Below are 1,102,741 nucleotides of genomic sequence, written 5' to 3' on the forward strand. Positions count from 1 at the left end.
GTCGTGCATTGGCACAGCTGCCCAGGGTGGTGGTGTGGTCACTGTCCTAAGAGGTGTTAAAAACCATGGAGATGTGGCACTGAGGGACATGGCCAACGGGCACAGTGGGATGGCTCAGGGATCTCAGAGGTCTCCTCCAACCTTCTGGCCCAAAGTATCCCCAGTATCACATTGGACCACACTGTTGGAGCCATCATCCCAACCACTTTGTGAGCAAACAACACAATAGCGCAGTGAAGAGAGGGGAGCAGGGAGCACTGTGGCTCTGCACCAGCCCTGAGCACCAATGGGCATCAGACCCTCCATGCAATGCTTGGAAATACCACGGCACTCGGTTCTGAGGCACAAGGAGGGCAGGGCCCCTCGGGAACTCACAGTTCAACAAAAGTTCACCAAAACAGCTGAGTCCCCACGCAATACACGCTTCGGGTAATTAACATCTGACATAATTGTGCTGGGTTGGAGTGCCCAACCAGCAAACAAAGCCCACAGTTCGTTTGCGTTTTGTATCCACACGGTGTTGGAACATTGTGTGCTGCTGCACTGTGCCTTTGGCAGCTGCAAAGCCATCACTGCTCAGACACCTCTTGCAGCCTCCTACCTTTGCACTATTAAAATCATTTGAACAATGCAAGTGAAGCTTTTAGTCAATGTGTTTGTGCTCAGGTCCAATGAAAGCATTGTGGTAGAGCATCTTCCAGAAAACGCAGTCTTCAGTGCAACAAGAAACCTTATCTGCAATCTAGAATGCAGACGGGGAAGAAAACCCATTGAGACATCAGCTTCCCCTTACTTGCAGTCCATGAGGGATGATTCTCTATGGGCCACTCTACACAGCTGGTGACAGCAAACTATGGCATTCTTAACTGACCTCCCTCCCTTGAGAGAAACTACTTGCCAGCTCTACCAGATGGGATTGGGGCAGCATGGAGCATCCTTGGGATCTCCCCATGTCAACCCCAGCTGCACTACTCCAGAGGCACGAAAAAAGGCGAGATCAGGGTGAGAAAAAAAATCAAAGAAAACACTGCAACTAATACTTGTTGCAGCAAGCTGTGGCAAAGCACAGAAACCTGGGCTGGGTATTTGAACAAATCCATTTACCCACGCTTCACCACATGCCTGGGGAGAAGGCAGATCCCAGAGGTGGTCTGCATCCATTCCTGCATCAGGAGTTTCATGCACACATGGCATGATTGCTCCATTTCCTCCAACAAACATTATTCAGCCCAGTGTCAATGTACAGCTTTGTGTTCCCTTCGCAGTTCCTGCATTCATAATCATCACTGGATAGAAATCCAGGGACAACCTGGGTGCATTTTCCCATGGTGGGTGGCACTGATGATCATGGCTCTCCCTGCCCAATGCAGTCAACCCAACACAGTGTTTCCTTCTGCTGCCCCCTCCTCTGCCCCTCAGTCCACTTTTCACTGCTAGAAACACCACAAGCTCCATCCTTTCTCCAGCAGGCTTACTTTAAATCAGATTTAAAAGCCACTGGAGAGGACTCTATGGACACACATGGTCAACAATCACCAATTTCCTCACGATGAAGTGCATAAAGGAAAAGCCCAGTATTTATTTCCACCTACTCATGAGCTGCACTGCATCACGTGAGGATGCTGGAGGACATCACTGCTGCTTGTGGGCACAAGCAGGGCTGAGCTGAGAGGCATTTGGGGGGTGAGCAAAGCACCCTACACAGCAATGGAGATGCTGTAAAGCGTTGGCTGGGGGAGGGCTGCTTCCCAACGGATAAAGAAATAGTAACACGGATCCACTCACATTATCACTAATTACAGGGCTGAGTACAGGGCTCATGTCAGCTTCATCAGTTGGGACTGTGATTACAGCACAAATGTTTGGCTGGAAACATTTCTTTCCAATAACTTTAATTAACTTTAATACTGTGTTAGTCACTCTTCCTTTTTTAACATCAGTATCAAGGAGGGGGCTTTCCAACGTGCTGGTGGTGATGCCAGTTCACAAAGCATAGTGAGAAAGCCAGCCAAATGCCCAAAGGGACCTCTGCCATTTTGACAACACAACCTTTTACTGCATGAAATAAAACAGAGGAAAAGGACACCAGGTCTGGTGCCTGGCCTGAGTGATTAGAATAAATTGAATACTCCATTGAAAGCTTGAATATTTGTGCAGTGAAACCCCTTCTGTGTTAGCTTACTGTTGCTTAGTGAGCATGGTGGCAACACGTTGGTGGCAGGACTTGATCTTAGCTCTTTTACAACCTTAGCTATTCTATGCTTCTGTGATTCTCACAGAGTCTCACAGAGTGTGGCAGAAAATGACAGCAAGCAGAGGAACACTGCACTGAGAATTTAATACAAATTTAGAACATTCAGGCAACAGAAAACCCTATCAGACCTTAGTGGTGGGGTCCCAGGCCCAACAAAACCCAGCCCAGACTCTCCAATAATACCAGCAACTCAGCACCAGCTTCCATAGCCATTCCATCTGACCTGTGAGCCATCTCCTTATGACAAAATACATCACAGCACACACGCTGTCATAGGGCATCATCAACGTTGGGTACACCAACAGGACCTGAGGTCAGGTGCAAAACCAACACTGCAGTCCGACATGGGATAATCCACCGCCTTTCATCCTGCCCCCTAAGACAGACAGACTGGCTTACACCCAGCAACCCGAGATCAAATGTCATTTAATAGTTAGCCTGGTTTTTCTTTACTGACAGATCCCTGTATTGGTGCCAGGGCATTTTCCATTGCTATTTCAGGGTCACCACGTAACAACCCACTGTTTGATTTTTTGGGAAACCTGGCAGTTTTGGTGTGAAGGATGGAAGAAATGTTTGCTTGCTGGAGTCTGGTGGGTTACACTGTGGGCTTTAACTGGGATAAAAATAGGAACTGGTTACTTTCCAAAGGGAAAAATAAACTGCTAAGTTTCCACTGACTTGGGGTTGCAAAAATGCATCTTGGATTCTGGAGCACTTGGTAAAATATTGTGGTTTCAGCTTGGTAAATAGCAGAGAGCATTAGTTTAGAAATAGCAGTGTAAATACACAGCTTAATGGGGTAGTTTGCTCCAGGTTCTTTTTTTCTTTGGTCGCAGGCTCATCAACCTGCTTTAGTTCCAGTGTAAGTTGGCTTTCAGGGCTGGCTGTGCACTTTAGCTGCTCACCTGCCATCCAAAAATGAGCTCAACTGCACCTTAGCAAAATGTGTCACAGAACTGTCTGAGTTGGAAGGGACAATTAAAGGCCATCCGGTCCCATTCTGCTGCAATGAACAGGGACGCCCACAGCTCCATCAGGTGCTCAGAGCCCATCCAACCTGACCTTGGGTGTCTGCAGGTGGTATTCCTTAGAGCACCAGGGCAAGCAGAGAGAAAATCCCATCCTGGTCCAACATTCTGAGCGCACGAACCGGCTGCCCTGCTGGCTCCAGCCCTGCTTTGCCACTAGATGGCACAGGCCATTGAGAAATGCTTTATTTTATCGTCTTAACCCCAGCAGGACCTGGAGGAATATCCTATGCCTGTATCAACTGGTGACAGCTGAGCCTGTGCTGTCGATTTCCTTGCTACCGCTCTGGATTTTTTTTGTCCCCATCCTCATCATCAGGTTTTACCAGCAGGAACGGTGTGGGAAAAAGGATTTCAAAGCCACATGGAGTTGCGGAAAATTCATTTGGAAGCAGATACCTGCGCACAGCACACATCCAAGTATCCATCAGAGCAGAGGATGGGGGTTCCTCACTGTTCACACCAAGCCAAGCAGTGTTTGCCCACCAAAACGTCATCAATGTGGCTTCATAATACAACAAGCACCCAGGTCACAGTAATCAGAGGGCTGAAAGATGGTTAAAAATCACTACACAACAGCTGCCTACTCATTGCCCAGCAGTGTGCTCTCAGAGACCACAGCCACTGCAGACAGCCTCCACCTACAGCAGGGATATAGGGCTGATGCTACTTCTACACACAAAAGATGTGCAGCAGTGCTGGTGCTGTGGGACTGAAGCTTGTAAAAACAGCAGAGTGAGCAGTTTTCTTCTTTTCCTTGTTTTCCACAATGAGCAAAGAAGGATTTTGCTGCTATGGCACTGAGCTTGGCAAATGGAAAAGGAGAATATTAAAGCTGCAAATGCTTCTGGGGAACAGTCTGCCTTTTTACAAGCACAAATGCATGCAAACAGCAGGTCCCAGCAGCAGGAAGGTTTGCAAATCCTCATGCCAGATATAGGAGAGCATCCCTGGTCAGCTGCAGGCAATGGGTCCAGGGCCAAGCCTGTGCCCCAGGCTCCTCTGCCCCTTCCACCTCAAACTTTTTACCTTTTCTTCCCCAGCTCCAGTTCAGCCTCTGAGCAAAGCCTTCTGGACAGAAGGAGCTCTTCAGGCCTGGCAGAATTACATCTGCCTGTTCTTCCCAGCCCCAGTAGCCCAACTACATCAACCTTAGCAAAGCATCTCCCCCAGCACATCCTGCCTCTTGCAGGAACTAGGAGCACCACAGGGTCCTTAGAGTCAGATAAGACCACTGAGATCATCTAGCCCAGCCATCCTTTGGATCCTGCCATGGATTCAGCCTTGCATTTAAAAGCTGTTTTATGCATACGTATCCATGAATTATTTATGCATAACATTTCAGTGAGCACAAGAATTGGCTCATTTGAGCTTAGTAAACAAATATTGAGTAATGTGAATTCCTAACAAGTCTGCTATTCAGCTCAATTTAAAAATCAGTAAAGCAAGTCATAGTGACACAGCCAACAAAACACACTGTCCATCAGTGCTGGTCTCAAAGTCACTCATCAGGAAATTAGCTTAACAAAATAATGCAATAATTCTGGTATGTGCTACAAATCCTCATCCTTTACAAATGGTTTTAGCAATTGGTTTCTTAGAGCAAGGATCTGCAGAAACAAGTCAGGCTCCAGCTCCTTCCTAGAAGTGACAAAGCATCGCCTCAACCTCTGCCCTCATGCACACACCATGAGATGGATGGACAGACAAAGGAACCAGAAGCCACCTCTCCAGATGTCCACACAGATCTGAGGAAACCAGGTGGGCTACAGGCACCCAAAGAAAGGGGTGTTCAGATGTTCTGGACCCATAACCAGGAATTCAAGGTACAAAGCCTCCTTATTATAACATAATTTGGATCAAAAATATCTCAGGTTACAGATGGGTTTGGGGTTGGTTTTGCTTCTTAACAGCCCTCCTGCCAGTAACATCTAGACATGTTAGTGGCATTAATTACAGAAAAGAAAAAAAAAAAAGTATAAAAAAGTGAGCCAGCAATACAAACCAAAGTCTGCCTGGAAAAGCTTTAAAGGACAAAATAAGCATTTCACAGGCTGAACCAGTTCCACCGGGTCTGCACGTGGAAAGATTGCAGCAGGCCCCTGAATGCACCCAGCAGCATCACCACCAGGGCATGACAGGGTGCCATTCTGCAGAAGCCAGAATGAACATGAAATATGGATAAGAGGAGTATTCACACTATAGGAGGTGTGTGATAGGCATTCAGACAATGGCAAACTTTCTCATAGGCAAAATGGGCTTGAATTGTGAACCCATCAAGCAAATATAATCTCCATGTTGTAAAAGATAAATTCATCCTCTTGCCACAGCAGAGGAAGCCCAGTCAACAGCTTCATCTTCAGTTCAGTTTGAGAGCTCTCATGGAGCCCAGTTAACAAATGAGTGTCACTTAAATGAACTACAGCCGTAGAACTAAAGCATAAGTGCCAGGGAAACCCATGGGTGTACAGGTCTGCGCAGGTTTCACAATTCAACACAATGAGAAAACCACAAAGATCTCAGAATATGGAATCATTACGACTGGAAAAGGCCACAAAGACCATCAAGCCCAACCACCAACCCAACACCTCCATGAGCAGCTTGTGCTGCAGAGCTCAGCTCCAATTCAAGTAAAACCAGGGCAATTCCAGCCAGAGCTGCCCCATTGCAAAGAAAACATCTTGATCCTTCAGTGCAGAAGAGCCATAAAACGGTCTTTTATCTCATCCTTCCACCTGAATCAACGTAACTGGAAAAGTCTTAGAGGGGTACACACCAACATCTCTAAAGAGGATGAACCAGCAGGAAGGCTTTCATGCAAGGCTCACAAGGAGCTGGGCAGGACATCCTGTGCAACAGCATTTCCCACAGTCAGTATTGAGAAATCTTCTTCCAAATGCCCTTAAACCACAGAGTTTGCTTTTTCTATGGGGATTCTCAGGGATAATTGTGGGGGCACAAGGATCTGCCCTCCCAGACAGACTTCTGCATCTCCCTAAGGGCTGCTGGTTGCCTTTTGGACAACTTGGCTATGATCCCCTCTGTCACACATCTTCCAATCCAGTCCAGGTAAGGCTGGGTGGCAAATTTTGAGCTGCTCTTTCCTGCAGCCTCCTCCAATGCAACAACACTCACAGCAACTAGAAGTCCAACCATAGAAAGGCACAGGCAGTGCACTGGCACATGGCAGCTCCTTTACCATCACTCCCAACATGGGAGAGCCAAGCGGTCCCCCCCAGCCCCGAACAGAGGTGAACCCACCAGGAGCAAACCCAGCACCTCACCCACAGCTGAGCTCTAATTGTTTAGAGGCTTAATAAGTTGTAACTTAAAGCTAGTTTACAGCTGTACACAGCAAAAAAAAGTCCTGTCGTAAAGAATTTATTACACTTCCTTTGGAAACGATGACAGTCCTCCAGTGAATGTTTTTATTGTTATTCATCATCTTTCGAGAGGGTTAGACAGCTCTGAAATACAGCTTTAATATGAGAGCCAAATGAGAAAGTGCAGATTTAAGGGGAACCTCGGCAGCTCAGGTTTCACTCGGTGCCTGCGGCGCTTACAGCATGTGGTTCTGATCTGCAGCTCAACTTTGTTGTACCCAAACTTCAACTGCACTAAATCCTTTTTGCAGCCACTGCAGAGGGATGAGAAGTGCACCCAACAGAGTCACCCTGCACTGGGATCTCTCAACTGGACACGGGATCTCTTGATTCTCCTACAGAGCAGCACTGCACCAGCACAGTCCATCCCTGGGGGTGTTCCAGAGCCCCAAGGATGTGGCACTGAGGATATGGGCAGCAGGTTAGGGTTGGGCTTGCTGATCTCAAAAGCCTTTCCCAATCCTAAGTAGGATCACTCCCTGCACCAAGACACAGAGAGGCAGGAGCACAGTTCCTCCATGCTTTGCTCCAATCACAGATTTGATTCAATCACAGAGCTTTACAGCCCCTAGGAACACACAGACACTGCACCTGCCTGGTCGAGGAGCCAGCTTGCTCGCAAGGAGCCCTGCAGCACACAGGGCAGCAGGTGCTGCTGTTCTCACTTTGTCCAACAGCAACCTTTGCATCACACTGCTTGCAGGTGCTGAACTTTTCCCCACCCTGCTTGGGTTTAAACAGCCCTAGGAAGGCTGAAAATCCGTGCATCAATACAGGGATAATCCCAGCTCCCCTCCCTGCCAAGGGAAGCGAGCAGCCAAGGGTTAACAAAAGTAACTCTCCTCCGCCAAAGAACATAGAGTCACACAAACCCACTTAGCACAACAGGGCAGGTCAGCAACACCCCCCATCAAGCCCTCATTTCATCCCTCTGTGCTCCATGCTGCAGAACTACACTGCCTTACAGCCTGCTCCCTCCCACATCAAGTAGAACTAGATGCAGCATTGTTGAATGCAACAGAGTTGCAAGAAGGGATTTGTTTTTCTGGCCAGAAACCAAATTACAGCCAGAACCCACCCCCAAAGCTGCCTTCCCCCACTGGCGCCATGCAGACCCAGAAGGGTCTCAGTGCCAAGCCAGAGCCCCATGGAACCAGAATCCCCCAAATCCCAAAGCAGCCCCATTGTGGGGAATGGAGCCATAGGAGCTCTGTACCATACAGCCCAGTGCGCCTGCCAGCTGCTCCATGGATGCTCTCACTTCTTGTGCAATTCTGTGTCTTTGCACTGATTTGGGAAGGAGGCAGAGGGAACTGAAGCACAGGGAAAGCAGGAAGCTCTGTGCAACCCCACCGTGTGTACACCCCTCAATTAAAAGTTGGTTGTAATATTAACTGGGGCAGGTGGGAAAACAGGGAGGAGGGAAATACACCTTTGTTTCCAGGACCTCACCTACACCACTTCCCTGCATGCATATTTATGCCCTTCAAAGCATTCCCCCTTAACCTGGTGCTAAGTCATTGCCACAGGATTTTCTTTCCCTCCTTAAACAAATAGGGCATCACACACAATTACACTCTGAGCACGGAGACAACCAAATACAGGCTTTGGGGGTACTTCCATGAGAGATCAGCAACAGAACAGCTTAAAATCTCACATGCATCAGCCATAATAAAAAACTAATTAAAGAAACTATGAAGAAAAGACAGAGCAATGATCCTGCATATGGCTCCAGGGCACAAACCCAGCCCTTCTCCCCAGCAGACACAGCCCCAGGAGGGCCCCCACCTGCCCATGCCACTTGCTGGGGGCAGATACCCCAATGTTGTGTATTGCCATTCAGATCAGGCATGGAGGAGAATACACTCTGCTCACAGGAGCTGCTGTTATTTGTCTCCCAGGGATGACTCAGACATAGGAACAAGGCTGAGGAGAGGATTAGAGCCTATTCTTCACTAAACTACTCTTTAAACAGCATTTAAAGAAAGATAAGAGCTCAGAAAATAAAAAGGAATCAGAGATGCATGTCTTCAAACTGCTGTCATCTCACAGACACAAGATCTATCCTTCCCCATGTGCACCAAAATCCAAACTGACACTTCCAGACATTACATCCCAGTTTGGGATATACCCCAATATCTGGATACTTAGTAGTTTCATGCAGCAGCCTGGTGTCCTCTCCTTTGCATATCAACATACAGATAAACCTACTCCCCTGTAGGGGGAAGGGCAATAGCAGGAGCACTTTAAGCCACCATCCCTAGTCACTGAGCCTGAGCAGAGGCGCTCACCCCAGCCCACCCCGCTGCCTGCATCTGTGCACTCCCCATTGGGGAACACCTCTGGATGCAGCTGTGATGCAGGGCAGTACCTGCTGACAGCAGCTGGCCGCACTCCAGCCTGCAGTGCTGGAATGGAGGGAGGACAGACAATGGCAGGAAGTTGTTGATGGCCAACTCAGCACTCGCTAACAACATTTGCTTCCTCTATTTCCCACCTTTCGCTACCCACAGCCTCTGTCACACACAGATCCTTTCTGTGCAATGAAAGGACCGCAGCACAGCCCTCATGGGAACACTCTGAGCAGCTCCTGGGGCTGCACTGGGGCTCTTCCATGACTGGAAATGCCCTCACTGCTAAGTAGGAGTCATTCCTCTAAGTGACATTGAACTAGAGGGCAAAGATACAAAGGATAGGCTGGTAGAGGGCTCCTCTTGTGAACAGCAGCGAGGCAAAGGCAGTGGTGGAAAGAATACGAGAACCCCCAAAATGGTATTTCTAGGTATAATTTTCTTTTGTTTTCATCTCATTCACTGCAAGATACAGCATTATGTTATCAAAGATGTGCACAAAGCCTGCTTTTAACACTAAGAAACAATGATGCAAATACAATTAAGCTGGTGGAAGGGATTCATCCCACCCAAGGCTGCTGCTTCATCAGGCACTGACATCTGATGAAATTTCCCTGTACAAGAAAGATTTCCCAAACCTAACGATTTCAATAGACCTTCGGGTTGTTTTACCATAATCAAAGTGGGAGAGGGTGGAAGCGGGGATGTGTGAATGCGGGCAGACCAGAGCTTTGAACAGCTCATGAAGGCAACCCGTTGCTCCCCAGGTGCATCCTGTGGTCACAGAGCAGACTTGACAAATTCCCTTCCTCAGTGGATCTCTCCTACATCACTTTCAATCCTCCAGCAATACTGGGCAACTCTATGAGGCTGAGCACATCACTAGGGAACCATAGTAGTTATGAACCCTTGGCTGGATGCTTCTCTATCTTGTTTGAAAGTTTGCCACTACCTACAAAGAAGTAGAAAACACCATTTTTGTATCCAAGATGCCATCACTACAGAAAAGCTCTGAATGAGAAACTAAAACTGGAACTGCTGCTTTGCTTCTTCACCTACTGCATCGTGCCCCTGGTCTGCATCTCCTGGAGGACCTGGAGCTTCAAAACCCAGATTGGAAGGAAAACAATTATGATGGGCTTAATTCATCTCAAGTCTTCTGAGGTCTTTCCAGCTGTTGGAAGACTTGGAACTGGCTTTTGCATATTTTGGATGACCTATTTATCCCACTGTTGGCAGGGCTGGGGAACCATTTTCCTCACCAGGCAGGTCTGGGTCATGGGGAGTTGGTAGGAAGGAAGGAAGGAGGTGGAAACTTTGCATAAATAACAGCCCTCGCCCCTTTCAGCGCCGCCTCATTGATCGTGCCCATTCCTTGGCTGGGAGGAAGTGGGACATTGGGGTTTGGTTTTGAAAAAAGTAAATCCCTTTTTGAACTGAATTACATAGTCAAAGCCTCAGATCTCTCGCCAGAGGCATGATCTCGCTGTAACAGACTTTAAAAAATAAATATGGCCCATGGCTGCCAGTAATGGGTCTTCTCTAATTAACCAAACATTCTGACTGCCTTCACTCAATAACGCTGAGTCCCTGGTAGCTAACCTATAGGAACTGCTCTCTGTTCCATTGGACACAGCTGAACTCTGCTCCACCCATCCCAAATTCAGCCCCTCCACGAGCATTGCCCAGTTTCCACAAGAGAGGGGCTGGGGGGGTGAGGAGCTGCCATTAATGTGTTAATTGGGTGGCAATGAGGCAAAAAAGGGTACAACCTGAGGTCTGAATTCATGCATAGAGAGAACCACAGCTCCCAGGAGTCTCAGATCAGATGTACATGGCACTACATGTTGAATGCCTACAGCATCTCAGGGTCTTTTCCACAGACACATACGTTGTAAGATACCATGTGCTCTGTTATTCTTGTAAGGACCCCGAAGATTAATTTACGAGGAGCAATTAGGCTTTCCAGACTTCTCCAAGTGAGGTGTTTACCAGCCTAGATGGATTTGCTACAGAGCACAGTGGGGAGATGTGGTCACACTGGATCACACCCAACACACGCACCTCTCAACCTCATCCCCAGAGCCATCCCAAAGGAATGCAAGGCAAAAAAACCCAAACTACCAAAGAGTTCTTGCTGACCTCCCCACCAGACCAGCCTACCATTCCCAAACCCGTCCAAGGCTGCAGCAGAAGCCACAGGCACTGCCCTACCCATAGCATCCCTCCATCTATCAGGTTAGCACTAACCAGAGAACTGCAGCAGAAATAAAACTGGTCCTTCACTGAAGGGCAGTGCTGGCTTTCTGCTGCTCTGTATCTTTATTTCAGAGTGGGATGCAGGCACTCAAACTCAACCAGTTCACCCATCCTACTGAATTCTCCACGCCTAAATTGCTTATAATTAGACATAGGGCATCATCCTCTAACATTACTGGGCTGGATTATGCCTCCAACTTTGGCTCTTTCTCAGCTCTTCCCTACCAGAGCCTGGAGATCCAGACTTTCTTTGCTGCTCCCAGAACTGGTACTGAGGGTTAAAGGAGCTGGTGGAGAGCAGAACCCTGCAGTGCTGCTCCTCCTTCCTCTCCAGCACTACCCAGACCACATTCCTGCTGGTTTTATATTCTTTTTTAATGTGTCTTTTCCTCACTTGAAGCCTTCAAGGCCATGATTTTGGAAAAGAACACTGAATTTCCCTATGTGATGGGAAGCTCAGCTTCCTCCACCACTGAGCTCTTCCCTACATGCCAAAGGGTGATGAATGCATCTTGGGATCCAGAGTGCCCACAAGACAGCAAGAACTGGCAGCAAAGAACCAGAAACAAGTGAGCACCTTATACCCTAAATAAAGCAAAACGATAACCCCAATGAGAAGAGTGGCCTTATTCCAGCAGTCAATCTGCCCCCACTCCTTGCCCACACCCCCCCTAGAGAACACCTTTTGGGGCCTCATACTTGTAGGTGATGATATTTTATTATAGCTCAAAACGAAAAGAAAGAAAGAAAAAAAAAAAAACACCCCGAGGAATGCAGTTTCATTGGCAGTTTCCTGAAACCCGAGCAGAAAGTTTATGAAAACCTTGGGTCATGTTTGGAGTTAGGAAACAGAATGAGCAATAGCTCTCCTTTCCCTCTTGCTGTTTGCTGAGCAGCACCACCAATCCCACAGTGTTCCCACTGCTTCTTTCCCTCCAGAAATATCATGGTTCCAAGCCCTGCTCCGCTGGCTTAGACATGAATTGGAAAGAAGGGTCTGAACAAGATCCTTCTTGCAGTTCACACACCCTCATATGAAAAACAAAGGATTAAGAAAGCAATTCGATCCCTACTTCCTACGGCTGAGTTGTCTGGAGCTGCTGTTATATGAGGTCAAAGGAAAAGCAGAAAAAACCCGAGCTGACTGTCAAAACAGAAAATGAAATTGTGTTTTCCCTAAGAACTAGGAGGTTATGTTGGAAATTAGCTCCAGAGCCAGCCTGGTCTGTACTGCTGTGCTTCCCTCTGCTTTCACCCTTGGAGAGCATAGCAGATCTGCTTTGGGTACACAAATGCCACCACCAACAAGAGGAGCAAAGGGAAGGGGCTGCTGCTGGGATTTGGGCAATTGCAGACTGACACTGACTGGGTGAATGCAGGAGCAAAGCTGGGCTTGTGGTCACAGGCAGCCCACCCCAAACTGCCACAGGGAGGCTTGACCCATTGTGTCATGTCCTCTTGGGAAGGTACCCAAGCTCACACACCAAGCACCCCCCAGCTCCGCCCATTCCTGCTCCCACATCATCACCACAATGTGCTGCAACAACCTCAGGATGCCACTTAGGGCAGATGCACATCAGCTGTAGGGCACCATACACATTGCTGAGCATTTCCCCTACAATAGCCCAGCAGCACACCACATGCTAGTTCCACAGCTATAGATGCAATAAAAGATATGGGGTCCAGCAGGACTGCTTCCTATCACATCTCCCACTGCTGGCACTGCTGTGTTGCCAAGCATAAAGAAGCACAGAGACCAATTTTCCTCCACCACCTCTCCCACTTGTGCCCAGCAGCACCTAGGAGAGAGCAGGCTGGAAGTCAGGGCAGGACATTGCACAGAGAGGCTGAAATAAGTTTGTGAAAGCAATTTTATCCCAGCATTTCCCAATTTTAAGAGCTGGACTTTGCATCCTTCAGATTCCTTTTAACATAGCTTTTCTGAAAGAGGATTTAAAGCAAAGACATTGGAGGTGGCACAGGAGCCAGGCCATGGGCAGTGCCTGAGCACTGGGAGTGGTGGACCTGCAATATTTCACTTTGGGAAGGAATGTCACACTTCTTCTCCAGGATGAAGCGCTCCTGGCCTGGAGGAGAATCCAGCCAAGAAGACAGAGCGACTCAGGAAAACAAATTCACTGTTTCTTATTGCTTGTATGTCTTCAAGAGCAGCTCACCAGCTCAATCCAGACCCAGCATGGAACCTGAAATCCATCTCCCCACTAAGTCCTGTGGTGCACCAGCACCAAACCCCAGCCAGCCTATCCCAGCACAGCTGGAGGGTCCAGGTATCTTTTGGTTTTATCCCACAGACAATGAAAATCTGTCAGGTTTCAATATGACCCACCAAAAGCAGGCATTCATACACGAAACACAGCACCTACTCCTCTTGAAGTCCCCTTTTTAATGTCACCCCAAACATCCAACATCCCAGCACAATCAACTGCAGAGACAAAGCCTTTCCATCTCCTCTCCCCAAGGGAAGTTTTACCACTGGCCCATCTTACTTGCTAGAGTTCCCCAACCCTTTGACTGCATGGGGTTGGAAGTGAACTCAATGCAGGCATGCAGCCTTGGGTTGCTGCTTTTAAATACAGCACAGGAAACAGATAAAAAAAAACAACAGTATCTTCAGAAGTGTTCCTGACATTACAGTACATTTTGCTTTTAATTCATTTTTCATCTCAGATTATTAGCTGTCAGAAGTTTTGCCATCTGAACAGGTCCAACCAGCTTTCACTGCATACCTCTACTGAAACCAGCTCTAAATGCCAATGGTAATTATGCACTGAGGGCAGAGGAGATCATTAAAATAAATTACCTGGATCCTGAAGCCTATATACTGCCCTCCTCCACAATTAAAGTAATTTCATATTTCAGCTCACTTTGTCACCTTGTCTATCTCTCCCCAAGAAGTAAATTAAACCCAGGAATGTATATTAGAAGTCTGTGAAGTTGTGTCTAGAAAATAGGGCTGCAGAGCTGGCAGGAGGAGCACACAGCACACAAGTCACACTCCCTGGGCTGCAGGCCTCCTGGTACAGCTTGCACAAGTGCTGCTGTAGAGTTAGAGTGAGATAAAAATGTCTCTGTATCACATGCATAACCATACTGAAGACCAACCTGGGCTGCTGCACTGACATCATGGGAACCTCCATGCGCTCAGCATGGCTTGGATGCACACTAGAACCAATAACAGATGTTTGTAATGGTTATTTGAAGCCCAAGAGAGGATTTGAACAGGGCAATGGGTTTTTAGAGCACTGGGTAGTGCCACATTCCTTTTCCCATTAGCTATAGTGGCTTTGTGCCCCTGAAGGTGACAGAAGGAGAAGAATCAGGACAGCCCCAGCCCATTGGGATGCTCCTACAGAGGCATCCAAAGCTTGGATGGGGATCTGGGCCACCAGTCCTCATCTGACCGCCCAGTGGAAACCTAGAGTAAACATTTGGCATCCACTCGCCCAGCTCATTCATCCCACAACAACACACTGCTTATTGTCTGCTGGACAAGCACTGCTGTTTCCTTACCCTGACCTTTCCCTCAGGCCCTGTTCCCCCGGCAACATCTCATTGCCCTTTATTTGCCATGTTGGCCAGACGCACAGTCATCGCGTGGCCAAACACTGGACCCCACAGCCCCACGTGGGCAGTGACCCCAGCAGCCCCGGGTAAGGAATGCCCACGGGTCTGAGCACGATCAGCATCTCCAGGCTGGCAGCACATCCACAGCATTTATTGTTCCAGGGCACAAGGGCTCTTTAGGGAGAAAAGCCTCATGAGTGCCTTTGCAGAGATTAGACCCTTTCCCTTCATTGCTATTATACTCGGAGATAAAAACTGGCGACGGCGGCTGAGGGAGTGTCTGACACTGCCTGTGTGCTCCTCTGTTTAAGCTGTCCCCAGCAGGGAAAGTGACCCAGGACTGACTGACAAAAAGGGACATTTTCCACATTGCTGTCTGCCTCCCACCACTGTCCCTGAGCAGTCAGACTGGAGCCACAGGATGCTCTCAGGGCTCAGCATTCTGCAAGTCCACCCATTTTGGAAAGCACCCCCCCCCCCACCCCCCACCCCCCACCGAGGAGCGATATTAGGAGTAATTTCTTCTCTGGAAGAGTGGTCGGGCACAGGCAAAGGCAGCTCAGGGAGGTGGTGGGGTCACTGTCTCTGCATGTCTTCCAGAACTGTGGGGATGTGGCATAGAGGGACATGTTGGTGGGCACAGTGGAGATGGATTGGGGTTGGATCTATGGATCTAAGAGGTCCTTTCAATAATGATGCTATGGGGACATTGCCACGCCCTGTCCCTATGGCACAAGGGACACCAGCATCACCCTCAAGCCTAGAGAGAACTTCCATTACCCAACAACCCAACCCTGCCACTCTCCGGGCATTAACAATGACCACCCAACCCAGCATCCTTACTGGAGGCACCAGGGGGAAGCAGTGTTGGATGAGATGTGCAGGAAAGCTGTGATTTGGTTACTTAGGGTTGCCAAGAGTTGGACTTGACGACCCTCAGGGCTCCCTTCCAACTTGGGACATTCTGTGTTTCAGGGGAAGGTGATGGAGCTCAGTAGCTCCAATTCTGTACATCCAAACATCTCTCTTTGCCACTAGCACGATGAAGACTCAGGATACGTCACCTCATCTGCTTCTGAGAAGTACCATGAGCACATCCTTACCTCAATTCATCCAGATCTACTGTGAATTCCCTGTATTTTTGGCTATGATATCACCTTTTTGCATACACTAGCAAGGAAAAAGCAATCATTGCCTCAGAGACATTTGTTTCCCAATACAAAATCAGTCCCAAAGCTCCACTGTGACACAGGAGGACACAATATGAGATCCAGAGGAGCACCCAAGGACAGCAGGGACCTGCCAGGAGCCACTGCACAGACAGCCCTGGTCTGCCAGCGCCATGCAAGCCCCATCTTGCTGCCACCCACCCCACCTCACCTCTAATTTTCTCTTTTCATGGTTTAAAGATTACAAGCAATTACAGTCTAGCCATGCTCACAGATTCACAGGTCTCAGAGGATGAATGCACCAAAGACAGGGATGCTACACACAGCAGCCCCCAGCTCTAAGCCACAGCACTTCCAGGCAGAGTTCTTGCTTGCCCAGCATCACACTGATGTGGGGTTTGGACATCGGGACACAAACAGCAGAGCAGTGATATTCCTGCCCCACTTGACTCACAGCCCTGCCTACTGATACAGTCTCAGTGCAGTAATTACTGCTGGCTTTGAAGCCAAACATGTGCAGAGTGCTTTCCCCACAGCTCTTTCACCCAAAGGACATCGCCCTCACCCCATACCTGCATTGAGCCCTTTGTAGTGCTGCCAGGGCAGCTCTCTGCTGCTCCCAACACTGCTTCTGGAAAAGACAGGATCTTTATGCAGAAGAGAATGCTAAATTAAAAGACAGAGCTCTTCTCTGCATAAAGCTCCTAAGTACAAAAGGTGTCCTGAATTGCAGCTCGCATTATCATGAAAAAGCCTTCTATTATTAATATTTTGACCCACTTGATGAGGGCACATTAAAGGATAAAGCTCCTGAATGGATTTGTATTGCACACCTCTCCCTGCCTGCCCTGTCCCTGAGCTGCCACCCCAAGAATACCCCATGCCCAGCCCTTCCATCCCACCCAGAGCCAAATGCAGCACGAAGCCCCTTGCTGGGCATGGAGGTTTCTTGCTCAAGTGCTACAGAACCAAGGCAAACTTTCCTAATGTGAGCAATTAACATTTTGGGAACAGATCTGGGCTATCCAAAGCCACCTTCCCTCTCTAAGCCCCAGACCTCCTGAAGTCAGCCCTAACCCATGTTAACTGAAAAAAGCCTCTGTGTGTCTGCCATTACTATTTCAGCCTCAATTACAGAACCCCATTAAGTAACACCACTGCTCCCCTAAAAGTCCTGTTGAGTTCTTTATTAGGAAAAGGTTTTGCAGACAGAGCCAAGCAGCCAAGTCCTCAACAAGCCAAAATATCATTTTCCCCATGATTTCAATGAAACAGATCTTTTTCCCCCCATATGCTTCAAAAATCCGAAGTTGGATTGGTTGTCACAAAGCAACAACAACATGGGACTAATTTTAAGGCTCCCAACTTCTCAGCAGCCAACATCAATGCTCAGCTCTTTCCACTCAGACACTGCAGCCCGAACTGGACCCACCTCCACCAGGAGCAGAGTGGTTGGAGACCAATCCCCACTCCAGTGCTACTTAAGTGGAGACAGTTTCCCAGCAACTTGTTTGCTCAGGATGCACAGCCATAAGTGACAACCCATCGTCCAGACCATTGCATTCTTTAGCATTTGTAATCGCATCCTCTCATTGCTACAGGAACTCGGTGCTTGCTGCTATTATCACTGCACACCTCGATGACCCAGTGCTGACACTTGGGGCTGATCAAGCCAACAGCCCACCATGAATCTTCAAGGAACTGTCAGGAGATAAGTGCTAATGGACGGCTCTCCCTCCCTGCACCTCGTGGTGTGGGACAGCATTGACCCTGATGGGCTTCCTCTGTTTCCATACAAGGAGGTGCTTCTCACTGCCAACAGCTAATTCCTAAGTAAATTCTTTTCAAATGTTAATTACAGTAGAACACGGTTGAATTTTACTGACCCCATCAAATCTGACAGGCAACTTCTCATCTTACCCAGAGCCACTTAAAAGAAAAGTAAAGTTGAATACTTCTTCAGGCTAAAATATTTGTTAGTCTAAAAGCCTGCAAGCTTCAACCATAACCTTGCAATTTCCCTTGTATGTATTTATGCTGATAACAGGTTCGGGATAGTAATTACTGGGCTTGTAAATACAAGCAAATATCAGGTCTCAGGGCCAAAGGCCAAAACCAAAGCATGTCTGGTGCTCAGGAAGACTGGTAACACATTGTAGCTCAATGACACGCAGACAAAAGAGGTTTGACTCCTAGATCAAGGCAAAGTGCGAGACAAGAAGGTGCTTGAAGATCAGGCTGTAAAACTTCTGGAGTGTGATCCTGGAGTCGATCCCTCCCACTTGGCCTCACCTCAGAGCAGCAGAACGACAGGTTCCCCTACATCACGGGACACCTACATCTTGCACCAGCAGAGGATAGATCCAGGGGTGCTTCTGACAGGGAAACCCATAGAACATAGAACCCATAGATCAATTTTAGGCCAGACTGGAAACCAGCAGCACTATCACCACACAGAGATCTTTGGCTGTGGGACTGGACAGTCCCCTCACCCCAAACCCAGATGCAGCCAGAGCCAGGACATGGGCTCTGCCCAGCACCCACACACCAACTCTCAGCGCTGCACTGGGTGAGAAACCACTGCTGTTCTATGTTCTGTGCCAGACACAACACAAGCCCCAGCCTGCAGCAAGCTCACAGGAGAGCAGGAACATGGGGAAAGTGCTCACGGTTACTCAGAGCTTGTGGTCAAGGGCTGGTTTCAGCAGGGAGACTTTGCCACCCTGGTCTGTAGTAGTGATGCATCTGCTGAACAAACCCATACCAGCAGTATCTGGATGGGCAGCTTTGGCCCAATTTTTTTTTCATTGTGATTTTCATCACTTCTTACAGAGCCTCTGCTTTCTCACAGCAAAGAGAAAGGATGGTACTGACATCAGGCACTTGGCTTTTGGGTACCACTCCGTGTGCATCCGTGATGCTGGGGTATCCCAGCAGGCTGCAGCAAGGAGCCCATGTCTCATTGGAGTGCACAGAGATCCCCTCCAGGACAGGGAAATAAGCAAAATGTTTCCAAACTTTCTCACCTCCAGTTCTATCGTTTCCATGAACAGCCTTCAGTTTTTTAATGGGTATAGGCTAAAATGGAGCCAAGCATCTCTCCCTCTGGGCTGCCAGCTGATATTAACTCACATTTCCCATGGGAAATCCAGCCTGCTAAGCCATCGTGGCAGTCCCACACTGGGTTTGCAAACCATTCAGATGGGATTCTCACCTCACCACCTGCCCAGCAGTGGTTGTACCAATAGAAAGCAGAGCACTGTGCTGACCAAACACTCTCAGAGCTGGGGCTCATTACAAGTAATGCATTTATCTTGCATGAGTCCATTAAAAAAAAATAATCATACAAGGGAATCCATAAAAGATGTTTCCTACCTAGCTCAGAGTCTCGCTAGGCTTTAAAAGCACACAGAGCTGTGAACTTATCAGCATATTGGGGTTTCCAGCTGAGCCACAGTAGCTGGGATGTTCAGAGCCATTTGTGTCTGCAAAGCAGTCATTCCACTAAGCTCATGGCTCAGACTGCAAAACTGCAATGAAGAGCCCAAAAGGTCAGAACCACAGTTCAGCATGGGTCAGATAAGCACTCTCTCAAGCTCTGCTTTAAAAGCCCTCGTGAAATGGCTCTCCAGTCTCCGAGCCATCCTTATTTACCTCGTGTGCTAAGCCACTGCATCCTGTTTGCAAAGAGGAAGAGTGGAGGATTCCCAGCAACGGCTGCTGCTCAGGAGTAAGATCAGAGCACCGCTCCCCATGTCTGAGCCTTAAAAGCCCTGTGTAATGCTTTAAATGATTGAAGTAGTACAACACTGCATGGAGCGATGGCTGGGAAAAACAGGCCCAACCCGTCCCGTGGCATTTTTCTGCTGGGCACGCCTCTGGAAAATCCCCACACAGTCCCCAGCACAGAGTGAGCTGCTCTCCATCCCCATCCCACATCTTTGCTGCGGGTGAGGAGAAGAATTACTGCCCAATGGACCACTGACAATACATTGATCAGCACGATCCACTCCAGGAGCACAGCCAGCCACCCTCATGGCTCCCCACACATAGAGGAAGGATTTGGGGGTGAACCCACCGCAGTGCATTTTGCTCTGTGATGGTCAGAACAATTTCTGTATGTTGCATTAGAGCAAAGGGCTCTATATACCATGTGAGTCACATCAGCAGAGAGCTGGAACATCCTCTGCATGGAAACGCATCTTTAAAGGAGAAAAGGCAGCTCAATGGATTCTCAAGACTAAATGAAGAAGGAGACTTCTTTGGGGAAAAAGGCAATATCAGTGAATGGAGAATTCAGAAACTGTGACACCATTTGGTCCTGGACATGGAGTGGAGCTGTGTTGGTTCACATGGAACAGGGCTGATAACCAGCCCAGCACAGGGGATACCCAAAATGGATATTGCCAGTGCCAGATACTCATTGCACTGCACATCTCAGGGCTAACCCAAGGCAATGCTCCCATATCAGGTATTTATTTTTACCTGCAAATCCAGGAGATCAAACTGGCCAACCTGAATGTAGCCATTATTTTTGGAGATAAGCATGGCATGGGTAAGGTCACAAGGAGACTCGGGGTGGTAGTGCTGGCTGACGCCAATGTGATCACATGGCATCTGCTGCACTCACACCGAGGAAGAGCTGCAATATTTACTGGTCCCTAGGGGCACGGGGAAAGCTAGTTAACTGATCTTGTGAAATCTGCTAATTAATGTTTGTAAAGATCCGGAGATGAGAGTGGCTGTGTCATTATTTTCTAGCACACCCAGTTGCTTATCAGAGATCTGCAGCCCAGGCAGACGCCAGGCTGTATCCTGCTCTTTTCAGCCCGATTTAGCAGCAGCCAGGCAGGGTGGCAGCGCAGGACATGACTCACTGAGCCCTAAGAGTACAAGTTGGGCTTTCAGAGCCCAGCCTAGACAGAGAAGATGAAACCAACATTAAAATGCAAGAGACGCTCTATGAAGAAGGCTGAGACTGCATAGCATCCTAAATACCATCTAAAACCACCAAACCCTTGCACAGTCCTTTTATTCCCAGCCAAGCATAACTTGGCATGGATCAAAAGCAGTTTCATGGAGGTGACCGTGGTGGCACTCACCAACCCAGGTAGAGGCAGAGACCTGAGCAACTCAACACCAAAGCATTTAATTGACCAAAGAAGCCGTGCACATCCCATCCCCTGGGGGTGTCCAAGGCCAGGCTGGATGGGCGCTGGGCAGCTCGGTTTGGTGGGTGAAAATCCATCAGCAGCATGTTGGGACTCCACTTCCATCCTTGAGGTCCTTTCCAACCCAGCCATTCAATGACTGGGAAGGGCATGAAGCTCAGCCTTGCCTGGCACCTGCTGAACCACTCACCAAGCCCTTCACTGCCACAGTGTAAAGTCACACGTACCATTGGTTCCCACTGCGCAATAGTGAGGGATAAGCATCCTAGGAAGCAACACACAGCAAGCTTGATGCACATGGCATGCACCACACACAGGCAGCTCTGGGAACATGGGTTTCTTAATAACCAATTTGGTTTCTTTGCACATGGCTCCCAGTATCCCTCCCTCTGCTTTTGGAAAGGTAGCAGCATCACATTTTCCAGCAGGAAAAGCTTTCTGCATAACAAACGTTTCATTTCAGCAGCGTGCTAAATAAGTGCAAAGGGTCACAGGAGCTTTGAGATGACATCAGCCTCTTTACTATTAATCCCATGTTGAATATTATCCAGGAGAGAGTAATTTTTAATGGGGCCCTGGTTCGTCTTGTTTAAACTTGCACATACCTGAGCTACTTTTAGTCCTAAACCCACAGAAAAGAAAATAACACGACTTGGCTTTGGTGCAGGCAAGAGAAGTGCTAATTCCACCTTCTTTTATCTCTGCGTTTACTCAGTAGTAGAGAGTCAATACAAGAAAATGGAGATTGCTACATTAAGGCACACCTAATAATGCTATACCATTCTTAATGCCAATTAACTCCGGAGCCTTTCAACATTTCAATCACTCCGAGCGCACTTGAGATAATCGAGCTGATAGGGGAAGAGGAAAAAAAAGGGAAAGCATGGGGTGATCAGCAGTGGTTGATGAGGCTGAGCTTCAGTCCGGGGGAAGGAGAGCAGTGATTGCAGCAGAACCTTTGTTCTGTGGGTCTCTTGGTGCTTTATCAATAGCTCAGAGGTTGGACATCCCAACACCATTAAATATTACACTTTCTATTTGCAAGAAATGTAGAAACTCCATTTCAGCATTAAATTTTTGGTTTATCCAAGCTCTAAACATGGGCATAAGGGAATGGAGCAGCTGGGTTAGGCTTGCCCACAGAGCCAGGGTGAGGGGCAGCCCATGCATCCGCACTGCTCAGGGCTTCATGACTCCACATGAACAGGAACTGCCAGAGGAAATGCAGCCATTGGTGTGAGCAAAGGACCCAAAGGAAGCTACTGAAAGAGGGTTTGCCTTGCTGGGATGTGAGTTAGACAGGTTTTAATCTAACTTCATATAGCATACATACATAACTCTAATGGTGCCCCCAAGAAAAAAACACAGAAAATGCAGTGTTAAACTAAGACATAATGGATGCTCTGCGACCACCTCTGCCTGCAACAAAACCTCTAATGAGACTGAGTACCCCAACTCTTTCAATGCAGAGATGCCAACATGCAGCACTCAGCTAGACACCCAAAAGTCACAGCTCCATGCTCCAACTCCCAACTCCATGGAGCCTGGGAGGCCCAAAGCCAGCAGAAATCTATGGTCAAACAGGAAACCCACAACTGATGGGCAAGCAGCAGGAGCTCAGGAGGAAACTTTGAGCTTTCATCCTCTGAATTAAGTCATCAGGTTGGTTATTTCTGGGATGGAAGGTATGATCTTCCTTTCTAAATATACATATGGAAGGATGCCAGGGGAATGTGGGCCTCCAAAACCAACAGGCAACTCTGCTTTCAGGAGAGAAGAAGCCCTCCAAAACCTCCAAGCTCTTTAAAAGGTCTTTTTTCAATGGCATGGATGGGAGCATTGGTAGGCTCTGCAGACCAGGAGAGCCTGTGCTTCTGATGCAAACTGAAAACCAACAGAGCTTCCAGATGTGTGCAAGCAGAGCTGCCCTGTAGATCAAACAAGCCACAGCACTCTGCACCAGGCTCCCATCCTGTGAGCAGGACAGTGCCCAGGGGCAAAGCAAGCACAGTGCTGGCGATACTCCACGTTAGGAGCACTCAGACATCCTGCTGGATTCGCCTGGCTTGTTTTAAACCTGTTTAGAGTAAGACCACAATACTTTGCATTGTCACCAGCTACCCCAGGGCTCAGAACCTGTCGGGCAGGCGCTCCTGGCAGCAACAAAACCCTACAGTACTTGGATGGAAGCTGGAGGGATGTGCTGGGAGCAGCTACATGCACCCACAGCACATCGCCCATGTTCTGGGCATCACAGGAAGACCCATATAGCACAGCCCCAACCATTTCCCATCAGCCCAAAAGACGGGCAGCAAAGTATTCCACACCTCATCCAGCTGGTCCTTCACATTCAGTTCAAGGGTGGGCCAGGGTATGGGAAACTGCCTTACAGAGCACTTCAAGAAATGGTTTGCATCTTATGTGATATTTCAGTTCTAAAAACCATTGACACACCATTTTTTTTGCCCTAAAATATTGATGTACTACTTGTAAATACTGAATAGGCCAAAATTTTCCAACGGGGATCAAAAAGCATTTGGAAGAAGGGAGAAAAAATATTCTAAGCTGTCACCTACAGGGAAGATTTCTTTCAAAATGCAAAAGCAACTGGACAAACTTGTGCTTAATGCTCTATTTCTCATCCACACTGCTCATTCTGTGGCATGGAGCAGGGAAACCAAACTTCAGGCAGTTCTGGAGCCATTGGATGGTTTGAGCATAGTACATGGGGTGAGCATGTTGTGTGCACCCAGAGCAGCCACCAAACCCCAACACTGTGCTTCAGGCCAGTTCTGAGTGCAGTGACATCTCAATAGACAGCCCCACACTGCACTGGTGGGAGGGGGCTTGGACAGAGCACAGCCAGACCCAGCAGAGGGTGAGACCAAGGATCTTCCCTGCAGCCTCCCTGCTGTCAACCAGCAGCAGCCCTACAATACACCAAGACCCAAACCAGTTCCCTCTGCTGCTAAACTGAAGCAAAACTCTCTCCAGCTGATTTCCAGTCAACTTTTGCCTTTCCTATCAGGCTGGATCTAATTAAGAGAGGAACAGCATCACCAGAAAGGCTAAAATTAAACTGCCTCTTCAATTAGCAGAGCAGGGCTGGCAGGAAGGCAGGACCTCATGTCTGCCTTCAGCTCAGCTCCCCAGAAGAGGGGCTCTCCAGCCCTGAGACCCCACCAGATGCTGACAGAATGAAATCAAGTTTCCAGCAACAAAGTCACTCTATGAAAACTGCAAGAGCAGGGATGGGCTGAACTGGCATCGTCCTAAAATCAGAGCTGCTCCTTATCCAAGGGATGCAGGGAGGACCTGGTCACTGGCCATGCTGGTGCTCCAGCAGTCTGGACGTACATTGGGTTTGCAGAAGGGCCAACCCCCACTCACTTCTGCCTCACCTGGGGAATGCTCACCCACTAAAATCAAGATTTTACCCAAACACACCTTAACCATTGCAAGATGAAGCGGTTTAATTGCAAACTATTCAGTGCAACACCATACACAGCTCAGCTGAGTCCGTCTCCAAGCATGCATATGCTCATAAAGATCAAAAGGTTGGAGATGCTGCTCAGATCAGGAAACCAGGTATTCTGATGCAAATGGATCCAGTCCCATCACCCAGAGCAAGGCTCAGCCAGAAATACAGCTTCCACAGAGCAGGAGCCCTGGCAGCAGCCTGTCTTTCCTGCTTCTAATGAGATCTGAATTGCTCTGAAAGAGCTTTTGTGAGGATGCTGCAGAAGACCTGGCTTTGGATTGCACTCCTCCTGACAGCAAGGCATCTGGTGCCACTGGACACGAGGGAGGACAGCTACATCACTGACACCACCACCTCCAGACGATTCTCCCACCTTTACTGGCTGTCCCATCTCTGAAGGCATCCAAGGCCAGGCTGGATGTGGTCCTGGGCAGCCTCACATAGCGGATGGCAACCACACCCATGGAACAAAAGTGGTGTTTAAGGTCCCCTCCAACCTAAGTTGTTCTATGTTTCTTTGATTGTGATAAAAAGGACATCAACAGAACCACGTGGGGATCAGAAGTCAAAGCATCATCCTCATTTGACACTCCCTTGCAAAGAAGACTAAAGTGGGATTAGGGACCTCAGCCCCTAAGTTCCCAGTTACCGAGCTGGGACACGGCTGACTCCAGGTTTCCCATTGCAAATAAATAGTTTCAAAGAAGGTTCTGCTCGGAGCTCAAAAATAAGTGACTCCAATGAGGAAAACATTCATTTTCTACTAAATAAATATCCCAAATGACTGCAAGAGTTATTAAACAAATGAACCCAAAAAGCAGTAAGAGAAGAGGCCCATGCTCTGGTAGAGGGGTGTTAAATTATCCCAATTACATGCGCTGCAATACTACATACTTAGCTCTGTAGCAAGCACTAAAATCTTGGCATCACTTTTAGCCAAAGGCAATTGCTTATCAAATGCAGAATGCAGCGCCAAAGAAAAATGATAACCATTTCCTAATGCATTAAAGGAGTCTTGCACTGGATGCAGAGCTTCATTACCAGGCAAACACATTGGGGCTTTGTAGCTCTCATCAAAGCAGTCTGAGCCACTTCTGCCATGGGAAGGACATAAGAATTGGCCAAGCTGAGATGGGCACCTCCAGCCTATAGCCAAACCCTGCACTGAGCAAGCACAGGTCTCCCTAATGAGCACCATTCCCATCTGTAAGGGAGGGAATCACACCCAACACCTCCCCTGAGCAGCACTACATCATTACTGGATGCATATTTCACATTCATCCTCCTTGGGGAATCAGCACCTCTGCAATATGGGGATTGCTCTAAGAGTCATGTTTAGGAGATGGCTCTAAATTACACAGGCATGCTCATGTTTAGGTTCCCAGCCTCTTCCAGCCTGCTTTAGAAATCCTGCCATGACAGTACAGCATCCCCAGCCAAACCCTGCTGGAACCTGGATGAGAAGAGCCTGCACAACCGGGAAAAATAACAGGGGGGAAGGAGAAAGTGAGCTGAACTTTCTTTAACCTCAGAAACAGTGCAAAGGGATTTCTTACTTTCCTCCCTCTGGTTTGTCCATCCCTAATTAGTATCTCAGAAAGCCATGCCGGCATTTCACAACCCCTCTCGCACAGCCAGGACTGCTCGGTGTTGCAGAAATTTACGGTTCCTTGCAGTGCTCCTCCCAGGCCAGACCACAGGGTGCTCCAGGGGCCGCACTGCTAGACGTGAAAGCACTGCTTGATCCAGAGAATCCTAAAAAGGCGACTGCAGGAGCCAGAGTGCCCTGGCCTGGAGCCAGCACCGGGGTGTGCTGGGTCACATCGGCCACGGAGCTGTATGGAGTCCATCCCAGGGTTGGTTTGCAAAGGACATAGAGCATAACACCCTCAGCTGGGGGCACGTGGGGACAGTTCTCCCCACTTTTGTCCATTTAAGCCCAAGGGTGAGGAGTTCACCATAGGAGGTGGCATCCAGCCAAAGGATGGACCATTCCAATGCAGAAGGGCAGGGTGGTGCAGGAAGGATGCAACCCGCTCCCTGCTCAGCTGCTTCAGGTTTAGAGAATTGTTTACTGGAAAGGGGCACGTGCCAGGATTAGTTATTCATAACAGTTCATTTAAACCCCAAACACAAGCAACTATAAACTTATCCCTAAACATTCCCAACGAGATCTAAGAGCTATGCTCGCCCAGGCCAAGCACGAAGGCAGTGCTCAACGATGCATTACCCCATCAAGAGAGTTAAATGAGAGCATTGGGACTTACTAAGGAGCTCCAACAAGATGGCTCTTACAGAAATGGTTTCAAACACTTTGATCCAAGGGAACAGCAGAGGCATCACTTCACCAAACCCTCTCAGCTCATGGGCTACCAATGCCTGCCCACGATGTACCTCTGTGGGTGGCATAAGCTCTTCATCCAGACACGGTCAATCAGCTCATCTCCACAGGGTTTGTCTCCAGAACAGCCACACAGCTTTACAGCCCACTGCATCTCAGCTCATAGGGATTTCCCACTGACCAGAAGGCTTCAGAGCTGTGCTTGATAAACATCACACAACCCAGAGCACACCCACCTCCCTGATGGCTCCTGGGGAAGTGCAGCCATTAGCAGTTCAAGGAGGGGTCTCCATGGGAGGGATTTACTCCACAGACTTCCTGATGTTTTCCAGTTTCCTTTTCCCTACTAACATCTGGGGTGTGTTTATAGGTATCCAGTTCAGCTCAGCGATCCCACATATGCTGCAGCATCACTGCCTGCAAGCTCTGGCAATCACACCAGCGTGCAGAGGAGTTCTCCTTTTAGAAACCAGTGGGAAACCATCCCCAGCTATTTGGGAAGCAGAACACGACAAAGCTAACACGTGCAAAGACAGGAGAAAAGGAATCTCGCTTTGGACAAAGCGGTGCAACAGATCTGGAAAAACAAGTGAAAAATCATCCAGTTTGTATAAGATATCCCAAAAGCTGGTGTCAGCCCATCGTGTTTTGTATTAAGCCCAGATGTATATTGTCTTCCCATCAAAGAGAAGTGCCTGTAGCTGTTGCCATCAGCCAGCTGGTTTTAAGCTCCCCTTTTCCCCACAGTGTAATATATCCCAGGCTCATTGGAGCTCACGTCCCATGGAATATCTTTGCAATTTGTAACCAGTGCACAATGTGGCTCAGCTGCAATTTCATAAATCACCCCAGAGCCCCCGTTTAATAATAAATCTTCCGACAGACATGGATTGCAAGGGACCAAGCGAAGGTCTGAAAGGGGAGATTTTGCCTTTCAAAGAGAAAAATAGATGAAAAGACATTCGCAGAATCCACCAGGGGTCAGTGTCTTGGCAGAAATCCTCCTCCAGCACTGACAGCCTCAGCTCCAGGATGTTTGTAATGCTGCAAGACAACGGTAGGAATCATGGGGACAGGGGGGTCAAGACGATGCTCCCCTCCCTCTATCTTCTAATGAGAAAGCAACACGAGCAGCTCACCCTGCTGCACCCATGACCCCATTGGGGTGGGAGCACCCTGGTGTGATGCAGGCCCAGGACCTGCACTGCCCAGCTCAGCACTACATTTGCCCATGGGATCTTCTTCATGGCACTCAGAGCATCACCATGCAGCAAAGAGACAGTGGGATCACAGCCCTTGGGCACACCCAGTCACTAAATATTGCTCTTACGCCACATGCAGCACCTCACCGGGATCAGCACAGCTCTACCCAAACCGTGAAGGAACATTTTGGCCAATACACCTGCAGGGATTTTCATTTCCAACCATATGAGAAGTAAGGTGAGCTCTGAAAGTTCATCTCCCCTTCCCCCACACCACTTGACTGCAGGAAGACTCAAGGACCAGTGCTCTACAAGGTGACATCCAGGAGCTCTGCTTTGCTCCTCTGATGTACACTATTGAAGACATGAGAGGAAGAGTCTAAGAGCAGGAGAGGAAGCGCTGCTCACATCTCACTTGATCTCCTACCTCCTCCTCATCACAGCATCACACAAGAACACTGCCTCATAGCTTTCTTCTATAAGAACACGAACTCTATGCAGTGCTATGCTGATGCTCTTATAAACCTTCTGGAAGCTTCTTCTCTCTTGCCTGGTTTCAGAGTAAAGCACAACCCTCACAGCCAACTCTGGAATCATCACGTGGCCCCTTCTGCATCTTGCTTGATGCATAAGCTTTTTCCTGAGATGTTTACTAATGGAAGAATTCAAGGACATGGCTATCGAGTTTTACTAGAAAGGAAAATAAATACTGAGGTCAGTTCCCATCAGGACACTGCACACTCAGAGTCACCTCAGACAGAGACTTCCTACCCAAGTTACTACACACTGCTGCGACTTAAGGGGTTACTTACACCAACAGCAACACACCCTGCATATATAAATATACCAGAAGCAATACAAAGCCTGGGCATTCAGCTGCATGCATCAGCAATACAACTCAGTGGGGACTTCCCTGCTAGGATGCATTTCAAGCAAGACAAAAAGAACCTTTTTGACCGCCTACATGCAGCTTTTCCAGGAGCAGTTGTAAGTGAAACAGCCATGAAGACAAATCAGACAAGGAAAGGAAGAGGAGCAAAGTGTTCATAGCTTTTTTTTCCTCCTTTAAGATGCATGCAGAGAGCAGGGCCATCGAGGCTCTGCCCCCACCCCCAACAAGGCCATGAGATGAGTTTTTAACTACAGAACCACGATATCCTTTAGTTGGAAGAGACCTCCAAGTTCACAGAGCCCAACCACCCACCTACCACCAACACTGCCTGCTTCTCCTTTAGATCCAGCACCAAACCATCACAGCCACAAATCCCCACGCCTGGAAGTTGTAGGGAATTACAAGGAGTTAATTGAAGACTCGGTTATTTTTAAACAACTCCAGCCCTCCTGTCACTGCAGAAGTCTTTACAGCATGAGACTGATGGGAGTGCTCAGTCCCCACCATGCAACCAGGACTATGGACTGCAGCACCAAGTCCTCGGAAGAAAGAAAAACACACTGAATTCCCCAGCATTTGAATCACTTCAACTTTTGCCAAGAACGGGCCTCCCTCGTTACAGTTTCATAATTCTTCAATCCTTTCAGACTCGCTCAGACACCATTTGGGTAATCATTAACCATTCCAAGCACTCGGCGCCTGCTCAGTGAGGCTCTGCGTGTTGGAGCTTGGCACACAAAACCTTCAAAACTAACAGCTCTGCAATGTTTCTTTCTGTTAATTATGCTATTTTGGAAGGAGAAGAGGAAGGAAAGCAATTTCCAGAGGTTAAGATGGGATTTTCTACTCACCCTTCCCCTCAGGCATCCTTTGAGAGTTAGAACATCACAGTCATCATGAATGTTCCCCCAGGAATTGGCCATAGTTCCAGGGGCGTCCCCAAGCCCAACACAGCAGCACCCCATGTCCCTGCTGCCGTGGAGGGGGCACAGCCCCACAAAAAGTGGTGTTAATTATCATTGGGGTTCAGTAAGAGACCACAGCCCTACTCAGAGCAGCATGGGAAGGAACTTCATCAAGCTTAAGAAAACACGACTCAAACTGGAAGATGCTGGAGTCAAAGATATTGGATGAATGACCCAGACAACTGAGGATGAGGTGAAAGAACAGGCCAAAAAAAGTGTCCTTCCCACCCACAGCCATAGCACAAGTCTAGAAGTCTCTTTAGAAAGGAACTCCATGACCTGCCTGCATCAGGCCACACTATCAGCTCCCTGCAGCTCCTGGGGAGGATGTAGGCAGACCACTGCACGTACCACAGGGCTGCCACTCACCAACATGCAGACAGGGAAGCTCTGAGCAAGCACTGGATGGCAGATATAAAACAGTGGTGAAACCATCAGACCCAAGGACCCCTCCACCAGGACCACAGGCTGGATGCTGCCAGCCCACAGCCTCAGAGCAGCAGCTCCCCCCAGCACTAACCCCCTCCCACAGATGCAGTCATGCCAAACAATTCCTTAAACAACATCAGATGTTATTTGGGAGGTTGAATAATAGTTCTTGATCTTATGACAATAGTGCCCAGAAGGACTTGGAAAACTCAAAGAGCTTTGAAGCTTTGTGCAATGCACTTAGGACAGCTTCTTCCACAGTGACAGCTCGAAGCGCTCCATGTCCCCATCTGACCAAGCTCCCCACACCGAGGTGATGCTGAACCATCCACACACCCAACTGAGCACAAAAATACACAAAAAGCCAGAGCTGAGCAAACACACCACACTATGGTGTTTTACTGGGACTGCAAGAAGGTATGGAGATGGAAAACCCCACTGGGACATCCTCAAGGACATGCTTTTTGTTCCTGTCTTGCTTATGTGAGCCATTGGACATCCTACATAGGGGGCTGCTCTGTAAGGAAGCATCAGCTTAAAACCTGCAGAGCTCTGGTGTTGTGCATTTGGGATTATGGAAGGTTGGGTGGTGGTTACCCTGGGCTCACTGGTCCCAAAGTCACACTGATGTCACCCAAGGAAGACCTCACTTGGGACACTGCCTCTGTTTCCTGGTCCAGGCTGATATTACAGTGAGAAAAGCGATTCCCAGAGAATACCAGCAGCTGGAATCCCACCCCACAGCCAACAGAAAGCAGGAGGCATGAAAAACAGCCAGCAGTGCTACTCAGAGCTGAAGAACAGCGATGAGGTTTGTGTTCCCACCAAGCTTCCTAAGGAAATGTGGGAGTGAGCCACCCCATCCCCATCATTTTTGAGCCATTTCTTCCATTTTAACAAAATCCAACACAAGGATGATAAACCACACCAGACCCTCCATGGGCTGTGGCACATTGCCCTGCACGTGCCTCACTGCTCCCACACAGGGGATGGCTGCAGCAAAAACCAACCCCTTATTAAACAGCATCTCTAAGAGACGTCTCACCCGTAAAACCAGAGCCTGCATCCTTCCAAACCAACAGAAGAATCTCACCCCACAGCAGTTGGGGCACCACCAGCCCCTCATTCCTTAAGAAACACCATTATTCCCCCCAAATCTTGGTTTCTCCAGCAGCTTCCACACTAAGGAGCCAGGTCCCCCTCCAGCCCAGCACCCCCCCAGTGCTCTGTGCCCCAAAGCTGACTGCAAGAGTCACATTTTCCCCCAGAAATTCTGGGAAACGGGCTCCTGCTTTTAACGAGAAGATTTTTCTGCTGACTTCCACAGCCAAGCTAATAAAAATGGGCAGAAATAAGAAACTCCTGCAGAAGGGAGGCGTGGGGGAGGAGGAAAGGGAAGATAGCACTTGTTTGAGCCGCTCCTAAATAGGAGCAGATAATTAGCCACATATATCCCAGAAAGAATAGCAACAGTATATGCAGTTGTTGGGAATGCACGCTTTAAGAGTTTTTGCCAAAAATGCCTGCTTTTATTAAAAAGGAATGGCTTCACAAAGGCCCAACTGTAAGAAAGGTTGTAATTTGCCCAAATAAAACTTAATTTGATCCATGAAATAGCTGTGGTTTATTGTGTAATATATGTGCTATGTGTTTTAATTTAATAGAATCCAATATAATTGTAAGCCAGCCGAGTTTCAGAGCAATTTCGGGTTGTTCCCACAGTGCGTATAGCACAGATGCCACTTTGTGCATTGCACCACCCCGTTGATAAATCAGGCATATAGGAAGGAAGGATTATCTACCGAGCAGTGCTCCATCACACACCAAACAGAACACGGGACCTCCAGGAACAGCCAAAGAGTTATTTACAGGAAATCATTTTGGATGCTCTGCAATTCACTGCTGCACCCCCAGCTCTCCTGAAGCCAATTCTATTGCACAGACAGCGCTGGGATCAGCCCTATGATGCTGCACCTCCCAACCTAACAGCTGGAACGTCCCATTCTTTACAGAGATCACAAATTGAAGCAGCATCACCTTCAGTTCACCCCTCTGCACCAACAGCCATCCATTCTCTCCCTTTGCCAGCTCCTACACTAGGAGGAAACACTCAGCTTTTAATTACGCATTGAAGACATGCATCCTCCATGTTTCTACTGCAGAGATAAAACCCTGAGGAGGAGGAGGATGGTCTGAAGGCTGATAGAGCCTGGAGGACAGCAGCAAACAAGCCACAGCAGGACTCCCATAGCACAGTCAGCATCCAGCCTCCAATGACAAAGAACCTACAAAGCTCATGGAGTTCAACTCCATTTCAGCCTTTCTTTACAAGAGGATTTGAACACAGTTCCCTCCAGCATTCACTTCTCCTCTGCTCAGGCCAGTAGCAGATACTTTCCAATTGTAACAGCTGTGAACATTAAGGATAACGAACACCCCCTGGATCCACCAGCTGCTCCTTACCAGCTTGTTGCACACAGTTTTCAGACTCAAAGTTGCCCAAATTAAGGATATCATAAACACAGTCCATACACAAAGGCCACAATGACTCAGATCTATTCCGAGATCTACAAATCCAGGACTCAGGATTCCAGGCTGCTCTCAGCACTGCAGTGTCACCCCAAGCCCATAGTAGTGCTACTCCCCGCCCACCCCCCAATTCCCCCTACTGAAAGCAGTCAGGGAGTCCTACAGTCCAAACACCACATTAAAGCATCCCCATGTTCCATCAACTCCACAGATAATCCACATGCAGTCAGACAGCACTTCTTGTACCACCCAGAGAAGCAAGAGCTGTCTCCATACTGATAAGGGCACAAAAAGGCTCAGTGTTGGGGCACACCACAACCTGGGAGGGTGAGACCCCACAATCCAAGCACCACGGATAAAGTAACCTCATGGTTGACCCCAAAATCTTTCCAAAACAAAGGCAGCTACAACACAAAGCACCCAAAGCTCTGTGGCTCCACAGAGAACAGAATCTCACTCCAAACACAGCCAGAAGCAAAGCACACACTTCACAACAACCCTGCTGCTTCCATTCATAAAAAGAACACAAATTCAGTAAAGATCACAAAGTACAAAAAGAACAGATCACTCACCTTGGGTGCAGAAAAACCAGGAGCATCTCAGGAGGGAGAAAGACACAGACTGAGAAGCAACCAGGAGACTTCCAAAAATGCTAGAAGTGCAGCCAACCTATTTTTATAGGGGCTGGGGCAGATGAGCAATTACCAACACCTGGGGAGCACAGCAGGGACCCACAGCATCGTTAGCTCCCAAGCCTGCCATCCTCTTTCTATTGGAGCTGGGGCAAACGAGCAAGCACCAGCACCTGGGAAGCACAGCTGGGACCCACTGGGTCATTGGCATTTGTGAGCTCCAGGAGGGTAATAAGCTCTCCTTGCAAAAAATGCCTGCTCCTGCCCACCTAGGTTGGTATGGAAAATTAGCAGTAGTTTATTTATCAGAAACGCTTTAAGGAGTATTTCCAGAAGACAATGCTGCTTGTGGCCCTAAGGCTTCTCTAAAAGGGGCTGAAGTTTGAATGGCTACAGTGAAGTATTAAAGGGGAGAAATGGGAGCAGAAATGAACATTTGATGTCTTACTTTGCTGCCTCTCGGTCAAATCCCCTTTATTCCCTTTAAAGCCTCACTGTCAGCTGAAATAAAACTCCAAGATTTATTCCTGGGGAAGCGCATGAGTAATAAAAGAAGAAAAATTAAGCACAATCAGAAGATTGCACAACAGCAACCCCGACCTTAACCCTCCACATTTCAACACGAGAGCCATCCTCTCACTGATGCAAGGCAGGATGGCGCGATGGTTGCAGCAGTGCACAGAGCAAGGCAGCAGCATTGGGAAAAGCAGATCAGGTTGGGACTGTTCCTCCAAGTCAATATGAAAGCAGTGTTTACAGAACTCCTTCTGAAACAAATATCATTTGGAAATAACCCCATCCCCGGCCGTATGAAAGTGACACAGTGAGTGATGTAGGTGCTATGGCACGGCACACCAAATCTAAGCCACACGGGATACAAAAAATCCCTGCAAAGGATTGAAAGCCGGCCTTAAACGATGGTGACATGTTTTGACACCATTCCCTGACAACAACGGCTGAAACACAAACAAAAATTAATGATGTCAGTATTAGCACTGATGCTGCGTGAACTCAACCAATGTGGTCCCAATTACGTATCGTTTCAAGTATGGTTATAATTTGAGAAATGATCTGCGGAAACATCATTGCGACATTCCTGCTCATGCCTCTCCCCGATGTCCGTGCCAGGTCTGTGCCTTTCCAAGCCTGGCTCATTCGTGGCTGCTGGTGGAACCCCGCTGTACAGCAGGAGCCATCTTCTTTAAGCTTAGGTCTTGGTTTATCTGCTGAGTTCTGAGCCATTACGGAGGTCTCGTGGCATGTTTTCCTCCATGAACATGAGGGCTACAAAAGCATTCCCTTCATCACAAAAGCCAAGGTGCTTCTGAAGTCACTGGACTCCAGGAGGAGTAAACGCACATGGATTTGTAACAGAACTCTTAAGACTTGGCAGCACCAGTCACTGGCCATAAATAACGCAGCAAAGAACTTCACTAGTGACACGAGGTCAGGCACTGCCCAACGCACCCACGCTACGCTGCCTCCAGTTGAGGATCCACCCAACTCTCAACCGCTGAATGCACCAGGAGGTACCAGAGTCAGCGTGTGAGGAGGTCACAAACTGGTCCTACTGGGCAGCCTTTAGGGCTACGGTCTGCTCTGCTCTTCACAACAGCACCGCAACCCACTGACTTGCACAAACATGAACAGGCACACACCTATTCATCATGACTCCATCATCACCATGTCTGTCTCCATCATTACCATGTCTCCATCACACTATCTCAGCACTTCTATGGCAGTTTTCCCTCTCACCTTCTGCTTGCTCCCTTCTCTTAAGCCGTCCTTATTTTCCTTATTTCCTTCCTCTCAGAGACAACTGCAGCCTGTTAAACAGTGACGGACAGCTTTGTAAGGACCTGGCTCAGATGGGAGACCCTCAGTGGTCACCCCTCTGCAAATCCCACCTGACTGCACAGCACCTGAGCAAACTCTGCTCTGAGTTTCAGTCAGGGGGGAAAAAAAAAAGACCAAAAAAATTAAAACAAAAATTAGACAATTAAAAAACCCCCCTATAATGCGAATACTTTATTATCAATGAGTGACTGGTATTAGCTTTTTGTCTGGGTATTAATAATATTTCAAAAAAACCATACATCAAAATTAGGGCTTTTCTCTCCTATTTTTGCTGTATAATTTTTTTTTTCTTTAAATCTGTATTGAAAGAATTATATAAGCCAAAGTGCATTTTCTGTTTTTTGTCCATATACACATTGCACCATACATAAATAATTACATTGTAAAAATGACTCCATAATTACAAGTATAATATATATTTTCATATAATATATAAAACTTTATATTAAATCTAGGTAGATGATATTTGGGATAGTCTGTGTCTTTCTCTTTTTGTTTTCCTTTCGTCAGAGGCTGACCGTTATCGATTGTTACTGAGCAAGATCTCCAGCCAACACGGGCAAGAAGTGATGAACTGTCTCGAGTAACACGGCCCCCAGCCCTTGGCGAAGCTGATCCGCACGCTGTTGGGGTCATAGGGCCCGTCCGCATAATCCAGCTCTGCAGTGTGCTGCAAGAGGCAGGACTTCTCGTAGTCAAACACCTTGATGGAATAGCCCGGCATCACCTTGCGCACTATCAAAGTCCTACAGTTGGGGATGTCCAGTGTCGGGGAGTTGACGAAGATGGGATGCTCGCTGCGATTGTAAGCCCACACACCGTCCGGTTCTTTGCTAAGTAAAATCCCGTAACCGATTTTACTTCGAGTCCTTCTCACAGTCTCGCTCCTGTTTTCCAGGTTTAGCTGTCCGAGGCAGAAGCCGTTTCCTTGAGGTAGGTCATAAAATATACTGACAGACTGTTCGTACACTGTGTAGAGGCGGCCGACGCGCGTCCGGTGCTCCCAGTAGGCCACGTTGCACCAATGGCTCCTCTTCACGGCATCGGGCGACGTGCTGGCATCTGTGGGGAAAGAAGAGCACAAGTCAGGTTTGCTCTGACCACCTCTGATTAGACAGGCACGGAGGGCAAATGCACGGCGATTCCCACCCACGAGCTCTGCTCATGAGAACAGAACTCAAGTTCAGCTCAAGGTCTGTCCTTCAACTCAAAGCTCATCATCAACCCAAAGCTCATTATCAACTAACATCTCTAACGCAAAGCTTGTCCGTAACCCGAAGCTTGTATTTAATAAATTGTGTCAAATGCCACCAGGAAAGAAGGCTCAAGCAAAGCCTGGTGATTCAGTGGCCTGCTCTCCAGATCCCATGGAGCTCAACAATTCCTTCTGTCTAATTCACTGCTCAATCCTGCCTCCGTATGTCAGGATTCCACGTACTCAAAGAGTTGTTCCCGTCACAGAATCATGGAATGGCCTGGGTTGAAAAGGACCACAATGCTCATCCAGTTTTGACCCCCCTTGTATGTGCAGGGTCACCAACCAGCAGACCAGGCTGCCCAGAGCAACATCAGCCATGGCCTTGAATGGGGCATCCAAACCTCCTTGGGCAACCTGTTGCAGTGTGTCACCACCCTCTGAGTTTCCAGCACCAAAAGCCCGTAGTGCCATGACAACTCAACAGCTGCACCATGGCTCAATCACCCCTGAGCCTGGCAAATCCCAAAGCTCCTTCAGCATCCCACGGTGCCACACCCTCATTTCCAAAGGCCAACAGTCATGGAGCCATGACGCTGGGGATGTCCATGAAGTGTTCAGATGAACAACCTGGCAGTATCTCCTTCATGTAATATTCTTTGACAGCAATGTGAGTGTTCCCACAGGGAGCATGAAACTGGAGAAGGCGTTTCTTGCCAATGGGGAGTAGTTTCTCTGCACTATATATGTCATCCTACAAAGCCATTGGAATTCTCTCCAGAACAAGAAATATCTTCTCTTTCTAGGAATTACATTCAATGAAGACGGGAGGCACACAGAGTGCCAGAAATTTGCTCAAAGCTTACTGCAGTGTTTATGGTGCCTCCGGAAGGAACACGGGAACCTCAGCCCTGGAGAGGGCAAATTAACCTCTTGCTGGACATTAGCCTCACTCCTACCCCCAGTTAAAAGAAAATTGCTCTTGGATTTCAACAAGGAGCTCCGCAATGAGCCAGCCCTGCATTAAGCTCCCTGACAATATATCACGCGCCTGTGGCCTGCTGACCCCTCTGCATCCGTGCCATCAGCTCCGATTAACTCACACGTGGAGTGATGCCATTATTTTGCTTCAGAGACCCCATTGACGCACAGGATTTCAAGCACATCCCCGCAGCCCCATTTCTTTTCAGGCTCAAATTCCCCTGGAGGGTAATGGGCTCTCCTCCCCATTAGCGATCTTTGAATTAAGCGGCTTTGTTAGAGTTTAACTTGAGTTGTAACTGTGCAAATTTAAGGGGAGGGAGGCGGGGTCGCTGAGCAAGAGAGGAGGCAGCAAAGCTGGCGGGATGCCCTTGGCTGTGGGCAACGCTCATGGTCCCCAACCAAGCCCTCCATGCAGTCCAAACCTCCCCCAAGATACCAGATCTCCTTCTTTCTCCCCACTGCCTGCTGCAACTATTGATAAAGCCCCACATGGGTGCCAAGAGCCCCATTTTGATGTGCATTTTCTCCAGATCTGGGAAAGAATTCCTGCAGCTATAACAGACTTCAGCCCCGCTGGGAAAAGTTTACCAGCATTTATGTCCATCTGCCATGAAGGAGAAAAACATCATCTCTGCCCCCTAATTCTGGAGCTGATGTGCTGTGCCTCCTTATGTCCTGCAGCTAAACCCTACAGAGATGGCCAGGATAAAGGAGGACCATGCTTCAGGTGGGCTCTATTTAGGGACACTGAGGTTCAATAACGAAACGCCCCTGAGGAAGCGTTGCACCCAAGCACCAACAATACGTGGCAAAGCAACAAGGGAATGACATTTCCCCAAAAGGATGGAAACTATTCACTGCCATGCTGCAATAAGCTCCTCCAAACACTGCCCTTTGCTAACAACAAAGATCATCAACACAAAGGTTTTTCCCATTTTTTACTCTTTGGACAACAACTGGCATTTCCTTTTCCATTCCAGATCTCTCTGGCTGCCCAAGTGAACAACCCAAAGCACTCCAAAGAGCTGGCAACTGCTGGATCGAGGTGCCATATCCACACTCATCAATTAATTGATGCTCATCAATGCTGGCTGGGATCTGACTCTTGCAAAATAAATCATGCTGCCTTGCAAAGCACGAGCCATGGGAACAAGGGGGTCTAGAGGAAGAGAGTCACGTCTAATTCTGGATTAGAAAACATCAGATTCCTAGCGCCCACATGACGCACTGAGATCTGGTGAGAAAAAGTTTTGGAGTCTCTGCAACACGTCGACCCTGGTTGCAAAAGCTTTATTTACCAAACTATGTCATTATCAAAAACCTGATGCCAACAGACTCACTGAGCTCAACATTCCTGAAACAAAACTGTCCTCTGCCACATCTGCACAACCCTCTGAAATGAAGAGCTTGGCATGGGTGAAAGCCAGTAACAACCCCTGGTCTACCACCATGCAGATGTCAAAGCAAGCAATCCCACATTTTGAGACATGAAACATTTGACAGAGTTCATAACCAATAAGAACAGCAGGACAGCAGGCAGGAAAGGTGCTGAGCACCTGAATGTCACCAGCAGGTACATCACAACACTCACCATCACCCTTCTGATAGAACATAAGATAGCTGAGATGCCCCCAGTACTGTTCCCAAATGCCAAATGTTGCTGCTGTCCCATCCAAGTGTTGCTGGAGGGGCCACAGACGAGCCCGGAGCTTTTCATCTGGGGCCCAAAGGCTGGTAGCAATTACTGAGCTCTGCATCTGCTTAACCTCCCAGCCTCCATGGAGCCCCACTTACCCATCAGGTAAGGAGGTTTTTTTCTTTTTTTCATATCCCACTTTTTAGAAACTCCCATTTTGTCTCTATATTTCCTTTAAGAATGAGGTAACTTCAAAACTCAGGTTTCCCCATCAGTTGAACGAATTAGGAGAGAAGGAGCAGAATTATCAGATAATTTAAGCTGGAAAAGATCGCTAAGATCACCAGGTTCAACCTCAACCCAGCCCCAGCACACATCCCTCCCTAGACCATGCTCCCAGGTGGTTCCCATGGTGTTTTGTGAGTTAAGGCACCCACTGGGGGGGGGGGAGCAAAGCAGGAGGAAAGCAGCACCTATGCTCCAGGAACATCTGCCTTTTGGGCATCCCCAAAGTGCCACATCTGCTTTCCAGGAATTGGAAACATTTAAGTAAAGATGCTGATATATCATGTGCTCCAAACAGGGAAACACTTTTAATATCTTTTGTTTCAGTGCACCTAAACTATGAGATGCCTTATCAGTGCACAAATAAAACACTCTGAGAAGAAATAACTTGGTCTCACTGGAGAAGCCCTGCCCCAAGGACCCTCCTGGTGCCGGGCTGGGTTCCTCACCTCCTTTTATCTCCCGGTGCACTCAAACAAACCCTGGGAAGATGAACTCATCTTACAGCCCTGACATAAAGCAAGCACTTTAGCAAGCCCCTCATACAAGGGGGCCTGTGCTGTGTCTTATCCGCTGCCAAGTATTAGTTTCGCCTCCAGCTATTAGCCGCTACCACTCAGCAGACAGCAGGGGCAGCCGGCAGAAAAGCAAGCCCCCTGCAATTTAAATAAATATCCCATTTCTCCTCCTCTTTTTCCACGCTGCCCTTTATGCACAGACAAGAAAACACACTTTTTCTTTCTTTCTTTCTTTCTTTTTTTTCCCCTTTCCTTCATCCCTGGAACAGAGCCGTGCTTGTTGCCTCCCTTTTTGAAGAAAGAAAAACATTTCAGTCCTGCCGTGCCTCCCTCGATGGTACACGCCGCATTTCTAACTATCATTGTAGGCAGCTCCAACTCACAGCTACATTTTGGCTGGCGTCAGGGCTATCTCCCCCATCAAAGCCACCTCCATCGATCCCACGTACAGACTCAAACTCTGGCTCTTGTTTACTCATGGGCTCGTTCCTCCCAGTCACCATTTCCTCTGCTGCAGCGCTGCCTTGCAGCAGGCACATCCAGAAGGAAATTCAAACAATCTGAGATTAAAAAAACAAGATAGGAAGCGAGACGGGGGAATCAAAACCAGAACTTCATGGGGAAACGGTCTCAGGCAAATGGGAGCCAGGTAGGAGGAGGTGTGCAGAAAGCAAACGCTGTGCTTGCTCCGTATGGAGAGTGGAGGTAAAGAAAAATAAGTGGAGGTTTGGGGTGTTTGTCATTGGACAGCACATGAAGCCACTGGGGCAGTTCAAAGCAGTTTGTTAAAGGAGAAAAACAGGCTCTTTTCCCAAAGCACAATGCTGTGCTGTCCCTACCCGCTGCGTGATGCTGCTCTTAAGGGCAGGGTGGGAACCATGGGCAGATCGGGTGTGCCACTGAAACACTGACCCGTGCCAACAACGCTGCTGGTATCAGCCCTTGGTGGCAATGGGGCCTCAGAGATACATGGCTGCAAATAAGGAAAGAGGGGTGAAAAATGAAGTGGTGCCCCAGCGGCTCCAAGTACCACCCCCAGCAGCACACCATGTATTCTGTTCACTCACTGCTTTGAGGAACACACAGATTTTTTTGCACCAATTCCTCATGAAACAGCCCCGAATCACACAGGTTGTTTTTTCAAACAGAGCCCACCATGAACAGCAGCCCCCCCTCCATTGCCATCTTGTTTGTGGCTTGTTCAAGACACTTTGTCAAGCTACCCAAGGAGAGGAACGCATTCAAAGAAAACTCTCAGCAAGCTCCAAACATGATGGGGACTCCAAGCATGTCCGGGCACCTTGAAGGATCCCAGCTGGCTGCTGAGGGGATGAAGAGGGGCAATCCATGTCCCCAGGACTCTGTTTGTGTCCCATGTTCATGTCCCACCTCTCTGCAGCACTCCTGAATCACTCGCTCCCATGGCCCCATGGCTCAAGCACACCTGATGGCCAAGCTCTTCCCACCATTTTATCCCACCTTGAGCCCTATTAGATACAAACTCAGCCTACTTTTCCTGCAGCCCAGGAGCGTGTTTGTAGCTCAGCACATGGCAGCAGGATGGCTCACTGTGAACGAGGTCCAGATAAAAAGCCTGGCACAAGGAACACACACATTTCCCAAAAAGCTTTTAACAGCTCACTGGGGAGCCATCAGCTCAAAGCCCTGATTAATGCCCTTAGAAACAAGCTCCCGGGGTAAGGAAGAGGTTAAAACTTTCCACAGCATAAATGGAATTTTTATGGCCCTGCAAAGGAAAAAAAAAAATTAATTGTCAATCTGCCCCTGCAAAGCTCACAACCATTTTCGCTAAGCCAATATACTTAAAATACCTCAGCCTTACAAGTTTCAGCTGGAATGTGTCACCCAGCCCCCTGGGAGCCCACGGCTGCAGCCAGCAGAACAGGATGCCCAGACTGGGACAGCCCTTGTGCCAACTGTCCTGCCCATCCATCCCTTGCTGGGATCACTGGGGTGGGATTCCAAAGACAATTTCCCAGCTTTTTATGTTCCATATCTTGGCTTGCAGCTGCTTCATCAGCCCACAGGAGAGCTCCAACGTTGGCTCTACTGTACGTATGTAAGGTGATGGCCAAAGTCCACCTGCAAACAGATGGAGGTGGCCATCCCATGGTGGTTCTGTGACACCTGAGGTGTGCTGGCATCCAAGCAGAAATCCACATGAGGACAAGGGCAGCTCCATCCCTTTCTGGATGAGTCAAGAAACTACAGGAGGACAATGGGCAGCAGAATGGGAAAAGGCAGCTGGGTGGCAGCAGGAGGTTGGATGGCTGTCAGCTTCTCCCTTCACCTTCTCCTTCATGCCCAGAATCACTGAAGGGTGCCTGAATATCCCAGCTTTAACCAAGACAAACTCACTCCCTGGAAAGGTCTCCAGCCAACAGCCACAGCCACTCACAAGGACAGCACTCTACACCTTCCCTATATTAAAACCACCACGCTCTCTGCCAGGCTGCTGGTTTGCAGGGCTGGCAGAGACACAGAGGTTCAGCCTTACTCACACCCATAACTAAACAAGAACGTGACCTCCTATTGTAATTAATCTGGTGTCACTGCCATTGTGTCCAAAAGGGTCCCAGCTCCTCCATCCCCAGCAGGAGGTCCTGGTGATGTCCTCCTCCTGCACCCCTTACTTTGGACCAGAGCTTTGGTGCCCCCCAGCCTCTTTCATGAGCCTATTTAATTCGTTAACCCAGCAGATGATTAACTCAGAAGAACACTTGCGCTGGGTTAATTAATTAAATTAGTTCAAAAAATAGGGTCTGGCGGGCAAAGGAGCCAGTGGATGAGGCGCGTGGAGAGGGCTGGGGGAAGGGGGGACATTTCCATGGCAGCCTGAGAAACAAAAGCAACACAGGACAGGAGCCAACGCCAAGAATGGGGATGAAAACAATTTTCTCTGCATAAAGAAACCACTCTGTAAAATCATCAGCTCATGCTAATTTCTTATATCCTTCAAAGAAAAGCACATGCCATGTTTAGTTCTGCCCTGGAATTTGTAAGCATCACTGGTTAAGTTATTTTCAAGCTAAACTCAAGTGGTTTCTTTCCAATGCTCTCTCTCTATCCATTCAATATGCGCTCCAGACTATGTTTTAAGGTATTTTAGCAGTTCACTTTTTCATTTTCCACCTCCCCTGCGCAGTTTCCAAAGGTCTTTTCAGCCAAAGGTGAAAAAAACCTACAAAGCAAACAAAAAAAGAACCCAACCATTTAGAAGCACCACTCGTGTCTTTCCCACTGACATTTTTAGGCATCACTTTGGAAGGCAACATTCAAGGAGATCTCGGAGATTTCTTAGGGTTGAGCATTCCCAGGGTAACCTCAGCTCCTGGGCTGTGCACGTGGCCGTGCTGTGCCTGGCACGCAGGGCTTAGCACAACAATGTAAATACCTCTTCAAAAGCAGCCCAAAACGTAATCACCTGCAGTTGCTGCCAATTATAAAAGCACCAGACCTGTCATCAGCTCAAATTTGGCTGAGGTTCCCCCCCCCTCCAGCTTCTGGAAGGCAGCCTTGGGTACGTCCAAGTCCTGTGAAGTCCTAGGGTTAGGGGCTTCTCAGACCAACCTCCCACTCCCATAGGAGTCTTCCCACCCCTGCCCAGTAGGGGTTGGCTTTTATTTTTGCTGGGTGCGGCACAAAATGCACTCAAATGAGGGTAAAAGCCTCATTCCCTGAGGGCCGTCTGTAGGAAAGGAGTCTGAGAGGCTGTGACAAAGAACTGGGGAAAAGAAAACCCTTTTTTTTCACTCTTGAGTTGAGCATCTTCTCCAAGTGACCACAGTTTAAAAACTTGGCAGATCCTGAGCCCTGCTGAGCCCTGCTCACTTTCAAACCCATTTGCTGCTGCTGGCTTTGGGGTTGGCAATGTCAGAGCAGCTCCCCGTGCTCTCAAAGATCCCCAGCAATGCTCCTAGGGAGGAAAATCATCCACTCTATGGCCAGAGCTGGAAACTGCAGCAATGCAGAGCATCCCACAGTAGAGATTCTGGAAAGGGGTGTTCATGAATAATAATAGTTTTTGCTTGTGGAGCAGTTTCACTCGAGAGCTTCAAAGCATTTTAAAAGCAAGACCTAATTAGTAGGTTCCTCTGAAGAGAAATGGGAACAGTTCTGCTCTGTTGTGCCCCGCAGGCAGAGCCCACAGCTCCATGACCAGTTCTGAGCGCTGCCCACTTCCCAGCAGCACCAAACCAGGGGCTTTCCGCCTGTAACTGCTCTGGTGATGGGTCATGGAGCTGCTTTGGGGAGCTGGATGCTGATGTGCTGAGAGCACTGGGGCTATGAGAGCCTCTAAGGATGCTCCAGCCCCACACTTGGTATAATTCCTGCAGCACCCGCACAGCAGCAGGACCATGTGAGATGCTGGAAGCATAACCCTCTGCTATTACCCACTGGAGGTTGGAGCTCTTTGATCTTTAAGGTCCCTTCCAACCTAAGCCATTCTATGACTCTACAACAGAAGAAGAAAACCAGTGGGTATTAAGAAGGGCATTCTTTTGGATAATCCTTCTGATTGATGGATGTCTATACCAGGCCATCCTGCAGAAGCCACACCAGGTAAAATCCATCTCCCACCAGCCCCATATTCCAGCTCAGCTTCTTCCCTTCCCAAAATCTGCTCTTTCCAGGAGGTCAAAGCCCAACAGTTCCCCAAGATCGAACCTCTTGATCCCCAAAACTCTGATGAGCTGAGATCTGCTGGCCAGAGCCTTAGTACCACCCTCTGTCCTCAAAAGGACTCTGCTTTTCACTTCCCTGCAACCTTCCTAATACCCCCCAGCAGCCTTTATATAGGTTGCTGTTTTTCCTTTTTTTTTCTTCCTTCCCAGTGCCCTTACATATATGGGAACCAGGCAGGGGCTGAGAGTGGAATGGAAATTCAGGCTTTGTTCTCACTGGCCAAAGCCCAAGATCCTTCCCCAGATAAAGCTCCCAGCCCTGCTGGCTGAGCCAGCCTCACCAGACCGGGCCTCCTCTGCTCTCATCTCCTCTCAGAGCTTTTGCTGCAGAATTTAAGGATCCGGTGAGCCTTTATTTTGCAAGGAAACAACCCCCAATGTGCCGAGCTGAAGGGGTAAAACCTGCCAGGAAGGTGCCGGTGCTGTTATCTGGTGGAGATAAACACAAAGCCATGGCGATGCAGACGGCTCCTGCCCTCCCTCACCCACACACCGGCGCAGGGAGGGACGTGCAGAGGGCTGCGTGCGTTGTGTCTGCACCCACACAGCCAGATTTTCCGATAGCCGCTTCATGGATTGATGTGTAAACATTTTCTGGGGCCATTCCAGCCCTTCCCTGCAGCAGCAGCTCGCTCCACCAACACGCTCATGGCCAGCATCCATAGGCTCTCACTCCCACTTCAAGCAAAGACTAAACAATGACTCAAGCATCTCAGGATCCACGCTCTGTGCTGGTCCCTCACCCCAGCAGCCTGGCAGTGGGGCTGCTCCTGCCTCCCATTCCATGAAACCCACAACACTGGCCATCCTGCAGCAGCACAGTGAGAACCTCCCTGAGTCCCTGAAGGCATCTCCCGGTGATGTCCCATCCCTCACTGAGGGTTTGTGCAGGGCGAGCGGAGGTGACTCACTCTCATTACCCTCCCTGGCCATGCAGGACTTGTTTTCGTTACGGAAAACCACAGTTTCTTTTAAAAAATAAAAAATAAACCAACCAAAATACATACAAGTCAGTGGGATGCATCCTGTGCTGCCGCACGAATCCCAGCCACCCCAACACTCCTGCTTGCCTTTGGATGGTCAAACACCATGGAAGCAATGGAAGTGGAAGGTGTGTGCTGCATCAGATACCACCATCAGTGACAGCCCCATTAGCCCCATTTTAGGGGATAAAACAGAGAAAGAGCAGGTCAGGCTCTTGGTAAAATCAAAGACAGGGAGATTACCAAGAGCAGAGCTTCGTTCTGGTTAATGAGCTCAAGAACGCACGCCCCACACTCAGCCTAGTGCTAATGGAGGAATGCTGAATACTTCTCCCCTCCAGGGAAACTGAGCTATAAAGTGAGGCTTTTGGGGGGAAATACATTAAAAACACAGCTTGTCAACCACTGCAAAGAGACTCATGGCTCTTTCTATTCCCCTGGAGTTCCTCTATACAAAATACACACTTGGATGTAAAGAAACCCCAGCTGAAAACTGCCTGAAGAATGACTGAGTGTAAAAATGAGACTCGGATTCTTTGCAGAAATGCACTCACAGAGCAGCACATTTGCAGCTCCGGACGCTTTCCTCCTTTGGATCATTTTGCTCATGACTGCAACGCTTCAGACTGTTTGTGATGGGGAGGAGCGACACGGGAAGCCTCAGCCTTAAACCTCAGTCTTTGCACGGCACAAACAAACCACTCTATGGACGCTAAAAATTCAGTCGTGTTGCTGTGCTCGAATCCTTAAACTGTTAAAAATAGGAAAGAAACTGCACAGTTCACATATTTTATAAAGCTGGGTTAAATCAACATCTGCAAAAAATATCCCCGTTAAACGAAATAGCAGGATTTCATTAAGTAAATTGCAAGTTGGCAAAAATTCTGAAAGAAAGGGAAAAAGCCACAGCCAGCCCCATAATTTAAACCTTATTTTAACTGTGACTGCATGACTGCAAGAGGCTGCATTTCCAAAGAGGGTGGGGGGGGGGGAAAAACAACATCTGAAAGAAAGGCCTCTGCTGCCCACCTAAGCAATACCTTTGGGGCCGGTGCACACCCCACGCTGGGTACCAGTGGTTCAGGATGCTGGAGCAGGCAGGGCATCGCCTGCCCTCCAGGCCACTGTTCCAAACCTGCCAAGCTCCTTTCCTGCCCAGGGTGACTCACTTGGGATAGGCTGTGCTCTTCCCACAGCTCTGGCCAAAAAAAATCCCCTGTGAGAGGGATCCCTGCGGGGACCGGGGGACAAACTGGGGAGCACTGTGCCCCAGGGCCACCTCACCCAAGGTGAACCCAACGTGGCACCAATTCGAGCAGCGACCCCAGACCAACAGGGAGAAATTCATATCCCACCCAAAAGCTCCTGCGTCCAAGGAAGCGCCCCAGACACATCACCGCAGCTGGCAAAATCTGGCATTCAATGAACCCCTTTGCTTTGGAAATATCAGCTCATGGGGCTGAAAAACCTCGAAATGAAACCTAAGAACAACAGGCCCGATAGGCAGACTTGGAGCAAAAGAGGAGAGCTTTCACAGAAGGCACAATTCTTTTCTTGCAACGTTTTGGCTCCGCTGTTTTTCCTGGCATGGTGAGGCTGGATTTATTTTGAAGGGCTGTTTGCTGCACACAGAGCCCAGAAAGCAGCGACCTGATTTCCTTTTGGGTCTAAACATCCGTTTGCTGTGCAAGCAGGAGGAAAATAAACGAAACGTGCATCTTGGGAAGTGCTGCTGGGGAGCACCCAAGAGGGGCTGCCAGCACCAGGGCTGGGATGAAAGAGGCAGCACTGCTCAACTGCAAAATGCAATCTGATGGCACAAGGAACACTCACCATGGGGCAAACTGCAAGGCAAAGCAGGCAGGGAGCTGAGCACTGCAGAGCTTGCCCCAGGGCATGGCCCAGTGTGATCCAGCTCTGCTCTGCTTGGGGCAGCCCAGCCTAAGGCATGGCATCTGCTTTGGGTGCTGCAATGTAGGAAGGACAGAAATCTGTGAGATTGCTTCCAAAGGAGAGCAACAAAGACAGGGAAGGATCTGGAGGGCAAGGCGTGTGAGGAGCAGCTCAGGTCCCTTGGTTTGTTCTGCCCTGGGAAGAGGATGCTGAGGGGATGCCTCACAGCAGCCTACAGCTCTATCACAACCCTACAGCTCCATCATCCAAGGAGGCTGTGGGTGCCCCATCCCTGCAGGCATTCAAGGCCAGGCTGGATGTGACTCTGGGCAGCATGGCCTGGTGGTTGGTGACCCTGCACACAGGAGAGGGTCAAAACTGGATGAGCACTGTTGTCCTTTTCAACCCCAGCCATCCTATGATGATCATGACCCTACCGCCTCCTGCCCATGGCACCCTGCAACCACAAGGACTACCAGCCAAAGCTGCTGCTGTAGGTGCAGTTCCCCACCTGGGCTGCCCCGTCCCCACCCCTTGGGCACAGAACCCCTTTGAAATGCCCACTCCTCATCCACCACCTCCTCTCAGCCCAGGACACGGCCAGCCCAGCCCACCGCCATGCTTCTCCATTTCCTGGCTTTGGAGGACGCAAGCCAGGCCATTAACATTATTTATAGGTTCCTGTGCATGAGTTTCCATTTGTTTGTCTGCTTAAAAACAGTGAGGTGAAAAAAAATAAAAGAGAAGACATTCCTGGAGGTCAGACCATTAGAAAAAGAAATAAGAAAGAAGCAAACAGCTACGATCTGATGGGCCCAATGCAGCAGCAGCTCCTTCAGAGACATAACAGAATTTCCTTAAATGCTCATTCTGTAAATATTTAAGCTACTTTATAAGATTTTTACAATGTACTTAGGAAGCGTAAATCTCCGCAGCGGAGCACGGCATGTTGTTAGCATGGCACATGCTGGGATGTTTGAGCAACACAAACATGGACATCTCCCATGTTAACACTGGACTCTGGGCCAGGAGGGCACAACCATGATGCTGCTGGGATGGAGGGGGCCTGTGGAGCTCAGGGTCTTCCCAGCAGCAGAGCAAGGAGGACATAATTACCTTCACCCCCCAAACAGAGGGTGCCTATGTACTGCACTATTATAATCCCCTGTACAGAACAATTTACAGCTGCATGCTGGCTGCTGGCTTCAACCCAAAGCCAAATATCTGCCCATTGGCTTCTGCACACACAGCACCTGAGATGCCTTCTCACAGGTGAGTGTTCCCTCGTGATGGAAAAACAGCATCATGCAGACTGACGCATCCACAGTCAGGGTGGTTCCCATATGGAAACGCGGTGTAGCTTTATGAGCTCTGCTTGGATACGGTGGTTTCTACCTCACATTCTCCCAATAAATGCAGATCTTCTCAACTAACCAACACACGCAGCACTTCTCCTTTGCTGTCATTTAGGTGTGTCTGAGGCAATAACAACAAATGGAAACGGAGACCTGGAAGTTTATTCGCATCGTCACAGATGACAAAGTGCAAAGAAAACCCAGAAAAGAACTTGGATGCAAGTTCAAACACTGACGGTCTAAAGATGAAAGGGTGCTCTTTGATTCAGTGTTTAAATAAAAGTTTTCTCCTATTAAATCACTTAAACATTTTTGCGTTCCTCACATTTCTAGAAGCACTGTTAGCTTTTATTTCTTATCCTACCCCAGCGCCCTCAGTGACCACTGCTATTGGAGGCACTTCTCCCATTACCATCCTGTTTTCATCCATTTCTAAGTTAATTCTTCCTCACTGCACACAAGGTGACCAGCTTCTGCTCAAAGCACTGTCCTGAAATTCTCTGTAACTCAATGGACTTCACCGAGTTGTATTTAGACAGCTCTAACTCGGAGCTGAGACTGTTTGCTGCTCTCATACCATCCATCTGCCTTAGGAGCTACTGTCTGCCCCACCAGCTACAGAGGAAGCCCAGGTCATTCAACATCTGCCATCAGCAACACGAAACAGCTCCAACAAGCCTAAATTCCCCATGTAATTCCTCCTAACAATGCAATTACATCAAAGACAAGGGTCCAGACACAAATTTTGGCCACAGCACTTCAATGCCTGTGAAAAGACAAAGGCAACCTGTGCCCTGCCACCATCCTGATGCTGGGGAAGCTTTTAGATGCTCAAATAACCAATGGCCAAAAGCCTTTTTGGTTTGAGAAGCAGGGGCTGATGGCACCATGTGGTGATGTGAGCTGGTTCTGCTCCCACTACAGAAAAGGCATTTACCACCAACAGCACAAAACCCAACAGCTCCAAACTCAAACAGCACAGAGCTCACTAAATAGCAAACAGGGGGGTCAGGAGGGAATGGATTCAGGACCAGAGCCATCCTGAGGGTTGCCAAAGATGGCTGCAGCTGTCTGCAATGAGCCCAGCAGGGATGAAGGGCTGCAGCCAGGGACTGTGGCACAGGAGGATGCCATAAGAACAAAACTGAAGGCTGGGAATGGGTTGGGAATTGATGCAGAAGCACTTGCAGGGCACCACCAGCCACAAGCACCTCACGACCTGTTCATCTCCACGCCACATGCCCAGTTTTGTATGCAAGTCCCACCTGCATGAAGGCTTTGAGCACCCCCCTGTGCCCAGGGCAGGCTGGTGAGCCCCAAGCAACAGCAGTACTCTGTATCACCCCCTGCAGACACCATTTTCCAGAAGGAAGAAGTGCAGGGCAGATAGTTGCCTCGTACCAAACCTGAGCTCATCTCTCCCTCCATGCAGGTCTTAATGAAGTCAGCAGGCAGCACTTCACAGCATCATATAATCACAGAATGGCCTGGGTTGAAAAGGACAACAGTGCTCATCCAGCTCCAACCCCCTGTTATGTGCAAGGTCACCAACAACCAGACCAGGCTGCCCAGAGCCACATCCAGCCTGGCCTTTCCCTGTTCACCAGTGAAGGTGCTGCTCACAACACTCTTATCCCAAACCAAGTGATCTGTGAATGGCACTTTTTATTTTTTTTCCTCAAAACACACTTTTGCTGACATTTCCCTTTCATTAAAATAGCTCAACAATGGGGGGAAAAGCAACTCACGACGCACATAGGATCTTTACCTTACTTTGTACTCAGAGGAATTTCCTTCATCTCCTCCAGAGTGGAAGTTTCCACCGACCCCCAGCTCACGTCACACGCGACGTGCAGCTCAGCAGGAACTGGGCTGTTCTCTTTTTGCATGGTAAGGCTGCACACCTTTGGGGCCAGGTGTAAAGGAGCTGGGACAGGCAGCTCCCAATGGGCAGCATGGGGGTGATGGTGGGTATCAGCTTCCAGCAGTGCTGTACAAGCCCCCAGATAAAGCCCAGTGCAAGTGAAATTCTAGCATGGATTCCTGTGTTGGGAAGCTCCTGCTGTACATGAAGATGGGTTGAATGATAAAAAGTTCTGTGCCGGTGCCTGGTTCTAAATGCAAATCATCATCTAGCTCACCAAGAAACACCCTCAGTCCTCCACATCCCCCAGAGGTTGCAGCATCTCCAGTTCAGAATCTCAGAATGGTTTGGGTTGGAAGGGACCTTAAAAAGCCATCCAGTTCCAACCCCTGCCACGGGCAGGGACAACTCACACCACACAAGGTTGTCCACAGCCCCAGCCAACCTGGTCTCGGATGCTTCCCTGGGCAGACCCTTCCTATATCTAACCACACTAACCCCTACACTGCTGCATAGCCATCCTCAGATCAGATTCCTGCACTGGTCCAGGAGGGCCAACTGCAACAGCCTTGTACAAGCACCCCAAGCAGCCCCGCTCTGCCTGCAATGAAGCAGGGGAGCAGAGGGAACACATAGGTGCAGCACATGCACATCCTCACCTGCACTGCAGGAACCTATAAGATGGACAAAAAGGCCCCTAGTCAGGTTGAGCATCCATCCCTCCCCTAACCCAGCTCTAGGCCCCAACCATAAAAGCAGCTCCACCAGAGCATTATTTATTTGTCTGAAGTCACAATTACTTCCAGCAGCAGCAGGGTGGAAGGATGCAGCATGTGAGACCCTGGGCACGCCGGCACCGTGCCAGCCTCAGAAATGGTTGGCAGCCAGCAGAGCAGCCACCCATTCCTACTGAAATGAGCTCTGCTAATTCTTACTGGCTTCCCAGTCAATTCATAAAGTTCAGTTGTTTTAGTTGTTGTTTGTTTGTCAACTTCTCTTTTTATTTTCTGCAGAAACGTAATCTCAAGGAGTGCTGCTGAGACACACGGAGGGGAAGGCACCCAGTGCTCCCCACCAACAGCTGTGACATGGTGCAAGGATGGATCCCCAGGGCTTTAAAAATAACTTCTTGGACAAGTCAAACCAACACGGACCAACCCCAGCAGGGCTGCACCACCTGTACTGAGCACAGGACTGGGAGCAGCCAGTCTAGCCCTTATCCATTCACTTCCATTCTGCAAGCATGAAGACTCTTAAGTCAAAGTAAAGCACTAAGCGTGAAGCAAAGCACTGCACAAACCCCCATTTCCCTTCGTGCGGAGTTTTGCTGAGGTTTCCACTGACCTTCCATCCACAAACATCTCATTTCCACACGTGGGGCAGACACAGACATCATGGCAATGACACAACTCTGTTCAGTCAGTGTGGGCACGGCAGAGCCAGGGGTGCTCACAGCCCCCAGGGCCATGTCTACCTTCCCTGCAACCCACCAAATGCATTTTGCTCTTTACTGAGTAGACCAACAGCAAATTGCATCACTCTGTGTGGAGCAAAGCAGTTAAAAAACAAACTTCATGAAAAAAAAAAGTCTTTAACATTCTTTGGCTCCCTGAATGGAAAAATCTCAGCAAACGAGACCTTAATAAATGGAAAGAGCTGAAAAAACGGCCCTTCTGCTGGCATGTTTTGCTCCTTCTAATGGGATATAAAGATAAAAACTGATGCAGTGCTGCAGTAAGGAACCCTCCCCACACCCTGCCCAACACCAGAGCCCCACAGCTGTGTGCACAAAGGAGCAATGCAGTTCCCAATGGGGTGCCATAATGGGATGCAGGCACTGCAGCACCAAGGATGCTCTGCAGGACATCTCCAGCTCCTCTTCCAGCCTCCACATCCCAGCTAACAGCAGCTACGTGGGCACCCAAGGCAAGGGCCAGCCTGCCACTACCAAGTGCTTGGGAAGCGCTTTGGCCAGGCTGCTCCCAGCACCCATGTGCAAGGCAGAAGACTTTGTTCTGTGAGGGAATTTGGGTCTGAAAACCCCTGGGATGGTTCCCACCTCCAGCTGAAAAGGACCTGCAGCATTTTTGGCCCCTGCAGCACAGACACACCGATGCTGCTGGGCTTTCTAAGCCTGGAAAGGGCCAAACAGGCAGCAGCAGCCAAGCAGCACCTTGCAGCCTTCAAGCAGGAAGGGAGCAGCTTTTCACTTCTGAGTGCATAAACAAGCAGCACTCCAGCAAGGCACGTCTACCCATCAGCTCTGAAGGATGGCTGATGTTTTCCTCAATGTTTTCTCCAATTCTTTTCCTCCTTCCCCCATTACAGGCACCTCAAGCCCCTGCTTGGCTGTGAGCATCCTCTGGAGGCACAGCGCAGGGCAGGAGCGCAGAGAGGACAGGAGCAGCCTTTGATGCACACACAGCCCACAAACTTCAATCGCTTTGCTCAGCGCCGCGGATTTAATAAGTTATTTCCATGGAAAACCTTTGCAACTGGGTTATGAATCAAGCCTATAAACACCTCTTGCTCATCAAAGAGCCATGCAAAAAATAAAAAAAAAAGAAAATATAATAATAAAAAAACCCTATGACTGTAACTGTGAATGCTCGCCTCTCTCTACAGGTCCCCATCAGCAGCCAAAATTCCCCTTCAAAACATTCACTGCTTTCAAAGGCCATAAATACTCGGTGTCCAGGATCCTGCGAGCCCCTTGCAGCAGCACAGTTCAAACAAAGCCGTACCATCAGATAGGCACTGCCCAGAGACACAACCCCAGCGACATCAAAGGCACTTTTACTACCTAGAAAGCCATATGCCGCTCCTAATAGGCTGCAGGAATGTGGTGTTTTGGCTACAAAGATTAGACTAATTTACTTTTAAGTAACTTGCTCACTTCCTGATGTTTCTTTTTTCCCCCTTTTCTCTAAGCACGATGCTCGGAGAAGTGAAGGCTGTGATTACTCTGTGATTCAAGGCCAAACATCACAACCACTCACGAACCACAGACAAAAACACGTTTTACTGGGCACTGTGCTCGCTCCAAGTGCTTGCATGCAGAAATGGCCCTGCCAGCAGCTCACAGCCAGCACAATCCAGGTAAGGGCAGGAGGAGAAATGCAACCAGCCCTCCTCTACAAACAGGGGCATGAAATGCAAAATCCAATGCAATGCTCCCAGCAAAACACTGCTCCAGTGGTCACACTGTCACCCTGCAGACCGCTCCATGCTGCAAGATGGGAACAGCCCCCTTGGGTTCACCTCACAGCATCTCAGTGTGTCCCAGATCCCCGCTGGGATCAGGGTGATGCAGGATGCCTCCAATTCCAAAACACCCCAGCCGCATTCACTCCACAGCATCCTACTAGCTTCACTGCAAGGAATCCTCTGAACATCCCAGGGAGTTGTATGCACACAAATCCGCAGTGCAGCCGTAGTCCCTGCATTATGCACAAGGCCCAACACAGGTGAGACCACCCTTCTTCCATGCATGGTACAACACACCAGCTCTGGTTGTTCCCTTCTTATGCCCTTCATCTGGAATGGTCACCACATCTCCAATCCATATTTTTCCAAGAGCTGTGCTGGAGGGCTGAAGCAGGAGCAGCAGAAGAGGAAGGACACTGCTCCAAGGGAAGCAAGGCAAGAGGCAGATTCCAGCTCTGCAATCCATCCCATGTACCCAGTTACCTCCCATGACATTTTGGGAGGCCATGGCATTCTCACACTGCATCCCCTAAGAACAACCCTTTCTTGCTGAGCAAACTGCCTTTCTTTGCACTCAAGTTCCTTTCCCCACCTCTGTCCAACCCCCCAGAGCTCTCTTCAACCCCCACAAAACTCATTTCCCCACACACATCACCAACCTGGCTCAGCTCTGTTTGAGGACCAAAACCCTTGCACTACAAGCTCACAACCTGAAGGCTATTTACAGACAGGCATTGCTTGCCTTAAAAACCCCTCCACAGCCATATGGCCACAGCTGGAATCGCACCCTCTGTGTGGGATGCAGGGCACACACGACCAAGCACTGTAGAGAACAGACTCAGTGCTTTCCCAATGGGTCAACCACAGCCCCCAAGGGTGAGACTGGGAAACTCCAATGTCTTTGGCCCTTCTGTGGGTGGAGGAAACAAAATCATCATGCATTGGGAGAAGCCCACCCAGCTGTGGGACCATCCATCTTCACATCTCCTCCCCATGAAGGGCATCTCTCTGAGCTCCCCAACCCCCTGGGCAAGAAAGAAGCACAGGAGTTGGCATGAAGGGAAAGATGCTGCACTGCACCCGAGCATCCACAGCAGCATGAGGAGAAACCTCCCCAGAACTCCTCTCCAAAGCACACTGGAAAATAGATGCGCTTTTATTTCCCACTGGCAAACTAAAAGTATGGAGGAAAAATGTTTAATATAAAAACATCTGACAAAGCACCTCCAGGATGTATTTTTTTGCATCAAAGAAGTAGCTCTTGGCAACGCGCGCTGCTCTGCCGAGGAAAGCTTTTAGCCAAACCCTGATTGTTACAGACTGCTCCGCGTCAGACACGCCAGCGAGCCTGCAGTTAAATGGGAAAGAAAAAGGAAACCAAAAGCACCACTGGCCCAAACAAACATCTGTCTGTGATTACTCTGCCCATGCAGATACGCCCAGATCTGCCTTTAGAATGGGGGCAGGAGGAGCTGAGCCCAGTGCCTGGTCCCCACCAGCGTCCCCATGGGAAAAACATCACCTCTTCTCTGAATGGTAATGGCACTGTCCCTCCCCCTGCCTGGAAAGGGCAGTGTTTGCCCAGTTTCCACACACATCCGCCTTACATATTTATAGGCTTTTTTTTTCCCCTTTCCTACTCCTAACACAGAGGATCTTCATAAATTTCCTTGTTAGCATAAATCCTCGCAGCCTGTTATTTCTGGGGGGAGAGGATGAGAGACGTTCACTTTCTCCATTCAGTGGGTTTGAAAATAAGTTTCCTTGAGCTCATCCTACACACTGCTGGAAGCAGGAAAACCCCGCAGTGCCCCCTCCACAGCCAGCCAGGGGCATGGGACAGACTCACCTCCCACTGCCATCCATGCAGCTCTCCGTCCTACCGAGCCTTGGGCACAGGAGATGTCAGTCCTGGCTCCCTCTCTCTTGTCTATGCCACCCACCCCCCCACTTTACCCTACAGATGCTGCCAGCCTGTCCCATGGGGCTGAAACTCTTCAAGAGGCTGAACAAACTGATTCCAAACCACCCTGCAGTGCTCTCCACTCTCCCCATTTCCCTCAAGGAACACCAATGCACCAATGCTTCCATTGGCTCCCACAGCCTCCAAAGGATCCACCCTGCCCCACATCCAACAGGGACAGCATCCCACAGCACTGCTATGGCACTGCCTGCAGCAGAGCACAGTGCCACCATGAATAACTAGGATGCCAACATCTGGTATCTTTACAGATGTGTGGGGCTGAGCCTACTAGGAATACACAGCAGTGCTGCATGTTGGGGATATTCCATGGTCTTTAATAGGGTCATTTAGGTCTGTATTGTTCACCAGTGGCACAGAGCTGCCACCAGCAGTGCCCTGCTGTCCCCAGAGTCTACCCCACTGAACCCCCTCCATAAACCAGCGTTCCTCCTGCAGGTCTGTCCCATGAGCACACCCCAATCAGCCCCAGTGTCCCCAGGCATGGGCTGGAACTGCTCTGGAGCAACACCTCCAACTTCAAGGCTGGGAAATCAGGGATTCACCTCCAAGCACCGGCAGCACCAGCACGGCTTGGCAGACCTCAAAGCTGAGGACCACGGCACACCTGGGGACACCACCCATGCTCAGAACCACCCGGTCCCATCCCAGCAGCTCAATGACAGCTCCTCCAGGCTTTAAGAGCAGCTCATAGCCCTGAGAAGGTCTACTTCAAAAAGAGCCACCTTGAATTCCTCCACATATCAGAGATGAGCTTTTTTCACGCTAACGCTTCCTGCCTCAGAGTTCATCAAGTAAAGAGGTAAGAGAATGGGGCTCTTTGTTATCCAAAACTGAACTCTGTGGTTTTTGTAGGAAAAGCCTTTTTGATGATCAAAGCCGAAGCAATAAATAGCAGCAGCCTCACGCCAGGTCCAAAATTCACTTATTTTTGGAACCCGAGTTCAAACGCACTTTCGGTTCCCTCGGTGCCCACAGCACACACTGACCAAAGGAGAACCAGCACACAACCACAGCTCCATGCCTGCACCCCACAGCTTCGTTCCCTCTGGCAACGACACGCACGGGTTAACTCCAGCACAGCTCTTATCCTCTTTCAGCCATCAGAGCACCGAGGACAAATAAATCAGGCAGCCCCAGACTCTTATTAAAAGTTGCACCACTTGGAAGTACACCGGGGGAGAGCAGGGATCTGGTTTCATACAGCCCCGATCACATGTTATCATTGCATTGTTCCAGTCGAGTTCAAAATCTCTCCTCTCTCCCCAAAACCCACCAGATGTCCCATAAAGAGCTCAACCGCGATGGGAGCTAAACCATGACATCCCCAGGAACTTCTGCTTTTAGAACTGCGCCGCTGTCATTAATGGCTCTGATCAGGTTACAACAAAAGCTGCGGGTTGTGCCGAGCACGCAACCAACACACACTGCAATGGGGGCCCTTGTGGGGAGATGCTGAGAAATCCCCCCATGGGAAACGTGCCACAATGTACGGTCATACCACACCGTACTGCTTTGGTGCTCCATAAAGCAATGCAGCAGTGCCATCTGCTTGAGCCTCTCCATCCACATCGGCATCCCCACCACAGCTCTGCTCCAAACCAAGGCCCTGGCACAGGGATGGGGCTGACCCCACAGCAGGTCCCTCCTGGCTGCCCACTGGACACAGCAGCACTGGCATCTCCCCAAGTGCCACCAGACTCCAGTGACAGCCCCAGGCCACCGCAAGAGGACAAAGCCAGCTCTGGGTGCCACAGTGCAGGAGCCAACCCAGCAAAGCTCTCCCCAATGTGATGGGGAGCTGCTGCAGGTAACACCACACCAGCCATGTGGAATCACTGGATCATAATGGATGGAAAGACCATGGAAACCATCACATCCAACTGTAACCACATGGACAACCACAGCAGTGCCATCTGCTGCTGCTACCGCACCAGTGACACACACACATCCCCAACGTGAGCACCATCACAGCACCTGGGCTCTGAGCAACCTCTCCCCCTCCTTTTCCCCCCACTGACACCAAGGAGCACCCCAAGAACACAACACCCACCGCCCTGCCCCAGTCCCAGAGCACGCAATCTGCCAACCTGAGAACTCCCTGGGTGTGATGTTGGGTGAGTTTGTCGCCTCCGTTTCAGTGTAAGACAACGTGGAATCCGAGAGATCTGCAAAGAAACAAACCCAAAAGGGCCCATTTAGTCCTCCTGTGCTCGGCAGCCCCCGGCCCCATAGCACCCCCCCTCAGCCCCACACCACGCACAGCAATGCCCCGACTGCCCCAACCACAGACAGAACTGCAGTCGGGCTGATCCAACAAGTAGGAACTTGGTGCTTACTGGATAAGGTTACATTAAGCCTCTAAACAATTCATAGTTACTATACTTAATTATCACCATTAAAATTCTTGAAGCTGTTTATTCTTGCTTCCTTCCTTCCTTCCTCTTTGCTGAAGCGAAGGAAACTTTGTTTTAACAAGTTAAGAGTCTTTGTTATTCTCTCTTGCTTACACCCCTCTAATTAAGTGCTCAACTGTTTGCTCAAAGATTAACCATTCTTTTCCCAGCCCCGCGGAGCACACTGCCATCCCAGGCTGTTGTTTTAACAAAGCCAGAGGCACTCCCCCCACCTTTCCCAAGCAACTCCTGCAGGGAATTAACTCAGTAAGGGGGGAAGCAAGGAGGGATGAGGGCTTTTACCCCCCCACACCTTTTATCCTACTCCTCCACCCCTCCCCCAAGGCCAAACCAACAGCCATCGCTCCACTACTGCACTCCTGTATCCCTGGCACATCCCGACACCACGACTGCAAACCCTGAGCCCTTTGCTCCTGATTTACTGCAGCAAGAAGCATGCAGGGTCAGGAAGCAGCCGGGCTGCAGGCACCCCGAGCAGGAGCACAGCACTGCATGCACCCCCTGCCACTGCCCACCCCGACTGCTCTCACTCTGATCTTCCATCTCCCACAAAAGCAAAACACCCTCCCCAACTCAGCCGGCGCTGCCCGCAAAGAGCCCCCAGCCCAGCCCTGCAGCAGGAAGGGCAGCAGACACGGCGCTGCACCACAACCTCTCATTACGCCTTCATTAAAAATAGCGCTGCGTCTTATTTTGGAAGATGTGCGTGCGTCGGCACGGCAATTTGCTGTGATAAACGGCCTTCATTAATTTCACAAAGCTCCTCAGCTGACGCCTGCCCAGGAACAAGGAGCGGCCCCGACAGCCCGACCACGCGGGGCAGGAAGGAGCGCAGCACTTACCCAGTGGCTTTTGCTCGTCGTTAGGAGACAGCCGGGAGTAGGGAGGTGGCGGAGACTCTGGGAAAACAGAGCTGTGTGTTAGCACTGCGGATGGGCCACCAGCAAAGCCCTCCGAGCCCCGAGGTGCCCCCACCGTGTCCCACCCCACTGCACAGCTCAGCAGCGCGGTGCTGCCACGCATTGCAGGGCCGCTGCTGCCAGCCATAACTCGGGCTGTACACCGGGTCAAGGTCCTCCAGTGTTTTTATTTCCACAACTGCAACTTGCTGAGATGCACCACCTGAGCTCCGTGCAACCACCAGCACTGTGCAACCACCAGCACTGTGCACACAGCGGCTCTGCTGCAGCTCAGAACACCCCCCACACACACAGCTCCGAGTTACAGCCCTAACAACGACCTCAGCATCCCCCCGCGCTGCTCTGCAGCCACCTACTGCTTCCCAAAAACACCGCACTCCTCCGGGGCCGTGCACTGAGAGCCCTGCGGGCTGCAAGGTGCTTTGAAGGGCTTAACAGCCCCCCCCAAAAAGTGGACCACGCACGGGACACCGCACAACAACCGCTGCAGGAAAACAGCTCGGAAAGTTCGGTGACTGCCGAAATCAAAGCGACACACTCCTACTCCAGGAGCACAGAAGTTTCTTTCAAGCAAACGATGCAAAGGCAGGAGGGACAGCGCGTTGGAAAAGGAATTTTAAATAATAATTAAAAGAAAAAAAATGAAGGGACGTGGAGGAAGGTCGTTCGGGGCGTTCAGATCGGGGAGAAAAAAAACAAGTTCATAAAAGCGGAGCCCCACGCAAGGCCGAGCTGCGGCCCCACGGCCCCGGGGCGCTGCGGCTTTAAGGCGCGGCGGGGACCGCCCGGGCGCGATAAGCGGAGCCAGGCGGGAGCCAGGCTGGCGCCGGCGGCGGGCGGGCGGCGGGGGGCGGCCCCGCATGGCGGGGGAACCCGGGGGGGAGGGGGAGAGGAAGAAAAAGGGAAGGGAAAAATAAGGGGAAAAAATACACGTAAAATTAAAGAGAACTAAACAAAGGATTTTTTCTTTTTTTTTCCGCCTGGAAGAAAAAGTAGCGCTGGGAACGCAGCTCGCGTTAAGGCATCCCCTGACCGCAGCCGAGCCCCGAGCATCGTCCCGAGCAGCGGGGATTCCAGGATTCCGCTTCATTCACCCCGAGTTTGGGGATCCCCTCAGCCCCGAACTGCAGGGACCGCATCTCCGACATCAAACGTGGGGAGTCCGTCCCTGACCGCCCCAGCCCCAAACACGGAGGGGTCCGCTCTCCATGCCCCCAAAGCGGGGAACCTCATCTCCTCCAGGCCCAAACTCTCCCCATGTCCCTCCCCACGTTCCCAAACAGGGGAGCCTCATCTCCCCCAGGTACCCAAACCAAACCCTAAACAAGGCAATATCCTCCCTCCTTACCCACCCCGTCCCAAACTCGGAGACCTTTCCCGCAGGTCCCCAGATCTGGGGTCTCTCCAGTTTGGGGCTGAGAAAAACAAGGTCCCTCTATCTCCCCCCGCCCCAAACGGAACATCCCCTTCCCCACGAACCCAAAGCCCAAACACGGTAACCTCACCCTCCTGGCCCCATAATGCTGGGTCCCACATCTCCCCCAGCCCCGATGAGAGGCTGAGGAACCCAATCCCCACGGCCCCAAGCAGGGTGTGGGGGGAGGGAGAACCCATTTCCTACAGCCCTAAACGAAGCACGTGGCGACGCTCCCGACCCCCAAACGAACAGGAATCCATCCCCCCCCTCGCCCCAACGCTCACCTGGCCCACAGAGCCGGCTGAAGTGGTACGGATTGCAGCACACGGTGGGGCCGTCGGCCGCCCCGAAGCTCTGACACTCGCACAGGGCCTTGAGCTCGGCGGGGTGCTGCAGGTCTGGCCAGCGGAACAGCTTCCCCAGCAGCAGGTGCGGGGGGGCCGCCTGGCCGCCCCCCAGTCTCAGCTCCCCGCGGGCCACCAGCACGCAGCCGCCCGGGGTGCCGCCGCGAGACTCCACCGCCTGCAGCAGGCTGTGCAGGGAGCGCTCCTTGAGCCGCTTCAGCAGCGCGTAGGTGACGGCCTTCAGCTCCCGCTCCAGCAGCACCAACCGCGACCGCGCTTCGCCTCCGCCCGGCCCGAGGGGAGAGGCGCCGCCGGGAGGAGGAGGGGGTGGAGGAGGAGGAGGCGGCTCCGGGCCGGGCCGCTCCGCGAACAGGCAGCAGCGCACCGGGCGGCCCTCGCCCTCCTGCGCCCGGCTGGGCTGTGCCATGCGCTGTCCCTCGGCCGTCACCGCCGTCGCGTTCCGCTCCGAGCTTTGGCCGTTCCCATCTCCTCCGTCCCTCTCCGGGATAACGCGGCTCCTCCAAAGCCGCCGCACCAGCCCTGAGCGTTTGGACCTGAACATACGATACGAGGGCGGCCCGGGGCTCGCTCCGCTCCGCGCCTCTATCTCCTCATCGCCCGTCCGCCGCCTCCGCCCCCGGAGCCGCCGCCCCCGGAGCCGCCCGCAGCGCCCGGCCCGCGGCGGGGCCGCACCATGGGGGAAGGCGGCGGCGGAGGGGATGGGGAGCGCCCAGCGGGGAGGGCATAGGCGGGGGGCATAGGGGGGGGCTCAGGGAGCCATGGGGACGGGGGGGCCGGGCCGGGGGGGCAGCGCCCGGGCATAAAACGGGGGAGGAAAAAGAAAAGGGGGAGGGGGGGAGGGGGAAAAAACGACGGGGGGAGAAATTAGAAGGAGGCGGCGATGAGGGCGGAAAAATGGAATAATGGAAGAGGAGAAGCGGGGGGAAAAAATCCTCAAAAATAATAATAATAAAAAAAAATAAAGCGAGGAAAAAAAATGAAAAAGGCGAATTAAAAAAAAATAAAATAAAAATACACAAAACCCAACAGGAGCAGCAAAACGAAGCCGAGGAAAGGAGGATCACAAGGCGAACGAGGTGAAGCCCGTTGAGACGCCGCTCCGCCCCGCTCCGCTCCGCCGTGTCCCGCTCACTGCGCTGCTCTCCCTGTTCTCTCTGTGTCTCTCTGCGCTGCGCCGCGCGCCCGCCCCGGGCCCGCCGTGCCGCGCTGCGCCGCCCGCCCTCGCGCAGCTTTTGTGTGTCCGCGGCGCGCACGCAGGGCCCCTCGCGAGCGGCGGCGCGATTGGCTGCCGCCCATCATGTGCCAGTCTAGACACTTTGGCGGCTCCGCGCGGCACCGATTGTTGCGCAAACAGCGGCTCGGGTTGCCGGGCTCTTAAAGGCGCCGCGTTCCCCGACGACGCTTTACCCGCGGCGGCCGCCAGAGGAAAGTAGGTCACGGCGGCGCCGCGGCGGCGAAAGGGTTAATGCCGCTCCCCCCGCGGGAGACGCCGCGGCGGGACACGCCCCCGCGATGTATCAACTTGTCCGCCGTGGCAAAAGTTCAGGCCCGGAGCGCTCTCATTGGTCGGCCGCCGCGTGACGCGCGCTCTCGCCGCTTCCTATTGGCTCGTTGGCCGCGTTGGCCCCGCCCCCTCCGCGCGGAGCGGCGTGCCCGTGAATGAACGGAGCCCGGCGGCGCCGCGCTGGGTCCTAGTGCCCGTCTGTGTGGGGCTGCAGGGCTGAGGGGGGGTTAAAGGGATGCGAAGAGATACGGGAGGTTGCAAAGGGATGCAATGAGATGCAAAGGGATGCAATGAGATGCAAAGGGATGCGAAGTGATACGGAGGGTTGCAATGGGGATGCAAAGGGGTTTAAAGGGATGCAATGAGATGCAAAGGGATGCGAAGAGATACGGAGGGTTGCAATGGGGATGCAAAGGGATCTAAGGATGCAATGAGATGCAAAGGGACGCAAAAAGACGCCACAGGTTGCAGGGGATCGCGGTGTGACGCAAAGGGATGCGAAGGGTTGCAATGGGATACGAGGGGATGCAAAAGGTTGCACAGGGATGCGAGGGGTTTCAGCGGGATGCACAGGGATGCCGAGAGTTGCAAACGGTTGCAGCGTGATGTGAACGGACTCAAGGGGTTGAAGGAGATGGTTGCACTGGGATACGAGGGGACGCAAAAGAAAGGATGCTAAAGTTGTTTCCCAGCGCCGCAGTTGGAGTTTGGATCCCGTGTGTGCTCCCTGCCCCTTTTCCCTGCTCTTTTCCACCCGGGCACCGTGCAGGGATGGAGCAGTGCAGTGTCCGCTCCGTGCACACGGAACCAGCCCGGAGAGCAGCACCGCACCAACAGCGTCTGTTCACGCACATTTAGGGCTGAACCGAACGCTCGCTTTGCTCCGAGCGGGGAGGAGGACAGTGCTTCATATGCAGCTTCATAGTGCACCGGGAAGGGGGGAGGAGGGAGAAAAACCTCAATCCCTCCAACGCCGCCGTTCCGCGGCCCAGAAATCCACGTGAACGGGTTAATGGGAACTCCCCGGGCCCGTCCCACGGCACCTCCCGCGGGTGCGGAGCGCTGACTCACACTTTCCAGCGCTGCGACGCTCCGCGGGGGGGAGCGGTGGCACCGAGCGCCCGGGGCCGTTCTCACGTGTGAGTGGGGCACGAAAAGGCTTCGGCAGAACCGGGGGTTGTTGGGTTATTTGGCAGCAAGATGCCGGTATCCGGGATGGGTTAATGGGAAGGGCTCCGGGCAGAACCTGGAGCAGCAGAGGTACAATCATTTCCCAACAGGATCTCACCTGATGGCACCATCCAAAGTGCTGCTGGAGCCAGGAGGGGACCAGGGCATGCAGTGAGGACATGGAGATATGGGGACATGAGGATATGGGGACAGGAGTAAATGGGGACATGGGGGTGGTTGGACTAGATGATCCCAGTGGTCTTTTCCAATCTTTGTGATTCTGTGGGAACATGGGGATATGGCTTCTAATGTCAAGAAGACCCTGGGACTTCAAGGGGATTGCAGGTGCATTTCTCTAAATCACTTCTGGGCCAATGTGTGTCAATAAAGCAGCAGCTACTCAGGGAAAGAGCCCGACTTGAAGCCCAGGGAGGGGGGCACAACCAGGACATGGGGTGTCAGGGTCAGGTCCTGCTCAGGGACCGAACCTGCATGTCTGTGCCCTTAAAGTACGGGATTACCCCTCTGGTTTCATTGGGAAAAAAATCCAAACCAGACCTGACAGAACCCAGGGCAAGTGCTGGGATCTGCAAGCGCTGTGTAGAACAAAAACGTGTTCATTGAATCCAGTGCCAAAATCTTCTCTCCTGGTCAGTACAAACCAGGACAAGAGCAGCTCGGAAGCATAGACAGCACAGAGATGGACATTCACACTTCTCTCTCTTAGAAAAACACACAATGATCTAAATTGGATCCTGACCAGGACATCTTTCCTGCATATAGCAGGCTGTGTGCAAAGAGACATTTGGGGTTATCATGGTGCAGCACCACACAGCCAGGGAGAAGCTGTGGATGACAATGGGAGCTATTGGCTTTTGGCTTCGCTGGGGACTTATTTCCTACATGGGTCCCATGTGGGACTCAACAATTAAATGCAGACATTAATTCCTTCTACTTGACCGGAGCTCCCGCGGTCAGTCCTGATGCCATTGATGGAGATTTTCAATGTAGTTTTGCACTCACAACCTTATAAAACGGGTTGTGGAGACAGAGAAGATGAAGACAGGCTGCCTGGAGCTGCAGGTGCCCCATCCTTGCAGTGCCTGAGGCCATGGATGGGTGCTGGCAGCCTGAGCTATGGGGGCAGCCCCCCATGGCAAGGGGTGGGCATTGGGGGCTCTGAGATTTCCTCTGACCCAACCATTTCACAGTTCTATGATTCTCTGAAGACATGGGCACAGCTCAAGGCCCTCCAGTGAAGGCACTTTGGGGGTTTCTAAGCGCAAAGGAGCTCAAAGCATCTTCCTCGGCCTCACTTTTCACAGGCAGCACAGCAGAGCCAGCCATAAACTTCTGTCCTGTCCTGGCTGCGGGAGCCTGGCACTATCACGTCAACCAGATGCTCTGTTCCAATAGGAAGGGAATTACAGCCTCCCTCGTCCACCAGGGGATCCATCGCAAACCCTCACCACCCATAACAAACACAGGGGTTTGGCCTTTTTATCAGCATTTGTTCAGCAGCCTGTGGAGACAGTCTGCCTCGCCGGACTCCTTTCCAGGCAGATAACGCCCAGTTCTGACAGCGCCCTGTGCTGTTGTTTTGGCTCAGAGTTGGGGAATTGCCATTTTCGAGCCGGGTCTGTCCAAGGAAGAAAAGCAGCCGACGTCACAGGGTGATGTGCCAAGCACAGCACCCTTAAAAAATAGATCTCTCCCCATCCCTATCCATATCTCCCCATTCCATTGCAAACGCCAAACTGGAAGCTCCCCAGGAGGGGAGGATTAAACCGGGATTACTGTATTCGGAGCCGGTTCAAAAAAGAGGGAGTAGAGGTGGATATATATATATATATGTATCAAAATGGCTTTAATTAACTGCGGAGGGTTTGTTGTGTCCAGCGGTGCTCTCCTAGCAGCAGGAGCTAAATGTGCCGCGGGCAGGACGAGAGGAAGGCTCGGTTGAGGAAGACATCAAAGCAGATCTGAGAAAGGTCAGATATAAATGGCAACCTGTCCGCTTGTGCGAGGGTTCGCTCTTCTATTTACGATGGTGTTTTCTGGGAAGAGCCACTCGGAGCCAACTGGGGCAGGCTTGTAAAAAGATAATTTTTCTCCCTTAGAAAACACACAGACAGACAGACAGACAGACGGGGCTTCTGGCTCTTCTCCCTCCCCGGGATCTGCTGCCCTGGGCAATTTGTTCTGTTGCAGCAGCTCTGTGACCGGCGTCTGGGTTGCTCACAGCAGACGCCAGCACTCCGGCAAAGGGCTGCTCACCGCGGTGCGGGGAAATGTTTTCTGCAGCAATGCAGCAGCGTCTTAAAGAGCAGCACTGTTATTTCACAGTCGTCTCCAATAATAACCCGGCGAGAGCAGCCACAAAGCACAGGAGTGAAGCTGCTGCCGCTGACTGAAAGTTTAAGGAAGGAGGAACAGAAGTGGGAAGAGAATAGAAATAGGGACTGAGTCATGGGCTGAAGGCAGCGCGGGCACAAAAAGGCTTCCAGAGAGCGTCTGTGGGACGGTGCGGTCTGGTGCCTCCCCAGATGTCTGCAGCCTCAAAATGGGGATGTGAAAATCATTGGGACAGAAGGGAGAGTGTCTGCTCTGCTCTGAATCTGGACCAGAGGCGGTCATTGCTGAAATGCACAAATACATCTCTTCTAGTGCTGAAACTCTCATTGAGTGTGGCTGCAATGGGACTTGCTTGTGCAGAAGAGCACAGTGGGGTGGGGGTGGTGGAGGTGTCCACAGCTCCCCACCAGCCCAGCCTACCACGATCTGGGATGCAAGCAAACAGATGAAGTGCTGGGGCTGGCTGTGATGCCTGATGGAACCCAACTGTGTATGGGGTCGGTGGGGATCAGCTCCATGTATTATCTAGTGACTGAATGGCTATGAACCTACGCCAGTCAGATCATAGAATCACGGAGCTGTTTGAGTAGGAAGGGACCTTTAAAGGCCACCTGGTCCATCTCCCCTGCAGTGAACTGGGATACCCACAGCTCCAACAGGTGCTCAGAACCCATCCAGCTGACTCTGAATGTAGTGAGCTGAGATGAGAGTGCAGAGGTGCAGAACTCTCTGGGGTCCCCACAGCCATTGTCTCACTTTCTATGGGACTGTGTCTCTCTGCCCCCTGAGTTTCACCTGGGGCAAAGGACAGATGCTGCTGAGCAGCATCTACCAGCAAGAGTCATCTGGGAGGAAAGAGAACAGACCACATTGCACAAAAAGCCATCGGTCTCCAAAGCCAGGCTGGGGCATTGCTGTCCTCCAACTCCCCTCGCTGCGACACGGGCTGGGTGACAGTGACAGTGACACCAAGAACAGCCCCAGTGTTACACATATAGGACCGGGGGGTGGCACGCACCATCCTGCTGCCCATTATTGATACCACCATAAGCCCAACAACAAATGTTTCTCTTGAAGCCATAAAGCACGGGCAGCGTGTTTATGAGCTGAGGTTTCCTCCTTTTTTTCTCTTTTTTTTCCCCCTTCTTCTTTACAGCCTTATCCACAAACACTGAGAGCCAGAGGGAATTATTTGTTACTTACATTAAAGCAAGCAGCCATCAGACCACAGCACTGCAGCCACTCCCCATATCATTATTTTCTCCTCCTGGCTTTATATGAAGTTCGTTATTAAACCTTAGCTAACGCAGACAATGCACCGAGTGCTAATAACTGCTAAGCATCATTATTAATTATTGTAATTACAGCATTTCAAATAGATTCTTGATTCTGTTAAAGAGAATACTTTCCTTCTTTTGCAACCAAAAAGAAAAATATCCACAAATGTAGCTTATTAACACTCATTCTATTCTTATTGGTGAAGCTATTGTTAGATTTCAAAGGCAGAGCATGCCGGGACGGCTCGGTCTGGTCTCACTTGGCTGGAAGGACGTTGGGGTTGGGGTTTGGTCATGATGTCTGACTGTGGCCAGCACCAATTCTCTTTGGAGTCATCGAGTCACAGAATGGTTGGGTTGGAAAGGATCGTAAAAATCACCCAGTTCAATCCCTGCCGTGGGCTGTGTGCTCCCACCAAACCAGGCTGCCCAGGGCCCCATCCAGCCCGGCCTTGTGCACTGCAGGGATGGGGCACCACATTCACCATGTGCGAACATCCTCATCACTGCCAGCAGTGGATACGGGGTGAACGGGACCATGCATCCCACAGCAGTGTGTGTGCCATAGGTGGGGCCAGGTGTGCTGACCCATGTCTGCTCGTAGGGATCCTTATAAGTGTGCTGTAGGGTCGCAGTGCTGCAGTGTGTGCTCACAGTGCTACCTCTCACAACAGAATTATTCATGTTGAAGCCAGACAGACACACAGACGCACGGCCGCACTTTTAATTACAGCAGTGAGGAGATAAAAGCTGCAGAAAAGAATCCGCAGCAATTAAAGCTAATATCGGGGGCTCAGCGCCCTGCAGCTGGTACCACTCTGCCCCACACACGGTGCTGCCATCCCCTCCCCAGCACTGCTGGGACATCTCCCTGCCACAAAGAGTTAAGATCTCCCTGTCAGGCTGTTTGTGTTTCTATTCAAGTGTCGGTGCCTGTCATTTATTTAGTGGATAGGACATGTCCAAGGGATGGAGACAGGCGGGTTAGTCACTGCCCGTGGGCTGCCGTCTGCAGCCTGAGGTCACTTCCAAGCCCCACAACAATGGGAGGGAAGTGGGGCCGGGGAGACCTGCAGGAAGCGCTGAGATTAAAGCTGAGATAGCCCCGCGCGAGAGCCGCGGGAAGAATGTTCCCTATGTTCTGTCAACAGAGTTTCTTCCTCGCTGAAGACTGTCTATTTTAAGGCTGAGCTCGCACCAAAAATGGAAATCCTTGCTCAATGGCTATCGGCACAGCTTGGGTTTGCGCGAGGAAATGAGCCCTCCGGCTCCGTCTGTGCTCTCCTGCACCAGGGATGGCAAAGGAACAGGGAAACACCATCAAAGCGCCGTGGAGATGCCCTCTGTAGCATCTTGCTCCCAGTCCGAGCCTCATGACTGCAGATAAATTGGCAGTTCCTCCAGCAGCCATTTGGGCATCAACGCAAGAGCACTTTTAGGTGCAGACACACACTTTGCTTTTTAAGCAAAACAGCACAGGGCCGCTCATACTTAACACATCGAGTACCTCTGGGTGTTTTGGAAAACAGTAATAGCAACCACATGACTGGTGTAGAACACTGATTTTCCATCCAGACATGCTATTGTTTGCAGATAAATACATTCCATCGCCTTTTTTTCTTCTAGCATTGGAGCTTTCTGCCTGTGGCTTCTGTGTCCGGGGTGGGTGGAATCGGGGTCAACAACAACAACAGCAGTGGGTTTGGGGATGGGTGGCACGGGCTGAATCCTGCCCTTCGGGGCAATAGGGATGGGATAAGGAGCTGCACAATGGCTATAGCTGCTCTGGAGCTGGGGCAAGGCAGAAAGCGCATCCCTTAGAATGCAAACATCCATCACCCGAGAGCATCCAAATTCCTCAGTGTTATATTTATGAAGCCATTCAGAGACATGACACAGGCCAGTTCCTGTAGCTTCTGCCATGTGTTGTTAAAGACTCAAGTTACAGAGCCTCGTTCTGCCTTTGAAGGCACAGGGCTGGTGGTGCGGGGCCGCGGGCGGGCTGGGTCCCATTGCGGGCAGAGATAAAGCAAAGATGGGGTTGGGGGGATGGCATGGGGGGGACTTGCGGCAGATAAAGAAAGCAGCCTGCTAGAAGCATGAGAAATAAGCAACTGGTAATGTACACAGGATCACCTGTGGATCAGGTCCCACAAGGGGATGTGGCTCTGAGCCTCTGGATGAAAGGGGAAATGGAGATGGATGGGTTTGTGTCCAGGAGGAGGAGTGGGGCTCCAAGCCTATTGGGCGTGCATGTAGTGCTTGGTCTTGCCCGGAGTATGAAACACCAAAGAGCTGGGCAAAATCTAAATTGATTTTAAAAATTAAATGAGGTGTTAAGAAGAGATTAAAAATGTCTTTTTCGGCAGTCAACCCTTGACACCAACCACTGCTCCCACTGATTGCACAGAATGCCCAACCAAACTCAACTCAGGGATGTTTCCATTGATATGACTATGAAATGCTCATGGGCTGGTAGCAGGAGAAGCACACAAGGCTCAGTGTGACATCTGGGCAACTAACCCTTAGCATGATGGAATCACTGCAGTGCTGAGCCCCATATACCACTCCATGAGCAGCCCCCATGTCCCTATGCACCCCACAGTGACATCTCCCAGGTGGCACTCGGGAACATCCCTTTGCCTTATGGCAGGGGCACGGAGATGGAGCAGGGAGCAGACCTCATGCTGGGGCTGATTTATGGCCGAGGCCTCAGGCACAGTGCTTACTGGGTTTGTGGTTTCATTTCCCCATCTCCAGAATGTGTGAGTGGGAATTAACATTCAAACTTTGTTGTTGTTGTTGTTGTTGTTTTGTGAATATTTTATGATTTGTCTTATATTTCGTGAATGTTGGAATCATCTTCCTGCCCTTGCATGGGGCTCTGAGCTCCCGTCTCTGCGGAGCTGCAACGCCTCTGCTGCATGGTTTTTTGCTTCATGGAGTAGGGATTTAGCTGCTCTGTTAAATGCAGTGTCATGGGAAGGAGGGTTTCTGTACAGGAGACCTGGAGCAAAACAGTTCCCCTGTAAAACAAAGTGAAGCAGGTCCTGCACAAGCCAATGGGCTGTGGGTTAACAGACACTGAGTGACCCCAAATACCCCCAAACTCTTCATATATGAGCAGAGCTTCGGTGCAAGCTGCTTTTGTCAGCCCTGCGTGGTCTGGAAGGGAAAACGGGGGCTTCAGAATTTGGAAAGTGGAAACTGGGAGCGGGTCGGACCAGGGGACTGCGCACGCTTTGGTTTCCGCCTGGTTGTTGTTAAACTCATTAAAAACATCGGGGTTTGTGCATCTTAAAAGCCTTTCTAACTCCATAAAATATGTGAATGTTTAAGAAAGAATCTGTGTCTGACTGCATGCACGATGACTAACAACTAGGAATCTTGTGGTGTTCAAAGGGAGCAAAGCAGCCGCTGAGCCCGTGGCATAACGAGTTCGTTTGCCTCGCAGCCTACCTGGTGCCCTCCGCAGACGATGGGTCATCGCCTCCTCCGCCCAGATGAGTGATTTTAAGCTAAAGACATAAAATTAGCTGTCTCAGACACGCACCAGCCCAAGGCCGGTCGCTTCCTTGTAATATGGATGCTGAATTTCCATTAGGAGAAAATTCAAAGCCTTTCGAAATGAAAGATTTTGATACTTTGACTCAAAATAATCCCCATTTCTAAATGCCATTTCATTCTATTTTTAAAATGCTGCAAAGTTTTGACAGCAAGTCCAAGCACGCATTCAACCAAACCAACATTTTTCTTCAAATCCTCATTTCCCAGAAAAATCGTAAACCATTTGTTTTATTCAGAGCAAGAACGAACCTTTTCCCCCAAACTCCGGAGCTGCCAATAATCCATTTTTATCCCAGATTTAATGCTTTCATAAAAACTCCCTTACCGGAATTGCCGGATCTTGAAGATGTCATTAAGCAGATACCTTGTGCTGCTGAAATGCCATTTTGTAATGCTGCCATTCCCCAAACTCATCTCAGAATGGAGCACCCCGCTCTCAGGGATGCTCACAGCAAATTCTTCCTCTGTAGGCAAAATCAACCAAAGAACTAAAACCGATGAAAGGCACATTGCTGAGTGTCATAAGGAGCACGAATTGAATGCTTGGTTACAGCCCTGTGTGGAGTCACTGAGGCTCCAGAAGCAGGCTGTTCATAAATGGAATGGCTTGGGATGGTTCAGTTTAGAAAGTTAACGGGCATCTTGGTGAAACAAGAACCAGAACCAGCCAAGCGCTCCGCTCCAAGTGCTCACAGACTGTAAAGCAGCCCCTGCCTTCCTCCCCACTTCTTGAAGTAGGACCCAGTCAAAAATCAGTCATTTCTGAAACAACACCTTTCTTCTGCACAAAGTCCCCAGATAGAGACATGTTTTGTTTCTTCTGATATCTCCACTAACAAGAAGGTATAACAGCCTCACTTACGATGAAAAATAATGGCCTCATGTTGCACCAGGGGAAGTTCAAGATGGGTATTTGGAAAGATACCTTCTCTGAAAGGGCGGTTGGGCACCAGCACAGGATGCCTGGGGGCTGGCGGGGTCACTGTCCCTAGAGGTGCTCAGGAACCGAGATGTGGCACTGAGGGACGTGAGCAGTGGGCATGATGTGGTGGGGTTGGACTTGGTGAACTGAGAGGTCTGTCCCAGCCTCAGTGTTTCTATTTGATAACACAGCTGCCTTTTAATGGCATCAGGAGACACCACAACCAGCACTGCAGTGAGTCATTGCAATTCCTTCCCTGTTTTTAAACTGTTGTATGCCCATGGACCAGGGCTGGTGCCTTCACCATGCTGATTTGCCCCTGCCTTTGTCCTCCAGACCACATAGCTCATGTCCATCATCTGGGGCAGTGTTCCCCTGGCACCTCACAGAGCTGGGCTCTGCCTCTCAGCCATCTCCACGTGACTGCTCTGTAGGAACTTGCTCTGGCATTATCAGATCAGCTTATCCTGCAGCAGGTCCTTCCCAGTGAGCAATGAATTGTACCTAATCCAGGCAGATTAAAGAGAAGCACATTTCAGCACCCATCCCTCGGCTCCGACTGCTCCATCAGAAGTTTGGTTGATGGGTTGCTCGCAGCTCCATCAGATTGAAGCAAGATCTGGCATATGGGATAGGTTTATTTCAGATGCATGGGGATGCTGGGCTGTGAAAACTATTTCCACCAAGGATTTCTTGAAGCATCGGTGGATGGGTGTCTCCCACATCCCATATTTCATCCAGCCTGTAGTCTGCATGCTCTTGGAGTCCTGAGCCCCAGGCAGACCCTGCCAGGGCCAGGAGTGAATCACAGATGGTCCTAGGGATGTCTCTGCTGCTCTTTTCTGAGCTCATACTCTATGAACCAGCTCAGGTTCAAAGCAAGCCATCCACTTGCCACTAAATGAAGCAGGCCACGGAGCTGCTATCCTCCCCAAAGCACAGGGTTGTTTTAATGACCTTCCATTTAGGCATTAAGGAGTGAAATGTCTAATCCTGCTGAGTGTGTAGGAATGTGACTCACAGCCCTAATGCTGGGAGCTGCCTCCCTTCTGCCAGCCGCTCTGTGTGGAGCTTCAGAACACGGGGCTGGAGCCTGCTGGAGGAAAACGATAAATAAATTCTAACCGCAGGTAATGCCTAATAGAATGTGTGTGTGTGTAATAATATTGTTCTTGTCGCCAAGCAACTCCCAGGAAGCACCAGGAGAGAAGCTTCTGTGTACAGGTATGTGCTCTGCTCCACATGGGACTTGTTGTGTCAGATGGTGCCCAGTGGTTATACCAAGATCTGCTCTGGCAGGATAACAGCAGCAATGAATGGCTTCCAATGGCTTAGGGCTGCATTCAGAATCCAGCAGAGTCCCTGAGCCCTGAGCTGTGTCAGGCTGGAAATGGGATGTTGGCTGCTCTCACCTCTTGCTGCTGCAAACCGTGGTGGTCCTGCTCCTCAAACCCACCCCGAGATGCACACCGTAAGCAAGAAAGCAGAAGCAATTTGCTGTGCAGCTAGGTGTGTGTTTAACTGCATCTGTTGTTCATGTAACCACTTGTTTGCACACATCTGTGTGCGTTGCAAGATGCTACTTGGGCAATTAACAATGTGAGCTAGCCCCTAATGGGTTTTCATAAGCAAAACCCAAACCACGGAGCCCTCTCTTGCAACTCCCCAAACAACAGAGCTGCCGCCTTCATTTTCAGTTGAAAAGGGATAATTGCATTATCAGTAAGGACTTGAGAGCTCTCAAGATCTCCCAGGAGATGTTCTGGAGCTAGCAGGATCAGGTGCTAAGCATGTATGATTCACTGAAATAAACAGTGGTCGGCGTGTTTAAACTTGGTTTCCAGTGTGCTCCCAGGAGCGTGTGGCCCACGCTGTGCTGCAGCAGCACCGGGCAGGATGGCCAGCAGCTGTAAGGCTGGATGTCCATCAGGACAGCTCCCCTAGGAGACACATCCCTGCTCCTACCAGGTGAGAACTGAAAGCACTTGAACTCTACAGCTGCTTCTAGAACCTGACCGTGTGCATGCAGATAAATCCTCCGTGTGATGACCAGGACTCACACAGAGCAGCAGCCATGGGAGAAGTGGGTTTTCCCTTTTTCCTCTTCCCTGGACACTGCAGGAGATGATGCACCCGGAGCCAGCAGGATGTCGGAGCTCATGCCATCCATCTCATCCCCCTAAGTGATGCTTGGTTCTTTCAGGATTAATTCATTGCACGTGAGCTGTACGTTGTAAGAACCCACTCAGACGTGTCTCCAGCTTGTTGGACTGGCAAGCTGGGAGAAATCAGACACATACTCTGTGTGACACCTCACAGTCATCTCGCTGTGTGCAGTTTCTCCATGGAAAACACAACAAAAACAAATACTAGAAGATTTTGCAAAAAAAAAAAACAGAAAAAGAAAAGCACCCAGGAAGAGAAGAGCAAAACAAGCATCACATAAATGCAAAGCGAGGAGCCAGGGCTTGTTATTTACTGAATGCAACGTTTGCTGTAAATGTCGCCCTATTTTTTCTCCTGTTTGCAGCTGTGTTTGGTTGAAATGAATTCCACATTCACTCCTCGTAGCTTCAGGACTGCTCAGGCACCTGCAACAAACAGCTGCCAGCAAAGGCTCCTGACTTTGAGGGTTTAGGGTTAAGGATTTTCAGTAGGAGGCTCTTTTGTGCCGACAGTTACGAGCCTTCAAGGCTCCACAGACACGTCTATCAGTCCTGGCCATCACTCAGACGCTTGCAAACAATGACTAACGTGAGCCCACACAGAGCTCTGGTGGAGCACACGTTGTGCTCTGCATCCCACCCAGCTCCCTGCCCGCGGTGTCACAAGGCACTGGGCAATGGGATGCTTCCTAGAGCAGGATGCTGCTTGGGGCAAAGTTTGGCATACACACATCCTCACCTTAAGCCCCAGGAATCACATTCTAGCCCCAGTGCTCGACTCCCAGCATGGAAGCCCACTCTGTCTCCCAACACTGGTCACTGCACGTGAAAATTGAAAGACCAGAGACAGGTTGTGTTAACATACAAACACCCCAGTCACACCTCTGATGGCAGTCACAGGGCCTGTGAGTCACTAGGAAAAGATTAGAGGAAAGTTCCCTTCTGTTTTAATGAATGAATAAGCTCTAAGTTTCTTTGAGGGTGTGGGAGAAGATAAGGCTTAAGAAGGAAACACAATGTCTGTGTGGTGCTCAGGTCTACCCAGCGCTTGCAGCACATTCCTGGAAACAGCTGCCATGTGATGGTGCAACGTGGAGGTGGTTCCCAACCATTTCCTGGCCCATTGAGTGGAACTGGTGTACCTGAGATCCTAACTGCAACACGTCTCACTGAGGAGGATCTTATGAAGGCCTTACATGCTCTGTTACAAGTCCCAGTGTCCACATGGGCAAGCCTTTAGGAGGATTAATTGCTCACCCAAAGGATGCAGCAAAGCTCATGGTGGAAGAAACCTCTTGCTGTGACTTCCCAGATCCCTTCGGGGCAGGTTTTCCTTCTGTTTCTGCCCCAGAGGGGCCCAGGCTTTGAGGCAGTCTATCCCATGAGCGTGGAGCACCAGCACAAACTGAGGGTGCTGCTCCTGCTGGCATCACTCTGGTCTCAGCCAAGAGAAGGCTGAAGCTTGGGAGATAGCAGCGAGCCACGAGCGGCCGCGACAGGACCTCTCACAGCCAACTTTTGGACTCCTCAGAGTCTGAAATGATATTTTATCCCCTCCCTGGCTCTGCAAGATGTCTGTGCAAGATGCAGTCAGAAATGCTCAAGTTCACCCACTGGGGAAACATTGTGTTACGTGAGGCTCGCGGCCCTCTCCCCTTATCTGCGAGGCGGCTGCTGAAGGGCCTGGCGTCAGTCTGGCAAGGCTGATGGCTCCCATCTCGCACCAGCAGGGCCGGCTATCGGCGGGAAGCCGGGCAGATAGCGGGCGGGACTATCTAATCACATACCTTTTGCATTAGTGCTGCCATAGATCCCTTCCATTTACAATCGGGGGCTGAAGCACACTGAATTTTCGCAGGAATGAACTGTCAACAACCCCATCCTTCCCAAGGCCTAAAAATGGGTGCTTTATCAGCGGCCATAGACTTCTTTTCTTAGACTTCCAGGCAGTGGCCGGAGCAGACTTGGAGCCCCACGAGCGAGACACGAAGGAGACCTTTTTGAGATAACAGCAGTTCACTTGGCTCTCTCAAGAATGCCTCATGGCTGTTCCTTTTCAAAGCCGAAGCAAGGAAACGAGCTCAATTAGAGCATATCAAGAAACTCTGTGTCTCCTGGTTTGTTTACCTTTTATCAGCGCTCTTAATATGCCTTCCTGCTTTTCCGAGGGGAGCAGGAGGGCCATGCTTTGTAAGATCACACTAGAAAAATCAAGCCAGCAAAAGGCAGCTTTTTTAAAGCAAAACATCACATTTAATAACGGGACAGGGAAGAACTACTACCAGCTTTCTGACAGCTCGGCATCTCGCTGTGTTTCAGGGCATTGGTTTGGGTGCACTGTTACGTTTTGTTTCCATATTGCAGAAGCCCGTAGTTTTGTTTAACTTGTGCTGCCAACCTATTATCTGCAGGTCACGCTTAAATAGTCTGTGTAGCTGTTAGATCTGTCTCGAGCCAAGCACCCATTAGGATATGTCCTAAATGAAGAGCCCAGTCAAACATCTTTCCTAAGAACGGTATCTCAAAACATTTCTCAAAGCCAAGCCCTGACCCTGGATCAGACTCAAGTTCATCAGTTCCTGCAGCCTCCAATAGGCCATTAATTGCAGGCATAATTAGCAATGGCCAAACTTCAAAAAGGTGCCAAGTTAGATTTCACTTGAGATGTATTTTGGATGACTGGGTAAGGCCGAATCCTGTCTGCTACCAAAACTTGCAGCCTCGTGATGGAAGAATATCCATTGGGCAGCATTCACATGACCCAGCTTTTCAAGCTGGAAGCGGATGGTCAAATCCTCCCAACCACTTCCGAAAATGAAAGCTTTCCTTTGGAGGCTGGCAGGTTTTTCCTGCTTAAAGATCTTGGTTCACCCAAAGTGGGGCAGGTTGGGAGAGGGGGAATGCAAAGCCTGCCCAGTGCAGCCCAATGTCCAGCTGGCTCCATCTGTAACATGGGGATGGACTATTCAGCATCCAGTCTCACCCTGTCCCCCTGAAAAACTAATTTTACTCATTTCCCACTGGGAGATAAAATGCAGGTCCTCTCCCACTGTAGGGCCCTTTGGCTGTGACATAAATAGCTTTGGAAATGTTCTTATCTGTGCACAAATGTCCTTTCAGAAAATACATCAGGCTGTGAAGGGCTGGCTTGGTCCCACTGAGCCTCTTTGTAGGAAAAATGCTAGTTCAGCCCACAGCCAGAGCTTTTTCAGATCAGGTTTCCTCTTAAGACTCAAACTCACCATATAGGGACAGAGCCTACTCTCTTGGGGATGTCACCCATGTCCCCAGCAGTTGGGTGCTTAGGGTGAGGGTTACAGCATGGGGCATGGCAGCCATCTCCTGCAGCACTCAAAGGAGCAAAAGGAGATGGCTGCCATGCCCCATGCTATCACAGAGCAGAGCAGAAGCTCCTGGATCCCCTTTTCTACATGCTTCACTTTATTTATTTATTTATTTATTATGGTTCCTCTTAAAACTTAGGCACAGCCTCAGCTTCCAGCAGGCTGAGGCCAATGCCTGAGACCGGTCGGTTCGGAAACACAGGCAAGTCAGAGCCCGGCCCAGAGCAGCTCAGGGCTGTCCCGTGTGCCCTCGGTTCCCTGAGCCTGACCTCCCTGTGCCGCCAGTGACACTCGGTTCACGTGGGTTTGGATTTCACAACAAAAGCTCTGGCACTGCTGCAGTGCCAGAAAGTTACGAGCCATCGCTAACTCCTGACACATCTGCTGCCTGAGGACATCCAAACCCTGCCTGCTTAAACCATTACAGGCGTTCCTGAGCAACAAGAGAACTTGGCTTTGCAAATCACTAACAGCAAGAATTGCTGAAGTTAATCAACGTGGGGATGGGATTTTGGGGTGCCGTGCAGCCGCTGCTGCCACCTATGAGGAGCTGCAGGTTTTCATCTGACCTCTAAATGAACAGCAGATTCATGTTTTTTCTTCGTTTACTGGTGTGGAACAGTTTGCCCGGATCACCCACTCATACCTAAGGTTAAGAAATGTCAGGTTATTTGAAGGGTGCCTCTTTCAAACCCCACTGCACATCCCCATACTACAAGAGGTGCCTCCTCCTGTGCTTATGCCCCAGAAATCACTCTCTGCCTGACACAGAAGATCCTTCTTGCATTTATTTAATGGAACACATTTTTACAGTGCCTTCCTCCCATCTTTGAAGCAGCAGTCTGCTTTTTCTTGGCCATGCTTTCATGCACTTTGTTACCTTATCACACCATATAATGTTCAGACAAATGAGAATCTGGGCTTTCACTCACACAAACACTTGGACATGAAAATCTTGCTATTGCCAACTTGTTCAGTCGTATCCTTGTATTTGATGGCTTTTGTAAAGCCTCTGTCCTGGGAGACCTGTGAATATACCAGAATCTCAACTTTCAGATTTTTCAGAAGACATTTTGTAGCCCTCATGGTTACAAGTAACAGCTGAAAACCCAGGAATGCCAATAGCACAAAGAGGAGGAGGCAGAGAATAAGAACTGCTTTGTTATGATGCAAAAGAACACACATATGTTGAGTTTTAAGGCACACTTGGGGCATGGGGTTGGCAGAGAAGAGGGAACACAACCTGGAACCCACTGCAGCACCTCCCCAAGGCTCCTTTGAACAGCTTTGGAGCTCCTTTGGGCTCCTTTAGAGCTTCTTCGGAGTCCTTTGGTCTCCTCGTGGCTTCCTTGGGCTCCTTTGGATAGCTCTGGAGCTCCCTTGGGCTCCTCTGCAGTGCGGGCTCTTGCCCAGGCACCCTTCACCCTGCTCTGCAGACATCCCCATTTCCACCCCGTTTCTCAACTTGTTACAAAAACTAAAGATGCATTGTATGTATTGGACTGCCTTTGCCAAGATAAATAAACCCGTAGATGCTTTTTTTCCAGGCATTCACAGTCAAATGAACGTGAATATTAACAGCCACTCCATTAGACCCAAACTTTGGTGAGATAATAAAAGAGAACGACGCCGTAACCCCGCGCCTTCAATCACACGCGTAATGCGCTCCTGTCTATCTGCTGCTCTTCATCCAAAAGCACGGGTAATTAATAGAGAAGTGATACGACGGAAAGTAATAATTCCAGGAAGCAGAACAATTCATTTTTATGACGGACTGCAGCACTGCTTGCTCACCCTGGAGCGATGCGGTAGCGGAGAGCTCAGTGCTGCGCAATGGGCAGATCCCTGGGGCTGCTGGATTAAGTGGGGGAGCAGCAGCAGCATGGGGGTCTCATGGGGTGTGCTGGATCCATATCCAGCTATACACAAACTTTATACAACCTCAAGGCATATTTGTGAAGCTTACAGCATCCTGGTCTCATTCAAACATATTTCAGCCTCCTATCTTTATCCACAGCCCCATGTCCCTTCCCGCTGCCAGACAACTCAATGGGAGCATGCTTACTCAACTCCTGGAGGGTAATTGTAGGCTAACAACATGTGCTGGCATGTGGGCTGGGATGCCAAGTATGTGTGTAGGTGCCTCTGGAAATATGTCACTCAGAAAACACCCCTGCAGCCCACGGGTTCGACAACAGGAATTCCTTCAGATCCAGATTCATTCAGACTCTAAAGCCACTTTTTTGTTGCCATGCCAGGCAATAAAATAGTGATAAACAAAGGAATTTACACATCAGACGTCTCAGATTCCTCTCCCCTCTTTCCCAAGAGCAGCACGAGGGGACAGTTAACGATGCTGGTTTATGGTATAAATATTTTGACAGAATATATTTTGATACCATAAATTTTAACAGTTCTTGCTGGTTTTAAACACTGTTTTTCCCCAACCAGGAATCTGTGTAAAGTAATAATAGCTGAAGTGTTTCTTAAGGAGCAGACCCTGTCCCTAGGAAAACATTCTCCTGACAAAGAAACGTCTGCGTTGCAGAGACTCCATGAGTTACAGCTCTTTTCCCCCATCTCTGGGTGAGACCCCGTGGCCATTTCTGTAGGACTGCTTTGCTCAGGGGCAGTAGTGGTGGGCTGTTGTTCCCATATCCCTGAAGACCTCATGTCCACCTCCTCCATCCATCCCAGTGGGGAAGCGCTGCTGGTCCTGCTTGCACAATGCAGAACTGATTGACTTTCCAGGAAGGAAAAGCATGAGGGAAATGGGGCAGAATGTGGGGAGCAGCATGACAAGAGCAAGGCTGTGCTAGGGGTGGGTTTATCCTATAGGTGAATCCTGAAGAGCCTGAGTTACAGAGTGCTCAGACACTCTTCCCGCAGTGGAGCTTGAATTCCCTGCAAGCACACCATTAAAATTCTCACATTGCACTAAAAACTGCTACAGCTTAACCTTCTGCAACAATTGTTAATGGCCACATTCTTCTCTTTTCTAGAAAAAAAAATACAAATAAATCTACAAACTGCACAGCCTGTGTCAATCCTCAAACATGCCAGCTCAGGGCTGAGAACGAGATAGGCAGAAGAATGCTGCTTAGAGAAGGGTCTGGCCCTTCTGCTGCAGAACTTTCCCATGCAAAGAAATGAAATGTGGACCCCGGCACCTCGGTGTCTGGCTCCGGCTCTAAAGTGGTTTCCACTGGTTATAGAACATGCTGACAGGCTCTTCAGATAAGTAGGGCAAGGCAAGGGCACTCAGGCTCTTGGCAGCAGGGCCATGGGTGTCCCGCTTGCGTGGCTTCGGGAGGGCCTTTTGAACCCCGGATTCAGCATCTGGGAACAGTTCCTGTTCTTAAGGCATCTGACCCACAAACCCCTTCGGTAATTTAAAGCTCATTAAAATCTGCAATCAATAGTGCAGGACACTTGGAAGCCCGCAGCTCCATTACTGTAAATGTAAAAAGAATGGGAGCGCAGTCACTGTTGGATCTGAGCTGACTTCCACGTCTGCTCCCAGTTTTAAAAGGGCTTGGGGCTGCCTATCCACACTGTGCTTCCACATCGTCACCTGAATCCCCATTAAATCACATGCAGGGACCGGACCTTGGCTTGGCTTCATGGAGCTGCTGCTCTTCCCTCTGAAGGACATTATCCCTCTGAAGGATAACATTTCAATGGGATGTGGAGCTCTCATGGGCTGATAGTTTTGGAAGCAGATGCAGGTTTGTGTCTGAGAGATGCCTGCCTGCATCCCAAGGCTCTGGCCGGGCTGTGGCCACAGCGAGGCTTTGTGTGTGATTCTGGGGCAGGAGCTGCTCTTTGGGATGGTTTCTGCATCCACTCAGGACATGGTTCTGCTGTGGTGGCTCAGCCAGGTCCCCTCCTGCACAGACATCCCACAGAGCAGCAAAGAGGCTGTCAGAGGGTATGACTTCCATCCTTGTAATGTTGCTGAAATAGAAGTAGAGGCTCTTTCACACACACAAATTATGCTGTAGCGTAAACATAGCCTGGAGGAATCTGCTCAGATTTCAAAGCTGCATGGCACAGTCCATCAGCCTCACACACACACTCTCTTTTAATGACAATGCAGAGGAGGCTTCTGCCTAACATGAATCAGAGTCCATAGCTCTGGTGCCATGCTGCCTCTTTTCCAAGCAATGTCCCTGTGCTCAGCCTGAACCAGGGGCAGAGAGCAGAGCACAGGGTGACTTCTTCCCCCATAATTGGGTCCTCAGCTGCATGACTCTGTGCCCAGAGAGGCGGCGATGCCCCATCCCTGAAGACTTTCAGGGCTGGGCTGGACCAGGTTCTGGTCCGTCTGGACCATCCTCTGTTCAGGATGGAAGTTCCAGGTCTCCCCATTGTGAGACAAAGAGGTGTTAATGAGAGAAAGGGAGAGGCACGATGGCGGCCAGCCCTATCTGCTCCAGGTGAAGAACGCAGTGTTGGTGGGGAAGTGGTTGGACTGGTTTCTGTGGCTGAAAAAGGCCCTAAGAAGAGCTGGAAATGTTTTCACAGAGCAAATGTCAACAGTGCAGGACTCTCCCCTGTCGCTTTCAGCAGAGACCCAAAGCGAAGCCATGTGGAGGCACGTAGGGCATAACTCAAAGCAGCCTATGAGAACTACACTCCTATCAAGGAAACGCCATTATCTGTGTTTTGACATCTTATCTCCAGTGTGATTTTCCCAAGCAAACAGCAGTCTGGAAGCAGCCAGTGGATGGATGATCCATCCCATCTCCGGTAGCTCCACAGAACACATTGCCTGAGGCTGGGAAGGGGACAGGAGGGATCCCCAGGGCTGTGCCACACATGGGGCACCTCCTCCTGCTGAGCCCCAGGGAGCAGCAATCACTGCGAAGCCGTGGGCTGAGGCTCCCCTGTGCATTCCAATAGAATAACACATCTCAGTCCATAGGAGAGAAATGGTGTGCGAGTGCTTGTGAAAATGTGGAGGAATTTGGGAAAAAACACAGTTTTTTCAGCATTCCTTTTCCTAAACTTCATGTTTCCCAATGGAGTATTGGACTATTTGTCCACTCTGTTATCTCAGCACACTTAGAGCCTGGATCCTGGGTCAAGCAGTGACAGCCACTCAGCGATGGCGGGCTCCTGGCCTCCATTCTGAAAGCAGACCAAGGAAAGTCTGGGGATTGATACATTTTTCTCTCTATTTTTCACAGGCTGAATCTGAAACAAACATGTTCCTGCAGTAACACTGACCTAACCCTGGCCCCAAGTCCCATCCTACTTCATCAGTGGCAAAGCTCCTTGCAATGACGACAGTGCTAATGACTAATTCTGATAATAATTAAATGTCAAGGAGAACTTTTCATCTCAGACGATACCAGAAGTACAGGCGAACACTGTGCAGATAGGAGAACCAAGTGTCGTGCAGTTCACCTGTGTGGAACGTTTCCTATTTTCACACTTGGCATGCAGCTAGTGATTGTCCCGCACTGGCCTGGAACCAGCTCTTCATTGAGCAAAATCCTTCGTAAAGAAGGAACTTCAAGTGTTAATAGTCCATCTAACCTGCAGCAAAGCTTCCACTAACATGAGCAGGGCTGAACGTCTCCCACTCCTGTCCCCAGAGCCTTGTAACTGCACTGTGCTTGTTCAGCAAGATCCCCATCCAAACCCCGATCCAACATCCTCATGTGCTCATGGGCTGATCCTACATGAAACCTGCAGAAGGAATTTGCATGAATACAGGTCATCCCATATATATTTGTATGTATTTGCTTGCTCTCTAGCTGGAAAATTCAAATCAAGAAATGGGAAATGCCTTATTTTCACCTCAGCACAGCACTGCACTTACTCAGAACTGGAATCTGGACCCACACAATTTTTTGGTAATGGGGCAGAGAGAAAGGGAATTCCTCTGAGACTTTCCCAAACCAACACACTTCCTTAAAATAGCTGCACAGTTTGTTTCTTTGGCCTGAGGTGCATCGCATTATAATGCATTGTAGGGAAGGTGCATCTTTATGCAGCAACCTCTTAATCTCGTGGCAGATCATTTCTCAAGAGCCACCACTCCCTGTCCCACTTTAAAGGTTCATTTTCTTGTTTATTTGTTTTTGCAATCTCTGTCATTGTGTTCAGCAGGCACGATAATGAATGCTTTGGTGGAAAGGTGTGATGGCTTTGTGCAAATCATCCTGATGCAGAGGCAGCAGGATAGCTGCTGAAAGAGCCTGAATAATTGGAATTTGGAGAGTCGTAAGGCAAGAAGCAAACTGCTGGCTGGCTCTGGATCTCTGCAGGCTGCTCTAGCCAGCAAGAAGTGTGATACTGAAGCTCTAGCAATCTCTTCTTTAGCATATTGCAACAGCTGTGCAAAGCGCGCTGCATGTTTGCACTGCACTGAAACAAGATGAGCGCTGCGTTGGCACGATGCATTTTCCTTTGTTATGACAACGCGTTGCACAGAAGCCAAGATCCAACCCTCTGTACCCAGACGTCTCACAAGGCTGAGTCTGGTCACCTCAGGTTCCCTGCCCGGTGAGTGGAGAGCTGTGTGCATCTCCAGTGGGCACTGCCTAAGACCTTAATTACTGCCTAAGATCTTAATTAATCCCTGGAGGTGTTCACCTGCATTCCTCCACTACAGAGGCAGCCAAGAGCAACTGCACTTCTACTTCAGGCACCCCATGCAAGGAGATGACTAAAGAACGTGGGATGGAGCCTAAGATGTGCAGAGCGGTGGAATGAATTTTGTTTACGGCTCCGTTTGGATTCTCTCCCCTTAGTGATGATCTTCTCTATGTTGAACTTTCTGTGGAAACCTTTCAGTGCTTCATGGCAGGATGGGTAATTCAGGGCTCTTTTGCAGCAGCTCCCAAGGCCTCTCAGGGTCTGTCCCTTGGAAATAACAGTGATGTTCCACATCACAGCTTTAATCTTTCAGTCGGAGACTGAACCAGGATGGTACAGAAAGCAGACAGAATTCCCTAGCACAGGTTCCAAACCACCACAGAATCCATTAGAAATAAGGCAAAACAAACATTTAGAAACAAGTTTCCTGCAAATCCTATGGGTGCCAGGTGCCTGTGAGACTGACAGGACACCAAGCACCATGCCCTGCTCCTTTTGTTTTGACCATAATCCCATCACAGAGCATTGCTGGTTGGGTCAGCACCTGTCCTTGGCTGGGGTCAGCTTTTTGCTCCATGGAACAGGCTCTGGACTTGATCTTTTCCCAGATTTATCTTGCAAGAAGAGCCCTGGGCTTCCTCCTTCATTCTATGTAGGTGATGCTCTACAGCTCACTGTCATTGATAACGATCTTTTTCTTTCCCATTTGCTGGGTCCCTTCTTGATCCCTTCCAGACGTAGGGTCCCAGGCAGACAGCAGACCTGGGGCTTTGCCTGTGGTCCCAGCGTTCCCTGCCCTGAGGATCTTTAGGGGGCTTCTGCAGGGTTATCTGTGCCCTACCTGCGGGATGGCCAGTCGCCATGGTCAGAAGTTCTTCCTCACCGAACTGGTCTTCACATCTCCAACAAAAACACCCTTTTTATGTGCTAAACCCAACATCTCCTTCCAAGCATAACAAATTAAAGTGTATGAAAGTTCGAAAATACCTTAAATGCTAGGATAAGCAGAACTATAAAAAGCCTAACGCCACAAATCAGGGACTGTGCTGGAACAGGAGTCTGAAACACCCGGGACTGTCTGGGTGAGGGGATCACAGCTCCTTGGGACTGCTGCTCCCCAGCACGAATTCACCATCTGGGAACAAGCTCCTGGATCTTTGCTCCTGCAATGGTTGCATTTGGTTTCTATTGGGGGTTTTCATGTTTCTCCATCTCTCTCTCTTCCCAGAATGTATTTTAAAATAGTCCCCATCATGAAAATGTTATTTGGGAGTTCTAAGTTCATTAAACTGAACTCAGGTTGTTTGCTTCTGTGCTCCTCACCCAAGGTGCTTTTATTTCTGGTGCCAAAATGGTCTGCACAGCGCACCACTAAAAGTGCAGGCTTCTGAGTTCTAAGCTGCAGTTTTTGAAGAGCAATTTATGTTTGGGTGGAAAGCACATTTTCCCATGCAGAGAGGGACGAAAGAGCATCTTTGCAAAACATGGAATGTATTTGTGCGCGTGTGAGAGCGTGGCGCACAACTGCTTCCTTGGCATTCCTGGTGGCATTGGTGGCACAGAGCTGCAAACCACGGCAGCCCATCTTTGTGATGAACCTGGCTTAGGAGAACAATGCTGCCTACATCTTGTTTTACGTGCGGAGAGCAAAGTCTTAGAGCCTTTCACACAACCGTGCCACGGTGTTTCCACTGACACATCCCGAACTTGTCACAGACATCATCAGACACAAAAAGTCACTGCTGCCTCTGGAAGCCAAAACTGTACCAAATCCCTGAGAGCTGTACGTCGTACCCAGGGCTGGTGCTGTAGTTTGAGGAATCTTCTAAATCCACAGTGCCTAAACTCAAAAATATGTTTACGGAATATTTCCTTCCTGAAACTTTGTTCTATAGAAAACAAAAATGATATGTGAAACGAGTGCAATGACCCCAGCATTAGAAATGAATGACTGACCAACTAAAAAAATCCTTAAAGAGCCAGCACTCTATCCCTCCCATATGCACTGTGTCCTTCCCTGGCTGTAGAGAGCCCCATATGGCTCTTTGTACCCCATTCTCTGCAGGCAGCCCCTCTCCAGCACCAATGGATGAGGATGTGCACGTGTGTGCCAGCACCTAGAGGGGCCTTGTCCTCCCTGAGCCTCCCGTGTGCCTTCTGCATGGTGATCTCATGGTCTCAAGCTTCTCCAAAGCCTTCAGCACTGGACATCTGGGAATGGTTTGGACCTGCAGAGGGTTTCTGCTCACCATAAAGGTGATCCCTGAGCAGCACCGCACACAGCACAGCTGCACAGCTCCGAGCCCCAGCACTGCTTGTGCTTCAGCAGAGTACAGTGGTGCACCAGTTCTATTGCCTAGTGTAATATACCTACGTATGTGGCTATAAACTGTTCTCCATGTATTTGCTTTGTGAGCCCACTTTGCAAAGAGGGATTGATAGGTAGTATACAGTTAAATAAGACAGGAATAGTGCCTGGGTCTTGCAGATGAGAGAGGCAAAAGAAGCACTGTGCAGTGAATCATAGAATCACTGAACTGTTGTAGTTGGAAGGGCCCCTTAAAGGCCATCTGGTCCCATTCCCCCGCAATGAACAGCAACACCCACAGCTCCACCAGGTGCTCAGAACCCATCCAGAATGACCCAGAATGCCCCCAGGGATGGAGACCCACCACATCTCTGGGCAGCCTGTGCAGTGCCTCACCACTCTTACTGCAAAAGCTTCCTTATATCCAGTCTAGATCTCCCCTCTTTTAGCTTGAAATCATTTCCCGTTGTCCTATCTCCCAGCTGAACCATCTGTCCCCTTCCATCTCACAGCACCTTTAGGTGCTGACAGCAGCTCCCAGGGAAGCAGTGTCTGAGGGATGCAGAGGCACCAGAGCTCAAACATATCCATAGCAATCGTTTGGCCATTGGAGCTGGGAACATAAAGCTGGAACAATCGAGGAAGCAAAAAAAAGAAAAGAAAAAAAAAACACAACACCACAAAAAAACCCAAAGGGAAAAATCAGAAGTAGGAATTTTAAACAGGAAAAGCATGGCGTCAGGACGGGCGGAAGATAACAGAGTGCTCTGCTGAACACACAAACAAACAAAAAATAACAGAGGCAAACTGGCAAAACATTCCTCTGGCTCTGCCTTAACCACTGCTCTGCTGCACTCGCGGGTCCACAGCCCGCACTGCGGTGCTGCTGCTGCTGCTGCACCCGCCTGCAGATACGCTGGAGGGGAAGGGACCTCTCTGCAGAGAGGTGGCTCAATAACAAAAGGGCAACGGGAGAGAAATGTCAAGAGCAAAATGAGTCATAGTTCCCCTCTCGTTAGATGAGGATAATACCTCTGACCTCTCCGCAAAGTAGTTTAAAACTTATTAGTAAGGAGCTGCAGTAGGAGGCAGAGCCCAGCGCTGTGCAAAGTCTTCCCCTTAAGGCTGTCCCCAAACACCAACAGCCATTGGCAGAGATGGGGACAGTCCCCGCTCCCGTGTGGACACACAGTCCATCCCAGCTGCCCCGACTGATGGTCACAGCATTTCCCAGATACGTCGCATTCTCAGGAGATGAAGAGGGGAGTGCTGTTTATACCACACATGATAACTAAACAGTGCCGGGGAATTATCTTATCTTCCCATCGGGATTCAAACGCAGAGGGTTCCTTTGCAGAACCCAAACGAGCCCCCTGGAAGTTTTCCCAAACATTGTCTTACACGTTATTTTATCCGCGGAAGTTAAAGTTCTCCCTTCAAAGAATGGAAAATGCATCTCTTTTTTCTCTTCCTATCTCCGTGAGAAATCATCCCAAGTGGAGAAAGCAGCGGAGAGCTGAGGTCCCTCCACAGTGTCACCATCCATCGCCCATGCTGATGGCAAGGGTGGGATGCCAAACATTTCAACAAGAACACCTCACCCACCCAGGTGGGCAGAGGGTCCACACCGGAGGGCGGCCATCCCCTGCCCACAGTCACACAGACATGGGGAGAACGGGGAAGCAATGTTTTTGGGAGAACCCAACCAGTCGTCCAACAGCAAACACCATGGTAAACACCAGCAATGGGGGCCAGGTGGTGGCTGCTGATGGCATCCCTCCCTTGTAGGAAAAAGACACCAGTAACAGAAAAACTGCCACTCCCACAACTTTCTTGGGTCTTCTGGGGGGACAAATTTTGGCCACAACATATCTGTGTGTGTCCCCCGAGTGTCCTCTCGTTCTTAGTGCCTTAGGCAGTCTGGCCATTCTCTGATGTCTCAGAAGGACTGAGAAACGTGGGGGAAAAAAACAGAAAAGAATAAGAATAGAGACCTAAAATATAATGAACAAGAAACAGGAAAAGCCATTATATACAGTAATAAAAAGACTGCTTCCCCCATGTTCAAAACACGATCAGATTATCTTAGCAACCAGCAGAGCAGAGCAGATTTTACCACAGGAATTGTATAACTATTCCTACAGAAACGGGAAGGGGAAAGCATTTATTCCTTTCTATATTTTATGACGTGAGATCCGATAGGATTTGCTGAGGTCGAGGCTGCACAGACACAACCTCAGCGGGTTCCACGCTCACTGCTCCTGCATTGTGCTGCCCGTATGCTGCAGGGCAAGGTGGGCTCCTAGTGCTGCTGTTGGAGGGGCCTGACACAGGGGTGCACAGTGATTTCCCTGTGCCATTCCCAAGTTCTGGCTGCTTGCTTTCTCAAGCAAACCACTGTGATCTCAACCAGTTGTGCACTAAATTGTCTGTTCTTGCATTTCTGTGCAGTACTTTGAGCTGGCTTAGTAACACAGAAAATCCTCTCTTGCCATGCAAAGAGCACACACAAATCCAACACCTTGATGAATTCTGCGGCTCTCACACCAGCACAAAGGGTTAAATGCCATTTGCAGACATTCAGTGCAATTCCACAGTGCCAGGATTTAATGGTAATTCCAGAGCAGGCATCTCCAAACAAGACAGGCATGTTGGGAGAGCCACTCGCAGGAAGCTCTTCAGGCAAAACATTACATACGCTGTTAATTAGGGTCATTGACTCCCGCAGGATGATCCTTACTGAAGCAGCAGTAGCACTGCCCCTGCAGAGCTGGGTCCCCTCTGAGTCCATGGAGCACTTCTTCAGTTTTTTCTTGCTGGAGGGCCACAGGCAGCAGAGCTCTGACAGAGGCAGGCTTTGCCCGGGCTGTGGGAGCTGCTTGTTTGCCCTTTGCCCTACCTGGGCAGTGAGAACAGCTTTGCTTTCTGCTGTCATGCTCCAGCAAGCTGCTGAAATGCTCGAGTGACAAACATGGCAGGAGGGGGCTCAGCTCGAACAAGAACCCTTTCTCACTGCATTTTACCTTTTTATTTCCCTGCCAGACTTCTGTTCATGTAGGGTTTCATAAAACTCCAGCCCTGAAGGTGCCTAAGGCAGGTCAGACGGGCCCTGGGCAGCCTCATCTGGTGGGGGGCACCCGACCCATGGCAGGGAGCGGGGCTGGGTGGGCTTCAAAGTCCCTTCCAACTCAATCATGCTGTAACTCCAGGAAAACAGTTTAATCTGGGTTCCACGCTACCTGCCCCTCCAAAAATCCAGCCCCAACAGCAAGGACCGGCCCACTGAAGGCTCAGCATCCGAATAATGCATTACTTATCTTTGCTGCTGAGGCAGGAATGTATCAGACACTGCTAGCTCCAGCCTCAGATTCTTTGACCATGTTCCAGCTGTAAACATTCAACAGGAAGAGGTTAATTTTTTGATTCGGTTAATATAAATACTGAAAGGTTCCTTACTTCGCCGTCCCACATCACTGCAACATACATTCTGTAATTAGAAGCATATTTTTGTGATTTCAAGGTATATTTTGCCAAACCAACAAAAAAGCATCAAGCTCCAACACTGATGCCAAAAATACCCACTGTATAATTTATGCCAAATCAACAAAAGTCTTCTTTTGTCCTTCCCAAACCACACTAAAGAGCAGCCTGCAAAGAAGTCCAAATGTTAAAGTTCAAAAAAAGTCCTCTGTTATACAGCGTGCAAAGATGGGGAGAAAGAACAGAACCGCCCGAGCCCAGCGCTGCCGTTCCTGCAGGATGCAAAACTATGAGGGACTCCACCAGGAATGGGATCTCTGTTAACTCTCTTTATCCCCCACGTACACACTCTTCTCCATCCCGTTTTCATTCTCCTGAAGCTTGCTTAGCATCTGGAACATGCAGGCAGCGCTCCATGTGTTTGCAGTAAACTCAGAGCGAATGAGGACCACATGGGCAGGTACTGAAGAGCCAGCCTGGGTTTGGGGGCAGTGACACGGGCTGTGCAAAAAACTATGGGCACAGCTACGTGCTGAACAGCATAAAAAGGGAAGAAAGATAATTAAAAAAAAAAAAAAAAAAGAAAGAAAGAAAAAGAAAGAAAAGGAGAGCGTTTTGGTGGTAATTAAGCCTTTCCTTTCTGCAACTTGAAGAAAAATTTTAATTAGAAGTTCAAGCATTTGGTTTTAATTCTGTCCAATGCACAACTGGTTTATTTCCACACAGCATATTTTCATAGTCTATGAAACAGCCTGCGACTAGGAAGCCATTACAGGCAGTGATTACAGCTTTTACATGCAGTCATTATACTTTTGGAAATAGTGGCAGAATGGATTCACTTACATTTCTCCCTGCACATCGGGGCGGATCCACGTGCAATTAATTAGACAGGCTTGGTACAGACAATTAACGAAAGTCTTTTCTAAATGGAGAAATTCAGTAGTCTTTACATATCCACCATAGATATTGGAAAATGGCACCTCGCCAGGGCGCACAGCTCTGAACAGAATTTACTTTAGAACATCTGCTGAGTCTTTAACTAACTGCACCACGGCTGAGTCTTGTTTGGATGAACGCTGCGCACTCATGCTCAATCTGGCACCAGCAGAGACCGAATGATTCATTGCCATAGTAACCACTAATGCAAAGGTTCCCTGAGATAATAATTCCTTATTTATAGACATGTCGAGGATGCTCCAATGCTACTTGAAAATAGCCAAAAATTGAATAGTGTTTTCCTTTCCGCGTGCAAAGCTTGTGTTTGCTCACTCTGCTTTCTGTGTGAGGGTGCTACAAGCAGGCGTAACTCCCACTGAAGAACATATACATTAAATAATTTGGGGAATTTCTTGAGCAGAGTTTGGCTTGAGCCTATCAGGTCTTTCTGAACATAATACAAACACATGAAATAATCCAGCAGGAAAAACTGCTCCATTGGTATCAGACAACATGTTGGCACCACGCAAAGGCCACAGGGATCTTTATAGAAATCCTGACAGGAAGCCCAGAGAGGTGGTGGATGCTCCATCCCTGGAGACATCAAAGGCTGGATAGGCTCTGAGCACCTGATCTGCTGTGGGTGTCTCTGTTCATCACAGAGGAATTGGACCAGATGGACTTTCAGGGTCCCTTCCAACTGAAACAGTTATCTGATCTTAGAAACAGAACTTTTCCAACCATTTTACGGGGTGCTTGATGACCTCTGTGAAAGAGAATTACTTCCACTGACCCTTTTGCACTGGAATCCTCTGGGGATGGAGCTACGGTGGCTCCAAGGCACAGTCTGGGGGGCATGCACCTCTCCTGGTGAGGCTGGCAGTCTCCAATGGTCTGCAGCATGCAGTGCCACAAGGCATCCAACGCCACAAGGCATCCAATATCACAACACAAGATTTCTTGCATAGATTCAAGGCTCTGTAGGGCCAGGAGCACTGCCCTACCCAGAAGTGGGAGCAGCAGTGGGATGCGCTTGGATGCAGGACATGGAGCTGTGTGACCTTATCATCCTCACAGCCCTTTTTGCAAAAATTTCTGATTCATTTCCTGCTGGCTACTGTCAGAGAGAGGGTATGGGGTTGGCTGGGCCCTGTCCCAGATCCGTCTGCGTTCCTAAATACTTAGCTTATCTCGCTATGTCATGTAGCTGTGATTACATAGCTGGAGGGTCTAAAAATATTGCCAAAAGCTTTAAAAAGAGAAGTGCAGATTTGTTATTATTTTAACTGCATCGATAGATAGAAATGCTTGCACAGATGGGTGTCCGGGCAGGGCCCCACTGGTTGCAGCCAGACAAGCACAAACCCTGTTCCTGCCCATTGGAATTCTTTTTGCCATCCCCTTTGGGCACCATGATGCAGGGAAACCAAAGGAAGGACACAGAGCTGCTGCCATCTGTGTGACAGAAATCAAAAAGCCCAGAGGCTTTTAGAGCAGAACTGTGGATCTGAGCTTCTGCAGCACAGAACTGATTACAGCGGTGACCTTCCGTGTTACCTCCAGCACTATTTAGACTGGCTGAGCCTCCCTGGCCCGGCAGCAATCGCGCAGGCTCCATCTGCCCACTCCAAGCCAGAGTTATGGCGTGTGCTGCTGATGCAGTCTCTTGGGTTTGTTTTTTTTCTTGCGATCTTGACTTCATCCCAGCAAGGGCTCCTGTCTCTAACTAGCCGCTGTCAAAACAACTCCAGCGGGGAGATAAGGGAGGGAAGGCTTTGAAGAGGCTCCTTCCTGCAAGCTGCTCGCTATCTCCCCAAGATGTTTGTCAGCATCCCCAAGGAAGGGCAGCAGACACAGGGAGTGGGGAGCTGCCCCCTCGGAGCCCCCGCTCACATCACAGCCCGGCCTTCAAGATGGCTCAAGCATCCCAGGCAAAAAGCGAGTGATCGACGTCTGAACAAAACCTCTGCTTTCCATCACCAGATGTGGCCGCTTCCCATCATCAGGACAGACATTCATTCATGGGAGGACAAATATTTCTGTCCATTTTCCCCAGTTTTCTTGCTTCTCTGCTCTTTATGGTCATTTTTCTCCTGATTTAAATTAGGCTGTGGTTTTGGAGCATGCCCAAATCCACCCCCAAAAGAAAATGAGATTAGAGAAGGGATGTGATTCATTCGGTAGTTTCCATTTTCCTATGAACAAAGCATCATCAACCCAACACTGCCCATCACCAGCAGCTTCGAACTGCCCATCAGCACAGCCCTGTTCTTCACAGGGATGCAATCCTTGGGCCTGTCCTGGTCCCTGTGACAGCATCACCAGGGCTTCCCTCTCCTCTCATCATGCAGCCTGCACTTTGCTTCATCCCTCTGATAAGCAAATAGTGCCCAAACTGAATGGGTTTCGGCCATCAGAAGTTCTCTCTTAGGCAGTTCCTTCCTGTGCCTCCTGGCTGTTTGCAGGGCATTATAGTGCCATTTCCACCTTGATTTTCTTCGTAGCTGATGAACAACTACCCATAACCAGGAGCCCACAAACCATTCAGGACATCTCTGATTAGTTGATGGGTTTTTGTCAAAACCTCTCCTTTTCTACTTGCTCCAAGACATGGGTGACAACAGGTCCTGCTCTCCTAGAAGCCCAGCATCACCCCGAGCTGCAGGTCCCTGCAGCACTGAGCCCAGCACATGGCACCACTGCTCTGCAGCCCATCCCCAGCATCCCCATGGGAAACCGAACCCAGCCCTGTCCCTGAGCCCTCAGCACAGAGTGAGCCCCAAGCACACACAGCACAGCTATCAGCTTTCTTACTTAAAAAATGTGCAAACAAAACATGGGAGTAAGAGCCATTAAACAAAATGCTGCAGTCTGCAAGCAAAAAAAAAAAAAAAAAAGGAGAAAAAAAAGCCTCCAGCACTGAGCGACTTTCTTTTGCTGCAGCCCATTGTTAAGCGGAGGCTTCAGTCCCTTTCCCATGCCAGTGAGATTTGCCTGGTGCCGGCCAGTTCTTTATCCCACTGCGCAATTAATACAGCTTCCCGCAGATAAACACGAGCTTGTTTAACTGTGTCTCTTGATAGGTCCCAGTAAGGGCTGATAACGTGGATGGTCGGATGTTGTCAGGACGAAGGAGTCAGACATGCTGGCTGCAACCTTTTCCCTTTCAAAGCACACATGTTTAGAGAAGAAAGGGCTGAGGCTGCTCGCTGCGGAGCGCGGCCCAAATCGGCGGCGGCATCAGCCGGGGGCAGCGGGGCGGGCTGGGAGCTGAAGGGCTCCGACTGCGACTCGCGATGCAGAACAGCGGCAGCAGCTTAAAAAGCTAAAAATAATTGAGTTCTTTTTTGTTTCCCTTCTGCTTTTAACCCCCCAGCATGCGTTTATGTCAGCTTTCCAGAGGTCTCCACCGATCACTCGTTTCTTAATTTAGGAACTTTTTTTTTTTTTTTTTTTTTTTAACTTTATCTTAAGAGCCCTTTGCTTTGATTCTGCAAGAATCTCAGCCCTCATTTAAAATAAACTAATTATCTCTGGCGAGACTTGGGAGCAAGACAGTGCCGGTGCCACGGCAATGGTCACACTTGGATGGAAACGGTCCCTTTGTGTGCAGGGACTGCACCCACACCGCTGGCATCTGCATTGCAGGACCCAGCAGATGGGCCTGGAGACAGCAAAGGGCTCCCTGTTGCATCACCCCTTCACGCTGGGTTATCTCTATTGCCCTGTGGCTGCTCCTATCTCCTGCTCCTCCTCTCCCTGCAGACATCCCTTCCTTTCCCATCTCCCTCTTGGAAACTTGCCTATTCTTTCCATATTCCCTCTTTTCTTCCTTCCTGCTTGGCTGCAGATACCGTTCCCCTTCCCAAAGCATCAATCCCTTATCTGTGAGGCACGGTACAGGGCAAGTGCACCCTTTGTGTAGCAGTGATATAGGCCAACTGTAGGCAAAAATGAACAGGTCGATTAAAATAATTCATTTCCAATGTCTCAGGTAGCAAAGTACAGGGCAATGTGGTCAGATCACGGTGAGGAGATCTGTCCAGGGATGGTTCATATATGCCAACCTGAAGGAAGCCCCGCAAACCTCCCCATGGAATGATCAGCCCATGGCACCAGCAGGTTATCTTGAGTTTCTTTCTACTGCAGCCTCAACTGTGTTGCTGGCAGCTCTCCTTCCAGTAGGCAGCTTTGTTCTTCAGTGCTTCAAAATGCCCATTTTACAGCCAGATTGAACAGGTCACATCTGCAGTCTGCAGGGAACATGGTCAGCTGCAGCAGTAATAAAACAGCAGCAAGGTACATTCGTGGGATTGCAATCAACAGTGGAGAACACAATGGTGGCATAGCACTGCTTTGCAGCCAGCAACACATGGCTGCATGGATCCTGGCTCCAGCTAGTCACTTTCTATTTATTTAAAAGGATATTGATCCTGCAGCAGCTAAGGGTAGATTCAGAGTATGGAAACAGCGTTAGGAAGAGCAAGGAGGAAGACGAGGATGTTACCATCATGTCCAATCCACAGCAGTTGGACCACACATGCATCACTCTGAAACCATCTCAATGCACCCACAGGTAAAGGATAATACCCAGCACAGAACTCTGGAGGGTAAAGTCAGCCCTGGCAATAACAACCTTGTTTTGGGGAACTGCAAGATAGAAAAGGCTGTGGAGATTGGGATTAAAACCAGAACAACTGCCCTTCAGCTTTATCAAGGCGGGGGCACCTGAGACCGGCATCATGCTGAGAGCTGTGCAGTCACACTGCGCTTCCACCTGTGCCACACACTTTGGTGCACAGCTCAGCATCGCTTTTGCTCTAGTAGCTTCTCGCATGGCCTAATCACAGCAGGATCAGAACAACGCCTTTTGCAATACAACGTGAGTCGTGGGGAGTATTATTAAGCAAAGAGCAAATTATAGATTGACTGTTGCTGACTTTCCAAAATTGCTAGTATGCAGACAGTAATATTTGGCATTCCACAGCATCAGCCAAAGAATCCGCCTCTGCCTGACCCTTCCCAGACAGCCAGAGAGCAGGCAGGGAGCCGGGCTGGGAGCACCTGAGAGCCCCCAGCCTGGTGTCACCAGCTCACAGTGCTGGGCACCTGCAGGCATCACTCTTATGAATAACGCACTGAAATTATAAATCTTCTTCTGCATCTAGGAACCTCCATATGAACCAGGGCCGTGTTCACCTCAACATGCAATTATTGTGCTTCCAGACCTCTCTGTCAACCCAGAGCTCTAAATATCTTTCCATATGGCCTTATACTGCAACTTCAGTGTCTTTACATGAGGACTGAGAGAAGGTCAGTGGGGTCCTGGTGAGAGGCATCCCTCCTGTAACCCAGTGAGCTGATGAGGAAGTTGTTATAAGGGAGGTGGGGAGGGGGTCTGAGAAAGACCTTTCATTGATCAGATTATTTTAAGAAAACAAATTTCCCTCAATGGGTTCATGCTTTCAGTGAGAAGAGCAGCTGGTGCCAATGTTTACAGCTCTGAGTCATGTCACTGAGAATCGAGGCAGTGGAAAGTCTTACAAGGCCCAGACAGTTGTCCCACTGAGCAAAGTTTGCTGTGCTGCCACGCTGATGAACCTCTGAGGAACCAGAGGTGCCAGCAGCCAACGTCAGCCCCTCAGCCATCTCAAACACTTCTGTTGCAGGGTGAAAGAAATATTTCAATAGCCAATGTGCTGCTAGAAGGAAACTCAAGTTGCTGTGACGGTGCAGACTTCAAGAGTTCACCCTTCATCTTAGTTTTCCCATAGAATCATAGAACTGGTACTGCTGGAAAAGACCTCTGAGATCACCGTGGCCAACCATCAACCCATCTACCCCTCCATACCCACTCATAAAGCTGTCGAATCATTTAGACTGGAGAAGACCTCCAAGATCATCTACTCCAACCCCCACATCCCCACTGTGCCCACTAAACACATCCCTCAGAGCCACATCTTCACAGTTCTTGAAACACGATGTACCACCAGGGCAGAAGAGGCTGTGAGGATCCACCTTGCTATTCTCCATGTCCCTTCTCCATTTCCCCCTTTTGCTCAGAGTGGAAAAAATACATGGTCTTGTGCATCAAAATTCCTTCTGCAAGAAAGAAGGGCTGCCGCATCGCTGCCCTGTGCTGGAGCAGCAATCAACAGTCAGGCAGAAAAAAAATCAACCAAACAATTCTAAAAAGAAATACCCAAGAGAGCAGGGCTGCTCTTGGTTTCTTTTTTCCATCTCTGTGGCCTTTAGGGTGGAAACAGGGGTCGGATTTCTGCACGTCTTCCGAGGGCACAATTCCACCCGCTAACATGGGATGGTCACACCCCGGCAGCTTGCAGGATTAGGTCAACAGATACTCGTTTTGTAATTGTTAAGAAAGTCGGCCCTTGGGGAGAAGTATTCCTAAAAGAGCATTCAACAAGTATGTAGGATTAATAGAAAAATAGAGAGGGACAACTCAAGAGAAGTCAACCATTCCAGAAAAAAATGAAAAAAATAATAGAAAAATAAGAGAGACGAAGACTAAAACGATGTTGCCCATTACGGAATATCTCCCCATTAATGGCACAGGGTGAGGCACTTTCAGTGGGGTTGTGCATTTTTGGGCAAGTTGAGGATCTGAGTCACTGCTTTCCAAATCCTCCTGCTCACCCCAGCCTATCAGGGCATGCAGAATCACTGAATGGGCCCAAATGTCTTTGTAACGAACATCTGGCTCCAATAAGCAGCCCAATGGTCATGCTTTAACAATGTTTGTTCCAAACAAAATCTTTAACTAAACATTTTCTGAAAAGGGGTTTTGATAGTGGAGCTGCAATAGCTAAGAGGCTGCTTGTGTTTGTTTTTCCTAGAGATCCCAATTCTCTGGGGCTTTACTCGTCCTCACACATCCTTTTGGGACTGAAAGTCGGTGAAGCACAGGAGATCTCTGCCATTCTAGGTCATTTTTAGAAGATGCCACTCTGCTGATTTTAGCCTGGCAACAAAAAGTGGCACAGCAGCAAAGTAGGTGCTAGCACGCATTGTGCTCGGGTGCTCCCTCCTCCACCTCTGGGATAGAAAGGACAAGGAAAACTCCAGTGAAGATGACTCAGGATAGACGTTAGGACAATGTTTAAAATAATGACAAGGGCCAGGTAGGATCTCCACAGCAGGATGCCACAAGGACACAGGGACACATGCCAGGATCCACACTGCCCTGCTGTGGGAATGCTGTGCAGTGAGGACACCTCTCAGCCCCTGTTCCCTGGGATGCTGTCCCAGTGATGGCACCAGGGCCACATCACCAGCAGGATGGCATTTCTCACCACCAGGCAACGCTGCCATCTGCTCGCAGCAATTAGAGCTCGCTGAGGTCCCAGACCTCTGCCGTAGAGACGCAGCCTCCTGCCCGCAGGGCTGCAAGCCGCAGCCCAGCCCCGACTCGCCCATCGCCCAGGCTGCAGACTCTGCACGAGGCCAAGTTCTCACCCAGTCTAGACAGAGCAGCAGCCCCAGCCGGGAAGGCACAAGCCCAGCTGGGTGGGACCTGCTGCCCACGCCGCCCGGCCTGCTGCCCTTCCCCAGCACATCCCATAGGTATGAGCATTGCCTGCAGCGAGTGCTGGGCAAAGCATCCCTCACTCACCCATTCTTGCACCTTGGTATGTATTATTTTTTTAAATGTCCTTTTCTGATTCAGGAGACATTTCCTGGCTTTGCTGGCAGAAAGGAAGGACACTTTGGAAAGCACAGATGTGGGGTCTGATTCCTATTTAGGGCAGAGGGCCCCTTTACCCTCCTCTAGCACAGCTTACATGCAAATGGGAACCAGCTCTCACTGTGAACAGGTTATATCCTTCCCACTTTAAACAAGGGAGCCTTAACCAGCACAATGTGGCCGGGGCTGTCTCCTTGGGCTGATCTCGGCATGTCCTGGGGCTCAGCCTTGCCCTGCAGCCGCCTTCCGACACTGCGGGCACTGCTGGAGAGGAGCTGGCAGGTCAGGAGACGCTCGCAGCAACACAGAACCCTTTCTTATTGAATAAATATAGAGATACTGTACATGAACAAAAATGAAGCGTGTTCCACAGAGGATTTTAAAGCTTCCAAAAATATTCCCTCAGCCCTTGCCAAAGGTAATAGAGCCAGACTTTCCATGGAAAGCATCATTGTGCGCGGTGGGTTCAAGGAGGTCGCTCTGCTTGAAGTGCACAAACAGCCAGCGCCCTGTCCCGGCCCTCCTCTCCAGCACAGGGAACAAGTGGCCTTTTTTTTTTATATGTATATATATATAAAAAAAAAAAAAAGAAAAAAAGAAAAAAAGAAAACAACTTTCGTTCCTCAAAGGTAGGATAGAATTCATGCTGGTGTGTGGCAGCAGCAAGCTGGAAGCTGTGTTTGCACCAAGCCCCCTTAAGAGCACTGTGACACCGCTCATAGGAAGCCTGGACACCAACAGGTTTGCTCAGGGGTTCTGAATTTGTTGGAGCTCTTTTCTGAGCTCTGCTTTCTGCCCCCATCCCCAGGCAGCGGCTGGAGCAGACCCTGCAGAAGGTAGGTGGGCACCACAGGCATCGCTGCAGGCTTCTGGAGGGCTGGAAAATAGCCCTCTTCTCTGGGGCTGCTGCCTTCCACCTAATTATCCCCAAAGCTTTGACTTGTAAACACCTGACCTAATTCTTTCCATGGGCAGTTTTTAATAACAGAAATTCTTCAAAAGTGTCTTTATGATGCATCACGCTGTATTACCTTGTAAATACACTGTGCGCCAGCCCAGGATTTACAGTGCAATGAGAGAAAGACACTGAGTCAGCCGGCAGCCAGTGCTGGGAGAGGCAGCACTGGGCTGGAGCGGAGCCGCTGCCGGGCACAGCTCCCACCAGAGCCATGGCACAGCCTCTGCAGGGCAAGGAAGGTCCCAAGAGCCATGCCACGTGCCTATGGGTTTCCTTCCATTTCTGTGTCAATGTGTCAAATACAAATATAGATATATATTAATGCATTTCTACAAATAAAGATGTAACACATGCTTAGCATTTAGCTAGGCAGGGGCGCATGGAAATGGGCAACCAGGGCTGTCTGGGCTTCCTTTGCTCAGTGCCAGTTGAAGGCCCACGTGGCAAAAACTGAGACCTCCAGAGACAGGCAGGGCTCCATGCAGCAGCACTCTCCAGAAGGGGATGGGAGGAATCCACCTCACCCACCCCATGTTCCATCCCATGTCCCGGCACTTGGGATCAGAGCTGATTTTGCAAACTTTCCCTATTTGCATCCTGCATTTGTATGTATTTGCATAGCACTGTGCCTGAACCCAGCACTGTTGGGCAGCACATCCCTCAATCCATGAACTTCTCATTGGGGTGTCTGGGCTGAGTCTGGCCCCGTGGGACCCAGGGTGACCCAGAAGAGGGGAAGATCCTGGGACAGAGGCAAGGGAGAAGGAGGGAGCTGGGGAAAGGGCTGCCGCAAGCGCTGCAACACGATAGAAGCTCTGCAGGGCTTTGATCTCAGAGCTGGTCTTGAACTGTCACTTTAATGATGTGTCAAAGACTAAAAAGAGTTGAGATTAAGAATACTGGAGCCTGGGGAGAAGGCGAAGGCCATTTTAAGCCCTCTGGGTCTTCGCTGAGTTTCTGGAAGCTTTTAGATCCTTGCTGCACACTGTGCACCAACAGCTACTCAAAAAGCAGGTCGCCTTTTCGAGGCACTGCACCACAGTTTGCCCTATGAAATGCCTGCGTGCTCCCTGCATGGGCAGATCTGTGCCTGCTGCAAACATGCACGTGCACGCTCTGCTCCAACAAGCTGTTCACACACAGTGAGCTGCTTTCCCTGTGCTCTCCGTGGGATGCTGTCCCTGCAGCACGTCCCCAAAGCAGCCCTGTGGCTGCATTGCAGAGCTCTGGCAGTGGCTGTGAAACAGGTAAAAAAGGTGAAAGCAACCACAGTGCAGCAAGCAGAGAGCAGAGGCAGCTCTATCAGTACGTGACTGGCAGGAGGACACGGGGCTCTGCAACTGCATATATTTCATTAATATCCCAGCCAGCTTTAATGGCATTACCATCAGGTTAATCTACTTTAGATTAATGAACCTCAGTTTCAGCCAGGCAAGCTAATTAAGATGATTTTCTTTGAACTCGTTCTAATGAATGTATTAATATCATTCAGGGCTTCTTTTGGAGCTACAAGCACGGCCATGTTATTCCTGAGAGGAGGCCAAACACTTTCATGAGGGAGCCGTGTGCTTTGCAGCCCGGGACGGCCCTGCCTTTGTTTTCCCTGCTCTGCACCTTTCGCCCTCTGCAGACTGCAGCCCTCAGCTTTGTGCATTTTGCTGTGGCTCCAGGAATCAGGGAGAGCTGCAGAGAGCTGGGAGCACCTTCAGGATCAGACCGCTGAAAAAAGCTGCAAATATTTACTGTTGACTGGCTCTTGTTCTAAAATACATGTAAATGTCTTTAAGTGCTCCTCCACCTCCTTTCTGATAGAGAGAGATTTGAATAGCAGAACAGCTGTAGCTTTTGTGTGAGTGATGCCCGCGTTTGTAATAACACTAGAAGAGCATTAGGGATCTTGGATCTCTCACACCCTGCTGCAATACACTGCCATCTAGAAGCACTCAGAGCAGCACCTGGAGTAAGGAATGGCACATTCATTGAATTGGAAGCTCCAAGAAGACTTCAAAAGCCAACAAGTCTTTGGGCAAACCTACACCCAGCTCCAATGCCATGAGGTCAGAGCAGGGCAGATTTGTGCACATGAAGAGTTGACCATCTGGGTTTAGATCAGCCCAAGCCACCCAACATTTCAGCTACGCTGATGCACGACATCAGTCCAACCCAGGACCTGGGTACCAATAAGCCCAGCACACACCACCTTCTTGCCATGGCTTTTTCAGAAACATGGTATTTTGATCAGCTTCCCAGCTGTGAGGCTGCAAGGCCAGGCTCAAGGCTGGAGTTTGGGGACTGAGAAATAAAATGCCGCTTGGCTGTGCTACAAGCTGCCTTGCTTGGAGTCTCTCTTGAATATCACTCTGGGAATGTTGTTTTGAACACATGTAACAAATGCACAGAAACCAGCACTTGGGGTGGGACACCATCAAGCAGCTCCAGCTCAGCACCAGCCTCGCAGCCTCCAGCCAAAGCCCCACAAGTAGCTCCCAAAGCCCCGGCCATGTGCAGCATGGACGTCATAACATCACCCTGCCCTAAATAAGTTCCTAATGAATCATTACTCAGATGCAATGAGAAACCCACAGGTCCCATCTCTCACATTCACATCCCCTCAACACAAGTAAAACAAACAGCCTGGAAATGGTTCTCTAAAAACATATTGCCACACAGGTATCATTCAAAAATGGGGGGTATAGCACTTTTTTTAAGTAAGCAACCAGCCCGCAATCAATGTGCCAGGCCAAGGTGGAGTTTATTTATAAATGCACATTTATGGTGAATCACTGGAGGAAATGCATGCAGACTGGAGACAAAAGTCTGCAGTTGCTCAACCAAATAGGAAATGCTCCTTACATCTGCCCCTTTGGCTGGCACCCACCTCCCCAGCTCCTCTTCTTGCTGGGCAGGCCTGTTTATTTTTGGGTTACTTTTGTTTGCAAAGCCAAACAGAGCTTCTGATTTTTATATTTATCTATTTTTTTTTTTTTTTCCCTTTAAACAGCACTTCTCACTTACCCAAGGCCCAAATTATTAACAGTGGAAATCGGAGCACTTTCCTGTGTGGAGCTGTTTACTGTCTTCGGTGAAAGCAAACCAAGAGGGTGGAAACGGGGCGGAAAAACAACCTCATTAAAATGATATAAAAATAAGGACAATGCTGGAGCTATCCTGCCAATTATGGAAGAATTTCCATCTATTTTCTCTTAGGTTTGTTTTAAATGTTACTGAATCAATTCTGACAGCTGCATGGACCTCCACACTAAGTCATTACAGAGTGGGATGCCCATGAGTGTCACTCCTGTCCATTTTCACTTGGTTTTCCCCAGACTGGCCCTACCAAAGCACACAACAGTAAAGGGAACAAGCACCTTATGTCTCCCCAGCAGATTCCTGTGGATGACCAAAGGACCTCAGCCATAAAGAAGCAGACATGGGAGAGAAGCCCCATAGACTGAGTCCACAGGCCTTACTCCTGTAATCCTACAGGTTTTAGACCACAGTGACTGCAGTGAAATATCTCATTTGTTTGCACATGAGCTGATGTGAGATAAGAAATGAGCTCTTGTTTGCAAGCTTTCCTCCAATGGCTGCTGCTGGCTGTGTGTGTGCACCAAGCTTGCACACGAGCTGTTTTGGTCACCACCACTCGCTTCAGGATTTGTGTGCAGCAAGCTGGCATCGCCTCCCCTCCATGAGACTTTCAAATCCTTCCAACCCCACCGGAGACAGAATTCACACTGCCAATTTTTTTTTCTGAGGGTTTTGCAGAATGTGCTACGCGTGCAAAACGCGCTCTTTAACCGTAAGAAAAATACAGTCATTTGACAGAAATAGGTGCGTGCAAAAACAGAAACAATGACGGGTGACTCCGTCCGCCTCAGGCTCTCTAGACGAAGGAGCACCCTGGTCACTGTTATCAATGGCAAACACACCGTATTCATGAAGGACAGAGCAATGCCTCTCCTTGCTGCTCACTTTTTATAGTAGGTATATTAAAAAATAACAATACCGCTGCAGACAGAGACCCAAGCAATGGCCTCATCCCTCAGAACAATGGCAGCAGTCACGGCGAAGCCGCGTCGGTGAGCGACAGAACTTCCCTCGGCGCGGAGGGCAGAGGACTGCTGGAGTCTGTGGTTTGTAGGCGTTGGAGGGGCAGCGCTCTGGCTTCTGCAATCTTGGTTTTGTGGAATGCTCTGCCTCCCGGTGACCCCCGGAGCACGGAGCTGGTTGGGAACAGCACGGGGCAGCGCAGAGCTGTCTGTCCTTCAGCCCTATCCGCTGCCCTACAAAGTCCTGGGAGAATTCCTATCTGTTTTGCCCCAGGGGTGCAACTTCACACTCTCAAAACTCAAACCTAATCCACGACATTTTTCTCTGCTTGTGTTTTTGTATTAAAAAAGATTCCCACAAGCAGCACTGCTGCACAACGCCACGCATGGCACAGGGCAGCAGTGCGCTCTTCCGTCGGGGCAGTGCGAGTACCAGGCTTTGCCCATGGTGCTCGGAGGCTCTCAGAGCTGCAGAGGAACACGCTGCCATAGCAGCCCGCCCCCAGAGTTGAGAAGAGCTGTATTAACCCCTGTGCCAGAAATAACGTAACCCAGCGTTGCTCCAGGAATGGGTTTTGGGTGACCATTTTCAGTGCCATTTTCAGGACATGGAGAGGAACTTACTGTTCTTTAAAAGTATATATATAAAGTTCAAGTCATGAAAAAACTGATAAGAAAATCACTGAGATGCCAAAAATTCTTTCTCACATAAAACAAACACTAATCCTTGCTATCCTATATATATTTACTGGGTAAGAGCACATACCAGCCTGTCTCAGGCTGTGACCGGTGCCCAGTTTATAACACCTTTGTGGCTTTCAGTTTCTCACCCAGACACATCAAAGCACGGCATGGTAAGCCAAGGAAAACTTCATTGTTAGTATTAACTCACTCCAAGAAAAAGATTTTTGGAAGTTTGAGAATTTTTCACTTCACGGCAATTGTTGATTAATGAACCTCAATGGGCTGCAGCCTAAAAGAGGACTTTGTTAATAAAAAATGCTAAACAGCACAGGCGGAGTAAGGAGATACCTCCTTTGAACCTCACTGATACAAAGGCGTACACAAAAAAGCGCTGTGAGGATGGATTTATCCCCTGTTTGCTTTCCAGTTCCGCCTCAGGCTATTTGTTCTTGTGAAAAACAATTACCGAGGACAGGAGGAGAAATCAAAGAATCACAGTCTAGCTGGAAAGACGAGAGCACTTGGGAAATACGTAGCAGCAGCAATGTTTGGGACAGGAGAGTCATCTCCCTGAGCTGACTGCAGCTCCTCAGCACCCGCTGCAGACAGGAACCCCTGGGCCCTTCCCTCTGGGACTTGTGAGAGATGTGGCTGTGTTATTTTGGGGTACCCGTGGCAGACAGGGGGATGGGAGCGTGGAATTCGGGCTGTGTATTTAGGGAGGCCACAGTGCAGGCGGGGGGAATGGCTGTGCTATGGAAATTACATGGGCAGAGATGTCCAGGCAGTGCTGGCAGCGCTGCTGTGTCCAGTTTTGGTGTCAGGGGTTGGTTAGATGCTAGGAAGAGACTGCTCTTTGCAGTGGAATGTCCTTTCTGTCTATCAGCTGCTGAGAAAGAAACAAGAAATGTGTGCTTTTATTAAATCCCGCATTTGGATCCTGCCTCCGTGATAAGGAACAGGCTATAAATCACTGAATAAAACAGTAGTAAATCATCATCCAGGCTATTAAAGCTTCTTGGTCTTTAACAGATATTCAGCCTCCACTAGTTCACAAGCACCATCCAAAATGTCACCCAGATCCATCTCCCCAAGGCCTCATTTTTCATTTGGGGCTGGAAGTCTGAATTCACAACAGATCCAATGCAGAGTTTATCCCAGGCAGGTTTTCAAGGCCTGCAGCACTGCTGTGCCTGCAAACCTTCATTGTGTAGCCTTCAGCACATTAATAACATTGGATGTGAACGAAGCCTTTTCTCCCTTGACCAGATCTCAGCAGAGCTCAGCATAGAGCTGCTCACTACAATCACTGTTTGTACCAGATGTTCATTTACCCACGGTAAACCAATGTAGATAAGGCTTTCTATAGGTTTATGCATATTAGCAAGTCGGTCCAAACCCCATGTACTTTGCAAGATTACATGAACAAAGTATGATATCACTGTTAAAAGATGCTTTCAGCATGTTAAGATGAAACAAGGAGCAGGGAGTTGCTATGGGATGCAGCTAAGGAAGCCAACACGCTTACAGCAGATCTCACCTTGCATTGCAGAGCCCGGAACGCTGCCTGTGCTGTGGACTTGTTGCTTGTATGAAATCCATCAGTGCAGGAGCTGGCTGCCAACCTGAGTTTGTATAGAGCACACCTGGGCCTCAATCTCAAATGTAGCTTCCGTGTTGCATCAAGTAATGTAAACAGAACCAACAATACCATCCTCCCACTGCTTCTTCTGTGAGATGGAAGTTTTTCCTCCAATACCACCTTTGCGCAATGAACATGCAGCCAACTGGCAGCACCACGCTTCGTTTTTTCTCTCTTGGCCACATCCCAATCGTGTTGCAGAACTCAACTTCAAAGGCAAAGCAGTGGGATAAAGGGCTCCCTCTGCCATGCCAAGAATGCTTTCCTTAGACAGGTTGAGAGGAGATGATAAGTTGGAAGAAAAAGAAATATCTTTGGCAAACCTGGTTCCAACAGTTTTACTGTCAAGATGTTAAAGAAATAAAATAAATAGCAGAGGGACTGCAGAACATCTCCAGCTGTGGGATGCAGATACACTTTATCCTCTTGTGAATGTCCAGTAATATCAGCAAAGATATCTCTGCAAATCCATCCATGGCTTAATTTCATGGGATGAATGCTTTGAGACTGAAACAAAACTCACTTTTGTTTTCACAGGGAACAGGCAGATTCGAGAGAGAATCAGATCAGAGTGTGGCAGTGGGACAGGGCTGGTCTCATTAGGCTGCGGCTCGCAGAGCTCAGGGCTGCCCACTGACCTGCTGCTGGAGGTGGTTAAGGCAGCTACGGGTGCCCAGCACCTTCTTCTTCCAGCCCGCTGCCAATTCCAAGTGTTCAACAACAATGCAGCCATTTCTCCTGAGCAACACCTATAATTTGAGTCACTGGGACATTTCCTTTGGCATTTTGAAGCATATGGAAAAGAATGTGAAAACCTTTCATTAGCCACAGGCACGCAGCCGCTGTCAGAATCACTCAGATGTGCCTTTAAAAGTTTTCCAAAGAACATATTGATGCCTCCTAGTTGCTGGGCAGCAGGCAATACTGGAGAGCATGACCGTGAACAAAGCACCGATTTCACCATCCCAAATACACAAGAACAACTACAACAATTCCTCCTCTCTAGAGGGATTTAAGGACCAGAACAAACCTCTGGCCTTCACAAAGTGTCACCTGTGCTGTCTCACAAAGACAGGAGGGGTCTCCAGCCCCAGGAGATGGAAGCTTCTTTTCCCAGGATGAGCACACAGCTGACGAGTTGCAGTTTTCCATTGGCTGTTCTGTCCCTGCAGCCCATCCTGCTCACTCAATCCTGTTACTCCACAGAGAATTGTGAATATCTGTCCATGTTTCACGGGATGGATAGAATTTGCCAGATTTTTTGTTTACTATGGAATTTCTACACAGCTTCAGGAATCCCTGTATTTTATGAGAAAACAGAGTGGCATATCAAAACATTCTTAGTGGAGTTTTATTTATACAATTAATGGTCAACAGAATATAATGAACTCTTATGTCCTCCACCTCCCTGTCCCCAAAAACAGTTTTGTCTGACAGACAGTTCTGTGCCACAATCTCCAGGGGTACATTAACCTCTGCAGTGTCTATGCTTGAGTTCAGAATTGGCATCATTGCTCCTTCTCCTGCAAAGAAAAATCGAACGAGCACAACACTGAGCCTCTCTTTCCCACTAGAAGGGATTCTTTCAGTTGCATCCCTTGGTACAGCCCCACAACACAGTGGCAGTGTAAGGCTGCCCAGCATTATGCCAAGTGGGAGGGCTGCCTCTGAAGGCCACCAGCAGTTTGAGGACATGAATGGCTGCACTTCACCCCAAGGAATGCACTGTACCCAACACAGACCAGGACAGCATCGACAGCCTTTACAGAGCAGTACAGAAGAACTGCTTCTGTATGAACATTTTGCAAGTGCTGCTCATGGATCTGTGGCTCTTCATGTGTTGTGGCTCTTCTGTCTGTTGTGGATCCCAGCCTGGAAGCCCCAGCAGAGCCACGTGCAGGAATTCAGACACTGAATGTCCAGCCTTGAGCAATTTCCAGCCCTGTGTTTGTTAGAAAAGATCAAAATTTACAGGGGTTTTGTAGCATGCCATTTGTGCTCCTGGTTTGTTGGTAACCATACAGTGCAGGATGGTCATCCCACTTTTCGTCCATGAGTTGGGGCTGCTCAATGTTGTCCAGCATCAGGGCTAAGGAGGAGCAAACGAGAGCTGCAAGAAGCCAAGGAAGCAAGATCTCTAAGAACAGACCTCAACAGCAGCCTTGCTCAGATCTGCAAATAATGGCAATCCCCCCTCCAAGGATTTCCTGGCCAGGTTTTCCTAATGTGTTTTAGCTAAACTGGGTTAGAAAAGTATAAAACCAACATGAAGATGTCTACACTGAGGCTGTCTAGGAGTTTAATTAGATCAATTTGAAACTGATTTAGTTAAACCAGCGAATGTTTCATAATGTGGACCAGACTTTGAATTTCAGGCACATCAAACCTCATTACATGCATGCTTTATTATAGCAGCGCTTCCCTCCATGTCTCACGGTGTATTCCTGCCTCCTGAGGTTTGGGCTGGAATGCCAACAACTTATTTTAATGCAGTTCAGACATTTTAAAGCTTTGCCGAGCTAGCCCCAAAATAACCACTGATAGTAGGTGGCAAGCACCCTGAAATGATTAGGCTCTTTCTCGTTAAGGATAAAAAGATACTTGGTGAAAAATAAAGCAAAACTGATGAGAACAGGATAAGCATTAAGGCAGACAAGGCTTATGCTGGTGGCTGTGCATGTCACGTCAGGGGTATCTTAGCTTTAGAGTCACACACTTTTTGCTCAGGTGTAGGAGCCCCGTTTCCCTTTTCTCACTTCAGCATCCCTCTTGCTCTTCAATTCCCCCTTTGGCTGTTGACTCCATGGTGCCCAAGCTCTGGGCACAGCTGGCACATTCCCTGATGTCTGTGCAGTGCTCTGCTTTTGATCCTCTCAGCTCCTGATTCAGCCAAATGGCTTTTGCTAAATTCCTCCATAAACAGCGAGCTGAGGGCACCAACTGCAGCAGGTGCTTAGAGCTGAGCCCTGGGGGAAGGCCATGACTGGGCCTGTGGTCGGGTACTGCCATTGCCCCCCAGCCTCAGCCTTGTATAGAAGCAAGAGCAACGTGTAAGTGCTTCTCTCTTTGATCAACCAGCTCTGAGAATTGAGACCCTGTTCTGAATAAAGCAAATTGCTGTTCTGTCCATACAGTGATCTGAAATTCAACATGGAACACAGTCCAAACAAAACCTTTCCCTGCGGCACATCTTTCATTTTTGGGAGAGATAAAGCAACAAACAAACAAACAAACAAACAAAAGAGGCAGAAAAATATCTATTCAGGAGCTCCAACCCCTATCTGTAGCACAATTCAAAGCAATGTTCGCATACCTGAGGTAACAAAAGTACTCCAGCCACGTAACAAGCCCACAGACAATACTGCAATCAAAGAATCAAAGCCCTTCTGCCTCTCAGAAATGCCTTGTGCATAAAAAGCCTTTCCAAGCAGGCCAGCAGGCAGCAGGAACCCACAGCAGTTATGCTGCAAGGCCTTGCACACCCAGAGCTGATCCCATAGGAGCAGGTCTGGGCTGTTCTCAGCACTCACACTTTTCACAGCTCAGTGAGTGCAGGGTTGGTTGCACAAATTCACCTGCTACCAGTTACTGTTTGAGAGCCTTTGGTGGTGTGTTCCTGGGATGCTTCTCAGGATGATCACTTGGGATGTTCCTCATTTCTAATATGCGAGCAGGGTTTTTTCCCTAGTCTCAAAAGGCATAATGACAAAAAAGAGTGAGTTGTGGAGGGGAGATGTGCATCCCCTGCGAGCTGGTCCCAACAGAACAAAATGAATCATTGCAGGGAAGTTCTCTGGTGAGCACTTGGTATTTTGCTTGGATGGGCTTGGAACTAGTTTTAACTTTACTCCAGATCGATAAACACTGCAATGTTTGGCCATAAAAATAACCACTCCAGTTAGCTGAGCTTCCTGTCTGACAGTGTAAGACCTGAACTAAGTAGGAATGAATATACCTCTCGGGATCCTACAGGTTATACCAACCTCACAGTTTCTACAAATCCAACCTGTTGTCACAATCTGGTTTATACTTTATAAGATATCCCTCTGTGGCATCCAGCGGGCTGCGGCTGGCACCAAAACAGATGGAAGCCAAGCAGAGGACTTCAGCCTCACTGTTCAGCCAGGTCTGTTTGTGGGACACCAGGGAATGGGAGGAAGACAGCAGGGAGAAGGTGGATATCTCCCTTAAGAAGGGACTAAAGGGGAGAAACCCTCAATGCTGGGGCTCTCTGCTGGGACTCCGTGCCCAAACAGTGGGGAAATTGTGCATGGGGATAATGCAGGCATGGGGAGTGCAGCTCTCGATGCTCCTGCAGCTCTAGGAGTAGCGGGGCTGTGGGCGCAGGGCAGCAGGGCTGGGCTCGGGCAGCCAGGAGGACACTGTTTGCTTTGGATTTTGTGCCTGTGTTTTGCTGCAACGCCCCGGGAAGGCACAGCGGGGAGTGAACTGACCAGTCTGGTGAACTTTTTATATTCCTTTTGGCCTTTTATTACCCTGAGAAGTGGAGGATTTATTTTATTTTATTTTTAAACATAGCTGAAGAGCTAAATTAGCATTTTGGCAAGGGAAACAAGCCTGTAAGGCAGCAGAAAGGGAAGCAACTGTTACCTGGAGCCAGAACCAAACTGAAAATCAGGCAGAAATCCCACCAGACCCCATCCCTGGCCTGGGAGGAATCCTGCCCCCAGGGACAGAGCACAACTGGGGACAGCCCCAGGAGGACTGAAGTGTACGTCACACAGCACTGACACAAACGGGCACATCCCTTATGGTCCAAGTGAGGCCACACTTGGCTTAACATCTCCAAATTCCATTTGATCCCAGTTACGGAGCTCATGGACAGAAACACTTCACAGCTCCTTTCCTGAGAGGTGAACCTGGCCCAGTGAGGGCAGCTTGGCAGGGTCTGCAGCTGGACAAGCTCTGTCTGAGCTACCCAGGAGCTGCAGCCATCATCCCCTGCCCCTCATGCTCACACAGCCATCAGCAAGGCTTGGCTTCAGCCCCCAGCAACACCTCTTTCATGGTCAAGTTGTTCAGCTCCACACAAATAATCTTATTTGTGTATTGATGTGAGACAATACTGATACCCAGTGGCTGATTAAGTTAATTACACTTGAGTAAATATCCCCCTTGGTCATCTTTGGGGCTTTACCCCAAGGACTGGGTCCATTGACTTTGCAGCCCAAGCAACATTCACTTCCCACTCAGTTTGGATAATCTTCTGGCCAGGATTGTTGCTAGGAACTGTTTTGACTGAGAACCAAGTGCATGTTATATCTATTTTGCAGAGTCAAAACACCAGCTAAGGCAAAGAGTGAGCACTTTAATCATTCCAGCATGTCATTTGCATTTGCTTTGGCTAACAAATGTCAGAAAGACATCATCCAAAATGAAGCTCAGTCCTGCTGAGGTCATGTTGTGCCTTTTTCACAGCAGCATGCTGCACCGGGGTGCCAGTTTAAAAGGCAAACAGGTATGTTTTATCAATTTGCAGCAGGAAAACCTATGACTTCACAGGACTAGAAAAACTTGGCTTAGTGTGAATCAAGACTCAAGGCAAAACGCTCTGCAGCCCTCTCCGAGAAAGATGCTATTTATTTTACCATCAATATTTTCCCTTCCCAAGTGCATTTAATTTGAAAGAATTAATGAATGGCAGAAACAAATCCCTGTATACCACAAACATCAGGTAGCACACGGACCGGCGGTAAGCTAGCGGGTGAAGGTTGGAACTTAGCAAAACATGATAGAATTAACTACTTGATTATGTTAGGGTGACCGCCAGCATGCAACAGTCCTGGGAGCAGGCAGTTTCTCAGTTTGGCCTGAGGGTAGTGGCAGTTCAGCATTCGCAGCTTTACCTATTCATTGCAGTCTCCTGAACCTCATTAGGGATCTGGTACCCCAAAGGCTGCCTGTTTTTCTGACTGCTGATGAGCTGTGATGAAATAGGCCCCCTAAAACCATCTCTATAAATCCAACCTCAGTGCTACAATTAAAGGTTTCTGTCTTTCAAGGAATTCATCTCATCACATCCATGTCAGGCAGCAGTGAGAAAGGAAAGGGTTTGGCTTTAGTCTGCCTTGCAGGGGGATTGGTAGTCCCTGTCCTGTTTGGCTGCCAGGAGTGTGCCATCAAGCTGGTAGAGCCGCACGATGCCAGGACTGTTGTGCTGTCACCAGGATCTGGTCTTTGTGCCCCCCTACCTGCCCCAGGGCAGCTCCCTTGGGCTGGCAGCATCCCTATCCTAATAGACTGCAGGAGGACCGACTGCTCCCTAAGGTCAGAGCAACCCATCCACTTGTATTTTCCCTCCTGATGCAGCAGGGTGTTCCCAGGCTTGGCAGCATCCTCACTTCAAGAATTCATCTGGCATTTTGCTGGTAGAAAAGGAAGCAGCTCCCTTTCGAATCTTGCAGGCAGGAATGAGCTGCATGTCCTTCGTGCCTCTCAGAGAACTATAGATAGTGGTTCACAGTGGGCAGGGTCAGTATAAATAGATACAGAATCTCTGTATAAAAAAAGTACACACTGCTCTGGCCTGGCCAAGTCTCTAATGAGATCTCCCACAAACTGCGTCATAACGTCGGGAGGATTTTTCTCCCTGTAATTGAGCAGTGTTCCTGCCTGTGTTCCCCATCCCACCCTCCAATGCTCTTCACTCTAAAAATTCCTTTGTTCAGCCTAAAGAGACACTTCATTAAAGAAGAAATAATTCTGGGGAGCGGTAGTTATAATCCTTTTCAGATGGATGATATGTAGCTGTTCTGTTTTCCCTTCTGTTAGCAAAAACAAAGAGGATCCTGGTGTCCTTCATTAGGTGTCAGCTCCATCCACCCTCACCACTGGGAATCTGAACGTGTTGGTGTTAATCAGTCTGAATGTGTTCTACCAAACGTCTGGAGTTAGATTGGAAGCAATGATTTATGCGGTCACGCTCCATGCCTGCATGATGATCAGTCCTCCCTCCATGAGCTTGGAAAGGGCTACTTTTTCACACTGGTTCAAGATGACCCTATTTCTGTTTGCTTCCCTGTAAGCTCAGCACATGGATAGAAAAAGGCGCAGTGTGCAGAGGGGTGGGAGGGATGAGACAGAGCCCCAGCCCTGTGCTGTTCTGCCCCAGCTTGATGTCAGGGGAATCACACCCCTGTAAAGCACGAGTAGCACAAACCTGAACCCGCTCCAAGGTGCATTCTGATCGCCTGTTTATTGCATATTTGCCAAGACATTATAACCAGCCTTCTATATGTGTGTGGGGTGGGTTAATGCCAGAAATCACTGCCTTTTTTGTTAATGAGACACTTCATCAAGGTCTGTTTTTCATCTGCATCTCTTCTCCTGCTAAGTGCTTTACTGAGTTTTACTTTACAAACCAAAGCAATTAGCAGGGCTGCTAACAAAGCCTGCTCATGTACAAAGCTCAGAGCCACCATCCTACTGTGGATGCTCTGGGATGCTGCATGCAAAGTCCCACACCACAGGGCACTTTTTGGCACATCTCCCCTGGATGTCTGTGTTTGCCTGCTCTAAGGCCAACAAATGTTTAATTTAATAAGCTTGTTGATTCAAATGCAGCAGCAGTATGACTTGGAACAGATGAAAACAGTGGTGTCAAAGACGGAATCACAGAGTCACCGAATGGCTTGAGTTGGAAGAGATCTTTAGATCATCAAGTTCCAACCCCCTGCCTCATTTCGTCCTTGGTGGATGTATCAGAAACTGCTTCCATCCCTCTGCCCACAGCTCCAGGTTCTCCTGGTTGCCTTCCCAGGATCACACTCTGCAGGGTCAGCCTTGATCACACTAACAGCAGCCTCAGTAATATTAGGTTTATCAAGTTCCACGAGAGCAGACTGACAGATCAGGACAACAGGGTGTCTTTATTCCCCATTAGAACAGATGGGGCTGCATGCGGGCTCCCACCACTCCCACCACCACAGCCTCCTTCAGGCACACCCCTGAGGACCCCAGGGCTTCTGGGGCTGTGGGGACTCCTGGTTCTGAACCTCAGCCCATCCCCAGATGGCCAGAAGCTGGAAGCCAGGAGAGCTGAGGTATAAGTCATTTTCCCCAGCAGATTTCCTGTGTGACCTGGACAAGTCACAATCACGTGAAACAAAAGTAGTGCAAAATATATTAAACTCCCTTGAGCATAGGAGAAATCTGATGGTTTTGAAATAATCTCCTTCCTTTGGAGTTTAGCCAAGCCCTTGGGTTTTTAATATTCTTACATTTCCAAGAAGTTGTTGGAGATCCTTTGTACCAATGGGAGTTCACAAGCTGACCTTCGTGTTTCAACTGGAAGCAGATCAACAACAAAAAGGAGCCACTTTTGGGTGAATCTGAGATGTTTGGGTACTTGTGATGCTCAGACACCCATGTCTGGGCACCTGCAATGTTTTGGTACCTGCAGTGTTCAGGTACCTGTGATGTTTGGATACCAGTGATGTTGGGTACCTGCAATGTTTGGATAGCTGTGATGTTTGGACACTTGTGATGCTCAAGCTCTGCTGACCGAAGGGACAGACTCTCCTTTTCCACACAAAGATGGAGCCAGACAAATAGGTTTCCACATCTTCAGCTCAGACAACTATGGGCTGCTGTTGCAGGCTGTGATTCTCTGCTCTGCTCTAAATCCTGGAGCAGCCTTTCAGTTGACACACCTCTAGAAGCCATGGCATGAGTGCCCATGGAAAGGAGACTGCACAGCTTTCTGCCTGCAGATTACTGCGCTCTCTGCTCCTTTGGAAGCCAAAATCTGGCTGTCACTTCACAGCAGAGCACAAATATAACTCAGGAGAAGGAAACACAACACTCAGCTGCTGAAAACCCAACAGGGAGTTGGGCAGGAGCACCTGAGCAACATGCACCAGCCATAGGGCCTCGCCTCACCACCCTCCTGCTCCAGTTGTCCGGAAGCCTTGCATCAGGAACAAGCACTGCTTACACTGTCCCAGCAAGCAAATCCTAACTACTCAAGATTTCAGTATATTTATGCAATCCAGGTTGGCTCTGGGCCCACGCTCACTTTATTTATCTAATGTCTGTGCTGTAGGCGATGAATTCATAGAGAAGGTATTATTAGAAGACAACACACATAAAGGGGAGGAAAAAGAAGTGAGAAGTCCGGTGTGGTGAAGCTCTGCTGCATCCACAGCCTTCTGCAGTGCCAGTGAGGGAGCAGGGCTCCTGCTGCAGCCCTGCCCACCCCATGGGGCACAAGGAGGATGGGGAGCAGCAGCAGCAGGCACTGAAAGCAGCCCAATGCTCACAGAATGAGAGCCTGACAGCAGTCTAACTAATTATGTAAGAAAATATGTAAAACAAAAGTTAATTCCATGAAACATGTCCATGGAAATCATCCTGGAACCTTAAGTCAGCGTTTCCACAACAGTTAGAAATTCCTCTAGGACCCTTTTAAGGGAAGAAACTTTGAGTCACTGTTTTGTGTCATGTTGTCAGAAAAAGCTGTTTCCTAGAAAGAAAGGCACCTACACAGACTGTTATCCAAGTAACAGAACGTAGATATCCAACCAACAGCACCTGGAAGGGAAGTGCTCCGCAGCTGCCACCATGACACAGTGTTAGTGCTGCAGCACACAGTGCTCACAGACATATAACAGAGATGGTGCATCAGAAAGGCACTGTGATCATGGTGGGCGAGGATGAAATGTCAAATCATAATACACCTTCCATCATTTTCCCTTCATTATTCACTGTGGACCAACACCCTTTGCATTCAGGTGGTCTCACAACTGCATTAAACCTGATGCTGTAAGTTCTGCCACGACTGCAAATCTGAACACAAATGAAGGTTTAAGTTACAGTGTTTTCCTACCTCTCATTTTGATATCCGGTTTTACTGATGGTCAAGTTTATCTCCTGAACTCTTTACCTGGCTCTGAAGCAGAATAAGAAAAGCTTCAGGTAGAGCATGGGCTAAAATATTGCCTGCGAGCAGTCCTGACCAGACGTTATCTGATCAAAGCCATTTGCCACCGAGCACAAACTGCCAGAGAAAACTCCATTTGTTATGTGCTGATGTTACCTCCAGACTACAAAGCAGGGCGCTCTCACACAATCCCTAACAGTTCATCTTTAAAAAAAGCCACCCCTGAGCTCATCCCACTTTAGGAGCAAAATATCAGCTCCTATGTGTCACTGCAGAAATAGAATTCGAGCATTACCTTCATACCTCACTATGCTTCCTTCCCCCCCTTTTTCTTTCTGTAAGCTCTAGACAGGGGGAAAAGTGCAATGTAAGGAACTCACATTGCTGGGGCCTTAGTAATATCCGTCAGTAAACCTGTAATTAGATAGGGAGTAGTATTAATCTTGTGCATTGCCTGAGGGACACTGCCAACATCCAGCAAAACCTCTATTGATGAGGAAGGATTCCAAGCATGCCTGTATGAAAAATGAAAGAGATGAAATATTTACTTACTTTACCTTTCCCTCAGCCATTCTGTTCTCCACCAAGAACAGCCTGGGACCCCAGCAGGCTCCTAACATCACCCCCTTAATGCAAAGAGGCACAAATCTCAGCCTTTTGTTCCCCCGATGCCTGTTGGAACAGGTACTTCAAGGAAAGCTCAGAGCATGATACTTTCAGATGTTCCGCTTTCTTTTTCAGATTCAAAATGTGTTAATGGAATGAGAATTGTTAACAAAAACACAGATATTGGTCAGCTGTGATAATGAAAGTCAGAGCCTTCTCATTGTACTCCGTGATTCATAGCTCAAATCTCATTAATCTGGCATCAAAGACGTGATTTATAGACGTTCTTTTTCTTTATACTCCACCCTTGTTTCCTGGATGAGAGGGAATAAATTGTTTAATACAGAGGTAGGGATGTTTTTCACATGACTCTGTATGGGGAGGGATTACTATGGCCTATTTCAAACAGCTCAAGCACTCCCCAAAAAGAGTTTTCCCCTCGAAAAGGCACTTAATAAAAATAAATGACATTGTTCCTATTGTATTTAACTGCCAACTTCACCACTTCCTGTGACTATTTTTCTACTCTTTCTTTGTGTTGTATGGTTGTTCTTTTCTCACTAGTCTCCTTATTGCAATTATCTGATTGTTGAAAACAGAAAGGGAAGGCCAATAGATGAAAACTGCTCACAGGTCCTCTCCGTAATTGTTCACAATTTCCAGCAGAAAACAGATGTGAAAACCTCTGACAAATGTGCAAAGCAGAACAGAGACAACTTTGCATTTTTACTCCCTTGAGGTTTGCTATTTTATTTCTCAGCTCACTTCAGGTTTGAAATGAGAAATGCATAACCTGTCAACTGCTATTTCCCTGGTTACTTTGTTTTAGAGCAAAGTAAAATCCTGGCATTGGACCTGGGGGGAACAAGAGCTTCACCCCACCAGTGTGAACTATCACTGCCCCGGCTCAGGGATTGCAGAACGTGCCCGCTGTGACACCACGAGCTGCTTAAGGAGGTCCCCAGTGCAGGGCCATGCACACTGCAGGGCCATCTGACCTAACCTGGAGAAGTATTTCAGTACATACTTAACTTTAAGCTAGCAAGCAGTTCCATTGATATAAATGTGAATGCACAAGATAATTAGCATTAATTATGGACATAAGTGCTTTGCATATCAAGGCCAAACTGCTCTGCAGCTGGAAGGCTTGGAACTGCAGGCTCTGAACCACCCAAACCCCCTCTCTGCATGTGCCCAACAGCACCAGCATGATGTTTGTCAGTCCTGTTCATATTCATTCCTCATTTTTGAACTCTACCAAGAGTGAATGCTGTATCTGCTGGGACTCTGAGGAGAAATCCATCCTGCCTGCTATACTTACACTGAGAGAATCCCACCCACTATGTCACAATCATCATTTTCAGTATTCATCTTCTTAATTAAAAAATAAATAAATAGGAGCCGTAGAACTGAACAGACACAAAGAACAGAACAGTACACAAGAGCCTCTAGAAAGGAGCTGCACAGCTGAAGTGTGATTCCAGCACAGCCCAGGACAGGACTTAGCACAAATGGACCAGCCTCACATTCTGCAACAAATACTTTCCCTCTGGGGAAACGGCAGGTTCTGAAACCTGCCCATTGCAGCAATGTCATGGAAGCTCATTAAAGCAGTTCTCAGGATTAGTCAAGCCAGTAAATGCAAACTGAGTAACTTTGCCAAAACTATGATATTATTACCAAGGGATTTACGCTGTGGTGGCCAAAGCCCTTCCAACAAAGCACTGTGCTGCTACGCCATTGACTGAAACTGCTCTTCCCAAGTAGACTGGGAACAGGTATATACTATAATTACATGATTTTATTTCATGCTGAGCCTGTTTGAAAGACTCTAAGAGTATGCAGAGCCAACCAGGAAATACCTGAGCACTTCCAAGAATAGGTATGGCTAAAAAAGAGGATTTCCTCTCCATTCCTCATCACTTCGAATACATTCCCAGCCCAGGTGGCCCAGTGAGTGTTCAGCTGCATGGTGCCATTGCTGAGCTAGCCCGGCCACTCTCCCTGCTCACCATAGCTCCCTCCAGCACTCCCATTCTCATTCTCTGCCATGGAAGGTGTAAAGGCACCAGCAGAATTGTGCTGGTTGTGGAGTCACTGTCCCTGGAGATGCCCAAGAACCGTGTAAATGTGGTACTGAAGGACATGGTGGGGGGGCATGGTGAGTGATTAATGATTCTGTGATTCAGTGGAAGCAAGGGATGCTGCAGCTGTCCTTGCAGCCTTTGTACCACAAAACAATCTGCACAAAACCAACCAATTTACCGGCCCAACATTGAAAAAACCCAAAGATAATCCATGGAATTAATTGCTCTCTGGTCCTAGCAGGCAGTTGCCCAGACAGCAGTAAAGATTTTCCATGGCTACCTTCTGCCAGATGGTAAATCCCAGCAGTGAGTACCCACAGTTTTAGTCCAGATTTACTGAAGCTGAGAGACTAAGCAAACTCGTCAGGGTCCGTAAATGTTCCACTGGATTTTCCCTGCAGGAAAAGTGTTAGCTTAAGTGTCCCTGCTAGATTCTGAGTATAAAGCCTTATTAGCAGTACAGCCAGACAGATCGTTAGAATCAAATATTTGTGCTCAAAGAGTTCAGTCTCTATAAAAATCATTCAGAAAGCCCTTGAGCCCTCTAAAATTCCCAGTTGCCATCCTACCATCACACGGCTGCACCTCCATGGAGGCAGCATAGCAAAAACTGAAAACTGACCTTATACTTAAAGTTTCTGCCAACTGACTTTGCTGTCCCAGATGATTATTTGGGGAATCTTATACAAAATTCATTCTTGCACAGCATGCGGATGACAGAGACTGCTTGGACCAATAACAGTAATAGTACAGGTTGATAGAGTAGAGCATTTTCAATAGTTATTGGATTCTCACCACTATGCTATGAAGCTCTAAGGAACCAGACACCACCAACCAGCTGTCAGGTCTCCAGGTGAGCAGCAGTTCTTCAGCAGCACACAGCAAGAGAAAGAAAGTTTTCAGGTTGGGATGTTGACGCTGGTGACGGCACATCCTACAGCCAGGAAGCCTGCAGCAAACCTCTTCCCATGGAGGTGATGGCCCAAGGGACATTTGGTGGCCCAGCTGCACACAGCTCCCATCACATGAGAAGTGCACGCTACAATGCATGTGAGCGACTCTGGTTCTGGTATTACAGCAAAGACATCTCCAACAGGCAGAACTAACAAATTCTCCACTCATCTGGCTCAATCTTCTCCACCCCCTTTTCCCCATGTGAATCTCTGATGTTCAAATAAAGGTGAGCCTCCTCCTTCAGCACGGTACTAGCAGGGGCTCTCCCATTCATTCCCCTGCCACCTGTTTTCCCCGCACTTGTAGGAACACATCCCTATTTGGGATCTTCACCCTTTTGCTAAATTTGGTTGAAATTGGCCAGTGAATTCAAAAGCTATTAGACACACACACGCACCCCCAGAGGTGGTGTGATCATACAAGACTCATTTCCTTAGGATATTAGGCAAAAACACCTAGTTGAAAGCTGTTTGATGTTTGGTGCACCTCTCTCCATTTCCTGGTTCTGCGTGAAATGCCAGGTAGAACCAAAGACATCACAAGTAAAAGCCCATCCCCAGCAGACTGTTATTAGCTTTGTTTCTGGAGCAGCCCTTGGATGGATATCACAACAGCACCTCCTCGCCCTCCGGCACCGCGCACCCTGTACAGATCTGTGGGTGGCATCTCCCAGGGATCACTCTACTGCTTGGAACGACGTTGGCTCTGGCCTGTGTGCCTTCAGTTTGCTGCCTGGTCACTGTATGAACACTATCACTCGTATCGCTCTCACTGCCTCTTAGGTGAGCGTGGTCAATAGGAGGAGCACCCCAATGGATTAGCACTAACATTACAGTATGATTTTGCTCCAGACAGACAAATCAATTTAGAAACACCCACTGATATAACGATTTAACCAATTTAGGCAGTCAAAGTTATTTAGAGGAAATGATGGAAACTCAAATTTTCTGAAGATTTGACACCAAGAATGTCATGTGTATAAATCCCAGCAGGGCTCTGGTCACTGCTGCTAACTGCAGGTGAATGACAGCCACAGGAATACTAGGGAAAGAAAAATGAGAACTAAATGTGCTGAGTGGCCACATGGGACCTTGTGGGACCAGACCTGCCACTGCCAGCCCAGGGTCACTGCTCACATTGGGAAGGACTGGCCTTAAATTGCTGTGATGGTTATTTCAGAGAACTTCTACTGGTGGAGATGACTGTCATGCCTGCTGTAAGGCATGGCTTCAGGTATGTAGCTCTAAGGTAGCTTATACTCTAAGCCTGTTCAGAGCAGAATTATCTTAAGCCCTTAACCCCAGAGACACAAATCAAATGCCGATCCCAAAGCCATATTCTCAATTCCTTTCACATTCAAATCCCTGCTTCCTGGAGATGCTGAACCTTCCCAGCATGTCATTCTGCTCAACGGGAGTTGAGGCTGCTCAGCAGATTACAGGACCAGACCTGCACTTTCTCCAACTGCCACAGCACCTGCAGAACCAGCTTTGGAACGAGCAGCACAGATCCTGGGTCTGAGCTGGCAGCTGGACCCACGGAGGGAGGCAGCGGGTCCACGCTCCACTTAATTACATTAAATAACACCTTCTGGTAGCTACACAGATCGCTTTCCCTACCACCTCTGTGCCAATTATGCTAACTACAGGTTTATTTTCAAAGGCGGAAGCAAAAAATAACATTCAGTTGAAACTGCAGGAAGAAACTTCAGTGGGCAGTGGGGAGTGATTGAGCTGCTTCCAGCCTGTGTTGGGGCGCAGAGCTCTGTGGGAGTGCTGCACCCAATGCACCACAGAACCACGGGGTATCCCGAGCCACATCGGGTCTGCAGCCCGAGGAGAGGCAGCATCCCATTCAGGACAGCTTTATTTTCCCATTCTCTATCTTCCTAAAGAGGCACAGTGTGTTTTTCAGATAACCACACCACAAATGGCGAGCTATTCAACCACAAAGATCTATTTTAAATTAACGTTAGCGATCTAGCTGAAACCCACAAAACCAAGGACAAGCTCCAAAGCTGCTCTCCCCACCGTAGGTCTACGTGTGAGATAAGAACACTGCACTTTTTATTTCAAAACCACCTCTTGGGCGAACTCTGCTATCTCCTGCAGCTGCAGAGCAGACGGAGGTGGGTGGATGCAACCACAAACCTGAAATTTCCCAGCTTTCATTTTCAATTCAGTTCCTTAAAGTTCTTGGGGGGAAGGGAAGGGATGGGCTTTGGGGTTGGGTTTTTTTGTGTGTGTGGTTTTTTTTTGTTTTGTTTTGTTTTGTTTCTCTGCCAATTTAAACCTCGTTTTGTTATCCTCATTCCTATGTTTAGGCCTCTCTCCAAAGACCGTCTCCCAAAAATTAAGAGAGAATTTTATTACTACATAGACGAACTTCAAAAAGGCATCTGATAGTGGGGGACTTTTCAACCTTGCTTAATAAGATCTAATGACTGGAACTTGCAACTTAGACATATTCGACCTTAAATTAAGATGTAATCTTCTAGCTGTGAGGGTAATGACATACCGGAACAATTTCTCATGAGGCATGTTGCTCAGAAATCTATGCTGAAATCAGATAGCTTTGTAAAATCCAGTTTCTAATTCAGGGTCTGGGCGAAGGTTACAGGGGCTGGAGGTGGATCGAAGGGGACGGAGATGGAGCTGGGTGATTATATGGGCTTCAGGGCTGGCAGTGTCCCATTGTGCTGGCTAAGGGCCAGCAGCAATGCTTGGGGAAGACAACACCCCTTCATTGACTTCTTGGGGTGCAGAAACACTTGTTGGTAAATAGTCTGCAGGTACCATTGCATTGTGAGAAGAGCTGCGCCATGTTCAAGCAGCCACAGAGCTCCTCCCCAGGTGATTGCTGGAGGCATCAGGAATGACAGACCATGGCACTGCAAAGCATTCACCTTACTCTATCTATCCTCCCTGTATGTAAATGTCAGACATGGAGATGGGTGCTGTGCAGGCTGGCATTAAACATCTGAACCCAAAGAGCGTGCTGGAGGCAGGACAGAACGCATCACAAGTGTCTGCATCGCACAGCAATGGCCCTAATGAACCAATTCCCAAATCATCCATTTACCTGTGCTAGTGCCACAAAGGATGGGGTAAAACTGCTTATCAGAAACATGTTGTTCTTGAAAGAGCCCCAGGACCCTCAGCTGTCCTACTGCATAGCAGGGAATCCGCTCTCCATGGCAGAACATGCTGTGCCATCATTTGTGGGATTCATGGCCATGGCTGCAGACAAGAACTGCCCCATTACACCCCATTACACCACATCAGCAGCAGGGTTGGGTTACACAGCTCCTGGCTGCCTACACTTACACATACACACTGCCCCGCTCCTGGCCCCTTGCTTCTCCCTCCCTGTACCTCCAGAAACCTTTAGGACTCTGCGCATCTTTCTCATATTTAAAATGTTAACTCAGATTTGTTTCATTGTGTTGTGTTTTGTTTTGTTCATTTTGTTTGACCAGCTACAGCCGAGCAAATGGATGACTTTGAGAGGGATCCCTGGAGGCAGGACTTGTGTAAGGGCAGAGCTAACCCGTGGTGGGCTCGGACTGCTCCTGGCAGCAGTATGCAAAGTCAGGGGGAACATACAGGGTGTTGCTTTGTTTTTCCAATTTGTAACTACTAAACATATAGAAAATATATAAAACACTTGAATTTCTCCAGGAGGGAAATTGCCCTTACATGGATTTATGAAGTGTTTTCAATGTGAAAGAATGCAAAACAGCAGCATAAAACCAACCGAGAACAAAAAAAACAACAAAAAAAACAAGGAAAAAGAAGAACAAAAGTGTAGAGTGAATGATGAGAAAAGGAAACAGAGCTGCGCTGGCATGATAGATTCAGCCCTGTCCATAACAGCACAGCATCACTGCTGAGCATTTTCCACCACCCCTTGTTAACGTCTATACCTGCAGTTTCTTTTGAAACCAAGAAAAAGCTGAACATGGATGTCTGGAATGTCTAACAGAGATCATTCCTGCAAAACTGAGATGGTTTGGAGGTGCTCAGAATTGTCTGAGCTGTAGCAGAGAAGCAGCGACACTGGTGGCATTTTGCTCTGCCAGCCACACAGATTCCCATTATGGGCAGTAGGTGAGAAGTCCTTAATTACCACCAGCCCTGCTCACTTCCCCAGCTATTTTCATTGCTTTACTGGAAGGAGAAAGACTGTCATAAATTTTAATGAAGAAAAAAGAAGCAAGAAAGTGAGGAACGGTGACGGAGACTTCACAAACCAGGCAAAGCCCCCAGCTCATATGGGCACACCATCACTTTGCAAACTGACTGCAATCTTGTTTAGAGCTTCTGATACTGTGGGAAGGGAAAGGGCCTCCTCGGGATCCTTCCTTACAGGCAGAAAAAAGAAGAGCTGGAAGCAGGCAGGAATGTCTTCCAGTAACACATGCCTTTAGAAGGATCCGATAAATCTTGGCCTGGATTTATTTGAAAAGGAAAATTCACATAAAGACACTCCCTTGATCAACATAGCTTGAGTGGCTTATCTTTAAATCAAACCCAAAAGCTCCAAGGCACACATCTTTGAAATCTGAGCTTTAATGGCATTAAGAGACTCAGAGACCACCAGTTTCAGACTCAGATCCTGAAAAGCAGGACTTGAACCAAACTGGTTGATTGTATCCAGAACAGCATTTTTCTTTTCAACTTGGGGGAGGCTGAAGAGCGAAGGGTCAAGCAGGACTGAGATTTATTTACTGGCACTGAAACGTAAACATCAGGCATTATACTGATAACAACCTGGCCCTGACAAAGGCCATTGGCAAGGCACATTCTTGAGGAGGAAAAGTTTTGGTGGCTGTAGCTCTGCTTTGCTAAGGGGATGGAGAGTAAAGCAATTACATTTTTGAGAAGCACAGGCCAGGCTGGAAGAGAGCCGTCCTGTGGCAGTGGGCACTGGCAGGGCAGGAAAGGTGCAGGGGTGGCCATGAGCTGCAGCTCAGCAGAGGCAGGAGCTGGGTGCAGTTCTCTGCCCCTCTTCTTTTCCCTACATGGTAAAATCAGGATTACAGCACTGCTGTTTAGAGAGCTGCTAGACTTGGTGCAGCACTTCAGGGTGAGAGTTTTGTTCTCAATTACGTTTACATACAGTTATGCTGTAGTATCCATCCGTCCATTCATCCATACATCCACACATCCATCCATCCCACTGGAATGAACAGGAAAGAAGCATATTCCAGAGAAGTATTTCAAGGAAGATCATTCCTGGGTGTGCTTTGACAAAGAACTGTACTGCATCTTAATACTCATTACTGCATTTTTCTATTACATTTAATTCTGCATACTTCCTAAGTGCACTTGACACTTCTTAAAGACATTTAATTGAAAGAATAATTAATACTTGTGAAAACACCACGAGTCCAAAGATTCAGAGGCTGTCATAGTTCCCATGCTCAGGCACAAACATTCATAACACTGTGGATCTGAGGAGGATATCACAGCACTGCACCAGAGCTACCGCTTTCTTAACGGTGCAGCTGGGGGGGAAATTTCTTATGTTCTTATCCCTGCCTGCTCGTCTCTGCTCATGCATTTAATTGCTTACATTGAACAATTCTAAAGGAAAACACTGAGAGGTTTAAATGTTTCATTGTCCTAAAGCGGGGCAGTAGCTCACTGAGCGCCCTCTGTAGTCGCCTTCTCCTATCTTTTATCTGCTCCATCATCCTGATTTTCCTCCTTGTAAAGAACCTTAACATATAGCACGGTTTGATAAATTTATGTCTCAAATTACTCCAAGAATAAGCACAATTTAATACTTTGTATATTAGTTGCAGATTTTATTAACATTTGATGACAATGTGCTTTGGCTGAGAGCCCAGCTCGCACAATGCACCTGTCAAAAATGAAGAGGCCTTTATACCCATTGCTCTCCATGTGACGTCTGCATTAATCATCACAATTTGCTTTTTTTCCCCGCAAAGAAACCTTGGTTCTGAGTTTGGGCTCAGTGCTGCTGAAGTAATTTATGGACAGCCCCACAGACCAAACGCTGCCATCGGAGCGGACATCACTGCCATGTGCCAAATGGAGCAAGCAGCCAGTGTCGGCAGTTCAGGGCAATTTGCCACCCTGCTCTGAGGAAAACAGATGAGAAGTTATCTTGACAGGGCAAAATGCTTGGGAGAAGCAATGGAGTGTTTGTGGCAGTCACTCGTGCTGGGATGGTGCAATCACCATTGAATCTCCTTTGGAGAAATGAAGCAGAAGGAAAAAGAGCACCAGCACAGGAGGCCAAGGCAGAACAGCGAGGCTGTCTGTCTGGATTGCCCCTTATGGCCCAATGATTGCATGTTTCTTTTTGAACATTTACAGTCATTTATTATTATTAAAAAATGCAAAGCTCATAGTTAGCTCTGTGAGCTATCAACATAAAAGAAGCAAAGAGCTTTAGCCAGCAGCCTCCAGGATCTTAATGTATTATTAGTTAATGTGTTATATTTTGATCCTAAGAAAAGCAAGAAGCATCCGAGGTCACGGAGAGCTCAATCCCAGCTTCTCTCTTCAGCTTAACATCAGGATCTGATCTCACATCTGTGCGCTGTAACACTGCTGAGGGAAAGGGAGGAGAGCTCCCTCCTCCAAGTCCTACCCCAGCTTTAGCTGCTGCCCTTCTGGCAGCCTCTCCCTGTTCACACATTCTGCTGCGCTGTTTTTCATCTTTCCGGACACCACTGAACCAGGTGTTGTAAAAAAGCTCGAAGAAACTTCAGTGCTGTTTATGTATACCCATGTAACTAGATGCAGTAGGTAGCACAAAATAAACTTTCCCATAATCCTTATAAATCTGTCTAGTTTCAGAAAATTGTTCTGCGTGGGAGGAATGGTGAGCTCACCCCACAGCCCAAATTGCCCAACTCCTCAGCAAACATTCCCACCTTCCCCCTGCCCTCATCCCTCTGCTCCCCTTCTGCACCCCGTCCTGCTGTCATCCCTGCTGCTCCTTCTTATATTTTCCTATTCATTTCAGCGTACCTGGGAGGAAGCACGCGTGACCGTAACATGAAAGAGCAACACCAAAGACCTGACAGCAGAGCACGTGGCAAGGCTGAGCGATGAGGAAGTGCTGCTTGCAGCTCGGTGCATGTTTTGTCCCGTACAGAAGGCTCTTCTCAGCTATTAGCACAACAGGTCACAACTTCCTGGAGCAGTGGCACCAAAAAATAAGCACACACAGCAGCTCCTTCTTAGCAGGTTGCTGTTCTTAGGCTAGAAGCTGGAGGAGCAAAGCTCAAGGCCTGTGTTCAGTAGATCCCACTGCGTAAATAGTGCTGCTAAAGCATACCTGAGGCTCAGCTGTGCTATCGTGCTGCTGAGCCAATAAACTGAAACAACACTCGTGAAATCGCTTAACCAAGAGGAGCTTTCCCAGTCTTGTTTCATTAGAAGAGCGGCATTCAACTCTGATCCCAAAGAGCAGCAATCATGCTACAGGATTAATAAAATGGGCTTCAGCAGACACAGTTCTACAGAAAAAACATGCACTGAGGCTCTCTTAAAAAATTCCCCAGCTAGCAATGTAAGGAAAAGTATGTGTAATGCCCTGATACAACTGACAAGAAAAACAGAGAAAAAGATTTATAGAGTAAATTCATTAAGCTTTCAACTCGCATTCCTTCGTTCTGGAGTCCAACTCAAATTACTGTATGAAAGCTCTTTCTCATGGAACTAGATGAAATTTAAGATTACTTTTAATTACAAAGGGTGTGGGAGAATGTTTTCACGGGAGACAAATACCTCTACACCTCTTACCAGTGTGGATTTAAGAGGTTCCCAACAAACAGAAACTGATTTACGAGCATCGGGGCATCACTGTGTCAGGCTGCAGCACGGCCGGAGACTTAATTTCTTTACTTTTACTGCCACGTATATATCTTTTGCAAGTTCTAATTGGAAATTAAAATGGTAGAACTTTTATGGGAGGAAAGTTTATTACTACTAATGGTTTTCAAAACTGGGCTGCAGAAAAATATTCGACCTGGTGATGATGTGTTCTTTTTAATTTAAATCTAGTTCTACTTTCAGTAACTTCTTACATTAATCACAGCACTGCCAAATTGTTTCTACGGTTAATCAAATGTATCCTATTTACTGAATAAACAGCGCTCTCAAACGTGCTCTTATTTGGGTATGAAAAGTTGTGTGGGAGCCATTAGCTGTCACACAGGTTGCAGCCCTTCTTTTCATCAAGATTACCCGAGTTCCCCCATAAGAATCCCTTCCTACTGCTGCCCATAACCCCGAGAAATTCAACCACTTCTGCTGAAACCTTCTATTTCTACTGTTGTTGGTTTTTTTCCCCAACCAAAAGATTCAGCAACTTCAGAGGAAAAGGGTTGGGAGAAAAAAAAAAGACTCAAAAATCCAACAGCCTGTCACTGAAGGCAGAGAACACAATGCAAGTGCTCAGGGGTCACCTGGGGGTAACTGGGTCATTTCTGAGCATCCCAGTACATGACTTCGGGGAAAAATCCACCTCCTGCTAAGGTAGCTCATGTTTGCATGTGACAAAACACAAGCACGGGTGCTGGCTGGCACACGTTCAGAACCAGATGTAACTGATGTAAGAGCCAATGAAGTCCACCAAAGTTCAGACATACAAACACAGAGCTCTGTGAGACATGGACTATTCATGTGTTGAAGCAAGATATAGGGAAGAAGCCAGCTATCACTTGATACTGCTTTCCTTTTTTGATGGTTTCTGAATAAAGGAGGGAAGTATGACTGTCCTCGGATGGCAGAGGAGCCCCAGGAGCCAGGCACAGCAGCCGGCCACCTCTGAAGTGGGCAGCAATTGGGGTCTGGAGGGGTGAGGAAACATTTCAAGATAAAAAATTCATCTCAACTATTACTTTTACAAATTCAACCGTACAGAAGTACAAAAAAAAAGAGCAAAAGTTTTGAACAATTCGGACTGCTGGAACCCTAATCTGGCCGTAGCGTAACATTTATCCCTATGCACCAAACATTATTTATCACTTGGTGTTTCAAATACAGGACCCAAACTAAACTCTGCAGAGAACCCTTCTGCTTTCTAACTTCTGTCTTGCATCCCACGTTCAACTTGTACAAAGGGGTGGGGAAAAGCTGTAGCAAAACAATTACAGGGTCATTAAATCTGGCATAAATCTCTGCTGGCACCACGTCCTCCTCCCCAACTTGCTCTGCTCTCTGCCCTGTGCCAGCACTGCGGTGCTGCAGCCGAGCTGTGCTCCAGATCAGGGAACTGATCCAGCTGAAAGAGAACTGAACCGATAAAATGGTAACGTCAGCATGAAAGAGGGGAACGGGACTGAACAGCAGGGGCTGGGAGGACAGAACCACCCTTTTCAGCAATACAGCAGGCATATGCCAGATTAAAGTAACCATATAAATACAATTTAAGTGTTGTTCAATCACTCGAAGCTGCTGTAATGAGTTCCTTTATAAATCTACACTTGGATTTGCCTTGCAGGTCCATCACATGAGCAGTTTCACTCCTGTGCCTTTGAAGGCACCCAGATGGAATGAAAGACTTCTCGTTTCAAACATTTTTTAAAAACCTAATTATAGCTTCTCTGCTGTCTTTCGAAGAACACAATCAAGCTCTCTAGCTGCCATTCCCTCACTCTCTGATATTTTTGGGGCTTGGGTTGGGCGAGGAATACTGCTTAAAGTGTAGCATCTATCCTGAAATATATATCTTGAAAGTCACTTTCCTCTGTCACCCCTCACTTGGGGTTGCTGTTGCAAAGTGATCTTTCTACCTGATAGCACATGTGTAGCAGTCAGCACTGAGCTGCCAGGACAGGGCAGCGTGCTGTGCTCTATAACCAGCTGGTGGTGTTAATGCTGTCACCTCCTAATTTTGGTGAAATCAAGAGAATGTGTGCTCAGCACAGTGCCCTCTTGCTTTGTCACAGCACCTGACCTGAGCTGCATGGGAACCCTTGCTAAGGGAACTCCCAGCGTTGAGCTCATGGAGGAACTGGGACCAGTGCTCACAAAGGAAGTCCACAGGGGATTTTTGTGGTTCTTCTTGCACAGTATTTGGTGCTTACAAATGTTTACAAGGCCCCTTGACACAGCACACACAGACTGGTAGATTTTGAGGTAAAAGGAATCACTGTGAGATTCATTCTGACCTCCCACATATGCAAAAATGAGAACTTCCTGAAGCAATTGCTGAGGTAACTTCTAGTTCCATAACTGCATGAGAAGTTCCATCACGAAAGAAGTTGAACTTTGAGCAGTACATGTCAACAGCAGGGAATCAACCACCCACCTGTGTAAGACATTACAGTGGTGGCTGCCTTCACTGATTAATAAAAACAAAGTAAAAAGCACTGCACCTTAGAATGTAGTTTCCAGTTTCTAGACCTCCTTCCTAGGAAACAATGTGCCTGACATCCAAAGCAGGTTCCACTTACACAATCTCTCTGAGAAATAAAACAGCTTCAGCCTTGTCAGAGACGGCAATTACTGACAAAGTTGGTCAGCCAATATTGGAAAGACCAATAGGGTCTTTCTACCTAAATGAAGGCCTACTCCACGTAACCTACATTATTTAACTCATCTGAGTTTAAAAGTCACCCTGACTTTGTACTGAGGTGCCAACCCAACTCAGTCAGTGCTGCAACTCTTCCCCTACTCCCCTGCAGTGGTGCTGACCTGCATCACTGCCTTGCAGGGTGCTGGGACCACTTGGCACTGGAAGATGAGCACTGGGAGCTCTGACCCAGCACTCCTCCAGCAAACTGCTTTGGCTGTGCTGGAGCTGAAGCAGCTGCTGCTCAGCATCTTGGGTGTAGGAACATAAATCCTTTCAGTGCTTCTGCAACTTCTAAAAATATCATGCACATTCTCTTTTAATACCAGAAGAGCAAAAAGGGGATTTCTCCTCTTTGCCACATTGCTGTGGCTGTTCTATCATTTCCATCAACTTTTAACAAGCTTCCTCCAGCAGCAATCCTCCTTGCACAGTTTCTAGCCCCACTATCTGCTCAGTGTTTTATTTATAAGTGCAAACGGATATTTTCCTATGTATATTTTCATGGAAGCTTTTGTTTCCCTTTCACACTGGAGGGGGGGTTGGCTTACACTGACAAAGTCCTCTTTTGGCTGTTTGGTTCAGAGTTGTTTCCTTTTTTATTTATTTTTTTTCTTTTCAAACCACTTTGCTCGTAATTGCTTTAATCTTCGGGAAAACGGCCCTTTGAAAGAATCAAGTACATCCATTATACAATTAATGGCTCCCAGTGGCCTTCCCTAGCATGGGATGCCTTGACAGAAGGGAAGTCGAGCAGATTTATTTGCAATGGCACTTCAGAAGATCTTGTTTCAATTTCTTGGCCATACTGCTTGCTGGGCCGACTGGGTCACTGCACGTAAACAGACAGCACTGACATCCAGCTTTTGCTATTTTCCTCAATTTTGAATAGAAATATGAAGAATTAAGTGAAACACAATTATTATTCCCGTTTTATTGCATTTTCACGCTCCTGTTGCTGGCCTGTTTTCCGCATCCTGTGGAAGCAGTGAACAGGCAAGAGTGAAAACAAATACTGTAAAAGAAAAGGCTGGAAGAAGGGAAATAGGATTATTCCCACTTTAGCTAAAGAGAATTGAAGCACTGAAAGATTAAATGACTTGCTCATAGTCACACAGGGAAATTGAAGAAGAATCTGGGACTGAACTCAGATCTCCCACAACACAGTCCAGTGCTTTAACCACAAACCCATTCTTCATCCATAATGAATAGCTCCTGGCACGCACACACCATTAACCAGCCAGGGAAAGGGACACTTTTAGTCAAGACAATTTTAACACTTCGCTGCAAAATGGTCACTGTACCCTCCTCTGGACCTTAGAATTCAACAAAACTGTTTTGTGAGATGATTAAGTAATTCAACCGTTAACTCGAGACCGAATCCCCTTATAAAAATGGCAATGATGTAAACTCGGTACAGAGGCCGATACTCTTATTTGCTGGAATAAACACATCCAATTCATATGCTGATTTATTTTTTAAAAAAATGGAGCTCATTTAAAATGGGGTGAAGTTTTTGGCATCCTCAAGTCAATAGTTCATGTAATGTACCATACCAGAAGATCTCCGTGTTCCTGCCAAACTTGCAGCCAGCACAGCCTTTTACTGGTGATAGTTTAACATTACAGCCTTGTGAGAAAGCAGGCATTTCCCATGATATACGGGTAATAATTTTCTTATTGGCAAGGTCATTGGAAAATTGCAAAATATTTTGCCTAAAACAGAGGGAGTTTCATCCTACTTTTTGCAGGAATGTGCAGGGGGAAAGAAAAGATAGAAGGCTGTTCTGTAGTTTCTAGGGGACTTCTGTTAAAGGACGAGGAAAAAAAGGCTTTTTTGTTTGAAAGCGTTAGTGTGTTGCTATCGAGCCTGCGGTGCAGAACAGTCACTGATAGGCCCTGTAAGGGTCACAGCCTGAACCACCTTTCAGCTCCTTGTGCCCATTGCTGAGGCTCAATACCCCCATCCCAAACTTGAGCCCTGAGCTTGAAGGTAAGCAAAGGGAAAGGGGACACACATGCTCCTGCTCACATCACCTGCATCACCGGGCTGTGCTGGCTCTGCTAAGCCACACAACCGAGACTCCTCTAATTGGAGCCAGATGCCAGGTGATCCCTGATAAAAAAGGATAAGGCAGCAGAGAAGTCTGACACAGATGTACTGCAGCAAAAGCTGCTTCTGAAAGAACCACTGCCCAGGAAGACTACCTTCCAAGGAACCTGCTGACACTTTTCAGTAGCATTTGTGGAAAGTTTGTTGCCATTAAAGAGCGAAAGTAGCAATGACACACTTCGGGTTGGGGCCTCTGGCTAAGCAGAAATTCAGACTCGGGAGGGAAAATTACATTTGCCAAAGGGAACTCATTTGAAGCATGTCTGGGTCTCCTTTGCTGGTTTATGAACTCGGGAGGGATAAAAACCCTGATTTTATTTGCAATATCATGGAGCCCCTGAAGCTCCTAGCAGCAGAGGCAGCTTCAAACGCCTCCAAAGCAGGGACCAGATTTCCCATGCTGAAATAGATGTGTTTCAATCTGCTGGAGATGGATGTGCAGTTGTGTTCAGACCTGGGCAGCAGGCAGAGTGGTGACAGGTACAAGTGACACTGCCCCAGCCAACCCTCAGGCTCTGCAATGACCACTCTTGGTGGCAGCCTGAGCTTGTATCTGGATGGGGATGCTCTTGGAGGGATTTTCCAGGAAAAACACACTAGACAACTATTTTTTCTTTAATTTTTTAAATGCATGCAGGATCCGTAGCTCTGTGCAAAGCCTGCAGCTACAGCCCAGAATGCACAGGCAGTAAATCTTATTGGTACAGAACTAAGTCCTTGTCCTAGCTCAGCGGAATGCACTGGATTAGGTGATGGCATGTGCTGCAGGTTTGGATAAATTTATCACTGACTCCCAACTTGGTCAGATATTCCCCCCCCAAACCTGACTCCCCACAAAAACTCAGGTAATAAACGTCATCTGTTACAAATTACACAGCATGACTCCCACCCCAGTGCCTCAGCGCTGGCAGGCGGCAGCGCTCCGTCTCTATGGCTTGAGGCAGAAGTGTAGCTTATGTATCTCCAAATATTTGCCTGAAAACACTCTCTTTGGATCAGCTTTTCTGACATTTGCTTGAATAGTTTTCAAGAAACACCCACCCAGTGTTAGTTATTGTGCTATGCAGAGAAAGTCATGCAGGCGAGCATTCCAGCTGACGGGCTCTCCAGCGATATGCTCTGCCCTCGCCAATTCCCAGCCAGGCTGGTACCAACTGTCAGCACAGCTCCACTCCTTGTGCTCCACAGCGTCAGTGAACACACAATCCAGATGCTTGCCCTCGTGCAGCTCCCATTAACAGCAATGGGTAAGCACATGTGAGCACACGTGTGTGCTTTTTCCCTTTCACTCCTCTCCACAAAGGAAAGCAAGCACCTACAATGTTCATATTTCCTGACACTGCTCAGTGACATTCGGGGAGTGCTCAGCTCTCCCTCCAGCCATCTGCAAGAAAGGCAAGGGGAAAAGACCCCATGCAAATCACTACTTAATCAGTTCACCTTTTCCTCTTTTTGCTGCAAGCTCCATTTCTGTTTTGCCTTTCTCTTAAAATTTGAGTTCCTCTGCCTTAACTACAAAGACAAGGAACTGCCTGGACGTGGCATGCATCAGCTCGGTTCACCCAGGAATGCATTCTGGGGGAAGCAGGAAGGATTACCTCGTTCTTATCTCAAAGCTGTTACTTCTGACCATAACATATCATTTCACTGTCATCTCATATGCTTGCACGTCCACTGAACACAGTTCAGCTGGACAGGTGCCAGTCCAGTATTAATGCAGACTCCTCGTTAACTGGAGTATTTCACAAACCGTGGTGTAAGAGCTAATGAGAAATCAGAATCTGGCGCCGTGACTGGAATGAAATCAAACCATGAAGCTCCTTCCCAACCTATTATAAAAATTACAGTGTGGAAAGTGAATTTAATGGCACAGAGTGCTTAATTGTAATATCAGCAAAGACTTTGATCTGGGTGACTCTTGACATCACAGAATGAGGAAACTCCCTTAATGATCTGAAAAACCACACAAATGGTTGGGGAAGGAAACATGTTTCATGCGTATGTATTAAAAATGTTATTAAGTCTGCAAGAGAATTTTGGTGGGGGGGGGGGGAGGATTGCTTGAAAAGGGATCAGTATCGCAAAGGGAAACAGAGATTAGCTTAAAAACAAGAAACGACACAGAGGACATTTTTAGTACAATGGAATGGCAATGGCTTGGTACAGCTTAACTGAGGATCAAAATACATGCGTGTCCTTAGCCAGGGTTAAGCGTGGGGTACTGCTCTGTTAGTAGCTGTGCCTTAGATACACCCCTTGGCCTCAGAGCTGCTGCTTCCTCCCTGCCCTCCCTCCTCAGCCAGAGGTCTGAACCCTCAGACTATACACTGAGCAGGAGGTCATACCCTCAGCTTGCAGTGCAGAATGAATACAGTCATACAAGTTCCACTCTTTATACCGAATATTCTGAATATCTACCTTAATGTCAGAGACGACATTTCATCGAGCCAGGTCTCCCGAAAGGAAGAATTTCCTGCACCTTCGGCTGCTGACAGCTGCCAGAGTTGATCTGCAAGAATTTTTTCATATGCTGATGTGAAAAACAGAACCTTCCCTGACGCCAAGAAGCAGGAGTGTGATATGTGGCTTAGAAGGAGAAAGGGGAAAAAATACATGTGTTTGTGTAAGTATAAAGAAACAAGTCAGAATGACTCATGTGATTAGCTACAATCGTTCAAGCGGACAGCGACAGAACTGGAATTCAGAGCTACCTGGTTTGCACAGAAGTGCTCTGGCCGCCTCAAATAAGCCTTGAAACCCAGCATCTTCTATGGAAAAAACATCCACATAGTTTTGAAGAATTAAAATTTCAAGGCAGGGTCCCATTGCTGGCATCGGGCAGAGGCATCTCAGATGGACTTCAGAGGGAGATGAAGCTAGACTAGGGGTCACAAACCTCCAGAGCCTCTGAAGGATGAACAGTGCCATACCCACAACATGGGATGCATGTTCTCCTGTGGCAGACACGGCTAATAGCCTATAAGTTACTTACTGAAAGATTATCTGACCTGACAACTGATACAAACCACAAAAATGGGAAACAACACCGAAAATTTTCACCCAAAGCTCACACAAAACATAAACATTGAAGATGTTTGGATGGGAAAAAAAATACTTCTTGGGCACTGAGTCTACCTGGAGTCTGGACGTGGTACAAGACAAGTTCAAGTGAAAAATGAACAAGGTGAGATTTCCTGCCACCTGGGCCTGAATGCTTCGGTCCTTTCAAAAAACCTGTGGGAATCTGAATACTTTGTCTGGGCTGACCAATGTCAAGTACCAAACAATGCAAAGTTTAACGGTGTACCTGCAGCATCATCTTCCAGGCACTGAAATTCTGCATTCAGTCTTTTGGCACATAAAACTGGACCCATACAACTAGAAGCCAGACTAAATATTTGGCCCCTGGACTGATGGAAAAGATAGCGCAAAACTAGAAATTTCGCCCCAACTACGAGGGTTTTCCAGCAGAGCCATTTAGCTGCATTGTACATCGTGCTGCCTCGGGAGCCTGGTCACCAGATCCTTTGCCTTCTGCACAGAAGTCGCGTGCTGAGCACTCATACGGATGCTCCACGTCCCACTGCCTCATGGGCAGCACTTCTCCCCACTTCAGTTGCCTCCACCAGTCCTTCCTTTTTCTTTGTCTTTCAGACTGGAATTTCTTTGGGGGCAGGCACCTACCAAGGTTGGGACCCCTTAGGTATAGCCATATGCAAACAACACAAGATAAATGCCTCTCTTGCCAAGTACATTAAGTGCAGTGAATTTACTTTTCCCGAGCGGCTGCCCACTGATACAGGAAATCTAATCCTAAATCTCATTAGGTTTTACAAACAATTCCGCCTCTTTCCCCAACAAAGTCACCATCCTGGACTGCCGAATGTTTATGTTTTATTTCTCAATTCCCTTTTTCTCCCCAATCCCCCACCCTTGTGATTTTCCTTTTGGTAAATATTTCTACATTGGAGAAGTCTAGCCAAAAAAAGATTTAAAAAAAGAAAGTGAGCAGGAGAAATGGAGTATCAATCATTTACCTTCAGTTCCCCAGGGAAGAGGTGGGGAGAAAGAACAGCAAGGTAAAAAGTTAAAAACGGCAGAACCACAGCAGTGTTCTTTGAAGATCATCCAAATCTATTTCTTCCAGCATTGAGGCCCTTGCAAGTAGTGCCAGGACTTGGGAAAAAAAACACCCATACCTAATTCACTTCCAAAAGTGAATTTTTCAACATCAAGCCAAACTACTCAATGTTAATTTGGTTATTTGGCAAAAAAATAACAATAATACTAGTACCTGAACTACTGCCATCAGCATCTAAAAGATTCCGACCAGCCCATTTCCCGGTCCAAGAATTACAGCAGATACCCCTGACTATTAAAAAAAAACAGTTTGTTATTTTAAATATCTGTCACACAACTAAGAACTGCATCGCGTTGGGAATGTACTGACACAGTATCTTATACACAAACATGAGATGAGGTAAGAAGAAGCTATCTATCAAATGCATAAACATTTCAGAGGTTCAAACATTGGCTCTCATTTCCTGCCATAGATGCACAGCTTTAATTAAGCATTCAGAAAAGTGCTGGTGAGGTGATTTATTTCCATTTGTTACCTATGAGATGAAAACACTGCACAAAGGAAGAGGGTTCTCAGATGGACGGGATGTATGGGAACATCTCAACCACAGAGGAGCATGGGATGGGCACAGCTGCCTCCCAGAGTCTGCCCATGAAGGGGTGAGCAATGAGACAACCCCATGGCAGGCAGCAAGTGTCCAGCACTCGTTCTGTGCCTTGGTCTCGTCCCTGGCTCACGTCAGGGTACAGATGTGGCCCATGGGATGCTCTGCAGCACCTCAGTGCACTTGTGCTACCCAAGCATGTTCTGCAGGGATGGCTCTTTAAGATATAGCAGCAAGACTCTTAGTTTCCACTTCCAGAGAGCGAGTGGAATTGCCATTAATTATATTTTGGATGACTCCTGAAAGTCATGCCTTCAAATAATTGGATAGTAGTTTAATTCAAAGCCTGATAAAAAACACATTGAAAGCAGAAGGAAGGGTACTGCTGGAATGTTTGTTTGTGCAAGACTCCTTCTTAAAGAGAGTCATTCCTCTATTTAAAACTCTCACCAGTGGGTCAGGCAGGTTGGTGTAAAGAGTCCCACCATAGAGCTTTGGGCACAAAACAGAAATATTTTGCTACTTTGAGGGAGGACCAGGATCCACCAGGCTGCTTTCCTCCAGACCAGCCCATCACATGTGGAGTGGGTTGTAGGATTAAGATGCATCCAGCCTGCAACATGGGCTACAAGACAAGGATAAGGATTGTGAAATAGATCACAAATTCCCCTAAATTCTCCTCTTTTCTGTTCTGAAAGCCCTTCATACTCAGGAAATACTGGGGGATTAACCTATTCTGCAAAGCAGGGAAAAGCCTGCAATTAAGAGGAGCTGGCTGCATACTTGCCCCTTATCTCAGCCCCTCCCATAGGAAGGCCAGTCAGTCTCCATAAAGGAAAACTAACAGAGCAGAAATTTGGCATATATGGGTCTTGTGGACTCGCAGTGACACCGCTATGAACCGGCAGCACCAACCAGTGCCTGGGGCCCAGGCTGAAAAGCTTTGTCCGAGCTACGCCGAGGGTCAGGATTGATATAAACACAATGGAATTTTTACTGATTAAGGCCTTTCCTCCCTGCACTGGATATAGGATTTCCTGTACTGAAGTATGTTTGAGTATATTATTTCTATGCCAGGGAGAGGAAAACAGCCATTCACTGAGAAGAGAAAAACATTGCTTGTGGGACTAGGAAAAGTCACAAAACAAAGAATCCTATCTAATGGCATAAACAGCTAAACAGCTAAAACATTAAAAACCATGGTGCCCTGCCTTCCCACTAGGCATCCTCTTCCCTAACACTTCTTAAGGAAAGACAACCCCAGCCATGGTGAGCTGTGTGACAACCAGGCATCTGCCCCCACCAACCCACCCAGCTGGAACTAAAAGCAACAGTGAAGCAGAATCTCTGACTTTCCGGGCACACAGGGAGAAACTGCAACAATGATCTTCACAAACATAATCCAGGCTAATAATTAAATGCAATAAATGGGAGATGAGCTCAATCTGCCAGAGAATTAGGAGCGTGACAGTATTCCTTGTTCAGTAACACTGGGAGCACAATAAACCTCCCGGGTGAAGTTCTGCCTAATAAAAATTCCCCTGTGCAGGGCACGTCCTGTCACTCGTGATGTTCTGAAAGAATGAAAGCGGTTTATGGTGCTGGGATGATAAAACAGATCTCCAGGACATCTTTCAGCGGCGCAAGCAAAATAGTGCCGCAACTGTTAGTGATCCTGGTGAAAATAAACACACGGCCTCAGCGATGCTCAGATTGTACCACGAGGCTCTGTGGGTGGTTTGCATAGCATTAAGGGTAACAAGGTTTCTTTTTCAAAGGAAGTTTTGCCATTTGAAAAGAAGTGAAAGAAATATGCATTAGAACAAGTGGTCATTCTAGGAGATGCATGAACTCAGGACTGACTTCACGGAAAAAGGCATCAATACCTCAGCTGCTCATCAATCACAGAGATCAAACCCTCTTGCTTTGTGCTGCTACAGTCAAGGAAAATACAAATGCCTTCCAAAGGGGCTCCTCTGCTCCAAGCTTTCCCTGCACAGGACATTCCTCAGCAGGCAGGTCCCAGGTGCTGGTACTGTGTGGAGCAGGCAGACCCGAGCCAATGCACGCTGACAGGCGGTGCTGCAGGAGCTGCTGGAATACAGCACACAAGGAGGCCTTTTCCCAGGGAAGGCTGCAAAAGGCACAGAGACCTCCAAGAACAAAGCGCTATGAAAAAGAAAAACAGCAAGAGGAAAAACAAACAAAGGGCCTGGACAGTTTTCAGAGGAAGACAAGAGTAACCCTTAATGGGACTGCATGTCTGCTGCCAAACGTGGAGTTGTGAGGAGATGGGGAAACCAGTGTTGTCTGAGACCAAGGGGAATATGGGAACTAATTAATCAGTATGGCACCATTGTGCTAGCACCACATGCAACACAAAACTTTCCTCCCTTGATGAAAGCAATGCACTTTTGGAAGGACCTCGGAGGAACCCAGCTTCACTGGCACAGAGATGGAATTCAAGAGGGACTGAGTGCCACGCATGGAGGGTTTGGGCCTGACCCAATGCAAATCACCATCAGCAGACACCTCTGCTGGTGTACATGGAATAGACCGATCCTGGGTATCATGCATTTTCATCTCCTCCTGAGGCTGGACTCAATGCTGTAGTCAAACCACTGTGGAGCAGAGAGTTCTGCCTCTCACCATCCAGATCTATGGTTCCAGTCCCACGTCTTCACCCTCTGGGATGGAATCTGGGTGCTGTCACTGGGCAGCATGATGCCTCTTACCACTAAAGATACATTTTAGTCTGCATGCACCAACTTGATCTTTCAAATCCTTTCCTTAAAGACATCAGGTTCAGTGGTACTCCAGTAGTTGGTGCCCAGAAGATGTAAATGACCAAAACAGCAAATTTAAGAGTTTATAAAATCCCAACGGAATACAAAAAGTTAAGCAAAACACTGTCATGAAAACATTTCTGATTCCCATCCAAAAAAGCCTACCATTTATTATGAAGCCTTTAAAATTGACAATGAGGGAATTCTTCACTGTGGTCTCGCCCTCACTTTCACCCTACAAAGTAATGCTGTATGGAGGCAGAGTAAACACTATGTGCTGTATTTTCCTAAATAAAGCAAAGGAAAAAAACAGATCGATGTCTATTCTGCTGCCAGCAGATATGGAGTCAATTAAAAAACTAAAATATACAATAACTTAACTCTTTGCACAGAGCCCCTAACATATCAATACAGTACACACAAAAGTATTTTCCACGGGAGTGCTGGAACACTTCAGGTCAGAGCACACTCTCTGTTTCAGATGCTGAAGGTGAATTTGTTGCTCCATGACACAGATGAGCAGCAGGCAGCCCCAGCAGCTCCCAGCCTCAAGGTTTCTTCCCTGGGCAGCTCTGAGGAAGATACTCCCTGAGTTTCTTCTTTCCTGGGTCACAATCCAGGACAGCCTGGAAGGCCGGAGATGCATCTCAAAAACATTTACCTCATCTTTTCATCCATACCAAACCAAAATCCTGTGACCAGCTCTCCTGAGCATGGAAACATTTCCACGGTGAATCCACTTCCAAAGCCCAGGGCTGGAACCGGCCGCTCTCACACGCTCCATGTGCTGTGTGATGCCATTCCAGCATCAGAGTCATCCTGCAGGCCTGGCTGGGACCGCTGCTGCTGCGCCCTTCTCCAAGGACAGGACTCCAGGTGCCACATCCCCATGTGTTATCGTTCCATGCTGTTGTGGCCAAGCAAAATTTTTGCTTGCAAATTATGGCTTTTCTCGCCAATTGAGCCCTCACTTAGACAAACTCTCCTGACTTCAGCTTTTTAATTCCCATTAGTATCAATGTTTTCCTGAGCAAAAAATTTTGTGAAATGGGCAAAGTCCAGGAAACTTTGTTAAAGCAGCTGCACAGCTAATGCCTTACAGCTCTGTTTTCAAAATTCTTTGCAACAGTGTGGCACAAAGCAAGGCGTTCACATGCATAAAAATAACCTTGACATATTTTGCAGCATGAAGAAGGCAGCTAGGGCGCACAGCAAAGAAACTATGACTGTTATTGAAGCCAGGCTGGTTGTCACCAAGAGAGCAAGGACAGGGCACCATGAGGAGCGGGCCATTACCCAGATGCTCTCCTTGGTAACTTCTGTTCATCCAGCACCTGGGAAACATTGTGTCCTCAACTCACCGCGCTGAGCTGGCAGCAGAGAGCAGCCCCATCACACACATCCCAGAGCAGCCACAAGCGTGCCAGGCATGGGCCAAAGCAATAAACACCTCCACATCAGGTGCCATCCCAGGACATGACATTTCTGAGCACAGCGCATGAATCGGGTCCAGATAAAAGCTATTTGCTGCCTTTGTTTGTTACCATGCAGTCAGCCAGAAGCTTCTTGAATGTCTGGATGGAGGAACTCACCACTTCTAGGCTCCAGTGGCTGGCTGGATGAATTAATGGCATTTACGCTTGAGTTGTTGGATGGGTGAACTCATGGTGTTCAGGCTCCTGAGCAAAGTGCAGCTGGAGGGACGCACTCATGCTCACTGACCCACTCAGCTGTACCCCAGGCTCCTCCCTGAGCTATGAGCTATTACCTGGGTCACAGGTAAGCTCAACCTCCACGCAGCTCTTTCCTCATTTGGTTTATCAAAAGATCTCGCCCAGTGAAGAGATGCTAAAATAAAAGAAACAGAAAAGTCTCCACACTCGAGCAGTGGGACTGGCTGCTTCTCCAACACGCAATGAGCACATTCCTCCCACAGGGCCTACCTCTGTGAGGGAAGGCTGCCAGGCAAAACCAGCCCTGAAGAAAACCAGACTTTAGTGTAATTTAACAGAGTAGCAGTTTTGCATTCTCTGGGAGTTAAATAACCAGAGGAAATAACCATAAATTGATCAAGCTGCAGCTTTCTTTTTCCTTTTGATACCCATATTTATCTCCATATACATCCATTTGTGTATATATACGTGTATATAAGGCTTCCTGCTGCTCTTACATATCACTAGAGCTACAGGAGCAGCAAAAAGCAGGACATGCATGGGGCATCCCACGAGGATCCTGCTTCTTAGGCATGTGGTGCTTCCTGCAAGGCAGAGGTTGGATGGAGAACCCACAGTCCTGCATCTTGAGTTCCTTTTTAGAGATATTTTAACATTGACTTCCAAGCATTACCCACAATAGTTGCTGTTTATTGTCCTTACCTGCTCTATTGGCAAATACTGTGCTGTCACATAGCTCTCAATCAGCAAAGGACAAGAGCCCTTTTCAGTTCCATTCAGCATTTTCATGCAACTACTAGACCACACTATTCCAAAGCGCACACACACTTTAAAACAGCCTAATTCTTTTAGTGATTTTCAGTTCAGAGTAGCTCTATACACAGTTATCCCTGCAGCCTACGCTAGTGTTGCTTGATTTGCAAGGTTCTATTTCCAGCTAATTATTACTTAGTTACTTCCAGCATTTGGGTTGCAAGCATTTCCAAGTAAGTATCTGCTTCTGGTTGAATTGTTTACAGTAATTAAACCTAAATTATCTGTGAAAAGGAGTATAGGGAAAAGGTTTTCTTGATTTTGCGTCAAAACAGTCACAGCACTTCCTTTCTTTGGGAAGCTTTAGGATCCTTGTGCTTCACCACAGGAAATTGAAAGTTGCCTGGGGATGACACAGGCACGTTTTCGTGGCAGGGCACACTTCTCCCTGGCCTTAAATGAGTCTGCCCAAATGTAGGCAGCAAAGAGCCTGTATCAGCAGAGCAGACAGTGGCATTTTAATAGATATAATCTCCACAGCCTCCTTTCTTCCAACCCGTGCTGTTTCCCAGCAGCTCCCACACAGTGGCACACTTGTATGGCTCCTCCGTGCCAGGCACGCCTCAGGCAGAGATCACTGAGCTGAGCAGGGCACGCTGCATCCTTGCTGGCACCAGAGCTCGTGCTTGGGCAGCATAGAATAGGAGGAACTTGACCAACACAGGTGTTATATAGAAACTGTGAAAAGAGTATTTATTACTGACTGTAGGGTGAAAAGCAAAGAAATGACACAAATAAGGTTGCCCGCTCAACCTCTGTTTGACCTCTTTGAGTGTGTACATTATGACACAGTCTAATTACAGGATTGCGTGCTATTTTTTCACAGGACCTGCTCGTAGGATGGTGTGACTCCAGGGGGCGGTGAGGCAAATCCTTGTCCAGAGATCCCTTCTGTTGAAGTGAACAAAGCGGTGCATTTCATGAAGATGGAGGCCGGCCTCAGCCTCAAACAGATGGCTGATCTAGCACAAGCCATAGAGGTAAACTCTGTATTAAAGTGCCTAATGTCATAAATTCAAAAAACACAATGCCTGGCTGTTTCAGGCTGAATCACTGAAAACAGCAGTCCAATGAGTGGCAACCTTACAGCATGCCCATAACTACAGAACCCACTGCACCCCTCTGCCTCCAGTAGCACCAGCCCTGCTGCAGTGAGCTGGGTGTGCGTTGCCTCGGCTTGCTCATACATACGTATCCTGAAGGGCCTTGGGAGGAGTAAATCTTGGTTTGGAGGTTTGTTTGTTTACTTGTTTTTGAATGGGAAACTGCCAAAATTCAGGAACTGTTTTCTAATTTTAACATTTTATTTTCAACAGGGGGAAAGCAAATCCCCACAATACCAGTAATTGCTACTCCATCCATACACCGGGTTCAATTTCCCAGTCGGTTTCTCATCTTCCAGGGCTGAAAGGAAAGACTTCCTTTGGGACCTACAAGCGATCCCTCCATTATGTGAATGCAGTGCATGCACATTCATAGTATTGCAAGCCTGAGCTTACTTGAATGGCTCTGGCATAGCTATCATGCATCTATATTAAGCTATTCCCCAATATTTATTGTCAACAGCACTGAGATTAGAAGATGCCTGCCTCTTGTTTCAAAACTTAATGGCCCATTGACCGCACTTCCTCTGAAGCACAAACTCCATGTCCCACGACACTAAATCTGTGCCACGCTAATGAAAAGCCCTCTTTATTTCAGGCCACTATCCAGAATGGAAATGATTTAGGTCACAGTCACTGTGGACTTTAACTCAGTAACTCACTATTTCTCTAGTAATTAGAGACGAGGTCCATGGCAATGCCAAATGGTATGCTGACATAAACATGCCTATCTATTCTGGATACTCTCCTGGAGATTTTCATTTAACACATTTCACATTAGAGCTGAGGTAGGAATGAAAAATTCTTTGGCACAAGGCAGGGACACAGATGAGTGCATTTCTCACTTTTTTGGTCTTTAGCACGGTCATATTTTATTTCATGTTAAAGACACCCAGATGAGACATGACAACAGCGACAAGCAGCAGTGTGAGCCCAGCACTACAAAGATTTCCCCTCGCCTCCGCCAAGCAGAACCCTTCGGGCTTGTTCCGAAGTGTGACTCTGTTATACGCAGAGGTCAGCAATAGCTTTCCTCCTGTTTTTATGTTTGTTATTTTTCTAACCTCTTCGATCTCACTTTGCTGAAACAGAGGAAATGAGGTAAATTGGTCCTAACGGCGGCCAGGAATTGCTGTCCTACCACTGATGTGGGGTTTAAAGGTGCTGTGGGAGTGGAACAGTAAATCTCCGGAGCACAAATTTCTTGCGATAACACTAAATCTACCCAGTATTTATTGCTAAGATACAAAGTGTTATGGCAACATGAAGGAAAACATGTTATAAGGTTTTCCTTTAAGGCAGAAAGAACCACAAAGCTCTGTATGCTGCTGCCTCCAGTTCAGCACAGACACGGTGATGTTTCAATAACACAACTACACACTCACATGCTCCTCTTCGTTCCTTTGAGAATACACACATGACATCAGACTTTGGTTTTCAGTACTCATCAAGTGGAGATATAAGACTGTGATGGACTGGGATACTCTGCAGACATACTTCACGCTGTTCCTTGGCTTTGCATTCCATCTTTGTCTCAAACAGAAGCCCAGGAACACCGCACTGTATGGCTGTGGTGATGGCAGGGTACAGTGGAGCATGGAAGTGTAGTTAGAATGTTTTTGCCATAACTTAACAAGAATTGAAGCCAATTAAAAATGCCAAATGTTTCACGTAAATATGAGGATGGGACTAGTATTGCACAGGCTAGTATTTCCAAAACCATAACATTAGAAACAATTACTAAGGACATAGACACAAACGCCTGTACAAACACACAGACACAAACAATCCCATGCTTCTTACGCAGTGTATTTCAATGTAAGATCAACGTGCTTCTATGCAATTTGCAAGTGCCGTCTTGTCCCCACGATGGGTGCATAAACCAATCCTTCCAGTCTTTGCCATTATCCTATTTTTGATAAATATTTCTATCATGTATCACAAGCATTAATTTACATGAGAAATGTAAATGTCTCCCCTTTGCAAACATCACTGTGGGGAGAGGACTTCCACAGTAACTGCTTTTATGATATTTTTCATGACTTTACCATTTTGAAGAATTTGTTTCTGTAGAAGGTAATTTCTGTAATTCCATAGGATTCGTATTAATTCACTGTGCCATTCCTAAAACCATAAAGATTATTTTGTTGAGCAAACCTCATCCCTGTGTCCGTCCCTAAGCATAACACAGTATATTCCAGCAGTGCTCCCACTGCCTTGGATGTTTTTAATACTGGATAAGGAGATTTGCAGGATGTAAGCTTCACAGCCTGTGAAGTTCTCACATCTCCAGGTGGAATTGCTTAACAGTTACCAAGGAAAAAAAAAAAAAAAAAAAAAAAGAAAGAAAAAGAAAAGTTTAAAAGAGAGAGAAGGGAAGAATTGTGGTGAAGTCATTGCTCCACAAAAGGGAAATCAGTAAAACTCCAAGACGTGCGAGACAGGCAATGTGCTTCTTACTGGTTAAACTCAAAGGCATGAGTGCTTTGAGTTTCAGTGATATCTAAAGGCTGTACTGGGTTACTGCGTATAAGAAACAGAGCCCCTGCCCCTTTGCAGTGTTGGGATCTCTTTGGGAGGATGATGAGGAACTTTCATAAATAATAACACGAAGCTATGCACATGTGCAAAGATAAGCAGCACATACAGACAGACAGGGTAGAGAGTAGCTCATACCAGAAACAAGCACAGCACCCATTAGGGAAATTTCATGTGGAATCCTTCATCTCAGCTTATAAATAAGCCAGGTTCAAGGATCAGTTGGATCCAAACTGACATTCTCAAGCTGTGTCTGTTAGTTCAGTGCATCCCTACACACATACCGTAGCATTTGGATGCCAACTGTGGGCATACTAAGTCTTAGAGAGAGAAGAGGGCCTGTGAGTGGAGAGCTTACATTCTGTTTTACCAAAGACCTGATGTGATCTGATCCCACAGGAGGCCTCGGGCCCATTCTTGGAAGCCTTCACTCAAGCACATTCCAAGAACCAGGAGGACTGAGAGCAACCCCTGCTGCCCTTCAGGCTACCAGCTTTTTTCAAAGCCCAACACCTTCCCCAAACCCGCTGCCTCCAGCACAGCTCCCACTGGCCATGGCCTGGTGCACGTGCCCCTGCCAAGCCCCAGACCCCTCCCTACGTCCCAGCACATAGATGGGAGTTTGCAGGGAGGGCAGAGTGATGCCAAACCACAGGGTGGGGAGAGGAGAGCATCTGCTCCACCGCTGCAGTGCTCGACAGCATCACTGAGTAACAGCTGTTGTATCACGCCTCTGGGTTATCAATACGGCACCCACTGGGAGGGCACAGATGCTGCACAGCACTGGGCTGCTGCTCAGTCTTTCTTGTGCTTTAAAGAAACTGAATCAAAATCCAAGAGTAAAATCTCAGCTTCTGCTCTTATAAACTGCCAGCTTCTGAAATTACACAAGCAAACAGTATTAAAATAAATAAAACTGAAATTGTACGGTTTCTAAGAGCCCACACCATTGCTAATGTCAGTACCAGAGAGCATTTGCCTTTCACAGAGTTATAGGAAGGTTTGGTTTGGCTGAACTCTCATTGTCTGGTCATTTCTCGCTTCCCTAGCAAGAATATGAATGGTTTCTATTTAGAGGAGATTACAGGTAGCCATAAATTATCACCTAGTGTGGGCTGCTTGCTGGCCCAAGCACCTTGCCAGCACCTCACATCACCAAGAGCCAATGCCTTGCTGGTACAACCTGCCAAGTCTTGGTCCACGTAAACTCAGTTTCTGACATGTGTTATGTTGATCACAGGGAAGTAATGGAGAGACCCAGTTAGGGAAGAATGAAGCATTTTTTCCCCATCTATCATAGGTACTTTTCAGATGACTGCATTCCTGCATGGCCACATCATCTTTTTAGAAAATATCTTAGCTTCCTTGCTGCCCGTCCCCAAACATCAGCTATGACCAGGCAGCTCAGACTGTCTGTTATCAGCCTCCAGAACTGGGATGTGTAAAACAAGCTTAATTATCACCTGCACATTATTGTTAATTGTGGGGCTTTGCCTTCCAGGCTCACAGAGATATTGATTACCACATTTACATTTCTGACTCAAAGAAGTGAGTCAACATGAAATACTATCATGAGCAGAGATGTACACAAGGTTCTTCCAAAGCACACACTCAGCTAATGCTCTTGGTATAAACCTACTTAAATGCAGTGCATATGATATACATGAATAAACCTATCTTCTGCAGTGAATTAAGACAACTACTTTCAAAGCGCAGCCTAATTAAGCTTCTTAACACTCCTGAGTGAACGCAAAATCATCCTTGTTTTGCCGTCAAGTGCTACAAAGAATCAGACAGTGACCTAAAGCATGGTGAAGAAAAAAGATCCAAAGAATGAGTTCTAGTCCCAGCTGATAGGAAGTTCTCCCCTCAGAAGCACCAATTTTGTTTTACCTCAGAGGATCCTGCAGACCTCATTTTGTAATGGATCCAACTGCAAGAGGTCGCTTTGCTGTAGGAAGCATCAAATAGTTTGGGTACTAAAAAACAGTACCAAGAATTAAAGAACACCTTGTATTCCAAACCTCAATAACTCAGAAGAAAAAAATTAAAACAAAAAACAGTGACCAAAGCTCCAAGAACCTGATCAGAGGTAATGCAGTAATGGATGGACTTGGATGTGCCAGCTGCTTCTGAACAGTTCTGCCCTTTTGCTCCCTTTACCAGGTGCCAGAATAGTCAGAAAGAAGTAGATGGTTATTACTAGATATGAAACTGATGTTTCAAATAAATACTGAGCTGGAGGGCAGTCACTGAAATGATCCTGAAAAGACTCACTGATAAACACAGAAATAAGTGGTTGTTGTATTACTGACATCATTTCTTTTACAAGTCACCATGCAGATCAAGAGTTTGGTGGGGGCTAAAGAAACACTGCTACCCCAGTAGCTGTATACAGCAGCACTCCAGAAGAAGCATGCAGATTCCATTTATTGTACAATCCCCATCCAAATGAGCTAATTAAGCCAATTACTTTAAAAAAACAGGCAAGACTTGAAGCTGAGGAACAGTGGGACCTACACACAGACCCACCTCTGCAGCTACAGTTCCTGAGCTGCTCATTGCCTGCCAGCCCCTCACCTGTTATCACAGCTGTTATCACGGGCACCTCGTGGCCTGCAGCACTGCTGTCACGGGTTACTTAGATTTACCTATGCCCGTGACAGGGGAAGCCACCCCGTGGGCCCCCCTCCCGGGGCCCGGAAAGGAGGGGAAAAAGGGAGTGGGATAAAACAGCGACAATCTAAGGAGGAAAAACTTATTTTACTAAATATGATACCGAAATACAAGATAACACAATATAATATAATTGAGGTTAACAAATTGAACGAAACAGAGAGAGAGAGTCCCCGAAAACCGAGAGGCCTACTGTGAACTCTAGGCGACACGGCTGGAACGCTTCCCACTCTCCGAGAAGTTCGAGAGAAGAAGGAGGGCACTCCAGCCTGGGAACGAGATTATACAGCGTCCTGGTCCCGTGACTTATCATTAACCCTGTTGTTCTCTGGGATATGTAGTCTTCTTCTGTGGACTGCACATTCAATAGAAGTATCCATACTTTACATGATGTTATGATGTGGAATACTGATACTGATAGCAAAATTACAAAACCATGACAACTGCACATCCATCTGGGGACAAGCACAGCACGGGGACAGGAGGAGCTCAGTGCAAAGAACATTTTCAAGATACGGTGACTCAAAAGTATTATCAGGAATGTTAGGAACTGAAGAAAAGCCCATATGGTCTATTTTTTCCAAGGGCATGCACACACTGAAACAGAGCAGTGTATCTCAGCATAAAGCCCTGCACACAAAAAGGATACAGAGGCCAAATTCCGCCCTCTACCACAGTGTTAATAATAGTTATTATTACTGAGCTCCCTTCACTATCCTGGGTGGTTCTCAGAAAACAATGGCACAGTCTCTGCCTTGAAATGGTAATGTTCCACAGAGACATGATACAACAGGAGCGAAATGGAAGAGGTGGGTGGGGAGGGAGCAGGAGGACAACGGTGGCAGCAATGGGATCACTCATTCCATCCCGTGACTATCTTGATGCTCTCACTGGGTGATTTAATTAACGACTTAGATGAGGGCATAGAGCAGGAGGGAGTGGCAGAGTGCTTTGGAGCAATAACCGGGAAGGCAGACAGACGGGTGAAGGGAAAGCCAGCAGTTCCCAAAGGCTGCAACTGGGGAAATGCGGATGGATTTTGCTTTATGACACAGCCTGTGGTTCAGACACTACAGTGCCTCACTTACACAAAGACTCTGGGTGTCTGGCAAAGTGAGAGCATAGCAGAGCCCAGGCATCGGCGGTGCCTCCCTCATTGGTGCGGCTCCTTTGTATTGTGAAACCTGCAGTTAAAGACAGCAAACCTTGAGCCTGACCTACCTTCCTTCTGCCTCCAGCGTCACTTAGCTCAAAACATCACGTAAGGTTGGTGTGCACACAAATGAAAACACAGCAGTCCTTACTGTAGGTCATCTTTCTGTTCCATATAATGTGTGGCAACTGCTACCTACAAGATCATGGGACAACTGAGGAAGACATCAAGCTTTATGCAGAGGAAGCTAAATGAGGCCTTGTTTTCCTTGAAAAGATATTTTCATTTAGAAAGGAAAATCTATCAAGTTTTCATGGGGAAACAAAAATTCTAAAAGAAATAAAAATTGTCTATGAAACCCCATGTTTGGGCTGATAAGGCACTTCTGTATCTGAGGCAGTTTTCCTGCCTTGTTCATTGTTCATAACTATCACCTGCCGCCCTCCAGTGAAGAAAAGCTGACGTCTCACCCTCCTGCACAGCGTTCCCCATGTGAGCAGGGAACAGCTCGTGCTCCTGTTTGCTCTCCTGTTCCCCTGGCTGAGCCCACCATGGCCGGGCTGAGCCCATCAAACAAGCACTGTGCCCGGCAGCCCCGCGTGTCCCCACCCCGACCTCGTGCACCACGTTTCACCGAATAAGCAAAGTGATGTCAGGAACCAGGAAGCTTTTTTCTGGCTCGGCTTGTTTGTTGGCCTTGTGTACTCCCCAGGTGCAGAGGTGAGCATGAGGTAATCATACCTAGTGAATGTGAGGCTTAGGCCATAGGAAACCAGCAGAATTTATGTAATTTTGGCATGCAGCAGCTTTCTTCCCTGTAAATTTAGCAGTGAGCAGCAGACTAAGCTGCAGAACAGAGTGTGCACTATATTATAGCCAAATATTCACTGCACCAGAACCTCAGCCAGGGCAAGGGGCTCTGAGCTCAGGCACCCACCATCAGGTCCCCACATTGCTCAGGTACTCCCATGGGGCTACCTGATCTACAGAGGAAAAAGGGATGGAACTGAAACTCAGTTCATTTGCTGCCAGATTCTCAGCTGTCTTAGGGGTGTGTTTCCCAAAGGATGCTTTGAAGAGAATAAAAAAAGGATGCTTAGAGATAAGAAGAATTATTTAAGTGATTAGCACAGGCTCAAGGGAGAAGAGGAGAGAGGGAGTGACCAATCTCTTCTTTAATTTGCCTGAGTGATTGAAGGCTTTTGAGGCAGGAGCTGAATTAACAACAGATCCCCAAGCTAAGCTCAGCTCATCAACAAGCGACAGCACTCCCAAGACAGAAGGACTCCCTTCTCTGAAACATTTGGTTTTGCAAACCCAGCCAGTAATACCCTGCATGGCTCCCATCTACCCTGGAAGTTAGCTCTGAGCAGCTGGTTCAGCTGGATGCTTACAGATCTTCCCAAACCCATGTTTTCTATGAGTCTGCAAGCACTGAGCCTTTCAGAGGTGGTGCTAAGGCCAAGGCTGCTCCTTGATGCTGCTTTAATTTACGCTTTAATTTACTGCAGTGGAAGTGATCCTGACTCCTGCTGAACCACTTGACTTGTGCTCACGTGCAGGGGACAGAATCTCCTCAAGGCTTACTCCAAATCACAGACCTGCCAGAGAAGAAGGCGACCTTGGATCTGATTTCTGTGTGAAATTCATCACCCAGAAACACTTCTCCATGATCATGTCTTTACAGAGTCATGCAGACAGAAGTAGAAGAGCACAGTCTTTCTGAGGCTGAAAAAATAAGGGAGAAAAGCAGCATTATCTATTACACGCTGACACTGGAGGTACATTGGCACAGATTTTTTTCCTGACTTTTATATTTTTCCTACAGAATTTATCCGTATTTTTGCTTCCCAACCAATAGTAACAGGGGTCTGCAGTCCCATCTGGAATTAAAATGCCACAACAACATCTATAACAAAAGCTGACATCTTTTCTGTGCGCAGGGTTGCAGATCTGGAGGAGGGGCTTTGTGAGATTGCTTGGGGTTTTGATTGCAACAAGCTTTTGTAGATACAGGTCCTCTACCAAGGTCAAAGCTTTAATTCCAGCCTGACTCCTACCTCCCCTCCTTAGCACTCAGCAGAGCCCTTTCAATGAATCAAAGGCCTCGACTTAAAGGAATAGAACGCATTGTTCTCAAGGAAATACATTTCAAAGCTTATTACAGTTATTCATCCTTGTACTCCCAGACAGTGAGTTTTGAAAGTCTTTCTAAGTCATCGAGCCACCACTGCTGTGACTGGATTTCAGAAATGGATTAGGCTCCTCGTTATGTGGCTCCTGGCCCCTGTTCTATGGCACAGGTACCATGTAAGAACCTCCTGCATGCACGTATTTGCTTGCAGATATTGTATCACCAAGGATTTGAGAGAGAAAAAAAAAAAAGGCAACAAAACAACAGCAAATCCAAACACAAAACACCAAAAGAAACCCTCCTCCTTTAGAAAACTGTAGCCATTGAGGAAACCTTTGGCTACTTGCATTTCCAGGGGAATATTAACATCTATCCCACATGAGACAGGTTTTTATGCAGTCATTTTGTACCCAGGCGCGTGACCCATCAAAAGTGTAAAGGCTTAATGATTATGCATGATAATATTTAACATTAATTGAGCTTTTGCCTCTCTTAGCACCTTCTAAACTTCTCCCTAATCTGTTCAGCCACGATTAACATCTCTGTGAAATTCATAGTGGCAGTACTAAGGACAATTCAGAAAGACTGACCAGAGCTGTGTCACACCCCTAGCCTTTCCCTTGGCCATATGTAGGATATTTGGCTTGTGGAGCCATGGTCTTGTGATAAATGACCTTCTCAAGAATCACTGGAAAGCTTGGGGAAATATGCATACAGACTTCAAATGAAGATACTGACATGCTATATCCAGAATAAAACTGTTCAAATAACATGGCGTTAAGATTTCCCTGCAGCACCCTTCATTAGTACACTGGTTAGACAGTCATTTTGCCTCGCACCTGTTTGAAGCAGGGCATGAGAAGAGCTGTAACAGCTCTCCTGATGTACAGGCCAGCCAACAGCTCCACAGTATTGAAGGGCACAGTGCAGTCTGGAAAGCAGAGCTCCACATCCAAGGACCACATGCAATGAGCTGCGTGCAGGCTGAAGTGACTCTGCAGGGAAGCAAGTTGCAGGCAGCCAGGCATGGTGAGCCCTGCTACCAGAAGGGAAAACATTCCTGTGAGCATCCCCAGCCTGGGAAGCAGGGCTGGATCTGCTGCTGCTGAGCCTGGGCTTTAGGTTGTTGTGGTACTGGAATCTGCAAAGCAGTTGAAGAGATTTAGGTGTATAAATCCCACTAACTCCGATGGAAAGAAAGGGTTAAACTTCCCCAAGAGTTTAAAAATCTCAGCATAGATGTAGGACTGCCTTCACCACCACTGCGTGGAACTTGGCAACAGCACGAGAGGACACATCAACACTAAACAACGGTTTGGAACAGGAAGAGAAGATGAATATCTAATCCGACTGAAGCTCCAGAGGAAATATCACGCAGGCTGGTTGGAGCTGGCCCAGCAGCCTCACACTGATGGCCACAGCCTGACGGAAATTCTCCCTGCTGCCTGTCAGTGCTGTGCTTCAGCCGCTGGAAGCACTGCTGCAGTTTGAGGAGCCAGGGCCTCAACCTTGCAGGACAACAAATAAGATAGGGTGTATTATCTTTTAAAAGCAAAAATCATCCATTAATAGGCCTGGTCGGGGTGTCTGGGAGGAGACAGCAGTTCAGGCTAATTCTTTTGTTTCTCTTATTCAGTTTGTCAGAGATAAAAGTCTTCCAAAACATAAACGCTTCCTACTTTGAATACGAGGAGTGGGAGCACTGTGTTGTTTCTTGTAAAGAAAATAAAAGCTAAACCCTTTCTACCCAAAAGTCCCAGAAGGCTCCAGATTTCCCACTTATCTAAGAAAAATGATTTGCACGAACGCTGTTTCCCAACACACGAGCTATAAATCGCCTCCAACTCCTGTGCAAGGACATCCCGAGAACTTCAACACCCGCGAGCTGGGAAGGCAGCCAAAGCCTTACGGAGCGGTGATCGCAGTTCCCACACCAAAGCTGTTACATGCGAAGTCTGTGGTGTCTCAGCGTTCCTCCTGAAGGCTGTTCTCATGCAGATACAGTAGAAAGTGAAGAAACCTGTCTCTCTCAGCCTGTGCCCATGGAAAATAATGCTAATGCACTGAAGCAGGGAAGCTCCCACAGAGTTACTGGTACAGGGAGTTGACTCCTTTGGGGAGAGAAGTTGGCTTTTGAAGATCCATTTGTTCACTTGATTCCCTCCTTAGGTCTTCATGGGCAAATTGTGACTGCCCTGCTCTGTCTTTTACTCCTACAAGCTTCGAGCTGCAGAACACCTGGCCTTGCTTCAAGTTTGTGATTTTTTCTCTTCTTTTTTTTTCCTTTCATTTTAGCCTGGTTGTGTTTTCTGATCCAGGTCATTGCCATGACGAAGAATAACTCTGGAGCAAGAAGCATGCAGGACTGGTTTTCCCCTTTGCTGAGGGCAGACACTAACCCTGGGATGAAGGGACTGTACCACAACTTCATCACGTGCTTTTGCAAATTCCCTGTCAACACACCACCACCATCTGCATCTACTCTACTGCTCGTGAAGCTCTCCTAGTGGCACTGCATCTGAGAAACATATCCCAAAGCTGCAGGAGGAAATTCTTCACTCAGAGATGGTGAGGTGCTGCCACTGCTGCCCAGAGCTGTGGGTGCCCCTTCCCTGTGGTGCCCAAGGCTGTGGATGGGCCCTGGGCAGCCTGAGCTGGGGGGCAGCCACGTCCATCAGGGGTAAGGCTGGATGAAGTGGCCTGTTTCAAACCAGGGACCTGTACAGCTTTCCAAACAGAATAAGAAGTTGGCTCACATCATATTTGACTAAGTCCCAAAATGACCTATCCCAGCAGGACTTCATAAAGCTTAGGGGGGCACATCCTGTTCTGATCCCGCTGTCAAGGTCCGTAAAAAGATTTGCACTTAATAAACCTTTCTTTCACCAAGGACTCAAACCCTGGGACTTCCCTTTCCTTCTCTAAGTGCATATATCATTTTGACCCAAAGGACATTTGTCACGCAGCTTGAATGTCTTCAGCTGCAATGGAGCACACGCTTTTCACTACCCTGACAAAGCCAAAGCCATTTTTTGCACGACCCACTTTCTTTTCAAGTCACAAATCCCACTTGGAAGCACTGTGAGTTACACACTAATTAACAGCCAGACAAGGATTTCAATAAAAAACACACCTGAAGTTCTGCAAATCTGACACATCTAAGATGAAATGCAAGAAGTCCAGTTTTGGAAGGACCCTTAATCCTTAGATCCAGTTTTATTTCCAAGATCTTCCACAGGTTTTGGAAATCATTTGTCACAACTGAAGAACTGAGGATATTGCAGTCTTATTCACTTTTAAAGCATTTTCATTGCTATTATTTCATGAAGTTACGTGTAGGATTTAACTTCTTCCCAGGCCTTCATCAGCACGTATTCAAGTAATGACAAACCTGATTTGTTACAGGAAAACACTGTGTGTATCTTAACCTCAAAAGTATGCCTTAGGATTGAAGAACATCTACCACCAAGCCTCCAGATCCCTTGATAAAAATGGAGTACGCTGCACATAACTTATTCAATCCTGCTGGATACAGCTTATCCAGCCTGAAATGGGCTCAGCAGGATTTGCAATTAAGTCCTGACTGCTCTGAAGTGAGAGAGACTTCTGTCAGGGACTTCAGGGAGATGGATTTCACGTCTGGAATTTACCTTTTCTTTAATACACATGTACAGCACTTACAGTACGCTCACATACAACCTACCTACAAAGCTGGCAATAGAAATGTTTGTAAAGGCTTTGTTGTCCTTAATTGCTATTTGATTATACATTTTTCCACCACTCACCCAGTAGTTTTTATGTTTTTTCCTCAACTCTAGTAGATTCAGCAGAAACAAATCAGTACAACTGGTTGGAACGTACTGTTACTGCTGCCCTTACTCTGAATGACCCAGGAGTTCACTCATCACAGAGGACAAGCAGAGGTTCACCTGGGGACGCTGGGGATGGCACGACCATCAGAAACTCTTCAGCACAAAATGTGAATCTCACCACATAGGACAGCCCTGAACCAAAGCAGGGATTTCAGGCATTAACCCAGTATAAGTGAAAACATGTGACAATGTACAGCCCAGAGGTTTTTTTCCTTGAACTAGAGGATGTTTGATGGACATGACTTTTGCTGTTCTGTTCCATGTTTCTTCACTCTTGGTCAGACGGTGGGAGAATTGTTTTGTTGGGTGCCCCTCGTGTCACATTGCCAAGAATAACGGCGGCCTCTCCTCCAAAAATGGCAGCTGGAGCCCTGTGCAAACAGCGCGCCGGGCTCCCCTCTGAAGTGACAGCAGGTCCCACTGACATCAAAGGCGACGCGAGGTTTTTAGTAAGGGCTGTTTGTTGATTTTTTCTCCAGTGAAGTGATATTACATGGCATTTCCAACCCTCAATCCTATTAAGTGACAGAACTAGCTAATAGCACTCATTAAATAACATAACTCGGTGTCAGAAATTCACTGACAGGCTCATGCAATTGAAGTGGTAGATTTATGCCCTAAAACAATGTGGTTTTGGTGTTATTGTTTTTTTTCTAATAAATGTCATTTATTTTAACAGGTGAAAGCATAAAGCCTCAGACAGTTCACAGAAAGGTTATCACCAGTGGGTGGAAAAGTAGGTGCCCAAGTTTACATTTAGAGAAGACAAAGCACTGAAAGCAAGTTCACTGCTGTGCTTCTGGCCCCTGTACTTCGAGGAGCTCAATGCTTTGGTGACACCATATATTTAAGTGATCCATTGCTTTGGGATGCACAGCAAACAGATAATAAAGACGTTAAGGTCTCAAATACCACCATCTTCCACTCTCCCAGTCAGCTATTAACTGCACATCTGAAACCTTTAACCCAATGTATTTATCTTGCGAACTGAATGACAAAGTTTGTTAGTGTTCACAGAAATAAGTTTATCAATGATTTCTTGCTGGAAATACTGACAGTATTCCTGAGCAACTGCTCTACAAAAGGAGGAATAATTCACAACCTGGGTAAAGGTCTATAGCCTGCATGCAGAAATCCTCTCAGGGTCTGCCACTGCACGTCGCTTTCAGGACTTCCCAGCCCTCTGTTGGGAATCACTGTGTTTTGTCATCTGTACAGTAAAAACAAGATCCACTTTAAAACCACTAACCCAAGGAGATGGGGTAACTTTCAACAGGTATAACACGGTGATGCACCCCACAGTCTCACAAGTGACGGCAGCAGAACACCTGAACTGCAGCCAGGTGTGCCCCAGCCCTGGTCCCATCCTTTGCTCCAGCACTGAGGGCCCCAGTTCTTGACTGACCCTGCAGTGAACTGACTCAGCTCACTAAATGGGTTGAACACTAACAAGGGGGAAGGAGCTAATCAGCTCCCAGGGTAATATGAGCACCAGTGATGAAGAGAGGGAGGGGACAAGCTGCAGACTGAGCGAGCAGCAAATTGCAGCATTCCTCAGGATGGAAATGAATGGTCACAGAACTCTTAATCCATCTTCACCTCTGGGACTGCAGAGCTCACCTTGCACAGCTGCCTGCCTCCTTGTGCCAGGTGAAGCCACACATTCTGTTGTCATGATAGCAAGATCACATATGGGTACATTCACATCACGTTAAAATTAGTAAATGAAATCAAGATGGAGAACACAACTTGAAAAAAGACTGTCCACATATATCCTTGCAATGCAACACTATGGATGTGAATTGCCCCTGCTATAACCCATTTGGAGGTACACTGCTTAGTAGCCCAAAGCTCTGTCCCCCAGCCCTCTCCACCTCCACCCCCCTTCGCACAGCCTGCCCCCTCTGTTATGCAGGTTCCATTGCCCACCAGCCCTTTGCTCAGCACTCCTTACTGCAAGGAAATCCATGCTCCATTTCCCCGTCCCACCTTGGCTTTGTGCAGGTGCACTGCCTTGTTTGTACCTGATCACCAGAACAGCACAAGGGAAGTGGAAGGTTGTGCAACCAGACACGGGGTGGAAAGGGAACCCTCCAGTTTCATGGTGCCACAGAATAACTGAGGTGTAAAGGGACCTCTGGAGGTCACCCAGTCCAGTGAGAGTGAATCACTGCCTTGGCTCAGCCACAGCATTGAGGCAAGCAGGGAAAGCAGCCAGCAGCCTTCTGGCTCTGTCATCAGAAACTCAATTCTCACAGTTTTCCAATGACAGTTTTAATTTTTTTTAATGGGATACGAATGTTATTGCAAAAATTATTCCTTTTTGTACCCTAAAGGAATAAAATGAAACGCTCTTCCTGGAAAACACAATTAGCAGCTAAACCCCTGACTATAGCGCTCTAAGTAAGGGCAGAATACTCCAAGGAACAGCAAAACAATGCAGCAAATATTTTTGCAGCAGGAAGAGTTTGGGGATGTTTTGTTTACCATACAGTTTGTTCCTACTCCACGGATCCTAAAGAACCCATATAAAGAACTCTGATTATTAATAGAGTCAGACGGCTCAAAATGGTATTTCTAACCTGTTTATAAATGGTCGAAAGGAAATTACAAATACATAAAAAACAAAACCAAGTTTACAGTAAAAGGGCAGGGAGCTAAATTTGTCCTTCCAGTAAGCAATATGTTATATGAAACTGAGCTGAGTACATCTGCCATCATTTTACCTGGAAAAAATCAAAGTGAGAAGAGGAGGAAAGATTTGTAGTTTGCCAGTGCTCTGGAAGGGCAAAACAAAGAGGAAAAGCTCCTATAGTGTACAAACCTACATATGGATAAGTAGTTCAAGCAACACTTGCAATGACTTTCACAGCATGCCTTGAAAAGATTCGTTAATGTCTTTGGAAATGTGGGAAAGTAATTTATAACACCAAATAAAAAAGTAACAGTGGGCCCAATCCTGTCACCACTGACTCAATCCGGGCAGAGCTGCGCTTTCGGGACCTTCCGGCAGACTTATAACATTTTTCAACAGCCCAGTTCAGATATTAGCAAGCCCCAGCCTGGCTGGCTCCCACCACATCCCTACTTGCTATTTTATTTCCCTTTCCTCTCCCTCCCTCTGCTTTATTAAAATTTAAAACAAAAATATTTTTTATGTTCTGAGCATTTGTATATTTGGAAACAGTGCCTGCCTTTTCTCCGTCTGACAGCTCTGAGCACTGCTAGCCCTTAACAGCCTGCAAATCAAGAGAGGCAGAGCAGCCCACCTTGGCGGCATCGCCCATGCCACCACAGCCCTGGGAACTTCTGGTTTTCTGTATAACACTGCCATGAAATCCATCGTCTCCCACAGAATCAGGGGGAATTCTCAAAGAGCAAAAGGAATTCATTCTTCAGAGCCCTTTCTGATTGGAAAGAAATATTTTCCCCTTGCCACAGTAAGAGAAATGACGAGGATGGGCAATGGATTGAGAGAAGCTGTGGTAGGGCACCAACAGCGTGCTCAGAACATGGCACATTTTACAATGTGATCTTGCACTAAGGAAAGCCACCCTCCTTCTCATGCCTACCAGCAGTGCAGGCCATAGTAGCTACTGGAAATACCAAGTCTCTGCATGTGGCAGATGAGTTTCCATCATCACCCTGCAGAGCTGTTGCACTTTCACAACACTCTGCTGATTGGACTAAAGTTCTAATGTGTGTCATTTAAAAAGGAAAAAAAAAGGCCACCAAAAAAAAACCAAAAAACAAAAAAAACCAAACAAGCAAACACAGCACTCAGTAATGAATTATTCTGTACATGTCCCACAAAGTCAGCATTATAGTGTATGTGTGTTGGTATCCTCTATGGATTCCATGTGGAAGGACAAAGCCAGTGATCACAGTGTCTGCTCTAGCCCTGACTCCTGTCCTCTCTCCAGATACAGGAGAGATACAGATACAGGACCTGGATTCCACATTGAAGTCCTCATTGAAGAAATCCAGGACCTCTCGTGAAGCTTCCATTGAGAAAACCTGGCAGCACACACCACACAGTTGCAGGATATCAGTCAGAGCCTCTCCCAGGCTTTGAAACTGTACAGCCAGCAAGCACACAGCCTTCATAGCAGACCTACACAGGCAACAAGTTTCTAGCTACCATAGGAGACGTCTAGCTTCAGAAGAAGTCCCCCCTGCTTTTAACTTTCTTCCTCTATGGTGTGGTTTGGTTCTGATCTAAAAGCAGCACAGACTTCCAAGTTCACCTCTATTACAAGTGCCTTTACCAGAGCCTGGGAGTTCTCCACATTTTTTTGGACAGTTCAACAAACTAGTGCATCCTGCTAAGTCTGCTCCTTCCAGCTACCTACAAAGAGTAAAACTTTCTCTGCTCAGTTGCTGAAACAATACAGTACAAAAGCTCCACCAGGACTTCTGTAGGAAAGTTTATTTCTTGTGCTTTTTATTACCTTGCTGCTATTTCCTAGCCATAAGATGGAAATGTTAAATTATAAAAAATCCAATAGTAACCAACCAATTGAGTTGCCAGTTCTAATTTCGGACAGAAATATAGACAAAGAAATAATCAAAGACTTACCAAAAAAGCAGATGGCTGCAGAGCACTTCTGGCAGTCATGCTACTCGCACATGGGACCACTTGAGTTTAACAAATCGGACAACAGAGAGAGTGCTGAAATGGAAATTGGGGCTCTACTCCATTCAAATTCTTCAAAATGTTTGTTTTGGATTTGTACCTCTACTGCAATTTACAACTCTAGATTAGATATAGCAAGAGTAATATTCTTGACTATAAGAAAAACAGAATGTTAAGCCACTTGCCAAATCACACAGATTGCCTCCCTGTATACAAATAACATTGATGGATAAATGTTTTCCTAAATAAAACCTAGCGATGAAGGTGTTTTTTACTAACACAGCAGTACAGCTCTACCAGCAGTTAGAGGACAAGACCTTTCCTGATTCAAACTGAAAAACATCTTCAAACAACTCCCTTGTCCACACACAAACATGTGCAAGTTCCATCAGCATGAAAAGGAAAACCACAGAAACTTGAGATTTCATGGGAATCTCCACACACTACAGACAAGATACTGACACCTCCCACTGGAAGCAAGATCACTTCCCAAATCTGCTTGCTCTAAAAGCCTGCCCTTCAATGCTAATGAACGAAAGGACAGTCCTTTCTATTTGCCAGATTTGAGACTGTAAGACATGTTCAATCAGGCAGGGCAAATTACCGAAACAATGTAATACTGATGCAGGGAACACACAGGTAGCAGATGACACACCAAAAAAAAGGGATAAAAAGACTAATTCCACCAGTCTTGCTGCAAGAAATCAGTTGTCATAAGTGTTTAACAGAAAAACATGAAGGCTTGTGTCACAAAGATGCGGGTTGAAGCTTAATGTCAATGTACGTCCAACTATGACATCACCTACCACAACCAAAAATGAAGACGAAAGTTCTGCTGGTCTCAAGGACTGCTCACTCACCAGGGAACCGGTGGTTTTATGTGCACGCCTTCCTGAAGAATCCAAAAATAACATTTTTCCATAGAGCAGAAATTCCTGTAGTGTTCACGCTTTTCGTTTCGGTAATGTTGCAATCCAAAGTGCCAGCCGTCTGTAATGAGGTAATCCAACAATGTAATTTGTAGTATTTTATCCTGTCAAAATTGATCTTAGTATTTCTATAGCAACTAGATCAAAACAAAAGATGAGGCAGACAGAATAACTTTCCCCCTGCCACCACCCAGATTTTTATATAAATATGTATGTATATATAGAAAGCATTACATATATATGAAGTTGACATTCATGATTCATCATTAAACAACACTAAAAAAACAGCACTGGAGAAACAGCAGCACAGTAGGATGACATTTGCTTGCATTTCTTTTTCAAATGTGTAAACTAACATGAATAAAATATAAAGAAGCAATTGTTAACTACCAAACACCCGTAAACAGAGTATGTCTTTCCTGCTAAACCCAGCCAGGGAAGGGTATTATCCACTCCCAGGTGGGATGGATGGAAAGGAGTACTGGCTTTTACTGCTGCCATGAGGTAAAGAACATAATATCTTTTCCTCAGAGAAAATGACGCTTTAACAATTACCATCACAAATTGATGTTTAAGAACATTTGATTGCCATTTAATGATTCAAGCTCAGTTTTGGAAGCAAATGTTCTTGCAAATGTCTGTCAGCTTAGTTTGATGCCTTCGTAGGAGCTGAGCTGAGTCCAGCCATTTTCATTTCAAAACACCTCAGAAAACCCCCTATTTGGAGCTCAATCCTGTTTCCAGTCAACTAACATGATTAATAGCAACCCCACCCAGCCCCTTCCTTTTGAAACAAAGATTGGCCTTCTATAATGGTGAGCTAAAACATTTGGTCCTCCTATAGATCAACTTCTTAACATCTGAGTAGCTTCTGAACACTTGTTAGGAGTTTCTGTTGTATGCTGAGCACAGATTGCCAAACATACAAATTCCACATGTAGGCATGCAAATCCCAAAGCAGCCATATAGTTCCTTTGTCTCTAAAGCAAGGCTGAACTTCTATCAGTGACAGATACCTGCCTGTAGAGATCTGCACAGTGTCCAAGAACAATTTTCTGTATCCTGCATAGTGTCACATGCAGCCCTAGGATAAGAACACACGACACCTTTAGACAGATTCCTAAAATGTCTGGGAGGGAAATTCTGAGAAATTGTCAACTGGAAAGAGGGTGATAAACTCACTGTCATTGGGCCGCATCTCTGCAGGTCCAATCAAACTTTTGCTGCAGGCTGCCACCTGTGGAGGACATCACGTTCCAAGGCACACCACAACAGCTATGGCAAGTGTCTGCAGCCAGAAGGCAATTTGTCTTCTTGGCCGACTGCTACTCCTTAAGAAAAAGTGAGAAGGTTAAGTCAGACAAATACTGATCATAAGAAATAAAAAATAATCATAATAAATAAATAGAAAGCTGCTGTTAAAAGCAAGATGCAACTTTGATCCCAAGCTCTCTTTCTACAAAACAGGATTTTGCCAGGATTTAGATATGGGGGTGATGATGAACAAGAAATTGTCCAGGAATCTATTTAAAAAAAAAAAAAAAAAAAAAAAGTGTGCATAATTTGAAGGAGAGAAATGTTTCCATGGATTATTCACACTCCCCAAATTAAACACACTTAAGCCTTCCACCTCCTAAAGCCCCGACCTTGTGAAGCACTCTTCCACTTGATGGCAATTCTCTTGAGTAACGACCAAAAAGAATTCAGTTGTGGCAGAAGTTGTGCTATATATTCCTGTTCCATTCACAGAGGCTTCTGTAATAGTGTCTGTCCATACACAGCCTTGTAGTAGAGGCGTTTCAAAGCTTGTCTTACAGCTGATAGAGACCCTGGCATGCCTTCACATGAACATACTTATAAAAATGTATTCTGCAAGCTGTTCCTTTTTTAACCTCAGAACTAACTGCCCTGCTGGTACAGCAGGAGTTGCAAAATGCTTGTGTAAGTAGTAGCATCTAAGAAGCATAAAAATAAATGAAACTGTGGATTTCTTCCTAATTATCGCCAGCTCCTGACTGCCAGAGATGTACCTTTTCCACGCCAAACCCCTCATTATCCCTTCCTCCAATAAATGCAATCAACATCGAAACAAAAAGTTCCCGTCTGCATCCAGTTTACAGGCTTCACCATCCTGCCCTTTGAAATGGAATCTCGTATGAGGCGCATTAGGAAAACTGGAGGAAATTGGAGTGAGAGAAAAAAAGATTTAAAAATAAAAGCAGTATTTATGTCTCCCAAATGGGAAGTTCGGAGCAGTGAGGGCAGGAAGTGGACGGGTATTTAAGCTGATTACCCAAGCAAAGCCCTCTGCCTTTTCAGCAGTGCCACAGTCCCTCGGTAAAACCATTTAAATTAATTAGAGTTCCAAGGAGGGGACGAGGGGATGGAAAAGATGTCAGGTTTTATCAGGAGTGTTAGTGATGGCTGGCTGCAGAGAGGCTCCTGTGCTGCTCATTGGGCCTGTGTGCTCCAACACAGTGTGCACTCACCGCCCCGCGGCTCCGTGCCTCCCCAGGGGAATGGCTCAGACCGCGGCCATTCACCCCAACACGCACAGTGTGCGGGCAGCGACCAATTAAGTACCAGGGTATTTCACATTTGTACAGAAATTCACACAAATAAAAGCCTTCTGAGCCACGCTGGCCTTGTAGACATGGATCTTATTATGCTCTTTGCCTAATTACCAACTTGTTTCTTTTTTTAAACACAAGCGCTGCTGCGCACAGCCTGAACGCAATGTCCTCAGGCGATGCTCCCACGTGCATCCGCATACATGTAGGAATCGCATCTCCTCATTCACACTTGCACATAACTGACTAGACAAATAATATTATCATAGTAGGAAGAGCCAGAATTAGAAGGGAAATACTGCAACATTTAGATGTAATCTGGTGAGCATTAGCTCATGATTCACTTTGACACAAAAGCTCAAGAGCATATTCAGCCAGGGAAAAACGCGTTGTAACGTTTTAAACAAGAAGGAAATCATTCTAATGTTTCATGGGCTGCAATATTTGCTGTTGAAATCCTAATAATTGCCTGTGCTCCACACTTGCATTGTACCTAATGAATTGTTTTAGATCCCAAAAAGCTTCAGTAAGATCTTATTTGCCTCTGACTCCCAAGAAAGAGGAATGTTTTAGTAGGATGGAACAGAAAGCTGACAACAGCGACAACAAACAGCCTTCAAACACCACTCTGCATTCATCCTCACTGTAATGTACAACAGTAGTTGTAAAATAAGAACCTTTGGGTTTAAATGAATAATTTGTTGGACAGGAAAATACTCCAGTACCCATTGCTTTTCATCACAGATGGATATAAGAGCTGTTTTCCACCTCTGGTATCACAGAGCATCAGGCTGGGAGAGGACAGGGGCATCTGCTGGAGGTGAGGGAAACACTGCTCAGGTTCTGTGGCTGTGTGTCAGGAGGGAGAATGAAGAAACCCATTCAGCCCAGGTTTCAGGATCAGATACAGAGCAGTGTCTTAAAGGCCTGTATCTGCTCCACTCTCAGGAAGTTTTGCTTTATCAAACAAAACATTGAATCAGTGTGACGTCCCTCAGAGTTTGACTCAATGCAGTTTTGCAGATGGCTTAGGCCAATCTTCTTCTTTCTTCTCACCCACACCCATGAGATCCCACTGCTTCCTTCCTATTACCTCCTGTTTTTTGGTGGCCACAAAAAAGAACAAGCCCTCACCTCCTCCCTGTCCATTCTCCACCACATCATCTGAAAAAGCTCTGGATCTTTTCTGATGGTACCACAGTGCTGCTCTGCTTTAATACAACCCCAAAACTCCAGGCTCCAGACTAACATTTTCATGGTCCGTAACCACACTCAGCTGTACTTTCCATCCAACCCTCTCCAGCAGCAGTCCCCAGTGGTCTCTCAACAGAACAGAATACATCCTTTATCCCTCGTGCCACTCAGAAAAGGAACTTAGAAACACCTTTATGATTTAGATCTGAGCCACAGTATGTGAAGCCAGGCCTGTCAAACAGCACTGACTTTCTACTGATACGTTTGTGTCTTCCTCAATCCAATGCATATCAACAAAACTCTCATGTCCAGCTTTGCTGCGCAACTTAGGTTTTTGCTTTGGACTTGTGTTCATCTAAGCACATTTCCTTTATACAGAAACTGGAATGAGCATATCTAGAAAGAAACCAGATCACATAAAACAAGCTGCTAACTCTTTCTCACATGTGCAAATACGATGCCAATTCCCAGAAGCTGCTGTGATTGAGTGAGCACGGTTCTGTTATGAGCCCAATTGAGACTAGCAGGGCTCTCTAAGTATCTGCAGTTTTAAGGGAGATAAATGTTATGTAAACATAAATTTTGCAACTTTATTATTGTATGGTATTTCATGCCAAGATGCTCTTTACATAGAAAGCAAATACCATCACCGAATTTATTTCCAAAAAGCAAAATAAAGTTTATAGCTCTACTTGGCCTAAAGTTTGTTTATAAACACAGGAGCTGACGGGCCTTAATACAATGGGAAAAGCAGAAAAAAACCACAAAACTGTCTGCAAGCTGAATAGGAGCCAACAGTGCACTCTCAGCAAATAAGGCAAAGGGCACAATGGGCTTCATTGGGAGGAGCGGGGCCCTGGGCAGCCCTGCCCTGAGAAAGAAATCTAGCAATAGGCTGTCTAACAGCCTACAGCAAATTCCCCTGCTTGAATGGGAAGTTTAGTGACACTGCCCGACTGCTTGTTTGAGATTCACTGCCAGAATGAGGGGCAATATCACAAAATGCATCTCGACAAGTTCAGATCAGGTATTAGGGAAATCCTTTTCAGAAGGGTGGTGCAGCCCTGGAACAGGTCACAGAGCCAGGGATCTCAGCTCCTGGGGGTGTTTCATGCTAAATGTGCATCTTGAGACAGAGCAGTATTTTTGGTGAGAAATTATTCTGTCGAGCAATTTTTGACCAGATATTGAAGGAACCATGGATATTTGGCACAAAACAATCCAGCAAAATTTGCTAAAGCTGCTCCCTACCTTTTTTTAAATACCAAAGTGCCTTTGAAAGCCTTATCACAAGCTACCAAACCCCTGCAGCTCCATACTCAGAATTCCCAACACATTGGACCATTCTGAGATTTCACTCACGTGCAAAACCTGCCCCATATTCTGGTGGATGGCTCCAGGGTGCAGGGTCTGGCCATGCAACTTGCATCACAAGAGCAAACTCCACATATTTGAAAAGATTATCAGTCAACTACAGTTCTTTCCACTGTAGAAACAGTTACTCAGTTAAGATAAACAAAGAAATTCCCATGCACTGAAAAGGAAAACCTATTAACTGATTAAACATGTGAATCAGTTGATAAACTGGTTATCAAAGTACTGAAAACATTTTTAACAATGACCCTTCCTGCCATGGCTAACAATGACCCACAAAAGCTAGAATAATTCAGCACTTTGCAGGAAACCAACTGGACAGAGAACAGAATGCGCTTCAGATCTGAGAAGCAGCAGCTCTGCAATGGGCACTGACACACTTAGATACTAATTATCAGTAAATTTACAATAAACATTTTAGTTACCAATTAAAAACTTTGGACAATTCTTTTTGGCACACAGGAAAAACAAAGTTCTGTCCCCTCTGACATATATTCACCATTCTGTTCTTGTTTTGAGCTTTTCAAACAGCTGTAAAAATGCTCACAAAAGCATTTATTTTTCTCACAACTGATTGTGCAACAGGACACACTAATACCTAGACTTCGTTCTATTGAGAAAGCTCCATTTACTCCCTAGTGCAGTTCTCAGAAGGTAAATCTCAGAGCTGCCCTTGTCACGCCTTCCAGGTGGCTCGAGAAGAGCTCCAAGCAATTTTCTGTACAAGAGAAAGTGAGTGAATTCAGGTGCCAGATTGGGATCCACTCAGATTCACCAAACATTACAGTTCCTCATATGGGAAGTGTGGACAGAACCAACAATATTTAAAGGAAATGACAGCCACAAAATTTCCCAAGAAGTCACAGAAACACCCAAATCCAAGGCACTTTTCAGACCACTTCATACAAATGCTTGATATCTATTTCCCCTCCCCACGTCCTTTGTATTAGTGAGACAAAGTGGGTATTAAGCAAAAAAGACCCAAATCCTAAATCCTATTTCTGCACAACTTCATGGTAAGTAAATTGTCTATGGCTTTCTTTTGCCTTTCATCATTGGAAAAGCCAGTCTGGCTAAAAAGCAACACTGCATATCAGAGAAATCCCCAAATGAAGATGTTTCCACCAGAAACAGAAACTGTACCATTGTACAACATTCTAACAGTTCTCCAGACTGTGATACAAACTGAGGTCTCTTAGGAAGTCACAGAAAAAGACTGAAAGGTTCTACCAACTACTGAGGAGCATTGGAAGTTAAAGCGGTCAGTATTTAAACATTTGGCTTTACAATGGTTTGAAAACAAACTATCTTTTTTAAAAAAATAATAAAAAAAAGAAATCAGCTTTCTCGTAAGCTCAAATAATGAGGGAAACTGAATTAGAAGCCAGAGTCAAAAGCCAGCATTCTATTTTCATTCCAGAAACACAACGTTTAAAAGTAATCAAACAAGGCATTTGTTAACATGGGAGTATAAATATAAAGAAAATAACTAGAGGTTTTGAGTTCTGCAAACACTGCTACCATTTCTGGGAATGCTATATCTCAAAAGCATGGCTTGCTCATGCTGTAGAAAGACCCTATTTACTTGGCTACAGCACGGATCTCACCAAGAACCGATGCCTGTGCTGTTGGGAGAGGAGAAAAACAAGAAGTCTAGAGGACTATTTTTAAAAGATTTCGATGTATTCCAAAGCCATGATGAATTTGGAACAGAGCTGAGACCTAAGCAGACCCTGCGCTTGGAAGGAGACGACGCACTCAGCACCTCTCTGTAAAGAGCTCCTCAGTTCATCAGATCTAAAAAGAGAGGAATGCACAAAGGATTCGATACTTTCAGTTCTGTAATTTGTAAAAGATGTAGAAACTGCCCAGTTCATACGCTTTGGGTCATGTTGCACTCCTTTGGTCTACAGAAACAAAGAGCAAGCAGAACAGCCTGTTCTCCCTGCCTTCCTCCCAGTGCCCCCTCCATGTGCTGTGGAGCTCCCACTGCCTCACTGTGCCTCTTAACTCCATGCAAGCAGAAGTTCAGAACAAGTTCCTATGTGTTCTTGGCTCACGTCATTCCTCCTACTCTGCCTATGGGCTGGATTCCTCATACACTGTGTGAAGCAGAAACATATTTTTCACCATTTTCAGTATAATAATCTGAAATGTTTCTTGAAAGCGGATTAGTATAAAAATGTACCACCCGTTTTCCAGCCCTACATTCCTCCTGTTTATCCCATGCCCTTCAGAAGCAGCTCTTGCTTACATCAGGGCGGTCATCTTGTAAAACCACACCTGACAGTACTACAGAGACCGCTTGGTTTCAAATGCTCCCCTTTCCAGGTGCTCAGCTTGGGGGCCTGAAAGAATCCCCAGCATTTCAGGAGGTGAGAACACAGAACTTTGCAGCCACCCTCTCCAGACAGCACAGAGCCGAGCTGCCCACTGCAATCTCCAACAGTGTCCAGGGTTTGTTAGAAACTTGGGCACCCAGAGACACACTTATAGCTGTAGCTTCTTCATACAGACTCATTATTCAGTTAATAGCCTTCCTGTTCTACTCGGATGTTTTTGTGGTCACACAGAACATACGCTCTTTGTTCTTCTAGGGATGAAACCTGAGTCGAGCTGTAAAAGCATAAAAAAGCAGTACTGAGATTCATGATGCAGCTCAAGAGCAGAACGGTGCTGCAGATAATTGGTAACATACACAAAATATTTATATTGCAACATGGATGGAGCTGCAGCAGCAAAATGGGAATGGATTTCCCCTCTACAGCAGCACAGGAAGATACACCTCATCCATTATAAAGCTTGCACACATGCAAGTTGTTATATCTACAGCTCCAGATAAAACAATCATCTTCAAATAATGGCAAAATAAAACTTGAAGAAAAAAAAAAAAGGACTTTGTTACATTGTATTTGTTTTGGAGTGCTCTGAAGCATTTTGTTTGGTTTCAAAATGATCCAAAAGTGCAAAAATTGCCACTGCAACCTGCAGCTTTGGTTTGGAAATTTCACAATGAAATCTTTCCACTTTTCCAACTGAATGATACCACAGACAGATAAAACAGAGCAACTGTGTAGGTCTGCACCAAAAGAGCTCAGGGGAAAAAACAGTTAACGTGACCCCACTCTGCCTCAGAGCGCTTTTATTTAAAAATAAACCATGTGTAAAAAAATCACTGTCTGTAACATTATAGTTTTCAAAGGTTGTGCAGCCAGGAATTACAGATAAGCCCTCCTAAGACCATAAAGAAAAATCTTTTGATAGCGCTTAGCATATTGAGCGGGTTTCCCCCGCCTGCGCGGTAATAAAGCTGTCAGGCAGCACAGAGAGGAGAGCTAAGCATTTCAAGACTCAGCCACATGAACTTCTATTAACCTATATTAACATGTAGTCGTTGCTGTGAGCACACTGTTCTCAGCGTCAAGTGCTTGTAAAGAACACAAGGAAGAGCCTTCCACGCGAAACAGGATTGGGTGACTGCTGTACCATCCTACCAACTTCTGAAACAGCCCTACTGGCAAACACTACAACAATATGTATGAGCTATCCCTGGAAACTTCCCATACAGTCAGTAAATGTTAGAATAGGAAGATATGTCGTTTCATTTTAATACCTTCCATGTTTTACATCACACCATGTTGCTGGTTTGTTAAAGTCTGAGAGCTCCATGAATAGTCTCAATATGACATCATACGACTGCTCCACATCACCCAGCAGCCTGCAGTCAGGGAAGTGAGCAGGGCTAGGGGACCATTTCCTTCAGAGCACCGAGATAAGATGGCTGAGATAAGATGGTGGGAGGAGATTTAGGATACAGCCTCAACATTTTCATCTCCCATTCACTCCTGGGGCTGTGCCTGTGATGGGTGGGGATTCCCCTGCAGTTCTCTGGGTGCACGGGGCTGAGCCCAAGCTACAAAGCACAGCAGAGTGGGCAGCTGCTCGGACACAGCACTGCTCCACATCACCTGCAACCATGAGCTCAGAGGTCCCCATGCTGTTCACACAGGTACTTCAACAATACACCTTAAGATGCTACAGACTGAGTTGTGAGAGGGGTTGCACCAGGCTCTCTGCAAAACATCAGAAGGGGCAAAGAGCAGAAAGAAGGGACGTTTAATCTGAAGAGAAACATTTGTACAAGTGGTGGATATAAGCCAACTATTAATAAATTTATCCTAGAAATTAGAAAAGGGTGCAGAAAGATTCTGGCACAGCCCTCCAGCAGGAAGGGAGAAACTCAAACTGCACAAAAATGTTACTGTGTTTTAAAATGGATGTTTATAAATTCACAGAGGAGAAGAGAGGACGTAGTGACCTGTGATAGCAGGGCCTGGACTTTCTCAGCTCTTTCACTGAACTATGCTTCCTGGTCCCTCAAGCACCCTTCCCTTCCAAACAGAGCTCATGTGAGCTGCAAAAGTAGCACTAAAAAGAAGATACGGTTTTCTTAGAAAGCAAGATATGATTGCACGACAGTTGTACCCATGGGGCTGGTCACTTATTGAGGACGCTGCTAATGCTGGTGAGCATGTTCCTGTGCCTAATGAGCTGATCATCAAGTTCTTTGCCCATATTCCAGATGTTACCATCTAGTTTTACAAGCAGAGCTGTACATGTGATACTGTCCTCATTACCAAATACAGTGATGGAGGCTAAGAGGTGCCCCAAACTCAGCAGTTTCCCCTGAGCTGAGCTGGGGTGGGTCTGCAGATGCCCTAACACCTAAACCTCATCCAGTAAAGGGAAGCCATACTAGGAGCAGTTTACTGGAAGAACAGAGCAGTAACAACTACCATATGCTGCTCTACCAAAATAGGCTGTGTTTTCTGCAATTGCTTCTATGCGGCCTATTGTGATTCCTTAAAGAGATTGCTCCTGGACAGGTAGCTCTTCTTAAGCTTCCACTCACTGGATGTAAAGGCCAGCAGATCAGCACGCCTTGCTGAGCAGGTAATGATGAAGTTGACTCTCCAGGTTTTGTAAAAACACAGTGGAAGTTTGAGGCGCACGTATTCCTTTGGGTTTCATTCCACACATTGTAATCTGCCTTCCTCACCTTTCACCATCTTGCTTTAACAAATATAACCTGGGGGGATTTCAGTGCCTGCGTCCTCATCCCAGGTTAAAGTGGTTGCTGATGACAGACAGAGCTAAGCATGCACATTCAGAACCTGAGCTCTCAGGCAAGAAGCGCGTAGCTAAACTTTGCCAAATTGCTTTCAGAAAAGCCCTGATTGAAAGGGATCTTCATTGTAAAATGCTGAAAGACACATTCACAGAAACCCCAAAACCCACTGAATTGCAAAGGCAAAAGGCAGGAAGCAGCCGTCCCTTTTTCTGACTCACACAGAGCTGCTCATTTTCAGCTGATGACCACACTGGTTTAATGCATTCCAGAGCAATGCATTTCACACAGGATCCACACACAGTCCAACTGAAAGACCTGGATTTCCACTGAAGCTATGTGGACTTTGCAGTCCTTTAGAGCTGGAGCAAGCTTAGATCTACCAAAACTGATGCAAGCAATGGCAAGGGATCTTCCATGGAATTGCATCACATCACATTTGCCCCTTTTTCTCCCCTCCTGTTTAAACACACAACAGTTGCTCAAAGATTCAGCTGTGAGACTGTTGGAATTGGGGCTGTCTGATGATCTTTCGCTTCCTGCATTGCTTCAGTACTATCTCCATCATGGGAGACTTCTTATGGGTCTGCTTTGGGGATGAGGCCAACAGCAACAGCAACAAAACCAAAATACAGACAGATTCCCAATTCAGCTGCTTTTCTGTGGCATCCACAGCAGTGGAGACGATGTATTAAGAGTGCAGTGTACAATCTTTTAAATTCATCAGATGGAACTTCTCCAGAATATGACACATGAAGGCACAGCGATTTAGGAGACACTGAATGCTTAGTATAGAGAAGCTTTTCTGATCAAGTACAAGAACAGAAAAAGGAAAGAATTAAATGCTGTTAATGCATGCCATTCTCATTCACTTTCCTGGCACTCATGTCCTTTCATGTGGTAGTTTGTTTTCCTACAACATGGTTTCAGAAATACATCTCTCCAAACATCTGGAAAACATCCACTTGCTCTGCCCACCATAGCAGGAACCAGAGTAAATCAGATTGCCTGTGTACTCCACCAGGGCCACGATTGTGGATTACCTCTGCCCTCATCTAAAGCCCGGCTTCAGAGCTCATTTTGTGGTTACCTGAAAGCTTGCCATTGCCTCCTGAGAGCTTTTCACAACACATCTCCTGACGTGTTGAAGGCTTTGGTGCCTCTATCCCTGACAGCCATGCCTCTTTTTACCCTCCCCACTTGCCATAGATCATCTGGGGATGAAAGAACTTATGATACACAGTACCATATGTTTAACCCTGGAAACAAGGAACAAGCAGCAGCTCACCTCTGTAGATTGAACACTAATTCTCATGCAGAACAAGCTCTTTCTTAGCCTTGAAATAAAGGCCATTTTCATACAGAGGAACGGAGAAGGCAAGGGCAAGCAAGAGGCAGCGGCATCTTCTTCCTCTCTCTGCTGTGCCAGTATCTACAGCAGCACCAATTGTTTTAAGAGATCACTCTTTTGTCTATTAAATGCAGACCTAACTGTCTTTTCCATTCTGATTCGGGCACCCCTATAGGCTGAGAGCAGAAGGAAGCTCACTGCCTGCATACACAAGATGAATACAATCCTGAGCAATGTCACTTGGATGGTTTCATCTTTCTTCCCAAGACAGATTTCACCTCGAGTGACCAACTTCTTCAAATCTTCTTAAGAGAAAGGTCAGGACACTGTTCTACACTATGACTGCTGGAATTCACCATCAAATAGTTCTATTTTGTAATGCGAAAGATGTAACAAACAACAGTAACCAAGATTGAGGATACAATGGCATTTGCTAAACATTTCATTGAATTAAATGTATACGAGCAGCAAAAGGAAACATCAACAAATTCCAGATGCAGAAAGTAATTTTGTTTGGATGGCAGAATGTTTCATATTGTTTTCTATAGGAAAAAAAAAGTCATCATTAAAGCAGTGGAATTTCAGTAAACTATGTTTTGGGTTGCAGCCCAGAATAGTTACACTTGGCAGTTTAGAGGCATGGGTAAAATATTCCAAGGTTCATAAATCCTTGACTTTAGTTTGTAGATATAGGTTACAGCTTTAGTATCTCTGCAAGGGGGTAAATCATGCTCCCACCTAAACAGCTGCCAAAGGGTCCTGTACCAAGCTTTTCAGCTCCACTGGGCAGCCTTTAGGAAAACCATACATCAATGTCTTTCAGGTTCCCATGCCAGTCAGATACTCACAGCAAAAGGCTTTCTTGGCTGGAACACACTCTGCAGCACCTATTTTTAACTCACATGCTTGGATGGTGGTGACCCATAAAGGAAAAGCTACCTGAAGGTGGGCTGGAAATGAACAAGTTGACTCCTCTTTCACAGCAGGCTGCATCACCTATCTCGGTCCTGTAGGCTCAGTATGGCAGTTTGGAACTGTTAGAAACTAGTTTGTAAAACCAAAGCTCCAGCAGCATTCAGTGGCTGATGAAGAATTTCATTTAATTTGCATTTTCTGGAATAAGTTGAAGGTTTCCAGCAGCATATGTCTATGAAAAAAACAGCTAACAGTGTCTGGGAAGAGTTACTTCACTAAGCTCTCAGCTGATATTAGACACACCATCTGCGTGCTTCTTTCAGAGCTTGGGTTCTTAGCTGTGTTAAATTAAGCGTTTAAGAAACTGGCACATAAGCCTTACTGGTAGGACGCTGTTTTGTGCAGCAAAGACCTTACAATGAAGATCTGCCACACAGGCAACATACCATGCCACGACAAGATAATAAACCTGTAGGTGAAGCAGAAGCCTGTTCCAAGAAGCTGAAGCCAATTTGTCCGAGGAGACCACTGCTCACAAAAGTATTTTTCACTCTTCACCTAAAATATATTCTTACATGAACTCTGAAGATTTGTCTTGGGACTGAAGGTGACATTTTATTCATTCAGTTAAAATCTTTTGCTACAATCAAAATAATAATTAAAAAAATATATATTTCTAAAAGAAAATAAAATTAGTAATTATAACCTAAACTAGTTAACAATCAAAGGCTGAAAATTCAAGCATATATTGAAGAAACACCGGAAGGAATTCCAGTGAAGTCAGTGGGATTTCTGAAGCATTTTAAAGTGGTGGGGTGAGGTGCTCAGGCACTGGGAAGAAGCAGGTATGAAACGTTGAGGGAGGTTCAGTGATGGTGCACACAAGGGCAGGCAGCCATTGGCGCCAGTGAGGGTCAGAGCCGGGACATGAAGCATTGTGTTGGAAAAGGGCCCACAACAATTTCTTTTTTCTTACTTATTTACATCATCTGAATAGAAACGCAGTAAATGGGGATAAGTTAAAACAGTAAACAAGAATTTCAGGTTTAAGCTTTGATTTAGGCGATCTCTTTTCTGATAGTGCTTATGTGAATTGTGCAGTTCAGTTATTTCTGGAATAACAGTGGGCAGCATTTATAAACAGGTAACCTGCAACGTTTCCTCATTCCCCGCCTTCTTAATAAACTGAAGGATCGCCTAAACTGAAAACAATATATCTAAAGCATTGGGAATCATTTCCTGGAGTATTGCCTGGTTTGTTTTAAACTTTTTCTAATAAAAAAAAATAAAAAATAAAATAAAATAAAAAAAGCCCAAACTGTGAATGTTTGTTTCTTGCCCGTGTTTTTGAATTGTATTTATTTCTGTGCTTGTATGAGTGGAAAAACATAACTTCTTTATTTTTACAACAGCCCTTTCAAAAAAGGAAGTCAATTGTGCTCCTAATTGTGTGCGTTTTTCAACAGAGGTCTGTAAGATATGAGAAAGCAGACCACAAAATGATAACAAAGATTAATTTAAAAGTGTTTTTTTTAACGTACATGAGTGAGTAATTTGCAGCCATGTTTTGATTTGCCTACTTACAAGGAACAGATGATTTTTTTTTTTTCCTTTAAATTTCAGACTTCCCTAAATTCTCAGATTCCCCAACCACACAGTCTGGAGGCTTTAAGGCCTCCCTCCCACAGCCTCCCCAGGGTATTTCATAATGCGCTGAGAACTACAAGAGAAGCGCTCTGTGACGGTACACTCACTGTTTGCTGCATTGTTTTCTCTTCCCCCAATTTTCAGAGAAATATATACAGTAATAAAGCTGCCCGCCGCTCCCCCAGTGAGCCTTGTTCCCACCGACACAGATGGCAAAACAAGCACGGGAAGAGGACCTCAGCACAGTGCTCCAAAACTTGGTCAGGTTGCCGTCACAAGCATTATTTGTTTCCAAATATTATTTATGTCCTAAAAATTAAAGTGATTTTGTGCCATACCTTCAGCTACTACTGATATTAGTTAAGATTTTGTTTTAAGACTCAAATGTAGCATATGCCAAGGTACAAGAGTGGAGTGAAGATAAGGGTACACTGTACAGCCATGGCAAGAGGAGTGCAACAGGGGCTGTGTGCTCCCTGTGATGCCCTCAGTGCATGCCAAGCCCCGTGCAGATACTCCTTCCTTCCAAACACGCCTCTGAGATGCAGCTGTGGTCGGGCCACCTCTGTCATGAGATTGACCCCTGGCCCCACACGGCCCGCTGTGCTATGGCTTCCTTCCTCTGGGGACAGGCAGGGGAGGTAGTATTTCGCGGCTGCCACTCCAAAGCAAAAGCTAGAAATCCAAGAGTCTTTACTTAATAAATAAAATTCCAGCACTATTCACAGCAGTGAAGTCTCAGTTTACACAGAGAGTTGACAGGGTTTTCTTCTAGCTAAGGGGTTCAAGTGAGTTACAGCGATGAAGGAAGACCCAAGAATGTTGATTAATAGATATTGCAATCTACAAAAAGGAGAGCCAGAATTCTCATCCCTTCCAGCCGTCGGGGAAAGCAGGAGATCCAGCAAGGCACACAGCAGAGGCACTCACCCCAGATCAAGTAACACTTTGTTCATTCCAAGTCCTGGAACAACTCACTTTTGAAAAATTCTGCAGTGCTTTGATTCTTTCTCCCATCCATCCAGGCCATTTTACAACCAAGATATATCCAGCACCCTCCTAGGAGTTCATTAAGGTCCCTTCCAACTGGATCCTTTCTATGAGTCCATGATTTTCACCAATTGCCTTGATATTACATTTGCAGCAGAGCAGGTATCTTTCAGTTTACACTCCCAGTGTCAACAGACAGCAGACACACCTGTCATCCACAGCCATCCATCCCAGCAGAGCCCCTTGCCCGTGGTTATTGCAGATCACTCTTCAGAAGCTCAGATGATTACGAGGAGTACTTTTGACTGACTTCAGATGAACGGCTACTGCTGGCACGATGACAATGCAATAAACACACATTTCAAAGCTGTTTCTGGCAGGTTCCTCTGTGGGGCGCTGAACAGTTGCCAAAAAGAATAAAGATGTTACCCAGGGTGAGCTCTCTAAGGCACCGGGTGCTGGAGTTGAAGGTCAGTGCTGATGGATCCTATGGAACCTTAGCCATGTGGATGCTGATAATTCTGAATTCAATGTCAGATTTAAGCAAAACAAAGTAACACAACCAGCTCTCCAATACTGTGGCTGGAGATGCCTCAAAAGAAAACACAGAAACCAGAACAAAAACCAAAACCCACACTCATGGGGAGGCCAGCAACCATCAGTCATCCGTTAAATGAAACCTGCTCTTTCTTTCAGATTAGCTACTGTCTAGTGGTACATAATTAATATTGATTTGAAAGGCAGTCTGCCCAAGGGATCCCGAACAAGTGATTGTAGTACATGCTGACAAATGAAATATCATAATGGCCAGTTTACAGCACGACTTGAATGAATATCTATCAGTAGGGGGATTTTTTTTTCTTGTCAGACTTCCAAAAGGCTCAATTCTAGTTTGACCAGATCTTAAAAACCAGAAAATGGAAATGATATTTGAAGAAACTGGAAAGTACAGTTCTATATTTTCAGATACTTTAACCAGTTTTTCATGTCAGGCCTAGACTGCGTGTCTCACGGAAGGAATTCCTCAGTGAAAGTCAATGGACTAAACAACTGCATTCAAACCTGCATTCCTGCACAGGTTTTTGTGTGCATGTTTGGTTGGCCAGAGATCTCCCAGTGCAGCTGGGGAAAAGGAGGGCTGGAGGTCTGTGCTGCAACCCGAGATTTCAGCAGCATGACGAAATCCTTGCCCTGCCATGGACTTTCTATGAGCAACAGTGCAAGTCTCCATCTTTTCATGGCCTGCTGTCATACCTGTGACATGAGGGCACCAGGATCACCTCACAGGGACATGAAGGCCTTTAGAACATTAGGCTTCTAATGGAAAAAAGGCTGATCAAAGACGCTGACCTCCTGCAGACAGCCTCGCTTAACATACTTCCTTTCACAGCTGCAGCAGACAGACCAAATTTCAAAATGCTGAGCCCTCCTAACTAGAAATCTCCTTAACAGAGACAACCAGTATCTTCTTCGGAGGAAAACAGAGAAACAAAGAGTTATCACTTAATCTCCCATCAGACCTTCTCCCTCACAGCCTGTTCAGCATTCAGCTCTTCAGAGGCACAGTGTTGGGGAGAGGAGGGGAGAAGCCCTCCTGGTCCCTTCTGTCCCCATTCTTCTCCTGACCAGAAGGGTGAGGGAAAGGGTAGGAGAATAGCTGGGGTGAGAAATCCTTAAGAAATCATTAAAAAGATAAGCCAAAAAGTGTTTGCACAAATAAACCGGCTGCTGTCTGGATGGTCTACTTACACCTTGCACTGACAACCATGAGCTCTTTCATCTCTGTGATGACTCGTGCAAGAAGCAGCATCAGAGCTATGCAGAGCTCTTATGCTGCCAGGTTTTGCACATGAGAACACCAACTCCTGAAATGCCATTAATCTGAGAATGAAACAGATATTCCTGAAGCAGGCACTACCATTACATAATTTGGTAGAAGCTGTGTTCACAACCAGGACAGGAGCTGGACAGATTTCCTACGTTTACTTAAAACATCCCATTTCCCTCCATACAATCCTATCTCAGGAAACAAACAAAACAAAACAAAACAAAATCTATTAATTGTAAGTTCTAAGTCTGGAGAAGGAAAGGGCAAGTTACATTAGGAAAAATAGTTGCACCCCAGGGAGGTGGTTGAATCGCCATCCCTGGTTGTGTTTAAGAGCCGTTTGGATGTGGTACTCAGGGATATGATTTAGTGTAGTGTTTTTAGAGTTAGGGTACTGGTTAGGCTGCGGTTGGACTTGATGATCTTCAAGGTCTTTTCCAACCTGGGTAATTCTATGATTCTATGATTCTATGACACTTTCAGAAAGAAGAAAACAAGACGCCACCAATCCCTAGATGCAGATACACACGTGCTGCAGCAAAACAAAAACAAGTGGAGAACCGCTCCTTTTGATTCAGCTCACTTTCAAACAAAAGCACTGAAATGTAGATTTGTCTAAACAAAACCATCGGGATTAATCCTAGAAATTATTAACATATCTCAATAACATTGAAACTCCTGATATTCATTTTCAAGCCCTTAGCATTCTCAAGCTTACGCTGTCAGTGCTGCAATGCTGGGCTTCTGAGCACCGTGCTGAATTCAACAGGACAGAAAGTCTGAGGCATCATTAAAGGTAACACATTGTTTGCATTTTTCACAAAGACGTGGAGAGTGTTTCATCTCTCTGAAACGTGATCTCCCCCAGGGAATTATGGATGAGCAAAAACAGAACAAGTGGAAGCTAAATAATTTTTTTTTAAATGCCAAGAAGCCAATGGGTTAAGCTCTCAATTTATCTTTGTTTCTCCAAAGATACAACACTATTTCAGAGACATTAAGAGTAAGACCACACCTGGGTTTCTTTAACAGTAGCTTGCTGAAAATATTTGTCAGGCATTGTGTCAGAATCCAGAGCACATTCTTTCACTTTATGATTAACCTTTAAGGAGATTACGTTGGGAAAACGCTCAAAGTGACATTCATACTAAATTAACTGCAATCGTGCTGGAAAGGGTTTACCCTTGAAGTTAGAGACATTTTTCAAACAAAGCTTAAGTCGGTCGTAGAGTACATGTCCATAGGAAACAGAATACGGAACCGAATGCTGAAAGCCAGCCAGGGATGTTTTGAAATGTAGGCAGTAGTAAATTCAATACGGCACAGAAAAAAAAATGACAGATGAGAGAAAGTGACCTTTCTTTTAATAAGATCTGCTCCTAGAGATGAGCAAATCAACTCCGGTTAAGTTAAAGAGCAGAACCTGGGTTTGTGTCGCAAACAGAGCCCTTCTTCCCCTCGTCCCATAAATACCCAAACATCTATAAAAAGTGTTGCCACTCCTACGGGTTTGGCACAGCTCCAGGCTGTTCCTCCTGACAGGGTTTGCTCCCTGGATCCATGTCAGCTGGTGCAACTCCAGCCTCGTTTCATTGAGCGTTTATCTCAGAGACTAAAGCAAAAGTCAGAGGCTGCCTGAGTCTGGGCACTTGGCCAAATCTGCAAAGACAAAGAACTTTGTCCAGCACAATGCTAATAAATGATTACACCCTCCCTTTACAAAACATTAATTCACTTGACTTGGGGCATAGGGTACCTTTTTCACCACTATGGTAAGGGCTTAAAGGAAAAACACTCCCATTTGTGAAGCAACAAGACCTAATCCAACATATTTTCCCACTGTTACCTTGAACAGGTTCCATAGGGATTTGTACCATACGTGAGACAACGGGAACAACATAAAAGCAATTGCAGCCTGCATGTTTTGGTAGAAATGTGTTGGTAGCACAAAACAAAGCCCTGCTGCATTCATTCCCCGCTGCTCTGTGTGTGTGTGGCCACTTTTGGTGGCAATCAGAAGAATAAATGATCCCTAAGAGTCCGTATCTCACATTCTCCTGTCTAAGCATCATTTGCAGACTGCTGACCCACACGGTCATTCCGAAATCCTCATGCAAATCGATGGAGAATGCTACAAGAGCGGCCAAGTCGTGCACCTCCCCGCCTCGGCCTGGAGGGACAGCGCTGCACCTCGGGGCCGTTCGGAGCAGCTCAGCAGCCCTCAGATCTTAGAGAACATTCCGTGTTCTTGAGCACCATCTGCTGGCACCACGGCCACCGACACAGCCCCAACACCTCAGCCGGCTCCGTGGGAGCACACGATGAGCTGCTCCTCCAGCTGCTGCCCTGCTGCATAGAATCACAGAATCATTCCGGCTCGAAAAGGCCTCTGGGATCCCCATCCCTCCCCAACCCACCGTGCCCAGTAACCATGTCCCCAAGTGCCACATCCCCGCGGTTCTGGAACATGCCCAGGTACCCCACTGCTCCCCATGCAGCTCTGTGCCGGTGCAGCACTATTCCTTTGGAGAAGGACTTTTTCCTAATAGCCAACCTGACCCTCCTCTGGTGATGAAACTACGTCCTTTACTCAGGGGTAAAGTCTGTATGCAAGGCACCTCCAGGTATACCAATACCATTGTGAAAGTGATTTTGTGAACTGAATCCACCAGTTGTCCCCATTCTTTGTGCTTTCATTCACAGCGTGGTAGCAGACCCACCCTCCATCCCCCCATCACTGCGGTAATCCTGGTCACAGCTCACAGAGCTCAGGGGAAGGCTGCCCAGCACCCACTGTGCCCTGCTCTGTGGCTGCAGCAGATCAGCCCAGCTCAGCCCCTTGACCTTTGCTGTGCTGCACAAGCACATCCCAGCCCTAACGGGGCTCCTGGCACCTCCCCCCTCCCCGCAGTCCCAGCAGCCTGCGGTCTGTGCTCACACATGCCCCCACATCAGCCCAATAACACAAGTGCCTGTAACACTGCACAGTTTTGCCTCTGCAATCACAACCTATTTCCTTCCTTCATCTCAGTCTGCTTCAGGCACCCAGGCGAAGGGAGGGAGAGCCAGCAGGAGTTAACCCTTTCCTCATCTCTGGCAAGACCGTGCATTAGCTCATGCTTCCAAGGATTCCTGGCTCAGCATTTGAGGCTGGAGGGGAATTACCTTGCCATATGTCCAACACAGGACGTGTAATAGGCAGCACTTTTGTACTGTTGCCTGCACTCACACGCTGCAAGACTTCTTGTATCTCGTATTGTCTTCAGTTTCACGAGAACCTCAGCATAAAAAAAGCCATCAACCCATTCTGCTTGTCCAAGTTATGAAGAAAAATTTACAAATGTAGCTAGGATTCACGGCTCTGATGCAAGAAACAAGATTATTTTTCCTTCAAAGAAGCTTACAGGCTGGATGGGGTATCGCCATCCCAGCACACACTTTCTGTGGCTTTGTGATGACAGTCCTGGGGAGGACGTGAAAAGGATGAAATTTACTAAAACATTTTAAATGCAATTTCGATACAACTTTTTTTGTTAAAGGCCAGATGTTTTTCTTGTGTGCCTCAGAACGACTCCCTGTCCTAAGTCATTAAGATAAAAACATGTGATCACAAATTAATGCTGAAAACCTCATGAACTCAGATGATGGGGATTTCCTTGAATGCTGCAGTGCTCACAGAGTCCCAGTTCCCCTCTCTGTGCTTCTGGTTTTCCATACTACTCTACAGCAGATTATTTCTGCCTCGGAATGCAGCTAGCTGGCAGCTACTGTTCATGTATTCATCAGGAGTCCATAAACCCCACAAGAGAGCATGGGATTAATCTGTGTACGTGGTTCCTAAAGCAGCTGGTACTCAGAACATCTGGGATTTTCGCAGTGTCCTGCAACATGGAACTCTTCTACCACCAGACAATAAAACTCAGCTCTCCTGGGTAAAGGAGAAGTAGCTGGGCCACTTTATGCCCCTCAGTCTCCCTTCAGAGTTTTTGGGATTGCTGCCGGTTAATTAGAAAGATTTTATGTGGAGTAAATACATGGAGCTCAGAAGCATTTCTGTTGAGTGACTTCTCAATACATGGACTTTCTGTGATGGTTTCTGTCAACATCAAGGATTTGTGCTTTTGCTTTTCTTTTAATCAATTCCAAAAATCCTTGACAATCACTCAGACAAGGGCATGACTCACATTCAGAATTTCCTGTTGTTGTTTTTTGTTGTTGTTGTTGTTCAATGACCAGGATGTCATTGGAGAGCTTGTTCTAAAATAGATTGATTACAACCATTTTGAAAAGATCAGGGACAGAGGTTTCAAGCAGCAATTCTGCTTTATGGACATGCTGTGAGAGGAGGCCCTAGGGCTATCACTGGCACTTGTGCAGGTACAAGCTTCCCACAAACAGGCTTCAAAGAGCTGTTTTTCACTGAAGACTGATGGAGCAGTTTGTGCAAGCTAAGGACCAATACAAAGCCAAAGCCATCTTCAAAATCAGAAGTGCCCTTCCAGGCTTCCTCAAGCTCTTGCATTCATCCAGAGCATTTCTATCTTAGAAAAACACTATTTCTGCATCAGACAAGGGGGGCTTTCCACTAACCAGAAAGACTGAGTTTGAATGCCATATGTTCCATAAACACACTTTGATAATTTTGATGATCTGTTAGTTATTTCATTAGCATTGTGCAACTACAAAGGGTGAGAGGCCATGTGAAACGCCATAAAACTTTCAGAATGCTGTGGAGGAGGGGAGGTAGGAAAGGGAGGAGGAAATGAATGAGCCTTTGGAAAGTAGTGGGGAAAATAATACAAAGTATTACTATAATTCAGTTTTGGTCACACTGACAGGGTGAGCAGGTGGACGCTTTCAGATACAGATGGATATTTAATAACTGCAAAGGAAAACATCAGTACAAAATCACAAAGGACTGAAAAGCAAGAGATCCTGTTCTGTGATCCGCTTTAAGTGCTGCTGATCCCAGAGCATGAACCACAGAACCAGCAGCACGCAGGGTGCTCGCTGGCATAAGGACTGGAGCAGGCTCTCCCTTTGCAACACTATTGATCTGAAAACAACAACAAAACAAGGAGGGAAGTGGTAAAACTGGGACTGGGGCACGCAGCCTGTATGACTCATTCCCCAAAGCAGACTTTTAAATGTCTCACAGCTGAGAAGCAGGCAGCTCAGAGTTACTGTTCAGAAATTCAGTATACAAGGAAAAAAATCACTGTGCAGTTACATGTGGCATTACAGCTGCCAACAGTTTACATTTTCTAATGGTTGGAGATTTCCAGCAATACAAACTCCTGCAGCCTCTCTGTAAATGTCCTCAACACGTTTTATAGAATAAGCAGAAGCAGAAAAGGAGCTTGCACCAAAGCCAGACAGTCAGTAGCAGATTTGAAAAGATCCAGAGCTCAAAAATATTGCAGAAGCTTAAGAACACGTATTTCATGGCACACACAGATGTACCCAACAGCATCCACCACCCTTTGTGACCTGTGTCAGCAGCTTTCCATCCAAGTCAGGATTTCAATCAGAGAGGAGCAGAAGTCTCAGACATTCCATGGCTTTGCATCTCTGACAGCCTTATCATATCATATAATGCATGTTTCACAAGATGTGCATGCTTTTAAAGCTTCGGTTCTTAGAATCAAACCTCTACTTTTATTCTTATGGTTTGGGGATTTATTTATTTCTCAGACTTAAACTCCTACAATATATTTTTGGAAAAGAGACCAGCACCATCACTTAATAAAGAGAACCCTCCTGTTATTTTTAGATGCTCGTTATTTCTGTGTGCACCTCATGGTATTAATACATTGATTTAAGTTGACAGCACCGGGAACAGCATGGCAGATCCATTCTAAAACATCCAAAGAGTCCTTCTGAAACAGAGCCAGATTTAACTCTTTCCCACTCACAAAGTGCCCGTCAGCCATTCATATGGCAGGATCACCATCGTGCAGCTCATCTACCCCATCAAGTTCTGCAAATACCAAATGACAAAAGAAACAGGAAACAAAAAACGTGACAACATCTTATGGACTGTGATCTCTTTGCAGGAAGTGATTCCTGACAGCGTGTGAGTGAACCAACATAAATGAAGAAAAGGAAAGGGGAGAAAAAATAATGACTAAATGTCTGCAAGGTCTGTTAAGGAACTGGCTCTCAGTTCCCCACTCTGTCTTCTAAGCCACGTTGGTTTCTGCCACCCAACATCAGATGAAAAAGGCTCCACTTTGGGTGCCCCGGTTAAACAAAAGAGCAGGCAGGGCTGCAGCCAGACAACATAAACATTCTGGTTTGGTTTTTTGGCATCTGTAGTACACAGCTTTCTCATACGTGTGTTTACACATGTGCACACACACCCACTAATAAATACAGACTGCTACCTTGAGGGAACAGCCAAAAGGCTCCAAAGCAGTGACCTGCTATGATTGTAACCATATCACGTTGAAACTGAAGTGAGCCTTCCCCTTCCCCCTCCTTCCCTTTCGCATTCCTCATGCACTTTGAGCACAGATGGCCAAACCCAGGCACGGTATTAGGAACTTCCACTCTTTTAAGCTACACATTAATGTAAATGAGCACTCGCTTTGGTCCGCAGCATTGTGTATGTTTGCAAAGAACAGAGGAACCAATACAACACATCTGCTCCCACTGCTGCCACAACACTATTTCTTTCATCTGTTTGAGTTTTGGCTTCTCTGAGAGGAAGTAATTGGCTGTTAATTACGGGGGCTGAGAACTGGTCACATCACAGAACTGTGTTTGCAAGCATGATTCATGACAGCATCATTTCTCAGCAGCTGTCAGCAGTAAAGGCTCGGCACTTACATGAAACTGTTATAGTATTATACCAGCAAAGAACGCAGACAAACGCTGTGCACAGCTGAGAAAGCAGCAAACAAAATATTTTTTTAAAAAACCTTTATTCGATAGAGAATCAACTTGAAACATGCTGTTTCTCAGGAGAGGTAAACAATAACCCTGCCAGCATGGCTTCCCGGGCCACGAAACTGAAATCCAAGCTCTTCAGATGTCCTCCCCAGAGCTGGATGAAAAATGAAAACCTTTTCTCATTAATAGCTGGACATTCTAAACTTGTTCTTAATAATCCCCAGTCTGTCTCTGTTCTTCTTGCTTCCTTGTCTTGCGCTTAAATTGTTTGGTCCTTGGGGAAGACATTATGATTTGTTATCTTCATATAGCCCCTAGGAGATCTGGCCCAAACCCAGGACTACAGTATTTAAAACCAGAGCAGTCAGCCTGCATCAGATCAGCAGTCCACACAGAACAGCATCCTGTCTCCAGTGACTCCCAGTAGCAAACACTTAGAGGGGAAAAATGCAAACATCAGAGTATGTGTGGACTGAACCTCTTCCTGACTGCATTTTCCCTGCTTCCTGCTCACAAAGCTTCCCATCAACAGCTTAATAAAAGACAAAGGATAAGAGAAAAACTGATGCGATTACAAGGGTGCATCAGAGAGAGAAGTTAAAACCCCTGGTGTATGAGCAGCTGGGGCCCCAAGACTGATGCTGCCATGCTCTGTCATGGGTGCCCCGTTCAGAGGGAGCTTTGGCAAGCATGGGAAAGCAAATCCTTCAGTGCTGGCTGGCAGATGTCATCACCTGAGGAGCTCCAGCTGTGCTGCTGGCAGTGGGCAGGGCAGGCTGAGGGGCTGAGCTCATCGCACATCCACCAGTGTGCAGCCCCCAGCTGCACAGAGGACAGTAAGGAGGAGCTGTGCCTTCCTCAGCTGCACCCATTGCTGGCAGCAGGAACTGGTGAGCCCTCCACCAACCCAGCTGAACCTGCTCAGAAATGTCAGGCAGGCTTTTTTTGGAGCACCAGAAGTGTGTTCCTGGAGGAATTTTCTCTCTAGAATCTGTTAGTGCAATGCTTATTGGAAGAGAGGGCTGCACACTTAATTTGTCATAGCTCTAACTCCAGATTGGGTTTCCATGCCATGAATAAAAACAAGAAGCTCCATGCAAGCTCTAGGCAGCTCTTCTCAGTGGCAACCTCTAAAGTTCCTACTGCTGCCAACATGACTACCACGAGGCAGAATATGATACGAAGGAGAGTCCCTCTGCCCCACTTAGTCACCAGCGACTGTGAAAAACAAGGTGACCCCAACACAACACTCACAGAAGAATGCAGTCTTTTATAGGAAAGGAAAATGCATTTCTATGGACTTCAGACTTTTTGGTGTGGTTTTACATATGCAGCTCCCTGCAGGATAATTGATGCTGGTTTGCAGCAGGCAGGAAAAATTAAGGCATTCAAAGCAGCCTCATTTAGTGGGCTAAACCAAAATACCAGGACTTGTATGTAAAACACAAACAAGAAGAAAGGAAAAACAATGTTATAAAAATCTCAGCAACTGAGCTTAAAGAGAGCTGATAGATAACATCTCTAAACGACCCTCCCAAGCAGGGCCTGGGCCTTTTTTCCTGCTGATTTCTTTCTACTTCAGGGGAGAAACTGAGCACAATGTTTTTGTCAATTCCCAGGAAACTTCAAATTCAGGACTACTCATTTCAGGAAAATGAGAGCTTCACAAAGCTGAAGATTAAGATATACTGCCCTCAATAGTCTGCATGGGGAAAAACAGAAGATTTCCTCATTTTTATGAAACCCCTCTGTCCTCGGTAACAAAACACAGTCTCACTGATGAGGAAATAACTGTAAGAAAGAAGAAATCCTTTGCTCACAAGTCAGAAAGTGAATCTTGATCTCTTGATATACAGCTCAGTGCCCTGACTCCAAGACCATTCTTTCACTTACATATCAAAATCTATTCTCTGCTGATCCCAGCAAAAAGCCCTCAAACCTTCTGCACTTCCCATGCTTGAATTCCAGGTCACAAGCTGTACTGGTGCCTGGCCTGTAGTGGCTGAGCAAGCAGGAGTTGCTAACACACCTCCAGTTACAGTGCTTGGCTGCACACTGCTCTCACAAATGACAGTCTTGACAGCAGCCACTGGAAGTGAACTGCCACATTTAAGTGGCTGCCGCTGTGTTCTGAATACAAATGATAATATTTTTCAAGACTACACAGGGGCAGACCTGTGGCATCCTGATACCAGGTAACAGTTGTATACTCAGCTCACATGGACGTGCTTGGGTGTGTAGTTAAGTTTGTTTCTTTCCTTTGCTGGTGAGTGTGAGCTAGAAGAACTGGAGGTGCAGAGCTCTCAGCCCTGAGGAGAATCACAGTCTGGGATCTGATGGCAGCTGACCTAAGCAGGACTGCATGGTGACCAGCTCCTGAATCATAAGTCTGTGCAGTTTTGGGGTCAAATAATTGTCATCTCCAAAACCAGTTCCAGTTTCCCAGTACTGAGAGCCACATCCTTGCGTCTGCCCAAGATACTTACTGTGCAGGCCCAGAGAGCAGAAGGAAAGCAACTCTGATACCCCATGGCTTCATACCAGCCCACTCCCAATGCCAACAAAAATAAATAATAAATAAAAGCAAAGCACTGAGGAAAAGTGGTAGATAAATCCTGAAGCTGGATGTATGAAGGACAACAGGCTGTTCCTGCAGGTCTTCCACAGAAACTGCACAATTGTCTGGATGTGCAATGCAAACCCAGCTGGGAATTCAGCCTGTAAGAAATGCACGACAGACCACACTGCAGCAGCAGCACAGGAGCTCAAGGCAGCACTATCTGACTGACCAGAAGTTGACCTTGTGAGGTGAGAGGTGCACTCAGTGCCCTGCAGAGACATTGCCTGCCCACCCCACCTCCATTTCCACGAGTAGTAATTTTAGAGATGTAGCTAACAGCAAACATCTCAGCTGTATCATCTGTAACCAAATCATCACAAAGAAAAACCGCATCTTCAGCAGAACTTGGAGGAAATGCGGATGGTTCCTTTCTGCATTGAGTTATTGGAAAGTTTTAATAAACACAGATGTTGGAAATGGATGGCTACTGTGTAATCGTGTAGGAAAAGCCAAAGGTCAAAATCTCCCTTAATGAAGACCTGAATACCATGCAATAGTCCCAAACAAGTGTGGAAGAAATACAAGTGTTACAAAGAGAGGAATCACGAGGGTCCAGGTGTCAAAGATCTTTGTTTTCCTTTTCTTTGTTTTTAAACAAAGTTAAGAAGAGCCCTGATCAGAACAAGCCTCGCTCTGAGCAGCATAAGCAGCATAAGCAGCTTGAGGGACCCGTGTGGCATCTGAATCACCTCTGCAGACTTTCGTATCCAGCTTAAAATGATGTTACCCAGGTATGTGAAGTCTCTCACTATCACTTATATTCTTATTTCATAGTTACTGATCTTGTAGGAAGTGCTTATACATTTTTAGTGTCAACAGGGACAAAGATGCAGATATGAGGAGCTTCTACTACATTTTAGGATCTCCCCCCTCTTTGGGGCTTTCATTCACTAATCACAACTAAATAATCCCCAAGAAAAAAAAAAAAAAAAAACAGTTATTTTTGCCAGTCCAATATCTCTATTATGCCAGTGAACCCTGCTGAAGAATCCAAAACTCAGGCAACTTACGAATACATTTGTAATATTCAACAAAATAATAAATTCAGCACATGACACAGGAAATAATAATCAGATGATCTCAGCCCCAGAAGCATTTCACTGCTGTGGAAATGCCAGGTTGGAGAGTTCATGTGGAAAAGGAAAAGCCTTGTAACTTCTCCAAACATCAGTCATCACTTCCAGATACCTCTAAATATGGCCATTCATTTCACACTGCAGGATATTGTATTGAAAAGCAAGGCAGGGCCAACACAGCACCTTCCACCACTAAATATGCGCTGCACAAACCTTAGCTAAGTGTGTTTTTCCTATTTGGAATAGGGCTCTTTCATTTCCAAAAAAGAGCTTCGTGCTTCTCGCAGAGCAAAATATTTATAGCCACATGCAGAAAAATATAAAGAGCTTGAAAAAGCAAACCCGGAGGTATTCCAAGATAGCTTCATGACAAATATAGAATGACTCATCCACCTCTTTCAATGAAAATGTTCATCCTAGATAGATCAAAGGCACTAAGCACACCAAGCCCTTTTTGCTAAACCTGGCAAGAAAGTAGAAAAGTTTTCAATCAGCAGTCACTTAGTGGGAGGTCTGTGAACAAATGAAAGCCATAAGATGCTGGCACATGAAAGAAACCATCCCCTACAGTGCACAATAGGGACAATGTATATAATCTAAGCATAATTTCTGAGGAACAGAAAGTTTGGATGAATATTTTTGCACGGCTCTCCCGGATGCCATATGGATCTGATAGGAGCAGCTATGCTTGATTTTTTGCTACAGATTTTCAAAGATCTTCACACTGCCTTTCATTCACATGTTTTCAGACGCAGCTTTGAGGGCTGGGACAATTGCAGCCTGTGATCTCATCGTCGATTCACTTTTGAGGCACTTGCAGCCTTTGCATGGACACCTACCAGATGCATCTTGCTGTTAGTGAGCCTCTGCACATTGTTCTGTTTGCCCGCATTTCACTGCTGGAGCTCCCACCTCTCCCCACTACCACCAAGTGGAGGCAAGTAAAATGTCAAAGCCTCATAAAAATAACACGCTTACAGCAGAACCCAGGGCTAAAGCTGTCTTTGCATGGGTGCAGCCATGTGTGGTGCCAGCACACATACATGCTGCATGTTCCTTGACCTTGGGAGTTCCTTTACAGCGGTCCCATCACCATAAAGCAAGTGGCTCATCAGAGCAGAAGGGGTCAGGCCAGGAGAACTGCTTGCAGCACTCGTTGGTCACTAATTCAGTGGTCCTGTGCTGTGCAGCAGTACTTTGCTGTATGTCTGCTGCCATTCAGGCCAGGAGGAGCCCACCTCATGAGGAGCACAGCCAGCTCAAGTCACCTCTGCAGGGATCTGGCTTCAGAAAGCTCCATGCAATGGCTGCCCGTAACTTCTAGAGAAGCTGGAATTGATAGCCTGGCACTTCAGAACAAGTGCTGAGGTGTTAACCCCACACCAGCAGTTTTCTCAAAGGCAAAGAAAAGCAGCTGTGAAAGGTGAACACAGGTGTCCAGTTCACACACAAGTGCTGATGTTGAACCCCCCAAACAAGTGCTGCTGCCTGGGCAAGTCCTGCTGCCTCAGCAGTGATTTCACACGCTGTGTGCTCTGGGAGGATGGCAGGACAGGAGTTAGCCCTCCTCAGCAACAAAGAAACAGAAATGCACACCCCTGGGCAGAGAGTGTTCCATCCCCAAACGGAGATGGATATTTCTGTGTCGTAAAGGCAGCGTCTCATATTCCACTCACTGAACACTTTACTGCTTGTAGGAAATGGAGAGCAGGATCATTCTGCGCAGCTTTCTCTACTTGCCCACTTTCCTTTGTCCTCCCACTTCCCTACTGTTGTTTACCACTTGTAGCAGTGGAGTCAGCAGGCCAGAAGACCTCTTTCCATCCTACAGGGTGGCTCATCCGCAGCCAATGAACAACCAGAGGGAGTGGGAGAGAGCAAACTGTCCACATCTCTCCTGGTGAAGGAAGTTCTGCCAGACCACAACGCACAGCCTGCAGCTCACTCTGCGCTGCCACACTAGAAAAACAAGGAAGGGGTGACGCAGCCGTGCATTAACACCAGCCTGACCAAAGCATGGCTTCAGTCCAAGTGTTTAAATAATTTGTATTGATAAGCACACATCATTTGTGCTGGGGTGCTCAAAGCCCCCCAGTGCAGCACTGCCAGCTCCTGCCACTGAACAGGGAGCTTTGGGGAACTTCACGCTTCATTGTGAGAGCAATGCATGGAAAAAAGCTGAGTTGGAAGATTCTCGGTTTCTTGTCTTGCTAAATTCTTGAGGCTGGTTTTAAACATTAACTGTGCGTAATTGCTTACTGAAGAAGGGAAAATCCTGACAGCAATATCCTTCTTATTCATAAAGAATTCACACATTTTACCCAATTCTGAAACTTACCAACCAGGCTTCTGGAAGTGATTTTTTTCCATGACCTTAAACTTCACCAGTAACAAACTGTTTGCAAATTTCTCTGGGTAACATTTGCCTGCAAAGCACTTCGAATTTATAAACTTCTCGTACAGTTTCTGACATTTATCATTGCTAAAGTAAATGCAAGCAATGGAATCGGCTATGCATCGTGAGTAATATAATGCAATACTAAAGGACACCCAGAGGAGTACTTCAGAGGCTAAGGAATCTAAATCATACACTCGGTGCTGGGAAACTGTATAGGAAAATGTGCAGCACCATTTCTTGGTTGACTGTAGCTGTCACTGCTCAGTGTTATGTGAGAGCCGAGCACGCTGCCGATGCGCGGGGTTACATAATTGACAGCAGTGATTTACTATTTATGTGAATTAGAAGAGAAAGAAACTGTGGAAAGAATTTCTAACGAGTGATCACAAGTGTTTCCACAGGGCTTGCCACAGCCAGGGCTAAACAGAATCTTACAGCACAGCCGGGAGATGGTTTTGGGCAGACAAAGCAGGGAACGCGTTCGGTCCACACAGGTGTTCCCAGGCAGGCAGGCAGCCTGCTGCATCCTTGGTGCTGTACCTCTAAGTCCTTGACACAGAGAGCTCCCTCCTTTGTGACTTCTAACTTCTTTCTGTTGTCCTCCATTGCCTGGCACAAGTCAAAGATTCACAGACACTGAAGAGATGAAATGGGCAGAAACCAGAACTCTTTGAATGCACATTTACAGACACTACAGCATGTGCTGCATTTGGCATGTCACTAGGCAGCAATCTCAACTTGTCTTCGGCAGGTGTGTGGTGTATGCACGTCCTGCAAAATGTGGCCACCTTTACCTTTGTGAGCACAGGGTTTGCCTGGATGGAACATGTAAGCTGCAGCCATGTGCCATGGTCCTGCGAGCACCCAGCAGCACGGTTCCTGCAGCCACACCACACGATGCCCCACTGACACGCACAGATCAGGGTAGGGGGATACATGTAAAGCATCTGCTGCAGATCAGACCTATCTGACCAGGTAGGGAGACGGGCTGCACACCCTGTGCCAATGCAACATTTCCACCTGGGACATCCCAGCCAAAAAAGAAACAAATGTGATAGAGATGGAAGTTCTGTATATACATTCTTTCTCACTCATTGCTTCTTACACATATACACAGAAATATACAGAATTTTTGAGTAATCGTAACTGTACTCAGATTAAACTTTGGAACTTTTTTTCCCCTCCTCCCGATATTTTTTCCTTTGCTCTGTGTTTTCATCTCCCTGCTTTCTCTTTCTTTCCCTCTTTTTGCTTCTCCCTCCAGTCCCACTGAAGATAAACACAGGATCATGATGTAAGAAATAACTCGCCCTTTCCATTCCTCTATTCCTCCTCCAAGCATCTGCAAATTCTATTAGCTGAAATGATGTGGGACACTGGGATGGATGGGGGCAGACGGAGAGGCGCAGACAGACAGACTGCCCGGTAGCGTCTGGTAGCCTGGCACTCGCCGGCTGCTTGGTACAGAGCTGCATCTTCCTGGGGAGGAGCTTTATCAGCATCGTCAGCACAAACCCTAATTGCGTTACAGAAATTGTAAGATGAAAATGAAAGTTTAAATTACTTCAGTGTTTATCTTCATTTGTATATATTTGGCTGTTAACAAGACGCACACACACACAATACCACCCCCAGACAAACTATGGGAGAATTAATGATGGAGGAAGCAATACAAACTGAAGAACAGTCAGCTGAGAGCTCTGCGGCCCTCAGTGCTGTGACTGAAGGCATTCTGCATGATGGAAGCACTGCTCACCCACTGCTGAAGCTCAGTGCCTTCGTGCCAACACAACGGCCATGATATAATCAGACCTCTTGGGAAAAAGTAGTTTTGGAGGACTCTCTACACTGCACCATGAGATCTTGGGATGTAGATCTCCTGTAGTAAAAGTATACAGGATGATACCTGAAGTATCAGTTGAATACAACTCTCAAAATATTATTTAATTCATGTTTGTGCCTTCAATAGCAAAATGTATATTATTTTTCTAATAAGATAGTCAAACGTGTTGCTCTTCTAGGTTTATTGTATGCTTTACTAGCAAATTAGAAGCTTCTGAAGTCACAAAATTGATTTTCAGAGCGCTGTTTTCAGGCTTTCTATTTTATAATGCATTCCTCACTGTCACAATTACAGGAGAAATGTTTGAAGGAAATTAGGTATGACCGGTCCAGCGGCTCAGCGTACAAAGCAAACAACAAGTCTTGAAAGTATACCCATCTATTTTGAGGTTATGGCCTTTCAGACAATCTCATGACTTGGATGGCATTTTTGCTTTTTGAAAGCCAGCAGTTGGATTTGCAATATAACTCTCCACAATTATTTCCTTAAAATCTTGGCAGAAGATGCGTGACAGAGAGCAAACAAGCAAGCAGTCTCATGTACAGCGTGAACGCCTTGTGCTTCCCTGTTCTGTTGGTTTTATGGTATAAACACATTTATATGTAAAGCCAGCAATGCTTTATTAGATAACCAATAGCACGCATCACACTGCAGCTAGTAAATAGTTCTATCCCAAGAAAATACATAATGTGAGGGAGATTGGGCCTGGCTGGCATTATTATTTACAGGCAAGACTGCACAGAATCTTTACTTCTAATTATAGCTGTGCCTGGCCAAATGGGAACTTCCCAGGCAGGATGAATGCACCAACACTCAGACAATGTTCAAGTCATTCCCCCAGCTCCCAGAAGTGAACTGAGATGAGTGGCGCAGTCTGTACCCTAATCAATATCATCAGTTCATCTGGAAGGAAGGAAAGAGCACAGGATCTGCTCCCTCCTAACCCTGCCTGATGAGCAAGGTGGTCAGTTGGTCTCTGCCTGCAGATTCAACAAAGCAGCACTGCATGGCTCCCAGCAGTGGGGGTGCATTCTCAGCACTCCTCAAAGCCACATATCCCCTCCCCTGCCCCCTTGTAAACTGATGAACTTCAGTGGGATGAATCTGCTCACAAAATCAGCAAAATTATGCAGTGAAAATAAGCATTTGTACATGTTAACTCAGGACAAAGCAAAACCAAGACCCCTCTATTTTCCTCTGCTTGACTGAACAGCTGGGATTTATACCAATTCTCATTTTCAAACTGCAATTGGTATTTAATCTGTTACCAGGCAGCTTCTTCTGAAATTATTTTGCACATGGATCAGATGCAACCCCCATTCCCTGAATTAAAGAGTAAATGAGAGCACCATCTGGCCACTCCTCGTCTGATTCAGCCCCAGCGCCTGCGGTGGTATTCCAAAATGTGAGGAATGCTCACCCAGTAGACTCCATTCACATCCTCCCTCCTATTGACTAAAGCTGCTCTGTCCCCTTCTGGGCTGCTTTATATAAGAAGTTGGTGGGAAGACGAGGGCTCTGAAACCTTAACCGTCTTCAAATGTGTGTGTGTGTGGTCTGAGCAGGCAGCTTGTGCAATGAGAAATGGGAAGCCACTAAAATGATTCTGCTTCTAAATATTTTGACCTTTATTGACATTTATAAGTAGCAGGCAGCTTAATTACCAATTAAAGGAAGTTATTAGCTACAAAAGGAGCCTGTTCTTTTTTTCTTTTATGGCTCCTTTCCCAAACCAGTGCTGCTCAGATGAGATTTCTGTGGCAGGACAAGGCAAAGGAGCTCAGGAGACCTCAATTGCTTCACAGTTAACCTTCACAGAAGCCACTAGAGAAGTCAAAGAACTTCCATAAAGTGGATACTCCAGAGAAAGCACGTTCAGAACAACACACCCTCTGCTTCTGCTGGTATCACAGCCTTGTATTACAGCACTCCCGCAGTTTTCTAAATGGGATTGCTTGGTGGGCATTACTGCCGGATTGTTTGCTTTCATGCACACTCATAAACAAGGCCTCGTCCTATTCAAATTATTGATTTTATGTTGGCTCTTTGGTTGTTTTGAGGTTTGGGGTTTTTTTTTATACACAATATGCATTCAGAGGATGGCCTGAGGAGCTGCAAATATACATGAATGGACTACTAACCCCGATGCAAACTGTTAAAACAACTGCAAGTTCCACCCCAAAGATGGCTGCATTCCTGCAGCAAACAAAGCAGTTCCTTGAAGCCACCCAGACTCCAAATCTGTCACCAGGATTGAATTGGTGGGAGCTCTGTACATGCTTATGGCCCCACTAGTCTAATGTGATTGCTGGGCAATGGCACTTAAAAAATATCTTGATTAGAAAATATTTATCAAATACATTTATTAGGATGACCAGTGTTCTCCTGTAATTTTAGAATACCTTTTAATAAATACAAATGAGGAGAATAATATACCTAGATTTCAGTAATGAGCGCTCTAATATCTGAATACCTTTTAATAAATACAAATGAGGAGAAGGGTATACCCAAATTTCAGTAATGAGTGCTTTAATATTTGCTTTTTTATCTAATCTCCTGCTAACCCGAATTAAAAATCAGCTGGCAAAATAACTGCCCAACTCTGACCACTCATTATTTTCCACTGTGTAACACAGATCAGTGTTGTTTGAAGAGTCTCTGTATATAAAGGGAAGAGCAATACATACAGGAAAGGCAAAGAAAGACACTTAAAGCATTTCTTCCTCAGTGGATGAAGAATCCCAAGAAGCAGCTTCCCCAGTGACGAGGAAAATACCTGCATGGTCCATAGTGCATTTCAGAGCATATGAAAGAAAGAAGCGATGGAAGTTTCAGCATTCTCCTAGGCACAATATTTTAGCTTTTCATCAGTGCTATTTCTGCGTCTATCAAAAGAAATCCCATGATACCCGTCTATTGACCTCAGTGTCCAATTTTCCAGCATAGTTCTGGACTCTCTCAAGGAAGACATTTAACACTATTTTCCATTCTCCGTGCTTTGTCCCCAGGTCCTCCTGTTTTGTTTTTTGTCTTTGTCTGCATTCTGTACACTTTCTATACTAAGTTTGTAAATCAACTACAGTTTCATATTATATATAGGTGTGTGTGTGTGTGTGTATAAATTGCAGCCTATTTGGAACTAAGAGTTTGATCCTGCAGTCACTAAAGTCAAAGGCAACAAGGGCGTTGTGTTCAGTGGGAATACAACAAACCCAGAGTTCCTGAGCAGTATGTTTTTAATCAGGGAGCCTTCACATTTAGAAAGGAAATAATTTGCATCATATTAGTATTCATTGTCCACCTACACAGGATGGGAAATTTACTGAACAAAAAGGTTAAGTGTGTCGGTGCCAAAAAGGTTTACCCGTTGCTCAGTCAGTCACAGCAATATAAGTGTCTCAGCTGTACCTGTTCCAGGAAATGACATCAAAAACCCATGCACTCGTGGCTCAGGGGAGTCGGACCTGTTTCTAGTGGTACATGAAAGGTCAACTGAGATCACTGTGTGTATTATTTCATCCCTAGAAGAGTCCCAGCGCACCAAGAACAAAAATAAAGCTCAATGAAAGAAGGTAGTAGAAGTGAAGCTGCTGCAGGTTGCCTGATATGGCATATTCAAGTATGTCACTTCAGATCAACAGGGAGATGCCCTCCAGCAAATTGTTTACCAGGGGACCCTGGACTGGAAAAGTGATACAACAACTCTTTGTGCGTGTTACAGGAAGGCACGTGGTGTTCATGGTGCAGGACGGCTCTGTCCAGCCTGGGAGTCACAGAACCAGCTGGATTTGGAGTCAGTGTGACAAGGGGCTTAGTGTCAGAAGCACATCGTTTCCTGCAGAGACATAACCCGCTTCACTGGAAAACTGTAGGAAGACCACGAGGCACTTATTTGGGTGTTTTTTTTTACAAGATGAGGTTTGTACAAGGTTTCTTCCTATAACAATTGATCTAATATTAGACATTACATCTGATTAAAGACTGAGATTAGATTTCAAAGTGGAAAGTACCTCATGGTACATCATTTCACTAACGTTTTGAGGCAGTTCAGGACAACAGCACGTCATACACCAAAAAGCCTGTGTCTTCCTGGAAGATGTCTCATCCCTGATCATCTTTCTCCTCTGGCAGCTCTCCTGGCAGCTTTTCCTTTACCAGCTATTGCAGGAGGGATAGAATGGGATCCCACGCCCTGTGTGAACTTGTGGTTGTCAGATGCCCGAGCAGAAATTATACTCAGAGCTATTTTCTTAAGTATTAGTAACAAACCAAGCTTATGCAAACATCAGCCAAAGTAGCTGCTGATGTGAAGACGTGGAAGAGTGGATCAAATCCAAGCTTGCAACAGCAAACAGGTATCAGTAGGAAAAAAATATCTGCCTGAATTTTGATGCCCTTGAACAACTCAATAAATCACATCGCTCTACATACACACCTTGATAGGAGTCAGACAGCAGTAATTGGGCAGTGGGCTCTGGGAGGAAGGAAGTAGCTGGTAAGTGAAGTAAATTAAATGCAAAAGGGAGAAAAAAAAAAAAAAGGAAAAAAAAAAAAAAGAAAATAAATTTGAAAAAACTAAAACTCACAGTTCTGCTGCAGAATCATTCCATTCAGCCTCGCTACAAACACAGGCAGCTACAAACCCATCTTTCATCTCCAACATAAACATAGATTTGGTTAGACCAGCAGTAACACAGGTTGAGATTTTTAGGAGATGACATAAATAAATGTATTTTTATATTTCCTGACCACATTAAGCTTGAAATCAGAGTTCTAAACTGCGAGCCACATACTATAAGGCTTCTAATAGCCAATAAATTCCGAGAGTCACAGTGAAGCAATGTTTTCTCCTTAATGGTACATTTTGCTGTGGTGTATATAAATACAAGGGGACTTGTTTTTTTATGGATTCAAGATTTTATGTAGCTGAACATGATCATTCAAAAAAGGTTAAAGTTCTCTTAGGAGGACAGCAAGATGGAAACCACTTCAGAAGGCACGATGTCAGATTCCAAATATTATTTCTACACGGAAAGACGTTAGTAAGGAGATGGGGGAAGGCTGGGGATAATTACTTTCTCCCCAGAAGGCACAATTCAGGAGAGCAAAAGCATAGCTAAAACATCCCAGCTCAACATCACCACTGTGCTCCTCAGTTCCTTTCCCACTCTCATACATTAAGAACACATTAAGCAAGCTCTTACCCTGCCCAGTGCATCCACTCCCTATTTGTAAAGCAGGGATTATAGTGCCAGAATTCCTTTAGGTGGTGCCAAAGGAATGAATGAGTTTAGAGAGTTACCAGTAATACGTAGTGCTAAAATACTTAAAATCTAAAGGTCATTTTTCATCTCAAAGTCTTACAACGCTATAAAGTGGAGATCATGATTACCCCATACTGAACACAACAGATGTAATAACTTCTGCAGATTCACCAAACGTGTCAGTAGCAAAGTCAGGAGTGATTCTCAGGTTGGCCATACAACCCTTAAAAGGTATCTTAAGCTTCCAGACCCATCGAAGGTGGCATCCAAGCTGATAAAATCTGACTACTGGCTAACAAGAAGCAACAGCTTGCTGGATTACAAGGCTGCATTTCAGCATGGCATTGCTAAGCAAGACCTGGCTGAAGGACAACACAACGTCCCACATACTTTGAAGGCAAGTCCTTCAGTACAGGACAAAGTTGTTTAGTTTTTGGATCTACCACTTTCAGCAGATCTCTTACAAAGAGACATGTTCCCAGTGGGGGTGCAATAAAGAGAGTCAGCGTGTACTGGCTCTACTGCCTGTTATTGACTGAAAGTTGTTGGAATAGCCAAGAAGAAAATATCCGAGCGCTGATGTCACTTCGATACAATTGCTTTGGAGGCTATTCAGTTTTCCTTGGGGCGCCTATTCATTTTTAGAGACTCACTGATCTTTGTCTGATGGCTGGAGTTTTATGACCAGAAAGAAATGAAGATGGCAGCTAAAAGCTTCACTCCAAAACGAGAGAAATAATCCTTTTAAGGGAGAATTTCTCATTCCTAGCTCAGTTTAAGAACTAGCAGTTGAAACTGAGTAGATGAAATGTACCAGCAGAATATATTTTAAAACACCAAGTACTTTCAAATGCAAATTAGCTGTAGAATGACAAATAAAACAAAAATAATAACAGCTTCCCCACCCACCTACATTAAGGTTGAAAGGTCAAGTATTTGCAGGCTGGAAACTCCAGAATTAAGGTTGCCTTGCCCAGTCCTAATTCACTTCTCCTGCATGATACAATTAAAATATATTTTCCCCCATGGCCTCACCCCTTGAGTGGGCAGGATGAACAGAGCTATTCAGGAATTCTTTTTTTACCTTTTCGAATCAATGTGTGGCCTTGGTTTTATTTATAGCATGCAGTTTAAACTCTTCGCTGAATACAGGATTATTCATATCCTTGTGGGTTTTAATATAACACTTATCGAGAAGTACTTGCTACAAAAACATTAACAAATGTCTCATGACAAAACCTCTGCCAACCAGGCAGGATGGTAGCATGGGTCCCTTAGCAGAAGTGCTTAATCAGAATCAGAGGACCCACAAGATTGTTTTGATTAGTATGAGATCATCTGATCGCAATACAGTGTATAATATATTCTTGCTTTTAGCAAACCAATGGAAACAAAACCCCATTTTCTGAGAGAGAGCTCCAAAACTTCCACTGCCACCAGTTTTGTGTTTGAGAAACCGCATGTTTCCTGTCAGGGTCATCCACAGCATTTCCAAACCTCATTTTTCTGTGGTTTACAGCACTTCCTTCTAAGATCTCTTGTCAAATGACAAACAAGGCCTAGTCTGGGGCTAAGCAATGTAGTACTGTAGGGCTGGAATATAATCATTTGTAGTTAATGTGAATTTGGAAGATTCACTTTTAAATTTCTAATTTAAAGAAAAATCAAATCAAATCAATCCTTACTTTTATTTACTCACCCTCTTGTTTAGAAGTGATGTGCATGTGATTATGTATATACACCTAAAACCAAAAAGCAATCGTGTCTGCTACCAAAAATACGGGAACGACTTTGTTTGTAGGATTGCTTGAACAAAACAGCACTAATGCTTTGAGTTGTTTTTTTTCCCCTTTTTTCCCAGCAGTTAATCATCCATCAGCAAAGTTTTAAATAAATAATTCAGAGATTATATAATCACTCTTCTTGCAGACAAGACAATTTACATCCAACCTTTTGATTTGGATCTAAGTTACAAATCAAGTAATTCTTCTTTAGAAGTTATCCCTACAGGAAAAAAAAAGTCACTTCAAGTTCCACCAGTATGAAAACCTTTTGAGAAATACAAATTTCAAGTTTATGCAAGCCTGCAATCCCACCTGCACCACCTCTCATTCAGATAAATCAGTTTATGATTCCCTATGTCATACTGCTTGTTTTACATTACGCTCCTAAAGAAAACAGCAGATGTTAGAAATATTTAAGGAAAAAAACCCACCAACTTACTGATCTGACAGCCGTCGGGATCTCTCTTTTGTTTGCAGCGCTTATCTCAAGCTGCTCCTCAGTGATTCTCTGTTCAGAGAAGAGGATCTGACGGCTGAAAGAAAAATGCACAAAGCTTACAGTTTATATCCACAAGTCTGGAAATTTGGCATGCCTGGAGGCTTTAGCATTATTATTATTACAAATATATTCTGGAATTTGTATTTTTGGCATAACCAGAAGATTCGTTGTAAAGAATGTAGGGTTTTTTTTACTTTTTTTTTCTAATGTGTTAAGTTAGCTTGGATCACTTCAAGTATTTCAGCGATGACCACAAGTAACATCATTTTTTTTATTTTATGTAGTAAAAAGAAAGCTAACAAACATGACTTCAGGTATCACTTAGCAATAACTTTCAAAACACCACCATTATTATCTTAGGATGCAGCAACCTGAAAAACTGGCCCTCCTACAACCTGAGGTTGGTCTGTCTTGTTTAATTAAAGTTTCCTTTAATGAAAAATTATTTTAAAGTCAAAAAAAGTTTTTTTAAAGAAATAATAACAATCTCTAACCAGAGTTATTACTGTTCTGTTGCTGTTTTTAGAAGAATGTCATAAATTAAATATGTAATTTCTCTGCCTGTAACAGCCCAGGAGTTTAGTGCAGGGCCTCTGAGTTATAAAGGCAGAAGTTGATGCTACAGCCTCAATTGTCAGTGCATCTCCCCACCCACAACTGCTCTTCAGCAGTGCTAGATCTACATCTCCAACACTGTAACAGCATCAGGGAGCTTCCACTGCAAACACAGACCTCACTAACACTAAGTGTTGTATAAACACAGCCAGGAGACTTAAATTACCGCATCCTCCAAGAGATTGATGCAACTATTTTGCTGTTCTAGCAGGAGGATTGCAGGGTGTTTCACAGTTAGGTCTCTCTGGAAGGAAGGCTGTATTTTCAGACTTATTTTATAGACGGGAAATTCAAGGAGGACTGAGTATAGCAGCACAACACAACAAATGATGCTTTCTCTCTGAAAGCCAACACACTCTGAGCACTGAGCTGAAAGTTGCTGTGGCTCCATTTTTGCAGACATTATCACTAAAACTAACACACTACCACGGAAAATCATAGGTCTGATACCAGCATTTAGCTCTGTTTAGAAGCACACATTTCCTCAGCCTGACTGTGAGCCTGGAAATCATTTCTACCCACGAGCCACATGATGCTCTCAGCTGAGCCCAACGATTTGCTCACCCAAAGGAATGCACAGACATTTACTGATACACTGGGAAACAGAAGACAGGGTCACTTCATCCATATGCCTCAGGTGAAGTAACATTTGCCATGGCTGCTATATGATGCACAAATTACAGAGTAGAATCATCTTGCTGCTAACATCTGGTCAAGTTTAAAACCGGAATCTTGTAAAGTTTCTAATTACATCTCCTCATGCTTTTCTGAACTTTATTAATCTCAGCTTTTTTTTTTTTTTTCTTTTCTGATTCATAGCAGTGTTTCAATTAATTATTTCCATTATTACCCTTTTCAGTGCCTGGAACAAAGAAAAAATAAAAGCTCGCTATGTTTTAACCCTTTACATGACAAAGCAACACAAGCTTTCAGAACCTCATCCCAGTGATGCCGTAATTCACTAGAGACTTTCCACTGACTTAGCTTTGGATCAGTCCCCAAAACAAGGGAGGCTGTGGGACAGCAAAGCACTGGGACAGATATTCTACTTTAAGCGTATATTGCCATCTCATATTAATCCCTTTAAGGGAGAGGAATTTAGTATGTTCTCATATGCCTGGCTCTGCAGGGTGTGTGAGGACCGGTGCCCGGCACTGCCCTGGCCCTCCCAGCACCATCCATGCTGTGCAATGCTGCCTCTCGGTGGAGCTCAGCTACAGGCTTGGCAAGGCTGTCAGCTTTTCTCTCCAAACCTGAACAGAAGCAGAACCAGCCTGCCTTTAGCTATTCAGGTGTCACTTCCTTGCAATTTCTGTCTGCCTCCTGCATGCGAAAAGGACTAATGTCATAATCTCCAGAGTATCACCAAAGGTAAAAGCTGCTGGTAGCTGGACAGCCAGAAGCACAGAACCTGAATGTTTCATAAGCCAAGCTGAATATCCATCGAGAACAATTGCATGGTTTTGCTAACGAGCTAACTCAACTAATTGAATGATGAACTAATCCAATTTCTTACAAAACAATTCATGAACTCTTACTAATTATCAGATATTCAGCGCTTGGAGACCTTCATTAATTATCACTACTCCAAGTTGTTTTCTCTGTTTATGTTATATGTGCAGTGTAAAGATGGACTTGAAAAAAAAAATTTAGCTGTGACTTTTTGTTCATAATCACAGTAATGGGAAAAACTCCAAGAGCATTCTCAGTGTTTTGTAGTTGTCAAGACACTTCATTTTCTCTCATTCCCAAGCTTCAGAAGCTTCCTCTTTGTGATTGCAAACAGATGATGGTAGAGCATGCAATTAAACTAAAACAAGTAAATTCCAATCAGTAGTGGCCTGCAGCAGCATCTCAGTGTTCACATAAAAAAGAGGCCAACTCTTAGTATGAAGCTGTCAGCAGGAAAAGATAAATTAAAATTGATTTTTAGAAGCAAATTCACTAACCCTCATTGCACCCAGGAATATCTGTAACATCTGTCATTTATTATATACCAAGGCTGGGATTTTCAACCATCCACTGAGCCTGGGCATTCAAAATTCAGTATGCACCTTTGAATATACCAGTGAAAAATCTAATGAGTTCTTCCCATGGCGGAGAACAGCATTCCACAAAAGGGAGAAGTTTGTGCACCTCTCTACATCCATCAAGAAGTATTATTAAGAATATAATATTTGGGGGCTTATGACAGACCGAGTGAGCTGGGGCTCTTCAGCCTGGAGATGGCTCCAGAGGCACCTTATAGTGGCCCTCCAACGCCTGAAGGGGGCTTACAGGAAATCTGGGGTGGGACTTTTTATAAGGGCATGGAGCAACAGGACAAGGAGAAATGGTTTTAAACTGGAAGAAGGCCTTTAAAATTTGAGGGTTCTGTACAACCGCAGTAGATTCTGCAGATTTACATCATCCTGCCCAGTCCTTACAATCTTTCTTTGCATAACAAAGATGGTAGTTTCTCACATATATTAAGTTTTCCAGAAATTATCCCAGTAAAACCAGTGCTTTGTCATAACAGCTATTCAGAGTCACCAATGGGCATAAAATACAATAGTGTTAGTTTTCAAGCTAGTGTAGGAACTGCTAGATAGATATGGTGTAAGTTTAAGAGTTACCTGTCATGGTCTCATTTCAGGGATCACGTTTCAAACCCAAGATCTTCCAAAAAGAAAAGATGGTGTCTCCACAGTTGGTGATGGTTTCGGCCAGTGCTACCATCACACTGCATCCCAGGCATCCTGGAGCTGGTGGAGTGGTGATGAACCTCCTGGCACTCCGAGGGGATGCAGGATTGCCAGCACATCAGGTCAGCAGGCAGTACGAGAAGCTGGAGAAAAAGCACATGGCAATGTGAGGTCCACCAGGCTTTACTGGGTAAAAGGCAGAGCAAATATTGAGTGTATCATTCTGGCTAAGAGTTTTTACATGGAAATAAAAATTGTTCTAGATATGGAAAAGTTGGCAATCGTTATTCTAATGTTAATGGGGAAGCCTGGTATGTATGTGTACGTATCTGTATGTACAGATACGAGTTAAAAACCAGGCATTTAGTGAAAAAGCCTGGTCATCGTGCTCTTAATCATTTTGTAGAGACAACAAAATGCATTTCCCACACTTCCAAACACTCCTTTCTGTCTTTTGAATGCATTTGGCCCTAGGAAACAGTTCTGGACATCTCAACTAATAGCTCCTCCAACTGCTTCAAATCAAAGCTATGTGATTGATTGTAAAGCAAGACATCCTCATTTAAATTACTTCCAATTTTCTATTTTTCTCTGAAAAGCAAGTCCAGGCCACTAGTACAGTTGAGTGATGGACAGAAACTTTCCAAACCCAGCTAATATAATGTAACGAAAGTCGTTTTGTAACACAGAAAAAATACGAGTACAGTTATACAAGTATTCCTGTTCCAAGAACAATTGTAAGTGGGTTTTGTTTTGATTTTGAAAAATCTCCAGTATTCCAGAGTAGCTGCAGTAGACCACACACTGGAAAAATGACATGTTTTTCTGGTCGCTCTGCAATAAAAAGCATTTTTCTCTGAGAGGCAGAAAAGGCCTTTTCAAGGTTGGAGAGGGAGCGCAATTGCAAGAATGAAAGATCAGGAGAGAGGGTTACAGTTACAGTTGCACAAGGATAATTTGGTCTGGGTGTCTGAACAGCTGTCAGGGAATTATGAACAGCTTCGACTTTATGATCAGGACGCAAAGACCTTAGGGCTAAATGCAAAATCAAGGAGCAGTTTAGTGATACCCACTGTTTCAGGTGACTCTGTCTCTGGGTGTTGAGAGGTTTTGCAACATGAAGTTTAGCACGGATTGAAAATCAACTGAGAGAGCAAGGATCGGTTGGTTTCAGACAGGGGCTTTTGCAAAGGTTGGTGTGATCTGGTTACACTCTAAGTCTGCAGCCAGACAATACATAAATACCTGCATCATTACAGGCGAGGCCCCGCTCCAGGCTGCAGGCAATAAACTGCAGATAAGCCTGAACCGAGCGTCAGCTGTGACTTTCTGCTGGCTTCACAACACCCTGCAGTAAAGCCAATTGCATAACCTACTTTCCAGGTTACTTTACTGCAGTCATAGGGCAATTTTGGACAGACTCCACTGACTACATTTTTTTTAACATTCTTTTTACTCACCAATAAAACAAAATAAAACGTTTTATAGCCTTGATGTGTTTCTGGCACATTTTAAAACTGCTGCTAATAAAAGTTTTCCAAGATGAAACGAGGAAAAAATGACCAAGCTGCAGCAATGTAAATATCTCAGGACTTTTTTTTTTGTTTGTAAAGTTGGGCTTTAAATCAGGAAACTGGGAGAGAGCATCACAGAATAAGACTGTGTTAAGAGAAGAAAACTCATGTAAGCCCAGCTTACAAAGCAGAACAGGACTATGCTTCTAGCAGCCATTAGTAGATGTAGTTTGAAAGAATCAGTTTCACATACATTGAAGGCTTGCTCTCCTGACCACTGAAGGCAGTGACAATTTGCCAAGTGACTTCAGTGACATGTGAGCACACCCCTAAAGAAGCAAACTGGCTTGTATGCATTGGGTTGTGCAGGGAGGCAGCAGACTGGGCTCAGCTCTTCTAGCTCTGATAGATGCTCCTCATCACCTGTTAGGAGGAGTGATCTGTCTCTGTCAGTAACTATCTGTCTCCTGGCATGCCAGAACCTTAATTTTTGGCATGATTTTATGTGTAAATGTGGTATAACAAGAAATGGATAATGCACAGCGTTAATAAGCCTAGTAACTCCAGCATCACACAACACTGCAGTGACTTGTACACACTGCCCTGCCCACCTTCTGCAGGAGAGAACACACACCAAATGCATGGCAAGTACTGAAGGTGCCTTAAGCTCCAAGCTCTTCAGCAACAGGCTGATTTATGTACACAGTACTGGTCTTTATGAGCACCGTTACTCTCAGAGCATGTTAGCTGGTTGGTTTTCATGCAACACCTTGAGCATGGTCCATCCTGAGCAGAAAGAAGCATAGCATGGATGAACAAGGGGCTCCTGACAAAATGCCCTCTGAGGTTCAAACGTGCTTTTCACTTCTGCCGTCGGAGGCAGCGAAACAACTACAATGGAATTAAATTATTCTAGGCTACCAGAAAATGCTTTCAAAGTTAATTCTCATTCGCGAGACTGACCACGAGAGGGCACCAGTACTGCTTAAAAAGCGTAAACCCAAGTGAATGAATAAATAGGAATTCGCTCAGCCTGTGAAGCTTCGAAGGCCTTGAGAAGCAGGTTCCACCGTCAGGACTCACCCACACACAGAAAGCCGCAGGGTCGGCAGTTATTCCATGTAAAAATAAAACTCTTTTATCTATTCAACTCTCCCCACCAAGTATCATCTGGATACAGACAACTACACCAAGAGAAAAACATCTAAAAAATGCCTTGCTTAAGAGCAGGTCCCATTAGGTCGGAATGTATAGATCACCCAGAAAGCTGCCTACAATGGAAAAGATCTCAATGCTAAAAGATTAGTATGGTTAAGCTAAACCCCTTCCTGCAGCACTATGAATACAAAAGGATCGTTCTGCTTTGTTTTGGCTGTAAGTCAATTAAACGCTGCTTTCAACCAGATGCTTCTCCTGAGCTTTTTGTGGAAGCTGGATTCATTCTGTGCAGTTATTCCAGGAAAGTAAAAGTACTCTGAACGCCCTGGTAACCGCTCAGTTGGGACACAGCCATTGAGAACACCAGGTAAGGCCAAGATGTGGGGAAATAAAAATATCTGTCAGAGTAGAAGATGACGTAGCACCTGCAGAACAAGAGGGTCGATGGGGTGATTTATTTTAACAGCCTTACAGCCTAAATTGGGTGATTATTTTCTTTTTACTATACAAATAGCTGTTTCTTCTATTGCATTTTTGAAGGTATGTGCCAGAAAAATGGAGCAAAGGAGATCCAGAAAGCATGTAATCATATGACAATTATCGACAGAACACCCCACAGTTAGCTGTGCGTGAACTAAAGCTATTTTCTTCAGTACTGGCCATTGCAAAACTGTAAGTTTGATTAAAATGTGCTTCTGTATGGAATGCATTGTGCAGGTAGTGTGCCTGAGCCATTCGTCAAGTGCTGAAACTATTTTTAATGCAGTTGATGGGGGAAAGAGTGAAGAGACCCTGATTTTGACACTGCTGTTCTTCATGTTGAGTTACACACAATATCAATCAGTTATCCTTGTGTAAAGCCAGAAAAAAGAAAACAATGTGGAAAATACGCAGACAGCACCTGCAATAGTGATGATTTTGTACTGCTTTTTCTCTTTCTTTGGTATCACGCATTGAACCTGAGAGCTCTCCCTTTTGACATATTATCTACACCTGAAGAACTACACACTAAAAATGTTCTTCGTTATGCAACTGGCTTAAGAAAAGAATATGAGTGAAATAAATGCTTTGGTTCTGTTTCACACTGCTCAGTGTGTCAAATCCACCATTCAGTTCTGCTTTCTGAAACCTCATCCTTTCTTCAAAATATACCTACACACGCTCATGTGTTTCATTCAGCCAAAGCTGAAACTTAAAGATACAGACACCGACGGGGTTTAGTGCTCAAGTTTTTAAGTGCCTAATACTAGTGTAATACTAAGGAAAAAAATCCGTAACTGCTGTATTTATTTACCTTAACATTTAAACTTGCAATCACTGAGAATATCAGAAGCAGCACAGAAATAATGTGGAAAACTATTTTCTCTTACAGCACGCTGCTGTTGCCATCCCATCAATGCATTGCTTCAGCGCTGTAAGGTAACAGTAGCAGAGCTTAGTGCATGAAAGAACTAGATCACATTCTTGGTGTTTCATAAAAGGATTCACCAGTAGTCTATGCCTCATTTTCACACAGTGCCTTCTTATGCACCAGTGATATTTCACACAGAAATAACTGGCCTGGCATTCAGTCAGAAAGCACTGGTGCACATTGCACAGCAAGCTCTGCAGCCACGAAGGTGCATCAATTACTTTCTCATATGCAAAGTTACTATGAAAGACGGGGGCAGTCAAGTGTTTAAATTGTAACTCACTTCTTTTTACCTCCAGAGTTTGTGGGGAGTTGGAAGTTCTGCATACCAGACTGAAGGGACCTGGGACAAAGATGGGAAAGGACCAAGTATCTGGGATGCTTTTACTGAGCAGCAGAAATGAGAACAGCCAGGAAGACTCCAAAGTGTAAATTCAGGTGTGAAGAAAACCAAACTGTAGATGTTCATAATGCCCTGGATGAATGGTTTTCCAAATACATCTGAAGGATGAAATATCTCTTGATGCAAAAAACACTCATGGCAATATTGCTTGTTTTGTTGGCTTAAAACACTTAACTTAACAATGGCTGTGTGCATCCTTAATGAGTAAAAATAAAATGTTAAACCCCAAAGCATAGAACTTTATTGAATGTTTGGAAATATATGTATCAAAATATGTACTATACTAGCAATATAATTATTCTGTACATTTGTAATTGCACATTTATGAACAAACAGGATAGGTACAGATGAATTAGGGCTCCATGTCACATTGTATGAGCATACTAAAGCAAAGCACTCAGTAAATGAGTTGTTCTCCAAATGCCAGAATCTTTCTAGCACGCTGCTGATACAGATAATGCTGTACTTCCCCCTTTACTGTACCTTTCATCTCCTGCCTGCACAGCAACATGTGTTTATGTGAAATGCACCTGACTGCACTTAGCCATTGCAATAAAATACATTCTTTCTTCACTGCTTCCATTCACCGTAGAATCACAAAAGAGACCTGCATAGACAAAAGATTTGATTAGCCAGTGTTTTTGGAAGGAGCAAATGTAGACAGTGTAGGAATTTTGAGACCCGTTCCTGGAAATAAAGTTTTAGTGACAGAATGTCACAAAAGTTGAGAAAGATGGGAAAACTTTAAAGCGTTGCCCTTTGACAAACCTCCCCTCCACTCCCACCCCAGACACTTCTATAGCAGTCTATATGCTTCATCCTTCCCTGTCTTCATGCATTTTCACTTATTCTGCACTTGATTTTATGAAGCGAGGTACACCTCCTCTCCTTAGTGCCTGTTTGCTTACCAGACTAGATGACAGTACTCAGCAACAGATAAGTTCAGACCCGTTCTCAGATTCACAGGCAAAGATTTTAGAAGCTCTAAGAAGCTGCGTAAGATACTAAACAATCCAGTCACACTTAGAAATCTTCTGCCATTTTAACTCTAAAAACATAATTCAGCCAAATTAAGAAGGCAGAAGGCAGACCTTATGAAAATCTTATGTTCTATAAATACCACCTCATATTCTTAATGAAAGACCACTTTGCTTCAGTTTTGCTGAACATACATAAGAAAATATACATTCTCAGTAAACCCAGTATAAAAACTTTTTTAAAAATATACTTCTGTTATTTCATTTCACCATAAATATTCCTCACCTATATTGTTTGATGTCATATGTTCAACAGGAGGATTAGCACTAACTTGCCACGTAGTTTTAACCTCCTTTTGGCCGTGCCCACTGGTTATGTCCACCTTCCACACTTCTGGGTGATCACTGACAGAATAACCAAAAAAATACCCAAATTCAGTCAGGTGCTCAGATCTGAATTCACAGCCTGAATTGAGTACTACAAACATGGAAGATTATCTTACTTCTGATAGAACTTCTTGACAAGGGCTGGTCTGATCGGCAGCTGAAACACTTGCTTCTCATTTAGAGGGTTTTCTTTATAGTATTTCAGGCAAGTTCTAGAGTAATATGAATCAAAAAGTTACATTCCTTGGAAAAATGCTGGTCCAATGCTGCATAAACCTAACACAAAATTAAAGAGATCCTCAGATTGCTTTTTTTTTTTTCCTTAAGTTTTACTTATTACTATCAAAGAGAGTCTGTCTGTTACTGCTATTTATAAAGTAAAAATGAAATAATTACTGTGTCAAAGGGAAGAGGTTCTCATGTTTAAATTGAAGTAAGACTGTACAGCTGACCATTATCTCCAACATATGATGAAGCTTTTGAACACGATGGACTTGCTCCTGTAGATCTACTGATGTGGAAATGAAGTAATCCTGGAAAAGCAAACAGCTTCTGCTCTTAACTGGACACTCAATTTCTACAGATGTACAGCCTGCTCTCTGCTCACTAAAATCATTTTCTTGTTCTTTGGAGAAGTAAAGATATAAAGAATGGCCCAGCAGAATCAGAACAAAGTCAGAACTCTGGTGCCTGACAATGCTAATACCAGACAAATGGGAAATAATATATGAATAAGGAAACAATATAATGACATTTCTGCCTATACTGTCGCATTCTCCTTATTTGCAATTCAGTTACTCAGCTTACGGGAAAGATACCCCCCCACACACCAACTGAGTGGGCTGGACATTAAGAGTTAAAAATAAAGAATCTCACCAAATAGGTTAATGTTGTAAGTTCCTGGCCTGAAAAACAAACAGGAAAAAAACAATTACCAGATACTGTCAAGTGAAATCCAGGAAAAGCCAGGTGACCTACCAGCTAATTCCACTTTGGAAAAAAAAACCAAAAACCACCACATAGAAACCCATCTCATGCTTTGAAACAACCACCCTCCTTGGATCTATATACTACAGACTGTATAAACACAGCTATTAGATATAAACACCCTTGCCTGATTTTCTTTAACCCACATAGACCAAAGAAGAAAAAGCAGAAAGAGCAAGGTCTTATTACCTACAGCAGACAGATAAGAAAACAGAACAGACCTGTAACGTACATTGACATTATGCTACTGTAGGTTCAACCAGGAGATTTTTTTCAGTTAGAAAAAGAAATGCACAATTCTAAGGGCAGTTATTTGGGAAACAAACTCATTTCTTAATTTTGTGAAGACGTACACAGCATGAGAGCACAAATACTGAGGAGGCTGGGTTTACAGTAACAGCACTACAGCAGCTGACAGGCAGAAGTGAGATCACAGCAACCAGATCCTGACATGACTTCCTGCACAAAGCAGGCTTTTCCCATGGATCTCTAATCACGACAACAGACTCCTGGCTTACCTATGAAAAAGCTGACATAATCCTTCTTCATCTTATCCAAACCAACCTCCAAGAGCATCTGAATTGGAGTGATGCCACTGAGGGACACGGCCTCCACCTTGCCATGGTAAGATTGCTGAATCAGCTTACTGAGCAAACCACTACTCCCTTGATGGATCTGAAAATTAAACAAGTTTTCCTGTGGGGTAACTGTGTACAAAACACCACGGTGTTATTTAGAAACACAACACCTTGGAAACATGCAAACTGTGACAAGCAAAAACAACCCCAACAAAACAATGTGGAAATAAGGGCTAAGTAAACAACAAGAATTGGACTCTGCTTCAAGCAACTGAAAAAGATAAAATGATTGTGAAATGCAGTTACATACCCATGGCTGTATTTCACCGCGCTCCAGGAATTTTATGACCAGCGTGAGACAATCTATCAACTCCTGATAGGAACAGACACCTTCAGAAAAACAATGTGACATTTTATTTATCTATCCAGGCTTTCCCTTCAGCTGCTCAGTGAGTAACAACAGCTCAACATAGAATCATAGAATTACTCAGGTTGGAAAAGACCTCAAAGATCATCAAGTCCAACCTCAGCCTAACCATAGCACCCCAACTCTAACAACCCCCTGCTAAATCTTATCTCTGAGCACATGTACTTGCAGAAACTGAACTGCTCATTAAAAAAACAAACAGACTGCCAAAATGTCCCTGTTTGTTGCAGGGGAGCTGGACTGGATGGCCTTTAAAGGTCCAACTCTAAGGATTCCATGACAGATGGCACTGCTTTTTGTGAAGCTGGTCACATTGTGACTTTGGAAATGGTCGCTCTAAAGAAACAACAATCAGAAGAGATCACAGAACTGTATATGATTTAAAGAGCAGAGCATCACATATGCTTGACAGCAATGGAAAAAGTTGATTAGTAATCTAAGAAACTAATAGAGGAGTAAGTAAGTCCTACAAGAATGGTAAAGCATGCAGCTTTATCACCTCTAAGTCTTTCAGATCTAGAAAGACAGTTCAATACATCACTGGTTTTTAGCTACGGAGCAGGTTGCACACTCCTGTTCAGCACTGTTCTAATCCAAAAGAAATTCAGTGTCTCCTGCTAGGTGCTGCAATACCTTTGTGTGTTGTAAGAAAGTGCATTGTCTTACACAGCTAAAATTAGCTCCTTCAGAAACAGGTAACAATTTTCTGAAGAGCTGAGCAGTACTTAAAAGCCAGAGAAGCTTACTTTCATTTCCTCAAGAAAGCAATACAGTGTTGTAGGTACAGAAAAGAACTGAAGGACAATGGATGGGTCAAATAAAACAACCCATAACAACGTCTAAAAGCCACCACAGCAAAACACTCCACTTACTTCTCATTTTGCACCATAACTGTTCAGCAAAATCCAGGTCTCCTCGTTCACTGAAGATTGATTTTATAGAACTGTCCACTGCAGCAGTGTCACTTTTGATACCCTGAAAGAGTTTAAGTGAAAAAGGATGTTTTAGATTCAAAGACCTTCAACCAAAGACAAAAAGGAAGGGAAAGAAGCGTACAAAAACAGTCTCAGTATCTCCACAATTGCCAACTGAATGCAAAACTATATCAAAACTAAGCACAATGGACACTCGTAAAATGTCCAGAACAGGGAGGCTTTCTTGACTGTAAGAATTACAGTGGACTTTCCATCAGAGAACCACCATAAAACTTCTAATTTTACCTTTCAGGGCTTTTTCTATTACTTTTAAACTGCAAAAGCAGAAAGCAAGCAATCCTTCTTTACATCACTACATCTGTGTATTCACATGTCTGCACAAGTGATGTAAAAGATGCAATTAACTCTGAAATAATCTGCCAGAGGAATGAAATGACAAAGAAACTGGTAGGAAATTGGATATACCTCTGTTTCATTCTTGCTTACTGATACACAACAGCCATCCTGTTTCTTCTTCAAATCTAGGAAAGGAGAAAATAAATGTCACCATCATGACAAAACAGTCCAACCACACCTGAATGTATATTGGGACTAGTTATCCAACCGCTTTATGCGAATTAGCACAGCACAGAAATTACAATCTCTAATTCTAATTCTTTGGAAGTTTTATGCTGAATTTCTTTTGATTCTGTGAAAGGTGACATCCCTCTCTTCCCACATAACAAACAACAGTTACCCATCAGAAATTCCTGGACCAGTTCAAAAGCTGGTTGGGTCTCCAAGGGCTCAGGCCACTCGGTCACACCTGTCTTCAAGCCTTCAGCCAAAGCCTAAAAGCAGCATCAAAACAAAATAACACCCATCAGTTACTATTTGAGGTTCTTCATATGTCACTCTTCAAAACGTAGGTACTTCCCCAGGCACCACACAGCTCCACAGAGCTAAGAATTTTGGAGCCTCTCCCATTCCCTGGCTCTGGCATTCCTGCTTTGTCCTGCAAGTATTTAAGATTCATGAAACCAAACTCAAAATGTATTCTCAACACTTTTGAATATCTTTGAGAATCCACATGGAGTCTTAAATAGAGTAAATTATTCACACAGACACATCACCATTCCACACACATCTGAAACTGGAATTTCACAGTTTTACTTACAAGGAGAAACTGCAGCTCTCTATAGAGGGGATACACAGGACTCCTGGGGTCCCCGGACTCCAACATAATATTCTGAAAGGTCAGGAAGATTATGTCAGATCCAAACTTAAGGAATCAGGTATCCTAAGATTTTCACTAAGGAAATACAGAGTAATTAATAGTTTTTCTTACAAATACACTATGCTGCTTATGTAGAGCACTTCTTACATAAACAACGAACACAAATGCCAAACATATTTTCTATCCCCTACTCTATTTATGACATAATTAAAGGAAAGAGCCAGGGCTCCTTACTGACCAGTGTAGCAGTGGAACAAAGCGGCGGTGCCTGCAGAATCTTATCCACAGTGTGCCATGTAATATCGATAGATATACTGCTTTCACATCCCAGAGTTGTGTCATCCATTGCAGCAGCACTGATAAGTTCATACTGAGCAAATCCTTTTGTTGTCACCTGGAACGAAGAGATTTTAAAAGACTCTGAAAAACAACACAGTGATGTTTTGTACTCCTGCAAAACGTTTTTGGAAGCATTTCACACAAAGAAAATATTGGCTAAGGAGAGACAGATACAAGTCAGAAGACACAAAGGTTACTTCAAAGAGACTTGGATACAGTAGTGTTGTGCTGATTTTCTAAGTAGTACGGACACAGCTTCCCTAAATCAGCTCCGTAGACAGAAAATGAATTAGAAGCAATGCCAGACAAAAAAGACTTACAAGAGATGAATGGTGTTTGACTTTATGCGTTGTCTTGAGTTCTTCTAGGCTCACAAAGCAGGTTTTATCAGCTGTGGGACCTGCAAAAAGAAAAAAGAATTTTAAAAAAATGCAAGTTATATTTAGCAGGTAGAATTAATTCTTGAGTATTGCATTCAGCTTCACGTTGTCCTCTAGAAAGGAGTCCTGTTTCTTGCATTTAAGCTTTTATTTTCAGTAGGATCACATTTAAATGTTTATTAAGTCATTGCACCTGAGCAAATGTAGGTCTGCACAGACACCATTGCATTAGGGACAAAGACCTTCTCAAAAAGACATGGAGTAGAAGCAGTTAAAGCCAACATCACGCAAACGCGGAACCCCATGTTAGTTTTCCCTCATTTTTAAGCCCTCCTCATTCAATTTTGTATGCAGTGTTATAACCTTACCATCACACGTAACCATATGAAAACTGATCCCTGTGATTTTGTTTCCAGCTTTGAGAGGCTCAGCTCCCAGCCAGTACGTGTGCTCAGGGTCGGAGCCATCACACCGTATCCAGAGAGGTGGAAGCACAACCCGTTCACTGATCTTCAAATGGGTCATGTTTGGATTTTGTGCCATCGTGTATAAGGAAATAAGCTGCCTGGGGATGGGAACAGGAAAGAATTGGATATCAGCAAGTATAACAAAATCCATCTGTTATGTAAAACATTGAATAATAGCATAGTAACAATAACAACTCCTGTCTGCCCTGCCTCACCAACTGAACCCTCGGAAGACAGGCAGTTCAGTCCTGCTGGGCTTTCTGTGCACACCTGCAGCAAAGCAGCCCCCTTAGCACAATGGGACAGCTCACAAATGCTTTTCCAGCACCAGGACTTCAGCAACACCTTGCTGGAAATACTTCTACCAGGGGTGCCATTCTACAGAAAGACAGCACTCAAAAACTGTTGAGCATTTAACTTTGAGGGATCAAAAACAGAGCAGGCGCTGAATATTGGCAAGAGACAAAAGAGAGGAAGGAAAAGTGCACTGAAATGAGCAGAGGGAGGCAGATGTGTGAGCGCTCACTTGGCTCTATGGACAGGAAGTGCAGCTGGGTTAGTGCCCTCCATGGGTGTGAGCTGAGAGCTGAGAAGGGCATCGTCTGCTCTTGGTTCTCCTGTCGAGTCACTGTCCTCACTGTGACACTGCAATAGAAATACACAGTGTATGAGCATGTTTGATGGGAAGAAAACCAACAGCTCATCTAACGTTTAGATGTCTGAAAGAAGTCTAAGAGTCGCACTTACCACTTGCTGCAGAACATACAGCGTGCTGCTGCCATTCCAAAACGCTTCAACGGGACTTTTACAACTACCATCAATGAAACAGATCTCTACGTCATCCTGGAGGAAAAATAAACAAATAAATAAGGATATTAATACACTACGTACACACAAAGCTCGGCTGCAGCCCCCACACAGCCCCTTTTAACATGGCACATCCTTCAGTCCCTTCCCCTTTGCTTTCCTCACCCCCGCCCTGCAGCCCGTTCCCTGAGGGGCAGTTGTTCATTTTCCCGCCCAGCCGCCATTACCGCCGCCCCGAGCCCACAGCGCTGACCTGGGGCGTTATTACAGCCCACGGCTTTACCTCAAAGAGACACGGGCACTCAGGGCCGCTTTTCTTCCCCTCTTCATATATTCTGCAAGAACAATTAATATAAAGGCGTATCAGCCGCGTTTTATCCGCGCTTTTCTCCTCGCAGAACGCAATGTTTATCGGTGTAACCCCCCAAAGCACGGCTCCAAACGCCGCCCCTCAGCGCCGTGCCCACACCATCACCATCACCATCACCATCACACCATCACCATCAGCCCCGGCCCCACACCACCCCCGCACCGCAGCAGCCGGAGATACAGCGCTACCGCCGCCTCGTGCCGCTGCTCCGCGCCCATCGCCGCCAGCATCAACGTCCGCCGGGACTACATCCACTCATAGAGCCTATATCCACACGTAGAGCCTATATCCACATATAGGGGCTATATCCACACATAGAGCCTATATCCACATATAGGGGCTATATCCACACATAGGGCTTATATCCACACATAGGGGCTATATCCACACATAGAGCCTATATACACATATAGGGGCTATATCCACACATAGAGCCTATATCCACACATAGGGGCTATATCCACACATATATAAAGCCTATATCCACACATAGGGGCTATATCCACACATAGGGGCTATATCCACACATAGAGCCTATATCCATACATAGCGCCTATATCCACACATAGGGGCTATATCCACACATAGAACCTATATCCACACATATGGGCTATATCCACACACAGAGCCTATATCCACACATAGAACCTATATCCACACATAGAGCCTATATCCACACATAGGGGCTATATCCACACATAGAACCTATATCCACACATAGGGGCTATATCCATACATAGCGCCTATATCCACACATAGGGCCTATATCCACACATAGGGGCTATATCCACACATAGGGGCTATATCCACACATAGAGCCTATATCCACACATAGAGGCTATATCCACACGTAGAGCCTATATCCACATATAGGGGCTATATCCACACATAGGGGCTATATCCACACATAGAGCCTATATCCATTCACAGGGGCGGCAATTGCTTCTTTTTCTCTTTTATTCTTTTCTCTCCTGCGCCTCGCAGTGGCTTTTACTCGCTTTTATTCCCCAGTTTAAAAAAAAAAAGTAAATTAAAACTCTCTTAAAAACTTGATTTTGGTGACGGAACAGCTCGTCACACAGAATCCCTCCGCCAGAAAAATAGTCCCTCCGCTCGGGGGGCTGTGGGGAGAGGTGAGGGGAGGAGGGGAACGCGGGGCCGAGCATCTCGGCTGAGGATTATGGGCTGTGGGTTGGGGGCTGTGGGCTGAGGGGGGCGGTGGGACTCGGGGGGCGGCGGGGCGTGAGGGGGCGGAGCGCGGAGGGACACGGCGGTGCTGGTAGCGGCGGGGCTGACACAGCCTCTTCCTTTTCCGGTTGGACGGCGGCGGAGGCAGGCGGCAGCACGCGGCGTCTGCGCTGCCGTCATGGTGAGTTGGGGCCTGGTGTTGTATGGGGGCTCCGGGCGGTGTGAGCGGGGCGAGGGGGGGATCAGAGGGAATGAGAGAGCGGGGGAGCCGGGAGCGGAGAGAGGGGCAGCGCCGTGTGCGGCCTGAGGGCAGCGGATGGGGGGGCGGCCGCCATCTTGGGGCCGCGTGGAGCTGGGCTGAGGGAGCGGCATTAAAGGATCTCGGCTGGGCCGGTCTGCGGTGTTTGCGAATATCACCCTTAAACCGAGCGACAGGAGCCGCACCGAGCTGGGAGAATGATTTTGTTAACAGATGGGCCTCATAGCTCGGGGGGTGGTCGATTTATTTCTTTTTTTTAAACGTACCTTTTCTTATCTTGAAATAACCTGGAAAAGGTTTCAGTCTGATGCGCTGTAACTCACGATCTGATTCCTTCCATCGATTCTGAGCTGTACGTTTGTCTTGGGGCTTCAGAGTCTGAGCTGAACTCTTGCAGGGCTGTGGGTGCGGGGCTGTGGGGCACACAGAGCTGTTGGGTGGGCACCCTTAGCAGTGTGCTCTGATGTGGAGCTCCTTGGCTGTCGTTGCAATTTTAGAGCAGTTGTGGTAGTCCAGCTTTAATTCATAACCCAAATCTCAAAGCATTGAAAAACTGATAAACACAGGTGGGTTTTGTGGGTGTAGCTGTTTTTCACAATAGATGGAAAGCTGTTCAGAAGGCCCGGAGCTGCAGCTCTAGGCTAACATAGTCCCTGTGTTTCTGATATCGCCTGGACTCACACCTCAGCTGTAGTGTCCATAGTGTTCAGCAGGAGGAACGTGCTGCTCTATTGTCAGTGAATGGTATTGCTGTGATGATGTAATTTGCGTCTTATCCAGTGTTCAGTGACAGTTGCCTGCTGTTACCATGCTGGCACTGTTGAACTGCAGACACATTTAATTCTGAGCAATAGCGGAGGGGTTTGAATGATAACAGTTTAATTGACTTGTGCTTAAGAGCTTTTCCTTTTCTTTTTCAGGCTTGCGCCCGACCGCTGATATCGGTGTACTCCGAGAAGGGGGAAGCGTCTGGTAAGAATGTCACCCTGCCGGCGGTGTTCAAGGCGCCCATTCGCCCTGATGTGGTGAACTTCGTTCACACCAACCTGCGCAAGAACAACAGGCAGCCCTATGCTGTCAGCGAGCTCGCAGGTACGGTTTGTCCCCAGAATGGAGGGGAATGCTGGGGAAGCTGTTGGCTTTAATGCAGCTGGGCTGGAAGGGAAAAAAAGTTGAGAGCTGAAATAAGATGAGCGCTGTTTGGTTGGATTTTGAAGTGAACACGGGGAAACTATTCTGATTGTTAACAATCTGGTTTTAAGTTGCGTGGAACGTAACCTTATCAGGCAAAAAACTTGAATGAAATGCTGTGTTTTTTAGTCCCTTGCTCCACGTTGACTACATGAGACTTTCACCCATGGTATTTAAAATAACCCTGTGCAAATGGCTGTTGCTGGAGTTGCCTCAGAAGCTCATGGATGCAAATATCTACTTCTTGCAAGGAATTCATGTGTTTGCTTTCAAATTTAATTCTGGTGGCAATTCACAAACATCTTAACCTGCTAAGAGCAGTAGTGCCAGTGCAGACCTCTGTGTTAAAGCTGTGTTACCATACTTGATTCTGACCTAACCAGATCCTTAATACTGTAAGAGCTGTTTTAACTGATCAGGATTTGTTGTGCTGAAATGATGAGATTCCACTTCAATGGTCCGTGTTTCTGACCCATATGATAACAGTGGAAGTTCTGATGCTTGGTCCCAAGTTCAGCGTATCTGTGGCTTTGGGGAAATAGCAGTGTTGTCACTTTGTGCATTGATCTCTTTTCTGTGGCAGGTCATCAGACCAGTGCTGAGTCCTGGGGTACTGGGAGAGCTGTTGCTCGTATTCCTCGTGTACGAGGTGGTGGAACGCACCGCTCTGGCCAAGGTGCCTTTGGAAATGTATCCTTTCATATCTGCTGCTCGTGTCAGGTGTAAATCTCAACTAATCCAAGGCAAATAATTTTTAATTATCTTAGTATGAAATGGAATCCTACTTCTTGAGGTAATGGCCTTAATCCTTAAATCCTTAAAATCTGTGATCCAGATCACTGTGAAAACTGTGATTAGCACCTTCTCTGTGCACATTCAGACTTGCCTTAATGATCAGGATGATTCCCTCTATCCTTTTTCCCTGCAGAAGTGCAGTATGTTGAGGCTCGTGATGGATGCTGTCTTGCCATGATGTCGTAATTTGCGTCCTACTCTGTGCTCAGTGACAGTTGCCTGCTGTCAGTGAACTGGCACAGATGGTTGACGAGCAGTTAATGCTGAGCAAGTGCTGAAGCAGCACATTGGAGAACATAGTTCTGAAGGGTTGTTCTTAACTATAGATACTAGATGTGTCGTGGAGGCCGCATGTTTGCCCCAACCAAGACTTGGCGACGCTGGCACCGCAGAGTGAACGTAACTCAGAAACGTTACGCCATCTGTTCTGCCTTGGCTGCATCAGCTCTTCCAGCGCTGGTCATGTCTAAAGGTGGGTATTCTGCTGGGAACGTTTGCATGGCCTGAGCAGTAACAGTTACTCTGAGATGACTTGAAATGTTTCTTGTGGATAATAAATGCCTGCTCATATTAAGGGTGCAGTCCCCTCCTTCAGTACGTTGAGTATTTTTATGTACAGCTGGGGGTGGTAATTCGGGGGTTTCACTGTGTTTGAAGTTAAGCAGTGCTGACATCAATCTTGTTAACAGATTATGGGAAATGAGGTTGAACTTTGAATTAAATGGCAGTTTAATTCGATTTCTGTTCACAGAAGCCGCCAATGATGCTTAATGTACTTGAGTCTTGTTTGAGGCAGGCCAATAAGACTACACTGAAACCTGTCTGCTGTTTTTAGGACACCAGCATGTTAGATTCATGATTTTATTTTGTATTCCTTCTGAACACATAAGGCCTTACCTTGAAACACGTGCATATAAACCAGGGTCAGTGGGTAACTTAATGCCATATAAAACCCCCGTTAGGCCACCGCATTGAGGAGATCCCAGAACTTCCTCTGGTTGTGGAGGACAAAGTTGAGAGTTACAAGAAAACAAAGGAAGCTGTTCTCCTTCTTAAGAAGCTTAAAGCTTGGAATGACATAAAGAAGGTGAGTTGCTACAGGTATGTTCCTGAGGACACTCATCATTAGGTTCTGCCATCAATTAATTAAGAATTGCAGTTTGTTCTGTATTGGTTTGATGCCATGAAAAATCTTACGGTAACAGTTGTAGGGGAAAAAAAGTTTTAAGCAGTCAAAGTCAGTTTCTTCCTATGTTGCTTTACTCTTGTACTCGGTTCTCTTCAGTGCTGAGCAGCAATGCTGACAGCTCAGCCCGTGTCCCTTCTGAGTCTTCAGAATGATGAACTTCTCACTGGTCCGTGTTGCAGAATATCAGTGATGATCGTGAAGTTCTGACTGAATTGTCTTCATCTTACTGCTCTAATTTGGACTTCTTCAAATATTCACAAGTTTTTCCTCCTTTTATAGGTTTATGCCTCTCAGCGCATGAGGGCCGGGAAGGGGAAGATGAGGAATCGCCGCCGCATCCAGCGCAGGGGGCCTTGCATCATCTACAACGAGGACAACGGCATCATCAGAGCTTTCCGCAATATCCCGGGTAATTCCAACTTGGGTCTTATTTACTCTTTTATTTCTTTTTTCTCCTTTTTTAAAGACAGCCTAATATGATGAGATTCCACTTCATTGGTCCGTGTTTCTGAAACACATGATTTTGTGGAAGTTCTGACTCGTAGCTTAAAGAAGCTGTAATTTTATTCCCATGAATTGGGTTTGGTGCTGTTGAGGATGTTTGTGTGTCTGTTACCATCCAGACTGTCTTTGAGATTGCAATAATGAAGCATTTAAGTCTGTTGCTGGAGAAGACTGAGGTTTTTTTTTAACATGTCCATTAAACACCTTACTTATACATAGGTTTATGTAACTTTGTAGTGTAAAAGCTAATAGAAAACCATTTCTGTGTACTTTATGGTCTGTTTCTCATATGGGGGAGGTGTGTCTGTGCTTCCGTAGGAATTACTCTCCTTGATGTGAACAAGCTGAACCTGCTGAGACTGGCTCCTGGTGGCCACGTTGGGCGTTTCTGCATTTGGACTGAAAGTGCCTTCCGCAAGTTGGATGATCTGTACGGCACCTGGCGCAAACCCGCCACCCTGAAGAGCGACTACAAGTAAGTACAGGAAAACCTGGCCCAGCTGCATGTGGGGGTAGCAAATAACCCGGCAGAGAGCCACAGGTTGTCCAGGCTGGGTGTGCAAAGTGAGCACTGGGGGTCATTTTTACTGAATGCTTGTTTTCATTGGACGAGCTGTATTTTATTTTCCAACTTACACTCTGAATGTTTGCTTCCCAGCCTGCCGATGCACAAGATGACCAATACAGACCTTGGGAGAATCCTGAGGAGCCAGGAGATCCAGAAGGCGCTGCGTGCTCCTAAGTAAGAATTTATAACTAATAACTGCCAAGCGCAACCTCTTCTAATTATCTTATAATTATTGCCAAGTGCAACACGTCACATTGAGAGCAGAAATCCCTGTGTCCAGATGTCAGATAGTGCTGGGGTTTCTTTGCTTCCTGGCCCTAAACACCAGGAATTATGGTTCCCTTAGATGAGGTTTTAGGGGGGTTTTGCAGACAGGGAGCTGTGGAAGGGAGTCATGGTATGATACACCTCCCTTCTTTCCAGGAAGAAGATTCACCGCAGGGTCCTGAAGAAGAACCCGCTGAAGAACCTGAGGATCATGATCAAGCTGAACCCATACGCCAAAACAATGCGCCGCAACACCATCCTGCGCCATGCCCAGAACGTGAGGATGGAGCCTGACCTCATCTGAGGCATTGAATGAAACCCAGCCTGTAGGTGCTAATGGTTGTTTTTTTCTTTCTGTTGCAGCACAAGCTCAACGAGGAGAAGAAAGCCAAAGCCAAGGCCAAAGTCACAGCCAAGGCCAAGCTGTCGGCTAAGGCGCAGACCAAGGGCAAAGCTGCGGGCAAAGCTGCAGGGAAGGGTCCGGCCAAAGCACCAGCAAAATCCCCAGCAAAGGCCCCAGAAAAGGGCAAAGCTGAGGCGTGAGCAGGGACAGCTTGGAACAACTGAGCTCATAAAGCTGTACCATGGATCTACAGCAAATAAATTCTATTGGAAGAGTGAGGTGCTTGTGTAGTTCTGTGACATTGTGGTGGGGGTGGGGAGTGTGGGTCGGGTTAAAGGCACTGTAAGCACACGTGGGTAATTAATAGTAATAGACTCGTGTGGGTTGGAAGGGACCTCAGAGATCATCGAGTCCAACCCCGGGATTCGAGCCTCTGTGCTGCACAGCGGCACTTCTACCACTTGCGCCACAGCGGGATTCGAACCCAGGGCCTCCAGTGTCGCAAAGTGGCGTCCTTAACCACTGCGCCGCAAATGGCGGAGCCGCGACGTCACGCGGCGCTCTCCGCTTCCCGCCCCTCGGGGTCACGTGGGCGCTGCCGCGGCGCTGGTCGGGAGCGGCGCGTCGCAGCGGGCGCAGGATGCTGAGCCGGCTGCAGGAGCTGCGCAGGGAGGAGGAGACGCTGCTCAGGGTGAAGGCGGCGCTGCACGAGCAGCTCACGCGGCTCAAGGTCGGTGCTCGGTTCCGGGCTGCAGCGCTGTGATGGAAGCGGCGCGTTGCTGCGTGACCGGCCCGCACTGAGCCGGGTCCTTCCCGTCCGTCCCGCAGGTGGAGGAGCTGGCGCTGCAGTCCATGATCCGCTCCCGAGACGAGGACGTGGCCGCCGCCCCGGGCGGGGGGGACCCGCAGCAGGTGAGGGGTGGAACCGCGCGGTGTAACGGCGGCACCTGGTGCCCCACGTCACTGCCGGGCGCTGGGTTCGGGCTGGCGGCTCCTGTCGGTCTGTGGTGTGTGTGATGCTCTGCCATGTCCCGCAGCCTCATAACCACGTGCTGGGGGGATGCGGGCTCAGCCCGAGCTGCCCCAAGTCCTGGCATGGCGCAGTGATGCTCAGCGCTTCCATGGGCTCTCGAGGCTGAAGGTTGCGGGGCAGTGACGGGCAGTGCCGGCTCTGATCTCACACAGCTCAGAGCTGCTCCCACGTTACACTTTCTTACCGTGACAGATTCTCGTGCAGATGGACAACGAGGCCGCTATCAATCAAACCGAGTTACAGCTGAGTATTCGAGACTATGAGGAGGAGGTGGAAGAGGAGGAGGAATCGGATTCTTGAGAGAGAGGAGTCAAAGGTGGTTTTTAACACGGACTCAGGAATTCCTTCTTGGTTCTTGCTGGCAGATCCTCTGTGCTGTGTGGGTTTATGACACACAGGGCCCAGGATTGGCAGATTCTGAATTAGATGTTAAACGAATGAGAACTCGCTGCACCAGAATGTAGCATAATCCATTTTGCAAACCTAATGTGTAGCTTATGACATCTTTATACAAGGTAAGAGTCGTTAATTAAGTCAGACTAATTTAACACAGTGAAAGCAATAATTTGTCTATTCTTGTTTGCTGTTGCTGAAAAACAAAACCAGGCCGCAGAGGCTGGTTGTGAACCAAGGATTATATCACAACCTCACTTGTTTAAACGGGGAGTTTAAGGACAGGCAGCGAGGAAAGATGTGTCCTGCATTGTCTCCATGCTTCCTGCTGCAGCGCTCAGAGCTCCACAGGTAACTCAGCATCCAGGTGCTGTAAGCGTGACCCATAGGAGCTGCAGTTGTTCTCAGCAGGAGAAGCAGATGCTGCACTGAGACTGAGTGCAGTAGCAGGGAGCTCTTGTCCCCACAGGTGCTGTTCTGAAGTACTGTCAGGCTGCTGTAACAGCCACGTTTTTCTTACTTTCTTTCAGCATAGCAGCCAATTTGGCCTTTTATTGTTCCACAAACTGTACGGTAAGAATTAGTCCGTAGCAGTTGTAATAAGGTACTAATATTTCTAAATTAGTTCTTTTTCCCTTACAGTGCATCTGTAGTTCATTGCCAGTCTGCCTCCACTTTCAAGTTACATATAAGCAGTATGAGAAATTAAAACTTACTTAGAAAGTGATGCAAAGTCCCTTCCTTGGTGTCTGTAATGGTACGGTGAGAAGCTCACACTGCTCCTGCAGGTACACAGCGTGCTCTTCCTTCTTGTGGAGCAGCTGGTTATTGGTCAGTTCTTAAAGACTTGTTTTGAAGCAAAATCAAGCTCTGTTGAGCTGATGAAAAGCAGGCAAGTAAAAATAATATCCTTTGCCACTTTATCCAACTGTCTTATTAAAAATGTAGCCACGGCAATCCAGGTTGTTCACTGCACAGGCAGCTAAAGGTGCTATTGCTGTCTCTGGCGTTAACAGCTCAGAGGAGATAAATTCAACCATTATCTGGAGTTTGCCTTTAAGAGCAGGGAGAGAACTTAGGAAATACCCAGTATCCTGGGTGTCGTCAGCATGTTTGATTCAACCTCCGCTCTGTTTGAAGGGAGGTTATTTGGCTCTTATTTGATAGTAGCTGCAGGAACAGAAATTTAGAATGTAATTCCAGCTTCATCCTGTACTAAAGACTATTTGTTTGTTTGACAAGCCTGCATGTCTTAATGAAACAGCTTAGAATGTGAGGTCAAAACGTTTGGCAAAGCCTTCCTGATGCTCACAGGAGAAAAATAAAAAGCCTGAGCAAGAAATGTTCTGGTTCAGAGTGTCAAATGGATCCTTTGGAGCTGTGGTTCTACCCCCAGAGACAAACTTTGACCCTTGAAGAAACGCTGTGTGGCCTCAGCACGTTACCAAATAGCTTTCATGTCTGTACTGTGTCATCTTTCTTCCTGCTGCCTTTTCTGAACCAGGTCCTTTGAAATGAAGTCCAGCAAACTGCTCTCCATGTTGCAATAAAGTCCTGTTGCTGCTTTCCAACTACATGTAACTGTACTTGCAGTGTTTGAATTACTGCTGTAAGTGGCACAAAGAAGTAAAATAAAAAGTCATCCATATACTGCATCTTTCCTTTAACAAGTAGTAAGTTCTGTTGTAGTTCTTCAGTGTGTAATAAATGTGCCTATCTCACATGTATGAAAGACAGGGAATGAAGCACACATAACGTGGCACTGGTTAAGACAAAGGTCTTGGTGAAGTTTTCCTTTTGAGTTTAAAAGAGAAGGTTCAATTACTTGATAATATATTTATTAAGAGAATCCATTGCTAAACATCCGAGAGAATAAAACAATAGAGGATCTTCATACATTTTAGACACCAAACACAGCCATCGTGAATCTGAAGGTTAAAAGAAAGCAAACTGCCCGGATCTTTGTCATGATTCTGCTAACCTTTAAAAAAATCAGTGGGAGAGACCAACATCACTAAATCCAAGAATGATGATACATTTTAAAAATAAATAGAGAAATATGAACAAGTCTACAAGTAGAACGTTGCCCTGTCCATCCCGAGGAGTGCAGAGCTCTTGCCTTCTTTACCTGGAAAGAGTGATCTCTAGACAACAGCAAATTGGAACCATTAGGCCTAACTTCCAAGATACAGTTTGGCAGCAGCAAAAGCATGCTCAACAGATACAGTTTTGGAGCGTCCCTAACCCTTTTTTTTTTGCACAGGAGATTAGGTAAGCATGACTGAAGTACCAACAGTTTACAAAGAGTCTTGATAAAGTTCAAACAATCCAGGGGTCAATTCCCCCTCCGTGATATTTTCATTAAGAAAGAATATCCATACTCACTTAAAATCAGCAAGCACTGTAACTTCAACATCTCACATTTTGGTCAGCAAACAAATATAACCCAATACGATACCAATTAGTTGATGACTAAATTTAAAACAATTTGGCACATGCTATAAAGACATTCTTCCTTAAGAGGTGAAATACATGTTTGAACGGGTACAAGCTTAGGAAACAGGACCAAAGTAGCGCTGTTAACAGGTGCATGGTACAGGATTTGCTCTTCCACGTTCAGACTCCAGCAGCATGCGTGGGCGTACTCGGCTGGTTAAGGCCTATGGTCGAGCAAAGCCATCCTGCAAAATCCACCTCCTCTGCTTCAGATCTCTTAATGAAAGCATGAATCTTAACAGAGGAAAATAAAAGTTACTCGAGCGCTCAGCAAGGCAACACGAGGAGGTAAAGAATCATTTTGAACAAGCTACAGTAAGTCTGATTTACTTTCTATGTTCCTGTGGCCAAATTGTGTAGTAAGCTTAAGGTGACCAGTAGAGCTCTTCTGCAGGATTACTGAAATAATCAGCATATGAAGTACCCACACTGCAAAGTATTCCAGAACAATACTGCCTACACAGTGCCTATTGAAAGGTACTTACAGCACAGTATGCGATAAGAATGTGACTCAGCCGCTTGAGATAACACGCTGTGGAAAATGTCTGCTTTCAGACACAAGGGCTTTTTGTAACAGAAAGAATTTGATTGTATTTTGCAGCCTTACTTGCTACACAGCAGCATCAGGGCACAGAAAAATGTATTTTCTGCAGCAGAAGTTAAGCTGTAGCATTAAACTTGAGGCCATGAGAAGATCCAGTGAGAATGAAAGTCATTTCATGTAGAAAAAAAAAGGTGTGTTTCTGGTAGTGTTACAGATTTTGCAATATCAAGCTGATGAAAGAAGAGAAGCAAGCTTCTTTCCCAGAAACTGCTGAAACTTCATTGAAGTAGTCCATAAGGTTAGTAGTGGAATGTGGTTTGGCTGTTCTCTTATATACTTTACGATTGGCGAAAGTAAAAGCTATTTTGCTAATCAAACAAATGGCAGACTGAAAAACCACCACGGGGCTCCTCCACAGTCCCTGTTTTAAGGGTGTGTAAAAGCCTGAGGCCTCTAGATCTCTGGGTAAGAGAAGCACTCCCTCCCCAAAAACTGTTTGAGCTGTGTCAGGAGGCACAAGAGACATTCTAGGCTGTACGCTCTGATCCTACTCTCAGCTCAACTGAGGAACCCAACCTGTATGGAATAGCGTTCCATTTCAAGTTAAGAACTTTCACTTACCATCAGCTGCTTCAAATCAGCTCTCTCAGCAGGATTCTTAATTAAACTACGAAAACAAAGGATTACACAAGTTACACTCAGAATAAAGATCAGGTCAGATTGTGTTGGTATGCTGCTTTTGTCCTGGGAAGACACCACTCTAGATAAAAGCATGAGGTAATGTAAGCAACTGCCTTGGTAGATTTCACAGGAATTTTAGGTATGAAATCCTGAGTCACACAACACTGCTCAGCAGGGGCAGAAGTGAGAGTACAGGACCAAGCTGTAGAGATCAAATTTGCATTTAAATTCAACAGTATCACATACTTCTATCCTTCAAGTCTCTTTAACACAAGTCTTTCCCAGCTCAGTATCTAGAAATTGTTCCTTTGTGTCACTGTTCCTTCTGGTAGAAACAGCTAATTACAAGACTAGCTTTTTTTTTTTTTTTCTTTTTTTTAATTTTATATGTATATATCAAGAAAAAGCCTATCTTGAATGAACCACTTTCATTAAAGCTGATTGTAGTGGTCCAGTACTTGGAAAAGTAAAGAGGTGAGAAAAAAAAAATAGAGTGATAATGGTTCAGTAAATCATTAGGAAGGGAAAAAAGCATCTGGAGCATGCAAGACTTCTGCATCGCATGGAGTGCTCACTGCAGAATGCTCTGCACACCACTCATAAAAGCATGGATCCTCTTGTAGAATAGTTTTGTATGATCTGTCCTTATAAGTACTGCCATGTTTTCAATGCTGAGAAAGTACTCATATAGTTGCCACGGAAGCAGAGGTCATGTCTTAAACTTTTGTTTAACACCTCCTGGCTCTGGGGTTCTCTTTGAATGCATATGTTTGTCACGCTGGTGTCTATTAAATGAGCCTTAGGCACATTGGCAGAGAAAATACTCACCATTTGTTAACAAAATCTTGGAATTCGGAACCAAAAACACCATTGGGCAGTTTTGGAGGTGGCTGAAAACAAAACAGAAGTCCATCAGTTAAAGCAGAACAAATGATGCTGTACAACCTACCCAGAGTCTCAGCTAAGTCCAACATCTGAGTAAAGCTGCCCTAATGCTACCCTATCTATGCCATCTTTCCAGAGCTGAGCTCTGAAGCAAGTATCAGGCAGACTCCAACAGCCCAAACAAGGACTCCTACTGCAGTAATAAAGATCAGATAACCTGACTTAGCATAACATTACCCCTATGTTCCATCACATTTACAGTTAAATTAGTGCAGATAGTTGATTACCTCATTGACGATGTAATCCAGAAGTTCAAAGATCGCCATTGGGGGTCGGCTGTCTGGTCCATAGGCTAAGAAGAAATAAGGTAAGTGGAAAAACACAGTGTCATTCTTAAGTGGTAGAGCTGTTTCCAGAAGCTAACAGGCATATGTTTCATTCCTGCATGGTAGAGTTTCAGGACACCCAGTAAATTCAAGAGGGAAAGTGGAATAGCAGAGTAATACTTTCATTCCAGCAGTGATCATTATTGTCAAGTCTGATCCAAATCATTAACTTCACTGAGAATGTTCCTATTGTATTTGGATATCACTGCATCTTTGGCGATGAACCATACCAACAGAACGCATCTCAATGGCAATCAGAAATAGGATGGTTATTAGCACAAGGACATCCACAGCCCATGATTTTCAAGCTCCAATACCTCCTAATAGCGAGACTGAAGCAGGTGCCCTATCCAACCTTGTCTGTTCAACCTTTAATTACTTTAAGTGTAAAGCCACATTGTGCAGATCAATACTAAATAAGCAATAACTTAAGCTCACAGCAAAACATATCAGAAAAGAATCTAACTGATTTTATATCTTAGCATTAGTTTTGTATATCTTTTGACCATCTACTTGGTATGGCTCACACTGGCTGGTTTCATTGTTAATTGCTTTACTTGCCTCTCCCATTGGAACTTACAGCTCATTGGTCGACCAGGTGTTCTTTGCCTGGGTGAGGTCTCTGTGACTGGAGAATCTCCCTCTACTGGGCAGCCAAACATCAACTCGAGCTCCTTAGAGTCAGGAGGAGGAATCGGGTATCTGCCAATGGCCATTTCTACCAGAGACAGCCCCATACTCCATATATCCGACTGCACTGAATAATGAGTTCCCTGCAGTCTTTCCGGCTACCAGAAAGAAAAGAAAGAAGATGGAGACATTGTAAAGTACTGTAACAAAGAAACTTAGAGTTGCATTCTATAATAGCCTGAATAAAGCATGTGATGAAACCCCCATACACGGGTGGGACACACTTCACATAGGTTCCTATAGAAGAAATGTATTAATGCAAGGGCTATTGAAAGTACAGGCATACTTCAGTTCCAGATCCATATTCAAATAGCTTCTAAATAAATAGCTCTGCAATCCACTGATGTGGTAGTGAAGTGTAACAGAAACATCAGCTGGTTGGAAACCATTTGGATAAACAACATGATTCCTGAGCTGTGGTTAAAGATGCCCCAAAACGAAAATACACAAACGTTCATTGAATGTAAGTTTAAATATTTATGTTGTGAAAGTTTCTTTACAATCTAGAAAATGTATTCAAGTGAGGCACTATTGATTGCACACACCTTGTTCTTTTGCATATAACAACTCTCCAGCTGTAGTTTTAAGTAGTACACTAAGGGAGACACTGCAGGAGAAGGGACTTCAGACAGTATTACAAGAATAAAAACCACAGTCACGGCTTGGAGTGAGACACAAAGCAAAGCTGAATCTCAGTCTCTTAGAAACAGCAAACTGAAAAAACCTGAAGGTAGGCAGCACTCTGCTCTTATTCCTTCTACCAGAAGAAAAAGAGAAAGTCAGTAGCATGCCAAAGGCCTCTAAGAGATTTTTTATTAATGCTGTTAGCAACAGCCTCTAAGTGTGTGTGGGAACATAAGCCACAGTTATTTCAAGTATGTTACCCATATTAAACAGCAAAAAAGAGTAGACTGGCTTTGATGTAGAAATGCAGGCCCCATGCTGAGCAGAAGCAGCATTATTATGCTTTTTGTCCTCTAAGTTCAAGCCCACAGAGTTTCAGTCCTACAGCAGGAACTCTGAATGCTCCAGTTTTAAGAGGTAATTGCTTGCATGCTGAACAGGTAAGTACATTAGAATAAGAGATCTTTTATTTCCATTAGTGATGACCTTCACATAATGCACAGTTCCCCTGAAGAGCAAGCTTCAAAGGTACTCCTTGTGAACGTGAATAAAGAGTGTGCTGCAAGAAGTCCCAAAGCAGCTGCCATGGCCTTGCCCACAATAGCCACTCCCATGCTTTTCCTTGCTACCAGAGGCACACATAGTTCTCAGGAGCAGACACAACAGACCCACTAATGAGGGAGCAGCATGCCTCCCTAGTGACTGCAGTAGAAAGCTGGAGTGGAAAGCACTAGAATTAAATGAGGAGAACAAGACATAAATACTGTTTTTCAGAAACAGTAACCGCAAATGCATTAACCAACTGGATTCTGCAATGCAGATGTAATTGCATCTCTTCTGTAGTATTATGAAAATATCCCACATGCTTGGCTTCTCTTGCCACTGTTCTCCCCCCCAGCTTCAGTGTAATATCATCCTGGAATATTCCTGGAATGCAGGAAGTGAAACAAACTATGAAAGCAGTAGAAATAGCCACAACAGCTGGTTTTGTGTTTGATTAGTCGTGATAACTCCACTCCAGATAATGCACAGTGAGCTCAAAGCTATCAAATCTGTACTTACAGACATGTAGGAGCGTGTGCCCACAAACGAGTTTGCCATAGAATCTATCAGTTGTCCACTGACACCAAAATCACAAAGCTTGATCTCACCTCTAGAGTTTACCAAGATGTTAGATGGTTTAACATCTGGAAAAAAAAAATAAAAAATGGATGGATGATTTTATACCTATAACAGATAAAATGTGGAATTTGACAATGAAAGTCACATGAGAGGTGAGAAATACCATGCATCTAACTACACCATGATTCCCACCCCTCCTTCAGTATTCCCAGAGAAGAGAGCAGGTTCCCTATCCAAGCCCAGCTCACGGGCTCTCTTTAGATATACATAAGTGAAATTAAACTTCTTAAAATGTAAGTGCAAAAAGGCTGTGATCTTTAGCTTTGGATTTCACCCACTTTCACAGCTTTCAAATATTAAGTTTGTGCATCTCCAGCCTCCTTGCAATGACAGACATTTGAAGTATGCTGCCATACCAGCTTAACCACTCTTTAGCAGTGTTCCTTAGTGCACAGATATCAAGAAGCCCTACATATTAATCTCACAGTGAACTTTGGCAGCCACACCAGCACCCCCAACCTCACCTCTGTGTGCACACAAAAGCTTAAGCTATCCTATAGCAAACCGTTTTTTGTTTTTTTTTTAACCTATTCTGAAAGAAAAATCATCCTATTGTTGAAGTGCTGCACTTAAAATTCTTCGAGACTGTTCACCTGTGACAGAACTCCTTTATGGCTTTAAATTCATCATCATCTAAATGGAAGCTTAATGAGGGTCAGTGGTAACTAAGCAACCAATAACAGCATTTGTGAATGCAAAGGTACTGAGAACAGTTCAGGATTTCTTTAATAGGTGTAAGATGTTCTGTTTTTGTGGGGGAATTTTTCCCCCCTGAAACTGGTCTTTACCAATACCTAACCAGTAGCTAACATGTAATGCTACAAGTCAATCATCCAGAAGTTGTTTTTGAAGAAATGATTCCATTAATGGTATCAGAATTTTACTTCTTGGATTTCTGGGTCCTGGGCACTTAGTGGAGCTGTTTAGCAGGCAGGAAACCAGAATGTCCTACACTGCTGACACAGAGCAGGGAGTCCTCACAGAGGGCAAGGCTCCAGAAGTCTCACAGACAGACAGCTGGACCTCCTCCCAGCTCTGCCTTCTTTATACAAGCTTTGACTACTCATAGAGACCTCCCCACAATCACACTTCACTGAGAAAAGGAAGAATTCAGTCTAGGAACTTGTCCTGTTTGTTTAAAAACCCAGCAGGGAGAAGAAAAAAACAACTAGAAACCAAACAAGCAGATATTTGCTAGTGCAGGAAAACAGGCAGCACAGATAACAGCTCTCAGCTACGTGGGAGACTTCAGGTGATGTTCTGTGTAAAAACAAAGTAGAAAGTGGTGTCTGCAAAATAAACTGGAAGCACTGCAAAGCCTGGACAAATCCTAGAGGCCCTATTTGTTGTGGGGCAACACATCCATGCACTTCTATCACTTCAGTTCAGTACAGACAAATTCCCAACTACCTTTGCAGATCATGAATACTTCGTGCTCATAATTAAAGGGCAAAAAATAACATTAGAACTTCACTGCCAATGAACCAGATGACGTTCACCTTATAAGAAAAAAAAATAAAAATCACATTCCAGAAACCATCTGGCCTTTTGAAGACTTTTTTACCTGTAGCATTTTGCAAGCTTCTATTTTGTTACACACCACAACCTCCTCACAATAGCACAGCATGTCATGACTACTCCCTGGCATTGTATACAAAATCTGCCCTTCCCCAAGCATTTCATTTCTCTCAAGGCCTCCAGTGTGATCAGAAAGCAATGTTAAAAATGCTGCTGTCTTTCCAGCCCTCTATATGCAGCCTGCAGTGCTATTTTAACTCCAGAATATGAGCCCTTAAGCAGTTTCTCTGGAAACCAAAAAGATCTGCAATGCTGAACAAAACAGGAATGCCAAGGTATCCTTCAAAGTGTGAGCTCTATCACACAAGAAAAAGAAAAATCTAGAAAGGAAGAGCAGGTGTGCTACAGAAACAAAGTACGTGGCTTTCAAAGAACATGAAAGGACCTCTCGTGCATCACTGTGGGTTATTTAGCAGCAGGGCTATGCAGTTCTGGAGATGCTCTTAAGTCAGTTCAGACAGGTGGGTATGGGACACTTTGTATTAACCAGCTCCTTCTTCAAAAGAGAATTTCTGGGATTTATAGGCGTTCATGGAACCCTGATGAGGTGTGCCTGCTCTGCCTGGGCCCTGCTCAGCCTCACAGGAGCAGAAGCCAGTTCAGGATGAAAGAGTAAAGGGCCTGGACATTACTGTAATGATTCTTTTTGAAGGGAAGGCGAGTGGCAAGGCACTTGAGAATGCCCTGGAGCACATTTGGTGATTGTAAGATGCCCATAAACATTTACAAGAAAGTACATACTTGTTGCCATGGGTTTTCAGCTGTACAACTATCCTCTGAACACTCAGAGGCACAGCCCAGACCTCCAAGATAGGAGGGACATCACACACATCACCATTCAAAATGAAAAGGGATGTAGTAGCTGAAGTCAACATCTATCACACACATATAACCAGGAGCCTTCTGAGAGCTTTCCCACACAATGATTCCTGTTTTAAGTGATTTCTCAGGGCAGGATCTTGTGAGAATGACCTTGGAACTAGTTTACCACAACAGACTGTTAACAGCAACCCCTCTGTGTTGTACCTCCTGCTCTGGAGCTGTAGACTGCAATCAGAGCTCAGAAACCTCACTGTGCAAGAGGAGACTTTCCATATATTATTATAACTCAGACTGTTCTTAAAAAGAACTTTGATTACTTTATAGTATTTCTATTTATTCAGGGACAAAACAGAACAAAAAACAGCAAAAAGTTTGTATGTATTAAAAACTTGTCAAAACACTGCAGCTAGAGACAGGACACCTGCTTTTCCTTCTCATTTGCTGCCTTCCAGTGTTAACCACAGAAGTAAACCAGAGCACAGAAGTAGCACATCTATTCAAGTCACTGTTACAGTTATCTTTATTGAACAGAATAGGAGTTGCTGTGATAACCTATCGTGGTCATGCTCCTTGCCCCTTCCTTTTCTGTGCCTGCTTTGTATCCCACTGTCCGTCTTTTGGGAGTTTGGCAATTTGTACCTTGTCTTTTCAGAGAACCCAAACAAAGCACGGTATTCCCAGTGAGCCAGCAGTCTATAAAAAGACTATTTTCCATTCCCTCCTTAATAACCCCTAATGACTTCTTCCTTGAGCTGCCTGTAATGACACGTGAATGCTTTGCCTCAGAAGTCACAGCTAGTTCAGGCCATATCTCTGCATGTCAGCACACTAAACTGAGCCTCATGATGAGCAGCAACCACATCCCATTTCTGGTAGGTCCTTTAAGATTGTCACAACTACTTGATCAATCCAAGAAAATGCATCACTGACAAGTTCTGCAGATTTTTTTAACTGTATTCCTTCCTTTCAGCATTATTTGTCTAAAAGCAGCCTCTCACATTCAGAATGCAGGATGCTATTTCCTGCAGATGATCACAGAGAAGCTGTTAACATCTTGCCACCAGACCCTTACCCTGAAGTGAACTCCTGTCCATGATGACATCATAGCAGTCCTTTGTTTTACTGCCCCACACTAATGCCAAAATCTCAGTTGCCCTAACTATCTCCTATTGCCATCAACCACACCAAAACAGACCTTCACTCCATGCTCAAAAGTACCCATTATATTAAAGTAAAATAGTGCTTTGATGGTGTTACATAGCCCAAGAAAAACAGGTTCTCCTTAAACTGTTCTTTATGCACTAAATCCATTGAACAGTCCGCTTCAATGGTAGAAGGTACATGAAACATTATTTGAGGCTGCTGGCAATCTCGTTTAGACTCATTTTCCTTCCCCAGACAATAAACACTTGATCTGTAAAACATCCATGAGTGAGACCAGTCAAGGAACCAGAAAACAAGCAGGATGCATACAAGGTTCCAAGGATGCACTAAGACTCCTCCAAACCTTATTTTCCAGTCTTGCACACTACCAAAACCAGACACTGATCTGCTGGTTATGAAACAGCTGTTTTGGTTTGGAACAGCTCTCCCCCACACCACCTTTTTTGTATGCTTATTTTTTACATCTTACCAATAAGAGATACTTTATAGCATCATCTACCTCTGCTCCTCCCAGTACATTCTCTTACCAGGTCATTGCAAACTACTGTTGATATCATGATGCCAGATGCACTGATGGACTGAATCGCTCCCTGGAAACGAATTACCACAGACCTTGTTCACTCCAGATTTAAGAAGGGTTTTTTTCTTGCTCTTCTTTTTCACGCTAGTGTTAGTGAGGTTATCTATTTATAAGTCTCCTGCGCTCACCACAACACAAAAGCAAAATCCTTCTTAAACCAAACCCAACCCTGGAACAAGCCATTCACATTAAGTGTTGGTCACACCATATCAGTGCAGGACCAATAGCCACAGAATGCGCACTACAGAAGGCAGATAAAGTAGAACAGGTCTCCAATGATTACAGCTATGCCTCCAAAATAATGCTGACTCAGTTACATCAAGAGAAGTGTGCATTTAGTAGTTCTATTTATTTCAGCTGGGATTCAACAAAGAAGCAGTCTGGAAAAATGTAACTATCAGAAAGAACTTCACCTGCACTAGAAGGGTTTTCCCAGGTCAATGTAGTGCTATTGCTATGCTGTAGACCTGGCCTTGGTTTGGCTTTGCCCCTCAACCCAAGGCTGTGCGATTCCAAGGGTTCTTAAAGAATAAAGTCATAAAAAAGCCTAAGAATGTAAAATGAAGATGTAAGAACTCATAAGAGAAAAGTGGCTTTGCAACTACCATCAGAAGTCTCTAGGAGTCTCCAGTCTCCTTTCTCCAGCAGAAAGCTATATTTGATCGCTTAAAAAAAAATTAACAGCGATGTATAATAAACACAATCTACTTCATGTAGAAGGTGATTGTACAACAGATTGTATAAATCAGACTTGGCCAGCAATTAGCAAACATACTCAGACACATTAATGTCTGATCAAGATATTTTTACAATCTCAAGATTGATCTCATATGGTATGAGACTCAGCAAACAGCTGGCATACAGCACACAGTGCACAGAATGAGTGATGCCATTCAAACCAGGATATGAAACACTCCATCTCCCATCTTCAGTTTACACATGTCAGGAATAATGGAATTTATTACCTTCTCATATCAAGTGAGACTTTTCTTTCATGGAACATGTCATGTTAACAGAAGAGCTGGGTTTTGAAAATGGTGATTATAAGCTGAAAATAAGGTAGGGAAAATAAGGTCTGGCAGTGCAGAAATAACAATTTGATGTAACTACAGAAAGAAAATGGTTTTGAAACTCTGGAAGTCTGGAAGTTATCATCCTGCAAGGCAAATGTTTACAGGTGGTATGCAGGACAGCTGGTAGAAACACCAACTTTTACAAGTCAGTATATAAAATACTGTTGAACAACTCAGGTCCTTTAATATATTCCTGTCTCGCTTGCAAAGCGAGCTTCCCTGTATCAAGTTAGATTCCCAGCTCTTAAACAACTCCCAGCTATGCAAGCAACCCTGGCAGCAAGCAGTTTCAACCATAGACAAATTCTGAGCACGCTATGATATAAGCATACATAAATTCAGAGACAGTCTGGATAGTAGAAGCTGAAGACAGATGACGGTTGTAGTAAGAAATGTTAAATTTTCTTCACACTGCTGAAAAACCAACCCAAAAAACCCTCTGAATCAAAATCCTGTCGAACCATGAGGAATTTATCATGGAAGTATTTTCATCTTGGATAAAAAAATTACACTGAAGGAGACTTGCAATATAAAATTGTATCTCACCTCTGTGCATTATTTTATGCTTTTCTCTCAGATACGTGAGTCCTTTTATTACCTGAAAACAAGTAAAATAAGAATTTTACACTTATGAAACCAAAGATAATTGCATGTTTTTCTTCTACAAGGATTCTAACTGAACACTAAGTACATTGTGGAGCTTCTGTTACATCAACATTGCTAAAAACCAGACTGAAGAGGATCCTCAGTGTATGCTCTGCACACACACAGCTTGTTGCACAATAAATACCAGAAGGACAACATTAAAAAAATCAATTAATGAAATGTTACTTCTGCTCTTATCCAGAAGCACCCACTGATACAAAACAAAATGAAAGGAAATGCACTGAAGTGTGTGACATGTTCTGGGCTACCAAATAGCGACATGTACAGAGATTGCCTTCTTTTAAAAGAAAACTCACTTTAAAACTCAGGAACACTTCTCTCTGCCACATCTCTCAGTCCTGGAGCAGCTGCTTCCTGCATTACCAAGCTGAGATGCACACCCACCCACCCACAGTCTTTGGGAGCAACGAGCACACTTACTGCAATGCTGACTTTGCCCAGTATCTGCTCTGGAATCCTTCCAGCCTTTTTCAGCACTTGATCCAACGAGCCGCCATCCTGGGAATACATGTTTCAGTAGTCAAGCTTTACATAAATTGCTCTAAAATATTTGTTAAAATATAAGACTATAGTCTGAAGATTGAATTAAGTGGGAAATGTTACTCTTCACATTTTAACATGATCATGATGCATAACTAAAAAATATCATTCCTTAATGGGAATTGCTCCATGTTTTGCTATTTACCAACAGGGTGCAAATACTGGAAAATATAGAACTGCTTCTTAAATATACAGGTGTTAATGGCACTGTGATTGTAATTAGATCTGTCCCCCTTACCCTCAGAGTAGATCCTAAGGAGAAGAAATTGACTTTTATTAGCTCTGTGCATCTGTAGTGATTGTCAGCTTCCAAGGGAAGCTCTCAAAGCACCAAAACACAAATAAGTGCCTCATAGTTTTATGGGTTTTCCATCGGTATTCCACATCATAACATCACACAGTGCACTGGGCATTAAAGAGTTAATGATGTGGAATATTGATGAGAAACCATAAACAATTTTTTGTCATGGTTTTAAAGTTCCACCAAAAATAACAGCCTGACTAATCTTAAGAGGTTAAACCAAATGCATGCACAGACACCCCAAGCAATGTAAGATACACTGCACTGTTGCTAAGGGCTTCTAAATAGGAAGACTGGTTCAGTATTTTGAGTATCTGAGAGAACCTCTTCTTACCCCCTGAGGAACAGCTCTAATACTGGAAGAGGCTCAATACGACTCAGCTGCCTGGAAGCCCTGGCTGCAAACATCAGCATCTTTCAGGAACAGACTCCAACCATTTTGCATGTTACATACCTGCTGTTAAGCAAGACCAAGCATTCATTTTGAGTTTACCTAAAATACCAAACCCTAACATCGTCAGGCCTTTGCCACCTGTAATTTGTTTGAACATGTTTTACTAAAGTATGAATTCCGACTGATGCTAATTGAATGAAAGGAGATTCATCTAATCTCTTTCCCAAAAGGAATGCACTTTCCACCCAGTGATCTGTATTACGTCAACAACATAATCACTTAATTAAGACTAGAAGTAATCCACCTTCACTGTTTCGTATCTCCTTAATCAACTTTTCTTTCCATACAATCCTGGATCTAGACCATTTAATCCAGCACTAAAACACTGGATTTCATAGTGCCTTATCTTACATTGAAAAGATATCCACCAGAGATATTCCCTGCTTAGGAACTTCCAAATCCTAATTGCTCTGGTTATTTTATTCCTTGCAGATGTGAACATTTGTGGCATTCAATCATCTGTGTAAGCAATGCCCAGATATTTTATCATTATTCTTCTTTCTCATTACCATTTTCAATTCTGAGAAGCTAAGTTCTTTATAATTCCTAATAGTTACTTGTATTTTAGGAGCACACACACTTTCTATTCAGCTAGAACATGCTTTACAAAATGGATCGTGATCACTTGTTCCTAAGCAACCATCAATTTCTTCTAAAAATTTCAGTAAGAGAAGACCAAAGCAGCACTAAAACAATCACATGTACTTCCCAGAGAAAGTAAGGTTTCTCTGCAAAGAAGCAAGGAAAATATTCTTAAACCTTTAACTACAGAAAATCGCCTCCCTATGACCACATGGAGCCACACGGCGCCTAGAAAAATGAGTGCTTTTCTATTAAAATGAAACTAAAATATTTTGATCTTTAAAACACTGTCTAAATTCCTTCTGGATTTGTTTCCTTCTTGTGCACTGATCTTTGTCTGCATTTCCTGTAAAATTTGAAAGAGACAAAACATGGATTCAGCTGAACCACAAGAAATTACTTCCTTGTTATCAGAGCTACTAAAGACCCCACAGGTGTCAAACCAATCAGTGTTATTTGATCCACGTGCTCTTAATACTGCACAAAATCAAACCTAACTCAGCACAAGCATTTGAAGAGCAAGATCAGGTTAATATTTTTAAATTCTGAGATATTTTACATAAAGTACTGTGGATACAGGAGAACAAATCAAGAATCTGAAATGGTTTCAGATTCTTTTCTCACACAGGAAAATCCACTTTGTTAACTCCTGACAGCCACATTTTAAACGTACAACCTGTTAATACCTTCAAGTTACAACTCATAACTATGCACTTACCATGTGTTCCATGCAAATGCTGATTTCCCCATCGCTGTAGAAAGCTCCATAAAAGCCCACTATGTATGGTGAATTGCACTCATGTAGAACCTGCAGCTCACGAATGATCTGGTTTCGAATAGCTGGCTTGATCTCTAGATGAATCAACTGCAAAATAATCCATTCTTATTATTTTCTCAGTGGCAAGCGGCCTTCCAGAAAGAAGAGTTTGTTCAGAGGGTGTGCAGGCTGCAAGCCTCAGAGGTTTCCAAAGCCCAGATTTGTAACCCAGCCCACTCTGACCATACAGGTGTTTGCTTAGAGCAGGTCAAACCTCACAGCCTCCCTTTCCCATCATAGCTATCCTATGGCTCAACTGTAAAGTCATTCTTATTTTCATAGTAGCAAAGGGAAAGACAAAACATCATAATACAGCATAAGGAAGTTGAAGTATTATTGCTCATGAGAAATACTAGATTTAGAGCACAAACATGAAGTTATCCCTAAAATAGACTGTATTATATAAACCAACAGATGTTCTCCAAGTTACTCAAGTATTCTGTCTTCATGCCATCTCTGAGCAAGACAACTTCCAAATCTTTTAGGAATTTCTCATTAAAAATGGCCAAAAAAAAATATATATATATATATAAATAAAAATCCTACTTTGGTTAAAAGTTTTAAGGAGTAAAAACTATTACAGGAAAGTCTATTAAAACTACTGACACTGTAAATAACACCATTACACTGAAAAAGGTTAGGGTCTGATAAATCAGTAACAGCATCTGGTAGGACTGTGGAACGTCACGTGCAAGATCTGGGGGTAGGTTGAGTTTATCAACAGGATGCTATTTTCATACACCAATTTCTAAAGGGGATGGATGTTTCCTATCCCCAAGCTGCAAAATGAAAATTTTCAGTGTAATGTAACAGTGGCATCTGCCATTTGAACATGCCCTGTTTTATCATGCTGGAAGGCTGCTCTGTTTCCCCATGAAGCAGGTGAGCCTGCCAGCTTCCTGACCTACTGCGGTACAGTGATGAACGTCCAGGCCTGCTGGTCCTTCAGAAGTGCCACCTGTGCAATGGACATCGCTCACAGAAGGAAGAGGCATGAGGTAACAAAACAGAAATAATCCTATAGAGACACAGCCGCATCTCCATAACTGTATTTGGTTCCCAGGGATTTTGAGAGAAAGTAAAAGCTCCTCTCATCTATGAGGTTTAAAATACCAGGCTATTTAAGGAACAAATTCTCTGTTCTCTTATAAGGTGGGTCACAACTGCTATTGGTTTTGCAGCATAAAGCTGGATCATTGATACGCACTATCCCCAGAAGGTTGAGTGCCTTTCTGCACAGAACCCACCTCCACCCAAAAGGAAACTGTAAAGCAGGAAACATTGCTGTATTCCAGCACATTCCCTCATCTTCAGTTTTCTGAGCTTTCTTTTTTTTTTCCAGTATCCTCCAGAGGCCCTTTCCTGCTCTGCAGCTGTAAAGGAAGCTATTACATAGAGTATGTTTTTTCCACTCCTCTAAACTTTTGACCCAGAGTACAAGATATCGCTACTTTCCCCAGCTGCAGCTTCTGGTAACTTTGTAGTCCTCCTACTGACTAGTGAAGCTACTGTGTTTTCTCTGAAAGACACACACAGGTGAAAAGATCCCATTTGTCAAAGTGAAGGGAAGGGAGAAGAGGGGAAGTAATTCTTAACCTCTCATCACTAACACAGGACACTAATTCTGAGGAATCAGAGCACAGGACAAGCAAGATTAACTTCTACTTTTCAGCAAGTTGGCACTAAGCAGTTTTTTTGCATGTCAGCATCACTTATTCCTCTGAATTATATTTGAAAGCCTGCTTAATAAAGATAGTTCTAAACATCCTCGTTTCAAGGCACTCACCTTTCTTGCCATGATGAGGCCAGAAGGCTTGTGAGATACTTTGAACACCACCCCACCATTCCCTGCTCCCAGCTCACTGATCTTCTCGAAGTCATCATCCTTCAGCTCCCCAACTTTCTGTTTCTGGGTAAGGAAAGCTTCGAGGCGCTTCCGTTGCTGTTCATCCAACTCGAGCTCTTCCAGCTTCTTCTGAAGCGCTTCCAAGTTTGTCCTGCACAACAGAAAGAACAAGCTGGCTGTTAGGCTGAGCTTACTCAGCAGCACCAGAAGAGGAAGAGCAATAGATCATTGAGTTCACAGACTGAATACACTATATTTTTGCACCTATACGTGCATTATCTAGAAGGAACAGACTTGTACAGTCATCCCCATGAGATACATATCATTGAATCTGTTTTAAGAAAGCAGCATTTTATTCCAGATCGAGCAGTGCCATAACAAGTAAGCGACGTACCACTGAGGTACAGGCCAAATTCACGTGTTAAGCTCAGCTATTGACAGGAGCGGGTTTAGTGACTCAGCAGCAATCCTGATCACAGACCTCATGAATCACTGTGCTTCTCTCCAAGCTGTTTTTAGTTCCACATATTCAAGGATTACACTGTCATTTCCTACAGAGCCTATGTGTTTAATCCATTGATTTCTCATGCAATTATACAATTAATTCATGTAGAAGCTTTTCAACTAGATGTCAATAATTAATTTTTAAAATAATTTAACTTCAGATTCTATAAAACACTCCATCCCAGCTATCTGAAAACTTAAATGCCCATTTAAAATACCCTGTTTCCAATTGAAACAGTAAGTTTCCACAGTAATAAATACTAACAGCAAATATTTGATATTCGGCCAAATTTAAGGCAATGTCCACAGGGAATGCAAGATGAAAGACTGGAAGAGAATCTGCTTCTACAGCCTACACCACCCTCCATTAAAAATAAAAACAACTAAAAAATACAATTAAGACACAGCAGAGAGGTCCATTCCCTGAGCAGCCAGGATGGTGCTATGAGGACGAGGCTGATTTCCCAAGACACAAGGACAAAAAACTCTCAGACTCCATGGGACAGAGTCCCAGGGTGAAACCTCAACTTCTTAATTAGGAATCCTGCACCTCCAGACAGGATAACAACCTTGATGTGAGTGCACCCCCAGGTACAGGCAACATAAATCATATAAAGCCCACAAGCATTCACAGCTCTTCCCTGCCAAAGGAACATTCAAAGTTTAAGTGATGCCCCACTCTCACTTGGTTTATCAGTTTAACCACGTTAGACAGGATGCAATCAAGACTGACACAGGAAGTGATAATACTTAGAAGAGCTGAACTAAGTAGGAGACTGAATGAGACCTCTGATAGAAAGGTGAGCTGTGTTCAGTCACTTCGGTTTTGTATTTAGTCAGTCCAGGCATAGGATTAGCAAACAGTGATGAAAAAGTAATATCTAGATGCATGCTTAAAAGAGAACCCTGATTACTGTAAAATGAAGCAAATATATCACCAGGTGCTTTATTTCCAGGTCACCCACTGAGACCAACACGGCACAGCCTCCAATCGACTTTATCAGGGAACTTCAGTTTCCTTTGAAAAAAACAACCTCCTCCAACCTGCCCTGGCAAGAGGCCACCCCTACATTCAGGCACAAATTCTGAGAAGGAAAGCTGAACGCTCTGTCTTTTTACAGACTGCTTATTGCAGGGCTGCTCACTTGGAACAATAGAGGAACCAGAGCTATGGGAACAGAACTCGACATCGCTTTCCTCGCTGTGATGGGAGAAAACAGCTATTGAGTTTTTGCTCTGAAGCAGAAGAGCCTTTCAGTGCCTGGAGACAACAGCAAGATGCCTGTGCACGTGGCCTGGAGCAGACAACGTGCCAGTGTGATGGAACAAACACTCAGTCAGGCCGATGCTTTTGCATGAAAGACAACAACTTGCTAAGACTGCACTCATGTCATCTGTGTTTGTTCTATACAGGTATGCATTACACTAGAATTTTTTTTATTTATTTATTTATTTTATTTTTTTAAAACACTTCTCTAGAGGGGAAAAGCAAAGCCTCAGTACTCCTGTCAGTATCACAGAGCAAACCAGGACCTGAATCAGCAGTGTGCTCCAAGCAGTAATGGCAGGGCCTCCATTACCTGCCATGATGTGCAGTAACAGCAGTTAAGTTCTCAGGTCTCACTTGTATTTTTCAGTACCAATTCTTTAACTGTAACATAGCTGGAATACGAAAACTTTCAAAGAAATTCACCCAAGAAAGACACGGTCCAAATTACTGCCCAGATTGTAACCAACCATAACATCTCAGTTACCTTTATGGTTACCTTCTGTCACCTGCTTTTTTTTTTTTAGCCCTCTCTCATTCTGGTCACTTGCTTGAGGCATCTGAAATGATTAAATAAGAGTATTTGTAGCATTAAAACAGCTGGTACTAATCCAGCTCCAGTATGCAAGGGCAATGAGAGTTAGGAAGCTCTTAGGAAGCAGATTTGAACCCTGGCTCCTGCAGCAATTCTGCTCCCAACCAGTAGCTGTGACCATTATCTGTACCATCACAGCATGAAGGCAGAACAACACCTAAGTACAAAGAACATACAGGAACAGATGTGTCGGTAACAGGTACATCACTGCACTCCAAGTTTTACAAATTAAACCAAAACAGCAGATACAGCAGATGGAACACACGGTTCCATGCGACAGAAGGACCCCACAAAGACACTATGGATGTTCTAAAAGCAGCAGAATGCAGGTGTGCCAACAGCCGCCTCCAGACGCAGCACTAGGATGTACTCAATCTTACACAGAACTTACTTAAAAAGACAGATTCCTATTAAAATTCATCACCATTACCTTCTGCAGTCTTGGAGCTGTTTTTTCACTGTCACAAAGCAATGTCTTTGCCAGGGTTCCATCAAAGCAGGAAATCATCAAAACCACCTCAGCACTTCCCTGTTCCAAGCACTACTCTGAAGCAACAGGTTATCATCCAATTTACTGCTATCAGTTCCAAAGCCAAGCACACACTAACACAGTGCACCAGGGAAAGAATCCAGCTTTTGTAATGTGACCATCTGAATGAAGCAGCAGGGAGGTCAGCGCTGCTCTCCCCGCTGGTTAAAGACACAGTGCAACTCCACAGGATGTGTTCAGTAAATGCCTCCTTCATCAATGGGGAGGAATGGCTGGAGATGCTGTACAGCTTGCTGACAACACCACTTCACAAAGCGTTGTCTTAACTACTGAACGCCAGGGGCAATTATTGCAAGATTTCTCATCCAAATGAAGGAAATAAATCAAAAGCAACCAAAACTTCCACTTCACATTCAATAGAAGTTTTCACAGTCATATTGAGTGAAGAGGAGCAATAGATTCTGCAAAGTGTGCTCCCTCTGTGCACCACGATGGGTAGAAGGCAAGAGGAGCCTTCAGGTCACACTCTTTGGGGGCAGCCACCTCAGCACTGAAGAAATCTCCTTCAGAAGTGCTGCATTAGACATCTGAGAGCACAGCTGCTCTCTGAACTGAGATAGGGAAGAGAAACACTGCCATAGTCTTCTGTTATGTAACACTGCAATAAGAGAAGAGAGCTCCTTGCTCTTAGTTCACACTAACAACACTCCACATCCTTGAGATTTTCTTCAACATAACTTTAGCAAAGCCTACATTAACACTGAAGTCTGCATTAACACTACACTCAAGCTCGAAGTTTTCTTCAGAAAAGAAAAAAGCTGGAAGAGGAAATAGAAATCTAATGCCATATTTAACAGCAATTTGTCAAATAGCTGTTTAAAGCCATCACTATTGGATCTGTAAGCTGAACAATTAGCAAGAGAGAAAGCATAAAGAAGTACATTCACTTGCAGCTCTGCTGTCAGATGAGGACACAAGCTTAGGGGCTGTTTTCTAGAACAGTGACAGTAACACTTTCCCCAAGCCTACTCAGCTGTCAATCTAAAGGAGAAAGTAGGCAGTTCACTCCGTTATTTCCATGAACAACCTCAGCCAGGGAGATGAAATAAAATAGGAAGAAGATGGAGGCACTGAGAAGACAGACTGCTTTGCACAATGCTGCCCAACCTGGGCAATGAGGCTTTTTGGGGAAAAAAACAAACACAATTTAATTTTACCTTTAACAAAGAACAAAGAATAGGATGGAAAATGTGATCTGAGCAGCCCACAGCTTCCAGGACAGGTGCCTCTGCTTCTGGGCTGACTCCAGGGCAGCCTCAGAAAACACGCACATGAAGCACCACAAAGATCTGAGCTCACCCTGCGAGAGCAACATGGAATAAATGCACCATTTTCCAACTCCCACTCATTTTCAATATTGCATGTTAGAGGTCCTACATAAATAATCATTACCTTTAGGTGGGACGTATGATTGCCCAATATAAGTGCTCTTTACTAGCATTAAAATTAACACCTCAATGCACCATTCTGTTTTCAGGATGCAGAGATGGTACAGCACATTTTGAGAAGAAGCAGATCGTTCTAAATCACATCTATTTCTTGGTAAAAGGTATGTGAAACTAACCAATTTTCCTGCATGAAAAGCTTCCTGCCAGCCTAATTTTACTTAAATTTTCTCATTTCTCTGAGGACAAAAGGTGTGTGTTCTAAAGAAAACGTGATGTGACTCCAGGTCTCCAACAACTGGCACAACTTGAGAGTCCCCAGAGGCCGAGCCACGAGGCAGACATTCCTGTTTTGCTCAAGCCCAACCAGTATGTCACAGAATCATTTTTCCAAATGAGCAGAAGCGTCAGATAACATATCTGATCTGAGGGCAGAGCTCACACAAGAGATAAAGATGTGAGAAGTAGCACAACGGGACAGACATCAGCCTCCCTTTGCTCACAGAGCCTTTGGCAGCTGCTCACGGGCACTGCTTGGGTTACAGACCTCTGACCTGGGCAGCAGCAGCTGCCAGCAGGGCTCCAGCCTCCTTCCCATATTCGATGCTGTGACTAAGCTTTATCACCAGTATCCTGCTCAGTCAATAGTTTTCTCCAGACTTGCTGTAGTGTTGCAACTGAAGTTTGTAGCAAATTAACTCTGCAATCTTGATTTTAAAAAAAATCCCAAGAACTGCATCACCAAGTTCTGCACCTTCCTGCCACACTCAGCTGTGCACCCATCACTGCTATTCCCAGCCACCACCGACTGGCACAGCCACGGGACTATCTGTGCTTCCTTATGGACACAAATTTGCTGGGGATTCAAAACAACACAAAGGATAAACAGATCATATAAAGTTCTAATCACCAGACTACATGCGTGCATTGATAAATCTTCATTTTCAAATATTTTAAGTCTCCAAACCCTCAAGTAGGAATTAATAAAACCAAGGGCAAGGTAGGGAGGCAGCAACAGCTACAGTATCTTCACAACCCCATGATGGGTAAGAACAAAGCTTTAGAGAGACACTACAGTAACAAAGAGATGAAGTTACAGTATCTGCTTACAACCCCCCAGTGCCAAGATCACAACTGCGAGCATCAGGGGCAGAGCAGGGGAGTAGGAACGCAGCTAAAAGCTGCAACTGAGCATCAGGGATGGGGAAAAGAGAAGTGCCGGAACATGCAGATAGAAACATAAGAAAAACTATAGCTGGGAGTAGAGTACAGAGTACTACCAATATTACCATTTACTACAGAAAATAATCATTTTGATTTTACATGTACAGGCTGTAACAATATGTACAGAAATAACCACATACACACACCTATATAAAAGCAGAATATCTGTATAAAATAAATAAATCAGTAAATAATAATGAAAAAAAGCAGTGTTATTTCCCTCCTAGAACATGCATCCTGTGCATCAGATTCCTGTACTGGAGCCATTGACTCATCTTCCCAGCACACCGGGAAAAGTTCTGGAACAGCAAAGAGTTATAAAAACAACAAAGAAAAAGAGACAAGCTGCCAGGGAGCTTTGTTTTAAAAGCCTTCATGTAGACATTTAGGAAGGTGCTCATCTGTGCAAGGGCTCACACACAGGGTGCAGTGTGAAGCAGCCTGCTCGTGCCCTTGCATGTAACACACAGCAATGGATGCCTCATGCACTTCCTCCTGCTGTGAGCCAGCAAGAACCCAGTCCTCAGCAGTCAGCAGAACAAGCCCTGCTGCAGTTCACTCTCCTGTTGCTCGGATTGAGTCAGGTTAAGGATGGCTTCTCACCAGATGTTTGCAAAGGGATTCCTAGCAGTGACTCCTTCTTCCCCAGTTGCTCAATTCCTGCAGTGCTGACTGGCAGGCAGCTTTCCTAAGCATAAAAGAGGCTGCCTGAGCAAATAATACAGAACATGTATCAACCAGAAATCACCCGATTGCTCATTTCTAACAATGTATCAGTAAGCCTTCAGAACAAAAGTTCACTGCTTCCTTCCAAAGAAAACTCTTAGTAAGAATGAACAGCCTCCCCCTACATGCAGCAAGCTAAAAACTGACGCTGCCAGCTAACACTGCTCCCTTGGACAGGAGCTGCACAGAGGGTAACCTGGGGAAGAGCACGGGGGAGCTTTAGTATGAGAATGTTTGGAATGTGAAGACCATCCAACAGATAATTCCTTCCTCTGTCCATTCCTGAACATCCCTCCCGTGTATGTTACAATACTCGACACCCACTCCAACAGCTGCCTGATGAACTTCCTGCCTCAAGAAAATTCCCTACAATTCAAGGCTTTATAGTTCCTCCAGACAATGCTTCACCAAGCATCCTTTGCCCAGACTAACAACAGCAGCCCTGCTGTCATGCCAAACAAATCATTTGAGTGCATAGGAGATTGCCTTGTTCCTCTCCAGCTTTATATTTTTCTTTTTAAATAAAAAAGGATCATTTTCAACTACTAAGTAACACTGGAAGGTCTCAGAAGTAATCTGGTCATCTCGAGAGGAAGATCTAGGACTATTCTATTAAAAGATGTACTGACCAGAAATTGTAACCGCTGGATTGCAGTGCAGCTCTGTGTCCCTCGCAGGCACTGCCATACAACCCTACAATAACTGGGGCTCCTGCCACAGGAGACTGCTCTACCCCATGCTGCCCCAGCCATTCATTCCTGAACCACCCAGAACTCAGGCACTTAAAACTTAACTGCAAAACATCACCTATTTCCAGCTGCCAAACCCATCTGAGATTCTTCAGCAGGGAAAACTCTCAGTTCAATACAGATCAATGGTTCACTGGAAGAGATGGGACAAGGAAAGCACCAGGAACACACAGAACAAAAGGACAGATGCTCTGGAGCAGCAGGATCTTGCAAGAGTCCCATTGTGAAATCCCACCTTTGTAAATCTATCTGTAGAACTGGTGTGGGCAGAAAAAACAGTCGGGATCCAAACCAGCAGCTGGCACATTCCTTACCTCAGATCTCAGCAAAACACAGCAATGCTAATTTTCACTGCACAGTTTATTTGGTGCTTCTGAACTGATTGAGGCTCTGTGAACAACAACAAAGTCATGAGGAATGACAGTAAGTTTCCATTAGGGTAATAACACCCAAGTCTAAGTGCACAACACGACTCCGCACTCTTACATCAGTGCTAACTGTCCTAGAAATATTTCCTACATCCACACCTGACAAACAGCTTCTGGTTCACAATTAAGAACAGCACAGGTCGATTTGCCTCTTGTGGTAGTTACAACTTGTGCATTAGCTGTGTGTGCTTCCTGAGATATTTTCTCAGCACGTGCATCCACAAATAATGTAAAGAGGTAAGACATTCAAACAAGCTTTTACTCTGTTTTACTCTGACATGTCATGTACTCTATTAGCTTCTTAATTATTAAAACGTCATTTCTAATTCAATGAAGGACAATGTCAGATTGAAGTAGATTAAGAAAGTCATTACATGTTTTAACCTAAATGTGGAGAGTTTGGCAAACAACCAAACACTGTTTTCTTTGAAACATCCAGCATTTATGACATTACACCTAAAATACGTTCTCATACCACACACATTTGTAAGCTTGGCTAATTCTTCATTAGCAGGCAGTAGGAAGTAAGGAAGACTTTTTTCCCCCTCAAGTGTTTACAGCTCTGCAGTAATTCTGTACACATTTAACATAACTGCAATCCTGCCAGCTCCTCCAGATCTCACCTCCCAGCACACATGTGAAAATGCCCTGAAGTCAAAGGAATCCCAATACAGGGGCTGCCTTTCAGCAGAGACTGTTTTTAAAATAATCATAATCTATACAGAAATAAATACAAAGCCAACAAGCAGAAGTGACACAGCAAGCATTACAATGAACAAACTGGCAAAGACCTTCCTTTCCCTTCATCTAAACTGATATGCAAGAAAAGTGAGCAATAAGCTTTACTGCGTGCAGGAGAAACTCGCAGGACAAGGCCTGCTCCCCACAGCATCTAATTACTGCTCACCTCACATCCCTCCAGGTTTCAGTGCAAGTCTGAAGACCGAAGAAATTAAAAACCAACTTCCCACCTCAACCCATTCGTTCAAAGCCCAAACTGAACAAACATGAATGTTGCAAGATACACAGTAAACAACTTCAGAAAATTTCAATACAAATTGAAGTTCAAACCACTTCTGCATAATTCCCAAATTATTCATTGACTATCAAATAGAGGCAGCTGTAATCCCAGGTCATGCCAGCTAAGTCACAGCCTTCCTTAATGAACTGAAAGAGAACAAGCAACAAGAAAAAGCTAATGTGTTAAGAATTTAAGTGCCCCCTTATGACTGGATTTTGCTGGGCACTGATTTCCAAGTTACTCTGCAACATCTTTGGACTTGATCTCAAGTCTCATCCTGTGAAAAAACACAGTTCCTAAGGTCATACAAACCTGCAGGCAGCATTTGCTTGCACTCTCCTCAAAGAGTTGCCTCCTTGCAGCGCCTTAAAAGAAGATGTGAACTCCACATTCTACCTTTCCTTCCATATATTTTTTATAGCTAAAATTGAAGCGTTCTTTCATGCTGCTTTTACAGCTCAACAGGAATATCTTACTCTGCTGCTCTACCTCATAAGACAACTCACCACATCACACCTGAGATGAGCATCATGTTGTTCCTCTACAGCAGGAATCAAAGCTTAGTCTGGACAGGGGAGAAATCAGTTGACAGAAGGATACATGAGTTGTGTATTTGGAATTCTTTAAACAGACCTGGGGGAGGGGGGGGAGGAAGGGGAAAAGGGGAAATGGTATTTCAATTGCAATTACCTTCTCCATATAAATGCTTATACAATGGAAAGGCAGTGACGTTTAATTCAAAACAATTTTTTTTTTTTCTATTAAATCCAAGTTCCAGGCATTTCTGGAAAGTTCCAATTATATTACCAGAGACAGGAGTCATCTTTATTTACTCAGCAAAGGGAAACAGCGCAGCTTCAGAGTAGCTATGGCAATAGGCAGGCAGGTCTAAATGTAAGCGATGGGCAGGCAAAGCAATCACAAAGTGTCTCTTCTGAAATTAAAGACTGTAAGCAGTGACAAACATCTGAACCACAGCATTCATCACTTCCACAACATAAAAAGGAACTCAAAAGAAACTATAAGGCTTCATCACATTTTGTGGCTTGTTGGATTTTCCTGTTCAGTGACAAAAATGTATGGACCATCTTTCACTTTTTTCAAATGAACATCTGATATAAGTCTAAGATACATGCCAAAACATTCTATACACGCGATCTATCATTAAACACAACTTACATCTCAAGGTATGGATTTAATCAGTTTTTGTATAAATATATAAACACTTCTGAACGTGGGAATTCTAATGCAAAACCCTGAGACCAGTGGAAGACAAACTCATTATGCAGCCCAACTTGTTAGTTATAACCTCCCAATCAAAAACACATTCATGTGAGTTAGAATCAAGCCCCAGCATATACTCCAAACCCTTCACACTGCAAGCTTTTTCTCACTCCAGTCAATGAATTCCTAATGCCAAACAAGGATGAGAACACAGACAGGAGGCAGGGGAAGCAGGGCACCCTGAGTCACTGTCTCCTCCTCCTATTTCTGCCTTGTCCACTTCCCTTCTGCCAGGAAGCAGAAGTACCAGAAGCACCCAATCCTAGAAATATCGAACGTCAGTATTTTAAAGCCAACAAGGGTACAAGGATCTCCCCCCACTCAATAATCTCTTCGGAATACACTGCAGAACCTCCAGACTGAGGGTTTCTGATGTGCAACATAAGATTACTGATGGCCAATCTATATCCATTTGGTTTTGTACCAACGCTGTCTTCAGGCCCAAAAAACTTCCTTCACTCATTTTCAGGGAACAGCCATCTCACCTCTCAGTCTTTGTTTTACTTCACTAAATTTGAGCTTTTATTCTTCCATCCTAAAGAGGTTCTGTGCTCTGGAGAGGAACAGACAAGCAGCCAAGATCGCTCATGCCAAAGCGACAGGTTTGTGTGTTCTGGAAGTGGCTGGAGACTCAGGGCCAAAGTTCCATTAAGTCAGGAACAAAGCCTCACAAAGCATTCGCGTGGTACTCAGACACCTCTACTGTTTATTTCAGCTGCTGAGCAAGAGGAAAAATTACTGAGCAGATAATCAATCACCTGAGAGATTTAAATGAAGTAAAAAACCAAAACCTTTCCAGCTTTATTCCAAAGCCATATCCAAGTTCTTAAGCAATTATTCCGAGTAATTTCAAGTCTTTCACAATGAGGATGTAATATCTGCAGGATGAAATAAACTAATTCTGGCTGTGTACGGGACGACAGGTTACTGGGGCTGCTTCTTCACTGAGCTGTCTTCTAAAAATACTTGATACAACTTTAAACTTGGCAAACGCAGGTACAGGTCTAATGCAGAACAAAGAGCAGAAGCTCAGGAGATGCACATACCTGATGAATTAAAGCACCAAGCGGAAAGTGCAGCAAGACAATCCATCAGTGTAAATACAGCCCAGTACTCCCAGGAGTCTCCCTAAGCACCCAACAGTATCAGACAGTAAAAATAATTCAACATGATAACACTTACTGTACGAAGAAATACTTAAGAACCACAGTATTTAATACTGTATGGCTTCTGATTAACTGTTGGTAGCAAAACAATAAAGTGATAGGCGTATCATATTTACTGCATCAAAAACCAACATGCAAAAGGGAGCCCTGAAAATGAAACTGACTTATCCACAACTGCCTTGAAGAAAGTCACCTACAAGGTGCTACACAGATAAATATGGAAAGAAGATCTTTTTGCCCGTTGATGCAGAAGAAAACCTGAGCGATATTTCAGATTTCTTTCTTGGATACAGTTGTGAGTCCCTGCCATATTGAAGAGCTCATCCTTCAGCTCACCATCAAAAGACTTTGCTAGAAGTGCCACAGCTGGAGCTGCAAGATACTGAGTGTATTCTGTGACGATCAGGTGGATGAGTGAGATCTGAGCCTGCTTGAAAATGTGGCAACAACAGCAGCACACGTGGAACACTTTCAGCTTGAGACGTGCACATCTCGCTGCAATTCTGCGCTGTGTTCCCTGACAGCAGAACATAAGCACATCAGAGCGCAGCTCGGGTATCCAAGGAGCGAACCATACAGGGGAAGGAATCCATCCTTCCACACACACACCCACAGCTCACACCTCCGTCACCAGGAAGTCCATCACCTCTGCTTATAAACTAAGTGATGAATACAGATCTATCAACCTGATGGAAACTCCTTTTGTAACGAATGTTATGCAGCTCTGACACCACCTGCAAAACTAAGGCCCCACGGTAACGCAGACCCAGCAGCACTGCGAGCAAATGGAACAACTCGGCATTCGCTGCCCCCTTCCCCTGCACAAAACACACCGGCTGCTCCCTCAGACCCCACATCCTCTCTGACAGCACACAGCGCTCACCAACGCTACAGCCAGGAAAGCTCAAAGCCGTTTTCCCCCAACACACCCCTTGGCATACCCAGCTTTACGTGCTAATTACCGACAGATTGACTCAGATTAGCGCTGGTTTATCTTAAAGCCAAAGAAGGAAAAAAGAAGCCCACACTTTCCCTACAGATCTGTGACTCCTGATGACATTTCTCCCATACACATCTATGAAATACACTGTTAGAAGCGCAGAATTTGGCCTTCGTTGTGGAATTATATAACCTAAGGACGTAACAGACCCCATTACAGACACAGGCGCAGGGTTCACCTCACGTACCCGCCCCGCTGCAGCTCAGCCCGAGGGGTCCCGGCCCGGAACCACCGGTCCAACGCTAGAACCGGGCTGTGCCGAACCGGGCCCCCGGCGGAGCTGCAGCCCGTCAGCAGCCCGTGTTGGAGCGGCCCCGCCCGGCCCCTCAGCGAACAGCCCGGGCTGCACTCACTCTGCAGAGCTGGTCCCGTTGACGGCGGATCCATCCGGAGCGGGGTTCAGCTGGATCGGACCCGGCTTCTTTTTGGGCATGTTCCCCCCCGGTCGCGGCCCCGTTTGGGCCAGGTCCGACCGACTTCCCGAGATGAAGCAAAACTTCGGGGCCGCCCCTCAGCGCACAACGAGCGTGAGGCCGCCTCCACCACAACGAGCCGAGGACACGACGCCGCCGCTCCGGCTCGGTACAGCCGTTAACACAGCCGGTACCGAGCGGAACCGAGCGGAACCACACGGAGCGGAGCGCACACAGCACGGCGGAAAATAACTGCACGGGATCCAAGTGCGCCCTGCCCCGGAACTGCGCATGCGCACAATCACCGGCCACAAGGAAGCGCAAGCGCGGCCAGCGGGAGCATGCGCAGTGAGGGAGGGGAAGGCGGAGCGACGCCGTGCCAGCACCGGGAGCTGAGCTTGGAAACAGCACGACCAAAGTAAGATAAACCATGACTTGTTGTTAAATACATTTGGGATATCAAGCGATTAACGCCCTCAGCACAACGTTATGTGGTACTGACTGCAAGAGATGCTCGTCTATTTGGGAATACGCGTTTTAAACGCAGGTACAATCACTCGGGCTAAAGGGAAACGCGTGTATCGTAGTATCACAGCATCATAGTGTCGTGCGGGTTGGAAGGGATCTTAGAGATCATTGAGTCCAATCCCCGGGATTCGAGCCTCTGTGCAGCAGAGCGGCACTTCTACCACTCGCGGCGCAGGGGGATTCGAACCCTTGTCTCCGGTGTTAATTCAACCCGCTCAGTGTTACCGGCGCTACACGCAGCTCCACCCAATGGGTTTGGCGCCAACAGCGGCGGAGCGCAGCAGCTGCGCATGCGCATTAGCCCGGCCGGCCGGCCGGGGGAGCCTCCTCAGCTCGGTGGTGTCTGTGCGGTGCTGTGCGGTGTTGTGCTGTGTGGTATTTGTGTGGTATTTGAGCGGTATTTGGTGTCTTCGTCCGGAGCTCCCAGCGCTCTGAAAGCAGGAGAGAAGCTCCTTAAGGCGGTAGGAAGGGGAAAGCCGTCAGGGCTGGAGGTGTGAGGGAAGCGGGGCCTCAGGGTGCGGCTCTGGGCGTCGTGACGGGCTTCTGTCGGGGCGAGCTGTGTGTGAGCCCGGCTGTGGAGAGATACAGCAGCAGCTTTGCCCTCAGTGAGCGGGGATGTGAGGAGCTGGGGCCGTCATGAGCCTGAGAGACATCGGCCCTGGCCTGTGGGTTGAGGGGATAAGCTGTAGGTCGGGGGACCCGCACCTCAGGAGACTAAGGTTGTTAGTTTGTGTGGATAACAGCTGCCTTGAAAAGCACTTAGTCTGAAATGCTTTTGTTGTGTGCTTGTGTTCTTACAACGACCCACAGCCACCACTCCCAGGTAACCAAGTGTGAGAAGCCCATAATTTACTTGGCTCGGCAATACTGGGTTGTGTCATCCTTCTGCATAGTATCTGCTGCTTAATTTATGTAACGTGCTGTTTGGCAGAGCTTCCTGTGGAAGGGCTGGGTCTCACGTAGCTGATGTTTGTTTCTGTGGCAGGTTTGTTGGTTTTTGCATTCTTTTTAAATGCTTCTGATATTTCATAGGCTCATTAAGGTTGGAAAAGACTTCCAAGACCCCCCCAAATCCCAACTCACCCCCACCGTGTCCCCTGACCACATCTCCACTGTGGAATTTTGGAGCTCCCCATCCCAGTTCTCTCAGCTGCTCTTTGTTTCCCACAGGAGGAAGAAGAAAAGTTAATCCGTGGCCATGATAGATCCTCTGGAGAACAACTTGTTTGATCTCCCCGATTATGAGAATACAGAAGATGAAACATTTCCACCCCTCCCACCTCCTTCGTCTCCAGGAAGAGCTGATGTTGAATGGGCTCAAGCTAATGGAGGTGAGAACACTGTGAACCCTGGAGCTTTTTCAGTATAGAATGAAATGCTGAGAGATCAGCTTTGTTGGAGTTCTACTTCAATGTGTTGTGCTTACTCAGTAAAAATAATCCGAGAGTAAAAAAAGCAGTTAAGTTGTTCTTGATCCATACTTGTGCAGTGAGTTTACCTTTGTAGATGCCATGGGAATGTTTGTATGCATGCACACAAGACTGCCAGCATTCCAGGGAGATGGTAGGAGTTTGGTTGTTGGTTTTCTTTCTTAAGACAAAAAGCAAGAAATAAAGTTCAAGTTACTTTATATTAATTGTATATGGAATGTTCTGTGTGTGGAACAAGGGAGCAGGGAGTATGTAATTCTTGATGTAAGAAAATTAGAGTTCTAACTCCTGGGTGTCTGACGTTTAGACTGGCGAAGTCTTAAACAAGAAATCAGTGTGATAGTAATTACTGCTGGGATGGATTGTGGTGCCGTATCCATTGCAGTCAAACGTATGAGTATTAGCCTGAATCAAAAAGTGAGTGAGCCGTTTGTGCTGCATGCTTACAGTGTGTGATTTTCTTGGTTAGATCTGGATGGAAACCAGCAGTCAGAAACAAAGGATTCTTCTGCAGCTGCACGGAAAGCAGTTAAAAGATCGATACCTAAACTAGATGCTCACAGGTATTTTTGGACTTAGTGTTTCTTTCCTTGATAAACTTGGTGCATGGCTGTGATGTGGTAATTAAGGTTACTGTGATTTCAAGTGCACTTGAGTGAATCCTCAGTACAGTGATGTCTGCGAGGTGTGTTATGTAATTAATGCTGACACCTGACTTGCATCTCACGTAGATAAACTGCCTGTAAAGGATGCAAGTACTTTCCTTGCTCTTACTGCCAAAACTGGTGTAAGTTCCTCACGAGCATTAGAAAATACCTAAGCTTCAGGTACATTTTGTTTTAAACATACTGTTGAAGGCTTGGGTTGTGTATCAAGTTTTACATGGCCAGTGTAGGTACCAGAAGTGACTGTTCCATTTTCTTTCCATGTAATCCTAATAAAAAAGCTGTTTGGACTGGGGATGTATGTATTGTATATTTCCAGAAACTCTCAAGTCTTACAGCAGTCTTATTTCCTGTGTTTTCTCCATCTGTCCTGAATAGAGTTCTGTAGCTTTGGGTGATAAGGGGGAATGTGTGCTTGTTGCTTTGTCTTTATTAGGAAGAAGCTGGATTTCAGGTAATTTTACCATTGCACGTTTACAGGTTAGTTTCAGAAAGAGGACTTCCTGCCTTAAGACACATGTTTGACAGTGTGAAGTTCAAGGGTAAAGGGCACGAGGTAAGACGTGGTGAAGACGTGGTGAACTTCTGGGGTGTTTCCTGGCAGATTAGCTGAAATCAACAGATGAACAGATTGCTGCCTGTCTGGTGTGGGGAGGATTGATACTGAACTCTGGTTAAACAGCAGCTTTCTGACAGTATTTGGGCACATCCTGCTGTGGTTTGTAGTTGCAAGATTGAAAAATAATACTCTGCATGGCTGCTTTGTGAAATGGACATTTTGATCTTAAACCACGCCGGTTACTGTCCCTGTTTTACCCACAAAAAGAGGTTTTGGGAATTGGAATCGCTTTACAGGATTTCCTAGGTAATCTGGAATGCAGAACACACAAAAACATACATCAAAATAAATACCAGCTGTGCCCTGTGAAATTTGAGTTGGGAATTGCACCTGCGTTGCTTAAAGACATCTCAGAAACCTACCAAGTGTTTCACAGTGCACGCAAATGCTTTTCCCGAGCTCTTATTGCTTGTTTTCTTCCAGCTTTAAATTGCACTTACAAACTTGATAGCAGGATGGAAGGTTACCCAAGCATTCATATTATTTTGATTTTCAAGAGATTTTCCAACTGTGGGCGCTTTGTGTTTCCAGAAACATTGCTATCATGTTTCCCTCTGCAGTCTGCTGATTTAATCTGCTTCTAACAGCCGGATTTCTTGTTTTATGCTCAAGGCAGAGGATCTGAAGATGCTTCTACGACACATGGAGCATTGGGCTCATAGATTATTTCCAAAGTTGCAGTTTGATGATTTTATTGACAAAGTAGAGTCTTTGGGAAACAAAAAGGAGGTTCAGGTATGTATTACTCCTGTCGGTTTGCTTTCATGCAGTAATGAGCAGTGTAAGGAGTTGGCTTAGGAGAACAGGCAGAAGATTTAAGTTATATGGATCTCCTTTAACAGGGCATCTCTACAGAAGCAATCAGCGTTAGAGTGCAGGAACTACTTATGCTTGAACTTGGACTCAAAGGCTTATAAAGAATGTTGCTTCGTGTGGCTGATGATAGAATAAGAACTAGAAAAATGATTGTGGTATTTAAGTTTTGGGTCGAACAGATGCATGAAAGAAATATTATTTCAGAATAGTACAGCATAAAGAAAAACTGGGAATACTGTTAAAAACATATCAATGTAAGTCAAGATTTTTTCATAGATGAAACATCCCTATTTAATTTTTCCTCATTTGCAGACCTGCCTAAAACGAATTAGACTCGATCTTCCTATTTTACATGAAGACTTCGCAGCTCATGAAGGTAAGTTTGTTGCACTCTCAGTTCAGTACTTAAAACTGTACCACCCCTCTTACTAACAAGAAGTTCATGATTGTGGTACATTTTCCTGCTGTAGAAGCTATTGTTGAGTGGTCCTCCTTTATAACCAGGCTTATGTAGGACTTAGAGCTGTAAAACCAGACTCAGAATAAAATGCTTCCTGTACGTATTAAAAGCGTGTGGCTTGAAAGGAACTTTTAGTAGGAATAAGAACTTTGTAGTCTTTCCTAACGTCCATTGCAAATGTTTGTACTCTCCCTGTGGGTCTCTCTTGAAGCAATTATCTGCACTTTTTTACAGTTCAGTTTCATTGTTCTGATGAACAAGCTGTGTGATGGTAAAGCCTTGCCCTGCCTGTGGGCATTGCCTTTGGGCGGTTGATGACATGTGGCTGTCTTTGCTGTTGGCTGCATTTGCTAGAAATGGAATGCAGCCGTGAGCAGCCACAGATAGTGAGGTTAATGGTTCCTGCCGACAGTATCTGTAGAGGTATCAGATGTTCTGTGCGATGGTTCCATACATCTGTATTGCAGCACAGTGCTGGTGTGTTCTTGAACCGCACTGGCAACTGTACGGCTGGTAAGTCACCAGCTGGAAAGTGTGCGTGGCTGTCCTACTCAAAATACAACTTTAAAATGTGGAATATAATCAGGAGTTACTTAAAATGCTTTTCTGATAGATATTTAGTGGAAGGTCTGTGTTCAGTGTGATGCTTCCTGCTCCTTCTGGCTCTCTCCCTCCATTCCTTTTTACCCAGGTGGTGGAGGTGGAAGCAATGGGCTGGATGCGCCCACCGAAGACGTACATTCCTTCTCTGGAGAACTCGATTCTCTCCCGGTTACAACTCTCACTGAAGAGCAGCAGCAGCGAATCGAGAGGAACAGGCAGCTGGCCTTGGAACGTCGGAAAGCGAAGATGCAGTTAAACAGCCAGTCCCAGCATGATGGTAAGCAGTTCTAGTGTCAGTGTAAGCTCAGCCTGAGAGGTTCTGACAGCTGAACTGCTGAGGAAAAGGTCCTTGGTACTTGCTTTTCTAGAGAGTAGAGAACTGTAACTCCTGAACTTAAACTACAGTCCCGTAGGTAGATCCCTGAGCTGACAAGCTGAACTGTGATAGCTTGTCTCTGGTGAAGTGAGGCTGACTTGCTAGTTGATTCTAGTGTTGGCTTTCCTGAAGGTTGTGATTCCGGCAACGGAAACTGCAGCCATCACGGTTTGAACTAAAAATCCACCTGCGTCCGTGACAGGGGGCCGTAGGCCCCGGAGGGGCCCTAGGCCGAAAGGAAAAAGTTAATTAGGAAAAGAAAACAGCGGCAACGATCTAAGGAGGCACACTTATTTACTAAATACTATATCGAAATACAGGATAACACAATATAATACAATATAATTGAAATTGAGCTAACGAATCAAGCAAAATAGGAGAGAGAATGAGTCCCGTAACCGAGAGGCCTACTGTAAATCTAGGCGAACGGCTGAAGGCTCCCACACACTCCCCTGAACGCCAGAACTCGAAAAACGTCAGTCTGTTCTGCGACAGAGTTAATATAGAGTCCAGGTCCCGTGACCTATCGTGTTGTTCCCTGGGAGATGTAGTCTTCTTCTGATAAGTTGCAGATTCAGTAAAATTATTCATGCTTTATATGATGTTATGATGTGGAATACTGATAGCAAAAATTACAAAATTATTAAACCATGACATTCCACCCCTTATTCTACATCATTACATTATATTTATACATACATACACACTCATATGTATAATTGTGAATAATCAGCAACCTTATTTTTTCTCAACAATCTATATTTATTCCATACAAATCCCTAAGTTGAGAACAAAACTCTATAACCTAACCTACTATTTATTAATTTTGAGAAAATGGCAAAACTGCCAGAAAAAGGAAAATATGTCAGCGGTAGAGGGGAAAGGCAGTGCTAGTAGGGCGTCCCCCACATCAAGGTGCACTCATCCTTTCCCAGCCACCACAGCAGATTTCCTTTTGACTTATACTTCTTTCCATGTGTGCTCTACACATGCATGGCCAGTGCAGGATATAGAGTCCAGATGGAAAACTTGCTTACAGAATGCCTAATTAAGGTATATAGAGAAAAAGTGTTTCCTTAACATTAATCCACTCTATCTTAAGTCCTATACCTAATTGAACTATTCTGTACCTAATTGAAATATTTTCTGAGACTCTACCTATATATCTACAGGAAAATCATTGGCTGCACTCCCCCAACATCAAATTCCCTTGTGGTACACATTGAACATTCCCATTTTTGTCCATCACCCACCATGTGCACCCAGGTCCCTGGGCAAAGACAGTACCCCGGAGAGGTTTGCCCTTTCCAGACGCTGGAAGGACCCAAACTGTTTTTCCCAACACACTCTTTATGTGTACTACAGGAACCTTATCTCCCTCCACGGTACGTAGGGAGCTGGATTGGTTAGGACCATTACGATTACTAGATCCTCGAGTGTTGACCAACCAGGTGGCTTCTGCTAAATGGTTCTCCCAATTTTATACGTTCCGCCACCCATTGCTTTCAACATAGTTTTCAACAACCCATTGAATCGTTCAATCTTACCAGAAGCTGGTGCATGATAGGGAATATGGTAAATCCACTCGATGCCATGATTTTTGGCCCAAGTGGTTACAAGGGAATTTTTAAAATGGGTCCCATTATCTGATTCAATTCTTTCTGGAGTGCCATGCCGCCACAGGATTTGCTTTTCCAACCCTAATATGGTGTTTCGGGCGGTAGCATGGGGTACTGCGTATGTTTCGAGCCACCCAGTGGTTGCCTCCACCATGGTGAGTACATAACGCTTACCATTGCGAGATCGTGGCAAGGTGATATAATCAACCTGCCATGCCTCCCCATATTTATACTTTTGCCATCGCCCTTCCCCCCAAAGAGGTTTCATCCTCTTGGCTTGTTTAATTATGGCGCATGTTTCACAATCATGAATAACTTGAGCAATAGCGTCCATAGTTAAGTCCACCCCTCGGTCTCTGGCCCACTTATATGTTGCATCCCTTCCTTGATGACCTGAAGTCTCGTGGGCCCACCGAGCTAGGAATAATTCACCCTTGTTCTGCCAGTCCAAGTCTATTTGAGCCACCTCAATTTTGGCAGCTCGATCAACCTGATGGTTATTTTTATGTTCTTCAGTAGCCTTACTTTTAGGCACATGAGCATCTACATGGCGCACCTTTACAACAATGTTCCTTATTCGGGCAGCAATGTCTTTCCACAGTTCAGCAGCCCAAACAGGTTTACCCTTTCGTTGCCAATTATCATTTTCCCACTGTTGCAACCACCCCCATAAGGCATTTGCCACCATCCATGAATCAGTATAAAGATGAAGCATTGGCCACCTCTCCCGTTCAGCCACATCTAAAGCCAGCTGAACAGCCTTTACCTCTGCAAATTGACTTGATTCTCCTTTACCTTCAGTGGCCTCTGCAACTTGTCGTGTGGGGCTCCATACAGCAGCTTTCCATCTGCGATGCTTCCCTACAATACGACATGATCCGTCTGTGAATAGGGCAAATTTCTTTTCGTTTTCTGGTAGCTCATTGTATGGTGGTGCCTCTTTAGCACGTGATACCTCTTCTGTAGGTGGTGTTTCAATTTTTTTACTCTCAGGCCAGTCCATGATCACTTCTAGAATTCCAGGACGGCTGAGTTTTCCCATTCGAACTCGTTGAGTAATTAATGAAATCCACTTACTCCAAGTGGCATCAGTAGCATGATGGGTGGAGGGAACCTGTCCTTTAAACATCCAGTTTATTACTGGCAAGCGAGGTGCTAGAAGAAGCTGAACCTCTGTCCCAACTACTTCAGAAGCAGCCCGAACCCCCTCATACACGGCTAAGATCTCCTTCTCAGTTGGAGTGTAGCGCTCCTCAGACCCTTTATATGCTCGACTCCAAAATCCTAGGGGTCGGCCTCGGGTCTCTCCTGAGGCTCTTTGCCACAAACTCCAGGTGGGACCTTTCTCTCCAGCAGCAGTGTAGAGGATGTTCTTCACATCCTGTCCCGTCCGTACTGGCCCCAAGGCCACGGCACGGGCTATTTCTTGTTTTATCTGCTCAAAAGCCTGCTGCTGCTCAGGACCCCATGAGAAATTATTCTTCTTCCGTGTTACCTGATAGAGAGGGCTCACTATGTGGCTGTAGTTTGGGACATGCATTCTCCAAAAGCCCACTACTCCCAGAAAAGATTGGGTCTCTGTTTTATTTGTGGGCGGAGACATAGCAGTGATTTTGTCAATCACATCTGCTGGGATGTGACGACGTCCATCTTGCCATTTTATGCCTAAGAACTGGATTTCCTGGGCAGGCCCCTTCACCTTGCTGCGCTTAATGGCAAAACCAGCTTTCAAAAGAATTTGGATTATCTGTTTCCCTTTCTTGGAAACCTCTGCTGCTGTATGGCCCCACACCACAATGTCATCAATATACTGCAAGTGCTCAGGAGCATTACCCTGTTCCAAAACAGCTTGGATCAATCCATGGCAAATTGTTGGGCTGTGCTTCCACCCCTGGGGTAAACGGTTCCAGGTATACTGAATACCTCTCCAGGTAAAAGCAAACTGTGGCCTACATTTTGCAGCCAATGGGATGGAAAAGAAGGCATTAGCAATATCAATGGTGGCATACCACCTAGCTTCTTTTGACTCCAGTTCATACTGGAGTTCTAGCATGTCTGGTACAGCAGCACTTAATGGAGGTGTAACTTCATTCAGGCCACGGTAATCTACCGTCAGCCTCCATTCCCCACTGGTTTTACGCACTGGCCATATGGGGCTGTTAAAAGGCGAGTGCGTTTTGCTAATCACTCCCTGATTTTCTAATTGGCGAATTAGCTTTTGAATGGGGAGCAATGAGTCCCTATTGGTGCGGTACTGCCGTCTGTGAACCACTTTGGTGGCAATTGGTACCTCTTGGTCTTTTACCTGGAGCAACCCCACAGCAGAAGGATCATCTGACAGACCAGGTAAAGTTGACAGCTGCTTAACACCATTTGTGTTTACAGCAGCTATCCCAAAGGCCCATCGATACCCCTTGGGATCCTTGAAATATCCCATCCTAAGGTAATCGATTCCCAGTATACATGGAGCCTCTGGACCAGTCACAATAGGGTGCATTCGCCAGTTTTTACCAGTGAGGCTTATTTCGGCCTCCAACATAGTCAATTCTTGGGAACCCCCAGTCACTCCATGGATATAAATTGGTTGTGTCCCTTGGTGACTTGAGGGCATTAGGGTGCATTGTGCACCAGTGTCCACCAAGGCTTTATATTTCTGTGGTTGAGATGTGCCAGGCCACTTAATCCACACAGTCCAGTATACTCTGTTGTCCCTTTCCCCCCCCTGGCTGGGGGCAGGGCCCCTCTATTGTTTACCTCGTTGACTTGCAGCAACTGGAACTCTCCCCCGTTTGGAAGAGTTCACCTTGGTGGTTGTTTTGGATTGTAATTCTTTCACTCGTGCCTGAAGTGCAGAAGTGGATGAGTTATACCACTTCTTTATATCCTCCCCATGATTACTCAAGAAATACAACAAAGCAAAACGTATGGTCTTATCATTGTCGTTTGCTTGAATACGAGGACGTCTCTTTTTTATGGTTGAGATTTTCGATGATACAGGTCGAGAGGAACTCATGTTGTTTAGCTCTCTCAATAGGTGATCGTGGAAAACCTGGTTTCCATCATCTGGTACCACCGTGGATTCATCTACATCAGGCACATTAGCCAATTTGTCAATAATATCACTTTGTGTTTCCTCCACTTTGTCTAACCTTTCCACTATTTTTTTTCCCATTTGGACAATGGCTGAAGTATAAAGCTTAACTTCTGTAGCGCTTATAAATAATTCAAGCTCCTGAAGTCTGCTAATTAGCTCATTTACAAGGGGCTTTCTTTCCCCTTTGCCATATACCAATGCAAGTGCACTGGCATGCTTTTCTGGAGCTGCCTTTGTAAAGTCACGCCACATTTGTCGTGGAACGTGGACTGCTTCAGGATCATGTAATTGGTTTGGATTGTTACGATTGAACTGGGGGCTGTAGAGCATTTCCACCAGAGCCCTTTCTCTCAAAAATTGGATACCTTTCTCCATATCAGTCCATTTCTTTTTCTCAGGCTCCAAGTCCCGTTTAAAGGGGAATCTATCTCTTACCGCTATCAACATCCGCTTCCAGAGGGTGTAGGACTGATTTTGGCATGTGCCTATACCTCTGTCCACACGTGAGTCCCTGGAAATGCTACCCAGTTGGCGAGCTTCACTGCCATCGAGCCACGCACTGTTGGCACCATTGTCCCAGCAGCGAAGTAACCAAGTGACCATATTTTCTTTTGGCTGACGTGTGAAATCCTTTCTCAGATCTCGAATTTCACTCAGTTTAAAAGATCGATCAATAATGGTCGTAATACTTTGCTCACCTTTTGCTCTATCAGGAGTCCCAGGTGTTAATGTTGGCAGCTGTGTTGATGAGGCTGCCCCATCTATAAGTTTGGACTCGAGAAATTCTCGTAAAGAAAATTTAGCTTTTGGCTCCTCGTCTGACTCTGACCCTGACTCTGACGCTTGTGTTATTTCCTCCAGGCGACCTTCCTCCTTCTTCCTCTCTCCTAACTTTCTCTCTCCTAACTTTCTCTGCTCCTCTGACTTCTTCTCCTCCTCTAACATCTTCTTATACTGCTCTAACAACCTCTGCTCCGCCGACTTCCTCTGGTCTTCTGACTCCTCCTGCTCTCCTGAGTCCCCCTGACCTCCTGAGTCCCCCTGCTCTCCTGAGTCCCCCTGCTCTCCTGAGTCCTGCTCTCCTAACTCCCTCCGCTCTTCTAACTCCTTCTGCATTTTCTCTATCTGAGTTGAAACTCGTTTTGTTTTTCGCCCTCTTACAGGGGCAACCAGCATTGTATCTGGTGCCCCCGGTGGTTGGTTAAGTTGGAGTACATACGGTTCAGACTTGAGGGTGTCGCATTCTGCCCGGAGGACGTTATAACTAGACTGGAGGGCGTCGTGCTCAGACTGGAGAGCGTCGTAGTCAGACAGGAGCTCGTCGTACACAGACCGGAGGGTGCTGCGACTGGCTTTGAGGGCGTTGTAGTCGGCCTTGAGGTCAGTGTACAACGAGTCAATAGAGTCATGTTTGACCTGGAGATCGACGCACTTACACAGGAGGGCGCTGTGCTCGGACTGGAGAGTGTCGTGCTCGGACCGGAGGGCATCGCGCTCAGTCTGGAGAGTGTCATGCTCGGACCGGAGGGCATCGCGCTCAGTCTGGAGAGTGTTGAGCTTGGTCTGGAGGGCATTGTGCTCGGTCTGAAGAGTGTTATGCTCGGACTGAAGAGTGTTGTGCTCGGTCCGAAGGGCATTGTGCTCAGTCTGAAGAGCGTTATGCTCGGACCGGAGGGCATTATGCTCGGACTGAAGAGTGTTGTGCTCGGTCTGGAGGGCATTGTGCTCAGTCTGAAGAGCGTTATGCTCGGACTGGAGGGCATTATGCACAGACTGAAGAGTGTTGTGCTCGGACTGGAGGGTGTCGCAGTTGGATTGGAAGGCATCATGCTCAGTCTGGAGAGTGTCATGCTCGGACCGGAGGGCATCGCGCTCAGTCTGGAGAGTGTCATGCTCGGACCGGAGGGCGCCGTGCTCGGACTGGAGAGCGTCGTGCTCGGACCGGAGGGCGCCGTGCTCGGACTGGAGAGCGTCGTGCTCGGACCGGAGGGCGCCGTGCTCGGACTGGAGAGCGTCGTGCTCGGACCGGAGGGCGCCGTGCTCGGACTGGAGAGCGTCGTGCTCGGACCGGAGGGCGCTGTACTCGGACTGGAGAGTGTTGAGTTGGGATTGCAGGGAGCTTTTCTCATCCCAAAGTTTTTCTGCGTCAGCTCTAAGACTCTCTTTCTCGTACCAGATTGAGTCTCGTTGGTACAGGAGATCTTTTCTCTCAGCTTCAAAAACTTTTTCTCTCTCTACCTTCTCATCCCAAAGTTTTGCTGCGTCAGCTCTAAGACTCTCTCTCTCGTACCAGATTGAGTCTCGTTGGTACAGGAGATCTTTTCTCTCAGCTTCAAAAGCTTTTTCTCTCTCTACCTTCTCAGTCCAAAGTTTTTCTGCCTCAGCTCTAAGACTCTCCTTCTCGGCCCTGAGACTCTCTCTCTCAGCTTCTAAAACTTCCCTCTCAGGAATGGTATTGACTAAGGCCCGATAAGCATTAGCTAGGCCCAAAATCATTTGTGCCTCCTGAGATCTGCCTGAGCCACAACATTCCTGCCTCAAATATGCAATCAAACTCTCAGGATTCTTCAAGTGTTCAGGAGTGAAGCTCCATAACACTGAAGATGTCTGTCCTTTGAGAATCTCTTCAAAACCTCTCCACACTCCCTGCCACTCAGTATTCTCTGGTTCTAGGGAAGACTTCCTCCGGATGTTATAAATCCAGATACTGAGTGAGATTATTACAATAATCAACAGTAAGATCAGGGAGATTAAGAGTGTGACCCACTGATCATTCAAAAACTGCATAAAGGATTCATAGAAAGAAAGAGGAGCACGCTTAAAAATCACCAATTCTGTATAATTAGTTGCATTAGTTGCTCCCTCTGGAGCTGTATACAGATACGAAGTGAGCATTGCTAACCATGCTTTCAATTCATTATACAATTGTATAGCTCCATAAGAAAAAGTGGCTAGCTTAAACATGGCCCAATATGTTCGGAGCGTCTCAAAAAAGGAACCAATGGCACACAGTCCCTGGTAAAACAAATTTAGTAGAGAAAACATCTTTTTTCCTCCAATAGAGAGAAAAAGTAAAAGAAAACAAAGCTCAGCAGTGTTTATAAAATATACCGGAGTATTGGCAGTCCGCCTGGACTTTCAAGGTCAAGCTCGCAGGTGCAGAATCGCAAACACGAGATAGCTCCTTAACAGGGAAAAAAAACTCGTAGCTCTGTTAAAAGCTAAAAGAGCAACAGAAGAAAACACAGAAAAACAGCAACTCAATTTGCCCGCATTCTCCACCAAAAATCTGTCACGGTTTGAACTAAAAATCCACCTGCGTCCGTGACAGGGGGCCGTAGGCCCCGGAGGGGCCCTAGGCCGAAAGGAAAAAGTTAATTAGGAAAAGAAAACAGCGGCAACGATCTAAGGAGGCACACTTATTTACTAAATACTATATCGAAATACAGGATAACACAATATAATACAATATAATTGAAATTGAGCTAACGAATCAAGCAAAATAGGAGAGAGAATGAGTCCCGTAACCGAGAGGCCTACTGTAAATCTAGGCGAACGGCTGAAGGCTCCCACACACTCCCCTGAACGCCAGAACTCGAAAAACGTCAGTCTGTTCTGCGACAGAGTTAATATAGAGTCCAGGTCCCGTGACCTATCGTGTTGTTCCCTGGGAGATGTAGTCTTCTTCTGATAAGTTGCAGATTCAGTAAAATTATTCATGCTTTATATGATGTTATGATGTGGAATACTGATAGCAAAAATTACAAAATTATTAAACCATGACAACACAGCAACAGGATTTTCTCACAGGAGGCATTTTGTTTTTCCTTTATCAGGGCTCTCTCATAGTTATCCTGAAGAGGAGTTTAACATCCCCGTTGCTCAGGATCTGATTGGTGCTTTAGAAGACACTCAAGTTACTGCGGCCAGTGTTGCTGTTACAGAGACTGAAGACACAGAAAAAGAATTGCAATGTGCCAGTGAAAAGCAGTGACCATTCCTCATGCTTTGAAGGACTTTCTTAATAGGACCCCAACTCTAGGGGGGTCCTTCATAGGACGCCAACTCCTACCACTTGTATTGAAACATTGCTGGCTCTTTCCAGTCTGACTCCAGGGGTTTCAGGAAAGCCTTAACTGTTACGTCTGGGGAGCTGGTCACAGCTGTTTTCATGAAGCTGCAGATGAATCACTCCCTATGTTGGAAAGCAGAACACTGTTCTTCAGCTGCAGATGAGACTGTTTTGTTCTCTTACTGACATTGTTTAGGAAATGGCTTTCCTGGCCTACTCTGACATCCTTCAGTTGATGTCAAACTGAATTTGACTGAGATGTTAAGTTTGCGTGCACATCTTTGATGCAGGATACATGATAGAGAATAGTGTTATACTTGAACAGGAATCCTGGATATTTTTTTAACTCACCAAGTAGTTGTGTGCGTTTCTTATGAAATGGAAGTTATTAAATTTCATAGGTCAAACAAATTCTTGCATGAGGCTGTTTAAATTCAACTTCCCAATTTGTGCAAGTCATCGCACATTGTGTTTTGGCTTTGACTGAATTAGTCTCACTTTATCTGATCCTGTTTCCTGGCTTAAAGCCCTGTACTGTCACAGTACTGTCTTCTTCCTCTCTTATGCGATAGCTGCAGCAGTCCAGTGCGCTCTTCTGATCTGTAGAATGAATGTAGTCTCAAGGATGACAGCTGTGCCAGAGCCCTGAGAATGCCTTACCCAGCAGCATAGAGCAGACTTGCTCAGCCCTGCCTGAGGCCCAACATCGCACATAAGGCAGGTGAAACAAGTTCATGTCAGTGGGTTGTATATGATGCCAGTTGTGCAGCTGGGGAATTGTGCATAAGGGAGGTTCTGGGTTAGTGTGACTGAATTCATTTTGTGTGAACGTAGGTATGAGTTAAAACTCAATAGAGTGGAAAAGAACCACCAGTTGTACTAATTAGGATGATGGTAAAGCAATACTTTAGGTTTAAGAATGTAATGTATGGAGAACAAGGGTAAGCAGGCTTTTTTTCATTGAATGACAACCAAAAGGATTCTCAACACAGGCTTTAGTCTGGAAGGTAACATTTATCACATAAAAAATCTTTGTTGCACATGCTCATAATCAGCTACAAAGAGTTCTTATTTAAAACAGACAATTTATCTCATTAAAATGACTTCATTTTTTAAAATATACAAATTGTACAAAGTAACTGTAAGCAGAGCATCAACAACTACATGCATCAGCTGAGACATCTAATAGAGCCCAGTCCCTGATCTCCTCCAGCAGCTGGTACAAACTTGCTCCCTTTGTCTGGCAGTACTCCTGATACTCCGGACACTGTTCTTCAATTACTGCACTTCTTGCTTTTTCCTGGGTGCTCAGTGCTTCCGCAGACTGACTGACTGCTCTGACTAAGTCAGATTTCACCACGCCAAAATTCTTCTTGGAAACTTCTGTGGCTGAAGTCTGGAATGGGGCGTTCTTGATTATTTCAAGCTTGATTGTGTCAGCGTGGCAGCGGGAAGTCTGCACGAGTATCTTCACCTTAAAAGCAATTTAAAAATCACTTTATTGCTGACCATACTATTTCCTTTTACTTTCTTCAAATTAAGTACTCACTGTGATGTGATCAAAGAGGCTTAATGTAACCGACTCTCCAGTGGTTGTAGTGGAAGTGATTCTATTCTGAAACCGCTGAAGTGATCCAGGCTTCCACTCACAGCTTCCCTCACCTTGACAAGACAGGACTAAGCCTTCCTTGTTTTTCATGTAAGCAGCACCTTTGATTCCATATCTACAAAAAAAAGCAGGTGTGTAGGCGTGAGCATAGAAATCCTTCAGAAACCTTCTCGGTTACCTTGCTAATTTGAGCAATCCTTTCTCCATAGCGTCTCCTTTTCAGAATTAAAACATGGAAAAAACACTGTTCATGACTTACAGAAAATCTAAAATGCAGTCATCAGTCAGTGCTTCATTTCTCAAGGACCAGAGGTGACCTCGCAGCATTTCAGAAGCAAATGTCTGATTTTTAGTCTCAGCCCAAGCTCAAATCAACTTACCTTGGCACGAAAACAAGCACGCCATTTGTTCGGATTGAGTAGATAACTCCATCTGCTACGCAGCGCTCATCTGTTTCTGGGCTTTTATCTTTGAAGTACATGCATTGGAAGAGTTCAGTAGACTGTTTCTGTGCATGCTGGGCTGCCTGCAGGCACCCCCCACAAAAAGAGAAGACAGAAGGACAGGTAAATATTCTCAGAGGCCTGTATGGCTTTGATATTATATATATTTTTTCCATTACTTATTCCCTAACCTGCTGAAAACAAATTGTATCTAGAAGGAGTGTTGCAATGCTGTAGTACCCAAAAGTCACAGCAGAGCGGTATCCTCTTTCCCTGGGTAGCATGCAAACACAGACGCACACAGTGACCACCTTACCCTGTTCCTGTTGTTAATGTGTTTGCACAATTCCTCAAGATCCTTGTTACTGAATAATTTCTCCTTAACATCCTTAGTTTCCTTTAGAGTTGCTGCCATCAAGAGTCTGTGGACAACTATATCAGCGTATCTTCTGATAGGAGAAGTAAAATGAGTGTACTTATCTAAAGCGAGTCCTACAAATAAAAAAGGAAGCGATGAAAAGCAATCAGAGCATTCAGCTGCCCCACAGCAGTTCAGGAATAAGGGGAATTTTATAACAAATGAAAGTGTCAGGATACCATAATGATGAAACTCTTCCTCAGAACAAGAGCCAGTTGAGAAGTACAATGCATTTGACATTGCTTGAGTGGCCATAGATCGCAACAGTTTATTTACAATTGGATCCAATGGATCTTCCGCTTTATCCAGGGACTCAGCCAATGCTTTGTTAGACCTGTCAAAAAAGTGTTAATTTTATTCAGATTTATGTTACCCTGATCACAGTTAAAGTGTGTTAAAGTGCTTAAGAGAAGCAGTAAAAGATACCGTGTGTCTATTGAGAAACCTTTGGCGCTGGCACATTCTTGAAGGTCAGTAAAAAATTCCTGCCGTGGTGGAGGGTGTTGACGTAACAAAGCTTGATGAGGAAAGCTTTCTGAAATCTTTTTTGCCACCCAGTGGTTTGCAAGGATCATACATTCTGCTACAGTCTCGTGTACTTCCAGGGGCTGCTTGGGGATGAGATCATGAATGTTTTTTTTATCATCCAGTTGCACTCGGACTTCTACCCCTTCTAGTTCCAGAGCACCGCAGCTGTCCCGCTCAGCTCGAATGTGTCGTGCTATATCAGTGAGTTTTGATATCGCCCAAACCAGCTCAGACAATTTCTTCTCTCTTGTTTTTCCATCCAAGTCTTTCAGTTCCAGGATCTCATCAACAACGCTTGTGTCCCCGTCTAATAACCCCTGTGCTACTTCGTAGACTAGCTTGTATGCAGACCGAATGATGCTTTTGTTGTAGCAGACTTTCAGTATCTTGTACGATTCTCTTTCTAGTTCCCACAAGACGCTGACAGCGTACCTTAAAAATAAAACCCACGATTCTTTAAGCAGTTCTGGTTGACTCAACATTTTGAGCACATCCAACTGTTGCAAATTTACAGATTTCATTCTGTGCTGATTTTCTTTCCACATCTGCTTTGAAGCACCATTACACTGCAATAGTTTATTTCAGCTGTTTATGACCCCCTGCTACTTATGTTACAAATAGTAACAATTCAGAGCCCATGCACACACAGTTACTCTGTGCCACGTGATGAAACATATTTATTTTTATTTTATTTATATTTCTATGCATCCACAAAACAGGCATAGTCTAACTATGGAACAAAATTAATAACCTTTTTTTTAGAGAAGTCTGTTTCTTATATGGTGACAGAACTGGTAGGGCCAGCCCAAAAGATGCATTGATAATCAAAGAGTAGGGGCACAGATGCAGAAGAATAAAACATTCCCTTTGTTCTTAGCAGCACTACTGAGTTAAGCCCAATAAAACTGAACGAGGAATGACAGCTGGATACTTAACATTTACTGTTAACTGAGAAAGTCATCAACATGAATCAGCATTTCCCATAACTGCTGCTGTCTGAAGATCTCAACAGTGCTAACAGGTAGGAAACCCTGTTTTTGCATCAGATTTATTCTGTCAGTAGTTAATTTCATCAAAAATCAGCTGCATTGTCACAATCAAACAAATTGCATTTTGGCAAGCTACAGGATTACAAAGCGCTCACCTCATCTAAGTAATGTATCACTGGAAGCCATTTTTAAGCATACGTTATTCTTTCAGTCGAAGATTTAGTAATGCAAAACATGCATATAGTTATTGAACAAATACTGGTAGTAATAACTAAATTACTTCCAAAAATTTCTTTCCTCAGATATATTAGAAAATCTTACCTATCAACTCCACTGAGAAGAGAGCACACGTCAGCACTCAGCACAGAGGGCAGCATGTCGTAACGGCGATCTGCTAAATAGTAAGTTGTGGCCCTGAAGAATAAAACACATTTACTGTTCTTCTCACACTGACTCACCGGTGTTTATCTCCCAGGCAGTTTGCAGTGCAACTACAGTATCAGCAAACAGGGCACGTAGTGTGGTTTGTTATTCTTAAGGTTATTTGTACACAACAGGCAGGTACGGTACTGAAGTCAAATTAAATATTACTCCAGTAGAAGTCTAAGTTTGCTTTGCTCTGTATCTCTGACTTCCATTAACAAAAGAAGTAGGGCTGTACAAAATACACTCATTTAACGGTGACAGCAAACATCTCTCTTGGATATTGAGTTTAAATTTCATTCTGCCTACAAAGGACAATACATCTCATAAAGTGATTCAGAAGTTTGAGCTCCAAGCAGTAGTAATAATAGAAAAAAGAGTATCTGCCATATTAAAACACCTGATTAAATACTGAGAGCAGGAACTTTTTCGAAAGAATTAATTTCTCAGTGTTTCCATAGTGTGGCCTCACAAACTTCCAAGCTCTGCATTTTGTAGGAAATACATTACCTTGCTCTTGCCTCTACATCGGTGTAAGAATTTGCTGCCACAAAATGGGTTACATCTGCAATGTGGACACCCAGCTCTAGATTCCCATTAGGCAGTGTTCTAACAGACAGTGCATCATCCACATCTTCACAACCTTTTGGGTCAATGCTGAATATTAAATGTGTATCTCTCAAGTTGAGACGTTTCTTTTCCTCCTCTGGATTCACTTTCCATGGACTCTTTGAAGAACTCACGGGCATTTCATTCATCTGTACAAAATATTATTGGTGGACATACAGTTATATCCTTCCCAAACAAAGAAGCAAACAGATTAGATTGAATTTCCTTTCTCTAATCTGTAAATAGTTTTGTGTTGAGAAACTTTTAATCCTTGGCAAATTCCTTTTTCCTTATATTTTCCAAGTCAGACTGGGAAACAAAATGTGAAAGTGTGCTACAACTGATTCTCTTGTAGTGATACTGTAGCTGTGACAAACACTGTGCACTGTCTCCTATGCTCTTTTATTCTTCCATTAACTGTAGGCACAATTGAAACACTTCTGTGAGAGCTGGTTCCTGCTCCGGTTGGAAACAAAAAGGTTTAAGACAATAATTTCAACAAGTCTCAGCCTTAACAGTCAGTAGTAGAAACACATTTAAAGACAACGATATCTGAAAAAATTACATCAAATTAGAATTAAAAATCTGTAATTCTCTCCTGTTCATGAACAGGTTATCTTAAAATCCGTCTTGATGTGAGAATTTATAGCATCCCTAGAGCCAATGCCATCCAAATGTAATTCCAGAAAAATACACCATAAACAGTTTTTGTTTTTCGATGGACACATCATACAATGGACCTCATCATAAAGACTAACCTGAATTTCTGAGAAGGGAGCCACAGAAATGCTGTTCTCCACCAGAATAGCTGCTATTTCCCCTTCGAGATCTCCAATTCTTCCTAAAACTCTCACAAAGTGTCCATTTGGATATACAGAAGTTGATTCCCAAGAATCAATGCGCACAATAACTCTGTAATCCTGCAACAATACAATTATTCTGTTAAAACAGTCATCTGCTCCTGCCAAGCAATCAGCATAAACACTTTTCAGAGGCAAACAGTGCAATCCAAAGAGACTGACTGCTCTAAACATCTGAACAGAAAGGAAAAATAAACCCACAATGAGAAGCACAGATATTTAGAACTACATTTCTTTACTGACTGTGATTAATTTGGGTCAATGTACGGAAAATCTCGAGGTATATTTAGGAAAAAAAAAAAAAGGCAAAACCAAGACATCAATAAATATTATAAATATTCTTCACAATCAGAATTTACTTGTTAGCTTTTGGCTGTGAAGTACTCAGCATTACAAAATAAAGGCAGCTAGGAATGAACAAAAAGCAAAGATCTCTCTTCTTTCTCCAGCAGCGGCAGGTCAATCATTGCCCTTCTCTGTACTTTCTCTAAAGTTACAGTCAGTTATCCAAGAAAGCCACGGGGGCTATAAGTATCACCTCAGATTATCAGAAAACAAACCCCAACAACCCAGAGTACTTGGACTATGGCGCAGATTCAGAACTCAAATATACTTTGTTACCTGAAGGGGACACAGTTCTGTCAGGAACTGAATACGCTTCTTTGTATTGAACTTGAACTGCTTTTACAAACTTAACTTTACTAATAGTTCTTTACCTGTCTTTTTGCCTTGAAAAACACCATCAGAACACATGACACGCCCCCCATTTTGTACAAATACACAATAGAGAAATGCTTCTTCCAAATTACCTGTAGTGCTTCTGCTTGCTGGGTACTGATCCGGATTTTGGGAATTCTGTAATCCCAAGGTGTTACAAGGATTTTCTGAGCATTTCTGCCTTGGGACTGGCTCTCTTCTCTAGAGGGGAAAGTGACCACATAATCCCGCCAGTTCTTTTGAATGATTCCAACAACTTTACCTTTTAATAAGGAACATTTTCAAATAAGTTTCCATGGTACAGAATGTTGGGCTGTAATGGGAGCTGGATACTTCTCCACTTAATTATTAGAAAATCTTTATCATTAATTATTATTTAAAATCAAGGAATCAAAAAGATGTTATCTTTTATATAATCAACAGTGAAAGCACAGGACACAGACCACACTTTGTAAATTGGGCTGTATCCTAATACCAGTTAGTATCTTGTAGAGCTGTGAAAAATGACAGTGTGTGTTTGTGTAGCAAAGTATTTGAGATTTAATCCTCTAGGCCAAGATCATCTTAGCTGGCAGCTTTCTCAACTAGAGTCAGCCCCCTCATTCAAGAGATCTGAACCCCAAATGTCTAGCAATTCTGGAGTTCAGATGTGTTAACATCTACTGTCAGTCAGCTGTAACCTTATCAAATTAAATACATAAACTCAATAAATGTAAAATTCAATACTTTTAGGGATTTATTTAGAATAAACAAACTATCCTGAAAATAAAATTAAAGAATTGAATTTCACACATAGTAGAAAATCCATTGGCTTTATTTCAGGACTATGTTAGAATGCTTTTATTTGGCATAAGCACTTGGAACTTAGTATGGTATGATAAATGTGTCAGTGAAAGAAATCCAAGCAAAAGGACTATATAATGAAGACTACAGCATACATCAAAGCAAGGAAGTGAGGTACCCTTAATAAAACATTGTATAATTTGATCTACGTTACCTGTGGGCATGGGATCACCAGTGGTGTCTGCAGGTGCTTTATCCTCAGTCTCATTCTCACAAAGGGCAACAGTCCTTCCTTTCCATTCATGGGAAGGGAGTAACTCCACTGCTACCACATCACCGTGGATTGCACGATTTCGAGCTCTGGTCCCATAAATAAGGATGTCACTTTGAAGTTCTACATTGAAAATAAAAAATAGATTGAACTACTAATTCCTTCACTTCCCTTGGCAGCATTCTGCTGGAATAATAGTTCATAGAAAAGTACATTTGCAGTATGAATCCTTCCCAAAGACAGCACTGGAAAGTAATTAATATTGCAAGAAAATTAAAACTTTTCCCTCATTTCTTAGAAGAGATATTAAGTAATTCTCAATGTAACCTCTTAGATACAACACAGCAGAGGCCAAGGTGATTTCATTGTTCTTAGGCAGCAGGTTTTAAAACACACAGAACAGTTATTCTGTATTTAAGTATGAAGTTGAACAGTATTCAACTTCAGAAAAGCTACAGAAGACCTGCTAGCAGGACAAGAAGGTACTAAGAATAGAGGATATACAGCACATTGTGTCCTCAGGAGGCTCACTCTCTGTGTTATTTTCCATGCTCCTTTCTGGCCCATGAAAACACAAGCATTACAGTATCTTAGCTTTCATCTTGTTTAATAACTGAACAGCTATATAAATATACATATATATATGGGGTACATGTATTAATGTGAAAAGCGCATGCATTGTCAAAAAGTCACTGAACGCTTTCTTTGTCTTTTCACCTGTTTCTTTGCTGCCAAATCCCTGAAGTCGAACAAAAGCTTCCAGTTGTGCTCTGTGCTTATTGACATTCAGTGCACCCTAGAAGTAATAAATGAATAAAGAGAATGAAAGAGTCACACCTCTAAGTAGCCAACTTGAAATAAAACAAAAATGTGGTTACTTGTAGTTTTGGCTGCTATTTAGGTCATTTTGGACATAATTGCTTTCCCTACAGAGAAAGAATGTAAAACCCAGACCTTTAAGTACTCACTGCTATGAAAGAAGCACAAATTCTTTAAAAAAAATCTCATTTTTAAGCTGGTGAAGGACCTTTTACTCAGAGCGCAGGCGGTGTAAGATTACTATTACCGCCTGCTCTAATACTAGAGATTAAATATTAAGGAAGAAAGAAAACTCTATTTTGTCATATTCTATTTTCACTTGCTCGCAAAACTGTCAAGCAAAGAACAAGTCACTGCGTCTAATTCTTTAGATCATTTTTTAAGAGAAGGACACTGAGCCACTAACAACCCAAATAATAGCCCTGAGCAGCCATAAAACTGTATATTAATTCCACTGACTGAAATACAGGCTGTGAGGAAATTCATTAAGAAATGCTGCCCATATACAGCACTATTTATATTTCAGAATTATATACAGTTGCTTCTTATCATACCTGGTTTCTCCACTTCAAAAATCAACCTACAGGAAGATCCCCAATAACAAATTTTCCTTTTTGCTTCTCCATCTGTTCACAAGGTGAAGTACAGGAAATACTTTGAGAATCCAAATCCCTTCCATCCCCCCACAATTGCCTTCTCAGAGTAACTTTATTTGCCTCTTCCCACTACATCCATGTTTCTCCATCTAATCAGTCTAATTCAGGAAACTAAAAGAAGAAAGAGAAGAAAGCACAGGATTGCATTGTTCTATGTATGATCTCTAAATAGCAATTTACCTGTATATACCTCCCAGATTTGATTCCAGCCTCCAATACTTCCATGGGTAAATGCTCAGGATATTCTTTTCCGTTGTTTTCTTGACTTTCTACCTCCCGTTCATGCCGAGCTTGAAGTATCGAGTCAAAGAGTTCATGGGCAGCCTTTAAATCAGGCCAAAAGTTATCCAGGTAGTTCTGTATGCACATATATGAACAAAAATGGAAGGATTCAGAGGTCACTGCTCTTTTAATAATGCTTCATTTGGAACACATACAATGGACAAGGGCTGCCTCATGCTATACTCAAACGGCATTTCCAAGTGGCAACTGTGTCTGTTCTACACCACCCACTGTTCCACATTCAACTTGATTCATTTGGTAAATAAAACTACAGGAGACGTGACTGTTAGGGGCACATCCTAGACCAGAAATTCACAATACAGTAGCAATTTACCCCATCTAAGCTACATGCTGCTTGTAGAATGCCATCAAACAGCAACCTGCTATTATATTTACACTTTTTGTATGATTCTCTATCCCAAATTAGAACTAATTTCCATTGCCTCATAGAAGCAAAACACACATATAATCATTTCCATGTAACTTTGAAGTAAACCTTGTTGGTTTTACTCAACATCCTAAATGAAACTTGTTTGGTCATTCTGATGACAAAGGCAGCCTTCAAAGGCACATTACCTTAAAGGATATCACAAACACTCCTTCTGTTTCATTTCCGTACTGCCTGATAGCATCTTCATCTTCTGTCACCATAACAACAGGCATCTGACCCAAGCAATGATTATAATACCAAACTGCTGCATTGTAAATGCTCCTAAAAAAACCAAAGTTTGAAATAAGATTTCTGGAATATCTCATTTACTCCTTGCAAGACATTTGCAGACTTTGTATAAATGAGACTCTGGATTTACACACATGCTTTTGAGATAGATACACCAAGCTACATAATCTTTACATCTGAAAAAGAAATTGTTTGCCATGTATGAGCACAGAGAAAACACAGAAAAAGAAAGCATTTCTTTCACAGCACATCTGCATGTGTCCCAGCTGTAGCATAACGTATTACTCCCAAGCAAAAGCTTGTAAAAGTTTAGTTAGAAGTGCCAGATGTCTGGTTCTGTGGGTTAAACAGGCTATGATATGTTACATCGAACAGGACCTGAAGTATGCTCCATCTCTTTATTGTGCTGAAGCAAACGTTAAAACAGCTGCCTGTACAGGAACTGAGTCAGGCCTGAACCACTGACTGATCCTACTCAAACAATCTTAACACTTTCTTAATCACAAAATAACAATATAGGCTTCCACAATTACTGTGAACTCCTACAGGCCTATGCAGAACAAAACAAAGTGAACTCTCTAAATACTGCATCATTATGTTACCCAGTGCAGTGCTGTATATGTTAAAGCAAACCTGGTCTGCCATTTCTCCATGGATTCTCCCTTCTCTCTTGGCTGGTAAGAATTCTGGTGGAACTCATTGGCAAACACTGTACAGTCATGACGAGTGTCCTTTATTAGATTTCGCAACTTGTTGTATTGTCTGGAAAACCAAAAAGGTAAATATCAACTTGTGCTTTCTTTTGATAACACCTGTTTGTTTTCATCTGGCAATACAGCTGAAAAACTCAAGGAGCACTGTGGCCCCACACAAAGAAATGCATTTATTAAATTCCACCATTGATGAGGAAATGTAAAAAATCATCTCTAAGCAAGTTTTTTTAGTTGCATTACAAATATTCTGATTCTTTAACACATTTGTTTTCTGATAAACCCCCCTCAAACATTATAAGCATGTAGGAAATTGTATTATTGTTTCAGAGACAAGATGCTTTGGCAATATATAGGTTAATGTCTGCTCAGGTAAGTGCTGTGTAATAGCACTGACTGACTCTCAAAGATGAGCTCTCTGTCTGCAATACAGCAGGAACAAAAAGGTGCACAAAATCTAGTTGTGGCATAAACCACATTGTTACTGCAAAGTGTCCTTTATTGCTGTCACAAGCCATCCAATTAATTAGTGATGTTACATGTTCAATGATGCCATTATCAAGCAGATACTATTACATGCACTGATGCCTATGGATCGCCAAGGATCACATTTCTTTACCTCCTGTAGAATTAATGCTTTTGAAAAACCTAGAAATAACTTAAGCATGGGATTTTTCTGATTCAGGGTAACTGCTGAAATAAATATTGTACAAAGTCAGTAAGTTACTTCAATCTGTAGTAAAAAAATAAACAAGTTGTTATAGGATAATTACCTGCGACCTTTTTGGTGTTGCACAGCTTGACATGCTGTTTGCATGAATATAATACCTTTCAGCTCTGGAAACTCAAGGATCTCAAGGTAGTCCTGAACAACCTTCCAGTCTGGGACAACATAGTGAGTCACATCGTCCGATAACAACTTGCCATCTAAAATATAAGGCAGAGATTAAAGATTGATACTTTTAGATGCGATACTGCTTCCTCAAATAACTGGAAGTGCCAGGAATTTAGAGCAAAGAAATCTAACATCACTGTGAAAGGGATGCCATGTAAGTGCATGTAACATTCCTTTTTCTTCCCCTCAACTTCCACATGGAAAGACCACAAAATCTTTTCACGGAGCCATTCAATAGGTGTAGTGCTTCCCCAAATCTCTCTATCCAACACTATCCATTTAGAGCAGGCTCTTCTCCTACATCTTTACATAAAAGGAAACAGGTAAAAGATGATGTTCTCAAAGAGGAAAGGTCCAAATCTAGACTATTTTCTCCAGAGAAACTCCATCCCTTGTGGGTACACCATCAAATTATCACACCCAACCCACCACTGATTAAACCTTAAAACGTCACCTCAAATTGTAGCAATTGCTAAAGATTTGATGGGTAGCCATTAACTCTGCTGCATCTGCTGATTTACCCATTATGATATAATAAAACCGGTACTTCTGTAGTTACCATAGGGCAGGGCAGTTGTATACAATTAGAGCAGAATAACTTGCAGGTAGGCACAGTGTGTTATCAGAGTATCTCTAGGTGTGATTTATGCAGAGGAGGAAAGTTTGCTGAGCACAGCATGCAGTCAGGAGTGAAAACTAATGTTCACCTTACCTCTGAGTTACCTGGAATAACTACAAAGGGTGTATTCTGGCACTCATCTACAGCACTATTTATATTCAAGCCCAGAAGAGAAGTTGGTGATGGGCAGAGGGCTGAGATCTTGGTACGTGTCTGTAACTTACAGCCAAAAGCTGTGCACGTCTCTGTGCACCCAGATCAGTGAGCAGTGATGAACTCAGCCTGACATCCAGCTGGCAGTAAGATGCTGTGCTGCCTTCTGCCCTCGTGTGCAATGGGCACAGAGAACTGAAGTGACAACACTGACATCAGCTGCAGCTCAGGAGGAAGAACTGAAATTCTGTGCTTTTTAAGCTGTTCCATAATGTACTTAACAGCACCTGAGTACACAACAGCTGTCACAGAAAGCAAAGCCCCGTGTGTGCAATGGGAGCAGAACAGGAGCAGAGCGCTCCGTTATGGGACAGGAACTGCTGACAGAGCGCAGCTGATGCAGAGTTAAAGCCGCCTCACGATGTCGCATGGGCCCGGCTGGAACAGCCACACACCGGGTTTCTTTCACACTATAGACACCACCAAGCAGAAATAAACACTTTTAGACATCCTTTGAGGGAAATAAGGCGTGAAATGCGCGTTTCCCGCCGCACTTTGGCCTTTCAGAACCACCCTAGGGCTGTTTACAACTAAATCCTTTATCAGCCAACATCTCCCTTCGGTTCCTCTTTCATTTTTCCCTCAATACTTCGTACGGTGGTGCCTTGAATTTAACACCTCCGCTCCTCGGTGCCGCCCACCCCCCGCTGTGCTCCCACCGGTTCCTTTCAGCCCTCCCGACCCTCCCGGCTCCGCTGGGCCGAAGGATCGCACCCTCCTTTGGCCCAACACGGATCACACCGCCCAGCTCCCGGCCTTTCCCTTCCCGTCTCACCGCGCTCACAGCCGGCCCGGCACAGCGCGCTGCGGCACGGCACGTCGTTCCGGAGGTAATGCTCCCTCACCACCCGCACCGAGCGGCCCTGCTGGCTCCGCAGCTGCAGCACTTTCTCTGTGCGGAGCATTGCGGGCGACAAGAAGAGCAGAGCACCGCCAGGCCGGACTGCGAGCGGCGCGAGGGGCGGTGCAACCGAACGGGGCAGGGCCTGAAGCGAGGGGCGGGCACGAGCCGTGCAAGGGGAGTGCGGGATGTGCTGGGGATGGGCGCGAGCTGGTGTGAAAGCACGAGATGAGAGCGGCACTGAGGGACGGGCACGAGCTGGGGGAAGGCGGGAGCGGGATGAGAGCGGCTCTGAGGGAAGGACGGGAGTGAGGGAGCGAGGATGGAGCAGCTCTGAGACGCAGGAGAGAGATAAGGGGAAGGTGGGAAGGAGCTGAGGAGAAGTTGGCGAGCTGAAAGAAGCAGGGATGAAACCGAGGGCGAGTTCTTGAGGGGCTGGTGCCGAGTGGGAGCTGAGGAGAAGGAGAGCCCCGGTTTGTGCTGCTCAGAGCTGACGGGTTCCCCTTGGAGTGGTGAAAGCGGTTAGGAAGTGGAGAAAATGCTGGAGAAGTGTCTGCAGTGCCCGTGGAAGGTGAGAAAGGAGGGGCTGCTCTGTGGGGTGAGGTGGAGAGCTGGTCGTAGCGAAGATTCGGGGTCTATCGCTTGTTTTCAGGCAGTTACAAAGGGCAGGAGTGTGCTTGTTTTGTATGGGAGGCACTGGGAGGCTGAACGAGGCCCAGAAGCAGCTCTTATTTATCGACATCAAACAGAAAAGCAGGGGAAGGTTGTGGCACCCAACGTGGTGTTTGTGGGCCCTGGCCGGTGTGCTGTAAATAAGACTGTAATGCTGCTCGTATGACACTGGGGGATGATTTTTACGATTAAAAAGTCATTACTACTTCCTTAAGGATGCCTACATCATAATCGCACTTGAACCTAATACATGGTGCAAACTCTCCAGTAGTTGCCCTTACGAGGAAAAAAGGCTGGGACAAAGCCAAGGCAGCGTGTCACTGTGTGTTCCTGTTTATTCTACTTGCTTCTATTTCCCATATTCTGTAAAATGTGTGTCTGCAGTGACTAATATTTCTGAGTAACCAATTGGTGCCAGTAAATGTAAGTACCATCTGTAAGGAGCTGGTTTGTGGAAGCCAAGTTCTCAGCATATGAGGAGGAGGAGGTGTTAAAACTTGGTGAGAGACGACTGAAGTGTGGTCTTGGTTGATAGTCTAGATGATTTTAGATGTATTGTGTAAGTGAGAGGAAAGGAGAAATGGAGACCAAAGCGATGGAGCTCTTGTTCAGTAGGAACAAATATAGAATAACCATTGGCGACAGGATGAGAAAGAACATTTGGGGGAAAATATCTAGAATTCAGTTTGAAATGCAGCGGCTGCTCCCTGCTGTGACACAGTGAAGAGCACAGATCAGTGTGCCTACATTGTGTCACTCTGTGCCTGCGATAAAAGGAAGGTTAATTAATCGAAAGTGACTGAGATCGCTGCTGTAATTTGTTCACTGTTTTACAGGCTAAAATGTAAGACCTTTGGAGTAAGTCCATGTGCTGCAGGTAATGCTGAGGAGCTGCGAGCTTGTTTCCAACATCATAGTTAGATCTTAGTCTTTAGAATTCTCAGTTGCCCTTACTGAGCTGAGCAACCTCTTAGACATCCAAGTCTGCCTAAGGTTGACTCACCGATGGTGTACAACTGTTTGCATTCCATCTAACAGCTGGGTCTGTCCTAGGGAGATCAGAGACAGACTTTTTGTTCATCTAGTGATTGCCATGACAAAAGGTTTGAGACCAGCAGTATAACAGGAACATCCTTAATTGTTTTACAATAAAATTTGATGATGTGATCTAAGGATCTGAATTAGATCTCAACAAATGGGGAAGAATGAAGGTGGAATGCAGCACAACTGCGTCCCTTTGGAACATAGATCTCTTCGTATCATTTTCCTTCCAGTATTTGAAAAACATGACATGGCAGAACCGACTGTAAGAAACCGGTATAAATATTTCTTTCTTTTCATAGAGTATACCTTAGTTCATACAGCGCTCCTTTGGACACCGCCAGTAGGTCCTGGGAAAGCTGTTGTTTTATGAGTGAGAGAAGCCTCTTTAAAGTTCAATTACATGTTTGTTTTCACCTGTGTTGGGAAGCGTGAGCCTCTGAGCAGGTCCCTCTCTGCTTGGCAAAATACATCAGGAGATGAATTTCAATGCAGTTCCTTTAGTTAGAGGTTGCTCGGTTTCCAGCAAAGCAGTTATTTCAGATCACTGGAAAATACCGGATTTTGGCTCAGGTTTCCCAAGATTGAAGTATGACTCATCTGACAAATGGCTGACAACAATATGACCTCAGAAACTCATTTTAAACACAGAAATAAAGTAGTTCATTATACAGGTTATTCCTCATCTGTATGTGGAAATGGAGCATGCCCCAGGCAAGAACAAGTATTCAAGTACAGGTGTGATGTGTTGTTGACAGTGTAATGTAATGCCGTTTTGGCTGCTTACCTGTATTTGTCAGTTGGTGTCACACAGATAAACCTATTGATATACTTTACTTTTGCCCTGACAAAGCAATTGCTGGGTTTTCTTGCACTGGGACTTGTTCTTCAGCAGTTTGAGATCTGTTGCAATATAATAATAATTCCCTCGCTTTTCTGTGTTATGAGCTGGGCTGACAGGTAAGTTGGGCTACATCAGCCAGGTCTATATTTACATTTGTGCTGGTGACAGAACAATGTGTAAAGACACATACAAAAATCATCCTGTGGTCAGCTACTCTGACTGTACTTGGAGTAGACAGCCTAAAGAAATGGTAAACCAACAAAACTGAGGACACAGTGCTGGAGTCCTGGATTCACACAGTTCTAGAATCAACAGAACTCTTTTATATTTTCTTAAGGATATTTTGAGATGTTGTTTTCTCGTCCAAGGATTCCATCACTGGGGTTGAGGATGAAAGGTTTGATTGCCTTACAGTGTATCTTTGAAGCTGATTCTCCTATTCTTAAAGCAATTTTGAAGCAATGGACAGTTCAGTATCTTTTTCTGATTCATATGAAGCTGAATAAATGACTGTCTTTTCTCTTAGAGATTCCTTCTCCTGGATTGCTGGTTCAGGAAAAGCCAAATAGTGTAAAAATAGTACCCAGATCTGGAAAGGTCTTGGGTTAACATGCTGATCCTTGCACTTGTAAAATACAATCCCCACCCACCTGTGCGCTGGGTGCCAGCCCTGATTGCCTTGTTAAAGGTTAGTCTCCTTAGCACTCAGCTGCAGAGGAGTGCTGATTAGCGACCGTGCTGATATTTATTTGAATGAAAGACCATGGAAAATCAAGATCAGTATCCGAGGCTCTTAAATAAATGATTGCACTTCTGAGGAAAAATTCTTAGCCTTCGTTTGTTAGAAAGCACATAGAAACTCCCTCTATTTGTTAGCAGAAGTGATATAATGTGCATGAATGTCATAGCTGAAGGCACAGGAATGTTAGTGTGTTCAGTCAGAATGGTTCTGCTTGACGGTGAATCTCAGCTTAATGGATGTAGCACTAATTCTTATATTATCTTGGTTGTCAGTAATGTACAGCACTGAAAATGTCTTACAGGGGCTGTACTGAGCTTAATTGTATTTGTTGTTGGAAAGAAACAACAGGAAAAAACAAAAAACTGCCTGTAGTGTGAATTTACTGATTTTCTTCTTGAGATATTTGTAAAACCAGGAAGCTTTCTCCTGTCAAGTTTCTCTCCCTCTAATGGTGTTATGCCGTCACCTGATGACCAATTTTGCTTTTCCTTTCATAAGTTAAGAAAGTCAAACTCTTTGTTTTTCATGTTTTATATATATATTTTTTTAAAATTTTATTTCTGTTGAGATTTATTGCTGTTGCTCAAAATCCCCATCATATTCTGTATACTATTGGATCTGGATATTGGATATTCTTGCTATAGAGGCAATATTGCTTTTACCCCCAAATCCCATAATCTCATTGAAGAGAGATATCAAGACAGTTAAACAAGCTCTATTTTCTGCGATCCTGTATCAACTAGCATTAATTAAATCACCCTCCTTTAATTATTTCTGTTGAATCTCATATCAATTGGACTTTATTTTATGTTGCCTGGGATTTCTCTTTGACTGACAGGCCTATAATTACCTGGATTATTTCATTTATCCTCCATAATTATTCTACTTGTCGTTACAAAGAGCATAAGAATATGCTAATTTTCTTCCTCTCTCTTTCTCCTCTCTTGTGATTTGCTTTTCTCATGCATCAACTGTTAGGATTCAAATTTTCTCCATGGATTTCTATTATGATTCACCTTACGTTTAACTTTTCAATACCAGTTATCACCGCTGGGAGACACTATTAAACTGATTTGCGGTTGAACTGCAGCTCCCTTCCATTACCATGTCTAATGGGCTAAAATCAACCTTTCTGCTACTGTGAACAAGCTGCTTTGAGTTGCTTGTAACATAACTAGACAGATTTCTTCTCCAAAATAGACTGGAAGCTGATGCTGTTCTGAAATAAATTAAAAAACAACAGCAACAAAAAACCACCAGCAGCCAACTTGTCCTGCACATCTCCTCAGCTGTGGCAGGAGGATGGAGCTGCTCGGTGTTTCCAGCTCCTGGAAGCATAACAACGATCTGTCAGAGTTGCTCATTTTATTATGGTACGCGTTTGATTTTCCTCCCACCAACCTTTTACTCTTTGGATGCAGTTCAAAAATTTATTACATCACTGCACTGTGAAGCTGCCTGTTGTTTCATTTTACTTTCTGTACCTTTAGTTTGTTCGTTCCACAAATTCACTGATGCGAGATTTCAAATATTAAAGGCAAACAGCCTTTACTAAGCACTGTTTGAGTGTTAAACTGCAGCTGATTAAGGGGCTTTCATTTATTTGTAGATTATGATCAGCATTTGGTGGATTCCAATCTTTCTGTTTCTATAAAGTATGTTTATGTTTGTTGTGTTGCAAGTTACTGAGATAAGTTCGATCAAAGGAGGAGTTCACCACATCAGTCTTGGCATCAAAATGCATTTGAGTTGATTGGAAGGTTTCCCTTGAAACAGTCTGTGGTGTCTCAGCCTCTGCTGTAACGCTATGCATGGGTCAAAGGATGGTCTCACATAGGGGTGGGAAGACCTAGCAGGTCACCTTTGTGCACTCGATATCAAACTGGAATTTTTCCCTGCAGTATCCAACTCAAACCTGGGTCAGTGCTGCAGAATAGAATGCTCGGAGGTTTATTTACTCTGCCATAGCAAACAGAAAACAGGGTTATAAGGGTGACTTTTTTTTTTTTTGCCCTGACTTTCAAAATCAAGAACATTTCTGGGTGATTAATTTCTTCATGGATTCCTATTGTGAGAAATTAAACAGGCTTTTACTTGACTGTACTTTTTACCTGTGGGGAAGTCTGCTGTTAAAATGTGCAATGTACAAATGAGATATAAAAGCTTTTTCTTGAGATCTCAGAGGCACGTGTTGAAACTAAAGGAAAATACATCATACTGCATTTTTGGTGTTCAACTGCTCACGTGAGGTGCTTTATATTTTACTCACCAAAAGTATATGGGTTTTTGGTTTCTTTTAATAGCCACAACTACTCAATTTGTTGGAAAGATAGATGACAGTCTAAACTTTTAAAGAATATATTATTCATTTCAAAGAAAGAAAGAAAGGAAGGTTCCAAAATGCATGGTTTGGTCATAATTACTGTGAGGATCTAATTCTTAGTGAAGAACTCAAGTATTCCTTGTAGTATATCACAATAATTTAAATTATGCTGCCTAGTTTTGTATGTAATATTGTTTCCTAACTGAGAGTGTGAAAACTGACCAACAACGAAGATCTTGAATTCAGTGTGAAATTCAGAAGCTGACATGCATCTTGCTTACCATTTGAGGTTTTCATTTGGCAAATGTTCAAGCTTAAAATGTGTTTTTCATGATTATTACCTTATTAGAGCTCATTTACTATTCATGGAAATTGAGCACAAAAGGGATGTGAATAGTCAAAAGAAATCCATTTAAAAATTCAAATGAATATCCAAGGGAAATGGACTGCAGTATTTGCCTAGCTCTACTGGGTATACACTGCTTGTGAATGTCTTATTAGCAGATGCCTTTGTCATTGTCCTTAAGGCTTTCATCACAAATGGTGGATAGTTCTGTTATGACTTCATATTGCAGTTATGCAAAATTCATTCTTGAGATTGCTAAAATGGTTTTGTTAGAGCGATGCTATGTGACAGTGTTTGCTGTGTGGCTTCTTTTTCAAATCCATTGCAAATACATAATTGTTGTGATACTGACCTCTGAGTTTCGATGTGGTGTGAAGGAGTTGAAGAAACTCAGATCATCACCATCCTTTGCTAAAAGGTGTCCTTCCTCATGTCCTCCAACACTGCAATTATCCTTCTCAAAACTACTGTTGTAGAAATACTTAATACTTAGCTAGTGATGGGGAGAGCCTGCATCAACTGTGAGAGCATGATTATTTTCTGAGCGTGTTGATTATTTTCTACTTACACTGAGCTCCTGCCTGCTAAGTGGCACCTTCTTCTTAGCAGTCGCTTATAGGAGTAGGATATGTGTTTAAGCTGTGTCATCATTCCATTATTTCATGTTGGATTATTGTGTGACCAGCTGTGTAGTTTCTATAGGTAGATAACTGAAAAATAATTTACAGTATCATTCAGCTCAAGGTTTTTGAGATGCATTTCCTCGTGCAACTTAAGGTCAAAGGCTGGAGCTGTTCAGAGAGATCTTGCTGCTTAGCCAAATTTATAACTGCTTGAACTGAGGCAAAGAAGGTCAAATGGTTTTCCAGGGGACATATGCCAACTGAGTAGCTCAGCTAGGATTTGAGCCAAAGATTCATTCTCTTGCTTCATCACCTTTGGCTGTAAATAGTGGACTTGGTTCTGGTTTTTGAAGATCTTAGGCAGGTAGCATTCAGTCCCATAATATTTTTTTCCTCTTTTTCTAGTCCTGATTCCACATGTATGTCATGTGTGCTGCTGAGGAAGTGCAGGGCATGGCTGTGAAGAGATCTTCCCACCTGTTGAACTCACAAGTGCAGCTACAGGTAAGAGAAAAATTTTCTGATTAAGTAAATTGAAGATAAAGGAGCAAATGCAATTCTGTGTTGGAATGGTTCTGCTTCTGTGCTTAGAATCAGGTGACATGAGTATTCTCACAGGTACAACAACTTACACCTTCAGAAGCACGTGAGAAGGTGGTTGGACAGTGCTGGGTTATTCTGATCTATTACTTTTTGCTTAAAATTGAGTTCCGCATGCTATTTTCTAGCTTATCTCACTATATCTTTTTTCCCCCCTTTCCTTCTGTCTCTTCAGTTCCTTTTTGGAATTTAATATCTCCCCTTTGTGATTTCTGCTCCTTATCTTCTCTTGATCTATTTCTGCTTCTCTGTTAGATTCTGTCCCCTTGAAACTCCAACCAATGCCTCCCCATATGTCAAATATAAAAACAAACAAACAAAAAACCAACCAACTACAGGACACAAGGCTGTGAAAGGAACTGAGGAATGTTTATGTGATTGCAGCAGGCTGACCATTACAATGACTATATTTCCACAGCATTTCTGATGCTGGGCTTGACAGTTTCATTTCTGAAACTATTTATACTCACAAAGTCTGTAACAGCATTTTCATTATTTTCTTTTATGATTTTTCCCCCCTGTATTTTATCAAGCTAGATTCTTTTGCTCAGGCTTGATTTCAGACAATAGGAGTACAAAGTGGAAAAATCCTTTCTGAAAGTGACTGTAGCTTTTTATCTATTAAAGCATCTTTCTATGTCCCATCACATTTTTATCTCAGTCTACTTTTCAGCTTCTGTGTTTATTTGATCCGATGTGAAGACGTGCAGGGGAGACTCAGATGAAAGTTGCTGCTAAGGAATATGTGTGCTCATAGCTGAGGAATCTTACTAAAACTGCCTTCCTTATTATTCATCAAAGTTCTCTTGCTGCTCCAGATCCTGCTTCCAGAGCATGCCATCTAAAAGCAAAGGCAAACTGTAACTATTGTTGCATGCTGAAAACATGGAGTAGTTATTTTGCTAAACAACTGCTAGCAAACATCACAATTAGCAAGGATGGAGAAGAACTATCAATTTTATTTTCTCGCTTTTCACAATACGATGCTGTCTGAATGTTTCAGTATGAGATGTTCCATTTTTCTTTCTGTTCCTGAATTTCATCTTAATTGAAAGGGGGGGAAAAAAAGACACAATTTGGGGTTTTGAAAATGAAACTACAACTAACATTAGATATTCCTAAATGATAACATTGTATTGAATTCTGCGTGGAGATGTGAAACCTCGTGCGCTGGTAGTTTGGAAGAACAAGCTACTGTCTGCTGAGGGTGTTTCAGATACAACTTACTCCTTGATGCAGTAGTTTCATCAGTGATTGATAGGCTTACTAGACTATCAGACATTGTCATCTATCAGGACTTTCTTACAGACCACTAGACTTCCTTAGGATACTGAAAGCATATGGAAGGGACAATTTTTGCTATGATTTCATTGGTTACAGCATAGTGATGATGTCTTTATTTCTCTTCAGCCTTCTGTTACTTCTGTGTTTCCGCACTGTTGACATCATTTCAGGGCAATAGTAGAATAAGTTTGTGACAATATATGTTAGTAACAACTGTCTGAACTACGGCCCTTACTACATTTGCTTGCCTCAGAGTCTGCTTGCCCAGGAAGGTCAGCAGGTTGTTTGCTTCCTGTTGAGTTAATTGGCAAGGTATATAATCACTGACTGCCAAGCAAATACGTTTGTTTAATCTTTGCTGGTTGTGGATAACAACCACCAATAGACAAAAGAAGCCCCTTTTTAATAAGCTAATTTAGAGCTGGATTAAAGTGAGCTCTTCCTTAAATCCCAAAGTATCAGTATTAGCTACTCTTCATATGTACGAGTAAGATAGACGTGTACTTTAGATACATACCCTCTGATCCCTTTCCTTACCTGACCATGCAACAGTAAAATAGTACAATTGATTCAACTACAGCATGAAAAGTTTACCAGGGGTGTTTTACATCCGGTTATATACTTATAGGCTGATGCCAATAATAATAGCAAGATTAAATAGAATACAGCACAGACAAGGATTTCTGAATTAAGATGTGCAGCAGGATTGTTAGTTGATCGAGTCCTAAAGACTGAGACAAGTTTTAAGATATTCTGACTCTGAAACAAACGTTTCTATTATTCTTATTTTAATTGATGCTTGTTATTCATCATGATGATGAGAGCATGCTTTGCATCAGTGTACTATTGATGGCTGTGACAAACTTAGTAACCTCGTTCAGTCTGTAAAGTTATACACTTCCTTCAGATCCTCCCTTTACCTTTTTAAGTGCTTTTTAAATTTTGAAGGACAAAATTGTTTTGGACAATCAGAGACAACTGGGAGGAAGTTCAGTTGTTTTTGTTCTTTTTTTTAATATAGGTGTTCTTTTAGTACTGCTTCATTTTCATTTCTTCCAGGGATTTTTGTATTCTCCATTTGCACAGAATGTGACTGTTTTGGCTGTTCGGTGTCCTTAGGATTTGTAGGTTCTAATTAGAAGAAACTTATTTTGATTAGAGTTGATGGGATTGAAATGCCATGTAGTTATTAATTTCCTAGTTTTAATTTTGTTACTTAGTCATATCTTACCAAACATATCTTAGAAATACATATATATTTTTTTCCACCTGAAAAGTGGCAAAGTAGAGAGATAATATAATATAACACTTGGAATTGTTGTGGGAGACCTGTCTTTTATCCACTTTCTTTCATAACAAAAGGGATAATAACTGTGACTTACATTTGTGATTTTTGTTAGTAGATCAAACTTCTCCCTAAAGTAATCAGCTACAGTTCAGTTGAATCAACGCTATTTCTTCGATTTGCATAACTGCATGATTATTTTCTTCAGCTTTAATAAATATTTAAAAATTATGTTTTAGATCTACATTGTACTAAATGAGGAATAATTTTCTACCCTGCTTCAGTGCAGATGCATTAAGAGAAATAGCAGTGGTTAAAAATGATGGTCATACACACCAGAGAGAGATTAAGAGCAAGGTCTGATATCATACAAGATAAAACTTGCACCAATTCCCACATCATTGGCCAGTTCTTAACTCATTTTCAGTGCCCTTTGCAATTTACTTGGGAAACAGATTCAAAAGTTGTCTTTGCTCGTGGAAAAAACAATTGATGTGATTGAATCAGGCCCCAAATGCTAAATATCTATTTGAATTAAATGAATAATTGCTGGAACTAATCTGCGTTCTTCTGTTAGTGATACCCACAGTTAATGCTGTTTGTATTATTTTTTTCCTTACGCATTTTTGGGAGCATTGGGACCTTAATCTTTAAGGCAATAGGCCCATGGTATATATTATAAAGGTCTCTGGAAGGACTGAAGCTGTGAGGGGTATCCACGTTTTTTTTTTACTCTTTAGACTGAAGTATTTATTGTATTTCTCCAAATTTGGTAGCTTACTCAACCATTCTGTCACTGCATTAAGTGAATTGTGAGCTGTAGGAATGCAGAATTACCTTTCTAAATGAGAATAAATTCTTGCAATTATTATTTGGGTAGATCAAGGAAGTCAAACAAAACATGTCCAGAATTGGCTCAGGCGAAGGCTGTATTTTCTATATTGCCTACAACTAATATGTCTGTATCTGATTTGGACACTTTGTATTGGTAGAAGGGAGCCATGCATAAATAAGGCCAACAGTATTATTCAGTATTATTAATGATGTTGTCTACCTTTAGATTCTCAAAAACCAGCAAACTAATAAATTTTACATATTGGAAAAAAATCACAGATAAATCAAACAAATATATAAATTCTTTAAGGTATTTAATATGTGTTAAGAGGACAGAATGATGAATTCAATATTGAAAACCAATATCAAGTTTACAATTATGTACCATTTATCATCACTGATTGCACAGACAGCATATTATTGCAGGGAACAGGATGATTCATAAACTAAAACCCTGAATGGCTTTATAAAAAACAATTTAAGATTCACGTTACATCTGAAAAGCTTTGGTTTTCTTTTTTGAGCATTATTTTCAGAACTAAATCATACTTTCAGACACAATTTATGCATATTTAATTTCTTGAGCTTTAATATTAAATGTGCAATCGTTTTAGATTGTTGAAAACTGGTTTTTACAAACCATCACCTGATTCCTTGTAGTCTTATTTTCTGAGGCCCAATTTCCCTCTTTGGGTTAAAAGAAGTTATGGAAAATGTGAGGGTAGGTAGGAACTGGTTTTGAATTGGGCGTGTAGAGCAAGCAAGTAAAAGCAGTACAAAGTGTTCTTGAAAGGTGATTTGACTTTGAAGAGAAATGATGTACATGTGGCAGTTTCTTACTCAACACATCTCCCAGGGTAAAATTCTGCCTCCCCAAAAAAGTCAATGGCCAAAGTCCCAGTGAGTTCATGGTTTTCAAACTTCCATTGTCTGTCTGTACTGAAGGACGTACCTGCTTCGCTTTGTGAAAGAGCTGCACTTTAAAGTCCTGTCACCCCAGCTGAGCTCTGGGAGAGAAAAATGAATTCTTTTCTGGTTCACACTTTATCAGCAGAATTATTAAGCAGTTTTCTGTTGCAGTCACTCTTGTAGTGCACTCTTGGTGGTTTTTCCTGTGTTAGGTTGGTTTTCTTCCATTTTTTTTCATAGTTTCATGGGAATAACCAAAGAGATCATCTCACCTAACTGAGGTTGTGTACCAGTAACAGGTGTCATGGTTTTGTCCTTCAGAATTTCAGCAAGCCTTTCTGATTTATGAAAGAATCTTGCTAAGCCTGAACATTCAGCTTGTCCGTACAGTTACAATTCTAAGCTAGAATCACTGAGTTAATAAGAAGAAAAAGGCAAAAATATCTTATTTGTAAGTCTTGCGTTTTTAAAAGAAAATAACTGAACTAGAGTCCCCGTGATGCAATCTAATGGTGTTTATTTTTATTGCCTGTGTGTTTAGAGGACAGTTGCAGACGACTACAATATCCATTTATTATTAGTCAACCTCAGGTGTAAAACACATTCATAGCCAAATGCATTGACGTTTCTGAAGTCTGCTACCCTTTAAATAGATAACTATATTTCAGAGAATATCAAGACTGTACTTTTGTTTCCAAATGAAACAATTGAGCCATATGGGAATTTACACCAAAACGAGCAGCAGGAACGAGTACTTTGTGTTGAACATCTGTAAACATTCATGCAATAATGTATTGTCTTGGTCTTTGATGTTCAGGGCGGTCATCATTTGACAGAAGGCTTCTCTGGGAAGTTCTAAAGAGAGCTTTAAAAGACAAAAAGGAAAGGTACAAAAAGCTCAGAGCAGCTAGCTGGCCTGCTTTATTTTAAGTAGACTGGTTCTGTCTTCATGTATTTCATACAACATTTCTTTTCTAAAAAGAAAGATCAGGGAGGCTGAATAATTCCCCAACTGGATTCTGATGACAGTCATAAACAATGCCATCAGTACGGAGCAACTGCTGTATGCAATATTCCTATACAAACAATAAAACTAATTACCTTTAGTCAATAAGTCTAGTTCAAATTTGATCTATTCCATTTTATTAAATATTGAAAATAATTTAATAAATAAATGTGATTGCTAATTTATTATTGATATTCATTATTAGTATGTTTGTAAAAAATAATTAAAAACAGGAAGGGAATAATGGGGATAAATTCATCTCATGCACTTGTATTGCTGCAGATCCTGATCAGGTTTCCTTAACCATAGTTAATGAAGAAAAATAGCCTTCTGGAGCTAGCGAGAAAGTGTGGAGCTGGGTCTGCAAAAAAGTGGGTAAGCCAGCAGTCCTTGCCAGCATCCACTCTCCACTGTCCTCTTCTTCTAGTTTAGGTGGCTGGCTCACGTTGCTGGGAGCACTGCAGGCTGACACATGGGGAATGGTCAGGGACCTGGAGGTACAAAGGCAGTGGTGGGAGTGGAGAGGTTTGTGAGGAGACTGGGAGATTGCTGTGAGTCCCTCATGGAAACAGGACACCAACGCTGACCCACACTGTCCATTTTGAAAGTCTGCCATCTACCTGCGGTCTCATACTGGTTTGTTATCATGAAACGCACAGTGCAGGTCAAAGGATTTTGGCAGTTTCGCCTATATGCAAAATACAGTATGATGTGGGAGTCAGCACGTGGCTACAGTGACAAAATGTTCATTAGTCTTTTTGCTGTATGATCAAACAGGGACTTGATCTTACGCGTCTTACATGCTGAGATGTTAAAAAAGCCTTATCTTGGCAAATGTTATTCTAATTAGAAAATAATCAGTAATGCTGCACAACACAAATAGCATTTCATCTTAAAAGGACTGTACGATCATACGATTGTTGGCTGTGAGCTAAGTTAGTGCAGCTGTTAAAATCACCTCTCATAAGCATTTGAATCTAAAGATTTTTATCATACGTTTGTAACTTCTGGAAGGAAATTACAACCATGGGGTATGATTCATTCCCTGCTTGATATCGCTGGGCATCATCCAGTTGCATTGAGCCACCCTAAAAAGCAGCAAGTGGTGCAGCTGATTTGACAGTACGAGGGCAGATAATCTGGACAGTAGAGGATGCTAGAGAAGAAGTAAATTTTCCATCGTGCTTTACTCTGTTAGCATTTGCTCAGTCTTGCCTGGCGTCAGCACTAGCCAGCTTCTCTCTATCCAGAGGCTGCTTTAGGCAGAGAACTGTATGTGTTTGCCTATGGCTGCATGTCTCTGCAACTGCATGCATGTGTGCGCTTACAAACTGAGGCATCTTGAAATGGTTCCAGAAGTTTGTGTGATCTCCTGCTGAGCACATCCATGGAGTTTGATATTAGTCTGCTCTCGAGATCCTGTTCTTTCAGCTGTGAGACCTTTTTTTTACCCCCTATCTTCCCTCTGCGGAGTATTTCCCCCTCAGCTGTAGGGGCTGCCTTCCTCGTTCCCACCTACGCTGGTGGGGTTGCAGCCCTGAGATGCCAGGGTGCCAATCTGATTCTTTGTCCTTTGAGTCTGTTTCACAGTATTTTAATTGAATCGGGTGTTAAAAAAAAAACCTATACATAAAACTCAAGGATTCGGCACTGAATAACTACCCCCAAATGGTAATCGGTTAAATAAATAACAAGACTACAAACCAACCGCGAGCAAACGAACAAGTCAAAAATTAGTATCAGCGCTACTGGAAAGGGGAAAGTTTCAGCGCTCTGAAGCTGGCCCCGTGTGCCGCGTGTATATGCGAGCATCCAAGGGCAGCGGAGCCCGGCGCCTGCAGCGAGACAGAGACACGCTGCTGCTCCGAGCCCCGCAGCGACAGCCCGAGAGATGCTGCTGCGACTTGGTGCTGCGCTGGGGACTGATGGAGCGAGCCCCCACCCCTATCTCCTCCCTCTTTCCTCCTCCTTTTCCCTCCCCCAGGTCCTGCGGGGAGGCGGGTTTAAGGTGGGTCGTGTGGCAGCGGTAACTTTCCTAACAGAGCCAAAGAGGCGCTCGGAGTCCCCCGCAGTAGCGTCTCCTCGCCGTCCTGGTCAGCGGTAGCAGCGCGGTGCCCCCGTGCGAGCGGCCCCGGCTCGGCCGTATCAGCCCGGGCTGCCGCTCGCCGCCTCCCGCCGCCGCCTCCCGCAACGCCGCGCAGCCGCCGCCGCCCGCAGCATCCCGCGGAATCCGGCCCCGACGGCGGCGATCCGGCCCCGCGTCCCGCCGAGGTAGGTGCGGGGCGGGACAGGTGCGGGACGCTGCGGGGAAAGCGGTGCCGGAGCCCCCCGCCCGCAGCTGCGGCCCCCACGCCCCGTTTGATCCCGGCGATGCTGCTGTGGGGCAGGAAGCTCCTTTCGCACCGTCTGTCTGCGAGGGAAGAAGTCCCTTTCCCTGCTCCTCCTGGAGCTTCCCGGGCACCCTGATAAGTTAGGGGCAGGGTAGGGGGCGATCTCTCTCCAGTCATCGGCTTCTGTCCCTTTCTCCGAGCCTTCTCTCGGTTCCTGATGGTTTTGGAAGTGCTGATCTAAGAGATACGTGCCGAGGGGAGACCTTATGGATTTATTAGGACTCTCCCTGTCAGCGCTTCTCTCGGAAGCTGCCCCCCACCACACACACACACACGGTATGTTTTACCGGGGTGTCGTGTAAGCACCAAGTTTCTTCTGGTTTCGGAGGCAGCTTGTCCCCGCGTGTCCCCGTCCTCGGGATGCTGCTCTGCGCGGGCGGCAGGACTCGGGAGGATGCCTCGATGCTCGCGGTCGTGTTGCTACCCGTGCATGTACTTAACAGGGTTCGTGATAAAGGGAGTCTTTGGAGTATGGAAAAGGCACGTTGGAGAAGTTGTAGGATGCGGCGTGTAAGTGACAGCTTCAGTTTCTTGAGGATGGGAGCTGGTGTAATCATACTCTCGCTGGTGCTACTCAGTGCTACCAAACGTTCCCTTATTTTGCATAGGAGGGACTTCTGCCACTCTGCCAGATGGTTGCAAACATAGAGGGAGAAGTTGGGGAGTGTGAGGACATCCGCACCCTCCGGTGTTTAGCTGAGATCCTCAGGTGACAGCACAGAGTTCTTATGTCTATTAATACTCATTTAGAAGCACTGGGCATCTGTGTGGCCCTGAGAGGTGGGAGAGGGTCAATATAATGTGAAAGCAGGGCAGCCAATCTCTTGTCATATCACAGGGGTTGAAGATTTGTGTCCAAAGAACGGGTAGATGTGGCACTGAGGGACATGGTTAGTGGGAATGGTGATGGAGTAGATGGTCTTGGTAGTCTTCCCAACCTTAGTGATTCTATTTAAACCCTGTGACCACTAAATACTGTGAAGGCTGTGGTTCACCCCCTAGCAAGAGGGAACTCAAAAGTTAACTACAAGGAAGCCTGCAGTTTATATCTTTATGATTTCCTGGATTAGAACATAAATATGTAACATTAATTATGAATTAACTAGAATATAGCAGCCTATCTACCTTCTATATCGTGTCAAACAGGAGAGATCCCTCCTGTCACACTCAGTCTTGTATTTGGGTAATAGAAATCTCAGTCTTATGAATAGATGTGATGTTTTTAAATTTCACATCACCAAGCTGATTAATATTGTGGAGGTTTCTTCTGGTATATCCAAGTCTAAGTCTGAACCTTTCCAGTTCTGTTAGAGTTCCCCAAAGATATTCTGCCCCTCTGTTTGGACCTTCTTTACATGCCCACTTCGTTGTTAAGTTCCACATGTTTTCCTTCTCAGAGTAAAATCTGATGGATGGATTCTTACTTGGCCAATAGTAGGGCTAACTGAAAGCAAATAATCTAATCAGTTTTATCATAGGATTTGATTTTATGTGATGATTTACAGACTGAGAATCTGGTCTTGCAAAAGCTTAAGAGTAAGTTTCTGTTCACTGGAATTGGTGTGGAGTCTGTTCAAGTTAGTATGAGGCACCTGAATTGGTTTTGCATTAGGATAGTAAGTACTCATAAGTAGCTGTGCTTAAGGGTAATAATAAGTGTTTGCAAAATCAATCTAAGTGCAAGTGCGTGAGTTCTTATGTGTCAGCAACAACCCCTGGAGACTTCTTCAGTGTTCAGGCTGTTGAACTTTGTTTTATTTTTGCTTCTTGTTAATAACCAAGTAAATCTCTAATGGAGCTGTGGAAGTTCTGTAGTGCATGGTGAAAGTGTTTCAACATATGAAGCACTGAAAGTGGTCAGTGTTGTCTTTTTAATCAACCCATCATATACTTGATGAAATCTTGTAATTTCAGTTTAGAAAAGCCCAGAACACGCACAAAAAGATGTCTGAGGCAGAATACAAAATGCCAGGATAAATTGTGTTGCCCCTATTGCTTATTTGTTGAAAAAGGACTAGTCTGATCTCTTGTTTTTACAGTTAAATATGTTAATAGTCAAAGTATCAACTAGAAGACAGAGCTCTCCTCTAAGAAGTTGCATGTCTGAGTGTATTACTATGAATGGGGCACGCAGCCATCTTCACTTGGAATCATCCCTTGTGCTGTAAATGTTAGGCAGATTTAATATTTAAGCAAATGCATGAAGCAAAACTATAAACCTCTGAAAACAGTTAATTATGCTGGAACTGGGAACGTACCTTCAAGTAAAGCCCGTGTAAACTATTTCTCTATAGTGTGGTCACAGTTCTTGAAACCCTTTTATCCTTGTCTATGAAGTCATTTCTAATTCTACGCTCTGACAAAGAGGGCACTTCATTATTGTTTTCAAAGCCATGTGGTTTGAGCTACTATTTAAATATAATATTTATAATGCTACTATGGCTGTAAAGCTTAAAGAGAGAAGTGCTGCATACCACTGCATACTAAAAAGCTTCTATATAATTACAACTTTTAGTGACACTGCTGTGCAAATCTCTGGGGCAGGAATTTAAACAGACTTTATACACTTCCCAGGTACTTTATGTAAAAGCCATAAGCTTTTTTAAACAAAAACAAAACTGAAAACACAATCAGATATGGAGGCTGGAGGCTTGGGGGATCTTGGAATTACAGGGCACTAGTTTTTCCATAGTAAGAACTACAACCTGCGTGTCAGCTGTTGGCCTTTGTGTACTTTCAGGTGCAGAGAGTGTATGTGGTCCATCTTTACCACCTTGGTTTTGAATTACCTATTTATGCACCTCTTTATTATTGCCATTGAATGCAAATATATCATTTCCAGCTGTGTCTTGAAAAGGAGTGCTGGGAGATGTAGGGTTACTTACGCAGCCCTTCCTTCCCTTACATATCCATGCAGACAGTGCAAAAGTCAGAGACTAGCTCCAATGGAAAACCAAAGTCACTGAGAGTTTCTCCATGATGATGATGAACACTGGACCACGTCGTAGTTCCCAGTAGGATTCAGGCTTCTGTCATCTTGCCTTTTCTAGCATACCCTTTGTGGTACTGTGGTTGCTGCTTCATCAGCATTCAGTTGTCCTATGAGGCATCTGTCATATCAGGTATGCTGTGCAGCTATCTTGGTTTTCCTAGGGCATCTTAAACAGCAGTTGGCATCCATCTTTGGGCAACTGAATCCTTCCCTGTTTTTTTCAGATATTACTAAAGCCCACATATGGAAAACCTTTGACTGAGAAAATAGATGCAGTTATCATTGTTAATAAATGAGTTACTCCCAGGGTTGTTTAGACGTTAATGGGAAAGACAAAAAAAACAACCCTCAACCTCATGGTTCTGTACTGTGCTGGTTGTCTGTACTGCAGGGGGAATTGGTAATTTTCTTTGCACAAAACTGACTGAAAACTCTGTGAGGAAGTTGTGTGTGTTAAGGTGAGAGAAATGAAAAAGGCTGTAGAAAATTAAAAGAGCTACTCTCAAAGGAGACAAATCCCAAATAGAATCAGTTTTAAGGACTGTCAGATGAATCCTGACATGATACTTCTATGTGATTCCTGTGAGTGATGTACAACTGGGGCATAAGTATAGGGAGGAGAAATTGTGTTCAAGAGTTTATGAGACTGGATCTTTATTTTAGGAATTAATGATTATTTATGCTGTTGTGAAGATGAGAGTCAGTAGCTGCAGAACTGTGGGCTGCAGCCCAGAGAATCTGAGGTATTTAGTCAGGATGTTCAAAGACTAAGCCAGAATTCTCTCAGATGTGTGTGTTTACAAACACTTGTATATGAATGGTAGTGCTAAGCCCTCCAGGCAGTTTCTCCTGTCTGGCTGCTGCTCAGAAGGGAAAGTGCTGAAATTTGTATGAAAGCTTCTTTCTGAGAGAGATGCAGGATGAAGGTCACCACTTAGCCAGCCTGCAGAAACACAGCGGGAAAGAAGAGCGCATCCAACTTGAACCAGATTGCAAATAAGATCAGTGTTGGTAAGCCTAACTTTCTCCTTTGCAATAAAAAATGGCACAGAGAATTTCTCCTAGTAACAGACTGACTTTGTGGAGGATAATGAATGAATGGGCAAGAGACTAAAGTCTGATTAGCTGCTAGAGACAGCTACTGCATCTTACTCCTCTTCCAGGCAGAGTCTAAGTAAAAATAGTTCCGTGCCGTGGCTTCATATACTTCATTTTCTAGGGTTTTCATCTCAACACATGAGCAATAATAGTCACTCTGAAAAGTAATTTGAAGAGTTAAAAAGGCACCAGAGAACTGCTGGAATATGATTGCTTAAAAGTTAGTCACGTGTGAAATTTGCCAACAAACTACAGAGAAGCTGAGATGCAATATCGGAATTCATACTTGCCTCCTTAAGTTGTCAGAACAAGAAAGCAAATCAAAAACTCCGGTGCTTAGAGGATTCAACTTATCTGCAGATAGTACTGCTAGGTAAGATAACTGTGGAACATTTTCTATTTTTCCATAGTTTGAATCTTTAATACCCATGTCTGTTTTTGAGGCGATTATTGAAATAGCACAAGCAGTCATCTGACAGAGGCTTGCATTTTAAGAGCCTTTGAAAGCAGAGGCTTTGGTACAAGTTTGTATTTTTTAAAGAAGCGTAATGTATGGAAGTGCACTGATACAGAGTCAGTGTAAGCATGTGGAGAATCAAGGTCTTTATCATTTTTTTAACATCTACCAAGCGAGAGAAGCATGGATGATTTGTAAGTAGTCGACTGGCATATGGTACCATTATGATAACATCGTGTTCACAGCACTTTCCAGATTGATATACAACCTTCCTAAAATAAGCTTAGTAGAAAAAAGAAAAAAGGATGTAAAGTCATTTAGCAGCCAGCACACTTTTGGTAGCAGTATAGGACGTCGGTAGGTGACTTCGCTGACACTCTTTGTCAAATGAGTTGTGTGTCCTAGTCTAGTACCTACCTGACAGGCAGACATTCCAGAAAACTGCCATTGCACTTTGTACGTTGGGGTTTGATTTCTGCTTTCTTAATTCACAATGAAATGCTTCATTCATTTTCGTTTCTTGCAATTTTGGTGAACTCATGGGGTTTAGTACAAGGCAAAGGGTTTGTTTCTTGGGAGGAAGTTCGGTATTAAATGTATTGTTTGCTAGGGTTATCTGGGGATGGAGACTGAATTATAATCCAGAATAGATATTTACATCCAGAACTAAGATTGAAGCTGTCTCATTGACATGCTGTGTCATTTATAGTTCTCAAGGAACAGTAAAATCATAAATATTCTTGGAAGCAGAAGCCTTGACAAGACAAACTGTGGCAATGTTTCACTGTTCAAAGGGTTTTTATCTACTTGCCACAGCTAGCTTAATTCTATTAACGAATTAAAACAATGATACAGTATATGGCGTTATTATAGCATAAATTATACTTTTGTTTGCCTTCATTTAAATGTAAAAGCTGTAAATATCACTTTAAAGGATTGCTGGCTGATTAATTTGGAATTGTATTAACTTGTGTGTGTTGAAATGGATAAGGCAAATCAAAACCATTAAAGTTACAACACCTACCATTTCTCAAACTTAGTAAAAATGTCCAGTGCAGCAATGTTCTCTTTTCCTCTTCTAATTTTCTTTTTTTCTGCATATTTCAGGTAGGCATTTTATCAACCAAACAGGTCCAATCAGTTATTTTATAGATTCAATTCAAGTATCAGAAAATTTACTTCTCATGGTTATTATGCATTACGTTCTACAAAAGGTCATGTGAGTAATCATGCACTAAAACTCTAGAGAAAGATGAGTTTTATACCAGTATTTCTTTGCAAAGAGTTTAGTAGACATTTGAAGACTTATTTTTGCAGGTAGTAGGGATCTTTAGGACAAGTTGCCTTCTGGATATGATGTCTGAGCCACTCTTCAAAGTGGACTAACAGACCAGACTACAGAATCACAGAATTATCAAGGTTGGAAAAGACCTAGAAGATCATCCAGTCCAACCATCACCAATACTTCCCAGATAAATCATATCCCTCAAGGGGACTAGGCCAGATTACCTAACTTTTCAATTAGTCAGATCCAGTGAGTTTGACTCAGCGCTTTCACCATAAAGCCTTTCTTTCATTTTATTTGTATAGAAAGGTAGGAAGGCTAAAAGAGTTATTGGAAATGAATGAATGAGCAATTTTGAAGATTGTAATTCCAAACTTTGGTCAAGGTATCATAGTTTTGACAGTTTTGTCCTAAAACTTTGCATTTACATTTTTATCTCATTTACAATATAGAGTGATGGTTTTCCTAGGAACTTCAAGTTTCTGTGAGCTTTTCCAGAATGAGGACTTTTGGGTATAATCCGAGGTATTTCCAGGTAATGTTAGGAAATAACCATTATACTTAGGTAGAGAAAGGAACAGTCATTGTAGACACTGACTAGAATTAATAATCACTTTTCCAGGAGACTGCAAAAATCTTGAATAAGTGCTCCAACAAATCAGTGTTTTTTAGTGGTGGCAAGTATAAATTATAGAAAGAAGTTCTTTTCTTTTAGAGTCTTTGGTGCCGTTATAGCTGTCATTAATTATGTATTAAGTGTTTGAAAGGAAAGACATCAGTAGCCATATAGGATATATTTGCATAGCAATTGAGGATTGATTTGGTGCAGTTTCTGCAGTGAAGGCTACTGGGACTAAGTCACAGGAATTACAAAAGTGCTGAATTATATTTACTAAACACTTATTTGTAATAATGGTAGTAAATTGTACCGAAAGATCTGTAAACTACTGATGAGAGGAGACTCTTTCTCATGGTAATATCAATTGCAGGAGAGGATCCAGCCACTTGTCACCTCATGCTGGATTACAATCTCTCTAGGGCAAGAACTGTGCCTGGTGTAAACTGGGATCTGTCAAATGACAAAATGCCATCTGCTGTCTGTGGTCAGAAGATAGCAAAGTATCTGCTGGCAAATGGGATGAATGCAGTGGGTGCTTTTAAAAGTTGAGGCATGTATTACGTCCATTCCAATCCACAGGCCTTTTTTGTTGTTGTTTTATTTTTCTTCACCCCTCTTCCTCACTTATATTTTGTCATTTTGGCTGATAAACTTGTACAAGAAATTTGTTTTTCAAATACATTTCATGGGATTCTTTGTGGATGAACTGAATTAAGCCTGGAAACAGAGCTTTTACATTTGCTCTGATCTGTAAAATAAAAAATATGTGGGAACTCTGAATAAGGGGCAATGTTAAAAGAAAGGCAATAGAAAATAGCTTGGCAGGCAGAGTTGTGTGGGTAGAAATGATGCAGAAAGTCACTTTTATATATAGAAAAGAGCAAGAAAAAGAGCCATAATTAGGAAAACAAACAAGGGGGGAACGAGACAGCTAAATAGAATTTAACAACAAGAGACTCAGAAAAATATGAATTAAATGAGAATGGGAAGTGAGGAATCAGTTCTGTGCGTTTCGTGCACAATTCTTTTGCTTGGCAGAAAGAGAGGAAAGTAGAAATGGTTAGCAGGATGCTTCTGTGCTGATTAATGTCCGGCATTTAAAGCTGATGGTTTCTAGATAATCCAGGCATCCTCCTCACTTTTTTTTTATTTTTTTATTTTTTTAATCGGCTGTTTTTTGTTTTTTTCCCTGCTCTTCTATTTCTCTGCAGGTCTTTCTTTTATATTATCCTGCCTGGCATTCTTTTAGGCCTTGTTTAAGGATGATGCTCTCCGCTGGAAGGGCAGCTTGACACAACATTCAGCAGAGGTCAGAATGTGTTCTCTGTGTAGTAGAGAACGAAGTTTACATTGTTCTGTATGCATGTATTCAAAAAACAGAAGACCCGCAGTCCCAGTACTTTTGCTCCATTCTAAGCTCTCAGAAGTCCAGACAAATGATTCTGAAGGATTTTTGCAGCTGTAACTGTGTGGACTATGGAATATAGCAAGGAAAAAAGGAAGGAAAGAATGTTAGTCTATTTTCTTCAGGCTATTACTTTTGAACATATTCTGCATCTTGTTTGGTTTATTCTCGGCTCTGGTTAAAATAATGTGCTCTGGAAGCAGAATATAGACCTGTAGTTGTGTTGACTGTTGCAAAAGATGTGTTTGCACAGGTAGTCTAGGATGAAATAGACTCTGACTTTCATACACAGCCCACTAATGTGCAGAATATACTTAAGGAGAAGGCAAATATGTAGTCTGAGCTTGGAAAAGTGCTGCTGCTGTGTAAATTGTAGTAATGTAGCACCCTGTACATTATAAGCTGACTTTGCATGAGAGAGTTGGTAGATCTGCTCTTGTTAGTTGATGTGGTTAACTGTGTGAAGAATGCAGTCTTACAATGTTATGCCACTTTGGGTAAATTCTTAAGGCACAGTGAGAAAGGTTTTACAATCAGATCTGATCCCAGTTTAGACCTGGATCAATTCAGAGAGGAAGCACTGATTGCAGATATGCATTTCCTACTAGAACCCCAGCTGCTAGTCAGACTTTTCTTACTAATTTCTTGAATATCTCTGTATGTGGTAAGTAAATTTGTTCAGTGTTACCTGTCTGTAAGGAAATGGTTCTGGTGAAGGGGGTGGCTGGCCCAGGAAGCACACATGCAAGCAATTCATCAACAGGTGGATTCTAGGTGTGCCAATTTAAGGCCACTTCCTGAGAAGGAATGTTCTGTAACCGGAGACCCCATTGCCAGTCTGGTGAGTCATCTTTTTTTTTTCTTATGTATGATTATTGATATCCCTAATGACACTTTGCTTGGTTTATAAGTTGCTTATTGGAAGCTGTTTCACTACTTCCAACGACCAAAGCTATAATAACAATATGAATGAGGAATTCTTTTAGAAGTATTTTCACATGTTAGTGTTGTGGCTTGTTATTCATTACGTAGGATTTCATCACAGACAAAGGATTCTACTTGTGTAGTTTAAAGTAATTATTCAATAGCATCAGATACTAGAATATTTGGAAATAGGATTAGATCTTCATACCATTGTGTTTGTATAATAACGCTGTTATTTTAATTGTAAGTGAAGCTTAAATCAGTACAAAATTTGTTGAAAATACAATGCAGTGCCTGTGTTGCTCACTAGTGTGTTGTAACATACATTTGTAGCTTTTCTGTATGAAGGACATCACCTTTTATTGTTTGCAACTTCTATCAGAATTGAGTTTCAGATCTGAACAGAAGCTAAGTCCACATTGATGGAAAGTGTCAGTAGTTGGGATATTCAGCTGCACCAAAGTCTTGCTGTTCTTTTGAAGATGAGGCTTTCACTGGGGATATGTAGGACAGTAAGGTTTTTTAGGACAGTTTCTTTGGATGTCTTTACACAATATATAGATTTTGATTCTGTTTGGGCCCTTCAAATGCTTTTGTGAATTTGATATTAAATAGTAATTGTAGTGATTACTGTTTATTGGATAAGTCTAGTGCCAGAAAAATGTGTTACAGAATCAGGAAAGGTGAAACTTGTTCTTGGCTTTGTCAAAGATTCGCTCTAATATCAATGTGTTATATTTTCTGAGAATACCAATACTTGTGATGTTTTTTAATCTGAGCATATTTGTGGAGCACTCCGAGATCCTTTGCAAAGTCCTTATTAATACTGTATGCATCCATAGACAAATTAGTCTTGTGTTAGATATGGATCAGTCTGCGTGTTTCTCTTTTAATTTTGTGGAGGTGACTGCTGTTGGTTTGTAGCAAGTCCGAAGCCAGTTGGTTCTGTTCCAGTTTGTTGCTATATTTTGTGCAATTGGATGGTAATAGTTTCCTCAGAGAAGCTCTGGTTGTCAGCTTTCTCAGCTATCTGTAGTTTGCTTGAAGACAGAACTGGATGCATAAGTAAATTTATTGTTTTTTGGAATCACTTTGTACTGTCCTTTCTCTAAACTGTAATCAAGTAGAAGTCCTCTTTAAAAAACAACAACAACAACAACAAAAAAAAAACTGGGGAAAAAATATACGTTAGAGGCGATATAAACACCATTTGAAGAAACACTTTAATGTTAGGTCATCTGTATCAACATTGATTCTGCACAAATTAAAATCACTGTGAAAGATGAATGCAAGCACAAAATACTTTTCATTATTTAAAAGATGGCTGTGATAGAATTGTAAGGTGCGTGCTACGCTTTCTTTAAAATGATGGACAGGATTTGGTTTTGATAACTTGTGTTTGAGGTCAGCTATCCAGATGTCTGCAGCTTCAGTTTTTAGCATACTTGTTTGAGCAGCTAATAGCTAAATAACTCAAAAGTCAGCTGAGTCAGTGGGTGTGATTTAAGGGACTTGGAAGTTGAGCCTGAATTAGGGTCTGTGTTTTTGAAGAGGCACTACATTTATAAATGGTGCTCATAGTGTCAGATTCTAAGATACTTAAATCGCTGAGCCAACCTACTGCTTAAAGATACATGCCCAGCTAATCAATATACAATGTAAAGAAATTGAACTTGCAAATGATGAGTCACTCTTTGGGCTTTCCTACTCGGTCCCTAAAACGTCATGACAAATACAGCAGACAAATCTTCAAATCTAAATAATTCATCTGGAAATGGTAGGAATAAGAGGCGGGGAGAAAAAGAAACAGTTGTTCCATGCTAAAATACAATAATGCATTAAAATTAATCAATCTCTTCCTACTGAGAAACAATCATTTAGAAAACATTTTAATTACCAAAACTGAATAATGGCATCAGTATTCTTCAGAAGGTTGGGTTCGCCCTACTGAGCACTGGAGAATCCTCTTCACAGGAGCCCATAAAAATATGACTGTTTTTAAGTTGCTACTTTCAATCATAATGCTTCTGGGGAGAAGGTTTGAATTATTTTCTTTTGCAGCAGCTTTTAAGGAAAATGTCGAGTGGACAGCAGGTTTGTGTTCACTATTTTGGATCCAGAGCAGAGCGTGCAATTAAACATTTTTTTTTCCTTTGGATAAGAATTTATTGTGCATTACTTAACACATATCCAAAGCCAATTTGTTAAGCCAAAATGTTTGGCTGGAAGAAGAAGGCAATGTTGTAATGTAACGTTCTAATAATAGCATTTTTGTCTGTATGCTGCCTGTATGAACAGAAACTTGCAAAAATAAGTCAGCTGGTTCATTGTTTGGGCTAGAAGTGGTGTACAAGGAGAATGTTAGTGGTGATTATATGAGATACAATGACTGTGACTTTCAGAATTTGCCAGTGAAGACGCTTTTATCCTGCCTTGATGTGTAAGGGATTTAGTCTCCAGCTCTGGTTTTACTGACATTTGTCAGAGATCTGAATGTTAGTCAGAGACATGACTTGCTGATTGTAGAGCATACGATGACCTCCCCGAGGGGCGGACACTACCTGACCAGTTGGGAAAGCTCTGTAATGGGGAAAAAAAAGTGTTTGTACAAGTTTATTCACGTATACAGGAATTCATATATTTAAGTCTAAAATAGTTTTTCATCTGTACTTTTGTTTCTTCTATTAAACTTTTATTTTCCATAAATACAGCATAGCAGACCCATAGTCATGGTTACTAACTCTTCATAAACTTTGTGTGAATTGTGGGTGAGATTTGTGCAAAGGTGTGGCTGATACCATTCAATATCTGTATCCCAACTGCAAAGCCCTCCTATGGGTCTTCCGAATGAAGTGTTGGGAAGGGTCCAATTCAGAATAGCCTTCCTGTAGTGTGACAAAGTATTGCATGGCCTACGTTTGTTTATAATGAGGTCAAGTGAGAACTGGTCTTTGGACCACATGTGAGTCATGGAGGGAAGTGTTTGGTGAGGATGTATTTTAATATATTCTTCCCAACACAGGACCTTGGTTAACAAAATAGTGAGGTAAATGGCTACTGTGGTGCATGCTGAGGGTTTAGTGAAGCTAAAGATAAGCATACAGACAGTGACTTCTCTGAAGCTGCCCTGCATGAATGCAGGAAAATTTACATTGACTTAAGTTTTCAGGGTGTGCTTAGAATTAAGCTTGTTTCTCAGTGCTTTGCTGAATCAGGGTATTAAGTTTGGAAAGAAAATTAAAATAGATTCACTGAGAATGATGTAAATCTTAATGTTCACAGTAGGACACTCAAGTGAAGTTGAATATCCTGGTAATAAAAGTACCTTGTAACTCGTGGAATGAGCAAAGTTCCCTGAATGGTTATTACATGCCGCATTTTCTGTTTTGGATTATTGAAGTGAAATTACAAAAATTAAGTTGCATAAAAGGCATTTTCTTCTTTATTTTCATAATTATTCTGTCACCTACATAAAATCTTTTTCTGTCTTGAAATGGATTTGGTTGGTGCTGAAAATTGCTGTAGGATAAGTAAAACAAGTATAATTGAGATTCATAAATCCACTTTTGAACAAGTGCAATTAGGAATAGTTATTAGAGACCAGCTGGAAAACGTTAGGGGTAAAAATTTACCATGTGAAGTTTTTTATGTGTTTGAAACATTTGTTTTATACCAAAAGCTAAATTAGATCACCAGAGAAATGAACCTGCTATTTAAAATCTAATTTGTACACAGAGTGTTAATTCTGAATATTCCTATTGATAAAAATTTTATTATTAGGTCTTGTTAAACTGCATGTTTTTAATGGAATTCTGACTTCTACAATGCTTCTCCTATAATTAAAATATGAGAAGTAGCAACTTGATTATACTGAATGCATTTGTGTCCATTGGCTGCGTAATAAACTTTGGTGCTAGTCAATTCTCTTCCCTATTATGATTTTGAGAGTAGAGCAGTTTATTGGGCCTAATTCCAAACCAATTCAATTCAGAAGAATTGTTCAGTTAGTGCATTTTGGATTAATGTTTTAGGACCTAAGCACAGATTTTCAAACATATTAGTATATAACTTGATACCGGGGGAGATAGGGAAGAGGTAATTCTCCCACTAAGGAACATTATACAAAAATGAAACAACATAGCAATGGCTTTGTTGCCTTAGATCAATTTTTTTTTCTAGTCCAGTATTTGGTCTTCAGCTGTAGCACATGGTTGCAAGCAGACAGCAGCATCTCTCTGTATAATCTCCTTTGTTTTCCTGGTCTCTTTCTGCAGTTAATAGAGGGGCAGAAAGGCTGCTCCAGTGGCTGGTCAGAACAGAAAACTTGCTTTGCTATTGCAAGGAATCTTGCACTCCAGAAAGCTGTAGCTTAAGCAAAAACTGCTGCTGTGAATTCCCTTTTTGCTATCAAGACTTATACAAACATTTCAATATCCAGGACCTTAGGTTTTTCCCTTTATAAAGAAAATTAATAATAGTTTTAAGAAAATGTACTTAGTAATAGTTTATTAATATTTTCCATTATTGTACCAAGGAAGCTATTTTAACAAATAGTTTCTGCTGGCTGTATATAATACTTCTAACTACCCAACAGAAGAAGGTATATGGGAATCCTTTCTGAGACTTTTGGGTTAGTTTTTCAAATTACTTCTGTTGCAATTCAGGCTTTATTTTGGAACTGCTGTTGCAACAAAGAGAGGATGCTTTTAGAGTAATTGAACTGAGTGTCTTAAAACAGCATCTCATCAGTCAACTTTGAATTTTTTCCTTTTATTTGTGGTTAATTGTGTTTCCTCTCTGGAAAATTGGACAAATCAATGTAAATGAAAGAAGATTATTATTATTATTTAGGATAAATAAGTATACACTGTTAGCCACAATAAGCCATCTGCGAACAATACAAATCAAGGATGTGAATTCACTACAGTCAAAGGTTTTACACTACTGACAAATTTGATACATTTCTTACTCATCTAATTAAATTGTGCATGCAGAGCAGGAAGGAACCTAACAACGTATGCAGATGTCAAATGGGTATTTAGTGCGTTTCTGATTAAGAGCAGCTAGTTTACACCACACTGTGCTGATTTGTTGTGACTGGTTGTAACAAAACATGCACAATAGGAAAGAAAATGGTTGGGCCAAATTCTGTGCTCTGTAAGTTTGAGCGAAGTCATTGGTTTTATTGGGATCAAATGAGTGAGAATAGGTGAGGGGCTGTGAGGTGTTCTCTGCTGCGGTACTTTGTTGGTTAGCAAGTACTTGCATGGAAGTTTAAGTAATGGCAGAGAACTGGTAGATGAGAAAAGGAATCTCTATCTGTGGGAGGCCATACAATGATACCTCAGGGAATCTTTAGATTGGGTACAGTGGTTGCTTGATGGAATTCAATGTCATTTGATGTTCAGAAGGTCAGATTGGAGTGTTGCAGCACTTTGGAGGCAAGCGATCAGTGAGACCATAGGAAAGCTGGTGAAGGTTGAACTGTAAATGAATGGTGTCATACTTCATATTTAAATAACCTTTGTAACAGTGTCCCTGTTGATGCAGGCAGTAGAACCTTCTCCATTTCCATCTTAGTTGCATCAATCTGCTTGGTTTATACTAGACTGTCCAAAACAACAGTCTTCCTTTCTGGTCTTGTGGGCACTGAAAAGCAGACTACTGATAATATACTGATAATATTTTAGTTAATACTGGTATCTTCTTTTACAGCTAGAAAGTTGACGTAATTCAACAAAAATACCATTACCTTTAACAAATTTAAACTACTACAGTAAGAGAGCATGAAACTCATCCCATTATTTGATTTTGCTGCTGTATTCTCAATCTGGGTTGGAGATAACTCGATAACGTTTTCCATTCAAGTTCAAGTTAAATGCAAAATCTTTGTTCAACTGAATAATTTCTAGCTTAGAAATAGCCAGAAATAGCCCCCTTCAAATGCACTGCACTTGGAGGAAATTTTCTTCTTTGTACAATGGTCGTGTTTTGTGGCACTGTTAAAATAATGTACCATGACTTTGTATCAGAACATGCACTAATTTTCATCTGAGACTCAGAGGGAACCTTTCTCAATTTACTTCCACGCAGAAGCTTGGAAAGCCTTCTGAGTGTTTCTATTTCTTGGCTTGTATTGCAGTGTTCACTTGATATGAATTCCCAGCCTGCAATTGGAGATTTTTCCAAAAAATTATGTATTTTCCAGAAATGTATGTATTCCCTACTGCTTCTTTTTCCACATGCTCCCTGGCAGGGCTATGGCAGTTCGTGTCCCATATATACCCCCCCACCCAGATATCACGGGGTTCTTTGCAAAGGAGATACTGTCTTGGTCTGCTCTGCTGATTTTACTGCTTTGCTGGCTTACTCAGTGACATGCTGGAAGGGAGCACTCAGGGCAAAAGGTAAGGAAGGCTTCAGCAAAATTAAGACATGATAAATGTGTCTTACATTTTGAGAAGCCAGAAGCTTACTTCCTAGTCATTTTCTAATAATTTATCTCCAGCTTTAGCAAGGCTCGCTCTGCGTATCTGACAGCTGGTCTTGTAACTGTGTAGTAGTACATGTAATTACGTGTACATTGTTCTCCTACTTTTCTTCTGTCAGTCTTTTTGTGCTCTTCCTTCTCTGTTCCTTACTCAGCTTGCATATCTTTCTTCACAAAATTCTTCTTGCTGTTTGAATACTCTCAGTAGCATTTCAGTAGTGTTGTGGGACCAATATCTTAATTTGTTTTGTAGCATATGAATGTGTCCATTTACTGTGCAGCAGCTTAAGTGATCAGATGAATCAGAGTCCCCCCCAGTGCTAGTATCCTTGTTCTTTCGTTTGAGTGAGATGCCTGTGAACTGGTGCTAGGGTGAAAGAAACAAAGGCAGGCATTAATGCATCTGCTCTATTTATGAACTAGTTGGAGCCACAGTTTATTGACCATTCAGATTGCTTTTGGCATAAGATTTCAGGTGGAAACTTTTCATTACTGAAAGTCTTACACTTCTTTGGATTTATTTTTTTTACCATGACACTTGCATTTTTTTACAAACTTTTCTGAATGATCGTATTAATCCAGCATAACACAGAAGGTCTCTTCTTACTGTGGCCAAGTTTATATGCATAATTCCTTTTAATGCATCAGTACATCAAGAAGAAAATATACCCCTTGGAACTCTCAAACCCTAATCTTGAATATTAAAAAAATGAAATAAAATAATAATTATTGTAGCAGATTTACATGTTTGTTTTCTAGAGTCTTTTTAATTTCACAAATGGAAATTAAAATAATATTTTTAATATGATTATCATAAAGTCAGCTATTAACAATAATTGTCTACATATAATTTACATGTAATATTACCAGTGTAAAATTTTGTAATGAATCTTTCACTGACAAGTTTTGTAATTAAAACATAAACTTTTTGACCCAAGAGGAATTAGAATAGATGCAAATGTGGCATGAAATCCCTGTCTTTGTGTGCCTTTCTCATCATTTTTCTATGCTCTTCCTGTGTTCTGTAGCATCAGTGTGAGGTAAATTTATTTGATGAAGCATGAAACTAGCGCACATGTATTGTTAGGCACTATCTAAGTGTTCTTAATACCATTTCTAATTCTTGTTGCAAACTGTGGGTGATGTATGTGAAGTTGTTTCCTTTGAGAGGCGGTTCAAAGGCTGTCTAAGTATACAGGAGGAGACAGAGTATCAGCAAAAGTTTTGACGGTTGCTGGCGATGTTTTTAAACTTTTGTTTCTGGATGCTTTTTTTCTGAATGGAAATAATCTTTTAGTTCCTGGTTTGTTCATGCAGTAAGTTAACAGCAAATACACGTCAAATACAGACTTGGACTGTGAGCCCTGTCAAATCTGGTGCAAAACCAGTCTTGCTGCTGGGGTGCAGCAGGAGCATGCTGGGTTTTGGACACGTTTCTAACATCTTTGTCCCCTTTGTAGTTAGGAACTGATGACCTTTAATGCATGCTTATGTTAAGCAGCAGAATATTGTTACAAATGTAAATTTGTCCATGATGACCTTGTTAAATAGATCAAAGTGTGAATGTTTCTCAAATGTATATCACAGAGCAGTGCTGTGATCTTGAAACTGTTGATTTTGCTCTATGTTATTGAAAGCTGCTACTTTGAAGTTGCTAATTGCATTAGGTTAATATTTATAGCATCTATGTCAGTGTCTTTATCACTGTGTGTGAACAGCACACTCAGTGTTTTTGAAGAGGGCACCAAAGTGCTTTCTAACCTTTACAGGTAAAGGTAAATAGAATATTTACAGATCATTATTAGAAGGATATAACACCTATTGTTGTATGGGCTTAGGTCAGAATAACCCTATCCTGTTATTTTCAGCTGATGGCCTCATATGATTTTGAATTAAAGATGCCTCTGCTGACAGTAATCATTGTAATACGTTTGGTACCTACTAAGAAGGCCAGGTGGTCGTGACCTGGCTGAGTCAGTCCTTTACTTTTCCAGCTCTTGATGGAATGTCATTCAATATCAGGTCTTTATTCAGTTCATTGCACAACAGAGACTGCACTGTGTTGTTTTTAAGCATCTTTTTTTCCTTGGGCAAATGTATTGTGTTCTGTAGAGCTGGCAGAGTCTCCTGTTTAGCCACCTCTCTTGCTACCCTCTGCTGGTTTCCAGTCTGTCAAAGATATATCATTGTTCTAATTCTTTTTATACCGGATGCCACCTACAGATGCCTTTGATAAGAACAAAGAATAGCCAAAGCAAGGTGGGTATAGTATTAGGAGGAGATTAAGCCTGCTGTGTGAATCTCTGAGACTGGGTCAAGACTTCATATTGCGTGTCCCATGAGGTTTTTCTTCAGTTTCTGAAGCAAGTATAGAGGAAATGGACTTAGTGGGTCCTTGTTTACATGGTGGGAAAACTTACACTGATGTAGCAGCTCAGGGAAGAGCAGTACCAGAAACATAAGTTAGGGATTTTTATTGCGTTTTTCAGCAGATGTTCTCAGCCTTAGGAGTGCAATTTCTGAAGTCGCTCCAAGATTAGTCTGGGTTCTGCGAGGGCTCCACTCTGAGTTACTAAAACGGGAGTGTCAGTTCTAAACAAGGGGACTCCTGGGATGGATTTCTGGTGATTCTTCATAATTTGTGGGTCTACAGCAAAGCACTTAAATATGAGTTTATTTCTAATTAGAACCATTAGCACAATTAATTTTGATGGGAAGCGTGTTGTAATTTAAGTGGACTCTTGATCAGAACCTTGATAGATACAGTATCTAATTTTGCATAGATATTTACAAGTTGAGCTTGCTTTTTCAGGACTGCTGTTTGGGGTTGACCTTGTCTTTCTTCTTAACTTTGCCTATACATGTCAGTTGTAACTTCCTGCCATACAGCTATAAATCCTCAGCGCTGCTTGCAGACAAGTGCAGATGATTCAGTACTATCTAGTGCATTAATGTACAATCAAGCAGAACTTAAACTACAAAGGAAGCCTTGTTGATTGTGTCATCCAGAGGCACACGGCAGGAAGTTGGGAGACAGTAATGGGCATTTACTTCTCAAATGATCAGCTTTTCATCCTGAAAATCTTTGTATGTTGGCTTTCATGTAATTCTTTCTGGACATTTCAGGCTGCCACACCATCACTGAGTTATTCTCTGTGCAGTACAATCTCTTTAAATGTTCCCTGTTTAGAAAGATAAGCAGAGTCTTCCTTGGAGATTCTGGACAGTCTGAGTGCACACTGAGTTTGCTACGTTTTCAGTGAGCGTTTTGGTTGTTTGCACTTTTTTGACTGGCTATGTTATCTTCCAAGAATTATTCTTTGTGCCTGATTAGTACTGCAATTCTTACATTATTTTCTCCTAAGCATTTTATTATTTAAATTTCAGATGGCTGTTAGAGAACCTGCTCAAAATCTTTCCCTCTCACTATCCCACGAAGATTTGACAGATCCAGAGTCTCAACAGTTTTTTAAATCCTTACTTAAAAGCCTTATTTACCTCTAGTCCTTCCAACAAACTGCTGCATGGCACCACTTAGGCTGGCAGCCAACTGTGCAGGAGTGGTTTCATGGAATTAGCAGTCAGTGCTTACTTTGTTGCTGTACAGCCAGCACTATGGCTCTCAGAGCAGTGGTGTTGTGTTGTTGCTTCTTGTTATTGCGTCTCACACAGTGATGCACTGAGCCATGCCCAGTGTGATTTCCAATGGTAATAGTTAGCAATAATAACAAGGGCAGGTTACTTGTGGGGATTTCAGGCTGCATATGTGAAGTGAAATAATAGTGCATTGGAATAGCAACTTTGCAGTGCTTTTGTTAAACTTTGGTTTTGTCATACTTGTGTTGTAGGTACTGGTTTCTTTTTTCCTTTAAAAGTGTAGAATTACTTAAAAGAACGCAACAAAACTAAGAGCAGATGTCACTTGACATCCTGGCCTAAATGATATTTCTCTTCCCTGACACAAAGCTTCTCTTATTCCATTTCCTCTGAATATTATATTATAAAAAAACAGGATGCTTTTGCTTTAATGTGGAAATCCTAGTGTCAAGGATCAATAAAGTTAATTAGTAGTGAGTAGTGAGAGAACTTTAATTACTAGATTGTAGCTATTAAAATTGGAAGCAGTCACGTAGCTGTCAAAGATGTAACTATTCAGTCTGCAGTGTCAATTTTGATTGTTGCACTGTGTGCAGCTTGCTTAGTTTCATCATAATGCTCATTGAACGCCTAGCCTAGAAATTATTAATGAAAGACTTAAGTTGTGGGTTGCCACATCTGTGAAAATATCTTCGTGTATCTTTTTAGTTTGCTTAATTACTGCCACAGTTCTCCTGCTCTGCTTAATGGAGGACCAATCTGGAGAAACCCAATTAACTTTATTAGACTTGAGATCTACCACAATATGACTGAAATAAAAAACCTGCCCATTGCATTTCGTGTGCTGATTTGCTATGCTGCTGTGCCTCAGATTCTTCCTAGTACTTATTTAGTACTTTACTTGAGTAAATCATTGTAGTAAACAACCAGTGAGTGAAGATGACTTCTTTTCCAATAGCAGAAAATAACAGGGCAGATCAGAGCCCTTGTTTTTACAACAGATTGTAATATACTGGATGACACAAGCAACTTATGCTTATTTTTTCATTGACATTTTAAGTATCTGCATAACTTTGGGGATGTAGTGGGCATCACTGAAATAATGGGACTATAGCTAAGTTTTTAGTGATGTTGAAGAGCTATAAGATGCAACCCTTCCCTTTCATCATATGCCATAAAAGAGGAATGCCCAATTCCAAAGAAAACCATTTTCTTTTTGCGTGACATAACCCCTTTTGTACATGAAAGCATAGTGCCAGAAGTTGAATTGCTTGCTATTTAATCTTTACTAGAAGCAGCACTATTTAGCCTTTGGCTCTCTTTAGGATAGGAACTGGAGAACAGAAACAAACAAAAATACATGAATGCCTTTCTAGTACAGATAGCTATTAATGGGCTCCCGTTCAGGCCAAGCTTTTACTCAATAGCACAGCAGTTTTTATATACCAACAGAGGCCTTTTGGTCTTTGTGGCATTATGCTTTCCTGCTTTTAAACTAAACAAGAAATAAAACTTGTGTGCAGTTGATGAAAAGTGAACTGACTGTGTCTTAAAGAAAAACAAACACAAAACCTCTCGTGCCCTCGCACCGGATTGTGCAGTAAAGCTTTTCAAACTGAGCAGAGATTACTAAACGTTATTTTAAGAATCTGAAAAATTATCAAATGCTCTTACGATTTTTATATATATGTATGTATATTTCTGGTTTCTATAGTTAAAGCACTTGCCTGATATTTTTCAGCCTAGGTATTTGAATAGAATGGCATATATCTCCTCTGTTAAGGAGACCTTACCGTATGAACCTTTCAGATGGGTGGCCAGATGACTCAATCTAAAGTTAAGTGTTTGTTTATAAAGAACCTAACTCGATGTGATCAAGTCACAGCTGGAGTACGTCCATTCTAATTTGAAAAGTACAATTTATTATTCTGGCCTAAATTATTTGGCAGAGTAATCCGAAAATTAAGAAATCAACATGCTTTGATTATTTGCTGTCTTTCTATCCCTCTAGTTAATGCATGTGTCTAAACTCCCACCTCTTAGGAGAAGAGCTGTCATTGCCACAATCTGGATAAGTGGTAAAATCCCCAGCCAGATTTTCTCATCAGGCAGAGTAAAAAAGAAGAAAAGGGTATGAGCTGAGATTTGAGAATCTCTCATCTTTGCCCCCATTCCTTGTGAAAAAAAAAAAAAAAAAAAAAGAAAAGGCACAAAACAAATAAAAAGAAAAAAAAAAAAAAAGAGAAAATTAAATGTAGAATATTTCCATATAATATTAAGATTGAAGAACATGCAGACTTGGAAGTAAGAGTTCAACCAGTTTATGCTTTTATACACTGACTTTTAATGCTACTGATCTGATTGATTTTAATATGTAGATCTTTGAAACAGCTTTGCTTTTAGGAACCTCCTCTTTCGACCTGGCCTAAGTCATGAGAGATCTAAGGATTGCCAGGATCTTTTGCTTGACAACTTACTTTTTAACATGGCTTGCAATGGAAAATTGCTGTAATTTTCAAGTGCTTAGCACTTTCTAAATGTTAAACATCTAACTGTAAATTATTTCTCACTTCAGTATCCTCAGCCAGCAAATTTCACTTAAAATTCCATTCTGGAGTGATTTAAAAAATACAAACATCAGCAGTCTTTAAGTGAAGGCCATGATCTGCTATAATAGCTATCTGGTTCTAATTCATGCACACAGGATTGGAAAGAACTTCGCAGAGGCCTGGAAATAAAGTGCCATAAACCTGGAAACGCTCTACCCGTGTAATTCCACAAATCAGCCTGGCTAACAGAGGATAATGACAAATACAACTGAAGGACATCTATGACGAGATTAGAAGCTGGTTAATTTTAGGGCAAACTTAACTGTATGTCCAGGGTAGTAGCTAGGGTTGTTTCCCTTCACTTTGTAATAGCTGGGATGTATCTTGCGTTCTCATCTAAGCAAAAAGGAAAGGATGGGGGAAAACGTCATGATATTCTTTGTGGATGCTGCTTTGTATACAGACAATGCTGTAGCTAGTAGGGTGGAAAGGACATCAGAAGGTCATCTCATCAGTCTTTCTGCCCACGGAATGCTTAGCTGGATGCAAATGAACTGTTTCTGATAGATGTTACAGTATTTTGTAACAGTTGAAGTTGGAAGTGCCCTCATGAGATCACCTTTTCCAGACCCCATGCATAAATTGGGGTCGTTCACAGCAGCTTCTTCAGGGCCTTGTCTGACCAGGTGTTGAATACACCCAAGGGCAGAGACACCACAGTCTCTCTGGGCAATATGCTCAAGCTTTCTATCACCCTTATAACAACGGGTTTGCTTTTTTTTTTCCTTTCTTTTTTTCTTTTTTAGTTTTAAATAAAGTTTCTCATATTTCAGCTTATGTCTATTGCCTCTTGTCCTTTCACTACGCACAGAGCACTCTGTCTCAATCTTCCTTACATCTCCCCTTCCCAGGCATTTGTACATGTTGATGAAATCTTCAGTCTTCTCTTCCCAGGCATGTGAAACTACATCAGTGCCTGATGGGAAGTTTCCTTCACAAACTGATTCCACACTGAATAGCAGAGGCTGGAAGTAAAGTGAATTTGTTCTTTGTGAATGGTTGTGTCCATTCTCCTGGCCTTCTAAGTGATGACATTTAATCTGTGATGTGTTAGACCTTGTCTGAAGCTGTTCTATAAGTATTATTATAAGTTAAAGTAGATATTTTTAAACCAGTCAATTTTGATGTAATTATCATGTTGGCATTCATTACTCAGCAGACAGAACAATGAATCCCATGCAGCTTTTGTTTTCACAAATTTTGTTGTTTTTCTTTAAATTAAATGCCAGTGTCTTAAAATAGATTTTCTGAGTAGCAAAAAGATTATGTCTGTGATTTACTTCTGCATGGGGGAAGTTTTCTTCAGTCCTTTTTGGGTTCTAAATATGCCACTCCACTCTCAGTCTAGTGGGTGTAACAGAGCATTGCCGAAGTGCAAAAGACACAAACTTCATTTTCTTCCTCCTTATAGAAAAAAATTTACCTTCATTGCTTCTTGAAACTCCTCTAATACGACCATAATCTTGTTTGGAGTAGCGTGTCTGGTGTTTTATTAGCAATACATGCACACTGCTACAGGTCCAAGAAAATGTTTTGGCACCAAAAGAAACAACACCTGTGTCTAAGAGCACAGCATGACCAGCTAAATTGCCAGGCGTAGAGTATGGAGCAAATCTTTGTTCTGCATGTGCTTTGGTTTTAAGCTCGTGAAAGAATTAGCAGGTAAGCTGTTGCACAGAACTCATGGAGCAGGGACTGCAGATTTGTGACCTAACATTGGGCTCTGACTGCATGAAGGATTACCTGAAGCACATCTCTGCAGTGGCTGAAATGCAGATTTACTGCAGCTGCTGTCTGCATCTTGTCCTGCAAAATGAATCAATCAGTGGGCCTTATTTCCTCTGTGATTCTTTGACCTTTTCCCGTACATGGAGGGAATGTGAATTCTGTTTCAGCATTGACCATGGAGAGAACAGCTTCCCTATTTTCATCTGGTATGTCTTAGGCAGGCAGAAAGACGTGCACATGCGCTCTGCGTCTTAAGAGGATCAGCCCTCATGTACAGGTAGTCACACAGTTCACTTTCATAATAATAAATCACCACCCCAGGGTATTTCAAGCTTCTTGAACGATAGCTACATCCCGAATAGGATGTCATGCGTTCACAAGTAATGAGCGCTTTGTGCATGTCTGTGGTGTAGGAAAGAGTTTTCTGATCTGTCAGAACAGGTCTTGGACAACACAAAAAAATTGCAAGCAAAAAATGAGTATCTGCATTAATCCTAACAAAGAGCTCGCTATTAAGTTTCTTATCAATGTGGCACTTTGCTGTATTTTAATAGAAACCCCCATCACACCCCATTACAGAGGACAGCATCGTGTCCTTTTTTTTTTTGTCTCCCTACTTGTAAGTATTGGAAACGTATGATTTTGTTGCGATGGGGGCCAACAGTACATTAAAAAACAAGTCATGCTTTGATTAAATTTTTAAATGGACATTATTAGGCTAATGTCTTTTCAATCATTAATCCTGAACTGTCTTCTCTGCGTTTTACTGTTAGTTCCTATGTCCGCGTGACTATGTCTCATGGCAGTTAGCCAGACTTGCTAAGGAAGTTACATGTTGTAAGTTAGTTGGCAGTGAATTCTGCTGACACAAGTAGGTGGTCTGAAAAGGTGTGAAATGCTGGGCTCTGGGTTGGAGTAGTTGTTTTAACCTGCTACATTGAGCTAAACCAGGTGCTGCAGGTCTTGTGTTTACTGAGCTGCTGGCTGGAGTTTTCCTTAAAAGAAGTGAAAGAAGCCATAAGGGAAACTGAGGAAAGGAAGAAAAAGAATAAAAGTAGTCAAATAAAAATAGTGGAATCTGACATTATGGTAAAATCGTTTTTTACAAATTCCATATGGAGGGCTACTCATTGGTTTTTCCTTGGGTATCTATGTAATGTTTTCAGTTAAAAGATTAACAAGTTCAGATACAGCTAGATTTTGGATTATTTGGGTTTAAAATATGATAGCTCATATTGCTGACTAGTAAAGGCAATAAAAAGCAAGCAGACAACACTATCGAAAGAATACATTTCCTGAACAAAGGCACATGCTTCCCATGCTCTGGATTATTGAGTTGTGTACAAGCAGAGACCTAATTCTACTAATAAACTGTCAGTGGAGCTCATGCTGTGTGGGCCATTCAAGCATGCTGATGCCTTGATAGAGACCTCAGATGAGAGAATGGAGGACAGTAGGGTAGGATTCATTTCGGACTGTGATGTTTTAGTGGGAAGTAAAATTTATTTTTTCATGGGAGAAAAAAAAATAATAAAATCATGTTCTTTGTGTTAGTCCCGGGGCTTTAAATCATTTATTTTATCCTACTAGAGGAAGTTAGAATACATACTTAATGCCAAGTTCATTTCAGCCCCAGATTTATGTTGCTGGAGTTGTCATTTCCCCTCTTTTAATGGCTGGAATGCTTTGAAGCACTGAAGGGACAGAAAGACTTTATCAACAGAGGAAAATACCATCCTCCCCTTTGCTGAATACCTCTTAGTAAAGAGTTAATGACTGCAGTTTTGTTCTCTTTCCATCACTTGCAATTGAAACGTGTTATATGATATACTGGGAGATTAAGCTTTTTTTTTCACTTAGTATGTGAAACTCACTGTGAATGACTCTCAGTCTGCCCTGTGTGGAGGTCTTTATGTACTTTCCATAATATAATGGAATCTGGCATTTGTTGAGGCTCAGTTTGGATTAACTGTTTAAGAACAAGGTTCTCAGTGCAGCTTTTATCAGCTGACTGATGTTCTCCTCTTATTTCAGGCCCTGGACAGGCTTTTTTCCTGGGTCTAGTTAAAGAACTTGGCTACGTTACTTCCCCCAACGTCAGGGGACTGTTTTCACTGGGCAGAACAAGGGGGTTTAATAATCTTTATGTTAGTATTAACTCTACATTTAAGTTTAGGCAGCTTTAGGTGGGTCCACTTTTTTAGTCAAGTGGATGGAAGCACTAATTCCATTTGTCTACCTGTATTCCAGCAATTACATGATAGGCAGTTGGAGAATTTGCAAAAGCCCGGGTTCTAAGTGTAGCTCTGCCTCTTCAGACTTTCACTGTATGTTCTTCCAGAATGCATTGTTTCCACTGTGAAAACACTGAAGAGCCTTTCTACACTGTGCTAATGGCTGGACAAGTTAATTGCCCTATAAGTTCAGTTATTATGTGGTTATGTAGCTGTATTAGGCATTTCGTTATTATGGGACAGTTAGTTTAAAACATATGCTAGTTCTTCACCAGTAATACCAAAGGAGTAAGCAAGAAACTCATGGAAAGTTAAAGGAATTAATTTCAATGTTCAGAGGAAGTCTGAAGACTGAAATATTTTCAGCAGATTTCAGAGGAGGAAAATTCTCTTAAGAAACTATTAAAAATGTATGATTGAGAACTAGACTGTCAGGTAACCATCTACAGCAGGGCAGGAACAATGTGTTAGAACAAAAGTTAATGAGTCCGTGCTTACTGACAGCTGGCACAGTGCTTTGGGTAACAAGTTTTGTATGAGTGAGGGATCTGTGTTGTAATACTTGATGCAGTGTAAGTCTTGACACTTGTAAGGTGTGTAACAAAGATGTGTACATGGAAGAAAGGTTGATTCAGGTACCTGGTTCATCCTTTGAAGGTCAGGATGGCTTTCTCCGGGAATATTTTAAAACAGATTTTGCTAACAGTGATGAACAGAGTGACAAAATTCCACCACTGGATAATCATTTATGGATCAGATAATGATTTTCTCCTGTCCTATAACGACATTTCTCCGCTCAAGGGAGTCCAGGCAATTCTGTCAAATATTGCTGATGCACCCAGTATGTCTGCCAATGCTGCCTTATTTATAAGCAAGTGGAGGAACTAGATAAGTATTGTCTTCATTCAAAATAACTTGCAGGAAAGTTCCTTGGCACCTTTGTTTACAGCAAAAATTACTTAAGCAGCACCGCACACTATGAAAAAGAAACAATTTGATATCAGAATTCTGCTATTGTCAGTAGTTTAAAAATCTATTTCCACTTAATTAATGTTATTTTTTTTTTAATAGCCATTTGTTTCTTTGGGGGAATTTTAAAAGAAGTTTTGTACCATGTGAAGATGGCACACGAGTTGTTAAGTGCTCAAATTCTCTATCTTTTCTATTTAGGAGAATTCTCACTTTGCTAAAAATTAATGTTTTAATGCTGTAATTTTATTAATAATTTCTCACAAATTTTTAATGTTGTGACCACTGAAAAAGAATGCAGGAGGTTTTTCTGTGGAAGTTTTTGATCTACGTGCTTCTATGTTGCAATTTAAATGCTTGTTTAGTGCTGAATGTGTATTTTCTTCCTGCATTTTAGAGCACAATAATAAATGTAATTATAGCTTAGTCAGTCAGTCAAACAAGCTTAAATAGAGTATCTTCATGCAACATGCTCTAGAATTTCGTTTTCAAATAAACCCAGTGTGTCATTGATGTCCAGAGAAGATCAATAGAATGGAAATTGCTTGCAGTTTCCCCTCAAGTGCTGCAGTGTTTTATTGCTCTCACATTTTCAGTCTATAGCCTTTTCCCTGCCAGAAAGGGTACAAGTCCATGCCAAGCACACACAGTACAAGGAAACAGAAAGATGATATACACAGATGATGGTCACTTCTTCTTCTTTCTTTTCCTGTATTTTACATCCTGCTCTGGATGTGAAGTTCTGAAGTTCTTCATCTCTCCAGTGAGTGAGAGTTTCTCTAAGGGTGTTCAGTGTCTGAAAGGTTTCTGTTTTTACTCCAAGTATTGTTTAACCAGCATTATTGAATTAGAGAAGTGGGTTTGAATGTGTGTATTGACATGTAGGCATCTTCCTCAAGAGGTTATGCAACCATCCAGGTGCATGCAGCATGTGACTGCTGTCTCACTGCTGCATGCTTCCAATCACAGAGAACAAGGCAGTGTCAGACATCTCCCTGCATGGGCTGCTGGGAGAAGGCAGGCACAGACCTGAAGGGTGGGAGAAATGGCCCCTTTATTGCTGAGCTTGGAACAAGATTTGTTGACGTTTTCGCTGGATTCAGAGCTTCTCTAAGCTGAAAAATAGGACCAAGATGCTCCTAAATAGTTGTTTGTATTTCTCACCTAGTAATGTTGCCAAGTGCACCCTGAAGCCAGTCTTTGGCATAAGTGAAATTCAGCAGAAGTAGCAGCAGAAGGTTGTGCTGCTGCAGAGGAGTGCTATGTAGTGGGCAGCAGCTACCCACTTTTATTACTCGATTTCACATTAATGGGAGTTACTTGCATGAATCAAACACAGATTAGTCTTCACAAATTAGGTTACTGTCTCTCCAGCTTTCCCTCCCTCAGGTTATACTCCATATGTTGTACAATACTGTGTTCGATTTGGACCTTCACAAACTCACTGAAGCAATCTCTGTAATGCTTAGGCCAACAGTCGTCTGTTTGTGGCTTGCTTTCTGCTCTAGAGAAGCAGATTGTACTTTCAGTGTTGTGTCTCACCGCATACGCAGGATGCTGATGATTTAACAGGAGGCAAACTAAATGAAGTTTGAGATGAGACTGGATGCTATTAATTGATAGCAACTGTCCACTGAAACCTAGATGCATACTTATCGCTATAGCAATTACTGTTACTTTAGAAGGGAAGCCTTCTACTATCTCTATCTAGTATATTTAGTCTAAATTAATTTGAAGTTAGTCAAAGTCATTGCCAAGATTTGAATTCACAAGAGTTTTTCCTAAACAGAATGAAAATTAAGAAAAACATACAGAAGCTCATTTTTCCTGAGGTCTGTATTTATCACTCATTTTGCTGTTTTTCCTGTTGCCTTTGCTGTGATTAGATCCAAGGTCTTTCACCTGCCAGCTGTAATGACTTACTCAGTGAGCAGATTTCTGGGCTTTTATTTATCCCCTTTTTCCAATCTGATATTTATATATATTTATTTTTATATTGATAAGATGTTGAATGGTGGTGAATTTCTATATGCTTTTCTGTTTGTTCAGCATTGGGGCTATCTCTGTTGTAGCATGGAGGACAGACTCGTGTTAGTGTGTCATAAGGAAGGAGAGACCCACTGCAACCCTAATGTGGGTCCTCAATTTCCAACCGTTATTTTATTTCATTGTAGAATAACAGCAGAGAGGAAACTTCTGTTGCTTATTTAGGGTCACTTTTTCTGCATGAAAAATGCAATTGGACAGTGATGACTGATGGATGATTAACTGCTGTATCTCTTTGGAACGAAAAGCTTTTGCGGTTGGGCTTCCCAGTATATTGTTCAGCAGAGAAGACAGATTTGAAGCCTTTCGTTTCACTCTTTGCAGGCTCTTTGGGTACTATCAAAGTACACGCTGTAGCAATGTCATTCTTATATACATGGCAGAAAGCATTATCAGATAATTAGACTGTGTCATGGAGATGTAATAAAAATCCTTAGGAAATTAATTAATGCACATGTACAATAGCTACTTTAAACCACAACACTTTAGCCATTTAAAATTAGGTTCTTTTTAAATAGCAAAAGCAATTAGTCTGCTCTGACTGATTACTTGCCAAATTTTTTAATGTAAGACTTTTGATTTATGAGAGTAAAAAAAAAAATTAAGAAGGGGAAGGGTAAAATTCCATTGTGGCTTTTCTTAGTAGGAAAAGTATCAAGCTCAGTAGGCTGCTTTTTCTGCGCTGCAGTTATCTGCTGCTTCCTACAGTCTTGAGGTGAAGCTTTGAAACATTTTACGCATGATCTTCACAAGTATTAGCTTACTGATGCAATAATGTTTACTAATATCTACTATGTTCAGATGGAAGAGTTGGATGGTGTTTTTATGTCAAATCTTTTCCTCCTGAAGGAGAGATTATTCAAACTGAAAAACCCACATTCTATTGGGTGATATTTTGGCTTTTGAAATAAAATACCCCTTTAAGTCTACAGCACCGTAACTTTTATTTTAAGAAAAATAAGCCAGAATATCAGCTGTGAAAGCAAAGCAGTAAATGCACTGTATCAGAGAATTGGCCGCAACCCTCAGAACTTACATAGCGTTTCTGCTCTTGGACTGGACTGAGCTTATGCTCCCTCTGTGGACCTTCTTATTGCCTGGTTTCTTCAGCAGAGAACACATTTACTTGGCTTCCCATCTCCTTCCACTACCCAGAACAAGGTTAGGACTTCACATTCAAGTGTTTTGGTAGACAGGAGGAAATTATTGAGCAAATGACACAGAAGAATTGCTATTCATATTAAACAGAGCGCTTGCTGACAGCATGCAGTATGTAAAAGGAGAATCTTCATGTAATGAAATACAAACTTTACTGAAATTTAACTGCTGTCTGTAGCCTGTACTGTAGGATTTACAGGTGCTGTGCTGTCTTTTAGAGAGAGCTGTTCCAGAAAAGAGTAGTTTCCCTTCTTCAAGTAAAATACAGCCAGCCATGTGAAATCTGTGCTTTTCTTTCAGGATAGAGGTCTTCTCAGTGTTTCCTTCTGAACTGCTGAGATGATGGTGTTCTGCTCAGTGCAATGGACTTAATGTAAATGTCTGATGCCAAAAAAAATATATTTTAAAGTTTATTAGTAGAACTTCTTTCACAAGTCTGTATTGAGGAGGTTCACAGATGGACACGTCTCTTTGTAGGCAGGGCAGCTGGCACATCTTTAGCTATAGGTAGATTTTAACCACAAGTTATTCAGATAAAGGAATTGATCTTATTAAGATAAGGTAATATCTAATCTTTAGTTCAGTTCTCTGGAATTTATAGTCTTTGGAAAATCTGTTTTTTAGTTATTTGCTAATACTTTGTGTCAACATTGTGCTCAGTAGTAAACAATCCACAAGTGGTGCCTCACTGCTGAGATTTCCACTGCTTTTCCAGGAGGGGAGTTAATGAGTTGAACAGGGTGATTGTGCAAGTGGTGCCAGATCAAGGAAAAGGGAAACAGGAGAAAAAGGGGGAGAGACAGCCCAGAGGAGCTGTTACAATTAGGAATGGGTAGGAAGAAGCAGATTATCTGAGCAGTTTGATCTTTTCTGTATTAGAGAAAATCAGATATTAACATCACAGTGTAGCATTGTTACAGTGACTTTATAGATCCATCTGCTATTGGTGAAGTCTCCTATGTGTCACTTCTGTAAAAGAGCGGCTTATTCAGCAAGAGCACTTGACCTGAAATCAATGGACTGGACTTAAGATTGTAAATGAAACAGCTTTTGACTAGCGCCTAAGATTCTGTACTGCATAAATAAGAATTCAGCTAGTGGTCATTTTATGAATATTGTAATAACGAGGAGCCAACAAGCAAGACAAACACTGCGACCATTTTTCTTATCACTCAGTGGTATTCAGAAATGTGTTCATGTTTGGTTGTGGTCCCACACAGATGTCCTGAAAGTTTTTAGATGGACATTCATGTTTATCACAAATAGTTACATCATTGGTTCAGCATTCTAAAAAATCTAAACATGGTGCGTTTGGTACGTCAGGTCGAGGCAGAACTGAAGGGAAATACTGATACATTTGCTGCAGTGAATTCTGGCAGAAAATTTAACAGGTTGAGTCTTGAGAACTGCTTAGCACTCAGACTGTCTCAGCTCCATGGAATCTTCCAGGAGCTCAGTACCTTGCAAGAAATCTGTAAGTAATTTCTAGCAGTCTTTAAGCCATCAGTTGGGGTTTGTTTGAAAGCCTCCTATTTATTTATTTATTTTTAGATGTTACTTGGTGACACCAAAGTCAAAAGAATGGACACAAATGAGTGATTTAAAATATTTCACCTGATATACTTCTGATATCAGTATCCTGATACTTGATAACTTTTAGTCTCGTTCGGTCAGCTATCATTTTTCAAAGCCTATTAAGTGACATTTGAGGGTCCCTTTTGTTTGAGATTGCTAAGGCAATGAGCTGTAATAGAAGTGGCTTGGAACAAATACATCCTTTTGCCCAAAGATACATTACAGCTGGAGGAGGTGAAGGGAATAAAAGAGGGAAGTTTAACATGTTGGAATGTTTTCAGCTTATGAACTGAGTAATGCCACAAGAAAACAGTGATTCCTAGAATGTAATATTCTAACATGAGAAAAAAAATGCTGAAGACCAACCCAGTGACTGAAGCACTTGACTTGAGTGGGATGGATCGAAAGCGGAGGCCCTGATTCAGATCAGTGTCCTGTACTTGGCTTTTTCCTTTCCTAAGTGTAAGCCTGGATCTCTGGGCTTTAAAGCGGTCTTTATCTCAGATGATGGATAATTACATATGTACCAAGTGTAGCAGCTCTATCCTTACCTTTTTGTTCTTCCTGATTTCTTGTAATTCATTTCATTTTCTAGACATTACTTAAACAAAGTGTTATCAAAAACAAAAAACTTATCTGATTCCTCCTAATATAACATAGATACAGATAAATAGGAGGCACCCAATTTAGGTGGAAAAACACTCGTTTTAGGAATTATTTGTCAGAGTCTGAGCTCTCAAGGCATAGTGCCAAACCTACCTTTTCTGCGGGCATCTGGTAGGTCAATGAACCGGGTTATAAAGAGTTATCATATAGTGATTACTTAGATGGCTTGTGGTAATGTTATAATGGCAGTTCAATTAATATGATAAGATCTTAATTGGTTGTGTAGAATATTGTCTTTTAATCTATGCAAAGTGCCAAGGGTATAGGAGAGGTGCTTATAAATCTGACTAAAACCAGAGTGCCTGTGTCTCTGTCTTGTTTGGCTCCAGCCTTTAGGCTGCTGGAGAGAGAAGAGTCTTGCCTTCATTTTCCACACATGCTGGTGATACTGGTGAAAACTGTGCCTGCAGTAAGGATGTAAATAGATCCTGTATGGATGAACAGAAACCCTGGCTCCTACACAGAACAGAGGTGCCTGAATAGGAAAGGAGACATTGCAACCATACTAAATAAAAAAACAAAAACAAAAAACCTAAAAAGACCCCCCAACCTGTAGATCTTAAAATACAAATTACATGAATTTCAGTTGAAAAGTTGGGTTTGTCGGTAGAAGCCTTTACAAAGTGCATCACAAGGGCTCGTTTTGTTACTTACAGACTTTTTCAAGTTTAGGTATGGACGTAGGTGAATATAAGCCAAATGATGGGCCATGTGGTGTTTCTTAATCACAGGCCTTTCTGAAGTGTCTTTAGCCCTCAGGAATTCTGAGACCAGTTCCAAACCTGAGAACAGAGCACAGTGATGAGCTCTACAGGGGGATAAGGGAGCGTCCAGCCCAACTGCATACAAATTCACCTCAGTGGTATGCACAAGTGAGGTACATGTGCTCACAGATTAATTAGGTTTTAACTAGTCATGTACGATATGCACATACCCAATTTGCATGGCAAATTGCAGCATTGCTGCAGGCTATCCATGCTCCCTTTTGGCACACAGTCCCTAAATTCTACATTTGAAAATGGACTTTCTGGGTTAGTTTAGGGGGCTGGGAGCTTTCTGGGGGAGGCTGTAGTGTTCTGGGGTTGTGCTTAAATGGAGATCTCACCTTCACAGAAAATAATCAAATGTACTAAGGTACAGGATAAAGGCTTAAAGGGAAATGTGATCCATGTTAAACCAGTAAGGCTAATTTTCTTCCAGTTATTTTGTGAGAAGCAATATGTTTAATTGCTGGGCTAACAAAAAGTCATATATCCTCATCTCTGTGAAAGTGGTGTTATTAGAGGAAAATTATGTTAAATAATATTCAGTCACTTACTTCAGAATGTAATTATTTCTCTTTAAGTTTGCATCATGTGAATGCAGTGGGGCGTGATAATGTATTACCAGAGGACTGTCAAACTGATTTGTTGCTTTTCGGTTTGTATGTATTAATATGTCTGTTGATATTGCCATGTGGAATGCTCACTATTGTAAAAATGCAAGAGAAAACTGGGTGTTGGGAAACAGAAAATAAAGTAGAGGCGATATTTATCTCACCTAAAGTTTTAGGGTGTGTTTGTGTGAGCAATCTGTTCCCAAGCACTGCCTTACTTCACAAAAATGTCTGGGCTTTGGCCATATTAGCAGATCGGTTGGTGGAAGTTGTGGTGGTGCTGTTTTAAAAATCCACTGATACCTGACCCAACCTATGAGGAATGCCTTAGCTCTGCCATACGCTGACAGATAAACCTGTGACTTCAATGCTCGCATTTCCATGCACACACTGCTTGTTTCTCACACTTCAAAGATCAGTTGGCTTGTTTGTGTGTAATTGCTGCGGTACTTCCTGCTCTGAGTTTATGCCAGGAGTTTTTCCTTGCTACTACATGTCGCCTTGGTCTTAAAGTGTAAACAGGTCTGAAAGATCTGAAACGTATTAGCCTTGTGGGTTGGTTCTGGCAGTTTTATACAGGGGGAAATTCTACAGAAAACACAAAGAGGTGACAATAGATGAGGCAACTGACTGGGGTATAGCTGAAGTGGAGAAGATAGTAACCCACAGGAAAAAAAAAGTCTTAGGACTCGAAGCCAAGAGCAGACTTACTTTGGTGAGAAGAAGGATACCGATATGAAGAACCAAAAGTTTTTGAGGTGGTGTAATGCTTCAGTTTCTTGACTACGAAAGTAAAACAATTATTGACCAAGAGCCAAAATCCAGTCTGTCATTAAAGAAATGAGCTCCACAGTTCCAGTTCAGTCTGGAGAGGATGTGATGTATTCAGCAGCCATTTGGGCTATCACAGTCAGTAATAATTGTTCTTCTAAGTAATTTTTGCAGGAAAAAAAAAGCCCTAACGTTAAGCTAATGCAGACACTTCACTATTCTTCATCTTCTGCATTCAAAGTGTTCATTTCCCACGTTGTATGTGGCCTAAGATTAAACAGAAAACTGTAGTTTTCAGAGAGATGGGGACATTTGCTTAATTGTCTTGAGCACATGTTCCTTCACCTAGAGAAACATTCTGTCTTTATTCTGCTTTTCCACCTCTGTTTTTTTTATTAGGAAAGAGGACAGCTGCATCTTTAATGCACTACTTTACAACCTTTTATGTAGAAAGATTAACAAAAAGGAACCACACTTAATTTAAGATGACAACTTAGGTTTGCCTCTGGATTCTTTTTTGGCAGAAGTTCTCTTAGTAAATTACATTTGACAACCTGAAATAAATTCAAACCAAGATTTATGCCTGCATTTGCTCACAGGGCTGTGGTTCATCAGCCTGCATGGTTAAAAAGCTATGAAAAGTAATAACTAATTTAAAAAATTATTTTTAGACAACCGACATGGGCTACCAATGCTAAAACTTTCTTCGCCAAAAATCAGGTTCCTGAACATGCAGAGATAAGTTTTCAATTGATGGTAGAATTAGTAATAGATGTTTGTGCAAGAAAATGGAAAGCAACATTACAAAACAAGGAGAAATGAGTCATAATGATACATTTTCACTTGCAGCTTAACAGAAAAAGAATGGTTTTAAAAACATAACCAAGGACATGGCATCTTTAAAATTTCTCCCAAAGGAGAAGTCAATGTTAGCCGAGATTGCCAGAATTTACTTTAGCTATTACTATGGATGAATAATTATGCTCAATTCAGCCAGTGATATGGGTTCACAGCAGGTTAATTGGTAATAATGGGTTTCATTCCAAACAGTGAGGAATGATATTTCAACAAAAAAAGTGCTCTCGCTGAGAGCTGAAGATGTCCTTGCTTTCAGTGCTTCGTATTCACAATAACACACAGAAGAGATCAGTGTTCTTGTTTCTGTAGCACTGAGCTGCCCTCAGTTGCTCTTGGCTATTGAAAGCAGATGCAACAAGTTGAGGAAGCATCCTGCCTTTCCTTTTTAATTTTAAATTATTTTACCCCCTGATTGAAAATTACATTCCTTGGGTCTAGGCAAAGAAGAACAGTGTGATCCTGTTAGAATCACCAATGCAGATAGTCTTTTATCTCTGCTATTTAGGTGTAAATAGAATTAGTCATTTCGAGTAAGGCATGTTGATCTGACACAGGAATTTTCTCTGTGAGTGCATTTGCAAGTACTGCACAATGCAAGAGTTCTCCATCCCTGTGCAGTGTTGTGCACTGCATCATATCAATAATAATTATGGGTATCTGCTGTCATATCCAGCACCCCAAAAATGAGGAATATTGCTGTGTAAGATGAGAAGATGTGAGCACAGGTCATCCTGGGGGGGCTGAGGGGGAAGTCTGCATATGTGTCCAGAAGCAGCAAAATCCAGTTCTGTTAGATTTGTATGCAAGTCATTCAATACAAGGGGAGGTTGGAAATATATTAATGGGACACTTTCAAGGATGAATCTGAGCCTTCATTTTTTCCTCTGGCCTGAAAGATTTTTGTGTAAAAAAATTCCCCCAGTGGGAAAAAGTTGTTACAGCTCTTAGATTCTTCCTCTTTACTTTTGATGAGACAAAAGCATCATGACATCCCTTGAGATCTGTTAAGCTATAGCGCATGGTGAGTATATGAGCATGAGCCCTGAATTGTGCTTGTAAATGTTTTCCTCTTACTCTCCTGAAGTTTGGAATCAATGGGAATGTTAGAATGTGCTCTGTCAGCAGTGCTGTAAATTGTGTGCTCCTGATTGGGTCCCCCAGCTGTAATGAGTCAGGTTTGCCAAGCTGCTCGGCTCCAGTCCTCAGGCTTCCCTTCGAAAACATTTACTGTCATTCCCTATGCACAATATTCAAAGAATGGAAGCAGATGCAAATGTCAGAATTCGTTATGTTTAGATGTTACAAGAGGACATGTCAATATTCCAAGTGATTTTTTAAATGGGAAAATTAATAGATATTAGCCTCTGTTTGTATATACCTACACGGTACCTGGTGCTGTAGATCATCATCACAGCTGGGATTCTTATTGTACTTCTAAATGCACACTTTAGGCGATAGGAAATCATTATCTTATTGGAATTTATATGGACAGTGTGTGCCTCTGCTGTGTTTTCTAGTCTTAATAACAGTGCTGTGTTTTTATAGACAATTGCCATCCACTTTTTAGATTTTCTTGTCAAGTTATACTCACTAATATTCCATGTTGTTATCCTCTTAATCTTTTTATAAATTTCTTCTCAGTTAGTTGTTATTTTGCTGTTTGTGCTCTTCAAGCAGAAAGAGCCCTTGGGTTGCTGCCTTGAGGAAGGTTGAAAGCCGTACTAAGGGACAGGTCATCCACCTTTTATGGTGACACAGATATCCCTGAAATGCTGATCAGCACTTGTCTCTTCCATTCCCCAAAGGGCCAGGCTGCCAACTGCTTTGCCTACTATTAATTACTACCGCCAAGAATCTCACCTTGGACTTTATGAAACATTATGCAGTGTTTTGTCTGAAAGATTGCCTCAGATACAAATTGCAGGTAATTATCTAGATCCATCATTCCTTACTGTGCTTCACTAGACATGAAATGGTTCTGCACTGGCATCCTGACTTTTCTGTTTCACTTCCCTTTCTTCCTATTGGTGTCATTAAGGACGTTTTGCATCCAAGGTCTGTAAGGGCAGGTGGTGTAAAGCCCTGGGTACTGGAATATCAGCATATCGGATCAACACTGCCGTGTTCCCCCCAAGAATAATAAAATACACAATGTATGTCTTGGGTAAAATAACCTTTTGCTTCAGGCTTTATGACTCCTGGGAGCTATATGTTACCCCGAGGAAATATTATACTGCTTTTGTTCCCTGAGTCTGCCACTAGAGTGAAATATATAATACACACTCCATGCGAAAAATGAGGTGACTTATACATCATACATTCAGATTCAGGAGGCTGATTCTGATTTCACTAGAAAAGAAAAGCTCTCTTCCAGTCAGTGAGGTTATTCCAGTCTGAATTTGGTGAAAATAATGTATTGGACCATGAGACTGTTCTGCAAGTGCAGCAGCAGAGGTTTTTCAAGTGCAGTTCTCACAGTGTAGTCCCTTGGATTCATTGAATCCATGTCATTATGCCGAAGCTTTAAAACAATCCAAGAAATCTCCTCACATTCTTAGACAAGCAAGGAGGATGTGATGTGACGTTCTGAGTTAGGAGAGGATCTAACACTTTTCACATCCAATTAACATCGTATAGTTCTTTGCATTTCAATGGATTTTCAACATTTATTTTAAAAATAGATTTTTTTTTCACAGAAAACTCTCAAATATTGTGTCTATAGTGGCCATAACATTTATTGGTGCAAAATCAACCTGTTGATTTTTATTATGATTTAAGTGATGGAAATGACTGTTTGATATCCCACAGTAAAATTAATAGTATTGTTGGTATATTTCCATGAACATAACTCCATCTAAATGAGGATATAGATCTGAAATGGTAAAACAGCAATTCAGCAGTAGTAGAAATGTCTATGTTTTTACTAATGCAACTTTTATATTCACCTTTAATTTCTTGAGCTGATCGTTGTTCTAGTGTGCAGGAGTGGAAGGAAGCACCTGCAGAATTATCATCCATCACAATTTATAAAACTATTTAGTTATCTGTGGGTTGTCTCATGCCTGCAATAGGGACATATTTCACTCGTGCTGTTTCTGCCGAGAAAACAGTGTCTTTCTCTGAGAGCAGCAGGAATTTCACTTTAGTTAGTGTGTGCTGTTACCTCCTTGTCCTCTTGTCCCATCAGTGTAAGTTTACAGCACAGTCTTATCACCAAGGGAAGCATGAACAATTTGTTTCCTTACATTAATGCACGTCTTTGAAACCTTTCTCAACTGAATAGGTCACAGAACAGAAAAGATGTTTTGGTGGCAAGTACCTTTCCATTTTGTGGAAACAATCCCATGTCAATGAGTTTATTTGTCATCTTCCCACATAAACAAATGGCCCAATTGAACAATTGCACTGATTTGAACTGGCAGGAACCTGGTTACATCGTGCTTATATTTAGGTATATGTAATACTTGTGTACAGGTGTATCCATTGTTCATAGAACACTACAGGAACAATGAGTGTAAATAGGACAGCCCAGACTAGTAATCAAATTTAAATATCTGCCACCGGAATCAAGTAGAAATTAAATAGTAGGTGTGTAAAAAACAAACTAGAATATGGAACTAGTTTACTTGGGCAGGTGTTTCGATGAGCATTCAGGTGTATCCTATGGTTTTCTGGCAATAATCAATACTAAAGTTCATTCAGTGCATTTTGAGCATTTGCACCATGACTTGTATAGCAACGAGTTCAGCAAACAGCTTTGGAGCTGTGTGAGTATATGTATCGTGGTGATTTAAGGCTATGGGTTCATTTTTCAGAAGTTAGTGGACAGAGAGTGATGGGTAAATTGGGTTATAAAAAGCAGAAGGTTTGCAGTTTGTTTACTGCACAACTTGCCTTGGTCTTTATTTAAAAGTCATCAATCTTCCTAGATACTTGCAAGGTCTGTATCAGCCATTCGTATGGAGTAGACATTTGACCTAGCAGTATGAGCACAATATGGCTGTGCTGTGATGCCATCCACCAGAAAACAGCTTTGGCTTTTTAGAAGACCAGAGTTCCCCATGGCAATGGTTTGGGTACTGGCTGCAGGTCTTACAGTGAAGCATATAAAAGAAGTGCTTCTGGATCTCTCTTGAATTGTTTTAAGAGGGTAGAAGATGTTCAGTAGCTCCTAAAACAAATGATGTTTTATACATTATTTACATTGAAATATCTGTTCATATCATTAGCATTAGTCATTAGTTGCATTTGTTTTTCTGGTACCAGTTGAACAAACAAAAATGAAAACGAAACTGCTCTAATACAAAACAAGTGCATGTTGAATATGTGCTGCAATGAGGTGGGGTGAGGGGAGGAAGGAATATTAAGAACAACTGACCTGAAACATTTACTTGCAATTTTTTTGCTTTTTTCACACTGGAGACATGAAAATCATATCTGGTGCATTTCCAGCATTTGGCAGTGATTTGCTGCACTATGCATTTTCACCTATGTACCTTCACATCATATCTCTTTATTTGAAGAATCAGTTTTAGATGAACCAATAATTACTTTGCTAAATGTGATATGCAGTTCTCTTGCATAAGAATCCTGCTTTTACCCAGAGGTCTTTGAACTTGATACCTCTTTGTATTAAAGAAGTAAACAAAACTTTAACCTTCCCTTCGGAAATTCATCAGAAAGGTCAGCGCTCTGTTCCCTCCAATTTCCCAGGCTCAGCTGGGAGCTGATTAAAGCTGCCAGCTATGACTTGTCAGCTATGTCAGAGACAACTGTATAAACTCTTTGTTATTCACTTTGCTGTGTATTATAAATGTATTTATCTTCTCCTGTCAGGCATTAGCTGGACAGGTGCTAGAGGAGCAGTGAAGCAGTAGCATTAAACGCTCTAACAATGTCATTACTTAGTAACTTACACTGAAAACATGGGCAGAATATTCAGGAACTTTGAGTAGTTTTTCCTTGTGTAAGTGACTGGAGTGGTGGTCAAGGGAAAAAAAAGAAGAATGTTTGTTATTCCAGGAGGCTTTAGCAAGTGTATGCCTGTGGAAAAGTAGAATATATGACTCTGGCTGTTTGTCATTCTGTCTCCTTGGGGCAGCATTTGGGGACTGTTTTTGATAACCAGTGTGCTCGATAAGAAAATAGAACAACCTTGGGTAATAAAGAGGCTCTTAGGACTATGTAGATTACATTTTGATTCAAAAAAGAGTAGAGTTCACAATGAGAAGCTCAGAATAGCTTTGGGAAGAGCCAGTATTGCTGGGCCTTCCAAGACCAACCAGAAAGGTAAATTCCATGCAGCAGAGGAGGAAATGTAGCAGCAGATTGCTCAGGCTGTTGGCAGCAGTGTTTTTGTCCAGAAGGCAAAAAGATACAAAGACTTCATAGATTTATGAACTGTGTAATAAAATTTGTGTCAATGCAGACCACCAATCTAAGTGCGGTGTCTGAATTTCAGTCTCAATAAAAGAATTGAGGAATCTGTAGTAGTAGCTGGAGAGATTCTAGACCACTTTTTTTTTGACAGTGAGCTCAGACTGGGATGTGCTTCTGGGCAGTGCTGGCACTGCCTGTTGATTGCAGCGTGGTCAAAATGGGAGTCTGCAGATCGTGCATCTTGTAGGAGCTGAAATCAGCAGGGAGAGTGCCTGCAGTTGCAGCCTGAGTTCATAAACTCTTCAGGTTGTTTGTATTTGGGTTTATATTTTCAGTCTTAGCTGAAACTCTCTTCTGCCTTTTAGCTGTTGCTAAGGCATGGAAAGCATCTGCTTGTGAATATGGACATCATAGTTCACAACCTCAGATTTAGGCATAATGATGTTAATCTCTGTTTTTTTTTTTCCCCATTCAAATATATTAGGGAGAACTTGTGTGCAGAAAATGGACCAAGTCTAAATAGAATTGGTAGGGTGTTGAATATCTGCAGTGAAGCAAGGAGATCTCACATGTTTGCATTCTATTCCATTGAAAACAATTCTGGAACTGGAACTGTGAATATAATTCCCTTTAAATTTGGTACTGGATTCTTTCATGACATGAAAATACGCAGGGATATAGATAAAGCAAAAAGCAAAAACAACAACCAAAGAATCCACATAGGATGTGATCTACAAAATGGCGGTGTCTCTATATTTAAAAATGATCGTTGTAGAAATAATGGTTTTACAAGAAAGAACCCATAATTTGTATGAGGTTTATACATTGGAAGGCAATACTGATGAAAAGCGTGTAGAAAGAAAACAAATCAGTGGATTAGCTATTTTGTTAGGGAGCTACCAGGCAACTTATGTAGATCGAAGTCTGTTCTGTGAATGGATGTATCACATTAAAGACAGCAGAATTCAGAGTAGAGATGTGATCAGAGAGATGAAAGATGGCTGATGATAATAATGACAAATGAATATGAATCATCGATAATGTTTTCTTAATCAGAAGATGCCAATATATAAATCTGTCTCCAGAGCATGTCACCTGTTTTTGGAAAGGGCAAATTTCCGGTCAGAAGGAGAAAGTGACCGTTCAGTTCAGACAGACAATGTGTGGAAGGGAACTGACTCCGTTTCAAGTTTCTTTTCTTGATTTAGGTCAAGGTTTTGATCTTCTCCCCTTACTATAGGGACTATTATACACTACATAATACTATAAAACAGGTATGTGGCAAAATATCTGCTATTATTTCTCCTCTAAAAAGTAGTAATTTATTTTGATAGAGAATGGAACATTTTGGAAATCTTGAGAAAGAACTGTCTCTGAGAATTGAAACTATGCCCTGCCTTTCTGTAATACTGATGAGTTTCAGAATGCGATATTGATGTGATCTGGAACAGACTAAAGGGCAGAGGATGGCCAAGTTGAAGCAGGGATGGAGAAAGTGCCAGAAGGACGTTTTTAGAATTTAACGATCCATTAATTTAATTTTCATACTTTGAATCTGATACATTTGAGATGTAACACTTGTTTCTTTCCTTTTACTTCTCAAAGGCCACGAACAAACAGCGCCATTTCAGGGGTTTCATAAGTGCATCTGCCAAATTCTACTTTTAGTCTTGACTGGAATATTATTTCAACCTGCAATAAATTGAAATCAGTGCTGATATACAGTACCTCCTCAGAGACATTACTGTGTTCTGCTTCCATCGTTGGAAGACGTGGCTTTTAGTTATGCTCGGTGTCACAAGCAACATAAATTTAATGGTTTTAACAAATTCCCTTGTGGACATTTTCATCACCAAATCTGATGTTTACAAGTTTGAACATGTTGTTCTGTACAAAGACAGTCTGTTGGAAGAAGTGGGAATCAGGCTGAAGAAAGGCAAATAGAGGTTTTCTTCCAGGTCGTGTCTGAGTGATAGTGTTAATGTGTACATGCTTGTAGAAGACTTTAGTTTCCAGTTATAATCAATACTTGACATATTTTTCCCATGATTAAATTAAAGCTAGGAAAGTCAGATTTCCCTTAGGAGAAAACAAGTGGCAAAACAGTTCATTGGTGATCTGCATCTAATCCAAATAAGTGCTACAATTACCTCCACTCTCATTCATTATCTTTCCCTGTTTCCTCCTGCTGGCCTCCTGCCTAATAACTTTTTGGCTTACCACCCACATCTGAAAGAGAAGCAGTTCATATATGTGGGCTTGCTATCTTCAGTACTCTACAGGATTCCTTATTAGTAAGATAAAAGAAAACAGTAATGTTGTTGCTATTGTAGCAGTGCTTTGTCTGCGTAATATTTTGCAAACAAATCGAGACACGCAGCATCCTTAGGATTCATTGTCAGAGCCCACTTGCTGCAAGGTTACTGTGTAAGGTTGTTTTCCATATCAGTAATGAGAAAGCTTTGGCTCTCTGTAAGAATACTTCTTATTAGACAGTGGATTGGCAGTTGCATTCTTTGCCTTAATAAAAGTAGCTTTGTGGTTGCAAGTATTCAAGAATTTTTGCTGGAGCTGGGGTTTCTTTCTTATTTGTGCACTCTTTATGGGCTGTGGAGAGCTGTCTTTGTCCTTATGGGACATGGAAAGCGGTCTCCACTGCGCATTATGGCTTTGTAGTGAGATGTCCGCTGCTCGCTGCCTGCTTTTCTCTTTTCTTGTCTGCTTGTAACTGGGCACCAAAGAGTTGGTAGCATTAAGGATGGTTTCACTTGGTTCTTTAAGGACAGTTTCATGCAAATGCAGTTAAGAACCAAAATAGCCTGAAGAAAGACTTCAAGTAGAAAAGTGTGACTAAGAATTTAGGAAGTGTTTAAAGACTACTTTCCAGAAAATTATAGTTGACTTTGTCTTTCCTACAACAGCAGATCACTTAGATTCTGAAAGAGCCTTCTTAGAATCACAGAGTCACAGAACCATAGAAACACCAAGGTTGGAAAAGGTCTCCAAAATCACCCAGTCCACCCATAACTGACATAACTCAGTCTTTATGACATTGTCAGATGCAGTCTAACGTTATGCTGTCTGTGAAGCCTACAGTTATTCACAACCCAGATGTTTACAGAAAATGAACCTTTCCTTTTGAAGAAACTGCTGTTTCCTCATTAAGTCTCTGCCTCGATGGTATGTTTGGCTCTTTTAGACAAACACTGTTTATGACATATCTCAGAACGGGTGTTGATTCAGAGTAGAACAGACAGAAATTGGGAATAGCTCAAGTTGCAAAAAATAAGCAATAGTTCAGGTGTTAAACTACTGATGTGGAAAATTGCTCTGACAGTTTTGATGTTGCTCTGTCTTGTAGTAAGACTTAAGCTATTGCTTACTTCAAAAGAGTCAGCTGGTGCCTTGTTTTCCAGAACATGCCAGCTTATAGGGTAATGCCTGTGTTGTGGTCACTGACATTCAGTGCTGTGCATGCACATGTTAAAACAGCACATTACAGACAGAGCCAAAGGGTTGTGAAAATTTACACAAACTGTTTCTTGTGCACAAGTTATTTTCTGGTGTTTTTACTAATGCACCTTATAATGAAGCAAACTGCAAATAATAGGATTTTACTAAATTAGAAGCAGATAATAATAAGGGAGCAGATTTATCAGTCTTGCTCTCACAACTCACTCAATTATGAACATCTGATTACTTGTGAAGAAGCACACAGTCTTTTGCCTGTAATTATTACCAATGTAGAACCCAGAGATTCTGTTTTCTAGTTATAAAGATTTGGTGATAGAAGGCTAACTACTCTGATTAAGAATAATCTGGTAACTTGAACCTACAATCCATGTTTCAGATTTGGTCTGTTCTATGTTGTCCTCTGGATGACTGAATTGGACTCCCAAAAACTGCAGTGAGGTTTAGTTCACTTGTTATGCAATTTGCATCTAGGAAAGCTACAAGGCATCAAAGTTCTTGGCTGTTCTTTCTTGGTTACAATGCTACCTCTTATTGCAATCTAGGAGGCTAATGAGCATCTCAGTACCAAGACGGATGGGGTTGTAATACCACTAAAACTATGATTGTGTGGACTGGAGCAGCAGCATGAAATGTCATAAAACAATGCAAAGGTATGCAGTCAGGGACTAACAATGTGAATCTCTGTTAGAAGCTAGAGCTTTGTTATTTGGATTTGACAAAGGAAAGAGGGATCTGGTTATATTTATTGGTTGCTGGATGTCTGTGAGCTGCCAATATGAAGTGCAGACAGAAAGATGCCCATACTTTGTGCAGAGAGTTCATTTAGAGTGTTATACATTGTTGCTGTCACCTTTATTCAAAATGAAATTAAATTAAACTTGAACAAATGCAGGGAAGGCCACTAAGGTAATTAAGGCAAGGAGAAACCTATCACGTGCAAAGAGAGATTAAAGAATCTGCCCTTTATGCCTTGATTCTTGTGGCCACTTTTTTATTTTATTTTATTTTTTATTTGGACAACAGCTTAACCACATTTGAAAATGGGCATTGTGGGTCATTTTGAAATATTAATTATTTTACTGCAGTCCCTCTAGAAAAACTTGTTATTGCTAATAGCGAAAATAGTGACGAAGTAATGGCCTGATCATGCAACAGTGGAACAGCTGGAATTAAGAGAAAGATATTTGTGTGGCTCAAACCACGTGTGGTAAATGTATCATTTTCCAGTGCAGCAGTAGAGCCTCCTTTCCTCTTCCTCATTTATATGATTTTTCTGTAATTATCATAATTACTAGTTGAAATAAAGAACCAGTCCTATATACATGACTTTTCCTGTGCAGTGCTCCTGTAGTTGAATTTGATGTGCCAGGGAGTGATGGGGAGGGGTCACGAGTGAACTGAAAAAGTAAAATCTGGCAGAAAAAAATAGAAACCTCTCTCATGTGAAAAGTTGTTTATTCACGAACATCATAAACCCCATCATCTTTGAGCCCACTCAGTGCCAAAAATGGCAACGTGAGGAGAAATGTGTCCAAGAACAAGCATCAGATGGGAGGTTATGTGATGTCATAGAATCATTATGTCACTCAATGCCAATTGATTTCTAGGGCTGATTGCAAGCAATCATTAATCACTTCGTATTGAACAGCATGCCAGCTCCATCACATCTGGGGCAAGTACAAGTGGCACCTATTTTGCCAGCATCCTGCCCTCAGCACTTTTGCCCTTCATGTTTTAAATTGAACTAAACTGCGTAGAGATGCAGCAGGATTTTTCCTTCTGTGTCCCTTAGTTCAGCACAGGGATTGAGGTGGGTGAGTCCCTCCATGTGCCTGCATGTCCAGTGTTCCCTGCTTGAGCTGACAAGGGTATGGCCACTAAACTACAGGGCATGTTCAAGGTGGAACTAATGGAGCTGCTCTAAGAGTATTTCAGATTTCAGGATATTATTATGCTATTTGTTATGCTTCTTAGAGAGAAAAGTAAAACAATGTGAGGAGTGGTTTTTTTTTTTTACACGTCTGTCAAAAATGACAAAGTTGTTGCAGTTGAGATGTATACTCAGATTCTGGAAATATTTATTCTCTTTCTCTCTGTAACTTCAGGCATTAGAAGAGTCTCACAGGACTTAGGGAGTTCATTTACTATACATAGCTAATATTAAGCAAGAGCATTACTATCGAATCCAAAACGTACTGGGAAATGAGAGCTAACTGACGTGACATTAACTATAGTAGCTGGCCTATGCTGTTAATACTAATGTGTTTATTCTACCCTTCCTTTCTACTTTAGGGAAAGACATATCAAACAGTGTTTTTTGTGAATCTCACAGTGGTGAAAAATTACCCTTCATGCTTCTCCATGTGCCTGACAATCATGAAAAATTACTTGGATGTCTTACATCAAATTGTAATATTTTTAAATACAGATGCTCCTTAATACTTGGGGTTCAGACAGTCGAAGTGATTAGTAGCAAAAAGTCGCACTCCTACGAGGTTATAAAATATTTTTGCCTTGTGTAACTGTTTTTCTCTGAGGGTTGTAGTAATTCCTTTGAAATCCCTGCTTAATCTCTGCAGGTTCCATTATTGACTTTGTTACCTGATGGTTGGCTGTCCATCATTCATTGTCAAAAGAAAAGTGAATTTCATAAAACATTCTGTTGGTGCTGTCCCACAGCTGAGGGAGAATTTACCCATGCTTTGGTAGTCATTAGAAATGGGACATAACTCATTAATAAACTGCATCAGCTGTTGTGCACATACCAGCTAAGGAAGTATTTCTGCAGTGTGGGACGAAGTATTGCCAAAGCTGACTTGTAATCCTGATGTCTTCTTAGGGTTTCCTAAACAATAAACAGTGTTGTAAACATATGTAACAGATATTGCATACCTCATTTTTTATGGTACATAATTTGATAATTCTCCGAAGAACTTCTTATCACGTCTTTTCCTTAATTAACATTAAATGTCATTAGCAGTCAGCTCTGCTTGATCAAAGACAGATAAGTTGTAGCAAGATTCTGTGAAATAACATGCCATTTACTAATTATATTATTGATTTTATGGCCTGAAAAATCCTAATTATGTGTGATACGGACTGGATGTAGCTGAGCCTGCTGGGGGGACTTTGAACATAAAGAGTTATTGACGGTTCTGAGTATCTCACTTGCAAAGATCACTTTTGGGCCTGATTGTGCTTCTGCTTCTAAAGGTGATACTTTAATGGACTTTGAAATCTGAAAAAACACATTCTGCGTGGCTCCAGATGAAAGAGCAAAGAGATTGTGTGTGTGTGTGGTTTTTTTGTTTTTTTGTTTTTTTGTTTGTTTTTTGTTTTTTTTTGTTTTTAACTCCTGATTTTAATCAATTTGAAAAGATTTTAGATCTGTAGGTGAATACATTTGAACAGTGGAAGTAATATGGTATAGTAGATTTTAGTCAGGACGGCAGCCTAATACCAAGTCTCCCATAGCTCCCAATAACTTTTTTTTTTATTTTAAAGTTTTTTTCTGACCTTCAAAGTTAATCACAGTCAGGACTTACAAATTTGAATTTCTTACAAGGGCAGTTTTGTTTATTTTTTAGTCAGCAGGTGAATATTTGGTTACAACAGCTGCTGGTTTGAGAAACAGGAACAACCTCAGATGTAAGCAGAGCGCTCCCATCACAACATGAAAAGGAATTTAGATCAGTAACGTAATTTTGAAATATTACTCTTACTCATAATTGCTTACACTTAAGAACGTGAAAAGCCTGGTTTTTAAAGTATGTGTCTGTGTATGTAATTAGCCCATTCAGTTGCACGAAATTTCAATTCATCCTTAATTCATGCTAATCAGGTGATATGTTACCAGTAAATATTTTGTACGAATCGTAAAGTGTGAACATCCTTTAGAACTAAAGTGATCTGTGTATTTCCAGATGGCCTTTTTGTTCTTATTTTCACTGGAATGCAATTAAAAGGCCATTGTCACCAAACCCTGATGAGGAGCTTACAGACAGATCCAATACCCTGCCAGTTTGGGTTGGTTTTTTTTAAAGTGTCTGGGGAAAAAGGAAGAGAATTGTTTACTATCATTTTTTAAAATCAACATCCAATCTTCAAACCAACATCCAATTTTCAACTTTAATATCATTAGAAGAATTCTAACTGCTCTGGTTCCCTCCTACTCATCCCTACTCCCACCTGATGTTTGACTTGTCGGCTCGCAAATCAAAAGAAACAGTCTGAAAAATGAATAATTGGCCTGGTGGGTGGGATTCAAGTTGAGGCAAACAAACAACTAAGCAAAACCTATCACGTGCCCATGTCTCACTGGCATCTGTTATCCAGCTTGGCAAAGGATGAGAAGTTTTTATTTCTCAGTAGGTCAGACTGGACAGCTCAAGTCACTGAAAATAACTAAAATGCAGTTAATCATTATGTTTTGTGTGTGTGATCTTTTCTGAATGACACTTAGTAATGAGTGGTTTACTGGGGGCGGGGGGGGGGTAGAAAAAAGGCAAGGACAGGTTGAAAGATATGCATGGCATGCAGTTTACAAGTGGACTTGGTACGCACTACTGCCTTGGTCTGTTCTGCTGTATTCTTTTGTCCCTCTAATACCTAAGAGCTAATCTCTTGATTCTTGCTCTCATGCTTGGGTTGCAAGACTGCATTTCTCCTTTTACTTCAGAGAGACTCTTTTTGAAATGTGTACTCAAGTAAAGAGTGCTGCAAGATTGAACAAGATAAATAAATTTCAGGGTAGAGAACAGAAGGCCAGAAGTCCAGGCAGACATGATATTTTGTCTTGCAGCCCACTCTCCTCAAGGGGTACAGAACCAGGCAGCAAGAACAAGCCTGAAAGCACAAGTGTTTTAGGGAAATTCAAGCTCTGTGCATTCCATCTTGATGCGCAATAGAACACAGCCTATCTTCCCATCCGTTAGTGCATGTGATTGAAAATTGAAAGGATATTGCAGGGTGTATTATCAACACAGTCCCCAAGAATCAATGAAAGGAGCAACTCATGATTTATTTGAACAGTCCAGGGTGTAAAACAGCAGTTAATGATTTATTGAGATATTTTGGTGCTTTATTCATCTTGTGGCTGGCTGTTGTTTAATTGGACAATGATTATTATGTCCCAGGGAGTTTACGTATACACTTTGTATGTCACAGATATAGCGATATTAAATGATGTGAAGCTTTAGTTGAGAAAAAGTTATGCTTTGGTTTAACTTTTCCATATTTGAAAGGAGGAACAATGCCATATCAGCAATACCACGGAATGGAAGCAGTGTTGTGAATGAAAGGCAGGAGGGAGTGGAAAAGGTGGTTAGAATGGAAGAGTAATGGGCACCTGAATAACATTGTAACAAGTGGCAAGAAGGTTCAGTCACCAAGGTTGTTTCCAAGAGAGGAGATGAAGATGGGGAACTCACTTCAGTTTCCTGCCAACTATTAGGTTGCATGCATGTTTTTAAGAGTAGAGAACTGTTTGGTTTTGTGTAGCAGGATTCATGTAAGCAATACTCGTTCACATAATCTCAGCACAGGGTGTAAGCAATTCTTAACATCCTATTTTTGTGCAGTTTTACATGGGTTAATATAGCACTCGTAGGAGAGTGTTCTCCTTAACCAGATGAGTGCTGTGCATCTAAGAGCAGGCCATAGAAGGGGCTCAGTAAGAGGACATAGCAGATGGTACATGTATGATGTTGATAAGGCAAGAGTACAGAGAGAAAACTACTTGTCTCATGGAAAAGAAAACTTAATTGTTCTGGCTGTAAAATGATAGAAGTTAAGCCCTAAAATAAGCCCATAAATTTTCACTCTTTTATAATTTTTTTTCTTTTTTTTTTTTCTTTTTTTTTTTTTTTTCCTCTCAAAGTAGTTAAATAAGTTTTCAGTGCCAAATTTATGCAGAGGGGAAAGAGGCAGCTGAGCTGGTTCCATGCAGCAGGTATTCAGATCTGTTGTGGTCCACAGTGATTTTACTAGCTTTTTTTCTGCCAGAAGGAAAATACCGTCTCTAACCTGAGTAACTGCAGCACCATCTGCATTTGATGACTGCGCTGGTAGATCCACGTTCTCTCCAGGTAAATCTTGGCACAGCGAACTCAGTGGATTTCAGCCATTTACACCAGTAGAGACTTCTGTACTTATATTTGCTTTGCATAAGACAATCCTCTGCAGCCCCTCAGTTCTTTATGGGTTTGCGTTGCCTGGTGGATTAATCAATGTACCTCTTTCAGTTTTATGACAGATATTTTGCACAGTGCCCCTGTTACTGTAAGCCAGGTGCTCTTATCCTTAATGAACAATTTCCTGGAAAAAAAAAAAAAAAGAAAGAAATAAACAATAGATAAAGTAGGTCATGGAGGCAGCAGAGTCAAGAGCTTAGCATGGTGATGTAAAATTAAATAAGACTGAGGTCATTTTCTCATTTATCTCTCCAGTTATTACTCTAGCAGTCAGAGTATTTGAGCATCTCTTAAAAATGTTGTGATGGTTCCTGGAAAGGTAGGGATATTTTGGGGAATGTCTGCATCTGCTGTGGGGGTTTGTTCTAAACAGGCCAAGAAAAGACTTGGATAGTGTGAAAGAGACCATTTGCAGACGCTGCTATTGCCTGTCTTAACCTGTGAGACTTCGTGAGTGTGCAATTAGGAATTGCCGTGTAGCTGAATTGAGACTTTTGACAGTGACCATCTTGAAGATCTGTAGTCATTGGTGGGCGGTCAACAGTTGCATGTCAGAGTGAAGACTGCAGAGATATTCTGCTTCATGGACTTCATGAGACCTTAGATGGCATGGGAAGGGGCTTGGTGTATATCTGGCATGGAGTCAGGACTTTGCTAGGCCATAAACCTGACCTTATATTTTAATATGTCTCTTGGGCTTACGTTCCAGGCATACTGGCAGAGCAGAACTTGGAGTAGGTGCCTTGCTAACATGTGACCAGCCAGAGGGTGGTTATGAAGCAATAACTGTAGCATGCCTCCTTGTAGCAGCAACCAGTAGTAATTGCAAGGCCCTTGTTCTCAAACTATGATCTCTTCCACTACATCATCGTGTCCTACAGAGGGGCAGACCTGTTCAGCCTGTTGGATGGAAACGCTTATAGCTATTTCTAAGCACCTAAGTAATCAACTGGTTCTCAGATAAACAGATATGCACAAGCTCTGCAAATCAGATAAATTATGTAGGCTCCTAACTTGAAGCTTCAACATGATTGAACCAGATACCATTCCTTCAGTATTGATAGTGTTCCCTGTGCCCTGTAAGAAGCAGAGAGAAGTACAAAAGATTATTGCAGCTTCTGAGGAAACCTCTCCTATTTCAAGAAAAACTGGCAAGTTTTAAGTAGCCACTCTAATTTTTATGCCATTAGAAATCTAAAAATTGATTTAATGTTCATCTTATATTTACTGGACTTTGATAGAAAAAGTTATATTCTCTGTGGGCCAGTCAATATTTTTAATAGCTATGAAGCTAAAAAAAACTTTTAGATTAAGATTTCGAGAGGCTCAGAGGAAAATTGAATGGAGGAAAAGAACATCTGAGTGCTGTTGTAACAGAAAATGCCACAGAGAATAAAGTACTGGGAAAACCCAGAGGAGAGCAGATGAAGATATATGCTGTTGGACCAGTGGGGTTAGTAAAGGTATAAATGAAGAGGAGACAAGCATTACTTTCTTAGTGTCTTATGAAGAAACTGAAGATAAAAAGCTTTGCTCTGCCTGCAGCATGTCTTGAAAATACATGTTTAGTTTCAATGCTCATTTTATTCCAGTGTTCGGTTTCATTTTATTTGGATTGCTACCTTCAAAGTTCAAGGTATTCACCAACTTTAAAGCCAGATTGGAAAAACTGAATCTGGATTCTCAGCGCAGCTCCAAGGCTTGCAAATCAACCTTCTCTCATAAATACTGCACTGTTTCTGGAAAAGAAGAGATGGGCCTTTAAATGAAATACGAGATGTAGCATTGGGATGTAATAGCAGCGCTGTACATCACCAGCCATCAATCAGCGTTCCTTAATTCATGCCTGGCTCAGCTGTTCACTGTTCTTGGGACTTTTTTGCTGTTTGTTTCATTTTATTTTCTGCAGAGATAAATGAAGACAAAAAGAAGGGACCAATTGCTCTTGACAAATAGAAATAATTCTTTAAAATATAACCACAGAGGATATTCTACGTTTTCAAACCACTTCTTATTTTTTTTTACTTTCACAGCACTTTTCCAGAATCATACTTAATTTATTTCTCCGCATATATGTTGAACATTCTTATGTTTTATTTTTTGTTACTCTTATCAACTTCATATACATTCTTTAAATGTTATAAGAAAATTCTGTTGGAAGAAATGTTGTTTTTTTTTTTATTAAAATACTATTAGAATATTATTCATCTGGGCATGCATGTAACAGTTTGCTTCATTTATCCTGAGTGTTCTCGGGGCACGAGGCCTTTGTTGCTCTAATTGTCTAAGGAAGCATATGCTGCAGTATTTGGCGTGCTGAACTGGGTTGAGGTGGGTGGCTAAATGTAAGCAAGCCAACCTGAGTTCTCAGGAGAGCAGCTGTTAGATGTGTCTGCTTACTTTCCTCTTTCTCTTCAGAAGTAATGTATGTTAAGGAATACCCAAAATATGCATGTCATAGTGAATATAAATACACTGTTAAATCACTGGAGAATGTCACTCCCCATACAATTTCAGCAGCTTTAAAATTCCACTGTGCAGAAAGATGAGGATCTGCATGGGAAAACACTGCAGCATGGAGTGGCTTCCCCTGCCCTGTTCTTAGGAAACAGCCACGCGTTGACATCAGGGTAGGAGGGAATAAGAAGACAAATATGTGAAGTGGCTTTTTCTGCTTACCATTGTTTTAACTAAGGAGGCCCAGGGATGACTGCCCCAGGATTTTTTAGCATGCAAGAGGAATTTTCCTGTTGAAATACTGCAGGATACCTGAAATTTGCTTTTGAAGCCTGCCAGTTTCCTTTTGGCAAAAGGTGCTGCTAGGGTATCAGCCATTTCCCAGTCCTGTCTGACTGGCAGCGCTTGGACAGGGCTTAAGCTCTAGAAGGGACGCTGACATTTCAGTGGTCTTGAGTCTGGCATAACAACTAAAAGGGACAAATGTTCAAAGGGCCGGCTTCCAATTTTACACTGGTTGTTGAGGACAAGTACAAAATTATGGGCAGAAAATCACAGACAATATTTTTCCTAACTGACCTCTCTGAAAAGGAGCCAGCAATTATCTGGATGTGCGCACTATTTCAGCAATGTTTTTAGGTGTTGTTAATATAATATTTTCATTGTATTTCTGCTGGACTATTGATTATCAATTATGTAAGAGAAAGAAATTTAGGATTTTAATGAGCAGTAGCTTTTGGTGCTTGGGCTTTGCACGAGTGTGCATGTATATTGAATTTGTGTAGGTCCTGATGGAAGAGAATGTCAGTATTTGTGTGTTGATGTTGATGTGATCCAGCAGACTGGCAGTGTCAGCTGTGTAGGAACATACCTCGTCACTTCAGTATGTAATCATTTTTCAGCTTGCAGCATGCTTTTTCATCAAGCACCTGGTAGGTTGGTCAGTTCCCTTCTGTCTTTGGGAACTCATATGCCCTACATTTCACCTCAGCTTTCTGAGTATTTTGTTTAGAGCTGAAGCGCCTCTGTAGGCTTGGAGTTTACTGGATGCTGAATGCAGAACTTGGGTGAATTTTGAGCCACCCCATTCCAGCCTACTTTGCTCACCCTGAGTCTTTAGCAGTATGATTTGAACTTGCGTCTTCCATATCCTAAATGCATGCCCCAGCCTTTCCTTTATAAACATATTTCATCAGCCACAACTAAACTAGACCTGGGTAGCTTGGTACTTTGACCTGCTTTTCCTCCGAGAGCACTGCAGGAATAATCCTGAGCTTCCAAAAATAAAGTTGGGTAGATGAAGAAGTGCTTACTTCCTTATTTATTCCTGTTTTGCTCTCTAGCCAAGCTCCTGGTGACTCAAGAGGAGGTGAGCTTGTGAGAGCTTAGCAATGAAGCAGACTTTCAGACTCTGTAAGATGTGCATGTAACTGTAGTAATGTTTACTGTAGCAGTTAAAACTCATGCTGATATACCTTGAGGTTCTGAAATTTAAAGCAAATTAAGAAATCTTTATACTCAGTTGCTGTTAAAATCAACCCCCTACGCACTTTTGGAAAGTTGAGATGCTGTGATTCAAAGCATAGAAGGGAGACTCATCAGGGCACTTTATCAATTAAGGAGCCTGGTGTGTTTATCCAGTCCTTGAAAGAAAGGCTCTAAAGTTAGAGCCTGTCTTTGGATATTGAAGTGGTTCCCTTATTTGTACTGAATAGCCCCTTCTTCACTGCACAGTATGTGTGTTACTGAGGCTGAGCAAACGGGACTCAGGATACAGCTTTTTTAACTTCCCCTTAGTATCTTTTACTAGAAAGAGCTGAAACCTTTAAGTTTGCTTTTATTCATACTAATTAAAGAAAATACCATTTAGTTGTTCAGTTTGTTTCCATCACATGGAATTTTCATTCAGCTCCAGTTTAACCTTCATAGAGAGGGTAGAATAGTTATATGCTGAAATGTTAGGGTTCCTACTTACATTTGTTGTCACAACATGTGACAAGCCTGTATTCATTGTATGATCTTAAGTGCAAGGCAAGAAAGATTGTTTTTTTACATCTTGTCTATTTCTAGCTTGTACCATTGCTGGGCACAGGAGGCTGTGAAAGGAGCCCACTGGAAGGACAGCAGCTGTGCTGTCCTGGTCAGTTGTGTTTCTTCCCATGCCATTATTATCTCCAGGTGACAGGAGACTTTTGTCTGCAAATGGTATCAAAGATATTTGTGAATGGTAGTGACTGCTGTATCTACCATAGCTATTTCCAGCTGTTGAACTGCCTTCTTAACATTACAGGCAGAGATGCACCCCTGCCTCTAAGAGGATGGTGTGTGAGGAAGGCATGGGAAAGCCAAGTGTATGACTGACAGCGTGGTTTTTGTTGCACAAATATAGGCCCATGGTTCTGCACTGCATGTGAGAGATAATACCTAGTTCTCGGTACAGTGACTCCTAGAGGCTTAGATAGACCTGCTAATTGAAATGTCATCTGTTGTTAACCCAGGCAGATTCTCATCTGTTGTCTTCCTGAATTAATCATGTAAGATGTCATTAAAGGGAACCCAGCAAACCCAGGATGATGTTTCTTCCAACTCAACCACTTGAATTCCTCTGTGCTTGGATGATGAGAAGAATCACATTGCTGGTGTTTTCATATTGAGTACCTGATCTTTCCTGGAAGTGTTTATCTTCTTAAAACAACTTCAGTTTGTAATTAAAACCAAAACAAGGCATTGTCTTACAACAATATTTCTGTTGGTTATGGTGATGATTTTTAGGTGATTAGTGGGTTCGAGAGGCTTAGTTCTAAATGCTGTAACAGCCTGTTTCTTAGTGTACATGCTGAACACTTCATATTATTCATCCCTTACATGTTATCTTAAGTTATTAATCATAAGTGGAGACATCCAAAAATTCCTGATCAGTTTTGAAACTCACGGCCCCATTTAGCTTTCATAACAGCTTGTTTCTAACAAAATTTGATGTAGAGCCAAATGAAGTGTGTGTTTAAATGATCCCTTGCCTAAACTATCATGAAAATTTCAGATGGGATGAGAAGGAGGAATGCCTCAGAGGGCAGCTTGTTGGAAGCTTGTTACTAGTCAGAGACAAAAATAGTGTAATCAGCAAACTCTCAGTCACTTTAATGCTTCTTCAGTGAAATCCAACTTCTTGTTGTTTGCCTCCACTGTTCTCTTGAATTTTCTTTAATAGCTCATATAAAAATACTAGCATACATTTCAGTTTTGGTACACCTAGGTTTTCTATTTGGTAGAAGTTGTAATTGAGAAAAGAATTAGGGAAGCTCTTGATAAATGTGAACAGTCAGTGTGCCTTTATACAGGCTTCTTAAATTGTTAAAGTAAATAAATGTGCACCAGTAACATCTAGACAGGCTCTGGAAAGTTTGTCATCAAAACTTTTCAAAGAAGTGGAACTTCTCTGTTGGTATCTGGAAAAGAAAAAGTCTATATGTAAATAAAAGTTTGCTTCTATGGTTGGAAATGATTGGAAGCCAAGTCTGGAAGTCAATCATTTCTAACATAGAAGAAGCTGTCAAATGAAATTGAGGTGGCGGGCAGAAAAGCAAGGATGTGTTTTATTTAGAACATGGCTGCGATCAGAGATGTCACAGGACATTGTTGACACTAACACTGAAAATAAGTGTGTTGAAACTTCCATTTGAGCTGATTTGTTTTCAGTCTTCCAAACTCACTTTCTTTGACCCTGTTCTCTTTTTTTTTCTCATTGATTCCTCAGAGAGCCACTCAACTTCTGAAGAGCTTTCATCTGCTGTCCTGTTATGTGATGTGTCATTTTGTGCACTATTAGTCTGCAAAAATAGGAGCCATTAGGAATTTTTTGGCTCTTTGAGGTAAGACTTCTTAACATGGCTGTTTGTTAAATGCTTTGTTTCATCATGTTAACTGACTGTATAAACATTTTGACATGTAAAGGATGATCTTCACAAGTATAAAGAGATCTAAGAATATTGTGTACTACTGAAAGGCACTTCTGTAAAGATTTTCTCCAATTACAGCTGGACACCAAAGTCTTTGTTTACGTTTTTCAGAACTTCTTTTGTCCCAAACTAAGACAAAAGCACTAAGTTTAGAACTTCATCATGGAATGGAAATTCTGTTTGCATTTCAAGTCCAAGTCATGTTATGAAATACTTTATGACAGAAATGTCAAAATGAAATGTTTCATTACTATTTCCCCTGAACGGGAAATACTATAATTGTCATTTTTAGTTAAATTTTCTTATCTCAGCCAGAAAAGCAAAGGAGAAATTTAATCTGTATTCTTTTTACTTTTATTTATTATTATTATTATTATTATTATTATTATTATTATTATTATTATTATTATTATTATTATTATTATTATTATTATTATTTTCACTCAGCCACTTAAAATAAACCAGTCCCCTTTCACGAGAGCCTTATCAAAGCCAGGCCCTCATTACCAAGATGGTGTTTTAAGGAATGTTTGTTTCACCCTCAAAGATTCCTTCTGATATTATATTCTTTGCATTTAGGTCACAGTTCAGTGAGGTACCATCATCCTCTACTTGTGTTACATAAGCAGAGAAAGAGTATAACAACTTGTTTTTGTCCAAATTAGGAATTAAATGAGCATCTGCATCTTCTGATCTCTTTGCAGACTCCAGTGCAGGTCTTTGTAAAACGAATCTAGAGACAAATAAATCACGGGCTTGCAACCTACTGTTTTATTCTATAGCTAAGATTAGTGGGTTAGAAGGGAGAGTGAGTTTCCTTTCTTTGATGATGGAACCAGTGGCTTGTATCAATATTGTATCTGAAGTACTGAAATTCATTCCTAAAGAAGCAAGGCATGTGAAAATGGCTTAATGAGTAACAGATACCTAATCTAATCAGTTATAATTAACAGAGACTGAGACACTCATGAAAAATCACCAGATTATATTTTGGATGTAAAGACATCTTTTCTTGCCAAATTGCACCTCTTTGACTTATTTCACTGCTGAAAATAATACACAGACCTGGGGAGACAAAAAGTTAGAGTCTGTTTAAGGACTGCACAGAGGACCTACGTGTCATTTATTTTCTTGTTCAACTCAGGAGGCTGCCTGTCCTCAAGAGAGCGGCAGTAGCAGAGTCTGGAAATGTTCATATAATTTGGCAATAACTTTAATGAAGTTACAGCATTGTCCCTCTGGAATGCTGATGCTGCCTCCTTGGGGAATACATTCCAAACTTTAAATGCAGTGCAGGAATGTAGTTTATATTACAGCGAGCAATAAAAGCTGAAACAAAATCAGATTACGTGTCATTACTGGATTATTTTTTGATGTTAGTTTTTAAAATGCGTGTTCCTATTTTTAGAGTTTTATTTGGGAATTTGTAATAGCGACAATTCCATTTTGGCATAAGGCCTTTTCTATTAAAAGTGATCAAAGTGAAATATTTCATCTGAGTTAGAAAAAGAGACACTTGAGATAAATGAGGTTCTGCTGCATTTGGAGAGCTGGATGTTTCTGATATATGATCTGACTTACAGGGTTAGGAAATAAATTGTATGAAGTGGTTTGTCTATAAACAGATAATAAAATAGCATTATCATTAAAAGTTTGGAAAACAATCCTGAAAGTCTTTCAAATACATTCTAAACACATCCTGAGTGTTAGTAATCACTCCTAGGATGTTTGATTTAAAAGCTTAACCGATGCATTATTTACTTAAGAAAAAATTAAGATCTCTGACAATTATAAAATTGAAATGCAAGGCTGCTTTAGTTAAATAAGAAAAAGCTCGCTCTTCTTTGGTAGCAGGCAGGCTGTCCCTCTGCCTTTAGGTGAGGGTCAAACTGGGGCCCTTGATGTTCTTAAGCAGTTAACAAAATGAGCACAGGACTTGCTTTTGATTGAGGAAAAACCTCTCTTAAGGACTGCATTTCCTTAAGCAGGTAGCCTTGACTCCTCCTTTGACCACTACAGCTGATTGGAAGCATTCTCTTTTATTAGACTAATTTGTTCAGTGTTGCCATGTATCAAAAGTGTAAAGAATGAACAAAGGGGGTAAATTGCAACCTATAAATACAATACTCAGTAGAGCTTGTCCTCTGTAATTTGATGTTATTCAAATGGTAGCTAATATATTATGTCTTTTTAAGATAATTTTGTTAAAGCTCTGTCATTTTCTTGAGCCTGATACTTGATAGTTCACATATATTAGTACATGTAAATTTAAAAGAAACTTCAATGATACTTTCAAATAAGTTCTAAACTCTCCGGTTTTAAACATAGGATTTATTAGACTTTTGTTCCACGAGCACCTGCAGGTAAGCTGTTCAAGACGCTTCTCCATGGAGAATTAGAGTCTAGGACAAGTGTAGTGAATGTCTTTCTGATGAACAGAAGTATATATCATGTTCTTTTCTTGTCAGCCCTCATAATTTCCAGAGTAAGCTTTTGCATTGATGTTGTGAGGCTTTGAAACAGCTTGCATGAAGAGAATGGTCACTCACAGGCTTAAATTTAATTCATGAGGAACTTTAACATTAAATCATGTTAATTAACATTAATATGACTTATATGGCTTAAGACTATCTTTGGGTTTAGCAGAGCTCTAGGAATAATTTAAAAGATGAGCTATTACTCCCACTGGGAACTTGACTTCAAATCACTAAAGGCAGTGGGTGTCCTTGAACTAGCTAAGGAGGATTTGAGTCAGAAGGTGATTTCATATGAGGTTTCCTGGCTATCCTTCTGCAGTTCATTCTGCTTTGTGACGACTTCTTTATGCTGGGCTATATATCAGTGCCATGCAGAGCAAACCTCTTAACATTCCTTTTGCTGTTCTGGACCACGAAGCAATGAGCCGTGTGTTTTTAGATGATCGTATGAAGATTCAATCTATTTTTAGGTCAGTTTTGTTGCCAGGAATAACACTAATTTATGGGACTTTTGATTTGTATGGTGGGTTATGTGACAATGTAAATGCCTGTAATGGATATTCAAAAATATTTGTTACTGATTTAACAGATTATCATCGGTTAATCTACTAAATGCAGTTACAGTTAAAAGCAGCTTCTTATTTCCCATTTGTTTTGTTTTTGACTGATGTTACTGGAGACCTCTGAGCGTACACTACTGCTTTGGTTTCAAAGGCCCAGATGAGAATATGAAGGTTTATTTGTCTGCATTTAATAGATGAACTGAAACATGGTGAAGAGATGGCTCTTAATGAATTTTATGCAATCTATTTCCAGTTTCAACGCAAATATTATTATTTTGTGTTTAATGTTTTGTATAATGTGACCCAGTACTTTGGCCTCTGTCATTCTAAATAATCTTCCATCTAAAAGTTGAAAAGTGAATCAATTTTTCCTTCAGTCATGTAATAAGCATATGTCTCAGATCTAGTTTACTATATTGGCTCATGTTAAACCACGTTTAAATAAATCAAGGGAGCATTTGGATATTCTTCTATTTGCATGTAGGTTGATGGGAGAATAGATTGTTCTAATACCATAGATGTTTATTTTGTCAGTACTGATAGACAGCTATAAAAATATCAGTATCAGATATTCTTTGGAAGAGTTGTGGGTGCTCTCAGTAACATGGGTAGCTTAATCATCAAATTACATAGTATTTGGATTTGCACAAAAGCAAGAACAAAATAGCTTAGAAAGGAGTTTTCTCAGTATTCTCTCTAATGACCATACTTTCTTTTCTTTGTCTAGGTACAGCAGTGATGGATCAATTGCTCTTCTGGTGGATTCTAAAAGGGTTTTTTCTGTCTTTTCTGCTCAAAACTGCTCTGTCCCTAAACCCAGATGATCCGAATGTTTGTAGTCATTGGGAAAGGTAATCTAAAACATGGCAGTGTGTTGTTTGACTAGGCATTTCAGATGTGTACATTTAAAAGTCAAAATAAGAGCTAAATACTTCCCTGCCTCATAGAAAGTGGGTCTGTGAGACAGAAACAGCAATTGATTCCATACCTAGGGCAAATCCTTGTGTTGCCTATCTGCTTGACTGTACACTGTTCTTCCATAGCTTCAGCTACAGGACTGCACTAACCCTTTTTTCATGTGTCTAGAAGAGACCCAGTGAAATGATGACCTTGTTCTGTACTGCTTCTTTTCTGGCTGTTGCTGAGCAAAACTGTTATGGATTTTGACTAAGTTTTAAGCCCTTCCTGTTGCAACATGCAGGCTTATACAGCATGTCCTGAACTTTGTGACTTTATCTGCCAAATTCATGCCAGTATCAAAGAGCACCTTCATGAAAGCACCAAGAATTAAATGCTCTGGTAATTCTGTTATCTCTATTATTAGTGTCCTTATCCTAAAAGTGGATCTGTGCAAGACAGTTCTTATGTGTGCTCAGAAACCTGCTAGCTTTGATAGGGTTCATGTTCATGCAGGGTCTGTTTGAAGAGACTGAAGTTGCTGTGCTCTTAAGTTCAATTTGCTTTATTTTCTGTTCTGTTCTGTGGTTTAGTTCCACGTGGATGTGAATTACTGTACACTTTGTGAAAACAAGCCCCTTCATGAGCAAAAATGGAAGCATACTTTAATGCCTCTATGTTTCGATGTCAGAAGCTTTAACTAGAGAATTAACTGTTTGTAGGTAATGAAGCTGCAAAGTAAAGACCATGCATTTTGAGGAGTAGGATTTTGCAGTCTGTATTGTGAGGTGAAGTGTATTCAGAGCACAGGAATAAAATATTGATTCTGTCTGAAGAAAGTCAGCAACCTGGAGACCCAATCAAGGAGAAACAAAAATTAAATACCAAAATTGATTGGTTGTACTGACCAAGATGACTTTGTTACTTAGATGTTAATAAATCAAAGGGAAAAGACTGTTAGAGCAATAGTGGGATAACAAAGAAAGGATCATAAAATAATGATCAAGATTTTTGAGTGTGTTTTACATTAATAACAAACAATATAAATATTTTACATTTTGGCATTAGCATTCATATTAAGCTCTAGTGTCAAAGCCAACATACTGTGACAGAGGACAAAAGTAACATCTAGTTGAATCTTGGCTTGCCTAGAAAGGGCATGACAAGCAGGGCAATAATAGCCCAGTTGCTGATTTCAAACCAGTCAGACCCTCTAAGCCAATATTCTGGTATTCCCTTTAGGGTACAGTCTCACAGGGCTTAATCACATCAGCAGTCCCATTGATGGAAGGAAATCGCTTGGATGATTAAGACGATCGATACAGTGAATGACTTGGAGGGGTCTGATGGGTCTTGAACCTGCCTAGAAAGATTTTGGTGTGATTCTCTAAAGATCTGATAAAGCAAAGCTTGTTTTCAGATAGGAACCTGAGATTCTGAGTCCCTTAAGCAGTGTACACACATACTGCAGAGCAGTACAATATCCTGAAACGAGTAAGATGATTTGTGTTCCCAGGTCATGTGCCAATCCCAGAAATAAGTAATTAATTAATACAGTACCTGGTGCATAAATTGGCGACATTTGAGGAAGGAGATTGCTGAATTCTTAGTACTGTTGGAGCTCTGGGATTCCTTTTCACTTTGCCCAGTTTTGGCTAATGTCTGTTCATTTGTACAATCATGGATAATCACATATCTCAAAGAGTTCAAATCTAGATACCAGTTAACTCATGATCATACGGTCTTCAGTTAGTTCTGAACTTCTGTTACAGATTAAAAGGATTAAATTTGTGCATTTCAAAGGCTCTTGAGCCTCTTACAAATCATCCAATTTGACTGGTGCAACCAGCATTTGAAGTGAGTCTCCTTCATCAAAAAAATGAAGTGTAAGGGCCCCATCATGCTGGTAAAACACAGCAGTGCTTTGTTAATATGAGCTCTTATTATCACTGTTTAATACAAGCAAAAATTAACAATCTTAGACTGGTATGCAACTGAGACAGTTTAAAAGCATGATGCTTTTCTCTTTAAAAATATGTACTATCTAGTTAACCAAATGCCCCTTTCATCTTTTAAAACAAACGTGGACTTCAATAACATTTGTTTCTTTTCCAGAAGAGAGCGGTTTATTACTCAGACTGAAATCTCCATGCCTAGTTCACTTATAGAGCCCAAGTTAGAAGCATTTCCAAAGCTTTAAGTGAGAGCTATGGTTTAAGGAAACCGTTTCCCAGTTCTGGATAAGGCCTGAAATTTCTAAGACTATTGATTTAATTATTTCTCATACTGGAATTAGATGAGTAACATATTCAGGGAACTGAAGCTTTTCATGTTGCAATGAACAGTCTTTCACTTTCTTTCTTTGCTTCTAGCTATGCTGTGACAGTACAAGAATCCTATGCTCATCCTTTTGATCAGATCTATTATACAAGATGTACTGACATACTGAACTGGTTCAAGTGCACTAGACACAGGTAAGAGCTGATCCCCGGATATTTTAATTCTGACTTTTCATCTTTTCATAGATCTACTTATTTTCTCAAGCTTGGATGGTATTCTAGTATGTTTGTGTACTGAAAGATGTATTTGGTGCAACAACCATTTTTGGCATTCCACAACATTCTTTGAGGTACAGAGATTTTTGCTTGAAATGGAGATCAGTGGTCTTTTTTGGGGCCACTCACCCCGCCATATGATTGGAAAAAGCTATTACATGACCAAACTATAACTGTCCTTTCCAAGTCATCACTGCAGGTTTAGGTGTGTGGTAGGAAATAAGCACAGCTCTTAAATCTTGAAGAATTAGGCAGACTATTTTACACTGCTTAGTGTGATTTTGGTGTCATGATAGCACATCTGCATTTCGAACATGTGGTGTATGACTGTCTGATCACACTGTGTGGTCCATGAGCTCAGAACTGTGCTTCACCTTGGAAGAAGTGTGTTAGGAGACAAACTAGCACAACAGTATGTGTTGTTCTCAGGCTTCATTGCTGATGCTATGAGTAGCTCTAGAAAAGCTACAGAATGCTTCACTCCTTTCAGTATCTGTGCATTGCAGATTCTGGTAGGGAAAACATGCTTTAAATACTGAATTGGGATTACAGTGTCTTTTTTCAGGGCACCAAATCCTTGGAAGGATTGGAAAGTAGAAAAAAAAATCATTTTGGGTTAAATTCATATTTTATATAATCAAGAGCAGATTTCATTGCCATTATTTCTTGTCTAGCATGCTGACACGGTGGTCTCCCTAGAAAATTCTGTTTATTCCAACCTGGGCAGTTCTATGATTTTGTGATGATAGCTGACCTTGCTCATACACAGAAATGAATTGTTTATTGTTGAAGAAACTCCTTGCCCATAATTTGGTACTGGCACAGTGTTTTAAGATAGCAGTCCTAGGAAAGGCTGCAGTGATTGACTGTCGTGAGTACTGTGTTTATAATACAACTTATATTTCAAGTTTCAAAACAAGTATTGATCTTTTTTTTATTGTGGCTTTTAATATTGAAAGCTCTCATGCATTTTAAAATAATTATTGAATGCTATCCTTAGTATAATTTAACACAAATATAATTCCAACAGTGAGCATTGATTTTCAATATTGTCAAATGGCTTTCTGTCTTGCAATTCAGAATAAGTTATAAAACGGCGTATCGAAGAGGACTAAGAACGATGTATCGGCGCAGATCTCAGTGCTGTCCCGGATATTATGAAAGTGGAGACTACTGTATACGTATGTACATAGATTTGATTGAGATGTGTTAATTAGAAGTACTGTTTTGGTGGCAGTGCAGACAACTTACAGATGTGTTGCAGTAGTTATACTGGGGGCTGATCTTGAGAGCTGCTCAGAACCTTCAGGTCTCACTGGTTTCAGTCAGAACTGCAGGTAGAGGGCATTTCCACTATGTGCATTTCAGGCACCTCAGTAAACTTTTTGCTGAAATCATTGGGGATAAAGTTAATCTTAAATTCCTAAGTGCTTTCCTGATTCAGACCTTACTTTGGGGAGTAATTTATCTAAGTATGCACTAATGTTAAAGGATTAGCAGAGCCGAGAATGCTCTGAGGGATGAACTATTGCATGGTTTAAGAGGCAAAAAGTTAGCACTTCTTAACTTCCAAAGTTCTTACTTTAGCTAAGAGCAGTTAAAAGTTGTGGTATTTCTTATGGTTCCTGAGGATAATTCTACTCTGTACAAAGCTTCACAAAAATCAGAAAAGCATTGTTCTGATTACACTGCATAAGTAAATAAAAACCTTGGAGTCTATTAGGTCAGTCTGAGAGTGACAAAAGAAAAAATGAATCTTTGTTAATTAAAAATGTTGTTTCCATTCAGGGTGGATTTGGAGGGGATCTCTTGTCTTCATCTTGTTAGAGGGGGATTATGACACAAGAAAAACGAAAGTTTTTTATAAGTATCAGAATGCAAGTTTTATAGATGGGCTTAAACAGATTGCTGCAAAAGTAATGCCTCCTATTTATTTCCATGGAAACTACAGCAGATACTTATATTGTACTCGTATGGTAGTATTAAGCACCTCAAAAACGTGAACAAGCCCTAATGTCATTTTGAATTACCGTTAAGGCAATCAATTAATGAAAAGGGGCTTTGAATTGTGCAAAATTACCAGTTCTTGGTAATTCATAAGGCATTGGAATTACTGTTATTTTGCAGACAGAGGAATAATTTGATCTTTCAAAACGCAGAGTACTGTGACTCAACTGCTATAAAACACTTAAAGGAGCCCAAGGCCTTTGCTGAAATCCCCCTTCTGCTAAATATGCACTTACCTTTAAATTTCCCAAGTGTCTGTATCATTTCAGCAGCTATTGCACACACTATTATTACCAACTTGAACCTTGTATCTCAAAACCCCATCTTGCACAGATCATATTTATTTTTACTTTTCTCTCTGCAATCTATTGATTGATTTTTATTTATTTATTTTAATTGCCTACCCAACAAGAGTAAAACTCTACAGACTTTCTGAGAAGGCTCACAGGATATTAAAAATAATTTTAAAAGCTTTTTTTTTCCTCAGGAATAATACTGAAAAAGTTCCTTTACTGCTGTTGGCTGGCATATACTGGACACCAAGGGTTTGCTAATGCAGAATACTGAGTTTTCTGATCAGACCAGGTATTTTGTATTAGAGTGCAGACAACACCTACATCCTCTCTGTTATTCACATGCACAAAAATCAGATTCTTAAATTTCATTATCTTCATGTTTATAGACAGAGTTCATGTCAGGGACGTTCTCTATTTATTCTCCTTCCTGGAAGATCTGATCAGTATGTGTGGCTGAGAGGGAAATAAAAGAAGATCTCCATCATGATTAGTTGTAAATACTTGGTCTTGTTGTTTTAATACCACAATAAGCCACAGTAACAAAAAAACCCTCAAGACTTTCTGGCCCTGCAGCCAGGAGTTTGAAAGCACAATAGTGTTTAGCTGAAGTGATCCTTTTCCCATCTCGTCCCTTTGTTTCAAGCACATCATAAGCTTGTCCCTTACAGTTATGGGGCAACATGGTTTGGAGTTGAGAGTGCTTCCAGTAAGCCCCACTGACAAGCGAAAGGAACCTTCAGCCCTGCAGGGAAAGTTCTCCTTGCTCAGTCAGTTCTTTAAAATCTATTCCATTAGCAATCATGGAAGCCACTACAACATGAGGAAGAGAGTACATCCCGCAGTGAGTCTGATGATCAAAAGAAAGTTTTGATTAAAAAACAGTGTGTAGATTAAAGGCTAATTGGTTCTTCTTTCATTAATATCAGCCCTTATTTCTTGCAGAAGTTAAATAGCTTTGTAATTAACAATGACATGTTTAGACTATTGAAGGCTGGGTTTAAATCTCTATTAATGACTCCTTCTTGGATTTTAAAGCGGGCTTTCAGCTACAGTTTTGATCTTTTCCTTTTTCATTTACTGTTTTTTAAAGGAATGTTAGTGATACGTTTTTTCTTCTTTGTCCTCCTGTTGGGACTTTTTAAATGGCTTAGGTCTAATATAATTCAGATCAGAGACAAAGAAGGAATTATTCACTCCAGGAATAGTGAGGTACTGGTGTAGGATGCCCAGAGAAGGTGTGAATGCTTCATCCCCGGAAGCATTCAGGACCAGGTTGGATGCAGCCATGGGCAGCCTGGTGTAGTGAGAGGTGTGCCTGCCCATGGCAGGAGGGCTGGACTAGCTGATACCTAAAGGCCTCTTCCAACCCAGGCCTTTCTGTGACTCTATGATTGCCTTTATTTGTATCTTCATATGCTTCTGCCTTCAAAAATGTGGAATTTGGACAAAAGATGAAATCGTTGAAGTTTTTGACTGATACGCTACACATCTATCCTGAACTACTTAGGGTGAAGAGCCTTGCAGTATGAAATTGTCTTCTTTGTGCCTACAAAAGGCTTGGAATATTTTTGTGCTGTGATGGTATTCAAAACTGTCACCTGACGAGTACTAAAAACACCCATCTGCTTTTTCCCATTGGTATCTTAGGAATGCTTGCCACCATCCCGATGGTTTTGCAGAACAATTCCATATCTATGGATGTGCTTGTACATGACACAGCTTTCCACTGAACTGTCCCTGAAAACAAATAGCACACAGAGGGCAGTAAATCAGAGTAACCGTGATTTACTACACTTTGTTTGCTAAGGTAAGCTTTTGGCAGAGCAAATGCATAAACTGCAGAAAATCTTTTTTTAAAACAACCTCAGAGTCCAACTACCCTTCAAGGCTCTTGTACAGATATTTTAGGATTATGTTGTCTCAATTAGTATCGGTGATATAACATCTCTAAATGCTTTTCTGCTCAGAGAATGAAAACAAAACCCACAAGGAAGCACTGCAGGGATATCACGTGGCTCTTTCATGATTTTGCTCTTTGAGTAGATCATAACCGACTACTTCCCTTTAAGAATATGTCATGTGGAAAGAGCCCCTCTGTACTAAATGGATGGCTTTTTGTCTGAGAGACCAGTGCTTTTTTCAGTCTACCCCATTTAATCTTATTCTTGCTCTGCAGATTATATAAAAGAGAAGTTTATGCTAGCTAACAAAAGGTCAGAGACCTGAGGATGGGGAAGAAGGGAAAAAAAGCATCTGCTAATCTCTGATTTTTTTTGACAGGGAAGAAAAAAGCACCCGCCAAGTGGAAAGTTGAGAATTCACTTTTTTTTTTTTTTTTTTTTTTTTTTTTAAGATTGATACATTTTCATTTTTAAGAGTTTTATTTGTCATTCTCAGACCTTCCTCTTTCCTTCTAGTATATAAATCTACGCGATGTGACAGGATTTAATAAATATAAGATTAGTGATTTAACAATCTCATTTGCTGTCATTTACCTGTCATTCAAAGCTGACAGTATTCGGTAGAGTTATAAATTGACCATTTCATGGTTCTTTCCCTTCTTGACCAAGGTGTTATTGATCTCAGATTGTTTCTCAACATTCAGGTTTCCACCTTACAATTGCCACAACCGTCATTAAGGGCTCTTTGACTTTGACAAATCTTTGTGTAGAGGAGTTCTCAGTCTCAGTGATTGAATCTCAATTTCTCACCTACTGTGGTAGTTCACCGAGACCAGGGGTGTAAGGACGTTGTTAAATTTGCTTGTAGTTATTAGGCCAACTTTCCAGCTAATTCATGTCTGACGCCTTTCATAAATTTCAAAAACAAATGAAGAGTGTTGTTGTAATGTCTGGTTAGTGGGATTATGCAAATATGGGACCTGATCCCTTTCAGATGACGTTTCATAATTTCTGTCTGCAGTGTACAGCGTATGCTTTATATTGTAGCAATGTGAACATTCACATTCACTCAGGACTCAAATCATATTTACAAGGTTGCATGTCTAGTGTAGTTTTTGTGATCTCTGAAAAGGCTGCCTTGTTGGAGCCATATGGCTGCGCTGTTAAACATCTGTACCATAGAAGTAACAATTCCAAAGCTTCCTGCCATCTGGATGAATTACAATGCTTGCAATTCAATGCATATGCTGCAACAACACACCGGCACTGCAGTCAAGTATACTTAAGATGAAAAGAAAAATAATAGCTTATGTGATCAGTGCGAAAGTTGTACAGTCGTAGGAAATGTCGAATCAGCATCTTAAGCTTCCTGAATATTCATAATGTTTGTGCGCATGTCAGGTTTGTTGGTTATTTTCACTTTATGAGGCAGTGGCTCATTAACATTTTGGAAGAAATGTCCACCCCCGCTCCTCTCCTTCTCGCCTCACCTTTAAATTCCTTTTGGCCATCATTCCTGTAACTTGAAAATTTATTATTGGAAATCAGCTGGACTTAAGAAATACATTTTTCTTATCTTTATGGAGATGCATTAAAGCTGGTGCTTGTGCTTTCTGTAAAAGCCTTACTGCTACATTATTCAAGTACAGCATTCTGTACATCAATAATGCAACATAAATTAAGGGCAAATGATATGGAAGTACATAGATACTTTGTATCAGGGGACATTCTCTCTTCTTTCTGATTTGAGATGTATGAATGCGGGAAAATGGTGTGGAAGACCATTCTGCATAGTGTTATTAATTATAAAATTGAATTGAAAGCAGGAGGCACTCTGAAATCTCTCCTTTTATATACATTTGAGCTGATTCTGTATGTTTGGGGTTTTTTTCAGAGAAGAATATGGGGAAAATTTGGATCTCGTGTTCCTGTCTGAGGGGAAATTTGCACAGGAATTATTAGATTCAGCTCCAGGTCATGGTAGTGGTAGCAGCAGGATCAGCAGCCTTACCACTGTGTGGTGGCTGGGAGGAATCCCTGTTTTCTGTTGAAGGAGCAGGTGGGTTGATTAGAAAGCAACAGAAGGAGCATACAGCAGAACTGTCCACACTCAGCATGTGCTGCCATACTGCAGACCCAGGGGCTATGTACCATGGCTCTGCAAACATTAGAGGCCTTTGCTTATTCATTCTGAACATCCTGGGAGACTGGTGTATGTGAAGAGGAAGAGGGAGACTCACCATGTTAGTAGATCTGTTCATCTTGTGGCCTAGAGACACTTGGGTTGCTATCCAGCCTAGAGAAAACAGGAAGACCTCTTTAATGGGAAGGTGAAAAAATCAATTCTCATCTCCCATCCATCATTTTGTATTTGCAGTCAGCTTCTGATGGATTTGCAAAGATGCTGGTGGAGCGTAGTAATGAAATAAGGGCAGGACTTCTGGAAGAAATGCAGTAGAGGCAGGAGAAACAAAATGTTCATGCAGGGAAATGAGAACAGCATAAAGGCAGAAAGGAAAGTGTGCTGAAGCTATATAATGTCTCCAGGGGCTTAATAAATATGAGAGGAAAAGTTATGCAGGCATTATACTTAGAAAAAGATCCAGACTGTTGCTAGAGTAGCAGTAGAAAAGGTTTTCTGGCTGCTATGGGCAATCTCAGTTTGATTGATATAAAAGGGTGCAGGGAATATACAGAAGGAGGCTCTGGGTCTGGGTTACTCAGTAGTATTCATGCTAATGGTTTAGATGCCTGGAAGCTTCAGCTGGATTGGAGAAAAAGGACATAAGAATCACAGGTACAAATTCATTGTTGAATTCAAAAAACTATGCCGCATTAAGTTTTGTGCTTCCATTTGTCCACTTCTAGCAAAGACAGGTTGAGCTCCAGCTGCTGTAAATTCAGCACAGATCCATTGTGTGGAAGCAGACATCCTCAGTTACTTCATTGTCTCTGTTCCCTTTCAAAAACCCTTCCTCCTCCTCCTGCTTTAATGAACTTCAGTGTTGCTAATGTTAGTTTGCACTCACTTAGAATGGTGTGGAGGGCACTGCTTCTAATCGACAGGGGCTCAAACCTTCCTTTGGGGTTTGCCCATTCTCTTGGCCACAGATGCCCTAAATATGTCAGCCTGTGAAGGCAGGAAGGACTGTTTGGCTAGCTGGGTGCAGTTACTGTAGTTCAGCTGTTCCCCATCTCCTCCATGACAGGAATGAGGATGGCAGGAAGCACTTCACTGATGGAATTTGGACCAAGAACTGCCCCTCAGGCCTAGGTGTTCTGCTTTCAGAATCTTCCTGTGCATAACATGTACATCTCTCTCTCGTGAACTTTTGAAGTATCTGTAGCTATTGTTTCTTCATCGCAGCCCCTTCTAAAAATGCAAGTGATGTTCACTTTAGGAATTCTATATGAGCTACCATTTGAAACCATACCAAGTTAGTTGAATTTATTAATGCTGGTTTCTTAAATGTTGGGAATGGCTTTACTAGGTGGGTGATTAGGAAGTTGCAGTTCTCCTTGTTCCCAGTCAGCTTTGTCATGTGTGGCATGTGATCTGTGTCTCGTGGTAGGATAACCATACAATATTCCATGGACTTCCTGGCATTTGTGCAGCTGCATCCATTTCTGATGAATATCTGATAGCCTATAAACATAGGCCAGGAACTATGTAGGTTAGTGCAAGTTGATGGTACTGTTACGAAGAAAGTCTTCACAAGTTGTAGAAAGTAATCACATATGGTAAAATAAATAAATAAATAAAGCTTGCGACTGCAACATATATCATCCAAAGCCAATGTGTTAAAAATATTAAGATGCCAGATTATGCACATGTGGGACTTTAGAGGTAACTTCTTCCTACTGAAATGGTATTTTTCCATGAGGAGCCTGCCTTTCAGCGGTGATGAATGATGCAGTTTCCTTCAACTTAGAGCTGAGAAGAGTGGGTATACACCATTTCTGAGTAGTGTTAACACCTCAACAACAATAAATGTCAGCTGTCACTGTTGAATTAACAGCTTATCTGCAGGCTGAGTTGTGCTTTTGTATGGATGCACATGGATGTGCTAATTCTTTCTGTAACTTTGTACAGCAATGCAACTTCCTGAGACATTTGCATGAGGAATTCTAGTGAAGTGGGTGAATAACGAAGTAAAACAGCATAAATTCTGCATGGGGAAATAAATAAATAAATAAAAGTGTTACAATGAAAGGGCTGGTGGTGAACTCAGGGTGCTCAAAGTACACATTAGGTGGTAGTGTTCAGTTTGCAAGAGAGTCAGCTGGCAAGTCAATGTTTGGTTCTGGTTCTCACCAAAATAAGATGATGATGTTGGATGATAGATCTGATAACACTTCATAATCCAGATTATTAATCAAACATCAAAATGGTTTATCAGAGAGAGAGAGCTCTTCTAACCAAGATCCAGCCACAGCTACTTCCTCTGGTGCCCAGATACTCTTTGACTGTATTTGTAGACATCTATTTTTCTTTCTGTAACAGGATTATAGCATCCCACTTTATATTTGTGTATTGTTGCACATGCTTTTCACTTCAATAAATGTGTTTAAGGCTCCTCAGGGAATTTTTTCATGAAACTCCAGACCATTGCAGATATGATCGTGAGGCATTTTTAAATAATTTATCATCAGTATTTGTAACACAAGTATTTGCTTCTGCAAAACTTGCTCTCTGGTGCAGTAAGTCAAGAGACATCTTCAATCTATTTAATCCCAAAGCCTTCCTTCTTTTTGTCAGGATTTTTCTTTTCGGAATACTATGATTTACTTGTATTGCTGTAATGCTTAGAAATGTGTGCAATATCACTAAAAGAAAGTCTTCTTTGAAAAAGCTTACAACTTAAGTATGTAAATTGAATCAAATATAGAGACCTTTTCAGGATGAGAAATAACGAAGTGTGTATGAAGCACAACTCCTTCTAGTAAAGTATCCTTATAGTAAAGAGTGGGCAGCTCGGAAGAGCTTCTGGCTGTGTAGGTAAGAATTTTTTATTATCTATGCCTGTCTTCCATTCTCAGGCAGCAGTATGAATCACAAGAAGGGAGAGTGTATTTTGCCATACCCCATTAGAAGATTTCTCTAGACAGTTAGACATTACTAAGAAGATGGACTGAGTCTAACTCACTTGACTTCCTGCAACCCAGGGTTGTTTACAGAAAGTTTGAACTAGTGGCTTCAGAGAAGAATCAGTCTCCATAGTTATACAATAATTTGTTCCTGGGGTCTTTTTTTGCAGTTCTTTCAATAAGTTGCTATGAAACACATTACTGTGGTTCCTTTTGAAATGTGAAAAAAGTGAAAAGTGTTTGCATTTAAATATTCTATGCCCGGTAATGTTAGCGTTGCTCATACATTAACATGATCTTCAAACAGAATATACTTCTATTCTTGATTTCATCAGGGTGACCTTCATTTTCAGAGTGTAGCTTGATATGAAATGAAATCTGAAATGCATTGGCCCTCTAGGGCCCGTGCCATAAAACTGCCTGGTCTCAATGACAGGTTTGCCTTTAGAAATTTGTCCATATTCATCCTATTTTTGTGAGAAAGAAAGAAAAGGATTTTTTGTTGATTGTTTGATGAAATTTGGAGTAAGAATGAAGAAGGAATTTGTGTGGAAAAATCAATGGTTTATTCAATGTGCTATAGACTAACATTCATCTGGGGGGATTGGTGTGATTTTCTTTTACTTGTTGTTGTATTGCTCAGCAAAGGTTGCTCGAAGTATCACACAGTCCAGACGTCTTGATCTATTTTTGATCCATTAGGAAAAATGTTTTTGATGCACCCATTCTCAGTCTTACACACAGCACATATTCTCATCTCTGGAAATCAATCAGCAGTGAAGTTGTCTCATTTACTGACAGAAAATGAAATTTTCTTGGCGTAAGGCCCATATTTCAGGGCAAGTTGGTTATTGGAGAATGATGGACAAATACCTTTTGATTGCATTCAGTTTTGGTGAAGTGAGGTCTACCAAATCATGGAGAGAAAATGAAAGACAGTGCCTAGGAGTAGATGTTAATATTTCTACGTTACTTGGAGAAAGACTGTAGTGCTGTTATGTTACTGAGGGTGCAATATAAAGCACAATTTGAGCAATAAAAAGCACACATTTGCATGAAGTTTGCTGGTTGGATGAATCAAGTTCCAGTAGAAAATTAACTTGTGAAAATGTGTTTTCTACAAATTGCTGGGAAGAACTGGTCAATTTACCTAAAAAATGGAAGGAGTGGACAGGGAATGCAGGAAGGGAAAGGCTTTCCTGGGTCATAGATCCTGCTCTGCTGATTCAGGATCTCTCTTAACCTCATTAACAGTTTGAACCAGTGGTAATGATTGTTTTGCCTGCAATGAGGCAATGGGAAATCATTTACTAGAAGAAGTTAAATGCTGAAAATTATCCCACAGAATAATATTGTATTAAAATATTGATTAGAAGAATTGATCTCAGCATAAGTCTTTTCCCCCAACATGGCAGAAATCAGTGATTGTTTCTAGTTGAAGCAGTGGCAGAAAATGCATAAAATCAGTCTAAGGCCTGAAATAATCAACAATTATCAATAGTTAATTGATCTCCTAGGTGTTCTTTATATGCTGAGGTCCAATTTCTGTTGTGGCAGTGAGAAAGACTGAGCCCTAGACATGGTGGGTAGTTTGAGAGCATGACTTACCTTAGTGCAGTCAAGAGTTAACTTAAAGGTAGAATTTCTCTCTTCACCCTACCATTCCAGCCTGGTTGCTTGTATCTCCTGATCCCCATGAAGCTCAAGGAGGGGGAACAGCAAATATCTCTGTGTGGACTGTCATATCTCATTTCGATGTGAGGTCTTGCCTTTGTCTTAGACCCTAGCCATGTATGTGTTGAAATGAGGCATCAGAATCACAGAGTTATAGGGGTTGGAAGGGACCTCTAGAGATCACGTATTCCAAAGATGTTTTGCCTTCGTTGCAGAATTTGGTTAGGTTCTTAAACTTCACTTCTTAGTGTCTTTGCCCACATTCCACTTTCCAGTGCTTCATTGTTATTTTGTCTGCAGACCTATGGATTAGTGTTGCTTTTACCCAGCCTTGCAAGCTGTCCCTTTAGCAGGGCAGGTGCGCTTCAAAGCTTAGAGTCCTGCAGTGCTTTCCCACAACCCCCTTTTTATGCTTGCAAGTGTTGCAGAGCTCTTCTGTTGTTCGCAGGGCCAAAGATACAAAGTAGTTCAGCTTACTGACCCCAGTTCTTCTCTTCTGACATTTGCTGCTATTAGCAGGCTACTTTTCAGTTCTCATTCAGACATTATTAAATGGTAAGTACTGTCTCCCATTCCCTTTCTGTATCAGAGCAAGTGAAACCTATGGGGCATCCAGATGACACAAAGAGTCTGTTAAATGTGTGGTTCCCGTTGACCTCTCCCTTTGCAGGGCTCTAACTTTCTCTATTACTGTCACTGGTGCTATTTTATGGTCACTGATGTTATGCCATTCCTTTCCCAGGGATGTTCTGTTACAGCTCCACTGTTTTTTGGGCCCAACCAAACTACAGTTCTAAAAGTGCTCCACTAGTTTTGGTTTTCTTGAGGCACATGGAAGTAGAGGCAGTCTTTGTTCTACTCTGACCTTCCCTCCTCACAGTATACTTCCCTAGCTACTCCCTAGAGAAAGGCCTACTGCAGGCAATAGTTGCAGCATGGACTAAAGTGAATTCTCCTCAATGCCAGGTCATCCAGTAATCAGTAAAATGTGAGTAGTCTTTCTGTGAAGTAGCAGTGTCTGAAATATGCAATCTGGCTGAAATTATTTCAGGATCTATAAACTTGCTTGTGTCATCTGCCTGAAACACTCAACCATGACAAGAGTATCAGAGTCCCTGTTTTAACCTTCTCATTAGAGCCACAGATTTCCATTTGTCTAGTAATAGAAAATATGGGCTGAAACTGATGTAAGTTTTGTGATTATTAACAAATCTTCACCTCCCAGCAGATTCATGTGGGGAGATTTACTGGTATTTTGTCAACGATGACAGTGACGTATGTCAGTTTCTGCCCATGAGAGAAGACAAAATCCTCAAAATGTATGTCCTCAATTCTTTTACTTTAGCCATTCACAAGTCATCTCTGGCACTGAGCACTCCATAAGCTTTGGCAGAGTGTCCAGACTGAGGATAACACAACATAGCTGCTCTCTTGAACAGATCGATATCTCACTACAGCAATGCTCAGAGCCTCCCCATCTCCTGAACAAGAAAGACCATAGATTCGATTTGGATTGCATAAATATGTAGTCTCTGACTCCAAATCTGCCAAAAAATATAATAGCATTACAGCTACTGGAAAAGGAGTTGATCTTATGACCCATTGCTGTTATATGATCTACATCAATTTCATCTTTCCTTTGCTTACATTGGTCTCCTTGTTTTTGTATTTTTTTTATTGGCGCTGTCATTAGGTACCAAGGAGATGAAAAATAGAGGTTACTATACACTGAAATAATAAATTCCTCAAAGCTAAGCAGGTTTTGACATCTTTTTATGTCTTCGTCTATTGGGGTTGCTAATCCTGCCTTAAATTGTTATCCAAGGTGATAAATTAATAAATGAATCCTGAGTGGTAACCACAGAAATAAACATGAAGCAATACAGAGAACAATTATCCCACTTTGTTAAAAAGAATTATCCAGGAAGCAATCTAATCAGCATGATTCCTGATAGAAAGTCACTGATTTGAAGAGAGAATCTTCCGTTCCACAAATAAGCAGTAATCTAAAAATAAGGGAAACCTACCTAGATGCATTAGCTGTAGTCATCCTTCTTCTGCTATCAAACCTTACTTTTCTAAGCACATCCTATGAGAATCCAGCCAAAAGCTGACTACAGGCTTATCTAATGAAGCTAATATCTTAGACTCCACACAACCTGGATTCAGGCCAGTGCGTTAAAGTGGAAGCACCAGAATGGCCCTGAGTGAACAGATTCGTAATGGATAAGGGGCAAACATCCTTTTTCATCTTCTTTGACCTCTCTGTATTATCTGAAACTGCTGGCCATGAGGTAACTGCTATTTCACCTGACAGAATTGGTCTTTCCCCTAAAAATGGCACTAGAGACAAGAAGAATGTGCTACAATGGCCCAAACTGTTCCTGGGACACATACTAAATTGTGAAGGAAAACATCGCTTCTTCCATTAAATGTCTGCTTTGTGGAGTCCAACAACCATCAAACTGGTATATAAAAATATAAAATATAAAATACAGAAGTTATATTTTTGGACAAGCTAAAAAAAAAACAAAACTTACCCAAGCTAAAACACTCAATACTTCATCCACTGCAATGAAACTCTTATCTATCTGCACTTCCACTCCTGACAAGAGCCTAAGGTGACAATTGTAGCAGGTGTTAGCTGTGTTACTTGAGTATGAGAAGTCAGCATGTTGGTGAAGTAGTGATGAGCAGGGCATAACAGGGTGTGTAAAACAGGGTTAAGCAAGAGAATTAAACCCTTCAGTCATAGGTTGAGTCCACACAAAGGAATGCAGCACAGAAGAGGACAGAATAGCTCTGGATCCCCGGGCTGTGGCTGCTTTTGTCTGGGAGAAACTCCCTGTGGTGCCACTTCAAGTAGCGCTGCAATGAAAGCTTTCTCTAGGCAGAAGAGGCTGCCCCACTTAGCACTGCTTACTGCGTACTTTCACAGATTGGGGACATAGACATCTAATATACAGAGTCCAAATTCAGGAAAACAATTAAAAAATAAGTGCTAGTGTTAGAGAAATCTGTGTAGTCATTTCAGGTTTGAAAGGAGTTTAATCTTTAGGTCTATTTCTCTGAGTATTGACCTTATGTATTAAAACAACAACAACACTGTTTATAATTATACAGGAGGTGATAAGCATCAAATGAATTGTTATAGAAGCCTTTTGTCGACTTTTTTCCATGATAAGGAGCAGTTGCTGTGTGACCTTGAATATGGTCAAATAACTCATGCTAAACGCATTGCTGCAAAGATGGCATTTTGGCAGGGCTTTGATGTAGGTCATTTTATTACCAGGCTGAATCAAACTACAAACTGATCTTAAACTCATGCCAAGAATGCTAATAATAAATTGATCAATGAGGTGCTGGTTTGTTCAGGAGAATTGGTCAAGGGAAAATGCAGACATAAAAAGTCTGGAATTCCAAAAGATGAGCTGCTTGGGCTTTCATACTGGAAGGAATTATATTCCTTGCATTAGTAGAAGTTTTCTTTACTCCAGGGGCCTTTAGCTGTATGTTGAGTAGGGCAGTACCAAAAAGTATATATACTTATCTTTATTTTTCTTGACCTTTATATGCAAGTAATTTTTATAGTTCCATTAACTAGTAAGATCATTTGCAAGCCACTGTACAAAGTGTATTATGAAGAATGCCTTGGGGACCATTGTATCCTATTATGCTGAATGTTAATAGAATGAAAAATTAATTTAAACTCTAAAGATTAGAGCAAGACAAGACTCCCTTTTTATATGGGAAATTTCAAATTTTATTTGCCGTGGTAAAATATAGAGTGATACCCAAATGTGACCTTTATGTGCACCTTTATAGGCCTGATTTGAGGCAGGCAGTGCATGAGCCTGGTTATTTATCTCCTCACATAAATGACATATAAAAGCTTTACTTTTTTTAAAAGGGGGATTTCTGTGACCCCATTTACAAGATTAGTACTGTGTAATTTCACAGTTTTATATGAATGTGTTCTAGTATGTTCATGGTTGCTTGCTTAGCAAGTTACAGAGCAGAGATGAGTTCCAAGGATTGTCTTTACCTTTCTTAACTCTGTAATTGCTCTTTAAATGCAAAAAATTGTGTATTTCACGCACCATGAACTGCTTTAGAAGAGGAGCTGCATCTTGAGTCCTGCTTACAAGTCTCACATTACACCCTTCCCAAGAGAATGCAGCGTTATTAAAGAAGTCAGCAGTTCTGTCTATGGACGAGTAATTAAGTGAAGTTTATTATCTCGATTAGCTATTATTATTTCATATTTGTTTTAACAAGTTAAGGTGTGATACATTTGCGTGCCTAAATCAACTAAATTTACTCCAGTGATTAGTAGGTGTTTTGCCTTTTGGAAAAGTAATAGACCACCATCAGCTTTCGTGCTCTTGAGAGCTGACCTGTTGCACGTTTTACATGGTAGAATGATTTGTTAATGTAAATGCCTATATGGGGAACAGAAAAAAATCTCAGATTCGATTTCCTTAACTCTAGTAAAACTTATGTGTTAAGAGTTACATCAGGACAAAATGCATTCTGAGGTGAAGCTACGAGGAGCACAGTTTTCTAAGTAGCCAACATCCCAGCATATCATGTACCTTTCTGCACTATATGCTTTTAATAGCAACATATACATTTGTGGCTGTCATTTGTGTGAACTGCTCCTTGCCATAGGTAACCAGTCATTTTTCAGTGACTGCATGAAGGCATGTATTCCTTTATGGAAAAAAATGCTGCTTTTCTAATGCTCTATCTTGCATTTCATCTTACATCTGTAGACTAGGATGCCTCACTGTCTTCAGAAACTCTTACTCAAGTGAAATAAATGCCCAAAAGATTAGGACAATTAGTGGCTAGAGAATTAGCTATCAATATTTCATGCTCGCTGCAATACTGTCTAAACACAAGATATGAAATAAGAATAAATTTTAGTTCTGACATGTAGTGAACCTAAAAAAGAAATGACTAAGCTAGGCGGATCTTTCAGTTGTAACAAGGCAGTATCCTCATCACTAGTCACATGTGGTTTGATGGATAAAGAGCAGGAAGATCTGTCCAATGGGATTATTGAAGGATCACACATCATTTAAAGTTGGACTTAAATCTGTTGGGAATATGTTATTGGGTTTGGTCTCCAAGGACCAAAACATAGAATAGGCAGCAAAATGTTTCTGTTGGCTCTGATGCCAGGCTGAGTGTAGATTCAATGTGCTCCAATCTTATAGTCCAAATAGGATGTCAAGCACAGCAGAAACTGCTTAATTTTTCAAGATGTTGGTGGAAAATATGTGGTCAATGGGGTACCTGGAAAATGAAAGGTTTTTTGTGATGTGGATGTGGAACTTCATGAAGGTTCACTGGCTGATTTGAAATAATCCAGGTAATTCAACCTGGTTTTCATTATAACAACAAAAGAAAATACTTCCCAGCTCAGCTTAGCTGGCTTTGTTTTAGACAGAAATGAAATAATATTTGTCTTGGAATAAGTCTTCCATAGTCCAGCTGCTGCCAGTTCTTGGTTAGGTACAGAACCCACATTTCCTATCTGATATAAAATCACAGGATGTGCAAACAATGGAGCTCTTTCAGTACAGAGATCTAATTGCTGCTACATCGTGTTCATTAAGAGCTTATACATGTTAGTTTAGATGAAAATCATGTTTCAAATTAACCATCAGGTGAGAATCACTTTGACACAAAGCTTCTGGCAGTGTCCTGAGCAGTGAAATGGAAATCGGGTACTAAGTAAGAACCTGCTTTTAAAACCTGTATTCAGTGTTGTCCAAGTTTGTTTGTCTGTGATAGGTGCGCACTGGAAAGTAAATTCTACACCCCAGCAGCACAGGAGAAATGTCTTAAAACCATGAACTCCTGGTAGGAATACAAGGGAAGAGGAAAAAGAGATTCTCCCATACTTGTCTCTAGGTTGACTGACAAGTGAGACACCAGCCAGGTTTTCATAGTCCCAGGATCTTGATCTTTCAATAACCCAAAAGTGGACAAATATGATAGAAAATATTTCTGTTGTGGAAAACTTGGTGACCTTGAGAAGACAAGCCTGTGCTTACGTACTCCATGTAGTAAAACGATTACGTACTTGTGTAGTAAAACGATTTATTTTCCTCAAGCTATTTTGTACAGATCTGTTTTTGGGTCCTTGGAGTTCCATTTTCTTTCATGAACAGGAACAACTTGAATGCAGTAAAAGAAGCTGGTGTTCTGTAATTATAATAATCATAAGTGTCAGTTTGTTAAAAATTTTATTATGAAGCAAAACTGCTAACCAAAGTAATTTCTGGTGTTAGAGTTTTTCATTACAAAGAGCTGAACTGACAAGTGAGTTTATTGCTGTTTGGAGACCTATATTTTATTTTGGTCACTTAGTATTAATTAAACCTCACAAGTAATTGTTTTTTGTTTGTTTTCTTTGTTAAATATTTTTAAACAAAATGTTGCTCTCTAAGGCACAGTTTAGTGTATGTTTACCAACAGCTTAATATATTTACAAAATTGTGTGTTATTTCTTCTTAACAGCACTCTGCACAGAGGAGTGTGTGCATGGCAGATGTGTTTCTCCTGACACTTGTCATTGTGAACCAGGATGGGGAGGTACTGATTGCTCTAGTGGTGAGTAAAGATTACAAAAATGTAATAGAGATGTATACTGCTATTTAAAAAAGGATAGGAAACAAAGCAGCGGCCTTAGAAATTGGATGCTTTAAATGGAAATTGAGGCTTGTCAGTAGGTTATTTTGCAGTGATTAATGTGTGATATTACCCCTTCCTACAGTAGTGACTTTCAGTTTTTCACTTGTTCTTATAAGGAAATGTTAAATGCGGTGAAGGATGCTCTTAATGCTTTCTATCCTGTTATTGGAATACCAACGTAGATATTATACCTCTATTATCAGGTTTTTTTTCTCTCTCTTTAATCTTCACTACTTCACATTCTTCATTAAGTATTTTGTGTAGTAGTCGGAGTATTTTCTAGACAGACTACTTGTGCAATTGAAGCCAGTGGGAGTTTTACCATTGGCTCTTCATGCAGTTCAGGTTCTTACTTTTGACTTGAAATCCACACCCTGAATTATCTGTACTGTGCAAAGTGGGAAAACAGTAGAGGTGGGAGTTTTATACTGTTTACTAGAAAATTAATTTGCACTTGAGGCTTTCAGGTCTCTCAGCTGGAGAAAGATGTTCATGTCAAAATTTCTTAATCGATAAAGGTAAGTTTAAGTCTACATGACTAGTTCACGCTAGAGTGAGATAGCAAGCATTCTTTCTGGTATAAACATCAGTGATGGATGTAAAATAGGTCCAATCGATTACTGACATAACGGAAATAAGATTGTTAATTGAACTCTATTTGTGTGTTAGGCCAGTAAGTAAAGCTGCATGCACAGAGATCTTGCTAGTCACTGACTGAACAGACATTTTATTTAGTCCCTGAAGACCTGTCTAGAACAATACTGCTATCTTGAGAAAAATCATTCTTTTAATTGTAAAATAATTTAGTGTCTCAGACAATCATTTTATCCTTTGGTTCTTTTTGGCAATAGATAACGATCAACCTAACAGCCAGTGGGTTCATATACACTGCATGTGTACTTAGAGAATTTCAAAAATGAGAAAATAATAAAAACCTTGTGATAACATGGGCATACATCACGTTTGTTTACACATGCACATATACACACTAAGAGTAACAAGCATTACAAAGCACGGATGGGCCTTGTGAACTAAAACTGGCCAGTGACTCATATTAAATTACACTAATCTTGCAAGTGAAGATAAAAAGAAAAAAAAGGTTTTTCCTATATTGAATATTTAGCTTTTTAAAGTAATTAGGAATATTAAAGCACTGACAAAGATTGAGATAGAAACATTATTCATAACTTTTATTTCCGCACTGGGCAGCAATCCAGTATATTTCATTTATGAGGTTTCAGGAGTGGAAAGAGAAGCAGTAGCCAATTCCTAAATTAAATATGCCCTGTTAACTTTTATAAATGATAGCCCAGGATTAGCTTCAAAATTTAAGCTTTCATTTTATTAATATAATTAGTGTGTTCACTGGACTATTGTGCCCATTGTCTTTCATTCCACTTGTTACATGCTGGGCAACATGCATTCCTGTCCTAAGGTCTGATCTGACAAGCACTTACCACTGTCAAATGTAGTGCTTATAAGAGTGAATGGCCTCTCTGAAGTTAGCTTTTACTGCAGCCATGAGAGTTACTCACTTTTATGCCTGATACTAAAAGTTTGGATGACTGGCCTCCTTACTGTTCAGAAACTTTGTTTGAATGGAAAGGAACAGAACAGTTATCAGCTGAATACATTACGATCATTGTTCTGAGTATTTCCATGAGGGAAGCTGAGAGCCCTTTCCTGGCTGATGCTGACCGGGATCTTCAGATACAATGGTGATTCACACACTGGGACTTAACATTTATCCATCAATAATTTGGAAAAGTATGTTCATTTTTACTGGACTAATGTACTACCTGTGTCTACTTCCTTCTTATTACTTCATTAATATTGAATAGCTACATGAAGGATACATGCCTGCAGTGACAAGTAAATGTGATTTGTTAGGTGTTTTCTGAATGGCTGGTAAAGCTGCGCTCTGGATAAACTGAAGCTGTTGGTTATACCCCAGCCGCTCATTCTGTGTGTGACCCTTGAGCTTTGCTGTGTGGACCTCAGTATGAGTGATTTCATGAAGTCATAGGCATATTGCTTTTACTGCTGGCAATTTGAAACTGTTTTACTGGGAAAGCAATTGCTTGGCAAAACGCTCTCTTTAAATTTAAAAATTCACACAGGAGAATTAATTGTTTCCTGAAAATATCAGTAAGAAAGGGAGCCTGATTGACACTGGGCATCATTGTTGTGTACCTGGAAAGGGTCTGAGGACACTCAACCACCTTGAAGAGGTGTCTCAATGCTGCAAACCGGACCACTGTAATTTTCTGAAATTTATGTGTAACCTTACTTGATGATGAGTCAAATTCAAATGTAAGCAGAGCCTCCAGCACAAGGTCCAGGTGTCATTTCCAAACCAAACATCAGGTCCAAATGTTTGGGTTTTTTTCTTTTTCTGGTGTGCTACAAAGAGTGCCTGTGCTAGCAAAGCACATGGATTCTGACACTGAGCATAAATTTCCTACAGAGAAGCGTGGTTTTGATGTTAAATCCAGTTTCTTATTGTTATTGTTCTCCCTTGACTAGAATACATACAGTTAAATGGTTTGAATAGTTACAGCAACAGCCTGTAGTCATCCAAACAATTTAAAATCCTGTTCAGTCTTCATTTCGTGCTTTCATAAAGCTCAGCCTGTAAAACAGTGGTCAGAAATCTCAGTTTTGTGCAGCTTCCAGTGACTGATCATGGTACATGTTAGAGTTCATCTGTTGTCAAGGTTAAAATAAGTTCAGATGAATTGCTAAACAATTATAAAAAAAATAAAAAGTGCCATATTCAGCTCTGCATGCCTCTATACCTGTGTTTTACTGCATGCTGTTGTACATCTGTTGATGCCCGCAGGCCTAGCCTTGATTTCATGCTATAAAGCTGCAATATATTAAGGCTTGATTACCATAACAATAAAAATAGAAGTAATGAGGTATTAACTAAAGAAGCTCTTGAATAAGAAGTTTTTCAAGGTTTTAATGATGTTAAAAATTCAAAGTCTTTAAAAAAGCACATACCTTTTCCCTTTTCTTTTAACTTGGTTTTGATTTGTTTAAAATCATGCCCATTATGTCCATGCAACCTGCAGTGTTCTGTTGTTTTTTTTAATACAAAGGAAAATGGCAAATGCTCTGTGTGAACTTACCTGCTCACCTGTCCAATTATTTCAAAGCAATTAACTTCAAACAGTATGATATACTGGCGTGAAGTTCTGGTAGGAATATAATTGACTGTTGGTGGTTACCTGGCCTTTTCTGGGTCTTGATAATAACCATCTGTATTTGTAAGTATTTAGGCCCCAATCCAGGAAAGCACTTAAGCATGTCCTTAAGTTGACACACGAGCAGAACTTTTCATCTACTTTAAATTAAGCAGGTGTTTGAGGATGTTGCTGAGTCAATTTTGAAGGAGCGCCTAAAAATATCTCAGCGAAATCTAAGAGAAGATTCTCATTCTGACATCAGGCCTATAGAGAATAAGGTTGTCTCTCTTCCAGAATGCCAGAGCTCATCAGATGGCATTACTGAAGACTTATTTTTACTCTAACAAGCATTTTTCATTGCGAGGAAGATCACAAATATCTTTCTATAAGAAGGGGATTCACAACAGTGGACAACAGGTAGAAAAAGGAAAGTTCACAGCAAGTGCCCTGAATTATAAGCAAGAACCTTCCAAAATCGTGTGTGCCAGTTTGGGAAATTTCAAAGTAAACAGAGAGGTTGTAATGACAAACTAAAGTGGTTTTCAGCATGTTTGCTCTGCTAGTAGTTTCAGCAGAAAACATAGTACTTGTCCAAAGTGTAATTAAATGGATGTTGCCATAATAATAATGCCAAACCATCCTTCGTGTGAGGAGGGAGGCTGTGCTATTGCTGCCTGACCTGGACAGCTCAGTGCTGTACACATATGTAGAACATAGCTCTCTTTGGAAAGCATGATCATCAAGAGTAAGAAATTATTTCATCTTTATCCTTTTGTCAAAAAATAGCCAAGGTCATAACGACAGGCAAGTATAACCTAACAGCAAGATCACATTTAAGGGTATCGCCCTAGAGCAGCTGGATTGCTTCAGTTCTGAAACTTGTGATGAATGAGAACTGCAGACACTGTGCTAAATCTGAAAGGGGGATGTTGCTTGACAAGCTAAGAAAGCAGCAGTGGAAATCTCAGGAGAAAAACTGAGTATTTTAAATGGGTCCATGGCATTCTGCAGGTTTGCTTCTGGCTTCCATTTTCTCAGAATGCTTTGAACTATTTCTGAAGAAGGCATAAAGTTCAAAGGAATGCTGTGACATGCATGACTTGTGTACAAAGCATTAAATGAAACTCAGCTTAATATCAGGGATGTGTCTCATGGAATCATTAGCTGAATTTTTGTCCTTGGCTTTTGAGGACAGAAGGGCTGACTGGGAAGGCACCCTGGGAAGAGGTGCAGGTGTGTAGGTCCTCAGCAGTTCCAGTCCTTGAGATACTTTGATTAAGGGCCTGTCCTTGAAGGACAACTGTCCATGTTTCCTGCGTAGGAGTTTGTGCAACAATTTTGTATCACAAGGACTGCTTCATCTAGGTGCTGAATGAGGTGATGGAACTGGGAGAGATGTTTCTATTTCCACTGAACCCTTGCATTTCATATGTCAGTGCGAAAACTAAGTTTAGGTACTATTTCTAAAGATCTGTGGTGCACACAAAGATCTTTGTGTATCAATTGCAAAATAGAATAGATCTCTGTCTTTCAGATTGTTCTTCCTTAAGCATGCCAGTCCCTTCAACCTCTGAGCTAGTGCAGTCAGGTAAGCAGCTGCTGTTTCATTTCTGCCTCTGCAGGTTGTGGAACCCACGCTCATGGGCTCATGCATCAGGTTGCCTGTGTGAGGCCATCTCTGTAACAGCTGCACTTCCTGGGACAGCCTACACAGGACAGCCTGTAACCAGGGAGCTGAGCATAAGCACAAGCTGCTGTTCAGTGCAGTTAGCACAGCAGCATGTCCCGCATATATTTTTACACAGATAATTTGGCTGCATTAAACTGGACTAATCTGTCATTTTTCATTCTGTGGGAACATTTTTTTCTCTGACCGAAGATGTTAATATCGCTACTCACATGGCTGTGGTATTTCCTTCTCACTCTGTAACAGATATGATAGTGCACTCCTAGCTTTTAAGAGTTAAGTGCTTTGGAGGTGCTGTGAGCTTTTGGAAAGGTGTGAGAGTTATATTTACCTTGGCTTTTCCCAGAGTGACTGGACCGAGCAGAAGCCAACAGTTGATCCTGGAAAAGGAAAGGTAGATTCAAGATTTACTTTGGAGAGAAATTGCTTTTTGCGCCTCTGCTGTGTGATTCATTGAAGATGAGCAGATCAGTTGCCAGTTGTCCTAAGAGTTGTACTAAAGAGAGTGAAAAATAGAAATTCAGCACCCTGTGTCCTTTTGCTTTTTATCTTCATCTTCACTGTCACAGGGTGGGAAAGGACTTCCTTGAATCAGCTGCTCTTGTCTGGGGCACACGTAGTGACAGATCATTTTCTCCCATCAGTTCCAGCTCTCCTTTGAGACTGCCTTTTTTGAATGATTTTGAAGATTTGATTGAGCTGTCCTCACTCTGCTTCCATCCCTGGAGTTCTGTCTTGCTCAGTGTTGCTCTTCAGATGTGATCTAGCAATGTACTTCATGTGTATGAGTAGTACTTCTAAAGTCATTGATGAACAACTGATGTTTTTTTTATGTAAGATAAATGCTGAACTCATTATCTGAATGGGAACATAAGAGGTGAGGGGGAAATCAGGTTGATGAGGACCTCATTTAGGGACCAAGATAGTTATTAAGTATCATCCAGGCTTATCAATGACAGTTACTTCTTTCAATGTGTTAAAACCAAACTCAGCTTCACCAAAAGAAAGAGAAACGCAAACTCAATGCTGGGCATCCCCTGAAGAAGGACAATCTATGGGTCACTGATCTGAACATGTTTGTCAGCTCTATACAGAGGTGATGTTTTGACCTACTGCATAGGCGAGTGTGAGAGGGCAGAGAAGTGGCAGGGAAATAATACAGGTATGTAGTGTGACAAGCCACCAGCTGTTAAATATTATTTCAATGTAAAATGTTATTAGAATAATTCTGCACAATTATGTATTTATTGCAATATTACCACAATCACCTCCTCTGTTAAATCATCCAGTTCTTTCTTTGTTTGTCTGCTATGGTTAAAGAGATGAACCATGATGAGTTACATGCTAGAATGAACATTCGTATAGAACTCAGATGATCTGTTAAAACCAGGCTTCTCATTTGTACCTAGATCTACAGTTGTAATATTGATATACGTACACATTGATTAAAGGCATACAGTGGGCAAACAGGAGGTAGCAGGCCAGAGCTGATGGCTATCTGGGCATAGCACCTTGTGTTTACATGGTCTCATGCCTCTCATGAGCTGTATGTGATCAGTATGGAGATTATGCAGTCTCTGTAGCTGAACTGTTAGACGACTCAATTATGCCTCGTACTTCTAGAAAGTCAGTCTACTGGCTCTCTGAATCCAACTCTGAGTTCATGCTGTAATCCAAAGGCAAGAGAGGCTATGTGCAGATTTTTGGGTGTAAAACCTTACTTACTGCCCATCATTAGAGACTGAGGGCTTTGGAGGGGGGCATGCACAGATGCTCAGATTTCAGAGAAGAGAAAGGTGTGTGTGTGTAGGAATGTTGGGAGCAAGCAGGGTTCTGCATTGAAGGTTTGTTCATGACCAAGACAGTTGTGTTGATGAGTTGTCTCTAAATGGGAGTACAGGTTTACACTTTAAGGGAATTTTCAGTAAAGGAAACCGTGGTTGCTAGTGCTGAATGGGCTAAATGTGTTCTGGTGCAGGTCTTCCTGAGGTAATACAAGGGGGAAATTGGCTGACATACACCTTTTTTTGGCTGCCTAATTGTTGAGAACTGAGAAGAGTTTATAGAAAAGCAGTATATGCGTTATGAGTTGTTGGTTTTATTAATTTGACTGAGGTTTTCTTCACTTTGGACAGGGTAATAGCTATAAAAGAAGGAGTCTACTAAAATATCTTTTTTAATGAACTGAATTACTAATGTTGAATTTCACTGCTGAAGCATCTTGCAGTAATGTGGCTTTAAATGTGCACTACACAAATGAGCAGACTTTAGATCAATTTAAAAGTACCGCTGCTATCATTTCATGGCCTGGATGCTAAAACACTGTCACTTGGAGAGAAGAGCAGAATTCCTTCTGCCATAGTGTGGGCAAAAGTCTCAGGCTTAGACACCCATTCAGAAGTATCCCCAGGGTTTTTGCTTGCTAAAAGAAAAACAAATGTAATGGTTGTAAGCTGATTATTTCAGTGCTTGCTAGAGTGATGTATTTCAAAGAATGCTTGGAGAGGGCAGAGCTCTGCTCACCGCTGGCCCTGAGGTATCAGCAGCAGAGGAGACTGAGGCTTGCTCTGACTTCTGCTGGGTTCTGAGTAGCTGTCTCCAGAGATGTGTGATACAAGTGGGAAAGACCCTACTGCTCCTTCACCTCTTTGTGTTCTTGGGATGTTTCCAAAGATGCTCTTCTTCCAAGTTGCAGTGCTATTTTAAAGGCAGTGATTAAGCATCGAAGTCAGAAGGGATTTTCCTTCTTTTCTTTCATCCATCATTTATGTTATTGTAGGATGTGATAACGTTTTCTGAAGTGAAATGTTTTCATAACGTGTTTCTCTGAGTAATCTTGTTCTGCTGAATTACACTTGTGGAAAGCCCCTCAAATAGATACCCTGATTCTTGTCTGGAATCCTTATAAAACATAGGAAAAGAGTTTGCCATGGGAGAAGATATCTTGTGTCCTCAGTGAAATGAATGTTTGTTGAAGTACCTTGTCTGCCTCAGTGATGTGGAGAGAAATAATGAAATAGCAGAGGGCTGAACTACAGCCTATCTGACTGTAAATGCAGGGCTGGGAGCAGGACTTCACACCACTGCTTGCAGGTGAGCATTTTACTCTTGCTGTTAATCTAGCTTTGGCAAGCGATGGAGAGGGCCCTTAGTTATCTGTGCAGAAAAGCATGCAAAATAAGGAAATGTGTTGTGGCCACAGGAAAAAATGAACAGATGGTGTGCTAGCACCATACCTGCCACTGCGAGGGGATTGTTGTAGCACAGCCACCACATAGAAACACACTGTTATGAACTGACACCAAACCCAGGAAGAGCAAGGTACATATGGGAGCATGGAATAGACACAGCACGAAGGGGAAAACCTAGTAACAGGTGAGACTACAGGCAGAAGCAGCTGGGGAAAGGAAGGGTGCAGATAACTGGAACTGGGAAAATGAATGGTGAAATGCAGTGGTTGTGCAAAGTGAACACTGTGTTGTGTGTGAGGCACTAACCATTTCAGACTTGTGAGCAGTGAATGCCTCGTTCTACCAAGAAGAAAGTACAAATTTTGTTGAAATTAAAGTAGAAGGAGAGAATAGAATGGTGGTGGAAGAGAAGATGCTACAGCCAGGCCAGTAAGGGTGAAAATTGCTGTTAATTTGAGAGAACAAAAGAAATGGCAAAGATGAAGGGGAGGCAAACCCTGATGTGCCAGATATTGCGTCAGACAGGAAAAACTGAGGTGTTGGAGGAATGTTTTTTATCATGCAAAAAAAAAAATAAAAAAAATAGTGAAGTGAGAAAGAATGTGATGCTTGCAAACGAGCGGTAATAATAAGGCAGAAGAAAGATTTAGGGATGAAGTGTTCTGTCTAAAGTGGCATTTGTCTTTTTGGTACCGGCAAAGAAACCCATTAAAGTGTTTATGCAGGGATGTAAACATCTATTCTATGGTAGTCATAGGCACTATAGCTTCAATAAACAGTGTTTAATGTTTAAACAAGATATATTGCAGTGGGTTGCTGGAACTTATGGAGCATTGAACTGCCAAAACTGCCTTTTCTTGGCCTGGAAAAGTAGAGCAAGCAAGAAAAGTGCAGTTTTAACCAACAGTTGTTTTTTGTTTTGGTTTTTTTTTTCCCTGACAAAAACGTTAAACAAAATATCAGAAATTTTGCACATGAAGGAAAAATTCTACAGTCAAAAGTTCACTTGTACTGCTGCACTCAAGGAAACATCATACATCTCCAGTCTTAACCTTTCTTTATACAATTTAAATGTCTTGAATGTGTAGTCCATAATAAGCACATCCTCCAGTTATTTCTTTACAGCTCCAAAATACTTACGCTAGTCCAGAAAAACTGCAGGATTTTGTTTATAAAGCCCGCTGGTGTTAACCCAGCAGAATGTCTGAAAGTTCTGGATTTAAAATGAGAGATCAAAATACCTGAATCTTGTTCAAGAAAACACAATGAATGCCATTTGTCGGGAAAGCTGGGCTGAGACCCAAGTGTCACAGACTTGGGTGTCACTCTCTTTGTAACAACAAGACCTCTAGAAATACTAATGATGAGTAAAATCAGGTAATTGCAATACATGCTGAGTTTCTGGGCTGTGGAGTAAAATAAAATGAGACCAACTACTACACAGAGACATGCTTAAAGGGACCGAAGAAAGGCAAAAAAGGAAAGCGTGTGGGACAAGTTCCTATCCGTATCTACTGTGTAAAAATAAGTTTCAGCCACTTTCCTACCTTTGATGTGTGTTATGCAAGATGGATTTAGGCCCCATTTGAAACAACAGTAAATGTCAGATAGGACTGATGTGTGTATTATTACTCAGACTATTTTATATCAGGAAGATTTTTGTGGACATCATCCAGAAAGAACAGAGATAAAACACTCTTCTTTGATCCTGGAGGGTGGTCAGTCAACAGAAAAGTCTCTGCAGTTCATCATTTTCAGAAGCTTTCCTGCCTATCATAAAAAGCCTATTTATATAAAAGCCAGAGACGGCTAGGGATATAATTCTGTCCGGAATGCTTTAGAATACGTATGTCAAATGCAGGATAGATTGGTTGAAATTACCCTGCAAAATGCAAGTTTTAACAGAATCAGCTAAAACATGAAGCAATGGACATTTGTAATAGGAATAGGATTTCTTGCCTTCCCTACTGTCTGCTTAAACCTCACCTTTATGAACCCTTTGTACTGAGCCGCAGTGATCTAACTATGCAGCTGTATTAGTAAATGATGCAAATGGATTGCAGTGTTTTTAACCAAGGACCAAAATCTGGAATCGTGTCTTACTTAGGTTGCAGTGATCATTTCCTAAATAAAAATCAAGGCCTAGAAACCCAGATTGCAGAAGGAGGCAGGTTTGCAGAAAAACACAAAGATATACAGGGAAGGTCCATTTTTTATGTAAGGATTGCGAGGTTTGCAGTTATAGAGACATGGGTTTGCTTCATCGTCTACCTTAGCCTACCAGTGCTCCATAATCACATAAATTAATAGTTTAATTGGGACAGCTGTTAAAAAAATGCATACATTTCTACGAATCCTAAGTCTGTCCTCTAGGACAAATTCCAGCTACTGAAAGATGGATCCCAGATTCTACTTCAGGGATAACAGTGGAAGGTGGTAACTCTTCCTTCCAGAACTGGTGGGATTATTACATTTAGATTATGAGTCTCAAGACAGAGCTCGGTGGATTTGATTTCATCCTCAGGTGAAGAATTGCTTTAGTCACAGCTAACTCAGAAGCGTACTGGGAAAAAGTTGCTAGTATTTAGGCTATTCATAGCATCTGATTGCAGCAACCCAGTTCTGGGTTTCTTAGGGACCGCCATTCTGTTGGATCAGTAAGACAGTCTTATTAGCTTTTGTCCTCGGCAGCTGGGTCCCTGTCCTCTTCAGAGTGCCCAGATTCAGAGCTTACTGAGATCACTGAAATACAGGAAGTTCCATTTAAGCATTAAAAAGCCATCTTTTACTGTGAGGGTGATCAAATGCTGGAACAGGTTGCTTGGAAAGATTACAGAGTCTGTCCTTGGAGATGCTCAAAATTCAGCTGGAGACAGTTTGGCAAGATGCTCCAGCTTACCCTGCATTGAGCAGAGGGTTTGGACTGGGTGATCTCCAGGGGGCCTTTCCTCCTCAACTATTCTACAATTCTAGGATTTCATGAATTATTTTATTCCCATAACTTCAGCAATCTCTGAATTAGAGCAGAGAGCTTATTGAATTGCTAGTTATGTTAGAAAATATAGAATACATAAGCAGCAGGTCAAAGTATCTCCAAGGCCAATGGGAATCCTCTGTGTATGGGAGTAGAACTTTATTAATGGCGACACTATCCAAAGAGTTATGTGATTATTCTTATTCCAAAATCCTGAAATGCCATGGAAATTCTCTTGAGGGGATGGATTTTAGGTGCCACCGAATTCAATACGAGAGTTTCTTATTGATATTCAAGAAAGGACGTTCTGTTCCCAACTTTGTTTCTGAGCCCCCTTTCTCTCTTTGTGTTTCTTTCATTATTTTACAAAATGGTGATCCTGACCTCCTTTGTGTGGTGTATTGAGTTTTCTACATGAAAACTTCTAAAGAAGAAGTAGACTCTCCCGTTTAACTAATAAGATCAAATGTTGTGTGTGTTCTATAGTAAATGTATGTTTTCTAACTGGCAGAAAGAAATGATGCTAATTAATTACTTTGACATACAGTCATGTTGTTGCAGACTGTATTATAGATGTCCAGATGTTGGGCAGTTCTTCCTGGATGCAATATGTTCAGATGTATTAGGAGGTGCATTTTTTCTTTGTGTACGACTATGACAAATTAGCCAAGCTGCTAACTTGCTTGAAGGCATCTTTCACGCTTCATCCATTATATGAGTGATAGATGATATTAAACCACTTCTTCTTTGTTGCGAGGAAAAACACATTGTGGATAATGGAAAGGAAATAATCAACACTAATACTTATCCCAACTTTGTTTTGTATCTGCATGATCAATAGTTGGTGCTTTTTTCACTTTTCATTCACTTTTGCTTCATTTGCTCTTTTGTTGTAAAGGATGTGTTTCTTCTTGGGAGAGCATTGGATCACATTGAGCTTGCTGTTTTATGAATGCAAAACTACACAACTACAATTATTCTGGATTTATATGTTACATGCCTACAGATTACAACAGAAACTCAGCCCTTCTCAGTCTAAACCCCAGTAATGTGTCTGTGCAGTTTTGCTTTTGCTCATTTTGGAGGAAATAAGCAGGAAAAGTCAAGATAAGAATCATTAGGTCAAATTATAGAGATTTCAATATTTCAATAAATACTTGATTCATTAATATTCAAATGCTCCAACTTTTTCACGTGTGCTTTAGGTGTGCAACTGTTATTCTGTTCTTGTGTCATTTTGTCTTTGTAATTTCCGAGGGCAACTTTCAGAATCAAGTGCTGATTCTTTCTTTAATTTAATTGATTCTTGAAATAACATCTTAGTTCCATCTATGTTTTCAGTAGGAACTAAAAATCTGTTCTACATCATTCTGTGCCCTGAGAGAGACCAGTATGGAAAGTAATGTCTTCTCTTAATATTGTTGCATGGAATAGGTTTTCATCCTTTCTGAATTTGTCAGAAGACGACTGTTTAATTGTCTTATTTTGTTACTTAGAGTGACACAAAGATAATTGATTCTCACTTGGTGCACAAACCAGCCTGATGTTCAGGCTGTACTATCAGCAATTTGTTATCCTGCATGCTTCTATTCATATCCAACTTATGCTGTTTTAATCCAAGAGTAAATGAGGCTCTGAGTGAAAACGAGAATTTTGAGCAAACCAAAATGTTTCTTACCTTCAAATGTTTTTCTCAAGCTGAAGATTAGAGAAGACAAATTTTTGATGTTTGATGCTCGTTACTGTTTCTTTCAAAAGTCATAAAAATGGATTATTTCCAACCCAACATGATTGTTTTTTGACTAGGCACTCCTTCCAGTTGTCATTTAACCAGACAGGTCTTCAAATTAAACTACAGGATGGCTTCACTCATAGTTTGCAGATAAATGTTGTCACTCAATGCTTTGATAAAGATAGAAGTCCAAATTCTATCTTTTCTGCAACTCTTACACATCCAATAATAGCGATAGCAGAATAAAATGTTAAATATAAATTATAAAGCTCTGTGCTCGAGCTGGGTACCAATACTGATCAAGATGCTTCCTGCATTTGCTGCACAACACAGAATTTCTACATTTCTATCCTGAAACTGAATCCTTTCTTTAATAAAATACGCAATGGTCAGCACAGGTATGTGAGTCATGCAGCTCCATAGGAGACTGAGAGGAAAGTCAGCATAGGATTACAGTGAATTAGGTTCAAAATCCTATTTTTCTTCATTGAGAATTTCTTTCTATGCTTCCATTAAAAGGGGATTTGGGAGGGACGCGTTCTGAGTACTCCATCTCGGAGACAGCACCTTTGTGGCGAAAGTTCTTTGCTAATGTGAGTTTGTACACTGAACACCTCCAGTGACACCCAGACTGCTGTGAGGAGAATTATGAGGGCCCTGTCCCTGTAACACTTACTTTTCATTGCAGATCTCAAAATAGGACTCAGGTCCAGCTCCCAAGTGAGATTTCAGGTGTTAATTGATGTGGTGTGAGCTCTTGTGCAGACTGAACTTTACTTGCTCCGTATTCTGCACACAGAAAGCATTTTCATCTCCATCCAGCGTCTCTATGACTGATTAGCTCATGTTTACTTCACTCTCGGTATCTTCCTCTAGAGCCATGCATTTTCCTGGGTTCAGTACAGAAATGGAAATTAAATGTCAAAGTAGTCTCCAGTTTTTCAGAAGAGACAGACTTGAAAAGCAGAAACATGACCAGAAGAAATGTTTAAAATTTCATCATGACCCAGCCCTCAGATATGTAGCAGCTGATTCTGTTCCGGGGTTGTGTGTAATTACTTTTTAAGTAAGTGAACAGACTGGCCTCAGTTGCAGGTTTGGTTTACTGTATTTAGGTAAACTAATCAGTACGTTAACTTCCTAATGCAGAGCACTGTTCTTTTGAAATGAATTGCAGATATTGACTATTTTGGTAAGATCTGAAGAACAAAAACTTGGCCACCAGGTCTGCATTGTAAGACTCATAGAATTCTGTAAGTGTGTGAAAGCTTTTAAACTCCAGAAACAAATTAATTGTACAAAGAAAGTCACACTGGGGTTGTTGGACTTAATTGTTCCACTTTTGTCTAGAGATGTAAACATCAGTGCATAACTGCTTGATAAAATGGTGTCAAGCACTGGCCTAACATGGTAATGGGTTTCCATTTCAAATCCACCAGGTAAAGGGCTCCTGCATGTCCTTTGTCTGCTTGTGGTGTTCCTACTGGCATCACCTATACAATCCCAAAATCTTGTCTACAGCATATTTGGGATTGGTTCTTGTTATGCATGAGGCAATTTGTGTAGCACCTGGGTGGTGGTGCTGCCAGACTTTTCAAGTCCCAAAATCTTTTACCAGAATACTTTCTACACAGCCCCCTGTTGTTAACAAAGGGACATCTGATAGCTAACATAAGTATAGAATGGCATGTTAAATGAGGCTTTCTGGTTTCTCCTGACTCATCCGCCCTTTTATGTCAGTCTTTCAACACGATGATTCTCTGGACACATTAAACATGAATCAGTCCCTTTGTTTTAGCTGTTGAGTGCAGCCCTGTATGTCATTACAGAAACTAAGTCACAATGAACAATGTCATATTTCTAAAACTTTTTAATCTCTCAAATAAATGCAGACCAGAGAACAGGCTAAGAATTTTCCTGAGTAACTAACTGGAAAGGAAACTGGGTTTTAGAGTCTGGCATGGTGAATATCACCAGTTTCTAAATTGCCCTGGTCAGGCTATGCCACTATCAAAAGACTCCAATGCCTTTTGTTCCCATGGTTCTTTCTGTCTCTTTATCTTCTCCCTTCTATCCCATTTTTCTTTACTTCCCTTAATAACTGCTCTTACCACCACCTAATTGTTGGGTGGAGAAAGGAGTGAGATACTCTTGCTCATGCCCCAAGTCTTCCACACATGAAGCCAGAGGCTGAAAGGCCTCCTGAGCTCCCAGCTCCACACAGTGAACTGATTGCATTATCCGCTGGGCAGGAGGTGAAGTGGGTTTCAAGATGCTGCCTACTGTTTTACCTACAGTAGGATGTTGCAAAAAAGCAACTAAATGTTTCTCAAGCAGAGCAGTTCAGGGTTTTAATGCCTGGTATTCTCTAGAGTGCTCTGGTGCTGCTTAGGTAGCCAGAGTCTATAGCAGCGTTGATATCACTGAAGGATTAATATAATGCATTTCAAAGTGATATCCTGCTTTTTCAGGATGTGCACACATACCAACTATTCGGCGTGCTTGACTTTTCTTAGCTGAGTCGATGTTGAAGTAGAAACTGCCAAGTGTGCCACCAGTGTCACGTTGTGTTGTCCCTTCCATATAATTGTGGATCTGCATATCGTATGAAGGAAAACAGAGATGGGCAATCAGAAGCACTTCTTTAATGTCATTTATGAGAATTCAGTGTTTGCAAAAGATGCCAAGTTCACACCCCAGGAGACCTGAGTAATGTATTTCTATGTTTGAACTTTAGCAGAGGGGAGGAAGGAGAAGGGGGAATAGAGAGAGACGTGTTATGACTCATAAGGCATTTACTAAAATGTAGTGAGTAAGAGCCTATGAAACATGAGAGAAGTTGTATTCACTTTAATTCTATTAATGGCCAGAGGTCTGTTCCTGCAAAATCTGTAATTGTTGTTTGGAAGCATCATAGCCACCATCTGAGCCTACTTTCCAATAGCTTTTCAGTACAAATGTCCCTGCTCCAAGAGCATAATTAAAATGAACAGTCTCCATTTCTTTAGAAATTAAGCTCAAACCAGTCTCCAGTGCTGGCAGGCTTATAGAACAGGTGAGGGTGATTAAGTTGCTGACTGACCACGTACTGTGCTGAGTCTCTTGGCACATGGCACCTTCCTAGTAGTGTCTTTCGTTTGCTTGTGATCATTAAAAACTAATTAGTAATATTAGGTCTTCTTACTGTAATGTACTAGCAAAAAACTGAGATGGATTTTGGTGAAAAGTTTCAATTTAGCTCCTGGTAAAGCAGTTTACATTGCATGTCAGAGATCAGAGTAGACATGGAGAAGTCTCCTTGTGTGCCCTCGGCTAAAAAGGGCTTGTAGCTTCTGCAGCCTGCTTTGAGTAAAAGCCTGGGAGTGTGGAGGACCTTGAACACCTGACCTGTCTGTGATGTTTGGACTGTGCCCATTACCTTCACTTCAGTATGTAAATTGAAAGCTAGCTGCCGTTGTGCATCCATTCTGGTAGAAATGAGTAGCTAGATACCCAAACCTAGCAGCCAAAATGCTCTTATTGGCTGTGGCTTGAAAGAAAGTGAATATGCAAATATTCTTTCTAGTTGCAGGGATTTGAATTATTTGTGTACAGTGTAATTTTTTATGCGTCCTTTTGTTCAGCAATTAATATTTAATGGTCTCAAATAAAACTGTCAAACAGTATGTTCTTTGCAATGCAGTATTAAAACATCTACCAATCCTTCATACTCTATTATAATGGAATGTTAGAGTGGCTAACATAAATGGTGGTTTAATTTGATTATATTAGTAAAAAAGATTGGATTTAATAATTTCCCTTATTTTATTTGGGGGGGGGGGCAGGGGGCTGTTTTTCTTTTTTTGGGAGTATGTGCAAGAGAAATACAAGAAAATGTGAGTACGTGAGGATGTTAATGATTTTAAGGTATCCATTCAGTGGAATTTCTCTTGTACCCATTTGTAGGCTGCCTGGAAATGCATCTCAACTTAATTCTCTAGTTATAAGCAATTTGCAACTTGAGCAATAATCTTCATAACCTTTGCTACAGTTGTGTCCTTGATGTAATAGGGAAGGTAGCGCATTAGTAGTCACATGCTGAGCTCTGGCTGTACCTGAGATTTAATGATATTTAACTCTGGACCTAATTTCAGCTTACAAGCGATTACATGCTGTCCTCTGGGACACTGATGCAAAGAATTTCCAAATAAGTCACAAAATAGTGATGAATTAACTTGTAGTCTTGTCAAAATCAATTATCTTACATGACAGCTCAACTACACTTTTCTATTTGCTGCACTGCAGCATGCTAAACATCAGCCAAAGTGTAAACATAAAGTCCTTGTATGTCAAAACTCTCTGGTAGATTGATCTTGTATTTCACGTGCACGCAGCTCTCCCAGAGTCATAGTGGAAATGCTTTACTTACATTCACAAAAACTGAATATTCCTTCCTGCTGTGTCTGTAAACTGTTGTGCTTTGCAGTCATAAAAATATCGCACAATTGGGTAAAAATATACTTGTGGATCTTGTCCTTGGGGGATCAATGTTAAAACCCCTTTGGGATGTGCCACGTTCAGTCAGTGCAAGGTGAGAGCTGTGGCTTGGTGGGATCTGCAGCCAGCTGCTCCTCTGCAGGGCAAGGCATGGGCACGTGCCTTTATGGGGGGTGAATCAGAAGGCCCCTCCCCATATGGATGGGGCTGCAGTGGGAAAACTGAAGTTGAATTTCCCGGCATTAAAAGTCAGGGTGGTTTATCTGCACCCAAGGACCCCACCAATTGGCTCGGGTTGTGATTCTCCACAGAGACATTGTTTGAGGTTCCAGTCACTCTCAGGAAGGCAGGACTATTTCAGTTCTTTCTTGCTTGATGATTTGGAAGGTTTCATCACATGCCGAGTGCAAAGAAGCACTGTCTGTGGCAGCATAAGCTCTTGTGCAAACTTCTGTAATTATGATTATAAAATACATAGAGCCACTCTGCTGTAGTTTATATATAAAAGACGGTTAAGCTGACAGGGTAGCATTATGCTGTAGGGTTATGACCGACTTAAGAGAAATAAAAGATAATAAAGATCCATCAACATCTGGTTAGGTCAGAATCACTGTGGGAAAGGCTGCTGAAAAGTTTCTAGTTGTTCTGTGCTATGAGTCTGCTTTGCAGGTTTAGCACTTGACTTGGCTGTATGTAGATCCTGTCAGATGTTACTATAGAGAGAAATATTTCTGGGACTTGTGGCATTTCCAAGCTTTAATTTCTCTGATATATTTTGGATAACACATGTTACTGAAACAGTAAATATTCCTGCCATCAGGTTACTGAGCCAGGAAAATAGTATTTCAGATGTAGCGCTGATAGATAATGAAGATAGAATAAATGTCCAAGTCACAGCAAATAACTTCAGTCTAAATAATAACCATTTGGTTCATTTAAAACTAAGGGAGGTAAAAAGCAAAAGATCATGTATCTATAAAACTAACCTTCAAAACGCAGGAAATGCATTTGGAAATTACGTTGGCCTGGAACCCTGAAGAAACTAATGTGATAGATGCCCCAAAGCCCAGGATCTGCAAAAACTATCAGGAATCAGCAATGCTGGAAATCCGTAGCTAGAAAGTTGAGAACCAAGTTTGTATTAGTTATCAAAGGAAAAGATGGTAGAAATAAGAAGAGGTCTGTGAGGAATGCAAAAAGGAACCACAACAGACAAAACTGTCTTAAAAGTCAGGATATGTTTGGGGATAAAGTGAGATTTTGTCTGGCAGAGACTATTTAAACAAATAGCGAAAGGTTCTTCAGCTGTGTAGTTAGAAGGAGAGAAAGATGGGCGAGTCACGCTTTGGTGGCAATGGAGTAAGACACCAATGTCACCAAAACTAGACAGGTCGTTATTCCAGTTTTCTGTGGGAGTGATGAATGCGGGGTCGAAGTGTGGACAAGTAATAGAAACAACCACAAGTGAGGCTTGAGCAACATTTGAAGACATTAGTATGCTCAAGTAAGAGAGATCAGATAATCTGCCAGCAGTGTTCTAAGACATAAGCATATGAAATTCAGCCTGATAGTGAGGATTTGTTAATAAATCTTGCCAAGGTGAAAGGGGGACTTGTCAGAGTCCGGAATATGTTGGCCAGGTTCTTGCAGAAACTCCACGTGTAGGGCTTAATGCCTTCTATGGAGTTCACTTCCTTGAAGTTATTTCAAGTTACATGGCATTTTAATTTAAGAGAGTGATGTATTTTGCTGTATTAATTACACCTAGCAGTATGTAACAATTGCTCTGTACACCTGAATCACAATACCAACATGAATTTTGTTGGGAGGGGTTCAGCCTCCTGTGTGAAGGTTGTGGTCACTCAGTTTTCCCTCAGCACCAAGGACACAGTGCTCACCTTCCATTGTAGGTGGTCATTCCCTGGCAACAGCATTGTGTACTGGAAGAAAAGCAAGCATAGTGGCTACATTTAAAAGGGTGGAAAATAGCAGGCATGTCTAGAGGCCTCTTTTCCTACTCTAGATAATATAATCATCATAGAATATGTTTTGAAAGAAATAAGAGAATGAAAAGCCTGAGAGCTCACTGTAAATCTCGCCTTGCCACAAATTCTGTAGCTTGCAATAAGAAAAAAAGGATGTTCTGCTTATTTTGCTGAAAATATCAATGTGAACCATGTAAGATGCACTAGGAACTCAGCTACATGATGTGCACAGTGTCTGAGTTGCCTCCTGCTTGCTGAACACAACTTGAGGTCTAAGACTTGGTGTTGCCATTGTCCCGCATTGGGCACCATATGCCAGAAGGGGAGCTGTGATTTTGGTGTGGGACTGGCACTCAAATGAGCCGCAGCACCCACTTTAAGGGTTCAGTTTTCTGTCTTGGATGTTCCGGTGTATAAATGCTCTGCAGCTAATGAACTGCAGGTGCCTTCTAGGAAAATAGATGGGAAGGGCAAAAGGTGGCGATGCTGAGGAGTATGTGTATGTAACTGCAGAAGGCACAACAGACTCTTCAGTCTTCCTAAGAGGATGTTGCAGACGTTTTAAATGTGCCATTGGCAAAAGAATTCTGAAAGAATATTTGTTCTGATGAAAGCCCCTATTTAGAACTTCACTCACTTTTGAACTATGAACTCAGCCCAGGAGCTGACCTCTGCAGGCAGTTTGGAAGTCTGCAGTTCACAGTGCAGCATGTCCCACTATGAAGCTTCTTCCCATGAATATAAAGACTGTTTTTGCATTGGGTGCATCCAGTTCCTCATCTTTTTGATAGTTCCCCAGTTCTCTTGGTAGGCACTGATGTCAGTCAGCACTTCAGATTAAGATACTCTCCTGTTGATGTCTGCATGTGAGGTAAAGCAGTTTGAATAGAACTCCATGATGCTAATTTGATTTTTAACTCTTATTTTAATGAGGAGATGTATTAGTTAATAAACTGACTTAGATAAAGGGTGGAATCCTCATCCTGGAAGGCACTGGGGCCTTTGGAATTGACTTCACTGGGGCTGGGATTTTGTGTAGAATATTCATTTTCCGTTTCAGGAATATTCATGTCTGCTCTAATGTAAATAAATATTACCATGGAAAGTTATCTGCAATTACTTTGTGCATTACATCCTAAATATCTACTTGTACATGACATTTACTAAAGAAAAACACTTGCAAATTACATGTTTGATTAACATTACATCTTTCACAGTTTAAAAAGGGTATGGTAATTGGAAGCTGCATTACTTAGAAGCCATGAACTTTATTTGAGCTCTCTCTACAACTGCAAATCTTCCCTTTTTTATTGAATATTTCACTCTGGATTTATGAGCATTTATAATAGGTGGAAGGAAAGTTGTCTTAGGCAAACACCCTGGAATGCAAAGGTAATGAATATCTTCTGCTTTGTCACTTAACAAACAAAGGTGGCACACAAAAGGAGAAGCGGGGTTTAGGTTTTGCACCCTGTCTGTACGTTGTACAGCTGACTGTAGTTCTGCAGACCTCAGTGCTGGTAGGGCCTGCACTCACAGCTCATGCATTCTACCTGCAGTTCCCACTAGCTTGCTGTGAGAGCACATTTTTCAGCTGCCAAGTGTGAGAACAGGCCTTGCCTTTGAAGGCACGCACTCTCCAAAAAGGATAACAATTCAGTTGTACTCTTACAAGACACTTTCACAAGTAGAATGCCAGTATCTTGTGATGTTATTTTTGTGAAATGTCACTTGGAGTATTGCTGTTCCAGTTCTGGAGTCCAGATCCACTGATGCATTTCCAAGGACTTCAGTGGTGTCTCCACTGATCTCCTTGCAGAATTCAGTGTTGGTTTCTCTAGGTGCTGTAAGATGAACTTCCAGTATATGAAACAGAAAGGAGATCTTCTGCCAGTTGTGGTGCATTTTGAGTTAGAAACCAGTCATTCAGCTTCAGGAGTGAATATCCTGGGAGTAGAACAGTGTTCCTGGGGGAATTTATTTGTGAAAACCAAGTCTGAAGTTATACAGACAGTCACAGAGCAGTTCCTGTTAGGCTTGATGGGAACAGCAGGTCCTCAGCTTGTTTGCAAGGCCGGTGACTGACTTCTCTGCTTGGGCAGACAGGGTTAGCATGGAAATGAATGTGATGAATGGCACCTCTAAATGTAAATAAATCTTACCTGTGCTCTTTTGTTGCCTTCTCATGATGCGTGTATGATATAAATTCTCAAAATCTATTTTTGAGCTATTGCCAGCACCCTAGAAGTTGAGTAAATATGAATTATGGCAGCCATAATGGCATCACTTACAAGGAAATAAAAGAAAAGACAAATATATCCATATAGTACTTAGAAATCTATTATAACCTGTGGTGTAAGCTATGCTCCAACATGCTTATTTTAATCTGCAGTGCAATATGTGGTTAATACAGTAAAAGAAATTTTACTGTGCATTGAAGTTGTGAACCGATTATCCTTTTAAAGCACTGGGATCAATTTTTGCATGCATGTGTGTATATATATAAACCTCTGAGAGCTTTTGAGTACGTGATGGTCTTGTAGAGGTGAGATTTGTAAAGTCAGTTGGCTGTTAATTTGAAATTGTTATTCATGTATAATTGCAGCCGGTTGTTTAGAAATGTACTCTCACAGCAGGCAACACGAGGGCCGCATTCCAACATCAGTTACATATTGCACCTTGGGACTGATGTTGAAGAAACAATTACTGCACTGATGTGCACCTGATGGCAATAGCAATTGCATGTCTCACTCAGGGCACGCCGTGGTTCTAAAACTGGAGTCGTGCATCAGATGGTCACAGCCCGCGTTCTGTGCTTATGAGTTGAATGTCCTGTCACTGGATGACTTTGCATCATGGGCTCGTTTATAGCACAAAGTGCATCCCCTGCAGAGGGGTCTGAGCCATCCCATAGCTCTGAGAAGTGTCATTGGTCGCCTGCCTCTCCCTGGTAGTGACCTGACAGCCCTGGTAGGTCCCTGTTTCTCAGTTCACTCTTAGTCAGTGCCTCCTCCCTGCAGCTCCTTAGTGAAGCTGTGTGGTTTTGCCTTCTTGGCTCTGGCACAGTCCTAGAGTGTTACTCTGGCAAAGATCTGAGTAGAAGACGAAACCAAGCGGAACCAATGGAGTTTTGTGAGAGCTCTATTAGGACATGGCTGTGCAGTTAAGTTACACAGTTAAGTTACTCTGGAAGTTTTCCACGCACACAGGGCACTGCATTTTTTTAACCCCTCAGGCCACTCAAGCCACATTCATTTTTCCTTCTTATCTCATTATTCAAGGGTTTGCCACAAAGCTCCCGGTGGCATTCCTGGAAATGTCATGACTTTTTTCCTTTCCTTGGGGCTTGGCCCTGTGCAGCATGCTCATTTTCAGTAAGCTGTGCTGATTAATAACTGTATTTCTATCCATTTTATTTCTCAAATGGCCTTTGCACTCACTGGAGCAGCCAGGTCACCAAGCAATAGAATGAAAACGAGAACAATGACCAGTCTGAGCACCCAGCTGAAAAATAAATAAATAAGTAGCACACACCCTTTTGATGGCAAACATTAAATAAACCGAATCTAAGAAAGATACTGCACTTGCACTATTCAGGCCTTTGAAGTACTGTTGTATAATGTATTATTTATTGTGCATCTGCCACTACTGCTGTATCAGCTAATAGGGGAAAGATATTTTAGACATTACTTAAGAATGTAAAAGAACACAAAAGAGCCTTACTGAGTCATGGGCACTAGGAAGGGCTTTTTCTGCTTCTATTTGTGTGTTTGCTGCAGGTAACAGAACAGGTTACTTATACTGCTGAATAATGATTGAGTACACTGCAGTCCTGTCCGCTGATGAGGTAACAACACGGCTTAACAGCTGATTTCTTCTCCTCTAGGGAGGTTATCAGTTGTGAGGGAGAGTACCCAGAACAGCACCCGTTAGCATGGCCCCGTGGGGCACTGCATCCATGGGAAAAGGCCACTTCCAGACCGCTCTGAGGCTTTGGATGGGTGGGCAGCTCTAGAGCCCTGGTTCACAGTGCACAGCAAGTGTTTAACTCCCATGAGGGTCACTTGGAGGTGGGCTTTGGTTGCTGCCCCTTCATAGGCTGCTCCATGAATGTCCATTTGTAGGGACTGGAAGCATTGTCTTTAAAAGATTTGCATCTGTTGGGGGCTTCACCAAACAGAACATATGTAGTAAGGATCTTTGAAGAGGTTTTCATTCCCATTGTGTCAGCAGAGGTATAATGTGGGAGAAAGTCAAAGAGAAAAATCCACCTTTTGCATTTGCTTCTGATTTAGAATACCAAGAAGGAAGCAAACATGAACTGCACAGCTCATCTTTTCTCTTCTGTGTGCTTGGTGGACAAGGCATAAATCCTAAGGCATCAAACACAGCGCCTTGCTTTGAGAGGGAATGAGTCTGGAGGTTGGAGCAAATGACTCCAACCCCTGTCTGGCAGATGCCTCCCTCCACCCCATCACCAGATGGGACCAATGACCTGGGGAAGTACCACAGACAGTTTGTCTCCTATGCAATGCTTACATGTCCTCACCTAAGTGATAGCACTAAACAAACTTCATTTATGATTTAAAGCACCCCAGTTCACTAAAAATAAAGTGTGTGTGGGGGGGGGATGGTTACTACAGTGCATCAATACAAGGTTTGGTTGAAACTGCTTTAAATATCAGTAGAAAATGTTTACTTAAATGTTGCACAAGCTCTCACTACTGTACATGAATTAGGGAGGATTCTGTTTCAGTGTTACTGTAATTCTTATATTTGCCACTGACAGCCTATCTGCGTTACATAAATCATCTCTAGAGCACCTAATTTAGTACTATTACAGTCCAGATGAAATATTTATGTAATTTCCCTTCTTTTGATATAAACTTCAGTTACAGAAAGAAAATTGACTGTAAAAATGACATTGTAGGACTCTGTATTTATCTTCTCTCAGCGATTTCCATAGCAAATTTACTCCGTTTACCAGTTGAGAGCTTTTTTTTCTTTTTTTCTTCTTTTCCCTGTTGCTTGATGGTAAGCTTGGCAAACTGAGCATGAAATTGTAACATCATGGTGCGTTTCTCTAAATCACACTTGTCACACCTCTAATCTCCGCAGAGGCAAACGACAGATTTGGTGCCTGGGCTGCACTTGTAGCAGTGATCCCTCTGTGATTATAGAAAGGCTGCTTTATTAGATGATACCACACCTCTGGATGTTCCTAACTGGTAGATGAGAGGATGCTGACACTACTATTTAGAGTAGTGTTTTTCAGCCCACCAGGACCCAGCACTTGATTGTATTAGGCCATGATCAGGAGACAAGTTTAGAAATGTTCCCTCGAACTGATTAGCTTCATAGGAATCCTTTGATGCTTAAAAAGAAGATCCTTTTCCTCAGGACAAGAATAAAATCATCTTTTTCTGTCTCATTTTCATTCTTAAAGCCTTAAAACTGTAAAATTTCTGGATACTCTACCAGTGTGCCAAAGGCTGTTAAAATTGGTCAGTGGGTTTGTAAGGGTTCATAGTGAGCATGGGAGATGGATCTTACTGCAAGAAGAAAACAGAAATACTTTACACCAGAGATCTTGCATTAATATTGTTTATAGTTCGGCAACTTTTCAGCTAAGGTTCTTGTCTGAATGCCCAGTAGTTCTGCAGACTCCAGGTAGAACTCCTTGGAATTGCTCAGCAAAAAGTGCTTATGCTGCAGGATTTAATATTAGAGAATACCTAGCAAGGAGAACATATGCATGGAGCAGAGATGTGGAGCTAGAGATCTGATGGCTCTAGAACAGCTCAGTTTAGATGCATTTAAATATTACATCGCCTTCATGAGGTTCACAGTATGTGCTAGAGATAAGATTAGGCTGCATATGGTCTTGGTGTCTGTGACTGTCAACACATCCTTTCTCCCTTCATTTATGGAAAGCTGTCTTCCACAGGTAGCCTGCTGGTGGAAAAGACCACATATTTGTTGGCAGTCTTCTCAGAAAGCCAAATTCAAAGAGCTGGAACAGTGTATTAAAAATTATTGAAGATCCAAGATTGATTCCAAATAAATATCCCTGAGAAACTGTCTTGATAGAGAGCTGTTTTTAAAGGGAATGGCATATACATTTTGGATACAAACTAGTGTATTTATGTGCCTTTGTTTTGTCCACACACACACAGCTGATGATCAGTGGAAATCTCACACATAACCTTTAAAATGCTCCATCCACTACACTTAGTGCCAGAAAATTCAGCGTTCAGTTGTGGTTAGCACTGGAGATGGGGGAGGGAGTTTCTGACTAGTATGAATCCATTTCTGATGTGCAACAAAAATGCCATATGGAGTCAAGTCAGTGATCACTGCTGCCTCACACAGACTGTTACTTTGTGACATCTTTTCTTAAAGCTTATCTTTTAGTCCTGGGCACTCATTTATTATTGGTCAAATCCTTGATGAAAACGGAATGATCTGTAACAGTTTTACATGGAGACTTTTCTTCATTTTCTTTCAAAGTGTCTATTATTAATAAACTGTTAAGAACATTCTTTTAATTTACTGATGCACCTTCTCATTAACAGAAATTCATTTCCTGTAATGATCACAGTAATACAAAGCATGGCTCTGTTAAATTCTGAGTCGTGCAGTCAGACCTAAAATTGCAGTGCCCCCGTGCCTGGCTGCTGCAAGAAGAATGTGTGTTCATAACTCCAATTTACGGATGGCAATTAGCTGCCTAAAACTACCAACCTTTCAACCTCCTTTCTCTTCTCACTGGGGATAATATTGACATTTAGAATCTGCAGACAAATTCTGCAGCAAGGAAATGAATGTTTTTTAATGGAGACTCAAGCCGTATCTGTGAGGATGTATATGTATGTACACAATTTGCATGCGTTTCAATTTACACATATCCTGACAAATTTCAGTGGACCATTTTAAACAGGGGGAAACATCGCTGATGTAGTCACCATGGTTAAATAAATATTCTATTTAATATTGTAAGGCAGGAGAAAATCATTATTTGCAGAAGGCCATGAGGCTGTATACCAGTGAAGTCATGTCAGTCCTCAGAATGGACCTGAAGTAATTTGTAGTCTGTTGGCACGGATGTAGTATGCATATACATGTACTCTCATCTTACATTTCTGTTTAGTTGGTGTGCAGAGGTTTCAGGATAAGCTGCATGACCCACATAGAACTCTGGCTGAACATTATTGACATCTAGAGCTTGGGAACCAACTCATGTACATTAGGGCAGGTCACCTTCACGCCTCTGCATCTCAGCCTCAGCTCCTCAGACCCCTTTCTGTGACAGAGGCTGATTTTAGCTCTTTGCGCATCATGTTCAGCCCAGTGCCATAACACAGAGTCTCTGTGAGATGAATAAGGGCCTGATGGAATTGTGAACCAAATGAAATGAGCATTATTAACAAACTATTTACTAAAGGCAAACCTTTGCCAATTCAGTTATTTTCCATGAAAACTTTGAGTTGCCTAGCATGTGAAGGAACAATGTGGTCCGCCTGGGCTCTTTACTTGTCTTGAGCCTGAAAGGATGTCTCTAGTCCACAAATGATCAAGATTAGTATTTGCATTGCTTTCATGAAAGGTTACCTGTAGAGTGCCTCGTATTCATTGTGAAATTTATTTCCTGATGAATCCAATTTACATTAATGCGAGCTCATTAAAAGATAATTATTGTGTTGAGAAGAGGACCACAGCATACATCAATAGAACATCTGTAATTGTTTTAGTTGTGTGATAAAGAGATAACTCTGAGTTCAGCTTTTCATAATGCCACTCTGATAAATGTCAAAACTGGATTCTTATTTTAACAGCTATGGCAAAACTTAATTACTGTGATAATTATTATCAAGAAGCAGATGCCTCTTACCAGCTCACCTTCTCTCCATTAGCATAATATAGAAATCTTCAGTGTTTTAACAGTATGAATTTTACTACCAGTCATAAATGTTGAAACATTTGGATCAGCTGAGTTTTGCTCGGAGAAAAATGACATTTTTAAAGTCAGCGTTTAGAAGACACTATTAAAGAGTGATCCAGTTGTGACACTGTCCTCTATGGTTTCCCAGCATAGATAAATTTTGACTGGATTTAATGAAGATATTAAGTAGAAATTCCGTTTTTTTCTTTGGTGAATCTGCTCCATGTTTGGGAGCACATAATGGAACTTTGGTTCTATTAGCCGCCCCTCTGCTTGACATGGCGTAATAGCAATCAGTGGACACTTGCATTTGTGTAACCATATGCCTTCATGTTCCAAGCACTTCATAGAATTAACTAACTGATCATCAGTGTGAGTTAAAAAGATACACTGTACAACAGAGTTCATGCTCCTTAGCTCTGGCATTTTAAATTAGCAGCTCAATAATTTCTTTTTGGCGCATGGAAGCAAATGTTTGATCACACTGTGGAAAGAATAAAGAAAATGAGCTGGTTGGGAAGAAGCAGAAGGGCGGATGAAGAATACAGTCTGGTGCTGGAAACAGTGAAACCTCTGCGTGTCTTGTGTTGTGGGGACTCTGTGTCTCGTGGAAGGCTTAATTCTATTCCCTGTCACCAAATACATAGCATTTGGCTAATAGAAAATATGCTACCAGGTAATGCCATGTACACCCATTTTTGGGATAGGAAAGCTCATTCTTTATTGTGGATTTATTTTCTGTATCTCTTTTTATATCAATTTATTGCAGGGTTTCTGTTAACTTCCGAAAGCACTGGATTGTGTCTATACTGGCGAGGTTCAACACTGCTCTGCTGATGTTGCTTCTTATGTTGCTACACCTGTCACAAAGCTGAGGTGTAGAATTAAACATGCCTGTAGATACTTAGAATGGCAAGAGTTTGCCCTTCCACCAACAAGGCTTCCCATGAGGTTTTAAGGCCTGAATTTATAAGCCAGTGCATAGTCTGTAGCAATATAAAATTGTATGGAATCACCAAGGGTGAAAAAGACCTCCAACCTTCCACTATTTTCACAGGTGGAAGCAAAACTGAAATCATATACAGGAAAAACACTTAATGACCCCTTTGTGAGTCAGAAAACCAAAAGAGCAATGAATAAAGAGTAAACGCACTCACAAGAAGTATTGTAAATGTCCAGAACAAACAGGAGTAAGTGAGGAAAGAAAAGTAATAACCACTTGTTGGAAAGTATATGCTTTAAATTCTCATTCCCAAGAGATTCCTTTCTAGTTTGGACTACTAGAAAGTCCATATACTTGTAAGGATGGTTTTTCCCTGAAACTGCTCTCAGTTGTTGGAAGAGCATCCTCACCAAGATCCGAGTCACACATTTAGATGTGGTATAGCTGTGACAGTCAACCACTTTGATTAAAATTTCTAATTTAAAATTAAAGATCTATTTTTTTATGTTATCCTTTCAGCCAGATAACTGTTGAGGTTCTTTGTAAAGTGTATCTAATACAGTTCTCAATGTGTTTCAGATAACATCAGGCTCTTAGGTATTCCAATTATGCAGTGAATTTCTGTTAGTAATGATGTTTGGCACATTAGCACCTTTCATGTGAAGATACAGAAGAAATATAAAAACAATGCTTAGATTGCAGAGCAGGCCTCTGATAGGCAGACCGGAGCATAAAATGTGGGACATTATTCACTTTTCACAGCAGGTCAGCCACTTCTCTTTAAATGCTAGGCTCTCAGATCATTTCCTGTACAATAGGCACAAAGCCAGTTTTAACATTGTATTTTTATGATACTGCAAAGCAAAAACCACCTCCCACTGCTTCTTGCATTTCACAGAGGTGGGAATATGACTGTGATAAAGCTCCAACTCAGAAGTTCATCCATATTTAGAAGAGTGTTTAGCACATCCTAGGCCAAGTTTACATATGCATATGATTAAAGCAAAGTGAATGCTGTAAGGCCATGCTGAATTAGCATGAGGGAATATCCAGTCCTATGACATGATCTAAGAGACTTCAACAGGGTGAGCTTGGAATGATCCACAGTCCTATGACTGCCCCAGCTGAGTGCCTCCACGCTCCCATTCTGCCCCATGGCTTTGTTTTCCATGTTGTTTTCTAAAAAGTTGCTCCCATAGATGTCCCAAAGACGCACAGTATCATCTTAGTAGAATCACTACAGATAATGGTGTTGTCATGAATCCACCAGTGCAGATCTCTGAGGTGGTAATGAATGCCTGCCTGAAATAATTTGCAGTTGCTTTCCAGTGTTTTCTATGTAAGATTTGCTATCTTAAGCCTTTGTGTGAATAGGAAGAAGTACTGTATATCATATGAAAGGCTGGGACTATTCAGTTCCATCCTGTAGTTTTCAAGGATATCACCACGACATATATGGTAAAGCGCATATACACATCCATGCAAAATCAGGTGGAAGTAAATGTAATCTGTATGTGCAGTGGAAATATTGAATGCATTGTTTTGAGGTGAACAACACGTATCTGAAATATCCCATCACATCCATATTTTTTCTGAAGTTAAACTTAGAATCTCTCCAAGGAAAAGAGAAGATTGATTTGCTTAGTGAATTGCTCATAGGAAAAACTGATGTGGAAAGGTAAGGTAATTACAAAGAGTGGGAAACAATTGGGCTCAACCCTCAGGATTTTTTAAATGACTGCTCCATTCAGAGCCTCTGACTTCTGTAGTAATGTAGGTGTCTATTCCCCTGTCACTGTGAGGATATAGTATGAATAAAGACATGATCACTGTATTGAGCATACACTGTAATGTTTGAAAAACAGATCTATAAATTCTTTCTTCTCTTTCTTACTTGGTTTACCAAGCTGCCCCTGGGACGCTCACTGTTAAACATATTCATAAAACTGCTTCAATTTAAACAGAAATTCAAGATACAGAGAAAGATCCAACTTTGGGTTGTGGCTGAGCAACACCAGTAAAATTAGTCAGTGGCTCAGATCCCTGAGTGGTGTAAATGAGCACTTTCAACCCCACGTGGAGCTTTGTCAATTTACACCTGCTTGTTTTGTTTGCAGCATTGCAAGTGACAGCTGAGTTTGGCTTGTCCTGCTTGAGCAAATACAAAAAGGAGAGAACAAAGTATTCTTCACCATCGCTGTACAGATAATCTTTTGTAGTGATAGAAGTGCTGGTGTTTTATTAAGTGCCATTTCCACTCAGTCCAACAACTTTTCTTGAGCCGACAGAGAAGTGATACAAACAGACCCTCAGTGGATGTCAATGGATAATTTTTTAAACCATGAACCTGTAGCTCTCCACCTGTAGCTCTTCTGTAGAATGCAGTATTGCTTGCTACGAGCTGAGACTAGCAGAACTGCCATGAGAAGCACCTGAAATGTGCAGCGATGTGATACAGCCTGGAATTTTTCCAATGGGGAAGTCCCTGTACTTTCTTTAAGTGAGTGCCAGCTCAGGTTTGTTGTGCGCTTTGGTATTTCTGTTAGAAAATAATTTGTGTACTCTGCAGATCTGTGATTTATAAAATCTCAATTTTATGCTTTTAAATCCATTGCCATATAAAATATCAATCTGTCCACTTATTTCTCTCAGAATGTAACAATTGCCAAGCTAGTAACAATGACTGATAGAAAACCAGACCCACTTGAATTGAATTGGCCTAGCTGAAAAACTCAGTTGATTGAAAAAGTTTAAAGCCATGTCATCCTGTCACCTTTAGCTGTCACAGTGCTCCCTCTTCTCCCTTCATTTTCTTTGCATCTTAAAAACCAGCCACTCCTTGACAGAAGCCAGCAAGAACCCAGGGGCAGGAGCAGGGTCAACAGTTCAACTGCAGTGTGTGGGGTCAGCAAAGCCCCTAATTCTGCTGCTTTGGAGCAGGCTGCCCAGGAGTCTCTGCTTGAGAGAGACTTAGCAGAGCTTGAATCAGCAAGTAGCAACATGAGTGCTATTTGTAGCAAGGATCTAACCCTGTGTTGTCCTCATCATCGATTTGTGATTGGGAAAAATATGAGCAGAATTTGATAGGCAGCCTCTGACATGAAAGAGTGCAGCAAGGATCAGCCAGAAAGGGAAGAAAAAGAAAGCGGAATGGTTTGGCTACCTGTGGTACATACATGAATGGATGATGAAGAGTAAGAAACTGTGTTTCTTATTGTAATTGTCCTCTGCACCCCTTCTCTTAAAGGAGAGGATAGTAAAGAAGTTTTATTACACATAAAATTAGTTTCAGTAAGTGCTACCATTAGTTCGATCATAAAAAGAATTGCCTGAATGTTGCAAAAGAATTGCTTTTTAAAATGTCAGTTAATTGCTAAAAGACTCCAGCATGTATCCAGCTATTTCATCTTTGCAATAGTGACAACTCCAGCAATGGAGTGAAAGACTTTATGCCTTTCTTCTTTCTGTTCCCTGTGAAGGAACGCAGAGAGCAGAGCCTCTCACATCCTGCAGCAGCTTTTGGTACTGGTGCATCTGGAGGCTTGGCCCCTCTCCATCTTTAGGACAGGCTGACAAAGCAACTCACTGAACATGTTCATTGTGGAGTGCTCAGCAGCACTCGGCCCTGTGTCACCTGGACTTCCCAGCAGGGGTGTTGCCAAAGATTATCATGCATTAAAAACAGCCTTCCTTGGATGTGTGGGGAGAGTACATACACCCTCAATTAGTGTTTAGAGCCGTTTCAGCTGACACTTCTGTGAAGTCGGAGATGAACTGTTCATGAGCAAGCAGACACATGGAGGTGGGATGAGGGACAGGCAGGGGCTAGGCAATGATTCACACCAACTAGGAAGGCTTACATTTTGAAACATGTTTATTACTCCTTCGGACCTGACCCTGCAATGCTGTTTATAGTACGGAACTGCTGCCTGAAAAGCAGCTGGTCATATTAAGTCAGAACATTAAACTAACAGATTGTAACATTTCATTACCGTTGTGCCATTTGTGGAAAACTGAGCCTGTGTTGTTAGTGGGGACAGTCTCCTCTAGGCTGGCATTCCATTCCTCCAGGCCCTGAGGACCTGACTCTGTTATTTTGTCTGGCTCCAGCTCCATGGTTGTTTTTATGTCCGCTCTCCATGCTCAGTGTGTCTAATAACTTAAACCCAGTTTTAAACCTGAAAACACGTGCTTAAAGTTAATCGTATGCTCTGCTGAATAGAAATAGTTTTAAGCAAGTTTAAGTCTAAACATATGGGTAAGCGTCTGCCTGGAATAAGTGCTGTCGTTATGATCAACTTTGGAGAAGCCTTTCAGTTGTGCGTACAATTGCTGAGCATCTCCAAGCTGAGCACTGCTTTTTGGGTGCAGCAGATCCTAGTGACATAGACAGTAGGCCTTCTGGTTCTATTCACAACCTAAACCATCATCAGTAGCACGGAACTGTGTCACTGTATCTCACATGTCCATTTAGCCTTCAGGAGTCCTGCTTGCTTTATTAGCATGAAGTGAATTTTGCTTTGCTTTTATACAGTGACACTGTCTTGGCATGCAAGCACTCCATGTACTGTATAGAAAAACAGTACATTCCATCAAAAACTGTCACTTCTGTCCTGTTCTTCTTGGATGAAATGTGTGTTGATTCAGATGTCAAGATTAGTTCCCATTTTATTGAAAAGTGATAAGAACGCATATCAAATAGGTTGAATTTTTTCCAGCAAAAATGCCACCTCTAGGCTGCGGCCAGACTCTGCATGAGTTTTTAATGGGGAGCTCAGGGAATTAATTACATATGTAAAAATTGTCAACAGGAGTGAGAACTCATGTCCATCACCAATAATGTAACCTGTGGTTGATGAGAAGTCATTGCTTGGGGACACATCCACCACTGATTTTTATATGTGATCCTATTGACTTCAGTGGGAATTCATTTTAAACATGATAGTGGAATATGGCACTCTTATCATTGTTCCTTAAGAGGCTTTAGCTACCCTGCTAGATAAAGCAGATGATCTGAAGGCTTTATGTGAAGTGGTTCTGAGGTGAAAGCAAGAGTGGTATAGAAAAGCCAGGTATGAATTAAGCAGGTCATGTGCAGTGCATGCATGTAAACCCTTCACCTTGTACCTCCAAATTGTCTCATTCAGATAGATTTGCAGAAAAGAAATATTTTACTTAAGTTTTGCAGAGCTAAAATTCATGTTCTTGAGACAGTTTTCCGTATCCTGGTAAATGCAAATGTAAATTTTATTTAGGTGTGCTGAGGGTCCTTCTGAATAAAGATCAGAGGAGTTTTAAACACCTCAAAACAATCAAGCTCTCCAGGTATTGTTGTGTGTTGAATATGCAAAATATCATGGATGTAATGGCTTTTAGCCAGGAGTTTACTGGTCTCCAAGCTAATGTGTTGTTCAGGCCATTGAGAATCAACACTTTCTCTTTCCACAGTGCAGGAGGTTCACATTTCTAATTCATAGTGCACGTGGAAATGACATTGCTGGTCAAAGGCCAATTCTCCCAGCACAGGTGTTCTGAAGAGATGAAGGCAGGGATGTCTGTAGGCTGCTTTGAGGGCGAAGGTGGTGTTGTGGGATGACCTCAGGTATGGCAGCACTTCTAAACTGCAAGCTTTGGGGCAGTACTGGGGAGGTCACTGAACAGGCCATCACTGTTTTTCTATTCTAATTTTTATTTTACGGCATGGAGTTGCCTTCTTTTCCATTCTCAAAGTACAAGTGTGTGCTAGTTAACACAGTTAGAGGTGCTGGTGTTAACATCCTTAAAACAAGAGTTACATTCATTGCAAACGATTCTCTGTTACTCATAAATAAAATATACACACTCTGCTCCTCCCCAGGAACAATTTTGATGCTGTGATAAAGTCGTATTTATGAGCAAAGCAAAATGCTATTAAGTTCCTCTAGTAATGAAGGGAGAATTCTGTGGGTTCATTGCTTCTTTGTTAAATACTAAACCCTGTAAAGGGATTTGTAAGATGCCCGGGAGGGATAACTAGACGAGATAGAGAGGAAAAAAGAGGAAAGGAAGGAATGGTAGAATGGTACAGATGAGAGCAATGCTCACAGGCAATTCCCTCTGGTTTATATTCTGATCACACTTCAGTATTACTCTGGAGTAACGCCTTGAAGCTAATGTTTTGTAGACAATATAACATTGGTCTGGAGAGAAAAGGAAGTATTACAAATTTGTGAAAGTGGAAGGGGAATCTGACCTCAAGTAGAGACGTGAACAAAAGATAACTGGGGGAGAAATTCCTAAACGTCTCAAAGTCCATTACAAATCTCTATCTCTGCATGTGATCACTGTACAAACCAACACAAACAAAGCACATTTAACCTGCTTAGCTACGCTGTGGTTAGTGGTATGAATGAAACAGGACACAGCTTTCTGCAGGTTGCTCCCTGAGTGCTCTGACAGACGATGCTGAGTTTGCTGGTGCCTCACCTGCAGTGCCACCACTACCCTCAGCAGAACCAGCACAGATACATCCAATGAGTTGCAGCACAGACATTTGACATATTGAAAGCCAGCAATACTACAGCTTTTAATCTTAGCATCACTTCTGAAAATAAGAACTTTAGAAGATTTTCTTCTGCAACTTATTTTTGTCACAGAGATGAAGCAGTAACACAGTCATCTGCACATCAAGATTTCTGTTTCTGTGAATTGGGAGGGTCTTTAGTTTCACTGGTGTGGCTCACTTAAAAACTGTTAACATCTGAAGTCACTACTCACCTTGTAGTGTACTTTCCAGAACATCAGGTGATCCCATGATGTTGTTTCCTAAAGGAATGGAAAACACTTAGAAAAGATCTCGACTAAATTACTGCAAGGACCATTTGTAATATGCTTGAAAAGCATTTAGAAGAATCACATCCTTGGTGCATATCAAAATGATGCTTTTTTGAAGCTCTCAAGCTGTTGCTAAATTTTTACAATCAAAAAGCCATTCCATCCAGAACATATTGTCAGTTAATGCAAACAGGATTTTTTAAAAGCTATTACATTCTTTGCTTCTCAGTACAAGGAAACAATAAAGTGAATGCAATCTCATCAGCTCACACTTGTGACCTCGTGTGGAGTGCTGGTACTTCACAGGACTTGCTGTAGAGCCATCAATAAGCTACGTATGACTCAAGGTTTGTGTTCTGACACAAGCCTCTCTGGAAAGCAGTGTCTGCTTGGGACTTCAGGTGGACCGTGATTCTAATTAAGGGACAATAGGCAGGAGCAGCTCCAGAATCTTTAAACAGGGTCATGATATCCTTTTGATCAACTAATAGAAACATATTAAGGTGGAAGTCATGAATGTTAGAAGCCCATTTCAAAGCAGCATTGGAACAGAATAATCAACACTTCAAGTGCCCGAGATCAAATAAGCAATTGTTTTGCAGAAATTCTTGATCAAAGTGGCAGTAGTTACCTGACTGGTGAATCAACAGACTGCAAGAGGCTGACATCAGGATCTGAAATTCAGATACGTCTCAGCTTCAGACACAATGCTGCACAGACACAGTTAGCTTGTCTGCGCTATAGATGAGGATACCTCCCTGTTCTCAGCACTATAGGAAACAACATAAGTATTTTCCTACTTGTGTTCCAGATGCAGAGAGAAAAAAGGATGTTACCAAGGGGAAAATGCAATATGCTGACCATCTGGTGAGGCACTTGCAGGCAGGGTGTGATCTCAGCTACAGGAATGGAGCACCCACATCTTTCTCAACTGCACTGCCAAGCAGCAGTTGAGACACAGAAAAGATTGGTCTGTAAGAGCTGCAATGAGATAACCATCACACTTGAGAGAATTAGCATATCTAAGGACAGACTTCAACCTGACTTTATGTTTGTTTTTCACTTGGATTACATTACACAGTGTAGCAATAAGCAGTGATGTCACAGGCTAATTATTATGAACTGGAGACCTATGATTAAAATAAAATTTTTCAGAAAGTTGCAAGTTTAGCCCTGTAATAATTGAAAAGTATTATCAACTGGTTAAAGTATGGAATGATTATACTGGAAAATTAAGACATAAAATATCTCTCTAGTTTAATAACTGGGTTCTGAAGAAGCTTGGCAGCTTTCTTTCTGGTTTTCTGTTCTCATTTGCTGCTTACAACACACCTAGGATTGTATGAGTTTGTGTTTAATGCCTTCTCTCCTGTTGGGCAAATTTACAGACAAATCTGCAATTGCGTGTCCTTGTACCAGTCCAGTGAGTGGTGTTGTGATGTTGCCCCTATTGATAGAAGAGTTCTCTGTAATAAATTGATTGGACCCAAATTTCACTTTTGGTTACCAAACGTAGCTTATTCTCCAATTTGGCATTTTATCTATCCCATGCCAGCATCCGTTGGCAACCTTCCTTAGAGAGATGGGTCAAATTTGGAACAAACCACCAATGCCAGATTTTCTACTTTGATTGTACAATGCAGAGGGTGCATTTGCCCTGTACATTTTTGTTGGTTGTGTAACAAACTCATGTTTAGAGAGTAGCAGTCCATGTTTCTCTTCTTAGAATCAGGCACAGCATATACGTTTTTGATTCATTATTGAATATATCCACCAGGTAGCCAAGTTGAACAGCATTCATCCTAAAGGCTCAAAAAATAGTTCATTGCAAGTGCAGTTTCTACTTATTATGCAAGTCATCTTTTGCAAGCAGAAGTGAAGAGTGGGAGAGCTGGAGATGCAGTCCCATGTGTTGATGGATTGATTACTTCAGGAATTAATTGAAGTTTTCTGAAAAACTTTGGGTAGATCTGTACAGGTCATTTGGATCCGTGCCTCTCAGCTACAAATACGCTGAGGATTATGACACCCCAATGAGTTCTCTTCTGGATTCTTCTTATCTTGTTTTCACTTTGAACTGCATCATACTGGAATTTAGTAGGAGCGTGTTATATCCCTAACTGTGAAGTTATCACAATGAATTTAACAGGTCCTGCGTATCAGTTACATACCTGTCATCAAGAGTAGGTGGCCTAAGACATCTGGAACAGCGCACACAAAGAAATCAAGAGTTTAGTTAGATGTTACAACCACAGCATACAGGAAAATGAAGGTTTTTCTTGTTTTCCTTCCTCGGGCAGCTGCCCAAATGTTGCATCTCTGAGTTACAAGAGGGAGTTCGGTTTGGCTCCTTTACAGATTCCACATTCACTGAACTGCTTTCTTCATTTAGTTAACGGTCTTTCTGAGCAACACTGGGTTGCATTCATCTTTATTATGCAGTAATGGGAATCACTGCAAGGGAAGCCTTGATCATGAGCTCTACATAAAACTTCAGCTTGCAGATGCTCTAATCCTACAAGCTATTAGTACAATAAACTTGTAATTGATACATAGGTATAAGTCTTCCCTGAAAGCCAGGAGTGATGAATTTAATAAACTGCCTTTGTCCTTAGAGCTGCAGAGTTGTGATGTTACCCCTTCATTTAGAAGAAGAAAATCTGTATCGTTGCTCCTGATGATTACTGGAATTGTTAATACACTATGAGAAGTAATTCAGCATCAGGATCTGAGGCAAAAGCGAGTAAATTTAAATCATTCTACTGTGCTAATATTACAGCTGCAAGTGGTATATTGAAACAATCAAATATGATAATGTTAATGCAAAACTAAAGCAGGTTGTTACTTTTAATACTTGCAGAAAAGCTGGTATCCAGTGCTAATGTGTAAATATTTAGACAATTACAAACAATGACATATAGAGAAGCTGCTGAAAGACGAGCTTAATAAAATGCAGAAACACGTTCAGTGTGGTACAATATAGTTGTAAACAAAAAAAAGTTCTGAATGACTTTCTAGAAGTAATGTAAGTGCCTGGTATGAGGCAGCGTGGAGTAACACACTGCAGTCAATACGTGCCATTGACTGTGTAACTGTAGGCAGTATCATTCATGTCGTTTTCTTTCTAAGAAAAACAGGAGCTCTTCAAGTATATGCAAAATATTTATCTGTTGCCTCCAAGGCATCATTTGACTGTGTTTCTAGAATATTAAGACTAACTAATCTTGTATCTAGTAAATGTTTTTCTTTCGTAGTGGGTAAGAGAAGTACAATCTGTCTAGAGATGTATATATTTGATGAACTGCAGCAATAATTATTTGATTGATTTAGCTATCAGATAGGTTATAATAATCATAAAACAATTCAAAACATAGCAGAGCATTTGAAATCACACAAATGAGACATTGATTTGTGGTCACTGCTGGATTTACCTTTGTTTATGTACTATTGTGGTCCGTAGTTACCAGAGTTGCTGCAAATTAACCATTCTGTAGTAGTTTTCCAGGACAGGCTCTTAGTTTGTAACCAAGCAGAAAATAAAAGGATCATCCTGCATCCCTAAAACAAGCAAAGGAAGAAACAAAATCTACAGAAAGGGCTAGAATGAAGATAACGAATTTTAAATGATGGATCAGCATAGGGCAAGAATGGAAACACCTCACAGTCGTTAGTTTAGAACAGCTGTTGTGCTGGTCTGTATTGCACAGCTCAAATTTGGTTTGGAAGGGTTTGGAAAACAAGTGCTTCTTTTTCATGCTTTTTATATGCTTTCTCACCTACGGATGTCTATAAATATGCATATACATGCTTCCCTGCTAGCATGTTTTGTAGCAGACATTAGTAATGTTTGTGAATGTTGGGATAAATGCTGGCTTCTGACACAGCTGTATGTGAGGCTGCCACATGATTCTGAAAGTGTCATTTGTAAGTGCAGTTATCTGAGATTTCATCACAGTGTTTCATAAAGTCCATATGCAGTGGCATAAGAACAGGGACCCTTTTCAGGATCATTAGCATAAATAGAGACTTTGCGATTATGGCTTCCCCATGCTCCCTTCCTTCTGATATTATGCACATCTTTTACATCCAGTGAGGGAAACTGATCTCTTTCAGAGAATTTAGAAGCACCAGATGAGGACTCAGGGTCCTCAACATCAGCAGACACCAAGAGGTTCTTGGATGATTCATTTTCTACAGCTCCTCTTTTTTTTCTATGACAAAAGATATATTTTTTTAATAGGACACACATTAACAATCAGATACTTTTATCCTTTCTCACTAGAGCCCAAAGTCTTTTCTCCTACCCATCATATTCTTTTCCTGTTTCAACTTGATAATCAGAGTAGGCAGCTTTATTAGTTAGGATACCTAATTTATCATAAAAAGAGTCAGACCACCTCTCCAGTGTGTGAATGCATGGAAGACCTGATTCAGGGAAGACATAAGGCATGTTAAGTGTTTCATAGGCATCAGGTTTTCTTTGTGCCAGCATTGATGACTTAAATGCAGGGAGAGCAATGGGAGGCCATGGTGGGTACAAAAGCAGCATAAAGCCTTTTTTGTGCTAGGTCCCAAAAGCTTGCCTATAAAAATATTTCCTAAGGCAGCTCTCCATCACTGCTTATATTAAATGTTTTAAATCAATGTGTAATCTGGTAAGTCTTATTCACCCAGATATATTTGCCTGAATGAGAACTGGTCCTGCTAGCCAGCGCTGGTCAGTTGAAGGATACCTGTTCTTATTTGTCATTCTCTATTACTGTAACCGTGTTACAGAGGATAATGAAGGGCAAGTTACAGCAATTAGTTGGTGGCAGCACAAATGATAAGCACAGCACTATTACTTTCATATACTGCACTGTGCAATGCAGCTTATTGATTTAACGGCTGCTTTCCTTTTTTCCCTTTCACTCTCTAGTAAAAAACAACACTGAGATTTATGTGAGCAGTACTGTTTTGGAATACAGATCAGGCTGGAGAAACACTGGTATGAATCTTTGGAAGCTTGCTATTTAAAAAAGACCAGTCTAGGTTAATTCGTAAAGTGCTTTACAAAATAGGATAAATGCCGTGTGTTCCACAGTAGGACTCCTTGGCTTTTTTCCTCACACCTGACTGCCTATTAATCTGCCTTTTAACTGTGCCTGCATGAAGCCACACATGGCTGGAGCCACCAGCAATGTATCTCTCTCCAGGCCTCCCCGAACTGGGTCACGTTCCTGCTATTGGTTAGCATTAGATGATTCCCTTTGAGATAACCAAGGCACACCATGGTGCTGTCTATTGTCATGTTCTGGCACTGAGATTTTATAACAGATTATGGGCAATCTGTCATTCCAGGCTGTTCAAGGATATACCAGAAATTAGACACATGTTGCTCTCTCACACTGAGAAGTCTGAACAACAACAACACAAAGCATCTTTCCCCATTTATTATCCCATTATTATTGCCCATTAAATTGTGATAAGTAAAGCATGAAGTGTACCTTAAATCAAAAGCCTCAGCAATGTGTGGAGTTTGTCATTACCAAAATGTTGATGTCAGTGGAGGATGATTTTAGTTATTTTGGGTTGGCTTCGATGCTCAGTGGTTCCACAGGCGGCTGGGAGGCTGAAGCTCCATCTGGGAAGAGGCCTTTGGCTGGGCCTAGGAGCGCATCTCAGCAGCCATTACTTTCAGGGTGGAAGCCAAATGGCTGGGGGATGAAACTGCATTTAGGTTAGCTCATAATGAATGTTTCCCGATGTAATATTGCACATTTGCTTCCTCTTTTTCTGAGAACCTGTAAGGATGTTGTTGATTTCACAGGGATTTTAAATTCAGCCTAAACCACAGCCTTTGTACACAAGCAGGTCCCACTCAGAGGTGCCCGCCTTTAACTCAGCCTAAGTGCTGCTGAAGTTTCCTTAATGCAAAGGAAGCTATTAATTCTGATCAAAAGGAGGAACTGTGCTTTGAACTCCTTTGCTGAATTTCCCAGAGGATCAGATCCAACAGCCACTGACATAGCAGGAATGTTTGCACAGGCTTCAGGAAGTTTATTTCTTCCAGAAGATATCTTATGTCTGACAATGTATGTACATCTGAACAGTTCAGGTCAGACTAGACCATATACATTTCCCATATATTAATACGGTGAACATATATTTTATACTTCATTTGTCTACTAATTTTAAATGCATATATATATACGTAATATACTTTTTTATGTTGTGTATATTTGTGTGTATTTGTATATGCATGTATTTGCCTGTGTGTGTATAGCTGACAGTACTCATGGTTGCGCATCCTCAGTTACCTGTGGTTGTGAAAATATGTACAGATAGAGAGATGGGCTAGAGATTATTGTCTTATTTATGCACTTTTCCTTTGAGGCATTTCCTATACCAGAAGCCCATGGTGCCATTCAGTGGCTACTTCTGCTTTTCCTGGATTGCTCCTCTTCTCTCCAGAAAAGGTTTCTGATTTCTGGTAACATTTGGGCCTCTTCACAAACATGAATCTGAGAGCTGCCTTCTGGTCATGGCACAGAATTACATATGCTGTCTCTCCAGCACAATTTCAGTCTGGCTCAGTGCTTCTCTCTTGGTGAACCCCCCCCCCCCCAGAATGCCCTCACTCTCCTCACTGCCTGTGCTTGACAGCAATGGCTGTCTCCTCCTTAAAACCAGTCTTGGTCTCCTTCCCTTTTCCACCTACAAATAATCTTATTTATGTATGTGTCAGCCTACACATAATTTCATTGCGAGAAACAAATTCAGCTCGTCTGTCTGTCTGGATAGCTCACTGTATCCATGTTCAGACCAGAAGTGTTTATATCCTCCCCTCCTCACTCGCTGGGCCCTGCCTGCTGCTCCACCGGGTTGGAGGGACACCACCGCCATGCTGTGTGCCGCCCCAGCACGATCTGCTCTGCTTTGCTTTGGTCTTCTGTCTGTTCACATCTAGGTGGTGACAAAGTTTTTTGAGATTCTTTTGGCAGAGAATCCCCCAGATGTCTGTTCCTTCCCTTCTGATGCTGAATAATGTCATTTAGTGAATTGCAGACAGAGGACTTAGCGGGATGTGGCTTTTATTGTGGTTGTCTCTGATAAATAGACATCATCTGCCAGGGAACATGTTTAATATTTCCACCTAATACTGTATGTTAAAAAGAGAATTGTGTTGGGTATTTAATTCTGAAAAACAAGCCCTGGGATGATAAATGCTGTGAAAAACAACTCTAGTCACCGTGCTGCTGAATGTTTTCTAATTTGTCTTGATTTTGTATCAGTGCTTCCAATTACCATTACAAAGACAGAACACCAATGTTGATGTGATTAAAAGACATGTAAGCAAATTAAGAATTGAATACATATTTTAGAGTTTAGAATAAAAAGTCCAAATAATCTATAAAAGCCATTAAGGAAACCTATTTTTTTTGTTATTTAGAAAAAAACATGGTGACAACGGCTGAGCAAGGACTTACAAGTTGGTGTTTCACATGGGGACAGAGGTGGCAGGGAGCAGTTCATTCTGGGACAAGGAATCCTTGCCTGAAACTGGTTTAGATTATTTCTCTTGCTGTATGTTGGGTAGTATAGTCATTGGATGATGCCTCAGCTCTTGGTTGGAGAAGAAAGCAACCCCATAACGCTGCACTCTCATGCCCTCTAGCAAGTTGTGGAAGTAATGAGCCAAAAGGCCTCAAGATTTTCATTGCAGAAGGGAGGAAGCAGGGGTCAAACCTGCACCAGAAGACCTCGAACTGAGTCTGTAACTCTTCTGTGGGCAAAGCTGCGGGGATTTCTGCTTGATTAAGGATTGCGTGACTTTAACAGGCACAGCATTCACTCTGCATCTCAGTGCGGTGATCTGACACATAAGAAAAAGCCATGTAGTAGCAAAATCCCACTTGCTGTTATTGGCTATATGCTTACAGTACACAAGCCAAGTCTGTAAATGGATTATATCTTTCTGCTATCAAAAACAATTTTAGGAACTTCACTGGCATTGTTTTGAGGCTCCAAGATCAATAAATGTCAGCTTTTGAAATGCTTTGCCAGTTTAGGGTATTGGAAATAAAATGTCAGCTTCAGATCTCTTTTACTTTTCATAACAAATAGGTTCATTTTGGTATGCCTTGCATTTCTGTCCCTTCATCTGACTGAGAGAAGTGCATTTCTCACTGTTACCTGCTGTTAGGTTGACTTGAATTCCAAAATACTTTCAAAGCTTTGTAGCTACGTTTGTCTTGAGCACAATACAATGGGATCCAGTGGGATTCTGTACACACGCAGAGCAATGCTGGGTCTGGATTTGCTTGCGTTAGCTGTTCACAGCACCAAGCTAATTGCACCTTTCCCTGGGTGAGTATCTTTACGAATGTTCAGCTTTGGAGCAGATAGTTTGTGAAATCAAATCCAACAGTTCGTGTGTATTTTCAAACGTTTTGTGTTTTGACTGCTAAGAATGGTAAAAATCGACTGCACATTGCATTGTATGTGCGCAATGGATGTGTGCTTGTAATTACAACATGCATATCAATTATCCTGGTTATACAGTTAAGAGGGGAATTATGTGTTAAATGGCCCCCTAGTACTCTATGGCCAGATTAAAGAAATAACCATCCAAGTCTACAGGTGAGCTTATCTTCACTTAAAAACAAACAACAGAGATCTGATGTTTTCTTTTTAAAACGTGTTCTACTTTTCATAGATGCAGTGAAATGAATCCATTCAAATTCATCTTGGTTTTGTTGTATTACTAACTGCTGAAAAAAAGGGACCTAAACATCCAGGAGACAAAGCAAGTGCAGCTTTAACCTTGATGCTTAATCACTGTTAGTCAGGAAGACCAAAGAACTGGCTTTGCTTGACCTCTAGACAAGATCCGTAATAAAGGGCACCAGAAGGGTACTGAAGCAACTGAACTGAGTTGAGGAAAGCATTTACACTTTAAAAAAGCAATTTTAAGACCTACAGAGTCACTGAGAAGTTTGATCTCAGCATTCTTTACGAGAGTCAGGACTGGACATACACAGAAAACAGCCCACAGCTGTGCTGAGCACACTGATTACTGCCTGAGTGCTAAACTAGAGCATTTCTATATATATTTATAATCAAGCGAAATTTACATAGCACCTGTCATAGAAAGTATTATAGCACTTTTCTTCGGTTACAGAAAGATGCTCCAAGAACAGACGTTATGTGATGCTGAGAAGTGTATGCATCGAGCAGCATCCAGATTCCTAGCAACTTCTGCACTCGTAATATAACTGTGCTGAGAACCGTAGCAATATTCCAAAGCTAGGTTGCAAGTTCTCCTCTTCAGTAACAGCTGAGAAGCTGCATAAAAAACAATGGAGCAGGAGCCTGCTGCTGCTGCAGCGAGTTAAGCTGGCTGTCACAACATGGCAAAGATCAACTCACTGTGCTGTGAAAGCTGGGTCCCCAGTGCTGTGATATACTCATTTCCCCAGAAAACAAGAGAGCTAACTGGCGATAACAGTTTTTTATCCTTGCTGCAAGAAGCCTTAGCAGGATTGCTTTCCCATTACTGTTTTGAACATCAGTACATGTTCAGGAATGGGTTGATCTTAAAGCATACTTGTACTTCCCTAAAACATATCCACTACTTCTGTTATTTTGCAGGCAGCTTTTGCTGAGACAAAGAAGTGCAGCACGTACTGCAACTCGGTGTAGCTATTTTTCCCCAGAAAACTGTTAAGAAATTCTTTCTTTGTACTTAAGGATTTGTGACACATATGAAACGTAGCGCTTGCATTTTATTCTCAGCAAGTTAATGAATTGAGTGTGCATTGCTGTCTGCTGGAATCTGCCTCTGAGATTTCCAATCAGCTTTGCTTAATATCTTTGTTGTGGAAGTTTTAAACCGTCAGCAAAGATATGTTACTAGACTTCACATTATGACAGTAATTTGAACCCCAGCTTCCTTCAGTGTTGGGAACGGGTGCTGGATATGTTCAGTAGCTGTTCTCTCTCCGCAGACCAGGAGTGGAATTAAGTTTGTCCTCAGCTCTCACAGGAACATGTAGGGGTGAGCAAAAACTGCTGCCAAAAGAAAAAAGAGCATGTAAAATACGTAACCGTAGGCAAATAATAAAAAGAGCGCTAGTCATCTGTGTAGAACATATACAGCTCTTAATTAAATCGGGTTTCATTGAAATTAAAATAAAAGGCGTGCTTTAACGAATACATTCTATCATCAGCCAGGATGAAATTTCCCAAAGTGGGAGCAGCTTGTGCAAGAGAGATGTTAGATCAGATATTTTGTGGGGCAGAAGCTGTCATCGACTGTGTGTTTGTACTGCATATAAGGGCAATGGACAGATGATAGATCTCTGTTCTGGCATCTGGATGCATCCCAGCTCTTCTGCTTCCCTGCTGGGTGACCTTGGGCAAATCACATCTCCTTCATTGTCTCAGTCTCCCTGTTTGCAGAATGGGTGTTATTTTGCAAATCTCTTAAGGAAGTGCACTCCTAGCACTTTTATATAGCAATATTTAGGAAAAAGGATTATTATAACAATAATGCATGATTTGGGTGCCGCTTTATTCCCCAGTATAGGGCTCAGACAAAATTTATGTGATATACAGACTTGTGCTGAATTTCTGCTCAGAAGTGAATCTTATCCAGGATCAATACAGCCATTCCCCAGTCCTGTGGTTTTTATGAGTTCTACAGAGTAAAAAAATCAGGCCCTTCCACAACAGAAGCCCTGTGCTTGTGCCAGAACTGTTAAGCATTGGGAATTGGACAAATACTAAATTATTTTTTTTCCAATGTTTTCCACCACTTCTGCAACTATTAGTGAAATTACAGCCTTGCTAATAACAGTAGGACATCCTGGCAGTATTAAAGGTGTGTGTGCTCTGTAAGCAAATACAGGTCTGTGTGAGAAGTGTGCAGGCCTTCACCTGTTGTTAACTTGACAGCTCCAACGGGCTCATACAGTGTTTTTTAAAAATGCACAGAAAGTGGCATTTTTCAAGTTACAATTCTTGTTTTCCATAACGTGTATCGATAGCAGCCATTTACAAATTCTGTCATAATGTTCTTTTTAGGTGGAAATTGAATTTTCAGGGAGAAAAAAAATGACACTTTTGGCTAAAAAATATTGACATTGTAAAAAGAAAAGAAATAAAAATCTTTAGTCAAAAGCTTCAGGTTTTTTCTTCCAGTAAAGATTGGCATTTTCAATTGAAAAGGAAAGAGGAAAATAATTTTTGTACAGTAGATTTGTTGATATTTCCAACTGCCTACAAATGCTGTTGAAGGACAGCATAAAAAGCTGCTGAAGTGCCTTCTGCTTTGGTCTGAGGTGGCTGCTGAGGGCCTGGCCAGGTGAGAGCAATGCAAGGCACACAGGTGTGCTCCATGTATGTGTCACCCACCTGTTGGAAGGGGTTTGGTTACAGATCTCTTCCCTTTCTTTTGCTGTGCTTTGTTATCTATGCCCACTCCTCTACCTACTTCATTTTCTCCCTTCTTGCCACTTCTTGTTGTCCTCATCTGTGTCAGAAAGTGCCATTTTTAGAGGTAAACTCCAATATTCTTGTTATTGCTTGGATAAATACCTGCATAAAGACTTCTTGCACTGACAGCTAACACCTGATTAAATTCAGGCAATTTTTTTTTTTGTTCTGATTTGGGCCCTATGAGAAAAATACCCTATTGCATAAAGGACAATATTTTGCACACAGCTTCTGTTTGATTATTGCATGGCAAATGCTGGCCTACTGATACAACTCTAAGCTTAGAGCTTTTAGAATATTTTCGTTTGTCGTATTAAACCTGAACATATTGAGACACAAGCGTGGAAGAAGTAATTGGCCTATAACATACAATGATGACGAATGCTGTGGATAAGCCTCTCTTATGTCTAAAAACATGGATGCATGAAGTGTGTTTAGGGTCTGTGAGACAGAAAAGTTCCTGTGGCACTTGTTGGCATTCAGAAATAGAGTTAGAAAGAGACACTGTTAGGCAGCGTCCCCATGGAATCCATTAGGATGTGTATATGTACGTGTAAGTCATAATTAAGCAAGCAGGTGTTTAAATAGCAGGAACTCAGGACCTGCCTTGCTTTGGCAGCAAGCATCCCAGACTTATATCCAAACTTGGAATGTTTTTACTTGTTAATGCCCATAGTCTGCTTCCCCTTCCTCCTCCATCCTCATCACAAACAGTCAGCAAGCCTTCCTTGGGGGGGTTGGTCTCCCTGTGGTTCTTGTAAAAGAAGATGAGACTAAGTGTATAAAAAGCATTTTAAAATCATGAGCCCATAGGAAATATTAGGATCAGTGATACTGTCCTCCTGTGTTGATGTTGTGGGTGAGATGAAGGAGTTATGCCCTGAAAGCACCTCTGTGCTCAGCCTGTGTGCCTGCCAGCTCTGCTCCTGGGCAGCAGTGAGGCTGGTGCTTTATTCCTTCTTAACCACAGCTCCCTGCCAGCACTGGGCTCTGTTTGGGAGCACAGGAGATGCTGCTGGCCAGTGGTTGCCTCTTTTGGGAGAGCTGAAGGCTTGCTGGTGTTGTCTACACTGGGCCATTTCTCTCAGATTGTACATTAAAGGGAATGTTTAAACATCATACGTCCTCCTGTTTGATTCCTTGCTACTTGGGTTTCTCCCTCATGGCTGGCTTTGGTTTCCACAATTCAGCTCTTTCTCCTTCCTCAACAGGAAGGAAATGCAGACTGAAAAGAATCACAACTCTGTTGAAAATCTTAAATTTCAGCCCTTCAAAATTTGGGCAGCGTGAGGAATCTGTTTCCCCTACTGATAATTAATTAGAAGCTTTCATGTGCTACTCCTTGGCCTCCTCACTTGATCCAGAAATCAGCTCATCTAAAACATTGCTTGCTTTCTTGTCTCTTAAGACTGTTGTTACAGGAGTACAATGAACACTTTCATTTTTCTTATTTTTTAGATCTATAGATGTGTTCAGAATGCCATTTTTACATGTTTTTAGGAGTATAGGATATTTAAGTATTTTCTTCCTTTTAAAAGCTTTCTTCTTCCATTTTATTGGCAGTTTGTGTCAGTCATTGTGCCACGCTTGTGACGCTACAGGCAGGAAGCATGTTGCTGTAGTGGGCACTGTACATCTCTCCAAATCTTGTGATATAGGCTCAGACTTGGACTGAAGATGGCTTTTTTTGTATGTTTGCACATGAACATCTGCTTCAAAATCCCAAGCCAAGAAAGATGGGAAGCAAATCGAACTATTTATTCTTCTTTATCTGTGCTTAACATCAGAGTCGCTACTTACGTGCTATTTAAGCTTCTGCTTTTAATCAAGAAATATTAAAAATAAATCTAAATGACTTTCATCTGAATCTTATTACTTTGCAAAAAGAAGTTGGAGTGAAAGTAAGCTGGGGAATAAAGCAGTCGCTGCTTTGGTGCTAATGCACGCATCGGTAACCATTGCTATTAATTCTCTGACTTGCCCTCAGAGCAGAGGTCTGCCCGTCCCTCCCGACCAGCCATGCTGCAAGTGTAACACTGTGCAGCTTGAAATCAATCTCTGCCTGTGCAGAAACAGCATGTGAACAATTCCCTGTAGCTCTCTGATTTGTGCTTGAGACCTGGGAAAGGGGAGGTTTTGAGGATGACTCAGATATTCTTTCTTTCCCTTGGGCTCTCTTGATATGCCAGCCCAGCAACTAAGCTGCTATTCTGGATGCCTCTGTTGCAAGTTCTCAATCTTTATCCTTCCACATTATCCTCTATTTTTAGAAAATGTCTTTACAATAATAACAATAAGTAAAATAATAATAATAATCTTGTATTTTTTCACAATCTTAATAAGATTTTGGACAAGCTGTTTTTAAATCCTGGAGGAAAAGCAACATAATTATGATGCTAATTGGACTCAGTTGATGAAACACAAAAATAATTAAAAATAAATTAAGGTGAAGTTTAGGTTTTCACAAGAAATTGGTTATTCTTCTTAAACCAGACTTAATTCTTCCATGTGATCACAGGTTTGGTTCCTGGTTTAACTAGGCTAGCTGTGCAGGTGTAATACATTTTTATAACATTAGATTCAGTTCTGAAGATAGTCTGGTTAAAAATTAGCACTGTACTATCGTCAGCAGCATGTATGGAAAACTGAACTTCAGTTAAATGACACATCTCAAAAAGCAGCTGTCAGTGCGGAGCAATCATCAAATGTATTTTTGGTGGGCTTCTGGTATTGGGCTCCCTCCTGTCAATATTTACACGAGTGACCTACGAGTAAATATGAAATAATGGCAGTTAAATTTTGTGAATAACAGAAGAACTGGCACAGTGGCAAGTATTGTTAGGGGTGCAGCATTCATACACAGTGATCTAAACCACCTGACAGATTGTTTCTAACATTTCTGGAGTGATAATGAAATGCACCACTCTAGTTATTGCAGAGGGTTCTGCTTCTGTTTGTAGGCACCTGGCTAACCTGGGCTCTGCAAGGTCTGGGTAAGGCAGGAGACAACTGGTAGGGCTGGTGAATGGAAGGATCTGGAGAAACTATTGGCACATCATTAGGGCAAATTGTTTTCTGACCTTGAGGTTAAATGGCACAGCATTGGCCATGTCCCAAAACTTTTATCTAATTCTCTTAATCTTAAATCTGCTCTTGAATCTAATTCTCTCAGATGCAACAGCTGTACCCAGACTTCCACTGAATTTAGTCACTGTGTGGCACCCAGGCATTGCTTGAAGAAACACAGTTTCACGTGGACTTAACAGTCCTGATAGAAATTGAGTGTTCTGGGCAGCCACATGCTGATATAGGGCTCCCACCCTGGCTGGTTTACCAATGTTATTATAACTAATGAGGTGCAGTAGTCAGCATGAGGGATGATGAGAGCAGCATTCAGCACACCTGCTGCCTTCCTGCTGCCAACTTTCTCATCTGCTGCAGCATGGGAGACTATCTAAGGGAAGAAGTGATGAAGAACAAATATGATCCCTTGTCTGCTGATGATGTCCCTTGGAGATGAGAATGTAGCATGAGGGGAAACACAAATGCTCTAAGACCTCAGAAGGGCATCCAGAATGATTTTGAGGAGAAGAACAGGAGCCTCATTGCCACTAGTTTCATGCACATGAATTCTCTGAATTGTTATCTGTTCAGTGAGATTCACACTGGGCTTTGCTGCCTTGAACATCATAGCACAAACTATTCTCTCTCCTTGCAGCTTAAGGATCCTGATGAATGGGCATTGTTACCCTTAATGGAGACACAGGGCTCTAAGGGCTCTCATGCTTCTTCTGCTACTACTACAAGCACAAGCTTCTTGGATAAGATCTACTCCTCCTCCTTTTCTGAGGCTGGCCATCACCAGTATTAGAACTCTTGGAACAGAAATATTATGATGGTTTGAGGAAGTGCTTAGCTCTCACCCCATCTTAAAGGAGTGTGAGGTTTAGTAAGCAGCTGGATAAAATGGCTTTGGGTTATGGATTTTACATGCTATAAAAATCCAACTCACTACACAAGGTCTTGGAGTGCGCTGTTCTACTAAGGAGAGCATGGGAGCTCTTGTTCACACCAGACAGAAACCACTCCTGTATAAATCTTGTCTAAGACACAATTTAGATAGAAAATTGCTCTGTTTGAATGTTTTATTCCAGTAAATGTCTGTATTTGCAGTAAAGTAACAAAAAGGCGGCTTTCAACTCTCACAGCTCAAACCTCTTCAGAACAGCGCAGATCTGTGAGTCTTTGAGATCCCAGAGGCGTTAAATGATGATTTTTAGATTCACTTATAAGGCTATTCCCATGGTTTTGTAATAGTCAGGAATGAACCCAGCATGTCTTATAGCACAAACTTCCTTCCTGAATGAGGAGTGGTGGAAGTTCACGTGTCTTCTAATGAATTATACACTGAGGTCTGATTTCAGAGTCACATTACTGTACCTTGAGAGCCAGAGGTCTCTGCTGCCTTAGGCCTTTGTGGGCACCTGTTGAATTCAGTAGGAGTGTTCCTTCTTGCTTTGGATTGCAAAAGTTCTCTTGAAGTCTCTTTCTAACGGGCAGACATGAAGTTGTCATCTAGATATACAGGGAGGTGAGCATCTCTGAGTCATAGAACCTCATCCAACTCTTTCTGGACTTCTTAAGTTTGTTTCACTCCTAGTTTTTCACCAGCACTCTGCAAACAGCTCCCAGGAACATACCCCTGAGGCACAGGAGGGCCTTCATAGCTTGTGTGCTAAAGCAACGCTGCAGAGGCTGCAGTTGCACCTTAGGTTGTAATAGTGTAAGATTTATTTTGAGATCTTATCAGGAATTCACTGTGGGCTGCTCTCTGCTGAGCAAAATTCATCCATCAATCTACTTCTGTGGCCACATTCCAGCCTGCGCTCAGGTGACAGTTCAGTTGTACTAATGATCAGCCTCGCATACACATTTTCCCCTTGGTCTGATTCTTCTTCTGTTATGATGATTTAATTGATTGAGCACACTGGCTCCTGGTCAAAAAACTCTTCTTACTTTAAAAAGAATCACTGCTTAACATCTCTATAATGAGAGTTAGTTGCTAAACCCTGTATCCAGGTGATTACTGATATATGGGAGGTGTATCTTGAGCTGATCAGATCAGGGATTTAAGAAGAATGTCCTTCATCTGTGTTGCACAATTTGCTGATGCCTTCTGCTTGCAGTGTGTTCCCTCTTTTCAGGTGACTAAATGAAGCTGAGTTAGGGAGGTTTGCACAGAATTCAGGCAGTCAGTGTTTTTTTATTCCTATCCCTGGTATTGTTAGGGGAAGCTCAGTATGGCACATTAGTATTGCATTCACAATGGAGAGGGACTCCAAAGCCAAACAGTTCAATTATATCCCAAAGTCTGCAATGCAATGCAGAACTGTGCAGTGCAGCAAGTTCCTCTTGTGGCTTAGGACCAACTGCTACTGTTCCCCAGTCAACAGCTCTGTTCTCTTCTTTGTTCCACAGTGCAGTTGTTTCATAGTATGAATTGAAAGCAAATGATGTAATTTCAGGGTTTCATTTGGTTTCTTACATTTGTTTCAGGTTTGCTGAGAGTCCCTTTTCTCCTTTTGCTTTATTCAGTAGTAACATTTGGGATGTGCTAGTCTGCATCCAGAACTGCAGAGAATTAGGAAGTTGCCCCTGAGAAACCTGGCAGCTCCCCTGCCTTTGCCCCTGCTTCCCTCAACAGAGTGAGGGCTTGCAATTCATTTGAATAAAGCCAAGATCATGCTTTATATGCAGAGTATGCTACTGATTATTCTGATGCTGTGATCTGGTTGCTGGAAATAATAATATGTATGAATTGCATTTAAAAAAAGTAAAAAAATCTTTATAGGAGACACCAAAGTAAAATGTAATTTTGCTGGATTTATGGCTTGATCAATCACCGTATTAAGAATAATGATTCCACTCTCTGACCTTGTATGGCCTCAGCTATGAAATTGGCTATGATGGTCCAAACCTTTTTACAGTACAACTCTTAGCTAGTATATGACGGTCTATTGACTGAGATACTGTCAATGCACAAATGAGATTATAACCACAGAAGGTCTTGATTGCTTTAGTCTTTTATTCAATACACTCCTTTCTTACAAGCAACTTCTTGGCTTTTTTTTCGAGATGAGCTGGACATTTATTTTCTGACAAACGATGCATTGGTTGATTGTATGGACAGTCACTTTTCTGCATTTTTCTTTTTTTTCTATCTTTAGAAGATTTATCTATAATAGGACTATTACATTTGATATCTCTGTGCTGTCCAAGACTTGCACTCTGTTAATAGTCTCTGTGAGCCTTATTGGCTGTTCTGTTTTCCAGAAAGTCTAATGGCTGTGATGGAGAGCACCGGGGCCTTTGTACATTCTGGGGGGCATTGTTCTGTAGCTGGAGAAGAAGCGAAGGATGGCTTTGGTGCTCAGCTTTCATTTCATTTAAATGAGCAGAATTGCTTCGCTTTCCCCATAGGTATAACAATTATTAAGAATTTATATTGCTATTCATTCTGTATGATAATGAACAGAAACTGTTTTTGCACTCTTAACCTTTGCTGTTCGGCAGAAATGAAGGAGCAACAACAGTGACTGCTATGAGACCGTTTGTATCCGTGCCATCATACATACTACCACGTTTTATACTTGGGGACACAATGAGCTTATGCTGTGTCATGCTTTACTTTCCTGCTGTGATAAGTAACTCATTAATGCATTTTTCACTTTCTTTTGTGTGTTTCCTAAATGGATTGATTTATCATTTAAATAAATCCACCCAGCATTTCACATATATTCTGATTGTTCAGTTAAATATTGTTTATATTTAAATATAAATATTGCCCAAAATGTAGCATTAATATTTTGCCCGCTGAAGTGCAGTTCTGCATCTTATTAAAATTTAAACAACCATTATGTACATGAAAGATTTTTTTGTTGTAGCTTGCAAGGTGGTATAACAATAATTACCAGAGTGCATCCATCATTTTTCATTGCCTCGTTTATATCACAGGGATAAGTAACTCCAATTAAAATACCATTTTACATAAATAGATATGGTTTGTATCAAACCACAGTCTGTTTCCACTTCTGAAATGCTGGCCATAGGAAATCTTTCTCATTATTCAAAGTGTATGATGTGCATTGCTTATCTTCTTGTGCTTAAAAAGACGTAACTCTGCAGGCAGGCGTGCCTTGCTGCAGGTTTGGCAAAGAACAAATAACTGTTGCTGTAATTATCTATCAAATTTACTGCTCCAAATATTTTAGCCAAAAGGTTAACTAGTGTAATCGTGTTTGTTACTGACACATTATAGTTTGAGTAAGCAGAAAGTGTTTAAGATTAATTTACAGCTAAAGGAATAATGGTATTTTTTGTGTTACTGGTGATTTCACTTCTAACACAGTTGTCTTTTTGCTAAATCTGCTTGCATTGTCAACTATCTTAAAAATAAAGACAACAAATAAGGGAAAACCTGGTAGATAATCTTCTGACAGACAGTACTTAACTCTGCTGTGAGCCAAACAGATTAAAAGCCCTGCTTTCCAGAAACTGGTCCCAGTCCCAAGCTGTTCCTCCCTACACTTCAGGTAAGGAAATATCCTCTAACCTGTATTTCCTACTGTGGAATGTGTGACATACCTCTGTCTCTCCATTGCCTTTATGTAGCAGCATCTGCACTGTTCTTTCGTGTCCACTTTGTAATGCTATTTGTCCCAGCATTCAGCTCTCATTGTACATTTGCCTACAGAGCTGGGAACAGCTTGGTTCCAGTGGCTTGCTTCAAACTCATCTCTGTTACAGTCTTTGTTATTGCACGTGGACACTGACGTTCTCATTGCTATGAGAAGTTGCTGTTTTCCTTGGGATTCAGACACTTTTGATTTCTTTACTGTTATTGAGGCAATCACGGGGGAGAGCCCTTGGTTGCTCCACACCCATGTAGGAAGGCCCCATTTCATTGCAGCCAGTTTAATTGCTGTGCCATTGCAGTAAGGCAGCAGTCCCTGGAGGGCTGTGCAAGGCATACCACAAAGCAGATTTGCTGCAAAGCTTTTCTCTGTTTCAAAGTTGTAACATTCAAATTAAAAGTAGCTAAATTTTTTTCTGTGCAGTTCCAGGTGTTTTTTTCCATCGTATCTGCAGAAGATGGAACTTGGTGAACAGGGAATTGCTGGAATTCCCAGTGTCTTAGAAATAGGGCTAAATAGGAGCTTGGATCACACTACTCTTTCTCTGTATTCTCTCTATTATTTCTCACCCTGAGAGCGCTGCTTGTGGAGGAAGTAACGTGAGATGCTGATGGGAGCGACGTCATTAGGGTGAACATGAGCTATATGCAGGACTGTGTCAATGCCTGTACATCCTGCTGCCCCTCTGAGCATCTTACCAGATGAGCTATTTGCAAAGAACAAAGAAGTGCTTACCACGCATATTTAAGCCTGTGCTCGCAGTTAAGTAGGTGTTTTGGAGCTGTCCGAAATGAAGATAAATTAGGAATTCAAAGCAAATGAGTCAGAGCACTAAGTTTTACGAACTCTTTCCTGACAGCTGCCTCACCGGTTGCTTTTTGCTTTAAGTCAGTTTGTGCTAGCTCGATTTTCTTGCTGCTGTCGCTATGGCTAAAACGCTCTTATTTGTATCATAACTTAATCACCAGATTGCTTCTCTGAAGTGCTGAAGCAGTAGATAATGTCTGTGTTTTTATTTGTGAGGTCAGGAGCACCAATTCATAGCTCAGGGATCATCAGCACCATTAGCTGACAGCAGAGTCCGTCCAGCCTGTGTTTTCTTATACTCGCTCAACAGAAAATCGATGGTGTCAGGAACACTGGGATAATTCTACTGTTACAATCAATACGCGCTGATTAAACTAGTTGTGTCTGTTGGGTAATTTTGCTGCATCATAATTAGAATTATTAATTAAAAATAGGAAATCAATTGACACAAATTAAGCAAAAAAAGAAATTTGCTTTATTTCTTTGACACTCTCTCCAGAGGCTTCAATAACAGTGACAACGTGGACGTGACCGAGTGGCATTTGTCAGTTTTTTAATGCTGTCCTAAGTTTTAAAAATTGACTGGTATAACCCGGCTAATACAGCTCCCAGGAAGTCAGACATCAGATGTGTGTGTGCAAGAAGCAGATATTTGTTTTATTGAAGTCATTGTTCCCTGCCTATCAAAGAGTGAAAGGCAAGAAGCCTGTGCCTGGCATGAGGAGCAGAGCAGGCTGGGAATGGAGGTTTTGGGGAGCATGAGCAGGCCCGTCCCCTTATCACACTGCTTTCTCTTTTTCAGTTAACAAGGATAAACAAATTGATCGTTTCTATGGTTGTTGTAATGAGCTGCCCATTGCTGGCTACTTCCCCCATGGGCTGGTGACCTTTGTTATCTTCATGGGCATATTATGTGGGGCACTAATGCAGGGAGTCCTTGGTGATGCTCTTTGCAAGGGAATGTAAAGCCTTCCTTTCAGTTGTTTATGTCTCTGTTATTTCTGGAATTTATGGGTGTTTTTTTCTTTCATGCCTTTTACTGTATTTCCCTCTTCATTTTTTCCTGCTGTGCATTTTCTCTTCCCTCCTCTTGCTCTGAGTTTTCTTTTCTCCATCCAATACTCTCCTTCCTTTGCTTTCTCCTCCTATTCTGTTTGCACACATTCATAAGAGAAGACTCAAAGTGCAGGAATACTTAAGGCCCACACATTACTGTGCTTTGCTCTACCAATTGCCATGTTTTCTCACTGGGATTTCAGAGTTGTGAATGATCTGCTTGCAGAAGGATGACCTGGTTTAGGTGAGGTGTGGCTCATGATGGTGGTGCTGGAGAGCGTAATGGCCAATCATCAGTGGTAAACCAGCTTCCTGATAATATCAAACTTGTATGACCTAATTACTAAAAGAGATGGTTGTGTGAGAAAAGCTCTGCTACTGTCTTCTGTCATCAGGCTCTTTGGTAGTTCCTAACGTCAGAATGCACTTTACAGATGTTGCACAGGGGCTTTTGAATAGCCTGCTGTGAACTGCAGAAGGGCATTGACCCATCTGCCCTGGCACGTTTCGTATTGTATTTTTAATCACTTTATTATTCTCCAGAATACCTTTCCCTGCCTCAGAGTGCAGTGAGTACTGGATAACCTGAGAAAATCATGAGAGTAAGAATTAATTCTTCCAATCTTCACAAAATATGAGATCAAAACCTAGTAAAAATCTTAACTGTTCCACTACATCTAACTTAAAATATTTAGGGGGAGCAAAAGCCCTCAGCTATTTGATTAAGATTGCTATAAATTAGATTTGGCTACGTCCTTAATGAAAAGGGGAGGAAATGTTTTCTTCTTTAATGGGATGGTGAAATGCTGTTGGGTAAACAGTGCTAAGCATTCCTGGGCCATGAAGTTAAAATTAACTGGCCTGTGGACTTAACAGCAATAATATTTAGATCACTGCTAATTAGCAAAGTATGGTTGCTAAATGTGTTAGTGAGAAAGGTTAGTATGATGGTGTCACTTTTCTAGACTTTGAGCTGGTTTTTAAGGGATTTTTTACAATAACACTATTTCATTGAAGTGTATTTCTAAGAACAGTCAAAAGCAACAGCAAATAAAAATGTCTTTGGTTTAAATGCCAAGACAGATTGAGTGGTTTGCACAAGCATCAGGAAAAGCAGAGTTGTTAAAAGTCCTAATCCAAAGACTTACAGTTCTATCTCCGGCGGGCTGAGCAAGCTGTCAGCTTTGACCTCGCTGACAATTGAGAACATATGGATACCACGGAGGATCTTTCAGATATGCTCAAGCACAACTGTAGAGTGCCTTATAACAAGGCTGTGGAACCTTGGCATCAATAAAGCATTTCACAGAGCTGGTGTAACTAGTGAGCTCAGGCGGAGGTACTGGAGCAGAAGCAGGGATGCTGGCAGCTGCATGGGCAGAGCTGTGCTCTGGGTGGGACAGATCAAAGATCTCCCACAAGGAAAATGTTACAGTAATTGAGAGTTGCGAAAACAAGAACTTGGAGTGACAGCTTCAAATCTTTTACACTAAGATTCAACCTGGCAGTATTTTGTGGGTGGGAACTAGAAGTTCTGGTGCCAGAACAAATCTGAGAACAAAACAAGTTCTAGGGCTACATTTGCAAAGCAAGTGGTGTCTTTGCTTTTGTTTCAATGGGCTGTGGATCACAATTTTCATTAGCATCCTTTCTTTTTAAGTCTTCGCTGTAATATTAGTCCTGTGCAAAGAAAGACCACCAGCATGGCTGTCCTGATCCTCAGCTGGAACCTCTTTCCATGAGTGAGATGCAAACAGGCAGCACAGGGTTTCGCTCATAATTGGAGGGCAGGTAGAAATCAATTGTAAGTTTATTTCTGAGGTGTAGATGAGTGACAATTGCTATTTTTTCAGAGGCTTAGAAAAGAGAATTAGTTGATTTATGCATAAAGCGTGCTTATTATCGCTTGGCAGTCAAACAGTGTTTGGATTTTCAGTGAAATTCAGAGTATTTGCATTATGAGCTTATAATTCTTTTAAGAGTCTGCAGGTCTAATAGGCTGAAGTTGCTTGAGTGGAGAAAGCAAAAAAACAAAACCCTTGAAATCTATATTCAGTTGACACATTTTAGAAACTTCTAAAAACTAGCATTTTCTCCTGTTTCTCTGTGTATTGTAGAGCCCTGAATTAAAAAGTGATACCAGGCATTTTAATCACAGAATCAGAGTATCCTGAGCTGGAAGGGACCCAGAAGGATCTTGGAGTGCAACTCCTGGCTCACCCTGGCACCACCCAAAGATGAGATCATACTGAGAGCATTGCCCAGATGCTCGTTGAGCCCTGGCAGCTTGGGGCTGTGAGCGCTGCCCCAGCAGCCTGTTCCATGCCCACCACCTCTGATGCAGAACCTTTTCCTGATATCCAAACATTTGTAAATGAAATAATTTTTCACACTACTATTAAAATTTGAAGTTAGCACATTTATGCACATCCTCTTGCAAAGGACAGGACACTGCTTTCAACAGCGACCATGAACATCAGTGGCCAGAGCCATCCCTGCAATGAATTAAGAGATTTGGTTATGCACTGCCCAACAAAGAGTTTCCGTGTTGCTTTCAACTCCTTTCAGCTCCTGTGCTGTGAGCTGCCAAAGAGCCTTCCACAGTCGGCTGACCTCTTGGGTGAAAGAACTGGGAAGTTGTGAAATGGTGTCTGGAAGAAGCTGATTGAATTGCCGTGTTTACTGCAGTTCCTCAAGAACTTCCTTGCTTTGCTAGCAAATTTAAAAGGTTAAAAATGCATATTTTTGAAAACGATGTGCACCTGTGTTCTCGAGTCTCAGTGGGAAGTCACCTTCTTCATCTTTCAAGTGCACAGACCTAGTAATTTCCACCACCTTAACACAGATCCCCCAATTTAATTTTCTGTCTGCCTTTCAAGAGGCAGGGATAATTCTTGGGCTCATGATGTTGCTTTCAAGTTTTCCTTATTTCTGATCTGCTGGGAATGAGAGAAATGAGTCAACAGTGGAGGTTTTTTAAGCTTTTTTTTTTTCTTTTTTTTTTTTTTCCCCCAAGATTTACACCAGCTCCCTGACAGAAAATGTTTGTATTCTGGTAGTTTGACAGAAATTAAGGATGTGCCAAATAGAAGAGTCTGCATACATGTGAGTTACAGAACAATATTCAAACTTTTCTAGCTACAAAGTCTCTGTAAGGACAAATCCTTCTGGTACATTATGAACTTAATTAATTTTACACTTAGCAATTTCCATTAGGGAACGTTTGTAGGAACTCCAGTAGTATCTGTGTGAAGTTTGACTGCCTTTTGAATCCCTCAATTTGCAGAAAATTCTAGACCATGGAGTCAAACAAACAAAACACATCGGGTGCCACTGCAGCCCATGGAAAGTTTTGCAGCAAATACCGTGTCACTTAGGCTGGGTTTTGTTTTGCTGGAGCTCAGGTGAGTGAGGAAATCAGCACAGGTCTGTAAAACCCCATGTAAGTGTTTGTGGTGATGGAGGTAAGCACAGAGAAAAAGGATGCAGTCCAAGTGTCCTGTGGTACCTTAAGGAGTGTGATGGAGCTGGGAACTGAAATGCTAGAAGTGGGAATTGTGTAAACTGGAACGGTTTTGCTGAATTACTGTAGATCAGCTGCACCTATAAAGGACTTGGAGATTTTCCTCAGTTTCTGTTGTGTGGTTTCCTAATGCAAGCTGGGGCTGTCCCCCAGACCAGCAGTGTCCCTTCACTCTGTACCGCCCACCTCAATTTGTCTCCGCTCGGGAAGCTTGGGGAATGGCACTTAGAGCAAGTGAACAAGTGATTACTGCTTTAGCCACCTTTAATTAGAGTCTAATTATACTGAATAAGCAATTATTAGGGTTGTATCCACCGCTGCAATCAGAGGGTGATGGCAGCAGAAGAGGCTGGCATTGTTTGTGCTGCGCTGGACTCCAGCCAGCTGGATCATGCGTGCCGCAGTCACAGCGCTGTGTAGGTGTCTCCTGAATGTCACTTGCTGTCACCTCCCAGGGCTGCCTGAAGCGATGCTGGCCAGGCTGCAGGTGCTCCTTCCTCAGGAGGTCCGAGTCCTGCACCAACCTCACCTTCAGTCTGCATCCAGTGATGTTACCTGCTCTGGTGTTCGCTTCGTTAACTTGAGTTATTGATGAGAGGGTGAAAAATACTTTACAAATTAATCTCTCTATACATAAAAAAAATGGTTTTTCATATGTTTAATTCAGCGTAGAATTATAAATGTAGAGAAAAAATATGAAGTGTAACATAAATTTAGACTTTCAAAACTGGACATAAATTTAGACTTCAGAAATTGGAGCTATTCTGTCTCCATGCTGCCACTTACTTTCTGGATAGCTTTATAGTTTAATGTAATTTGACTGACTCTATAAAAGACCATTCTAGGTGATAAAATATACTTTCTAGCTCATAAGTGCACCATGAGGATTTAGCCAGTGTTTGCACGGGACTTTGTCGATAGAGGCAGTTCTGTTAGGCATCCAAAAGCCCTGCACGCATTTTGATCTTATTGTGCAATTTAAAACCCAAATTGTTGCATATTCTTTATTATACATCACCGTACTTTGAATTTTATCTAGTAACGTACTCAGAATAATTAATTATTCAACTAATAATTATCCATTCTGAATAAAACAACTTGATTACTAAGCCTGATGATGAAAATCGAGGCAGGAAAGAACCCTTTCAAACACAACAACATTCTGCAGATATCCTTAAATATTAAAAGGGTGAGCTATATTTAGTAAATTCTTCCGAAGGGGAGAAGAACGGATGCTAATTTCCTGTGTCATCAGATTTGCGTGTGGATGTCAGCAGCATTCCTAAACCACCACCTACCCCACAATCACCACGCACACAGCACCAGGCAGCGTTCGACATTTCCCTGGGTGGTTCCTGTTTATCAGCAAGCAAAACGGTCTGCTTTGGGGTCATGTCTTTCGCATTGATTATTTAATACTTGGCGTGTGCGTGCGCTGTTTGCTCTGCTTGCTCAGTTACTCATCAGTGAGCAGAGAACCTTTCTTAGCAAAGGAAACAGGACAGTTACGGCATCAGTGTGATTTTGCAGGTGGCACTAATAGGCCTTGCTGTGACCAACCTCAATCAAATGCCATTACAGGCAACAGGAGGAAATTCCTTGACCGCAGAGGGCACTGGATGGTGCCCGCGGTGCCTGTGATGGGCACTGTACAGCATGGTCAGTGGGTAATTTTGATGATTGCCTCATCTGAAATCCTTCTTTTCCTTTTAGCTTTTTAAAATATAGCCCTGCTGCCAGTAGGAAAGTGGAGAGAGCTGAACATTGTAAGAAATCTGGCAATTAAAAACCTTAATGCACAGATGCTGTCTTCTCCTCCAGCAAAATCCTGTTTGCTTGCCTGCTGCCATCCAGCCAGGAAGGCACGTATGTCTGTTCTGCTTTTTACTTTTCAGTGACAGTTGTCACTAAGAAAGAGAAAAATTAAATTAATCCAGAGATAAAACTGTTACACGTGGGCAGTTCCTCGGACTGCTAAAAACGAGACTGAAGCCCTAAGCTCCGCACAGCAGAGGCAGCACTGGAACCACTGTGGGAGTTTTCCAGGTTCCTTGGGAGCTGACCCACTGATAGTGCTCCAGGCACGAGCACGTTGTTTGTAAACAATGAGGAAAACACATGTGGCATGATGAGTTACTGTTTTCTGACTGCCTGACATTTGATTGCTTAATGCACTAATCCGCAATGGTGAAACTGTTCCTGGAGCATTGGCTTCCATATGGTTGTGATTTTGTCAAAACATTTCAGTTCAGCAAACCCGGAGCTGATTGTGAGGATGAACAGTTTTGATTACCCTGTTTTTCAAAATGTAAAACAGTTTAAGAATTGTCTGTGTTTAACATCATAACAAAAAGTTTCATTTCCCAGTTTAGAGCAAGTTCTGGTTGGGAAACTGGCATTAATTTATGCCTCTCTGAGCAGCATTTGAACATGTTCAGAAGACAAAATACCAAGCTTTAGATATCGGATCTCAATAATTTATGAGCAAAGTCTATATCTTCCTCCTTGGCTTTCCAGAAAGAAACTGAAGTGCTGCCACAGGACAGTATGGATGGGAAGCTGCAGAAGGGCAGTCAGCACCAAGTCTTTATTTTCTGCTCTGCACTTGGGGCTTTTGCATTGTGGCTCTGCTGTGGGTGCAGACTGCTGGCTCAGGTTATGAGACCTGTGGCTGCTCAATGCTCAGCATTAGCATCCTGAGCAAGCAGTGCAGCAGTGCTGCAGCCTGTACTGCTGTGCAGGACACTGGGATTTTACTGCACGTACCTGCAGTGCTCCTTTGGGCCTCTGGTGTGTGTCATTTGCCATCCATGCCCACTGAGAGCCATCTCTGCTTTGACTCCTGGTATTAAAGCTAAGCAGTATTTGTCTGCCTTTCTGAGTACCTCTTTCTTTTCAGAGCATCCAAAATCATGGTGCCCTGAGACAGTGAAAAGAGGGGCTACATTCCAGTATTTCAGTCACCAGTCCATTAATATTTCTTGCAGTAGTTTACGATTTGTTATGTTCTGTTGATAAATATATTAAACAGATTTTTCAGAGGCTGTGCCAGTTCTCACAGTGTGATTTTGATGAGTGAACATTCTAGTTTTTACTGGGTTACATAGGGCAACACTTCTTTAAAAAACTGCTTCTTTTCATGTGCCTTAAAGGGACATTACTATTAATGGTTTATTGTAAGAGAAAGACAGCCGTGCATTTAAGATATCTTGAAGACATTAGGTAACATTAAAGAGCCATGTGAAGATTCAAGTATGCCTAGAAGAAAAGAGAACAGCGAGCAGCTTGCGTTGGATACCTGCACATAGCATTTTGTGAGCCTTTGAACTGTTTCAGATATAAAAGACACCCACATTTCAAAGGCCACCAGGCCTTCTGCTTCTTTAATTCTTTCCTGAAGTCCTTAGGTAACAGAATTCTCGCTGGGAAGATAAGATTTTACCTAGGTTCACTTACTGGGGCAGAACAGCCTTTAAGCTGATGGTATTTGGAAAGCAGTGCGCAGGCAGTACGGATGGGATGGGGCTGTGGTGTGGGGAAAGAAGCAGTTTTTCCTTTACAGCCACACTGCTGGAAATAAAAGCAAGTATCACAATCCACAGTGTTTACTTTGGGTTTCAGTATCAATGCAGTCAAATAAAATGCTTATTGACCACCTTAAAAATGGCTGGTGAGGCAGTGCTGTGTTATGCTATGCATGAGAGATGTGCTTATATGTCCCCTTGAAGGTGAATCTTTATGGTATGATTTGGAGCTGGGTCAGTAGCTGTTGCATTTCTCCCTTATGCTTATCTTGATAGCACCATTTTATCCACCCATCGGCCAAGCCTTATTGCTCATGTCAATTTGCATGTTGACCTGTGCAGTCAAAGGCAAAGAGCCGCATGCGTCCCTGTGTGGGGATGGGAATGACAAGGAACATACTCCGGCTAATCTAGTGGCAAGAAGATATTCTTCTTTAAGCACCACTGTAACTGAAGAAAGGTATATTGCATATCTGGCAAAACATCAGCAGGGTGACCTTCTGGTGTTCAGCTTATGTGCTGTGAAAAAAAAACAATAAAAACTCCCTGAGAGTTTTGCTAAATGGAGTTGGTCCCATTTGATCGCCTGTGGCCAACTCCAGGCTGCAGTCACAGGATGTGGGAAGGGGATGTCAGTGGTCAGAGCAGTGCAGGCTCCTCAGGCACTGAACGCTGTCCCCATGCACCACGCAGGGAGCTTGGTGGGCATCCAGCACAGCAGCCACCGTCATGGCCCCATAGATCTGTGCTAAGCTCTAGCAGAGCCAGGTGCTGCTAATAAGTGGAGACAGGGAATGGGTTTGTTTCTGAACCTGTCTCTGCTTTGCTAAGACCATACAGAGAGGGCAAGTTTCTTAATACTTGCATGGAGCATTTTATAAACCTTTCGACTGTTGCATACCAGACACAGATCCTTATTTACTCCCTCAATTTCTGTGCAGTTTGCTTTGAATGACTTCAGAGTAATTCTTTTGCAGTCTCTCTGATTGCCCCTGCAACACTTGGCTACTAAAGGATGCCTGAGCTCTTTCCCTGCACCTGTTCTGCAGTGCTTTAGGCATTTCCAGATGTGTGTCTACCCCTTCATGCAGGCAGAGCTGATAGTACTCCTGTGCAGAGGCATTACAGGGAAATTTCATGGCATGGTCAATGAAAATGTCAAATCCATTGTGGATATTAAAAGAGAGAGAGGAGGTTTTAGCTGGTCGGAAAGCAGAATTTGGAAATGAGCTCCTTGCAGATTCTATTATGACGAGCCCAGCCTAGACAATAATAAGTATTGATGGAAGTTTTGCCAGAGCAAAGACTGCTGGGTTTCATACAGAGGAAAGATAGTATCTTCATTTAGTTTTATTAGACTCCTGATACTCTGCCCATGTATTTTTTAATTCACCACAGTAAAATTCTAATTAAAGAACAGACTTTGCCTCCCATTAATATGACACTAAAAAAACCCAATACGTTTTAAAGAATGCAGCATCTTCTCTAAAAAATTATAATGAAAAGCAGCCAATGTTGTATAGAATGTTGTCGCTCCCTTATGAAGCGTTTCATGATTCTAAATTCCTTGTAACATCGAGACTGTCAGTGGAGTTAAAGGCTCATTAAGCTGAGCAGTAATTTCTGCAGAAAACAGGAAGTCTTCTCAGAGGTTTTTTTTTTTGTTCCAATTTTCACTTCTTTTGAAGCCTCTGTCAAAATAGCTCATGCTGGAAGTTACGAAAACAACACTTTGCTATCTATCAGGAGAAGATGCTGTTTCTTCTAAAATATATTGAGTTCATTATGGGATTTGACAAGGCAGACATCAAGATAATTCTACTTTTCCTGGACTTGGAATGATTTGGTTTTCATTTGTCCAGAGAGAAAATGTACAGCCAGGTACCAGTGCTGACCATTCTGCAGGGTGCAATGGGGGTGTTCTGAGAGGGAGGATCACTTTGGAAAGAAAACAGTCCCTCAGAGGATGCTGAATAAACTGCGGGGTCTTGAAAGTGGTGTGATTGAATTAGGTACCGCATGTTGGAGAGTCACTGACTAATGTGATCATCATCGGAGATTAAATCATGACCTAAATCAGCCACATGGTTCTTATCTGATTCAGACAATGAACTTCAGAGAGAATCAGTACAATCTTCCCTGAAGGATGAGAAACCGTCCTCCTGTCCCTAAGGTAAAAAAAAAAAAAAAAAAAAAAAAAAAAGTAGATTAATTTCCTCCTGTAAGTAATAATCTATCCATTTTGGGGGAAAATCAGCTCATGTTCCCTTCCCATCTTTTCCTCTCATTCTGATGAAGACTGATATATAAACTTGGAAAACTGGGTTGTCTGCAAGTTCTGCTGGCCTCAGATTAACCTCCAGGTTTTTCCACTTGGGCTGATAGTTCTACAAATGCCTATTTACACATGCAAAATAAATTCTCTGGGCGGTCTGAGAGATGTAAACACCAAGCCCGGTATTTCCTTTGTTGCAGGAGTGTATGCTGTGACTGAAAGTCTGGCGCTGGAGATAAAAATGCCAGTGAGTTCAGAGCATACACCATCACACAGAAAGCCACACGTTGGAACCTTAGGGCTGCAAAGATATGAGCTCAGAAAACAGAAAGTGCCAGTGCTTGTAAGCAGTAGCCTGTGCTCACACTGGGAAAGACAATATCATGATTCATAGACACAAACACTGAATTACTGCTGCCCTTCCAACCTTTAATCTGACATTTTCTGATTTTTTGTGACACCAACTTCATAAGTCAAATGTTTTATTTATATATGGTGTTCCATAGTTTGTTTGCTTTCCCCAGAAAGCAAATGGAAAATGCAAAAAATTCCATCAAGAGTGTCATGAGGCTGCTAGACATGTGGTTCATCAGCATGGACCAGAACAAACCTCTGACATGTGGGTAATGGGCTCGCAGGAGATGTCTGTCATCCTGACTGTGGACCTTACTGTGCTTTGTGCTTACTGCACTGAGATTAAACAGCCGGTGGCCTGTGGCTGCTGCTAGGAACAATGGTAAGAGAAGCCCTACTCAGTACCCAAAAGCTTTAATTACATATAGCTTTTAATGTAGATTAAATCTTTGAGGATTAAAACTAATGAATTATCATGAGATGGTGCCGAGTATCTGCAAGTTGCATTTTTTATAGCTGGGTCAGATACTGGTGGATTCTTATTGAGGACATCCCTGAGTATGGGACGGTGCTCTGCCAAGTGCCGACATGTTGCTCTGTGCATGGACAGGGTCCCAAATTGTTGATGAAAAGGATAAAAAAGTGAATTGTAACCCACAAAAAACTGCTAGTTTAGTTGACTGATTTAAACCCATATCGGTTTTGCCTCCAGCCAAACCTAGAGACGATAAATTCTGCTTAACAGACAGAGAATTTGTTGGGAGCCACACATAGGATGTAAATGGCATTTGCAGCAAGGTTATGTATTAAAAACTTTTCGTACTTCATTACCACCTAACACAGTATTTACTTACAGAAATCCACCTTCTTTATTGTATACTTAAAACTGTAAGACCTGAGGAAGACACCTTGCTGCATCGCAGGTTATTGGTGTCTTCATGCAGTTAAGAAAATCAGCTGCAGCTTAAGCAGTGTGGCCTAATCCATCTGCACCCACTGGTGTGTCTGTTGTATGGAGGACGTTTTCTCCTTCCAAACACCCAGAATTTGAATGTTGGTCTCTAAGCATTTGCGGAAACACTTTTGAATGGAATTTCTGTAAATCTGGGTTATTTTGAGGACAGCCACGGTCCGTAAACATGTGTTGGAAACTCTGAGGATAAACAGTCTTACAAGATAAACATTTTTTTGGTTTAGAATCAAGCAGATCAGCGAGTAACTTTACAATATACTGGCAGATTCCTTTCACAGTGTGTGGGTATTTTGTGCAGTGCCAGCACAAGGGATGCATTGCGCGGCTCAGAGCCAAACCCCGTGATCTGTCACTGCGAGAAGATTCCCTTCTCACAAGCCTCGTTTCAAACCTATGGCAGCCTTGGCTTCCGTTTCCAAAGGTGTTGAACTGTGCCAGAATGAATCATGTTTGTACCATGAATAGATATCAGCTCGATACAGGGGCTATGATTTTCCTATTGGGCTAAGTACAGGGAATAAAAAGCTAATTGATTGTTTTAATTATTTATTCACTACGTCCAGGCCTATGTTTTAGCTTTTGCTGGTTCTTCTCCTGGTTTGCCTTAGTTAGACCAACCATTTTAAACCCAGTTGGATTCCGGAACTGAGTTGGAGGTAGAAAAACAGAGTTTGGGCTGCATTTCACCTTAATTTGTACTCACAGAATCATTGATGATGATTACATTTATACCAAAGGGAAATTCTGTCCCTGATTTCAAAGAAATTCTAATATAATCCATCTTAAAGAACGTCTTCCTAGGTTTAGTAAGCTCATTCTGTTTATTGTTTGCCTTTTTTAAAAGGTAGCATTTAAACATCTCAAACTTAATTTGGAAATATTCCAGAGCATTGGTTGCTGACCATGAGCTACAATGTATGCTTAATTCATTGCACATTTGCAGAAGGATCCTTTGAAGAATGGATTCACCAAAAATGGCCACCAGGCAATATGGTCCCAAGTCCTCAGACCAAGCAAAGCAACCATTAGAAGTTTTCAGCCGTGAATTCTTCATGGTGTTGATGAGCATAACGCTGTCTTTGCACACCAGAACATACACATACAGGCTTGTGCCATTAAGAACATGGGCTGTAAGACTGCAGATTCTGGTGCTGCTGTGAAACAAAGTGCTGTGATGGAAAAGTGTTGGAAGAGCACTTCTGATTCTCTCATTGGGTTCAGTCCCTTGATACTCAGCATGCCTTCCTTGGAAGTCATTTTATTTATCTGTTAAGTTTTCAAACTCATGTGTTTGCTTCACATATGTTCAGCTTCCATTGCTGCCCTAAATATTGGGCAGCTCTATTGACCCAGAGTGGAGCAATTCACTAATCATTCCTGGAGGGGAGTGTAGTCATTCAGGAGGGATGCAGCACATCCAGTGTGTCCTCACTGTATTTTAAAGGACCAAGCTGGTGACTGGGTAACACGCACAACTACAGCAGGATGCATGCAGCACCACCTGCAATGAGCCCTCGCTCCATCAAGCACTGAGGCTCCGGGGTGGGGGCAGAGATGTGGAGAGGAGGAAAACACTTTGTGCTGTATTGAGCAACCTTTCCTCAGAGGGATGAATCTTTCACCTGTCACGCTGCCTTATGCAGACAGCAGTAATTACGCTTAGGCAACGAGCATCATCCTTTACAGAGTTATTTTCATTTTTATTGGTGGCAATTAATCTCCAGTCATATTTTTGAAGGAGAATAAGTGAACAAGTTGGCATGTTTGCCAGGCACTGTTAGCACGTGACCTGAAATATGGCAGCTCCCTTTAATGCAGCACCTCCCAGGAGAGCGGTAGCTATTCCAGACTCATCTCTCTTGGTATTGACAAACACACATGGAGTCTAAAGGGAGCATTTGTACCTTCCTGGCATCGCCATTCTCAGGTTGCTTTTCTTATTGATGGTACAGTTAAAGTCTCTGTATCATTTTGACGTTTTTAATGGCATATGCATTTACAGCATAGCTCTTGTGTAAGCTTTAATCAGTGTTCTGTTCACATGTTGTTGCTATTATTATTTATCTCTATTATGGTAACACAGAGAGGCTATCAACAAGGGTAGGATTACACTATGCTAGGCTTGGGTTCTATTTAACACGGTCTCCCTGTGCACACAGGAGAGGTGGTGCTGGTGATTTGGTATCACAGTATCACAGGAGCTGGAATCACTGTCCCACTCCAGCTGGGATTTACTGTACTGATGTACGTTGCAGAAATATGTCCCAGGTACTGAAGTCTTTGGTTCCTTTTGTTTTTAAATTTTCTAGCTGGAACTACTAGACCTCAGTGCCACGGCTGTTTACACACTTGAGTAGTCTTGTGGTCCTACTGAGTATTATGGTTCTGAGATGGAGCTGATCAGCTCTGTGCATTGGATCAGCTCTGTCTTTGGAATGGTACAAAGCTTATTTACCATGGTGCAGATCTACGTGTTAGCACAGAGTAAATATCACATAATGCCCCAGTGATATCATGTGGGTAAAGAACTTACTTGCAACCCCACGTTCTATCGCAGCAGAATGAGACTTGAGAGGAAAAAAAGGAAAGAAATACAAACCCAAAAACTGATGAACTTTGAGCAACAAAGATGTTATTTTCATGTGAGGATACTGCAGTGTAAAATCAAGTGAACATGATATTTCGTTACAGCAAATTTTACATTAGTACGGTGCCAGCAAACTTCACTCATTTCCTTTTGCAATTAATCAGCAGTAGATTAAGTGATAGTGCATGAAATGGCTCTGCTCATTGTGACCTGCACAGGGCTTGAACTGACAGCTAAAGCAGAAAATCTTTATCATCTGAGGTAAAGGCTTAAATCTAGAAGGGGCAACCCATCACCGCGTTGGTATGATCCCATCACTAGATAGAAAATGGGATGTTAGCCCCAGTTCTACATCAGTGCTATGGCTTGGGTCTCTTAACTGTTCAGAGAGCTGCAGTCAGTGTGCTTGCAATTTTAGGAACATAAAAACGAGTCTAGCAACTGCAAGGGCAGTATCAGGCATTGTAAATGTGACACAGTAAAAGCCCCTTCTTTTAGTTCTGTTTTTTTCTGCCTTCCATGAGCACTCAGATGTACTTTAATCCTCATTTTATGTCCTCTCACTAATAAATCCCCATGAAATTCACATTCTTAGTAGCTATCTGGTATGCCAAGCTGTTTTATTTCACAGATAATTAAAACATTTTGGCTAGCTACTTTGGGCTAAACATACTGAATGGTGCAATGTGTGCTCACTGGTGCCTTGTACTTAGAAGCCTATGGAAATTCTGTTTGTCAGCTGGTTTTCTGGTCACTGCAGGCTTCTTCTTTTATCCAGATTTGGTTTTTTGTTTTTTATTGTGTTTGTTTTTTTAAGATTTTACAACCGGTTTGAGGAATTTCTGCTCTTTCCTGGAATGTTTTGTTCTTTTTGCTTAGATTGTGGAATGAAATTTGGTGCAGTAAGAAAGCAAGCATGTCACCAAATATAAATAGTAAATAAGTGTTTTAATAAGTGGCTTACATAATGGAGTTGTGTTTGGGGCAGACACTGTAAAAACTGAGCAAGATGATTGAGCTGATGCTGGGAAATATTTTTCCCATCCTATAAAATGTTTCACTTCCTTTCAAAGTGAAAAACACAAACCAAGCAGACAAGTCTGATAGTTGGAGCCTTTGTCTGCAATATGGAAGACAAAGAAACAGCTCACATCTTCTAATGAGGGTTATTATTTGTATTATGCCAATTAGTTGCACTTGGAGTTATATCAGCCCAGAGCATCTGCCCTGGCAGTCGGGGCTCAATCGCTGGCTGAGGTGAGGGAAGCATCTCATTCCTGGATCAGGAAGGGTCAGCTTTGATTCCTGCACTTCACTTCCCCACACACGAAAGAAAGCTGCCTACGCTTGTAACTCCAGGTCCTTGCCCTTTGCGGAGGCACAGAGCTGCATCCCTTGATTTTTAAGTCCTGCAGAAAACAGATCTGTATTTCTGGAATGGAAATTGCAGGGAAACCCCATCAGCTCCATCAGATTTGCTTCCTGCCCCGGAGGGCTTACAGAGTCTTACCAAGTGTCTGTGTGAAATAAAGATAGATCGCCTCTTTCACAGATTCATGGTAATAATTTAAGACTTATAAAGAGTAAGATTTTGTTTGCTTGGCTCCCAGTGGTGTCGGTAAGAAACTATCATCCTTTGCAGTGGAAGAAATGAGGCAAAGGAGTAAACTGCGTTACATGAGGCACAGTGTTTTGTACAGGAACATTCTGCACACTCTGCTTTCTGCAGGACACAAAACCACATGTGTATCCTGTAAACCCCTGCGGGTCCTCCTAAAGGCTCTGAAATTGTCTTCTCATGGGTTTGTTTTGGTCTTTGACGTTGTTGCTTGGGAAACACAGATTTGTGAATTGATGATCAGCAGCGCTAGTTGAGTGGAATATCTTTCTATCCCTTTTCTGCTGCATATCCTCAGACTGACCAGTGGGTATCTGACTTCTCAGGAAGAAGAGGGACAAAAAGCTTGCCAGAATTAGCTAAGAAATACCAGCGTCCACTGTGGGTTTATAAGCACATGCTGTGGAAGAAAAGGGCTCTGAAATTTCTCGGACAGGAGTTTCTGGCTTATGTGGTGTTTATATTTGAATTGCTAAGTCTAGAAATGGCCTCCAGCCCCGAGAAGCTGTGTGTCACCTGGGGATTAGTTTACATGTTTGCAAGTAAAAGAGTTTGTGAAGACAGCTATGTCGATGGGATTACACACTCATTTCCTGCATGGCAGAGGATTTTACACTGGCAGGAGAGTGTCTGCCAATATAATTGAAGCCAGCTCTGGTTCCCAGCTGTACTGGGAGCATGGTCTGTAACTGTGTCTTTAGTAGCAATTCTGCCAGTAACTGCATTGTGAGCAGCAGGCACCGCTGTACTGACAGACTGGGAAGTGCAGGGTAGGACTCAAAAAGAAATCCTTGTTTTCTTTCTGACCATTTATGGAGGAAGCTTTAACCCCTGGCTGTTCCCCTGCCTGTTACTATGCGTAAATATTACACATGTTTTTTGCAGGTGCTGATTACTGTTTCTATAGCAAATCAGGATCAAGCTGCTTCTGTACTTCTGATTTCCCTCTCATCCTGGGTGTGATCAGGCAGGATTGCCATGTGAATGGTTCTCACTGTGCCTTAATGCGTTCTGTAGAGAATCTGCCCTCCATGTCAATGACCTTAGCCTTGGGAGCCCTTCTCTAGTGCTGGTACATGCTGTTAATGGCACCAGAATTACCTGATGTACACACTCCATACCTTCATCTCTTTGTCTGGGCTCAGAAATCCTGACTCCAGTGTTGTTTTCTGCTCTGCTATCTCTTTACTCCAGAAAAAAAAACACAAAGCAATACAACAAAACCCAGCTCCATCAAAGGAGATAGCCTTCTTTAGATTATATTTATTATCTCAAGGGAACAGTGCAAAGAAACAATATTTGATGACATTATTAAATCTACAGGTTTTGCTTGGCAATTCTACCTGCCATTGAGTGCACTGTAGTCAAGATGTGATCTTCTGCATCTAATTCCACTATAAATTCATTCCTCCCAGCTATCTAAGGGCACTAAGATACAGGATATTAAAAGATTTAAGTTCTGATCCTATAAAGGTGTTAAACAAGTCCTCAAATCTAGGTGTATAACTGATGCTACTGACTCCTCGCATGCTAAAGCACATTGCTGGCTCAGGGGCTGGGTTTAGAAGGTTTGAGGGCTCTTTAGAAAGATGCTGCTTTCTGCTGATGTCCCTTTGCTCACTTGCCAAGGGCAAGAGGCTGCAGTGGGATGATTGTGCCACACGCATCTACCCATCCTGCTCAATGTTTTACAGGTTGTGACAGCGATCACTGGGGACCGCACTGCAGCAACCGGTGCCAGTGCCAGAACGAGGCCCTCTGCAACCCCATCACAGGCGCCTGTGTCTGCGCAGACGGGTACCAAGGCTGGCGCTGCGAGGAGCTCTGTGAGCCGGGGAGCTACGGCAAGGGCTGCCAGTTCCAGTGCCAGTGTCACAACGGGGCGACCTGCGACCACGAGACGGGAGAATGTCACTGTGCTCCTGGATACACGGGGGTGTTGTAAGTTCAGTACTTTACCCCGCATTGTTTAACAGCTTTGCTTTGGTTGCTATTAATGCAATGAGTGATTAGTAGAATTTGCACAATCTGTACATTACGCACTTTCCTTTGGAGAAATCAGGTAACAGAATTTCAGAGAGGCTAAATAAAGGAAATCTCTGTTATTTGCTGCTAATTATACCTGTCTGCATACCAAAACAAAACTTACTGCTAGAATGAACTTAAAACTCCATGACATTTCCCTAATTTCAGTGTGTGAGTGCAATCCAAATTACAGTTCAGTTTATTTAAGCGGATGGGCACTCTACTCGTTAGCAGTCCAGTGCAGCATCAAATGGGACTTACCATCCCCAGATTATTTGGCTTTCTATCCAGCAGAGGAAGCATTACTGGTAACTATATGAGCTTACTATCTAGGGGGTAAATTTTTAGCGTACTGAGGAGGGATTTAGCGGTGTGATTCCTATTAACTTTAACGAGAATCATGTAGCTAAATCCCCAAATACCACACAAAGTTTACCAGTAGGATTCACAAAATCTGCATATTAATTTTAGGACAGCAAGAAATAGTTCCTTGTTTAAAATTGCCCACAGTGTAACATCAGCACTCATTAGAGATCTTTCAGTAGTTTCAGAAGTAATTATGCTTTTCAGAACTATTTAAAGGGAAAAGATAATTTACTCACTGAATTTGGCTGGAGATCGATTACAGGTGACTTAATATTTCTGCAGTCTAATAATAGTTGTTGGCCAGCGTGAAGAAGGTAAAAAAATACAGGCAATATTAACCCTCATAAATAAGTGATATGCTTTTTGAATATTTTATTTAGTACCTGATTTCCTCATAGCCTTCTGACCTCAGTCCTGGAAGCACTCACTGCTAAATGTTCTGCATGCTATTAGGGTTGGTCCCATTGATGTTAGTATGTCTGTTCTCAGCAGTGAGCACTTGCATGAACATCCTTGTCAGAGAACAGCCACCTACTGGAAAAACGTAGAGTACTGTCAGATACATGAGAGTTGTCTTATTGAATTAGGTAGAATTTGGTGTATGCATAAAGGTTGCACACACACATCAGCCTTACAGCATTAGATCCCCAGTGCATTAATAACCCCAGCAGAAATAAGGGAAATGATGGCTAATTGGCAATGTCACCTAAATCTTGCTCAGCTTTCACTCTCATTATGACCTGTGCTGTGGATTTTCCTCTTAATGTTTCCTGTAAGTTCTTTTAAATGATCCCTTTGGTTTTTGTTTCTTCTCTCTCCACAAAGCTGTGAGGAGCGCTGCCCTCCCGGCAGCCATGGAGCTCAGTGTGAATTGCGCTGCCCATGTCAGAACGGAGGGGTCTGCCACCACATCACCGGGGAGTGCTCCTGTCCTGCGGGATGGACGGTATGGTGGTGGTTCATTTGGAGGTTGGAACAGGGAGTTAATTGCTTACTGTCTCAGCAGATGCCTGCCCTGTGTGCTTATGGTGTATATATTCTATTTCTTGTCATGAGGATCCCATAGTTCTGAAACTGGGGCCTCCTTTGTTGTGCATGCACAGCACTTAGGCCACCAGCCTTTGTTGGGTAACCTTCAAAGAGTTAAACAAACAAATTAGAACTACTCGTTGCTCTTCTGTGTGGGAGGAGAAGAGAGGAAAAATGGCCTCTGCAGTTCTTTGAAATATCTCTTCACTGTTAGACACTGCCCTCACATGGGTCACATGGGACAGAAAGCTCAAAGCCCATTTCGGCACCGTACTGCTTCCCTTTCAGGAGAAAGGGAGAGAGAGAAGTCAAGGAGAATGCAGTGGCTCAGGGAGTCTTTAAAGCAGAAGGAATGTACGCAGGGAGACAAAGACCAGTTCAGCATCCAGTTCTTACTCATGCAAAATTTCCTTTGATTGCAGTAGATTTGCTTGCATCAGAGGTTGCCCTGGAGAGAGCAAATTACCCTAACCTTTAATCCTCCATGTCAAGAAAGCAAGGCCAAACATTTTAAAAGTCCTTAACTTTATCAATAATGTGATAATTAACTCTCTCGGGGTTTGCCAAGTCTCGCAGGCCTACATACCACTTAGCTGTGCTAAGTCTCTTGGCATTTTTCCCATACCGGACAATTAGTTTCTTGGCAATCTTGCTGTATTTTAATGCATGCAAGTACCATGGCTTTTTATTTTAAGATGAGGAAGATCCTGATGTCATCATATCACTGCAGCTTCTGTTATGGGCCCTATACCCATTAAAATGTCTGTGGACTATGAGATGTTTATGTTCCTTTGGATTAGTGCAGCAAATGTGCCTCCATTTAGCTTCTTGAGAAGCATTTCAAATAACGAAATAGTTGGAACTTTCAGAAACTAAATAAAGACAGTGGCACCTTGCCCTGAACTGACATTCAGTGGAGGGAAACAAAAGGTTATTTCCTAGAGTACTGGAGCTAATGCAGTAGGTAAGCAAATCAGATAATTGGGGGCCAATCAGCCCATTCTAGCTGCTTGTCTAAGGACTAATTACTAAAGTGATTTACATTAAAATGTCACTTTTAGGGTAAATTTGTCCCACCTCCCTTATCTGCTGCATGCCGGTATTTCTGAGGATCAGAGCTCTTTTTATTTTTAGGTTTTTGCAAATTTACAAAATCGCTGAAAAGATTAGAGAATATCAGAGTAGAGCAGGAAGTTTTTAGATATCTTTTAGGATGCAGCATGGACCCTAAAGAAGAACCACAGCACTGGGGCTGTACAACAAAAGTGGTCATGTATTCTGGCCCACTCCTTCCCCATTCCTTGCAGCTCGGAGTTTCTCCTCTGCATTTTTAATGGCCAAGAGAGACTCTCCTGAAAACTGTTTTGTTGGCTGCTCAGTCCCCAGAGAAACCCCTGAGTTAACAATTGATGTCTGAAACAAGTCTAACTGAAAACTGGAAAGAGAGATCAAGTATTCTGGGGGAAGAAACTGAAATTATAAGTAAAAGCACTCAGCTTGTAAATGTTGAGATTTTAAGTATAAAGTATCTCTCCAGGGTTTTAATGAAAAGTTGGTAATTCAGTACACAGGGAGAGAAAAACATTTTTTCATGCTATAATTTTAACTCTTGGTGGTTGGCATGGTTTGTGAAGTGAGACACAAGTGGGCTGTAAATGAGCGAGAGATGGGAACATTCACTATATTTCACACCACAGATAGTCTTTGACATCCGGAATTTTACTTGCTGATTTTCAGGCTTGAGAATGCATGTATGTATTGAATATACCATCATATTGGAAGTAGAGAATTCTCTCTGGATTTATAGAAGTGCAAATCCACTTGGATTTTATTGCTGCTGGAAGAGCTGTGGCTATTATCCTTTCCTCAGGTAGATTTATTAACAGCAGCTCAGTTCCCTTAGGGACTAGGTTGGCTATGGGATATGGCAGGGTAGGTAGTGAACAGGATGAAGTTCTGGGGCTCTTAGGCTCTTCCTTGGGTCTGCCATCTTCAAAGCCTGGTTCTTTCATTACTGGTAATATTCCTTTCCTCCAGCTTCCTCCCACCCAGTGCAGACTCTCCTAGAAGCACAGCAAGTTATGTGAACTGTGTCCCACGAGGTTTCATTGTCCCATGGGTTTCTTACCAAGAGAATGATGGTGAATGAGTCAACAAAATGTGGCTTCTTGCACACTACAGCGATGGAGTTTTTCCACTTACGCATATTTGTGGGGCTGGGAGTTGGTGGGTGGCTGCTTTAGGGCCTCATCAACCATTTACAACCTTAATTCTATACATATTTCTCATTTGAGGTATTAAATCCTCCAAGCACCCTCTGGAAGTGGGGAGAAAAATAAAATACAGGTTTTTACAATGCTTCTCAGAAGCACTTTTGAAGGACTAAATTTCCATGCTCAGGAAGGCAGCAATCTTTCCTTGTGTGACAAAACATTTATCACTAGCAACACACCCTCTTTGATCCCAGGTCCCATTCTCAAGGCTCTGCATCATGTTGCCATGTATAACACGTTCTGCTAATCACTTCTTTCTCATTCCCTGAAACAGCTGCGCTTAATGCGACCATGCTTTGGATTTTTGTCCAGTTTTCTTTCTGTCATTGATTTTTAACATGGGACAGAGGGATGAAGAAGAGACAGTAGATGTGAAAAAGAAATTCTTTTCTGTGCTGCAAAAATTGTAATAATACAGCATGCAGTGTCAAAAGCAGAAGCTGGTGTGATCAGGGCCTTAAAAAAGCTGCTGATGGGGTGAAGTTTGTGGATTAGATGTATAAGCAGCAGGAAATATTGGTCTGACATTTGATCCTCCAGAGAGGGATGTTTTGGATTCCCTTAGTACATATTAATGCAGAAAGTATGCCTAAAGATTCTCTGGGCTCCAAGGGAATGCATCAAAGAGTATTGCTTTCTCATCATTTGTTGATAGAAATCCTGTTCCGTTTGAGATGTGAGAGGGAAAGTATTTATTATCAAGATAAATGGATGCTTACATTTTCAGATATATAGTGGTGTGTATTACTTAAGCCCAGAGACACCAAGTTTTTAACACTGTAATCTGAGTGTTCTTGAACTGAGGCCAACCTGTCTGTTTTACAGCCAAGGAGCCACCTATCACTGGCTGAGAAAGGCTTGAAGCATCTACTTCATGACTGCATTGAAGAGTAGCCTATCTGCTTTGGGACTGTTGATATTGCTAAACTTTCCAAGCTGTGGTGAGGGAGAGCCCTGTCAGCAGTCAGTCGACTGCAGCCATTAATGCTCCTGAATTATGTTTTCTATGGGTTTTGTTTAATACGAATTTCTTTTCAAAACTCAGAGCCCCTGAGGCTTGGTTAGGGATATAAGACTTCTGGGAGATTAAAACAGAATAATAGGGAGAGAAAAAAACATTTCTGTCCAATGCTTTGCACTGTGCATGGCACTGGCAGCAGCTCTATTTGCTACAGTGGCCAAAAGTTTTCCATTATAGACCCTGTCCTCAGATTTCTGCACTGCCAGAATTGTTTTGGCTGAAATTACTCAGCTGGATGCCAGCCTCAGATTTTATGTTCAATCGCATTAAAAAAAACAACAACCACAGCAACATTCATACAACTTCTAAGAAAGTCTGTAGGGGAATCTTTGTGAGGCCTTGACACTTGGCAGGGGGTGTTACGGGATACCTGGGGGAAAACTGCCTAAATTTGGCAGATAAGTGCTCCAAAGGCACTACCCATGGATAGCATTCTTTGTGTTGGGAAGAACCAGCTGGAGAAAGGCCTGCCCTGAAAGCTTTTCCTGATGAGCAGTGCCAGAGTGCACAAAGAGTGACTGACTGTCTTGTCTTTACTTTCAGTGCAGCCTCTCTGACAATCCCCCTCCTCCCAAACATTCACTTTGAGACACTTACCCAGGGTAGATCCAGCAGCTTCTCAGACTTCATTTCACTTAAAATCATCAGCCCAAATGCAGCTTTGTAGCCTTCTCTAGTTCCCTTTGACCTTTCCTAAGACCCCTTGTCTTTATTCAAAGGGTGCGGTATATCCTGATGCCCCAGGCGCAGTGTGCAGGGGAGATGCAGTGAAGGGAACTGTGAATGACTGTACAGTGGGGAGAAGAATCCCTCTGAAAGTAGACAGACATTTACTTCAGCAGCTGAGACCATCTGAGACCATCTTAAACAGAAAAAAATATCTCCACTGCACATGCATGTAGTTTTAGCAAGAGGAACAACAAATATCCAACCTTCTTAAAGGAGTTAATGACTGAAATATTGCTCTTTCTGCAGGGGCTGGTGTGTGCACAGCCATGTCCTCCTGGGACATTTGGAGTTAATTGCAGCCAGGACTGTCCATGCCACAACGGAGGACACTGTGATCCCGTGACAGGAAAGTGCATCTGTACACCTGGATATATTGGAGACAGGTAAGAATCAAACCCTCAAAGCCTTTCCTTTTAACCAAGAATTGGCAATGTTTCTATCTCTGCTAGGGCAATCTTACTCTTGAAAACCCAGTGTTTTGCTTCTGTTGCAGCTATTAGGTTCATCCTTCTGCAGCACTTCAAGTATTATAAATGTGGCAATCTTATTACTTTTTATTGGCAATGCTTCCATTCACCGTTTTTTTAATATAACTTTTAAAATTTAATGGATTAAATTTAATTTAGATATTTACAGTGATAAATTTAATAGAGAGTATTACATGTTTACAAGATATGTAAATGAACTATATTTATACAAATTAATATCCTCAAGAGTAAGCAATGCAGCAGTTTAATGTTTCCGTCAGCCCTTCTATGCTGCTGCAGCACCGATCCATCTCAGGCACCAACAAAGGGTGATAAATCCTCAACATTTATAAATGAACGGCCTCGCCCACAAATCAATCTAAGATGATAATGTTGCTCTACAGAGGTGTCACAGGTCTGGCAAAATGACTACACAGCAAAGTTGAGGTGGGATTGTGACATGTATTGGTTTAGCCCTCCAGCTAATCCTGCCAGTAGGGCTAATGGTGGTGAGGAAACTGTAACTGAGCAAGCTTCCACATGCAGATTTTACTAGGGATTCAGCTGTGTCATTGGGGTTTCCAGAGGCCCTGAGCACAGCTCACTAGTGTTTCCTATGCTAAAGCCCTTTGTCCTGTATCTTCCCTTCTTTTACTAGCTAGAATGAGCTAGTACTGCTCTGCTGAAATCTGCTAAAATTGTACTTCTGTGCAGCAAAGCATAGGAATTTCTTATTTCCTGCCTCACTGCATAATCAGCAGGTATTTACAGCACATGAACTGACGAGTCTTCAGTATGCTCTGTGGTTCACAAGGCCACATTCTGTCCCAGCAAATGTGGATGCTCCTTGTTTCCATTTTATTGACGGTGGTAATTGGCAGGGGGCTTTGGAGATTATGGTGGAAATATTATTTCAAATTAATTTAGTAGAGAAGGCATCAGTGTATCTCTTCCCCCATCCTCCATCTGGAGGCAGTGATTTCAAGATCCCTGGGATATCCTGTGTGAGCGCTGTGTGTGATTAACCAAAGCTTTCTCTTTCTCAACTTTTGGAGATAATTCCACTTGAAGAAGCAGCTGTGCAGCCTGGACAGTTCCACAGCTGACCATACTTCAGTCACAAGCCGTCCTCGGTCCTGGCTCTCTTGGAGGTCTCCTCGTCTGGTTGCTGTAGACTTAGATCAATTCTTGGCCATAGGTGAATCGACAGCATTAGAGCTGTCAGGAGCCTCCAGCCAGCAACTTACAGCTGAGCCAGCTTCTTTGCTCAGCTGCCAATATAGCCTCCAACCACGAGGGAGGACATGCAGCAGAAGAGCTGGCTCTGTTACAGGAGTGTGGCATGGGGAAACAGCAGTGATGGAGTTGCCATACTTCCTGTAATGCTTAGATGTAATCCATAAAAAAGAACAGAGAAAGAACACTGGGGAAAGGGATGGCAAACAGCAGAAGACACAGTTCTGCCTCTTGCCAAAAGCAGAGGTACTTATACTTCATCTTCCTTGGAGAGGGCCTGGAGGAGGGCATGTGTGCTCTCCAGATCTGGACTTGGAGAAAAGTGGTAGACTTTCCAAGGTGTGCCTTGGAAAAACAGAGCAAAGCAGGGAGGCAGAAAGTAAAGTACGACCAGCTGGAAGCCAAGGCAAGAAGCTGTCCCAGAGAACCTGTACCTGGGTAAAACCCTTAGAAGTAGCTCACCTGCCCTCACCTGCAGCGGGAGAGTAAAAGATAGAGTGAAGGGAGAGATCAGAAAGCGGAAATGCAGGCTCTGTTTCTGCTGCTGTCTTTCCACATGGGAAGACAAATGAGAGCAGAGGAAAGTAAAGCAAAGACTTTTTTGCTAAGGCTGACATTAGCCTAGAAATCACCACCTTCCAATTGGGTTCTTGGGAGCCTGAAGCATGTTTGTCTCAGCCTTTATTTGGGGAAGTGAACATTGGGCCCATTGCAATCACTTGGGCTGGGACAGTGCATTGCCTGTAAGGGCTGTTGTGAGCAGGTGTGCGTGCACATGCCTTGCTGGCAGCTGCAGCCTGCAGATGGGAGATTGCCCATTGATTTCAGTGAGGCAGGAGCAGGCACAGTCTTAAAGAAGTCTAGATTGCTTTCCTTAGTTGTGTGTTTGCTCAGCATGGACAATGGGATGGATTAGTCAGCAGCATTTTAGTTTACAGTCAGTTTTATTTTCTGGGTCTCACGTAACCATTGCAGTGTTACAATATAATTGCAAGTACAGCAGGAGATGCCGCTGCGCAACAAAATAATGTTTTCTTTGCAATTCTACAAGGTGCTGAAAAAAGAATTTCTTAGTAATAACAGATTTAGTGAATAACCACAATAAAAAAGTAAACACTCAATCTACTATTATCCTCTCTAATTGTCAGTGAGAACTGGCTCGTCGTCTTGTGCAGGGGATAATAACGTGTAGTTGGATTAATATCGTTGGTGCTGAAATGGTCATAAAGGTCTGTGTAAGTGTAATTGCAACACTTTATTCCCCACCTGCTTTCCAGGAAGAGGCAACACTCTAAATATCTTGTAAATTGCCGTCACTATTAATAACTGCAGGCAGCTCTGTGCTGAAATGACGGGATGTGTCATGCAAATGTGTGCTTTGCAAACTGGAAAGGAGTAACAGCAGAAGCACAGTGAGAAGCTGGGGATGGGGAATTCAGTGGCTGTCTGGAAAAGTGAACGTACTGTGTTAGCTTTGTTTTGCTTATTGCCATAAAGCTAAAAGAGTGAGTCTTAACAGAGGGAATGCCACATTTGCTACAACAGCATGAACAGACTTATTCTTTTGTTGTTCTGTTTGTCTCTGTGTCTTTTATAAACAGAATGGTGATTTGCAGGTTAGTGCTTTTTGGTTGGCTTTTAATCTTTGTCTGTGCTGCATAAATGCTATCGCTGTTATGAAAATAAACAGAACCTTAAAACCTTAACAGCATTATTCAACGAAAGGGAATTATCTAGAAAAAAAATGCAGGTACCTATACTAAGTTCATCTGTTAGCAGGCTGTCTTATGTTTAATATTTTGTAAAATTGCTGCCATTAATTCTACAGGTGACAGCCATATTATCCTATCCAAACCCAAATAATTATAGTACGTATTAAAGTTCAGTGGATATTATAATACGAATCTCCCCAGATAGGCAGAAACCAATGTAAATTAAACAAGAAACATAACTAGGGCTTAGCAGCTCATTTTGTAATTTAATTGAACAATGTATCTGGTTGTTAATGGTGCTATGGACACATTAGATTGATATGTTGCAAAGGAAAGATGTTCAAGTAGAAAGCTAATTCCTGCTGTGATTATTCTTATGTTCCAGAGGAGTTGTTATTAGTATTCTTTGTATAAAATTCATTAGCGGTAGCTGCTTGATCTCCAAATAAATAAGTTGGTTAAATTGCTGGTAGAAAAAGGCTAATTATGTAAATGGATTAGGTTGTCAATATTTCATTTCCAGATGCTTTTCTCCCTGCTAGGTAATGCTTCATCTGCTATAAATATAGAATGATATAGTGCACTATTGACTACGTATTCATCTCATTGAGTACAGTGCTCTCCTGCTAACTGGTAGAGCTGTGTATGGCAATGGAGGCATAAGGCATCTTAATACGTTCTTCATTGCATTTCACTTGCTGTAAGTGTTCCAGTCCTGATGTTACCCATTCTTTGCTGGTTGTTTCCTTTGCAGCTGAACTGCCCTGAGAGAAGCAGGGCCAGCAGCCAGCACTGGGCTCTCTCCCTTCCTGTTTGCCACAGGCTCTTCTCTGTGGGTCTCTGATGAACTCCTGAACCTGGATTGTGTAACTAGCAACTGTGTTGATGCTTGCTGCAATTAAATCACCAGCTCAGCCTTTGGCTTTGTTCATTTATTTTTAGTAAAATGTAGTAATCTAAGGCTGCTGTAGTAATTCTCTCCTTATATACTGACTGTGTTTATTGCAGTTTTGCCTGGCTTGCATCATGCATTAATCTTTTATTACTGATCATTATATTAACTCTCACCTGCCAGCTGTGAAATGACCTGCAGAAAGGCATTTAACAATTGCCTCTATCCACTGAGTTTGCGGTATACACTTTAATCAATGCTTAGGATTAAATTAATGCTGATAGGCAATTTCCAATACCTGGCATCCATGCGATAAGGGAATTGGGCTTTTCTGGACTTCTTTTTCTTTTTTTATTAACTGAAAAGGCGTATCTGCATTTCACGGTGGATCATGTAAACGGTCGTACTGACTCACTGCAAGTTTCTGAGACCTCTGAGTTATGTCAGGCAGAGAATCAGTAGCTTCCTTTAGGACTTTTTAAAGTATGAAATATTATGATCGCTTAAACTGTAGAAGAATGAAGATTTTCTTGCAGAATTCACAGTGTCTCCAGTTGGGGAACAGCAGAAAAAGGTACATGGAGGGTGTAATTTAAAACAATCTGGGTATTTGCAGATTCCTTCTCTATCAAATCTTTAAAATACTGACAGTTTTGGAGGAGCTGCGATGCTAAGGAGCATGAAAGTGATTTGTCTGGAGATGTTATAGTACTGAGTGTCCCTGGAGTGGGAGATGAAAAGCAAATTTGGAGTTGCTCAGAATACAGACAAAAGATGAAGGAGTGTGTTTTCTCCTGGTTACTGTAAAGCGGGTGCAATGGCAGCACAGAGAGAAAGTAAAGCTCTCCTTTGCTTGGGCTACATTTTATTACTGTTGCTCAACAGACCACATTTCCTTTTGGACTTCATTGTCACTATAGGAGTATTGCAGTCCTTCTGTGGTGAAGAGAAAGTATTAAGTCATGTTTTCCTTCAGGAAGTGTCTCAGTCTATATGAATGCATTATGGTTTATGTATGGAAAAAAATGAGGTCCAAGAAACAAGAATGCAATTTATTAACCCAGGTAGTATTAACAAATGCAATTTTTGCAGGATATAATTGGACAGAGGTTAATTCACTTTCTGTTAACAGCTATTTATAAGCTCAAAGTATCACATCACCCAATGATACCAGTTCTCAGTGTATTACTTAAATAAAAGAGCAGTGGTTTTATATTTAATTCGTTAATAAAAACATTCCCATGTAAATGCCATAAGCAGAGCAGACTGCAGTATTTGTTTGCATCCTGTCCAATGTGTTTCATTGCAGGTGTCAAGAAGAGTGTCCGATTGGGACATTTGGCTTTCAGTGCACACAAAGATGTGACTGCCAAAATGGTGCCAAGTGTTACCATGTGAATGGAGCATGTATGTGTGACCCAGGATTTAAAGGGATTCACTGTCAAGAAAGAATGTGTCCAGAAGGGTTTTATGGCCTCAAATGCAACAAGAGATGCCCTTGCAATATTACCAACACCCTCAGGTAAGTACATCATATTACATACTGGTTCAGCGACTGCTCAAATAGAAGCATTAGGGGAAAAAATTCATTCGCTTTACCCACAGCCTTTTCTCTGTAGATTTAATTAAGGACATATACAATTCCTCTGTATTACGGCTTCTGATTTAAATGACCTCAGGTTTGGAACCATAAGTGTCAGTCCAGCCAGCTATTGAGCATTAACTATTTAAACAAGTTTTATAAAATCTGAGACAGTGGGAAATATGGTCTTATCCTGTAGCTGCAGTCTCTGGAGCATTAAAGAATAATACGGATAATGTCCCCTTGAAGTTCAAAAAATATAAATATGTTTACTCAAATCCATCTCTTTTTTCTTGTTAAATCTATAGACAGCAACGGGACTTTCAGAATGAAGCCTAATTTGCTTCATTTTATGTCTTGTGGCAAATTACCTTGTTGAAAACACTTGAGGACAATGTATAAATAGACTGAAATCAATATCACCAGGTCAGTCTGTGGAACTGTAATGAAGCTGACGTTGTCAAAATAGACACCTCCTCTCTCCTCATGGGTGCCTGGTTTTGTTCTTCATTCACTGTGTGAACGTGTGAAATGTTTGGATAGAAAAATACTGGTGAAGTGTACCTAAAATGGAGTAAGCCTCACTTAGAAGGTCAAGTCTCAGTGTTTTACTCCCTTTGTAGTTGTTGTTTTTTTGGTTTTTTTGGTTTTTTTTTATAGGATGTGATTCTTGAGGTTCTCATTATTAAGAGCCACAAAGAGACTTGAGCACCTAACATGAGATAGATTGAATTTATGTTCCATTTGCAGGCTTCAATAACTCCTGAACCTTGAAAAAGGAAGAATTTAAGGCTTTTCTTTGTTATCCTGTTTGCTACCTTTTGTATCCCCTTGCTTACTGACTGTTGGAATTGCAGTTTGGAGGTTCCTCGCATACAGCAAAGGGAGCCTGGATGCAAACAGCAGCTGCCATGAGCTTTTCTGATGGCCCACAGTGCCCACCTGTCCTTTCAATGCCAGCAGGATGCTGGGCCCCTCAGTTCCCACCTGATTTCCTCGTTACTTTCCAGTACTGTTAAGCATTCACAGCCAATCCAGGATTGTGTTGGCTTCAGAGCAGGGTGGGAAAAGTGGTGTCCAAGTAACTATGCCCTTGGTATGGACATTCTTCAGTTTTTAACCTTTGGAGTCCTGACTGTCTTGCTGATGATGACAAACCTACCTTGCAATTTTGTAGCTTAGTGAAGCAGAAACATCCTCCTTGATTATGTATGCGAGAAAAACTGCCTAATTTGTGTGCACATGCACACACACTCACACACAAACACTTCAGGTAAATCTGTTTGTGTGCTTGAGATAGACTCTGTTTGTCTCTGCCTTAGAAATAAACAGGTGATCTTTCTTGTGAATTCAACTTCAACTGTAAGCAGTGAGGCTTTGCTTCACTGAACGTTGGAGCTCACAATGGATTATTTAAAAGCCTTGTAATTCTGATCATACAAGTCCTCTACAGAAAGATAGCTGCCAGCTCTATTGGGTTTGACAGCAAGGATGCAAAGTGTTTGACACCTCAAAGGGAGCTCTAGACAACAGGCTTCTATCACATCAGAGCATTCTGTGCATCATGATACCACTGCAAAAAATAATATCCCTGAGGCATGAGCTGAGCATTAGACACAAAAGGTTAGTGTTATGTTATGCTGAGGGTAGGAGATGACTCAAGAAGACAGAGCTAAGTTCTAAACTCCTGTATGTCACACTGCTCTGCCAGCGTGCACCACATAGTCCTGCAGTAATTATATTGCAAACCCTCCTCACTGAAAGCTCTTACTTGTGTACTGTAGGGTAAGAATATGCTTCCAGATAGTAGCTGACACTGTTTGTCTTCACCCCTCCTCTCATAGCTTACAGAAGCCTGTGTGTGTGCCTGTTTTCCCAGAGTGAAGGACTGCAGGCCATGGTTAAGGATGACCTTGGCTTCTGTTTCTCAGCTCACTGCTCAATTCATTAAGAGTCTCTTAAGTGGGGGAGACTGTGGTTTTGAGGTTCATCCTGGGTTGGCTAGGGGTCTGCCTGGGAGCTGCTCCAGGGATTTGCCAGAAGGTCTCCTTGAAGGAGCAGTCTGGCACCATCTGGCTGTGAAGAAAGGTGAGATCTGAAGGATATGAGCACTCAGGCAGGTGGGACATCGAGTCCTTTCCCAGCTCTTTTCTCAACGTACGGGGGTTATTCCTACATGCCACGTGCCTGACCTGTGCCTGGCTGCTGTCTGGCGGATACTTTTTATGCCTTCTGTCCAATCATGTGTTCATCAGCTTCACTTGCAGCATGTTCTGCTAATATTTTATCTCTCTTCCCTCAATAAATGAGTCTAGTCTCTCCATTGATAAAATCTCCCTTTTTCCTGCATCTTATCACTGCTGCTATGGAACAAAGAGATATCAGGAAGCTGTAGATCTCTAAATGTTCCTTCATTCATTCGTGGTACTTCAGCTTTCCACTTTTCAGTGAGCTCCTCAGAGCACCGTCAATTTCTGAGCCGAGGAGTGTCAGAGTTGATGGAATATGACCTTCTCTAAAGGCACTTCATATTCCAAACACATCTTTTACTGATTGTTTAACCTGTCCCATACAGAACACTTCTCTTCCCAGCCACCTCCTCCACTGAATTCTCGTCATGGGAACAACAGTCTTCCAAAGTGATTCATTTCCTGACACCCATCTATTTTTCCAAGAATCCATTTAAACTGTTGGCTACTTGTTGAGATACCTAAGAGTGCCGGTTTATTTTGTAAACCTTTAAAAGGTGAGGGAAGCTTGTTTTTTTTCTGCCAGTGGTTTTGACTCATCTGATGTGGTTATTGGAGAGCTGGAACATTAAGTTCTGGGGCTTTTGAGGAGCTGGTTGAAGAGGAACATTAAGAAGTACGCTATGAACTTTTCTATTTTCACAGATCTATCCATTTTAATGTCCAAAGAGACCAACCTGATTGTGCAGTTTGATCTTCTGTATAGCGGTGACCAAAGAACATCATCCAATAATTTCTGCATCAAAGCACACTGAAAGGCACATTGTGCAGGATCTCTGAACAGCTTTAGAATTGGAAGTTTAGGGTGCACTGGTGACTTGGGCTGTCCTTCCACAAGGAAGGATGCACTTGTGAAAATGCAAGAAACCCATGTTGAAACAGTCTGCAAGAGACAGATAGGCTTGGACTTTTGTGAGAAGCAGAGAAGGGCATGAATAGCTGAGTGATCTCAGCCATGTGGACCCACAGCCTTTAGTGGTGCCTTTCCCAGGACAGAAACACAGGAAGGGAAGCAAGAAACAATGACCTTTTAAGCCATATCACTTTCCTCCCTGTAGCTCAGCAGTGCTGAAGTCTGATGACTTGAGGTAATGGTCAGATGCTCTGATTATTATCTACATGTTGGAAAATTTGGAAGGAACAAGAAGTTCTGCCCCCAAAGCAAGAATGCACTGGAATGAGGCTGGCATTGTAAATGTGCTGAATTGAAGTAGGGACCCTACAGACTCCCTGTGGCTACTTCTTGATAAGCAAGAGGGCGTTTGTAAGGGAGACGGAATGCAATGGAGACACCAAAAGAGAGAAAATGCTCTTATATAAGGATTATTAGGGCTGTTTATCAAGATGAGATGACTTCCATTGGTGTGTAAACTAAAAATTGAGAAATTCACTGGGAAGAAGTTGTTGTGACTGAGAGACGCATGGAGAGCAAATGCAGAATTTGGAACAGTCTGTGCTGTCTAAAGTGTTTCTTTTCCCAATTTGCCTCAAGAAAGTTAAATTCCCCGGAGTGAAAGGAAACAGGTTTCCTCAAAATTAGATGTTTAAAAAAATTCAAAGGTCAAAAATGAGTTTCTGTTTTTCAGTTCAGCTGGTGAATTTAAAAAAGAAGAATCTTTTGTTACTGCAAACGTGACTCAAAAGCCAGGGAGCGTATGGTTAGCTTCTAAAGTGCAGCAAGAGCTGTGGAACATCTTCCTTCTCATGTTGTGTGCTGTGGACAGCTTCCAGTTTCCACCTCTGCTTGGCCTAGCACCAGAGAAACACTTGGCTGCTTGCACTCATTCTAGGTTTTCTACACTACTCCTTACTGTTATCTGAGAGATTTGAAGAAATAAAAATTGTTAAGAGTCGGTGTGAAATACTAATGCGTGATTCTGCCAGACTCTTTCAAGACGAACGCTTCTTTTCTGTTCACAGCAAGTGGTTGGAAAGCAGGTGTTAGTATGCTTGCGTTTGAGGGTCCTTACAAAAGCCCATCCCCATAGAGATGCTTTTCCCAAGGAATGATTTGTGTAAAGTTTCCTACTTATGGTTACATGTCTAAGTACATAGTTACAACACTGAATGAAAGTTAACAAAATAACCATACAGTGGGAGAGAAACATTCCTAACTCACTCATACATGTGTTCACACACTATTTTGCATCATATTTAGTGCGTAACTCTGCTAACTTTAACTGATGGAATAACTCACACAAACCAGAATATTAAAAACCAGTAACAAAAATTTAGTATTTAATGACTTCAACTGCAGATCTTAAAAGGGTTTCCAAAGGAAGAAAGACATCATTTTACAGATGGAAAAGATGAAATACGGAATCATGTGGCCAAGATTCACTGGCAGAGTTGGGAATAGAACAGCTGTCTTCTGAATTTTGGTTGAGCATCTAAATTGCAGCTGTCTTCAAGTTAGCACTGCATCTGGGCACCTTAATTGCCAAGTGGTAAAACTGTCCTTTCTTCAAGGGGAAGATGAGTGCAGGAACCCACAAACACATTGAGGTTTTCCTAGCTCTTGGCCTTATGAAGAAGTAAAAGGTGTCATGGAAGGGACAGAACACGATCTTTTACTGGGCCTTGTTGTGGAGTCCATGCCCCTTTTTTTCCCACAGATTCTTCTGCAAACTCTCTTTGGTTCATGCTGATTATTCTAATGCGTGTTAGGATGATTGTTAGTTCTTAATAAATAGCCTGCATTACATGCAAAAAAAAAATAAAAAAAAAAAAAAAAAAGCTGTCCATTTGGATGAAGGAAGCAGCCTGGGAGTAGAAATTCTTACTGAGCATAGCATTTTCAATTGAATTGTTATAGACTGATTCAAACTGCCATGGTCATATATTACATTTGAAAGATTTAATTTAGCAAACAGATGCAGTTCTCATGGAACCATATGATACATGCAGAATTAGTGAAAACAAAGAAAAAAAAATCCACTCCAAAACGTTTCTTTAATGTTCAGCTTCTTCTCCTACTAGGTGATGATTAATAGACACAAAGGGGAAAAGAAGAGCTTTTATTATTTTCATCTAAATGTTAAGAGGTGCTGTGTGAACAGCCATAATTTCAGGGACTGCTTTGTCAGAAGAATTTCATGGATAGTAGTTTGTTAAGCTGATGAATTGTTTTAATTACTCAGTCAAACACCATTTATGATGGAACACATGACACTCACAAAATTTGATCATTCTTAGCCGCAACAGTATGTGACCAACCTCTCGTACCAGTAATTGCCAGAAACATACTTGAAAATTACATTTTATGAGGCTGCCTTGAAAATTAACATATAGGATATTAATTTTATAGGTGTAAAGGAACCTATTTAGTCGTGTTCGCAATACTAAGCTATAGCAATAAATAATCATAAAGGAAAATAAATAGATTCTGTGAAGCAAAAAAGCTGGAGGCGGGTCCACAGAGAGGTACCCCTTTGCAGAACTCTCTTCTTTCTTGTTCTGAGAATGACAGAAAAAACCTGGCTTGTGGCAGTATTATTTCTCATCTCTCACCAAGGGCCAGACAGTACTATTGAAGTGCAGTCTCATAGAGCAGCAGCCCCTGGGGCATTCTGAGCTCTCAGTGAAGCCTTGCACTCCCAGCTGGCCTCAGACAATATGTGTTGCTTTGCCAAAGATCAGATCACTCTCCATCCTCTCCTCTTTTCTCCCACCTTCTCATCAGCCTCCTCACCTCCCCAGCCTAGACATCACCCCGTGCTCCCCCTTCCCACAGCTTAGACACAGCCACATCCCCACACCAGCACTTTGCACTTCTCCAGCCTCCCCTTCCTGCTGCAGGGGGAAGTTGGTGCCCTCAGCGAAGCTGGGAGATGCTCTTTCTGCTCGCAGAAGAGGAAACTGTGAGTAGTGTTTCATAGCAGGAGGAACAATTGTTCCAAGATTTCACCTCCAAAGATGTCTTCACTGGGACCCAGCATTGCCTTGTCCTGTGGTCGTGAATTTTGTTTCTATTCCTCTGTCTGTGAGCTGTCACAAGTGTGGAATTGTCTGAGTGGAAGTGGAAGCCAGAGGATTCATGGTGGGCAGCAGTGCTCATTATTCACCATATAAAGGAACCTGACTCTTTCCCTGCACAGCTGATGTTTGGTCCCAGGGCTCCTGTTGACTCCTGCCCTGAATAAATTCTTGCTCAGGAGCAGGTAGTGATCAGTTCTGTTCACTGTAGCTGTAAAAGTATTTTTCCAAGGGCCACATTTCCCTTCCAAGCACCATATTCTGCAACTGCATTTCCTGATTTGTACAGCTGCTTATGTTTACCATCCTGAGCAGTTCTCAGGTTTGCTCTGCTCTTGGTGAGACTCTTTCTGTCGTTGCACTTGAAATGTTCTACTGAGATGGACCTACAGTTTATAGACAGTTTTTTTTTTCTCCTTCTGCATTCACACCTCACTAATGTCTGCCTGTCTTTGTTAGTTGCCATCCATTGTCCGGAGAATGTAGCTGCAAAGCTGGCTGGGCTGGGCTGTACTGCAATGAGACGTGTCCCCCCGGGTACTACGGTGAAGGCTGCCAGCTGACCTGCTCCTGTGAGAATGGTGCAGATTGCGACAGCATCACCGGGAAGTGTACGTGTGCACCAGGATACATGGTAAGTGAGAGCTGGGAGTAATGGGACACCTGCAGAAAAGTAAAGATTTTAATCTCATTTCAAATAATATTTACTCAAAAAGTGGCCAAACACAAGTTACTTTTCCCCTTTCTATTTTAAGTCCACATAATGACACTCCTTTGAGCACTGTCAACATAACTTCTGGATATTTATTTAACATCAGTATTTTAAGTTTGTTACTCTTGTAAGCACAGAGATGTGGTTTCCTATCTTACATTCCAAGTCAAGATGTAACAAAAAAGATGTCAGATTATTGTCTGCCTAGAAGAGCAGCAAAAGAATTCTGTTGGCCTTTCAGCATGTTCCTTGTCAGTCACACTGTGATTTTAATAGATGAAGATTTTTTTTTTAATGTTACAAATGAAAGAGCAATTTATGTCTTTTCTGAATATACATGGCAGGTGTCTTTTACCTGAGCATCAGAAGGAGCTTCAGACACTCTGTGGTAAACAATCATTATATTTTATAGACGAGATATAAAATGGCTGAAGAAATCAGCCACGATCAAACAACAGAAGGAAGGTATCCTGAGGGATAGAATAGAATTCCAAATTAGTGATTTCCAGGTTTAATACGGAGTAGTAGGATGTGGATCCAGGTGTCCAGTACTGCAGTAGCTGGGCTAATACAATTCTTGCTAGTAAACACCTTGGTCAGAGCATACACAACTCTACATTCGCATATGAACCTCTTCTTTGACTTTACTTCAGGAATGTGCCATGGAGCAGATCTGCTGGCTATCTTTAAGAAACAGTGCTTCCTAAAGGAAAAAGTTATTTTCAGGACAGAATTCTGCCACAACTTCACTAGAAGCTGTCTTTCTCTATTTTGTGTCCTTACTTTTATATGAGTTGTGGCTTAGAGTCGCTTTTATTCTCTGTTCCTTGTCAAAATCTGAATCTGAATATTGGAGTTTCCATCCAGGGGTTCTCTCAGTGTTGGGTATAAATGGACTTATTTAGACACAAGGGGTAGGACTGTCAAAACTATGCAAGACAGCAATACTATTTAAATACCAAAAACAAAAAAGAAAAAAGAGGAATAAAAGAGCTTTGAGGTTTGATTCCCCACTTGTTTACTCTGATAGAAAACAAGAATTTATCTTGTCTATACACCAGTGGTACACACATGTATTAATATAGAGAAATGGATGGAGGCTGCAGCATGTAAGTAACAAATGCAAAATAAAATGATACCAATATCCTCTTCCTTATCAGAAATGCTGTGCGCAATATGCAGCACAAGAATATGTTGGGACCCTTTACTGGATACATGTAAAAAAACCCACACTGTTTGTCCAGTATATGCAGCTCCAAGACAGTGTTACTGCAGCCATGAAGCCTGGGAAGGAAGCTCCTATTGCATTGCTTCAAAATAATATTTAATCTCATAATAAAGAGCTTTCTTGCATTGACATTTAAACAGCTTGGTTATTGAGGATAGCTCTATAATCACTGAAGCATATTTAGGCATTAGTATCATTGCTCTCACATAATATACTATAATCTCTGGCAATTAGTCCATGAGGGGAAGTAAAGCCTTGAAATTGCTAATTTATTGCCTCTGAAGCATATTTGTCATTTGTATGCATGCCAGATGACTTGAGTTGCAATAGTTCTTTCAGATGCTGGGGAACACAGGCTGTAAAGAAGAGTTGACAGGAACCTTTCCTTCCTGCCCCAGAACGGCCGTGCTGTGCTGCACTGCTTGTCGCGTGGGCAGGGAAAGGCGTCAGTGCTGCTGCCCAGCGCAGGGAAGGTGGGAAAGGTGCCATGGGGTCAGCACCCACTCCAGGCTTGAAGTGCTTTATCTCTGTGACATGCTCGAGACTGAGCTTTGCCTTCAAGTCTATATGCCTGACTCTTGCTGAGGCAGTGGGGAGCTCTGCCTGTGGGTAGAATTTTGTCCTTGAATTCAGCTAGCCTGCAAGCAAATGCAGTGTTTGTTCTTGAATGCAGGATGTCTCTTTTGGCAGCACTGACAATAGAGTGATGCTAATGCAGAACTGGGCAGAGCTAATTATTCAGAAAAGCCCCAGATGAATCCCTCTTGCTTTTTAAAGCATGATGCTTGGCCGATGCAGATACAGGGTCAAAAATCTTGACATATGTTTGGAAAGCATAAAGTGAGATCAGCATCTTACATTTCATAGAAACACGGGAGCTTCTGAAGCAGAGCAGGGTGATGTGTTTTTTAGTAAGGGAGAAGGAAGAGGACATAATAGAATGTAGGATGCAATTGCAAAATAGAATTGCAAAGGCATAGGGATTGGACCTATAGGACTTTGGGGATACTGGATGGCTAGAAAACAAAGTGACCAAGAAATTACAGTCTCCTCCTGACAAAGCACTCCTCCAGCCCACTTGTCTTGCACAGATGGCTTGTCTTTTAACAGTGCCCTGCCTCCGTTGTGTCAGGGCAGCTGGGCTGGGTTTCAGAATGAATCATCTGCAATCACAGCCAAAACAGGGACATTTTGTTGGGATGCAGAACAAGCCATGAAAAACACAAAGCATCTGGTCACCTTTATTAAATGTATTAAGTGGAAAAGCGGCCATCCCATAGGTTGAAATGTACGTGTGCAGAGCATCTAATTTTTTGGAAGCTAAGCAGATTCAAGTTTTAAAATGAAAAGGTACATTGTAGCTCAGAAAAGAATACATTATTTATTAGCTTTGACATTTCCAAAAATTCAAATGCCAAAGCTAAATATTGGTGAGCTTGCAGTTTTGGATAGAATCTCAAAACCTTTTATGTCTTCTTTTTTTTCTTGATGAATATATTGGGTCAGACTCACCATCCAAACTTGTATAAAACATAACAATGAGACTAAGATAACAGGAGCAAAGGAGATGCAACAAAATCTTTCCCAAAATCTTAGAGCACACCTGGAGCTACTCCTCATATGCTCTGACAGAGCAGTCCATGCTGTTGCAAAGACTGTACTTACTGCATCTCACTTGTACTGTGAGGTTAAGGGGTTGTGTCTCTTTAGTTAAGATGATTGCAGGGAATCATCATGCTGAGAGTACCAATAGGGCCAATAGGGCACTTCCCTGAAACTTGTAGGTTTTAAACATTTGAGGATTTCCTCTTAGTACTCATGTGATGAATTGCCAGTAATGCTTTTCTGAAAAGTGGTTTTGAAAAGCCATTCTGCTGCCATCTCAAAAAGGAATCTGATAAAACACACACAGGGACGACTCAAAGATTACCCTTAAAAAGCAGACAGGGAAATTCTGGACAGGTGGAAATTGGATCCTCTCTCCTACACACAAACAGTCACTCCTTGCAATAAATTCCTGGGATGCAATTATGGGGGCGGTTAGAGGGGTTATGCCAACTTGCACCTCCCCCTCCTTCCAAATTCTGATCTCAGATGCTCTTTTACAAGTCTGCTGAATTCTGTTGTACTGTAAGAATGCAAAAGAAATCAGGACTTGGCTTGTCCTCTCTTCTTTTGTTTTTTGGTTCATTGAATTTTATTTCCGTAATTCAATAAATATGTTGAAGAAGGCCAGAAAATATGAATTAAGTATGACAGGAGACCACAGGAATCCTGACCCTCGGTCTCGCAGCCAACCCCCTGCACATACCTATCAGCTTTCTAGCTACTGAAATCATTATAGATGCTATTGAAATACATCTAGGTTCACCTTCTCCATTGCACAGCTAATTTCAGCTTTGTTGGAAACAGGAGCTATCAGAGACCTCATTCTATGATTTGCCTTTTTTTTCTTTATGGATGCTTTGTTTTCTTCCTTTGAAAAATGTGTTTAGCTTCAAATGCTTTCATTCTATTGTGGCAGGGAGATACGTAGTTAAAACATTTCTCAGCCCAGGACACTAAGAAAACTTTAACACTTATCTGTGGAATGTGTGGTCAGCTTTACTTTGACGGGCACTTAGGTCTATATTTCACACCTGGATGACAGAACTGGTATTACTTTAAAGAGTTCATCTATTTATGCTGCTAGTTTTTGAAGACCTGTCTGCTTTTATTGAACCCTGTGTGCTGGCAAGCAAAGCTACCAGCACTTCATCACTGAAATGAAAGAATTCATTCTGACATTTTTCTATTCCTTGACTGTATTGGTAGATCCCATGAAAGCTGATTCCTGTATCTCTGGTGCAGGAAGGGATGGAAAGTACAGGAAAGAGAAAAACTTACTGGATTTTTAGCTTTTGGAATGTCACTCAGATTCCTTAAAACTTCCCAAGATGAATCCCAATTCTGTACATCTCTTGTCATTTGCATCTTTTGTTGACATTGCATCAAAATTGCCTTTCAAATATATCCTTATGTAAGTGCTTATGTATATATATCCTCGCTGAGCTCAGTGAGAATCTGTACACTCAAAGACTGAAACACAGGCTTAATTTGAGTCTATAAATACAAATTTTGCCTATGTGCCAGAGTTCCTCAGTGTAATACTTTCTCTGCCATAGGAGTACAAATTACTTCCAACAGGCACGCCTGCATATTGGACTGAGGGTTGGCCTCTGTAACTTAACCATGAACAACTGCTCAGATACTTAGTAAAAATAGTTGTATATTGCTATAAACCCATTCAAATGCATGGCAAATGAATGGCAAACTTTCTAAGAGATTATCCCTCAGACAGTACAAGTACATGCAGTCTCAGACCAGTCTAATTCTGCCCCATGCCTACCCAGTGAGTAAACTGACCAATTGGCTTTCCATAGACATGAGGAAGATTATAGTTTTGTTTCACCTATGGAGGTCACAGGGAACTTAAAGGTACAGACTGTTGAGTATTCCAGCCATGACTGGCTTCCTTCTGGGACGTCTCTTGTTCCTTGAAGAATGCATACAGGAGAGAAGAAACAGTCTGTCCTATATTAAAAAAAAACTTAACCTGCTCTCTGGTCCTACACCTTTAAAATTCTCTCTGTTGCCTAAAAGAATAATAATAATAAAAAAGAATAAATAGAATGGAGCACCTTATCTTATCTTCGGTTGAATTTTCCCTGAAGGACCAAAGTCTCAGGTAGGTCTGAAGGAATTTAAAGAATCAATGGCTGTGGGTGTTTTCTAAACACTCAAGGTGATAAAAACAACTTTATCAGAATATTCCCTCTCTTCTACATATTTGCTTTCATCTTTATTTTAAATGTATCATCCTTCACCACTTCAGAAGGAAGCAGGAAAAATGAGCGAGGCTTCTTTCTCTTGTAAGTCACCGGTTCAATAATAAAGTTATATTATAAATTTCACTAAATTCTTCACATAAAGAAGTGAGCCCAAGGTTGGAGATAGTGAATCTGTTTGGGGGGCTTTAACTCATTTAAATGATCTGTTTCTCTTTGAGATAATTCCAAATGTACTTCAGTGGAAGCTCATTGCTGAGCGACAGGGCACCTCATCAAAAGGGTTTAAAAAGAAAAGACGAGGGGAAAAAATCTTCAATAGAACCTGTGTCCTTTTATCCTTGATTTACCGAGCATATCAGTTACCCCCCTTTGTTAAGAGCTCTTTTCATTTATAGGTATAAAATAAATTCAGCCATTTTATCAAGATGTTCTTGTTACCAATCACCAGTATAAATTTTACTTGCTGTAGGAGGGGAAAAAGGTTTTCTGGCACAGCAGTTGTCCAATTAGCTGGAGTATCACAGGCAACAAAAATAGTTTGCCCAGTCTCATTTCATGAATTACCTGTTCACACCGGGAAGATGCATTTTCTTCTCACTGGTTTCCTATTTTATTCAGAATCCAATGTTTCACAGCCATTGAGAATGTCTAGTTGTACTGGCAGTGGGTATGGGAAAAGGCATCCATACTGTGCAGGTGGGTTTGAGCGTGGGTTGTAATTTGGAGTGAGATAATTAGTAATTAAAAATGACACAAGTTTTCCTATATGAAGCAGAACTAAAAAAGAAAGCCTTGGTTTCCACAGATTGATGTGCTTAGTCCTCTGGCTTTTCTTCTCCTGCTACAGTAACCCGTCTCTGTCCCCTGTGACACATTAGCTAGCAAAGGCTGCTCAGGTGAACTTATGGACACCAAATTAACACAATCCCCTCCCTGCATAATGAGGTTAAAGATACTGTGCATCATATTCCCTAAGAAGGAATGGAATTTGCCTGAGCAAAGACTGAATATTAAGGCAGGGTATAACATCAAATTCTGTTAAAAAATGGAGGATAAAACTGTGCCCTGGAAAACCATGTTGGGTTGAGCTAAAATGGTATTTATTGAGGTGCTTGAAAAGTGTCTGAAGACAAAAATGCTGTTAAAAAAAACCCTATACTGACTATGGCTGAGTGCTCGGACTCCTTCTTGGTTCCAGTCTTTTTGGAATATATCCTCTTTGCAACGTGCATCTGCTTGTTGGCCTTTTTAGAAGAAGAAAAGTCTGAAAACTCATCTGATAATTTTTAAAGCTTACAGAAAACTTCACAAGTGGCTGTGGAACAAGTAGCAGATCTAAAGCAGGCAGCAAAAAACATTTGTGCTCCATTCAGCCTAATTAAGGGTGAGCTGGAATTTTTTTTTTCTTGAAACGAAAGACCTCTCACTATCTATCTAGTTGTAGGGAAGGTTTTTCTCTATCAGCTGTGCTGCAGCTGGAAGCTCTGTGTTTATTAGCATACATCAAAACATCACGTGCCCCGTGTTTTGGTTCATTCCTCACATGAATATAGATGGTCAGGAATCACTTGCACCTATCTGAAATTTGTGTACCCCTTTTTGTTGATGATGTCTGAGTTGTCCCACCTGTTTCTGTATGCATACAGCAGTATGTATTTATGTCCATAAAATAGCTGTACTTTTATTTTTGTAGACCACGGGGAATAAAAACAGGCTATAGAGTTTTGCATCCCTTGGGTACGAGGTCTGATCCAGGCCAGGTCAGTACAGATTGAAAATTATCTTCTCTTGGCTGTGCAGCGGCCTGCATGAAATGACTTTGGTCTCAATCCAGCTCCCCGTGGATAAGTATGTACATCACAAACCCCATTTCTATCAGCAGTGACTGGCAAATTTGCTGGCAGTCTGAGCCGTTTTACCATTTTACCTTCACAAACCATTGCTTCAGGTCAGGCTCAGTGGCACAACTGCGTGATCCATTTCAAAATCCCCCGTAGGACTTTTTCTAGGGGACAAAGTGCGGGTACTTTGAGATTTCACAATGGCGCCCTTCATAAGCACCGCATTCAGCCCAGATTGTACTGCATCTTTGTGAAATGGCAGGTGCCTTTCTGGAAAGTCAGTCCGCCGCTGAGATGGCCCTGCTGCATGTGGGCTGGGAAACAATGAGCAGCACCACAATGTGGTGGAACTGGTTGTGGGCTAAACCCAGTATTTCAATAGCGGCTGACAAATGGATTCTTCTGGCTCTGCTGTACGAGAAGATATCCTACACTCAGAACCCAACAGGGAAGGTCATTATGGGGAGACCTCCTGTGTATTCCCATGCTTTCAGAGTAAGCCGCTCCCCTATTGATTTTTATATCAATGAACCAGGTGCTTGCTGTCTATTAGGCTTGCTGGCATTCTCCCCCCGGAGCTCCTATTGACCAATTAGACATTTCTGCTGGAGCAGTGGCAGCCGCAGCATTTAGAAGCCTGCGTTTTCCTAAACCGTAACAGCAGCCATGTGAGCAGCTGGCTGCATGAGCCATAGGGAGGGGTCTTCTTGCACTTCAGGGCATTTGTTGTATGCTGAACCATTGTACTGGTGTATTTAGCGAGGTCACTGCAGGCACAAGGCACAGTGGGTCTCCTTCAGTTGTGGAAACTGCATCCCTTTCTTTGAAATCAGTGGATTCTTTTGAGATCATTTTATGAACTGCTTCCATTTCATTTTGCTCACTCTCTCTTATCAGTGTGTAAGCTCCAGAAATTGTCTGTGAATTCTCCTTTGTCAGCCCAAGTTTACCTGAACACCGCTGCTAGTTCCAATAGGATTGTCCTAGATATACAAGGGTGGAATTTGTCTCAGTGACTGCCTCTGCTAATGAGAACTGATTCAGTTACACACAGTGTGTATAATTTGATAAGAACTGTAAACAAGTCCCAGGTCTCTTCCACTTTCTTCTTATATTTACTTTTACTTCTGAGCTCTGCTGCAGTTTTATTTACCTGAATAATTCCAAAGTTTTCATAAGTGGGTCCAAAGGAAGCAGCTTCATGTAGAAACCTGGAATGTCTCTGTCTTTGTTATTAGCTGACATATTTCCTGTATTTTATCCTTAATTGGCAATGTGGCTGTGTCAAATTGCATTTCTGTTTCTGTAGCCTCATTCATTGTCACTGGAGCTCAGTACCCTGTTCAGACTGAGTCATTTGATCTGAATTTTGCAGAGGAATAAACTGCTTGCCAATAGAGGTGTCTCCTTCCATCTATTAAGCTTATAAATGTATATCGCCTTATCCATGCTATTTGTGGATCTATGCATAGAAATGCTGGTAGCTGATTCTCTTGGTAGTTCAAATTGCAAACAAACTTTATTAAAGCCAACTAAGTATAGGATTTAAGTCACTGGTTTGCTTTGCATTTTATTTTCTGTCTAACTACACTGCGGGAGGATGAGTGAAGTTTTATCCTCTAAGATCAGACATGTATAAGTGGAAAATCCGGTTGTGCTTTTTATGCCAAAGAGCAGCTGAACTTCTGACAGATATCGGCCTCTTGCATTTGGTTTTTGGTTTTAGGAAATGTGTGAAAGTGTGAAGAGGACATCTGTTCATCTGCTTGTCTGTGATTGCCAGGTTTATTTACCAGCTTTTCAAAAGCTGTATCACAAACCTAATTAGCTTAAAGTTGACAAGGAGTGTTATTCATTTCTTGCCATAAAGCATCTTTTCCACGTATGTAGATGGTTTCCTCTTTCTTGCTTTGGTCCTTCCACATGTGGATGATGCAGCTTAGAGCCCATGTCAGCTGTGGGTGTCAACATCATCAGCCCATGTTCACCACCCGCAGCACTGCTTCTGTCACTTCAGTGCCCTTAGCCAGAGAGCAGCTGAGGATAGCTGCTGCGTGCAGCACATTTAACTCCTCCTGGATTCGGCCCATCCAGTCTGTGTGGACAGGAGCTCAGGCATGCACTGATGTGCTGAACTTTGGCAGCTTCTGCTGCAGAAAGATGCAGATCTCAGCCAGTGATCACACTGAATGGTTTAGGCAGCGTGTGTGGGATGGGAGTTTACATGTAAGGCTGTGCTTGGACATTGCTGTTGCAGTACAGCTATAGAAGAATTAGAAAAGAAAGTTTGCAAATAGTGCTGAATTGTTGGGATAGCCAAACTCTAATGGTAAATCTGCAGGATAGATTGGTGCTACTGAACAACTGGGTAAGGTAAAAGTTGGTGTTCAGAACCACAAAGTAGTAAACAAGGGGGAAGAAATTTTAAGTAAATACACAAAAAGTGAAAATCTGATTTAATTGCTGCCACTCAGGGAAAAAGATCAGGTAACCACAGTGCATCGTTTTCTGGATAACTCAAATCAGTGCTCATCACCAGTCAACAAACCAACCAACACAGAGCACCAGACAGAATAGTTGGAATGATCAGGAAGGGAACAAAACAGGAGAGAAAAGGCATTTTTTGTGCTATTGTATAAATCCATAATATATCTAAATCTGAAATGACTGCATGCAGCTTGTCTGATTGCTGCTTATAGAGGATGTAATGGAAGTAGCAAATGGTGACAAAGATCATCTTTTATATGGAATAGCATCTATACAAAGAGTGACTCGATAAACTAGAACTGGGCTCAGAAAACAGATGGCTGAGGCCGGATGTGATAGAGATCTGTGGAACTCTGGATGGTGCATAGAACACGAGCAAGGAATGATTATTTACTATTTCTAATAACACGGGAACAAGGGGCAACCAATTAAATGATTGCACAGCAGGTTTGAAGACAAAGATAGTGCTTTTCACAGAATGTGTAATTAAATTGTGAAATGGCTCCCATAAAATGAGAATAAGAGAGTGGGATGATTTTGCTTAGAAAAGGGGTCACCAAGGGTAGATATGTGAGAGGTCCCTTACATCACAGGGAGAAGGAAGAAGGAATGCCTGTTTGCCATTTATCACTATATAAGAAGCTTCCCAATTAAAACCAGGCAGTGGTTTGAAGCAAACAAATAAACATAATTTTTCTCCTTTGTATTTATAATTAAACTGTGGATCTTCTTGCCAGAGGATGTCATATAAGCTGAAAGTATAAATGGTAACTTTTATTCCCTGTTTTTGCTAATGTCCTTTCTGCAGAGCTGTTCAGACTTATCAGCCAGAGCCAAACTGACTATTGCAAAAAATGTCAGGAGGCCACAGTCATTCGACAGGGCAGATCTTGGACGATGCCACTCAGACAGAGCAGGAACAATCTCTGATTTCCTGACAAGGGTACCCCCATAGAACAACTGGCACAGAATGAGCCAGCTTTGAACTGCACTGAAGTGCCTCTCCATATTTTGAAATGGCTGTGTTGCCCACTGTACAGTCAGATCAGCCTCCAGACTGATCTGTTCTGCCCACATCTGGGAAAGAAAATGATGGAACTACACGTGTCAGAATCTTGTCAGGTGGTTGGCCTTAACTGGTGATATGAGGGGATCTGAGCTGCCTTGTTGTGGCTCCTTCACTGAACAGGAGCAAATGAGCTGTTGTTCTTCTCTAGCAGGGTCTACAGTGGCAGCATCAGGTCAGGGTTGTCCCTTTACCCATGTTTCTCCATCTTTCAGATGCAGAAGAAAACAGGTTTTTTCTGCCTATAGCTGTAGTATTGAGGGGCTGGTTCTGTCCCACAGCTTGGACACAAGTAGTTTGTGGAGTACGCCATAAAGAGCACATCTAGTATATGTTTCTCAGGCATTTTCATATTTTCCACCAACTTGAAATAATGCACATTATGCCCAGGTCATCCCTTTTGGGATATTTAATGATGTGCCCATGTTTTTTGGAGCATTTTAGAATGGCAGCTGATTAAAGTTGATTATGGTAGCAGCAATGAGCCCCGCAGATGTTTGATTCCATATATCTTCCCCAGAGCTAAGTTTAAAATATCCTGCCTCACCTGAGTAAATCTAAAATGGACCTATTCCAGATTTAAATTGCTTTAACTATCACAGGACCTGGTTATCCAGCTGGCCCCATAATGTATAGTAGTAATCCTCCCAGTACAGACATGATTGACCTGCCTTGATAATATATCTTCCCATTAACTCAACCTAAACCCATGTATTATAGATGCTTTCATTTCTCCCAGAAATACCTGTTCCATAAACAATCTCCCTGGCTCCTCTTGAACAGAATTAGGAGTTGTTTTAGCACTTTGCCCTCACACAGCCAGCTGCTGTGGCTGCCCGAGCTCTGTGCACCCATCTGATTTAGCCTCAGCTGTGTTTTTTGTCCTCTGCATGGCTCTATTGCTTGTACTCCATTACAGACTGCCTGGGGGAGGCTGTCCTCTCAGGTATATCACCATCTCACCAGGCGAAATGTCCCAAGGAAATGATGTAGGAGTTGTTTCACCCAGTCCAAATCCAATCTTCTATTTTTGGAGAGGTCCCTCATGGATAAATGTGTTTTGTGATATTTTATTAGGTGAAAAGTGCTGACTGTATTAAAAAACCTTGTTCAGAGGTTGATGATCATCTTTTTTACTCTCCACACTACTTTCCTTGTGAATACATTTAATTATATGAGGCTGCATTCATTGCCTCGCTGCCACTGAAGTGCTCTGCAGTTAAGGTCTAAGTACTGAGCCAGGCAGATATTCAAGTGCTGTAAAGTTGGTCTCGATTTCTTTTTGCCAGCAAGTGTTACACTGATTTACAGAGTGGGGGTCTTCCTGCTCTCTTTATTGAAGTCTCTTTCTTATTTTAATGCCTGTATTTAGGTGGCTCGAACAGCAGGAATGGATAATTTTAATTGCAGATAACTGGCTGATATTGGGCGTATTTATAGTGCGAACTAGAAAACTGTTCCCTTGTGCTGAGGGGGATTACGGTGCTCACTGACAGAAATCCAGCTCAGGCTCGCTGTTTAGTATGGAAAAATCCATTTTTTAAATGAAAGTTTTATTTCCATTTGTTTTTACTTCATTTCATGGAACCAAAAAAAAACAAAACAAAAAACCCAAACCCTCATGAAAGTGGGATTTGCTGCCTTTGTTCTTACAGAGTAGTTCTGTGTTATAGCAATTTCACTGTGCAGGGCATGGTTCCTTTTGGGTATAAAAGCATGGGGAGCTGAGATGCTGGAGGAGGTGGGCGGTGGGGTTCTGTGCTCCCTCCCCCTCACACGATGAGACCCACCCAGTACACACAGCATGGTAGTTTTTCCATGTGGGTTTACTGCAAGTAGATCATGCAGGGAAAAGCCCTCTTATGCCTGTAAGGGTGCGATGGGGATGGATCAGTGGTTGGACTTGGTGATCTTAGTGGTCTTGTCATGATTCCATGATGCATTCCAGTTCTGCACATGCAGACATGGTGCCTGTGCTGAAAGGCTTCACAAATTCTCTAGTCTTGATGGGTACAAATTATTCTCCGGGTGTCTAAATCCCAATCACAGCCTTTTCTAAGCTGTGTCCAAGGGTTTCCCAGGTGCCTGCTCCTTGTGGTGAGTGTTCCCTTCTGGGCAGCAGGATAGCAGCTGTTGCTCAGAAATACACACAGCCCTGGGAAGATGAGGTAATCTTTATTTTTGAAGCAGAAATAACCCCAGTTTACCATTATTGAACCCTGGCTCAATTTTGGGGCTGTGCAGTGGAAAACAGAAGAACAACAATGGGGGAGCACCAGGCTTAGGAGCCCAGAAAGGAGAATCTGGCTCAGGTATTTTTTTAGTAGTAAGTGTTATGAGAGTAGCAACCTGTGGTAGAATCAAGCCCATGGCACACACTCTTGGGTTTGCAAAATAGGAATCCGCCAAATTCATCCGTATTTTGTGCAAAGAAAAATTGGGAAGTAACAAATCCCAACTGCATTTGAGGTAATCTGTGCTCCCCTCACAGCCTGTGCAGTGGAACAAAGGCTTTGGCCACATCCAATGACATGGAGTTGGCACCTTGGGTTCAGATCTGCTGGATTTGTGCACGTATGCATGTCAGCTCTCTGTGTGTTTCTTAGCAAGATTGAAAATGCATTTTATTTTATTTCTCCTTTTAATACTGTCGAATAAAACATTCGTAATACTTTTAGTTACTAATCTATATAGCCAGCATTTCTCGTGTGCGTGTTTTGCTGGATACGTCTGATCAAACACCAAATTTAAGAGTTATTATCAGCATGACTAATTCTGAACTTGGCATTTACTGTGAAATTTACTGTGTTCATTACCATATTAGCACAAATTCCGAGGTGAAATAAAATGCTGACATCCATTTGTAGAAATGTTTGTAAATCACTGGAAGATTTTAGGAAGAAAAGCTGTAAGTTCTTCCCACAGCCAAAGGTGGCTCTGCTTTGTCTTCCTGACACATCCCAAGTTTTATGGTACCCGCAGAGGGCTGGGATGCCACCAAAGTGCAGACTGGGAAAAGTTTTGCTGTTGACTATTGGAAATATTTAATGATTTAATTTAGTATTTCAGCATTGAGGACTGCAGAGGGTCTTTGGATGAGTCATGAGCTTGTGACTTAAAATGTCACTTTTTGAACACAAGAAAAGCTCCTTCCCTTTCTACTTTACTCTGTCTTCTTCCATAAAAAGGGAGAAGGGAAAAGGAGACTGAATAAGGTCATCGGTGGTTTCATTGTGCCATTTCAGATGTGTATCAGATTCTAGTGCCGCTACATCATATAATGTTACGAAATGGGCAAAGGAACATTTGTCAGTTCTTAGTAACGCTGATTACCTGCAAACTGAAAGCCTGGCTTGTACAGGGCACAAGATCCCTCCCCAAACTTTTTGCTGCATTATATTGTTAGCACCAATAATAGCATCTGCAGGGAGTAATTAGTAACACCCAGAGGGGAAAGGAATTCTGCCAGAGGACATCATTATGTCTGGAAAACTAAAGATGCTCTGTAGTAAGGTCATGAATAAATTGCTTGAGCTGAGGGTAGAGGAGAAGACCAGTAAAGGTACAAAGTTTCCTACTGCTGCTGATATGCTTATGATGAACATGTTCATTTGCTTTGGAACACCATTAGGGAAATTAGTTTGTTCTGCCAGTTTGTGCTGCTGGATACCATATGTTTACCTTGAGGGAATGTTTGTGGAGTTATGTTGGGTTAATGGTAAATGTCACAATTAAATAAGTAAATACACAGAAATGTATCTGTGAACTGCACCAGTGCACAGACACTGTACCAGCACATCGGTGTGCCACGTTCCGTGTGTACATACAAATGTGTACTTTCATGTTCTGAGTCCATACCGCTGTGCCCCATGCTCTTTCCATTCCACCACTGCGAGCTGCAGGCACAGAGCTCGCCCTGCTGCAGGTGGCAGTGCTAATTCACCTGGCACAGAGCAAGGCGAGTGGGAGAGCAGGTCAGATACCACATTAAACACCTCAGATCAGGTGTGGTCCCTTTCCAGTTTACCAGAAGTTCCACTGTTGCCCTTTGCTGTTGCCAGCCCCCTCTAATAATCTGCACAGATGCTGAGGGCTGGCAGCACCTCTGCAGATTAAACTTTAAGAACGCTCAGCCCAACCTGTCGCAGAGGTCTTTATCATGCAAACTTGACGCCAAGTTCAATAGCAGTCCTGTTAGTCTTCTGCATTGCAGAGGCCTTGAAAAATTGATTTTCTGTTTTGCCTCTGACTTCAGCTTTTAGCCCTGCAAGGCAAATTTATTCCTGTAGATTGCAGCTACTTCTGAAATTCTTAATTTAATGTCCTTAAAGAGTCAAACTTTCCGAGGGACCAGGTATGGCTGCAGGCTTTGCTGGGTGCTGTAGACCACTGTTGGATTATTAACTCCTCTTACAGCCTGAAATGCCATCCTTTTCCTTTTATAATGCATTTCAAGGGTTTAAAGGCCTGATCCAAAACGTACAGGAGTACATACAAGTCTTATTACTGAGGAACAGAAAAGAATTTTAAAGATAATTGGCCATTGTTTGCAACAGGAGTGTGTGTCTAACAGAAACAGGAAGTCTGATCCTTACCAGTAATGTTGTTAGGGCAACATTAATCCAGTGGAAACACTTTCTGAAGTGGCCAGGGCTTGTTAACACAGCCAGCACCTAAGGCAGCTGTGTGTCTTTAAGCTCCACTAATATTGTACAATAATAATTTCTGAGGAAGAAAATCTTCACCTCTGCCTGAGCAGAAACAAGACATGTTATTGACTGCCATCCGGAAAGATGTATGCTCTGGCCCTCATGAGTCTATTAATATTTGATGCTGATGGATTTGAGCTGGCAGCCTGTGTTATTAATGGAGTTTGGTTCCTTGGACCTAACCCTCAATGCATAGGGGAGAATTAACAATAACAAGAATTGTGTGCCCAAACCTCTCCTGATACCAGAAAAGTCTGTCATTTAGTTTCAGCATCAATGTGTTAATATTTCTGAAGTACTTAAAGCTATGAAAGGTCACAGAGGTGGCATTAGTTACATTATTGGTGCCATTCATTTTGATTTAAAGCTGACTTTTTAGGGTTCCTGGGACCACCGATCCCCACCTGAATCTTTGCCAGGTTAGGGTACTCCCATCAGATATGGATTTCCAACAAGAAAAGGTTCACTCCTAATAATCTGAGCAATTGTGTGGAGGTAAAGGATACCCTGTCTTTGGTTGGGCTGAGATGCTGTGCAATGGGTTTGGATGCAGACAGGGCAGGAGCATGCTGCTGTATAAAAGGAGGGGGGTTATTTCCTAGAAATTGCCCTCATCCAGCACCCAGTAAAGGGGAATTTTTCTTCAAATTAAGTCTTATTTGGTCACCAAAATCAGGAGATAATATGTTGTATATATATATATATTGTGTGTGTGTATATATATACATATATACATTGGAGATATATTTTGAACAACTGGACATGATAAGGGAAAATGCTGAAAGAAATGAAGCACTTTTGAAAGTCTGTGATGTCCATATGGATCATTCTGCCTTAGAAAATAGAGATGTGAAATATCAAGTTATTTATAGCTGGATTTCTTAATATAGCTTTAACATTTGCAGGGGTATATGTTTGATTGAATTAGCTTCTCCTTGCCATCATGGATACCACATCCAGACATTGCACTGCTCTCATTAACCTCCCAATCTCAATAGAAAAAAAAAAAGAATAATCAATTTAAGAAGCACAGCTGTTGATTAATTTTACTAAATAGGATAGAAATATAAAGTACCATATTGCAAGATTGAAGATTCAGTGCACAACGTTTAAAATCACTTTAATGGAATATATAACTCATTAACAGCTGGATAGACAGATACTGCAGCATTATTCACTTGGGCAGGTGGTGAGAGAGAGGTGGAATTTACATATCTTTAACGGTACCTGAATGCATTTAATTTCATAGGTCACTCTCCCAAATCAAGTTCAAAATGTTAATAGCAGGGTGTGCATTTATAATTAATAAAATCTTAGAGCCAGTGCTATAGTTCAAGTGCATTTTCCTCTTATGTAATTAAGAAGTTAAGTATGTTTGGCAGTTGTCACTCAGACAGCTCTGAAGGGTCTCACATGTTGAGCCCAGAGACAGCAATCTCATTAAGCCAGTTATGTTGTCTGTTAAGGTTTGTTTGCAAGCTAAGGGCATATAAGGTGGACAGCCAGAATGACCATCCTCAGATAGTCCATAAAGTACAGTATATTAAAGCAAGTGCCAAAACTCAAAGGTGTTTTGAGTTGGCAAGTAACATCCTGACACTTACCTTGTATATGGAACCATTTCTTCTGCATGGATGAATTATCTCACCTGTGTCTGAGTGTCCTCTGTGCAGTGTAAACATACAGAAACAGGGGAATCTGCCATGCCCATGGCCAGGGTGTACCTGCCTGCACCACGCTATGACACCCACGGCCACAGAAGCCACTGGCCAGCTGGAAGCCCTGGTTCTGTGCATCCCATGGCCCAGATCTGCTCCCTCAGTCAGTCTGGCTCCCAAGGGAACATGTTCACTCCGCATCACTCTGAGCTGTTCTCCTTTTCAAAGACATTTTCCTTTACTCCTAGATTGCCAGTTCAAATCCAGGTAAGGTCAGTTGTCATAGAAATTACAGCAGTGCCAGCAGTCCTATGCTGTACATGAAATGAGTTGGGAGTTCCATTCGCACAAGATACAGCTTTCTAAGTGGCACTAATTGGCTGTCTAATTGTCACACATAGGAGAAAGGCTTAGGATTGATTAGGCGTGGAGGCTGAATGCCCCTCTGCCATCCTGCTCGCACTGGGTTCCTGTAGCTCATTCTGTAGGCATGCTGGCAGGGTAATGAGGGGCAGCGTGCTTCAGATTTTCTGGCTGTCAAGACGGCACCTTTTACAGCCAGTCCTTTCCAGGGGAACTTGTTTTACTCCACCAAGGTCAAAGACAGCATCTTTTACAAACGCTGCTTTCACTCAAAAATCAGGGGCTGGGAGGATTTACTTCTGAGCAGTCCGTATTTTAACCATTTCATTTACTTCCCCCTGAACTGAAGTTTTTAGTATAAAATAGGAAGAGTCCTACTGGTGCCATGCACAGCTGCTGCAACAAGCACATGAGTTCGTGATGCTCAGAAATGTGCTCCTATTTCCTGTTACCATCTCAGTGTCTGATACTGTGATGTACGGGCTCCTGGAGATACTTCCATGGCATAGGGAAGCTGACATTTTGTGCATTTATCTGCTGATAAATGGACGCTCCTATCATACAGCAAAGCCTCTCACCTGCAAAAATACATTTTGACCAATATTTTTTCCCTTGAGCTATGATATAGGTCACACTCTGCAGTGTAGTTACTATTTAACTTTGGAGCAGGGTAGCTCTCTCTGACATAGGACTAAATTATTACAGTTTAACTCACTGGAGAAATAAATGTAGCAGCTCATTTGTGCTGTGAAATTCAAGACTACAAACTGAAGAAAATGGAGTAAAAATCCCTTACATACGCTAACATTCATTGGCCGGTCGATGGGACTCAGTACTGAGGACTGAGGGGATCATCTCACATTTTAACTCCCTTGTTCCATCAAATGAATGACATTGGTAGAGAAATGTACATCTGCTTTTGGCCACAGGAGGCAATCAGCACATACAGTGTGCCATCGTTCACTGCTGATGTTTTCTATATTTCAGTAACATGTAAGTTTTTATCCTCCTTTTCCTCCTTTGCCTCACACCTAAAGCAGAAATGGGAGAGAGACTGATTTGATGCTCTGTGTGCCTCCTCTCTCTCTCATGTGCATCACACCATGTTCAGCATTCTTCCCAGTGTCATCATCTCATTCAAATTAGCTGTAAACAAACACATGTACCAGCTATGCACCACAAAGGTCTCATCCGTGTGCCATGTAAGTTTTCCTCTCTGCCAGGCAGTGGAAGATGAGCACGCAGGAGATCCTTAAGCTTTTAAACAACTGTGTTCTTGGAATATATTTTCCAGGAAATGCAGAGCACGGTTTCAGACTGTATATTTTGTGATTAGTGTTTCATAAGTGATGTTTTGCTTAATGATCCAACATCTGTTCTAGGAGGTTTGTTTTTGTAACTTACACACCTCCTGCTGAATGAACGCCAGAAACTTGTCCCTTTCCTCCAAGTCAATCAAAGCACTAATTGCATCATAATCACGGGAAGCAGCAGTGGCTGCTGAAAGTGCTGAAGATTCAGCAATCAACTCATAACACTCTGCTCAGTGTTTCGAAAGAGAAAGCCTCCCTGTGCGGAGATGGGAATTTCCTGAATTCAGATCTCTTTAGCTGACTCTGTTTCTTTTCTGGCTTGCAGGGAGATGACTGCACCATTACCTGCATGGCAGGAACCTATGGCACCAATTGCTCATCAGTTTGTAATTGCAAAAATGATGGTGCGTGTTCCCCTGTGGATGGTCTGTGCATTTGCAAAGAAGGTAAACAAAATTCACATTTAACAGTCGCCTACAATTTGGCATCAGTGCTTCTCCCCTTCTAAAGTGGCACAGCTGTGCAGTCAGTAACTCCACTATTTATTTGTGCCTGTTGATAATTCAGAGCTCTGCCCCAGGAGCAAAACTCAACAAGGGCCTGACTGTATGTTTTGTCTCAGCCCTGAACGGGGGCCAGGCTTAACCGCGGTGCTGCAGGAGCAGACCCCAGAATGAAGTGCGCCTGCAAGGACACGGCTCCTTTCTAAAGGAAATATGAAGCAAACACCAAATAGGGCTTTGGGGTGTCTTCTTCCTTTTTTCTTCCTTTTTTTTTTTTTTTTTTTTTTTTTGCCTTTCTCTATCCATTTACTGCCCCGTTTCTCCAGTTCTCAGCATCCCCATTTGCTCCTCCATGCCAAGAGTAACACAGGTTAACTGGGCAAAGGAACAGCCTCCTGCCCACCCTTCCTTCGGTCCAGTGAACTGTCAGTAGGCTGCACTGATTTTTGTACCACGTAGACATCCATAATTCCTATATGTGCTTGGTAGTGACCTGGGAGATCTCGCACACTCCATAACGTGATATCTCTGATGTTCCATGTGCAGTGGTGCCTTCCCCCAGCCCACCAATGTGAACCGTCCTGTATGGCATGAGTGAGCCCTAAAACAGAAGTGAGGCAAGCAGCAGTAAAATCTGGCATTTCAAACATGAATTAATGAATCACTGTAGAACCCCATTTAATGAGGGCATATAAACCATGAGTTACTGCTCAACTCCATTACATGCAGCTGCGGTGAAATGAAAGCCATTGTGGGGCTGGTCGTTAAGACTTGAGCCTTAATGGTTAGAAATGATGGCCTTGGTCTTTTTTTCTTTTTTTTTTTTCTTTTTTTTTTTTTTTTTTTGGTGTAATAGCCTCTTTATATTAAAAAGCCTTCCCCAAAAAATACGAGGTGAGAGACAAACAGCATCGAATGGCAAGTGTCCTGCATTCAGCAAGTCTCCAGCAGACACTGCTATGCTCTCTTTGCTGCCTGAGCAGTTCCTGAAGAGACATCAGACGCAATAACCTGGCAAACAGCCACACAGAGATTCCTGCACTGCCCTTCTCCACCTGTGGATGTTGGCAGAGGAAGCTGAGAGGTCATAATCAAAGGGCCAATCCTTGACCCCATGGTTGGTGTCTTAATTTACACCAAGATCAGGAGGAAACTGGCCCTAGAATCAAAGAGCTACAGTTTGCAAGGTGCCTTTCTTGTCTCTTTTTTCTGTGCTGTGTAGGAAAAAGGCACTAGATCTGCCTGGAAAACATGCATGCCACACCTTTGCGGGGAGTTTTAAATCTTGTTATGTAAAAAAAATAAAACATTATTTTTTCTGTGAAAACGTGCTGAAATCTTTTTCTCTCCTGACTTTCTTTAGGGTGGCAAGGAGTGGATTGCTCTATTCCATGTTCAAGTGGAAGTTGGGGTTTTAACTGTAACCAGACATGTTATTGCACAAATGGAGCAGCCTGCAGGCCAGCTGATGGCTTCTGTCTGTGCTCCCCTGGCTGGCAGGGGGACTACTGTGACCAGCCATGCCCTGTAAGTGTAACCAGAATGGTCTCACATCCCCTTTTAAATAGTCCACATAGCTCTTCTAATCACGCAGGCTCCGTATCTCATTTTGTCTGTGGATATCTGTAGGAAATCATGTATAAATGACAGATTGTGGTTTGAGCAATCGAGTCGATGTATTACCTTCTGCACTGTATTTTATCAGAGCTATTGCAGCATTATCTGCATTTTCTTGAACATCATTTTTTAGAGCGATTCCTCATTTAGTTCTATATAGAAGTTTTAGGCACTGAGTTGTTCTGTTTTCTCTGTATGTTAATTTAAAAGATGCGACTCAGCATTAAGAGGGACATGATAGATGATTTTGCACATTTTACAGCAAAAAAAAAAACCCACGACCAAACTGATTACTGAGACTCTTTTTTTTTTATTTTATATTTTTGGAAGGATGGAACATATGGTCTTAATTGCAGTGAACGTTGTGACTGTAACCACGCAGATGGGTGCGATCCTGTCACCGGTTACTGCTGCTGCCTTGCTGGCTGGACAGGTAAAATGAGCAACTCTAAAAACTTGGGATTACTTCTGTTTGTTTGTTTCTTTGTTTATTGCTAATGCGTCAGTTACAGAGATGAATTTCTGACTGCAGACTCATAGGTAATAGATTGAGACAAGCTCAGCTGAATTTACCCACATTTAAATCACTCACGATGGTGACAAAAATTGGCATTTATTAAATTTGTATTTAAATGAGTTGAGGATGGCTCCAAACCTGGAGCCAGATGTTAGCCTTCTGTACCAAGAATGCTCGGGAGGAATGCAGATTGTATGGAAATCCTGCAGTGTTTTTCTCCTTGAATGACCTTCTCCACAGGGGTTTTGGTGCTGTAATGAATCCTGTGGCCATTGTACCCGAGATGCAGGTAGGTGCCGTCTGGATGCTGAGAGTCAGTACAGCTGCTCCATCATACAAACCAGTTTTGTCACAAACTGTTGTCTCTATGCCCTTTTCCCATGCTTCCTGTTGCACAGAATGGTAGCGATGGAGAGCAGATTAATGCGGGTTTGATAAAGAATTCTCTTGATTGCACAGAAGCAGAGAGAAATCTTGAGTGAAATCTGAAAGTCCAGGCTGCAGAGCTCAAACAAACAGCCCTGCACTTGACTCCATCCTGACATGTCTCTTTGCTAGCTTTTGACAGCTGACATAAACAGCAGTGGGGGACAAGTTATTGATCCAACTAATATTTCACACTTAGCTGCCTAAAATACGAGTTAATCTGCCCCTAGCTCTCCGGAGAGTCCCTGGAGGGAAATAAGCTTATATTCTTGCCTATATCTACAGAGCCACCAGCTGCACTGGCAGCCAAAATGCATTGGTATTAACAGCATTCATTTGGAAAATTTAATTGTTTTTCAAACAAAAACAAGTTGGAAGAATGTATGGAGCAAGGCAGGCTCAGGCAGCCAGCATCAGGGGTGCTGTTACCTTACACCTTCAGTTCTGCCTTAGACTAACTCACGTCCTACATTTCTGATGGACAGAGCATCACTCACTGTACAGCCCAGCTCTTAGAAGCATGAGGCAAAAGGAATGAAATGAAGCTTTTACTTACAATAAAAAAACATCCTTTTAGAATTAAGTAAAATGCAAAAATATGGGGTTTTTTTTACAGCAGAGTTGCTTTTCAAAGATGATGAGCATGTATCCCTGAAAAGGGCTTTGGGCCCAATAGAAAATCCATTGTGTAAGCTCACTACAGCCCACCCCAGCTTGTGTTCTTCACTCAGGGGCTGCATTCATCATTCTTTGAGCCTCTTTGCCATCACATCCATCTGTCAAACTTTAAAACTGTACTGTGCTTTATTTATAACCATCAGAAAAGCAGTTGATAGGTTTTCCTGTAGTCATTGTGGGTTTCTTAGAGGGGCAAAATGGTTTTCAAAAGTACAGAAAATTAATATATATTTATTTGTTTAGTGTGAGGTTTATTGCACATCTTAATGTAGGTAGAATCTCAGAGGAAAGTGCAGAAAATACACTTTGCAGACTGAACTTGTGGCTTCTTCTCAAAGGCATTTGGAATGTACACTGCACACTTTCATAGCACATGCATATCTGTAATTGTACAGCAAGTGCAGTTACAAATTACTCCAACTAAAGGTAAGAATGGTTGCCTCTTTCAGTTTCTATTTTGGGTGAGGTGAATGTGCATTAACTTGCTGGCCACTTGCTGCAAATTAAGCACTTTGACCTTCAGCACATCCCTGCAGTCCTGGAGCTCCCTTCCTCAGCATCACGTTTCTGGGGGGAAAATACTACATTAGCATTTGAGACCAGGTTGGAGCTGAGCTGTTGACAGGACCACGTAAGGTGTGCACTGCAAATGCTGATAGACAGACAGAGCCAACATGTGCTTTGTCAATTCTGCATTCAGTGTTTTTTTCCACTTGGCTTAGCACGAGACACAAGGATAAATTCTGCTCATGCTACTTTGAAAGTATGTAATTTCAGAAACTCTTCAGCTAGATAATTATGTTTTCATATTAAGGAGAGTGGCATTGGTAAAAGATTAATCTTACTTGTAGTTGTTGTGAACTGGCCCATGATGTGTTTTGCAGTATATTTTATAAATATGGTGTGATAAATAATTCAGCCTTAAATTTGTGCTTTCGGAGTTTGGTACTAATTAGGCATGGCCTGAAAAAGATCAGAAAAGTTCAGCATCATGGAACATCTGAAGGTTTTCCTACCCACTCACACCAGACAGAGAACTCACATGGCTTTCTGATCCTAATAGCCACAAAACTTCATCTGAAACAGCATATTCTGTATGTTCATCCCACATGTGGGACTCCTTGCCTTGATGTCGGTGTTCTGCGTGTAGATCAAGGAGAAGATTGAGCCCATTTTCTTTAAAGTAGTTTCCAAGATGTTGCTGGTATAAACCTTGGGAGACTGATAGATAGTTGGAGCACGGAGGAAGGCTGGAAAAAGAAGAAAAAAAGGAATAAAAAGAGTAACGTACAATACAAATTAATAGCTCTACCACCCTTGTCTGCTGTTATGACTGCCACTCATCCAGAGTCCATTATTCAGGGCGTTGCTCTCTCACTCTTCTGTGTTTAACAGCCCAGAAAAGCTGGTTATGGGTGCAGAGAATACCTGGCAGAGTGGAAGATGATGAAGAGATTGTCACGTCCCATCTATGAGGTTACAAAGCTGTGCAGATCAGCTCAGTGCCAAAATAAGCGCGCACAGTGCTGACTTTTACTGCCCATGAAGGGAATGTCAGATGCAGATAAAAATAAGGCTGTGGCCTTGCAGTGAGGGAGATCTCCAGCTTTCACATGCTTACCATAGTGAATATAAATACTTCCCTTGAAATCAAAAGATTTGTACGTGTCTGTCACTAGGTTAAAGAGGAGAAGTGTAGCCCCCAGCAGGATCAGGTCTTGACTGATGAGAGTGATTGCTTTGTAAAGATTAATAAGGGTCTCTCCATTCCAGATCTGCCATGCATTTCAGATAGACACTCCTTTTGTGCTCGCAGCTGTGTGTATGTGTGCACACACATACCTTAAAGCTACCAGTCATTTGCAAGAGAGGTGCTATTTTGTGTACATTCAGGTTAAAATGAAGATGCTTGAAAACGGAGTGCTTCAGTGTTAATTGCATTTGGTTAATTAGACATCTCGCACTCTCTGAATCCTCAGAGGGAGTGGAAGTGCAGGAAAGCTGTGTGGTGGAGCATTTCCTGGGAGTCCTTTGGAAGCAAATAGGTAGATCTCACACCCTACAGTTTGGGCTGCCCAGGGTCCATCCACGGCATCAGGCACCACAGCTCTGGGCAGCAGTGCCAGCACCTCACCACCTTTCCCCCTGACATCTAACCTGGTCCTTACCACAGATGGCATTCTGATGGGTTCCTAAACCAATTCACACCATGTAGCCTTGTGCTGGTTCACTCAGTACCACTTCCCACAACTGAATCTATTCGACATTACAGAAGGGAAAGCCTCAGGCCTAGCTGATGCTCACAGCAAGCTCATTTCCTCCCTGAAACAAGTCGATGTGTTTCAAGTTAATTGTGGCAGCGTGTGTTTTGTTAACCTTTGAGATATTACAGTGGGATTAAGTTGGAAGCGGTCTGCAGGGGGGTACGTTCTGTTCCCATAAATGTTGGGGTCACTTAAAATCCTGTTTATCTCAATTCCTTTAATCTGCAATGCTGTCTTATCTGAGCCCGAGTTGTGTCTTTCCTGTTTCGTATCACTGTCTGGTTTCTGAGGAGAGCTGTCGTCCTGATGCTATCTCAATTATCCCACTGAACTGCTGAGCTGATGCTTTTCTGATCACCCAATGGCCGAGTTTATTCAGGAGGGGTCAGCATCCCCAGACCACGTGGGGAAATGTGGTGGTGTTGTAGACGGGGGACAGAAGGTAAAGGATTGTGCATCCCATAGTAAATTATAAAGGAACTCTTCATTGATTTTCCTTAATTGATCTGGATGGTGTGAACATTAAATGTGGTGGTAGAAGAAGAACCATCTTGTTATCATGTTGGTATTTTCCCCTTCAGGCTTCGTTCTTGTCTCCAAAGAGCAGCTGCAACATACACAAAAGAGGAATATATATTTCGCTGTCCTTTACATCTTCAATAACCTCCATACTTTGCCAACAACATAAGCCCTAATTGTCTGTTATCGTGTCCAGGAGCACTGTACAGTGGCTGTGGTAGGCTCAGGTTGTAGGGATTTGTACCTGCGATTGTGTGAGGGTCTTATGGGGTCAGGAACGTCAGCTGGTCACAGATAAGGGGAGCTCTGAGGAATGAGCCTCTGCATTTGCAGGCTGCGAGTGACATCTATGCTGTCACTCAAACACAGAAACATGTTTCTTCCCTCCTGTGGACACATTAATTCAGTAAAACTGATAAGGCTTTACTCAAGGGAAGGCCTTTTTGAATTTTAAAGGAACAGTGACCACTTTGACGGGGAGCTCGAAGGTATTTTTAACTTCACTTTTTCTGAGTTCCCTGCATGAAGGTGATCTTTCAAGACAATAAAAAAAACAACTTTCTTTGTAGCTTTCCATAAAATACATTTTGTTTATATTCATATGACTTTTCCAGCACAATTTAGCTTACAGTTCTAAAGCCGGATCCTGTCCCCAGCTGATCTAGTTTGAAGCCAAAATAATTCCATCACCATTAATAGATCCATTCCAAGCACACCCTCCTATAATTGGTAGCTGACTTTTCTGCACGCTTTTAAAGCCAGAGAAAATCGAGGGCTGTTTTTTATGTACCTGCAGGTTCACAGCAGAGCAGATCTGCAGTGTGTTCCAACCCGTGGTGCTGTGGGTTGGCTCTGTGGGGGTTTTGCAGTCGTGCTCCCTCGCGCTCCCTTGGTTTGTAACACCAAGCCTAAAACATCAGAACGGAGCAATAATAATTTCCTATTAAGCATGCATTTTCTAGGTGTCTAATCCCATTATCTAAACCATATTTTGCACTTATCACTTTTGGCAGTCTTATCCCAGATTTTTAAATTAATAATTTATTTCTGTGATTATTCTGTATCCTTACATTAGCTTTAAACAGGCAGAAAAAGCTAGAAATGTTAAGAGTCAGTCTAAAATGATGCAGTTTAGTCTCTCTTCTGGCAGCTTAGTCTCTCCTCTGGCCTCAGCCTTTGAAAAGTGAAGATCTTTTCCATATGAAAAGGTGTGCTTACTCTCTGGGTTCGACAAGTGTCCTTTAGCCTATGAATGTAACATAAGCTTATTAGAAATTAGCTTTAATTTTTCATTGACTTAATTTCAAGTGAGTTGATAAGATTTTAATGTCAGGCCGTGCTTAAAAATTCTCTCTTTGACAGGAACCTTTAAGTATGGCTCCTGCTGATAGAGGGCTAATTTTCAAAAAATATGAATTATGAAGTTCTATCAAAGACATCATTGATGCCCTGACATAAATTATGTCAGTGCCTTCCTTGGCAGACATCTAGGAGGCTCCAGATTCTCATCTGAGGGGGGTTTGGTTGTGTTTGTCCTGTGCCAGTTTTAGTACATATTTCACCTTCCATGAAATCAGTTGGATTTTTGCCACTCATTCAGTGGGAGTTGGATCAGACCCTTACACTATAATTAGATCCTGCAGCAAGCCTACTGCTAAACATAAGCGTGCATGCAAATGATGGTGGTATTAGCCTTAGAAATAAAGGAGAGATGCAAGTTCATTTAGCTTTGTGTTTATTTTTGGTTTTATTTTCACTTAAGAAGGGACAGCTTTTAAATTTATATGAAAAGATAGAGCTTGGGTGGCATCCTGGGCTGTACTAATTTAACAGGCTCTGAAAAATGAAGTTTGATGCTAGAGATATTCGGCTATTTTCCGTGTTAATATGGAGGCATTCTATATATAAGCTTGGCTGTGTGTACAATACATTCACCTATAAATAAATGTGGGCGAGAAGCAGCGAAAAAATTATTTGTGAGTATTTCACCAGACTAAATACTGGATGCTGGCATGCAGTGTGCGAAGGGAGAAGAAGGAAAGATCATTCAATAAACAGCCAAGAAGCTGCAGTGCTGTACACGTCTGCTGCCGGTGAAAAGGGTTTGTGGTGATAAATGTTGTGAATTTCCTCCTTCTCCTTCTTACGCAAGAGAGAAAAAGAGGACTTTCACACAGCGATGTTAAGCACAGGAGTCTTGCACACATCCAGTTGTACACCTAAGCTGCATTCATGGCCTGGGGATTGAACCTTTACAAGGCAGGAAATATGTTTTCTTCCCACTTCCATATTCCTCCCTCCCAATTGCCTGCTTGCATCTTCCCCAGGTTCCTGCTCCTCCCTGGCCTGACATCACGGCCAGAGTTTAAGAAGCAAGAAGCAGGAAGGACGTGTGCGAGAGGTGAAGGCAGCTGGGGTGGGAGTTTCCTCCTGTCATTACTTTTCCTCCTAGATCCTTTCTGCTCCTGGCAGCTCTTCTTCCTGCAGCAGTGCACCCAGGAGAGTATCTTGTAGCAAAGGGAACCGGATGATCCTTAATTTTAGCAAACATTTTGACTTACTCCATTTCTTATGAGGTAGGTTCTTGCCTCAGAAGCTTTTATTGCATAAATTCCCTGAGTTGGGTGATTCATATCTGGAGTTTTCTCTAGATAATTAAAAACAGGGGTAGGATTAGTGCTCCACAGAGGTGCATTAGACTGTAAGTATATTACTTTCAGAAAAACACTTCCATTAATGGGTGCATAAATTGCCTATGTGATGATGAGAAAAGAGACAATTCTGAATATTTCACCAGCTTCAGGGAAGGGCTTATTCTTCATTATTTAGGGCCAGATCGTCGAGCTTTCATTTAGACTGATGGGTGTCCCACACAGGAGCTGCCCCACTGAAGCCCACTGGTGAGCAGTGCTTAGTATGGTTGTAAGGTCTCTGCAGTGCAGGTCTGAAAGAACTTTACAGTTGGAAGAGTGTTTTGGAAACATCACAGAAGTCCTTTCATAATGCGGCTGATGCTACCGCTGCTGAATAGTTTTGCTATATAAAAACAAAAATAGCTTATTTGCTGACTGGATGAGCAGCCATCAATTCTTAATGTTTCCATTTAATTTTATGGGAGATCCCTTTATGTTTTCTTCTATCTGCTGCCCTCCCCAAACCTATTTTCTACTTCTTCGTCATCCTTAAAAGCTGAGTTATCAAGAATTGTGCTGCGAGGTTTGCCTCAGGTAGGAATAAACATCATAATGCAAAAGATGATAGAAGAGCATCAAGGATTCTTTATGAACTCGTGTTCGGATGCTATCATAACACCTTCTTAACAACTGATCCAGAGCTAATAAGACAGCTTTATTCTTATGTTCTTATCGAATTTTCTTTTACCTTTTATAGACTGAAGCAGCAAAGTATTCACTTAGGAAAGCATGCTGATCTAATCTCAAACATGATGCTGATTTAAATAGAATTTATAGATGAAGCATAAACGTAACAGCAATGAGAGTACTGCGGAAAGAGAAGAGAATGAGGTTAAACAAAAGGTGAACATATAAATACAGAAGTCACTACTGGAAATAAATGTACAAATTAGGAGACCAAAGCAAGACTTCCAGGGGACCTCAGTGTGGCACAGCCACCAGAGGATGTCTGCAGAAGGGACAGGCCTTTGTGATGGAGAGAGGAGGGGCTATGTGAAGGAGGGGCTCATTCTGGAAATCCCATTCAGGATACGTTCCTATTCCCCTTCTATCGAGTGCTTGCTGCCCTGCTTCCAGCCTTGCTAAAATAGCCTTGCCATCATCATCACCTCTCTAACTGCCAGGCTATTTTCTGCTATTGAAGCAGTGTTGCTGCAGTTGAGGTTGTCCCCCTAAATACTCTATCAACTACCAGTAAGCTCGGCATTCCCAATCAAAGCCGGTGTGACTCACCAAACTTCAGGCCTCCACAGCATTGCCAAAATCCGGTGCCTATTTGTTCATAAAATCTGCCCTTTCCAGAGCTATTCAGATGCCAGAGATAAGAGATTATTATGACTTCGTGTCATGTTGAAAGACAGGTGGAGGAGAGCACAGTGTTTGTGTTGGATTCAGATGTGTGCTGAGATCATTCCTGTCACTGCTAATTGATGCTGCATCTGTCTTTAGATTGCTATTATTGGGGAGGAAAAAAAAAAGAGAGAAAAAAAGAAAAAAGCTGAAGATCTTATTCAGAGAAGTAATTACGGTTGTACGCTGGTAGATAGAAAGTGTGTGGGGGGATGGGACCAGCAGTCTGTGATTTATCACATTCCTCCATCCCTGAAAAACACTGTGATGCTGGGCAGTGCGGCAGTCCTGCTGCGGGAGCTGCTGCCATGGGGACTGCTGTGGTCAAACCTGGGGCACGGGTTCTCATTTATTCCTTCCAATTTTGTTCTTCTATTGTGTTTGGAGCATTAGTTTCCAACTATCCAGAGACGAGGCAGACAAACAATAGCAAGCTTTATTAAGAGCCAGAGAGGTAATCCCCAAGCCTGAGAGCAATTGCATGAGTAAGCTGGAGGGGGAAGAAAGGGAATTCTGCTATGTCTGCCTTTCCAAAAATTCACCTTCCAAAGTCCTTCAGTGTGATATAGTTACAGGCAGTACTAAATCTGCATTACTTTGACAAACTTTCATTGAAGCCATTGAGGGTTATTAATGGAAGCAGTATACTAAGTCGCTCTTCAACAGATGCCGTATATCCCCGTGCTGTGGCTGTGGGCTTTTTTTTGTTCCTTTTTCTCATTCTCACTCCTCTTCACGGTGGTTGTATGGATGCAGCTGAAGCTTTCACAAGTATGTTTTAATACAAACAACCAGTGAGGCTGCCATCTTCCTCTTCACGTTTCATGTGGAATAGTAGGAAAAAATGATTCTCATAAGGAGTGGTCAGGCATTGGTATGAGGGTAATGGTGGAGTCACCATCCCTGGAGGTGTCCAGGAACCACAGAGGTGTGGCACTGAGGGACGTGGTGGGTGGGCATGGTGGGAATGGGTTGAGGTTGGACTTGGGGATCTCGGAGGTCTTTTCCAACCTCTGTGGTTCTGTAATCACTGCACAAGCCACCTGTGGTACCCATCCCTGCACCAAAGATACTCCCAATCGCAGGCAGCAGTGGTTTGGCCACAGGGTAATAAATTATCCTGAAATAGCCTTAGGCACAAACAGCGTGGAACTGCTCTCCCATGTGGTTATCCCTTAAAAGAGTGCAGTTGTGATGGCTGTGGTGGGTGAAGGTTGTGTTTTTCACAGCATACACAAGAGCAATTCAGGCACTTAGCACAATTTTCCTGCCCATTGTGTGCGAAGCAAGAAGGTATGGGGAGGTGGGAGTAAATTCTGTGTATAGAGCAGTTGAAAGGATAGCCCTGGAAATCCTACTTGAGAGTGTCTGCAGTACCACAAGTCCACGCAGGGATGGGGGGATCACTACTGCTGTTTCTAGGCTGGATTCAAAGCCATAGGAGATACGGCTCTTGGCTTGGCTCTGTCCTATTGCATGGTGCCCATTGCCCATGTAAGGTGGGTAACTATAATTTTTACATAAGTCATGTGATTTTCACTTACATTTCACTCCCAGAACATTGTTTAAGAAGGTCTCAGAAGCGTAATTTCATGCTAGTGTCTGCAATTGTGAACCACAGCCTCAGGCGGTGAGAGAATTTCTTGGTATCTAGGCAATAGAGTTTATGTATAGAACTGCTTCCTGCATTCCCCCTGCTTTGGGGGCTTATTCTTCTGGTAGTTGTCTTTCTAATCTCTACATCATGCTTTTGAAACAAGGAATATGTTTGTAAGTTAGGAATGTGCGAATGTAACGTGAGGTGAAGATGAGATGTGTCAACTTCAGCATTTTTTATATTTCTGGAAATTGGAAACTAATTGCTTATCAGAAATGTTCATCAGCGAGTTCCCAAGCAAAGGTTAAAGTTTTATGTTCAGAAAGCTTGCTGCTTTGCTGCCTCCAATTGTGCAGTAGTTGGGGAGGGACTCCTCCTTCATCTGCTGCCAAGTTTGGGAATTGTAAAATTAAGGGGCTCTTTTTTTAGCACAGTTCCTTAAGACACGCATGTCCAGATGCAGTTTTAACTTCTCATTTACATTTGCAATTCAGTGCGTGTAGGAGCCTCCAAAAATGAAGTCTTCCATGACAATTAACTTGGAGTAATATAAAGTAATAAAATTGATTGCGGCCCCTTCTCGGTTGCCTTCTGAAAATTATTAAACAAATACGTTCTGTAATGGGTATCAGCATCTTCTAGAAGGTTTCCTTTCCCCTCCCTTTACATTTCATTACAACAATCGGCTCCACAATGACTCATTGCCTTCGTTAGGAGCGGGAAGACATCCCTCATTATTCATTACTAAAGGAAGGACTTCGCTGCTGCAAGGAACAGCCACGGCATCCTAATTCAGCTACCTTACCAGAGAAAGGAGTCAATGTCATTCTTCCCCAAACTTTGCTGAAAGAGACAGGAAATAATGCTGTTTAATTGTCTCCGTTTATAAATAGCTCATTCACAGTGAGAGAGCTGCATTTTTAATACTGCAGCCAGGAGGAAAAGAGGCACATTTTCCCACTTTGCGTCTGAATTTCATTTCTGGGTGCTTGCGATCGGCCCTTAGAAGCGATGAATGATCATAAGTAGATGTACAAGTATGAAATGCATTCATTTATTTACAATTTACCGCATTAATTTTTAATTACAGAGCACTGCAGATGTATTATGTAGGTGCGCACACAGCAGTTACTGTTCACATAATGCAGGGATTTCCTACAGAGTGGGGAGGGCTGTGCTAAAGCTGCTGGTTTTCTTGGTTTTACGAATACAAATGTTCTTTCTCTTATTGCTCTCCATGTCTTCAGATATCTTTTCTTAAATATTAAGTGATTGAGCTCATATTATGTTCTTACTGTCTTTTAATGTGCTTTTTATTAAGCTTTATAGCACAGACCGTGCTTCTTTATAAATAAAACTCTGGCCATGCATTACTAGAAACCCCATTTCCAACTGTACTTTTGCCAGACTTGGTTAGATTTTCTAGGAAGGGACAATTATAATTGTGTGATTAATCTTCAGAAAGGGGAAATTTTGGCTCTGCAGTATTTCTTACTGTGTTAACTTCAGAGATTTATAAAACCAACTTGAAACTGCACTGTAAGTGTGTTTATAATGACTTTTAGCTGATTTAATAATCCTCAAAGTTTGGTGACTGTACAGATCGCAGCTTCACAAATGCAGTCCATTACCTGTAGCATCCAGATGAAGTTATCAGAGGTGTAGGAAATGACTTGGGATTGTGTTTCTCCTTAGCCATGCACTAATCCAGCCTCCGGCTGGGGCTCTCAGGGTTCTTGCCTGTATTTATCCCATTATGCAGCGGGGACATGTGCATGGATGATAAAGAACATCTTCGTGTTGCAAGTCGAGCCAGGGCATGTGTATGCCATCAAATCTTGGTGGAGCAGTTGTAAAGCACCCGGTGTGCTAATGTTGTTAGGAAAATTTTCAAGCCAGCCTGTGATTCATTTTTTCTGTCGTTATCAGTAAGTCGGTGTGCTGCTGCTAATGCCACTCCCTGCAGCTGCTCTGCTTAATGTCTCTTTTAGCTCACGATCCTGCAGAATTTTTTCTATCCGAGGAGCCCTTGATCATGCAAACAGCTCTGCTAATTGCAGGTTTTGGTGGTGCCTTGTCCCAGAGGAGTAAGAGTCTCTTGAACAAGTGGCAGTGCTCTGGATCAGATCCTGAGCTTACATCCATGTGACAAGCCATGGCACGGGGCTGTTTTTAAAAGTCACCAGTTTAAACAAAATCAGCTGAAACGATGCCAAGAGCCTTATGTTAAGCTTTCTGGCTGTTTGCTTCCTTCAGTGTTTCCAAGCTTTGCTTTTCATGATGATAAATATCAAACAACAACCCTGGGAGTCACTGGGAGCTAGATTGGCAGGTCTCAGTCTCCATTTAACATGCAGATGATCAGTCTATGGCACATATGGCCGCTTGCTAGATCAGAGCTCGGTTCATTAACACAGAACTCAGAGAGCTCTGGGTGGATGTGGAGTAAGTGCATAATAACCCTGAGCACTGTGCCGTGAGCCAGGAAGTGAGCAATGTGCAGCACTGAACTGAATTTGCACATGTTCAAGAAACCAAATACTAGACTTTTTTCTTTTTTTCTTTTTTTTTTTTTTCCCCAGAACGTTGAATTTTTCTTCCCAGTCTTCCAGTTCACAACAGTTAAATAATCAGATTTCAATCAACTGCATATTTCCAGGCCAATTATTTGAGATTCTTTGTGACTTTAAAACAGTTCCTGACCTTCATCTCTCAGACGACATGCAGAGCTTCCTTAAACGATGCTAAGGATTGCACAGGAGCTGACTGACACCTACAGAACTCACCTCTTTGGCATTTTCTTACTTTTTACTTTATGTAGCAGATAAAAGAATAGCGATTTCTTTTCCATGCTCCCTTGTTTGCTCTGTGATGTACTGTGAGATGTCAACACACCCAAATGTTCCTTTGAGCAGAGCAAGCTGTGAGAAACCTGATGAGTGCCATTGTGTTCTTCAGGCATCCACTGTGACAATATGTGCACCCAGGGCCGCTGGGGACCGAACTGCTCCATCTCCTGCAGCTGTGAGAACGGGGGATCCTGCTCTCCGGAGGACGGCACCTGTGACTGTGCACCTGGCTACAGAGGACCCCTGTGCCAAAGAAGTAAGATTTCCCATGGATGTGTTGGCAGAAGCAAAGCAGGTAGAAATGTTATCTATGGCACCAGAGAAAGCTGTGAGTCTCTGAGTGGCATGAGCTGATGACTTAGCTCAAAAAATGCTTTTTGGCCAAGAAGACAAGGCTCTGCTGGGTAGAGTGTTGCCGTCTGTTTCTTGTGCCCTTCCACAGTACCTAGAGGACACAGGAGACCTAGAAGAATCACAGAACCATAGAATTGTAGACTCATTAAGGTTGGAAAATATCAGTAGGATCAGCCAGTCCAGCCCATAGCCATCATCACCTTGCCCACCAAGCCATGTCTTTCAGAAAGGAGCGACAACTTTTCATGACTAACTTGGCAAGATGTGGGTAGAATCAAGTTTCTGGATATATCACAAGAAGCTGTAGGATACCTGCTAAGCAGAGTCAGCTACAGCCCATCACATAATGACAAGTAGATGAGTGTTGGCTATCAAAATAACAAGGCGACGTTTTCTTGCATGCCAGAAAAAGAATCACGGCAGCCAGAAATATCTCTCGTCTGATGCTCTGCTGCTACATATTAAAATGTGTCAAGGAGATAAAAATCCTCTCATTTACTTTACCTGGAAAGCTGTATTTGCCCCCGAGGGACCTGTGTTCACTGATGCAACCTTCTTCCTACGTAAACAAGAAATGGGTCTCTCTCCCTTTTTCCATCAGCCCTTGTTCTTCCCGTAAGATATGCTCCATACCCACTTCACATATCCCTCCTGATTTCACTGCTTACACTTGACACTAGCACACACTCATCTCTAAAAATAATTTGTAGCTGACAGTTTTTATTTAAAGCCATTATAACAATGACCTCTAGCACTGCTGTAGTTAATAGCCTATAAGCATTTCCATTATAAACCCCAATTTCCAGGTGCTTCAGCACGTCTATATAACTGTAAAACCTCTCTCTAAGGCTGAAATGTGGTGCTCAGAGCTTCTGGGAATTGGGGAAGAAATTGTTTTACAAATTTGAAACCCTAAGAGTGCAAAGCGTCCAGAAGTTAATAGTTTCTGGCCTTTCTGAGATGAAAAAAAAACCTGCTTAGTTTTATCAGCTCATGGCATACAGGCTACAAGAGGCAAACTATGTCCCCAGCTTGAAACTCCCATAATCAAGCTGCTCCCTGAAGACATTTGCTGAAAACTTAATGGGCAGAAATTCTCCATCCCTCTGGGGTGACAGCAAAGGGCTTCTCTGGATGCAAAGGGCTTCTCTGGATGCTTGTGCTCTCCGTGTAGCTGAAATGCCCCTCTGTGGACACACAACCAGGGAATTTGGCCTGCCCCAGCTTTTCTGTGGGATTCAACCCCAAGTCTACCTGCATCTCTGCTAAGTTTGCTTTCAGAATCATTTCTGTTTCCCTCTTGGAAAGTGATTTAGAAGCAGGATTTAGTACATGGCAGCACTGAAGCACAGTACCCCTCTGGGTAGTTCTGTCTGTGCAGTCAGCATTGCAGGAGACACCGGGATAGTTTATCGGTCTTAGGCCTGCAGAAACGTCTACAGGAGTGATCCAGGTTGTTTTATAGCAAGTGCATCATCAACAAACCTGTCAGCTGAGTTCCAGCTGGAAATGTGCAGCAATGTATGAACCTGGCACCCGCTGCAAACATACGGACCAAGGGGGGAGTTCTCATTCACTGAAACATCAGTAACCACTGAGACAGAACTACATGATAGAAAATCACAGGAGTGAAAAATATAAGAAGTCATTTTTACTGTTAATGAAACTTCATGGAGGTTTTTGTGCTTATCTATAGCAGTAAACGTTTGGACAGTGGATGTTTTTTGCAGTCTGCATGTGCTTACATGGAACAGTACGTGTTTATAGGAGACGTTGGGCCCCAGTCTTGGTGCTGTATCCTATGGACAGCTTCCACAGTAATTTCAATCCAAGTTCTAAGCATAGCTCATGACAAGTTTGCTCAGCTAACCAGTGTGATTACTGATGCAAATTAGGTGCTCTTGTATGCTGTTCCCATAATTACCATTTTAGATTCTGTTCATCACTGACAGATGCTCCTGCAATGGCATGTATAAACTGAATGTCCTACACGAGCACAGGTCTTGAACCTAATACGTTTAGAAATGAGCAATCAGCTTTTGACATAGTTACTAAGAAGAAAGAATATTGAGATTTTCCCAATAATCCTTTGATTCTTAGCTTAATTCCCTAAGGAAATGGTAAGGTGGATTTCTGTGCTTTGTGTATGTGTCAGTGTTTCTCTTCCTGCCTATCTTTAAAGCTTTGGAAGATGTTTTCAGGTATTAACCATGGCTACTGATGGGATATGGGGCATCAGACATCTTGTACTGCCGCATGTTGTGAATGTCTTTAGCTGGAGATGGCCAGGGAGACTCAACATGTTTTGTTTTGTCTTCAGTTTGCCCCCCTGGCTTCTATGGACACCACTGCAGCCAGCCATGCCCTCAGTGTGTGCACAGCAATGGTCCTTGTCACCACGTGTCCGGGCACTGTGACTGCCTGCCAGGATTCTTCGGTGCACTCTGCAACCAAGGTATGGAGCCTGGGACCCCCACAACCGCCTTTCCCAAGCCTCCGTGTCTGTGACTTTGCAGCAAGACTGATCACAATGCATCAGCCTTTTTTCCCTTGTTTCAGCAGTTCGGATCACAAGAAATTCTTTATTTCAGAGGCAAAATGCAAATAGGTACTTAGTCACCCTTTTGTAAATCTGATGCGATCCTGCTTTCATAAATAAAACAGGTCTGCCACTCCGTGTTGAGATGAATATGGAATGAGACACCTGCTGTAAATACATCAGCCATCCAGTGGTTTCGTTTTCCTTTCTGCTAAGCCAGTCGTAGCCTAAATGTTGATGACACTTTCACGTGCTCTTTCAGCAGGAGCTCCGTTCCTTGAGGTAGAGGCCAACTCAGGTACACCAACCCAAAGACTGAGTTAATGCCCTGGTCTTATAAACAACACCCAGAGCATGATTGTGGGAACAGCTGAAATCACACACACCCAGACACGGGAGTAAAGAGACAGAAATGTTGTCAAGGGGCGGTGGAAAAGAGCTCATGTTCCCAGGTTAAGGGTACCCTCTGCTCTCCCTGTGTTCATCACTGCGCTCTTTTCTTTACCTCTAGAAGTTGGTCCACTTCTACCCAAAATCTCCATTTTCAGTCTTATCCTAAAACCGCTTCCAGAATCCTCACAGTGTTCTGCAGAGCCTGAGTTGCTGCAGACGTCTGGGGGTATTTTCTGCCTGCAGATTTAAAAGAGATAATTCTTAATGGCCGCTGCCCTTGTGAAGTCACCATCCCTGTAAAAATTGAACTGACACTTTCTAATGACCTGCTTTTCAGGAAGTTAGAAGTTGCAGGCAGTACTTAGGCAAAGTCATTAAACAGATTAAATGTAACCATGTTTTCTTTTCCCTGTGCCGTGCAGTCAACTAAACATTATACCAATTAATTTATTAAAATGAACATATTTCAGTGAATTTGTCCATTTTATATGAAACGTTAACCAGATTTCAAAGCGTAAGCAGGGCTAATTATCCTCTTAAGAAAATTCTATTTTATTTTTGCTCAGATGTTCAGCACTTCTGGTTTTACTTTGAAATGTTGATCTACCCGGCAAATTAATTTTAAAATATTCATGTCCTAATTAAAATCAATTTGTGTTGCAGTTTGTCATAATGAATTAGCATGTAACTTTATTTTGTCGAAAGAAAAATGCTAATTAATGTTTTCCATTAGAAAAACGTGAAACAAAGATTTCACTTCTGAGTTTCCATCCCCTTGTGCTGTCTCTTTCCTGGCAGCAGGGATGTGACTCCAGCAGCAGCACGTGCGTGCAAGGAGCTTTGTAACCTCTGAAATTGCACGGGGTAACGTGGTTGTACTACGGATTCAAAGCAGCACACAACTAAGCAGCTGTTTTATGAATATATTTCCCAATCATGTAGCAAGATGGATTGATAACAACGCTATCGCTGCTAGAACGCAGCTGACATCCTACGGGGAATTGCAGAGTCCCACTTCACAGCTTTTATTGCTAATTAACATCTCTGACTGTGTCGTACAATCAGATTGGTCCTGAGGAAGGCAATATTAGTCCTTACTCTACAGCTTAATCTAAAATGTTTGAAGCATTTTCAGAAGTGCTTGTATTTGTGTCTCACAACTTTACAAGGGAGTCACTGTGTCAGTCCACAGCCCAGTTACTTAACCTAATGAGAGCACAGGATAGGCTTTGTAATCCCTCTGTGCTGCCACCCTGGAGGGCTTCACACTATTTTGCTAGGACAAGAAGTGCTCACATGGTAGGAACCCCTCTGCTGGCTCTTGCTGTGCCAGTCTGAAGCATTTCTTTATCAAATGTGACCTGTTGCCTTTGTCAGCATCAGTGTTTGGATCACAAATCTCTTCCTGATTCATTAGCATTCTGCACTGCAGTGTAAATCAGCTCCTATTTTAAGTAAGTCTTTTGAGAGCTATTTTTCATATGTATAAAAAAATCCAGGCTTCCTATAAGTGATGTTATCTATCTCCATCTTAAAGATGCAATAAAAATATTGTATTGAACTGCTCTGTGTAGAGCACTGGAAGTGAATAATTGTGTAGCACATATGAAAACCTGACAGATCTTTTTAGTTTCTGCTCTTTCTGTGATATGAGGCCTTTTCTTTCTTTCTTTTTCTTTGTGTCTGTATATTGTTCTTTTCATTGTGTCTTTGTATTGTGTTTAGTTTTATCTCTTTTCAGGCAGAGAACTATTCTGTTTAGCACATCATTCAAAAGCCAACTTTATCCATTCCTACAGATAGGTCTGCAGCTAGAGCACGCACTGTTGTTTTCTGCACCACTCCTTGGTTTCTGCTGTAGTAAGAGTAGAAGATGATGGCCTGTTGTACAAAAACAAATGAATCACAGCTCAGGATTTCAATCTGCAGCTGATTTGCAGTCAGGGTAGATTGAGGTCACCTGCAGAGACTGCATGTGAGCAAGAAAGAGGGGCTGGAGTGGTAAACTGGTTGCATAATTCAGCGAGTGCCTTAATCACTTTTTTGACATCGCTGTTGCTTGTAAGGATGGAAGTTCAGTTCCATTTGCTACACTCTTTGCAGAGGTGGACTGTGCATTTTATCTTGTTTTGAAAATACACCAGTTTTTGTCAGGGAACGCAGCCAATAAGGGCGCTGAAATTAAACATTTCATTCATTACTGAGCAGGGTTTTCCATCAGCTTTAATGGTAAAGATTTCCAATGATTTGGTGGGAGGCTGAAGATACACCTGTCTGTGAGTTTTATGTCACCGTGCGTGGGCTGCTACACGATGCTTCTGCAAGAAAGGCAGTTTCTTTTCTTCCAACTTCAGCAATTAGCTACAGGGACCAACAGCTTTGTTCTCCTCTTCCTCTCCCAATACCTGCTCCTTTCAACGCCCTTCAATAATGATAATCTTTTGTGTTAGATTCATTTTCCAGCAGGCAAATGGATTGCAGGATGACTTCTTCACATTGCTTTTGTGCCTGGCAAATAAGCAAACGTGGTGGCTGTGAATGCTCTTTTCTGCCTTTTCCTTATATCCGTAAAAAAAATTTGCCCTCTTGTCTTCAGGAAATAAAAATGTCATAATTACTTTTCTCTCTAATTATTAACTGTTAAATCCTGTGACTTCCTAATATTCATTATGAGGCCTTCATTAAACTGTTCTGTATTTCCAGTGTGTCCCAGTGGAAAATATGGGAAGAACTGTGCTGAGCTCTGCCAGTGCACCGAGAACGGGACGTGCAATCCCATCGATGGATCGTGCCAGTGTTTTCCAGGCTGGATAGGGCAGGACTGCTCTCAGTGTAAGCAAAGTGTTAATTCTCCATCTCTGCAATGAAATAACATGTTTTCCTGTTTAGTGTTTTCAGAAAGTTAAAGGCAGTTTCTAGGGAAATCCCTGAAGTATTACAGCAGCCAGTGCCTTACTCTCTTTATAGCTTATTTCTTTTAATTAATCTAAGTTAGCTTTGGCTTGAATTAGTTTATGCAGTTGGAATTTGCAGAGGCAGTAACTGGCTTCTGTTACAGGAAAGAGAGGTCACAAGCTCTTATCAGAAAAGAAAGCTCCCTTTTAATTTCTAGCTGGATTCCCTTTTATTTATTTTTTGAAACCATTTTCTTTCAGTTATTAATTAGATTAGAAATTATTAGCTGGTAGATGTTTTCGTGTATTAAGCCCACAGAACTGAGAAACCAGGCAGCTGAAATGTTTCCATTAAATGTAGTTTAATTGTAGAAGTTGATGTGGGCTTGGTGGGATGGAGGGTTTTCTTCTCAAAAGTTGCCCAGATGGAAGATTGGCATTTGTTGATCCCAAAGTGTCGTTTCCGGAGAGCAACCCTTAACTGAAGATAGATCACAGAGGGAAGCAATATCTTATCATTCAGAAATGTTACTTCATATTCAGGATACAACCACCATATTAGACAGCATTCCAGAATAAAATATATTAAACTTCAAGTGATAAAGTAGGAACTGGATAAAAACAGACGGCTGTAATTTTACTTTTATTGTGTGTCTCCCACAAGCAGAATATTGCTGTCACTCAAGAGAAAAAGGAAAAAAAAAAGGGGAAAAAAAAGAAGACATAAAGCTGCACAAATTCCTCATTATGTTTAGCCATGTAATTGGGAAATGACTGTTAGTTTCTGTTAACCTTGAGAAAGGATGAGTTTCTCCCTGAGGGAGGCAGGCCAGTTGAGCAGCAACAACTGCCTGTTTAGAGTCAGGAGGATGCAGGGATGGCTGCTTGGTGTTCTGGACTGGCAGAGCAGGAGCCTGGTTCTTTTCTCAGTTACCTTCCTGCAAAGAAAGGGTAAACCTCCTGACACAGAGCTGGCCTCACACCCGGCTCCTGGGGTCCTGGCCCGCAGCTCCGGAGCCTGGCGCTGAGCTGTCAGTGATCCTCCCTCACAGCATCTAACCTGGGATGACCGAGAGATGGAGCCACAAAAGGGACAATTTTAGCTCTGGCTCCGGAGCCAGTTCTGGAGACACACACAGACCCCACAGCTCTAACTTACAAAGCCTTTTCAAAAGTATTTCTGGTTGCTTATAGCACGAACACTTCAGGCCAAATCCTGTTCAGCTGTACATTGTGTGAGTTCGGCGACCTTTTGTTTGATTTACGTCACGACAGGTTTTTTTTTGCTATTCATTCTGGCTTTGGTTGTGTGTGTCATATGCCAGAAACTTGCATTTATCGGTAGAATGGCAGCCAATGGCATGTGTGGAAATAGGCACCGTTTCTCTACTTTCAGGTTTCCTGGGAACCGTGCCTTATTAATTCATGCCTTTAATAGGAAGCAATGGAAAGTGCTTTTTAAAGCAAAAATAGAGTTGTTATATTGAAGGGTTATCATCATTTTGGATCTTTCGGTCTGGCACTAATGACTGTAACTTACTGCATTCAGTTTTGGAGGGAGGCTTACAATAACTTTTGAAAATGTATTAATATTGTACTTGTAGAAATATATAACAGACCTGGAGGTTTTAATTTAATATTGGCCCCATCAACAAAAGCAATCTGATTTTGTGGATGGGAATTTGTACTGAAAGAAGTTTCCCTTACACTTTTACATAATTTGAGCAGTGCTCCGCGCTTCAAATGAATGTGGTAATTTTAGCAGTTGATTGCATAGCAAAAGTAAACCACGAATGGCTGTGCTTTATTATGCAGGAATTTCTGAATATCAAAAAGAAAATTAAATTACCTCCATATCTTAAAACCCTGAACTGTCTTCAGAAATAGTGCCAGTGAGGCAGGGAGCGCTGCTGGAGCACTCAGCCCCATTGCGGGGGCACTCGGTGCTCACAGAGCAGACCTACATGGAGAAGAAATGTGGAGTTTGGCAGCATGGGTGAGATTGTAGCTTTGCAATCTGGGTTTGCAGAGCAATTGTTGGCATTGGAGAACCAGTCGTGGTGGGGGAATAGCTGCAGCAGTGCCAAGAACCACCATGCGACGTTCTTCCTTTGCTGCTGTCCTGCAGGCTCTCCTTAATGTTGTTCCCCCTCAGCACTAAAGCCATACCACTGCTGATAAATGTTTCTTATTTTCTTAGCTTGCCCCCCAGGTTTCTGGGGCACGGATTGCTTTCATTCATGCAACTGCCACAATGGAGCAATGTGCAGCCCTTACGATGGAGAATGCAGATGTACTCATGGTTGGACTGGGCTCTACTGCACACAGCGTAAGCCTTTCAGATGTGCTATTTTGTCAAGGACTCTGTCAAAGTATGTGCTGCTACCTCGTGTCTCTTCCAAGTATTGCACTCTTGCTGCTGTACCACCTGCTTCATGTTTGTGGATGAATTCCTGTCACTCCAAGGAAAATGTCCTGAAGCTTCTCGAGGCTTTTTATACCCTTGGCATGCTAAAAAAATGAGGGTCCGACCATTTAGGTTATTGATTTGTTGTCAGAATCTGTACGGTCCTTTTCCCTGTTTCATAAAGCCCATTGTCTGCTTTAGGAAAATGTCTGAGATTTCTCATCTCACCAGTGCAAAACTATCAGCTCTGCATGAAAGAGGAGATCACATTCTGGTGAGCCTTCTGAGGGCTCTTACATTTCCAAGTAACCAACTGATCTCCAGCCTCTTAGAGAGTTTCTGTCCAGCTGTCTTCTTTCACTCCTTGAAAATGTAGTTTGTTTGTTTGCGTGAAGTTTTTATTCTTCTTAAGTGCTTAAAAGGCAGTTCTGTAGGGGAAACGCTACTGCAAGAAAATTGGCTGCCATGGTAGCTCTGCATTTAGATCATCAAATACATGTTATTAGATATACAGAGGCTGAAAATCCATAGATTTATAGGCTCATTTATTTCGTGCTGTTAACACATTCGATTGTGTGTTTCAGCTCATTTCTTCATCTTTCCTTACTCTTCTTCCTGAAAGGTTGCCCAGCTGCTTTCTATGGAAAAAACTGTGCCAACGTCTGTCAGTGTCAGAACGGAGCAGACTGTGACCACGTCACTGGGCAGTGCACATGCAGGACGGGATTCACAGGCAAACAGTGTGAGCAAAGTAAGTAGCAGCATGACTTCATTTTCCCGTTTCTTGTGGGGGGGAGATCAGAATCCTTTGCAAAAATGGGCTGTGGGTCTGTCAGCCTCCAGCCCCTGGCACCTTGCGTCATCTGCAGGGAAAAGAAGGCATCTCTGGAAAGCCAGCTTGTCTTTTAGGGCAGTAAAGCATGGTGAATCCACTGCAGATTGGGCCTTTCCTTTCCCAGCATGAAGTTAGGTGAGATCAAAGCTTGTCTCACAGCCAGCACTGAGTGGAGGCAGCCTTCCCAATCCACTTCACTTGTGCCTTATCGATAGGAATCCCAAACTGCATCATGTCTTAGTAACACTGCTGAGAACAACAGCATCAGGTTTCCCCAGGCATGAAGGAAGACAGAAGAGTTCAAAAAGAGCCATTACACTCTCTGACTTCCAAGGAATGTTGAGGTTTCCCTGACAAAGTTGTTACACTATAGGTGTGGGTCAAATAAAGATTCATCTGTGCATTGAAAACAGATCAAGGAAACAAAAGCTGCTTGTCATTTTTGGAAGGACTGCAGTTAGCTTGAGTATTGAGCAAGTGTTTAACAATGAACTTCAATTACCTTGCAAGGGTACTCGCATATCTTACTGTAATTGTTGTCAGCGTCTTGCTGGCATATTTAGCACACTGTGCCAAATGGCTTCTTTAAAGGACAGAGATTTAGGGCCGTGGAAACTGTATATACTGCAGTTGAAAAATTACTTGTTTGTCCAGTACAGTAAATCAAAAGAAAATTCTCACGCACTTACTTGGATTCTAAATACAGGGTGAAATCTATCTCACCTTACCATAGCATTAATTCCACAGATATATTTTTTTCTTCTTTTTTTTTTGGCAGTAGGTAATGCAATTAAACATTCCTGCTAACTTTGCAAGTCAAAGGCCTACCTCAGAGCTTCCCTGCAGCTTACTACACAGATCTTTATGAGCACATTAGGACGTATAACTCAATTCATGAACATCTTTTCCATTTGCTCGTACTTAATATTCATCCAAGTGTGTGTCTCAGGCTCAAATCTGCATGCTTGTGGGGATTACGGACGGCACCGCTGTAATTCTGTGAGCAGCCAGCTGACTGAATTCGTGTGCGCCTTTACCCGTGAATAAATAGGAAAGTATGAAGTTTAGGAGTAGAACTGAATCACAGCAGAAGGTTTTATGCAAGAAACGTTTCTAATTTGACCGCTCTACCAAGCCTGAGCTTTTATTTTCTATCCAAACAACGAATGCATTCACTTATTTGCTTTTCTACTGTTTAAAAGTAATAAGTATTGAGTATAATATCTATGTATTAAGACTCCTTCCTTCTCATAATCCCACTGAATGGGCAGTTGCACAACACTACGGATGAAATGCCAAAGTGTAAACATCCGAGTTATTGTAATGGTCCATCGTAGTAATTGTATGAATGCATTTCCCAGTTGGACATTCACTCATTTTGTCTATGATAGAAATACAAAAACAGGATAGAATTTCCTTCTGTGTTAGGAATCCTAGTGCAGAAACAGAGCAAATGGAACGGCTCAGATGCTCGGTTCTTTAAGTCCATCTCCAATGTGATATTAGTCTCCAAGCACTATTGGGGATAAATATGAAAGCATGGAGGATTTGTTTGGTAAAAGTCTGCTGTGTTCATACGAAAGTACATTAAAACTTCTGTTTGCAGTCTCTGCAGGGAAGGAATGTGCGTATGCTATGCTCTTCCAAGATGTCTTCTGCAGCTTCTGAGATCATGCCCTGTTAAATTCGTTACACCTGTCATATATACCAGGGCTTTTCAAGTGTGCATGTATTGTTGGTTTCATCCTTGAGAAGTCTTGTATGGCTTTTCCGGAAGGAAAGTCACAGCTTCATACATTATACCACAAATTCTGTACTAATACATCTGTCTCCTGCTTAAAGCAGCAGTGTAACCCTGGGGAGGTATCGCAGGGAAACAAGGGTGACTTTTGTGCTGAATTTCCATGGCGAGGATCTCACCTTCTTCCTCCAGAAAGTCAGGATTCTTTCCAATCTTTTCTTTGGCTCCCCAGAGTGCTCACCAGGAACATTTGGTTATGGTTGCAAACAACTCTGTGAGTGCATGAATAATGCTACATGTGACCATGTCACAGGTACTTGCTACTGCAGTCCGGGCTTCAAAGGAATCAGATGTGATCAAGGTACAGTGAAATTCTATCTGTAAAATCTCTCTGTCCCTCCTTGTTTTGTTTTTGTTAACAATGATGTACTTACTTAAAAATCTCAAAAATGAATTGCGCGATTCAATTTACAGTGTGTTATGAATTACTTTCAACAGCGGCTCTTATGATGGAAGAATTAAACCCCTATACTAAAATTAGTCCTGCTCTTGGATCAGAGAGGCACTCAGTGGGAGCAATCATTGGAATTATTATTCTCCTTCTAATTATTATGGTCTTGCTGGCACTGTTTGTGTGGTATCGACGGAAACAGAAGGAGAAGGGCCATGACATGCCAAGTGTATCTTACACTCCAGCCATGAGGATGACTAATACAGATTACTCACTTTCTGGTAAGGGTCTTTTTCTGTTAATCAAATACTGCCTCGTATTCCTGTATGTTGGGGAAATTAAGCTCCTGTGATGTATAACATGCTACCGAGTATCAAAATTAATGGTGCTTCTGTTCTTGCCCTAAATACCATGATCACTTAGCAGAGACAGGAAAGCAAATACAACTCAAAATTGGGCGAAGCTGTTTTATTTATGAAAGATTATTTGCAAGACAGTGGATAGACGTAGATGTGGAATATGCTGCATGGAATATATAAAGTCCTATTTTTCTTCTGTGAAACCTTATGATGACTTTTTGGTGAGGAAAGGAGTTGACTGGGTTAATATTAAGGTTTTGCTTTTGTCTGTGTTGCTGTTTCTCATTTGAGCCCTCTTATCTGTTGTCCCTTCTGGGTGCAGACCAGCCCCTGTTGCTGAGTCAGCTGCTGTCAGTATTCTTCCCAGGAGCCAATAAAAGCAGGAGCAAGGGAGGGGGAGGCTCTTTAAGTCTGGAAAAAAAAAGGAAGTGGTACTGATTTCTTTCTGGCTTTTTTCCATCTTCTGTTGCTGCTCTGGAGATCAGTTTATCTTAACAGATTGGCTGAACTTTGGAGGATGTGATCTCCTCTTCATTGCTGTCATTCTTCATTCCTCAATGGCCAGTCTCAGGTAGGAAGCTGGGTAGGAGGTGGTTTTACCTCCTTCCTGTTTCCTCCAACCTGTCCCCAGTGAAGATCTGCTCAGGGTCTGCTGTCCTCTGTCTGCTCTTTGCTGCACCTCCCTTTGGTCATCTGCAGGGCTGGAGCTGTAAGTCCTGGTAAATACCAGCTCCAAAAGCAGGCAGAGGTTGACCCAGCACCTTTGCTTTCTCAGCCCTGCATTGCCTTTTTCTTCCTGCTTTCTAGCCGGGATGCACAAGGCCCAGCCTCTTGCCTCTGGTTTGCCCTCTGTGCTGCTCTGGAGTGGCATGGCTGCATTGTGTGCCTCCATGCCCTGGGTGCACCTGAAATGAGGCTCTCGCACCAAGCAGATGTTACTGTCTGCTGAACGCTGCTGCCTAAACTCGTTTTTAGATCACTCGGGCTTATACTGGAACATTCCTTCCTCTCATAGCTACAAGACGGGAGAGGAAAAATCAGCCTTGGACATCCTCTCATTGCCTTGTTTTTGAATGTTAGTTGTGCAGGCTCGTGCCTAAGCTGCCCATTTGGGTAAGAAATTTATGAAAACAGTGCCAGAGAAGGCTCATCTGATCCTTAGCTGGTTGCCAGCATGATTTGGCCTGAAATTTGTCCTTTCTCCATCATTTGAAGAGCCAGACCACGAACGTACAAAAGAGAACTGTGGCACATCTCAGCAGCAGCAGGGCTCCAAGTTCCAAGAGAGCAGATCACAGCTGCTGGCACGGAAAATTGTTCTGGACTTTTCAACCATCCATTTCGTTCACTTTGACACTTCATCCATTTATTTACAGAGCCTGTTCCACAGAATATATTTGTGAGCTCTCCTAGTCCATGGATATGTAACCCGGCGTGTTGAAGAGGCACAACTTATAAGTTTGCATATGAGACGTATTGCTGAGGTTGGGAGTTCCTGACTGCAGTAATTGAGCTTCTCCTTCCAGACAGTGTTGTTTTTTCCCCATATTTTTACCATGAATGGAGATTTCCCAATTGATCTGATGGCATCCCAGTGCCACACTCTGCAAGAAGTCTGGAGGAAGGCAATGCTGTGAAAGGATGTTTTTAGCTTTCAGAGTGAAGGTAGACAGACAACTTTCCTCCTCAGCTTCAAACCTTTGAAGCTGCTGGTAGCCCAGCACAGTCCTTGCTGGTTATGCCTCTGTAGGCGCTGTACCTCCTATATGATGTCCTTCACGTTGCCTTCAGGTGTTCCTGCTGTCACACGACACTTAAGCAGAGAACACTATGGGGATGGATGAATTCCTGGATGTGTCACAAATGTCTGCAGGATCACATCCTACAGCTCCACCAAACCTGGGATCTCTTCTGGTCTCCGGGCACAGCAGTGCATTTAATTCTTGCTCTTGTGGCTTTACTGCTCTGTATCAGCTCAGTTTGTGAAAGAGCTGAAGTGTCGGGTTCTCTAGAAGGAAACTGGTACTGTTTCCATTGTGTTCATCACATACAGTGATGGGTTTGCTGAGTCTGTGCCTTCCCATTTGTCTCTGTGCAGTCTGTTGCTGCATGCAATAGAAACTTTGTCTCTCAGGAAGCTGCAGCTGAGTGGAGTCAGCCATGGGGGAGGCAGGAATTGATGACAAACTGCTGTGTCTCGTGCAGAGGAAGACCAAGAAGTTAGAAATCATTCTGCATCTCCATCTCATTATAACGTGTCTACAGGTGTCAGCATTGCTTCAAGTTTTCATCTTTCAGGAGGAGATGGACAAATTCTGCACAGACTCCTTGCCCAATCCTGACACTGCTCCAGTGGCTCTACAAAAACTCCCTTTTCGTCAGGCACCCTCCCAGCTTTGGCTTTGCTGGTGCTGTTTTCAGCCTAACACTTCCATAGAGCAGAAAATCAGATGAAAACTGAGACAAGATCACAGATAAGAAATGGAGACCCATAGCGTGGCTGGATGGCAAGAGCAACATGTGTGTGTGAGCGTGCACATGCATGTGTGCATTGCAGAGGACACTGAAGGAGAGTAGCAGCATTGCATGGAGGTATCAGAGGTTTTTGCCTGGAGTCTTGTGTGTGCGTTAAGGACGGAATGAATTCTCTGCGGATGCACTCATGCAGTGAATATAATCTTTTGCAAATCTATGGACTTTGGCCCAAATTCCTCCTGAGCAGTGACTGCAGAATCCAGCCCTGCACGGGTCTGTGGTTACCCTGGTCCACCATTGCTGCTGTGTGAGTGGTGGTGTCATCGTCATAGAGAATCACATGTACAGATCAGCAGCTCCTGGGGGTGTAATCAGTAACTTGTGTCTGCAGGATGTTTGGGGTCTATTTGAGGGAGATTATAGGAAAGGAGAAACCCCGGGCAGCCCTCTGACTGTTCAGTGTTTGGGGATGAAGAGTATGGCAGCAGAACTCACTTAAAGCAACTTGGTGGGAAGGAGAAGCGCCCACATTGGAAAGCTGACCCACAGCACGTGGATCTAAGAGCAGACTGTCCCCCATAAGCCTGAAAGCAAAACAGCACTCCCAGCATGGGAGCAATATATTGCGTCCAACAGAGGATTTTAAAGCATGGATCGTTAACTCAAGGACACAGGGACAGAAGGGAAAATGATGCAGCAGTGCTGGAGAGCAGCAGAGATTTCTTATCAGGACTTGCTCAGAGGCAATGCTATGGGCTGAAGGGACACTGGAGTTGTTCTCAGTCATAACAGGCTTTATGACAGGGGAGAATCCAATGCTGACAGACAAAAGCTAAGCAAAGCTCAATACAAATACAGCATCCTGAGCCTTCAGCCGCCACACTGACACTCCCTGTGAGTGGAGGAGATCCATGCAAAAAAACCAACTGGGAGGAAGAAGAAATCAGTGCCATTTTGCAGCTTGAGCTCTCTGTTGTTCTATCTACTGCAGAGCGCTCACTCCTTGTTTCCATGCCCCCCTGTCCTCCTGCTGCAGGATGTGGATCGTTGCTCTTTGTGTCCCCGCACAGCCGTGGCTCACAGTCCTTCAAGGGATGGAGCATTCTGGCTCCCATCCAGATCTGTGCCTTCCAGCACTGCACAGCCAGGGCTCACAGCAGGCTTTGCCTTCATGGGGCCCTGCACAGGACAGATCTCTCCCTGCTAACATTGACATAACCTTTTGGAGCTGTTTTTGCTTTGTTTTAATTTAAATTGTTGGCTTTTTTTTTGTTTCTTTTTAGCTATTTAAGTCTATGTGCTGTTCAGAGCAGAAAGAAATTCTCATCTTTGGGAGGAGGTTTTTTCTTTCTTCTTTTTTTTTCCTGGGATAGCATTAGATTTGAATTTGATGTATTTTCAGGCAGCGGTCGTAACAGCTTCATGAATAAATGTGTAGAAAATGGACTGTGCTATCAAGGTAAATCAACCTGTGTGGGTACTTAAGTATCAGCCAAATGGAACTGTGTAGAAGGAGTAATTCTGAGTATATGGGGCTGCATCCAATGAAGGAAGACAAGATTTCTGGTGATGCAGACTTGTGTACGAGCCCAGATTCATTAATTCAGCACAGTGCTAAGTAGCAGGGCAGCCTGCTTTTCCTTCAGCTCATTTTGGGTGCACAAGCTCTATGGCCAGATAAGCTGGGTGTGAATTTGTAAGGCAGCAGCTGCCTCGGCAGTGTCAGCGTGCACCTCTTATCTGGCAGCAGAGAAGTGAGCCGGACCTTCTCTTCAGGCTGATCCTTGCAGCTGAGAGGGCACAGCAGATAAGGGAAGGGGAAGGCAGCGCTGAGAGCTCGGGCACGAACACTCACCTGCAGAGCAGAAAAAGGTGGGTTGGAGCTGTGCTCCCCGGTGAGCAGTCAGCGCCTCATGGGAAAGCTGAAGGCTGTATGAGCAGATGTGTTTGGTCCCAGACACAGCCCTCATTTGCAGACCCCTGCAGCAACCTTTTGTGTGTAACTCTATTGCAAATACCACACAGTTATAGCTGAGGGAGGCGGTGGAGCCCTGGCAGGCTGCCTCATCTCCCCAGCTGCTGCACTGGGCAGGAGGTAATTGGTGTCAAGCTGAAAGAAGCTGCATGAAAATGCTCGAGTCCTGGAAGCGCGTGCTGATCTGAGAGCCTTTGCTGGCAATGTCCTCAATACAACTGGACCAAAAGGTTCTGCAGCAACCTCAGAAATTACACTGCATGTTCCAGCAGAAAGAAGATGCTGGGTCAGGTTTGCACACTTCACGTGGAGGTTCCTCCTCCAGCTTTGTGCCACTGCACTTATGTAATAGACACCCTGCAGCTAAAACCTCTTATTTGAAACGGGATGTTTGGCAGTAAATTAAGCCGAGATCTCCACCAGGTGTCAGCAGAGCGAAGTGCCCAGCCACAGGAATGCAGGATCTGAATCAGAGGAGGAGGCGGCTCCTGCAGGCAGCGCCCTGCCCCACCAGCTCCATGGGCAGCTGCTTCTGCACACCTTGCTGGGGCTGACCTCCCTCCTGCCATCCGAGCCCTGCTCCTTACAACTAACCCGCGTGTTTCCTTCTTACAGGGCGTGCTGATGACATGGTTTATGAGTTATTTGGGTTTTTCACTCCTCCTTCTGGCACAGCTTTGCAATGCGTGTCCATTTGTTGTCACTCTGAAGCCTGCCTGGCAGTGATGTTTTCCTTAGAACCTCCCATGGAGATACGATGTGTTTCCTGGTAAACTGCTTTGTTTGGTAAACGTGTTGCTGAGTTGAAGAAAGGAAGTAGATGAGGAGGTCTGTGTGTTTGCACAACAAGCTACAGAAAGTGTTTCTGACTTCCTGGTACCGCTGTAGCACCTTGATTTTAACACCCTGGAACACAAAGGTCCGTTTCATAACTAAAAGGGTTATTATCACCAGTGGCTCCTACATGTGCTTAAACCAGGGAAGAAACTGCTGTAAGCCATCTGCTTGCTGAGCTTTGCATTTCTTCCCTTCCCCACAGCACAGGCAGACTGTCAGGAATCCTTGTTTATTTCGTTCAGTTCTTCAGAAGGACAACACTGTGCCAAATGGTGATGTTGCTTTTTTGTCTTACCTTTGATGCTAACCCTCCAACACTTCACCCCATGGTCTGCAGGAGATGCCATATAGCACACTGCGCTGACAGGGCACTCATTGGGTTTATCAACTCCATTGTCTCTCGTGTGTTTTCAGTTTCCGAAGGGTCGTTACAGCTTCTGTGATGATTGTTTTCTTCCCAGATGTATCTCAAGGTAGCAGCAGTGTGCATTGCTTTTCCAACCCAAGCTACCACACTCTCTCGTGCGGTGTGACTTCACGCTTCTTTCCCCGTAATCTGGATGGGAACAGCTCCAGTAAGGTAGATATGATCCCACCCCACTGCAGCACTGTTCTTATCAGTTCAAGGAAATAAGGCAAAGCAATGACTGCTGGATCCTGACACGGTGGCTCCGATGGACACAGCAGGGTCTGCCTGCCCTGTGTGTGTCTATGTAATCTCTGCGCCCTGTGACAGGAGCATCAGCCCATGGTCAATAAGCCTTGCTGCCTAAGCAACTATAGGCCATGTTTGCATCTCAGAAAAGATAAAGAAGCAGATGATTGTGATTCTTCATTAATATAATGAAAGTAAATCAATGAAGCATTAAGTCAGGAGTCTAACTTGGATAAATCGTTGTTTCCCAAATCAGCAGACACACGAATTTGCTGTTGGCACAAAGACAGATGCAGGAAGGTGCTGGGGGTGAGTACTGCTTTCATCCAGGGTGCTCAGAGCTGTGCCGTCCCTTCATGCTCTCAGCAGATCTCTTCAGATTGGAAATCTCAGACATCCAGGAGGAGATCAATGCGTGTTGCTATTGATTCCATGGGACCTCTCCTGGACTACACTGAATTCACCCCTTCAGCATTAGACTGAGATGTGGTAAATAGTAAGGCAGCTCTTCCATTGGAGTCTTCATAAACCAAGGTGGGGCAAAGGATAGGGAGCAGAAGAAGGAAGAAATGCTATTGGTTTCATTAGGGCTGCCAGCTTTACAAATGACGGTCCTTGCTGGCTGCACTGGTTTCATCCAAACATAGCTCTGGTCACTGGGAAGCCACAAGAACAAAACTGGTGCCACAAAGACACCATGTAATGAAACAGGGCATGCAAAAATATTTCCACTTGTGCTCCTGTTGGACATTTCTTGGTTCTAACAAAACAATCTCATTAAACTGTAATAACAAACCTGGCTCTAGAGATTTTGCAGAGGAAAGGTTGGACAGATGTGTAAATATGTTTTCTGAGGTGGATGGTCCCCTCACATTGTGCAGTTCTGCTCCCAAGTTGGAAGTGCTCCTGATGTCAGATTGAGGATGAACACTGTGAGTGTGGAGTTGGACCACCAATCCTACTGCACTAATATCAGTGAGGTTGGAGAAGGTCAAAGCGAACACCTACCTCGATTTCCCAGCCTGCAGCACTGTCTGATCACACAGCAACTTCATACATTTAGCTGCCAAAGAGGTATGAAACCCAGTGGTGCATCTGGACAAGTGTGAAAGCTGCCTGCCTTGCAGCAGTGCTGCCTCTTGTAGTTGATCAGCAGGTTGTCCTGGCATTGAAAAAGAAGGGAAAAAATGGGTCTGGTATTTTTAGGGCACTTATCGAAATGTATGGCCTGACTTTTCCTTTATGTCCCCCAGCATCTAACTTATTCATGAGAAAGCTTTGCAGTGCTGAGTAGCTGGGGATGGCCAAAAATATGCAGCTCCTGTCTTGCTGTTCTCCAGCCAAGTAAGACAAAAGAGCATATAAAGCCCCTAATGGCTGCAGTAACGAGTTTCATTTCCTAATCAGTTTGTCTGGTGCCATTTCCACTTTCTGCAGGGAAATGCGCACAAGTTGTACTTGGAAGATTCATTTCTTTCCCGTGCCAGCTTGAGGTCACGTGGGAACCAGCACAGATGCAAAATGACAACAAAAAATGGCAGAGGAATCCTGTGAAGTGCTGAGGCAGAGTCCTGGCTGTGCTCTCAGGACCACCCTTCTGCTTTCCATCCTACTGCCCTGCCCAGCTCAGCAAGGCAGGAGGGCACCCTGCACAGCCCTTCTAGGCTGGGAGGGTCTCACCTCCATTTCCCCTCTGCCAGGCAGGCAGTTGGCCACTGCTTGGGATGCTACCCATGTCCTTACAGTAAAACTTAAAGCTGCTGAGACAAGCAGCACAGAGGTGTTGGAGTCCTCCTAGTGCATGCAGGGGAGTGCTGATGCTTGAACACATGCAGGCGAAAGCAGGTGGGAGGATAAGGGGGAGCATATGAAGAGAGACTTCTTTTATCTAGCAAAATGAATGCTGAGAGGGAGTGTGATTGCCATCTATAAATACATCGGGGTAAACAGTAGGAGGGAGAAGAGCTATTTAAGTTAGATAGCAGAGTTGGCACAAGAACAAATGTGGATCAACTGTCCATGAATGCATCGAGGTTGGGAGTGAGATTTCTAACATCAGATCAGTGAGATTTTGGAACAGCTTCCCAGTAAAGCTAGGAGGACAAAGAAACCTGTTAAAATGAAGCTTGATGTGTTATCTAAGTAATTATGTGCCAGGATCTCTGCAGTGAAAGGCAGCCAGACTCAGGTGCCCAGTGATCAAAAGCTCTTCCCTAACACATGGTCAGGGTCTGGGCTGTGTCATGGCCTGAGGAGGAGGAGAGGTTCCTGCATCCCATTGCAGACAGGACAAGAGGTAAAAGGGCCTTAAGTTGCACCAGGGGAGGTTCACTTCTGCAAAATGCTGCTAAAGCGTGTGGGGACAAAAACAACTCCTCCCTATGGAGCATGATGCTGCTGCACAGCTGTGCCAAGAGCAGATGGGGCATGCTTACCTCAGTGCTTCACAGAGCCCTTAATTCCACCCTTGCTCCCTACCCACTGAGAATAACACTGCAGCCAGAGCTCAGGTGCTGCTGGTTTCTACAGACATCCTAAAAACCAATTGCATTTAGATGTCCAGAGCAGAATGCTTAAAGCCAGCAGATTCAGATCTATTAAAGGAAGTTCTACACTCTACCAAAGACTTCCCATAAAATTAGAAACAGCAAAACAGAGGTCACTGGAAATGGACTTATGTTATCACCCAACTGGTAATGAACTCAGCCGCCAAAAGCAATGCAAAACAGCTCTGACTGAAACCCACCCAGGGAAAGAAGAGTGCAAGCACAGTGCTGGAAAGGACCATCTGAGGCTGAGAAATGCGGACACCTGCATTGGGGCAGCTGCAGCTGATGGGAAGCACTCACCAGCTGCTTCCTGGGAGGGTTCCATGGAGTCAGTGCCAGCACTTAGTTGCTTAATTACTGTAGATTCCTTAGAAAACCTGAGCATGGACAGGCTGTGCTCAGCTCCTCCCTGTGACCCATCCAGCTCTGAGGCACAGACAGCAGCTCTGCTTTGCTCCTGTGAGTATCTTGTTATTCTAAGGGAAGATTTGCAAGGTATGAGATAGTTTTAACCAAGTTGCTAAAGTAATATGCTTGGGTTTTTAGTGGGCAAATTTACTATGAAATGGTTTTGTCTTTTTTTTTTTTTTTTTCTCTAGGAAAGTAATTTTGGTTCACAAATTGAAGTCTCTTCCATCTTGGGAAAAAATGTTAGCAAATTATAGTGTGCTAAGAACTGATAGGAGCACAAAGAGGCGGCTATAATCACATTTCTTCATAATTACCGCATTCTGAAAAACTTAGAAGTGTCCCCAGATCATTTCATTAAAAAAAATCAATTCTAGCCCATAGCTCTTCATGCCAAATTCTGGGTTTGTGAGCTGATTTATAAACCCTGTGCAAACAAGGCTTTTAATAGCAACTGGAAGGCTTTAATAAATGTGATCTAAGTGGTGCAGCTGGAATGAAAGTCGGCATTCATGTGATTGCTGCAAGTTTCCAAATGCAGAGGGAAAGCTGTGGGCTCTGTGGCTGAGGGCTTCACAGCATCCAAACACAGGGCTGGCAGTGCTGCTTCCTGCCCTGTGCTCTGCTGCTGTCTGTGCCTTCCTGGCTGTGTTCCTTATTCTCACTGGGGAGGCACCAGGAGTGGGGTTGGGCTGCTGTTACAGGCAGTGATTGCACACCAGCAGTGCTGCAGGTTACTGTACTGGGCTGTTCGATGTGAGGTCAGAGGGTTCTGCTGTGACCTGTGGGCTGGGGGGTATCTGCCTTTGTGTGTGTGGTTGGTGTATTCACCCCGTTGTGTGTCCTGAAGGTTTGTCCTGGCTGCATGGCAGCCCAAATGACAGCTACGTGCTTTCCAGACAATGAAACTGATTTCTGCAATGGTTTCACATAGCTCCCAGCTCACTGTGCATTGCTCATATGAAGACCCAGCACACTCTGTGTGCGTTCACACCATCTGCCCATGCTGTCTCCTGTGTCCCTGTAGTGGTTTCTGCCATGCCCACACAACTTGGTGCATATTGCACATGGTGTGAGCGGGGCATTTGCAGATGCTTTTTCCCTGGTGATAAAGGAGAGGCTGCAGAGCTTTACAGGCTCATCCTCAGCAAAACCTCACAGACAGATGTGTGGTTCAGCAGGGCCTGCTGGTCCTGGTGCCCCTCAGCACTGATAGAGGAGCTTATTGGGAGGTCCTCAGCATATCACTGCCTAAATCCTGGGGCTGACAGCAGGATAAATCACATCACCCTGCACTGGGGTGGCTGCAGACAGGGCTGTGCAGGGGGTGATGTTTGCTCTGGGGGTGGCTGTGGGTGCTCAGTGCAGGCTGGGATTGCATCTCACTGTAGATATCAACACATCAGTGGACTTTTTTTGTCCCAGGTCTTAAAGCCCGGTATGAAAGCTAAGCAGAAATTCCTGAGAGATCAGGGAAAATGAAGTGCTGTGGAGAGCAATGAGGGCTTTGTGACTTCAGCCCTTCAGAAGAGGGCTGGGATCTGCCCTTGAATTGACACTTCCTGAGCTGCAGTTTCACAGGGTGGCTTTCAAGGGAAAGGTTTTGAGGTGGAGCACGGCAGCTTCAGCAGCTGCAGGGTTTTACAGCCCCTCATTACTGGGATTTGCACGACCCAAAGTGCCGTGTTCTTGCAGAGTTCCCACAGGAGCACTCACTGCCTTCGTGTCTGCACAGAATCCCCATCACTCAGGCACCCTACAGCCCTCAGCACTGTGTTTAAGTATGAACTCAAGTGAGACTCCTGCAGGAAAATTGAGGCTGCACTGACACATCCCGAGCCCTGCAGCAGCTCCTGCAGCCAGCACCGCCTCGCTGTGCCCATCCTGCCTGGCTGCCAGCTGGGCACACGTTGTGCCATTGTTATTTTCCTTGAATTGAGAGGAATCTGCTCGCTGTTTTCTCTTGTAACTGGGTACACAGACGTATTACAGTCCCAGTGCCTGTCTGCATGCTTGTGTTGGTGGTTTGGTGCATCCATCTGTTGTTCTGGGGCCACCCGCATGTCACTCCATGTGCACAGGTAGCTGTGTGATTTGTGGCTCCTGGAGGAGGCCCCGTGTTTTCCAGCATGCTGTGATCACTGCCTGCTGAAGTGACTTTCCTTTGTGATTTTCCCTAATGCTCGTGAGCAACTGTTGAACTTCATACAGATAAGGATCTGAACAACATCCATCTCCCGTTTAGATTTGTGACATCAGTCTTGGGTGGGAACTGTGTGTTGATTTCAGCATTAACTCATTATCATACTTTTTGAACAGCTGAGTAACAAAACCCTTGACAGAGAAACTGCAGACTGGAGACCCTACAGCTATCTGAATGAACTAGGTCAGTAATTTTTAAACCATTTAATCATTGTAGTTGGCTTCAGAGCAACACCGAACCCAATCGGCTGTTTGTGAGGACATTGACAATAATGAGAGATACTGGTGTTGTCTTTATTTCAATACTGGAATTGCCAGTACTGAAAAACTGAGATTTGAATGTTGTTCTCTTTACCACAAACCATGGATTGGGAAAGCAGAGTCGATATTCACTCTCATCTCCCTTCCCAGGTTGAATTGCTGCCTATCTGCTCTATAAATGTGTTTTTAAGGAGTGAAGTCCGATTGCCCTGTCTGACTTTGCTCTCCCGACCCTCCCTTTTGAACAGGGATTTCAGCGACTCTTACCCCAAAACATATCTAAAGGCAGTGCCTTCAATGCTCTTTGTTTTCCTGTCTGAACCCTTGAAGTTTAGTTTGTCTTAAGCAAAAACCACTTGCCCTCTCCTTTACTGATTGCTAGTATCTTACTGGGAATGCACAGTATAAGGGGAAAATGCAGGTTTAAATGGTATTACAGGGTTTTTAAGGCCAGCTATCTCAGCTCACAGGACAGAGGCATTCACATCAGTTCATCACATCATGTCGGTGCTCTGCCCAAAGAGCAGCTCCTCCCTGCATCGGGAAAATCACAAAGCTGTTGAGCTCCAGTGCAAAACCTTTTCCATCGCTATCAGCTTGTGAATGTTTTCTAATAGTCTGCAGAACCGCTGCTGTGTTTATCTGTTTGTAGCATGGAGAGCTGTGGGTGATGAGGACTTCCACATGCTCCTCCAATCAGTTTTCCTTTTGCCATCTTCCCGCTTTCCTCTCTGGCTTTATTTATCTTTATCTTGCTGTGTCCTGCACTGAGTGCTACGTTTGGCCTACATCCCTGTGCTTTTCCACTAGCAGATGCAGTGCTAAATGCTCCTGCAGTAATAACAGCATAGAGGTGATAAACAGTTAAGTGTTTGCCAGCAAAAAAAGTCACATTTTTTTTTCCCCATGGCTTTTTGCTACCCAGATACGTTATTTTCATGTACTTTCTTCCATTTTATTTTTTTCTTGACACAAAAAGTCTGTTTTCCATTAATTGATAGATTATTTTCCCCTTTCAGTATCGAAGTTTGCTTATGCTGCATTTCATAGCATTGAGTTCTTGTTCACAACAAAACCAGTTTGGCATGAAACTGTAAAATAATGCATTTTCATCTCGTGCTGTTGCTTCTGTGCAATAGAAACGTCTGCAATTTTCAGATGAGAGCGGAAAAACTTATATTCTGCTTCTCTAGCTCCTAATATAAGAGAAGCCTAATGAAGCCAAATAGGAGATCTTGGCAGCTTTAAGCCACATCATGTGTGGATGTACCAAAACCTCATCCCTCCTTCAGCTTTTACTGCACAGATGCTCCAGACCACATGTTGGAATAGCAGGCAGGCGTTGTGCATTGCTGAAATTGGTTAAAATGGTGTTTTTGTTTCTACCTCTGAAATGCATATTTGATCAAGCACTGTGCTTAGATCTGGGTGCAGCCCCGAGCAGCCCAGGATGACAGCTCCTGTATTTAGGGCTCCCTTGTACAATCACTTTCCAAAGGACGTGGCTGTGCTTGTGCTGCATGTAAGGACTCAGAGACTGCACTGATGGGGAAAACTTTGCTTCTCAATACCATGCTGGATCCAACCTTGGGCTTCGCTTTGATCTCATATCTCAGGGAGAGCAGGAGAAGCTGCTGCTCCCAAAGAGGAATTGCTGCCTTGCTCAGGAGAAGCCAGAAACTGTGTTGGTGCAGCAGCAGCTGAGAGGTGCTGTTGTGCTCTTTTCTGTGTGCTGTGCAATGTAATGCCTCATTTCCAAGCAATGCTTCTATATCTGTGTGTAAGAGGACCAAAGGAATGCTCTCCAGAAGTGCTGTGTGCTTTTTGTTTGCCTGTGTAGGGCAATCACACAGGTGAAGAGGACGGGGGTGCTTTAATTAACCCCTCTTTGCTCTCTTCCATCTCATAGGCTGCAGTTTTACAGCTCTGGAAAATACCTTCTGATTGTGCAGTTCAGCCTTTGCTGAGCCAGGGGTCATCCCCTGAGATTTCAATTGCAGAGGAAAAGAGAGAGTTGTGAGTGGTCATGGGGCCAAAGGAGCAACTGAGGACCCAGTGCTGCTCCTAAGTCATACTGTGTTCCCTGTGATAGAAGCAGAGCACAACAGGCAACAAACTATGTAGAGAAACAGGAGTCTTTGTATGCATATGCAAGTCTATGCATATATGCTATGCATAAGTGTACACTTGTACAGATATATCCGCTGCACATCCCTATCAGTGGATCCCATCAGTCTGCAGTTCTGTCTCAGTTGTGCAGAGCCTCACTCGCCAGACTTGCATCCTCTACAGCCAGGAGATGTGAGGAGCAGACCAAAGTCTGTGTTTTTACTGCTGGCACATTTGTTAATGAGCTTCAAATATCAGCTTGTCAGGCTTTTTCAGAGAGATAATTTTATCAGTTAAGTGGAGCCGGAGTCTTGTGATGAGCACATTTCTGACCTAACTCACTGTGTGCCCACAGCTCTCATGGATGTGTGCTTAGAGCTCAGTGCTGGGAGACTCAGTGGTGCCAAGGAGAGGCAGCTCTGTCACCTCTGCTTTGTGTTGTTGCTGTTGAATGCAGTCCAGTCCTACAAGTTTCAAGGAGTGGCTTGTCTGCATTTTCTCTTTGCTGTCTCTTGTTGCAGAACTGGAATTATTTGCCCTACAATTAATCTCCTCTTGCCAGAGTCCAGTCTGCATTAAGCAAATGAGGAGTCCAGCTTCCAGCTCCTATTCCAAGCAAGTCAAGTCTTAAAACACCTCCCGGGCTTAGAAGAGGTTGTTATGCTCATTAGCTCTTGTGTTGGATGCAATGGGCAGCGGACAGAAATGGTTTTTGTGTTGTTTTTTAACAGAAGCCCTCAGTGCAGACACTGAACGTGTGATTTGCTGCACATCTGAAGTGACTGAAGCTGCATGTATCCTAAGGACCAAAGCCACAACATCTGATTCAGGGCTGACTTTGCATTTTCTCTGAGCTGAGAGGTGTGGAAAAACATTTCCAGACAGGGCTCTGATTTCAGCCCAGCACACAGTTCAGCTTCAGACTTAATCCTAAACCTTCCTACATTGCAGATTCCTTGTTCGTTTAGGTCTTTTCCACATTCATTACCCCTGTGATTTACTAAATGTATTCATCGTTCACTTGGAGAATGCAGGGAGTGCACGAAGATGGGTTACACAAAGTATGAGCGATGATTACAGGCAGATGTAAAGGGAAGAAGCCAAGAAGGGCTGGCGGGGTCCTGCAGCCATCCCAGTGCAGCACCGTGCTGCTGCTTCCTCAGCACAGCCCTGAGGCTCCGTCTGTCAACGTCTGGGTGGTCGCAAAGGAAAAGTGTCCATAAAGATCTCATAAGGATGCTCAGATCGGGTGGTTCTCGACACGGAGTGGATAAGTCACAGCCTGCATGGTCCTTGCTCTGACCATGGGTATCTTCCCATTAATCCCTCAAGGACAGCTAACAGGAGACCTGTGGGACATGCTGCTTGGAGGGCTCTTACCAGCATAACTGAATTGCTTGACTGGGATTCTATCAGCCACAAAGGCAACCAAATCTGTGTTGGTTTTGCTAGTCAGTGAGGAATACCAGACTCTGGTTAAAAAGAATTAAAGGGCTTACATTAGCTTTTCCTTTGAACTGATGGATGCTGAGGATAAATGTCAGTCGTGAAAACAGAGAAGGTTCCCATCCCCTTCTACCTCTGCAAGCAGCAACAAGTTCTTGTGGAATCACGTAAGGCAGAAGTCTTTGCTTTCAGCTCTCCACTTGGTTCTGCATTTTCAGGCTGCTGTTGTCACTTCAAGACTGTTGTCACAGCTGATGTTAAACCATACAAATTTATAACCAAAGGCATATAAAATAATATAGAAAGATGGCATTCAGCTTAGAGTCTCAGACTGTGAATTAAATAACGTATTGTACAAGTAAAAGTAAGCCAAAAATTAGGCACAGAGTAATGCAACGTGACTTGCAGGCTCAGGTTTGAAAGACTTTCTTTTAGGCTCCCTTTATCCATCTAACGTAGTGTTTCAGTAATGAATATATGGGGTTTTTTTCCTGTGCTCCTGATGGATAGCAGTTCTTGGTAATGAGCAGTGCCCTGTTTCAGGAAGGCCCTGTCTCCAGAGAAGCTCTTAAGCATATGCATAATTTTAGGCATGCAGAGAATCCCCGCTGCAGCTGAGTGCGTGCTTAGTGCTGAGGATGTGCTTAAGAGCCTCCCTAAACGAGGGCCTTGATGTACAATTTAGAAGAAAGACTATATGCTGCTCAGTAGTCAAAGCAATCCAATTTACATAAATATTTATTTCTTTTCCATTATATATCATTTTTATGCAGGTGCTTGTGGGATGGATAGACGTCAGAACACATACATAATGGAAAAAAGCTTCAAAGGTATGGTATCCAGAGCCTGCAGCCACCCTGGCAAAGAGTTTGAGAAGGGTATCGTAGAAGAGGTGAGATAGGAGACCTGGGCGAGCGGCCGTGCAGAGGCAGAGAGGGGCAGAGCAATTGCCCACGTGTGGCTGCCTGGGATCTGAGTTATGGATGTGAGTCTTTGCCAGGATGGGGGCTCCTGCCCTGGCAAAGCAGCATAGGAAACAAGGTGGGTTTGCAGCGGGGACAGGACGTGCAGGTGGAGGGGAAGCTCTTCTAGGAGCCAGCAGCCTCCCTACAGGGATTCCTGCTGGCATTTGCTGCTGACAGGCTGCTGTGCTGGGCTGCAGCTCCATAAGGCTCTCAGCCGTCTAGAGAAACAGCTGACCCTGCTACGTGGCCTTCGCAGAGATTTATAGCAGAGCCTGAGAAAAGACCTCACTCAGTGCATTAACCAGTCACACTGGCACGAAGCAATTAATGGGCTCTGACTCTAGGGCTGTTCTAAAAAAGGGATCACGGGTGAGTCATGTAGAAAGGCCCAGTGACTTTAGATTTCAGTTGTCCTTCAGATTTACATTCAAAATATTCAGCTGTGCATGAACTGTGCCTGGCACAGCATGGGCTGCCAGCACCTCGGCTCCTGCCCTGTGCCTCAGGTTGGGTCCTGCCCTGGCTGCCTGATTCCAGTGCTGTCGGCTGGGCTCAGCCAGACCCAGCTCACTGCTCCAAGGGGCTGAGCTGCCACAGGGCAGAGCCTGTATCTGCATTGATAGCGGTGCTGCTGAATACAGAGCTGGTGCAGGCAGTGATGGACAATGACAGCCCAGCCTGGGAGCACTGAGCACCTTGGGGATGCTCTCTAGAAAATAAGGTGATGTAATAATTTGGTAGAATGGGGCCTTACAATACACTGAATTGCTCTGTGGTCAAGTCTTTCTTGATAAAGCTAAATTTAAAATATTAAGAGGGTTATACGTGTATATCCAGCTCAGTTCACTCATTTCAGCTACTTCCGAGAAAAGGATAATTTTGATAGCATAGTTTTCTTTTTACATGGGGCTATTGATTTCAAGATTAATTTGAACTAAATGACTGTATTTAGGAGGTTAGAAAGGTGCTCGAAACACTGTCAGACTTCCCACCCGGGGCACAGTGACACAGAGGGGATGTATCCATGGGACAGAGGAAAGTACAGCGGGAGTGAGCTGTGAAATTAATTTCTACTGTGACAAACTGTGTTTATCATCCAGGATCTGAGCCGTTTTCTTTCCATGTCTGTCTCCTTATTGAACTCAGAACTCTGGACCAGAAGCTGTGTCAGAAAGGCCGATGGGCTCTGAGGGCAGCAGGGCAGGCACAGCGTGGGGACCCCTCAGGGCAGCAAAGGGCCGGGAGTCGCTGTGCCCACCCTGTGCCTGGTGCCATGGTGTGACAGCAGCTGGGCTGTCACTGCATTTTGAGAGCAGTTTCTTCCCTGTGTGTGCTGTGGGCCCGGTGTTACCATTTCCAGCTGTTCTTTACAGCTGAGCCCTTTTCAGTCATTTATTTTATCATAAATGCGGATGCACTGGTGGGGTAATGTGACCTCAGGCACTGGCATCTTAAGGGAGTAAGTTCCCTTGGTGTGATTCCCAGTGGAACCCCAGCAGTTAGGATCACTGATGCACGGAGAGGCTCAGGGCATCACTTAGTGTGGGTTGTTTGCTTGTATGGGAATGCAGCTGTGTCATGCTCACCCAGAGCAAAGCAGAGCTTTCTCTGCATTGCTGTCCTGGCAGCAGTGAGGTTAGCCAGGGAAATGGAAGCAGCTGTGAATGTGATTAAATAGTAGGAGAGCGTGTTTTACCTGTGTACATCATATGTTCTTAGCACTTTGAAGATGAAAGTAGGTATGAAGCTTGTCATTATTATGCCAGAGGATGTTCAGAGCAGAACTGAGTAAACGGGTCTATGGGATAGACAAGTAGATGCTGAATCTCCAGTGATGAAAATAAAACCTCCTTGAAAGGTGTCTGATGGTTACGCAGGCAACCCAAAGATGGGACCTGAGAACCAAAGGAGCCCCCTCCCCATGCAGCAAGCAGGGTGCTGAGCCGGGGATGGTGTGGGCACAGCAGAGCCCTGCAGTATGCACGGCCCTGGGGCGGCTGAATTGGGGATGGCTCAGTATGTTTGAGATGAGTTAAATTAATTCATGAAATGAGATCTGACAAGTGATGCCAGACTCTTTAATTATCCCCAGATTACCTCAATAGCCAAGTAAGTCAGAGGCTGCCACATCCTTCAGAGTTAAATCCCTTGCAATCTTGTGCATGATGTCCTGTGGGCTAATGGCTCCCTGGTGTATAGCGTGTTACCCAATGTGCTCTGTAAATTATATTGTATCTGAGCAGAGGGCCTAATCCCTGGGTGGACACAGAGCTCCCACTTACGTCAGCAGGCACTGGTTCATGGCAGCACTGCCTATGGGAAAAGGCAGATCTCGGGACTGCCCAAGTGACTGCAGTGAGCCCGTGATGTTTTGCTGGTCCCGTCTTCATGGGATGTAGCAGCAATGTCAGTACTGCAGGGTGACTTCTGGCTCAGGAAGATAAAAGTAGCTGAGCTGGGTGGAACCAGATCACATACCTGGGCTGAGTCCTGGTGGTGCCTGCACCAACGCCTCGGGGAGCTCATGGCTGTTTGCTGTGGGAAGCGTGTGGTTCTTCCATGCACAGCTTTCCCAGCAGGGACTGAAGACTGGGGACCAGTGCATATAGTACAGGTATTTTTACCCTAAAGATTTTCATTTCATTATAGGATTTGTTAGTCTTTGCTGCCTCCTCACTTTTGAACACTAGTGGGTCCTAGACTGCATGGCACCTTGATTTAAGTCATATACGTATCTAAAGCTAGTAACTCTGAGATCATTCATGCGCAAAAGCCTTTGGTCTTGCAGGGTTGCTTCATTGCTAAGAGGAGAGGACAGGCTTTCACCAACCTGCCTTTACTGGGATTGCTGGCCAAGCCCTGTGCCAGCGGCTGCGTGTTGCTGGGATGCACCAGGCTTGCTTCACTGTGAAGTGAAGGCATTGTTAGATCTCACCCAGGCTGACGTCAGACAACAAGCTTCTAAATTTTAATTACTCCATAAATACTGCACTGGTGCCAGGGCCTCTGCCAGCCCTCTGCTTCCCTGACCCCGAGAGCTGAGGAGCCCAGAGATGGGTTTCTATTGCTGAAGCTGGAGGAGAGAAATATGGTAGCTCACTGCAGGGCATAACCTGAGCCCTTGCTTGGGGCAGCTGCTCCCTGCCAGCCCCCATGGGGACTGAGGGACACACACAGACACAGCCCCAGGTCACAGTGCTGATGCAGACTGGCATGTGAGTGAGCAGGACGGGGAGGAGAAGCGCAGAGATGAGGTTTTTATAGGAGAAGCGATATCTTGTTGTCTGTCTATTTCTTAACCTGAATTTCTCTTTTTGTCTCCCATATTAGACAGCGGGGGCAACTGGGATTGCAGCTATTTTGCAAGCCCCGCTATTTCACCAGGAGTATTTCATATATACCAGGATCTGCCTTTGTACTGTAACCCAGCACAAGAAAATGCCTCATCTTTCATTGCATCGCTCTAATTCTAAATTAATGGCACTGCCCAGCAGGATGCACACAGCAGCAATGGCACGTTCTTAAATGTCAATGTTAAGACCTATTTATTCTCTTATTTTGTTGTGGGTTTTTTTTTGTTTTTTGTTTTTTTTTAATTATTTTTAATTATTATTATGTAAAGCAAGACTGGTGCTGTACCTCGCAGCAGGCTGGCACACCCAGCCAGGGTCACCTACAGGGGACACCGGTGGTGCCACTGTGCGCCAGCCTTGCTCTCCCTGCTCCTCCTTCCCCATCTCCTTCTTCCAGCCCAGGGAGAAGAGCAGTAGATTCCTACAGCACAGGGGGAGAAAAGTGTAAGATTCAGACAGAGGCTTGTTCCCCTGTGGAAAGCAAAGTGTTCCCCACTAGCGGGAGCCGCCTCCTCCCAGTCTTAGCAGCAGAAGGGAATACAAACAAACCAGATTCTCCTAGTGCTGGAGAGCCCCAGGAACAGAACCCCTGGGACACGGTGCACATGCTGCGCTGATGCAGTTCTACACCTGCTGGAAGTGTCTTACTTTCAAACAGACAACATGTGATGTACCCAAAGCCCCGGGATGCAGCCGCTGGTGGATCTGACCCACAGCCACATGCATGGGCTGCAGGTTACAGCAGAGCTCCTTAGGAAGGGGAGAGGGAGGGAAAAAGATTGCCACCAAAAATTAACTATTGCAGAAAATAACAACTAGAACCTTTCACAGCAAAACCTTTGGTTTCGAGCAGGTTTTTATTTCTTTCCTGCTAAGAGAATTGTGGATGCAATGGTTTGGACGCACCCAGAGCACAAGCGTCGGGTGTCTGTGCTGGATGCTTCAAGGATCTTCCTTCCCCCTGCCCCCTTCTGCCCACCCTGCCCCTCCTGGTTGAGCTGCAGCTCACCTAAGGAAGCTAACAGTCTCACCCCCATCTTGTTTTGCAGATTATATGAAGGAATCTGTGTGCAGCTCCAGCACTTGTTCTCTGAACAGCAGTGAAAACCCATATGCCACCATTAAAGATCCCCCCATCTTAACATGCAAACACTCCGAGAGCAGCTACGTGGAAATGAAATCTCCTGGTCACAGGGACTCCCCATATTCAGAAATGCCCAATTCATCGACAGCCAACAAAAACATCTACGAAGTTGGTAAGTGGGAAGCTCTGCCTCACAGCTGTTAACAGCTGGGGTTTATTTAGTGCTGCTGGGTATGGCAACCACTTTCCCTTGCTTTCCCAGAGCCCACCATCAGCGTGGTCCAAGATGCCCGTGCCCGGAGTGCCAGTTACCTCCAAAGTCCATACGACCTGCCTAGGAACAGTCACATTCCTAGTCACTACGACCTCCTCCCTGTAAGGCACAGCCCGACACACGGGCCATCTTGGGACAAGCAGTCTTAAAGGGATGGACTTCACTGTGCTGCAAACACAAGCTCTGAGGAAGCAAAGAGAAGACAATCCTTTTCTGCACTGCAGGATGCTGACGTGACTTTAGGCTGCAAGGACCTAACGTAACTAAACATCAGCTTGGGCCAGCTGCTGCTGCATGATGTTATTTAAAAAGACTTTTTTTTTTTTATATGGGTCACAAGAACTAATGAGAACCTTTTCCAGGTGCCACTGGAGCACATCACCCCTGGGAGGTGTCCACATGCTCCAGGCAAAAGCTCTCTGCCATGTGTATTCTAACGCTGGCTTTGCTGTACAGTAAAACACAACACGCTGAGTAGGAGGACATAGAGACAGACATACATTTCTACCAAGTGCATCAGAAAACCTTGTACCGTTAGGAACGCTGGGATACACTTCACATCTCTGTCATGGAAATGGGACGTTTTTCTGAATGAAAGTAGGAAAGCTGCTTGTTTCACTGCCTGGAAACTTCATTCACTGCCATCACCGTGGGCATCCTGTGCAGTCTGTGCTTGGTAATTAGTGCTCAGTTCATCTTTATATTCAGTACCAGGGTATTGGAGTACAGGAATATCAACACAGACATCTTCTATTACAGTCTTAAAATATAACACCTTGGCAAACATCCAGTGATCTTTGTCAACGATTTAAGTTTAAGCAATGAGTCTCATGCCCAGCTTACCGCACTTCGAACAAGCCAGGAATATTTTGGTATAGCTACGCTTTAATTTTCCTCATACACCTTTTTCATTAGATAAATGCACAGCTTTTCTGGGTGGTGCAAACAGACACACCTTCACCTGCATCCTGGGACACTGCAGGTTTGCACAGAACAACCCTGGTCCGGTTTCCTAACTAGGTTACATTGGCTTCATCACTGGCAAACCACGTCACCACGATGCACCTGGCAGCCCTTCACGACGCCCTTTAATTTGATGTGCATTACCATGTAGTGCAACTTCATCTGTTGACAATTTTACCTGACACGTTGTTACATTGAGCTGAAAACGGGTTTTCTTTTTTCAGCGGCTGTTTGTGAAACAATGATCGAGGGGTTGACCTGTGGGAAAGCTTTGGAATAAGCCACCATGATTTCTTTTTTTTTTTTGTAATCTTTATTGACCTAGGAAATAGAATCCTTGCCGTTAAGCAGATCCTTGTAGATTTTGAGCATGAAGTAGTATTGATTCTAAGTATGTAATTTTATTAGGCAAACGCAAAGTAGCAAGTTGATTGCCTCTTCAAGGGTAAAAACATTCTGTTGCACATTCGCCAGTCTGATGGAAGCAGAAGAGAACCAAGCCACCACCAGCTGTTTGCTCAACACATGGACCGCCAATGGAAGCTGCTGGCCTAGGGGACCGGTACGAGGACCCTGCTGACGTGGGGACAGCAGCTCAGAGCCAGCTCCATGTGACAGCAGGTATCGGAGCACTGCAGGTAGGGCAGCACCATGCCCCACAGCACCCCTGCAGCAGCTGGGATGGCGGTGCCAGCTCTGAACCCCTACATGCAATCCAAGAGATCCAGACAGCAGAGCTGAGCCCAGAGATTCCCCCCGAGGCTTGCAGAGAAGCAGATTTTCATGTTACAAGACAGCTCCAAAGTATTTACATGAATGCTGCATGCGTGCATGGGGGCGATGACCGATCAGCAATAGTAGTTTTATTTTCCAGGGAAGCCTTATGTGAGATGTAAGTTGGCACTTATTTTGCAGGGCCAGGAGGGGTATATTTTGCATAAATGAATGGAAAGTCTTACCTCAAAAATACCAAGAGAAATGCAGCTTGATGAGGAATGCTCCGGTTAGAGACTTACCTTGCCATCTAGCACAAGCAGTCACAGCTCCCAGCCTGACCGGTGTCTGTGTGTGTTGCTGTCGACATTGAGATGAGAGAGCAGAGATGAGGCTCAGTTTTTGGTTTTTTTTTTCAAAGCTGGATTTTCAAACCAAATGCAACAATGTGCATAGAGCTTAACAGGAAAAAAAAGAAAACAAAGGAAGTACCTTCTTGTATATTATTAGCATTAGCTTAGAAAATAGGCACCAAAATGGCAATACTTTTTTAAGGCAAGACAGATTTGTAATATATTTGTTCACTGTGCAAAGGTATCCTACCTTGTACAAAATAAATCCGATTTCTCTCAGCGTGTCTTTCTCAAACTTTAAAACAAGTGGCAGCTGGCACAGTACGCAGCTTTTGTCCAGCTCTTCTGGCAGCTCCTGTCTGCAGCAGCTGAACCTTAGCAGGTCTGAGCGAGACCTCGGTGAGGCAGACACAAGGTGATGACAGCTCCACGTCTCTCTGCTGTTTACGCAATGCCTCTCAGCCATGTCCCAATGGCATGCAGTGACACCAGTGGGTTGCAGTGCTTTTAGTAGGCACAGGAGGACACAGGCCAGCAGTGACCCCAGCACCAGGCAAACAGCAGCCATCCCAGCATCCAACTGTTCCCAATCAATAAATCACAAGCATGAATTTGCAGCAGAAACATCTTTGGAATTGATGACATTGGACCAATGCAGCAGACAGCTGCATACTGAAGCTTTTTCAATATTTGTGCTTCATATTTCTAAAGATCTTGTTAACTAAAGCCCAGCATGTAATCCTCTTATTTGACAAGCCACACTCAATAAGCTATTTAAGTCTGGAAACTCATCAGGTTTGAACTGATGGAGTAAGTAATTCCAGCTTAATAAAAATGTCTTTACATCAGAACAATGCCACGTACTTTCTGCTTCAGTGTCAGAACTTCAACTGCCATCGCACAGGAACCACAGATACCCACCAAACAGCTTCAGAATTGTTAAGGTCAGGACTTTCAGATATGTAAATGAGAACAAGAGCTCTTGGTGAGAAAATCCAATTTTACAGCATTATGCAGGAGATCCCATAAACTCAGACAGCTCATTTCAGGGCTCAAAAGCTGTATCTGTTATAATCAGTCACCTCCTATTAGCAGAGAAGAGACACTTCAGCACAGAATGAACTCCAGTTACAGCAGAGATGATTAACCAGCAGCTGAGTGGGAGCAATACCATTAGGTCAGCATCCAGACCAGTGCCTTGTGCTGCCTCTCCAAAAGTCCCCTGCGAGGTTCCTCCTGAGCCCAGCCCTGTCTCACAGTTCAGGACCAGCCACAGCCCTGCAGCCATTAGGAAAAGGTGTTAATAAAGCATAGAACAGCAGGCAAAGGCTTTAATACCAAGGAAGTTACAGCCCTGTACGCATACCATGTGATTTTACTGTAGAAGGCAGCATAGCTTGTGAAGGCATTACAAACTATTGCATGAAAATTCTGGATCCCCTATTGCAGCAGTTCATAATTACAAAATCAGTTTTAGCAAGGCATTCCTGTCTAAGGCCTGTTTCGTGATTATTGCTTGTAAAGTTCTGATGAAAATAATTAAGACTTCTTATATTGCCTAAGAGCACACTCAGCCATTGCACAGCTGCCCAGGACCACAACGCAATGCTTCTCATCACACAGTGGAGGAGGAAGTGTGTGCCCACACTGACACTGCATGGGGCTGAGCTGGGGCTTGCATTCCAGCAGGCTCTGCTGCATTCAGATTTACTGCAGAAGGAAGCTTCTTGCATAAAGCTATAAGAAATCCAAGCCTGACGTGACAGCTGAGTCAGGCTGCTGGCTAAATGAATCAGAAAAGGAAGCAAAGTGAAACTCACCCTTGCATTTCCAGTTGGCAGATTTATGGCTTGGCTGCCACAGTAATGAATTTAATTGTGACATCCACTGCTGCCTGCCCAAAGTGCTCTGAGAACAGAACAGTGAGGACGGTCCCCACTTTATACCTTGTCTTGACTCTGGCAATACCGAGGCCCAAAAGGCTGGTTCAGGCAGAAGGATTCAGTGCTGCCACGTGCTCTTGAGGTGACTTCCAAAACTCACAGTGCTCAGCAGGCTGGCTCCTATGGCACCACTCCTCCAGCAGAAGGCAACCAGGTAGGATCAAACAGCTGAAATAGTTTGTTGTAGAAGGCAGCAGTCTGTCATTCCATAGGATTTATTTTTTTTTACTGGTGGTAATGTGGAAAAATGAGGTTTGTAAAAGCTATTCAGGGATTTGGTAAGACAGAGTCCTCATTCTTCACACCATAAAGGCAGCCCAAAGCAGCCAAATTGTCATGCTAAAAGCTGCAGGCCTGGTCCCAGCATGTAGCCCTTCCAGTTCCCCTTCTGGGAGTACTTCCACTTTGGTGTGTCCTCCCGGTTCCAAGAAATGGTACTAGTTGCTAACAAGTAAAAACATTAAAGTCAAATCCCACTTCTCCCAAAAAGCGCACCCAACACCATGCTGAGTTGTCCCCTGTAATTCTTTATTAGAATCATGGATGAATATATTTTAAATCAATCTAAAAAAATAATGAATCAAGTTACAGTACATGCATAAAATACAAAGTAATTTACAAACAGATCGAAAGTAGCATCTTCAGAACTAATATTAGGAGGAGAAATGGATTTAAAAACAAAAAAAAAAGTGACCGACTACAGCAATGCCTTCCGTGTGCCTTACACATCATGAGCACCGCAAGACAGAAAGGTTGGGTAAGAAATGCAGCTGGTAGTGCCTACCCAAATCCGGATGTTCTAAGTGGGTCATATCAGAGTTTGAGAAACATCCCCTACAGCCAATTACTTCCTCTAATTGTACAGATAACAGCCAGCATTTATACAGACAGTTCTTTTAAATCCAGTAGAACCGCAGTGCTGGTAGCCCCCACATCTCGGCGTTAATGGCGCGGCTGGGAATAGCACGTACTGTGTGATACGCAGTGGTTTCAGAGTGCAGCGACAGAAGGCACAGTTCATGGATCCCTGAACTAAGTGAGCAGATGAGTTGAGCTGAGCGATAATCACCAAATGAATGCATCCAATAGTTGTTACAGAACATGTACCAGACCACTGGTATCATTTAAAAATACTGGATGAAAGAGAACTGAAAACTAAGACCAGGTTGTAGCAGTTACTGACTGATCAACTTGAGCATCTGAATACCTTAATGTGTGTGGCACGTACTGATATGCAATAGGCAATATGTGACAGCATCCTTCAAGTCTGTGTATCATGAAAGAAAAAAGGCATCCTCAAGCCCTGACAGCACTGGCACTGTGGAGGCTGAGCCTCAGGCAGCACAAACACACACTGCATGTTCCCGTGACCCTCAGTGACACACACAGCTTCACAAAGGCAGCTCACGTGAGTCCCACCAGCGCCTGCAGCAGCCCTGCCTGCACCGCAGCCCCCTGCAGCAGGTGCCAAACCACAAAAGCTCATTCACTGGGAGCAAGAACCCTGCTGCTTGTTTGAGAGAAATTCTTGCTCACTCCCCCCCAACCCCTCCTCCCCCAGGCTATTCTATAGCAAGATCTCCTCTTGACAGTCTGAAGATGTAGCCAAAGACATTTAACTTCACATTAAAATTGCACTTCAGAGCAACAGGCGTTCCATCAAGCTTTAGATGCAGTATACAACACCTTAAGACAAAGACAGATTATCCTGCCCAGAGATATTCTCCTAGTTAACCCGACAATAATTGTTTTGCAAGGAGCAGAATTACATCTTCGAGTGCTCACTAAATGTGTCTTGTGTTCTGACTAGCGGGCATCACGCTGCAAAGAGATCAGTTCAGCTCCAAACTATTTACTGAACCAAAATCAACAAGTCAGCGTTGGGAAAATACTGCAGCCACATAGAAGCAATAGATTATAAACACAGAAATCAAAGTGTTTAAGACATGGAGAAATTCAAAAGGAATAAGCAGTAACAGAACACAAGAAAGTAACCACAAGAATTACAAATATATTTAAATCTTGGACCTGGGGAATATACACAGCCTTTTAGGAAAGAGTGAACAATTCTTATATATTCTGACAGCACTGCATCTTTGGTTTGTTTTCGGTGGTTGGAGGGACATGAATGGGAACCACGTTGTTGCTTGGAGACATATCATTCTCACGTCTGTCGGACATTTGCTTCTGGGAAACAATACGATAGATCTCTGGAAGATGAGAAAGAGCCCATCGTTACGTGCATGCAGAGCAACATCAGAAAGCAAACATCTTTGCTTTCTGCAATTCTTGGCTTCCCCAGATTTCCCACACTTCTGCAATGATAAGCACAGCAGCTTTCACAAGAAGTTCAAATGTGATGCCTTCTGTATTTACAAATTAAATATAAACCATCTTTGCAAAACACATTTCTTTCACAACTGCTTTACCACAAGCAATAAAAAAAGACAGATCCAGATTCTCAGTACAGGTGGAGAATCCACCATGTTATACCATCAAATCCTTCCAGTTGATCTCGTGGCTCTCAGAACAGGGTGTTAGTGCAGAACAGCTTCAGGACTGTGGAGAAGACTGACTACAGACAAAGAAATCCCAGCAGAAAGCATAGGTTAAACTGCCCTGCCTTTCCTATCGCCTGCACTGAAAGCTTTGCCAGGTCCCTGGGATTTGCTTGTGACCAATAGTATGTGCTGTACTTACACTGCGAGCAGGTACAAAGCCACTCCCTTCAGCATGCATAGAGAAGCGTGACGTGTAGCACTTCGCCCAGAAAGGAAATAAAGGACACCAAAAAATAGAATGCTGGGAACTCACTTGCAAATTCAAAACAATTAAAAGTGTTCCAGCTTCAGCAAAAAGCCGACCCTGAGATGACATCACCACAACTGCTTTACACAACAGAGCAGTGTGCTGGCACCAAGCACACAGCACTGCCCGCACCATTTGCCTGCTGGGGCACTCCAGATAAGCTCAGGTCACACAAGAAGAGGGCGTCTGCAGAGCAGAGCACTGCTAGCAAATAGCCTCAGTGAAACACAAAGGTTCAAATTCTTTTGTAGGTCTAAAGTCTCTGGATAATGAAGGTCCAAGCACCTTGTCTGACCCCAGACCAAGATGCCTCTTTCCCACCAGAGATTTGTCATTACTGAGTAGTTCAGAATTTTAAGGAGCTGCTGCTTAGTGCACATCCTGACATCATTTCAGTACTGGAAACCGAGTAACCTTGTGTAGAGAAGTCCTGTTCACTGCCAAGGGCTGGTCACACAGCTATGTGCCTGTGTTTGTGATGAGAACCGATGGCACTGAGGAGCTAAAAAAGGTTCCTGATAAACAAGGCCTGCAAACCCTGCCCTTGATGCAACAAGCTTGGGTTGATTTAAGCTGCCAACACAAACACAGGCTGGGTGCTCCCCAGGAAGAGTAAGAGCAGGGCTGCACACATCCATGTAAGTGCTGACCAAGTGATAATTTCTCACAGGTAATGTGCTGTATCTATTGTCTGTAGAGGGAACTTTGCCCTTTGCAAGCTGCACTGTAAAGAATCTGTTTGTCCGGCCTCTAGAGTGAGGGCTCAAACTCACATAGCAAGACTGCTCAGAAAGCTGGATCTTCTGAATACATTCAGTTAAGATCAGGTCACTGATGCAACCAAATCATAGACACAAAGCAGGATTTTCTTATTTCATCAGCTGTGAAGTTCCCTGTTCTTTCCATGTCGTACAAACAACTTAGCAAGTTTGAGGAAAGCGTACAACAACAGATCTTAAAAGCCACCTGTAAGCCCATGGGGGAATCTGGAAATAAAGATCAGCTTTGCCCCATGGCAGGCAAAGGGCACATGTGCAGAGATAGAGGGAGCACAGTTGGAAGAGATCTGCGCTGCATTCTTCAGGACAAGTTCTCTGCTCCATATACCTGCAGCTTCCTGATTAAGTTCATATCATTCTCCAACATGAGCTGTCATACAATTCCTCCACCCCTACCCTATAAGCAATGTCCTCTGCATAACATCCTCATCTCAAAGCACGTAACAAAAGTCTTAAAAATAACAGTGCTAATTTTTTTTGCTGATAGAGGGGATCTCTCCTCTGGCTGTGGTTGGTGCATTTCCATCTGATCCTCACTCTCTGACCTGCTAGAACATCTAGCAGCAGTACTGCTCGAGTCAACCTGCAGCAGCTCCACTTCTGCTCACTGCCACCTCTTGCTCCTCTGCTGTGCAAACGCAGGATGCTGCTCTAGATCAAAGCCTGAATGGTTAAAAACTACTTTGCCCTACATGACAGTTGCACTCCTTCACCACACATAGTTGTGTTGGTGTGATGGAGGAGGTAGGAACAGCTTAAACCTGCTTTTCCTGCAGCAAAATGCCCAGAGGCAAAGCCTACACTGGAACTGATCTGTATTGAGGAATGCCAAGCTAATGAAGATGCGTACTTTTTAATGAAGACACTACACTTCATGCTCTGCTCAGTAACTGAAAGAGACCTTATTAAGAGCGCAGTCAGCAGAATGCTTCTCTGCGTAATTGGTAACCATGTGAGACAGGCCTTGTGCTGTAAGAGCTGGGAAAAAAAACAACAAAAACAACTGCTGTCTGTTTGCCCAGCCCTTGTCTGTTCAACCAGAGCTAGTGTTTCATTCATTTTCAGGTGTATAGATCTAACAAAAAGAGGAAATCCCTCTTGTTCTGTTCTTATGAAACGTTCTTAATGTCAGTACTCTGTGATGTTGTTTCCTTGGAGATGGGATTCCTTAGAGATGAAACCACAGAAGAATGTGGTACAGGAACAGAGGCAGCACTGAATGAGGCAGGGAGCGGAGGCTGACTCCAGTTTACTTTAAGGATGCTTTATCCTGCTGTGAATGCTCACAGGGGATAAGATTAAAACACCAGTCTCTCATATTTGCCAAATAATACAAAGCAGCTTTGTGTGCACAAGAATTAGCCCTTGAAGTCTAGACATCTTACAACAGAGGAGCTTGGACAGGGACCATTATTCTAAGCCATAGAAGGAAAAGGTCCCCAAAACTCACCTAGTACAAACAACAGGAGAGGAAGTGTACTAGATTTAATGCCTTGCCCCCCCCACTGCCCTTCTCCAGCAAATCTATAACACAGCAAGACAAAAGGAAAGTTTTCTTCTTCTGCTACCATCTGTAACAACAGACCACACACTCACTTAAGACTGTGCTAACTATAATAGATCCATGTTTCCTACACCCAAAGCTATCGACCTAAGGTGGCTTCATCTGAGAATCTAGGTGTAGACCACTGTCCCAACCAGATCACCTTCCGTAGGGCAGGGAAACAAAGGAGTTTTGCTCCAGATCTCAGTCAAGACATCCCTGTCCAGGAAAGATCTAAGCAGCTGAGAGGCACTGACAGCAGCCTAAGATGTCTTTGCAGCACTCTTCCCAGCATGGAAGATATTAACTAAGCTGGTGCAGCAGCACGCCCTGCCCCTTCTGTCAGCCTCCTCCACACGCTGCCTGTGGTAAAGCCTGTTGGCTTTATCAACTTTCTTCTTCAAATGACAGCAAGTATTCATCTAGGGTTACATTTGGAGGCAACCCAGCCACATACATACAGACTATCCATGATTCCACAGGGTCACTCTGAAAACCACATTCCTCAGATGACTGCTCACCTCTTTCCTTCAAAGCAAATCATTAACACAAATAGCCAGCTGTGAAGTGTTATCAAGAAGTTTATTGGCAGAACATTCATCCTTTGCATGCCAGTTACAGCAGAGATGGAGGCAAGCCTCTGCTAATGTATTATTTACTTCATCTTTATCTCCCTGAAACAGGAGTTGATGTCTGGAGCAAACCATGTGCCCACTAATCAACAGAAGTGTTTCTTCCAGCACAGCTGAACCAGCCCTTCCTCAAGAAGGATTCTGTCCGCATGCCCAAGAGTTCAAAACACTGTCACAGCAACACAGGGAGCCCTGACGTTTCTCAGAAAGCAACAGCCCCAACACTCTGTCAGAGTCCACTGAGGGCTAATCTTAATCATTTGCTCTCACATTACAGACTGCTATCCTCCAGAAATAAAACCAGGAAAAACAAACAAACAAAAAATACATATATTATATATATATGCATATCAAACCTCCACTAACTAGAATCCAAAATAACTTCTGGAATAAAAAAGTGCTGTTGGAAGCATACCAGGAGAGAGAAAAGAAACAGCCTAGTGCGTGCCCAACAGGTAAACTGCTTCTCCATAACAACAGCAGTATACTGTATCTGAGCATCACACAGACAGGCAGCAGCCCAGAGCACACCAGTCATCACTGCAATGGCACAGAGTGGTCCACGAAGGGGCTGAGGGCAGTTAGATCTCTCTCTCACCACCCCCCCACTGCAAGGGTGCTCATAATATATTTCAAACAACCCAAGAAAATGCTCCAAAATGTATATTTATTAATTTTCTAGCTACCTCCCGCACTGCATGTTCCAATATGGCTAAAAAGTCCTTTATGATGCGTTTGTGTAAGAAAGTATCTATTACTTGCCAAGAAGAGAGAGAGAGAGAAAAAAAAAAAAAATCTAACTAGCTGCCAATGTCACAGAAGCGAGAAGTTACGCCTATCAGACAAAGGGGTTAAACAAAAAGGAAGTACCTCATCCACTGAGCATGAAAACAGCACCAGTCAGTGCTATCACGTGCTACAAAGGCCAGAAGTCCAGCCAGGTTTATTATATGCACTGACAGCAACCACCCTGCACTCAGGAGTCACTGCGTCCCAGACTACAGTACTGCTCACTTCTTGGCAGCTGTTATGCTCACTAATAGTGATGGAAACAAGGTAGATTGCGTTCTCCTCTGACAATAGCCATTTTGTGTGGAGGTGGGCATCAGACAATTCTCTCACACAGCCACTCCCTGTTCCACAAATGGGAAAGTGAAGCACGTAAACCAGGCAGACTGGAAACCCAGGGCAGAGCAAAGTGAGTAAGACCAGACTCATTCCCAAGCCCTGTGCTGGTCTATCAACTATGACACTTCAAAAGCAGCGTCTGAATATTACAGCTGTGAGGAATGATTGAATTGCTAAATTTTACACACTTTATAGGCAAATAAATGCCTATTTGCTGCGTATCAGAGCAGCGTTCTGCCCTTCCTCCTCCAAACACAAAGTATTAGATGACTCACCTGTCAGAATAGTCTGGAAAGCTGCTTCCACATTTGTAGAGTCTAAAGCAGATGTCTCGATAAATGACAAACCATTCTTCTCTGTGTGGACAGAAATACTATAATTAGAGATGTATAACATTTATCTCCCATCCAAAAGAACTTTTGTACCAGACAACGTACGAGGTGTTGCTGATGAGATAGATGCATTAGTGCTAAAAAAAAAAGCATTAAAAGTTGTAGGGTTTTCCTCTTTATGATCTGAAACCATGCACAAAACACAAACCTAAACCCACCAGCAGAGCTTCTACAAGAAAAGCAATGCATAGGCACGGAACTAAGTCTGTTTTAAAACTGTTTTCAAGTGCCTCTGGCAGATTCTTGAGAGTCTATCAGCATGCAGGCTCTATAGAACTTCAATTTTAACTGAATGAAAAAAGACATACAGCAGTACGTGGCACTGAGTCTTTTCCCTCCTACCTGTACACTCACGTATTTCACATCAGGTAGGCAGAGTCTGGACAGTTTGAATTAGGAAATTCTTTTGAGTTCACCAACCTGCAAAAGCTCTGGCCTCATCTGTAGGGACTGCTCTCAGGTGGCGCAAGTCACTCTTGTTTCCCACAAGCATGATTACAATATTGCTGTCTGCGTGGTCTCTCAGCTCTTTCAACCATCTCTCGACATTCTCGTAAGTAAGGTGCTTAGCAATGTCATACACCAGTAATGCCCCTACAGCACCTCGATAGTACCTGTGGGTGAAGAGATGTGTTACAGAACCAGCAAGAAACATGATGGAAAGTGACAAGCTACTGAGTAATAACTGTTTCCCACTACTGCAAAGACAGTTATATTAAAAATAATAATAACACACAGCATGATACATGGGACTTGAAGCAGCTGAAATACAGCATCCAGACCAGGGTTAATCTGTGTGACCACAACAGCAGCCAGGGCAGCTCAGGGGCTGGTGGGTTACCCTGCACCTCAAAAATGAAGCACTGTATCTGTGGGGGATCTACTGTCACCTTCAGCCTCTGACCCACACCTGAAAGGCTCCCCACCCACCATTGTGGGTGCAGCACAGGCACAGCCCGGAGCAGCAGGAAGACTTTATAATGACTCACTGGATCATAAAAAAAAACAACCATCAACTTGATGTGTTCTCTTTATGAAATGCCCCATTTGGTTTCCTCTCAGACCAGGGAGAGGCACAGTTACACATTCAAAAAGAAAGAGGTTGTGCTTTCCCACCCCACAATTACCTCCAGCTTTATTCAAATCGAGCTTTAGCTGTGCTGTTTTTTTCATTAAACACACAAAGTGAGCAGTGCCTCCCTACTGATACAGGAGGTGTTCTGGTCATAGGTTACCACTGATAAAACCTCCATCATCACAGCTATTATTTCATCAGTGGCTTGCATTTAAATAAGTCTCTCAGCTCAGAAACGCCTCCAGTTACATATCATGAGAGCAGTGAGAAGTAAATCTGTTCATACTATGTCAAGCTTCAGGACAGAATAACATTCAAGCTTCCTTTCCCTATATTATATGTAGATATTATAAGAGAAAATAAAACCATCCTATTCTGCAGTTTGAGGAATCAGAAGGGCCCCAAGTTCACCCTCCTCAGCAAAAGCTTCTCTCCGGCCATACAGGCTGCCACTTACGCTGATGTTATAGCTCGGTATCGCTCCTGCCCTGCTGTGTCCCATATCTGAGCCTTTATTGTCTTCCCATCCACTTGAATGCTTCTTGTTGCAAATTCTACTCCAATGGTGCTTTTGCTTTCCAAGTTAAACTCATTGCGAGTGAATCGAGACAGGAGGTTACTCTTGCCTACACCAGAGTCTCCAATAAGGACAACTAGAAGAAAGAAATGACATTGGAATCACATCCCAGATGTAGAATATCTGCTGACAACCACCTGCAATGAATACATTTGTTTTCCAGAATAAAACCCAAAGGACAAGAATAGCAGAACCACCTCCCTCCTTGTCAGGGGTCTGTTGTCCAAGCCTTGAGATTTCCAGAGGACCAGTGCTGTCACACCAGCATTTCAGACAGACTTCAGACATGGTTTTTAGCAGTTACCATTTCAGTCTCCTTTGTTTTGTACTGAATCACATTCCTCCTCCAGGAAAAACACACATGGCAAAGTACAAAAGTCAGAGACAGTTTAGATTTCACATCCTCGTGACAACGCTAGGATTAAAACAAGAAAAACCACAGAGGTGTTTTGCTGAAGCTTAATTCCAGCACACGGGGCAGGCTGCCTTCACTCTACACCCCTCACATCCTTGCAGGAGAGCCATGGGTGACAAGAAAACAGCACAACTCTACTTGTTTTGGGAAAAAAAAATAAGTGTTTGTACAGTAATAAACATCATTTCAGCTTTAAGATGTTGCAGCACAGTGTTAACTACGCTGTGTGGTACAACAGAGGAATGAGTCCACTGAGCTCAGGAGCGAGACAGGCCAGCAGCATAAAACCTCCCACTGTTTGCTGCATCACACAGCAGAGTTCTGGCCACCGTTCCCTATTTACATAATGCACAACTGTGACAAACGGGGCTTTCCCTCACTGTAAGAGCCGAGAAGCATCTACTAAATTCTTTCCACAGAATGAGAATTGCAGCGAACACCAGCTTCACGCAGCCTTACAGAGAATGCTTCACCGACACACTGCAGCCCCCTCCAGCAGCTGACTCAGCGAGCAGCCTGCCAAGCGTCTGAGGCTGCAGAAAGCAAAGAACAGCTTTAACACTTCTCTTAGGAGGACCCACAGTGAGAGTGGCATGCATGTATACTGAATGCAAACAGGATCTGTTTGCCCACATGACAGTTCAGCAGGGTTTGGTGTCAGCTGCCCTGACACAGCAGAGCAGCTTCCCTGGCACACAGGATGCCAAAGGGTGATAAAGACAGTGCAGAGGTCAGGGTACCTAATTACATCATCACCACAAGGCAAGCTGCTATACGTTTCCTCTTCCATTGGCAAATAAGATCTTCAATACTCTTTCAGCAGGTTTAGGCTGCAGTTTTAGATGACATCATGCTTATATTCATTGGGATAAATGTATTCATTGGGCTGAAAACTTGTCTAGATGAGGAAAGCTGTCCACACGCATCACTTTGTGTTCCCCAGAGGCCGTATCCCATCCGTTACCTACCGCCCTCACAAGTATTTCTGCTGTTCACTGCACATTTCCAAGGACAGTTCGGGCAGTTCCTCCACCAGGTTTCTTCCTCACCTCATCTAAGTGCCACACCACTTATGTCTGAGTGCTCTCCAGTGCCAGATTAACGTGTCTCAATTAAAAAGGGAAATATTTTACTTTCCTCCTTGAAGCCGGCTATTTCCTCTACTTAATTGGGCCACAGGAACAGCTTGCAGTGTCAGCGGGTACCTAAGGCTCCTCACACCTTCTGCATTTCCACCAGTTCTTTGGATGCAATGATGAACTGAAGCAGCATTAACCATCGCTCCGATTATTTCATTAATTGTCGTTTTGCTTTCCTTATCAAACCACCTCAGTTTGATATTTCACACTACACAGCGTTCCCATATATTGCATTCTCAGCAGAGGAATACACCAGGAATGACCCTGAATGCCTGAGCCCAACTCTTAACTATCACAGGCAAACAGTTCGAGAGGGAAATGATGGTATCTAACTCCACATCAAAACTAATTGTTCCTGCACACAAGCTTTTACTGGGCTTCTCTTCCAGAAACTCACTCTAATGGTTAGAAATTGCCTTCTAATTTTCAGAAGAAATTAGCGGTCAGCTGGTAGCAGTGTTTGTGTGCCAGCACTGCCCATTAGCTTATTAGTTTCTTCTCCCAGCGGTGTTTATGCTGTTTCATGTATTTACAGAAAGCAGCCGCATCTTCTCAGCTTCATTCTACCACCTAAAGAAGCCGACTTCTCAAATACATCCTTCATAATAACCTTCTTCATCATAACCTTCTTGGCACCAGTATTGGCACAGCCTGAGAATAACCCAAGAGGAGCAGGAGGGATCCCCTAACCCAGCTGACTACAGGCAGCTCCCTGTTGCTGCTTCAGTGATGTGGCAGCTCACTGTGTGCGACCACGAGCTATTTGAAATGATGCATTTACTGCCCACAGCACTTTGCACTGCAACAAAGCATGTGGTGGACAAAAAGAATAAGGCAGTCCATGCGACTGTATGAATTTCATTCTGCAATCCCAGTTTTATTTCTGTAGAAGACCAAAATAAGAATTCAATTTCCTTGCTTGAAGAGCCATTTAGAGATGTATTAATCTTTCACCAACATCCCAACTCTCACTCACATTTTATTTCTGTTAAACCTCTAATTGAAATATTTTCTAAGAATTTCTACTAGCTCATAAAATACACTACTGACATCCTAATCAGATTGAAAATAAGTCTAGCAATGTTAGCTGCTTCTGGCTGCAGGAAGGTTATTACACCATTTAATACATGTCAGGGGTTACAGTGTCTGAGAACACTCCTGTCTGCACTGAGCTCTGCTACTAAGAGGCAGATAAACAAAGAGCCTGAACACATTATGACACCCACAAGACCCTACTGAACACCTCTTCCAGCCTACTTCAATTGGGATTTAAAGGGAATGAGAATTAGACGACCTGATTCTACATCTCCTAGCCAGCTGGTGACAAACCTAATGTGATCGTGTCTTACATCAGTCTCGCCCTCACCTGTATCATCCATTTTCTGTCTCAAAGCGTCATATGCTCCAAAGGCACCTTTAGGGTAAGGCTTATCTGTTACCCACACATACTACACACCACCCAAAACATGAGTGCAGCATAACAGCAAAGCAAGAAGGTCTGTTCAGCCCAAAAGAGCCTCCACATCTAAGAGCAGGGATTGCTACCACTGTAAGAATCACTACCTGCCATTCAACTGCATTTCCCTACAGACTTCTGTAACAAAAACACGAGAAAAAAATGCATTGTCTGAAGTCAAAACAGCAGCTCTGTTCAGATTCAGTTTCCTTCAGCAAAGGAAAAAGCTGGAGTAATAAACATGACGCAAACGAGGAAGCAGATAGCTGAAACAGGAGTTTTTCCACCAATCAGCTGAATGCCGCTACAAGCCAGGTCTGCATTCGGAAACAAGAAAGCTGACCTCAAATCCAAAGTTCCAGATGGTCAGGGTACAAACCTAATCCTCCTGAGCTTTGTCTGTGAAAAACACTGAAGACATATTCCAGAAGTGAGGGCTGGTTTGGCTCCTACTCATTAACCATAAATACATTAATCAAAGAGTTAAAAGTTGCTGCACTTCAGTAAGGATATTACTCAATAATTTAAGCCTCATGTCAACACTTATATTCTCTTCCTGTTAAAATTGGAGCAAGAATTCTATGGAGTGGGCTTCACAGACCCTGGGTTTCCTGCAGCATGCTGCTGGGGGATACCAGCTCTGTTCTCTCAATGAAACCAGCTGGTTTAGCATGGAAGGACGCACATGCACACATAGCTGGACATGAAGAAGTTACCAGAAAATGACTTGTTTTAAGCCTGGCCTGTTAGGTTTGAGCATATACTAAAGTGCTGTTGCAGTGGAGCCAGGAAGGGGCAGCACAACAGCTACTGCAATTAAACTGCAGCAGCGCAAGTGGGCTCCTGTGAACACCACCAGCAGCCAGATTTTGCCATGGAGCTGCTGTTAACAGGACAAGAAGAGAGACCTCACACAAACACACTAACAGCAGTTTAATTCAAGAGCAATAAGAGACAGCCAGGCTAGAAAACATGTCTGGATTCTTTTACATCAAAACCTGAAGTTAGTCCCAGCAACAACATCCCTCCGAGTCCATGAACCCCAATGAACTGCCTGCCTGGATTGAGCATCCTGATAGACCAGTCTGACAGCAACAAACAGAACAAACAGGCCAACCTCTGCATAGCAAGCCCTCCCATCTTCAAGCAGCAGTGCCCTCAGACACAGCGCTGTAAGCAGCACACCCAGGTGCCCAACACATCTCTTCCTCTGTGAGTTTTTGCAGTCTTCCAAATCCATGCATGCTTTTTGTCTACAGCAACGAACTACTCCAAAGTCCACATACAGACTAAGAGACTTTATATTCTTTCCCTATTTGCCAACATTGCTTATTGCTTTTAGTTTTGATAAAGCGTCACTTCAATATGGGTCAACCTACTGATTATTTTGATGTCCTCCTGCATCTTCTTAGATGCAATATTGCCTTCAAAACTGGTACACCTGCACTGCCCACATGTTCCTGCTGTCCCCAGGGGATTCCTGTCTCAGGCTCACACACCGGAGGAATGATCCCTACCATCTCATTTCCTCTTCCAAGGACTTCGACTGTTTGCCTTTTGGGCCAGTGCCTGGTAACAAGACAGCGATTTCAGACAACCACTCACTAATTCCAAGATCATTCCAGAGCAGTGACTACTTGGCAACACCAGCTCCTCTGGGTCCTCAGAACTGTTTCCACAATTTTTGGTTACACTGCATTTCTGGATATGTTGTTTCAGCTGCCACATTAATCCCAGCTATGCAGCACTGCATGGAGTTCCTGCTTTAACTCTGGAGGACCTGAATCACTCATCGCCACAAGACCGTTTTCCTATCACTCCCTGCACTGCAGCAGTTTCCATGTGTTACTCCAACATGAAAAGCTTTAGGAATGGCAATCAATTCACTTAGCTTTGATTCACCCCCCCCTCCCCCTTTATGAAAATGAACCCCGACTGTATTATTTTGCAGTTCTATCAAGAAGGCTCTGCATGGCCGATACTCCCACCGCTGTCAAAGCATTAATTCTAAGTTTATTTACACAGTTCTGTCAGTACAGGTAACAAAACGCCCCTGATAACCTGCACACCTCGGGCTCCAAAACAAACTGCTGACGTGATGACGCTGGCGGTCAGCAGGGCCTGTGCTGCCAGCCGGGAAAACAGGCTCTTCTTAATGCTGCCCGGCTTCACCTTAAACAGTGCAAGTGACTGACTTACAGGTCAAGGTTTTCTACTTGGAAACTGGACGATACAGACAATGAGACTGTAATTCCTTGAAGTTATTACTGGAGCTTAAGGATACAGAACAGAATGTTGCTCTCCTTTAATACACCCAAGTTTCACCACTCAAGCTTGTTGTCTCTCACTATTACAATGCAGACATTCCAAATCCGACATCCCACTTCCCAACGTAATAACAGCAATAAGCAGCTATTTCCACAGCTCCTCAAAGACCCAATTTCTGAACCTCACTACAAAAGCAGCATCGAAACGGCAGCACAACAGCACAACAGCCGAGCAGCGCTCCCAGAAGGAGCCCGGGCGCTGCCTGCAGCTCCAGCGCTGCGTCTCGGCAGCTCGTGGCTGTGAACGAGGCTCTAAAGACAGCGAGAGACAACGCTGCGTTAAATGAGCTGCATCATTCCCCGATGTGACACAGCTCAGCCCGCAGCTCCTGCTCCGCCACCACCCGCCGGGACACGGTGACGCCCGCCGCCCTCAGCCCACCCAGGGCCGTCAGCTCTCGCCGCGCTCCCCACCCGCTGTGATAAGGCCCTCAGGGCCGGAGCCGCTTGGTGACCCCCCCCGGGTGGGCACGGAGATGCGGGCGTTACCTTTGAAGAGATAATCGTACTCGTCGTCGCGGTTGCCCATGGTGCGAGGTGTGGCGGAGGCCGAGGACGGGGCCGGGGACGGGAGCGGGTGCTGAACCCCTCCCTGCAGCCGCCTCAGCGCTTCCGCACTGCCCGCCCACGGCCAGCTCCTTCCGGGGCAGCGCCGCGGAGCTGCTTCCGTCCTCCCGCCCCGCCCGGCCTTAAAGGGACGGTGCTGCCGGTGGGACACGCTACGAGTTCGGCCCGGTACAGCCGAGTTCTGCCGGGCACCGCTGGGTCCGCCGAGCAGTCACAGCCCCGGGACGAGCCGCGGTGGGAGCGCGACGTGCTGCGGAGTAAGGACTAGAGGCGGCCGGGTGAGGTGGTTGTCACCGCGGTTCCATGGTGTAATGGTTAGCACTCTGGACTCTGAATCCAGCGATCCGAGTTCAAATCTCGGTGGAACCTGAACTTTTTCACTTTAAGTATATATATATTTTTTTCCCTATATGTTCTAACTATGGCCCATAGTACTCCTGTCTCCCTTCCCCTTTGAGGGTCCTTCACACACACAGGGTAACACCTCCTGTATCCTTTTGGCTGTATTTTATCCCGTGTGAGGTATGGGCATCCTTCTCACCACAGTGTAAAACAGGGCATTGGTTCCACAGTTCTCAGCACTGCTCAGTTTGGGGTGGGTTAAGGAGAAGCCCACCAGGTCCTACAGGTCTTCCCACAGCCCAGGACATGAGCAGTGTTCAAGTCTATGATTGCGTGAGATTCTGTAATGGTGGCACTGCTCTTGAAGGAGATAGAAGCGAGATATTTGAGTTCATGAGGCACAAAATGGTGCCTAGGACCATCAGGTACAAAGCTGAAATAGTGACCAGATGCTGTAGGGAATAGAAAAGATCAGAACATTTGTCTGTAGAAGGATCAAAATAGAGTGTAAGGGAAACTGTTGATCACAGCCTGAACCTCTGATTAACCATCTGAGGCAAGTGATGAGCCAGCTGTGGGAGCACAGGTGAAGGTAATTTAGCCTTGACTAAGGTGAAGGTAATTTAGACCTTGACTCCACCTCTCCTAGAGTCCATTTAAGGGCTGACCACCATTGTGGTGGCATCTTTGTCTGGAGATTGTTCATCTGTGGAGTTCTTGTGGTGAGTCTCTACATTGGTGAGCACCTGCCTTGACTGAAGGCCTCAGAACTGGTGAGTCCTTATCCTTGGATACCCTCTAGCTGTCTATTTCCATCTATGTTTGTATTATTGCAACTGTACCTTATACTTGTATTATTTCAACTGTGTAGTAGAGTATAGAGAAAGCAAAGCTACCCTCAGAATGAGGGCTATGGAAGCAAAAGCAGCTAAAAATATGTATGCATATATATTTGCATTTACCTGAGGGAAATGAGACCTGCCAAAAGGGAACTTGAAGCTGTGAAGTGGGTGAGCACAGCCCCAGGAGGGTTTGTGCCCTCAGGGTTTGTGCCAGGACAGCAACAGGGCTCCAAAGGCCTCACTCACCGAGGCCCTGCTGCCACCCTCAGGCACTAAGGCCAGTTCCTTTCTCCTGCATTAGGGCTGGAGACCTAATTTGAAAAGCATAAAGGTAGCCCTGGTGTCCAGATGCTCAAACCAAGGCCCCTAAGCCTCGCTCTGCTCTCAGTATATTGGCCATCTCAGCACTCAGCAGCAATGTGATGATTTCTGTGTGAGGAGAGAAACCCCCAGGCACCCGCAGCATCAGTGACTGTCTGCTGGGAGGAAAATGAGCCATAACCTGATCCTTTCCGCTTACAAATGCTTCCTGCTGCCTCAGAGCTTGCAAGAGAAGAAAACAAAATGCTAATAATGAAGGGATGTGGGGCAGAACCGAATTCCCCCCAGCACAATTGATGAGGTGAGCTGGAGCATCGGGGGCTGGGCTCAGCCTGCACCTCTGGACTGACCCTTTTTGTCTGCAGATGAGCTCAAAACACATGAGATGTGGAGTCTGTAACTGCTCCTCTCTCTTCAGCCTCTTTCAGAAGCTGATCTACTGCGCTGAGTAGTGCCTTACAATTAATAATGAATACTCTACATGTGGGGGCTGGGGTGTATTTATAGCTGCATTGTTAAGGCTTCCATCTCGCATCCTATTTGCAGTCCTCCTTTGAACATTGCCATTTAAAAAAAAAATGTTAATTTTGACACGATGTTCTTCAGGCCTAGTTTCACACCCCAGAAATGCTACTGGTTTCAAAAAAATTAAAAATAACACGGATTAAGTATTTTTAGTTATTCCCCCTGTAAGAGCTGTTCTCGTTTCTGTGTTTTGGGTTTTGTTTATCAGCTAGCAGCCTGGGAACAACCTTTACTTATGTTTTTCATACGTTACTTCCTCTTGTACCAAACTGCAGATGCTCTTCTGCTGGATCCAGCTCACTGTGTGTAAGACAGTGGGGCACAAGGTGAGGACAACACCTCTTGTGGCTGAGCCAAAAGTCACTGTCCATACACTGCTGCACTGTTATCACTTGTTGGGCTTCAAGGAGACATTAAGAAGCAAAGGCATTTTTTTCCAATCACATAACATAAAAATTCCCACAGACTGCTATGTATGTGAGCAGCAGCAGGGGTTATTTCCAGCTAAGCCAGTTTAAATGCATTTGATCATTTTGATTAAACGCATTTTCCATGGTGCTGAGAGGCAAAACTGAAACAGCAGAAAGAGCTAAGGATCTAAAGAGGAGTCAGCTGGCAGCAGTGGATGAAGATTTAAGTCTTATATTCTGTTCAGCCCTGGGTTAATTTTGTTCCTGTTTAGGTAAGCTGAGGATGAGACTGTACAAACCCTCAGGAAATGTCACTGTCAGTGAGGACCATCTTGGCTGCTCCAATCCTTCCTTGTGTCCCCTCTCAGAGCTGCTGCTGCAGTTATGGGATGGCCTGGGATCCCTCCCACACTACTGAAACATGGCTGAAAGGCAGAGGTCAGGCCTGAAATAACAGAGGAGTGTGTGCTCCGGGACTGACAGCTTTTAATGTGAGAAAAGTCATTCAGCACTGACATTTCTGCTGCATTAATTGCCATTAGTGTCATCCTTGCGGGAACACTAAATTCACTGCAAACCTTGAATTAATGCTCTCTCATAATTCTTCAGTTTGTGCTTGGTTGCAACCATTTGCAGAGGTAGCACATCCCAAGTGACTGGAGCAGAGACAAGGAATAATACTCAGCTGGCCCTTGGATGTTCAATTTAGCGAGGAAAAGAAGCAGAGGTCATACTTATAACTGTGTATTTATGGTTCTGTTCTGGAAATCATGGAGCAGCTGCCAAACAGTCTCCAGCTCTTGCCTCAGCAGTACTGATGTGCATTGGACTCTCAGCTCAGAGTTGCTCAGCTCCAGGTACTGTGCATCTGATTCTTTCCTCACACCCTTCCTTCATCCTCCTTCTTGCCTGTCACTGGCTCCTCAGACCCCAAGAGAAATCCTGGATGAAAAAAATCAAGAGAAGTTTTACCACAGCATTCACTGCTTGTAGCGTTCCAACCAAGTTGAGGTCTTTCTGCAGCTGGATTTGACATAAAAGGAGAAGGGAAAAAAGGATGGACATAATGTGGTTGCAGCTCCTCTGCCTCATTCTTTCCCATGTGCAGTTTGCAAGTCCATCGCTTTGTAAAGTGCAGTGAAAGATCTGGAGGTGGAAGTAGCATTAACTCAAGCTTGTCCTTGAATGGCTGTTGACCCAAATTCCCATTTTCCAAATGGAAGGAGCCATCGGTTTCCCTGGACAGAATGCAGGAAGGACGAAAGCGGGCTCACACAGTCTACTTTGTTCTATCAGCAGAGAAATATTTCCTGAGGGGAAAATCCAGTCAATACTTTGCCATTTCTAACAAGCCACAAATTATTGCAATTATGCAAAGATGATTCAAGCTTTCCAATCCAGCTGCTAAATTAGAGGAGAGCAAACTCTTAGCACTCGCTACCCTTAGCTTGACATGACAGTCAGGAGGAAAAAGATTTAAGTATAAAAGAGATCAACAGAAATAATAACATAAAAAAAAAAACCAACCCTCTTTCTAAAACCTTCAACTAAATTAAAGGGTTTACGTTGTGCAAGGAGATCTATTTCTCAGGTGATTCCATGACAGATGAAGTAGAAATAAAAATGCACGGAGTCAATTTTTCTGATGATTATTCACTTGAATTCTAGCATATACTCTGTTCTTTTTCTTCTACAGCTCAAATAAGAAGAAATGGGCAAAAATTCTTCCTCTGTATCACCCAGGAGATGGAATAACAAAGGATCTTGTGCTAAACATGGACGTATTCATAGTCAAACCTTGTCCTGGTTTCAGAGATCTGCATGGCACTGAGGAAAGAAAATGGGAATGGAGCAGTTCCAGAACAATTAAATGCCTTTTGAGGGCATTTTTTGCTAGGCCAATACTGCAGCAAGCAGAAGGGAAGGAATATCTCCTGCAGCCTTTGGGAAGAGGGATCAAATGCAACAGACTTGGTGTTTCTTATGATGACTGTGAGAATGAAGTCACTGGTTTTTTGCATCCATTTTGGACTCGGAATGCGTCTCCTAGTCTGTGTCTGTTATCTCCAGAGACAAATTAGCAAGACATTACTGGCAGCCCCACAGTAACTGCTGGCCAGGATATAATTTCTGAGACGTTCTCAAAATCTTACTAGACCTGCACAGGATTTTATTTCTTATCAAAGGCCAGAATTTACTTGTTGGTGATAAATTTAACATGAGCATCACTACCAGATAAACTCAATGTCATCGTCACATTTCTCATCATTTTCTGATTTGAACAGTCAGCCCTGGAGAAGGAAGGAGGCAGCTTGACTTCTGTGCCTGATCCATTCACTGCTGAAACAACCAGCAGAGCAGGCTGGCTGTGCTCAGCATGGCAATGCTCGTTGTGAAGCTCTGCAATTACCCAAGGAGCCAGGCTGTGGCTCTAAAACTTTGCTCATCGACAACATCAGAGAGCAGTCAGATGGAACAACTGGGATGGCTTTGATCTGGCAGAACACCCTTCCTCCTGCTCCCCTACCTTGGGAACCGTCCAGTTCCCCATAATTTTTTTTCATGCCATTCACACAACATTCATTGTTTTTTCATAAGGTACAATAACTTCTGTGGGCAAACTGAAGACCATAACAGCTAGATAGATTAATTTATTTAATAGAAGTCTGAATATTTCAGTGATTCCTCCATAAATATGTTCATAGCTGATTTTGCCAAGAAAATGACAAAACGTTACGTAGAATCCCATAGATATTCCCTATAAATCCACTAGGTGTCCTACTGCTGACAAGTAACTACGCTCAACTTCTATTTATTTATTTATCTGCCTATCTGTCTACTTATTTATTTATTTTTGTCCAGATTTTGCCAGTGATAAATTGAGTCTTTAGTGGAATTAGGTCTGTGTTTGCAGGTTGAAGTAACACACACGTGTGGGTCTTGTGACAGCAGGATGTCTGGCATGCAGCAGTAGCTCTTTTGGCAAATGCCTCTGATGTTTCCCACAGAGACCAGCTCAAGGTTATAGGCTGCAAAGAAATAGGAAAAGAATCTGCCTTCCTCTCCTGGGAATGTTAACCAAGATTCATCTGAGCCTCTCCTAGATCAACCTTGGGCTGCTATTTATAGGATTGCTAAAGTGAGCCCAACGCTGACCTTAAAGGTGATGGCAAAATGTGTCCTTAATCAGAGCCGCTCTGCACAGGCTGCAATTTTGACATTCCTGGTCACCGTTCCAGTCCCTGATGAGTCCTGCTGCCTGCCAGCGCTTGCACTTGGCTGCAAAGGCCAGCACAGCACCCGCTCACGAGGTGTCCTGGCACTTCCAACATGGAGGGCATGGCAAATATATACCAAGAAAAGCAAGCTGTGAGGCAGCCAAAGGATAGTTTAATCATCCCAAAAATACAAAATACTTATTCCGCTTGGGTGGAGTGCGTTGTAAAGATATGTCGCTGTTGTACAACCTGCAGCACATGCAGTGTACCAGGTGGTGCTGCTTGGGACCTCCCTCAGCCACCCCAAGATCTGCTGCTCACAATGAGCCTCAGCACAGTAATCTCAGCTTCTCTGAAGCAGTCATCTCTGTAGCTATATAGAAAGCATCATTCATTGCATTACTTTCAGTCCTCAGAAATGGGTATTTGTAATGTATTGGTGGGGGATGACTACAAGCTGATTTTCTCGGACTTGTCACTGAAGCACAGATCACACGCTGGCTATGTAAATCCCATAGGCTTGCTCTTTGCCAACCATTGCTTGCCATATTTGCAAATTCCTCTCTCCTTCTTTCCAGGTTCAGAGTGGTGCCACATCTCCAATTTACTTCAAATCTACATAAGGTATGTGAAGAGAAAATCGGGTTTGTTTTCCATTCAAAAACTGCCAGAGACAAAGACGTTCTCAAACAATGAATTTAATCTCCTTTACAGAAACACTGCCCACAGCGATTGGCTTTGCAAACAGGCACCAGACAAGTGTCAGCAGCAGCTTAATCATAGGCTGCAAGGGGAAATCAGAGGGGAAGAACAGCCTCGTGTCCTTGGCCCATCAGGATTCCTTGCCATCAGGCATTGTGCATCACGGGAAGTGCTGAGCATCTGTCCTGTGCCATGTGCTGCATTACTGCCTCAATTTCTTGCTATTTGTTTTGAAGGTATGACAGTCATTTTCCTGACAACCTGCAAGAAGAAAAGATTCTCCCATCTTCTGACTGCCTGTATATATAGCTGCCTGCTGCAATGTCATCCATAGGCAGCCTGCACCATATGCTGACTGTGAAAAAGAGAGTAACCTGGCCCAGCGCGTGTGTTTGCTGTTATACATAACAAATACCTCGAGCCTTGCCATGATTCAGTGCATTATGCATGGGAGCCATCTGGTCCCGTAGCTTAAGAAGCAAACTGAAAATTCGATAAAAGCACAAATAGTCATAATGAGAGTGACTGAAAAGATGTGTTGATATTCCAAGCAGGAGTCTCCTTCCGCAGGGGCTGATCTCATCACCCATTGCCTCTTTCTTGCTCTGTGCTTTGGAGAGCTGCTGTCAGACAGGTTGCACTCTGAGCTCTGTGAGTACGTGCACCTTTGGGATCTTAACAATGTGTTTCATGTGCTTGAGCAAACCTTCTGGGACAAGATTTCTCTCACCAGCCAGCTGTGCAGAAAGCAAACTGTGCAAAATGTTTGTTTGGAGCACAGCACGTTTTATGGAACTGATTTCAAATGCGCTATCAATTATGATTATTCATTAATATGATTATTCTCATCACTGTGCAGAATTATGCCTTAAGGCTTTGACAGATTTAAAGGAAGTCCTTCACAGCTGGCCTAGATGTTCTCAGCCCTGAGGAGCAACAAGGAACCCAGAACAGTGGAGAGGTAGTGTGGGACGGCTTAGATTTGGGCAAGAGTTTGTGCACGACTTGGCCAGGAGACAGGGTTACTAAAACTGCCTTAATTGGATTTTGGAGACAGACCAATTTTCCCCCCTTGTGACTCTGCTTTCTGATGTTTGGAGGGCACAGGGAAGGCAGGCAGACAGAAGATGCCTATTTTAGCAAGTCTCTGCAGGGAATGCACACGCTTCGGAGAGGTACACATTTGTTTCCTCTGACACTGAATTAATGGGAATTGATGTATTGATTCTGCAATTCTTCTAAAGATTACTCCACAGTTTGGCATGTCTCTGAGCTGGTTAGCTGCAATGTGCACACAGCTCAAGACAGATATTTAATTATTCTAATAGGAATACAGTTGAAAAAACTGTGAAATCTAGAAAACTGTAGCATTATAATCAGGCAAATAGTACAGCCATTCCTGTCTTATGTAGGTTTATTCCATATCCAGCTATGTTTTGTGCTGTTGTTTTAATATAACCAACCCCTCCAAAATCACAGTTATGAAGATACTTGCCACTAGTACCAATTAATTGTGTGGGTTTCATTTTGTTTTTCCCTACTAATTTACAAGTACACTTTTCAGAAGAGATGGAGTCTGCCATTCTGTGTGTGTAGAGTGCATAGGATTATGGTAGGGCTGTACCAATACAAGCTGCTACTATTACTGTTAAGCAAGACAGTCATTCACCAATCTCAAGGGTTTAAATCGACTCTCTGTGGATTTTTCCACGTTTAACTATTTAAATATACTACGTGATATGCTCTACTTGCAGAATGTCTGAATATCTGTGCCAAGCGAGCTCCTGGTCCTGGATGTGAGGCAGCATCTTGTGTTAGGGATGAAGTAACCGCCTTGCATTTTGGTGCTTTGATCAGTGTCGCTGCTTTTATGATCTCACTAGGAAAGTTGCTTGATGTTTCTTTATTTTGAGTGTCAGCATGGCTCCTGAAACTGTTTGAAGTCATCCTGGTATTTCATTTATTTTCTGGCAAAGCAGCATCTGCGGTTTAAGAATAGAACATGTTAAACCTGCGTATAAATCCGAAGCAGAGCGTAGAGTTTCTGGGCAAAATTCTCCTCCTGGTTACACTTATGGAACTGTAGAGTAGTGTCTCCATCTTCCTGGTTGTCACTCTGACACCCATTCTCATTTCCTCGTGTCATACCCAAAGCTTCTGCCATATACGGGTGGCTGTGATTTCATCACAGCTGTTGTAATTTCCTAGGGAAACGTACAATTTCTGAGGAAGTACCAAAGATGCCTTTACAGTAGATGGGCCTCAGTGCTCAAAGAAATGTAACGCTGTCAGTTATTCTGTTTGTAGTTTTCCACGCAAACAAAAATCTGATGTAGGTGGATCTGCTGAACTATCTGGAGCACAAGTGGAGAATACACACTGTATGGCTGAGCCCGTTTTTAGAAGATAGAGTTCAGCAGCTCTTGCTTTAAACAAAGGAATCGCTGGCTGGCGGTTGTTTGATGTTTATTTCTGTGTAACTCTGCTCCTGATCTGCCTGTGCTGTAGAAATGCTGTTCATCCACAAGAAGACATTGCCTGGGCTGGGAGCCCCACTTCTGATTCAGGGAAGCACATGGTTTCCTTACAATCATACAATGCTGCTGATGATTATAATTACTATTCAATATACGGTGCAATTGTTTTTGGTGTTTAAAACAGCAAAACAAAACAAAGCAGTTTTGCAAAGGAAAACACAGCATTAGAATAAAAATATATATATATATATTGTAAATTAGAAGTGGTTAACCTTGAGGAGATAATTCTATCTGCAGCATCTGCTACCCAGTGTTCCCTGTGACCAGAACATGGGAAGAGAAACATCCATTAAGTATCCCAATATCCCTTTGGAAAAGAACGTCCTTCCTGTTCTGTAGGTATTGCAATTTACATCTTCTGTTCAGCAGCTGCTGGTGTCAAAGGCCAAGGGAGAAGGAACGTGGAATGCAGAGCCTGAAGTTTTTCAGCAGTAGCTAAAGGCAAAACCATCTAAAGCTGTAGCAGATGTTCCCTTATTTCCTGTCTGCTTATCAGCCCTGCAAAGACACTTCTTCTTTGTGCTTGTTATGCCAAGTGTAACTATGGAGATCTAATACAAGCTGCGCAAGAGCGATACCGTGAACAGCTCTTTACGTATTCGGTTATGAATGATCAAGCAAAAAATTATGGTTTCTAAGAACTCCCTCAGAGTTTTCTGCACACACAGTAGTCATAGCCCTCTTACAAGAAAGCAGCAGTGCACAAAGTAATTCAAGAAATAGGACGTTATTGTGGCTCCGTGAAGAGTAATTAAATATGATTACTGAATTGCTGCTCCTCGGACCTTCCTCAGGGTCCTTTCAGTTCAGACCTGCCCTTCCAGCTGGGAGGGTTACACCAGCTGAACTATAATTGCGTGCCATGCTTGATGCTGTTCGTAATATTTACATTAAAACAAAAGTAAATTAGTATCACAGAATCAAGGAATCCTTAGAGTTGGAAGGGACCTTCAAACTAAGTTAACTGGTATCTGCTGGGGTACATTTCTGTGGTGAAATTCTTCACCCTCAGCTCACGTGCCTTGTATAACAGCAGAGTGAAGATGTTAGTTTGGTCTCGGCACTTTCACATGTTGCCTGTTGTTCCCAATACACAAGAAATGAAAAGCAGCATATCCTGACTGTATCACTTGGAGGTGAGCACTGTTCTTTGGGTGATCCCTCCTTCTGGGAAGGGATGCACTAAATGTGCTCAGAAAGCAAGGTATCGCTTCTGTGACTGGGTAGGTGAATTTTCAGGGGAAGCATTCAAAAATAAGGAGCAGCATTTAGACTGTAAGGGATGACATAGTGGGAAGGTGGATAGATGAGATGGCTTAACAGGGCTTCATTATGGTCAAATTAATTCACTTTAAATAATTAATTCTCTTTTAAATTGACTCTAGTCTGCGCACTTGACATTTTGGAAGAGCTGCCATTCCCTGTCCTTCTGGTAAACGCTTTTGCATCTGTTTTCCATTGTCTCCTTCTTGAAATAATCCTTGTCACTAACAGGAACCATCAGCAGCATGGAACAAATTGACTTGCCAAGGACATTTCCTCCAACCCCATTATTTATACTGGAAGTATTCTTTTTTTTTACATTACAAAACAGATGATGACTTAAAGAATTTGCCATATTTCAAGATAGCTTAATGCTGCCACTATGAGTCAAATTCAAACTTTGAATTATTTGCATTGCATCAACATTTGGCCATACTTTTTGGAGGAGGTGATCAAGCAGTCACTAATGAACGCTCAATTCCTTCTGCTGGCGCTGTCATGCAGAGCTCCCCGCAGTATGAAGGATCAGATGTGTCACTCTCACTCTTCTGCTGTTAGCAGATTGATGTGGAGATGTAAGCAGATGAGTTGGAATTGTGTGGATTAAGCAAATACGTTCTGTATTTTTTTTCTCGATGTACTTTCACTCATGATCATTCTTATCTCTTTTGTCAGCTCCAGGCTGTGGACCAGTTGCTGAGAAAGCGTTATCTCCTCTAAATGTTCAGGCTGAAGGTTGCAGAGCTATTATGGCAGATGGATACAAACATGAGGACTCAAGTGTTCTGCATGCACGAGGGGTCTGCTGAGGGTTCCTTTGGGTTATGCTGGACCAAACCCTTTGCGAGCTCAGAAAAGGGCAGAAGCACGATGTGACCTATATCCTCGGTGAGTCACCACTAAGGTTCACTGTTGTTCTCTGTTTACCTCTGTTTCTGAGCAGTTGCTCACATTTTGAGCAAGTACCTGCTTACCTAGTTGAACGGATAGATGAGTATAATTAGAGTACAACAGAACAAGGTCAGTAGTTGTACTAACATATGGGAACATTCCGAGGCAGTTACAGAAGAAAAGAATTTCAGATAATTAGGAGAGGTTTTGGACACTGATACGGATTTTAAAAGTACCCAAGGTGAAATAACAGATACAAAAAATATCAATATTGAGATAAAACCCTCGTGAGTCAGTATTTGAGCCAGCTTCCACTCTTTGGGAATTTCACATACAGTTATCCAGGTAGGGCAGATTGCAGTGTATCTCCTTAGTCTGGTGGGCTTGCACTTACCCTTCAAGGCATCTTCTGCTGAAAAAGAGACAGGTCTGAATTAATAGTGCAGTTGCAATATTATTTAATATGTTCTGAGCTAGCTGTAACTTTTTAAAAATTGGTTTTATTTCTACCTAGATAAAGATCTAATAATGAAAGCTCTCTGTCTCGTATGACAAATTCACTGACAGCACGGCCTGAGCTGCATTCTTTCAGTCAACCAGGACATGTTTTTTAAATACCCTTGACTCTCTGGCTAATAATCCAGCAACGATGGCTTTAGCTTGCAAATAAAATGCTGAACTAGGTGCACCATTTTGAAAGTATGGAAAGCAGTGGAAGGATTGAAAGTATTTTGATAGAAAGAAGCATTTTGATGGGCTGTCGAGTTTTGTAAAAGGAGTAGAGCTGTGCTACAAGAACATCAGCTTTAATTTGGGTCAGATTTTCAGTGCAGATGCAACTGATGCATTTTCCTGGAAACTCTGCATGGCAGTTAGTGAGAAGAGTGACCTGATGTTTGCTCACTGTACAAAAGAGCTGCTCTGTTTGCTGATGATGTTTGAATGAAGTGCTGCCCTTTTTTTCCAAAGCAGGGAACTGTTGAAGCCTGCTCAGGAGCAAAGCTTTTCTCATGGAACAGCGTCAGACAGAGAGTATAAAATATCTCTTTAGTGCATCTTGACAGATGTCAATCTGACTTGTCAAGTTTTCTGAATTTTAACGATCTGGATTAATTTCCAGATAATGAGTATTTATGTAACCGTGGTACCTTATAAATGAATATGGAAATGATTCCGTAACATTCATTACAGGTCCTACGGTAACAAATTAAAGGCAAACGGTGATGTGGATTGTTTTTGAGTTTATTAACTTCATAATTTTGGTGGTTTGCTTTATTTTTTACTGTGATTTCCGTATGCCAGACAGCGTTTCCTCAACCAAAGGGAGCTATGTGCTTCAATGTATCAAAGGATAGGAAAGAGTAATAAAATTCAAAGCACATTGTGCTGAAGGAAGTAGTAAATGGCAGCTGAGATTTCAGAACATTTGTCTGCGAAGCAAATAAATCAGTCTTTCTTGCAGGCTCTCATCTTACATGTTGTTAGTCCCTTACTCAATGATGAGATAGTTTTAAACTAATTATAATACTTTGCTCTTCTGTAGCTGTTTCTCTAAAGAATCTCAATAGTGTTCTACAAATATTAATTAAGGCTAATCGTACCCCTGAGAAGTGGCTAACTGGCAGATATGCTTCATTTAACCCATCATGATATGAGTGATCCTTAGAACAAAATACCAACAATGTAAACAGCAGGGCTGCACGAGGGCCTGAAGTAGGCAGTGGGGCCTCTTTAGGTACATGGCATACAATTACTTAGTCTAGACAATACTTGAAGGTAAACCTAAGTGCAAAAAAATAAGGAGCTGAGATGGGAAGTGACCAAAAGTGGTTTAAAATCTGGTGTAAGAGGAGGTACCCACAGCATCACATGGAGTGACTCTGGGTGGTGAATCAGACTGATTCAGGGAAAAGACTGCTATGTGTAGAAATTGCCTCCAGCTGGGCCAAGGAGCGTGAGTGCAAAGGAAACCTCTAAGGCTGATGCATGAACACCAGTGATAACAATTAAGTCTTAACTCTCACTCCTGAGGTACAGAAGCTGCTGAAAATAGCAACCAAACAGCAATACCAGTACATATGTTTACAGCCTGAGACTGTTATTTTTGCTGGCAAATCTGCACGCATAATTTCCTTCCTGCAATTACTCCACAAAGAGCAGCTTTTGTAACCGTGCTTTAATGATGAGAACAATACTTAGTGCTGCACTGGACAACAGGTTGTTGTTGTTGGGACGTGTGTTAGGACTCAGACCATCCTCAAGTAACATTTCTGCTGTTCCATTCTTTAAGAACCTGCTGCAAATATTTGTTTGAGAGCTTCTGTTGTCTACAGGAAGAGCCAGACCAAAAATACACCCCAGCTGTACGTATTTATTTGCCTACTAATGACAGGAGAAGAGGTGTGGCATCCCTTGCTTGATACCCCAATATGCAGCAATACAGGAAAGCGTGATGTTAACTGCTTTCTCACCAACGAACACCACCGTCATTTGAGATCTGAGAGTTGCTACAATGCGTTGTGTGTAGATTTAGTGTTTGCTGGGGAAAGCTTTATGATGCACAGTCCTAAATCTTCAGATGCACACTGATATTCTGCGGAAGAAAAGCACCACTGAAAAGTGAAGCCATGATGAGTTGGCATCATTTTTGTTTTATTTATAGAAGACAACTCAGAAACATTTCGGTTTCTTCTTTGGGAAAGTTTTCTTTCCTTTTTGCGTCCCAGCACTTGTGAGCTTTTGGGAACACAAGCTCTCACACAAATACTGGCAATGAACCCTTGCTGAGAAATTCTACCTGCTGGAGAAAAATCTGCTCATTTTCTCCAAGTGGAATTCCTTCACACTCCAGTTAGACTTTATCCTTGCTTATATGCAACAGATTTCTCTGTCTGCATTTTGTGAATTGCAGTTCACGGCACACATGATTCTGATGCCTAAGGAACCCCCCTGCAGTGCTTCTGCTGAGCCTTTGGATCAGGCCCCGAGTTTGCTTCATTTCCCCATATTTCTATCTGCTTCAGTAAGTACTTTATCTAGAGAAGAGTCTGAGTCTTCTTTTTTGCATACATGCATGATATTCTATTGCTTCTTTTATAATTTATAACCAGACGTTTCCCTGGAGTGCAAAAGCTTTTCAGAAGGGCTACACTTGAAGCAGTAAAAGGAAGGATAACTGCATCATTGTAGTGCTGCATCATAACATTTAAATACATTATTATTTCATAATCTGTCCTAGAGTTTAATCACTACAGGCAGGGACAGTCTCTCTATGTCAGAAGGGATAGAATCCAGATTTTCAAATAAGCATATATTTAAAAAAAAAATAAATTAAAAATGCTGCTTCCAGTGTGATTCCAGCTTGCCAAAGGCTCCAATTCATTGCATAAGCCTCTGGATGTAGATCCATCACTGTATCATAAAGTGGGTTACTGGGCAGGGTAAGGCAGTCCAACCTCTGAAATGTAGACTGTTGCTTTGCCAGTTACACGGTTTATACTTATCCATTATCCTTATCTTTGTAGTTATTTTTACCAGTGTTACAGATGTGCCATGTCTTTTCGGAAGACATTCTCTTGGGTTCTTTTGGAGCCCCATTCTTTCTCCATGGAGATGTGAATGAGCAGAGCACACAGCACAGACAAATGAGTTCAAAATGAATAAAATTGGTAAGAAAATGGAGATGAAGCCCCAGATTGCTTACTGAAGTAAGTCAAATAGTTTTGCCTATGGAAGCTGGTTTCTTCCAGGAAATAGTGGAATAATAATAGCTTTCTGTTATTATTTTTTCTGAGCATTCTTGAAGCCTCATGAATTATAAGCAGTCAGATCTCACAGTCCTGAGACAGTCTGTTAAAACCATGTCCTAGGACAGAGAAATTCTCGATTCCATTCCTGGCACTGTCCCTGACCATCTGTCGCTTGTCCTCTGCCTTGCTTCAGTTTACCCATGTGTAAGAAGCACTTAAAATAAACAAAACCATGCTTTGGAAATGACTTCAGTACCACAAGCTAGAAATTTGGGGGTTGCAACATGGGAAAAAAATGGTTCTGTGGCTGCCAGTCCACAGAAACCCTGCGAGTCTCCCTTGGGAAGCTAAATCCAACTGACAGCTCTCCACCCCATACTTGAGAGAACACCACATTGAGCATCCTGTTTCTGCCCACCTGCAGTACACATGGTAGTTGACTTGTTTAATTGACTTTCAATGCATACTAAGATTCTGATTCAACACTGACTGGAATTAATAGGAGCGCTCCTATTGACTTAATGATCTCTGGGTCAGTCTCCATGTGTGTTCAGAGATCTCTGCCTTGAGATCCCCAGTGTTCCCATGAACACTGTCATAGGGATAGGCTTTGTTTGACTGACACATAGACCCATCTCTGTGCTGCGAGCCTGCAGGAGCTGTGCATGCAGTGAATGTCTCTGCCTGTACAGTAAGGCTATTCATTGATGTTGCTCTTCATTCAGAAGCAAATACAGCACTATAGTCATTATTGCTCATAGACCCTTTCACACGTGGCATTAGTTGAGTCTTGATGTGGAAAATTGATGACAAGCTATGGAGGAAAGCTTGGCAGTTAGATACGAGACAGGAGACATGGTTTGATTGAGGTGCTGACAAGCCAGTAATGAAATGGAACATTACAATCACGTGTGCTAGTGGAGACCTGGGGATGAAAGTGTGGCACAGCCAACAGGGAGACAGAGCAGCAGGTAGGTCACAGGGAGAAAGCAAAAGAGGGTTGGTGGAACCGGGGGAGAAGGAGGAGGAGATGGAAGAACAAGAAGGACAGGATGGAGATAAGCAGTGTGGGTAGCTGTGATGGTGGGATTGGGAGAAACTATTTTGTTTGGTGTTTACATCAAAAGTTGCAAGGCAAGGTCTGCATCTCTGACTCCAATTTGCGGACGCTGACACTAAATATAATTAAATATAGATAAGTCCCTAGAGTACAGAATTGGTGGAGGGAAATAAACAGGTTGGGCGATAAATTAACTGGAAATCAAAGATACGTACATCAAAGATACCTATCATGTGATCTGAAAAGCATAAGAACTGCCATGGAACATTAAAGAATGGTGTTTCTGCACAATTAAAGTTTCCATTTTTTAACTGATGAGAGTATTCCCAAACTCCAAAAACTATTTGAACTATTCATGGTCAGTGCAGCGCCTTCGTGTCAGTTTACAAGCAGCTGAAACAATACTCAAGGGCTGAAACAATGCTCTGATGGGTTTGTGACTACTTTGGAATGGAAGATTAAATCCATCCTTAGGTGTAAACACCAAAGATCTAAACGTTACACCGGCATGAAAAATGAACAAGGGAAAAGAGCACAAAATATGCTGAACAGCAAAGTTACTGACACGAGCTAAAGGATGGAGTTTGGTATTGCTAATGATTTGAAAACACTTCCAGGATTAGAATCCATCCAAAATGATCTTAGGATGTAGACATTTTTCTAACAGAGCACTGCATAATTTAAGGTCTCTACAGAATTCAGCCCAACTTGCTGCAAATACCGAAATACTGGGTTCTTATTTTCTTTATTTGCTCCACCAAATATCATTGAGAGATAAAATATCCCTATGAGTGTGGCAATAAACGCATATTATGCAGCACTACAAGAAATGGGCAACATTTTGCAGTCCCAGCCTGGGAGAGAGGTTGCCACAGTCCTCAGGCGATGCGCTGCTGATCAAACAGGAGTCAGACTCAGCACACAAAAATCAAACCTGGCAGCACAAAGCTGTGTCTGCGTGTGCAGGCTCGCACACATGGGTGCCTCTGCCTGGGTCGTGTCAGCCACTCTTGTTTCCTACCCGGTGCGTAGGAAGAGCAGCATTGCTGCTATAGAAGGTCGTATTAATTAAAAAGGGAAAGAAGTAATGTTTTGCACTTTTTAATTTAATCCCTTTCAGACCGATTTTCAAGAGGGATGAGTTAAATCTATACAGTGAGTCTGAACGCACTTAAGCACCTACAGCCTAAATTCAGAATTGTTATCTGACTTTTCGCTTTGTAACAAGCCACATCAAAACCCTCTGAGCCAAATATCTGTAACCGAGGGAAGCTTGAACTCCAAGCCAAAATTGCATGGTTGGAGCCTATCCCTAAACATCGCTGCAAAAATAGCACATCAGTACAACGTGGGGTGCCAGGAAAGCAGCGTTGCCGTGTTCCAGTGCAGGCAGAGGGTTTTTTGTTGTGCTCAGCAACATCTTGACGCGTTGCACTAATCTTAGCTGTGCGCTCTTCGAAGATTATTTTTGTCTCCGTTTCTTTCATAGTCTTTGATGCAACAACCTGGTGTGGGTTACATCAGGCCTGCGGGAAGATCCACAGGACCCGTTGTTTTCCAGGTACCCCCCCAACCCGCCGACGGGCACCACAGGTGAGCGAGACTGGGATCTTTGGGCCAGATCTACGTTTTTGGTTAATTTAAAGGTGACAAAGAGCTGTGGGACCGAGGGGCAACGAGAGCTCAGGGGGTGCGTTGTATTTCGGGCTGTGCTGGAGCGGTCCCGCTGACCCGCGGGTCTAATGGAGCCGCACAGCTCAGGGATGGAGCCGGCCCTGAGCGGGGGGAGAAAGGAGGGAAGCGCTGTCACAGCCAGCCGCCCTCCTCAGCGGGGTTATGAGGCGAACCGGGCCAGCACCGGACCCGCCATAGGGGCGGCGCTGTGTGGGGGGAGCCGTCCTCCTCCCGCGGTCACGAGCCGGCGACCGCCCCCCCCCCGCCCCCGTGACAGCCAAGATGGCGGCGCCAGGAGGCGGCGCGGAGGGGAGGGGGGATCCCGCCTGAGCCGCCCACACGGCGGGAGGCGGTGGAGGCTGAGCCGGGCTCCGCTACGATGAGATAAGGGCGCGGGGACCGAGCGCGATTCCCCTTCCCCGCGCCCCTTCGCCGCCCGCAGCTCGGAGCCGGGGGCACGAAGCGCCGGCGGCCGTTCCCCCGGCCCGGGGAGCGCGGCCCCGAGTGAGGTGAGATGAGATGAGATGAGATGAGATGAGGGCCGGGGGGAGTGGCGGGGGATCTGCGAGCAGATATTTGGGGCGGGGGCCGGAGGCGGCGGGAAGGAGTTGGGTGAGGGGCCCGGCGTGGGCCGCGCCGAGGAACGCGAGCTGGGGGCCGCCCCAACGCGGGGCTGCGGGGGGGGCTGAGGGGCGGGCGGCCCTTTGCACACCCCATCCCTTTGCACACCCCATCCCTTTGCACACCCACCCCATCCCTCTGCGCCTCGGTAACTTTCCGTTGGGCTGCGGCGAGAGGGGGGAAAACTTTCTCCTCTCTGTGCTGACCCCTGAAGCGATCCGGGGCCCAGCGGAGCCCCCAGCCCGGCCTGCGGGCCTCGGGCCGCGCCGCTCGGCTCGCGCTGCCATGTTACGGAGCGGGGCAGGAGCGGGGTCCGCCTCGTCCTTCAGCCGCGGTTCGCAGGTAGGACACACCGCCCGGCTCGGGCAGGTGCTGCTCGGTCGTATTTTTGTTGTAACTTTAGCCTCGGCTCGCAGAACGCGGCTGACTTCCAGCTGGATTAACGTGGCACGCTGGACATCAGCCCTGACATTTCAGTTCTGTCCCGTCATGATGTCTGCACGCAGCGGGGATGGTTGGCCGAGGAGCTGTAGTATTTAATAACTCCTCAGCAGCGATTGTTATTCTGGAGTCATTTCAAACAGGATTTTAACGTGGGTTGCCCTGAGAATGGGGATTTCTAGCAATGAGTTCCCGGCACCCCATTCTGCGTTTGGGCTTTTCTGAATTCTCTGAGCATTCTGGGCAGCTTTTCACTCCATTTCACAATTTTTCTCTGGAACTGTTGCTCAACTGGAGGTTTCTGTAAAGAACGTAACGCTCCGGTATGTGATCATTTCACTTTCTGAGTGATTAGACACAAGTGTTTCATATTGATCCGTGATGATTTAGGAAAAGGAATTGAGTTAGTGTAGCTGAGGAGTGAAGGGATTGTTTGTGGTTTGTGTGTCATCATCATCTCACGTTGTGAGAGTCTCCTGTTTCGCTTTTTCATTTTAATTGCTGGGAAACATGGGAGTGTTTCTGGGGTCGTTATGAGCTGGCATTGAAATGGTTCAATTATCGGGAACGTGGTGTTTGGTTTTGTGGTTAATTTTTGGGGAGGGGGAAAATTGTGTGGAACTTTATAGATGAAATAAGGGGTAAGAAGCTGAGCTTCTCTACAGCCTTAAGGGCTTGCATAATGTGCATATTTCATCCTAGAAACATTAAGGTCCAGCTGGATGGAGAACTTTAATGAAGTTTATAAACAGTTCCTGCTGCTTTTGAGCACGCTTTACCCAGTGGGCTCTTGTAAATTGTGCTCTTAGCAAAAACGAGCACAAAAAAGATAAGATCTCATTCTCTGAACGCTGTGACAAAAGGCTCTATGACCATTTTTTAAGATACAGGCTGTCTTAAAACTATTTTTCCCATATGAAAATCATTCATATGCTCGAGTTTTGGTCCTTCTTGCAGCAGTTGCAGGTTGCAGGCCCATGTTTCTTGTGAACATCTTGCTCTCTATGCACTGTCGTGCCCATATGGAGCTTAATGGAATCTCTATATGTGTTAATGGCAATACCGACTATTTTGTATTTACATAGCTGGAGTTAATTATTAGTTAGCGAAAGCATAAATATTGACAGAGCCTGGTTTATTCTGTAGGACTCACGCGAGTGCAGCTGATCTCTGTGCAAGCATTGGGAACAATGTAAATAGATGGATCACACTGAGGAGAGAAAGTAGCAAGAAAGAAAGTGGAGCTGAGTTGCTGCTTGGTTTAACTGAGGAGAACGGAGTTGAATGAGAAAGGTGTTTAATACCACCGGCTTTATGGCCTTGAGGAAACACTTGGGAATGCTGCTGCTCAGAACTGAGTCTGATTAATCTATAGGATATTGCACTGAAGGATTTATTCATCTGTAGGTAAATTCCTGCTGGAGTGTGTGAGAGCAGGAGAAGAGGGTCACAGGACTCTGTGTTAGAGGAAGACAGTCTAGATTGAGCTGGGTTACGATAATGGGTTTTGTTAATCTTGAGGTTTTGAAATTGGAGGAAGAAATTTGCTGTGTCACTAAAATATTCAGCATCCCTTTTCAGTTTCCATTGTACTTCCTAGCGGCTGAATTGGAGGTAGCTTTGCAAGTCGTAGTAGATTGAAATGCTTTTTGCAAGAGTGAGTGGAGGAACATTTGCAGTTATGGTCAATGTGACATCAGCAGGTTGTGGAAAGTGGAGAGTACGGTAGTCACTTAGTCAGAACCTCCCTGAATGTGCAGTAGCTGTTGAAATGAAAGCTTGCAGGAAGTCTTTTAATGTGTTGTCCTTTCCACAGAATTGACTTTAATTTTAAAATCTGTTGCTGGCGTGACCGAAGAGTTGGAGGCTGAAATGTTGCACAACTTGTATTGGGTTTAAAAGGAAAACCTTGATGTAACCTTGTTCAAATGTGATGTTTTGGGCACTGGTGGTTTCCAAGTATCTGGCTGACATAGTTCCAGTAGCTCAGGTCTCAGTACAACTTTGGCTGCGAGTTGGGAGTATTTGTTCTGAAGTTTCCTGGAAAGAACTTTAGCTCTTTATAAATAGAGAAAAAAGGAATAAAAACAATTCTGGTGTCTGCTGTGTTGTGTGTTGGGTTGGTTTTTTTTTTCCAAGTGTCTTAAAATTGCATCATGTTTAAGATTTTGCACCTTTGAAGAAAAGGAGATTGTGCTTGTTGAAGTAGTAAGGGGGGAGGTGTGGTATAGAGGGCTGAGTTGCGTTTGTTCCTCATGCTTTTGCTGCAGTCATAGGATGGGAAGGAGCACAGTGAAGCCCCTCCATCTATTCCCTTCTATATCGATTCTCTATACAAACAGCATTTGCTACTGTGAGCACAAATCATGAGACAAATTTCATGGCACACTGAGTGCAGCAAATCCTCTGCAAGCTTAAGCAAGTTGTGCCTTGCTTTATTTGAAGATAGCTAAGGGGTATGAGGTGGATGTGTATAAACAGAGAATGCATCACCACCTTAGAATCAGTATTTTCTTGAACGGTGTGAGGCTCTTTGCTACATTGTGTGATCACCTTTAGGTGTTTTATGTTTCAGTTCAGGTTTATTCTATGGTGGATCTGGAAATCTGGATTATGACTGGTCTAGAAATGCTCTGCTTGTATATTTGTATATAAAGTGCCTCCACAGGCTGTACAGCCATAATTAAAATGCACAGAGCAGGCTGTTTGATCTATAGCCGTCATTTCAGTCTGCGGTGCAGAATTGGTGGTTCCCTAAAGAGCTCAAATACAGAACCAGGAGGAGATTGTGGAGGTGAAGTGGAAACTATAGCGTTGGTTCCTACTCATTTAAATGGCAGATGTTTTTTTCTCTTTATGCAGTATTAATTCAAGCCTTAGATACAGGGTTACTGCAGAGGCTGAAGTGATGTTGTAGCAGACAGGAGTATGGGGAGGGGGATGAGGAGTATGATAGAAGCGTAGGAAGTAAGTTAGCCAATCATATCCTCCCTGTTTAATCTGTACTTGAAATTTTGCCTTCTTCTTTAGGTGAGGGTGAAAAATGACCCTTATGGATCAAGGTATTATATTTAACCATCTGAAATTAAAGTAGACAAGCAGCACATGCCTTGTATAAACCTTATGTCCATATACACAAATGGAAAAGTCCCCAGAGAACTGTGTGTGTGTATGAAGGCTTTACACAAACAAACAGAAACGGGTCGTGGGCAGGACTCTGGGTTTGGTTTCATCCTGAGCTTCAGAAGAAACTTGTGAACCTGAAGATTTATTGTCAGTTGTACAACCAAGATGAGGATCTTGGTCAGCTCCAGGGGCTTCTGTATGTCAGCCTGTTTGCTTGTGTAGTATTTTGACTATACAATTACAGTGCAAGAGCTTAATGCTTTTCAGGACCTGCATGTGCAGAAGTAACCAGACTCTGCACAGTGCTGTCAGTTAAGTCCCAGTACAGCAGCACTCCTCTAACAGCGTGTACAGCTTTAGAGTTACCTTGTATGCTGAACTCCTATTCAGGACAGTGAAGAACTCATTATGTAGAGCTCCAAGGGGCAAACCCTTCTGTGAGTAATTTTCTCACACTATTTAGCAGATGGGTGACTCTCTCTGACCCGATACACTTAAGCCTTTCTTTTAAAAGGTTTATGTAATAGTTCTGTCCCAAAAGGTGGGCAAAGGGTTTTAAGATAAATCTGTTCTATGTTCAGAATGTGCTTTGAGCTAGCTTTGGAATCCTAATAGCAGTTACTTTGCATATAACTGCTCTTCCACTGTTGTAGTGTGATTACTGGGGGGAAATGCTGCCCTGCTGTTGTGCTGCTGGCTAACCTGGCTAGGAACCTGTCACAGCAGCACATGCTGCTCCATGGATGTGCTCTAGCTGGGCTGGTAGCTGTACATTCACACCCGTTTTTCTAAGGGGTAGAAGATGACCGTTTTGCTCACTAGATCTGGGGATTTGCTGGATGCAAAGGGTGTTAGTTGGTGTTATCTCACCATTAAACCTTTCCAGTCTGGTATAGGTCATCTGCAAGTGGCAATTGCAGTCTATGTCTGTCATCCCGTGTGTGTCCCTTCTTTGCAGCATGACTGGGTCCATTCTGTCTACCTATAGGACATATTTGCTGATGACAGACACACACGTTGGGGGTGGGGGAAGCTTTGTGCCTTCTCCCCATTCCCACATGCATTCAGAATTTTAATTTGGGTGGGGAGAGATTTCACAGCTGAGCTGCAATTGGCCCATATGTCTAAATGAGGCTGGGTGAAAGCAGAGCTCTTGGACAATACTGGTTGATGCACCTTGATACTGTGACATGTTGGAAGATCCTCTGCTTTCCTGTGCCTTTATGGGCTGTGCCAAGGAAAGAAGAACATTCTGTTTGGGGAACTCTCCTTCTTCAAAGTCATTGTATGACAAGTGGTTGTACAAAGCAGACTGGTTGCCCTCCTGAACTGTGCTGGATGAAATGATATTTGTGATTCACATTGCTTACGTTGGCTTCATTTCTCCTTCATTTACTGTATATTGTTGTCTACATTTCTCCTTTCAAACACATTTACTGCAGAAATTGTTTCCATTCTTTGTTTGTGCTTTTTGGCCATAAATACTGTAATTTAGAAAGAGAAATGGAAGTTTTAAAACCAGCCCTGTTAAGAGCTATCTCTGTCACGAATCTCATGGGATGCCTGGACATCCCTTTACTGCTATTTTTTGTAGCCTTGGTTGGGTGCCATGGCATTTTGCTGTGGTACAGCTGTAATAAGCACCTAAGCAGGCTGTTGTTTCTTGGGCCCTCAGTTATCCCTCTGTTTTAGCTGAGAGTAAAAGCAGCAGTGAAGAACAAACAAGTGGAAGACTTGGTGAGTGGTAGCGGGGAGTATAGAAGATACAGAAAATGCCTCAGCGTGAAGTCTGTTCCTTCTTGCCTTTTCTCTGCCAGTTGCTGTGCTTCCTCCTTAAGCTCTGGTACCCTACATGGTTAGTTCTTGCTGGCAGACTACAGCAATCCCACTGAATCTAGATTAGCCTCTTAATTTAACACTGATTTATCTTTTTCCCTAAGCACTGCTGAACGCATCTGTCTCAGTTTCTGGCCTGCGTTGCAACATTCTGCTCCTAAAAGCATGTCTCGTGCTCTGTCCCTGCACTCTTACCCAGTGCTTGTCTGTCTCCCAGGCACCTCTTAGAGAGCTGCTGTTAACAGATTTTCGGCAGCACTCTTGATTATCTGTAGTGTTGTTTGGATCAGAGTGTGCTGATTTGGTATGGGTGATTGGGAAAGGACCTGCAAGAAGATTGATAGCGATTCTGGCCAAGTGATGTGAAGGCAGAACAACTTTATGGATTATTTGTTTATTTTTTTCCCGTATGCCAATATTTCTCTTAACTCTAGTACTTTTATGGCAGCCAGGGGCTCATGTTAATTACTGTGGTGTTTAATGCTGTTGAGTGTAGGTATATGTCGGAGTGGTAGGTTGGGGAATTGCATCAGCCATATTTGTTAGTGATTTTATCTATTGCTGTTATTTGTTTAACTGTGGTAGGAAGAAATGGGGCGGGGGGACGAGGGGAAGAGATTTGTTTCCAAAGCTCCTCCTTGGTTTTTCTGGATAGCTGACTAGGAAAGTGTCCACAGGGAAATTACTTGTGTTGCTGCTGCTCTTTCTTAGGCTTTTTGCAGCTGTGCTGGAGATCTGCAGGTGATGCCTAATGTTGCTTTATTTCATGATACTCCCAGAACTTCGTTACATAAATCATAGGGATCAGTGGAATGCAGGTGCAGTGTGGGTTAGCAAGACTTGTTGTAGGGGCTGGATTCGTGCTCCAGGCTGCCACCTCCACTCCTTGCCCTGGGATTAATGACCTGAAAGTGTTGATTGATTCTGTGTAGTATCCACAAATAGGAATGATGTTTTAAAGTAGACTTGGAAAGACTGAGCTGAAGGAGTTTCCCAGGTGGCTGTTTCTCTAAGGCATGGATGCTATTTATTGGAAAGGAGCAGAACAGCTGTAATCATCCAAAGCAGTTATAACGCTCAACCAGATTTCAGTTTATTTTGTCCATTTCCTCAAAACATTAAATGTTGTTTAGATTCTTAAAATATCATTGCAGAATAGGACTTAGTATTTGTTTAAAACCAGGCTTCATATACGTTTCTTAGTATGTGGGAACATGTAACCTTGTCTTAGCAGTTGAGTTCTGCAGCAGTTCCCAGCGCTCATTCAGTGCTGCTGGTGCAGGGGAGCGTTCAGTAAGTTTAAATTTAAACAAATGGGCACATTGTTTAATTTTTGTTTTTACTGTTTCTATAGGGAATGAAACTGTAACAAGAAGTCTGTATTAAAGCCTGGCTAACAGCAAGAGAGTAAGGTGTAGAAGAAATGCCTTGATGACAAGGTAGGGAAGACACTGAAAGTTATTTTTAACAGGCTTCTGTTCTGGTTTGGCAGAGTTCCTGTGATATTTGAGCTGCTTCTGTTCTGTTTGCTCACAGGATTGTGTGCTTGCTACAAGGAAAATACCGGTGATAGAGGGCTTGGCTCACTTCTGCCAGGTGATTCCAGAGTCACAGGGAAGGGCTGAAGGGTTTTTCCCTGGTTAATTGCATGTTATTAGCAGATTTTCTACTGTTGAACTCAAATGTGATTTTGCAGTGTTGTGGCTGAGAAGTGGTTTGGAGCAACCAGAGCGGGACTGACTCATCCAGTTGACTTCATTTTGCTCTTGTGTGATTAATGCCCCCGTTTCTGTGTGTTTGTAGCGTTCTTCAGTGTAATACTACAGTGCATCCATGAGTCTGTAATGTGAAGAGCCGTTAGGGTTGTGTTGGCAATTGCCTGTCTGTGTAATGTTCACATGCTTTCAAAGTAAGGAAGGTCTTGGAATGTGAGTATATGATGAATGCTTGAAAAAATAGATTGGAAGATTACAAGGCAGTTGTTGTGTTTCTGTCTGGCAGAGGTGGGCAGATGGAGCTTCTAGGGAATTGTGCAGCCCTTACTGCTGTCTTTTGAAGGGCTGTGTTCCTCCTGCACACACAGCACGCATATAGGGAGCTCCTGCTCTCTAGGAAAGCTCCCAGAAAGAAGCTTCTTGGTACCTGCAGCCCATTTACAACCAAACCCTGTAGAAGTCTATAGCTAGGAGCAGGCTGTATGAGTTGCCTGTATTTTTTGTCCTTCTTGTAAATAGCATAGTGTATATATAATAAACATTGTGCTTCATGAAGTATTATGCCTGTTGCTGAGCAGATGGAACAGACAACAGATCCGCATTGGACACTGATTTACTGTTATATCTGAAAAGGTAACACTGTATAAAATCACACCTCTGAACTTGTGCTTGTTTTTGAACAAGATTTGCAAATAGCTTATAGCAATCAGAGGAGCTTTCCTGAAAATGAAGTGGTTTATTGTGTGTGCTTTTCCTTCAAAGTTCGGTGGTGAGATTGAAGTCTCAGAGATGTTTTATCTGCATGAAATGCTCATCTAAACTCCTCGAAGCTTCCTGCTCATCCCTTGTGCTGGTGGACTGTCCTGCACTTTGCAGTGGACTTGTTCTCTTTAACAGTGGCGTTAGACCACAAAGTGAACTTTTCAGATGAATCCTTCCATGCAGCTGCTATAATGCCAGAAGCTGGGAATTAAAAGAGCTGTAGTTAAGCAACAGAAATTATTAATAAGTATTTCCTGAGTGTTTATAGGGAAATAGGTTATTATGAATTAAATTGAATGCGCAATGAAACGGAGTTTACCCTTTGCCTTTCAGCAAGGTAAGCAGGCTAGTTTGGTGGATCTGTGGCAGAATTATCTGGCTGCTTTTCCCATTCCCATCTCTTTAGAAACAGCAGAAAGTCCTTTTTTCCTCCCTCTCTTAATTAGTCACAACCTGCAAAGTTTGTGTGTTTTTTGATGCATTCTTACAGTTCAGTTTGCTATTTGTGAAGATACTTAAGTAAGTTACAATGGTATAAATTATAGGCACTGATCATGCATGATATGACCATCACAGAATGGTTCAAAGCCCATATTGCTGGGGATCTGCACATGGCTGGGACTTTTCTAAGAGGCTGTTCATGACCCCTTGTTTACATGCACTTTTTAAGGCAGGCTTTTCTGTTGCTGTCCTGCTCCCGGCTGTCCCTGCTGACTGCAGTGCAGAGCAGCTCTAGTTGCTGCTTCTCATTGTGTCACCATTACTGTTGTTGCATTTCACCTAGGAACTGCTGCTCTGGGAAGCACACTCGTGCAGTGTGGCTGTGCCTGCAGATGGCTTTTCCTTTTCTTTCATGTTCTTTTTCTCAGAGGTCGACTTGCAGTACTATGGCTGTATAGTTTCAACCTGTTTTGGAATACTTTTACAGTGAGTTTTTTGTTCAGATTTAGCGATTCATGTGAGATTGCTTGTCACTTAATTGGTCCCTGAATTAGCTCATACTCTCTTTTTGTGACCTGTTAACATAGAGATTGCATAAATCTCTGCATACAATAAACAGATGTTAAAAATTCAGGGATGACAGCAGTTCCAGTAGAGTCAAAGTTGGCTTTCAATGAAGAACCACTGAGTTGTTTGATCTCTTCTGCGTTTCATCCCATTTCTTGCTGTGAGGCTTTGTATCAGAAAGCAGAGATCTGAAGGGACGTGGCATCACTAGCCAGGCATTTTTCTTCCATTTCTTACGAGTTGCATTAAACTGTGGAAGACTTGCTGACTTGGGTATTACTTGCTATATAACCTTAGGAAGCAAATGTGTGTGATAGCAGGTGTTTGTATGTAGGAGATTCTAATTTTAACTGGTTATAAATGAGGAGAGCTTGTCCCAGTTTTTCTTGTGTGCTTTTGGGAATTAATGTTTGAATCCGAGGCATTTGCTATAAACTTAATGTGAAATAATTGATGATGAGGCTTTAATTTTGAGATAGGTATTACTCTTGAGTTTTAAAATATAGACTGTGTTCTGTTCACTCGTGATGCTGTCTTGGCTTTTGAATCTTAAGAAATTGAGGTGTTGATGCACTGAAGTTATACACCTTACTTGCAACTTTAACACTCACACTTTGTGGCTTTGTTTTTTTTAAACAGTTAAAATATTTTCTTTTTAACATGAAGACATTATGCATCATTCTGTGGGTGGGGAGCTTTACTGAAATAGTGCTGAGAACAGGAATGAAAGAAAAATTTCTAGCTGAATTCTGTTGCTTTGCACTGAGCCTGTCCTCACTGGGGTGTTTTTTCATACACAGCCATGGAGGGTGTAGTCATACCTGACATTATGTGATGTTAACGCTGTATTGACTCCTGTTCATGGAGTTCCCGAGTGTTAGCAAGCTCCTGAAACTGCTGTGTTGCAACAACTTCTCTTGCAGTGAAGTTTTCCACCCAAGTAAAATATAGACAATAAAAGGGCCATTTAAATAGCTTGTCTGGTTTGCAGAGCTTTAGTCTTGATGACCGTAAAGTTCCTGAAGCTATTTATCAGGGCTTTAATATTTCTAACTGATTTAGATGAAGATTTTTTGCCTCTGTGTCAGTGGGAAGAATTTCCTTTATTTGCAAAACCATGCTAATAAATAGGAAGTGAATTTAAGTGATTTGCAGAGATCCTCAGGAGTGCCTGGTAAAGAGGTAACAAATCAATGCATCGTATGCTGTGTTTTCTGCAAGGCATTTTTTCACCGTGTAAATATTACTTTGTCCTGTGCTGAAATTAATGTACAGGCGTTGTAGAAAATGCTGCCAAAAAAAATAGAAAGCTATACGAGAAGAATTCCTATGTAAAGAACTGTTTTATCAGTATGTTCCAGGAAGGAAGAATGTAATTTCACATTACAATTTGGCTGGAACAGCAGGAATGTATTTCTTGTCATTATGAAAAGCTTCATGTGGTCTGGAGTATTATTGTTTCACAGTGATCTGTATCACATTGAAGTTGACTGAGTTTAAATGCTTTATGTAAATATTTGGTGTATTGCTGCCTGTGGATGGGTTGCGTGTTGAGGATCTGAGCTCTGAAATGTTAATGTTCAGTGCTTGTATTGGGGCCTTAGTTCCAAATTGTTGAAAGATGGTGATGGCAAATGGAAACTGTTACATGACCTTATGATGCATGTGTAACTCTTTTGTATTCTCCTGTTGTGTTTTAATTTGTTATTTAGAAATTTCTATTTTAAAATTAAGAATAACTCTGATATCTTAAAATTTCCTTTAAAAATAATGATTTGTATTTCTTTCCCACCAGCTTCAACACCTTGTAATGGAAGATGGAAGACAAAGGGGCTCGTGTTGCTGACTACTTTGTTGTCGCAGGATTAACAGATATTTCTAAGCCACTAGAGGAAGAAATCCACTTCAACGATGCTTGCCATAAAATTGCAAAACCAAAAGAACCTATTACAGATGTAACGGTGATTATTAAATCCCTAGGAGAGGAAGTTCCTCAGGGATATAAATGCATAGATGTTACTCCCTCAGGACTGTCTGCAGATCTCAATAATGGCAGCCTTGTAGGACCACAGATTTACCTTTGTTACCGCCGGGGGAGGGATAAGCCCCCGCTTACGGATTTGGGGTGAGTGATGATTCTCTTACAGCAGGAAGTTTGGTAATTTTCTGTGACTAATGAGCAAATAATGCAGGTTTATTGAAATATCACAACTTTGAGGTGAAACTCTGAACTGAAAGATACTCATTGACTTGAGGATGCTGTAACCTGCTACTGTAGGAATGATGAATGCTGAGTGCATTTTAGTGACACCTGTAATCTTGAGTTTCCAAAGCAAGTTATAACTTCCAGTGTGTACATTTTTGGTGGAACAAAATGATTAAGCTGTTTCATAAATGCAGAAAGAGTCATGTGGCATTCATAGGGTTGGGCAACAAAGCTTTTCAAAGGCCTGAAAATAACACTTGTGCAGTAAACAGTGGAACTTTACAAAGCAGTTATAGTGGTGAAGAACTAATCTTGATTAATCGCAGTTTTTTCTGTTAAAATGCAGTTTGTTATAATGTTGGATGAGAGCTAAAATATACTGCGCTCAAAATATTTTGATCAGGTGAGATGAGCTGCTGCTAAACTTGTGCTAGTCAGTTACAATTATATGTAGTATTTGAAACGTTGGAGAAGGGAAATAATTATGTGCATTCTGACTCTTGTTCACTCTGTTTTAATTAGGGTTTTATATGATGGGAAAGAAAGAGTAAAGCAAGGTTGTGAAATAATTCAAGCTACTCCCTATGGCCGGCCTGCTAATATTAGTGGCAATGCCTCGTCACAGCGGGTGTTTGTCACCTTCCGAAGAGCATCTGAAAACATGACACAGAACACGTTGGCTGTTACAGATATATGTATCATCATACCAAGTAAAGGAGAAACCCCTCCACATACGTTCTGCAAGGTTGACAAGAATCTTAATAACAGTATGGTAAGAGATCAAATGTGAATTTTGAACACTTGATATTCAACAGTGTGACTTGTGTGGAGTATCTGCAATGGTTTCCAGAGTACCTGGCTTTCATAAGCACTCTCCAAAGATAAGTCGTATCTTGGAAGAATCCAAGGATTATACTGCCTTGTTCCTTCTTGAAACAAAGTTGTGTAGAATTCCTGGGGCAATTGGTCTTTTCATTAGTGCTGCCATACAAATACTGTCATGGGATTAGTCCTTAGAACCTGTTGCATTGCCGTATATGTAACTGGAAAGTGTGCAGCCTGATTTACTGTTGTGATGGGAATTCTGTAACTAAGAGCTCTCCTGTCTTTTGTTTTCATGCTCTCCCATTACCTGCAGCACTGTTTTTTGTCATTGTTGTCATTTCACAAGCATTGTCTAAGAAGGGAGTTTCTTATAAACAACGTTGTATACTGCTGGCTGTAAGCTTGTTTAAAACCATTGTAATGGCTCCTAAGATGGAGTTTCTGAAACACACAGTTATCACCGCACTCTGTTTGCAGATCTTAATATTTAAGTGTCTCCTAGTTGAATCTGCAGCACTATTTTCATATGGCCCTCGTAAGTCATCATGCTGTTGAGAACGCTGACAGCATATGTGTGCAGTATTATGCAGAAAGGATCGTGGAAGCAATCTGTACTTGCTTTTGAATAAATACCTGTGGGCATTAACAAATGGATTTTTTTCAGTTCTACTGTCTCCTGTATTGACTGGGTTATGGGAGTGCTGTGTTGTGTCCATTGCTGTATCTTTCTGCTGTATCGAAAAGCTGTGTGTGCACATGTGGATGCCTGTTTTTCCTGATCTGTGGCCTTCGTGCTTACTTTATTCTCATGTCCAGAAACTGAGAGCATTAAAAATATTTTAATACATTATCACAGCTGAAAAGGAAATCACTGTATGTTGAAAAATACGTATGACATTAGAGTCTTAAATCACAGATAGCACAAGGAATGTCTAGAAGATTGATTTGATTAAAATGCAGGCATAAATATTTATAAACATACGGGTTTGTAGTTGCATTAATGAATGTTTTGGAGAAGAGTTGATAGTTCTCATGTTCTAATCTATGAACTAGTTTTGTTTTGGAGCTCAAACTGAGCCTTGCTATGGACCATTTATTCCAAGGCTAGCACAGTACTTTCCATTACCTTTTTCTGGCTGTTGTTGGATAGGATAATGTAACAGGTCACAAATTTCTGTATCTTAACATTCTACATTCATGTATAGATAGTGATTTCTTTTAAAACAAGGAAAAGGAGGCTCCCATTATTTGCTGCATCCTTTTCTTTGGTATGTTATGACTCTTTATTTTACCCTGTAACCCAGTAACTTCTTTCATTTTATAGTGGGGCTCAGCTGTGTACCTGTGTTACAAAAAGTCAGTGGCAAAAACCAACACCATATCATACAAAGCTGGTACGTGTCTACTGTTATCATTTTTTAATCCTTTTCATTTCCTACCTCTATTTTTATTGCTGATAAATGCCTTTCAAGAATAAATGTGTATATATTTATGTGAGAAAATACCACAAAAAAACCCGATGTTTTTTCATGATTACTCTTTTTAAAAACATTCTGAAGAATATTATAGGCTTCCAATCAGCCCTAAATGCCAGTGGCATTGTGCTTGTTAAAGTATTTTTGGATTGCGTATCACCTTATTTATGTGACAGAACTAGTTTTGATATGGCTCTGGTGAAATTTATTGTGTTTTTTAAATCCTCAGATACTTCTGAGTGTGACACAAGCATGATTCACACTGGAGCTTTAGTGCACATGTATCCCTGTGAGGTGATGCTCTCTGTTAACAGTGGCAGTTTTGATATTACAAAAAGATGCATCATAAATTTATAAATATATACAGGGCTTGTGGGCATGTTTTTATGGAATGAGCTGTATGTTTTTTCCCACCGTTACTTACATGTCTGTCTCTTTACCAATTGTCTTTGAAGGTTTAATATGCAGGTATCCTGAAGAGGATTATGAATCATTCCCATTACCAGAATCTGTGCCTCTTTTCTGCCTACCTATGGGTGCAACAATTGAATGTTGGCCATCTAACAGTAAATACCCTCTCCCAGTTTTTTCTACATTTGTACTAACTGGAGCTTCTGCAGAGAAGGTAACTTGTGTTTAAAATTTGGTTATTTATCTGTTCAGATTATCTACAAAAATATCCATTATCAAATTTGAACCTATTCTTTTGGACCTAAAAGCAAATGTTGCATTTGTTTCTCTGCTGGACTGTTGAGTGTAGAAACCCATCCTTTGGCTTTCTATCTGATTAGCCTTTGAACCAATAACTATAAAAATCCTGACTGCCCAGACATGCAAATATACTATGCTTTTTTATTGCAAATATGTAAACAACCTTGAATGTATGTACTTGTCCTATAAAGTAAATGGGATGTCAGAGGAATACAGCTTCGAGCTGCTTATTAAGGTGTGCTAGAATAGCTTAAAAATGCAATTGTAGGAACAGTTTTCCTGTGGATAATCATTATTTGCTTCTCCTCACTTAAATCATTTCTTAAATTAATCTTTCTCGTATGACATTGAGTTTAAATAAATAATAGACAGTCTGGATTTTCACAGCCATAAGAAAACTTCAGAATAAATTGCTTTAAGAGCTGGTGCATTAATGTAACTTCTGAAAAAGTAATATTAACTTGACTCCCTGCATGTTTGCTTTGAAGACTTAAGCAAATGCATTGACTTCAAATCAACTATGTTGCTTACAGGTATATGGTGCTGCTATTCAGTTCTATGAACCGTATCCTGAAGAGAATCTTACAGAGAAACAAAAGTCTCAGTTGGGATTAGCAGCTGCTGTCGAGGGAAAGTCAGACTCGTGCAGAACAGTTCAAACAAACAAGTGTATTTGTCTGCTCTCTCACTGGCCTTTCTTTGATGCTTTCAAGAAGTTTCTTACCTTTCTGTATCGTTACTCCATTTCTGGTCCACATGTCCTACCTATTGAGAAGTAAGTAACTTCAAAAACCAGAAAGTCATTTCTTCTGATGAGTGCACTTCTCTTGCTTAAAAGTTTCCTGTAATATCCTTTTGATCTTAGTCATCAAACATTAATTGTAATGATTGCAGTAGAGCAAGTCCTTTTCTTTGCTGATGAAATGCCTCAGATTTTACATCATGAAAAGCTGTAGATTTTTATTTCTGATTGAAATGCCTGCAAATATCTGAGACATTTTCATCTGAGTTTCTCCTGACTGCTTATACTTTCCTTTAATCTGAAAGCATGTGTTAATAGAACTCTTTCTGCGTTTTTGGAGCTTTTTTTTTTTTAAGCTTTAGTCAATTTATAAAACAGAACTTATTCAACTTTTTAAAGCACTTCCTTGTAAGACATAGAAAAAAGTTAAATGCTTTTTAAATCACAAAATTCACATGTCCATGCTTACAAGTGCAGACTGAAGAAAATAAGTGAAGTTAGTGATTATCCCTGTTATTCAGCTTGTTTCCAAACAACTGCAGTTCTTGTCACTGAGTTACAGTGCTACTCCAAACCTCTTAAACATGATTGTAAAACGGAATTTGATACTCAAACCTCAATATTTCTACTTTACAATATATTATAAAAATGGCTCTGTGTCATATTTCAGCCACTTAACAAGTTTCCAGTCAGAATCATAATCCAGCCTGCCATTCTGGTTGTTGCAACTGGGCAGATAAGATCTGAAGGTCATATTAGCTCTGTGGGGTTTGGAGGCCCTTAGCTTTTGGTCTTCTGAACTAGCATGGACCATTTTTACGTTATTAATAGTAATTTTTATCTTGAGGTAAAATGGTTTAAGCTTATTTCTTCTAAGATTGTTTTTTCTTCTTCTAGACATATTTCTCATTTCATGCATAAAGTTCCTTTTCCATCTCCTCAGAGGCCAAGAATTCTGGTGCAGGTAAGTGTGAAACTTCTTAATAGCTGTGTATGAGCAAAGGCAAAATAGCTGTTGAACAGATTATAGTGAATGGAAAATATGATTTGTATATTCACATGGGTTTTTTTAAATGCTCAGGACATTTTTTCCTAAATTCGTAGACCTGTCATAGAATTGTCATCTGTTACTGTTATAGAAAAAGGGGTTTGAGAACAATTGCACTGAACCTGTGTCTGACATTGTGTCACTTTTAGTAGTTGAATTGAAAGCACAGTGTTTACATCCTGGTTTGCTGTGTATACACCTTCAGTAAAATATTTATGATAGGGAACACTAAACACGCATTCTCAGAACTGTGAATGAGCTCAGAGGAAAACATTTGATTATTTTCTTTTCATAGAGTGAAGTTTAGGGAACTGTATCAAAACCTGCCTGGGTGTATATCCTGCAACTAACTGGAGGACTTGTGTGAGCAATGTGAGATTGCTTGACAACATGCTATTTTTCAAACCCTCAATATATCAAGTTAGGACACCTTCAGTAGCTGATAGTATGGATGTAGTATACATAGGTTTTAACAATTAGCTGTGGTTGATGGGATATGTACGTCCTTTAAGCTGCTTTCAGGAGCTTCTGAATTGTTGGATATTGCACTGAATAAAAGAGTGTGATTGTATCCAAGAAATTTTCCCCCTAAGTTGTGTGGGAAATGCTTGTATGTTTGAGAAGTATGAGCTCTAAGGATTCTGTTTCATTGGATAAATAGTAGTCTAATTTTTTATTGTATAAAACACTTTTTTATTGCTGTTGAGTAACTAGTATGGCAAATCCTTCTGAATATGAGCTTCTTTGTCTTGTCTATATGCTTTCTGGAAAGGAGATTTGGTGTGTTTTAGTAACTGCATGTATACCAGCCTGAATGCCTGACTTTGATTCTAATTACTTTTAAAGGTAAATATTCAGGAATATTCCTGACTGCTGATTTCCAGCTGCCGTTATTGGTAGCTGCTTCTGATCTGCTAGAATCCATTCTCCGTGCCCCCCCTTATCACCCTGACTTTGCTATTTCTTCTAATGACTGTACTCACAGCCTGGGGACTTGGAGTGAATGGAGTAATGCTGTTGTCCCTCTGAAGAATGGGGGGTAGAAAGTATCTCTTCTGCCTGAGGGAAACACACTTATCTGCTAGTGTAGAAGCACAAAAGCCATAGGACATCACGCTGGCCTTCCTTACTGGGAGCAGTTTACATAGGTTACCTCAGGCTGAAGAAATGAGTTCTTTGAATTCTTTCAGTGAGCAAGGTTATGATGGTAATTGTCACAATGTGACTTACATGGTGACAGATCTAGCACGGAAAGTGGTGTGGCCATCCTGATCTATTGTTGAAGCTAAATGTAGCCTTGGCCTGTAAAAGTTCTGTTACATGAAGTAGAACAGTATGCAATATCACAGACTTCTTTTAGTGTTGTATGTTTTGCGTGGCTATCCAGGCACTGTTAGATAACTGTTAGCTTCAGTGTTTGTATTACAGATTCCTGTGATGTTTCTAATTTCTATTCTCCAGTCACCTGCAGTGGAGTCTAAGCTGAAACATACTCAGAAATGAAATGCTACTAAAAGATGTCTAATCTTACAGCTTAATTGTACCAGTTACTGTGCTTTTACACAGTAGGTGGACAGTGTGTGGCCACTTAGTTTGCAAAGAGGATTAAGGTAGCTGGTATCTTGTTAAGTTGGATTTAGGATGGCTGAAAACGTGTCAGTTGAGTTGTGATAAGTTGATTGCATGTCCATATTCTTGTTCTCTCTGGGGTCTTTCTGTTCATGCTGAGTATATGAATGGTTCCTCTTGATGCATCACTGTAAGACAGAAATGATAATTGCTGATATCTTCATCTTGAATCTTCAACCAGTACGACTTTCTGTCTCTATCAAAGCTGAGCAGTTTCTTCCAGCTAACAGCTTAATTCTCATATCTTCTGAAGGAAACTTCATGATAGTCTGCCATCTGTCCCCTTAATGCATTTTGTCTGTCTCCTTCCCCGTAAATCCCAAAAGAATCCTCTCTGAAAGCATGGTAAGAACTATGGGTCCTTGAAGATTTACAAGGTTTCATTTTCAGTAGTTAATATATTTACTTTTTTTATTGCATTAGCTAGTTTAAATTCCTTTTTTTTTTTTTGTAATGAATATGCAATGTACTCAGTTTTGACTGAGAGAAGAAGCAGACTTTGCCTGCTTAAAATGTGCTGATGCATAGCTTCAGCTGTGCTTTTCATAGTACTATGTATAAGCTTTGTGAAGTTTGGTGTAGTTCACATTTTCTGTGTTCTCTGCTGTTATTGTGTAGCTCCTAATGAATAAGTTCAGAATAAAAAGAATGTATTTTATAATCCTTTTCCAGCTGTCTCCGTATGACAACCTAATTCTTAGCCAACCTGTATCATCACCCCTTCCACTGAGGTAAGTAGCAGCATCTTCTCTTTAATTGTGAGACATGTTTTGACTCAAGTTTTCGTGCTTTCTGTTGCAGTTGTGCAAATTAAGTGTTCTTAACTGGTGCCTTTTGTAATTTTTGTGCCTTAAAAATTTTGGGGGTAATTAGATGTGTGCCCTGTCAAGGAGACGTGCTTAATCAACAATACCTGTGCTTATTTTGGTTTGTTTTATTTTGAGATAATTTTAGTGGTTATTGATGCAGAAGATAGATAGCTAAATCTGCTCGCTAGGAATAGGAACCTGAGCTCCCAAGACTGTACATCCTTTGTATTGTAGTGTGATTAGAGGAGTTCTGCAACTCGTTTAACTTCCATGTCAGGAAAATTTTGCATATCAAAAATAAATGCACATCCTGAACAGTCTAAACTGACTGAAGAGTTGCAGGGCATCGTGGTTGTTACTGTTGGAAAGAAACCACTCTACACTAAGCAATGAAATGTACCGAGTAGTCTGCTTTGAGGTTGTATTTCAAGTAAAGATTTGCAGATTTAAGTTTATAAACTCATATTCTAATGTCTTCTCTATTTTATTATTGTTAGTTTTTTCTTCTTGGTCCATTTTAATTCACATGTGTTTATGTTCTCTAACAGCGGAGGCAAATTTTCTACACTACTTCAGAATCTGGGCCCTGAGAACGCAGTGACTTTACTTGTATTTGCTGTGACAGAACATAAAATTCTCATCCATTCGTTGCGACCTTCTGTCCTTACCAGTGTGACAGAGGCATTGGTCTCTGTAAGTAACATGGTTTTAATTAGGCACCTGTAAGTGAAGAATATTTGTAAGATAAAAGCTAAAGCTACAGTAAAGCTGCTAGACTTGCATAAAAATTAGAATCATATTTAAGATCTTTAGCAACACAAATTTTTCTCTCTAATTATATTTCTTGAAGACAGTAGACAAAAGGTAACTGTTGTGGTGTTTATGTGTAAGTATTGTGGGTGAACATGTTTGATCATCACAAAGTTCAGCACTTTCCTGCCTTTCCCCACACAATTCTGTATCCTGTCTTGTAGAAAAATGTTCAGTGCACATCGTTTTCCTTTCTTGCTTAGCGTTGTTTTAATGCCTCAACTGGATCTAGTCTCTTGTTACACTGAGTTTGTTTCTACTAATTAAACAAACTGAAACTTAAGAGAGATGAACATTCTCTAATAAAATGCTTCTATAATTACAGTAGTAATGCTCTCTTATCTTCTACATCAAATGCTGAAGTGGGAATCAGTCAAGTGTGTTTCATACTTGCACAGACTATTACGTGTATTTAACCTACATTCTTCTCTTTGCATCTTTTCACAGATGATATTTCCTTTCCACTGGCCTTGCCCATATATTCCTCTCTGTCCGTTGGCACTGGCAGATGTATTAAGTGCACCATGCCCATTCATAGTGGGAATTGATTCCAGATACTTTGATCTCTATGACCCTCCACCAGATGTTAGCTGTGTTGACCTAGATACCAATACCATTTCTCAGTAAGTATTTATTAATAACGTTCCTTTCACATTGCCTTTCTTCTACTCCTTTTCAAGGGCAAAACTGGCTTTTTTTCTTTTTTACAAAATTTGTGTTGTTCTTTGCTTTAAACCTATGAACTTTCTAATATATCATCTTCTTAGAGTGAGAGTGCTAGAAATGATAGCTGTTCTGTGTTCTGTTTTCTATTTTTCTATTTGCTTTTAGCTGTTTTTCCTTGATTTTCCATTATATACAACAGAATTAACCTGTTTTACAGGAAAAAGTCAAACTTGCTGACACTTTCTGCAGCCTTAACTGAGAGGGTCTGGAGGCTTCTGGTGCCCTCTGTAGACAAAGAAATGTTATGTTTTTCATAGTGATAACGATATAGTTGTGTCTTGATTTCTATGCACTACGTGCAATTCTATGCACTATGTGCAAATAAAATTAATTTCAGTATTCTATCAGCATTCCAGTCATTATCTCTGTCCTAGTTGAAGTAGCTACAACTTAGAACATAGCATGTATACTGGTAGCTTATGTGAACATAGTTGCTCAATTCAATAAATCCATCTTTCATGAGCTCCAAGTGGGATGCTTTCAATGCTGAACAGTGTGGCTCCATAGTGGTGGTGCTGAAATATGCAACATTGGTTGGATTCCTGTAATTGTAAATCATGTTGGACTTCATTTGTTCATTTTTGGCCTTCGTCAGTACTATTTTAATTGAGCAAATTGTATATACTCTCACAGCATTCTGATGTGTACTGGATATAGGCCTACATATGTACATGCTTGCAGGGTATACTCATACATCCTCCTCTTATTTTTCTAGAACTGGAGATAAGAAAACTATTGCATGGAAGATCTTGCCGAAGAAACCTTGCAAAAATCTGATGAACACTTTAAATAACTTATATCAGCAACTGGCAGGTGGGGAAATACAGAATAAGATCAATGTTGGATAAAATGGGCCCCATCAACAGATAAAGAGCTGGTTTAATGTGTTCTTAAGTTAAAGAAAAAAAAAATCTTCAACTTAATTAGGCAGCTCTTGCCTAATTTTTTATATGTTTGTATGAGCAGATTTGAGGCTTTTTTAAGCTCTGTCCATACTGGTTTCCTCTGTTGCTGTAGTAACTAATGTACTGAAAAAGTAAATTTATCTTCCTTTCAGTATTATCCCGAGATCCTTAGTTTGCATAGGGTCAAGGTGAACCCATTGCTTTGTATTAACTTTTAATAGCTCAGTAGGAAGGAAATCTAGTAAAAACAGGTTTATTTGTTTTTTGTCAACATGCAAAAAAATTGATACAAAATGTAATGTTTCTGTTGTTCACAGTGCAACAAAGACCAAGAGAAGATGCTTTAATGGAGTTAGCGATGAATGACTATGATTTTAATTCTGGGAAGAAATTGCATCTGTTGGATTTGGAGATCCAGGAAGCGTTTCTTTGCTTCATGGCCTCAATACTGAAAGGTTATAGGTCTTATCTGAGGCCAATAACAGAGGCACCCTCTGAAACAGCCACAGATGCGAGTTCTCTCTTTGAACTACAAGGTAAAGAATCACAGACCTGTTTTATGTATATTACTTAGATTCTCTCTTACTCGAAGTATAACAACGGTTTCAGTGTTAGTATTTTGAATGATGGTAGAAATTCTAAGTGTGGAAGAAGCTGCATAGTAGTGGCAGGGATTACAAGGCTATTGCACTCTGGTAGAATGTATACTGGTTTGTTTTAGGCATTCTTACATCTTCAGACTTTCTTCTGCAGGTTTCCTCAAAAGTAGAGATCGCTCACATCAGAAGTTCTATACATTAATGACCAAAACTCAAATGTTTATTCGTTTCATTGAAGAGTGTTCTTTTGTCAGTGATAAGGATGCAAGCCTTGCATTTTTTGATGACTGCGTAGATAAAGTAAGTGTGTCTTCATATTTGTGTAGTTGTGTGGGATTTTTAAGTTCTTTTGGTTATGTTATTTGACATACTCCATGGCAGAAGGTGTCTGAAATACAAAATTATTTCTGCCTTTTCCTTATTACTCCCATTTTTAACCTAGTTACTGGAGCCTTCCATTTTCCTTTTGTTGGGCTTTGTTTAAAATTCTCTGAAGTCTAAATGTGATATTGTGAGAACAAATCAGCACTGCTAAATTTCGCATTTATTAGCTTTGAAGTACAGACCCATCCTAAGGAGGGCAGCATTCTGACTGCTGTGTAGCAACTTCAAGGTTCTTAATTGGGGTATTATATTCTGTATATAAAACTATGAACGACTATTTTTCTTAGAATGTATAATGTTTCAAGCAGCACTTCAGTACTAGTGACAATGAATAGGACAGTAGCTGATACCAGTCAGCCTTACATTTTAATTATTATGAATTGAGGTGTTTATTAGGAAGGTCTATGATAGCATAGTGTTGAGTACTATGAGGAAATAATGTTCTACAAAGTATATTCATTTTTGAAAATTCACCATATTTCTAAAGAGGATCTGCAAAACTCTTTTGTTTCCACTTGAATATCCTCAGAAAAAACAGCATCCGTTTTCAGAAGAACTGAAACCTATGATTTCATTTCTGTTTGTTTCTCTTGTAGCATGAAATAAATCATTATGACTACAATAAGAAATTCCACACCTACTTGTTTCCTTGCTGGCTTTGTGTAGGTAGCGTTCTGTTCTGGGGCACTGATGTTTAGGTAATGCAAATGTTGTCTAGGATTTCCTGCAAAGTAGGTCACCTGCTGTTTGTTCCATGGAATTAATACTGAAGGTGGTTATCTCTCAGGAAATAAAGCGCAAAAGGGCTAAAATGAGTTCACATTTGAAAAACAAATCTGAATATGGTTAAATTTAAGTTTGAGCTGAATATAAAAGAATGGTGTAATACTATCTGGTGCTCTTCATATACTGTAGTTTCAATACTTTAGTAGTAGTAGCTTTCAAAAGTGCGCTTCAGCTCTAAAGCATGAGGTTGTAAATTGAAATTATAACACTTACGTACTAGTCACCCTGATTAACCTGAAGTTCAGGTAGAAACCTCTCAGTGTATAATGCTTGCTATGTCTTCTCTTAGTTTTCATTGTGTTACAGGTTGTCTCTCACTGATGTTACACAGGACTTCTATTCAAAATGAATAAAGTGTCAGATTGTAGTTTCATTTTGTGGAGTAGTTTGTGAGGACGTTGTTATTGGTGTCAATATTAGCCAAAGTTACCTTGCCTTGAAATTCAAATAGGTCATCTCAAAGAGCAGTGCTTAGGTTGATGATGGCACTGTGAAGCTTGCAGCTAATATGTTGGAGCTTTCACCCTTTTAGGAGAAGGTTAAGTAGGTGTTTGCACAGCTGAAGCAGAGACTCATCTGTTCTAATGCCAGTCGTTTTGCTAGTTGATGCTGTGGACAGCTTCTTTCCAGTATGAGAAATGCTCATGACAGTGCTGTGAGAATAAATCTTACATAACACACTTCTCCAATTTCTATTTCTGTCAGTGAGGAGTTCTGTGATTTATTAAGGGGACACCTAGTTCTATGCCAGCGCTGTGTGATGAAGTGGAAATACTGTAGGTAGGATTTGCCATGGTTTTAGAATTTGCTTGTGAAACTAGCTTTTCATTAACATGAGGAAAGGGGTTCCTGTGTGAGAGTTGGTTGAACAACAATACATTTGCTTCATCTTCTTTCCTGATTCTTTTATATATCTCATTTCTGCTACTGTGCTTATAGCAGAGAAAAAGTCCTCTAGAGTTAGACAGTTAGCCGTGATGTTCCACCTTGGTGGTCAGATACTTAAATTGAATGACCACATTCAAGTGAATATTTACTTACATAGTAATGCCTTTCGCTCTGTGAGCCATTATGTGAAAAGTTATTCTTGAGAGTCGTGTCATGGATTGAATTATGATAGGATACTTCTTCATGGGTAGTTATAAACCACTGAGTTGAGACAAATCTTATGTACCATGAAATTAGTTACCTTTAAAATATTATCAAAGCCTTGTGTAAATTCACTTACAAGAATATTTTAAGCTGAAGAGTCACCTGTTATGCATGTTATTTTATCCTGTAGACAGCAGCAGAGGAGAGTCTTAATTACTCATTGTGTCTGCTGAGAGGTGTAGACTTAATTGTCTCATAGATTTTCATTTTTTCCATGAACTCAAACAATTTCAATTCAGTATATACTTAAGCTACTGACTTTATTGTATTTCACTGCTGAAACTTATGGCTTTTACATCTTTAGAAGGATTGCCAAGTGAGATTTCACTTATTCCTACTTTTCATGAGCCATATGTTCTTGTTACTTGGTTGATTAGTTTTGCTAATACTTTCCATCTGTCTCATGCAGTAAAATGTGTAATTAAGAAGCACCTCTTTGTATGTTTATCAAAATTTCAATATTTAAAATTGTACTGAAACTGTTTGCTCTATTTTCACCTCTCCAAAGAAGGTGGGGAAAGAACTGTAGATTTATTTTTTTTTAAACCATGTATCTTCTGTTGCTAAGTTGCAAAGGGATGAAGAACATTCATCTGTGGGTTCCACTGTAAACATAAATTGGGATGATATTTGGGGTGAACACTGGGCTGTCAGTATTGGAATTAAAAAACACGTTATGTACACTAGGAAGTAAATAGTTTTTGATAGTATCAACTCTTTGGTGGGGGGATATGTCTCATCCCACTAGCAGAAGCAGCACTTAGGAGATACTGGAGTTGACAGATGTATACTTACTACTCTTAGTATAATTTCACAGGGCATCCTTACTTCTTGAGTGCAGTCCTTTGATGCAGATACCAACTTTGCATTGTGTAGCTGTAATGGCAGAAGATACCTTAATACTCACAAATCCTCCTTTTAATATAACTTTTTCAGGTAGATATGGACAAAACTGGGGAAACACGGCTAATAGAGCTGGATGAGTCATACAAGAGTGAACATACAGTTTTCATAACACCACCAGAGATCCCTCATCTGCCAAATGGCGAAGAGCACCCTCTGCAATACAGGTGACTTAAGGACACGATGGGATACTAGCTTGCAGCGTCTCATAACTTCCTTTTTATTGTTAGCTTCTATATTTTGCTTGTTCCTTCATACTTTGCTTGAGTAAAAACATGAATGTGAAATGCCTTATGTGCCAGCTCTTTTGAAGTTTCAGTGACTGTGTATGTGTTCATGTGTGATGCAGAGAAGCAACAATGCCTGATGAAGGTGGCTGTATGTTCATATTATGTTGTCCTAGCTATTGACAACTGTGAAAATTAGAATGGTAATTAATGGACTCAGTCTGCCCACCTACTGCTACTGCTGCTAACAGTACAGTCTACAGATACTGTTTTGGAAGGGTGCATCTCAGAGAATCGCTGAAAATTGGTGTTAGTAATTTAGAAATTACTTCAAATGAGTTTGTGGATTGGTTAATTCAGTTATTCAGAGGAACATTTAAAATCTATAAAACTGAGAGATTAAATTAAAAATAGAAACAATATCAGTCTCTGTCACATGACACTCATTAGGGACAAAGCCAAAGATTTTTTGATTATCTGAAATCCATACTAATACATTTGGCATTAATTAAAGAAAATGGTATTAAAGCAAATATAGTTCACAGTTTTAGTTGTTTACACTGATATAACATGTTGAGACTGGGTTTTTTTTTGTGCTTACACTCATGAAATCATGCGGATGGTTTAGTAAACTACTTTGTCAAGAGCGTCTTTTGAAGTTTTACTTCTGTATTTTCTATTTCATGTGTAGCTTCTAGTGCAACCACATAATTCATTTCTTTTGCTGTCATATAGTGTGTTTACTTTGGAACTGGCTTGCATGAGTTAAATGATGTTTCTTTTACAGCTATAATGGGTTTCCAGTATTGAAATTAGATTTATTTGAACGACCGGAAGGACATCTCACAATTCCAAACAACAAATTGTCCTCAAAAGCCAGTAGTCCCAACAGCCCATCGCCAATGTTCAGAAGAACTAAACAGGTACTTGCAGGTATTCGTACAGTGTGAGCTGCTTTGGAAAGTATCAGGTGGCAGCCCTCGTTCTTTTTTACTTGGCTGCAAAGACTGACTGGAAGAATCTGCAGCCTAACTGGTTATTCAGAAAGAGTAGTGGAGTATTGGCACAGACTGCCTAGGAGGTGGTGAAGTCACTGTCCCTGGAGGTGTTCAGGAAAAGGGTAGATGTGACACTGAGGGCCACATTCTGCAGTGGTCACAGGCATGGGTTGATGGTTAGGCTAGATGATTTTAGTGGTCTTTCCAACCTTAATGATTCTATAATTCTTCACTGATAAGGTAGCTATACTAGCAGGGACTTTCTGGGTATTTTAACTTGTGCTTATTGTTCTGATGTACATCATATTGTATGGGGCTCCTGGAAACTTGCAACTTAGGAGGGGAATATTGCACAGCAAGTGTTTTTGGTGTCCCTCAGTGTACTCTTGTTTTCTTTGCTGCTTAATTGAAGATGTTGTTCATGGTAGCTTTGTAGTGACTAGTGTTTAGCTTTAACATGTAAATTTGTATAATGTCTGTAATTACAAAAACAATTGTTTCAACTCTTTACAGGAAATTAAATCTGCACATAAAATTGCCAAGAAGTACTCATCCATACCACAGATGTGGTCCAGGTGTTTGTTACGTCACTGCTATGGTCTTTGGTTTATCTGCCTTCCCGCATATGTCAAAGTGTGCCATTCAAAAGTCAGGGCCCTGAGAACTGCATATGATGTTCTGCAAAAAATGCATACGAAGAAAATAGATCCACCTGATGAGGTAAAACAAGTCAACCTCACAATTTCAGAAATAACCCTCAGTTTTAACAAATGGAGTGTGGTTTTGACTATAGAAGTATAATACTAAATATGTGTATTTTCAGGTGTGCTATCGAGTTCTCATGCAGCTGTGTGGACAGTATGGTCAGCCAGTGCTAGCAGTAAGAGTGCTTTTTGAAATGCAGAAAGCTGGTGTTGACCCTAATGCCATTACTTATGGCTACTACAATAAGGTAAGCATTTTTGAAGGAGGAAGGGAGGAATGCTTTTTTTATCCAGGCAAATAAAAGCAAACAAAATAAACTTCAGTTGAGATGAATTTCTCATGACTAGAAGAAATTAAAGAAAGTATAATTGTTAATTTTGCCTGGTTGGGTTTAGAAGTTTGCTTCGTAACTGCTTGTGTAACCTAGTTTGAAATGAAGTCAATGACTCACAATTGACTGTTCCATAAGATTACTTTATTTCACTTGGATATTTCCAAAATAGGCTGTATTAGAAAGTACGTGGCCTTCAAGCAATCGAGGTGGCTATTTCCTATGGATGAAGATCAGAAACGTTGTTTTAGGAGTAGCACAGTTCAAAAGAGCGTTGAAAAAACTGCCGGCAAGTTCATCACATACAGCTCCTCCTGGTACAGTATTCTTGTACTTTTATATCCTCTCTGGTAGAAAGTCATATTTCAGGAACAATCTTCCCATCTTTGTTCATTTGCTTTATTTGGTTCTCATGCTTTAGGACAACCTGGAATGGGAATCACCATGTTAGTGTGAAATACATTTCCATCTTGAAGATGTTCAGTCAGATTATTAGTAATGCTTGATCAGTGTGGTCCAGAACTACCAGTTAATTGCTTGAATTTTTGCAGTGGTTTTTTTGGGTGGTGTTGGTCATTTTTCTTTTGACCTTACTTTGTGCGTATAGTTGTGGTAGCTTCTGCAATCTTTATTGTTCTTTACTTGTTAGAATAAAACTATGAGAACTACTTGCATGAATTTTGAAAAAACGTTTTACTTTAAAATGAAACCACGTTTAGATTTCTCTGTTTTTGAAAGGATGTGACATTTTAAGCAGAGAAACAAGGCAATAGAATGAATGATGAGCAGTGCTTTAGTAGAGAACTTCAAAGAAATGTTACAAATTACCCCTTTAATTTCATCGTGTTGAACATCATTTTGATGTTTATACAGTAAAAGAAATTCAATCACTTTTCTTTTTTTGGTGGTAAAATGTTCACTGTTAATTGGAATGTACTTGATAAAAGGTCTTTGAATTGCTTTGGATATTCAATTTATTCTGTTTAACAATGTCAAGCTTTTTAACAGCATAATTATCTTTATTCTGGCATTGTCTTGTTACGACAGGAGGACTTTCAGACTTGGGCAGCAACACGTCATTCAAAGATGAAATCAGGCAAGGGAAAACTTGTCTTCAAGACATACAGGAACAAAAAGAGGACAAGAGAGAGAGTGATTCCAGTTCTTGTACGTATCTTATGAATACAGATATTTAGTTCATACTGGATAAATGGGGATTTCAGCCAAGCTAAGTGGAGCAGTTGATTGTTGTACATTGAATGCATTCGAAAAAGCTGATTTATGCCTAAAATTCTTTTATCTAAATGTAGTTTTCTCTATGTCTGATGGTTTTACTTCTAAATTTAGTATTTTCTCAGTTTCAGTAAGTGATAAGGGTAATAGAATGGCCTGATGATAATGGCAGCATAATGTTTTTGTGTTTCAAAAAATTACAATTGCTTTAAAGGCATAATGGACAGGAAAGCCTCTCTTACCAGTCTGTTTTCTTTCTAAATCGCTTAAGAAGTGAATGGCAGATCTGTGAGATCATGTCTAAGTTATTTGTCTTTGCCCAAGTTGATATCAGTCTATGTATTATGGGTTATATACAACAAGCTGCCATTTAATCTTTCATAAAGTGTCCAGTATGCATTGGAAACTTGAGTTTTAAACTAAGTTGCTTTGATTTGAAAGATCTCTGTTCTTTTCTATGCACAGTGTCTGAAGTGGAAAGTGCAAAAGGGAGTGGTGACTGCCTACCTAAACTCAATTATCATAACTCTAATAATGACAAAGCCACTTCTAGCATAGTGCGGCTCAATGGTACCATTGACAACACAGCAGCAGAAGCTAGCACTGGTAAGTGGGAAAGAAATTTTGATTTGTCTATAGGTTTGTTTCTATGTGTTCATTTTCAATAAGACTTGAACATAGCATCTCTGAGGCCTTTTGTCCAAATAACTTTCAGTTCTTTATTGGTGTAATGGCATTGGCTGGTACAGTTCACGGGAGATTGTTTAGGTTGGAGTCTGCATGTGCTTTTTCAAGGAGATGTCTGAGTAGTTTTTTCCAGGTTTCTTTTTCTTGTGTGCCCTTTCTGCTTTGGTTAACATCTGCTTTCAAAACAGGAGTCTGCTGTTTGTTTTCTTACTGCTTTTTTTTCTTGCAACCTCTAGCAACTATTAAATTACTTCAGAATGCGGAAGATGTTTCTGTGCAGTATAGTTGTAAGGAACTTTTCAAGTCTCTAGTAATGTCAAATATGATTATTGTAATACTGTCATTTGGACTTGAAATTTTGTCCTGGCAAAACAACAGATTTCTCTGACAGTAAGTCCTGTTGCTGGCTCTATCTTTAATACATCAGGTTAAAAAGTGTTTCATTTTTGACATTTACCTTTGCTGCTCGTAGCTTTTGGACCTCTTAATATCAGTGTGCTTCTATAGAAAATGAGCTTAAATATATCTGAGGCTTTTCTTAATGGTGCCTCTCACTTAGAGAGGCTTCAACTATGTTATTTGTCTCCCTTTAAATGTGTTTTGTCACCTTTCCCTTTGATGGAAAAGCAGTACTGAGATTTTTTTATTTTTTTTTAAACTTAATGTATTTTAGAAGTCATAACCCTGCTGAGCTCTGCTTTTCAATCACTACCATGATACACAGTAAATTCTATCTCTTAGTATTGTAACCATTGAAACTTGTTTTCTTTGGTAGCGTTTAGTTTTCTTGTATAGGAGGAAATAAAGTACTGTGTTTATCTGTTTCCCAGAGAGCTCTGTAGGATTGCTATTTACGTCAACTTTTGAAGATGCCAATGAAGCAGAAGTTATAAAAAGTAAATCACTAAGAAAGAGACATAAAAGTGCAGCAGAACCTGATGTAAGGCAGATGCCATGGGAGAGCAGGAACCGGAACCTGAGCGGAGATGGCTTAGTGGGACTCATGATCAATAGAACAAATCAGGAAGCAAACCCTGGGGAAATGGTTGAAAAACTAGGAGCTGATGCCAAAATCCTATCCAGTGCGTTACAGAAGAGCATGAGGCCAAAAACTCTTAATATTAGAACTTCTTCTTTGGGATCTAAGAGAGAAAGTCTGGAGAAAGAATCAAGCGATGAAGATGCAGCTTTTGACTGCAGTTTTACTGATAAAACAGAGTCTCCAGTTATCTTTGATCTGGAAGATTTGGATGCTGAGCCTGAAACGTCTACAACAGTGAAAACTTCCAGTGAAAAACCTAGAAGACTGCAAAGAAGGAGCAGCTTTCCAGTAAAGCCAGTGGAAAAGACGGATGTTGAAACAGGATTTGATCCACTGTCCCTTCTGGTTGCTGAGACAGAACAGCAGAAAGAAGATGAAGAAGAGGATGATGATAGAAGTGCTTCAACTCCATCTGCACGCCGAGATTTAGCTGAAGAAATAGTCATGTATATGAACAACATGAGCAGCCCTTTGTCAAGTCGTGCCCCAAGCATTGAGTTGCAAAAACCTTTTGATGACAGAAATGCTAGTAAAAAGAGCCCAACAATAATCCAAGCTTGTAGGAGGTCGAGCCTTCCCCCAAACTCCCCAAGGCCGTCCAGTCTTATCAAATCCAAGAGTTATCACTCAAAAGCTGAAGACAGATCAAGAGACAGGCTTTGGTCATCGCCAGCCTATTCCCCGCACAGTCCGGCAAAGGAGCAGGAGGCAGCTGGTGCACTGCCACTTGTGTCTTCCCCATCCTTCAACTTGGATACGCTGCTAACACCAAAATTTGATGTTCTAAAAAGTAGCATGTTTTCTGCTGGAAAAGGGGTTGCAGAGAAAGCTAGCAAGTGGTACTCAAAATTTGCAATGTATGCTGCATCCTCAAAGGTAATTTTCATCATTACTCCTTGTTTTAGGTTTTGTGGAGAATAGAACAATGAAATTTGTTTAAATAAATGAAAAACTTGTAAATCTTTAATCCCAGAATCCTATGTGGCTACCAACTCAAACCGAAAGTCATTTCGTCCCTGAATTTTAGGAATGAGCACAGATGCAGTTTGCTCTTGGTGTTACTACTGTGTTTTCTTGATGTGGTTAAAACCTATTTGGGAGTAATTAAATTGTTTATGGTGTCTTGTGTATTCATGTTCCTGCAACTGCTAGTAACTTTTATAACAAGAACAAGAAAACATTGTAGGATTAAAATGTTCAAGTTGTCAATTAGGTCTTTTTGTTAGAAGAATCTTTACAGAAGACTTCTCATGTAACACCTTGTTTCATGTCGGTTCTGAACACAGGTCTGAACTGAATGACTTTCTAAGGAGATAAATTCACACCTCAGACTTTGACACAAATAAAACTGACTCTTATTTTTAGGAATACTTTTGTTTTCCTTTCCTTTTCTCAGTGGAATTTATTTTCTTGTCTAAGGACCAAAATTCAGACCGTGCAAGTGTTTCATCGCTTGGAGCTCTGGACTCAGAGTCTACTTCGTTAACTGATGAGGATGTCTGCAATGACTTTGAGAGCGCTTCTCCTCAGGACAATACTACATCAGAAATTAAGGGAATTGGCCTCAGCAGGACAAGCCTGGAAAGCTCAGCTTCCCACGATGGCTCATCAAAGCAATTTGACCAGTGCGGTAAGAGACAGCTCTTTGCATTGCATTTATTGATCTGAACATATTCCAGTTTTACAATGTTTCACGATTTCATAATTTTTTGTTAGGGTTCATCTTAAGCATTAATCCTTTAAGTAGTAAAAGTGCACTTTTTCAACTTGTGAACTCTTACTCATCTATGGGCATGCATACATGTAGACATTTTTATTGTGGAACCTTGTCTGTGGTATTTCCTATGGAATAACTGGCAGAGTGACATTCTAACCCTGAACAAGTTTCTTGCTGCTGCAGCTGTGCAAATTAGATCTTTCAGGCTCTTCCCTGTTCTTGTAATCATCAGATTTTTTGGAAGTCATCAAGGCTGATCATCAGAGAGGCTTCAAATGTAATTGTTTTGTTTTCTTTTAATTTGCAATGTAGTATAGGTAGACTTACATCCGTTTCTTTAGTGATCTGTCTATAAAGTTGTTTTAAACATAATCAAAATGAAAAGCAGCTCTGCCTGCTTAAATTCCTCTACTTATCTCCCAGAAAGGCATGTCCAGATTTAGCTCCCTACTCTGTGTCATGTGAAGAAACTGGAGAGGAGCAGCAGAGGCTGCCATGATAGGCGAGATTTAGTAACATCCCGAGGCAGAGGGGAGAAAGCCTGGCTCATTTAGTGAGACAAAGACGAGGCTTGGGGAGGTGTGCAATCACAAGCAGCACCTGTTGCCCTTCTTTATTTTTCTTTCCAGACAGAAAAGGTGGATATGAATTAATCTGTAAACCTTGTTGCCAAGCTACGAACTGTGAAAGAAGAAAACTGAGTGTGTGGAAATCCTGTGTTGGTAGTTTGCATTTTCACTGGTGTTGGTGCTGGGCAGATGGTAGCCTTATGCTCCAGCTTTGCATTTTTCTCTTTGAGCGTATCTGATTTACTGCTTCTTCCATCACGTGTTTTACAACTGCAGAATTGTTTAACCAGAAAAGCAGTTCACTGAAGTTGCGTATTCTGGGTAATTAATACTTGGTGTGCATTTTTATTATTATCATTCTTTTTCCTAGGTTCTCTTTCCAAGTTTCCTTTACCTGACAAATCTGAGTTGATATCTTCTTGTAGTACCAGTAGTACCAGTGTGTTTCAGAACTACGCCATGGAGGTACGGGAATATTTATCAGTACAATGAAGACATATGTCTTTAAATATAACTGCTATCTATATCTCTATAAAAGTTCAAATCTTAAAACTAACCCTCACTGAAAGATAAGTATTTCTGTAACAAAGCAGGTTTCAATTCTCAAGAGTTTGAGAACTGCGTACTGTTGAGGCCTAGGCATGTAAATCCCTTGCACAGCTATTTGTAAAAAGTGGAAAATAACAAGCCTTAAATAGTTCTGTGCATTTTGAAATACAGAGTAGATAACTAGCTATTTCCCACTGGAGATCTGAGGAAGATAGTTTCATTTGTTACTATTACAAACTTGTTTGCTTTTCATTTCGGTGAATGTGAGTTAATGACCAATCACTTTCACTTTTTTCTATTATATTGGCAGTCACTACGGGGAAGTGTATTATAAGAATACTTTGTGTAGCTGCATAAATATTGTTCTAACATTATGTTTGCAAACAGATTACAAATAATTCATTATTGTTAATAAAAATACTTACAAAATTAGTTACCCGATCTGAATTATTCTGGGAAGCCATAAAAGAGCCAACTGACCCCCTAGGTATATTTATTTAATGAATATTGTTCCAAATCCAAGTCTGTTTGTTACAGTTGAACCAATCCATCCAAATTTATTTCAGCTTTAATTCCAGTCATTTTCCATGTCAACTTCCCGCTGTTAAACCTTGGATTTTAGTTAATAATTGTTCTGAAATACATACATTTAAACCCAATGGTTCCAACCTAAAGCAAGGGAATCTGTGGCTTGTTTGCAATCAACAAACAGTATTTATCCAAGGGCAAGGATTTGGGAAATAGTTCTAAGTGCTTTGAAACAGAATTCTGCATTCTCCAAACTTACTTTATCCGCTGTATGCAGGTCCTTATCTCAAGCTGTTCACGATGCCGAACTTGTGACTGTTTGGTTCATGATGAGGAAATCATGGCGGGTTGGACAGCAGATGATTCAAATCTCAATACCACGTGTCCTTTCTGTGGCAATTTATTTCTGCCTTTTTTAAGCATAGAAATTAGAGATCTTCGACGACCCGGACGGTAATAATGTTTGAATTTTCTCAGTTTTAAATGATCAATTTTGAAGTCAGCATTTCTGGTTTTGGGGTTTTTGTTTGTTTTTTGGCTTTTTTAAATAATGCTTTTTCTCTCCCTGCAGCTATTTTCTGAAGTCCAGTCCATCTACAGAAAACGTGCAGTTACCATCACTTCATTCAAATTCAAGTGGAAAGTCCTGTAATGCTGCAGCTACTGCTGGTCTTACTACATCTCTAATGTCTGTTCAAGAGGACATACATTCAGATAGGTAAAGCCATGCATTCTTTGTGTATTTACATACATTTACATTTACTTGGGTTCTTTTTGGTTCAGCCTGGTGTTCTGTTTCACTCAGACATCTGTAATTCTATAGGTTTTATGAACTCTTTTAGGGTATTGTATCTATTAGCAGTGTGAAAGGGAATAAAACTTTCTCTGTAGTTGAGTACAGTGGCTGGCAAGGTAGAATTTGCAGTGTGAGATTATGTACTCAGCTCTGTTGCATGGGCTTTCTAGGTTTTCTGCTTGTTTCAGTACCTGTTTAAGCACTCGGAGGAAAACATTAAAATCTCTTTTTTTCTTTTTTTTCCTTAGCAATTCTAAGCAGAGTGACGATGCTTGTGCCAGAAGTATCCAGATCCCCTCAGGAAGAAGACAAAATACTTCTGGGTCAGAATGTACAAGTCACCCTGTAGCAAGGAGTATCAGTACTTTTGGTCCATTGGAAGAAGATGAGAAGGAAAACCAGAAGATCAACCATATCATTCCTACTGGTAGCCTGCCTGCTACTTTGCAAGGACCAACAGTGTGTAGTTTTTCTACCTTAAATGTTGTTGTTTCAAGTGTGCAATAGATTCCAAAAATGTAAAAGTATTAATTAAGAAAACAATCCTAAATTACCAGAAATAGTAGGTTTTTTTTATCTTAAGCTAAGATTTGTAACTCTAAGAAAACAGAAGCATTTTTAAGATACTGAAAAGATAGTTATGTTCCAATTAATGGCATTTTTCCTTTCTTATCTTAGGATCCTTTGGGCCTAGACTGGCGCTTACCAAGTCCTGATCCTATAACGGTTCCTTACCTCAGTCCACTAGTAGTATGGAAAGAACTTGAGAGCTTACTTGAAAATGAAGGAGATCATGCAATAACAGTGGCAGACTTTGTAGATCATCATCCTATTGTCTTCTGGAATTTGGTATGGTACTTCAGGCGCTTGGACTTGCCTAGCAACTTACCAGGATTAATATTGTCTTCTGAGCACTGTAATAAAAATTCAAAGGTATGGAATGTAGACTTGTGAGGAATGTTTGTTTTCCCATATAGGAAATCATTAGCTATTGAAATACTTCTCAGGAACATGCCTTACAGTGTACACTGCCCAATCCTATATTGGTAAAGAGTGTGTCAGCTGAGAGAAAACAGGCATAACTACAGAACCTGCACTCAGCAGTACTTATGGTGGGGTAAAGTGTTCAGTTCTTAGCAATCATGCTGCAGTTTGTGATCTTTGGTTGCAAAAAAGATACATTTCTGATGGGTTTTATAGCAGTTTTGTGGCAAATGAAGCAGTAGGAGGAGAAGGAGGTTATGATTTGAGGAGTGTAGGAGGATGCACAAAATACTTGCTGTATGTCACTGACATTCTGTTCAGTTCTGACTTTTCCTGTGAAAAAACTGAGTTTACTGCAGTTTTAATTTAAAATAATAATAATAAAATGAAGCTTGTAGATTTGATCTTAAATATGGAAGTTCTGTCATTTTTTTCCTAATAAAATATCTTCATGTATATATTTTCCTGCTCAGATTCCCCGAAACTGTATGTCAGAGGACAGTAAATATGTTCTTATTCAGATGCTGTGGGATAACATGAAATTGCATCAGGATCCAAGGCAGCCTCTGTATATTCTGTGGAATGCTCAGAGTAAGCTTTGTTTCTTGTGGGGGTCTTTCTTGTTTGCTTTTCTTTAGTGTGTGTTTTTTGTTTATTAATTGTGTCTTTGTGGATCAATTTTCATTTTGCACAACTAAAGAGTGTCTTGAAAAAAAAATCTCTATATAGTTCATGCGAGATACGTGACTGATTTTTGATGATGCTACTTTTTGTCTTACAGGTCAAAATCGCACTCTTTTGTTTGAGAGTGAGTGTTAAGTTTGGTGCTACTATTTTGAGTTTGTGACATGTTTTTTGGGGGAAGGTGGTTGTATATTTAGCAGTAAACTGCTTAAACAACTTCAGTTCTGCAGCATATCTGTTTCATATCATTGACCATTATCTCAAGTGGCTTTTTCTTCATTGGGAGGGGAAGAAAAAAGGGAATGTATTTCAGTGATGCACTGAACTTACATTGATGGTTCATCTTTTTATTATTATTTTTGGAGTTGCTTACAAATAATTTTGTTGCCGCTGTTAGATCACGTGCCTGGAAATATGCCTCATGACCCATTACAGCTATTGAGTTTTCTTCCATATGCTTTTTTTTATGTTGGTGTTTTGTTTGAATGTTTGTTGTTCTTCAGTACATACATGCCAACTTTTTTCACAGTTCTGTAGCATCCCACCATTTTTTAAGCACCTTTCTGATTTCTACACAAATCATGTGTTTATTCTTACAGTGTTTCTAATGTTTTTCAGCCCAGAAGTATCCAATGGTCCATTTGTTGCAAAAAGATGATGATTCTTTTAATCAAGAACTCTTGAGAAGTATGGTGAAGAGTATTAAGATGAATGATGTGTATGGACCAATGAGCCAAATATTGGAAAGACTGAACAAATGGCCACATATTAAAAGGCAGAGGTAAGAGTTCAAACACACCATTTTGGAGCAAGTTGGGACAGCAGTGGGGCTAATGCAATGTGAATGTTATTTGCAGTATTTATTTATTTTTCTTTTAAAGAAAACTATCAGCGATCTGATAGTATTTTCAAGTTTATCAGTCTAGTAAATACTTCTCAGTTTTTCTTCTTACTTCTCTTACATCTGAATGACGGTAGATGAAATTGCAAGTGTGTGTTTGTGTATTTTGCAACTAAACATTATATACTTACAGATCGTATTGGTTATACTTTAAAAAAAGAAACAGCCAATACTCACCTCCATTTACTCCAAGGATTCATTTAGTGGAGGTGGAGGGTGTTTGATTCTCCATTACAAAAATAAGGGGAACTGAGAGGGTAGGTTAAGTCTTGTATTATTTAGGAACCTTTTCTTTGTTAGTGGTGGAATTAGTGAAAATTATTTCTGTATGAATTTGTATTTCTTGCCTGGATTTACTGATTTTTATTTATAGTAAGATACTGCAGTCTTTTCAATAGCTGGATTTTTTCCAAGGTGTTTACTCAATTGTGTGCTTTTCTGCATTTTTATGTAATCATGAAAAAGCAAACTCCTTACCTGTCTGTGACATTTTGTGGAATTTGGCCAAGGATAAAAGCTGTGGGCCATGGGGAGAGAAGTGTGTGATGTAATCACATAGCTTCATTCCTTCATGAATAGGATAAAAAAAAGTAAAGCAAAAGCTTACGATAACATTGCAGTGCTGTCTTCCTCTCTTAAGAGGAAAGACTATTGAGGATTGAGAAGCAGGGGCAGATGAATACTTTCTTCTTGAGCTGGTGCTCTTTTGGTTGGATCACTGGTACGTTGAGTGCCTAAGTGCATCATTCTGGGGTCCGTTACAACATCCCCTCCTCTGGTGCAAGTTGTATCAAGGACCTACCCAAGCAATGTCCAAATCTGGGGAGTACAGAGCACCCTCCAAAGGTCAGTGCTGGCATTTTGGAGGTGATAATAGGGGGTGATGTTCAAGGTGCTTATTCTTATCTTTAAATGATACAATCTATTCTTAGTATACTTAATTTTTTTTTTATAGTAACTAGCATATAAATAAACTTTTTCACAATTTCAGGAGCCTGTATAGAGAAATACTGTTTCTTTCTCTTGTTGCCTTGGGAAGAGATAACATTGATATAGGTAAGTTTTATTAATTACTCATATAAGCACAGATAATGTCTGAGCCAATCCAATGTATGTATGTACTTCTCAACTTTAGAAAACTTTTTTTTTACATGCATGTCATTTTATGGTAAATACTAAGTCTTTTTATTGTTATTTACTTCTGATAAGCCTGTTAATTGTCATTATGTGTGCATTGTGGTTTCAAGCTAGATATGTAGGGATTGTTCTTCTGTTTCTGCAGATGCTTTTGACAGAGAGTATAAAATGGCCTATGATCGTCTGACAGCTAATCAAGTGAAGAATACTCATAACTGTGATAGACCACCAAGTACTGGAGTGATGGAATGCAGAAAGATCTTTGGAGAACCATATCTTTAAATATACTTAGGTGAAAAGCTATGACGTGTACCTGTGTAAAATAACCACTTCAGTCAAAAGGAACATCTCAGTCTTCAGTGTTTGAGAATGTATGTACGAATGTACCACGGCAGAAGGCCTTGGAAACATGGGGCCTATCTACAGTTGTGGCAATGGACAGAGTGAGAAATGGGCCAAATGGTATTTCCTTGTCCCTAGCCCTTTATGCAAATCAGTGTATAGAAAGGAAGATTCTAAAGAAAATCAATTTTCTAACTTAGGACAACATACTACATTTCCCTTATTAAAATATATATATATATATATGACAGGTGGACAGAAACAATGCACTGAAACTAGCGTGAGCGAAGTAAATTCTTCAAAATCTATTGTTTACATAGAATATTCATGATGTTATGAAGAGCATACAAAGTTGTATTATACATATTTTGAATTGTTTATAGTAAGTTGATATTTTTTTATTTTTTTTAAATTACTGGAGTGAATTTTAAATGGACTTGCTGCATAAGCAATACACTGCTTATTTGTTTTGCAGGACATTGCTGTTTATAGTAACTTGTCCAGTTACTTTTGAAGAGTGATTTGTTTTTAAAGCAGAGTAGAAAATGTAAACCTTCACCTAGACAGTGCGCTAGATGCAGGATTTCTCTCATGCACACATGGAAAGCGTATAACCACAGCAACCAGCAGGAAGGTATGGTGAAAGCTCTACTAACACTGATATATCTCTGTATAATGCTCTGTAGGAACATCTTTCTCTCCCATTTCCCTCACTTCCTGCTCCTTAGAGAGAGTCTGTAGCATATTGAAGAGTCCTACAGATGATTTTATGTCATCAGTGCATCTCAACAGTTGACGTTTGCTAACGTGACCTCATTACAGATGTTATACAAAATAAGTGACAGCATTCAAGTTCTTCATAAAAATGCAGTGATGCAGTATCTTGGTTGGATGTGTTTAAAACACACTAAATATGGTGAGCACATAATGCTAATCCAAAGCTTTTAACTTTTCTACAGTAGGTAAAACAGCCTTGCTACAGGGAATATGTTGGGAGTGTAACTTATTGAGGCATATTGTGAATAGTAAAATGTAATTTGAATGTCTGGTCTTTGTTTCATAGCGAAACAAGTTTTTCTTTTCTCTATGAAGAACAACACTATGTCAGTCCTTGTGGTGGATTCATGGCTTTTGAATTAGCTTCTTGTTTGAGAATGTTCAAAAAACATTGTACTCTTAGTCACATAGCAGCTCCACACTGGAAAGCAGGCTACAGTGAAAACATCAGAAGTCTTATGTGAAGGTGGGAATAGAGCCATTGAATTGTAAAAAATGCCCTAAACAAAGCAAGCAAAGCTTTAACAAATACTTTTTCTTTAGTCTTCGCAGTCCCCTGATTTTAATTTGTTGTTCCTTTGGTAATGTTCCTTAATGCTCACTCGTTCCATTACATTATATGTTTTATCTGTCTGCTTACTAGCAGGAATTTTTTACAAAATCTCTTTAGCTTGCAAGCATAGGAAAACAGCCACATTTAGTTGGATAGGAAGGAGATGAACCTTAAAGCTCACATTTACTCTATTAAATCAGATAGTGAGCCTCTTAGAGGCTTAAATGAGGAGTAGTGCTACTGTACTGCTCTGCATAACCTCTTCCCAGTCCACTGTAAAACAGTAATATGATGCTGTCCTAAGGATAAAGGATTTAAAGTTTTTAGAGCCGCAGGTATATGCTGATGCTAATAGCAAGATGCATTTTGATGTAAATGAAGTCTTGCTGGATACAACTGTCACCGGGTAATTCCTCTTCTCTATTCTGCTGCTAACTATGCAGCTGAGGTTTTTGGGTTTTGAAGTTTCCCCCACCCTGGTGTGGAGCTGGCAATGTTACACTTACCAACATTTGTCATGTTTAATTTATTTTAACAGCTTGTGAAGCTCTCATTCATACTGTCACACTTGTAAAATATTCCTCATGCACAAGCTGTTGCTACTTTTTCACCCAGGTACACTGTAAACTCTGTCAGTGTAGGGTAAATGTGTACCTGCTTCGTTCTTTTTAACTATTGTGAAAAATACCAGATTATTTTATAACATATTCATCATAAGTACCTGTTAGTGTGCATGTATGCTCTGCTCTGAACAGTATCTACACTGTATTTACCAAGTAAAAGTAGTGTATATAGATTCATATGTATTTGTGATGTTTACAGTGTAGTGCTCCAAGCTTTTTGCAGTTCTGCTCCCCCATCATTTACCACTTGGGGCAGCCACTGTGGACCTTCAAGCCATGAAGGAAGGCAAGAGCTTTTCCAGAGCTGCTGTGTTGTGTTAGAGGTACTGAGCTATGAAGCAAGCTTCATGCTTTCTATTTCAGTCTGGCAGGAGCAGCTGAGCCTTGTCTCTAACAGCCCCTCATGTAACAAGACGTTATGCTGCAACTGCGTATGCCTGCGCAGGGATAGATGCAACACTTGTCATTTGGCCCTCATCCTCCATTCTAGTCCCAGCTTAGTTGTAAGTATTTACAACAGTCTCTAACATTAATAAAGCCAACGAGTTTGCCACTTCATTCAGATATCAGCAGTCCGGTCAGTATTATCAGAAGAGTATATACTGTATCATGAAAAGGAGTTGTATATGCGTTGTTAAAACAGTCTCGCATCCTCAGTGACGCTCCCAAAGCATTGCTTTATTTGGGTGTGCTTTTAAATTAGTGTATCACATAGTATTCCATTAAGTGAAACCATTATACAGAATGAATTGCTTTATAAAGTCTGTTGCAAGTCAGTCCGCTGTAGAAACATTATAAGAAGGTGTAGTTGGAATAGTATTATACTTCAAGTGGAAAGTTATTCATATCACGATAATGTTCAAAGTGTAGGACATGGGTGGATAATTTTTAGGCCTCATCCAGTTCAACGTTGAAGCAGTTTACAGATCTCACTGTCCTTTATTAGAAAAGCAATTTGAGTATATTTTCCAATACAGCAAAGATGGATAAATATTTGAGACATATTTTCAATTTAAAATTTTGTATGAATTGAATTTTCTCCTTTTGTGTACAAAATAACGCCTCTGACAGAACCTTAAACAAAGGTTTTACATTTGTAGTGCAATATATATTTTGCTTTACTTATGGTTCCACTGGAATAAGTATTGGAGATGACACAGTGAAATGTGAAGAGAAATGGTGCTGTTCCTCTGACACTGCTAGTTCCCATTCTGAGGCAGTTTGCTGTTGGCACACTTACAGTCTGATGGATTAGACTTCTGCTGACCAGTTAAGCAATTTGTACCCCAAGGAAAAGGCAATTCCCGCATATGAAATCTTCATATGCACAATGGGAGATGCAAGTAGTAATAATAGAGAAGGGTAGTATCCCACCGCAGTTTGAAAATGGTACTTTGTTAGTCTGCAAGCAGCACTTTTAAATGAGTGGTTGTAGATTTGTAAATATGTAATGTTTAATTTTTATTTACCAAAAATACAGTATGTTGTATGTTTGCTTTGGTTTGTAGTTCCTTTAAAATATGCAAGTCGGTGTTCACAATGTTAAAATTTTTTTTTTTGTCTCATCCAAAAGAGTTTTACAGTGAGTCAATAAAAATCTTAAAATGGTTCTGGTTATTTTCATTAATGTTTTATTAGCTGGATTAGAATGACAAAAGTGTCTGCAGCTCAACTACATTGTTTGTTCACAGGAGGCATTGTTAGCGATAAACCGTTTGGGTTTGTTGATTGTTGACATCAGTGGTGTTTTTCATCATGGTTATATAAAGACAGTGCTAACAGCAAGAGTTAGTGCTGGAAAGAAAGATGTGTAAACTTCAGAGATGGGTCAACTCTTATTTGCCTTCTTGTAGCATGTCTGGTTTAGCTTTTCCAAGTGGCACTATTCTAACTGAGATCCACTTATTCTCTTTACAGTTAGTTGTCAATCCATGTAATATCATGCTTGCATTAGTAGCGCTTACTGATATTGCATGAGACCACAATTTGAACGCTGTCTGTATGACTTCTTTTAGGATTGATGTGCAGCTCTCAAATCCTGTTGTCATCTGCATGCTGAAATTGCTTTTTCTGCTTGCTTGTTCCTTGAAAGGCTCAGTGTTACATCTCCAATAGTCTTAAGAGGACCATCAAGAAGGACCGATTCAGGTGTGCATTACATGTTTTGTGTTCAGTTTCTTGGATGTACATGTAAAGTATCAGTTGTTCTATCACAGCTTTATAGTGGCTTTGACTGAAAGGATGAAAATGGCCTCTGCAGGAGGAAGTAATGACAAAGTAGCTACAGCACAAACCTCAGGAGCTGTTGTGCTTTGGAGCACTTACTGCTTTTATACAGTTTGGGGGAATTCATTTCTGAGATGGAGGATGTGACCACACAGAGCTTTGGAGCAGAACAGTTCTGCAAGGGCAAGCCATGGGGGTGTGATTCTGTTCCCACCAAGTAAAGATCATTGGTTTCAGTGAGTTTGAGCAGTCAATTGCATAAATCTGTGTGGTCATGAAAGTATTTACTAACATGTGTATAAAGTTTCTATGCTTAAGATCAGTTTCATTACCTTAAGGTCAGCCACGCTGAGCACCTAATGTGTCTGTATCGTACCATTACAGGAATGCCTAAAGGGGCACAGTATTTGGTACTGGTCACTTCATTGCCTGGTCTTTTTCTTTTCTTGAGGGAAAACAGCAACAGTAGAAGCAGACAAAACCACTTGAGATTATTTTATTTTTTTAAAGTATGTTAAAGATACTTTAACCTCAGGAAGTTGGATATAACTCGGATTGCTTTGATCAGAACAACAGCTACCTTGAACTGCTTTTGATTTTTAGATGTACACCTTCACATACTTTGGAGCGCCCAGATGTCACACAGATACTGGGCAGGATATTATCCTGTCTTCTAACATCACACTGATGATCAAAAACACAAAGTAGAGAGCAAACATAGTGAGCCCTAGGATTTTGTTCATCTTCCATTTACATAAAGCAATTGAGATGATAACAAATAGAAGCATGAGAAAAAGCAGAACAATTGCACAAAACAAACCGTTACTACTGACTGCAACAGGACTGAATCCGTTGAAGACTGAATAAAGAAACCAAGGAACTGGCAAACTGCAAGAAAAGGAAAAGTAATTGAAATCAATGCTTGAAGGCAGTTCATTTTCTGCGTTATAAATAAGCAATTTTTCTAAATTCTTACAGGAAGAAACGCATAGCTGCATTCACCAGAACTCAGCATAAATCTAACATTGATGTTGTTGGTGTGGAAAAATTGCATTTGGATAATGCTTGTACTATCATAATGCAATTCAAGAGTCTGAAAGGGTTTTCAAAATAATAACTGTGAATTCAGTGTCTCGGCACACTCTCATAAAGGAGTAGGTTCTGATGTTTTATCAATGAAAGATACCGGAGCAGATACAGAGCTTTGGTTGCAGACAATCTGAATGCCTCTGAGTGACTGGATGAGTGTTCTGCCTGTAAGTCTTCAGTGTTGGCCTAAGATGAGTTGCATTTTGTCCTAGAAAATCAGTTTCCTGTTGACTCAATTTAGGGAAGATGATAGTGCCATTTCATGCTACGCAATGATCTTTTAAGCTGTAGAACAGTGCCCTGAATGATGTGCAACTTAATATTCATTCTGCACTGGGTTGCTAAATTATCTTTCCTGGCTTGGTTAAGTTTTCTAAAAATAAATGTGTAACTGGTGGTCTGACTGTCCTTCAGTTCGGTGCAGATGCAATGAAGTTAGCTGAGACATTTCTTTAGTTTAAAAACTGTGTTATGTATTTTGGAAGAGCTGCATCTTTCAGCATTGAACTCATACTCACCCAACAGTGATATCGAAGATATTGCTGCCTACAGAGCTGGAGACAGCCATGTCACCTAAGCCTTTCCGTGCAACAATGACGCTGGTGATAAGGTCAGGGATCGATGTTCCTGCTGCCAGTATGGTTAACCCCATAATTTCCTCTGATATCCCAATTGTTTCACCAACCTAATAGAACAGCAACAAAGTAAATTAGGGCTGTTTGTTTTGGAACACAGAATGTAGTCTCACTGCCTTCTAGGTTTTATTCTATTTTTGAGTTGAAATGTTTTTCATTCCCTTAACTGTGGTAGTATTTTTCTGTTGTACAGGATGGAAAGTTAAACTTAATAGTGTTTGTTAACCTAGGATTTGTTCTATACTACACATCACAGTGATCATCTGGTCGCAGTGTTGCCAAGACCAAGCAAGGTGAAGTCAGTTACAGCCCAACACATTCTTCTGTTCTACATTTGCTGCTTCTGGATGTATTTCATTTTTCATTTTGCAAGTTTAACAATCAGCTCTGTATGAGAAATCTTAGCATTTATGGCTTGATTAACTATGCTATGAATGTGCAATGAGCCACTTGATATCAAGTGTGGGTCTGAATCTACAAGGCACAAATTTCTGTTGCCCGGGGCTCCAAGTGCGTATTAAGGCAGACGGAGTTGAGATCACTTAACAGCTTCCAGGACCTGTGTTATCCTAGAACTGTAATTAGATAAGGTATTATTCTCTTCCACACAGATGCATTCATCAATTGAAAAGTATTAAGGTAAATCTTGATGGCACTTTTCCTTTCACTGATGCACAACTTCCCTTAGAAGCTCTTCAAAGAGAACCTTTTGTCAAATAAAAAAGAATGAAACTGAGAATTCCCTTTTGGACTCTGACAAAACAAAGTTTCTGCTGTTCTGATGGATGACTGCAGCTGCAATTCGTCAGATAAAATGCCACAGTGACAATCTGTTCCTTATCTTAACATCTACGTGATCATAAATGATCTTGTTTGCAGACAGAAAATAAATCCCTCACCTGATGAGCCCACCACACCATGAGGTAAGAGAACACCGCAATCCAGATGATGGAGCCAAAAAATGTGATGACGAAGAATTTTTTTGAATCCTGTTAAAACCAAGTTTGAAAATGAAAACATGAAGTTTCAGGAAGGTTAACAGTCCTCAGTGAGAGCTATTCACATGGAGCGCTTCACCGCAGTCAACTGTTTGAAATAGACCTTGGTCTTTGTTGGTATTTATCTATACTTCATTAGATGACTGATTGTTACTAGTTGTTAATTAATTTAAGTCTCTGGAACTGCTGTGCTACAGCTGGGGCTTCTTTCCTACTCTCTGCAGCATTAACAGTGATTAATGTATAAGACTCTTGATGTGGAAAAGTAGAGTGGGAGATTCTTATTAAGAAGTCTAGCTTGGTTAACAACTATGGTAGCAGAAGAAAAATGGATTCTTACTGGGTTTCTCACATCAGGTATAGTGCTCCACAGAGGGAAGATGATGGGAAAGAGGAAGAGGTAAATTGCTTGTTTTTTCCTGGTTTCTGGCCATTCAAGAGATAATGGCTCATCGTTTTCTTCATCATCTGTGCTGTCATCATCACTGTCATCCTCACTGTCAGAGCTGCTGTCTTCTGAGTTATCACTGTCTGAAGGGGGCTGTTGGTCAGGAAAGAAAATAATCCAAATGTTTCACTCTAACAAGGAGCTGTGCAGCATTTATTCTCCACGACCATGCCATGGTGGAGGTCAGACTTGTAAAGTGGCTGAGGGCAGCCAGAGCTTACATCTTGTTACTCTGGGACAAAATCCAGGACTACCCTATTTTGGTGCAGATGCCTGTCTTGTGATTATGTTAAGTATTTTGTGTAAGTCAACTAGAATGAACTTGAAGATAGAGTTTTAACACAAGTTGAAGATTGGCCATCTTTGACAACCTTTCCTCATCAAAACAATCACATTACATAATTGGAAGGAGGGATGAGGTAAACAAAGCACAAAACCATGCTAATGTACAGACTAACTTACTTTTCCTTGTCCTGGAGTTGCCCTCTGACCTCATAGGAGTCAACTGAGGAGAAAATACCATACAGGAATATCTGGTATCATGTGTTAGACCAAGGTTGTCCTCGGTCATAAGCCTAGATTTCTAAATAACTCCTTGTGTTACCTCATCACTGCACACGTAGTCTACTTATAGTTACCAATTATGAGAAACATGTTGGGTTTTACCCCAGGAGCCCTGGGCTCTTATTGCCTATGATCCTTTATTTAATACCTGCCCATCTTGTGGTGTGTTTTCCTTCTGTTTGTCTTTGCTTGGTTCAGAATCACTGGCAGGAGTTACCTGGACGGTCTTTTGTGATGCCTGCTTCTCCTCTTCTGCTAAAAGCGGTAAGAAGAAACAGTGGCTTTAGTCATGTTAGCCTGGTCCCCTTCTCCTTTATCTGCAGGTGACTTAGTTTGCTCCAAAAACATATGATATTTCATGTTCAACCTAGGCTAGTGGCTGATGCTTCCTGTTTGTCATCTGTGCCTGCTGTGAATCACTGTTCTTAAAAGGAGGTAGAAGCTGGTCCACCTGGTGCAGGTAGTTGTAGGAGCATCAAGTATTGTTCTGAAACTGCTCTAAGAGGCACATACACAAAAACAGGGAAATGCTGATTATCTGATCTCTGCCTGATGATTATTGGTTTCAGTCTGGATTCTGAAGCCTTGACTAGAGCCATCCCCTAAAGCCAGAAGGAATATAAAGCTTTACTCCCCTTTGTTTCTAGTAGAGCACAGCACTCTCCAGGGAATGGGTACACTTTGAGGCTTCTGAGAAATGACAGCTGTGTGCTACCAGACATTAATCCCCAGTCATCTGATACATACTCGAATGCAAATAGAGAAGTGTTGACGCTTACAGGGTGGAAAAAACTGCAATGTTCTCTGTGCTGTTCTCGTGTTAACTTGTGCTAATCACATTATCCTAAGAATTGTACCTGGCTGGGGAGTTTTAGTGTATCTTATGCTGAGCTGGGTGAGCTGGTCCAGCATGTCTCTCAGTTGCAGTTAGGAACGAGTTTAGAGATTTTCAGAAATGTGTGTTTTCAAAGCTGTTTGGGATTTCTGGAGCAAGGCCTTACAAGAGTGGACACAGAATACTCTTCAGCCAAAGTGGCAGCACATATTGATAGTGCATGGCCCTTTCCATGCACCAGATAATTTTGTGGAACGTGTCAAAGAATGGGAGCTCATAGTGTGATGAACTCAGTGTGGTGTTGATAGTCTGCACTGAGAATTTGTTTCTTAATATTTTCCTCCAGTTTGGTCTGCTATTAAATGTGGAGGTTGGTGGCCCTGTCTGTTGCGGGGTCGGGGGGGGGGTTGAGATTCTTAATCCTTGAGGTCCCTTCCAGCCCAGGCCATTCTGTGATTCTGTAGCAGTGGCTTTTATTGCCCACTGTTATTGTATATTGATTGATTTCTGCTGCATTATTACAGCAGCCACCTGTGACCAGCAGTAACAGAAAAATCTGTGTCATACTGTAGTGTTTCTTTGGCAGCCCCTGACTGCCGAGTGCTGGGAATGCATGGGATTACAGTGCAAAACAAGCAAATGGTATTGACTTTTCTTGCACTCACCTTCTGGTTTTGTTCCTTGCCCAGTCGGAGAGTCAGCCTTGACCTTGGCTATATTGCTCAGCATATCAAGCCTGTCTTTAAATTTTGCTGTGAATGAGAAAGATGCATTTGTCAGCAGCTGTCAGTTATGGGAGAACAGGAGCAGATTTGATGCAATATCATTTTGTTCCCAAAGCACTGCTGGTTTTGTTCATGCCAGATTACGTGCAAACTAAAAATGGGCACCTTCCTTGTGCCACTGTGAGAGCCTTTACTTTACTGCTGCCAGTTACCTGATTGTGAGGAAAATGGAAAACCTTCTACCTTTTACATGATATTTCAGAGTATATAGAATGTCTTCCCTGCCAGTGAGATGCTCTGAAACTTAATCTAAGCTTACGGTATCCAGTTTCAAGATGGACTAGACTGTCCTGCAAAAGGATCTGGTTGTCTTCACCACAGCAGTGTCCCACCCTGCATTTTTGGCACTGATGAGGACTTTTCCTGCTGTAACCAATGCTGTGCTCAGCTGAGCTGCTTTATTGTAGTTTTACAGATAACTCTGTCTCTGTGTTTACCATTGCAGCCTGCTGTAGGGAGTCTGCTTTGCAGGGGGGGGGTTGGACTCAATGATCACTAGAGGTTCCTTCCAACCCCAGCAATTCTGTGATTCTCTCTAGTTTGATGTTGCACTCAGATGTCTTAACTCTTACTCTTGTTGAAAGCAAGTCACCAGCTCAGAGAAAAGCCTCACAGGGTTTGTGTGTGGATGTGGCCACCAGAAATTGGCTGTGTTCTGCCTCACTTGTACGTGGGGTTGTAAATTAATTTCCTTTGAAAGTTTTTTCGCACTGACTTAATCTCCTGTACTGTTGACTGGGCAACCAGAATGTGCTGTTGTCACTTGCCTCAAGGGCATGGCTCTGTCACTTTATTCATCACCAAGTGACTGAGCTCATAGAAATAGCAGCTCCGGGGCTCTGAGCCATGCAGGCAGGTTGAGTTCTAAGCTGAACTCTGTGAAAAACAGTGCAATTCAGACACGTGTCCAGTAATTGTCCCTGGCTCTGACAGTAAGGTCTCTGGAGATGAATCCTAGTCTGCTGTGGTTCCTGTTATCATCTGGGAAGCATTTTTCAGCACGTGAAGTGGCTGGAGAGGGGAAATGATGAGCTCTCCTCCTATGAAAAGCTGCTGGGACCAAGGAGCCCAGCTCTCCCTTCTACTTGCCAATCTTGAAGCCTATAGAGGGAATGTGAGGCTTTGTTCTCCCCCTGCTGCTGCTAAGCACAAGCACTGTCACCTATACAAGGCAATGAGGTGACTTTCTGCTCCCACATTCCTCAAAACGCTGGCCAGCATTCCTTCTCTATTCATCTTTTCCCAGGAGCTGCCCCTAAAGCTCCTGTCAGCAGGGTCAGGGTGGTCAGTTCCAGCCTGATTACACAAACCCCAGCTGCTGGTTCCTGCCCTCACCTGGGCACGGGCTGTGAGCACCGACCCAAGCAGAGCCTGTAACCCTCCATGTTAGGGATAAACAGCTTAGGCCCAGGGCACCATCCAGTTCTCATCAGATCAGCCTCATTTAAAAAGGTGTTAATGCCTCTGACACACATTCTGTGCAGGATGTATTGAGACTGGAGGAAGAGATGGCTGTAAGCTGACAGATCTGCAGGTCAGCATGGCAGGAGGGATAGCTGTCAGCTCAGCCCCTGCCAGTGCTGGGGATTAGCTCAGCCCAGCAGGGCAGTGTGCTATTATAACAGCCACGGGTCCTGTTATGGCCAAGCACTTGTTTTTGAGGGTGATGCCTGTGTCTGTGGTCCTGTGAGGCGTGTGTGTGTGCCAGTGCAGTCACTTGGCCTGACTTCAACACTGAGTGTTGTCAGCTTCCAGCAACTTGCACAGAGGGATGTTTCTGAGTTCCTTGAGGTCTGCACTGTGTGTTTCCAAGTCCACTCCACTATTGCACCAGTGGATCCTCAGCTGTCATTTTTGTTGCTGCCTTTTTGTTGCTGGAAACTCTGCCAGTTGGTCTGAGAGCATCTTGCACAGGGCATGGCTGCATCCAGAGATGGTCCTCAGGCAAGTTCCCACCCCAAGAAGCAACAGCATCCAGGCTGTGCTCGAGGTTGCAGGTAACCTTCTGCCTTGTGTACAGCTCTTGTATTTAGCTCATTCTTTGGTTCTGTTATTTAATCCACCAGGGCTAACTTACACTATGAGGGATGGGGAGGATTTTTTAAAATATGACACAAACCTGAGGGACATGAGGGTTCTGCTATCGTAAAAGTGCAAGTACAATCAATCTTGTGATTTTTTTTGGCTCTTTTCTCCCTCTTAATGCAAATGATTGTTAGAGATGTGACTGTTGCTGCATCCTGTCTTGGAGCTGAGCTCTGTCCTGCAGCGCTGCTTGTTGATTTATTCTGGTCTAATTTCCAAAATTAATAGCTCTTTAACTGGGACATAATGAGGGTAGGCAGCTGTGACAATCTTGTTGCTGGATCCTTTGCCATCATATAAAAGTAAGATCAGAAATTTTGTTTCACAAGAGAAGCTGAACCAAGAACAGCAAAACAAAGTTTGTATTTCAGACTTCGTTTCTAAGAGCTTTGACTGTGTAAGTTGTTTTGGCAGGCCCGGTGCTGTCAGTCTAACACAAACTTCTGGGTTCTGGCTGCCTTGAAGCAGCTTCTGTGCGGCTCAAGTACAAGGCAACTGCAGCATCGGGAAGGAAACCCCCCAGAGATGCTCCCTGCAGTAGGTGAAGTCAGGAACTGCTGAGAGAGAGTTGGCAACCTTTTTCTTTTGTAGTGTTCTTTAGCATCGCCTCCAAGTGCTGATGCTACAGGCTTTGGTAATAAGCAACAAGGACCCTTGAGGATACAGATTGCTTTGGGATTGTTTTTATGTGCCGCCTAATTACAGATAGTGCTGCATGTGCTGCAAAAAGAAGAACTTTATGGGTGGGAACCAGTTGTCCTGAGGATACCGAAGGGCAGCAGTGATATTAAATCTGAGGTTGAGCTTGCAGCTGTGAAATGCCTTGGCAGGGTCACATCCTATTCAGAGTTATCTTGGGGAAATCTCTTCATCTTTTTGGCAGGGATCCTCAAAGCTCTTTAGTGGCTCAGTTTAGTCAGAACTGATTCTTTTTCTCCAGGCTACCTTTTCTTTAGTTATGAGTCTACCAGGGCAAGGAGCGTCTCCTGCACAATACAAAGTACCTGGAACTCTGGGTCTTTGATTTCAAGTGCTGTGCTGTTGTAATATCAAAATATGTTGTAATTTCCTTCATGATTATCTTTTCCAGGGAGCTCCAGCAGTGCTGAGTAGGACAGGCATGCACCCGGGGCAGAGGTTAACTGTGTGTCATCATTATAGCAGTAAAAAGAATAACAACCTTTTGTAGAGACCAAAACCCATCCTCACCGTTGCCGTTAGACTTAAGTGTGTAAGGTCACACTCCCATCTAGTGGCTGCGGCACACAGAGACAGGGACTCAAAGTCTGCCTGGATAAAAGCAAAGAGGAAGCTCTCCTTCAGAGACAAGATCCCAGCTGCCCCTCAGTCACAGTTATCCATTCTCCAGAAACTGTGGTAATGCCACCAGTGGTAACTGAACAAGGCCAGTGATCTACAGCTGCACTGAAAAGCCCTCACGAGCTCTGAGCTGTCTGGAGCAGCACTGCCGCGCTCTCCTTGGCCTGGGCCCCCAAAACTCCTGTTGAGGGTCTGACCAAACTGAGCACCAGTCTGTACAAAGGCGTATAGAGGTTCAAGAAGGATGAGAAGGAGTCAGAAGTTCACTTAGTGGCAGCGGTCCTTCAGGTCTGGTACTTCCAGATGCTAAATCAAGTGGCATGTCTCTCACATATTCTGGATTTATCCATGTGCAATTGGCACAATATTCTGCATGGAACAGGAAGCACTACAGCAAACCCTGATGGATTTGGCTCTTTTTAGGCTGTGGTTAGTAATTTGATGGGTGCCTTTACTAACAATTTGTCAAAGGGAACACTGATTTGTCTTGTTGTCCTTATAAAGCCTCTTTAGTTCCCTCAGTCAGTTCGTGCTGCTGGGATTTTGATCTGGAGAGTCCTTTTTGTAACCTCACTGATAGACACGAGAGGTGTTTATCTGCTTAGCTTCAATCTCCCTTTGAATGGACAAAGGATAATCTCTTTAGAACAAGTAGGGCAGTGGAGGGGCAAGGCATGTGCTGAGCTAGGAAGGAAAATCTAAAAAAACATTTTTAATAACTTTCTTAGCATTTCTTGGAAAACGAAACAAGGCAGAATATTAGAAAATTGTGTTCAAAGACACTTGTACATCTGGAGATGTGGCTTCCCTGCAACCTGGGCTGTTTAGAAGGCTTCTCTTAGTCCTGAGCTCCAATTTTTAGGCCTACTGCCTGCAAAGTGCTGTGAGTAAAAACACGGAATGCCTTGAATTGGTTGGAAAGGACCTTAAAGATGATCCAGTTCCATTCTCTGTTCTGAGGGCAAGGATACCTTCCACTTACCTTTGGCCAAACACTGGAACAGGCTTCGTACAGAGGTGGGTGATGCCCTGTGCCTGTCAGCGTTCAAGAGATGTTTGCACAACTCCTACCATGTGAATTTCCCTATTACAAATGAGGCTGATATGTTGAGCCAACCCTTTCCTAAATGGCCGTCAGATAGAAAGCCTCCAGCTGATTCCACTGCTCTATGTTCAGTGATGCTGCCTTCCACCACCAAAAGACATGGCTCCATTAAGCTGCTCTGTGATAAAGGCTGCAAGATGAAGCCCCCTGCATGTGGAGAATTCACTCACCTCCTGCTAGGGGGTCCAGAGTGTGGATCATGAGTTGGAAGATGGTGCTGCGCATTTGAGAGTTGTGCAGGGAGGCTGAGCTGCTGCCTCGTTGTAAGACTGTTGTCGGCTATGGAAAGGTACAATGCAACAATCAGTAGCAGTTTCCTCCTCAAAGCATCTTCACTGTTGGTTCATACAGAGGCTGATCTCCCCAACCCAGCATGGATTTCAGACACCCCCTGCATGCAGGTTCACAGGATAGCTGTCAGTACCAGCTGCTCATAGCAAGATGCATGCTCCTGAGACTACAGGTCAGTCTGTCCTTAGATACAATGAGTTTTCACTGACTAAGCATCAGTACAATGTTATTATTGTAATAAAGTACGCAGTGATTTTAGTCATAATTAATAACAATAATTGATAACAGTAAATTTGTATGCCGCTCCAAGGTAGCACTACAGTGGTTTCAAATGACCTAACTTAAATTGAAGGCTCTCAAGCTCTGTTCTTACTGTCGATACCACAGTCCTAATGAGCTTTTGACTGAACGTTAATTAGTACAGGTAGGTTAAATGTATAGAGGAAAAAATAGCATCCCTTTGGGGAAGCTAACACCTGTTTTGTTATGTACATGTGTAGCCAATGGCCTCTGCATGCAGTGACTGGCCAGCCAAGGAAGGAAGAAGTGGCAGGAGTTCAATCAGGAGCAGAGCACTTGGCTCACTTGCTATGGGGAAGAACAGACACTAACTCTGCCCTGGGAGGAAAATCAGCCATGAAAGCAGGTAAGAAAAGCTGTGATCTGAATTCTCTTGTCTGTTTCACACAGTTTAAAGTGAGGTACTAACAGCACTCTGCTACTCAATTACCATTTGGACAGTCTGTCTCTTAGTTTTTTAAAAACTCCTTTGAGGACCCAGCTCAGCCAGGTGTCCTCTTAATTAAGCTGTGACTACTGTGCCAAGAACTGCTGGCTCTTTGCATGAAATAGGATTTAATCCAGCTTTCTTGACACAGAAGACATTGCTGTTTTACAAAGCCTGACAGAGGAAGGGGTTCAAAATATGGCTTCTTATCCTGGCTAAGTTGCTTAGACCTACCTGCAGCCTCTTCCCATCTGCTGGCTTTGTTCCATCCTCTGCAACTGCCACACTGCTTTTCTGTGTACAAAAAAAAAGAATGAAAACTTTTGAATGCCATTACCACTTAATCTGCTTTTATGGGATCTATAGGTGGCTCTTCAGGCTAATGCCTGTGAGGGTGGGACAATCAAAAGAAATTATTGAGTATGAACACTACTGGAAGTGCCAAACCATGTGCTTTCCTAAACCAGCCTCTTAGTGAAGCAGGATTCTGCCTGCAGCAACTCAATGAGGATGTAGGTATCAAGAAACAGACCCACATGTTCTCTACCTCCTGTTCCTTGTAGATGTACACAGCCCCACATTTCATCCCCAAACATCTGTATTCTGACATATCTTCTTTCAAAGGTAGAGTGAGAACACAAAGATGCATCTTCTTCCAGCGATTAACTTTACTTTCCATAAAAGTACTTTATTTTTCCCAAGCGTTAACTCCAGCAGCTCTATGTCATGCCATTATATGCTACTGTGAATTCTTTGTGATCTTAAAAGGCAAGAACTTTTTTTCTTTGAGTCTAAAGGGATGGGCTTGGTTCTTTATGATTGGTGATAGACAGTGATGCAGCACTGGCTGTGGGCTCTCAGGACTCCCAGCCATGAACCCTGTCCAAAAGTCAGACTACTAGGAGGAAAAAAAGACACCTTGTCAGTTTTGTGTGTCTTCAACTATCTTTACCCCTTTTCCTTCCTTTCCTTAAATTACATGAAGAGGGTGCCAAGACCAGAAGGGACAAAACATGTTTGAATGCCAGTGAGATACATCTGAATGGTAAAGCATGTCAGTGCCAGAGGACAGCTTGAAATATAACAGTCTGCTCCACATCTGGCAGTAGCACAGGCCAAGAGAACTAAGAGGTAGCAGAAGGAGCAGGGGGGAATGACTGAGGGGGAGGAATTGAACAGGCAGACTCGGATCCCAAGTGTTCTGGAGTGCATGTCCTGGCCGGATCTGCCAGATTGAAAGGGTAACTGGCTCTGGCAACAGCCTTCAGATGCTGTCTTTGTGTAGGCAGTCATGTCTTCCTTCAAAAGAAAGGCCCTGGTCTCAGACTTTGAGAACGTAATTACAGCCACAGAGCTTCTTGTCTGTGCACTAGTAGCATAAAGAATTGTTTCTGACACAGCTGTGGTTAATACATAGAAACAGGATTTGGGCATTTTGATCTTGTGACAAAATGCTGACCGGGAGCAGTGGCAATGGTTGTGGAAGGCTGCCAGATTCCGTTCTGTGCTGCAGACTGTTAACAGGTGATACCACCAGCATCACTGTAACACACCCAAACACAAAATGGGAAAAGAGAGTTTCTTCCAACATCCCTTATCTGTAGGAGATTGGAGATTGGCCATTACAGAAGCCCTTTTTTTTTAATGTTTAACAGAGTATTGTCCAATCTTGTTTCCAGACTAATCTGTTCCTGAAAGCGTATATATGTCTTTTTTAACTCCTTCACAACCACTAAGTGAGCAAAATTTCATTCCTGTCTTTGAAAGATGCTAAGTGATCTCAACACACATTTAATAATTCATTGGGTATTTAGTAGTGTTCTCTCTAATTTCTTAGAATCTCTGCTGTCTAGATTGCATTTCCTTCATTTTATAATCATAGCTATTAACCAGTGCCTACATCCTGAGGTCTTGTTTCACTGTGCACTTTGTCAAGAAGGTGCAGTCTTTATGGTTTTTTGTTTTTTTTTTGGTGATAGGATTATAGATTTTATGATAGGATTAATTATTTCCATCTTCCCTTTTGAACAATGACACCAACCTTTCGCAAATGCTCTGCTGATGCTGCCTGCACAGCACTTAGCTTCTTGCTCAGCTCCTCCTTCACCCATTGTTCTAGAGACACGTTGTGTTTCATAGTGAACACATATGTAGCATAGGCAGTCAGTAAAAGGAGGCTTTCCCACCAATCAATGACACTGTCTAGGAAAAACAGGATGAGCATCAGTAAGTCTACAATGTAGAATGAGATGTCTCTAAACAAAGGCCACCATGTCAGGTGTAGTATCTCCCTTGAGAAGAGGGCACAGGTGCCAATGACAAAGAGGATATTAAACACTGCTGAGCCCACAATGGTACCGATGCCCACATTGCTGTGTGAGATGAAGACACCTATGAGGGAGGTGAAGAGTTCTGGTGCGGATCCACCTGCTGCCATGAAAGTGGCTCCAGCCACGTCTTCAGAGATCTGCAACTTCTCTGTGATCACTCCCAAAGCAGGGACAAAATACTCATCACACACTATGGCCAAGGCCACAAATACATACATCATGCCAAAGATGTGAAGTACAACCCACCCTTGCCTCCGTTCTTCCACACTGAATAGGTCCTCGGGATATTCTCCTTTGGATTCATACACCGGCTTTTCACCTGGGTAGCTTTCATTGACATTTTCTCGCTGTGTTGTATCCTCGGGTGCAGTGATGGGCACAGTTGGCTCAGGATCAATATACACGCAGTGCCTTATTTTGGGTGCTGCTGTGACATTGCCTGTTTTGGAAGTCTTGTTGCGGGAAGGCTCCCTGGAGGTCACTTTCACAGGGTCCTCATGTTGGTGTGCAGTGAGAAGTGCTGGAACAGCAGAGGGGTTGAATTGGAGCTGATAGACAGAGAGGAGTGACACTATAGCAAGGAAGAAAAAGATTCGGTTCCGTTGTAGCCGTCTTCTCCGTGGTAAATGCATTTCCTAAAGGCTCAAAAATCAGGTACGTGTCCAGAAGCCACTGCAGACTTCTCTTGATCACCAGCTTGCCCTTATATCCACCATTGGAGCTTCTAACTGATCTTAAGCGTCAGGAGTGAAACTGCATGATATGAAGTGTAGAACCCTGTAAAGGAAGATCTAGCATTAAAAGAAAGTACTACAGCTTCCCATCATTATCTCATGGAGTGATTTTCTCATTTTCAGTAAATGGAGATCAGCTTCAATTCAAGTAATCTCAACTCTAAATTCAGGCTTCTGTGTTTTCCTTATGACAGAAGGCTATGTTGATTAATAAACATAGGGTTAGCTTAATAACGGTTGGCTGAGATGGTCCAATCTGAGCAGAATTCTGAGTGTTTTCAGTGGAATCACTAGTAATTCTGTAGTGCTGATAATCGGATGAACTTTCTGCAGGAGGGACGATAAGTCTTCTGCTAAGGAGCCTACTTGTACTCTAAATTGCCAGAAATGAAGAAGCTCTGAAGATGAGCCTATGCTGTAAAGCTTCCTTCCAAACAGACCAGTTATTCACCTAAGTATCCTCAACAGGAGGATAGAAACTGTTTGCTAGTTCCCAGTTATGCTGCTCTCTGGCTCTCCAGACTTGCACTCCCACAGATACAAACCAAGCAAATGTTGAGCTTTCCTCTTCCAGTTGGAAGGGAGCAGGAGGAAGGTTTGGTTCTAGGAATACTCAGGGTGCTGTGCATTCATTTTGTTTCTATGGCTACATCTTTTTGAGCCCTTCTGTAGAAGCAGAACCGGCAAAGTGGAATTATAATCATACCTTTTATTTGGGGATAATTAGCATATCTTGCATAATTATTTGAACACCATTTTGAAAGAGACTGATCATAAACACTTTAGTGACAGAGCCTAGATCTGTGATAGTGCAGAGACAGTGACTAAGGGCTGGACAGAATTTACCCTTCAGCACTGCTTGGATTTCTTTTACCTTAGAATATCACTCTTCCTGGATTTTGTTTTTCCCTAGAGTGGCAATGTTGTTATTCTTCAGCTGGATGTGAATCACAGTTTTGTAAGCCATTCTCAGAAAAGCTTTTCATGCAAATCAGTTCTCACCCTCTTGCATAACACCCAGTGAAGTAATCAGCCTAAATTTCTTGCAAGACAGGCACTGTTATCTTCTTTTAAATAGTTGGGAGGATCACTAAGGCAATAGTAATTAAGGGTCATGGGAGTATCTAGATAAATAGATCACATAAGCTTTGCTTTTGATATGTAAAATTACATTAACATGCATATTGCAGAGTTGCATAATACAGTATTCACCACAAATTGTGCACTGATACAGAATAACCTTCCATAATCAATATGAAAGAGTGAAAAGAAAGACACAGAGAGAAGACTTGTGAATGCATCCCCCTATTCAAACCTTCTTCAAAGACTATAACCAAAGGTAGGATGAACTGTTAAGAGCTCTCCAGCCTTTCAGCAATATCTGACCATCAGTCTTGTGGTTTAAGCACTTTGTTTTCAAAGTATATTGTCTCCTATGGGTCAGCTCCTTTCTCACTGGTTGGACTGTCTCAGTCAAAAGATCTCAAGCAATCCTACCGACCTCCATGGCTTACCTTCCAGAGATGCTGCCCAAGAAGATGAGGAATACCAGCAGCTGAGCGGAGTTCTGGAAGCTTTCTTGTCACTTAACATTGGGAGATGTTGGTGCAGAGGGAGGCAGATGAAAATGATCCCATTTTCACTGTGCCTCTGCTAGCAGAATGGTGAAGGGGTCAAGTGTGAAGGACATATTAGTGCAGGTTTAATACCTGCAGTCTCTAAGAAGATTAAGGAGCATTGTATAGATTTGGATCTATATCTGAAGCCAATATCTTCATCTGCTACTACAGATTATTCTCAGTTTGAGGGCAGGTGCTTATTTCCATTACAAACTACAGTATAAAAGCATCAACTCTTAAGGTATGTACCATCAGCTACGGACAAGAGCAGGCCACTGCTTGGGTAATTCATGTTGCTCCTTTGTGTGCTGCAGTGGCTGCTTATTCCTGATTTACTGATGAAAATAATATCATTCCAATTGTGCAAAATGTCATAAGTTTCTGATGCAGGTCAGGCATGTCAGAAACAGAGTTGCTTACAGGACTCCCAGTGGCCACATTCCTGTGGCTATTTCTTTCCCCTTGGTTGTCTTCTCCTCCTGTTATTTATTCATGTTCATTGGGAAATTCTTCTTGGAGAGGATTACTGAAAGCAGCGGTTATAGATGATCTGTTGTCACTCGGACTGGTTCCATGCTCCTCTTGACTTCCTTTCAGAACAGTTTTGAGCTTTACAAGTCCTTATTGCAGCTTGACTTTTGCAGTCAATGTATTTGATGAAGGCTTTATGTAGGGGGAAAAACGCTTCTGGATGGGTGCATTAAGGTTTTGGTCATGTCTTTGCTGCATTTTGCTGCTTGTAACGTGCTGCAGCAGGGCTTTCTAATGGTCATTGAAGTTCACTGTAAAGTCACCAGGAGGTGCTGGCTGTTCCTTGGGCACTTGTGTGAGTTGTATGGATACAGTTCTCAATACCGGCAATGATTTCTGCACTTAGTTCTGGTTTTAATTCTTTCTGACCATGTTTGAACTCTGAAAGCACCTTTCTGTTCAGTCCCTGCTCTCTCCCCACAGCAATACCCGCTGTGAGTCTGAGTGCTGACCCTGCAGTTCTTCCTCGGAGCGAGTTGCACTGAGGCCTCACTTGGGACATTGAACACCTTGTTTTGTTTGCCATGCCTGGAGTGGGGCCGGTAACGTTTTAACACACAGCAGAATTACCACGGGGCTGCGGGGTTTGTTGGAATCAACACTGAGGGTGTTTGTGGGCTCGCTTAGTTACCAGGCTCAGCATGTGCGGGATTTAGACCCCACTGACCACTCTTTGGTCCTGGGAAGGCTGCGGGCCGGGTCTGTGCTCCCCTCAGCACCGCTTGATGTGTGCGAGGATCGGGCTGTGAGCCGTACGGAGCGGCCGTGCAGCCGCGGCCCGGCCCCTTCTCGCCTCGGTCCGTCGTTCCGGGGGACGCTTATCGCGGCGGACCCATGGCGGCCCGGCGGGATGCGGTGAGCCCCGCGCTGCCTCCGTTCCCTTTAACGCCGGCACCTCCCGCTGCTGCTGGGCTGGAGGCCGCGTTGTCCTCTCAGCCCCGAGAAATAGGGTTGGGAGCGGGGTGGGCTCTGTGAATAGGACTCGCTGGGGAGAGGGCCTGCTGGGGGCCTGGGGTTGTACCCATTGTGCCCCTGCTGCCTTCCCCCTTCTCCCCCGGTTCCCCCCAGGCTTAGCCCAGGCCGCACACCGGTTGCAGGCCCTGCAGCCACCCTTCCCGTTCATCTTCTGTTTGTCCTAAACCTGCATTCTAGGAGTAAAACAGCTGTAGCTTTCCTTTCTTCAGAGGATAGGGCAGATATGGAGTTATCCTTACAGGGCCAGGGCATGATGTGCTATTGCAGCTGTGTTCCTGTAACTGTTTGTGGTCTCTTTCTCCCTTCTCTCAGTGAATTGCTGTTTTGTGCTGTGGTAGCTGAGAGGAGCAGCTCATCATGCCGACGGTGGTGGTGATGGACGTGTCGCTCTCCATGACACGGCCGGTGTCGGTGGAGGGCTCTGAGGAGTACCAGCGGAAGCACCTGGCAGTACACGGCCTGACCATGTTGTTTGAGCACATGGCCACCAACTACAAGCTGGAATTCACGGCTCTGGTGGTGTTCTCATCACTCTGGGAGCTGATGGTGCCCTTCACCAGAGATTACAACACGCTGCAGGTAGGGTTCGTGAAACCTGAGGGCAATAAGTTGTCAATGTTGTTTCAGAATCACAGTGAAACGATGAGATTTCATACAGTCCTATACACAGTGTCTTAAGTATTTTATTTTTATTTGCTTTCACCTATCCTTAAAATAAAGATAAAATACTAAGCTACTTTACAAGTTATACCTTTGCAGGTAACTTGTCAAGTGTAGTTACGTAAGTTAAAAGTGGGAATGGAGAAAACCAGGAGGAGAGGGCTGCCTGAAGAAACTTGTATATAAATCAGTGGTTCTGTGCCGTTCATGTCTTTCTCTGTAGTTGTTGATTAACTCTCCATATAGGAGGCAGCAGACAGGAACATCTGAAATGATGAGTCAGGTGATTTGGTAGATGCTTTAAAGATGCAAGTGCCTTGTCTTCATGGTCTCATTAATGAGGCCTTTGTGCAGAAAAGAGATAAAGCTCATTTTGTGAGGTAAGGTGGTGGTTTGCATTGTGTTTGGTGCTTTTTCATTGTAACGTTCTTCCAGAATGCAAACAGTTATTGTTCCTCATGTGTTGGAATAGAATTGGGATTAAATACTTTGTTAGGCATTGCTTCAGTTTCCAACTGTCCTGTATCTTTGAGGCTTTTTATTTTCACCCTAAGAGCTGTGTACACAACAGTTAATTCCTTCAAAATCAGCTGTTGTATTTCTCTCAAGATATTGTTCACTGTTTCTTTGTTAACTGTGCAGGTCATGTATAAGAACGTAGCACTTTATATTGTTTTGCATTGTGGTTGTGTTACAAACAAAAGCAAAAGTACTGACTTGCCAGAGAAGTGGGGATAACTTTTTTAAGTTTCCTGTTAAAAATATTTTACTCAGCAATGACCAATCATGTGTTTGTCTTTATAGGAAGCCCTAAGTAACATGGACGATTATGACAAAACCTGTTTAGAGTCGGCACTACTTGGGGTTTGTAATATTGTCCAGCAGGAATGGGGTGCAGCAATTCCTTGCCAGGTATGACTAATTTTCACTGTTCTTAATATCTGGCATGTTCTTAGTGTTCCCTGGAAGTTGAAGAAAGAAAAGTGAATGCAATTTGATAACTTGGAGTACTCACACCTCTCAGCCACTGGTACCACAGAAAGGCAAAGAATTTTTGTTCTGGTTGTATCTGGTATATTAACAGAAACCGGTGTTTATTATAACGCTAAGCAGCAAAATTCAGATAGTTCTATGTGGAAATGTCTTGTAGCAGAGAGAGAGAGAAGAGTCTGGGGGCACTGGGTATCAGTGGTGTTCTCTGTATGTTATAAAATCTGGCCCCAGAGTCCTCTTTAGGAGGCTTGGCTTTTGATCTGGATGCAGTCTTCTGTCCCAGGAGCCCTGGTCATTTGGAAGGAGTACAGTCATATATGCAATAAATGTTGTCCTGGTCATTTCTAGGGCTTGAAACAGTTCCAGATCTCAAGCAAAAGCATGGAGCACTGCTGAGTGTGTTTTGATCTGTTTTTTCTCCCTGATGATTCATTTTGGTGTGCATCTGCTTGCGCGCTCCATCCAGCCTTAGCAGCTCCCAGCATTCTGAATTTGCTGCCTCTGCTTTTAGCCCTTGATTTTCTGAATGTGCCATCTCTCATAGTAAAATCTAGTGTTAGCCCTCAGTTTTCTGAGGCAGTAAAAGCCTGTTGCTCTGAGGGTCAGGATTTAATTCAGTAATTTTGCAGCTCAGTAGGCTGGGAGCATCTCTCAAGCAATAGTCCTTTAGGAAATAGAGGTGGAAGTTTATTGTCTGGGCAATACTTTGTAATATAACCAGGATAAAAGGCACCTTGGAGAAGCAGACATTCAACACAAAGAACTGGAACAACGTAAAAGCCAAGCATGGATTAGTTCCCAGCAATTTCCTCTCCTATTTGTGTCGTTCATTGTACTGGAACTCCAGGTTACTGGGTGAAGAAAGGCAGTGGGGAATGTGCTGTGCAGAATTCTGTAACAGTAAAAAGCATTGCTGCTGAGCAGCACATCAGATGGTTAGTGGGGAGGTTAAGAGTAAAAACCTGGCTGTAACAGATACACACTTGCTTCAGTTGGATTTAATTTTCTTACTTCTCATCCAAAAAAAGTAATGCCTGTTGTTGCTGTGCTGTTTTGAAAGAGGAGCTGCTTACTCCTCTGGAAATGGCTGGGTTTCAGCTGAGTGTATATGGTTTTATATGACCACGTATACAGTGTATATGACCTGCTAGGGCACATTTCTACAAGGAGCAACTGTAGACTAGCTGTAAAATGAAAGAAGGTTCATTTTCTACTTCTGCTACAAAACATGAGCATCTGTATTTGTTGGCAAAGAATTAAAGTAATACATATTATGTTTTGAACGGCTAATGCAGCCTGTAGTGGAACTTGGGCTGTCCTCCAGCTTCTGCAAATGGTTGTGGTTGGCTTTGCCTTCTGTCTGGAGGTAAACCTGGAGCTCCTGAGTCCACCAGCAGCACCCTTTTGGCTGCATGATTACTGCGCTTTTAGCTCACACTTAAAAATGGCAATGCTCATGCAGACCACGGTGTGTTTCTAGCTATGGAATTTGAACTTTAGTACAATTTAAGCCTTAATGCAGTGAGATGTGTGTTTATAATGCGTGTAATTTAATTGCAGTGGTTACATCTGTTATTTCTCATTCATGTACCTGGGAAGTTTACTCTCAGTTCTTTAGCAGAGGATTTGCATGGTAAGTAGGGACTTGCATAGGGAAGTGCGTATTGCTAGGAAGGCTGCTGAAACATATTGGTGTGTAGTTGCCCTCTACAGATAGAAACACGTCCCTGCCTGAAAATGCTAATCTGGCCTCTCTCTTTCAAGGTTGTCCTTGTCACTGATGGCTGCCTGGGGATCGGCAGAGGCTCCCTGCGGCACTCATTAGCTACTCACAACCAGCGAAGTGAAAGCAATCGATTTCCACTGCCTTTCCCTTTCCCTTCCAAGCTGTATGTCATGTGCATGGCAAACCTTGAAGAGGTGACGTCTTTAGCGTGTACCTTCTTTGTTATGCTGGTTAATTACTGTTCTTATCTGATCTAATAATCAGATTGGCATGAAGTATGCATTGATATTCTTGTGCTTAATGCTTAGTTGATGCTCAGTATTTAAAGTTATTTGGTAAAATTTAATCATAGTATCTTTTTTGAAGATTAGTTTTGCACTTGCAAAGTTCCCTGTCTTTATTAATCATATCAGTGTCTGCCTGGAGAATATAAGGTAGTTTCTATTTATTTATTTATGTTATCTGTACTCAATTTCTAATTAAATTCCTGAATACATAACTTAGGTTGCAGAGATGCTCAACACTGAAAACAGCAGAATTGTTTGGTAATTTGAATAAGCAGAACTCTGAGTCTCCAAGAGAGAGTGCTCAAGCCAACTTCTGTTCATTTTGAGTGAATATATATCTTTGTGAATCTCTGTACCAGCCCTAAAAATCTGCAATAGTTAGAATTCTGTTAAATACAAACGTTTCAAAGTAAGCTTATATAGATTAGAGTTTCTTAACTTAGGTTTTATTAATAGCTTTGTTTTTATCTTGACAGCTACGCTGTCATGGATAGAGATGGATTTTCTACTTAGAGATTCAATAGTTATTTCATCTTCAGGGTCTCTATTGAGATTGATCCTCTCTATTAAGCAATGGGTTGAAGTATTGTTTACACATCAGTTCTTGGTACAGTGTTTGAAGTAAATCTGTTACTGAGAACTTGAGGTGCTTTCATGAGCATTCTCTGGAAACTCAAAGCAAATGATTTATCTTTCCTCTCATAAACTACATTATCCTGAAGAAGCTGGGGACTTAAAAAACACATCATTTTATTGGTAATTTTAGGGCATTCCTGTGCTCTTGAAGACTGAGAGTTTTTGTGATTGTTGGTTGCTTGAACCTCGCTTTTAAAGCAGAACTTCATGAGATAAAGTGATGTATTTTATGTTTCTGCTCCAAATGCTGCATCTGCATGTAAATGTGTCATAATGAGTATATTTCCTAGCAGGCAAAGAATGTTGGTTTATGCAGAAAGGAATAAGGTAACAATGTTTTGCTGTGTTGTTTATATTCTCTGAAAACATTCTGGTTAAGAAAGGTCAGAGTAAAATAAATGAAAATAAAGCTTAACCAAAACATTTTGCTTTGTTTGTACAGCTTCAGAGCACGGATTCCTTGGACTGCTTGGAACGCCTCATAGACTTGAACAATGGGGAAGGGCAGATTTTTACCATTGATGGCCCCCTTTGCCTGAAGAATGTACAGTCGATGTTTGGGTTAGTAGACAGAGTCCCTTTGTGAGATTTCCAGTATAGAAAACAAATGTAACGTAAAAAGAATGGATGATACCTGATTATCTCATTTCTTTCCTTGTTCTAGAAAGCTAATAGATGTGGCTTATACGCCATTCCATGCTGTTCTCAAGTGTGGCCACTTAACGTCTGATGTGCAAGTATTTCCCAGACCAGAACCTTTCATTATAGATGAGGAAATAGATCCAATTCCTAAAGCAATTAATACAGGTAACCTTTTTTTTTGCTTCTTAGTTAAATACATTTAAATACATTTGATTTCAACCTTTTCACTATTATGTCTTATCCTGTGTAGCTGTTGTTTCACCTGCTTTCTTTCTGCAAAGATCAATCACTGATGATTTAGTTTCTTGGTATGTGTGGCACCAGACAATTCTGTGTTTGTCTGGCAATGTGGTTCGTGGGTAATTGTGTGTTTGTGTTGGAAATGATATATGTCATGACATTATGTATATGAACACTTGTCTTTTTACTCTCCTAGTGAAGGTCAGGGTTCTGCTGTGCTGCTTTAGTCACTACTTGAGAAAAGTAGTGGTGTAAAAAGCAGTGATGTTGAATTGGTTCTGAATACATTCAGCTGAATTAAACCTGTTGTCTCTCCACAGATCTAGAAATTGTTGGTTTTGTAGATATAGCTGACATTTCTAGCCCTCCCGTCTTATCCAGACACTTGGTGCTGCCTATTGCACTTAACAGAGGTAAGCAAATTCTTGTACTGATCACTGCTTTAAGCTTCCCCTCTAAAGGCTGTGGTGGTTTTATTGAGAAGGAAATGTTATGCTTTATGCCACATGTCTCTAAGGACACATTTACATGTTTGTATTAAGATCAAAACCTTGTACAAAACCTTGATCTTTACTTTTCTGAATAGTGTATTCTTTGGGAAAATCATTTGTACATAAAGCAGTGAATTAGTAGAGAGAATAGTGTCATTATGCCATTGTTTTTAGTAGAGAATATTAAACCTAAAGCTACAAATACTCTATGGGCCATGAAGTATGTGGTGTGAGATGAATAATTAATACTGGCTTCTAAATGGTTCTGGGAATGATTTCTTGCTGTGAAAAATCTGATCTGAGTAACATCTAGGTTGCTCAGTTGTTCTTCAGCATTAATTGCTGCTCACTGAGTCTAAGTATGTATGAATCTCTACAAACAAGTTGTGTAGGCTTCAACAACAATTGGGCATGTTTGTGGCTTGCAGCTGCTTGTCTGCAAAGAAGGGTTTTCCGAGTCCTTTTGTCAAGGTCTTGGAATGGAGTTAAAAGAAACTGAGATTTCTTTTGGTAAAGAACAGTGAAAGTACCAGATGTGCTTCCATCTCTGCATTAGCAATCTTATCCTGCTAGGCCTTTCATTTTAAAAGATATTAACAGTTATGTCAAATCTGTATTCCAATTACTAAAACACAGTACATTTCTTGTAATGACCACAAATTGCATAGGAGAGGTGGACTTGAAATTTAGGATTCTTTGGTTCAGAAGCAGCTTTGTTGTTAATTGCCACTCTTGGTGCCTTTGCAATTCACTTCTAGTTTCCTCAAAGGTTTGTTTGCAGAGTTATTTGTTAAATGTGTGAAGTTTTGTAATCAGAGTGCAGTAGAATAATCACGTAACATTAAATTGTCACTTTGTCCCAACAGTTAATAGCCATTTGTTCTACAAAAGTGTTTATTGAAGGTTTTGTTGTTGAATAGAGCTGTTTTTATTCAGTCCCATCCAGCTGGGGACTGCCCTCTCATGAAATGGGTTGGGTAACTTAAATAACCAAACAAATAGAAACATGAATCTTGATTAACACAGTGTATTTCGACTGACACAAGCTGTGGAGTGACTGTATAAAGAGCTCTGTGAGTGGATCAGAGGGCAGCTGCAGCCAGGTGGCTGGAAGGTTAGGAAGTGCTGGTAGTCTCTTCAGCCACTGCTGCGATAAGCACTGGTGGTTGTGTTCAGAAAGTGTGATGTTACAATACCATCAGTTCTCATAGTAGCTTGAGCTTGGAAGCAGCAGCCTTTCCTAAGAAAGGAAGACACTTTAAAAGTATTTTTGCAGAATGGTGCTTTGAGTTGAGGGTTCTTCATGGCAGAGGATACGGGATGGTAGTGTCGTGGGAATAGAAGTAGTGTGTTTGAATTTATGTTGTCCCTTTGTTTGCTTTCCTTTCTCAGAAGGTGATGAGGTGGGACCTGGGATCACAGATGACACCGAAGATGAGAATTCAGCTAATCAAATTGCTGGGAAAATTCCCAACTTCTGTGTTTTGTTACATGGGAGCCTGAAAGTGGAAGGCATGGTGGCTGTCGTCCAGTTGGGGTATGGAGCTGGATGTCTGCCTGAAAGATCTCTCTTACTTTGCTCATTTATTCTTCACCCTCTACAGAACTTGCAGCACTAGGCAAAGCCATGGATTTTTAACTGTAGACATGTATCTGCCAGTGTTAATTACAAGTAGTGAACCTCCACACAGTGGAAGAAAGGCAAATTCTGTGTTAAGACAGTTGGAAAGTGTTCAGACTTTGGGATTTGCTCTTTTCAATAGGCCAGAATGGTATGGGATGCTCTATTCACAAGCTGATAGCAAGAAGAAATCAAACCTCATGATGTCGCTCTTTGAACCTGGTCCAGAGCCCCTTCCATGGCTAGGGAAGATGGCACAGCTTGGACCTATTTCAGGTACTGGTCACATTCATTGGGGTGACTTTGGAATTCAGCATTTTCTTGCATGAATGACCTTGCCAGATCTTACTCATCAAGTCTTTTTATTTCCTTTTTTCCACCAGATGCAAAAGAAAATCCTTATGGAGATGATGACAATAAGAGTCCTTTCCCCTTGCAGCCCAAGAACAAGCGTAGTTACGCACAGAATGTTACTGTGTGGATTAAACCAAGTGGCCTTCAGGTACAGATTTTGGACTTCATGCTTTACTCTAATCAGCACTGGCTTTCTCAGCAGCAAAATGGAGTCTGTGTTTCCTCCACTTGATGTAATTGCTTTATTGCTTTCATTTCATTTTTATAACAACTGCCTCTGTAAAATGCGATGATTAAAATGCAATCAGAAAGCATAGCTTGTTTAATGAAAGCTGCATCTGGCTTCATTTATTGGATTTAATATAATTACTGCTTGTTTCAGTCGTTGTGAGCTGCAGTCTTGTCAGTGGTCAGGATTGTTTATCAATAAGTAGTTGTGGACATTTTTCTGCAGGTTACCCAGCAGTTGACAAGCTCTTTTCTTTTTTTTCTGCAGACTGACGTACAGAAGATCTTGAGAAACGCACGGAAACTCCCTGAAAAAACTCAGACTTTCTATAAAGTGAGTCTTGTTACGGGCCAGCCTAAATTTTAGATCCATTTTGATAGCAGTGCTTCTGACCAAGGAGTATGTACTGTCTGTGTCTGCAGTGTTCATTCTGTGCAGCGCTTGAAGAGCTCTGCAGAAGCACACATTGTTCTGTAAAGAGGCTCCTTTGGTCCTTTTTAAGGACTAGTTAAAGTGAGACAGGGCAGTCTGGTTTCCTGCCATCATATTTTTTGCCACAGTGACAGACACATCATGATTACAGGTGACCCTTGTGATCCCTGCCACTTTGATGGTGAACTTCAGTGCAGATTTTATGCTTTTGTCCAGGCAGAAATAAACTGAGGGATCAAAGAGGAATAAGAACGTAAAGTGTCAATCTGGACCTGAAAGTATATCCTATGGTGTTTTTGCTTTTGCTAAAGAAGCAGAGAAACAAAATTCCAGGCACTTTGGCCATGTAAAAATCCATAATGTAGGCTGTAGGCAGAGGTGTAATTTTGTTTCTCTTGTGAGCAAAGTACTGAAGCAGTTTATTATTGTAGTCTCCAGAGACCTGAAGAAGGAACACGCTGCCTAAATGCACACAGGCACCCATCATAGTTTACAGTGAATAAAAATACATATTATGCATTTCTGGGTACTGTTGTTAGAGGCAGCAGTCAGCGAGGCCCAAGTTGGACGCCACTCCCAGCAGGGACACAAACAAAACAAGCATGCACAATAGCTGAATGCACAGAAAGAAGTGAGGAATTTCTAAGAAGGGATGAAGGGGAAGCTAGATGTTTGCCTGTGCCACTATAATCCTCAGCCCTTGAAGCGTTTTCTTGTCATGAGAAGTTAGGCATCCTGCAGCAGCTCTACTGAACCCAGGTTATTTTCCTTTAAGTGAATCAGCTTGCATTTAAAGAAAAAAAAAAGAAGAAGAAATGTAAATGTATATCTTTTTAAAGCTACTGTGAGCTTTTGTGTAAAGGATTTTTTGTTCTCTGCAGGAACTTAACCGTCTAAGAAAGGCAGCTCTGGCCTTTGGCTTTTTGGACCTCTTGAAAGGTGTGGCTGACATGCTGGAGCGGGAGTGCACCCTGCTGCCTGACACGGCTCATCCTGATGCAGCCTTTCAGCTCACACATGCTGCTCAGCAGCTGAAAGTGGCAAGTACTGGGGCATCAGAATACACTGCCTATGATCATAACATTGCTCCACTGCAGACAGACTTTCCCACTACCAGCACTGAAAGAATGTAAAGTCTCCAATTTGGGAACTTCTCCAGACTAAGGCTTGAGTCACTCAATTTTTCTTGTCCTGTTTACTTTCTAGGGCTTCTTTAATTACTGGAACTTCCTATTATAACAGGGTCCTTTACTTGCATTAGTGCTCTTAAATTCATGGTAACTTCAGTCAGACCTAGCAACTGTAGAAGGTGTTCCATAGTGATTGCTGTGTTGGACGATGGGTGGAAGTTACATGTAAGGAGACAGAATGTGGCATCACAGGCTTCAATCTTCCTGTGGCTTTTAGCCTTCCCCAAATGTGGTTGAAAGATAAATGAAATTGGTGGTAAAAGCATCCTAAAAGGCAGCTACTGGTATTTTACAGATGGATTTGAGTAGTCCAGGGAAAATGTGTGTGAATCACTGTACAAGATCAGATACAGTTAATTTCAAGGTGTCCGTGTGGCAGTAATGAACACCACAGGCAGTGCAGTGCTAATGCATGTGAAGGTAACTTAATCTTCCGAGACAGATTTTTTTTATTTGTGTCATTTTAATAAAAAGGAGTTCTTCAGAAGTTTGTTTCGTTCCATTCTCATAGCAGCTTCGCTGTGTGCAACTGTAGGCACGTACATGCCTAAAACATCAATGTGGTGAAGTTTCAACTTCATTGCTTATCATGAGAGTTGAGTAGTAAATTATGCAGCTTTCTGTATTCAGGTACAGAGCAAACAAGTGAACTGATGCAAAATTTGGTTGTAAATCTTTATTAATAGAAACACATTCTTTCTGAAGGACTAAAACTCAGTCATTGAAGATCCATTACAGCTTGTACTAGGTACCACAATTTCACTGAGAAACATCATGTATGAGTACATACAGATTTTATAACAGAAGTTTAAATGCCCAGTAAAGGAATTAAAAGTGTGACAGGGATCCCTGCTGTTCCAAGCCAGCTAATTCAGTCCATGAATGTACTTCAAACATACATACAGTGCGTACTGTGGTGAAATAGTAGTGTGTAAATAATGCTCAGCTCTTGAGAAAGTTACCTGCACTCTTCTCTGCAAGTGAGCCTCAAGTATCTCTGAAGAGAAGTTGCATCATGCCTCTTGTTGACAAAACACGATTGTGAAATGCAGTGTGGAGCTTGTATCAGTTCTTTGTTACAGTCTCTTTATAACACTATTTCCCTTCTTTACAGTAATAATCACTGGGTCCATGTCATAAATAGTAAGCTGTTTGTTAACTTTAAGTATAGAAAATAACTTCTGAGAGGATCTGTATCATTTCACAGTAGAAAAAGATAACACAAGTAGTGAGATAACACTTCAGCTAATCTCAGCTTTAGTGCCTGATTTGGATGGCTGGCATTGCTTGCAGTATCCTGGGGACAGCAGCAGCTGTGAAGCAGCTTGTTTATAACTGTAATTTTTCTAAACTGGATTAAAGGGACCAGAGGAGTCTGGACTCAACTACAGGACACTAGGTGTGAGGAAGGGCACGTGGAAATGAAGTCAACTGAAACAAGTTTCCAGGTGAGAGAATACATGACCTGGGATGTGAGGGGAATGGCTCTTGTTTATGGCAGACACAGAGGAAAGGGTCCCTTCAAACCCTAGGTGGGATCTCCCTTACTGAGATATACAGCATTAAAATAATAGATTATTTGTTTGACCCACCACTCCATCCCATCAGGGAACAGCCAAGAAAAGCGTATATATGATTTAAATGTGCAGCTGATAAAATGAAGTAGAAGGACATTCTTGGTTGCTTTTTCAAGGCTATAAAGGAGCTACAGCCCTGCTAGGAACTATCAGAAGAGTTCAGACTCCAAGGGCAGCTCCAGATTTTTACTGTGCGTGAATGCGATGGAGTTCTGGGGTTCACAGGAGAAAGCTGGTACCTGTATTTCCTTGTCTCCTTATGTTTCAGTGCTGACATTATCTATCAGGAAAGCATTTCTGACCAGGGGTCACGGCGGCAGCTTCCTCTCCCTACTGATGCTACAGGTACATGGGTGTTGGGACGGTCCACAGAAAGCTTCTATTCTGTTAAGACTAACCTAGAAACAGATTAAACTGGTACGGTAGTACTTCATTTGATGCCAGCTACTTACAGTTTTAATTCTGCAATGTCATTATGCTGCCTAAGAAAAGGGGGTGTGGGTGCTGAGCAAGTTCACCCCAACCATTAATAACACCCAAACACAGTGACATCAGGCTGTGCTCCTCTTACTGTCAGGATGCACCCCAGGAACAGCATGGGCCAGCTAATGGTATGTCCCAACATCAGAAGCCCTATCTGCATGCAATACTGAAAGAGCAAATATCCAATTAAAATATAAACACTATTTCTATTTAGTGCTGCTCCACCGTTTATAAGCATATTATATGCAGATAATAGGATTTCTCCCTAATACAGTAGTCAGTAGGATACAAGTTTAAATGCAGCTGTTCAATGGTAAATGTCATTCATGCATTTGATTGAAAGGGAAGAAAATACAGCATATGGGAATGTTACCTGAATTCACCATGAAATCATGAATCTAGTATGATCATGTAATTTTACAAAATTCTTTACAGTGGATAAAACCATAAGAATTAGAGGCTTATCTTGTCATTGAGATAAGTTAGATAAGAAAGCACTGAAGTCCTCCTTTACTTCATCTTTCTCTTCTTTGGTCCAAGGTGCTGTTTCCTTTGCTTGTAGAGATATCGGAAGTTTACAAATAACCCTGAAAAAGAATGTTTAGACAGGACATCTCTGCATCACTTTAGAGCTAGATGGCTGTACCAAATCAAACATTAAAAAACCCACAATAGTTCAATAGTACATATGGCCCTGAAAGCTAAGGCTGCTGTTTTCTTGTGGGGTTAGGTGGGTTTGTCACTTAAAAGTCTGTGCTGAGCTGGGAAAGGATCAAACAGGTGTTTCAGTCAGGCTCAATCAAAAGTGTTCTTTAAGCAAGGTCTGCAAGGGGGAATCTAATGAAAGTTCAGTTTAATGTTATAGATAAGATTCAGCCTCCCTGACTTCAGTGACTTCTGGATATGCAGACATACTGGCTGCATATACCACAAAGTTATCTTAGGTTTAGGAAGCGTAACAAAATAAACCAAGTATGTGAAACAACATTGTTCTAAATACAATGCTACTTAAACAGCCTTCTATAATTGTTTCCTGCAAAAACACGTCACGTTATCATGCAGTTTAGTTAAACATTTTCTTAAATTTGGTGCTATGTTTAGAGTTCCACTACATCATTCTGAAGCTCAAACAATGCAAAATGGTAAAATTAAGCATAGTGAGATTAGAAATACATGTAAAAATTATACTTTTAACTCAAATGAACTGTAGATAATGCTGCTAACTTGTTAATAAGGACTTAGGGGCAAGCCAGGGGCAATTGTAGCTGTGTTCCTTTCTCTCTGACAAGTGTGTAAGTGAGCAATGAGGATGGTACTTGGCCTTGAGCAAGTTTGTGTTGTCAAGATCTCTGAGACGCAGGAATTTATCTTTCTTGGAAAAATATACTTAATCAGAGGAAGCTGCCCTTTCATTTTCAACAGTGAGAAATACAGCTAAATATCTTACCCAAAAACAAGGCTATAAGATACATCTGAAGCAAGAATGAAAACTGGATTGTGACGTTAAGTGGATTTGGCAGTCCCAGACTAAATTTTCCTGTTTCACTGAAGATGGGAATGGACTGAATGAGACAGACAGCTGAAAGCAGAAAACCATGGTTATCAAACACAGGTAAAATGCTCACTATTTTACTTGTTAACGTTTGAATCAAAGCTATTTAAGGAACATAGTATAATGGTAAGCAGCTACATCAGGCAGTAGAGCAGTTCAGTTGCAGAAGTCTAAGCATGGTAAATTTGCACTGTTCTTGTACAGAGCCATGTAGCCTGTGGAGCCTGTGCCAACAGTGGTTACCATGTTGAAACACCCCCAGAAAGGAAAGAGGCATGGTTTGTCCTGTACTAGGAATTAAGCAATGCACAGCCTACTCCCGGCTCACAGAAGCAAGCTCTGACAGGTAGGATTACAACACATTTCTTGTATCTAGATGCTGAGCAGTGACAGGCATTTTAAAAAATCAGATGTTGAGACAGAAAAGTTCACTATAAAGCCCTCTCCCTGGGCTTCAAAGCTGAAGGGGAGCACAACCCCATTGGGAAAGCACTGTGCTCGTCTCAGAACAGGTTAGGATGCTTTTATAGGAAGAACTGGCACCTGCCTGTTCTGTGCTAGAGATTTACAAGATAAATGCAGCGCTGTTCTATTAGTCTTTAATCCAGCAGCCAAACAAAAAATGGAGATATTTGCCCAGAATTAACTTCATGTATTAAACATTTTTGGGCATACCTTCTGCCAAGCCGCCTAAAGGGTAGAGAGGGATCCAGCTGGTGTAACGGAGCCAAGTTAGAGGTTTCCATTCTATACCCATGCATGAAAGCATGTAATAGGGATACCTGAAGCCAATTAAGTGTGAGAAGAAACAGATACTGTTTAAAATAGAAGCTGCTACCAGAAGTTTGCATATATCTGCAGTATAGAATAGTCAACATAACTCCCAAGTGACACAGGAATAATCCAAAACTGTTTGTGTGGCTCTTGATGGACTCACCCTTATCTGGCAGTTTACATAATTAACGCTGTTATTGTGATCGTTTGGATGAATTTGACTGCCTGACTTGTTGTGAACAGACTTTACAAAATATTTTCTATGGAAAGAGAAATAGAGCACAATGCAGCTCACTTAATCATAGTCTAAGCATACTTCAACTAGAGGGCCACATTTTCCAGCAGGAAGCAATGTGTTTTTTCAGGGCAGTAATACCTTTTAGACTCCCATATTGTCCCAGCTGTTGGCTGTGACAGCCAGTGTCTAAAGGGGATTTTACTCTCTGGGGCCAATCTCTGTGCCAGTCTTTCAGAAGGTACAAAGATCAAAATCTTTGTTAAAGGTTCTTGGAAACAGCCCCACTGTTGTGCACGCACCCATTTAAAGAAAAATCCCACAGACCTGAACAGCTCAATGATGCTCCAGAAATAAAACAAGAAGAACACCACAGCTTTGCTCTGCATTTCCTCTAAGCTTCCAAGGACAACAAACAATATAAAGTTTCTTCCAAATACCTGTTTAAGGAAAACAAATTATGGAACACTCACACTCTACATCAAAAGATCAAATCTTTGCTTTCAAAACCATGTGGATTATCTGCTTTTCTAGTCCAATGCAGTTCTGTACTCAGTGTTCAATTATGCAGCTGAGCAGTCACCTCTGATTTTTAAGCACACCTTTTTCTTCGAGGTCTGGTGCAAGGGACCTCATCTTAAATCATTTAACGTCGCTTTTATGCCCAACAACCACAACTGAGATACAAAGGAGGAATCAAATCAAAATCGTTTACTTTTTGTCAGCTGATTCTTTCTTTTGTTCCAAATTATCTTACTTAGCTGACAGAAGAAGACACCCTCCCACAGCAGAGAATGGGAAGCCTGGATATCTGCCTCTTGACAGATTCTCTCGTTCAGTGACAGTAAGATTATATCGCTTAGAAGAAGTCAAATACATGTTTACTTCAAACACAGGATGAGCAAGAAAAACCTTAAAATACTACCTGTATTACAGCAGGAATCAGTGGTGATCTGACTAGTCCTATTAGTGAGTTCAGGATTTCCATTAACGCCAGGGTCTGACAGAAGTACATCATGTCAGCAATAGTGTGAAATGTATCATAGAAAGAATCTGAAAGACACAGGAAACTGTTTTAAGGACAAACAGCTTTTTGTATACAGGAAGCACAGCTTTTGATACCTCAGAAGAATGAATGATTTTCACTTCAAAACCAAAAGGTTCTGCCCAGCTTATTTTCAAAAAGACCAATATTGCAGTTAGCAAGAAGTTTTCTTCCATCTGATTTCTTTACACGTAATCTTGGTGGAGTACAAGCATCATTTGTTAGAATACACATCCGTCATTTCAAGGAGAGTATTTTCCTGTCCTTGAAAATGTGACAGCTTTTGTTGTGCACTTTGGTGATGGATTATTTTATTTCCTAGATATGTCTTCCTTTAGACTTTGATATTTAGGAAATGTGATGATGTAGTGCTTATTACTTGCCTTTTCCTAAGATGAACAGTCGGACTGTCATGTTCACAAAAATCCACGAGAATCCCAAAAACTGTACGAGATTATACATTATTAAGTATCCTTTCTTCAGGTGTTTGAAAGCTGAAATCAATCAGAAATGCATCAGATGAGCAGACTATAATAGTAAACGCTCCAAGCTTTCTGTGAGAACACAGCTTACAAAAAGGGAAACTATTGATTGTGGCAAAAGGAGTAGCTGTGTGCTTTATGAGTTCTGCCTGCTTTTACCATCCACTAGGACAGAATCCTTATTAGTCAGACTTTTCAACTCCTTAGAAACTGCAGGCAGCTTTTATTACATTTCTCAATTGCTCGTAATGCAGGGATCCTCCAGCACACACTGAGCCACTCCATGAGATCACAAATGTGAGCGACAGAAGCTTCTTGAACCCCCATCTCCCACGCTAGGAAGGCACAGTTACTTACGGTCTTTTGGGACTCTGGATTCTATTTTCATTTTGTTAATCTTTTCTTCTTCCTTAAGATGAAGGATAAGGTTTTAGTGAGTGTTACTGTAATTAGCAACTGATTTGTTAACTACCCTCCTGCAAAGCTTGTAGGTTTAAAACTCAGCTAAGCAGCCAATTGCTAGAGGGCTTAAATGTTCACCTGCATAAAACAGAGCACGTTTCTCACCCACGATTAATGGTAATGTAAATGTAGAGGGTGTTAACTGGCTATACAGCCTTCGCTGTATGTGGTGCTCTAACAGTTAGTTAGATGCCAGCTGATTTCTGTGCTTGCAATTATTACTGTTTCTTAGAACTGTTCCCTAAAATGTTTCACAGCCCACAAGGGACCTGATGAGAACTGAATACATCCAGTCCAGGCTCCTCCTGCCCTTCACAGCTGCTTCTGTTGTTGGAGCAGCTCTTTTGCCTCTGCACTAACCTCAGTGGCTCGGAGGAGTACAGGGCAGCATTTGTTTTAAACCAGTTAAGCAGAAATGTAGTCTGTTCTGTTAAAGTCCTTTCCAAGACGGGCTTTCACCTCCCTGCTGTATTAAGCTGCTTGAACTTAACATATGGTGGGAGTGCACAGTCAGAGCCAGCCCTGCAGCTCAGGAAACAGTACTGTGTCAGTACACATGGAAACAAGTCCCTGCTTTCTAAACAAGCGATGCCCAGGACTGGTGTCTGACATTAATCTGACCCTTATGGATCAGCACACAGGACTGCTAGGGTGTAGGGCAAGAGGTGCAAGCCTTCAGCTGCAGGCTGATGCAGCACTGAGCTAATACACAGCAATCCTTGCTTTGTAACTGGCAGCACAAACCCTCTGAGCCCACACGACTGACCTTCTCCTTCAGTTCCATTTCAGCATCTGATTCATCTAACCAGCGATCAAAGTCCGGAGCGAGGAAGAGCGGGCGCTTCTCTTGCTTGGTGAGTCTCTCCCACCAGCTACTCTCCTTTTTCTGCACAGTGATGTTGAGCTGCCTTTGAGTCACCCTGCACACGGGCTGGGGGCAGACACAAGAGTACACATCAACAAGAGCACTAAGAAACAAGCTCCGACACTGAGCTGATACCTGAGCCTTCCCCACCAACAAAGCAGAGGTGACATGGATTGCTGCAGCACAGATATCTCCCTGCTGCCCAAGACATGCCCTAAACCAAGGGCAAGGTGAAGATGGCAACAAAGATGGCTACGGGACTTGTGATTTGATGACCAGTTGGAAGGCCTGCCTGCACTGCACAGCACTATTGCTACCAGTCAGCACAGCCCCTGGTGCTAGCAATCCCACACAAAACCTACAGACCATGGCTTTAGGCATTCTTGTGTTTCATGCTATGAGCCACCCACTTCCTCGAGCCAGCAGTAAAAATAATGCTAGTGTCAGTCACAGGTACAGCTCCAAAACAGGGAATCCCACACGAAACCTGCTCTGGTGAGAGGAACAGCCATGACCTGCGTTTGTAACTGCATGTTCCCCCAGCACTTCTCTCTGTCAAGGCTGGCCCTGTGCTCAAAGGACATCTGAAGGCTGCAGCTGTAATTTACAGCCGCTGCTGGCACAGGCTCTGTCCCCCACTGATGGCCACCCTCTGGCTTCCTCCTTGCTAAAGCAGCAGAGCCAAACCGTGGCTTCTCCTGGTGTGACTGCAGGAGGAAGCAGCACAAATCCTCTGCTGGGAGCAGAGCCTGGAGTTCTTCCATGCCCCAAAGGGTTCTGAGAAACAAAGCCAGACTTCACAGCCGCCTACAGGAGTTTGTTCTTCCAGCTGATCTCTCTCCTATTGGACACCAGCAATTAAAAGAGTGTTTTGCAACAGGAGCTGCAATGTGTCCGTACTGGCAAGCCAAGGAATTTGTACAAGCCAGAAACACCTGTTCTCATGAATTTATTTTGCTGTGCTGTAAGAGCAGCCATGCTGACACTTTGTACCGAGGTGTTCTCCTTCCTCTCCAAGGCACAGCTGCATCGGACAAACCATTGCAAGCATCCCAATATCTTGCTACTTTAAATCCCTAAAAGAACTGTAACTAGTGTATAACAGCTATGGTAAATGTATGCTTCTGCTGAGGCTCAGCCAGTGAGATGAGCTCCATTAATAAGGCAGGATGGTGGCTGAGCACAGCAACCCAGGACCAGTTAGACCTGCCAGCACACTGGACATCACGCACAGCCATTCTATTTTCAAGCTTCAAAAGCAAACAAATAAGCCCAAGATCTTTTTTCCTCTGCAAAAGTGAGAAGAAAAACCAATACCTACTTTAGGCTCGACCGGTTCTAGGAATTCAATCTGAAACTCGTAGATGTTGTCTCCTTTGGCACCATGACCCTGAGCTACAAAACAACAGCAGATGATCAGCACAGAGTCCTGCGCACCTTTAAAGTACTCAGGGTTGTTTTTAGTGCGTTCCCCTGCCTCGCTGGGAGGGAAGATGAGGGAATCACAGACTATCCGGCGCTGGAAGGGATCTCAAAGATGAACCCCCCGAGGCGTGGAGCTGCAGGAACCAGCTGGGCGCTGCTGGGGGGCCTTGCACTGCTGTGCACGATGGATCCCGGCTGGGAAACTGATCGCACTGCGGACACGTGCGGCCAGATCGGGTGCTGCTGGTGGCTCGCCAAGGAGGCGGCATTGAACGGGACGGGGGGAAATGGACCGAAGGAAGGAGCGGCCAATGTGAAATGAGAGAGAACACAGCGAGCTGCAGGGCCGGGCAGAGCGGCCTTTAGGGAAGGAGCTGCTTTACCTTCCAAATGGGGCCGCGATAACGGGCACAAACGGGGCTTTGTGGAAACGTCCCCCCCATGTAAATACGGGGCGCAGCGCTTTGCCTACGAGATTGGTACCACGGAACGCAGCCCTACCTCGGAACCGCAGCACGTTGTCGGCGATGCTGATGTCCGGGTTCTGCAAAGGGACGAGCCGCGTTAAGCACCGTAACGCAGCATCGCGACAGCGCAGCCCCATCCCCAACTCCCGGCCCCAACACCGGCCCCGGTCCCGGTACCTTCACGTCGCTCAGCTCCACACGCAGGTACAGCTCGCGGTGCCGCTGCGCCCAATGCACGTGCGGCCGCAGGCTGCACCCCGCCATCGCTCCGCTACCGGGCGGCGGGGGCTCCGATGCGCATGCGCAGGGTGCGCCGGGCTCAGCGGGACGGGCGGGGCTGTGGGTGCGCATGCGCGGGTTGCGCCGCACCTCCGAGGTGCGATGGTGGGGGGCGAGGTGGGATGTATAGGGTTATATTGGGATGTATAGGGTTGTATTGGGCTGTGTAGGGTTGTGTTGGGCTGTATAGAGTTGTGTTGGGGTGTATAGGGTTGTATTGGGCTGAGTAGGGCTGTATTGGGCTGCGTAGGATTGTGTCGGGCTGTATAGGGTTGTATTGGGCTCTGTACTGGGCGCTGTATTGTGTTCTGTGGGGTTATAGCCGTGTTGCTGTGTGTCCATCCTTCTCATAGCTCTCAGCCGGCCCTCAGGCGATGTGTCACCCCCTGCCTCGCTCTAAATGTGCCGTGCTCAGCGTTGAGCCCCGGCCCTGAGGTGCTGTCAATGATGGCGGCCTTGCCCTCAGCTGCTCCATGCCGCTCTGTGCGCTCTGAGTCCTCCCGTCCAGCAGGGGGCGCTGTGTCCGCTCACTCCTCTGCCGGGCTGGTTGCATCGTTTCCTCCAGGCCGGCAGGGGGCGCTCAGCCCTGCGGCCCAGCTGGCGGAAGCGGAAGCGCCCGGCGGGGCGTTTGGGCAGCATCGCCGCCGCGGAGCGACGTGAGTAGCGGGGCCGGACGGAGCCGGCGGGGTCGGGGCCGCCCGGTGCGGAGCTGGAGGAGCACAGGGCACAGGGCCTGCAGGAGGGGGGGGGGGGGGTCATCCCTGCGTTCACCCCGGGCTGACGGCGCCTTGTTGTTCGTACCGGGTTGTTTCTTAAGGCTGCGCTTCGTTTCGTGTCTCTTTTGTTGGGAGGGCTGTGTGAGAAGTAGGTCAGGTTGAAAAAGGAGGATTTTCTTTGTTGGAATCCTGTGAAGTAGCTGGAAGTTGCTTTGGTTCAGATGTGAAGCCTGGTGCCTTGTCTTTAGCTCAGTCAGAGCAGAGCACTGCGCTGTGTGGGATTTGTCTTTACAAGGTTTAAATTTGGGTCTGTTTTTGTGTTGTAAATGTCTCAGGACAGAAGAATTGCCTCCCCTTGTTGTGTTTGGATTTGCAGAATTGAAAACGTGCTTCTGATTGAGACCTGCCCTGCTCTGCTTTTAGTGTGTTGTGTTAAAATGGGCTGGATCCAAGTCATCTCTTTGTCTCATCAGTGAGGAGCAGCAGGAGAAGCCGGTCCATCAGGAGCTTTATCTCAGGTGGCTGTGCTGGCCGAGCCCATGCCTTGAAATTCTTCGCTCCTTTAGTGCCTGTTTACTGAGTGCAGGTGCTCAGTTTGTTTCTTATTAGCATCTCTGGCAAGCTCAGACCAGCCAGCTCAGCCTGTTCTATCACAGCATGTCAAACAGTTGTGCAGCCTTTCCATTTTATATATAGAAGAAACAAACTGCTTTGGAGGGTTGACAATCGTCACGCCTTGCTGTCTTTGTTAATAAATTATGTGTAGGAGTTTATAGCTGGGATCCTTTTGGAGTTGCACTCAGATCTTGGGTTTATGGTTTTTCCTACTGCCAGATCTCTGGGCTGTTTTGTCTAGCTTAGATATGGTTTGTAAAGCTTAGATATGCTTTGTAAAGCATGGCCAGCTTCAGGAGGAGATATCTTCTAATTGAACAACCTGCTCAGGAGGATGAGATGCTGCAGGTCAATCGATTTGGGAAATGCTCGTTTCACTGTGTCCCCTTCCTTTTGGAAGAATCTATTCGGAGTTGGTAATTGTGTGCTTGTAGATGATATCATGGTGATGGTATTGCTCGATCCTTCACAGCTTTGAAAGGAGAAATTCCAGGTGAATGATGGCCTGTTGTGTATGGCCAGTTGGTTCAGAATTAACTTTGAATCCTGTATCTGCTAAGCAGTTGGCTGTCCCAGTACAGCCCTTATCAGTCTTTATTCTGATATCAGTGTATCAAGCTAACTTTGCTTTTCACAGGGTGGATGAATGAAGTATGAGCTTAACAGGGAAGGTTTTGTCCCCTTCATGAACTGAGCTGTTGAGGGGTGTTAAAATAAAGAGGCAAACACCAGTAAGTCTATGTGGATCTATGAAATTATTAGCCTTGTTCTGAAAGGCTGAACAATGACAGCCTGTTTTCCATAGCAGAAATCTGTCTCCTTTTCCTGCTAGGTTTTCCACGTGAACTAGTGGGTTTCTCATAGGCCTTTTACTGTGTTGTGCTTTGGGAGCCTGATGTGAATTTTGGCTGGAGAAAAGTGCTGACCCTCTGGTGTTCTTTCTTCCCCAGAAACATGCAACATGGCAGCAGCCATGGAAACTGAACAGCCAGGCCTTGAAGTCTTTGAAACTGCGGGCTGTGAGGAGCAGCTGCAGAGAGAGGAGCAGCCAAAACCTGAACCTTTCTATGTAGAGAGACATTCCTGGAGCCAGCTTCGGAAACTGCTCACGGATACACGGAAATATCATGGGTATATGATGGCAAAAGCCCCACATGACTTCACGTTTGTTAAGAAAAATGATCCTGAAGGACCTCATTCTGATAGGATTTACTATCTGGGTAAGTTTGCTGGTGTAGCTTGTGCCTTGACTAGGCAGTCACTGCAGTGAATGGTTGTTTGGATTTGACTATTTCTCAGTGCACACCTGATTCCCTCTGGGTTGGTCTCCATGTGCCTTGGCAAGAGCAATCAGAAATGAGTAGTACAGAGAGAGAAGAGCAGGAAGGGGGCATTCGGCCCTTCATAAAGGTGCATCATCTTTGAAACATAGGCTGCACTGTGCTGTTTTCCAGCCAGGGGAAATAACAGAACAGACCTTTTTGAATTTAAAAGCTTATAAACTAAAAAGATCTCTGACCATCAAGAAGACAAGGTTATTCCTCAAGCAGCGTGTGGTGAGCCTGACTGTAGTTCTTTGTTCTCTGCCTTCTCTGTGAGTTGCATTTCTGAGAAGCGGGGACTTCTCAGTGCAAGGCTGCATTGTGGAGACTGTCAGTAGTTCCTCTGGTAGGAATGCCTGTGAAGCTGTTTCTCAGCATCTTTGGAGAGTGTTGGAATTATTAATAGAAGGCTAATATACGTTGTTTCTTTCCTTTTTGACAACAGCAATGTCTGGGGAGAATAGGGAGAACACGCTCTTCTACTCTGAAATTCCAAAAACCGTGAACAAAGCTGCTGTCCTGTTGCTTTCCTGGAAGCCTCTCTTGGATCTTTTTCCGGTGGGTCCAGGTTTCTTTATTACATCTTAGCAACACATCGGAGCTTTGAGGTTGCACCTACAAGTCATTACTGTGGTCTTGAATCATATGTATGTATTTGGTTAACTCTGTGACCAGCTCAAAAACAAGCGTAATTTTCTCTTCGGTTTCTGGACCTACGGCCTGTGTGCGTCATAAAAGCTGTGTTCCTCCTTTGACAGCAGAGATTGCAAGTGCTAATTTGCATCATGTTCTCTGCTATGAGATCCTGGGCATTGCTGAAGGAGCCTGCGGTCTCCAATAATCACTGTCTTGCAGGGGAAAGCAATGAGTCCCCCTGACGACCTGTCAGTGGCTCTGTGACTCATGCTGAAGCAAGACATCTCTTTTCCACTCCAGGATGTGTGTCCCCTTCTCACCTCTGTGCAAAGCGAGCTGCACGCATCCCCCATGCACCATAGCAGGTTGGAGGAGGCAGGACATTTCCTCTGTGGAATTAGGTGTGTTGTTTTCCCATGTTATTTCCTGAGGTTGTCAGCCAGACATAAAATTCGTGCTGTGCTTTCCTCCCACTGTGTATCTTTGCTGAAGTTAGTGAAGGCTGTCATACTCATTCTACAAATAATAGACCTTCTGTCTGATCTTTCTCTTACCATCGTACATTGGAAATAATGCCAGCCTTACTAAGGGAGAAGAGGCTCCCAGGTTTGCAGTTCTGTAGGATATGGTCAAGGGCTGCACCTACAATTTCTCATAGCAAAAGCACAAGCAGGAGTGGGCTCCTGGCTGTCAGCAGGATTCTGGAGGAGGAGGGTGTCTGTGCAGCCATCTGGTCTTGGAAGCTTGGCGTGCAGAGATGCTCTGACAGTATTGTAACAAATGCAGAGCAGAGGTGTTGATTGTGCTTCTCTGCCCATATTCAGGCCGTCCTGGACTATGGTATGTACTCTCGGGAAGAGGAGTTGCTACGGGAGAGGAAGCGAATTGGCACTGTTGGGATTGCCTCCTATGACTACCACCGAGAAAGTGGCACCTTTCTGTTTCAGGCTGGGAGTGGAATTTATCATGTAAAAGATGGAGGCCCTCATGGATTCACTGTGAGTCTGTTCATCTCTCTGTCTTATACAGTACTTCCTGCCCCTGGCTGGAAGCTCCTTTGTTTCAAAGTAAAAGCAGAATGTGAGGTTCTGCTGTTGCTGTACTGACATGGCAAGTTATTGCTGCATTAGAGGGGCAAATGGTCTTAACCAACCCTGAAATGTGGAGAAATCCTCTGTAGGGATACATTGCCATAGTTATAGAAATTTGGATGGAGAATGAAAAAGAAATGGTAGAATCTGAGGTGGTGAGGCAAGTCACTGGATCTTCTGATTATTTATTTCTTTGTTTTCTTTTTAATCAATATAAAGGAGCATGAAGCCTGTGATGCTCTCTGCTCTTTCATGTACTCAGAAGTTGTATCAGAGGCAGCTTTTGTTCCCAAGCTGCTGTGGTTGTAGAGACCTTCTGGTTATCCAGTTCCGTGACTGTTTCATTACTCACTATTCTTTTTTCTTTCCTTCTTTCAATCAGCAACAGCCTTTGAGACCCATTCTGGTGGAGACCAGTTGTCCAAATATCCGGATGGATCCTAAGCTTTGTCCAGCTGATCCAAATTGGATTGCCTTTATCCATAGCAATGACATCTGGATATCTAATATAGAAACCAGAGAAGAAAGGAGGCTAACATTTGTGCACAATGGTAATTCATCCTGAATTAAAATCTCTGCACCTCCTCTGCACTTGTTCTTGCTGTACTGAATTAAGTAATGGCACCAGGATTTCTTCTAAAATCTGAGGGGATGGCAACTGTTTATTTCATCTGGGATTTGATTGTCACGTTCTGTATGTATCCAGTGCTAATGCTGTAGGATAATTCTCTTCCCAGTACCACTGGGAAAACCAGAATCAGGCAAAATGAGGTATTTGTTGAGTAGATACAGAAAGGCTTTTCCTGAATCACATATTTTTTATGTCTTAGAACAGTCGTTTTTGTGTGGAGTAGCTGTGGGTGGATTAGAGCTGGAGGAAAGTTTCTGCCAGCCGAGTCAGGCTGCAGCTTTTTAGAGACAATATAGACAGTTTCTGAATAGCACTGTGGCTTCTGCTGGTGCCCTCATGCCCAGTCGCTTAGGTTTGTGCTTCTTACCCTCTCCAAATCTGCTCTAGACACGTATCCTGGAGGAAGGAAAACGGACAGCTGTGGGTAAACCACTTCTTAAAATCCAGCGCATTTTGCAATTGACGCATGCTTCTTGTATTGAAATGGCATCATTTAACTTGTAACCAAATTGACATTTTTGAAGCTTTACAATAATACTTGAGCTAACTTAAAAGTTAGTTATTAAAATATTATGTAAGTACATTAAAAATAAACTGTAGCAATGACTCCTTCTCAGATGGTAATTATTTATGGAGCGCTGCTAAGTTACCTCCAGGGTAACAGGAAAAATATTGAAGCCCTATGGGTAGGGTTGAGATGTTATGTAAGTCTGTTACTTTCAGTCTGTACAGTGAATGAAATGCTGATCATTTTTTCTGACTGTTGGTACTTTTGGTATCAGTTCTCTGAATATTTTTGCTTTGATTTCCTTAAAGCTTGTGGTTCCCATTTGCTGAGCTCAGGTAGAGAGAACATTTACTTTCTTGGATGAGTGCATGGAAAATTGAGAGACTAATTGGGTAGGAGTAAGAAAGGAGGATGAGGCTTTCCTTTCCTAGAAGAGGCTGCTGTGTCAGAGAGGATTAGGTCTTCCCAGATAAATCAGCAGGGTGGGGTGAAATCAGTTCTGCTGAGAAGCCAGATTTACGATCACGTCATTGTTCTGCAGAGACTGAACACAGGCTGTGTTAGGGATAACGCAGAACTGATTTGATTCTGCAGTGCCTCATGAACTAATTCTTTTGTGCCTTTTTTTTTTTCTCTTGAGAACTTGCCAATGTTGAGGAAGATCCAAAATCTGCTGGCGTGGCTACTTTTGTGCTGCAGGAAGAGTTTGACAGATACACTGGCTATTGGTGGAGTCCAAAGGCAGAGCCAAGTAAGTGTGTTGGACACAGTGTGTCTGACAGGCACAAATAGTGGCTGCCATGCTGTGCTGTCCAGGGAAAGTTATTTCTTCTTGTCTTTACCCAAGGTAGGAACCTTATAGTTCAAGAAGAGCAACAAGTGTCTGCAATGGTGGACATGTTAAGGTGCCCTCATTAGTCCAGGTTACTGGGTGAAGAGTCTTTCCTTCTCACAATAGTGATAGGAATTGCATGAGAACTTGGTGCATGCAGATATTCCTTCATCCTTCAACCTGCACATTCTCCTGGGAGAGCACTGGTGAGTGCAATAACCAATTTTGAGAGTTGCTCTGATCAGGAAATGTTAATTCCTTTACAGCACTGAATGGGGGGAAAGTTCTTCGAATTCTTTATGAAGAAAATGATGAGTCAGAGGTGGAAATCATCCATGTCACGTCACCCATGTTGGAGACAAGAAGAACAGATTCCTTCCGGTACCCCAAAACTGGTGAGACTCAGATGACCTTGCATCTCTCTTTCTGGGAGATGCTTATTTTATTCTACGTGCCTTATGCTGGTGGTAGAGCAGGGGGGTGTTGTAGGCATGACATGTAGTCCTTGAATTAGAGTTCAGGTAGTGGAAATGTATGTGGAAAAACTTCTGCCCTGGAGGTTTGATTAGTCACTGGTTCCTGTGTTGATTTTTCCAGCCATGAGGTTACTAAGAGCTCAGTCTGAGTCCCTCAGAAGTTGGCAGAAACCCTACCTGATTGTCACTATTTTGGAGCTGCTGTCTCAGGTCCTGGCACAGAGAAGCTGGTTCCTGTTACAGCCTGTCGTCTCTGAGGGAATAGCTGCAGAATGATCACATTTTGGTTTTCTCAGGGGGAGGGAGGGATCCTGCCAACTGCTGGCAGTGTCCTGGTAGCTCTAAAGGACTCTGAGCTCCATGAATGCACTTGGACTTGGAAAATTGTGCTTGTATACAGACTATGAGGGAGAGCCTCTGCTGTCATTTTCAAACAGTGAATGATGTGAAGGCTTCAACAGTAAAGGAGCAAGGGCAGACTCAAAGCATATCAAGTGCTTCTGGAAGTGGGCAAATAAGACTCATGCAGACCTGCTGAGCAGTTCACTGTGGTGTGCCAGGTGAACAGGACAAGTTTAAGCAAGCTGACCTTTGCTCTTCTGAGATTTTGCCGCTGTTTTTGCAGGACATGTTGATCACATTATGAAAGTAGTTCATTTTTTTCTTCTTACTCTTGAAATCATTTTGTCTTTTTTTTATTATCAGATCATGTAAATTCCCTAATCCTTTGGGAAAAGTTTTCTGCTTATGATTCTGATTTACTCCCTTTTAAGGAGCGGGAAAGGCCACGTTAGCCTGCAAAACAAGAGGTGACTTCATGTTTTCCAGTGCTAGTGTACACTTACATTTTGTGAGGGTGTTTTATTTTACTTTTATTAAGTGCTGAAACTAAGCAGTGTAGGAAAATCAGGCAGCCAAAGCCTAAATGCCTTTGAAAACACAACTGTGTTTTAATCTCTGGAGTCAGTTTCCAGTCAGAACCACGTAGGCAGTAGCTTTTTTGGGGTTGTTTTAAGGGCAAACTTTGAGGTGGTTTGTTACCAGGGAGAAGATGAGTACTTCACTAGGCCAGGACTGTGGCTTAAAACAAGTCATTTCACCTCAGTGTGTGTGTTTTTTATGAGCTGATGAAGTGAAAACAGCATTGAGAATGTTAAAAGTATGTGGAAGCTGCTAAATGGGGCTTCTTAGATCGCACAACAGTTTGATTCTTTATACTTCACCTCTGCTGTGCTGCAGGCCATGGCACTTAGCACTGCAGGTGCTGTACGTCTGTGTTGTTGAGGCTTTGTATAGTTAGGTGGATTCTCAGTGTCCAACACATTAAAGTATTGTTCCACTTTTCATTCAACAATATCAACTGAACAGTAAGCCAAAGCTTGCTTTGTCCTAATCACTCCTGAGCACGCACTTCCAGGTAGTACATGCATGCTTTGTCTGTGGGAGAGAAAACTGACTGACAGTAGTATGGCTCTTGATCAGAGCTGTTTGTGGGCTTACATCCACCAATTCTGCTTTGTGTCTGTAGTCTCTTTTTTTTCCCTGCTTGATTCTCTGATGTGTGCAAGCAGGCTGTTTGATCAAAGAGCATTTTGCTCTTTGCCTGTTCCAGTTCTGTATAAATAACAGCCCAGTGATCCACAGTTCATGCGTGCCCTCTTGGAAACAAACAGTTGGTGCCTGACTGCTAACCTCTGTTTTTATAGGTACAGCAAATCCAAAGGTCACTTTCAAGATTTCTGAAGTGGTGATCAATGAAGAAGGAAGAGTAAGTGCCATGTTCCTCTTGTTTCCCAAATCAATTTGATTTCTGTGACTCTGTGGTGAAAAATCACTTTTCAGTATAAATGATCTTTCTTTGTTGTGTTAGCTTAATGGCTTACCTGGAGGCAACGCTCTTGTCTCGTTCCTTGTAGATACTTGATGTCTGTGTGTTCTGCAGTATTTCTCAAGGACTATTTGATGCAGCTGTAGAGTATTTTAGATGTGAATGGTTGGTCTTTGTTATGTGATAGATGTCTCGATTGGTTGGATGCAGACAATGGAAAAAATTGATTGCAAAGAGAATATATCTCCTTGTAAAAGCATGAACATATGGGGAAAGATGAGCTTTGCTTTCACTCCAGGAATTTTGAACAAATGCAGAAATTTCCATAGGCCAATCCAGGTCTTTGGACAAGATACAGCAACCTCCATACATTGCTGGGATCCTCTCTGCTCCTGAGCTGCTTCAGCTCATCGACACTCACCTGCTGGGACAGCAATGCTGATGTTAACCAGCAGTCAGGGAAAGCTGTCAGGATCCTTGGGGTACCACTGTGATTTATCCCAGCAGGGACAAGCTGCAGAGCTGCGTATCAATTAGAACCATATTGATAACTGGATGCCGTGCAGGGTGTTCAACATACAGCGACAAAAACACTTTACAAAACAGCTTGCTACAAATCACCTTCCCTTTGTATTTTACATGGGGAAACTGGTCATTCAAGTGACTTATTCAAGACATGTGATGGATTTGCAAGCAGAATCTGTATTCCTCAAGTCCCAGCCCTTGCTGTGCTTGCTGGTAATGAATAGCTATGCTACTGTTCTGGTGTCTGGCTGCAGGTGGGGTGAATGCCCTGTATTGAAAGGACTGAACAATCTAAATTGCATAAGCTGCACAGGAGAAGTCTTCTGTGTGCAGACTCTCGTCGTGCATGAAAACTGATTGTGTGGGTTCATCTCAGTGTCACTGAATTACTCCTTTGTCAACAGATTGCAGATGTTGTGGATAAAGAGCTAGTTCAGCCGTTCGAGATCCTCTTTGAAGGAGTAGAGTACATTGCTAGAGCTGGGTGGACGCCAGAAGGAAAATAGTGCGTATGTTAATCCTGTCTCTGCTTAGAGGGTTTGGGGCAATGCAGTTAGAAGCAGAATTCAGTGGTCTTTGTCTTCCTCCAGCTTAAGCCTTCTTTCATTTTTTCATTGCTGCAACATTTGTATAAAGAAGGCAACTCCAACAGTCCTTCTCTCCTCTGACACCTGGCCCTACTGCTTTGAGAACGGGCACTCGCAGCCCTTGATGTGTGTATCCCCTCAGCATCCCTGTGAGAAGGGAGTGCAGTGCTGTTATCGCCCGGAGAGGCTGAGTGACTTACCATGGTCACACAGGGCAGAAATGAGCCCAGGTCCCCTAGGCTGGTGCCCTAACCACTGGACCACCCTTGCTGACCAGACTTACTGATCAGAAAACCTGCTACTTACATTTGCATGTCATTTTTAACCCTGTAGATGATGTAGCGCTGTTTCTAACTCACCAGAAGCTTCTCCAGAATTACACTTCTCCAGCTCTTGACTCTAAAGATTTCACTTTTTTCCTTTCCTATATATATATATATATATTTTAAATGTGGAAGAAACGCAGGGACACATTTGTTCCATTGTCTTGCTTTTTTTCAGGGTTTTTATTAGAGCTACATGTAAAGTCATCATCGTATGGCAGGGTCTGCTGCCAGTTCATTTAGGTGCCAGTATTACTCTCTGCCAGGTACAGATTTAAACATAAATATTGACACGTATCCTGAGACATCAGTTCTTCATTATTCCCTTTGATTTTTCTCTTCTCTTTCTCCTTTAAAGCACAATCCAAATCTGGGGGAATAGAATTAATTAAACTTTTCAACTAACGATGCTTATGCAATATTGTAATGAAGAGAAATAGTTATGGAAGAGGTTTGTTTTTGTGGGTGAGATTTTACATGTGGCTTTTTTACTTCATCTGAAGTTGAACATTTGCGACTCCCCCGAGATGCCTAATGCTTGTGTGCTTCTTTTGAGGTGTTTCAGGCCTCTCATGTTCATTGTTGTATGTTATTTTCTCTAATATCTGTCTTCTCAACAGCGTCTGGTCCATCTTACTGGATCGTTCCCAGACTCGACTGCAGATAGTCTTGATTCCCCCTGCATTATTCATCCCAGTAGAAGATGATGCAATGGAAAGACAGAAACTTATCGACGCTGTGCCAGATTCTGTTACACCTTTAATTATTTATGAGGAAACAACAGACATATGGATAAATGTAAGAATTTGAATTTCAGCCTTGTCTGACAGTTTGTTGTTCAAGACCCTGTGTGTCGCACTTGGGCTGTGTTGTGCTGTGCTGCCTAGGAGAGTATTCCTGTTGTCCAAGTTCTGTGCTTATGGCAAAGAGCTGCTGTAAAAGGCTCTTAACACATAGAAGACAAAACGATGTGTAATGTAAAAGCAGAGCTGCTTTGCTTGAGGCCACTTAGTGATCAGAGAGCTGGGAACAGAGCCCATGACACTGGTGTTCCAAGCTAACTCCATTCCCACAGTGTTACCCACTGTCCTCCTCCAGCTTCTTTGTGCAGTTCACCAGCAGCAGTCCCAGCAGGTAAAGTATTCATCAGCCATAGTGGGGAAACGTGTCTCAGGAATCTGCTAACAGTCAGTAAAGTTCTCCTTAACCACATATATTCTGGTGGGATGGATTCCTGTGTGGTATTTGTAGAGGTGTTCTACAAGGCCTGAGCTCTGTGAGATTACACACTTGTGTGCTGGGTTCATGGTGTAGAAGGGAGTGCTGCTGGTGCTTGTGCTGATGGGTATCTCCGAAGTGGCATCCTGCTTAGTGGTAGTGTGCAAAGTTTCAGGATGGTGCAGTATGTTGTCCTTTCTCCATGATCTTTCTGTCTGGAGTTGTTTTTGACCAGCAGCACTTACTGTGCATATACAAGTGCTCCTGATGCTTCAAATAATTGTCACTCAAAGCAAGAGCTGGCATCTTTGTGACTGGGAAAATGTTGTCAATTTATCTTCCTCTGAATAGCCCTCTTTGGGCTTCTAGGCAGCGCTGGGCAGAGGTGGCCACCAAACCCTGTCATATTTCGGTTGGCCCTTGTATGCTGTCTGCAGAGCTGAGCCCACAAGCTGGAAAGGCAGGTGCAAAACAACTTAATTCATCCTGTGACCAGGATATAGGCTATCAAGCCTGGAGCTGTGCAGCATGTGGCTGCTGTTTGCAGACACCTCCTGGTTCTTATGCATTATTTGTTCTGCCGGTAAGGGACACTGTGCTGCAGCCTGCTGGTGTAACCTGTGCTGGGCAGTTAGAGGTACTTATGTGTGACTTCAGTGCCAAAGTCCTGCTGATAACACCAACGTGCTGTTCTGACCCCACAGATCCATGATATCTTCTACGTTTTCCCTCAAACCCATGAAGATGAGATAGAGTTCATTTTTGCCTCCGAGTGTAAAACAGGATTCAGACACCTATACAAAATTGTCTCCATTTTGAAGGAGAGCAAATATAAACGATCATCCGGAGGACTCCCTGCTCCAAGTAAGTGAATTTATTCTCTTGCTTTAATTGGGCGCTTGCTGCTGACTGGTGAGGAGATGAATGTCTTTCCAGGTGGCAGGAACTGCTAAAAACTCCTGTTGTTCTCTGAAAAGCACTTCACTGCACAGTCTTTCCTCTTGAAATTGCACAGGGGTTATTCTGTATGCAACGTGCCTTAGTTTTAACCCTGCTTCTTCCTTGGTGACTGGAGGTAAAAGTTTCTAAAAAATCAGATGCCAGATGGGCTTCCCTGTGGTACTTTGAAATGCACTTAATTGACAGTGATGGGATTGTTCACTTCCTGACTGCAGTGGGTTAATCATTATAGCAATCACGTGGCTATCTCTGATGTGAGGGTCCAATGCATCTAATAGACACTTATTGGTTCAAGACTTGGTTTTGGAAGTGAAACCAACATAATTCCTGTCAGCCTTTGCAAGCAGATTGTAGCAGAGAGGCTGATAGAGGTCTACAGAGGGCCTTTCTGTCAGGGGGCCCACTTGTTAGTCCCTTCGAAATGAACACATGTGCTTGGCAACAAGACCTGTGATATGGCAACTATTCAGAGAATTCCTATCTGCTCTTAAAAACAGTCATGGTATTGCTGTATAGACAGAGACGTTAGTAGGAGAAAATTAGTGACAGCTGTTGCAAGTGGAAGCACAGGAAGAGTAATTCCAAGCCAAAAAAAAGCCAAGAAAATTCAATGCAAGGACCACAAAGACAATGTGCTTCCAGGCTGCAGTCAGGGTTTGCATGGTGGAGCTGTGCACAAAGCTCCTGGAGTGTTTTTTCCACAGTATGTGTTCTTTCATTTACTGTTTCACGCTGTGATACTTAATTTACTTGTTTTGTGCTGAAGGCTCTCGCTGAGCTCTGCATGCAAAAAAGTGCACCTCATTTTACTGTAGGTCCTCGTTTTGTGCAATTGTTGGTGTGGGTTTTTTTCCAAGCAACATTATATTGGGTTCATTAGATTTCTACGAATGTATCCGATTACTTTTCCTTGCTGTATCTCTCTCATTCCAAAGCAAATGAAGCTATTTTATAAAAGCAGAGCTGCTTCCCAGCCCAAAGCAGAATTCCCCATTTTTGACACCAGAGATTCCCTTTGCACCCTTTACAATATTAAAAAAAGCAAGAAGCGGAGCTATCCAGGTGTCAATTTGAGAGCATCTGTGAATCCTTCCATACAGAGCTCGCAGAATGTTTAGTACCAGCTCTGATGTTTGTCTGCAGAGTTGGCAGAGGGGTGATTCCTCTGCAGAGCCACACTGATCTGGGCTTGAGTCTATCAGAAAAGCTTGGAAAGAGAAAGTGTCATTGTGACCGTGTTCTGTAAAATGTGTAAGTGTAAAACCGCTGTATTTGCAGGTGACTTCAAGTGCCCCATCAAAGAGGAGATTGCCATTACCAGTGGGGAATGGGAAGTGCTTGGCAGACATGGGTCCAATGTAAGTCTCTTCTCTTGCTGCATGGATATCTTGCAAGCAACACAGGAGTGCTGGAGGACAGCTGGCATTTGGCTTATTCCTTGCATACTCCAAATTAGAGAAGTAGGAGGGGGAAGACTTGGTGGGGAAAGAAGGCCTGGGCTTTGTTTCAGCAAGAACTGGATATTGAGGATGTGTTGTTTTTGTTTGTGACAGATCTATGTAGATGAAGCCAAAAAACTGGTGTATTTTCAAGGCACGAAAGACTCTCCTTTAGAGCATCACTTGTATGTTGTTAACTACAAGAATCCTGGAGAAGTGAAGCGACTGACGGAACGTGGTTACTCCCATGCCTGCTGTGTCAGCCAGGTATCCATCTGCCCGAGGTCTGGGTAGGCAGGGCTGGCTGTGTTGTGTTTTATTGTCTAACGTGTCCTTCACCGATCAACAGACAAGGTAGTATTTCAATATAACAAAAGTAGATGTTATGCTGTGCTGTGTGCTTCGTATTGTACAGTGAGTGTGCAGCCACCTCTGGAAACCAGATTTGACCTCCTAGTTCAGGTTGTTCCTCAGCTCAAACAGGAGCTCAGGAAGGTTGAATTGTTTGAAACTGAGCCTGGCTTTTACATCTTCCAAACGATATGAATACAGGAAAAAAAAACAGATCCTTTTGCTTGTACCTCTGTACTGAGGAGTTCAAGATAACATTGTTTTCCTCTCTAGGATTGTGACATGTTCATCAGCAAGTACAGCAATCAGAAGAACCCACACTGTGTGTCCCTTTACCGGCTGACAGGACATGAAGGTGACGCAGCTCAAAGGACAAAGGAATTCTGGGCTACAATTTTAGATTCAGCAGGTAACAGAATTGTTAAGAAACTGCGGGAGGACAATCAGGAGGGCGTGTGAGACTTGCCAGTATCTAATCTGACATTTGCTGCTGTGAGTAATTAGGCTTCTCTGTGAAAATGCTTGTATGGAAAGTTGTTGGAAGTAGAGGAGTGACATTTTCAGCTCGATGAGAAATGAGGATAAACCAGCTGTGAAGGAATTTAGAGAGGAAATTGCTAAGTTTCTACTGCCAGAGCCAATAGAAAGCATGTTTTACCGTCAGTAGAGGGGAGTTAAGTGAGCTTGTTTACTTTTTAGCTAAATGCCTGTTAACGAGCTTCTGGGCCTCTGGGGAAAGCCACACACTTCTTAAGCAGCTCCGTGTTGCTGTCTGCTGTTGTCTTTGTGAGACAGCTCTTTTAATTTTATTTATTTTAAGCTTTAATTTTTCCGTTGTAGTTCTGTTACTTTTCATCTTGTTGCTGCTGTTCAGTGGAGAAGAGGAATGGGTGTGTGACAGGACAAGGAAAGCTCCCAAATGTCTGGGGTGTTCCCAGCCTCTGCCTGGTCCTGGCCACATCCACTGCAAGAGTGGGAAAGCCGTGTTGTTGGGGATGCAGCAACAGTGGTGACAGAATGGGGCTGGAGTAGGGCTGCAGTATTCATCCATTCCCTGTTAATCCAAGCTCTTTGTGCCTTCCCAGGTCCTCTTCCTGATTACATTCCCCCAGAAGTGTTCTCCTTTGAGAGCTCCACAGGGTTTACACTCTATGGGATGATGTACAAACCTCACAATCTGCAACCTGGAAAGAAGTACCCTACTGTGATCTTCATCTATGGAGGCCCTCAGGTGAGTGCAGTCTGTCTGAGTGGTGGGGTGGAGCCTTTGGAACCTTCATTTCCATGACACAGAATGACTTCTTACTGAGGGGAAAGAGCTTAATTCACAGCAGACAACAAGCAGGGAGAAGGAATCCTAAAGCAGGGAGGAGGGATAATAAAAACAGTCTGAAATGGGGTAAACAGGTGACTGTGTCATTGTTCTTCTCTTCCAGGTGCAGCTGGTGAACAATCGATTTAAAGGACTCAAATACTTCCGATTGAACACCTTGGCCTCTTTAGGCTACGTTGTTGTTGTTATTGACAACCGAGGGTCCTGCCACCGAGGGCTGAAGTTTGAAGGAGCCTTTAAATACAAAATGGTAAGTGCAGCTCTGGGTCTGGTTCTTTATTTTTGGCCAGAGCCAGGTTGGAGTCCTGGTGTTACCTGACCTGAAGTCCCAGTCTGGCATAGAGATCCAGCATAGTTTGTGCAGTGCTACTTAGTCTGGGGAGGGAAACTGTGTGTAGTTGAGCAGTGTGAGTATGAGAGAGGAAAGATCCTCAGTGTGGGATGGATACAATGGCAGTATTTGAGTTTGCAATCTTGTTATCTGTAAGGGGAACTAGATCATAAAAGTCCATTCCAACTCAAGCTATTCTAGGATCTCTGACTCTCACCAGAAATACAGTTTTTATCTGGTGGCTCAGCATGTGTTTATTGTCTTAAGAAGGAAAGGAGAAGGAATTTCTGTAACATGCCCAGTACAGTGGAGTGCTGGTTTGTGGATGGGTGCTGTACAAACAGAAGCAGCAAATGAATGCAGGTTATTTTCAGAAGTCACGAGAATTGTCTTTTGTCTGGGTCTGATAATTTAGGTTTTCTCTCTCTTCCCAGGGACAAATAGAAATTGATGACCAAGTGGAAGGGCTGCACTACTTAGCGTCCCAGTATGACTTCATTGATTTGGATCGTGTTGGCATTCACGGCTGGTCCTATGGAGGCTACCTCTCTCTTATGGCTTTAATGCAGAGGTCAGATATCTTCAGGGTATGTTCGTACATCGAGTACTTATTCTGGTGGTGCAGACAGAATTTTTCCCTTAATCACGTAACCTCCCTGAGCTATTCACAGCACAAAGACAAGTGAGGACACAGTGCTCTGCCTGTTTCCTTCACAGTTTTCCTAGTTGGGCGAGTTCAGAAGAAAACCGTTGTTTGGTTTTTTTTTTTTTAGAATACCTTCCTTCTACTGTATTTCTAATTAGGCTTCCAGACTTTGGTCAACCTTCTGATGCTTCCCAGAAAATAGATCTTGAAATTTATTCATGTTTGAAAGCACCAGCTTTAAAGTAAGTCACTGTGCAGTTTTATACCAGCATTTGGTGGACACTTCAAGAGCAGTCACTAGTTCTCTGTGACCTTGATTCAGTTCTCTGCACTTGTGTTTCCATCTGTAGCATGGGGATGAGATGTTCTTCCTCTGTTAACCTGATGTCACTGTTGGGTTCTGAAGGGTGTCTGGGACTGGGGTTCACAGAGTCTGTACTGGAATTGGTAGGTGATTCAGCTTTCCAAACAGAGACAGTGCTACGTGCACAGCCCCAATAATTAATACTAATAGAGATGTCTCGTAACATTGAATTGCGTTTGTAAGATTAAGTGCTGCTCTTTCCCACCTCCCTGTGCAAGTTTGCAGCCATCATCCTCAGGGCAGTGTGGTTTGACTGCACCATCACTGTGCTTGTTCCTCAAGCTCCACATGAGCTCAGTATAATCCTGACCTGATGTGAAGGTGCTGTGCTGCCTTTGAGGCTTCTTGCATTGATGCAGGCTGGGTGCTTTTGGGTATCCAAGAAATGTAACATGAGAGGAGTGTGGGGCAGTTCAGGTAGGCCGGTTTTCTTGAAACAACTGAGAGTCTGTTCTTGTGAGCTGAGGTGAGGAGGATCAACTGTTCACCCCATTCAGCTGAGCACAGAAGGTGTTGCCTCTGTGGAGCTGTGTAGAACAGCTTTAAGCTGGTTGGCTTCTGAGCATGCAGTAATGTAACAGTGCTGCTGTAACTTCACCAGCCTGAGGTCACCTTTGCTGAAGGTCCCTTATATAGTCTCAGCTGTTGCCTGTTTTGTGCCAGCTTAACTCTTTGTGCTGTGAATCAACCAAGGGAAATTACCCTGCTGAGAAACAGCACCACCATCTCTTCCTCCTCCCCTCTTTACTCTCCTTCTGTCCTAAGAGAATGGTTGCTTTGCAGAATTGATCTATTCCCTTATCAGTTTTTAGCAGTGTGTTCTGTAACAGCTGGGGGGCAACGTGGCCATGGGGAGAGGTGCTGGAAGGAGTTGCTTTTGGTTACAGAACACTGAAGTCAATGATGAAACTGTTGTTGGGCAAGTGTCAGAGGCAGAGATGTGGTGAGAGCTGAATATTGCTCTCAGCACGCTTTGCTCTTTGCGACTCTTCTTGCTTTGCCTAAATCCAACCTCAGTACTCTTGGGAGTTTGAACCATGATTTTTCACAAGTCCGTAAGGGTTATTATATTTTTACTTTTAAAAATACTTGTCTGGAAAAGAGTTTTGTTTAGTTTTTCACTGGTCTTTTTTCACAGGCCTCTCTGCATGCTGTTGGTAGCTGTGCAGAGGGGACTGCTGAGTGCTGGGGAGCTTTCAAGCCCAGTTTCCGTTAAATGTCCAGATGAAAGTTTCTGTGACTCCAACAGAGACCCCCATGTGTTTTGAACAAAATCCACTTACCTCCAGCAAGACCTGAAGGTGATGCAGCTCAATGTTGCTTCTCATTTGTCCATAGGATCTTTCTGGTTTTCGGCAGCTGCCTGGGCACAGGCTATAGCTGAAGCCTGCAGATGCACATGAGCTGTGGGAGTTCCGCAGACTGTGGACTGTAAGGGAGGGAGGGACATCCCCAGGTGAAGGTGTCAGGGTTGTCATTCCCTTCCTCATGCTTAGAGCCATGTTGAACCTGCAGGTAGCCATCGCTGGAGCACCCGTCACGCTGTGGATCTTTTATGACACGGGTTACACAGAGCGCTACATGGGCCACCCGGAGCACAACGAGCAGGGCTACTACCTGGGATCCGTGGCCATGCAAGCTGAGAAGTTTCCTTCTGAGTAAGTTTGGTTTTGCAAACTTTCCTTCTGCCATTTGTGTCAGGAGTGGTTAAGCCCCACAGACAGACATTTATTTCCCAGTTCTTGGCAATTAAACCTTGGAATCATAAATGCTGGTATTAAAACAAAAACAGCACTAATGAACTTAATAGACTTGAATGAACATTTGCATAATTACAGACCATTCCAAGTAATCTTTTTTATCCTAGCTGTAATTAAGACTATTTTTATGTCTAAAGAAATGACAAACCAGTTCCATGATTAGCAGTTTGGAGTTGCAGTAAGCTAAACAAAAGTTAGTTTATCAGCATACGTTCTGTGGGCTCTCAGTCTGTCAGCACAGGGTTTTCTGCAGAGCAGGGTGAGGCCACAGGCTTTCTTGCCAAAGAGATGAAAACCAGCAGTGATTCTGAGTGAGTGTTAAGCCATTGAGTTATCTGAGGTAGGAATTGCTTCTGAAAATAATGACAGTGTGCAGATAAAAGGTTTATCATGATGTGAATATATAGGAAGAGCTTGTAGAGGAGGAATGGGTGGGTTTATGACAAGCTGCAGCTCCATCCAGGGCAATTCACGATAGTGAAGTTACTGTCTTCAGTGCAGCAGTTTTTACTGTTTGCTCTTTTGGAAGGAGTGTTTGTGGGCTGTGAAGTGACTGGCAGCTTCTTGGATGCTATCTGGAAATGTTTGTCTCTTGCTTTTTTCAGACCGAACCGTTTGCTGCTGCTACATGGGTTCTTGGATGAGAACGTTCACTTTGCACACACTAGTATTTTGCTCAGCTTTTTAGTGAGAGCTGGGAAGCCATACGACCTGCAGGTAAGGCTGGAATCAGGATGTGAAAATAGCGTTGTCTTTGCGGAGTACAAATTGAAACTTGTCCTGTGTCTGTGCTGGGCAGCTTGGGATTCCTGAGTAAAACATTTGTAGTTGAGTCTGCTGGCTTTTTGGGGTTGATTTTTTTTTTTTTTTTTAATTTGAAGGAAGTTTTATGAGTAAACCAAACAACTTTTAGGTAAATGAGCAGTTAAGGCTGCTCCCAAGGAGACCTACAGTTCGGAAGCAGTACTACAGTGTCTGTAGTACTGAGCAGGCTGTGTAATTAATGTAGTACTAAGAGCAGGCTTATGTAATTAATGAAAACCTGCTGGTTCTGTGCAGATATAGCCCAGGTACTCTGCATTGTGCTGCAGAACTGGAAGCACGCTGATGTATGTGATGGCTCCAAGTAGGATCTGCCTCTGTTCAGCAAGGAGTTGCATCCAGCTGAGCACAAGCTGGATCAGAGGATGCAGTGCATGTTGTCTCCAGGCTCGGGCAGTAGAGGAGGGGATGCTGAAATGCCAGCAGAGCTGGTGCACAGGGATGACGTGCATGTTTTGAACTCTGGAACCAGTTTAAATGTTGGCACCCAAAACTTTTGTGGGTATTCATGACTTTATTTTATATTTTAGATCTACCCTCAGGAGAGACACAGTATAAGGGTCCCTGAGTCGGGAGAGCACTATGAACTCCATCTACTGTATTACCTGCAAGAGAATCTGGGCTCTCGCATTGCTGCCCTGAAGGCAATGTAGCTGACCTCTGCAGAACTCTGCTCAGCTGGCTGCTGTACCACGAGGAGATAAGAAACTAGAGAAAAGAGAATGGATCTTTGCATTTTGGTGCCTGCCTCATGTACACACACGCATCCACACAGAGACACTTTTTTAAAGTAAATTTGGTGCCATGTAGGGAACTAAAGGATGGTGACCTAATGACTTTAAAGCTTAAGGTGTAAATAAAATCTGGTGTCTGTGGTGTGATGCAGTACCACGGGTGTTCTCTTGGGGGAGGAGCTGCAACTGAAAATAACATACTTCCACAGCACCAGATCCTGTTGTTTTAAAAAGACTCTGATCTAATCAGTGTGTTTTTACAGTGTGTTCCTTGGTACCATAACACTAGAAAATCTACTCCCTACACTGCAGGAATTTAACTGGATGGTCACAATGTGTACATTACATTTTGAATGTCATTGTATAGCTGTTACGCTTTATAAATGGGACGTGTCTCACTCCAGAAAAGCTGGTCACATGTTAGACTCATCCCTGTCGAGCTACTGATTGTTTTTTACGGAGAAACACTTTTAAGCTGCCCTGAGAAGGTTTTCAGTTCTGGGTTCGGTTCAGCTGATGCTGGGTTCTTTTCAGTAATTACTTCCCTTCCCAGGATAAGTCACACCGTTTTTCCTTCCAGCAGACTGATAACCTGTCCTGCCTGTACTTGATTTCACCTGGGGAACTGAGGTGATGTTTTACTGTGATGTGAGCATAACAATCTTTTATTCTGGGATGCAAACTAATTTAAGGCAAATTGCAGAAACTTTGTACATTTTAAAAGAAGCTTAAAAGTGCAGCCCGTTCCTCGCTAACATTTTTCCCTGATGTTCATTCTGGAGCTGTTTTTGCAGTACCGTTTTCTTACTGTCACATCAGCATGATGTGGATATAATGCATCCTGTTACAGTTTTAAGATTCAACGCTCTGATTCAAAGGTCTGCAGAGGATTTGGTGAGGAGAGACCCTACAAACACTACACGTCGGGCAACGTGAGCTGCTTCATTTGATTTCCTGCTTTATTCAAGGCACTGTTTCCAGGCTCTGCTCAGTCCTCCGTTCCCGGGTCATTTCCAGCACTGCTGCATAGCATGACTGTGATGCTGTGTTTGAGAACCCCTTCCAGCATAGCTTAAGGTAACCCCCCTAAGCCTAAAGGATATGAAAGCCCCATTTTTGTTAGTGAGGTTTTAACTAAGCAGCAGGTTTGGCTAAAAAGTGTCTTATGTGAAGTCACTTTGAACTTGCAACAAGTTGTTCAAGACAGAAATCCATGGCAAAATGATTCTTTTTAATCCAGGGAATTCTCCCCTTGGGACCTGCCTCTGAGACTCTCGTAAGTTTTAATGGTTTTCTTAGAAACCTAAGAACTTCCTTTCCTTCCCTTTTTGGTGCTAGAGAGAAGCTGAGCGTGGTTTTTCTTTTCATCTTTTGAAAACGTGGAATCACTCTCAGTATTCACACTCTTAGTTCTCCACATGTGCCCTTGTTATTTCCTCGCTGTGGAACTGTTCAGCTTGGCCATGAGACTCTGGGATTTAACACGATCTGATTGTATTGTATCACACCGCATCGTTTTACAGTCAGGCTGCTGAGCAGATGCATTGACGCTGTCAGAGCCACTGCAGTTACATGGGTGCTGAGTCTGTATGTGAGGGCAGGATCTGGTTTGGGGATTATGCAAACGATAGCCAAAGCAAATGGGTCTGCAGTAGGTGTGTGTTTCCTTGACACAGGAGTGTTTGGTTGGGGGGGAAGGGGGGTCTGTTTTTCAGATCTCAGTGTTTTTTAGTGGATGAGCTGGAATCCCCTTAGCGGGTCAGTAAGAGCCTTAATGCTGGGACGGGGGAAAGGGCACGGCATGCAAAGGGCTCCTTCTAACATCTCCTCCTTGAGTAATGAACTGTGGCTGAACCTGAGCTGTCTGCTGTGGTCAGTGCTGAGAGATGAGTAATTGTGCTGAAGCTTTTGGTCTAGAGCAGCGTGGCAGGGAGTATAGAAAGGTAAAAGCCGTCACGATGGAGTTCTTTTCTGTTCCTGATGTGTTTATGCTGTATGATATATACATATATCTATATCTGTTCATATATACATATATGTATAAAATTACACGTGGATAGCATCACCTTTTCCAAGGTTGTTTATATTTTGTTCAATATTTAACTTGCTTTTGGGGGCGTTTCTGCTCTTTTTGTAGAGGTGAGTACCCTTGAATGTAAATGTTTACGATTTTTAAGACAAAATGGATCCTTTTGTGTAAAAAAGAAAAAAAGAAAAAGAAAAAAAGGCTTCATGAAGCAGTGCTTCTTTGGCAACTGAAGAACTAAATGTTATACAAGTAAACCAGGCTGGATTTTGATTTAGCACGGGATTGTAAGTGCTGACATAAACTTTAAAATAATGCATCTTTACTTTGTTTTAAATATATCTATTGGAGAGCAATTAAAGTGCAAAGCACTGTAAGGACTCTATTTTGCAACATAAATTACATATTCTTTCTTTCCTACAGGAGTTTTTCCTTTTTACAGCAGTCAAGCACTTTCCAACCCCGTGCTCTCTCATCCTGCTGAAGTGCTGGGAGGATTTATCAGCACAGCTTTGCAGTTCTGGTCAGAGATGCCTCGTGTGAGCTTTGAGATTGAGGTAGGGAGGTGCCGAGGGCTCTCAGGGCACAGATGGGTGCCTGGGGGTTGGATACAGCAGTGTGCTCTGTGCCCAGCAGGCACCTGCTCTGAGCAGGATGCAGCCTTCACTGCCCAGTGGATGGTGGTTTCTTCCCAGCAGTTGCACTGACATCTTTTGAGATAAATGTTTAAATTTCTTATACTTAGAAGAATACATGAAACGTGGGGATGTGAGCAGTGACGCTGAAGTTGGATGGTGATGCCAGCAGTGGTGGTGGCTGGGATTTGTTGGTGTCGTTTCTGTGTTAGCACGTTCTTTGTCCCTTCGTACAGCAGCTTTCAGGATCTTTTTCCAAATGGGGTTTCACCCTTCACACAGGAATTGCACTCCCTACCCCGTCCCTTTGTTTCCAATGGTCTTTTATTCAGAACAAAATATAATTGGTAATTAACCAGAGCTGCTTAGTTTTTATAAGCTCTCTTAACTTCAAAATATTCGTTAATGAAATAATGATTTCAAACCTCGTGTAAAGCTTTGAAAATCAATTCGCTTCATTGTATCACAATGGAAAATGTATTCTCTGGTTATTAATGCTGTCAGGGGGAAAGAGAGGGAAATACTTTGAGCAGAGATGGGTTCTGCTTCCTCCTGAGCACAGCATGTGTCTCACACTGCAGAGCTTGCCCAGCTCTGACCGTGGGGTCCCAACACCTTCCATGGGAGAAGCACCAGGTTGTGCTTCTGTGTCCATACACAAGGCTGTTTTGCTGCTGGCATGACATTTGGCTTCTGGTGTGGCAATAATAGAGTACAAGTGAATGAAATAATGGCCCAGATTAGGATACTGCCTTGAATTGCCTGTTTACTTGAGTAGCAGAACCTTGCAAAGACTTCTGTGCCCCCCTCGCGGGTCTTTGGGACAGTCCTTTTGCAGAGAGCCCTGGTGTGGTTTGTACGTAGATGTTCTGCACAGACAAAGTTCAGGTTTTTAATTCTAGAAGAAGTGCCTGCTGTTTGCATTAACAGAACTGCATGTCTCACCCCAGTGGGTTTATGGTCTCCCTCCCCCACCTTTCTAGCGACTTAGCTTTTAATCGTGTAAAGTGGAGACATTTGTTTTGCTGCTTTTTATTACAAAACCTTTGTGGCAATAAAGATGCTGCTAAATAAATTGAATTAAATGGTTTCCCCCCCCCACCCCCCTCCCCATTTTCAACTGTCTCTCTTCTTGATTTAGTAGAGTTTGTGGGTAATTAGATCTCCTTGCATTGTGCTGCGGAGGGCAGCAGTGATGGAAAATGTGCATGTGCATTCTATGCACTTGTTGGGCCTTTGCTGAAAGCTCCTGATTTTTTTTCCCATCCCTTGTGATTAATTGATATAAACAGGATGTTTGGGCACTTGCTTGGTATAACCACACTCCTACTCCTTCCCGAGTGCTGGGAGCAGCCCATTCTGACCCAGAATGGATGGTGGAGGGTGGAGGGTGGTCACGTTCAACAAGTTGTGTCTTGGTTTTGCTCATTTATTTATGACTTTTCACTCTTAGAGCAGGACCACCTGTTCTTGGCATGCTTTGGCTTGGGATGGACCTTAGAAAGAGCTGGTCCCAACCCCTGGTTGTGTGTAGGGTTGTCACCCACATGCTCAGGTTTCCCAGGTCCCCCATTCTGATGGCTCTCAGAAGGGAGCTGGTGACCAGCAGTGTGATGGTGCTTTGCATCTTCCTCTGGGGTTTGTGTAGACCCTTCCATAACATGGCAAAGCTTTCCTTGTAGTGTTTGGGAGCCCTCGTACAGCACAAGCTGGGCCACAGGCATCCTGCCAGCCCAGGGCCAATTCTAGGTCTCTGGCTGCTGCCCCTGAGCTGGATGTGCAGGCGTCCTCACCTTTACCAGGTAGCAGAGGGGAAGGTTTCCCCTCACAGCAAGTGCTGTGTGTCTGGTGAATGAACTGCTGCAAACCTTGTGGGTGGTGGTGATTTTCATCTGTACGATGAATAAATTATGAAGTTGCTTCCTTAACTAATTGCTACCACTTGGGCTGACTGTACCTCTGGGTATGCAGTGGAAGCAAATATTTCTCTTTAAAATAGACTTTCTGCAGATATTTGAGCTGAGGAAGGCTGTACGTGCTCCTTGAGATGAAGAGTTTGCAGGGCAGAATGAACTTCTCATCCCAGATGGGACACCGTGAGGTTTTCCAGGAGTCACTGTGCTGGCTGTGGTGTGTGCTGCATGCTGGAGGCTGCCTGCGCTTTTGCTCAGTGCTTTGCAAACATGAGAGCACATTTATCTACATTTGTGCATTGGGTTTGGTTCTGAATTGAGCAAAGCCCGTAGCCAATGTGTTGCAGGAGCTGTGCCCTGAGTAGGGCTGTTGGAAAGCAGCCTCTACTGTTGTGTTCCAAGGAGGAAGGGGATGCTACTGGGGAAGAGAGTGAAGCTGGAGGTGTCGGGCTGTGCTGCGGGCTGGCTGTGTGACTGAGAGCAAGCTGAGCTCACTGGCACTGCCCTTGGCTTCCTGCTCATTGAACTGTGAATCTGCATAGAGCTGGGCTGGGCAGGACATGAGCCTTTGAGTTTTGGTGCAGTTGTAAATGGGAGCTGCTGTGGTGTTTGCAGCTCTGTGCTGGGATCTGATCTCCGAGGCAACAGAGCGGGCAGAGGTGTGATTCTCAGGGAATGATGGATTAGTGGCTCCTGTGTTTCCACGTCATGCTGTCAGTTGAGCGCCTGCCCCGCTGGGCAGACAGATGCTGAGCATCCCAGCTTGAGTGGTGCTTATTTCCAGGCCAGGTTGGAGACTGGGGGGCTGCAGGCTCCTCCCCTTCCCTGTGCACCTCCATTGACTGGCATTAATAGAGGCTGCAAACACTTTGGGCTTTTGGGACCCTGTTTCTCCCATCTCCAGCCCACTCTGAGTCCGCTCTCCTGGCTGCTGGGGAGGAATGATTCCGTGGTTCCCATGGAGACTCATTGCTTCCCCTGCGTGGCATCGCTGCGGCACTTCACAGCCTTTACAGGCTGCAGCAAAGCGTCTTTTCCTGCACAAGTTTAGAAGGGGGTTTCATTTGCAATGGGGCAAACTGGTGGGTACGGGTGTGCTTCCTGCTGCTTGTTGCTGGCAGGAGCTCAGAAATGCCCTCCATGCCAGCAGAGCGCTGCTTCATCCACACTGCTGAGCTCCATGCACCCAACAAACCCCTATAGCTGCTGGCATGTCCCAGATGTGGACCGATCCTCCCAATTTTTCCTTGGTATCCTGGCTGCAAGAAGGGGAATCCTGCTGTGTGAGAGCACCAAGGGTCCTGCTGTGGGATTTGTGATGATGAGAGCTGCTTTCTAAGGGCTATTGCCCCTCTAGTGTTCAGCACTGCCCTGTGCTGGTCCTGCCCATCCTACACCAGCAAACTGTCCTCTGTTTTTAATGTTTGGAGTTCAAAGTTCTGGTCTGGGGCAGCAAAATGGAAATATCTTTCCCGAAAGAACTAATGCACCGAATAAACCCTCCGCACACCTTGCAAGAGAAAATAACAGATCTGCAAATGGCACAGGGGAGCAAATAGCTGCGTCTCCATCCCCAAAGGCTCTTTTCGTGCTGAGCCAACAGACGGAGCAGCACGGAGCTGCTGTTGGGTCCCTGGGAGATGGGGGCTCGCGCTCCTCCCACGCTCTGGCCGGCAGCCAGGCTGTGCACTTCGCAGGGAATCTGCAGTTTTGGTGTTGTTTTTTTCCTGCTCTGAAAAGGATCAAAAGCAAACAGAGGGTTTGTTCTGCCAAGAGAAATTCTGGAGAGGCAAAATCTGAGTGTTTTCGCATTGAATTAAGCCTTTCACGTTTGTGTTTGACAGCGTTATAGTTGGGAAGTTTAAACCCATTTGAAATGGGAAGCCAAAATGTTGGGACTGGGCGGCTGGGACCTTCTGGAAACTCTCCCGTTGTCTCCCAGGCACATCCTTGTCTAAGCAGACCCGGCGCTGTTTGACTCGACCCCGCTTTGTGCTGACCTTGGCCATATGGTTGGGACGTTCTGGTGCTGGCACAGAGCACAGACCCTCTTTCCTTTGCACTGTGTTTGTAGGTTCTCACAATGCAGTTTTCTCCCGTTCACACCAAGGTGCTGGAGGAGCAGCTGGATGTGTGCCTTCACCTTTACAGAATCTCAGCAGTCGCCGTCTGAACACCTGAAGTGACTGACGTTGGTTTCCTGCCAGTGCCACTCAAAAAATCCCCAACTTTGGCTTGGTCAGCCCCCATTGGCAGCATGGAGGTCAGGTTTTGCCCGGGGAATAGCTGTTGTCCCAGTGATTCGGGAGCCCTTTTCCCACTGAGCAATGGACCCTTTCTTTGGGGCACAATGAACCCTCTTGCTGCTTTTCTTGCCTTTTCTTCCCCGGCTTTCCCACATTCTGTTCGCACCTTCATGAATATTCAGAGCCATTGGCCATATGAAGCTATTGAGAGCTCTTGTTAACACTTCTCCTAATGACATGCACCTTCAATAGAAAACAAAAACACAGATAAGAGCTTGTTAGTGGAGACCCTTGTTCCCCACCTAACAAGGTTTCCATTGACTCGGACACTTGTGGTGACACATTGCTTGCTCTCCCTGTTGCCTCTTTTGATTTGCGACTGGCTTTTACCGAGGGTGGGTTTTTTCTTTTTTATGTTTTTTTTCTATTTTTTCCCTTTTTCTTTAATTGTGCGGTTTTAAGCTAATTAAGAAGGAGGTCAGGGCTCCCTCCCAGTGCCGTACATTGCTGTGCGGGTGGGAGACACTCGGCTGCGGCGCGTGGGAACGTGGCATTGAGAGCAGCATTGGGACACGAGTCCCCACTGCCCAATGGCCCCATTGGCCAAAGTGCTGTCCCCAAGGCAATGGGGTGATGCTGAAAGAGCTCCAAGCTGCTTTGTGGTGCCCTCGAGGTGCTCCTGGGGGGTTGTTCTTCTCCTCCATCCTCTGGTCATGCTCTTCTCCTGCTGCTACCCGTGATGCTTTCATTATGCTGGGCCCACCCATTCGATCCTGTGAGATTCCTGCTTGGATTTGTCTTTTTTTATTTTTTCTGGCCACACCTCATTATTTCTGCTGTTATTGGGCTCTGGCAGCGTTGTTTGTTGTCTTGTGAAGGCCCCTTAGTTTCTATGGATACTGCTTCCCCAAGTGGCCAGGCTATCAATTAAGACAGCATCGGGTCTGAATTCTTCCTGGGGACTTTGTGAGGAGGCAGAGGTGACTCCCCCATAACGCGGTACTCGTTGCAGCACTGCTGCTCTCCTGTGATTTCTTAGTGTTGCCATGCAAGGCTTCTGCAATTGGAGGCATTGACCCAAAGCTCTGGTTGCTGCCCAGTGGGAATTGACATCCTGGGGCAGAGAGCGGCAGGGAAATGGGCTTGGGTTGCTGTGCCAGTTCTGGATGGTGATTACAGTTCTTTATATGCTCTAAACTGGTTTATCTATCCCCAGGTAGGTGTGTGCTGCCAGCAGTGCTGTAATATCCATCGAGGGCCGCCCAGAGGTACGAGGAATAACCTCGCATGTTATTAGCTAATAGAGGGAAGTGATTCGATATGGCTCTCAGAAGCTGCAGCAGATAAATAGGATGATAAATGTTGGCATTAGCAGACGTGACCGACTCCTCTGTCTCCGTGATTTGGTAGTGCCCAGTAATTAAATAGTTGGAGCCTAATGTATTTTAAACTAGAGCCGCAGCCTGTAAATCAAGAAGATTATGTTCTTCCCTGCTGTGCTCACTTTGGTTCAGGAAGAATTCCCATTCCTGTGGCACAGCATCGTGGCCAGTGATCCCATCCCAGCAGGCAGCCTGGGAGGGCACCCTGTGGCCTTTCCAGCTTGGGTTGTCTCCTTGTGGTTGGGCCAACTGCATATAAACATGCAAACGCACCCAAGGTGGCCAGGAACCCCCAAGCCCTGCTTTAAAACACGCCACTTGTGGCTGAAAGTCATACAGCATCACTGCAAGAGCAGTGCACGTACTTGCAGTGCACTTACTTGCACCATGGTTTGGTTTTCTTTGCTGCCAGGCTTGTACTAAATACACATTTCTGTCATAATTTCACATGGATTGTCTAAGAAGGAAACACAACTATTTCCAACTCAGCTCGGAGTCGCATCAAAGTAAGAGCCATTTTTTATCTTCATACAAAACTCTTCTCCATCTCTCCTCCCCCTCCCGCCCAGAGCTGGTTTTGCTGTGGGAGGCTGGAAGTATGATGTAGAGTTTCTCCATTAACATTTAGCAAAGGCCAGATTTAAACATTTCCGAGCCATCCGGCCATTTTACACCTTTTAACGGTGTTCCTGGATGAGCTCTGGCTTTCATTTGAAAATGTCTCGGTGATATCTGGCATTCAGCAGAGCTGTCACTGTGCCCCTGCCCACACGCAGCAACACCGCAGTGATAAAACCTCTGCTGGCTCTTCCTGGATTTAATTATTTCTAATAAAATCTATTTGTGCCTCAAATTCTCAACTCAAATTCTCTTCCAGCTCATGCATTTTTAAATAGAGCAAGTAATGCTGCTGTGTTATTACAAATTACGACCACTGAGGTCTTGCTGCGTACAACAGCCATGAGAAGGCTGAAAGTGTGGGTTCTTCCATTGTAGCTGAAATAAACATTCCTTCCATTTCTTGTACAGTGTAAGCTGGTGGTATTCAACCCATGGGGAAACCTTCCCATGAGCAAACGTTTCTGGAAGGAATTAATTCCCAGCCCTGGCTGACGTAGGGTCTTTAGGGCAGGGGGATTGGAACTGGATGATATTTGAGGTCCCTTCCAACCCAAACCATTCTATGACTCTGATTCTGCTGTTCTGGGGGTCCTAACTCTGTTCTGTTAGTGCTTACAGCTATCAACCCCGTGCCATTTGTGTACAGCAGTGCCTTAGGGGACCTCTCAGCTTGGCTGCAGGTCTGATAACTGAGCTTGCTTCATTTCTCTCTTACCCATAGGATGTACTTGTTAAATACAGCAATTAGGAAGGGGAGAAAAGAAGACCTTTTCCCAGCGAGGGTATAAAACTTCCTTCAAATTGGCTGTGTCACTAGAGACCCAAAACTAATAAGTCGATCCTACATCTGTATAATAAACTCATTTATTAGGTTTTTATTTTAAGAGTTGGTAGCATTAATTAGATTGATATGGCCCATAAATCACTTGATTTGGCTGAGCCCTCAGATACTTGTAATTTAAATTAATACAAGTGCAGTTTAATTAATCTGATTAAATCCTGGGCCCAGAAAAGCACTATTTGCAGCATCCAGGAGCACAGTAATGGGGAAGATGAGTGTTTTAGAGTAACACATCTTCCTGTGTGGAGGGCCAGGTGTCTTGGCTGCTGAACTGCAGCACAACAGCAGAGCTGCAGAAGAGTCAGACAGTGAGAACTGGAGCTTAAAGCTGCTGAGCCCCAGCCCTGCTGTGGGCTGCTTGTCCCTACCAGCTCAGGCTGCTCTGGGGCACCCCCACGGATGGAGCACCCGCAGCTTCAGTGGGCAGCAGTGCCAGTGACTCACCACTCTCTGAGCAGATCCTGAGCTTAGGAAATGAGCTCCCTGTGGATAAGAGTGGGGCTCAGCTCCCGTTGTGCTCCCTCCCTTTGCTTTCCCTGTGGTGGCACAACAATGAAATTCACACATTACAGATCCCCTCTGAAGCTCGCTGAGCACGTGGTGCATCCAGTGGCACAGCACCAGCCTGGCCCTGCACAGCCACAGGTTGTTTCCATTGAGGCATGTACAACATTAAATGTGTTTTCTTTAAAAGCAGGAGATAATGCTATTACAGCAGTTGGATTAATCTAATATTCTCCTTCATCGGCAGAAGGGAATTGCCTAAATAGCCAGAGAGAGACACATTCTATGAGTCCTGCTTAAGGGCTCTCTTCTTTCTAGGAAAGCTATTTGCTCACAAGGAGGAAATCAGATTCCCCACAGCTTTGCTTGCAGCCTCGCAGCACAAAAGCTGCCCTGCAAACAGTGTGGCCAAGCTTCCCTCCACCAGGTCTGGAGGAAGAAAAATGGCATGGAGGGAACCTGTCAGAAAAGAGGGAAAACAGCCCAATTAGAGGCAGCAGTCTTGTAGCTGTGTGCCCTCTCTCCCCTGTGGATGAAGCAGATGTAAAACAATAGCTTTATTTGTGCAGGATTTAATTGGGAGGTTCAAAGGAAGCGTCGGAGGCTCTTTTGATCTCTGAGTGTTTGAACACCATGCTGCATCGGTGCCTGCTGGCCACGGCGGTGACCTCTCGTGTTAATTAGTGCTTATCTGAAATCGAATTAGCTCACGACTGGGAGAAAGCAGAGTGAAAATCAGGGGATAATCACAGATTTGTGTGATTCTCACTTAGAGGTAAAGCAGGACTTGATGCTAAAATAACTCTCATAATGTTACATTGAGGCTTTGCTTTTGTAGTGCTCTCTCCCCCCACGCTGCCTTCGTCTTTGCTGACTCTGCTGCTCCGTGCTGCTCACTGGAACTTAAACCATAAACCAACACTGAACAATGATGCATTATTTATAGCAGACCGAATGCTGTAAGGTTGACAATGGTGCAAAGCTTCTCTTTCTTGCGGTCAGTAATCCATAAGTAAATACATCATCTGGACTGTCGGATGGATGGGAATTGCCTGTGTTATACAATGAGGGCATGGGGGATGCTGTGAGAGCCAGCACCTGCTTCTGCTGCCAATGGGCCATTTCTGAGTAATGGTGTTCAGTCTTCACCTGGAGGGAGGTGTGAGCGTTGTTGGTGCCCAGCTGTGGAGCTGGGTGGAAGATGGAGGGCAGCAGAGGTTCTTGGTGCAGGGGAGAAATGTGTAAAGCTGTCAGGTTCTGTGCCTCTGTGTGATGTATTATCTTTGTAGCTAGAGCTATCTTAAGAGGAAGGTATATGGCTGCAGTTCCTGAGCAGAGAGAGACATAGAAGTCTAACATCTGCCCACCACGAACATCTGCAGAGCTTCAGTGTGTCGGGCTGGAATGAAATCCTCAGCTCAGATCCAGGTCCCAACATCTCCCAAGTGCAGGTATGTTTTCATTCAAGCCTTTCCCCTTAGCTTGGAAGCCAGATCTGAGTGATGCTGGCTGAAAGGTGGTACAGCCCAGTGCTACCGAACCACCTGGTGGCACAAATGCCACATCTGTGGGTATTAAAAACACCCTGACAGCAGGCAGGTGTTCTGTCTCCTTGGATGCTCACTGCTCCGTTTTCACGGCTCAGCCAGCAGAGGGTGGCATGACGATGCTCAGCACGCAGCCTGCTGCTGCTGCTTGCTCCGAGTGTGGCATTTTATAGCGGCGCTGGAGATGTAATAAAACTTCAGAGCAGAGCTTTCTTTTTGGCACAGGGACACGTTTCCCACTACAAGGGAGCCTGACGGGTGTTTCCATCAGCAGCCCTTATGTGCAGCAGTTCTTGATGTTACGTGTGTTCTTTATGCCTAAAACCAACCTTGGTTAGTAGATAGTGCGGCAATGGATAGAATTTGGTCTATTTAGGGATCACACCTTTTACTGACACTTGGCAGCTGCTGTAGGGAGAAGCACACAGATGTTGTTTATGAGCAAATATATCTTGTCATAGATGTGTGTTTACAGGAAAGTGATGCTGGAGTGGTGTTTGGCTGTAACTGGCAGTGAACAAGGTGGTTAACCAATGCTCAGGCACAAAAAAGACTCTTGGCTGGAAATGAGGGAGACTGACCTGAACATTCAAATCATTCAAATCCTCACCTGGGTGACAAGTCCCAGTGAGCAGCTGGGAGCAGGGCATGCAGGATGAACAGGCAGTGATATGAACCCCCACAGGTTTTAAGTCTGCAGGTTGCTTTAACGTGATGGTTCCTATGTGCACACAAGTGATGCTGCTGCTCAGAACAAGCCTTGATTTTGCTGTGAGCCATTTCACAGCCCAGCACTCATCTGAATCCAGCCTCCCCCATCCTGGGTGCACACAGATTTCTGCACTCGTGGTTCTGGCTGTAGGACCAGCCCCTTGTTTGCAGTGAGCGTGTTTTAAATACGGGCTTCCTAATCTCATTCCCTGCTGGCTTTTCATCTTTTATTTGTTTCTCTCCTAACAATGCCAATATCTGCCCTAGAGCCCCAGTGTAAGGGACATTTTCTGTTGTTATGTCACTCTCCTGCTCCCTGTCTATCTTAGACAAGCACCAACTGCCTGCAGCAGAACCAGGGAAGAGGGAAAGCCCTCCCTGGGCACAGCAGTAACACAGCACCCATTCCAGGAAGAATGATGAGATAGCCGCTGTAATAAATATTTATAAGAGCAAGCGTAATGAAATGAATGTGTATTAGACGGAGGCTCCCTTAGGGTTTGGTCATCACATGTTTTTTTCCTCTTTTCTTTATTCTCTGTTAGACAGAACTGTCCTGATGTCCCCAGGTTGTCACGCAAATTGCTTATTGTGTTGCTCACTTACACAATGCATGTTATTATGTGCAACCAGCTGCTCCTGTTTGGCATTGCTTGCACATACAGAGCAGGAGGCTACCGTTGCTTCTCTCGTCTGGAAGTCAACACTCCCTTGTGCTGGAGTCGCTGCCAGACCAAAAGTCTGGCAAAGAAGTGATCCTGGTGGAAAAGGTCCCTGAGAGATTCGTGCTCTGGGATGAGTGAGGCTGCAGCTTTGCAATGAGTTTGAGCTGATCTGTGTTGCCGTTGAAAGCTTCTCCATGCCTCTGCCTGCTTGCTCTCATTGCTTTCCTTGCACTGGCACCAGCTTGTGGATGACTGCACAAGCAGCTGGAGCAGAGGGTTGGTTTTGTTGTTATTGCTGTTGCCAGTCAAGTTTTCAGCTCCATCCCTTCCCCTGTCCACCTCCAGGCTCATTCAAGTGCTAATGCTGTCTCAAAGGAAAAAGCAACCCCTCTTCCAGTGAGGGGAACCCCTCACATCCATCACAAAGCCCCGTGTTGGAGACCTGACTGCAGCCAAAGGCAGGTGGCAACCAGGGCAGGGCTGTGTGAGAATGAGCTGCTCAGCCCTGCTTGTGAGAGCAGCAACCTGAGCATCTCCCAGCATCTCCAGCACTGATTCCTGTGTGATGGCTGGGGCAGAAGGGTTTATCTGGAACTGGGGTGGGGGGAGGAGGTGTTTTCATGTCCACAGAGGCTTCAGTGAGCTCTGAGCCCAGGGTGCTGTGGTTTGGCAGCACAGGGCTTTGGGCTGGAGCTGCTTCTGGTCTGCAGGGCACACACAGAATGGAAAGCAGGTGAATATTCTTAATGGAAACTGTCCTCTTTGGTGCGCAGGGGTTAAACTAAGAGAATATAAAGCAACCTCAGCCTGGAGTAAGAACACACACATGGTGATTAACTGTTAAAGTAGTTATCCTGCTTTAAAGCTGTATCTTCCTGAACTCATAACTTCTGTCTCTTTAATTTGCTTTAAGTTCTCTGACTCCGGACCTGCACCTCCAGGCTCTGAACCCCAATGCACAAGAGGCTGCCAGGGAGCAATTCTCATTACTCATATCATGATGGACGCACTTGGAATTTAGGTAAAGATTTCCTTGCTTAAAGAGAGGGAGAAATGTCCGGGATAGGAGGGAAAAAGAGCAGGGGTGTGTGTGCAAACAAACGAGAGCAGTCACAATGAGGAGACATTCCTCTATCCTCATTACAGCCACCTGACAGCACCTTTAAAGCCTCCTCTCACAGGTGGGAAAGACCCGGACAGAAAGAAGGGTTGTTAATGTTTAGTGAGAGCTGCAGCTCCTGCTCTATCAGCCCCTGAGCTCCGCGTTGGATCCATTGGGCCGAACCCGGAGCTCAGCTCAGCACAAAGCTCAGCTCAACGGTTCCGAGCCCCCCTCAGCCCCGCACCTGCCGCCCGGCTGCCAGCAACCTGTTGGGCGGGAGGAGGAGGAGGAAACGGCGGCGTGGGGCTCAGTTCGGCTGTTCGCTGACAAAGGCGGAGCAGCACAACACAACACAACACAGCACAGAACAGCCCGGCCGCCCCCTCCTCCTCCTCCTTCTCCTCCTTCTCCTCCCCCCGCCGGCGGTAGCGGACCCGGCGGGCAGCGCGGGGCCGGGGCGCTCGCACAAGATGGCGGTGGGGCGGCGGGAGAACGCGCTCCCCTCGTAAATGAGGTGGAGGCGGCCCCAGCTCCCGGCGCCCGGCGGGGTTTACATGGCGCTGGAGGATCTGCTTTGTGTCTGCTTCGCCGTGCTGGCCGTGCAAGGTGGGTGAGGAGGAGGGAGGAGGGAGAGTGGAGCAAAGAGGGGTCGCGGCGGGCACGAGTGGGGCTGCGCTGCCACCTGCCCACAGCGTTCAGCCATGGGGAGGGAGACCGTCCCTTTAGTGTCCCCTCAGTGTCCCCTCAGCCCGCTCCTCTCGCTCCGCTGCCTTTCCAGCCCCGCAGCTCTCAGCCCTTCCCCTGTCCCCCCCTCCCTCCCATTGAGACTCGTCTCTTTGCTTGGCCCTATTTTGGGGTCACCTTTTGAGGTGAGCCCCTTTCAGAGCTCCGGAGCCGCTGCCAGGCGGTGTGGCTTTGGCTTTGGCTTTGGCTGTGGCAGGCCGGGTGCGGAGCATCGCCCGGGCTGTGCCTGCCCGGCTCTCACAGGGCTCCGGGTCTCGGCCCCGTTGCGGTGGTTTTGGTGCGGGCACTGGCTGCGTGTTGGCCGACAGAGTTGGTTGTGGGGCCCGGGGATGCGTGGCAGTGCTCCATGTACACAGTAAGAACGGATACACAACCCTAAGGGGGTGCAGAGCTGCTCCTAAAGCCCCCAGTGCTGTGTGTGTGTGTATCTGTGTGTGTGTGTATCCCCTCTGAGCCGAAGTGGCACTGGGAGCTCAGCCCTGTGGCATTGAATGTTTTTTTTTCCCCCTTTTTATTCTTCTAATGCCTTCAGATTCAACGGAATGTCTGAACTGAGTAAAAGCTTCGTGGTTTCAAAGACCACAACAGGGTCTGGGGAGTAAGGCAGTGTGGTGGGAGGTGTTTGTGTTTCTTTATTATTGTTATTTTTTGGAGCATTGCATGGTTTTCTGTTGCATGGTTTAGGGCAGCTCCTGGTGAGGGTGCAGCGTTTTGGTGGCAGCAGATAACGGTCCATGGCAGCATCCCTTGTTACCAGTGTGTGTGTCCCTCAGCTCTGAGCTTCCCTGTGTGTTAAGGTGAGGAGGGGCAGCTGGGTGCCATCCATCCCCTGCTCCACCAAAGCACGTCATGGAGCTGCTGGTGGAGCACAGCAATTCCAAGCAGAGAAGGTTAGAAGGGGAACGTTTCCAAACCCATTTGAACAAGCAAACTTCAAAAGCTTTGTGGCCATTTGCAGCTCAGCCTTCTCTGCTTTTCCACCAGCAATTTGGCAGCTGGAGAATGTATTTTGTGTTTGTTGTCTGACATTGGGCCGTGCTCCTGTCCACGCAGCCTGGATGGAGGGTGTGATTCCCAACAGGTGGCTTTGATTCCCCAAGAAAAACACGCTCTCGTTTCAATCTGAAATGAATTTGGCAGAGGGTTGTAACGCTTTGGGGAGAGCACACGTCTGATCCCAAAGCCCACGTGGTTTGATCCGAAGTTCAAGGCTGGCTGGGTATGGGGTGCTATAGAGAGAAGCAGGATGGACAGCCGTCCCTGCTGGGTGGATGTGGTGGCAGAGTGCAAGCCAGGCTCTGAAAGCGCTCTGTATGGAGAGGTAGTTCTTTCTGTTCTCTTTTTAATGCCTTCTCCTTTCGCTACCTTGAAGTCTAAAGTGAAGCAGAACCAGCTTGTTTTCTGATGTTTCTTCCACTTTCTGCAGCAAGGCTTTCCACTGACAGCTGCACACAGTTTGATCTGCCGCAGGGGGCCCGGTGCGGGGTGAGCGCATCGCGGATGGTGCACGAGCAGCTTCAAAGTGGCGTAAGCAATAATTCAGCAAGGAAAAGTTTCACAATCTGCATTTCCCTGAGGAGGAAAGGAGGAGGTTGTCCCTGTGTGTGCTGGCAGCCCAGTGCACCGGGGTCATGTGCAAGTGGGAAACTGTGGTGTCATGTGGGATGTTGTACTAAAGTGCCCACTGTTGTCTTAGATCAGCTGCTTCATCTGCTCTGGTATCCTCAGGGCCCATCCTTAGGCACAACCAACAGTGCTGCACACTTCTCTCTTAAGTGTCCAGGGTGTTGAGAGGATAAAATCTATCAATGAGTGTTCAGTACTTGTCTAATCATCAGCGTGTAAGTGCCCTGAGGGCAAGATGCTGCATTGTCAGGGTCCTGGTTTGTGGTTCAAACTGACTTCTGGTGCTGTATCATTCACTGGGAAGCTGGAACTCTTCTCCCTCAGCTGCTTTCCCAAAGGCTGCCTCATCTCCTGGGGAAGAATCCCAGGAGTTCAGGCATTTGCAGAGCAAGAGATGCTGCTTGCACACTTTACACGCTTCTCTCTTGTTTAAATGACTGCCCAGCCATTAAGCCTTGTCATGGTTATATAATTAAGATGGGAATTAATATTTAATCTGATTGTAATTTGTTGTTGGAATCCATCCCGAGCCCATCCCTGGCTGTATCACTGTGTGAGGTGAGTGTGTACCTGCAAGAGGAGCGAGGCTGATGTTTCACAGAGGGGATTTTCTTGGGACACTGAGGACCAGGTGTAGGAAGAAACCCCAACCTTATAGACCCAGAGAGATTGTAGTCATTTTGTTATCAGTAGGAAGCAAATGTTTGCTTTATATTCAGCTGTAATACTGGAAGGGATATGGTAAATCCTTCTTATCAGTATTTACCAAGTGCACATTGGGCCAAAATCAACTCTGGTGCAATTTTGTTGCTTTCTGGAGCAGAACTGGACCTGTTGTCTGCCGGGTTTGTATCAAAGATTCTGACGTGGCCATGCTGCGTGTCTGCCTGTCCATCTGCATTCCCTCTTCCAAACAGCAGCAGGACCTGCAGGTCGGGCACAGCCCCGGTGTTGGGCTCTGCTGGTGGCACCGCAGCCTTTGGCATCTGTCTGTGATGCAGATCCCGTTCTGCCCTTAATCCTCAGGATCCTGCTGCTGTGATAGGGATCTGCTTTCTGCGAGAAGTCCAGCAGAGAGTAATGCGATGCAGTTTATTATGTCAGCGGATAATAAACATGCTCTGTGGCTGCTCCGATAAGCAATTACTGTGCTCCGCTGGAACATTAATACCGAATCTTCTGAAATTATTTAGAAATCTGCGCCTGAGTTGTGAATAGAACTGCCTGGCACTGCCCTGTTACATGGAACGGAGCTATTGAACAACGTGCTCTATTCTGTGTTTCCTTTGTTTGGGTTTTTCTCTTTTTCCCGAGACGTCTCGTTGTGTGCGTTTATTGAGGACAAGCTGTTAATATTAAAGGTGTATTAATGAAGTGTGAGCATCCTGAGGGGCTATTCTTACTCCAAATTGATGGGAGAATTGAGGTCTGTTATGTGAAGGTATTGCACTGATGCTGGGTCTGCATTGCTCCCTTGCTCTGCCTTACTTCCCTGCTCTTTTCTCTTACTTAGACCTTGGAACCACGTTCCCTTTGGGGTTGGGATGCTTCCCACCTTGTTCAGTGTAAGGCTTTGGGGAATGGAGCAGGAAGGGCTGCACAGTGAGGCAGAGCGGGCCCTGCTTTGCTTTGCTAGCCATGCTTGGGAGTTCCTGAATGGCTGTCAATAGAGGATGGAGTTTAGTGGGAAACATGTGCCCTGTGGTGCTGTTACCTCCCTGCAGATGTCCCGTGACACGGCACGCTCTCACCTTTCTGGAAATACCGGTGCTGCTTTAGCAGGATGTGTCACGTATCCCTCCTGTTTATCAAACTGACCTGAGGCGGCTGCGCTGTGTCCATGCCCTGCTCATCCCACTGCTGTGCCTGGCTGTGGGCAGAGCACTGAGCGAGCTCCTCGGGAGACGTGCAGCTCACTGCGGGGCGAGGGTAAAAGGGCAGAGATCAGCAGATGTTCAGGGTGATGTGCAGCAGGTTGGGATGTGACGGAACCTGTTGCTGAGTGGAGATAAGGCTCATGTGTGAGATGCAGGCACTTGCCTGGGGCTGTGACGGTGGTGGGCTGGGGGATCTGGGCACACAGGCTCCATCGTTTCCTGCTGGGTTGGTACCCTGTGCTGCGGGGTTGGGGCGGTGGTGCTGTTGTTGGGCTGAGCCTGCCCCTTGGCAGAACATGTGCAGAAGAGAAAAAGGAGGAAAAAAGAAACAGTGTCTGATCCAGCAGCAGCGCCTTTGCTGGCTTGGAGAGAATTGTTTAAGTCCTTCTTCTCAATGATGATTTTGTAAACATAGTGCTGCTTATTAGCCATGTAAATTGCTGCCATTAATGGCAGGTGATGTGATGGAAAGAGAAGTGTCTGGAAGCTGGGGTGCAACTGACCCTTCCTGCCTTCACTCCCCCCCCCCCCGCTCTCTGCCCGCTGTTTGTGTCGGTGCTGATTGCAGCTTTTGACAGAGAAATCAAAATATTGGTCAGAATCCTTGAGCTCAGTTTTTCCTGGGTCACAGTGAAGACAACTTTCCTTTCTTTTCCATTGTGCTCCTTCTCCGCGCTGCAAACAAAGAGCCTTTCCTGGAGACGAGTTCCCCAAGTCAAATGTCATCTGTTTGAAGAGCGCCTTCAGAAGAAGCAGATTCCCTGTCTGCAGCCTTTCTTCGAGAGCGAGCTGCTGGAAATCTGGCGGGCAGCAGAACCTCAAGTGCTATTGTGGGCTTTTCTTTACGTGCAAAGCAGGGAGAGGAGGAAGTTTCTCCCAGCTGCTGCCAGAGAATCGCTTCCCATTTCCTTACTGCCCGTGGCAGCTGCCAGGATTTGCTGTTTAGCAGCAGAGGGAGTTAAGTGCGGGGTGAAAGGCTTCAGCAACACTTGAGCACAAGGGCAGGAGGCTCAGCCGTCACATCAGTCTGCACTTTGTTTTTAATACCTCCTGGGACGTGTCTGTAGCTTTAAGGCTAGTGAGGTCCGGCTGCCTTGTTCCTCTGCAGGCAGCGGGAGTCGGGGTGTGTTGCTGGTACTCGAGCAAGAGCATCTCGTTAAGAGCAGCACACTTCTGACTTGTGTTTTGTTTTGTTAGAAGTGGCTGCTTGCCCATTGCAGCTACTTGGTGTCCTCGTTCAGCAGTGTGCACTTGCATGCATCGAGCTGCTTTATCGGTGATTAAAGGCATGTGCTGGTGTGCAAGCTTGTCTGTGTGTGTGCTCTGATTGAGTTCCCTGTTAACCCACACTTGGGTCCTTGGGTCTCACCTGTGTGCCATCCTACAGCTGATGGCAGTGCAAGGGGCAGCCTGGCTTTTCCCAGCAGCTTGGTGTTTGCTGAGTGTTATGTTGTGCCTCTTCACTTCAGAGCCTGGCTTTGTCATTCTGCCCTGCTAAGTCCTGAGGGCACCTACTGCCTCAGCTTGGCCACACAGCTGGGTTGGGGCTGTGCTGAGCGAGAGCTGAAGGGACTCTCAGCTCCAAGAGCCGCTTTGGTGCTCAGGCAGCCTGTCACTGAGGCACACTCGTGGTTTTGCAGGAGAATTTTGCTTACAGGAAACTTGGAGACAGGATGCATCGTGCAGCTTCCATATATGTTCTAAACAGGAATGCTGCTGTCACTGCTGGGATCGCAGCTCATAGTTTGTCACTCTGGTTAAACCAGCAAAGAGAAACAGTCCTGCAGCAGCTTCCACCACTCTGCCATATCCTCCATCTGTGCTTTGGTGCAGGTGGAGCACAGGGAGCTTCACCTTTTCCCTCGGCCATATCACCTACACATCACAGCGGCTGCTTTCTGGTGTCAGAGTCTCCTGCTGCAGCCTGTGTCTGTCTGAAGCAGCCGTGGTGCATCACAAGCAGGAAGGCTCTGGTGAGACCTTGCTGCCTTTGGGAAGCAGGAGCTGGTTCCCTGCTCCGTGCCAAACTTCAGTGTGGCTCCTGCATGGAGCCAGGAGCTGGACCCAACAGTGTGTGCATGGTATATGCAGGCCTATAAATTAAAATTCCTCTGGACTAATTACTTACTTGCGTATTTTAAGGTTTGTGGTTTAAAAAGACAAAAAAATGTTGCCCTTGTAGGGAATATTTTTTCTCACCAGAAACTTGTTAGACTGGAAATTTCACAGTATTAATTTTTATGGCGTTCTCTAAGCTGAACTAATTAGGTATTTTGGAAAGGGGAAGACAAGGGTGTGGATGTGCAGTTTTAATGTTGATTTCATTAGAAATGTGACTGGGATTATCCCACTCGCTATCCCAGCGATGTGCGTAAGGTCTCTGCTGGAAAACACAAGTGATTATAGGCTGGTGCCTCTCAAATAATCCTTGGCTAATATGGGATGGGTGCAATTAATGTTAATCCCTGCTCAGCAGTAGTGAAAGTTGGATAAAATCAAAGAGGTTTTGTGTGGCTCTTAGTGGCCTGAACGTGAGTGACTCTTTGGAGGGGCACTATCCTCATCCTTATCTTCATTAGGAAGGAGAAAGTGCCATTCAAAGTGCCCCAAAGTTGCCTGCTTCTAAAGAAGAGGATTTCTCCTCTGTTGATGCAATGTGCTGAGGCACACAGGACCTCATTAGGAGAGAAACAGCAGTGATTAGTCTAGATTAATGGAAATAAATCTGTTTTTACTGGCAAATGAGGTTGTGTTCCTAGGTCCACAGCAACTTCCATCCATAGTGCTTATCCAACAGTATGGGGTGTCGGGGCAGAACCTCGTCACTGTGGGGAAAAATGGATTATTTGGGCTCTGCCTAAAGGTACGTCTTGGTTTTGATAAGGGAAATAAGCACAGGTGCAGGGACAGAGGGAGAAGTGTCACCTCGGATGGATGCTGTGGATGAGGAGGGACACCAGAGTGGTGTGGCAGCCCCCAGGCGTTGTGCCATGCGCTACCTGGAGCTGAAAGAGTGTCTTGTGTGCTTGCAAACGGAGCCAGTTCCTTCAGTGCTTTGTCCTCAAACTGTCAGGCTTCAACTGGCTGCAGCTTTGGAAAAAATGGAGATTTACATGCTCTGAAAAGTAGCTCGTGCTGACAGCGGGTAAATGTGTTGTCGATGTTGGAGAGGTAAATAGCAAAGGAAGTGTGAGGGGTTTGGGAACAGGCTGTGAAATTTGATTTCCTCCTCTTGTTAAGACAGAAGTTTAAATTTGGAACAGGGGGGGATGTCTCCCCCCAGTCTGACTCTTGGTTCTAACAGTCCTCAGGAGATGCTCTGCGCTGCCTCTCTGGGTGCACCCAGCAGCTGTGGGTATGGGCTGTCTGTCTGTCTGTCTGTCCCTCCTGGTGTGGTCCCTGAGCTCAACAGGCTCATGTTGTTCTCAGTCATAACTGACTTTCCAAGTCACAGTTGGAGATTGTCTTTTAGAGCTGATCTATGTGAGAAGCTGTGCTAAGGGGATGCCAAGTCCTGCGATGATCACGTCCCTGGGAAGGTTATGGCGTTGTCCTTTTGGGGCCATTCCAATGACTTAACAGTGCAGCACCTCACATTATATAATTTATGTCTCCTTCTCAAGCCTTCCCTCTTATCTGCTATTGTCCACATAGGGTTGGTTGACTAGCTGTACAGATAACATGCCTTTGTGGGTTAAGTGATAAGTACAAGGAGGGGAGTGTGGCTAGATAAGGTCAGACTTGGTCTGCACATGGAAAAGGGGCCTGTGTCAGTGCAGCCACAGCCAGGCTAGGAAGCACAGACTGACTGTGAGTTCCCAGAGGGATGGTGGTGGAGCTGCAGGCAGAGCAAGCAGCGGGTTCAGTCCTGCTCAACAGAAGGAACGAGAGACCTGCCATGTTCTTTTGTGGCTGGTGCACATGCAGAGGCCCCTGCATCTTCGTGCAGAGGTGCAGCTTCTCTAGGGGTGATACAGGCTGGAAGCCGTAGTGAGCTATTAGAGCACACTTCCCATTAGTTTTCTTTGTTGCTGTTCTGAATCGTCTTCTCTTCCCCTGTGTGCTGGCTCATTATTTCTCGTTAATTCCCGATTTGAGCAATTACCTGGGAAACGCAGGAGAGCTGGCAGGAGTTTGAGGAGCCTGACTTCTCTTTTTGGGGTAGGTGACTTTCTAACTGCAGCACATGAGAGCTGCAGCTCCTTGAGATGGCAACTCTTGGGGCTGTGGGACAGGTTTGCTATGGGGGGGTGAGCAGAGAATGGGGCTGAATGTGCACATTTCTCAGTACCTGCTAGAGCCAAGACTGGAGCTGTTTGTGACAGGAGCATTGTATGTGCACTATGTTACAGCCCTGCACACCCTGTCCAGAACAGACTCCAGATTGAACCCCAGCCCATCAAGATACAGTGAGCAAATGAGAGACTTTTTACTTAACTTAAAAATGCACAAAAAAGCCCCAACGAAAACATACAGTTAATAAATCTAAATACATCCTGGGGGATTTTGTTTGCTGAGAAAGTTTTAAGCTCAGTTTGAGGAATGATGCCTTGGGATGTGTGTCAGAGCAGCATCACCCAGCAGAAGGGTTCTCTGCCCTCTCTCTTGGCAGGTGGCTTTTCAGGTAAGAGTAGAGGTGTGATCTGCAGGGAACACAGCAAGATAAAAGGGCTGCCATTGATTGGAACATCAGAGTTTGTCTTCCTGTAGCTTATGTTTTACTGTCAAGTGTGTCATGCCATTAGTTCCTTTGTATGAATGCTCTTCTTTCTAAGGTTTATATTTGCATGCAGACTTCTCAGTTACTGTGAGTGGCCTCAGAGCCAGACAAGGCTGTTTGGCTCATGACTCTGCAGCCAGAGCTCAGGCTGTTGGCAGAGCAGGTGAAGCCCATTCTTCATATCCCTGCTTTATTTTCAGGTGAATGCAGAATCTCATTACCAACAGCAGTGGCAGGGCTTGGAAGATTTCAGCCTAATTACCTTATTTGTGCTTTGAGTGGCAGTGAAATCTGCGAGCTGTCAGAGTTAACTGCTGTGCTGGGGTAGGAGGGAAGGGCTGGTGCATGAGTGGTGTTCTGTGGTTGTGTGGGTGCTTTGGGGTTCCTTGTAGGAGCACATGGGCTGAGCCCCCATCTGCAGCCATAAAGCTGATAACTGGCAGTCCAGGCATGGAGGGCTTAGGCATTTCCCCGCTTTCTCATTAGAAGTATGTTGAGACATGCAGAACAAGCCTGTAACCTGTGGTGGGAGCTTGGATGCGGCAAGTTTAAGTGATATGCACACGAGGGCTGTGAGAGCCGTGTGTTTGCACAGCAACTCAGGGGTTCTGATGGAGACGCATCTCCATTTATGGTCAAATCTGAGGAATTTTCTGGTATTTGAATGAAATGAGGGTCAAAGTTCTATTAAAACAACAGCTATTCCTGTCCTAAAGCCTTAGCAGCATTGCCACATCTCTTGTGTAGGCAAGGAGCCCTGAGATAGATACAGTCTAAATAACACTAAACCGTGTAGCAAGAAGGGAGAAGAGTGCAAGAATGTAATCCTTGATCAGCAGCTGAAGGCAGAGGGATGAGAGAGATCTTTGATGATTAAGATCTTTGATCTTTCAGATAAAGAAAAACACAGAAACATTGGATGTGCTCAACCCCAACACAGTTTCTTGGATCTTCTTTGGGTCAGTGTCTCTGTGCTGCCCTTAATTCTGTTGCTGTATGGGTTCAGAGCCCCCTTCCAAGCTGGTGTATGCCATGGCTGGGTGGGAGGCAGTAGGTTGGTCCTTTGGTTGGGGTATCCACACACTGAGGGCTGAGTGAAGTGAGTGTGCAAAGTCAAATCACTCTTGCAGGGTTGGAGCATCTCTTTCCTTTTCTGAGGCTCCAGGCAGCAGCTGGGAGAAAGTTGGTTTGGAAAACAAAGCTGTTAGGAACTGTTTGTTTAGACACAAGGCAAAATGAAAGTGGAAAACATCATCTGTCAGTTCCCTTCAGCTTCCCACCTTCTTTTTGTTTAAAACGTCCACATGCAATTTAGTTTCAGTAAACAAAAGATGTTTCCTATAAGCTGGTGTTTACTAGTTTGGGAATGGCATTTATTAAAGAACAGAAATCCCTGCATTGCATATGCCAACGTTTTCAGGCTGTATCAAGGGTGTGTAATTTTACAGACCTTTCAAGAGTAGATTTCCTAAAGTAAACAGTGAGGAACTGTTAAATTATAGCCACATAAAACAACAATGTAACAGTCTCATTGCTTGTACTAATGGCTTTATTATCCTGCGGGTAGGGGTGGTTTGGGCTGCTGGCAGACAACATACCTTTCCCGAGGTGGTTTTGCAGCTCATTCAGAGGAGCAGCAAGTTTTAGATCCTTGAGCAACTTCTTTCCCTCCTAATGAAGGAGATAAGGACTGTGTGGGTGCTCTCAATCCAGCTCTTCCGTGACTGTGCAGGGTGAGCAGCTTCCAAAGAGCACGGTACAGTTTATCTCTGCAGGCTGAGAGCCACTGAAGTCTTTGGAGATCCAGGCGTACAGGCTGTCCACACCTACAACTGCTGTAAACCATGCACAACCAACATCACCCCTTGCTTACTGTGTGCTCGTGGTTTTGATCTACAGTTCTTTGGAACAGGAAGATGTTCAGCTGCTCCCACCCAGCCTGCAGCCTGTCAGAGCCACACCGTCGTACTAAATCACAAAGACCATTGCCATTTCCTTAAGGGACAGGGGAAAGGACTTCAGGTGCAGCTCAAGGCTGGTGCGGAGCTCAGTGGTGCTTTGTGAGGGGCAGTTATTGCTGCAGCACCACGAGGCCCAGGGGGATGTGTGGGCTCAGCCTGAGTTCCCACTTTTGCAGCCAGTGTGGAGCCTGGGTGCCACCTCAGACAGGCGCCTGCATGGTGCCTTGGCCCTTCTCCAGCTCCAAGTCACTGCAGTGACCTCTGCTGAGATGTGTGTTGAAAGGGACCGGTCGCCTGCATTTCTTGGATTCCTTTTCCCAATTCTCAATTTTAAATGGCATTCTGGGCTCATTTCTGACTGCTGTACACGTGTGTGTGCTGGCAAACTTTGCACCAACTCAATTGGGCTCATGGAAGAAATAGTCTGTGCAAGGAGAGCTGTGGCTTGTAATGAAATAGCTTTACAGTGACGTAGTTTCAGTATGTCAGTGCTGGCTTTCAGGTTGTTCCAGGGCTAAAAATACAGCCCATTAAGGCTTCTGCCGTGGGATGTAACCATGTTTTGAAGGTGTTTTATTTCTTACGTACTTATTGCTAATTGATTTTAGGTGGGGCTGCATTTGGAGACCTACCTTACAAGATTACCTCAAGATTTACTGAAGAGTAAATCAGCGTTTCCCAATAAGTAGAGAAGAGTGGAGTGCTTGCGTTGGAGGTGGTAAGGGGCAGAGCTTCTTCTTGCCAGAGTGCTGGGATGCACTGCTGGCACTGTCTGAGCACAGCCAATGGACCAGGCTTTGCAGTTTGGGTTTTTCTCTGCCCCCAGGTGACAAGAGCCTCAGAATTGCATTGCAGAGGTTAGCGATAGGAGTCTCACCACCTAGTGCATTTGAAACTGGATGCGCCTGAGACACACTGAACAAATGGACAGTGGCCTCCCTTCTCCCTGGGGACGGCTTTTACATGGATGGGAAGCTACAGATGGGGCCCAAGGCAGAAATGCAAATAGGCAGGGCTGTGATATGAAGCATTTGGCAGCATCGCGGGCTTAAAAGCTCCCTCCCCACGGCTGCTTGATCCTGCTGTCCGGGTTGTGCTGACACAGCTGGCTGTGGGCTGCACTGTGAACTGTGTGAGCGGAGCTTTGGCCTCAGAACGAAGGGATTAATGCCTGTGTTGCTGGCACTATGAAGCTGGCCCGGCCCATTCCATCCCAGCGCTGTCTGTAAGAGGCGCTCAGAGGTGTGCTTGTGTCCCAGTGCCCTCTATGCTTACAGCCTTCCAGGAGAGCGTTGTTATAAGCACAAGCGTCTCATGAGTTTTTATAACACTCTTTTGTTTGCTTTTGAAGAAGCGAATTCTGGTTTTGTGTAGAGTCAGCACCAGCTCTCACGTTACACAGGGAGAGTTGGGATATCTTTGCTTTCAGCCCAGGTCTGGTCCCTGAGCTGTTGGGCTCTTTGCTGACAGGAGGCAATCACTGTCAGTGCTGCCTTGGCCCCAGCGCTGCTAACAAAACAAGTTGCAGGACACATCTCCCACGTTCACGAGCTCAGCAGTGGTTGACTGCTTTTTGTAGATGAAAAGGTCAGGTCTGTTGCTGGGGTTATGCAGAAAGGTTTGTTCTGGAACAGCCTGCTCCCGATCAGCTCCCGTCTGTCGAGCTGCCGGGCACTCATCTCAGCGGTGCTTTTCCTGCATTTTCTTCACGGGTGAATGCTGGAGAGCTGTTGGCTCCTTGTGCTTCTGTTGAACCTCGATAGCTGTGAACATCTCCTTCCGTGCAGACCCACAGTTACCTGTGTGTCCCCCAGCAGCCATTCCTCACCTCCCTTGGGGTCACAGACCCACCTGAAGGCAGATACGGCTCTTTCCAGAGGGTGGCTGTTCTCTGTGGCAAGGATCACAGCAGTGGATATGGTTGAGAGTTTGTGTGGGAAGAGGTGAATATATTTATTTCAGGTGCTGAGTTCAGCTGAGTGACATGGGCCAACTTACAGTGCCCTGGTTTTGAGCCTGTCCCACTTGGACTTTGGCTTTAATTGTAAGTTTAACAAATGGAATCATTGACACCATTCTCAGTGTAGCACTGTGGTTTTTTTACCTTCAGAAGTCATTAGCCGTCTTCAAGAAACAATATTTTAATTGAAGCCATGATAAAAGCAGAGTAGCGATGGTTGTTTTAAAGCTTAATTTATTAAACAGCTTTGTTTTTTAATACCAAAAAAAAAATCTGTAAAGAAAAAAAAAAGCTCTTTCAGTTTAAAAGTGTCAAAACAAAACTTACAACTTTGAAGTCTTAAAATACTTTGGGAAATGCTGAATGTTTTTGACTGGTTATATGGAACAGCTGAACTGACTTAACTGGAACAAAATTAGAGGAACAAAGAGGCTTTGTTTGCAGAGTGTATTCTTTGCCCTTTGACAGGGCTGTCTGGCTCACGCTCCGAGGGGTACCCAGAGCCTTTGGCTGGACGTCCACAGAACCGACCTGCCAGGACATGTGCTTATAAAATGGCCAAAAAATCACAGGAAGATTGAGGGCTGAGAGCCTCGGAGAGCTGCTTAACCTGCTGTAAGCACTGTGCTTTTGGGGAGAGGCTGAGTCTCTTGCTGACCACTCTCTGCCCACTTCCATGTGTTTGAGGGTACCGGGGCTTTTCCTGGCTGGCTGTGTTCTCAGTGTGATCATCTCAGCTGAGAGATGGGGCTCTTTGTATCCATGCAAATACCCACGGTAGAACAGAAGCAAGCGAAAGCCTGCCCAGAGGTGGGGGCTGCAGGGAGAGTGGCTTTGAAATCGTTTCCTGGGAGGCAGCACTGTGTGCTGTGTGTCTCGTGGATGAGATGCAGATGCTGCTTCTGTTCTGAACTTCTCTAGGGCTGAGTCCTCCATCCTCAGCCTGGAGGAATTTTGCTGCTGGTTTCACTACACCAGAGTAGGAGCTTTTAGGGTCTGCAGCTGAAACAATGTGAGCTGTCTGCTGTTCCAGAGCTGCCCAGCTTGCAGAGGGGGCAGGCAGCAAAACAGTGCTGCAGTTGCCCTGTTTGTGTACTCCTGGGGTTATTGCAAAAACATTTCCCTAGACTTAGGGCTGCCTTGATCTCAGTGCTTTAGGGAGAGCTTGTTTCTCTTTCCTTGGCTCCAGGCAGTGATGAGAAGGTGTCAGAGGATGGGAGGCCCTGCTAAAAGTGCTCACGCAGTTGTGTCCTGGTGACAGCACTGGAGTCTTCTTCAGCTTGGCCAGAGCTTGAAGGTCTTGGAGCAGAAGTGGGTCTGCAAATAGGGACGGACCTGTGAAATGCTTGAATTAATATGGCAAAGACAGAGAGCTCTCGGGCTGATTGGCATTCACTGCAGCAGACAGCTGGTGTGGTTTGAGACGTGGTTGCTCAGAGCTGTCTGCCAGATCCTGTGGAAGAAGGTACTGGCTTGATAGCATGGGCAACAGAAGCAAGTGCATGTCTGCCATTTCCATCGCTGCTCCAAGCGAGACAGAACCTCTGTTCATCAGCATTCGTGTCCTTTTGACCTCCAGGTACTGAGTTAGCTGCAGCCTGGTGCTCTCCCTGAGCAGATGCGTGCTGAATTCAGTTGTTTGCTTAGAAATAAGCATCAGCAAGATGTCAGAGAGGTTAGTCTCATTACTAGATCTCATTAATTCTGTGGAATACCCTGTAGAGAATATGTTAATATTCTTATTCTGTTGACATATATTAACATATATAATAGTTGTATAATTGTTACTAATAATTATAATAATAAGCTGCTTCTCCTAGACAATCAATGGATGCGCAGGAGGCCCCATAGGCACTCATAAATCCCAGCTGATGGACGGAGAGGTGCTGGTGTGTGTGCAGTGCAGTGAGCCTGGAAGGGCAGGTTCCCCAGGTGTGGTCGAGTGTTCTCATCTGTGCTGGCTGCCTGGGTCAGGAAGGTCCAATGCTTTTAGCTGGAAATTACTGTTCCCTACCCTGGCATTTGCTGCCTCTCAGCAGAAGCACAGTAATTTGATGAGTGCACTCTCCTGTTCCATTGCAGCGGTGTAAAAGTAAGGCAACGTTGCTTAAGTCACCTTCAGCCTAAAGCATTGGTTTGGAGAAGCCATTCTGCTTTGCCTAGCAGAGTGGTCAGCGATAGTCTCATCCAGGGCTGCCCTTTCTTACACCGCTCTGCCCTGAGGCTTTTCAAACAGCAAACCCAGGCAAAAGATGAACTCTTGCTTGCAGGCAGTGTCTTTGGCCATGTAGTTGCTACTCTGCTATGCCAAATCCTGCTGTTTGTTATATCAGAAAGCCATGGGGTCTGGATCTGTTTTTCAGATCACTAGAGATTTCTCAGACACGTGGAGCTGGATAGGTTCTGTATTAAAATGTGTTCTTATGTTTTCTTAAATACAAGAACTGCAAACAGGCACGTGGAGCCCTATGGGCTGTATTACAGAGCTGGCTCTCTAGATCATCCCTTAGTGTTCCTGGGTTTGTTGGATCAGCAAATGTGTGTCACTAAGATTGCAATATACAGTACAAAGATTGACTTTCTTCCTTCATAGTGTGATCCCATTGCTCTGCGTTGTACTCTCCTTGTATCTGGTGCCCAGTGCTATAATTCCTGTTTCCATTCTGAATGACTTTCTGGTGCTTCCATGGTTATCCTCACCTGCCTTTGTTGTGGGTTCTTTTTTTTTGGGGGGTGTTCTGAATAGTCTGCATTAATGTTGTGTGCTGTTTGCAGCAAGTATCTTGGGCTTGATTTTCGTTTTCTTTGTGATGTATCCAATGCATTTTTGCCTTAATCCTGGAGTGAGACCACCCCAAACAAAGTAATACAGCTGGTAGATAGTCCATGTCCCACTACAGCTGAGTTCTGATTTCCCTACTTTTTGCCAAGACCCAGCTGGGCCCGGTCTGACAGGTGAATGCGGGCACCATCCAGCTTCTCCACACGTTGGGTTCCAGCTTCAATCTTTGCATCCTCTGCCCTTAGTCCAATTAGAACCCGCTGTAACAAATGCAGCGGGGCCAGCTGCGGTGCCTTGGCAGGTACCAAACACAGGGCAGCAAACCCTCCAGCTAATCCATCCATGCTATGAAGTCATAAGAATCTTGTTAATTTTTAAAAAGCCCTCGATGCCCACTAATCCAAATCAATTTTCATTTCTTTCATAAAGTCGTGCTTTCATTTAGGCTTCGGCTAAGAATTACAGCTAATTTGTTCGATTTTATAACGGTATAATTGAAAAAGTGATTTTAATGTCCTGGCAACCAGATTCCCTTTCTTTGGTTGTTAATGAAAGAATCCATTAAGGTTAAATGATTTGGGCATGGATTCAAGTAGAATCGCCTGAATATTCTGGGGGAGTGTTTCAGGCCATCTGCTGCTCTGTCATTGGTGTTTGTGTTGTAAATGGGGCTGCGGGAAGGACTTCACAGGTCCTGTTCCAACTGTTAACCGTAAAATATCATTGTAATTTTCTGAGCTGGGTGCAGATAGTGGCAATGCTCAGGGGAGCTGGTGGTGCTCTGGGCTGCAGCATCCTCTGTGTGTGGGTATCGCTGCTGAGCTGGGTGTCCTCCTGCTTCTTGGGGCTGTTTGCATTGATTGCAGCACATCCCTGTGTTGTGTTGTGTTGCTCCTCTGTGCCTTCGTTTCTTTACCCAAGGTCTGAAATTGAGCACAGTGCTGCTCTGTGGGGTGGCGAAGAGCTGAGGGCTGATGCGTTCTCTGGTCACTGTTCCATTCAGTGTGTTTTTATTTATATTGTGGATTGTGTAAAATCACTAACTGAGGAAAACAGCACAAAACCAACTCGAGCTGTAATTGTAGCCCATAGGTGAAAGAGCTTTGTGTCCTCTGTTTGATAATACTACTTTCTAGTTGACTGTTTTCAAGAGGCATTACTGCAGATTGTATCGTGCTGCATGTTTATGGCTTTCTCAAGCACTGAAAGATGAAAGTATGTCCCAAAAATACGCTTGACTTAAATAGTTCAAGTGCAGAAATAGATAACGTTGTAACAGGAGATCCTTGCAGACGTTCCTATGATGTTTGCAGATCAAACGTGTACACGGTGCGTGAAATAAAAACAGGAACTTCTGCCTCGAACAAAAGCAACGTGAGTGGATTTCCTTTCGAACATGGGTGAGAAAGTGCTGCAAGTGTTTAAATGTTGTCCAGGAAATCATGCAAATCCCAGGCAGTCATTTTAGCTTGATGGAGCCCTTTAAAATGGCAAATCTCAGGCTTATTCAGCTCGGCCTGCTGCTCAGCAGCAAAATTACAGTTACCTCGGCAAATGGGCCCTATAATGTTAACACCAGCGGATAACAAAAATAGCATTTAATAACTTTCATTACAGTTAGTGTTTCTAGGGCTTTGGGGCTTTGCTCTTTCCAATCATTTACATAATTTGCAGGTACAGGCTGCTGTGCCAGACTGCCCATCTGATTCTCTCTCTGATCAGAGCATATTAATGCACTTGTTTGATGGTCTGTTACCAATAATTACCTTGGATTGCATTAGGAGCATTTCCAACATTGCAGCTGGTCTGTATTTTTCTCTAAGTATATTTCAGGGCCCAATTACAGGACTCTGATGTGTTATTGTTCCAGTGTGTTTGTTCAAGGTTGTAATTTTAATATGCCTCTACACTGTAAATGTATGAATGTGAGCCCAAGGCTCTGTCCTGGGTTCGCTGTGCATCCCACGCTTGCAGCAGCTTCTGCAGAGGTCATCTCAGCTCTGCCTCATTGGCTTGTGAAAAGAGAAGGATGACAGCTCGGAGGTGGAGGCTTCTGCAGAGCCTGCTCGGGACTTGAGCCGCTGTTTCAAAAGCCTTTCTGGGGTCAGAGGGAAGGAAATGGAAAGGCTTCACCTTCGTGTAGGAGTCGGGCACTTTAGCTTTATGATTGCTATTGACAGTTCAACGCAATGAATAAATTATTAGGGCTATCGATTTGCTTAATCTTTCTGAACTACCTGTTTGCAGGGGATGCATTGGAATAACACGCATCTTGATGAACCCAGGCTCAGCTGAGAGCTGGTTTTGTGTTCAATCCCTGCTGGTCGTTGTGATCTGTAGATGCTTTGGCCAACCTGATGCTTGCACAGAAGCGTGAGAGCATTTAGTCCTTCCTAGAAACTGGTTCTGCCCTTCAGTAGTTGGACTCTAAGGCCACCTTAGAGTCAGCAGGGTGACATAGGCTGCAGGTCGGTGGCTGAAAGGAGCAGCTGCAGCTGGCTTCAGCAATAGGAGCATCAGAAGCATCCTTAAAAACACTTAGATAGAAACCTTTTCAGCTGCTTTATTTCTTTGATGCCTGATATGTGATGTTTATACACAAAGATACTCATTTACCAGGGGCTTCAGCAGCCTTTGCTTTTATCTAAGTGAATCTAGGCATTAACCTATTTACCTTAATTACAGCTTTAGATAAAATCAGGCTTTTCAGATACAGCCTATAAACAGCAATGTGACATCGCATTTGTTTTAGGTAGTGTTGGGTTTTTTTTCATGCCATCCCTTCTGCTTCCTTGTTTTTAAGCAGGAATTTGAACAGAACAAAGCCAAGGGGCTCTTGCCCAGCACGGTTCTTTAGGGAGAACTGCATGTAGAGCATGCTACAACAAATCGATGAATTATGATTAATTTAACTTTTAAATGGAAGGGCTTTGTATACATGTGAAAATATAATAATGGACCACTATGAAGTGGATGGCTTAGGATCGATGTCCCAAAGCCACCGAGCCTCGTAAAGAACTGTTAGATGCGAAGATGTCTATAATTAAGGGAAGTGGAGCTGTAGGAAGGGGATGTTGCTGTAGCTCCTGTGGTGCCGCATTCAGGCTGCTCACAGTGCTGGGCTGCTGGGAAAGGCTGCCGTGCCATCAGTGACTGGAGATGGTCTGAGAGCCCCTAGTGCTGCCTGGGTGGGTGTCCCCTCCGCAGTGGGAGGTGGTGCATTGTTAAATAAGCCATCAGGCTCTGTATATACAGCAAAGGGGAAAGTGTGCTTTGTGCTGGCATGGACTGCTCAGTGCTGGGATAGCTCTGCTGCACATAGTTATCAGGTGGTGTTAATCAAATGAGCTTTCCAGCAGCCCCGAAGGTGGTTTTAGGAGCCTTCTGTTCCATAATGGCTGAATACAACCTTAAGGTGTTGCTTTCTTACTTTTAGCCCTGCTCGCATTGCATTGCAAGCTGGAAAGTTCCAGTAACACCTGGTGGCAGCGCTGGGAAGGGACCAGGAAGGTCTCGACTGCTCTGTCTCACAGGCCTGGTTACAGCTGGATGGAACAAGATTCCTGGGAAGAATCCTGAGGTTCAGGTGCACAGCTGCTCTCAGAGGCTGGTGGAATCACAGACATGGTGCCTAAATGCTTTGGAGGACTGGAGCTCCAACCCGCTGCTCCCTGGGCCCTGCAGTCAGTGTGGAGATGCTGAGTGCTCAGGCTGAGATCTCCATGCAGATTTCTTTCTGGACTATTCATTGCCAGGTGAAGTTACCCCCAAAATGAGCTGACAGCAAGCTGGTGACTTTTAATTGCCAGTGCATAATTTCAGAAAGAAAGAAGCTTTTGTGTTGCTTTAATGGGAAATGCACTGAAATACAGTTGCTCTCTGAGTTAGACAATGTGAAATTAAAGACACTCAGTGACTCTAAGAGTGTCTGAAGAGCATCAGCAAAAGGTGAAGTTGCAGTAGAATAATAGCTCAGTAGTTGGCTCGCTGATAGTTAGGAAAGCCCTTTGTTAAGTAATAACTGCGTTTTTCCTTTGGTGCTGTTCGCTCCCACTTAAACGAGATTAATTGTGCTGTTGAGTTCCACAAGTTCAGCATCCAAAATAAATACATCAATTAAGAGGGGTGACAGCACAGAGGCTTAAACTGCCTCTTGAATGCCTGCCACCTCCTGCAGGATGCAGGGCACGGGGAGCAGCCCTGTATCCCACAGAACACACACGGCTCCCAGCGCTCTGCCCACGTTGCCTGAGCTGCTTTCCTTGCTCCTGGGAAGGTTTTCTTTGGCTGCAGCTCTGCAAGGTGCACAAGGGTTCCAAAGTGCCAGATGTGTGTGGAATAGGAAACGCTCTGGCCGGGCTCCAGGCCATGGGACCTGCAGCACAGCGGCTCCCCAGGAAAATCTCCGGCTGCCAAGAGCCAGAAGTGATGTCAGCTCTGGAAGTGTGTCAGATTCGAAACCCTTGTACTTTGCTCCCTGTGAAGTATTAATCTCCCTGTACAGCCTGTGCTGTAACGGGTCCTGTCTGGCTCGGTGCAACTTTATTTGTTTTGGGTTAGAGGCACTGAGGGTTTTGTTTAGAGGTGCTGGAGGCTGTCAGCAGCTCTGCTTAAATGGCTTTGGCCTTAAGTCTTAGCTCTGCTGAAGATGCTCGCCCTGCACTTGAAATGAAGGTCTAAACCTTGCAGTTGCCAGCCCACATGTGTAGGAATGGTCTGGGGTAGGTTACAGAGCCAACAGGGACAGGGCTGTGGCTGTGGTGAGGGGCTGCTGGGTGGGAATAAGGTTGTGGCCGTGGTGAGGAGCTGCTGTGACCAGACAGAGAAAAGCTGTGCTGCCCGGCTGGGATGGGTTTGTCTAGTGAGTTAATGGCAGAGCCACGTTTGAAGCTGGGACATCTCCAAACAAAGCCACTGGTCTCCTGTTGAACAGTAACCTTTTATTTGCTTGTGCCACATAACAGAGCTCAAGGACGTGCTCGCTGCTGATAGCCAGAATTTCACCAGGACAAGCATCTCGCTTGTGTAGATCTTTCCTCCTTGCTCTGCGTGGTTAACCCTGCGGCAGGGAAATAACTGCATACACAGGCCAGTGATGTGTTGTGCTGGACTCAGACACAGAGTGCGAGCTCCCACCAGATTTATGGGCTTGGAGAACTGCATCTCTTGATGTGAAAACACTGCTCCGAGGGCCCTGCCTCTGACCAAGTAATTGCATGTCAGGGATCTGTCAAACCTCGCTGTGTAGCTAGCTCACACTTCACCTGGTTATTTACAGTTTTGTAATCATGAAAGAAGGAGAATTGATTCTTTCCCCTTTCCTCAATAGTAAGTCAGACAACTCCTGCCTCCATTTGGTGCAAAGGAAAAGAGGAACACGAGCTGTTTTTGGCTGTGTGTTGAGATGTGTGCTTTGGGAAGGAGATGCTGGCTGCTTTAACGTGGTTTGTAGCTGCCTGTGCTGGGTCTGGAATGGAGGCTGCTGCTGGCAGGGGCTGTGCCAGAAAGATTCTACAGCCTGTGTTTGCAAGGCCCTGCTTTGTGGGTGGGGCTTTTTTGGCTGTTTTTTGCTGCTCGACAGGAGACACTGTCTTTTTTTCACTAGGCACAGGCAGCAGAGGTGGTGGATGGATGGGGGTAGTGGGAGTGAGGAAGTGATGAAATAGTTGGGGAGAAAAGGACTGTTTCTCTTTTGAGCTGTTTTTATGCGTAGTGTAGCCTTGGTGTTGGCAACATGGGAGAGAATAAAACACCTGAGGCCAGAACAGAATGTGGTTTCATGGGAGCAAACCACTTAGAAGCTGCGTTGCCCTCCATAGGGGAATGCTGTACAGGGTTCCATGGCCTCAATTTGGAGATCCATGAGCTGGAAACTTGCATTTCTGCCAGGCTTTGATGCTTGAACAAGCTGTCCAGCTCCCCAGCACAGGTCTGCAGCTGAACCACCTGCCCTGAGCTGAGACATGAGAAGTCTTTTTGGCTCAGCAGCCCAACTCTGTTCTGCTGCAGCTCTCCCTTGCAGTTGCTGTGCTTGCTGCATGAAGCTGGTGGCTGTGTGGGGTGGCTTCCCTGCATTCACTCATCCATTACCTCCAGCAGGTAAAAGGCGAAGGTGAGCAGCAGGCTGTGTGGGGCTGTGTTTAAGCAGGGTTGTATCTATTTCTGTCACTGAATGATGAAGAATGGAGGTTGGAAAGAGTCAGCAGCTTCTGTAAACACTCAACATTCCTGATTTCATTCATCTTTGATCTCACTTTTACTCTCTTCTCATCCTTTTCCTTGAAAGCATTTTTATCTCATTGTTAGGCTTGTTAATTTAGGGCGGTGTTTTGAACCATATCTCCTACGTTTTCAGAGCCTGGAAGGTATGTTTTGTTTAATCAGGGAGTGCTTACACAGTTCTTCGAGCATCAGAAGTGTAGCTGGAGCTTTTGCAGTGCCACATCTGAGTCCTGGGCACTTGCTGCCCCAACCCCTGTGCGTGCCAAGGGCCTGTCCCCAAATACCTGCAGTACTGGGGGCCAAAGAGGTGGGGTGGCGGAGGGCAACCTGTGCTCAGAGCAGCCTGGTGTCATGGGTTGTAGCACATTGGGGCTTTTACTTGATTTCTTGGTCTGGAAGCACTTATGGTGCTTCTGAGGTGAAGGGCAGCTTTGGTGAGCATGTTCCTGGGCTGTGCATTCAGCTTCGGATGCGTTTCCCTCCAGTGACTGTTTCTGCTCTCTTGATGCAGCACATGGACCTGAGCTGGGTCTGCAGCCTGGCACTGAGTTGTGGAAGTGCTTCATTTTTCAGCTGGCAGCTTGGATCCTACTGGGTTTTGACTGAGAAAAAATCTGGGCAATATTCAGAGGTATAGAAGCGCCATCACATATTAATAGAACACCACTTACTTCTTCTGCTGTGGTGCTGTCTGCTCGGCCTGCAGGCAGGTTGGTTTTCAGAAGGCAGAAGCCTGAGAGGCTGATAATTGCTTCTTGCCAACCTGTGCTGGCGTAGGAAGCAGCTCCGCAGAGCTCTGCTCTATTCCTGGCTGCTGGAGCTGCCAGCTGTCCCCGCACACTGCGCCTCGCTGTCAGGAGGAGTATTTTCAGCAAAATACCATTAAAATTGCAGCCTGAGGAAAGTAGAAAATAGGACGAAGATGCAGACTGCCTTGCAGAGTGATGAGCAGGAGAGCCTGGCAAGAATCAAGAGCCACCTGATGCTCAAGATGCCTTGACGTGATGCTGCTGGCTGCGGTGCTTCAAAGGAGGACGTAAGGGGCAAAGCATGGAGAAAGCTGGAGCCTCCTAATGAGTACCTGTCCCTGTGTGCTTGGATGGGCACCAAATGAGCCTCAAGTGTGGGCAGGGCAAGGCCCTTCCTTACGGGACACCCGGAGTTTCCATCTCCCTGCACGTGTAATTTTGCGTGTCATTGCCCCTAATTGCTTGCTTAACGCACGCGCTTTTAAAAGGCAGCCCTTTTATCAGCAGTAGGTAGTAGCAGGTTTAATAGAGTGTTTGAATTCCTATAAAATTAATCTGTAGCCTTCTGCGATAGGAGACGGGCAGGGAGCCATGTGGTTCATATCCAGTGTTGATAAACTTGTTATAGAGGCAGGAAACATTTCTGATTGGAGCAGTGACAAAATAATTTGGAGCAGAGCCATAAAAAGAGTGGATGGTGATGGTTTGAGTGCAGCAGAGATTGAAATTGCTGGTGTGTGGAAGCAGCGCTGCCAGCTAACATTGACTTAGTGTCTCTGGAGAACTCTAACGGCAAATGCATTTTATTAATGGCAATATTCTTTTAGGAAATGCTGAGCCTTGTTTCAGAGGTGGAGCTCTCCTATGAGTACAGGGGTTTGGATATGGGCCAGCCTCGGCCGTGCTCAGCTCAGTGCAGCTCAGCCAGCGGCCGCTCAGTGTTGTGGCTGCAGCACACAGCTGCCAGAGGGTTTGAGAATGTGGGGCTGCCCCTCGGGCTGTTGGCTTGCAATAGGAATATCCTTCCAAGGAGGCAGGGAGGAGGGAATCCTTGCTACTTATGGGCAGTTCCAGCAGGTGAAGGTGGGGTTGGGGCCTGTGCTGCATCATCTATTACTTGCAGTTGTTCTGTGCTTGAACCCAAGATGGAAAAAGTAAGTGTGGATAAAAAGCTGCTGCTGGGCATGGCGTGGAGCAGCAGGGGTGGTGCAGGCTGTGCTTGCAGCCCAAAAGATGTATGATGGAGAAAGTAATGCACAGGTGTCATGGGAGGTGCTGGCTGTACTATGGGGCTGAATGTCATGTCTTATCCCTAACCACACACGGGTACAACTGGGATGTTATTAACCAAGCATAGCAACCCCTGAAGAAATACTGTCTTCTCTTTGCAGGGAAGTTGTTGGAAGGGGATTCTGTGGAGCTGAGCTGTAGTGCTGGTCCTGCAAAGGTGATATTGGAGCCAAACCAAGTTGCGGTTTTGGATTGTAACCTGGCCCCTGCTGAGCAGGTGATCAATATCACATGGAAGAAGAATGGGTTTCCGCTAGTGGAGCAGGAACATCTGCACGTGCTTCCAAATGGATCGCTTTTCATCTCCTCACCGGCCGTGGCAAAGGACAGCAAATACTCGGAGAGAGCTGATGCTGAGGGTAATTACTCCTGTGTGTCTCACAGCTCTCTAGGGGCTGTCACCAGTCAAACAGCTGCAGTCAGATTTTCAAGTAAGTGTGTCTTGTTTCTTCCTTTCTAATGTCTATGAACTGAAATTCTATTAACGATGTGTATGTGGGATTTGGGACAACTCACAAATAAGCTGTGGTGTCTCTCTTGATCCAGTGGCATTCTCATGTGCAACACTCCCAGGTAAGTGCCACGAGTCCCAGTTCCTCTCTGTCCCTGCTCTCTCTCCATCACTAGCTTAGACCTTAGTGTGATGTCTGGTGATGCTGATGGCTTTAGTGTGTCTGAATATGGCCTTGTGAAAATGATAGACTGTGAACACAGTTAAGACCTGATGAACCAAGGGAGGCCTTTGGGTCTTTCATCTACACTGTGGGGTTCTGACAGACAGGATGTTGAATGTCTCCTCTTCAAATGGCCTTTGTGAAGTCTTAGCTCTGGCTTTAGCACTGTGAGTGATGGAAAAGCAGGTGATTAATCTTTGGCAATTCAACTTATCTGCTGATAGCCCAGGCTGGTGGCCACAGCAAGCAGGGGGTGCCATGGCTCTCCATATGGTTGATGGGGCCAAGGGAGGTACCAGGTCCTGGATGGGATGGGTGCCCTGAATGTCAGTTTCCAAGCATGCTCTCTTAAGGCAGCACTGCCAGTTTTCAGGTGTGGCAAGAAGGCAATTAAGCCAAAACAGTTTTATGGTGCTTGGATGTTGAGCACATCCCAGTTTGGAGGTATGTGTCCAGCCCCTGCTTTCTGACTGCATTATGCACCAGGAGAGAACAGTCTGCTTGTGGCTTCCCAGATAAGGGCATCTTTGAGTATCACCATGGCCTGAAATGCCCATAATGGGAACCTTTCTTCCCACAGAGACTGGGCTTTGGACTTGTGTTCCCAGGCAGCCTTCTGCCATCATCCCTATCTGTGTGGGGTGTTCCCACAGGCAGAATTTACCCCATCTCAGCACAGTGTGGATCTCAGAGCTTCAGGGGCAGCACCAGACACTGAAGGGCAGCGCTCACTGAGGCTGGGACAGACGTCTGTCTGTATGTCAAACAGTGTTGCTCCACTCGGTGTCGGGACTGATTGTGAGGCAAATGTCTCTCTATAATGGAAGGGATGAAAGAGGGCTCTTGAGGCTGTTTTTCATTTCAGTCTCAGAACAAGACTCTAAGATCTGAGCCACTGAATCTTTGTTCAAGAATAAAATTCTTTTGTATTCAGAAACAGCTACTGAAGCTATTTTAAGTATGAGAGTGCCAATAAATGATTCCTTGACCTACCCAACAAGAGAGGTTAGAGAATAATACAAACACAGTAGCACTTCTCTCTAGTGCAGGCCTATGTAAATGTTGACAAATGCAGCCAGACAGCACGCCGTGAGATACAAGCCTGAAACACGTTCCCAGTCTTGGGAAATTAGGGCTGAGATGCTTTTGAACTTGCACAGAGCTATGGTAGGTGAATGTGCAGATGATGCTGTACCACTAGTGCTACACAGACCACTGAGGATCTCACGAGGGTTCTTGCAAACTGGAATCAAGGATTCTGCATACAGATGTCTGGGAGACTCGGAGTGGAAAAGCATCATGAGTCCTAGTGGTTTATTCAGCTCCTCCCCTGGTCCCAGTCACCCTGAACTGGGATCAATTCCCTTTCCAGCTGGTCTCTTTGTGCTCCTGTTACAGATTTAGGTGAATTGTTTTGCATTTCATGAATGAGAATAGTGAAAATGTCTTGAAAAAGGGAGATGGGTGTGGATTGCCTTTTCCTCCCTGTGGATATTTCCAGAGGAGTGATGTGTGGGTTCCTCCCAGAACCAAGGAATTCCAGGTGAACTCCTGACACGGACTCATAGGCCTCCTTAACAGCCAGCTGCGCAGGGAAGGTGCTGCTGTGGCAAATGAACGCACCTGACGTAACATTCATTTCTGAATGGAGAGCAGAGAGGGAATTATTAATGAAATGCATCTCTGGCTGTGTTTTGTTCTGTGGGGTGGGCAGAGGCGCTTGCTGCATTAGCATTCAGCTGGTGCAAATGAGGATCATACAGGCTCTTTTTTCCCTGCCGGTTGAATGCAGCAGTCTGTCTGAAGTTGTTTACGTGTAGATGGAGTTATTCTTTGTGCTGACTGCCCTGGGCACTGCTGATCAGTACCAGGCAGAAGGAAGCTTGTTTAGCAGGTAGGATATATCAGCCCTACCCTCAGCCTGTGCTCCTGATACGTGGTGTGGGGGAGATCCTGTGATGGGCTTTAGGGCTCTGTGCACCACACAGCACTGCGATGACAAGAACATTTAGTATTCGTAACATCAAGTCATCTCCTCTGGTTCTTCATACTTGTTTCTTTGTTCATTCACTGCTGGCTTGCCCCATATAGGCAGAGTACCACGAAGAAGCTGTGGGACTGGAGCTGTGGGTTGTTCCAGCATCTGCTGAGCTTGGTGCCAAGGCAGTTGCGGGGGGACTGGGAGAAGCCCTGCCAGGCTGCCTTCCTAACAGCATCAGTGCATTCAAGCACGCATTTTGCTTCTCTTGCTTTTCTCAGTGCTTCTGCACAATTAGATACGCCTTCCCAATAGCCTCAAAAGCTGAATGTGTTGCTGTGCTGGCTCTCTGGCTGAGAAGGGAAAGTGTCTGCCAGGTGAGTTGGGAGACTCGGAGAGGCTGATGGGGCCAGACAGATGTGTCCCTGCTGAGGGCTGGAGTGATGGAGGCTTGTCCCCATGTGCTGCTGCCTGAGACCATTCACTATCTGCATCCCATGGCTCTTGGTGCAAGTGTGCCAGTCTGGGCTGCTGGATTAGATATGCAGGTTTCTCTGAGCCCTGCGTGCTCCCCTGTGGGAATACCAGGGGTGTTATTGTCGTCGTGGGAAGGTGTAGCTTTCTACCTGTTAATAACTACATTGGAGAAGATTTGTTAAAGCTGTTAATTTAGCCTAAACATTTTGTGTGAGGGAGGTTCTAGAAAATTACAGTAATTGTAGCTGTCAGATGAAAACGTTTGCTGTGCCTGGAGGGAATGAGCCCGCGCCGTGCGGCTGCTGGCAGCGCTGCAGAGGGTTGGTGCTGCAGCTGGCGGCACAGGCTGCAGCAGGGAGAGCTGCACGTGTGTGCATGGGCTCCTCTCCCCAGAGAGAGCTCTCTGTGCCACGCTGTGTCTCTGAAGGACAGAGATTTAGTTGTATTTTTAAGGATTTACTTTATGGATTTGATGCTATTTATTTTGTGCACCGAGTTCATCGCCAGGTCTCTCTGCTTCCCACCAGTCAGGGCAGCGAACTTCCAGCAGATCAATGCACAGGCTGTGGATGGATGCTTTTGGATGCTGTTGGGAGTGGATAGGGAACTGGTGGCTCTGCAGTGGTAGGAGTGAGCCCTGCAAGGGTAAGCTGGGCAGCGCAGCTTCTACATTGCCAACTGGCCCTGCAGACGCAGCTCTGGCTCTGCCTCCTCCACGCTGTGGAACCGTGGCAAATCACACCAATCACAGCAAATCCTGCAGTCTCCCTGCTGCCTCCTTGTCCCACTTAGCAGTTCAGAGCAGTTTGGGCAGCAATATATGATCTCAGTGGGGGCTTTAGTCACACCCTGCCTCCCCCCCCAACCCCATCTTAAAAGCACATTGGGATAATTACAAAAGTCAGACAGGGGATGTGCATTTGGAGACTTGGGGGGGCAAAGCAATGTGTGAGCGAGCAGTGAGCCCATTTCAGAAGGCTGAATTCCTCGCATAGGCTGCATTTTCTGCCTTGGGTGTAGTGTTGCTGCCTGGCAGCCCTTCCAAGCTCGGGGCCTCCTGTGCCGCTGGGAGATGGGGAGGCCGCAGCGTTCCCTGTGCTGCTGGCACCCCTGGGCTCCCAGCCTTGGCACACAGCTTGGCTCCAGCTGGGCTGAGCATGTGAGTGGGAAGGGAGTGGTGAGATCCACTCCCAAAGGCGCAGTGTGGTGCTTTGGCACGTTGCTGGGGGCTGGGCACTGTAGTGCTCCTCTACTTCCTCAGCTGCAGTCCATCATTTTTACTGAGTGACCTTAAGGCACTCAGGTAAACTTGAAGCAAAGGAAACAGAGATGCTGACAGATTTCATCTTTTTAGAGGGGTCCCTGCATCCCTTTGTGCCATTTCCAGGCATGTTGAGCCTTTGGAGACTGACAAAGTGCTCTCGTTTACGCTCATAGGATAAAAAGAGTACAACAGCAAAAAGCACTATGCGTACAAGGAGGAGGTTGTTTCAATGGTGCCAACCTGAAAGTGCACTTGCATTTGATGGATTTTCTTCTAAACTCTTGGGTTCAGCAAAATATATTAACGTGAGCTTAAAAGATTGTGCAGTTCTTGGAAATTACTCTGCGTTCAGGTGCTCTGCAGAGTATATTTGATAACGTGCTTCCTCAGGCTAACACCACAATAAAGTATGGGCGAGTATGTTGCCAAGCTGTGGCTGGAGTTTTGGTCAAGAAGGTTGACATCTGGCTTTGTTCTTCCTCTTGCCCATTCTTGATCTGGGCTATACATGTGCTGTAATAAGCTAAGGGGGAACCTGTGCTTCCCTCTCTTCTGTTTCTCATTCTGTGTGTTGTTCCTCAATGGAGTAAACGCACAGACCAAGGAAGTGATATAGAAGAGCAACTGGCAAGACCAGCTAGTTGTCTTGTCTTCTCTGACACTGTTTCCTTCAAGGTTAAAATGAGGTGAGAAGCAAATTTGCAGATTGAAATGTTTCAGTTACTGTTCTTGGACTGCTGGGGGCTCGTATGGGATGAGAAAGGGAGGAATTGCAGTTCAGGGTTCACTTATAGCATACAGCCTTCCCTTAACTTGTGCTCCATAGCAGGTTTGCATTTCTCAGCAGGACCTGGAGTTCCTAACTTGCCTTCCTTTCTTCTTTTCCCAGCCTTGGCCCGCTTCTTCCAACAGCCGGAGTCACAGACAGTGGAAGAAAATGGCATGGCTCGGTTTGAGTGCCGGATCGATGGCTTGCCTTCCCCTGTCATCACGTGGGAGAAGGATCACGTGGCTGTTCCAGAAGAACCCAGGTGATGCCCTGATTGTTGTCCCATTTGTTTGAAGAAAAAAGAAAAAAAAAAATCCCAAACCTGACCATTTAGGATGTGAAAGTCTTACATAAAGAAGGTAGAATGAGGAGAGAAATGGTATGAATCAGTTTTCAAGCTGAAAACTAAGTGCTGTAAGAGCAGCACTTGCTGGAAGGATTCATGCAAATGAGCTGATAAAGCACAAAAACAAAGTAAGGCTTCCCCCAAACATCACCCGACTAACTGGAAAAAAAACCCGACCAAACAGCCCAAAGTGGCAATAAGAGCAAAACCATTCCCTTTTTTTTGTTACTTATTTCTTCTTCTGGAGCTTTTGCCAGACGGACCAAGTGCTCAGTCTCTAATAGTTTTGTTGAAATGAAATTGGGTAGAAATTGGCTAATGAGCGAAGTAATTAAATGAGACCTGCAGCTCAATTCTCTGGTGGTCTGGAAGGTCTGCACGCAAGGATGCACAATTTCAGCATGATTTTTATCAACCACTTACTCCTCATCCAGAGAGTTCAAGGGAAGTAGACACACGTACTAAAGAGCCTGAATGTGAATGGAGAAACTCGAGATCATCCCAGTTCTTACAGCACAGATTGTGCACCCTGTAAAAGCCCATGTGTGTGTAGAGCAGAGCACTGCAGTAGGGGCAGCCTGGGGGGCAGTCTTGTGCAAAGCTCAGTAGGTGGAAACCTTTAGGGGCATTGGATCCTGCTTGAGGAATGTTTCCCCAGCTGGCTGTGGGGTCTGGTGCGAGGGGCTGGATGTACTTGACAGAACACTGATGTCATTTTGCTTTAGTTTCAGTAGTGATTTTAGAGCCAGTCATTTTCTTCACTGTTCTCCCTCCCAGATTCATCTCGGTGGTGGTGATTCCTCTGGAGCTCTGTGTGTGCTCAGTAACATGGGGAATCTTTCCATTTGTTCTGCTCCTATGTATGAGGGTCATCTAGTAAAAGACCCCAAATTTTGTTTTGAAGGGAAAAGGTAAAAGAGTCCTGCAGCACAAAAGTTGCTTTTAATAATCAGAGTCAGTTACAGGCAAGGGAAGGGAATAAATCATAGGCTGGATAATAGGTGAACTGTAGACATCAGCTCTGTGTGGGATCAGTGACCGCGTTGTCCTTTAGTTTCTAAAAACTCATTTCTGTTCTGGAGATGGAGCTGTTTTCCCAAGAAGGTTAAGCCAGGAGTGGGAGAGAGGATGGGAAGGAGACGGGGATGTAAGATCTAGGAATAATATTTTAACAACAAATGGTTTCTGTTACATCCTTGAGTCTGAAGAGCAGCATCTGAGGGTTCTAGGGTTCATACAAAGCTATCGCTTTGTAAGGAGATGAAAATTCATTAATAAAAAAGCAAAGCAAAACAAAAGAAGGGATGGCAGAGGGAAGTGTGCCGTAGATAGGGCAATGGCTTTTTAATGAGACAGCTGGATGGATGTTGTGAAATTACTTGCTCGGAGATTGCTTTCAACACAGGCAGCCTGAAAATTGTTTTCCTTGTAAAAACCAGAGCGTAATCTCTGGCTGCAGATCTTGCTTTTTAAATCATGTTTTAGCTAATACGCTTTTTGAGAAGGATTTGCTTTCTTGTTGTCTCGTTGTTGTTGCTGGATTTAATATAACCGGCTTCTGAAGGAATTAAGTGAATTCCAGGAAATGCTGGCTGCCGACCAGACCTCTGTTATCCTTGTTATCCTCACCCCACCGTGCTGAAGGACCAGGCCTGGGGACTCCCTCCTGTGCACACCTCTGGTGAGCCCATGCAAGTGCAGCCCTTTGGGTATGCAGGCATCAGGGAGATGGCTCTGTATTCTGAATCAGCGCCATCAGATGTACGTACACAGCAGCTCTGGGGCTGTAGATTCAGCCTTTCAGATAATGCTCTTACACCGGTGCTCACGGTTTCTTTTATGACAGAACAATCACAGTAAACTGATAAAACTCATCATAGCTTTTTTCTCTTTTTTAACCTTTCTTTTTGTTTTCCCCTCATGTCAGTCTTGCATGCAACATGGTGGCACCTGAATGTGCTGAAGGCTGAGCTTAAAAAAAGCTTAGAGCACTTCCTTGCTTTTTTGGGTTGTTTAGGGCTGTTTTCACAACACCTTTCCCAGCCTGCTGAAGTTCAGGACAGAATCCAGTTTCTGCACAGGAGTAAGGCAGAATTATTTTGTAATCCTGGCTCTGAAATACGTTTAAAAAAAGAAAAGTCTTTTATCTGCAGCAGCTGCTGAGGGGTGGCTTGCAGGATTTTGCTGGGCTGCAGTTGCTTTGGGATGTAGCTGCAGCCTTTGGCATCGTCTCGTCTCTGTTGTACGTCTGGTTGAGTTTCACACCGGCATCCAAATTGCTGATTGTTTTCTGTAAAGCCAAAATGAATACTTGCTAAAAAATGGAGATCTTTAGGGACATGAATGTAAACGTGTACCTCAGATCGCGTGATCTGCAGTCAGTATTTGGCAGCAGCGTAGTGGGGAGAAGGGAAGAAAGGGAAGCGGGCTGTTAATGCTAGAATATTCTCTGCTATGTGCACAGTACAGCTGTGGGATCACAAAGAGCTTGAAGAAGCTTTATCGACTCGTAGAATAGCTTGAAGGCACTTCTGGACATTTTATGTTCCACATTTTCATTAATTACCTGGATGGTGGGACAGAGCCAACCATCAGCAAGTTCCAGGTGATAGAAACCAGGCAGAAGTGGCTGATAACTTGTAGGGCTGCCATACAGAGGGACTGGAGCAGCCTGGCCTAGCTGAGCCTTAGTGCAGATGAAGAAGGCTGTAGGTGTGAAGGCTGATGGTTTTCCAGAGGTCCTCCCAGGCTCCTTGATTCTGTGATACAGAATTGGAGTCTCTTTCATGTGGCTGTGAATTGCTTTGCGTAGTGCTTGAAATATGTCGATATTAATTATGGACTCAAAGAGCAGATGCACGACAAAAATAAATACTATCACAGTGGGAAGCTTTCCCTCCAGTGCTGAGAGGATGCAAATATTTGTCTTCTTCCTTTTGTGTCTTAATGAGGCATCCTTATAAGGGTTTTCAGGGTACCATGACTCCTCCTAGGGACTGTGGAGCCTGATCCTGAGAAAAGTATCTTGGAAACAGCGCAGGCAGTGATCTGGGGCAGTTGCCCTTGCTTATATGGGAAGCTTCAGTGAGGCTGTATTCTTAAATCAGGCTGCAGGATGGTGCACGTAGTGACAGGGTGGTCATGGGAGGAGCTCTGTTAGGTCTTCTGTGTCTGTTGTGCAGAAGACGAAGAAGTGAAGAGCTCAGACGGTGGCAGTTGAGGTCCAGGCTGGGTACTAGACTTGCATGGGGATATTCATCTCTGGAACATCTCTGCTAAGGGCAGGGATAGCATTTCCATTGCTGGAGGTTTAAGGCCCTGCAGGATTGGGTGAGCTGCTCTTGGTGACTCAAACTTAGGGTGGATCATCTCCTAAGGTCCTTTTGATTTCATGCTCCTGGCCTTCCAGCTGGGCTCAGCACCTGGAGAACCACATTTACTAATATCAGAAAGGCTGGCATTCATGGCTGTAACTTGTCTTTGTGCTGTTGCTGTGGAATAGCTGCTGTCTTTCCCCTTAGCAATTGCCTTTGAATGTGTCCTCTTCATAATGAAGACTGATAACCTAGAGCTGCCTGTCAAAGCTCGGCAGCTCTGTTTATAGAGGTTTGCAATTAAAAATGGATCTCATATATAATTAAAAAGGATCACGTAGGCTTTGCGCCTTGTATTCAAGAATAAAGAGGCTGCCATCTAGGAATCCAGGCAGAAAATGGAGATGCTGACAACCAGCTCCTAGTTTTATGCTAATTGCTAATCATCTGCTTTGTTCAGTATAATGCAGCAAGGATTGTGTTCATGTTGTGAGCCATGTAGCCACTGCGCTCCTTGGAGGTGTTCCCCAGTAGCTCCCCATGGGCAAATAAGGGATGCTGAATGCCTGGGTGTAAGTTTGCCAGCTCGTGAAAGCCAGGAGCTCTTGTGAGAACAAAAGTAATCAGCACAACCCAGGAATGGCACAGTTTCAGGCAGCTGCTCCCTGCAGAAACATTGTCCTGGCTGCTTTGGCCTGTGAAGGTGCGTCCGTCTGTCAGTTGGGTCTGTTTGTGTACATGAGGTGCAGCAGGAAGAAGATTCTGTGCAGTGTTTCTTTCCTCTGGCTCCCAACCTTTTGTGAACAGTAAGTGGTGAGGCTGCTCACAGCAGACTGTGTGCAAAGGCACTTGTGCACTTAGACGTCTACAAGTCTGTAGGCAGGAATGTGTGTGTACATTGTTTTCTGCTGTGCATTTGGTTTATGTCAGCAAAGCCCTGGTCTGCCAGAAGCTGATGCTGGGTTGTGAAGGCCCCAGCACCATGAATGGGTCTGAAGCTGCTGCCTTTTAAGAACCACCCGTTCTTTGAGCCACTGCGATGCCTCAGTCCCACTCTGCTGTGGTTACCGGGACCTGCAAGTGATACCTCTGAAGGAGAAAAGGCAGAGATAAAAGGGCTTTGAGCTGATGAACAACTCAGGCAAGGCGTATCCTGTCTAATGCTCTTCCTTTTGTTCACTCAGGTTTATAACTCTTCCAAATGGTGTCCTCCAGATTGTTGACGTGCAGGAGAGTGATGCTGGGGTGTACCAATGTGTGGCCAGCAATGCTGCTCGGAAGCGCTACAGCAACACTGCAGTTCTTAGTGTCCTGAAAGGTAAGGAGCTGGTGGGGATAGGACATGTGATCTTTAAGGTCCCCTCCAACCCAGGTCATTCTGTGATGATTCTGTGTGCATGCTGGGAAGTTGTACATGATGGCAAGGTGGAAGACTAGACGAAGATGACATGTATAAAGGAAGATGCACAATCTAGCAAAAGAAGCGGTCAGGAGATGGAATAATTAGCAGGGCTGTGTCTATCTCCTGAGGAGCAACACACTGACACCCTACTAGCACTGTGTCCATGTGGCTGGTTCACGGCCAAGCTGTGGGGAGGCTCCAGAGATATCTGTGCCATTTGGGAACACCCTCATCTGGGATTTCCACAAGTGACGCAGACTGAGCAGGGCTTTGCACGTGAGCTGTCCTTCGCCTCCCTGTCTGGGCCTCAGCCTCTGTGAGCATTTTTCTCTGTAAACCAAGAGCGTGGTGGGCAAGTCTGGGCAGGGGAAGAGAGCTGAGAGCCTTCATGCAGGGGGTCTCCAGATCCATCATCCTTCCCAGTGTTGTATAATCCCCATTCTGCAAGTGGATGAGATGACGAGGTCTGGCTGAGCTGTCCCTGCTCTCAGGATGGTGTCCCTCTGCCACGTTGATCTGCTGCTCGCTCTGAACCCTGTGTGTTTATTTGCCAGATTTCACCTTGAAAAGCTCTGAAATGCTTCCCAGCTTCTTTTGTCTTTGTTTAGAGATTTTTTTTTGCTTGGTATTCTGCTACCAGTGTATTTTCACAGAGATGGCTTTGCTGTTCATCCATCAGCAGGGAGTGTAATTAACTGTGGAGCCTGAGAATACACCTCTGATCAATGGATTGTGTCATGGAGGTAATCTGTGTGGAATCTGCAGAGAATTCATGAGCAGCTGAATGCTCTGTATCTAATTGTCAGCCCCTGCCAGATCCTCTGTGTGTTTAATGAAGCTCAGAGGCAAGGAGGGCGCTTGCTATGGGCAGTTCCACATTCCAGAGACTGCTCTGCCGTTGGGTCTGTTTTGATATTGATAAGTAATATTGATCAAGCTACAAAGGTGAATATGCTGTCCTTGGCATCATAACTTGTTCAGCATAATTGCATCTTGTACTGTGCAATGTTTAATCTGCTTTGCAAATGGAGGCAAGGGAAGAGGTTAAATGGGAAACGTTCCTTCTGGAGCAGCAGCCGGCCGAGCAGATTTCTGCCTGGAGTTCTCGCCCAAATCTCGCTTCTGCAGCACTGCACCACCCGCTGGCTGCAAAAACAAATATGCGAGGTTGAGTTTTTCACCAGATTGAGCTGATAGTGATGAAAAACATGCCTGTTAAATCTCCGGGGATTTTTATAATTGGGGAAAAGTATCTCCGAGACAGATGGGAAACTGTAGTGACCTGTGCAGGCCATGCGTTCCTGCAGCAATAACTGGCGTGGTATTGATCCTTTTGAGTTTCAGCATGTCCCCATCAGAGGCACATTTTTGGATGCCTGACGTAGCTTGAGGAGTTGTTTGCTCCCTGTTCAGGAGTAGCTGGTAGTAGTTGGAGTGAACTGTAAGGCAGAAATCCTTTGGTTGGAAGAGACTGGAGAAGGGATGTGAGAGAATGAAAAGAAAATAAGAAAAGCTCAAGGTACAGCTATTTAGTGTTGCTTGAGTTCCTTGTTGAGGCATTTCAGAGGCCAAACTATTCCATGTGTGCTGGCAGGAACAATGAAACAGTGTCGTGCGGTGATGACTGGGTGTGAGTGCTCCAGGTGGGCTTCAGGGCTGTGCTGCTTGTAAAGCACTGGGCTGGCAGGCTTCAGGCCTGGGAACTCCTTCTCATGCCTCTACTTCTGCCAGGCATTGCGGGGCTGAGCCGGCTGTATGTAGCAGAAGAATCTGTTTCCCTATAGATCTTCTGCCCAGTTGTTCTTTCTGTCCGTCCCCATCCCCGTTGCTGAGTGATGGATGGGAGTTGTTCCGTCTCCTTTGTTGAAGGCCTTTTCACAGGAGAGACAGCAATTAGCACAACCCCTTTCTATCACACTAAAACCCCACTAAACCCTCCCCAAAGTGTGATTTCCCTTGATCGTGTGCCTTCCCCAACACATGCTGAAGGCTGCACTGTGTGTCTGTGGCCATGCAGAGGCAGAGCAGAGCATGGTGGGCTGCGAGCCCTGCAGATGTTTGGGCTGTGCAGACTTCATGGTGTAAATTTCCAGACGTTCCCTGGGGAGTTGGTGTTGTGAGCAGCCGGAGAGCAGGACTCTGCCATTCAGCCCTGAAACGGAGCCTGCTGTAGGAATAGGAGCAGAGGGATAACTTGGATTTTCCCTTTGGATCACCACTGCTCCCAGCAGATGAAGCACCAAGCACATCTGGCAGTGCCATCCCTCCTCCCCTCAGGTGCTCCTGTCTCAAGGAAGGGTAGCAGAAAGGTTTGATCATCATGATGTGTGGTCTCAGCAGGTTGCTTTGCCAGTTGCTCCGCTTCTCCCTGCTGTGCCAATCACAGTGCTGGCTCCTTGTGCTGTTTCTTGACCCCACATCTATTGTAGTGTGGCCTGCATGCCTGCAGAAAGGTAAATATCCTCACAGCTTCACATCATAACAAAGCTATGGGCTGAGAAGAGTACAGGAGCTTGAAACAAAACTATCTTTACCCCATAACTCCAAAGGGATTTTACTTGGGTGAAAATCTTTGTCCCAGACCAGGCTGGCTACAATCAAAATGCCCAGGCAACAAGACATCAGTGCAGCAGTGTTGCCACAGTGGTCTCACAGCCATGTCTCACGTGATCCTATGGCTGCACTTGGATAAACACAGGAATGGGGAGTACAGATCTGCAGTGTAGATGCAGCAGGGCTGGGGGCTGCAGTGCGCAGGCCCCCAAGGAGCCTTCCAACAGATGAGCACGTCCTCCCTGAGCTGGGATTTAGTACTATGTTATTAGAGATGACACCACAAGATTGCCGTTGGCAGAACATCATTTACGCTGACAGTTGTAGCAGCTTGCTGCAGCGGTGTCCCAGGAAATGTATTTTTCAGTCAAGTATTTGTATGAAATACGATAACAGGGACTGAGCTCGGAGGCAGCTGTGAAACACCTTTGCATTTTGTGTTCTTTTGGTGTTCCTATTGCGGTGGCTTATTTGTGGGTGTTAAGGGAGAGCCAGGCTCTGGGTGCTGGGACCTGGGTGGCTTCTGCCCCCGAGGCTGTAGAACACAGCTAGAGGATGGGGCCAGCTTTGGGGCTCACTGGGAAGGTGGTGATGAAGTGAGCAGCACTCGCAGTTGGCCACCACCTCGGAGAAACAGACGTGCTGTTACCACAAGTGGGTTTTCAGTCCCTGCATGTGTGAATGACAAGCGGGATGCTGGGTTGGCTCTCAGCCTGAGCCCTGCCGACATGCTCTGCTCCCCTCGCAGCTTGGGATGCGGGTGCCGTGCAACACGGGGTGAGGGGGGTGTGGGGAGACCAAACGCTTTGCTGTGAGTGGTTGATTCAACCAACAAGTGATGAGAATCTTCTCTGAAGATGGGGGGGATCCCAGCTCTGACCTGCAACTGCTGTGTCCGTGTTCCTTGTCTCTTCTATTGGTTCCTTGTCTCTTCTATTGAGCACTGTCCTCTGCCTCTGTTCTCATGTAGCATCCTGGTTTTTTCTACCTCTGGCTCTTAAGCAGGGAATTGCTCTGCACTTGGCATCCCAAATTCTCACCCATGAGGACTATGTTTGCACACATTTCCCAGCCCAGGTTTCTGCAGGTAGCTGAAGATGTTCACATATTGGATCTGCTGGATTGTGAAAAACGCCCTTGATTCTTCCTTTGCGGTAGAAGATGCTAAGCCAACCATAGTAGTAAGTGCGAATTCAGAGGATGGCAAGATGAAGGAGGAGATGTACAGCACTTCTAGCTTAATAAATGAATCCATAAACTCAAAGTGACCTTCTGCCTAAGATGAACTGCAGGCTTTCATTCTGCCTCCCTTTTACTGAGCCTCGCAATGCCGAAGACTTCAAGCAGACATGGAGCAGGACTGAGAGACCACAGATTTTTGGTGAAACTTGTGAAGAGCTGGTGCAGACACTTAGCAGACACCCACCCAAACACCCAGCTCTTTCCTTGGCTGGGGTCAGTTTGGGGCCAGCACACATCACACCATGAAGATCTCCAAGGGAGAACTTCCTGTAGCTCGAGCATCAGCAGCCTGTTCCCGGGAGCCCGAGGGGGAATTTCAGATCAGCTGTCTGTGAAGTTCTGCAGGGCTATGATACGCTGTGCTCCTGACAGCTCCAGCAGCCCGCGGTGACAGAGGGTTTGATAGAAAACTCAGAGCCCTCACCTCCTATTAAGCAGAACAGCTAAACCCAGGGTTGGCACCAAAGTGAGTGGCAACAGAGGTGTCAAGGATAATCGAGCACAACAGGAGATGTGAGGCGGGGAATAGGTGAGCTGTTTCCAGGTCCTGGGGGCAAACTGGTCTCCCCCCCACACAGTTTTTGGGGTTGTGTTATAGGCAGCTCTGCCTCCAGAGATCGCAGCTGGCTGGATTTGGGAGTGGTTTGCAGTCGTCCTTGTTCTCCACCTGCAGCTCTTAATAATCCACATGTACTGCACTTCTGAGGCTTTTTGAAATAAGAGCTGGTGTTTGGTAAGGCTCTGGCTGAAGCAGTGTTTGAGCTGCAGGCTGCAGCCAGCTCTCCTCTGGGAGTCTTTTTGTGCTGGTGGATCCCTGTGGCACATCACAGTGGCACTGCAGGACTGCACCTGGCCTCTCCCGGGGTGTGTGAAACAGCTGTACCTGCCTGCTGAGCCTGGGAGGCAGCTAAGAATAGAGATAATAATTAGGTCAGCAGCTTGCAAAGGGCTTCGGGACAGCAAGGTGGATGTGGTTGGGTTCCTGATGGCACTTGTTAATTATTAATTGCCTGTGTTACTGCAGAGCCTTGGCCGTTAGTGATGCCCTGCAGCGCTTATGGTATCCTAACAGCTTGAGTGAGAATGCTGTGAGTGCCCAGAGATGCAGCAAAGCTTGTGTTCCCATTTCTTTAGGTGTGGGGCAAACCTAAGGCCCTGTCCTAAGTCCCATCAGCAAGAGATGCTCTTGCCCAACTCTGTGTCCAGTGCAGCTGAGGAGCAATGCTGCATGACCTGTGGATGAGAGTGAAAAGCAGAAGAGAACAGTGGGATCGGAGCAGGTGGTGTTACTGAGCACTGTATCTTCAGGCACTGCCTGACACAGATTGGGAATTGCTGCAGCACTCCAGCAAGTGTCCAACTGAAGCCGTTTGACACAAAACATGGATCTCACTAATGATCTTTCACCGTAGAAAGCCAGCTTTCCTTCCAGACTTTTCCTAGAAAAACAGATTTGCATTGTCCTGAGTTAATGCAGATGCATCCATCTGCTTTTAGCTCTTCCTTCCAAGTTGGCAGTCATCGTTTGCTGCCAGACTGTGTTATTGTAGGATCCCAGTGTGTTGTGTGTTTTGTGTTGGAAGCATAGCTTGTAGGAAGCCTTCTGCGTACCTGGCATCAGGAGACCGCACCACGAGGTAATTTCTCTTTTCAAAGCCATGCACGATGGTAACATGAGTGCCCATGGCTGGCAGCAGGAGTGGGACAAAGCACGAGCCTTGGTGACAAAGAAAGCAGGCTGTGTCCTTCTGCACAGCCCGGGGCCTCCAGCCTGTTCCCTCTCTGCTGTCGCTAGAGTTACAGATTACATGAATTGCAGATAGATCCAATGTTGCAAGTAGATCTGAATTGCAAATAGATCTGATGAAATAGGTGTCAGTCCCTGTGAAATGTCAGTCCCTGAGCACAGGCAGGAAGTTAGCGGAGTGAAATGGCTCCGGGCGCTGACACAAGCTGGGCTGACTGAGAAAGGAGGCGTTTCAGGGCTCGTGAATGTGTGAATGAGCCAGAAAGGCCTTCTGTGTGACCGTGTCTCTATCTCTTTTCTGCAGGAAAGGTAGCAGAATATCTTTGCCTACCTTACAGTTTGTTTTTCTGGGAAGTTTTTCCTGCAGCATCCTGGAAATTGGATATGTTGTCCTGGAGAATCCCCCTGGGAAAGGGCTGCTTGGTGTCAGGGTGTGTGACAGGTCTGCCCTGTGCTCAGTGCAGGGGTGACCCCTCACACCCAGCAGTGATGTTGCCTGCAGCTCTGGCCAGGCAGGTGCAGACAAGCAAGTTTTTTGCCTGCACACTAGCCTGAAGGCAGAGCCAAAATATGGAGACAGGCTGCTTTACTAGCGTGGAGCAGTCGTCAGCTAACTAACCATACTTGTGAGCATCTCTGTTAGGTGGTGAAAGCAGCTACAGGACAGCCTTTGTGTCCTGTGCTCTGCTCTGAAGCCCCTCTGTCACACTTTAATTACACACAGAGCTGGTATAATCAGTTATGATGGTTAAAGAAATGTGGGAATGTTCCCGCTGAATCCCAGAGGCTGGCAAGCTTGGGGCCCCAGGGCTGTTTGGGTTAAGCTGTCTGGGTTGTGGGGTGGGTTAGGGCTGGGAGCTGGGTTGGGGACTGCTCTGCCTTCTGCAAAGGGCTTCAGGTACCCCGAGGCACCACTGCTGTTTTCCTTTCTTCTGTCTGACCTAGGGGTTAAATCCTGCTGTGTACTGAGGGACTTTCTGACAAGGAGTTTTGCATGAAGATCTATGAAAAGGTGCCAGGCCTGGTGAAAAGCTTATTAAATGATAGTTTTTATCTGCAATGCTAATCAGTGACACTTGAACACTTGTGGCCGTTGCCTTCTGACTCTCAAAGCTCTATGCAGCATATCTTCATGCTTCTGCGAATGCAGACGCATGGCCCCAGCCCCTCAGCTAACTGGGGCCTCCAGCAGGAAAGCAGAACCCCAGTGCTGGTCGGCAGCAGCCGCTCCATGCCGTGGGGCTCTCAGCTCCTGTTTATTTTGCCTGGCTCCTGCTCGGAGCAGCGAAACGTGGGCGCTTCCAAGCTGGGGAAGCGAGCTGGAATTCCTCGTGCAGTCTGGCTGGCTCCAGTCCCTCTTGGCGTAATGAAGAGCAGTTCCAACTGCGTGTACGCAAACAGAGAGCCAATGTTGACAGCTTTACAGGAGGAGGAGTGGTGGGCAAAGCACGCTCCGGCTGCTTTGCAGCAGAGCTGAACGTCTGCTGGATGCATGAAGTCCTGTACTCTGAATGCTCCGTGGTTTGGGTGGGGGAGAGCCCCCTAAAAGTGCTGGGCAGATCCTGGAAACCTTCCACTGCTCATCCTCTCCTGAGCATCTGGTTACAAGCAATTTCTGGGCTGAAATCTCTCAGTTGTATTAAGTTGAGGGCAATGAAAGTGGAGTGCCTGTTGGCCCCTCTGCTGTCTGGGCTGTCACCGTGTGCCCCCAGGCTCCACACAGGGCACCAGGAGCTGGGAAAAGCCTTTCTGAAGCTGTTTCTCACAAGCCAAGCACAAAGCAGTTCCTTGAGCAGCTCCTGCTGCTGTACTCAGCTCTGTGGAAGCCATGGCATGTGCTGGTCTGGTGTCTGAGGACTGTGTCAATAGAGTAAATGGACACTCCCTGCCCAAACTCGTTAGTATATACATTAAGTCAAATAAGTGTAATCTTGTAATTAAACTCTGCACTTCACTTATGCATACGTAAGGGCAGCAGGTTTTGTGGAAGGTGGGCTGCACTGTGTGTTCGGGAGCTGTTAGCTGACTTGGCTGGGGATTTTGTGATAGCTGGAGACACGAGGGCTGCGTGTAGAGGTCTCTTAATAGCTGTAAAAGTGATTGGATTTCTGTGTTTTAATCATTTATATGTGTTTCTTTGTATGATGTTTAAAGGTGGCAGGAGATGTGTGCGGCAGCACTGACTTGCTGAGGAGGAAGACAGATTCCATCCCTGTTCAAAAGGCAGAGAGAAATTCTTCTGTGTCAGGTTTCCCATTCCATTTTTGCACTGCCTAATTCGTAACTGTTTACAAAGTGTTTTGAGGGTGTGAGGTGATTTGACAATGCATGCCCCATTTACCAAGCTGCTTTATGTTATTGGGCAGGAGAAAAGCACTTGGCTCATGACACACTGGGGAAGCCGGGGTGTGTGAGGAGCAGTACTGGGGCTGTTCTGGATGTCGCTGGGGTTGGTCCTCTCTTGGCTCCTTGCTGTGAAGTGGTGCATTGCTGAGCTCAGGTGAGGGCAGCTGCGCAAGAAGAAATTCTTGCTTGCATGCTCAACTTTGAGACCTGATGTCACTGATATTGCCCCTAAATCAGGTACATCAGCGTGTCAGTGTACGGCCTGGCAAGCATCCTGCCTACATATTTTGCATGCCGGTAACCTCCTGCTCTGGGTATAGAACAGAAATAGAAATAAATCACAGTTAACTTCCCAGGACAATGTGAACAGAGAAGGAAGATGGGTGTGGAGGATGTTTTTCTCTTCTGTTGCTGCTGTCAGCACTCTCCCTGCATGATCCAGGAGGTCTGTGAGCTGAGAGCTGGGATTAGGTGATGCTCAGCAAACAGTGCGCCTGCATTTTCAAAGGTGTGTGCTTTGCAATGGGTAATTTGCTCCTTTATTGTCTGCAGAATAACAGCAGTGACAGCATTGACTTTCCCTAATGAACAGCTGCTCAGTGCTAGGATCTATTCCCGGAGGAGACTCGCAGGAGTGAATAAGGTTTCATGCTCCTCCTCTGGAGAGGGTGAGAAAGTTCTCTGAGCAGAAGATTGTTGCTTGATCGTTGGGTGTCTCCAAGTCTTGAACTGCTGACAGCTGAGAGCTGAATGTGTCGCCCCTCAAGTCATGTTTCACCTGCAGCAGTTTTGCCGAGGCAGGGTGTTTATGGAAGCAGGAGAAGACGTGTTACTTCCCGGCCAGAACCATCTTCTTGTCACTGCAAACAACTGTCGCAAATTGGCTGAACAGAAACCACTTTCCTCCTGTTGCTCTGCCTGAATTCTTAGCGGATGCTCTGCACTAAGAAGAGCAGGGAGGTGGGAGAAGAGAGCTGATGAATTATGGATGCACTGGAGGCAGAGCCGGGTTGTAGGCTCTGTGAGTTTCAGATCGCTGCTGTATGTTACAACTCCAGCTCAAACTTCAAATAAACATTTTGTGCTTTCCTGAGCAGCTCCCCGTGGTGCCTCCCTTCACATCCCTGCTCACTTTCCCTTCTCTTTGAGACTCTACAGAACTGTTTCTTATACTGGGCGGCTTGTGCAGAGCCTCATGTGCTCCCCTCACTGCATCCATTTGATTTCTGCACTGCACCTGATGCCACGCTCCGTGTTGTGTGAGTGATGGTGTGAAGGAGGGGAGCACCTGAATTCAGCCAGAGTGTGCTGAGTTGTGATGGGAAGGTGGAAAAATGCATAAATGCTGAGAAATGGGCTGTGTTGAGTCACTTGTGAACAGGAAAACTTAGGAGACACTTGGGAGTATTTCTGCATGTTGTCAGTAAGTCTTGTTCCTTATGCTGAGTTGGCATCTTTGTGTCTCCCTGTGCAGACACAAATGCGGGGACATGGTGGCAAAATGTACAGGAATAGAGCCTTCATCTCAGCATTTCCCAGTGCCCAGAGCGCTGCTCATTCAGCTAAATTGATTCAGAGACAAGTCTGTGAAGGCAGAGGTGATGGTGAACTTTTCTGGGAATTCATGGCTTGTGCCTTGGGCTGTGCAGAGCTTTTGCCTAGAGCAGCCCTACTGCTTGGAGAGACCAGACAAAGCTGGGGGCTCGGAGGGGAATCTCAAACCCCAAGTTTTAAATAGCAGCACTGCGGAAGCTTTTAGTACTCGGAAACAGACTGCATGGTGCAGATGTGTTCAGTGACCTGTTTTGTTCAGGCAGTGAAAGATGTCTTGAAACTGCAGCTCCCTTTTCCTTTGGTTCTAACAATGTTCCCTCTTGACCTGAAATTATTTCAGTGGCAATGGAGACAAATACTCCAGTTGGTTTTGCTCTCTGATGTTTGTCAGACGGCGCTGAGCAGAGGTTTTCCTGGTTAACTGAGTACTGTTCTTGGGAACTCTTCAAACCAAACCAAACCCAGTTCTGGTGCTGCAGGAGGTCGGGGCTCTGACCTGTGTGGTGATGAGGTCCCTGAACCCTCCACAGTTTGAAGTAACTCCTTCTTGCCCCTGTCCTGCCCCATGTTGTCCTTCTGCAGCTGGATGTGATGGCTGTTAGGCTGAAAGCATCTGCAGGTATGAGTGATGTGCATAGCAAGTGCAATACAACAGAGCAAAGCCCTGATCAGTGCAGCCAGCTCTTTTTGCTGGTGTTTGTACAGGGTTGGTGTGCAGCTCGGTGTGCCCAGCCATGGTCCCAGCTGGTCTCTGCTTCCATCTGCTGGTCAAGCACAGGCTCCTGCTCTCCCTGCTCTCCCTTGGCGATTGTACTCGCTGCATTTAATACTCATCCTACTACAGATGGAAGTTCCTTTCACGTCTGTATGGGCTGAAAGAAAATCACAGCGATACCAGCTCTCTCTGGTAAGACTTGTGCACTGAGTGGATGGCTGCAAGGCTGGAGATGTGCTGAGCACAACATGTTGGGTGCTGTGGTGTGCAGTCACAGCAGCCTCAGAAGGGAAGTACATTAGAAAAAGGGCAAGGAAGGCATGGTGCTTTGATATCTCCCTCAATGTCTGACAGTTGGAGATGTAGGGACATCCTGGGCTGGGGACTGCAGTGAGCGTTTTGGGTTTAACCATCCTGGTGTGCTTGAACTTTATTGTTTAAAACCCTGCAGCATCCTAAGTGAGCTTAACTGCAGGCTGTGCAAAAAGCTGCTGTATCTGTGTTGGACCTGCTCCACAGCTTTCTCTGCTCCATCCTGGGAGCACCTGGAGCAGGCCCAGGAGCTCCTCATGCTACATGACTCCTCTGCAGTTATTTCTCCCTTCCTGAGGACAAGTACAGTGTCCCTCAGAGCTGAATGTTTCTGGGAGAGCTGGTAAAAGAACCTTGCTGCTGTCAAAGGTCATGAACAGTCTGGTCTTCTCAAGCATGCTCCGGTTGTTTTAATCTGACAACAGAAATCTGGCTGCTGCAAAGGCATTTCCTTCACCTTCCCTTAACCTCTGCTCAGTAGTGGTAGACACAGAAGGTTCATTTCAAGCAAAAAATCCCCATCCATTTCTCAAGAAATTGTGCAATGCAGCCTATAAATCTTCATGTAAATGTTGCTTGACTTTACGTGTTGGCCATTTGTCTTTGCACCTATCAGCTAAATAGCGTGCTCTCCTCCGGATGCGGAGTGACTGAGTCAGTCTCTGTGCCTGAGGTGAAGGCCTGGGCACTGAGTCTTGACCTCTTTGTTTCAGTTCACGACACGTCTGGGCATCAGAATTCCTTTAGCCAGGATGTTAGATTCTTTCTGAACTGTTAAAGTGCCTTGGCAGAAGATATGCTGTGTCCTGAGCAGTAGCTGTGCTCGAGGGTAGCAGTGTCTTAGAATTAGAGGTTGGAAAAGACCTCGAAGATGATGAAGTTTAACCATCAACCCATCAGTACCATCCCTGCTAAACCGTGTCCCTGAGTGCCATCTGATTAACAAACAAATTAGGAAGACTTGATAAAAGTTCTGGGCTGAAACTCTTTTTATGATCTGCGTGAAAATCCTGATACTAACTTCTATTGGTGTTGATATGATGCGAATAAATCTTTAGGGCACCTCTGTGTTCATTTCCTAAGGAAAAACAGTGCTGTCATGTGAAAACAAGACTTGTTTTTCTCTTCCATCTAGGCATGAGACAACACACGTGAGACAGCAGGGGAGCATGGCTGGGTCTGATGTTCTTTGCTTCTCTAGACTCTTCTCCATTGGGAACAACAGCCTTTTCTTTTTGTTTTTGGCATTAGGTTCCCAGCCAGCAGGAGGAGATGTCACCATCATTGCTGCTCCGGAGAACACCACGGTGGTGGCAGGGGAGAGTGTGGTGATGGAGTGTATGGCAGCTGCTGATCCCACCCCGTTTGTCTCCTGGATACGGCAGGGTGAGTGCAAGGGACGGAATGCAGCCTCTGTCAGCAGGAGGAACCGGGGCACTCGTTTTCAGAACTTATTAGAAGGCAGACAGGTCAGTGGGACAAGATGAGGGTCTTTCACATTGCTGCCTAATGACGCAGGTAGTGTCATGGTGTAGGATGTCCACAATAACTGAGATTACTGATTAAATCTAGAAGGTTACAAAGCACACAGTTCACCTCCTATCTGTTTGACCTGTGAAATACATGAAGTTTTGGTGTCTGGATGCCTTTGGATCTAAACTGGTCATACTCATTGTAGGAGTTTGAGCAGTAGTAAAGGTCATGAGATGGGGTCGGGTCTCTGCCACTCCTCCAGTGACTCAACTTAGTGGGGACTCTGGAATCTGCCATTGCCTTGGAGAAAGAACTTGTATTATCTTGCAGGATTATAAAACAGGGTAAGAGCTGTTAATCATTGGAGTAGCCGTGAGCTGGGAGTGTTGCTGGGAAGGTTTTGTTCTAAAATCCTACTGTGTTCAAATTAGTGGCTTTTGTTTTTTTCTGCTTTTGTTTTCCCCGGCATAATGTGAGGACTGAGAAGATGCTCAGATCTCATTAGAGGTGTACAAATGAGCCAGACTGGCATACGTTACCCAGGGCTGACAGCCCGAGTCACGAGTGTCACTTCAGCAGTGTCACATCGTCCGACGCTTCAGAGGCTCTGAGCGAGGCCATTTGCAGCTCAGGGATTGATTCTCTCCCAGAAAAGGCTCTCAGTCATTTTCACAGATCCGACTCATGATTTAAGACTCCTTTCCCCTGTAACCATTCATTGTGGTTGGTCTTCAGCCCAGACTTGTCCACAGGCAGTGATTTTTAGTGTACACAAATATTTCCTCTTCCCTTCAAAAAAGGAGCAAAAACAGCCTCACGGGACACAACTTGGGAAATCAAATCAGCGAGGATTACGTGTTCTGGCAGCAATGTTTCTGTTTCATCCTGTGCACTTCACAATTAGAAAGAACCGTTTTTCCCATGCTGCACCACTTGTTGCTATACTGAATACTGCTGATGCTCAGAGTAGATATTATCAGAGCTAATTATTGCTGTGATTTATTTTTTTTAATTGAGGGAAAGAAAAGGGAAGGGATTGAGCCCTGGGCAACCTGATTTAGCTGTTCATGTCCCTGTTCATTGCAGTGGAGTTGGAGTAGATGACCTTTAAAGGTCCCTTCCGACTCTAAGGATTCTGTGATTCTATGAATTGGCTGATGAAGCAGTTCCATGCATGCATTCAAGTGCTTCTTCACTATTTTCAAGTGTTTGCTTGCTCCCCTCTGCTTTCCAGCACAGACTCTTCAGGTTGGAAGGGATAGGTTAATTGTAATAGCAATTCTGTGTTATGCAGAGAAGACAGCAGTAAGGAACAGGTTGGGTTGCTGGAGGATTAGCCATGTGGGTAACACAGGGTTGTATCTCCAAGTTGTCAGTTTGGCTCTTGCCAGCCCTGGTGGGGTCAGCTAATTGCTACCATCTGGAGTTGGATTTTCAAACCGTTCCTGTGCGAGTGGGGTGTGCTGATTCTCTCCTCCTGTGAGTATGCAGCCACTGAACTGTGAGGCCACCTGAAGCTCCATGAAATAAATGGAGGGGGCAGAGAATCTGATCTCAGCTGTGTTCCCTGCTGATGGTGCTAAGCAGGCACAGCTGCTCTGGTTCAGCTGAGTCTGTGAGGGCAGAGGAATGATGTAGGTTTTGCTGCTTGAGGCGCACATTTATCTGCAGCTGGAGAGGGATGAGAGTAATGTTTGCAGATACAAACTATCTGACTCTCTCAATCCAGTACCTTCTGCCAGAGCTGGTGGTGGGTTCCCAGTTGCCCAGCTGTGCCTCTCCTTGACCATGCTGTGTTTGTCCAAATTCCAGCCCCTGGCTGGATCCTCAAGACATTTCCTTCTTCTCCACAAGCTGTCTTGCCTAAATTTGGGTTCACTTCCAGGACCCAGAAGATGGAAGATCCCCACGTCATTCGCAGTCCAGTATTTTCTGACATTTGCATTAACATGTGAGGGGAGATGTGCATTTCTGCATGGGGATCAGCAAGGAGATCCAGCAGTTTTTCCAAAGGGTATATCATGGCATAGCATTCCCTCAAATGTGCTATTCCTAGAGGATCTCATTCCAGGTGCACTCTTCACACTACAGACTATTTTGATTTGAAATTAGACTTTTTTGATTATTGCTAAACTAAACCTTGAGGCAGTTTTGACTGGGGCTGATTGATGCTCAGCCATGTGATGAGGAGCGGCCCAGCAGTAACATTCCTCTGGGCTGGGTCTGGGATTTGGGGTCTCTGTTTAGAACTTCCTCCCATATTTGTGCTTGTTTCTTCCTGCAGACGGAAAGCCTGTTTCTACAGATGTGATTGTGCTGGGTCGGACAAACCTCCTCATTCCTTCCAGCCAGCCCCATCACTCTGGAGTCTACGTTTGCCGTGCTAACAAACCCCAGACCAGGCAGTTTGTTACAGCCGCAGCTGAGCTCCGGGTTCTGGGTGAGTGGAGAGCAGAGTAACTGCTGCAGAGAGAAATGCTGCTGGGTAGCTGTGGATTACCTGGTCTGGCATCCGGAGCCCTCCAAGAGGTTATGTTTGTGATCCCTGCTGGGGAGGAAGGGAGCCAGGTTAGAGTCAGAAGGCCCTGTGCTGGGATAGCTCTCAGTGGGAATGTAACCTTTTTAATTTGGGGTTTAGTTCCTTGTATTTACTGAACCATTTTATGCCTTATTCCTGTTCTCCAGGGTTTCCCTGTGGAAATCTGTATCAGAAATTAACTTTCAGTATTGTGGAATCCAGGAGGGAGAACAGCCTAGGATCAGGGAATGCAGCGCATGATTGATACGGAATTTATTTTTCCTTTTGGATAGAATCTAAATTAAGCCTCTAGAGTCTGCCTGGCAAATCCTATCTTGTAAGCAAAGCTGCTACTGAATAAAACATAGCAGTGAGGGGGGAGGAGAAGGGATTTTCTCTGCTATCTTTCCCTCCTCCTTACTGCATTAATTTGTCCTCTCTCCTCCCAGCTACGCCCAGCATCTCCCAGGCTCCTGAAACCATTTCGCGCACCCGAGCTAGCACGGCTCGATTCGTCTGCAAGGCAGAGGGTGAGCCAGCCCCCACCATTCACTGGCTGAAGAACGGTGAGCCCATCCTCTCCAATGGACGGGTGAAGGTGCAGAGCAGCGGCAGCTTGGTGATCAATCAGATCGGGCTGGAGGATGCTGGCTACTACCAGTGCGTGGCTGAGAACAGCCTGGGCATGGCGTGCGCCACTGCCAAGCTCTCCGTGATTGTGCGGGAGGGTTTGCCCAGCGCTCCCAAGAAGGTCTCAGCTGTGTCCCTCTCCAGCACCACAGTCTTAGTGTCCTGGGAGCGGCCAGAATACAACAGCGAGCAGATCATTGGCTTCTCGTTACATTACCAGAGAGCTGTGGGTAGGTGTTACCTGTCTGTGCAACCGGGCAGTGGCTGCTAGGATGTGGTGATAAAGGATGAAGGTCTATGTCCCCATTCTGGGCACAGAACATCCTTCCAAAATCAACAGGAGACCCACCTTGCACTTAGTATTGGGCGTCTCTTAATGGCAGGAGTTCCCCTGGGTTGTTCTTAACACTCTCAGCAGGACTGTGCTTCAGGCAAAGAACTGGATGTGTTAGTTTGGATAGTTCAAGCTGCTGTAGCCCAGTGATTGCAACACCTCTTCCATCCACTTCCGTACTCCCATTTCTCTTCCAGCAGTTCTGGAAGAGCTTTAGTGCATCCAGATGCTTTGGAAACTACCCAAACTATCTCCTTTTCTCCTCTTCCTGGAAGCAGTTGCAGTGGCAGCTAGGCTCTTTTTCTGGGAACTTAGTTCTGTAGGAACTAATTAAAGCTAGAAAGCCTCTGCTTCCGGCTCCTGGCACCTTGCAGTGTCCTGGCAGTTCACTGACTTGCTGATCGGTGTTTCCTTGACTCTAGGAACAGATAACGTGGAGTACCAGTTTGCTGTCAATAATGATACCACTGAGCTGCAAGTCAAGGACCTGGAACCCAACACCAACTATGTCTTCTATGTGGTCGCATATTCCCAGCTTGGAGCCAGCCGGACATCCTCTTCCATAATAGTTCAGACCTTGGAGGACGGTGCGTTGAATTAGATGGGTACTAGTGTTTAAAAGATATTTCCTATTTCATGGTGAGTATTGAAGATGGTGTAGAGAATAGTATCAACTCCTGGAAGCCTACACCTATGCTCCTATAGCTTTTTGTTATAAATCCTTTGTAGAAATAAACAAACCTGCCCTGGTCTGATCATTGTTTTGGGTGATGTTGAGCATGAAAGTGACCTTGTTGACAATGGGACTCATTGCAGTCAGGTCCTCTGGACTTTCACTGACCTGATGTGGTATTGCTCCAAACTTGCTGCTAGGCCAGACATGATTTCAGCTCTGAAGAAAGATGTCCATCACAATTTGTAGAGCTGAGAGCAGCACTGAAGTTGAATACCTTAAGAATCTGTAGTTTGTGTTGATTTTGCCACTTATCACATAGCATTTTTTTTGAGCAGTGAAGACTGAGTGCCAGAAGGATTGCTGTCCAACAGAGGAGGGCATGTGCAGCTCACAACAGACTTCAGGACAGAGACAGAAGCAATGTTCTTGGCAGACCTTGTGCAAGCCCCTGCTATGCTGTGGGGTGCATTGTGTGCTTTGATGCTCCTGATGTAGAGCAATACATGGTCTCACACATATGTGTCTGAAGCTTGAAAAGCTGAGTTGAAAGCATGAAAGCTGCCTGCAGCACAGAGCTGTGATTCTCAGGGAGATGGGGATCACCAAGCTGTAGCCTGGTGTCTTTAGTGTCCATTAGTGTCTCTTTGATGCTCTGTGGTACTGATTAGGCAGATTAACCAGTCTGTTAGCCAGCCTGGTTTGTAGTGAACACAGGGTCACTTAGATGTGGCAATGCCGTGCAGTGTAGTCAGCAGGCTCTGAGCAGCCCACCTTCCTTCCTCCTCAGAAAACTCTTTCTGGTTCTCTGAGCTGTTGGAGAACTGTAGGATGTTGGGTAGCCCCCATGGCAGCTTGTCACCAGCAGCAGTGCCAGGCAGTGGCCTCCAGCCAACTGAGATGTGTCAAGGTCTCACCACTGCCTTTGCTGACTTTCTTTTGCATTTTCGCAGTTCCTAGTGCTGCTCCTCAGCTGTCCCTGTCAAGCATGACTCCTGGTGACATCCGTGTGACGTGGTTGCCTCTTCCTCCGGAGCTGAGTAACGGCAAGATAACCAAGTACAAGATTGACTACTGCACTATCAAGGAAGGTGAGGAGAACGGTGTTTGAAGGGAGGAAGGTTGTCTCTTGCTCCAGCAGCTTCAACAGCATGGCTTGCTGAGAGGAAGAGGTACAGGACTGAAAACAGAGGGACCCATTTTGGCCAGGAACAGAACAGTCCTGAACAGCAAGACCTGTGCATTCACCAACAGTAAAGATGAATCCTAGCAAGACCAATTAGTTGTTAACAGCTAAAATCCCAGGTCTCTCTCAGTTTAAATTTCCTGTTATCTCCCTTATGAATTTGGGTAGGCTGAAAATGGAGCAATCAAACCTCAGTGTAGCTTTGGCAAAGTTGTGAATTTTGCAGAAGGAAGGCTGCTGGATGGTTCCTCTTCAAATTAAGGTGACGATTTAAGTACAGCAGTGAGTGCCATCAGCTCCCATCAGCTTGTGCTCACGTTCTGCTCTTGTGTCAGCAGCAGCAAGGTTTCTGACAGCTGCCTTCAGGCAGGCTCAGTGGTGCTGAAGGCACCCTGCAGTTCTGAATGTGACAAAGGGGTTGTCAGTCCAGATATCAGCTCTGCCCAGCCTTCAGATCTTGGTTTTCCTGGTAGCAAATGGGCATGTGGACCATGTGATTGTTGCTAGGTTTGTTTCTGCACATTGACTGGATAAACCCTTTTTCCTTGACATCACCTTTGTTCCAGCAGATCAGGTTAACTCCATTGAAGTGGGTGGAAATGAGACGCAGATCACTCTGTACTCGCTGCATCCCAACAAAGTGTACAAAGTTCGCATTGCAGCCAGCACCAGTGTGGGCTATGGGGCCCCGTCTGAGTGGACCCAGCATCGGACTCCTGACAGGGACAACCAGACACATGGTAAGAGGCTGAGTATTGCTTGGGGCCGGGGCTGGGGAGTTCAGGGTGTTATTTCTCAGATGGGGAACTTGAGGCATAACCAGAAATGTTTGCATTCATTAGGGAATTCTAACTACTGGTTTTGATTAGAGCAGAGCACCTGCCTTTGACTTTCTGTTGAGCAGCCCCTGCATGTCTTGCTGGTGGGTCTCTCCTCCTTCCATATGCAGTTGGTAATGGAGATAACTGAACTTTTTTTCTCTTGTTCTTCTAGTTCCATTTGCACCAACAGAATTAAAAGTCCGAGCGAAGATGGAGTCTCTCCTAATTACATGGCAACCCCCAGCCAACCATGCCCAGATATCAGGCTACAAACTCTACTACCGGGAGGTGGGCCAGGAGGAGTCCAGTGATGAAAGCCCTCTGGATGGTGCTGAAGATGAAAGCTGGGACGTAGGACCCATAAAGCTGAAGAAGAAAGTGAAGCAGTATGAACTGACTCGACTAGGTGAGCTGGTTACACCCTAGTAATAGGTGTGGAAACCCGGGGTCTGACTTTCACACTTGATAGCAGCCCCAGGATTCTCTCCTTGCCTACAGGTGCATAGGTCCATGACCGACCATATGAGCTGAGCACCCTTCCTGAATTTGTTTCTAAGAGCACCCAAAACAATTTGTGGGACAAATTTTTGGGACATATTCTAAGCAGAGTATAAAAGAAACTGATGAAACCAGGTGGTATTTTTAACTAAGGAGTATACCAGTATACATAGCGTGTACTAATGAAGGGATATGAATCAATGATCGTTCATTGCTATGTCAATATTAGAGTGCTTAGATTAAAATCACCAGTCAGGGCAGTGATCTCTCTTTGGCTACATACTTCTCTTGGCTATATAATTCTCTTGGCTATATAATTCTCTTCAACCTCTCCTAAAGGAAAAGAGACAGGAAAGTGCCTGTGGCTGGAGAACAAGTCTGCATAGCAGTCAGGTTTACCTGCTGGGCTGATTGCCTTTGGTTTTTTTTTCCATAAGATGTTACATTTTTAACATCTCACTGCGCTAATTAATTGACTTGCTGATTGATACAGGATGCAGAGTGAAAAAGAATCACACCAGATGCATCTTTAAAGCAGTGTTCCGCTTCTTAAGAGTTCTTCCATCGCCCACTTCATGCTTCATCTGTGCTTGTTGCTGAAACCAGGGGGCGAGTGTCTAGCATATGTATGATGCATGGTGCTAAGGTCAACCCACAGCACCTGGAGGAACAGCTTGTGTCATCACTGAGCAGGTTTCCAGCACTCCAGTCATGTAGCAGTCATCCTGCCACAGAGAGAGTGTTAACAGTTACGAGTTTCTCTGAAGAATTTAGGTCTGTAATTATTGCACTGAGGAAACCACATGCGAACATCCTCACGTGCTGCTCTAACCACTGGCAAATCAGTGAGCAGAGGGACTCGGGAGTGGGCTGAATTGGTTCCAAATGCTCTGGCATGGCGATGCTGAGAAGGCTGCTTGTTCTTCTGTAATTACTTCCTTAAATTTGGGCATCCGTCAAGACCTAATGGTTTCCTTATGATTTGGCTGTTGTGTATCAGCATTGTATCAGGAAGAAAGTCTTGGGTTTCTTCCAGCATGGATGTTCTATTTTCTCCCCCTGAGCTGCTGAATGACGCCCTCATGCATGTGTACAGTACAGAAAGGGGTCAGAGTTTGGCTGTGCTGTGAAAGACAGGGGTCTGGGCATGGAGCAGGGAGGAGTAGGGGTTGGGATTTGGAAGGATTTAGGCACGGAGCTCTCCAGGGCAGGTATTTATATCTGCTTTGGGGATCCTGCATGAAGAACAGATACTGGTCTCAGGACAGACTGGCAGACTTGACACAGTTCACATTATTGCATGTGGCTGATGGGAATCAGCCACTGGGGCTTCACAGCACATGGATGTCCACGTGGGAATCACAGCAATGGAAACTTCCCCTAAGATCCCTCAGAGTAAAAGGAAAAGTTAAAAAGGTGGAGGGTGAGGGGGAGTGTTAGGAAGCAAGATTGTGTCCTGGAAATATCTCTTGGTATCAGGGATGGTGTTGTCTGGTGGGGGGGAGATTTGCCCAATGGTGTGTTACGACCAGGGCCATCACTGATGTGAAAAACAAACAGTAAGCATCTGATCCTGTCTTCCACATTCCTGTGAAGGAAGAGTGCATTCCTCTGCCAGTGACTCCCAGGAGATCAGGGTGTTTTCCCACTCAGGGGAAGTTATGGCATCTGGCCTACATGAACACCTTGAAAAATCAAATGAAACAGCATATTTAGCATGCTGAATATATTACACAGTCATCCAGATTAGTGATTTGAAATGATCTGGATTAGATTATTCTGCTTATATTTAATGTATGATGGAATGTAGTGAAATACATCTGTTTTCATGCTGCCTACTAGCTTCTTGACAGCTTGATAGAGCTTTACGTCTGCCAGTTCTAAGAGCTTGAACATCTGGGGGCCTGTGTATAAAAATTGAAGCCAAACCTCTGACTGAGAAACCCAAAATACCCCTCTTTGCAGAATATGAAGTGCTTGATCATGTAGCAGAGCTGCTCTGGATTCGTGTGTGTCTGCTGTATTGATCCTACCCAAGGATTGAGACGGGACTTCTCCTTCCCTTCGCTTCACTCCCTGACAGGAGCTGCCCACAGCTGCATCACATCTGCATGCTCTTCCCCTTCATTTTGGATCTCATCATCTGTGATGAGCTTGTGTCCCACTGAAGCCCAGCCAGATGCTCTCGCTGGCAGGAGATGGGCTGTGGGTTCTTGGTTCCATCAAGTCTATGGTCCCAACTGTTAAAAAGTCAAGTCCCTTTTGGCTTTTCCTCCTCGTGTGGGTTTGGAGCGTTTTCCTGTGAGTGTGAAATGCAGATCAGATTGCTTTGGAGGCAGACAAAACTCTGTTTGCCTTTGAGATTCTTTCAGGGAGAAAAATGTGGCTGAACTGTTTTTATATTCTGAGCGTGAACATGTGTTGTGGAGCAGTGAGAGCCTTTGGTAATTGGTACCATTAGCCTCTGGGAGCATAATGAGTGCAGTGATAATAAAATTGGCATCAATAAGAAGGGGTTTGTTCTGCCTATGTTGTCTGGCAAAGGGAGCAGTGATCCATCAGGGCAAGGAACGAACAGGCACGTCCCAAATTAACAAACTTCATTAACACGCTCCAGCTAAAGATAGTCCAGAGTGCTCTTTCTGCGCTCCATGATGGGCTGAAGGGAGGAGCTGCCGAGTATCATTTGACAATTCTGGATGTCCCAATCTGTTTTCTCAATTGAACGTCTCCATGAAAAAAAGCCCTCGGATGTTGCTTAGCACAGCAAAGTGATTTCAGTGATGGGCAGCTTAAGGACTTCCAGAGAGCAAGTTCCTCCCAGCAGTGAGTAAATCGGGACCGTAGAAACAAGAAGTGTGTTTTGAAAAGAGGAAAGGATGTTCTTGCTCCTAGAATAAACAATACAACACATCCACTTCCATGGGGGATCTGTTAGCTTGAAGGGGAGAAAAATGAGATCCTGGGACAATGTGCTACAGGCTGTGACACTGGTCAGCCCCCTCAGTGGCTGCAGAAAGTCAATTTGCTGCTGGTCACTTCTGTAAAAAGGGATTAGGGAGCTCAGGAGTGTCTGTGATAATGAATGCTTTAATTGTGAGACAGTATTTGAGTGTGAAAGGGGAAGTGTGTCCTGATCTGTTTTAGCGAATTCAGCTCTGCAAGAGCTGCTTTCTTGAGTCAGATTTAAGAAAACTTGTCCAAATGAGGAGAGCTGCTGACAAACATAACCCCAGTCAAACCCTGACTGATTCTTTTTCTAGCTCCTGGGAGGCTCTATGAGGTGAAGCTGGTGGCGTTCAATAAGCATGAAGATGGTTATGCAGCAGTTTGGAAGGGCAAAACAGAAAAGGCTCCTGCAACAGCAGTAGGTGAGGAATGCCCTGTTTGTTGTCTCTCTCTTCTGTTTGGCATGTGGCTTCAAAAGAAAGGTAGAGTTACAGAATAACTTCAAGAGGGACATTAGCTGTGGGCCTGTTGAGTGGGTGCCCTTGAGGCCGACCTCTTGTGCACCACAGTAGTACAGCACCAGCAGTGTGTGTGGATCCTCACTGGGACTATTTCCACACATAAAGAAAAGCATGGACGGGCTGCATACACAGGCAGGTTAAGCATGATTATGCCAGAGGCATCTTTGCGCAGGCTTCACAACCTTGGCGTATTTTTTTCCCTGTTTTCTGTCCATGTCCCTTACCTCACTGACATTTATGTTCCCACATATCTTTTCTCTTTACGTCTTGCACCACCATAGATCCCCCTGTGCAGAAGGGTCCTCCACTGCCCCCAGTCCAAGTCTATGCGGAGTCCAACAGCTCGACTTCTATATGGCTCAGATGGAAGAAACCTGACTTCACCACAGTCAAGATTGTCAACTACACTGTGCGCTTCAGCCCTTGGGGCCTGAAAAACGCCTCTCTTGTTACGTACTACACAAGGTAAGGGGGATACTGAGGATTCTTCTGACATATGTTACTCATATCTGGAATAAGGGAAGTCACAATGCTGAGCAAAATTCTAGGTGTTTGAGATGCTGGAAATGTCTGCTTTGGTCACAGACATGTTCAGAGCTGCTGAAATGTGGCTCTGGGACTTCCACAGTGAGAATTTATCCATTCATTTGGTAAAGATACTGGGATGGCCCTTCGTACCATCTAATATTCATGGTCTCATGAGTGCCTCCTATTTTGGCAGCTCGGATGAAGACATTCTCATTAGTGGGTTGAAGCCCTACACCAGATACGAGTTTGCTGTGCAGTCCAATGGTGTTGGTATCGACGGGCCCTTTGGCAGCGTGGTGGAGCGATTCACCCTTCCTGACCGTGAGTATTTATGGAAATCAAATCCTTTCCTCTCCTGGATTTCTGTTGAAGTACAAGTAGAGTTTTGTGGGGAGAATGGGATGTAAGAAAGGAGAGTATGTGTGTGCTCATTCTCTCAGAGATGATCAGCACTGCACAACCTTAAACTGAGCAGTATTGGCACTGTTGTATTTCCCTTGGCTGTTTGGCCCCAAGTCTTGCCCTGTGCTGGGCTCAGGAGCCTTCCTTCCGCACTCTACACAGCTTGCTGGGTTGAGAGGCCTAGTCACCTGGCTCACTCCTTGTTTTATGCAAACAAAGATGACTATGGCACTACTAAAAAGGATTCATAGAAGGCACAGAACATTCAAATGCTCTGCTTCTCATTTCTGCTGTTCACACTGGGCCTCTGCTTGCATCTACCAGGTCCCTCAACTCCTCCATCTGACCTGCGGCTGCACCCCCTCAACCCCTACGCAGTCCAGGTGCACTGGTGTCCCCCTGCTGAGCCCAATGGCATCATTGTGGAGTACCTCATCCTGTACAATGCCAACAACACGCAGCCTGATGACATGTGGACCTTGCTGACACGAGAAGGTGAGCCTTCCTGAGGTACTGGCACACAGGCAAACAATACCAGAATTCTGCTGCTGCTTTGCTCTAGCCATATGAATATGCTTGAAACTGCACATTTTGAACCTCCTTTGGCTTGGTTTTTGATCAGGAAATATCTTCAGCACGGAGGTGCATGGCCTGGAAAGTGATACAAGATACTTCTTCAAGATGGGAGCAAAGACGGTCGTGGGATCTGGTCCCTACTCAAACGTGAAGGATGTGCACACCCTCCGGGAGAAGCTCTCTGGTACAAATTTCCCTTTTGTCCCAGCTCAGGATGCGAGTTGCTCTGCTGAAAACCGTGGGTCTTTTTGCTAGTGAATTGCCTAATGTCACTCTGTAGAACGTGGGATGTGACTGTGGACAGGCCAGTGAAGAGGATCACGGTAGTCCCCAGATGTGCATCTCTGTAGGCCCCATGTGGCTGCAGAACCCATCCAACAATAGAGCTTGATCTCTTTCCTCTGTCTCAGCCCTGTGGAAAATCACATGCCACCTGCATCTCACTGCCTTTATTAGGCCTGTGTAGCATGAAATGAATGAATGTGCATAGATGCCAGTTTGTTTCTAGTTGTTCTAAACTATCACTGCCACGTCTCTTTTTCTTTGTGTATATAGAAGCATCACCCATTGGTTTTAGTAAAGCTGATGCTTCTCTGAACGTAGGACACTTTGTGCCTTCTTTCTGCTAACAGCTGAAGTGATGCATCATCTGTCCTTCCCTGCTAGATGTTCTGGATATCCACTCTGTCACGGGAATCATTGTGGGAGTCTGCCTGGGGCTGCTCTGCATACTCTTCTGCATGTGTGCCAGCTTCCGCAACAGCAAGCAGAGGTAGGTGTCACTCACCTTTGGGGTGGTAGGGGAGGCTGATGTGGAAAGAGACAAAATGTACTGTGAACTTCCCTCTGTTCAGGTGGGCTGTTTGGGATGCACTGAGTGACATCACTTAATGTAAAGACTGAGTCACGGGGCTAGCTAGCTAAGGAGCATATTTAGTATCATCTCACTGATTTATTTTCTCAGTGTTTTCTGTTGTTAGACTAATAGATTTTTTGCAGTGAAAAAAAAAAATCGAGAAAAGGGAAAAAGCACTATTCACCACCTGTGTGCTTGGGCAGGTTTTGCTTTGCTTTGAGGCTGGGCAACTCTAAGGATGTTTGGAAAGGATTTGTTAGTTTTCTCTTGGGAAGATGTTGAAAGATTTCCGGTGACAGACAGGTTGGTTTAATAGGATTGGACTCAGCCCAGAGCCTCCTGCCGATCCAGGGGTCTGAATCCACCCACTTTTGGAAGACCTTGGTAGGAAAGCAGCTGAGTGCTTGAGAAGGGCTTTGGGCTGGTAAGGGATGCTCGGACTAGGAGTGAGCAACTTCTTCAGAGTGTCAGGGCTGGGGCTCAGGCCTAGTTGCTTCTGCAGGGACAGGCTGAGCTGCGTGGGCTGGATTGCTGTGCCTGGCAATCTCATTGCTATTTGGGGCAGGGGAACGTGAGGGTGGTTGGAGATGTCAGCTCCTGCTTGTTTCTCCTCAGGGAGGCTCTGCCAGGCCTGGATTCCCAAGCAACTGGCAACCACACTTACTACCACCGGGGCAGACAAGGGGTGGCAGCTCCCTGTGCCACTTCAGACACACATGAGCTAGAGTCCCTCATGTCCCCACTGCCAGAGGATGCACCTGTACCTCTAGGAGACATCACAGAACTGACAGAAGTGCACAGCCTCATCCACACAAGTCTCCCTGAAGACATTGTCCATGGGAAGCGGAAGGTAACGACTTGTATGTGTGTGATGGATCCTACCCCAGGCAGGAACCTCCACGTGGTGTTCTGCTGCTGGGAAGTCCAGATCTGATTCTGTCTCAGCTCTGCAAAGTGCTGGTAGATACTGCTGTAATTAGGGTGAGAGCTGCTTTGACCACATGCCCTGTGTTTACTGGTGCACCCTCAAAGAAGTACAAGAAGTAAAACCCATTTATTTTTGTGAACATTTTATTTTGAGGAAGTCTATTCCTGCCACACTTGGTTTGCCTGACATTGTGTTGTCTTTCACTCCTCTCTGCCCATTTCCTCTCTCAAGCTTGTCTGAAACATTTCATTCCATTAGGGAACCTTTAATTGGCCTAATTTAGTTAATCTGTTTATGTCTCTCTTTGTAACCCGGGGAGAGCATGTAAGGTAATTAGGAAGTTGAGTAAAACAAATGCATTGTGAACACATGGGATTTCATGCCTGCACCGATAGGCTTGCATGTCACAGGAGGATACCTGGTGAACCTGTGCTCACTGTTAGCAGTGATGCAGCTCTGGCCTTTTGGAAATAAGAGATTTCTAGCTGCTTTTGATAGTCCTGTGCACTGAAGCCATGCTTACAACCATCCCTGGGTGTTGTGTTGGATCAGCGCTCAGCTGAAGGAAACAGTTTGCAGCCAAGCTGCATCCATGGATGTCAGTGGAATGTGGCTCCCTTTCTGGATCCAAGCCGAAGTGTGTGAGGAATTTCCTACAGATCTTTTGGTTAAATAAGGAACAAATGTTTTCAGTGATGGTGACTTACCCCAAGAACAGGTCTAGCGGAGGGAAATCCCCTCCTCTGAGGGGCCTTTTTAGGGGCAGCGTATCCAGGTCTCTTTTGCAGAAGGAATCCTATCTACAAAACTTTGCTGAAAGGTTTTTGTGCCTGCAGAGCAGAGGCTGCTCAGGGCAGTGCCAAGGTCCGGCTGCTCAGGGCTTAGACTGTGAGCTCAGGGCCCTGGGTGCTGTCACAGAGGCTGGAAGTGGGTGGCAGTCGGGTGATGTTCAGAGATGTGCGCTTCAGGGAGGGGGTGATTCTGGCTGCAGTTTCTCTGCCTTCCTAATTGGATGGGGAAAGGCAACTAGGAGTTAAATTTGCCAAGGAGATTTGCTAGCAGAACAGAGGGCCTGGCTTTTGATGGATGTGGGCAGAGGAGCAAGGATCACCGAGGAGCAGCCACCCGAAGAGCAGTGCTGTCACCCAGGATGACCTGGCAGGTGACAGAGCTGGGTGGCAGCCGGGAGCAACAGGCTGCTGTTGCTGGCAGTGGGCACTGGAGGGAGATGTGCTCCCACACAGCAGCCCCCGCTGCCCCTTCCTGCAGGAGGTGCCCCCTGAACCCAACATACTTACGTGTGTATGTTCAAAGCTGAGAAGTCTGAGGTTAAAGCCACCTTTCATGCTTTGGTTGTCATCTCTTTTGTGCTCTTGTCCCATGTGTGGTTGGGGTTCTGAAAACTGAAGGCAAGGGACGTGGCAGAGCTGTAGGAAAGAAAGTCCCCACACTTCTGCTGTGGCCAAGCTGTTGGCTGCAGTTGCTCAGGGCTGCACGCAGCCATTGAGCAGGCCCTCGTCCTTCCTCTCTGTGCATTTCTCAGTGGTCATACTTGTGGGTGTGTATGCAAGTCCTTGTGTGACTTTCCTCTTTGAGTGTCTTCCCCTTTGCAGCGAGCCCAGCCTGCTGCCCCCAGTAGCCGCCTTATAAATGGCACTGTAGCATGCAGGCTGTGGTGCTGCAGCTCTGCCTCCCTGACAGATGGACTGAGGATGATAAAATGGCTCTGCTCCAGACATCCCTGTCACTGCTACTTGTGGGCCAAGTGATTTGGGGGTGGGGGAAGCATCTGCTTCCCATGGAAAACTTGAGCTTTTTGTTGAATGGAGCCAAACTCAAGCATTTTGGCTTGGAAATGTTAGCTGTTGTGCTGCTTGCGGGCTGGATGGAGCCTTGCTTGCTTGCAGCCCCACTGTCTCCCTAGGGGCCTCCTGCCCACGGGACTGTGCTTCCCATGGAGCATCCCTGGGACTCAGAGAGCAAAAGCTGCAATGCACCAGGAACTTGGAGCAACATGAGTTATTTTTCATCTTCACATTGGCGTTCTTCTTTGTAGAAGAAAAGTCCTGATGTTTTCTGAAAAGTCTTCCATGAGAGCTGTGCTCCTGCTGACAGCTAACAGAAATTCCCCTCTGTGCAATGGAGAGGTCTGTTGCATTGCAACATGCTTTGGGGCACAGCTATGGGCAGGGGTGCCACATGTTTGCATGGCATGGAGGTTCCCCACTCCTGCAGGCTCCTGCTGGTCAGGGACAAATCCCTTCTCTCCTCCATGACACCTTTAAATGCTGGGCACATCTCAGACACCCCCAGCCTTGTTCTGTGCAGGATTTCAAGCTAGCTTGAATAACTATCCACGTGAAACAGGGAGGGTTTCAATATCAACATTTCCTACATGTTCATTCTCAGCTCATACATTTGCATGAAATCATTCCTTGTTGCCACGAAGGTAACATGATCTCGGCACATTTTTACTGGTTGGGGTTTCTATAAAAAGGCTAAAATGAAGTGGCTTGTTTGCTTTGATAAGGATTTAGCTGTAATGGAAACACCTCTTATTGGAAGATGTTTTTATTAGTTTCCATTCTTGCCTTTGCAGTGAACTGAAAAGAGGATTTTTCCCTCTTCCAAATGGTATCAGGCTGACAGTCCTTGCTTTCATTCTTCTACTGTAAAAACCAAGAGACCATTTCCTTGTCTTCCTTCAGCCATTCCTCACTCTGCTTGTGTAGAAACAAGGAGTATCATTTTTTTAATGCCAAAAACTGAAAAAGCAGAAGTGTTTGGGCACACGAGACCTTCAGGTCTGTGGTGAAAGCAGACTGGAGTTAAGTGCAGCTACCCAGCCTTACACACTAAGCCCTGAGAGAGGTTGATTTTTTTTCCCCCCTCAAACACAACGTGCACGAACACCATGTGGGATACAGGCCATGTTGTGTGGCTGATGGTTTCTTCTGTTTGTTGAAAGTTGCAAAGTGGTACAAAACAAGTTTGTTCTTCATTGCAGCCAATTTCAGCCAGAGCCGAACAGGCTGTTCCCAGAGTCATCAAAACCTATGTAAACATGGCAGATTGACATTTCCGCTAACAGATGGTCCTTTGGGGATTGCAGTAGAGCTGCCTGTTTCTTTCCATGTTTTTTGGTATTCACAAGATGCCTGCAAGAAGGTTTTCAAGTTTGGTCTGTGTATGTGTATGCGTGCGATGCTCAGATCTCTCTGATGGCAAATATGCATGTAAGCATCTATAATAGGACGCACACATTTGTGTGTGTGCATATTTGTGTAGGTTGAACGCTGAAGTTTCCAGGCAGAATTTGCTCAGTAACGTATGTTCCTTGGAAAAGGCACAGAAGCCCATCAGTCAGTGCTGTAGCTGCACAAAGTCTTTCAGATGGCAGGAGAAGCAAATCGAATGCATAGGGAACTCATGTTTAGTGATGTTCCTTAGTGTGAGCAACCATTCTTTGGTTGATTTCTTGTTGTTAGTGTGGTTTAATGATCGTCCACTTAGAAGGGGAGCAATTAGGGAATGCTCTTGGTAATCCTCACTGAGGATTGTAGAGACAGGAATGGCACCTCCAGCATCCGTGCCTAAATGAGTGACTGCCTGACATCCACAGCTGTGGCTCGGAAGTTGCTGTTCTGCAGGGTGCTGCCACATAACCAAGGCCCTTTGCTCGCTGTTTTCTTGGGGCTGGATCCTGAGGCAATAGCAGAGCTGCTGTGACTTGGGGTTGGCACTGGGATGTAACACTGCCCTGCCTGCCACTGGCTGTTGCAGTCAGGATGCAGTGCTCAGCTCTGTGTGACTGCTTAGCTGTGCCTTCTGCCAGCACCGACAGCATGAGGTAGCATTTGCTTCTTGCTAAATAGCTGGCTTAGGAATGCCTGGCTCACATACAGCATCCGATCATGTATTTCTACCTAATTTCCAGCCAGATGGACCGAGGCACAGGGAGGTCAAATGACTCACACAAGGTCAGGCTGATGTCAGAAATCTCCTTGCTGTCTCAGCTGGGTCATTCTGTGCTCTCTGTTGCTGGAATTGAGCAGGTCTGTGTAAGTGGTGGCCACATATGCAGAGCAGAAACCCGTGTTTCCCCTGCCTGACAGTAAGCAATGGGTGTGAGGTGGGTTTGGATAGATGTGCCATCATGCCGACAGCACTGGGGTTCTGTATGCACACACAGACATGCATGCTCACAGTTGTGTCAGGTCCAGATTTCCTCTTCACTTTCTCTTGGCTTCAGCCTTATATTGTTCTTTCCCTTCTATCCAGGCAACACGTAACATCTGTGGAACACGCCCAGCGATGGCTGGCTCGTGTCCTCCTCTTGGTGTATGTGTTGTGTGTGCATGTGTGTGTATGTGTGTATGTGTGTGTCAGCAGCAAGGCTGAACTCGGGTACACTCAGGGCGGCCCAGTAAAATCAGACCCTGGAAAGAAAATACTTTTCTGCCTGTGAACTAATAGTCTGAGCTGTTAAATAACTTCAGCTCTTAAAGGTACACATTTCCCATACACAGAGGTGTGCATTCAACAGTTTATTGGAAGGGGAAGCTGAGAGAGCCCAGAACAAATTGCATTCAGCCCATATAATTTAATTAGATCTACAAACAAGGTAACACTGGTTGCCCAGGGGATTTAAGCTGAAGTAAGAATTGCTTGGTGGTCTGTTGCAATAAATCAATAAAATAAGGCCCCAAATTTTGTGCCTCTTTATGGATGAGCAATAGCAGAGTGTTTACCCAGGCCCAAGCTCAGAGCAGGAAAGAGAGAGCAGTTGTCCCCAGCTGCTACTGGAGCCCACATGCCAGTACTCACAGGTGACAGCCCTTCTCCGTGCTGCAGAGTATTGCTTTGCCAAAGCAAACACCGGAAGCGCTCAGCTCCAGACTTCCGCCGTCCCTGCTCAGTTTTGCAGTGTTTTCCAGCAGGCTGGCACAGCTCTGGGCTGTTTGCAGCTTTGCAGGGAGCTGGTGTCAGTGGGCCCTGCAGCGTGGGGTCTTGTGCCGTGATGTAGTTAGCCTCAGTATGTAGGGAGCAGTGGAAAGCGCCGTCTGAGTCCACTCATGAGCCATCTGGCAACTTTTATTCCCTGGCTCTGCATCAGACCTTGTAACCCTGTTGTGATGTGGTGACTGCACCAGCCCATCGTAACAAGCATTTCTATTTTGATGCCATTAGAAGTGTTCCCTGCATTTAACTCAGTCTTCTGACACCGCTGGGTTTTTCCCAACTTGCACTTTCCTTTCTCAAGCTGCTTCTCATTTTGGGTTTAAGAGGATAAGAATCTGTATCTGTGGTAATTGGATCTCTTCTCTCTCCTGCTTTTTTTTTCTGCAGTCTTCATGGAATAAATCAGCCAACCAGCCCTGGACAAACAGCATAGCCAGATATGGGGACAGTATCACAAAAGAGCCTCTCCCTGCTGTGAACGGATCAGTGAAGCTCCCTTCGAGTGCAGGACAGAAGCTTTTGTTACAGGCTCTGGTTTATGACGCTGTGATGGTGGGTGTCTTTGGTTTATTGCCCTGTGCATTCTGATGTGTTTTTTCCATTTGTGTTCCCTCATCTCTCTTTCTCCTTTTTGCAGCACTGGAAGAAATAGGTGATCACAGGCTTTATTTTTTCCTAGGCATAGGAGTGTATGCTTGTGCCACTGATGGGATTTGAGTAAAATCTGTGCATTTCCAAGAGCCTCAGCTCTCCCCTCATTGCCTTGACTTCAGGGGGCCCATGCTGAAAAGGGATGGAAGAAAAACAAAAGCTGAAAAGGGCTTTGTGCTCTTGGTGATGCCCACAGGTCCTGGGCGGCTCAGCTGGCAGGAGGGTTGCAGAAGCCCTGGTTCCCTTGGGCCTTCTCTGTGGCCATAGGTTAGGAGCTGCAGTGCTCAGCACAGCATCACTAACATCTTTGGTGTGCTCACTTGGAGAAGGAATTGCATCTTGACCTACAGTAGGAGTCAAAGGTTGAGGGTCGATTTTAGCTCCTGAAACTCCAGATAGGGTAGAGCAATTTCCACTTGCCATCTTTGTGTGTGTGTGTATAGATCTGGAGAAAATGCTATTTCTGGTATTGTTTCACTGGAATAAATACTCCCATTTGTGTCTGAGTTTATGCAAGAATCTTAACATTGATGCCACGTAACATCTGTACCATCTCAGCAAAGCAAGCCAATACCTGTTCGGGTTGGCTCTATACCAGAAGGTGGATCTAATTACTGCTTCAAAAAGCTCACACCCAACAAATACTTCTAAGTAACCCACCTATGTTTTCTTCCTAGATAGTAGTGTGAAAATCAATTATACACAGGATGTAATTAACATTGTGGATAGAGTTGAGATGTTGTTTTACAACCCAATTACAGGGCACCGTTTACAGCACAGCTTATCCATCAGACTTTGTCAACAAAAGGGGAAAACTGTTAAAATATGTAAATGATGCAAAAACTTGGCTTCAACAGAAGGCACAAATTACACATGAGATATCTCACTTCCATCCTTTGAATTGTCTTCTTACTCCTAAATCACACAGTGCAAAGTCTGAGCACTGATTAGCCTGAATTGCTCTTTGGGACCTCCCAGACTAGTTTGACTGTTAAGTTACTGAATGATAATGTAGCAGAATGAGAATTCAATCACTTGAATTCTGCTTAAATGCTGCAGAAGACAACTGCTATCTCTGTGATTTAAAGTGTTTGAATTTATACCAACCCATGCAAGATGTGACAAGGGTTGTCATGAGCAAACCTTTGGTGGCACGTACCAAGATTAAACCAGAAGGGAGCCATGGTGTGGCTCTTCATCGCAAGTTGTTTCAGCAGCCAGTTTTCTCAAGTGCTGCTCTTGAAATCTGGTTGTCATATGGAAATGGAGTGGTGAGTTTGGAAAATGGTTGTCTGACGGAGGCTTGGAGGAGTGGTCGCTTCAGCCTGCCAAGGAACCTTGTGCAGATCACTCCCCTGGGACTTGCTTTCCCAGATGTAAAATGGGAATAATGATCCTGAGATGATTTGAGTTGCTTCTTAAGGCTTCAGCTCTGAGAAGCATATCAAGATAATGCTTAATAGCAGCGGGTGTACATCCCATTGCACTCTGTGGAATTAAAATACCCCACACATTTCAGTGCTTGGTTAGGTCACAGCCTCAATTAATTTACATGGCTTTTTATTTTTTCCCCATTTTTGATAACAGAATGAAGCAAAGAAAAGTCACCCACCAGCCAGCATCCACCAAGTGGAAGCAGAGGTCATCGTTCATTCTGATTTTTCAGCCTCTGACAGAGACTATGACTCCCAGCTTCACACCCTGGATGGTCAAGAGACAGAAACCAAGGAACAGGAGCCTGAAGAGTTTTCCTCTGGTGACCTGGCTCTCCCCAGCTCTCCCAGCACCCAGCAGGACACTTGCCAAGTGTTGATGGACCGCTCGGGCAATGCGGAGGTTCAGACCCAGGACGAGCTGTTGTCTGCCACCAGGGAGACTAACAGAACAGAGGCCGTTTGCATCCCTGGGCTCACCAATGGCTTCCACAGGAATGGGGAAAGTCTGGATTCAGTGGAGAGTGGAGATTCAGACTCCATCCCGGAAGGCAGGGGGGATGTGCAGCCAGTCAAGTGCCAGGCACTGTCTGTGGCCCCAGAGGAGGCTCCCCTGTATAGTAACTCTGGTTTAACCAGTTCATCCTCAGCATCTGAGAACACAGCATGTGTCCACAATCATTGAAGAGTAAACTAATCTGGTTTTGATCATGGGAGAGCTAGAAGCACCACTAAGGGCCTGTTCCTTTGAGGTACTGTGTGCCTGCAGTTCACTGGATCGAGCTGAGGAGGTGCAGCATCTCACCAGAACAGGATTAGGACCTGTCAGCTGTACATATCGCCTTCAAGAAATCAGTAGGTAGACCGATAAGGGCCCATCTTTCCGCTGAAGCTAATGAGTAACCTGACGTTCACGGGAGCAGAGCTGACCTGTCTGCCAAAGACTGACATGAAACCACAGCTAGAGCAGAGCCTTCTGCATTGGGCTGGTGCTGTCACCTCACTGTAGGCCCCTACACGACTGGCAAGAGGCTGGGTGTGCTGAGCCAGCTTGTCTGCTGGTCCACAGAGGGACTCGGGCACTACCCGCTGCCTTGTGGTGTTGGGATGGACTTTGTCAGAGTCCCACAATGGGGTGGAACCAACACAACAAACAGAGCTTTAACCACCAGCCTTTTCTGCCCTCCCGTGGTTAAAAGGATTATAAGGCTCTCTTTGTACGCTGCCACAGTAACCATTGCTAGCAGGCTGATGTAGTGGCCTTTTATTACACACTCTACGAGTGCCTCTAACAACTTGTATTGTATTGAACCTTCTTTGGTGTCTGGGTCATTTCACCAACCTGGGCTTTGTTTGATGAAGGTTCTTGTACCTAATATTTTAGGTACACATCTGTCCCTTTAATGTACGACATGTATTTTTATTTCCTCGGAGCATCTTTATATTATTTAATTTGATGAAGTGGAGTAGCGTGTGGTATAGAGTAGCATTTTTACTACTTCTCTCTTTCCTTTGTTTTTTTTCCTCCCTAACAACACAACTACCTCATGTCTGTTGGAGAAAAAAAAAAAAAAGCAGTAGATCTACTCTTTTGTTATAGTCCATGATAGGTTTTAACTTATTCTTATACTGCCTTTTTCTAAAGAATACGTTTGCACTGGCTGTTGGCTATTTTTGTTAATAGTGCCGCAGAGCTGACGTCTGTTTCGCTTTGTTCCTAAGTATTGCTCCCAAAGCTGGAGAGGGTTGTGTTTCTTTGTAGGACCGCGTTGACCAGGAGCTGGCCAAAGGAAGCTGCTTCAGCTGGCAGGATGCTGATCCATTTTGCTTTAAGAAATTAATGATAGCAAAGAGGGGGAAAAAGAACCAACAGTTACAAAATGAGCTTGTGACCTTGGGGGCATCTTTTGTGTTCAAATGGAGACCACTCAGATGTTCAAGTTCCAGAGAGCAGCTCTCAGCCTCCTGTAAGCAGAGGCCCTGCTGAAGGATCTGGACCAACAGGAGATAATCTCTCATCTCTTCTGAGAACCCTCTCAGTGTGTCCTGCCACTGAGCTGAGCTGGACCAACCTTTTTCCTTGCAATACACTGTCAGACAGTCAAACTGCTGTTCAGGAACCTCTGGCCTCCATGCACACTGTTGGGAAGCTGTTGTTGAAGCTTCCACCTTTTCTCATCCTACAGTTTCTCCCTGCATCACGCATCCTGTTCTGGTACATATCTGTACTTGTTGCAGTTGGCTCAGCTGCTCCAGTTGGTGTTTAGTATCTCGAGGAGTCTCAGAAATGCTGTTTTGGGCTCTGAAGCACCATGGCTGAAAAGCAGAGATGGGAAATCAGTGCTAGGCAGGAGTTAGTGCATGAAGCTAGAAAGCTATGATAACTGGGCAGGGGAAGTGCATAATTAACCTCCAAGAACTCACTGCCACAAGACTTTGAAACTAACAACTTAGTAGGGTTACCCATAAGGCGGTGAAGTGTTATTGCAGGCAATAAGGGTAATTCACAGTTATATGGGAGCGGATGCAATTGCAGGAGTGTAAACCCTCCAGCTGGGGACTATCAGGCACCAGCTGTGGAGGAGGGTGGGGGCAGATTTCTGTAGCTGGACCTGAGCTGGTAGGTCATTTCATGGAGGAGTCCTTGCCCTGGGCAAGCCGCACTGCTAACTTTGGTGTGCAAAAGTGGATGAAGCCCATGCACACTCTGAGAGCAGACTGCTCTCCTTAAACACCACAGAACACTTTGCCTCCTCACATTGAGGCTTCTGAATCACGAAGCTGGCAGTGTTGGATGCTCAGGTGCTGTGCACCTGGATTGCAGGCCTGAAGCAGCAACCTCAGCTGCAGAAATCAGAGCGGGTCCCTCAGAAACAAGAGATCGGTGCTGATTGGCAGCAGCAAAGCTGATCTCTGCCCTCGTTTGGTACAGCTGTACCCCAGACCCCACCGATCCTGGTTAGGCACATGTGGGACTGGATTAGAAGTGAAAGGAAGAAGGCAGATCCTACACGTTTTGTGTAAAGCTTGAAACAACCAGTGCATATATTTTTTTATCATGAAGTAAGTAGCTTTCTTGTGAATTTCTCACAGACACTCAAACTGTTGATACCTTTAGCTACCCATCATACTTAATACGTGTTCCTAATCATCAGGCTCCCTTCCCCTTTTTCTTCCTATCAGTAACTCTAAGGATTGTTGCTATTCTCCTTTTTGCCAGTGTGTGTTGTTTTACTTCGTTACAATGTCAGCTGGCATAACTTTGTAGTGTTAATGTTGGGCTACACAACTGTATATTCCCCATGCTGCTGTGAGAGTCACAACTCTTACTCCTGTTCTTCTTTTAGATCCTCATTAGATTAAATACACGACCAAGCTGAATATCTCGACTTTTTGGTTTGATTTCTGACTTAACAGACAGTAAGTTCTGGTTTAAGTGGTTCAAACGAGCTCACTTATAACCCAGGCTCTGAGACTTTGTTATGGTAGTAGCTAAGAACCCAGAGATCAGCCATATAAGCAAACACCCATTGTAGTGGATCGCTGTGTATGTCTTTGATCTCATTAGAAATAGACCTTTTGAAGGGATCTCTGTGTCTTTCCTGATCGATGCCCTTGTTAGAAAAGAGGCGTTTAGTCCAGCAGAAATCTACCACCGAGTTCTGTTCTCATGTTCCCATGCTAATATTTTAGATCTGAATTCTGTTTAACTTTCTACGCAGTGCATAATGATGTGTAACCAGAACTTGATCTTGTTTGAAGATTGTGTCTGTATTTGGTTCCACGCTGTACTTAATGATAACTTTCTTTCTTCAGAGACTGTTCTTACTCCACAAATACTCTTTAGTGCTAAAGTGTAAGAAAACATTGTCCTTATATTCCTTAACTAATGGATTATTAATAAAATCTTAAAAAAAACCTACTCACAAAAACACACACAACAAGAAACCAGTGGAGTTTGTCTGGTGAGTCCATCTGTTCCAGCTCTTGCTCTGAGAAAGCCTTGCTGTGAAAGGCTGATTCCATTGCAGTGCTTGAGATGCATCTCTGCAGCCTGACCAGAGCTGTGCCCTGTGCTGTGAGGGGACTGCATGTGTGTTTGCACATCTCATCATGCTTACCTGAGGAACTCACATCTGGATGGATCCAAAGACCTTACAGCTGACAGCCCTGAGGCTCCATGGCAGAGTGCAGCTGGTTACAGCAAGAAGATGGTGGTGTAGGTTTCACCACCTCTCTGCAGCCAGTACCCGACTGATGCAGGACTTGTTCCGTGTGAGCTGATGGAGATCACTGATGGAGGCAGATGCCCAGTGTCTGGTCTGCTGACTGCAGGTTGTATTGCAGCTGGAGGGAGCAGGGCTGGGGCTTCGTGCTCAGTTCAGTGCCTCAGATGGTAACCGTGGAGGCTGGGGGTGTTATGGTGCTGAGTGCTTTCTTCCTTAGACATCGCTCTTCTGGGATTTCAGGCACAGTTTGGGGTCAGCAGGTCTGTCTTGTTGCCTGCTCATTTCTCAGCTATTGAGCTGATTCCTATTGAAAAAAGAGAAAAAGGAAAAAAAAAAGTCCAGTTTCATCCATTACATTGTTGAGGAATTTTATTTGGAAAATAAGCAGAAGCAAACAGGTGGTGAGACTCCTCTTAGATGATGCACTAAACTAAACGCTTAGTGGCTTGTGTCCAGCCAGATTGGTGAGGAGATGCCTGGCAGTGCCTGAGGAACACTATTAACCTCCCATGCATCTCCCTTTCTTCCTAGGATGCCTTCCCTACTTGAGTAGATAGTTTCCATTATTGCTTTATGCTTCCAGGACTACGGGGCCATAAAATCTCATTTTATCTGCATTATAGAGGTAATAAATCTGCACTTAGCATAGTGTTCTCTGATGGTGGTTGAAGGGAACTCTGTCAAACTGTAACTCCGACGAGTCTTTCTCTTAATGACAGGTAATGAGCGAGGAAGGACCTTTGTGGGGGGTTGACTGCTTGTCCCACTTCTCAGCGTGATGCTGCCGAGTGGGACAACTGGAAACGAGGCAGCAACTGAGTTAACAGCAGAGGGATTCCCAGAGCAGTTACAGGGGAGCTGGGATTACAGAGCAGTGAAGGTAAGAGCAAGGCATCTGTCTGCATTTTGTTCCTTTGCTAGCATTTGTCACCCCTGTATCCTGTGCAGTATATTACAGACATGCCCAAGGGAAAGAGGTCTGACCAAGGACATACAGCAACACCATGTCATCACCCCTCTGTCACACAGCATGGGCTGGTCCCATCACAGCCCTGAGCAGAGTTCTCATGCTGAAAAGCAGCTCCCAAGGGTGGCAGAGCTCAGTACCTCCCAGTGGGTGCCCTGATTTTGGCTCTCCTATGACACAGACCACAAAACAGATGCAAAAACCCCACACGTATTTATGGAAGTGAAGAGCTCCCAGACCGTTAGCAGGCAGGGAAACCACAATTACACACAGAATAATAAACGGAGTTAATTCAGACAGGTTAATCTCCTGCTTCATCCCCTGAAATTACTAATGGTGTCTCAGGGACCTCAGCCTGCAATTACTTGGTGTGAATCAGGAGCAGTGCTGGCGCCAATGGGAACTCACTGAGCAAGGGGGGAGCGGAGCCCTTTGAGATGGCTCTCATGGAGGATAACCTGGGCAACCTTTGGGGGGGACTGCAGACAAAGGGGGCAAGAAGCGCTACAAAACACATAGAGATGGGTTTGGTTTGCTTTATTGTTTTCCCTTGGAGTTACTGATATTGACAAGACATCCTCGGGGCTGCTCAGCCTCTGGAGTATCCATGGAGCTGCTGTGAGCCTACAGTGGCTGTGAGTGATAGAGAAACACTTGCATGGTGGCAGCCAGGGGGATGGCTGGGGAGCAGGAGCAGAGATTGTGCAAAAGGTCAGAACGGAGCAGGAATTCAGATGTTCCTGAGAGGCCAACGGAGCCAGTTCAGCCCAGAGCAAATTCCTGCTCACTGAAAGCAACCTCTTACAGCTCAGCTCTACCCTAAATGAGCGGGCATTTAATGTGGAGCAGATGCAGTGACGTCTTCTTTCCATTCTAACCGGCTCCACGCTCGGGATGCTCCATCCAGGGAGCTCTCTATCCATTGCTTGTCTTTACAAAGTGTTTTCATCCAGTTTCTGGGCAAGGCAGGACTAAGTGACCTGTTGTGTTGTTGTTGTACAAAGAGGAGCGAGTTAAGACCTAATGCTGTTGTTTTGGGGTTTTATTTCCCCATTGGCTTCCCCCCCTGAGACAAACACACTTTGAGAGGTCACTGGAGCCCCACTGGAGAGGGGCTTTACTAGTGATGATGATGTTGAAGGAAGCTGTGTTTGCAGAGACAGACAGAGGACAGTGTGGGCCTCCAGAATAACCTGGGTTTGAAACCCACCACAGAAGCTGTGATGGAGACCTGTGAGCGGACGATAGAGAGGAAAGAGGAACATCCCCGAGGGGTCTCAGACCCACCCGGCGCTGCGGGCTGACACTCAAGATGGCGCAAGGCGCTGCCCGCCCCCCCGGCCCCTCTCGCTCAGCGCCGCCCCCCGCCCGTTGCGGCGGCGTGTTCGCTCGGAGCGGAGCAGCGCTGCGATCCGCTTTTTGCTCCCTCCGCTCCCGTTTGCGGTCGTTTGTTTGTTATTTTGTTTCTTAGTTTTCCTTTTTCTCCCTCCCTCTGCTGGCGGTCGCTCTCTGTTCTCCGCTCGCTTCTCTCCTTCTCTTCTCCGTCCTGGGCCGCCCTCCCGGGATGCCATGGCCCCGCGGGGCTCCGCGCTGCCCGCCCGGCTGCTGGGGCTGCTGCTGCTGCTCGGCTGCTGCGGAGGTGAGTCGGGGCGTGCGGGGCGGGGGGACCCGCGGTACCTGCAGCCGGTACCTGCAGCCGGCACCGCCGCCGCTGTGTGTCCGTCTGTCCGTCGGTCGGTTCCTCATCCCCCCCATCTCGGTGAGCGGGGCTCAGCCCGAGCTCCACGCTCCGCTCCGGGACCCCGCTCCTCCCCCGGTCCCTTCCCCATCTGCGGCCACCGCTCCCGCTCCGTCGGGCACCCGTTGGGTATCGTCCGTGTGTGGGATGGACGGACGGGGCCGTGGGGGTGAGACTTGGGGGCTGCTGTAGGGGACACCCCCCGGTCCCCGCTGCCCGTTGGGTGATGGGGGCCCGGCCGAAGCGGCGGCTGTAGGAGTGGGACCGAGCGGTGCTTTAGCGGCTGTACGAGCGCCGGGCTGAGCTTCCCCGGCCGGGTGAGCAGCCCAGCACACACCGCCCGGGATGGGACGCGTTGTTCCCCGCTGACACAACGCGGTGCTCGCGCTGTGCTGCTGCGTTGCGGTGCTGCCGTGCAGCGGGACGCGCGGCGCCTCTCGTGCCTTCCTTGTGCTCGGCAGTCGCGTAAAGCAAAGTGTAGAAGTGCTCGGAACAGCCCGGGGTGGGCACAGGGTGCGGGACAGCCGCTCTGATGCGGGGCGAACCGCGATGGGCTGCGGGCTGGTCACAGCGCGGATCTCGCCACGTGGTTCTCAGCGTTGGGAAACGGGAGTGACCTGCGGGAGGATGCGAAGGGATGGGATGGGATGGGAGCCGCCGCTGTGCCTGGGGGTGCAGCAGTGTGTGGGGTGATGCAGATATATGTGCCTCTATTGGAGGGGAGAAAAGGAGAGAATCGTTGCAAACAAAACCTTACTGAGCTGAGCTCGCCCTGTTTATTGCCTGCCTCTCGTTACCCCGTTTTGCTGCGGTCCAGCAGTGCAGCCCCTTTACGGTTATAAAGGACCGACACGGTCTCTCGGCTGCACGTGAGAAGTTTTCCAGCTCTGAGGTTTCCTCCCATCCTCTCTGTGTTCAGCATTAAGGTTCCGTGTGTCCCATACAGCGGCCGGGGCAGAACGGACGGATGGGGCCGATGGGTTCAGGTGCTGCACCGAGAGTCGCTGCTGCCCGCGATGCTTCGCCCGGCTCCGGTTCTCGAGGCTCTCAAACGTCCCAAACGTCCCTAACCCTAACCGAGCTGCTGTGGGCTTGTTGGGTGCGTTCAGCACTTGGACGCGATTTGCTGCTTTTTCTTTCTTTCCTCCCGCTGAATTTCCCGGAGCTCTTTGTTTTGCTTGGTGAGAAGCTGTTGTTCGTTCTTGCTGAGCCCAGCGTTCGGCGGCGGGCATAGGATACCAGGGCTGTGCTCAGTAACAGCCTCGGAATTAAGCATCGTCATTTATATTTAAGCAGGCTTAACTTGTGAATTATTGAAGCCGTAAGCTTTCACTAATTCCTACTGCGCGTGGCTTTGTGGCTTTGGTTTTGGATGCAATGAAGGATTTCCTTCTCCTACATTGGAGTAGCACCCCTGTCTTTTTTCTCAGTATATGTCAGAGGGGACCTGGTGTCGTTTCTGGTGTCGTTTCTGGTATCTCGATCCCAGATTTGGCTGAAGCATCCCCCTGTGTGTGCACATAGGAGCCTCCTGCCTTCCCTTCCGTCTGCCTGAACTTTTCTCCCCGTGATTTCTTGCTCCTGCAAAGCCCCGTTTCACAGCACAGAGCCGCTGTCGGTGTTGCTCTGGCCCCGCAGCCACTCACTGCCCCAGCGGTTTCATTCCAGAGCCATCAACGGATCCAGGGCAGAAGATGCTTTTCCCTCCCTGCCCCCTTCCCCCCACCGTAATTTCCTCGTGCTTTGAGCTCCCGGGCTTCTGACCCCGGATATTGTCCTTTTATTTGATCTAACAGAACAATGCTGAGCCCCCCCCCCCGCTTTGCAGATGAAGAATTCCCATTGAAATGAGCTGAATAGCGCTGGGCAGGAACACGAACGGTCTGCTCAGAATTACTTTGAAATCACAAACTTATTTGAACTTTACTGGAGCTTTTAGTTTTACAGAGTTTAGAAACTAATAAATTATGGAGCGGGGCTCATGAAAAGCCACCCGAGCTTGGTGTATCCAAAAGAAATATGCAACGTTTGGGTTTTGCAAGAAAATAAAGCTAATTGTTTACACATGTTCAGGAGCCATTGGCGAGCACATAAAACTGCTGCTTTAAGGAGGCAAACATGTCAATAATCGCACTTTAAGAGAGGAGGGAGGCACGTTGGCAGCGTGCTGCTCTGCTTTGCTTCTGCATCACGTGCCGTTGTACCTCTGCTCACTTATCAGCCAACGTGCTCCTGTGTCAGTAACTTCAAGCTGGAATGGAGGATTTGCTGCCTTTCTGGCTCTTTGAACGTGGGGTTTGTGTTGGTGGAGCTTGAAGGCAGGAGGATGTGGCTGCTGTGGGAATGCTTCTGTGCGAGGAGCTTTGCTGATGGAACCTGAGAGCACAAAAACAGTGGCTGGGTTTTGCTCTGCTCTTGGAGCCAAGGGAGCAGCGCTGCAGTGCTCAGCTGTGCATTGAGATGGCTGAGGTGGTGCTTTCCTCCATCCCAGGTTTCACAGCTGTGGGGTGGGAGGTGATGGGGCAGATGGGGAGGGAAGTGAAGGGAGAGAGGAGGGTGTGGGGCGCTTCCTTAGAACATGAAGTGGTGGAGACTTAAGTATTAAACACATTAAACACTTGCAGAAGGCTCTGTGCCTCCAGAAGGACTTTGCCTCTCCCCATGCACCGTGTGCTCCTGCCCACCAGCACCATGCAAAGTTCAGGGTGATGTGATGGGACGTGGGTAGAGCTGTTAGCGTGGAAAAGGTCTTTGCCCTTTCCAGTTCCACTGCCAGGCTGTGCCCTTTCTTTAGGGCTCATGGAGCATGTCCTGGAAGGGCCCTTTGTGCTGGGAATGCTTCCTGCTTCCACGCTGTGCTTAACGAGCAGCCTCCTGGGATTGGCCCGATCTGCTCTCAAACATCTGAAAATTATTTGGGGCCATTTCTGTGCCGCTCTGTGCAGGGTTCGCCTTCTTCTGTTGAAACCCAGCGCAGAGATGCTGGTTGTGTGTCTGAACTCAGGGTCAGGTGGCTGAGATGTGCTGTTATCCCCTCAGAGCCTCCTGCAGTCCCATAGCAAGTGGGCAGCTGATGGAGAAATCACTTTGTGTAGCCTCTGTCAGAAAGGAAAGGGAATAAAAAAGAGTCTGAGCTAGTAAACTTTACTGGCAGTGAGATGTGGGGCATGCTGCAGCCTATTCTCCTCTTCTTTGCATGTAAATTTTTTTTCTGGATGCCCTAAAGAGCCAATTTGCACTTTACTGCAGTGTAGTGCTTTTCTCGTTAGTGTCTGGGTCAGCCTGGAGGAGATTTAAGAGGCACCAGCTGGGTTTTTAGGTTGCCAATTTCATCAGCTGAAACCTGTTTTAATCTGCAGGAGGACGCCTTTCAGCTGCGCAGAGCTGCTCCTTCCATCTCTTTGCATTTGCAGGAGTGCTTAGAAATCAAAGCAGCAGCAGTAAGCGGTTGTATTTTGTTGGGCCATCCCAACCTGCCCCCATGTTCTTTGTCCTAAAACCAACCTACAGCCCCCTGTAAAAGCCCCAGATCTCTGCTGGCGAGAGGGGTTGCTTTCTTTTGGCTGTATTGAAGCAGGACCAGAGCATAACCTTGGTGATGGCTGCTGGTGGGTCGCTGCTGATTTATGCTGCGCTACGTTGGGAACAAACACAGTAAATCAGGGGAGGGCAGATGAGAGCTTTCTGCTCACACAAGGACGTGCTGCTGGTTCAGGGCTGGGGGTGTTGGCTGAGGGCAAACCCATGAGGGTGAATTGTAGGATCATGGAGTGGTTGTGTTGGGAGGGACCTTAAAGATCACCCAGTCCCACTGCGTTGGGCTGATTGCCCTCACCATGTTGGGTTGCCCAGGCCCCATCTGTGGCCATGGGCAGTGCAGCGATGGGGCAGGATGTTGGGAGCTGAGCCTTTGGGGTTGGTGTTTCTGATGGGGTTGGCTTTCTTGGTGGGCTGGGCTGCTGCACCTTCCCAAAGAACAGGACAGGAAACCAACACCACGTTTCCCAAATGGAAAAGGACAGCAGTTGGATATGAGCGAGTCCTTTTGAAGCTCTGAGCATGAATCACAGTGTCAAGTGAAAAATAATTAAACTTTTTTTCTTTTTTTTTTTTTTTTTTTAAATATACTTCAAAGTGTCTTTTAAGCTTCCCATTAATTCCAAGTTCTTTCTCTCAGCACTAAATAAATCTCTTGGTTCAAAAGCGCCAGTGCTAATTGGTTTCTCTGAGTAAGCCTGTCCGCTTGATCAATAGGGGCAGTAGTTTTGGTTAAATATTTGTGCATATCGTATTGTATAGCTCAGGGAGATGGTAAATGCTGCTCAAAAGGAGACTTGGAGGATGAGGGTTCCAGTAATTTTCTCGTGGCCTTTATGTCAGAGCTGATAACGCTTCTTCCCTTCGTCCTTCTGCAGGAGAGAAGGAGGTTGCCCAGCAAAGGGCTGGGGGCTCTGATGTGATGGGTGGGCTCCTCACCTCCAGCCCCATGCCTGCTTCGAGGAGCGGGGGCACTGCAGAGCATAAGGCTGCAGGGCTGGAGATGCTCTGTGGGATGGGTGTGTTTGGGACTCAGCCTGTGGTTGGGTCTTTTAGACTACAGGGAACACGTGTGACCCCGGTGATTTCCTCTCTCTCTCTCACAGTTAGTCGCACTTTTACTGTTTCCTCGCATGTTCTGAGTATCATTTGCTTCCAGTTCCATCGTTTCTGTGCCTCGCTGCTGGCTGTGGTTGGATATTGCTGCTAATGGAGCTGCCTGCCCCTTGTCCACAGCACCTCCTTCCTGTTGCCTTCACCTCCCATCCCTTCGTCCCTCATCCCAGGTCTGGGGTCTGCCTTGAGTCCCCACAGCGCCCATTTGGGAGGTCAGAGCTCAGCCTCATCTGTTCAGAGCCCAGTTCTTGAAATCCATGTTCTGTGTGAGTAATCCCACTGAGTGGAAATTCCCACCGTGCTTACAGCCAAGTGGATGCAGGGGGATGTTTCAAAGGGGGCAAAATGCGTAAGGTGCCCAGTTCCTACCGTGTCTTGTGCCCGGTTTTCTTCAGAGCAGCTGCCTTGGGCTGGGCAGTTTGTGGATGGGTTTCTCATGCTTGTTCCTTATGGTGTGCAGCACCAGTCCTCATAGTGAGTGCCCTCAGTGCTGCTTGAGCAGCCCGCGGTTCGGATGCAGACCGAATGTTTATGGAGGTAAACACGATTATCTCCAATCACACGCCTTAATGATGGTTATTATAATGACAGCTATTGTGGGAAGGGCATGTAATTATGTTGATTCTTCCTTTCTTCCTTTATTGTACGTACAATAATAAGCTATTTTATCTGAGAGTACAGGGGAGCTGGGGGGGGGAAGATGCGGTGTTTAATTCATTAGGGTTTGTGTCGTTTTTGGGGTTTGTTTTTGTTTTGTTGCCTTTTAGGTTAAATCCTGAATTCCTGGTCAGTCTGTAGGGAGCCAGCAGCTCAGTGGGGATGCAGGAGGGGGGTCCTTGTCCTGCATAACGTGGGGTGGTTGCTCAGTATGGTGGGTGCTGGTGAGGCTGTGTCCGCTTTGCAGAAAAATGTGGAGCATTCATCTCAATTCCTTCATTTTCATAAAGTAATTGATGGCTTTGTGCTGGCTGCAGTGTAACTTGCAGGGAGGACCCTAAGGCTATCTCATAAAGAGAGAAGTCACAGCGAGCGATAGATCACTGAGATGGCTGGGGCCAGCCTGACGTTTTAAGACTTAATGGGTTAATAAAGTGTGTGCTTTAGGTGTCTGTCACTAAGTAGAGTTTGTCCATTCCCTGCACACACTCATACCTTGACAGCAGTACCTTTGACCTGCCTGCACTACCCCGGCCTTCTTTGTCTGCTCCGTCCATCTGCCTTGGCTCAGGTTGCACTCAATGTTTATCCCCCATAATCCAATTTAAGTTGCCGTAGAAAGCAATGGGGATTTGCAGAAAGAAAGGAAAAATCTCACCGGGTTTGCAGAGCCAAAAAAAAAAAAAAAAGGCAGGCATTTTTTTCTTCCTTTTTTGAGGATAAATCTCCCGTCCTCCTCCCATGCATTAACGATCTGCTCTCCACCCAACCTGACCTTAGCGTGGTGGGATCCTGGCTGTGCTGGGGTCTGCCAGAGGCATCACAGAGACCATTTAGTGGCTGCTGTTTGCTGGGTGGTGCTGCCCACGTGCATCCCGGTTCTGCAGGATGCATTGGGCCCCTGGAGCCCAGGAGAAGGGGGGGAAGCTGGATGTCAGGGCAGAGCTGTGGGAGCTGCACAAGAGAAGGGCCAGAATGGTTGTCCTTGTGCTCAGAAATTGCAGTTTTCTTGCTCTCCTGGAATTTCTTCATTGCTCTTCCCTTAAAAAAAAAAAAAAGAAATGTAAAAAAAATTGCCTCCATCACTGAGTTTACACCCTTCAAATATTTATACAACACCTGTTTCCTAGAAGTCTGCGTGTATTTTGGGCTAACCTTTAAACAACGGCTCTATTTCTGTCATCTTCCATAGTGTCCAATCAGGATTGTATGGCAAATTATACCCTAAAAAGGTGTGTTGGACCAAATGAAGCATAGCAGGTCAAAAACACAGTGTTTAAACAGCATTCTGTTGGCAAAAGATGTAAATGAGTGTGTATCTGTACGATGGGAAGCGAGGGTTTGCCTGTTGTCGGGACAAATTCTGCAGTAACTTATCTCAGCCTTGGGGAGCTGTGTCTGTGGATGTGCCTTTGGGAAGTGTACCCTGGGATTCTGAGGGCAAAACCTTTGGATGCAGAGTGTGCCCAAAGGTTTCTTGTTCTTCTGAAGTGTTATCTGCCTTAGCGCTTGGCTGGTGCTTCGTCTTGTGGACACATTGCTGACATTCGCCCTTCTCTCTCCTTGCTTTTCAGATTTCGGTCACTCCTCTGAGCTGGCGTTCGTCGTGGAGCCCAGCGATGACATAGCGGTGCAGGAGCAGCCCTTGATCCTCTACTGCCAGGTGGAAGGCATCCAGCCCATCACCATCACGTGGAGAAAGAATGGCGCCATGATCGTGGACAGCGAGAACGCCTTCATGTTGGCCAACGGCTCACTGTACGTCTCCCGCTTCCAGAGGGTCCGAGGGGACGGCTCCTCGGATGAGGGCGAGTACGACTGCATGGCACAGAACCATTATGGGCTGGTGGTGAGCCGGAAGGCGAAGATCCAAGCAGCGAGTAAGTACAGGCTTTATCCTATCTATGCTTCGTGGTGTAGTTCTGCTGTGGGCTCTGGCTTTGCTGGGAAGCATCGTCTGACGGTGATAGGATAAGGAGGAATGGTTTTGAATCACTGTGAGCAGGCAGTGCTTCCCAAACCAGAGGCGAAGACCTTCAGAAGGTCATGGCTTCTCTCATTTTGTTATTTAAGACAGACAGTGTGGAGGCAGCGAGGTCTTATTTACTACCAAGCGTGGCAGTGCCTTTGGGGGCAACGCTAACAACACCAGATGGATAGTCCGGTGGGTGAGCCTGGAGGAGGAGAGAGATGAAAATGTCAGCAAGGGAATGAAATTTAAAGGTGGGGGAGGAAGAATTACAGGGCTGGCTGCAAATCCAGCCCCTTGCATCCAGAAATGCTGCGGTGGCTGTGGTCCTCTTGGGGTGTCTGCTGGTGGATTCCCCCTTACCAGCTCTGGTTGTGGGTTTGTCCTGAGATTGAAAGCAGAGCTCAGGAGCTGTTCACTGTGGCTTCTGTCCTTGTGTGGATGTCTGGCTTTGCTCTCAGAATGCTGCTGGTCCTTTTGCTTGCAATGAGAAGTTGCTGCTGAGTGTTATTTCTGTAAAGCTGGTCGCAGGGTGTATGATAAGGTCCTGAGACCTGACCAAATGCTGATTTGTTACATTCAGCTTTATTGAATTGTCTTCCAACTTGTTTGGAAGGTGGCTGCCACTATTCTTAGTGTGTAATCCCCTTACTACCTCTTCCATTGTATACGCAAGTTATCCCATGCTTTCCTGGTGCAAAGCAGAAAAGTCTATGGCAAAGTATGGGGCCAGACCCAGGATCCCCTGGTGGCAGCTCCCAGCCTGGGGGGCCCTTTGAAGCGCTGTGTCCCACTCCCCACTGCGCTGGGGTCCGTTGGCAGCCCACCAAGGGAACACTTCAGCCCTTGTGTATAACAATTCCCGAGTGCGTGAAGTGGCCATCTGCAAACCTAGCTTTTCAGTAGTGTAAGACATGACATTGTCCAGGAGCCAAGGGCTTTGGGTCCATGCCAGATTAGCAGCTGGATCTAAAACTTGTCAGTCTCGCGGTGCTAAACCTCGGAGCGCTTTTGTGAATGGCTCTGGCATTTATGAGCTGGGAGCTGGTTGACGTGCAAGCACAGTGTCAGACTTCTCAGACCTGTAAACAGGAGACATGAGAGCCAGAGGAATTACCTTTGGGATAGCAGATTGTCAATAAACACTGTTATCTCGGCTCCGGCATCAATATGTATGTGATGTGCTGTGTGTCCCCGAATAGCATTTCCTTTTGTAGCCGTATACGTGTGAGTCAAAACAAAAATGGGATCACACTGAAGATGCTCAGGAGATCCGTTCTGGCTTCAGGCCCTGAGAAATGACTGGGTGAGGCTATCACAGAACGTAGGGCACCTGGCCTCGATGCCACAGATTCTGCTGATAACAGGGGTGTACTGGGGGAACTGGGCACGTGTAACCCGCTGTCCTAATCAGCTCCCGGTGTGATGGGTGGGAGCACAGGGCTGGCTTCTACCTACTGAGAGCAAACCCCAGCTGCACCCTTGAGCCTCTGTATCAGGGTGGTTCTATGCAGGTAACAGAGATCTTCCATGCTCCAGATTTAAATCAAAGGGTTGTCAGCCCCATCTTAGGGGAGCGTTGCATTGAAGCCATGGGTGCTGGCTGCCTGGAAGGAAAAAACCACGTGCTGAGCAGACCTGTGCAGAGCAAAGTAAACACTGCCGGTGGGTAAAACCTCATCCCAGCACTCAGCTCTTCTTCCCTCTGAGCCTGACATCTGAGCACAAAAGCAAAGGAGAAACAGAAACCTTTTGCAAACAAAAATCTTGAAAGTTGATCAAGGCCGCGCTACTGAGGAATAAAAGGGATCTGACAGAGCGGAGCCCCTCGAGAGCTCTGCTGCACTTTGTGCTGTCTTCAAAGGCACGCTGTTAGTCTCATATCACCATTACAGGCCCCGGCTTTGTATTATTGCTTGGAATATAATCTTGGCTCGGAGGAATGTACATATTTGCATTCAGGAAATGTGGGCTGGATATCATATTTTTATGTTTCAAATGTGCTCTGACACTTGGCATGAAGTGAAGTTTAAGTGGAAGAATATGGGGCTCGCAGCCGCGGCGCGTGCAGCTCTGCTGGCACTGGGAGGGCAAACACTTAAAGCCTTCCTCTTACAAATGGGCTCGTGAAATTGCCTGAACTCTCTGGGAATTTCTGTATTTCATCCTTGAGAAGCAAAGATACTGAGCGGAGGGAAGCGGATCTTGTCTGTTCTGTGGGTCGGCAAGTTGCGTGTGAAGCATGTTGGTCATATTTCTGTGCTGTCACCTCCTTTTGAATGAGTGTGCAAGCAGTGCACGCATGGCTGAGCCAGGCAGGGGCCCTCAGCATTCCCACCCATTGCCTTGCACGCTGCTTGGAGCTGCTGTCTCTGCTGTATCTGCGCCTGCTCAGCGCCTCCCTTTGCTCAGCTCAGCCTTCGTGTTGTCTCGTGGCATTTCCAGCCCTTTTGCCAATGTTGTAATTTGATGGAGCTGGCTCTGCATCATCATAAATCACAGCCCGGCCAGTGGAGTAAGACCCATTGATTATATCACTCAATAACAAGCAGTTACCACTAATTGGAAATCACCATCTAACTGGGTATTGGTTCAGGCTCTGCACGCATCCAGCCCGAGAGTAGCAATTTTCACTGTTTGATCCAGTGCTATTAAAAAAAGATTAGAAAAGAGAAAGTAAGTCAATCGTGCAACTTGGATCCAGAGACAGTTCTTGAAGCTCTTTGAAATGGGCCTGCCCAGTGTTTGAGTGCTTGGGTGTGAGAGCAGCTCTGGGCAGATCCAGGCGGGCAGTGCCACTCTCCTCCTTTGCCTTGCCATAGGGGACCACTCATCACCCATCTTAGCACCATGTATCCCCTGTGCCCATAGGGCTCCCTTACCCCTTCTTCATCTAGCCCTGAATCCCATTCTGCCATCCTCAGCCCAGCCTGGGGTCAGCCTGCCTTCCCCACAGACCCCCAGGCTGAAGGTCTGGAGGCCATTTAGAAAATATAAAGAGGGAGGTCTGCTGAATATGCATGTTCACGAGTTGTTTTCCCTGCTAAGCTGCTGCTGAGGGGAGGAGGTTGGGAGTGGTGGGGTTTTCCAAGCAGCCCACATCTTCCCATCGGTTCAGCTCATCTGCACGGAATACATTCAGGGTTTAACCTGCAGCCCCTTTTGCAGGCTCTGGGGTGGTGGGAAGAGCTGCTGAGCCCAAATAATGGCAGCATTTATAAGAGTGTAGAGACAAGAAGGAAGTCTAAAAGGATTAGGGAGAGACAAAGGGGGCTGATTATTTTATGGGTCACAATACAAGGCATTAGAGCGAGATCACAAAGGGATGTAATTACAAAAGAAGGCCATACTGGGGGGATCAAACCAGGCTTAGAGTGGGAAATGTTTTTACACAGTTTTGTTCCACTCATTATAAAGTTAGCATTTTAAATTAAGGTTTATATAAGGTGGCACCAAATTTGTCACCAAGGTATTTCCTGGGCAGTGCCGCTGTTGGGATGCAGGCTGAGTCTGGGAAGTCAGACCTTAAACACATGGGTTTGCTATGGGATTTTCTGTGCCTTCAGTGTGAGCAGAGCTCTGCCTGTCACTTGTGCTTGCACCGAGCGAGGCTGTTCCTGCTGCTGGGATGGGATGCATTTGTGGTGGTCTGTTTTGGGGTGTGAGACACGTGCTGCTGGGAAAGAACGTGTCCTGGTGTCTCATTGCTGCTCTGCAGATACGGTTGTGCTCCTCCCAGCAACTTCTGGTTGCTGTTCACTTGCAGTTTATCAGAGTTTATCACCCAGTGCTTTGTACCTGGTTTCCTATGCTCACAAACACAGTTGTTGTTTGTGACCACTTGCATTTAATGCTCTTTCTTCTCCAGTGCTGGATATTGAGTCTGAGCAGAAGGGTTTCATGTTGATAAAGAAAAGGAGAAAATAAGATGGAGTGAAGCAAAAAGCCTGAGGGGTTTCCAGGGGAGGGAGATGATGGTGAGTGGGTTATTTCCCTCCATCAGCTCTTCCTGCTCTCTCCAGGGCACACTGGCTCACACGATGCTGCCTCTCAGATCTACCCCATGGCCCCGCATGTGCTGCAAAGCAAACATACAGATTTAGGAGCTGCTGGGGGGAGCAGGGAGATTTGGCTGGCAATTCTCGTCAATTTGGGGGGGATTAAAAGAGTTTGTCACTTAACCACCCGCCGCATTTCAATGTCTGCATCTAAGAGCCAGAATTCATCCTGAGACTCGAGCACATTATAAGGCCATATTTCTCTCAGCTGCTCACTTGGTAGCAGTGTGATAGTTATTTAAATATCATCTCACACTTCTCCGCAAGGCTTCTAACGTGGATGCGCCAACCTTCGCTCCGGCAATGTTATCTCTCATATAGGGGGTTTGCACTGCAGGCAGTAGTGTCACTTAGTCATTTATAGAAAGCTCAGGGGAAATATATCAGAAGAATTTCATTAATGGTAGCACTGTTGAGTTATTTGTCTCAATTAACTCTTGGAGCACAGCAGACGAAATTCTACCATCTCTGCAGTGTGGGGCTGCTGCCCAGTGCTCTGCTTGGGATATTAGCACGGTGCCACAGGTATGGCTTTCATTCTCATATCCTACAAAGCCTGAACCCCCTGACCAGCTGTACCTCGGTTTCTGTGAACACGGGGTGATTTGCTCTTTGCAAACCCCTGTGCCTGTCAGTGCCATTGCAAAGCCCTATGAGAACCTGGGGGGCAAGCTGGGGACCCGTGGTAGCTGTGGAATTGTTTCATCTCTGTCTTTGCTTCACTGCAAGCCTGCCAAGAGGCCAATGCAGTGCTGGTGCTCAGGTGAGAGGGGGCTGTGTTCCTGCTGCCCTTCATTGGCAAGGCTGTGAGAAGGAATCGACTTTCCAGGGTGTTTGACCATGGCAATCAATGCTCTTGATCTGGTGGGTAACAGCGAGTATCTGCAAGTTAAAGGAAAGCACTGCTGCTTTTGCCTTGAAGCTCTGGTCATAGTTATGACTCACAATTACTGAAAATGGCAAAAAATATTAATAAATAAAGAGACGTAGCAAGCTGTAGATAAAGATATCTCAGGGCTGCGTAGTTCACCCTGATCCTGCCATGAGATTGGGATTTGAGGACTCTGATTTGGGATGTTTGAGGTCATGGGGTGCAGAAGCAAGATGGGCAAAGGCAGTCCCCCACTGACCCCTCTCACATGAGTCCATGCACGGGGAGCTGTGTGGTTCCCCAGCGCGGTGTGAAGCTGGGAGGGACAAACCCAGTGAGTGGTCAGTGGTTGGGACGCTGGATTGTGTCTTTTCTGCTCCACTTTTGGCTTGGCCTACCATCACAGCCCTGTTGCTGGGAAGGGGATCTGCTCCCACTCCTCCTTGGCACAGCATATGGTTTTCAGAGGGGTTCTTGCTTTAAACCCAATTTTACAGTTGGGTTGACTGAGGCAAAAGGAGGTCAAACGATTCGCCTGAGGTCACTCAATAAGTGGCTCAGATTAAATCTCAACCCACGATGCTGCCCGTTCCCAGCGCTGGCTGTGCCGGCTGGACCAGATGGCCTTCTGAATGCCGCGTCAAGATCCTCGTTTTTTTCTCTACCTCATTGTTCTCCATTGTGGGCTTCTGAATGCAGGACCTTGAAAGTGAGAGTCATTTGGATTTGCCGAGTCCAAGTTATTCTGTTTAATGACGTGGATTTGCAGGACAGGGTTTCAGCACACCGCTTGGCTACGGAGGTTGGAATTTTGCAGAGATTTTCCTCTTAGCTTTGGATTTCTGATAATTAAAGTCCCTCTGCCCCTACCAGCTAAAGTTGGACCCTTTACCTTTCAGTGTCAGTCCTATTGCAGGGCTCTGCTCCATGAGATGACTGCATCCCATGTTGTGCCTCACAGGTGCTGCCTGTGCCGTCCCCTTGGTTCAGCCCTGGGATGACACAAGGGCTCATTGCTGGGCTCTACTGTCTGAATGATGCCATGTTCAGCTCTGGGAGCCTGCAGGCACTTGTGTCAGCTCTAGAAGCACAGCAGGAAGTGCTGACGTTCCCCCCCTGATCCCATGGGGTGTCCCGCACATCACTCCTGACAGCAGTAGGGGCCAGGTTGCATCTGGAGCAGAGCAGTGATATCATGAGACAAGTTCCATCCCCACTCCTTGCACCAAGGAGATCCCTGAGAAAGCAGGCAGACAAACCCTTGGGATGTTTCCTGGAGCAGAGATGTTCCCTGTACACTGGCAGCCATGGAGAATCCTCTTCTGTCCCTCCTCCCTGGGACCAGCACCGCTCACACGCCTCTGTAAGTTGGCACCTCTTGAGCACGCCTTGATTAATGGTGTTTTTTTGTCAGTCCTGAGGCCCCCATTATGTCCCTTTGATGCTGCGTTTTGCACTTACCACTGTCACTGAGCTCAATGACTAATTTTCACAGGTCACGGGAGAGGGACAATGGATCAGGCCACATTTGGAAGAAACAAATGGAATTTAGCTGCAACTGAGAGCGCTAATTAAGAGTGAGGATCAATTTGGATGTACAAAAGAGAGAGTTTTAGGCTGCTGGTTTGTAAATGAGCGGCGGTGTTGCCGTAGCAGAAAAGACTGTGTGTGCATACTTCAGCTGCAGCACTGTGCTCTGCTGCATTTGATCAATACTTCTGTGCTTATTCATCAAGGGAAAACCAAGTGTTTTCCTGCCTGCTGTGCCCAGGAAGGGCAGGGGCAGCAATCCTGCCACATCAAGTCATTGCGGATCACAGAGAAATGGTTTTGGCCAGCATCAAAGATCTTCCTTGTGTTTCTTTGGTCACTCTGAAGCGTTTACGTGAATGGGAAAGCGAGAATTAATGTGTATTTGGGGGTGAGCTGTTTGCTGATGTCTAAGCTGTGCCACTTAGTTTGCAAATCCTTTTGGTAGTAGAAATGCATCCTGTTTGTGTTTGGATTTCCTTTGGGCATAAAGGTAGGAGCATTAACCAGGGCATCTATTTGCTAGGAGAGTTCCCCATGGTTTGGCTCCTGCACACTTTGGGATTGTGGTTTTCACACAACTCTGAGAACCAGTGGTGTGTGTTTTCCATAAGCCTCCTCCCTCCTCCTGTGGGACATTGAGCCTTGGTTGAGGGTTTTGCTTCGTCTTGAGCTCTTTGCAGTGACAGGGGAAGTCCTGACGGCCTCTTTCAGAGGTGAACCTGATGCACAGGGAGAGGAGAGGTAGGTCAGCTCAAAATCCCTCTCCAAAATAAGGAGATGGCTCTGTTGATGGCATCCTATTGACCTCGGGCACCTCTCCTGACAGCCATCTGCTCTCTGGAATTGGGGATGGAAGCTCTGATCTTCCTGGTCCCTTCCCAGCAGGTTGGGTCTGGGTTGGGTCTGTGTCTGCTTGGAGCTGTCCAACCCCATTACAGCTCCTAGGCAGCTACTTAGAAAAGGAAGCATTGGATACACATTCAGAGGCATTTGTGCACCCAGGGATGAGTTCCCATGGACCACATACAAACCTTTCTGTATAATTTGAAGCACCTCTGTGGTTCTCCTGCAGGAGAAGCAGGGTTTGTTCTTGCACAGCGCCCTGCCCAAAGGAAGCCTGCTTAATTTTTCTTCCACTAACTCTGTTCCCCCAAGAATGAGAGATTACCTGCTCTTCCAAAGAGTGATTCCAGTGTGCGAAGGAGCCTGGATGGCTCACAACTTTTAATTAGCTCTCCTGACCGAGGCAAGGATCCCTCCTTCCCTCCCTCCCTTGCAGAGAGGCAGTGATTAGAATTACAATGAAGATAATCCAAACTGTATGTGTAGGGGTTTTCTGTAAGCGGAGAACAAAGCAGGACATCCATCTGGTGAGTGTGAGCCCATAATACCTTTCTGCTCATTTCTCCAATGCAACAGGAGCTGTTTGGGACGGAAGCAGGCTCATTATTTTGGCAAGGCTTGCTGACACGCAGAGCAGCGCTGCCTTGTAATCTCAGAGGCACTGAAACCGCTGCTCAGGAAGGAGCGGTGCTTTCAATTTTAAGTCCACCTTTGCATTTCTCCTTGTTAAAGCCTGTAGCAACGAGGGATACCAAGCTCAGCTACTCATTAATGTATGAATGAGAGAGACCCTTAGTTTTACCGAGGCTAATCAAAGCTGAGAGGAGTTTTAAAAGATGCTGCAGCTGTGACAAACATCCCCGCAGCAGTAACACATCGGCTGTGCCCAGGGTGATATTGCAGGAGACAACCTCCTTGTTGAGCGAGCTTCCTCCTGTCACTTAAAGCCCATTGCAGAGCTCACAGCTCCTACCTCAAAGCTTTGGCATCTCTCCCCTGTTGTGGTGTCCTGCCAGCTGGAGGCAGCCCATGGGGAAGGCAGTGTGTGCAGCAGGGAAATGCAGTGCTGAGCCCTCGGGCTTTCCGCTCAGCTGGCTTTTGCCAGGCTGCTCCAGCGCTGCAAGAGGATGGGAACGAAGCAACAAAAAGCTGTGCCGGCAGCGCGACACATGCCTCGACTCCTGCCATGGCAACAAGTTCATCCCTAGGCCAGGACAGTTTGGATGTGACATGACAATGCAACCAGGGGCCAGCCCAGCCCATGGCATTCCCAACAATGTCCAGCAAGGCAGCAGGGATGAGTTTCACGCCTGCAAGTTGTTCTGCTAGCTACAGAAGTCAGGCTGCTGGTTTCCAGCCTCTGGGCAATGCCTTTGGGTCTCTGAGCTGGGCAGCACCAGTGTGCAGATCTGTGGTTGCTCTTACCCTGCAATGCAGAGAGCTTGGGAGGGGAGCCCTGATCTGAGCCAGGGGCTGAACACAAGGAAGCTGTTCCCTCCTTAGTGCCCTGAGCTGTAGCGATAAAATCTCCCCCAGAGTGTTTGCTTTGCAGGAGATGCCTTTTCAGCCCGGGATCCTGGCTGCCCAGTGTGCTGCTGGCACGGACCAGGAACCCCAGGGGTGCTGGAAAGGAGGGGAGGGGTTTTTGGCTGCTGGACTTTGGGACATCATGACTGTTGGCTGCGTGCTCTGAAATACATAGGTGGAATATCTCTAGAGAGATGCTTTGCTTCCTGCAGGAGGAGTATGGTTCAGTATTGACAGCTTCTGCTGTTCAAAAGCTCTGAGTCAGGCTCTCTCTCCCCTCCCAAAATTATCCCCTGGTTCTGAATTCTTGGTATTTAAACCTGCCAAATTATTAGCTCCTTTTGCTTATCTGTTGACTTACAGCTGTCCTCCTATACCAAAATCCTGTTTCTGTCATACCTGATTTGTGGAGAGAAAAAAGCTTGAAAGCATCTCACCATGTTGAGAGCTGAGGTTGATGGGGGTGCAGAACACTGCAAGCTGGGGTCCCACCACACTGCCAGACATCACAGGCTCCTTGATGAGATTCCAAGAGCTGGGAGAGCAGAATAAACTGATGAGTGTCTTCCATTTTGGCTCCTTGTCATGTAAATAGGCTCCAATCTGCATGTCAGATCCCGTGGGTAAGGGAGTGCAATAACATTAAAAAGAAGGCAGCAAGAAACCCTGACATGTGTGTGTTTTAGCAGTCTTTAAACAGGCAAAAATATCTGCTTGGTGGAGTTTGGATGGGTTGAGTGGGGCCCTCGTTACTGCTCCGCTTCTTATGTATAAAGGTGACTGTGGGGCTCTAAAGAAAGTACTTTAATGCAACGTAAATATAATTGCTTCGATGAAATGTCTTTAGCCTTCTGAGGGAAGCTGGAGTCTGCTAAGCCTTTAGATATGAATGGGCGACTCTGTAATTGCTATTGTTTCGGAGGCACATTAGGAAGGCCTAATGCTGATCGCTGCTGTGTGTTAAGGGAGCAGCATAGCAGGATGAGACACACTGACAATTGCTTCAGGACTGGAAGTTTCTTTCCTCATTAGAGCATTGTGAACCTCATTTTGTGTTTTTTCTTTCTCCTTTTCCTGCTGGTTTGCGGAGTGATGGCATTTAAGTCAATGCAATGTAGGCTTGGGGTCATGAGCTTGAAGGCAATGTCTCAGAGTGCAGAGCTGAGGGGGTGGTTTGGGGCTCTGGTTGGTGCAGTCAATATGATGGATAAGACGTGGGGTGTTCTTGTACATGGGTAAGCTCCCAGCTCTGCACTGGGAGCGGCTGTGTATAAAAACTGGGATCTGAGCTTAAAGATCTCTACCTTTATTTTGTATTGCCTCCTGGATTTGGGGTTGTGTCCCTGGTTGTTTCATGTGCCCCATAACCACCCCATGTGCCATGTTACTGCTGCTTCCCATTCCCCCTGTAGCCTCAAGACGTAAATCTTGGCCCTACTTGGGATTTACTTCTGTTCTGGAGATTTTTCCTGCTTTCAGAAGCTTCCCATTGAACAGAGAGATTTTATGGGTCTGATGTGTCTCTAAAGACTTGGTTTTAAGGAAACCAAGAGGAGCAGCACACTCCCTGCCATACAGTAGATTATCCTAGATTAATAGCACATATTTTCCACACCAAACACAACCCCATCTGTAATTCTGTCTCCACCTTGGGTGCTGCTAAGGGAGTCAAACCATGACATGAGAGCTCCGCGTATGGCTGCTGCCAGCTTTAGTGATAAGTCGCCCTAAAAACACGAAGAACGAAGGGGCAGCCAGTCAATGAAAATCCCCACATAAATTGACTTTTTTGTGTGCCGGCGGCGCTTGGCTGACGGCCAATGCCAATAAGGGCCCGGTGGGCCGGGATTCGCGGGCAAACAACACTTGTGCACCATGGCATCCCCACGAGACACCCCGCCAGCAGCCATCCCCCCTGCCACTCATTCCCTTGTGTCCAAGGAGGCCGTCGGGGAGGGGAACGTCTCGGTGTTGTGACAGGGAGCAATGAAAACATGAGTGACAGGGTGACATTTTGACAGCTTGACGTCGGGTTCCTCCCGCAAAATGTAAATACGTTCATTTGAATCCAATTTGCACGAGCAGGAGGTTTTAATGGGGGAATAAATGGAGGATTGCTGAAAGGTGAATTGTGGGGGATTTATTATTTTTCTTTATAATGCGGGGATATTTGGGGCTTTTTTTTTGTGGGTTTGGCCCTGTAGCATTGTGTGTCCCACCCTCAGTTGTGTTTTTCCATCAGACTGCTTTGTTTTCTCTCAGCTTAATGCTAATCCCCATCCGAGCTGAGAGCTGGGCAGTGATGAAGTTCATTAAAGGCACCTATTGAGCAGCTGATAAAACTGAACCGCAGCCCCATCCTCCTCCAGACAGGAATTCTTGAAACAGCCAGCAGAGCATTTTGTCTTTCTTCCTATGGGATCAGATCTGTTGCTCTTCCTCATTCAGAGATCACAGTGTTTTCATTGGAGCCAGGAGCTGATTGTCCCATCAGGTGGAGCAGGAGTGCCTGGGTCAAACCTTGCTGCACAATGCATTGAGACAACCTCAGCAGCCCAGGGATTTCTTATTCCTCAATACTGTTCCTTGTAGCCACTCCTCCCTGAGATGCAGGTGAGAAGTGCTGGGAGATGCAGACTGCACTTTGCATTCGTGCTCCGGGAGTGTTACAGCTGAGCTTCAGGAGAAGGCACCATGAGCAGATCAGAGGCAGCCAGTGCTGCAAAGAGCTGGGATATATGAGGGTACACATGATCTTGTTTGGGCCCTGTGCTTTGTGTCAGAGTGGCCTCGTAGCTGCAGCTCCTGAATGAGTTTCTTAAACCCTGGCTATGTAAAAAGCCTGAATCTGTTCCACCTGCTTTCTTTAATCCTTCCTGAAACTGTTCTGTGCTCTTTGCAGTCTGTGGCAGGAAGGTCTCCAGCATGAACAAAAGAAGCTCTCTGTAAGGCAGCCAGGGCTGCTCATTCACCATCCAGCTCTCCACTGCTAATGAGAGCTTGTGCACATCTGACAGCGAATGGCATTTTTGGCTCTAACTGGAGTTGGATGAGTTATCTTGGCCAAGAGCTAGAAAACCTTAAGCCTTAACCGCAGTGAAGAGATGCAGAGATCACACTGATCTTGTATGTGGGCACCTGGCTGCCTTGTGTGCTGGAGGTGAGATGTAGCACTGCAGCACAAGGCAGGCATCCCCCAGGGATGGAGGATGTCACCCAGGGCTGCTAAGCCATAGCAGATTGCTTCCTCCTTACACTGAGACCTGTGAACACCCGTAATGGATGCTAATTAAGAATCTGCTTCCTTCTCAGTTTTAAGTGAAAGGGTGGCAAGGTAAAGTGACAGTCAGACCTCATTTATCTTAATGAGAAGGGTCAGGAGATTAATTGAGTTTTACTTAGTGAGGGTGTTGCAGCTTGCCCTGTGTGCGTTGGAGGACACATCTGCATTTTGGGTGTGGGGCTTTGAGTTGGGCGGGGGCTTGTGGCTACGTGGGATTTAATGCTGACGTCCTCGGAGAACTTCCTTAGGGAGAGAAGCTTCAGAAGAAACCCAGGAGACTTTTAGTAAACCTGTTGTAACTTTGTGAATGGTTCAGGTAACCCCATGGTGAATTCTGCAGACTTCTCCCTGGTTTGTGAGCACTGCAGGCTGCGTTGTGTCCATCCCTGTGTGACTTGGAAGCTCCTTCCTGCAGCAGCTCAGACATTCAGCCAATGTATTTAGCAAATACCAGCAAAAAAGTGTGATCGTTTCTACATTCCAGACTCTCACCTTGTACTTACCACTTCTGAGGTTTGTTTGACACCATGCTGACATATTTACAGTGTAACCTTACTGTATATAGGTGCAGTAATCAGCCAGTCACTCAGGGCTGCGTCAGCAAGGCAGAAGGAAAGCTCTTTTTACTAGTTCACGTGCAGCACCATGCTGTGTGCATAACCTCATTTGCCGAGCCTGTTTCCTAGGTATTGAGCATAGACTTGAGTAACACCTACTCTTTAATGGCACAGATCTCCAGCTGGTGTATATCAGCACAGTTCAAGCTGAGAACAGCTCTCCAACTACAAAGGACGGTGCCAAGATTAGTGAGGGAATGCTTGCAGGGCCAGCAAAGCAGGTGAATGCTATTGCTGTCATTTTTCAGAGGGGACCTGAAGGAGCTGGAGGGGTACCCAAGCCATGGACACAGCACAGGGCCAATGGGCAGCTGGGGATGCGAGCAGTTATTTTCCATCCAGGCTTTTCTTCTAACCTACAGGGACAGAATTCTCCCCTTCCTCCAGAGAGCCGAGACCTCATTGTTCCCAGCACCTGAGGCATGCAAAATCCCCCTTGCCATCCCGGAGCAAGGGTCTGAGGGAGGCCGAGGCTGATTAGCAAACCCAGAGCAAAACACTGGCTAAAAATCTTGCTTGCATTACTTTGCAGGAATGGTTTGAAGGGAGCACAGCACTTCTCAGGCAGCTGGCAGCATTAGTCTGGCCAGAGCACAAGCACAGCTTCCCTGTTATTCCCAGCCCAGTTTAGCAGGCAGTGCTGTGCTGTGCCACAGACCTCACACAGCACTACCCAGACCCCAGGGGCTGCAAGGACCTTGCACCATTCATCCTACCAGGACGATCTCGTGCTCTGGCTCAATTTGCATCCAGCATAACGGGTGGGACACATCCCTTTGCTGGACTAATGAGACCAGGAGTGTGTGACATTTTTATGACTCCTTCCCAAGCTATTTCCTCCAAGTTTTCATTGCTTAAATTGGATTCTTCCCACTGCCCCCAGCGGTGCTGTTGGAGCCATCTGCAGACGAAGGGCGATGCGGAGATAACAGGAGCAGGGTGGGTCTGTCTGACTTCATGGCTCCCGCATCTCCCCTGTAGGGTTTGTCTGACTTTTTGCCAGGCACAGACTCATCTCTCCAGGCGTTTCCCATGGCCCTGCTCTAAGTGCTGCCTGCAGCTCTCCCAAGCCTTTGTTACAAGGGGTGTTTTTCACAGCAGATGACTCAAATGAGCATTTCCCAAGTTCTCATCCCACCAGAGATATTCTCAAGAGAAACACACTTCAGTTTTATAATGTAGATGAGCTTTTCCCTCTGCTTCCCTGTCCAGTTATCAGCCCTAAAAGTGGGCGGCTTCTAAGGCTTGAGGGAGGCAACCACACAAAAGCCCATTAGAATCGTGTCACATTGTGCAAGGTGGGGATTTGCAATTTTAAGCAGAGGGCCAAGGGAATCGTCACGATAATTACATGTAATACCTAAACTACCTGTAAATACAGATGTCCATCTAAGCAAACCTCACCCCTCTCATGCACACAAGTCCCCTTTCTGGTCAGAGTTGCCAGACCACCCTGTCCTGCACAAACAAATGAGTTAGAAAGTCCGAAATTCCATCCCTGCCTTTTGGGGCTTGTCTGGGGAATTCCTGAGTAATGGAGGTTGAATTGGGTCACAAGGGCAGCGGGGAATAAATCTTCAAAGGTTAGCTCTGGCATGAAGTCTCCTTTTTAGGCATGTCAGGGATTCTTTTGTTTTGCTTTGTTTCGGAAGGGCCCCCCCAGCCCTGGAACAATAACCTCGCTGGGGCCAGGGCTGGCCAGGCACAGCCCCACAGCATTGTCTGGGGGGCCGGGGAGGGGGCCTGGGGGACAAATGACATCTTAAAGAATGGCTCTTCTTCTTCTGGACACTTAGTAGATCAGTGTGCATTCAATTAACCCTATAAACCGTGCAAGGTCCAGGGAAAAGAGCCTTTCAGGCATTATGGATTGAAAGTATTTGGGGGGTGGGGGGAGGGCTGCTGTGTGCCGTGTTTAAATAAAGCCCATTAGGCAGGAGCAGGATGGTGGGGGTGGAACGAGGGCAGTTTTATTCTGAAAATTAAATTTGAGTATAGGCTCATCCGCTGCTCCTGATTTTCTTTGCTTGAAGTTAGCAGAGCATAGCCCAGCTCCGGCTGGCTGCATTGCTCGGATGCTCAGTGTCTGGTCACTGGGATATGAAGACATCTAAATATTTCTGTGGAGGACTAAAACACCTTTATATCCATCATGGAGCTGCCTGTGATTTTCATTATTTCCCCATTACTTTCTGTGCTGGAGGAGGATGGGTGAAGGGAGCGCGTCGTGCATTGGTGCTCAACTGGAGTTGAGCTTCATGGGTGCAGCAGTGAAACTCTTCTCCTTGTTGAGAATAACAGCTTTGCATTAGTGTGTGATTGACTGGGGGCAGTGCCAGAGAAGGGGCTGTTGGTTGTTAATGAGTGTAGCCCTTATCTAGATTCGTTTGCATAATTAAAAGCATGACATTTTCTGTCAGGGCAGTTTCCAAACAGTGTTTCCACAGGAGAGTTCCAAACCAGCTCTGTTCCTCACTGCTGCATCTTGTGTTGTCTTTTATTCCCTTAAGTACCACAGCAAAATATGTTTTATTTTCTGGCATTGCTGTTCTCAGTCACTCCAAAGGCTCTTTCCCATTGCCCTGCTCTGCCTATCGTGTGGCACCAGGTGATCTCAAAGGCCCCTTCCAATGTTAGCCACTGAGATTTGGCCATTTTCCACTCTGACACAACAAAACACACCCGTGCTTTGTAAAGGCATTACGTATTCCTATTAACATTTGGAAGACTGTGAAATGTTGGCAATTCTGCATGCTGGCATCTCCCCCCACCATCCACCCCAAAACCCCATTAGCATCAGGGCTCGGGAGCACCCTGAGGATGGGAGCAATATGAGCAGGGATGGAAAGAGCCAGATTTCTTCCACTGCATATGGCTAACATTCACCTGGAGAAATCCAGCCCATTTGTAGATATTAAACTAGACACGGTAATAAGTTCAGTATGTATTTCGATTTACTTTGCTGCAAATAGATTTAATTTACCAACTGCAGAGTTTTAGATGGAACTGCCTGTATTCCTGCCATTTTATGCTCCGTTCTGCATGTATTATATGTAAAGTTGTAAATTAATAGGCCTGTTTCTGATTTGTTGCACATATGACATGGACATGCAAGTAGATTAACAATGAAAGTCTTAGTGTTGCAGATTTTAATTATATTTGCAGATGAATTAGCATCTAATTCCTCTATCCCTTCCTTATTGTGAAGTATATTGGAAATGCTTTTTTCCCTAAAGGCACTGGTATTTTGTACTGCTTTCAGAGGAGATCCATTACATTTCCAGCTTATCTAGGAGCTGCTGTTTGAATTCAGAGTGCAACCGTGCTGCATACAACGATGTCTATTGATTATTGAGCAGTAAGTGGCATTTCTGGCGATGCTGTTGCTTTTGGACCTGGCATCACCACATCCCACAGTACTCAGAAAGCGATGCTTATCCCTAGGACCTCGCAGCCCAGCTCAGTTCTTGGCAGGCTTTACTGTTCTTCGAGCATCCTTCCATTCTTCCTCTGTTTTGTAGTGGTTTCCAAAGGAAGGAGCACTTCTGTAGCCATTTTGTCTTGGAAGCTGCTGCAGAGTTTGGCTGTAGCTGTGTGCCCTGTGCTCCTGCAGACCACCACCACTGCTGGCCTTCAGGGAGGGAAAGCTGATGACACCCATGCTCATAGTATGGCCCAGATACTCCATAGTATTGAGACATTAATAACACAATTACTCAAAAACTAAAGCCAGCAGCTCTTCTCCCTGCTACCCTTCAGAGCATCCACTCCAACCTGCACTGATTAACCTTTTGCCTGCTCCTTCATTTAGAAGTAGCTCCTAAGTCAGCTGCGGAGCAGGGTGCATCCTAGAAGTAAACACGATGTAGGCAGCAAACACGATGTGGCTCCTTTCTTACTGTCACAGAACTGTGTTCCCTGAGGTCGATTTGTGCTCAATTTGGGCTGTGCTGTAACAGGAGTGTGTTAGGGATGTAAAGTGTTAAAGGTTCTCAAGAGCTTTTAATTGGAGTTGTTGCCTCTGATGGGACTGCACTAATTTCCAGTGGCTGCAAAGCTGTTGGGGTGTGAGGAGATGAGGGGTCCTGGTCCCTTGGAGGGACTTTTTGTTACATTGAGAAATAAGAATTAAACTGAAATGATACTGATACACGCAACCAGGAATTGAAGTATGGGACTGTCACTGCCTAAAAAGCAAACCTGTGTTGTGATGAGAGTTTGTAAGGGGAAAGCGAGCTGTTCCCCCCTTAAGCTGTGCCTGATTGCCAGCGGCTTCCTGCCTGCTGTTAGTTTTTCTTTTGGAATCCAATTTGGTTTCCTCAGGCCAGTGGCTTTTAATGATTTCCTTTGAGTCCGTGCATCCTTCGGAGCGGCCCTCTTCTCCCTTGACATTTGATGTGGGAATGTGTACATCAGTATTGTTACTTAAACAATACCCTTCAGGCAGCGATGCTGGGCCCTCAGATAAATCACAGATTAAAATGAAGCGGGATTGCTTGATAAAACGTCTGCAGTGTTCAGGCATGCGGGGAACAAACTGCACGGAGCCCAGGTAATGGGAAATGGTGCGTGTTATCTGAAGACCCATGTAATTAATGAACAAGAAACCTGTTTACTCTGAAAATAAATGGCAGAGTTGCTATAATGCCCTTCTGCTCTGAATGCTGAATGGGTATCTCCGGAGGGATAAAAGCCCCTCGCAGCTCAAAGTCACATCTCACCCAGAAAGCCGGGCTGGGGCACAGAGAATCAGAGCTGTTCAGCTTTTATAAAGAGTATGAAACCAGCCTTCCCTCTCATAAACACCTCATTTATTTTCTCTTGGCTCCTCAGCCATCCAGTTTGCAAATGGCGATGCGGACGGAACAATTAGTGGATTCGATTCAGTGCACATGCCATTGCTGAGCAGGAAGCGAGCACGCTGGGCATGAATAACATCAATCTTGCTCTCAGGCATGTGCAAGGATCTGGCACTTCAGAGACCTTTGCAAACAAGCTTTGCTTCTGTCCTGCCCCTGCTTTCCAGCCTGACCTCTTGCTGCTGGATTGGTGCGCATCTCACCAGGTCCTTGCTGCCCCATTGCAGCTGTTGGAGGGCTGCAGGTTTCTGCCACGCTTTGGGTTTTGTGCCAGGCTTTTTCCATGCGTGGAAAAACACGCAGCAGAAGCCGCAGCGGGCGCCGGGCGGGTGGGAGTTGTCCCTTTATCCACACGGAGCATGGGGCTGGTTTTAGTTAGAGCTCTTTTAGCAAGTTGTCTCGGCACATCAGGGCTCCGCTTTCATCATGCCTGGCTTTTTTTTTTTCCCCTTTTTGAGTCCTGGAAGTCAGAGGCCACAGGGAGGGGGGGGGTGACAGAAAGCGGTGACCTCTGCATAAGTGGGGGACCAGATGGCCACTCCTCTTCCTCTGAGCCCTTTTCTCTTGGCCCCAGGGCACAGATCTGTGACCTTCGCTTTAACTGAATGCCCAGACTGTGTGACTGGGGCTTTGACATGCTCTTTAATAGCCATACATTATCCCTCCGTTGCTAAAAGCCCAGAAAACCGGGTTCATTTAGATGGAATTTAAGTAAAACTGTTTGGATTGGTCTTGCTGTCCCCTAGCTGCCTCCTGTTAAATTGTTGATCTTAGTGCTAATGAAGGGAAATGCACACACGGACTAGCTGGGAAACGTTTTATTTTCCTTTAGACCTTTAGACGTGCTGCTGCTTTGCAAACCTCAGTGCTTTCTGGTGGGTGAGGTGTGAAACCCGGGTCTGCCTTTCCCCTTGTTTCATTCAAGAAAACTTCTGATTTTAAACAGGATGGGGGCTCACCGCTTCTCATAGAGTTTGTAGGCACAAATTGGAGAGGTAACTTGTGATACCTCAGTCGTTCTTATTCCCAGCAATAGACATTGGTCTGCTTTCTGAGTGTGCACTGAGCAGAGGATCAGTAGAATGGGCTGAAGTACCCCCGAGGAGCAGGGTTAGCTCCGGGCCAACTGGAAAGGGAGACAAGGGAGAAAATGTTTTCTTCTCTGTGGATTAGAAGCTGTGGTGTCTTCCCCAGGCACCCAGTAACTGAGAAGTTCATCTGATATCTCCTCCTGCTCTGGTGGCTGTTATTGAAGGAGGCCAGGCTCTCGTTAGAGCAATCTGCTTAATGGGAGCTGTGCTCTTCAGGAATGTCCTCGGGAGAGGAGAGCAATACGCTGCTCTCCAGCGGAATGGAAACACGGAGGTGTGTTGTTCTGCTAATGACCAGCCAGCATCACTGCTGTGATGGCCTCCAACCTCTGTTGGGCGAGCGGATGCTGGGGGGGGGGGGACTTTATTAATGCCTACCATTTCCGAGGGGTTGAGCACATGAAAGTTATTCAAGGAATTTCCTTTTCAGGGCAGACCTAGGGAGGTAGGTACAAGCAAAGGGCAATTCAGCCCCGCTGAAAGTGATGGATGCAGTTCCCTTTGAAGTCCCTGGGAGCTGCACTTCCTCGCTCCATGGCTGAATTGGATCCAGAGGTCTTCAGCTGTGGATCTGTAGCCACAAAACACATTCTGGAGGCATCTGCCGTGGTTCAGGAGCTACTGAAGGTGGGAAGGGGAAAGCAGAACATTGCCAGGAATGCTGGTGCTGATGGTAGCTGAGGTTTGGCTGCTGGCAGCTCACGTTGCTGTTTTCAATTAAATTAGAAAGTATTTGTGGATGAAGTGACCCATTAGTTGGGTAATAACACTACCTTATCACGCCTGCTTATCAGTATTAGTTATGCGCTATAAAACCCATCCCAAAGCCCTTGGGGGAATCCATTAAATCAGTGTGGGCCGCTCGGTGTGCACACATGGTGCGTTCCTGCTCCAAACTGTTGCAGGTTTCAGAGAGCTGCCGTTCCTGAGCATCACTCAGCTCTGTCGCCTCCACCAATTCCTCACTGCACAGAAGGAACAGGCCATAAATTTGCTGATTATGTGCGTTTAGGCAGACTAGCTCCCTTAATGGCCTTTATGACGCTTGCAGCCGCCAGTGATGGAGTTTTGCATCCCCAGCTTCTAATAGGAGACGGGTGCTTGTTCATGCTGTATGTCCCATTAAATAAATCTGAGCCCACGATAACTGATTGCCGATATTAAACTGCAGAGGGAGAGATTAAAAGTGTTTTCCCTGTCTGCTCAGAAACCTTGGGAGGGCTTTGTTCAAGTGTTTTAATTATTGTTTTTTAAAGAGGAGATAGGAGACGCTTGAAGAGATAAAGCCTTGGCTGTTCTCAACAGTGTCAGAGCTGAGAAGCAGGTAAGGGGAGCCTGATGTAATGGCATATTAAATCAAACAGAGCTGCTTTCATCCGATCCCTCTCTTAGCAGCGATCAGTGCCCCGTCAGCGTGAGTCGATAATTAGACCTTATAAAGTATTGAGGCTCTGGTGGTGCGGGGAGCTCTGTGGGAAAGACTTGATTTCCAGGGACAAACTCCCAATGTTGTGTTTGAATCTGCTGATATCTCAGCTGGCAAGGGGGGAAAAAAAAAGGAAGGGAAAACTGTTTTCCTGAGTGCTTGGGGGCTGCGGGGAAAGGCAAGGCATGGTGGTTTGCACCGTCCATTAGTGCTGTCGCCTCTGGGGCTGCAAAATGGCCACGGCTCTGAGCATCCTCCCCGGGCTTTGAACCTGATGAGCTGTCACACCTTAAGGTCAGGAGAGGGGCCCCATGGCTGGGCAGGGGGGTGGAAGGGGCAGGATGTCATTTTGTCATTAGGCGAGCTTCAAAGGCAGGCGGGTGGCGGGGAAGGGGGAGAGGAGCAGCGGGGTCGTGGGGACCGTGAGCCCCTTGAGCAGCTCCTTGCTCACCTGGTGCCCAGCTGCTGTGGGATGGGGGGGACCCCGGGGGGATGTGGGGCTGAGCCTGAGGGATACTGTGGGGCCAGCTTTGGGGTAGCAGGGCTGAGACGTAGAGGTAGGGCAGAAAAAGCATAGCTCCATCAGAGTAGTGCTGCCCAAAGCAATTTAACAGAGTTCTGCACGTCTGGGAGACTTGGGAGCATGGTTTTGGCTTGTAGGGGTTCCCCCTTCGGAGGCTGGGCTCACTGTCCTTATGATCATGCATCCTGCTTGTGGATGGCTCTAAACCCTTCTTCTGAATCAGATCCAAGCCCCCAAAATCAGAGAAGTTGGTTAAAATAACAAGGCTGCCAACAGAAAACATCCCCCTCATTCCGGGGATCTGTGGCTTTGCACTCTGGGTGTTGAGGATGCTCTGGGTTCCCCTGGCAAGGTTGGGCTTTATTTCCCCCCATCTCAGCCATCAGATCTTTGAGAAGGGCAGCCAGGAGAATCCCATGCAGTGCTGGAAATCAAAGCACACATGTGGGAGGTAGCAGGAGGCTGCAGGATCAGAGCTCTTTGCCCTGCCCCTACCAGAGCTGCAAGCAGTGATGGTGTTACTGACATAGTCCTGGCAACACTCTGCTTAGTGAGCTGGTAATTAGGATGTTTGCTGTCACTTCTATGGGCATGACAATGCATATTCATCAAACATGCAAATGAACACACTAATCTATTTGCATAAGACCTCTGCATCCAAGAGGGTGATGGAGATGGATCGCTGTGTCAATGGTTCTCTGTCACACCGGGATCCTACACACACTGGGTGCTCTGGTGACACAGAGCAAGAATACATTTGGGTTAATTAGCACAGGGAATCCAGGCACCAGCACCTCAGCAGCAGGTTTGCAGCTGGGCTTGCATGGACAGGTGGGCTTTCATTCTGGGGGAGGGCAAGCAGGGGAACAGTTATCCCAAAAGCTGAGCTGAGCATGTTGGAGGTCCTCACTGAGCAGGAACACACAGAGGTTTGCTTGGGTTTACTCTGAGCAAAGCTTCCAAACCAACCCTTACACATCTGGTCCTAACAAAAGGAAAATTCATAAGACCTATAACCCTTGCCTGCAGTAGTTTAACAATACCTCCGAGTATCGCTTCAAATACATATAATAAGTCTTAACTAATAAAGTAACGAGTTTATGAGCTTTTTAAATATTTTACTGGATGAATGAAGGGCCTAATAACATGATTTGATTTCTTAATGTAAACAGTGTCTTTGGTGGGGCCTCTTTAAATATTCCAAACTTGAACTGCAGAAAATGCAGCGTATGATTTATATTTTTGGCTGCTGGAAGCTCTGGCTTTCATTATCTCTATGCGCCGCAAATCCAATTATGTAATATCACCGAGATAAGGCATGTAATGTTTCACATCTAATTGTTCTAACATGCAAATTCTTCCCGTGCTGGCATACGTTGGGATAAAAGGAAAGCAGGAACTGTGTTCTGGGGTTGTATGTTGCTGAGTGGGGTGGGCTATTGGATGGCAGAGCTGCGTATGGTCCCAGCATCGTGACCCTGCGGTGAGTGCAGTAGTCGCCGTGCTTTGTGAATGGAACAGTGATCTTATCAAAGAGGAGGGTGGTCAAAAAGCCAACTGCTTTTGGTAAGATCTCTGTTGCCTCTGCTGGGGCTGGCTGGGGTAGCGAGAACAGTTCATTTAAATAGGATCGTGTTGGCCCAATCCACTTGTGTGCATGACCTTGCCCTACATGTTCCATGGGGAGCACAGGGAGAGCTTGCTCCTCGCTCTTCCTGTTGGCTACACACACGTTTGACTGGCTTTTGGGACTGCTGTGGTGTTGGTGATGCCATCTGTCAGGTTCAGGTCCCTCCACGTGGAGCTGTGGAGGCAGTTTCCCACTAGCATCCTTACAGCTAATGGGCCTTGTGCTCAGGTTGTGAATAGGTCCCATTCAACCTTGTTTTATTCATCATCAGCAAAGCATGAAATTACAGTGGAAATGCTAATAGATTTCCTAACAACTTAGTATCTACTTGGGTGAAACAGTTATTTGTTGACTAATTAGTAAGTTAATTGTTCTATACTTTATTGAGGTCAGGTTGCTATTTTAATGTAGAGGGAAGTGATGTGTGCTCTTCTAAACAAGGCTGTGGTTTAAGAAACCAATAGTTCTTATTATCAGGTAGGCTGAAGGACTGCAGGGGAATGATAATGTTGTCTCCAACAGGAGCTTTTTCCTGGCTGTTTGCTGCATACCAAGCTAGGATCTGAGCAATTTGTGGTCCAGGGTAAGAGCAAGAACCATAGAAACGTGGAATCATTAAGGTCAGGAAGGATCACTAAGGTCATTTCATCCAGCTCTTGACCCATCACTATGTTGCCTACTAAACCATGTCCCTAAACCTGAGCAGCATCCAAGGAAATGGTGTGGACATTTAGGCAGGTGGAGGGTGCTTACTTGGATCTGGAATTGGGCATTAATAGCGGAGCTCTTGGCAATGTCCAGGGAGTGCTGAAGCAGGAGCAGTGCTGGGTATGATCTCTGTTAGCTGTATCCTTGTTGATCTGTGGAAGCTGGTCAGAAGTGGGGAGGAGAGGGAGCTCAGAGCTGTACCTGGAGCTTGCTGGGGAGCACAGGGCTGCTGAGAAGTGGGGAGAGCCCTTGGAAGCCTGACCATCCTGACACCAACCTCTGCTTCCCTGCTGCTCTCGGGTTTGGGTCCAGGGGCACGAGCTGCCACTGGGAGCGGGGATGGGTCCTGCTGGGATGCTCAGCTTCATCAGAGAGGCAGGCTGCTAATAGAAAGCAGTTGTGCCTGTCGGAAAGGAAGGAAAGCTCTCTCCTTCCTGGGCTTTGTGATTGTGTGAGTAGCTCAGCTTGGGGTTTCTGTGGCACAAAGTCTTCTTTCTCCTTTGATTTGTGTGATTACAAAAAAATAAGTTTCCTGCTCTCCTCCTTTCTGCCCCCTGGTTTGAGGATTTGCTGTTGTTTCTGACCTGTGCTTGTGGCCAGGAGCAGTTTCCTGGATTTAAATGCCTTCAAAGACATCCATGTGTGGACAGACTGGAATGGAGGCTCCTCCTGTGTGATTAAGCCATCTTGCCTTGGGTGTTTTTTTTCTCCTGGTTGCCCATTCATCCTTCTAATTAAGGCTTCTCGGTAATTATCTGCCATGGCCAACCCCTTCCTTTCTCAGTTGACATCGACCCAGAGCTTCTGACAGCCCTTTATGTTCTGTGTCTCCTTCCTGGAAACACAGAGTAGAAATTATTGATACGCATTTGGTTTATTTGTTGATGACCACATGCTTTTTAGAGAAATTACTATCATCTTCTATCTTAGGACAGCTACAACCTGCTGTGCGTTTTGAATGGCTTTGGCTCTAATACCTACACCAACTTGACAATGCTGGAAATGCTGAGATGTGGGGAGAAGAGCATCAGCCAGCAGGAAAGTTGTGTCAGGTACTAAAAGCTGCTTTTGAATATGCTCCTAAAGCAGGATGCTGAGTCAGCCCCTTCACAGTTCTGCTTTTCCTTTCCTATACTGTTTTCTGCCTGACAGGTTTACCTTTACTTCCATTTCTCGCTCTCATTTTCCGTCAGTTCTATCTGTAACCATTTTGTGTTTTATTGAGCATGAATGAATGGTGATGCCTTTTAGATGAGCGATATTTTCATCTGGAGATGCTTGTTTAATACGAGCCTCTGCTCAGCTGTTATCCCAGCGGTGTTTTGTGTTTACCAACAGATTATTTCAACGACCTTCCATTTGGAGGCAAATTAATTGCACGGAGAGGTTTTCTCCCATTCTCCCACCCCAGCAAAAACTCTGCTTCTCTTCTGGTGGAACATTACAGACCTGGAATGTGGTTTGGGGATAGTGTGAGCTGTGAAGGAGCTGCAGCGATGCTCCTGGGGCCAAGTGTAACCCACGCTTACCATATGCTATCCCCTCCTCATTAGGTAAAATATGGGTGTTCCTGCCTCCCTGAGATTGATAGCAGCTCTGCAGAGCAGGACTGTAATCACTCGTGCTGCTGCCTGGTGGATCTGTGTGCATTTGGGAATCAAATTTTCCATCTGTGGGAATGGGTGGTAAACCCAAAGTCATCAGAAAGGCTCTGGGTTTAGCCTCGGTGCTGTAATCAGGAGCTCAGCTGTGATAGATCTCAGATACCTGTTTGTTGTGAGGTGCTGCTGCCCCTTGAGAAGTTCCTTTGGTGCACATAGCAATGCTGAAATGCTGGCCTCTAAGCTGCATTCAGAGCAGTGCATGCTCCATGGGATGAAGATGTGCTGTCTAGATTGTATTTCCCTGTGTAGGAAGTGCTGTGCATCCTTAATCCCCAGTGGCTTGTTCTCATCTTGTGCAGCAGCTGGTAGGGAGAGGACTGGAGCCGAACTTTGTGTGGACCACGAGGCACTCGGCCAACCCTTTGCCTCACCAGAACAGTACTGATTTTCTTCTTGTGATCCAGTGCCAGGCTCTGGCACCCTTATTCAGTACCACAGCGCGTGGGGAAATGAGATGAGTGTTCCTCTGTGGTGATGACTCTGCCAAAATCGATGGGGTTGGCCTGGCACTGAATGCTGATATCAGTACCTTCATCCCCTTCTCTGCATGCATCCATTGCACAGCAATCTCTTAGCAGATCTGCTCTAATAAAGTGTCTGAAGAACATCAGTTGGAAGCTGCTTTGGAGAACAGTGCATCGCACAGACAGTGCTCAGCTGGACTGCTGCATCCCAACATCTGCGTGTGGAGATCATCATGCATCTCTGCACCAAGCTGGGAGCGGTAAGAAGGGATCCCTTTGCACACAGCTCATCTTACAAACATGCAGGGATGACTTGCACATACCCTGACCCGGCTGCAGCCCCGGTGCTGTGCATGCTCCAGGCCATGCTGCAGCGATCTCACACCATCCAAGCAGCTCACCAGCCAAATTTCTCGCGAGCGGCCGCGCATCTGCCTTCATTTAGATGGCTTAATGCGGGTAGCTCGTCAGCTTGATTTCCCCCGTGGCTCTGTGAGTCAGCTGGGGGCCGGGGCCCCCCATTAGCAGCCCAACCCAGTGCCAGATGGCGGGTGATGGCTTGCGGAGGCTCTGGGGCTGACGTGCCCCATTGTGCGGTGACACAAAAGCCAGCCTGGCTGGATTTATTTATTTTTTCCCCCTTCTGCTTTCATTTTCTTTCAGCGCTGTCACCATCGCAGCTAGTTCCTGGAGCTCTCTATTTATTTGTTTCATTTCGTGGCTGGGAGGGCTGTGAAGTTGCTGCTGATGTTTTCCGTGTAGATTCCTGTGCCTCATCCCTTACAGCACCTTACTGATTCTCCTGCTTCCCATCTTTTATTTCCAACCTGAATGTGCATGCGGGATGTGCTGCCCTGTGCATACACAAAACCCCTTATTGGACAATCTGGTCACATAAACAAGTTGTTCGGATGTCACCATCAGTCTCCCAGGGAGCCATTATGTGCCACGAGGTTTTGTTAAGATGCACTTAATCGCCATCCTGTTTCTTTCGGGTGTCCCAGCAGTTTTTCAGCACTCTGGCAGCCTGTGCCACAATCACACATCTGTTACTGATTCTCCTTCTCTGGGTAATAGCAGAAGTTGAGGTGTGAGCATTTTTTTCCAATGAAGATGCAGATTTCAGGAGGGAGAAGACTGATTGCCAGGCATGGGGAGCACTCAGCTCCCACAGGAGGGAACTGAGAGGGCTTTGGCTCTGATTTCCCCTCTGTGCTCCAAAGCTTAAAGCTCAGCTCAGAGCTCACAGTAGTAAACCCCCCTGCGGCCCCACTGGCCAGGCACAGCATTTGACCTCTGCCTGCTCTCCAAAACCCATTTTGCTTTGTCAGTGTTGTTATTTAGCATCCCACATGCACATCCCAAACCTTTAACACACCTTAACTAAAATGGAATCTCATGAGGACAGGAAGCTTGGGTGCTTGAATGTCATTTCTTTATACAGACTGGGATCTCTTGGCTGCTTTCATAGCATCATAGAAACATTGAGGTTGGAAAAGACCACTAAGATTATGCAATCCAACTAAGGTCATCATGTCCAGCCTTTCCTCTGTGCCTGCTGCCTTTCCTTTGGCAGGAGTTGAGTCCTTCTCTGGGCTGGGCATTGAGCATCTCCTCTTGTCTGTTGCTCATGACACTGAATTTTGCTGCCAAAGAGATGTTGAGATGTAAAGCTAGCAAGTGGTGGTTTATTTCTGGAGGGATGCTCATTCTTCTTCATGTGTTTCTGCTTCCCCAAACAGATTTGGGTAAAATATTTGCAAGTTCCACAATAGGAACTATCATGTGCTCTTCCCATCTCTCCTCCTCCCCCAGCAAATCGATAGAGCCCCTCCATGCAGCCCTGCCAGCTGTGGCCCTCCCTTCCTGCAGTTCTATGCCATGAGATGGGCACAATGTTCTGTGGTGTGAGTATCTATGGAGACCTCAGCACTCACAGTGTATTTGTGCATCCCCTATTTCTGACCTTTGCCGTGGTCCTGCCTCAATGTGATATTGGGACATTGTGGTGTTGGTGATGATTTTGGAGGCAATGAGAGCCAGGAGCAGCACAACAAAACAGAACTGCTTTGGGATGGAGTGATTGCTCCTTGTGGACCCCACAGAGGTGAGCCACAGCTCTCAGACACCCTGGGGTGTCAGAAGGGATCCCGTTACTTCACTGGAGGGACCTCAGAGCCCAGCCCGTTGTCACCAGAGCTGTGACACACCGCACATATATACAGACGTACTACAAGCCCTGCTTTGCAATGAGTTCAGCCCCGTGGAGCGCAGCCATCCCAGCAGAGGAGCAGAAAGGAGCTAACAGGCATTGGCACTTGTGCAGAAACACAATCCCCATCTCACCGAGAGAAATCACGGCCAACATCAAAACACAGCCAGTGCACGGCGCGGCCGACGTGCCTCGGCTATGAACTTTCTCTTTGAGGTGGTAATGGTCTGGCTAACAGCCAGCAGCGGCAGCCGCGAACGGAAAAGGGAACTTCCAGAGATAAGCTATTTTCAGCCGCCGGGGCTCCTCGCTGCGAATAAATAGAGGGGGGGAAATAAAAAGGACAAGCTCTACGCACACGGTCATGTGTCCCGCTTTCGTGGATTTGGCCTATTTTCTGAAGAATGGCTGTAATTCAGCTTGAATTTCCCTGGATGGCTGCCAGAAAAATGGGAAGCTGTTGCTATTGCCGAGGAGCGAACAGGAATTTATATAAGTAAGGCAGCCACAGGGAAGAGATGACAGCTGACGGCTTCGCCGCTGCTCGGAGGGAAAGCAGAGCATGGAGGAAGTTGTATTTTCTTGACATCACAGCGGCTCAATCCTTCCTAAAGCTTCATCATTATCACCTTCGGTCTGGATCAGGTAACGCCGTAACACAATTGCATTGCTTGCCACCAGGGATGGGAGCAGAACGCATTGGAAAATCGTACCCTGAGAGAAATTGGGTGTTAAAATGAGTGGAAAAGGTGTGTTAGGGCAGTGCTTTGTGATGCTAACTCTGTGCCTTTTGGGGTTCTTTGGCCCCCTGGTCCTTCCTCTGCACAGAGGATGCTGAATAATCCCACGCAGTGCTGTGAGGTGGCTCCTCCACATACAGCCATGGAAATACAACTGGGGCGATTAGTTTTCCACCTTGAATCACTTCTTTAGTCGACATGTGCACCATTCCTGCCTCCACTTCATTACTTATTGGGGAAAAAAAAGAGGACGTTTGTTCTGCTCAACACAGCGCATGGGAGTGGTGAAAGAAGCAGTGTACGGAGGGATTTACAGCTAATTTTTCTTGGACAGAGGGACCGCTGTTCAGGTCGCTCCCTTTGGAAGGAAGGGATCTGCTCTCAACCTGGGTTAGCTCTGCAGAAGCTTTGCCTCGTGTCTTTGTGCAGCTCTTCTCCTTGGTCTGACCCTGAGGTTTGCAAGCCTGGCATGTCTGGGGGTCCAACACAGCTGAGAGCAGCCCACGTTGTGGAGAAGTCCCTCCGACCCTGCAGCAGGAAGGGAGATGTAGAGTGAATTAACGGCGCCGGAGCTGGCTGCTGTCGGCCTGATAAAAATGGCACCTTGCCCAAGTCTCCTATAAATCACAGGTTCCACTCGGAAAGGAGTTTTCTGTGGTAATTAATGAGCCGGTATAAAGACATTAAATGGAGAATGTGCGGTGATAGAAAGGCTTGTCATTCACCGAGCCATCTTCCCCCCTGTGAATAACCAGGAGGGAACAAAGGCCAAACTCCTTATAGACTGAAGTGCGCTATCTCTGATAGCTGGGAATGAGGCAATTCACTGAAAATAACAAAGGCGCGCTGAAATACATTAGTAAACTAATTACAGGAGAGCTGGTAAAAACAGATGCTGAAAAATTCAAGCTGTTCTCGGAACGATGGCTAGCAGAAAAATGAGGGCTGGCAACAAAACATTAAAAAATGCATCTCATCTAAAATTCATTAGCCTGTAAATCAGGCCGGCTCCCATTCTGTGAGTGGGGCCGGTGGTATTTCCGTGGGCAGCAGCGATGGGGTGCTTCCTGTCCTTCACCTTTCTGATTTCCACCGTATCCTCTGGAGCTACTGAGATGAAGTGTGAGCTCATTGCAAGCCCACAAAGATGGGCACGGCTGTAGGGTTTGCAGTGCTATGTGTGCAGCTCAGCCAGGAGCTCTGAGTGGGGACCTGCCTACATGGGGATGCTCCTACAGAGGTGTTGCAATGGGGCAGGAGAGTGCCTGGCACTGTTTAACTGTTCTGCTTTTCTGAGCAGTGTTGGGATGGCTCACAGCCTCTCTGGGCTGCTACAAGTGGGAGTGTTTGTGCTTGCTATCAGGAGCACTTGGCTGCAAACAAAGTGCTCCGCGGCCAAAAACAGCTGTGCGGGAGCTTCCTCTTATACCATCCCCATCAACATTTGGGAGTGGGCTGGAAAACATGATTGTGCAACAAATCACAATGGTAACCATGTAATTGGCCTTAATTGTCCGCGTCAGAGTGGGAAAATCACGATGGAAGCTGGCAGGGCTGCTGCCTGCTGGCAGTGCTGGGAGATGCTTCCTGCAGCCTCCTGCAGGCTGTGGGGCAGCGTGCCCTCCATCTCCTCGGTATGGATATGCTATGGGGGATAACACATAGGTATTTTGCAGAGAGCAAACATCTGCTTTGGAGAAAGCCTGGGAGGCGGTGAGATGTTGCAGTAGCCCAGAGCACGGTGAGCTGTGGGTGCAATGGGGCATCCTGCAATGCTGGATCTACCTGGGGTCCAGGAGCCTCCTGCAGTGCTGGGGTTTGCTGTACTTGAGAAATCCCCTTACAGAAACACAGGAGCCCTTTGTGGTTCATCACCGCCACCACCCTTGGTGCCGGCATGCTGTGATGCTGACAGATAACCTCCGCCTGAACCGCAGAATCGCCGGCCCCATATGCAGCGCGCCCAAGCAAATTAAGAGTTGTTTATGACATTTAATACTCCCCCCTCCCTCCAGCAGCAGGGCAGCGGGACCACAGGTTTGGCTTCACAAATGGTCGCCTCAGGATACACTAAACGCTGTCACGAGCCAGAGAGCAATTTCGTCTTGAAAAATTACTGCAATAGCACTGCACGATAAAGGTCTCTCCCAGTCTCCCTCTCTCCTCCAGAAACTTCTCTCCCTGAAACCAATTTTAGAGTGCTGAAGGCACTGGTTATTACTTGATTCCCCTGCGCAAGGACAGGGGGCAGGAAGGCACGTGGCCATGGTGGGGTGCATGCAGTGGGACTGCTGGGGAAGGAGGGAGGAACTCAGTCCCTCAGATTGCCCAGATGTGTCTTTTGGAGTGATTTATAATGTTGCCTCGTGATAGGGATGGACCTCAGGTTTGGGCTGTGCTTGTGGGTGTCACTTTGTGCCCATCTCCTCTATAACAAGGTAGGTGGGTTGTAGGAGAGGTTAGAGGATGCACAGAGCCTTGGCTGCTTGTTGGGCTTCAGAAAGAGCTTTGCAATGGCAGCCTGGGCACTGGGCATTGAGGATGCTCCATGCACAATCCAAAGGGTGGCACTGAGCTGCACAACCTCACTCTTCTTGCACTCAGTGCTCATCAGAGATTTACCATCTCAGTGCATCTGAATTGAATTGCATCCGCAGCAACTTGCCTCCTGGTGGACTGGAGTCACATGAAGTGACATAGGATTTTTTCCCTCTTGCAAAGTATCTGTTGCATGTTGCCTCCTGTGGGCAGCTGCTGCTAGGCATTAACTCTGTGTTCTCCCTTTCATCCCCATCCCAGGGGCTTAAGGCTGGGAAGAAAAGCCAGGTGGGAACTTTGTCCCTCAGCCAGAGGAGAGTGACCAATGGGAGCATCCACACAACCTCGGATGCACTCAGGTCTGCTTGAGGCCAACAGCGTGTGACAACAGCAAACAGGAGCACACAAAATGCAGGCAGGGCAGAGTGCCTGGGCCAGCTCGGGGAAGAACGGGCAGCAACAGGCAGAGAGGAGTGTTTGGTGCTGAGGCTGTGAGCAAACACTGTGACCCTCCTTCCATCTGCACGGCACGGAGAGCAGGATGGACTTCCCTTCTTTCCTATCCCCAGGCATTTTGGGCTCTCTTCCATGAGCTAAACTCCACCACAATGTCTTCCTTGACTCCCAAGCCTTGCAGCCTGTTTTCTTTTGGGATCTGAGTCCCAGCACAGACAATAGAGATTGTGGATTTCAGCCCTGATGAGCGGGCAGGGGCAGAGGGGATTTTCCTGGTGCTGGGAGCAGCACGGCTGCTCTTTAAGATTTCTTTCCCTTTCCAAAGCCAAGAGAAAGGCAATTTTTCTTGCCTGGAAGGCGGCCGCTCCTCCTGGAGAATTAAACAGACAAATGGGCGGTGCTGCTATTCACGCTTCGCTGTGCACAAAGCGGCTCACGCTCCGCACTGGGCAGCGCCAGCCTCACACAATGGCATCATTAGACACGCAGGGCAGCTCTGCAGCTGGAGCAGCCACCGGACTGAGGTGGTGCTGGGTTTTTTTAGTACATAAATGCATCTTTTATTACAAAATAAAAAAGCATAGGGAAAGAAGACGCAACATCTTGTCTCAAAGGTTGGGTGAAGCAGCGTGGCGGTGGGAAGGTGACTTAGGCTGGGAGACAGTGGAAGAAGCTCCTCTCTTTGCTTTTGAATGGGAGGTGTCCAAGAACCATGGAGATGTGGTGGTTGGTCAGTGAGAATGGTGGGGGTGGGCTGGGCTTGGACCTGGGGATCTGAGAGAGGTCTTTTCCAATCTTAACCATCCTGTGATTTGAGGCAGGTGCCTTGTTGTGGTGCCAATCAGGCTGGGTATTTAATGAGCCTCAGGAGGTACCGAGGGTTGGCTCTGCTGCAGCTGTGAGCCCAATCTGAGACCAGTTCAGAACTGGGTTGAAATGGTGGTAAAATGACGTGGTGGGCTGTTGTGTTTTAAAAACAACCCTGGCTTCTGCTGGCCCAAAGGGGAATTCAATTTCATTAGGAAGTTGGATATATTAGTATGAAAATCAGCAGCTTTACCAGCATCAGGATAAAACTGCACCTGCCTGTGACTTGTTCTCACCATGTGCCTCTCAGGATTCATTCTGGTGTTTGGGATGCTCAGCACCTCCCCAGCATCCTCATTTAGCTCTGGGTATTTGCTTCCCATGAGTAATTTAGAAGCAAAAGGCAATGCAGCTCCTCATCTAGATGGACTTCCCAGTATTCTCCTAACTCTGCGTTTGGCACTGAACCTTGTAAGTTTTCTTCCTACCTTTGTGTCTGCAGCTGATAATAATGTTTGCGTTTTAATGATTCTAGCAAGCCTGGGATTTACTTTGACATACCAAGTTAATGTTTTCTTTTTCTATATCAAATCTAGGTCAATCTCTGGCTTAGCACTAATGCTGTGCTGAGCAAAAAAGGATTGGCCACTAATGGTTTCAATTTAGTTTTTTATGGAGTCAAGGAAATTTCATTTGATGCCTATTTTCAGTTTTATTCCATTGGCCTTTCCATGGGAGCTGATAGGCTGGGAGAGTGTTTGCTCTTTGATTAGAGGAGCCCCAGCATGCTTGTTTGCCAGAGCAAATCCCCTGTGAATATGGATGAGGATGAGAGCTGCTGCTCACCTGCGTAACGCTGTGGTTTTGGAGCCATGTCCACAGGATGTGCATCGGGATGAGGGCTTCTCTTTAGGGAGGAGCATTACCCATGATCCAACCCCATTTTAAACCAGGTCCTCCAAGATGAAAAGAGAGGAAGAGTAACTCCTTTGCCTCAAGCCTTAGACTTTCAGCTGGTATCCATCCCAGGTGGGAAGGTGCACCCACATGAGAGGCATGGAAGGGCTGTTAAAACCATTGGCACTGAGGGACGTGGTTTGGTGGTCAAGGTGGTGATGGGTTGTCTTGGTGGTCTTTGTGGTCTTAGTGATTCTATGCTTCTATTCTGTGATTTTGTTTCCCCATCTTCTGCAAGCCTTATTCTGTGGCATTTTGGTTTTTTATCCCCCTGCTTTGTGTCAGTCTCTGTGTACCATGGCTGAAGTCCAGCAGAAGCACTGAGGCACCATGGCTTGCAGCATCAGAATGGAGCAGAGTGTGCGTGTGGGATTTGGGTCTGGCTTTATGGTTTGCTGGGTACCCTGTGCTCACCATTGTGAATGGAACTGTGAAAGAGAGCAGGTGAATGTGATGCCTGATGACACTACAGAGGGACCTGGGGCAGCACCAGTTCCTCCATTGGCACACAGGTGGCAGAGGATGAGACAGAGCGATGGGTGATGTGAGCTGCTGGATTCCAGGTATTTTAGGCTGAAAGCGGCAACCACTCACATTTAAGTTTGGTTGCTGTTTTACAGGAGATGCTACAAAAGCCTTTGTCTCTTCAACTGTAAATAAACTCGTAAACCTGTGTTAAAAATAGCATTTTGCAGCTCAGTGAATGAATTTTTAATGCATCTTCTGCAAACCAGCTGGTCTTGGCAAGGGTCACAGTGTTTCCTAGGCATTTAACATAAAACCGTGCTTCAAAGCCACATTATAGGGTCGTTGAAAAGTAATATTTTACTTAACATCCTCATAACTGAATTATTTATAACTTGCCATGTTTTATTCATGATAAATATTAATACTAGTGTCTTTAAGAGCGGAGGTTATTGCTGCAGTTTTACCTGGGAGAGGTGATATTATTGAAATAAAGGAACAGCAGTGAATTCTACAGCCAGCAGAGCAATGTCTGTATTGGGACTGTTCTCATTCACACTTCCTTCTTCTCATCAACCCTGTCAGCCACTGAAAAACCTCAGTGCTGAGCATCTGTACATTTGTAAGCAATTTTCTGGCAGGCATCTGAATCCCTGCTCTTTTTTTTTCCATTATTGACAAGCCTTGTTTCATTCTCTTTAATTCTTGGTTGATTTCTCAGTGAAGGGTTTATTGGCTTCAACTGCGAGATGCTTGCCCCAGCCTGAGCTCCTCCTGCCTTGAGAGCCTCCATATACTGCTTTGGATAGGGGTTGCCTGGGTTGGGGGCTGCTGTGCAAGACCCCCCAGCTGCCATTGGACTCCTTCCCACATGGCTGGGGGTGCTGGGAAATGAACAGCCTCATTTCCAGGCTGAACCTGTAGGAACTGGGTAAATTACCATTGGAGCATTGGGCTCTGCCCCATACCAGAGGGGCTATTTACATTAGCTTTCATCTTGGGGAAGGGAAATAATCAGTGCCTGATCTTTTGCCTTGTGCTGATGTATGCAGCCTGACGTGGGGCTGGGGGCTCCAACCCACCCCTGTGTGGCTGAAAACCCCTCTCAGCCCCACAACGAGGTCGAGGTTTTGCTGTGCATCGTTGCAGTCCTCTTAACAAATCTGCTGCGAGCTGTGGGTCGGGGAGCAGGGTGGGTTAATGCAACACATATTTAATGTATGATTGCTAATGGCCACCTCCCATCTGCCCAAGCCCAACTGGAGTTTGCAGATGAATGATTAAGCTGCCCTGACACATGGGCAGCTTGTTCCTTAGCAGAGGTACATTCATTATGCCCAGCACATGTAACAGGGATGGGGCTTTCTGGCTGGTGTGGTGGAGCAGGGACTCTCTGAGTTTATTTTATATGATAATGTGAGCAATCTTCCTGCAGATGCAGCACTATCAATGAATCACAGTCTAAATAACCACTGGGATGTTTATTAGCCTCGAATATGTTTATTGCGGAGTCAACAGGCAGCACCTTCCAATTAATTAATAGTAATAATTACTGTATTATTGATGTAGCTCTAACAGCATGCCAGCGTCTTTCTGCACAATGGTTACAGCTGTGGCTGTGCTGCAGTGGGTAGGTCTGCATGCACCCTGTGTGGGCACACTGGGCTCTGCCATTCACTGTGGGGTGGTCTCAGCAACAACAATGTTGGGGAGCGGAGCTGCTGAGCTCCTGGCAGCCTGCTCTCTGCTGCCTGAAACATGTTGCTGTGGGTGCCCCTAGAGATGCACAAGACCAGGTTGGATGGGGCATTGGGCAGCCTGGTCTGGTGGGGGAAACCAGTCTATGGCAGGGATTGGAACTAGATGGTCTTTAAGGTCCATTTTAACCCAAGCCATTCTATGTTTCTCTGATTTTTGTCTCTCTTTGTGTCTTTCAGCCATGTCTGACTTCCACATCCACCCTCAGAACGCGGTGGTGGAGGAAGGGGGTGTTGCAAGGTTCCAGTGCCAGATCCATGGTCTCCCTGAGCCCGTCATCCTCTGGCAGAAGAACCGCATGCCGGTCAACACAGACAATGAAAGGTAGGGCATATCCAAGCCACATAAGGCTGTTCTATCTGCAGGTGGAAACAGGTGACAAAGTTGTACTACAGCATGACTGATGTGGGCTGAGGCTCTTATCTGCCATTTCTGACAGGGAAGTTCAGTTGATGTTTTGAGTTATCTGGGCACCTTCTGGCTAAAGACTGTCCAGAAATAGTGCATGCTGTAGGTGTCCAAGTTCATTGCAGGGGAGTTGGACTAGAGGACCCTTAAAGGCCCCTTCCAACTCAAATGATTCTGTGTTATAGGAGAAGTAGTTAAACTCTTTTAGCTGATGTTTCCACATCATAGTCTTACATTGCAATCTCCTGATGGAGGCAGCCCTCCTCCAGACTGACATTCCAGCATGGTGAGCCCACCAGCAGTCCTGGCAGAGCTCATAGTAACTCTGACATCCCTCATCACTCCACAGCCCCATTTTGTGTAACTCTTTGCAAGCTAGAGTCATGATTTCCGATCTTACAAGTGTCTCCTGAACCTCTGCAAGCACCGAGTTATACCACAGCCACCAGACCGAGCTCCCTCAGAGTGTTTTGTGGGTGGCAGCAGGGAAGCTCTGCAGAGCATCCCACAGTGCTGATGTTTCCCCTGCAATCTTCCTGCAGAGAAACCCCTTCCCCCATTCTAGACCTGGGACGGCACGTCCTCCCTTCCTGTGTTTTCCAGGCTGCTCCCTTCATGTCGGAAACATCCCTAATCCCAACAGGTGGCAGGAAGCACGTGCTGCACACCAACGTTCCCAGCTGCAGCTTGGGATCTGCACGGCTGGCAATGGGACACAATGGGTCTCAGCACACCTCCATCGCCAGCTGATGGCCGTGCATTGGGAATAGGAGAAACCAGGAAGCTGTAAATATTTTTCCTGAAAGCCTCTATTCTTGAAATGTCAGCCCTGCTGCAGCGCGTGGTTGGGTTCTTTGGAGGCAGGAGAAAACATGAGGAGTGGAACAATACCTGACCTTTACAGTGGTACGGTGAACTTACAGTAGAAGGACCCAAGAGGCTCAACCCTGCAGTGGAAAACTGCAACTGTCAAGTTGTGTTTTTCTTGGTGTTTTTCATCTGAGCTTTTTTTAGCCCGATACATGGTTGGTTTGTTAAATTTAATCTCCTCCGAAGGCTCCTCACTCATACAAGTGCAGAACTAACGATGTGGCAGAGCGTCTGGTCTGAGGCAGCATCAACAGGAGTGAAGGGTGAAGAATTGGGCCTGACACCTCGTGTACACCCTGATGAGATGTTGCAGGATAGGTGATGTCCCTCATTGCCCCTCAGGTCACTGGTGCGAGGACAGCCAGACTTGTGGCACAATCCAGGTGTGACAAGGACTCTTTTGCTCCAAGTCTGGGGAGGAAGAGGCAGACCATAGCAAACTGCACCCACTGCTTCTCCTGTGGGGCAGGGAGCTTACCCAGGACGTGGCCTAGGAGCAGGTTTCCTATGCTTGGTGTCCTGATTTTGTACAGGCTTTTAATAGGAGTACAGTTATAGGGAAGATTTTTATTGTTAGCTCAGTAGATTAATCTGTGACACCAATGGTCCTGGGTGATGAGGGTTGTCTCACTAACTGAATTGGATTTCTGCATTAATCACGCTTGGCGCACTTCTGCGTATAAAGTGTACATGAATTTGTATGCTGAGTCTTGCACTTGGAGGCTTTGAAGGCAGAATAATAGCTTTGGAATTGAATCTTCTAATGCTGTGGGCAGATTGTTAACAAAAATGAAGGCTTCTTGTGGTATAATTCATCCAAAACAATGGGCATTTTAAAGTCCCAGAGAGACTGCAATCAACTTGGGGACGTGTAGCACTGATTGCTGTCACGCTGCCACCGACACTGAGCCACGCATGTAGAAGGTGGCACAGGGAGCAGGTTATAGGCACTTAACCATATGCTGCTGGAGAAGAAGATATTCTTCATCTTCCAGGCGGAAATGGATTATTAACTCATCATGGTGTAATGACATACTACAGCCAATTTAAACACACAGTTGCCAAGCAACCTATGATGTACGTACACATATGTGTGTGTATATACATGCATGCTCTAAATGAACCTGTTTTATATATACAAAATAGTTACATTTCTATGTGTACCCACATGGCATCTATTTTAAAGACGCATTTCATGCTTTTGAGGTTTTAAGGTTGCATTTGGGAGTGTGGAGCACACACTTCCCCCAGTGCTTGCTCACAGTTGCTGTGCTCAGCTGATGGGAGGTAACACACAGCAGCTGTGTTCACATAGGAACACACTTCCAAAGCTTTCCATGGGGTAAATAGGAAACACCTACTTTGTAACCTTCCATCAGAAGCCGTCCTTTCCCAAGGATGCATCAGAAGATGAAAGAAGGGTTCATTCCCTGCGTGATGTGATGTCCTGCTTTGACGTCATGTCCTGCCTTGCAAGGTTCTGATTCTGCTTTTCCTCCTGCTGCAGATACACGCTGCTTCCCAAGGGGGTCCTGCAGATTACGGGACTGAGAGCAGAAGACAGTGGGATTTTTCACTGCGTTGCCACCAATATCGCTAATGTGAAGTTCAGCCGGGAGGCCAGGCTCACTGTGTCAGGTCAGTACCAGCACACGCTATCCTGGCTGCCTTTCCTTCTTTTTCTGCCTGTTGCTGATCTAGACTGGGACCGTTTAAGAGAGCTTCAGGCTGACAGTTCTCAGGCAAAAGCATTTTCCTTGTTCTAGATTAGTATCTGGATTTGGTATCAAGTAAATCTGTCCCTTAGCTTTCAAATTAGTGCCAGTTTCTGGAGAGAGGGAGGACAGTGCGAGCAAGAGTTATAGCAGCTTTACATTAAATACATGCTCTTGGAAATGTGGAAGACTCATCATTTCCTTATGAGACATGCCCACCCTGGAAGTAATTGCAGCACACACAGTGATCAATTATTTATCTAATAGGGGAATTATGTTCTGTAGGCTGTTAGTGTTACACTGCAGCCAGAGTGAGCTAACCTTTCATTTGGAAGATGGAAAGGAAAAGCCCTGAGCACCTCAGTCTGAGTTTTGGCTTAGTTCTCCATCCAGATCTGAAGCAATTGGCAGAAAACTGGTTTTTTCACCTCTGAAAGCTCCAGCTGAAGAACTGACAGTGCCTTATGGTCCCTCCACAGGGAAGGGACCCAAGTCATATGCCAGCTGCTCTTCTGTGTGCTGCTGGAGATACGATGCGATAAAACAGTGCATTCAAACTGAAGCAACTCACATCCACACTTTGCATGTGCAGAAGTTCAGTCTGCTTATGAGACTATGCAAACTGTCCCCTGGAAGTGATGAGCTTGAGTGCAGTTCAGGAAGGAGGAGGTAGCAAATATACTACCATGTTTCCATAGCTGTGTCACGCTCCACTGCCCTGCCAATTGCCCGTCTTCCATTAGCCATCCATGTGGGACTCGAGCTGACCTCTTAGAGCCCTGTGGAGCAATTTCTAAACTTGATTTTAGATTGCCTCCTTCTGCTAAAGGAATTTCGTTGCCGGTCAGTCCTAACTGAAAACACTTTTAGATTCAAAAGTCTCTGTTGATGTTTCAGTAGCTGCTCGTGGCATGAGGAAGTGGAAAGTATTAAGTCAAATTATGCAGCCCAGCCTCAGTGGTGAATGACACTATTGTCTCTCATCTTAGAAGTCAAACAGCCTGACTTCACCCTCCCAGCCAGCTGCCTGGCCGCTGGTGCTGCAGCAGGAGGCTCATACCTGCTCCGAGTGTCAGATGAGCCCCTGCAGTCTGTAAGAAAAACAGTGCATGCAGAATGGGGAGAAGCTGAGGAGTGAGTGATGCTGTGTTTGTCAGCTCTGGTGGGGAAAGAAAGCAGGTTAACTGGTTCTGAAAGACCCAGGAGCTTTTGATGCCTGTTACCTGCCTGTTCTCTTGATCTATGTGAATGGTAGCTGCACAGAGAGGGAAAAGTACAGTAAATTATCAGCGCATTGAAGTTCTTTGTGTCAATTTTCTGGTCTGAGTTATTGTTTCTCATAGGACAGAAAGTGTTAGCTGTTGTCATCTTCCCATTCCTCATTGCAGATGGATATTTTACAGGTTTCCTGTCTATGCGATGTTTGTGGTTTTTCTCTTCCTTCAAGCACTCGGATGATGAATACAGGCTCAGCATTTAAGTGTCTGCTGAAGGGCCTGGGCTGTGCTTCAGTTCCTACACATGAGCAGCGCAGCGTGAGCACCTTTGCATGCTCTGAGCCTGCTGAAAACACACTGCAGTGGGTTAAATCTCAGTGAAACAGGTTTGTGCTCTGGGTGTTTGCAAAGAGGAGGATGGCTGCTGCAGGAGAGGAAGCTGCCTGCTCACAGCTCATCCCTTCCTCTTGCCCGCAGCCCTGCCTTGCAGCCCTGCTGATTGATTATTTTCAAGTGCCTGCTTAGCGGCGCTGCTCCCCAGGGGCTGCCTGCCTCTCGGCGCTGACACCTTTTCAGCATGAGCTGCATCTCTCTCTGCTGCCGTCCTTTTGATAGAGATCTAACAGCCCGTGCCATCACTGCTGAAGTGCCTGTCACTCCAATGGAGCTGGGGACCTCCCCATCCTCTGCAATTGCTGCTGGCGGAGTCCCTGCAGACCACGAGCATCAGCAGAGGCTTTTTCCCTTCCAGAAGAAACCCCCTTCACATTGCCTGGAACATCGAGGATGAGAATCGCTCATTGTGTCACTCCTTTCACCTCAACACTGCATCTTGGTTGGAGGAGGAAGCCTCCTCCCTGATGGCCAGCGTTTGGCCATGTCCCTGCTGGGCAACTGTCCCCTCTGGGGACCTAATGGAGCTGGCAGTGGTGGAAGCATCAATCCTGGATATGGTCATAGTCTGCCCAAACTCATGGGGCTGATCCCATGCCTTGAAGCCCGATTGCATGTGTAGGACTCAGGGTATAAATCAAAGAGTGTGATTCCTTTGTTGTTGTTGGCAAAATAGAGCATTTTATAAGTTCTGCTTTGGTCTCAGCTCCCATTTGCTGATATTCTTGGGTGACCTTGGACAATTAGTTTCATTTTTCAGTGTTTTGAAATAGCGAAGTCTGTATATAATACGATGATAATATCGTATTATTCTAAGCGTGAACATTTACTATTGTGATTTAGAACAATAAATTTTACATGGCTTTTAAAGGCACTCTGAGATACTGAGGGGGAAGGTATTGTTTTTCACATCTCTTGGGGTTAGCCAACCGGTCATATGAATTTATTGTGCATTCTGGTTCTCATCAAAAAAATCTACATTTTATGGCTTGCAGTGAAATGCATTCAATGAGAAAGTCAGCTCTTAAGTCACACCGACACGGTGATTTTTCTTGCATTTTGCCCATTTAGACACAAGCTCGGAGCTTTTTTCCTGTGGGGATGATGAACACATGAGCTGCTCTGATCTATGCTGGCCCTTTGGACCGCTGTGAAATGCCCCTGCATTTACCTGACAGGGTAACTCTAAAAAATGCAGGAAGAAAGGAAATCTCAGAGACAAGCTCTTGCAGATAAGCTTTCTCTTTGGTGGGGGACAGTCTCTGCACTGCATCCCTGCCCATGGCAGACCTCTGCTCCTGTTCCCAGTGCCCTGTCCTGCTTGGGGTTGCTCAGCCCATGTATTTTTCTCTGCAGGTGTTTTTCATGGAGCATTTTTGCCAGCAGCAGCTGTCAGATGGTTTAAATTCCTCAAACATCGCTTGACCTCAGCATTTCTGGAGTGCAGCACAGCTTTTGTTGGAAATGGGGAGCATGAAGACTAATGAGGTGGCTGTCAGTGTTCTTGTTTGCTGATGGAGAACTGAGAGTACCTCCTTTAATTTCTCTCTCGCTTCCTTCCAAAGAAATGGGACTGAAGGTTGATGGGAGTTTCAGCCCAGGAATAAGGCACTTTCTGGGGTTCACAGGAGGTTCAGCTGTGACACAGGGTGATGGTTTTGTCCCCAGCCTCCTCACCTGCCTGGTGAAGTGTGATTTTTGTCACTTATCCTTTGCTTCTGCTGGTCCCGGTGTCCTTGCGCCAGAGCTTTTAATATAGATTCAGGAGATGGACTCATTGGTCTTAAAACTCATTCGGACAATGCAGCTGCCTCACAAGTATTGCAACCCTTTTGTTTCATGTATTTCCCAAATACACCGAGGGGGCACCAGCCATGTCATTTGTAGAGGATAAAGAGAGCCCTCTGTGTTTCCATCAAACAAGAAAGAATCAGATGCTGCAAGACCACGCGGATGCCTTCTAATGACGCTTCTGTCCTTGCAGGCTCCCACTCCACCGTTTACAAGGACCCCATGATTCTTGTTGGACCAGAGAACCTCACCCTGACGGTGCATCAGACCGCAGTGCTGGAGTGCATCGCGACAGGCAACCCCCGGCCCATCGTCTCCTGGAGCCGCCTGGGTAAGCCTTGGGGTGATGGGATGCCTCCTCGCTGTCAGTGCTGCTGGCTATCTCAGCAACAAGTGATTCACTCTTTCCATTCCTACAGTGATTAATTGTAGGCTTGAAGTGCTTTTTATCTTCTTGTCTACACTCTGCTTTTTCCCTCTGCCAAGATGCTGTTTTTGGCTGTTAAGGAGTGGGCTGGTTCAACCTGTAGATGTATCGTGAAAGGTGGTAATTTTATCTTTCCCCGAGTGACAGCGTCTCCTTCAGCTGCATCAAAAACATCACCACTGTTGGCCCCAGAGAGACAAAATCATACACAAACATGACTTCCATGTAAAACAGACTTGAAAGAAACTTGCTGCCTGTTCAGAGAGCTCTATAAAAGCAGAGGGAGCTTAAGGTAGCATGTCTGAAGCTCTGTAAAAACAGATGCTTGCTGCTGAGGTCAGTGGTATTCTTTAATCGGCATGGAAACCAGGGCCAGTGTCTGATGGGATCATACAAGCAAAATGTGATGTTTTTCTTGGTCTGAAAGCAAGGGTTATTTTAGGCTCTAACTGGGATACTAGCTCAGGAAATACTTTGAGCAGAGCGATGCTTCTGATGCCCAACAGATGTCTGTGCTGAGCAAAGAGCTGATGGCTTTTGATTTGTCTTCTAGAGCTGGTAACTCTCTGAGAGTGCTATGGGGTTGGGTTCAGTTAGTGTTTCCCAAGGCCTCCCAGTCTGCAAGGTCGTGCGGTTTTTAGAAGCTAATCTCCCCGAGTCACCCCAAGTGGCTCTGAAGCACAAACAGGGATAATCTTGTCCCGTGCTGCTGTGCTGGATGTGGGACTTCAGGTCTGTTCTGGGTCAAGTCAGGCTTGTGGGAGGAGTGAAGTCTCACTTCAGGGCCATCTGTGAGGGCACAAGGACGCGTACCCAGCAGTAACAGTGCTGTTTCTCCACACTTGCCTGCTCCCTTCCTTTGGTGGATTATAAAATCAACTTGTCTGCTTCTGTTTTTTCCCCCAGAGCCATAACCATCAGATTGATGCTGGTTTAAAAATTCCCCAGATAAGCTCTAGCACTGTTCTGGTTCTTCTGGACACAGAGCAGCTCTACGTTAGCTCTAAACTATAATAAACTACGTTATAATTGCCTTAATTATAAGTGCTTATTACCTTCTTCAAAACACTTGTCTCTATAGAGCAGTGCAATAATGAAGATGTAATAGCTTCATGCTAGGTTTGTCTGGATGGTGTGAGCTCAGCGTTGCCTTCCACCAAAAATAAACACCCCTTGTGGCAAAGCAGCAGATTTAGAGCTGCAGAATGGGAAGGAGAGCTCATTGCTTTCCCTCCCCTTCAGTGTGAATGTTCCGTGTCCAAAGGACGACGATGTCTTCATAGCATTTCACTAGTCTCAACAGCGACGTGGCTTATAGGCATTCTGATGGCTCTGTAGGCCTATCATCTCTTTGCAGTGATTTCAGAAGCACTTTTGCTCTTACAGCTACATGTTGCAAGGGGAAGCAAGTCATAAAAACATTAGCACGTTCTGCTTTGCCTTTGCTAACACCACCCTGGTTTTCAGTAGGAAAGGCAGCTGTGTTTTGCTTGAAGGAAATCATTCAAATTCTGGGCCGGTTTTTGACTGTGGCACCATCAATTTTGAATTTAATTTCCTTGGGAATATGTTGTAGCTGCTGACCACAAACAGAATTCCTGTGTGTCGCAGTGCGTGAAATGTCAACATTCATTAGAGAGCAGGCTCTGAGAGAGATGGAAAATCATTAAGAGTTTGTTCAGGGAAGATAGGGCTTTTCCTTTCAGGGCTACGCACTTCAGGCTTGGACCTGTATGTGTGCACAAATGAATATCCTGGGCACTTAGTGCAAAGCCTTTTGAATGAGTGACGATTTTAATGTATCCTTACCCTTTAACTGACAGGCCACTGAGCTGGCCTCCATAAAAGGTACCAAGGCAGAATAATACACTATTTAGAGAGATACAGAAAAGTGAGGTGAGAAAGAAAAGACAGTGATTATCTGATAGCGTTATACGGGAGTTGTCAGAAAGGGTCACACAATGGGAAGGAAATTACTGAAGAGGGAGCCATTCAAGAAGTAAACTATACAACAATTGTAGGAGCCAATTAATTGGTAACTTATTGGACACAGAAGCTTGCAATAGATGGCTGACTGGTTGACAGGAGCACCATTCCTGTAAGTGTTTAGAAATAATAGAGTAAATTTCACCACTTCACATACTGAATAGTCAACTGTTGCAATGTACTCTAAATATGCTAATCCAATGTGCCCGGTGTCCGCTGGAGCAGGAGACCCATGTGCCTAAGAAGTGGAAGGCTACTATGGCACGATACAAAGAATTCACAAAAGACCTAAATGATCAACATTAGAAAGTTGTTACTGTCTTTCTACTTGCTACTTATAAAAGAAAGGCGTTGGTGTTGTTGCATATTCATATCGCCTGGCACCTTTTAACAGGTCCCCGTAATTGGTACCAGTGTGCCAATCACTTCTTAGCAGGCAGAGAAAGGACTCCAGGAGGCATCGTGTGCACCTTGGAAAAATAAATAACGCGGCTCCTAAACCCCAGGCATCGTGCATCCAGCCTCTGCTCCAACAGGGAACATGGGAGCCTCCAGTGCTCCACAGCCAGGCATTCTCTGGGAGCATCTCCCACTTGGAGGACACTCCAGTTTATTCATCAGTTGTCAGGTTCACATCCTTCATCTGTCTTCAGTTAAGGATTGACGAAGATAATCTGGCAGACATTTCCCCTCATCTGGCTTGTTTTCAGCCCTCAAATGTTCTGCTTTGACTTCATAAGTGGAGGGTCGTGGTAAATGATCAACAGTTTGAAGCCTGGAGAGGTGACTTGTTGATGAGAAGCAGTGCCAGGAAGGTGGGTTTTCAGGGTCTTAATTCCTCGATCCAAGCCTGTTCAAGTCTCCCTGCAAGAAAAACAAGGTTAAAATAGATGTCAGTCTTTGCAAAGTGGGTGTGAGACATCAGTCCAATGCACAGCACTTCTGCAACCTCCTGAGCTTCCTGGGTACAAAGGGTGTCTTGTGTAAATGCTTTATGTTATTTGTACATGTGGTCAGTGTTACGAAGTTAGACCTGATATTAGCTGAAAACCTTCTAACTGATCTCAGGATGGCTCAGGTTGAGCTGGTTTGGGTTCCGGAGCCCTTTCCATACATTTCTCCAAACCCATCACAGCTGTGTGGTGCTTCATGGCCCTCCCTTGTGTCCCAGCCCTCCAATTGGAGTTCAGGAGTGTTGGATCTAGTTCTTTACCCTCAAAGCAAGTAGAACAAGGAGGACAGAAGAAGGTGGGTAAGTGTTATGCTAAGAGCTTGCAGGACTTCTTGGAAAACAGCAAGTGACATACAGGCTGATCCAACACAGGGATCCTGCATGGCTGTTAGAGGCAGTTGTGCTCTTGGAATCAAACAGCAGCTCTCTTGGGGCTTCAGGGCTCAAAGGGCTTTGTTCCTCAGGGAGATGAAAGATGCTGGGTTGACAGGAGATGTTTCTTCAGAGCATCACACCTCTAATTAATACTTGGAGCCGGAGAAACGACTGTGGAAGTATCGATGCAGGTATTTGTGCAGTGTGGAGTATCTGCTGCAGGCTGGGACTGTCATGCTTAAATTATGTAGCACGTGATAAATAATAGAGTAAATCTACTGACATTCAAGTCACATTTCTGTGGTGTTTCTTAAGGCAGTGATGGGGTGAAGCATCCAAGTACGGCCGCTTTGCATTTTCTCTCATCCCATCCCTCCCTCAAGAGGGAGATTTGATTTTTACACCCATTGTAAATACGGGCTTCCAAAAGGTCTAATTTAAAAGATGAAATCAAGTTCAATTTGAATTTAATTCAGACCTCTTTACACTTCAGTTCAAATGATGTTTGAAGGAAATGGTTCCTTCTTATTGCTCATTAACTGTGGGACAGGTCATGTTTTATTGTCCCTTTTATGACTGAGTCATTTATTGCTGCAGTGGCTTGGCCAGCTATGTGATCATTTAATCATTTAATGACATTGTTTTTCTCTGTCTAGAAGACCCAGGCATTTTTCTTTGCAGTACAAATAATGAAGTGATCTAGCATTGCCTGCCTAATGAAGCAAGGAAACCTCGGAGCTTCAAAATTTCCTGAAAAACAATGCAAAGAGCCTGACAGGAGAAATGTTTATCAAGTGCTCGGTAGCTTTTGGACCATGTTTTGCCGGTAGCCTGATGCTACCAGTCTGAAACGGGATCCCTCCAATGCTGCTGTCAGAGGGATGAGCTCCCCGTCCCATCCTTGCCTTGCCAAGTGGATCCGTATGTCTTGATAGTTAATTTGCCCTTCTTTCTGAGTGCTGTTTTGCCTTTCTGATTTCCCAGTCTGTTCCAGAGCCTGTTAGTTATCCGATGGATCCAATCCTCATAATATTCTTTATTATGCAAAGCGTAAGATGAGCTCTAAACCATACTATTGCAAAGTAACTTGATTGAGGTTCTCTGTTGCTAATGGACCCCAGCAACAATTTCTCGAGGTGGGTAAGACTATGGTACAGACCAGCAGAGCTCCTGGGAGGAATGTGTTTGGATGGATGTTTCCCTTTCCTAACCATAGCTTTGAGGTGCAAGGTACAGACTCTGCTGCTGGGGAGAACGCGCATCGGGAGAGCCCATGGGGTCTTTGGATGGGGCGATCATCAAGGATGGTTCTCTCTTCTTTTCTGTAAGCTCCTTAAACATCTCCATGAGCAAAGGTGGGAGCGGAACTGGATTCCCTGTTCCCATCTGAGGAAGGTGTGCTTTCTTTAACTGCTGCTGCAATAAGGCGAATCCCCTGCCTTGCTCCTCTGCTCAGACACCCTGACACGTGCTAGGAGTGATTTAGAGCTGCCTTTGTCAGACAGTGTCTTAAAACACAACCCAATGAAACAATAAAAAGCAATAGCCTGATACTAATGAAACACGTTGTAATTAGAGCTGGCTGGGAGTTTCCAGTGAAAACAGGCTTTGTTGAAAAAAGGAGACTTCTCTGATGCTGAACTATTTTATGTTAAGCAACTTTCCATTGCTGCTCTCCAGCCATCTTCCTTCAGACCCAGCACTCAGGATGCAGGCAGCCCTTCCCGTTGCTTCCAACCCAGTGCAGCTGAGCAAACTATCCAGCTCACAATTTGGCTCCTGGCAATTCTGTGTACTCAGGAGTTCAGGAATCAAAAATCCAATGTTCAGAAGCAGTAGACAGATCCACCAAGGGTTAGCAGACACAAAAGCATCACTTCTAGCTCAGGAGATCCACAAGTCATTAATTGTTGGTGGCTGGGGAAGCACATCAGGGTGTTTGCTTGCTTTCCACAATGTCTCTATTGGATCCTTGGTCAGTCCAGTGTAAGAACTTGGACAATGGCTCGTGGAAGTTGGTACAATTTCATTTGGTTTTATTGCACTATTGAAAAGCATTTTGGGAACTTCATCTTAACCTGAACATAGTGTTGAAAGCTTCCACGTTTCCTGTGATGGTACCTTGGTTTTCCAGGCAGCACAAAGTGTGGCTTTGGGGCAACACTTAACTGAGAGTGCAGTTCTTCTCCATGACTATAGTCCATGCTAAGAGCATCAACTATAACCCATTGACTTTACTTGGCAGATCCCAGTATGAGTGCATTGTACTGCTCCACAAGAACTTAGATTGGACCTCAACAAAGACTGTACCCTGGAGAATTACAAACAAAGGCCCGGCGTACAACCCTTATATTTTCTCCTTTCTTACAGACGGCCGCCCAATTGGTGTGGAGGGAATCCAGGTGCTGGGGACAGGAAATCTCATGATCTCAGACCTCAGCGTGCAGCATTCTGGCATCTACGTGTGTGCTGCGAACAAACCTGGCACTCGGGTGCGAAGGACTGCTCAGGGCAGGCTGGTTGTACAAGGTGAGCACAGCAGGGCTGACACAGTTGCAGAGTGATGGTACCCATGTGCTCTGCACAGCTTCTATGTGTCCCTGGGCAACGTGATGGGTTGGTTTGGGCTTCTCTGATGGTGTCAAACAAAGCACTTCTTTTTAAGACATGGTTTTCCAGGTAGGTGAAAGTCTCAGTATCTCACAGAGGTGAGGGGTAACTGGTATCCTTGAACTGAGGCCTCAGCTTTAAGTTGCAGTGTCTTAGCACCTCATTGGAAGTAGATGGCTGAGCAGACTTCTGTTGTTACCTGTACATCTCAGCAGAGAGCACAGGATGGGTTGGTTAGCCAGATTTGTCTCTTGCCCTCTGCACTGTCTTAGTGATACAGGGATGTGGGCACCATTCTCTTATTGCATCACTCATGCAGTGATATCCACCAGTGGATATGGCACAAATAAAGCTAGAGCCATTTGCAGAAAGTCAGCGAGCCTGTTTGCTTTAGCAGTCAGCATTGCATCTGAGCCTCTTGCTCCAGTGTGAGTAAAACCCCATTTGGGTTCATACTCAGGCTGCTCCCTTTCCCAACAGCAACTGTCCTGAAATGTCACTGTGAGAGGCTGATTCAGCCCAGAGTAGAGTTCACTGAAGAAACCAAACAAATCCTCTGCGTATGCTCTGTGCAACCAGTCTCCATGGTGAGGGGAGCCAGGCAAGTATTTCAGAAGGCAAACCCAGCTGGCAGTGTGCTCTGAATGGCAGTAATCCACCCCTGATTACAGGCACTCACCTCCTCTTCAGGCTAGTCCACTTAAAGCATCGTGCGTGCTCTCATCAGTTCACTCATTAACTATTGACTGATGATATCCTGAATCTGAAATTATACACCTCCTGCTGGAATGAGCTAATTGAACCTTTTATGCTGGTGATGGGGAAAGTGCCCTGCTCAAGCCCTGATGCTCACCTGACAGGTCCTGAGAGTGGCTGTGGTGATCCAGCAGCACCTGCGGTCCCCATGTGCTGGCATCCCTGCTCCCTTTTGCCTTGGGAGCAGCAGGGAGCAGGGCAGAAAGGGAGCTTGTATGGGGCTGAGTGATCCTCCTGGGTCCCAGCTGCTGGCAGGAGGTGAGAACTTGCCATTTCTTTTGCTGTTGTATTTCTAAGTGAACAGTGAGCACTGCCAGCTGGCCTGGGAGTCCTCTTTTCAAGCAACACAGCCCAGGCATTGAGAACAACCCAAGCATTGAGAAAACCTCACTGTACTGACACAAACGATTTTGAGCTGCTGCAAGATGGCTCTGCACATGCTGCATGTGCAGCCCAAGCACAAAGCTGATTTCTAGGTAGCAGACAGGCAGAGCCAGAAGAAATTAGTTGAAAAATCTCTGATGTTGTAAAAACGCGGCTATTAGATACACTTGATGGTTCCATTTAGCAATTGGAGGGGAAGGGAAAGGGTAGCAGTTTCTCAGTGCTGCAAAGCAGTCTCTTTGGGGCGCTGAACATCAGCCCCCGAGCAGCAGCAGTTTGGTGCAGGATTACAGTGGATTTTCACCTGGAAAACCAAGATGAGAATTTGTCTCTAAAATGGCCACCAGAATCCAGCCTCGCTATAGAAGGAAGTTGCTTCTGTGCTGGAGATGAGCAGAGAAGTGGGCAGTGGTGTGGAATATGTTCGTGCAGCACTTATGGACGTGAGCTGCTTTGTACAAGAGTCGAAGCTGTGTTGCCATCCATAAAGTGCCCGATGTTGAGGCAGTTGGACTCATCCCGGCTTTGCTCACCCTCCTTCTGCAAGCAACTTCTCCATCTGAATCTCATTTTGCCTGAATTTTCCAGCTGAGAGGTACAAATGATTGCCATTAGGTTTGCCTGGGAAGAAAACACCGGTAATGACTGATGTGGGAGACTGATTTTATCTTTGTTGAGATGTCAGCGATGCAGATTACATCCATAAAGAGAATAAAAGCCAAGAACAGGCTATCAAAAGCCTGGTTGGAGAGGAAGGTAGTACAGGGCTGGGACAATGCCAGCATCCTCAGAGCACCAGGCCAGGTACTTGCTGCCTTTATGCAGAGCCCTTGAAGTGCCTGCAGGCACAAATTAACTCGCCCTGTGCCTTTTGAAGGAGGCGTGTTTTATAGGTGGGAAACACAGGCAGAAAGAGCGATGTTTCCTGTTGTAAGGTGAGGAGCTGGCAGGAGGCAGGGACTGAAACCCCATCCGCCCTCCTGCTGCCACCTCCGCCCCACTGTGGGATGCCAGAATCCCCATCCCAGCAGCCACAGAGGTGTCTTGTCACAGGGCTCTGCTTTTCCTCCAGCTTTACGCATTGCAGGCTCTCCTTTAGATCATCTTATTATCTTCCTGGGAATTCCTCCTCCTTTTAGAGGATAAGGCCTCAATCCCCCGCTCCCTCCCTCCCTGCTTGCCCTCCCCTGGCCATTTAGGCTCCTTTGATCTCTTTTGTAAGGTTCTCACACAAGAAAGTTTCCATTTTCTCTTCAGATCCCAGTGCAGCCATTTGAATATTGCTTTGTGCCGGGGCTGCCAATGGATGTCTCCCAGGGGAGCTGTGGAAGGGTCGAACACAGCACGGCCAAGCGCAGGGCATGTGTGTGTGCAGTGCAAGGGAAGAGCAGGCTTCAGTGGCAAGGGGAGAAAAACATATCAAAGAGCTTTCTCCCTACCTCCTGTGCAATCTTTTGTGCTTTATTATGTGTTTGGTGTCATAACAAACTGATGGGCTGTGAATGGCCAGATGGTCACCAGTGTTCTCCACTCCACGCTTCATTTCCTCCTGAAAGCTACGCAGAAAAAATGAGAGCCCATCTCATAAATGGGTGCCCATCTTAAGGACGTGGTTTTGAAGCTCTGCCGACAAAGGTTGCCTTGTTCGTGTTGTTTTCTGCTGGCAGAACAGGGCATCGCTCCTCAGTCCAACAGATCTGGCCGCTGCTGCTCTTCCTGGTGTTTTCTCCATCTCTGTGCTGTGCTGGTGCTGCTGCAGGGCTGAGATTGCCAGCAGATGTGCTGCACTTGCTGTTGTTAAGGCTCAGCGCTGTGGCACGTGGTTTACACTTTAGCCCTGGCTGAAATTCATGCTTCAGAACCAGCACTGTGACCTGCTGCATGGGTCAGCCTGTCTGCCTGCTTGTTTTGTCTTCCCAAGGAAAGCAGCTGAGCAGGAAACTCGGATCTCATCCCTTAGGATGATGTAGTGAGCTGTGGTGCTGGAGCCCCCAGTGTGTCCACCCTTGGCCAGGTAGATGACATAGAGACATTTCCCACTGCTGAGCAGCTCGAGGCCGTGCTGTGCTGCAGCTTCACATCACCTCCCTGGTTGGCCTTTACCTGCTTCCCAGCAGACATGGCCACAGTTCTGTCTTTGGCCCCAGCAGTCCCACCAGCTCTGCAGCTCATGCAGTTACTCACAGGAGCATCTGTGCGTCCTCTGTAGGCAGTGGAAAGAGGCGAAGTGAGGGGCAGTTCTTTATCTTCTGTCATCTGATGCTGTGCTTGACCGACTTCCCCGCTGACCCGTCTTCTCCTTTATGCCCTTCTTGTGCATTCTGGAAGCCTAATTTATGAGGTTTTGTTGTTTCTAGATCATTCTTCCTCCTCCTCACCCCAGCCTCCCTCCCTTCACCTATGACTGTAGCTAATTGAGAATTAATGACTGCTTAGTGTTTGGGTGCAAGGGGCACTGGCACCTCGAATTTCACTGCAGTAAAGACTGAACCCCAATCCAGTGCTGGGGCTGGGGCTGCGTAGAGAGGCTCCCAGCTCTCCCATTACAGCCTGTTGTTACAGTGCATCTTTGTGCTATCACAGTTTGTTGTGTGCAGGAAAACCGATTGCAGCACTTCATTAATGATTCTGAAGGTGGCATTAAGCGTTATTGCTTTTTGATACCAATGTCACGCCCTTTAAATATTCATTAAAAATTCATTACAAATGATCCCCTCTTTCCCATTAAGTCTTGAAGAATCAACATTCTGGTTTCCTCATCCCACAGAAGCAAGAGCTGGAGCCTGCCTGCTCCTCCTTGCAGGGATGGAATCCTCTGTTCTGAAGAGTAATCTTCCTTAAGGTCTACATTAAGATTTTCTTGGGAGGGCTGAGAGATGCTTCTCCTCACCACCTGCAGTGGCCTTATGGCTGCAGGGTGGAGGGAGGTGAGCTTTTGAGGCCACTGTGCCTCAATGTGCTGAGCTTTGAGTGATGAGATGCTCTGTTCATTATGAATGAAAATAAGGCAGGGCTGTGCTGCTGCTCCTTTCTTGCCAATGAGGGGGTTGAGTGCAGCCTCAGTAGGTTTGCAGATGACACCAAGCTGGAAGGAACTGCTGATCTACCTGGGGTAGGAAGGCCCTACAGAGGCATCTGGATGGGCTGGATCCATGGAGATGTGGCACTGAGGCACATGGTCCATGGGGATGGGTTGGGTTTGGATTTGGTTGCCTTAGAGGTCTTTTCCAACCCCTTGGTATGGGGTTGGTATGGGGTAATCACTCCTGCAAAACCTTGCCAGCACCGAACAGGCTGCAGGAGGTTAAGGAAGCCTTGAAAATCAAGTCCCTAACGTGCTGTGCTCTCAGTGTATGCCACAAAGGGAACCGTTCACTGCAGGGAAGGGAGATTTCATCCTCATTTGTCTGTGCTCTCAGCTTTATTGGACCCGTCCTGAATTTTATTCTAATTTATAAGCCTAGCGGGGAAAAAACGTGGAAAGGAAAAAGAAGGACAATGCATCGATCGGCGCCTCGTGAAGTTTAGCAGGAGGTTCTGAAAATATGTGTCCATTAGGTTGCGGAGCTCAGGTTCATTAGTAGACCTGAGTGCCTGACAATAAACTCTGCTGGGCGACACCCCTGACTGCTAACATAAGTCAGGACTGCCATGCTCCGCTTCCCTTTGGTTATTAAAGCTGAAATAAGGAGTTCCTTTAAGGTAGACGAGCTCTTCAGAGAGGTTCTGTGTCTTTCTGCTTGCAGGACTTGTAACCAGTGACTTTGCTCTGAGACAGAGGCACCTTTTGGTGCTCTTTGGCCTTGCTGCAGTGGTAATGATGCTATTTCCTTGCATGCGTGCAGCTGGGGAAGAGCTTAATCATGCTGTGCTGTCATAGCTAAACCCCACGGCTTTTGTTTTGGGTTTTTTTTGGCCATGAACCACAAGGTTTTGCTCTTGCATAGCAGTTTCTGCATGCAGCTTGCACCCAGCCAGCACATTTTGCTGGACCTCTCTGCTCCTTCCTCCCATCCCCACATCTCACACCAGCTCCACGCCTGGAGAATCCCACGAGTGGCACTGAGTGTTTCTCCCTGGGTGATCTTGCTTTTGTCAGAAGAATTGAACGGCAGCCATCCGCTGTGCAGCGCCGGTTGGTAAATTCATTACGGGCTCATGCCTCTCATCTGTTTGTCTTCATTGCGGCTGCTGCTGGTTCCACCTGATTTTAGGTCTCAGCAGCAGCGTGGAGTATATTTATCACTTTGCCCTTTGAAGCGTAACTGCTTGAATAAACTCACCGATTTGGCAGCGCCTTTCAGGCCCCGCTTTCTGTAGGCTGCTGTGCTGTTTTATTCTGATAAATGGTTTTAAATCTATTCCGAGCTGCTGGGAGGGGGAGAAATCACTTTCTGTTTACAAATCTGAAGGTAAAAACGTTTGCTTATGAGGTTACAGCAGTTACAGGCTATGCAATCTCCTCCAAGGCTCAGCAGCTCCAGAAGGGTCCCAGGCTGCAGATCTGGGCTAAAAAGGGCTCCCAAGTTATTGCCATTGGGAGGGTGTGCAGCACATCCCATATTTGCTGGGGACAGAAGGACCTGCCAGATTGCCATGTGCATATCTGTACTTTACTGTCCATTTGCAAGTAGTTTGCTAATGCAATTTTATGTGTTATTTGCTGCTTATACTGTGGCTTGGCCAAATGTCCCTAGATCTGACAATGATAGGACTTTCTTTCCTCACGTACCCAAGAAGATGCAAACCAAGCTACAAGGTTGCTTTTTGTGCCAGAATAAACTGAAATCATCCTGACTTCTCCTTCCTTTTTGCAGCCCCAGCAGAGTTCGTGCAGCATCCCCAGTCCATCTCCAGGCCTGTGGGGACCACAGCCATCTTCACGTGCGTGGCCCAAGGGGAGCCCCCCCCGCAGATCACTTGGCTGAGGAACGGGCAGATCCTGGAGACGAGCGACCACATCAAGCTGAAGAATAACAACAGGTAAGTGCCAGGGTGAAGGGCAGTGTCAGCCCGGAGCTGCCATGCACGAAGGATTGATATCACCTGCCTGATGGCCCAGAAATAGCTGTCACTGCAGGTCTGTTTCACATTATTTAGCTACAAACATGGAATCAAACTGAGTAAAGAGCATGTTAGCTCACTCAGGCTTCAACCAGCGGAACCCAGCAACCGTCCTGATCCTCTTCTGGGTATTTCAGGGTGGGCCAAGTGTTGTCCCTCCTGCTGGGACACCACACTCGCTCCATGTTGGAGGAGCCCATACACTGATCTGCCTGGGTGTGCAAATGCATTTGCCCCTGTTTGAGATACTTGCGTGGAATCTGGCTGTCATTGAGCCGCAGCCTTTTATCTCACCAGGGAAGAGTGTTTTCCCTGAGTACTAAATAACTGCATTTCCATATGAGGGGATGGGGATGTTTGTACTGTGAAATGATACGGTGGGATGCACTTAGTGTGAAAATTGCAAGTTGACGATTTATTTCCTATGGAAACAGCTTTGAACAATATGCTGAAAGATACCTGTGTTGTAAACCTAAATTACTGTAGAGATTTGCACTCTGTAAGGTTGTGTAGCTGCTCTCTGTATTGATAAATGTGACTCACAAATACAAGTCCACCTAGATGAAAAGTCAGGGCCTTCAGTTCAGACTGGGTAGGTACCAGGACATGTTCCTTAGGAGGAACAGGGGTTTTATTTCTGTAAGGTTCCCTGTGATGCAGCTTTTTGTTTTCAGGGTTGAGGCATTGTTGAGGTTTGTTATGTGAAGGATGGAAGGATGTGAATTGCAAGAAGGATAAGGTGTGAAATGTAATAACATCTTCTTGATCAGTGGAGGGTTTTCCATGCTGGGAGGTTTCAGAAAACTTCAGTGAGTTTTGTGATGCACAAAACACAGATGCCACTCATTCCATCCTCGTGGTGTATTAGCTCACTGCTTGGGTTTCTGAGGCATGTCTGCCCTTAGAATATGATCAGAGCAGAAACAGGAGAAAGGAAATAGGTGTCCCCCTGTATTGGCAGAGTCACAAGAGACCACAGACTTCAAAATGCATGAAAAAATTAAAGAGTCCAGATCAGGGTCTTCCCTTGGTGCCTTGCCTGTGAAATCATTCCTCCTCCCTGTTAAAGGAAGGCAAAAGTAGGGTCTTCAATCACAGCCACGACTCCCAGCCAGGTTCTGTTGCCCAGAGCTGCGCTCCACGTGCCTGTTAACTGCCACTCGGTGAACATGTCTGTAATCATTTTCTTATGGCAATCATTTAATGCAATTTAGCTTCAGCCTTTTCCATTGCAAGCAAACCGATCAGATTACACTGCATCTGTCACAGGCTGGCGGAGCACAGCCAGTTCCTGGGCTCAGCTAACACATGGTGTCTTCTGCAGCTCTAGTAGTGCAGTTGTAAAGCAGAGCCCTGGGGCCATCACAGTTGACAGTGCTGAACTTTTGGCTTCTTCTCCTCTACTTTTGCTCTCCTCCAACCCTCAGCTTCAGCAAAACGTCTGTGCCTGGCAGGTTCCAAAGCTGTTGGTCTGAAAAATGCTCTTGCTTGTCCAGTGGTGTGGTTGGATGCTCCATGAATTGGGGGAAGAGATCAACCACTGTTTGTTCCTGAGCCTTTTCATGTTGTGCTTTGTTTCTTCCTCATGGCCATGACTGAGCCGACCAAGTTCTGGACAGAATCAGTCTGTGATTACACTTTGGGTTTATCAGTCTGTTGAACATGGAAAATATTTGTCCATGTAAAGATGGATCACAAATCTACTAGTAATGAAGCTACTAAACTGCACCATGAGCCAGTTAATTAGATTACATGGTTTCCTAGAAAAATTCATTTGGATTAAAACTCTGCTTAATATGGCAATAAAGGTCTCAGTGCCCCCAAAGGGATTTTTAGGGGAAAAAAAAGAAAAAAAATAGAGTATAACATCCCAAATGGTACCACATATAAATGGATTGCAAAGGGTAGCACTCAGAGCAGCCTTGGTCTTGGAAAGGAACCCAACTAGGAGTGCAGTCCAGACCTGCTGTATTCAAGGCAAAGCTCTGCAAGCACAGCCCCTGCTTTGAGGCATGGATCCTCCGGCTGTGTCCAATCCATTCCTCTTCCCTCATGGTCCTTCTGATGCGAATCCTCACTGCCTGGTGTGCTGATGGTTTCTTGACACGTTAGCATTAAAGATCAGCCTTCTGCTGTGCCCTCTCCAGAGGTGGCTGTTATGTTTTGCAAATGCCAGCTGCGTGGGAACAAAATACCCAATCGATGATTAGCAAAAATCAAAAGCAGTTCTGGGATAGCGGGTAATTGTCGATGAAAAATGCATGAAGGCTCAGGTGTGGGGAATTGTGGGGTGTGCCATTAAAAGCTGTGAATAAGAATCACTGGATGGGCTGAGAATGGGGGGGGATCCTGCCATGTGATCCCCAGGTTGGGCTGGGGGTTGAGAAATACCAGAGGGATGCTCTGCTCTGCTCTGCCCTTGGTTCAGAGCTGCCACGCTGCCCTTATTTTTGATGGGGTGATTTGGATCAATTGTGATCCCGGTGCTCTGGCCTAAGAGAAAGAGAAATTGGCATTTTCAGCTGCATTCCCACCTGGTACCACCAACACAGCCCTAAAGCATGTGGATTGCTGCAGCAGGAAGGGCTGGTTACTGGATGTATTAGTCAGGAGCCTGTGTGAAATCATGCTTTTTAGGTTATTACTTCAAAATCTGCAAGGAAGCTTGAAATAGTGCCCGAATTACTGTTCTGAGAGGTTTATTGCTTTTCTTCCTCTAACCCAGTCAGGTTCAGGGGGATAATTTTCAGCCCAGAAATGGGGGGTTATATTGCCATAATAGCAAGGAACAAAGGCTAACATCTTCAGAGAAGGCAGGCTCTAAATATTGATTTTCCAAGACGATTTTATTTACAAAATGATAATTAAGGGCCTTAATTTGTTCCACGGGAGGAAGGATTCGTTAGAACCCAGGCTCAGGTGGTGTTTGCTGTCCTTGTGACCTTTGCTTATGAACTGTCTCCTACTTAAATTCTTCATCACTGGTTGCCCTTGTTTTAGTGCTGTGGGAATGACTCACTTCAAGGGCTGTGCATGCTCTGGGCTTATCAGAATATATTCCTCTGTAGCTAGATTGAAAGACAACTTTGCTTTTCTTGACTAGTTGTGTTGCTTAATCCTATTGCAGATGTGGAGAATGGAGTCCAAGGAAATACCCACATGTGCCTGGGGCAGGACAGCCTTTTGGGTACCAAACCCATTGCAACCACAGCCTGCTGCTGGCAAGGAGGCATTTGGCTGCAGAATCCATGTTGACTGGGTGCAGAGGGGTACGAAGGGATTTGTGCATCCCTTCAAGCTCTTGAATTTGTAGGGATTTGGATACCTTGCAGGAGGGCAGGCGAGCCTGCGGGTTGTGCACACAATGAACTTGAAACCTTTGGTGATTATGAGAAGGGTACCATGTTGAAAATCATATTTCAGTTCCCAGAAGCATGACAAATAAGCACGTGGAGGACCGGGATGCGAACCAGCTGCTCATGATTTAAGAATAATTTATGGGTTTGACTTTGTTTGGAAGACACGTGGGGAGGCTGTGCAGGCTCCTAAGTGCCTTTGTGGGGGGTGAGTCTGTGCATGGACGCACACAGCACGGTGCTCCATGGGGCAGCCCCTTCCATGGGCAGCAGTGCTGTGCCAGGGTCACACTGCAGCCCCATGGCAGGTGATGGTGATGGGTGTCAGTCTGTCCTCATGTGGCTGCTGTTGTGTTGCTACTGTTCTGCTCAGGAAATGCAGTTCAGGAGCTTCAGTGTTTCTTGGGACAAAATACACCTGTGGGAGGCTTTCTATTGAGCAGCAGTAGCTCTCTGAACTGTCTGTATTACTGCTACCAACTCAGGCATCCACCCTCCCTTCTAGGAGCTTCTTCTGAGATGTTCTGTGCTTTGTGTTTCTGTAGCTGTAGAAGCTTCTCTGCTCCCTGCCTGGGTCAGGATTCTGTTAAATCTGTAGTTTCAAACAGGCCAAGTGGCAGCAGCTCTTTCCCTCCGTGTCCTCAGTGCTGTGTGACATTGCAAACCCAGGAGTCCCGAAGCCAGCAAGGAAGGATGAGCATTTCAGGATGAAGTGGTCCTGCTTCTGTGCCTTTTACAGCATCCTCTTTAGCAGAAAAACCATCCTACAGCCACGTCCCCGTCCTGCTGGAAGCTGTCCTCTCCCAGGGCTGCAAGAAAGAGCAGCATCTCTGTCTGACAGCTTTGCAGGGCTGAGCATTGGCTGACCCTTTTGTCCTGCAGGTGAGTGGATGAGGTGGCTCCCACTGGCACCATGCATCCTATTTGGGACTGCACTGGGGTGAGCTCTGTAACAAAAGAGCTGGGTACAATCCTAGCCAGTGTCTTCTAGACACCAAGCAGGCTGCACAGAAAGGGATCATCCTCCTGTCCTGCATAGCACGACCCAGGAGACTCAGTTCCACCTAAGAAGGCTGCAGGCCATGTAATTCCTAGGGGCGTTAGAATGTGTGCAGAAGGCTGGGGATGATCTATAGTGTCCCCCGGGCCAATGAGTGTCACCCTTTATGTTTTGCACCTTATTCTCAGCCTACACTAAAGGCAGGCTCCGTACCCAGGGCTATTCTGCAAAGCTGCATTAATTTCATCACACTCCCCGCTTTGTGCGTGCGCGCGCATGCTGATCTCCTTCCAGCTGGGCCCCTCTCCTCCTTTGTGCCGCTGAATCGATGAAGAGCCTTCCTTCAGTTCTCAGACTTTTGCAGAGGAGCCTTTGGAAAGCTGATCTCTGGTCAACGGCCCGGACCCCTGACCCCGACCAGATCAGTCATCCTGATTGCCTGCAAGCCGCAAGACAGCTTGGGAATAGCAGCTCGGGGCCCTCCCACTCCCCTCCTCACTCCAGCTCAACAGAGTGTGAACCCGCAGCCTTTCCTCTCCCCACCTCCATCAACACCCAGCAGGGCTTTGTGCCGAGATGCGATGCAGCCCGCACAGCTCTGCTGAGCAGCACAAAGCCCTCTGGCATCTCGCCGTGCTCGCGGCGCTGCCGGCCTGATGCTCACAGGAAAGTTTTCCAGCAGCAGATGTCCCCAAAGTGACAGATTCTTCCCAGTGTTGGGAAGGAAGAAAAGGACACCTCGCGTTTCAGATGGTTGATCTGCGCCTCCTTGTGCAACAGCCGCATCTTTTCCTTTTGTTGGAGCTTCCTTACAGAAACAACTAAAAAAGCATCTCCTGCATCCCAGGGGTGTGGTGTGGGGTAGGCAGAACGTGTCAGTAGTTCAGATGCAGGGGGATGCACAGCACTGGGATTCCCATAACCCACTGCCAACTCCTTGTATTGCAGCTCAGCAGCCCTTGTAGGGCTCTGGCCATAGGTTATAGGGATGTACAGGGAGAGAAACTCGCTTTCACAGAGCTGGTGTTTAGATGCTGAGCATCCTGCTCACTTGGTTTCTGCTCCTCCCCCAGGTTTGTAGGTAGAGCTGCAAATCTGGCAGCTGTACTGACCCTGTTGCTTGTGCATCCTTCCAGGTGACGCGTGGTACAGCCAAACCCAGCCTTGTGAATCACAATGAAGATGGACTTTTCAGAGCCTGTGGCACATTTGCAGCTACATTCATGACCACTTTGGGGGAATTTGTCTTATTTCTCTTCCTTCTGGCTTGGCACCCTCTAGCACTCCGCAGAGGATGGCCGGGGCTCTGCCAATGCATCTCAAGCATCTTCCTCCTCTCTCTGTCTTTTAAATGCAAAGCAGACAAGTAAGTACACTCGGAGGCAGCAGATAAATGCTCCTTCTTGTTCCTGGCTGGCTTTGTGCTTAACACTGCACTTGCTGTGCATGCCAGCCCGGGCTGCCTGCTCCCAGTGCCCAGATGCACGGCAGCCGTGCAGAAATAATCCCCACATTGACTGGGCAAGAGGAAACACCGCTGCTCCCTGCACACATCTGCTTTGTGCAGAGCTACGAGTGCAGCTCTTGCACTGCACAATCCTGCCTCCTGCCATCTGTCCTCGCAGGAGTCGGGCCGTTGAGTTGAGCCACACGCCGGGGCTCCCCTTCCATTTAATCAGATTGACTGAGCCTGTGGCGATGAGAGGGGCTTAGGGCTGGTTCTCTAAAATCACCATATCAGCTGAAACCATCACATTTGATATTCCATTTACAATGTTTCCAAGGAAACAAAGGCACGGGGCATAAATAGATGGCTGTTAAACATTTGCTCACTCACCATGGTCCGGATAATTTGCAAGGCAGAAATACGAATGTTAAATCAACAGCGATAATAAATTGTAACACTGGTAGACCAATATTTTTCTGCAATTAGAAGCATTCATTCTGTCATCCAGGCAGGTTATCTATCAATGCCAGCTCCCATGTACCATCTCTTATTTGCATAAAGGGCAGCTTTGATTACAACTCCCCAAAAACCATGGAGTGCCCCTCACATCAGCAGAGGTGCTCATGATTTACTTGTGTGCATTGAGCTCCAAAGTCCACCTGGAATTCACCCCAGGAGAAGAAACTGGTCTCATCCTCCCTAGAAGCAGCAGGTGTGGATTTGGTTAGATTTGGCTCATTTCTTGCAGAAAAACAGCGAAAAATCTCATGCAAGCTTTGGCACAAGATAAAGAGGTAATGCTGAAACTCAGAGGCATTGAGGTCACCCAGACATTCTGCCATAGCTCAAATGAACTGGACTGGGGGTTCAAGCAGGAACTTTATCTCTGAAATAGATTAGTTCAGGTGCCCATGTGTACATGCAGGCTAGTTGTCTGTGTGCCCACCAGCAGCATCCCAGAGGTGGTGCAGGGATGGGCACAGCGCTCAGGAGCACTGTCTTTTGGGGAAGAGATGTTTCAGTGTCTTTCTCCCTCTTTTAGGGTTGTTTTCCAGCAGGGTAGCCCATGGTTGTCTTTGTTGCATGAAAAATGCACTGAGGGTTTTTGCAGATGCATTAAACCTGCACTGCACTCAGGGGCTTTGGCTTTGGGCTCACAGTGACTGTATGTTTAAGAACACAGAACTAGGAGCTGAGAATGTAACCCTGCTGAATAAGTCAGCTAATCCTCCTGTCACCCTAAGACTGCTTTAATGTGCTGTAATACAATTAGAGCATCACCAAGGGGCATTCTGGCTGCACTCAGTCAGGCTTGGCTTAGCACCCGTGTGCAGTGCCTGAACAGCATCATTGCTGGTGGCTGTTTGTGATGCTGCTTGGCTGGGTTATATGTGGCCATCTGGAGTTACTTGGATTTGCCTTTAACTCCTAAGCATGGATTTGGGTGGGAGCATCCTTGGGAACTCACGTAATCCTTGTTGTGGTGATTCTTGGACCCGGCAATCTAAGGTCATTTCCAACCTTTATGAGTCTATGCTCAGCCTTCTTGTGTTCCCACGCAGCACTCTCTCCATCTATGGGATCAACCAGGCAGATGAAGCCATCTACCAATGCATCGCTGAGAACAGCGCCGGCTCAACGCAGGCCAGCGCCCGCCTGACAGTCCTGTGGGCAGAAGGGCTGCCCGGACCCCCGCAGAGCGTGAGGGCCGAGACGGTGTCTGCCACCACCATCCAAGTGTCCTGGGAAGAACCTCTGCAGAACACCAAGGAGATCATCGGCTACGTGTTACACATCCGGAAAGCTGCAGGTATGGTCTGCTCACTGCCCAGAGCTTCCTCAGCATCCACAAGAGATAGCAGTGAGGTCTAATAGATACACCAGATCTGCAATGCAGTGCCACCATCAACTCCATCTCCTCCATGAAAGACAGGTTGGGCAGTGAGGGGTGGTATCAGTAGCAAAAGGGTGGGGAGAGGCAAGGCACACAGAAACATAAGGAAAAGAGGCACCCAAAAGAAGGGTATAGGGACCCCCTTTATTAGGGACCAAACTTACTGCTTACAAAGTCTCTTTAGTCCCTTTACCTCTTGCAAAGTCTAATGTACCTCTGTTTATTCTTTCCACTTCAGATCCCATGGAGATGGAGTATCAGGAGGCAGTTAGCAAAAGCACCTTCCAGCAGCTAGTGACTGATTTAGAGCCCTCAACCAGCTATAGCTTCTATATAAAGGCTTACACCTCCCGGGGTGCCAGCAAAGCCTCAGAAGTCACAGTGGTGAGCACGCTGGGAGAAGGTAAGGATCGCTTTGCGCTTGGGCCGTCAGATGATGAAGCCTGCTGTGCATAGCAGCAGCACCACTCACCCTGATACCCATTCCCCAGCGCCTTGGCACGCAGCCTGTGTTGTTGTTGCACCTGATTTCTGCTCTTCTCACACTCTATGGTATTGTTTGAAGATCTCTTTTATTGTTGTTACACGAGGTTCAACCAGTCGCCTTAAATGTTGCGTTCCACTCACGCTGTAGCAGAGTGTGAGTGCAAGTCAGTCCTCTCATTCATCTGGCAGCAGCTGTGGGCTTGTCCTAAACTGCTTGCTAAATGCACATTTCCTCTTGGAGAAGTTCTTCTGCAGCTCTGGTTCTCTTACCTGGTAGGTGCCATGCTTTTCTGAATGTAAACTTCGTTCTGCTCTGCCTTTGAGAAACCACACTGAGCTGGGTTGAGACCCTCCCCTGGAGCAGCCCTCTGTTTCAGTGGGAAATTAGGCAGGTCTCCAGGTCTTTTCCCTGCCTTGGCCCCCCAGATGTGGCCACCAGTTTGCTTCCCCAGTTAAAGTGGGGACTCTGGAGCAGGGCACTTGCATATGGACACCAGCCACAAACCACAGTCTCAGTGTGATCTGCAGACATCATCCATCTGGATGCTGGCATTTGGGGAATGTTTTCCTATCGTCTCATGTGCTTCTCCAGCACCTCTGAATCCTGGCGTGTCTCACTGAGAGTCATTTCCTAGGAGCCTGCCATTCTCCTGAACACTCAGTATTTACAAATATGCAGCAGAGTGGGCATGAGGGTACGATGTAGGATTAAATGAACGAGTGTGCTGACTTACAGGTGGGGAATCCAGCCCTCCCTCCATCTTCAGCTGTTGCAGCCATTAACTACAGCATTTAAGCAGCACCACCGCTAGGTCCTTGCCTCACAGGTTTACTTTATTGGTGCTCCACAGGGAATCAGTCACCCTTTGAGTTTGTTTTTCCTTTCAATTTAGAGACAGAGGAACTGACCAAGCTGCAACTTGAAATTCCTTGACCCGATGCTCTGAGTTCAGCTACTGCAGCTCAAAGCCAGCCATGCTTCACAGAGTCTGGTGCTTCTGCTGAAGTTTGGGTCAAGCAAGATAGGGCGTTTTGTCATTATTACCTTCAATCACAGCAGGAATAGTTAAGTGTCTGGTAATGGGATCATAAATTTCCAGGCTCTCTGAAATTGCAAAGCATCATTGTGCTGCTCTACTCCCCCTTAAAAAGTCTTATTCTGTGTTAATGAACTTGCAGCAATTAGCTACGTGTTCAGGATGGACAAGCTGGCCTGGTTAAGATCACTCAACCTGGGCTTGCCTCCCAGGATGATAAAAGGAGATTTACAAGCCCAGTTCTGGCTTGATCTGTGAGCAGGCAGGGTGCAGGGTACAGTGCTGGTTCTCTCTGAATTTGGTTTTTTGCTGTGCTTCACTATTGCTCAGAGAGCTGAGAGAGGGGCAGGGAGCCAGGATCCAGCAGCTCTGGCTGCCAAATTCAGGTTTGGCTGCAGATAAGCCCCTTCTCATGCACAGCCAAGCCATGTCACACTGTGCCTTCCTAGGTTACACCAAAGAGCAGCGACCCTTTGTATTTGGGGAGCTGTGAAGCCATGCAGTCAAACAGCCTTGGAAAGGAGCAGAGTTGTCCTGCCCTGCTGGAAAGAAGCTGAGGGCTTCTTTTGGCTACAGGGTATAGCCCAACTATATAGGAGCTTGTTGGAGCTGCTGGCTTCCTTGCTTCCTTGCTATTCTCCCTCCCCCCAGCACTGCTGGCCCTTCTGTCTGGCACCCATCCTGTGCTGGTGCTGGCATTTGGATAGACAGGGAGCACTCCCCATGGATAACCCTTTGACTTCCTCAATTCAGTGACCCAATGCTTTTCTGGGAGCTATTGTGCCCAGCTCAGGGCTTCTTTATGCCAAGGTATTTTATATCTCAGACTCTGTGCGCTTCATTAAGCAGCATGCAGTCCCTGTTCTTGTCTTTTAATGCTTTTTAGGGTTTTCTCCAGGACTTTTTGACATTTCTCTAGGATGAAGACCGTTCCTTTAGTCACCTTCGGCTAAAGACGCCTTCAAGAAGAAAGTTGAAATGACCTGGGGAAAATTCCAAACAGCACAGAAGAGGAAAACGAATATCCCAGCCCTTAGCATGAGGGAGATGCCTTACTTACATTAGAGTCATATTATGTTTTATATATACTTCTGTGAAGCACATATACGCTCGTGTGTGTACATATATTGCTGCACACACAGATATACTCCATCTGTATACACTTATTTGTGTAATGACATTATAATCAGCACGTGCATCCTACAAGTACGTCCATATAATCAATATTATACATATATATATATATATATACTCAGAGTTTGAATAAATACTATATATTTCATACCTCGAAGGAGAGAGATTCTTGTGGTTTTTATTAAATGTAAGGCTCTGCTACCATAAAATAAAGCCAACTCTTCACAAATCGGGATGGGCCACGCTAGTGTTTCTTTCTCCCCAATGCAGTTTCCCTTTCTATGGTGTTTTCACTGATGATTCAGGAAATGATGCTCTGAGGAAGGGTTCAGCTTCTCGGAGGGGAGATCTGATTTCTTATTTTGCCCTAATGGGAACTGGGAGTAATTAAACGTGTTATCTCATTGTTATTTTTGAGTGTTATCTCATTGGCTCAGAGAAGGAGGGCATCTTTTTGGGATACTCACCAGGAGAAATCTCTTTGCCTTCCCCTAAAGGTCCTTGTTGGGATCACCTGGGCTCTCAGTGCCTGGGAAAAGGCCAGCTGTTGTGCTGTGTTGTTCTGACTTTACTGTTAAATCGAAGCTCTTGTCAGTCTCAGGCTGACGTGGCCACATTTCATCTGCTTTTCAGCAGCGCTCACTAAATGGCTGTGCTGAACTCTGTGCCAAAGGACGGTGTCAGGGCTGGGTTTCACTGCTTGTCATTTAGAAACCTGTGGGGAAAACCAGATAAAAAGCAGCGTCAGTGCAATGCAAGTCCACCAGCTCCCACGTTAGGGGTATTTTGAGCTTATAATCACTCAGAACTGGAAAATAGCTCTGCCCCAAGGCCTTCTCTTGGCTAAAGGCTGCCAGACAAGCAGGGCTGTTGTTCTGCTTAGTGAGTTTTGTGCTGGGTTTTGCTGAGCTCCCTGCCCAAAAAAATCCTTGTGGGAGCAGAGCCCGTGGGCAAGGCAGAGCCCACAGCGCCTGCTGCCATCCATCCACCTTCTGAAAAAGGCTCAGGAGCTGATGGGAGCATCTGGCCTGGGGGAGCCGTGTGGAAATGAAGTGAAAAAATCATCAGTGAAAGGTCCTGCTGAGACACATCTCTGTACTGATGTGCTCAGTGTGCGAGAGAGGGAGGGAGATGGGAAGGAGGATGCTCGGGGGCACGTGGGGCTGTGTGCTGCTGCTCTGCACGGAGCTTTGTGCAGAACCAGCTTTGGAAAACTGATTTATTTGATTCAAAGAAATTGACTGTGGTTTGCAAACCTTGGTCTGTCAGCCCAAGCTGATGGGGCAGGATGAAGCTGGGCAGCTTTTGGGGACCTGGGAACAAAGTGGTGATGATATTTTGCTGTTTGTTACCCCAAAAACCAGGGCAGGATTTTGGGTTTGTTGAGCAGAGTGCCACTGATGGTAGCAGAAGGCTTCCAGGGGGGCTCTGAATCAAGGCTTGCTGGCAGCGTGCAGCAGCAGGGCCATCTTCCCCACTAAATCCCCCTGCTCCTCAAAGCCACTTAAGTGCCAGCCACAGCTGTGTGTGGAGCTCAGGCTGCTCAGGGAGGTCGGGCTCTCACTGAAGATGCCTCCATTTCCTCCTCATTCCCCCAGCACAGAACCACATGTCCCTCTGAAGGCCAGCAGGGAGAGCAGCCCAGCGCACCCTGCAAACCCTTGCAGGTACTGAGTGCGCTCAGCCAGGCAGCAGCATACAGACCTGACGTTCTGCTTTAAGACGGATGTCTCCGGCTCCATCCTTTCTGGTTCCTTCCTCCCATGGGGATTAATCACTCTGAAAGGTCCTCACTGCCCTCAGGGTGAGGGCAGAAAAGTGGAAGCTGAGAATGCATTTCCAAAGTGGCTGCATTCCTGCCCTGACCCGGGCTGAGCATCAGATTGCAGCTGCTTGTCAGAGTAGCCTCTGTGCTGGCTGAGCTGAGCATAGGGAGTCCCTGGAAGCTCACACAGCTCCCTAAAGAGAGTCCAGGCTGTTAAACCAGGCCCTGGTCTAATTTGATTTTCTCAGTCTCATCTAGCACGTTCTTTGTCACAGTGGCTGCAGGGAAATGCTGGTGGGGAGTTTCTCATTGTACAGACTACAGAGCGCACACAACCCACTGTCTCTCTCTCTCTGTCTTTCAGTCCCAGCCATGCCATCCCTCTTTATTAAAGTCATCAACAGCACGGCCGTGCAGGCAACGTGGGAGCCCTCCATCAAACTGGGCCAGCATGAAGGCTTCAAGCTCTACTACCGCAAAGTCCACCTCTCCCAGTACACAGGCCCGGTGCTGCTGGCCAGCAACGTCACAGCGTACAACATTACCCACCTGGGTGAGTGCACTGACTGCTCCGGCTGCACCACCTCCTGACCCTAGGATGGCTCACGTGTGTTGCTCAGCCATTAAGCTGGGGGTGCTGCAGCTCTGCCCCATGTTTATGGGCACTTTGCAGGTGCTGCAGTTTGTCTTTTGACCTGATTGCAGCATCCTGTGTGTTGGGTGATGTGTGTTTCCTAAATAACTGCATTGCTGGGGAGACAGCACTGGTTATTAAACCCGAAATACCCTTCTTGTTTCTCCAAACAGATGCATCAATGGTGTATGAGGTCAAACTCCTTGCCTATAACCAGCATGGGGATGGAAACTCAACTGTCCGCTTTGTCTCCTTGAGGGAAACCGTGGAGAGGACAGGTAAGATGGGGCTGTTCTCAGTGGTAGTTAATGAAAACTGGTTATAGAATCATAGGCTATCCCAAGTTGGAAGGGACCCATAAGGATCGTTAAGTAAGTCCAACTCCTGGCTCAAAAGGACCACTCAAAAATCAGACCATTTGGAATCAAGTGGCAGCACATCCACCAGACAGCACAGCTTTCAGTCAGTTACTTTCAGCCTCACCAATGATGAGACTGTGTGGGGCTGGGACCATGTTGTGCTGGTAGAACTGGCTCCCTTGCCAGCTGCCCTTCATTAGGTTTAGCAAACCAACACCTCAAAGCATTAGGTAAAAACTGCTGTCCTCATGTGAGACATGGGGCACTGAGCATCTTTGCTCAGCACCCACGGACATTTGAGCTTTATTGGTGGTGAGAAAGAAGGCCACGTGGCTTTGAGAAGAAGGGCTGCAGTGCATGAGCATTACATGACGAGGCAGAAGAGGAAACCTCTAGAGGGAATCTCTAACTGCTCACACCTTTCATTTTCATCTATGTGTAAAAAACATCCTGCTGCTCTTATAGTCCTTTTAAGCCTTCCAGTGGGAATATCTCCAAGAGAGAGTTATTACTTCTCTCTCTGTGCTGCAGTAAATACTGATCCCATTGGCAGCTGCCAGCTCCCTGCCTTCTGCCAGGTGCTGTGCTCACCCAGGGAAAGTCTGATAGCATCAGCCTGCATGATGGGGATGGCTCTATACAGCCTCCATGGGGTACCAGGGGCAGGGGAGATGCTTAGGTAGGGCCAGGAAAAAGGAAACTTTCACTGCTGACCCCCTCCCCCTCTTTCCTCTGTCAGTGCTGAACCCCCCGTGTGACTGCATGAAGGATGAGCAGAACAACAAAACCTCTGCAACTGGTATCATCATTGGGATCCACATTGGCGTCACGTGTATCATATTCTGTGTCCTCTTCCTCATGTTTGGGTACAGAGGAAGGTAAGAGTGGCATCCTACAGTGTCATTGCACAGCCCTGGGAATGCCACACAGGTGATGTTGGTACTGTGGTCCCTGCCTTCCCCCCGGCACACAGACCCCAAGGGCATCTCCAAATACACACTTCAGAGACACCGCCAGCTCCAGTCCCCACCAAACAACGTGCTACTTCCTGGGAACATCAGTATTTCTGCTCTGGCAAGCCCTACTCCCCCCTGTAAACCAAAAGCCCTTTTAAAGGTAGTGGAAGAGATGTAACTTTATAGGAGGGATATAAGGAGTGAAGGAAAATAGCAAATAAATAAGGCAGATTGAAGCCTGGGGGAAGGTAGGAAGGAGAGCCACTGGCTCTGCTCACCTTCAGGCATTGCCTCGTTGTTTTTCAGGCTGCTGATGTGTAAAAATGTGCAGGAGCAGCTGTCGACTCCGCAGATCCCGAGGAGCCAGAGGAGCACTGCGGGGATCCTTCTGAACGGGGCTGCCCGCAGGGACGAGCGGGACCTGAACGGAAAGCAGTTGGACATGAATGAGCTGGAGAGGTTGTTCCCAGCATCACCATGTCCAGAGCAGCAGGACAAGGGAGTAACGGTGAGTCCAACAGCACAAGGAGGGAGCACACCTGATGGGGGTGGGTTGCTGGATGGTCTGGGTGATCTCAGCGGTCTTTTCCAACCTTAATGATGTTATGATTCTATGAAATGCTTAAGATCATCGGCCACCTGCCGCCATCACTGCACTTTCTTTCTTTGCAGCCTGCTCACAGCCCGCCTGCCGCCCACGACGACACGCAGATATCCACGCTGCCAATGGACGAGTTCGGCATCATCGAGGAGCAGCCAGACTCCCCTCCAAACAGCCCTCACGATGGCAGCCCCGCTGCTCCGGCTCCTCGCCATGGCCCTGCCAATGAAGGATAAACTGCCAAGACTTGAACCCTCTTGTAGGAGTTACCAGAAACCAAAACCGCAGCTGGTGATGTCTTTACAATGATTCGTCAATCTCAGGTCAATTGAAGATTTCTACAGTCTGATTGTTATTTTTTTGTTTTTGCTTTATTTTTATATATATATATATATATATATATATGAGTATATATATATATGTGTGTGTGTGTGTATACAGCCTTTTTGAAACTCTGTGAAGTTTATCTTTCTGACCTGTCTCAGGCCTCTTGGTGCGTTTCTTTCAACGATGGCTTTACCAAGACTGGTCATGATTGGTTTTCCCATAGCTGCTAAGTAAAAGGCTCCTTGCAGAGCCTGGCAAACTCCTGTCCCCAATGGCCCAGGGGTGCCTTGGTCTCTTGGCATCACAGACTTCTTCCTGACCAGCAGCTTTAGGATTACTTTTTGGATCTATTTTTTATTTTGAGAAGACTGGATTTGGAGCAGTTCTTCTAATTTGACTCCAAAACTTGAGGCCCGGGAAGGCCATTTCTCCATGGATTGGATGATTTTGTACACTTTCACTATTTCTCAGGATACTTTTTTTGCTGATTGATGATATAATATGAAGAAGAAAAAAAAAAAGAAAAAAAAAAAGGAAAAAAAAAAAAAAGCGTGTCAGAGGAAGCCTGAAAGACTTGGACAAACAACCCGAGTGAAATCAGAACCTACCTCAACCGGAATGAATGTCTTCTGGGAAGCAGAAATGCCTGCGTCTTCCTTCGTGTTCAAATACAAGTAGCATAGCACTTGGTCAGTACAAGCTTGGTCCTACCTCAGCCACCCCGCTCTGTACCTGCCGCATCGTCGTCGTTTTTTGTTGTCGTCCTTCCTGTGTAAAGCACTTCCAAACCTTGAAAGCAATGTTCTACCTCAAGTGTGCGAGAAATTTCGTGTGTGTGTGTCCTCACCCCCTCCTCCTGCCTCTGGCGCAGGCAGCTGGTGTTAATGAGCTTTATTTTAGGCACGGTGGGATTTCGCCTGGTGGAGATTTGTGTCGTGGTTTGTTGTTTTTTTTACTTTAAAGACTCTGGGGACTGTCACGGATGTGGCCCACGTGATGGTTGATGCCCTGCAGCTCGCCAGCACCATTGCTCTCATGGAGCCCAATTGGTCCCAAATGGCTGCCCTGACCCATCCTGGCTGTATGTGGGATGGGTGCTCTGGTCCCTGTGCTAAGGCCAGGGCACTCTGTGGCCAGGAGCTCATGGAAACTGCAGCTCGGCACTTCCAGAACCCGTCAAGATGCTCCTGAGTGGGTTTCCTGAGAGCAGGGTCTTGTCTTGAAGTGACCACCATGGCCCATGCATGGCCTGGAAGGTCTCATTGCTCCTATCTGGATGAGGTGTGGGAGCTCTGACTGCGATGCAGCAGGGCTCCTAACACCAAAGAGAAGTTTGTGACCTCCATCAACCTGCCACCATTTTGGGATTCATAGAGCCCTAGAATCACAGAACAGTTGGGCTGGAAGGGACATTCAGGATCATCTTGGTCCAAGGTGACCGGCCATCCATCCTGCTGGGCCCCATCCATCCTGACTGTGGGCACCCACAGCTCTGTGGGCAGCCTGTTTGGGGTTGTCCTGGCCTCACAGGTTGATGTGTGACTGATGTTGCCCGTCAGGTCCCCTGCTGTGTGGTTATTAAAACCAGACAAGCATGAAGATTTGAACTCTCTGTAGAGGTGGTGGCAAATCCAACATCACCATGTTTGCAAAGGAAAGTGAAAGGAATCAGGAAAAGAAATGAGTTTAAGAGAAATAATGATTGTATTTTTTTAAATGGTACCAATGGCAGAGTCTCTTATGTCAGAAGCATCCCCCACCACCTTTATATTTGACAATGGGATGCTGCTGGTAATTGTGTAAATAATACAATATATGGGATGGTAAGGAAAGTCCTGTCCCATGTGCCGGATCCTGGGGTGGGCAAGGTGTGAGCAGGTCCCTGTGCTTCCAGACTAGATTCAAGCAGCCTCTCTCACCTCACCAGCCCTATTCCTGCTCCTGTGTGCCGTGGGGACATCACCATCCATCCATCACCAAAGCAGGGCTGGTGCTGAGCCATGACCAGGAACCCAAACCTCTTCCCATCCTGCTCCCGGCCCTGCTCCTTGTTTCCTTGTCTTTGTGTGGAACGCCGAAGCTCACATTGAAGTACTGTTGCCAAAGTGAACACATGACTTAGAGTAGCTTTCAGCTCAGGATCCCCCGGAGCTGTGAATATGCTATTAATTTAATATCATATTATTGTGATATTGTAATAGTATTTGTCATTACTTCCTTTTATTAAAGGGAAATGCTGTGCCATTCGACTAGTTGGAATACGATAGTATGTCGAGAGTAGATTTCTTTTTCTTTTTAAATGATTATGCAGAAATGTAATGGCTTAAACCAGTGCAGATTCTGGATTGGTTTGAGACACCTGAAGATGGATGTGAATCTTAAAGGCTATTCTTAGGTGTGTAGCTCTTCCTCTTGTTGGGGTTTCTTTGACGCTCTTGTGCCGATGGTGGGGTGGCCCTGCAGGGCTGAGGCTGTGTGGACAGGAGAAGGTTGCAGCCTTCCCCACCTCATCAGAGCCTCTTGAGTCTGCCAGACTGGGCCAGAAAACCCTCCAAATGGTGGCACTGTGTCACCAGGGCTTTGTTTCTCCATCGGGAGTTGGGTCACCAGAAGATGCAGATGAGCCCCACTCCTGTGCTCAGCCACATCCCAAACGTTCAACCCAAAGCTTGCCGGCTTTTAGATTCCCTTTTGTTTCCCTTTTCTTCTTGGCTCAGAATGTTTTATCCAAAGGCAAAAGCAGTGGGTAAGGGCAGGCACTGGGTCCCAAGCCAGCTGCTGGCAACCACACATTTTTGGAATAGGAATCACGTCCTGTAGCATTTTCCCAAGAAAGTAATTCTGCTAATCCAACCCCACTGCCTTTTCAGGGCACATCCAGAACCTCCCCTCGCTTTTCTGGCTGTGGTGAGATGAAATTGCAGCAAGGAATTAAGGTATCCAAAAGCTGATTTTTATTTCTTATGTTTATTTTTTGTAACCCATAATGGGCACAACCTATTCTTGGAGCTCTCAAGTCTACCAGAGATGGCTGCTACCTCAGGGATAGTATCCACGTCGTGTTTAGTTGGACAGGGACTAATTTGATGCTGTGACAGGGTATTTTCACGCTGTTGGATTCAGGTATTTATTTGTCTGACATACCTTTCTTCTTCCTTGTATTGGAAAGATGCTCAAGTCTTTAAGTGCTGGACCAGTTTGGGAATTTTGAAGATTCCACCCCAGATTGTAATGAGGGACTGTAGGTTTTTGGTTGGTAATAAATGATGAGGGATGCTGTGCCAGAGTTTCCGTTGAGACATCTTGGTGTCACTTGGGTGGCAGCTGCATGGTGTGTGCATAAGGGAGGTGGGTGCAGGCCTGCAAAAGCAGAGCTGAACATAATACATTTCATAGAGTCATAAAATATCCTGAGTTGGAAGGGACCCATAGGGATCACTGAGTCCATCTCCTGGCTCCACATGGGACCACCCCAAAATCAGACCCTAATTGCACCGATGGGTTTATTCTATGTAAGCATGTATAAACACACTGCTAATTAGGGAATTACTGAAAAGTCACTTCCACCACCACTCAAACCTATAGGCCGGCAGTGTGGCCATGCTTGGCCCATCTCCACACCCACAGCATTTTCCTCCATCCCTGCCCCTGCTCACGGCAATGGCCCCGAACCCATCAGGCGTTGGGATCCTCACCGAGCTGACCATGAAGGTGGGGAAAAGGAAATGAAAACCCTATGAAAACAAGCAGCACAGGGGGAGCAACTGACTCCCCTCATCTGTGCAAACAGGATTTGGAAACAGATCCCTCCCGGTGCTGGGCCGTTCAAGGCAGATTAAAGATCCTATCTGGCAACCTGACACCGGCTGATTTATTTTCCTTCCTTGGCAAATTAAAAATAAAAATAAAAAATAGGGGAAGGGGAAGGGAAGCACCTCTGGCAACAGTTACATGGGCTGCCAGTGTGCATCGCATCCAGGGTTACCCCCAAGTGGTGTTTGGTCACCCCATTTTGTACAAGGGTGGTGGGCCAGGGCAGAGCCTGGAGATAGGGGAAAAGATGGGATTTTATCGGGCTCTGGTCACAGTCATACAGGGCTAAGAGGGATTTTGCTTTGGTCATCATTGCGTCATCGGAACTTGTGATGTCTTTGAGCATGTCAGAAAGTGATAAAACAGACGATGCTCAGCCTTTGTCCCAGTCCTGTTTGGAAATCAACCGTTAAGGAGTAATGTTAAGAACCCAAATAGCAAAGCACTTTTTTTTTCTACTGTTGATTTTCTACTTCTCTTACTTTGAACTGTCTTGGTATTTGAAATCCCATTGATGCTACAATTGTTAGCTCTGTATTAAAAAAAAGGAAAAAAAAATTTTTTTTTATTTTTTTTTTTGGTAGTTTGCTCTGTTTAGATTTTAGCCCGTGGCTACTTGTACAAGGAAAATAAAGCTAGAATAAATGAGCTAGAGCTATTCAGCCTGAGCCGTGCTTTGTTCCTGCCGCAGCACATGAATGGCCGCAGCGTGGGAACCGCGTGGTGTGCCGGGATGGCAGCGGTGAAGGCTGCCGGGTCGGCTCCTCTGGACAGAGAATGGCTTCCTAAAGGCCGTCAGTAAGGGCTGAGGGTTGGAGCTGGGCGCCGGGTGGGAAGCACAAAAGCCATTGGCGGCCCCATGACCAATGGAGGAGGCTTTGAGCTCCTTCTTCTACCTGCTGAAAAATTGTATTTTCAGCCTTAAAACGTCCCAGGGGAGAAGGAGGGAGGGAGGGGGCCGGCAGTGAGCAGAGCACGTCGGGCTAGGCAGATGATTTTTAACTGGGTTAAGAACAGCTAATGAAGTCTCGGCAATTAAGCAAAGTGCTTCGTTGACCGCAGACGGGTTGCAGACCCATTGGAAAGGGCTGAGCACTGCGAGCTGCAACAGAGACACCGCGCTGAGCCTTTTGCTTTCTTCCACCTGGGAAATGCCTGGATATGGGCCTGAACGTTGGTTATCTGGGGCTCAGAAGATCCCAATGGAGACAGGAACACAACCCTGCCACTCACCCAAACACTCCTGGAAAGAGCCCATCAATAAGCAGTGAGTGCAACGTGCTGCATCACACGCAGCTCCCCAAAGCTGCTGCCCTGCCACGCGCCGTCTGAACGCACACTTCCTAATAAACGCAGGCATAAAAACTGATCTTATTTCCCAGTGGCAACACAAGAGGTGAAGAAAGATCAGAGCTGGTTAACTCTGGGGATTTTCTTGTTGAGTTCTGTGCAATACGTGGCTTCAAATAGCGGCTTTGGAGTCGGGGTATTACACAGAGCTCTCAGCTTTCATTAAAAAAGGACTTCCCCTGCCTTCAGAGCAATAACAAAAAGCTCGATGATATTAATCTACATGCCCTAGAAACTAAAGAAATAAAAAGAAGCCAAGCAATAGTTCTAAATCTCTTTGATCTGGGGCTGTTGGGATGATTAGCAGTCTCAAGAAGAAGTTATCCAAAAAGGTCCCCAAATGTCCCCAGCTCTCTGCTGCAGGAAGATGCTCAGGATGGGTGTTTTGGGGAGCCCAAATGTTCCCATGGCCACACCAGTTTGGCCAAAGGCACCAACCTCCATCTTCCTGCCTCGGATCCCATTGCTGCCACTGGGGTGTAACCCTGCAGCATGTTGGGGATTTATAATATCCCATAAACCCTCTCTATCTGAAAGGTCATTTTAGCACTAATACAGCTCAGCCATTACAGTTTCATTTGTGACACTTTTACGAATCGACGCTTAATTCCGGTGCAGCTGCTGTAAAACCTTTACAGCTCTGTTCTCTGCCTCAAAAAATAACCTTTAAAAGCCACGAGCTGGAACATCTTCATCAGCATCATCTGGCAGGGCTGGTCCCGAGCTCACAGGGCTCCCCAGGGGACAAAAATCGGGGTCCAGGGGCCCTGACTGCAACACATGTGGCATGGGGGGTCCTGGCTCCCACCTCTTTTGCTTTAACCATCAGAATCCTCAAATTGGGGTTTTCCACCCTATTACGCACAGCTCCATCCCAGAGCTCAGCCTCCCATCAGGCTGAATTAAAGTTCACCTAATTTCCTATGAAATTCACTCCTTAGCAAACCCCAGCGTGGTCCAGAAAGCCGTTTCCTTAGCGCTAAAACGGCTAAATTAGTCTTGCTCCGAGTTGTAAAGGAGCTTGTCTTGTTTATTGAGCGATAAATATAAAGGTACAGTAACTAAATTCATCAGTCCCTAAACATAGCCACTGGGAACGGCCGTTTCCGACATCCAATCTACAACCACATGAATATTTCAGAGTCCTCTCTCCCTTGGGCACTCGCCTTATCTCTGGAGCCTCGATATTATTTTCTGCTTTTCAGCTTTTTCGATGTATTGGAGGAAATGTCATTATTTGGACCTGTGTGGATTACAGTTGACTTTTCTAAGCCAATTTATATTGGCAAGCTGCTGTTTTTAAAACCCCCTATAAATCACTCCTATGAATTTTAATAATATAATGTGGTTTCAAACACGCTCCCTTAATACATGACACACTATTACACCAGCAACAGCTCCACGGGTCGCGAACTCCCTTCCATCGGAGCCTGATGTGGGACCCTACAAAGCGCACTGAGCTGGCTGCCCCAGGGTGCAGAGCCTAAACCCAGCCCTGTTCCTGCACACAGAGCCTCCCACTGGTCAGCCCTCAGGGCACTCAATGGTCATCACAGGCAGCAGGGATACACGGAGCATCAGTCACAGCCTACAGTACAAGGAGAGTGCATTATTCGCATCAGGGCTGAGCATCGGGAACGTGGCCACCACCTGCAGTGAGAATCAGAATGGTTGGGGTGGGAGGGACCTCATAGCCCACCCATCCCCATTTCCTACTGGGGTCTGGTTGCCCCACCTGCTCAGCCTGCCCAGGGCGCCATCCATGGGATGAGGCACCTCCAGGGATGGGACACTGTCTTTGTTCTGGCTGAAATGGGATTGTTTTCACTAGAGCGCCTGGTATGATGTTGTGTTTGGGGTCTAGGAGAACAATGTTGATAACACATTTATGTTTATAGATGCTGCTAAGCAGTGCTGTAAGGAGCCAAGGCCATTACTCCCGGCCAATGGCCCAAAGAGTTGGGAAGAACAGGATGAGGACAGCTGAATTAACTGGCCAAAGCAATGTTCCACACCATACAGGAGAGTTATGAAAGGGGTGGGAGTTCATCTGTGGCTCTCCCACTTGCTGAGGGGATAGTGTGACACTGGGAGACCCTCAGTGACCTTCATTGAACCAGGGGGCACCTCCTGCATTGCCCCCAGTGATGGGCTTTGGTGCCCAATGGTTATCCAGTGACATCCTCAGCTCCGAATGGGAGCAATACCTCCAACCCTAAAGCAATCACTACCTTAATGCTGCCAGAGAAACCCAACCTGTGCAGGGTTTTGCTGTGATGATCGAGCCTGAAATGTTGTCACGTACATCATTAATCTATTTTTTCCCTTTCTGTAACTTAACCTGCGATGAGCAGACACTGTAAGTGCTTGATTTTCCAAGAATAAATTACAGTTTCATAAATGGTATTTTGCTTTGCTGCTCAATTTGCAAGTGAAATGGCGCTGCCTGCTTTGTTCACAGGATTTTAGCCGGCTCGAACAATGCCATCCTCCAGAGTTCTTTTTTTCCCTAACCCTCATGTTATTTCTGTATTTGCTATGGCACAACTACACGGAATCACAGACAACATGCAGACCAACCAGCTGCAGGGACACGTGTGCCCACAGATACCGATGTGTGTGGCTCTGGATACACGGAGTCACAGAACATCCCAAGGGGGAAGGGACCCCTAAGGGTCATCAAGTCCAACTCCTGATGCGCAGAGCCCAGCTCTCCCCAAAGGGAATGTAAGCCTCCAGGGTAGAAGCACACACAGCCCTCACACATGGGTTTAGGGATAGACTTTCTGAACACGCAGTGATTTCAGGCTGGGGCTTTGGGTTTGGTTCTATAGGATTCAAAAGAGGAGGAAGAAAAAAAAAAGAGGAAAAATCCCTGCAGTTGAGGGGCTGAGTAGTATCACCAGACTGGGTTTACAGCCTCTGTTTTCTCCCAGGGTTTTTCTAATGATGTTCACTGTTTGGGGGAACCTTGGAAGCAAATCCCCTGGGAGGACAGCCACAGGCACTGGGAGGTTTGGGATTCATTCCAGTGCAGCACACAGACCAGCTCTGGCCATCAAGAAACAGAACTGCCACCTTCCAGCCCACCCCACCACCAAGTGCTTCCAAAGGGTGGCCGTAAAATCCCAGAGAAAGAAACAGAAGCGCAAAGAGAAAGGAAAATGGCGAGGCTGACCACCCCAGCCACGGCCATAGGGACCCAGGAACAGCAAGAGGGGGATTTGGCAGAGCTGCCTCCTCCCCCTCCCCACACCTCCGTCCGACAGCGTTCCCAAAAGACCAAACACCTCTGGTTTCCATGGCAGCCTGATTTTCAATGAGCATCACTCAAGTCCTAACCGGAAAGAAAGTGTTTCATTAATGCACACAGGACACAGTGGCATCTCCCTGGGGCGACAGCGTCCTTCCCCCGAACCTATTGCACCTTCTGTCCATGCTGGGATTTTTTTTTTAATTATTATTATTATTTTTCAATTATTTTTGCAAATGGATCCTCACTACCCTCAGCGGCCATCCTGTACAGCAATGGCCCCACTGCTCTGTGCTGAGAAGCAGCACAGCTCTCCATTAAGACTCAACGCCCCAGCTCCAAGCACCAGAATCTCGGTGTATTTTCACCCATGACGCCACCCACCTGATATGTGGCTTTTTAACCAAAAAAAGTGCATTGTTTTCTTAATTCCTAGCAAAAATAAAGGCAGTGGAGCTTCGTCCCAGCCCAGCTGCAACTCCCAGAAACACCCCAACTGCTCCCGGGAGCAGACGTGTGTTAGAAGTCGGTAACATTGTTAAGTGAATATCCATAAATTATTTTGCTATGTAAACAGTATTAATATCACACCTTCTGCCTTCAAAAGGCACGGATTCATTATGGGCACAGCCTTCCAGAAGAGCCCGCTCAGACTTTCGATTACATCCAAACGTAGCAGCGTTATTAAACACCAGCCATATATTTATTTTAATAGAGCACAAAGCTGGGCTTTGGCCACCCCACAGCCCCGCACCTCAGCACAGCCCGATCAAACAGAGCTAATGTGTGCAATATATCTTGGGTGAGTAATATACGGCCACATTTCCTGCTCCATTTACTCAGTTTTAACTACACCTGACCTACTCTTATCCTAATAGGAAACGGCTGCTCTTCCCTTTGCCCCGTCCTCCACACATGTTTTTCTGGTAATGGTCAAACCTAAATCACTTCCCTTTCCCCCATAGTTGGGCACCAGCTGCCCAGTGATGTCTGAACACAGCAAGTCCTCCTGCAGGACCTCCAGCCTTGTTCCTCTGCCCCATGTCCCATCTCCATCCCATGGCCAAGGTGGGATGGGTTGGGTTGGACTTGGTGTTCTCTTCCAACCTCAGTGATTCTATGATGCCACGTTGTCCCAGAAGCAAGCATCACATGGTGGAGTGTTTTTGGCAAGGATGAAGTCCTGCCTAGGAACGGGGCACAATTCTGCTCCTAACACTGTTTTTCCCCCCACTGAGCTTAGCTCGTAGCAATGCAGAAGAGGATTTAAAGCTTCCTGAGCAGCAAGCTCGCATGGCCAATTTGACCAGAAAATGTGCTTGATTCACAGCACGGGCTGTGTTTCTTCAGCCAACGCCGAGAAATCACAGCTATATTTCATTATTGTTACTAATTGCTATAAAGGATTACGGGGAGGCGATGGCATGGGCAGAAAGAAATATACACCATTTGCTGCACACTGACCCTGGAGAAAATTTCCCAAGCTTGCTTAGGGGTGCAGAAATTGGTGCAAATAAATGAGCAAAAGCATTTTCTGCAGGAATTAGTGCACGGCGCAAGCAAATTGCAGCAATTGTCTCTCTCCTTTCTAAGTGCTGAATTGCCTTTATAATTCCCCATCATTTAGCTGCATAAATCTCGCACAAATAAACCAGCAATTTGCATATGGGCAGAAAAGAAATGACAGAAACACGAGGAAAGAAGTTATATTTTTCCTGCTCGAGATGGAAATAAATATGCATTGCTAACTGCTGAAGCAGTGTTTGGTCCCAGCCTGGAAATCAAAATTTAGGAAACCCATTAATTTTCAATAATAAATACACATCAAAGGATGAAAAGGGAAAAAAAACAAACCAAATCATGTTGGGGGATGATGCAAGCCATGGGTGCGTGGCTGCTGCTGCTTCCTATGATGCCAAGGTTGGGATTGATGCGGGGCTTCAGGCTTAGCAGAGTCCCTGATTAAGTCCCTGTGTGACCGATCTCATTCAGGAATAAAAGGGTGCTATTCCCAAAACACCATAATCCTCTTCCCAATGACCTAATCGCATTTGGAATAATGTGCTTTGCTTCCAAAATGTTCATATAGGAGGAAAAAAATGAGGGGGTAGAGGGAGGAATCAGCGCTGGTCTTTGGAGGGCTCCATTGCACTGGTGGGAAGCTGGAAGAAAAGTTGATTTCACCAAGAGCAGCATGACTCCTTGTGTTATCTGTTGGGTTTGGTCCTCTTGGCTTCTCAGCACCATTTCCCTCTCCCCAAAAACCAAAGTTCCTCCTCCTCAGGAAGGGGAACAAGCAGCCATTAGGGATGAAAGCACGAGTTTTGCCATTGTACATCCATTAACTAATCACTCCTCCTGCACGACACACACACCAATTCATCATATGTGATCAATACCTTCCTGCACGCCCTGGGATGATGAACGTCCCCACTGATATTCAAAAGACATTGAGAAAACGGGGCAGCTCCCCAGGCATGGGTCAAAGAGCTCGGACTGAAGTGCTCTGTAAGACAATATGTTGTCCCAGGATCTCTCTGTATGGTTTAGAGGAATTAATTTGGTTAGGAAGCTGCTTCTCAGCATGATGGAAGATCTGAGGTCATGCAGGAGCTGGATGTCCAGCTGGTCTTGTATGGTTGTGTGGACCCTCAGCCCAAACACCTGGTTGCTTTTTGGGGTGCAGATGTGCCCTGTTTCATCCCATGCCAGAAAAAAGAAAGAAACAACCCCAACTTCAGACAGTGGAGAATTGAAAAATGAACCCTTTGAGACAGAGGTTTGTCCTGCAGAGCCCCACACTTTGTCCTTAAGAAGTGCTGAGAAGCAGGAAAGCTCTGGTTAAAACTAATTGCTGTCCAGAATTCTCTGACTGACAGAAGCAATTAGATAACAGGGCCCTTATAAGCTGTCATTCCCTACGAGCATATTTTAACCCAGCCTTTATAATTTGTCCTTTATACCTTCAGCATACCCATCTACTCTCTGCCCCTGAGATGGATTTATTTCTGAAGACCAGCCATGTGCTCACCCATCCCTGGGCAAGGTGCTGCCCAGGACACTGCCCCATCTCCTGGCACCCATAGGACAAGCACAACGCCATGGTTAAACCCTTTGGAAAACCCACAGGTAAAAATCAAACCCATTCTTTGCACCAATGAGAAGCAGCTGGTGGCACCAGTGGGCAGCGTAGGACTCAGCACAGGAAAACAGAAGATCTAAGGCAAAGTAGACAGTTTTCTTTCCCCCTTTTCTTTTGCTTTTTAATGAATTTCAGCCTTTAGTAGGTTCCATCCTCCCACTGCCATCCCTTGAGAAGCAATTTGACTTGACTGGAGTTGTCAGATTTCTACAAGATGAGATTTTCCCTTCTACACTTTGCTCAATATTTCCTATCAAATCTACGTTTTATTTTTGTTGTTAATTTCCAAATTCCCCCCCGTGGCCAATGGATTTGTTCTTCTTTCACCGCCATAATTCTCCCCACAATATAAAGAACCCAAATTCTAAGAGTAATCAGGGATTGCCAAAAATTTACCCTCTGTATTTATTATTATACGTTTATGTCTATGAGCCAATGGGAAGCCATGAACCTGCTGTGGGAATCCAGCCAAGGCTGTTTCAGATTCACTACTCCAAAATAAATTCTTTAGTTCTTTTAGATGCAACAGGCACCTGACCCCTGCTGGCACACCCAGCAGCAAATTGCATGTTGTGTTCAATCAGAGCCCACCCGAGGATCTAAGGGTAATCCTCAATGGTTAAAAGAAAGAAAGCCTTTTACTATCATTAAAGACCAAAGCATGGCAGGAGCCTGGGCTGAAACCCACAGCTCTGAGCCATGTACCCTGCAGAGGGTTCCAAGGCCTTAGTACCTGGGGACCTGCTGCTGATGGAGAAGATGCTGTATCACCCATTAGACCAGCCTTACTGCTCAGTGCTGCCTTCCACTGACCCTGGAGCAAGCCCTTGCCTCATCTGCCATGGTTACCAGCTGAAGAGCTGAGGACCATCAGCCCCATGGCAGAGCCAGGGCTGTGTTCATACCTATATTGCTTTCAGAAGCACTTCAGATAGAAACAGCTGCTGTAAAACAGGTAGGTGAAGCTAAGAGCCTCTTCGGGATTTGCCTCTCCCACCAGTTTGTCTGTTTTCAAGGGATGCAGAATAGCTCTTAATAGGATTTCAGGACTGGTTTATCCATCAAGGACAAAAATCCCACAATGAGACAATATCACGGAGAGATTATCCTGTGTTCTCTGAAGGAGAGATCACAAGATTATTCTGAAGTGAGGCTTGTTTGTGTTGAGATAATGACAGATAATTGGTAACCCCCCTCTGCATAGCTGGGTGACCCAGCACTCTCTCAAAGGAGAAAAGCAGCAGCATTTCCAAAGGAAAGGAATCCAAGCTCTGATATGGGCTCCATCCGAAAGAAAAACTTCTGGAAAGGATCAGGGCAAGGCCATGAATTTATGAAGTAGTTGTTTGGCTGACTTTAATTTTTAAAGCATTATTATCCTTTTAGCGGGACTGTCGGGTAGATGGAAGCCAGGCCTGCGTGATGAAGAGCAGCTGAGCAGTGATTTGCAGCAATCCCTACGGAGCAGCGAGCCAAACTGCTTGGGAACAGCTTACCCAGACCTGAAACACTGCAAAAGGGGGGATTTCTGCACTTGTGCTCTGAGGAATGAAGAAGGACAAAATGGGATGAGGAGCACTGACAGTGAGTCCGGAGATGTGGGCTTTCCAAAGCCAAAAGTCAGAGGGGAGGCAATGGGAACTGCTGCAAATCCCTGGAGGAAACTTATCCCTCCACAGCAAGGCATTGCCTCAAGCACCTCAACACAAGGACATAAAACTATCAGACAGCATCCAAAAGAGGGCTACAAGGATGGGGAAAGGGTCCAGAAGGCAAAAGATGTGAGAAGCAGCTGAGGTCCCTCAGTTTGCTTGGTCCAAAGAAGAAATAAGGGAAGGTCTCATGGCCCTACAGCTCCCTGTGGCCCCACAGCTCCTGCCCCTCTGTGGCCTTCGAGGCGCTCAGATTGCACCTTCCAAATAATGCAATCAAAACAACTGGGCTAAAAGCATTCCATCTGGCTGAGGCTGACGTGAATTGTTTCTAATAAAACGAAAGCTCCGTGGGACAGCTAATGGGTGCTTATTAGTACAGCCGATGGACTATTCAATCAACCATGGAGGGAAACTAATGGGGATTGATGGCTAAAACACAAGATGAGGATTTACCTCTTTAAATAAACAGCTGATGGTTGGTGGTTGGAATGATCTTGGGTGTGTATGTGCCCCATGGATGCAGCACCCACAAAAAAATTCCTTTCTTTTCCTGAAAAAATGAGATTTTCTACTTTGTTTTCCTCAAGCTGGTGGAGGATTGAGTGACAAAGAAGGGCACACGTACCTTTTAGGCCTGCAGTCACTTCCCTTTAGCAGTTCAGGGGGATGTAAAGGTGTCTTCCTCAGAACAGGGCATGCATTTCTTTCCCTCTTGCCCCATTTTCTCCCTGCCCTTTCACAGCAGCACAGATACAAGCGACTCAACCCCACACCAAAGGGGACCTGCTCCAAATAGCAACATCATCAAAATGCTTTAAAAACCCATTGTGAACTTTGCAAGGATAAGTATGGTGGGACAGGACCTGTATGAGCATCGAGGCTTTGCAGCACGCTGCTGCCCAGTGCTGTGCTGAGGTTCCCAAATCCAGGATAAACCCAGGCAAGAGAAAGAGACAGCTCCTACCTGACCATGTCTTTGCCCAGCTGCTAAATACGGCCCATGATGTTATATATACATATATATAAAGTGCAGCACATCAGCTATCTCACACAAGCTTGTGGGAAGCAGTGAAGGAAAGGGATGTTCTGAGCAGGCAGAGCAGCTGCCTCCAGGTTAGATGCATTGCTGCCATCATCCGGCAAACAGAACCAGCACAGGGGCACGATCCTGCTTGGGGCAAGGAAAGTGTCCTTTAGGGCCACAGATAAGCAGGGCATCAGACAGGGTGCTGTAAGAGTCTGCTGCTGCCTGCGTTGAGAACTTCAGCATCCAATGGAGCCTCTCCAGCAAATGGGACAGAAACCCATTTTTCAGCTGTGCAGTCCCCCATCTGACAGCCTGGGTCGGCTCTAAGGGCTTGGCTCTATCCCCACTGCTCCAGCCTGGTGTTGAGAGAGGTGCAGAGTGAGGTTTGGCCTTGGCCCAGCTAACCCACTATTGCAGACAACGTGGTTTTGGCCAGAGCTAAATGAGGCTTCCGGACCTTTCACACTCCTGTTTCCCTTTCTGCAACAAAAACCCACAAAGATAAACCTTGGCAGTTGCTTCTAATGTGAGGGAAAACAGAACCAGCTCTCAGATCCAACACAGCCGAGGTGCAGCAAAATCCCCATTTTTGAAACCATAAGAACACAAAGGGCTTCCCCAGCACTGAGAGTCCCTGAGCTTTTCACTTCTCCCATTTGATTTCTGTTTCTCTCTCATGTTCCTTCTCAGCTCAGATTTGGGTTTGGGGGCAGGGGCACTGGAAAGCAACACATGAAGGAAATCACCATGGGATTCACAGGTTGGAAAAGACCTTCAAGGTCAGTAAGTCCAGCCACAACCCAACCATACCACCTGGCTGGGAACTGCTGAGCTGCAGCCTGAACCACTGACTGAGCCCTTGGGGAAAGGACCCAGACAGCCTTGGGGGCAATTTGAAGGCAGTTTGGCTGTGGGACAGGGAGGGGTGGAGGATGGCTGCATCTCTCTTAGCCCTCATTTAAGGGCTGACTGCCAGTGGGGAAGGATCCAATACCTTTGGTTCTCCTTGAGCCCCCACCGCATCTCCTTGCCCTGGCTGTAGGAGCAGCAGTCATGGAGGAGCATTGGTGGCCAAGCCACATTGCCAAGCACAGCATGGAGGGGTAAACTGGGCGAGCTTTGAAAGAGCACTGTGCTGCTGTACTGCAAACACTTGTAATCAGATGAGGGACTCTGGCCCACAGCAAACACCATCACCCCATGCTGCAGCTTGGCAATGCAGGACTAAAGAGAGACTGAAGGACAAAAAGGTGTTAAACCCAACGAGAGGGAGGAAAAGAGAGATAAATAGTTTACTTCCATTATCTTTGCCATATGTTCCCTTCCAACGGCGTACACACAAACAGCGTGTAATCTTCAGGCTCAGCTTTAGGCTCTTTGAAGTGACCTGAGCGCACCACTGATTTATTTCCAGCTAACCTTTCTCTTTGAGCCCTGGGTCAAGGTTAATTCTATCATAAAACATACCTCATACAGCTGGCTTTTCCAGCCTTACCAGCCAGTAACGAACCCCTCAGCCATAAGCATTTGTTTTACTGAGTGTAGTATTGTATTTCTATTTTCCCTTCCCTCTATTAATTTCCTTCACAGGCCCTAGTTAAGGAGGGGGGAAAAAAAATCTCTTTTCCGGTCTGTGAGATCAATTTTAAACACACTGGAATTAAATGAAGACATTTAAGCCCCGTTTCTACGCTGAAATGCATCCGCCAACACCAGAAACTATTTTTATTACGGCTTACTTTAAATAATCAGATCTTTGGTTTCACGAGGAGCAGAACAGCGCTGCCATTCAATCCGCTGTGCTGGCAGCGACCCTCTTACAAAGCCATCTTTGCACCAGCAAAGCACCGAGGGCAGCTTTCCTGGCTGGCAAAAACAACACATGGAAAGGTAAATAGGTTTGAAGGCCACTTGTCTCAGAAAGGAAAGAGAAGAAGGACAGCTGCTTGCCAGCGCCCCGACCAGCCCTGCAGCCATAGGACACACATGGATGCATCTCCCTTAAAAGCATCACCAAAAGCTTCCCATACTTCATCTCCAGCACAGTAAAACAGGGTTTCATCCAATGGCGGATGAATGTGAGCCGATAGCTCTCTCTGCTGGCTTCAACACTGCAAACTTGTTATCTCATCAATAGCTCTCATTGCCCAACACGGCCCCAGCTCGCTGTAATGGAAGCTCCGTCCATTTGAAATCCCAGAGGTAGGGAGCGGTTTGGGATCAATGCTCTCAGAATCTCCATTAACCCTCACGGTGCCAGCAATGCTTTAGCTCTATCTGGGCTTCATTTCAAGCCATTTGGATGACCAGTTGTGGTCACTCAGACAAACCTCCATCATCGCACACTTTGTGTGGCTGGAAGGGGGCAGAGATTTCAAAGCTTCACCCCAAACCCACACAATAATCACATCCAGTGCGGTAAGAAGGTAAAGCTCGGCCGGTCTCCCATCGCCCCGCATCAGGTGAGCTCCGTGCTGCGCTGCGGGAGGAGCCGGGAGGCGGCGCGGGGCGGAGCGGCGGCCCCGAGGCGGAAGGACCGTGGTTCTGCCCTCCCATCCCGTCCCATCCCCTCCCCCTATGTCGGAGCGATGCGGCCGCCGTGTCCCGTGGCTGCGGTGCGGGATGCGGTGCGGAGGGACCCGCTGGGCGCCGAGCTGCGTTGCAGCCTGTTCGCCGCCGCGCTGCAGAGCTACCGACGGGACTCGGCTCTTCGGCCCTTCCCCAGCCGATACGGTGGCAGCGACGCCGCCTCCAAAGACTTCGAGGCGCTGGTGAGACACGGCGCTGCCCCCGGGACGGGCGGAGCTGAGCGGCGGGGAGGGTCCCATCATTGGGATGGGGGTGGGTGGGGGGGTGGCACAGCTCGCGGTGCTGCGGGGCGGGATGCAGAGCTGCTACATCTATACCATGCAAACGACGTTGGGACGGTGGGCTCTCCCAGCCCCCCAACCCGCTGTGTTTGCCCCACTGCAGCCCTGCATACAGATCGCTTCCCTTCCGCCTGTCCCTTCTATCCACGCTGCCGATAAACAGCGGCCGTTCTCGGCTCGCAGCCCGTTGGGTTGAAATACTCGGTAGTTTTCACTAGAGGGCTCCGTTTAATCGCGGTGAGGGCTCGGGCTGAGCTCCCTTGTTGTCAGCTTGCAGATACCGAGGCGCTGCCCAGCCTGAAGGAGGTCCTGAGAGCTGCCCCGAGCGCGGAGAAAAGGAGCTGGGATTTGTTCAGCTGGATTCTGTCATCTAAGACCTTCACGATACAAAGCGTTAAGAAGCAGGAGGTGAGGCGTGAACTCAATACAGCCCGTTTGAGTTCATTTTTAAAGGCAGCTTTGCTTGACAGTTACCACGTTGCTCCTGTAGGTAGAGAGGATTTCTTTCCTTTTGAGCAAAAGGAATAGTTAGTGCTGTTGGTAGCTGATGGTTGGCAGTGGCTGCTGCTATTAACAAGGCATTAACATTTCCAGTGAATGGGCCAAGCCCTGAACTGACACTCCTGTTCCTGTTTTCAAGTACGAGAAGATCCAGGAGCTCACTGGGATGTCTGGAGCTGCTGTTCCTGCTCCGGACTTCCTCTTTGAGGTCACATATTGTGATCAAATGAATGCCAAGTTTGCTGAGACCAGGGGTGAGCAGGACCTCATCTACGCCTTCCACGGCAGCCGGCTGGAGAACTTCCATTCCATCCTGCACAACGGCCTGCACTGCCATCTGAACAGGGTGAGGATCCCGATGGGCACCATCTCTTGTTGGTCACCTGCAGCCAGTAACACTTGGACTGGATGCAGAGAAGCACGCTGACAAGTTATTTCTGCTTTCACTTCAATGCAAGCATTGGCCTACAGTTGCACTTGGTCTTCTGCTCCAGCCTAAGGGTAAAAACTGGTAGCAGCATGAAATAGTTTCCTCCAGCGTGACGAATTCTGTCTATCCTTTGCTCCTTTGTAAGGAGGTGTAACGCCTCTGGAAATAGCAGCCTGCAGCTGGAACGTGCCTGTGCATAGAACAAAACAGCAGCCCAAAGGACACAGGGAATTCTCACCCCCCAGCTGCAGGGTCAGGTCAAGTAGCTGCAGGTGCCATTTGCAGATAGATCCCTCTCTAAGTGGCCCAGCTAAGGGAAATATCCCACAGGATTTGCAACCCTTCTGATTTCAACAGAAAATAAGTCAGGACTCTGTTCTGTGTAAAGCAGCTCTGCCACAACAGCTGCGTATCCTTCCCATCAACCTGGACCACATTTACCCCCCCCTAGATGCCCTTTGTGAACAAGGCTCCTCTGATATGCCGGATCTACTGGCTTAATAACTGCAGTCAGCGTGGCAAATCCTCTGATTCAAAGATATTGAAACAGTTATTTTCGAAAGGAATTCACAAGCGAAACACACTCCCCTCTTGTCCTATAAAGCAGGGATTTAAATGTGAGTTGAAGCCTTGTCCGTACGTGAAGGCTGGATTATTTGAATGACGGCAGCCTCAATAAATCAGTGCGGTGCCCCTGACAGCAGCGCAGTCATGTTGATATAAAATGCTTACACTGGCGAGCTCAGTCCAAATCCGGGAAGGCATGAATCTGTCCACACCAAGGGCTGTGCCAGGCAGCTAATCTAAGGGATGGGAGAGGGCAGGATGTTGTACCAGGCCAAAACATGGGTAGAAAAACACTAATTCACCCTGAGCCAGACTGACGGTAAAGAACACTTGCATGCTGTTAATAGCTTGCCCTGCAGGATGTAAGGATACGTTTCTGTTCTGTTTCAGACATCACTGTTTGGTGAAGGCACCTATCTCACCAGTGACCTCAGCCTGGCTCTGCTCTACAGCCCTCATGGCCTCGGTTGGCAGCGAAGCACATTGGGCTCTATCCTGAGCTGCGTTGCTGTCTGCGAGATCATTGACCACCCTGATGTCAAGTGCCAGGTGAAGAAGAAAGGTGAGTCTGTTGCAGTAACAGCTCCAAACCCTCATTCAGCACCATTTGCATTTCAGCCCTGGGCACATACAAGGTCTTACAGACAGTGCAGGATATGGGGCACATGGATACTCTTCAGCAGCCTCCTTTACCAATTGACTCCCCAACAGACACACAGAAGCCTTGCAGTTCTCTCTTTAGATGCACATTTGAAGGATGGGCACTAATTTGGTTGCATCATTTATTCTCTTACAATAAACTTATCTTTCCTGCTGCCTGTGATGGTGGGACAGGCGCATCAGAACATAGCAACAAGGAGCTGCCTTTGATATCTAGACTAAGAAGCCTCTGCTCAGGTTGTCCATATCCTTTCTGCTTGCAGGGCTCAGTCCTTCAGTGTTATTTTCCTCTCCCTGTTAACATGAGCAGCTCCCCAGCACTGTGTGTGACCCGCCTCCATCTCACCCTGGTGTGTGCTGGAATACCACCCATACCAGGGATGACTAGGAGTGGTATAGCCTCAAGCAAACTTCTCAGTCTATTCTTGGATGCTAAAGGATTCTGGGGAATGCTGAGATCTTTGATTATCTCATTCCCACTCCTGTGGGTGTACATACATGTGAGGGTTGTTTGTTTTATAGTCACTTGGAAGTTTGGTTTCTCTTCTTCCTCTTTCCCGTGCAGATTCAGAAGAAATAGACAGAAAAAGAGCAAGAGTGAAGAACAGCGAAGGGGGTGACGTGCCACAGAAATACTTTGTTGTCACAAACAATCAGCTCCTAAGAGTTAAATACTTGCTGGTATATTCACAGAAGCAGCACAGGAGGTAAGAGCTCAGCCACATAGAGTGATGAGTGTGGTGAAACAGATAAACACACCCTGTTTGCAAAAGAGCAACAGAAACAAGCTGCAGAGACCTGCGTCTCTCATGTAATCCATGCACTTCTCCCTTTTCAGGCCTTCAGGTCAGTCCTCCTGGTTCTCCACCCACCGTTTTGCCATAACAATGATGCTGTACCTGCTGCTGCTAATAGTGATTGGGGCCAGCAACTCACCAGCCTTCCTCTACTACTGGCACAGAATGTTTCACTCAGAGGGATGAATTACCCTCTAAGATAATAAACTGCTACTTTCACGACGTGCCTTAAAAACAACCAACCCACAACGTGCTGCATCTGTTCCAGAGCTCTGGAAATAAGAGATGCTTGGTGCTTTCCAGCTATTATTTCTATGCAGAAATACTCTGTGATTCATGAAGACTCCCACTACAGCTGAAAAGGATCACAACGGTGCAGCTTAGCATGAACTAATCGTTAAGGGTCCATGGAGAAAGTTACTTAAGATTAATGAAAACAAAGCATGGAAATAGTCTGCTGTCATTATTTTCTATCAGACTGAGCTGGCAATGATTGAACAAGGGAGAAAGGGGAATTTTTCTGTATGTCAGACAGGGTCTCTGTTCTCAGAAACTGTTTGCAGTGATGTTTTAGTATGTATCAATGCAGGTGGGATCACATTTAAAGCAGTCTTTGATTTTGACCATTGATTCTCATATTGTAAGAAAAAAAATACCCATAAAATAGCAACCAAAATGGAAGAAACTAAGTGACTTCTACTGAAGTGCTGCTGCCCCTACTCCCCCCATAGAACACACATGGGATCAGTGCTCTCAGCCACAACTTGCCTTGGTTAGCACATAAGATTAGACAGACTTGGGCACTTCAGCACCAACACTGAATGTGCTTTTTGCTGTCAGGCTGCTTCCCACTTCTTGTTTTCCCACAGCAGGAAGGGAGAGGGTGAAGGGTTTCATGCACAGCCACCTGGCAGCCTCTTTAGGGTTGTGGCTAACCAAAACAAGACCTCATCACCAACCCGTAGCAAAGGAGTCCATGATTACCAACACTACTCACGAGACATTCCAAAGATCCTTCTCTAACATGGTTCTGTTACTTAATTGCCAGAAATAACAGCTGGACAATCAGGTTTCCTAACTCAATTTTGAGGACATTTACAGCAGCCCTTCTCCTTGGTGGATGGAGCTGGAAGCATTTATTCCAGTTAACTTTACTGCCAGGACCAGTTTATTTATTCACCATACAACTTGCAAAACAAGAACACTACAGTCCAATTCCCCATTGCCTTTTACAGTCCATTAATAATGCTCACTGGTACAGCACATCGCATTGCCATAGCCCATGAAACATACGTGCTAATTATAGTGCTGATTTGCAATTAAAAACATACATAAACCAACAATTTATTGCACAACAGATTCAACTACAATAGCTGGATATTTCAGTCCAGGAACTTGGGGTCTGAAGCATGTATAGTGTTTCTGAGATTTTTTTTTGCTTGCTTCTGGTCTATCTCAACATGCAACCTTTAATGTGCCATGGGGTTTAGGGTAGGTAGGATGCCAGGCAGAAATCCTAAAGCTATTTGGTACTGTCTGGAGTGTACTGTGTTGATAAGAGCCTCAGCGTGTGCCTGCAAACGAAGCATCTTTGGGAACAGATGGGATATCTGAGACCCTTTGGAAAAGGAGGAGGTGAAGCAGCAGTTATTTGATGGATGGTTGCTTTGCTGCAGGGAAAGGCACAGACCTGGGAGTCCACCAGCCAGGCAGAAGGAACAGATGGGAAGAAACAGCATGGTTTGTAGGCTCCTTTGCATAGGGAAAATTCTCAAGGATAAGCAGAAGGAATTAGTGCTGAGTGGCCACTCAGCACCATCTCCCAATGTCTGGCTGGGCTTTTATTAGGCTTTAAACCAGCAGTACCAAAGAGTGGCTTTTTCCACTCCCAGGTTTGAGCAGACACATGGGAGAGATGGGCTGCAGGCAGGGACCCATGGATTGGTGTCCTGGTGGTTCTCTAGAACTCTAGAGCCCCATCTGGGACTGCTGATCTCAAAGGCAATGGGAAAATAAATGCATTCTACTTTAGTGGGCCAGCAAATACTTAATACCTGACTCTCAGGCTTGTTTTCTGTGCTCCCTGCTGATTTCAGCATGTGCTTCCCAACGTGGTGAGATGCAGTCAGCTGAATTAATGCGAGTGTTGTGCTGAGTAACCAACAATATTCTAAATTAACCTGAGATTCACGTTAAGCTCTTAAGCCACCTGCGTGGCTCTTTGAACACCCACAGTGCTATAAAAATGCTAATGGGAAACGAATCAGAGCTTCTTCCTGAACATTAACACTGTGTCTGAAGCAGTGGGTTAGAATCACCAAGTCCAACCATCAGCCTGTCCCCAGCACAGCCCCTGGGCCATATCCCTCAATGCCACAGCCGAAGCTACATACAGGCAACCAGGGCAGAAAGCAGAAGCATGCAGGGCAAGGAGGAGCAGGGCAGTGCTTGGCAGCACACTCCCCCAGTGACATTTCCCTTCTATCATGAAAGCTGTCACTTTGGGCATCTTGCCCACACTCTGGGCTTGCCGAAATGTCAGCCCTGAGCACCAAAGAAGGGAGGGAAGGAAGCAAGAGGGAATAAGACACAGCACGCACAAAGTGCCCACAAGCATCTTGGGGACCGTGTCCCAAGGACTGAGGTATGTGTCCTCCCCAGCATCCCAAGGAGAAGAATTTCCCTGTTGTGCCATGGTTCATAGAGTTACCAAGTGGTTTGGGTTGAAATGGAGCTTTCAAATCATCTAGTTTAACCCCCCCAGTTTAAGCAGGGACAGTTTCCACTAGACCCAGCTGCTCAAAGCCTCACCCAGCCTGGCCTTGAGCACTACCAGGGATGGGGCTGCCACAGCTTCTCTGTACACCCTCTCCCAATGTCTCACCACCCTCATAGGAAAGAATTCTTAACACATATCCCAAAGCCAAAACACTTTCTGCTCTCTCACTGTACCTATAGGCCATAAAAGGTGACAAAAGGGAAAAAATGTCTTAGAGGTCTGTGAGCTCTCCTAACACCATACAAGAGTGGACAAGCAGCCTTAAATATGAGTAAATCCAGATACATTTTCTCCCACTCAGCAGAAATTCACTGAAAAATGTCTTTAAGAGATTAAAGGTACTTGGCCACCAATTCAAAGCTCAAACAACCAACACACTTTCCTTCCTGTAGGGGTCTCCAGCCATATAACAGGACCAATAAGACCCAGTGAGACTGGGAGACCAGTCCAGGTCCTCTCTGACCAACAGGGACTCACCACTCCAGACTCCCCAAAGTGTATTTGCTTTTCTGGGGGATCTCAGCTTCCCCACACACAGCCACAACAATTCAAGAGCCTTATTAATACATTCATGCTAACAAAGCCCAGGTGCTCATTCAGAGCCACAGTGGGCACAAAGGCTCTCAGTGAACTGCCTCCTAACAAACCCAGAGCACCTCACCTGCCCAAGGATTTCACACAACAGAAAAACAGACAACCAGCAACCCCAAAAAATTCCACTTAGCTCCAACCAGAGCTGCCTTCAAAAACAAAACACCACTTAACAGCAACGAGCACATCACAAAGAAGTAATAAACCATCCCTAACTGCATGGAGGAGAACAACAGAGCTGAATAAACTCATATCTTCATCACACACCTAAAGACAAAGACCTTCAACTCCACAAACTTCTGGCATATTAATAAAAAATAAAAATAAGCCACTTTACTCACCAGAACTCAGCCAGCTCCTTCCTTCTTCCACCCTGACCCTTCTAGCAGCTTCTCCTCCCTGTGCTGTGCATTTAAAGGCCATCAGCACCCAGCTGGCACCCACAGCAGCTGATGAGCCCTCCACTCACAGGTGTTTCCCATCACAGCCCTCCTTAGGAGGCACAGGGCCATCAGCTGCACCTGGCTGCATGCACTCTGATTGGGGGCAGAAGTAAGGTGTGGGTGTTAGGACAAAGCAAATGAGCAAGTGATAAAGGGGGAAGCAGGGAGGAGGAAAGGTGGGTTTTGTTCTGTTAGCACGTGCAAGGTGTGAGATTTGCCAGTTGGGAGGGGCTAGGCATCAACAGCAGGTCTTGTTCTCTTCCTTTGGTTACCCCATATACTCACTCCTAGTTAACTCTGTCCCAGACTGTTGCTACATAAGGTCATATCCATGTCACCCCTGCATGAGAAAAGACACCGCTGTGTCCCTTCCCATCCTATCTCAGCCCACTGCAGCTCTTTGTTTCATTCTTGTCCCTTTCCATCCCCACAGCATCTCCTCCCTCCCTATGGAGGCAGCCTGAGGGGAGGAGGGTGTCAGGCAATGACCCAGAACTGCTTTGGATGCCATAACGAGAAGAGTGGACAAGACCTCAGGATTGTCAGGCTCTAATGAATGAGGCTCAGCCTCTCTACTGCATCTTCCTTGTGTTGGGTGGGAGTGTATCTCCTACCTGAGGATTCACTCTGAGTACAGGCAGGAGAAATGCCCATGGTTTCTGGCTATAGACCCACACCCACCACAGTCAGTCAGTGAACTTGTCTCCAAAATCATCCTCCCAGACAAAGCAGCCCCTGACTCTGTGCTTCTAGTCTCCTTTTGGGTACATCTCTTCAGCACACCGTGTTAATGGTTGTCCCATTGGAGCCACCCGATGCCACCTGGCCATTTACAGCCCCATCCTTGGTGGTCTTCTCTGAGACTAAGATGGGTTTGTGTCTCTCATGCCTGGTAATGGCTGCTTCAATGCCCCTGAGACACAGCTGCACGTCCTCCCGAAACGAGGGGGTGTACAGTCCGTAAATGATGGGGTCAGTGCATGTGTGCAGCAAGCCAAAGAGAAAGAAGCTGTGGTTGATGTACTCGGGCATCCTCTGGATCATGGCTGGCTGGAACCAGTACCACAAGCCCAGGAGGTAATACGGGGTCCAGCAGATGATGAAGGTGGCAACAATCACAATGGTCATCTTGAGAGTCTTCATGCGTGCCTTGGAGATGTGGTCATGTTGACTTCTTACCAGACCTGTTAGGGAAGAGTCAAAAGGACAGCAGGAGGTGTGAGAGAACAAGGAGAACGTAACGACCAGCGGGAATCTCAGAATCCTGCTGAACCCTAAGGACCTGCTTACTTTTGTTGATCTTTAGCTGCTTACTGATTTCCCAAATGATTCGGGCGTAGCAAACAATCATGATGCTCAGGGGGGTGATATAGAGGGTGGTGAAGGTGAACATGTTGTAGACAGTTTCTTCCCAGTGTGCTCGGAAGCTGCCGTGAGTAACGCACTGTGTGAAGTTCCCTCCTGGGACCGTGTGCAGGTGGAAGAGAAAGAGCTGAAATCAAGAACCAAATCACAACTCAGAGAAGCTCTGGGGCAGGACACTGCATCCAGGCAGTGCTTGGGGCCAATGCATGCAGCTCCATGCTGTTCTCTTGGATCACGTCACTGTCACAAGAGAGAGGAGATCACTGCCTGCCCCTCCATTCCCCTTGGGAGGAAGCTGGAGGATGCTATGAGGGGGCTCTAGGCCACCATAAGGCCTCCCCTCAGCCTCCTTGTCTCTGGGATGAACAAACCAAGGGATCTCAACCACCAAACACAGCAAATCCAATCTGGCCACAGTGGAACCCATGAACTGGGAAGGACTAATTGCAAAGCCAAGCTGGCTATGGTGAAGTCATGGATTGGGATGGATTTGTTGCTGAAGCCCTTCTCCAACCCAACCAGCCCGGTAACCCCATAAGGAAGCCACCCAGCCCTACCTGGGGCAATGCTAGCAGCACACTGCCCAGCCATGCAGCACGCAGCAGCAGCCCATTGCGGCGTCGGGCACGGGCGAAGGGCTGGAGGATGGCAGCATGCCGGTCCAGGCTGATGACCACCAGCACCAGAGCAGCAGCGTACATGGCAAAGAGCTTGAGGAAGTTGAGGAGCTTGCAGGAAAGCTCTCCGCCGTACCACTGCACTGTCACATTCCATGCTGCATCCAAGGGCATCACTGCCACCGTCACCAGCAGGTCGGCCAGCACCAGGCTGAGGATCAGTGGCCGCACGTGGCACTTCCTCCTCTTCCTCAGCAGGCTGCCCAGCACTGCTGTATTGCTGCACACTGCCAGCAAGAAGAAGACTGCTGTGATGGCCACACGCACCTTTGCTGCCTTTGTGAACTGGGGCTCGACCCAGTGCTCAGGGCAGCGAGCAGCCGAGGTGTTGGTGTCCCCCTCCGTGGTGGGGTGGTGGGATGATTCAGCTTCAATTAAAGCAGCTGGTAATTAGAGAGAGATCATAGAACTATTAAGGTCGAAAAGACTAGTACGATCATCCAGTCCAACCATCAGCCCTTGCCTGTGAGTGCTTTGGACCACATCACTCAGTGCAACATCCACCCTTAGATCAGGAGAAGGTGGGGTGCGCAGTCTGGCAGCAGTCAGCCCTAGCTCTCCACTGCCCATCCATGTGATGCTCATTTTGGCTGCCCATGTGCTCTCCCCAGCTCTTGCCCAGCCCCCTGTAGCTATAGCAATTGCTTGCCCAGATGTATTTTTAGCTCTTTGCAAGGCAGTGGAGCAGCTGGGGAGCGGCGGCTGCAGCCATGGGACGGCACATCCTTCACAAGTAGATTCCAACCTTTTAAAAAACCCCACAGTGCTTCCCATTAGCAAGTTAACGATTAATGGCCTGCCTCCATCCACGGTGCTGGGTTCCCCCGTGCCCAGCTGATGAGCTGGTTTGATCTAATTGCCCCTTTATTCCCAAGTGCAACCAGCTTGGGGACAGCTTGCATTTCAAGGACAAATGCTTCGAACTCTCATGCACACAAGCATTAACGCTCCCCACTGCCAGGAGGTCTCTGAGCATCCTGAGAGCCCTCTGGTTGCCAATACCCAATTAACGCATTCCCCACCTTGAAATGAGCTGCAGAGACCCAAATCTGTTCCCCCGGGTAACCTGTCCATCCCACCCAATGCACCCAAGCGATGCAGACACCGATGCCCTCCTCCATTCCTTTCACTGCATCCATCCCTTCCCTCCCCAACACCCAAAAAGCAAGCGGCGAAAAGAAACAGCAGCACAAAGTCCCAAGCCATTGCTGTCCATGTGGGTTTATCCCAGCAGGTGGGGACGTACCTGGCACACACATGCCCTGAAGCGAGGAGAAATGCTGCCCTTCCCTGCAGCAAGTCAGACAGCTCCAGCACTGAGCATCCGTGTATCTGCAACGCCGCCAGCTCCACTGCTATTAGCAGAGACGTATGCAGCCCCTGGCATCTGGAGAAGGAAACGCCGACGCAAACATCCCCTGCAGCAAACCTGGAGGTGGGCACCCCTGCCCTCCTGGCTTAACAAGCGATCTGCTTTTAGTCCTAATGAGCCAGCAGTGGGAGTGGAGCTGATGGAGGGCAAGAAGTGGCCAGCGCTCAGGATGTTGTCTGTGGCGTTGTGGCCAAACGTGGCCCCATCCAGGACCAGTGCCAGCACCACACTGGTTTTCTATAAATACAGAGAAATGAGTTAATTACCGCCGGGGTTGGTGATGAGCATCCTGTTGCTCAGACAACAGGGAGCTTGCAGCCTACATGGCCATGTGCGCACCCAGTGATGCTCCACCACCGGCTGGGTCTGTGTGAACCCAGAGGTGAGCTCAGGTGTGTGTCGGCCAGGAAATGCCATAAGGAAGGATTAAACCCAGAGAGGAACTTTGGTCACGTTGTCGCTTTAATAAATAACCTCATAACTCCCTGTTTTCCCAATTCCCATCTCATTATTTGTTGTGTTTATTTCAGCATTTTAGTGGCAGGCAGACTAGAAGATATTAGAGGTCCTTTCCAACCTTAATGATTCTATGACAATTCTATGACCACGCAAAGTCCCAGATTGGACAAAGAGCTCGTGGGTGCTTAAAATCCACAAGGTTGGGGTTTATCTCACCTCTCTGTGGTTTCAGAGTTATCCGGGGCTTTGGGTAAAGGTAAAATGGGGCAGAGCTCTGAGATCCAGGGCACATACAGCCTTCATGGGACCACCTACACCCTGCATCACTTCTGAATCCAAAGGGAAAGACAAAAGCAAAGTTACCCCCAAAATGCCAGCCCATTGGGATGGAGGAAGCTTGTCCCCAAGCACCCAAAGCCACTGACTCCTTATGTGGCATGGATAGCCATGGGGAGAGACTGCTCCAGGGGCATAAAAAAGCACTGAAAGCACCCAGAAGCTGGGTGGGAGCCCACTCGTGGCAGCAGCCTTCTCCTCTGGATAAAGCAGAGAGGAATGCAGCCCCACATCTTGATTTTTCCTTTCACTTAGCTCTTTGCACCTGCACTAAGGCAATTAAATAGTGGGTCAGGAATGCATTCCCTGTTTGTCCTCCCTCCTGGCCAGCTGCCCCTTGTCTGGAAATGTCCTCCCAAACACAGAGAGGGACAGGATTTTTCCTGGGAACCATCCGCCTCGTTCATGCCACAACAAAGGCTTTGGTCCCTGTTCAGAGAGGATTTTTGCAGCATGCCATCACACAGCCATGTCCTGGGCATGCATTACTAATAAGATTTATATTAAGGGTGTGGTTCCTTGTTAAAATGACTATTTTTCCCCATTTCTTTCTTTCTTTTTTTTTTTTTTTTTTCAAAATAAATATCCCGTGTTTTCTTTTTGTTGCTGTTGCTGCTCCTCTCCCTAAAGGTCAGCTGCCTGCTGAGTGCTGGTTTAACCATCACATAGTTGGGCAGCAGGACCAGGAAGCAGCACTGCTGGTCTGCTCCCATACAGCTCCCACTGTGCTGCGATGCTGTCCTGGGATCACCAGGAGCACGGGGTCACCTGCAGCAGAAATACAGCTGGAGCACGTTTTACATTGCACATCCCATGAATCCCTGTTTGCTCAGAGAGCCTCACCCTTCAGACTCTCATATGCAGACATTTTTCTTCTGGTTCTTCTTTTTCCTCCTCCAAGCCCTGAATTGTCTCCGGAGCTGCTCGTCCAAGGAAATTCTTGTCTCATACTGGACTCGAAACAGAAAGTCTAGTCAGGGACATCTGACATGCAGTGTTTTTGTGAGTAAATACCAGTGTCCATGAAGTCATTTCCCGGGGTTAGAGATGAGCTCAGCCCTGGAATGGCTTCTGTTCTTCCCCAAAGCCCATAGCAGACAGTGCGTGGCTCCCTGCTCTCCTCCTGCTCGCTAAAAACAGCACTGGGGCTGTGCATCACACTCAGTTTGCCGAAATATTCAGAGCAGAAAGCAGCAAGGGGGGTGCAGGACACCTGTGAGCCCCTCTGCAAGGGGTGGTTCAATATATACGTTGGGTGTGACTGCAGCATAACCATAGAGCAAGAGGGCTGTACCCAATGGGATGCATGCAGCTGTTCCCAGACATCTTTATGAATTCTTTGGGGTGTTTCTTTGTGCAATAATGCCCTGTTTCTGGATTCAGCTTGAGGTGCTGCAGCACTCAGACCCTTCTTCAAGTGTGTTGTGCCTCTAAGTATTGAGAAAAACATGTTCTCAATGCTTAGTCCCATTGCAGTGGCTGGATTTTGGTAGCCTGGTGTTGCTGAGCTCAGTGAGCTATGGTCAGTCGTTCCTAATGATGTCCATAGAGAGCTGGGAAGGATGGGAGGAAGGTGAGCAAGCTGACAAGGAGGATGCTCCCCCCTCATGCCCACTCTTCTCCATGGATGAGAGGGATGAGTTGGTCTCCCTAGAACAAAACTCGAGGTGTCGTCCATCAGCACATGGGTTTGGTGACCTGCCCAGTGACCTTGCTGCCCGACATGGGTATTTTTCCTGAGCTGGAAGAAGTGATGAAATCCAAATGTTTTCATTGTGACTAACCTACGGAAGCGAACAATTTTGCTCTTGGTTTTGGATGGGTTTTGGTGGCTCTCCTTGTCCTTGCCTTCCGTGCCCTCTTTCATCCATCCTATTTTTACTCTCTGCTTTCGTCATCTCTCGACCTCTTCCCGCTGGCCGTGTACATCAAACACCCTCCTTTCTCTCATGCTCCCTGGGGTCTTTGGACCCAAATCTGACATTTCTTACGGGAAAAGCTGTATCCATGGGATGGAGCTGAGCCACAGAGCTCACCATGGTATACTCTGTCCCTCTGGGGAGGACGTGGTGCTGCTTTTTCAGGGGTTGCCATCTGCAAATCTATTCCCAGAAGGAACTGAGGGTTATCCAGATGTTGCCAAATAGCAGCTCTTGGCTCGATGCTCCAGTTTGTGAAATCCTGACAGTGCTTTGCCAGCGTCAATCAGCTGCCGCCCTCCCTGCCTTGACCTGATCAAAAATGGGAAAAATGGAGCAGGAAAAATTATGAGTGAAACAAAGGCCACCACCCCATCACCTTCCTCCAGCTCTGAGTGCATCTGAGCCTGAAGCAATTGCCTGTAAATAAGAGCAATAAATTACAGATTTCTTCAGGACTAATTAATCGCTCAAGCCAACACAGGATGATCTTTGTACACCAAGCAGCAAAACCAAACACCCAGAGGGCTGCGGGTTGGAGCTCTGCTGCTGCCCTTCTATTGCATGTTAAATGTCCCCATTCAGAGCCATCCAAGTGTGGTCCCATTGCACCCTGCCTGGCATTGACCTCTGGATCGCACCAGTCCAGCACCACTTGTACTGCAGGTGTGGGACAGGAAGGTGCTGGCTGGGACATGCAGTACTCAGAGGGCTTGGAAGGGCCATGGTTCAGTGGACATGGTGGTGATGGGTCAATGGTTGGACATGGTGATCTTCTCCAGCCTTAATGACCCTGTGACTCTATGAAACAGTGGCCATGTCTTGTGGTGTTGAGATGAGTCATGCTCAGCAATGCAATTATAAAGGGATTTGCTATTGAGACTTTCTGGTGCTCTTTGAGCAACCTCTATCTAGCCCCTTTGGAGGTGTGATGGGGAAAGAGTGAGCCCAGTGATGGCCATGACATCAGGAGAGACATACCAGGGAACCCTGTTGACCCCAAGACCACTGTGACCAGATGTGGGTGGATGCCCCACGCCTGAAGACATTCAAGGTCAGGCTGTTCAGGGCTCCAAGCAACCCGATCAAGCTATAGATCTTATTTTGGAAGGAACCCCAAAGCCCACCACGTCCCAACCCCTGCCATGGGCTGGGTACCCCCACCAGCTGAGGCTGCCCAGGACCCATCCAACCTGGCCTTGGGCACCTCCAGAGATGGGGCATCCACAGTTTCTCTGGACAGCAGTGCCAAGGCCTCACTGGCCTCTGAGTAAAGAATCTCTTCCTAACATCTAACCTAAATCTCCCCTCTAATAGTTTAAAGCCATTCCCCCTTATTCTGTCACTTTCGAACCACGTAAAAAGTTTGTCCTCCTCCTTCTTATAAGCTCCTTCCAAGCACTGTAAGGCCACAATGAGATCTGCCCTCACTGAGCCTTCTCTCTTCCAAACTAAACAAGCCCAGCTCCCAAGCTTTCTTCATTTGAGAGGTTCTTCAGCCCTTTGATCATCTTAGTGGCCCTCCCCTGGACCTGAAGATGTCCCTGTCATTGCAAAAGAAGTTAGACCAGATGACCTTTAAAGGTTCCTTCCAACACAAACAATTCTATGACTGTATTCTATCAATGCTGCAGGTGGAGCCTGCACCACGGGTTCAGCCCCTAAGTGAATCCTTCCAGGGGGAAACACCAGATTGCTCCTTCTTGCCTAGCCACAGCCCATAAATCCTCATCCGTGCAATAAAAACAAACTCCAGTAGTTCCTTCTTCGGGCTCTTTCCCAGAGCTTTTAGGCAGCTGGAGTTTGCTTTTGTGCTGATGAAGCGGTGGAGGAGGGCTTAAGCGAAACAATATTGCGGCAGCTGAGAGGTTTGCTGGTGGTGGTTCAAACCTCAGCGCTAAGTCCAGGGACCCACAACACCTCCAAGATTTCATCCAGCCCATAAACAGGGCTGGTCCAAGTCCTGGGATGTCAAAACAGGATTTAAAAACAACAGCTCCAGCTCTGCATCAGCCACCACTGGAGCACCGCTGGGAGCCAAGCGCTTAGCGAAATCCCAGCTCCCAGCTCCGAGAACACACAGCCTTCCCCAAAGTGCTTGGGATGGAACAAAGTCATCAATCAGTTATTTTCACTCCAATCTCCGTAAACAGCAGCAAGCCCAGAGACTCAGAGCAGGGGAAAAAAAGAGTCAGCTCCTTCTGGTGCCATGAGCAGAGAGGAGCAGAATGCGGCCCCACTGGTCTCTTGTGAACCTCATAGGGTGCAAACCCCACTGACACCCAGTGCAGTGCTGTGATTTCAGTGACAGTCACTGTGCCTGTGGTGTATGGGACGGGGGAAGAACAGACAGCTGGGTGATCACCATGGCCATGTTTCTCCCTTGTTTGCACAAGAGAAGAGTGTTGTCCTATGAAGGAACATGGAGAGGGAAGCGGGGTCCCGCTGCCTGTATCATGGTCCTCTTACTCTACTGCATATTGGCACTGGGCTGGGGGAAAGCATTCAGCATGGCAGCGTTCCCATCAATACACTATTGTTTTCTAATTACACATCGGTGAGCAAATCATGGAAAAAGTCTGTAAGAGCCGGCTGAGCCTCCCAGGGCTCATCATGGTGTGGGGTGGGAGGGGAACGTGGCCTCTCCAGCCCTTGGCTTTGTGTAGGGAAATGCCAATGATGGATAAGCAGATAAAATAACCATAGAATCGTTAAGGTTGGAAGAGACCTCTAAGATCATCCAGTCCAAACGTCCACATACCACCAATATTACCTGCTAAACTATGTCCCTAAGTACCACATCCACACATGTGAGCTGCATCCTTCCCCAGGGCCATGAGCAGCATCCTGCCTCCCCCTGAGCATTCACACCAAGGCAACTCCTGACCCGGCTGCTCCTTGCCCACTGGATAAACATTCTACCACTTCTTGGCAAATCCCAGCTTGTTTTCTTCTTTTCCCTCGTAAACAGAAACGGGTGTCAGCACTGGCCACCACCAATTAATTTTTATGTGACACTGATCAATGTCCTCCTGCACCGCTCCCTCTGGCAGCAGGGCCAGGAGGGATTACTAAGAGGGCAGCCTGTCCTATTCTGTCCTGTCTCCATCCTGTCCCCATCCATAGCTGAATGCACACTCCATGTTGTGCCATGCTGCTGCAGGTACGGCCCTGCAGGTGTACATGCTTGCACATGGCTCCAAACCTCCTTTTGTACAGTTCTATGGGGGTCTCTCACCGGGGGCTTTGCTGGTTGTCCCAATGGCTCAAGCAGATGTGGGTGCACTGACTTGCAAGGAGGGTCCCAGCGAGGACGGCATCCCTACAGCTCTGTGCTGCTCCACAGGATCAGAGAATATCCCGAGTTGGAAATAACCCACTGGGACCACTGAGTCCAACTCCTGTATCCACGCAGAACCACCCAAAAACCAAAGAATCACTAAGGTTGAAAGAGACCGCTGAGATGCCCAACACCAGCCGACCCCCACCATGCCCACTGACTGCATCCCTCAGCACCACACCTCCATGGTTCTGGAGCACTGCTGGGGATGGTGACCCCACCACTCCTCGGGCAGCCTGTATCAGTGAGCACAGCTCTTTCCAGACCCTACTCCTGAGAGAGGTGTTACAGAGCTGAGCTGCTTGAACTCTGGCAATTCAGGGCTATGCTCACTGTGTTCTGAGGCAGAACTTTCTCCTGATGCCCCATGGGGTCTGAGCAAGCATCCAGCCATGTCCCATGTCCTCAGGACAGCTCCGTGTACCCCAAACGTGGAGAACCCTTGGGGCACCACCTCATCTCAGCCAGGTGGGAACCCCAGAGCATCCTCACTGCAGCACCTGTGTGATACCCCATACAAACCGCCACAGCCATTCATTTGGGGACGGAACCCAGAGCATCCCCGACAGCGCAGCCCGATGGCACAGACAGCTCAGTGCCCCCGACTTGGCCACCACCCCAGTCCCAAAGCCCCACTCCCGCAGCCCAGCCCCGTGTTTACCATCACTTCGCCGACAGATTATTCCGTCGGCGCTTTCCTCGCCCGCCCGACCCGCTGCAGCCCGTGGCTCGGTGCCATCCCGGAGCCTCACGCCGCGCTATATAAGCGCTCTCCGCTCCGGGCTGCGGGAATCGCTCACTCCGCAGGCAGCACCGAGACCCGGCTCCGCGAATCCCATCGGCTGCTCCCAGCCCGAGTTCCCTGCAACAACAGGACGGGACAATCCTTCCTTGGGGGTTTTATGGTTTTCGTAGGTAAGAGAAAAAAATCAATAATACTAAAGAAACACGCTAAGTTTTTCCTTTCTCCGCAGCACGCGTTATATAACTTCTCTGGGTAATTAAGGCAGAGTAATTACGAGTGGCTGTGATTGAGGGTGAAATGGGAATTGTTGCTGCGGGGCTGCTCGGTGTCCCCAGCCGTCCCATTGCAGCGTCACCAAATGGGTTTTGCACGGGGTCAGAGCGGGGTTTGGGGGGGACGGTTCCCTGTTCCTACACTCCGTCCTGCAGCGCTTTGGGACTGAGCCCTGGGGAGGGGGGACACGTCCCAACATCCGTATGAAACCCCGGATGAGTCGCAGCCGGATCCTAAAATAGCCCGAGTGGGAACGGGGCTTTCCGCCTGCATGCATTTCTCCTGGTTATTGTCTGGCTGTGAGTTCGTGACCCTGCCATAAGCCCACAAAATCCCGTTCATGTGTTGCTCGTTATTTGTGCTTGACTGGGATTCGCTGGGCTGTAATCAAAGTATTTCCTATTCCCATAGCACCCGTTCTTGGGGAGGTTCGTTAGTTACGAGCAGCAGCGCTTTTGTTGCTTGCAGCCTTGGGGTAAACTGAGGCACTGAGCAGCTACAGCAACATGGAATCACTGAACACCCCAATTATCCCCCCGATTAATTTGTTGTGGTGCACAACACAACATTGGGTACCCCAATGCTCAAAGCCTCAGGGCTGTGTGATGGAAAAAAAGGACAATTTCTGGCTGCTCACGGACAATCACAGCAAGAGCTTGGCTTCTGTGCGGGGTTTTACGCTCCCAGCTTTGCCTGTGAGCCTTCCCCTTCCCAGGGGCTCTGAGCCCAGGCTGTGGGCAGAGGGACGGGGGCCGAGGCTCTGCAGAAACACTTATCCTAAGAAGGGCTTGGTATGGAGATGTCATTACAAAGCGTTCCTCTGCAGAACAGATTTGGAGCTGGGATGGGATGCCACTGCAAAGAGCAGCAGGATACGGCCCCTCCTATTTGTTGGGGGGACAAATGGGTAGAAGCTGCCACAATAGGGTGACCTCTGAGTGAGATTTCTGCAATGGGAATGGGGTGATGTTGGGTGACCAACCAGGATGGGAGGCTGGGCACCCACTGGGAACAGCATCCTGTGTATGCAGGATTTGACACAGCTGGGTTTGTCCCCGTAGGTCTGGGGGACGTGGGACGGCTCCAGGTCCTTGAGGAAGCTCCCATTTACCTCTGGACATGATGCTGGTCACAGCAAGAGGATGGGCGCTGCTGCTGCTGCTGCTGCTGGGAGCCACAGCCAGCTCAGGTGAAGGTCCAACACCAGTGTTCCCAAATACATCTCTGACATGGCTTAGTGGGCACAGTGGGGACAGGTTGATGGTTGGACTCAATGATCTCAGAGATCATTTCCAACTCGATGATTCTATAATATCAGAGGACACAGTGAGGGCTGAGTGCCCATCTCCAGTATGAGCAGAGCCCAATTTGCTTAGATGGGTTTTGCAGAGCAGGGTGCCTGCAGGCTCTTTGGACTTGTTTCTGAAGCTATAGAGGAATTTTGCTCTGAAGGGCTCTGGCGACAAGCCTGAGGATAAGCACAGAATGGTCAGAACTTGGTGGGGAGGTTCCAGACCCCTGCCCTGCATCGGGCAGCCTGGGGCTCAGCTCCATGGGTTAACCTAAGCTCATTCCCTCATCAGATTTGTTCCTTCCCCATGCAGGGAGAGGGGGGGATGCATCTTTTACCTCCAGATATAAAAAGATGTTTTGGTCACAGCTGCTCCAGCACAGAGGGCAGCAAGCCCAAACCACAGCGGGACCAGGGGAAATCCCAGCAGGAGGGACGTGGAACACGGCCAAACCATGCCTGACCACTCACATCCAATTATATTATTAATAATAATCTATTTTAATCTAATTTCTTGAACCCCTAGGTCAAAGGCTTGTGAGACCAGGCCTTGGCAGGATCCAGATAGGACAGAAAACCTTCAGACCGATAGTGCTGCTCAGCCTAGATGGTGAGTTCTGTGCCATCCCGATGGCTTCCCCTCACTGGGACATCTTTTATTCTTTGCAGTCTTAATTTCAAACTGAATCAGTTCACTGGAGTAGATGGGACATTGAGACAATGGAACAAATGGCACTGAACTCGCGCCCTCTGATGGGGTTGGAGCTCTCACTGACACACACCACTGGCTCCAGTCCTGGAAAGCTGAAGGTCAGCTGTGTGACCACAGCTTGTCCTTGGGGCCATGGGGTGAGGACGGCGGTGCTGTGGGTTACACCCTGCAAAACATTGAGGTTAGGGCCATAGCAATTAGAAAACTTGACGTCTGCCTTTCACTGTGACGAGCCACAAACTCAGTCTTTACCTCTGGGAGTGAGTGTAGAAGACCTCACTGCATGCTCAGCTCATGGAAGGTCATACCACACATCTTCTGCCTACAGGTACAAGGAGCAGCTCCCGTCGGTTGGATCCGATCTTCACCAACACCAGACGCAGTATGTCCTGCATCCCCACCTCACCCCCAGCACACCCCTGGGCTTCTCCCTACCCTCCACTTTCTGCTTTTCCCACAGTCAAGGTGTTATCTGGAGCCATAGGCCTCCCATCTGCCTTTATTTAAATTTATGTAAATTTAAATTTAAATAATGTCTATGTATCAATGGAGATGCTCAACTGGAGAAGTCAATATACCAACAGATTAAGAACCTACCCAGCTAAGCCAAGCACTTACTCCAAACCTGACATGGCACTGTTGCTGTCATTTAAGTTGTCTATTCCAGCCACAAAATCCCCTTTTAACACCTGTTTGTGGAAGCCAGGGGTTCATTTTCAAGATGTGCTATTCCAACAGTTCAGCCATAACCTTGCCTGCCTCTCGGCAGACATTACTTGCCCTGGCATACAGTGAGCCTTGTGGATGTACAGGTGTGGGAGATGGTGTGGTGCCTGCGTGTGTTTCCAAGAGATCTCATTTTTAGAGCATGTAGTCACCAGCACATCTTTGTAAATGTTATTAGAACATTATTTAAAAACAAACCAAACCACAGGCTGGGGGTGGATCTCACCCATTCAAACAGCTTAAATTAATTACGTCCAGTAACTTTTAAAGGAATTCCTTGGAACATCCAACCGCATGCCAAGCTCCCAATAAACCTCTTTCTGTTTGACACACCAGCAGGGCCCCAGCATTCTCAGTAGCATCTCAGCCTTCTGCACACAGAAAAGCTGGTGCTCCCAACAGGATACACGCTTCCCTTATAGAGAAGATATGCTGAAGTAGGGTTAAAGGAATCCAGCACAACCATGCTGACAATAAAACCCTTCTTTGTTGCTTTTCTCATTTAACCACCTGCGAGCGCTGCCCTTCAGACAGCACTCAATTGACATCATGAGTTTGAATTCCTCTAAGACAAAGTTATTCAAGACTAAGCATGAGCTGCTGCTCTCTGCTCCTCAGGCTTACCTTAATCATCCCGAATTCAGGGAGTGATGTCCAAAGCGTTCAGGCACCTTCATATGCTTTGTTTCCCAGCTCCCTCAATGTGCTTTGGGTCTGTGGTGCATAATATCCAAAAACAAATAGTCCGAGCCATGTAGAAGCTGTATAGCAAGTGCTTGCTTTGGGGCAGCCCTGCGTTGAGTGTGTGTCTCACTGACACCCCAATGATGTCATTCAAGCTGTTGTGGTGCAAGATCCCAGAAAGTTTTTGTCTCCGTGGTCGAAATGGAGCGAGTGCTCAGGGAAGTGCGGCCAAACCGGTGTGCAGAAGCGGACCCGATCCTGCCTGTCAGATCGCCTCTGGGGGGTGCACTGTAATGAAGTCATGGAGGAAGGGCGGCTCTGCATCGGACACGTCTGCTCAGGTGCTCACATAACCTCGGTTCTGTCCTGATCTCACCCCCACGCAGGTTTTTTACTCCCCTCACAGCCTTGTTACCACGTTTCTTCTTGCCAGAGTTTAGAGAGCTGCAACCAGCCCCAGAAAGAAGTTACAGCAGCTTGTAATTAACTGTATTGCTCTTACAGTCCCCTGTTAAACAAATCATTCTGAAAGCGGTCTGTGTTTTCTCCAGATAGGGCTTTCTCTGATTTCTTCTATTTATTGCTGCAAATAAATAGATTATCACACGGCTGCTGTAGGGGGAGGCTCAGTGATTGTAAATGGAAAGAAATGGGGATGTGTAGGATTAACTGCTACAGGTAAGAAAATGTCACAGAATCAATCTCTGGGAGACCATCTGTTGGACTCACCAGATAATGCTTGTTCAACACGTAGGCTATTAGGACCGAGCCTATGTCCTGCACAAGCCGGGATGCTGCTGAATAAGAGAGGCAGCTTTTAAGACAAACCAATGAGTTTGGGCATAGTTTGGCAACAGGAATCTACAAAGCTGAAGGCATTTGGATTTGTGATTTTACCAGGGTTCAGCTCGCATGTACATTGGGATTCAAGCTTCTCTGAAATTCAACCCTTTGGGGATGGTAATGAAAAGTTACTAGCTGTAATTACATCCATGTGGCTGCTTTCTACTAATTACGAGGCTCAGCACTTCAGCAGCCCCATGTTTCTAATACAAAACTGCTGATAATCTCTGGAAATACATTTTGGATACAATCTATTCCTTATGCACTATCTGCCTTATTGCATCTAAATGGAAAGCAGGCGTCAGGAGCGTGGCAGGGCATCAGGCTGCTTTTTGACCTACCTGCCTCACCCCAGGCTGCAACATCACCTGCCCCATGGGCCGCGTGAACGCTGACTGCGATGCGTGCATGTGCGAGGACGTGACCCTGCATGGAAAGGTCTCCTTGGAGGATGGTTCACCTGCAGACAACGCCCGGGTCTACCTGCAAGCCGACAATCTCAAGCTGTTGACAACAGCTGACAATAAGGGCACATTTAGGATTCCCGGGGTCTGTCCCGATGGCAAAAACACCCTCAAAGTAAAGAAAGCCAAATACATAACCGCAGCCATCACCGTGCCGGAGACCAACAGGAAGAACCTGGCGCTCCAAGTGCAGCTGAAGAGATCAGGTAGAATTAGAGAGATGGGGAAACCCAGCACCTCTAAGAGCAATTAACAAAAATAAGAGTAACGAGGTGGACTTTTCTCCTCCTGCAGGCAAACCCTATGTTTTCAAGAGCCCTGATGACAAGGCGAGGAGAGTGGGGCAGAGTGTATCACTCTGCTGCAATGCTGTGGGGACTCCAGCCCCAGATCGCTATCTATGGTAAGGAGCTTCTTTTGATCCCACACCACCTGGAAGCAGGACAGAAAGCTGGAGCAAGTGGGACCAGAGGAACTTCATGAAGCTCAACAAAGCCAAGGGCAAGGTGTTGCACTGGGTCGCAGCAACGGCTGCTATCAATACAAGCTGGCTATAAAAAGTAGGGGATAGACTTCATCAGGGTCTGATTTGAGAGGACAAGGGGAAAAGCTTTCAAACTAAAACAGGGGAGGATTACACTGGATATAAGGAAAAAGTTGTTTACAGTAACAGCTGTGAGGCACTGGCACAGGCTGCCCAGAGGGGTGGTGAGTACCTCACCCCTTGGGACACCCAAGGTCATGCTGGATGGGCTCTGAGCACCCAATGGAGCTGTAGGTGTCCATGTTCATTGCAAAGGAGTTGGACTAGATGGTCTCTAAGGGTCCATTCCAACTCCAGTGATTCTACAGATTCTGTTGAACACACTTGATTTGTACCTCCTTTCCATCATCATAAAGCAGGGTTGTTTATTTTTTAAGCTGAAATACACTGAGAACCCAGTGCTACAAATGATCATTTCCTGCATGTTTGCAGAGCTGGCATTTCTCGCAGGTGCAGTAATACAATCTGCAGAGGGACTTAATGGAAAAAACACCCAGATAGGAGTTTGAAAAACCTTGGCAGGCAAGACTGACAGCTGTGTCTGGAATAGGTTTTAGGGGAAGCCCCTGCAAGAATTTGCAGCCTGACTAGCACCCCATGCAATGCAGTGGGGAGATGCTTTTAAGCATGACCGCAACTCTGAAAGGGCAGCTCCTGGGACGTGGCTGCTCCATGATATAAGTGGTGTAACTGAGGCAGGAGGTGTGGCAAAAATCCTCACAGCCAGCATCTGGGCACTGCTCTGCCCAAGCCATCAGGTCTCTGTCCCATTAACCATCTGCCTGTTCCTGGCAGGTACCACAATGGCTCCCTGCTGGATCCTTCTATGTATAGATACAAAAACAACCTGATTCTGAAGAACCTGAACAGAGAGCAGGCAGGAGAGTACTACTGCAAGGCAGTGAGTGATGGGGGTTCAGCGAAGTCCCAACCTGCCACGCTTTCTGTAATAGGTAAGAGAAAACGTGTGTGATGTGCTCCAAGCAGCAGGTACACAGAAAGTGCTCAGAAATTACAACACATGCATGAAAGGAAGGGTGCAGGGAAAATATCTGGGTGCTATTTTATGCACCCATTAACAGATAAGCCTGAGTGTGCTGGTTATCAGCCAGCTACTACTAGCTACAAACTAGAGCTCTGGATTTCAGATGACCTGCCAAACTTAATCCGCTGGGCAGTCATTTCTCACTGTAATCACTGCCCAGCGTGTGAATATTTCTGTTTCTTTTTTAAATCCTGGGACCCGTTTAGGTCTGTTTGTAGCCAAGAAGCCAGGCAGCTGCAGAGCATGTAGCTGGTAAGCAGGAGCTGGGACACTCCTGCAAACAGCACTGCTCTTAATCAGGTGCCTTAAATTAAAGCTGAGCACCTGCTGCAGTGTAACAAAGGCCAGATGAACCCAGCTAACCAAAATTCTGCAAACCATCTGTTTTATTGCTGCAAAAGCCTCCCCGTGATTGGAAGCAATGTTTAGCTCAGAGGGTTTCAGACCGCATACAGATGACTGTACAATTATTTCACGCTGCTCATTAAGAAATGCTATTCAACAGGAAAACAAGAGGCAGCCTGCAGCTCCCAGCCCCAAAGCCACCTCATTCGTCTTCCGCACGACTGTTTCCAAAAAGCAACTGACTCATTCTACTACGACGTGGGCAAGTGCCCAGCAAAGACCTGCATTGGGAAGCTGGATAAGGGACTCCGCTGTAAGGACAACATCTCCTACTGCTGTGGGGTGTCCAAGATGGAAGTGAGAGAGATTGTGTGTGATGGGTACACGCTCCCCACTAAAGTCGCCGTAGAATGTGGCTGCAAGAAATGCACTGAGACAAAAATAACAGTTCGGGGCAGAGCTACAGCAGTGGATAACGGTGAGCCACTGAGGTTTGGGCACATCTACATGGGGAACAAGAGAGTGAGTATGACCGGCTACAAGGGAACCTTCTCTGTCCACGTCCCACCAGACACTGAGAGACTTGTTCTAACCTTTGTTGATCGGCTGCAGAAGTTTGTGAACACAACAAAAGTTTTGCCATTCAAGGAAAATGGAGGTGCTGTGTTTCATGACATTAAGTTACTACGAAAGAAAGCCCCTGTTACGCTGGAATCCACTGAAACCAGTGTAATTCCTTTGGGAGAAAAGGAAGATGACGATCCAATTGCTGAATTAGAAATCCCTCCTGATTCGTTTTACAGGAAGAATGGAGAACCTTACAGAGGAAAAGTGAAAGCCAGCGTGACATTTCTGGACCCAAGAGAACTTTCAACAGCGCCTGTGACACAAAGTGACCTGAACTTTGTAGATGATGAAGGAGATGTGTTCCCGCTCCGCACGTATGGGATGTTTTCCCTGGACTTCACTGATGAACAGGGCACTGAGACTCTTAATGCAGAGGATGTGAAGGTCCACTTGGACACTGCTCAGGTCAGGATGCCAGAGCACCTACAAGAAATGAAGCTTTGGTCACTGAACCCTGAGACAGGCTTATGGGAGGAAGAAGGGGACTTCAACCTGGAGAAAAGCAGACGGCGCAGAAGAGAGGAGCGAACTTTTTTGGTTGGGAACATGGAAATCAAGGAAAGGCGGCTTTTTAACCTGGACGTCCCAGAGAGCAGACGGTGCTACGTCAAAGTCCGAGCATACAGAAGTGAGAGATTTCTGCCAAGTGAGCAGATCCAGGGGGTGGTGATTTCTGTTATCAACATGGAGCCAGAACCAGGGTACTCCTCCAACCCCAGAGCATGGGGCCGTTTTGACAGTGTGGTCACTGGTCCCAATGGTGCTTGTGTGCCAGCCTTCTGTGATGAGCAGAACCCAGAAGCCTACGGAGCTTACATTTTGGCGAGCTTGGGGGGTGAAGAACTTGAAGCTGTGCCCTCTGCTCCCAAACTCAATCCTAACGCTATTGGGGTCCCACAGCCATATCTCAACAAGCTCAACTACAGGAGAACAGACCATGAGGACCCCAACACTAAGAAAACTGCGTTCAGAATCAATATGGCCAAGCCAAGTCCAAATTCTGCAGATGAGAACAACGGCCCTATTTATGCCTACGAAAACCTGAGAGAATGTGAAGAAGCTCCATACAGCGCTGCTCACTTCAGGTTTTACAGGATAGAAGGAGATCGGTACGACTACAATACTGTTCCCTTCAGTGAAGATGACCTCATGAGCTGGACTGATGACTACCTGGCCTGGTGGCCCAAGCCCATGGAATTTAGGGCCTGCTACATTAAAGTCAAAATTAATGGACCCCAGGAAGTAAACATAAGGTCTCGCAACATGGGTGGGACGCATCCACGCACCATTGGCAAGCTCTATGGCATCAGGGATGTCCGCAGCATTCGGGATCCTGAGCAGCGGGACGTGTCAGCAGCCTGCCTAGAGTTCAAGTGTAGTGGCATGCTCTTTGACCAAGACCGCGTGGACCGCACACTTGTGAAAGTCATCCCACAAGGCAGCTGTCGCCGGGAGAGCGTTAACAGCATGCTCCATGAGTACCTAGTAAACCACCTCCCCATGGCTACCAACAATGATTCCAGCGAATACACAATGCTGGCACCCCTTGATCCACTAGGGCATAACTATGGCATCTATACAGTCACTGACCAGGACCCAAGGATCGCCAAGGAAATCGCTTTGGGCAGGTGTTTTGATGGCACGTCAGATGGCACCTCCAGAATCATGAAGAGCGATATCGGTGTTGCGCTGACTTTCACCTGTTCGGAGAGGAGTGCAGCAGAGCAAAGCTTATTTGAGGCCCAGAGGAACTTAGGCCAGCAGTCCATACGGGTACCACCAAGGGAGAGCCCTGCATACCAAAGGCCAGTGGGAAGCCGTCAGATCACCCAAAGCAGAATCCAGATTAGAGGTCAACGTCCTTCCTCATATTAGAGCTACGCAGAAGCCTTGGTAAAGTCACTCAAATTTGATTAAAAATAATTATCTACCTGCAAATAGCCTAATTCAAAGCAGGTATTTGTCAGTACTTTTGAGACATGATACTCCCTTCCCCCTCACCTTTTGTTTTATTTTTCAATTGCACCACAAAGGAAAGATACAAGCCAAAAATTGAGAGGCAGTACTTGTAGTGAGCTCCTGCCTTACTAAAAATGACAAAAAAAATCTGACATAAAACAACTTTGCCTGGTAACCTAAAGGGAAAACTAAACACACAGTTCAGTTAAGTCATGTACATAAGATATTTTTCTATTCTGCATCTGCAGACTTTGCCAGCCCAAGTACCTGTACAGTAGTTGGTAACAAAAAAAGGAGTAAACTGATTTCCCCATACTGAATTCAACTGCAAGGTTTTGTACTTGAAATGTAAGTATTTTATTTATTTCTAGCTTGTTTTAGAATGATTGTATTCGAGCTAAACTACCATTGGCTGCATTTCTAAGAACTCACATGCTTGACAGCACAGAGAAGCCATGTGGATTTGTAGGCTCCACACGGATAAAATTAAAGCTTTCTCTTGCTTCTTGTGTGGTTTTTCTTCTCAAATAATGCTCTACAATAGGGTAAATGGGAAAACAAAAAAAAAAGTCCTTTTGTAATTCTGGCAATGCTGTATTACATTTGTGATTGACATGCCCAAATAAATAAACCATGTGTAGAGCTGACCAAAGAACAACCTACAGAATTTCTCTTTTCAGTGTGAGACTGATGCTGGGTATGGGAAAGAGATCTGGTGGGGGTAGCTGCTGCTGCTCCTGAGTCCAAGGCTTTGCCACAGAATGCTGACATCAGGGAATCAATCTCCAGTTTGCAAGCAGAACCACATCCATGAGATGTAGAGGGGCAGCAAGTGTTGGGAGATGCAGACAGCAGGTCAGTGCAAGGGATATCTAGAAGGGAGCAGCAGGGTTCCTACAGTGTGAGAGGATTGGGGTGGAAAAGGGCTGGGAACCAGTGTTTCAAAGATGACAGAAAAACTAGGCAACACATAAACACAGATGGCCACAGAAGGGGTCAGAGTGCAACCTAACTCCAACAAACACATTACCCTACAAAACCTCACAGCTCCTGCATCGCTACTTGTAGAGAGGAATCTGGGCCTTCACCAGCACAGAGCACATCCCACGTTTACACCCAAACATACGCAACAACAAACTTTTTCGGAGCAGGTAAACCAACAGCACTCAAATCTTCATTGACAGAGATCACAAGAAAAGGGTTCCTCAATGAAAACTGACTTGAAACACATGCTCCACTGTGCATTTCCTTCTCCTACAGATAGGAATACAGTCCTGGTACAGGTCTTTGTCTTACCTAGAGCTCATGAAGAGCATGAGGATCTTTCAACAGCCTTTAGTAACATCTGGAACAGGTTCTCAGGTCTGCCACAGAGAATCTTTGGTATTAAATGCAGATCTGTGCACAACTAAACGCCAATGCAGCCTGAACTACACTAAAAATAATAATAAAAAAAATACAATCACAAAACTTTATAGTCTTTGTTATCATGCAAATTGACAATTAACAAAGAGAAACATGAAAAGATGAGCTGTGGAATACTCTGGCACAACCTCTTCATACCAATGAATTTAGACTGCGTGTTTTCTTTTGTGTCTAGTCTGCTGCAAGGGCTTGGCACGAGCTGAGGCCAAGGCAGCCAGTAGGGAGCATTAGCTTGGACCTTCCCACAGAGCTCTTGGCTTGCACTGCAGACTTATAGAGAAATGTCTCTTCTCTATGCAGACAGACAGCCAAATCCTGGCCCTGATTTCATCACTTTTGAGTGAAGTAACACAAATGACTTCTCCAGATCAATCCAGGAGTTACAGGGAGGAAAGCGGGCTCAGGATCTCATCCCTGTGCTACTAAGGGGCTTGCCAGAGCCAAAGGGCAGAGCTTAGGGCTCTTACTTTGCTGTTAAACAGAATTTCCTACCCAGTGAAGTGGTGACAGCCCTGAAATTCTGCCTATCCATGAAACAGCACAAAGCTCTCCAAGTTTCCCCAAACTGTCCCCCACTGCAGCTTAACTCCAGCCTGGAGAAACAAGCTTATCTCTGCACTCACTAAGTCCTTGAGCCCCGAGAAGAGACTGCTGACAGAGTACATTGCATATAATGCAGAACAGAGAGGTTTCAAACATGGGCACTGAAGTACTATTAACAGAAAAGAAGCCAAAAACCACCATTCAGAGCTAACACTTCTTCACCACCGATAAAGTCACCACGTCAAATAAATCAAGAAAGTTTATGCAGGAGAAAAATTAAAGCGGGTCCTAAAGTTCACCCTTCACAGTGGTTTTATGCTACGGTTCAATATTAATGCTGACTTTTCCAGCTCCTGAGTGCCTATGTTTATGGTCAGTGTTCTGCAGCATCCCTTCTGCAACCTGAAACCTAAAGCACACTCCCACATATCAAAGGAGAACTTCAGCTCCAGGAATGCAGGAAGGCTGTGACTCAGCTCCTCCCTCTGCATTAGCTTTCAGACCACCAACCTAGAGAAGCAGGCTGAAGCAAGAGGCCTCGCTCCCAAACATCCGTAGGTTTGGGGCTAATGGCAAAGAAGCTTCCATTAAGGTCACCTGGTTTCCAACCCCCACGACCCATCTCTCCTCTTGTTTTTAAGAAAGGAACCATAGTACCTCCCAGAAGCTATCAGGCTGTCAGCAGTGAGGATAAAAACAAGTAGAGATATTCTCATCTAAACTCAACCTTTGTATTATTCACTCATTTCCCCAAACAACTACTCTAAAAGCCTAAAGTACTTGTGTGATTAATCACCTACACTACTTATTTGTATTCAGTAGAAAACAGGAATAATGAGTTTTCCTAGGAAGCTGAGGGACTGGTAAGGTTTGATAATAGAACAGATGCAACCAACTGCTAGTCATCAGCATACTAGAAAATATCACTCCCTGTAACATTTACTTGAAATACAGGATGAAATCATCCCTGTTGAACACCAAAGCCCTTCTGGTATCCAAAGGTTCTGCAGTTCTACCAGTAATTTGGCTTCAGTGATCTTGAACTGAGCCCTAGCGGATGCTGGGTCTATGAATACCTCTGCTGTGTTTCCTCTCTCCAAGAGGACAGCTGTTTTATTTTGCTAGTATCACTTTCCAATTGCTAGGGTGGCTGTGATTGAGCAAAACAGTAGTCCTGGGGATTGAATCACCAGGTCTATGTTCCAGAGTCAATCCTGACATGCTATTCCACACCTCATCAGTGAATGCCCCATTTTTGTTTCGCCAGATCTGCAAAAATCATCAGATTTTCATTACCTTCTGGGTTAAATCCCTATACAGTCAGGTGAAGGAAAAATTTCCAAAGAAACATTTTGGCTAAGAGCTGCCTGGGGAAACTCCAATTCCCTTTAAAGCTTCTCCACCACATCAAAAATAGCTCCACAAAAAAAATGAATTAAGCATAATTCCTCCATAAAACAGCTGGGGAAAGCTGTGCATGTTCAAAGCTAGGACAACCAACAGCTAAACTACAGCAAACTGTTTTTTTATAAGCTCTTGTATAGTAAGAAATTTTGAGATTAACTTGAAAAAAGATTTAGGAACTCTGGCCACTGCACAGTTTAGACATTAGTTGGTATTAAAAATAACCGAAGACATCCTGAACCAGATTTTTCAAGATCTGGCTGCTGACCTTGTTCTTCCCCTAAAAGTGATGCAGTGAGCACCACCTACTGGGTGTCTGAGTGCATGTCTCTTCGAGCTCACATAAGACAAGGAAACTGCTACCCTATGTTCAGAACTGAAATCACCACCACCACCAGTGACTAACAGCAATAGATCTCACACAAGGCATAATCTCAAGCTGTCGGTAGGAGATGTGCAAATTGCCTCATGGAGTCTCATTGATGCTGAAATTTAATGCAGACGCTGCTGGTTGGAAGTCAGTCTTTCAGCTATCAGTGATAATGCCACACAGCAGGAACACTGTTTTGCTCACATCAGTTAGGGGTTTGGTCTCTAATACTTTAAACAGAGCAGAAGAGTAGAATGGCATCTTTGGTAATCTGAGAGGATCTTTCTCTGGGATCCCTACACAGCTTTTTGCTACTACAGTGCCACAATAGGCTCAAGAAAAGCAAAGGAACCTGAGCTAAAAGAATTCCCAATGAATTCTGTCAGCAGTTTTAAAGCCTGCAGCACAAACTGCACAGTGGAGGCTGCAAGAAGAGACAAAGGAATTCTCCACAGAAGCCCAATTTCTACTTTACTGTTGCTTGCAGCTTTAGCCTTGCATTCACAGACATGGATTTCTTGAAGGATCATGCGTTCTAGACAACCTGTCAGAGACTGATTCATTGTTGGACCAATGGCAGTGGAAGAAAAATACTGCAGTATCCGCTTTAACAGATGCTTCTTCAGAACTATTTGAATCCACATTATATAACACATTTTTTTTAGATTTTGCTCTCATTCAGTGAGTCACGCTCAAGCATGTCCTGTTCCTGTCACCTTGACGTAAGCATCATGCATTCAACACACAACTTTAGCTTTAACATTCTGCCACAACTGCTTGAAAAGGCATCAATGGTCAGAAAACCCTGGAGAGCCAAAGGGACAGGTGGAAGAGGATGTGGCTTGCTATTCTGTTTTTGTTTACAGCTTGCAAAATTTCTGTGCAAATGCTATAAATATGGAGCTAACAGAACGGTGCCTCACTAGGCCTGAATAGCTTTAGTGACTCTGCTTTTATGGCAACAGCACCCAGAATAAAAGAAGGAATATATTGAGTAAATAATGCTACAGCAGCTCCTACCACCTGCCTGGTCTTTATTTTGTTACTCTCCCTAAAGTATTAAAGGCTTCTGTCTTGCTTTTCTGAAACTACATATGAATCACAGAGAAGCAAGTGAATGTTTCTAGCTTGAAGCAACTGAACACAGCTTAAGCTTGGAGGATGTTATACTGAAAGCCCAAGAAAAAAAAATTGAAAACATTCTATAAAAATAGATTTATTACCCAACATTAGAAACAGATTTATTCAGTGCCCTTGGTGTAGTACGCAGAGATTCTCTTCCTTAATGGGGTAAAAGAAATTATCATCATCAGAAATTCAAGATGAGAACAGAATGCTTGACAATAACGTCATGCATTCTGGGAAGGAAAACTCTTAACCAAGTTCAATGTTACTGTTTGGCATTGAAGTATTTTATATTAACTTACAGATTTATTTTAACACGTGGAAAAAAAACATCTATCGCTTTACATCCTGCAACAATACTTCCCTCTCTTTCAGAGTCTTTTTCACTGTGTTAAGTTTGAGTGTTTGAAACCTGCATTCCTGATGAACTGTTCTCGAGTTCTGCTGGAACCAAGAGTGCATATATCCATTGTAGAAGTCAACTGCTGTAAGTTTCTTCTTTAACACCACCGTTTTGATTCCAACCCAGCCCTCCTAGGAAAAAAAAACAAAGAATGGCAATAAGCTTCTTCCGTATTTTAAATATTAGGTTGAGCTACTAAATGTGTTCTGTATCACCAAGCATATGCTATGAGTCAGAATTCCCAGTTGCAAGTGAAAAGTCTGTTACTGGAAATAAGAAGTTCTTTGACATATCAAGTAAAAAGACTGATGCTGATCTAAACTAGGTCAGTGAATAACAATGGACAATTGAGATAGATGTTAAGTAACACAGATACTGAAAACCTCATCTTCAGGGCAACGAATACAAAAACAGAAGCCTACCTTGCAACGAGCTATCAGCGTTTCGGACATTTTATGGTAGAGTAGTGAGCCAGGAACAGCCCCATGGTCACTTAATACTTGATCTAGAAGCAAAACAAGATTGCTCTGCATTTTTATCGAAACTAGAAAAAGTTTAAAACACTTTTGTCACTGAAATATAATTACTGAATGAAGAGCACATACCAGCAGAACCAAGGATACTATCCACTTCCACAAAATCCAGAAGTTTAACAGTACTGCCCTTCCAAAGTGTCTGCAATGGAAACTGGAAACAGAAGCAGACAAGACACTGGGACAATTCTCATGATTTCTAGGCATCTATCTAGGTTTCTTGTCGTGGTTTGCTTGTTTTTTTCCTTTTCCCTCCCCTTACTCTAGATATCCCCTGCTGGAGAACAGAAAAGAGTTAGAAAATGTACTCTTACCATGCTTCCTATGGCACGATGCAGCTGAATTATCTGTGCAGCTGTTTGTTCTTCCCAATTTATGCAACTCTTAGCTACAGATATTTTAGGAGCTAGGAGGGGAAAAAAGAGAAAATTACTAATATCTGATTTTAAGCCAGAGGCAGAAGCAGAGAGAGAACACTGAAAAAGGTACCTAAACAATAAGAGAAAAAGTGAAGTCGCATTATAAAAAAAAAAAAAAATGCACCTACCAAATGTTCCTCCTTCCTTTGGTTGCTCTCTTTTATTCTCCAAGCTTTCAGGCAGGTTTCTCAAAACTGACAGCAGCTGCAAAATAAATGTTAGCAAAGAACATTGAGAAACCTGAGTACGTTTACTGAAAGGAAGACTAAATCCAAGACCCATAAATGCAGCACTTCATTGTTCATCAGTCAATCTTTCTCTCAGGGTTTAGAAACTGTGATCACTATAAACCTTCTAAGTGTGTTGTATACACAGACACAGCACAGGCACTTCTTGCAGTTAAAAAAACCAAGTACTATTTTCTGGATGATCTGCAGTACGATGTTAACACTACAACAGGCTGAAAGCTGATTTTTTAAGATCAACAAGCAAACATTCCCTTCAACAAAAGAGACAGTTGCACTGTTTCCACACAAAGCAAGTGAGTTCTTCACTGGTTACAAACAGAATAGCAACACACAGGGACCAACACCAACAGCTCATCATGCACCACTTAAGTTTTCCTCTCAGCATGAGATAATGCTCACCAACACTAAATTTCAATCATTCTCCCTCTAACAATTGTAGCCAACTGAGAACAAGATTACAAAGAATAGCTCACATGTTGACAGCAAGGTACTAATCAGAAGTGATACAAGCTGGCATGACTTTACCATGTTTGCACCCATCTCTGCTAATATCACTTCCAACTCCTTTGTTGTACATCGAGGAGGAATGGGACACTCTTCTTGCTTTATAATTGGACCTACATCGAACCTACAAAGCAGAAAACATACAAACTCATGGGAGGAAAAACCTTGGTTTGACAAACACAATTTACAGTTCAGAAATATAAGACTTCAGAAGAAACAACCTGAAATATTCAGAATTTTTTCCATACTTGAGCTGTGCTATCAAGACAAACATCTAACAAAGAAAAGGCCAAGCTATGATGTGCCTCCACACAAGCCATCCAAGCCAGAACTTTTGTTGAAGCTAAAATAGATTATCCCTCTTTTCTCAAGTCAAGCAGTTTCTTGCTCTCTCTTACAGCAGGTTGCAAACAGCTCTGAAGACTAAAAGCCTGTTCTTTTCTGCACTGTCACACCAAACCTATCAATCCATCTGCAATGACCATTTGATCTGTCTGCTCTCTGTAATAAGACTAAAAATTAAAGAACAGGGTTGGGATCATTACTGCAATTCTTTAATTGTATGTAATGATTTCAGTATTAATCACATGTTTAAAGAAGACTACCGAGGAGCAATTAATACAAAAAAAAATGCAGCATTCTGACTGTCATGACTAGTGAATAATTCCACCACTAAAGACTAGTTTTTAAAACATTAAAAAACTAAATCATCATCACATAGTCTAGAGTATAAATTACACACATTACATTTATGGCAAGTCTCATATTCTAAGTGCTTCAAATTCTAATATTAAACAAGCATTAAAACAACAACAGCAGCAGCAACAACTAATGATCACATAGAGCAGCAGCAAATTGCTTTGGGAACACACCTCTTTGGTCTTATTTCCATAACCGTTACCCCCGTCACTTTGTCACCATGAAGTACAGCGTGGACTATTGGTGCAGGACCACGCCATCGCGGGAGGCAGCTGGGATGGACATTCAGCATGCCACTGAAATGAAGTTTGAGTAGGAACAGTAACTGAAATTTCTATTAATGTGTGTGCAACAGTACACTGGAACTACTTCAGGAATTGCCTGCTCAGAACCTCTGAATTTAAATTCCCATTTAAAGGAAAATTACACTATGTGAGCTTCAACTTTCCAGCAAACATGGAAAGAAAAGAACAAGATATGCCGGATGTTTGCATAGATCCCTATCAACATGATAGAGCCTTATAATGACAGAAGGGCTCAGATAAACAGATAACTTCAGGGAAGGTGTACACATCACCAGCTACGAGTAACAGGCCTTGACTGCAATGGCAGTCAAAACCAGAGCCCAGTTAGCTACAAAAGCATCAGCAGATGTTAATTCACTTACTATGGGAACTGCAGAATGAGCTCCTCGCTCAGGAGACGCCCAAATGATGCCACCACACCAACATCAAACTGCCCCGCAGGCCCCGTCTGCGGCCACTCATGCACAGGCAGCTGGAGCTCACGGGCACAGCTCTTCACAGGCAGCTCCAGGGGCAGGCGGGAGGGCAGCGTCACCACCTCCAGCCTGGACACCAGCGAGCCCCCGCTGGGCTCCCTGGGGTGGGAAAGCAATGGAGAACTCTTGCAGGCTGAGCTAAATAGAGTCAAAGACTGCTGACCCCCCACCCTCACTGTGATCCTTCCTATATCGCCTTCCTCTCCACACCCCGTCCTCCAGATGGCTCCAACTCTCAGCCCAACCCCTTTTCAATCCCAGACCCCATTATCACAGAATGACCTGGGTTGGAAGGGACCTCAAGGATCATGTAGTTCCAACCCCCCTGCATAGCAGGGCCACCAAACATACACCTTTACTAGATCAGGTTGCCCAGGGCCCCGTCCAACCTGGCCTTGAACACCTCCAAGGACGGGGCATCCACAACCTCCCTGGGCAGCCTGTTCCAGGGCCTAACCACTCTCCTAGTGAAGAACTTCCCCCTGACATCCAACCTAAATCTTCCCTCTTTTAACTTCAAACCATTTCCCCGTGTCCTGCTATTGTCAGCCCTTTCCAAGAGTTTACTCCCCTCCTGGGAGTAAGTTCCCTTCAGGTATTGAAAGGCTGCAATGAGGTCACCCCACAACCTTCTCTTCTCCAGGCTGAACAAACCCAACTCCCTCAGCCTGTCCTCATAGGGGAGGTGCTCCAGCCCCCTGATCATCTTCCTGTCCCTCCTCTGGACCCTTTCCAAAACCTCCATGTCTTTCTTGTACTGAGGGCTCCACACCTGGACACAGTACAACAGATGGGGGGACACAGTATGAGAGATGGGGTTTATCTATCCAAAGGGATTATCAATGTCCTCGGCTCTCTGTAGCTTACTCCCTCCCCACTGACCCACTCACGATCCCACTCAAGCACATCTCCCCTCCCACACCGACACCCACACTCACCCCTGAGCCCTGCCCTCCCCCAGAAGCCTCCAAAACCCACTCCAACACCGGCCCAACCTCCACTACTCAATATTCAGCCTTCCCAGCAATACCTGGCGGCCTGCAGGGCGCGTAAAGTCGTAACAGCGAAGCGGTCGGTGCCAAAGAACAACACCCGCCATGGCGGCTCCCGCCGAGGCCCCGCTCCGCCGCCCGCCGCCTTCAGTCCCTCCCGCCAAGCTCGGAGCAGCCGCCCCCGCATGGCGGCACTTCCGGCGCAAGGAGATGACGTCAGAAAGCGGGAAGCACCCCCCCACTGTAGGGGATGAGGAGGGGCACAGCCGCCATTTTGTGGGCAGGGCCGCCATTTGGGGTGGAGCCGCCATTTTGGGGGCGGGGGGAAAAGGGGCTATTTGTCAGTCTGTGTGCAGCAGGGCAGGTGGTTCTTCGGCCCTGCTGGCTCTGCATTGTCTACTTGGCCCCAGTACGAAGATAATGTGAGGGGTCGGTATCATTCTGCTGAGAACAGAACTCCATTTAATGCATATTGCATCCAAAATCCCTTATACCTTTCAATCACGGTAGATCCCAGTGTTGTCTTTCACGCTGGGTCATATTTAGGCCTCTCTGCAATTCCAGCCAGCTCCTGAGCCCGGATGGGTGAAAGAAAGTAGTGAAAAACAGTGGCAAAGATAAACAAGGGGGTAACTAGGATGAAGGAATGGCACCTGCTCAAGAAGAGATTAAAGCAAGCAGAGTATTTCTGCTTGGAAAACATGTAGGAAAGAGGCAGTGTAGCAATCTGACCGTAAATACTGTGAGGCTGGTAAACAAGGAACAATGAGTTGTTGCACAATAACTGAGATTACAAAAAATACTATCAGGCCCTTACTGGTATCAGGCTCCACAGGAGAGGAAGCAGTGTTCCACACAGTCTGTAATCAGACCGTGTAAATTATCTCCCATTCTGAGAATATTTGAGGTTTCCAGAAGCAGAGTGAGCAGCTCACAGAAGGAAGGCTCACGGACCCGCCATGCGGTGCCAACTTACCCCTAAAGCTTGCTCTCCTCACCAGTGTTCAGCTCTTGCATGGACCAAGCTGAATACAACATTCTGTGTCATGCAGGGGACTGCCAGCTCCCTGGGTCATCCCTGTATTTATCACCACCTCTTTGTGGCCTCCAGGACGGCCAGGAACTTACTGCACACATTTAAATGGCCCAAGAAGCTGGCAGTTCAAACCCAGTGTGAGTTTCTTGCTGTTGGATCCCAGCACAGTTGGCACTGACAGTGTCAGTGGTACATCTGGTGTGTGTCTGGAGCTTCAGCATCTGCCCATCAAGAGCCTTAAAGCCTGGAGAATTACTCACAATATTCACAGTAGTTAAAGCTCCTGGACACACTGCAAGTCCACGCTGAGATTTTGCCAGATGTACTCGTGAAATAATTAATGTTTCATTTGAAATACGTTTATGTAGTGGACTTAAATTCATTGCAGTATATTTACTCCCAAGTAATCCGTCCTCAGCTCTAACACAACTGTGTAATTCAAATGGTCCACTTTATGCCTTGGTGTACATGAATTTGAACTGAATTTTGATAGCAGAATGAAAGCAACAACCTGGTTGTTTTGTGAAAAAAACTTCACAAAGAACAGCTTGCAAATCTTGCCTTCTCACTGCTCTGAACTCTGCTTTTTTTACATGGAAAAAAAAACAATAATAGCCCTGAACACTGAGTTATTCTGTAACCAGGCACTTCAGGTCAAAGACACAGAAGGGTTCAAAAAAGATAAGCAAAATTAAAACATCAAGGTCAGAGGAGCTCTTCTTAAGAGGAGTGAAGACAAATCCAATGAGGAAGCAGAACACAAATCAACGTCCTATCTACACTTTGCTTCCTTGCCAAAGACACTGAAAGAGTCTCCAAGAAGTAAATAGATATCTCCCATTAGAGTGCCAGTGTTGTCAAGGGAAGCATGAAATAAAACACTCACTGCTGAAGAGATTGCTTCTGAGTGCCTCCCCAGAGGATTACTGGGAACAAGAGCCTGCTGTAACTATAGGGGAACTGGTTTTATTTCCATGTGCAGTGTGCTAAGTCCTAAAGGCACCTTGGCTATGAGCCTGCATTCTGCCTCTTTTTGTGGGGGACAAGGGTTGAAACAGAAGCAGCTTTCCTGGTACGCTGATAGGTTTCACTGTCCCACCCCACCCCACTGTGGCTGTTAGGTTTGGAAGCGGTACAGCAGGGCATCCTCCTGTGCAAGAGGAGCTTCCGGGCACCTCTATCCTTGCACATTTTTCAAAGGCAGTGTGCAAGGGAGTTTGGTTGTGTCACTTGTGGGACCACTTGCTGGCCTGTCACTGTGTGCCTGGCATACAGAAAGGCTCACAGGGATGCTGTGGAAACAACTCTGCTAAGTGTGATGGCATTTTTTAAACAGTCCACCTTGAAATGGGGAAGGAACAGGAGGATGATTTACAGCATGGTGTGACATCCTGCCCTGACCTGTCTCCCCCTGCGGTGGGGAGATCTCGTTTCCCAGAGAACACGGTTCTGAGTGAGAGCTCTGACCCGAGCTCTGCCAGGCTGACACTGAACAGCAGAACATCTCCCCCTGGGGAGGATGCATGTCTGAGGGATGAAGTTTCACAGGGGCAGCCAGAGGAAACTTTCAGTCGGATGTGGAGTGGGATTCAAAAGATTAATCACTCTGGAACAGGGCTGCAGTGCCAAAGATGCTTTGTTCCAGGCTGGAAAACACCCAGGACAGGATGAGCATATGAAGACTGTGCCCATCGCCCATTAAGCTTTAGCTAAGCAGTGCTGGCTGTGTGCACAAAGCTTGGTGTGCCGTATGCAGCTCCATCCATAGGTCACTCAGTGCAGTGAGGCTGTGTTGAAAAGGAATCCTCCTTCCCAGATGTGACTGGCATGGAAATGCTACACATCAGCCTTGCCAGGCTGCAAAGCCTCTTAGCAGCCCGCTGACTTTGCTAACTCACTCGCCAGTACCTGTAAAACAAGGGTGGCACAATCTCTTTGTCTGCAAAACCAGTTGGTATTGAAGATGCTCTGAGAGCCTCAGAATGACCATTTGGTTAAAAGAAAAAAAGGAGGGAAAAAAAAAAAGCATAATATCTGATTTATCAGGACACATTTCCTCTAAGCAATCAGAGCTGAGCCAGGCAGGACGAGCAGTATCACTTGTTTTAACCCCAGGGTAACTGATTGCAGCGTCATTGACTCTGCGTGCTCTTTTAATACTGATTATGCCAATAGCCTGAGCAAATAAACTGGAAGTTCCTGACGGCTCATTCTTTGGGGAAAGGTCATTCACCCCGTGCTGTGCATGGCCCCACTAAAGAGGTGTGTTTTTTCAGGGGCTGGGGCGAACCTCATCTGTTGGACTCCCTTCACAGGTGACTCAGAAGCAGAATGAATCACAGCCTGTAGCACTCCGAGAGGACAGGACCTGGTCGCCGTAGGAAGGAGCTGACGGGTGCTCAGGGGGACGTCTTCACACGGTGGGGCTTGAAGACATGGTGAGTTCACTGGGGTTAATTGCCATTCCTGGTGCTCTCGCCTGTGGGTTCATTTACAGCTCTTGTTCCTTGAAAGTTCGTTTATTTATTCTGCTTAGAAAGCTAAGATTCACCATTTTAAGATAAGGCTTCGTGTCTCATTTAAGAAGAGACTGAATGGCAAGGGAGAGGTTTGCTGGGATAACTCCTGCATATAAACAGCCCTGAAAGCACTAAAAGGGAAATATCTACTGTAACTCAGATTTGCTCTTTACCTTTTGACTTTTCAAAGCTTGAAAAATAGTACAGTCTGCCTTCTTGTCTCGATGTTTTAAATACTAAACATTTTTCTTGTGTTCTTTATGTGAACCCAGCTCTCAGTGTACCTTTGTATATACAAACTCATCCATTTATTTCTTCGTGGTGTGACACTGTATATCCTGCATGAATCCCAAAGACAGGGCAGCCCGCTTAGGTAATATATTTGGAATAACCGACACAGCTTAACATGATCAGTTAAGACAACCAGCAGAGAAAGGGTCTGGATGACAAGAGGAGACTGTTCTCCAGAGTCTGAGATGTGACCAGTGAGTATTGAGCAGGGAGATGAACGGGATGGTCTTTCCAGATGTTTTTTGTTTCCATCTTAGATCACTACAGTGAGCCTCTGAGGACTTGTCATTTGTATGGTGAAAGCCATACCTGGCTTGATAAGCAACCAAAGTGTTAGGTCTGATAAGGACCAACATAGAAAGCACGTGGTGGTTCTGCAGCATATGTGCAACAAGATCCATTTTCTTTCATAAAATGCCACCAGATTCCAGAAATCCTAGTTTTGAGCAAGAGGATTTGGGATGGCGTTGGTGAGTGACTCCTTGTTCAGCAACCACACACAGCATCATCCAAACTGGGACATAGAGAGCAGTGCAAAACAGCTCCTCAGGGGAAGGTGGAGATGACTTTGGAGGAGATCCAAAGTGAGTTGGGGAACACCTAACGAGAAAATCAGCAACAAGTATGTCAAATATTCCTGCTCAAGCAAATGATTAGACAGAAGCCTTGCACAGCAAGATTTAACACATTCAGGTGGCATTTCTTATAAGGGTGTAGCAGACTTATAGGCTGGTTTCGTTGGCACCATTTCCTCCTTTCAGGGGAGTGAGCTATGTGAACAGCTACAGCTTACCTGGACCATGAAGCTATTGGTGATCCTAACTGCTGCAAGCAGTTTTCTTTGTATATTCTGAAATGTAAGATCAAAGCAGACCACATGATACATTTCAGAGTCCTGTCCTAAAAGCATCGCCAACAGGAGATTTTCTGGCAGCAAGGAGCAAGCCTGCATGCATGATTGGCTATAAACTGCGGACTTTGAATTGTGAAGACATTGAGACCGGGGGGAGGAAATAGGAGCGATCATTAGGTCTATAACCGACAGGACAAATGCTTGCCCAAAGAGTCAGCAGGAGCGTTGCTGACATGACTGGTGCTGTAGAACGTGCTTCTGAGTGACTTCCAGGGGACAGCTTCAGACAGCTCCTGGCTATGCTACAAATGCAATTAAAAGTTGTGAGTATCAGACAGCCACTAAAGTCCAGCCTTCATATAATAATTAATCACCCATGGGGCCAGTGTGTCATTCACCTATGAGTGGATGATGATTCAGATAAAGCCAGTGAGCATTGACAGCATCTTTGCTGCCTTGCAGCCGAGCAGTGGGCTGAATAGTTTCAACATTTCTGGTCTCAAGAGAACTTAACAATGGACAATTTTCCTTGCCTCCGACTCCATTCCTTCCCTTGGCAGTCAGTAGTCTCCAGGCTGTCTCTGTGATAGTGCTGGCTGAACTCAAGCTGTGCTTCTATGGGACAAAACTGCCCAAGCTCACACAGTTCTGGCTGCCTCGTGGACTGGGAGGTGACAAAGTCAGGCTGGGGGGGATGGGGCCAGGGAGACTGAAAGGCTTTTGCTCAGATTAAGGGCCTTCTAAGGGAGGATGAAGAACTGAATTGGACAAGCAGCTATAAAACCTGGACTAATGCCACTGACAAATGAGCGACTAAAGGTCAAGGAATAGCTTTCTGTTTCCAGATGAATGGGAGATACCTGGCAAGCAGGTTATTATTCCTCTTGAAGCTGAACCTTCTGCTCCCTCATCTCCATAACCTTATGAGCACAGATTTGTTTAAAAGATCATCATTTCTACATGTCCTTTTGTCTCATCTTCTGTAGACACCAGAAGAGAAACACGATGGCCCACTGTCTGCACTCCCTGTGCACAATAACTCATGTAACTTCCAAGGCTCTTGGTGTCAGAACCCTCATCTCTTGCTTTTCTCTCTTTCCCAGGCATCTGCACACTGAAGAAACATTGGCAACGTCGTGATCCATCCCAGCTGCGCAGACAAATATGAAATTACTCTGGATAATCTCATTTTTCCTGCTGCAAGGTAGAGCCTTGGCTTAGAGGACAGCAGTGTGGGTGAAGTAGGTTGCATTTGCTAGGGCTGTGCCTTGTTATGGACTCACCCACTGCAGGCTCAGCAGGGGATACAGCTGACATTGTGTGCAGGGCAGGCTCACAGGAGCTGGAGGCATGTGTGCAAGTGCTTCCAGCATTGTTGCATGGCCTCTTTTCATCACGATACGCCATGAGCAGCCAGGCTTGGCCATGGGCAAGGTTGCACCCTAGGCCTTTGCTCACAGCAGTATTGCAGCTTCATTTGCACCAAGGAAGACACCTGACTGTCACGAGGGTGATGCACTCGAATTGCGGGTGGGTGTCCACACTTATATTCTGATTTCTTTGCAGACACGGAAGCTTTCCTGCTGCAGAATGCTAAAATCAAGCAGTGTTTACAAGCCAGCCCAACGGATGGGGATTTATTGCTGTCGGACTGTAATTCAGCATCAGATTTCCAGGACTGGTTTTGGCAAGGAAATTCTTTGAGGAATCACGGCACGCAGAGCTGTCTCTCTGTGGTGGAAGAGAACAGAGTGCAGACAAGTCCCTGTGATAGTGTGGGCTTCATGGGCTGGGACTGCTCCAATTCGCTGCTCTCTCCTCTGGGCAGCAGCCAGAGCTACCTGGTGGCAAGCAAGAAAGGAGTCGCACTCGATGATGTGAGAGGTCTCAAGGCTCAGTGGCAAAGTGCTGCAGAGAGTAGTGTGTGCAAGGAGAAAGCAGGTCAGTGCTGCCCATGAGCACACGCACTGCTGGGGAATGGGGGAGGGCAGTGAGCATCCTGGGCTCTTTCCAGCCCTGGGTGCCCCAGTTGGGACCTGCTGAAATGCACTGGCCAAAGATGCTCACGAGTTTCTGAGCATATGAAATGAGGTTGTGCATCAGAGCTTCATTGTGTTTGCTTGAAGAGATGTCATGGACAACCCCGGGAGCATTGGGAAAAGCTACTTTTTGCCTGCAGTGAAAGACCATCACAGCTTTCTGTTCTTTTCCTCCGCAACAGCACAGTACAGCTACTTACCAGCAGCCCTTACCAGCACAAACGTGTATGACCACACCAATGCTATCCTTGTGCTGGGGATGGAGCCAGAAAAGCTGGAGGAGCTGCTGTGGTTCTTCCGCAGAGAAGACTGTAAGTCCTATCGATGTTTTTGGGTTGAGAGTTGACATAGAAATGTACAGTCCTTGGATGTGAACCCTCCTGCCTCATTGAGGTGCCTGAGAGATTTATTTAAGGGGGAATGTTTATCCCAGAAATACAAACCCTCAGCTTCAGCTTCAAAAGAAGTGGGATGTGCCTGATGCCAAGGCATGAGGCTTTGCTGTGATATGGTTTGTGGAGCTGTGACAGGTAGGAACCAATTCTGCAAGCCTCCAGCCCAGTGAGGGAGGGTTGGCTGAGGTTATCCCCAAAAATGAGAGCTGGGGGCTCTGCTCTGGGTGCTGAACACCTCAGCCCTCAGCCTGCAGCTGAGATGGAGCAGCCAGGGTGTCGGGATTCTTGGGGAAACTTGGCTGGGCTCTGCAGGCCACAATGCTCCACGCACACCAACACTGCCTGTTTATGTTCTCCCCCAGCATCAGCATGGAATTACTCCATCCTGGCGCTTTCCTTTGTGATCACAATTTTGGGTTTCGTCCTTCTGGCCATTAACATTTCACGAAACAGGTAAGTCAGGAAAACCTGGGGGTCATTTGAGGTGTGGTGGTGCAGTAAGAACCTCAAAGAGATGGGAAGTTCATTGTAAAACCTTGCACGGCTCCTTGTTCTCCCCATGTGTCACTCAGAACAAGCCACTTCTCCTTAGTAAAGCATCTGTTGAAGCATTGGCCAGCCCAAGAGATGTGTTAGGAGGAAAATGCCATTAAATGTGTGTATGTGAGGTGCTCTCCTGTAAGTACAGGAGCACTCAGGGACACAAGCAGGACTTCCCAGCCATCTACATTCCCCTGCACAGCAGTCCTGCAGCTGAGGGATAACTCACTGCCTTCTAGGGTGAGAAAACTTACACCTGCGTCAGAGCTTTCATCTTGAAATAAGAGCAACGGAGATGCTGCAGGTCTGCCCTGCCATCCTCTCACTTTAATGGCGGCTTGCTGGGTGTTACTGCCTTGCTTTAAGTGATGTGGTGTGCTGTGTGTTCTTCAACTGTAAACACTGTGGCTGCGTGTACTCAAACACTTGAGACCACTTACATGACACAGTGCAGCTGGCAGGGCTTCCTGTAAGCAGCTGAAGCGTTCCCAGTGTCGAGCGTGCAGGGAGATGGAGTGTGCAGTCCCCTTGGGTAGGCACACACCCCAAACGTGGGTCTGGCTCACTGCTTCACTCCTTAGTTCCTTTTTATGCCTTCCCTGCAGGAAAAGGAAGATCCAGATGTATAAAGAAGCAGCACAAGCTGCCCAGAATTCGGAGGTGGAAAGCAAGCAAGCCCTGCTAAGAGTGCCAGAATTCAGCCCAGAAAGCCTGCAGAAGCCAGAGCCGCCGCCACAGGATGAGAGATCAGGAGAGGTGCTGGTTCAGTGGAAGGATGGGACCGTCACCAGCCTGTACAAAGAGACAGCAGAGGATGCCATGTAGCAGCTGATGTCAAACCACCTTAGGGCAGATAGGAGCCCATCAGAATGTCTCAATTCACAGCAACCAAAGATCAAAAAGTTGAAAAATGCATTTTAGCCTGGACGAGAAAAAAGAAAGCAAAGAAAGCAGCAGAGCTGTGTCAGCAGAGGTGGCTCTGGCCTCAGAGGCAAAGCTGTGCCTCCTGTTGGGATGATCTTTACCCCCCTCGCTCAGCTGCTGGGGTGGAAGGAGAGGAGGGGGCTCACAGTCATCCAGGGTGTGTGCCTCACCTCCAGATATGGAAACCACTGGCACCAAAGCAGGGGAGCGTCTGTTCTTTTCAAAAGTTACCTTTATTAAAATATTCTCCAAAGTGCTCGATCAAAACCCCGTATTGAATCTCTGTGTATCACTCTAGTCTTATCTGTATGAATAAATGTACAAATACGCACACGGATGTCTTAACTCTGCGGATGGCTGCAGCAGTGGGGAGAAGCAGAACGTTCACCCCAAGGAACACGAGCACACGTGGCCCTGACATGGGCAGAGCCCGCTCATGGCACACAGCGCTCTGCGGTAGGATCCGCTTCACAGCCCGCACAGGGCACACGTGGAGGTTGTGAAATAACTTAAGACATTTGGAAAAGACAACGGAGTTTTTTTTTGAGGAAAAGCTTTTAAGAACGTATTCTGGTCGGTGACGCATTTCTGCTTGCAAAAACCTTCAGAAAGGAGCATTGTCCTGTAAAAAGGTGGTTAGAAAACCAGTTGTGTTGGTGTGACTCACTCAGCGCACTGGGATCAGTTTTAGGGCACCTGCGGCCAGCTGTGATGTTACCCACATCTTCCTCATCTGGAGGAAAACAATGAATCCTTCCTAGTTATTGCTTGGTGAGGGGAGCCGTGGGACACAGCCGTGTCTGTGTTTGATGAAGGAGTGGTTCGTGCTCCCTGGGCTCCCATCTGCCTGCTGGTGCGTGGTCCCATTCACACATGGATGCACAGCGCAGCCCTCCTGCAATGCTTCTTGGTTCCAGGAGGAGCCGACACCCACAGATCCATCACGCAGGCTGTGCAGGGGTCAGCGGGATGAGGTCCCCATTCCTGGTGCTACCATCCCCTTCAGAACGGGGGAGGGACGCACCTCAAAATATCTTGAAGCCTTTTAGCAAGGTGAGCGTGGGTGCTTTTCTCTTGCTCTGAGCCCGCGATGACTTGACTGTGACCAGCTTGGCCTGGGCCACCGAGGGGATCTCCTTGATGTTGACAGTAGACAGAGTGTTGATGGTGCAGCTGGCCAGGCCGTGCCGGGTGGCCATGGCCAGGCAGGGCTGCTCCTCGGCGATGAAGAGGGGCCGCAGGGCTGGGCCGCGCTCTGCCTCTCGCCGCAGCTCCCGCACGGCCTGGTGGAAGACGTGCTGCACCGCCGCGAAGTCCTGGCACGCAGACACCTCGTAGAACAGGCACCCAAACTTGGTGGCCAGGGACGTCCCTTCGGCTTTGGTCACCTGCCTGGGGAGAGCAGAAGGGCAACGGCACAACCTCATTTGGTGCACTTGGCCCATTTCCCAGTGGGAAAATAAGGGCGGTGGGTACCTGTACTGCTCCATGTCCAGCTTGTTGCCCAGCAGCAGCACAGGGCTCTGGCGCTGGCAGCCCCGCGCGTGCCGGGCCAGGACATCCAGGTATCGGCTGCAGCCCTCGAAGCTCCTCCTGTCGTCAATGCTGTACACAACGAGGAAGGCGTTGGCCCAGTGCAGGTAGCGCTCGCAGTTGATGGGGCCGTCCTGGGGGTGAGAGGAGCAGGTGAGCACCGTACTGTGCCAATGGGGCACAGCGCTGCCCGGCCCTCACCTGGTCAGCCGTGTCCATCACCTTCAGCAGCACGGGCTGCTGGTCCACCAGCTCCTCTGAGGTGTAGGTGTCCTCTGAAAGGCAAGGGTGGCTGTGAGGATGGGCTGTGTGTCCCCATTGCCAGGCAAAGCCCGGTTGGGGTGCTATGGAAATAGCTCAGCTTCCTGTAAGGAGCATCCTCCACTGGGGGACACACTGTGCTCCTTCCAGCAGCGCTGACTGGGACAGATGCAGTGGGGACAGGCCCGGCTGGGAGCTGCTTTCTCCCACTGCATGCAGAAAGCAGAGTTGTGTGTTTGTTCTCCCCACCTCCTGACACCATTTGGCAAGAAATCGAGCCCACCACCCTAACCACAGCCTCCCTAACCCGACAGGGCTCATCTCCTTCAGATTCATCCCCAGAATCTGCTGCATTTTTGCAAGTGGAGGCTGATTGCTCTCCACCCCCACCATGGGCTCCAGCATGGCCGGCACCCCCTGGCTCAGCCCTTATCTCAGTGCCACGACCCAGTGAGACATGGCCAGCCAAGGGCTCGGCACGGGGCTGACCACCCATCACTCAGGAACCAGGAGGGCTCCTCCATCAGGGGATGCCTCCTCTTGGCTGGGATGGTGCGTTTTGGGGAGGTTTTGCCATGGGAAGATGACAGAGCTGCTGTGAAACTGAAGAGAGGATTTTTCCTTCTTTCCTACAAGCGATTAGAGGCTGGAGCCGCTTCCTGGACGGGCTCCATATCTCCCGAATGTCCCCGATAAATCATTTACAGCTCTTCACTGCAGACTGGAGACGAGCCCAGGAAAATAGTTATTAATTACTTAAACAGATCGGAAAAGAAACTGCCCAGAGCCACCCCACGGCACCACACGGTCCCCAGGGACACCCACAGTGCAGCACTCCCCATCTCTGCCCTGCATCCCAAAGAGGGATGGGGGGGTCACACCTAATGGGGGGTGACATCTGGCAGGGCGATGCGAGGAGTCGCTGCTTCCTGTGGGACACGCCTGTTCTCACCACTGTTTTGGGTCGAATTCAGCCCTTCTGATGTTTCTCGTGTCTTTTGGGTTCGGTTGTTTATTTGGTGGGTTTTGTTTGCTTGCTTTGCTTTGTGGTCTCGTTGTGTTGTTCCCCCCCTCCCTTTAGATGCCGATGGGAAGTGTGGGAGATGGGAAGAGGAGCATATTGGGGACGTGCAGGGAAAGCTGGGGTACAATAACCGGGGGGAGAAGCACCTTACCCAGGTTGGGGTCATACTCGCTGATGAACCTCTTGGTGAGAAACTTCACTGTGAGCGCTGCGGGAGGATGGCATGGTCACCCCACGGAGCAGCGTGCTGCCACTGCTTCCCCCCATCACCCCACACCTCACCCACAAGCAGCAGTGGGGCCGTTCACCCCTCTCCCATCTGCCTTCTACCCCTTTTCCCAGCCCAAAAACACCTTTTCTTCCCCAAATCCTGTCCACTTGTCCTATGGCTTTCCCAAGATTGCCTTTTAGAGAGCTATGTTGTTTTCTTTGCACTAAAAACAAAGCCATTCTGGGTCAAACATCTACGACTCGATGATTTTTAGAGGCTTTCACCCATCAGTGGGGCACAGAGATGGCCTTTGGGCACCCACCTTTGGGCACCCACTTCTGGGGACCCGTGTTGTTCCCTGCAGGACTCACACAGAACCCAGCCCCAAATTGCACAGGCGGAAACATCGCTGCTACCCAAAAGGTCCACAAATAGCCATCAGTATAAATATACATCCATGGGAATCGCATGCAAAACAAGCAGACGCAGCCACAGCCGTGCACATGACCCAGGGGACTCTGGAACAATCGCAGGGAAACTTTTTCCTCTCCTAAACACACAGAACTCCATTGTCACAGGGATGCTGCCCGGCACCGGGGCAGGGATGCTGCAGTGGGGCCAATGCTGGAAGCAGGAGCGGTGCAGGCAGCCGCGGTTCCCGATAAGCCCATAAGTCCGCGCTGCTCCCACCTGACTTTCCAGCCCCCCGGCACCCCAGGATGGCCACGTTGCACTCCGCCATGGGGCTCTGCGGTGGCTTCTCGGTGCTGACCCTCGGTTTGCCAAACATCGAAGCCATCCTCTGTCCTGCGAGACAGCAAAGCAACGATGGGGGGGGGATCCCATTTCCACCCCCACCCCAGAAAGAGAGAAAGCAGCATCCCACCTACCGCCGGGATGACGCTGGGCACAAGGGGGTCACGGCGGTGCCGCTCCCGATGAATGAGGCAGGAGGAGGCGAGTGCTGCTCCCACCGCTCGGGTCGCAGCCAAACTCCTTGTAAGGCAGCAGCCGCGCGGGGCCGGACTGGACACGCGTCCCCGGCCACCCCACCGCCGTCCCTTTGCCTGCACTGCCCCTGCAGCACATTTGCAGAGGGATAATGGTTGGCATTGCCTCCATGATCCCGGTGTGCCTTGTTGGGAACCCCCAATGGGCACGGACCCCCCCGGCTCCCCCCGTGCTGCTCGGCTGAGGACGGTGCGCTCAGTGCATCTCCTGCCGGCACAACGCGCTTCTATCTCTCCCTGTGCCTTCCCTGCTCTTTCAATGCAAGATGCGCTTCAGCACGGATAACGTCTGCTGCCGGCAGGGTTAGTGGGGAAAAAATAAACAAGCAAGAACAAAACCACCCTTTTCCCACCCAAAACGCATGGGGAGAGCAGAGCACGGGCAGTACTCACCGCTGCCGACCGCCCCGAGCCATGAGCACGACGGGATCCACAGCCGGGGAGGGGGTGGGAGCTGGAGGCAGCGTTGTTATGGAGATGGCAGCCGCTGGGATGGGGCACCCAGATGGGGCTGGACGCGGCCCCCATCCGGGGTGCGGGCGGTATCAGCGCCCGGGAGCGTGTGGAGGATATTTATAAACCCTCCCAGAATAGTCTGTGACTGTGGAAGTCCCGGCAAACTGCCCCAAGGGGGGACGGGATCAACCCCCCGTGGGAAGGAAGGACGAACATTTGGGGACTGAGTTTTGGGGGGTGGCAACACGCCCCTGCCCTACACCCCCCCCCCCTTTGGATACAGGTGGAGAGTGCTCCAAAGCAATGCTAAAGAAATCTTTCTTATTCCCTGAGCCATTACAGAGCTGGGAAAGCTCTCCTTCCCAGCACAGGGTGCAGCAAAGCTTCACCCTCCTCCTGCACAGGGACCCTTAAGGGAGCACAGCGCTGCCACCATCGGTGCCCCACTGCTGCACTGGCACTGCGTCAGCACCGTGTTACTGACCATATAGCAGGGATGGATGGATTCTGCCCCTTTCCCACAGCTGAGCTGAAGGAACAGAGATTTGCTGACATCCGTCCCCTCCCTACAGCCATAAAACTAAAGGAAAAAATAGAGAAAAAATAACACAGCCCTGCGCACTTCCCAGCAGGGAAGGTGTCCACGTACAGCCCACCCTGCAATGCCCATGGCCTTGTGAAGGAGGATGCCCCAAGGTACCGACAGCCCCACAGCCACCAGGGAACCTCGCTGTGCTTTGGGACACAGCCTGTGGAAGGGGCACACTGCCCGCAGGGCCGGTCACGAGCCGGGCTATCTTTAGCTGAAGGGATTTAGGTTACAAGTGAGCGGCCGCTGGGGCGCAGGGCAGACACCCGAGGGTGGGCACGGCAAGAAGGGGCTGCCCCAGAGCTGGGCAGGATGAGCCCGGAGGATGAAGGTGCTCGGGTAGGGCGCTCAGGAAGGGTGAGGATCCGCGTGGAGGAGCAGTGCTTCTCGGTGGAGAAGGCATTGCTGGTGGAGAGCAGCGAGTATTTCCGTGCCCTGTTCCGCTCGGGTATGAGGGAGAGCACGCAGGAGGAGATCGGGCTGGGTGGGCTGAGCGCTGCCGGCTTCCTGGCCATGCTGCGTGTGCTGGCAGGTGAGCGACCCGCGCTGGGCGGCGAGGAGACCTTCCAGGCGGTGGAGTGTGCAGCCTTCCTGCAGGTGAAGCCCTTGGCCAAGTACCTCATCCACTCCATTGACTCCGACAACTGCCTCCTGCTGTACCACGCCGCCGCCGTGTTCGGCCTCCTGGACCTCTTCCATTGCGCCGCGCTCTACATCCGCGACAGCTACGCCGAGCTGGAGGAGCACCTGGGCTGCCTGCCCGCCGACCTGCTGGGCTACGTGCAGGCCCTGCTGCCCAGCACCTTCGTGGCGGTGGGAGCCCACACGCCCACCTTCGAGTTCCTGGAGGACCTGTCCAGGACCATCTGCTACCTGGATGAGGAGAGCAACGCGTGGAGGACGCTCTCCTGCCTGCCGCTGAGCGCCAGCACGTTCCTAGCCGGCATGGCGACCATGGACAACAAGATTTACATTGTGGGTGGTGTCTACGGGGCCAGCAAGCAGGTGGTGGAGAGCAGCTTCTGCTACGATGCTGACAACGATGCCTGGAGTGAGTTCCCCAGCCCGCACCAGCTGCGCTACGACGTCCGGCTGGTGGGCCATGAGGGCTGCCTTTATGCTATCGGCGGGGAGTACGAGAAGATCTCGCTCAAGTCTGTGGAGAGGTACGACGTGGCCTCCAACACTTGGACATTTGTCTCTGATCTGCCGCAGCCCAGCTCGGCCGCACCCTGCGCCCAGGCCATGGGGCAGATCTTCGTCTGCTTGTGGAAGCCATTGGACACCACCATCATCTACGCGTATGAGAGCCGGCAGGACGCGTGGGTTCCCGTCACCGAGCTCAAGAGGCACCAGAGCTACGGGCACTGCATGGTGGCACACCGCGACAACCTCTACGTCATGCGCAACGGCCCCGGAGACGACTTCTTGCGTTGTGTCATCGACTGCTTCAACCTGAGGTCACGGCAGTGGACGGCTCTGCCCGGGCAGTTCATGAACAGCAAAGGAGCTCTCTTCACTGCCACCATCAAGGGTGACACGGTGTACACTGTCAACAAGATGCTGACGCAGCTCTACTCGGTGGAGGAGGAGGCCTGGAGGGTCAAGAAGGAGCGGGCAGGTTTCCCACGCAGCGGCTCCCTGCAGACTTTCCTGCTGCGGCTGCCCCGGCGCAATCACGCCATCGCCACGTAGCTGTGCCCATCCCACCTCGGGCTGCTCTCCTTGCACGTGGCCTCAGCTCCCCTGGGCTCCTCGCCTCTCCTCCTCTTGCCAAGGAGACTCCAGGTTGGACCCAGAGGTGACACGGCACCCTGCCATAAGGGAAGGGGCGGCAGGAGCTGCTGTCACAGCACCACAACGTGAGCCCACGGCACACAGGGCTTTGTGGCTTCTGCAGAGAACAGGCTTTGGAGAGATGCAGACGTATTTATTTGGACTGCACTCTGAAGGCATGCAGCATAAAACCTGCTCTCTGCTCTGATGGTAATTTATATCCTGGAATTAAAAGGAAAGCTGTAGAAAGCCCTGTGTTTTTCATTACTCTTCTCTTGTGTTCTTTTCTCCTCCTGAATGAAAATATCTCCCTAATGGAGGACCCACATCAAGACCTGTTCCTGCCTGCTGAGTGTTTTCAGCTGCAGCAGTGCTCAGAGCTGCTCATGCAGTTCCCAGGCAGTCCCGAGCTCCCCAGGGAGGAACTGCTTGGGATGAGGGGGCAAAGGGACACAGGAGGGGGTGGAGGGCAGAGAACACGTGGAGTTTCTCTCCAAAAACCCACACAGGAGAAAGCTGTGGTCCAGAGTGAGCAGGTGCCTCCCTGGGAACCATCCATCATGCCCATGAGTGCAATAGCCAGCCGCCATCTCCTCCAACCTTGCCTGCCAGCTCCCAACAGACCCAAATGCTCTCATTTGAGCCAGAGGGTATTTTTAGGACATGGCAAAGTTGCAAAAATAAAAGGAGAGGAGAGAGCATCAGCAGGGCTGCACTCAGACTGTGCAGATGCCAGGCTGCCAGGTCACCTTGGGCAACGGAGCTCTTTAGCCAGATGAGCTGTCCTGCTGGGACTCAGCCCCATGATGCTGAAGGTTGTCCTCAGCACCAGCACCAGGCTCTGCCCAGGGGGTGATTGGAGAATGGCTGCTTTCATCCCCCTGGTGAAATCACACAGTCATTACTGTTGGAAAAGACCCCTACAATCATCAAGTCCAACCATCAGCCCATCCCCACCATGCCCACTGTGTCCCTAAATGCTTCATGCTGCTTGTCCCTCAAGGCAGATGGGGACGAGGAGCCAACCCGGCAGCCATGCACCCATCAGACCCCAAATAATGCCCGGCTGGGCTCCCATGCACCAGGCTCGCTGTGCTCCTCATATGAGGAGGGAAGGGAATACCAGCTGGATGCCTGAAATACTTACACTGCTGACCCTCGCCAAGTTCTCAGCATTTTCAAAACAGTGCATTAGAGAAGGAAAAAAAAAAACCAAAACAACCAAAACAGACAAGAAAACCCAAGCCTGCATCCATGTCCTTATTTAAAACATTGTATGTGCCTGTCCCCATTTGCCCTCCAACCCCTGCTTGGGACAGGGATGCAGAAACCACAGCCTCAGCACCAACCCCAGCCTGCAGCGATGCTCAGGAGCAGCCCCACACTGGCTCCATCCAACAGGGCTGTGTTTTCCACCCGCCTCCATTGGTGCTGCTGTAACCTCATGCCTTACCCGGAGAGGAATTCAGAGGAGCTGCCAGCACTCGCCAGGCACACTGCGAGCATAAATCCCATCAAGTCCAATCCATGCTCCCTTCTCAGACAAAGTCCATTAACATTTTATGCTGTCTTCTAACTGGAAGCAGAACTCTGTTTCAAACCATGCTAAGCTGAACAACCAGCTTAAGGACTCCATCAATATAAAGTTCACATAATTCTGTTACTCAAGTATTTATGGCGAGCTGCTGTAACTAACCCAAGGCCATTTGATTTGGCAGCCTCTCTCATTCCTTCCAGCTCCAAAACCCCCAAGCAGCACAACTTCTACCCTACCTTTGGATATCGTTTTTTCAACAGTTCACAAGCTGGCAAAGATCTTGCCACCAAAAATAGATTTTTACTGCAGAACCATTGAAAAATCCAGTCTTAGAATCACGGAATCAATCACTAAGCTTGGAAGTGACCTCCAAGATCATCCAGTCCAACCGTCCCCCTACCATCAATATCTCCCCACTAACCCGTGCTGCTCAGTACAACATCCAAATGTGTCTTAAACACCTCCAGGTGGTGACTCCACCACCTCCCTGGGCAGCCCATTTCAGCACCTGACCACTCTTTGAATGGAGAAGGAGACGACGTAGCCCAGCAGCAACGCAAATAGATTTGACTTCTACTTGGCAGCCTTGGCAAGTGCTGTTGAGTGTGGTATGGATGTTCCAAAAGAGGAGTAACGTGGTTGCATCTGTGTCACCAGTCTGCGGTACAGGCTGTAACACAAAGGGAAGCAGAAAGAGGCTGTTTGTGCCTCTGCAAGCGGGGGAAAATAATATGAGCCAGAGTGAGAAGCTGTTCAGCCTTTGCACAGTGAGTGGGCACAGTGCTGCAAATCTGCTGCACCAGTACATAGCACTCAGTGTTATGCACTGCTGGCACAAGTACAGCACCATTATCTGCCCCTTCCAATCCTAATGGCGTATGCTCTGCCAAAGATCACAGTTAGAGCTGGTGCAGTCTATCTAATCATGGCTCAACATTTTGCAAGTTTCTGTTGAAGGTGATATCATCTTGGCAAGGCTGAATGTAACAAAAAGCTGCGTGTAGCTGCCTTATAAGGGCCATATCAAAAATAAAAGCTTGTATAATGAAGCAAGAGCTCTGCAGGACAAGTAGAGATGGGTGCTCCCAGAAGAGCCTGGGTGCTCACTGTGCAGATCTCCCTTGGCCATCCAAGGTAGATGTCAATCACAATACTGGTATGGAAAGGTCACTTCCATACCAAAATCTGGATGCAGATTGTCATTGCCACTCTGGCACTTGGCAAGGACGAAGGCAGCCATGGAGAACTGCATCTGTGTGCCGGTGTTTGGGAGCTGACCAGAGAGATGTGGAGCAGGAACACGCTGCATCAACTCAGCTGAACTGCACTGGGCAAGGACATGGCTTGGAAGGACACTGTGGAAAATGGTAATACTGTCAGACTAATTAGGAGTTGTCTCTGCTAAGTTGCGCCAGTTGGCATTTTCATAGGAAAAGACATTAATAGGTTTTATAAGAACCCCTCCAAGCATCTTTACTCAGATAAATTACATCTGTAACTAATTGACAGGGAAAGAATGTACTTCTATATGAGAACATCATCCATCGCTCTGCTGCCAAAACAAGAGAAACATCTCCTAAGGCGACCCGAATCTCCTGCTGTCCATACTTAGCCGTGCACAGGAACTCCCCCAGGCACCCACGTTCTCCTGATCTCAGTGTTTGTGCTACACCTGGTTTTGAGTCGCTGTCTTCACCATTTAGAGAAGCACCCTTTGAATTTGCTTAATAAAAGGCAGAAGTGAGCCAGTCCTCCAGCTCTCTGTTCAGATTTCCTGAGTATAAAGCCTTGCATAAAACATCCTGCACTGTCCTGGGTCAAAATCACACACCAGCTATCTAGAGCAACTGCAGTCCATGTTCTCTCTGTACCCTTCATTGAGCTGTGCATTTATCTCAAAGTTTCTAGTTGACGAGGAGCTGCTAACATCTAGATTTCCCATCACAACATTCAAATGTCATAAAGTCTGCTGTGAATCTTCCCGAGAAAGGAAGAACCAACGTGCCTGCAAAAAGCACTCGGCTTCTGTAAAAACTATCAGGTCAGATGATTTATATCATGGTGTGAGAATCCGCACGTGGCTGTATTTGTAAACGTGGCCCATGAAGGGATGCGTCCTGCTCTGGAGGTGCAGATGCCCCTTTGGTGTCAGCCACACTCACTGCCTCTTCATCATGAGCTCTTCCAGCGCCTTGTCCCTCTGGTTCCCACAGAGCAGGAGGACTTCTTTGATTTCATTTTGCTGGAAACCCATGTCATGGAACTGAGCTAACAAGTGCAGGAATTCAGCTGCCTGGAAGGAGGAGGGAGAGAAAGGAGCGACGTTACCGCCGGGCTGTAAGGACACATTCACCATGGCATTTCAGCAGGCTCTGCACAGCAGGGCCAGATAATCCCACGGGGTTGTATTACTGCTGAAGGGCACCGTGGATCCCGCTGCCAGGACAAGTGCTAGCTTTTAACAGTCTTTATGCACTAAGACTCTCTCTAGTTAATAAAGTCAGCCTCTAACTTCCCTTATTCTTCATGAAATTTAATACGAGTTTGCACTCGTGTGCTTGCACTGTGGAACTGTCACAGCAGATTGGGGGATTGCTGACATTCATTGCTCCTCTTTCTCCCATTGCTCAGGGTGAGCCTCACCACCACAGCTCACACATCCCAGTGCTGAGCCTTGTGCAGGGGGCGAGCAGGATCCTACACCAGCCCAAACTGTGGGACTGCTGATGGGGACCAGAGCATGGGACAGCACCACAGTCCTGCTATGGGATGAGGATATAGGAAGCCAGGAGGCAGCAAGCATGCCTGGGGATGGGATTCCCTCACCAGAGCATTATGCTCACACAGCATGGGGCGAGTCAGACCTCTGCAAGTCCTTATGGCCACACAATGCTCTCCTGGGGCTTTGAGCCTGCTTTGCAGTCTGTGTGGGTTCACTTCTTGCAGTGATGGGCCTGAGCTGGCGGGTCGCGGCGCTGGGAGGCAGGGGGTGGAAATGGACAAAACACAAAAGGCTGCACTGTGCTGCTGACCTTCTTCTCTGAGTACTGGAACATTTCCATGGCCTCCTCCACCTGCCCCTCCTCATAGCCCTGCTTCAGCAACCGGTCACAGGCACGGAGGTAGCCCAGGAACTGGAAGAGAGGACAGTGAGGGTTAATGCATCCTGCTCCCAAATGGATGGGATGAATGGGAATAACGGGAAGGGAGGATGGGAGCAGAGCAACACCTGAACTGTCTGAATACAGAGAAAGGATCTACAAGTTGTTTTCTCACTTGGCAGATCCCATCTGGGTGAGATGCCAGGTGCGTGCTGATCTCTAACCCTATCCAGACCAACATCCCTTTGAAGCTCTCAGCCCCAGGCCCCCGCAGGACCCGTGCGAACTCCCCACATCCCCAGGGGAGGCCTGTGTGCTCTCAATACTAAAAGTAAACAGTTATTTTTGGCTTTCTTCATTGTTCTTGGAGTGCTGACAGCACAATTCCCAGCGGTCTCTTTGGAATACCACGAGAATCATTCACTGTCCAAAAAACACATGTGACAGACCATAATAAATGGGCTATACCATAGTGGAAAAAAAAAGGAGATATGAAAATGGCCACCTGGAGAAATGGTGAGCAGCCCGGGGGTCCCTGCAAAGCTGGGCCTGCCCCATCCAGGGAGAAGCTGACTCATATCTCCCAGCTCCACCAGCACTCAGACCTCCGCCCTCCTCAGCTCTGCTGTAGCCAGGGAGGGGGATGCGAAGACCATAAAACACACAAGGCCAAAAGCAGCCCCTCAAATGTTAGCTCTCCTGTAGCAGAGAAAGAGTTGAACATGTCGGCCCTACGGAGTGGCTTATTAGCATGAACATGAGTTATGCTCTGGTTGTTGGCATTCAGAACCTGGCTTGATTTTCCTCATTATCTTTCTAACTAAAACCCGAGATCGTTGCTGTATTTTCTTGCTACAAGGAGTCACTCCCCATGTTCCAGGCAGAACGCAGCCAGTCTTGGCAATCTGACATGCTGTTCAAGCCACACACGAAATCCGTGCTGCTGTCAGCTACATGATTTTTATCATTAAAAAAAACCCCAAAACTATCCTCAAGACTAAACAAAACCAGTTTTTATGTACTTCGACCTGCTTACCTCCCGGGTTCAGCACGGGGCTGACTGTTCACTGCGGAAGGAGGAGGAGGTGATCCTGCTCACCCTACAAGGAGTGTGGTCAAGGGCCAGTGAGCTCAATGCTTGGTTTTCCAGCACAGAAATGCATTGGGAAACATCCAATAGGCACGGAGGGCTGCAGCGAGTTTCTACACACCCAAAACCTTGCTACCCTGCAGCAGATGTCCCTGCTCTCAGCACTGTGTCCTGGTTGGTTGGGGAGGTGGGTGCTTACAAGGTTTGCTGTCTCCCCAAGGTGGGCTCTGCCAGCTTCATTTGATACCATAAAGAAATGCAACGATTTTTGGCTACTATCTGGTGCCACAATCAGTCTTCACGTCTGAAGCTGTCATCATCACATGCAGAAAGCTTATGTGACACTGGCAAGCAATGAAGAGCATCAACAGCTTTGTTTTTAACTTGAAACATATTTTCCTGGAAGGTCTTAGCCTAATTTGGTAGTTCTATGCTTGTAGCAGTTGTACAGCTAGGCCTTACATTTCATCTTGGGCATGAAAAGGAAAGATGGGAACGTCTGGTGGAGAAGACCCTGTATTTTGGCATATGAGGCAGACCCTGTATTTCGGCACATTAATCATTGGGAGAATGGGGGCCCTTGCTATGGTTGCATTCGGTGACCCAAAAATGAGGTCTGTTAACAATACCAGATAAATCCTTGGGATATTCCTACAGTCCTGCGCTGACAGAATGAGCCATGAAAATGGTCACAGGAGCCCAACAGCCGAGAAAAAACGATGTGCAGAAAATTTCCATATACGGGGGCAAGATTTGCACTAGCAGGACATTGTGCTCCATACAACAGATGGGGAAGATAGCAGCACCCGCCTGTTACTGCTCACTGACAAGTTGAGCGCGACTCACTGAGATGGCACTGCAGCAAAACTGCTGGCATTTGATCCAACACAACACCCCGCACTGATACCAAAGCAAGAAAAATAGCTTCATTTTCCTCAGTGCAGAACAAGGGAGATCACCACGAGCACAAGGGAGTCACTCAACATCACATCACTGTAAAAATACGCGTTTTGTTACCAAAACGCTTCCCCCAAAGCATCCCACGCCATTTGGGCTGTGCCAGCTCCACCAACCTGCCCCAGGCTCTGCCTTCCAGTCTTCTGAAGAGTGAGGATGGCTTTGCGGGCCGGGTAGCCCAAGGCGATGACGGGCTCGATGAGGTCACGCTCCTCCTGGCTCAGAGCTGACAGCAGGTCGGCTGCTGAATCTGGCTTGGCTTTGTGGGACGACAGCGGCCGTGCGGGGGGCAGGCAGGAGTAGGGGCTGAGGGACTGCAAGACAAGACAGAAACTCGTGTTGGCCAATGGGGATGGATGGAGACACCATTGCGGTGCCCGGGTGCAATGGTCAGTCCCCAAAGCAACTGGTGATGGCAGGCATTGGAGAGCATCGCCCTGGCACTTATCATTGAGCACCATTGCCCAGTTTGGGCTCTGCTCTGCTGGATGGAGCCCAGGACTGGGTGCTTTGCCCTCTCCCCCACCACAAGGCAGCTCACCGGGACTGTAGGCTTGTGCTTGCGGATGGGCGGCATGGAGGCGTTGGGTGCTGCAGGGGGAGCAGGCACCAGGCTTCCCGTGTGAGACACATCTGCTGCTGGCCCGAACTTGAGGCTCCTGTTGTTTCTGCAGTGCTGGGGGAGTGCTGGTGGTGTGGGAGCCCCTTTGCTTTCAGCTGTGGCTCTGTTTAAAGGATGCACCAACGCAGCCAGCTTCCTCCTGGCTGCTTCCAGCTCATTTTTCATGTTGTTGAACAAAATCATGGACCTCCTCTGCTTGCCTGGATCTGGGCTCACGGCCTTGTAGCCATTCTCTGAAGGAGGCTCCAACAAGCCAGGTGACGTCTTTGGTCGGATCTGCTGCAAGCCATGCTGGTTTCTCCTCCGCAGAATGCTCTCCTCCCTGTCATTTTCCTCCCAGGAGGTGGAGGAATACTCATCGTCTTCCCAGTACTCATCGTCCTCAGAGCACCCAGCCTCACTCTCTGAGTCAGAGGCTCTTCCCCGGCCCTGCTCGGCACTGAGGCTGATGCTGCGCCGCACCGTGCCCTCCTTCACTCTGCTCCCTGCTGTCTCCTTGCCCTCGCAGGGGTCCACCAGCAGCAGCCAGCACGGTGGGGCTGTGGGGACGGCGTCGGTGTGGAGCTGGTGCCGGGAGGTTTGGTGCTGAGAGGCAGCCTCCAGCCAGTACTGCACCTTTCGCTCCAGTGAGAAGTCGTGCTGCGGGAGAGCAGTAAGAGCAAGTGAGAACAGCAGTATTGACATCCTTGTGGAAGGGGAGCTACAAACATGGGAAGGGGCCAGGGGGCAAAATATGTGAAAAGCAGCTGAGGGTTCTGGGTTTGTTCAGCCCAGAGGAGGCTGAGGGGAGGCCTCGTGGTGGCACAGCCCTCAGCTGACGGAGCTCACGGAGCACTGAGACATCGCTCTCAAGACATTGGGTTTGGGTTGTGAGTGGTTGTGTGGAGACAGGGGTTGGGCTCAACGATCCCTGTGGGTCCCTTCCTGCTCTGGTTATTTTCCAATTCTCTGACCCTAAAATTCTACATCACTAACGTCTCTGCCATTGGGCACCATGGCTGCGGGGTTGGACAGTCCCAGCTTTATCCCCTATGGGATTTCACTTGGAAACACCCGTTTGCAGCATTATTACTGCTTTCGGTTGTATTTGGAATCCTGTCGAGAGATGCTTTAGGCACGGAAGGGTTCTGTGTCAGTTTGGCTGCTGCTGAGAGGAAAGAGCAGATTGCAGAGGAGGAGCAGCCCAAGTAGCACAGGGGTCACACACTGCCTGCCTCAGAATCCTTAGAACATGTTTTTGACTCACATCTGAGTGCTTTCTGGGAACAAACAAGCCATGCGTGTCCCAGAGCTCTCCAAACAAGGTCTCCTGGCAGGCAGGCACATTCACAGCACGGGAATGCTGCTGTTACTGTGCTGTGCCTGACCCAAACCAAGCTCCCCAAGGAGAACACCACCGTGTGCTTCCAGAACCATGCATGGATGTGTCCCCATCCAGAGCGAGCCAGAGTCCCTGGGGTGGGACACCGGGTACAGACCCAGCTCAGTGACACCTCCACCTGCATGGAATCCTGCCCACAAACGTGTTCTTTGAGGAATCCCAAATAAACATCTCCAAAATGGAGCATGTTTTAGTGATGGTGCACAACCAGCCACAGGAAGAGGAACGCCTGGGCGTGCTCAGGGGGAATTTCCCTGTACAGTGCACTGACCCCATCTATGGGTGAGACTGTTGCAGTCTGCTCAGCAGAGCAACAGGGCATGGTGAGAAAGCAAGCAGCTCCATTTTCTGTAGCAGGGCCGGAAACTTGCACTTTCCAAGGACAAATCAAACATTCCATCTAAGAAAGACCATCTTGCAACCCTCCATCCATCCCATCCTCAAGCTTGGACAGGTTTAACAAAACACAACCCCAACCAAAGCCCTTCCTGTCATCCACCCTCACAACAGCCTCACCTACTCATGTTCCTACTGGAAACAACCAACAGACAGGACACCAACGTGGAGGAGAGATTTTCCTTTCCTCTCCTTCCCCAAGCAGAGCATCCCTTCGAGCATCCTACCAGAAATAGACTTGGAAGAGGCCAACCCACCATGGTGCTCATGAGGATGTCGGTGCAGTCAGGAAGGTCTATGGTCGGTGCTTCAATTAAGGTGGTTTCTCCCACAGAGTCTCCCTCGAGGCTCATGGCTGTTCGGAAGGGCACTCCATCCAGGTAGCTCATTGTCCCTGCCTGATTGCTCACTGCCTAAAGAAGGGTTGAAAACAGAAATGTAACAGGGAAGACCGACAATGGCACAGGAGTGATGCAGTAACTGCAGCAAAGTTGGGCAGGGGGAGAGAAAAATGAGCTATTTGATGCCATCTTTTGGAGAGACTGCTGAGGGTCACAGTGGTGCACAGCGCGGTGTTCGAGGGATGTTGAACGAACCATTTGAGAGAGATGAGCTTTTAAAAACCAGCTCATTTCAAACACAGCCATGTTTTTTGGATTAGGAATAGCAGGGAGAGAAAAGAATTCAAACGAACAGAATGGAAAATATTACTGCCATCACGTAGCCTTGAGATCTGTCTTAATGACTCAGTTTAGTGAAAAATAAGCCACAACTTGCTGCATTAAGTCCCGAGTCCCCAGCGATGACAACGTGCAGAACAGTTTCCTTTGTTGACTGGCAAAGTCTGATGGCAAGTCTTCCTCTGACTTCTGGAATCTGCAGCTGGTGCCTGCTTGTCCCACGGCAGTGCCCGCCAGCCACGCTCACTATGTAATATGTAGTTTATGGGACATCTGTATACACAAAAGTGCTTTTACCTCTTTTTTTTTTCCCCCTCTGAGAAAAGAACGGCTTCTATGGCAATAGATAAACACTGCAAAGCAAAAATAAGCAGCAGAATGTATACGACCTATTAATGTAGCATGAAATAAAGGTCTATGATGGGAAAAACTGAGACAAGCAGCTCCTCACCTTAGGAAAGGAATGCAACAAACCGCCTCTAGCCTGCAAATGAAGAGTGACGTGCAGCAGGGCTCAGCAGCACCCACCCCGAGCTGACACCAGGATCCCTTAATCCGTGCTGCAGCCCTGGCCCAGCTTTGCCCCACACATGTACGGCCACTGACACACACCGTGCAACGTGCCATGGGCCATCTGCTGCCCGGCTAAGAGTGCTTACCATCCACGTCAGTGCCAACAAAGAAAACGCACTGCAACGTCAGCAGAGCTGCCTTGTCCCCGTTTACTCCATCTTTTTAACATCACCTCGCAGCCCCTGCCTGCAATGGACAGCCCCTTCCTGCAGTAGTTCACCCCCATCGGTGCCAGCTGCAGTCACAAAGCAGGGCAGATTTTGCTGTCCGGCACCTGTAACAGTTTCCAAAAGACCCAGGTTTGTTTGCAAAACACTGTGATACCTACAGGTCCACTACCAAGGCCACGCTGAGGTCCTACTGCCTTGCATTGGCATGGAGATGTCCATCCCTGGGTGCCCTGCTTAAACACAGCCCAGGAAAAGGCCCCTTATAACCAATTCCATCTCCTTCCACCACAAGGTTCCCCATCTGGCTGACCAAGAGACACCTGTCAATGTCATCGTTTCAGATTTCAGCAAAGCTTTCATTGTTTCTCACCATTGTTGAGCACATAAACCACAGCAAGCTTGTGAGATTGAAGTAGGCCTACACTTAGACCATGCACCAGCAGCTACAATTCTTCCCAATGGCATCAAGTTATCCTTACCTTTAGATGAAGTCGAGTAGCTCCTCTCACATGGCAGGGAGAACAGTTGCTTTTATACCACCTCCTTATCCACTGCTTAAACCTTTAAATCCATGCGTCTGACGAGCATCTGACTTGGACAATATCAAGATTATAGTAGCTTAAGTGGTTAGTCTGTCTCAGCAGACACGCTGATGGGATAAGGAGCCTAACTACTGAAGCAGAGCATCCCCTGGTCATTTATCTTATTGAATGGAAAGTGCTCATTTTGAAACAGCTCTCATTTTACCAGGTAAAACTCCCAGGATCTGATCAACAGACAAAGACTTGGGTTGACATGAAGCTAAAAGACATGGCAGGGAAGGGGGGGATGTATGGACACGCACATCAGAACCCTTTATATTTAGGTGACTTTGTGGTGAACTATATTTTGTGGTGCTATGGGTTGGAGCAAGAACTGCAAACTGCTGCACCCAAACTCCATCTCTATCACAAGTTACTGCTTCATATGCTCTAACAGAAATCAACAGGAGCCTTCAGCTGAGGAACTACTGACATAAACCCAGAGTTAAGGGCTGACTTTATCAGCTGCAATCATGTGCTGCCTCCTCCAGGAATTACACAATGGTGATGCTAAGAGATAAGGAATGGAAAAGATCACATCTATTCCCACACATTAGGGCTAAGTGAGAACATGACTGCGGCTCTGGAAAGAAGCCAAGGCAACCTGCGTAGAAGAGCAAAAACCCAGAACCATCTGGGGCCATCAAATAGTCCTGAACACAGAAGGATTTGAAGCCATGAGCCTCTGTCACCTTGTAGGAGGGAGCGTTTCCTGCACACAAACCTCTTGCTGCCAGCTCTCCCAGTAGCTCGGGTCACATCTGATGCCAAACACAAGAACAAATCCCTCCGTTGGAGCAAAAACCTTTCAAAAATAACCCAATTTTCTCTGCTCGTTCTGTGCAGAAACCAACTTACCAGAGCTGCACTTGAACCAAATGCTACAGAAACCATCTCTTCCTACAGAGAAATAGCTTTGAAGGCAGAACCAATAGCCGTAGGTTAGACTTCAGCTTTTATTACTTTTTTCCCCTGCAGGTTTATTAGTCAGATTTCTATCTATTCATAAGGCCGGCTGACCTATTTCCACACAAGAGGGAATTTTTTCCATGCTGTGGTCCCCGTTTTAGTCACAATGTCAGCAGCTGCTTTAATCGAGCTCCCAAATCGATGTCTTGTTTGTACTTCAGAATCTGTTTGAACTCGTAATAGCTCGTTTCTATGCACAAAAAGCACCGAAACTATTTTGAAAGCAATGCTTGACGTGCTTCATTTGAGAAGAAAAACACGTCGACTAATGAGCTCTTAAAAAAAAAAAAACACCAACAAAATTCTGGAGATTTCAACATCTCGATTTCAGCTTATAAAGTCACTAAGAATAGAACACGGATCCTGGCACAGATCACCTTGTCAACAACGTTACTTTATTGAGGCAGTGATTTGTTAATAAAAACACACAGCAGCACCGTAATTCTGTGCCATGAGAGGCCCGACAGCCTTGCAGTCACTCAGGTATCTCCTTGCAGGGCTGGAAAGCAAAACCATCCCTCACAGTTCTTTTCAAGGCATTCCAGACCCTGGCTACGGGCTTCCAGAGCACAATCAGGACACAGGGAACAACTCCTCGCTAGATCCCCATCACTGACACCACCAATGCCAATGAAACACTCCTCCAGTGCAAAAATGATTTATTTCCGAGTTATCTGACAGCAGTGGCCCAAGTGTCATTCGTGGGGAGAGGTGGAAGAACCCAGCCAGGAGGGATGCAGCTTCCTTCGGGGTGATCAGCGGGCACCAAGTACTGATCCCATTCGTGCCTTCAACACAGAAAGGTGTCTGAGAGGACATCCAGCACGAGAGAACTTCAGCAGTAACATTACATGCACACATACGTGTTTCTTAATACCAACCAAGACACAAGACTATAAACCGTGCTCTGTATTTAAGAAGGAACTGGAAGAGTTCATCACACGCCATACGTGGAAGTTAATGAACTATAATACTGCGACTCAACAAACAATACTTGTCACCTTAGACACCAAAACAAAGACTGTGTTTGCTTTTACCTGATCTGGATTAGAGCTGCTACAGAAAGCTCGGCTTGTAAGTAGTATTCCCTGAAAGGTTGCAGCAGATGGGCCAGAGGAAATTCATCTGTTAAAACACAGACATAGAAATTGTTTAATACACCAGAGAGTCCTTTGATCCCACTGTCTGAGAAGTTCCACATTTGCTGACTAGTTTGCTGATCCCCAGCTTAACTTGAAACCCTCACCTTTTATTTTCATGTTATGCACATCTCGCCCTTCCCAAAGCTGTCAGAGCAAAGCTCAGACCAGCAAAACTTTTCCCTGTCTCTGTCCTCTGCACCATGGGAACATATGGACACTGAATTGTTTTATATCACACAGACTGCACTAACCAAATTGTCAGAACGAAGCACCTGCTGCACGCTGGAAGTCTTCAATCTATTCTGTTTATTCCCACCTCAGTGTAACCTACAGCCTCTTTTGTGCCTGTATTTTAAACCCAACGCCTAAGAGTTGAAAGCAATAAACACGGTGAAGTCTGGCAGGCAGGATTTACCTGGATCCCCAAACAGCTTGGAATCAATGTCACGCTTCTGCTGTAGAAGCTTTTCCCTTTCCTTCTTCTCTTTCTTTTCCATTTCTCTCTTCCTTTCTTCCTCCTGTTCTCCTTCCAGCATCACTCTCAGCGCTCTCTCCTCAGCCTCATACAGCTCTGTGCGATTTTGGAGCAACGCTCTGAGACTTTCCACCTGATTTTCAAAGGCTTCATCTGCCGAGGGAGGTGGACAAACGCCTAAAGAGAAGGAGAATTAACATCACAAAACATTCACAAGGAGCTGTTATGAGACTTAAAAGCAGAGCTGGCAAAATCTCAGACAGGCACAAGCTAACAAATATCTCAACAGGAGTTTTCTTCTGGTAAGAAAGAGTTTGGAAGCATAGGAACAGTCGCTGCATCCAATCTGCTGTCCTGCATCCCATAGCTATCCTTACAGAACAACATAATGACAATAATAAAGAAACAGCTTCTTCAAAATGCACCTTCCACATCCCGTTATTTCCCGTGCGCACCATTAGAAGAATTCCCCTAATTAACCTTTCTTGGCAGCAGCTTCTTTCCTCAGTTTCCGAAGCTTTTCCAAGGAGCCCAGGATGTCCACCATCCTCTTGGTGTCTGCCTGCTTCTTCCTTACTTCAGATAAGACGCTGTCTGCAGCAGCCTTAAGCTCCCGCTCCTGCAAAGGAAAGAGAAGCAAAAGGATGAATTATCCCACACAGACCAGAATGAGAAGCTACTATCAAAAACAGAGTCCCCCTACCAACATAAACTGTTCTGACTTCACAGCTGTGCAGTTCCAGACCATTAACGTGCCAGTCTGGATACAACACTTTGCATATCAGCTGCTCTCTGCCACCCCAGCAATAGGCCCAGCAACCAATGCAGTGCCAACACCACTTCCCATTGAGCTTAATTTGGGTGGGTTTTTATTGTTATTTTATTGCTTTGGAACCTTGCCCACTGCCTGTATCCCTCTGGGCCTTCAGGGACAGTATCCCCACCAGGTGAGCAGTTTGCACTGCTCTTTCTGAATAGAAATGTCTCCTAATATTCAACCAGACCCTCCCTGACCCAACTGGAGGCCATCACCTCTCATTATATCGCTGTTAATGGGAGCAGAGGCTGAGCCCACCTCTGCACAACCTCCTCTCATGAGTTACATAGAGCAAGGAGGTGTCCCCTGAGCTCTTTGATGGACCCACACCAGTCAGCTGCTGCTCATGGGACAGCGTTCCACACCTGCCCCTATATCCTTCTTATTGAGGGCCCTAATGCAGCACACGGCTGGGGAATCCATCCTCTGCCGATGACACAGCTCCAATTGGAGCCCCGGCTGTAGGCACAGGGCTGAGGCCGCTCTTCCATACCCGGTTCTTCTCCTCCACCTCCTGGATACACTTTGCCCTCCATCGGTCGATCTCGGCCTCCCTCTCCGCAGCTCGGGCCGCCTCCTCCTCCTTGGCTTTGCGGGCCTCCATCTTCCTCCTCTGCATCCTCTCCCTCCTCTTTCTCGCCTTCTCGGCCTTCCTGCCCATTTCCCGCAGGTAGCCGGGCTCTCTCAGAGGTCTCACCGTGTCCCTCAGTCCCTCCAGCAGCTCCTCGGCCTCCTCCCGCTCCCGTTCCCATCCCTCCTCACAACCCTCGGCCTCACGGTTCCTCAGTGCCCGGCACAGCGCGGTGAGGCGGCTCACGGCCCGCAGCGCCCGCACCGCCAGCTGCCGGCCGAGCTCGGGGCTGGCACCGCAGGGAGGGAACGGGGACACAACCGGGGGGACCCGCCGGGAGAGGAACTGCGCCAACCAGCGCTCATCGCGCTGCCGATCCGCATCGCCATCGGGGGGCAGCGGGGGAGGAGGACGGTCGGGTGAAGGCCACGGGGGGAAGAGCGGAGGGACGGAGGGACCGCGGAAAAACGAGCCGGGTTCGGATGGAGGAGGGAGGAGGAAAGGAGGGAGAGCAGGGCGGGATGCGGGGACCGGGAAGGGAGAGGGGGGCGGAGGGAACGGAGCGGGGGAATGAGGGGGGAAGGAGCGGAACGGCGGCGGAGTAAAGCGGGAGGTGAACGGAGGAGGGGGCTGCGCCATCTTGGAGGAGCGGCTGCAGCAGCGACACCTGGCGGCCGGGAGGAAACGGGGCTGGGGGCGGAGAACAGCACTGTCCGACCTTAACCCTCCCACTATCCGACCCGACCCTCCCACTATCCGACCCGACCCCCCCCTAACACAACTGGAGGCCATCCCCCTTCTTTCCTGCCCATCCCCAGCCGAACAGGAGCAGCAGGGATGACACAGCTCCATCTCCCGGGACTCATTGGTTTTATTCAGCAATAAGGTACAAACTGAGGTTACACAGCATTTGTTTCCTTAAAAACAGTTCTTGATTCTTAATAATTGCAAACAATCCCAAAACAACTTCCAAAACTAAAAGTTGTTGTTTGTTAACAGTTCTGCCTAAAATGGTTCTTTTTTGCAATCCATTAAAAAAAAAACGAAACCAATCTGGATTAAAGAAATCTTGAATTAAAAGCGATTCTATTTCTCACTCTACAAAGAGGAAAATGAGGACAGGTTACAGCTCACCACAGGTTCCCATCTAAGAGGCGATGGAGCTTCTCCTGGAAACACCCTCAGCTCTAAAAGCAGCTTCTTTCGAGCCGTGGATGGTGAGTGAACAGAAGGTGGAATCCTAAGGCGGTACCTGATGCATCTGGCTAACAGGGTCCTATGGAAGAAGGCAAGGATTACACCACTATCACTTCAAATTTACATGACGAAAACGAACAGAAAACAAGGGCCGAGCATCCGCAGAACCCTCCCCTACCTAAAACACCTACAGGATGGATAGAAAAGAACCAGACGAGTTAAATTGTTTAGGAGAAGGGCTGAGTAAAACCTAAATCCATCTGAAGGACGAAACCGAGTTGTAAGCGACAACTTTAATTCCTGAAACAAACTGCAAACGTAACAGGTCCATTTGGGGCTTTTACAAACACTTTCCTAAGGGACTGAATTCATTTGGGTGTGGGACAGAAGGCCTTGCTTTGCTGTGAGCCTACAAACCAAAGACAAAAGCACAAGATGCAATACTACAGCATTCAAGCATATAACTTAAGCAGTGCCGTGTGAACACTCGCTACCCATTACATCAAAAATATGATACACTTACTTTTCGTCTCTTAACATTATAAGATAGGTTGGGCAAATAGCTGGCACCAAAAAATTGATGCATGATCGTTCCAATATGTTAAACAAAACGTACTATATTAGAACATTAATATTTAAAAAATTTAAGCCAACTTGGCATCCAAACTCTGACCACCCCCTCCTTATTTCATTTACCCTTCTGGCAAAGTGAGCTCGTTATTGTCTTCACCTTCATCCTCAGCACTTAAGGTGACCGTAACTTTCTCCCAATGGGGAGGTGACCAGCAGGATGTATTATTCAGTATCCAATTTAACTAACAGCCCAGCGGTACATTGTTAGCATGATCTCCCAGCGCTGTCTGCAGGGTTGTCCCCAAGCTTTTCAGAGTCCTGGTGCAAGGGCTTCCCCTCCCAGCCCATGTAACAAATCGCTCCAGCACTGCTGGCTCCCAACACCAGCAGAAAAGCAAACACTGACCCGAGCGTTCCCCCATGTGAGTTGTATGAGGAGTTGATCGTTATTAAACTCATTATTAAACTTGTTTTCCCATTTGTAGAGTAGCATTGCTGTAAAATCTACCTATCGGCAGCACCTGCATTGCTGTTTAGTTTTTAGAAAAAGCAATCCAGGTGTTGCTGTATCTGCTATATATTTTAATTGAACAAATGTAGTATACAATTTATAGTCGAACATTATGCCATTCAAGTCCACACAATGTCCATCGAATAAATCAATGTGATGTTACAGTAAAATACATGATCTGATTTATCTAATAAGGTTCCTCATCACGTATCGTATCCGAGATAGATCCAGTGCTGTTAGTATCAGCTTGTGAAGCCAGAGGCAAATCCTAAGGAAATAACCAAGTGCGCTTTTTGCAGGAGAGCATTCTGACAGAGTTTAATGGTGTGCAGCATCAGCTTGTCGAGGCCAGCCGTCCTCCTCAACTCCAGAGTCATATTCTTCCTCCGATGAATCTTTAGTGGGAGCCCTATAATTGAAATGAATGGATCAGACACTATATAAATGGAGGGGAAAAAGATGGAGACAGCTTCCATACCTTGTGGCCAATTTGCCACCTGCAAAGTGCCCTGATGAAAGATGTTCAGATCTCCATCTGTTTAATGACCTTCTGATCTGAAAACTGTGCTATGCAGATTTAAACTAAGCAAGCTTACTACTGAACATCAATCAAAAGGCTATTCAGTTCAGTTAAGTCATTTGATTTCATTGGTAAATGTTAAGTCTTCAGCAAACACGAGTGCTGGTGCCCCGCAAAACAAGTTGTGGTAACCTTTCCTTTGAGAAATGATGTGCATACAGACAGAAGCACAGCACACATCACAGTGGACCAAGCTCAAGTTCCTGACTATCATTCCTCTGTTTATTTTAACCTCTGTTTATTTTAACCTCATCCATCCCCTCTCAACTCCATCACTTCCTCATTAAAACTACAGCTTTTTAAACCTAGATTTGTCCGGTGCTTTCAGTGCTCTACCACAATATCATCTTTATGACTCTCGTTATTTTAATGAGAGCTCAACCAATCGACAGATGCACCTTTTTCACCCTCTTCTCCTCTGCTGCCCTTAGAGGAGTAAACTTGCTGCAGCCCATAGCTTGCATTAGAAGTACCTCGGAGTGGTAGAAGTTACAAGGAGGAAAAATTCTGCTTCAGAATCTTCCCTGCATTTAGAAAACACATTTAGAAGCTCATGTTTTTTACTGTTACCTTACGATGCTGATTAGTTACTTTATTTCTCCAGGTACACACACACACAACGAGATTTAAAGTAACTCCATGTATAAGTTTATTATTTAGCTTCTTTTTAAAAACTAAAGCAATACAAACCCAAAGTTTCTAGGACAGAATAGGCACTAAGACAACCGTGTAGAGGATACAGATAATGGATCCTTTTTGGTTGTGTGCATGGTTATGTGCTTATGCACTTGTTCCTATGACAAACATCAGACCATTAGCCTGTTACTCATCTGATACTTCATTATGGCTTTACCTAATGTATCCCGGCTCCTTTTTGCCTTCTACAACATCTTTGTCAACTTCCACGCATACGATGTCAGAATTGGGCACTTCGAACATGGGCTCCAGCAACAGCTTTTCCTACAAGAACACACAGAGAACAAATACTTCATTGTAGTGTCCTCTACAGAAAAATATGTATACATAGTTAGTAGGTGATGATCAGAGCTAGAGGCCTTGGAAGAAATCTGAATGGACACATTTCTAAGCAAGGCATTTACTGCAAACTGCCACGATAAGGGCCACAGACACCAACATGGGTAGGTTCATTTACACAAGATGAGACTTAATTTACTTACCATTATAGATCGCAGACCTCTTGCACCAGTCTTCCTCTCCAGGGCCAGTCTGGCTATAGCCTTCAATGCATCTTCAGTTACGTTCAATTCGCACTACACACAGAAAGTGAGCAATTTCAGTTAATATTTTTTTTTATAATTCAACAGCACATTAAGCGTAACAGTGCAAGTAATTGTCTTTTACTTGTCACTGACCAGAACAGTTAAGGTTTAAGCTACATAAAACTTCCACTACATTTCTGTTTCAGCTGGAAGTCACCAGTACTGACTGTCCCTTTACATACAGCTGCTACAAATGCTGAAGGGACAAGAAGACAAGAATAGCAATTGCAGACAACTACTAAATTCAACCTTCAGTATGAGTTTTTTTCCAACCTTATCCATGCTGAATAATGCCTGGTACTGGGGAACCACAGCGTTTCGTGGCTCAGTAAGGATCCGTACAAGGGTTTTCTCATCTAGGCTATGCAGAGGAACCACAACAGGCAAACGTCCCACAAACTCAGGAATCATTCCAAACTCTATGAGATCTCGGGCCTCCACGTGACGCAGCAAGCGATCCTTTTCTTCAATATCCTCATGCGTGTTGGACTCTCCACTTATATTAGCGAGATCAGCAGCTGCTGCAGCCCTCCTGCCTTTTCCCATGTTAGATGGTGTACCAAATCCTAAATACTGCAAAGAAAAAACAAAAATAAAAACTTGATGTGTTTATCAGCCTGTTATAACTTTCTTTATGTAACTAAATCATGTTCCAGCTCCATAAAGATAAGGAGTAATTACATCATTACACATTACTTTAAGCTGAATGAATTACTATTACTAAATTAAACTTCTTGCACGTAATCAACTGCTTATAACACCTGATTGCCACTGTAAGGTATTAAGATGTTTGATGGAATAAGAATAGGGTTATTTTTATAAAAAGAAAAGACACCTCAAGACACCTTAAGACAAAACTCTACTGATACACCAAGGTTTTCTCAGTTTCATCCCCATCACACTCCCACTGAATGAAATCCTGTTATCTCTGCTAGAACAACGTGTGTCTCATTCTGTTCTTCAAGAAACACAGGGTGCTACAACAGATTAAGAACTGTACCAGCAAGTATTCTATCAACAGTGTTCAACCCCTTTCTCACTGCATATGCTAAAAAACTCCCTGTAGAAACAGAGACTACTGCAAGCTCCTTAAGCCTACTAACAATAGGTTTGCTCTTTGCTACCTTTCTTAAGCCTCCTTGACCTCAGGTAACAGATGGAAAACCACTGCTCTATGCACACTTAGTAGATTTACAAATATAGCAAGACCTTCAGAAGCCAGCGCTGTGAGCAGCAATCAAGATAATAACTTGTCAGTTCCAATACAGCCTGGTGCACTCACTTTTTCATTTTTCCTCCTGCTGATAATTCTGTCCAGGCCATTAAAAGCACCAGAAGCTACAAAGAGGATGTTTGTTGTGTCAACTTGCACTGTTTCTCCACGTAGCTTACGAGAATTCTTCTCTGGGACGTTTACTATTGTGCCTTCCAGCAATTTTAACAGGCCCTGGGGAGGAAAGAACAAGCAATAAAGAAAATCCACTATGCAGCATCACACAAGAAGGCAAGAAGTGAGAGTTTTAAGGGGTTAATAACAAAGGAACTGATCTGTGCTATTTGACACAGCAGACTTGATGAACAGTTTGCTTATAACGTAAAGCCACTGCATGCAAGCACGTACTTGTTGAACACCTTCTCCTCCGACATCCCGTAACTGATGGATACCAGGAACACTGCCAATCTTATCCACTTCATCCAGAAAAACAATTCCTGCAGAGGTAGGAAATGGACTTAAGGAAGATTCTACTTCTTCAGACACACAAAAATATACACACTGTGAAGAAGGCAACTTAAGAATCTGTTCTACTTCTGCATTTCAGAGTGCCAAAAGGTATGACCAGAATACATAAACAAAGCTAAAACAAGAACCAGCAGATCTTTTTATAGCTCTCTCTGTTTATTATTTCTGATTTGAAGTAGAAAAATCCATCTACATGCCACAAAAATACAGTTGGCAGAAATGCTGGTGATCTGTAAGTTCACAGCACCTAAGTAACTAAGTAAGATTAGCACAGAACATTACCTTGCTGAGCTTTTTCTACGTTGTAGTTGGCATCTTGCAGCAGTTTTGCGATGACAGATTCAATGTCTTCACCGACATAGCCAGCTTGAGTCAAGGTAGTACAGTCACAGATAGCAAATGGTACATCCAGGCATTTAGCTAGAGTCTGAGCCAGCAAGGTTTTACCTGGTGAAATAAGAACTCCATGTTGTAACTGCCAGGTAGTTCTTTAGAGCACACAAACTCAACTATCAGAGGATAATTACTATCATTGGTAATATCATTACTATCATCATGTCATTACTATGATTAGACATTTAAAATGCTATTAGCATACTCATATATGCTCATACAAGAAAAAGATCCCAAGTCAGTGCTCACAAGCAAGCTGTATTTTTGAATAAGAGCAGTTCTGTATCGAGGCAGCTTGAAATGCATACTGTACCACAAACAGAGTATCACACCATACATAAAACAAAATCCACGTACTTGAATAGACTACAGATTAAATCAATCAATAGTCCTTTGCAGACACCCAAAGTGCAGTGTAAAGTTCCACTGCTCCTTCTTTGGAGAGAAACAGAATTAACATATTATTTAGTGAGCGCTCTCTCAAATAATCTGCAAAATATTACCATATCAGCCCAGCTGCTAAGGACACACAGACACCATTTCATTCAACCACCTGGAACTGATCTGTGCCCAGAGGTGAAACATCACTTTAAACTGCATCTCAACTTGCCTCCTAAAAAGTAGACAGACTTTAGAGGCATTTTGTTTCAGTGCAGCAAAAGCTACATTTTTTAATCGGTCAACATAAAAAAGGTATTAAAATAAAAGAAAGCGAACAAGGATTAAGATACATATAAAGCCATACAGCTGTATACCTGATCCAGTTGGTCCAAGCAGCAAAATATTACTTTTTTCAAGTTTTATGTCATCGTTGGGCGAATCCAGTACTTCACCTCCCCGTTTTTCCTGAGGTATCTGCTGGTTCATTTGTTGCTGCATAGATGCTCCTAAAGCGTTACCGTGTGGACTAATCCCAGCAATCTGCAGCAGTTCTGAAGAGAATAATCACAGAATCACAGGATTATCAAGGTTGTAAAAGACCTAGAAGATCATCTAGTCCAACCATTAGCAATAATAACACTGTTTGAGCACTGCAGGGTCTATCAGTACCTTCAATACATAACAAGAGCTTTCTGTTTTGTTCTATGGATCTACAGTTATATCTGTTTGTGCAGAAATATAGACAGAACCACAGCAAGTTTGAAGCAATTACTACAAAAACACAAGTTTCAGTTATACTTTTGCTTAAGTGCATATATGGAGAGAATCTCTAATGGCTCAGTGTATTATATAGAAACATTCCTCCTTACACTCTGCTGCTTTCCATATTGTCACAGGTTACCTAGATTTACCTGTGCATATGAAATTAAACAGACAGATCCTAAACACCTCTCCTCCCCCCAATCAATGCTCAATGAAATCAACTAAATTTAATAACAGAAGGGAAAAGCGAGCAGAATTTTCACCCAACACTTCTAACCAGTGGTCACTAAATACTAATCTACACAAATATCAAAGGGTAAATATTGCAGAGGAGGACATGAGGAGAGAGATCACTTACTTGTAAATCTGTACTCATCCTCCCGTCTTCTGATTTCTAATTCTAAGAGAGAGGATGAAAACAGTAATGAAAACTTATAAAATCTTATAGCTTCTCTACCTCTTGCCCTCTTCTGAATACTTATCGTTGGTGTATGAAGGACTTCTAACAAGAAATCCCCACAGGTTAGTTTTTATTACCATCCAGTTTAGTCCCAGGCCCAATTTGCATGCTTTTAAAATGGCAGTAGGCTATTTGTTATGTAAAACATTAACACTAAGAGCTCTATATGGATTCTTGTTTTAGAAGCACTTGTAGAATATATATATATAAATATATATACATGCACCATATTCCAATTCTGCTTGGAAGAGATTTCCTTAAACTCATACATTTGTATCTGAGGGACAGAATGGAAAATTAAATGCATTTCAAAGTATTATGAGCTGCACATTCATGAATTACAATCATCCTCTGACAGTTTCTCTGGGTGCACACAACAGTCTGCCTGCAGAGGATCAGGAACTTCCACATGCCAGGTACAAAACAGTGCTACTAAGGATCTCTCCTGCATGTTCAAGATTTGTTGCTGTGTTTGTTGGGGTCTTTTTGGTTCTTTTTTTACAGTAAATTTAAGAAACAAAGAAGATTTGTTTTCTTAGCACACTGTTAATTGCAATACAGAACAAAACACCTTAAGAAAAAAAAAATCAAGGTACGCTTTGAATTAGAGACAGCCACTTAATCCTACTGCTAAAAATAATTTAGATCAACACAGCTCCATATTTACTCAGCAGCAGAAGTTCTGCCAAGAGGAGCTCAGACTCCACCTGCTAGATATGGAACAATACTACGGTGGCCAACAGGTGCTGCCAACAGCAGCAATCAAGTTTAGGAAGGTAACTATTCATCAAATGCACTGTGTAAAATATTGTCTGTGTGATCTGCATTGCTGCCTGCTGATTAAGCAGCAGATATGCCATTAAGCAGTAAAAGTGATTAGGAAGAAAATTTCAGTAAGCTTTATAAGGATCTGTCTATCATCAGTCATCTTGGGAAGCCTTGACATTTCCCTTTCTCTGGGAAACAAATGTACAAACATGTACAGACTGCAGCTCAACTACCACCATTAGAAGGTTGAAAATATGAAGCAGTGTTCTGAAATGGTGAATTTTATTTGAACAGAAGACGACCAAACATCACACAAACCTCTTGGTGTTAGAGAAGTCTGCTTTTCAACTTCAGCTTGCTGTCTCAGGTTAGCTGGGATATTATTGTAGATCCTCTTGTAATGATTATACACAGCAACTGAAAGCACCTTCTTGGCAAAACACTGACCAACAACGTATTTGTCGAGGTAGTTATAAATCTGGAAAGAAATTACTCAATATTAATAACATTTCTAAATAACTGCAGAAATCCAAAGCATGTACTGTTGTACATTGTGTTAAGACAGCCTTTACATGATACTCAAGACTTGAGTGTTGTTTTAGGACTTTTTTTTTGTGCACAGTAAGATTTTGACATACACTCTGAAATCTTCATAATTAAGCAAACCCTGTGGTTCAGAAAGCACTGCAGTCCACTAAGAAGTGTGAGACACACTAAGAGCTCCCTCGCTATCCAAGGAAATCAAATGACATAACATGAGTGCTGCAGTAGACAGATTACAGCCACACATGAACTTGCCATAGTTCTCAGTTAAGAAGTCAGACAAAAGGTTTCACAGCTAAAGAAAGAAACTAACAGTATTAGAGTGTGGAATATGAGGCCGTGGCAGGAAATTAAGGATGCTATGGTTGTAGAAGGTTGAGGTTATCTCAGGGTCACATGGAGAAAATTAAGGTACTGCATCTCAGTCATGAGACAAAGCCAGAGGCAACCAAGCTCAACTCCTCTTATGGGATCTACTGTTTCTTTATCAGTGCTCTGCCAGGTCACAAAGCTCTCAGAGGTTTAATCTTGAACTAATCATCTTTATTCTTCGCTGCTCTGTCACAGCAGATCATTACACACAATGCAGACGAAGAAGTAAACTATTCCAGCATGCTGTAGTACGAAGGACCAGCAGGGTGTCAATAAGAACCGTACCTTTTTCGGTGGAGGAGGCGGCTTCTGCTGGAATGCCAATTTCACAGCTTCTGCTGCTGACTCGGGCTCCTTAATGATGCTCTTTTTAGTGTCTGCCTCTGACAGTACCACAAAGAAATGGTGACACTTCTCACACTTCACAAAACGGGTGGAAGCTGTGGAAAAAGAGAATCAAAATGGTAAGAAAAATTACTCTCATCCCAACAAGAGACAGTCTGGGGATGCAACAGGCGCTCGGATGCTTTGCAAAGTCTTTTGCTTATTTATTTTTACTGTCAATTTTTACTTTCAACATCCAAAAGCCAAACCCTCCAACTACCAGCTGTGTGAATTCTTTCCTCAAAGAGCCACATTATGTGTAAAGACCAGCTTCAAGAATTGCAAAGTAGAACTTGCACAACTACTTTACTTCTTTCAGAAACCCGAGTTGAAATAACCTAAAACAGGCAATAGAGAAAAACAACTTTATAACCTGAAATAGGTCTAACAATACTGCCGTGTTCTATTAAACACAATAAGGCTGGTTTAAGCTAAAGATATTAGTGAATTTATTAAATTAAAAACAAGGTGAATGCAGCAAGACAACCACAGGAAAATCTTTTACGGCTGAACTTCTGAACTCATAAAAAGCTTTCAGAAAATGGCTTGTACAGTCTGGCACAGCTGATTTTACTAGCAGCCTCCAGCAATACACTGGCTGCTTAGTTATAGCTTGTTTTTGCCTTCCACGGAGCTGGCATCAGCATTTGTTTTTAATATTAAATGCACCTTATAGCTGAGTAAAAAAGACCAACAGACCATTTAATAAAACAGCACGTCATACCGTCATCATCACAGCTGGAGTTAATAAATACCACAGAGGAAATCTGTAAAACAGCTGACAAGTTCTTCTGGCAACATTCCCGCTGCCTCTTATCTACCTGATATGAACGCAATCACTCGCATACGTTCATCTGTATTAACTCTTATTGAGCCACAGCACCACATGAAAATACTCTCTCCCAATGCTCATTCAGAAGACCCCCGCTCTCCTGTATGTCTGCAGAGCCACGAGGCTGCTGTCCTTCCTTCTGCAATGGTAACAGCCTGGTTAGGAAGCAGTAACCACAACAATATTTGTCCCCTTTACAGATCATGGTGGGGAAAGAAAAGAAGCTAAACAACAAGCAAAAATCATTGCGCAGAGTACACTTGCCTCACTTACCCCAAGCAGCAGATAGGAAGGTTAATTAGAGACCTTTCCTATTTGCAGTGGGACCAACAAGGTCAATAGGTACAGAGCAGCTTTGATGTGTTGGGGGCCCCAGATTAATTTGGTAACTTCCCTTGTTTATATGTGGTGAGTCAGCAAATACACAAGAGCACAGGGAAGAGCTTTCAGGTCAAATTATCTCACTGTCATTAAGATGTTTGCAAATACTTATTATGTAATAAAAAACAGCAACAAGTTGAGTGTTGTTTTTGATCCAGGCAATATTAGCACAGCGTGCCAGGGGCTGCGTCTGTACAGAGATTTCCAAAGCCCACATAAAGGGAAACACCGGGTTACTACAATACGTGCAGGAAGTCAAAGCAAAAGAGTTAATCTTGAAAACATTCATGGGGCTGAGACAAAGTGGTACCAAACTACTAAGGTAAAAAGACATCAGGGAGCTTCCACCCTGTGAGATACGTTGCAGCAAAGTCTTGCTTTTGAGGATGAGAGATAACGGCATCAGCTGAAGGCAGCAGAAGCAGTGCCTGGTTACGGCTTCTTAGGCCAACCAGCTTTAAAGCTATTGGATTTCACTCCACCTCTGGGGCTCACATCTTGTTTCGCTGATCATGGAACTCTTTGCATAGTTTGGCAAATGAAAGCAGTCCTGGAACTGCTGAGAAAATAAGTCTAATGCACATCTCTCACTCCTAATATTTTGTTACTGGAAAAAAGAAATGAAACGACTGCTAATTCCTTGTTTTCCTTTTGGCTTTCAGTACATAAGGCCAGCAGCCTGTAATTCAAACCAGAATTGGGTGAATTCATTTTTGCTAAGCTGTATCAAAGGTTTAGCAGAAAACTTAGAGTTACATTGTATGAGAAAACTTGAAACCCGTTCATTTTGGACCATTTTTCCCCCCCTTTTTCTTTGTTTTTAATGTTTTTAAAAGAATTAGAACTTAGCCCCTTGGTTTTCCAGCTACTTCACATTCTATGGTTTGGCTGGAAGCAGTGTGATCAAATTAACAGACTAAGCCAGAAAAAGACACACCCAGAGGAAACTCGAGAGCAATTACGAAATAAAATTGAAGACAAAGATTTCAGCTAACAACTAATAGAAAACTGAAGACCGCTGCTCTCAGAAGGAGAAAGTCCATTCTAGTCCACTATCAGGCATCACAGTGCTCTGTTCAAACTCCTAACAGACTTTCTACAGGCTGTACAATCCTGAAGTCTTGGAGTAGAACACCAGGGATATAAAAGGCAGATACACTCCGCTACCCACAACCAGACTTGCTCCTATCTTCTCCCATAATTTGAGTAGAAATTAATCACTCTTGTAATTCATGCTGCCTGATCATTTTAATTAAATAGCAGGTTTACATTTAATACTAATTATTTAATTAAATAGCAGGTTTTACACGAGCAGCAGTGAATAAAAGCATACCTGCTCATTTTCACTATGACATTAACGATGGTTTAACGAGTTTATGTTGTCCTTGTCTGAAAGCTTCTTACTGCAGAAGTCTGATTGTGATTTGATACTTCCTCCTTGAGCCCCACCAAGTGACAGGAAGTATTTGCTTTCTGACATCTACTTTCTAGACCAGTCTCCTTAGTGCTAAGTCAATCTGCAGCATAACTGGTATTAGTCTGAATTGTACTTGAAAAGGCTGCTATTCCTGCTGGACATCAAGCATCCCATACACTTGATTTTGTTTGGACTTTCCTGATTCCTATTTAGAACTTATGATGAGTTTGGGTTTTGTGGCAAAATCAATCTGGTAAGCCATCTGTCGCATGCTGACTCCTCTGCTAGATAACCACTCTGCTTTCAGCTCTTGCAGGATTAGTCCTATTATTCAGTAAGCAAAGGACAGACATTACCAACACTTACATCTATAAATGGACGGAAAAAATGTATTAGTAGTTAAAGCAGTACTGTTTACACAGGCATCTCTATGACTGCATAGAACACAGACAAGCTATTAGAAATGAGCACATTCAGAATTGCAAACCGAATTCCACTATCATATTCTGCTCCACATCGTGGGCAACTACACAAATGCATCACAGTACATGCTTACTCCAATGTGGGCAAACTAAACTTTCCCCCCCCACACACATATTGTGTAATTAATTGAAGTTCTACATAGACTAAAACTTAACGATCGGGACTGTATTGGATCATTAACACAATCACATCTCCAGCTATTTCTAACAGAAGTTATCCATCAGCACTTACAGACGAAGGTCTCCACATGTGTGCACAGGTCTCCACACTTGGGGCAGCGCAGCTGGTTCCCTCCTTTTCCAGAACTTCCAGAGCTCGACTTCTTACCACCCCCCTCACTGACAGACTTCTGAAAAGAGATAGCCAGACAATTAATGCCAAAGTGACACCGGGCATTTGGCAGCACGTTTATGGAATCCAGCCACGTGAATACTGTAATGCCTGTATAATGAAATAACTGCTGTCAGGACTTTTTAAAGGTTTTGATAACTCAGCAGCACAATAAAAACAACCTGAAGAATTTGAGCATCTGCATCTCCCAGTTGCACCAATTTTGGACACCCACGGAAGCACCCCAGATCTACATTAGAACTGCCTGATTGGCACTAGAATAATAGCAAGCTACACTGTGTTAAGGGTGTTTTAATAACACATTTCAGCACAGTTTATACCAACCACAGAGAAGAAAACAGCTCATTCTTACAGAGCGTCATTTCATTATCACAACTGTGTTTATTCTAAAGGTTCCGGATGCCACATCTCTTCTCGTGTCCTTGGCAGACGTCCCTATGCTGGCAGATGGCTGTAGGGCAGATATGCCCATAAAACAAGCATCTCAGAAACTGTGTGGAAAAATCCTCTTCTGACCCCTAAGGCAGAGCCCTGCTGCTCTTCCTCCCTGTTACATTTTCAATGGTGTTTAATTTTAACTGGTAGTCATTAATTTTAGGAAACACCAAAGATCTCTCTCCCCCCTCTTCTAAGGTATTTCTGTACTTTTTGAAGCCTTACTTGCCCACTTCTCCTCAGAATCTTTCTCAAGCATAAAATAAGAAGAAAAAAATTCAGATTTCCTTCTTTGTTGTTTAATTAAGTTTAATCCAAAGCTTCAGAACACACCTGTGTCATTTGGACAGTCACTCAGATGACTTCACACCATGCTAAGGCAAAAGTTATCACTCAATCTCTCAACATCTTATTTGCTGACTAAAGAGCAATTTTATTCTCAGGTAATCATTTATCTGAAGAAGCTGTTGATTAACTATAATTATAGAGAAAGCCCAGGATGAAAACAGATTGAAATTTACTAACAAGAATAAAGCAGATCTCCTCACAAAGTTGCCTGGTGATAACTTAAACACAACTACCAAAGCAATTCTGAAAAGGAACACTGAAAACTGTACTTGTAAAAGCCCACTCGACAGCAGCAGGCTTTGGAAGAACAGCTGTGATCACTGTGCACTGACATTACCTTGCTTCCTTCAGAGCCATCCTTGCCTGTGCCATCCTTTGAAGCGAAATACGCCGGTGTTTCAGAGAAGTTTCTTAGAGGAATCCGCCGGAGAGAACAGGTTTCAAAAGTCCCAAGTTTGCCCAGGACGGGGATGCGTGTACGGCCACAGGTGATACCTAACAGCACATGAAAGCAAAGAAGAAAAGCAGTTAATTTCACCAACCATTACACTGTACTGAAAACCTTGCCAACAAGACAACAGAACTGCCTTGTTAGCATCTGACTACAATGCAGGCTGTGCAGATATCTACTGAATGTGCATAGCTGCAATGCGCTGTTTTATCCTTTTATCCAACTCTATAGGGAAAATCATTAAAATTAAACCAACCCGGTGTTTTCCTCAGGCACACTCTGTTCAAAATGCAGCTTTTTTACTGACAGATTAAGTACCTACATTTTGGACCTCACTTACCCCAGTTCTAACCCTGATGTCACCAAATCCCAAAGCTGATTGATGTTCAACAGAGCTCAAAGCCACCAACAGCAAAACTCCGAGCAGCCACGTTTCAGTTATGCCAAATGAATTCATTTCACCACCTTAGAGCTTACTCCATCAAAAAGTTGCTAGATAGTCCAAAAATGACCTAAAATGTGATGTCAGAGGGCTGAGAAACCCATTGTGATGTAGGACTGGGAACATCCCCTGTGTGATGCGATCTTTGGAACAACCAGCATCCAGCTCTTGTGAAACCATCCAAATAAGAAAGGGACCATTGAAACGCCCCCCCCTTTATTATGCAGCAGTTACCAAAGAGGAGAGTCAGAGGCCCAGCCTTGTGTCTGGATTTGGATTTCGCTGTCAGCTCCACTGAGAAGTCATTTCCAGGAATTGGATATAACGTCTGACACACAAAAAGAGCTGTTCCAGGGGGAACTGAAAAGGCAGCGTCACAGCTGGCACACACTGACCCTTTACAGAGAGGCACAGTGACTATTAAACGTAATGGTAACGCTGTGGACGTGGCTTACAGCCAACAAGGGGAAAAAAAAACCTATTGAGAAACCACGCGGCGTGTAAGGTTACACTCCATGCCTAGGTATGATGTGAATCCACACATGTCATCCCTGCGATTGCAACACCTCGGCACAAACAAGGAGCCCACAACCCTGATCTTCCGCCTTCCTTATATGTAAACCCTAAAAAGTTGCCTAGAAAAACCAGCACAATTCGTTTGCTCTGGAAGAAGTGAACGTTTCTGGCTTTATTTATTGTTTTAAATACAGAGAGCAAAGTCCTAATAAGGAGACTCAAACACTTTACTCCTGCTGAGCACTACGCAGGGACTGAAGGTGGCCAATTTTAATTGAATGACACAGAAAATACCCTGAAAGTCCACACTATGGGCTATGAAACGACATGAGAAGTGCCTGAGCTGATAAGCACCGTGCTCCTGCCCTATCGATCAGCACCACCACAGCTGTGTGACTGCACCCAGAGTCTGCTGGGCTGCAGGCAATGCATCCAGGCAGCCGTCCACCCCGCAGCAGTGTCTGTGCTGCTCATCACTTCTCCCTCTTATAAAAGCTGGTAGGGTACAACATTAAACTGACCACACCACACGTCAGCTTCAGGCCCTGGGACAAAACTTGTCATGTTCAGCCAAACCAGAGCTCTGAGTGACTTTTAGCTCTATTATCTCTTATGGAAAGAACTTCAATGTAAAAATAAAGACTGAAGAAGAAAGTTAACACAACTGTCCTGCATAAGTAAACCCAGAGGCAACTTTTCAATAGCAATTCCAGCCCAGTGTTGGCATCTCCTGCTGGAGGATGGAGGCAATATAAGGGTGCAAACATGTAGCAGCACAGCAGCAGTCAGGTTTGGGCACTCTTTGTACTTATCAGAACACGTATCAAACATAAGGGCTGTGGCAGCTGCAATAGCACCTCTCCATAACCTGCCTAAGTTTAGCAGGCTGTGACATAACAGAAGGCTCCTTTGCAACTTATTAAGCGTTAATTGAGAGGTGAGGAACAAAACGCCAACTTTTAGGGCCAAACCTCAAGTATCCTGTAAGAGTCTTTAACTCAAAGGTGTCACAGGGAGACTGACAGGAGACGAGGCCACCAGAGCTGCCCAACAACCTCGAGTTAATACCAACCTCCACCACACCCAGCAGTGATGCCCCACAAAGTGATCTGCCCCAACCACCACCGTGTGCCAAGCGAAGACTTTGATAAGTTCCAAGTAAGCTGATGTGCAATATTACCCCACAAACATATTCTGCTCTTATTTGTTCTTGTACACAAGAAATCCATCAGAATTCTTAGATCTGAGGGGGAAAAAAAAACCCCAAGTTGTGTTTGTTCCTTAGAAAGGCACAGAGAAAAGCAGCAGTTGTGAGTTAAATACAGCTTTCAGAATCCTTGTTGCCCTGGTTCTGGGTGGGTCGGAAGGCCACGTTCAGCCTTCAGAGGGCTGATGGCCCACACAAAGGGGGGTGCAGCGCTGAGCTCAGCCCCGGGGAACCACGAACGGCCCCTCTGCCCTATGAGCCCCAAAACCCATTGAAAAGCAGGGAGGGCTGCCCACAGCAATGCATTGTGAGCTGACAAAGCGCACAGGACACACAGCAACAGGAGCAAAGGAAGGCTGAAGTCCCTCGGAGAGCTGCCAAGGGGCCTCGCGCTGCTCGTGAGCTGGACGCGCTCTGTGCCAACCAAGCACGGAATGACGCCAAGCACAGCCCCACAGCCTCAAACTGCGGCCCAAGATGGAAACACCGTGCGGGGCTCAGGGCTCCCTCAGCACCGAGCACCTGCGGAGCTGACAGGGCCCGGCCCGGCGGGGCAACACGAAGGAGCCACGGCGGGGGGGGGGCTGAGGGGAGCGAGGGATCGGGGTGTTTGGGGTATTTGGGGTATTTGGGATATTTGGGGTCGTTACCTCTCCTCGCAGAGGGCAGCGTGGAGCCCAAGAGACGCGCGGCCGCGGCGCAGCTGTGGCAGGCGGACATGGCGCGGCCGCGGCCCGGCCCGCTCCCCCTGACGAGGCCTTGGGCGGCGGCGGAGTGAAAACAGCCCCTCCCCCACACGGCGCCGCCTAGTGACGTCACCGCGCACACCTCCCCCACTCCCCCCACATCGGACTACCGCTCCCAGCAGGCACCGCGCGGGGGGGGGGTCTCTACTTCCGCCTCGGTAGCGATGGCGGCCCGTCCTGCTGTCACGTGGTCGGCGCGGGGTAGTACCCGGAAGTAGCGGCTGGTGGTGGAGGAGAGCGGCGCAGGCGGCACCGCGCCCCGCTGACCGGGCAGGGCCGAGCCGCCAGCGCTGCGCCCAGGTGTGTGGGGGCGCCGCTATTGAGTGTTACTGAGCGGGGCTGCGGGGTCTATGAGGCTCCGGTGGGCTGGGGGCGGCCGGGGCTGAGGCCGAGGGGTGGGTGTTGTGAGGGTGGCCCTGTGGGCGGGGGTCTCGTGGTGGGGAACAGGCCTCGTTGCGGAGTGGACGCGGGGCCTGCAGGCAGGGCACACACTGAGCAGCACTGGGCCTGTGGTTCCCTTCCATAAGCAGTGACAGGTCCTTGGAAACCCCGGTGCTGGACTCTGGATCACTTGGGTGCTGGCCAAGGTAAAGGGCAGAGCTCACCTGTGTCCTGCGTGCTCCTTTATCCTGCCCGCTGACAGCACACAGATCAGCTTAAGGCTGAAGGAGGGGAGGTGATGGCAGTGCGAGTGTAGGGGCTGTTTGCAGTGAGTGCTTTAGTTCATTGGAAGTTGTTGTCTTTGTGTCTGTGCAGCTCTGCAGGCTGCTGGAAAAGCTGTTCTTACCTTCACTGCAGTTTGATGTGCTGCCAGACTCTGACAAAGTGCTGTTAGCTCTATAAGGCCCTTCTAGCCTGCAACAGTTGTCTGTTACCGGGACTGTGCCGTTACAAGAGCATCGTCATTTCCTAATTGGAGCAGTGCATGAAGGCAGTTGGGTGACTGCCTCGTGGGAGCACAGTTGTGTGGTTTGTGATGAAAAGATGAGGAAATGGTGCAGGTCAGATGCAGTGCTGCTGTGAGCAGCTCCCTGCAGGTGCTTTGTGTGCATGGCACAGCTCTTGCCTGCTGCGTAAGGGAAACCCCGTGTTCTTGATTTCAAACATTGTTTTTCTTTGTTTCAGTCTGACCCGAGTTTTTTCCTAACCATCATGGGAGAGATTAAAGTCTCTCCTGACTACAACTGGTTCAGAAGCACAGTTCCTCTTAAAAAGGTATGTACCGCAGTCCTCAGCTTGCATGCTACATCTCTCCTTGTACTCTATGGCACAGGAATTCAAGCAGTTTGGCTCTGGATAATGCAGAACAGTTGTGGCTGTGTTCATCCAGACAAACTGTTTCCCTACATGTCTTAGGAGTGCATGAAAGCACACTCTTACTTTTACTTTTCACATGCTTCTGGGCAAGCAGCATGCTCGCAGTTGCTGCCTTCCAGCTGGTTTTGTTCTTTAATGTGGGCAGCTCTTTGGGCTGCAGGATGGTGCTGGCAGAAGAGGGAAGAACAGCACTACTTCTTTCAACAAGTTGGTTCCATTTGGGCCACTGTAAAGGAACTGTGTCCCCAAACCTAAGGAACAATGCTTAAGTGTGCCTGGCTTTCTCTAAGACATCAACCTCATGACATGGTTCTGCCTTCAGCTACTGCTGACTGATCAGGATTTCAGAAATAAGAACACGTGTGTAAGCCAAAGCTGTTGTTAACAGGGTTTCTGGTGACCTTCAGACTAGGGAATGCCTTTCCCCCTTGAGTGATCCAGCCATCTCCAAAGTAAAGTGATGCTACAGCGATGAATATGGGGTATGAAGAAGATAGAAGTAAAATAGTCCTTGTTTCTGGCGGGTGTGGGACGTACTTATGATTACATTATCTTCCCAAAGGCTTAAGCAAAACTTGTGCACTGTGGAGGAAGGAATGGCCAATCACTGTTACTCCTGATCAGTGCCTGTTACCCTAAAGAAGCAGAGCCAGCACTGTTTGAAAACATGTTAAGATGCTCCTCTCAAAAGCAGCAGGAAATACACAGCTCCGTTGCCTTTCCTGCCCTTGTCAGAAACAGGAAGTACAGTGCAGAACATAATATTTTTAGGCAAAGTCTTAAGCTCTTCCTCTGAACCTGCATTTGGATTTGTGGCCCCTAAAGTCAACAAGTGCCACAATGTGAGTGGCCCTGATGTGATATTTCAGCTCAGATAAACATTCTGGTTCTCCACTGGGAACTGCAGCCACTCTGGTCCTTGTCATGGCTGCTGTACTGTTGGTGTGGGTACTGCAGCTTCTTAGGGCCTAAAATGAAGGAAGAAGGGAGTACAAATTAAGGCTGATTCAGACCAGACGCTGTACCACTGTATAGGGATCTCCTCCTCAATATACACCACTTGCTGTTTTAGATCAGTCCTTCTTTAAAACCATCAGCAGAGGACACTCTGGTTCTGCTAAAGCCAAGGGAAGTTCTGCCTCTTGTTTCAGTGATGTACAGATTTTGCCCTTTTGACTGTAACTATTAACTGTTTTGACTTTTGACTGTAAATGCTCTTCAGCAGTGGACCTGAAAAAAGCTAATGCCCTCCCAAGCCAGCAGTTAACCATCCCACAGCACTTAGCATTGGGTTTGAGCTGTAGTAGTATCTGGGATGTGGCTGGAAATCAAATAGAACAGTTCAAACCCCCTGATTCATTGAGTTTGAGGAAAGAAACTTTACCTCTGAGCCTCAGTTCCCTTCATAAGTCAGGTGTTGCTCCTCATCTGGAAGTACTCCTTAAGATTCTGCTGTAGCCATTGACAGCTACCTTGAATGTCTCCAAAGTTACTGTAGAATAACAGCTGAGAGCTGTAATTTCTGGAGATGATGTGAAGGGTTGATTTTTGGGAGGCTTTAGGAGGGCTTTTGTGCAGGGTGCTGGGGGGGTTTTTGTGTGTATGTGTTTTCTTAGTGGCTTCAGTGGTCTGGGAAGCCCTGCTATGTAATCTGTCTTTCTTTGTTTCTCTTGGAGATCTCACAAAACAGCAGTATCATGTGATTCCTCACATGTTCCCAGAGCTTGAAATACCGGCTTTATTACAAGCAGATTTGTTAATCAAGCAAAAATGATACACTGTTCTCTAACTCCCTGAGCAGCTTAATTGCTGTGATGGGAAAGTGAATTATGCTTCTATGCTGCTATTCAAAAAATTACAGAATCTTGACACGTGGATGAACTCCTGCTGTGCGATGCAGCTTTCCTTAGATTTGTGACTGTTGATCTGGAATGAGCTGCATGCTTTTTGCTGGGGTGATGAGGGTTGAAACCAGCATGCTAAATACACACAACAGCTTGTTGGTAGGTCAGGCCCTGTAAAAGCGAGCCAGGCTTCAGCAAGGCTGGAGCAGACAATCGTTACCTAATTCCTATACTTCTGAATATACTATTTCTGCTGTGACTTCTTGCTTCTGGCATGTTACGTGCCCTCTGTGAGCAGCTTGTGGTGGATAATCTGCTTCATCCAGCTGTGTCGTAGGGACTCCAGGCTCTCCTGACATGTGCTTATTTCTTTCCAGGTCAGCTGTGCAGTGCTGCTCTGGGAGTTGAGTACATCCCTAGCAATCAGGTGTAACTGCTTTAAATCAATAATTTGCAGTTAGCAGCATAATTCAATAGACTCACACACATCCAGACCTGTAACATCTTTTGTCCAGTAAATAGGAGTTAGTTAAAAATCAGACCCTGGGGCAATGCAGGCTCTTCCAGCCTAAGGCTGCTGTTCTGGGTACTGTGAGCTGGCCCCATGGTTCTCTTTTGGGCCGTGGCACAGTGGCTCCAAGCATATTTCTCCTCATGTGGAACTGTATAAATGGGTCTGACAGTGCCCGGTTGTAGTTCTGTCTCCAGCTCCATCCTTGGAAACATCATTGCTTAGTAAACAGCCTTAGAGAAGAAAGTTGTTGTGAGAAATAAAAGCTGGTCTTATTCAATAGTTTTGGATACCGTAATATTTACTGAATGACAAATATTTTGTAGTAGCAATCCTGGAACATGCTTGAAGAAGCTCATTTCAGTCCTGTGTTTCTCACCCCTTCTCTTCTCCTCTTCTTCCAGATAATAGTAGATGATGATGACAGTAAAGTCTGGTCGCTGTACGATGCAGGACCCAGGAGCATTCGGTGCCCGCTCATATTTCTTCCTCCTGTAAGTGGAACTGCAGATGTGTTTTTCCAGCAAATTTTGGCACTGACTGGATGGGGTTACAGAGTTATTGCTGTGAGTATCATCTAGAAACCTTGAATGTGAGAATCAGTGTAACTTTGTAGCAGGAGGTTGACGTCTGATGATTAGAGACTGGCTTTTTGTGTCTTGTATATTGTTTCAGTTGCAGTACCCGGTGTACTGGGATCACCTTGAGTTCTGTGATGGATTCAGAAAACTGTTAGACCACCTTCAGCTGGATAAAGTGAGTGCCCAGAGATGGATATATAGCTGCCATAAAAACCTGATGCTTGAAGGCCTCATTTAAGAGCAAATGTGAAGTTCACAATGCAAAACCAGCCTATAAAGAGGCTGTGTTCTTTTGAAACTAGTTTATTTTTGAAAGGAAATTCCCTTGAAAATCTGACTGAATTCTCTGCTGTTGGAGGCTTATTACATTGGGTTGCTAACTGCATTTTTCTTTCTTGCTGAGATCCTGCTGAAGTTATCCTTCATAACTCACATTGTACAGAATATCACCATAAAGTACCTTGGATTGGAAAAAACATTGAATATAAAGTGAAATGATTACATTTTACTTAAGCACGATGAGCACACAGAAATTAGAAGCGTGATCAGGAAACGCTTCCTTTTTTTGGTATTTATCTCTTCTTGTAAATCAAAGAACCTACATTGAAGGCCTTTTTGTTCTGGTTTTGTTTTGTTTTGTTTTTCCAATTAAAAATGAGCTATAAGGACAAGGTAAAACTTGAAGGACTTTTTGTAACGTGGCCCTTAAGGGTCACTTAGTTCTCAAATGTAACATGACCTGTTTGTTTTGGTTTTCCTTTTTGAATTAGGTTCACCTTTTTGGAGCTTCTCTAGGAGGCTTCCTGGCTCAGAAATTTGCTGAATACACACACAAATCTCCCCGAGTTCAATCTCTGATTCTATGTAATGCCTTTAGCGACACTTCCATCTTCAATCAGACATGGACAGCAAACAGGTAAGGAAGACCGAGACAAGCAATGAGACTGGTGGCATTAATGTGTTTTCTGATGAAATTCCACACTGATCTGGTTCAACATGTGTTTAACTTGTTTTCAGCCTGCGTGCCTAATGGTGAGGGCTGGAATACATGTGACTTTTAAAACCATACTATAAAGGAAACAGAAGTTCTCACAATTGGGAGTGTGGAATTTGACAGACTCCTCCTGTATTTATTTCCTGTGATCATTTAAGGACGTGGTCAGACTTCAGAATTCTACTTGATTTCCAGCAAAACTTTTTAGAGTGAGGAAAGTGTTATTCACAATGTTTTTAATACACCCTTGCAATGCAGCAGCTTTCCAGAGCATTTCAGTCACATATCTGCAAGTTTTTCCATCTCTGCTCTTGAAGCATCTTCACGATTTCATTTGAAATTCTTGCACAAAAGTCAGTGCAAGAAAAGGGAAGACTTAAAAGAAAGCATCTTAATTCTGATTGTTACGTCTTGTTTCTGTTTTAGCTTTTGGTTAATGCCTGCTTTTATGCTGAAAAAAATTGTCCTTGGCAATTTTGCATCTGGTCCTGTAGACCCTGAAATGGCCGATGGGATTGATTTCATGGTGGACAGGGTAAGTGGCTGTGTGCTCCAATGGCTGTAATGTCAATCTTTGTGAGATATTCACTTAGTAGATGGGAGGTTGTAGATATTTCTGCTGCTTTCTTCATTTACTTACCCAGAAGTGAACAGTGGATGGATTCTCAGCAGGTGTTGGCTGCAACAGCTCTTGCAATTTAACTGGTGCTGTGATTTGTCTACCTTATTGTTCCATTTATCTATGTATATTGGAAGAGAGGTGGCTAAGAAAGAGATGGAAATGGGAATAAGTGCTGAGATAGTAGGCTATGCTCTAGAGGCAGGAACAATTAATTAAACGTTCTAAGTATTTGTCTCATGCAGCGAAATATTAAGATGGAACTATGATCTTCATCTGAAGTGCAGTCATGTTTCCCTTTAAAACTAAAGAGCTGTCTTCTCTTTGGCTCTGCTGTTATTATTGCATTAACTTCCTGCAGTGAAATATGTTATTAATCACAATTTGTCTCTACTGAAAGCTGGAGAGTCTGGGCCAGAGTGAGCTTGCCTCGAGACTTACCCTCAATTGCCAGAACTCTTATGTGGAACCTCATAAAATCCGAGACATCCCCGTAACTATTATGGATGTAAGTTTATTTCAGCTTAATTTTTTAAATACTTTTTTTTTTCTCCCAAACATCATTTCCTCCTCTTGGAAAGCAGGGCCTGGATATTGTGTTCACAACTTAATAAATATTTGCACCATCTAATTTTGTATTTAAATAGTTTTTCTACTGACTGGATAAGACAGCGGCTCTTCTGTGTTGAATTAATGGCTGTTACTGCACAGAACACCCAAATGTTTATCTATCAGTGTTAGCTTTCTAGTCACTGATGCTTAACTTGTTTGCTTGTTTTCTGTTTCATTAAAACTGCTCCACAGACAAGCTGGCAACTGCTTCTAGAAACAGGGTCTGTCAACTTGATTTAATAAGCAAAATCTGACTAGACTTAGAATTAACTGTTGTCACTTGTTGCATAGGTGTTTGACCAGAGTGCGCTCTCAACCGAAGCGAAAGAAGAAATGTATAAACTTTATCCTAATGCCAGAAGAGCTCATCTCAAAACAGGAGGCAATTTCCCTTATCTCTGCAGGAGCGCTGAGGTCAATTTATACATTCAAGTGAGTGTCTGCATTCAAACCTAATCTACAAATGTGTTGCTGAAATAACAGGAAACTTTTTCTGAGCTTGCTTTTTTCTTTAACTGCCTGATGTTTTTACTCCCATATCACTGATAGAGAAGAACTGTGCTGCAGGTTTATCAAGGGTTGGTTTTGGAGGCTTGGTTGCTACCTGTTCCCTCAGTCCTTTGTCTGTACTCTTGTATTCCAGGCCAACAACTTCATCCTCACTGAAACATTACCCATAAGGAATGTGTCTTAATCTACACCGGTTTCACTGTTATTTTCTATATCCAACAGATTCATTTACTGCAGTTCCATGGTACCCGGTACGCAGCCATTGATCCCTCTATGGTCAGCGCAGAAGAACTGGAAGTCCAAAAGATCAGTCTTCATAGCAGCAGTGAACAGGAAGAGCAGTAGGTTTCTGACTGCCAGTGAAAACGAGGAATCAGTTTGGGCCTCCTGCGTACAATCACCTGTTCCTACTCTGCCTTTCTCCTTGTGTTAGCCGATTATCACTGTGTGATTCCAGCAGGATCAAGTCAGTGAGCTACTCGCGGACAATAAACACTCAACAATGTGACAGGGCATCCGTTTAATTTTTAGTCTTTGAATTCAAGAAAGTATCTTTGAAGACTACAGTTTTAAAAACAAAGACATTTTTGCTACCAAAGTCTTCACTATCACGTTCTTAAACAGAACAGTATTTCTTTTTATATTTTCATTCAGCTGTATATATTGCCACATGCAGGTTGTGTACTTACAGGTTGACATATATTTTTGTTGAATATTTGATTTAAAAGTTGTTTAAGTGCCAATGATGCCATCACTTCTTTGCTCCGTATGTTGTGTTGCAAGTTAGTTTCCATTTGAAATTTTTAACTTTCTTGCTAGCTGTTAAAAATGGTTTTCAATAAAACTCCAATTTCAGCAATTGCCTCTTCTACTGATTGCAAGAGAACAGCAGCGTTGCTTTCTGTAGTCTAGGTTTATCTCTACGGGTACCTTTTAGACGTTAAGAAAAGCCGAACCTTCTACTTGAATTTGCCTCTTATGCAGGTTTGTTTTGTTGTTGGATTTGTTTCTTTGTGGTTTTTTTTGTTTGTTTGTTTTTTAAGAAAAGGCTGACTAGGACAAAGTGTGCAAATTTAACAGTAACATTCTGATTCATTGCAATACAGCCATTTTTTCTACTTGAAACACTCTAAAAATACAAAAGCTGATGGGTCAAATCTGTGTTTATGAAAACTGTCCTTAGGAGAGACTGTGTAAAATAATCAATGCTAACATCTTGGAGTTAAAACAGTAAAATCCATGCAGCAATGCTGTGCATGAACATATCAGCCCTCAGGTCACCTTAACAACTTCACTCTTTGTCTCTTAGATCACAGATAACTCCATGTCCATCTAAGCTTTTCAAGTGACAACCCAGAGATTAAAGAAGTGACCCACCTGAATTATATGTGTTACACCGATCAATCTCGATGGTCTTCTCCTTAAAGACCACAGACCATGTAGTCACCTCAACTTTTCTGAACAAACTCCCATGCTAAGAGGGAAGTTGAGAAAAAATCTAAGACACAAGCATTAGACCAGAATCAAACACAAAACAGGTATGTAAAGAATGTTTCTCAAATTAAAGGCATTCTGCCCAATTTATAAAACTGACAACTAAAAACTTACATACAAAATTGTGATGCAAGCAAGTTACAGTAAAATACTGCAGTATTTCCTGATAGCATCACTTACCATACTGTGACTTACATCTTATTACGTTATTTGGAACATAGGGAATAGCCAATAAAATCCCACCTCTTTATAAAGCAGGCATTTAGACTGCTACTATTTGCTGATATCCTTGTAGTTCCAGACAAAGAAGGTAGCAGCATGACAAGCCCTGAAGTTATAGCTGCTTTCTGATAAGTAGCATAGCAAGTGATTCTTCTCCCTTTGGGTGTCACATTGCTGTGCATTTCCTTGGAGAAGCAGGGTCTGCGTTTGCTTTTTTCCGAATGCTTTCTGTAAAAGAGAATTTTCTTAACGTTAAGGGGCTGGGCGGGTATTGGTAACACAGTATGTTTGCTAAAGGATGTTTGGATCTGTGTTTACTGGTTGTCCTCGTGCTGCAGGCACGAGGCAGAATGCATTAATTTATCAAATAAGAGAAATGACGCATGGAATGGTGGCGAGAGGTGGGACAGGGCACTGTACCTTCCAGCCCCTGTGACTTGGTTTCACTTACGTTTTTCTCTGTATATGCTGTATTAGCAACAGAATTCAACCAGTGCTTAGTGTGTACTATTTGAAGGAAAACAAAAGTGTTACCTGCTAAATCTCTTCTTCCAATGCCCACAAGACCTTCATACAATCCCTTGACTGGATTTTCTCCTGCCATGATCACACCGTGTAGCCAGATGAGCAACATCCTGTGGCCGTGCTCCCTGTAGCTTGCAGTACCTGGTGAAATGAAACTGAAATTGCACTTTGCAGTCCATAACCCTGACTGAAACTACTCATGCTTCAGTAGTACTGCAGACCTTTATCCTGGAAATGCAGTCCAAGTGAAGTACAGAAAACAGTTGGGCAATGCTTTATACCTGTCCATTGTTGCTCAATGGCTCTAATGTGTGCATCAGTGAATTTCCAGTAATGTGCCAGCTTCTTCCATTCACCAGGTTTGAGGTATTTAGTAGCTAACCTCCACATTACTGAGCGAATGTGCTGTGTTTCCACCCTGTGATCTTGCTTAAAGGTCAAGTGCCTTGTCACCCAGGAGTTGGAGTCACTGTTCAGGTTGTCCTGCAAAGCCAGAACAGGAGTTTCAGTGTAGGATATTGCAGAACTGCTATCAGTCTATTGTGGGATAAGATGCAATTTGGTGAGTCCTGCTGCTTTTCTGCTGGCATTGAAGTGTGAAACCGTATCTTGTTCTCATGTCAATCTACAATAGGTCTGTCTTGATGAAGCTGACAACCTCAGTGAAGCTGGGACATTAATGATCTATTGTGTTGGTATTACTGACATCAGCCCCATCGTGCTCCCTGAGCCAAGACCTGCACATGCCCTCCTGCTATCACTGAAGCTTTTTACATAGCTGCCATTCTGCTGTCTCCCACATACTCATCTCTGCAGGTTGCTACGAGCTCATTCTGGTGCAGCACATTTATTTTATTCTTGTTTCACTCTACTTTTAATGGTGCATGTTAACAAATACAGTTAATAGCAACTTTGCTGTGGAAGCCCATGCAAATCACAGTTTGCATTTCTATAGCACCTTTTAACAGGAATTTGTACGAAGAATCAATTAATCAGATTTCCTTGTGCCCCTGGAACACAGGCACGTGCTCACCTCCTTTGCCTGCCAGACTGCTAGCCAGATAAACGACTTTACTTAGGGCTATGTGGGAAGCCCATGCAAGGGCCTGACACAGCATTACTTCTGTTCCTCTGCCTTCTTTTCCTTCCCTTCTAGAGTATTGCATTTCCTGGCGGTGGAGAATACACTGAGTCCACAAAGGTGCAAGGAATGCAGTGTTCAGCTGTGCTCGTGACATGCCCTCTGCTCAGACTGTGTTGGGCACAGATCTGGGACTTGGAGGAGGGGGCTGAGGTTGAGCAGCTGTACCCTACACACAGGAGACACTGCTGCCCCACTCTAGGAAACACAGAAGGAGCAGCCCCAGCTGTGGGGAAGTTTGAGAGGGAATTTGGTTATTCCAACAAGAAACAATCACTCATCTTGCAGGAAACGATATTTGTAAGAGGTGAGTAACTGCTGTAACTCCCAAGGTCACAGATGTTGACCTCAAGCCAAGCATTTACCTATTCAGTGCTTCAGTTTCTCCTTCTGGGAAGAAGAAATAATTATACCCCGCTCTCTTCTATAAGGCTTTGGGAAAGATGCCAAAGAATCTTTGAAAACCCCTGTTCACTTCAGCACAGCCTGAAGTTTCTAACAGAGGCTTTTTAAAAAATAAAAAGCCTTAAGTAGATGTGGTTGACATGCTGAGGGCTTTTGTTTTCTTTTAAATGGAAGCTGAGGTCAGGCTGTCATGGAATGTCCTGCATTTCTTTTTCTTTTGACAGTTGGTAATGTGGAGTCTCAGCGGAGACGATAAAGCTACAGCTGCCCTGTAAAACACAAGGCATGGTGGTATGAGCTGCTCACCTTTTCCCATTTGTAAAACCGATCAGCCTTGATAATCATGTCTGCCAAGTTGATGTGATTGCCTCGGGCAGCAACATCCAGAGATGTTTTTCCTTGCTGAAATCAGAAGGGGAAAAAAATGAGCTGGAAATGACCTAGCTGTGCTCACCTGGCAGTCATTAACAGCAGGCAGCTGATCCTATTGAGAAATGTACCTAGCTGTGACGGAGGATCATTATTCTCCACCTGTAAACTATGATCAGATGTGAGTTACCTTCAGCTTATTGCATGCAAGGCTTGTGGAGTCATTTTCCAAGATCTTCAGCATTTTCTCTGCTGCCATGGGAGAACTGTCAAGTTTGGCAGCAACATCTGGGAATGTATCCTGTAAATCACAGTGGATTGCAGGATGCAATATGGGCACTATCTTCAACAGATTAGCTCAGCTCTACAATCCAAGGCATTTTACAGCCTTTTGCATAGCAGGTTTGTTGATGCACAGAGCTGAAGTGGTTTGTGCAATCTCATTAACTTTATTGGATCCATAATGTGTGATTAAAAATGGACTCCTGGGAAAAGCACAGGTGGATGGGACTATGAAAATGTAACTACACTCCTTACATGAAGATAATTTTGGATACAGCAATTGGGCAGTGGGGAGAGTGTTGTATATGCATGTGAGAGCATACACAAGATTAGAAAGTTGCACCAAGGAAGGTGAGCCAGCCCAGCCATCAGGCACGTGAAAGATTCTAGTCTCAGATGTGAGCAGAAACCCAGTTCCACACAGAAAAGTGTGCCAGATACTTTAAACCTGTTAAAACATACGTTGTGATCCCTGAATTATTTTATCATTCCTCCATTCTACCTTTGATATTAATGTACGCAGTATCTCAAGCAGAAGTAATACGAACTGGAGCAGATTTTAGAGGAAATTTTGCTCATTGTGTGAACTGTTTTCTATATTCCTAAGAACCAGCCACTTCTTTACTGGAAAAGGCATCAAAACAACCTACTCAGTAACATTTCCAGTCCTTATCCCTGGAAGCATCCAGATTTCTATTTTATTCCTAGCACTTGAAAATTAGGAAAAGTAAGAAATGACAGTTTTATTCAACCCATGGAGACATTTACCTTGTCCATTAGTTTCAGATTCACTCCAGCAATGAGAATCATCTCAGCGATGTCCTGTCTGCCATGCTCTGCAGCGATGTGAAGCGAAGTCTGCTGCCTCTGCATAAGAAGGGTGAAAGGAATAAATTTCAAAGAGGCACAAGCATGAGGCATGCATGATTCCATGCAAAAAGGGGAGAGTCTATACCACATCTCTGTACACAGGTCCCATGGACATGGCACAGCCCACACAATGAGTGAGTACTATTAAGAGATTACCTCACTTTAGTACTCAGTATTCAATTCACAGGCTTCACATTTCCTAAATTACGCTTCCAGCTTTTCTCCATTTTAAAGCTCTCCGCTGTAGCCCTGTCCCCAAGGTGATCGAATCTTCCACAAAATGGGTTCACATTTCAAATTAAAAAAAAACAAACAAAAAAAAGAGTTGCAGACTTACATTATCTGGAATGTCAAGGTCACACTCCGCATCAATGAGGAGCTTCACCAGTGCTGGGTAGTTCTGCAGCACCGCAATGTGTGTCGCTGATGCATTTTGCTGTACAAAAAAGAACTTGTGCTTAGAAAGCACTCACCTCCAAGGCATCAAAATGACTTCATTGTGCCTACAATGTCCAAAATAAGACAATTGGCAACTAGGACTAGGGAGTACTGGGATACTACCCCATACACACAGGCTCTACAGCAGCACTGGTCTTTACAAAGTTGCTTTGTGCTCTTGAACAGCTTCACCAGTTGTCTTTGCCTGCTAGTATGGAATGAAAGCAATGAGTGGAACTTACATGATTAACAGCGTCTACGTGGATTCCTGCATCCACAAGGATCCTGGCTATCTCCTCATAGCCATGCAGCGCTGCATAATGAAGACAGTTCATTTTCTTCTGAGAGGCACGTCAGAAAATACAGTTATTAGTCAGCACTTCCATCTGAAGAAGCTACATTTGTTACAGATTACTCAGAGATTTCCCTGCTTCCTTCCTACAAGAACCCCATGCCCAAGAACTAGTAAATCCACACAGACCATCTCCATAGCTCCCTGATCCCAGAGCAACTTCACATCTCTTCATACAAAGCCACATGGGCTTTCACTTGCACTCTCTGCTCTACTTCTGCCAACTCCAGTTTTCATAAGGCAGGCCTGAACCCAAGACCTTTCTACAGGTATCCTGTTATGGCAGCAACAGGAGTATAAAGGAATCTACAGAGCAGGACTAGCTTCTGAGATCAAGAGGCTCTCTCTAGAGACTTAAATGATTGCACAAAGGGCTTCTCCACGCTTACACTACATCACATCACACCACATCACATAGCCATTCCCCCCAAAGAAGTTTGAAACGAACCCTGCACGAGCTGCTGGCTGTACCAACAAGGTTGCACAAGCTGTGCAGGTGCAGTGGCCACACTAGAGAAAGCTTCTGAAAAAGGAGTCACCTCCACAGAGCTCACCTGAGTCTGGGCATTAACATCAGCACCTGCTTCCAAGAGCAGCTTCACACAGTCACTATGACCTCCCTCTGCAGCCAGGTGTAAACATGTAAGTCCTTCCTGGAACAAACAGGATGAGAGAAGCAAAAAAGGAAACACACTGTTCTTCTGTAAGCAAGGACAAGATGAAGTAGTAGAATAAGCAGATCTCAACCATATCTTCTGAATCCATGGCATGTTAAAAGAACAATTCTGAGGGCCAGAGACATCCAAGTGATTGTTAGGAAAATAACAAAGACAATTACCCATCACTAACAGAGTACTGCTCTGCCCTTATGCCATGGGAAACAGCTGGCCCACGGGCCACGCTGCTTCTGCCTGTTCCTTCCGAGGGCTTCAGCTCATTCCTTTGCAGGAAAGCAGCAGAATTCATCTGGTTTTATTATTGCTCTTGCAGATAGGACAGCTATTCTGGGGGTGACAAATGCTACCAGTTATTAAAATTGCTGGTTTCCTTTTTCTTTCAGATCTTAGTGACAATCAAATGTACTTTGGAGGGACTGTAACCAAATAAGACTTAAAAAAAAATAGCTGATAAACTTAATTGGAAGTGTGCCGTGGAATAAATACTAGCTTAACTGAGCCAATATTTGCTATCTAAGTCATTAACTGTGTTCTAACCACTGAATTTTCTGAAGCAGGTCTATCAAAGAGAGATCTCAAACAGAAGGGCCATATGTTCAGTGGCTAAGTCAATACCATAAAGCACACTGAAGTTGAGTTTAAAACACATTCAATAACTATTTAGACACTTGAATGTACAAGTGTCAGAGAGAAAAAGGGAGATAACAGAGTGATAAGGTAGGTCAGGAGGTACAACAGAAAGAAAATGAGATGCTTTAGAATTGGATATTGGTCCAAGAAGGATGTTGCTTTTCACTGATACTCTGCAAGCGTGACCTCCTTTTAAACACATACATTTCAGATAAAAATCAGTTATCTTCTAAACCTGAATAGTGATCATTCAAGCCTGATGACTGGGGCAGGAGAGTACTTCTAGAGATAAAAAGAGCAAAACTCATGATTTTCATTTTATTAAATGTACTTACTAAGTTCCTTTCATCAAGGTCCACTCCAACGTCTACAATCTTCTGCAGCACAGAAAGATGTCCATTTTTAGCAGCTAAATGCAATGCTGTATCCTTTTCCTGAAAGTAAACGTCATTTCATACGCACACATAAATATATGCTTATACGTATATCATAACACTGAGTGCTTATACAACATAATTCTGCAGTGTACCCTACAGTGACTGAATAAGAGGCCACAACCAGTAGTAGCAGTCTGAAACAGTCTTGTATTAAGAGAAGCATGAAGTCAAGAAACCCAGACATCTTAAAGTTCAGTATGGCCCAGCAGGTTTGGTGATGTATCTGCCTGCAAAATTCTGGAAAGAAATCCAGCATGGACTGAGGAGCAAATGGCTTGTGGGTGGACAGGCAAGAAAAGTCCTGACATATCACAACCACAGTTAGAAAAGCTGACAACTTGCCTGCACTGACCTTATTTGGTATCCCATGTCTGACTCCTCACTCCCTTGTGAGTGGTTTTATGTCCATACCTTGTCTTTAGCACTGTGAGAGCAACCCTGCCGGATTAGGAACTCCACCACCTCCAGCTGGCCGTGCTCTGCAGCCAGGTGAAATGCTGTCCTGTCCATCTTTGAAAGAAAGCAGAAAAAAAATAATACAGCCCAACAAGGCTCAGAAGGCAGAAGATCACATCTTCTACTGCAAGCACCCAGTTCTCAGCAAAGTTAGTGTCCATGCAGGCAGAAAGTGTCACACTTCTAAAATAGTTCTCTTTTATTCTGCTGTTGATTTGTATTCCGCTGTACTTTGGGTTAAACTAACAACACAAGCTGAACAGAATTACAGGACTAATGTTCACAACTGTCTCACAAAACACTGGAGACATTCATAAAAATAAAGAATAAAAAGCTTACTAATAGCAACCAGGGATAACACAAAATAGAGAAATAACATCTGAGACAGCAGTTATAAAGCAAATCAGAATCTCTTCTGGGGAAAGGTAGATCTCATGTTGCTTCACTTAGCCTTCAAGGACCAGAATGGGGATAATTCTAGGAACCACGAGTGACAAGGAGCAGAAAAAAATCTGTTCCAGTGCCTTTCTGTCTTCAGGAACAGATCAGCCGCTGCTGGAACATGCAGTGAGAGAGTCACCCTTCGTTGTAACAAATGGCAACATTCTGGCTAAGATCAGTCCTAGAGAAATAAATGAGGGAGAGAATTCCCACCTTGTCCGTCTGATCCACACACACATCTTCCAGGTTTTCCATGATGAATTCCATCACCCGGATGTGTCCCCTCTGCGCTGCACAATGAAGCAGGTTTCTGCCATTCTGGAGAGGAGATCAAAAATAGTTGGTTTAGAAAGCTGAAGACTGAAGGAGTCTCTTTTAACAACTTATTCCTGCTAGCAATGACTCATCTGAAGTCTCCCTGCATCTCCAGAGCTGTATTAGTATGTACTGCAGACAGGCAAGTTACAACCAAAATATTCATGCTCCTTTCCCCATCCAAGGGTTATTTTAAAAAGCATGGGCTGCTGATTTATTAAACCCATTTCCCAGTTCTGTAACACCTTCCACGTCAGTGCTGCAGAAACTTGGGTTGAGAAAGCCTTATACATCCCTATAGCTACAATGATTACATCTGTTTCAGGAATAAATCTAGGCTTGGAAGTGAAGATGGTTTCACTTAAGGTCACCCCATCAGACTCACCTTATTAACGCAGTTTATCTTCGCCCCAGCATTGACGAGGACATGCAGGACATGGAGGTGGCCAAACCAAGCAGACAGGAGAAGTGCATTCATTCCAAACTGGGCAGAGGAAAAGAAAAATACATACAGCTAAACTGCAGACCACTACCACCCCCACTGTAAAGCTAAGTTGTCCATGAAGCTCCCATTTAGCCCAATTACTATTATTCCTGCCACCAACAGTCTCAACAGCTGAGCAGAGACGTGTCTCTTAACTTCCACCTCCTAGTCAATGGTGTCTATTAGCCTGTTGTGATGAGGAAGAGAGAACTTGACGGCTGTCACAGCAATTCCACAAGCCTCACCAACACAATGACAAGAAGCTAAGCACCCTAAAATGTGGCTATCTCCAAAAAGCCACTACACCTTTGCAGAGAAGCCACAGCTTCTCAGGTACCAAAGCGCCTTGTGCCATCCACTCAAAACTAAGGTGCAGCCTTTGCCAGCCCAGCACCCCCCAGCAGCACACGTTTGCAGGATGAGCAAGGGATTTTTGCCTTCATACACTGTCTTCATCATCCAGTGGCACATCATGGTCCAGGAGCAGTCGCACAGCATCCACACTCCCAGCTCCTGCAGCCCAGTGCAAGGCAGTTCGGTCTGTCTGGAAGAGAATGAAGGAGAGAACCAAAGCTGGTGTATGCAGAATGTGTGCATTTTTATCACCCTCCTTCAAGACCCAAATCTGTGTAGAGTTTTCTTTGGCCGCAGCCTCTCTCTCCTTGCTCTGCAGATAGTGACCTCACTGGCTCCAAACAGAACCATAAATTACTACCCTTTGTCAGTGCTTGCAACTTTACAGTCTGCCCAGCACGCCATTTCTGTGGCTTTCAAGTGTGCTGTGAAACTGCCCAGTTGCCACAGGTTCTATTTGGCACTGGGCAGTGTACTTTAAAGCTCTGGCCAATTGAGCAGCTAATGAGGAGAGCAGCGTAACAGAGCTGTAGTTCTCAAACACACTCAGCACTTCCAGCAGCTTGGAGGCAGGAAAACCAGGGACTTACATTGTTTTTGGCTTTGATATTGACCCCTCTCTTGATGAGCTCCTCCATCCTGGCCGTGTCGTTACGCTTCGCTGCATCGTGGAACTCCTTCTCTGAATGAAGCACTGCAGCAGAGACAGAAGAGCTGGTACTGACACAGTGCTGGCATGGAGCACGGAGCAACGTGCCCAAACAAACTTCCCCTTCAGCTCACCAGCCCTCACGACTTCAGGGAAGGGAGACAGCAGAAAGATCCCAGCAAGATCTGCAAGGATCCCAGCTATACAGACGCTGGCATGTTTGCTGGATTCACACTCACCCGCTATCTCCCCTTCTCTGAGCTCTTCATCAGTGTTTTTCCAGTCCTAATTCAGTATCTCCTGTTTGTAGGGATTTATACTAGCCCCAAATCCTTCTGGCCCATTACATCCAGTACCCTCCAAGCCCAGAACTGATGTGAGGACTCGAGCAGAAGACACAAACTCTTCCTTCTGTCACTCCACTTACTACCTGCTGCTCTACAAGGATGCCCTTACACATGGTTCTCCTGTCCTGCACTGTGAACCAGCCAGGCAGCACACAACCACTCTCCATCTGCAATTAGTGTTGCATCTCCTAATAGACAATGGCAGTTCTGCACATTAATTTACACAAATGGCAGCATTTGTCCTGCACAGCAAGGCATAATTTAAGGCTGTTTACTCTCCGTGTTGGGCCCTGCCTCAACAATCTTCTCCTTAATCGAACAAACTCTCCTGCCAAGAAATGAGAGCAATGTGACTGGGCCTGCTGCAGCCTGACAGGGAGGCTCTCAAGGCTTTTGGCAAAGCTGCTACCAGCCTTTGTCAGATCCAGTCTCTGCCCTAATGGTTTTAGAGACTTCTTTAGAGAAGTGATCGAGTCAGACCCTCAGCCTGTCACATCCTGCTGGAGAGCTGGCACAGATGCTCTGTTCTCTTCTGGTTTTGTTCTGTAGCTCTCAGGCTGCAGTTTGAGGATAGATGGGGATCCTGCTCAAGAATACACGCTTGTGTCCACCAAACCTGCTCGTGTTTTAACCCAAATGTAAGTCCACATAGTATTCTTCAGTCACACACTTTGGCTGCTGCCCCATTCTGGTTTTCAGACCTCACTAGACTGCTGACCTAGAGGTGGATAAGCCTCTTCCTTAGCATTATCTAACATAAATCAAGTAGTTTTGAGCACCTGCCATTAATTCTATGCAGCTGCAAACATTTAGGCCTGACACTTCATTACTACTGAGAAAATGCTATCAACTAGAGACAAACCACAAGCTATAGAGAAGCATCTGAAAATGGGAATTGTCCCATACAACAGGAGACTTTCAGCCTTAGTTAAGCAAATACCTTAATTTCTGAGGCAGAAATGCCCTCTATGAACACACACAGCACAGGCGACTCACTGCACCAACGAGCAGGTGGCTTATTATACAAGAAAGCACTAAAGGAGCAGAAATGCATGCACAGAAATACACTGAGAGACCACTCAGGGGTGGCTGGAGGCTGAAATGCAGAATCTGGGCTAAATAAAGGCAGAGGGATCCTTACTGCCCTTACAACCACAGCGAGGAGAGGGGCACTGCCTGCACTGCCTCCATTCCCGCCCAGACCCCTCCTCACAGCGTTCCGTCCCAAGCCCCCTCCTCACAACTCTCCCTCCATGTTCCCACTCACGCGTGTCGTCCTCGGCCTCCAGCTCGTCCCCCATGTCACCTCCTCACGGGAGGGCGGGCACAACCTCATGGGCGGGCCGCACCGCCGCAGAACGCCTCTTTTAGCTGCTGTTTTTAAATAAGATCTATAGAATATCGCCGCCGTTTCCCCCCCCTCAGGCCACCGTTTGAAAAGCAGAGCGGCTGTAGGGGCTCTCTAGTGATTCTCATGCAGCTCGCTTCCTCGTAAAGGGGAGAGGAAGGTGGCCTCGGATCATCAATCCATGGGTTTTTTTTCTTTAATTTTGCTATTTTTTGTTGTTGTTTGTTAAAATAGGCCGCTGTGGAATGGCTTCAGGGGGCAAACCCCAGCATTTCAGTCAGCGCTTTGTGCCAATGCTCCACAGCCCTTTGCTGCCCTCACCTCAGGGTGTTCCGCTTCAGTGCCCTCACTAATAGGGTGCTACGGGTGGTTTAATTCTGTTTCCACATCAATTTGAGGGATGTAGTGGGTTGTTGTGTTGTTTCTGTGTTGTTGTTTTTTTATTATTTTTTTATTATTCCTGAATATAAGGTCCAGGGTTTGGTATTTCCTCACCGTGTGGCCAAGGTGCAGAATGGGGTTAAGATAGTTCTTTACCCTTGGTTTGAGTTAATTCTCCTGTTTCAGCATCAGGATCTAGTTTTGTCTTTCATTTTCTGACCGTTCTTCTGATAATTCTAGGAGGAAGGAACCAGATAGTGGCTGAGCTGAGGGTAGAGGAAGGATCAAATCCATCTGAGAAAAGCAGGATAAAACAGGGTCCAAAGCAGCAGTGAGTGTGTGAGGACACAGGAATGACAAAGCTGCCTGCTTGGCTCCCAGCCCAGCCTACTTACCCTGCTCTGAAGCATCAGGAGCCTGAGCAGATGCTGTCAAGTACCCTCAACACATGCTTTTGTTTTACCTGACATCTCCTTACACTTTCCATGCTTTCTCGTGTTTGCTTGCCCCCTGTCATACCTCTAATATGGGGTGACACCTTGAGTGACATATTGGCTTGAGTAAAAGCTGTTATTTGTTGATCTTCAAGGAAGATGCTGTGGTGAGAAAGGAATAACCTGTTCTGCAAACCTGGAATGGGCAGGACTGGGAAGCATGAGTTTAAATGTCAGTAGGCAGGACTTCAGTTTCTTCTGCATGTAGCTTTTCTAGTGGCCAAGACAGCAAAGGGGAGCAGGCTGCGTAACAGGGATTTCCTTGCTGCTGATCGCAGAGGAGAGGGGCCCATCTTGGGGTAGAAGTGACCTTGCGAGGCCCTTTCTAGCCCTGATGATCTGCTTTCTCTGCAGCATCAGATCTGCATTCCCTGCCTGCACCATGCCAACCGGCTCCATCAGACTTCATGCCTTTCCCGGTCCCCTCTTTAGAAAGAATCCCTAGAGGAATGTGCTGGACGACCGGTTTTGGCTGAAAGCACACAAAGATCATCGAGGCGACCACACGAGGGTGCCAGTGCTGTTTACCTGCCTGGATTCGCTGTGCTATTCAATGAACTCGAGGCTGCAGCCGGGGCTGTGCTCAGGCTCAGGCCAGGCTTAGGGGAAACCACTGTCCTGGAGATCCTTGTGCAGGTCTTAGCTGCTCCTACGTGTGCTGAGATGCAGTGAAGCAGGCCCAAGGGATGTGGAGATATAGTGGCCCTTTACTAAAGGAGAAACATCCATGGGCACAGCTACACCCCATGCAGGCACAGCAGAATTAACTAAAGTGCTGGGCTGATCCATTGGTTTCAGTCTTGTCAAAGGTGCCTTGATGAGGACAGCGCAGCCAAGTGCTGCACTGGTGCAGCTGCCTTGTTGTGGGACCACTGGCAGCGGTTGCAGCTGTGAAATGGAGAAGGATCCTTATTGCCTTGGTAGAGCCTAATCCATAAAGAGAACACTTTATATGTAGGGTCTATGGTTAGCTGCTGGTCTCAGAGCTTAGGATTTGGGTTTTGCTTTCCTTTTATTCAAACTGAATTTAAAAAAAAACTCAAAAACTGTCCGTGATAGGAAAAGCAAACATACGGGCTGCCTAGATAAAGGAAAAGCCCTTCTATACAATAGCTCAGTGGGTAAAGCATCCTCCCCTTGGAAAGTGAAACGCTGGGTTTGATTCTCTCCTCTGCCGGAGGGGAGTCGCAAACCCTGGTCTCTGCAGGACCCCAGAGAGTACTATGAGCAGCAGGCTGCAAGCATGAGTTTTTCTTGCTTTTTTCCTGTTGTTTTAAATAATTAATGATTTGATGAAGCACTGAGCGCAGAAGGCAGGTGTCCTGTCTCCCTGGAGAGGAGTCTGTGCACCCGGCTAGACAGAGACTTGCCCTCTCACAATGAATATTTAAGTGTTTTAGACAAACTGGAACAGAGCCAGCAGGAAAGGCTGAGCCTTCCCCTATGGGTACCCTATTGCCCGAGGGCTGGGGAAACAGCATTGAATAGGGCAGAGAATAATCCCTGCTTGTGTGGACCTACTGTGCCCAGCTCAGCAACCTCCCAGCCCTAGGTGGCACCTCTGGCTCCTGCTACTCTTTCACTTTGCTAGAAGAGATTCAGAGATGGAAAGCTGTTTGGACTTCACTTGTCACTGCTAACATCGCTGTCTGCACCTCTCCCAGCACCTGAATCAGCTGGGATTGATCTGTGGCTTTTCTGCTGCTTAATGCTGACCTCAGAAAGAAGCAGCACAGATGCACTGCAAGTTTGCATCTGCGGGTTTGGGTGTTTCCAGCGGGCAGAAAAAAAGCAACGTAGGCAGTTCCTTCTCTCCTTATAAAATAGGTGCGTGTTCAGGTGTGGAAGGGGTAAGGACTTTCTGCTGATACTAAATACAGAGTGTTGCAAGGATTTATGAACATGCTGAACACTTGCCTAGCGATCCATTTATTAGCTAACAGAACTACAAGAGCTTTTGGATTTTTCCACTAATGTTGTACCACACTGAATGTCAGGGGGAGGTAATAATTTGAATTCTTCTTGCAATATATTCTTGATATTGACCCTGTCTTCAGAAAGGCATTAAAATCTTTGACGTTATTTCATTTGAAGACAAATTTTAGTGAAGCTGGCTATGTGCTCTTTCTTTCTTCAAATGGAAGCTCCCTGACGTAGCATTTTGTGCCCAATTTTTATGTATTAGTTCAGGATAATCATTATTTTCAATCTCCAGCTTTCAATAATTATGATTCAGGTTGTTTAAATCCATGCCATGTTAAAATGTGCCTCTGTTTGCCCTCTGGTTTAGCTGTATACACAGTGATTTTAAAGTCAGCAAGATTTGCAGCTAACCATGTAATACAGCCCACAAACCGGTATGTGTTTACACAGAAACAGTTGCTTACCAAAAAATTTAGCAAATTGGACTTTAATTTATAATCTTCCTTTGGAAGCAAAACTGGAAGGTGACTCCTCCTGCCTGCAGCTGATTGCAGCCCAAGAAACCAAGTCACTGCTACCCCGGAGCAGGGAGCTCAGACAACAGCCTCCAGCCCTGCAGGGTTGTCCTCTCTGGCATATGCTGCCACAGTCAGGAAACTGAATATTGCATGGGAAAAGAGATGGCCACCATCCTCTTTCTGTGTTGATGGTCTGTCTTTATATGACAGCAGAATATACTGAGATGGTCACTGTAGGCTCTACATAGCAGCACCTTAACGAGTTCCCTTGGCTCTGTGCTGTGAAGCCACCAGTGATGCTGTGGGGAATTGTATGTTTGTGCTGCTTTATGTCCCTGCTGTGGGTATGGAAGGGAATAACTGTACAGCCTTTGTGTCTAGGTTTGCAAACTGCACTTTCAGGTATTTCCCATTTGGACAGAATACGTGTTAGGGCTCTGTCTACATGTCTTCATGTGTGGCTTTATCTTATTTGTTATCTGTCTGGGCTAAGCTTTAAGCAGTCCTATAGACTAGGTTATTTTTGCCGCTTTCTTTGTTAGCTGTTGCTGGGACCTGCTGCAGAGCCAAGAATGTGGGAACATCCCAGCAATGCTCACAAACATCACTTCTGTAGCTTCTCACAGTCAGACATATGAAGCTTTCAGAACCCCTGGAAACCTGAGGAGACTCCGCAAATCCACACTGGAAGCTTGAGAAGAGATCCATCACTTTTCTCAAAGGCTGTATTCATCTGCTTGCAAAGCTTCCACAGAGGAGCAGCTTGTTAGATGGACCTGTGGAGCTTGAAAACGTTGCCAGTAATAATTCAGGCCCAGTTCTGAAGTCAAATATTTAGTTAAACAGGCTGTGTGATGACTGGATTAAACACAGTTGGCATCTGAGCCAGCTTGTCGCTTCATTTTTTCTGTCAGTGTCCATCTCACAAGCCTATAATTCAGTTTTTCCCATCTTCCCAGCCGCTGCTTATCCTGTGCAGCCTTTCAGCCAACACAGAATGAGGTATTTCTGAGCTTCTCCTAGCTCAGAAAGCAGCCAGTACCACAAAATGATTTTCTTTGTCTTTAGGCTTAGGAAGAATACAATATAATGGATTTGGGATGAAATCACATGTTAGAGAAATTGTTTGTTTGTTTGTTTTTAAGTAAAAGTCTCAAAGATGCCAGGAAATGTCAGAGGGAGCAGTTAAGCAAGTCTTGCCTGGCAAGATGCCGTATGGGCTTGACACAGATAGTTCAATCCATGTTAACTGCTACTGGAACTTGCAATTGGTGATTTGAACTTTCCTGTCCTGTCAGTGCCACTTTCCAAAGCTCATAGGCCTTTAAATCCCTTGAAAAGATAAATGGGCTTAAGCTTCTGTGTAGCTTTGAAAGTGAAGCTTACACTCAATTAACACAGTCAGCAGGGTTGTTCCTGATGTCCAGGGCACTCCTGTTGATCTCTGCCTTTCACACAGTTTACTGCCATGATTTCACTGTGTCTTCCAACTCAGTTTATTCTTCTTGTAGTGGGAATGCTAAGTCACGGCCTGAACCAGTGATTGAGCACCTGGTGGGAAGGCAGGGCCAACCTGGGAGAAGGCTGGGAGATCACTGGTGTCTCACACAGGTCACAGCAGTCCTGTCCTTGCTTTAACTGCACTCCTTGCGGGCAGAGGTCAGCCTGATCTTTCAAGACCAGGAATGTAAGACTGACTTTCTCTCAAAATGTTTAGTATGTGAAGGAAAGCAAGAACAGCAGGGAAGGATCAGAAGGGCCGAAAATACTATTTTCTGAACACAAGCACAGAAGCTGTGTGATGGAGCTGCTGTCCTGTCTCTACCTGGTTTAAATATAGTGAGCCCTTGGTTATGGGAGGTGGGGATGGCTACGTCCTGTAAACTGAACCATAATTGGATGCTGCATCATAATCCCCTCTCTGATATGCCTGCAGGCCATGCTTTTATTCTCACTTTCTGCATGTGTAAAAAGAGAGAGGATCCTCTGATTCCTGAGCCTCTGTCTGGCTCTTAAAGGCCTTGCTTTTAGCAGAAAAAAATTGCAGTTGAAACGCAGGGCTTTGTAACCATAAACCTCAATTGCTGGAACCTACTGCCAGTGGCACAGCCCTGAGCTTCTCTAATGTCATCCGCTAAAGCTCAATGTGAAATTTTAAGCAAAACAGAAAGTCTTATGTTTGAGCATATAATAAAATCAAAGTAGAAGTGAAGAGTCAGTAGAGCTGTGAAGCTATCATTGCCTTTGTTTCTAACTCCATGTTAAGCCAAGGAGTGCAGCAGAAGCCAGTGAGCACACTGCTGGGAGGCAACAGTGCAACTTTGGAAGTGTTTCATTTCTGTCTCTCAACAATCTTCTTCCAGAACCCGCAACATCTGTCTCTGTCCCCAACCACATGCAAGTGCACTGGAAGTTTGTTCCAAAACTAATGAGTAATTTCATGGTCTTGGAATGAAAGGCAGTGAGAGGGGGCTGGGACAGCAGCTGGAGTTGTGTACTTTACCAGGAGATCTGTGGAGGTCAAATCGCAACCCGATTGCTTTAATTTTATTGCAGCCCACCAGGCTTCCCTTTAAAGTCTGCTGCTAGAATTGCTGATGATCAGTGCAGAAAGCTCTGACACAGACTGCTGTGTTCCACAGGCATCCTTGCTACCAGGCGCAACAAACAACATGGAAAATAATGACATCAGTGGAGAAGAGGTGGGGGAGCTCAGCTGGGCGTTAGCTCTGCTCTGTTCATGGACAGAGTACTCCTGATTGCAGTGCACTCTGAATGTCCTGTCTCTGGTTTCAGTGCAGAGCGCTCGTAGAAGGAGGATTGAGAGAACAAATAACCCTGATGTGAGATCACATTGCTTGAGTGTCTAGTGGGTGCACGTGATATGAGAACAGATACGGAATGAGCTGGCTCACATTGTAGCTGATCTCAGCAGACCTTTAAAAAAGCCCAAACCCCAGCTTTCTCTTAGAGAAGGGACAGGGTTATCTGTGGAGAGCAGTAATCTGTACAGAGTACAGGAAACAGAAGGCAGATGTTGTCATATGTTTATCATATGTTTCCACCAGCGAATCTTCCTTTGGGACAGGCTTGTACATCTCAGACCTTGGAGCAGTAATTGAGCTGTTCTGTGGACTCGCCACGCTGTGTTTATGGAGGACATAAGAATATACAGGGCTCTTCCTCCACCTGCCCAGCTCCTTCCAGTCTGGAGATGAACTTTACATTCACTTGCAGTGACTCAGCTGTACAGCTCGTTTAATCTTCATGCTATTACTCATAGAAAGGGAAAGCCAAATGGCAACGGGTCTGTGCCTGCAGACACCTGTAATTCTCCAGCTTTCTGCTGTGTATCTCTGGATGAGTTTCTGTTTATCAGCACCAGTACATTTATTCTGTTGAAACTTCTCTTTGCAGAGAAGAACTAATTAGGAAGTGAAGTTTTCTACCCCAAAGCTAACAAGAAGAGTGCTCGTCCTCCATGGCTGCTCGCAGAGTTCCTGAAATGGGACTATTTCAAGCTGACATTTGACAGCAGTAGCAATGAGCTGCTGCCAAGTGGAGTAAACACCAGACAGATCTCAGAATGGCTGAAGAATTACCCCTGAGCTGACTCCTGTGGCCTGTGGTGAGCTGCTGCTGCTCTGCCTTGTACGGTGCTCAGCATTTCCAGTGGCAGTGGTTTGCTTGGGACCACATTTGTCTTGTCACCACTTTGGGCTTCTGTCCCATACCTTGACTCCCTCCTGTGATATGACAGTACGTTTGCACACGTGTGACTTGCTTGTTGCTCACTTGCATGTATTTTGTCTGCTGATCAGAACTCAGGGAAACTCTGATTCCTGGTCCGTTCTTTCATTGCATAAAGGGTGGGTTTATTCCATGTTAGAGAGACTGCATGAGCATTAATCACATTTGAAAATCTCACCCAAGATCTGCACAGGGAGGCTTTAGTTGTGAGGTAGGAACCCGTGACTGCTTCTATAGCTCAGCCTAAACCAGTCTTTCCCATTCCAGCCTAATTCCATCTAAAAACCACAGCACAGCCCTTCCTGCACTGCACAGGAGAACGCAGAGCAGAATCCAGGTGGGTGGGCTTTGCAGAGAGCAAGGAGGGAGCTCAGGCCTGGAGCAGTGGCTGTGTTGGAGTTATGGCAGTTTCTTTCCTTTGTAGGACACTGAGGTTTGGGGCACTGATCTTGACCTGTCACTGAAGGGGCTTCTTGGTCCCAGGCCTGGCTCTCCTGTATCAGCAGCCTGCTGCTGTGTGAGGGGCCACACCAGAGTTCTGCTCTCCTAATTTGCCACGATCCCATCCAAAGAGCTTTGATCAGAATTGTTCCATGGACTTTCAGATTTAAAGCTGGGGTTTCCATTATTTTCAGGTGGGGGAAAATAATATTTCATCGGAAAAATTCCAGTGTAGCTGTGGTATGCTTTCAGCTGGCATCCTGCCTGCCCCTGAAAATATTACTGATTTGGAGTGCAAGCACTTCTTGTGAGGCTGGTTGCTTTGGTTGCAATCCTAGCTGAAATATCCCTTTTCCCTCAGCAGATGGTAGGAGTTGGCCTCTTGTTACATAGAGCTGAAGTGACCCTTTGGGGTTGCCCTTCATGGGAGAGGATGGCTGAGCCAGCCAGAGATTCCACAATATTTGGAGCAGTAGCCACTGCCCTGCTGCTCCAGCTGCCTTCTGGAATAATTGCCACCGCCCCCAGCTCTGGCAGGCGTGTTTGCAAAAAGCTCTGCAGGCAGTGGAAGCAAGCTGGTTTCATCATGACAATGTAGTTGTCCTTTTAAGGGAAAATTCCCTCTGGGAGCCAGCCCTCAATTACCTCCTGCTCCAGTGCCTTCTTGCTAGAGACGTCTTGTAATGTGGCTGAGTTACATCCACGGTGCTCTGCAGCTGAGCATCTCACTGCTTTGGAAAAAAATACAGTTAAACTCTGCTGGCTTCTGTTGTTTGCTCGTGATTGTTGAATCTGGAAACTGTGGGGAAAAACTGAAGGTCTGGTTCCCTCATCAGTGCAGAAACAGTCTATGGGTACTACATCTTCAAAGCCAGATGCCTTAACTGTGTTGGTAGTGGAGTCCTACCCAGACACTGTATTCTTCCATTAAGAAGTTTGTCAGAAGATTAGGGAGCCCTGGGTAGTACAAGACTGGTGATAATTAGCCACCACAAGTGTCTGCTAAATGCCAGGAAACTGGGGTAGGCAGTGGCTGCATTCTAATTTGCTCTCATTCACAGTGGTGAATGGGAGGGGTCCTCCAAGGGTCCTGATTTGAAGGCCTAAAAATTCCTTCTATTCTACTGCCATGTCTCATAGTCCACAGGGGAGATGTCTAACTGGGACGGGGCTGCTGCAGAGCTTGCCCTCCACTCTGTCGCAAAAAACATAGTGGGAACATGCAGTGCTGTAGAGAACAGTCTGTGCTCTGTCTGTTCTATAGGGATGGTGGCTTTGGCTGCAGGCCCCCAAATTTACATCTTTTGTATTCAGCGCTGAAAATAGTTTAATTCCAAATGAGCTGTTTGCCAGAAAAACATGACACTCTTGAATGCAAACGTCGCAGGAATGAGACCAGACTCCTCAGGAAGTTCTAGGGACTGCTTCTTTTGACACCTATAAATGTACTGTGGTTGTGTGTGATACTCCCCCAGGGCAGTAGCAGACACGTTTCAAAACCAACCCCATACCTACACAGCTAAGGTTTTCATTGGTTCAGAGATAGCTGAGCATAGGCCGAGTGGCTTGGACAAGAATGATCACATGCATGGGACTGATGCTGGAAAACATAGGTTCAGATCTGTATCTACTGTGATCTCCCTTCTGACATCTAGCCATGTTTTTCCTTTGAGCTTCATTTCCCCTTCACCACTATTTCTTGCAAATACGAGCAATATGCTGAGCAGCACTGTGCTGTTATGGTGATGCGGTCTAAACAAATGCAGAGCACTTTGCCAGTATTTCAAAACTGAAATTCTTGTTGCGAATGAAATAGCAGAGGAACTTGCTGCTTTGTTTGTACAGTTCATCACCCGAGACCCTGAGTCATCCATACTGGCTTGCACGTCTGCTGGACTTTCAGAGATCCTCTTGTGCTTTATCAATTTCACTGACATATTCCTGTGCAGTGACAACTTCCACTTAAAACTGATGGGCATTTCTCCTTTAAGAAGCATTTCATTCTGTGCAAGGTAGGTTTCTTTGAGAAGGAGTAACAACTTCCCTCCCAAACGACTTGAGTTTCTTTGAGTTAAAGGGGAAAATATTGTTAAACATTTTACCAAGCATCTGTAAACCATTTAGAGATCAAGAGGAAAGTAGATACTTCAGGAGGGGATAAGGGGAAGCCAGTAACCAGTTTCCAAATATCCTCATTTCTGAGTATGGCCCTGATGTGTCATTTTAAAGGGAAGGAAGGTCTGGATCTGTTTGTTTTGCATGTCTGCCACATCCTTGCCCATGAACAGGAGCTAGTACTTGGTATGCCCTCCCACAGCCTGCTGCCTTCCTGCTTTTGACCCCTTCTTGAGAACTCTACTTATGCTCTCTAATGGCTTTCTCTTTTCTACCAGAATATCTCCAAAAACAATTCAGGTTCTTATTCCTCATTCAAGTAAACAGTATGGTAGATTTAATAGCTATCTGTAGTACTTACACAGTTACGTCATATCAGTGTATGGACTAGGAATAATAGATCTCTAAGCAAAGAAGCGGGATTTAGTGTCCCATTCCTGTTCCTTCAAAGTGTTCATCAAAATATCATCAAAAGACAAATTCTCAGCATTGGCTTTTGTTGGCTTTGTTGTTCTATCTAAGAGTACACTGGCTGGTCACACTGTTCAGGTCATCTAAATTTTGCTGCAAAATGTCAGTTCTGCACCAATTATAAAAGAACAGAATTTGCTGCAGGAAAATAGGTTTGGAGTCCAGCATTTCAGAATTATGTCCCCTTATTCTGCTGGTTGAGAAGCTCCACTGTCTCACCAGAAAGCACCATCAAGTCCTCATAGGGATGATAGGCAAACTAAGGGATCAGGTCTGAAGTCTGGAGCAGAAGAGGGGAAAGCTGGGGAGAGAAGGGCAGGCTGCGGGAGGTGTGAGCAGCGCCAGCAGGGGATTGCTCAAGCACTATGTTGTTTGTCATCCTGCAGCTCCAAGTGTCACACAGGATCCCTAGTGAGAGAGCAAACAAGGTTAAAGAAGTGAATGGCCTCTGGGGTTGATTAGCCATTGAGTCTGGCTGCTTTGGCTTCTGCCTTCTGCAGACACCATATGTCTGGAAAGGACCTCAGGCAAAGGTTTAATCTGCCTTTCCAGGCAGAAGAAGAAAGGACCACCCTTCTTGCTTATCTGCTTTTAAGAGATCTCAGTGACGAAGGTCCTCCTGCAGGTCCCATTGCAGAATACCTCCCCTCTGAGCCTGGAAGACTTTTCTAAAGTGTTCAGTCCTTGCTGCTGCAAAATAAGCCAACTTGATTTTTCTTTACACAATGAATATGGTAAGCAATATACAACCATCCCATAATAACTTATTACAAGTGGGATTCTGTAATATTCCACAGAAGTTGTTTTTTCACCTATAGGACTGAGCCCTAGTGCTTTGTAGATGATCTCTAGTACAGATGCACTAATTTAGGATTGCTTCACTGTTTCCTTAGCCTCAGGTTTGCAAACTATGAACTGGCCCTCATGGGTAGCACAGGGAGAGGAGACCAAGGCTGAGCTGAGCAGCAAGAGGTGCCAGCTGCCCTCTGCTCTATGGGGGATATTTGTCAGACTGGGTCACTGACACTGAGAAGAGGAAGAGGCGGAAAACACATTGCTTGAAATCCCTCACATTGCCCTCAGAGAGCGGATTGCTGCTGAGAATGAAATTGTTAATGCTTTGTAACATCACGTCAGCAGTTTTCACAGGGATATGATGGGTTGTAGAGCCAGGAGGTAAGGCACTAGAGGAGCAAAAGTTTCCTGGAACAAATTAAGCACCGACTTTCTGAAATATGTGAGTTCACATGGCATAACAAAACAGGGATCTCCATTCTCTGAAGATAGTGGATATGCTCCGTGCCGACAAACTTTCTAACTCTTAAACTGGAAGGCGAAATCTTGGAGAGCTTTACTGTTGATGACTCATCTTTAAGATAAAACACATTTTTTAATAGCAAGAATAGTAAGTCATCGCAGTAAACTAGCCAATGCTGTAGTAAATCCTTTGGCATCCTGGGACTGGAAGAGTTCTTTCTGCTCTTAGATGCAAATTATGAAGTTCTGCAGGATCACTGGGTGAAACATAGGACCCCCATTCTCTATTTCAGATTACATAATAACACAGTCTGCTTTAATCAGTAAATATGACTCTCCCTTGAATGAAAAGCAGCCACGCAAATGTTTCATGTGCCTTTTAAATATGGCTTTTTAAATCATGCTTCATAGACTTTACACAGTGTGAGGCACTTCCCTTCCTTACCAGCATCAGTTTAAGACCTAAATGTGATGCATTGTCTGTTTTCTTAAAAAAAACATTGCCTTTTTCTGTAGCATATCTGCATAAACTAATCAGGGTCTTGGAAATTCCTTTAAGGAGCTACTCCCTTTCCAGCAATGGCTTACAGAGCTTACCAAGAACATTGTGCAATAGAATGGCAAAAACTCTTTAACTCTTTCTCTTCCTTCTAACTTCTGAACCCACTGGCCAGTTTCTACCCAGTTTTACAGAAGAGAAACACTCACTATAATACAAGTTCCTGTCTTCCTGGAATCTTGAAGAGGAATGAGGCTTTAGTGCTCATGACTTCTGAGCAAGCATAACATTTGCTGGAGACTGAAACTGGTTGGGTGCAGCAGCCCTGGTGCTTCTCCTTCCTCCCGGCTTGTGGTTAACATGGCAGCAATTTGGCCCCAGCCTGACTATAGCCTGCGCAACACACCCTCCTTTGCATCAAACCCTGTGGCTCTTCTTTGCTCCTGTTTAGGACAAATGGCTCTTAAACAGCAGATATTTAAATGGGGGTTTATTGCCAAATCTCAAAGCTCTTTGCAAGGAGGAGACAAAGCGCTGCCTTTCTTCTGGATGCAGCGGCTGCTTTTGAGATAGCCATCCACATTTGCTTGCTTGCAAGCTCACTTCCTTCCTGTCACAAATGTAACCTCGTGGCACAGCCTGAAACACAGAATTGCACCCCAGCACTTCATGCCCACAGGGCTTTTAGGCACTAGAAAGAAATCTTAGCGTAGTCAGAAATTACAAGTATTAAGTTTAAGGGGAGGGGAAAAAAAAGTGCATGATGTACACTGACAAAAGGAGTTGCTGCAGGAGTTCAGAGCAAAGGCTGAATGGAGCAGGATCCAGTCTCAGACTATGAGCAGCACTGCCATTTGCAGAGGAGCAAAAAGCATAGAAGACAGCTACAGGGTAACTCACCCTCCTGCTTTAGGGAGAGCCCGGCTTAGAACTAGAATGAGGAGAACAAGTGGGAAAACTGCAGAATCAACACGATGATTCTTGTAAAGTCCGGGGGAATCAGGCTTATGGCCAAGCTAGATATTTTAGCAAATATCTATGAGCAAAAGTACTTAAAAACAAGAAGTCTGTAACATAATGTTTTCAGCAGTAGAGTTATTGGGTGCTATGGAGATTCCATCTAGTAAGTTCTGTTAGTACAGTAAAACAGTAATTAGCTGTAGCCTGTAAAATGATTTAACATGCTCATTCCCTTACAAATAGAGGTTTTTGTTCTGTTAAGATTTCTACTGACGGGTATTCAGTAAAATGTCAGACATTTATTCATTAGAATATTCAGTATTATATAAAAATATACAGTAAATATAAGCACATCCTGTAGGTTTGGCTGTAACAGTTAAGGATGTCTCAGTATCTTCATCAATACTTTGCCAGATGGGTATCCACAGAACACACTGCCACAAGAAACACTTGTGAGAGCAAAAGCATTTGTAGATATCTTGGGGGGTGGAGCTGTCCCATAAGCTATTTCCATACTCAAAGGCTTTTAGTTCCAGGCTTTGATTTGCCCATCCTGGAGTTTAGGACTGAATTCCACTTTGGGATCTGAGCCTGTACCAAGAGAGTGCCGTGATTTGTGTGTCTTCCTGGTAGTGTGAACTTCTTTTCCGCATCTAGTTTATCACTTGTTACAAAACTGCATCCTTTAAATGCCTGCCTGCTCTCTGAAGCTGATGTCCCTCAACTTCCAGTGCGCACCGGGTTCTCACAGCTCACATTCATACCACACAGTGTTCGGTAAACAAAAGTGCACATGCAGAAAAATACATTTAGATAGCAGATAGGCACTGAATATTTTCTGTATGATTAGCCCTTGTCCTAAGAATATTTGAAAGCGAAACCCACAGTTCACATTCAGTCTACAGCAGCAAATTACACAGACCCAGAGTTTGCTCTGGGCTGCGTGCCTGGCAGTGGGCTTAGGACACAGGAATCTTTTTGTCTCACAGCAAAGCTTCTGTGGCACCTGAGTCCTGAGTGTTTGGCCATGTAGAACCTCCCATGTGAGAGAATGACAAGTGATTTTCTATGCAATGTCTACAGCTCCAGAGAGGGGGGCAGATGACCATGGCTGCTTTAATTAGAAGATGCTCTGGGTGGTGAAAAATGGGACATTTGGAAACCCAAAGATGATATTTCTGTGCTCAGACACATGAGCTTATTGGCGAGGCTAAGAAGAGATGCAAAGCTTTACTGGGCTGCTGCAAAGGGAGGAGTTTGCAGCCCACTGCATCCTTGTGGAACCTGGGAAATGATACAAAGAAAATGGAAGAAATGGAAATGGGGGAGCAGAGTGCTGACAAATGAGAGAACAGAGCTAAGGTAGCATGTCACTCCCTAAAACCAGTCAGGGAAGATTGTCATTTTCTGTGCTTCCACAACATGCCTTAAGCAAAGGAGAAGCCCTTTGCGATTCCCCTGAGAACAAATACCATAGAGAATAGGTGAGAGGACCCAGCTCAGGTACAGTGCTATGCAGCAGCAGCGCAGACGGGATTTTATCACAATGTTAATATCTATAGACCATGGGAACTGGGGCTGCTTTCAGCAGGTGGGGAAGCTGTGGGAGTTGTGCCAGAGCCATCTTGCACTGCCTTCTTCAGCCCCTTCTGCTGCAATGTATTTTTATTTTAATATACTTACGCCACAGGGACCAGCCCAAAGTTATGCACACAAAATTCCTTCCATACTCCGATTACAGATGTTTGTGCCAAACCGTGGCTCTCAGGCTGGCCAGAACACAGCAGGTAGAAACGTGCTGAATAGGAAGGGGGATCCCATCCAGACCGGCTGCCTGATGTGCGTGTTCCTGTCAGTTAACATCCCACAGCAGAGAGCCAACAGCTATGGGAATGCATGTCCTTAGAAAAAGAGCTTCTTATGGACTGGCATTTCCTAGACACAAACTCTCCAACATCTGGCTACTTGTTCCCGACCCTGATGGCATTCAGAGTTATCGGATGAGCATGGTCCTTACAAAGAAATGTGTTGTGAAGCTACAGCACACTTCTTCAAAGGCCAAGGGTAACCTGCTTTGCATCATTGCCTCAGTTTCTATATGAACAGAACAGAAACAATTAGCACTTTGCCTGGCAGTGATGCATTGAGACTTGCATTCATTTACACAGCGCTCAGTACACCTATAGCTCTGCCTAGCTGGACTCAGAAGACTGACTTCATGCAGATGTGCCAGATCTGAGGACACTTGTAGGCAGGAGCTGGCCAGCTTTGTTTGCCTCTGTGTGAGGTCACTTCTAAACTGAGAATGTAGTTTTATGAGTGTCTTCAGAGAAGCTGAAGCCATTTGTCCTTACATTCTTGGTGTCACTGGGCCAGGTGCTCCAGGAAACCTTGCCAGAAAATGTATAAACAAAGTAAAGTTTTCTCTGACTACATTTATCCTTAAATGAATTAAATGGAAAGACCAGATGTGTGTCAGTATAATCTGGTATCTGCTTGTAAATTCAGATAGACGGGGGCTTTTGCTAGAATAACCATTCTGCTTCTTTCAAACATTGAACTCGGTTTGACTATCAGAAATTGTTAAGGCCTGATCCATTCACTGGAAAGGACTTTGGATCGAGTCCATAAAGAGTGTTCACGTTTTCAAACTGTTCAATGTCTTGTAACTTTCTGCTGTGCTAAAGGGATCAGAGCTGGACTAGTATGTATGTACAGCGTGAAGAAAGAGAGAGAGGCTATAACTGAAAGCTCAATTCTGTTCCATAAACATGGTGCATGCACAGCAAAACACCGCCTTTTGAACACTGGCCTAGCAATTGTACAAATCATTAATGGCAAAAGTTTAGCTTTGAATTCTGAAAAAGAAGTCTCTTTGAAGAGTGCGTCAGGGAGCACTTCTCCTATAAAGAGTCACTAGATCCTTTTGCTTTTCTTTCTGTTTCTGTGCCGCTTCTTTTTTCAGTTCTCCAAGACTTTTAATTTCTTGCAAGACTTGTGTAGCTTGCCGAAGTTGCTCTACAGCCTCATTGAGTAATGTCTCTGCCACCACTGGGGGTCCATTGCCCTCCTGAACCTGCTCCAACCCTTCCCGTAAAACCTTCTGCAGAAGTTTTTCTGCCTTCTCCCGTTCATTAGCAACTTTCTCCTCCATTTCAGCTAAGCAGTGATGGGAATCCTCAGCGAGACCCTGGCGTGGAAGTGCTCTCTGTTTACTTTTGGAATCAGACAACAAGTCTCCCAGAGAAGAACTGCGAAGTTTCAGAGCTGAAGGGGTTTCTACAGATATTTTTTTCTCAGTAGTTCCTTTTACGCTCTCATGGCCCGATTCTGTAGCTAAGGAACTCTCTGTCTGTTCTGCTGAAGTTTGCTGTTCCCTCTCAGTTGAGGTTCTCCCATTTCCTTCTTCAGTTTCAGCTGTTTGGGATGCTGACTCTGCTGCTTCTCCAGCTTCAGTGCCATTCACTGGGGACTTGGAACTGCCAGACCTCAGTTCTTCCAAGCCCCCAGCTTCCAGCTCACTGTGGCCGGAGTTCATAGTGGCTATCATTTTTTCTGATAGAACCTTAGGAGGAGGAACAGGAGGTTTTGCAACATCTGAGGCAGCAATTGCAGCAAGGCTGCCTTTGCTACTATCTCCTGATAATTCCAAGTCTTTTCCATTTTTAGGCTCAAGGACCGGTTGGTCCCAAGCAACTTTTAGCTTGTCTGGAACACTCTTAGGAAGAGGAACTGGAGCTTTTGCTGTGCCCTTGTTGCTGATTTCAACAAGCTGATCTCTGTTCTCCTCACCTGCTGCACTGGATTCTTCATTCTCCTCTCTGCTTACACAGTCCTCTTCGCTACCATTTGCATTGTCCTTTGATGCTAAGCCTTCCTTAAGCTTCTTATCAGGAGGCAATGGAGGAGGCATTTTATGTTCCTGATCAGGAACACTGTTCTCTGCATCATGGCTTTCTTTTGTGCCAGAAGGTTTTGCAGGTGGCATAGGTGGCTTTGGAGTTTCTTTCTGAGGTGGCAGATTGTCATTTTCGCTGACAGTGGAGTCAAAGTTTGGTGGTCCATTGTCTACTATATCCAGATCTAGTCGCAATATACCATCTGATGTAGACTTGGCAGCCTGAAACATGAGAGAACTTTATCAAATTCTATTCCACCGATCCCCTGCTCAATTCTTTAACTTCAAGGAATTGCTATGGATACAGTGGCACAAACACTTGCAGCATAAAACTTCAGCTGTAAGAGGAAGGTGAGGGATTACTGTTTCACATATCCACCCCCTATTTATACTTACATCTGTCGAAACTGCCAGGAGAACCTGACTGATAACAAAAACAGCTCTCTTAAGAGCAGCTGCTTCTGCAGCTCAAGAGCAATCCACAGAGCTTGTGCTGCTTCTGTGCCGCACCACCCTGTAATAACCTCTCACAGCAGCAGCATTTATCTAGTAAATGAAACCCAATGAAATCTGCAATACCCAAATTTAATAAGCTGTGATAAACCAAAATATTTTACCTGACAAAGAAGAAAGTAGGGTCAAGTACCCTACAGCAAATGTTGAATGCATCAAATGAAGATCTCCTATCCCTCTGCCTAGTCCTCTTTTTCTACAGCCCAACGTGCTCTGTGAACTCTATGGGTGGTTTTGCTGCTGAATTATTTCCTGCCTAATGGTGCAGCAGCTTGCACAAGAATAACAAACCCAAGAGCCACAAGCAGTCAAAAATTAGGACCGAAGTGTAGAATTTATTTTAATACTTTCTCTGAGCAGAGCATCTCAAAGCTTGCTCCACACTCTTATTTCTTTGTTTTCCTGTCAGTGCTAAGCAGTCGGCTCTGACTGATTTGAGTTCTTTACCCTCTAGTAGCTGGATCCCTTTACCCTCCTCATTTACTGTGTGCTTACCCAAAGTATTGCTGCTTTCTGCTTTTGGGACTGTCATACTTCCATGTGACCACACAAAACAAGTTGTTGGCATACACTGAGATCACTTGGCCAGAGCTTCTATTGTAACACCATTGCCTTCTCACTCTCTCTCAGCCTGATGTCACTGCTGCCACGCTGGGGCTAAAACCATCTGGTTACACCTCCTGCAAACCACAGGCTGCCTGCAAACTTCTCTAGCAGGGGGATATCCTAAAAAGGGTGGATGTGGTAAACACACTGCAGGATGTGAGCTTAGTGCAGTGGATGGAGAGATGTAGAGACAGTTCCTGTGTGAGGGAACCCAATGCTGCACAAAAGTGCAACTAGAGCCAGAGTCCAGCAGTGCAGAGTTTAGGTAAAGTTTCTCTCGCCTTTCCAGCTCTTAACAGAGAGAGAGTCAGGCATGCTGCATCCTGGCTGCTCCGTCCTGACCTGTCCTTACCTGGCCTGCTTTGGCACTGAAAATATTCATTCATCCCATTTCTTTCACAATGCTGCAGCCAGCAACTCTCACACTCATCTTTTTGCAGGCTCTGTTCTCTCTCCTTGTTAATGCTTTTGAATTTGGAAGGCAGTTTTTCTTGAATTTGGCTGAAAGTGAGAGCACTTACAGATATTTATGTCTGAGGTATCTCATGAAAATAGGGAGATGAGTAAGGGCTCATCAGTGCCTAGGGAAGGGCATCCTGCTTTGCTGAATCCATTCTATGCATCAGAGAATCCACACTTCATTGCTTCTGCAACTTCGGTCTTGTTTTGCTCTGTTGTTTTCAGAAGGGATGGATAGGAGCCTGTGATTCATTCCTATGAATGAAGACACACTCTCCCTCCATTTCTATGCAAAGTGAAAAATCTCGGGGCATCTCATTTCCTGCACTAAGGCCATCTGAGTGCTGTGCAGACACATAAGTCAGAGTCTGGGAAGTCTGAAGAAAGAAGGTTTGATTTAGAAACCTTCGTTGGTTTAGATTAATGTTCTGCTAAAATATCAATCTGTCCGTGGAAGCTTTTTCATAAATCAGAGGAATCAAGCATTCATAAGAACCTCTCCCACAGAAATGAGCTGCGGGTTTATTCTGCAGTGTTATTTCTTTCCCCTTTTTTTTTTTTAAGTGACAGATCCAGAAAATCAGTTAAGGGCAGACAGGCTGGTCTATAAAACTGCCTGGGAGAATAATGTATTCTGTTTCAGTGCTGAGGAAGGGTTTGTAAACCTGAAAGCTTGTCTGTTTGTTCCAGTTAGTTTAATAAGAAATAAAGCTTCTCCCCACAGACTGTGCAGTTCTTGTATCTTTACACCACTGTGGCTACAAAATCATCCCTTCTTTGCAAATAAATATAGCAGCTTCGGTCTCTTCTGATTAAAATGAAACTAGAAAGGCTCTCACCAGACAGCGAAGCAGCTCGTGAGTTATGGAAAGCTAAATATATTGTAACACGTCGCAGCAGCTACAGATCTATGGGTTAACTTGGAGATTAGTTAAAGAGGTGTGGGTGCTGTGTTTCCCAGGGGAAGCCATTTCCCTCGTGAGCTTTCTCTGGGCTGTCTGCACCTGGGTTTTCCTGAGGGTTTGCCTGTAGCTGGAAGGCAGCAGTGTAAGCACAGGGTACAGCTGCTCCCAGCTGGGGAGGTGGCTCCGTCCCCATAGGATATACTTACCTCTGTCCCCATAGGATGTACTTACCTCCTTGAGGTGGCTTCTTGTGGGCGGCCTGCGACCGTGGGCCACTTTCACTCTGTCCCGAGTGACATGGTCCAAGGAAAGGCTCTCATCTACTTTCACCTTTAAAAGGGAAGGAAACAAAAAAAGGAAGAAGATCATTAATTTCTCACAGTCCATCTATAAAGTTCTCACTGTCACGCAGGAAGGGATACAGCATGTGTGATGGACATTTAAGGTATCTTTAGTGCACGTTTATCTAACAGTGTGTGTTTATCTAAAAGGCACTCTACATCTAAGCCCCCAGAGATCTGCAATCATCCCCTCTACCAAAAGGGCAGGTAAGAGAAGGACACAGGAGGGCTTTGTTATCCCCACTGCAGCCTGAACTAACTCCAAAACTGCTGTTGCCATCTTAGAGGTAAAAGCCCATTAATAACCGTGACCTGATGGTGAACTGTATCAGCAGTTCTTTGTAATAGACCTTCCCTTGTACAGCTCTAATGACTGCAGGAAGCTAAATAGGAGGTGTGAGCAGTGACCTGGATTAATTGCAACAGTAGCTGAATTAACAAATTTATTTCCTGGAATCAGAGGAGAAATCCACCGTCTCCCATATGTGAACAGTGAGGAATCACAGAACGACTGGAAGGTCACCTGCTCTAAACTCTGCCCATCAAGCAGGGCCACCCAGAGGGTCTTCTGAAGACCTGCAAGGAGACTTCTGATAAGGAAGACTCCACAACTTCTCTGGGCAGTCTAATAGGCTGAAGAACAGCTAATCCAAGCCAGCTGAAGGTCTGACCCATTAGCTTGTGCCTAGCCTGTGCAGAAAACATTTTAAATCTGAAGTCTGATCTTTAGCAGAATGAACAAGAATTAAAGTCTGGCTCTGTCTGAGAACCTCAATCCTCATCAGGAGCATTGTCTCCAGGTGAAAGGGACAGTAGGTGACCCCAGACCTCACCACACCGTGCTGGGGAGGGGGCTGTGGGCTTTGCTGCCCACTGCCCTGCTGCTACAAGCAGCTCTCAGTCTGTGTCAGTGGCTCCAACAAGGGCTGAGCAGCATTATGTTAGAGGACATCGCATCTCCTACCCGCTGTAACATGAGAGCAGACCTGGCTGCTCAGCTCTTTGCTGCTCTGGTTTGTAATGGCTTCTCAGGCTGCGCACAGCTGCTCCCTGTAATTACACATGCTGCTCCCTGCTCGGCCCAAGTGCTCCAGGTACCATCAAAAACCTGATGTGGGATGTGACTTGCCTAGGTGAAAGAGGAGCATGTTCCAGCCTCTCCTCCAGCTTTTGCCTTGTCCTGAATAAAAGCAAAGCCCAAGCTCTCAGAGTTTGCATTCTTGAGCACCACCAAAAGAACTCAGCTCTTTTCTCAAAGCTTTTACTCACTGCTTTGGTTTCCTTCGCCAAACAGATCTTGCTGATTTCTTAGTCTCCTAGTCTGCCTAATTCTTCATGTCATTCCCTTAGTGGTGGTTTTGTGCACTTCCTTTCAGCTACAAAAACAACTAAAGAATACATACTGCTCCTTCACTTTAGTTAGGGGCTGATTACAAGGTAACCAGGAGCAGGGCAAAATTAGTCAGGCTTGAGGATGTGCAGTTTTCATCCTTGCCTTTGCACACCAGAATGAGTGGGGTACTGGGGAGTGCTGGACAGTGGAGAGGAAGGCAGGGAGAGTGCATGGGTTGAGAAACCTTGGAGTAACTTTCCACTGGACTTCTCTCCAGCCTGCAGCAAGAATAGCAGGTGGACTGAGTCACTGCAGATTTTTCCACTCTTGAAGACTGTCCTAACCAAATACCTCAGTTTCCAGGCTGCTTGTTGCTGGGCATCATGACAGTGTGGGGAAGACAAGTCCTTCCAGTTGCAGCCAGTTGCATCCTCTGGGATGGATGGGAGAACACCATTGCCAAAACCCAGTGATGCCATCAGACCATCTCCCATTGACTGTGGTGAGCTCTGGTGTCCCATGGGTCTCTCAGTGAGATGTTAGATCTTAGAGCACTGATGATGCCTCTGTACCATCCTACTGTTCCTGCCTCTAACCCTACTAGAAATGATGCAAACACCTCTCTACATGATCTAGCCTCTTGAGCTGGGAACTAGAGGGACTATAAACTCGTAGCCTGTGAGGATGCAGCTTGGTCTGCCTTGCTTCCAGCTGTGAACGGGCTTTCTTTCCTTTGGCAATGCCTGGCATTCAGGAAGGACAGGGAACCTGGGATCTCAGACAAGTTCTGTTGCTAGCTAAATAAGCAGTGAATGAGAAATGACACAGAAGTACACGAGTTTGAAAACAGCATCACTTACCTCATCAAATATTTTGTTTTTGCCTCTATTGATGCCCTCATTCAGGGCTTTTATCCATGATTCTTTTTCTTCCAAAGTTGGAGCTTGAAATTTGATATCATGAACCTGCAAGAGCAGAGAGAGAATTTTGCCTAAGCATTACTTGTCAAGAACAGAGAGGCAGCGTCCTGCATTCTGTGTATCCCTTCAGTTTTTATATAACATCCAGTTCCAGTCTGTGTTTAAAGTACAGATTCCTCTGCACTTTGGCAAGTACTCCCCTTCATAGCTCCTGTGAACAGAGTTTTGTTATGCTGTGCTGTTTGCTGCTGTCATTCCATTTTTGCGATTAGTAATTAAAGTAGTAAGTTAAGAGTTTCTTACTTATGTGGAATCTACAGAATAGCTCTTACAGCAGCAGAAAGTTGTTTGTACATTGAGTGCTCAAACACAAAAGCACAGCAAATCAGAGAGTCCAAGTTGTTTGGTGGCAATTCAGATGCTATCAGCTACTTTATCTCCAGCTTCCCCACAGGCTGCAAGTAGGAAACCCACATGCCATAGGTTCTGCCTTCTTCCCTGTTCCTGTGGCTCCACGGAACAGAGCCAATACAGGAATCCAGGGCTCTGACCTTGGCTGCGGCAACCCAGCTTCAGCTGCACATAGACAGGATGCGGCTAAGAGTGGTGTAAGTGCAAAAAGTAGCAATATCTTTTTCTGCTTGCAAATGAAAAAAATAAAAGCAGACACTACAGACGTACATTTTCTGGGGTCTGAACAGCTTTCCTAAGAATACAGAACATAGAAGAGGCAGATGGTAAAAAAGCATAGGACAAAAATGAGGATGGGAGCAATGGATCATATGGCCGTCCCCCATTCAACCAGCTATTACTTAACATCCTACAGTCATCCAACACCTTTGTAGTGCCTTCAAGACCAGCTGTAGTCTCGGCCTTTTTGTAAAACAGGCCCTACCTTCTGAAATCACAACAGGGTCAGAACATCCAGACTATACAAAATGAGAGTGACAAAGATAGTGCTCTTAGCAGCTTCCTGTTTTGTTTATGGTACAACGAGGCAGCAACTGTAATCTTACATGCCTATGCTCTAGGCCTCCCAGTAGGGATGCTCTCCTGACCCATATGGCACCATTAAATTCTGTAAAGCTAAAGCCTTATTTCCTTAACTCACTCTGGCTATTAAGCAAGGAACCTACTGCCCTTCCTTTCTGCATTTATTGCTCACTGCAGTGCCAAGGTTCTATACCTGCACATAGCAACAGAGTACAAGACCTCTGCAACCAGCACAGCCAGCAGGGAGTTAAGAAGCATTTTTGGGAGAGTGTATTTGTTCAGTTAGTTTGCACATAAGGTGATGGGCCAAATGTCTTCCAAAGAGCCCAGAGAAAGGTTAGGGCTTGAACCATAGCACTCTGGAAAAAGGGTTCTTTGTCTGGGGCGCAGAAGGATCACGTTAACCAGGGAATCTAAGGAAGGCAAGGCTCCAAAACATGGTGACAGCCAGGTTTTGTTTTAGCCCAAGCAGGCCTGGTTTTGTGTGTGCTTAAAAACTTTTTTGTTTGGAAACGATTTCACCCCAAAGCGTCGTGATTACAAAAGCATCTGAGAAAGCTCTACTTGTGAGCAGCTGTGCTATGGCACTGCCTGGCAAAGACCTGGTATTCTGCACCAGGGTTTAGAAAGCTTCGTAAACGGTGCTCAAGGGAAGGATTCCTGCCTCACTTAAAGCTTCCTCTTCTAATGCCACTTTCTGTGCCTTATTCTCGGCTCAGGACAAAAACCACTGACCTCCGAAAGCTGGGACTGTGACAAAGTGCTGGTGTCAGCTTGCGACTGCGCAGCAGAGCAGAGTGAGGGCCCTGGGGGATTGCTGGTCATTACCGAGAAGCTGAGATGTCCCTCTGGCATGCCCTATTTAATGCTGACCAACCACTGTGGCCACCAATCACAGACCCAGTAGACAGCAGGGGGAAGGGAAAGCGTGGGGAGATGCTTTACAGGCAACAGCACAGAGCCAGTGCACCCAGCTTCCTTTCTACAAGAACATTTATTTATTTTTTTTTCCTTTTTAGCATAATATCCACAGATACTAAGGAAAAATCAGGCTGCTGGGGCACTGAGGCTGACACTTGGGATGCTGCCACACAGAGCCTCATTGTTTCCTTGCAGTCCATTGCTTGTCTGCCTCCCTCACTTGTCCTCCATCACAGGCACTGGGGTGAGGTTTGCCCATGGTGGGATGGGAGCTCGCTATAAAGCTGAGGAAATAGAGGAACAAGCCAGAGTTGCTGTTCTCAGTTCTGCTTGCCACTGTTGTTCTGTAGACTAGTGTGAGACAAGGAACAAATTAATTTACTTTGTCTTTATTTTTATTCGTCTGAGTATTCAGCTATCAGAGGACACATAGCTTTAGGCAGGGTCTGATTTCCAGCAGCAATTTTAGGTAGAGTCAGTGACACCAAGCCAAAAACCAGAGGGCAGGAAGCAGGGCAGCCCATCTGCCCTCCTACCTGCTAAGCCAGCTGAGACTGACTCATGACATAAACAACTGCCTGGTGTGCCAGGAAAAGCTGTCATGACTGAACCTAATGTGATAGTGACCATTGTGAGCCATGAATACAGCGTACGCAATTTACTGTAAGTGAGTTCAGAGCACAGCGCAGCCAGTCAGTTCCTGCTGAATCACTGGCTGCATGTCATGCAACAAAAGCAGCTCACACTCTGGTCACTGCCTGTGACGACAGCGAGCACAACTCTCTGACTGCCCTGTGTCTTCTCAGACATCAGTCTTCTGCAAGCAGGGACAGCCTCGTGGCTATGCTGACCCCATTATCCAGGGCCAGCCCTAAGCAATTTATCTGACAAGCCTGGAGAACCAAAAAGCTGCAGTTTAAGACATTAACCAATACAAGCTCTTTGCTGAGCTTTTCTGCTTGATGCTAGCAATCTGTCAAGAGCTGAGTGACAGAAACCTGCATATTGTCAGCCATTTCAGTGCAAAGCTTCAGCTGCCAGCAAGGGGAAGCTAAGCTGGACTGTGAACTGCTTGTGTTCTGCTGGCTGAGGTGTGGGATCACAATCCTCTCTGCTGTCTTTTGTCACCGGGTGGTCGCCTCCAGCAGATACCAGAGCACAGCTGGGTCAGTAAGAACCCAGGGTACAGCAGAGGCTACCTGCCAGATGGGAGCTCATCTCCTGAATCTGGGTCCTTGGCAGGTTGGATCACAGAGGAAAAAGTGGTAGCTGAAGGCTTTTAGACCTGCTGAATACCAGACTTGTGCCAATCTCTGGAGTCTCTAGGCAGCTTACATCAGACATGGTTTATGCTGCTGTTTGCATCATGGGTACATTTAAGTTCTCCAAGCCAAGGTTGCTGCCCCTTCTTATGAATTCTCTGCTCAGCTCTCTGTGTTCATCAGTTTTCATTTAATTGGTGTGACTGGAGTGAAGCATTTGAGATTCCTAAGCCGAATGGGTCTTCTGCACACTTCCAACTTCCTTTGCCGAAGAACCAAAGTGCGGGGATCAGTGCTTTGTTTCAGTTCCACACAGGGAAGCCGTCTGGTGCAGGCGTGTGACACATTCATACTGTTGTGGCTTAACAAAAATGTTATCTTTGTGATTTGGGCAAGCAAAATCTGGGATTCTGCCATCAAAGAGCAGTGTTTAGCAAGGCAACTTAGTTGGGTGCAACTGTAGCTACAGAGTTGTTTTAACGGGTTCATGCACTACAAGCAGAGCTACACTGAGCTCACAATTCCTTCAGGCTCTGGGAAGGATCTGAACATTTGCTGCTCTATTGTTTGTGCTTTCCAAGTGTCCTCTGCTCTTCAGAAACATCCCATCAAGTATTTGGTTTAAGGTTTAAATACCGGGATTCCCCTAAAGTTAAACTGGGGTCCCTGCTTTCTACAGTGACATTTCTATTTGCACACTGGAAATGGCCTTTCCTGGCTTACTCGCTTGCTTTCTGCATTCCCCATCACTGTGCTCAGGATAAGGGACAAAGAAAACTAGTAAAACATGGACGGGCTCGGCAAGGCACTTCACAGGGTGACTTTAAGCTGTAGTGCACATTGCAGATGGCAGCAAGTCTCCCAAAAGGAAACTGTTGAGCAGATATCTATTGCCACAGCTGCAATTCCAAACCAGAAGGACAGTTGTGTACGTTGGCCTCCTAATTGAAGTTTGTTCTAACATCTGCAGAAGTATGTTGTGTGTCAACACCCTCAGCAGATTCCCAGCCAAAAGGAGGGTGGGAGGGGAGCTACAAACAGGGAACTTTTCATTTATAAAAGCCTTCCCTTTTACCAAAAGAGCCTTATAAAAAGTGGTCGCTCTCTAGGTTTCCATTTTGTCACTGGCATGAAAACCAGGGGAGCTGTAAACTTGCCAGGATGCCAAAAGGATGAAGTTTCCCTTTCAATTGCAGAATTTGGGCATATCTCTCTGCTAGTAAGAAACAAAAGGTTTAGAAACAGATCCCACACTCTTTGTTGATTCACGCAGAAACATACAGCTATTATACACTTTGCCTAAGTATTATACTTGCAAATAATAATAATAATAATTCCTACTATGCCTCCATCTCTGCTCACACATGCTATTATTTGCCTCCCTGGGAGTAGGTGTGCACACACATGGTATCCTGAAGCATTCAGCAGGGGCACTTGTGGTTCTGTCTCCCTCTAGAAAACGCACCAAGCCTGCCAAGGTTGGGCATTTTTGATCTAAAATGGACATGATTTGTGATTAACCAAGTTACAAAACAAACATTAAACCTCCAGCCAAACTGGAGAAACTCACTGCTCTGAATCCAGTGCTGAGCAGGAGCTCTCTAGCAGAGGGCTCAAATTCCAGCCTACCATAACCTTGGTGTGTTGTGCTTAATATCACTTTTCTTCCTGACGCAGACTGGGCCTACTTGCAAAACAAACATTCCCCTTCTCTCTCCACCCCGACCCCAGTCCAAGTGAATGTTGTGGGGCAGGAGGACTGTCCTTGTTTTGTTGTTGTGAATGAAGTTTAGCACAAAGATGCTCTGAACTCAGCTGGGGTCTTCAGGCACCGTTACACAAATAAACACTAAGTGAATGAAGTGAAAGAATAAGCAGCAGTGACAGCAAGGACTAAACAGTCTCCATTTATTCAAACAAAATGGAGATGAGGAAATGCATGCAAGCTGATATTTTTGGCTGTTCATATTCTTATGGAAATTAATATGTTTTCTGTCCCCTACAACCTCTTGGATCTGCATGGAAAAATTTAATAAGATCTTTTAAACCAATAAAATCACATTGAAATTAGAATGTAAGTCAAAGTGAGTTATTTAAGAGCAACTACAGAAACATCCTAGCCCAGAAAGATGCTGATACACTGTCAGCAGGAATGAAGAAAATCTCTCAAGTATGTGCAGTGATTATGAACATATATTGGCCTATATATAGGAAAACGTGCTTCCTTGCATACAGTTGTGCTCAGGTGGATACAGAATTCCATTGCAACATCAGCCTGGTTATTAGGTTCTGGGTACAACCAGGTGCTGCACAGGCACCTAAGGTTGCAAAGTTTCATTAAATCTGCAGAATTAATTTTCTTCTAGGAACTGTTTGGCTGCAAGAAACTTTGCAGTTACTTGGAGATTCTCATATGAGCATGTCCAAGTACAGGAACGGTCCCAGTGCATGGATTGGGATCATTGACTTCACTGGAACTTCGGCAAAGCTACAGCAAGCACAGCTGGGGCAGGGACACTTCTTCACCCAGGGCACATGGGGGAACAGCAGGGTATGGCCTCACACCACTGCTCAAGGATTATTAGGAGAAACAAAATGATAAAGCAGGAAAATATCAACAGGAAAATGTTCTTGTAAATGGAGTAAAAGGTAGATACTTTCCCCAACACAAGAATAAAGTCTATAGGACAGTAGTGCCCGTCCTAGGCCATACACAAACATAGGCAATTTCTCCTAGCTGCCAAACAGGTGAATTTCAGAGCCTTCTGTCTGCTGCCTGGGAATTCGTTTTGAAGTTAGTAGTATTGAGGGTGAAGAGAAAGCAATCCTACCTTCTTACCCGGGGAGCGGATTAAAATGAAACGGTGTTTCTTTTTTAGTAGTGCACGCAGTTCCTGGCACTTGTCGTAACTCTCCAGTTCCACTGTTTCTATGCATTTCTGCTCATCCTGCAGAGAGGGAATGAAACATTATTATGAATAGGAGGCACTGCAATCAATCATATACCATCAGCCTCTTCATGTGTTCCCTTCGCTTCTGTCTAAAAGCTCTTCTGCCTTAAAAATAAATCTGCATGCAGACAGCAACCCCCCACAGATCACATTGGTATCCCACACTCGAAAAAGCATCCAGGTCTCTAAGCTATGGGCTGATTTGTGGTCCACAGTGGCTGAGCAAATAACACAGTGTGGACAAGAACATCAGCCTCTGCCACGTCTGGTGGCTCCTTCCAAGGATCCACAGCCAGATGCAAGGTGAGAAGGACTTTGCCCAGCTACAGAAAGGGACTGGGCTGCCAGTCCTGCTGCAGGGGATTTTGCTGATCTGTCTAACAAGTAACACAGCACACTTTCATAAGGTTTCCTGACATGATCTCAAAGCCCTCTCCAAGTTCCCACTTAACCAGGCAAAATCACCTTCCTGCAATGTATGAAGCCAATGTTATTCTGTTTTTTTTTTCACAAGGAAGAAGACAGAGCAGGCATCACAACTGCCCCAGCCCTGCAGGAGCCCATGATGGATGTGGGCTGAGCTGAGCCCTGCTGGCACACTGACCAGGGAACCCGGCCCTCCTGTGAGCAAGGTTGGTGGCAGCCACGTGTTACTGGGACACACATCTCTCACAGCCATGCTCTGAGCTGTCACAATGCTTAGGATTGGAAACACAGCCCCATACAGCCAGCACAACTGTCAGGGCCAGCGTCTCATTGGGGAATATTTATCTCTGGTGTATCTGCAGCGATGACTGCCGGCCCTGAACTTGGCTCATTTCTCCCAATAACATAACTAAAATTCCACACATGGTACATGGCTCAGTTCAGCTGCAGAGCACCATCCCTAATAGGAATTGCAGTGTAGCGCCAGGCAGATAATATTATTCATGTCTCAGAACAGACCAAAACTCCCATTTTTGCAACATATTACATAAATAAGCAGTGAGAATTGCCAAGCAGTTCTTGCCAGTAAAGTGCTTCAGTCAGCGTGCCTCACAAACCTCCCTGTTACCATCCTAAATTAAAACCTCCAGCCATGACCGTCCCCAGCTCTGACTCTGCTCATATTTGTAGTCGTGTGAGTTTGTATTTAGCAATTCCTGTAGCAGCAAGGGGGTGTGGGGCGAGGAAATGTGTCGTAGCCAGGAAGTTACTGCGTGGCTGGAGGCAGGGAATGGAGAGTTCAGAGGGAAGTGGGCTGCAGGGAATTTCCTTCGCTTACCACTTGACATTTAAGTCACTGTGCAGAACCCAGGCTGCGTTCAGTTTTTTTAACCCGCTGATCTGGAGGTGGGGGCACAGCAGAGCGAATCTGAAGATGCAGAGCAAGTTCTGAGCCACAGAGGGCTGTCTGGATCTAATTTAGGTTTATTATTGTTATGGCATTACTGTTTATTTCGTTTAACACTGAGTAGGTGAATGTGACCAGAGAACCGGGAAGAGGTGTATCAGGATGAGGAGATTAATCTGCCCAAACCTAAAACCTCACAGATAAAATCCTGCTGACATTACTGAGCCCTTTAAAGGCTCCTGCTGCCTGGTTTTGCAATGTCACTGCAAAAGGACAGGAGTGGAAATAATAACCCTTCAGCAGCCAACAAATCAGAGAGAAGGGTGAGGTCAGTGATACATGCCTAGGGGACAAGTGATCTCATCCTGGCCTTGGGTAGGTGACCACCCACATCTCAGTGCTGCCACACGACTGCTGTGATCACTGCCTCCTATGGGAAAGTTTGCTGAGCTCAGGGTGAAAGTGTAGGTGGTTTGGCTGGACACTGATGAGAGATCTGCACAGAGTCCCCTACACATCCTGTGAGAGCAGCTCTGCCCCCAGCAGAGCATAGTGGCTCTGTGCCACCCCCCTTGTCCATGCCTTTATTCCTGCCTTTCGGACAGGAAACTCCCCTCGGAGCCTGTGCAAGCCATCCTCCTTATCCTAAGAACTGCCATGGGCTGTGATAAAGCTGGAGGACAAAGAGGACTCTGCAGGTTGAGCAGCTTCACTTCGCTGTCTTTTGACCTTCAGCTGCCCCTTTTCCCCCAGGAGGTTTTGGGATTATGGGCTGCTCAGGGAATAAAGGCTGCGAGGATGGGGATGTGCAGGGCCCTGCTTCCCAAGGGCAGTGACTTGACTTTGGTTCTTCATCTCAGAGACTGGAACTTTTCAAGTTATCCTCTTCAAGGAAGGCAGGGAAGAGAGCAGAAGCCAGAGAAAAAAAAGAAAACCCCATGTATGAGGTAAGGGAAAAGATTGAAGTTCAGGCAGTGACAAAATGGGACTTTTGTCTCTGTTTTACCCTTGGCAAGTGGCCAGCCCCTCTGTGTGCCTACCTGGTCACAAAGAGATCTTTTATGTCTGTTCTGCGTGACTCAGATAAAAACCAAAGGGCCTGACCCTGCCACAGGTCTCCAGGTCCCTCCAACCTCCTGGGACCCAACCTAGAGGATGCTCAGCGACAGGCAGAGACAAAGTTGCTTTCAGAGCCCTGCCCTTACAAACCGGTCTTAGACACAAGCATCTGCTGCATTTTGCCTCTAGTATCCCAAGGAAGTGAAAACTGTTCTTTTCTATTGCACTAAGAAACAAAGGCTGGATTGAGCTGCCTGAATCCCCACTCAGCAGTGTCTCCTCCCAGCAAAGCATGGCCTGCAGGGTGTCCCATGGAGCTGCGTCTGCTGCCCATCCCCACGCCTCTCCCATGGCTACAGACATGCCCAGGGAACAGGGAATTCCTTTCAGGTCTTCTTCCCAGTATAGACTTTGGTGCTTGGTTTTTAAATTGCTTTTGTATTTGCTGTAAGGGACAATCAATAAGACACTTAACATCCTGGTACAGAAAATCCTACACTCATAATTTAATGCAGAAAAACAATACCATTGGCTACTCATGGAGCACACACCGCTACTTAAACATATTTGTAAGCATGTCAATGCCAGGCCCTGAAGGAGAACATTACTAAATACCTATACATATTAATGCATATGCTTAACCAAGGAATCAGACTTGGCAGCGCTAGAATTTCCTGAATGAGATGTTGATAAAAAGGGAAAAGACAATAAAATTTCCATCAAAGTCTGCATCACCAATACATAATAATGGCCCGTGAGCCTCCATTCTCTGCACAGTGCCTGGAATGCTTGAAATAATAATCCTCTTCTCCATCTGAGGATCTCAAAGCGTATTGACAAATCACATTGGGGTATACATCGCTATCACTTTACCAGTGCAGAAATGCAGATGTCAGCTGCACTGCTGAGGTCACACAGGAAGCCAAAGGCCTCGTGGAACCTCTACTTCCTAGCAGACATCTTGCTTGGTCATATGGCACATATAGAAAAAAAAAAAAAAAAGAAAAGGAAGAAGAATAAAAAAAGAGGGGGAAAAAAAAAAGTTAAAGTCAAAAAGACTGATTCCTTGTAATCCATGGAGTGATGGCATGGATTTTTTGGCCTCTCTGCACAGGACTGCTGCTTCTGCAGATGCCCTCTGTAGTTCTGCGGGCTTAGTTTTTATTCCAGCAATATGCAGAGACAAGAAGACAGGAATCATCACTATAAAATGACCTGCTTGTTTGGTTCTTTGTGGGCTCGTATGCAACATGCCTGTCACTGAGATGAGTCAGTAATTTCCCTGGGATCTGAACGCCACTGAGCTGCATGTATTTGCATAGGTGCTTCTCTCCTGACATTTGGGTATGTAATATGTACCTCGTACATATATCTTTCTGAACTGAGTCTTAGGTTTACATCATGATGCAGCTGTAGGGCGCTGCAGATGGAACCTCGGCAGATAACAAGGAATACATTGCATCGGCTGGATGAAACCTGCAGCACAGAGATGCACGGCTTTCACCCACCATCTGCTGCAAGTAATACAATAGCCATTTGCAATTTGCCTTCAGGAGGTAGCTACGCTTTAAAACAGATGAACAGATGCAATATGGGGAACCTGCTTCCAAGGTAGGTCAGAGGCACATTCCAGGAGATTTCTATTGATGATGCTAAAACACAATGTTTGTGTTACGCTTGGGCTGTACTTAAAATGTTATTGCCAGCATCTTTTGTTGGCCTTTTCTCCTGTTATTCTGCTCATACAAACTACAGAGACAAGTGCAGCTGCCAGCCCTGTGCAATTGCATAAACAAGTGTGCCTGCATATGGAACAACTGCTAAAGGCAATGTTGACACCTCGTCAGGAAGGGCTCCAGCACACCAGGGACTGATAAAAGCACAGCATGTCCAAGTCACCAGCTCGTTTCATGGAACTCGGATGGGTTTCAATAAGCAGACTCTAAACTTGCCCTCGGACATGGAAGCTGGCCTCACTCCCACGTAACTACTTTGGTCTAACTTAGCTTATATTTCTGTTAGCCAATGTTTTATCTCCTTTCTTTTTGAGGGCTGTTAACCTCCAGTTCAGCGAGCACTGAATAATCCCATTTAAAAATCTCTTTTCTTAAGAGCCAAAAAATGCAGATTGAGATCAGGAAATAGAAGCCACCAGAGCACGCTGCACCACAGACTCTCCTTTGACATTGGGCAAGGCACTTCTCATCTCAGAAACTTCCCCAGTTGTGAGACAGAGACAGCAACACTGCCTTAACTCACGTTACTGGAAGATAAATACAGTAATAAACATGAACTACAATTCTGCGGTAACAGGACCCCTCCTGAGTACAGAAAATTGCCATTTCCTTTGGTTTCCTTGTTGTAAGTCTGCTCAATCACATGCTATCCTATTGTGCTACCAGATAATTTTGTAGCAATTTCCTCTCCTGAGATATTTGACTTCTCTGTAAGCTAGTTTAATAGCCTATAGATATTAACATGATCCCTTATTTACAATAATGGGGCCTTGTAGCTACTGTAGCTTACAGATACAATTTATTACAGGATGTTACCACAATCCACAGGCTACCAGAAAACATTATGTCTGGTTGTTACAAATGCCATTTTCCTTGTTGAGATAGTAAAATAACCCTTCAAATGATCGGGATTTTTCCCTCTTCTGAATGTCTGTGAAAATTAATCTTACTTTAAAAGCTTCCTTTTCCCTTGCGGTAATAAGAACCTCCGTGTATCTTGTTTTTAAAGGCAAGTCCTTTAAAAAAAAAAATCAACAAAAAAACCCAACCATGTCGTGTTTATAGATTTAAATCTGTTTGTTCCTGTAGCTTCAGCTGGAGTCAACAGGTGTCTGGGGCACTTGGCTGCGTTCTGCAGTTTGCAGGACAGTCTGCATCCCTGCAGAAGAGCTGCAGGTCTCCACTCCCCCACCACTCAGCCTGTCTTCCAAGCTCCTCATTACCTGACGCTGACTTCTCATTTCAGTGCTCTTGCACTCTTTGTGACATTTCAAAACCAAGAACAAACACCTCCTGAAAGCCTTGGGATGTGGGGAGAGCAGAAGGCAATACCATTTAACCCAAAGTGCTCAGAACAAATCTTCCATATTAGGCAATACTGTGTTTCTAGAAAAGAGAACCGAACTCTTTTGTCAGTCCTGTTGTTCCTGAAACCATCACAGCAGTGCAACTGTTGATATGTTTCCCCATTCCTGTTCCCTTGACGTGTTGCACAGAAACTGGATGTGCTTTGGTCTTCTAGCATCCTGATGCCCACGAATGCCCCAGTCCCCTGATGCCAGGTGCCACACAGGCACACATACCAGCAGGGATTAGCCTCAGCTGCCCCTGTCTCAGACCTCTCTGGGCTGAAGCTTATGTGATCTGCCCTCTAATTTATTCCTTTGGGGACCTCTGAGGCCAACCCCTTTCTTACAGAGCCCCTTCAGCCCAGAAACAGAGCACCAGACTCAGGGATATTTCACTTTCTATTATTCTTACATGAAGATACAGGGCAGATTTGGCTTGGCTCTTACTTATTTCTCATTGGATTAGAAACAGCTCTAAATGAAGCCATGAACTTAAGGCATTCATCTTATCTAGGGAAGTTCAGGATAAGGCTCCCAGAGGTCCTTCTCTTAGCGCTAGCTTGCTCAACAGGAAGGGATGAGCCAAACCCAAACTGCGTCCTTGTTTAAGGATAAATCAAGCACTCACAACCTCATCCTGTGCTCATCGTGGCTAAACAAGACCCTGCACAGCCTGGCAGGCAGCAGCTCCAGCTGCTTGTGAGGTGCCCAACAGCTGCAGGGCTGCCAGTCGTGCCCTCCAGCAGCAGGTGGGCAGTCAGGCTGCTACAATGCAATTTTAGCTTTTAGATGCCAAAAACTGTGAGCACATATCCTGCTTCCGCCCGAAGTCTTACCCTGTTCACCTTCTCACAGGATGTCCTGCCCCCGTTTTCTTTCTTTTATTTATTTATTTTTTTTTTTAACAATGGTACTGTCAAAATATTTACTGGCTGAAATATTTATGGTATATAATATACTCAAAATGCAGCAGCTGTCTCTTCTTCATTTAGCCTCCCTGAAAGTATCTGAAGTATAGAAGTCCTTCTGAAAGGAATGGACTGGAAGAGTGACAATCATAGGGCTGTTTCACCGAGGGCTTGATCCTGCCCAAAGGGGTTAAGCTGTGACCATACCTCATCCTCATAGACCACGAGCTGTGTTTTCCGCAGCTGGACGTAGCGATCCTTCCACAGCCCCAGGAGTCCTCCACTGCTTTTCTTTATCCAGCCAAATTTCTCTGCACTGGAAGCAAGCTTTGGTTTCTCTGAGACCTCCTCCTTTGTATCCTGCAGGGCCACCAAGAAAAGCAGAAGGGAGAAGTTACGTTGAGAGCACCTTCCATCCATCTAATGACAGTCCTTGGCAAAGCCTGCCTAGCAAAGACTGCAGCACCCACCATGTGCAGTTCCTCCCCAGCAGCTCACAGGGAGAAAGGCTGGGACCAGACTGGCATCTTCCAGAGAACTCTTCTATAAAGGAGAAGTGAGCTCCTGCACCACAGCCCAGACCTCTGGAACAGAGCTGGGAGTGGGCATGGACCCCGAGGCTGCTGCTGCCCTGCATGCAGAATCCGGCACGGCTGCTGCCCTAAGCCTTTCCCAGGAGCAGGCAGAGCCAAATCCCCTTACAAAAAACACCTCAAAGAACTCGTGACCCTTAAGAGGAGGCCAACCCCAAATCCTCCAGAGCCCTTCCCAGAACCACACTGTTACCCCAGATTTGGCTTTCCTCCCGGGACACAGGACCTGCTGTTGCCTATAATGGCACTAAGCAGTATGTTCACAAAACAAAGGATGCATGACCAAGGCAGAACCCCGAGCATCCTCAAATGGTTTTGGCTAACTGCTGATAGAGAAAAATCAAAACAAAACAGAGCGTCTGTAGCTCAAACATCATGTTTCCTACCATGAGGAAATCCCATGTGCATCGCAAGGAGTCAGAGCCAGACACTCCCGTGGCCAGAAGGGAGTGGAGATAGGGCAAGTGAGTACAGACAAGTTCCAAAAATCCAGAGGAAAGCCTTACTAACAGATCTGTTTTCATGCACCAGTCTCCCAGAAAACACACCCTTGGATAGTATTTGGGTGAGCTGTTCCTTAAAGACAGAACTTACACCCATGATGAGAAGCAAAACAGATTAAACCCGCTGTGTACAAATGCTTATTCCAGCCTTCAGCAAGGTCAGGAAGAGGCTCGATGTCTGAAACACAACCAGACTGCCTCAGGTAAAGGTAAATCACATAGAAATGGCCACCAGCCCTGGTGTGCTTTGCAGAATGAAGCCATTTCATGGTGCAGTGCTGTGTTTGACAAGACCCCGCAACAGGATGGCAGCTCACCAGCAACTTTTCCGGGAAATGAGAAGGACTGTGTTTTTTTTTAAGCTTGACTTTTTAGGTTGCCAGGAAGTTGCAGTCAGTTGCGATCTGCTCCTTCAGCAAACATCAACTGCTGCGCCAATACAGACCTGGTGGTGCATCATCCCTTTTGATGTCATGCTTGGGTAACTGGGCACAAGCTTTGACCTCACACCTAGCAGTTCTGCTTGCACACGGCTGCACCAGCAGTGGCTCCTCACCCATCTCCTTGTTACTCCTAAATTGGGGTTTTTTGCTGTTCAGATCAATCTTTATTTTTTCTCTCGACGGCAGAATGGCTGCCTGAAAACACACAGCAAATCAGCCTATCTGTGGCCTCTTTGCTCTGCAGGGTGAAAACCCTCTCCTCTGTGGTTTTACAATAGAAGTATTCACTATAAAGTTGCAGCATTTCACATCTACCGCTGAAAAAGCAACCCACCCTCATAACTACTTTGGTTGGAGGTTATTCTCATGCTTGCACTCACAGCATTTACCAGCTGACATCTCAGGACAACCTCATCAGGATTTCCACTTCTAGGCCAAATTATCCCCATCTGTGCCTGAAGCCTGACTGCTCACCCCCTCTGTCTGTAGCAGGAGTGATGCTTCAACCCACACACGGGGCAGAACACATGCATGGGATGCTCTCCCAACCACATTGTGCTTCCCATGGTGCTGGCATCCCATGCCTCTGGCTTGTGCAGCCCCTTGATCTGTCAGCAAGGGGAGGTTTGCCAGGGCAGAGCACTGGGAGCAGGACTCAGTGTCCGCTCCATGCTTGCTGCTTGTGATTCCATGACTAAAATTGGAGGGCAGCACAAAGAGATGATTTGTTGTTGTTAATTCAGCTTTCTGTGGGTATTCCTTCTGCTGGAGGCAAGAAATGCTAAGATAGCCATTCCGGGATGTTCCCGGGCTGGATTCGTGCCTGATGCTGGTGTAAACCCATGAGAATAAATCCACTGACATCAGCCAAGAGAGCAGCAGAACCAAGGGAAGAACTGAGTTATTCTGTCACTGCCTGAGCCAGCAGCGCTGGTCCCACAGCCAGAACAAGTCATTGGAGCGATTTATAGCATGGTGGCATGAAAAGTGCAGCACGAGTTGGACTCTGCTTTACCTTCATGTTTTACAGCTCGCCAGAGATGTCAAATTAGGGACGTGGGATGGCTTTTCATTTAACAATTAGGCAGTTATTTCTGCCTTCCTTCCCCTGAGTTATAGGGGCCCACAAAACCACATACTTTCTGCATCTTCTGACAACAGCAGAAACCAGCAGTTGGACTATGGCGGCTCTTTCACAAGTTGCACACACTGCACAGGAGTGTTTTAGTCAGCAAGTGGTGCAACGGGTCCATCCCACACTGCAGCACGGATGCATCTCCAGATCCATCTCCAGTTGTGTTCCCAGACCTCAGCTTCTTTCTTACCCCTCAACCTTCACTTCCAACATGTTGCTGGCACTCCCACATCTCCACAATGCAAGAGCAATATTAGACATCGTACACATGCATGTGAGACCTGAGAAGCTGTTCAGGTGCCCACTCCCAGTAGGACTCATTTATGGCTAACGAAGGGCACACAGGCCGCAACCCAGCAGCGCCCATTGCATGCAGCCACCAGCTGGAAGCACTTTTGTGCTATGGATTTCATGGATGCCGGCGGATAATGACAAACTTTCAGTCCCCACCACGCTGGGCTGCCTTTTGGTCTTCCTGCTGTTGTGGCCCTTTTGGAAGAAGCCCTTATTCTCACCACAATATTTGGGGAGTTAAGCATGGGGAGAACAAGCCAAGCTACCAGTGCTGCATGTCCCGGAGCCCGCAGCCTGCCCTTCCTCGTGCATCAACAGCAAAACCTCGTAGGGTGGAAGGGAAGAAGGAATAACCGGGTGAGCAGACGCGTGGAGGAGAGGAGCCGCTCAACTTGCCAACAAATCTGTGGCATCACGGGGCCGTGAAAAGCTCCACGTGCAAAAGCACGACAGCCTTCCCCAAAGGAGGAGGAGGAGGAGGAGGAGGAGGAGGAGGAGGAGGGCGGCCGCTGACAGGCACCCGGCCAGCACCCAGCTGGCTCCCGTTGGAAGCACAACACGCAGCAGGACGCAGCACCCCAACACAGCAAGTTGTACAAGCCGCTGGGCTGGGGATGCTGCGGCAGCATCAGAGGAACCCCCCGATCTGGGACCGGCCACGACGCCCCTCCCTGTGGCTGAGCTCCGAACCCGTCCCTGTACTCACTTGCTCCATGGTCGGGACCGGCCGCTCCTCGCCGCCCGCTCAGGGGCTCCGCCGCCGCCGGCGTCCCGCAGCCGGGCAGGGGGACATTCCGTGCTCTGCCTCCGCACCAACTTCACGCCGAACAGCAGCAGCAACAGAAACCGAGAGACAGCGCCGGGTTTCCGGCAGCTCCGGAGCTGCGAGCGCGGCCCCAGGGAGGCGGGGATCCCCCTCCTCCGGCCCCGGCCCCGCCGCCGCCTCGCCTGGCCCGGCCCCCGCCTGGCCCAGCCCCGGCCCCGCAGCTCCGTGAGGCCGCGCCCGTGGGCAGCGTAGGGTGGGAGATGTCGGAATGGAGGGACCGGGGTCAGTGAGGAGGCTGGGATGTGGTTCTGGGGTCACATAGGGTGGCAGCGCTCAAGGGAAAGGGTGCGTGTTATAGGGCAGGGTCTGCAGGGTGTCATATGGACAGTAGGGATGGAGCGGTGTCTAAAGGGTGGGAGATGGACCAGAGGGATGGGACAGGGTCTAGAGAATGGGACATACACCTTAGGGGTCTGGAGGATCAGGCATGGACTGTGGAGGTGGGATAAGGTCTGCAAGGTGGGAAATGTGCCACGGAGGTGGGACTTGGATTGTAGGGGTGAGACAGGGCACCCAGTGTTGGGATGTGAACCTGGAGCCCCTGGTCTGGGGCAAAGAACGGTGGTGTCAAACAGGTCCCTGAGGGTCAACCACAGCCCCCAGGATCAGGCTGTGGTCTCCAGCATTCAGGCCAGACCCCGCGGTGGGATGGGACCCCTGGAAGTGGAGGCTCATGAGGGTCAGGCAGGGGGCAGTTTAGGGCAGCAGTGCCCCAGGAGCAGCAGGATGGGGTGCAGGGTGCAATGCTCAATCAGGCACCATTTGGGCACTGAGCTTCTCAAAGTCCTGGTGCACATCCTGGGCTCCGTGGGCTGGCACTGTTCCTTGGAGCAGCGCAGTGTCCTCAGGATGATGTTTGCTTTTGGCAATGCCCAGGGGAAACAGCTGGAAAGTGGTCCTCAGTGGCAGAACTGGTTAACACTACTAGTCACGCTCCAGCTATTGTTCTCTGCTGGTATTCAGCTCCACAGACTTCTGCTTCTATTTCAGTCCTGCTGAAGGGCTCGTGTACCCTGCAGCCTGCCTGTTTTTTTTTCCTAATTATTTCAGTCGGTCTAAAAAAAGATATTACCTCCCTCTGCAAGCCTTGTCTCCATTGTTCTCAGTGGGGTGAGAAGAGAAGGAGAAGAAAAGCATTGATACCTCCAGGTTAAATACACTTTTTCACAGGTATCTCTGCTTGCTCCACTTTGCACAGGGTCCAGTCTAAGACAGAGCTGAGAGCACGCAAACAGCAATTAGCAGTAATGAGAAGAAACACCTGATTGCATCTCCTTCATATCAGCTTGGCTGTGGCTTTGGCAGAGGCTCCGGTCTCACCAGTGAGATCCCTTTGCTGGGTAAACACCGTCTGCAGCCTCACAAGTAGCAAAATTGGGCACAGAAAATGCTGATTTGGTGCAGGCATGGACCTGGCGAGCAGCTGTGAGCATCCATGCATCTCATCCCTGCGAGGCTGGGCCCGAAGTTCTGGGTGCAGCACAGAATGAGTTATTGTTAAAAATAATACAGTGCTGAAGCCAAGCTTTCAAAATGACCCAAACCAGCAGAAATGCTGTTCTGGATTCTTTATTTTCCTGGCAGGGCTGCGGGGGGTGAGGGGAAACCTCTGGCCCAGCTGATAGGGTGTGGGCTGCGGTTCTGACTCTCGCCTGGAAAATTTTAATGGGTGAAAAAGTGCAGAATGTTTTTAGCATGCAGTCACTGTGCGTGCGAGGACACGCGGCTGCCGGGGAGCTGCGACGCCAGGGCCGTATCATTGGGGTTTATCGGCTGCTGTGAGGGCAGTCCCCATCCACGGGGAGCAGCAGCTCCGGGAGGACCTGTTGTTGAATGGAAGTAATTAAGGGAAGGTGTCTGCAGAGTGAGAACACTGTGGCTTGTTGCACAAATGCTGCAGCTTGGGGACAGGCATCATGGTTGGGTTTGCAGCAGGGAAGTGCTGCCTGCTCTGGTGTGTGGTCACTGGTGAAAGTGGGGTGATGCTGCTGGGGGTGACACCAATGAGCTGGTGTTGGTGAGGCATGCAATAAGGACCTTGGGTGCTGAGGCAGCCCTTTGCTCTAAGCCCTTATTGGTGCTGGGGACTGTGACCCATCCCTGGCTAAGGAGCACTGGGAGCAGAGACTGGGATTGTAATTGGACTGGGAGAGCAGGCAGCCTGGGAGCACCTGGCCATGGCGAGCAGCAGATCCCACACTGGGTTTGACAGCAGCAAGGGCTGCAGGAGGTGGCACAGGGGCAGATGGACAGTGGGCATGTTGGTAATGGGTATATGGTTCGACCTGGTCGATCTTAGAGATCTTTTCTGATCTTAATGGTTCCATGATTTAGTGATTTAATAGTGATTTAATGATTCAGGTGGTGGCAAAACCTCATTTCCTTCCTTTTGGGAAGAGTGGGAGCAGTTTGCAGGAGAGGCAAAAAGCTCGTCCTCTGCTTGGGTCTGATAGGAAGCAGCCCCTGGTTCCCTTATTTGGGATATTTTGTCATGGCGGTGCCACTGAGCATAAGGATTTGCTGAATGGACCTTCTTGTCCTGAACTTCTGAAAAGCCACATCCCCCTCTGCCATGTGCGTGGGGAACAAAGGCTGGGCAGGGAGCTGCCCGCTATTAATACATCAAGGGGCAGCACCAGGAAGGGAGACGAGCTGTGTGCTCCGGGAGACAATGTTGGCACCAGAACAAATGGGATTGGAACTGGACAGGAATAAATGGAGACTGGAAATTAGGGAGGCTTTAATCCTCTGCAGATGCTGCCAGGGCTGTGCAGTCAGTGCACTGGGATGGGAAAGGGACATCTGGGAATGTGGTGCAGGGGTGGCTGAGTGCAGTTCTATGTGCATCCTGCAGGAACCAGCCTGGGGCAGCCATGCACTGGGCATGCAATGGAGGCAATGTATGATGACAATTGGGGAATCAGGTTGGGATTAGAGAGTGATTTACACCCAGAGCTGGATACTAAACTTCATGTGGAGCGCTGTAGGGTTCACCATCTGTGCCCATAGCTGCGCAGGGTGGTGGTGTACAGGGTGGAGCTGTAGTGCTGATGGTTCCCAAAGTGATGTTCTTGGTGGTGGTGAGACCAGGAGTCTCTCAGCCAGTTGAATTGCTTCCAGCAATGGCTCATCCTGCCGGGCTCTGCAGCCACACGGGGGGCATGGAAACCATGGCTGGGATGGGAATCAGCAGCAGGCAATGTTTTTTGTCTCAAATCGCACAATGTAATTAACGCCGGTGATCAACGTGGAACTCGCTGGCTGTGCAGTGCTAATAATATGCTCCTCTTTCTGCTCCTGGATGAGGAGCTGGGATGTGCTGCGGTCGCTCTGCGTGCTGCCATCCCCCCCTTGCGGCCGCCCGGCGTAGCACCGATCCCGGCTGCGCGGAGCTGCGGCTGCCCGAGCTCGGGATGGCACCCAAGGGGGGGACCCGGCACTTGGCCTTGTTGAACCTCATCCCATTCACCTCCAGCTTATCCAGATCCTTCTGAAGGGCCTCCCCACCTTCAGGCAGATCGACACCACCTCCCGACTTGGTGCCATCTGCAAACTTACTGAGGGCACACTCAATCCCCTCATCTAGGTCATCAGTGAAGATGTTAAACCAGGAGTGCTGATAGATGGCTAAGAGTGGCTCAGCAATCACCCCCACCAGCTCCCTCAGCACCCAAAGGTGGAGCCCATCCAGTCCCATGGACTTGTGACAGTCCAGATGGAGGAGGAGCTCTCTGTCTCCACCTGAATCATCAGGGCTGTATTCTGTGTAGCATCCCAGACTTCCAGATCAGGGTGTAAAGTGCCCTGAAGATACAGATCTGCCTATTAAAGACAGATTTAAAGAAGGCGTTGAGGACCTCAGCCCTGTCTTTATTCTCAGTGTTCACATTCCCCGCTGCATCAAGTAAAAGGTGGAAATTCTCCCCGGTTCTTCTCTTACCGTTGATATATTTGTAAAAGGATTTATTGTCTTTTACTGCAGTGGCCAATCTGAGTTCAAGTTGGGCTTTTGCCTTCCTAACTTCCTCCCCACAAACCTTAGCAACTTCCCTGTAATCTCCCCATGTAGTCTGTCCCTTCTTGCAGAGGACACAGACTCTCACTAATTGCCCTCGTGCAGCCCTGGGGCTCTGCAGCCAATGCGTCCCTGTGGTTCAGAGCCGCCATGAGCCACCTCCCTCAGGCTGTCCCCGCTGACGCCGTGTCACCCGCTGTCACCCTTCCTTGTCTGGGAAGAGGTGAGCAGTGACCGACCTGCACACCCACATGGAGCTCACAGGGCTTGCACCAACCCCAGTGGCTGAATCACTGGGTAATTGGGGTTGGGAGGTGGTGGCTTCACCCAGCCTTCCGAGGGCTTCTCAACACATTGCTCCTTGCACAAAATTCTTCCCAAATTTGGCTCACTTCTGTCCTTTCTCCAGTTCCACCACCCCTGAACCGTTATTACATTGCCATTTCCTCAGCCCAGCAGTCTCTGGGTCTCACTTTGCTGCTCCCACCCAGCGCTGCTCCCATTAGATGCTTCTCCCTGTTTCTGCTGTGATTCAATGCTCACAGCTGCTGCTCCAGAGCCAGAGAAGGATCCCACCCAGGAATTTCAAAATCAATTGGAACACGGATCATTGTCTCAGCAAGGGCTGGGCCTGCCCATGGTGCGGGGCTCAACAGGCACTGCTCAGCTGCAGCATTGATCCTCCCGTTGAGTATCGCATTGGTGGTGCCACGGGAGGGGAGGAAAATGCAGGAGGTGAAGGGGCAGCGTGTCCTCCGTCATCGTGCAGAAGGAAAGGATTAAAAAGCACACTGGCCCTATTTTGTCTTGGAAGGAAACCCCTCACAGCTCACCCATAAAAGCTGAATTCAGAAGCTCAGCGTAATCCAAACTTTTCCTCTGCTCTCTTAAAGAAACTGTTGGAACAGAGCGGGCTTAATGCCTTCTGAAGAGGCCCATTTATTTGCAAGCTGAAAGAAAGCATTAGAGTAATATCTGGGAAGGCAACATACAACAGCAGTGACCAGCCGAGGTGGGGCTGGGGTGAAGCTGCCCTCCCCATGCAGCTCGTTGCCCATTTCCCCTCATTTCCTGCCCATTTCCTCACTCCCTAAAAGGCATTGCCACACTCTGGTTTGCATTTTGGGTGCATTTTCTCCTGAAAAAACAAAGTACTTTCACAGGGAGGGGGAAGCAGGGTGGGCAGAAACTGCTCCAGGTACCAGCATCCCAGCAGCCAGGAACCACTCCTCACCCTGGGTTAACAAATGGGGACCCTCTTCATCATGTTTGTTCAAAATTCTGTTGGACATCTGATTCTGATTTGAAGCCTAATTATCTTTGATGAGAACTAATGAGAAGCTTTCAAAATGAGCGCAGGTGAACGTCTCCCTGCTGTCTCCTGCATGGAAACCCACATTTACCACCAGCTGCTAAAACAAATTTCTATGGGGCTAATCCAGACATGTCCAGGGCTCCACAAAGCCCCGCTTTGCCTTGCACCACTGTAATTGAGCAATTTCAGAGCTCACAGAGGGTCTTTTCTCACCTGGGACCATCTTATTGAGGTGTAGTTTTGTTTCCTAAAGGATTTTCCCTCCCATTGCTCTCAGTATGACTTTGCAAGTGGCAACTGGCTGCTAACCTCCTTGGGAAAGAAAATGAACATTGGAGGTTTTGAAGGTGCTGTTTTGCTTCAGTGAAAGGAAAACTTGGAAACCAGACTCTTAACTGGCTCCAGGGTTTAGGACCTCAATGCAGCTTGAAACCTGGCTGCAGTTTGGACTGGGTGGTGCCAAGGCTGGTGCTCAGGGGTGATGGTCCATCGTCCCATGGTTGATGGCCCATGGTCAGCAGTCATTGGTTCATGGTCAATAGTCGATTGTCCGTGGTCGATAGTCAGTGGTCAATAGCTGACAGTCAATGGTCAGTGATCAATGGTCAATGGTTGATGATGGGCAACAGTCAATGGTTGGTGGTCAATGACCGATGGTCAGTGGTTAATGATCCATGGTTGATGGTCAGCTGTTGATGGTCAATATTGGCTGGTCAGTAATTGATGGTCAATGACTGATGGTCACTGGTTGATGGTCAGTTGTTGATGGTGGGTGGCTGGTGAGTGAGCTGGCAGCATAGCAGCATGTGTGGGCTCTGCACTAACAGCAGCTCCTGCCTAGGTGGAGCTGCTTCTCTTCAGCATCATGGCATGTCCGGCGGCACTGCGGGTCTCATCACACAAACGCCTGGCTGCAGCTCTGAGGAAGGATAGGCAGGATAAGGCAAAGAAAACGTGTGGGTTTCTGTTTGCTTTCCATGCTCCCCCTTGAAGTACTGTGCGAAAGGTAATCGCTCCCAGAGGTTGGGCTTTGGCAATCCTTGTTACGCCACTGAAACCCTCAGATACGCCCTGGGTGAGCCTTGAGTGCGTCCCAGCCCTGGCTTCCTGGGAGGTGTGGGGACATGGGGATACGTGTGACCAGTTCTCCTTCATCTCCTATGGGCTGCTGCAGCCCAGCTCTACAGACGGTGCTTTTTATTTATTTATTTATTAAATTAAATCACAGCAATTAGAGAGCTGCAGGCAAACACCCAAACCTCAGAGCTGGGAAAAGTTGCCAATAGCTCCACCACTACATTCAACCAGTGACTTTTGTTCTCCTTGGCCTGGCTGAAACAAGGGCCACATTACAGCCCCAAATAGCTGCTTTTCAGGGACAGGTGGGTCACAGCAACCTTTGTTTTTCTGGAAGCAGCCAGCACATTGTGCGGGGAAGACTTTCCAAGGATGCTCCCCACGCCCTTGTCAGGAAATACCACGCTGCTCTCCTTATTGCCATGCCAATGTTTTTTTAATTGCCATAAATGATAGTCTCGGCAGGGACACGCTGTGTTTTCCCTTGGCTGACAGATTTTATTTTGAAATCACTCCTGTTTTGATCTTTGCATCTCTCCACCCTCAGGCTCATCTCTTGCCCTGCACGTTTGCTTTCCCGGTGCTCAAACCTTTGCTGAGCTCAGGTGTGAAAACACAGCAGTGCTGGTCACAGTGGGTCCACAGGGACATCACCCACTTTGAAGGCAGTGCAGAGGAGCTGTGTTTGCTTTGCAGAAGCCACAGCACAAGCAGGTGGCCGTCCCTGCTGGTGACTCACGTCCCCATGGACACTCGGGTAGCACTCGGAGTCCCAACTTTAGCCCAATTTTAGCCCTGGAGAGAGCCACAATGACAGAGACAGATGCATGGCTCCAGTCTGGGGGACCCAAAATATCCTCCTTTGCTCAGCCACGGTGCAGCCCCTGCCCAGTGCCTGTGTAGCCCAGCTCTGCCAGACCTGCTATTCCAGTGGGTGGGGTTGGCTTTGTCTCAGGTTATTCCAAGCTCGCTTTTGGCACGAGGCGCAGTGCTTGGTCCCAGCTGGGGCTGAACATCCCACCAACCCTACTGGGCATCTCCTTCATTGCCCTCATTTCTTAGACACCAACAAAGCCCTTTGGGACCTATGAAAACATTGGGTTTAATTCCCTTCTTTTAATTCAACGCTGAGTACGCCGCTGATTTTTATGAATTTATCAATTTTTCCTCCCACCACGAATATCTGCGCCGAGCCCTTCTGTCCCTGCAGCAACCATTTGCACCGTGCTTAAAATTGTTTCTAAACTTCCAGATCCATCTTCTGGATATCTTTACAGGCTCCCAGCCCACAGTGGGCCCTCTCCTTTCATTTTTTATTACCGGCATTTTTACCAGGATGACATTTTGACTGGTCTGGGAAATCTTCTCACCCGCCACACTGCTTCCTGACAATCAAGATTTAATCTTTCTGGAGAGGAATAAAGCAAAGGATGATAGAAAATGCTGCAGATCACTCCAGGATTGCAGAAATCCAGAGCACGGATGCTGTTCGCGCTGCAGCTCTGGCACAAGATGCTCCCATCTCCCTGCTACCCCTCTAATCTCCAGTTTAAATCTCCTGTGCTGCTGCCTTCAGCTTCTGATGGCTGGGAGAGCTGCTGCGTGGCAAAGCCCATCAGCACGGCCCTGTTTGTTCCATGCTGGGCTCTTCCAGCCCCAATGGCAGCCCTCTCCCAGAGCCTTTTTAACTCCAGTTCTTCCTCATTTCTCACCCGGGCTCCAACCAGCAGGTGCAGCACGGCTCCATCAAGCACAAATCCCTGGAAATCCACTCGGGATTTTCACAAAGTGAAAAAAACGATCCATTGGCCACGGTGCTGCGGGTCTTCATTTCTGACTATTGAGCTCAGACAGCTCATTTCCATGCAGCATTTCTGGGATGAAAGTAGAACATATGAGAGTATCCCAGCCCAGGAGGATGATGGTGTCCACGGGCACCATCGCAGCGATGGAAACTGGAACCATGCAGGATACGGGGCTGCAGCCATCCATGGATTTTCCATCTGCAGACTAACTCCAGAGCACAGACAGATCACAAACCGCACCGCTTTAATTACACCAGCACAGTCTTCACTCATTTGGTTAAGCCTGCGAGCTACAGAAAGAACTCTTTCCAAGTGCATGGCGTGAATTAACAGCTTCTCGCACGCAGCTGGGGCTGTGCTGTGCCACCGCCGTACCCCGGCGCACATCCCATAACCGGGGTTTAACCTGATTCCTGCTGTAATCTCCGCGCCCGGCTGGATCGAGCTGCAGCTCTTTGGTTTTGAAATCAGCCCAGGAAAAAAGAGCGAGTGCCGATCCTGGCTGTGCCCCGCTGCACCGCGGTGGGGACAAAGTCTGCTTCGAGGCGCTGCGAGGTCAGCCAGCAGCCGGCACCTCCCTGCTGGCACCGGGAGCGGAACGCTGCCTTCCTCCCCTCCGATCGATGTTCGCAGTGCTCCAAAGGCTTTTCACCCATTCTCTGATGTGCTTCTTCTTCTTCTTTTTCTCTATTTTTTTTTCCAGGTTTGGAAAGAAAATGGGCAGGAGCAGCATGCCAGGTTTTGGAACCATTGAGATGCACAGTGGGCACCCAACTTGTGAGCAGCCCCATTGCTGCAGCTCTGGAGTGGTTTTGTGCCCCGTTCCCACCTCTCTGCTCACTGAGCTCTTAACGAGTCTTGGGGTAAGCGCATAAAACAGGTGGGGAACGAGAAGTGGATTTCCCACCTCCTCATGCTAAGGGAAATTATCCTTCCCCACTTAACCAGAGTGGTCATTAATGTGCTCTGACATATTTTTAGCTGAAAGGTGTTTTTCAACAATGCCACCTTCATGGGCAACACCGGTTGTTTTTACTTCCCCTCGAGGGGTCCATCACCAATGCTCTGCTCCCCATCTCTCAGCTCCTCATTGTCTCCCAAGGGATGTGCCACCTCACAGGGGTCAGACCCTATGGGACAATCCGGGCTCTCCACAGGTTCCTTTTGGTTTGCTGAGTTTCTGATGCTTTCCCATGGAAAACCCAACCCCAGGTTCCCCACTCATTATCACAGGGTAATGAGGAGGGCCAATGGGGGGTAGCTGCAGGGGGACCTCTGGGTGACAGCTGTGGCTCATGCCCTGGATATCTCCTTGGTTTGGGGCACGGCTGCATTGTGAGCAGCTGAAGTTCACTGTGGCCCCGCTGTCCATTTATCAGGTTTGCACACCAAGGTCAAGTTCACCGCGACCCAGTGGATCAGCTGGATGCTGGATAGAGGGAAGAGGGGATTCTGCTGCCTGTCCTGTGACAAACCTGTTTGCTATCAGGTCATGAGCTTCTGATATCTCATAAGTAGGGTCTGGGGGTGCAGGGGGGTGTCAGGGTTACAGGGCTGGGCTGGGTGGTGTGGAGGTGTCGAGGGGATGCAGGGGAGATGCAGGGGATTTGTAGTGGGGTATCTGGGTGATGCAGGGAGGGTGAGGGGGGTACCTGAGGTACAGGGGGGTACTGAGGGGGATAATGATGCCCAGTGGGATGTAGGGAGGATACAGAGGGGATGCCAGGTGGGATGCAGGGAAATGCAGATGGGAGTGCCAGGGGTTACTGAGGAGGTGCAGGGGGAGCTGCCTGGAGACGTAGGGAATATGGAGAGGAGTGTGGGCTGCTCAGGATATGGTGCTGAGAGTGTGCTGGAGGCACGTAGGGGGTGCAGGGGGGCACAGAAGGTGTGTGTGTGGGGGGGTGTCCGGAGATGTAACGACGGTGTAGGGGGCTGCGGGACTGCAGAAGTGGGGTGCAAGGGGGGTACAGAAAGGGCTCCCAGCGCTCAGTGCCAGGCGATGCAGCGGGACCCAGGGGGTGAGGGAGCGATGCCCGCAGGCACTTCCACACCACCCGCTCCGTCCCCATCCTCCTTCTCCCCCCTCTGCCTCCGGGCTGGGCCCTCCTCCCTCTCCCCCCCCCCCATTCTCTCTCTCACACACACACACACACACACACACCCCGGGAGCATCCCCCCGCCCCCGCCGGGCTCCGGGGCCGCTTTAAAAGCCGCCTCTCCCCGCTCCGCCCAGCGCGGCCCCGCGGAGCGCCGAGCACCATGCGCGCACCTCCGGCCTCCGCGCCCGCCCCGCGCCGCGCAGCCCCCCCGCCGCCCGCCCCCCTGTGCCTCCTGGTCCTGACCCTGCTCCTTTGGGGCCGGGGGGGGGCGGCGGGGCCCTCCCGCACCGTCTATACCAACCACTGGGCCGTCCGCGTGCGGGGGGGCCCGGCCGAGGCCGCCCGCCTGGCAGCCGCCTATGGGTACATCAGCTTAGGGCAGGTAAGGGGGGTGCGAGGTGGGGAGTGCGGAGGGGTCGTACGGGGCTGTTGGAGTTCGCGCTTGGGGCTGCGGGGCCGGGAAGTTGCACGGGTGGATCGGGGAAACTTTGGACTCTCCGCCCGGGGTTGATCGGAGGTGTCGGAAACGCCAGGAGCGGGCGGTCCCCCCCGCGAGCGCCGGGGAGGGGTGGGGGGGGTCCCGGGCACGGTGCCTCCCGGGTCTGGGGATTCCGCCCCTTCCCCCTCCGGGAGCCGCGTCCCAGCGATTGATCGCAGCTCTGCTTTCTGCCCTAACCCCACCGAGTGCAATTCGGATGTTGCATCATCAACAAACCCGTCCCGCGCCCTTGTCCCGCAGCTGTCGGGCGGCAGCGTCCCTCCATCCCGTGTCCCTCCATCCCGTGTCCCTCCATCCCGTGTCCCTCCATCCCGTGTCCCTCCATCCCGTGTCCTTCCATCCCGTGTCCCCCACCTGCAGCGCCGCTCTCTGCCCTCCCCGGCCGTCCAGCCCCATCCCGAGCTCCACCGCGGAGCCGGGAGCGCTCCCTCCTGTTGGTTCTCCCCATTCAGCTGAATGTCTCCATTAAACATCCCGCTTTGCAGCAGACGTGCTCCTGCTTTGGGCTTTTGTGCCGACCCAACGCTGTGCTACTGCTTTGGGCTTTTGCTTTACCTTCTATCGGCTGCCCTGCGCACCGATCCCTCGCCATTCCATCCGTCTGTCCATCCCATTCACCCACCCGTCTATCCCATCCATCATTTCTATCTGTCTGTCCCATCCATCTGTATGTCCCATCCATCCCTCCCTCTCCCCTGAGCCCTCCCAGGACAGCCGGCAGCAGGCTGCAGACCAAGGGAAATATTTCTGTGCTTGCATCAGGGCGTTCCTGCTTCTCCTCCAGCTCCTGTACCTCTGCAGTGCTCCGGCTGCTCCGGGCCGTCCCCATCCCCAGGGCTCACCCATGAGTGCTGAGCCCCGTGCATCCACACTCTCCCCTTTGTGCACTTGTCCCTGGGGCTTATGGGGATGAGGAGGGGAGAAAGAGTGGCACGAGGATTTGGGGACCTCTGTGCTTATCCCTGCTCTGGCAGAGGGATGTGCAGCGCTTCCCTCTTTCAGCTTCTGGGATTTCAGATATTGGATGTGGGGACTCCAGTGCCACCATGAGGGCTGCCCTCCCTTTCCCTCTGCTCACAGCATTTGGGAGAGAAGGGGATGGGAAACAGAGCAGGAGGCAGATAAACCTGTGTGGTTGTATCGCTGCTTAACATTGAAGATGACATTTGTAGAGCAGTTCTCATTGGAACTGGGATGTGTGTGAGCTTGGCTGGAGACAGAAGGGATCAACTCACCTCTTGTGTTTCTCTTTGGGACTCTGCTGCTCTTGGCATTTCCAGCAACCCCTTTGTTGTGCTTGTGGGGTTTCAGCCCTATTGATGCCAACCGTGGGAATAAACTGGAGTGTCCTGAGCTCCCCCAGAGCTCCCACCTGTGGGGCTCACACTGCTCCCAGTGAGTGGGGCAGGAGCTCCTGCAATATCCTCTCTCATCCCACAGAGAGGAGAGCAAATACTCCTCCATCAATTCATTATTTTTTTACGTGGAAATCTCATTTTTGAGTTCTTCTCCCTGGGTTTAAACTCAGGTTCAAAAGGTCCCTTGGCCCAAGGTCCTGCTGAAAGCAGAGCCAGCTCTCAGTTAAACCCAGCCCGGTGTGGTTTCCTTACTGTCCCTTCAGTAATCCTGTGGGAATGAAGAACTCTGGTCTATAATCCCCTGGCCCATCTGTCTGTATCTCTGCAGGACATTGGGTTGAATGAGTGATGCCCATGCTTTTGGGTTGGAAAGAGGGTCCACACAGAGCCATAGAATCATTGAGTTGGAAGGGCCCCTTAAAGGCCATCTGGTCCAACTCCCCTGCACTGAATAGGGCACCTACAGCTTGAGCAGGAGCTCAGAGCGCGGTGCATATCATCACTGGCTGCAAGATGAGGGGTCTGGGGACAGCACAACCTTAGAGATGGCATTTTCCTACACACTATGGACAATCCTTGCCTTTGTAAAAGAAATCTCTCTTTTTTCCAGATCGGCAGCTTGGAAAACTACTACCATTTCCACCACAGCAAAACATTCAAGCGCTCGACGCTGAGCAGCCGAGGACCTCACAGCTTCCTCCGCATGGACCCCAAGGTATGGGGCTGGACCCCCAAACCCTACAGCTGTGATCTGCAGCACTGCGTGATGACGGCGCTGTCCTTGAGACACAGCCCTGTGCATGCACACAGTGACTCATTGGGCACGGGGATGTTTATTGGTGATGAAAAACACTTAAAGTGACTAAATGCTAACATCTGCCTGAAGGATGGGGGGAAAGCAAAGGGAGGAAAAAGCCTTCCAGGATCGTGAGGCTGCTGCATGCTCGGGTGTTGATCCAGTTGCCACAACATTTGCTGTCTCAATGGTTGCTATGTGTGAAATCGTTGGCAATCGGCGTGCATTGCTTCTTCCTGGAGCAAACATCCGAAGGGATTTGGGTTGCAGCTGAGTTGACAAAAGCAATGGGGTACCAGGAGGATGCAGGACAAGTGAGACTGGGTGGTGTTGAGGGCTGCAGCTCTGTGATATGTTATTTTGGCAGAGCAAAGGACAAATCCTCAGTGTTAATGCCTGGAGATGTACATAGTGCCAGAGCGGCGGCAGCACAGCTCAGGGAACATCCAAGCAAATGATGGATTCCAACCTGCAATGGAAATACTTCCATCTCAATGAGTCTGGGGCCAACAGATGGGGCTGAGTCAATGGGCTTTTGGTCTGTGAGCGTGTGCCTTGCATTGCTGTGCGGTCCTCAGAGCTCTGAGGTCCCGTTGTTGGCTCTCGCCCTGAGTTTAGGACCTCTTGGTGTTTGTTCTCCCTCCTTCCCATGTTTCCAGCTCATTTTAGAGGTGTCTTGGCATTTGAGCGTGCACAGTGCAATAAAAAGATCCCTGCGAGGCACAGGGAGACGCGACATCGCAAGCTGGGAAACAAACATTGCAGAAACCCCGAAGAAGCAGCAAATTCAATCAATTGCAGATGTTCCACATCTCGTGTCTTCCAGGGGGCTATTGTTCCAGCCTGGGGATTTATTAGTTGGTTCCACCACAGGAGCCAGGTTCCCTCAGGCTTTGGCAGTAAAGGGTGGTGATGGAACTTGCAAGAAGGGTCCTTGGGACACCCCAAATTGCACTCATACCCCTCGAGAACCCTTTGAGGTCGTGGCTGTTCGGTGTGGGGCTGATGTCCACTGAATGGTGAGGTGAGGATGAAGGGATTTAGCAAACCTGGCAATTGCTGTGGGGGAAAGGAGAAGACACTGGATGGAGCTGCCCCATATCACTCAATGGAGATCTCAGAGCTCTGGGGAGCACAGGAGCTGCCCCTCTGCTCATTGCCCAGAATCCCAGCGCAGGGCTTTGTTCTAACAGGGTTTTTCTTTTTTAATATAATTTCCAAGAAGCCTTTGCCCCCTGTGAAGGGTGATGGGAGCTGTCAGGAATGTCACAAGCTGAGGGCTGCCCCGGGCTCCTTCCCATCCTCACACAGCAGCAGTGCTGGGAAGGGGGTGGGCAGCGAGCCCCTCAGCCAGGGAGCGCTGCTTTGGGGAGAAAAGCTGCTTAATTGGGCAATTTCCTCTATTTAACATAGTTTTTTTTTCAACCAGACCACAAAGCTGTGTTTTGTTTTTGCTTCCAACACTTAAATCCATCGCTGCACAAATGAAGCAGCTTGCTATCAGCAGGCAAGGCACCATGGAACCGTATTTTCCTATGAAATATGTTTTTGTTTGTTTCAACAGTTATTTTATTTTACTCCCCCCCCCTTGGAAATATATAGATTTAAAAACGCAGCTCTAGGCTGGGAGCGATGCTCACCGTTCTGCCTCCATCTCTGTAAATCAGAGCCATAAAGCCATAAACCAAGTGCAGAGAGCTCGCTTCAGCTGGCAGCTCCTGCATAAACCAGTCAAACAAAAACTTGCCGTTCGGGTTTGTATTCATTTTTTTTTTTTGATGGGAAAATCTCTGTCTAAATATCAGAGCCGCAGCCACGTGGAGGTCAGAGCCACAAGATATGGGGCTGAAGGGCTGGGGAGCTCTGTGCCCATCTCCAGCACGGTGAGCGTGTGGGGGTAAATGCTTGGGGGTACATGGGGTTATTTTTGATGAACCTTCGGTGCTTGGGGCTGCACAAAGCCAGGGTGTCCAAAGCTGTTGGGGCTGCAGGATGGGGACCCACCAGAGATGGGCATCAGGATGGAACAACAGCACCTTGGCAAACAAAGGAATGAAATGTATAGAACTCATGACAACTTTCAGCCAGTGTTTCCTGGCTGTCCATCCTGCCCCTCTCCCTGCAGATGGAGCTGGCTGGGGGTTGGGGGCACTTCCCCCCACAGCCCTTTGCCCAGCAGCACTCTGTGCCCACAGGTGGAGTGGCTGCAGCAGCAGGAGGTGCGGCGGCGGGTGAAGAGGCACGTCCGCAGTGATCCCCCTTCCCTGCCCTTCAACGACCCGGTGTGGCCCAACATGTGGTACCTGGTGAGTATTTCCTCCATGCAAAATGAGCTAAACATTCAGATTATTTGGGTTTTGTACAAAGGGGTTTGGTTTCAGCAGTGCCTTCGCTGCTGCACTGTGCGCGTAGACATCGGAACATCACAGCTGCAGTGCCGGCACATCTTTGCCCATCAAAGAGCTGCTACCATCTATTTGCAATATCATTTTTCCTCCTGCCTGGCTCATCGATCCGTGTTTGACAGGGAAATTCATTTGAAATTAAGCACAGAGAGGAAATGGGCGCTTCAAACGCCAAGAGCCTGCAGTGTGCGGAGCGATGGAGGGAAGGAATGATGGGGAGAGGAGAGGGAGCTCCTGAGCTGACCGCTGCTGGCAGCCTCGGTCAGTGTGGTTGGAGCAGATCTATGAGTTACTGGGAGGGGCTGGGATGTGATTTTGGGTTGATAAATGATCTCCATGCTGCTGTGGAGGGGCTGAAGCCCAGGCTGTTGGGTTGCAGCCCTGTTGCAGGCTATGCTCTGCCATTGCTACCCCTGTAGCACTGCGGGGACAGGAACAGCCGCTGCCGCTCGGACATGAATGTGGTCGCTGCCTGGCAGAGGGGCTACACCGGCAGGAACGTGGTGGTCACCATTCTCGATGATGGGATAGAGAGGAACCACCCCGACCTGCTGCAGAACTATGTGAGTGGGGCACCCGGGTCTGAGTCATGTCAATGGAGGGGATTTGTTTCCACTGAACTGTGGGGGAAAAGCACAGCATGAGGCTGCGCAGCAGGAGGTCAAAGGAGGGGGGTGTTTTAGGAAGGAGAAATGAGAATGTGGGGAAACTCTGGCAGGGTCTGAGCTGCTGTCCCATGACAATAAGTGGAACCTAATGGTAGAAAACCTATTTCAGGACCCTCTTGCAAGCTATGATGTCAATGGGAATGACCATGACCCAACGCCGCGCTACGATGCCAGCAATGAGAATAAGTATGTGGTGCTAATTTTATGCCTGCTGAGCCCCTGTCCCATCGTATCCCATGGAATCCCATCCCATCCCTTCAGGGAATGCTGTTTTAGGGGCTTTACACAAAATCTGCTCACAGGGCTTTCTCCCTGCAGGCACGGCACACGCTGCGCAGGGGAGGTGGCAGCAGCAGCCAACAACTCGTACTGCATTGTGGGCATAGCCTACAACGCACGCATTGGAGGTGAGGCCAGCACCGCCTGCAGCCCTCTGTCCTTCCTACTCCCCCCATGGGGCCATGATGGGGTTGGTGTGTTCCTGGGGTGGGTAGAGGGATGTCGTTACCCCATATATTGATGGGAATTTGGCACCAACATGGCTCAATGTGGATCAACCCCATTTGGGCAAATCCCAGCATGGGGAGCAGGGAGCTCTGTGGGGGATTGTGAGAGGATGGGGGTCCCCAGCCCCATGCAGGTGATCCCAGGGTGTGCGGGATGTTGGCTCTGTGTGTTTTGGGGTGGAAAACTGCTTCGGTTGCATCCCTGTCATGAGTCCATGCGTGTGTATGGGTGGTGGTGGCTTTGCTTTGAAGTGCTGGGGGGGGTCAGTCTAAATGAGACATGTATTTGGTTTGGCTGGTGGCAACGAGTTAGCTCCAGAAATTGCTTATTTGTGAGGTTTTTGTCTGTCATTGAGCAGCTCAGGGGGGTCTGGAGGACCCCAAAATATCCTCATGGGAAAATAAAATGGTTGTGCAGATGGGAGTGCGAGCACATTGTGTGGCTGCTGGGACCATGAGCAGTGAGCCCAGAGCTGGGTGTACACTCAGTGGGTGCCTCAGCACGAGTGGGGCTTTGCCAAAGGATCTGTGAGCCCTTGTGCCAGGAGCAGTCCCAAGTGCTCAGCGTCTGGTTCTTTGCATCCCAGCAACCACACCTCTTTCCATTGGGTTGCGTCTTTCCGTGCATGGCTGGCAGTAGGGACCTGATGCTGGGGAAACCTCAGTGGAAGATGTTGTGCTGGGGAGAGTGACTGGGGGGGGGCTGGCAAAGGCTGTATCGTGGCCCCATCCCTATCTTTCTCCATCCCCAAACTTCCCCATCCCATCCTGTCTGCGTGATGCCATCTGCTCGTTGTTCAGCCGGGTTGGTCAGGCTCTGGCTCTGCTCCACTCAATAGGATCTAAGGCTTGGCACCCTGCAGGATCAGGCCCTGGTGTCTGTATTTCCCCAGTAAAGGCTACAGAAAGGATTTGCTTGCTGTCTTTATTATGGGTTCTATTTTAATTTGCTTCCTTTTCTTGACCTGTGTGTGTGCTGGGGATGGTGAGCGAAGCAGGCAGCCTGGCAGAGCCAAGAAGCCCAAGCTCCAGACCTATCACCTTTGCATTTGAGGAAGAAAACGCTGCAGCTTCAGTGAGAGTGACTTTAGATGGATGACTCAAATAAAGCAGTGATGAATGAGCACAACTTGCTGGGGAAGCCCATTTTTCACACTCAGGGAGCCCCCACCTAATTGGACTCGCTGCTCTCCATCACTCATGCATCACTTCTCATTTGCTGTGGGCAAAACATTGCCATAAGCAAGTAGGGCTCCTGTCGTACCTCCTCCTCTCTTCTTTCCTTCAATGCTCATTTGGGAAGCAGCTTCCCTTCGTGTTTCCTGGGACAGGGAGTTTGGGGCACAGCTTCCTGCATTTCCAAACTCATGTTTGTTTAGTGTGGGACAGCGTCAGAGAAACGTAATTGAGCTGAGTGTTGTCTGGAGCACAGCTGCAGTGTAATTCCATCTGCCTGCAGTTGTTTTCTTTAAGAGAAGCACACGTGGAAGGGGAAATGCATCAGTGTAAAGCAGAGTCTCCCTGACTGGATGCAGGGCATCACTTTGGGCTCGCCATACAAAGCATCTGTGCTTGCTGTCCTTGTCCTGGCTCTGTTGGCCCAGTTGGACAGTGATGTGACACAGCAATAGGCACTGCTGCCTCCATACATGGGGTCCCATTGTCCTGTGGCACTGCCACTGCCCATGTGTGCCCAAAGCCAACAGGGCCATGAGCACTGGGGAAAAGCTGCTGTCATCCAGGTGGTGCTGTTGGATTAGTTGGGGAAAACAAGGTTTTAGGATGGGAAGCCAATGTTTTAGGATGGGGATCCCAGGGTTTTTGGATGGGAATTTTGATGATGGGAACACAGCTTCCTCCTAACAGCTCAGACCCACTGGAGCTGGTTTTAAACCCTCACCCAAAACCTCATTGCTTGCAATCCAGCTCCTGGCCATGGGGCTCACCGGTGCTGCCGCTTATTGCAGCCATTGGAGGCATGCCGAGCCTCGCGGTTTCCACCACCGCTAACAAAGGCCTTTGATTGCAATCCTTGCACTTTCATAAAAGCCATTAAGCCCTAATGTCTGATGTTTTTGTGCTTTTAGGCATTCGTATGTTAGATGGAGATGTAACAGATGTTGTTGAAGCGAAGTCGCTTGGCATCAGACCCGATTACATTGACATTTACAGCGCGAGCTGGGGGCCAGATGATGATGGGAAGACAGTTGATGGACCCGGCCTATTGGCCAAGCAGGCTTTTGAGCATGGCATTAAAAAGGTGTGGACCGCGCAGTGCCCAGTGCTGGCACTTCTCCCCTGCCCCGTGGGACCCCTGCTCCACCCCCTACGTCCCATCCCTGAGCTCCGAGGGTTTGGTGATGGGGGACCCCTCGAGTGGCAAAGACCTGGTGCTTTTAAATTAAAAAGAAAAGAGCAAATATTGGCTCAAAGCACCGGGAAAAGCTCTTCTACGGCCCCTTGGTGGGTAAGTGATGCTCCCCCCACGTTCTGGGGCAGCTCGGGGTTGGGTTTGGCTGCCCTGAGACCATTCCCCTCCTTTCCTCCTCTCTGCTCTCAGCTCTGCCGCCCTCATGTTATCTATAAATAGGGTGGAGTGTTTTCCCACTATTTACTTGATTTCCTGCCGGGGCGGTCGGGCTGAAGAGGAATTCATTGAAGTTGCTGGGAGTTCACGTCGTGTAAATACAGGGAACAGGCCGCCCTTCACATTGCTTTTTTCCATGCGGGAGTGAGCAGGCAGCAGTGGGGTCCCTGCCCAGCACAGACCCGCCGTTTGGGAAGAGTTTTCCAAATCTCTGCTTTTATTTGAATACAGGAGCTACAGCTGAGCTTGGGGTGGTTGGACAAGGGAGAAGATCTGGATGAAAATAGGACCTGCACCCCTGGGTGCCCCTTTCCCCCTTCCTTTTCCCCCTTCCCTTTCCCCCTTCCCTTTCCCCCTTCCCTTTCCCCCTTCCCTTTCCCCCTTCCCTTTCCCCCTTCCCTTTCCCCCTTCCCTTTCCCCCTTCCCTTTCCCCCTTCCCTTTCCCCCTTCCCTTTCCCCCTTCCCTTTCCCCCTTCCCTTTCCCCTTCCCTTTCCCCCCTTCCCCTTTTCCCCTTCCTTTTTCCCCATTTTTTTGAATGAGGCAGGGTTACTGATTGACTGCTGTGTTCCTGAGCTCGGTATTGCGTTTCCCAATCTGTACCAGGCTGATTTGGGTTCTGTACCATCCCCATCTCGCATTTCCTGTTGGCCAATGCCACCCATGTTAGCAGCCCTCACCACCCTCCTTGCAGAGCTCCTAATTGCCGCCTGCCTCCCCTTAATTAATGAGGAAAGTCATAAGCAGAGAGCTAGCAGCAACCTTTAGCCCAAGCAAATGGCTGCGTCTGAGTTATAAATCCTTAAAATTGAGTTTTTAATGGAAACATTAAAATAACCTTTATCTGTTAGCAGTAGGGCTGCACGGGGGTCATTTATCATCTTGTTACCACACTTGTTAGCTCCCAAGCTAATAGGACGATATTTCTCCTGGCACCATAGGACTCCAGGACTGTAGGAGCAGGGAATGTGCACCTTGTGTCCCACTGATTCCTTGGTCCCAAGCATTGGACAAGAGGGAAATCCCAGGGGTTTAGATGCTGTCTGCATCCCGTTTTTATTGCAGCATTTCTAGGGTGGTATTGGTTTGGGGAGGTAGCCAATAAAGCCATTGGGTGTTTTGGGTCTGCTTGTGGGAAGCTTCATGGCTGGTTGGGGAGTGCAGGGATGGCTTAGGGTCAGCCAAGTTGCAAGTTGAGGCAATGTCCTGCTCTGTTGGGAGCCACCATTGGGTGTGAGTGGAGCTGTGCTGGGATGGAGGGATGTTGCTTGCATGCTTTCTTGGTTCTGGAGCTGACTCCCACTGTGGATGCAATGACATTGTGAGGGAGATCTTGGCTTCCCCTCGAGTGGAGCCCATAGCCACATCTCTGCACGTGGTCTGTGGTACCACTAGATGCTGTAGGTGGCACATGGGTTCTGTTGGTGCTTTTTTGCTGCTAGGTCCTGTTGGCCATCACGCATGACTGGCTGGCCCAATGTATGCATGGCCATACATATGGGAGATGTGATAAATCCCAGCAGATTGCTCTGAGTTTGCATCTTTTGCTGTGAGAGCAGACAGCCAAGCAGAGGGTGGGGATGCAGGCAGGCGCCGATCTACCCAGGTGAACATGGAGCTCTCTGCAAGGAGTCCAGGGCTCCAAGGAGGCAAAGGAGCAAGGCAGCCATTTCAGGGGAGGAGACTGAATTAAACGAGAGGGATATGCAGGGATGGTGCTCCATTCCACGCTTGCTCAATACCCGTGCAGAGCATCAGGATGTGCAATAACACATTAGGTCTGTGCGCCCCAAGGGGAGCAAATGGGCCCCCCTTGTGCCACGCTGCCAGTTTCATTAGGGGCCCCTTGTTAGTAGTGTGGCTGCTCCCACCTGGGACTTTCCCCAGCTCTGGGGAGGTCTGGGCAGCCAGCAAGGCTGCCCGGTGGGGATGCTTCATCAGATGTTCGTGCCAAGCCATGAGGGAAAGAAAGAAGCAAACAAACAAAGCCTAAAGGATGCGTTGCAGGAAGCTCTCTGATGGTTTGGGTGGGAGGTGGGTGGCTTTGTGATGGGCTTTGTGGGCTGGAGAGAAGTGGGGCACAGGTTTGGGGAGTTTCTCAGTGTTCCTCTAGGATGAGGTGACCCATCTGCTCTTACCTGGGGGGAAAACTGCATGTTGATGCCACCCTTCCACCCTCACCAAACCCTAAATCCTGCCCCAAACCCAATGCAGTGGTGTCTGCCCCGACTGCTGTCCCCTGCTCCCTGTGCTCATCCCTGTGCTCATCCCAGGCAAACACTCGGTCTCCTCACCCTTTTCTCTCTCTGCCCACAGGGTCGCAGGGGCTTGGGGTCCATTTTTGTCTGGGCATCAGGAAACGGCGGCCGGGAGGGCGACTACTGCTCCTGCGATGGCTACACCAACAGCATCTACACCATCTCCATCAGCAGCACCACCGAGAACGGCTACAAGCCCTGGTACCTGGAGGAGTGTGCATCCACCCTGGCCACCACCTACAGCAGCGGGGCCTTCTATGAGCGGAAAATTGTAAGTGCAGCCCTGAGCAGATCAGCAGCTCATTGAGTGTTTGTGGTGAGGGCTTCTGCTCGTGGGGTTGTTTTGGTGACAGCTGCTCAGCTCACTGGCCTTAGTGGTCTTGTCCTTGGGAAGCTCCAAAATCTGGGTTTTCCAGTTGGTGTGTAAAAATGAAAACAAGCATGAGCCCATGGGCATTTTTTCCAGCTGTAGCTTTTCCTGCAGCTGATCCACAACTAAACTAAATTTTTGCCCTTTTCAAATAGTTTTTTTTTGCAAGGGAAAACATAAGCACAGGTGTTTTCTAACCTGCCAGATGTATCTGCAGCTCCTCTTTTGGGCTGATGATGTGGGAACTGTGGTGAGGGTTCTTTATCCATGCCGTAGCACCACGGTTTCCATTGAGCTCTCAATCGTCAGCACTGGGGGCACCTCTGGCATCGTGGGGCTGCAGCTGATCTCTCCACAGGTCACCACCGACCTCCGGCACCGCTGCACCGATGGCCACACTGGCACCTCTGTGTCTGCACCCATGGTGGCCGGCATCATTGCCTTGGCTTTGGAGGCAAAGTAAGTCAACCCCGCTGGGGTGGGACCTTCCCAGGCTTAGGGAAAATGATTACTTTTGCATAACACCAAATGCACTCTCAGCCCCACTGCATCCATCCCCTGGCTTGCAGGGCATCTGCTCATGAGCTTCTATTGGTGTTTTTATGGGGTGGAATACAAACAAGGCTCTGTCTCCCCTTGTCACGAATGAGCTGTGGGGCAATGCTGCCATTGTATGTGGGGGCGGTTACACTCAGCAGACTCCATCTCCTCCAATTTAATCTTGGTACTCAGGTTGAGTGATCACATTTTGGGAGATGCTGTTTCCCTTCTTAGGAGTGTTAGGTGTAGGATTTGTATTGTTTATCCAAGGCATAAAATGCAACATTAAGTACCAGGGCTTGGTGCAGAGAGATGCAGTCTCTCAGATGCCCCATTATGATGAGAAGGAATAAATTGTATTTCTTTTTCTTAAATGTTGTTTGAGAGCAATATCAATAACAGCTTGAGATGCTGAGGAGACTGTAAGGAAAGCACGGAAAATGCTTCAGAAATATCCCTGGGTTGGGGCATAGAAACACGCGGTGCTCACTGCAAGGCTCCATGAACACAGACATCATGTCAACACTGCCTAAGGGGTTGTTTTGCAAACATTTCGGGTTTTGTTTTTATGTTAAATGAGCAACTCAGGATATTGTCCAGCTTTTTTCTTTAGCCTAAAGAACTAAATACCCCTTGTTCATGGGCACACAGCATCCCTCCCTGGGTGCTCTCCCTCTACTTGGGCACCCCAAGCAATGGGCACCCCCCAGGCAGGGCGTGAGCATTGAAATAACCAATTCATACCCTATTTGGGTAGGAAAGCCTGATTTTTAGCCTGATGGGAGGACTGGGGGCAGCAGAGCTGTGCTGTGACCACATCTTCTTGCAGCCCCCTACTCACATGGAGGGACGTCCAGCACCTCCTGGTCAGGACCTCACGGCCAGTACACCTGCGGGCAGCCGACTGGAAGACCAATGGAGCAGGGCATAAAGGTGAGGTGCTGTGGGATGGCAAAAACAGCATCCAAAGGGAAATGAGAAGCCCCCAGATCCAGGGGATTCACACTGGATGGGTGCTCTCAGCTGGGTTGGGGAATGTGCTGTTGGGGGAGCTTTGCAGTCTTGCTTGGTGGAGGTTCTCCACCTCCATATCTGTGGTGCTGGGTGGTAGTGGAGTGACCTGAGGGAACAGCATGGATTCAGGGCAGGGCCAGGTTGGATGCTCTGCCCCAGAGGGTGGTGAGTGTGGAACAGCTCCCCAAGGTTATGGGCACGGCCCTGGGCTGCTGGAGCTCAGGGAATGTTGGGACACCAGGTTTGGATTTGGGTGGTCCAAGTAGTTGGACCCAATGATTATTGTGGGTCCCTTCCAACTGAGGATATTCTATGCCCATTGGGCTGCCCCTTTATTTCTTGTGCTACCAGGGTGATTTCGGGGTGTAAGTCGGGCAGGTTGATGAGCTCCATGTGTTGGAGCACCTCCTGCCACAGTGGGGTCAGCTTCCACTGACCTGAAACATCAAGACATGCTAGGAGCAGTACCTGTCAGGCAGAATGGAGATTTCTGAGTCTTCTCTCTTTCCAGTTAGCCATCTATATGGCTTCGGCCTGGTTGATGCAGAAGCTATAGTAGTGGAAGCCAAGAAATGGAAGACAGTCCCACCCCAACACGTCTGCGTGGGAAGCCTGGACAGGGTACCCAAGTGAGTGGTGGGGCTGGGACATGGTTCCCTTGAACTGGAAGAACTGGGGGTGCAGTTCTGGGTCAGTGTCAGTCATCTGGACAAGCCAGGAGCATTTATTCTGTTATTGTTTTGTTGTTTGTTTTGTGGCTGGTTTTAAGGCAGCAGATCCCGTGGGCTGTGTTCTGGGACCAGCTCTGATGGTGGGTGATTTCTCCTGCCCCTTCTTGTGCTTATGCATCCTGGGGGAGGGCTCTGTAGTGACCCCTGGTTCCCTCCTGGTTGTTGGGATCTGCTGGGACAGAGCAGAGCCTGCAACTATGGCACCGCCCAGCCTTGCAGTGAGCTGTTCAACAGGAAGGCACAGTTTCTTTGGTTGAACATCAAGTATGCAAAGCAGGAATGGGTTTGGAGCCAAGTGTGTTCATGAAACTATTTATCTGATACAGACACTAATTACAACCCAAAGAGGAATGCTGCACTGATAATTATAATAAAAAAGTGCCCTTGCAACCTATAAGGCATAGATCTTAGAGGCAGTTCAAAAGCATCTTGTTACCATCGGGCAATTCAGCAAATCCCCCTGCTAGGACAATGCATTGCCATGGAGGAGGTGATAATTTGCCACTCTTTGCTGCAGAGCAGTAGGAATCTGGGTTTAAACACAACTGAGAAGAAATAGAGAAGCACGGCACCAATAGGACACCAAGGGAAAAGCTCACAAATACTCCCAAACATGGGTATTAAGCCCTCATTCTGACCATCTGTAGGCAGAGCTAAGGTGTATTTGTGTGCCCAGCTCCCATCAGTGGGATGGTACCCAGTTCTCATCAATGGGAGCTCGATGCCCCAGCCCTTCCAGCCTGTAGAAAAGGGATTTTCTTTCCCAATGAGGGGAATACATTACCCGTGCACACAGCGTGAGGGCTCTGGATTTGCATCACTGTTGACTGGTTACCATTGTATCCTGCCAGGTACATCCGCCCGGACCATGTGCTGCGCGCCAGCACCCTGAGCAGCGCCTGCAGCGAGCAGCGGGAGCAGCATGTGCTGTACCTGGAGCACGTGGTGGTGCGGCTCAGCATCGCGCACCCGCGCCGTGGTGACCTGCAGATCAGCCTCGTGTCTCCAGCAGGGACCAGGTCACAGCTCCTGGCCAGGAGGTGAGAACAGCCACCGTGAGCTGTGCTTGATATGCCTGGAGTTTTTCATGGGGAGACCTTTAGCACATCTCTGTTGCAATGGGATCTGTACATCCTTGGCCCGTGCAGTGATGCCAAATGTATCCTTCATTCCACACCTCCCTTTCCTGATTGAATGAGACCTGTGTGGCTTTCCTTCTCCCACTGCAGAGTGTTTGACCATTCCAATGAGGGTTTCAAGGGCTGGGAGTTCATGACGGTGCACTGCTGGGGCGAGAGGGCAGCTGGCGAGTGGACACTGGAGATCCAGGACACGCCATCCCAGGTGCGCAGCCCCACCGCACAAGGTAAGGACCCGCACCACCACCTCCCCCAGGCTCTTTGCCCCAAATTTTGCTTGCCCCAAACTCTAAGATTTCAGATCTTTTGCCCAAATTTACCCAAATTTCCAAGAATGGGTGTAAAAGCCAAGCCCTGCTGCACAGAGGCTGGGTTGAGCCGGCAGCAGGTTTTCCCCCTCTGGCAAATTTGCTGCAAATGAGAACGAGGTTTCCAAAATTAAACTATAATGAGTCCAAAACGAGGAAACCCGAGAGCTGTAATTGTTGTTTGTTTGTTTTGCTGTGCTGCTCGAACATCTGGAGCGTGGGATGGTTGTGCAATGGCGCAAGGGGACAGTGCCCTGCGGGTGCAGACGGACGTCCTGACTGAGCTGCCACTACACAGGCTGGGAGGGGACTGTCCCCAACCAGAGCCTCCCAGGTGTCCCCAGCCTCAGCCTGGCTCCAGTCCTTGTCCCCTTAGTGACCAAGGAGCTGGGCTGGTGGGTTCCAGCCTCGTGGGAAGGGGATGTGGAACATAAAGTATCGTGCCCCAGGCTGATGTGCCATATGGGGGTGTAAAAATTCACATTATCATTGATAGAAAGCCAGGAGAAAATTAAAAACCTCACCCACGCTGCTCTCTGGCAGGAGGAACGCATGGGGGCTCATTGTGTAGAAGGTGTTGCTGTTTGCTGCCTTGGCCTGAAAGCTTTTGAACTCATTGGAGCAGCAGCAAAACATCCCCAGAATTGCTTTGCCCCCGTATTTGTGGTTCTCATTTGGCATTAGGGAATCAGCTCCATGTGGCTGCGTGCTACCCCAGGGCTTTGCCTTACCTGGCTGTGTGGAATAAACCCCAAACAAGCACATTAAGTCACCCCTTAGGGAGCTGCAACAGTGTGTTTGAAGCAGAGAGTGCAAAACAGGAGGGAAGAAAGATGAAGGGGAAGAAAGGGAAGAGATGCTCATGGCCAAGGCTGGGATATTCCCCTCCACTGCCTCACACCACCCAGTGCAGGGCTGACATTTGCTGGCACTCATCTACTGAGATGGGAGGCAAAACCTTTAAGTCATTTTGTTTTCTTTGTTGGATGGAGGTGACTGAATTGTCCCTGCTGAGGGCACCTGAACTCACCCTTTGCTGGCTCCATGCTGGATGGAGCAGGTGGCTTCTCTCCATCCTGCCCAAGCATGGAGCTTACATCACCAAGAGCCAAGATATTTGTTTGAGTTCATTAAGCCCTTGGAAACGTGGGGATTAGTGGTTAAAACAGAATGCACCGCAGACTTGAAGTGACTTGCATTGATTGAGAATTGCAACAGAAAGAACTGCTGGGAGGGAGCAGCTGTGTGTTCTGGATGGTCCCAAAGCCATGTGGGTCAGGGCAGGACACCTATGGGGAGCTGTCCCTGTTGAGGCTGCACCCGTTGTGCACTGGAGACACTTTCAGTGAATGGGGGTGATATTTGAGGTGTGGGGTCAGGCACCCACGGTATTTTAGGTGATCACAGAATCATTAGGGTTGGAAAAGACCACTAAGATCGTTGAATCCAACCATCAACCCATCCCCACCGTGCCCTCTAATCATGTCACAGTGAGCTCAGCCCTGAAGCTTGGGATGGGGCGAGCACTGTGTGGGAAGCTTGATGTGATGGCACACATGCCCTGCAGGGAAGCTGAAGGAGTGGAGCATCCTCTTCTATGGGACAGCTGAGCACCCCTACAACACTCCAGGGGCCTCCCAGCACCGCACAAGGACACTGGAGGTATCAGAAATGGAGCCATCGAGGGCTGCTTTCCTGCAGAGCCAGGTGGAGATGGCAGAGGAGGAGGAAGAGGAGTATGCAGGTAGGTGCCTCGGGGTGTTCTTTCCCTAAGCATAACCCCAAAAATCTGAGCTGGGATAACAAGGGCGAGGTGGGAGAGTGGGGAGGAGCGGTGCCTGTGGCTGGAGCAGAGCAGCAGGACGGTAAAATTAGAAGGTAGAAAAACAGCACGCCGGCGCTCCCACCACAAATTGATGGTGGAGGCGTCTAAGGAATAAAAAAACACAAAGATCTTCTGCTCACCTCCCCCTGGAGCAAACAATGAAATGTGTCCCCTTCCCTCTGTCCGTCTGTCCCGGGTCGGGGGGACTGTTTGTGTTCAGAGCATCCCCACAGCCCCCAGGAGGCTCTTAGGCTCTGACCTTGTGCCAGAGCTGCCAGCTGAGCTGCCATCTCCCACCAGGTCCCTGCCACCCCGAGTGTGGTGACCAGGGCTGCGATGGCCCCAGCGCCGATCAGTGCTTGAACTGCATCCACTACAGCCTGGGCAGCGTGAAAACTGGCAGGTGAGAAGCTGTGGGGTGCTTGCATGGAGCAAGAAGGATAAGGGAGAGAAAACAGAGGCAGGAAGCATGGGAACCTCTGTCCTGGGGTAGGATGGCATGGGGAAATGGAGCCAGAAGGGTAATGTTTGTTGGCTTTGCTGGCCAGAGCCACCGATGACCAAAGAATGCACGACTGAGGTGAAAGCTGGCACCTGAAGTTGGGCATTGCTGTGATGGGCATGGGGCTGGGCAACCCCAAAACATGGGTGGTGGTGGATGGGCAGAACAAACCCAAATTCACCCCAATGCTCATCCCCTCTGTTCCTCCCCCAGGATGTGTGTCAGCTCCTGCCCAGCAGGGTTCTTTGGCGACAAGGCAGCGCGGAGGTGCCGGCGGTGCTACAAGGGCTGTGAGAGCTGTGTTGGCCGGGGCCCAGGGCAGTGCACAGCGTGCAAGAGGAACCTCTACCACCACCCTGAGATGGGTGCCTGCCTGCCCCTGTGCCCACCCAGCTTTTACGCCGAGGAACGTAAGGATGCTCATAATTGGCTTGTGTATCATAGGGCTAAACCCTGCATGCATTCATGCTCTTTAAATCTGATTTCTCACGTACCACCAGAATGGAGGGGGGAGGTGTGCATGAGGGGTGCAAAATGCATTCAGAGCTGTTAAATAAGGGCAGTTGTTAATGGGGCCATGCGGCTCTGCCTGCAAATCCCCATCCAGGTTTTGTCCTCACCCACTCTCCTTGTGGTTTTTTTTTGTGTGTGTGTGGTTTTTTTTGTTTTTTGTATTTTTTGAAAGGTCAGAAACGCTGTCTGAAATGCCATCAAAGCTGTAAAAAGTGTCTCGGCGAGCCGGATAAGTGTACTGCATGCAAAGATGGGTTCAGGTAAAATACCAGAGCTTGTACCTTCAGCACCGAGGCCTGTGTTTTAAATGTGGGAGGTGGATGAGCAGCCTGTCCATGGGGGGAAATTAGTGAGCCATTAGTTAAAGACCTCAGATCCTGCTTTAGAGGTTGTGCTGCCAAACAGTGCAAAGGGAACGGAGAGGAGGCACTTTGTGTCTGTTTGGAAGATGGAAAGCTCCCATGGGGATGGTTCAGAAGCGCCCATCTGAATTCAGTGGCGTCTAACACAAGGGAAAGTGCATTGTAAACATTTGTACCGCACACTGCAAACCACATATGGGGTAGTCTGACTGTGTGCTTCATGCAGGGGCTGTGGGAGGGCTGTACCAGGTCCCCAGAACCAATGTGTGGGTGTCAATGTTCTCTGCTTTCCTGTCAGCCTGGTGGGAGAGAGCTGCGTGCCCGAGTGCCAGCCTGCCATGTACCTCAGCCGTGAGCACCGGCGCTGCGAGACCTGCCCTGCTGGCACAGGTACAGCCTTCATCCCCAGCATCTCCCCACATCTTTGCGCATGACACACAGGTGCCTGTAACACCCAGAGCCATGCTGGCTGGGAGCAATTCCCAAGCAAGGAAGAGAAATCACAGCACAGGTAGGCTGTGGGCTGCATTATCCTCCCTGCAGCCATCCCACTGAATAACAGCATCCATAGGGAGATACCTGGAGGAGCCCTGGGGACAGAGTGCTCCCACACACAGTGCAGGTGCTGGGCTGCATTCCTGCTAGAAAAGCTTGCAGGGAGTTTTTACATTTTGATTACAGCCATTCTTTATTTCCCGATCCCTCCAAATCCAGGTGCTGCGGTTTAATAAGGTTGCAGGGGAGGCAGTAAAACCTTCTCACAGTGATGGAGGATGGCTTGGCGGTGCTTAAAAATGTCATGTGCTCAACGTGTGCTGTCCCCAGGGCTGGGGACATCCACCCGTGTCCCCGAGTCACTGGGCGTCCCCTTTAAATTCTGCCTTTTTTGCTGTCTGCGTGTCTCATTGTTTTCCATGGTTAATGATTGTGCCTGTTCTTGAAATCATCATAGATCTGATGATAATATGATCTCCAGACAATTCATGTTCAGTCGTATGAATCTCATTTATCACACACAGGCAATTTCCTACGGCTAAATCCAAAATATTTATTGATCTTGTTGGCAAGCGTGGAAGGGAACGGACTCTTAATCCCTTAAGAAAATTATTTTCCTTCTAATTCTTATTCCAGGCAGTATAAATGCACTTCTCACCATTATTTTTTGAGTCTTTTTCCCTCTCTTTTTCCCACATAACCATTTCTCACGCACAATGCGTGGCAGGCTCCTCATGACAGCAAAGCCACAGCACATGGACACCACACATCTCCTCCCAAGCTGCATTTTGCATCTGCCCTTTTTTTCCATGCATTGCACTGAGCAGAGTGGGAAAACCAAACCGCTGCATCCATGCCTGGGAGCAAGAAAGGGATTTTGATGCAAGGGCTGCCAGGGCAGGATGCTGGATGGGTTTTTGGGGTGGGAGCAGCATGCAGGACCCCATTGGCACAATGAGCATCTTGTTCATTCCCAAATGAGACTGAGATGTTTAGTGGCTTCTGTCCCCTGTCCCGCAGGACCTGGTGAGGATGACTGCACACCCTGTACCCCTGACAGCCCTGCACCTCACTGGCGCTGCGTTGCCGCCTGCCGGGAGGGCTTCTATCCTGCTGACAGCCACGGGCTGCCCAACAAGGTCTGCAAGAGGTAAGGACCCTGTGAAAGAAATAAGTGGTGATGGTGAAACCAGCTTGCAGCTGGGGCTGTTTATAGGGAAATCAAACGAAAAGGGGAGGAGGGAGCCAGCTCAGCACATCCCCTGTGCCACCCAGCCAAGGTGCCCTGGGGCTATGTGGAGGGGCTGAGCCCTGGCCCCAGGCTCTCTGCAAAGTGTGGGAGGCAGGGAGATGTTGATTGAGCACATGTTCCAGCTCTCAGCAGACTCCCTGCCCTGCGGCCACAGCATTCACCCATCCCAGCACCCAGCACAGGCCCTGGAGGTGCCGCGGGGCAGCAGTTTGGCTGCTCTCCCTATGGAGCTGATGTGCAAGGGAGGGTTGGGAGGCGATTTGGCTTTCAGAGGCACAAGGTTTCACATTTGCTGTTTTCCACCTCTTGCTCTCTGCTGCCTGCAGAGCCTGGCTTTGGGGCAGTGAGCAGAGCACAGTGTGGTCTCTCCCCAGGTGCGATGAGCACTGCTCCGCCTGCGAGGGCTCCAGTGGGAACTGCGTGCGGTGCAAGGACGGTTTCAGCCTCCTTGGTGGCTCCTGTGTGACCAACGAGACCTGCACCAATGGTGAGTGGCACCTACAGTCCTCCCCTGTTGCAGAAAGGAGAGCTTTTGGGGATTCCCTTAGTAGTGTAGAGCTAAAGGCAGCTGGGCTTGCTGGGGTGAGGGCGGCTGGCAGAGCTGCTGGCTGTCTGCCTGTTGCTCAAATGCATCCAAGCATTTACCCAAGTGTTTGTTCTTCATTCTGCTTTCGTCTCGGGGCTAATTCTCCCCCTCGCTGCAAAGCTTCTTTCTTCCTTCATTAGAACCATGTGAAAGATGCCCTGAAAAAGCAACGCCTTTTCCATTCTCTCTTCTCAAACACTGGAACGAATTGCACCGCCTGTTACGTGCGATGTTTGTTTATTTCAAATGTTAATCTGCTCTCATTTTCTCTTGTTCCTCGGCCGGCCTCCCAGCTGACAAGACTTTCTGTGAGATGGTGAAATCAAACAAGCTCTGTGAAAAGAAGCTGTTTGTGCAGTTCTGCTGTCAGACGTGTCTTATGGCCGGGTAAAGTCCAGCGGCCGCATCCAGGACTTCCACCGACTGCCGGCTCAGTTTTGCCAAATGTTTAGGACAAAAAAAATGTATTTTTTTCAGCTTTGGGAGAGTTTACATGGTGCTGTTGTAAGTTTGATGGCTTTAATATCACTGTCAGCTTGTTTCTATAGCAATACATTAAACAGAGAACAGGTTGTAGCCCAAAGGACGGAGACCTGGAAGGCCCCAGGCAGGCAGTGATATTAATACTCTCAAACACTCCTGGTGAGCAGGGAGCAAGGCATGACCCGTGCACCCAAGTTTGGTTCTGCACAGAGATCCTACAGACGTGTGTGCTTGGAGCGGCCGAGGGGACATAGGACAGCACACACACGTGGCTCTGGTCCCGCTCTGAGCTCGGTGACAGCCCCAAAGACCTGCACTGCTGCCAGCCAGCGCCGTGCTCCATGCCCATGGAGCTCTGTGCCACCCTGCTCGGATTCAGCTGCTTCTCCCTGGCTGTGAGTGCGACTGGAGCTCCGCAGAGCGAAGCCCCCGGTGTGCAGGCAGAGCCGGGTGCCTGCAGGGGGTGGTTTGTTCACACAGGGCAGCGTTATGGCAAAACGCATTTTCCTTCCCGAAAGGTTGAGTTGCCGTTTAGTTGGAGAGGGAGCGCCGTCCTTCCTCTCGGAGGTGGTTTCCCAGTTCATCTCTTCCAGCTTTTTACATCACCATCCCGCCTTTAGCTGTGATACCTCCCAGCCAAGGCAGCGATTTTCATTCCCTTCTGTTTCCAAAAGAGATATTCCAGGGATTTGGCCAGGAAACTCTCAGTTCCACAAACCCGCCCCCAAACAACCCTCTCCACTCTCTCTTCCTAATACGTCACGTGCTGTTTATACAACCGTGTTTCAGATATCCTTGGCTGTGTTGTTTTACAGATTTTTTTGTTTTTAATAACTTATACAGTCCTTGTTTTTCTCTGTAGACTTATTTTTTTATATGGGGAGCAGGGAATCTTTGGTGTCCTACATCCTTCTCCTCTCCAACCTCACAGAGATGCTCTTTTTAACCAAACATCCACAGTATTTCCCTATGCTGCATGTTCTGATTTTTTCCCTGTTGATAGATTGAATGAGTTAAACCTTTCGCCAATGAAACTCACAGTGTAAATCAACTCCAGTTCCTGTTGGAGCTGGGCTGATCCCTTCTTGTTCCCCATTGCCACGCTGTGCCCTGCCCAGGCTTGTCTCTGCGGGGTAAAGAGGGGAGAGCCTCGTCTGAGAGCCTTGGGTGAACTGACCTTTAAGTTAATAAACTATTGATCTCCCCTGAGCGATGGGTCTGTGCTTTTGGCTGATCTAGGCAGCTCGGGGTGGCAGGGCAGCACATCTTGCTGGTTTGCTGGCTGGGATCCCCCCATCAGCCCAGTTAGGAATGGCAGGAGCTCAGCAGGAGGAATGGCTGCTGAGCATCTGCTGCGGGCACAAAAATGTCACTTTGATGCTCAGAAAGACCTTCTGCTTTCAGACCTTTTGCTCTCCTGAATGGCCTCTGTGCCAGGCTGGGCTTTGTGCTTTGGTGCACCCAAGAACCCTCTGGCTGGGTCTTAGGGAGCACTCGGCTGTGTTGGTTGGGGGCTCGCTGCCCTTTTCCCATCCATACTCTGAGCATCCCACAGCCCTGCTGCCCACACTGCAGCTCACACCCAGCCCTCCTTGGCTGGGAGCAGAGGGAGCTCTGGAGCCTGCTGTTGTGTTTGTTTTGCAGCGATTAACTGCCCAGGGTAGTGCTTGGGTATCTGGTTCTGAGCTTTAAAAAGGGAAAAACTGAGCCCTCCCGTGAGGGGCTTATAGAACACCCCGAGTTGGAAGGGATCCACAATGATCACAGAGTCTGAAAGAGGATGTTTCCTCAGAGCTGTGCTGCTGTGGGCTCGTGCATCTCACAGCTCTTCACATGTATCAGAGGATCAGCGGGACTGAGCCAGATGATTTATCACACACTGATTCCTTCTGCTGCTCTGGGATCCCCCTGTTGTTCTCGGGCCAAACCAGAGGTCAGAAATGGGGCGAAATGCTTTTGGCTTCTGCCACTTTGCTCATCAAATAACAAACTTCCATTGCTGTTGTCATGTCCCAGTCCCAGCCGGGAGCACCGTGTCAGCTCTGGCACTCAGCTCTGCCGTGGTATATTTAGATGCACTGAAATGCTGAATTTACCCTTATCCTTGGCACAAACTATGAAAGCACAGCCTGGCTCAGGCAGTGCAATTGAAGATGACCAATCCCCAGCAGTCTGTGCTTTCTGCTGCCTTCCAGCCCACAGGGAAAGAGAAACAAATCCTCCGTGTCGAGTTCATACAACGACATCAGCTCCCAGTGTTTCCCAGGGCTCCGACTCCCTCAGAAATCATTCCTGGAAAGCAATAACATTCAGATTATTTATCTAAGCTATTGCTTGGAGCTATTAAAGCCTCTCAGCCGCTGGTATGCGCAGAGGATCAAAGTGTGCCTCTACCAGATAAACGAATACAATTTATTAAAGCACATTTCTTCATTGTCTCTTGGCACCAACAACTCAACTCTAACAGCTGGATCTTAGTGCAGCCTGAAGCCCCGCTCGCAGTTTGGCTGTGAGGCTGCATCCACAGCAATCTTAAAAACCACCACTTGGACTTTCCAGTACAATGGAGCTTTCCAGAGCTCGTGTACAGCATCTGAAACCAAGAACTACTCTGTTACAACCCCATTACAACCCATAGAGCTGAGCAATACAGTGTGTTGTGCTATAGGAGGAAGGTCCGCATTCAGGTGGCTCTGAGACGCCTCCAGCTGTGTTGGGCTGTGCACAGGGCAGCAGTTCCCTCTGCTGACCAAAGTGCTGCAGCGCTTCAACTGCGACCACACCAGAATTGGGCACAAGGACAACTTTTATTTATTTATTTTTTATTTATTTAAATTGGCTCTTATTTACAATGATGCACTGGCACGGGTTGCCAAGACAAGCGATGGATGCTCCCCTCTACAACACCCAGCGCTGTCCCTTCTAACCCAACCACGCTGTGATTCCATGATTCTGATTTATATGTGCTTCCCTTCCAGCTCGACAGCTCAGAAAAGCCACCTCTATACAGCCCCTCCCGGCCGCCATTTTGTGGAGGAGGGGCTGCAAGAGGACGGCCCTCTTCCTCTCGGCTATGCTCGGCTGTGTTCGGCTGTACTCGGCTGTGTTCGGCTGTACTCGGCTGTGTTCGGCTGTACTCGGCTGTGTTCGGCTGTACTCGGCTGTGTTCGGCTGTACTCGGCTGTTCTCGGCTGTACTCGGCTGTGTTCGGCCTCGCTCGGCCGTGCGGCGCGTTGTGGGCTCGGTGCGGCCTGTGTGTCCGGGCGGGATGGTGAAGCTGACGGCGGAGCTGATCGAGCAGGCGGCTCAATACACCAACGCCGTGCGAGACCGAGAGCTCGACCTGCGGGGTGAGATGGATCTGCCGGGAGGGAGCCGGGCCTGGCTTTGTGGGGGGGATCGGGAGCGGGCCTGTGTGGGGCCTGCGCTGAGGGGAGGCGTGGGGCTTGCACTGGGAACGGGCCGTGCAATAGGGGGGGGGGAGGTCGTTCTGTGTGTTAAATGCCTCTTTCATGTGTCCCCAGAGCTCCATCCCATCCTGCTTTATTCCCTTCTCACGTTTCTTTTCCCCCCCACAGGGTATAAAATCCCCGTCATTGAGAATTTAGGGGCTACGTTGGATCAGTTCGATGCGATTGATTTCTCGGATAATGAGATTCGGAAATTGGATGGGTTCCCTCTGTTGAGAAGGTTGAAAACTCTTCTGATGAATAACAACAGGATTTGGTACGTGGTTGTGTTGTGATCAGTGTTGTGATCAGACGGGACCTGGGGCAGAGCAGAGTGAAGAAGGGAAGAGAAGTGTGCCCGTGTCTTTTAATACCTGATAGGTGTAGAAATATCTGCTTTATGGGGAAGAAATAGCGCTTGGTATTTGCTTCAGCCTTCAATTAGCCGGCTTTGTTCATTGCAAAGTTCTGCCCCAGCTCTGTGTTCCATTTTCATACAGGACAATGAGATGCAGGGCCTGGAGTTTGTGTTGGGTCCTTGGGGGTTGTTCACTACCCCCATAGTGATGCACAGACAGGGGTGCCTGCAGCTGAGTGAACAGAGCTACCTTGCTGCACCTGGTGCCCTTACAGTGGCAGCTGCTGTTTTATGTTGGCTTTGTTACAAAGCTGATGCTCACCCAAACTTCTGCTGCTGTCATACCTGGCTGTGTTTAAGTGAGGTGCTCTATGTTGGCATGGCTGCCCAGGGAGGTGGTTGGAGTCGCTGTCTTGTAGGTGTTCCAGAGCCATGGAGAGGGGACAGAGGTGGCCCAAAATGCTTTCAGCTGTGTTGGCCACAGACAGGTTTATTGGGCATGGTGGGGATGGGCTGAATGATCTCTGAGATCTCTCCAGCCTTAATGATTCCGTGATTTTTAATATATCTGTGTCTGTGTCCACCATTGTTAATTTCCAGCCAAAGGTAAAATCTTTGTGTTTTTGTTCTTCTGTAGTCGGATTGGGGAAGGACTTGAACAAGCTCTGCCCAGTCTCACAGAGCTGGTTCTTACCAACAACAACATTTCTGAACTGGTAAGTTAGTGATGCAGAATAAATCTTGACAGCTCTAATGTTTTTGTCCTCTTTCTAATTAGTCGTCTTCTTCAGGAGCTTCATTCTGAAATATTTGATTGTCGTGAAATGGATTTAAGATTCTTACTCTGTTCTTCCATTATATAGGGTGAACTGGATCCATTATCAAGTATTAAAACATTGACTTACCTGAGGTGGGTAATCTTGAAAAGAAAAGCAGCGGCTTGTTGTGATATATTTCAATATATTCAATACATGAAGTAACTCTTTGTGACCTTTATTTGCCTCGTAGCATTTTAAGGAACCCAGTAACAAATAAGAAGCATTACAGATTATATGTTATCTACAAAGTTCCCCAAGTCAGAGTGCTGGATTTTCAGAAAGTGAAACTCAAAGTAAGTCTGTTACCTTCGGATTGAACACCAGATGGAGACCTTTTCTCCTATTAACTCATAGAACTGTAGTGAAATCAGTAAAGCTTTTTGCCCCAGCTGTAAATGGCAGTGGAACAGTTTGTCCTATGAGGCTTTAAAGCTGGTGCTTCTCTTTGATGGTTTCACGCCGTTAAGGATGTAATCTGCTTTATTGTTTTTAATTGATGTTTCACTGCTGTTGTTTGTTTAGTCTGATTCTTTTCTGGCTGGCCGGTGTTGGTGGTGATAAGGGGAACGTAGAGAAAGGAATGAGGGATCAGAGCAGAGCCCTCTGCTTGGGGCTGTTGCTTCTAAGAGCACTGAAGGGCTACACCTCGAGTCGGAGTGTTTGTGCAATGTGTTTGTGCTTGTCCTGGGCTCCTCATGCTGATGTTCACTGAAGATGAGCCAAAGCATCTTTCTTTGCAAAGAGCAGCTCTGCGAAATGCTACATCCTTCCATTAACTTTGTATGTGTGGTATCGCTGTAGGAGCGACAGGAGGCAGAGAAAATGTTCAAGGGCAAACGGGGTGCACAGCTTGCAAAGGATATTGCCAGGAGATCAAAAACGTAAGATAAAACAAACGCTTGCACTGGCGTTCTCCTTCAGAAACACCACGTTGTGTGCGGCACCGAACTGAGACGGCCCTGGTTGTTTGGATGGTGGTGAACACATCTGAGATCTTTATGGTAGACCCGTTTGGTCAGGGTGGATCGGGATATAGCAGTAAACAGGGAACTCTGTGTTATTTTACTGCAGAGAGGGGGCTGTGGTTTGCTTGGTTTTGCTCTCTATAGTGACTGGGAACTGAAAAATCTATTGATCACATTGAGGGTGCTCAGTGAGTGCTTAGAACTGTTATCAAATGTGCTCTCGCTGTGGTTAATGAGTGGAAATGGCCCATGTCTGTGATGGCTTTTGAACAAGTGAATCAATGAATCAAACACCCAGTTCACATCCCAAATACACACAGGACAGGGCGCAGGTCTCTGAAGCTGGGTCACATTCAGGCAGCTCTTTCAAGCTGTGACTTCCATTTCCATAGACAACAAACATCTGCCGTCCTTTAAGCAGCAGCAGGTAACTCACAAGGAACTTCCACCATTCATTTTACACAGGCTGTCCCAGTATCCTGTGAGATACTGAAATCCAATTCCATTCACTCTGCTTTGTGTGATGGTTCAACAACATCCAAATCCAACAGCTTTCATCAGCCGCTTAATTCTAAGGTGCCAATCTGCCTCATTATGAGCAGATGAAAAGATCTGGGGGGGGGGAAGGGGATGGGACAGTGAGGACAAATCCAAGCGGTTGGTGTTTCTGAAGGAGGCCATTCATCACTGTATCAGTTTGTTAACAAAGAGAAGATACTACACTTGATTGATTGAAACGCTTCCAAACCTGGTTTGGAAGTGAGAGAAGCACACGTTGCTCCCAGATATTAACGATCCCTCTTTGCTTTTATCCCTCTGCAGCTTCAATCCAGGCGCTGCTCTGCCTACAGACAAGAAGAAAGCCGGGCCGTCCCCGGGTGACGTGGAGGCGATTAAGGTGAGTGCAGAGCGCTTAGACAGGAGGGGAAGCATAGAACCTTCAGGTGTCACAGCTTAACGAGGCGTCCCAGCTTAACAACGAGGTGTTTTGTTGCTCAGTGCTGTTCATTCATTCTCAATGTGCTGACACTTTATGTCCCGTTGTCTTTCAGGCTGCCATAGCAAACGCCTCCACGTTGGCCGAGGTGGAGCGGCTCAAGGGTTTATTGCAGGCCGGCCAGATCCCGGGCAGGGAACGCAAAGCAGGTCGGTTTGCTTTGCTAAACCCTCTTTAACTGTGAACCTCCGTGTGCTGGGAGGGACTTGAAACCCTCGAGGTTGACGTGCTGCTTCCTGCTCTTCCAGGCTCCGCCGAGGACAACGAGGAGGAGATGGATGAGGACCCGGTTCCGTCGGTCCCGTAGCCCCGCTCCGCGTTAATAAAGCTCCGTGTCCGCTCCGCCATTGCCCGGCCCACTTCATGCACTCGGGGGGAGGGGGCGGCTTCGCGATTGGTCTCTTTGCACTTCCTTTCTAATTCCCATTGGTTCATGTAGCCGTGATGTCACCCTTTTCGTTTCGTGATTGGCGTTCTGTCCGCGAGGCGGCAGAGGACGAGGAGGGCGGTGATTGGCTGCGGTGTGGACGAGGAGGGCGGTGATTGGCTGCGGTGTGGACGAGGAGGGCGGTGATTGGCGGGGGGGCGGCTCTCGGCCGTGAGGCGGCAGTGGAGCCATGGAGCTGGGGGAGCGCGGCGGGGCCGGGCCGGGCCCTGGGAAACCGGCGTTGGAACGGGAGGGACTCGAGCTGCTGCAGCACACGGGTGGGATATGGGATATGGGATATGGGATGGGGGATATGGGATGGGATGGGATGGGGACAGCGGGGTTTGGGGGCAGCGGGTGAGGAGAACTAGGCCTGGGGCGGGGGGAGCTGGGCCTACGAGCTGCGGTGCTGTGAGGGGATGGGAGCCGCCGTGTCCTTGTGCAGCGCTGAGGGGATGAGACCGAGTCCTTGTTCCCTTCCCAGTGGGCGCCCTGCTGTCCAGCTATGGCTGGTACATCCTCCTGGCCTGCGTCGCCATCTATTTCATCGTCCAGAAGATGGCCCCAAAGCTGAGGCTGAGGTCCAGCAGCCAGCAAGGAGCGGCTGGAGCAGCTGTTGGTTCGTACAGGGAGCTGGGATGGGTCAGTGTGGAGAAAAAGGCTTGGGGGAAACGTTATTGCTTCCTGCTGGTCGCTGAGAAGAGGCTGTGGTGAGGGGCTGGGGGGGATCAGCTTCTGCTCCCAGGTAACAGCAATAGGTGTTAGACAGATGGTCAGATGACAGATAAAGGCCTTAAATTGCGCTAAAGGAGGATTGGGTTGGATATCAGGAAGAAAAGAACAGTGGTGCATTGGCACAGGCTGCTCAGGGAGGTGGTGAAGTTGCTGTCCTGGAGGTGCTCAGGAGCTGTGGAGATGTGGCACTGGGGAGGGATGTGGTCTGTGGGCCAGTTTTCCTTTTAACTTCTTCATAGAGTGATAGAATGACCTGGGTTGCAAAGGCCCACAGTGCTCATCCAGCTCCAACCCCCTGCTGTGTGCAGGTCACCAACCAGCAGCCCAGGCTGCCCAGAGCCACATCCAGCCTGGCCTTGAATGGGGCATCCACAGCCTCCTTGGGCAACCTGTTCCAATGTGTCACCATCCTTTGTGTGAAAAAGCCAAACTTCTAAAGGCCAATCATGAACAGAGGTGGTTTCTTAACGTAGATTTCCCAAGACTGCCAGTTTTCTATTGAGATATGTTTGATGTTTGTGAGTAATTTCTCTGCTGATGGAGCACATTAAATCTGCCACTGCTTTGCTGTTTAACCCAAGCAGCAGCAGCAGTTCTGAGGAGGAGGAGGAGTGGATGTGGGCTGTTTGCCTTCTGCTTCTGCTTCAAACAGGTTCTGTGGATAAAAATGGATTTCCTGTGATGCATGGATGGTATTTCTGAAATTACTTGTATTGAACAAATCCTCCAGAAATAGAAGCAAACATCCTAAAGCTCGGATGTTAGTTTTGTATGGGTTTGTTCCGTCAGTGTCCACATCCATTAAAAACCCATCAAATAACAGCTCTAAAATATTCAAATAAGATATTTAGATCAGCATATGAGTTAATGTAAGAAATCACTGAACTTGAGCTGTGATTTTCTGTGGGGCTGCTGCAGTGGGAGGTGTGTGCCTTTCCTTATTGCAGTTCTTTGAGGGTACCAGTTAGTGTCTGTTCTGAGCTGCTTTGCAAACTCTCTGCCTATTCCCCAGAGCCTGACATGGTGGTAAGAAGACAAGAAGCTTTGTTGGCATCTCGTCTCAGGATGCAGGAGGAGTTGAATGCACAAGCAGAAAGATACAAAGAAAAACAAAGACAGGTAACTGGAGAGTGTTTCTTTAACTCACTAACTTGTCATCAGGTGCTTTGCAGTTGTTGTAGAAAGCTGTATACGGTTCTGGATACCAGAATAGGATCTCTCTGCTGGAATGGGGGTGGTGGGATTCTTCTCCCTCCTTCACCTGATCTGCTTTTCATATGGCTTGATACACTTTGTGATAACAGGCGTTAGGTATCGTGATGGCCATTCAGTGCACTTGTATGATGCGCTGACCTGAGGTCCTCCTGCACTTAGTTAATTAGAGTGATTGATACGTTTAGTGTTTTGCTCATTCTTTAAATGATTAACTCTTCCCTGCAAGAATTTGTGTGGCTGGAATGCTTTGGGCCTTGCTATCTTGGAGCTGTAAATCAATGTGATCAGCAGAACAGTAATATTTCTCATTAATCCGAGTTCTTTGATGTGATACTGCATCAGGTAAAGAGGGATCCAGTGGTTTTCATGTATCCTGTTGTAGCTGTTTCTGTAGCAATGGCAATTCTGATCATTCTAAAATCTTAGTCTGATGTATTCTCCTTTTGTTTCTTAGCTTGAAGAACAGAAGCGAAGGCAGAAGATAGAAATGTGGGAAAGTATGCAGGAAGGAAAAAGTTATAAAGGAAACCTGAAGCTGAGTCAGGTAACAACCGTGTCATTCATCAGGTTACGTGTGTGTCATTAGATTATCTGGAGTACATGTTGACTGAATTCTGAGTAATATTTGCTTTTGTGAACAGCAAGAAGCAGAACCTGGTGCCTCCACCTCATCAGCAGTCCCGAAATCTAAACCAAACAAGAAGCCCTTGCGAGGAGGTGGTAAGTAGGGAATCCTTGAGGTGTTCTATCTTCAGACAGAGCTGCATGCAGCTCAACATACAGCTCGTGTCCTTGTGTACAAAGTCATTATCATCATTATTATAATTACCCATAGTTTTCCTCTTATTCAAGGAGGAAACAAAATGTGCCTTCCATGTAAGTTCTTTAGCTCTACTCATTGTGGTCTGTGTGAAGCTGGGGCAGAGCAGCAGGAAGTTCCCTCATGTGTTTCCCCAGGGAGAGGCAGCATTTTGGCCACAACTCACCGAGATTATTGTGACTAAAACTGCAGGTTCTTGCAGTGCTTCTGGGTCTCCTCCTTCATGGTTTGAAAGTCATATTGTTTAATTTGGTCTGTCCTTCAGTCACCTGTAATAATAATTAAATGTAAGAAGAATATATCTTACTTTCTATTATGTAGATTCTGTCCATTGAGACGTTCCATTAAGGAGAATATGACCTTGTTTGTCAGGTGTTGAGGTAATGACCTCTTGGATGTACAAATCCTGCTGATCCATAGAATTGCTACCAACTCTGCAATCCACCATTACTGTCTTAGCACTAAACTCACTGTCAACCACTGAAATTTGTCCTGATGGATTTAATAATTCTTGTCTGTAGCCTTAAATCCTTCACATAAGGATCACTGCTGTCAATCAGCTGTGCAGCTGCTCTCCTTTCTCTCCTCTTGGTCTGACAACTTTTGCTACACCCGCAATTGCTGATTTGTTTATCATATTTTAATTACAATTTACATAGTGGAGTGGATTATACAGACAAACCTCAGTGACAACAGGCTGGAAAGGAAATGCACGTAGGGTGCAGCAGTGAGTGAATTACATGATTAAATGTATTGAACCCTATGATTAAAGAACATTATACCTCAGTAGCAGTTCAGTGCTGAGAACTTCAGCTCTGAGTCTCCATACGAACAGCTGCTGGTAACGTTTGAAGGTTTGATTGTTTCATCCTATTATATGCAGTGGAGTGTCTGCTGCTGTCCAGTATCTTCTGTAGCTCTTGTACAGCATGTTGACCACTACAAGGAATGAGAAATGCATGCTCTCTTAGCACATGTTTCCTTCACATGCAAGGAAACACGACGGGGCAGCTGGGCTGAGGCATCCTTCCAGATGCTACCTGTCCTACTTTCAGCTGAGGCAGGATCTTGGCTCAACTAACAGATTATAGAATTAGAGGTCTCTGATCTCATGAGTTAGCTAAGGATGAAGTGAAAGAACCATCTGTACTGTTCAGCTGCTGAATTAAGCTAGAAAGCAGAACTCAGCTAGTATGAGAAAAACAAACTTCAAAGACTTGAAGTTTCAGAAGGACAGCTTGCGTTGAAACCTGCTGGTTAACAAGGCCAGGAGCAAGATTCCCACTTTCCTTTTCTTTGCCTTGTACAGAGGGAAGATATTTGCCACATTGTGTCTTTCCAAGTACTTATTCCTAAAATGAAGTTGCCTGAAGTGGCTGTTTGCCTCACTGCATGCACTTGCCTTTTCAAATTCATTTAAAAACACATCTTACAGTATTGATAAGTTTTTTTGACCTTTAGAATATTCCATGCAGGACTGGAATAAAAGATTATTTGAAGATGGTGACATACTGGAGCAGGTTGCCCAAGGAGGCTGTGGATGCCCCATCCCTGCAGGCATTCAAGGCCAGGCTAGATGTGGCTCTGGGCTGCCTGGTCTGATGGTTGGTGACTCTGCACACAGCAGGGGGTTGAAATTTATATGATCTTCGAGGTCCTTTTCAACCCAGGCCATTCTATGATTATTTAATGTCCTTAATTATTAGGGCTCTTGGAAGGCAGATAAACCCTTACTGCTTTGCTGCAACTGCAGAGCACCATTAAGGCTTTAATGTAGACTTAGAGGTATTAAGTGGCAATTAATTTCAATTTAATTTAATCCCAGTAGGTCCAACCAGAACACAAACATTTTGCAATGGCTTTTATCGCTAACACTCTCAAATAAACCTTCTCAGGTCTGGATAATTTCTCTGCTTTCATTTTCCTTATTTTTTCCTTGAATTGCTCCCTGTGCCATAAGGTACAAATAATTGGGAGATGTAATTGTGACATTCCACGCGTGTTGGCAAATTCCTGTTTGATGTGGCTGTTAATATGGTGGATTTCTCATCTGTCCTTCCAGGCTATAACCCCCTGTCTGGAGAAGGAGGTGGAACTTGTTCCTGGAGACCAGGCCGCAGGGGCCCCTCTGCGGGTGGATGAGGTTAACCTGCCTGGGGTCCCTTCAGCATTCCCACTGTCTGCCTGCAGTTTGCGTGTCACACTGACTCCTTTGGGATTTGTTTGAGTGCAGGTGTTAACGCGGATTTACACCGTTGCTGAATATTAACAGCAGCTGATGCTACATGAGAAAGATATCAGGTGCTCTTAGAGAGGATGAAGGAAGAAATGATGTCAGTCTAATTAGTCACTCTGTTTTCTCTTTAGTGCGGAAGCAGTTTTCATCCAGGATGATGGCTTGTGATTGTGAAAGCTGGGTTCTGTGTCTGGCCATGCAGTAGTCTGGCCTCAAACCAATCAATGTCTAGATCCCAGTTTACCTGCTTAAAATGAGGGGATTCGCCAACCGTAGACACGTATGATGGGATTTACTGTGTTTGGCTGGAAGATACATAGGAGGGAAGGATATTATCATTGGCAAACAGGTTCGGTTTTAGGAGGGACTTTGAGAAAGGCTGGACGAACTGACAAATGCGTTGGGTCTGCACCAGAAGCTCGTTACTGTGGGGGAGTCTCTGTGACAAGCAGCTTTGTATGATGTTTTCCTCAGAAATGGTACACAAACCAATGAGGATTACTGATGTTAGACAGCAGATGGGGGGTTCTTGCTATTTTCTTTTCTTTTCACTGCTTTGTAAAAACGATACAATTAATATTAAATATAATTGCAAATAAATCACGAATCCGCTATTTACAATCTTGTGGTTTTCTACGGCATCTTTTGATATAGAAGGTCCGTGTTCCAGTGCAGTAAATGTGGGTGAAGCAGAACACTGAAGTGATTTGTATGTGTGTGTAAAGCAAAACGTGTGTGAGATCAAATGAAATAGTTTTTCTTTGCTTATCTCCATAAACAATAGCTGTTCTGTTGGTTTGTTTTTAAGTGATTGCTTTGTTTTTTTTTAATGGCTTTGTTTTCCTTAAGTGTTCTGTGTTCCAAATTGTGCTTTCTAGAAGGATCACCTGCAGGTTAAGAAGACCAAATTTCCTCAAGCTTAGGAAGTGGAGCTGCCCATTCCCTTCCTCACCTCCAGTGGTTGTGACGTAGGTAGGCTGGGTTAGGAGTTGTTAAGCACTTCATCCATCGCTGAATTTAAATGGCGAAAATATACAACAAAGACTCTTGCTCTTAGCAGAGCTGCTAACAAATACGGTTTGAGGAGGAGAGTGTTCACAGCCATGGTCAGTGCTTTCAAAGGGGGAAGAGCAGCCTGACCTGAGCCCTGTGTGGTGCCTTGTTTCCTGGCAGCAGGGCTGCACACAGCATTAGCCATGTGGTATCAGGGTGACACCTCGCAATGCACGGAACTCGCTGTTCTGTTCTGAAGGTGTCTCATGATGTGAATTGATAGTCTGGCTGCGTGGCTGTCCTGAATAGCTCTGCTGGATTCTGATGCGTGTTCTTACCTTCCTTGACAGCTTGTCAGGCATATAAGCTGCTTTGGTTTATTGTTTTTTTTCCCTCTGAAAAGGGCCTATGACCACCAAATGTTTGCAAGTGAGAGGCAGTAAGGGATCAATAACAGAAGTGTATGAGGTCTCCATCCTTCTGACCTATATCCAGCAACATGGACAGAAAATGAAGTTGCTTTTCAACCCCTCCCCCAGTCCTCTTGTTACTCTGTAAGAGGTGACTAAAATCCACGCTGTCCTTGATGAGGAGTGAAATACTTCCTGTCCATGTGTGTCAGACTGTTGAGTTTGTATGTAGGCGTTGTGTTTGTATCAGTGTGTTGTTAGTGTAGTTTAGGGCTGCTTGCGAGCTTGCTTCTAAATGCTTATGAGTGTGTGTGATTGCTAGCTTTGAACGTGCTACATGTAGATACTGTTTGTTCTCCTTGTCACCTGGTTTTCTGCTGGCTGTAAATAACAGTAGCACGTTTTCAAGTTAACAGTAGCACATCACTCCTGAGTTTTAAAGTTACCAGCTAACAAAATGGAAAAAGGAAGAACCTTTTACTCCAGGCCTACAGGTGTGTGTGGTAACACGTGGAGAAGATGAAGCGAAAGGCTATTAATGGAAATGAGTTTTTTCATTTCCTGGCTTCTCTATGTTTTGATACTTCAATTTCCCTTGTTGTAACAGGGTGTAACTGCAGGTTTTCATCTACGTTAAAACATAAAGGAAACAAACAGAGGTGGGGAAAGACTTTCAAGATCTTCATCAGTAGAGACAACAACTGAATGATCCTGTTTGTGCCTATGGCAAACTCTTTTCCCTTGAGTTTGGGGAAACGAGCAACAGTCTTAGTGTTGTCTTCAGAAGCACATCCAGGGCAGATTGCTGTCTTGGAGATACACAGTTCTTTGTGTTGATAAAATGGTGAATGTTGATTTAGTTCAGTAAAAACATCTAAAGGATACATGAGCAGGTCTGAACTGAGCGTGTGCTAATCTCTCACTGCTTCAAGTCTTGCTTGTGGCTAGGACTGGGGTTATGGATTTCTGCCCAAATCCAAGAGCTGGAGCCATATCCAGACAGCTCAGTGTCTTACATGTTTCTTGAAACCTTGTTCTTCTCTCTCCCTTCCCCCCCCCCAACCTGCAAGTCCTTACATTTTTCATGATCAGACACTTAGAAGCTACTGAACAGAGTGGGAGGAAGCGTCTCAGTTGGTAAAACCTCTGTCTCATGAATAATGCAAACAGACGGAGGGGTTTTTTTCTTTGACTTCAAATAGAAGGTTCTCCCTTGACCACAAACAAGTCTGGTTGCTTGCTGCCTTGTTGAGTGAAGCATGCAGAAAACATTCAGTGAAAGTGAGCTCACTGGTAAATCTGTTGTTCCTCCTTTGGTCTGGACTCCCAAGAACTTGCCATTATAAAAGATAGATTAGAAAGCCTGCAGGAGAATTTCTTTCTTTCTTTCTTCTTTTGTAACAGCAGTTTTGCTGTCTTGGTGTAGATGTTCTGGAAACATCTTCAACTGGAAGAAACTAGATACCAAGCTTCGAGCTGATACAACAGTTAAAATGCTACGTATACTTATGAGCAGAGCTGCTGCCAGGTATCCTGCTGTGTTATCCAAACACAGTGTGAATGGGAACGATTGCTTTACTCCTTTCTGCAAAGAGCTGCAGCTCCAGCAGAGACTGAACGCAGGTGTGTAATGACTGCTAACCAATTCTGCACTGTGATTTATAAAGGTGTGTATTGTTTTGACCCTAAGCTCTAGATCTCATGGAATTAGGCTGTTCTGCTGCTACTCTATGCCCAGCCTGAGCTTTGGTCCTCAGACTGTGCTGGTGCTAATTCACATGCTTGGATTGGGTTGGTGTATCTTTGAACCATGCTGACAGTGTAATTCATTGCCTCCTGTGCTCAGTGAGGCTGTTCCCATCTCTGGCAGTAGCATTTTATTCAGGCCTGGCTTCACAGCTGCTCACATCTCTGCATCAGATCAGATCCACCCTATGAAGGATCTTTGACATTGTCCAGGCTGCACAGCAATACCTCTTCAGTGACCAGCTTAGCAAAGAGCTGGGCACGCTGTGCTTCCATCCCTGCTATCACTGAACACTAAAACCATCCAATTCCCAACTACAGGGAAAAAAAATCAATCTCAACGTGGATAGGCTGAAGATGTGGGGTTATTTATTTTTTTCCTTCTCCTTTTTGGAATGGAAGCTCAGCTTTTGGAACAGCTCTGCAACCACAAAGGAAGAGCACATGGCTGCTGGCTGGGCGGCGTCCTGGCTGTGCTGCTGTAGCTGAAGTTGTGTGAGCTCCCAGCCCAGCTGTTGCAGTGCTGGCACACAGCCTGCCTGTATTCCCAGCTCCAGAGCCAGCATCTCCCAAAACTTCCATCAGTTTTTATAAAGCACCCAGTGGTTGCAATGGAATCCATCTCCTCAGCTCAGTTTTGGGGCTGACCCACGTGTTTTATTGCAGATTTCCATTGTGATGGGCTGGTGGATGCGCAGGCTCTGCTCTGATTCATCTGATGGCTTTAGTTTTGATTGCCTGCTATCCGGCATTTTCAGCACAGAGTGAAATCTACAGTGATAAATGAATACTTTCATTCCTTCCCCTGTCTCTACCATAGTTCTTTCCATAGCAAGCTGCAGTGCTGGAAGGGCAGCAGCAACCAAACGTGGGAGCTGCACTGCAGTGCTGGGCCGTGGGATGGCAATGTTGGCCTGGCTTGAGAGCAAGCAGCAGCCGGTGACGTTTTCCTGTCCCTTGAACGTTTGCCTTCCAAGTGATTCAGCCCAGAGGAGAAATGAGGGTTGATCCGTGTCAGGGGATGGGATGTAAAAGTGGGTGCTGGAACTGGGGCAGGAGATTCTGCATCACTCAGGAAAATGCAGCGCTGCTGGAAATACCGTGACAAAGACAAATGGTGCCGGTTGCCCAGCTAGATTTTTTCCATCATGAGTCTGTTACCTTGAATGTACAAAGTATTGCTCATTTTCCAGTGTCTGGGTACAGTATCGGTTTAAGTACTGGAACATTAATAATTAAAGCTGCTGGAGTGCTGGAAAGTAGTTTGTTCCTGATGTATTGTTTTAAAGTGTGGTAAAAGGTGCATGGGGGGTACAAGGCACAACCTGTAAGTGGGCTGTTGACTGCGGATGTGTTGGCAATCAAAATGGATGGGGAAAGAATGACTGCAGTGCAAGACGGCCTCTCTTTCCTATATAGGGTAATGTCCTCTATGTGGAAGGGATGTGGAGATGTTCTCCTCCTTTACTCCCAAAGGACGGGCTCTATACTACACACACACACAGAACAGTTTGTTGCTTCCAGTGCGTGGCTTTTTCTTCATTTAAATACAGGGTTTTCTGTTTTGTTCACCTGATTAAGAGCCCGAACTGTGGAGGGGGATCTCCCTGTTATTGTGTGTGCTGATCTCAGGGGAGCTGTGGGATGGGAGATGTGCTGCATGCACATGGTGTGCGTCCTCTTCAGGCCTAGGAGAGCCCTCAGAGCATTTCCTGGAGCAATCCCACAAACTCTTCATGCAGAAAAGAAAACACGCTGCATAAAAACCGGCATGTTTGTGCTTGTATGCACAGGAGAACACCTCACCTTTTGTTTTGTGCTAGCAATAACACACAGCATCAAGTAGTTGTGCTAAGAGAAGGCACTTAGATGTGGTGACGTGTCTGGAGGGCTGCATGGCTGGGTGCTGAGAGCTGCAGCCCTTCAGATGTGCTCATGCACTGATGATTCTCCCTGCAGTGTCCTTCAGGGTGAGGCACTTACTGACCCCTGGCAGTGCTGGAGCTTTGCATGGGATGCTCTCAAGATGCCTCGCCCTGGCAGCGTGCCCCAGACATACTTGGTTACAGCTCCTGTCAGCCTCAGACAACAGGGCAGCAATGTTCCTTCAGGTAGAGGCTGAATCCTGCGCGTGGGTGGCATTAATGTACCTGCCTGGAAGAAGGAGGGCAGCCAGCTTCCTGCTGCAGTGTGAGGCTCAGCTCTGCCCACCACCCATATGGCAGAGCAGAGCAGCACTCACACCTCATGTGAACTGGGCTGGGTTTAACTCTGTGCAGTGAAGCCGTGTCCCGTTGTGGTCCAGCTGTGTAAAACCAGGCTCCCAAAGGGCTGCCCTACCTGCTCTGAAGGCAATGTGAGGATCGTGCTGGCTGCCTCTCCTCGCTGCTCCTCGCTTCATCGTTTCCATGTGTGCTGAAGTTGCATCAAGTTCTCAATTCTGATGACTAACTTCTTTTCTTCATGGGACCAAGCCAGCTGACGGCTCCGCTGCTCCAGCCCTCCTTTTTTATTGCCTTTTAACCACACGAGCTCTGCCTTTTCCTGCAATTCAATTCATAGGCCGCAGTGTCTTTCCCTTGAATCAGGAGATTTTTCCTGCTGATCTGGAGCACGCTGAGAGTCATCCCGTCCCTGCTCACAAACCTGCCACATCTCCCTCTCTTGGAAAGGAGCGGAGGCCTTTGAACTTTAGCTTGAACATCTGTCATTTTCTGATGCTTTAAGACCTGATGGCTGTGGGGAGGAAGAAGCCGAGAGGGGAGAAGCTTCTATTCCTTCTCCAGCTTCTATTTTAGTTTCTCTTAATGCAACCCACCGTTATGACACTCGTGGTATTTATTGCTCTGAGCTGCTTGGTGCTGACCTCGCAATCAGCCCTGTGCTATCACAGGAGCAATAAAGCCACTCACAAGCATTCTTTCTCATGATGTACCACCCTTGGGCTGGTAATTGCTTTGTAGCACTACCTGCCCTTTCCCAGGAACTGTGGCACTTATTGAAAGACCATCAAAACCCACCCAACCCTACGTTCCTGCGTCAGGAGAGGTTGCTTTGGTGCTCCCTTTCGCAATGCTCCTTGCTCAATATGCTGCCATATGCTGAGGCTTTCGTCTGAGCTTGTCATGGATGACACCGCAGCATAAATAACTTCTTTTAGAAGATGCGAGGGGAAAGACTGGCAATTGGAGATGCAAAGCTGCGTAGGAAGTGGAAGAAACCACAGTGATAAGTGGGTGGGCAGGGGGCTGGGCTGGATGTATATTGCTTTTGGTAAGGCTGGAGGTTGTCTCCTTTAAAATGTCAGGGCTCGGAGGCTGCAGGGTTCGATGTTGAACCCTTTGTAGTTGAAATGCACGTGGTGGGCAGAGAGAAAGGAAACACTTCACCCCGTTGAGCAGTCGTTATGGCCTCGGGATGGAAATAGACTGACCTATTTCTGGTGGCTTTAATTAGTAAGGTGGGGATGGATGGAGCTGCTCGTGCAGCAGCACCAGGCAAAGCTGGGGCTGGAGGGCTGTGTGCCAGCAGTGCCCACCTGTGCTGAACCGAGGGCGGTGTGTTAATGTGAACTTGTGGCTGCAGGATGGGCGCTCACACTGGGGCTGCGGATGGTCCCCAGCGGCTCCGGCCCGAGGCTCCCAGTGCTGGCTCTGGGATCTCAGTGCCCTGAGGTCTGGGATTCGACCCCAGTCCCAATGTGCCCTGGGGGCTTTATCACCCCGGTATCTCAGTCCCGGGTCCTCCCTGGGGTCCCACCCCGCTGTTACACTCTCTGTGTCGATCCCTGCGCCCCCAGCTCCCGACTTCGAGTCTCTCCCCCTTTCTCCCCCCCGACTCCTCCCCCAGCCCCGCTCCAATCGGCGCCTCCTCCGTCCCCCTCCTCACCCCCCCATCCCCACCTCCCCTCTCCGGGCGGGGCCATCGGCTCCGTGCAGCGCGGTGCGGGGCCGCACACGGCGCCTGTGCCGAGGGGCAGGGCCGGGAGGCGGGCGCCCCCTTCCCTCCGCTTCCCGTCCCTTCCCCTTCCCCCCATGGCGGCGCGGCTGGCGGTGGCGGAGCGCGGGGCGGCGGCGGCGGCGGCGGCGCTGTGAGGAGGCGCAGCGCGGGGCCTGGGCCTGCCGGGCGGGCGCCGGGCTATGGCGGGCCGCGGCCGCCGCTCCTGGCTCAGCGTGTTGCTGGGGCTGGTGCTGGGCTTCGTGCTCGCCTCGCGGCTCGTCCTGCCCCGCGCCTCCGAGCTGGCGGCTGCGGCTCGGCCCCGTCGGAGCCGCCCGTTGGGTTGCCGCCCGCCGCCGGCAGCAGCCGCAGCCGCCGCCGCCCCTCTTCTCCTCCCGCAGCCGCGCCGCCCCGGTCCGACGGAGCAGAGCTTCCTCTTCGTGGGGGTGATGACGGCGCAGAAGTACCTGACGAGCCGCGCCGTGGCCGCGCACCGGTGAGACGGAGGGAGCTCCGAGCGGGAGGAGCCGCAACCGAGGGGGCCGAGGAGAGGAGGGGGGGGATGGAGCCCCGCGGTACCGAAGGGTTCGGGTACGGGCGGCTCTACTCGGTGTGAGCAGCTTGGGGTGAGGGATGTGCGAGAGAGAAAGCCGGGGGATGAGCCGCGATCTGCTCGCAGGGTCTGCGAACAAAGGGTGGCGGCAGCCGCTGTGCAGGAGCGGGGAGCGGCCGTGAGAGCGGAGCGGGGTGTGAGCTGAGCTCCGAGCTGAGCTTTGTGCCGCTGTTATAACCCACAGCATCGTGCAGGAGACTGAGCCCCCCGACACGCAGCCCTTGTGCTAGCGCTGGGCTGGGATCAGGAGTTCAGAGCTGGGTGCTGCGGGGCTCCAGGGCGGCTCTTCCCTAATAAAACGTCCCCCTTCCTTTATTCCTGCGCTCAGACAAACCCCAGCTCCATCACTGCGATGTGCCGGGCCCCGTGGTCGAGCTGCCTGCTCCCATTGCTTCTCTTGGTATCGGTGTTAAATGTGGTGGAACGGCTCAGCACATCGGGCACCAGAGTTTGGTTTTAATGGAGCTTTAATGCCTTCTTCCAGCAGCAGACGTGTAATTAAGTTACGGAGGGTGTGTGACGGGTGCTTTGAAATAGGTGAAGGAATGCGTTTCTTCAGGGTTCTGTATTTTCTGCGCCGCGTGGGTTGGAGCGTGTTGGGTTGCAGATCCCGTGAGCTGCGCAATGGGCATTTACATGGAGCAGAGATGGGACACGTGGAATAGGGTTTGGGGCAGGGTGGATTGTGTGGCAGCCATCGGCCTTGTGTTAGGGATCCCAATGGGGGCAGTTCTTACAGCACATAGGGTTGGTTGTGGGTATGAATGAGCTCATTCATAGAGTCCCCAAGAGTGGAAAAGACCCCTGAGATCCCCAATCCCACCCCATTGTTCCCACTGTCTGGGTGCCACATCTGCATGGTTCTGGTTCACCTCTGGGATGGTGACCCCACCGTCTGGGCAGCCCATGCTGGTGCATTACTGCTCTTTTTGAGAAGAAATGACTGCCAGCATCCAACCTGACCCTCTCCCTGCTGGGATGGGAAGCAGGAAGGGTTCTCACCCCTTGGTTTGTGCTTGAGAGGCATAAAGATCTAAGTCTGCAACATCCATGCATGAAATAAAATGGTTAAAGATGCAACGTAGCGGATCGGGTTCCTTCGGCCCTGGGAAGGAGGCAGAGCATCACTTTTTATTGCGCTTCTATTTTGGTTGAACCTCCAGAGGGGCTGTCAGCTCTCGGAAGGGCTGAATAATGGGGGCTCTTAGCGTTGCTGTAGGGCTGAATGCATCTTCCTCCTGCCATGGGTGAAAGAAATGAGCTCATGTCCTGGTGACAGGAAGACATCTTTGGGAGAAGGTCTGGGGGGGAAGAGGAAGACAAACCTGAAATCCTAAATGGCTTTTGATTGCCATGAAGTGTTGAAGCAGACAATCGCTGGGATTACCACACTGACAAAGCATCCTGGTGAGCTGAATCGCTGGCACAGAGCGCCCAACGGGAAGCTGCTCACAAGGCTTTCCCGGGTGGCAGCGTGTGCGGAGCCCTTGATTCGGCTGAAAGGAATTAGGGATGCAGGGGCTGAATACCTCCACACTGCGAGGCTGAAAGGCCATTGACAGACACTGCTGAAAGGGGCCGGAGCGGAAAGCATTCGCTGATCGGAGCTGCTGTGAATCCAGATAGGATCTAAGGAGAGGGGAAGCAATCCACTTCCTGAGCATCAATCACTGCGAAATGACCACTGCAAGGCAGAGCAGGCCGCTGGGTTTTCAGGAGAGGCCGCCTCGTTCAAACAGTTGTGCTTTTGTAGCCTGCCAGGCAGAGAATAAGCTGCAGATGGCCAGGTTTGCTATGGGCAGTTGTTGCTTCTGACAGCCAGGTTCCCTATGAGGCCGGTGGAGTGCAGCAGCAGAAGACATGAAAGGCAGGGAAGGAGCAGTGCAGGATGGAGCTGAGGTACAGGGGGTTCAGGGCAAGTGCAGCAATAGGTTGTGATTGAGGAGAGCTGCCCTTAAAGGCATGTGGGAAGGAGGGTGTAGGGGTGAGATTTAAGCCAGGAGCAGAAATATCAGGCAATGAACCTTTTTTTTGTGTTGTTTTTAATTGCATAGCAACTGGATTTCCTGGGAAACCTGCAAGTGGAGCAGTGCGAATGCAGCTAAAGGCTGGGTGTTATTAGGGCTTGGCATCTGAGACCACGTCTCGTCCACAGCGCTGTGGCTGCTTCATGACTCTGTGGGATGAGGGCCATGGGATTTCTTGGTGTGGGACAGTCCCATAGAGCCATCTGTATGGGGGACAGGAGAGGTGCCATGTATTGCTGTATTCAGGCTGAACCCTTCTCCATTGAGCACGGGGCCCTTGGGAACCTGTGCCTTGAACTCTCTAGGATCTAAATACCTGAGTGCTTGGAGGAGCCTGAGTGCAAGGCAGCCAGGAGGATTTGGGTTCGAAAGGCAACGGTATTATCTCAGTAAGCTCCCAGCGGCTGCTGCAGAAGCATAACGCCAAACACATTTTTAGGCTTTTTATTTTTTTCTTTTTTTAATAAATTCAGAGCCTCTGTCGGGGCTGTTGGGTGGTATTTGGAAAGCATATAGAACAGAACGGTTCAGATGGAAGGGACTTCCCAAGCTTATGGAGTCCGTTGTCCATCTGCCACGTGGCCTGGGGCTGTGGAACACACCCTGAGTGTGAGTACCTGCAGCTGGTGGGTCAGCTTCCATCCTCTGTTTCACAGCCTGAGGTAGCAGCCAGTTGGTGCTGAGTCTGCAGAGCTGCTGATAAAGCAAGGTAATGCAAATAAATCAGGAACACGCTGGAAACGGAAGGTACAGCACTCTGTGCCTGCGCTCCTCCTGCCCCGAGCTGTGCTCTGTCAATGTTACCTTCCCAATACACAGAGAAAGCAGGTTGCACATGGCCAGGCGTGCTGTCAGCGTGCTCCTGGGGAGGTAACAGAGAGCTGTGCTGTCCTGATTCGTGAGCATCCTCCTATTTAACAGAGCAGATTCAGGTTACATGGAGGAGATAAGGTTGGGGGTTGTTTGGTTTTTAAGTGACCAACGCAGTGCACGTATCGGTTGTGTCCTGAACCTGATATTGCTCTCTGGGCAGTCAAGGATCCTGGAGCTTGGGCTGGCAGGGTTTGGTGGCAGGGATGCGGTGACAGCTGAGGGTGACCAGGGAGTCCTCCTTTGGGAAGGGCAGTGCCACGTTTCTCTATAGATATTTTCCTTTATGTTTCTTCTGTTTAATTATCAAACACTCATTTGCAGATCTTGCCTTAGAAGACCTGACCAGGTGAGCAGTGTCAGCTGGTGGGAGCAGTGCTGCACTACAGAGGTGTTGGCTGTGTCTGATGAGCTGGGCAGGTCAGGCTGCTGCCCATAACCTGAGTCCGAGAACACAGTTAGAAGTACTTGTGATCAGAATCCAGCCCTGCATTTATCAGTCCTTAATTCTGGTGGAGACTGGGGTTGGGAAGATGCCTGTACAGTGACATGTATGGCAGTCCCACAGCCAGGTCCCAGTGCTGCCCCAGGCTGCAGTTATTGCATGGGCATGATCCTATCTGGTGCACTGTGACCCTGAAACTGCAGGGAGGTTTCTCTACTTTCCTCCTGTTTTAGCATGAAACTTTAAATATGGCCCAAGTCCAAGAAACAATTGGGCCAAGCTGGCTTTGAGCCGGGGGTTTTAATGCAATATGAGGGCTGGAAATCAAATCTGCCCCGGTTTATAGATGTACATATGTTTTGTTCCACCTCTGTTGAATGGGATCTCTGTGCTGACAGTACCAAAGGGGGTCCCGAGGTGAGGGAGGCTGGTTAGAGGGAGGGGAGAAAATTGAAACCAGGAAGCAGAGGGAGAGGGGTGTTAGACATAAAGTAAAATAGTGAAGGTCGCTCCTGCAGAGATCACAGCTGGTCACAGAGCTGAGATGAGCTGCAGCTCTCAGCTCCCACCTTCCCTTTCTTCTAGATGCGAATCTGAGTGTGCACTGAACTTGCTTTTTGATGAAGTCCTGAAAGTGAGTTGCTATGGGAAGAGCGATTTCCCACGTAATCTTTCCATTCAGCCCCTTTGATGTGCAACCAGAGCGTGGCCGTCAGAAAATAAACACGTTTCTTTGCAGATAAGGGAAGCTGAAAATGAGGATGTGTCATTGGAAGACGGGCAGCTTGCGGCGCTCAGGCAGGATGTCACTATCACTGTGCATTAGTTACATCACTGATGATTAAGGGCCCCGTCACCTCTGTTGTGAAGTCAACAGGAATGTTTCCATTGACTTCATTCTCTGTGTGCTTCTGTGGGAAGCCAGGGTCTAAACTTTTCCAATGTAACTCTACCCCTGTGAGTAAGAAATGCAGAAGACAAAGCTTTTAAAGCAATTGGATGATATTCATTACATGAAGCTGAATTAGCGTCTAACTGTCCAAGTTGGTACGTAGTTAGACCCACTTAAATGCTTTAGCATTTCCCAGGCAAAGTTAAGGTTGGATTCTTTGGAAATACTTTTAAATTCCTGGCTTGGCGTGGTGGCCAATTCTGTACATTTCCAATTGCAATGTGGTTTCTGCTGCCCAAACTCTGTTCTGCTTTTGGCAAGGAACCGGTGCAGGGAGGCAGCTGGTAAAGAGATGGTGATGTATTGAAGGAGAACTGTGTCCTTGGCCTGGGGAGTGCCATTACGTGTCTGTCGTGGATGTCCCAGTCTGCTTTTTATACCAGTCCTGTGCTGGTGTGACAGAGCCATCGTGCTGCTGCCATGCTCTGTGCTTTCCCATAGGGCACAGCCTCTGTGTTAATGTGCAGGCTTCCATCTATTTAGCCCTTGGAAGTCAGTACTTCTGGACGTGCTTTTGAGCTTTGAGGGGGCTTGGGGAGAGATGGGGTGTGGGTTTGGTGCTGAATAACTCACAGGGAACCTCTGAGGCATTCAATCCACTTGTAGGGCCTGCTTGCCTGTCTTGGTTCGCTTTGATGTTGCTGTTAGCTGGACACTGAGCATGTTTAAGGACAGAGCGAACTGCTCTTACCCTATTATTCTTTACCAGGTGCAGCTGCAGAGGCAGTGTTCAGGTGTTCAGTGTCTCAGATCTCTGTGTGCTGCACCAGTTGCTCGAGGTGCAGCACGAACGCCTTCGTTTGCATGGAGGAAAAAAAAATAACCCTTCCAGGCATTTAAAAAGAAAATCTGTGAAGCAAATGAGGTGTGCTGGAGTTCCTTTGAGTTATCCCTGTTGGGTAGTGCTTTCTGCTTCTGTCTGTTTGCATACTCAATTAGTTCTCACTGTCTTTTTTCACCTAGAACCTGGTCCAAAAGCATTCCCGGCAAGGTTGAATTCTTCTCCAGTGAGGGTTCGGACACCTCCATCCCCATCCCCATTGTCCCACTCCCGGGTGTCGATGACTCTTACCCACCCCAGAAGAAATCTTTCATGATGCTCAAATACATGCATGACCACTACTTGGACAAATACGAATGGTTTATGAGAGCAGACGACGACGTTTACATCAAAGGGGACAAACTGGAGAACTTCCTGAGGAGTTTGAACAGCAGTGAGCCCCTCTTTCTTGGGCAGACCGGCCTGGGCACCACGGAGGAGATGGGGAAGCTGGCGCTGGAGCCAGGAGAGAACTTCTGCATGGGGGGACCCGGAGTGATCATGAGCCGGGAGGTCCTGCGCAGAATGGTGCCCCACATTGGCGAGTGCCTGCGAGAGATGTACACCACCCACGAGGACGTGGAAGTGGGAAGATGCGTGCGGAGGTTTGCGGGCGTGCAGTGCGTGTGGTCGTACGAGGTAAGGCCGGGGGGCAGGGAGTGTGTTTTGGGGGAGGCAGAGGCTGTAGGGCCGCACAGCAGCTGCTCCAGAGCTCACCTCCCTTTGCCGCTGGATCGTTTTGGTGCTCTTATCTCTTACATGTGTTGTCCTATGAGAGACCTGCTTGAATGTGGAAATGAGGGAGCCTGAGCCCAGCTGGGCACGTTGGGATGGTGGGAGGACCCACCAAGCAGCTCCTTGGTGACAGCAGGGCCAAGGCAATGCTCTGACACTGACAGACAGCATCTGCCCATGGCTGCAAGGTTGGCCAACCTGCTTTTGGCAGCACTTCTTGATGCTGTGGGGGACAACCAGGGTTCTCCTGCTGGGGTCCTCAGCTGTTTGAAGTGAGCCCTGGTTGTTTACAGGCTGTTTCATTGCAAACACCTGCTGGGCTCAACCTGCAGCTTCTCCTGGGGAAATGCTGGAGGGTTTCTTTGGGAAGCTGGCTGGGAGCACAGCAGAGGGCAAATGGTTTATCTTTATTATGCAAGCATTTATGACTGGTTTACAACTGCAGCTTTGTCCTTTTATGAGATGTGGTAAAAAGGGAGATTCTTCCATCCATCTGACAGCGGAGCCGTGGTCACGGAGGCTGCTGCTGACTCCTCTTTCACTGGCAAAGCCTCGCGTTAAACTTTGACGTGTTTACCGAGTCCTCTGCCCCCCAGAGCTCGTGCTTCATTTCAGCTCACAGCTCAGTGACAGGAGAGCTGCTGTGGGAGGGGAAGGAGGTTTCCAGCAGCAGTAACTCACTCCTATCTTTTGTTCATAAAGGCTTTCTGGTCTGACGGTGGCCATCCACATTCCCAGCTCACCGACCTGGAATGAGTCTGTGCTCTGCCAGCGTTGTGGTTTAGGCCTTCACAAGGAGTCAGTAACGTTTTTTTTTCCACAGTTTCTGGCAGCATAAAATTTTCACTTCAGTCATTCTGGATTGGAACAGCTTTCGGTATGAATGCCTCCACCGTGTGGTGTTTGGTACTTCCTGAAGGTCAGCGTTTTGGTCCTACTGAAACTGGCAGAGACCCCCATCAATTCATTGCCATCAAATTTTGGGTTGAAAGAATGACAGCGTGCAGCCGCACCTCAAAAAGTGGTTTTGTTTGATCACCTTCTGTGCAGTGGCCTGCAGGGCTGGGTTCTTCCAGGTGAGCTGCCTGGAGCTGCAGTGTGTGAGCTGCAGAAGCACTCATGGGTGTGTGCTGCTGATGCTCAGCTGGTTCTTGGGATCACAGAGTTGCTTAAGGTGACCCCTAAGGGTGATGCAGTTCCCACCCCTGCTGTGGGCTGGTTGCCAGCTCTGATTGCCCAGGGCCCCATCCAACCTCAGCACCTCCAGGTGCCCCCAACTTCTTTCTTTGGGCCCCTCCACTCTCTGAAGCAAGTTTTGGAGAGAGGGAAGGTTTCTTTGTGTGGTGCCGCTTCCATGAGGAGCATCTTTGCTCTCATTCAGTTGAGGCCTCAGCTTCAAACCCTGCTGACTTCTTGTGCATTTCAACCTGGTCCTCTCACTGCCTGAACAAGCAGATGAAACGTGCCCGGTACTTTATCAAAGGCAAAGCAGTGGCAGTGTGAAATAGCACAGCTGTCCTACCAGCTGTGTTAGTGTAGCTGGGTGTAAAAGCGACATTTTCCACGTCTTGTCTGTTGATGAATGTCACGTTATGGGACGCTGTGAGCACCGTGTTGTGTTACATGGACTTCTGATGGAGCAGCTTTATCTGTGCTGGGGCTCAGCCACCGCCTTTCTCAGAATTCCCATTGAAAGGGCAACGGCTGCAGCACGAGGTTCCTCAAACAGGGCTGTGTTGGCTTTGGAAAAACCAAACCTGAGCTGCTCCACCTTCTCCTACTGCAGCACCTCTCTGCAGGCTCACAGTGCTGCAGCAGTGAGGAGTGAGGAGCTCCGGGTCCTTGGCTGGGCTGCCCCCGGCTCTTTGGTTTCAGCCCCAACACACGCAGGGCCCCACTGGAGCTCCCCTCGGGTGGTTTCCTTTCCTGCACTGCCCCGGCCGTGGGCACAGCGCCCGGAGTCGTTTTACTCATTGCCACGACTGTCAGTGCCCCCTTTCTCTGATTTTAGGATCCTACAATGTCCTCACTGTGCTGCTCATCTTCGCTGCCTGTTTCTCTGGTGCTGTGCCCAGCCGCGCCTCCAGCCCTGGCTCTGTGTTTTTTTTTCTCTGCTCTCTGCAGTCTGTCTGTAAATCTGTCTCCAAACCCTTTTTTCCCCCCTTCCTGTGTTTCTGTCGCTTTGCTGCTCTCTGTGCTGCCTCTCAGACCGCTCCGTTAGTAGCTCTGCTTATAAAGATTTGTTGGTGCTCTTCCTGCCCTCAGGAGCTTCTCAGCAAATACAAGAATCAACACCACGATTCTTTGGACCTCCTGCTTCACCCTGCCCATGAAAGATGCAACAAAAGTAGGGGTGTGCTGTAGGAGAACCCAGCTCAGCCTCCAGCTCTGCTCTGGGAACAGCTTGTAGCACCGATGGGTTTTGGGCTCTATGGCCGGTGTGTGGCTGTGGCCCTGCGTGGGACAGGTCGAGTGAGTCATGAGTGAGACACGCATCTTAAAATGTCGAGTTCTTTACTGCAAGGATTATCATCGCTGTAAAAACAAAACCAAGGCTGCCACGGCCATCGAGAAATAGCTCTAAACCTCAGCCGTCTGTAGGGTGGAGCAGCCAAAGCTATGGATAAAAACCCATAAAGAGAGCAGGGCTGTGAAATATCTGCGGAGCACAGATGGGAGCTTGATGGTTTACGAGGCAATATACAGTGCAGTCCTTTCTCTTGAAGGGGAGGAAAGGCTCATGCTGCTCTCACTGGGACGTGACTGTGCATTTCTAGTGAACATTGGTGCTTTGGACCCCTGGCACTCTGCTGGGTGTTCTCAGCAACAATTTACATCTCCTTCCTTCTCCTATCTCCCCCTGGCAGCAATCTGGTTGGCACTGAGCAGATGCCAGGGCTGTTCCCATGTACTGCAGCACTGCAGAGCCATGCACTACCTTCATGTCCCAGCTTTGATGGCAGGCATCTCATCTGTGTGTTAACCATCACAACAAACTGCTGGTCTCGGTTTTCATTTTGAGTTTAGGGTTCCTTTAAACACATCTGAATTGTGAAACCATCTTTCTGTAGCTCAGTATCCATTCCATCTTGTTTGTTGCAACCACCAAGCGTTGCTTCAGTATGGAGGGTTTGGTATCTTCAGCTTGAGAGTGCTGGTACCTTTAACACAAGGTCTCTACCGTAGCAGCAGGAAATCAAGGTAGTGCTGGTACAGATCCAATTGTTTCTTCAGTCACGAACCCCTCTGTAAATGGCAAAGAAATATAAGTTTTGACAAAGGGAGTGATCCTTGGTGGGCACCAAGGAGAGGTCCAACCTCTGGGTGTTGGCTGGGGAGCAGTGGGGTGCTGGTGGCTGTGGGTGGTTGGGGGGCTCCTGGGAGGAGGGTGGGTTCATGCTGGCGTTTTGTGCCGTCTTTCATCTGCAGTAATTGAGGATAATTGCTACTCTGAAACTCACTGAAGTTAGGAAAGCCCTCGAAGTGCGCGTTCTGTCTGCCAAGTACATTGGCAGTGCCAGAACGTACTGTTTCTGGAATGGACTCTCCCCTGGGCAAAACTAAAGTTTATGGTTTTCTGTATGAAAAAGATAAAAAGGCAAGTCGTGCAGCTGTTGATCAGAACCCAAACGCTGGGGACACATGCACCTCCTGCCTGCTGACCTCCAGCTCCCTTTGCTTTGCCCTCTGAGAAAGGAGGAAGGAGAGCAGCCCGTGTCCAGCTGGCCATTGCCTGGCATTGGGTGGGATGGGCCGGGGGCTGCCGTGCTTTGGGCACTGTAGTTCTCCGTGGGCTATGCTGAGCCACAGCATTGGGTTGGTGGATCCTTGTGTTGGACTCCTGCAGTATGAGGCTCGACACGTCTTCTTGGGAGCAGCATCCAGCTGTGCTTTTGGAATCAGGTGATTCTGATTTATATGCATTGTCCTGGCTTCAAAGCTCGTGCTCTTGTTTTCTTCTTTTTCTTCTTCTTTTTAACTTTTGAAGTGAAAGTGCAGAACTTGGCAAGCCTGACAGCAGCAGAGACCTGCATCCTGCCGTGTGCATGCAGCCCCTTGAAGCTCTTCGTTCAAAGAACCTACAGTACACATCACGTGTGTGAGAGAGGGAGGATACAAGCACACCAGTGTTGTACAGTGGATGTTTATAAACGGACCCGTCTTAAGCAGTGAATTTAACCTTTGAGATGCTTCGGAGATGTCTGCTTGGCTTCAGATCGAGTTAGAGGTGGGTGGCCATTGGTCCTGGGGTGGTCATGGATGGAGATCCCTCTTCATGAGGGTAACGAACAATTGTACTGTCAGAGCATGTAGGTAAGAATAGAGAAGAGCCTTATCCAGGCAGAGGAGGTGATGCCTGGGGAGGCTGCAATGCCTGCTGATGGCACAGGGAGTCTGTGGTGCGAAGGGGGAGGCAGCGAGAGGTGACCACAGGGCCTAATTTTGGGAGCAGTGTTTGCTAAGGAGGAGGGCAGAGAGGTCAGTGAAGGAGCAGAGGCAGCAGTTTGGGTTGATGAAACCAAGATGTGGGCTGGGAGGGTTCGGAATAGGAGCAGAGACCTCAGATCTGCACCCAAGTCTTGACCAAACTCTTTCACTTCAGAAAATAATTATATATTTGAGAAACAAATATCTCAGAGGGGAAAAACTGACGGCACCACTGGATCGTTTCGTAGTGACCTCTGGACCTGGGCTGGTTAAGGATTTCTGTTTGTTATGTTGACCAAGAATTGCTTTGTATCACACTCTGAGCGCTGGACCGAAGTCACCTCAGCCTGGATCTCACTGATTTCTGCTTGCCCTTGTTTTAAGAGGGGAACCCCATGCGATTTATGCTTACATGAACCTTTGCAGGCTGTAGGTAATTGTTTGGGACTGACCCATTTTCTTGAGCCCATGGGTAGTTAATATGTTCCCGGTTGGCTGGATGGCTTGTGGTGCCTGTGCTGGGGTTTGTTGGTGCTGTGGTGTAGACACTAAGGAAGCTTCACTGGTGAACCCAGGAAGCAGAAGCATTGCTTTTGTCCCCATTATTGGCTTTTTGGAGCACAGTGGTTCTGTTAAGATGGGGATCTGTCTGCTGAGTTTGGTGGCTGCCTGGATTAGCTGTTATCTTGAGGACAAGGCTAATCCTTCATTGCATGGCGGGATAAAGAACTCAAATAAAATGCCTCGTCATCCCAGCTGCGTAATTAAGGTTCATAGAAGATATCTGAGGGTTTGAGTTTGCTGGGTTTAGCAGCCGTGGGATGGGCAGAGAGGAGGCTGTGCCCAGGAGCTTTCTGGTGTGCGTTTCTCTCCTGAAGCAGTGGGAATGCCCTCCAGGTTTGCAGGGTGGGTTCTTGCTGGAGCCATGAGGTGCAGCACTTGGATCCTTCCTTGTACCTAATGAGCTTTGTGCCCTAATCCCCGGTGAATGCCACCTGCCTGGGGCCCTTGGAAGGACACCAGTTGGTTCAGGCTGGGATCCGAGTGGTTTAAAATCTATCAGCACCTCTCACCCTGGGGCAATAAACAGCTGTGTGCCGCAGTACAAACAAATTCATTGTGAAATGCCCCAAGTGACTGGGCGGTAAAAAAGAAAAGCAAATTGGCTTTCTCAGTTGAAGTGGATGCCAGGCAGCTTCAGCTGGGGCTCTTGGCATGGAGCTTTGTAGCTGGTGTATAGGGAGAAGAGGGTAACAGTGACCTGGATGTTTTGGGAGGTTGTGTGTAAATCTGGGGGGAAATGGCTGCTTTTTTCAGTCTGTTGCCACCAAGTTGTGTGAGCAGCTTAAAGCCGAGGCAGCACCGAGGTGTCGGAGCCTGTAAGAAAGGGAGACAAAAGCCAGGCCTGTTTGGCTATGGGAAATACAAATGATGTGCTGATGTGGGGAAGGGGCTTAATGTAAACTAACTGAGGTCACCGAAGGGATGGCACATCCAGCTTGGATGCTCTCAGTGCTGGCTGCGTTACTCCTTTAATGCCATTTCTTTAATAAAAACAGTTATGTTATTGCAGAGGAGAAACAAGAGGTGAGTTCTGTTTTTAATGGATGGATGTGATGGATTTTACTTCTATAAAATAACCAATTTATCGTAAAACATTATTTTTCCCCCCAGTTTGAGTGAAGGCACCCAGATAATTACCTCGAGTTGCTCTAGACACTGCCTATAGCCAGCCGTGCTGGTGTATTCATGTACTTTGAAGGCTTTTCTTAATGTTTTGGGGGGAAGTAACATCCGCTGGGCTGGTGCTGTCTGTGTGACCGCTGCTTCCTGCACAGCCCTGCAGAAGATGCAGGAGGACAGACACAGCACCAGGCTCTTGCAGCAGGGCCGTAGCTTTGCTTGGTGCCTGGTGGTTCTGCAGATGGTGCATGCAAACTGATGGCAGTGTGCAGCCCGTGCTGCAGGAGGATTAATTGTTCAGCATCTGTCTAACCTCATTTCCTGTGAAACCTCCCAGCTGAAGAGCTGCTGTTGTTTTGTGTCCTAAAACCATCTGATTTGGGGGGAAAAAAAAACCCAAACCAATGCAACTTTATTCTACTTTGCTGCGCCTTCCTTAATTGATCCCTAAAATGCTTAAAACATTTTAGCACTAATTTCCTGAGTTAAGAGCTTATCTGGACTCCCGGCGGTGCGAACTTTCATGGTTATCAGCTGGAGACCTCTTAAAATCTTGCCAGAAATCCTGATTGCATGAAGGGTGGGGATTATCCTCCCACATACCCGGAACAGTGTGACCTTTATGTGCCACAGAGAAGCTGGGAACACAGTTGGAGGGGTCGGGGGATCTAACTGGTCTTCATTTCTTAAGCCTTGAAGTTTTGGGTAGAAAGCATATGTGGGCTCCTTGCATAACTGAAAGTTCAGTGCTGGTTATTTCAGGTTAGTTCACTTACAAGCAGAGTTCTGATGATGCCCTTGAGTTGTCAGTGGTTGCTTGGATGCATTTTGAGCACATCCTGTTATGGTCATGAAGCAAAAGTGAAAGCTGTGACTGATTTGTGTTGGTGGGATCTTGTCCCATTCAGCTTGGTGCTGGTGACTTGCAGTGGCAATGGAGACTTCAGAGAAGACCTGCATGCAACTTACATTGCTGTTAACGACCCTAAGTGCTTTGAAGGCTTTCTGCATGGGAAATGTCAGCGCTGCAAGCACAAGCACTGAGCAGGAAGCCACTGCAGCGAGCTCCTTACCAACCCCAGCAGCTTTCCTGCTCCGGGGTGAGCTGTGCTGGCTGTGTGGCATGGCTTGCCTTGGCTCAGAGCACATGTGGGATGGGCCCTGAGATGTTTGCATGGAGCTCTGAGATGCTGCTCCTTGACTTCAGAGGCATTTGCTTGGGGAGCTGTTAGGAGAAGGTGCAATGTGTATTGAAGGGAGCACGGGTAGGATCAGGCCTGCTGGATCTAAGCTCCATCCAAGCTTCTGACTTTAATCCTTCAAACTGAATGGCTTTAGGGACTCCTGCTGAGTGCTGTATTTTTGCTTGGAGGCGCTTTTCAGAAGCATCCCATGCTCTCTGTGGATTAAGCACAGGTTCTTATGCAGAGGTTAGCTCTAGCAATGAAAGGAGTGGGAGCCCATGATTTGGGCTAGGTTCATTACAAAGCAGGAAAGTGGTGAGAGGGGAGCTGCCTGCGGGTCCAGAAGTGCTCCTGTCACCTTCTTTGTGTCAGAACAGGGAGAAGCAGCATGGCACCAGGAAACTGGCCCATAGTGGGGCTGCTGCAGCCCCTGTGAGCTCTGAGAGGCACAAGTCTGATCCTGAAAACCCTGCTGGTGTTCACGGCTGCCACTTCAGATTGGTGCAGCTGGTTAGAGGAGCGCTCTGTTCGTATTAACGAAGGTTCCTGTGCTCGCAAGCCTTCAATGGGTTTAATTACTTGGCAGTAACTTCCTTAAACCTTATTTGAATTAAAGCTAAATGTTTTGGCTGGTTATGTCACCACTGTATTAGTGAGGAATGCAGGAGAGAGTGCTAGTTTGTATTAACTGAGCTGCCTTAATCCTTTGTAACCACGCTTTGTAACGTGTGTTACTGTCTTACAGGGAGAGAAGACGTTTGCCCCTGAGACAGCAGAGTTCATTCCTCAGCATCTCTGTGAGAGGGGATGTTCTTTGTCCTCAATAAGGACTGAGAAAGTTCTTAGGAAGTGAGTGTTGGTAATTCACACACATTAGGCCCATTTCATACATCCTTTTTCCTGCAGTCCCCCCCCACATATGAGTGACCTGACTTTTTTAGTCATTCCATAGGGCTCCAGAGCAGATGCTTCACTAAAACCAGTGCTGTTGGACCAGAGTGCCTGCAGAAGTCATGATTCTCATGGTCGTGGTCCAGGTCAGCAGAAATACGCTTCCTGTGCGTTGCATATCTTTGCTGTCCTGACAGGAGAGGAGTTTGTTTAACCTTCTCACAGATGATCTGTCAAGAAGCCTCACCCTTTCCTTACCTTGTGTGTTTGTGCAACCTTATCACAGCTTACAGCTGATGTGTTTGGTTTGTATCCTTCTGTTGAAGATGTTCCCTAACATCCTCGGCCAAGGGGAACCAAAAACTGGGAGACAATGGCAGGTTTAATCTTCATAAAGCAGTGGGGCTTTTGCTTCCCTGGCAATAAGAGCAAGCCGTGACTTTTCCAGGTTTTGAACAAAGCCATTTTTCTTCGATGCTTCCAAATAATCTTTTTTTATCCCCTTCTCTCTGGCTCCGTAGCACTGAAATCGTGCCGTGGTTGCTGCAGAAGCCTCTTGCAGCTGCACGGTTCTTGTTGCCGGGCCCAGCTGGAAGCTGAGCCATCTCTGAGCCCATGGAATAACGTGTTGAGCTGAACCCTGTGGTTTGCTGATGGTATCGTTGCTGCTGCTTGTGCTCGTTCTGGGGAGAAACCATCCACGTGGTTTCTTATCTATTGCAGGCCAGAAATAACAGCACAGCTCCTGCAGCCTTAAGGAATTAGCCCAGTCTAGAATGGGAAAGTAGGGTGAAGGTGAAAAGGATATCTGACAATGTGCAGAGATGAGGACTAGAGATGAGGATGTCGGGTGCGTGTCTGGCTGTGGAGCAGCGTCTGGGTGACCCCGGGCTCCTCTGCAGGCACATGGGCTGTGCCTGCTCTGTGCCATCTGCCCTCCTGCATCCCAGTGCAGAGGAAGTGTGTAGTGTGCGGCCCCGCTCGTCCCACGAGGTGGTCGGGGCTGTCTCACGGACAGAAATGCCTTGTTTCCCTCCAGCCGGCACAAAGGCTCTTTTATAGGCGCTTGGCCATACATCTGCCGAGGTGCCTCAGACTGTTAGCGCCGGTTGCTGCTGTGCGAGGTGCTCTGAGGCTGCGATGCACAGGGAGATGTTGTTTGCATGCTGCCTCCCTTTCCATCTGGGGACAAGGAGCTGTGCTGTGTCCTGCACTGGACAAAGCCAGCTCTGGTTGTGCTGAAGTGCTGGCTTGGAGGTTCCTGCTGTAAAGGCAGGACTGGGATCCTTCTGTTTCGCACTTGGGAACTGAATTAAATGTCCGAATTTGGCAGAGTGGCTGTAGGACAATAGAATGTTCTCTGGGGAAAAATGTGTTGAATTTCTACTATAGGGACAGACCTGGCTTGGAACACTGTGTGTGCACCAGTGGGAGGAGGGCTTCATCCTTCACAAGGCACCTCACAGCTGGACAGAAGCCCCAGCTTTAGAGATGTTCAGCTTTATTGCAGCCTTTGGATGACTTTCTTCCTGTCTTTCTCCTCCCCCATCATTTCGCCCCATCTTCCCCAGTCATTTTTTTTTTCCTGCGTGTGTCCTCGTGCTGATTTCACAAAGAGACTTTCTGCTCTGCCCAGAAACGCACGCTCATCTTTTGAAATCCAGGGGAGGGAGCAAAGGGGGAGAGCAGGCTGCCAGCTGACTGAGTCCTGCTGAGTGCTGAACCTCTGCTGTTAGTCCCCATTGGCCTTTGGGCATCTCTCAGGTTTGCCATCTCCCCAGTTCCTGTGTTTGGTTTGCTGTGTTGCTTTTCCTTACCCCCACCAAGCTAGCTGACTGCTCCCCACTTCCATTCCCAAATAGCATTCCCATGCTGTCACCACTGACTTTTTGACTTAAAGTAGAGCTTGGCTGGAAAAAACAACTTTTCAACAAATTACCACCAGATAGATCTTGTGGGATAAAGGAAGAGCACAAGAGGGACGTGCCCTGATTCCCATTAAGCTCTTTTGCTTTCACAGTGATATTCTCTTGTGGATAAATGCTGAAACCTGGCAGCTGGGGGTGGCATGGGATGATCCAGGGCAGTGCTGTGTGTCACCGGCTCCATCCCTCGAGAGCAGCAGCCCTGCCCTGCAGCCACATGTGCCCGTATCTGCTCTGTGCCCTGGGGACTGTTGTGCTCTCACCACAGGTCTGCTGAGGCTTTGAAGATGCATTTCACAAGGGGATGAGAAATTACTTTTCAGCTTAATTTTAGACTGGTTGCCATTTCTCGAGCAAGCTTGAAGGAGGGTGGTTTTGACCTTGCTTGCAGGGAAAACTCAGAAGCACCAGCTTTCCCAGGGCATTGAGGCAACTGTTACCTTGGGTCTAGAATTCTGTGCTTCAGCATCAGGGTGTCTTGCAAACCTTTCCCATGCTCTCTCATCCTGGGGTGGAAGGAGCACGTGGTGTGGGGGTGTCCACAAGAGGAGGAGCAGTGGGGTGAGGTGGGGAGCCCAGCCTGGGGTCCTGCATTCAGCCAAGCCACATGTCCCTCCCTCCTGCCCCAGTCATTTCAATTAAAATTCCACCGTCGGGGCTGAGGTGAGGGGAGGCAGGAGTTGACTTGTTTTCAGTGAGAAATGAATTTTCTGCCAGAATGAGCCTATTCCCAGGGTGAGCTCAGGAAGTGCCCCCCCCCCCACCAGGATGGTGCAGAAAAAAGCCACAGGTAGAAATTGCAAGAAGTAATCAGCATTGTTTGCTTCGATTCCCCAGAGGGCATCAAAGAGTGAACGGATTGAAGTGGAAGCGAGGAGCCCTGCAGGGACAAAGCTGCAGTTCTCCCGCAGCCTTTCTGAACTGCAGCCCAGAGCACTCATTGGAGGCAATTAGTTAATGAAGATGAGGGGTGCTGATGGGATGCGCTGCTGGCATCGGGGAGCAGCACGAAGCAGTGGGGAGAAACCTCCTGGAGGTGAAAGGTGGCCAGAGCAAGAGTGAAACCCAGTGGGGTCTTGTTAGCGTGTGGAGTCCAAGTAATTCCAAATATTCTAAACAGAGGTCCCATGAGCAGAGATACGAGGGAACCAAATTCTTTTGGCGTTTGCAATATCAGGCTGACTACAAGAGCTGCTCTTGTGCAATGCTCTGCTGCACGATCACTGAGCAGATGTTGCTGCTTTTGTAACTGCTGCTCAGAGTTCCTGGTCCGTCTGCCTATATGTAAACCAAGTGGCCCATTGTGTTCACGGTAATAAAAGGTGAGGTTGGAAGTGCTGAAGGATAAGCTGTCTCTTGCAGTTACTGAAGGTACTGTCTCCTTATGGAGTGTGAGGACAACACCTTAAATGCACTTAACTTTGCTTGCAGGCAGCCTTTTTGATAATGGGGCTGGGCATATGGTGGGGAAAGCAGAGGAGAACCGAGATACCCTTTTAGAAGGGAAATTGGCCTAAAATAAGTAAACAATACAGTGTTACAAGGTGCAAGTCAAGGAACAACCTGCTGTTTTCCCTGGCTCTCACTGTGACGCAGCTTTAATCCTTAAAGCCAGAATCATATCTGATGGGCTACAATAATCTTATTTTTTCTAGACATAGAACTCCCCAGTGCCTGTCTCCCCCAGGCAAGGAGGAATACCTGCCAAGCAAGCAATGCACTCTGAAACTCAGCTGCTTTGGCATGGCAGCAAAACCATCCTGCGCTAATGTGACGAGTGTGATGCTGATGGGATGTGTTCTGGCACGGCATCCGAGTGAAATCTAAGTGGGAACACTCAGGCACCTGACTGGTGGCCAGCACAGAAAAAAGCCCTGGGCAGCCTGCATTGTAGCTGGTATAATTTCATGCCTGGTTACCATGCAAAATAGTCAACTCCTCATCCAAAAAAAGAGGTTTGAGAGTGTCTTCTGAGAGCGTGTTTTCTTCCTGTCCAAGCAGGGAAGAGCAGTGGCTTGGATTTTGTTTTCTTTGGGAGCCAGTTTAACACCACTGGTTGTCTTTATGCCTTTGCACGATGGGGCAAAACAGGCAGATCCAGCTTGGGGTTGGTGCCAGTTTCATCAATATGATGATTATATGCAGAAGAAAAGACCAGTGGTGGTTCTTGTGGTGTTTCAGTGGTGAATAGCAGTGAAACACGGCCATCTCTTAGTGTTGCTATTGTGTTGGTGTTGTATTTTTTTATCTTTATTTATTTTTAAGCCTTCATATGTTTTGTAGAGTCCTGCAGTCCTTTCTGTGTCCGCCCTTGTGAATCAGACCGCAGCTATAACTCTGCAACTTGGAAATATCCTTCCAAACCCAGTCCTGCATCTCCCACCAGACAATAATGAGCGCTGAAAGCTGAACGGAGCCCATTGATATGTTGATGATCGGTATTTTTTTCCTTCTGATTAGCATTCAACCTGTGTCTTCTATAACATTTCAAACAGACCATGGGATTGTCCATTCTTCTTAGATCCAGTTGCCCAGTGGATTTGAGCCTATCCTGCCAGGAAGGATGCTGGCACTGCCTCCTGTTTGGGCCATTGGCTCGTTGTGCTGTGGTCAGAGGTAGATATGATCCAATTCGGGTTGTTTTCAGCTCCCCAGGAGTGACCTGCTGGGCTGACAGCAGCGTTCTGCTGTGCCTGACCTCATGTCATGTTAAGGTTTGTAATCCCTGTGCCCATGCAGAGAGCTCAGAGGGCAGCAGCTCCCTGTTCCTTGAGGCAGCTGGAGCTGGGAGCTTCCCAGTGCTCCCCATGGGCACAGCACAGGACCTGGGCTTTTTTCTTGTCCTTTCTTCAAAGTGACTTCTAGGAAATGCTCCATGAAATGGTCTGTGTTAGGGCTGGCTACAGCATCCCCTCTCTAGCAGATGCTTTATCATGGTTCCGTGCCCTGGGTGATGTGTTATAGTAGCAGAGTTGTTACTTACAGCCCCAGAAAGCCCTGCTGGGAGCTCCTTGGGGCAGCTCAGTGCTAAATCTGCTGTTGAAGCCCTTTTGTGGGGAAATCTTTGTGGCAGAAGGATTTCAGGTTTATTAATTGCTCTAATTTTTCAGCCTAGAGAAAGGGGTCTTAAATCATTCCAGAAGTAACGAATCAGCTCCAGGTGTATTTATCCTTAATGAGATAACATTGTAATGAAAGAGAACAATTTAGCTTAACAGAAACGTCTTACTAAATGCCTTTCCCAGTCCTAAAATGGAGTGAAGATTTTTTTTCCCTCTTGCATTTTCTCCTTCCCCCCTCAGGGCAAAGCCTTGCAGAAGGCGTCCAGACAATGAATGTTCTTTTGTTGGGATGAACTCGCAATCACCGAGGTGAAATTTGCTCTTTAAGGTGTTTGCACTCAGATAAAGCTCTTTTATATGTGACATTTCCTGCGCTATAGCAACTGCCTTTAAAAATAGCATGTAAGGAGGACTTCATTTCACACAGGCTCTATGTAGCTTGTGCTTCCTTTTAAATATGTCAGTACCATTTAACAAAGGCTTGTGTTGCTGCTGTCCCTTCCCAGGTGGGCTGTGTGTCCATGAGCTCAGTGGTGCAGCCAGGCACTTCCAGACAAAGGTGCGTGTGTCTGTATGTGCTCATCAAGCTGTGTTCAACACCCCCTTAATGCAGTGAAGATGTCTGCTTTGTAGCTCATGGATGAGGTTGAGCAGAGCTCTGTTAGAGCATGAGCTCCATGCAAGGCTTTTTCCAGCACCTCCCTCCCCACGGGAGTGGTTGCACTTTTTGCAATTGCTCATATCCATCATGTAACAACATGAGGTGCTGCACAGCCCAGCAGAGTTCTGCTTAGTGAGGGGTCCTGGTGGGCTCAGCTCCCCCCTCCTGCTGCATTTAGTGGCCTTTTCCCCTCTTTTTCTTTAGTTCTTTCTCTTCTTTTGCAGATAGATTTAGGCCACTGCTTTTAAAATGGTTCAGTTTCCACCTTCGATGTGCTGAGGCTGCTGGAGCTGCTTTGCTTCTAATGCTATTCAGGATGTGCCTTTTTTTATAACCTGATTTTTTTTTTCCCCCCTTCTTCAGTCAGGTCTACAAAGAATACTCTGTTCCATGTGCTTTATGTGTATGATTCCTCCTTAAAGGACGACTCATTTCCTCTACTTTAGAGGTATTTTCTTAAATCTGTCACTTCCTGTCTCTTTCTTGGCTGTCTGATTTGCCAGTTTTTCTCCATTTTTTTTTTTTCTTTCTTGTTCTTTTTGTAACTGTTCCACTCATTAACTTCTCAGATCCTTCGGGAATCGCGTTTTGCCCAGTCGAGGTGAAACTCCCTTTTTACTCTCTGGCAAGAAATATTCGACGATTCATTTAATTGCTAAATTGGCTTCCAAGCAGAAGCAGGCTGGGAGGACTGCAGGGGAATTAATCATGCCCGTTTAACAGAAGGGATTGAAAATGTGAAGGCTGCACTCAGGACGTCAGCAAGGGCTGAGCTGCACAGTAGCTAACAGGGGTTTGGTGTTTTAGCATCCCTCAGAGCCATTTCTTGCTGGCTTTCCCAGCGCCCTTTTGTCTTAAGGAGCAGAGCACACCCTGCCACAAGACAGCGATGCCTCCTCTGCTTTGCAGAGCAACTCCTGCTGCAAGGGGAGGCTGCAGGGGACACCTGAGCACTCACAAAGCAGCACAGAACACAGGGATGCCCAGGGATGGAGGTGTGGGGTGCAGCTGTGTGCAGGTCCTTGTGCTTACCCGTGTTCCTCTTGCCCTTCCTCCAGCATGCACGCTGCTGCCTTTTTGGGTTCAGTTGTCTTTCACATATGCACAATAGGAAATTAATTCTGCTGGGACAGAGTTCAGTTCAAAACTGCAAGTGCTGCTACATCACATAAGATTTAAGATGTTGTTTATAGTATAACAGAAATACAGCTGGGCTACCAGAGTTACTTCTAAACATGGCCTGGCATCAGGCTGACTTAGACTCTGGTATCGATGGGTGTGACTTGGTCAGGTAGCAAAGTAACGCTGGTTTACATCAGCGTAGACCAGGCTCATAAATCTGGTGTGTGACTGTGATGTGCTGCAAGAAGACAGTGAGGTCTAAAAGATGGTTTTGTTCAGAGTCCCATTCAAACAAAGGGAGTTCCTTCTTCAAGAGCCTCTGCCTGCAGAACTACAGCTCTTAGCTCAGCTTGGTGGGACTCCAAAGGCAATCTTACAGCTTCTGTAATTCTCCCAAGTAGCTGTTCTGTGTCTGGGACTGGCAGGACTTTAAAGCTGAGTGTCTTGGGCTGTTGCAGGATGGGGCTGCAGCGCTGACTCTTCCATTATCCATCTGGGGATCTCCCCTTGAAATCTGCAAAGCCCTTCATAAATAGTGTCTGTGGGGTGGGATGTTGAACTGCTGCTTGTGATTAACTATCTAAGATGCACTGCCTGTAGCAGATGTCAGTGGTGTCTTGCACGCACTGGGATTTAGGAAGGACTTATGTAGCTGATTTTGTGTCTGGAGAGAAAGAAGCAACTTGGTTGGGGACAGATAGCACTGCATGGCACCAATGGTGTGTGCTGGTTTGGTATTTGGTGGTTAATTGAAGTGTGGGGGGTGGGAGAATGAGAAATTACAGATATGAAAGATGTTCTTACATAGAATAACATCAGTGTTTTTATCTATCCACTGATAAATATCACTGCTTATAAAACACAGCACTAAGGTCTCCATGATGACCGTCACTTCCCTGCCAGCCTGATGTGAACGCAGTGAGACTTCCCCCTTGTTGGCCATGTGTTAATTCTGACGTGCAAGTGATGGGGAAGGACCTGGTTTCCAGAGTGCAGAGCATGATCTGAGAAGTAAAGCAGCCCTGTTTTGTCTCCACATTGTGCTGCTGAACACAGCCCTGCCCTCTGAAAGACCTTTCTGATGGTTACACTGCACAAACCACAGAGCTTCCAGTTCCTATAATCAATTCAGGTTATTGCTGCATTTGTTGCTCGGTAAATGTTAATAGTCTGAGAACTGCAGTCATTTTCCCATTATTTATAGAGCAGTTTAGCCAAGCCAATATAAACCATCATCATCTTTGAGCCTTGTTGATTTTTAAGTGCATCAGGAGTTGCAGGGCAGGTGTAAGTGGGAATCCATGATGGTTTGTGTGGTCATTTTGGACACCTCATGGTTTGGTACTTACACAGTGAATGAAGGCAGCAGTATCTTGTGCACGTTGCCACGTGCACTGAGATTTCAGATGCACGGGCTGCATAATATACATTAATTGTCTGCAGAGATGCCAGAAATACTGTTGTGCAAAGTACTGGGTGTAAGCTTTGCCCTACACATGGGAAAAGTAGCGGAGAAAGCTTTTACACAGCAAAACTGAAGTTCCCCAAATGGAATGGAATAGAGTGGTTTTGTAATAGGAGAGAGTAATGGGACGTCAGTGATGTCTGGAACCCTTCCCCTGCCTTGATATCTCAAAGGGGATTTTAGGGCAGGGCTGCCTTGTGTCTGCCACTCAGTATCTCCAGTTGTACTCCTGCCCCACACCCTGGAACCATCTTGCACGTCCCTACTTCTCCACTGGTTTTGATTTCTGGTGTTTTTTAACCTTTTCCTGCACTCCAAGGACTCGAGTACTGTGTTCTTTCTGGTGCGGTGTGTTTGTGTTGCACAAGCTGTGGTGTTCAGTCTGCTCCATCCCATTTTCCTCCTCTTATTGCCACCTGGAGGTTCTTGGGAGTTCATTTAACAGCCCTCTGCCTCTGCTCTCTACCTGGTAATATTTTTCTTTGGATTCCTGTCATCCTCTGGAGCATTGCCTCTTACTAATTGAGAGCTAATGCGAAGTAGGGCAAACATTGTAAAGGGCAGCTTTTCCGTGAAGAGCTCTTTAATTGCCAGCAAGAGAGGGTTCTATCTGAAGTGTTTCCTTTCCCGTCACTTAATGCAGGTTCAGGTATTGCCCTTCCTGTTGGTAAGAGAAAAACACGTTAGTAGAAGTTGGTATTTGAAGGTAATGATTAATGGAGCTTCGAGGTGTGGGGTTGGTTTCGGTGTCGGGAAATGAAGCGGGCATTCAAATGTGTGTATTCCGGTCTGCTGGCCCCTCCCTGGAGGTGTTCAGGGCCAGATTGGATGGGCCCTGGGCAGCCTGATCTGGTGCTTGATCAGTGGTTGGCAGCCCTGCCCTTGGCAGGGGGTTGGAACCGGGTGATCCATGAGGTCCCTTCCAACCGGAGCTGTTCTGTGATTCCACATCCTCCTCTTTGTCTGGGAACCAGCATTGTTTGGTGGGAAGCTTCCATGGCCAAACTGCTGTGAAATCTTGTTGAGCTCTCAATTTATAGACGGGGCTGGGTTGCTTATGATTCAGATGGCTCCTCTGGCTTCCTCCCACTCCCTTCTCTCCCCACGTGCCCTTTGCAGCACTCCAAAGGGCACTGCGGCAGTGAGGGAACATCAGAGCAGCAAGGCATGAAGCTGAGAGCTTTTTAAATCTAATGAGTTAATATCCTTTGGTAAAGAACTATGGCCTGGGGCTAGCTGTGTGCAGGTGGGGAGGAAGGGAAGGCGCATCTGCTTTTGCTACTGATGTCTAATGGTGTGAGAACAGTTTTCAAGTTGTTCATTTTCATGGTGATCAATAACAGCAATGAGGAAGGGCTGCTGGCTCTTCAAGTGTTTGCCAGGTTTGTGTTTCTCCTCCCTCCTGCAGGAAAGCTTTCTGTGTTTCAGGGCTTGGTTAAGGGAGAAATACAGATGCTTGCTTCTTTGCTTACCTGGGGCAGGGCTCGACAGACCATGGGACTGTGTCATCTGAAATTATCTGAATAGGAAAAGAAAACATTATCTGGTTTTCCTGAACACCTTCTGGTGTTGTGTCTTACAAAAGAGTGGATATATATTGCAAACCAAAGACTTGCAATCCTATAGAGTTCTCAAGATGCTGGAGCTGTAAGGACAGCGTGAAGTTACTCCTTAACCCTTTTTCCTATCTAGAATTATAGCTCTTGCAACACAGTCAGCCATGAAAAAGGGATTTTTGCAGCCACGCTTTGCCCTTTCTGTATGGTAAGCACAAAGATAAGCATGTTTATGCTTGAACATGACAACACAACAGAAAATAACTGTTGATCTGATTAGCTCCTTGAGACAGAGCTTGGCTTCCTGGGCTGCATGGGTGTTTGCCTGCCCGGGGCAGTGCTGCTGAGGCTTCAGCCTCGCTGTGTTGTGCAGCAAGTTTGGACAGCAGACAGAAAGCAGCAGCTCTGTGTGTCAGACCGGTGGCTTTGTGCGCTCAGATGAAGCTGGAAGTAATAAAGGCTGAGCAGAAGGGATGTCTGAAGATCTTGGGCCAGACCCATGTGCTTTTTTTTTTGCTTCTTCTTGGTCTTGTCCTGGTTTTGTTGTTGTTGTCTTGGCTGATTTTTTTTTCTTTTCTTTGTGCAAAAATGGGTTTTTATTTTCACCTCTTTTTCTTTTAATCCAGGCGTTCAGGAAAGCTGAAGTTGAAATTGGCTTGTATTGGTGGCTAGATAGAACCGAGGAGCAGACAGCCGGCATTTCTCTCAGAAAGCAAGTATTCAGTTAAGTCAGTAAATCCCCCTATGACACTTTAATCCTAAACCAGAGCGTGAAGCCTCATGCAATGAAACAAATGACCACCACATTAGGGAGGACTCTCGGAAGTCTCTTTTAACTGCTGGAAATGAAGACATGCTAACGTGCTGCTCGTTCCATGAATGTTTCCCAGTTGTACGCTTGTAATGGGCAAATACATCACCTTTCACCACAGCTGTGATTAAACACCGTAGGGTTGTTGAGCCGTCAGCATACAGAACTCCCTGAGAGCTCTCAGTGATGTGATGTGATGCCTTTCTTCTCTTTTCCACTCTTGCCACAACTGCAATGCAAAGCTCAGGGCTGCGAAGGCTGATGTGCTGCAGAGCTGTAAACCCAAAGTGTCTTTCCATTCAGGAATGACTTTCCTGTTCCACCTTTGGACTCCTGCTGCTGTCAGCAGTTGTTCCAGCGGGTGATTCAGTCAAAGCAGGTGCACAAAAATGGCCCTGTAGGGTCACGCTGAGGAAATGCACTTGTTCTGCACCGTGTTTGCAAACAGCAGTTTTGTGGGTAGGGTTTGTGCTCGGTGTATTCAGTCTACAAGACCCCCACATGGAAAGGATGACGTGCACTGGCAGGGCTGTTTCCTTGATTAGATGTTATCTGTTTGTTATCATTTTCATCTGCCACCCCATTTCTCTGCACATCGGCTCCAGATGTGTTTGCTTTGCAGCACCGCTGCCCTCTGATGCTGAGGTATGACCTCACCCTTTGCCTCCTGCTCTCTCTGCCTCTACTTGCCCGTTGCCTGTCAACTTCCTTTTTGCATTGTAAATTCTGGAGGTCAGAGAGAGGTTGGGGCTTTTTTACTATTAATTCTTTTTGTTCCTCATTCACTTTGTTACCAAGCCTGATGAGTTCCCATCTGGGCTAAGAGAGAGCCTTAAGCTATCCCCAGACCGTAAATTATGAACAGAATTGTCTTCAACTTGCAGATTCTGAGCAAATCTTTCTTGGAGGTGGTGATTAGAGCTGAGGTTGGTTGTCTGACGAGTGTGAAGTTCTCACAGCTGTCTGGCAAAGCGGTCTGCTTCCTGCAAGTCCTCCTTGTACAGTTGGCTCCGACTCCATGGTAATAAAATATCTTTTGACAAGTTCTTCTTTTTCTTTTCTCTCCCTTTTTTTTTTTAAGTTTTATTTCACCCTTCTCTGACTCCAGCACGTGGTCTGGGCTGTTTCCCTGGAGGACAATGAGAGAGGCCTTGCCTTTCTGGCAGTGGTATTACTGACCCTCCCACTGCCTGAGTCTCACCACCTCTTGGTTAGCAGCCTTTTGCTTGCATTTTATGGCAAAACTGTGCCTAAGACCTGCCTGGGACTCTTGACTTCGTTGCTTAGTTTTACTCTTTGTAAGGAATTGTTCATGACGTGCTGAGGACTCTCTTATGGATCAGACCCAGAAGTGTTGTGTGCTACAGAGATGTCCAATTATTCCAGACTCTTACGAGGGAAAATAACTTTGGAAATAGAAATGTCCATAATAGGGTATGTGCACAGGGATCCCTGCAGGGTGTGGGTTTCAGAGACACTTGTCTCTGCTGTTAATACCAGCCTTCACAGCCACAGACTTCTATTTAAAGGTATATATATATATATATGTTTTTACTATGGGGTACAGGAGAACAAAAAATAATATGGTTCAATATAATACTAAAATTCCAGTCAAATGCAGAATTGCCTTGCTCATTTAAGGCCTTAGGTTAGTCAGCCAGTGCTCAGTTTGGACTCTTTTGCTTCCTTTTTTAAGGGAGGAGTAGGGAAACTGCTGTTTAAAATATCTCAGCCTTTTATTTATGGTTCTCTTCCAAGGATTTAGCAGCGCTGAGTCGTGGTGAGGATTGTCCTTATCCAGCATATGTTCCCAGCCCGATTCGCTTTTGCTCTTCAGGTTGTCCTGAAAGGTGTGTGTGAATAACCCAGCAAGGGCTCTCCAAAGGATGGGTGCTACCAGAGTGGTGTTTCCTACAGCTGCACCTGTGTGCCTCAGCCATTCTGCAGGCTGTGGTTCTCCTTGCTGGCTCCACGTGGCACATCACCATGGAACACTGGGCAGCTGGGCTGGAACCTGCAGCTCTGCTTGGCAGGAGATCAGGCTGCTGAGCACTGCAGGATGTGAGGCCAGACGTGAGGATGGGCACAGCTCTGGGTTTCCTCCCCTGTTCCTTGGCCGTAGTTTGCTGTGGTCTCCACTCCTTCGTCTGAGAAATCACAGAAGCCAGCTGTCTGTGCTGATGTTTTTCTTCTGCCTGCTATTGGCAAGGATCTCCTGATGATGCCATGGTTTGGTTTTCTTGGGTAAGGTGACCAAATCCTAGGAGCCATTGGCCAGGATGGTGTATTATCTGTATTTCTACCCACAGAGCGTGTCTGTTAAGGGAGTCCTGATGTGCATCTCTACCAGAACGTATCAAGCCATTAATAGTGAACCTTGTGAGTTGTTATGTGTCTGGCAATATCTGCTTACAAAACAGGCATTGGCTCTTCTTGGTGCTGGCGAGATTACAGCCATCTGAATGGCTCCAGTGGTCTTTCACCTCTCATAGGATAGGAAACCAAGCAGTCAGTAAGAGATGCTGTTCTGTCCACCATGTGAGCAGCCTAAGGCTTGGGACACCTCTGTCCTTATTAGGGCTGGGGAAGGACACTGGGACAGACATCTCCTTGTGGGGCAGGGAAGCAGAGGCTGGTGAGAGGTGGCACTGGATGCTTTCTGCTCACAGATGGAAGTTTTCTTACTATATAAAAAAGGCTTGCGAACATTTTGGTATCTTAAGTGCACTGTCCAAAGGTATATTCATCATTTGACAAAGTAGTGTTGAAGCCTTGACAAGTGGAGGTTACAAATGAAGTGAGGTTTGGAGGAGGAGCCAAGTTCTCTAATTTTTCTGATGTTATTTAGTCTGAGCAGAAAGGTTTTCAGGCCAGCAGCTCTTCTTCAGGCTGGAAAAGGCAACTTAGATGCTGAAAGCTTGTCAGCCTCTTTGCTCCCCAGCCCTCCTGCTTCTTGTTTGTATCAGTTGGTCTAATAAAAGATCTTACATCTCCTGAAAAATGTTTCCTCGCTAAACATTTCAGCAGACTGGCTTGGATTTGTCAAAACTGTCCCGGCGAATTGGACAGATTTCCACAACACTCCTGTGTGGTGTTTAAAACTCAAGGATGCGTTTGGAAATGCTGTTCAGCTTTTTAAAAGTGGGTGGTAAAGTATTATGGACGAGACAGTGGCCTTTAATGCTTTAGTTATTGAAAACCAGGCTCTAGTTAAACAGTCCTGCAGCAGATGTTTGCTTTGCCTTTCTCCTTTTTGTTGCAGCTGGGCTGTTCAGCTACCAGAGGTCCTGCTGCTTTGTCACCTGGTGTTAACTGCAGCAATCTGTGTCAATCCTTGCTTTACCTCTTTGTGTCCACCTGACTCATCAGTCTCTCTCTTTTACATCAGGTAACCACATGTTCCTGTCTTTTGGAAGCACTGTGACAAGGGCTCAGCCAGCAGCTCCTCATGTAACATGAGTTAGCTTGGTGCTGGCAGACCCGATAATCCCATCAGGACAGACACATCAACAAAGCATCTCTCAGAATAGCATGGGCATGGTGCAGGGGATGTGAGTCCAGCATTGCTTTGTCTGTGTCCCTGGCAGAAGTGCTGTGCTGAGTTGTCACACACACACACAGCATCTGAAACGTTCTGCTTCTCAGCTGCTGTGTTTGTGGCAGTAGCTGACAGCTCGTATTCTTGACCACTGTTTCTCAAACCCTTCCTGCAGGTGAGCCTGGAGCGCTGCTTTGAGGGTTGTGAAGCCATTAACGTTCTCTTGACAGATTCTGACCTTTGCAACAAATTGTGTTTTATTATCTTTGCAAAGAACAGGGAGCTCTGGGCTTGTGCCTTCCATAGAAGCACTGCGAGGGGATTCAGCAGCCTGCAAGGCACCAGTTCTTGCTGCACTCCCTTGCTGGACTAACAAGCAATCTTTGTCAAACTGACAGTACTGGGATCTGTGCTACGTGAGGCAGCTCAGATGTTGCATTTAGTTTTTTTCAACCTGCTGATGGAAGGCATCTATTAGTTGGATGTGGCTGCGTGGCGTTCGTAAGGATCCGTCTCTCAAGCCTGTGGTGGTCTGCTTTTAAGTGGCATTACTGTCTTTTAAAATTATGTTGGAACTGTGGCAGCCCATTGATGGTGGGGATTTTTGTCAGGCTGGGGGTAATTACACGCTCACAAATAATGGCTCCTGTGGGCTGTAGGGTGGTGTAAAGGCAGGGACCTGAGCAGGAAGGTAGGGCAGAAACAGAGTGGGGAGGCTGCAGTGTGCTTTCAGCCAGAGCAACAGTCAGTCTGGTGTTGCTGTACCAGATGCAGATCCCCACTCTTGTTCTGCATTGTGCTGGTCCATCACCCTAGCAGGGGCTGTAACTTGCAGTACAGAAGTTTTGCTGTTTGAGGAAGTAGGTACAGCTGATTTTAGGTGTCTTTGCTATGATAGAAGCACCGAGGTTGGATTCGCAGGTCACAGAGTCCAGGCCTGACAATAGACCTGGCCCAGAAAGGGCACTGGGAAAAATTGCTTTTAATTGCATTTGGCAGAATTGATTTTAATGTCTTGTGTGTTGTCGTTTTGTTCGGTCCCCAGACCCTAAAGGTGCACGCTTCAAATTATCACGGCCACTTCTGGTGCTTTGCTTCTGTCCCGCTGACTTCTAACTCCACACAGGCCTGCAGATTGAACACAGAGGTTTTTGTAAGCAGCATCCAGTATCTCTGGGAAAAATCTACAGAATTCAGTGGTGTGAATACCTGTCTGAAGATCAGAGACCCTCCCAAAGGGTGCTGGTTCTCTTAGACATCTGGGTGCCTGAGAACAGGCTCTTTCTGGCTGTGGTGTTGTTCCTGTGAAATCACCTTGTGGTTTTTGGTAGAAGAGGAGGACACTGTAGAAGCAATTTCTCTTTCTGCTTGGGTAGGTTATTTTATTTCTCGAGCCCCTGAACTTCTCAGGAAGGACTGACTGTAGGAGTTCAGTGGAAATGGCAAACGTAATGGTTTCCGAAGCAGCCAAGCGTCTCTCATTGCTTCGCATCCTGCACTCTGTGGAGGTTTTCTGCTGCTACAGTTGGTGACATTTATAGCTGCTGCTAACAGGGAAAGGGTGAAAGAAAAAAAAAGACTTGTTATTTCTGCAGTCATTGCAGAGCTCAGGACATCAACTTCAGGAAATTAGAACTGGAGGGCTTCTCTTATTTGCTGTTAGTCTTCCTGTCCTTTAAATGAATGCTCCCCCAACCTTCTCAGGCACTCCCTGCTTCTGAGCTGCCTGCAAAGGGACCCAGAGTGTTGTGCTCTTCCCCATAGGAGAGGAGTTCCCAAATGAATCACAGAATCAATAACGTTGGAGAAGACCACTGAGATCATCCAGTCCAACTGTCAGAAGGTTAAAATGACCTGAGAGCCTGTAAGAATCCATACAGCACGTTGGCAGGGAGGGAGTAAATGAGCGAAGTTGAGAAATGCAGCATTTGGTGTACAAATTTCTTAAGAAAACAAAAAAGGAGGAAAATTGGCAGGGAAGCAAAGGCTGAAGCTTGCAGGTCTTGCAGGAAACAGTGCTGAAATCTGCAAGCTCTCTTGAAATAACGGCCTTTAAAGGGAGACTTGTTCTGGCATCACAGACCCCCATATTTCTTATGGCCTGACGTATTGCGTGACCCGTATGTTTAGCAACCCGTTGCTGTGTCACAGCACTTACACGGGGTTTCATCACATTGAAAGCAGTCAGGTTCACGTAATGTTGCTGCAAGCAATGCTCTCTTGCCTGCTTTTTGCCTGCTTTTTGCCTGCATTTTGCTTTAACAGAGCCGAGTGGAGCAGAGCTCTGACTGAAGCCACGTGCATGGCGCTGGGACACACGTTTCTGCACGCACACCAGGCACAGTCCCAGGAAGCTTTGCTTTCTGCAGCTCTTTGAGGATTGCCCATCTTTGTAGCAGGTACAGCTCAGACTTGCTGCGAAGCAACGATGTAAAGAGGAAGGCAGATATTGCTCATGTGTTGAAAATACGGTGTGAAACGTGGCGTGATGCTTTCCTACTTCGTAGCGCTTGGTGCAGTGCCAGACTTTGTCTTTGCTCAGAACGGCCCCACAGAATTTGGAAAGGAGCTTTTTTTCCTTAGCATCTCAGTCTCTCGCAGTTGAGGCAGTTCACTTGAGATGGCGTTTACTTCCGAATGCTGTGTTGAAAGCAGTGCAGTGTTGGGAGGGCTTTGCTGTTTGCTTGGGGAGTAAAGTGGGGAATAAAGTGGTTCTGGATTGAGCTCACGTTGTCATTCAGCACAGTTTCCTCAGAGGTCTTAAGGGATGCTAAGGTGTCTAAGTCTTTTTTTTTTCTCTTTATAAATAGCTATTGCCATCTGTCTTTTTATATTGTCCTTATTTTAAAGTTACCATTAGTGCATTGCGGTGGCAAACTGCTAGCACTTTTCCCCCGTGATTTCTTCCACAGTCCTTGCTTTCTTCATGCTTTAAATATTAATATAAGGATTAATTCCTATGGTAACGCCGTAGAAGTCTTTCATGGTAATGATTAAAGGTAACACTTCTGTGTTTCTCTGTGCTGCTCCTGAAGCTCTCTCTAATCTCCTTTGACAAAGCTGAAGGTTGCTACCGAAGCCCTACCGGGATGAAGAGGCAGGGGAAGTGGTGACCCAGCTTTAGAATGAGGTTCTTGCTGGTTTTCAGCCCAAACTCTTCCAGCGCTATGAAGAAAGAATGATTTCTTTTGCCGTGCGGGCACAGAAGAATGAAATTCTGTGTTTGAGCTTTAAATGGATTTGCTGGCGTACACTTACAAGATGTTAGGGCTTTGACAGGGGCCATTTCTATTGCGAGGAAAAGGAGACGTGCAGTAGTTTATTTGGCTTCCATTCCCAATTACGTTTTGGTCGAATTAACTTGATTTCCCCCTTTTATTTCAATTCTGTTACACTTGCAGCTGGGAATCTAATAGCAGGCATGTTTAAACTGCTGTGCTACCACTATCGGTACCTGTTGGTTTACATCATTTCCATTATGTTTCAAGCTCCTGTGATGGTGGCATCATTAGTCCAATGTTCCAATCCATATCTTACCTCAACTTTGTCCTGTCCTTGCCCCAAGACAACGAGCTGCACCACTCCTATAGGATAGAATGGGCGAGGTGCTGGCTGCTTTGCACGCTCACTGGGTGAGTCTGTTGTTTGCATGTGGATTCCTGCTCATGCAAGCACAAATAAGGACTGGGTGGTAGTCATTGATGTGAGACAAAGTTTAGTGGTGTGCTGAATTCACTCGGGTAATGATCTGGGGAATTTGATAGGAAGGGTCACAAGGTACTGGTGGCATGTGAACCAGTCGTATGCCCATACAACAGTGGTGGCCGACAGCTGCTTTGGGCAGAGCTCTGTCAGGAGGTGCAGGGAGGTGTCCTCTGAGGTCCTTCACCCACTGCCCAGCCCTACTGGGGCACATCACAAGTGCTTTGTCCTGTGCTGTGCCCCCCAGTGTGTAAGAGAATTGGGTGTGCTGCAGTCCGATGATGGGCAACAATGGTGGTGAGGCTGGAGAAGCTGATGTATGGGGAGAACTGGACAGAGCTGTAAGGCTCAGCTTACAGAAAGGAGGCTCTACATGTAGAGATAATGAGCTGATGTAGGGCAGTGAGGAGGACACTGCCAGCCTCCCTTAAGCGATGAGAATAAGCAGCATAAATTTGTGTATAGAATCATCTAGGTTGGAAAAGGCCTTGAAGAGTTAAACATCAAGCATCCTTACTGCAAGAGTGGTTGAACCCTGGATGTGGTCCCATGACCAGTGCAAGTTCCCTTCTCTGAGCAGGGTCTGTGCAACTTCCTCCCAGCTGTGAGCTTTGTTACAGTTAATGAGGTTTTCTAAACGACCTTTGATATTGGAGTTGACCATTTTGTAAACGGCTGGAAAAGGCCATCTCATGGCAGCCCTGTTGCAATCAGAGGTCTGTTGCATGTGTGAACGCAACTCCAGTCGAAATTGCTCGCATGTAACTTGGGTTCAAGCTGCACGCTCATAAAATACTTGGGATGTGGATCCGTTGGCTGCAGATTGGGCAACGCGTTTGCATTTGTGTTGTGTGTGGTAAACCTCTATCTGTGCAATGCGAGGGCAGGGAAGCATTTATTGCTAATGGCCCAGTAAATGTTTTCAACACGTTTGACGGGCTGCATCTTGACACATACTTGTTGCTGTGTGTATTGTGCTGTGCATAATAAACTAAAATAATATGGCTGCTGGCCATAAGTTTGCTGTCGTTAACTCAGGACGGCAGAGATTTTTAGAAGAGATTGAAACCTTTGGCTTCAGTCATCCCTGTGCGTGCCAGGAGAAATTGCACTTGTTGTTGGGGCTTGTGTTCTGGAAGTGGAGGCTGAAGCAGTAGAAGTCCCAGGTTTCTCATGCTGCGCCATCACACACGTGGCCTTTCTTCGTCAGGCTGGTTCAGAACTATTGTGTGTGTTCTGCACCGGAAAGCATCACATGAGTCCATTGGAACTGGTAATCTGCAAATGGACGCAATAGGTTTGTGGGGAGTGACCCAAATCCTTTCTCTGTTAATTTGAAATATTGCCTCAGTGGCGTTCACACGTTATTAGAGTGGTACCCAAGGAGTTGTTACTGCCATGTGGGTGAAATGACAGGCTGCAGTAAATGGGGCTGATTGTGAGAACTGCCTTCTTGTAAAGACATGTCAGGATAACAAGCAGCTTGATGGGTGACTTTCCTTTCTGGCCTCCTGCAGTGCTTTGAAAGCCTGGGTGGTCATTTGCAGCGTCAGCATCTTCCTTTAAAAAACAGAAAAAGGGGTTGGGGAGGGGAAAAAAAAGACTTTTTAAACAGCTGTCAGTCCAGGAGGCCATAAAGGGGAACAAAGCAAGATGTGGCAGGTCGGCGCCCGGCCACGGTGTGTGGGACAGCTCAGAGGTGCCGTGCAGAGGGCACGAGTGTGAGTTTGGGGTCAAAGCACGTCCTTTGGGGCATGCATCCAGCACCGCGTGTCCCAGGCAGCCCTGCCGTAGGAGATGCTTCTGCAGTGGGGTTGAAAGCATATGGCTAACGGTGGGGTTTTGCCTTCTGGGGCTTGAGCCTCCCACAGGGACCTGCGTTCAACTAGGTGGGGAAAGGCATATATTCCTCACCTCCGCTCCTTTCTACTTTCCTCTTCAGCACTGAGCTCCTGTGGGTTTGGGGAGCAGATTCACAAGGACAGCCCCATCTCGATGTCCCTTCAAAGAGGGTGTGGGTGGGAAGGTGACTTCTTGTGTCCCCCTCAGTGGGAGCAGCTGTTCTCAGAAGGGCTCCACTGCTTTTTTTTTTCCCCTCTCCTTTACTTTAGAAACTGCAAGGAAGAGCAGGGCAGGCTTTGCTTGCAAAATCTGATCGTTTAAGTGGTTTTTCCGGATGCCGTGTTTTATCTTCTGCTGATTAAATGCCTGTCTACAGGGGAGAGAAGCATGATGGATTAAAGTGCCCTGTTTTTCTCTGATTACGTAAGGGCTGATTTGTATATAATCTAAGAGTGAAAATGTTCCCAAATGAACTATTACGTATGTTTAAGACCTTTACAGTTTGTCTTAAGGAGGAAACAGCGCAGATTTGGGGCAGATGTGTGAACATGGTCACATTACTTCTGCATCTTCGGTGGCACCTTCAAGACAGGACTGTGCTGTGTTACCTGGACCTTTATGGAGGTATCTCTGTATTTATCTCTTTTTAAATGGGGGATGTGGATCGCAGAGGAGGAATGCTTCATTGCAGCATCGTTGGAACTGGATGATTTTAAAGGTCCCTTTCAACCCAAGCCATTCTGTGGTGACCTGGTGCTGTAGTGAGGACATGTATAAGTCCTAATTGCAGTCAGCACACATAAAGCTAGATGTTTGTTACCTGCCTGGAGATCCAGCAGGAAGGAAGCTCGTATCCCCCTCCGTTTGGTGCTTGTGGGTTGCACCTATTTCCTTCTGAGCTCCAAAGAGTCCTTGGGGAAGCTGGAAAGGGTTTAGCAGAAGCTCACCAAGACATCCTACAGAGAGAAGCCAAGGGAGCTGTGAGGAAGAAACCAAGGTCTCATCTGACAGCCACCTCAGCTGCAGGGAGGGCAGCTGTAGGGTTATGGGACAAACACCACGCTGTGCCCGCATGGAGCAGGAGTTTGTGCAGCGACCTTCAGCCCCTCCACAACCCCAATGGAGAGCTCCCCCAAACCCCAGGGCAGAGCACACAGCAGCTGTCCACCCCTGCTCTGAGGCAAACAAAAGCTGATCTGAGCCTGAATGTGGCTTTGTGCCGACGTCCCAGTGAGTAATGCTGTGAGGGTGGGGGGAGGCATCGGATGGGGAACATCTGGGCTGTCACCATGCGGCCAAGTCGCTGCCGCTCCGGCCATTGCACCCTTTGAACATGGCTGTGCTTACAGTGGGTTCAGTGGGATGTTTTATTAACGTGGGAATTGTGGTGAGTGCTCGTTAGGTGAAAAAAGAAAGGGATTTTAAAATCCTGATCTGAAGGTGTCAGGCAGGAATTGGTGTGTGAAGGGCTGATGTGAGGCACATTCTCTGGGCTCGCCTGCAGCAGGGACAGCTTTGGGATGCTGTTATCTGGGATGGATTTTTAGGCAGGAGGTGGCGAGGAAATGAAGCAGATCTTGTTTTCCCCTGTGACACACAGATACTCCAGGCAGCCGTGGCAAAAAGAAGCCTTGTGAGAGGTATTGAGTGAGAGCGTCTTTTCTACTGTGATGCAGAAACTCTTCAGTGTGTGTTCAGTGATTTTTAAGAAGCTTTTCTCAGCACTTCCACAGTGAGAATGAAGTCCTTGCTGAGGTGTGGGTTTGCCCTCTCAGAGCTCTGCGTGGGGCAGTGGTTCCATTCAGGGCTACTTAGGGGAGATGTGTGGCCTGGCTTCTTCCCTTGTCAGCACAGACCCACGGCCCCTTTTCTCCTGCTGTGCTATGGGCTGAGCTCTTCCCCCATAGGATATGCCGAGTTGTGGTTGATTTGTGTTTGAGTTTGCACTATTAAAAGACACTGAAGAGAATGTGGCTGTAGGAAGGCAAAAAGCTTGGGGGCTTAGCAGGCAGTCAGCATCTTCCTGCTGTCCATTTTGCTTACGATGACTTAATTGAAGTGTCTGCAACTGCTTGCGAGACCTTTCAGCCCAAGGAATGACACAGTAGAGCTCCGTTGGCAGTGCCGTTCTGCTTTGGCTTTCTTTTCGTCCGGCTGGCTTTAAAGCGTTCCATCCAGCGTCGTGGCTTTTGGAGATTCATTTTTAGCACGCCGTCTGTCTGGCTCACTTCACAGCGTACGGCCAAGATTGGCGGTAGCTTAGATATGACCACTGTCTTACTTCCTTCTGTCTGAAGGATGGCCGCCAGATTGGGAAGGAGCGCGCACCGCAGCGCTGACGCACGTCGAGGGAAATCCGGGAGCTGTCTGCTGGAACAGCTGCCTGCCCTTCTTCTGAAGGAGACGAGGGAAAAAAGCAGGGCAATGTTGAGCAACAGCGTGCGGCGCTTGAGCCACCGGCACACAGACCCATCGTCTCCAGCAGCTTCTCTGGCAGATGTTTGATAAGCGACTCAGAGCGGCGCAGGGGAATTGGGAGCTTTTTTGGAGATATCCTGGTTTGCTCAGAGCTGTGTGGGCGAATTCCTCCCAGTCGCTGTTATTCAGAGCTGAAGTTGTTCTGAAAGTGGAAAAAGATATATATACTCGGTGTGCTTTTAGTTGTGAGTGATGCGTTTTAATGGGCCTCATCCAGCTCGTGTTGATGAAGAGGATCACACCCAGTATGGAGAGTCCTGTTTCTTCCTGGTGCAAACTCCCTGCCTAGTTAATGCTGGAGGGATGCTCCCAGGCCTCAATGAGCTCTCCAGCTGTGCCTGGCTTGGAGCACTGAGGGTTTGTGAACCCCCACGTGCTGTCCCTGCATCCCCCCGCCGGCCCATTCAGCGACTCCTCCTGGTTCCCTTCCCCAGCCACATGCTCGGGTGGTTGTGATAACGCTACTCCTAAATGCAGGCACTGCACTTGTTCACAAAGGAAAGTCACTCCCTGCTCATTAACCTCTTATTTATGTCTTGTGCGTCATCGGCGCTTAATTATTGGTAATGATTATCGGGGAGGTTAAAGGGCTTCTCTGCAGGAGTTCGTGGAATCACGCTGAGAGCTGCACGTGCAGCTTCTCTCTGTACAGAAGGCAGATAGGAGCACTTGACTCGGTGGGCAGCAGGGAAATACACAGCTGGGAATGTCACTGGGCTCCTTGGTGCTACAGAGGCATGTAGATAAAACTGTCTGTCACTGTATGGAGCATAACCTGTGTATGCTTTCTAGCTCCTGTGCTTTGAAGGCTCCTAGGGCAGGACGTTGGCATCTCTGCCTTATGACAGCGTGTGTTTTTAGCCGTTGTGCTTCCAAAAGCAAACCAGGTGAGCAGTCTAGACAGAGGTGACGGAGGATTTCCCTCCGGACAGGAACCCAGCAGAAGGCAGAAACTGGAGCGAGTCCGATGGGAGAGAACAGGCCTTGGGCTTCTGCTTTTCTTTTTCTCTCTTTGTACTGTAGTTCGCTGGCAGTCCACCCAACCCAGTTGGCTGTATTAATTCTTCCTAAGTGAGAGCTTTACATGGGTGTAGCTCTCTCTTTTCTTTGGCAGCCAAACCGTTTTTATTTCCAAAGGCAGAGGGACAGAGCAGAGCAGTCTGTTTTATTTTGCTTTCGGTGCCATTCCTAAGTGTAGTGGAGCTTCAGCTAACCCAGAACTTGCGTTTTAAATGGAATAAAAGAAATGGGGATGGGGGGAAGGGACACAAATGGGACGTGGGGCAGGGGCAGTGCTGATGTCCCCCAGTGGCTCAGTGGGGTGATCCTCCTAAAGCACCAAGTGTTTGTGAAGGGCTTTGTAACTATATAAGCAGGGAGCTGCTGTGGGTTCCTGTGCTCAGTGTGGAAATCCTGTGTTGTTGTGGGTTTTATTGAGGAATACCTGGGGCTGTGTTAGTATTGGACCATTCCTTCCTTCCTGGTGTTGCAGGCATTGTGGTGGCTCTCACAGTGGCTCAGTTGGCCCTGTGGGGTTGTTTCTATATGGGATGTCTGTCCCGTGTGGTTGGTGTGGCCCCATGCTGAGCACTGAAATGCTTGAGGAGAGATAATAGCCCATAATCTGACAGCAGATCTAGCTATGTAGAGGACAGCTCATCCTCATGTTAACAGAAACTTCCTTTCTGACGGAAGTGGGGCTGATGGATGTCTTCTAATTATTCCCTCGTGTTGCAAGTGTTAGAGAGCCAGCTTGAAATCTCTGCCCAGAATTCACAGCCTTAATTTGTTTGACCTTTCTGCTGATGAAGACACAAGGCGGTATGAATCGCAATCATCTCCATTAATTTCTCCATTGTTCTGTGGATGCAAATGAGTGTGGTCCTCTGCTGATCCTGTTCAGAAGGATGGTGTGAGGAGGATGCTGAGCTGCTCCATCCATGGGGGATTTGGCGTCAGGACGGGCTGAGCAGAGGATCCCAGCTGTAGTTTTCCCCTTATATAATAATATAGGGGTTTCCCTTCCCTCTTTCTGTATCTTCAGTTAGAAGTAAGCATATCTTGAGGTACGGATTTCATAGATTCCACCTTTGGGCACACATCCCAACAAAGACAGATACGCATCAGCTAACAAATCGGATGACATTCCTCAGCCTATCAGCCCAAAGCCCCTTTGGCCATGTAGCCATGTAGCTTATCAGGGATGCTTTTAGCCCTGCTTGCTTTCAATGAAGAGGAGCTGTGGCTGCCAGGCGCTGCTGGTGCAGTGGGTGTGCTGCTACCAACCCTGTGCATCGCCAGCGGCCGCAGTGCTCATTTTTGGTAACTGGGAGGCAAATGAAATTGCTGGGTATGATTTGATGTCTTGCCTACAGCAAAAGGGATGAATTAGAGACGGGAATAGCAGCACAGCCTTTTTCTTTTTTTCCTTTTTGTGTGCAGGAAACCTCAAAGCATATAATAAGCCATTGCCATTTTGATGACCAAAGAAAAAGAAACTGAACGCGGAGATAAAAATAAGAAAACCTCAAGTATAATGGTTATGCCAGGCATAAAAATACGTCACAGAACAAAAGGCTGCGGAGGTTTTATGTCTTGCATTCAGCACGGTGGATTGCAGAGGAGTTGGCAGCAGTGGGTTTGCAGAGCCTGCACCTTGCTTGCAGCTCTCAGCTCCCCGGAGGAGCACCCTGCTGGGGATGGGAAGAGACAGAACTGGGGTAGCGCTGATTGCTCTGATTGGGGGTTGTTTCGTGGCAGTCCTGTAAGTGTGCTCTGCAGTCCTGGAAGCAGAGCAGAGCCAACAGAGAGCTGTGAAATCCCATGACTGTAGAGCTCCTTTGGGCTACTTTGCGCAGATGGGACTTTGTGAGCCCTCAGAAATACATTGAACTGATATTGGCACTTTAAGTAAAGCTTATCATCTCCTTGCTGTATGAGTATATCTGGGGCTGCAGCCGGCAATCCGCTTCCTTCCCTCATCCCTTCCTCCCAGTCCAAGCCTGCTGCTCCCCATTTCCCCAGGCTCAGCCCTTGCAAGTGGACCAGAATGGCAGAGATTTTCCCTGCCCCCAAACCAGGCTGCGTTTTACTGGCAGTTAGCTGAGTTTTGGTACATTGCACTGAGTCAGGTTCTTGCTGTGTGAGCCTTTTGCTTGTCTTCCTGCTTAGGGTGTGGGAACACAGTGGCTTTCTAGCATTACTGGGACAGGGTGGGGATCTGTACCCCAAGCCAACCTGCCCTATGCATTGCTCTTGCAAAATCTAACAGCTTTCTTTAGTCTGTGGCAGCAGCAGAGCTCAGAGGATGCAGCTGTGCTCTCAGCAGTGCCTTTCAGGGATGTCTGGACCAGCTGCTGTGCTCCACCCATGGTAATAGTTGGAGGGAAGCAAAATGCTGCTTAATCCCAAAGCGCTTCTCGTGCCCACAGCTTAGCTTGGAGTTCCGCTGCGGCTGAGGCTCTGATTGCTCCAAACCGGTGGTGTGACCAAAGCGACATAAAATGTGTGCCTGGGCCTGGCTGATGTCTGGAGGAATACTGTGTCCTTGCAGCTTCATCACCCATCCACGTTGCTGGGAAGGCTGCGGCTGCTTTCCCTGCTGCTTGGCATTGCTCGCCCTGCTGGCTTCACACACTCTCTGCCAATGGTTTTTCCACGAGGTGCAGCACCATCGGTGCCAGGGCTGGCAGTTGGTGCTGCTGCTCTGCAGGTTGCTGACACAGCCCCTGTGCTCCCTGCAGCCCCACAGACCCAATTTGGTTGATGCAGGGCATGAGGATGGGGAAGCAGGAGCAGGCTGTGCTTGGGCTTCAGGCTCCTTGGATGTTGTGTGTCACGTATCAGGTATCGCTGTGTTGACTGAAGAATTTTAGCCTGCTCTAATTTTGCTAAGCTCATTTCTGAGCTTCTCCAGGGGTGACTGATTAGAGGAGAGGTGCTTAAGTGGGCCTGAGAGAGGCATATCCTGCATTGCAGGGGAAGAGCTTATTTTACCATCTGTCCTGGGGTAGGAATTACCCCAACACCCCGCTGTGACAGCTGGCCAGGCACAGTGCTGCAGGAAAGGGCTCTGGTGTGAAATGTTCTGAAGCCTTTCTCAAGCCCCTTGGATCCCCTCCAGCCTTTGCTACCACAGATGCAACAATAGCAAGCCTCATCTTGGTGAACCGCTGCCACAGCCCCCAGATATCCAGTCATTACTAAGAGTTTGTCGTGAGCACATGCTGAGCAAGATCAAGACAATTGCAGCTAAATGGAGGATTTGCAGGTTCTGGTGCAGGCAGGGTGATTGCAGCTGAGCAGCAGGGATGCTCTGGGCACAGAGGCCATGCAGCAGCTCACAGGGACTTGATCTAAGGTAAATATATGTCTTTTTAAATCTTTTAAATCTCATTTTGAAGTCAGAGTAATTGGTCTGTAGCATCCTATATTGAGCACCAAGTGCATTTTAGAAGAACTGTTCCAAGGTTTGGCCACTTGGCATTGAGGTGTGCTGATCTCAATGCCTGCAAATCACTAATGAAACACCATTCCCCTATTGTCAGGTAGGCACCTACCCACGCCTAGCATTCAAATTGTGGTTTTGCCTTTGCAAATACCTTTTCTTCTTAAGCTACTGCTCACTCAGTTGAAGAAAGTGATGCAAATTACAGCAGCTTGCAGCCATCTTTTCTTTCTTGTTCCTGTGACCATCCCACCTTCTTGTTAGTCTTGCCCCATCCTAACCCATGCTTCATGGGACAGCACAGGCCATGACGGTCCTTCAGTGCACCTGGCAGCAGCGTGGCTCTGCCTCCTGAACACCCCGTGCCCAACAGATGTAGGTGTCAGCAGCTCCTATTTCAGCTTTCATTGTTGGAGTTCTTGTACCAACCAGTTTGCCGTCTGCAATCACCATCCCCTGGGTAGCGAAGGTGAATTCTGCCCTCCAGGCCTGCTCAGAGGTAGAAAAAATATCATGTTCCTAATGCGGAGCAGTGACACACACAGCAGCCTTGCTGTGCGTTGTGGTCCAAAGTGCATTTGTAATGAATCTTGCAGTCCTGTTCCAACTAGATGCTGGAACACTTCTCAGAGCAGGTAAAGGTTATCAGCAGGCTGTTCTCTCCAGCTTCAGCCACCCCAAGCAGAGGACCTGCAGAGCACCCAGCCAAAACACATGGGGCTCCATCTCTCCTGGGGTATAAGAGCCAGCAGTCAGATCTCCAGGGGCACGAGGGTCTCTGTGTTTAATCAGTCCCTGTTTAACCACTGCAGGAGGGGGAGGTCTGCGCTCTGACTTTGCTCAGTACCTTCCTTCTAGGATGAGGTTGCCAAGTCTTGGAATGTGCTAATTATCATGCTGTAATTCCATCTGCAGCCTTGATGAAGACGATGTCTTGAGGGGTGATCTGTTTTCGCCTTCATTTTGCTCAGCGTGGGCTGACATACAAACTGACGCAGTTTTGACAATCTTGACTTTTAGGTTTTTCTCTTGAAACGAGAAGAGAGGCGTTGCGAAAATCAAAGGAAGTACAGTAAGTCATGAATGCAGTCGGGGCAGAATTTGCACAGCTGCCAACATGAGGTTCGGATATTTTACTGGGTGATACAAAATGAATGTTTAATTCATAGCGTGTAACACTTTAAATAAATATCACTTGGCCACCATCTAATGAGGATACGTTTGACCAGTGACACCTCGTATTCTGGAGGCAGTCTCTCTGGCTGGCTGGCTGTTACAGCAGCCTGTACAGTTCTAGAAAACGAACATTCAGAATAGAATTCATCCAATCTTGTCTGAAACGAGTCTTTAGTTCTGCAGCGCTGTGCTTTATATCCTGGGTTTAATGGCTGCTTGAAGGCAGCCCTTAGGATTAAAACTAGCTTTACAGAGGAAGAACGTGTATGTGGGATGGTAGCAGTGCACAGCTGCTGCAGACATCAGGCTGAAGCCCTTGGTATTGCCCTTCCTTGGCCTTCCTCAAGGTGCACTTGCTCATCCCATGCTGCGTGCCCTGTTCCGCTCCATTCCCTGGCACCAGCACAGCTCTTCCTGCTGCTCCCTGGGTGCCAGGACTGAAACATGGGGTGAACCAGAATGTTTGCACTGTGAGCTGATCTCTTTGGAGATGTTAGGTGGTGCGGTAAATAGCTCTGCGGAGCGCTGCAATTACCTTTCACGTTTCGTCATGCTTCTGAAATTCTTGTCTCCTGAAATTGGGGCTGTATTTTTAGTCCAGGGCAATCAAAAACGTCTGGCCAAGAACCTGATATAGTACCTAGGAAAATGGAAATATTCCTTTAAACGTCTTCCAGAGCTGTGGCTTTCCTCTGAGTATTAAACTCCATTTGTTATGTCCTGATTACATACTTTGGTCTGGGTTCTCTGCAGCGTGGATTTATAGCTCTTTCTATGGACGGTTTGATCTCTTCCTTGTTTTTTCAGAAAACACGACTTAGACTTTTATTTCAGCATGATGTAAGTGTCATTATTTAGCGGGCGAGCGAACTCAGATTATACGCTCCTGTTTGCCACTGAGCCTTACGGATTATTATTACTATTATATTATTTTCTTCATGGTTTTGGATGAAAAGGTTCGTGCTACTAAAACCCTACGCCTGTGGCATCAGGAGAATGGTTTCTGCAGCTTCCATACAGGGAAGGAAGCCTCGTGTTGTGCATCAGGAACTGGGGTTTGGCTCCATGCAGCAGTGACATGAGCTGGTGCAGCTCCTACGAACAGTGAGTCCCTGTAGCACCCTGTCTGTTGCTTGGTAGCTCTCAGGCTGCAGACCATGCCTTGTCCCTGTACCCTGATCAGCCACCATCCCGTGTTGTCTCTTTGCCATGGGCTACCCCACTGCCTATGGGATGTTCTGCAGTGTCACGTAGAGCACAACCAGAGCAGCCCAGCTCAGTAAACAGTGCCCTTTGGAGACCATTCCCAGCCTCAGTACCAAGGAGGAGCTGTCTGCAGGGCGAAGATCAGAGGAGTGCTTTGGGATGGGGTGGGATTATTCTGTTTTTGATGTGTGCTTTTTGATGTTGTGGGGTTCTTTTATTTCCTCAGTGTGTTTTAGCTCATAGACAAAACAAAAAAGCCAACGTTGCTGGGTCAGGTGGATTCTTTGCCATTCCGAGTGGAGAGGAGAGGAGCCCACTGTAGCAGGTCAGTTGCAGAAGAGGAGCTCAAGGGGCACCTCATCACTCTCCACAATCCCTGAGAGGAAACTGTGCTGAGCTGGTGTTGGCCTCTGCTCCCAGTTAACAGCGACAAGGTGAGAGGTGATGGCCTCAAGTTGCACCAGTGCAGGGTCTGGTTGGATATTAGGAGGAATTTCTCCTTGGAAAGAGCAGTGCTACACCAGCACAGCTGCCCAGGGGATGGTGGGGACACTGTCCCTGTAGGTGATAAGATCTGTGGGGATGTGGCACTGAGGGATATGGGCACTGGGCATGGTGGGGCTGGGCCGGGTTGGACTTGGGGATCTCAGAGGGCTTCTCCAACTTCAGAGATTCTGTGATCCACTGAGGGACACAGGGGCTCTGCTGGAGGCTCACGGCCTGGAGCTTTGTGCTTCAAGGACAGGGCTTTGGGCAGCAGGAAGGCAGCAGGCACCAGGGCACTGTGCCACCTGGCTGGGCACGCCGGCCCACTTCCAGCTGTAAAACCTTTCTTGGAAAGCCAGCAAGTGTGAAATCCCAGGGCTGAAGAGTAAGAACTGCCTTGTGTTGGAAATCAGTGTAAAGCAGTGGACAACATCTTACATAAATCACGTGTTCTTGTTGTCTCCTCACCATCCCGTGTCAGGCTGAGAAGAATCCTTTCTGATTTAGTGGATTTAGTGGAGTTTGTATGTGATTTCTTTTGACGTGCTTCCAATTAGTCTTGGTGCTTTATTTCCTAGGCTTCATTAAGCTTGTGGTCTGACCATATTGTGGTAGCCACTCCCAGCACTTTACTGAATACTAGTTTTAATATCCGGATATAGATTTCTTCAATATCCTGTGATGCATTTTTCAGTGCTTTTCTGGATGCTGCTAACACTAAACAGCCTGTGATGCACCAGGCCCCCAAGCTACGTTTTAAGGTTAGCATAATGTGTTCCATCTTTCTTCTTTGCGCAACACGGACTGCTGTTACAGTTTGGGTTTGGGACACGACGTACCCGAAAGGGGGATCTTGCATAAGAAATGCTGGAAGATGATATGTGCACATGTGTCTGTCCTGGTCCATTGCTGTGCCCTCTCCCTCCCACTTTCTCCTTCTGTCTTTGCACATCTTTTGCTCTTCTTTTTTTTCCTGTTTGTGCAAAATATTCTAACAGTTGGAGAGCAAAGTGTCCCAGGCACCATCGCTGTGTCCTTCTGGCTTCTGGTTCTATGGAAACAAATGTGGTAGCAGAGGAGAAGAGAGATTCTGCCCTCAGGCTGCTTGCTGAAGAAGGTGTCACCGAGCAGATTTGGCCGGATTTATTACCAGCGTTCCTGTAGTACTTCTGAATTATACAGGCAGGTAGAAAGCAGCTATTTCACAAGTAAAAAGGTCAAGCTTCCCTCTGAGACACAGGAATGTTGCCTGCTGCTGTGTATTCTGGACCAGGTGTAGCTCTGCCTTCTCCAAGCATAAAAAAGAAATACTTTGGATGCATTACCTCAGCCTTAAAAAGAAAAACTAAAGCCGTGCCCTTGGGCGTTTGACAGGAGGCCAGCCTTGACAGCGCAGCTGAAGACAGGCAGACAAGTTCCCAACATCTGCTGCGGTTGGGTGGATTTTGTTTGGCACCTGCATCAAGGTGAGGCATGATAGGAACATGGCTGGTGCCTTCTTGCTGTCATTGCCATGTGAAAAACACCATGGTGAGGGGCAGAGTGGCTGGGAGTGAGGGGAGAAGGTCCTGGGGGATGTGTCCCAAGGGAAGACTGGACAGAGAGGTGCTGGATGCCCCTTGGAGACACCCAAGATCAGGCTGGATGGGCTCTGAGCACCTGATGGAGATGTGGTGTCCCTGCTTGTTGCAGAGAATGGCACCAGGTGGCCTTTAGAGGTCCCTTCCAACTTAAATGATTCTATGATACAATGAAAATCCTGATAGCACTGTGTTCAGCATCCCACACTGAGTTGTTGCAAAAGAGCGCATGCTCAAGCATCCTCTTCTCCCAGATCTCATCCTCCCATCTGTACGGACCAGAGCTTCTATTGTGGGACACAGAACCAGTGTGGATGCCCAGCGTGTGGCTGCAAGCAGGAGCTGTGCTCAACCCATGTGCACATCCATCAGCATGCTGGAGCCCGTGGTAGCTCCAGCTCCAACCGCACTGACCTCGGCAGCAACCTGCCATGCAGATGATAGGCTTCTATCTCAGAAGGGCACCGCAGCAGCTGCAGCAGAATGTAGTCCTGTGTGTCCCACTGAAAGCCCCATTGAAGGGCTCTGGCTCCCCGTGGACGTGCCGCCGTGGGACGGCAGAAGAACACTGTCCCCATCCATGCACCCTGCCCTCCCAGCCCATGGCCCGGCTATGTCTGAACCGCGGCGATTTACAGGGCCCCGAGGAAACGTGGCCCCTCTCAATGCAGCTTTAAGCTGTCAGGCTGTAAATTGTCCTGCTTCAGGAGCTGCTTCAAAGCGGCCCTGCTTTCCTGCAGCAAGGAGAAGGCTTTTTGGCAGCCCCGGCATAAGGCATTTGCTATTCATGAGTCAAATCCCTGAAATGTCCTTGATCAACAACTGAAAATGGGTCATAAGGAGACAAGGCATCGCTGTCTAGTGAACGGGGGTGCTCGCTCCGACAGCCTTCTCCATCTGTTGGCAAGCGCTGCTTCTGCTTTCTCAGCAATGTCCTTTTTCCTCCCTCCCTGCCTTTCCTCAGGGCACTGGGACCTGGCCCTGTGGTCAGACTGCTCTGATCTCCATGTCTCCCTGCTCCTCCCACTGCCCATCTCCTGCACTGGGGAAAAGTGGCAATAGGGTAAGGGGGTGTCACGCATGGAGATGTGGTAGGTCCACAAAGCGGAGTGGTTTCCACATCCAAAGGGGCTGCAGCCTCCAAGGGGAGGGAAGAGGAAGTGAGCACCAGCCAGGTGCAGAGGGACGAGGGACAAGGGACAGCTTTGGGGTGGGCCAAACTGCTCAGGCATAGCCAGCAGAATGAGAAGTCCTGTGGGTCTGCTCTACAGTAGCAAAGGAAGCCCCAGGATGGGACTGGGAAGCCCCACGTGTGTGTGGGGTGATGGTTGAAAGTGTTTGGTGTGTTGTAGGAGTAGGAAATCCTTCACAAAGCTTGGGGAAAATTGGAAGCAGTGAGGGCTTTTTTTTTTCCTTTCTAGTTGATGAAGCGTAACTGTGTTTGTCACTGTCCACACCTGTGTTATTTGAGGTCATTACAGAAGCAGCAGCTGAATATTCCCCATGCCAGACAGCATCCAGCAGTAGGGTTGAGCAGCCCAGAGGTGAGCCCACATCTCACGCAGCGGGTGTGTAATACCAGGGGTGTGCAATGCCAGGGGTGTGTAATGCCTGAGGCACTCAGCCCAGCGCTGCAGTGCTGTGCTGTTTGTTACTTCTCCAAACTGTGCCAGACAGCGAGCTTCCAGAAAAACCTCAGACCATATACAGTTAGCCAGCAACACTATGTGAAGTCTTTAACCATATTTGAACTAACGGGCTCCCTTGGATACCACGAGGGGGGAAATGCCAGTCTGCCTGACAGCTCGTTTTAATAATGAGAAAGTTGTTCCACTGACAGGAGGACAATGAAGGCTGGGGCTGCACAGAAGGTTGTTGCCTTCCTTATAGCTTAGAGCATATATGAAACAGCAGAGAAATGGGCTGGTTTCAAAGTGGTGTATGTGGAACTTCCCCTCTATATGGAGGTGGGACCCACCTCATGAGTCCCATCCAAAGGGGCCCTTTTGGTATATAGATGCCTTCTCCTAAGTCATGGCTCATTTTAAATACATTGTCCCTCATGCAAGTAACAAGAACAGTGACCATTGTAGTTAATGAGATTCCTGCAGAATGTATGAAGCTTTTGAGATTCAGGGCAAGAAAGTCAGATCTGTGAGAGCTTATCATCCCCCTGGATGGGCAAGGCTCTTCTGCTGGTCCCCTGGATGACCGTATCTTGTACAACCAAACCATCATATGTTGCTTGTATTTTAGGTAGCAGATCCTTGCTCCAGTTTTCTCAGTGCCACGTCTAATTTAAGCAGTGTACACCAGCTTTCCAGTGATGGGACAATGGACAGGGTTTGCTTTTTTTCAGCACAGAAGAGTGGGCAGGCTTGAAGTCCTGTGTGGTCATGACACAAGCACAAAACCTCTGCATTTTGCAATCGTTGTGGAAATGATGTCTGCAGCACAGCATTACCGCGCTCTGCTCTTTGCCATCACTCCCTCTGAAGCTGCGTAATTCCCAGGCCTGGGCTCAGCTGTAGCATCCTCACGGCTTGACTGAAACATGTGGCTTCTCCACATGAAACAAGACTTTGTGGCTTTATTTCCCTCCCCTCCTCTGAGCAATTATTAAACAATTCTTTTGGCAGGGCAGCATGCGCACGGCTCAAATGCACGCTTCAGAACAATGCTGCGTGGCTGCAGCCAGCCCTGGAGATCCTCATCCCACGCTGCTCCCCCTGCATAAGCTGGTGGGTGAGGGCTGTGCCTTGTTGATGGTCTCCAAACCGGCTCCAGAAGCAGCGATTCTGCTGAAAAACAGGACCGAGGGTGAAGAACCCATTGGAGGATGTTGAAAAAGGACCTTGGAAATCACCGGCATGCATCACAGATGCTAAAACTGCATGGGATGGTGAGGCTTGCCCTTCCTTTCTGCTATCAGGAAAAAGCTGTGATGTTCTTCCCAACCCTCTTTTCTTGAGGAAAGATGGTGGAGTGTGCTCCCAGTGTGGAAGGGATAAGGCTTGGAAAGTATCTCCCAAACACTGGCCCTCCTGCAGAGGCTCTCTCAGCTGCACCCACAGGGACCACTGCTGTGGCAGCTATAGGAGGGCTTGCTAGCTAATAAACCCCCAAGTTGAGTTTCCGTGGGGTGCTGGCAGAGCAGTGGCATTGCCATTGCAGGCAGATTTCTAAAGGTGGTGATGGAAGATGCTCCAGCACGTTGGGAACGCTGCTGGCACGGCAGCTCGGTGCTTGGCTCTGTCCTGGTGCTTCTGCTCAGCGTTCCCAGCTCCCCTCTCGCCCCTTTCCAGAAGATCTATTCCTGCCACGAGTCTTCACAAGGGATCAGAAACAGAGAGCATGGACTGCTGCCATAAGGAAAGGCAGACGGATCCCTCATCTAAAGCAGCGCTGCCTGGGCTGGGAGTGCCAAACGTCTTGAAAATGAATCCTGGTATTTAAAACCCACCCCCACCTCACTTGTACACACAGGGAAGAGCTGTGGCTGTAGCTATCGTGAGGCCAAATCTTCACCTAATTAAATTCACTGTAATCCTGTGAAGGCTCAGGGAGGCTTAGGCCTTTGCACTGCTTCAAGTCTGTCCTTCATCCTGGCCCTGCTGCTCTAGCATTGTCCCTTGTTACCTGGGCACTGTGTACCCCCAGGGCTGTGGTGCCTGCGTTACACTGGGAAGCTGTGCTGGTTGTGCTGGGTGATACCTGGATGTGTTGGCCGCAGCCCAGGCCCTTCCAAGCAGAGGGTTTGTGTCCTTCCCTGTAACAGCAGCTCATGGTGGCCTTGCCAAGTGTTTGGGGAGCAAAAGTGCTCCTCATCCAGCATGGTTCTTACAAAATCACTGCGTGTGGAAAGTGGCTTCCAAACAGGAATCTCTGAATGCCGCGAACAGAAGTATTTCTAAATGATTACATTACCGCCTCTTGAAAACATATGGCGGAAAATCACGCGGCGGTCCAGAAGAGGTCTTTTCTTCTCTAGTCCCTTCTTTTCATTTCCAGCATCCAAGAACCGTTTGCCGGGGTGTCAGAAGCTTTCTGCTCATCATCTCCAAGCAGCTGCCCTCCAACATTGTGCGTGAGGAAGAGCAGCTCCAGGCTTCCACGGCTGCGCCTGCTCCTTTCGTGGGCCTGTTGAAAGTCCTAATGAAAACCAAGTTTTACTTGTCCTCTTGCCTGTAGCGTCGAGTCTGCAAGTGAGGAGTTGACAACAAGGAGAAGAAATCCCGCGACATAGTGTGTCTGGTGGGAAAGTCATTTGGCATCATCCCCAGCCTGGCCTCGAAACGGATGGGTTCCGGCTCCCCTCTGGGTGCGGTGGGAGGCAGTCCCTATCGGCAGGGCAGGGCGAGCTGAATCACCCCCTGGGTTGGAGCCATGTGCAGAATGGCTGCTTTCACCAGGCCTCGCAATGTGTAAATGATGCTGGAAACAAATCCCGAGTGCACTTGGTCAAGCAATAGCCGCGATAATTAGTTATTAGCACCTAGGATGTTCTGCTTCTTTGACAGCCGTGGGATGGAACATTTGTTCGTGTTTAGTGGTGTTTTGTTTGGTTTTGTTGCTGTTAAATCGGAGCCTTTTGGAAGCACGGCCCACAGTTGCAGCTGGGTCTCCTCAGGTTTGTGCTGTTAAATCTCGGTATCCCAAAACGGCACATTAATTTCTACTTGATTTCTCCTAAGTTAGTAAAGGCTCTCAGGTCAGATTCTATTTTGTGCTTTAAAGTATTTATTGTATTTATTGCAGGGCCAGGGGTGGGGAGGTTCTGCTCTGCAGCATGGCAGGAGGATCTCAATCATTTCCCAAGCATGTGGGCTGCTCCCACCTTTGGGTTTGGGGTAACAAAGACCATCATGCTGAAGATCAGAGGTGAGATACATGGTGCCATTTTTGAAGACAGATTAATTTGTGCAGGTTTTCTCCTTCCTGTGGCCAAGTTAGGACTACTCGGGCATTGGAACTAGATGATCTTTAAGATCCTTTTGAACCCAAGCCACTCTGTGACCCTATGCTCTAAAGGCCCCTTGGACTTGAGACACTCTACTTTAATAGGTAACTTTTAAGCTTTTCTTTTAACTTAATGGAAAAGCACGGGGAGAAGGTTAGCTGTTTAATTAAACAGAGACTTGGTATTGCTAGCAGAAGATTAAACTCCAGCAGCAACTTTTGCAGTTTGCAGATGCCTTGGGAGTTCAGTGACCTCGAGGTTGCAGAATCCTGCCTGAGATCCTTGGCATGCATTCTGCAGTGCTTTGAGAGGAGGTGATGGGTAGGTGCATGAGGCTCATGGGTGAGGCAGCACATTCACTCCATGTCATGGAAGGAGAAGCAATTGCACTGTCAAATTGAACTCCCTGCTATCTCCTCCCTGGTGAGGTTCTCCTCACTGAGTAAAGTTTTAGCCAGTTTTCTCTTCTTTGAAATCAGTTTGGCTTTGTATTTAAAGCCCATCTCAGGCATTTCGAGGCCTGCCATACAACATGTCTTGTCCATGATTTTCATGAGACTTGTGGGGCTGTGTTTTCCAGGCTGTGCCAGTACAATCTGGAGCTGTGAGAGAAAGCCCTCGGGGGCTGATCCGTGGCTGCGGGCCAGATTCTGCATAAACTGCTCTTATTTTTTAAGTCCATTTTCTCCAGTACACTTTTTTTTGGCCTGCAAAAGACTTCTTCATTTAAAATGAAGAACATAACACTCTCTCTTTCAGTTGGTCTTTTGGAGGTGATCCAGGAGTGCCCACAACAGCTGTACCACAGTTTAAACATTCAGTCTCTAATGGTTTGGGGAACATTAGGGTTTTTAAGGCTTCAACAGGTCTAGAGTAAATAGTGGTCAATAAAGAGTAGCTCTTCTTTGTATCCCTGCACTCTCAGTGCTCTGCGCTAGAATAAAGCATGCTTAGAATATAATCATTGCAAAATTAATATCCGTGAAAGGTTCTTTTTTTTTTAATTTAAAGACTCATAGAGAAACCTGTTTCCCCGAAGGCAGAGTTTGCAGGAGTTCAGCTAGCACGAGGCTCGTCATGGCCATGTGGAAGCTGGCACGTAATGCTGGAATGAGATGAGTACGTGTGGGCTTGCGTCGCTGCATGGGTGTGCTTGGTAGGAGGAACAAACACATCACAGGTACTCCTTTCTCTGCCTCTTCTCCTGCCCACCAGTCTCAACACAAGAGATACTTAAGGTAATAGGTGGTGTCTGGGATCCAAATGAGGTAGAAGCACGTGGTTGGATGCTGCCCTTGGTTGTGATGGAGCCCAGGGACTGCAGCAAGGAGCAGAGCTGAAATAATTTGAACAGATTGATTCATGGCTGGTGGAGCCAGCAACCTGTGCAGGGGGAGCTGCCTATTTCTTACAGGAATTCACCTGTGCTTTTGAAGACATGGGTGAGAAAACAGGACCTATCTGGGGCTGCTTTGGGCAAAGGAAAAGCCCTGGGCAGGCTGTGCTTGGGAGCGTCAGGTCAGCATCCTGCAGAGGGATGGATTGCCTTGTTGGCTTCTGGCCACTTGGACCTGGCTTGTAGGAAAGCAGTTTGTGAGCTGTGTCCCCTGTAGAGGATGGGTTAACCCACTGGTGCCCTGGATCCCCCTGGCATGATGCTCACGGATGGAGATGTGGCCACATCCCATGTGCTGAGAGCCAGGGGGCAAATGGGACGCTGGAGGGGAGGCTTCCTGGGGAGAGCACCGAGTGCTGGCCCTGCCCAAACAGGGCTGCATGCATGTCAGGCTGCTTCCATGCCTCTTGTTGGCTGGCTATCGTCTCTTTGGCTGGAACAAGGTGGCCATTGGCAGATGTTTCTGCTCTGAATTGCTCTGGGTTGAAGCACTGGTGAAATCATGCAGGGATCTCTTTTATCTTTGTTCAGGCTTCCAAGTGAGCCAGACTTTGGAAGAGGCAGGAGGTTTTATCGAGCATCCAGAAGTGAACCTGGGAGGTGATTCCTTCATGTTAAGCCTTCTCTTTAAGTACTCTTGTTAATTTTCTTTAGGAAGGTTTGCTGGGGATCCCTATCTGTTCTTCCAAGGGGAAGTTTTGTAACGTTTTTCCTTCCCATCAGTATCTCATTAAAACTTTGTTGTGTAACCTAAAAGCCGTTCTGCTTTCATGGTTTCCTCTTGCAGCTAATTCTGAATGCCCTAGATGGCAGTTCGTCAAGAAACACATCCAGGCTGCATGGTCTTGATTTTGTTACTGTATAAATTGAAAACAACATTTGAAATTAAATCCTATTGTTAACTTCCCTTTAAATAATAGCTGCCTAATTACATGTTTTAAGGATATTTATCTAATGCCACAATACTCTTCAGAAAGCCTGCACCTATGGATTGTATTGTAGTTTAAAATGTGAGTGCAGTCTCTGGCTGTATTTAATACTTGTGCTACATATATTGTGGATCAGTGGAGTAAAACACACGTGTTCTTGGCTTCTTATGGGACTGACCCTATGTGGATGTGATGGGAGGTCTGGAGCCCTTACCAGCAGGCAGCAGCTGGGTGTTACTGGTAGAGGAAGCAGTGCAGGCAGCAGTGTGGCCATCCAGCAGATTGCTCCTTGCTGCCCGCACTGAGATGCTGAGCTTCAGGTCAAAGTATGCACACATCTGGTTTGTTTTGCTAGCGACAATTGGAGCCAGGTGTGAGCTGATCCCCAAGATTCACTGTCTGTCCACAGTAATGGGAAAAATGCAGCTGAAGGCCTAATAAAACAGGGCTTCTGGGTCAGGGCAGCTGGTGGAGGCATCACTTGTCCTGTTTGTGAAAGGCACCTTTCTGGGCACGTGATCTTCCTTTGAGTGCTCTGCTTAACAGTCATCAGATTTGAGTCTTTTTCTCCTGATTTGGTGTTGGCTTTAGCTCTTTGCTATTGTTCCAGCCTTTTTTTATGTACTTTATTGAGTGCATCACCTATGGCAAATCCTGCTGTCAATAATGCGGTTAGGTCGCTATTAAACAAAGCCAGTGTGCCTGCTCTTCTTGCAGCTCAGTGGCATTTTTGGTGCAGACCCAACCCACTATCATCTAGAACATCCCTTGTCTGGGCTGGTGCACGGCTTTGACCCCAGGGGTTAGAATTTGCTCTGTCTCTTCATTTTCCTTTGAGCTCATTTCCCACACTGTCATGCTGGCTCGCGTCTGCCTTCCATTGTATCAGCTGCTGCCTGAGCTGCCCAGAAGCATAAAGCTGTTTGCCTGCTTGGCTCACGTGGTGGCTTCCTGCGAGACTTCTGAATCCAATCTGAGCTCACTATCTGGTTGTTTTGAAACAGCAGTTTCCATTTGAAGGATCCTTTTATTCTATCATACGCGCTCATCCCATGCTGGCAGCAATCTCAGGCACTTACTGTTTTCCACTGACATTCTAAAATGACAGGGGAGCCGTTGCTTTTTCATAATTTCTGTATGGCAGTGCAGTGATTCAATATCATACTTAGTATCTGGACCAGAGCCTCCAGCACGCTCCATTTTCATGCCTCAAATCCGTAGTGTAGCGTGCGGCTTTCATACCTGAACAGCACTTGGGTGTAATGGAAAAACTGCCATCATACTTACTATATATGGTGTTCTTCTTATTGTTTTTATTATTATTAAAGCCCATGGGGAGTGGGAGCATAGCAAAGAGTTCTGTACTGGGTGCCTTTTTTTCCTGGTGATGCTGTGCTGTTGGGAAAAAATGAGCTTAGGATCCCTGTACTGCTCAGCTGTTTTGCCTGCTGTCTGTAGGGTGGGCAGTAGTAATCCCCAATCCACAGTAGATGTTTCTTACATTGTTTTACAACAAATAATCCTCTTAATTTCTCTGACTAGCAGCTGGCATTGCTACAACCTGCGCCTAATGCCACGAGCAGCTTACTCAGTCTCCTGGCCCTGTGAGCCGGGGGCATTCATCCCCATGGGGCTGATGTTCAGTACAGCACTGCAGACGCTAACCTGTCCTTCCTCTCTTCCAGATGCAGCAGCTGTTTTATGAAAACTATGAGCAGAACAAAAAAGGCTACATCAGAGACCTGAGGAACAGCAAAATACACAGAGCTATAACGTTGCACCCGAACAAGAACCCCCCCTATCAGTACAGACTGCATAGCTACATGCTGAGCCGCAAGATAGCAGAGCTGCGTCACCGGACCGTGCAGCTGCATCGAGAAATTGTCCTGATGAGCAAATACAGCAATACAGAAGTCCACAAAGAGGACCTGCAGCTGGGCATGCCCCCCTCCTTTATGCGGTTCCAGCCCCGACACCGGGAGGAGATCCTGGAGTGGGAATTCCTTACAGGCAAGTACCTGTACTCTGGTGCTGATGGGCAGCCCCCTCGCAGGGGGATGGACTCGTCCCAGCGGGAAGCGCTGGATGACATTGTGATGCAGGTCATGGAGATGATCAACGCGAACGCTAAGACCAGGGGGAGGATCATCGATTTCAAGGAGATACAGTATGGCTATCGCAGGGTAAACCCGATGTATGGAGCAGAGTATGTGCTTGACTTGTTGCTGCTATACAAAAAACACAAGGGCAAGAAGATGACCGTCCCCGTCAGGAGGCACGCGTACTTGCAGCAGACCTTCAGCAAGATCCAGTTTATGGAGCATGAAGAGATGGATGCCAAAGAGCTGGCCAGCAAAATCAACCAGGATTCTGGGTCCTTGTCTTTCCTCTCCAACTCGCTGAAGATGTTTGTTCCCTTCCAGCTCAGCAGATCCAGAGCAGAGAGGAAAGAACTCAAAGACCAGAAGATCAACATCCTGATTCCTCTCTCTGGACGTTTTGATATGTTTGCAAGGTTCATGGGGAATTTTGAGAAGACGTGCCTCATTCCCAACCAGAATGTCAAGCTGGTAGTCCTGCTCTTCAATTCCAACTCCAACCCTGACAAAGCAAAGCAAATTGACCTGATGAGAGAGTACCGCTCCAAATACCCCAAGGCTGACATGCAGGTTTTACCGGTGTCCGGGGAGTTCTCGAGGGCACTGGCTCTGGAAGTCGGATCCTCTCAGTTCCAGAATGAGTCTTTACTTTTCTTCTGCGATGTTGACTTAGTGTTTACCACAGAGTTCCTCCAGAGGTGTCGAGCCAATACGGTTTTGGGTCAACAAGTATACTTCCCCATCATTTTTAGCCAGTACGATCCAAAGATTGTGTATAGTGGAAAGGTTCCTAGTGACAATCATTTTGCCTTCACCCAGAAAACAGGTTTCTGGCGGAACTATGGCTTTGGTATTACCTGCATTTACAAAGGTGACCTTCTTCGAGCGGGGGGCTTTGATGTCTCCATCCAAGGCTGGGGCCTTGAAGACGTCGACCTTTTCAACAAAGTCATTCAAGCCGGCTTAAAAACTTTCCGAAGCCAAGAAATTGGAGTAGTCCACGTGCATCACCCTGTTTTTTGTGACCCTAATCTTGATCCAAAACAATACAAAATGTGCTTGGGGTCCAAAGCTTCCACTTATGGGTCCACGCAGCAGCTAGCTGAAATATGGTTTGAAAAAAACGACCCCAGTTTTGGGAAAAGCAGCAATACTAATGGCTCAGTGAGGACAGCCTAATGTCCAGCTATGCTGGAAAAAGACTTTTTTTTTAATTATCTAATTTATTTTTGGGAAAATGTTTTTTGATAATTCACTTTTAAGAGACCACACAGGATATATTTTAGCAATCATCGTTGTTTTCTTACAAAGCGCTCACTTGGAGAAGGACGAAGCTGTTGGTTTTTCTCTTGTTTTTTTGTTTTTGTTTTTTTTCTTCTTTGTTTCTTTTTGAACGAAACTGTGATCAATATTTGCCTTCAGACCAACCAACCAACCCAACCGTTCTGGAGTTACCTGAGTGAGCTGCAGGCGCCTGACTTGAATTAGAATTTCCTTAGGAACAAAAGATTGTTTCCTACCTTTCCCGTTGCTGGATTCTGTCGGTTGGGAGCTGAGCGCTTGAGGGACGAAGCGCTGCGTCTGAGTGTTCTGTTGTGACCAGCACAGTGCAAAGATCCCGCGTTCTGTTGAGGATAGCCCTGCTTTTTGAAATCAAACCATGTCAGAAGAAACGGAGGGGTGCGGTGGTGGGACGGGCATTTGTTGCAGGTGGTTTCCCAAAGGGCCCATGGTTTGGGTTACCCGTGCACTTCCCTTTGTCACGGGCGGGCAGCGTGCACCCCACTGAACCCAGGTGGAAATCTTTCTCTTTTATATTGGGTCCGTATCCAGATCTCATGCGTTAGGAATCCGTGGTGGATTCTGTGTATTACCCTCAACCGCTGTCCTGCATGGAGCTGAGACCAAGAGAGAGGTGGAAGGGAACAGAGGGAACAAGAATCATTGAGAGAAGCAGCACAGCAGCAGGAACAAGGAGAGCTCCCTCGTGAGAACTTTGCAAGCACTTCTCTACAAAGTGCTGCACCCGGTCGCGTTATTTTGTTCGATCAGTTACCTGATGTTAATGGGAACAATTATTACATTCGATTACTAGTTGGTTTTTTTTATTTTCTCGTTGTTTTTTTTTTTTTTTTCCTTCCTGTATCCGATAGACCTTTAATTTATTTAATATCCATCGTTTTAGGTTCTTGACCTTTCCTTGAATATCTGTTAGTCATTTTAATATTTTATATATATATATATGTGTGTGTAAATATATATATATATATATATATTAGGAATGTATTGCATCTTCTCACTGATGAGGTAGTGTACATCGTATTGCAGCAAATTATCTCCAAAGATTACTTTCTAAGATGTTTTGGTTTGTTTTTTTTTAATGGATTTTCCCCCCTCACACACAAAATTTCTTTAACATTTTTGGAATGACGTGAGAAAGGTGAGGAGTCTTTGTGGTATTGGGAGAGGAACTGCGGATGGGGAGGCTGAGTACGAGGAAAGGACGACCCCTACAAAGGAACACCTAGCAAGGTTAGAGCAAACATACAAAATAAAGTGCCTTAAAGCCAGAAAGGGAACCCTTTACACTGAGACATATGCAGTGAATGGCCGTTGTCATTGAAGCAGGTGATGTATTGGGACCCACCTACCTGTAAATAACTTGCTCAGCAGAAACAAAAAATAAAAACCAGCGAACAATATATTTTTCTATCATCTCCTCCAGCACCATTTTGTCTCATTGTTCTCAGTCCCACTTTGCCTACTCTTTGGGAAGTGGAGAATAGCGAAAGAAAGGAGAGAAACCAGTGCTAAGGTTGTTGCCACGTTGGAGGGGATCTTATGGAGCAATTGCTATTCTGGTAGAGAAAAAAGATAACCGTTGTTTACACATGTATGGAATATGAACTGCAGATAGTGTAGATTCAGTGTCTTTTAGATGTTCATCGTTTTTTGGTGACAGTCCCAAGGATGTAGGTACTTGGATGGATTCAGTGCATGGAGTTTTTTGTTTTGTTTCATTTTGGTTTTTTTTGTTTTTGTTTTTGTTTTAAAGACTTGCTTCTAAGATGCAATAAAGGTTTTTTTGTTTTTTATTTGCAATCGGAGCTCCTGCTGTTGTCTGCCTCAGTCCGTCCCCATTCACCAGCATGGGCACAGCGGGGGGGATGCTGAAGGGGGCCTGCTATGGGGTGAGCCTAGGACCTAGATTTGGGGCAGGTGCGGGGCCACCACTGCCATATCTGATGCCTTCCCTGGTTCTTCCATTCTCCACTGGTTCTTCTGCTCCCAGAGCTTGCGTAGGCATTCATGTTGGAAAAGACCACTAAGATCACCTCATCCAACCATGAATAAATGTCTGCAGGCATGCCTGTACATGTAAAACGCACACTGTGTATATTAAAGCTTATGATTATGTCAGATTTCACTCAGCCTGTAAAAGCAGGATGCGTGTAAGTGGAAAAAGCCCTGTAACAAAAAGCCCCCATCCAGTGCTGGGGTTTTGTTCAGCTTTGGTTTCCAAATGGGCCCAAGGAGCACTAAAAGTGAGGTTTACACCCAGGCTGCAGTCAGCTCTCGAGGCCCCACGTCTTAACTGACCGCGTGGTTCATGGACCCACAGCTTCAAAGTAATTGTTTAACAGTTAAATTTTCAATTACAGCCATCTACGATAAATTCTAACCTTATAAAAACCATTTTATACTTAAAAAATACAAGTCATTTAGCTGCCTAAGGGAGGCTGAGCAGGTGGAAGTCATTGGCGCTCAGGTGCTAACCCAGCCTTCCATGGAAACCAATGCTGGAATGCTTTGCTGCTAAATTACTGCACGTGTTTGGTGCAGGGGGAGGTTTACTAACACCTGAGCCATGACTTAGTGCAGAAGTCCACGAGATCCATTTGGAAACATCCCACAGCACTTTGCTATGGGCAGATGGGCCCAGGGCCCAGTGAGCCCCTGCCGTGAGGCATGGCTATGAGCTGGGTGAAAAAATGAAATGGAATTAGCTTCAAAAAAAAGAAGGGGCTGCTTAGCAGGCTGGCTGCATTTGCCTTCACACTTTAATTCAATAAAACCTTCGGCTTTAATTGCCCTGAATCAGCTCCAGAGTTTCCAGCAAGCAGGGGTCCCAGTGCAGGGAGTTTGGCCAGTCCCTGCTCTGCTTCTCTGTCTCCTTGGAGAACAAAGAAAGACAGAAGGAAAAATCAAAGCCACACCTCTGTGCTTTGTTGACATTTCAAGAAGGCTCCTACAAAGGGCACAGTTTAAGCCATCTGAGCGATGCCGAGATAACACAAACACCCAAAGCAAACAGGAGATAATGGCTGATAGCTGCAATGGCCTTGGCTCTGCAGGTGGCATTTTGGGTGTCTCAGCAGCACAAGGTGGGCCCCAGGCAGCTCTGCAGAGCTGGACAGGAGGGCAGCAGCCACCGGGTCCCTTCCCCAGCCCTATCCCTCATCCCCTTCCTCACCTCCACCCTATTTGCATTCCCTTTTCCATCCCCTCCCTCCTCCCATTTCCATCTCCTTCCTCATCTTCATCCTGATCCACTTCTCCATCCCTTGTGCTTATCCCCATCACCAGTCCATCACCACTTCCAGCCTGCTACCATCCCTGTCCCATCCCCATTCCCTTCCTCATCCCCTCCCTGTTCCTATCCCATCCCCTTCCCCAACCCAGAACAGACAGAACCCTTTGCTCCACGGACACGGGTGACAGCATCTTCCAATCCCATTCACTCAGTGATGGCTCCATCGTGGTTTCCTTCAGTTCTGTTCTGCAGTGCAGGCGCTGCAGTCCCATGCCCAGCGCACAGCCCAGCTGGGTGCTGCTGCCTCCTGTTTGAGGGTCTCCTCCATAAAGAAAGGCTGAGAAGAGCCCCAGTGCCACTTGT

The 1,102,741-nt window shown here is 45.4% G+C and overlaps 33 protein-coding genes, 3 long non-coding RNA genes and 7 other non-coding genes across 108 annotated transcripts; 27 read left to right on the forward strand and 16 right to left on the reverse strand.

Moving 5' to 3' along the window:
• Positions 1–35,687: 35,687 nt before the first annotated feature.
• SMAD6 (SMAD family member 6) lies at positions 35,688–62,578 on the reverse strand. The gene is made up of 4 exons (XM_015873400.2): positions 61,177–62,578; positions 59,398–59,454; positions 58,229–58,306; positions 35,688–36,593 (listed from the first exon to the last, which is right to left on the reverse strand). The coding sequence occupies exons 1-4, from the start codon at positions 61,796–61,798 to the stop codon at positions 36,052–36,054; spliced, it is 1,299 nt and encodes a 432-aa protein (XP_015728886.2). The 5' UTR covers positions 61,799–62,578; the 3' UTR covers positions 35,688–36,051.
• Positions 62,579–152,614: 90,036 nt separating this feature from the next.
• On the reverse strand, positions 152,615–203,967 carry LOC107319000 (uncharacterized). 4 transcript variants are annotated; one of them, XR_014934252.1, is made up of 6 exons: positions 203,759–203,967; positions 200,469–200,562; positions 162,336–162,484; positions 162,174–162,237; positions 161,085–161,214; positions 152,615–160,260 (listed from the first exon to the last, which is right to left on the reverse strand). It is a non-coding gene; the product is annotated as an uncharacterized LOC107319000 (long non-coding RNA). The 4 variants fall into 4 exon arrangements; XR_001557596.3 differs by having other exon boundaries at positions 159,539–160,260; positions 162,170–162,237; XR_014934253.1 differs by having other exon boundaries at positions 159,539–160,260; positions 162,174–162,259.
• A 4,564-nt stretch (positions 203,968–208,531) lies between these two features.
• On the reverse strand, positions 208,532–218,309 carry ZWILCH (zwilch kinetochore protein). 3 transcript variants are annotated; one of them, XM_085515227.1, is made up of 18 exons: positions 217,897–218,309; positions 216,097–216,148; positions 215,754–215,849; positions 215,533–215,651; positions 214,908–215,104; positions 214,480–214,559; positions 214,059–214,214; positions 213,761–213,832; positions 213,341–213,434; positions 213,070–213,125; positions 212,542–212,644; positions 211,553–211,632; positions 211,183–211,339; positions 210,554–210,582; positions 210,074–210,210; positions 209,794–209,889; positions 209,577–209,695; positions 208,532–208,920 (listed from the first exon to the last, which is right to left on the reverse strand). In XM_085515227.1, the coding sequence occupies exons 4-18, from the start codon at positions 215,574–215,576 to the stop codon at positions 208,829–208,831; spliced, it is 1,512 nt and encodes a 503-aa protein (XP_085371353.1). In that variant the 5' UTR covers positions 215,577–215,651; positions 215,754–215,849; positions 216,097–216,148; positions 217,897–218,309; the 3' UTR covers positions 208,532–208,828. The 3 variants fall into 3 exon arrangements, with proteins under 3 accessions (XP_085371353.1, XP_085371352.1, XP_015728960.2); XM_085515226.1 differs by lacking the exon at positions 217,897–218,309 and adding an exon at positions 217,112–217,192; XM_015873474.3 differs by lacking the exon at positions 217,897–218,309 and adding an exon at positions 216,346–216,414.
• RPL4 (ribosomal protein L4) lies at positions 217,491–222,765 on the forward strand. Its single transcript, XM_015873455.3, has 10 exons — positions 217,491–217,552; positions 218,551–218,722; positions 219,405–219,511; positions 219,950–220,088; positions 220,579–220,703; positions 221,085–221,214; positions 221,628–221,784; positions 221,968–222,051; positions 222,301–222,421; positions 222,508–222,765. Exons 1-10 carry the CDS (start codon positions 217,550–217,552, stop codon positions 222,685–222,687), a joined length of 1,218 nt encoding a protein of 405 aa, XP_015728941.1. The 5' UTR covers positions 217,491–217,549; the 3' UTR covers positions 222,688–222,765.
• LOC116653935 (small nucleolar RNA SNORD16) lies at positions 218,379–218,480 on the forward strand. Its single transcript, XR_004308601.1, has one exon. It is a non-coding gene; the product is annotated as a small nucleolar RNA SNORD16 (small nucleolar RNA).
• Positions 219,252–219,323, forward strand: LOC116653939 (small nucleolar RNA SNORD18). The gene has a single exon (XR_004308605.2). It is a non-coding gene; the product is annotated as a small nucleolar RNA SNORD18 (small nucleolar RNA).
• LOC116653941 (small nucleolar RNA SNORD16) lies at positions 219,787–219,886 on the forward strand. Its single transcript, XR_004308607.1, has one exon. It is a non-coding gene; the product is annotated as a small nucleolar RNA SNORD16 (small nucleolar RNA).
• Positions 220,949–221,016, forward strand: LOC116653940 (small nucleolar RNA SNORD18). Its single transcript, XR_004308606.2, has one exon. It is a non-coding gene; the product is annotated as a small nucleolar RNA SNORD18 (small nucleolar RNA).
• LOC116653938 (small nucleolar RNA SNORD18) lies at positions 221,277–221,347 on the forward strand. Its single transcript, XR_004308604.2, has one exon. It is a non-coding gene; the product is annotated as a small nucleolar RNA SNORD18 (small nucleolar RNA).
• Positions 222,766–223,092: 327 nt separating the features above from the next.
• SNAPC5 (small nuclear RNA activating complex polypeptide 5) lies at positions 223,093–225,568 on the forward strand. Its single transcript, XM_015873329.3, has 3 exons — positions 223,093–223,217; positions 223,316–223,399; positions 223,713–225,568. The coding sequence occupies exons 1-3, from the start codon at positions 223,128–223,130 to the stop codon at positions 223,818–223,820; spliced, it is 282 nt and encodes a 93-aa protein (XP_015728815.2). The 5' UTR covers positions 223,093–223,127; the 3' UTR covers positions 223,821–225,568.
• Positions 225,569–225,734: 166 nt separating this feature from the next.
• On the reverse strand, positions 225,735–254,425 carry MAP2K1 (mitogen-activated protein kinase kinase 1). 5 transcript variants are annotated; one of them, XM_085515229.1, is made up of 12 exons: positions 254,077–254,425; positions 252,043–252,272; positions 241,765–241,975; positions 239,880–240,026; positions 237,705–237,782; positions 237,165–237,216; positions 231,282–231,406; positions 229,486–229,693; positions 228,807–228,871; positions 228,463–228,524; positions 227,575–227,620; positions 225,735–226,643 (listed from the first exon to the last, which is right to left on the reverse strand). In XM_085515229.1, the coding sequence occupies exons 3-12, from the start codon at positions 241,774–241,776 to the stop codon at positions 226,530–226,532; spliced, it is 909 nt and encodes a 302-aa protein (XP_085371355.1). In that variant the 5' UTR covers positions 241,777–241,975; positions 252,043–252,272; positions 254,077–254,425; the 3' UTR covers positions 225,735–226,529. The 5 variants fall into 5 exon arrangements, with proteins under 5 accessions (XP_085371355.1, XP_015728808.1, XP_085371354.1 ...); XM_015873322.2 differs by lacking the exon at positions 252,043–252,272; XM_085515228.1 differs by lacking the exon at positions 252,043–252,272 and having other exon boundaries at positions 253,911–254,425.
• A 56-nt stretch (positions 254,426–254,481) lies between these two features.
• Positions 254,482–268,829, forward strand: TIPIN (TIMELESS interacting protein). Of its 4 annotated transcripts, XM_085515231.1 has the most exons (9): positions 254,971–255,125; positions 255,596–255,649; positions 255,835–255,995; positions 256,564–256,657; positions 257,240–257,315; positions 257,991–258,113; positions 258,507–258,570; positions 259,346–259,534; positions 268,183–268,829. In XM_085515231.1, the coding sequence occupies exons 3-9, from the start codon at positions 255,863–255,865 to the stop codon at positions 268,338–268,340; spliced, it is 837 nt and encodes a 278-aa protein (XP_085371357.1). In that variant the 5' UTR covers positions 254,971–255,125; positions 255,596–255,649; positions 255,835–255,862; the 3' UTR covers positions 268,341–268,829. The 4 variants fall into 4 exon arrangements, with proteins under 4 accessions (XP_085371358.1, XP_015728810.2, XP_085371357.1 ...); XM_085515232.1 differs by lacking the exons at positions 254,971–255,125; positions 255,596–255,649 and adding an exon at positions 254,482–254,683; XM_015873324.3 differs by lacking the exons at positions 254,971–255,125; positions 255,596–255,649 and adding an exon at positions 254,482–254,554.
• On the forward strand, positions 258,976–259,111 carry LOC116653937 (small Cajal body-specific RNA 14). Its single transcript, XR_004308603.2, has one exon.
• Positions 268,830–269,412: 583 nt separating the features above from the next.
• On the reverse strand, positions 269,413–281,904 carry DIS3L (DIS3 like exosome 3'-5' exoribonuclease). Its single transcript, XM_015873321.3, has 17 exons — positions 281,717–281,904; positions 279,988–280,141; positions 279,138–279,266; positions 278,402–278,537; positions 277,724–277,900; positions 276,786–276,864; positions 276,012–276,191; positions 275,107–275,276; positions 274,196–274,357; positions 273,339–273,586; positions 272,727–272,819; positions 271,315–271,848; positions 271,068–271,222; positions 270,787–270,962; positions 270,408–270,553; positions 269,968–270,142; positions 269,413–269,892 (listed from the first exon to the last, which is right to left on the reverse strand). Exons 1-17 carry the CDS (start codon positions 281,844–281,846, stop codon positions 269,572–269,574), a joined length of 3,165 nt encoding a protein of 1,054 aa, XP_015728807.2. The 5' UTR covers positions 281,847–281,904; the 3' UTR covers positions 269,413–269,571.
• Positions 272,297–272,849, forward strand: LOC146758431 (uncharacterized). Its single transcript, XR_014934259.1, has 2 exons — positions 272,297–272,437; positions 272,708–272,849. It is a non-coding gene; the product is annotated as an uncharacterized LOC146758431 (long non-coding RNA).
• A 190-nt stretch (positions 281,905–282,094) lies between the features above and the next one.
• MEGF11 (multiple EGF like domains 11) lies at positions 282,095–536,631 on the forward strand. Of its 6 annotated transcripts, none has more exons than XM_015873314.3 (27): positions 282,095–282,353; positions 288,779–288,877; positions 352,793–352,907; positions 356,762–356,885; positions 359,304–359,405; positions 360,567–360,667; positions 376,984–377,076; positions 449,675–449,921; positions 451,197–451,317; positions 455,670–455,806; positions 461,040–461,252; positions 467,996–468,170; positions 487,069–487,189; positions 488,610–488,773; positions 489,194–489,296; positions 501,866–502,012; positions 504,431–504,565; positions 507,746–507,874; positions 510,137–510,265; positions 510,966–511,094; positions 513,152–513,280; positions 513,418–513,651; positions 519,478–519,596; positions 524,948–525,014; positions 529,420–529,476; positions 534,014–534,220; positions 534,311–536,631. In XM_015873314.3, exons 4-27 carry the CDS (start codon positions 356,773–356,775, stop codon positions 534,469–534,471), a joined length of 3,333 nt encoding a protein of 1,110 aa, XP_015728800.1. In that variant the 5' UTR covers positions 282,095–282,353; positions 288,779–288,877; positions 352,793–352,907; positions 356,762–356,772; the 3' UTR covers positions 534,472–536,631. The 6 variants fall into 6 exon arrangements, 5 of the variants coding, with proteins under 5 accessions (XP_015728800.1, XP_015728803.1, XP_015728802.1 ...); XM_015873317.3 differs by lacking the exon at positions 534,311–536,631 and adding an exon at positions 532,942–533,124 and having other exon boundaries at positions 534,014–534,150; XR_014934255.1 differs by lacking the exons at positions 519,478–519,596; positions 524,948–525,014 and adding an exon at positions 532,942–533,124.
• A 2,171-nt stretch (positions 536,632–538,802) lies between these two features.
• On the reverse strand, positions 538,803–553,185 carry RAB11A (RAB11A, member RAS oncogene family). Its single transcript, XM_015873328.3, has 5 exons — positions 553,056–553,185; positions 547,110–547,305; positions 545,998–546,191; positions 545,461–545,541; positions 538,803–540,505 (listed from the first exon to the last, which is right to left on the reverse strand). The coding sequence occupies exons 1-5, from the start codon at positions 553,093–553,095 to the stop codon at positions 540,366–540,368; spliced, it is 651 nt and encodes a 216-aa protein (XP_015728814.1). The 5' UTR covers positions 553,096–553,185; the 3' UTR covers positions 538,803–540,365.
• Positions 553,186–553,376: 191 nt separating this feature from the next.
• Positions 553,377–612,878, forward strand: DENND4A (DENN domain containing 4A). 7 transcript variants are annotated; one of them, XM_085515211.1, is made up of 37 exons: positions 553,377–553,622; positions 554,125–554,248; positions 559,370–559,415; positions 559,506–559,729; positions 563,969–564,181; positions 570,483–570,586; positions 581,972–582,301; positions 582,905–583,154; positions 584,532–584,601; positions 585,138–585,307; positions 585,927–586,168; positions 587,033–587,099; positions 589,485–589,543; positions 590,170–590,314; positions 590,879–591,054; positions 591,873–591,970; positions 592,380–592,598; positions 592,816–592,961; positions 595,920–596,053; positions 596,901–597,036; positions 597,625–597,831; positions 597,935–598,063; positions 598,320–598,464; positions 599,195–599,314; positions 599,846–599,986; positions 600,898–601,985; positions 602,529–602,739; positions 603,766–603,860; positions 604,750–604,925; positions 605,044–605,190; positions 605,517–605,727; positions 605,947–606,201; positions 606,726–606,843; positions 607,034–607,060; positions 607,555–607,717; positions 608,829–608,893; positions 609,120–612,878. In XM_085515211.1, the coding sequence occupies exons 7-37, from the start codon at positions 581,994–581,996 to the stop codon at positions 609,254–609,256; spliced, it is 5,655 nt and encodes a 1,884-aa protein (XP_085371337.1). In that variant the 5' UTR covers positions 553,377–553,622; positions 554,125–554,248; positions 559,370–559,415; positions 559,506–559,729; positions 563,969–564,181; positions 570,483–570,586; positions 581,972–581,993; the 3' UTR covers positions 609,257–612,878. The 7 variants fall into 7 exon arrangements, with proteins under 7 accessions (XP_085371337.1, XP_085371336.1, XP_015728750.1 ...); XM_085515210.1 differs by lacking the exons at positions 553,377–553,622; positions 554,125–554,248; positions 559,370–559,415; positions 559,506–559,729 and adding an exon at positions 578,046–578,130 and having other exon boundaries at positions 564,043–564,181; XM_015873260.3 differs by lacking the exons at positions 553,377–553,622; positions 554,125–554,248; positions 559,370–559,415; ... (1 more) ...; positions 563,969–564,181; positions 570,483–570,586 and adding exons at positions 571,038–571,176; positions 578,046–578,130.
• On the forward strand, positions 553,431–553,502 carry TRNAQ-CUG (transfer RNA glutamine (anticodon CUG)). The gene has a single exon. It is a non-coding gene; the product is annotated as a tRNA-Gln (tRNA).
• Positions 612,879–613,282: 404 nt separating the features above from the next.
• On the forward strand, positions 613,283–616,218 carry LOC146758432 (uncharacterized). The gene is made up of 3 exons (XR_014934260.1): positions 613,283–613,417; positions 615,413–615,512; positions 616,099–616,218. It is a non-coding gene; the product is annotated as an uncharacterized LOC146758432 (long non-coding RNA).
• Positions 613,985–627,458, reverse strand: SLC24A1 (solute carrier family 24 member 1). Its single transcript, XM_015873284.3, has 9 exons — positions 626,419–627,458; positions 624,612–624,671; positions 623,530–623,638; positions 618,730–618,816; positions 617,378–617,484; positions 616,558–616,758; positions 616,119–616,208; positions 615,103–615,269; positions 613,985–614,383 (listed from the first exon to the last, which is right to left on the reverse strand). The coding sequence occupies exons 1-9, from the start codon at positions 627,337–627,339 to the stop codon at positions 614,134–614,136; spliced, it is 1,992 nt and encodes a 663-aa protein (XP_015728770.2). The 5' UTR covers positions 627,340–627,458; the 3' UTR covers positions 613,985–614,133.
• INTS14 (integrator complex subunit 14) lies at positions 623,632–640,554 on the forward strand. Of its 2 annotated transcripts, XM_015873274.3 has the most exons (13): positions 623,632–623,822; positions 624,151–624,296; positions 630,879–631,145; positions 632,031–632,138; positions 633,984–634,139; positions 635,311–635,429; positions 635,533–635,675; positions 636,071–636,163; positions 637,634–637,778; positions 638,005–638,138; positions 638,246–638,364; positions 638,713–638,778; positions 639,759–640,554. In XM_015873274.3, exons 3-13 carry the CDS (start codon positions 630,924–630,926, stop codon positions 640,008–640,010), a joined length of 1,557 nt encoding a protein of 518 aa, XP_015728760.1. In that variant the 5' UTR covers positions 623,632–623,822; positions 624,151–624,296; positions 630,879–630,923; the 3' UTR covers positions 640,011–640,554. The 2 variants fall into 2 exon arrangements, with proteins under 2 accessions (XP_015728760.1, XP_015728761.1); XM_015873275.3 differs by lacking the exons at positions 623,632–623,822; positions 624,151–624,296 and adding an exon at positions 630,412–630,446.
• Positions 640,555–640,728: 174 nt separating this feature from the next.
• HACD3 (3-hydroxyacyl-CoA dehydratase 3) lies at positions 640,729–649,717 on the reverse strand. Of its 2 annotated transcripts, XM_015873280.3 has the most exons (11): positions 649,612–649,717; positions 649,469–649,511; positions 648,864–648,937; positions 647,444–647,608; positions 646,573–646,624; positions 646,117–646,227; positions 645,614–645,741; positions 645,016–645,128; positions 644,355–644,461; positions 643,575–643,706; positions 640,729–642,714 (listed from the first exon to the last, which is right to left on the reverse strand). In XM_015873280.3, exons 1-11 carry the CDS (start codon positions 649,696–649,698, stop codon positions 642,638–642,640), a joined length of 1,089 nt encoding a protein of 362 aa, XP_015728766.1. In that variant the 5' UTR covers positions 649,699–649,717; the 3' UTR covers positions 640,729–642,637. The 2 variants fall into 2 exon arrangements, 1 of the variants encoding a protein (XP_015728766.1); XR_014934258.1 differs by lacking the exon at positions 644,355–644,461.
• Positions 649,718–649,768: 51 nt separating this feature from the next.
• On the forward strand, positions 649,769–673,497 carry DPP8 (dipeptidyl peptidase 8). 12 transcript variants are annotated; one of them, XM_085515219.1, is made up of 21 exons: positions 650,337–650,369; positions 651,995–652,264; positions 652,812–652,924; positions 653,303–653,403; positions 653,827–654,000; positions 654,476–654,644; positions 655,873–655,983; positions 656,331–656,459; positions 658,247–658,308; positions 659,298–659,398; positions 660,424–660,601; positions 661,726–661,885; positions 663,260–663,339; positions 663,535–663,687; positions 664,045–664,180; positions 664,857–665,002; positions 665,208–665,354; positions 665,870–666,022; positions 667,961–668,103; positions 668,811–668,922; positions 669,558–672,172. In XM_085515219.1, the coding sequence occupies exons 5-21, from the start codon at positions 653,845–653,847 to the stop codon at positions 669,678–669,680; spliced, it is 2,259 nt and encodes a 752-aa protein (XP_085371345.1). In that variant the 5' UTR covers positions 650,337–650,369; positions 651,995–652,264; positions 652,812–652,924; positions 653,303–653,403; positions 653,827–653,844; the 3' UTR covers positions 669,681–672,172. The 12 variants fall into 12 exon arrangements, 10 of the variants coding, with proteins under 10 accessions (XP_032302786.2, XP_085371343.1, XP_085371345.1 ...); XM_032446895.2 differs by lacking the exons at positions 650,337–650,369; positions 653,303–653,403 and adding an exon at positions 649,769–649,810; XM_085515217.1 differs by lacking the exons at positions 650,337–650,369; positions 653,303–653,403 and adding an exon at positions 649,785–649,830.
• A 10,294-nt stretch (positions 673,498–683,791) lies between these two features.
• Positions 683,792–754,465, forward strand: IGDCC4 (immunoglobulin superfamily DCC subclass member 4). 3 transcript variants are annotated; one of them, XM_085515214.1, is made up of 20 exons: positions 683,792–683,873; positions 707,987–708,316; positions 713,168–713,309; positions 717,892–718,025; positions 729,830–729,964; positions 732,336–732,491; positions 733,019–733,429; positions 733,956–734,120; positions 735,160–735,297; positions 735,959–736,132; positions 736,386–736,619; positions 739,975–740,082; positions 740,463–740,646; positions 740,903–741,030; positions 741,436–741,606; positions 741,734–741,871; positions 742,354–742,459; positions 743,159–743,393; positions 748,821–748,985; positions 750,672–754,465. In XM_085515214.1, the coding sequence occupies exons 1-20, from the start codon at positions 683,807–683,809 to the stop codon at positions 751,200–751,202; spliced, it is 3,852 nt and encodes a 1,283-aa protein (XP_085371340.1). In that variant the 5' UTR covers positions 683,792–683,806; the 3' UTR covers positions 751,203–754,465. The 3 variants fall into 3 exon arrangements, with proteins under 3 accessions (XP_085371340.1, XP_015728753.1, XP_015728754.1); XM_015873267.3 differs by lacking the exon at positions 683,792–683,873 and adding an exon at positions 684,409–684,560; XM_015873268.3 differs by lacking the exon at positions 683,792–683,873 and adding an exon at positions 684,409–684,560 and having other exon boundaries at positions 735,962–736,132.
• Positions 754,466–757,094: 2,629 nt separating this feature from the next.
• IGDCC3 (immunoglobulin superfamily DCC subclass member 3) lies at positions 757,095–834,237 on the forward strand. Of its 3 annotated transcripts, XM_015873273.3 has the most exons (14): positions 757,095–757,352; positions 764,336–764,641; positions 799,940–800,084; positions 802,546–802,676; positions 806,348–806,485; positions 812,265–812,423; positions 818,462–818,627; positions 826,074–826,321; positions 826,644–826,808; positions 831,192–831,380; positions 831,635–831,739; positions 832,560–832,698; positions 833,083–833,284; positions 833,449–834,237. In XM_015873273.3, exons 1-14 carry the CDS (start codon positions 757,283–757,285, stop codon positions 833,611–833,613), a joined length of 2,328 nt encoding a protein of 775 aa, XP_015728759.1. In that variant the 5' UTR covers positions 757,095–757,282; the 3' UTR covers positions 833,614–834,237. The 3 variants fall into 3 exon arrangements, with proteins under 3 accessions (XP_015728759.1, XP_085371350.1, XP_085371351.1); XM_085515224.1 differs by lacking the exons at positions 831,192–831,380; positions 831,635–831,739; positions 832,560–832,698; positions 833,083–833,284; positions 833,449–834,237 and adding an exon at positions 828,815–829,295; XM_085515225.1 differs by lacking the exons at positions 831,192–831,380; positions 831,635–831,739; positions 832,560–832,698; positions 833,083–833,284; positions 833,449–834,237 and adding an exon at positions 828,848–829,295.
• Positions 834,238–850,516: 16,279 nt separating this feature from the next.
• On the forward strand, positions 850,517–854,219 carry PARP16 (poly(ADP-ribose) polymerase family member 16). Its single transcript, XM_015873281.3, has 6 exons — positions 850,517–850,715; positions 851,085–851,222; positions 851,455–851,661; positions 852,703–852,874; positions 853,538–853,679; positions 853,811–854,219. Exons 1-6 carry the CDS (start codon positions 850,533–850,535, stop codon positions 853,953–853,955), a joined length of 987 nt encoding a protein of 328 aa, XP_015728767.1. The 5' UTR covers positions 850,517–850,532; the 3' UTR covers positions 853,956–854,219.
• Positions 854,220–854,919: 700 nt separating this feature from the next.
• On the reverse strand, positions 854,920–871,640 carry LOC107318900 (gonadotropin-releasing hormone II receptor-like). 4 transcript variants are annotated; one of them, XR_014934263.1, is made up of 5 exons: positions 862,635–862,771; positions 860,871–861,233; positions 859,505–860,007; positions 858,873–859,043; positions 854,920–858,766 (listed from the first exon to the last, which is right to left on the reverse strand). XR_014934263.1 is itself a non-coding variant. In XM_085515238.1 (5 exons), exons 2-5 carry the CDS (start codon positions 860,881–860,883, stop codon positions 858,357–858,359), a joined length of 1,128 nt encoding a protein of 375 aa, XP_085371364.1. In that variant the 5' UTR covers positions 860,884–861,233; positions 871,422–871,640; the 3' UTR covers positions 854,920–858,356. The 4 variants fall into 4 exon arrangements, 3 of the variants coding, with proteins under 3 accessions (XP_085371364.1, XP_085371365.1, XP_085371366.1); XM_085515238.1 differs by lacking the exon at positions 862,635–862,771 and adding an exon at positions 871,422–871,640 and having other exon boundaries at positions 858,873–859,074; XM_085515239.1 differs by having other exon boundaries at positions 858,873–859,074; positions 862,635–863,905.
• CILP (cartilage intermediate layer protein) lies at positions 867,739–877,960 on the forward strand. The gene is made up of 9 exons (XM_015873269.3): positions 867,739–867,965; positions 869,130–869,257; positions 869,886–869,969; positions 870,400–870,453; positions 871,637–871,822; positions 872,680–872,994; positions 873,083–873,191; positions 874,128–874,285; positions 874,883–877,960. Exons 2-9 carry the CDS (start codon positions 869,188–869,190, stop codon positions 877,222–877,224), a joined length of 3,318 nt encoding a protein of 1,105 aa, XP_015728755.1. The 5' UTR covers positions 867,739–867,965; positions 869,130–869,187; the 3' UTR covers positions 877,225–877,960.
• Positions 877,961–882,250: 4,290 nt separating this feature from the next.
• MTFMT (mitochondrial methionyl-tRNA formyltransferase) lies at positions 882,251–886,958 on the reverse strand. Its single transcript, XM_015873278.3, has 9 exons — positions 886,793–886,958; positions 885,649–885,861; positions 885,155–885,277; positions 884,304–884,406; positions 883,659–883,734; positions 883,426–883,517; positions 883,184–883,265; positions 883,001–883,083; positions 882,251–882,709 (listed from the first exon to the last, which is right to left on the reverse strand). Exons 1-9 carry the CDS (start codon positions 886,939–886,941, stop codon positions 882,509–882,511), a joined length of 1,122 nt encoding a protein of 373 aa, XP_015728764.1. The 5' UTR covers positions 886,942–886,958; the 3' UTR covers positions 882,251–882,508.
• Positions 886,959–890,112: 3,154 nt separating this feature from the next.
• Positions 890,113–895,618, forward strand: SLC51B (SLC51 subunit beta). Of its 2 annotated transcripts, none has more exons than XM_032446897.2 (6): positions 890,113–890,228; positions 892,557–892,657; positions 893,020–893,394; positions 893,675–893,803; positions 894,250–894,340; positions 895,033–895,618. In XM_032446897.2, the coding sequence occupies exons 2-6, from the start codon at positions 892,618–892,620 to the stop codon at positions 895,250–895,252; spliced, it is 855 nt and encodes a 284-aa protein (XP_032302788.1). In that variant the 5' UTR covers positions 890,113–890,228; positions 892,557–892,617; the 3' UTR covers positions 895,253–895,618. The 2 variants fall into 2 exon arrangements, with proteins under 2 accessions (XP_032302788.1, XP_015728830.1); XM_015873344.3 differs by lacking the exon at positions 890,113–890,228 and adding an exon at positions 891,644–891,776.
• RASL12 (RAS like family 12) lies at positions 895,566–900,071 on the reverse strand. 4 transcript variants are annotated; one of them, XM_032446899.2, is made up of 7 exons: positions 899,784–900,071; positions 899,271–899,458; positions 899,071–899,187; positions 898,321–898,377; positions 897,086–897,159; positions 896,828–897,018; positions 895,566–896,743 (listed from the first exon to the last, which is right to left on the reverse strand). In XM_032446899.2, exons 3-7 carry the CDS (start codon positions 899,177–899,179, stop codon positions 896,377–896,379), a joined length of 798 nt encoding a protein of 265 aa, XP_032302790.1. In that variant the 5' UTR covers positions 899,180–899,187; positions 899,271–899,458; positions 899,784–900,071; the 3' UTR covers positions 895,566–896,376. The 4 variants fall into 4 exon arrangements, with proteins under 4 accessions (XP_032302790.1, XP_032302791.1, XP_032302792.1 ...); XM_032446900.2 differs by having other exon boundaries at positions 899,267–899,458; positions 899,784–899,797; XM_032446901.2 differs by lacking the exon at positions 899,271–899,458 and having other exon boundaries at positions 899,784–899,937.
• Positions 900,064–902,472, forward strand: KBTBD13 (kelch repeat and BTB domain containing 13). Its single transcript, XM_015873338.3, has one exon. The coding sequence runs from the start codon at positions 900,748–900,750 to the stop codon at positions 902,128–902,130; it is 1,383 nt and encodes a 460-aa protein (XP_015728824.2). The 5' UTR covers positions 900,064–900,747; the 3' UTR covers positions 902,131–902,472.
• Positions 902,473–905,195: 2,723 nt separating this feature from the next.
• Positions 905,196–915,396, reverse strand: UBAP1L (ubiquitin associated protein 1 like). 2 transcript variants are annotated; one of them, XM_015873339.3, is made up of 6 exons: positions 915,306–915,396; positions 911,553–911,708; positions 909,438–910,157; positions 909,013–909,210; positions 906,781–906,882; positions 905,196–906,041 (listed from the first exon to the last, which is right to left on the reverse strand). In XM_015873339.3, the coding sequence occupies exons 2-6, from the start codon at positions 911,682–911,684 to the stop codon at positions 905,907–905,909; spliced, it is 1,287 nt and encodes a 428-aa protein (XP_015728825.1). In that variant the 5' UTR covers positions 911,685–911,708; positions 915,306–915,396; the 3' UTR covers positions 905,196–905,906. The 2 variants fall into 2 exon arrangements, with proteins under 2 accessions (XP_015728825.1, XP_085371363.1); XM_085515237.1 differs by lacking the exon at positions 915,306–915,396 and adding an exon at positions 913,198–913,330.
• On the reverse strand, positions 914,642–917,929 carry PDCD7 (programmed cell death 7). The gene is made up of 5 exons (XM_015873337.3): positions 917,196–917,929; positions 916,366–916,504; positions 915,826–916,062; positions 915,306–915,393; positions 914,642–915,056 (listed from the first exon to the last, which is right to left on the reverse strand). The coding sequence occupies exons 1-5, from the start codon at positions 917,910–917,912 to the stop codon at positions 914,939–914,941; spliced, it is 1,299 nt and encodes a 432-aa protein (XP_015728823.1). The 5' UTR covers positions 917,913–917,929; the 3' UTR covers positions 914,642–914,938.
• A 197-nt stretch (positions 917,930–918,126) lies between these two features.
• Positions 918,127–934,879, reverse strand: CLPX (caseinolytic mitochondrial matrix peptidase chaperone subunit X). 2 transcript variants are annotated; one of them, XM_015873330.3, is made up of 14 exons: positions 934,732–934,879; positions 931,803–931,960; positions 930,563–930,680; positions 927,120–927,274; positions 926,238–926,397; positions 925,050–925,091; positions 924,304–924,480; positions 923,438–923,602; positions 923,036–923,124; positions 922,697–922,861; positions 921,688–921,987; positions 921,313–921,405; positions 920,988–921,094; positions 918,127–919,963 (listed from the first exon to the last, which is right to left on the reverse strand). In XM_015873330.3, the coding sequence occupies exons 1-14, from the start codon at positions 934,799–934,801 to the stop codon at positions 919,873–919,875; spliced, it is 1,890 nt and encodes a 629-aa protein (XP_015728816.1). In that variant the 5' UTR covers positions 934,802–934,879; the 3' UTR covers positions 918,127–919,872. The 2 variants fall into 2 exon arrangements, with proteins under 2 accessions (XP_015728816.1, XP_015728817.1); XM_015873331.3 differs by lacking the exon at positions 925,050–925,091.
• Positions 934,880–935,027: 148 nt separating this feature from the next.
• SPG21 (SPG21 abhydrolase domain containing, maspardin) lies at positions 935,028–942,674 on the forward strand. Of its 4 annotated transcripts, none has more exons than XM_015873342.3 (9): positions 935,028–935,414; positions 935,953–936,042; positions 938,904–939,065; positions 939,175–939,255; positions 939,851–939,996; positions 940,501–940,609; positions 941,094–941,201; positions 941,597–941,737; positions 942,038–942,674. In XM_015873342.3, exons 2-9 carry the CDS (start codon positions 935,980–935,982, stop codon positions 942,158–942,160), a joined length of 933 nt encoding a protein of 310 aa, XP_015728828.1. In that variant the 5' UTR covers positions 935,028–935,414; positions 935,953–935,979; the 3' UTR covers positions 942,161–942,674. The 4 variants fall into 4 exon arrangements, with proteins under 4 accessions (XP_015728828.1, XP_085371369.1, XP_015728827.1 ...); XM_085515243.1 differs by having other exon boundaries at positions 935,028–935,127; positions 939,141–939,255; XM_015873341.2 differs by having other exon boundaries at positions 935,028–935,127.
• On the reverse strand, positions 942,321–954,017 carry ANKDD1A (ankyrin repeat and death domain containing 1A). 6 transcript variants are annotated; one of them, XR_001557585.3, is made up of 16 exons: positions 953,971–954,017; positions 952,298–952,401; positions 951,799–951,897; positions 951,255–951,353; positions 950,768–950,872; positions 950,069–950,167; positions 949,556–949,654; positions 948,468–948,566; positions 947,804–947,902; positions 947,461–947,559; positions 947,022–947,120; positions 945,909–946,004; positions 944,338–944,539; positions 944,066–944,197; positions 943,553–943,759; positions 942,882–943,289 (listed from the first exon to the last, which is right to left on the reverse strand). XR_001557585.3 is itself a non-coding variant. In XM_015873333.3 (15 exons), the coding sequence occupies exons 1-15, from the start codon at positions 954,002–954,004 to the stop codon at positions 943,698–943,700; spliced, it is 1,524 nt and encodes a 507-aa protein (XP_015728819.1). In that variant the 5' UTR covers positions 954,005–954,017; the 3' UTR covers positions 942,321–943,697. The 6 variants fall into 6 exon arrangements, 3 of the variants coding, with proteins under 3 accessions (XP_015728819.1, XP_015728818.1, XP_085371362.1); XM_015873333.3 differs by having other exon boundaries at positions 942,321–943,759; positions 947,804–947,899; XM_015873332.3 differs by having other exon boundaries at positions 942,321–943,759.
• A 12,358-nt stretch (positions 954,018–966,375) lies between these two features.
• PLEKHO2 (pleckstrin homology domain containing O2) lies at positions 966,376–992,221 on the reverse strand. 2 transcript variants are annotated; one of them, XM_085515235.1, is made up of 6 exons: positions 992,022–992,221; positions 988,555–988,707; positions 981,851–981,959; positions 975,776–975,880; positions 973,473–973,571; positions 966,376–970,980 (listed from the first exon to the last, which is right to left on the reverse strand). In XM_085515235.1, the coding sequence occupies exon 6, from the start codon at positions 970,846–970,848 to the stop codon at positions 969,748–969,750; it is 1,101 nt and encodes a 366-aa protein (XP_085371361.1). In that variant the 5' UTR covers positions 970,849–970,980; positions 973,473–973,571; positions 975,776–975,880; positions 981,851–981,959; positions 988,555–988,707; positions 992,022–992,221; the 3' UTR covers positions 966,376–969,747. The 2 variants fall into 2 exon arrangements, with proteins under 2 accessions (XP_085371361.1, XP_015728897.1); XM_015873411.3 differs by having other exon boundaries at positions 981,843–981,959.
• A 10,322-nt stretch (positions 992,222–1,002,543) lies between these two features.
• Positions 1,002,544–1,024,859, forward strand: PCSK6 (proprotein convertase subtilisin/kexin type 6). Of its 3 annotated transcripts, XM_015873461.3 has the most exons (21): positions 1,002,544–1,002,837; positions 1,004,923–1,005,027; positions 1,007,304–1,007,414; positions 1,007,933–1,008,076; positions 1,008,291–1,008,367; positions 1,008,500–1,008,588; positions 1,010,775–1,010,947; positions 1,013,589–1,013,801; positions 1,014,259–1,014,359; positions 1,015,270–1,015,373; positions 1,015,966–1,016,083; positions 1,017,037–1,017,225; positions 1,017,415–1,017,551; positions 1,019,200–1,019,376; positions 1,019,758–1,019,860; positions 1,020,173–1,020,369; positions 1,020,645–1,020,732; positions 1,021,133–1,021,224; positions 1,022,350–1,022,479; positions 1,022,956–1,023,068; positions 1,023,461–1,024,859. In XM_015873461.3, exons 1-21 carry the CDS (start codon positions 1,002,616–1,002,618, stop codon positions 1,023,556–1,023,558), a joined length of 2,781 nt encoding a protein of 926 aa, XP_015728947.1. In that variant the 5' UTR covers positions 1,002,544–1,002,615; the 3' UTR covers positions 1,023,559–1,024,859. The 3 variants fall into 3 exon arrangements, with proteins under 3 accessions (XP_015728947.1, XP_085371359.1, XP_015728948.1); XM_085515233.1 differs by lacking the exon at positions 1,010,775–1,010,947 and having other exon boundaries at positions 1,002,747–1,002,837; XM_015873462.3 differs by lacking the exons at positions 1,002,544–1,002,837; positions 1,004,923–1,005,027 and having other exon boundaries at positions 1,007,321–1,007,414; positions 1,007,893–1,008,076.
• Positions 1,024,860–1,026,862: 2,003 nt separating this feature from the next.
• On the forward strand, positions 1,026,863–1,030,579 carry SNRPA1 (small nuclear ribonucleoprotein polypeptide A'). 3 transcript variants are annotated; one of them, XM_015873452.3, is made up of 9 exons: positions 1,026,863–1,027,000; positions 1,027,229–1,027,376; positions 1,028,095–1,028,173; positions 1,028,321–1,028,367; positions 1,028,466–1,028,568; positions 1,029,077–1,029,156; positions 1,030,063–1,030,138; positions 1,030,293–1,030,386; positions 1,030,486–1,030,579. In XM_015873452.3, exons 1-9 carry the CDS (start codon positions 1,026,919–1,026,921, stop codon positions 1,030,542–1,030,544), a joined length of 768 nt encoding a protein of 255 aa, XP_015728938.1. In that variant the 5' UTR covers positions 1,026,863–1,026,918; the 3' UTR covers positions 1,030,545–1,030,579. The 3 variants fall into 3 exon arrangements, 2 of the variants coding, with proteins under 2 accessions (XP_015728938.1, XP_085371367.1); XR_014934264.1 differs by lacking the exon at positions 1,029,077–1,029,156; XM_085515241.1 differs by lacking the exons at positions 1,028,466–1,028,568; positions 1,029,077–1,029,156.
• Positions 1,030,580–1,030,824: 245 nt separating this feature from the next.
• SELENOS (selenoprotein S) lies at positions 1,030,825–1,036,291 on the forward strand. Of its 2 annotated transcripts, XM_015873454.2 has the most exons (7): positions 1,030,825–1,030,942; positions 1,031,149–1,031,283; positions 1,032,412–1,032,518; positions 1,033,069–1,033,158; positions 1,033,256–1,033,334; positions 1,033,756–1,033,814; positions 1,035,497–1,036,291. In XM_015873454.2, exons 1-6 carry the CDS (start codon positions 1,030,855–1,030,857, stop codon positions 1,033,767–1,033,769), a joined length of 513 nt encoding a protein of 170 aa, XP_015728940.1. In that variant the 5' UTR covers positions 1,030,825–1,030,854; the 3' UTR covers positions 1,033,770–1,033,814; positions 1,035,497–1,036,291. The 2 variants fall into 2 exon arrangements, with proteins under 2 accessions (XP_015728940.1, XP_015728939.2); XM_015873453.2 differs by lacking the exon at positions 1,033,756–1,033,814.
• A 6,474-nt stretch (positions 1,036,292–1,042,765) lies between these two features.
• CHSY1 (chondroitin sulfate synthase 1) lies at positions 1,042,766–1,100,946 on the forward strand. 3 transcript variants are annotated; one of them, XM_015873405.3, is made up of 3 exons: positions 1,042,766–1,043,251; positions 1,048,626–1,049,121; positions 1,097,431–1,100,946. In XM_015873405.3, the coding sequence occupies exons 1-3, from the start codon at positions 1,042,959–1,042,961 to the stop codon at positions 1,099,021–1,099,023; spliced, it is 2,382 nt and encodes a 793-aa protein (XP_015728891.1). In that variant the 5' UTR covers positions 1,042,766–1,042,958; the 3' UTR covers positions 1,099,024–1,100,946. The 3 variants fall into 3 exon arrangements, with proteins under 3 accessions (XP_015728891.1, XP_085371375.1, XP_085371374.1); XM_085515249.1 differs by lacking the exons at positions 1,042,766–1,043,251; positions 1,048,626–1,049,121 and adding an exon at positions 1,053,304–1,053,445; XM_085515248.1 differs by lacking the exons at positions 1,042,766–1,043,251; positions 1,048,626–1,049,121 and adding an exon at positions 1,075,125–1,075,175.
• The last annotated feature ends 1,795 nt before the right edge of the window (positions 1,100,947–1,102,741 follow it).

Source organism: Coturnix japonica, chromosome 14 (assembly GCF_054131305.1).
Source record: "Coturnix japonica strain WE chromosome 14, WE-NBRP24, whole genome shotgun sequence".
Taxonomy (NCBI): Eukaryota; Metazoa; Chordata; class Aves; order Galliformes; family Phasianidae; genus Coturnix; species Coturnix japonica.

Bases quoted from the DNA above. Each gene is read 5' to 3' on its own strand.
- SMAD6 (XM_015873400.2), bottom strand. From the start codon at position 61,798: ATGTTCAGGTCCAAACGCTCAGGGCTGGTGCGGCGGCTTTGGAGGAGC. The intron at 58,307-59,397 runs GTAAGTGCTGCG...GTTTCTTTGCAG, and splicing joins CGACGAGCAAAAGCCACTGG to ATCTCTCGGATTCCACGTTG. The intron at 36,594-58,228 runs GTTGGCAGATTG...CTTTCCCCACAG, and splicing joins CACACCCAGGGAGTTCTCAG to ATGCCAGCACGTCGCCCGAT.
- ZWILCH (XM_015873474.3), bottom strand. From the start codon at position 216,413: ATGCTGGCGGCGATGGGCGCGGAGCAGCGGCACGAGGCGGCGGTAGCG. The intron at 210,583-211,182 runs GTAAGCCAGGAG...TTTGTTTTTCAG, and splicing joins TTATGTCAGCTTTTTCATAG to GCCAGGAACTTACAACATTA. The intron at 209,696-209,793 runs GTAAGATAATCT...TTATTCTGTCAG, and splicing joins GTCAAGAAGTTCTATCAGAA to TGATCACCCAGAAGTGTGGA.
- RPL4 (XM_015873455.3), top strand. The intron at 218,723-219,404 runs GTACGGTTTGTC...TTTCTGTGGCAG, and splicing joins TGCTGTCAGCGAGCTCGCAG to GTCATCAGACCAGTGCTGAG. The intron at 222,422-222,507 runs GTGAGGATGGAG...TTTCTGTTGCAG, and splicing joins TCCTGCGCCATGCCCAGAAC to CACAAGCTCAACGAGGAGAA.
- SNAPC5 (XM_015873329.3), top strand. From the start codon at position 223,128: ATGCTGAGCCGGCTGCAGGAGCTGCGCAGGGAGGAGGAGACGCTGCTC. The intron at 223,218-223,315 runs GTCGGTGCTCGG...TCCGTCCCGCAG, and splicing joins AGCAGCTCACGCGGCTCAAG to GTGGAGGAGCTGGCGCTGCA. The intron at 223,400-223,712 runs GTGAGGGGTGGA...TTACCGTGACAG, and splicing joins GCGGGGGGGACCCGCAGCAG to ATTCTCGTGCAGATGGACAA.
- MAP2K1 (XM_085515228.1), bottom strand. From the start codon at position 254,110: ATGGATCCGCCGTCAACGGGACCAGCTCTGCAGAGTGAGTGCAGCCCG. The intron at 228,872-229,485 runs GTAAGTTCCAAT...ATTTCTTCTTAG, and splicing joins ACCTGGTCGACCAATGAGCT to CCTATGGACCAGACAGCCGA. The intron at 226,644-227,574 runs GTAAGTGAAAGT...TCCTCTGTTAAG, and splicing joins CTGATTTGAAGCAGCTGATG to ATTCATGCTTTCATTAAGAG.
- TIPIN (XM_085515232.1), top strand. From the start codon at position 255,863: ATGATAGATCCTCTGGAGAACAACTTGTTTGATCTCCCCGATTATGAG. The intron at 258,114-258,506 runs GTATGTATTACT...CCTCATTTGCAG, and splicing joins GAAACAAAAAGGAGGTTCAG to ACCTGCCTAAAACGAATTAG. The intron at 258,571-259,345 runs GTAAGTTTGTTG...CTTTTTACCCAG, and splicing joins AGACTTCGCAGCTCATGAAG to GTGGTGGAGGTGGAAGCAAT.
- DIS3L (XM_015873321.3), bottom strand. From the start codon at position 281,846: ATGCTCCGCACAGAGAAAGTGCTGCAGCTGCGGAGCCAGCAGGGCCGC. The intron at 274,358-275,106 runs GTAATTTGGAAG...GTATTGTTGCAG, and splicing joins AGCAAGCAGAAGCACTACAG to GATTACAGAGTTATTGTGCG. The intron at 271,223-271,314 runs GTATCTTTTACT...CTTTTTTGACAG, and splicing joins GGTTTCTCAATAGACACACG to GTCTAACAAAGCATTGGCTG.
- MEGF11 (XM_015873314.3), top strand. From the start codon at position 356,773: ATGGATCAATTGCTCTTCTGGTGGATTCTAAAAGGGTTTTTTCTGTCT. The intron at 455,807-461,039 runs GTAAGAATCAAA...GTTTCATTGCAG, and splicing joins CCTGGATATATTGGAGACAG to GTGTCAAGAAGAGTGTCCGA. The intron at 504,566-507,745 runs GTATGGAGCCTG...CTGTATTTCCAG, and splicing joins CGGTGCACTCTGCAACCAAG to TGTGTCCCAGTGGAAAATAT.
- RAB11A (XM_015873328.3), bottom strand. From the start codon at position 553,095: ATGGGCAACCGCGACGACGAGTACGATTATCTCTTCAAAG. The intron at 545,542-545,997 runs GTTGGTGAACTC...CTGTCCACACAG, and splicing joins TGAGGCCAGAGCTTTTGCAG to AGAAGAATGGTTTGTCATTT. The intron at 540,506-545,460 runs GTGAGTCATCTA...CTCATCTTCCAG, and splicing joins TTTCCAGACTATTCTGACAG to AGATCTATCGTATTGTTTCC.
- DENND4A (XM_085515211.1), top strand. From the start codon at position 581,994: ATGGAAGACAAAGGGGCTCGTGTTGCTGACTACTTTGTTGTCGCAGGA. The intron at 599,987-600,897 runs GTAAGTGGGAAA...TCTGTTTCCCAG, and splicing joins AGCAGCAGAAGCTAGCACTG to AGAGCTCTGTAGGATTGCTA. The intron at 603,861-604,749 runs GTACGGGAATAT...CGCTGTATGCAG, and splicing joins TTCAGAACTACGCCATGGAG to GTCCTTATCTCAAGCTGTTC.
- SLC24A1 (XM_015873284.3), bottom strand. From the start codon at position 627,339: ATGCATTTACCACGGAGAAGACGGCTACAACGGAACCGAATCTTTTTC. The intron at 624,672-626,418 runs GTTGGTGTCATT...TTTTGTACACAG, and splicing joins CAGCAGAGCATTTGCGAAAG to AAAAGCAGTGTGGCAGTTGC. The intron at 614,384-615,102 runs GTGAGTATGAGT...CTTTTCTTGCAG, and splicing joins ATCTTCGATATCACTGTTGG to TTTGCCAGTTCCTTGGTTTC.
- INTS14 (XM_015873274.3), top strand. From the start codon at position 630,924: ATGCCGACGGTGGTGGTGATGGACGTGTCGCTCTCCATGACACGGCCG. The intron at 638,139-638,245 runs GTACTGGTCACA...TTTTTCCACCAG, and splicing joins ACAGCTTGGACCTATTTCAG to ATGCAAAAGAAAATCCTTAT. The intron at 638,779-639,758 runs GTGAGTCTTGTT...TGTTCTCTGCAG, and splicing joins AAACTCAGACTTTCTATAAA to GAACTTAACCGTCTAAGAAA.
- HACD3 (XM_015873280.3), bottom strand. From the start codon at position 649,698: ATGGCGGGGTGCAGCCTGCGGCCGCACGTGCATTGGGCGCAGCGGCAC. The intron at 644,462-645,015 runs GTCTGTGGGATT...AATTGGCTTCAG, and splicing joins AGCATCATTGAGCTGTTCAG to GTATCCCTATTACATGCTTT. The intron at 643,707-644,354 runs GTATGCCCAAAA...TTCTGCTTTCAG, and splicing joins TTTAGGCGGCTTGGCAGAAG to CTGTCTGTCTCATTCAGTCC.
- DPP8 (XM_032446895.2), top strand. From the start codon at position 652,006: ATGGCAGCAGCCATGGAAACTGAACAGCCAGGCCTTGAAGTCTTTGAA. The intron at 652,925-653,826 runs GTGGGTCCAGGT...GCCCATATTCAG, and splicing joins CTCTCTTGGATCTTTTTCCG to GCCGTCCTGGACTATGGTAT. The intron at 665,355-665,869 runs GTAAGTGCAGCT...CTCTCTTCCCAG, and splicing joins GAGCCTTTAAATACAAAATG to GGACAAATAGAAATTGATGA.
- IGDCC4 (XM_015873267.3), top strand. From the start codon at position 684,464: ATGAGGTGGAGGCGGCCCCAGCTCCCGGCGCCCGGCGGGGTTTACATG. The intron at 733,430-733,955 runs GTAGGTGTTACC...CCTTGACTCTAG, and splicing joins ACATTACCAGAGAGCTGTGG to GAACAGATAACGTGGAGTAC. The intron at 735,298-735,958 runs GTGAGGAGAACG...CCTTTGTTCCAG, and splicing joins CTACTGCACTATCAAGGAAG to CAGATCAGGTTAACTCCATT.
- IGDCC3 (XM_015873273.3), top strand. From the start codon at position 757,283: ATGGCCCCGCGGGGCTCCGCGCTGCCCGCCCGGCTGCTGGGGCTGCTG. The intron at 802,677-806,347 runs GTCAGTACCAGC...CTGTCCTTGCAG, and splicing joins GGCCAGGCTCACTGTGTCAG to GCTCCCACTCCACCGTTTAC. The intron at 832,699-833,082 runs GTAAGAGTGGCA...GTTGTTTTTCAG, and splicing joins ATGTTTGGGTACAGAGGAAG to GCTGCTGATGTGTAAAAATG.
- PARP16 (XM_015873281.3), top strand. From the start codon at position 850,533: ATGCGGCCGCCGTGTCCCGTGGCTGCGGTGCGGGATGCGGTGCGGAGG. The intron at 850,716-851,084 runs GTGAGACACGGC...CCTTGTTGTCAG, and splicing joins CCAAAGACTTCGAGGCGCTG to CTTGCAGATACCGAGGCGCT. The intron at 851,662-852,702 runs GTGAGGATCCCG...GTTCTGTTTCAG, and splicing joins TGCACTGCCATCTGAACAGG to ACATCACTGTTTGGTGAAGG.
- LOC107318900 (XM_085515238.1), bottom strand. The intron at 859,075-859,504 runs GTAGGGCTGGGT...TCTTGATTTCAG, and splicing joins TGCTGCTAGCATTGCCCCAG to CTCTTTCTCTTCCACCTGCA. The intron at 858,767-858,872 runs GTAAGCAGGTCC...CTTCCCTAACAG, and splicing joins GCAGCTAAAGATCAACAAAA to GTCTGGTAAGAAGTCAACAT.
- CILP (XM_015873269.3), top strand. From the start codon at position 869,188: ATGATGCTGGTCACAGCAAGAGGATGGGCGCTGCTGCTGCTGCTGCTG. The intron at 869,970-870,399 runs GTGAGTTCTGTG...TTCTGCCTACAG, and splicing joins AGTGCTGCTCAGCCTAGATG to GTACAAGGAGCAGCTCCCGT. The intron at 871,823-872,679 runs GTGCTCACATAA...GCCTCACCCCAG, and splicing joins CATCGGACACGTCTGCTCAG to GCTGCAACATCACCTGCCCC.
- MTFMT (XM_015873278.3), bottom strand. From the start codon at position 886,941: ATGCGGGGGCGGCTGCTCCGAGCTTGGCGGGAGGGACTGAAGGCGGCG. The intron at 883,735-884,303 runs GTAAAGTCATGC...TTTATTTTGCAG, and splicing joins CAGAGATGGGTGCAAACATG to CTGCTGTCAGTTTTGAGAAA. The intron at 883,518-883,658 runs GTAGGTGCATTT...TTCCCCTCCTAG, and splicing joins AAAGGAAGGAGGAACATTTG to CTCCTAAAATATCTGTAGCT.
- SLC51B (XM_032446897.2), top strand. From the start codon at position 892,618: ATGAAATTACTCTGGATAATCTCATTTTTCCTGCTGCAAG. The intron at 893,395-893,674 runs GTCAGTGCTGCC...CCTCCGCAACAG, and splicing joins TGTGTGCAAGGAGAAAGCAG to CACAGTACAGCTACTTACCA. The intron at 893,804-894,249 runs GTAAGTCCTATC...GTTCTCCCCCAG, and splicing joins GTTCTTCCGCAGAGAAGACT to CATCAGCATGGAATTACTCC.
- RASL12 (XM_085515245.1), bottom strand. From the start codon at position 899,179: ATGGCTTCGATGTTTGGCAAACCGAGGGTCAGCACCGAGAAGCCACCG. The intron at 898,378-899,070 runs GTGGGAGCAGCG...ATCCTCCCGCAG, and splicing joins CCGGGGGGCTGGAAAGTCAG to CGCTCACAGTGAAGTTTCTC. The intron at 897,019-897,085 runs GTGAGGGCCGGG...TCTCACCCCCAG, and splicing joins TGATGGACACGGCTGACCAG to GACGGCCCCATCAACTGCGA.
- KBTBD13 (XM_015873338.3), top strand. From the start codon at position 900,748: ATGAGCCCGGAGGATGAAGGTGCTCGGGTAGGGCGCTCAGGAAGGGTG.
- UBAP1L (XM_015873339.3), bottom strand. From the start codon at position 911,684: ATGAGCTACCTGGATGGAGTGCCCTTCCGAACAGCCATGAGCCTCGAG. The intron at 909,211-909,437 runs GTGAGCTGCCTT...CTTGTCTTGCAG, and splicing joins AGCACAAGCCTACAGTCCCG to TCCCTCAGCCCCTACTCCTG. The intron at 906,883-909,012 runs GTTGGTGGAGCT...CCTCTCTTCCAG, and splicing joins GAAGGCAGAGCCTGGGGCAG to TTCCTGGGCTACCTCCGTGC.
- PDCD7 (XM_015873337.3), bottom strand. From the start codon at position 917,912: ATGGCGCAGCCCCCTCCTCCGTTCACCTCCCGCTTTACTCCGCCGCCG. The intron at 916,505-917,195 runs GTATGGAAGAGC...TTTCCTTTGCAG, and splicing joins AGGTGGAGGAGAAGAACCGG to GAGCGGGAGCTTAAGGCTGC. The intron at 915,394-915,825 runs GTAAATCCTGCC...GTGTTTTAACAG, and splicing joins CAAGCTGTTTGGGGATCCAG to ATGAATTTCCTCTGGCCCAT.
- CLPX (XM_015873330.3), bottom strand. From the start codon at position 934,801: ATGTCCGCCTGCCACAGCTGCGCCGCGGCCGCGCGTCTCTTGGGCTCC. The intron at 922,862-923,035 runs GTACGTGCTTGC...TTTCCTCCCCAG, and splicing joins GAGGAGAAGGTGTTCAACAA to GGCCTGTTAAAATTGCTGGA. The intron at 919,964-920,987 runs GTAAAGCCATAA...TTTCAATTATAG, and splicing joins AAGGAGCCGGGATACATTAG to GGCTCCCACTAAAGATTCAT.
- SPG21 (XM_015873342.3), top strand. From the start codon at position 935,980: ATGGGAGAGATTAAAGTCTCTCCTGACTACAACTGGTTCAGAAGCACA. The intron at 939,256-939,850 runs GTGAGTGCCCAG...TTTTTGAATTAG, and splicing joins ACCACCTTCAGCTGGATAAA to GTTCACCTTTTTGGAGCTTC. The intron at 941,202-941,596 runs GTAAGTTTATTT...CTTGTTGCATAG, and splicing joins TCCCCGTAACTATTATGGAT to GTGTTTGACCAGAGTGCGCT.
- ANKDD1A (XM_015873332.3), bottom strand. From the start codon at position 954,004: ATGGGGGACGAGCTGGAGGCCGAGGACGACACGC. The intron at 951,354-951,798 runs GTATGAAGGCAA...TCCTCTGCCCAG, and splicing joins CACTGGATGATGAAGACAGT to TTTGGAATGAATGCACTTCT. The intron at 950,873-951,254 runs GTGAGTCTGATG...TCTCCTCTCCAG, and splicing joins AGATAAACTGCGTTAATAAG to AATGGCAGAAACCTGCTTCA.
- PLEKHO2 (XM_015873411.3), bottom strand. The intron at 981,960-988,554 runs GTATGGTCACAG...CCCTCTCTGCAG, and splicing joins TCGTGGTCTATGAGGATGAG to GATGAGCAGAAATGCATAGA. The intron at 973,572-975,775 runs GTAAGTGATGCT...TCCCTTTTAAAG, and splicing joins AAAACAAAATATTTGATGAG to GTGAAAGTAGATGAGAGCCT.
- PCSK6 (XM_015873461.3), top strand. From the start codon at position 1,002,616: ATGCGCGCACCTCCGGCCTCCGCGCCCGCCCCGCGCCGCGCAGCCCCC. The intron at 1,005,028-1,007,303 runs GTATGGGGCTGG...CTGTGCCCACAG, and splicing joins TCCTCCGCATGGACCCCAAG to GTGGAGTGGCTGCAGCAGCA. The intron at 1,023,069-1,023,460 runs GTGAGTGGCACC...CCGGCCTCCCAG, and splicing joins CAACGAGACCTGCACCAATG to CTGACAAGACTTTCTGTGAG.
- SNRPA1 (XM_015873452.3), top strand. From the start codon at position 1,026,919: ATGGTGAAGCTGACGGCGGAGCTGATCGAGCAGGCGGCTCAATACACC. The intron at 1,028,569-1,029,076 runs GTAAGTCTGTTA...GTATCGCTGTAG, and splicing joins TTCAGAAAGTGAAACTCAAA to GAGCGACAGGAGGCAGAGAA. The intron at 1,030,139-1,030,292 runs GTGAGTGCAGAG...GTTGTCTTTCAG, and splicing joins GTGACGTGGAGGCGATTAAG to GCTGCCATAGCAAACGCCTC.
- SELENOS (XM_015873454.2), top strand. From the start codon at position 1,030,855: ATGGAGCTGGGGGAGCGCGGCGGGGCCGGGCCGGGCCCTGGGAAACCG. The intron at 1,031,284-1,032,411 runs GTTCGTACAGGG...CCTATTCCCCAG, and splicing joins AGCGGCTGGAGCAGCTGTTG to AGCCTGACATGGTGGTAAGA. The intron at 1,032,519-1,033,068 runs GTAACTGGAGAG...TTTGTTTCTTAG, and splicing joins ACAAAGAAAAACAAAGACAG to CTTGAAGAACAGAAGCGAAG.
- CHSY1 (XM_015873405.3), top strand. From the start codon at position 1,042,959: ATGGCGGGCCGCGGCCGCCGCTCCTGGCTCAGCGTGTTGCTGGGGCTG. The intron at 1,043,252-1,048,625 runs GTGAGACGGAGG...TTTTTCACCTAG, and splicing joins CGCGCCGTGGCCGCGCACCG to AACCTGGTCCAAAAGCATTC. The intron at 1,049,122-1,097,430 runs GTAAGGCCGGGG...CCTCTCTTCCAG, and splicing joins AGTGCGTGTGGTCGTACGAG to ATGCAGCAGCTGTTTTATGA.